Source organism: Typopeltis vanoorti, chromosome 1 (genome assembly GCF_054136105.1).
Source record: "Typopeltis vanoorti isolate ZY-2024b chromosome 1, IOZ_Tvanoo_1.0, whole genome shotgun sequence".
NCBI classification, from domain to species: Eukaryota; Metazoa; Arthropoda; class Arachnida; order Uropygi; family Thelyphonidae; genus Typopeltis; species Typopeltis vanoorti.
In genome coordinates, this window is record NC_143549.1 from 39,124,590 (window position 1) to 40,278,022 (window position 1,153,433).

At 36.0% G+C, this 1,153,433-nt stretch overlaps 1 protein-coding gene across 1 annotated transcript; it reads left to right on the forward strand.

Moving 5' to 3' along the window:
• Nucleotides 1-171,834: 171,834 nt before the first annotated feature.
• On the forward strand, nt 171,835-949,445 carry stan (Protocadherin-like wing polarity protein stan). Its single transcript, XM_090397383.1, has 31 exons — nt 171,835-175,633; nt 323,867-324,066; nt 336,597-336,749; nt 349,602-349,776; nt 354,807-354,932; nt 428,336-428,561; nt 473,939-474,143; nt 504,551-504,660; nt 504,919-505,083; nt 526,440-526,594; nt 556,677-556,861; nt 588,419-588,565; nt 608,603-608,719; nt 629,292-629,454; nt 670,938-671,215; nt 694,524-694,707; nt 711,204-711,305; nt 714,603-714,697; nt 745,905-746,126; nt 755,149-755,358; nt 770,337-770,523; nt 787,921-788,163; nt 792,737-792,857; nt 840,723-840,902; nt 868,151-868,289; nt 876,660-876,878; nt 890,119-890,272; nt 907,543-907,609; nt 915,300-915,366; nt 937,722-937,801; nt 949,241-949,445. The coding sequence occupies exons 1-31, from the start codon at nt 171,835-171,837 to the stop codon at nt 949,443-949,445; spliced, it is 8,679 nt and encodes a 2,892-aa protein (XP_090253509.1).
• Nucleotides 949,446-1,153,433: the final 203,988 nt, after the last annotated feature.

The window sequence follows — 1,153,433 nt, forward strand, 5'->3', positions numbered from 1 at the left end:
AAGGCTCTATTAACTTGTCGGCTTTGTATATTATACCTTCTATCTTCTGGTCTTTAATAATAAAAGTTTCGTTATTTCGATGTATGCATGTATTATTATTATTACAACGAAGGATAAATTTCATGCAAAGAGAGAAAAGATGTTTTGAATTTACAACTGGAGCAGCTTGAGACTGGTTTATCAGGTCTAAATAGCGTCTTTTTTTTTTTTTTTTTTTTTGCTAGTTTACGTTTTTGCAGGATTCGAAGTGACTTTGATGGTAGAATAGATTTGTATAACAGAGAGATGGCCTGCACTTGAATGGATTTGGCATAGGAGCCGAGAGAAATTATTAATTAGGCTAAGACAAGAGTTTCTAACCCGGAAATTAATAGTTTGCGGGAAGGTATGTGACCATCTTTCCCGTTTATTGGACTCCTGAAGTGGTGTGAAAACAAAAGTAAAAATACAAAAATAAATAAAAATGGAAAAACAAAAATTCTTAGTATGCCTACGTTACGTTACGTAGGTTTACAAATAAACATTTTGTAAGGGGGAACTAACATAAAAAAACTAAAATTAATGAAATTTGCAAGAAATTTTAATTTCACTTAGCTTCCCTGTGCATCCAAGTTCTTTTGCAAAGCCACGACCTCGGCTTCGTTTCTAATTGTTCTCCCCAATTTTGCATCACTGCAAACAACAATATCACCATTCATACCCCTCCCGATATTGTTAACATACAAGTTAAACAGCAACGGCCCTAAAACAGACCCTTGGGATACACCGCTAGTAACTTTCCTCTTCTGGGATATCGGTCCTCCATACCCAATTTGCTGATACCTATCAGACAGCTAATCCTTTATCGAACATACTAACCTGCTACCAAAGCCCATTCTTTCCAGTTTAATTACCAGCTTATTATTTGTCACCTCCATGGAGTCCAAAGACTCATCGATGGAGGGAATCCACAACTGTGCTTCAGCCACTCGCAATCCACCAACTGACCGCAACTACACCAACGCCATCTACCGCCAACCACCACCATCACTAGTATTTTCACAGACCATCACAAACATCCATACCCACGGCGGGATTCGAACCCATAGACACGCTAACCACTCGGCCAACCATGTTTGCATGTGTCAAGCATGGAGTGAGTTAACCGTCGCTAGTACTGCCCTTTTGCCGTCCTCGCCAAGCGAGACACCTCGCTCTGGTCTGCACTTTATATACTTCACACAACTGGTTATTAACACTCATCTTATGCTATTTTCATAATAAATTCTTCTTCAGGATTGCATGCTTTACCACATCCATCCATTGCACACCTGCTCTAATTAGCGTCTTAGCTTTTGGTATACATTCTGATATTGCCTCCACTAGATAGTTCTTAAGGTCCAAGTAGCAGCGATACCTTTCCATTTCCTCATTCCATATTATTGCTGCAAACTGTCTCCTAAGCTTCTCATAATTACCAGCCTTATAGTTCCACATATATCCTTTTCTCACAGAAGTTTTCATATGGTTTGCCATCCTCCAAGTGATCACGTCATGGTCACTCTCACCAACTTGTGGAAGATTTGACACCACATATATGAAAACATCATATCAGATCCAAGATCTTTGATCTCCATTTACCCTCGGTTACATACTACCTTAGGCAGATGTCTCTCAAAACTTCATTCTCTTTGCTCCCATCCGTGAACTCTTTATTCCAATCTCCTCTCTTTCTCAACTGACATCAAGAACAAGAGACCGAGATGATTGGAGGAGGCTAACAAAGAATGTCACCTACCAGCCATGAATGACCCAACGGTCCCTTTAGGAGTACAGGAGAGAAGTTATTATCATAAATGAAGTAACTCATAATGATCATTCTTTTCTTATTTACCAGGCTAATTTGTCTATACATTTCCTTTTCACTGCCCTCCATATTACCAGATTAATCCAACTAAATATTTCATCCTGTCTACATCTGTCTCTCACCATACTGCTTCATAACCACTCCCATTGTTTGCCCCTTGTATCTCCAATTTAAACGGGCATAACTCCTCTGCTACCATTAACAGCACTCACCCCAACTTTTCCCTGCCTGTCTTCACGAAAAATATAACTCACCATCTCCATTCCTGTCTAGATATCATCTTCAACTCACATTTCACTTAGTTTGATGATATTTGGGAGAATAGATCCGATCAATGCAGCAATTTCACTTCCCTTTTTTCGGATACTTCTCACATTGGTGTTAAAACATTATAGACTATTTACGACTTTATAACAATGTTATAACAATTTACGACTTTATAACAAACACCACTTCGAAGATGTATCTCCTCAATACCCTCTTCGGTCTCTTCTATTCTATTTTTATAAAAATAGAATTGATGAAAAAAATCACTGACTTATCCGAAAATGATTATTATAGTTCACACAGTTTTGAAATGAACAAAAGTAATGAAGTGTTTGATCATATTGATATAAATACTTCTTTAAATGAAATATTTAGGGAAATATTAACAATGCCATAAATTACAAATGAAATATTGTTAAAATAAACTATTTATTTAAGGGAGCCTGTATAGCTCAAAGAGCCAGTGTAGCTCAGTGGATGTGGAGTTTGCACACCACAGCGCTTTACCGCATAAAGGAAGACTTTATTTCGAATCTAGTCGATGAATAGAGGAAATTTTATAAACCTTTTTTTACCTGGTTCCAAGTTAGTCGAACTCTGGCACGGCAAGCAGGTGTTTTCTCCCAGAAACTATGGCTTTTCGCCCCGTAAACTCAGGAAAATCGACCGTAGAACCCATACTATTTTCAGACATTAAATATATTGTGTTAAGGAGCACGAGATGGCGACACTTGTTAAGCCGTCTCTCTTCACTGAGTGCGGCTTAATTAGTGATAGCCTTGGGCCAGCTGTCTCTGATTGGGTACCAGTGGAGATGTTCAGCAAAGAGACTAGCTGACAAGCAACGCTATCTCGTGGTCCCTGATCCTAATATATTTATTGTCTGAAATAGTGTGGGTTCTACAGTCTATTTTCTTGAGTTTATGGGACGAAAAAACCGCTTGCCCATACCAGAGATCGACCAACTCGGAAGCCAGTCGAAGAAAGGCTTTTAAAACATTCCTCTAGTCTGACTGGAATTGAACCTGGGTTTTTTTTCGGGCAGACTAACACTGTGTGTGCAAACGCCACTGAGCTACACAGCTTTTAAAGATATCTATATAATTCTGAAATACAGAAATTTGTCTTTTCCTCATTGTTTAACGTCAATTGCTCTCTTTTGCTGAAAATGTAATGCCACGATTTTTTTCATCTCACGTAGGACATTTAACAAAGACTTAACATATAATATATATCTATTATATTTATTCTATTATATAATATCTATTATATACCAGTAGATTATAAAAATAACGTTTATGAATGAAATTATATAGTCCAGGGAAGAGAAAAATATCCGGTTTCAAAAACCCTAGTTGAGACCTAATGCAGAATTAGGTCTCAACTAGGGTTGTGTGTGTGTGTTTTTTCGCGCGCGCGCGAAAGTTGTGGTATGCAATAATCGAATAATCATTATGGGTGACTCTAAACATTGTTTGGGAAGGAGAGAAATCTCATGATAAGAATGAAGTAGAATTTATTAAGCTGTTGGGAGACAATTTTCTCAAGGAGCATGTGAAAGATGGAACTAAAGGTCAAAGACTGTTAGATTTTAGATTTGATTATAGCATCAGAAGACGTCTTGGTTAATAATATGACTGTTTGCCACCAGCTGGTGACAGTGATCTTACGCGCTGTTCTGGAAAGTAGTCAACCGTATGGATGTCTTATTTAAGCAGATTAAATGAACTACAAGCTATATATAAATTATGACAAAATAAGGAGAACACTATCATTAATCCAAAGTTAATGAATGGGAAGGATATCATCAACGCACGAGAAGCATTGAAAAAAGGGGTTAAAATGAGATATTTAAATGCGTTCCTAGAAGAAGGACACATAGGGTGGGGCGAAATGGATGTGCCACTCTTATTAAGCAAGAGATCAATAAGATGTTGATGTGGGAGGAATATTATCAAAAGAATTTTATATTTATGCAGCAAGTAAAAGAAAACAAGAATTTGAAGAATAACTTCAGCGAATGCATACGTACCAGACGCAGAACGGCTTCTTTGAGTTCCGCAAGTAGTTTTAGCATTTCGTTTGGTACCACAAATTCTCGATGGGTTGAGATCTAGGCTGATTCCTGGTCACAGTAGTCACTGAATCGAGTGTTCGATGAGTGTTCGTGCAACAAAAACTAAAGCTTTTTTATGAACGAATCTCAATTCGTATGATACATTTTATAGTTATAATACCATTCAGTGGCGTAACTAGGGGGGTACGGAGGGGACGGTCACGTCGTTTTGACGTTTTGTAATATTTTTGGTGTGTATTGAGAGGGGCGGCAAACTCGGGGATCACGCCAGGCGGCAAAAACTCTAGCTATGCTACTGATACCATTGCTTACATTTTTTTTTCGTCCTTGATAAGGAGCGGAGTCATCCTGAAAGATGCATTTCGTCGTGACGGTAAAGTGATCTTTGATAGTACAGCAATTCTTCTAGCATTTTCTTGTACGCCTGTGCGTTCACTGAACCTTTTGTGAAATGCAAGCGACCAACACCATGATACGACATGCAGCCCCAGATCATCTGACTGGTTGAGAATTTGACTGTTGACACCAGACAGTCAGGGTTGAACTTTTCCCCCGATCGTCTTCGAATTGTCTGTCTGCACCTGCAAGTTAAACTTTTTCTCGTCAGAAAAAATTACTTATTTCCACTGATCCATTTGGCATGCACCAGTTTAACTGCGCTAATCTAATTTCTTTTGTTAACAAGGGCTTCTTTTTAAGGTTCCTGGTTATCAGTCCCTGTCGAATGAGTCTTTTCCCGACAGTTACACAGCTTGCCCCAACTCCCGTTGTTCTTCCCAGTCCCATTTCACTTCTCCGGACGACGCAGGGCAATTTTTGAGGCAGAGCCGCTTCAGAACTCGATCTAGGCTTGGTGTAGACAGTGGTTTTCTTCCTGTCCCCTTCTTCCTTTCAGCAGATCCGGTTTCCTTCACTTTCGACAGCAGACTACAAGATACCATTTAAGCTATTTCATAGAAGGAATAGCTTAAATAAACCTTCTCTATTCAAAGCGTGAATCACATGTTTTCTGCGAGGTGATAACTGCACATAACTAGCCATAGCGATCTCAGCACAAAAATGCGAGGAGTCCTTATAAGGACTAGCTTAAAGGGGCGAAGCAAGAATGCTTTTCATCTTCTCCGTTATCTGTAGAGGATAGTGTAGGGATAAGGTGTTATTGAGCTATTAAAGCTCTGATCATGGCAGGAGGGTAACAGCAATGGCCGTGCCTCAGTTAGAACTTCATTGGCTGCAGCATTGACATCCATTACCCTCCAAAGGTATTAATCACCGCATCTCACGGTCGATTCTTTCTATCCAAAAATGCGAAGACTAGTTCTTGCTGTCTATTTATAGCATAAAAAATTCTGACGCAATAGCAGCAAATGTTACAGAAACCTGTGGGAATGATAGATGATGCAATAGAACGAAATATCTAATGATGAACTAATGGTTCTACTAAAAATTATATTTATGTAAGGTGATGCAGTTTCTATGAACTTCATTTCGCAACTTCAATCGCCAGATAGCCATTCACGTAAGCGTCTGTTTCCGGTAACTACCTCTGATACAAGAATCCCTATGTCTTTCCAGTAACTATTAACGAGTCATCTAATTATGAATGTAAAATAATTGCAGCTGAAACTGCAGAAGAACATACTACCTAAAATTGATATCAACGTGAAAGTTGCCTCTTCTGAAGGGTATACTGAACCACATCTTCTCTGGAGTGGAAAAGAATTTTGTGTGTGGGGGGGGTTGTATCTGTTCAGTCGCAGCAGTACAAAAAATGTCCTATCAGTGAATTAAGAAGGTATGTAGGTAGATCTTTCTTCAGGCATTACACATTGAAAAATTTGAAAAACAATGTAACAAATTTTGGGTAAATTTTATAGAGAATGCACGCCTTTAAGTGAAAATTTATTTAAGATCTTACTCCGTTTTTCTTCAACGTATTTATGCGAAATTTTATGCTCAATAATTACTACTGCAGGTCTAACGAAACATCAAAATAGGTTGAATTTGAAGCTTGCGTTATCTCTAATAAACATTACAAGCCGGTAATTTATGTCGTTCGATGCACACTTGTTTCTCATTAAAATTTCTGCATTTAGCTAGTGAATTTATTATTATTATTATTAAATTGACTTATTTCTAAAACACTTGTATTGCTTAATTGTAATATACATATCGGCCACTAAATTATAAACTTTTATTTAATATCGTGTTGGACGTACAGCCATGCCAATGCCGACCCCCCTTCAATTCCTTGCGATGAGGTAGGGGTCGAGAACAGCTTTCACTAAATGCTTCGATCAATTACTGTGCACAGGAAGTTCTGTTGGTTCATACAAGCCTCCTCAAACGACGGTGATCTCGTTCAGACTGTCTCACTTAGACAAATAACGTACGTTATTTTTCCCATTGATTAAACAACCGGGATATCTGACCTTTTAAGAAACCAGTCAGCTCTGCTGTTTCAAAATCGTGACTTCAGGATAGACAGGCACCCCCCCCCCGCCCTTTATCGAACTCCGAAAATTCCTTTGTTTTTTTTTTTCCATTGTGATCAACACTGTTGACGATTATTGGTGACCAACAGCAGCATTCTTAAATAGTTGCCTGGAACATGTGATGACGCGCGTACCAAGTATTTTGCATATGCGCTGAGTGATGTTTATGTATATCTTCATAAAGATTTCTACTTGATTGGCAGTTATGTGCATTCGTATTATATGTGTTCTTGGTTAAAATATTTTACTCCTGTTACTCATTGTCCTAATATTTCTTCCAATTTCATAGTTTTTACGAAAAAAGTTTACAGGGGTTCCGCCAAATAGGAACCGTTTTATGTAGCGTACTGTTGTCTCAAAAAAGTTGAAGATACTGGTTTATATTATGAAAATTTCATGTTGGGATTGTCAAGTTTGAATTTTTGGTGCTCGATATATTTGGTAGGTTTTTCTTAAGGTTTGAGCTTGTTAACAACTTCTTTAGATCAAGAAGATCTATATTTTTTTTTTTTATGGATCTGTAATTTGGTATATAAAGTGATCTTATAGAAGAGATTGTGTTTTTCGCAACTGTAACGTATTGTATTATTGTGGTTCCTTGCTCTGAGGAGGAGTGTTGGCAGGCTGAGTTATGTACTTCTGCTGATACGGTAATCATTACCGAAATATATATTTTTTTCAAATGATTACATAGTCTCAGGTTTAATATGCTTCGAATTTTGTGTGTAATCCCTTTGGTCCGTTTAAAGGGACAGTCTAGTTTTATGTATCTACATTTTAGATATTGTATATTATGTACAATGGAATTTTACATTCCCGTATTATATATATATATCTACAAACGTACCTCCCGTTGAAAGGTCCTGATAAAGGTTATCCCCAGACGGGATTCGAAGCCAGATCTTTTCAAACAAAGGGTAATAATCTAGAAGCTCTATCAAATAGACACAACGACGACGACAACAACAACAAAAAGTGTAATATTCACAAAATCATTGTGTTCATATTACAAATCAGGCTCCTACTAATACACAAACAAGTTTTAAAACTGTTTCCACTAATACCTGATTGTTAATGTTTGCTATTTGTTTTCCGAAGTATAACACCACCGGAATATTAGCAGCTAAATAAATAAATACTTTATTTCCTTCCCTTTGGTGTTGTGAATTAAGTCCCAAAATTACAAATGCTAGTTCGATGTTTTCTTAATTCTTATTTCATATAAATGCATTTAACGGTCTCTAGTCTTCCATTATTTGTTTTATTTCCAATCCGCCTTTTAGATCCATAACTTAAAATTGGATTAACCGCCATCTTTCAGATTACTAGTTTATTGTTTACTAATTTCTCTCTTGTTTCGTATAAATTCCATTGCGATTCCAACCATATTCTGCTCATATTTTCCATTTCCATGTTAAGCTCAATGGCCTATTCGGGCAAGTTTATTTTATTAGCTTGCCATATGACATTTTGTTGTCCACCAAACTGAACTTGAACAGCTGACATGCGATGATTCTACAGGTTCTCAACTGTATTCTCCATGTTCAGAATCAGAGGAGTGCGTTTCCCACTAGTGCAATGGAATTCATCAGATCTGATGCCAAAACACTGCAACAAAACCGATAAACTATACCAACTGGAATCAAAAATTTTAAAAATAACAATACGGGAAAATATTACTAGGTGGGTTAAGTCTCATACGGAAAAGTTTTTTTTTTTTTTTCAGGAAACTTGGTGTTTTTTTTTTGTTGTTGTTGTTGTTGTTGTTTGTTTGTTTTTATTATGCTAAACAGGCAAATCAATCCAGAACTCACACAATATACCGACATAGGAAACTACAGAATAAAGATTAACCAACCTGTTCTGTCGGATCCGAATACCTGAACTGTACGACATGGGCCTATGTGTAAGCTTAAAACAGGAAGTAACGGAAAAGATTCTATTTGATTCATTATAGAAGTCCCATAACCTTTATCTTCTTAACGACTTTTTGTTATTGTATAGTTTTTAAAGGCTATTTCTTTTTCCAGAAATTGTTATCAGCTGTTACAAGAAGTGGATCGCATAACCCACAACAGTATCAATAAGAAAATACTACTTTATTTTATTTATATTTATAAAAGAAGTTATCTGTCTTCGAAGACAGTAGGATTATAATGACACACATACTCTGTATTCTTATTATTACGTGACAATCCCACAAAATCCAAGGACTCATCTCGAGGGGCACTCCACACCATCTAATCTGCCATCTACACTCTACCCATTCCGCTATGTACACAACGCTAATCTACCTTCCGCTAATCAACTATATAATTCACCATGTGTACATTCTACCATTCGTGTACTGATGATATTTTTATCTGTTAAGTGCGTGTGTTCTCTTGCCGATTTGCCTGTATGCAGATGAAAAACTCTATTACCTTCCTATGAGATCGGCTAAGTCACCTTCCGCTGAGAAAGTCCATATAAAGATTTCTTTCATCATGACGAGAATGAACCTAAGTCTTTCCATTCGAAGGGCGTATGATCCCATCATATTTAATCTTATTATCACAATAATGTCTTATCCCACAATACATTCCTGTGTTACCTATTTGACATCGTTGTTATCCTTATATAATCTGTAACTATCAAATTTTTCTTACGATTTCGAATTTTATCTCCTGTTGCATATACTTTATGTGTATATCATATTTTATCTTAATGGTTATAGTTCTACACTAAATTTACATTTTTCTTTTATTCTCATTCTTTTCCTTATCACTATGAGTTATAAGAAGGAAACATAAGTACCGTCAGTCATTAGAAATTATTACTGAATATCAAATTTATTACCAAAAATGTGTAAAAGTAAAATGTCAATTGCATGATGTTATATTCTTTCTTCTTCTTCTTCTTCTTCTTCTTCTTCTCTCTTCCTTCATCTATGTGGATGATGATGATGAGGCCGAATGAACTCTTTCCACTTCTGTCTGTTCTGGGAGAGTTCGAACAATTCTGTCCAGTTTGGTGTCGCTTGTTGTGATTTGGTTTTCAGGTCCTCTTTTATTTTGTCTATCCATCTAATTCTGGGCTGTCCTTTGGATCTTTTACCTTCCATCGTTGTATTCAGGGCTTTAGATGGTAGTCTTTCTGTTTCCATTCTGGTCACATGGCCAAACCATCGCAGTCTTCTTTCTTGGATTTTGTCTATTATTGTTATTTCTTGTTTTAGTCGTTTCCTTATGTCTTCGTTTCTTAGTCGACCCAGCAGAGATACTCCAAGTAATCTTCTTAGCCAACCCATTTCAGTAATTAATAATTTTTTCTCTTCAGCCTTTTTGAGATTCCAGCATTCACTTCCATAAAGATTCTTACTTTGTTATATTCTTTACCTTGTTTAAATGTAAAACGGAATCTATAAATTGTGGTTGTAGCTAATAAATTGAGACTTGAGGAGACAACATATGCATTCAATAGGAATATGACGCCCAAAGAAAGACTGTTATAAGTTCCATTCTAGTTGCCAAATAGAGGATCATTTTATAAGATTTTCCTCGACCAATTCTCGAGTTAGTCGATCTCTGGCACCGGCAAGTAGGTCTTTTTTTCTTCAAAAAGCTCAGGTTTTTAAATCTGCAATTCAAGAAAATCTATCACGTAACACATATTATTTCAGACAAGAATAGTGTTGTGATTATGAACCACCAGATGATGGCAATTGTCTGTTGGACTCTTCTCCCTGGATGCCTATTGAAAATCAGTGATAGACCTGAACCTGCTATCCTGTGGTGACTAAACTTGGAGACTTTCTACCATCCAGTCTTTTCAAATGTTGTTGAGGGATGACCGACCTTTCTTATTTTCTTTGGGGAATCAAAGACATTAGAGGTTTTAACCGGTTTATATCAATTAGATGAAATATAATGATATTATTTTCAGTCCCTTCTGAACTCGTAGCAAAATGGGATATTGTCGGTAATTTATCACATGTAATAACTTGTGTGGAGAAATTACATTGCCGCTTTTACAGAGTACCAGGACTTGTAGGCTAATCCGTGCTGCATAATCTATCGTTTACACTGCACTACACGGCACTATTTACTGCGTACAATAAAATATTTAATAATCATAATAGTTTTCTTTGTTACTGCGAGTGTTCTCTGGCCAATCTACTTGTATAGAAGGTAAACTAAAGTTTTCTGACAAAAAAGAAAACCACCGCATGAGGTCACTAATTCATCTTCAATGTTTGACTAGTTGAGCTGAAGTTTTCGTGGATAACTTTAGCCTGCTTCCTTTAGTTTGTTTTATTTGAGCTCCTCTTGGTGGATCGAGATATTCACGGATGAATATCAAACAGTCATCTTTAAGGTTGTTGGAGGCAGGTTTCACGAATCGATATAATGATCTTACATCTCCATCAATGAAATCCATAAATAAAAAAGAACTTAAAGATATTGATGCTACATAATTTAATAATCATAAATATAATGAAAACTTGAAAGTGTACTGTAAAGCTCCGCCTATTCCTTTTCAACGAGGGAAGGAGGACCTTTAATCTAACTAAAAGTACATTTTTTTTTATTCCTCAAGAATTCGAGTTACCACTTCATTTAATACTTTGTTTTGAAATGAGCCAGAGTAAACGTAAAATATTTGTTCAGCATTCTCGAAAAAATGTGCAAACACGCGAAGAGCAATTAAAACAACACCCGAAAGTATTAAAAAAATGATTAATTTTAAAAGATAATTAAATGAAGGTTTCAGTTGTATGATTTTTTTGTTGTGATTGCATTAGGTATGAACAGAACAAATTTTTAAATTAACTGATTAGAATTCTCTCTCTCTCTCTCTCTCTCTCTCTCTCTCTCTCTCTCTCTCTCTTCGACACTGAAAGTAGTATATAGAATCCATTTTCTAATCTTGATCTTATAAAGACATTTGGAAGTTAGTTTCTTTTCACGTGTTGCAGTTTTCACTTCACAAAATATGGGAGGAAATCCCTAGAATGCATTTTTCTAGTAAATATACTTCAACCCGGTTTGATTGGTTGGAATCACTTCCAAAAAAACTAAAGCTGCGCGCGTGCGTGAAAACCCACTTTTTGGAAAGAAAACCCCTGTCACATCTGTAGAGAGCATCTAAGTTATTTTTATCTTGCAAACCCTTATTTGACAAGCTAGACGGGATTTGAAACTCAGACAAATATCTCTTAGCTACTTCATCGCGACTGAGATATGATGACCGGAATATAAACTAACAGTTGGGAATATTGTCAATCGGTTATATTGCAAGTTAACATTTAGGAATGAGGCAGGTGAAGATTTAAATGAGCGTAAAGGATGTTTTCTTCATCCACCGTTATGCATGAGTATGCTGAAAGTTGTAACCAGCGGCGAAAAGAAAAAGATAGAATTCAGGTGGGTGCTAGGATTTATCGAGATTATTATAGGAACTGGAGAAATAGGAAAAAGTAAGAAGGTACTAGAGTGGTACCCCTCCCCCCTTAGATGATGATTCTAACCCAACTATCCTGGAACAAAAGAGTGAAAATAGGATAAAAAAAAAAAAGCCGAGAATGACAAGCAACATCCACAGAATACTTAGAAAGATAATTTGTGAGGAATATTTGGTGAGCTGTTGGGATTATCTGATATTATGGCAGGCATGTAAACAATTTACATAAGATCATTACTGATAAGAAATGTCTCCGCATTCGAATGATATCCATGAAGTTGGAAAAGGAAATCCAATTGGATTGGAAAGCATTAAATCCTAGGAGAAAGATGACCTCACTATTAGGAAAGCTTGACTGTCGGAAATTGATATTTAATGAAAGGAAATCAAGTTCAGAATGGTTGGGATATTGGGAGAATGACAAAGAACAACTGCTAAATTCGATAAATGAGAATGGAGATATTTTGAGCAAAAGAAGGTATTCTAAATTGTAACCTCTCAAATTCCACTTTTGAGACGCAATGAATTAAAATGTGTAATTGGAAAAAAAAAAGTGAGATCACTGATGATTCAAAGAAGCTAATATTGAATTTCTCTTCGGAAGAACAGAATTTAGCACACTAGTCATCGAAGAAGAAGAAGAAGAAGAAGAAGAAGGAGGAGGAGGAGGAAAAAGATATGAAGTATGTCGAGTTTAGAACTAATACGATGTGTATTTGTTTGGTGAATCGGAAAGGTTTGCGATTTTCGCATGTAATGTGATTCTCTTCTTTACTTGATTTTTCATTTGCTGTTGTTTAAGGGTAATTTAAAATCGGAGGGACATGACATTTATTGGAATGAGTTCATTGCTAAGACAAACAGGTGGAAAATTTCATCAATTTCTTCTACAAAATTATGGCTTAGGTAGAATCTCCCCCTTCCCAAGTAATTAACAAACGTAATATGGTTGGTCTCATAACCATAGTTGTTTCGGAGGTAATTGTAAACAAATCAAACTGAACCCAACCTAAGCACAAACATTATACTTATTTAGCGCCAAAAGTATTCAACACATTACGTTTAAAAATAAGAAATGAAACTAACCCAAACAAAGACAAAAAAACTCTAATCAAAGAGTATTTATTTTCCCACAGAAATGAGGAAGCTCTGTTAAAAATAATTGTATAAATTATGGTTTTTAGCATATTTGTATTCAAAGATCCAGTCTCATGGGTAAAACGTAAAATTTAAATGCTATTTAACTGCTTTGTTTTATTTTATTCCTAATTAATTGTTATGCAACTTTCTCTGTATGGTGAAATTTTATTTTATCTGCGATTTTATTATGTAATTATATTATAATAATATGTAATGTGTATATTATATGAATGTACATATGTGTATATAATGAAAATGCATTACATAAATTTTTGTAACTTTATGCATATTAAGTGATGAGCTGTTGCTCATCACTTAATATGCATAAAGTGATGAGCAAAATACCTGGATGAGCTGTTGCTCTTAGGTTACACATATGATTGTGAAACTTTTTTACTATTATAGGAAGCTTACAAATAAATAAATAAAAATACATAAATAAATAAAAAATAAATAAATCTTTAATAAGCATATTAAGAAATCCAGCTGAAAAAACTTACCGTTGACAGAAGTACATACCGAACTTTTATGCCGACAGAAGAAATAATTCGCAATTTCATTTAACTGAAAGTCGGTTTTACCCTTCTGGCTTAAACTACGAATACTAATGTTCATGGTATTTTTTTGTTAAAAGAGGATTACATTTTTATAATATTAAACAAAAGTGTACAATTGCAGTTAAAAGAAATTAGACACAACACACAAGTGATAATCAAATCTAATAATTGGATTTATTTAACAAAAAGAATTACATCTGATATGTGTAACTGTTTGTAAATAGTGTGTGTTCTTGGGTCGATTTTCTTGTTCGTGAGGGAAAACTGGAGCGCCCAGAGGAAAACCTCACATCCGCTGACTGAGACCGACTAACTCGGTCAGTGGAATTGAAACGCGAGTCGATGACTGGATTCGAACTCGATGATGCATCGGCTGACCTCGATGAGTGTAGCTTTTCCCGCCATTCCCACTCCACACCAACAAGCGTTCCCAGCCACTTAAGGACCGACCCCCTCGCCACATCCCTAACGGTCCTTAAAAGGTTACCCAATAAGGTGTTCCGATGTTCTGGGTCAAAGTGCATAGCGAAGCCAAAAGGGCATTCGATGGTCGACTATGATTTCACTCTACACCCAATCACCAGCTCGAACCTTTCGCCATCAACTGATTCAATTGTGAGCAAACCCTTCAAAGTGTTCGCAACCCAATAATATCCAGACTATGACGTCAGTTAAAAGATCATATTGTTAGTATTAATCACACATCTGTTGATTGGAATGTTAATCTTTCATCCAAACAAAAAAAGCGACTGCAACAATGTGTGTTGTTGTTACGCATATGCATGTTGCTCAACCTTTTCAAAGAATAGCTGTTTGCATTTGTTTTTGTAATGGTTATATGTTGAAAGTTTTCATCATAAAAAGTTTTTTAGTGATTAGGTTGTCGTTCATCCTTAATTTATGGTTAAATGTTCAAATTTAACCATCATTATATTTTTCTATGCTTATTATTATTATTATTATTATTATTATTATTATTATTATTATTATTCAATAAAGTTCCACATCTGTGTGGAACTTCAATAAAGACCTACGACTCATTCTCGCAATCCCACTCTATTTCTACAAGCCTTGTTATATTTCTCTAATTCGTATAAAGCTTTAGCATTGTGTTAGCTGTTAATAGTTAATGTGTTGTCTATCATTGCATCATCTTTTTGCTCCCGGAAGATCAGATTTATCATTTTTACTGAAGAGATATTAATTTGCATAGAGTTTACAGTCTGCACAGAATGCATAGTTGTTAGAGCATATCTTAATATAATTTCACATAATTTCTTGTTTATAAGTGTTGTGTGTGTGTGTGTGTGTGTGTGTGTGTGTGTGTGTGTGTGTGTGTGTGTGTGTGTGTGTGTGTGTGTGTGTGTCAGCGCGGTTAGCCAGGTGGCTGTGCGCTTCGCAGCCATATGCCTGGGGAAGGAGTGTCTTAGTTCGATTCCCGCGGTGACGTGAGGAGCTGAAGAATCTTCCTCAGCCATAGCCAAGTTAGCTGGTCTTGGACGTGGACAGTAGGGTTTTTCCCCTGTTTATCCTGGGGTTTTTCATCCCAAAGCAGGCAAACTAGCCTTGAGAACCCAACACTACAGGATATAGGATACACCGGGTCGTAGGGCTGACCACCTTATCCTGTGAACGGTTTGAGGTCCGATGATTAATATAACCCTCGACTCCTCAAGGTAAAAGAAGGAAAAAGAAGATGAGATGAGATGAGTGTATGTGTACATGTGTGTGTGTACGAGCTAAATCCTTCAGTCTATATTGCTCGCTTGCTATTATCTGGAGTTTACTTTGCACAGATGTTATGGGCTGTTCAAATTTAACTCTGCATTACGGTGAATTCCAAAGTATCGTATGGTTTCAGCATGTGTAATGGTGACCGTTGTACTTATTACTGGTAACTCTCTATTTTTTTTTCCTGTTTCAGGTAATTTTTAGATTTGTGTACAGTTTCACATATTCCAATATGCCTTAACATTGCTAGAAGTGTTTCATATGTTTTAGTGTACCAAATGCTTCTGACAGATCAATGAGGACCACCGTGGCAATGTTTTCATCTAAGCAGCGTTCATTAGATCTATGAAATCCTCCAAGACAGTTGCTCCTTTTTTTTCTTATGAAAATCATCAACTAGGACGATTTCCAGAAGTTGTGTCTCTGTCGTTAGAGAGTCAGAAATTGCTGAATTCGATGGCTTCATTTTTTAGCAAGATAGTACGCAAGAGCATTCCGTTCCTGTCGTGAACTGGCTCTTCCACTCCTCCTCCTGTTGCAGTTCATCAGAATCATGGTTCCCAATACGGAAATTCCTACTCAATAAAGAGAAACTTTACTAATTTCATGCATTTTCTTCGTCTTAAGCGACTGTGTAAACGCATCGAATTGCGATATTTTTTAATAATAATCTTCCCATTGAAAGGATGTGTATTAATAGTACAGATGAGTGTTTCCCATACATATTTGCCTTTTGTTTCTCATTATTTTGATAGTCAACACTCAGTTAGAGGCTTTTACTGTTAAAAAGTACATATTTGATTCACAAAACAGGGCTAAAATTTATAAACCATCAGTTTTAGACGATTTTGATTCTAGTCGCGGACTAGACGTAATTTTTCAAGTCATTATTTAAATCTTTTTTTTTTCGAACTAGTCGATCTCTGGTACAGGATAAAAGTCATTCTGTCGTTCCCACAATTTAAATTCACTCTTCAGAAAAATCAGCAGTAGAATTCACAATATTTTCGACTTCTCTCTCTCTCTCTCTCTCTCTCTCTCTGTGTGTCTTCGAAACTATGTAAATCAAATAGCTGCGATTGAGTGCCGCTATTGTACAAGGTGAAGGATTATTTGCCGATTTTCAACAGATAATTAGACGCGAAAAGGTCTTCGCTTACTCCCTTTTGAAAATAAAGTGGCGTCAGACGATTTACATTTCTAAGATATATTCTTCAGCAAGACAGGAATCGGCACATTATTCTCTAGTCTGTGAACATACACTGTTCGATCAAGGGACATCCCCAGACAATATGTCTCGTGCCATGTAACGGGTCACATCTTTGTAGCGGGTATGAATTGGAGGAATGCGAAGCTCCCAAGTCAGTACAACTGTGTCCGTCGGAAATGGTTGCGAGGACTGACGAGATTTGAAAGCGGTGCCATGTGGGCCAATTTGTTCACCTAACTTCTTAGTAAGTTGGACCCTCCTAGGTTAGTAATCATTAATACCATACCAAGATGAAGGGTCAACTGCAAGTGCTATTCGGAAGGATTCACCCACCATGCTCGCTGAATGTGACCGCGGGATGCTATGAAGGATAATGTAACAACCGCAATTCGTCGGCCCACACGTTGAATGCGGGGCTCGTGACGTTGAGATACTAGAGTGAGTAACTCCAACTGCGAAATTTAGAGATGGCGATGTTATGGTGGGTGAGGTCAAGGGTCGTCCGTCCCACAACAGTCCAGGACTTCATTACATGCCTCAATGAAGAATAGTCCGCAATTTCCATTGATCGCTATCAGGTACGCTTGTGGAAAGTGCTGTACGATCACAGATACGACACTCCTCGACAGTTCTGCGCATGGCAGAAGAAGCGAATCGATTCCCATAATAGAGTAATCAATGGGTTTCGTGGAATACGTGTTTATTATTATACGTCGAAAAATTAGCTTTTCTTTTATCAAAATTTTAGTTTTTGAAATGGTAACTATTTTTCTTGTACAACAGTTGGAAAATTTTACGATAAAAACACGTGATTTCGCTCGTTGGCGACGAATTCGTACATCGTTTTATTCCTTTCTCCCCTTCAACATGAATTGACTCTTCTTGGAATATTGCCAGCGACGGCTCTCGCTTCTATGTTTGGACAGTATGTCTCGTAGGATGGATGCAGTCATCGGAGCGAAAGGAGGTCCTACATCTTGTAAATCTGGGCGCCATGGCTGTTTGTATTATATCCGTTGACATTTTTACCAAGTAGTATATGGATATAATAGTGTATATATATATATATATAATATATATATCAGTGGATGAAAAACCAGAATGAAACTGGAAAATAAGATTATTTAGATTTTTAAATGAGATTCAAAGTGCCACCTCTTACTCGTGTTGTTGTTGATTATTTTGCTTCAGTGACTATTAATAAATGAAACGTAAATCTGAAGATTTTTCTTACAATCGAGATTTATAAGGGTAACAAAAGAAGTTATAATATGAATGTTGTTGCGCCTCTTTCAATTTTTAACAGTACAGTCATTGCTAATGTATTAAATTAAATTTCGTTGTTAGTTCAATTTTGCTGCGTGATACATCCTGATCCTATGAGCATCGCATCGGGCAGTAGCTGAATCAGGGTGGCTCGCTGTGTGTTCTCCTGCATGCATTAAAATCTTCGAGTTATTCTTCAGATATTTCTTTCGCATATGAATGAAAAGGCTGACAATTTTAGAGAAGTTTGTTGCCTCCTACATTTTCTTTAATTATCAATAAATTCTTATATAATCACGCCTATCTTATGATGCATTTATCGGCTGCACTTTAATTAGTATATACGCTAATGTGTTTTTCACTCCAATGTGAGTATTTTGAGAAATGAAAACACTCGAATTCGTGACTAAAGCTCTTAAACCCCCCTTATCAGGCCCGCTAACTCATCCTGCCTTCTATTCTGCCGTAAGACGTAACTATTCTGCCTCCGGTTGGTGACAGAGATCAGGCAGTACCCACTTGGGAAGTGATTAAGTTTACAAATGTTCCTTTCAGAAAAGATTTGTTGAACTACAAAGCAGGAAATTATGACCAACTGAGGAGCATACTGAGTTCAGTGGAATGAGATCGGTTGCTGGATGGGAAGAATATCGACAGTGCATGGGAAGGATTTAAACAATACTTAAATGATGAGATATCAGAATGAGTCCCTAGGGTTCGAAGAATAAATAGTGCAAGAGTCAAATGGACGTGTTATCTTATTAAACAACAGATTCCTAAGAAAAGCATTATGTGAAAGGAGTACAGTGTGCATACGGATGATGTCCGTTATGAAAGTTATAAGCAGAAGACTAGAATAGTCACAACCGTTGTACGGAAAGCAAAGTATGAGTATGAAAAGAAATCGGCTCTGCGTGCTAAAGACAACCCACAATAATTCTATCGACATGCTGCAAGTAAAAGTAAAAGAAAGAATGAACATGAAAGAATAACTCTTCTAAATTCAGATGGCGTGAGGGAATTGTAATGGCGAAGAGGTTGTTCAACTAATGAGTGCCCATTTTGTTAAAAACTATCAACCAGGTGTACGCAACATTGAGTTCACTGCTATCTCTTCACTGGATGAAGAAACTGAGGTGTATGAAGGCGATGTATAGTGCTGTTGCATATTAGATTTTTCTCTCATTTTATACACACTGATATCCATCAGTGTGTATAAAAAGTATTCAGCTGAATTGACTATTGCTTTGATCAGTCTGTTTAACATGAGTCTCAGAACAGGGAAGATTCCGCTGGAATGGAAAGAATATGGTAATTCCATTGCACAAGGTCGGTGCATAGAATAATGTATCCAACCATCGACTAATTAGTATCTCAGGAGTGGTGGTGAAGATTTTTTGGAAAAATTGGTTAAGGCTCGCATTCAGAAAGGGGTTGACAGTGAATCTCTACTTTGGAAGGAGCAACTTAGGGAAGGTCATGTTTTAGCAACTTGCTCACATTCTATAACAATGTTACCATTGAACTAGTTAAGCGGAATCGACACACCATGGCACTTGTGGATTATGCTAAGACTTTGACACAATAGAGCATGGTAGACTGTTGCATAAACTGGAGAATATGAGTTTAGATTATAGAATATTAGCGTGAATAAAAGTATGGCTGACTGACAGACATCAAAAGTGGTATATCGGGGATGTGAGTCTAAAATATTTAAGGTAACCAGTGGTGTATCACAAGGATCAGTGCTTGGTCCACATGCAGTACTTGTAGAATGATTTGAACAGGCTGGAATTGTTGACATGGGAAAATGAATGGCAGGTGAATGTCAGTAAATGTAAAATTATTCACATCGGCGTGATAAGATCGAATGTCGTATTATATTGGTGAGATTATGCTAGGAGAAACTGATGAGGCTAGAGAGCTTGGAGAATTAGTAGATAGGAAGTTAAAGTTCAGAGGTTATGTGGCAAATATTGCAAATACAATTTGAAAGATAATTGCAATGGTGAAACGAACGTTCACATGTAAAGATAAGGATGTCATTTTGCCTCTTTACAAAGCCTTGATAAGACTTCACTTGGACTATTGTGCGCAGGTCTGGTCTCCTGGTTTCGTTGTGATTCTGATATATTGGAGAGTGTACAAAGGAGAGTGTTAAAAATGATCAGGATTGTGGAATATGATTATGAAGACAGATTGAGAATTTGTAGACTGCAGGGAGTAGCAAACAGGAGAAAAGGGGGGTGATATGATTGAGACTTACAAACTGCTGAAAGGGTCATGGAGGATTTCAATTGATGGGATTTTTTAATTTATGGAGGGTGGAGAAAGATCGAGATGGTCTTTCTCATAGAGTGGAGTATGATTGGAATGGATTGCCATTGGATGTTGTGTGTTTTCAAGATTTTTAAGTAGTGTGTATAAATTCAAGAACAGGCTGCTAGGAAGTCTCTCTTTAATAATAATAACTCAAATGATAATAATAACTCGAATAATATTTTTTTTTCACTCAATGGTTTTTATTATTAAAATTATGATTGCATATTATGCATTGACAAAACATGTTGTTCTGGGTTTTTTTTAACAATGAATTTCAAACAGGTTTTCTATTTTTTGTATAATATATTAATGATAGTTGCTATAGATGGTAATTTATAGTTTGCAATTGAATAAGATTACATTTTTTAACATGCTTTTATGGGATAACAGTAAATTTAAGGTAACAAGTGGTATACCACAAGGATCAGTGCTTTGTCCACTGTTATTCACTCTGTACATTAATGATATTGGGAAGGATTTGACAAGAGACATACCGCTATTTGCTGATGATGATGCAAAGTAGGTAGGGTAATCAGGAACGGTGTTGACATGCATTACTATATATTATATGTTATATATATTTAATTATTTATAATTATTTAATTATATATTATATATATTTAACAATTTTTGCTTTTTAATATTTTTAACCGCTGTAACTACAGCACTTCAATGTAATAAATAATTCTTTTTTTCCCCTTTCTGTTTATCTCAGTTGAGATGTAATGTCTCAGCTTGCATCCTCGAAGCTCTTTAATGAGCTTATCTGAGGATAACACCAGTTAGATATTTTTTATTGGTTTTATTACTGTGTTGGAAGTAGGCTGATGTTTAAGAAGTCAAATGAAGGATTTGAAAGGTCTGATCAAAGTGAAATTGCCGATATATTCTTGGTGTTATTACATCTGTCTTGATGGTTCACATTCATTTTTGTTGTGATCTTCTTTTGGAACTAATTAGGATACTTTTTTTTTCACTGTGGCAGCCTTTCTATGTCTTCCGAGATTTTAATTTGTATCGGCTTTGAAGTTTGTGACTTCCTTATGACTATCTTGGCATCTGTGATCCACAAAAATTGGTAATTTGTTTCTGTTTTTTGCTTTTCTTGCTTGGTACAATAAATCCTGGTTGAATGGTGTTAAACATTCGGATAGAGAGATTGGTGTATTGTCTTGCAATGCGTTCAAGTCCTTGGCAGCTGGTTTTTTTCTGTCTGCTGGCTTTTATGAGAGTGTCTCTTGTGGACTTGCTTGTAAGACGAACTATGACTGGTGCAGGTCGTGACAAACCTTGTTTTTTGCTCTTCCTAGGAATCCGATTTACGGTCTGAATGTCGTTAAGTTGTAGGGGATATCAATTGCATGGCCTAATTTTATTTACTACGTCTCTGAGGTTTTCTGTAGGTGCAGTTTCAGGAAGACCGTTTATGATAAGATTTCTTGATGTTGTTGATTTAAACGTTCGTATTGTAGTTTTAGGGAATCAAGTTCTTGACGGAGTTCGGATGTCTCTTTCATCAAATTGTGTTGCCTGTCAGTTAGTGCGTTGATGTTGATTTTGATATCTTTTACCGTTTGCAATACTTCTATCACTGCCAAATTATTACGTTTGATCAAATTTTCATATTCGCTAGATTTTTTTGTTATTTGTTCGTTCTGTTTGTCAAAGAGTTTCAATAATAATAATAATAATAATAATATTTTTTTCATTATTTACATAATTTTCTAATGAAAAGAATAATTTATTACATTATATTTTCATGTTACATAGTAATATTATATTAATGATATTATCACATAATAATTAGTACCTCAGTATCTTCTTTATTGTTATATAATTTACTGACAGTTTTGTAACATAATCTGCATTCTTTGATTATAAGGATTACGTGTAGATGAGTGAGGCAATTAATCGCACCTACTTCGAAGCTTGGGTTAGCTTTTATGAAGAGAGTGGGATTTAGCCTTCACTATTTATGTTGTTGTTGTTACTGTTTATGTATGGGATGTAGGCATTGGATGCTAGTGATTTGTGATGTGTATATTAGTGTTAATGGTGTAGTAACTTTGTTGGTATATTTTCCAGAGTTCGTGTTGTAATGTTCTGTAGTTATCTATGTGTTTTAAATTTCTTGGTAGGTTGTTGAGTTGAGTGGGTATCTGATGTGATCTCACAAAAGAACCGTATGAGTTGTTGAAGGGTGTGGGGATGTAGAGAGTCGTTGTAGGGTGTGTTATTCCTTGTTATTACATTAACAAGTAATTCCTTGTTGATGTCATGTAGTGTTTCAGGTTTTTAATGCTCAGATTTCTGTGTGTCGCCATGCGCTTGTCGGATATTGGTTGTTGCGTGTAAGGTGTCCAGATCACTGTTGACACAATTCTCCTGTGTAATGTTTCTAATTTTGTTAGGTGGTTGTTTGATTTGTTTGCATAGATCCGTATCTGAGTATGGATTCGTAGATACCGTGATATAGTAATTTTTTAATGTTGAATGGAATAATGTGTTTTACTTGGAAGAGTTTTGCTGCGATGATCCGGAGTTTGGTGTGTAGGAGTTCTACATGTTTTGTACTATTCTATTTTATTTTATATGTAATAATTTTTTTTTTTTTTTTTTTTTTTTTTTTTTATTGTTCATTCAAATATTTACATATGTACAATGATCATCTATTCAGTATATTATTCTACAAGGTTCAGCACTTTGTGCTACATATAATGAGATTTAAATAGTAATGATGATAACAGTTTTTTTTTTTATATATATTTATAACAATCATAATAATAATTTACAATTATATTGTTCAGAGTTACATAAGTTGTATAATATTACATGTTGTGGTTTACTATTTTTTTTTTTTTTTTTCAAGTTTGAAAAGGTGTGATTATACAACAGTATTTACACATATGCAATCTAAATATTATGTTTCCTGATTTTCATAAACATACGGTGTAATCTCATGATTTACTTTTAAAAGATTTTTTTTTTTTTTTTTACATTACATACATTTGTTACAATTATTATATACATTACATTCATTTGTTTACATGTGATATTTACAGTACGTACATTGGTTTACATATAATTTTTAATACATACATTATATACATTGGTTTTCATGTGGTACGTACATTACATGCATTTGGTTACATATGATACATCTTGGATGAGAACTAATTTCTTTGCTTTCATCCTCGAAGCTTATATGTAAGCTTATCTGAGGATGACACCAGTTGGTTATTATTTAGTTTTTTTTTTTTTTTTTGCTGTGTTGGGATGCTACGAAATCTATTATTCAGAAATTCGTGCGCGCGCGCGCACACACACACACATAATAACTTGGAGTGTATTGATGCGTCGCTGAACTGGAAGCCTGAGCGGATATATTGTGTTTCATTAAGTTTGTATGGTATTTTGGGTGCGTGTTTCATTAAGTTTGTATGGTATTTTGGGTGCGTGTTTCTTGTTCGTAGTATGTCCTTAGAGCTCTTTTCAGGCTATTGTAGTTTGTAAGGTTTCTGTATTCATAAGGTAGTTTGTTTATCATGTCTGGGATGTAAAAGTTTCGCGTGGCCTTTCCGTAGTGATTATTGTATTTATATGTGATATAATTAGTAGTCTGAGGTCTTGTTATACGGTATGTATTTCTAACTGTCCTGTAGTTGGCTTCGAAATAATGTTTTAGCAAGGCTGCATAGTGACATAAATGTTTTGCTGTCAGTATTTTGTGTTCTGCCATTGCAATGTTTATAAGGTCGTGATTTTCTCTTTGTTCCCAAAAGATCAGTTTTGTCATTTTGTTCTGTAGCGACATTAATCTATTTAATTTGTAGGGTGCACAGAAAGCATATGTTGTTATAGCGTATCTTAGTATATTAATAATAATAATAATAATAATAATAATAATAATAATAATAATAATAATAATAATACATCTGTATTTATTCCTGTGAATTCGACACTAAGCAAGAATTTTCTTTAAATTATAAAAATGTGTTTGATTTTGAGATTATGCCAGTATTGGTTGCAATATTATTTCTCTTAGCTTTAGAAATGTTCTTTTATAGAACTTGACTCTCGTTCTATTGCTTCTTCATTATTTACAAATTCTTATATTCTCTTCTTTTGTATTTTGTTGACTCGTTTGATTTCTGTGGCAAGTAGCGATTTATCAACTCTACTCCGTTGAATGTCATCACCGTGCTGGAGCTGAGATGACTAGTTTAACGGAGATTGCCGCCAGTTTAAATGATCAGTTCCTTGGAAGAAAACTTATGATGTCTGGTAGCCCACTGTCATCAGGTTTCTTCTGCTTAAAGCACTTGCGTGAAAAATATTTGTCGAGATTTGAAAGCGCCGCTGGAGTTCCGTTCTTGCCTCGTGTCACTCGTTACCACCCTTTTTAATTTTCAATAGTCAGTAAACAATAATTCAAATTATTACTAACATATGACGATGTTTATGCTGGATATCCAGACGGTATTTTTTTTTGTAGTCGTCTAGCTATCTCGAAGAAAAAACGTTGAAATGAAAGCGTGCATTTTTGCATTAGACGCAGTAAACGTTTGCTTGATCGGAATAACATAGTGTGGTAGGAATGGCGTTGCAATACTACTAAAAGTTACGTCATTCCTACCACACTAACGCCATCAAAGATCAATTTCTCAAGTTTATTGTAAAAATGAGTGACAAAATTCGAACGAAAATTTAAAAAATTCTATATGATATTTAGGATTAGTGGGAGGAGGGTCAAATGATGTCCAGAGGTCTTGTTTTTGAATAGACGAAACATGTTTCTACTGAAAAACGGTGCTTAATAACAGAAAAGCGATAGACAGTGTATAATCACAACAGATCAACTAAATATTAACTGATATTTAGTTGATATATATTCGTATTTCTTATATAAAAGTTCTATTGTTTCTTCATTATTTACAAATTATATTCCATCTTCTTTTGTATTTTGGCTCCTCTATTGATACTATATAAATTGAAGAATATATTGAGTATCCTTCATTTTAAGATACTATGGAAGTCTCTGTAGCTGAATCGGTATGGAACGAAGCCCCCTTGGTTGCAAACAAGTACATTTATTAAGACTTTTTCAATTAAAAAGTGAGTTAGATATTCTCATACGGCTGTGGACGGTTTCATACCGGTAACTCGGGTTTTTTCATCTCACGAAAAGTCAAACTTGTCCTGACCTGAATGTAACGAACCTGTATGCAATAGCTGCAGAAGCTTTCGTGGATGAGTTGGTATAGACGAAATCCTTTACTTACAAACATGTGAGTTCGAAACACCACCCCAAAAAAAAAAAAAAATTCTCTTTTGAAAAGATTTCATGTATCATAAGGTTACTGAAGGATTTTCTTTAAGTAAAATCCAATCTTGATTGTTCACGTGATGAATTTATGCCATATAATCTTATAATTATAAGATTCACGAACACAAAGATCGCTGACAGTGTTATAAGTATGTCCATTCTTTTGAAAACGAAAATTAAAACAATAATTTGTTTTCCACTTTAATTCACTATTTTTGGAAAAGGTCATCTTTCTCTGTCACGCACGCTTTATGACTATTGTATTCTCTTGCTGCTCATATATGATAAAAATCTGATTTATTAAGTCGCCTTCTCTTCTGATATTTGATTAAAGTGGACTTCTGCCATTGGGCGAGTGGGAAGGTTGCATCTAATAGTAATGAACATTCTCAAATATTGATGGCTACACAAATCAGCCTAATGTTATTTTGCAATACATATATTTCATTTATTGAATTAAGTAAAACTGTAATTCCGTTTCAAAATGAAGTGGATATTGAATACCACATTATTTCTTAGCCGAATAAGAAACTCAAAGATAGGAAATCTAATCTAAGTGTTTCATGCCGAATATAGAAAATTGTATAAAGATCGGTGAGTCCAAGCGTAAGCCAACACCTGGTAGTGCAATGCGAGGGCGACTCGTAGTAAAGGTGGAGTAAGATCTGATCACTGTTCTTAGTATTTTCCCATAATGTAAAACACAGCTCCTAGGAGATGTATTGCGGTTCTATATTATGAAATAAGATCACTACCCAGACCGGTTTCGACCTTTTTTGAGGTCTCATCAGTGAGTAGGTAGACCTAGATGTAATACTAAGGTTTCAATCTTTACTGTACGAGTTGCCAAAAAAAGGTGCACAAATACAAAAAAAAAAGTGAAGCCTGTGGCTCTTATTCCAGTAATTGTAACTCCTTTTCCTCCCAAACAAAACTGCACGAAATATTTACTGAGTCATTTAACCTAGAAATCATCTAGGCTTTATTTTTAAATTTTTTTTTTCGTCATATGTAGGAAAGTTTATTTTTCTTTGAATTTTGGGGCTTCGATTTAAAAAAATAAAAAATAAAAACAGGACCATTCTGTTACTGCTGTGAACATGCCTTTAAAATCTTAGAAATTAGTTTTTTTAACTCATTATATATAATTATTAGACGTAAAGTTGAATTCATAAATAACGTAAAGTTTTGTACAAAAGCACTAAAATAAGCTGTTTAAGATAGACTGAACAAATAACAACTCATGGAAAACAAGAATAAGAAACAAAACAAGTTGGCGGAGTATAACCCATAAATGTAATACATGATGCATTCAGAGCCATTCTTTTCTGAATGTTTCAGGTATATTATGTTTAGCTTTGGTATTTTTTTTACTCTAGAAATGGGCACTACAATCTTTTTAAGTCGCTCACTACCAGTGGAACACTATTATAAAACTATTATTGAGACAATAAAGCACTATAGATGGCTAAGATGGTACTATATGATTAAGTTTACATAATTGCTATTTTCTTATTAAATGTCCTATTAAAAAGAGCTCGCAGCATATTCTCGAGATCTTGAAACACTTTCCCAACAGGACAGCTTAACTATTAAATATTGCCATTGATAAAGTTCTGATTTTGGAAAATTGTTCGCATTACAATAGTAAACAATTTTACAAAATCCTATTAAAAAGAGCTCGCAGCATATTCTCGAGATCTTGAAACACTTTCCCAACAGGACAGCTTAACTATTAAATATTGCCATTGATAAAGTTCTGATTTTGGAAAATTGTTCGCATTACAATAGTAAACAATATTACAAAATCCGAACCTCATCAATGAGAATATCCATATATAATAAAACAATTATACTCTGTCTCAGCAAATTTTCTTTAAAAAAAAAATTTAAGAAATAGCAAATTCCAGATTGACCTCTCTATATAATTAAACCAGAGCCAGTCTATCGGTTTCGATAAAACTTTTTGGTTGGAAAAATCTGGGTTCGAATCCCCTCCAGGGATTTTCGGTTGAATGTGAGTTAGCCGATCTTATATGGTGGTGGTGTGTGGGGTAAAATAATAAAAAAAAATTCTGTAAAATATATTTTTACAGACTATTTTGCATTAAAAAATTCCATATGCAATCAATAGCTGGGAGTCGCATACAAAAAATAGACATGTAAAATTACATTAAAATATTAAAGAAAATATTTATTTTTAATTGTACTGTAGAGGCCTGTGTAGTTCAGCAAAAGTGACACTTGTATCCTCTGCGCCAGACCACCCGAAGATACACTTACATTCAAGTCTAGTCGCCGACGGGAGCAATTTTTTCAAGCCTTTCTCTGACGGGTTCCCAAATTAGTCGATCTCTGGCACGAGAAAATGTTTTTTTTTTTCCGGAAAAATGGTATTATTATTTTTCTTTTTTTCTTTACGTAAACCCAAGAAAATAGACTATAGAACCCACAAAATCTCAGACGGCAACACATCGTGTTATGGTTGGGTACCACGAGATAGGCTTAGGTACTAAGATGGTAGCACTTGTTTGCCCGTCTTCATCTGTTTCTGCTTGTAATTAGTGATAGAATTGGGCCAGTTGTCTGTGATTGGCTACCGCTGGAGAATGAACTGCAACTGAGTCTCCAAAAGCTATAGGACTTTTTCTAAGCCTTTCTGTGACCTGGTTCCCGAGTTAATCAATCACCGCATCTCACGGTCGATTAATCCCATCCCCCGGGTGATATAAGTCCTTATAGTCCTTATAAGGACTGGCTTAAAGGGGCGAAGCAAGAATGCTTTTCATATTCCCCGTTATCTGTAGAGGACAGTGTAGGGATAAGGTGTTATTGAGCAATTAAGGCTCTGATCATGGCAGGAGGGTAACAGCAATAGCCGAGCCTCAGTTAGAACTTCACTGGCTACAGCATTGCCATCCATTACCCTCCAAGAGTATTGAATTGAATGAATCAATCACCCTTACTTCGGTGATATAAGAGTGAAGCAAAATGCAATATAACCAAAATGGATGTAAACTCTTAGAAGGTGCAAAATCAATTACTAGATTATAGATTAAATATTCTTTAATTTGCAAATCATAATAAACTTGATGAAGAATATTATAGATACATTCATATTTTATAATGAAATATAGAGAAAACTTAAAAATTAAATTTTGAAATTTAACGGACAACTTATAAATCAAATATACAGGAAACGTATGCATGGATCTATAATATTCTTTATTTTAATTTCTTACTTGTGTCAAATTAAAGTTTTTAGTAAAAGAAATAAAGTCCAGCGTTTTTTTATATATTTAATTTATTTTCTGAATCCAACTCTTGTTGTTTGCTAAAATAGTTTGGTATGCTAATATTTTTCGCTTAAAACTTCTGAGTGAGTACGGTACTTTTTTTTTCAGTTTATCAGCGACATTCTACGGTAAATTTGGAAAGTAGACACAATTAAGATAATTAATTCGTTGTAGAAACACGAGTCTCATGAATGAGGTAAATTTCTTTTTAAAAAAAAAAACACTTGCTTCAGCTTTTTATAATATTTATTACCGTTTATCGTTGTGTTAAATATTTTAAAATAAAAATATTCTTACAAATTTTAAAAAGTGTCCACTTCGAGATTTTAGTGATCAGAAATGAGAAGTAAAAATAACGTACATATATAAAACTTCCCAAAAGTGCCAAAATGGTGGTCGTCCTAGGGCATGTTGTAAATCTTTCCCAAATAATATGCGCTCTTAAAATTCGAGATTTTAAATCTCTGCCATAAACGCGATACGGTTTAAATCAATAACTGTCTGTATGAGTTTGTTTCGCGTAGAATTCTGCTGGGCATTTCTTATAATTTAATGCGTGCTGTATTAAAAACGGTGGAAATGTCAGCTGTTTGAATAAGTTGAAAGTTGATACCGTAACTCAAAACATCGCATTAAAAGAATTTGTCAAACTGTAATCGACAGTGGAATATATCAATATTAATTGCCATAATTTTCGATAAATATATTAATAAAACATCCAGACGTAAACAATATGTGACAGCAGTGACATTAATCACCAGCTTTCCGTAAAACCAGATTGATAGTCTTTGATTTAAGAGATTACTAATATTCTTCTCTAAGCCATTATCCATCATGATAAGAGTTTAAGACCTGACAAGAACTTTTTTTGTTAGGTTATGGTTCTGGAATGGGTAAAGAAAAGAAAAATATATATTTAATCGAAATTTTGTTTTTCTGCTGCGGAATTTATTTCTTTGCAAAATATCACAGCGAAAATTGCATTTTAAATAATACAGTTGCCTTATTAAAAGCCATATAATAGTTTAGTTGTGTTTTTATGAGACTTCCAGGCATGGAAGGTTGCAAATCTATCCTGAATTTAATAACACGGAAAAAGGTTCATTTTTAAATCTATTGCACATTTAATATCGCAGTTGGGTTAAGAGTTAAATTCATTTCCTTTTTCCAGGGGAAAAATATGGTACTTTTTTTTCAAGACATTTAAGGAAGCTGAATTACATTATGCGATAAGAATCATCAACACCTAAAGTGAACATTAAGCATCAGTAAAAAATAAAAAAAAAAACTTTCTGGTTTAAAATTGTCGAAGGTGTTATCAATAAGAGGTAAACAAGAAGACAAAGCGACCTCATGTCGTTCTTGACGATGAAGCACATCGACCACGGTAACAGTACGTTACCGTTGGCAACAGTGCCGAAGTAAAAGTAGAACCATAACATCCTTCTGCTCGTCAGTGTCCTTCGCATCAATGCCACAATCCTAGCAACGTAACGTCTCCCCGTAATTTTAGCTCCTTATCCTTAATCACTCCCATCTTCACCACATCCTCCAAGATACTGCCACCAATTGTATACTCTGCATCCCATCTTCACTTCCCAAATTTTAAAACTTTAAGCCTCCCAACATTGAACTGGTAACCTCAATCACTTGCCCATTTAGTTAGCGCATTCAAGTCCTCTTGCAAAGTCATGATATCGGCTTCATTTCCATTGTTCCCCGGAACTTTTCATCATCATTATCACAATTCAGGCCCCTCCTGATATCGTTAACATATAATTTGAATATCAAAGGCCTCAAATAGTTAAAAAAATAATTAATTTTTTTATAGTATAAAACAAAATTAAATGCAGAGGAAAAATCATGGCGTAATCTGAGTAGTGCGGAAATCATTTGCTACTTATATCGGTTATAATAATAATAATAATAATAATAATAATAATAATAATAATAATAATAATAATAATAATAATAATAATAATAATAATAATAATAATAATAATAATAATAATAATAATATACAACCGCGCGGTTAGCCTAGTGGCTATGCGCTTCGCAACCATATGCCTGAGGAAGGAGTGTCCTTTCACCGACGTGAGGAGCTTAAGGATCTTTCTCCGACATAGCCAAGTTAGCTAGTCTTGGGAGTGGACAGCAGGGTTTTTTCCTCCCACAAGCAGGCAAACTGGCCCCGTGAACACATCTAGTCAAAAAGTATCCACTCGCTGCTAACAAAAAGAATTGCAGAATAAGTGCTCGTCTTGTCATTCGCTAAAGTTTGCAAATTCACACATGCATTTTTGTATTTATTTTATTTGCGTATTTAACATTAGAAGAAAAATTAAAATGCGATGTTTAGCGGCCCTTAAAAGATGGTAATCTGCTTTTTTTTATTTATTTATTTTTTCTAGTATTCATATGGTAATGAATAGTTTCCCGTCTTGTCAACAGATGGTGCCACCCTATTTTATCGTTTCTGCATTCTTATTCAAAAAACATGACTTCTTGACGTTGTGTGCATATGCAGATCATTTGGTGGTAGATTTTCATTGTCTGCTGAGAATAAAAAATAAAAAAAAACATACAAAATAACTGGAGAGTACAAACGCAATTAATAGTCATAATACGCTGGGCCTCATGGCCTTACTTGCATTGGCCATAATTCCAAACAATCAAACCATCGTAATTAATGCAAGTCTGAAGCGATTTGCAAAGTTCCACGAGCGGTCTACATACATCCCAAGGAGAGAGAGAGAGATTAATCTCTAGGATACCGTATATATGCTAGAGATTAATTAATGCTGGTGTGGTTAGCCAGCTGGAGAGCGTACTCCAACACTGGCTTTGCATTAGAATCCCATCCTGAGCATGGATAATTTGCGACTGATTTTAGATGAGAGATGATTTTGATTTTGCAGGTGCGAACCATCATCCTACTTATTGGAGTTCTGAAAATACTATGAAAGCCTTTTTAAATAAAAATTTCTCGAGATAAAAATCTCTGAAGTAGAACGTCGTGTGCCTTCATTAAAATAAAATTAATCAATGAATAAGGCAGTTTTTTTTTTTTTCATTTTAATTAAATAGTTAAGATCTCCGGAACTTACGTTACAATAATGGAACGAATGCTTCCAAGTCTTCCAGTTCCCTCTCTCACGACCACCGGTTCAAAAGTTATCATAGCCAAGACGGAGTATTCAATAAATATGCCAATTAAAAATGCAGATTGTAAACATGGAAGAACATGGCGAAGAGGAGTGCCCTTACAATTATTGCGTGTTTTTTTGTTTGTTTGTTTGTTTGTTTGTTTGCTCTGGTGTTTCGGTTCTGATTTGTGGGACTGTATAATATAAAGGCTCATGGATCAAGATAAACTTGATCCATGAGCGTTCTAGTTTTATGAACATGTTCTACATCATTGAATAGTTACCCTCCACTGTAATCGAAATGCCATCCTGCACTTGTTCATAGATAATTGTTCCTGAGCGATATGACCAATAGGTTATGTCGCACAGGAACAATTATGATGTAGAATGAACAATTCTACATCCTACAATTCCACGGATTCAATCGGCATCACTACTACCATCTATCAGCCTTGTTACCACATTGTTAATAGGAAACAATCAAGTAAGTAAAATCGGTTGTTTTTCTCTAATTTTACTTCAAAGTTCACAAATTATTATTTCGTTACACGAAAATAAAATTTCCAAATTCACGAAAGCAGACAGTTGATTCGTGCATTTTGCTACGAAGAATGGAAATTAATTAAACGATTTACTTAAATAATAGTAAGCATATTTGTTTAGTCAAATAATATGCAAATACAAACTTCGGCATTGTAAAAGAGTGAAGTGAATAAGAACAATAGAAGATAAAAGATTTTTTTTTTTTTTTGATAATCAGGTTTATTTTTCTCCTCGGTTGATGGAAGTTTGATTTAGAATCAACTTGAGAAAAACCAAAGGGGAAAAAAATGATGGATAATGCTGATGCCTGACGATTATTCATCTGACGTGTATCAATCTTCGGGAAAAAAAGAATACTTGTTGAAACTATTGATCGATGTGCATGTAGAAAAGATCTGAGACAAGAAATCCACAGATGCATGCACAGTCTCTCTCTCTCTCTCTCTCTCTCTCTCTTTCTGTTCTCATATTACGTGCCTTGAACAGAGTGACTAAAAACATTCTTCCTTATACAACAGTTTCTTGAACCGGATAATATAACTGTTATTAAATATAAATCATTCTCAGGGGGTAAAAATAAATAAAATGAGATCTAAATTATTCTTTGCGATGGAAGAATACGAACAAAAATGAAGTACAGAAAAATATCGATACTGAAAGAAAAAAGAAACAAATAGACGAAATAAAAAAAAAGAAAACATAAGAAAATAAGAAAACTAAAAAAAAAAAAAAGAGAAGGATAGACACTTCGTAGGAGAGAAAGAAATGAGAAAGAGAGAGAGAGAGAGAGAGAGAGAGAGAGAGAAAATAAAAACAAAGATAGAAGGACCGAACATTGAGTTATTCCTAATTATTTCCTCAGCAACTAAGGCTAAGACGTTGTATTAAACCTCTGAGGGTTCTCCGTCTGGCTTATCATCGTATGAGACTAGCTCGCCTTCAGCTGAGACAGAAAGGAATAAAGAGAAATTAAGAAAGAAAGATGGCAAATTAAACAAAACTCTAGGAATTAGATCGAAGTTTTGATGAATAGGAAGAGGAGAGACTTGGTTGAGTCCACTACACAATAATTATTTCATTGAGTTGCTAATGTCTCGGAGAAAAAATGGAAAGAAGGGTCCGGGATAGGAGGAAGAAGAAGGTAGAAATAAATTGGCGCTTGGCGCTCTTAAATACAACCGTAAAAAAAGATTGCTTACTTGTTTGTGTGATTTCAAAGACGAAGTCACTCGATTTATCATAATGTAGGAATTGCTGTGTTACGATGTTTCGACTGTCCTGTTCGACTCTTCAATGCTTCTTCTACTAGCAAGGAATGGTAGGGAGAAAAGAAAGCTTGCTTTATCAATCAAGCAAATGTAATCTCTCTCTCTCTCTCTCTCTCTCTCTCTCTCTCTCTCTCTCTCTCTCTCTCTCTCTCTCTCTCTCTCTCTCTCTCTCTCTGTATGTGTGTGTGTGAGGGGGATGTCTCTTTCCACAAAGGCAAATGAAATAAACGTCGTAAGAGAGAGAAAGAACAGAACAAGAGAGAGAAATTTAAAAAAAAACCAATAAGAATATGACAAGATAAACAATGAAGAAAAGGGAAGGGGAAAAAAGACAAAAAAGTAAACAAAGAGGAAACAGTGACAGAATAAGAGAGAGTAAGAAGATGGAGAAGCAGAAGCGCAGGTTGGTTTTGTTTTGAATAGCAGTCGCGGCAACTAAACATCTCATTATCATACTCGTATGTCAATTGATTGCATGCGTTTAGGTCAATTAGTTTGTCCGTTTAGTGGCAGGAAAAATTCCTTTCATTTCTGTATGAGAGAAGCTAACCCACCTTCAGTTGAAAAGGCATAATGAAGACTGAATGGATTGGGCGAAGAATAGAAAGAAAGAACAAAATGGAAAAAGTTTATAAAGAAAATTATGAATAAAAATAAAAAAGAAATGAGAGATAGAAAAAAATTGGAAGTGAGGAAATAGAAGGAAGAAAGAGAGAGAGAGAGAGAGAGAGAGAGAGAGAGAAAAAAAAAAAACTGGGTATTGAAATTAAGATAAAATTTAAACATGAAAAGAAAAGAGAAATGAACTAAATGAAAAGCTTAGATAAATAACGAGAATGAAAAAGAAATGCGATAATTTTTAAAAATAAAAATTGTACTGTTTAAAAATTATCGTACGTGCATCGAGATTATCTACAAGAGGCTTTTATTAATTGAATGAAATCATACTGTTTCATAGTTTACCTCAATTGCAAAAGAGGAATCACATCTCCCATCACATAAAGTGTGGATAGAATGAACGAATAGATCATCCTTTTTCTCATTTATCAGTCTATCATGATCAGCCCATTTTCAGTCTATTGAAGTTTCAATATTTTCTCCTCGTATTCAACTTCCTATGAGTTGTTTCATTTTCGCGTGCTCCTCAGAACGATGCAAACGTGATATAATCCACCTGTACGCATGCGTGTGCAATTTCAGAAGGCAAGGGATTTAGATACTCCCCTAGGCCATTAGCCAATGCTCACTTCGAAACCATCTGCATCAGCCGAGGTCGGTGTTGCTCTATCATTTATAACCCTTTCATTTTTCCCGACGTTGGCAGAATAATTTATCTTCCGCCAGAGTGCGCTGGTGACTATTGCACTTGGTTAGAAGACGAAATTAATTACTTGGTGCATTCCCTAATGAGACTAGGGATTTTGAAAGTTTGTTGATTTTCGCGAATCTTAAGTATGGCGCGTCCCCCAATTCCCCCCACCCTTGGAGAGTATCATCTAGCTGTGTGAGATAGCAAACTTCGAAGTAATTACCTGTTTCCATTAATTTTTACCACTTTGATTTCCGTTAATACGAAGCTCATATTTATGTGTTTACTGTTACATCCCGTTTCAGGTCCACTGCCGATGTCTTAAGTCCTCATCAGTCTCTCGACAAGAAGAAGAAGGAAACGATATCTTATCGCAGATCGAAAAATGATGCGACCAGTTAATGTTTCAGACAACCCGTTACCATTTCGTTCGTGATGATCGAAGTACACCTTCAATTACACGCTTTCTTTTGCAGATCTCTCACAAAATTTACAGATAACACACTTCTTACTTAAGAGTTTTCTCGTGTTTATAGTTTCGCAATGCTTTTCAAAGTGTCATCATATATACTTTTTCCTAGTTATCCTGTCTTAAAGTAAAAAAACTTTTAAAGAGCTATCTTTAACATCCATAGTGTAGCAAGAATATGACTTACATTTATCTATCATTTATTTATTTACGGTTATCTGAATTTAATTTGGGTGGAATTGCATCCAAAGCAACGAAGACTGTTAAGACAGTGTATCATGGTTGCTAATTGCGTGTGTTCTTCTGACGGTTTGTCTGTTTTAAGGGATGAAACTCTGTTTATGGAGGGATGAAACCTTCCACCTTCATATTAGGCTTAATAACTCTTGCGGTTGTAAATCCGTCTTTTCAACACATCAGAGGGGAAAATGTCGTGTGTCATACCACTCAAATACTGCACGTCAGCTCTCGTTTGGACCGAGTATGAAGTCATCAAATTGCTCACGTTTACATTTTCCATTCTTAAGGTTTGATTACAAATACGTACGTTGCTAACTAGCATTGATTAACATTTGATTTTTCTGCAGGAGGACAGACAGTTGAAATGCTCATTAACAGGCATTACAAATTATACACACACACACAACAAAAAAAATATATAGTTACACGATCATTATTCACGTTGTTCCTTAAATAGCATTTATCTTAAATAGCAAGAAAATTTCTTTCTTCTCCCTTTTTTTTGGGGGGGGGGGGGGGCAATGATGTTACATCTAAGTTGAAAAGCGGATTGTGATGCAGTTGCGCGCCTTACTCAGCTAGGAGTTGATTCTGTTGCTTCTCACGTTTTTTTAAAGACAGCAAGCAGATGGCCAGTTGCTTCTCAGTGACGGTGTTATACCTTCACTGAGAGAAGATATGTCGGACTGTTCCCTCCTCGATTGCAGAAAAGACAGTTATAGGAAAATTCCGGGTCGAATTTGAGTAGAGACTTGCAGTCTGTAAGTTTCTCCCATGCATTGCTGGTTTTTATCAGAAAGATCTTCTGTCTGAGTCCCTCTTCCCGTTAAGTTATCAGGCATAGCCGCCTGAAAAGCAGATCTCACAGTATCTATCTGCTCTGCCTGATTCCCGAATTCCAAGTTTGCGAGCGATTTTTGAAAGTGTAAGACTGGAAGAAAGAATGTCACCCAAGACCTTCGCTCCTCACCAGCTCCACAGAGGAAAGAAAATGTCTCTCTAAGTAATGAGGTTCCTTCCCATCGTGTTGTGCAAAATAGGTTAACGATGAGGATTTCATGAGGTAAGTCGCATGAATGATTCGGCTTAGTCAGTTTAAGGAAAGTCTTGTTTACGCTGTTCGAGCAATACTAAAATACTCAGTACTTCCTTCACCTAATTCTATTATAAAAACCATTCTTTAATATTCAGTCTCAAGAATGTTAAATATAGCCAACTTTGTAGGCTGTTATAACATGAACATGTCCACCATCGCAAATTCTGTTTCCCAACTCTAAACTGATATCATTTTTTTTTCAGTGTATGAATTGCGTAATCTCTTCATAATTTTGGTAAATAAACCATCTTTCTGAGTAGTTGAATTCCATAACAAAGTAGATAAATCCAGGAGGATACACTACTTACTAACTGACATAATTCCAAACACCATACTACTACTACATATTGCAACTTATAAAACGTGTGTGTGTGTGTGTGTGTGTGTGTGTGTGTGTGTGTGTGTGTGTGTGTGTGTGTGTGTGTGTGTGTGTGTGTGTTCAATATTTGGAAAGCAAATCGGGAGCAAAGCTAAAGGCTGTACAGTCTAAAATGCAGAGTTGCGCAATAAATTCTGTAACATTGTCCAATATTGTGAGATTTTGATGAAATGGTGTGACTTAAGTAGAAAATCGCTCAGCGTTTTAGAGTTTTAATCTCAATCTCATCGAATCTGTGTCATTTCGGATATGAAAATCAAAGTTAAAAAGACAGTGATAATAATGATGATTTTGTTTTGGTTTTTAAAATAAATAAATATGACAGATCATTTCAAACGTTTTGTACCCTTCCTACGTGTACGTGTCCAAAGAGATGATGTAATTGTTTAAACTTTCACTTGGGGGAATGTAAGCCAGACTTTGGGTGAAAACACCCTATGATCGTTTTCTATTTGTGATTTCTTGTTCCGCCAATAAGACTTCAGAAGAATCTGATTGAGATCGTGATATTGCACATTGATCAGAGTTCCACATCAAAATTGAAATGTTAAAAAATTCAACTGCGGGAAAAATCCAAATCCAAAATCCTTTATGACAAATGTTTCCTCCTCCTAAACAGTCTTGACACCAGTTCTCCAGACTTCGATCTGTTCCCTAAGTTAAAAGAACCATTCCGTGAGAAACACTTCACAATCGTTGATGATGTTTTTGTTAAGTAATGACCAGCTTATTAACCATATTAACAACTACATAAATTGCTCACAGGAACACAAAACTTAAACATATATTTAGCAAAATATATTTAAAGGCATTCGATAGAATCTTCATTCTACCTTATCGTCGTTCAACGGTTGAATAAGTCTTGTGTTCCTGTCATATTATTATTATTATTATTATTATTATTATTATTATTATTATTACAGTATGTAGACGTTACATATGTGCTCCTGTTACATCTTGCTCCATAGTACTAATGCGAAGATTAGTAAAAGTTCGTCTGCAAATGGTTCCATCATTAATTTACTTGTTTCTTCCTGTTTTGGCCCCGCATGTTTTTTTTTCTGCTGTGTATCACATGAGCAATACAGTTTATATCTTCAAAGAATCAACAGGAATGCTCCTAGTTCCATAGAATAATAAATTTCCATTTTATCTCAAAGAACATTAAAATGCACATCTTCTACACAAAAAGATTCATGATATGAACACTCAACAATCAACGCTGTTAAGGTAAGTGATAATCACAAAAACCACGTACATTATTCCCCTTTATTTAATAAAGGATAAGAAATAAGACGTCTGGTAATAAATTAATCCGACTAATTACATTAATGAGCGCATAACATTAAAATTTGCAGGAACTAGACGTTTGTTGATGTCTACTTCTTGCTGCTCAGGAACAAACTTTTAGTTCCATTGCAAACATTGCACTTCGACGTCTTCAATGATACAGCTTCCAATCTATAAAAACACTCCACAAATCATCAATGTTCAAAGGAAGATTTCTATACCGACTGGAGAGCTGGAAATGATAACCAATAATTACACCCATAAGGCTAAGCGTTGAGTTGCAAGTGATTCGATGAGTTGTTTTTGCATTCTTATTGTCTAAGCGTTAAATCGTAATTTCCTTATGGGTGGCAATACAAATGAACACGGCAAAAGTTAAATTCTGTACTCGACCTCTGTGCTCAGTGTTCGTATATATAACGTTTAATGGTAGCTCGCCTGTGTGTCTGTCTTGGAGATGGGGCTCCTTTATCCATTTAAATGCATTACTTCCTCCGCTTCTGCCATCTCAGTCTCCAGGCACGTACAAGGGCGGTGACAGTTATTGCAGGAAGGGGAAATAGCACATGATTTAAGACTGCCGGTTGTTTGCTAGGATTTGGGAAAACTGTTCGTAGAGCTGCAAATGTTTGTATTAAGATAGTTGTAAAATTAATGTTCGGACATTCTCTTAATGGTTCCCGCTTTTGATTTACGTGGGCATTCTTGCTTAGAGTACTTATTTGACTGCATTCAGCAATTTGTAACGTGGTTAAAATTCCTTCTGTGCATCAACATTTATGACTTCTTTTCTCTTAACTGTACTCGCGAATAGGATCGGAGGAAAATTAATAGTCTCTGATATAAAAGTATGAGAAATGCAATGTTTATATACGAGGTGAGTTTATAAAAATTACTATAAATTTAAAAAAAAGCCTAAATATATTCGAAATACACAGGGCGATCCACCCTGAAAAAAATAAAATAAAATAAAATAAATTTAAAGTCCGACAATTTACAGCACAACTTTTAAAAATTATACCATCCAATACTTTATGTTAGGCTTGTATGGTCTATGGAGATGACGTTGGCATCCATAGCGATAGATCACCAGAAGAAAGAAAAAAAAAGTTCGATTCTAGTTCTGGCTAGAACTAAGCATTTCTTAGAACGATTTCCAGGTTAATCGATTTGTGATACGGGCAAGTAGTGGTTTTAGTCCCAAAAAAATCGGAGTTTTAATCCGACAACTAAAGAAATTCGACCACAGAACTTACACTGTCACATAATAACATAAATGGTAGAGTTATCGAGCAAGAGATGGCAACAGTTGTTTACCATACTCTCTTCCCGGTTGCCAGTTGAAATCATTGATAATCTTAATACTCATTATTCTCCAAAAACGGTTAGAATTAAACAGCCACGTCTACTCCCGCTGGGGAATGAAAGGAGTGGGAATATAATACTTTCTATTTTAAAAGATGCGGCACATATTTAAGATAACCCCATTTATTTTCATGCATTTGTTGAGCCGCATGGTAAAGTTTTGCATGCTCTGTTTGATTTGATCTGTTTGCGGGCCTCTTTGAATAACAACATCGATCGAAACCAGGAAGGTTTAAATAGCAATGGTGGAGAACCCACTCGAATTCATTACTAAGAGTGATTATCCGCCCGCTTCCTAAATTATTTTGACGACCATTCGAGCCATGATTGATGTACTAGGTGGAACACTTTCCTGTTTGAACCAGAAATTATCCAAAAGTGAGAGATAAAATGATCCGTTTTTCCTAAAGTGCCTGAAGTACACATTCACACATCGCCTCTTTGGATTTGTGATTTTCTTCCTGAAGTGGCTTTATTTTAATGGATCGTTTTGGGAAATATTCCACTTATTTCTCGTACCACTGGAAACTTCTTTTTGCTTTCTAGGTCTTGCTGAGTGGGTTGGATGATCATCAGATTTGAATTAAGATTTAAAGCAGTAACACATTTCCGGAATTTGTCCATCCAACTTTTTATGCGGATTTTTTTTTTTTGGGGGGGGGGCTTTATTAGTTTGGAACGCTACAAGAGCTCATTTAAAGTCTTTAAAGATCTATACCGGAAGTAACTTACACAGGAAACAATGTTCTAGTTGCCAATTAAGTTTTAATGTTCTCTTTCGCATTGTTTCTGTTGTATCCAAGGACATGATATGAATGATATGAAATATTTTAAAAAAATAACTGAAAATGGGACCTTTTTGCCGCATTTCAAATGTCGGGGAAATGAATTTATATATATGTTATATACTGTATACTTATTTTACTCCCACCTACGAAATATTATTTGCAAACCTATAGTACATTTTGTACCGTGAGTAGGCTAAGGAGTTTTTTTTTTTTTTTTTTTGTAAATTTTATATATGATTTGTATTTTTAATATATATATATATATATATATATGAAAAGTTTTTTTACCTTGGGGATAATATATATTAAGGATACCAAGTAATTTTATGAACTCGGCTATTTTACTCCTAATCCCAAGTAAGCAAACAGTTAAGTTTGCTTACTTGGGACTAGGAGTAAAAGTAAAACGTAGTTCAAGTCTAAAGGTAGTGCAACACCAGGGCAACTCGTTGTAAAGGTGGGTAAAACTCTCATCACTATTCTTAGTATTTCCCATAATGTAAAACACATCTCATTAAGAGATGTATATTGTTATACATTATGGGTGGGGGGGGTCACTACCCAGACCGGTTTCAACCTTTTTTGAGGTCTCCTCAGTGAGTAGCTAGACCTTAAATACCAAGATTTTTAGTAATACAGAGCCTTATCAACTTTACCTATACAAGTTGCTTTTACTTTGAATAAGAAACTCTGGATGAGATAAAGATGTGAAACGTTTTTTACCTTGGGGATAATATATATTAAGGATACCAAGTAATTTTATAAACTTTTTTTAAATTTTTATTTTATTTTATTTTTTACTCCTTCTCCCAAGTAAGCAAAACAGTTAAGTTTGTGCCTGAACGTAGTTCAAGTCTAAAGGTAGTGCAACACCAGGGCAACTCGTATTAAAGGTGGGTAAAGTTCTCATCACTATATTTATTTCAGGGTCTAGCTACTCACTGAGGAGACCTCAAAAAGGTTGAATTCGGTAGTGACCCCCACCCATAATGTATAAGAGTATACATCTCTTGGTGAGATGTGTTTTACATTATGAGAAATACTAAGAATAGTGATCAGAGCTTTACAGCTTTACAACGAGTTGCCCTGGTGTTGCACTACCTTTAGACTTGAACAACGTTCAAGCACAAACTTAGCTGTTTTGCTTACTTGGGAGAAGGAGTAAAAAAAAAACCAAGTTTATAAAATTACTTGGTATCCTTAATATATATATATATATATATATATATATATATATATATATATATATATATATATATATATATATATATACGAGGATGGTCTGAAAATTTCTCGGCCTCGACCATAGATGGCAATACTATCGTCAAGATATTTTTTTCTACGTTGGTACATCTGTCATAAGCATCCATGTGAAATTGCAAGTCATTTTATCAAGTAATACAGCTGTCTAAAGCAAAAGTGTTGTCTGTATCCCTTGAAATGGATAAAATTGAGTATCGTGCGGTTATAAAATTCTTTATAAAAGAAGGTTTAACGCCAAAAGAAATTCCTTCGAAGTTTATAAAAGTTTATGGACACTCTTCTCCTTCGTTTTCGACAAATAAGAAATGGGTTGCCGACTTTAAACGTGGCAGTACCAGCATTGAAGATGATCCACGTGAAGGACTTGCAAAAAGTGTAACAACACTAGAAATCATTGATCAAGTGTACGACCTTAAATACCAAGATTTTTAGTAATACAGAGCCGTATTTGATGACCGGAGAGTGAAAGTGCGTGAAATTGTTGAGAATATCGGCATTTCGAAAGAACATGTAGGATATATTTTGCATGAAGAAATGCCAATGAAAAAGCTTTGAGCAAGATGAGTGCCGCGCAGATCAAAAACGCACTCGCACGAAAATCTCTGAACAGTGCTTGGAGCGTTTAAACAAGAATAAAACTGATTTTGTGCGTCGATTTATTACTATGGATGAGATTTGGATTCGCCATTACACACCAGAATCCAAACAGCAGTCAAAGCAGTTGACGGAAGCCGGTTGTTCAGCGCCAAAGAAGACAAGGTCATGGCATCGGTGTTTTGGGATGCTAAAGGCATTTTGTTTATTAATTATCTTGAAAAGGGTAAAACAATAACGGGAGAATATTATTCCGATCTTTTAACCAGACTAGACAAAAAATTCGTGAGAAAAGACCGGTTGGCAGAAGAAAAATATCATCTTTCATCAGGACAATGCAGCTTCCCACAAAGGTGTTTTGGCAATGGGAAAATTGAGGGATCTGCACTATGAATTGTTGGAACATCCCCAGATTTGGCTCCTCTGACTTCTATCGCTTCCCAAAACTAAAACTTTTCATCGCTGGTCAGCGTTTTTCTTCGAATCAAGAGATGATTGCACTGTAGAGGGGTATTTTGCAGATCTTACTGAGAACCACTACAGGAACGGGATAATGGCGCTGGAGCATCGCTGGAATAAATGTCTTAAGGGAGATTGTGTTGAAAAATAAAAATGATTTTGAAATTATAAATTCGTTTTTTCAATGTTCGGCCGAGAACATTTGAGACCATCATCGTATTTCACAGTAATAATTAGTTCGTTTATACTTATAAATTACGTTAATTACGTATTAATGTCATCCGTATTTTTCCTTAGTTATGAAAATAATTTATACGCTAATTACTTCATAAATATGTACCAACTGTATACCAAAGCGATTGATGCTAAAACGTTTTTCTTTAATTAAGAAAAATAATATATATACATATATATATATAATTTAATGTAAAATATAATATTTTACTTATATATTAATAAAATTTAAAACCATTTTTAAATTTAAGAATATAATTGAGATATTGGCTTGAACCCTTTTATTTTTTATATAATGGATTTTATATATTGAGAGTGTAAAGCTTTTTTTTTTTTTTTTTTTTTTTTTTTTTTTTACTTTGAGATATTTTGGGGTTTTTTTAGTTACAAAATTCTTAAATTCTTATCTATCAAAATAATTTAAGGGATTTGTAAATTAAATTTTGTTGAATACAAGGAAGGTGAGACAGGTTAATGTTCGACAGTGATAAATCATGCCCCTGCATTTTACTAAGAATCATTATCTGCTGAACGCCAAGATACGAATAATGGGGATTTATAATCTCATTTTGGAATAGGTTTGATATAGGATTCCTCCTTTCTTCAGATGGCATTATTTTTCTTCCAACATATTGTAGCTTCCTCTGACTGCTGTAAATTCTACTTTTATGCACTCTAATAAAGAAATCCCAGAAAGCAGGCTGCCTCTATAGCTCACTCGATTTGAACCGTTGCTCAAATCCCTTGTAAGACAAGGAATTCGATTTTTTATTTTATTTATTTATTTATTTATTTTTATATTAATAGCTCAACGCACGTTAGCTGATACCATACGGATGTGGCAGGATTTTTCTGTCGGAAACTTGAGTTTGTTTTTCATTTCCTCAAAACAAGTAAATGGGCAGAGAATACACGCAGCTAATAGACATATTAAGACGATCCTGGTTGTGGATTACGACTAGTCGTAATTCCACAACAACGAGAGAAAGTCATTAGTTCTCAAAAAAAAAGACCTTGAAATTGAGGAGGACTAACGATATCTAAATAAAAATACAAAACATGTAATATGTGAATTCTAATCGCAAATTAACATATTCAACGAATTGAAACATCAGTTTTCAAAGAAACCATACAGCACTACTAAAAGCGTTGGATTGTAAACTGAATAAAACAGTAGATGATAAGCGACTCCCCCGTGGGAACATGAAAGTATTACACTGTTTTATAGCAGCTGCTTATGGAGATATAAATCTGGTGTCATTGACATTTCTTTATCATGTAATTTAATCCTAGATTTAGAGATTTTCTTGATAATAATAATTAATCCAATAACTGTCTGAATACAGGTTTTTTTTTTCTCTCTTAAGATTTCTGCCTGATCTCTGATGAGAACCAACAGTTCGAAATCATAGATCAGTCAAATATACGGGCTCCTGGACAGAGCCTGTCTTTTAAGTACTGCAAGCATAGTTTCATTTACATTTGTCTATAAAATATGAATATATTCATAATATCCTCCACATTAATATCAATTTAAAAAATCGGATTACTTCTGCACGCTGTGATGAAGAAGTACTGTTGTTTTAAAAATCAATTAAAATTACGAAATATCGGTTAAAAAAATTAAACATGCTGTGGCAAGTATTCAGTCAAAATGCATTACCTTTTGGCATTTCTCTCTTATTTATGCGTAATTATGGCAACAACAACTTAGATTGATAAATCCAAGTATAAATCCTAAAATCTCCCAAAGGAAACCATTTCTTTTTAGCTTTAGCAAGTAACGATGTGAGATTTAAATACTGATCTTATTAAGTTGCAAGATATTTAGCTAAGTACTTATGTGCATGTGAAAAAGATGGATACCCACCTGAGAAATTTTATTTATCTTAAACTTTATCGAGCAATTTCGTCTGAATACGATCCCAAAAAGAAATAATTGGGATGTCATCCGATAACAAATTCTGACCACTACGAGGTTAGAATGAATGTCTTTTTCTTTTCTTTTTTTTTTTTTTTTTGAGCAAGTTGTCCTTTCATCCACGTCAGAAAGAATAACAAAATTATATCACTCGATATAAATATAGGATCTTTATAATTAATAATTTCTGAACAATTTCTCCCTGTATAAACATAATTTAATTCAACTTCGTTTGACTTATTTATAAAAAAAGAAATAAAGAGAAGAAATATATGTGCATATGCGATTCGTAGGTTATACATAATATAATTAAGTTTACTTTTAACAGGAAAAATCTTCCGTATTAATGTTCATCGCAGACAAGATAAACAATGAAATAACTTTTGTAAACTAACAAAGTCGATCGAAAGAAATCAAGTACTGAATATTTTAAGTGAAAGGCAAAAACATCTAAAGTTCGGTTTATCAATTAAAATGAAAAATAAAAATAAAAGGAAAAATATTCATCATCGTGCGATTTCTCAGAAATTCGTATATAAAACAAACCAAATTAAATTATGCACCCCACTGAAGAAATATATCATTTCTATAAGAGTTAAAGTTATAAATTTTTAAAAGTGTTTATGCTAGAATAGAGTAACATTTTCCAAGCTTTTCTTAACAAGAAAGTAGATCTTGTTACCTCTCAGAAATTTCAGACAAGAATTCCAGTTAGGATTAGGAACGCAAGATGGTGTCATAAATGTTTCATAACCTGTAAGTCTATAAATGATTGATAGAAGTCAAATAAACCTATCGATTTCTAAAAATTAGGGTTAAGAAAATTTTAATTTTACTTGGACGATCAAAAAGCATTATAGGACTTATTCATGTGTGTGTGTGTGTGTGTGTGTGTGTTAAAATGTAAGGCTCAAGAACTAGGAAGATCGTGGGTCTTAAGGGTCTACAGTAGGTATCGCGTATTATTATTATTATTATTATTATTATTATTATAAACAAATGAAAATCTATCAAGATAATTCTTCCATAGACTCTTTAAAGAAGCAAAAAAAAAGGTTTCTTTATTGGTAAATAAGTAACGTGTTCCTTTACAATTCGTAACTGCAGCAAATTAAAGAAAGAAATGAAAAACGCGGCTTCCAAACTATTTCCACAGAAACAACCCTTTATTTATCCGCCCGCCGTTTCGTTTCCCGTTGCCGCTATTTCGCTAACAAGTGCAGACCTGGCAAGAAAATGAAGGAACAACTGTAACAGCTAAAGATTTTCTGCCTGAAACTCGGAGAAAGCCGAGGCCACAGGTGCCATTACGTTCACGAGATAAAACGGGCCGTAATGACGCCGGTGGGCTCGCGTTCCTCTCTGATCGCTAATGGTGAGAGCATCCAGGGACAAATCGGGAGCGCCAAATGAGCGAAGGAAATTTTTCCCTGTGCACGACGAGACCTCTTATTCAGTTGCGGTGGATGGACACAGGAAATGGTTTTCCGGGTTGTGTGGGCTTTGACGCATTCCACGCGCAGGTTTAAATGCGTTTGACATCGTCTTCTTTCCTTTTCCCGAAGAGGAATGCGAATCCAATGAGAATACTAATGAACAGCGTGGTTTTCTTTCAAAACATTACGTGACCGATGCGCAGATTTTAGAGGATCGGTCAAAAGTGTAATATTAATAGTAGCAAGTTTAAATACCATCCTATCGAATCAAAGGACGGCAACCAAAATAACAACCTTTGTATTTAAACATCTCTAAATTAAAATACACTTTGTTAATCGTGTGTTCACCTTTGAAGTAGGAAGTAGTCCCATTTTGCAATAAATCGTTAAGTCCAATATCTTTCCCAGCTTTTGAAACACCTGGGGAACTTTCCGTCCTATCAAGATGCTTCAAATGGCTTCTGTGCTGTTTTCCAGATATCTTTCCAGGGACAGGAAGTGACGTAAAATACGTCATTTCCGTAAGTGAGTATTTTAGGCCTGCGATTTTTCCTATATATATATATATATATATACATACATATATTTATTTTTTTATTTTTTTTTTATTTTTATTTTTTTATTTATTTATTTTTTAACCAAATAGCTTCCGTTAAAATTTTTTGATTATTAAAAATGATCACAGAGGAATTAAATGTCCAATGAGAACTAAGATTAATTTTCGTTCTTTCTGGACAATTAGTTCCTCTCTGATAATTTTTAATAAAGAGAAGTCGACAGATTTGCGTAAAACATGCCACTTTTCAACACTTTCCTTATATGTTGGTTGGATATTCACATTTTTCATCCTTAAAATCTCTTTATTAAGAAATGCACTTCATCTTTGAAGAAAGAAGTATTATATGGATATCTCACTAAGTATTCTTTCATTTATTCATTCATCATGTAGCTTCCTCAATGCGAGGGTGCAGCATGTCCTTCCAGTTCTCTCTCTCTCTCTCTCTCTCTCTTTCTTGATAGCTTTCCTTTTTGTTTCTGCACAGCCATCTGATCCTGTCCATAATCTTATATCATCAAACCATGCCCTTCTTTTTTTTTACCTCTCGATCCTCTTCCTATAATCTTTCCTTCTAAAGCTGCTAGTGTCCCCTGTCCTACTGATCCCCCCCCCATCCCCCAATGCATGTCTTGCCGGTCTCATCTTTCTTTGGATCATTTCCTGTAATAAAGATCTCTGTGTTTTCATTCTCTGTAGGACATTTGTATTAGTCACGTGCTCTGTCAATGAGATTTTCAGGGTTCTTCTGTTGCATCACATTTCAAAGGCCGCTATCATTTGTCTTACCCTCTTTTTCAATACCCGATCTCACTTCCATATGTGAAAACTAGCCACACTAATGTTCTCATCATTCTTTTCGATACCCAACAGAACTTCTGAGCAGATCTTTATTTTTCCAGAAGGCATCTTTAGCTATGGCGGTTCTTATTTTTATTTCTTTGTCTTGTTTTCCATCTGCAATAAAGTAGGCACCTAAATATTTATATTCTGTTGTATGCTCAATTTTTATATAGTTTATGAATATTTCTGGCTCAGATCTATTTTCTTTTGAAACTCTCATAATTTTTTTTTTGCGTTTAAATGTAGGCCAAAATCTTTACCTTCTTCAATTAGTAGCAGTAATTTGATTAATTTGTTTATGTTTTCTGCTATTAGAATGGTATTTCAGCATATCTAAGATTGTTGTATTTTATCCCATTGATACTGATTCCTATATTTTGTTTTTCAATCTTTTTCATCATGGTTCTTTCATCATAAGTTTCATCATAAGTCTCGGAGTTAAACAGCTGCATTTTTTGTTTGTAGTAAATCATTTTTATAAGTTTCTGTACATGATCTTTAAAGTCTAAATTTTCGAGAATGTTAAACAATTTATTATGTTTTACTTGATCTAAGGCTTTCTGAAAGTCTACGAAGCTTTTATTTTTGTTATTATTGTTTCTTTCAAGTGATCTTTCCATTAATATTTTTAGTTCCAGGATAGCATTAATGGTTCCCATTCCTCTTCTAAAGCCTTTCTGTTGTTCACTTAGTTCGCCAATTAAGACTCTTTCAATTTCTTTGTTAACAGTGATTAAAATGATTTTAGATGTATAAGAGATTAGGCTCACAGTTCTATAAACCTCACAATTTTGGGCATTATTTTCTTTGGAATTGGTATGAAGAGCGATGTGGTAAAAGATTCAAGTAATTCTATTGTTTATAGATGTACTGAATGGATTCCACTAAATAGTTGTTATCATTGCCAGTCAAAGCTTTCAGCAGTTCTGCTATCACATCCAGGGGATTTATTGTTAAGAAGATTCTCGATTATGTGTTGTATCTCGTGTCTTGTAGGTACAGTGGTATCTGTTGCTGCACATAATCTAAGGTGTCGTAAATCGTCGATCATAATTCTCATCATCATCGTCATCATAGAGATTTGATAAATATTCCACCAATCTCTCATTTACCTTTTCATTATCAAAGATTATGTTTCCATCTTTGTCCTTAATGTTGTTAGATTGTGTCCGTTTTGTTTTTCCATTAAGATTTTTCACTCTCCTGCATAATTGTTTGATTCTCTTATCTATTGGTTTATATCTTAATCTTTCTTCTTCATTTGTTCTTCTTTTCCATGCTTTACTTTCATCGATAAAGTCAATTACTTCTTGCGTTATCCATGGTTTTCTTTTCTTTCTTTCTTCATGTTTATTGATGTGGATCTTAGCAGAAGTTATGATAGCTGTTTGCGGTTTGTTCCATTGAGAAGGTTCACTTTAATTTTGTAACTCTGCAGTTAGTAGTGCTGAAGCATTTTCATTAAATTTTGATTTTACTGTTGCATTTTATAGCATCTGTAAATACCATTTATGAGTTTGTTTCCTTTTAATTTTCATTGATTTCAGATGAATATTTATCATCATTTGCACTAGTCTATGATCATATCCACAGTCAGCATGCCCTTTGAGTTCCGTATTCCATTGAAGTAACGTTCGCTGACCACAATATAGTCTAACTGATTTTTCTATCTTCCATCAGGACTTTTCCATGTGTATCTTTCTGTTGGTTTTTGCTCAAAATAAGTGTTAGTTATGGTGAGATTGTGTTTACAGAAATCAACTAATTTTTGTCCTCTCTCATTCCGAATTTCAAGTCCACATGGTCCCACTTGTGTAGATGTTCTCTCTGAACCAATTTTCCATTCCAGTCACCCATAGTGCAAACAACTCGATTTTCCTTGCCTCCAGCCTTTTTTTATACGCCATTCTATCAGCATTCTGTAGGAACATATATCTGAATGATAAGCATTCACTAGAATTGCTATTACTCTATCTGATTTTGTTACTAATTTCTTGCCTACAATGAACGCTACACCCCTCCTTGATATTTATCCACCAGAAGTATATAATTTATATGTCTTATTATTTGGAGGTTTCGACTCAAAGTCTGATGATCCTTCCAAAGGTTTCACTTATTCCCAATATACCAATATTCAGTCTCTCCATCTCTCTCATCACATTAGCCAATTTCTCAGGTTTATTCAAACCTATTACATTCCAAGTAGCAATCTTTAAACAATGTTGAGCTTCTTTATAGCAGTCACTGACTGACGATGCCGCAGGGCCTGCTACATCACCCTGACACCATCATTCCTGGCGTATTGAGATCACCCAGACTTTATTTCTCTTCTGTTGAGACATGATACTTTGCATAGCAGTAGTTTTTACGAAATGAGCCGTCAGAACCACGCAACCCCCAATATGAATGGAGAACTGCAGCTGTCGTTGGTTAGCAGGTCCCTTGAACCTAGGTCGGGAGGCCTACAAAGTAGTGCCATCGACTATCTCCCCCCCCCCATCCACCACCAAGGAGACGCCACGATGTGCAGTAACAGCCCAGCCACCCTTTAGAATTTCAATAATTTTAGGACTTTTATTCTCGTTCAATGGACTCCTCAACTTTATTATGAAAGTAGCACTGCACCCCGACACACTAATGCTGTGCAATGAACTTCACCACCAAACAAATATTGGAATATTTCCAACTGTTGTTATGGGTCTAGCGCTGAAGAGTGCTCTGTAATAAAGTCGGTCTCGTTATTCTATTGTTATATTCTGTAGAGACAAAAATCTTTTTCAATATTAAGTTATTTCAGAATTTGTTTGTTATGTAAGCGGTATTTTAAATATTTTGAAAAAAAAATCAAAGTCGTTAACCTTTTATTCCTATACATAAAATGGAACTCAGTCTCTCATCTAATTCATCGCGTGGCGTTTGGCCATGAGGTGTAGATATTCGTAACATTTTCGTTGTTTAGTATTATTACCAACAATGGTTGGTCATTGTTGATAATAGAAGAAGAAAGAAAACGCAGAACAACAACAAGAAAATGAAGCTGATTTCCTCCCCCCCCCCCCAAAAAAAAAGAGTGGAAAAATGGGCAGATGGCTTTCGTCTCTGTTAATAAGGGCTGTTCTTGTTTGAGAAAAACGAATTCAAGCAAGAGGATATTTAGCGAAGCAGACAGCACGATGTAAGTTATAATTGCTTGCTAATAAATTTATTTAGATAAGAAAAAGAAACTTGTATACACAAAAGTTATGATGGTGAACCACCATCAGAACGCATTTTTTTTTTTTGAATTCCTGAATTTGAAGAAGTTTCTGTTGATTACCTAGCCTCTCCTGTCTCATCCCCCCCCACCCTCATGAATCGTTCAATAAAAAAGCAGCCGCTTTGAATAATTACACTTTCTTTCTCCATGTATTTCCATCTGATTATTTTATTGACGCCTAGAAGCAATACATGCACACTCGGTTTCATCATAATTCTAATACAGTACTGTGTACAAAAACGTTATGTAATAATTTGTACATTATTTTACTATAAATAAAGAATAAAACCAGTTAAAAAGGTAGCATTGAGGTATGTTAATTGTTAACATATCCTTATGATTCATATAGTGATTCCCAACTGAACTATAATACAGTATACTAGATATAAAAGCCATTGTGCAAACAATAAGCAATTAACAATAACAATTGTTAACAATTAACATATCTCCGAAAGATAGTATTACAATGTCTGATCCGGAACTCCGTTACCACGGCTACTTTAACAATAGTATCATTCAACAATACCATATATATATTAGTCCTCTAGTTTATTAGTTCTCTAAACTCTCGGTTTCTTTTCTTTATAAGTAGAGGGCGCTGTTCGCTGCTATCAAATTTCCAGTCGTTGGATATAATGTGATTTTTTCCGTATCTTCACTTAGATGAGCATATACATGTAATAAATTCGCTGTTTGATTCCCAGAAGTCGGTAGGATCTTTTCCAACTCCAATATAGTTTATCTTTCTATATATCTGTGTGAGTATAAAAAGAAAATTTCTGTTATATCTGCAATCATTCTGTAGTTCGCTGCATATATCCGTTTTCTATGTTACTTTTAGCACGGAATTGAATACTTCGTTGTTTATTTGAAGCTGCACTTCAATCCTTTGCCAACCAACGTAATGAAACTAACATTACTGTACCTCAATCGTATCTGATTCCGCTGCTGTTATTTCGCATTCATTGCTCAGTCATCTTGATTGACTCTAAAGCACGTAGCGCAGCTCGAGAGCACGCGCAGACACACGCAGACGTGTCTCATTTCTGCACAAAACAAGTGTCTGGCCGTAAATCATATTTGATTACGGCAACACCTTGAACATCGCTAAATACACTTTAGAGTTCCAACTTTGAGGTTACAACACACTTAACACGAGATGATTCTAATGAGAAAAGATTGAGAAACCTTCTTAATTGTATTTGACAAATGAGAATCAATTCCTTTATATTTAACACACGTCACATGTTAATAACAATGAAGTCGAATGAAATATGTTTCAATACGAGATGCGATTGTGACGTCATGAATGATGACGTATTCTAAGTTAAGTAATGATCATTTTAAATGATGAGGTTTTTCTCCTCTCTCTCTCTCTCTCTCACACACACACACACACACACCTGAAATGACATTTGTTTCCTAGGTGACCAACGTATGTTTTAGTGTCAGAAAGTTTCATGACTTGACGATTTTTAGGGAGAAAAACTACGACCGTGGGGCACCATTTATCCTTGAAAGCACTGTCGCGACGATGCTCTTATCACATGCCCTGCTTTCACGTGAGGAGAGAAAAGAACTGAGAAGGGAAAAAATGGCAAGTGACTGTTATCGAACTTGAGATAAAAGTCAGCAGCAAACTCTGGAAAAGATGGATGCACTGTAATAAAGTTTGGAATGGAATGGGATAGAAGAGGATAGCGGCTCGAAGTGTAATCAGAGAGAGAGAGAGAGAGAGAGAGCGAGAGACGGAGAGAGAGAAGTAAATAGATAGATAGATAGATGAAATAACAGAAGGGTCTAAAGATGCCTTAGCTTACAGAGACAGAAGCACAAAACACACACAAGAGAGAGAGAGAGGGAGAGAGAGAGAGAGATAAAGTAAGATAGAAGATACTCCAAAAGATGCTCTTGCCTTAACAGACATCTTTAGGATCGCCTTTATAGTTTTTTGTCACCCACTTCTACTTCTACGTAAAAATACATGCGAATCACACCCAAGATTGTTTACAACAAGCGATCTTAGGGAGACCATCGCATCTGTGATTTTCATGCCGCTATCCTTAGGTGATAGTTTAAATTTTTAATGCAGTTTGGGATGCACTAGGTATTGACTTTAATCGATTATTTCCATTTTAATGTTGTAATCTAAAGTGCAGTTTTAATACTTTGCTCGCCTGCAGACCAATTAGAATCTATTTGTTAAAAAAAATATTCGTATACGCTAAAATGGAATTTATTTCAAGATATATGCTTATAGGGAATTGTTTCTTCAATGGTGGTTGTTTATATCCTACGAATAATTTAAAAACATATACAGAAATATTTTGTCTGCCAGCTCGCGATGTACATTTTAATCGCATCTCGAGACATAATTTTCACTGAGTGCCAATATAATAGTTGTTAGAACGTAGACTACTACAGTTGCACGCAGGTTATTTTAGGTAAACTGTGTGTGTGTGTGTGTGTGTGTGTGTGTGTGTGTGTGTGTGTGTGTGTGTGTGTGTGTGTGTGTGTGTGTGTGTGTGTGTGTGTGTGTGTGTGTGTGTGTGTGTGTGTGTGTGTGAAAAGTATAATTTATCTACATTACCGTCTACTGTATTTTTGATTTCATTTCTAGTCGTGATATTTTTCGAGATAAAATTATGAATTTGGAAAATTAAAACTAAAATTAATAAATAAGAAAAACATGTGCCACCTAATTTCTTCCTCTTCTTCAACAGTTCTTAAGGGTTTATAAGCACCCATAACCGTCCAAGGTACAACTTACTATGCGTCCTTTGTTTGCATAGTAAGTGCGTTCACTGGACAGTTTTCCTGCATGCAGGATGAATAAATCCGATTTCAGTAGAAAAGCCATTGTATGAGACCGGATAACTCACCTGCAATTATAAAGCCCTGATTCGCAAACATAATATTCGAATTCACAGCCTGTTGGTTGGAGGATGGAGACGCCACCCACTTGCTCAGTTAGGTTGTCAAATATAATGAATATTTGATATACTAGGGTAGAAGAGTTACAAAAGAGTTCGTATTTTCATATGTGTGAGGGTAGTGCTAATGAGAAGCGTCTTTCGGAAGAGTCTCATTCGGATCTTGTCATGGACGCGAGGAATATTTTTTACAGGCATTTCAGCTAAAGATGAATCTCTTTCCACTTTCCAATCAATAAGAATTTGAATCCCACTGTCTGCAAAATTCTTTAATCTGAAATGATTTTTAAAAAAATAAAAATTTACGTTTGATAGATCAAAATTTTCGGGATTATCTAATCCTTATCCCTTCCCACACACGCAAGATGTAATATACGACAGGTTTACTTTTTTTTTAGTGCAAACCGACTTAGCATCTGAGTTAACAATACTTTCAATGTATTTTTTTTTCGTCTTTTCCTGTTGCAAAATGGGAGCATAATCGAGTTAAGACCAAATTTTAAAACTGAAAAACTGATGAGAGTCAAACCATTCGAAACAGTAGTTCAGGCCAGTGAAACATAAACGTATAAGTAGTGAAAACCAAAGCGAATTCTCACGTCGAAGGTTATATTTTCATAAGCTCTCAGTAATTTTTAATGGGGCTCTGAGATCTGAATGGATTTATAATATCTTTGCATGGTTACTTATTTTCGCCAGAATGAAGCTATCGAAACTTTGTTTTAAGAATCCAAACTTAAAATTAATATTATTAACATTCGACTACTTCATACAAGTAATATTTTCTTTTAAAATACTAAGGCAACTTATTTTAGAATTAAATCAAACTTCTGACAGTCGTTGCATGTCTCTAACTAATTAACATATTCAACGTGGTCCATCATTTCCATATTTAGAAACACAGTCAAAAATATTGTTATGTCGAAGGGCTGCTGCATTTTCATATCGACTGAAAATGTAGTCTCGTGATGGAATGTTTCAATTTTGAGATGAGAAGCATTAGTGTCAACTGTGATGAATAAAATCAGTCTAGGTACTTGATCACTTTATGTTTCGATAAATTTATCGAGTTGCAATCCTTTTGAACTCCTTTATTTTTTTTAAAGCAGTCTTTTTTTTTAAATCAGGATTCCTTTTTGCAAGCAGCGGTCAGTTACACTTCGGATAAGATCCACTTGTGTATTTTATCCGAACCGAAATCCTCAGTTTGTTCTGCTGATTAATTTGTTGCAGCGGTTAGCAAAAGCATCTGTAAATAAGCAATTCGCAGTTGATTAGTGCATAGTAGTATACTTCAATCAATACAGAGACGAATGGAGCAGTTGTTGGCTGAATAGAAGATAAACAAGCAGATAAATCAATCATAATTCTTTCCATTCTATGACTTCGTAAAAAAACTCGCATCAAGCCCCAAAATAAAGAAAGCAAGAGAGAAAGAGAGAGAGAAAAACGTAGATGTTTAACGTGAGGATATAAAATTGGGCATCGGCGTGCATAAGGGTTTTTCTTTCACGAGGCGTGCATAGACATAAAATTGATTAGGAAACTGGTGGTGCGAGACAGATGCAGTAGAACTCGTGCCGGTTGGTTGGAGGCAATTTCCAGAAGACCAACTCACAGGGCAATGAATGGCATCTTTATTCCTACATCTTTACATAGTGGGGTGACTCCCGTCGAAAAAAAACATTAAGACATCATCATCATCTTTCGCAAAAGTCAGCGAAAGAAGGCATCGTAAAGAACGGGGAGGGGGGGTAGAGATTGCTAATTTGAAGAAATACATCCCGCAAAATGAGATTGGGGGGATAAATGAATCGGAAAGTCAGGGTTCAATTACGTTTATGGGAATGTTTTTGCGACGTGTCTTTATAAAAATCCCCGAGTGATATTTGTGGAACACTCGCGCGCGCACACACGCACACACATGCTTCCTCCTGGAAGTTTTTCATAAAAATATCCACGACGGATACACCGTGAGTAAAAGAGATACTTAAGCCATGCTTCATGCATGACTGAATGCTAAGCCTAATCTATGAATATGAATGGTAGGCATTCAGCTAAAAGTTTCTATGTGTAATTTGCTAGTCAAATGGCTATTGTGTATGTGTGTTTGTGTGCGCACACTCCGTGCAAATGTCCTAAATAGCTGAGGAAATATTAAAAGCAAAAATCATACACAATAAAGAATGCTTAGTTTGAAAATAATGTAACATATTTTTAAAACTTTCAGAACTGTATTTCAAAAGTAAAAGTCTTTCATTTTCAACACTTTTTTTTTTTTTTTTTTTTTGAGTAATAGCAAAAAAAAAAAAAAAAAGCTTCTAATTGTGGAGGAGTGCAAAAACACAGTTATTTTACTATTTGGTCGCTCGCAACTGCACCACTGAATGAGTGTGTACGTATCGTGGTCTAGTTACGTATGCTAGTTCTTGCAAATGTTCTCAGTGACTGTAAACACTACTGCATAGTTCTATTCGGTCGATTGTGTTTAACTCTGTTCTTTTTTTTTATGAAAATATTCAGCTAAATTTTCAAAATAGGATTACGCCAATGTCAACTGCATTTACCTCACACCAAACCTTTTGCCGAAGCATAACGATCAAGATTTCACTTTCATACCCCCCCCTCTCCGATCGACAAGCATTTATTCATACTCCTGTGAGAAAGTTAATCATTTGATGTTAATTTTAAAGATGACTTTAATGACAAGATCAAAATCACGTGCTTCGAGTAGCACAACGTAGCCTTGGAACAAGTACTTACTCTACGAGAACGGAGATCTTCATGCCACGGTCGAAAAGATATTTCTAACCTCGATTTTCGGTTATGTATGGTGCTGACTTGTCGGGAACCAGTTAATCGTACCGGTTGTGTAACGACCGTCTCGGTCGACGAACAGTTTTCTTGAAAAATGAGCTGTCTAACCTTTATGGAGGATGTTTCTGTATCGACACAGCATCGTATGTATTTTCCATAATGGAACCCCACCACATTTTTTACGACAGCTTTTCGATTATCTAATCTGTTACTTTTCCAACCGTTGCTTTAGGGTAAGGACTAATGTAAAAGTGTAAGGACTGAAAATCCCTAGATTTTCAGTCCTTACCCTTTTACATTATTGTTTGGAATCACGTGAACGCATTAATATTCACACAAATTGTTAATCATGGAAAGAATTTGGGATTCAGACTACATTCGAAATCACCAACTGACTATGCAAAAAAAACGCAAATAAGTTGGCCGAAAATATTTTAGAGACCTGCGAAGAACTACTAACCCCCCCCCCCATCACCTTCTCATGATGCGCTCTTACTATAAATATCTAAGTAAAAAGACTCTCAAATACTCGTAAATAAAAAACTTCTTCACATATTTCTTTATGAAGTTTTAATTTTTAGAAAAAAATCATAAAATTGTGTTTTACTCCTTTGGTGTAACATAACAGTTGGATAAAAATATTTTAGAAAAAAAAAAAACGACAAAATATGAAATATAAATTTATTATAGATTTATTTATTTTTATTTATATATATTTATTACAGATAAAATATGTAATAAAATAAATATTAAATCTAGCATATCGTTAAGCAATGTAGTGTTTAATAAATGTAATACAAATAAATACAAATAAATTTATTTATTTCTCCAAAACATTTCTCATTCCAAGTCAGCGTTTTGTCGTGACCTGGAATGAGAATCGCTGATCTACATTATCATTTTAAATAACCGGAATTCTACATTCTTTTCTAACAATAGATCCCGTGCCATAGAAGCAATAATTATTATCCTATTGTCATAACAATGAAATAATTGTTATCGCATTGTTATGACTAGTTTGCTTGTTAGAGCAATTTTATTAGCAATTTTCATTAGAGAGAATTATAAAAACAAATTGGTATCATTGGGATTATATGGAATTCGGATTACGTTTTCTAAACGTAGTGCTTTAGCTTAGTAATCAGATAATTGGTCAACCTTTCAACAGAATTTATATTAAGCTCTAAGGGCTTGGATCATTGTATAAAAATCACAGCCATTCCGCAATATCTTGATTAGTAGGAAGAGTGATGTAAAACTGACACACTTTTCATCTACAGCTATGTTGCAGGTATTCACTACTTAACTAAATCTCTGTAGTACCGTCGGTTTCAATGATGCCTTTTGATTGGAAATACCTGGGTTCGAATCCCGTCTAGGGAGTTAGTCCCATACGAGTTAGTCCCATATATAATGAAGGGGAGTTAGTCCCATACGATGGTAGCACGGTTTTCCTACCGAACACTCGGGTTTTTCGTCCCACAACCAGGAAAACAAGCCAAGAGAACACACGCAATTGACAGAGAAGAATACGTTATAACTAATGTCCGCGCGGTTAGCCTAGTGGTTTTGCGCTTCGCAACCATATGCCTGGGGAAGGAATGTCCTAGGTTCGATTCCCGTCAACGACGTGAGGAGCTCAATGATCTTCCTCAGCCATAGCCAAGTTAGCCGGTCTTGGGCGTGGACAGCAGGGTTCCCCTCCCCCAGTTTATCTAGGGTTTTTCATCCCGCAAGCAGGTAAACCAGCCCCGTGAACACACGGATCTACAGCCATAAATACTTAACCGCCCATGAGGGGGCTCAACTCGCCCCGATAGGGACGGGGGAGAAAAGGGAGGAAACTCCATATGAATAAATAAATAAAATTATAACCAATAGATTTATGTCGGTTCATTAGATGGTGCCTCACCTATCCAGATGGTTCTCACTGCCGTTGTATCATTAAGTTAACTAATCAACTATTTAACTACCAAGTTTTAGATCATTGACAGATTTGGAGAGAAAACAAGTTATACGCATAATACAAGAGGTCCTTAATATCGACTAATCCACTACCAAATAAATCTAACATTGTCTCGGATCAACTGTTCTTTATATTTTGACAGTACTTCTTATAATCTTGTATTATTTTGATCATTTAAATTATCAAATTAAAATCTATAAACAAATTGTTTCAGCAAAACTTAATAGATTCTAATTCTCTCTATATCCACCTCTCTCCTCTTCCTCTTCTCTACTTTCTGTCTCTTCTTCTTTTCCCCCCTTCTTTCCCAGAAATCGTAGTACTGCCATTTCTGAGATTCTCTTTCTTTATCTCGAACGCACGCACGCACGCACGTACATCCCTAACGCATTCATCACATAACGTATTGTATCTTTCACCAAGAAGTCTTCATTCTTGTTATATTCTCGAAACTGGAAATAGTTTTGCATTTGTCTAAAAAAGCCTCCCTCTTATAACGCAAATAAGCCTTGTTAGAGAGTCGTAATACCTTCTCATTGCACCCCCCCCACACACACACACGTATTTATAGCGAATGGTATGTGTAACCATCTCCTGTCTTCTACGGCTACAGGACCAAAGACTTCTCTGTGCGCCTTACACTAAATCCTGTGGATAAAGTAAGCAATACTTCTTATTTCTACTCAGATGAACAGCTAGACAGCCTTTAGGCACCGAGACAAGAAGTGACAAGGATATTTTACATGAGCTGACAGGGTGTAATTTGAAGCATGCCTCAGATAACGACCTACCTTGAAGACAGCGTACCCTATTGGGTATCAACGAGACCTCCTCGGGCTTTAGTAAAGCCAAGAACCGGAAACTTGGAGAGGAAAAAAAAGAACCGAAGGGTGTAATATCATTATCCCAAGGTAGCTTATAAATGTCATATTTGTGCATTAGAAGTCTACTCTCAGAAAGAAACCCGATGCAATACAAATCTGTTCTGCATAGCGTGTCATAGAGAAATAATAATTGAAGATGCCACATTCAATAAAGAAAAGTAGACAGTACATCTACTGGTGTCGGGAAAATCTATTTATTTAGACAATGTTCAATTATCTTGTCAATCTACATTCGCGTAACACTCTGTCGTTAAGCTTAACTGAATTTTGTATGGAAGCACGCCATCTAGTGAGTGGCTGAGGAACTTAAAATGTTTCGAATTGTTAAATACAACTAAAACCATTAATTCTCAAACAAACTTAGTTTTTGTATATCCATAAAGCTACACTAGTTAATGATGGCGAATAATATAAAAAAAAATGTAATAGCTACAAACATATACTTTCTACTTAAGATTAAGGGAATAGCTAAAGCTAAAAATAATTTTAGTAATATTTGTATGTTTTTTTTTCCCAACCCATAAAATTTTAACGCTTCCTAGGGCCTGAGACAATAATAGATTAAAAATGAACCAGCGATACAATTGGTCGTATGACAAAACACTTTATGGCATAGCTCTTGGGAAACACTACTTTACAACATGATAATACTTCTAGGGGAACATTTGGCTTCAGGGAACTATTTTATAGCTGACGAGAAGTGCTCCCCGGTTACCTATAAAGCAATAACTAATCAAAACTGCACTGCACACTCCACTTCTAACGCACCGATAGAGGGCGCAACCCAAGTTATATTATTGCTGCCGGAGTTTCTTTTCCATATAAACATATAAAATTTTAACTCTTTGCAGACGTGAGGGAAGCAGAAAATGACTTTAATCTCTTGTCCATCGGAAAAGAATTTGATCATTTTTGTCCATAATATCCTATGGGAATCAGAAAATAGAGAAATAAAATTCATTTAATGCTCTACACACGATACATATATGGAATTTCTCTGTCTGTGTGTGTGTGTATATATCTAAGAAAGCTGAATTTATCACGAAGCCATAATATTGCATCCTAGTGTGAATAAACTTTGGTTTTCATATATTGAACGATCCCCTTCAATTTTAGGCATTGTTTTCTGTTAAATAATCATTTTGATAGTATCGATTTTTATTTATAGAGAGAAGTTTTTAGCGACATTTACACTGGTTAGTGTTTTGCGATGTAAGAAATGCGAAATTCCCAAGAAATGTTTACAGAAGTATTCCATGAATTCCTAGAAAAGAAAAGAAGGGAAAAAAGTCATGAAGAAAATGACTACATTTTCCCTTGTATTCATTCGTAACTGCAAAGCATGTCCCCTGTAAAGGATGCTTTCCTGGATAACTCCAAATTTCTGTAGTGGTGTCTATATACCACATGATTTAATTACTTTCTCTTAGTATCTTGCATATGCATTTTAAAATATTAACATTCTTGAGTTGACTAATTCTCTTGCACCATCGTGTTCGATTCGTATATTATATTTAATTAAATTTGCAAGGGGAGATGAATTTTGATGATATAATACAGGTAATCCTCGTATAACGCTTATACAACGTACTTATACAACGCGGTTTCGATATAACACGGTCTACAAATTGTAGTAACCCTTTTATCTTTTCATATATTTTTCACCGCGCGACTTAAAAATCAAATTTTATCTTCGTTAAATTTGCGTCTGCCCGTATCGCTCATGTAGTTATAAATGGCGAATTTATATTAGGGGAAATATCCTTTAGCACGCATGTGCGTCAATTGTTTACCGTATAAAGGGTTTATTATTGAAAGTTGTCTTCGTTTTCTGCCAGGAAAACGCATTAAACATCATAAGTGTGTTCATCTCAAACTGAGCACCTTGTTTTCTGGTGAGTTACATACAATATGTAATGCTTTTTTATGTAAAAAATTTACTTTTATAGTAATGGCCACTTAGAGGGTTTTTGTGATATGGATGAAAACGAAATTGGTGAATTAATTTATGGGGAAATAGATTTAAAATAGGAGGAACTGGTACAATTAACAGATGACGTCGAACCAAATGGCGGGGAAAGATCTGTCGAAGATTCTGATTGTGATCAATTCTTTAACGGATTCAGTTTAAAGAAATTGGCAGAAGGATTGGACTTGGCAAGAAAGTTAGGAAGTTATTTTACGGATGATGATCTCTCAATGGAGCGCTCCGGAAAATTCACGAGACAATTGGATATTAATTTAACTCCATATTATGAACGTAATAAAAAAAATGCAGCATAGTGGTAAGCAAGGTCTTATTACTGATTCTTGATAACTAAACCAGCCGAAGTATGCAATGAGAATTATACAAATGATGGCCAAGAAATCTCAAGTGACGACGACGTCCGGTCACTTGTAAATAAAGAACATCTACGAAATGTTCGTTTTGAAAATAGTGATGATGAATAAAATACGCACTTTATTTTATTTTGCCTAAAACATTTACGCATTGTGTACAATGAAGTTTACGTAAATTTATAATTTTATGATAATTTTATAGTATGTATTTGTTTCATAGTTTATGCTTTCTTAACTGAAATGAATTACCTGAATTAAATAATAATAAAAAAATTGGGGATATGTCATTGTTGTTTATATAATTTAAAAAAAAAAGAGTCGGAACATAACTCTACTTTTCTATGTGAACTGAGTCTCACATAACGCGATTTATATAACGCGGCATTTCTGTGGAACCTGACATCCGTATTATACGAAGGTTACCTGTACCCCCATATAATCTGTCATGAGTCAAACTCATACGCTAAAAGGCACTGTTTGCCAGAAGAAGATCATACCCTCTCCGTTTAAGATAGAAGGGAAGTTGAATGGGAGGTAAAACAAAAAATACATTTGTGAGTTAATGATGCCCAATTACTCAAACGATTTTTTTAATCGTAGCTTTGAATATTTGAATATATATATATATATATATATAAAACCTTCCAGCATCGGAAAAAATGAATTTTATATAACCTTCCAGCATCGGAAAAATGAATTTTAAAAATTATTTCATTACAATGTAACTAATGCCAACAAACACAGTAATATTTGACTTCGATTACCTATTAATAATTTTTATTTGAATAATTTTAGTATGAAAAGAATAATAAATATTAATAATTTTTATTTGAATAATTTTAGTATAAAAAGAATAATAAATATTAATAATTTTTATTTGAATAATTTTAGTATAAAAAGAATAATAAACATTTCAAGGTGTTGGAAATATATTTAAATATATATATATATATATATATATATATATATATAAAGAATAATAAACATTTCAAGGTGTTGGAAATATATTTAAATATAATATATATATATATATTATATTTATATATATATATATATATATATATATATATATATATATATAAATATATAAAATATAAAACCTTCCAGCATCGGAAAAAATGAATTTTAAAAATTATTTTATTACAATGCACCAAATGCCAACAAGCACAGTAATATTTGATTTCGATTACCTATTAATAATTTTTATTTGAATAATTTTAGTATAAAAAGAATAATAAACATTTAAAGGTGTTGGAAATGTTTTTAAAATTTTGGCTAAAAATATAAACTACCCTTTAAAATATTTTAAATGAACAAAACATATTACTATGTAAATATTAATATATAATTAAAACTATATTTAAGATTAATTTTAATTAAAATTCTCTCAAAGAAATACCTTTATTATTCTTGTAACTTTGACTCGTCTAAGCACAGAGAAGTTCAACCAAGTTAATAATGAGCAACAAACACGTGTTAATTCTTTATGAAGTTTTATCGGTATTAAAAACACTTAACAGGTAAAGAATGCGTTAGGCTTAGTGCTCGACAAACTCACTCCATCATCGAATGATTAAAATACTTTTTTTTTTCTTTCGTAATTAATTTGAGAGGAAAACAACTTACACCGCAAACAACAGAGCAAACACTTCAGAGAACGACACACGAAACTTTAATTAAATAGAAAATAATATGTGTACCTCATTTGGTTAAAAAAAAAGGGAGCAAGTTGTATAATTAGATTTGGGAGGGGGGAAGGGGGTTTTAGTGGGATCATTAGGCGATAGAAGAGAGAGAGAGAATTTGATCAGTCACTCATACGTAGCTAAGGCAATATGCTCTCAGATAAAGATTAAAACTCTATTTTAATCGAGGTCTTCAGAAATCCACGTGTTAATGAAGAAGAGGATATAAAAAACAAGGTTGGAAAATTGGGGCTTTTTTATCGCGAAATACTCGCCGAGATTTCCTTTCATGAACATCGTTAGTATTTAAATGGTAAATGACACAAATGGAATTTTAGCACATTATTCAATTATAATGCAATACTTCTATTAAAATACAGAATAAATGATCAGTAGAAGCTAGTATAGGATGCAATAATTGAATACTTTTAGTAAAATGTAGAATAATTGATCCATCCATCAACTATCTTTCAATTCATCTACTATATTAAGTACAAGGATAACTACACTTAAGGATAAGTATTTTATGTCTGTAGATGTATGTTCACGGGGCCTGTTTGCCTAGTTTAAGGGACGAAAAAAGATCCCTCCATCTCCATATGAGGCTGGTTAACTCATCTGTAATTTAAAATACGCGGATAAAGGTTTTTTTGGGCCTAAACGGGATTTTTGGACCCCTGGAATATATTATTGAAATTAACTAAACGAGATCCTTTCTTGAACACAAAGCAGTGATATTCAATGTATTTAATGTCAATTTTTGTCATCTGCATGAGTTCGTAGACTGTTTTTTCTATTTTCTGGGAGGACACATTCCATCTTGTTTTGTCTAAGACTAGTAAACTTTCATTTGGAGTATTTGATTTCCAATAGTTTCTTACCTTAAACGGTCATTATGGTAGCTATGTTCGTTTAAAATAATGAAACACATGCTATTAGCTGAACATATGATACGATGTTTGAATTTATCATAAAATCCTAACGTTCTACTACATTGTGATGAAAATAGGGAGTGAATAAGGTCTACTTTATCTGGGACAGTTACAAACATCGGTTTCATATGCAGATGCCTCCTAATAGAGTAGTGACTAAAGCAGTGAGTGCATGAAGCTGATACTATACACGTGAATGTGTGTGTATTGTTCTCGTATCTTTTGTCGTATCGCTCTATCTGGAGTTCAGTTAATGATGTTTGAAGACGCGAAGTTATATATTAAATAGAGAAAGACAGACAAACAGAGAGAGAGAGAGAGAGAGAGAGAGAGAGAGACGGCATTTAATCTCTACATACGATCCTGTTGCCCCAAGCTACATTGAATGTTTATTGTAACCAACTATACATTACCATTTGACAATGATTGTTGGTAACATTCGCAATCAGAGCTTGGCTCGCTGTCAGTGTTGTGGAAAGCGCATCCGTTGTATTGCCACATAATGGTTTATTGATAGAAATTCGAACCAATAAACTCAAAGGCACAGTGAGCGTTTCCGCCTGGGATTTTGCTTCTGAATGGGGTTTTCTTGACTAATGGGAATTTCTCTGTTGGTCTGTTCAGACAAAGATTCATTAGCACCTACAAAAGTATATTTTACGCCATTCTCTTTTGGATACGTTTTTACAATATTAAAAAGGCATTAAATGATGTTTTATTTTTCATAAAAGATATAAGCGAATTACAAATGATCTTTGTGTTAAATGTGAATTGTCGAAAGAGTTCTTTTTTTATATATATTTAATACTAATATATAGCAGTGCACTATGTTCAAACAAAGACATGTAGGAAGTAATATGAAAAACATAAACTAAAATACAAAAATCATTTTGTAAATTTTAAATTTCTTTAAAAAAGTAGTAAATTTTTCTAGGAACATTTGAAAATAGGAAGAAAGGGAGAGCTTTGATCAACCAGACTTAAATATTTCTGTTCGATAAAATTTTAAAATCACTTTACTAGCATCACTACCAACAATTTAATTTTGACCAAATTCGGATTAGGTAGCACTAGTGCTCATAACGGAATACAACGGTCAACTAGATTTTCAACTATTCATTTTATTAAATTAAATAATCAATTAAATAATTGACAATCATCTGATTTACAAAATTAATTTATATGAAAATTAAATAGTTTAATAATTTCGATAATATAGAGAGAAATTTAAAAATCTCAGTTCATTAAGATCTGATAATAATGTTGGAGTCTTGACAAGTAACAGACTGATTTGGAGGAAAATTGTAGATTGGAAGTTAGTAATGATGTGAATTTTTCATGTAGTACTATCATATCCTGTACAACCATTGTCCTTATAAGGACTGGCTTAAAGGGGCGAAACAAGAATGCTTTTCATTTTCCCCGTTATCTGTAGAGGACAGTGTAGGGATAAGGTGTTATTGAGCTATTAAAGCTCTGATCACGGCAGGAGGGTAACAGCAATAGCCGAGCCTCAGTTAGAACTTCATTGGCTACAGCATTGCCATCCATTATTCTCCAAGGGTATATTTGAATGGAATGAATCAATCACCGACTATGTAAGTAAAGGTGAAATCTCAAAAAATCGGACGATCTCTAGGCCACTCCATAGTGGGCGAAAGACCGTCCTAATCTCAGCGTTGGTTCCACTCAGTGACGGGCTCCCCGACCACTGAGCAGAACCGCTCAAATTCCGAGGAAAATAATTCACCGACAAAGCCCCTCAGCGGGCCGTGCCGGAGAACACCTTCCCCGGAGACTCAAATTGCTCCCTTAAGGCAAAAACCTTAAGAGAGCTAACTCAAAAACTCATCGCCCAAGAGGGGTAACAGCAACAGCCGAACCTCAGTTAAACTTCATTGGTACAGCATTGCATTGTTGCCATCCGTTACCCCCAAATGCATTAATGAATCAATCACCGACTATGTAAGTAAAGGTGAAATCTCAAAAATACGGACGATCTCTAGGCCACTCCATAGTGGGCGAAAGACCGTCCTAATCTCAGCGTTGGTTCCACTCAGTGGCGGGCTCCCCGACCACTGAGCAGAACCGCTCATATTCCGAGGAAAATAATTCACCGACAAGTACCCCTCAGCGGGCCGTGCCGGAGAGCACTTTCCCCGGAGACTCAAAGTGCTCCATTAGGGCAAAACCTAAGAGAGCGAACTCATTAACCCAGGATAACAGCAACAGCCGAACCTCAGTTAAACTTCATTGGTTCAGCATTGCCATCCGTTACCCTATATGGGCATCTCATATAAAATCAATCACCGCATCTCACGGTCGATTGATTCCAACCACCAATAGAGGCTACATGTCAGGAATTTGATGATTGATGATGATAAAATTAAATAGGTGTATTTATAAATTTAAAAATTCTTGTTTTTTATTTTTATTTAAATTATATTATAAATATTAAAATTAATTTTAAAAAAATGTTTTTAATAAATTTTTGTTTAATAAGAAAAAATATATACCATCGCAAATTTTCAATGGTATCTACTGTTTTTGTAATAATCGCTCTTATGTATATTTCTCCACATAACACTAGTTGGTATATTGGCTCCGTCTATATGAAATGAAGATACAAAAAAAAAAAAGCCTAATATGAAAGTAACAACAACCAACACATTACCCGTCTTTTTTTAAATTTCTATTAAGAAATTAACTTTCGATAATATAGAGAGAAATTTAAAAATCTCAGTTCATTAAGCCACCCTTGCTTAAAAGGTAACGCTTAGGGACAGAAGCGAGAAATCTGCCGTTGCGACTATAAACATGATATGACAGTTAAATAATTCCCTTGTCCAAGCAGGGTGGCGTCGCAGGGAGGAATTAATTCGCCGCATAAGGCGGTTATCATAGCGTGGTAATTAGAAACAAATCCTCCTCATTTGTGCATCAACGGACGCGGTGAATGCAGAATGATAAGACCGCCTTTCTTAATTATAAGTCATTCTCAGTCCTGCCATCTCGGTAACCGAAATTATTGTCTGCCCTTTGAGAATGCGAAGCACACATTGCACGGCGAGAACATCGCAGTGCTACACGAAGGTCAGAAATATAATCGTGCAGAATGCAGGGACAGACTGTGGTCATAAAAACTATTATATACTACTCCCTGAGCAGATCTGAGCTGTGTAAGAAAAAAAAAAATTTTTTTTTCAAATAACGCGTTATTTGAATTTTTTTTATTTATCCGTTTTTCTGAGTTATTTATCTGTCTGTTTAATTTAACGGGCATAAAATCATGAATAGAGAGAAATAATTATAAACTTTTTGAAGACATAACAGAATACAATAGTCAACTATTGTTTTAACTAATCATTTTATTAAATTAAATAATCAATTATAAATTAAATAATCAATTAAATAATTGACAATTATCTGATTTACAAAATTAATTTATATTAAAATTAAATAGGTGTATTAATAAATTAAAAAATCGTTAAGTTTTTTTTATTTTTATTTATATTATATTTTAATTATCAAAATTCATTTTTTAAATGTTTTATTTTTTTATATAAATTTTTGTTTAATAAAAAAATATATATACCATCGCAAATTTGCAATGGTGTATGTGTGTGTCACGGAGAATTGAAAGAAGAAGAAAGAATATGGGATATTATTTATACTGATTTTTATCTGAGGCTGTGAAAATTATGATTTCTGTTAACTGCACATGTTCCAAGGTAAATTTGTCTGAGTTCGCAAAAGGGAAAAAAAATAAAACCTCTTAATTTTCAGGAGAGAAAAATGCCACTTTTCATGTGATAGCGGCGAACTGTTCGTTTTTCGAAAAACTCTTATAGATATCCTTCCCGTTCTAAACTTATTCGAACCTAGGCTTTTCCATCCCAAGGGCAAAGTTATTCTTCCAGCAGTGGTATGGAGAGGTGAGGAGAAAATGAAAACGAAATATTTTTAGGGAGACGATATGGAGTTGGAAATAGATTGCATAGAGGAGAAAAAATGGAAAAACGCGGAGAAAAAAAGAAAAAAAATCGGAGGAAGGAAACAATGAGTGAGAGATAAAGAGAGACAAATACCTAATCTAATTAACATCATAATCATGAATCACATTTACAGATTTAGCGGAAGTTGTAATCAGTGTGAGCCAATCTTGTCAGATATCTCTTCAGTTCCTTCATAGTATCGTAGATAATTTTATTGTCCATTAATAAACATTAAAATGGAACTCGTTAGAATAACTGGCTGATTATAGACAAAGATAAACTGATGACTAATTACTGGACAATAATACTGTTAGGTGTTTTAATTCTTTCTCTCTTTTTTTAAAATAATTAATCACTGGTTATGAACTCTTTATTTCTGAATTATTTAGTATTCGTACTAATTATATGGTATGCTCAACGTTCTCTTTTAATTATGATTGTATGAAAGAACTGATTAATTAAAGGTACTTGATAAACAGGAACGATTAATAAATGAATATTACGGACCAAGATGACGAACGTCTCTGACCTTTAATGAATCAGAAACCGTTATCTATTAATTGTTCGCATCATTTGCAGTCAGAAAGAAATCTCACTACATTTGCTTGATATTTTATCACTGAAAATTTCAATTGTGATATGCAGTCTGGTTGTTTACAATGGGTGCATATGGCTCAGTGAGAGGGGGAAACGAAACAAAGAGAATGATAGAAAGAGGGACAAAAAGAGGAACAGAAGAGATAGCTTTACAAGAGGTTAGGAGAGAAGAAGAACGAAAGAAATGGAAAGAGAAAAGATAGATAGAAAAAGTAAACAAGGAAAACATGATATAGAGTGAAGAAATACTCTTAAGAAGGAGGGAATGAGGCAGAGAGAGAGAGAGAGAGAGAGAGAAAGAAAAACGAGTAATTGGTAAGAAGAAAAAAGAGAGAAGGAAAGAAAGTAACTGTAAGGAACAATAAATATACATGTAGAAAAAAAAAGAAAGAATGAATGTATGAAAGGGAAAGACAGAGGAAGAAAGGGAACACAAATAAGAAAATAAAAGAAAGAAAGTAATACAAGCAAGTAATCTAATGTCGTAGTGTCTAAAAAAAAGAGCTTCCTAACTGTGAATCAATATTAAATTCATTCGAGATGAATATTTAATACTCAGCTCCGAGTCTCTAATTAATAAACCTAATTTAGTGTATAAATTAGTTCCTGTACAGCCTTGGTCCAATGTATCAAACGTTTCGGATCAATAGAGTACGACGTGTGCGAACCAATTACACCGGTCAGTTGTTGCAGTACCGCCATCTTCAAGCGTGTAGAGGTTGTTGAGAATATGCGACAGAGGACGCCGAGAGAGAGAGAGAGAGAGAGAGAGAGAGAGAGAGAGAGAGAGGGGGGGGGAGATACAGTCAGAAAGGGAAACTGTTTAACTAATTCTCTTCCAGAAAAGGAAAGAACAAGTAGAACGAGGCCGTTTTCCCCTCCATCAATTTCAATAAGAGAGAGAAAGAGAGAGAGAAATAGTTCTATCATAAAGTTCATTACTTAAAGAAATTCTTCGTTTCTTTTTCTCTCTCTTTGTATACATTCATTAAGCCTTAATTATTCGCTTTATCAACTGTGGTAGACGATTCTACCTCTTGGAATCATCATGATTCTCTGAATGTGCTCGCTTAGGATCATCTAATCAATCCTTTAATACGAATATCAAATGGTGAAATTGTTCTGAAGTAAACATTTTTCTCACTTTCCGAGAATTGCAGATTTTTATTCCTTTAAATAATTAAATTTAAAAAAAAAATGGATTTATTCCCTTTGTAAAGATTTACAATATGTAAACAGTCAATTGCTGAAGTCTTATGTAGCTTATTTTGCTATAATTAGAAAAAAAAAATTTCAACGATCTTACTTTAGAGGTAGTTTTACTAACGTTTATTTGTATATTTTCAAGAAATTACTTTTGGGTTATGAATTAAGATGCCTTTTGTTCTCTTTAAAATACTGATAATAACCTGGAAACAGATTTTAATTTACATTTTCTTTGAGAGAGAGAGAGAGAGAGAGAGAGAGAGAGAGAGATGAGTTAAATTAGCTCAAAGGAAAACTTTTATGAATTATAAAAAAGATTATTCGTGTTTGTTGAAATATTTTCCTTGGTATATTTAAGTGATTAGGTTCTTCCACTTTATTTGTTTTTAGCTAAAACGTTAATAAATTAATATTTTTTTAGTTAAATACGATATAAAATAATTACTTATATTTTTCCAGCTAAAGAGAATGTTCCTTTTAGGGAAAAAAAAAGCATTAACAGTATTATAAAATTACATAAAATAAGCATAATTCAATTATTGGAAGTGCATTCTTATTTCAGTGCTCTGGTTGGAGAGTAGAAATTTTCACAATCCTTTTATACAAGATTGGTGCAAAAACGTTACCTATCTATGTTTCTTGAGTGGTTGTGAAAATTTTGGAGAAGAGGTAAGAACTCCCGTACGGGTTAACAAATAACCTATACTTTGTAAAGAATGGTAACAAATACTATCAGACTTTGCTAAAGGTTTGATAGGATACTGCACGAAAGGCTGTTTTATAAACTGGAGAATATGGGGATTGGAATGTAAATTAATGACTTGAATAATTGGGATAAATTCGCATATATCACTTTCCAGGTCGTATATGTGAATCTGTCAGATTTAAGGTGATCAGTGGTGTACCCTAGGGATCAAGTTCTTGGAAAATTGTTCTTCAGTCAATGATATTGGGAGGGATTGACAAACAAAATTCGATTGTTAGCTGATGACGCAAAGATAGGCAGGTCAGTCAGGAATATTACTTGTATACAGCACTTGCAGATGATTTGAATGGAATGATAATAGCTGGCAATTCAATATTAGTAAGTGTTAAGGCATGCAGTTTGGCATAATAGTCGGATTATGCTTGGAGAAACTGAATTTAATTTATTGCTTTTGGAGAAATAAAATGTTTTACTCTTTAAAATATTTATTTTAACTCTTCCAAAAAATTGTCTGGTAGACTCATGCATGAAGAACCTTCTTAATCGTTACCATGAAAACAAAAACGTCGCATAAGAAATTATGCTAAGTCGTAAAAAGACTAAATACAGTACTTTCTATGGTCTTCAGTAAGTGTAGTAATTGCATTTGAGGAATGGTAATAACCACGAGACATGTTTATTATGTCTGTTAATTGTTTTTGTTTTTTGACTTAGAGCGTTTAACGGAATAAAAAATAAACAATAAAAATAAATACATACAAAAAATAAAACACGAAGTTTCGAGAAGACAAAATGCCAGACTCGAACCTAAGACTTTCCAATAGAAATAAATTCTTAGTTTAAATTGTCATCTTTTGCTACTTTTATATCTTTTCTCCGATAACTTTATCTTGTCTTAGTAGTAAACATTCAGATACAATTTAAATCGACAATATCAGAAAATATTTCATTATTAATTATTTTGGAATATTTCTCCATTTTAAGAGAAAATTATGAATATTTTATATTTATTATTAGCCAGTAAAATAATATCAAACTTTTTAAAATTTATTATGTAAATTATGGAAAAAAAGTAGGAAAAGAAGCAGTTCTATAATACACCATATTATAATATCAACAATGTTCCTATAAAATGTATCTAACATAGTGAATTTTGTCTGAAAAAACGGATGTTTTCGAAGATTGAACAACTCACATCTTTTTAGGACTTCCAGGGTAACATGGCAATGCTGTAGCCAATGACGATTTAACTGAGATTCGGCTATTGCCGTTACCCAGCCATAACAAGAGCTTTTAGCTCAATAACACCCAAACCACACAGATTTTCTTTATTCAGATGACGGGATAAAGAGTCAAGGACTCAGTCCATCGCCCAGTTCTTTTTAGAACTTTTAGAATTGTGTCTGAGGAAAATGATCTTGAATACGACCGTGAGATGCGGTGATTAATACCCTTGGAGGGTAATGAATGGCAATGCTGTAGCCAATGAAGTTCTAACTGAGACTCGCTATTGCTGTTACCCTCCTGCAATGATCAGAGCTTTAATAGCTCAATAACACCTTATCCCTACACTGACCTCGACAGATAACGGGGAAGATGAAACGCATTCTTGCTTCGCTCCTTTAAGCCAGTCCTTATAAGGATAAGAAGAATCTTGGTGGCATAAATCGACCGTGAGATGCGGTGATTAATACCCTTGGAGGGTAATGGATGGCAATGCTGTAGCCAATGAAGTCCTAACTGAGACTCGCTATTGCTGTTACCCTCCTGCCATGATCAGAGCTTTAATAGCTCAATAACACCTTATCCCTACACTCTCCTCTACAGATAACGGGGAAGATGAAAAGCATTCTTGCTTCGTCCCTTTAAGCCAGTCCTTATAAGGAGTATAAGAATTGTTTCTGACTTAGTGAACACATTTCATTGGATCTTTCGATCCAGAGGGTAAATGCTGTAGTCAATGAAGTTTTAACAGAGGCTCGGCTATTGCTATTATCCCGTCATGACTAGAGCTTACAGCTCAATAATAACTCATTCATATATTTTTTTCTACAGATAACAGAGAATATGAAAAGCATTCTTGCTTCACCAATCTAGCCAAAAAAAAAAAAAAAAAAAAAAAAAAAAAAACCATTTTATTTTTATCAAATATTACAAGATATTTGTTGTGAAATTCGATTTCACGGTTTCTTTTTTTTTTTTAAGCTTACTATTCGTCTTATGCTATTCCAAAAACTCTAGAATCTGCGTATGGCCCATGAGAGTAGTAGTAACTCTCTACATTCATCTAAACGCAACATCTATGACAATAAATGCAGCACGAAAACAGAACATCGAATATGCTTTATAGAACTGCTTTCGATCTATGCGGGAGTCGCCACTTTATGAGCTCTTAATGCTATTTAGATGCAGGAAGGTTTCAGCCCTTATAGGACGTGACCTAACACGAAATAAATGGAATTTCTCTTTGAACTCTTGCGGTAAGGGTACACGGACAGCGTTTCTGTAGAATAGAATTTGATATGCGAACACAAGGACCACCTGTTGTCTCTCTCAACCATCTCATTAATCATTTGGAGCACTTATTAACTGCGCCGATACAATTCCCTCGGCTTCTCATATCCGTCACAGCTTCCCTTCTGCGAAATACTTTCCGATCTTAATGAGAGTCACATCGACCCGCTACGAATATCTCTTACCACTCGTAGTTCCATTCGGCTGGGAACTGCAGTTAAATACATTTATTTTCTTCTTCGGTTTTTTTTTTATTTTTATTTATTTTTTATAATAGCAACACCGTGATTCCAAAAACCCAAACACTCTCCATTATCAGATCGAAACAAAAGCGGAATAGTTATATCTAAATTAATTTTGCATCTATATATAAATAATAAAGGAAATAATAATAATAATTATAATAATTTAAAAGAAAAAAGAAAATAAAAGCTTACGTTTTTGATAAAGAAAAATGCAGCTATTTATATATAAAATAAAATATTTATATATAAAAATATAAGCTATATATATATATTATAAACGACACCTACTGAAAAATTGAAAACATTTAAATTAATTTAATTAGAGCAAATACCACTAATATGGTGAGAATGAGGGAACCCCCGTGTGGTGGCCGGGATAAGAATAGCTCCACCGCAAATCCATGCGTGTCGTAAGTTGGACGTTGGGTTTCGAGAGTTCTCTCTCTCAGGTTTCTTTCAAAATTTTGCTTCCGGTGAGGGGGGGCTTATATTATATATATTTCGGGGGGTTTGCTATGGGAGAGCATTTTGAGTCTCTGGGGAGGGTATTCTCCGGTGTGGCCAGAGAGGGACCTTGTCAGTGGATGCTTTTCCCTGGAATATAAGCGGTTCTGCTCGGTGGGGGGGGGCGTCACTGAGTGGAGGCAACGTTGAGTTGGACGATCTTTTGGCCACTATTTAGTGATCTAGGGATCGTTCTAATGTTTATACAAAGCTTTACTTATGTATCAGCCCAAATGCAGCTCATGCATGTCGTACGAGGCGACTAAAATGGGTACCCAGGGAGGGTAATGGATGGCAATGAAGTTCTAACTGAGGCTCAGCTGTTGCTGTTACCCTCCCGCCATGATCAGAGCTTTATTTATGTAGCTCAATAACACCTTATCCTTACACTGTCCTCTACAGATAACGGGGAATATGAAAAGCATTCTTGCTTCGCCTTTTTAAGCCAGTCCTTTTAAGGACCACTAATATTGTCTCGCGGGGAGATGGACTTTTAACGATCCTCAGTTAAAACTTCATTGATAATAAAGTTTTAACTGAGGATCGGCTATTGCCATTACCCAGCCATGACTAGAGCCTTTAGCTCAATAACACCCCAACCACACATTTTCTTCAATCAGATGAGGGGACAGAGAGTCAAGGACTCAGTCCATCTCCCAAAAAATAAAAAATAAATAAAATAATAATAATAATAATAATAATAATAATAATAATAATAATAATAATAATAATAATAATAATAATAATAATAATAATAATAATAATGTGGATTGAATTGTAACTCATCCAGGTATCGATTTCGTCGAAAAAGTTTTGCGAATCCCACCCAGATTAGCCTAAGAAGCTAGATAATCTAAAAAAACAAATCTTTCACCGGAGAACTTTTTTGCACATGTCACACCATGTGACAAAAATCATCTACTCGCTTCATTCGTCAGATGTGTGAACTCAAAACCACGTTAAATTTCTAATACAGTAAATCAGAAATACCAGATCAAAATCTATCACCATGACTCTTAGCTTCCTTTATACGCAGCAAAGAAAGAAAGAAAGAAACAAAATAAGAACCAAACAGTGTGGGAGAGGAAAATGCATAACTGGAATAGCACATAAGTTTTGACTGCTTCTAACAAAGCTCTTGTGTCTCGTACATACTTCAGTGACTGTTTTATTAGGAACAGTCCATCTATTGGCTAGGAATATATTTCTTCTTAACGATACATTAACACGTGACAAGGACAAAGTATACGTGGCGATACAGATCCTAACAAGCAACACTAACGAAGTATTTTCAAATTAAGAATTTATAGAAACCACAACAAAACACGTCTTGAATGCAAGATAATTGGTGCTTCCAGAAAGTAGATGTCGCTATTATGGAAAAAGTTGTTTTGATTGGATGCTCACAAACAACGTAGGTTGGATGTTTACAAAAATGTTCTGCTTTTCTGTAGATGACTAAACAACTAATCTGTGAAATAATATTTGGATGATAAACCTTATTTGATGTTCAAGGCCCAAGAGGGTGTGAAAACAAATGTTTCTTTGGAACAAATGTTACAAATTAGGATGTCTATGTTTGTGCTTATTTTTCGTTTGAATTAAATAGAAAGTTAATTATTCAGATGTGTAAATAACTGAAGAATAAAATCAACTAATTCATTGTTTTATTTGAAGTGCAAAATCTTATTTTTCTTTTATGCATATTCTGAAAATCTCAGTTATAATTGCAATCGATATTATATATTGCCCAACTTATTTTCAAAGTTAATTCTCATGGGTGTGAAAACATTTAACTCCCGCTTGCTAATAAACAGGTGATTTTTAAATACACTTACAATTTTTATTAAATCTAGAAATGACAAAAATTGATATTGCAAAAGCTGATAGGAAACATTCTTGATTTTGCAAACATATATTGGCCTCATGATGAGTGAAAGGATACGGTTCTCATTCCACAAAATAGACAAACTGCAAAAGAACTCACACAAATTAACAGATACAATAAGCTAGTCAAATAGCTTAATTACCATCGAGTCCAACTTAACTATACAAACTCTAGCTTCTCTCAAACAATACATCAAAAATTTATCATAGATGTGAACATATTTCTTGATCTTCATTTCAGATTATGACTGACCTTATAAATCTAATCAATGACTAGCCGGCATCTTTTAAATCTTAAGAAAAAAAAAGAAAAAAAAAACAATGATAATATTACTATCTCAAGAAACAATATGGTCATCATACTCCATCAGTAAAGCTAAAAATGTACAACGATCTACTTGTATTTACAACCGCTATTCTGCAGAAATAAACAACGATATATTCTTATTCAGTATAGAAATAAAATGCAAATAATAAATCAGTTGATATATTTTTAAAATTTTTTTAAAATTTATTAAATAAAATAAGTTTCGTTACTTTTTTATAGAATCTCATTCATACACTGATATTTCTTCAATATAAGAAACGTTCATATTTGATGAATTTTTTAACTATAATAATATTATGTTGGTTGGTTGTTCTGTATGTTTAATGATTATTATCCATTGAAATCTCATAGAAACAATTATTCCTATAAGATAACTGATTTTAACAGTGCATGTATTACGTTTAAATAGGATATTATCAAAACTGGTAATCATAGTCGTTTTGCAATCTAAACACTTAGCTGATTCTCTGTGATTAACGATACAATGATTCTTGTCATCATAATTATCCTAAACTGCCACTGTTCGGTGGTTTGGGTGGGTTTTACAACTTTGTATTGCTTACAAGAGGCTATAGAAAGAGACTACCTAGGGAAAAAGGATAAGTATATTGTATTTTAAAAGCGGTATGGGGCATCCTTAAGATTACTTAATCTTTGTCATACTGTATTACCAATAAATATACTGTCTGGAGGATGATGTTATACTAACGATCTCATAATATTCCTCTAGGGAACGATCACATTTTCCAAGGACCCTCATCCTCAACGGCTCAGGTCATTTATTCGGTAAGACAGGACGGCTCTAATGAAGGCTATTAAAGTATCGCTAATGATCCCAAAACAGAGTAAACGGTTTCCTTTTTTTTTTTTTTTGAAAAGACGTTTCCTTAGGGAAATACATATCCAGTTATTACCATAGAAATGAAAAGAGAGCGAGCAAAGGTTTGTTCATTATGAATAGAGGTAAGTTAAGAAGAGTCAGTGGAACTAATTTATCATTAAGGTATGATTAAATGATTGTCAAACGCAATAGCGAATGATGCAATGTCTAGACAAAAAATTAGAGAATCAGTGATCCATAGAAATAGCACATACAGATTAATAATGAGGACTCTGACGTCTTACTTCATTACTATGCTGATAAGCGATCTAATTTACATATTAATTAATGCTAAGGAGTTCATGAAAAAAGTCCTAAAAGTTCTTTTCACTGAGAACTGTATAAGTTGGATATTTTCAGTTGTATGCCAGTTTGCAGCTCGGTTTTAGATTGTTGACCAATGTCAGAAGATCGCATGTTCAGACTTCATATGATCGTAAGACTGAGATGATCACATGAAGAGTTGAATCCGGTAACCGTTACATATAAATACAATCAAATTGGTGGAGAAAAACAATCTGCTACACTGCTTTTCAATGTTGGCTCAACCTTTCAAGCATTATCTTCGTTTCCTGTAAGGCCAACACAATATTCCAAGGGTAACTGACACTTCTAGGATGACCATAATATTATCTACCGATTAAAAAAAAAAATTCCCCTTCAGAATGGCACGAAAAGCCTGCTACTAAGCTCTACGTATGTCAGCATGCCTAAATACCCAAACCTTGAAATCTGAGAATCATGTAAATCAGAGATAAATTCCTCATCCTTTACATACTAGAAGTTAGAAAAACTGACGTGAAAAATATTTTGGAGCACATTTCAGCTATGTGTGTGAAGAATCAATGGTTAAGGGTGGTCAACCTCGTTATTAATTATCATCTCTCTCTCTCTTTCTCTCTCTCTCTCTCTCTCCATACATTAGATCTAATCATGAGTACGCGAAAAAGAATCTCAAAACGATAGTTTCCCTTTCGTTATAAACAACCAAAAAAAAAATTCTAGATTTTATGAACAAAAAATATCTCAGTTTATGCATACAACTAACTTCTCATTTGCTTTAAACTGATATCCTGAAATGTTTAAGATCTCCCGCATCTTGAGTTAATTAATAGAAATTAAAGAAAAAAACTGGTTTAGGAGTTACTTTCATTTTGGACCGATTTGGGCTTAAGTGGATACTCTGGGCTTTGAAATAAAGTTGAAATTATCTTGAAGAAGACCGTGCTTTTTTCGTGAATTTTTTTTCGCCCTCTTGAAACTCGCTAAAAGTTCGAAAACACCCGCACACAAAGGTAGCATCCATTACAAAAGCATTCTTTAACAAACTGATTTTAGAACGAACGTATATTTCCAAGAACAAACGCTCCGATGTTAACATAAAATAGATTACATCTTCAAGCACAAGCGGAAGAATTAAGAAAAATCCCAAACCTCCTTTGATTCGCTGATTACCTAGGGAAAGAATGAAGAGGGGGAAGGAGAAGTGGGGGATAAGGTAAGAGAACCACACACACACACACACACACACACAGAAAAAAAATTAAAGAAACCAACACGCTATTGGGTAGTGATTAAGATACTATAAAGATATGAGAGACAGACTTTTAAGAAATAAAATGAGAATGCATCGCATGAAACACACAAATTCAATTATAGTTTAAAATTTTATCATCAACCAAGCAGGTCTTGATCATAAGTCACGTTCTGTGCGTAATGACACTTCTTCTTTGTATCGCAAATCTATCAGAAGTTAATGCTAATAGGAAAATATTATTGATTAAACTGAGCAGAAAAGTTGTCTTCAAAGAACGGCGAGAGAGAGAGAGAGAGAGAGACAACGGAATGGAGATATTTAGTTTAATTAATGTTTTGGAAAATCATAAGCGATGATCCAAGCATGCTATTCTTTGATACATCAAGATTCCATTAGTTCTTTATTGTGGGGTTTTATCGGTAACGAGTGATCTCACCAGGAATGTCTGTCGCAGTTTCATTTTCCAAGGAATGTAAGATAGATTAAGTCTATTCGGATCAATCTATTTATACGTGTTTTGAAAGTTTCCTTGGAGAGATAAATGAGCAAATGTTCTTCACAGATTATTTTGTCAATAATGATTTTGGTCGGCCGTTGCTTAATGTATTGCGTGAATTGTTTAAAAGTGTGTGTGTGTGTGTGTGTGTGTGTGTGTGTGTGTGTGTGTGTGTGTGTGTGTGTGTGTGTGTGTGTGTGTGTGTGTGTGTGTGTGTGTTACGACTGACATAATCACTTAATAATAAAAATAATAGATTGTCGGTAGCTCATTCGGCTTCAACGAAATCATTTGGTTTAAAATCTGGGTTCGAACCCCGTCTACGATGTGATGAACATTTATCACAGCTTTTCAGTTCAAGGTGAGTTTGTCGGTCTCATATGGAGGTTAAAAAGGTTTATTTCTCCTAGAAACTCCGGTTTTTCATCCGGCAAACAAACAAACAAACAAACTGGCTACTATAGAACACATTCTCTACACAAGAATATATATTTGGACATAAAAACTAGCCACGTTTAAAAATTACAGTTCTCCCATTAAAGACTTGAAAGTGGACTTTCTAAATACTTCATATTTTAAAAAAAATGAATGAGAGTCATTCGGTTTTTGACATTAAAGAAACAGGAAGGAGGGAGATCTCTTTTTTCATTCCTCTTCTAGATATTCTTCGTTAGATGATTGTTTTCGATCTTCTGATTCAAATGCTTTAGTTGATCAATATATACGTTTATTTCTATGGAATTACTCATTTTCTGTTTAGTTTTAAATTTTTTCCAAGTTTTGGTTCTATCATAAATATATATGATGGCGCAGCTGCATATTCCTAATAAATAAAAAAATTGAAAAAAATAAAAAATCCGCTTTCATGGTTGTTCAAGAAATCTTCACCAGATGGCGCTAATACCTTATCGACAGGACCAGATCAGTGTTTTTACACCGGAAACTGACGATAAAGCAAAAAAAAAAAAAAAAAGTTATTCTCTTCTGCGTTTTACGACATTAGACACGAGGATATTTTCACACAAACACAAGAAGCTCTGGGCAAAGGAGGTCCGCCCATTCTTAGGCCACGTCCGTGCAATCAGCAGCTGTTGTCTCCGCTTTACGGTATGCCCATCCGAACAACGTGACATTTACGACCATCCATTTGCGTGTAATGAGAAATAGTAAAAGAACGTCAAAAGAGAGTTATCCAACGCCCGAGTATTGAGTTTGGAAGCATCGGTTGGTCTTTCCTGTAAATGATCTGAGATCTGCAGGTTACGCTATCCGGGTCTGTGTGGAGATGTTAAGATTGTGCGGGCATTAGAATTAATTCAGAAATAACTAAGATCAGGCCATGGACGTATGTTTTGACGCTCGCGCTCATACCCTTTGTGTGTGTGTGTGTTCCTAAGGCTTCTTTTCTGTTTTATATCACAATGGATAACTAAGATTAAATTAAAATATCTTAGAAATGTTTTTTTCTAAAATGCGAAGACAATTTCACGTTTTTTTAACTAAAAAAAAGGAGCATCGGTACTTCATTCTCTCCTTTTGTTATCAAGAAAAGAGGAAGCGTGTCTTAAACATCAAATATTCTTTTCATCGATAAAAAGTAGGCTTAATGATAACAACAAAAAATTTTCTTTTCTTCATAACGAGATTCTTTTTTTTTTTTTTTTTGTTCTTCAAGGAAAAAAAAAAAGAGGGAATATATTAACAAAGTCTAAGAAAATTATTTTTAGGTGCAATTTCCCAAGTGTATAAAATAACTGTTGATTTTTTTTGTTTGTTAGTTTGTATGTAAGTTATTTCTGAATTTCTGTCTGGACTAATTTTACTGAAATTCAGCATTTGGCATTCTCGAGTAACGTTTCTAAGATATCTCATATTTTCGTTTCAGTCGTGACTATTTTTTGTAAAAATTATGGCAAAGCTCCCGATATTATCCAAAAAAAAAATTTTTTTTTAAATAAATAAATTCAATTAACTAAAAAGTCCTTTTGGCTAAATGACATTTAGATGTCTAGCAAAATGTGTCTTGTCGTCTTGAAATTTGATTTCAGTTGGACCATTTGTAGTGCAAAAATTAGAATAAAATTTCGTACATTCACACACACACACACACACACACACACACACACACACACACACACACACACACACACACAAAACGATCTGCGCAAAATTGTTGTAATAAATGGTTTGACTTTACAAAAATGCTATTAAAACATGCCTTTTTATGCAATTATTTCCTTACGTGTCTTAGAAAACTTAAGAAAACTTATTCCTTTATGCTTACAGAGAATGGATGACTCACCATCCATTATCTCTAAACATAAAAAAATCTTTCCTATTCTTTATCGATAAAGAAGACAGGCTTGTTTGCCTCAAAAGAAAATCCATTTTTTTTACCTGATCAACTTAATAAAGCACCCTTCCCCTCTTCATTTTTGTTCATTAAACGGATTTTTTTTTCCGGGGTTGAAAAGCCTTCTTGTTTATGAAGGAAAAGTGAACAGTGTTGACAACTGCAAGAAAAATAAATCATTTTTCTAAAATACTCCTTTACTCTTATCGAGCACAAATAAGGACTCACCTGACAACCGCAAAGAAGGGAAGACGTCTTCATGATTTCAATGAAATTTTACCTTTTTTCCTTATTAATCATCACCTTCGCAACTTGACTTTCGATTACAGAGAGAGAGAGAGAGAGAGAAAGAGAATACTTAAAGAAGACCTGTTGAGTGCTATCACTTCCTCTTGTGAGCTTAACAAAAATAATAAATTCATATAACGGTGACAAAAAGGATTTTAATTTATTGAAGCCTGAGGGATTGTTCTTCTTTTGCTATTTCTCGGCTGGACACTTTTTGTCTGCAACTGGCTTGCCACTTCTGAAGATCTACGATCTTCAGAAGTGACAAGTCAGCTGCAGGCACTTTTGAAGTGATCAGCTTACCACTTCTGAAGATCGTAGTTTTTAGAAGTGGTAAGCAACTGAACAATTCGTAGCTAACAACCTCAGGTAACTTCTCTGCATACACTGTTCAGAAATACAGTATACATAGAGAAGGAATAAATGCTACAAAAACTGTTTAAAATAAACGTTTCTTTTTTCCTTTTATTAACGTTCTCCTGTCATAGATCGGCGAACATTGTTACGGCTTTTGAACGAAAAAAGAACGTCGTTGCTCTTAAAACATTACCTATCACTTCTTTGAAACCCAGTGTTATTTAAAGGTCTCTCTGCAGATCATCAGTAAACTTTTTCCTTTTAAAAGAGAGAAATAAAAGAAAGAATAATTTGATGACTGTAAAGACAATCCTTGTTTTTCTTTATTAGCTTGATAAAGACTTTCTTTGCTTTGTTTATCAAAACAAAGAAAGTCTGGCCTGGTAACGCCAAAGAATAACTTAAGTTTTCCTAATCAACTTCACAAAAAAAATCTCTCTGTGTCTCTCAATGTGTGTGTGTGTGTGTGTGTGTGTGTGTGTGTGTGTGTGTGTGTGTGTGTGTGTGTGTGTGTGTGTGTGTGTGTGTGTGTGTGTGTGTGTGTGTGTGTGTGTGTGTGTGTGTGTGTGTGTGTGTGTGTGTGTGTGTGTGTGTGTGTGTGTGTGTGTGTTCTTTGTTTATCGAAAGAAAAGGAGCGTTGATTTAACCGACACATCTTTATTTTCTTGTTAAAGTAAAAAAGTGGACTTCTTGTTACACGATGTGGACTCAACACTTAATTTTTTTTGTTCAATAAGTCATAGATTGTAACATTCTCAGTGTGTTCGTAAACATAAACTTATCTCAAACATAATCACACGAAAACAACCTCGATGTCAACAACGCCTATCGGATGCCGCAGTAGGCGCGCAGTCTTTCCTGATGGGCACGGCAGATTGGTTGGCTGCTACATACTGAGAGACGATGTGTACTGAATAGCAACTCATGCTGAAGAAAACAGTGACAGACCGCATCGATAGTTTGTCACATGGACGAGAGATTTCTCTCTCTCTTCTTGTAAAAAGTTATTTTTTAGACATAACCAGGAATGGGTAAAGAGCAAAGTTATCTTTGCTGCAGTCTGATAAACTGCATGCATTTGAAATCATATCTTTTTCAACAAACGAATGAAATACATAATGTTATGTCTTGCATTATAACAGAGGATATTATAGATCCATTAACATTTTATAACCAAATAGAGAAATAAACTTTAAAAAGTTTCGGAATTTACTGGAGAGCCTATGAGAATATAACTTTTTGACTCATAATTGCTTTGTTTTGCACTACCTAACAGATACTCTCTGCATTGCAGCCAGTATATTGGCCTTCAGTAATGCATTAATAAATTCAAAAATCTTAAAAATTTTCTAATATTGCTATAAAATATTGTAGGATCTATAGTACTTTCTATTGTATTGTTTTAAATATGCAAAAGTTTATTACTTAACTCTTATATTTTTATATTGCAGATAGACACAACTTATTATCTTTTTTGTATAACTCCATATATATTTTTTACTATAACCTAAGGTCGGAGAACCATGTTCTGCATGAAGAAGCTACCGTCAGATGCGGTGATTAATACCCTACCCTTGGAGGGTAATGGATGGTAATGCTATAGCCAACGAAGTTCTATAAATGAGGCTCGGCTATTGCTGTTACCCTCCTGTCATGACATGATCAGAGCTTTAATAACTCAATAATACCTTATCCCTACACTGTCATCTACAGATAACGTGGAAGATGAAAAGCATTCTTGCTTCGCTCTTTTAAGCCAGTCCTTATAAGGATAAAAAGAATCTTGGGGGCATAAATCGACAGTGAGATGCGGTGATTAATACCTTTGGAGGGTAATGGATGGCAATGCTGTAGCCAATGAAGTTCTAACTGAGGCTCGGCTATTGCTGTTACCCTCCTGCCATGATCAGAGCTTTAATAGCTCAATAACACCTTATCCTTACACTGTCCTCTACAGATAACGGGGAAGATGAAAAGCATTCTTGCTTCGCTCCTCGAAGCCAGTCCTTATAAGGATATGGACTAAGAATCTTGGAAGTTCGACAAGTACGGCAAAACATTCAATTAAATGAATTTGCTATCAAGAGAAACATTATAAATGTAGGTCCACGTGAACCTACGGATCGACTAGACGTCCAGATGTTCTACCCATAGACTGTTCTTAGAAATGTCAGATTCTATCCATCGTTTTCCGAGCTAAGGAGCAATGGTCTGAAGCGGTTTGTACTAAGAAAAGTGAGAAATCAAATTTATAGATACATTTATATATATAAATGCTAAATGATGTCTGTTACCGTGATCTTACAAAACTCAGATGATTCGATGATACTTTATCATACATTTACTCATAAGAGTGATAAAAATTTGCATATAACTCACCAAGAATATATAACTCTGTATATAACTCACAACAGATTCTGGTTTCAGACCCCTCTCTCAACTACTAGACTACAACAATGCAGTGCTATCGGCTGGCGATTTTTTTATAAATAAAAACGGCAAAACATTAAATGAATTTGCTATCAAGAGGAACATTATAATTGTAGGTCCACGTAGACCTACGCACTATGGATCGACTGGACGTCCAGATGTTCTACATATAGACTGTTCTTAGAAATGTTCGATATTAGTACCTAATAAAAGCGGTTGATGAACTTTGTTCATATCATCCCACATCAATTCTAGATTTTATTGATCCTGTACCTTCGAAAGATGAAATTAATGCTGTAATGCACTTTGAAAAGGTAAATTCTATCTGGTTTTGTCATCTGTCATCTCTACCGTAACTCGTTCAAAACCCAATCAGCTACTGGAAAAAAATTTCAATCTTATCCGTGCCAAAAATAAAAACCGAAGCCGCTACCATAAAACCTTTGCTCCTCAAAATCGTCAAGAACTTAATAGGGCTGATAATTTGGTTCGATACTCCCTCAAAGATTTCCTCTACAAGCAATTGGAAAACAAGTTTCAATCCCTATAGTGAGGAAGAAAATCTGAAGCTTTCAAGGAGAGTCTTGAGCTAGAGTGTGGCCATAACTACATGTTCGCGAATCTGTCATTCATTTCAAAAGTGCATCGACACCTTACATTGAATCTCCCCAATCAGCAAGTTGATTTCTGTCTTCTACAGCAAGTCTGTGAAATTATCAAAACAAAACTCGATAGTAAAAGGTTTTCTGGTGGAATTACAAATAAAATCATCAAATATCTCCCCACAAAGCTATTGTGGACATCGTTTCATCATAAGTGCAATGCTAAGGCTTTATTACTTTCAAAGCGATGAAAATAGCCGATATAAGTTTGTTCTCTGAGCCTGGGAAAGATTTGAAATTGCCACAAAATTATGTCACATCATCTCTCTCTCTTCTTGGGAAGTTAGAGAAAATAACTCTTTCAAGACTGCAAAAAGTATCGAACGAAAAACACATCATACCAGATGAACAATCTGGTTTCCGACCAAGCCATTTTAAAGTTCACAGTAAGTTCTATGAACTTACTGAACTTACAAAGTTCAGTAAGTTCACAGAATTGTGGAACACATCTCAGCTGGATTCAACTTGAAACAACAAACAGATGCCATTTTTCTTGATATAGCTAAAGTATTTAATAAGCTATGGCATAAGGACATTCTATATGAACTCACAGCAGCTAAATTTCCAATTTATCTAATTCAATTTAGGATCTTACCTAAATGGCAGAAAATTTAAAGTTAAAATACAGGGACTCAGATCTTCCGAACTCAAAATCACAGCAAGTCCTCCACAAGGGTCCTTGTTATTTCCTTTTTTATTTTCCATTTAGATGGCCGATTTCCCCATACGGGCTCGACCATATCTTATTATACAGACGACATCACTCTTACCAAATCATTTGGTCCGAAACTAATAACCAATCTTTTAAGAAATGCATTCACGGATCTCTTAAATTTTGGTTTCAGAAGTGGAGAATTGACGTAAATGTTGATAAAAATGCTGCGGTTTTGTGTGAAAAAAGAAGACATCACTTCATGATTCAATGCTTACTTATGTTTGATCCCATGGTAACCAGGAGCCAAATACTTGGGAATACAACTTGATAAGAGACTTCGTTTGGGTTCCTACGTATCCTATGTTTGCTCCAAGACCAACAAAGGATTGCCCAACTTTATCCAATCGGTAAAGTTCAGATAACAAATTACATCTTTACAAATCAGTCATCAAGCCAATACTAACATACGGTTAACCTTTGTGGAGTGGCACATCACCCACAACATAAAAAAAAACTTCAAACTCTCTAGACCAAATGCATACGCATGTCTTTTGTTTCCCCTTGGTTCATCAAGAACTCACAACTTCATCGAGAGGCAGAAATCCCTGATGTTTTGACATTCCTATTTGCTTTCAATTATTTTTCCAAAGCAGTTAACCATCCTAACCAATTAATACAATATTTTTTCGACAATATTTTTCTTTTCATGCAAACACTTTCCACTGAGAATGTAAGTCAGTTTGAGTTTTATTTAAAAAAAAAACCTCTTTATAATTCCTTCCTAGAAACTTAACATATTACAGTTCGTTAGAGAAAACTGTTGGAATAAAGTGGTGCGTTAAATATTCTGTTTCGTGCGGATGGCGAAGTTAATGGGCAAGACGTGTGTATTGCCTCTATTCGATTTGCTTTTGCTACCGAAAAGTTATGCGGAGCCAGACGTTGGCGTCTTCGTTTGCATACAAATAACACTATCGATGGGAGTAAGACAAACAGAGAGACTTGATATTGGGTAAGCTTATAGGACGTTACATTTGGCCAGCTGTGATTAGCTGGACCTCCTTCCTCCGTGCTGCTATGGTCGGACTGCCCTTAACGACATTTGCTCCTGGGATACCTTTTCTGATATTGGATTTTGCTATGGACATGTGCTGCACGGAATATCAATGAACAACAAACGAGTGTGGCGTTTGCTTACTGCCAGAAGTGCACGTTCAACGCGCCAGATGATTGTTGGAAGCAGAAGACATTGTAACAGAAAATATATTCTGTTTAGTGATACGTTAAGAACATTACTTCAAGTGGAGCACGTTTTGTTTCATTGTTGACCCAACATATTTCACAGATGAGCGCGAGATAAGTGCATGGAATGCGCAACGTGCCTCAAGTTTACTAAAGCTGATCTATTTCACGGGCACGTGGGAAACTTACATTTTAATTCCCGGTGGAAAATTACTTCTTTCAGAGAGTGGGGCTTAGATATTTTAAATTCAGCGCCAATGCATTGTTTCAGAAAGTTGATTTATAATTTATTCATTTAGTTGTTTTCATTTATCTTTAGATCTCTTGGTTTTTCTCAAACTCTAAACTCCGACACTCAAAAAAAAAAAAAAAAAACGCAATTAATTTTTTTATTCAAGAAATAAAAGTTTTTTCTAAATCTCATTAATTCAAGAATTACGCAAAAAAACTAAAAGGTGTATTATTATATTCTTATTAAATATAATTGTTAATGTTTTATATTAAATAATAAATAAACAATCTTTTTTATTAATTTTGAAACATTATTGTAATTAGTTTTATGTTTAAGATATGATTCTCTGGGACATCTTGCAGAGGTCTTGTAAATTCCCAGGGGAACACTCCGCTACAAGTTGAGATACTATACATTAATTTATTTATTAAAACTGAATATTTTAGTGTTTTTAAAATGATGGACTCGAAATTAAATCCGATGGGAAGAGAGGAATATACAAAACTGGAAAGTATAATTATAGAGCTATCGTTGATAATTTAATTACAGATCATCATGAAGAGAAATGCACCGTGTTTGTAACATATTGAGGAGTAAACTATTTTCTTTTCTTTCGTGGAAGATTAATTATGTTCCATGAAAGCTAAGTGGATGCTTTCTGGTAAATATCAAGTGTCGTTGGTTGCCACGTTCCATTAACATTGTGCCTGGAGGTTGGGCTCAAGTAATTGATTACATGTGCTTCTCCTGTTTGTGTCTTTTGGCAATAATCTTTGGATAACTATGGCCTTTAGATGCTTCAAGTAGAAGTGGAAAGAAATAACGTGTTCCGTTTCTTGGAGAATTCTCTTATTTAGAATTTTTTTAATAAAACAGTATTTTAGAAATAAAAAAAAGAAATTAAAATATAATTTTTGACAGAATTTCTAATTATTAAGATAATAATATAATAAGATATACGAATACACCATTTTGTTTTTTTTTAAATGTATATATAATTACATATGGAAATGCAGATTTTCCTATAGTGTGATGCGGTGATGATTCATTCAATCCAATACCCTTGGAGGGTAACAAATAGCAATGCTGAACCAAGGAAGTAAACTGAGGTTCGGCTGTTGCTGTTATCCTGGGTGTGAGTTTTTGAGTTCGCTCCCTTAGGGTTTTTGCCTTAAGGGAGCACCTTGAGTCTCCGGGGAAAGTGTTCTCCGGCAGGGCCCGCTGAGGGGTTCTTGTCGGTGAATTATTTTCCTCGGAATTTGAGCGGTTCTGCTCAGGAGTCGGGGTGCTAGGATGGGGCGGCCGACACTGAGTGGAACCAACGCTGAGCGGTTCTGCTTAAACGGGGTGCTTGGACGGGGCGGCCGTCAATGAGTGGAACCAACGCTGAGACATGGACGGTCTTTCGCCCACTATGGAGTGGCCTAGAGATCGTCCGATTTTTTGAGATTTTACCCTTTACTTACTAATCAGGGTAATGGATGGCAATGCTATAGCCAATGAAGTTCTAACTGAGGCTCGGCTATTGCTGTTACCCTCCTGCCATGATCAGAGCTTTAATTTAATAGCTCAATAACACCTTTATCCCTACACTGTCCTCTACAGATAACGGGGAAGATGAAAAGCATTCTTGCTTCGCCCCTTTAAGCCAGTCCTAATGAGGACTATATATATATATATATATATATATATATATATATATATATATATATATATATATATATATATATATATATATATATATATATATATATATATATATATATATATATATATATGCTATTGCGGAAAATTTGCAAAATTTGATGCCAAGTTATTTAAGGAAGTACATTTGGTGTGGTATTTTCAAATTCAAGTGTTGTGTATACTACTGTCTGGTCTCTAGTGGTCGTATATGTTTCATCTTGAAGGGGTAAGAACATTTTGAGGTAAGGTTGTCTGTAGTGTCTCTCTCTCTCTCTTATCTTCATTTTGCTTTACTAGTAAGTTTTGTGCTTACAGGATTTGTTCTGTAGTAGTCCTTCGGGTCTACAGTATTTTATTACTGGTAAGACTTATTCCTAGGATCAGAGTATAGTGGTTTAAATCACTATGCTTATTTTCATCTTTGTTTTTTTTTCTCTAACAGTCTTAAAATAGTTATCATGGCTTCGCCCTACCTTGGGTAAGAACACTAGGTTTTGAAGTAGATACCAGGATAGAAAAAACAGTAGTATGCCAAGCTTTATTGAGGCAAATGGATCTAACAATATTTATGGATTCATCCCATACAGAGGGAGGGATTAAAATAGTAGAAACGAGAGATATTGAATGTCTCTTGTCTGTGTATTCTTCACAGACGTACCAATGTTACTCCATGCAATCAACATCACAGATGCTCAGGACAGAATTATTTACAGACAGCTTATTGAACTTCTTCTAGAGCCACAGGAAACATGAGGTAAACAGGACTTTTCTCCTTTTTTCTATTTTTCACCTATGGAAGGAAGATTTGCCCTGCCGATCTTAAAATATTCACATTTCACTAACACTGTTCAAACCATACGAAAAGTTTGTCATCAAATCACCCATCTGATACTCTCATTAAATATTTTATTGGATATTACCTACCCTGTTTTGGGACCACTGGCCATGGTGGCCCATGTGTGGAATTGGTGCCAGAGTGGTATTACACCATGTGTAATACTAAAAAGATTTGTTACAGACAGTGTTCGGGTACTTCAGCTTAGCCCAAGCTAGGCTGTAGTGGAAACTGTTCGATTTCTTTGGTTTTTAAATGCCTGATCTGGGCACTAATGAAGAAGTGCTCTATACAAATATGAAAAACAGCTGGGTGGTCAGCCTTTTCACCTGGGCGTGGTTTGGAGGATCGCTTACGGACCGGTATACTCCCGGTAAAATGGACGAAATCACATTATGGTCCCCGACTTTGTTTGAAGTGCTTAGGATCCTAGTGCCAACTTTATCTGAGGTAGTAATATCACACGCCCCGCTCCCTTCTCAGTGAGGGAAAAACAAAAAATGCGTAATTTTTCTCATCACTTTTACATATCCTCAACGAGCGAAAACAGAATCTACCATCGAATTAGGAACTGTATCTTCACTTATCACCTTCGATTCTTGGAGCAGAAAAGATAACTCTTGGGTGAAAATCGGTTCCTAAGGAAACAGTGTAAGCTACCAAGAATTTGTGACAATACTGGAGAAAATTAAAATTGGCATCCATCTCTAACAGTTTTTACTTTCAAAATTCAGGTTTTAATCTCACTGTTGCATTTTAATTTAGTCAAATTTGATTTTATTCCAAGATTTTTTGAGGAAGAGAGGGAACGGCCTGAACAAACCGGGGATGAAAAAACCAACATCGTCATATTCCTTAGCCTTTAGGGAGGGGGGGATCTCCCCGACCAGATCTCCCCCAAATTGTTTTATTGTTTTCATCCGTTTATTAATTTTTACTGGTTTTTGTTCTTCGTTATACTCACTTTTATAGTATTTTAATGTACTTTTTTTATTATAATTTTATTCTTTTACTCTTGTTAGGTTTTTATTTATTTTTTTCCCTTTTCTGGGACTTTTTCTGTAATGACTGAAAAGTCAAACGACGATTTTAGAACTACCCGGCGGGTCAACAGCTAAAACTATCACTGAAGCCTTTTTATCCCCTCTTTAACTATCTCACTCTATTTGTTTTTCCTTCTCTTCTTTCTGCTGATCTCAGCGCCGCTTTGAATACTTAAATGGTGAATGATGAGAGACTTGAACTCAAAATCTTTTTTGCATATGTTTATATAATTTATATATAAAATGAGATGATGAATTAGCTAAATTTTATTATTTTATCTATATTTATGTGTATTATATGCTTATATATGGTGTGATCACAATCGAAGACTTCACATCCCAGTCGGAATTCCCAATATACGCCTGCTCAATGATAAAGAAATTTTCCAAATCAAGTTAGAACTTGAAACTCTCATGAATATTAAGTGATTTCTAGAAGCAACTGTGAATTCTTGAAATGTAAACAGAAAAGATTGACAAGAAAGGGGAAAAAATTCTGCTGTAGTTGCTATAGTAACTGCAATTCCCCTTAGAGCTGCCACCACTCCCCTAGTTAAATATATTGGAAAGACTTAAGCCAAACATGCTGTGGCTTGTGTGGAGGAAGCCGAGAACGGTAGACCCTCGCAACAAAGAGAGAGATGAAAAATCCAACGGCAACAGCACCTTAATACCTTTCCGGCTACCACAAGGGTACCCTAAGTCATGTATTATTTATCGACCGTAATAAGATTGAGAGAGAGAATAGAGACGATCCATCACTTGTGCGTTGCTCTTAATCGAAACTGCGCCAAGCAAACAAAAATTCAGAGCTTTAGTGGAGATTGGATTAAAAGAGCACTCATCAAGCATGCGCGTACAAAGTAATATTGAATACGTAAAGGTAAAGCTGTCATATTTAGCTGTTAGACCAACTGTTTAGAGATAAACAAATCTTTATATGAAATAACATATGGATATATATATATATATATATATATATATATATATACACACACACGCTTTTCCTTTGAGGGAGCAGGTGGTCGACGTTTAGTACTTGAGTTAATCCAGTACATTGTTTTCACGTGCGAATGCGTGTTAAAATGGGTTCAGTTTCTCCTTCGTGTCACAGGACGCAGACGGTACCCTATCTTTGCATTTTTTTTTCATTGACTTTATTTTATTTTATTTTTTAGGGTGACGTCACAATGTGTTCTTAGACTCGCTTACGCAGGTTTGTAAGCTTCGGGGTAGGAAACGCGGTAGTGGTGCATTTCATCATAACATGCCAAGCTGATAAGTCTTTCCTCCACACGAAGTCTAAACATCCCCAGGCGAAAAGTTGTACCAGACTTCAGTCATCAGAAAGTAAACATTTGGAACCTTCTGAGCCATCCACATGACTTTCGTATCGATCAGTTGCCAGTTCAGAAAAACAAGATGGAGAATTCCCTACTGTAGTACAAACGAATAAATAGCAACGGATATCAGAAATATAAGGAAATAATCAGTTGCTGAAAGCAACTACACAAGTTGCAAAAATTGAATTACTTATAAAAGGTATATTAATAAATATAAAAGGTGTAAATGAATGTACTGGTGTTGTTACGCTTACACTATGAATAACAGTAAACTTAGATAAAAATTTTCATTAATATTTAATGTTCAAAATAATATTTAAAATAATACTTAACTACAAATAATCTAGAATGCTTGCAATTAACTAATCCTTGAATGCATAAGTGTAACTGCTAATCTATTAGTCAAGTATTTTACTTTATTTTTTATTTGTTTATTATTGTTATAGTTATTTCAACCTATATATAAACAGCTAGGGTGAAAATATTGCTTCTGAATTTTCCGAAATCCCTGCTAATCCTCTTGATCCTGATGCCTCTTACCGACAGTTGTCAAGGACAATCACTGAAGCAGCTGAAAATATTCTAAGAAAGTAATGTCGTAATTAACTTTGGATTACAAAAGAAATATGAGAACTTTGTATCAGCGGAGACGATTACCACCAACTCTGCACATTGGGAACAACAATGAACTGTGTTGTTAAATGAATAGGCAGATTAAAAAGGAGATAAAGCTTGCGAAAAATGGATATCGGAAAATTGTAAAGAAATTGAAGACAATCTTCATAAGAATAACCATTGCAACAGCATACCAAATAATTACGAAATTAACAATATCTTTTATTCGTAAGAGCTGGATAATTGAGGAAGATAATGGAATTGATATCACTTATCATAAAAAAAATATTGAAAAGATTATTCAAGTAATTATTCAACTATTCAAGCATAATAGCTTTGATCAAAAAAAAAAAAAAAAAAATAGCGGGAATTGTCCCAATGATAACAGAGAACCGTGATTTCTGTGCTTAAAGAAGTAGAAAGATCCATCTTAAGATCCAAAATCGGGAAATTGACAATATCTCATCAGAACTACGTTAAGATGAGGGCAGAACCTATTGTTAATGCTTCACAAAATTTACCAGAAGGTATGAAAGACTTGATAGGGCCAAAAGATTAGGGCACAGTTATTTCTATTCCCATTCCAAAAAATAAGGAAAGGAAACAGCAAAAAAAATTGCAATACTTTTAGGACAATTGGCTTCATCAACCATCCAAACAAAATACTAGACATCTTACGCTCATATATTAAAAAAAAAAAAAAAAAGTGGAACTAATTTTTATGATTTCTCAACTAGATTTAGGAAGAACAGGAGTACAATTGACCATATATTTACGCTCCACATCATTGAAGAAAAATATGGAGCATAATAAAGTAATGTACCACCATTTTATTGACCTACAGAAAAGCCTTTGATTCTATTTGGGATAATGCCCTTGGGAAAGTTTTGTAGGTCAATAAAATGATGTACATTACTTTATTATGCTACATATTTTTCTTCAATGCCTGACTGATTGGCTCTCCACCCAAAAGGCTGCGGGTTCGAATCCCGCCGTGGACATGGATGTTTGTGATTGTCTGTGAAAATAGTAGTGGTGGACAGTAGATGGCGTTGGGGTAGATAATGCCGTTGGTAGATGACGGATGGAGACGGAGAGCTGTAGAGTAGGTGCCCTCCCTCGATGAGTCTTGGACTCCCTGGAGGTGTCAAAAATAGTAATTGTAATAATAGTGATATGAACTGAATCCCTGTATTCGTCTTCTGAAACGATGGCTAATCTTAAGGGGAATGACAGCATTTCCTTTCCAATGGAGCGTGGAGTAAGACAAGGAAAGAAGAAAAACCATCTAAACTTTGCTGATATTAATCTTTTAGCAGAAAAAAAAATCAGATCTTTAGGAAATTACCACAAAATTAGTTTATACTCTTAAAAACATGGCTTAACTATTAGTACCCAAGAACCATTGACAAATATTGGTGCTTCTGATCAAGAAGAAAGTATTGTATCAGAAACTGAAAAAATTCTACTCGAGAATAGATCCATAAAATCTACCCGAACTGGATGGACAATATTTAAAAAAAAAAATGGACAGGTGCTTCAATTACAGAGCTGAAAGCAAAGTTTCAACCAAGGATTGAGTGGAAGATTTCTATGAGGAATATTTCCTGATATCTAATCGGTTGCCCTGTTGTCTATTACGAGAAAAAGAATAATATTTACTGTATAATCACACATTTTTTAAACACGGATCCAAGACCAATATTGCCATCATAACTTGAGAAAACATCCACGACCGCTGCGTTGAAAACATTTCTGGAGATTGCCTATGTTTCCTTGTCTCGTATGCGAAAATAATCTCGCAACAATGACATAGCGACGGCACATACCTCAGTCATCGAGATGAACGTGGTCTGGCAACTTTCATATAAAACGTTCAACAGAGTTCACAGTGGCTCTGTTGTCTTTTAACACTCACTTTAGTTACGATAACTTCGTTTCGACGTGGAAATCGATCCTCTCTTGATATATCTAAAGATTTCTCAACTCTCCTTTAAACGCATAAACTTGGAAATTCTACAAAATGAAATGAACTCCGTGCATCGTGTTAATTTAACATTCCATTCGTGATGTCCTAAGTTTATTCAGAAAATTTTACATCCCACGTTTCACCATCTGCTGTTGTGGTACTATTGACTACCATAAATACTATGGTTACCCAAATAGGATAGTGGTATTTTAATTTACTGCAAATAAATGTTAATAAAATATTTATATACTAATAATAGTTAGAATATATTTAAAACATTTTTGTCTAATTAAAATTTCAGAGTTTAATAGTGTATTAATCAAGGACACCATTTAATTTTTAATATAATAAAACAATAGAAAGTCGTCATTCTGGTTGATTACTGTGATGAAAAATGAGTGAATGGAATTAACCGTGAGATGCGGTGATTAATGCCCTTGGAGGGTATTGGATGGCAATGCTGTAGCCAATGAAGTTCTAACTGAGGCTCGGCTATTACTGTTACCCTCCTTCCATGATCAGAGCTTTAATAGCTCAATAACACCTTACCCTTACACTGTCCTCTACAGATAACGGGGAAGATGAAAAGCATTCTTGCTTCGCCCCTTTAAGCCAGTCCTTATAAGGACTATAAGGATTACTGTGATAATGTTAATTATTAACAGAGATAGATTTTCTTCATTATAACGTGGGAAGAACGAATACAAGAAAATTAGGTAGTAATTTTTAAATTATCTAATTGGTTTGGTGCCAAATTAATTTCTAGGTTTATCGGGTATGCAGTAATTAACATTATGTGATTACAATAAAGAAACAATAACCATTTGTGCTCAATACTGCAGTTATTGAACATTGAACATAATAGGGTTTCTTTTAACTCAAAAACATTTTGTTGTGAAAAAAAAATTATCCGAATATCATGGGAAATTAGATCCACTGCTCAAGTCTAAAGCAAAGCTTGCCTTCTAGTTACGATTATCATGACTTGTTAGTGTCGACAATTCTTTTCAACAGAAAAAAAACTGATGACAAATGAAACTCTCCTTTTTAACTATCATAATATTGCTGACCTAACGATTCTATTGACAAGGCGTGTAACCCAGTAGGTAAAAAAAGAGAAAAGAGAGAGACAGATGTCGACACCTATTAGCGATGACAGATGTCGTTAACGTCAGAGACATTTAACCTCCCTACACTTTGCCTCGATCGATAGAAAAAAAAATACAGGAACGACAGCATTGCTCGGAGGTTTGGACCGACTGTGTTTTCTAATAAAGAAAGTGCTGTTTTTTTCTGGAATAATTGCTTGCCACCTTCTGAACACCAGGCACATTTACTTGACACCTGCGGTTTCTTAAATTCTCTTTCTAAGAAAACAAAATACTTATATTTGACTCAGAAAATGTTTTGATGATCGACAAGACCTTAGTTGATTGTCGGACTGCAGCTGAGATATTAATTCGAAGAGGAAGTCACATGTGAAAGTGAACAAATATATCACGAAGGATTAAGAAATAAACCGAAAAAATATTTATATAAAAATGTTTAAAAACAGTAGTTTGTAAATCTGTCTATATATATATATATATATATATATATATATATATATATATTGATGCAAAATTGATGCAATTTTGCATCAATTGCAGGCGCAAACTTGACTTTTAGTCTGTTTGCTTACTTGGGAAATGGAGTAAAACCAGGTTTAAAAAAAAAATTACTTGGTATCTTTAACATATTTATACCCAAGGTAAAAATACTTTTTACATACATATTATATATATATATATATATATATATATATATATATATATATATATATATATATATATATATATATATATATATATATATATATATATATATATATATATGAGACATCAATAAAGGTCGATATATATATATATATATATATATGTAAAAAGTATTTTTACCTTGGGTATACCTGCACTACCTGTGGGATCAGTTAGACTTGCATCAATTGCAGGCGCAAACTTGACTTTTAGTCTGTTTGCTTACTTGGGAAATATAGTAAAACCAGGTTTAAAATTGCTTGGTATCTTTAACATATTTATACCCAAGGTAAAAATACTTTTTACATATATATATATATATATATATATATATATATATATATATATATATATATATATATATATATATATATATATATATATATATATATATATATATGAGACATCAATAAAGGTCGAAACCGGTCTGGGTAGTGGCCCCTTGCCTTTAATGCATAGCATCATACATCTCCTCAAGGATATGGGCTTTGCATTAAGGTTAAATATTAAGAATAGTGATCAGAGCTTATTCCACCTTTACCACAAGTTGTCTAGACTTGCAGTACTTTGCGGGTCACCTAGACTTGTAATACGTGCAGGCACAAACTTGACTTGTTTGTCTATTTGCTTACTTGGGAAATGGAGAAAAACCAGGTTTAAAATAACTCGGCATCTTTAACATATATTATACCCAAGGTGAAACACTTGCTACATATATATATATATATATATATATAGGAGAAATCTTCCTGGACGTGGCGAAAGCTTTCGATAAAGTGTGGCAAAGGCCTCATCCACAAACTAATAACTGCAAAATACTCACTAAACCTCATCCAAATTATAGACTCTTATCTGAAAGACCGAAAATCATAGACTCTTATCTGAATCTGAAATCTGAAAGACCAAAAATTTCAAGTGAAAATCCTTGGCCTCAGATCCTCTGCAAGAAGTATTACAGCAGGTGTCCCGCAAGGCTCCCTTCTATCGCCACTACTTTTCAATATTTACATCTCAGATGTCCCAAACACTCCATCAACCACCATGGCTTTTTATGCGGATGACATGGCGATACTGGCCAGATCACTCAGGCCACACAGCGACTACAAAATGCAGCAGCAAATCTTGAAAAATGGTTTCAAAAATGGAGAATAGACGTCAATGCAGATAAGAGCGTGGCCATACTCTTTACAAGGAAGAAAGCAAACCACCACGGAGCAGTCCCAATGTTCAATACCGATATCTCATGGCAAAAAGAAGTAAAATACCTGGGAATCAAACTAGATAACCTCAACTTCCACATCTCTCATGCCTGCAACAAAGCAACCTCAGCAATAGCTCAACTCTACCCTCTACTCAGCCGAAGAAGCAAAGTCAGCCCAGAAAACAAACTAAGAATATGCAAAGCAATCATCAGACTCATACTAACTTACGGTTCACCAGCGTGGAATCACACCTCGCCTAGCAACATCAAAAGATTACAAATAATCCAAACTAAATGCCTCCGAATGATCTTCAATGCCCCGTGGTTTGTAAGGAACACTATCCTCAGCTAAGACGGAAACCTGCCAGACATACCTACGTTTCTCCTCCAGATAGCAACCAAGTACTTTGCTCAGGCATCACTCCATCCCAACCTACTCATTCGTGAATCATCGGATTACGATGAAAAAGACAGATGGAAACACAAACGCCCAAAGGCGGATCTGATCACAGATTGAAATTATTCTACACAGCCCTAATTAAGGCGAGCCAGGTGCTCAAAATTTTTTTTCATTAAATAATTAAAACGCACCGTTTACGGGATAAAAATCCAAGGGATTGGATTGATGTCCATCTTGTCATAGAAGTTAACAGTTTATTAGTGCAGTATTTGAAATGCTAATGGTAACAAGATGTTACTTCTCATTTATACACTATTCGCTATCAGCAGTCTTTTTTATTGAATTAAGTAAAATGGCACTTTCACCAAATTTAGTAGAAAATTGTATTTTGAGTAAACAAAAATATGAACGGATAATTTCGTTTGTTGTCGTATTTATTATTTGGACGGAGAGATATGCATTTTATCTATTGATACAATTTTAAAAAAGGGTGGCCCATTTGATGAAAAACTCTGGGCGACAATTTCTAAATCATCCCCGCCCCCACATACTCACTCTCTTTCATTTCCCTTTCACACTAACCTATTTTATTTTTATCTTTTCTCTAATTCTTCTGGTCCCTTTTCTTCATCATTAGAACATTTTATTTACAACTGCTGACGATATAACTCTTAATTTTTTTCTCAAAACAAGTTGACAGATGATAGAGAGAGCGCGCGCGCACATGCACACGGTTAACACATGTTATATATCAAGTACGTTGGTGTAGTTAGCTTAGATGACATTACCTTAACTCCAGTGTCAGTCTTCTAGGTATCGCATTTTCCCTCTCTTTCTATTCTCTGTTTCTTCTAGTATTAGAGAATTTTCTTATCTGTCTATTATTTTCTTTCTTTTTTTTTTAAAATTATATTCGGATTTTTTAAAATTTCTTTCTGTACTTTATTCATTTCTTATATTTCTATTTTATTCTTTTTAAATATTGCATTTATTTTTGTATCTATTATCTTTCTATTCTTTTTTTTTCTCATCATTCGCTTTTACTCACATTTATTTTTGTTCATCTCTTACTCTGACACTAGTCTTCCTCCTTCCGTCTTTCTCTCCCTCTTATCGTTTTTCGTACTCTCGCGGCTGTGCTTTATTCTCCACACATCTCACAGAGTAAATTCCTAGATGACAGTGCTGGGGGTATATATTACTTCGCACGTACACCTTTTGTAGTCTTCTTACTATTTCTGGCCATGGTGGCTTGCAATATGCCTCCTCTTCAGGTGCCATCTATGGCTAAAACCAATTTGAAATGCGAAGCTCTCACAGTGACATTCTTAATGAAATGATTTTTTTTTTTTTTACAAAATTGTAACTCAGAGCAAAGTAAAATACTCTTTCTAAAGAAAATCAGCTAAAATCAAATTAGTCCAATGAAATTTGAGGCGGAGGACAGCTCCCTTCGACTGAAGAAAAAGAAATCTGGAAAACTGCCAATGTTTGGTTCATTTATCTGATGAGCAGAATAAACACGCCAGTAATTATGTCATTCCCATGCACATGTTGTTAAATATTTAGCGATGATGCTGCTGTCATAGAAATGGAAATTGCTACGCTAGAAATCTCCGTTTCCCTGGAGACTAAACAACAACAACAACAGAAGAAGAAAAAAACTTACATTTTCAAGTCTTGTAAACAGTTCTGCGCCTATTGAGATGAGTTAAGAAAAGGATTTAGAATTGCTGATTGCTTTCCAGTCACCAACAGCAACAACGAGACTACAGAAGTCTTTATAACTGTTTAATGTAATCATTTTATGTATTCTAAGTTATTTAAAATGCTAGTTGCTAAAAGTATCAAAACTTCTGTTAAAGTTTTACAAAAATCTATGCAATCGTACACTGCGATACCAAATAAATTCATGTTTATTCGGAAAATTACCATTTACAAAGAGAATGGCTATTTTGCTTCGCTTCTCTTGTGGCACCATCTCCTTTACTGAAAAATGATCAAACTGGACCACATCCTAATGTGTCATTTGTTGAAATGACACAAATATTCCAGTAGAACTTTATGCTATCTAAACTACATTGTAATATAAAGTGTACCGTATTATTTTACTGACGCTTGTAAAGGCCAGTTTATTAGAATTGCCACAGCAAGGTGCAAAAATCATCACTGAATTGAAGTGAGGGGGTGCTCTACTTGCTTACTAACTTACTATTTGAATATAAAAATACAGTAAGTGTGAGCGTATGCATGATCCAATGTATACATTAGGCCACAGTTGTGATTATAGTACTGGACATCTTTTGGTATTATGATTATGAATAATTCGTCCACTTCATGCCAATGTCAACCTACATGGACTAATATCTCTAGGAGGGTTGATGGTAAGTATTAAGCATGTATAATTTCAACAAAAACGAAATCGCTAATTTTAGCAATCCCAAATTTCATTAAAATTCATCCATCCAAAGCTGAGCTGTTAAATTTGCATCTGGAAAGAAAGACCGATCAATTAAGAGAAACGATGCTTCCAATGGATGAATTTCGGATCATTTGCATACTTTCTATGTTTATTATAGAAAGTATACAAATTCCTCTTTATTCTATTACGAGTTAGTAATGGTTCTGTTTTATAGAAGGTTTGATTAATGCACAATACTACTAATATATTACACTTGACAACTCAGTGTACATGATTAAAAATGTCACTCTTTTGTGATGCATCTAGGGACGGCAGGTTCGATCTGCTAGGGAACCAGAAGAGGACTCCATCGCTCAAAAATGGAGGTCGATACATTTATAAAGTTGGCAGCGTAGCTTTGAGATGTGCTAAACGATGGATAACCAATCTCCTAAAAGGCATGATGACGTAAAATTTTAAAGTCATTAAAGATCATAATTAAAGAGTGTTTCATTGAAAGGAAACATGCTAACGTTTATCGTGTGCGAATTTTTAATTTATACGCATGGTTAAACTCATGATGGACTTTAACTCCACCTGAATGAATCAAGAAATAAGTGAACTTTATAATGAAATAAGAAGAATAAATATTTTAAAAAAAAATGAATTATGAATCAATGTAAACGTTGATGGGAGTATTATAATATAATCTTTTTTTTTTCTTTTTTCTTTTTTTTAAAAATTGCTCTTGCATAAAAATCTCTTCTCTTTAACCTTCCCTTCCTGGCTTACACAATTCTTTACAATATTCAAGAAAGAATAATCAAAAATGTCGATCCTTAATTTGAAACCAGGGACATTATCTGTAAATTCTGAACTCGTTAGTAACTATAGTAATCAGCTAGGAAAACTTCATTTCAAAAGGGATGAGTCAGTTCAGAAATAGGAGAAAAATCGATATTGTTTTTCCATTTTTACAGATAAATGAAACATTTCATTTAAAATATCAAACTGGAACAGTTTTAATATAATCTTTGTAACAGTTTTTTCAGTTTCAGAGACAGAAACCATACAGTGCATATTACCAAATGTCTGCAATATTGACATGTAAAAGCCACAAGAGAGAAAACTTATTACAAAATACGAAACTTTTTTCAATTGAAATTGTAGACTTGAGTCAAAGTGTGAGATATTCAAAAAGTATTTTCTTACGTCTACCCCAAGCAGTTTCGCGCACAACTTGTGGTAATAACAGACTAAGAAATCCTTCTCCCTTCCCCCAATTCCTTCTTCCATATAGAGCAGCGAAAGCGGACCTGGGAATGTAAGAAAACTGGCGATATTGATAAAATTTCCCTGGCGATAGAAGTTTGAAGTTTATTGTATTTTAGAATAAAATAAGATTCTTAGCCATGGACCTGAACACTGAATCTTTTTATTTTTCATTTTTTTCCATCACCTGTGCGAATCCAGTCGGTGGAAAGACAGATAGAGAGAAGTTTGGAAAAACTGATTTCATCCTTCTACCCGTTCTAGAATTCTGTCCCCTTAGGGAACAGTTGGGTTTTTTTTTCATGGTGAATATAACAGACACTGTAGAAGAGTGACAGGCGAGGGTTGAAAGCATCTGTTCCTTTCTCCTATATAATAGTTTCCCCTCTAAACTGTCAGATGTTTGCCTTATACAAGAAATTGAGAAAGAAAACTTGGCTCAAAGATTTGGTGTTTGTAAGTTTCGAAGGTAAATAACTAGATCCCGAAAAGATAGACATCGGTGCGAATGCTTTGAGCAACCGCTGACTGCATTACGAACGCATGGATGATGTATTCAACAGGGAATAGTTGTCTACTGTGTGGGTTTTCACTATACAAGAATATCTTTGAAGTACCTTTGTTGAATTATTACAAGCCTTGGCAAGCAGTGTGGAAAAAAAGTCATTTATTCAGTTGATTCAATGACTAGTATAATTGACTAGGTTCATGAGCTGGGGCGTGAATTTATATTGCCAATTATCTCCCCAGCTTCAGAAGCCATGTTCATCCCAAGAAATTTATAAACGTGTCTGTGGTTGTCATGGTAACCGTATTTTTTTTTTTAACGAGGAGCGTTAAGAAAGATTACTAAGATTATCTATTCCAAAAGGTTGTACTTTGTCTTGGATAATATCATTCTGTGAAACACGTGTTTCTTTTCTTCGTTAAATGCCCCCGAAAGTTTTAAATATTTAAATAAAAACAGATTTACCCAAAGCTGAAGCTGCAATTTAAATTCCTGACACTGCATGTTTTATCAAACCGTTGTTCTCTCTGTATTACGCAAAAGGATAACACCTGAACATTTTTTTCTTCACTGAAATGCCTCAGCTGCTCTTTAAAAATACCGACTAAAATTCCAGCATCACAAAGGAATTACGTCTATTTTATATTGGATATCTTACGAGCCGTCTTTTGTTTTTTTTTTCAACATCTTATCTTAAGAAAAATAAATTCTTTTAAATCCTTCTACATAGTTTTAAGGCCGTGTATGTGTGCGTGCGTGTGTAACGTTAGATAAAGAGGATGAATAATGCGTGGAATTTAAGGCAAGACAAAAACCATCTTCAAAAGTGAAATTAACATTGCAAAAGTTCATTGCTATCTAAATAGATATCAATGTGTGTGTGTGTGTGTGTGTGTGTGTGTGTGTGTGTGTGTGTGTGTGTGTGTGTGTGTGTGTGTGTGTGTGTGTGTGTGTGTGTGTGTGTGTGTGTGTGTGTGTGTGTGTGTGTTCTCCTAATTTAAGTGTATACAGGCATGTAACAGTGCACATGAGACTTGAAAACTTAATTTTAGAAACAAAAAGGGTTCCATCACTTATCTTGGCACTCTTTTAAGATTTTGTGTGCAAGAAATAACAAACAAATTTCTTCTGGTAATTGAAGATCCAAGGGCATAAAGAAACGTGCATAGTAAATATAAAAATATAAAAAAGTTATGGAGGATTATCATTCCGACAGCAGTTTTTTTTTTTTTTTTTTGACTGCTTGCGAAACTCATTCACAGTTTATTTTTCTCTTTTATTCTCTTTTTTCGGCAAATTATTACTTAAGTTTTCACCTTTTATCTCCTTAACTAAGATTACTTTTCTACTTCCTTAACATCACATTTAAATGAAACAATGTATAACATGTTAAATTCTCGATATTTACCATTGTTGTCATTGACGTCATTGTTGTGGTTAAATTTTATTTTTCATTCCTATATTGTTGATATTTATCATTATTGTCATTGATGTCATTGTTTTGGTTAAATTTCATTTCAGGTGGATGTATGCTCTCTATTATTAACATTACTTTATCAACTAACTTGAACTGATATCTTATTTTAAAATATTTTTATTAAAAATATTTCTTCGTACTTAATATTCCCCAAATAGATTTTATCAGAAAATGTTTCTTAAACACAGAGTATTAGGAAGGTGGCTAGAATAACGGGATAAGCAACCAATATGATGAACCGTATATTATGTAGATTAAAGGTGGATATCCAACCGCTACTTTGTCATTTACGATACGGAATACCAAAAAATAAAATCCTTTATTGAGCGAATTTCAAGTCGATCTATAGAATTCTCGTTACAAAGAGAAAAATGATAACGACTAACCTCCTATGCGCCTTCTTTCTTTCTTTTTTTTTTCGAGGTCCTGTTGCAGAAATTCAAGATTTAAAATCCTTCATCCGTAAATGCAGTTGATAATTCCGTAAACTGACTCGATTCTCGCTGCTTTATGACGACCTTTCTTCCACAAACACTCCGTACGCGAACAAAACAAAGACACTTCTTGTCAACAACAGAGACCTTGAGATGTAACCATAGAAACAGATTTCCTAAAAGTATCCTCCAAAACCGAAGACAAGCTACTCATCTTCACTCCTTCCATTGTCACCATGTAGCAAGTTTTAAGACAAAAGATGAAGAACAAAGGTGTCTTTTTTGCTGATAGCGTGCTTTTAGAACAACCTGACATGCAAGAAGACAACGGGTTGCCAAAGAAGATGAGCTCGGAAAATTGTTTTCTTTAGCTAAGGATATGGGATGAACATGTATCTGTCATACAGAATGTTTGTTGATCCTTCTCTAAACAAACGTGATTTTGTTTTTCTAAGCTGGATTCTACTAATTAATTATTTAATTAATTTAATATCTCTAGTATGTTACATAATTAAAGTAACGAGTGACGAGCAAATTCGACCCATCCCTGATGTGCTCTTGTCATCAGGTATCATTAAACGCTAGTGACAGTCCAGGGAACAACAATATCCTCCTAAAAAATAATTTCTCTTGAAAAGTTAGCAGTTGTAAATTGTTTACATTCAAATATAATGGATATTGAACGAAAGAAAATGTTGCAGATCAGTATAGTATGTGAGCCCCTGTAATACACACATCTCTGCATAGCTGGTATGTATTGCGGTGATTATTTCTGAGAATAAACTTTCTTGATTGAGTCAGAAGTATGACGTAAAGAGGGAGGCGCCATGGAGCATAATGTTTGCCGACGACATTGTTCTTTGCGAATCATCCCGAGAGAAGCTTGAAAAGACCCTGGAAGAGTGGAGAAAGGTATTGGAGGAGAGAGGCATGAGAATTAACCGGGTGAAGACCGAATATATATCAACGGGGAGTACCGAGGATATGGTCATACGACTCCCGGGTGAAAGGTTAACTTCAGGCAAGAAATTCAAGTACCTCGACGTGGCCTATAACAAAAGCACAGGAGAGGAAGATGGAGATGCGGATGTTGAAATGGATGAGTGGTGTGACAAAGAAGGACAGGATAAGGAATGACTACATCAGAGGGATGGTCAAGGTGGGCCCGATCTGTAAGAAGGTACAAGAAAGTAGGCTGAGGTGGTTCGGTCATGTAGAGAGGAGGAGTGAGGAGTATGTTGGTAAACGAGTGGAGCGTATGGAGGTGGAGGGAAGGAGGAAAAGAGACAGGCCCAAGCTCAGGTGGAGGAATAAGGTGGCAGAGGATCTTAGGGAGAAAGGATGGAGTCTGGAAGACGCCCTGGACCGGAGAACCTGGAGAAAGATTAAAGATGGGAACGCCGACCCCGTTTAACACGGGATAGGCGTTAAAGTCCCAATAGTCCAAAACTTTATTTGAACTGTATAATTTAATTTTTTATGAGATTTATAATGCCAGTTAAGATAAAATCAATATGTTTCATTAATTTTTTGTCAGTTAATAAAGTTTTTTTTTATTTGTATACGTTAGAGTATTTCTGATTTCGTCAAATTCAGTTAATGCATAATTCTGACATTTTACATTTACTGTTCTTCATTCTGTTTAGGATTTTTCTACAATCAATGTAAAACAAATAATGAGCGCCATGAAAGGTAGTATATGCTAGAAGATGACAATAATTACAGATCTGTAACCACATTTCTGTGAAAAATACAATAGAATTGTATATTTGAATAGAATATTCAAATAGAATATTTGAAGCTTTGCTTCCCTAAATCTTTAAGATGTTCGAACGCTTTGTTTCTTATTTAAAAGAACAGATATATTGTTAAATTTTCACCAAAGATATTAAAATGTTCTGCGTGTGTGGGAGAGAGAGAGAAAGAGAGAGAGAATGAGAGAGAGATTGCTACTCGTGCTCTACTAAGCAGCCAGAACTTGTTTTTGGTAAAATTCCGAAACGACAGAGGGACTGCCACAGATGTCGGGTCCGATACGTTGCGCGTGCATCGTAATTCAGAGACCAAACCGAGACAGTCGCAGCAGCAGCGATGCGATGTCGTCGGGGTCCTCGTACGAACGGCGGCGGCAGGCGAAGTTGGAAAATTTATGCCACTCTCCGCCTCCTCTTTCGTCCCATTACCCGTCTGTATGTGTAGAACCCAGTTGTAGTCCCTCCCTCCACTGATGCGGAACACCGAAATGGTCGATTTCTCGGAGTAAAGCATCCCCAAGACGAACGTGCACCGACAGAAAACGTTCGTGCAGAGGGGGGGGGGGAAACAAGGAGCATAACAATAAGATTACACTCTGACACACCGTACGCTTTAGATCAAGTTTGGTGTGTGTGTGTGTGTGTGTGCAGCAATTTCAACGGAAGAACATTTACACAGATGGATGTTGGACGGTTGGCGGGGGGGGGGCGAGAAGAATGCGCGCGCCATTAATCTCCGCTCCAGTTCTAACTTAATGAAGCCCACCTTGAGCCCCCGAAGCTTCATTCAAAGGCTTCCAAACATGCATTTTCTTCTCGCGCTGCCACAAAAGCCAAAAAATGACTTATGTGATCCGATTTTTAAAACTTGTCGACAGTGAAGAAAGATGTTCTCTCGGCATTCCTTCCACGAAACTCTTCAGTGGGATAAAATGGGAAAGCTATTTTGTTGTCATCCCTTCAGTCAGCTATTTAGATAGACGTCGACTGTACTCTATCCCATAAAAACCCAATCCGATTGTTCGGAGACGTTTTCAGTCTCCCACTGGCCGCAGTTATTTGGAATTTTTGATCGATGTTCCGCTTGTTCTGTCATGGATGAGCTTCTCTGATGACAGTGGCTGCACAACACACCTACGCTGGTCCCTGTCACATAAAATATACCTTTCTGGAATCATAGAATATCATATATGTTTACTGCATCATACGAAGAACTTATCCTTTTTTTGCCTTTTCCAAAGAGACTTATAGCACGAAACTGCACTCGACGATGTGCGAATTGCAGTTTCTAAATAAAACTAGTCGTGTAAAAAAGCTGACCAATAGGAAATGTTTATACTTTTATGCATACAAAAATTGCATATAAAATGCAAGTTTCAATTGTTTTTAAGCAGCATACTTTCTCAGAAATTTTCTTTTACTATTAAGACTTTTTTTTTCAATTAAAAAAAAAAATGAAAATGCACTTATATTTTATATGAGGAATTTTTCAGATAATATTACAATCAATTCAACTAAACTTTCAGATAATCTAGTAAATGTTGCTATAGCAACGACTGTTGCGTCAATTATTTTCTCCAAGACATTGTTAGAAACATGAAATTTTAAATATATTATAATATATGCAAAAAGAGGTAGATGAATAGATTTGATCTCCTAGACCTTGTTTCGAATTTCGTAATGAGGGAAAGAATATCCCTTGTTCCAAAAAGGAACGTGTTCATCTTCTGGACATGGATCACTCCATAAAAGAGCTCGCATTTTTGTAATAATGGACAACATGTTATCTTACCTGGAATAATAAGCGAGTGCATAAAACATTTATTTTAAAAGCGATCATTTGGGTTTTTTTTCCTCATCCAAACATGCACATCATCAGCGAACAATGAGATGAGCAATACATTTGAGCAATAGAATGAATCCGAAAGATCATGCAAAGCTTTTATTTAATTATTTGCTAATTTCATAATTGCCCACTGGTAACGTGCAACCTGGCGGTGTTTTAACACAATGTAAGTGAGTTAAGGGGTGATTATTTGTGTGATGTAATGGTGTCCGCTGTCTCATTAATTACACCCTTCTAAGAACTGCTTGTTTTCTGAGACACGTAATTTTCGTGATTAATTAAAGGAATCTTAAATTCTACGAGACACGGTGTTATTAGAGATGAGTAATTGCGTGAAGCGTAGTTAGTTCGTTCGGTCTTCAAATGGAGTTTCATTTTCAAACGAGTGAATCACGTGACCCGAAACTCTGCCTTTCTTTTCTCCGGTCGTAATTTTCATAAATAGTCGTCTATATGTTTATGCACTTGCTGTAGTCCTTCTAACCTTCTCTCCATCTTAAACTCTGGGGTTTTTATTTTTATTTTAAAGTTAAAACATTTTCTCTTTTAAAAGAATATTGCAATCAGTCTTGTTCCAAAATGTCCTTAGAATGAATTAAAACAGAGCTTTCCCATCAAGACGATTTCTTACACATCCTGTACATTAAATCTCACACGAGAGATGGCAAATCCTAGACAAATTACTATTCTGACCATAAAGTAAGAATGAAAAGTGTACTCCATACAAGAAATACACATGATGTCAAAAGTCTTAATCACGACTAGCGATAAAAGTTACACTATTCTGAATATTATACAAAATAATGTTATTTAAAAAAAATATTATCGAATAAACAAACTACTCACCATATTATTCACCGAACTAGTAAATAGCAATTATCATCCCATAATATTTCGATGTAATGACTTAATTATAAAGCGGATACATAAATAAAGGCAGACGAGAAGTTAGTTCCCATAGTAAATGTTTACCCGTTTCTTGAAGAATAAAAAAAGCTCTGCTGAATATGTCACTGATGTTGTACTTTTGACATAACTGATTTTACCTCTCTCTCTCTCTCTCTCTCTCTCTCTCTCGCTCTCTCTCTCTCTCTCTCGCTCGCTCACTCACTTACTTACCAGTACACGAGCTCCAATCCATGCTTAGACCATACTTAGCGCAGGTCTAATATAATATACTAAATTTAGCACACTAATAGCAGCTGTTGGTGGAATAATCAATGCATTAATGTGGAACAATGCTAGTTATTGACACTTCCACAAACAAAGGATTGCGTGAGTTATTAGATGCGCTTAATACTCAGACAAGGACGTGAATTAGCTCCCCGTACGACAGCTTTGAACAGGGTTACGTTAAACACGCGCGCCATGCAGACCCTAATGAAATATCAACAACGGACTATTACAAAAAACCGCTCTAATCCTCCGCAGCTAAGACTAGATGACCTTTCAAGACACGGCCCATAACGAAGACGGATTGCCTGTCTTAAGGGTGCAGAAAGTAAAGGAATCGTATGTACTAAGAACTTGTCACTTCCTGTTGTGCATCGTATCGCCAGCCGTGCGAGGAATTCGTTGAATAACGGGGTTAATTGAGACCCAGTGGGAGTGGGAGGAAGACCTTTAATGTAATGAATAATCGCCATATGTAAGGAATTTGTTAGTGTTGCTTACTTCTAACCCAAGCCGTCTTTCTCTTCTTTGGGGGGGAGGCCCCGCACTACAGAAGACGAAAGACTTTAAAACTTAACGCTTGTTTAGAAGTTTGTGCGTCTTAAGAAACTCTTCTCTGACCCCGTGGGAAGGGGAAAGGGAAAAGGGATATTTATAGCGAGTGAATGGATGATCAAGACGAATTACGTCGTCAAAGTGTCAAGGGAACGAAGAAATTTAATTCCTTCCGCCCGTGCATTCAAAGACAGGAAGTGACGTAAAAGAGGTTCAGTTTGTGTAGAAACTAGATCTACGAGGTGTTTCTTTGGGGAGGCGACAGTGGGTGAGTGTGTGTGTATGGGGGGGGGGGGGTAAGGGCGTGTTCGTGCATTGTTACACCGTTATAGAAGGATTAAATGTTACCCGAGACCCGAAGGGAGTGGGAGATAAGAAGAGGAAATTTCTTGACACTTGACAGCGGGGAAACAAATGCTCGATGTCACGAGGGTTGGATAAAACCCTTCGTTATTGCATTACGGATGTCAGAGTTGAACTGTTTATGCGCTTCTTACATGTTGGTACTTGTGAGCGGTCGAACAAACACACACATCGTCTTGACAACCGCATCTATTAGACTTTGCCCGGAGAAACTGAAGACGTACATCTGTAGGAACGACTTTCAAATGACTTTCGCAACTGTGTCAGTTCGCGGTAGCAAAACAGAACCCAAGTGACCTTAAAGAAGATACGCTTTGATCTCTCTTTTTTTTATTTATTTACTATTTCTTCATCGTAAGAAATCAGAAAACTTTTCCGATGAGTCCATTGTTCTTAAGAGTTTTACTTAAAAATTCTGCTGAAAGTTTCAGTTTCGAAAAATTTCACCTGTTAAAAGATTTGCGTAATGAAAAATAAGCACTTGTGATGCCTTATCTTGAAAATATACACTGCCTATCAAAAATTATAGACACCTACTTTCCACGACTTTTTTTTTATGGAATTAAATCGAACGCGATTTTGTCATTTCGATTTAAGACTTTTTCGATGACCTTTCATTGACCTTTATTGTGATTATTTTATGAATTCGATTTATTGGATCGTTGTCTCCAAGTTAAGTCCGGAAATAGAAAGAAAAAAAAAATCTAAGTATAAAGCGCCTATAAGTAACAAAAAGCGTTAATATTCTGATTAACCGGAGTATCATAGTTCAATCCCACCTGAAATATCATTGGCGAATGTGAGTGCAGTTTCAGTTAAGATTCTTAACTAGGTTTCGAAGAAGAACAACAAAAAAAGGTTCTGATTCCTTATCTCTATTTTTGTATTTATTCAGCTTTTTTTTTCCCACACCAAAAGGTATCAAAGCCAAAGTAACTTTTCCTTTCTTCTAATGCCATGCGCCTGCAACACCTATTACGTAGTTTGCAGCAGTGCGTTTCCACTAACAATTTACAGAACAGGCTCGTGAGATGGTGTCACATTTGTTACAGACGTCACAATAATTGGCTCGTGGCTAACGTGGTGAACTTAGGTGTTCTGAAACTGGCAACAATGAGAAAATGCCTCGTGTATATTTCCATGCCGAGAATGGCAGACGTAAATTTAATTAAATAAATCCCTCATTGATTTTTCTAACGTGAAAAGGAGCACATTTAGTTAACAATGAATCTTAATGCTAATCAGTTTTGCTGTAAATGAACTCGGCATCGAGAATGCAAACTAGTTTTACGGATAGTTTAGATGAATATAGTTTCGTTCTAGATTAGTGGAATGATATTGAAATAATTTCGAAGCAACGTAGCGTTCATTTACACACACTTATTCATGTAAATAGAGAAGACCTTTACGAGAACTTCGCTTTCAGGTATATAACAAATTCTTCACCCCTATGGTCCAGCTTTGTGTTTACTGTTTCGTCGTGCGTTTCGCAATGGCCATTAAGCATTCCACGCTATATAACGTGATGTCTTGCTGTAGATTTCGGCAGGTGTTGGCGAACCTGAAACTTAATTGTTTCCCGTTGGATACACACCATTACCCTTACTGGACACCCTGCTTGACAATGACCATTGCTAATTGCAACTGCATGCTTGCATGTTCAAGACAGGATTAAAAATGTTTCAGAAAGAGCTTTCAAATACATTTGTTGAAAAAATAATGAAAAATAAATAAATAAAAATTTGATTAAAAAAATTCTGCATATCAAACAATACACGATAAGAAAAACTTTTCTATGATATTTCTTCTATAATTCAAGCAGGACAAAAGCGCCATACATTGGTTAAGAAATAAACTAACATTTTCCTACTTGTGAGATAAAAATATAAATCGAAAAAAATAGTTAGCAAAATAGTTTTCTGTATTACTTAATGCATAACTTTGGTTATTTGAGTATAAAGAGCTAATAAGCTTCATTTCGGCAATGAAAACATTACTTAAATTATTTAATACTTAAATTCAATACTTAAATAATTTAAGTAATGTTTTCATTGCCGAAATGAAGCTTATTAGCTCTTTATACTTAAGTAACTTAATGGTTGCACCTGTTTGGAAAACTCGTTCGCAAAGTACATAAGTTCTTTTCGCTATACACTTTGGTATTAATTGGTCTAGCTACTCACTGATGAAGCCTCAAAAAAGGCTGAAACCGGTCTGGGTAGTGACCTCCCTCCATAATGTAATAACAGCATACATTTCCTAGGAAATGTGTTTTTACATTATGGAAAATACCTAAGAATAGCGATATGAACTTCTTTCCCCACCTTTGCAACGAGCTGCCCAATATCGTACTACGTACTAGGATCACTTGCATTTGCTAACGCTAGTGGCCGCCGATACTTTATAGTTTACTATATTCGGCAAGAAACTCTCTGATTCCAAGATTCCAATCTTTGAGTTTCTTATTCGGTTTTAAAACTATGGGGAATTAATACCCCCTTAATTTAAGTTTGGTTATTTGCTTTGGTAACTCACCAAAAGTCTTATATAATGTATTATTAGACTTTCTCTCATTTCTTAGATGAGCTTAAAAAAAAAAAAAAAGGAAGAAAAATTGTGCTATATAATCGAAAATCTGAAATAGGAATTTGAATTGAAATCTCTATTGTGGAGAAAACTAGTTAAGCTCTAAATTAAAGATACCAAGAAATTATATACTTGGTTTAATCCTTTATCCAAGTGTAAGCAAACAAAGTTTGCTACTGAAGTATTTTCAGGACTGGGGAAACTCGTGGCAAAGGTGATATAACTTCTCATCACTTGCCTCAGTATCCCATAATGCAAAGCACATCTCCTTGCGGACATGTATAATGCTATGCATTATGGGAAGACCGGTTTCGATCTTTATTGCGGTCTCGTCAGTGGAAGCCAGACCCAGAGAAATATGACTTTTTCATTACTTCGATCTTAGTATTACCTCTGGGTCTGGTTCCCACTGAAGAGACCACAATAAAAGTCGAAACCGGTCTAGGTAGTGATCCTTCCCATAATGCATAGTATTATACATATCTGCAAGGAGATGTGCTTTGCATTATGGAATACTAAGGCAAGTAATCTGTAGTTTGTCCACCTTTGCCACGAGTTGCCCCAGTCCTGAAAATACTTCAGGCGCAAACTTTGTTTGCTTACACTTGGATAAAGGATTAAACCAAATACAGTGGTATCTCGCTAATCCGAAATAATAAAAACCGTGCTCGTTTGGATTACCGAAAAGTTCGGATTAGCGAATTTTCCCTCGAAAAGACAACATGACTAGCGTTTAAGACAAAAATAATCATATTCTAATGGTACATCAATTTAATTCTGTAAATAAATTAACTGATAGAAAAATGCTACTGTACTGTAATGTAAAACAAAAAAATAATAATAATAATACAGTACACAAGTTTATTTTAGTTAAAAATTTAATTTGTGTGTACCTGTATTGTTGAGGATTCTGATTTAATAAAACTTCATAGTTCAGTACGCAACTTAATTTTCATAAAAAAATATCACTTTCTTGTATCCAACACACAAAAAGAGTCTTTTATTTCTTTGTAAAAAAAGTCACTGATTCTCTTTTGCTACTTGGAAGCTAAACGTTTTTCAAATGCTTCTTTTCGGAGCTGCATTAGCAACAAAATTTTGTGGAATGGCGTATCATTTTGCTTAGCCCATTCTATACGCATGTTAAAACTCTTAACTGCCTGTTCATGTTTTACTCTTTTTTTTTTTTTCGAGTTCTCTATCATCGTTGTCTTCTAATTCATTCTGCAGCATCATATTTATAATTTCACCATCAGATTTGATTTCGAATTCACTTTCGGTTCTACCTGTAATCCATTCTGTAATATCTGTTTGTGAAATTTGAACATCTGGATTTATATTTTTAACCAAATTATGCTCGTTTTGAATTTCCTCTTTTTGTGTATAGTTGTGATTCCTGCCGACAATACAGTACCTACTGTATTGTCGGCAGGAATCAATAAATCAATAAATCAATAAATCAAAATAGGCCTTGGTATAATCGTGCAATCGACAGTATGAAAAAAACTATACTTTAATAATAATAAAATAAATAATAATACTTAAAATATAATTATTAAATAAAAATGATAGTAAACAAAATAATAATAAGTAATAAATAAAACTTCTTTTCTTTCAAACCGCAGTTCAGATTACTTGGAGGGTTCGGACTAAAGAGGTTCGGATTAGCGAGATACCGCTGTATATAATTTCTTGGTATCTTTAATTTATAGCACAACCAACTGAAAAAAACTTCCAACTACTTAAGCTCTTTTTTTCTTGTAAGAGAAAGTAATTTTTTTTACCCTTGCGAGTTTATTTTTATTTTTATTGTATATTTATTTATTGAATTTTGTTAAAAAAATTGGCTTATGAAACCGTGTTATTTGTCTATAGTTCTAATGAACGGCTTCTTACACATGAATGTAAGAAGCCGTTCAGTTTATTCACTATTAATTAATGAAATGTGTAATTCCCTATTATACACTTCGCAAATACTCATTAATACCTTTTTTTTGACGAAATCTGTTGAAAAATTTGATTTCAATTTGCATGCAGTTTGAATTTCAAACTATAGCCAACGTTAGGACATTAAAAGTCTGTAATTATGCAAATTTTATCCTTTGTAGAAGGCTGTTGGTAAAAATACCAATTTTCAAACATCTTCTTTAACTTCTGTTTTATAGTACTGTCGAAATCCTCTAGAGGGCGCTCTTAACTGCAATAAATTATACTGCTGTGAAAAATAGCAATAATCAACATTGTCAGTAGAGGGCGCTCAGATTTATGATATCACCATAACATTTTAGCTGTGAATTTTTGCTGACATCGCTTGAAAGCTGCAAAAATAACGACTTGCTATAAACTTACGGAAATACAAGATATATTTTACACATCTTTGCCTAAGTGCTGATGCTGCTCAACTCAAACGTTTGTAAGGTAAAATAAAGAAGGGAAATCTTCCAGCTAGGTCAATAAATATAGTTATTTCAGAAATGATAATGCTAATAAAAACATCATTTAAATTTCTCGTAAATAAAACTGTTCACCGGCAAATATATCGAAGCTGATCTCACTGTAGATTCGTATTTAATTTTATTAATAGTTTAAATCACAAATGCACTTGAGATTTTATAGCTTGTTCGATGAGCTCCGATTTTCTTTTCTTATCTTTTTTCTTTCTTTCTTTTTCTTTCTTTTTTTGTAGCATTTTAAATTTTGTATTAAATTGAATAATGTTTGATATAAATATGTGTAGTCCTTACCATGTTGGACTAAATAAATAAATAAATAAAATTTTAAAAATTTATATAAAAGAAGGAGATTAAAAATAAATCAATTAAATAAAATGATTTTATTTAAAATCATTTTCTCGATTTTTGTTGTTCCTAAAATCACAAGGATAATTAAGCAAATTGATTATTCCTGAAAGCAGCCTCATTTAAATAAATGTATACATCGTAATAAAATTGTAAAGTTAGTTATCATTAAAATAATTTTTATATATAAAACATAGAGACAAATTATATTTGAAGATAAAATTTTACAAAATTTAAAAATTTTATTAAGACTTTAATTTTATAAAATTTATTTTTCTAATACACCTTTTTAATTAATATAAAATGATTATTATAAAATGATTATTATAATAAAGATCCAATTAACTAATTGGATCTTATTAGAAGGATATAACATAACATCCAATCAATAAAGAAATTAGAAGGATATAACATAACATCCAATTAACTAAAATTGATAAATAAATATCTCCGACACTTGGCATATATATCCAACATGGTAAGAACTACACATATTTCTGAAAGCAAGGGGAAATTCAATTAGCGATTACAGATTTATAGCTACATTACCAATTATCAAAAAAAAAAAAAAAAAACATAAGACAAACTTCGAGAATGGTATAAAAAATTCGGATTATTTCAAAAACAGAAATAAAAGACAAGTAATAACTTCTGGAGATTTTCACCGAACTTAATCTACGCTGCCTTTAATGCAATCGAAATTGTAATGGTTATCTTTACTGACCTATCTAGAACATTTGACACACCTTACATAAAACTCTAATAGAAAATACTTATGGAACTAGATGAGTTTCTACACACGCACACACTGTTTAGAAAAAATAACTTAGAAAACCGAAAGAGAGTTACCAGCGATCCGCAGTTTCCTCTCTTTAATAGCAATATGCATGTTATTATCCATGTACCCCTTCACTCGTATATGAAAACGTCATCTATCCATCTTAATTCTGGTAAGACAAAATTAATTATACTCAGAAACATACGAAGTCATCCAGTTGAAATAAGTATCGAACCATCCACTATCTGTCCTCCTATACACAAAAACTATCATTCAGATTAAAACTACAATGCAACATATTTCCTTTTTTTTTAAATCGATGACCCTTTTGATAATATGAAATTATTAGCTACCCCTACCAGTAATGGTTAAGTTTTTAATCCTCTAGTGTCAGTTTTTTAGAACTTTTATATAAAATACTGATTTATTAGAGTACTGCTTTAATGTTAACTATAAAATACCAAAACCATATCTCCGGTAACTAAATCAAACGTAACTAATAATACTACATATAAATACAGCATTCTCTATGGGAAACCTACTCAGAGATTCACTATTAAATATAAGTTAAATAAACTATCATTTTTAAACAGAAATTCCGTGATCCGCATTGTTCGTTCTTGAGAAATGAAAAGCTAACCCCGATTTTTCTTCTCTGTTATTATTGACGTCACCTATGTGTTATTTTTGCCTAATTTCGAGGCTCCTTGAAGTTTGGCCGATGTAATTCAAGCCGCATGAGCAGGGTATGTTATAAACTCCAGCATATTTGGAGAAAGGATGGCTATCTTTTGGAGATCTTAAGAATTGTCTAATCGTTTCTGTAGGTTTAAAGGCCACTCTTATTTTATGTGGTCTAAGGAGTCTAGCAATCTTATTGGAAACTGTCCCTAAGTATGGAATGACGATGGCAGAAATATAATGTACATCATCTTGTTGTCTTTGTCGGGGTTCAGAGAAAAGTATCTTGTGGACGAGTCTTCGAGGAAATCCATTCATGGTAAGGTTGGTGAATATCATGGATAGTTCTTCCTGGAGGTCTTGTTGATCTGTTGCAAGGAGAAAGGCACGGTTCTTCAACATGTGTACAATACTAAGTTTCTGAGAAATGTGGTGGCAGGAAGTGAAATGTAAATAACGTCCTGTATTGGTAGGTTTGCGGTAAACTGGGAGGTTGATACCACCATTCGGAAGCTAGTGTCCAGAAATGATAATTGGTTATCTTTTTCAAGTTCTAGAGTGAATTTGATTGTGTGGTGTAGAGAGTTGATTTTGTTAAGAAAGTCGCATAGATTCTTTTTTGTGTGGTTCCAAACGATAAAGATATTGTCCACGTATCTCCACCATACTGTGGGTTTAGGGTCTGTTTGAGTTAAGATTTTACTTTCAAAATCCTCCATAAAGAGATCAGCACAAGATGGAGAGAGGGGGCTACCCATTGCAAGGCCAGCCAATTGCTGATATATGGTTTTATTCCATAAGAAAAAGTTTGATGTTAAACAATTAGTATTGTACACATGTTGAAGAACCGTGCCTCTCTCCTTACAACAGATCAACAAGACCTCCAGGAAGAACTATCCCTGATATCCACCAACCTTACCATGAATGGATTTCCTCGAAGACTCGTCCACAAGATACTTTTCTCTGAACCCCGACAAAGACAACAAGATGATGTACGTTATATTTCTACCATCGTCATTCCATACTTAGGGACAGTTTCCAATAAGATTGCTAGACTCCTTAGACCACATAAAATAAGAGTGGCCTTTAAACCCACAGAAACGATTAGACAATTCTTAATATCTCCAAAAGATAGCCATCCTTTCTCCAAATATGCTGGAGTTTATAACATACCCTGCTCATGCGGCTTGAATTACATCGGCCAAACTTCAAGGAGCCTCGAAATTAGGCAAAAATAACACATAGGTGACGTCAATAATAACAGAGAAGAAAAATCGGGGTTAGCTTTTCATTTCTCAAGAACGAACCATACCATAGAGTGGGATAGAAGCACAATTCCTTACATAGAGGAGGACTTCCGCTCCCGAATTTTTAAGGAGGCCACAACAGTTGCCCGCTGTATACAAAACCTTAACAGGAACCAAGGACTAATCTTGCCCGTGATCTGTAAGACCCTTATCAGGTCCTTCAACTCGCCAGAACTGAATTATAGTGCCAACTATAGAACGTTCCTAAATAACAAGTGATATCATCCACGCTCTATGCATGTATTGTACGCGCTCTGTTCTTTCTTTAATATAATTGGAATCGGTTGATTATAGTTTGTAACAGTTTTTTTACTTTTTAGTGCCTTACATCAGTTATGTACCCTGAAGATGCCAACAGCCTTAGTTGGTGAAACTAGTTGGTATAACTTAGTTGTTTATTATATGCACTTGATCAATATAATCCCATTAAAAGTCTTTCCAGAGCTTTTTAGTCAAGAAAATTAAACTTATTTTAACATTAAAATTGCCTGTTATTATTCTATTCTACTACTACTACAATAATAATAATAATCTTTTCAAAATGAAATGAAAAAAAAACGAAAGAAAGAAAAAAAAACCTTTTTACGAAGCTTTCGAAGCTTTATGGCTTAATATGAATCTGTAAATACTATGACCTGAGAGTCGTTTTATTTTAAACTAAATATTTCATTTAGAACTTATGCAAGTATATCATGATTACGAGTTTATTTGTTTTACTTTTGCATTATAAATTAACTTTGTTATAATTACCGGCTTGGTTGACCGAGCGGTTAGTGTGTATCGGCTCTCCAGCCAAAAGTTTTAGGGTTCGAATCTCGCCGTGGACATGGATGTTTTGATTGTCTGTGAAAATACTAGTGGTGGTGGCGGGCAGTAGATAACGTTGGTGTACGCTGCGGTTAGTTGTAGTTGGTGGAGATAGAGAGAGAGAGAGAGATGTAATCGAGATGTCCTCCCTCGATGAGTCTTTGGACTCCCTGGAGGTGTCGCATAATAATAATAATAAAATCTTGCCAAATTTTTATGGAATAGATAGGAGCCAACTTTTATCAATATTATGGAAAGAAAAAATAGTATTTATCTACGTTGTGTTTTGAAACATTAAAAAAAATGATTTGTATTAATAAAAATAACTTTCCTTGAACTGATTTCTGCTGTGTATAATTGCTAATCAAAATTAAATGTGAATAAATATTTAAGGCAGTGAAATAATATTCAGGTAGCAAAGTTTTATATAAGATTATTAAGAACTGAACCTTAAATTGCATTTTGCTTTGGACTTTTGACGAGAACATATTTTAGATTGAGCCTGATTAGCTTTCATACAAGGTTTTTCAGGAATCTCACATTGCACTGGCCCTGACACAGTATGATTCCTACTGTCTCCACCTGTGCATTAAAAATGCAAGAGGTCTGATGGCCGTGTAGGTTCCACCGGAAACGAGGACCAGTGGTGGATTTATGGTATTTTAGGGAGGTAGGTTTCACTCTGTGGCCAAGTGTATTCTTGACACTCCTTTCCCCTTTTAGTAGGGCATTACAAACTTGCTTTACTTAGCTAGTAGACTTCTACTATTAAGTCCTGTAGACTCACGTGGAAGTCTATATGATAGCCAAAACAGGCATAATGAACAAGAGGTATATCTACCAAGGCGCTTTTTATCCAAGTATGGACATCACGGACGTTATTGATCAAGCCTTTAGCAAAGAGCAGTTGCTTGTCCTGTTCAAGAAGGAGAGGAGGAGAATACAGAGGGCGAATTCACAACGGTCCCATCGCCCAAGAACCCTCGACAGATCGATTCCCAGGGTGCACAGGCAACCAAAAAGCCGGAGGACCTCTGAAAGATCTTATGGAAGAAGATCTAACACCACAAGCTTCAGAAGATAAAAAAGAAAATGTCCCACTGGTGATTCTCCGAGACAAAGAAAAGTGGACATCGGTTTCAAGGACCCTTGGTGAACAAAACATCAACTTCTCAAGGACGAAAATCACAGATGAGGGAGTTAAGATTCATCCCGCTACTGTCTCAGATTATCGCAAAATGACAAAAATGCTGGACAATTCCAAATTGCCCTTCCACGCCTTTGCACTGGCAAGCGAGAAAAATCTAAAAGTGGTCCTCGGAAACCTGATAAGGTCACTGCCGACTTCATCAGTCAAGGACTTACCCCAATCAAAGTCAGCAGAATGCTGAGATCTGACAAAAGGCCAATGCCTTTAGTACTAGTAGAATTCAGTAACACCCAGAAAAGGATATAAGAAATAACAGATATCTGCAGGCTCAAAATTACTACTGAGCCTCTAAGGAAAAGGGCATCGGCAGGCCAATGCCATAGATGCCAAAAATTTCGGCATGCCCAAAATTTAGCAGAACAGCCTACAGATCTAAAATGTGGTGAAGGACACCAGACCAGCTCCTGCACGAAGCCAAGGACTACACCTGCCTGTTGTGCCAATTGTAGAGGACCTCACCCCGCAAACTACAAGGGGTGCCTTTTCTGCCCAAAAAATCGTGGGTCAGCAAGAGTGAACCCTGCACCTCCAAGTAATGACACCATAAACAACAAACAGGTTGCCCTCCTGTTCGAAATACCTCATCTTCAGCAGCACAGGAAGACACGCAATCTTCATCCATAACCAAGACATATGCAAAGGCAGCTCGAACTCAGATTCCCTCATCACATGAGCAAGAAAGCTCCAACTTAACATCAGTTTTAACAGCGTCTCTTGCCACTCCGTTGCAGGAATTCAGCAAAGGAAGCTCTTCACCATCTTCCAAAAAGAGATTTTATCTACAAACCCAATCCATACAGACAGCACTGCACAATGTATACTAACTCACGATAATAGCATGGAATGCCAACGGCCTACTGAACAAAATTCTCGAACTGCAACAGTTCACTCACAGATACAATCCTGATATAGTTTTAGTTAACGAAACGCACTTTAGGCCAGCCAATAGCTCAAAATTATGGGGCTTTACGATGTATAAAACAGACAGACGGACTTACCGCCGGTGGAGGAGGCATAGCCGTATACATCAAAAACTATTTAAGTCACAACATCCCGACCAACCCACAGACCAAGAACCTTGAAATAACAGGTATTGAAGTTCACACTAACAATACCGGCAGCATCAAAATCTACGCTGCATACAACCAACCCGGCATCCCAATGTTGGCAGCTGATTTGGATTCCATTCTCGGCTCTGCTAACTCCATTATTGTGGCTGGAGACTTTAATGCTAAGCATACAGTTGGTTCAGCTCCACAATCAATGACAAAGGTCGTATTCTATACCATTACTCAACCCAAAACTCAATATTTATAGCCGGACCTGCAGAGATCACTCATCACAGCCCAGCGGGAAGCTCAGATATACTTGACATAGTCATCCTCAGAAACATTAGATACCAGTATCAGCTGGAAACACTAAATGAACTATCTTCCGACCACAATCCCATCCTGCTTAAGGTCGGTACGCTCGAATAACTCACTCCGCCACACTCATTTATACCTTGGGACAAACTGTCTAGAATTCTCCCAGAGCACATTGGTACAATACCTGTTATTCACAATAAAGAGGAGATAGACTTTGCTGTAACCAACCTAACCAGTCAAATCAAAAAAGCAATAAAGTCAGTCACCTAAACTACAGTCTTTCACCCGCTCAGTTGGATCCCCGAAGAAATCATAGATCTAATCAGATTAAAAAACAAAGCCAGAAAGAGGTACCATAACACAAGAGCCCGACAAGATAAAACAACTCTGAATAATCTAAATAGACAAGTCCGTGAAGCTCTGCAAAAACATGGAAACCAAGATTGGGGAACCAAACTGACGAATCTAAACCCAGAGGATAACTCCATCTGGAAATTCTTGAGAACCCTCTGCACTAAAAGACAACTTATACCTCCAATTCAAATCAAGAATGGAGTAGCCCTCACTGACAAAGAAAAGGCAGAAGCTCTAGTTGACAGTTTGAAAATTCAATGTAACCCCTCTTATGAAAATCTGAACATCAATCTTATCTACAAGATTCACCGCCCAGTCAAGCAGGTTCTTAAGGCAACAAAAGAATAACTCAGAACCTATCACACCCTCTTCTCCCGCAGAAGTTATAAATACCATAACCCATTTGAATAACTACAAGGCTCCAGGTCCAGACGGAATCACAAACAGAATAATCAAACTACTCTCCAGAAAAGCCATTATACATCTAGTCAATATAATCAATGCGATCCTCAGATTCAAGCATTTTCCCACAATATGGAAGACAGCGGATATCACGCCAATCAAAAAGATTGGAAAGAACTCTCAACTCCCCGAAAGTTACACACCTACCAGTCTTCTATCCAGCCTTGGAAAGGTAGCAGAAAAAGTCATCCTTACAAGGCTTCAGACAGCAACGGATAAGTTAGGAATTATTCCGAACGAGCAGTTCGGATTCAGAAAAAACCATAGCACTGAACAACAAATACACCGGGTCGAATATATTACAAAAGGTGTCAACCGGAACCACATAGCTGCGGTCTTTTTAGATACTGCGACGGCTTTTGATAATGTGTGGCATCAGGGTCTTCTCTACAAACTCATCAAACTCATCAATTAATCTAATAAAAATAATTGACACATACCTAAAAGACAGATACATGCAGGTCAAAATAAATGAGACTGTATCAATCAGACTCAAGATCCTGGAAGATGTGCCACCGGGCTCACTTCTGCCCCCCCCCCTGCTGTTTTCTATCTACATAGCTGATATCCCTCAAAACGCAATCTCCACAATAACTGCATCATATGCAGATGATACTGCTTTATTAGCAAGATCTCTCAGTCCCAAACTGGCTACCATAAGACTCCAAACCAGTATTCATACACTGGAAAAGTGGCTGATGGACTGGAGAATCCAAGCAAATCCCCAGAAGAGTTCAGCCATACTGTTTTCCAAAAAAGAAGGTCCAGACCAAGGAGGACATGCACCTTCTAAGAGTCAAGATTCCATGGCAGACTGAGGTCAAATATCTCGGCATGATGCTTGACAAAACACTCCGATTCACCAGTCACATAAAACACATAAGCTCGAAGACATTCAAAGTAATCGCTCAACTCTATCCCATGATCAACAGAAGAAGAAGCAAACTGGATGCTCGTAACAAACTACTCAAATACAGGATAGTAATACGCCCAGTCATCAGTTACGCATCTCCTGCTTGGAGCCACATCTCGAACACAAATATTCAAAAGCTGCAGAGGATACAGAATAAATGCCTGAGAATGATTCTGGACGCCTCATTAGAAACTCCCAAATTCACAGAGAAGTCAACACTCCTTACTTCACATCCCTCCTTCATGATCTAGTAGAAAAGTTCTTCACCAAGACAGGTAATCATCCAAACCCGCTGATCAAGCAAGCCTCAGATTACAATGAAGCAGAATTCTACAAATATAAAAGACTCTTCTCAGCTGAACGCAGCTAATCTCACTTCCCTTCCAGGGCGAGCTTAAAGCTCAATAACTCTCCACTCAAAGAACTTCCCTCTCAGACAAAGGGGAATATGAAAAGCATTAGTGCTTCACCCATCAAACCAATAACGTTCTGCTTGTGAACTTTAAATTGCCGTTACCCAGCCATGACTAGAGCTTTTAGTTCAATAACACCCCATCCACACAGATTTTCTTCAATCAGATGAAGGGAGGAAGAGTCAAGGACTGAGTTCATCTCAAAAAAATCTTTTCTATATTTCCATTCTTTTTTTATAAAAAAAACTTTAAATGAAATAAAACATCTCCGCTTTTTTATGAGAGCTGTGAATTCAAAGATTAAATTTTTCTTTCTGATAGATGAATGTATGAAACACTTTTACGAAAAATGTTTTTATCTAAACTTATTCACCGTTAAACAATGAATTCACGTCAAAGATGGGAACAACAGATGCCTTAAATCTAAGACGCTTTTTTTTCTGTGTTTATTAAGGTTATTACATCGTTCTTTCCCTTTCACGATTCACGTAAACTGGGTTGAAGATTCTTAAGAAATCACCTCGAAAACTTAACGAGACATATTTATCTCGTTATTTTTAATGGTGTGTTGGGAATGGTTGTAGGGTGTAGAGGGCGCTCTGTACTCAATGTATGATAAGGAAATGGCACTTCAGTTATGGATTTTTAACTTCACAGGCACTGTTTGAATGGAAAAATGTAATGACTTGTCATACCCCACAGGTACATAAGAAGGATATTTTACACAATGCTGATGCCACTCAAATCTGTATCTGTCAAGTGTTTGCAAGAGCAAATAACTCTCAGAAATATATGCGTGCAAAGTTGCACAAAAATTCTGTGTACACTGAACGTATTTTCTTTGGAGGGAATTTTGCTCTTTCAGTCGGTTTTCACGTTAGAAGAATAACTTGGTAATCCCTGTCAGTCACATAATACAATAGAGTATTGTGTGATAAGAAATAAGTATAAACAGCGAAAGATAGATAGAGAGAGAGAGAGAGAGAGAAAGAGAGAGGGAGAGAGAGAGAGAGAGAGAGAGGGAGGGGGGGTGAGAAAGACGCTTATATGACGTGCATTCCAAAAAAGATTATGGAATTTATTTATAAACATGTTATTCGTACAGTAGAGATTAATCTCATTACCAGTGGTGGTGGACGGCGATAGATGGCGTTGGTGTAGTTGCGGTCAGTTGGTGGAGTTGTGAGTGGTGGAAGCAGAGTTGTAGAGTAGATGCCCTCCCTCGATAAGTCTTTGGACTCCCTGGAGGTGACAAATAATAATAATAATAATAATAATAATCAATGATCCATTCAACGTAAATGAGATAGAAGGAAAACGTGGGAGGGGATGACATGAATATGAAACCGTTTTGTGATAGAGGAAGGAGAGACGAAGTGATCTGTTAAAGAAAAAATTAAGAAAATTTAAGTGATAATGTCACTATAAACAGTCAGCGTAGATTATCTTGGATATTCAACGCTGTTCATGGTGGTGGATGCTAGCATGCTTATCATCAGTTCTCTTTACGGCGATTACTGGGCCTGTTTCAGCGTTTATGTGGAAGGCACACTCAGCGGCCATTCAGCAAATTAGAGCAGCATGGCAAGACTGATCTTTGCTAATGATAGTGAAGGTATTCTTCTTGCACGTTCTGTAGATGGTAACGCATAGTATGATTGCTCATGATTCTGATACACAGCCTGTTGGTACGAGACTAAATACGCTTGTGATGTTTGACAGTGCATGAAATACCATGCTGTAGAACGTGTCCGATGAAATGATTAAAATGATGTAGTTGGGAAACATCGAAGTATTCGCCACTCTCTACTGACACAACTCCATGTGACTTGACTTGATTTGACTTGCTTACTTTATTGAAAATACGTCTACAGCAAAGGTATATCAGCATAACCATTTTACCTATGTTATACATATGTAGTGGTCTTATACAGAAGTAGAGGGTTTTTCCCTCCTGGAAATTCGGGTTTTTCGTCCTTGAAAACAGACACTCCGGCTAGTAGAACACACGCAATTTACAGACAAGAATACTTACAGGCATAGGATAACCGCCTTAACACTGGCTATGGGCTCTTGTGTGCCTGTTAAAGCCACTAATGGATGGATAGACATGTAGTGGGTGTTTCAGAATATTCACCTTCCCTTAATCAGAAGCATTGCTCTTTAGATAAGAGATTAGCGAAATGACTAATGAACAGATTAAATGAATTTAATCTGAATGCCTGAAAAACAAAAACGCACTATTTTTCTAACATCCTCTGGAAACAAAAGATGAAACAAAGAAGGAAAAAGAGTCTGTTGCTTTCAGTGTGTGTGTGTGTGTGTGAGAGAGAGAGAGAGAAAGAGAGAGAGAGAGAATAGAAATAGAGACTGAACAGAATAAGAGAAATAAAAAAAGAAAATAGAGAAAAAAGAGATGTCTCGAAAAACGAAGAAAGAAAGAAAAGGAATATACTTCATGGAAGAGAGAGAGAGAGAGAGAGAAAATTGGAGAAGATGCAAAAATAGCAAGAGAGAATTTAAAATGACAGAGATAAATATAAAGAGAGAGAATTTCAATTTTTTAGAGAAAAATTATCTGAGACAGAAGAGAGAGAACGAAAGAGAGGATTACATGAAGGAATAAACCGAGAAAGAGGTGAGAATGAGAACGGGAAGAATAAAAAAGTGGAGAGAGAAATCAGGAGATAGTATTCATTAGTTGCGGATAAAAGAAAACAGAGATCTACGATTAGATGGGGGAGACAGACAGACAGACAGAAAAGAAGAGAAAAGAGCATAGGGGAGAGAGAGAGAGAGAGAGAGACGTCGAGATATATAGATATGTGCATGTACAGATAGATAAACTGTGCTACACATGTACATCAAGTCTGAAAAAGAGCGAAGTAGTTCACTTCTTACAGTTTTTTCTTGTCTCTTGATATTTGCGCCTTAAGACGTTCGCAAACTGCTCCTCCAAATATCTGAGCATGCTTTTCTCAGCGAGGCTGCGATCAGGTAGCAGCGTCCTTTGGCGCTGACTTGAGAAATGATGTTGCCGAATCCCTGACGTCGGGATGACAGGTGATTCATCATCTTCATCCGCGTTGTCCTCGGAGAATCTTTCCGCACTTTTACCTGGGCGAACGATTTATTCTTGCACTACATCCCGCTCCGTAGCAATCACGTTCCTTGTCATAACGCGAGGGGTTAGTTAGGCGACGATCGTCATAATGTCATATAATGGTGATCTGGCGGAAGTGCGGAGAATTTCGTTGCGTTTTAACATTCTCGAGCAGTTTATCTTCCTTAGTCCAAAAAACGCATTATTCCCATAATCCTTCTGCATCTTTCTCCAAAACTTTTGTTCTTTTTTTTTTTTTCATTCGTATTTTATTGGTTAAATGCATAGTTATGACAGTGGAAAGTAGAAGACCGTCTGAATATTTTTTTATTTTATTTTATTTTGTAATTCCTAACGCAAAAGTGTTTCCTTCGGTTCTCGTCAGAGGCCGCTCTTGCCTGCTTTGACTTGCCAAGATCACCGTATTTAAAATTCTAAGCAAGCAGATGATGAAATAGGCTCTACTTCATTGATGTGTAAATATTGATCTAGCGAAGCCTGTTGCTGCGCTCATCCCACGGATGCAAATCTTCATTTGACACAGGCGTCTGCAAATTAGAACTAAAGATCGGATGACTCGTTTTCCCTCGCCTTTTTGGTAATTCAATACTTGTGCACTGGACGATGGTGAAATCGAGCAACGGTACAATGCAAATATGATTCGGAATAATTCTCGTTGCCCGCCCGTTTGTATTAGGGAACGAAGAACATCGGGTATTGTTTTATTCTATGTCGGAAAGCACACAACAGACCTGCTCGCGTTTTAAGAGAATTGGATAAGCAAATAGTCGAATTCTTTCTTGAAGAAAGAAATAAAATTCCGACTTATATTTCAAAAAAATATTTCGGAATTAGTGAATATTTACTTTGATGTTAAATTCAGCTACGATTGCGAAGCGAAGAAAGTCGATTCCAGATTCACTTTTAAAATATGACGCAATAAATTAAAAAATGAAAATAGTTTTTTAAGTTTTAGTTATTTTTTATTTACCACTAACTTGTGTTAAGTTGATCACGTTGTTGCTGTTTTATTAATGAATCTGTTTAACACCATATCAACACCTCTCACACACGAGAGGGCGCTAAACCTGTAACACAATAATACCATTTGTGAATAAATGGTTAGGGAAAAAAAAAAGTCCTAGACATTGTTGAACAGCAGCTAATCTCATTGTTAAAATAAAATGAAGGAAAAGTGTTAACAATTGATTTGGTAATTCACTGTTTTCCTTTCCTGGACCAAACGATAGTCTCAGTTTTGAACCAAATTTCTGCCTCTTTCCATGCGAAGCTTGAAATGATTAGTTCAATTCATATGAAGATGGATGGCTGCCCTCCAGGAAACTGGGATTTTATTCCCCCTCCCCTTCACTTGCAAACAGCATGACTGTGATCATAACAAAACGAGCCGCGCAGCCTTAGTTTCCTCGGAATTAACTCTGAATACCTTAACTCATAGCACATTTCATTTCTCTTCCTTCTTGTTATATTAACAGTCAACTACGAAGTAAGTTTAAACTTCAAAGTGTAAAGATTGAGCCAAGATCGGGTTAAGAAATAGAATTTTAAGTTAGTGGATATATAGAGCGTCCGTAGCTTAGTCGGTATAGATTGGGGGTCGGCAAAGTGGTCGATATGGCCATCCAAGAGGGGTCGATAAATGATAACTATCCAAAGGAGTCGAGAAGCAGTAATGAAGTAAAAGGGTGAAGGAATTATTATTATTTTTAAATCGAGAAATTTATTATTGATAGTATTTATTCATTTATTTAACATGACGGGAGGTCGATGAGGGATCAAGGATTCCTTGAAGGGGTCAGTGGTCTGAAAAGTTTGCCGATCCCTGATATAGACGAAGCCCTTTGGTCGGAAAAACCTGGGTTCGATTCCAGTCCAAGACATAAATGCCTTCTCTCCCCCCCCCGCGACAAGTTGGTTTGGGATAGGACTATGTGAATGGCCTACCCGATGGGATAAGGCACCATCGGGTCGGCCTTTCTTATTTGAAGATATTTTCCGTACTTTTCAATTGATTTCGACGAAGCACTTGGGTTGGAAAGACTTGGATTCGAATTCCGACCAGAATATGAAGAACCTTTATCAGTTATTTTCAAATGAACGTGATTCGAACCCAAGTCTTTCCAACAAAAGAGCTTCGTCAAAACCGATCAGGGTTCGAATCTCGGGGGAGGGGGGGACAAGCGGGAAACTTTCCACACGGGATCTACTTGTAAAAAAACAATAATTAAATAATTAAATAAAAATTTATTGATGTATTATTTGTCTCCAAGCTTTGCCCTCCCCCCCCCCCGGAACATTTTCTACGGATGCCCATGGACACGAGGAACTCTTATCCAGTTTTTTCAATGAAATCGTGAGTTAGTCGGTCTGGACAGTTTTCCCCTCCGGGAAACTCGTATTATTATTATTATTATTATTATTATTATTCAGAACAGGCAAACTGTCCCACATAAAATACATACCCCCTAAAGGGATGCAGCAGAAAAATGGCCATCCAGTTGCATTAAATTGCATAAAGCCCCTAATTTTGGACGGATGAGAAATGGATAGATGGAACTGATCTCATAAAAAACTGAAGAGTTTCTCTCCCAAAAACTCAAGTTTTTCTTCGGTCAGCCAGTCATCTTGAATTAGGAGGAGAACAAGCACAATTTGCTCAAAAAACACAGAAGACTACCCACTTAACTTTATCCGGATCATCATTAAATATTTTCGTAATGTAATTTTTAGCGAATTTTAACATTCTCAATGTTCAATTAAAGAATATTTTAAAGAATGTTCAGTAGTTAATTTGAATATCATAACAATATTTATCCTTAGATAAGCACGCTAAGAAAACTTGGTGATATTAAATAATCCAGGAAATAAATATGCCTTGAGTATGGAATAACACTTAAATATGCTATGAAATAATACTTAAATTACTTAAATATGGAATAATAACTATTTCAGAGTGCTAAGCAGTACATGAAATGTTGTTAAGTGGGAGCAGTTTTAAAAAAATAAAAAACAAAATCGATTTATATTTACACGTTATATTCTTTATCTTATGTTGTTTTCCTCTTTAAGCTGTGCTAAATTCATTTCATCTGTACTTTTCGCTTCATAAAAATTAATGCAATGATACCGCGGTTGAATCCATATTTTTCTAGGTCTTTCCGGAGTTTTCAGGTGGGGAAAACTCCTGGCTCTGAAGTTTTTCATGTTGAGATTTTATAAAAGTTGCTTGCGACCTGGACAGCATTGGAATTTAAGTCAACGGCCATCATTGTTTCCGAGTGTTACTAAGCTCAAAAAACATTCAGGTAGTTAAAAAAAAAAGTTGGGAAGACTATTTTCTTTCAAAATCAATCAAAATATTATAAGTTATTATGAATCCATCCATATTTTATAGCCAAATATAGAAACAATATGGACATATCCATAGTATCCTTCATTTTAATATCTTATTTATGCCAAATTGAAGCCTTTCTACTCTACATTTCAGTAGTTAAAAATAGTATCTTTCAGATCGAAAAGATCACACAGATTGTTTTTATACTAATTATTAATATAATTTAACTATAATATAATTAATTAATAATAATAATAAAGCTATATTTTGCTAAAGATTTTTAATTAAGGGCTAAATTCTATTATTTATTCTAAAAATAACAAGCACACCTTAAAAAAATTTATATCATAATAATATATAATGAGAAACCATACAACGAAAAGTGGTTTTCGATATTTGATTATACTTATATGATGTTATATTTGGGACGCTGGTGCGTGATGGCGGTTGCCAAGTGTTTATGTATTTATGTATATTTATATTTATATATTTATATATATATATATATATATATATATATATATGATCAGTGATTTTGATAGTTATGAATATTACGGAAGTGTTGATTCAGATTTTTGATATAAGCAGAAAGCGAAAGTAAACAAGTAGCTGATGACTGTGTTGTTAATTAGTGATTGCGGTCTCACGATAGTCCTTTAGTGTGTTATATTTTGTGTTTATACGCTATACGGAAGTCCTTGAGATCCAGCTCAGGTAAGCATATATTTGAATATTTTAAACATGATCAGTTTAAGTCCCGATGACTTTATCCAATCGTTGGATAAGAAGCTGGCGCTCGACCTCCTCAAAAAACTGTTGAAGAAATTTGAGGTAGAGTGGCCAGGGTTTCTAAACCTATATTCAGCGACAGACGACTCCACAGAAGGGGACAACTCAACGTCAAGGGAAGATGAACCTGATAATCTCTGCTCCCATTCCAAAACATGATACAGAAACTCATGCACGGAAAAAACGTAAAACGGCGGAGACTCAGATAAACTAGGGGATGGAAGAAGATACCCCAAACACTGACCTCCCCACACCCAACAACGAAAAAGATCCTACAATTGTTCTACGGGAAAAAGAATGTTGGAAGGCCCTTAGGCCTATTATGCAAAATGCCAAATTGCCTATTCATGGACAAAAAACGTAGACGGCGGAGTTAAAATCCACCCTGCCACAGTAGGCGACTACAGACTACTCACAAAAACCATGAATGAGTCAAATATTCAATATCATACTTACTCACTGAAGTCGGAGAAAAAACCTAAAAGTTGTACTCAGGGGAGTAACAGAAAACATCTGCACAGATGAAATTACTGAAGATCTCTGCCTCCACGATCTCCCACCTGTCAAAGTTAGAAGAATGCTACGGGCTGACAACAGTCCAATGCCCCTAGTACTCGTTGAGATACCCAACATACACAAGAACATATACAACGATCTGTGGTCTGAAAATCACAACAGAACCACTAAGAAAAAGAGCCTCGTCAGGCCAGTGCTACAGATGTCAAAAGTACTGACACGCACAGAAACTCTGCAGAGCAGACTACAAATACCTCAAATGTGGGCAAAACCAACCAACATCAACCTGCTCAAAACCCAGGACCTCACCAGCCAAATGCGCGAACTGCGGGGACCCCCACCCTGCAAACCACAGAGGCTGCAGTCACTACCCTAAGAATAAAACATACAACAAAAGGAAACAGATCTCTCAACCCTGCCCACAGTCACCAGAGTTGACGGCTCCCCAGTTGCCTGACACCCAACAAAAGACAACAAAATACCAGCTCTTACAAATGGAAAATACCAACAGTCTGGAAAGCCACCGTCGAAGCAGGACATACGCCGAAGTAGCCCGCTCATCAAAAGATATCCAGCAGGACCAAAAATCTTCCAAACATGACAACAGTCATCACAGCCTCGTTGGCAAACATGCTTCAAGACGTCAGTAAGTCAAACCCTTCACCAAACTCCACAAAAAAGAATTCTAAAAGAAACTCAAACCATATTATCAATGCTTGTTAATGAATAAAACTAGATTACTCCCAGACTCACTACAGATCGCCGGTTGGAACGCCAATGGCCTAAAAACAAGACACTAGAGCTTCAACAATTCTCTCACAGATACAACCTGACATAATCCTAATTAATGAAATTCATCTAAGACCTGAAGACAATCCAAAACTGAGAGGCTACACGCTATATAGAAATGACCGACTGGACTACAGAGGTGGTGGTACAGCCATATTTATCAGGAACTGCATCAGGCACAATGGAATACTCACCCTCCCCCCCCAACCTCCAACATAGAACTCACCGGTGTCGAAGTCCACACAAATTCAACTGAAAGACTTAAAATCTATGCCGCCTACAACTCCCCTGCTAAGACCCTGCTGTTTTCTGACTTGGATGCTGTACTAGGCACAAATGAATCCATCATCATTGCTGGGGACTTAAACTCCAAACATCCCTCCTGGAACAGCAGAACCACAATTAAAAATGGCCGTATCCTCTTCAGCTACACAGGATTAAACAACGCGGTCGTAACAGGACCCACTGAACCAACCCACCACAGCCCAACTGGCACAGCCGACATCCTAGACATCGCCATCCTTACACAACATCAAATACCAGCACAGCATTCAAGCACTGAACGAATTATCATCAGACCACAACCCAATCCTACTTCACTTAGGGAACAAAGATCAGTCACCTCCCCCCCAAATCTCCATCATCTGGGAGAAACTTAGGAAAGTGCTACCAGAACACATTGGTCCGGTTTCCCATATAAAAGCCAAGGAAGAAATAGACACGGCAATAAAGAACCTCACCAATCAAATCAATAAAGCCATAACAGCAGCCACAGTATCCACGGTTACTCACAAACAAAATCGTCTTCCGGAAGAAATCATGGACTTAATAAGGGAAAAAAACAGACAAAGAAAAACATATCACAACACTTGTGCTCCCCAGGACAAAACAGCCTTCAACAGGTTAAACAAATCTGTCCGAGAAGCTCTCTAGAACCACAGGAACCAACAATGGGACAACAAGCTCACCTCCATCTCCACAGCAGGTCATTCTATACGGAAATTACTAAACAACCTCAGGAACAAGCGCAAATCCCTCCCCCCTCTGCAAGCAGAACAGCACCTTGCATACACAGATGCTGACAAAGCCGAAGCCATAGCAAGAAACCTAGAGAAACAATGCAGTCCTGCATATGAGAACCTAAACATCAGCCACGTATACAAGATCCATCGTAAAATCAGGTTCACAGTAAATCGTCCCGATGTCAATCCAAGTCCTATAATGCCTACCTCACCTACCGAAATAATCGGCATCTCAAGATCCAAAAAGCCCCAGGTCCTGACGGCATCACTGACCAAATCATCAAGGCAATACCATGCAAATCCATAGCACATCTGGCAAACATCATAAACTCCATCCTCAAATGGCAGCACTTCCCCCAGTCATGGAAAATAGCTGACATCATCCCAATTCACAAACCAGGCAAAGACCCACACCTACTTGAAAATTACCGTCCCATCAGCCTGCTATCTAACTTAGGGAAAATAGCTGAGAAAATTATTCTCATCAGACTCCAAGATTATGTAAACCAACTTAATATCATTGCAGAAGAACAATTTGGCTTCCGTCAAAATCACAGCACCACCCATCAAATCCATAGACTGGTAGAATACATCACCACAGGATTTAATTGGAATCAACACACTGGAGCCGTCTTCCTAGACATCTCAAAGGCCTTCGATAAGATCTGCACCAAGGCCTCCTCTACAAACTTATCATCGCTAACCTTCCACTAAACATGATACACCTGATCAAATCATACCTCTCCAACAGGAGGATGCAAGTCAAAATCAATGAAACAGTCTCAACCCGACGGAAAATCCTCGCTGGAGTTCCTCAAGGATCACTGCTCGCCCCGATCCTGTTCAACATCTGTATGGCAGACATCCCTCAAAATCCTCTGACATCCACCATTGCCCTTTACGCAGATGACACGGCTATTCTAGCCAGATCTCGCCAACCACATCTCATTACCAAAAAACTACAAGACACCATCCTGAATCTAGAAAAATGGTTTAAAGACTGGCAACTACAATTAAACCCCAGAAAAGCACTACGATATTCTTCACAAGAAGACGAGCATCCCCGAAAGGAGACATCACCCTGTTCAACTCTAAAATTCTCTGGAAAAATGAAGCAAAATACCTCGGAATAATTCTCGATAAGCGATTATGCTTCAACAGCCACATCAAGAGCACATGCACCAAAGCTTCAAAAGTTATCGCCCAGCTGTACCCCTCGATCAACAGACACAGCAAACTAAGCTCAAGAAATAAAATACTACTGTACCAGACAGTGATCCGTCCCACAGTTATATACCCCTCCCTAGCCTGGAGCCATACCTCCAATACAAACATCCTCAAGCTACAAAGACTACAGAACAAATGCCTGCGAATGATTTTGGACGACCCGTGGTTCATCAGGAACGCCCAGATCCACCGGGACATAAATATCCCCTACATCTCTCCACTACCACGGCTGTTGCTGTTACCCCCCTGGGGCGCAGAGATTCGAGAGTTTGAGTTCGCTCTCTTAAGGTTTTTGCCTTAAGGGAGCAATTTGAGTCTCCGGGGAAAGTGTTCTCCGGTGAGGGGCTTTGTCGGTGAATGCTTTTCTTCGGAATTTGAGCGGTTCTTCTCGGTGGTGGATGGAAGGCCATCAATGAGTGGAGCCAACGCTGAGATGGACGGTCTTTCGCCCACGATTGAGTGGCCTAGGATTCGTCCGAATTTTTAGAGACGGCTTTACCTTACCATATGGCAATCCATTGTCATTATACGCATTGAATATCTTATATATATATATGTGTGTGTGTGTCTTATATGACGAATCGAAGTCTTTGGGATCTATATATACTTGAATAATTTGATTACGTATCTACCTAGATTTCATTATGATGAGTTTAACTTTCTGACAGGATAGCCATGGTACTGAGAGCTTTTATTCTCTTTATTTCTGCCTGGTCTGTGTTGAGGACGAACATTTCGAAACAGCTTTCAGACCAATGAAATCTATGTTGAAAGTTTATTTTTCACTTGCTTAGACTATAACAAATTTAGTTTAATCCTTCATCCAAGTGTGAGCAAACAAAGTTTGCGCCTAAAAATATCCTTAAGAGTGGGATAAGATAGTATAACACCGGGCAACTCGTAGCCAAGCTAACATCATCACTCCTATCTCAGTATCTCCCATAATGCAAAACACATCTCCTTGCGGATATATATAATGTTTTACATTAAGGGAAGGGCCTCTATCCAGACTAGTTTCGATCTTTATTGCGGACTCTTCAGTGGGAGCCAGGCCCAGAAGTGGTAAGGTGGTGCAACTCGTAGCAAGGTGTTGTACTACCTTACTCCAGTCCTGAGGATATTTTCAGGCGCAAACGTTGTTTGCTCACACTTGGATAAAGGATTAAACTAAATTTATTACAATGAAATATAATTTAAACACTAATAAATGGCTAAAATACGAACTCCAGAGCAGCGCTCGTGTTCTTAAGTAGTGAAAACCAAGGTAACTTCGATTCCTAAGGTTATATTCTGATACGCTCTCTGGTCAATTTTCAAAACTTTTCTCATGATTCTTTCTATATTTGACTATAAAATATTGCTGTATCCATAATGTCCTCCATTTGAATTTTTTAAGTAAAATTTTTGTTTATAAAATAGTATTAAAAATATAAGAACAGGAGTATTAATAAAAATATTTTCATTTTGAAAATAGCAAGTACACCTTTTAAATACTTTCTATCAAACACCGATGTCCAAAAGGTAAAGACGAACTTGCATTGTTACCTGTATATGAAAAATGTTTCATAACTACAGCCAAATGTGTACATAAATTTATTGCCAGCATCTTAATAAATTATATTACACAAAAATATGTTATAAATTTCGAAACATTAAACTGTAATACATTTTCGGCAAAATTCACAAATCTCCTAAGAAATTAATGTACACTACTTACAGAAAATTATGCTGAGAGACATTTCAGTATGGAATATGTCCACCCCAAACTGCGATTCAGCTCTCACCACGTCGTACCATGCTTAGCACCAAGTGATTCACGAGTTCTTGAGGTAAACTTGCACACTCCTCCTTCTAAGCAAGGATAAAGCCTTCTTTGTTTTCTGGAGGAGATTTTCGAGCAGCAATGCATCTCCCTATGGCGTCTCAAACGTGTTCTGTGTAGGTTGCGATCTGGGAGCGTGCTGGCCACTTGATTCGATTAATATCCTCAGTCTCTAGAAGTATATCTAGTACTCGTGTACGATGTGGTGTGGCATTGTCATCCATAAAAATGAATTCTTCACCTACAGCACCAGGTAGCAATCGAACACGACGTTGAACTTCATTGCAATACCGGTCACTAATAATCGTCCCTTTTATCCACCACTTGTAGCTCGGTGCGTCCATTAAGCATAATGCCTCCCCCACACCATGACTACAACATCATAGCTGTCCCTATTCAAGAACATTCTCATGATGGTAAGTAGTACCTTTCACGACAGATCAAGTGGCTTCTACAATTGGAGGATAGACTAAAACGACTCTCATCTGTAAAGAGTACATTAATGGTGTCTTGTACAAATTTCTGGATACAGTACCACTGAAATCGTGTTCTACGATGAACTGTGGATAAAGACTACAGGCTCCGGGCATATATGCCTACTTGTCGCAGACGTCTTGCCTCAGTTCGTGGTGATATTCGCCTACCTGTGATTGAATGGAGCCGACTTGCAAACTAACCTGCATACATCGATGACGTGTTGCTGTTATAACCAAAAATCTGTCTCCATGCTCTGCGGTAGAATTAGGGCAACCTCTTAACAACACATTCTATTTGACTTGAAACAGTGCTCAGGGTGTGAATACAACGCCATGCGAGATTTCATACACTCTGACAATAACAGTAATTTCGTGGCCTTCAAGCTTTTCGATAATTCTTCCCCGCGTGAAATCAAGTAGATGATGTCTTCAAGACGTTGCAAGAATGGAATCAATCTTGTAATGTCTCAAAGGCATCATCTCAAACAATGCCTTAAAGACTCAAACTTGCAATGTTTGCAATTTTATTCCTTCACGAAAAGAGCTTCTTTCAAACACAGTTCGCTTAGCGCAGCCTTCTGCCTTTCATCCGATTGATTGCTACCACGTTACCTCTTTGGGAGCGAAACCTAAGGACGAACATCGCCAATTCAGACGAATCAGCGTGTGGCAAATTTCCACACGCGATGATTTGCGATTGTAATCTATAGAAATATTGTTCATCCTTAAGTTTTGGTAATAATTAAAAGTACACATCAATGCATTTTTAATTATTACTCGTATCCAAGGAGCAACACCCACTTTTTCTCGGATACAGTGTAGGAAGTTGTGTTTTACACTGTCGAACGCTTTCTCCAGATCCACTGACACAAGGATGATTGGCAGGTCTTTGTTTGTCACAAGATGTATTACAGTGGGCTACATATTTATAAATAGATGTTTAATAAAATTATCTTTAATGAGAGAAACTTTAATAAGAAAATATCTAAGAAAAGAGATTTTTATCAAAATAAAAAAGATTAATAAATTTTTTTCTAAATGAATAAAATATTAAACATAATTATACAAAAGAAAATGAACTCTAATAAAATGAACAGTTTTACAATAGATATGCAAAAGATTAATAAATTATATTTAATTAATTGAATAATTATTATTCAAAAACGCAATAATATCCTTTACATCAGCGCTTCTTAAACTTATTCCACTCGCGACCCCTTTTCATCCGAGAAATTTTTACCCGACCCCGGGTATATAAGTGTATAAAATAGGTATACAAATCAAACATTTACTGATAATAAATCATAAAGAATTTTAAAACAATTCTTTGGTATACATATACTTTTACCATTTACATAAAAAATTACAAACAATAGCCTCGAATCTGAATTAATTTTGGGTCGTTGCGCGTTCAGAAACCTCTTACTGTTGCCAAATTTTGCGATCCCCACATTCGGTTACTCGACCCCATTTGGGGTCGCGACCCACAGTTTAACAAGCTCTGCTTTACATGATGATGTAAATCAGATATTGCTTGGATCATCAAATATTATAAAGGTTAACCATATTATATGGTTTTGATATAATAGAGAAAGAGAGAGAAAATGAGACGTTATGGAATGTTTTGCCAAAGAGAATTCCTGTCTGTATACTACCATTGTAACTGGCTGAACAGAATAATCATTAATGAAGAAATCCAAGTATTCTGGTCTTCAGTGAACATGCATCTATCGAGATACTCTAACAGTATCTTTTCAGCCAGGTACTTCGACAAAAAGAGAACGAATGATAGTTTAATTTGTAAGAATGATAAAAACGTTCCTTCTGTCGATAACTGTTGTAATGTCAAGCTCTCAGTCATAAATACAATCGAAATTCAATGATATCGTTGAATATATTAGCTAGAAAAGTTCGAGTTTTAAGAAAACTTAGGTCAAAGATTTCGAACTGTTTTTATGACAACATGGATACCACGACTCCATTCCTATCACGGATTAGAGCTTGTTATACTAGAAAAAGCAATACTCCTCATTAATGGGCATCTTTCTCATCAGACAATGTTTTTTACGTTATTTCTATCGTGACCTTTTTTCTGTCATGAGCAGGACTTTCGTGAATCATCGTTTTAACACAAGCTTGAAGCTAATACATAAATAAAATAATTCCATAATTTGTCTATTGGAGCAAGAACTGATAAACATGAACACAGAACCACCAATGAGAATTTTTTTTTTTTTTTTTTTTGCCGTCAGATGGAGAAACCCCTTCATATATGGAAGGAACAATATAAGAGAAAGATAAAGATGCAACCACCATCTTGCATAATATACAGGGTGTTCGGGATAAATTTGACAGTTTCGTAAGGAAAAAGAAAATCTTCTTTGTATCTATTAAATTTAATGAATTGACAAAAAAACATTACAGGCAGAGTTAATTACAATACTATCAACAAGATTTACTCAAAATAACCACCATTAGCATCGATCACAGCTTCAATTCTGCTTCGGAACCTCGAACAAGCTGATGCTACAGTCTCCCTGGGAAGGGCCGCAAAAACTGTTTTAATTTTATCCATTAACTGGGCTTTTGTATTACTGGAAGTGCGATTGGTGTCTTTTTCAACTGCGCCCCATACAAAATAATCCATGGGGTTAAGGTCTGGGGAGTTTGGAGGCCAAACATTTGGACTGGTGAAGTCGTAGAAATTTTCAGACAACCATTTTTGACTTTTCCCAGAGGTGTGGCAAGGGGCCGAATCCTGCTGCCATACATACGGCCTACCATTGGCTACCCTTGTTATCCAGGGCTTGACTACAGTTAGCAACTCCACGAACAAAGCCCGAATTCCAATGCCAGGGTTCTTCAACACCTGTTCCTGCAGATTTGCGAGGAATTCTGCTGTACGAACGCAATCAGATCGTCTGCTAGGGATCTTTCTTCTTGCTACATCCTCGTAGTCACCATTGCAAGTCTCTGGTTCATGCCTGATTGTTTTTACTGTATTCAGGGAGCATTGGGCAGCAGTCGTAATATCCTTATTTTGATGGCGGGCACGAATCATCATGATACAAGTTATTCTCTTCCATGATTCAGGTGGGTTCCAGCTATCCATCCTTTCTGACATCTTGTATATGAATGAAGAAGGGTCCAAACTTTTAAATGAAGAGAAGTGTGTGTTAATACATGTAACTTACGGAAAAATATAATTAATTATAAATATGTCAAATTTATCCCGAACACCCTGTATTTTTAGAGAAATAGCAAGTTATAGCAGACAGAAAACACTACTATAAAGGGTAAAGTAACTTTATACACCTTCTGCCAAACCGGATCAAATGTCTTTTTTTTTTCTTTTTTTTTTTTTTTTTTTTTTTTTTTTTTTTGGAAATCTCAAAAAAACTTGAGATTTCCAAAAATATTTCCATGGGCTTTGTCCAAAGGTGGTTGGCTATGCAAGAATATCTTTTTATCTATGTAGTAGTGATGGATCCATACTATCGATCGTTTATAAGTTGCAGACGTCAAAGTATCGCAGAAGTTCTATTAAGTTAAAAACAACGGAAGACTGAATTTAGGCAGTAATCTGTTTGCCAAAGACTTGTTTGTTACCATCTTAGAAATAGATTAAATACGAACTCATTTTCAGGATAGATAATCATGAAATAGGAGAGAATAAACATGTGACAGAAGAGCACTTAAAACTGGAGCACAGCCTTCTGTATAATAACTAAGAAAGGCCATCAGGAAAGAGACTTTTTTTGATATCCACTTTGGACATGATTCTTCTGGTATGTTACTGGCGAAGAATCCAAAGAGTACATAAAATATTTTGTTCAGAATGGCAGGAGAACATTTCCCAGTTTTTTTCAAATAAGGAAAAATTAAAGACAAAAGTTGGTTTTTGTCTTTAATTTTTCAGAAAGATTGATCATCATTTTTACATGATACAAATTTCTTATTAAGACTTTTCAGAACCAGTTTTTAATTGTTAATAACTTGTTGACAGCTGATTCGAGATTTGAACAGAAAAGGATGGCGGATATTTCGATGAAAGCTATTTGTGATATGTGCCACCGCTTTCTTCTTTTATACAGTCTTGGTAATCGTCTTAGAGAACCAAAACTTTGGAGAAGAGAGAGAGAGAGAGAGAGAGAGAGAAGAATTCAAAATAGAATCGGTAATAAACGTTGCCATCACAATAAGAATTGTTTCGGTGATATGTCGAAAATGCTCGGAGTAGAAGAGTGAAAACAGTAATATATAACCAAGATAATACCGAAAGAAGTCATAAAGTTCTTTTCATTTCGGATTATCGCAATGCCAAGACAACACGTGGATGAATGGTTGTGTTAGGGTCATCCGTTAAATAGAAGTCCACGTCAGATTAGATTGTAGCCTCTGATTTGCCTTGACATACCTGAGACATAACTTTCATGGGTCAATGGGAAGGAAATGCAATGTTTGGAATATGATCTAAGTTATTTAGTTGTGGTAGGCACGTGAACGATTTTTTTTAAGACTATTAGTGATAGCAAATGGCTCAACATCTCCACCTGCTTGATTTGCAGTTAGCAAAAACAAACTCACTTGAAGTCGTAGCATTAAAATCTCCAAGAAACACAAGTTTACTGTTAAACAAGCAGGAACTGAAGAAAATCAACACTGAAAACAAGAAAATAAGACTTCAGAATGGACAGTGGCAATTGGTCCTCGATCAAGTCAAAAATAAATCTAATAGATGTAGTTGAGAGATTTTTTTATTTTAAAAAAAAAGACCAAAAAAGAATTCTAAATCGAAAATTCTTTGAGGTGGTATGCGAAAACGAATATATGCACAAATGTCACTTTTGCAAAGAAACGAGTCAAAAAGTAATTGAGAAAACTAAGGTGGATGGTGTTAAACTAGCTGAACTTTGAGTTATTGCTAGAAAAAATGGCTGTGATGCGAGGATATGCTGAAAAGTTGTGATAATCACTGTGAAGGAATTGACGTCTTCTTACGTATCCTAAAAGAAAAAGAACAAATTATTATAATTTGATGAAACATGGGGTTTAAAGCGTTTTAAGACAATTTGTTTCTTGTGGTTATATCAGTTGCTTTAATAATATTTGTTCTATATGTTTATCAAAACTTTTCAGCCCCCTCGTATAAGATATATGAGATATTCCGGCGACGTCTAGCAGAACAGTGATATAAAGACTCTTCGATAACTGCCCTGGAAGCCTCCTAAAGCATTACCATTAGGTTCAGTCCAGTATACCCAGTGGCTTTGGAGTGTGCCCCAGAAAAGAATATATCTTGTATTTATCCTTGATATAAAGAAATTCTGAAAATCGCAATCACAATTCATGCTGGAAAAAATTAAGGTAAATAGTACTCTGGACTTTGCTATGGAATCTAAACATATCAATAACTAGAAGTTAGGCTTTCCCTCTGGTGGGATGATATGCTCGGATTAATTCTCTACTTTAGACCACTCCAAGATAGTCCGTCTGATGGTCTAATGGTGGTTGGCCTGGGGGAAGGGAGGATATATTTAGGACTACCAACGAGCACGCAAATTGAAGATGCAGGAGAAGGGTTTGGTTGCTGTAAGCGTACCTACTGACTTCCCTAAAGTTCGGCGTACTCCACATCGTGAGGAAGGTCAGATACAAATTTCCACAAGAATTAGACCTCTGGAGGATTTAGTCTTGGATACTGCAGTCATGCAATTTAAAACCCAGGAATATGTCAACGAAAATCGTACTTGTAACAATTCTTGGGTTTTCTATGAAATGACCAAGTGTGTGTGTGTGTGTGGTGTGTTAAGATTCCAATCTTCTTGCCTATGAAACTTTTAGAGCTTAAACGAAGGTTCGAACTAAGAACCCATACGTAAGATGAATATTTGTTGTTGAGAGTTTCCTTTCCTTTTATTATAACGTAATCAATTTTAGACCCCCCCTCCAAAAGTATGACCAATTTCCCCTTGATTTGAAAGAGAGAGAAAGTACGCTTAACATTTACCACGTTTTTGAAACCACTTGCACAAGTTCTGCATTTTTAATTCAGTAAGTCGAGCGTGATAACACTGGTGTCACTTTAGCCATAAATTACAACACAAAAAAAGCAGAATGAGCGAGAGCATTGTTATGGTAGAGAATCTTATCTCTCGAATACTCTTCACAACTTAATTGTTGTTTTGAATTATGGCTGAAATAACTGGCTACGAAGCAAGTGTGATATTATATCTATTAATTGCATGTGATCTTCTGGTTGGCTTGCGTGAGAGGTAAATTCGATGTTCAAGGAGACAAAATCCCCCACATTCCAGCAAATACTTCTACTGATTCCAGAACATCTGAGTAGAAATATTAGTTCACAGTTTGATTGGAAATAATTATGTAAAAATAGAAAAAATAAAATAAAAACCAGCTGTTTGAGTTCTATTCATTGTTTCCTCCTAAAAAACGCATTTTAGCATTTCGAAGATTTCTAGATTTTTGAAGAACTTAATGCCTTGTTTTACTGAGATAAGGGTTCAATGTTATATACTACAGAAAAGTATATAACATTGAACACTTTACAAGATGGTACATTTCAATAAGGAACTCGATAATTTTAAAGTAAACGTTGAATACTCCCACGATGAGTGTCTGACTCCATGGAGATCGGAGGATGATGATGATGACAATAATAATAATAATAATAATAATAATAATAATAATAATAATAATAATCCAATAGATTTACTCTACATACCTAACAGATGAGTTTTTGTAGTACCAGCAGTGCTGCCACCTAGTGCTCAGTCTACCAGCAGACCGACACACTGGCTATCAACACTTAACCAATTAAGTTATAGTAGATATAGAAAGCTGTGTTTTATGTAAATTCCTGCGTAATATAAATAACATAGAATTCTCATTTCCCCACTAGAAAACATAATATGCTTTAAAAGGCTTGCACGATTCATTTAAATTAATAAAAATCATGATGGAATTTTTAAAGTATAGTCGTTCGAAATGGAATAAAAAGTACTGTCGAATAAACAAACACTTCATCATGTTAATCACTTACTTACAAAAGAAAAACACAACAAGAATAGAATTCATCAGCAGAAGTTTTATTGTTAGAAATGACAGCTGTTAATGATTTGTAAGTAAAAATTCTCTCTCTCTCTCTCTCTCTCTCTCTATCTATCTATCTATCTATCTCTCTCTGTGCATTCGAATTTGTTTGTGGTAATAACAACTAATAATAAACTGACAGCTGATGAAAATGGCAAACCAGAAGTGTCACGAAATTCTATCAAAAAGTTCACTTGATGCACCGAAAAGAAAGCCCAAAGAAATTCTTAGCCGCTTCCAAAGCCCCTTTATGGCCTTTGGCGCTTGCACATTCTTTTCGAGCTTTCATTGGCCTGCTAAGTGCTGTCCGAGAGTCGTTTAGCCTTCATTTTCATTAGGCGCGCAGTTTACCAACTCCTTTCGTTGTTCAGCCATTTGTTTCGATGAGTAGTCGTGTAGTTCGTTCCGCAGCTGCGTCTTTCTCAAGTTTTAAATTTACGACTTTTTTTTTTTTATCTTCTTTGAGACGTTTTCTAAGTTTAAAGGAGGAACTGAGAGAGGTTTCTCTTCTCTTTCTTTTATTTCCCATTATTTTTTGACGTTTAACGCAATCTTCTTTAAAATGTATGAATTAATTTCATTTAAAATTACAATAAAAAATTATAATTATACAAAATATATGTAGAAATGCGTCGAAATGAATGCAGACGACAATTAAAAAATGTGTTTAAGAATCCATTGTTGTGAAGGGAAAACATTCATTATTATAACAATTAAAACTTTTAGCAGGTAAACAATTAAAACTATCAAAAACAATCCAACTGAAACTCAAAGAATTATATAGTCCAATGAACGAAGGAGGGATTATTGTAGTGTTTCTTGATGGTCATGCAAATAGTCTGCGACTCAATTTCTACAGACGATAGAATCTTCCAATATGGTAGGAACGGAAGCTAAAATATTCTAGAATAATTGCTAGTTTATGATATTTGTGTTCCAGCCCAATCTTCTGCCCTAAATCCTATCGCAAACATGTAGGATATTCGGAGGGATATGTAAGTAAGCAACTTACTGTAACGTAAGTATTGGAAATGCGGTTCACAATCCATCGGAATGTACTATCACTTCATTTAATATAGTTTTATAATTCCAATGGAATTTTGTGCTTGTATAACCTTCTCATTAATAAAAAGGCATTAGAGGAATTATTATTTATATTTATAATGTAATTATAGTTTACTATAAATATTATTTCTGAAATATTTTCTGTGTTAATCCTCTAAAATTGATATTAATATTTACGACTTTATTTTGCCTATTTTCTTAAGGGGTACGCCTTAAGAAAATAGGCAAAATAGCCATAAATAAATATATTTATTTATTGTTTTATCGTTTGTATATTGCGAAAGAGAAATGCTATTTTTCTCACAGTTTAAACATTTATTATTATTATTGTTGTTGTTGTTGTTGTTGTTATGTGGTATCCTCATGGAATCAAAAGGATTCACAGAGGAGTACACTCCACTAGCACATTATCTCCATTACTTAGTCCTCCATCTACATATAATGACAGTAACCAGCGCCATCTACTGTCTATGCTTTCTGAGAGATAAATTCCTGACTGCATTGCAAATGCTATTACGATTTTATTTTTTTGGGGTGGGGGGGGTTATAAAAGGGTCTCAAATCGAAAAGAAATTTTGTATAGATACATGCATGTGAGTGTTACAGATCAGAGCAGTTTTCTCAACAGAAAATTTGAAATCATACTTAGCGGAAAAAATTATTTATTAATCAGGAACGAATGGATAATTTTTTAAGTAAAAATAGAAACTTACAAAAAGGTAACGATTCAGTAAAAATTATTTGCATGCTTGCATTTATTTATTATGAGTGATTGCATAGAAGAGGGCTTCTTAACGTACATTTTTAATTCTCATCTTCTTTCGTATGTTCATAATAAGTTCGTACGGAAGCCGAAATGAATGTAATATGAAAAACATTGTCAATAGAAGCACAAATAGTTTAAGTCTAATTTCTGATTCGTGTAATAATTATTCCGCATCTTTACAACTAGCAGCATTATTAACAAAGCATTTTTGTTTGTTTCCACATCCATATTAAAGACTGTTGAATCAAATAGCAATAATATAGTACTTGAGTTACTGAGATAAGAGCCAACAGGGGTCACTTCGGCGAAGTAAAACTATTCAAATTAAGCAAATTTTGGCAACTCGTACAGTAAAAGAATTAAGCTCTGCGCTATTGCAACCTCGTTATTTACATGGTCTACCTACTCACTGATGAGACCTCAATAAAAGGTCGAAACCGGTCTCGGTAGTGACCTTCTCTCATAATGTAGAACAGTAATGCATCTCCTAGGAGCTGTGTTTTACATTATGGGAAAATACTAAGGACAGTGATCGGATCTTGCTCCAGCTTTACTATGAGTTGCCCTAGCATTGTACCACGTGTTGGCTTACGCTTGGACTGGCCGAACTTCTATAGTTTTCTATATTCTGCATGAAACTCTTAGATAGATTCCCTATCTTTGAATTTCTTATTCGACTAAGAAATAATGTTGAGAGTTTATTTTTCACTGGGTTAGACTATAATCAGTTTAGTTTAATCCTTTATCCAAGTGTGAGCAAAGAAAGTTTGCGCCTGAAAGTATCTTCAGGACTGGGGTAAGGTAGTGCAACACCGGGAAGCTCGTTGTAAAGGTGGAGAAAGCGCTCTCATCACTCCTATTTCACTCCTAATGAGAGGTCATCCTAACCCATATAGGTTAGGATGACCTCTCATTGCTTCGGCCTTTGTGTCTCCACTACTGGGCCGGGCTCCCACTGAAGAGACCTCAATAAAGGTCGAAACCGGTCTTGGTAGTGGCCTTCCCTTAATGCATAGCATTACACATATCCACTAGGAGATGGGCTTTGCATTATGGAAGATACTGAGATAGGAGTGATGAGAGAGAGCTTTCTCCACCTTTGTAACGAGTTGCCCGGCGTTGTACTACCTTACCCCAGTCCTGAAGATACTTTCAGGCGCAAACTTTGTTTGCTCACACTTGGATAAAGGATTAAACTAAACTTATTAAAGAAATAATGTGGTGTTCAATATCCATTTAATTTGAATAATAGTACTTGAGTATTTCTAGAAAAGACGTAACAGCAAAAAAAAAAAAAAAAAGAAGAAGAAGAACGTGCTCAGATGACTGTAATCTGTATTTGCACATTTCTTCTATTTTTTTTTATTTTAAATTTTTATTTTTACTCTTTTTCTTTTTTTTCCGATTTTCTTATCGACTTAATTTAAGAATTATATCAGACATAATATATCAATTATTTCAGACGTAGCCGGCCTGGTTGGCCGAGTGTTTAGCGTATCCGCTCTACAGCAAAATAAGGCTGCGGGTTTAAATCCCGTCATGGGCATGGATGTTTGTGATTGTCTGTGGAAATGCTAGTGGTGGGCGGTAGATGGCGTTGTCGTAGTTGGTGGAGACAGGAGAGCTATAGAGTAGGTGCCCTCCCTCGATGAGTCCTTGGACTCCCTGGAGGTGTTATGTAATGATAATAATCAGCGGTGGTTTCTGCATAGCCACAAACCATCCCCAATTTCTCTCGATATATAAATATATTTATTGATTTATTTATATTTACTTGTAATATTTAATTTTATCATCAACAATCCTATACGATTCTCTTATTTTGTATAAAAAATAATAAAAATCCGTCTTTTAGCACTTAGGAGGGCAAAGGACTTTAGCAGCACTGTGTTTACCGCAGTGTCGTATTGCTACGCACGCAAGAATATGCACGTCATACTGAGATGCAAGCTATTAGCGTAATGCGGCACTGTCTGTCGCGCAGTTCCACTATTGTTTATGTGCAGTTTGCGCCATTAGTAGATTATTCGTAGTGCTTATCGTTTACTCCGTCTCGTTAAACATTTGGACATTACAATTAAAGGATTTAATTGTAATGTCCAAAAATTGTAAATCTATTCCTTTAATTACAATTAAAGGAATGGATTTTATTTTTAAGTAATTTTTAAATTATACTAAACTGTATAATTTTATCGATAATAAACAATATTTTTTTCATGTTTAATTTTTTTTTTTAATTTTTGCCATAATTTTGATATTTTATCCAAACACGTGTACACTGTACTTACAGTGTGTATGTATATTTCGAAAGTTGCAGCACCCCACGATTTCAAGCTACGAGCCATCACCGAATTAATAATAATAATAATAATAATAATAATAATAGAGTGCCAACATTTTCTGTTTTCAAGAGTAATACAGCTTTAAAACTGTTCTTCTACAGACTGACCACCAAACAATATCGGACCGAACCTAATGGAGGAAGTTTTAAGAGTTTTCCAAGTCAAATCATGGATAATCTTGTTTGCCACACTTCTGCTAAGAGTGTCTGGGATGAGTGTAGTGGTGTATGTGGTAGCGGTGGGGGAGGGGGAGGGGGGGATTGTCAAGGCCACAATTTGCAGAAGAGTTGGGCAAAATTCTCTAGGTGTATTGTTTAGTAAGGAATCCATTGATGTACTCTCAATTTCAATCTTAAAACGAACCAGGAAAAGTCAAACAAAGAAGTGTGGACTACTCGTGGATAGAAACAAACCTCCCTAACCTTTCAGATTCACTTCATAAACATGCTTAGTCGTAGTTCCAACCTTAACTACGTTCGTTTCCGCTGTAAACTTGCGTCATAGCCAAGCAGGTTTCTTTCAAAACATGTTAAGAGTGATTTTGCCCGATTGTGCTTCCACGTTTCTGCTGTTTCATTATATTTATTTATTTCGTATGGAGTTGCCCGTTTCCTCTCCGTCCCTTAGGATCCTTCTAATGAGCAATTAAGAATGTATTTTATGAGGGTAGATTCGTATGTGTGTGTTCACTAGGCCAGTCTTCCTGTTCTGGGGCACGAAAAACCCGAGTTTCCGAGTGAAAAAAACCACTACCCCCGTATGGGACCAGCTAACTCACCTTTAGTCGAAAGAGACCAGATAAAGGTTCGTTTCTTACTGACGGGAATCGAACCCAGGTCTTTCCGACCAAAGGGCTTTGTCTATTCCGATTGAGCTACGGAGGCTCGTTTCGTTACATGAGGTTTAATTACAAAAATTTCTCTAATCCTGATCTTGATAAATATCTTCATTGGGTCAATGCCGTGGAAAAGTTTGGAGAACTGGCTTTGATATCCGTAAGGCATTTGATCAGTTTGATTTTCCAACTTTCGTCTAGAGCCATTACGTGCGATGGTGAATGGACCTTCATCGTAAAACAATACAACTAATGCTCTTGTTCCAAGAGAGCATTAAGTGTATTTTTTTCGAATGAAGTCTATTCTTTCACTCTGTTTCTATCAATAATTAACTTACTCCATTTCAATTGTAATTGAAGGGAGGATACGGCAGGAAACGAAAATTGGTAAGGAGCAGTTTGGATTTATGGGAGGAAGAGGGACAACGGATGCGATATTTGCGCTAAGGCGATTGATGGAGAAATATAGAGAGATGCAAGTGGAGCTGCACATGGTGTTTATAGACCTGGAAAAGGCATACGACAGAGTGGCCAGGCAGGAGGTATGGAGGTGTATGAGGAAGAAGGGGGTGTCGGAGAAGTACGTGAGGATGGTGAAGGGGATGTATGAGGGAATAGAAACTCAGGTCAGGTCTAGTGTCGACATGACAGAAGGGTTCCCCATTGTCGTAGGACTACACCAAGGGTCAGTTCTGAGCCCCTACCTCTTTGACCTGTATGGATGTACTAGTGGAGGATGTCAAGAAGGAGGCACCATGGAGCATGCTGTTTGTCGACGACATTGTTCTATGCGAATCATCCCGAGAGAAGCTTGAAAATGCCCTGGAAGAGTGGAGAAAGGCATTGGAGGAGAGAGGCATGAAAATTAACCGGAAGAAGACTGAATATATGTCAACGGGGAGTGACGAGGATATGATCATAAGACTTCAGGATGAAAGGCTAATTTCAGGTAAGAAATTCAAGTACCTTGGTTAGGTCGTCGAGAGGAATGGTGACCTGGATGAGGAAATACAACACCGAATAACATGCGGCTGGATGAACTGGAGGAAGATGTGCGACAAGAGAGTGAGTTGTAAGAGGAACGGAAAGCTGTATAAGATGGTGGTGAGGCCGGCGATGCTTCATGGCGCGGAGACGTGGCCTATAACAAAGGCACAGGAGAGGAAGATGGAGGTAGCGGAGATGCGGATATTGAGATGGATGAGTGGTGTGACAAAGGACAGGATAAGGAATGACTACATCAGAGGGACGGTTAAGATGGGACCAATTGGCAAGAAGATACAAGAAAGTAGGCTGAGGTGGTTCGGACATGTAGAGAGGAAGGGTGAGGAGTATGTTGGTAAACGAGTGGAGTATATGGAGTTGAAGGGAAGGAGGAAAAGAGGCAGGCCCAAGCTCAGGTGGAGGGATAAGGTGACAGAGGATCTTAAGGAGAAAGGATGGAGTCCGAAGGACACCCTGGACCAGAGAACTTTAGAAGAGGAAGGTTAAAGATCGGTGCGCCGAACCCGTTTAACATGGGATAAGAAGAAAATTTGATTGCAAATCCAATACATAGTTTCGCTGATGAATGCATATTGAACTTGAACTCCCCTGTTCCACTTGACAAGTCTTGTGCTATATTAATGGCCAAAACATTAACTAAAGCGCATCCGTGCTGTGTGTGTGTGGGGGGGGGGGAGTGCATATGAGGACTGAGATAGAAGTTTATTGATTTCGTTTATTTTTTTAAAAAAGAGTTGCAGGTTGTAGTTGTTTGGGGAGGCTTCTTGAGGAGGGTTGTTCCAGAGGACAGAGGTGGAGGGGATAAAAAAAAGAAAAAAAAGAATAAAAACAGTTTCGGTGTGTGTTTGCAGTTGCACAGCAAAGGAATGCTAATCAGCTGTTGCCCAGCATCCCTTTAACAGGTGCAACAGAAAGTAGAGGAATGATGATTACCAATTCACTGGACCATTGACCATGAAAAGTACTTATAGATTAGACATGATGCTGGAATGCTCCCCAGCATCCAAAAAACTAGAATGGCTAGTTTCTTGGATGCTGAGGAGGCTATTGACGGGATGTGTTTATCGCAGGAAAGATTGGAAGTAAACGTTAGTCCAAGTAAGGATCTCAGTCTTATCTGTTGATTTGTGTAGCACTAAGTGGTGCGATTTCTTTTAGATCATCTATAAACCAATTGTTTTATAGATGATCTTAGCCTGGGATGTCGGAGTAGGTCATTTATGTACAGGAGAAAGAGAGTAGGTGATACGACAGACAAAGCCTTGAGGCATTTCAGCATTGGTGGTGAAGCTTGAAGAGATGGAACCATCTACCATGACTCACACAGAATGACCAGAGCGAAAGCTGGCTACAAATTACAGATGGTGGCAGAGAGACCGAAGGATGGTAATTTGTTTAGTAAACCTCGATGGCACACATGGTGAAAGGCTTTGGAAATGTCAGGGGCGACAATAAAAGACTCTCCAAACCCTTCTATGGTATGTATCCATTGTTGAGTGATCTAAGCTACGAGGTCAGCTGTGGATCTTGAATGCCGGAGTTCATACTGGTAATCGTTGATGAATTGGTAGGCCTCTTAGTAGTGAAGGCTATTGATGACTTTCTCCGTTATTTTGGAGAGGACCGAGGTGATGGCAATTGGTCTGCAGTTTCACGGTAGACTTCTATTGTCCTTTTTGGGAATAGGGTGGATAAGAGATTGCTCCCATGGATTAGGATATGTACGAGATATGTATAATAAATTATACAGACGACGCAGGACGGTTGTTAGTTCTGGAGCACAATGCTTGAGAACAATTGAAAAGATACCATCAGGACCAGATGATTTTTTAATATCCAAGTTTAGTAGTTTGCTGATGTCTTTTAGTCGAAAAACTACAGAAGTGTATGGTGCTTGGATTTCGGTATTTTATGAGGTGATTTCCCTTGGTCATCGATGCAGGAGTTCGAGGAAAAGAGTGATGCCAGATGGTCAGATTTATCCTTGGCTAAAGTAAGAGTGGTGTCATCAGGATGAGAGAAGGGTGGAAGTGTAGGAAAGTAGAAGTTACATTGAACAGTCTTAGCAAAGGACCAGAAGGCACGGCTTCTATTTGGAAAGAATGCAAGTTTTCTGCTGCTGGCCTTTATTAAATCGAATTTCGTTCTGCTGATGAGTGATATGACATATATGCATGCTTTAGTATAGGCAAAGCATGAAGCTGGAGTTCTTGAAGCGAGCCATATATAAGATTGTTGTCTGAGTTTCCGAGAAGAGAGGTGATCTGGAAGGAGAACTGATCCAAAATTGATTCAGAGTATTTGGAGAATTAAGAGGGCTATCAAGAATTCGAGTGGGCAGATGTATAGGTCATTACTTATAGGAAAGATTTCTGCTTCTGGTCTTGCTTAGTCGGTAGTGTTGGAGTAGGTGAGCCAATTGGATCTGTGGACTTTGAGGTCACCCAGGAAGATGACCTCGCTCTTTGGATAGCTGATTGTAGATGGTCAAGTTTCATGAATAGGAATGCAAAGATCTGAGTGTTTATCAGTGTTTGGAGACCGGTAAATGTTGTTAAAAGGGGCAACGAAACCTTGAGTCAGAGAAGGTCAAAAGCAGGGTTCTAAAATCAACCATCTTCTGACAGGCGGATTTCACAAAAGCACAGGTGCCAACCTTGTGGTGAAAAGAATCGTAAAGTGTGAGTTTGGTCACAGGAGCTGGTGACGTCGTTGATGTTTGTGTTAATGCCACGGATGTTCGTAAAGTGTATGGGATATAAATATCACCTATTTAGATCTAAGAAAATATTTTGTTTTCTCTTGCTCAAGGCAATACAGTACCGCTGCATATCAAAAATTCTATTAAATACTGTTCCATTTGGAGTAGTGCTTCAAAGAGCTCCTAAAATATTTGACTCGGCAAGAGAGAACGCAGGTTGATAAATGCCTCTCTCTCTCTCTCTCTCTCTCTCTCTCTCATTAGTTTTACTACCTTACCACCTTTCAGGCAGGCGTCTGTTTTCTACTGCTTGCATTTCTACAAATGCTTCCATGGACACTCTTCAACTATTCAACACGACTTCACATTTGAACTCCAAACTCACAGAACAATCTTATTAAAATAAAGAGCCAAAAGGCTTCAGTTCGGCGATGCAAAATATAAATCAAGTGGATATTAAATCCAGCATTATTTCAAAGCCGAATGTAGAAACTACGAAAGTTTCGTACAAAATTTGACCAGAGAGTTTACGGGAATACACTCGCCGGGAATACATTTACGAGTTGTCCTAGCGCGGGCCTTATAGAAAACATGATCGCTTGCCCAAGCGTCCTTCAATTCGCCTTCTATTGGTCCATTTTGATAAGGTTTCACTAGCCTGACAGCTGTTTCGAACTGATTGGTTCTCCTCAGACACAGACCAGGCAGAAACCTTAAGAGAGCAAAAACTCTCTTCAGTACTAATTGATTTATACTTGATTTGTAATTTTGAATTGCCGAAATGAAGCTTTTTGGCTCTCTTAAGGTTTCTGTCTGGTCTCTGAGGAGACCCAATAGTTCGAAACAGCTGTCAGGCCAGTGAAACCTTATCAAAATCGAACGATAGAAGGTGAATGTATGGACGCTTGGGCAAAGCGATCGTGTCTTCTATAAGGTCCGCACTAGGGCAACTCGTAAATGCCGGCGAGTGAATATTTCCGTAAGCTCTCTGGTCAAAGTGCGAAACTTTCATAGTTTTTGTATTCGGCCTTGAAATAATGCTGGATTTAATATCCACTTGATTTAAATAACTTACAGAACAATTTTTATTCATTCGTTCGTTCTGCTGCTGTTTTTTGGATATGTCCCCCTCCTACGTCTTTCCTTAAGAACAGAAGCTGCAGGTCTTCGAGTCAAATATTAACATGATTGTTCTATCTCATCACTTTTCTGTCTGTCCGCGATGCTCGTGTACCAAAGGTTAAAGTACCTTTCGTGGATGGAATCACTAGAAAATATATTTAGCAATAAATTTGTCTTTTTCTTGTTTCCCGCTTTATATGTTTCTATTTCTATTTCTTTCTTTGTAATTGCAAGTTCCTGCTTATTTTGTTCATTTCCTCAAAGGTTGGAATTTGCCATTTTCTTAATCATGGGGAATTCTCAAACCTGTTTATTAAACTTATCCATTTAACAGAAGAATTCTTAACAAATCATAATAGTTAAGTCATGCCAAGACAGCAAATCAAGATCTCAGCCGTCTCGACATTAACTGTAAACAGTCCAACTTTCTCTCCATTCTACTTTATTTTTCTCTCTCTATTTTTTAAACTCATTTTTTGAATCCCTTTATTCCAATTTCTTGTTTTTTTTTTCTTCAAATTTTTGTTTCTGTCTTTCTGTTTTCTTTTTCTTCTTTACATTTTTCACTCTTCTTTCGTTTTCTTCGTCTGATACGAGCCACGCACACTCAGAAACCATTAAGCGTTCTCTTTATTATTTTCTGTGTATTTAATAAACTCAGACAAGAGGTCCCCTGAGTGATTAGAGCCGTAGATGGAATGGGCCGTTAAGTTTTTTTTTTGTTTTATTACTTACTCGATGTTTATAACTTTTCTCTCTGAGTAATAAAACTGTTCTTCTTTGCTGACGGAAGAAATATGAGACGATTTGATGATTTCTTCCACTTTCTTAATTTCCTAAATCTATTCTTTGACCTGTGGCTTGACACCCCCCCCCCCTTCTCCTTTCTCCTTCTACTCTTTAGTTTAGATGATAATCAGAGCACATTTTTTACAATTTCGGCTATTAATTTTTTACAAATTAATAGCCGAAGTTTAACTGTCGATTTTGTTGATTGTTTAATAGCGCCATCTGTGAAGAAAAATTTTAATGATAATCACGCATGAAACTGCAAGTTGGGCGGGGATTATCAATTAATGCAAGTTGTTATTTATGCCGAGATACGTGTATGGAGAGCATAATTAAGTAAGCGGGAATATTACACCCATCGCTGAGGTCCTGGAAAGACGGTGAAAACAAGCAGACGGGAATTTGAGCTGAGTTGTTATGTGAACCATTAGTGTACGCTAATGACCAGGCATAATATCTGTAATTAATAAATAATTCCAAGGGATATTTTCTCCCATATTTAAAATCTACAAAAACTACAACAAATAGAAGAAAAATTTACAACGCTTCATCTTTCATTTAAAAATATATCCACTGATTGGCCAGCTTATTGGTCAAGGGAATGCTGTCTGGATAGCCAGAGACATCTGCCACCTTTAGTCCTCAAAATGGTCTCAATTCTTCTGCTTTGAATTCCACAAAGTGCGGGAATCTATTTCGCGAAGGCGTCTTGCAGTAGCATCTGATTAGACTGCATAAATCCCAATCAAACAGCTCATTCAACTCTATCCATGGATACTTGAGTTGGTCGAGACCTATTCAATGAGAATGCCTGGAGAAGAATGCTTTCGTCATCCTCATGCTCCTAGTAAATAAGAATATCTGAAGAAGAATGCTATAGTCATCTTCATGCTCTTAGTGAATGCCTGAAGAAGAATGCTATAGTCATTCTCATGCTCCTCATGAATAAACTATGAGCATGAAGGGACGGACATGATCGACGATTATATTCAAACTGGCCAATGAATTCTGACACGTCTCTCAAATAGAATCGGAAATCTATTTGAATGTGATGAGTTGGTAGCCTATTTGCATCGCATATGCACGAGCTACTGTATCTGTCTACTTTCTTTGTTTAACCTAGAATTTATGACTTTCGATGAAGCGGTGGATTCCATAGATGATGCGAGTGTCCTAATAAATGACATTGTGTATTTTAGATATAAAATGCGATGCTATTTAATAGCTTTTTTTCATATATTAACATTAAAATAACTACACCTTCATATTAATAGGGTTAACTGCAATAAAAAGCAGGGGTTAAGTGAAAGATTAAGTGTTTCTAAGTGTGGGTTTTATCACTCACAATTCTATAACAACTTCCGGTAGCTGTTACGCATGTGGTGCCATCTATCGGAATGGCTTTTTGTGATATACCATCTAGCAACAAAACCTATTACGCCACTGATCTGCACAATTATAATTATATACCAGTATTCAGAAAACTAAATGCATGCTTATAACAATCATTCTATGATCATCGCTTCTAACAGATTAGCTTTAGGCCATTTTAACCAAGAAAACACAATTTTATTGGGATCAACTTCTGTCACATTATCAAACCCCGACGACCTTTTCTCTCTCTTTGGTCGGAGCTCACTTTCCCCTTAAGCTTTGCTGAGGTTAGTGAATAAAGAAATTGCATTGCTCGTCACTTTGGATGTCTTCAGTAATCCGGCAGCTCGAGGAAAGTAAAATGTGCTGTCTGAAGCTTTAAATCTTGAACGGTGTGACGCCGAGCAAATATTTGTCTACAGATTCCAATATTGACTCCAATGTAATTAGGACTGCCTCAACAAATGTGAGTTTGCCGGCTCACGATACGCTGATGGAGAGCATAATTAACCAATCCCTTGATGTTTCCTCTCCCTTTTCACATACTAACCACCGGAAAGATAGAAGGACGAGTTAAAATTTAATTCTACACTGATATCGCAAAAATTCAGGATCTACTCACGCTGATAGGTGATAGAAATTACGATAGCTGCTACGAATACTTCGTATTATGTCCTCGAATACCTTTCAGCATAAAGGACAGAAGATATCCAAAGAAATAATACGATACAAAACAGACTGAGAGTAAAACAATAAATGTATCAGGCTGATCAAAAACATCTTGATTTTTTTTTATTAGAGAAACTACATAAACAGAAGCTGGAATTATATAGCATACGTTTGAACATGAGCCTTCGTAGCTTAGTCGGTATAGACGAAGCCATTTGTTCGGAAAGACCTGAATTCAATTCCCATCAGTGACGTGAAGAATCTTACGTGGTCTCTTTCGACGAAAGGTGAGTTAGCCGGTGTCATGCGGATTTTTTTCACCTGGATACTCGGGTTTTTCGTCCCCCAGAACAGGCAAACCGATCCCCTGAACACACATAGGGCTAACTTATCCTCGGGACGGTATGTTTTGGAAGGGATAAGAACAAGTCCGTAACAGGCCAGGCCTATTACGTAAAAAGGAAGAAGAAGAAGAAGACGTTTGAACATTTTCTGACTCCACCTACCGGAAAAATATGCCATTGCCCCTCGGTATTGCGAAATGAGGGTGTCGAAAGAGCTACTTTTTGTCTTCATGATCTGCTGCAAATTTGAAAAGACAACTACAAAAACACTTGAAATAACAAGAAGCATCTGAAGAAATAATGTCGAATATCTCCTATAATATGACGAGGTTTATCTCGTCGACTTCTTCCTTTTTTCCAAGGGCTGAAAATCATCCCAACAGGGAAAGGCTTTCAGGACGTGGATGATGTATAAGAACTGAGAACGTTATTTGTGGACCATTCCCAAACAGATCCCATAAATACGTTGCATTTTGGAAATATCTGCAGAATTACTATAATCAAGAGAATTCTGTTGGGAAGATAACTAAACTTGGACATGGTTTACTTACACTTTCTTACAAGCAAATTCTGTCTCAGATACTTTTAATTCTATTCTATCTCAAACACTTCTCATACACCGACTTGAACTACAGAAATGAATATATGACAAAAAACCACTTTTAGCTGCAGGTAAGGAGGATTCCATTGGGCAGTTTTTTTTTTTTTTTTTTTTTATTTATGGGGAAGGGAGGGATATTTAGAATAGAACGAGCAAACAACTAATGACTTATGAGTGAAAAGAAAAACTTCGATTTTTTTCACCCCCAAAAACCGACAAAACCAGTCTGTGCACTAATTACTTATATTAGTCTTTAAATGACGTTGGAGACAGTCCTGAGCCAGATTTTCCAGTGCGGTGGAAATGTTTCCTCTGAAAACTGAAGACATTTCAGCAATTCCCTTTGTTCTGACGGCGCTATCAGTTTGAAAACTTTCTCTACTCACACAACTAAACGAACGCTGTTCTTAATCTCTTTGAACTTCCCCAAAGGTAACAAATCATTTGCCAATACCACAAGCGCTGCGTCGGTATTCCAAACTCTGGGAGTAGCTCGCGCTGCAGAGACACACACACACACTCTCGGCTACTGTACGGAACATCATAAATTACAGTGATGTGGTTGATTAGCTTATTGGTTTGCATGAACACTGAGTGATCTCTCTGTCCGAAATTCTTGTTTGTTTCGTGTAGATTTGTCTCATTGCCATAGAAACATTCTGTTTACTTCCATATATATCCCTCTTTAAATTAAAGACTCCATTGACTTCTATCATTAATATTCATAAATACTACCTATTAATTTAAAGCTACCTTAAATAGTCATTAAGAAAGAGTTGTTGCGTACTGCATTGAAGATAACTAGCTAAATTTTAAAGATTAAGAACGACAAATAAATCTTAACTTTATATAAACATTTCTCAGAAAGCTAAATAATACTTATTAAATAAGGAATGGAGTAAAGAATATTTATCAAACTAAGAGTAGTAGTTCTAATAATATTAATTGGATACGATGCTTGTTAAACTAAAACGAGATCTAAGAATTATTATTAAACAGAAAACATACTTTCAACAATGGTTTACAAACTGGAATTATGTCGATAATATAAAACTGCCATAAAATTACGCCAAATTACAAGCTAAAAGAAAAGAAATAAATATATACATACACTGATCGACGAAACGTCTACTAAAAAATATGTATTTAATTTATTAACATTTAATTTTAAAAATAAAATACTTTTTTTCTTTTTTTTTTTTTGGCTAGATGAGCAAAGAAATAATGCTTTTCATATTCCCCGTTATCTGTAGAAGAAAATGTATGGATGGTAATATAGGTATATAAAAGCTCTGATCATGGCAGGAGGCTAACAGCAATAGCTGAGCCTCAGTTAAAACTTCATTACCTACAGGTTTGCCACCCATTACCCTCCCTGGGTACCCATTTTAGTCGCCTCGTACGACATGTATGGGCTACAGTGGTGAAGCCCTGCTTAAAATTAGAACGATCCCTAGACCACTCCATAGTGACCGAAAGATCGGCCACTATGGATTAGCTGATCTTTCGGCCACTCCAACTCAGCGTTCGCCCACTCAGTGATAGGCTCACCCTACCACCGAATAGAGCCGCTCATATTCCAGGGAAAAGCATCCACCGACTTAAGGGGCACGCCGGAGAACACCTTTCCCGGAGACTCAACTTGCTCTCTCAGGACAAACCCCCCCCCCTCACCGAGAGAAAAATTCCGGAAGAAACCTAAGAGAGCGAAACTCTGTTCTTATTTTAGTAGCTCTTATGACATGCATGGGCCACAGTGGGGCTGATATGTAAGTAAAGCCCTCTCGAAAAAAAATTAGAACGATCCCTAGCTCACTCCATAGTGGTCCAGAGATCGTCCAACTCAGCGTTGGCTCCACTCAGTAACGGGGTCCCCCCCCCCCACCACCACCACTGAGCAGAACCACAACAGTCCACCGACGGAGCTCCTCAAGGGTCACGCCGGAGAACACCCTCCCTAAAGATCCAAAATGCTCTCTTAGGGCAAACTCCCCTCCTCACCGGGATCAAAATTCAGTAAGAAACCTGAGAGAGCGAAACTCTCGAAACTCAGCGTCTATTTTAGTCGCCTCTTACGACACGCATAGGTTGCGTTGGCGCTTCTTATCCCGGCCACCACACGGGGGTAAAAATAATACTCAACTTTATAGAATTAATTATTTATTTTTCATATAATAAAAATAATGGTATTAGTTAATTTTAATTAAAATTGGTAATTTAAAAAATAATTTCAAAACATTACTTAAAATATAAACATATTTTTATGTTTAAATTTTAACGTATTATTTTAACTAAAATTTAAACATATTTAAGAAATATTTTAAATTCATTACAAATATATTAAAATATTTAAAATTTAATTAAATGTTTATTCAAATAATTTAAAAAAAGCTGATATATATATATATATATATACAGCATTTTTTAATTCAATACGTATAGGTAATGGGGAAAAAAAACTAGTTTCGTCTTCTTAGAAGACTTCATCGGTGCATAAAAACATTAAACAAGATAAACAAAAATATACATCGCAGGAGAACAACAGTTATAAATTAACTTGCAAACATGCTGCTGACATTTGAAGGCGTTCCGAATACCATAGTGTGTATTGTTGAGCACGTACACGCGGGCATGATCTCGTGAACACTAAAACTGAATAGCTTTGGTGTTCACGAGAGGTGCTGGTATTAAATAAACTTAATTTTTATACAATACAAAACATGCAAATTATTGTTGAATATACTAGCTGATTGGATGGAATTGAATTAAACTGAATGATGTGTCACTGGGCTTCGACGACAACATAATAAATAAATAAATAAATAAAACTAAAAATAAAAATAAATAAAAAAAAAAACTTCGAACGTTTTGATAAACTTTTTTATTCAGTTGTGTAGTTAATTTTCTAACAATGCACTTTATATCAACGCTGTCCATGTTTGAAATTGATTGATCTTCTGTCAGAGAATAAGGTAAATTAAACGCATACCGCATTGTAAAACAAGAAGAATGCAATTGGCCGAGTATCATCTTTCATTTCGCCACATCCGCTTCCTTCTACAATTAGATTATCCCGAAGATTGTCGTCAAAGACAATTTCATAATCTCACTTGGTTATTTTGCAATGCAAATGAGCCCATCGTATTACAGGAGTGCTCACGTCTTAATAAAGCCCATAAACAAACTTTGTGTGGGCTTCTTGACATTTTGAGAGCAATTTCCTTTTTTAATTTCCAAAATGTCATTCTCACTTTATAGTAGGGCTGTTGGGTGCGTCTCCTTGTTAATCTAAACTCGGTTTGTCACCGTCGTACGTACTGACGACACAGCATTTTCATTGCCCTTATTGATTTAAGTCTGATAATGCAGTTTTCATAACCCAGCGGGTGAAGATGACGAACTTAAAGGCAAAAGCTTCATTCTTGCTTCTTCTTCTTCTTCTTCTTCTTAGCGCATAATGTTTCGAATAATACCATCAAGATAATTTAATACAGCAAGCAAGCTGAGCGAATATTAATGTTTCGTAGGCACTAACGCTTTAAAAAATTGGGAGACCTTCAAGCAAAGATAGGAAAATCCTTTGTGCGTACCATGCTTATCAACCAGCAGCTGTAAATTAATTTGCAAACGTATATTGCTAACGTTTGAAGGCGTTCTGGATGCTATAGTATTGTTGTGAGCGGTCACGCGAACATGATCTCGTGTATGCCAAAGTTGGATTGTTGAAGAGTGACAATCAAAGAGTTTACAGTTAAGGTTGGTATTAAATGCACTGGATTGAGGACAATTTCTGTTAATTCCACGATTTTTCTCTCCAGTTCATCGCAGCATCTAAAATGTTTTCTGATTTGTTCCAGGTCACTTGGATGAATGACAGAATCTTCCTCGTTAAGGCGAGCAGAATTAACAGCAGAACGTGATTAGATGATTCTAGTTCTGCAGTATGTAATGTCTCTCCCAATGCTCTTCCATACACAAGGCAACGGATTTCTCCGTCTGACCAAAATAGGGCACATTGCAGTTACACCAAAGACGATAAGTTCCTGGATATTTTAGCCTGTCACGTTTCCGTTTAGGTGTACCGAGTAAGGACAGGAGTTTGAAAAGAAGTGTGGATTTATATATAGTTATGTTTTCCACCACAAGTGTAAGCAGATTTGATTTAAAAGACTAGCGATAATAACAACGATTAATTTAGCAAGACAATCCAAACTTCCGATGATTAAGTGACAGGGAAAGCAACCAATTTCGTGGAGCGCCATCTCCAGGAGGTTTTTCCAGATTTCACTTACATTTTACCTTCTAGAATCGTTCTAGAAGGTTAAAGGTAAGTGAATAAAGAATAAATAAACAATGTTTGTATTTTCCAACAGTACGCATTAAGCATAAGAGACACATTAATTTTCATTTCTCACCACTTTCTCGACTGCCCCTTTGCCTGATGTATCGCTATTCCGTAACTGAGGCGGTAGTCTTTCTACGGCTGACTGAAGATCTATTGTGACAGCATAATTAATGGCCAGAGAACTTGATTGAGATGTAAATTATCAGCCTTCTTTAAAGAGGTACAGAAGAAGTGCGAGCTTCAAGATAACGTCCTACCGACAACGAAGAGTGGGATGATTAGAGGGAGCACAGAGATTAAAAGATCAGTTTGGAGCCCACACACGAGAGATTAATTTTCATTGGTCTTTAATATTTCCACATTTTTCTTTTATCTTTTGAGAATCCATCATTTAATCTCTCTCTCTCTCTCTCTCTCTCTCCATTTTTTTAATCTATTTTGATCAGTCTTTCCACATACTCTGTATACCCTTTCACTCTAGCTAGTTTTGCAATTGTAGCAACGTTTCAATGGTATCTATTAAGCCTGGTCTCTATGGCAACTACGATTTAATTTTTAAATTTTTTTATTTCTATTTTATTTATTGTTACGTCTTTATAAAATGAACTATGAAGATCAATACCAGTGTTGTGTTCTTTAGCTGACAGTTGCGATTTAATTAAACAAAAAGCAAACGTTATTGGTAGAAAAATGTAGCAAAGAAAATCAGTTTACTGCAGATCGAGGTAAGTGAAATTATTGAAATACACTGGAGGAATATAAGCAACCTAACAAAGAAAGCAGCCAATGACAATCTACGAAAAAAAAAAAAAAGCACGCATAAAGAGGCATCAGAAATTGAAATAAACATGTCGAAAAAATAATAAAAGAGAAAAGTGAAGCTTGCAGAAAACTGTTATGTTCAAAATTAAATTATAAACGAAAGATTAATAATTTGAAGCGAAATTGCAACATTAATAGACAGAACTGGAATAATTATGTCAAGACTAGAAACAGAGCACTATTATCACATATAAAATCTTGAAGTATCTGAAGTAGCCGCAGAAGTAAATGAAGTGGTTAAACATCCTTCCTACAGACTGCACTTGGCTCCATCAAACCACTGATTATTGGCTAAATCGAAGTGAACATCTTAAGATGGTCCAATTTGAAAATAATGAAGTTAAATTACGATTTTGAAAAACTCGTAATTTAACTCGTAAATTATCGTAATTCGATAATGTATTGAAAGTGAGGAAAACAACGAAGAGAAAAATAGTACTGAAAAAAAAAATACTTTAAACTAAATTTAATTTTTTTTTATTTCACCCGCTATATCCCTTTCGTCTGCGCGGTTAGCCTAGTGGCTATTCGCTTCGCAACCATATGCATGGGGAAGGAATGTCCTAGGTTCGATTCCTGTCGACGACGTGAGGACCTTAAGGATCTTCCTCAGCCATAGCCAAGTTCCCTCGTACACACACACACACACACACACACACAAGTAATACTTGAATATGATCTTCGAATTAACCATGTGTTTGCTTGACTCTTGAGAGGTGAAGAAGAGTGCAAATCTATTAGGCCACATTGTCACCGTGTATGGCATTATCTGGTCCGAAATCCCAAGTAAAGAAATAGCGAATAAGTATTTTCTACAGAGCTGAGAGGATCTGCGATGTCCATGACAACAATCGCCCTACCGCTGGCTTGTTGCCAGCAGGGCAGTTATAATATTTGGCTATTGTTGTGTTTTACTTCTTGGCAATAAGTTTTATTATTATTATTATTATTATTATTATTATTATTATAGAAAACAAGTTGTACTGCCCAGAAAACACCTACAATGGACATACTGGTAAATATATTAAGTAGATAAGTGCAGGTGGTGCGTGCATTGTTTGTTGTGTAGAGCCGACACTCCTGCGATTAGTTTTAGATTCCATGAAGGGGCCATACAATAATTTTTTAACACTTTATTTTGTTTGCATACATATAATAAATACATTAGAAAATTAGAGAAATTACAAAATTTAAAGATTATAAAAATTACATTGATTTCTGATATATTTACACAATTACAGTAATCATTTTAGTGACATTCCAACTTGTAATTTTTACAAAATTCAGCACTAAGTGCCTCATGTGTGATTCATTTTCTACATTGCATTTCAATTAAAATTTTGATAATAATAATTTCTTGCATCTATATTTACAACGCGTGTTCTTCTAATTTTAACAATGAAGATTACACGGAATTTTTGAATAATGATAATATGATAATGTCTCAGATAAATTACATACATATGATTATTACAGACATTTTTTGTATGTTTACACATTATGTATAAAATAATAATTTTTCTATTTTCATCGTACAGAGTATTTACATATTTACAATTAATGCGTATTACACTTGATGCTCTGTACATTATACTGTACGCAGTTTAAGGCACATTATTTCTTTTCAATATTTTTTTTTCTTTGGATACAAAATCATATACCTTATTTATTTATTTTATTTATTTTTTTAATATCTGTGTCTTCATTATTATTATACATCGTACTGACTTTTGTTACATAATTTGCAGTCTTTGATTATGAGGATTACGTGTGGATGAGTGAGGCGAGTTAATCCCACCTACTTCGAAGCTTGGGTTAGCTTTTATGAAGAAAAGTGGGATTTAGCCTTCACTATTTGTGTTGTTGTTGTTACTGTTTATGGTGGGATGTAGGCATTGGATGCTAGTGATTTGTGATGTGTATATTAGGGTTAATGGTTTCTTAACTTTGTTGGTATATTTTCCAGAGTTCGTATTTTAATGTTCTGTAGTTATCTACGTGTTTTAACTTACTTGGTAGGTTGTTGAGTTGCGTGGGTATCTGATGTGATCTCACAAAAGAACCATATGAGTTATTGAAGGGTGTGGGGATGTAGAGAGTTGTTGTGGGTTGTGTTATGTGTCTCTGTTGTTTCGATAGGTGATGTTGAAGTAATTCCTTGTTAATGTCATGTAGTGTTTCAGATTTTTAATGCTCAGGATTCTGTGTATCGCCATATGCTGGGTCAGATATTAGTTGTTGCGTGTAAGGTGTCCAGATCACTGTTGACATAATTTTCCTAAGTAATATTTCTAATTTTGTTAGGTGGCTGTTTGCATCAAACCGTATCTGAGTAGGAATTCACAGATACCGTGATATAGGAGTTTTTTATGTTGGGTGGAATAATGTCTTTAACTTGGAAGAGTTTTGCTGCGATGATCCGGAGTTTGGTATGTAGGTATTCTATATGTTTTGTCCATTTAAGGTGCGAATCTATATAGAGACCGAGGTATTTTGCGTGTGTTACAGGTTTGATTTCGGAACATTGGCAAGTATTTTTGTTGTTAATGCAGCGGTATGTGTGACAATGTATCGATAGTGATGCAGGGCGTATGATTCTTGGGTTGTGTATTATCAACATCTGTGTTTTGGTGCAGTTGACAAAAATTGCGTTTTGGTGGAAGTATGTTGTGATTTCGTTAAGGTCTTGCTGTGCTTTGCAGAGAGCCGTGTTGATGTCTGTGTGGATTGCTAATAGTGCCGTGTCATCTTTGTATTGAAATATTTGTCTTCTTATGGATATGTTATGAACATCGTTAATGTATATGATGAATAGAGTGGGTGATAATATGGCACCTTGAGGTACACCGTGTTTTACTTGTATACTCCGACTGTGACATGTACCATTTTTGTTACTTGTGTTCTGTTTGAGAGGTAGTTCCTGAACCAGGTATGCAGTGTTCCTCTTATACCTACCGAGTATAGTTTGGTGAGTAGTATGTCATATTCAAGTGTGTCAAATGCTTTGGTTAGGTCAAGCAGTATAGGGACTGCATACTTGTTTTTTGTCAAGAGCTTTGTTTATTGTGTCGGCGATGTCTTCTAATAAAGTGATGGTGCTTTTTGTTTTCTGAAAGCCGTATCGGTTTTGTGAAATGATGTTGTACTTTCAAGTAAAACTTCAATTTCAACATTCTAAAATGTTGTTTTTTCTTGCTTTTCTGTTAGAAAAATCGTCGAATGACATTAGCGAAGTCTATTTCATAGTAAGGTAGGTAATTCTTAATCGATTTTATTTAGAAAAACTTCTCTCACAACTAGCAACGCTTACAGTAGTTGTGAGGAAAATTCGCAGTAGTATACTGAGTTCTCGAGATAATATTTTAGAATTAAACTGCAAAAGTTTAAAAAGTTCAAAGTGCTGCCGTTGGGCGGACCTTCCCCTCTGCCCTCTTCCTAGCTACGCCTCTGCTCAACAGGTAAACTGTTTCACTCAATTACTGTTCTATCAGGGAAAATCTAGTTTCCTTTATTCGTACATATTCACCCATATGCAGAAACTTTTTTTTCATTCGATATTTTCTTCATATTTTCTTCAATATGTATGAAGACATGTTGAGATAATGCAGACTGCATTATTTCAATATGTCCTCATACATTCCGTAATCCCGATATTACCTCTGCAGTGCTTTTATTTATTTATTTTTTTTGTGAACCCAGGGGACCAAATCTGTGCACAGTAGTCCAAGTGCGATCGTATCAAGGAGGTTGTATCAAGTCGTTTTTCCTCCTTATAAGGAGGCAAAACGACTTCCTTGAATGTCAATGTTCATTTCACATCGCAATTATCCTCTGAGTTGTATTTGCTAGGTGACTTTCAACTTCCTATCCACCACAACTTCAAGACCCATAGCCTCTTGACGCTAAACAGAGCCATCTTAACCTACTAAGGTAATATCAAGGAGGAGCAAGTTTGAAGAGTGGCAGAAAACACAAAATTGTATCGCACTCATAAAAACACCGTTTTTGTTTTTTATTTTACATATTTGCTCGGTTTAGAAGCTTCAATATGCTGCTCCTAGGTAAGAGTATATGACGTCACGACACTTATGATGGTCGTGACGCCAAGGTGCATAACTTTAGCCTCCCCGATCGTTTTGACTATTTTTTCATCATCGCAAACAAGAGATTATTTCAATGAGAATATCTGCTGTCAGGACCATCACAGTATCACTAATATATAAACTGAATAACAAGGGTTTAATGACTGATCCCTGGGGTATACCATTGGTCACCGTAAATCTGTCAGGTTCACCTCCCATTCCCCCCATATACCATTTTCTGATATCTGTCCGTCATTCGCTCACTCATTTATCCAAGTCAATAGTTTATATTCAACAGCATTTCATGAGCTTTCCTATCAAATTGTTAGCAAAGTCGAATCAGTATCATAGTATATCAATTCCCTTTATCTGATTCAGTTGTAATATTATCGTGAAAATATGAGTAAATTGCTCACACTTTACCTTCCTTTAGTAAACCTATGCTGTCCTTTGCAGTTTGTTTGTCAACCCATTTCTGTATACGAGTTCTTACCAACTTCTTTAAAATGTCCACAATCAATTCAGTGATATTTATAAGTCGATAGCCACATTAGTCTTTGCACCGTCTTCCAAAAACGGACAAACCCGGAAGAAAGTATATGGAGGTATACGGTCTATGCATATATATATACATTATAATAAATATATTTAGTTTGAAATCTTATATTTATTACATGTACAACGCTATGATATCAGCAGACGTTTGCATGACCTTGTACATATTACGTCAGTGTATGTGTTGTTGCTGCTATTATTATTATTATTATTATTATTATTATTATTATTATTATTCCCAGAAATGCAGCCAGATATTTAAACGTAAATTCCGTGACTGTCTGTCTTAAGAAGAATTGTAATACGACTTATCTTGAGTTGAAAACCCACTTCGTCCGAAGTGGGTTTTCAACTCAAGTACGAAAGTACGAACTAAACTTTTTTTCTATCAAAAATAGTCCAACGTTTATTCGAGGAACAAGAAGACTTATGTGAGCTTTCTGGTTATTCAATTTCAAAAAGAAATCGTGTAGTGTGCAATTTTAGTTACACGACTTCCAGCAATGATGTTTGGAGAAACAAAATTAAGAATTTGTTGTCAAGGTAAATTTCGAGTTTGCGCAGTGCTGACTTTTTTCGCCACTTAAATTTCAATGAACATTTTATTGAGGAATTTTTTATATTTTTAGAAAAGGAAGTGTGTGTGTGTGTGTGTGTGTGTGTGTGTGTGTGTGTGTGTGTGTGTGTGTGTGTGTGTGTGTGTGTGTGTGTGTGTGTGTGTGTGTGTGTGTGTGTGTGTGTGTGTGTTTTGGGGAACGATTCCTATTGCATTCTTTGAGTTTCTCAGAATAAGACGTTGCCTTGCCATCTTAAAATAATAAAAGCAAAAAATAAATAAAAACCGAGAATAAGAAAGAGAGAAAGATGTCAATAATATTATTGCCTTTTTTGTTTTGTTTTGTTTATTTAATCCAACTTCCCTGCATTTTCAAAGGTCGTGTAGACGGTATTGTTCAACAAAATCACCGGCCATTACTTTTCTAAGTCAACATTCCCAGAATGCAAGAAAACACGTTTAAACTGCATTGTTTGCCTTGCCTTCCCCTCCTGGTAAATGGGTTTTCTTCGTCCACTAGGGTGCATTAACGTCTTTTACTGAGAAATCCCTAAGGCAAATTTAGTGTTAAGAAATCCGAGCCACTTTACCCATTACTCCGTAGAAGGGAAAGTGCAGTTGGAACACACTCACTCACCCCCCCCCCTCCCAAGGCGCACCTCCAAGGTGACGAACGGCCGTTCTAGGCGCTACAATTAGTGATGATGTTTACGAATGAGAAAACACTTCGTTAACAGCAACATTGGATCAGTTTTAAACTATTGATTTTCTCTGAAGTAATTTTTCCAATAAAAAATCTCCCCTTGCTCTCTTTACCATTTTTTTTTAAATTACAGATTAACTATTGTTCAAGCCCTTCAAAAATTATTCGAGTGTATGTACACTATATCCTAAAAATCCAAGGAAACATTCTCCTTTTTTGTGACGGAAATAAAACCATTAAACACGGTCTTATGTAATACATAATATTATCGCTAGATGTCGCTGCATGTCCTAAGTATTACTGTTGAGGTGACTAATCCATTTGTCACTAGAATCAACGCTTAACATTTTATTAAAAGCATAAATATCTCACAGAATTAATATTTATATATATTTTATAAAATAAGTTATGAATTTATTGTAACTCTTCATTTAAAAGTTAGGATAAATATATCCCTTATTCTTAATGAATCACTTTACAAATTTGGAAGTTGATTACTATGTTGAGAAAATGCGTTGATTTATATGATTTTATTTTGTAAAAGCTATTGATTCAGTAATTCCATAATTATTACAACTTATTTTGATCTAAAACAAGTTTGGTTTATAAAATTCGTAGTATTTTTATAAAATATATTGTATTTATAAATATTATTGTTATTAAAAAAACTAGAGTTTAATTTTTCTAATTTTAAGCAAGATCATGTTAATATTTGTATAATTCAATTACATATAATGTTGAGCATTAGATATGAAATATATATATATACACGTATACACGCATTGTATACAGTATTATACTCTTCATAACATTATTACGTTTTATGTTATAAGAAATGTGATAATTAGATTTTAAATCTAGATTTTAGCTTAATAAACTATCGTAAGCATTAGAATATATGTGTAGATAAATTATGTAAATATTTATGTATGTATGTAAATAAATAAATAAATATAAATAAATAAATAAATATATATATATATATATATATATATATATATATATATATAGAGAGAGAGAGAGAGAGAGAGAGAGAGAGAGAAAGAGAGAGAGAAAATTTTAACTTGGGTATATATTATGTATTCAAGATACCAAATAATTTTATACAAACTTGGTTTTTAATCCTATTTCCCAAGAAGCAAACAGACAAGTAAAGTTTGCGCCTGCAAGTCTAAGGCAACTGATCCCTAAGGTAGTACTGGCACTACCTTAGGGATCAGTTGAATAGATTTTATTAACAGATTAGATGAATAGATTTTTCCCAGCAGGCTTTTTTTTTTTTTTTTTGCCAACAATGCAACAAACGAAAGAACAGCTTTAAATACAACTACAACGTTTTCATGCTGTATAGAGAAGACTCTCTATGTTGTTCATAGTATTTTAACCTTCAGTGTTTAGTGTTTTTTCTTTTTTCTTTCTTTTATAATGTCACCTGATGAATATATATATATATATATTCATCAGATGAATATATATATATATATATATATATATATATATATATATATATATATATATATATATATATATATATATATATATATATATATATATGTAGAAAGTTTTTTACCTTGGGTATAACATATGTTAAAGAATATATATATATATATTTCACACACTTAATAAATTATTATAATTTATTATTGTAAATTTTATTTACACAGCAAAATTTAAGGGATATTATTTATATATTGTTATTTTGTTGTAAATTACTTCATGACAGAATTTTCGCAGTATTATTTTGCATAGGGTGACCTAATTTTTGTAAAAAATTAAAAAAAAATAGAGAGGATGGGGGAGAGAAAGGAAGATAGGTGAAATATTAAAAATCTAGATGAGTGAAGAGAAGGAAAAAGGTAAAAAAGTAGAATTTTATTACTTCTAGCATTAGAAATGCCTAAACTAGTTTTATGTATTACTAAGATCCACAGTTTGGTTTTAGTGTGTCACGGTTGCTTAGCAACGCTATTTCTGAAAGCATGTAGTTGCTAGTTTCAAGATTCAACTTGCGTACGTTGTCAGTGTTTGTGGACGGAAACCACGCCATTCGAGATGAACCATTAAGAAGCTTAAGCACATGGAGCAACACGCCCCCTTCGGTGTGACCGAGAACATGTTTTATCTGCTAAATTTTCCTACGTTCGTTTCGTATGTCCACTCAGTGACTCACTTCTCCAGTCATTCGCGTCCTTCGTTTTCCAGGAGCGTTTCTAACTAACAACAACAACAACGAGGTCTGTTGGTAGTCGTTTGAGCGAGCGCATGGGGCGACACGTCGCCGCGAGCGAAGATATTTCGTCTCGCTGGTCGACCAATCAGAGGCGGCCTCTCCGGCAGCCATGTTAAACGCACGCTCCCAGAATGCCAGAGCGCGTCTGTTCAACAGCCAGGTGTGCGTTTTGTCCAGGTAGGGTCATCTACCTGAGTGAGGTGCAGTGTCGAGAGGATGGCGAGGTTTTCGGAAACTTTTCTCGGTTTTTGTGTTCGTGTTCGATGTCTCAATGCGACGAAGGGTTAACAGTGTTTCTATCCACAGTTTCCACGGCAACGGAGCAGTGAACAATGAGAGTCCAGACGCTGCCAAACCCGAGGACGGCAACGCAAGATCGGTGGCAGCGTCGGCTTTGTCCTGGAGGGTTACGGCATGCCAGACGATAGCTGTGAGCGATCCAGTGATGTGGCTTCGCTCTAACGCTTGGGCCAACCGGTCCGTGCACGCGCTAGGATTGTTACTCCTCCTATACTCCTGCCTCGGACTCTGCGACGGTTACGTCGCTCACCTCAGCGAAGCCGAGAACAGGCCTGGCTTCGTTGTGTTTAACGCGAGTCTGGGTTCGGGCCGGACTTATAAATTGGATGTGGCTCGAACCCCCAGGTACGTACACAGACTAGTCCACGTGTCCTCCCAAGACGGGGTGATCTATCTGAGAAGAACCCTGCGATGTTCAGGGCCGCATCTGACCCACCTTGCCCCAAACCCATTCCACGTGTACGTGGAGTCTCGCAGTTTCCGACTCAGCGGCTCCGATACGGAACTCATCAGTGTTCCGATTACCGTATACTTCAGGCACCGTACGTGTCACGCGCATTCGAATCTGCTTAATTCCGTAGCGAAGACGGATACCACGGTGTCTGTAGCACTGGGCGACCAGAGACACGGCATCAAGTCGTCAAAATCCCCCGATGACGTCACCGAAGTGGTTTGCTTTACCAGAAGTCAGCTAATCATGAACATAGCTCGTCTGATCCCTGCTAAATTGAGAGGTTGTGATATCTTGTTCGAACCCCCTTCCGATCCCCGATACGGAGTAGAGGTCAAAGGTGGAGATCTGGTAGCCAAGACTGCCTTCTGTGATCACTCCACCAGCTGGTTCGTTAATGTGCCCTTTCACCTCAACTGTTCCAGGGAATCGCTGAACCACGTGCTCAGGCTTCACTTCCACGTGCCTGGAGTCATCATCGAAGACTACGAGGACGACGAGGATCAGTGGGGGAGGAAGAGCGGCCGAGGAAGACGGGAACTGAGAAACAAAGCCCCGTACTTCGACAGAGCCATGTTCGTGGTGAGCGTCCCGGAGGAGAGGGAGCGGGGATACGTGGTGACCACCATGAGTGCCAATGACCCCAATCACGATGAGGTCACGTATAGTCTGCATGCAGTACTAGATTCCAGAAGTCAAAACATGTTCGCGATCGACTCTGTGTCGGGGATCGTCACCACTACGGCGAGCCTAGACAGGGAGTTCATGGACGTGCACTACCTTAGAGTGACCGCCGTGGACAGCGGAAAACCTCCTCGCAGTGGAACGACCACACTCCAGATCAACGTGAAGGACGACAACGATCACGCACCTGCATTCGAACAAGCCACTTACGAAACTTCGGTCAGAGAGTCAGTGGCTGTGGGATCAACAGTGGTGACCGTGAGGGCCACGGACCAGGACGCAGGGTCTAACGCCGATATTGAGTACAGCATTCTGAATCCCAGTGGGGTGAATGATGCCTTCCGCATCGACCCTAAGAGCGGAATCATCACCACACGGCTTTCTCTGGATCGAGAGGCTACTGGCTTCTACTCCCTCCTCGTGCAAGCAACCGACCTTGGGCCAGTCACGGAAAGAAAGTCGTCCACTTCGACCGTAGAAGTGACAGTCCTGGACGACAATGACAACTATCCACAGTTCACGGAAAAGTCGTACACCGTGCAGGTCCCCGAAGACATCAACTGGCTTAGCAACCCCATCATCGCCGAAGTCAAGGCGCTGGACGTCGATGCAGGCATCAATTCGGCAGTACGATACAGTCTTATTGGGGGGAACACCCAAGGTCACTTCGTCATCGATAGCCTGTCTGGCGACCTGTCTGTAGTGTCGCCCTTGGATTACGAAACTGCGAGGAGTTACCGGTTGGTAGTGCGAGCCCAAGACGGGGGATCTCCCCCACGATCTAACACTACGCAAGTTCTGGTAAACATCCAGGATGTGAACGACAACAATCCCAAGTTCTATACGTCCCTCTTCCAGGAGTCCGTGGTCGAAAACGTTCCCGTGGGGCACAGCATTGTGCGCGTGCAGGCATACGACGCCGACGATGGTCAGAACTCGGCGATTTCATACTCGATGCAGTCCACCATTCCCAACATGCCCGTAAGCGTGAACAAGGAGACGGGATGGATCGTCACCACGAGAGAGTTGGATCGGGAAGAAAGGGCAATCTACGAATTCTCGGTTGTTGCTTCTGATCACGGGATTCCCGTCCGCTCGGCCACCGCCAGCGTCATTATCCGAATACAAGACGTGAACGATAACGATCCTGTGTTCGAACCTAAAATCTACGAGGCGTCCGTATCGGAGATTGATCCACCTGGAACCCCCGTGGTGAGCGTGACCGCGACAGACAAAGACGAGGACCCTCGCATCATCTACCAGATCGCCAACGGCAACGTGCGAAGTCGCTTCAACATCATTTCGCAGAATCGCCAAGGTCTCATCTCCATCTCTCAACCCCTCGATTACAAGTTAGAAAAGAGGTTCGTGTTGACGGTTTTGGCCACGGACTCAGGCGGAAGATACGACACTGCCACGATCTACATCAATGTCACCGATGCTAACACCCATCGTCCCATGTTCGAACGCACTCCTTATGCGACTAGCGTCCCTGAAGACTCTCCAGTAGGAACTACAGTCTTAGTAGTCGAAGCATCCGACGGGGATGTCGGAGAGAACGCCCTCATCACATACTCAATGGACGATGTTCCGGAGTTTCGTATTGACCCAATCACGGGATCCATCGTCACTACCAAGTCGTTGGACAGAGAAGTAATGGCGGGCTATACAATCGTAGTCACCGCTCAGGACAACGGCTCCCCCCCTCTTGCAGACACAACGAACGTCGAGATCGAAGTTTCCGACGTCAACGACAACCATCCGACCTTTGACCCAGCCAGTTATACTAGCGTCGTAAGCGAGGATTCATTGATTGGAACCAGCGTTTTACAGCTATCGGCATCCGACAAGGACCTCGGATTGAACGGCCAGATCCGATACACCTTCACAGAAGGCGAAGATGGAGACGGAGCCTTTAGTGTCGATCCCACTTCAGGAATTGTCCGCACCAGTAAGATGTTAGATAGGGAGTCGGTCCCCCTGTATAACTTGGTGGCATACGCCGTAGATCGAGGATCGCCTACCCTTTCAACTTCTGTGTCGATTACCATTTACGTGGAAGACATCAACGACAATCCTCCTCGATTCGAGTCGGACAAAATCAAACTGCTCGTGCCGGAAAACAGTCCCATTGGATGGACAGTCGGAGAAATCAAAGCCTATGACCCGGATGAAGGACCCAACGCCGAAATCCAGTACAGCATCGTTGGCGGCCCCGACGCAGATTCCTTTTCTTTGGCGTCGAGACCCGGAGAGCCAGCCGAATTGACAACCCGGGTCGAACTCGATTACGAGTCTGTAATTAAACGATACAACGTCATTGTCAGGGCTTCTTCGCCCCCTCTACGCAACGACGTGGACGTGGAAATCTGGGTTACGGACGTGAACGACAATGCTCCCTTGCTCAAGGATTTCACCATCATGTTCAACAACTACAAGAATTACTTTCCCGTTGGCTCCATAGGAAAAGTGCCGGCTTTTGACGCCGACGTAACGGATCAACTACGCTACAGATTCGTGTCTGGAAATAACGCCAACCTGTTAATTCTCAATGAAACGTCTGGAGAGATTCGTCTCAGCCCGAGTCTCAACACCAATGTGCCCATTCATGCAGCTATGGAAGTCAGCGTGTTCGGTGAGTCCAAATGAGATTTTTGTTTCTTTAATTATACTTTGTTATTGTTGCGAAAGTCTATTTCGCAACAATAACAAATCCTATTGTTGTCTTCCATTCAACTAATAGTTGCCAGTCATTGCTAATTCTGTTATGTCGTTCGCATAGTTATCTTCGGTAGAACTTTTTTTTTTTTTTTGTGAGAGCGACTCGAGTTCGAATTGGTTTCACAAGTGGTGAAATTTATATAATTTTTATTATCATCCTTTTTTTTATGAGTGAATAGCGAACTCTTACAAGAAATAATTGTGCTATTTAATATGTGCAATATGCCGAACTGACGATCAGATAAGCACAAACAAAAGGCCAGACAGATTAAGTTAAAGCTCTTAATTACGTTCTTTATTTAATCATCGTCAAAAGGGAAGTCGTTAGAATTGGATAAGAGGAAGTAAAGAATAATAAGGAAAGAGATATAAGAGACTGACAGCCTGCGCAGTCAGTTTTGACTTTAGATTTTCGTTATCTGTGTTCGTAAATAGTTTGTCCTGTTAATAAAGGATTTCCTAAAGAAACACGAAACGTGTTAAACACATTACTAAGACCATGAAGGAACGAATTTAATTATTTATTACGTATTCACTTTCCTGATTTCGTCTTCCTTAGAGCGATCCTTGGCTTTCCTTATCTGTTTTAGGAATAAATAACTTGCCTAACAGTTCAAGAATAAAACATTACAATCACATCTTCCCGTACAAAAGGTATTTGGAGCTTTTCCACAAAATCTACGAGAGCTTTAACAGCTGCTTTAACACACACACACACACACACACACACACACACACACACACACACACACACACACACACACACTAACTATCTTCTCATGGATGCGCGCGCGTGCAAGCAAACGCACTATTTATGTTTGAATTCCTCTAGTATACATTCAAGAGATGTAAGCAGAAAAATAAAGTGTTGATATCGTACCAGATGAGTCATCTATAGAATAATTTACGCAGTTTACTGCAGCTTTGGATGCAACGAACTGTAGTTTTAGTTAGATTAATAACGAGACAACTAAGGCCAACTAACAAGACAACTTATGTATTCGTTGTTATAACGATAATAACCGTGGATTCTTATCAACTTCATTGCACAACATTAAGCCGACCTTTCTTATTTTGTGTAATAAATTCGATGAAATAAAAAAAAAAAACGATATTTTAAGGCTAAACTGAATATTTGAGTGATATAATATGGAGCTTGCTTTCAACCGTATGATTCTCAGTAAGAGCTTGCTCCTGATGTTTTAACACAAAGTATAATGCACGTCGAGTATTTCCTTAAAAAAATCTAGTTTTCGGTATTTATTTGACAACACATAATACCCAAGCCACTTAGTATACGCAAGCAGAATTTATTGTTACTATAGAAACATGATATCACATCCGGCCTTATGCTTCATATTTTTATTATGTCCAGAGATTACTTCTAAATGCATTTCTTACTAAATACTTAACATTCTTCGATACATTTCGTCCTTTGGTTACTATAGCCACTTTATCTGTCAGTGGGATGCTCCAGAAAAACGACCGAAACAAAATGATGGACGAAACAGTATTTTGTCATGCATTAACAAATTAAAACCAGTCTTACCATATACTTCAGGGATTTTTTTTTTTTTTTCAAATTTTTTCGTATGAATAACGATGGTTAGCTGGGTTCGAATCCCGTGTAGGACGAAACATCTTAATGAGGACTTTTCATCTACTTAACCAGTCTTATATGGAAGTGTTCTTCTTTCTTGGAAACTTGGGTTTATCATACCGAAAAACAGAGAAACTGGCCAGAAGAACACGCGCAATATGTAGACATACGGTACTATGAGAATAAGGATTAACCACCCTATTCTTCGGATCTACTTTCGAAAAGATGTATAGTATAGTGCGGGTCTACAACGTAACTGTAACAGAACAGACAAATGAGAGAGAAAACGAATGGGATAGAGATAAAATGGGATGGAAAAGAAAGAATAAGGAGATTAGAGAAAATAATAAACACTGACATCTTAATGAGGACTTTTCATTTCATTTTCAGACACATGTTGGACATTCAGTTAAACGTAAGCGAAGAGTTAACCTTGTCGTAACTTAGGATGATCTACATGCAAGTATATGGAAACCCAAAACAAACAAGAATTTGCTCAAATTTAGCGTGATTGTGTACGCCCCCCCCCCCCACACACCAACCGAGTTCCCACCGGGCATTTTTCCTTTGCGAAACTTGAGTTCCTGTTTGTTCACTACTACTGAGATATCAGAAACATGCCATCAATTGCACAGTCCGGTATTGTGCTGGCTTCATAGGTTAGTTGCTTCAAATGGAATTCCAAATAATTTCCGATCCTAATTTTACCAATCCGTGTAGATGTAGCCGAAATGCAGAAACTCACAATGCAGAAAGGGCTGGGGGAGGAATTCAAGTTATCCAATGAAAGCATTCTGGACTTAGAAAGTATAAAATTACTATCAAATATTTAAAGAAGAAGCTTATTCGGGAAAGATTATTGAGGAAGGTTGATGATTTATATCAGAATTCTGGATTTCTATAGAAAATTGCTTCGCTTTTGTTATATGATGATGAGGTTAAAGTACAGATATACGTATATTTTTTGCATTGTACACTCCGTCTGTATTTTTTTTTTTTTTTTTGGAAAGAAGTGAAGAGGGCAGAAGAAGAATGAATATAAACGATGAATGCTTTTGTTACTATAAATTAATACTTCACCGATTGATATTATTCTGATTTGCAATTCAGCGGCGCAATAACCGCTATTATAAATAAGAGATAGAAGCAAAACATTTCTATATAAGCTCATAAAAAGGTTTGTTAGGTGAAAGCATCGTTGTGAATACTATATACGTAAATTTATACATTATAAGTTTAAAATTTTTAAGAAACATTAATATAACTGATATATTTGTTGAGTTTAAATTAAATAATGAAAAATTATTTGTAATTTTTAAAAAATATATTACACACCTTTAAATATCACATCGCATGATCTAATAAGAAATGCAGTATGTCTGGTTGCATAGGGGATCAATCGACCGTGAGATGCGGTGATTGATTCATTCAATCCAAAATTCCCTTGGAGGGTAATGGATGGCAATGCTGTAGCCAATGAAGTTCTAACTGAGGCTCGGCTATTGCTGTTACCCTCCTGCCATGATCAGAACTTTGATACATCAATAACACCTTATCCCTACACTGTCCTCTACAGATAACGGGGAAGATGAAAAGCATTCTTGCTTCGCCCCTTTAAGCCAGTCCTTATAAGGACTATTTTTGTTGACACCGCATTGCTTATCACCATTAGTTGTGTCTTATATCGGATTTAAGTTTACGGATATGACGAAGTGGAAAATGGAGAAGAAAACTTGTCAAACTTCCTTTTTTGTATAAGGACGACAGTTTGAAGTTCGATGTTGTATCTTTGTATGTGCGGTATTAAATTACTCTGTATTGGTTAACTTCAGTTTTACATGCGAAAATCTCTAGGAAGGAGCGAAATATATGATATTGTAATATTTAGGAACACCTTTTATTAATGAAGCCATATTAAAATAAAATAAAATAAAAAACTTACAACGCTATCATAGAACAGCAACGGAGTTTCGCCATTGTATATTTAAAGTGCATTTTTCATGTCACAATACGGAAATTTTAAGTTCATTTGAGAACAAGAAGAGACTGAAGGGTTGAAGCCAAGTGGATGACATCGTTTTTCCTCTAACCAACAACAACTGTCGATTCAGCAGCTTTCACTACGAGTATGGTATGGATGCTAGTGCATTTCTTAAGGTAATAGCCAATTTTTCGTCGACCAGTCTGACATTGCAATCCTTCTTGAAACACACCCATCAGAGACATCCCTCGACTATTAGCTATAATGTTTTTGCATCATAAAAAAACTTGTATTATTCGTTTTTTTTTGATTTCATATTCTGGTATATTCTCACGATATAATTTCAATGCCGTTGTGCAAATTATATTTCTACGAATACAAACACAATAAATAGTAGTGGAGAGGATGAGATGTAGTTCTCCCGCGATGAGTTCTTGGACTCCTGGGAGGTGTCACGTAATAATAATAATAATAGTCACCACACATTTGATGTTAACCAATCGGTTCCAGGAACTTCATTTCAAAAGCTGGATAAGTAATGTATGCTGTCGTAACTGTTTTCTTCAGCATTTTTGTTATTTGACCGCTGTAGACAAACTTTGATAGAAATCAAAACAAAGATTCTGGTGGTTAAAAAGTTGGATAGATAGGCCGATGACGTCATGGTGACGCAGAAAGCAGTAATGGCGGTTTTGTAGTGACTGCTGAAAATGTATCAAATAAGTTATAGTCGGTGCTCGGGACTAGAAAATTAGCAATTTTTTTGAGAAAATGAAAATTATGAAGGGAAAAGAAGCAATGAAATTGTAACTTGTTGAAGACACTTCCATTTTCAAGCTAATTGATTTATATGGAAATAAAAAGGTGTGTATTGTTATATTTAGATTAAATTAAGAAAAAAATTAATTAGATGAATTTTATTATCTTAGATATATATTATATTTTAATACACAATAATTTTATTATTACTTTATTAATAATAATTATATAATTAGATTCAGATAAGCAGACACTTTGACGTGGTAGTTTTCATTGCAAATCATATACCAATGTCTTCTCAGTTGCTCAATTCTAGCAGGACTTAAAATGAACAGAAGAGCAAAGACTTAAATTCTTTAATGTAACAATCAAGAAATAAATTGTGCTCCGATCCATATTTTACTGACCATGTAAATGATACTTAGAAACAATTGCATAAATAATAACTGCAGATATGGGTGGATAAAACAGAGATATACATACAGGCAAACATTTTTCTGATGGCTGTTTGCCTAAGATGGAAGAAAAGAATTTATGCCAAGGATGAATGTCTGGTGGAGCAATGAAAATTTTGTAAAAAAAAAAAAAAAAGAAAGAAAAAAGAAAAAAAGAAATGCGTGTTGTTCAGCCTCGATGTCATTTCCCAAATGGATTTTGCGTCTGATATGCGTTTCTTTTGTTCGTGATTCGAAAAATATATTTCCACCATGAACGCATTTATAGACGGAGTCTTAAAGTTATTGTTAGCTAAGCGAACTGCTTTCTTCAAGTTAACTGTCATGTCGGGTAAAAATAAAAAAATAAAATAAAAAAAAAACTACCTTATTGATTTTTAAAAGAGTTCCATGTCTCTTGTAGAAAACACAATAAAAAAAGGTGAATATATAAAAAAAGCTATATTATCAATCACTTCTTCGTGGCAAAAAATCTCTGTATAAAAAAGGGAGAATGGCTCTTCATTCTTAGGCCCCTGTTGTTTGATGCTGCACTTTATAAGGAAGTAAAAAAAAAAAAAGAAGAGAAAATAATAGGTTCCTGGAGTGAAACAGACGCTATTATATTGAACTTTGCACCAAACAGGAGACATAACTAGGACAGGGTTCTGAATAATCAATATTCACAAGCATATGTCTTCTTCTTTGGAAGAATTGACAACTAGTGGAAAATTATTTAATTAAAATTATTAGCGAAAGGAGATCCACAATTTCTGCCTTCATTTAATCTACATTAATAGTCCTGAAGCCACGTTAGGTCAACAGGATAGGGGAGCTCCCAGTTAATTGAAGCAGATAATAATAATGTAAATACTGGTAATGCTGGACAGAATACTTTAAAAAATAAACTTCAATTAGAAACATTTTAGAAAAAAGTAGTTGGAAGGGGACAATCGTTCGCTGCTGTTGGCACACTTTCCCTCGATGAGTCTTTCGACTCCCTAGAGGTGTCACATAATAATATTAATACAAATAGGGCTCGAGGTATCAAGTTCCTGATCATGATCATCAGTCAGCTAGAACTAAACTGTTCCACGCACGCACACACGCATTTGCAACCAAGTTGTACAGTGCGAATCCATTTTGATGGAGATTTTCTTAATTTTTTGATTTGGCGGAACCGTTCAAAGATATTTAGTTTGTGTCCACCACCATTGCATAAACTTTTTTCAGTAAATCATAGTTTCACCAGAGCCTCCGTAGCAGTATAGACGAAGCCCTTTGGTCGGAAAGACCTGGGTTCGATTCCCGTCCATGACGTGAGGAACCTTATGTGGTCTCTTTCGACTAAAGGTGAGTTAGCCGGTCTCATACAAAGGTAGAGGCTTCCCCCAGAACAGACCGACCGGCCACGTGAGCACACACACACACACACACACACACGGATCTACAGTTATAAATACTTAACCCTCCCCCCATAAAGGGGATAAACTCGTCTTAAAGGGACGAGGGAGAAAATTCGTATCTCCATACGAATAAATAGTTTCACCAGCTCTGGTCAATTTTTGACGAAATTTAATTTAAAAAAAAACATTGTTTTCTTAAATATTATAAATCTTTACTTAAATTTTCTTGTTAAATTTAACTTTGCATTAATAACAAGAAAAATGCTCCTAATATCGAAATTCAATCAATTTTGCACAGATTTAATATACTGTACACCAGAAAGAAAAAAAAAGTGTGATATACTTAAATATATACAGGAAGTGAGTCTTGTTGTTTCGGTCTTTTGTTGTTGATTTTAATTTCCACTTTCATTCGTCAACTTAATTCACCATTTTTCTTATGGGCAGGATTACAGCAGCAATTCCACAGGAACTGCTGTTGTATTTTCCATACATAAATTGAAATTCGACTTATATCAACAAAATGTAATAGAGATGGACGTCTTTAGATGGAATAATAACAATATCGGATTTCAAGTTACAGTCAAACTCGACGTCATAGCGAACTAGTATTGAATTAATCAGTTTTGCAGGGTAACTTTAATTCTTTATTGTTAAAACATACAAATGCTGCGTGGTCTATTGTTGTAATAGCACGAGTTTGGCGCGTGTCGAAGTTTAAGCTTTCGTTGTCAAACAAGGCGTGCTGCCAGTATTTAATTTTTTATTTCATTATATATTTTTTTCTGTGAAGGGGAGATCATAGCGAGTGAAAAAAGCTGTGCGTTCTCTTGGAGTGCCTTTACCTACGGTCCGGATTTTAATATAACGGACGAAATGAAGTGTACCGCTGCTATAAAGAAACAGCGAACTCAGGCTATGCTTTCTTGGGCTTCTGAAATAGAATCGACGATTAGATTAACGAAAAAGCAATTTTGTCTATCGCCGGTTCGAAGCTCGCACTTTTCCCTCGAGGACACCACAAGCTGCTGCAATGGCACAGATCCCTACCTTGGAAGAAACAGCCGCCTTCCGTCACGCCAATACAACCAATACCCGCCGACCCAGAGGGCTCTCTGTGGCACAGAGTACGGCAAGAGGTGTCTACAACTCGTGCAGTTTGAACTACCTTTTCAGAAGTTTATTTTGATTTTCTTTTTTTTAAATTTCATTTTAATGTGTGTTTATAAAGAGAACAGGCCACTCAAACTTTCTCTCTTTCATCATTTTCATTCTCTTGCAGTACTAATGAACTTCGTCCTTATCTACATTTTTTATCCTGTAATTGATTAGGATGGTGTTATAAATGATTCGGTCTTAAATTACAAATCTTAAGTCACTCGAAGATGATAAGGTAGAAAGGAAGAAAAAAAATAATTAACTCAAAGAAAAATTGAATTACAGACGAGAAAGAGAATGAATAATAAGAATAGCAAAAGAGGGATAGAAGGAATGGAAGAACACGGAATTTAGGAAAGAAAGAGAGAATGAAAGAGAGCGAATCAATCGTGAGTGAGAGAGATATAGAAATAAAAAAATAGAAAGATAAAGTCAAGGGAAAGAAAGAGAAAGCAAATAAGAGAAGTAAGAGGGGGGAAAATAAAGAACAGAGACAGAGAAGAAAAAAGGAAAATAGAAAGAAGAATACATAAGAATGAAGATGGAAACAAGAATTCGGAAGGAGTGAAACCAGGAAAAACAAATTAGAAAACAAGCCAGACAAAAGAAGTGAAAGAAATAGAACGAATGATGGATAGACAAAACAGTGCTTAAGAAAGAACGCTAGAAAAGAATGGATTGACAGATAGAGGAAAGAAAAATTAGAAACCTCAAGGGAGGGCAGGAGAGAGAGAGAGAGACGAGAGAGAGAGAGAGAGAGAGAGAGAGAGAGAGAGAGAGAGAGAAAGAGAGAGAGAGAAACTGATCGCAGGATAGGTAGATAGAAAAAAATGAAAAAGAGGGAACGAGGAGCATGTGAGGAAGAAAGAAAGAAAAAAGTAGGAAGACAAAATAGAAACGGAAATTAAGAAAGAAAAGAATAGAGAGACAGAGAGAGAAATGGGAAATTTAATGAAAAATAGGAAAAAAGAATCGAGTGAGACAAGAATAGGATGAAGAAAAACATGTCAATGAGGGATGTTACGTTTTCCACTTTTTCAGGGGTTGATTTCCCTGAGTCATTTCATCGCTGTGGTGTTTGCCAATCGATTTTAAGTCTGTCCCTTCCCTCCTCGTCTCGTCTCCGTCATGGCGCCAGAACAGACTCATCCTTGAAAGTCCGTCTTTGTTCCGAACAATCGTAATGATTTTTGACTAATGTGTTGCTGCACGTGCATTGGTATTTAAGCTTCGCGCATGTGTCTCCTCCTCCTCCCTGGAAGAAAAGAAATGATGCCAAGAACTATTAACTCGTTTACTCCACCCGAAGATTATAAATCTACCCCGAGTCCTCTTCAAATACAAGTTGTCTTCACAAAGCACCTTAAGTGTGACCTCCTCACTGCATGCAGTAAGTTATATCCTTCCGGATCAGCAACTCTGCGTACAGAGGCAACAGCCAGCTGGGAATGTAGTGAGATACCGATGTGTCGCTCATAATAATTCTCATGACATCCCTAAGAGGGTGCAAAAAGTAATTAACCCACACCTAAGTTGAGTTATCAAAATGTTAACTTTTATGCGTCAGAGTAAGTACAGGAAAATTAACCTGCTTGTGATGCCACCGTTGTATCGCTCGCTCAAATGAAAAAAATAAAAATAAATAAATAAAACATTCAAGGTTTAAAAGGAAATAAGAAACAGCGAAAACGTTTATTTAAGATCTATTTACTTTTCGAGTTCATCGACTCCTTTGCCTCACAAGGAGGACAATTACAGATGTCTGAAATTTGTCTCACATTTCGGGCCAAAAAAATCTTCCCTTTTATTCCTGTCCTGGAGATGTTTTCGCAGTTTAGTTTCGACAAAGCGAAGACGGTTTCTTGTAGTTAATTGCGTTATTTTTGAATCTCTTGATATTTTAATGTCTCTTTAACTGATAGTATGAAAAATAAATTCGTCACTTGAACAGGTCTCTAATACCCCCCCCCCCACACACACACACAACGTTTCTATTGTACCAAACGACTCAATACTTTTAACGCCAACTAAGTAAATATCATTTCCATTCCTTCAATATTTAAAGATGAATTGGCGACGCTAAATATTACTGAATCACGAATTTAAATTCCTATCAAGAACTTTCCACTATTAAATGCTTTTTTTTTAAAGAAATTCTGAAGGGAGAAAAAAAGCTTTTTCCAATAAATTAATCCAAGTCTATCGATAGAAATATCGTCATGAAAATAAAATATCTAATAGAAAATCGGTACCTGGATTCAAACCGGGAATGAACAGACTTACGGTGTGTTTGCGGCGGCTGAACTCCGTCCAAGTCTATTGTTCAGCTAATCCCGAAATCCAGATTGATCCTGTTATCCCCACCAGGTGTTTCGTTCACAATATCAGCGTTGCCCTTACCTCGTTAATGAGCCTTTTCCCCACCCTTAGCGGTTCTGTCCTGATTGCCCTTGAATGCAGTCCCCCAAATTACTCTACGATCGTGGCCTCCGAAGTCCGGGGGTAATTCTCTGGAAGGAAATCCACGGGTGTATAAGAAACGGCATCATCCAAGCCTGAAGACCTTGACTGCTTTGCAGTTTACTATAACTACCCTAGGTCGAGGTGAGGCAGGGGAAATAGAAGTAGGTTAAAAGATCACGAGTGGTAATCGAAAAAAAACAAACAGTTGTAGTGAAAATTGTTGTAGTAATAATGCGACTTCTGTTAAAAATTTTGAATAATTCACGCAACCTCTGAAATTCTGAATAATTCAAGCAACCTCTCTTGAAATTCTAAATAATTCAAGCAACTTCTGTTGAAATTTTAAACAATTCAAGTTTAAAAAACAACCTCTGTTGAAATTTTGAATTATTCACGCAAGCTCTGTTGAAATTCTAAATAATTCACGCAACCTCTGTTGAAATTCTAAATAATGCACGCAACTTCTGTTGAAATTCTAAATAATTCACGCAACCTCCGTTGAAATTCTAAATAATGCACGCAACTTCTGTTGAAATTCTAAATAATTCACGCAACCTCCGTTGAAATTCTAAATAATTCGCTCAACTTCTGTTGAAATTCTAAATAATTCACGCAACCTCTGTTGAAATTCTAAATAATTCACGCAACTTCTGTTGAAATTCTAAATAATTCACGCAACCTCCGTTTAAATTCTAAATAATTCAAGCAACTTCTGTTGAAATTCTAAATAATTCACGCAACCTCTGTTGAAATTCTAAATAATTCACGCAACCTCTGTTGAAATTCTAAATAATTCACGCAACTTCTGTTGAAATTCTAAATAATTCACGCAATTGTTTATTTGAATTATGAATTATTTAGAATTTCAACCTCCGTTGAAATTCTAAATAATTCAAGAAACTTCTGTTGAAATTCTGAATAATTCACGCAACCTCCGTTTAAATTCTAAATAATTCACGCAACCTCTGTTGAAATTCTAAATAATTCACGCAACCTCTGTTGAAATTCTAAATAATTCACGCAACCTCTGTTAAAATTCTAAATAATTCAAGCAACCTCTGTTGAAATTCTAAATAATTCACGCAACCTCTGTTGAAATTTAAAATAATTCAAGCAACCTCCGTTGAAATTTTAAATAATTCAAGCAACTTCTGTTGAAATTTTAAATAATTCACGCAACCTCTGTTAAATGTTACGTGCTTCAATCAGTCTCCCTTATAATTTTTGATGATTTAAGCTGCCTTTTGTATATTTTTTTCAGCAGGCTCTATTAGAATCTTACACGATTCGTCCAACCTCTCTTATAATTTTACATGATTCAGCAACCGTCAGTATTCACAATATAATCCCTGTTGTTATCCATCAAAATCCCAGAGGCAGAATTTAATCCCAAATTTCCAAATGTAAGCCATCATTTTCTTATGTTTCAATAAACAGTTCGAATTGTGTTAGCATTTGTTGCCTAGTTCAGGCTGGTAACTATAGCAACAGCGGAAATGTGCCTTTACGAAATCAATTTCCTCTCTCTCTCTCTCTCTCTCTTGGTAATCCTAATTTATTTCAGAGGGTGCTTCCTGTAAAATTTTATTGATCCGAAAAATATAATTTCGCTGACTGACTAATAAAGGAAATAATCTTTGTTGTAAAAACTATTTAACAGCCACTAAAAGAAAAGTTCGTCTGCTTTCTTTCGAAGCGTATCGTCATTCCAACAATGGAATATTGACTCATGTATTAGTTAACAAAGGCGTTGTGAAGAATACTCTTGAAAAACGAGATACTTAATAAAAAAAAAATGCATTCATCTTTGTTATGGAGAGATCGACTGTTATAAAAAAAAGCAAAATAAAACTCGCAATTTCACTTAACAAATGACGTCTGGTATGATTAGATTTTATTCATTAGTGTCTAAAGAATATTTCGTGTTTCAGCTGAAGCACAGTAGAGGGGTGGGATACCTTTGAACTTATATTACTATGAATGAATAGTACTATAAAAATTTAATATTTCCTCTAGGACACTTCTATGAAAAAGAAATAAGATTAACTATTTTATGTTCTTTCTGATTGTAAGTAGCGTCATAGAGGGAGTATATTTAAGATATTTAAGACCATGTGTAAATGATAAAAATGCATACTCTTAGATGAGGAATCCTCGCTACTCGGTGAGGATCTCTCTCTCTCTCTCTCTCTCTCTCTCTCTCTGTTTTATGCAGGAGGGTTGATCCACTTCTCCCATGCCGACCCATCTCACCGGGGTTGGCATGGGAGCAGTAAACCCTCCCACATTTGGGGGAGTGTATAAATTTGTATGTATGCATGTATGAATGTGTGAATTAATACGACAACCACAATCGTCCATGCCCAAATTTACTCCAACCTATCGGCTGGAGAACGGATACTCCAACCATTCGACCAACCAGACCGAAGCTTTCTATGCTGCTATGCAAATGAAAGACATAAAGATAATTAATATATTTTATGACACGTGTTTATTCTGAAATAGAAGCATTCTTGTTTGCTATTCTATTTAAATGAATTTGTTTAGAGAGCGACACACACACAGGTACTTTCTTTTTCCGTTTTCTCCTCTATTATTTTTACTGATTTTCTCTCCTTCTTTCTCTCCTGTTTTTTTTAATTTATTCTCACTATCTTCTTAACCGTCTGCTATCATTTTTTTCTTTCTATCATTTGTCTTCCTCTATTCATATCATAACGCTCTCTGTTTCTATCTCTCCTCATTTTATCTCTACAACTTTTATTGCTAATTCTTTCTTTCTCTGTCTCTTTATTTCATTCCATGACTTTCACTCTCTCTCTCTCTCTCTCTCTCTCTTTCTTTGTATTTTTTTATTATTTTCTTTCTTCCATTTTTTGTTTATCTGCTGGTTTTCGTTTTTATCTTCGTTGTTTCATAGAAAGAAAGAAAGTGAGAGAGAGAGAGAGAGAGAGAGAGAGAGAGAGAGAGAGAGAGAGAGAGAGAGAGAGAGAGAGAATTTAAACATGGAGTGCGGAGGAAAAGGATCTGTCTCATTTTACTCTTTATTCTGTTATTCTCTCTCTCTCTCTCTCTCTCTCTCTCTCTCTCTCTCTCTCTCTCTCTGTCTTCTTTCGCTTTTGCTATGTTTCCTTTCTCGTGTCTCTTAATGCATAATTTCTTTATTTGCTCGCGAGGAAGTTTTCGGTGGTGTCGTCCATTGCGTGGATGTGCAAACCACTTTTTCTCTGCAAGCACATTACTTACTGGTTGGCTGTGTTTAATACGAGAATCCACGGAAATATCTCGAGACTTTTTAAAGCCCTCAATTCTATTTACGAAATTGGACTTTCATCAGAGGAGTGTCCCATTTCTTCTCCTTTTGGGAACGCTTTCATGCACTCGGAAACAAGAAGAGAAAGAAGACATTCCCGCTGATGAAAAGAAACGGAACCCATCTTGATAAACAAGGAAAATGCATTTTCCAAATTGATTTTATAAAAGTAATCGAAGCTATTCGGTTACTACACGAATATCAGGGGAAACTGCAAAAAGCCTCCGTTGACTATTTGTTGCGCACTTTCTCAATCTTTTCCTACGTTTTTATCGCTTCGCAACTTGTGTTATCTTTCGCGCTAGTCTTAGAAAAGTTTACTAAACTCTGATGTTATTGTTCTCTTTCAAACCACCCTCTTTTCCTTGTAGAACAACTTCTGGCTTCAACCGGTTTCGTGTGACCCGAGCGAGGCATTTCCGCTTTCGGAAGTGACGGAAAAAAATAGGTTTTGTCCTAATTGCTCCAATGATAGCGCAAGCTTTAAAAGATGCGTATTGGACGTAGCCTGTGAAAAAGTTTGCGATTTTTTTTTTTCCTGTGGAAAAAGAAAGGATAGAAAAATGATTCCTTAAGACCGACTCGCTTCCATTCTCTCTGTTTCCTGTTCTGACGCAATCGCAGTTGCCTCACATGTTCGAATCACCGGTAAGAATAGTCTGCCAACTTCCATATGACCTATCAGTGGCGCACTCAGGATTTAATCTTGGAGGGGGCCGGGCGCTCAGGATTTAACCTTGGGGGGGGGGGGGCCGAGTTGAGTAGACGATTGGCGACTACACACTACGCATCGCATACGACCTATGACTGAGCATCTGCAGTGATCGTTAATTCGTAAGTAGTACAGAAATAGAAGACACGACAACATAAATAAAAAAAATGAATTTTAATTAGGAAAAGATTTTTGGAAAATTTTCTAGTGTTTTTTCCTTTGCTTTGGGGGGTACCCGGGCCCCTTTCCCTTCCCCCCCTCCGGGTGCGCCACTGTGACCTATTCAACAGAGATGGTAGTTCCTAAGAAATTTTAACACAATAAAAATATTTAATTTTTCCAGAACTACGATCACCGAAAAGTACTGCTGACTCATGCCCACTGGGCAAGCAAGACTTTCTGTAGAATTTCTACCTCATCGGTCGGTGAATTTATCTTTACGTTTTTTTGTTTGTTTTTTTTTTTTGTTTGTTTTAGTTTTGCTTTCCTGATTTTGAGTTTACGTCATTTGTTATCCTACTTCAGCAATTAATTGTGCTAATGATTATTGTTTTTAAGGCAGTATCGTAAAATATAGTAGACATCTGTTATAACGAGAGACAGCAACGCTCAATAATAATAATAATAATAATAATAATAATAATAATAATAATAATAATAATATAAACTCTGTCCAGAATCAATAGAAAAGACAATAAAGATCTAATTTAGAAGTTCTATCCTGGTAGCAAGCAGAAAACCTTCTCAGATTGCACTGCCGTTAGGTCTGTCACCATCTTTTACCTACTTAGTATGAAAGAATCGGTCGTTATCAAAACGGCAATGTTTTATTTTAGGAGTTATATTCAATAGAAGAAGAAAGCAACCATATATTGGAGGATACTACGGCAAGGCTTAGCTAATTAAACAGTTAAAAATGAGATAAAAGTGAGCAATGTCTCATTTAATTAAACTGTTAAACTCATCCCCGATCTCTGAAATATTTTTGAGTTGTTTTTTTTTTTTTTAGTTACTTATTTCCCCCCCCCCCTCCTTCCCTACTACTTATTTCTACAGAATTATTAGCCACCTGTTAAGGATCTCTCTCTTAACGTACGTTAACAAGTCAAAAGAGGAAGAGCCTCCTTTGGGGGTGTTCTAATTTCGGTTTTTCCTTGTGAACAGTTTTATGTGAATGGCTTCTCAGAGTGACAGCTTCAAGGACGTAGATCTAGAAGAATAGTTTTTGTCATTATGGACTTCTTTTCTTTTCCTGTTCTCTTGTGTGTTATTTTTTTTTCTTTTGTTGCTTTAGACAGACTTTGAACACTCCATTTCTTTCCTGGGTAAACAGAAGTTGGTTTAGTGCGTTTTTTTTCTTCTCCTCCGTAACCTCGAGAAGCAGAAAACTACATCGTATTTTTAGCGCTTTTTTTTTTTTTTTTTTTTTACTGTCCCATTGTTACAGAAAAGCGTGCGAAATGTCACAATAGAAATGCGCGCGCGGGATCAGATGATTTGTCTTTGTCATTGTTGCCAGAACTATTGTTGCGAATGTGTCAGCAGTGATCTAACATTGTTAATAAAACAAAAGACAAGGGAAATAAATTCATTTGATTGCTATAAAAGCATTTAAAAGAGATTAAATAATATTTTTGCTTTCCACTCGAATTTTCTTTCTTTCCGATATAACAAAGTGAACCATTTTAACTTAAAAAAGAAAAAGTAAAAAGCTGAAATATTTTACGTTCCTGCAAAAGCAAAAGACAAGCAGTATATAAAAAATATCATTATAATATCTTATTTTAAAATTAAAAAAAAATAGTTTTATTTCATAAAACTTTGATAATCGAATCTCGGTTATCCGAACTTGTTTTAAATGAGTCTCGACTATCCGAACTTGTATTAAAGCAATTCCGATTTATATCTAACGAATCACGATTGTTCGGAATTATATTAAACAAGTCTATTATCCGTGCATGGCTATATTAGTTGAGTCGGAAACAATCTAATTTGTATTATTCCTAATGTCATTTAACAAATAATCAAATAATGGCGAAGAGTGAAACATGTAAGGCAGTATTTCCCAATGTTTTTTTGGATCATTTCCACCTCAACGCCTCAAAGATTTGATTTTGATGCCCCCCCCCCCCCTCTAGCATAATAGTCAGCCAAGTTCTGAAAAAGTATAATATAAATAGATACTTTAAATTTTAAAAAAAAGGAACATAGGTAAAACTGTTTTTAATTTGACTTTCTTCAGTGAATATAAATTTTATATTATAAAACATAAATCGAACTGAACTCGGGAAAATAAAATCCAAGTTAATGCGATCCTTGAGCTTGATGTCGGCTGCAAAGAGTTTTTATTTGAGGTACTAATTGAGTCATTTTCAGTCTTAAATCCTCATGGTTTGTGATATCCATGTGATTTCTTTTTTTCAGTAGCAAGTCATTTACAGCACTAAAGCCACATTCAACTAAATATGAGCTGGAAGGGCAACAGTTTTTTTTTTTTTTTTTGCAAAACTAGTTGAATTTCGTTATTTCGTTTCTGTCTCCATGTCCTTGTTTCTTTTATGTTGAAAAAAAGTTCTAACAGACTCATCATTTGCTTTTCTGAGAGTTCTTGATACTGTATTTATGTTGACTGCTGTACTAGTGATGTCAACTATTTTTCTCGTAAAGTCAGGGTTGCACATCGACAGTTTATCGCCGACAATGATGAGTTTTTTTGAGTATATCGGTGATGAGGTGACGAATGCAACATCATTTTCTAATTGCCCCCAAAATATTCAAATTGTCCCACGTTGAGAAACGCTGATGTAAAGTATTTCATATCCAAACCAGCAATAAACTTAAATATAAAAGTCATCAACCATACCTTTGTCTTTTTCCTATGTTAGAATTGCGAAGAAAACTTCGGAGTGGAAAATATCTCGTCCATTTTCTTGTAAGAAAAATTCTTAGTCCTTCCGTTTTTGTTGTAGTTTTCCCTTTAAATACGATTTAAACGTGTTGGGATTTACATGCGTTGTCGCAGACAAACAGTTTAGTGTTGTTCAAGGTTCGAAGCTTTCAGATGAGCTGATTGATTACGGCAATCATTTGTTTCCTTTGTAGTCAATGTCATTGTGACAATGGAAACATTAATCCATCTTCGCGAGCAGAGAGGGCTAGCGAATTGGCCAATGTCATTGTTGCAATGGCACAACGCGTGGCTCGTCTGCTGAAACGTACAAATCTTTGCCAGAGAATTTACTATTAATCTTCCGTGTTCTGTGGATGTTTCTGAAACACCGGCCATGAGATGATGGGAGGATGGTTGGAAAGAAACAGCATTGTTTTGGAAGAAATAAAATGGACGGAACATTGAGATTCGCGCACGCCGTTTAAAACAAGTCATCTCTCACCAACACCACAAGCAACCGACGTGATCTCTTTCGCTCGGTATTTGCTTTTTCTTTACCCGTTCTCTTCTTCAGACGTTTTAAATTTATTCTGTTTCTTGGGTTCTCTGTTTATTCACCTCAGTCTGCACATCCTTTAGCTTCCCATTCTCTCTTTTAATCTTTCTATCGCTTTGACTTCTGCTGTTCGCATAGCATCCTATTCTTTCTCTATCGGTTTGTTCTTAATCATCTCTTTCTCTCTCTCCACTTTTCTCTCTCTCTCTTTTCCTGTTACACCTCGGTTATTCTTCCTTCAATCTATCCTCCGTTTCTCCTTTAATTCTTACCACTTTCATACTTGTCCTTTATTGTGACTCTTCTCTCCTCCTCTTATTATCCTTATTTTTTTTTTTTTTCACATTTGAGGTTCGTAGACACCGTATGGTCACTGCCGTACCTCACATAATTTTGGCAATGTTTTTTGCTAGAATAAGTGATAGGGTCGCAGACTCCCTTTCTACACAAAGTTTGTAGGACAATCACAAACATCCATGCCGGGATTCGAACCCGCACCCGCTTGGCTGAAGAGCGGGACACGCTAACCACTCGGCCAACCAGGCCTATCCTACTATTATTATTATTTTTTTTTTCATGCTACCTTACTTTTTCTTTGTCTTCTTTTTTCTATTTTTTTCATTCCATTTCTGTTTTCTTCCGAATGCCCCTCCATAGTGCAGAAGCAAAGAGAACGCAACATTTATGCTTTGACTGGAAGGAAAGACCCCCCCTTAGGTTCGAATCCTTCTAGTACACAAGGAATTTTTGTCTAAAGGTGAGGTCAGGGGGAAAAGGGCACTGGAGAAGTCAGGGGGAAAAGGGCAAGTATTTTTTTCTTTTAATTTCTTTTCCGTTTTTATTATTATTTTTTTAATCAATCCCCTCTGCTAAGTAGGCAAACCAGCAAAGAATATCTGGCAATTAACAAACAAAATACGCTGCTCTCATCGCCTTAGTTGCTTTGGCCGTAATATCTGAATTATCTAAGACATTTGTCGATCTATATTTCTTTCTTTCTACTTTAGGTCTTTTTATGCTATTTTATGTCACGTGATTTGTATATTTCTTTAGAAAGGCGTTATCAATTTCACATAGTAAACATATCTAAACCCTCGACGTTTTTTTTTTTTTTTTTTTTGTCTAGCACAAACAGACACTTTCCCAATAGACTTCAGTGTGCCATTCAGTCCCGTATTAATTCTAAATAGCTACACAGTAGAGTACCGGAGAGGTTATTCGATTCTGTTTCTTACTGCCCGAAGAACACGGCAATACTCTCCAAACTCCGTGATAATCTTAAACTGAAGGGCAAATAAATCTGTTTCCGTTGCTTTGTTCAAAGCTGTTTGGACAGAATTTCTGCGGAGTGTAAATAACGCAAATTTAAAAATGAAATGCGAAAATAAAAACTGTTACCATGGAAACCGCTAGAACATTTACACCTTAACGTGGCAGGTACATGCTTGCGTGCGTGCGTGCACACACGCACACCTGTAATGTATTATTTCCTTTTCTTTATATATTTAATAGCGAATGGATTCTTTCCATTTCTTACTCGCAATCGCTCGCGTTCTAAGATTCGCCCATCGAACTCCTGTTGTATTTCATGCATTCCTTTAGTGTGGCCAAAAGCACTTCTATAAATGAGCCATTTCCAGCTTTCTGTGCACTCGAGCTTGCCATAAAAATCAAAGTACAGGATACTTTATGAGCGCGAGTAATGTTAGTCACAGGGATCCGTATACGGCTCACAGAGTAACTTGTTGAGGATCATATCATAAAAAAAAAAAAAAAAAAAAATGGACTGCACAGAAATGGAAACGAATTGCGGAAAAAAACTGAATGAGCTTCTACGGCAGGGGTGGGGAATCAGTTTAAAACTTTTTTTATAGACTGTATAATAATCCTACTGTCTTAATACGCTGATTTTCTTTGGCCTCTGCACTAAACTACAACTCAACTTTCCGGGAGTTCTAGAAACCACAACAGAACCCAAGAACATCTCAGAGTTCTATTGAGTGTGTTCTTAAGCATGTTTGTCTACTGGAGAAAGAAAAGCTGTGTTTTCTCCTACGAAAATCTTTTTTTATCCAATCTGACACCGACTGTTTCGGTCGTAAAATCTCAAGCAAATATGACAGAGGCGTCACATGCCGTAGCAAGATTAAGAAAGTCCAAATGAGACCAAGGTCATACTGGGAAGGAAGACGATCGTGAGATTGCTCGATGCCTTCAAGGTAGCCGTTCAAATGTGCTTATTTTTAAGTAAACCTCTGGTTTGAAATACGTTCAGTCGCTAGTTTAATGATCGTATTGGCCAACAAAGTATTTTCGTTTTGTTCCTACGCTAAAGCCAATGAGGTATATATATATATATATATATATATATATATATTTTTTTTTTTTTTTTTTTTTGTCATACTCCAATTTGCGTGCGTTGACTGCACTTGAATATCTTTCATTATAACACAATTTGATTAATTCCGTAAAACTTATCATAATTATGTGGTATTTTACCATAGATCTTAACTATAGATCATGTGAAACAAAGATAATAAGTATTTTCCAGTAAGTTTTCTTTCTTTGGGCCACGTTTCGTCCTACTAAAATCAACAATGGTTGCGGTGTGATCAGCACAAGGCAAGCGAACGCAGTTTAGGGAGTATGTGACGTCATCGCCTAGCATCTGGCCTGTAGGCCTCTTTCTTCTATTTTCCCCTGTTCTTTCCCCTAATGTGTCGTCAGCAACCGGCAATTAACGAAAGTGGTCCGGTCGGTTTCTGTGGCTGCAGTGACTTCAGGTAGGAACCATTTTCTCATAGGTAAGATAGCCACTCAGGTATTCTCTGTCTTATTCGTTTCTTTATTGTCAGTAAGGTTAAGAAAGATTTAAAGTTAGTACGTGTCAACTACTGTTCAGGACATGAATATAGATTGCACATAAACAGATGTTACTGTCATGGGACATCGGAGTTGATGTTTTTGTGCGACATAAATCAAAAACAAAACCGAAATTTCCACATTCCTTTTCGCTTCGCGATTTTGTTACCTTCTTTATAAAAGTTGCAGAGTATTTTGCCGGTAATTGACACTCCCAAAGACACAAACGACTTCATCAACCCAGCATGCTCGCTTCACCTGTTGTGATTCATGAGAAAATCGTGTATATTTTAGTAAATTAAACTAATTCACGGGCGTCGTTCAATTGACCTAGAAGTATAAATTCTTTTACAGCAGATAGATATTCAAAATCAAGTGTAAACGGCATAAAATTTATTTATTGCGATGCTCTTTTATTTTTGCAATGGCCAACAAAGGAACTTGAGTATCCCAACAATCGAGTTTCTCAACAATGGGAAAGAGGATTTATAAATTTCAATTTCAGAGGATTTATCTATTTAATTTCTTAACAATGGAAATACTATAACAATGCAAGTTAATTTGAATATAGTGAAGGCAAAAATTGTATGTTGCATTCATTTCTTGCTGGGATTTTTGTTAGGAAAAGCTTAACAATAAAATGCCATTGTTAGAAAAGTTATTTTACAGTGCTCAGGACTGCGCAACGTTTGCCGTGAACGTCGCTGTGACCAATGAATTTCGCATCTAGAAAAGCTGATTAACAATTTTTGCCGTTTTTCTTCTTTTTCTTTCACTTCGATATGGGAAGCTAACAAATACGCATAACAATAAATATTAAATTCAAGAACAGCCTTTCTGACGTAAATTGTACGTCCAACTAATTTTACCATCTGCTTCATTTCATTAGGAATTCTCTAATTACTATAATTAGTTTCTGCTTTCGAGCATCTAGTTAAATAGAGAGCTGCATTTGGACAGGCACGAAAGCTTGAGCTAAGGGTTTCGTTTTAATAAGGATGATTTACAGTGCCACAAAGCATGGAACCGAAAATATAAAACGAAGAAAGGTTTTATTGCTGTATCACGACATTTGGTATCGGTTAGGACATAGTTTTGTGACAGCTGTTTGACCATTTATATTAATTACCAAAGCATTTCCTCATTATTGAAAATAATAATTGCTTCGGGAAGTATAGAAGAATTCTTCAGAACTGTCTTGCATTTTTGGACCTTGTTTCGTAAGGTCCAATTAAAAGTGCTCGTATACATCCCGATAAATATCGTTTGTCGGTTTTCATTCACGTCGAAGAACAATTAAATATGGAGGCAATTCAGTTGCTGAGACCCCCCCCCCCTCTTGGGGAGGTTTGAAGACTATACATAAGAATTGAAAATTCCCTCCCTCCTTTAAATACCGACCATTGAGAAAAGGCCAGTTATTCGGTCTCAGAACATCTTCTGAGACCGAATAACTCATTTCAGTTGTCAGATAGAAATAGGATAGAACGAATAACGATCTTCCACGCCTCGAATGAAAGCCAGTGTGAAGCGTAGGAAGTTTGCGCAACTGAATATAAATACCATTGAGTATCTATGAAGTATTACGTAATGCCGTTGATTATTTCCTATGGAAGTTGCCAATCCAAACAAACATAGACGATTTTGGCATTCTTTCTCACTCGGCATACTTCAGCGCACAAAATATTATTTGATTCCTTAACACTCTCTCTCTCTCTCTCTCTCTCACACACACAACATAGCTATTCTTCTGTGATTTCTATTCTTCCATATATATATATAAAATAATTTTCACTGAACTGACACTAATTCTGAAAATAATTTTTTTTTTTTAAAAAAAGGAAAGTTTTGTAGAACTTTTTTTACAGATCGTTACAGATTAAGGTCAATTAACTCGCCCAAAATACAGATCAGACCTGAGATATGGAACACAATCGAAACTTTGGAGTTATTTGTTTATAGAAATTCTTGGAAACTAAAAAATCCTATTTGCATTGAGCCAAAAAAAAAACAAAAAAAAACATAACAAAGTAAGAAATAATCTATGGGGAAAAAAAAAGGACATCCTGGATCAAAAAAGTTCAACAATCACAGAAAAGCTGAAGGACCATACCGGTGAGTTGGATGCTTTGAAGCCTTCCATTTCATGTATTCTTAATTTTAATCTATATCTGATGAAGTATAATTATTGCTGCAGGATGTTGTTTCGTTTATCCTGTATATATTTTATCTTTTTTTCTAAAATATACAAGCCAGTAGAGAAGCATGTCTTGGACCACCAGATAGACATCCACGATTATTCTAACGAGGATAAAGACTAGAGCACATTCTGTACAGCAGGTCCTTTCTAGATTTTATTAATTAAAAAAAAATGCGTTATCTTTGGCATATGCGGGATAATAAGCTCAATAATGTTTGATGTAAATCGGGATCGTTGCATTAACCATCGGAAGAGCTCTTCTTTCGCATAGAGTTCGACATCGCGTGATGAGATCCACATCATTAGCCAATAGTCGCTACTCGGCCGAAGGGATAGGTGAATAAATCACGGAGAATGGTGCAGTTTCTGCAGTGTTCGCAAGTGACACCAATTACCGTGTTCTCCGACGCCGTTAAAATCGTCTTTTCCACCCTATTACTCCCACAACTGGCCTTCTGCATAAACGTTTCCGTCTGTTTCCGCTCTGTGATAACGAGTTCGCTTTTGTATTTGAGAACAATCGATAGTCTACAATACTCTGGCAGCAATTAGCAATGTAATCATTACAATAACTCTCTTGCTGGTCTCTCCGGCATCCATTCGGGCCCTTTGTTCGCTCAAGTGACGGAATTTTACAAATGGATCCACACAGACATCTGTTGCGGGTAGCTTGCAGGGAAAGAAGGGTAAAAATGAAACGAATGAATGAACCAACAATAAAAATTGCCTGTTAAGACCCCAAAAACCCTATAATTAAAATAATTAAAAATTCGAAAATCAATAATAGTTCTTTAAATGAATTAATTAAAAATGAATGACAAAATGAGAGAGAAGTCTAGTTAGGGAAAGCTTCTATCCCCTAACTCCCACCCTCAAATAATTTTCAAACTCTCCCCCAACGAACATCTGCTGGTTCGAATCCCGCCGTAGACATGTCTCAACTCAGACACCCGTATGTTAGTGTGAGTGTCCGTTTTTAGATACAGTTAGGTTTCCCTTACATTTTTGGCATCCTTATGGATCCTCATTCTCTCCCCCCCCCCTTCAATGCATGATATCACTTACTGCATGTACATTTCCGTTAGCACGTTCATAATAAAAGTGCATACATATCAGTCAATTCAACGAAAACGAACTCACCCCTCCATTGCAAAACACTGACGTATGACAGAAACTCTAAAATAATTACTACTTGCTGGGGGAGAACCTATTAGACTGAACGCAACTCCAAGCACGGGATTCTGATTGTTTATAATCACGTGATTCATCGAGCTATACGTACTGTATCTACTTTTGCATGTTGCTAGCATTCATACTGTAACTACAAAGGACTATATCACGGATAATGCAGTTTATGGACCCAAGTTTATTTTCATCTTTTCGTTAGTTTTGAAGGGTCGAATACGCATCTACGCTTTATGACAGAGTTGTGGAATCACACGCTATTTCATGATAGCCAGGAACTTAATGATGATACATCACTGAACTGGAAAGCCAGAGCTCGTATTGTGCTGTGCATTGCGTCTATAGGTTACTCAGGGTACGTATTTATCTTTCATAGTTACACTCTCAACATCCTTGCAAGGCTTTATTTTCAACTTGCAGTTTGTTTAACATATCTGGAATACAAAACTTTAGAATAGTTTTCTGTAATAATTATATAATATATATTTATAATTAATTTTTCTTATATTTATAGATGGTATAGTCTTTCTGTAATGTGTCTTAATAGTTTCTTCCATAGTAAGGTTAATTTCAATTTCCTAAAGCTATAAAAGCTGATTTATGAGATTTTAGTGCTTTCTTTTTGGGTGCACTCTGGGCTCACCTGCAAGCAAAAAACACCCATGAACAGGGCCGGTTGGAGGCTTTGCGGGGCCTCGGGAACAAGTTATTAGTCAGGTCCCAAAATATTTGCAAAAAATAATTTTTTTATCGAAAAACATATATTTATATTAAACATAATTGTTTAATAAAAAGTGTGGGCCCCTGTGAGCGCGGGGCCTCGGTCTGAGGGCAGAAAAACCCACGTCTGAGCAGGCCCTGCCCATGAATATTAAAAATACATAAATACTTCGATCTATTGAATTATGCTAAATGTTCAACAAAATATGAACTAAAGCGATTGTTCAAATAAAGCAAAAATAAATAAAAACTGACAGGAACGTGTCACTGATAGACTCTAACTTTTATTTCTAGTTCCGAGTTCATTTTATTGCCTTCTACTTTGATATCCAGAATTATCTTTATTTTTTTCACTGTTATTTTTTTACCGATGTGTTCGAAAAGAACAGAAAAATCTAGTGTGAGTAATTTATTCTAGTCATGAAGCAAAGAGCCATGTCTATAGTGTCGGAAAGGTTACGACCTCGTCTGACTTTCCTGCTTGTATCTCTCATAAGTGTTGGCTCACCAAAAGTGCCGAACTGGTTCTTAGACCGTAAGCGTTTCGAAGCCTAAAATCAAAAATCTACGTGCGGTGGACTGGAAAGGAAAAATGTGAAGAATCACACTCGTAGTGACATCGGTTTTGTTATTGGGGAGACTTCTAGAATCACAGACATCGAAATGACATTACTGAAAACATCAAGAGCACTCCAACCTAGGAAGAGTTGAGAGAGAGAGAGAAATAATAGTAGTAGAAAGAATAATGGATGGAATAAGACAAACCAGAAAACCACAACATTGGGAACTGTAAGCAGACGAATACAACAATGGATTTTAAAACAATCAAAGAACAAAAAAAGAAGATGCAAAAATGAAAACAAAAAACTCAGGTATCTGAAAAGATAAAAAAAATAAAGTAGAAAATGCACTTATGGAAAAGTAAATGAATAGAGTAATTAAAGAAAAATAAATTTTGTAGACCTATCTTGTGAAGGATAAGAGGGGAAAATATACAAATCCATTCATTGAAGTAGACATAATTCAGTCAATTATGCCATAAAATTTTATTTCTGCCTTCCAGGTCTGTAAATAGGCTTGCTGCTCTTAGCAGAAAGAGTATACTAGTGCCATTACGTGTGGTTAAATCCGTGCCAGTCTCGTATTCATCCATGTCAAATATTTGCATTATCAGAACTTTGGTTGTTCGTTGTCACCCCTTAGACTGAGTTGAGTCCTTGTTATTTCATATGTTAGGGGAAAAAAAAAAATCAATTGACAGCTGTTGAACCAATTGGTATCATGCTGTTGAATTTTGATCGAGTCTGTTCACGTATGTTCTATTCATTTTCTATTGGCGATGATCTGTGAAACACAAGCAAAAATTTTATTCAATATCTTTTTCCACCTAAGACAATCATGCTAATCAATTTACTATGTTGAATTACGTTCATATTTGTAAATAAAGCAACTACAGTAATTATCATTAGATTTGAAGATTTTCGGAGTATATTCTTTAGAAAATGCATAATAGGAAAATCTATTTCAAAGAACGGCAGTGGAGACAATGAATAATGAGGAAATAAATTCTGTTTTGCAGTAGTTGTGAAAAGGCAGTAACTAGTTGTTACACATCTCTTAATAGAGTTTGAAAACAGCGATAGCAGAAGGGCAGTTCCAATATATCAATTATAATTAAATATTTTATAAGAAATATAAGGGATACTTATATATTATATGAAATGTTTTCTTAAAATACTTTAATTTTAATTAAATTAAAGTCATATTAAAGTTTTTATAACAAAATCTTTTATTTATTGATATATTCTTAATACCGTGGTTGCACGGATAAGAGTAGTACCGATGTAGCTCATGCATGTCGTACGAGGCGACTAAAATGAGTACCCAGGGATAGTAATGGATGGCAATACTGTAGCCAATGAAGTTCTAACTGAGGCTCGGCTATTGCTATCATCCTCTTGCCATGATCAGAGCTTTATAGCTCAATAACACCTTATCCTTACACTGTCCTCTACAGACAACGGGGAAGATGAAAAGCATTCCTGCTTCGCCCCTTTAAGCCAGTCCTTATAAAGAATATAAGGACTACTTGGCTGGGATGCGGTAATTGGTGTAATCGACCGTGAGAAGCGGTGATTAATACCCTTGGAGGGCAATGGATGGCAATGCTGTAGCCAATGAAGTTCTAACTGTGGCTTGGCTATTGCTGTTACCCTCCTGCCATGATCAGAGCTTTAATAGCTCAATAACACCTTATACTCTACAGATAAGGGGGAAGCTGAAAAGCATTCTTGCTTCGTCTCTTTAAGCCAGTCCTTATAAGGATATAAGGATACTTGGCGGTAGGAGATAGATATGAACTAGATAACATCCCAATCCTTTTTAGGACTTCCAGGGTAGCTGATGGTAATGCTGCAGCCAATGAAGTTTTAACTGAGGCTCGGCTATTGCCGTTACTCAGTCATGACAAGAGCCTTTTAGCTCAATAACACCCCATCCACACAGATTTTCTTCATTCAGATGACGGGATAAAGAGTCAATTACTTAGTTCTTTTAAGAACTTACTTGGCGGTAGGTTGAATAGCCAGTCTAGACTATCTCAATTATTTCTGGAAAAGAGAGCCAAAAAGCTTCACTTCGGCGATGTAAAATTATCCAAATTAAGTGAATATTGAATCCCACATTATTTCAAAGCCGAATAGAAAAACTACAAGAGTTTCATGCCGAATATAGAAACTATAAAAGTTTCGGCGGATCCAAGCATAAACAAACCTTTCATGACATTAGCTTTTTTTCAGTTATTCTTGGTGCCTTTTGTGACGTGACACCTTTTTTAGCAACTCGTATGGTAAAGTATAAGTGTGCATCACTTTAACCTGAGTATTCTCGGTCTGGCTCCCACTGACGAGACCTCAAAAAAGGTCGAAACCGGTCTGGGTAGTGATCCTTCCCCCCATAATGTATAACATCATACACGTCCACTAGGAGATGTTTTACATTATGGAAAATACTAAGGATAGTAATCAGAGCTTACTCCACCTTTACTACGAGTTTCCCCTGTCATGAAAGGTTTGCTTACGCTTGGATCCGCAGAAACATTTATAGTTTCTATTTCTATATTCGCATGAAACTCTTGCAGTTTCTCTGAAACTCTTGTAGTTTCACTATTCGGCTTTGAAATAATGTTGGATTCAATATCCACTTAATTTGAATATCTGAATTATATTTATCGTATTTCTTTGTTTAATTATCGTTGATGAAAATCGCTATATAAACTTTATTCACGGTTTTTGCTAGATTCGAATCCAGTTTTTTTCAATCATCATCGTTACTCAAGGATTCATATTTTATAGTTTTTATTTATGAACAAAAAAAAAAAAAGTTTTTGAACTATTTTGTGATGTTTTCTAATGCCAGTTTTATCTTCCTATTGGTCCTCTACTGCGTATAAATTTCAACTTTACGTGATGAGTTTCTAGAGTTATCAGAGACTGTACACACACACACACACACACAGGAGAAATGCAATAGCGTCTTTTCCTAATGGAATCCACTAGAAAAGGGAGAGAACAAAAATCCCCTATTATTACACGGCACCACAATGGAAAGATACATTCCTGTTTGTCTTGTTCCTGCGGCTACCAATTCATGCAGAGAGAACGATGGTGTGAGAAGCCACAAAGCGTAGTAAGCAGAAATGCCTTTGAGTGCGTTTGGCAACTCGACGCACTCTAACGTCTTAAAGAGAAAGTGAGAAAAAAAAAAAAAAACTTAACACCACTCTTTAAGCACTCTCCGTCTTGTTCGAAAGTTATTTTCACCTGAAGACAATTTACATCCTCGACTTGTATACCTGCTGTGCGGCAGGGCAATTACGTGTGTCGCATCACTGACAGACCGCGTTGTCAAATGCTTCTAAGCTACAAAACCAGCCGTTCTTGAATTCCAAACTTTGCCCGAATCTGTAGTGTGTCTGTGCACGTTTAAAAAAAAAATAAAAATAAAAAATACCGTGCACTTTAACGTGTTAAAGATCCAGCTGTGCAATATTCATGCAGAAAAAGATTATATAAAAAAGAACTTTTCTTGTATCATTCGTCATCCTTCTTTATTATAATTTGATTAAAAATGCCAACACGTTTCTCCATTGTTTTGTTTTTTTTTTTTCTTTCTTCTTTACAGCCTAACTTTCACTGACGATGAAAACTACTAAAAATTACATGCGTGGCTCGCACCAAAGCATTTCTGCGAAACAAGAACATAGCCTCGCGCTATGTAATCAAGTTCGTGATTGCACCGGGGCATTGTTGAGATCTGTTTCTTTCTCTGTCTCCATTTTTTTTTTTTTTTTTTTTCCCTCTCGTGTTGTAGATTTCCGCGCCCTTCTCTATTATTACACCACGCGCTAATGTCAGAAGAAACTTATACAGTTCACTTTTCCCGCTAAACACTTCGTTTGGTAGCAAAATTAAACTGTAAATGACAAATCTGAATAGAAGCATTCGTTTTTTGTTTTGTTTTTTTCCTTTTTTGCTTTGAATAGAGAAATTTAATGAAATTTATTTTAAGTAACAATCTTTTCTTACGTTGCCACTCCAAATCGCATTTGACTTAAACATGCCTTCCTTAATATATTTATTTAAAAAAATAAATAAATAAAGTTACGTTTTTCTTTATAACCATTATCGAGTACGTAGACATGGGTGAGGTAAATAACCTGTGGCAAGTAAAGAGACCACGTGATCACAAGTTAGGTCAGCCATGACACTATTGTTACAGTGCGAGTACTCCGCAGAAATGGAGTAAACTGACGAACAAGTTTTTTCCTCCTCGTCTTTTTTTATTTTTATTTTTTATTTTGTCTACCTATAGTCGACCCGCCTGCATATTGAAGGCCCGCCTAGATCTGGTATGAAGCTTCTTATAAAAATGCGGAGGTTGGGTAAGATGCGCGTGCTTGTGGATATTGGGCTTGTTATTATGCGTATGAGTAATTGCCGCGTTGTTGTTAACTGGCAAGATCGCGAGACTTGTAAAATGTCATTCTTAACAACATAATTCTTAAAAGGTAATGCTTTTAAAGACCGTTAATAGAGGAAGGTGTTGTCTTAAACAGAGAATAATCTATCCCTGTTTTTCCCCCTAACTGCCGAGTTTTAAATAGTGCGTTTAATTTCCACCTCAAATTGTTCCTTTTTTTTTTTTTTTTTTTCCCCAAACATATCCGGGTTCATTAAGCGTTAGTTTGCGTTTTTGTTTTTAATTTTTAATACTTGCCTGCTTCCCGAATGAATAACATTATCTGATTATCATCAAGTGTCAGTTAGTAAATTGGATCTACTAGTTTGCTCTTCTGTTTACATTTTCCCCTGTTAGATGTTTTAAATTAATTACAATGCAGCTTAACGCTTGTTGAGTACCACGCTACCATACGGCAACAATCAAACTCGCGCTGTCTGACGTTAACATTGTTGCTCGCATTTCATGTAAATTTCAACACGTGCAATCTTTTATTTTTATTTATTTATTTATTTATTTTTTTTGCGTGGTGTATGCGCGTTATTTTTAATTATTTGTAGCAGCGCCACAGCAGCACGTGCTCCCTATGAGAGAATAGTTCTACGCGCGATACGTCATGTTCATTACAGCCTCGAGCTTGAAACTAAAGTGAATGTATAATTAATTCGTTAAGGAAAATAAGAGCTTACGAACTAAAAAGACAGGAACCGCTTAGTTTTAAAATAGGAGCAAATGTTTACGAATAAATCTTATTAGTCTCTATGGTACACAGTGGTTTAAATAAACCTTTTAATTGCAAACCAGTGAGATAAATACGAAATAAAACAACAGAAAGATTATCGGTCGTTGCATCCTGACAGCAAGTTTTAATATTAAAAGTTTGTAAAACTCTAGCACGAAAAGCCAAGGCGAACTACACATTTTCTCCTGGTGACTTTATTAAACTTCCATTTTTCTGTGTTCAAATTACCCCCGTTTCAAGTTGTCGTTAGATGTCATGTGGTGTTCACTTAAGACGCGTGAGTCTACCCCTGTAAAACAGCGCACCATTAACTATACACGCAACCCTAAGTACCTGGACATGCTTAACGCTGAGTATAGAGAAGTTCAGGTCAAGTGGCATTGATTTTACATTCTCATTTTCTGCTTGACGAACGTTCTTCTTCTTTATTTTCGTTCGGTTTATTTAATAATGGAAAGAAAGAATTACATTCAAGTTATCCTTTGTCTATTCGAGATATCAAACACGGTAAAAAGAAAATAAAAAACACAACTTACATAAACCAATGTATTAAGACAGATACTTGCTTTAATGTCTTACAAACTCGTTAAATCGTATCGAAGTGAATTATTTTTATTGTTAAATGTGACGTTTTTAGGTTCAGTTGTTATTAAACTATATCCTGTTATAAATAATCCTTTATTACTTTTTTTTTTTTAAATTATTGCGGTTAATAAAATTTTAAAATGTTGGTTTCTACAAAATATTCAACTCAATAATTTTTGTTCGTTTCCAAGTGTAACATTAATACTTATACCGGTTCGTCTGATGAATGTAGATGGCACTGTAGTGTTCATTGTTAGTTGACTCACGTCACAAATGATAGCACGTTCTAACAATGGAACATGTGACCAGACTTGATCAAGAAATGCGGTAGTTTGGATGCTCTTCAGGGAATGTTGTCCTATCTATCCAAGAAATAACTTTTTTATTTTACCTTTTCTCCGATATTTATCGATACTGATACTGTTTTATGGTATTAAGAAGACGCTTTTTAAAAGAGATTTATAACTCTTGTCGAGTATTAACCACAACCCGTTGATTGATCCAAAAGTTGTAAGGTATTAAATAAAATATGGGCTATAATTTATCTATAAGATTATTCGAAGACCCACTTAATGTAATTTACTTGGATTTGTGGACTCGCTGTATTGGGACACGTAAGCAATTTAAATGTCTAATATTAAGCCTTTTCTCTATTTAAATACTTTTTTTTTTTTTTTTTTCAGTGATGGGAAAGCTAATTAGTCCAACAGGTTTCTTATCTTTGTTACTGACATGACTTGTTACAGCGAGTGACACGGGGGGGGGTATCAAGTCATTCGGAAGAGCGCCCCGAATGGGTGACTTCGACACGAGAAGCATGAAGACAAGACGGCGCTGGTTCCTTGTTTTATCACGGCGTAGAGATGACAAAGTAAATCAATCTTTTCTACCCTATTTCATCTTTTTTTTTTTTTTTTTTAAGCGTCTGAGCGAAAGTTTGGAGATCTGCAATCACCAAATGGGAGGGTTTACATGTAAAGTGTGTCGGCAGAAGGGCAACGACTTTGGTGTATTTTCCTGTTGAATTTTTAGCTGCAAAACCAACCAAATGAGTTTTGTTTTATTAGCGAAGCAAACTCGTCAGCGGATATGAAGATGGGTGTGTAACAACGAGCGCCTTGATCCTTGTTAATTAAAACAAGTTTCAATCCCACAGTGCCTTAGTACTTGATGTGACACACACACATGAGAATATTAGCTGCTCGTAGAGCTAATATTCGTGTGTCTGTTTGTCATCATTTAGCGGGAGAGAGTATGACTATGCGTGACCAGGTGCTGTGTTGCGTCACGAAGTTCTTGCATGGCCCGAGCATTTAAGAGAAAACTAAACGAAGATAATTATTCTCAAGGTTAGTCAGGTATCGGCCATCCAGAAAAGAGAGGGGTGGGGACTTAAGAGTGTGGTGTAAGTGGGTAGGGATAAGTGAAAGTGAACTTTGTGGTTCGTCGACGCCATGCCAGTGAGAAATTCCATTTAGAATATTCATTTAACGTCACGTGAAACAGGAAACTCGCGAGATTATTTTAAAGGGAGTTAATCAGCTTTTTTTCTTTTAAATCTCAAAATAGAACAGTAACATCCAGTATATATAAAAAAAAAATCTGTGCAAAAATCCCAGCCCCAAGTATGTTCAAGACCAGCTATAACATATTTTGCTAACTTTAAAATTACCGATTAAAAAAAAAAAATAATAATTGCTTCAAGCATAAAAAGAACGCAGTCTCTTAGTCGAATACTGATTTATCATATTACTTAAATAAAAGAGCCAATAGGCTTCACTTCGGCGATGTAGCATTATTTAAATGAAGGGGATATTAAATCCCACATGTGGGATTTAATATCCCCTTCATTTAAATAATGATTTATCATATGTTTCCATACTCACATAACTGAAGCTCTTATTTTAAGAATGCGATTTCAGTTGTTTCAGAAATAAACGAAATTTTAACGCAGAAAACAAAGACCGATATTGGTAACACTATCGGTTCTTAATTCAACAACTATGAAAAGCTGCGATGGTTGGGTGGGTGGGGGGAGAAACAGAAGCTCATGTAAAACATTTAAACAGTAGCCTACCACTATACTGTGAAATCTTGCAATGAGGGAGCGGATGGAATTGAGAATACCCAGTTAAGAGAAAGAAATCACGAGCTTTATAAATACACTTTTATCGACTTATAAAGAAAATTTATGCTTAGCGAGTCCTGTTGCGTTTTATTATGAAGTGCCACGCCCTTAGCACGCCAGTATGTCGCTGTACTAATATTCAAGAGGTCCTGTAATGTATTAACCCTCTTCAATTATGTAGTAAAAATTGGTTTTGTTTAAGCATTTGGTTTTACTCTGGGGTCGCTTTTTTGGGTCACGAAAAAATCAATGGTGTGGTTTGATGTTGCTTTGACTCACATTAATCTCTCTCTCACACACACACAGTCCCTAAAGACCTTTAGGCGTTGTTCCCACCAAGTTATCTCCACACACAGATTTCAGAATGGTTAGGGAATTGAAATTATTTACATGTGTGGTAATTGATGAATTTATGGAAGAAAATGCAACATTTTGAAGATGACACATGTTAGGTGAACTTCTATTTTTATTTTCTGAATTCGGAACATTCCCTTATATTTTTTTGCAGATTTTCAGTATTTTGCATGCATATCATTCGTCAACTGTTTCGCGTGAATGGGCGAGTTATGAAACCGCAAGGAAATGAACCCCTCCCCCCAGAGATTGGCATTTAAGTTAACTGTGCGAGTGTCAATAACCTCCTATAGTATTAATGTATCGTCGATATGAGATGAACATTAAAGATTGAAAAAGGATTTGAGTTTGATCTCTCGTAGTTATCACATTATAAGCATTATAACGTCATATAACAATCAAAACCAGAGGAGGCATTTGTGACACACTTTTAGGTTGCGGACGCTGATTAAGGAAAAAATTGTATCGTTGATCGTATGCTTTCCTGCGAAACAGCATGCGGAAGATTTTTATTTTTATCTCGGGTTTTGTATCTCGTAAAACAGGCAAACCACCATAAGAACATACGCAGTGGACAGACTTCATTCATATACTTGCCTTAACTGCTTCGACCAACGATCAAGTCAGTTCCGCGCTACTAATTGAAGTTTTTCTTGAGAACTTAACGCTCTCCGTTGACTCGTTTGCGTACCCGCGCGCTTGTGCATGTTGTGCTTAGTGAATACAAGTTAATCTTCACATCTGAAACCAATGTATTTGAATAAGGAGTTTGTGGCATCTGGCCAAGTATGCACCACCCTAAGTCCTTATTTACTTAGTCGATCCCCTTCTACTTGATAATGCAGGAGAGAGAGAGAGAGAGAGAGAGAGTCGCTGTTTTTCGATCTTTGGCTAATACCAAGGTATCATTGCATTCTACTCCCCTCCTGTCTCTTCCACATTTGCTAAGATCTCCTCCCTACTGTCACATTTTCCAGGTTTTCTCTAGATATCTCCCATTCTACTCATACCCCTAGCCATCCCTTGTTCATTCTGAGTGTTTTAATTCTCAAAACGTGCTTTAATTGTCTAGTTTTGTGCTTTGTCTCTTTTGCTTTTGCCTTGGAGAGAAATCTCATTTCAATGGCTTTCTGTTGGCTCCTGAAATGTAAACTCTCCGGTAAATTGCAATTATTTCTCCTGTTAGTTTCATTTTTTTATTTAAAAATGTCTTATTTAGAACGATGATCTCATGCCTGATGGGATTCTGAAAGTTACTTTTTTTATTAATAATTATTTCCACATTTTAATTTTACTATTTGTTCTAGAAGTAGATTATTCTGAAGTTTAATCTTAGCATTCTTTCTTTTCCTAATTCTTATTACTTTTGACCATTTTTCGTTTCAAATATTTAAGCTCATTCTGAAGATCTCCCTCTGATCTTGCCACAGTGTGTGTACGTGTAGTAAATAATTATATATTTAAATAAATTATACAGATTTTTATAGAAATGTTTAGATATTAAGAAAAATAAAATAAACATAGAAAACAATCTCGATATATGCAAACATACCACTTTATTATAAATATAGCATTAATATATTTAAAGCACAAGTAAGTGAAATCCTAAGTTGTTTACATTTAATTAACAACGATATATATTGAGAATATTGAGAATAGGTGCTGTGATGTGTTTTCAGGCGACTGTCAATGCTGAGATTTTAAATGAAATATATTGTACGTTATATCTTATTTATTATATGTAGGTAAAGAGATGAGAGTTTATTTGAATATGTACTCTTACAGAGAATAAATTGATGTTCTTTTATGCTTATTAAGGGTATATTATAAATAAAATATTAATGTTATTTGAAATATGAGAAAAGTAATTATAAAAGACATTGAAATTATATTAAAGACTTGCATTATTTAGAATACAAATTGAAAGCTAATTTATATATCAGGCAAATTGATTTGAATAACATCAGGCTTCGTTACTGCAGATATAAAGCCATTATGCTTTCGATATTTCTTAATTACGAGGTGGGCAAAATATGATTGTCTTCAGACTTTCATAACTTCGATAATTAGACGTATTGAAATGTTGAAAATGATTAAATGCATCTTTATTTTATTTTATTTATTTATTTTTTAATAATAATATTCACCTTGTTCACCTTCTACGTATTTCTATTAGAAATGAAAATTATTTAATTTTCCACTCGAGATTTTGTACTGTCTGGTAGCGTATAATAATATGATATTGCTATAAGGAAAATAATTAACTTTAATTATTATATCCTCAATTTTCTTCACATGCATTTTCAATACCGGCGCATTTTCGCTAATTACGTAGCCTGGGTCATTTTACGGCTTGTCGTTCTATGAAGTTTTATCGAGTATTGCTATGTCAGCTATTTACGGCATTTTCGGTGGTTTCTAGGAAGGCTTTTAATAGCTCGCACAACCACCTTCCTTACCTTTTGTGCCCTTACCGACATCTAATGGAAGAGTCCCCCCGCTGACGATCACGCATGGATGTAACCCCAGGGGAATACTTCTCCCAAACAACCCTCTTGTCGCTCCTAGGAAAGCCAATTTGTATTGTATGCTGCGTACTCATTGTGAAAGGCAAGGCACTCCTATTGTAGGCACATTTGGGGAGGGTGCAGGAGAAGGGGGAAAGTAAATGAGGGACATATAACGAAAGTATATTTGGAAAGTGAAGCCCTTATTTTCATAAGGATCGGGAAATGATATCTTCCGGAGGAAAATAAAAAAAAATGAGAAATTGGCCAAACACGTAAGTTATGCAAACTGTAATGGAAAAACTCTGTAAGGGATTTGTTACCGGTAGATTTCTTAATTTTTTTGTTTAAGTTTTCATCTCCGCTTTAATCTGTTTAAGCGTGGCGGTATTTATTGAGGATAGGACACTTAATATTTATTTTCCACGCTTGCGATTACTAACAAACGGTTTTCATTATTAATTGTTTAGCAACAGCAATAAATAGTAACACTGCAAGCGATAGAGAAGGTCGATTACCTTTCACAGTTGCACGTGCAAAAGTCAACAATGATTGGCACATTGTTGAGACTGCATGAAAGCTACCAGCTGGGAAAGTGGCCATTGTTGTTGGTGGTGGCGAGCGCTTGGAAATGCTACAGGCTTTGCCTGACAGGAAAAACCATTAAGATCACGTGACCTAGTCTCCGATAGGTTGCTCTGTCACAAACTGGAATGCTTATCACAGTTCCACAGTGGGCTAGAAAAGCGTTTACAGAACCGGTTTCGTTGTTCTTTTGCTAAACCACTAAATACGTTCGTAATCCTATAATGAAATCAGTTTTAAGTGAATCCGTTATGCCGATATGGTTTATTTACTACTATGCATATCAACTGCTGCTACGAATGTATTTAATAGCCACAGTTATTTCTGTATAAATAATCTACTGAATTGAGCGATATCAGTAGACAATGAATATATACAACTCCCGTGAATATTGTTGCATCACGTGGCCAAAATCAGATTATTCGCAACAATGATCATGAAATCTTTTATTTATCATTAAAATATACATTCCTGTAATGCTTTTGTTCCAGTGAATAGTTTTTTTTTCACCGCACTGGTCAAATACCGATTTAGTTATTTGTATAGCGGTGCTCGAGTTTTGATGGTCATAAACATGACTCTTCTTCGATCCCCGGCTTTAAACGACTTCACTTTGCCATTTCTCGACGCGAAGGATTTTGCTAAGGTAAAGCCTCATGCTAGCCAATGACTATTCGAGGGAGTTTGCTCCTTCCCGTCCCCCGCTTTTTTTAACCACAGACGTCTTGGGTACTATTAGCGGTAATGGTAGTAGAAACGGGGGAGTTACGGATTATTGGGTAGAATCCAAGGAAGCGAATGGGATTCTTGGCAAAGCTTAAGAATTTGAACACTTTGCTTACTATTGACAAAACACTTAAGGTTGAAAAAAGAAGGTTGAACTTCGGGTGTGTCTCTTTGGAGATTAGATTTTAAAACAATTCGCCGTATCGAGGGCAGAAGAATCGATAAACAAAAAGACGGGAACGAAATACGACATTTAATATATCTTCTAACAATACGAAACAAGAGTATGTTATTTAGAGTATTAAAAGTATTTCGTTACAAACGTTTTTATTTCTATTGTATAAATATTGTACATATAACAAATATAAACTAGATTTCACATAAATATTGTTATATTGCGAGACTAGAATCACGTGATTACCAACAATGATTAAATTCGCAGCCCACAACAATGCTTAAACTAAACATAGTTTAGTTTATGCATTGTTGTGGGTTCACCTCGTTTTTTAAGGCACGAGAACTATGAACCGATTTTTGTAAAATCGGCTGGTTTTAAGTGAGTTAAAAATCTGTTTTTAACTTGAACGGAAAAAAAAAGTGCTTGTTTTTTTTTTTAACCTTATTTTACACCCAAAAAAATAACAGTCTGAGACAAACGTACAAATCTATCGGTGACATCTGCAGAAGAAACGCCTAATTCAATTACTCTTATTATACTTAATTGTTTTCGCCACTGGTGCGGTTAGTTTCTCCGAGAAAACACGACGCATTCCCACAAGAAAGGTGCGTTTTCAGGACTAGGCAAAGTCAACTAGTGACAGTAATCTCATTAGATGTGATGATTTCCCGCCGTTGTGATACAGACGAGACACAATTAGGGGACAGAGAAAGATGGTCCGACAAAGCTGTCTTTACCAGATGCAGCTAGCAGAGACAGAAACTGCCTGTTAGGAGGTTGTTCCGAAGAGTCAAATAACTTTCTCCTTGTAGCCAATCAATATGCAATGGGGTCGCCAAAAAAGAAAACAACACGAACGCCTGTATTAGGTTACCAGAAATTTATAAGTTCCATTTGTCACTGTATTATAGGTTTTCTCTGGTGACATTATTAATTCAAGTGATGCTCCTCATTGAAGAAGTAGTATACAACTAGTGACATCTAGTGTTAATTTCTAACATTTAGATATAATGTTTCACTTTTAGATTTCTTCGAGTTTAAAGGAATCTCTACCACTAGAGGTCGCTAGTTGGGACTATTAGATCTCATGCGTAGAGTACTAACTTCACGTATTTCGTGTTCAAATAATGACATGCCGACATATTTTGAGTTTCTATTTCCTATGACCGTATTGTCAATGAACACAAGATGTCGCTGAGGTCTTATTTTATTATTATTATTATTATTTTTTTTTTTTTTCACGAATTTTTAGTGTCGCTTCGATGACTTATGTAAGGTTATTACGGAGTGCTATTTGATGTCACTTTCGTTGATATAACCGAACTGAGATTAAATAAACTGCAAGAGAACTTTGAGTTGCATGAAAGTAGGATATAATTTATTTGATCGTAGCGCGTTTCCACTTTTTCGTCGGGGCGTTTCATGGTCGTTGTCTGAAAATAATGACTTTTCTGTGCGTCCGATAGCTTTTTCCGATGTCCTCATGTGTCATTTTTCTATTCCTCCTTTCCCATTTATACTAAACGATTTTTTTTATGAAATATGATATGGAGACTGCAGATGCATTTGTGATGACAATCTGGTAAAAATCTAATGACATCTAGTGGCAGGAAATACGTTAAAAATTCATCACCGGAGAATAATATCAGGAAACGCTATTTCTCGTTGGAGTGAGCTCGTGCCTTGATTTCCATGGAAAAGTACACTGCTGGCGCGTGCAGGTATGAATGTGATATATATTTATTTTTTATTTGATACGTTATTATTTTTTTTTTTTCGAAGAAAATACATAACAAAATATGTGTAATATACCATAAATGTCGTGCTTTTTTTTTTTTTTTTTTTTTTTTTTGAGTGTTAGATTGATAATTGCGATGACAAATATTGTTTGTCCGGTGTTCTAATGGCGCCTACGGATCATTTTAATACATTTTGTGGGAAATATTCACCCATTGTAGCGTGCACAGCAATATACCGAATGGAAATGAGAGTATTTTCAAACTTCGCGTGCTATATAAAGAAACAGAACGCAATACAATGCTCGTGATTAAATGAAAGAGAGAGATACAACTAACTTTGTAATAAGAAACTTTTCATTGCACGTTGGCGATTTCCATAGGGATATCTCTATACTATATGGGCGTTGGGGGCTAAGCTAAACGTGATGACTACGACATTGAGTTTTTTTTTTTTTTTTTTTTACGTATTAACGCAGAAAAGAGGGTTACGGTTTAGCACACGAGCAAGAATTAATTTGACTTCCCTCTTCCACCCTCCTGTACATTTCTTGAAACTTTCTTATCTCGGTATGTGCAGTAAAACAGCTGAAGGGAACGGAAAAAAGATGTCCGTGGTACTTATTACACTGCCATCCTTTTTAATCTGAGAACCGGTTGTCATGACGACGGTTCCAAGACTAAACTTATTGTCAGCAAAACCAAGACAGAGAGAGAGAGAGAGAGAGAGAGAGAGAGAATAAATGTCATCTTATCAAGATGCCTGTGGGAGTGGTTGCTTTCTTACTGCTTTGGGGAAGTTTTTCTTTCTTTTCTTCTTCCTTCCCCCCCCCCCTTTTTTTTTAAGGTTATGTTTTCTTTCGATATTGATTGAACAGCTCTTAGGATGACCCTAAGACAGAATTTTCAGCCTATAGAATGATACATCCAATGGAGAAAAATAAAATAAAAGCATGTTTCGACTAAGATTACACTCATCATCAGGAAACTCCGATAAGGTTAGTACTTTTGCATAATGGGGCATCGATGCACAAATATAAAATGCTTTTGGTTCTTTCCTTTAATTACAGTAAATATATATCGAGAATTTCTTATGAAACAAATTTTCACGCCCTATAGAAACATTTGCTGTTTCTAAACCACTTTTATAAAGGTCTATGAAACGCATGTGAAAAGAAGAAAAAAGAAAAAACATTGAGCAACTCCGTTTTGAATACGAAAGTAGCATACTGGGGGGCTGCATGTTGGAGTGAAAGGCAAACAGAAAGTCAGAATTTGGGTAGACAATTCGTTTGTCGAACTGTCGAAACACACAACACAGTAAGTCAACCTATATTATGCACGCCTGTAGATCTTCATAGGAAGGGCATTTTTTTGAGCCTTCGCTACATATTTGCTTACGGACATTTGTGAGAAACGAGGCGAACATTGGTGCCTTTATTCCGGCTGTGATTTCTATAGCAACTGGGCAGAATGTACACAAAGTCAAGTCACTAGTCTACTGAATGATGGAGTTTGACATTATTTTGCTTCATTCTTTGAACAATTTTCCTCCTTTGCTCGTTCTTTTAATAAAGAAAGGTGAATTCTTATTTAGGAAGAAAGAAATCGACAAAGAATTCTTCACTGTTAATTTAACTCTGGAAGCAAATGTTGTTTATGCCGTCTCCTTTGATTTGCTTATTTTCTGCTATTTTATTTTATTTTATTTTTTATTAGCCAAGCAATAAAAACTAATCCTTACGGACATGGACCGTATAATTACTAATTTCTTTTGTCTTCTTTTTATCGCTAATGTTATGTTTGTTCATCACCAGAAAACTGGTGCTGAAGGATGACGCACAATAGGCTACTTAAATATAAATTTAGTCCAAAAGTTGTTAAAGTTTAATAAATGAAATTATATTTAGATTACTAGTTTCGTGATATTTCTTCATGATAATTCGTCAAGTTGTACATTACGGTATTAAAAATATTTTTAGACGGACAGCTATACATTAATATTAATAATCTAGTGTTATTTGCATGCTTCTAAACTGTGAGGAGAATAATTAAAAGACATAAAAATAGATTGTAGGAAGAATTACAATAAGTTGTTCATTGTTTAAATTGCGCATGCACAGTTCCCGATAAAAAGCTAGATCCCAGTTTATTTTCATTGTTTGAATGTACAATCAATAGTCTTACTTTTTTATCCGATTGTTAGCAATTTGCAGTATCCAACTGTTTGCAATTCACAATATTTAATTGTTAGTTTGTTACAATATTCGATTGTTTAAAACTGCTCTCTCTTTCACCAATGTACAATAATAAGAGCCTCAGAAGATCTGTTGGTGGTGGTGATAAAATTAATTGTTTTTATATTTGAATGCATGTTTTCTTTTACTGTGTGTACAAAAAGAATCGCATTATCCAAGGAATTCAGGAATTTAAACGCTTAATCAATTGTAAAATCATTAAAGAGCTATGAGCCATTTTTTTTATTGTTCGCTTAAAAAAAAAGTACCAATGTATACATCACCGCTTTGTCACAGACGTTTAAATGGGATCAATATTCAGCTCTTAGCTAACAAGTGTTACTCGCGAGGGTTGTGTCTGCTTGGCTTGTCCCTCATAATGGAAGTGAACGTCGTATCTCAAATCTAAAACCTTTAGGTAAACCTATCATGTCAAAGCAACAAAGACGCCAGGTTTTGGAGCTGTCAATTCGCACCGATGGTCTCGCTGAAGAGAGCTCACCGTCGAAGCAAAGGTTTTTTGTAAGAAAACGTCTACAAAGACGATTCTCAATGTTAAAGGATGAAAGACTGTTTTCAGAAGTATCTCAGTGGTCAGTGAAAGTAATTTAAAGAAAAGAGAGAGAGAGTAAAAAAAAATGTCTAAAAGTTATTTTTATACTGCAAAAAAAGTTAACGATAAGAGACAGTCATTGAGCATGAATTCGAAAAAACAAATAAATTACTCGTACAAAACAAGGGGAGTTACAAAAAAAAAAAAGGAGAGAACAACAATGTATAAGAAAAGAAAAAATGTAGGAGAGGAAAGTAAGGAATAAATGAAGCCAGGGAACTCGCCTAAATTAATAGTAAGAAAAAAAAAGTATTATTAATAATAAATTAAGAATGCTAAATAAATATATGAAGTACCATCGTTTCATATTTTTTGGTTTAAGCCAATAAGAATACAATTAAGTTGGCTAAATCCCTAATTGCCAGCCCATCCTCGTTCGTTCGTTCAGTAGTGCACCCAACAGGGTGCACTACGAGAAGGTGAGGATTTGACATTAGGTCAGAAGCCCTGGTTGGTTCTCCGCATATGACATCAATGGCAATATCATATTAAAAACGAGGATATTATGAAAGAACTTGACATTGTCAGCATCCAGGAATGCGTTAGCAGAGCTAATCTCAGATGGTATGGTCATTTAAACAGAATGGGCAAGGAAAGATTAGCAAAACAAGTGTTCTCTGCCAGGTTGGCAGGAAAACGACTCAGAGGAAGACCAAGATATACGTGGATTGATACGGTACAAAGTGTCTTAGACGATAGAAATATAAGATCTGATAATGTTGGAGTCTTGACAAGTAACAGACTGATTTGGAGGGAAAATGTAGATAGGAAGTTAGTAATGATGTAAATTTTTCATGCAGTACTATCATATCCTGTACACCCCCCTTAAGGGCACATGTCAGGAATTTGATGATGATGAAATAAATATATTATTTATGTAATTTTACATGTGTATATCCTCATTTTTAATATGATATTGCCATTGATTCCATCTGTTCACGCCTCTATTCTTTCTCAGGACTCTCATATCTGCGGTCTCAAGTCTTTGGTCAAGTGTTTTACTTCTGACCCAGCTCTCAGATCCATAAGTTAAAATTGGTTTGAACACAGTCTTGTATACAGCTAATTTAGTGTTCCGACTAATTTCGCTCTTATTCCATGTGAATTTATTCAGTTGACTTTCTACCATGCCAGCTTTGCTGATTCTGTTGTCTATTTCCATATCGTTGTCTATTTACATTTTCAATATATGCTTAATTCTTATGAATTTGATTCATTTGGAGTGGATTTTTCATAAATTCAAATCATAGGGAATTTGAATTCTTCTTAAACATGTTTTTAACATTTTAAAAATATTTTATTAATAAATGACTGCATGCCATACGTTCTTATCTTAGTGTGGGCTTCACACTAAGATAAGAGAGTATAGCATGCAGTCGTTTATTAATAAAATGCACGCATTATCAGAATAATTAGTACTTCTTTCTGTAAATTTACCAAATTTCGAAACTTTTAAATAATGCATATTGATTCTTACCTCACAAATCTCCTGCGCTTGTCAGGAAAATCCGATTCGGTTTAATGTGAAATATATTATTCATTTATTATTACGTGGCTTTTGGCAACCATTAAACATGTACAACCGAGCGGAAGCAAAGTTGCGCGAGGCACGTAAACTTTTGATGCATATTTTAGGCTCTATTTGAAACTCAATAAATGTTAACATCCCACGATAGCAAAGGTTATAATCCAAACTTTAGCGTATTTAGCATTCACTTGTTGCGACAACGAATGACGTCACTACTGCATTGTTATCCAATAATATGGTGACATGATTTGCGAGTCAATTAAATTACAATTTAACTGATTATGGGGAAAATCGGTATAATAATATAATATCATCCCAGAGGATCGTGTGGATAGTATTTGTAATCTCATGTTCGAATAGACGAGGTTTATTACGTTTCTTGGAGGCGATCTAAGACTGATGTTCAAAAACAGATCGGCCTTGTTTGTTCGAAATAGAATAATCGGCAGTTGCATGGGAATATACTCCAGGCAGCAATAAAGGTCAAAGTTTATGTTTCGCAGATGGTAACCGAGCTCATCGTATTAATAGACTTAAACGTGGTAGAGATGCTGAACTTTTTAAGAAATGAGGAATGAGTTTTAACATATTTTTAATGTAAGGAACAGAAATTCTACGCGAGTCGTTTGCAGTCATAGAGACCGGAGAAAAGCTGTTGATAATTGTTATTGCTTTGTACAGCTCTATATTGCCTTCATACAGAAACGAATATTCCATTATTGATTTACGAAATATCCATTTTTTTCAAGGTCAAATGAAGGGCAAAAATAATGTTATAGTTTTGCAGCACTGCGAAGATGGAAGGCTTGAGTAATCCTATAAAAGCTAAATAGCACTGTCGAACCAAAAAGAAGTGCACCCATTTCGAGCTATCGGTTCTTCTCATAAATCGTCTTTATGACAAAGTGCATTTTGTTAAAATTTTGTAAAGAAACGAAAAGAAAAATGAGCGACAAGAAAAGAATTAAAGAAAAAAGCAGTAAGATAAAGGAAGGTAACAAAGAAAATAATCAGAAAAAAGTCTTGTGTGTTCTGAAAACCGTCTTTTGTCTTCTATTTTTGATTCGAAAGAAAAGAAGGAGGAATTACAATGCACGTAATTCTGATGATGATGCAACTTTAACGGTAATCTGCTCATTTAAAATTTTAAGTACGGTGTGCCTGAGAATACGGCTGTTAAAAAATGTGAAGACGTTCTAGTAAGAATCCCTATTTGGCGCAGTCAATAATGAAGATGACCTAGAAAAAAAAAACCTCCCAAAGTAACGTTTCAACCAGCAATTTCTCAGAAACAAATCCAGTTTTGGTGAAGAGCTGTAGTTGTGCTGAGTGTAGCTTATCAAATATTCACAGCAACAGTCACGCTAGCAACAGAAGCACAAGAGGGATCATGGGATATGCTGCCATTGTGAATAATAGAGTACCTGAACAGAAGTCGATCGCTCCCAGGATTCGCCTGAGTAATAAATGTTTTTTTTTTTTTTTCAAGTCGGGAATCTCTTAGGAACTATTCAACAAGACTTAACAAGAAAATCACTTGGGATGGAATAGTTTACTAAATATCATAAACTTAGCAGCTCCCCCAAGTTAAGAAAGCATTTTCTTTTTATTGATTTGAAACCGTATTATAATATGTAAAGTTCGTTAGCGCGTCTTTTAGCCACGCGATTATTATTAGCGATTGTTAGTAGTGCATTTAGGACTAAGTTCAGAGAAAGTCACTAAAATCATCTGATAGGAAGTTTAGTGGCGCCCTCTTGTGGTTATATACGGACAAGCATACAAACTAATGCTAGACTGTTGTATGAAAGCGAATATCAGTTGGTTGATTGATCCGGTTGACCTATCATCACCCAAATTTTGTCTTGGACAATAAAATGATCGAAGGGCTATTTAGAGACCTAAAGTTAAATCCCTTCTTAGATCAAAGATTGATTGAAATGGCTGGAAAATATTTTTTGATAAAACCTTAATCTCGAACCCAGATATCGATATCTTCCTTAACAATGACTATATATAACAATAATAACTTAACAATAGTTTAACTTTTAGCTTAACAATAGCTAAAAGCTAGAACTTAGTGTACTAGTATAATTACGAACTAGCTCTTATAAGGACGGACGCGCACGCGCACACACACACACACGCATTAAAAAAAAAAAAATTAAAAAAAAACTAACGCTTGTCTCGGCCGGATTTAAATAACACTCGGTTTTCGACACCGACCCTTAATCTCAAACCTAGATGTGCCCGAAACTTTCTTAATAATAGTGAGGCCTTTAGAAAAAAAAAAAAAAAAAAAAGAAAAGAAAGAAAATAGAGTGCAATCAGCGAGCAAAGGTCTAAAAATAAGAACTAACTTCTTCCAATACTGTCTTAGTTCACGATAGATCAATAAGGTTGGCGGTGTTAAAAGTTAGTCTTAGTCTCACATAAGTCATGGCTCTAATGAGGTGCAGTGTCAACAATTTAATACCTCCTTGTCAGAGAAAATAAAGAATTAGCTCATGGAGAGAGTTAATCTTCGCTTTGCTAGCTCGTCCGAGTGACGTAACACTAAATAGGTGGGGCTTCCAATGCTGAATGGTTGCAAATGCTGATAATGACCCAGCCATTGATTACTCAGACTTTTTGACTCCTTTTTCTTATTAACTGGTTGCCGTCGGCCGAGTGGAACGCTGGTTCCTGCACAGTAAGCACATTTACCTACCCCTTAATGTGGTCTCCAGTTTACGTAATGATTTTAATTCCCAAAACTGCCTTTCAAAACTATCTTTTTTCGCTAATGATATAACAAACAGCCGAATGGCTGTAATTGCAGCATATGATTGATGTCTTCTCCCCTCGAAAAAAAAAAATCCTGATAGAGTAAGCAACCTGCAGTTTTAACCATAAAAAGAAAAGGGGTGAAGAAATGTCGTAACTTAAGCAGTTTGGACTCCAATCAGGAATCTAGTTAATGGAATGCACTTGACGTTTTTTTTTTTTCTATTAAAAAGAACTAATGAAATGTTACAGTGAAATATTTGAACTACGAACAAAGTTGATAGCGATTATAAAACAGCCTTTACAAAATAATGGAATGTTATTCGACTTCTTATTTTGTATAATTCTTATAATAAAAATTGATAGGTGTACATCGTATTTTAGAATTATAGATAAACATTTTAATTATTTATAATATATTTTTAGAAATAAATTACATTATTATTACTTTCTATATTATGATAAATCTTATTCAGAAAATGTAATGAAATCTGAGATTTTTTTTTTTTTCAAAAGAGCATGCGATTTTCAAGTCTACAAATAAGACGATTACTAGCTTATGCTGAAAAATCTTTGTTATGGAAGAAAAAGAATTGAGCCATGTACTAAAGGCAGTCATTTCCAAAATACAGGAAATTCAATTTACAGCTTATTATTATGAACTGAAGATGGACGGTATAAAACCTTAATTTTAGGCCAGCAGTTAATGGTTTTCAATAAACAAGATTTAACAGAAAAGTTACAAAACTTTACATTATATGAATCATATTTATATAATCATATCAGTTTTTTTTTTTTTTTTTTTTGGCTAGACGGGCGAAGCAAGAATGCGTTTCATATTCCTTGTTATCTGTAGAGAACAATGTAAGGATAGGGTGTTATTGAGTTATAAGCTCTGATCATGGCAGGAGGGTAACAACAATTACCGAGCCTTAGAACTTAATTGGCTATAGTATTGCCATCTAATACCCTCCCTGGGTACCCATTTTAGTCGCCTCGTACGACATGCATGGGCTGCAGTGGAGTTGGTATGTAAGTAAAGCCCTCTCTAAAAATTATGACGCTCCCCGGACCATCCCTACGAGTGGCCGAAAGACCGTCCAACTCCGCGTTGGTTCCACTCAATGACGGACAATCCCACCACTGAGCAGAACCGCTCATATTCCAGGGTAAAGCGTCCACCGACAAGGCCCCTCACGGGCCACGCCGGAGAACACCTTCCCCAGAGACTCAAAATGCTCTCTCAGGGCAAACCCCCCGAAATCAAGTCCCTCTCAACGGGAGCAAAATTTCGGAAGAAACCTAAGAGAGCGAAACTCATCCCATTTTAGTCGCCTCTTACGGCATGCATGGGTTACAGTAGCGCTATTCTTATCCCTGCCACCACACGGGGGTCCCACATATCATTTAAAATGTAATTCACAATATTTATATAATTTACATCATTTAAAATAAAGGGTTTAAATATCTATATTTAAACAGAAGGTATTAAGCTTGAATATTTATTCCATTCATTTAATTATTCTTTTAAACAAATCTTTTACAAGTGTTTTTAATTTAAATGAATAATAATTTTGGTATAAAAGTGATGGATTCTTTTCTTTACAGAAACAACCACATATAATATTAAAATTTTTATTACACGAGTATCTATCTATTCCGGTAATGATTCTAATTAGAAGTTATTCTTTTTTCAATGGTGTCCCAAATCTGGGATAATGGAGCAAGCGCTTATAATGCAATCGTTTATATTTTGGTTAATTTTTTTTTTTTTTTTTTCGTCAGTTCAACTAGACACATATAATAGCATTAATCTGACTAGACAAATTTTGATGAAATTTAGTATTAAGGATGTTTATCAAAATTTATCGAGTCATTTCATTTCTGATTTTAATTTTAAAGTGTTCAGTTTACATTATATAAAAGAAGGCGAAATTATATCAACCCACCAAAGGTTACTGCGCAACTCAAAGCTAATCACTTTCCGACATTGACTTCAGCCAAGGTAATATCGAATATTTCCTTATTCTCTAAGTTTATTGTTATGCACCTTGAGTCTCCGTACTCCTAACACTCTAAACACATGGCCTATTTTATCCTTTCTTTTGATTTAAAAAAGAATCGAAATTCCCTTTGTATTTCCAAGTTATATTTTTCTTCGTTCATTCTTATAAACATGCTCCAAGTTGAACACGCATTCCACAATTGTAAGATGGAATGAGGTGGAACGTTTGCAAGTAAGCAGTCATATCTTAGTAAGCATCCACGGATCGTCTATTTCATTCTTGGATAGTAACATGCAAACTTAAGTCACGAAAACTGCGGTTACCATGGAAACGCCACATCATATCCGTCTTTGTCAAGAAACAAACGAGACCATTTTATTATATAGAGTGAAATGTATAGTTTACGTAAGTGAGTATGAGTTCACCGGTTGAGTCGTCGGCGATGGATAATAATCTACCACTTTTTCTTATAAATAGAAACACTTATAAGAACCAGGCTGACATTTATGTAAGGTACGATAAAAACTGAACTCTCTACTGAGTGGCCTTAATTTGTTTTGAATAATAAAAACCCAGAATGGATACAAGAAATATCTGCAATGGATACTCGTATAAATGGAAAAAGAGGAGGAAAAAATTGAATTGTGACTTTCTGAATGATGAATACAAGCGAGACTTATAAATTGAAATGGAACAAAAATCCTAAGAGGATGAGAAGAAAAAGCGAGAATTGAAATATGATAACGAAATGCAAGGGGAAGAAATATACTTAAAGCTGTTGGCGAACGAATAGATAAGTACGAAATATAAATTTTTGTGAAAAGCAAGGCATAAACAGATAAGTCTGACTGACAGGAATCCAAGATGGAAAAATGGGTTTACAGATGACGCAAAATTAGGATAAAATGAAAAGACTTGGAAATAGCTATGAATTTATCCTTGCAGATGTTTGTCTGGGGGACTTCCAGGGAGATCACAAGTAGATAAGGGATTTAAGGAAACACTTGATATGGAAGTAAGAAATAGCAGCAAATCTTACACTCGCTGTACGAAGATCTGTACAGAGTTCCATTTTTCTGGATGCCCGATAAATCCAGGCAATATGAAAGCCATCTTTAGAACAAGGGAGACGAAATATTTTCAAACAATTGTGGGAGTGAAAAAAAAAAAAAAAAAAAGAGGGGATGGGCGGGAAGACAGATACGCTAACAATGATAAAGCTTCTGTGCCCGCATTGGACAAACTACCTAAATGCTTGGGATGGGATTTAAGGTGGTAGTAACAGATGTTTTCCCGCTGAAATCAATAGCTACTACAGCGCCTCCTGTGGCAACCGTCAGCAAACTCAATTATTGACTCCAGCCGTACATCGAAAGGAACTACATTATTCATGATCAGAGTCTGTGCAGGCATATCCATTGGTGGAAGATGCGCAAAAAAAAAAAAAAAACACTAGAGGGGGTGGGTACAAAAGGGGTAGCGAAGGCACTTAAAGTTTCTGCTTCCTTACCCGGAAGGATGGTGTGATATCGGACAATAATGCTTGTGCCACAGTGATGGGATGATAATGGTAACAGGGGCAACTATTACTAAGAGAATTATGACCCCCTCTTTTCGGATCCCCCTGCACTTTTTTTATTCGTTTTTCCTTCCTCTAATTCTTTGTTAGAGAATTTTTTTTTCAGCCAACATCGATAATAGAGTTATTCTGATATGTTCTTTTCCGAAAGGATAATTCTTCTTGCAAGAGAAAAGAAAAAAAGTCGGAGTTCATTTTTTATTAACTAATTTTCTTCTACAGGAGTTCACCTTTTTCTTTTTTTTAAAAAAAAAAAACGTTGGTTTTTCTTCTTCCTGTGTGTTTTCAGTAAATCTATTATTCATTGTTCTTCTATTATTTAGTAGTTTACTAGCTAAAGAATATTACCAACCTCTATTTATTTAGAATTCTGTCTAATCTCTTGGAATATATTCTTTTAAAACCTGTTAATACTACTTAAATGAATAAAACTAAACAAGCAAAATATTTTGAAAGTTTTAGATTCAGTGAAAATGAAATTTAAAAAAAAAAAAAAAAAAAAAAAACCTTGTCCTGGAACTGTTATTTAAATGAATCCAGGAGGATACCGGTAAAAAAAAAAAAAAAAAAAAAAAAAAAAAAAAATTCAACATCTTGTTCAGCGAATTTATGGACTCTTCGAAGTTCGTGCCTTATATTAATACGATATTACGACAACGCATACACGATCGTAAACTTTTGTGATTTCATGGTATCTATTATTTATCCTTCAGCATTTAAACAAGCGGATATATTCATAGAAGATAATGAGTGCTCCAAAGAAATACATATTTTTATGTCTAGATTATTAGAACTAATATAAATTAATTATATATATAATTTATATAATATAAATAGTAATAAATACGGTTCTTCTAAATATAGGACTACATTTGTGTATACATTTGGAGTGCACTTGCTAATGAAATGCCAATGTGCATCAAATCTATACGTATTGCAAATGATAAAGTATCCATGGCAACGGAAAAGTTCATTTTGAAGATAGGTGGGGAAAGAAATGGCCTCAGAATATTTTTGAGTATTGCATGCCATGACTTTAAAAGAATGGAACATTTGACACATCCCTCGATTACAACCAACCATGTGACGGATTTAATTATCACCCTCCATAGGTTTTCTATCATCTTAAACCCTTACGTCCTGACCTTGACAACCTAATTATCTGGCATTATTAATGATGCCTGCATTTTTTCACCCCTCAAAGTAACTATTAACTTCCCTTTTATCAGTTTTGTTTAACGGTTTAAACTATTTTTAAAAATATACAACTAATCGTAAAGCGCTTGGTTATTTTTAGCTACATGTCAAGACGTTCGATTATGTCTTAACAGAAAAAAAAAAGAGTGACTGATTTGATAGCAAAAAAAATTAATCAACTTTCACAAAGCGTGACGTTTTTTAAGCCACCAATTACCAAACAGCGCCATCTACCGAAGAACTATGGAAAAGCAGAATATAAATTAACAACAACAAAAAAAAAAATGGTATATCGCCGATACCAATGAAGCTATTTTATTATTACTGACGTTTGCTTTAAAAAAAGCGCCATCTGTGAGAAAAAGTTGAAACAAGTAAACGTTATCAATTTATAACGGTTTTTAAAATATATCTTGAGCCAAAAGAGAGAGAGGGGGGAAAAATCAATGTTCTCTGGCTGCAACACCGAATCAATACGCCTCTGTGCTAGAAATAATACTTTCTAAACTTTCTTAGTTGCATAGGGTGAAGGCGAGTTTGCTTTGGTACGCGAAAAACAAGGAACTTTCTCAATACTTCTTTTTTTACTTCTTCACCAATCGCCTAAAAACGAACTCACTTTGTGGGTATCTATTTATTCCAGAAATGGCCGTCAGGGGATTTCGGCACGACAGAGACAAAAGCTGTACTGCGATTACCTTGGACGTTTCGGATAAAATTTGATACTTTCGTCTCTTTTGGCTCTCCGCGATGACACTTCGATTTTGTGTGCTCAATTCTCAGAGGATTCCCTCGGGAAAGTGCACTACACCCCCCCCCCCCTCACAAGAAGATATAGGGAGAAAGAGAGGTCTTCAGTTTTTCATTAATTTCTATTCTCCGCATTCTGTGTGTGTGTGTGTGTGTGTGTGTTTGTACAATATAGAATTTTTGTATTAAGCAGAACTCGTGTTCTGTTGTGTCTCTTTTCTAATTCAGTCTCTCTCTCTCACTCTCTGTTATTTCTTCTATTTAACTTCTGGCCTTTATCAAGATCTCTTTATCTCACACTTTCCACTTCATCTCTCTTCATCCATACAGATATGTCAGAGTGCTTCCTGAAAAGAAAAAAAAAAAAAAAAGATCCTCTCAGATCTCTTTCCGTCTATTCAGCGCTTCGGTAGCGTAGTCGGTAGCAACGATGTCGCCCACTGTCTTTAGTTGAAGAGATCTCGTCTCATTCCAATCAGAATATTAGAAAACGTTCATACAGCTTTTCAACCAAAAGTGATTTTTCATCTCCATGATAAACTCCTCGGTTGTTTCTGTTGCCTAATCAAAATATCTATCCTTCCTTTTCTTTCTCTCCGTTTCGTTCTTCCTATAACATGTTCTTCTTCCACCCTTTGTAGTAATCAAATGCTATTTGAATTAACTGCGTTATCCAAAGTCTCTGAGATAATATCTTCCGAGTGTTTGTCTCTAATATAAATGCGCCATTATTTCTGAGATGAATTGAAATATATGAATTGACTTTATTTGATACGGGAGTTGGTCAGAATTTTCAAATTCAAATTATGCAGTGCTGAAGGCCTCAGTTGTGCTTAATAAACCATGAAAATCAGCGTAGGCTTCAGTTGCAAAAGTTAGCGAGTTCCTGAATAAAATTCTATACGAACACTATTGATTTTGTTCTAAAATCTAGGACAGTAGCGGATAACTTATGTCTTGGATTTATTCCGAATAGAGCTATGTACTTCAATCATTTCGAATAATGGCATGAAAGACCTTTCACTGACGTATCTTAACTTATAAAGTAATTGTTAATTTTTCTCAAACTTACGAATAATAAAAAAAAATATTTATCTATAGTTATTTTTACATTTATCACGCTATTCTTGATTTTTCTTAGAGAGAGTTTTTTTTTTAAAAAAGAAGTTAAAAAGGACACCTATTTCAGACTTGTATATGTTCCCTATTTGAAAAACTATAATGATTATTTGCATTTAGAGAGAATCAATCGACCGTAAGATGCGGTGATTGATTCACTCAATCCAATACCATTGGAGGGTAATGGAACATTGAAGGTCTAACTGAGGTTCGGCTATTGCTGTTACTCTCCTGCCATGATCAGGGCTTTAATAGCTCAATAACACCTTATCCCTACACTGTCCTCTACAGATAACGGGGAAGATGAAAAGCATTCTGCTTCGCCCCTTTAAGTCAGTCCTTATAAGAATATAAGGACTATTTGCATTTGTCTGATTTGATGCAGGGTGACCACTACTAGTACTTTTCATAAATTTTTAGTGTTCTGGTATTTTCTTCCTTCTTAACAATAACAACAACATGAGTTAGACATTTGAGTTTAACATTTTTCTTTTTCTCCCACCTTCAGTGAATACGACATATTCAGTGAAACAAGCATGATTTCTCTTTTTTCCCTCCTTCCTCCTCACTGTTCGCTAACCTTCTCTTTCTCCTGATTCCATTACTGACGCAAACTGGCATTAGCCAATGAAAATATATTCTTCGCTATTCAAACACTTCTCGTGCGTTATAAGATCATTACAACAATGAAAACAAGTGAAAAAAATTAAATATCTTAATATGAGTAACCACTTTTTATTGATGCACAGCATAATCTGGAGCCCATTGAAAAGATAAATACAGCCGACAATGGTCACTTTTTTAGACGTAGAAAATGTCTATCTAGGGGCGTTATTGAAGAGCTTGATAGCTCTTCATAACGATAGCTCTTCATAGAGAATGGCAACTATTGAAAACTGTAGAAGCATTGAAAAAAAAAGTAGAAAAAGTACTGTGTCTTCCTCATTCATCAGCAGCAACTAAAAGAATATTTTCAGCAGTGACAATAAATAAGAATAAAATAAGAAATCAACTACAAACTTCGTTGATGAATGGACTCCTTTTGACAAAAGAAAAATCGAAACATTCATCAGCTACAAATTTTACGATTTCTGAAGAGTTAATTAATTTAACAAAATCTGTTAAAAATAATAAATAAATACTTCCAGTGTTTTTTTTTTTTCTTGTGTGTGGGAACTCTCGTATACATGTAAATAGCATATTAAATAAATGAAAATTTAATGTTGCATTATTTTAAACACTAAAAAGGAGAGTTGTAGATCAACTCCAGGGAGTCCAAAGACTCATCGAGGTGCACTCCCTCGATGAGTCTTTGGACTCCCTGGAGGTGTCACGTAATAATAAGAAGTATAATAAGAATAAAAATTATATGGTAAATTAATACACGTTAAGTGCCTGAGTTACAATTGGGACTTCTGTTATGATGATAGACAACTGCAGCTCTTGGACTCATGGATGACTACAGTGAGGTGGGTTTTGACTTTTTTTCTTTTCATATTTGTCGTACATGTGTTAATTTAGCAGTTTTACATTGAGTTCATCTATGATGATAAGGTAGTAATATCGTAAAATGCCCTAAATAGAAAAGTATCTAGTACCTTTTTCTTGCATAAGTTGGTACAAAAGATTTTTGCTGGGTGGTCACCCTGATTTGATGTCAGAAATGTGCTTGTCATTTCTTTTTTTGTTAGCTTATTCAATGCATTGTTTAGTGATCAGACTAACATATTTCTCCCGCAAATTTTGTAGCATTTCCTTTTCCGCTTTTCAGGAATCATTTATAGATAACTTTCTTATCTTTTCTCCTCAGTTTCCCATAATAGAAGTCACTTTTATTTGCCAAATATATCTTCGCCTACCACGATCGAAATAGCCAGAAAACAAAGTTGCTCAGCAACCTCAACATCCCTATCCGACATGTGCAAACATTTGCTGTACGACCCTAATTTAGCGTGTCCAAATACAAGTGACGTGGACATGGTTTTGGTGTGAATCGCTTCGACGATTGTATACGCTCTTAACATAAGAATGAGGTGGGGGGGGTGGAAAAGAAACACAGAGGGGAAGATCAGACTAACATAAACGTGGTAATTAATATAATGTAACCTTTGAATTATAAGCAGTGGCGGCTCGTGGCTTGAAATCGTGGGGGGTGCTGCAACTTTCGAAATATACATATACGCTGTAAGTACAGTATATACGTGTTGGGATAAAAATTAATTTTATCACAACCACGTTGTTGAATCCTGTATAGTCTGCTAGTATGTGTCGTTTTTATTGGTAGAACGGCTATTCCAGACTGGATGCTTGGCGTTTAAGTCGCCGGCCATGATGGTAGGTGCATTGGTATCCAATATGGCGTTCACATCTGAGGACAGTAATGTTTTTTGTAGAGGATTATATGCTGCGAAGATTTTTAGTTTGCCAGCCGAGCTCATGAGAATCTCAATACCGTTGACCTCGAGGTTAGTGGTAGGAGGGATGTTTACAGAATGATGAGTGATGTAATTCTTAATGAAAATGGCAGTGCCGCCTCCTCTGTGGGACAATCTGTCTGTTCTGTACAGCTGATATCCCCTAATTTCGGGGTTGTCTGAAGGTCTTAGGTACGTTTCGTTTAGTAAAATTACATTCCGAATGATGTCTTTGGGCGAAGTTCTAAGATCTTACTCCTCGGGCCGTTCGCATTCCACGCGATGATTTCTAGTGAGTCTGGTTTTAATTTATCCCTGTTCATTAGTGAGCGCTGTGATGATAGTTTGTGTATCCTTTAGGAATCTTTTAGTGGAGGATGGTGAGTAGTTGGATCTGCTAAAGTCCAGCAGCATATTTGCTAGAGAGGCGGTGATGATAGCTGTCAAATTTGACAGTGGTGCTGGCTGAATCTTTTCCTGGGTTGACTTTTTTGTACGAACTACGTTTGCATAAGTCCTTTTCTGACATCATCTGAAACCAGAGTCCTCTGGTTTCAGATGATGGCTTTCTGAGCGTTTTTGCGTTACTGTGGGAGACTGTGAAGTTGTAGTCCCTGTGGACTGTGGAGGAAAGCCTGCCTGCTTCCGACTGTCTGTTTTTCGGGTTTTGGGTGCAACCTCTATAATTGGCGGTATGAAGGACGTCACAGTTGGCGCATTTTGCCGAGGTAGTTTTTGGTTTTGTGCAGATGTTAGTAGGGTGACTTTTTGCACACTTCAGGCATTTGTACTCTGCCTTGCAGAGTCTCTGAGCATGACCAAATCTGTGGCATTGCCCAAGTTGAAGCTTATTCTCAAAGGTTTCTTTCTCTGGAGTGATTCGGAGACCACATACTGATTTTAGGTCATAGATGTTTTTATAGTCTTGATATATCTCTATTAAAACTAGAGGCATAGGGGTTTTGTCCACTCTAGTCATCCTGCTGACCTCGATGGGTGGTAGGCCCTGGTGGCGGAGGTCAGCCTCTATTTCGTCAGAGGTTATGTCCTCTGTAACACCCCTTAGGACCACCTTCAGATTTCGTTCCGAGCCAAGTGGTACTGGATATTATTTGAATCCAGTTCTTTGTTAGTTTTCTAAAGTCTATTACAGTAGCAGGCTAGATTTTAATGCCATCATCCGTATTTTTAGCCGAGACGTACTGTATTTGTAGGTTTGTCATGGTGGATCTTAAGTGTGTCCATTTTGTCTTTTCCCGGAGGACCATCGTAGGCACCCTCTCTTTGGGTGAGGCTGTGAGATCAAAACTGGGAGTGTCTTCTTCCATACCTAAATCCATGAGAGATTCAGTGTTAGAGGTTTTAAGTTTCTTACGTGTCCGAGCTTCTTAGAAGTCTGTAGAAGGAGAAATCTCCAAATCAAGTTTCTCCTCTGTCTGGGGAGTGTCTTCACACTCTTCGATTTCTCCTAGCAAGGAGTAGAAATTAAGACTACCAGGACATTCATTTTCAACTTTTTTCAGTGTCCTTTTAGAATGCTAATCACACGCCCTTTGTTGTCGAGTGATTTAATATAAGCATCATCTTCTTCTTCGCTCATTGTGAAGTAGTTAGTACAGTAAGTTAGCAATGGCGGTTGTGACGGCAGTTAGGCCTAGCGAATCGCCCTCTTATAAATTCAGTTCACTTACCTGTGTATGTTTTGTTTTAAAAAAACTCAATCACTTCTGTTCTATTGAGTCTTGCAGTTTCAGGAGTCAACTCACTGACTAAAGATACTCGTGAACTACATTAAAAACTTCTTCATCGCTAAAGACAAACTACTATCAGAATTCACCAAACTTATCAACAATTTAATCATCGCTGAACAAATAATCGCAACAAAAATTTGAAGTGCTACATCAATATCTATACATGAAATGTTACTTTATTTTTACTGTATTGTTAATTTTCAATTTTTTTCCTTTTTAAAATAAAATTAAAGTAAAATTTTATTAATAATAATTTATAAATTTTCACTTAAAATATTGTTTTATTTTTATATTTTATAGTTATTAGAGAATAGCACAAATATAGTAATAAAATCTTTTTTCAACTGTATCGCCATCTGTTGAGATTACGTAGCACTAAATCATGATACTGATATAAGATTAAAGTACATTCTGAGCATTAATATTTCGTTTGTAGCACTGAAAAGGGACAAGAGGGGGAGAGAAATCGTATAGAAACTGCAATATTTAAGACTTTTAATTAAGTATTCGCCATTAGTGTTAAAATTAATGTATCTGTCCATAGCTATCCCCTGAGCTCCAGACTAGGAGGGAGAGAAATGCAGGCTAGAGTTCCATAATGTGGCGGGGAAAACAAGTACAGGGTTTTGTAAGAAAAATTGGCGAAAATTTTCCCCACCCGTATTAGTCAGCAGCTGTTGTTAATGATGATTAACAATACGCAAAGATTGTAGAGCACCTCACAAATCCCTGGTGGTTATTTCGCCCTGCCACGCGTGATGTCTATAAATAAACCCTTCAACATTCGATGAGTGGCACATCAAGGGAAATGCCAAATGCAGATCCTCAGCATGATTAATCGCAAAAGACAGTACATGTGTGAAATGAATATGATTTATCTCTGGATCCTGATATCGGCTGGAAATAGCCGAAGTTGCTCTCTCTCTCTCTCTCTTCTGCACTCCTGCAGGAGATATGTATACAGAAGCAAGTTCTCACATTGTCATTCTGACAATTAAATTCGTGGCGTAGGCAGATAAGGAAAGAAAAATAACATCGTTTAATTGGTCTTCCTTTAAAACCAATATTTTCTGATGCCTTTTCCATATTCTTTTTAGTTTCTCCATGATTTGTTAAACCAGCTCAGACGTTTGGAAATCCTCCTTTTTAACATTTTTAGGAAAACTACAGACTGTTATTTAAAGCCATATATATATTTCTCTCGCTTTAGTTTTTATTTTTATTGATATTTATTTTTTTAAGATGATCTTCTTACAATCATATCTTAGAAGGAACTTAGTAAGTTACTGAAAATTTTCAGTACCCGTGTAGATTACGATATCGCTGTCGTTTCATATAATTTTCTATAATTCAGGTACTAAACATGTCTAACTTACGAGGGTGGTCTGAAAAGTTCCCTTGACCATCGATGGCAACACTATCGGCAATATTTTTTTTTTCTAAGTTGGTATATCTGTCATAAGCATTCATGAGAAATTGCATGTCATTCTATCAAGTAGTTTTTTTTATACAGTTATCTGAAACAAAAGTGTTGTCTGTATCCCTTGAAATGGATAAAATTGAGTATCTTACGGTTGTAAAATTGTAAAAGAAGGTTTAACGCCAAAAGAAATTCATTCGAAGTTCATAAAAATTTGTGGGAACTCTTCTCCATCGTTTTCGTCAATTAAGAAATGGGCTTCGGACTTTAAACGTGGCCGTACCAGCCTTGAAGATGATCCACGTGAAGGACGTCCAAAAAAGTGCAACAACACCAGAAATGATTGATCAAGTGCACCATATGGTATTGGATGACCGGCGAGTCAAAGTGCGTGAAATTGCTGAGAGTATAGTCATTTCAAAAGAACGTGTAGGATAGGTTTTGCATGAAGAATTGCAAATGAAAAAGCTTTGCGCAAGATGGGTGCCGCGCAGATCAAAAACGCACTCGCATGAAAACTCTAAACAGTGCTTGGCGTGTTTTAACAACAATAAAAAACTGATTTTGTGCGTCGATTTTTTACTATGGATAAGACTTGGATTCCCCATTACACACCGGAATCCAAACAGCAGTCAAAACAGTGGACAGAAGCCGGTTGTTCAGCGCCAAAGAAGGCAAAGTCAGTTCCATCAGCAGGAAAGGCCATGGCATCGGTGTTTTGGGATGCTAAAGGCATTTTGTTTATTAATTATCTTGAAAAGGATAAAACAATAACCAGGGAATATTATTCCGATCTTTTAACCATACTAAGCCAAAACATTCGTGAGAAAAGACCCAGTTTGCAGAATAAAAAATCATCTTTCATCAGGACAATGCACCTGCTCACAAAGGTGTTTTGGCAATGGGAAAATTGAAGGATCTATCATTATGAATTGTTGGAACATCCACTCTATTCCCCAGATTTGGCTCCCTCTGACTTCTATCTCTAAAACTCATCCTCGCTGGTCAGCGTTTTTCTTCGAGTCAAGAGGTGGCACTGGAGTATCGCTGGAATAAATGCATTAGCCTCAAGGGAGATTATGTTGAAAAATAAAAATAATTTTGAAATTATAAATTCGTTTTTTCATTTAGGCCGAGAACTTTTCAGACCAACCTCGTAAACCAAAATTCGAATGATTTGCACATTTATTATTTTTTTTTAATTTAGTATTTTCAAATTCTACATTCTGTAATCATGAAATTTACATTCTAAATTTCATGAAAATCCGTTCAGCCAGTTTAGAATAGCGGAAGAGACTGAATAGAAAATGAATTTAGATAGGTTTTAATAGAGAATAATTTATGCATGAAGCAAATATTGCAAATGTTTTGCAACAATACATTAGTGTCGCGAATTTTTCTGCTCCGAATCTGATCAATCACTGATCACCTGAGTATTTCAATCAGTTTCCATTCTAGCAATTCCATTGCAGCTCATATTAAAGCGATAGTGCAGGAATTTAGCGTGAAATTACAGCTTCGAGCTCTGTTCTTTATTCTATTTATTCCAACTATCTGCTCGCTGTCGAGTTAGTGGAAATTCAGGAAGCTGCTGTTTTTCATTTTCCCTTGAAGACTAGAATGCACGAAGTCTTCAACAAAATTTTCGTTTCCATCTAACAGTACCTTTCTGAATAATCATCAACAGATCCTTCATCTTAACAAGGAAGCAGACAAATCTTTCTCCTTTCGTTGTAAATTGTTTCACTATAAAGATAGATAACAGAGAATTAAAGAGACATAAGGAATCAAAAAAAAAAAAAACCATTGAAAAATAGAAATACCGGGAGAGAGAGAGAGAGAGAGAGAGAGAGAGAGAGAGATTTTCACTGCAAGTGTGACATCAACAAAGCACTCTGTTATTAAGTAAAGACAAATGGATTTTGATCTTACTTAGAGTGCAATAAATGTTAAATTCCACATACAATTCAGGATACGAAATAATTCCATCATCTAATATGAACGCGTATCCATAGCAACCGTGCAAGAAAAGAGAAGAAAGCGGAATGCGTACAGTGTTGAGAGCTTATTTGCTGTTAAAACGCAATCATTAATCAAGAAGAGAATGCAGGGCCACATTTTCCTTGATTGATATTCCGGAATTCGACTACCAAAGATCATAAACTACGACTTGTGACTCGGCCATTTTTTTTTCTTTCCTTTCTTCTTCTTTCTTTCTTTCCAGGAAGCCAATTCGATAGGTCGCTGAAGGCGAGATGTTTAGCTATGCACAGTTAGATAAATGACATTTGCTAAGTCTCCCTTGCTAGTGACGACTTTAGTCTTGGCATGGATGATTTCCCTTAGATGGGAACGTTGATTGACACTGGAGAGGTTAAGAGGATCTAGTGGTGCAACGTAAACAGAAATCTTATTTTTACATCCTGTCCGGAATGCTGTACTTGGAACTCATCGATATAATCCCCTATATTACATTGCTGGGAAGAGTAAGAACAAGAATCACTTGAGATGGAAGAATCCTCTCTAACTATCTATCTATCCACTATCTATATACATCTCTATTTATATTTGTTTCTTAACGTTATTTCTTTTTTTTTTTTATCCCTATAGGGAAGAATGACAGGTACACTTTAGTTGGAAAGACCCGAGTTAGCCTTGCATTGTAGCACGAAGAGAAAAATTTATGTTTTTCACTTGAAGACGGTTAGTCAATCTCATGTGAAGATTACAGAATTCTCCCCTGAAATCTCGTTTTTTTTTTTTTTAAATTCATAATTATGCACAAATGCTATAGAACGTATACCTGTAATGTACTGTCATAATACAGAGGCGTCACGAACTTAGTAGGTTTAACCTATAACCTCAAAAATCTCTCTTCTTTAGTCTTTTTCTTTCCATTCCTCCGTCTGTTAGCTTGGTTACTGTTTATATTTAGAAAAATATTTTCTCTATATTTTAACGCATGTTTCTCTTTTTAAAAAAAAATCCGTAAACTAAACCACCATGTTTGTTCTCTTTTTAAAGAGAACAAACATGGTGGTTTAGTTTACCGATTGTTGCGCCATCTGATGTCAATTTACAATCAGGATTATTACCTATGGGAAAACAAAATACCATTCCTTGAGAATTTCATCAATTAATCGAACTATTTTTAATCTTTTCAAATGATGATGGGACGTGTTAGAGCTTCCGTAGCTCATTCGGTATAGACGAAGCCCTTTGGGCGGAAAGACCTGGGTTCGATTCCCGTCCACGGCGTGAGGAACCTTTATCTGGTCTCTTTCGACTAAAGCTGAGTTAGCCAGTCTTCTACGAAGGTAGAGGGGTTTTCCCTCCCGGAAACTCGGGTTTTTCGTCCCTCAGAACAGGCAAATTGGCTCTGTGAACACACACTTCTACTGACAAAAATACCTCCCCCCCCCGAACGTCAGACTCTGCGACAAGTCGGCTGGGATCGCGAGCGTAAAGTCTCATCATGTAAAAGGTCAACCCCAAATAGAGGGGGCACAAGACGAAGAAGATGTAATCGTGTCAGCCTGGAGTTTTTTTGTTTTTTTTTAATCCGTAGAATTTCGATTTTCTTTTTCTTAACTCACTAAACGAACAATTGAATTAAATGTATTGGTCATTGTCGCATTTAACAACTGACATCATTATCGTTTGTGGTTTTGGTGCTACATCTCGGATGCAACAATAGCCATGGAGCTAAAAAAAAAACATTAACATCGTATAAGTAAGAATGAAATAAAATTCTGCAAAACAAGAGTCATCTTGTACTCCCGTTTGCACTCGTACTTTTATTGCAAATAATTATGGAAATAATTTGAAGATCATTTTTTGCGACTCTTGACATCTAACAATGATGACCCTCCTCCCCTTTAAGTATATTTTCTGAAAAAAAAAAAAAAAGAAAGGTAAGAATAATAGTAAAGGTAGTGAAAAATCTAATAGCGTATTTGACCAAGTATAATGATCTCTACGCTTGACTGATTACTTCGTCCACAGCTCTTTTCTTTGCACATAATTTCTGAGACTTTTCAACAGCATGCTTATCTTTTCCCTTTTCTTGAAATACCTTCTTCTTCTCTTTAACTTTGCTAACAGTTAAAGGTTTTTTTTTTTATTTTATTTTAATGTCATATTCAAAGCTTTCTCAACAATGCTTCGAAATGATTAAACCACTTCTAAACATCCGAATGCATTTTATTAATGTTTGGAGTGGGGAATTGGAACCACAATGCAATACGATATTTAAAACGGAACTTCAAGCGTTCCTATCCCCTTCTCCCAAGCTAACATGATGCATTTCTGAAGTTTATTTCGTCACATTGACTGGCGGTGAATTCCTATCATGAACTTCTCGATCCTGCACATCCCAAAGATGATTGAGCATTTGGTGCGATTCACAGTTATTTTCCTGTAACTATCTCAGGATGAGAAGCGTTTCTAAGATGGCTCGTTGGACCCATCCATTCCATTCCATTCAGGGTAAAATCAACCAAAATGGATGTACTTGGTCAGCAACTATGTTCAGTCTGTATGCACTATTCAGCCTCTAGTTTCACTGGTAGCGTCGCATCAATCGTAACACGTATACTGAAGTATCATTTTCTTCTTCTACATCGTTCGCCTTCCCACATTCACTGCTGTTTTTCCTCTCCAGACATGTTCGACATCGGCTTGACGTATTCCCATCTGTCACCCTATTCTCACATATCAGAGACCCTACTGTACATGAACAGCCTTGCAAAGCAACTGTTTCCGAAATATATTTAGTTGTCCGTGTGATTCTCACTATCCTGTCCCAAAGAGAGTCCAAGTTCACTTAGTATTTCCCAATTACTATACGCGCCTTGTTGCAGATACTATCTTCAGATGACAAGTGACTGCTTGTTTATAGCTGGTATTTGCCACGTGTTACAGATTCAAGATTACGTGCGTAATATGAATTTGATACGGTTACCCATAAACGATTATTGCATTCCTGTCTCATTGATATCTATTTGTTATAAAGATATGACATAAATATTATTGCGTGAATGTTCAAATGCTGAAATCGTTTTTCGTGCCTTTAAAACACCTCAATACTTTATTATAACAGAAAAACACGTTCCCTTTTCATTTTATAAATAATGTAGATGAATTAAAGATGAATTTGGTTATAGACTGTATTGATATTTCTTTCTTTCTTTCTTTTTTTCTTTTCTTATTATTTTATCCTGTCGGTCGTTAGGTGTAATAATTCACCTCTCTCTCTTGATAATCTCTGCGTAGAGGAAAGGTATTAAAAAGAAAAGAAGGAGGACCCGCTACTAGTTCTTTATTTTCTGTGACGCACACAGAGTGTAGTGGGAGGAAGAAAATAAATGGCGTTTGGTTACAAAGTCTTAACTAACGTGAAAGCTTCTTTTGCATTACCGCATTCAAAGAAAGAAAGAAGAGAGAGAGAGAGAGAGAGAGAGAGAGAGAGAGAATCGACTGGTTGTTTTAAGGATTACTCAAAGCTCTTAAAACATATAGAAAGATCCTCAAGGATGAAAATTTTCATCTGAGAGTTCTTTGTTTTCCAGCCCGAGTTCATCTTTATATATGAAATATACATTATTTTTAAATATCATAAAAATCGCCTTTTGGAAATGTGTAGCCTTAAAGATTTCTCAGGAAAGAGTATTATTTACCATCTTCATATGTAGCTATCTACCGTTTCGATATAAATATTTACTGCGACTTCTTATTAATATATTTGCTTAAAAATACTTCTCTGTTATAGGAAGAGAGATACTTTATTTCATTTAAATGAGCGGGGGGGATGCACTTAGTATGTGTAATGAAAGATAATTTAATTTGAATTTTCGCATTTGCCTTTTTATCTTCACAAAAACCTACTGTACAAAAGTTCAGCTGATTTGTTGAAGGAAACAGTTCTTCCCATTCTTATAACAAAAGTATAAGTAAAATCTTTGATTTTTTTTCGACTTTAATAGAAATGATCTTCGTATGACGATATTTGCGTAAGTAGTTGAAAATTATATGAAAATGAATCCAAAATTACATTTACATGAAATCATTTTCTTCGTTCTTTCTGACTGGTTCGAGGATTTTCGACCTGTTGTTGTTCCTAAATGCTCCAGACATCCTGAGACGTAATTATAATTACATACATCCCTGAAATAACAAAAAACTAAATAATTTACAATTAGAAATTATGAAGCAAATATAATTAAATATTTTATAAAGTTAAGTTTTTATTTTATGTTATATTTTTTAGCAAAACTAAAATAATAATACACCATATAATGGAATAAATAAATTATATATTTATTGATGAGAATATGAAATATGGAGTAGATGGTGGAGAGTTAATCGACCGTGAGATGCGGTGATTGATGATTAAGATGATTAATAATATACCCTTGGAGGTAATGGATGGCAATGCTGTACCACTGAAGTTTAACTGAGGGTCGGCTGTTATCCCCCTTGGGCGCTGAGATTCGAGAGTTTTGAGTTCGCTCTCTTAAGGTTTTTGCCGTAAGGGAGCAACAACAATTTGAGTCTCCGGGGAAAGTGTTCTCCGGCACGGCCCGCTGAGGAGCTTTGTCGGTGGAATGTTTTTCTTCGGAATTTGAGCGGTTCTGCTCGGTGGTTGGGGACCCCGTCACTGAGTGGAACCAACGCTGAGATATGGACGGTCTTTCGCCGCCCACTATGCAGTGGCCTAGAGATCATCCGAATTTTTTTGAGTTCACCTTTACTTAAACAGTCGGTGATTAATATCCTTGGATGGCAATGTTGTACCAATGAAGTTCTAACTGAGGCTCAGCTATTGCTGTTACCCTCTTGCCATGATCAGAGCTTTAATAGCGCAATAACACCTTATCCCTACACTGTCCTCCACAGATAACGGGGAAGATGAAAAGCATTCTTGCTTCGCCCCTTTAAGCCAGTCCTTATAAGGACTATATGGAGTAGCTGAAAATTATATTTACATGAAATTAAATATTAATATTATGTGAAAATAAATCCGAAATTAATATTATATTATAAGAGCTTTTCTCTTCATTATGATCTCTCAAATGTAATTTTGTTATATAAATAAATCAACAACGGAGAAAGCGCTCTCGATTTAAAAGAAACAACAGTTAAGATAGCATCAAACAAAAATTTTAGACTGTACACTTCTAAGAAAACTAAAAGCATTAATTTCTTTGATTACGTAAAAATAATTACAGATGTAACCGGCATGAAGCAGAAAATTAACAGCATAAATTTAGATGATTTAAAAGCCTTTTTTGTTTAAATAAGAACGAATATTACTAGTTGGGAGAAAAGCATTGCAAAACATCTTTTCACCACCAATTCTTTTGCCGGAAAATGATTAATTTCGTTTCGGATTAACTTAAAAGCTAGGTAAGAGTTCTTTGCCCGAAGACACTCACTTAAAGACAATCACATTCATTCTTAAGAGGGAGAATAGAGAAGAGAAGAGAAGAAGAAGAGAGAGAGAGAGAGAGAAAATGGTAGTTCTGCAAAAGAAGAATATAGAGGTTCATATTGAAATTTGTTTTGTCTTCCTGGTTGTTGAGTGTATCCACTCTCCAACTAATACGCTGGAGGTTGGATCTCGCCAATCTTCCCATAGACATAAATGTTTGTAAATGCCTTTTGGGCTGGAGTTCAATTTCACATCGTCTACCTAAAAGGATGGATGATATCCGTTTTTAAGATTCAAATGGCTAGAAGACGTTTCGTGTTTGTGTTTCTAGAGAAAAGATCCTGGATTATCTGATCGATACTTCACCTACGATAACAATATGACTAATGTAGAATAAGTTTAAATCCTTTCACGGATGAGATTCCTATAAAAAATGGAAGGAAATAGGCGTATACTGGTAAATAGAAGTAGAAAAATAATATTGAGAATATGTACTTACCGAAATGAGCTGAAAGCAGGTTGCTCTCTCACCTCGGGATACGTGCCACGGAAAAGTTTGGGGAAACCTCAGTTGTTTCACTTGATATATCCAAAGCATTGGACATGGCCTGGCATAGAAAGCTGTTCCGCAAATTGGCTATCTGATGGTCTGCCTTCCACTCTTTGCAAGGTGGTGTTAGCCTATATATAATGTCTTGGTTCTTCTCTCCTCATCTTAGACATTCTGTTCATTAGACAAGACCAGATTTCTCTTCTTGGACTTATATTTACCTCCAGACGTTCCTGACACAATCACATCACATTTATTGATTTCCTCATTGAAAAAAACATTGGAATAATTATTTCACATTTGGGAATGTGCAACTAAAAACTCTAATTCTGATTCTTGATGTTGCATAATTACAATAAGTCAATTCGGCTAACTGATGATCCTTCTCTCTCTCATACAGGCTAATTACAGGCACTGCAGATCTCTTTATGCATTGTTTTTTTTACAGATATTCATAGGAGCTGTTCCGAAGAATTGGAATCGTTATTCACCTATTTCTTTTAAGCGTAAAAAGTGCAGCATCTTACCCACATTTATTTACAGTTCGATTGTTATTATACGGAACTTGATACCCTGATCGTTCATTCCATCTACCTCTAGTCTCTGGAACAGAATTTTCCCATGAAGTATTCCCATAAGACTACAACTGAAGACTAACTTATCAAAATTATTAGCTTCATTTTCTCTCAACCCTACTCACACGCGCCATCGCTTTGTGAAATCTCTCGTGTGTGGGTGTGATAAAAAGTTTAATTAATACTTACCTAATCAGGTTACTTAAACACCAGTTTCGTAATGAATTTTAATAAGGGGCCTGTTATACGAAATGCATTGAGATCTATGAAGTAGTTGAAGCTCTGATACTAAGTAACGGATAGATATGGTATGACAACTCCTAAAATGCCATTGAAGACGAGCCTTGTTGAACCGCCTTGTAAAGAGTACTTCTTCGACTAGCACTGGTGTCATGCAGTGAAGCCGCCCATAATTTTCTCGTTTTAGTGTGTTTCTTAAACAGTAGCAGCATCGTTCCATGCCCGAATGATTACCCCTTGTTGACAGTTTAAAGTGGTTCTATTACTTTTCTAATCTAACAAGCGTTTTCGTGCTGTTCTTGAGAAGAACATCATCTCCTCGAGGTGTTCTCCAGGCAGGAAATGAAGCACGCTTCCACCTCGAGACAATTTAATATGTACGTAATTGAAACAGTGTTTGTCTTCGCCAAGTGATTTTTATCAGTACGAAACCACCCAAAGAAACGACACATTCTCCGGGCTTGCAATCCTCTTCACAAAAGCAATGTAATTGCTGAATTTACATAATGACGACAAACTCCTTTTAAAGAGTCTTTCTACGTTCGCATCCCAAGGCGCAAAGAAAAGTACGCAGATGGTTGCCACACAGCGTTAAATGACTTGCAGAAAAGAAGGGATGTCGCTTTGGGTCATGTTTGCAGTGATTCTTTAGAGAAGGCTAGTGTAAGGAAAGAGAGAGAAGAGAAGAAAGAAACACAGATAGAGGAAAACAGCAAAGAACAGGGGGGAAAAAGAGAACAACAGAATAAAATTAGAAAGTGTTAGAGAGAGAGAGAGAGAGAGAGAGAGAGAGAGTGGAAAGGGGAGAGAGAGAGGAAAGGAGAGAGCGAGCGAGCGTAAGAGACGAGCAAATAGAAATTATAACAAGAAACAATATAATGGTTTGGATAGAGAGGAAGAAAGAATGCAGTCTTAGGGAAGAAACAATGCTAAAGTAAGAAATGAATAAGGAAAAGGCAAAGAAAGAGAGAGAAGTAAAGAAAACGAAAGGCAAAAACCACCCAGAGAGAGAGAGCGAAATCATAGAGGTAGTCTAAGAGAATGAAAGAAAGAAATTATAATACTAAACAATTCCACCGATATATTACTTGCATCCATCTCTTCAGAGATTACGAAACCAAATTAGAAAATTTAGTTTCGTGTTATTTTCAGTTTTCTTAGAAACCACCAACCATACTTTGAACACAACAGTACAGCCAGGTCAGGTAGCGCGTTTTCTGTTTATTCTGAGGTTTCGAAAAGTCTTCTAATTCATTTAATAAGAGTACTTAGACGACAGCGCTTTGGCCAAACAAAAAAATAGACAGAAAAAAAAAACCAAAACATCGGTCTTATTCCCCAGAGTACGGCCAGGAAGTAAGGAAACTAGTTTCGCCGGAAATTGCACCCTGGAGCGAGAGTACGTAACTTTCTTTTCTCACAGTTAATCCACTGAAGGGCTCTTTGAGACCAGTTTCAGAGAGTCGATGTTATTTATAACTTTAGGGAAGGTGTTCTGGGATATGTCCCTAGTTGTAACAAAATCACGCTTTTTGAGAAACAATACACTATTAGAAGCAGAAAAGAAGTCGCTCCAGTAATAGAGACAGAAGAAATGTGGAAGGAAGTAGATAGGAGTTTAAAAGAATAGCAAAAATTTCTTCATTTCGATGTCTGCTTTTATACGAATGTACATTAGGAGTCGCTAACCATGCTTGGGTGAAGCTAAAAATGGTTAGTTTGTATGTGTATCCAGCGATTTCAGAACTGTCGTCAGACGGCGCCACCTATATTTTGTTTACTGCTACACTTTGCCGAGGGATAGAGAATGTATAGTGATAGCGAATGACATATTTCCGAGTTGCAGTTTATAGGGGATCTATTATTTTATTTTAATTAATTATATATATACATTTCGAGAAAATAAATAACAAGAAATAGAAAATTGAAAAAAAAAACACACACACTCAGGTACAACGAAATATAGGGGAAAATAAAGAAAAAATAATACGAAATAAAAAAAAAAGACAGGTCGATGAGGAAAAATAGTGAGAGAGATGACGAAAGAAGGAAAAAATAAATAAAGAAAATATTTCTTGGAAACTAATCATTTGTTTTGTGAGAATTTTGCAGACTTCATCTCTAAAGATTGGAAACTGCGAGAGGACGGTGCTGCAGAGTTTTGTTTTTGTTTTGTGCAGCATCTTTCTCAGAGATAATTCCAGGGTGCTTTAAGCTAGGGAGAAGTGTCGTTGAGCTTCCACATCACTTAGTGCCACGGCAGTAAGAGGATTAAATATTTACCAAGCCACGTGCCTGCCCTCGTTACTATGATACTTCCTTTGCCCCCCCCCCCTCGTGCTGTTGACCTGTCCTTGTATTCCTGGTCAGATATCACGCTGGGTTACGCGGTTGTTGCTTATACATCAACCAGAGAGGAAAAGGATTACTTTAAGAAAAACAGGTGCTGTTAGCTCTCGATTGAAGACTAAATAAACGACTATAGATGGAATATTCTTCCTTACGGAAAAGTAAGGAGGAAGAAGAGAAAAAAGAAAGAAAAGTAAGAAGCGTTCGATTAAATAAATGCAGTATAAATAAAGTTCACTTGTGTTTATCTCAAGTGATCAGACGTCACTTGGCACGGGATCTCCATAGTAACCACATTCATTTCCTACAATATATTCAAACACTAATAATAATAATTCTTGAGACATCATGTCGAATGTGACGTAGTTTTATTCACTTCTGTTGAGATGGTTTATTCACTCTGGTGGATAAAAATATCATTTTTTATCCACCTGTATCGCCTCATATCCTGGGATTATTTAGAATGTCCTAAATATACGTCAAGTATTTTAAAAGAAGTGCGCATATTTATTTCAGTAAGTGCTTGACTATTACCTATATGAAATAACATTAATAGGTCGTTTTTTTAAATTATATCTCTACATTTTGTTGTAAAAATGATTTATTCAAAATTAGCAATCACAACTTAGGCTTACTGTGACTTAGTATTCATTATGAATACAGAATGTAAATAAATGTTAATCGTAATGAATAATTAATTACAATCAACATTTATTTTTGGGTAAATGGGTGAAGCAAGAATGCTTTTCATATTCACCGTTATCTGTAGAAGAAAATGTATGGATAGGGTGTTATGGAGTTATAAGCTCTGGTCATGGTGGAGTAACAGCAATAGCCGAGCAGTTAAAACTTCATTGGCTACAGCATTACCATCCGTTATCCTCTGGAATCTTTTCCCCAAAATATCACAATCAACATTAATTATACCACGCCCATTCAATAGTTTTATATATATATAAGAAAGTGATTTATTAATACATTCAAAATTAATTTTAATTAAAAATGTAAAATTAATTCTATATTATTAAAACTATATTATAATTTAAAAAGAATTTTATAAGTGGTTTTTTTTTTTTTTTTTTGAAATTTTGAAAAATAATACAATTCGCGGTAGGAAACGTAACTTAAAGCGCGAAAGTATTCTAATCTTCGCGATTTAAGTTTACTGCCATTTCTAAAATTAATTTCACATCAATGAGACCTTCCACATTCTATCCTGGAAACAACTTAATCACTATACAGTATAGTTGTGGTTAATTTCTGTGTTGCCTTCATGGACATCCCGTCCGTAGCTTTATAAAGACCTTGAAAACTTTTCCCAGAGGCAAACGTTAACCCCCCCCCCCAAAAAAAAAACTAACCTGGTAGCGTCGATCATATCAACGGTAGCTCTGATCCCTTTCCTCCCTTGCCGCGTATGTCATTACCTCTAGTGTTTGCCTGTTCGAGCCAACTACTCCTGCATTTTCCCGTGCTCCGTTAGATGTTCCGCTCTGCTGTTTTCTGGCCGTCACAAAGTCGCCCTGTTTATCGCTTATTATAGACGGGAGGTGGTTTTTAAGCTGCCCCCCCCCCCCTCCAAACGAATGCGCTTCTGGAAAGAGGAGGGAGACGTGTCCGTTACCACCCGTCACTGATGATCGACCCCCTAACCCCTGTACATCCTCACCGGAAGGCGTGAATACATACAGTTAGGGGAGGGAACGGAGTTGAAAATTATGGGGAGTGCGGCCGGACAGGAAAATAAAAAAGAGCAGAACGGATGGGGAATGAAGCAGAAAATGCGCTTAAGGAAGGTGAGTGATGAGCCCATTACCTATCCATTTGAATGCGAAGGGGGAATAGAAAAAGGGGATACTTTTCGGTCTAACGGAGGTTTCCCCCCCCCTCTTTTTTTTCTTGAAAGGAAGAACCCAATCTTCGAAGATTTTTCGATTAAATTTTGAAGTTTTTTCCGATAGAACAATTCGAGGGTAGATAATAAAACAAATTTTGGTTCGATATGTCTTTACGTTCATTTTCAACATATGCGTATGAAAACAAATTTGTAAATTTTTCTTAGGAAATTATTTCTCATGCAATTTCTGTAAAGAGCGAAAATTTTCTTATTTCCATAATCTTTACGATTCTAAATATTTCTGGCAACTTCTCAAAAATTCATGAATGCAGAACAGATAGTTTGACAACGTGCATTCATAGTTGGCATTGTCTTGGATTGCAGTATAATAGCGTATCGTTAATATGGCCTATAGAACTGCCACAAATAAACGCATACTAACGACAAAAAGTTACAAGAAAGATGTCACTGTTCATTTATGAATTGCAAACTAGGCAACAAAAAAACAATTTTACGTACAATAATTTGGGTCAAGTAGGATTGATAAATATAACGGTAGGTTTGTTAAATAAATAAATAAAATATATATATATAAATAATGAATTCTGGAGCGGCTGTCATTCCTCAACCCGAGCAGGTAGTCCTTTATTCTGTAATATGCACGAAAAATTGATCACCAAGGATTCAGGTCTCCATCTCACCATCACCGAAGTTGAATGCATTTCGTTATCGGGATAAGCAACAATGCTATTGGTTGTTGCTTATCCTAACTTATCTCTAACTTATTCCTAACTTATCACTTATTTTTAACTTTTGTCTGCTTTACCATCGATTTTATTGAATTCTGGAATTAAAAACCATAATTTACGTTTGGGAACAATGTTAATTGCCTGCTTAGATCGATTAACTGGAATACGATGGAATGAAAGGTCCAGAAAATTTTTCGTCGGATAAATAGAATCGAACCCATAAATGGTCTTTTCTTTCGAATAGATGGCGTCATCGAAAGTTATGTAGTTTCGTAAGGCTCTTCTTTCTTTCTTTTTGTGTTAAGCAGATTATTTATAAGAAATGTGATAATATAATGAGTTATATTAATGAAATATTTTTATATTAACAGTATTTTATATCCTCATTTATATTTTCATAATTAGCTTACCGGGAAAAGCATTTAATACATATATTAAATCGATTATATTGTTTCTTCTTAAATAGCTTACTGAGAAAAGCGATGACATTAGTCAGGAGGAGACTACAACAGACGTCGACTCCACAGAAAAAATGACCCTCTCATTCGTACCATCAAAACAAACATTATTTATCACAAATAATGTTCACGCTGTCCAACTATATCAATCGCGAAACTAACATAAAGTTAAGCCATTTCCCCAATCCTAAACTATTTGGAGAAAATATACAGCGCGCGCCGCGAAATTATTTCTTCTGTTAACAACGATGCTCCCACTAGTCATCTTTTCCCTTATCGCTCCCCCCCCCCTGCAAACAGACGAAACATTTAGAAGCTATTAACAAATTACTTTTCCTGGTATCCCCGGAGAATAGTCATAAAAATGACTCGAGCGCCATCTTTTGTTAGTAATAATGCCACACCTTCATTTATCACTAAACCATTGTAGTCTTACAATAATCCTTTCTTGTGGGAACATGAGAAAGTACTTAGGTGTCATACACTTGTGATTGATGTGTTTAGGGGTTAAAAGATGCATTCAAAGTTTATTTTCATTCCGTGATTCACGTTTATAATGGAATCTGCAATGATTAAAGGATGTTGAAGACAGTAAGTCATCGTTGAGCTTTTAGTTTATGTTAAATACAGTTTTCCCAAAACTTTTCTTGAATGATAAATGCTGAAATTCCTAGAAAAGAAATATGTTCACGCACTGTTTATTTACAACAATATAAGAAGTTTAATAAAAAAAAAATGAGGATACAATATCCTAGGAGAATAGGAAATAATTAAAGACAGATGTATAATACAGCCACTACCATAACATTTTATTTAAAACTAAATATATCCCGATAGCAAATAAATGCTAAATAGAAAAAATATAATCAGTAGCATAATTATAAGGTACACAATATGTGGAATATAAAAAATATGTCGTGAGAAAAACGGTTTGTACCTGATGATACTTGCAATTCCATACTATTCCTCTCTGATATAATATTAACAGTTATTCTAAAAAAAGGAAATAAAGATTAAAATAAATACGGGAAAATAGGCAACAGAACACACGCATTTAACTTATTAAAATAGATTGGAGAGTGGACTGCACTGTGTAGTGCAGAGTCCCCTCTCGCGATAAGTCCTTGAACTTCATGGGAGGTATCATGCAGCAATAATAATAATAATAATAATAATAATAATAATAATAAATCGATTGTAAGTGTACAACAATATATACATGGTTTGTTTTAGATCAACTCCAAAACAATTTAAAATAACTTATCTCCGTCATAATAGAATAAACAATATTATCCAAGAATAAATTATTAAAAAAAAATAATAAAATTTATGAGGATTCATAAAGGAAATTCTTTAAAAAATAATAAAAAAATGAGTGGCTGACGTTACGCAAACTAGCCCATTTCCGTAGCTTAATTGCGAAAATAGGGTAGAAAGATAAATCAAACCAAATCAAGGATACGAAAGGCATGGAGATCTCTTGTAATAATGAATGCTTCGTTGGTTGTGACCACATCAAATTTATGAGACATAAGACCTATTGTGTGTTAAATTATGGAGTGGAAGAGCTAACAACCCGTAGAAAGAGCGTACTCGAGTACCTTCATTTTGAAGATGCCATTTGAAGAAGAAGAAGAAAATCAGTTTATAAGTCGTTTTGATTAGCTTCGAGGAATTCCTTTTATTGGAAGCAGATTCATAAAGAGTTTTAAAAAAATGGTTAAATCCTCAAAGGCATAAAATTTCTTATCCTTTATCTTTCACAGTCACGTTCTTCATAAATGAAGAACGTGACAGTAGAAGCAATTTTAGTTGTTTTTAGTTGTGACAGTAGAAGCAATGTGGATTTGTTTCTTTACTATTCTTTCGCTGTTCCATCTTCTCCCGAAATAATCTTTCAGTTTCGTTTGTAATTCTTTGTGTTTCGTGAGCAAACGCCTTTTTCTTGTTGATGGCTTCATGGTATCGTTGTAAAGTACTACTACACGTAACGCTCTGAATTTCTGGGATTTTCCCCGTCGCTTGTCGTGATAAATCTAAATCCGATTTACGAACCTTCGTATTTACTGAAAATTGTATTTTTCACCCCCTCTGGTTATTTCGTTGCTTGCTCAATTCTTTCGCTGGTCCCAAGTACCTGTTTATTGGGCTTGTTCGAGATTTGGACACTGTTCGATTCCTACGTAAGAAATTATACTTGTACTGGTTTCTTACTTAAATAATATAAGGAGTGATTTGTCTGACAGTAATACATAACCTCGATTATATTATAGCTGAAATATCTATGAAATGTTCTAAATGTTAATATAGGTAAGAAATACAAGTATAATTAAATCATAATTGCCATTTATAACAATTTCAAATGGACAGACTTTATCAAAGTGTATCTTTATCAAATGAGATAAATTGCATTCACGTCTGTTTCCTAAATATCACACATTTCAAATCATTATTCAGTCAATTCTTCACCAAGTTTATATATTATTATCCTGTCTCATAAATTTATCCATAAAGTTAACATTTAACCAGAATAATTTTCAACTAGCTATTCTTTCAAACAAGTAAATTAGAATTTGATTATGCTCACGTATTTCCTTTAAAGTGCTTAAAAGAACTGGGAGATGGACTGAGTCCTTGACTCTTTATCCCGTCATCTGAATGAAGAAAATCTGTGTGGATGGGGTGTTATTAAACTAAAAGCTCTAGTCATGGCAATAGCCGAGCCTCAGTTAAAACTTCATTGGCTACAGCATTGCCATCAGCTACTCTGGAAGTCCTAAAAAGGACTGGGATGTTCCATTCTTCACCCGAACGTATTTCCTTATATCCTTATAAGAACTGGCTTAAAGGGGCGAAGCAAGAATGCTTTTTATCTTCCCCGTTATCTGTAGAGGACAATGTAGAGTAAGGTGTTATTGAGCTGTTAAAGCTCTAATCATGGCAGGAGGGTAACAGCAATAGCCGAGCCTCATTTAAACTTCATTGACTACAGCATTGCCATCCATTACCCTCCATATGTTAAGGTAAAGCCGTCTCTAAAAATTCGGACGATCCCTATGCCACTCAATCGTGGGCGAAGGACCATCCATCTCAGCGTTGGCTCCACTCAGTGGTGGCCTTCCACCCACACGTCACCACCGCTCATATTCCGAAGAAAAGCATTGCCATATTTATTTAAATTTAAAGGTAAAACCGTCTCTAAAATTTCGGACGATCCCTAGGCCACTCAATCCTGGGCGAGAGACCGTCCATCTCAGCGTTGGCTCCACTGAGCCAACGCTGAGATGGATGGAGAATCTGATCCTGACAGCCTCTATTTGGCTTGAATCCAGCTTGTTCTTCACCAAGCTTTTCTTCCACAATTCTTCTCAACTGTTTCTTATACTTGCATGGATCTTGCCAGGGACACTCAGTAGGGAAATACCTCTGTAATTCTCACATTCAGTTTTATTTCCCTTTTTATATATGGGTACTATGAGAACTCTACTTCAATTATCGGGAATTCGTCCCTCTGTCCAGGCTTTCTGAACTATGCAGTGCAGCCATTGTAAGACTCTTATACCACCATACTTCAGCATTTCTGGTCGAGTATCATCTACTCCTGCTGCCTTTCCACATTTCAAGGCTTTGATGGCTTTTTCTACTTCAAGTATGGATATGTATTCCTGACTGCATGGCTGGTCAGTGTTTTTTATCACTGTGCTGTCATCACTGCTTGTTTCATTTAGCAGTTTTTCAAAGTAATTACTCCATACTTCAAGGATATCTTTTTCTATCTGTTTTCATGTCAACTTTATCATCTCTAACTCATTTTACAGCACTCTTTCCTCCATTCCTAAGCTTCTTCAACAACCTCCAGAATATTTTGCCACCTTCTTGATATTTATTTTCTATATTCTTGCCAAAGTCCTCCCATGACTTTTGTTTAGCTAGTTTTACACTGTTTAGCTCTCTTACATTTGTCTCTGTATTCTGTAAGAGTAAAAGCTGACTTATTTGCCAGGAACTTTTGATATGCTTTCTTCTTTTCCCTCACTGCCTCTTTAACTTCCTGTGTCCACCAGGGAGTTCTGATTTTTTTATCCTTGCACACAACCTCACCACATGCCTCTCTGGCAGAATCAATCAATGTTTTCTTCAGAGTTTGCCACTGAATCTCCAAGGTTTGATTCCTGTTCTCAAACTCTTTCATTTTCTTTTCAATAATCTTTCTGTATTTTAGTCTCCAGTTCACATCTGAGAGCTGCTCAACTTTTATTCGCTTTAAAACTTTCTTACATGTCATTCTTTTCAATATGAAATTCAATTTTATCCTGCTCAAGACTAAATGGTGATCACTTCCAATTTCAAATCCTCTGTACACCTGGTGTCCTGCACCAGGGAGAAAACATCACTATCAACAATAACATAGTCAATTAGACTTTTCTTATTCTTAGCCTCTTCCCTCCATGTGAATTTGTGCGCATTTTTATGTTGGAACACGGTGTTAGTAATAACCAGTCCATGTCCTGAGCAGAAATCCAACAGATATTTGCCATTATTATTAGCTTTGCTCTTTTCTCCAAATTTTCCCAAAATATTTTTGTATGTTTCACAATCATTTCCTACTCTGCTATTCAGATCCCCAACAAGGACCAACTGTTCCTTTTTCATTGTGTCAGTTTCTTTTTATATAGCGTCAAAACATTCCTGCATTTCTTACTATAGAAGAACCTTCTGTGGGACCATAGGCACAAATAATAGTCCTTATAAGGACTGGCTTAAAGGGGCGAAGCAAGAATGCTTTTCATCTTCCCCGTTATCTGTAGAGGACAGTGTATGGATAAGGTGTTATTGAGCTATTAAAGCTCTGATCATGGCAGGAGGGTAACAGCAATAGCCGAGCCTCAGTTAGAACTTCATTGGCTACAGCATTGCCATCCATTACCCTCCAAGGGTATTGGATTGAATGAATCAATCACCGCATCTCACGGTCGATTGAACAATCAATTTCATTCATTCCCCCCAGGCACAAATAAGTATCATTGTCCAGTTATTTAATATTAAAGTATATTAAAATTAAAAAGGTGTGTTTATAATAATTCATTTATTAAAATAAATAATATAAAATTATTTCCAAATATATCTTAGTGTATAATAAATTATTTAGAAATATATTTGTATTTTTAGAAATTTTTGTTTTTTGAACCAGTTTTCGAGACCTGGTGCTTCGTTATATACTGGGAACTGTTAATCTACTTTAGCGAAATACATTATGAATAATATATGTAAAATAGTCCACAGTAAAATTATAAAATTCATATCAAAATTTTATTGGAATTTAAGAAAAAATTATAAACGTTTTAAGAGAAAAATTCTCTAAGAAAAAAAAATTAAGAATAAAAGCGCTCTAAGATTAACATTGCTGGACGTTTTAGGCAAAACATGCATTTTCCTGTTACTATCCATTTTGATCCCATAAGTTGACTTGCCTAAAGGCGAGAAAAGAATTTTAATTCTTTATTCATCAACTTTCGAAGAGAATTTATTGAGTAGTGTATTAATTAGGAACGAGACCTGGGTTTGTAGCTACTATTGCAAAACCAGAAATAACCGTAGCACGAACAAAATGAAGTTGGCGCATTCAGAAAATATGCTTCGAAATTATGTATTCTCTTAAACACATGCACGCAATATGTGCAAGAAGACAAGCGAGGCGTGAAAGAAAATAAAAAAAAATTATGAAGAAAAAAAAAAAAGCGCGGAGAAAGCAATTGCTAGTGATTTGGTTTAGACCAGGATGAACAACAGCAAACGGTTGTGAAAACAATGATTTAAAAAATAAATAAACCCACCGGAAAGTAAAAGAGCAAACCAATTGGGAAAAAGCAAGAACGTTTGTGGATATTAAATAAACATGGAATTCTATTCTTGTTTAGACAAATCATTAAACAGAATTTGTAAATATTATTCCTAATCATTCTTTTTTTGGGGGAGGGGCGTTATAGTTGCGTCCATTGCTTTCTGATTTCGGAGCTTTTATCATTTCCAGATTTCGAATTTCCTTGTTGATCTTCCTTTCCGCGATTCCACAGAAGGTAGGAAAGATAGAAAGAAGAAAATTATTAATATTAAAATTAAATTAGGCCATCATTTTCAGGGAAATGAAAAATAAGTTAGTCCTACAAATATCAGCTAAGATAACCAGAAGGAAGAACTATTTGTTCTTTTATTCTGTGTTGAACTGTGAGTAATTTGTGGTTGGTTGTCGTTGCACTTTTACTGACAATTTTAGGAGTTGCGTTAAGATTTGTTAGTTAGGTAACACGATCGACAAAGGGATCGATTGTATAATTTACAGTTTAAAAAAAAATGGGTTGTTTGGGTTAGTTTATTTTTATTTGTGAACAGCAATGTAAATAAGTTCTTGTGATGTCTGTAAAAAAGTTGTATGTTTGCCGAATTATTATTTTTTTTTTAAATAAATGGAAGGGAGAGGTAGGGAGCTTGAAGGTGAGATTATATAGCTATGTGTGTGTTGTTGTAACGATAACTGGAGAGTACTAGTGGGATTCAATTATAATATTTTAATCCATTTAGGATTAAGTGGAGTCAACGGAATATATATATATATATATATGTTAAAGATACCAAGTAATTTTATAAGCTAGGTTTTTAATCCTTTTTCCCAAGTAAGCAAACAGACAAGAAAGTCAAGTTTGCGCCTGAAAGTAGTGCAAGTCTGAGGCAACTCGTTGCAAAGGTGGGGTAAGATCCAATCACTTTTCTTGGTATTTTCCCCTAATGCAAGGCACATTCCCTTGCGATGTATGATGTTATGCATTAAAGGTAATGGTCACTACCCAGACCAGTTTCGACCTTTATTGAGGTCTCGTTAGTGGGAGCCAGACCTAAAAAATGCCAAGGTTAAAGTAATACAGAGCTTCTAAATTTTGCCTAAACAAGTTGCCACAAGGTGCTTTAGCCTCATTAAATATAAATTTCAGGATGAGAGTAAAATGTAGAAAGTTTTTTACCTTGGGTATATACTATGTTAAAGTTGCCAAGCAATTTTATAAGCTAGGTTTTTAATCCTTTTTCCCCAAGTAAGCAAACAGACAAGAAAATCAAGTTTATATCAAAGTCAAGAAAATCAAGTTACAGTATATATATATAAGTGTACTTTCTGTGACGGACAACCACGTCACCTACGTATGAAATCAGCCAACTTCCCTCCCAGTTATTCGAAAAGCCTTTATAAAGGTCCTCACCTCTTAGACGGTATTCGAAGTCAGGTGTTCTATACTAAAGGGCGTCGTCATTACCGACTGTGCTACTGAGGTTATCGTGAAGGTTGTCAGAGATCACGTAGCATTCCTTGCATAGTATTATAAATATCAATTCTGATTAATACGCTAATGAAATGTCTGTAAAAGAAATATATCGAACAGCAATTTAACATAAATCGTTAGTGATTTTTTTTTTTTTTAGTGACTGCCACTCATGAAAGGTTGTAAGCCACCTATAATACATTTGTATTATAGGTGGACTAAGTGGACTAAGGACTTTTTTCTTTCCTTTTATTATTTTTATCTGATCTGGAACCTCTGGTTTAGAGGCCCAACATGATTTTAGGCCTCCAATAAGCGAAGCGGTGGTTTCACAGCAGTCTTCAGCGATGAAATTTATCTTCTACCTAGAAATGATCAATCACAAACATCCATGCCCACGGCGCGATTCGAACCCGCATTCAATTGGTTGGAGAGAATGGATACGCTAACCACTGGGCAAACCAGGCCACTCTTCATTATCTCTTTTCTTGATTTATTTAAAAGCAAAAACCAGAATCTCTCATAATCACTAAATTCATTTCTGTTTACAATAACATCGAAGGTATTGATAGCAAGTATGTAATACTAATTTTTTAGTATATTAGAAATGACTGCTTTTACAATTAATATATATATATATAATTTAAATGTAATTATGTAATTAATGACTCCATTTGCAACATATCTCTCAAAGTCCACAATAAAACGAATTAAAACAAAATAATCATCAAATTTTGACTTCGATGCCATAAAAGCATATCCTCTTATTATCCTTATAAGGACTGGCTTAAAGGGGCGAAGCAAGAATGCTTTTCATCTTCCCCGTTATCTGTAGAGGACAGTGTAGGGATAAGGTGTTATTGGGCAATTAAAGCTCTGATCATGGCAGGAGAGTAACAGCAATAGCCGAGCCTCAGTTAGAACTTCACTGGCTACAGTATTGCCATCCATTACCCTCCAAGGGCATTGGATTGAATGAATCAATCACCGACTATGTAAGTAAAGGTGAAATCTCAAAAATACGGACGATTTCTAGGCCACTCCATAGTGGGCGAAAGACCGTCCTAATCTCAGTGTTGGTTCCACTCAGTGACGGGCTCCCCGACCACTGAGCAGAACCGCTCATATTCCGAGGAAAATAATTCACCGGCAAGTACCCCTCAGCGGGGCGTGCCGGAGAACACTTTCCCCGGAGACTCAAAGTGCTCCCTTAGGGCAAAACCTAAGAGAGCCATCTCATTAACCCAGGATAACAGCAACAGCCGAACCTCAGTTAAACTTCATTGGTTCAGCATTGCCATCCGTTACCCTATATGGGCATCTCATTAAAATCAATCACCGCATCTTACGGTCGATTGATTCCTCCTCGACCAGCATATCCTCTTCCTTATAATAAGGACTGGCTTAGAGGGGCGAAGCAAGAATGCTTTTCATATTCCCCGTTATCTGTAGAGGACAGTGTAGGGATAAGGTGTTATTGAGCTATTAAAGCTCTGATATATTAAATATTAAAGGAGGGTAACAGCAATATTAAAGGAGGGTAACAGCAATAGCCGAGCCTCAGTTAGAACTTCATTGGCTACAGCATTGCCATATGTAAAGGTAAAGCCGTCTCTAAAAATTCGGACGATCCCTAGGCCACTCATTCGTGGGCGAAGGACCGTCCATCTCAGCGTTGGCTCCACTCAGTGATGGCCTTCCACCCACACGCCACCACTGAGCAGAACCGCTCAAATTCTGAAGAAAATCATTCACCGACAAAGCCCCTCAGCGGGCCGTGGCGGAGAACACTTTCCCGGAGACTCAAATTGCTCCCTTAAGGCAAAAACCTTAAGAGAGCATACTCAAAAACTCTCGAATCTCAGCGCCCCTGGGGGGTAACAGCAACAGCCGAACCTCAGTTAAACTTCATTGGTTCAGCATTGCCATCCATTACCCTCCAAGGGTATTGGATTGAATCAGCATATCCTCCTTATCCTTATAAGGACTGGTTTAAAGGGGCGAAGCAATAATGCTTTTCATCTTCCCCGTTATCTGTAGAGGACAGTGTAGGGATAAGGTGTTATTGAGCTATTAAAGCTCTGATCATGGCAGGAGGGTAACAGCACTAACCGAGCCTCAGTTAGAACTTCATTGGCTACAACACTGCCATCTATTACCCTCCAAGGGTATTAATCAATCTCTTCCAGCATATCCTCCTTATAGTCCTTATAAGGACTGGCTTAAAGGGGCGAAGCAAGAATGCTTTTCATCTTCCCCGTTATCTGTAGAGGACAGTGTAGGAATAAGGTGTTATTGAGCTATTAAAGCTCTGATCATGGCAGGAGGGTAATAGCAATAGCCGAGCCTCAGTTAAAACTTCATTGGCTACAGCATTGCCATCCATTACCCTCCAAGGGTATTGGATGAATGAATCAATCACCCCAGCATATCCTCTAACCTTAATTATTACATTTATAATAAATATATATTTAAATAATAAAGGTGTATGGTAAAACTTTAAATTAGAAATCGTAAGTTAAATTGAAATATATAAAAATGTTATAAATAATAAGTAAATAAATAAATATATGTTTTTATTTAAGTTAGGAGAATTTATGGTAATAGTTATAAGAAAAAGTTTAATAGAGTAGGGCATACGGTATGATTGACATTTGGTTGTCTTAATAAATGCTATTTTTTAAACTAAAAATGTTGAAGAGTAGAAATCAGACTTTTACTTTTGTTGATTTAAATATACAAAAGAAAATATTAAACAGAAAAATAAAACAGTGCGATCCTCTTAAAGAGCATTCTAGGGAATGTTAGCAACTTCATAAGAATTAATCTGATGTATTAACTTCTTTCTCCCACCCACCCAATGTTTTCGGAGGTTTTTATAATACAAGTTGAGCAGATAGCGTTTTACTGACTGGCTTCAGTTCAACTTTTCACTCTAAGGGAAAAGAGCGCGCTGGTGCGGGGCGGGGGGGAAGGAATCTGTGCATAGGTGTCTTAACGAGCAAGATTTTTAGCGTTTCCCGGACATTATTTTTACAATTTCTAAATTTTTAATTAAAATCAAAATTAAAGTTTGCATCATTTGTCTGTTTCAAATTTATTTCTTTAAAAAAAAAAAAAAACCGCTTAAAAGTGCATTTTTGCAGTTGATGAAAATTTAATAATCTGCGCTAGTGAATGGGAGGTCTTCTTAATCATTAGCTGGAAATTTCCAAGAGACAAACTTCATTTAATAATATAAGGGCAGGCAGTTTAATGCAATATGAAGACTAAGTAGAAAAATCACATTAAGTAGGATTAAGTGAAGATGTGCGTGCATCCACCGTACTACAAAAACAGCGAAATATCTCCTGAGGATGACACATTCTGCTCAAAGTCTTTAAAGATTGCATTTCTGCTAAAAAAAAAAAAAAAACTCGAAATGAAATTGAAAATGCTAAGCCTATTTTGCTTGCAACATAATGAACGCATTCGCGTATTCTCAGAAGTGGCAAGTAGCTGGTGTGTACTGTATAGAGCATTTACGAAAAGGATGAGCGTAGAACTAACAGAAGATCTCTTCATCTCTCCACATGGGAAGGAAGATGCTGTAAAAAAAGCGTTATGATGGTGATAAGTCAGCAGTAGTCGAGTGAAATGGATATAACAGACGACGAGGTGATAAACGCAAAACGATCCCCACGTAATATCATTGTCGCCACCCCGTTAAAAATAGCGTCTGTTCCCGATAATGAGTGAAGAGTTAAAAAAAAAAAACTTCATTGAATAGGAGATTAAGCACGGTGATGAATTGTTGGCAGTGCTTCTGAGGAAGGGTCCTTGATTATACCTCACAGTTGATGAGATGCTGGGGAGGATGAAATGCCTTCCATCTTCCGCCTTCGAGTTTTAAATTCGAGCTAAGCGTGTGATGCATCTTTATCCGTCCAAAAGAAAGAAAGCAAAAGAAACAAAGAATAAATGAGAGAAGACGTCTTTTTTTTTATTCGTTAAAAAATTCAGCATTATCAAGTGATCTTTAAGTACAGTAGTCGCAACAATTTTTAACTTTAGCTAGTTAGTGTTTTATTCAGATGGAAAAGTACTCTAATCATAGAAACTATCGTACAAAGCAGTCAGTGGCATATTCTTTCTTTTACATTTTTATTAAACAAATGTATTTTTATTTATATATATATTTTTTGTTTTAATCTTAAATATTTCCGGCTGGAACCAAAATGGAACCATCCATGTTACTTTACAGTACGTCTCTAACATTTTTTTTTTTTTTTTACCGTTCTTGGATGTTTACTTACCAATTACCCAATTCAAAAAATAAAAAAATAAAATAAAAGGCACAGTGGTTTTGAAATTATTAAATTAATTATGTCAAAATACGAACGTTACTATATTGATTGCATTTTCAAATATCTTTATAATTTCAAATAATTTTGAAATTATTTTGCATAATTCATCCTAACAACTGGTTATTAAACTTGTAATAATGTGCTTATTTATATATAATTTGTATTTTCATCAACATTGTTCTGTTGTTGCCATTTTTTTTTCTGATATAACCTGACTAAAAACCTCGTTATAATTCAGATGTTGCATAAAATTATTATTTCGAGTTATTGTTTAGTTCAACATTATCACACGAGATGGCCTTCTTCTGGTGCTTGGAGTAATTTTGGTCCTATTTCTTAATTATTTAAAATGCCAAAAAACTTAAAAACTAAGCCACGAAATTATTTCTGTATACAAGCTAAACCAGCGCATAATTATTTTAAACATTTTTTTCTCTAGCGTTTCACGAAACTTGCTTAAATATTAAAAAAAAATGAATAAGTGGCTCAGTCCCCTCCCCCCCCAAATTGAAGGTATGTTTTTTGTTATATACAAACAAACAATAAAGATTTAATTATCTTACTAATTTTGTTTGTAAGATTTTTTTTAAAAAAAGTATGCGTTCCGGGGGGGGGGGGGAGAATCTTAAGCAATGTAATTTAACGACGTTAATCAGAATTTTATCGAATTCTGTTGAATGAGGTGCGGAGAGGGAAGAGGAAATGCCTTCTAGCTCTTTCCAAATTGCTCTTCTTTCAATAATTGGATTTAAGGGTTCAAATTTGACACGCCATATTAAGTTGAATACGTCTATAGAATGACGTTGTGGAATAATTTGTAATATGATTTTTGTAATAAGAATAGTAGATAATTTCTTACAGTTCTTCGCTCCATCAGTGGCAAAAAGAATGTGCTTACATTAAGCGCAAAATTTAATGAGTAGAGTGAAATAGTACCTAGAATAGGAATGAGTTAAATCACCTGACTCTCACTACTTAGCTATCTTGATGATTGTGAGCTAACATACACGTAATTGCTCAGTTACTTAAATCAAGACATGATTATTATCTAATGAATAAAACTGTTATAACCCATGAATACAATTTTAAATGATTTTGATATATTTCACTGCGAATGTTGTTTGTGTTTATGGCCGAAGTAAGTGTGACCACTGCATTATGTTTATTAAGTGTGAATATATATATATATATATATATATTTATATTTATTTATTGTCCTGACGAGCGTTCACCTGTTCTGGGAGTAAAACGTTTATCTTGCTATCACCTAAGCAGAAAACCTATCAGTTTCAAAGTCAATAATACAACCTCTATGCTACAGCATATATATATACTCATACACACACACTTATAAAGAAAGAATCATGTCACTAGCTTCAGAATTTTGGTAAAACATAAATCACCACATACATTTTACGTCATCTAAAATAAACATTATTTTTAAAAATAAAAGGTGTTTAAAACAAAAACTTGTTTTAAGAAAATAAACTTAAATTTTTTAATTAAAAATAGAAAATTAAAACTATTATATCATTTATCATATAAAAATATGCGAAATATTCTATAAAACATAACATTTATATATATATATATATTTTTTTTTAAATATTTTTTATCAGATAACATAGTCATATCCAGAATAAAGATAACACTTATTAAATATATCGAAAGGTATCTGCAATCACTAAAAGTGATTTACTTGGAAGCATTTGGTGCAAGTTTTACGTGAGCTGATATGAATTAAAAACATTGTTAATTATAAAGAAGTAATTGGGATTTCTGAATGCTCGTGATGCGGTTCAGTTTCTGTCACCATTCGAAACATTGACCAGAGTTCACAAACTAAACTCATGTTTATGGCAAGTCGATTAACCAATCATCTGAAAACAAGTCTCGTGGCTTGCTTGATCCAAAGGTCCATTTGCTATGCCTATGGCAACATAGGTTTACACTCAAGACCTTTGTCACTAACACATTGCTGCTAATGAATCCTAAATGATCTCCTACCACCTCCCACTGCCTCTTTCTGCAGTACACAAATACCGCAGCACCACCAAGCGGCGTAACTTTGCTTAACGATCTTTTACACTACGGTTATCAAAGGCTCTATGAGTGTTTCCATTAAGACTGTTATGGATGGTATATTGACTATGCGATGCTACCTTCTGCAATACAAATCGGCTGCTTGAGGTCCACCCACTCACCCAACCATTAATGTTATTTGCATAGCACGCAAAACACTCCTCTCACTCGCTCCCCTTTCCTGTTCACTTTATCTTCCTTGCATCTCCCTCTCTTGATCCTAGTTCTGTTGATTTGCTCCCTGGTGTGTAGCGCTGTATTCCGTGCATGCTGCCTATGAGGAGCAGCTGCTGCAACCACACCCTTCGGCCTCATGCTGGCTGCTGCTTTGCGTGCTGCTGATGTAAATGAAAGTTGGTGTCATGGAAACGGAGAATGAGGTGTTATGCACCTGGGTTTTCTTTGTTGTAAATATTCAAGAAATTTCGATTTCGCGCAAGAGAAAGGAAAAAAAAAACCGTAAGAGCCGACTTAATGCGGACATTTAAAGCACACGCCGAGTGGGTGGAGTTGTGCTGCGCTCTTTGACTCGGACTGCTTTTCAGTATCGCTAGGCAAACTCACATTGTACATACATATAGGAGTGACCTGTGACTTCATTTATATACTGGTTCCTGCGAGCCATTAACAATATTCCTCCTCCATTCCCTTTGCGTCCACCCTTTCTGACTGTCATATTTTGACGTCTCGTTATTCATCTGGGAGAATAACCTGCTGGGATTTCCTTTTCATCAACGTCATTCTCTACAAAAGAAAAGTGAATATGGTCATCAACCTCTACTGTTTTTCACGTGATGGAACTGTTGATGTTCACATTGATATTCTCACTGGTTTCTACTTTTCCTATGTTTAATCTATTTCTAAAATGTGCTACTATAGCTACAGAGAGAGAGAGAGAGAGAGAGAGAGAGAGAGAGAGTCTAGATATATAGAAAGATAAACTGAGAAAGGATGTAAGAAAAATTCACAATAAGTCATTTCCGATAATGATGAATTCATACAAAATTATGTAATTTATTAACACAAATAAATAAATAAATAAATATATATATATATATATATATATATATATATATATATATATATATATATATATATATATATATATATATATATATATATATATATATATATATATAATGTTAAGAATGTAATGTAATATTAATATAATGTAATGTTAAGAACCTTCGGTTCTTAATAAAATATATGATGTTCTTAATAAAACATCTTCTTGAAAAATATCCGATGTTCTTTAAAAACATTTATATATGATATGAATGTTTTTTTAACCATTAACATTACTGACAGGATGGGCGAAGCACTAGTGCTTTTCATATTCCCCTTTATCTGTAATGAGAGTTATTTGGGAATGGGAGATTTGTGAGCAATTAAGCTCGTCCTCTGAGGGCAGTTGTGTTAGTTATGATCAGTTGAGAGAAGAATAGCCTTCGGTCTTTTGTTTTTGTAGTAATCAGTCTCATTGTAATTGACAGCTTGTACGATTAGTGGGTTTGAATGTGAACTTGACTTCACGAAGAATTTTTCTGCAAGATTACGAAGAAAGGAGATGTATGGAGTGCCGGTTTCTCGGTGAATCTGTGAATTTCTGATGCATCCAGGATCATCCTAAGGCATTTGTTTTGGATTCTCTGCAATTTCGAAATGTTTGATCTTGAAGTGTGACTCCATGCTGGTGAGGCGTAGGTATTACCATCCGGTAAAAAAGCAATTTATTGTGTAGGTTTAATTTGCTCTTGCGGTTGATCAATGGGTAGAGCTGTGCTATTACTTTGGAAGACTTGGAGCCAATGAGATTGATGTGCTTGTTAAAAAAGAGTTTTTTTATCCATTAATATGAATGTTAGTCCTTATAAGGATAAGGACTGGCTTAAAGGGGCGAAGCAAGAATGCTTTTCATCTTCCCCGTTATCTGTAGAGGACAGTGTAGGGATAAGGGGTTATTGAGCTATTAAAGCTCTGAGCATGGCAGGAGGGTAACAGCAATAGCCGAGCCTCAGTTAGAACTTCATTAGCTACAGCATTGCCATCTATTACCCTCCAAGGTATTGGATTGAATGAATCAATCAATCACCGCATCTCACGGTTGATTGATTCCTCCCTCCTACCAATATAGTCCTTATAAGGACTGGCTTAAAGGGGCGAAGCAAGAATGCTTTTCATATTCCCCGTTATCTGTAGAGGACAGTGTAGGGATAAGGTGTTATTAAGCTATTAAAGCTCTGATCATGGCAGGAGGGTAACAGCAATAGCCGAGCCTCAGTTAGAACTTCATTGGCTACAGCATTGCCATCCATTACCCTCCAAGGGTATTGGATTGAATGAATCAATCACCGCATCTCACGGTCGATTGATTCCTTCAATCTCCTACCAATATATAAAACAAACTATGTATACTACTAAAGACATTTTAAAAAATAAAAGGTGTTTAAATCCAATACTTGTTTTAAGGGAAAAATTACAATTAATTTTAATTTTGAAGAAATAATTTAAAATAATTCAACTATTTTTTATTTTATTTTAGCTAAATTTTAAAATAGTTCTGTTAAAAATTAAAAAAAATTAATCTCAATCCATCTACATTAAAGTTAGAGCCAATTGTTAAATGCGTGAAAGGCATTTGATAATGGAACATTTGATACATTGTGTATGCAAAAATCATCCAGAATGATAGATGACTTTGTAAAGAAATAGAATAGAAATCATATACTGTATAAGAAAAAAAAAAAGGGAATACAAAGGCATGAGGAAACCAAGAAAACAAAAAGTAGAAATAATTGATACAAACATGGAAATGAAAGAAAAAAAAGTGCTGAGTTTCATTTGATAACGATTCATTTGACATGAGTAATAATTGTTCTCATACCAACTCAGTGATCTTTGAACCGCTTAGGGATAGAGCTGCATGTGTACAAATTAAGTAGGAAACAGGTATGCACTTCACTTGTTCTAATTATGAATAGATTAAAATATTCTTTAATTTGACATTTTTCTCATATTTTCTCAAAATATTTAAGGAATACAAAACACCATTTTAAATTATATATAAAAATTTTTTTAAAAATTGTATTTCTTCGTTTGCGTATTAATAAAAAATCTATAAAATGTTCGTTTAATGTTTGCTACTATTAGTCCAGTGTGTGGTGGCCGGGATAAGAATAGCCTCAATGTAGCTCATGCATGTCGTACAAGGCGACTAAAATTGGTATTGTTTACGGCATTGCCATCCATTACCCTCCCAGTGAAGTTCTAACTGAGGCTCGGCTATTGCTGTGATCCCTCCTGCCATGATCAGAGCTTTATATAGCTCAATAACACCCTACCCTTCACTGTCCTCTTCGGATAACGGGGAATATGAAAAGCCCATCTAGCCAGTCCTTTTAAGGACTTAAGAACTCTTTGTTACTAAAACATTTTACAATTTGCAATTAATTCCGTGTTTCTTTGGTTCCGATCTCACCTGAAAATACTGCTTACATTGTGTAAAGCAAAATGGGTTTTGGTTAAATCTTGCATTCGTTTACTTACTGAATTAAATTTAGCCGTTGATTCTTTCTCATTCCGAGTTCCAATATTTATCCTGCTATTTCAGCTGTGTTTCAAACCCTCACATTAGCATTTCAGGTCACGTGCCGATACAAGTGCAATTGGAATTTGCTATTAAGACCAGCATAGGTAGAGATTACATAAGCTTATGCAAATACAAAACAATCTTTCACAGTGTGTGTGTGTGTGTGTGTGTGTGTGCGTGTGTGTGCACGCGCGTGCCAGTTTGCCATAGTCACGATTCATTTAACATGTTCTAATCGAGGCTTATTCAAGTGACAGCATTTATATTAAGACGGTAAATATAACTTTATTTTAATTTTGATGAGGGCATCTTTAAATCATGCGTTAATTAATGTTGATTTAACAGATAACTTTCATTTTAGTTCTAAACATTTAAGAGAAAGGCAGAAGAAATTACTATATTAATGCAAGCAAATATATTTAAATAAAATTAACTTACAAGAAGTTTGCGTTAAAATGTACATACATTTTTATTAGAGTGAAATTCATATTTGTACTGCTATTTATGATTATCCGTTATTCAAGGGATTTATTTCCATTTCGTCTAATAAATAATAAGCATCTAAAAATATAAACTGTCTTTATTTATACCATTAATTAAATTTTTTTTAAAAAATAACTTTTTTTATTTTTATTTTTATTTTTTATTTTTAGTTAGGTACAACCAAACACAATAAACACCAACATAAAACTAATATAAAACAAATACAATTAAAGCCTGTTTTAATTGTAGATAGATAGGGAGGATTGATTCATTCAATCCAATCCAATCCAATACCCTTGGAGGGTAATGGATGGCAATGCTGTAACTAATGAAGTTCTAACTGAGGCTCGGCTATTGCTGTTACCCTCCTGCCATGATCAGAGCTTTAATTTAATAGCTCATTAACACCTTATTATCCATACACTGTCCTCTACAGATAACGAGGAATATGAAAAGCATTCTTGCTTCGCCCCTTTAAGCCAGTCCTTATAAGGTATAAGGTGTAGATAGATAGATATGTCATGTTACATCATGTTAATACCATACGAGTTTTAATGACAATTTGCTGGGTTGAATTTTCTACATGCTTCAGCATTAGGGTAGAAGTGACACTAAACCAGGGGTCGCCAAAGTTATTTGTCCGTCGACCCCTTCAAGAGTTTCTCGACTTTTTATCGACCCCTTATATATATATATTTTACTATTACGTAATTATAATAGGACAAGCGAAAAAAAGACGCTTATGTGAGTTTTTAGATTGTTTATTTGATAGTTAGTATTTATTGTATGTATAATATAGTATATATTACTATTACTATCACTAGTAATATCACTGGTATTATTAGTGATATTAATAAACTACTGGTATTACTACCAGCGCCACTCAACTCTTTAACATAGAGAAGTTTAGTTCGTGAATGAATAACGATTGAATTATAATATGTATGTTGATGAATTTTAGAACATCAACGCTCACTTGTATGTAGATGGGCAAAAATGAGACTGGGATCGAATACTTGCAAGTATCAGTAAATAAGAACCACGCACGTGTTGCAATCTCGCTCCCACTGCGCCGGCCGGCAGGAACCACCAACATCCGCTTATTGGTAAATACGTCATTTTGGCCTACTTGATTGGCCTCGGTAACTATTTTCATGACCTTATCCATCTTACAGGTCCTATTCATGGACCTGTAAGATGGAGGTACTGATCCCACGATTCACTCTTAATTGCGTTGTCATTACCTCCATGTCTTTTGTCATGGAGGTAATCCAAGTTAACCGAATTAAATATTACCCATACAATGATGTCTTATATTTTTCTGTCGACCCCTAACAATGTCATATCGACCCCCTTTGGCGACCACTGCACTAGACGGAGTGTAAAATGAAATTTGGTCAGACATAAAGCTGTGATTTGATTAACCATCTAGTACCAGATACCCTTACATTTAAAAGAACAGCAGTGGGTTAAAGCATTTGAAAAGTTTCATCAGTGTTTCTTAAACTGTGTTCAGCGGATTCTGAGTGCTCCTGGATTCCCAAGAACATACAGACATTCATAACGTGTATTAAATATAGTTTTTGAAGAAAAAAAAACTGGTTTACACAACTTAGAGCGATATTCCAATACGCCAGTTTCATCATTTCTAGCATTTTGTTGGTGGCATCGCAAGTTTTATGACAGGCAAATATTAACAACTACTTTTTTTTTTTTTTTAACGACACATAACCAACAATGCCAAGCATTCTACAATATTTTCCCTTAATAAAACCACATTAGTCGTCATCAAAAAGTAACCACATCTAATAAATGTCTGTTAGTTCGTCAAATTACATCTATCCTTACGCAATAAAACTTTTTATTGATTTAATGAAGTTAATTTGAAAAATTTCACCCATTGTTCGGAGCTATTTCTTCCATTCACAAGAAATAGCCCCGAAGAATGGGTGAGATTTTTAAATCAACTTCTCTATTACAAAGGTGTTATATTTCACAGCATTACAGCCCAAATCGAAACAATAGGGAAGTTATTGTAAGTAATTGACTAGTACTGTCTTCCTCTTACCAGAGTAGCTGAAAAATCGGAGATCTCATACAAGTAGCGCTTTCAGATATGGACATATGGTTCAGGAAGATGCAGATTAGATTAATAATGAGAATATTTATTACTCCGATATTTGTGCAATATGTTTTGTCCCATGTCATACATTTGGGGTTTCTCCGGCTTCTCCTTTCCATTACAATATTTCTCTTTCATAACACAAAGTTTTACTTCTTGTGCAGTAACACATGCTCTCCTTGGATAAACATGCTACAGTTGAAGACTTTGATTAATAAGTGCAAAATTCCCACCCATTCCTAGTATCCCCATTAGATGCAATCCACCCATCCCAACTATCAAGTTTATTATGCTGAGTATGATTTTTGACTAGCTTTTCTTGTCTTACAAGGGAAGAGAGTTTCTTGGGGGGAGGGGGGGACCGTCTACTCAGCGTTAATTGATGCTGAAGACATGCAAACAGAAAAATTAAGTAGTAGAGCCACCTATCAACCTAGGGACGTCTATGAATTACACAACAGATTCTCGTCTGAGGGAGAATAACGTTTATTGGACGGAAAATTAGACCAAAAACTCTGTGACAGATACGTTTTTTTTTCTTTCTATTACTCCTTGATTGGGTGACAAAATCAGATGGGGGAAGAGAACGAACTGAATAATAACAAACTTAGAAGCTTTCATTATCGTTAAATGCCGTTTTAAAATTGGAGCTGTGAATCAATTAAAATGCATTATTTAAAACTTTTTCTTAGAAAAAAAAATGAAAAAAAGAAACCGGAAACCAGGACATTTCAAGTTATTTATTCTTCTTTCTCACTATATTTTAACTTCGACAGCCAACCCTTTTATTATGAGGACCGACAGTGGAATGAAATAAGTGGGCAATTATTTGACTTTATCCTCCCTTCCGTACCATGACAGACAGATATAAATGAAATCGACATGGGGGTGAGTAAAAGGCTCGCTCCAATATTCACAGACGAAATTAACTAAATGCTTCCTATTTGGTTTTTTTTTCCTTCCTCATCGCCTTCTCTTTATGTTTAGCGATGGTTTTATCCATTAAGAAAATTACCTTTTGGAAGGAAAACAAGAGGCATTTTTATCCTAATTAAGCCACTCTAGTGTTAATGGAACTTAGAAATACTAGAAGTTCAGTAACTCAGCTAGTACCCAACAGCTAGTGAATCAAGCAAAGAAAGTATCTGGATTTTTTCTTTCTTTCTTCCGTAACTATAATGTGGGAAAAGTTTACTTAGTCATTAATAAAATTACTTCAACGCGATCAGTTATCCTCCTCTTTATCAGAAAATGAGATTATTCTTTAGTTGAAGGTGGTTTCTTGCTTAAGTACTCCGCCATAGATGATTTAATAATGATTTCATCTGATAATGTTACCATCAGAATTAAAGTGAGTATTTTCTCACTATATCTATTAGTGGTTTCCTATAAATTTAGTACACCTCTGCTCCTACATCCTAAATTATTCTTTCTGATGATTTCGCGTACATGTATGATGCACGCATTTTTAAATCCTACCCTTTTTTTCAGAATTTATGGTCGCATACTACGAAAGAATTAGAAATACCACAATCGAATCATGACCTAGTGAAACAGTTTTATTATATACATACACACAAAATCAACGAGTTTAATTTTACTTTCAGTATTTTTCAAATAAAAGTAATACGAGATTATTAACTCTAAAATATTAAAAAAATTTGATGTTTTTCAAATAACGTTAATAAGAGATTAATTAGCGGAAGGAATTTGTTTTTGTAAGGTAGTTTCTGTGCCTTTCCAAATTATGAAAACATCATCTATGTATCTCCACTAAACCAACGGCTTTGGATTTACTTTGGAAAGGATGTCAGCTTCTAGTTTTTCCATGAACAGATCAGCGCAGGGAGGTGATAAGGAACTGCCCATGGCTAAGCAATCAAGTTGTTCATAAATATTTGATTTGATTTCCTTACAAAAATAAATTCCTTTCACCAAAAAATACAAGCAGAATAACCAATTCCCTTTTGAAGAGATTAATTATCAACAACCATTTTCATTTTAATTTTAAGTATGTAAAAAAATAAGTGGTGTATGATATTTTGTATTTCTTCGGTATGGATTTTAAGGTTGAAATAGACTTTTATCTTTAATTTAAGTATGTATAATGTACTTAGATTTTCATATAATGTACTGTATTTTCATAATAACAGACTGTCATACGTATATTTTAATAAATCTATTTATATAATTTCATATGCCTATCCATCCACAAATTGTCGGGTCCGCTAAATAACCCTTTTCTATCTTATGAATAGTAAATTTTAGATTGCAGTGTCCTTTCAAACTAAGAAAATATTAAAAATGCCGAGTGAGAGTTACAAAATCATAATACTATTAACTAAAAATTCCAAAGGGATGCGGAGATATATTATCGCCTTCCTCCGTCATTTTCACGCGCGACACGATGTCGTCAAAACAGTAATAAAAGTCCCTCTTCTTCATGGGAATCCCCACGAATGAACGCAACATGAAAACACTTTCCAATCGATAACAGAAAGAGGAAACCTTTCTCTAGCTACCATGTGTGTGTGAAAGAAACACAGATCCAGGCTTTCAAACTTAGAAATATTTAGTTCAATATGACTCCAAGTCTCAGTATGAATATAACGATGATTAATACCATCAGCGAACGACATGGTCTCCACCTCTATCAATCATAATCTCCAATCAGGGAGTTAATCTTTATGAATGACGTCACGTGACTTGAGAATAATAATCCTAGACGAATGAGATGAAGTCAAGGAGTGTATTAGGGCAAATTTAGTTTTAACATAAGTGCCAGTACTTTTCTAGGATTAGCTCTTCCCACTTTCGGTTAAATGCTTCATGTTTATCTTGTGTCAACAGAAGCACTGTGAGCTGCATTTTGTATCCCACACATAGAACTAACAGTGAGTCAATGGAATTATTGTCATCTTCTTCTTCTAATTATTATTATTATTATTATTATTATTATTATTATCAATGCAAGGAGTTTGAAAATTCGTGAACTTGAGTAGTAACTTGGTGTGCGTGCGTTTGTAAGTGGTAGCTGATTCCAATTTTGTATCAACCACGTCACAGCGCAGCTAGGAAAGACGTGGGTTCGGTTTGCTGACGTAAGAATAGTTGCTCAGAATAAAGAGAACTTGTTAACAAAAATGAGTAAGTTAGTCTCCTGTAACAGGCATTGGGTTTTTTGCTCCTGAAAAATTCGGGTTTTTCATCTAAAATAAAAACAAATTTGCAGCAGAACACTGCAAAATTCATTCAAGATCATTACAGTACACGATGGCCCAGTAAGGTCTGAGTAAGTTATAGTTTAAGGATAATCTAGATTTGCTTTTGGATCTACTTGGATTGTTTAAAGTAGGACCAGGATTTGGATGCTGAGAAAATGTTGAATTTGGATTTAGAAGTCCTAAAATATCAGACTTTAACAACAAGGTACCTGGCAAGTGAATCAGAAATCTTATGCACAATCCTTGCAACCAATACGAGGGCTGAGTAAGGATCAATATTTCCTTCCCATATAAAAACCAACCATCCAACCAACTGTTGGTTTGGTATCTCTAATACTAGTTTTCTTCGAAGGTCTAGAATTTATTAGAACTGTTAAAAAAAAGTCTACAAAATCTCTGTTCTCGTCATAATGTATTTAAATTTATCCACGAAGTGATGTATTTTGAATTCGGAAAAGTAAACAGAGGTCAAAGTTAAATATAACATCATTTCTGTAATTACTCTTGATTTTTCCTTCTCCAGCATTCTTCGTATTCGTTTCCCTCTACTCTCTTCCATCTATTCCCCTCTCCCCCTCTTGGTCCGCTTAACAACTACAGTATCTGACATGTTTGGTATCTTGATTAAAGGTTTGGACTTACGTGAGCATTCTTGTAACCATGGTGATGGCTTCTCTCGTGTTGGCATCCCTCCCATCAGGTCATTGGGGAGGGGAGGGGAGGGGAGGGAAATGAACTCAGGAAAATAGACTTCACTCATTTCTCCCTCCAAGTTATCTTTGGTATCTTGATGAAGACGTGCCTAGAAGCTCATCTCTTAGCAACCTATTACAAAAGTTGTCTCTAGAAGATGATTTGAAGAGAGAAAAAGAAGAAAAAAAAAGGATTCTAAGGCAGGCTTAAGACATTAGTCGTTTCGAAAGAAAACCCCAGACTGGGGAATAAAAAAGAAGAGGCAGAATCAGCTTGTCATTTTCTTCGCTCGGCATGAAGTAATAGGCTTTACTTGTGGCCAATGATGGTGGAAAAATGCGAAAATAATAAGATTTGAACTCGACTGGGATCTCCTAAGATAGGCAACGCAACGAAGAATGCTTCTGGAAAAAATGTTGATCTGGTTAACGGATTGAAGGACGCTCGATACGACACGCTGCATGGGAATTTCTGATGCAATATTCGCGTTTTTTTTTAAAGCACCGAATATACCGTGTTCACAAAAGTAATGGTATACTCGAAAAATACAAAAATATCAAGATAATGACTTTTGATTCTTTCCAAGATATTCAGCTTGTTTGGATCATAAGTATAAGCAGCAAACTACTCGTATGTAGGGGCTTCTGAAAAGTTTCATGGAAAATCAATCTTCCTCGAGTTCTGCCAGTTGATATTGACTCCAGGACAATTCTTGTCACGTATCCTATAAGTCTTCAATCGGGTTTCGATTAGGATTTTTTGGGCTCGCCGGTTTATTAGCGGCACATTGTCATATCCTCAAATCAAACTTTGAGGAAACCATACCCCCCCACCCCCACACAGCAAAGTACACTTTGCTGTGTGGGGGTGGGGGGTATAGTTTCTTTCGTGGTGGAATCCCATACGTGCAGGAAATGTGGCATTATCTGGATAATGTTGCAATCTATCAAAACTAACGGACCATAATCATATTACGAATAACATTTCCATCATCTGGTTTAGGAAGAGGATAATGCAGTCACTCTCTAGCATTTGCTGGATTTTCACACACACACACACACACACACACACACACACACACACACACACACACACACACACACACACACACACACACACACACACACACACACACACACACACACACACACACACACACACACAAAGACTGAGAATGCTGATGAAAATAGACTGTAAAGAGTCTCATTGTGAGGCAACCGTCCCCAGTATTCCAGAGTCCAGTTTCAGCAGTTTAAGCACCACTACCACTAATGGGAATAGGAACTCTTGTTACTGTATTTGAAGTTGTTTTTTCGAGCTCCCATTTTACTTGAAACCGAAGGTGGTGCTTACCTGATATCTCCTTTATATATATATATATATATATATATATATTTCTAGAACTCCACTTATGTCATTTGCGTAGCCTTTATTCGCATCCTATATTTCTCCTGGATGTTTCAATGCTATTGACATCAAATATTTGTCCACAAGAGATTAATAGCTTTCTCGAGTAATTTCTTAATTTATAATCCACTTTAATAAGCATTCTCAGTCTTCAGTGTATGTGACGGTTCGTGATTTCTTATCTGGAACCTGTGAGTGATATTCGGTCATTTAGGAAATCGCCAAGCATACCACAGTCACTCCGGGCGGTGGGAGACGAACACACATTAAATAGATGAATGTGTTAATCTCTTCAATAAACAAAACCTTTATCGAGGAAATAAATCAAGGATATTATCTTCCTAAAGGACTAAAGTGATAACGGGATTAATACCTTCCAAATCCTTTAATTAATTAGATACGACATTATAAGCACTCATCTGATCATACCGAAGAGAAAATGCTTCATAAAAAAATCATAGATGTAGCCAATTAAAAAAAAAAAAAAAATTGGCTACATTAAGAAGTCATCATATGCCTTCTTAATTTTGTCTTATAAAACCAAAAATTAATATCCCTCTAAATTGTCCTCTCCAATGCTAGTCAGTTATAAGCAGAGTATATTTTTATTTTATATTATTTTTATTATTATTAGTTTTTTTTTTTATATACAGTTTTACAAACTGTGCGAACATACGGAGTAAATTTGGTTGCAAGCGTTCTCCTAGAATCTTCTATACACCTCTTCAAACGTTCGGCATACTAAAAGCGTGTCACGTGATTCATCCTAGCTCCACAGGACCGATTTCCATTGCTCCATGATACAAGTTCTGAGTGTTTTGGCTCATTAGCTGTCTTAAGCGTTGGTTCCTGTTATCTTGTTATATTTAGTCCTTTTTTGTAGATTCTTAAGCTGACTATCATTTATGGACCTCTATTTCGCCAGCAGTAGCCTGCTGCGTACTTGAAATCAACTGCTACGCAGTAGCATCAAAAATTTACCCCAGATAATACGCCATTATTCTTTTATCTTTTACCATTTGTCTTTGAACAAAGAAGATTGATGGCATAGTTGCATCCATCATTTTTGCAATCGGAGAGTATCTGTCCCATAACTTTTGATAGCAGAGTGTATATTAACCATTCTATTAGCTAGGGATTTTCAAAAATAGCGACTTGTAGGCCTCTTTTACTCCATAGTTTGAAAGGTAGGTTTAATAAAAACTAGGACGAAGTGTGGATATTCTGTGATTATTAAACTAGTTCTGTTTATCTTTTCGGGTTGTTCTCTCTCTCTCTCTCTCTCTCTCGCTGTCTCTCTGAAATGATTAAATTCGGCTTCCGCATATTTTCATGCAGTTCTTTCTTTTCTTTTTTTTTTTTAACCTCTTATTACCCAATACAATATTACTAAGCTCTTGCAACAGTTAGCTCTAAAATCAACAAACTTTGCAATTTTTTTCTTAGATTAAAATTGGACTTAGAGTTGACAGAAACTAAATCAAATGTGACATAATTAAAGGCCCGAAAAAATTGTTGATAAAGTTCTTCTAGGTGTAGTCGTAGTTTGGTTAAAATGAATTCCATCTCCTCTTAATTAACAATTTTTTTTTGTTTTGTTTTGTTTATTCAACTGCGTGGTTTTTGTTACTAATCTTACGTGGGATTTCGAATTACCAGTCAGAACGTATATCTTAAGTTAAATTGTGGAAACAACAACAAAATGAAACACGGAAACACCAGCGCAACATATATCTAAACGGTGGAACAGTAGCACTTGGGACCCCATTTCGAATCTAATTACCTTATAATTACATTCGCTCTCTGGATCTTTCCTTCCTTCCCATTTTAACTTTCTTTTTTTTTTTTCATGGTTAACATCGACAAACTTATGTGTTCGATGTTGCGTGTGCTATCTTTGGAGTGCTCTCATATATGACACCGATCTCCACACGGTCTATTAAAAATAAAAATGAATAAGACAGGAAATAGTACGTCGGAGTTTCTTTAGCCGATATCTCGTTTTTACGCTAAAATGCGCTTTTGATGATTTTTAAAAATTATTTTCTTTTCTATAATAAAATATATATAATAAAAATATAATAAAATATAAAATATTAAAAAAAATATATTGCTTTTCTATTTCGTTCAGATAGATAGATAGAGAGAGAAATTTGGAACACATTGATATATCGCATTTATTTTTGCCCCCTCCCTCTCTCTAGGGTCTAAATTCTTCTTTTCGATATATTCTTGTAAAAAATCAAAGCAATTACAAAATTTCTAAACTCTATAATACGTGTCACATGATCGTAATAAAATATTAATTTTTGAATTCATATTAAGCAGAAAAAGGCAAAAATTTTGGACGAAATCTAAGAATTAACCGCTCAACTTTTTTCTTACTGAGATATGCCAGAATAGGCACGTAAATAATTAAACGATAAAATCAAAAGTTATTACAAAAGTAATAAATAATAAAATAAAACTCAGTCCATCGCCCAGTTCTTAAAAGAACTGGGCGATGGACTGAGTCCTTGACTCTTTATCCCGTCATCTGAATAAAGAAAATCTGTGTGGTTGGGGTGTTATTGAGCTAAAAGCTCTAGTTATGGCTGGATAACGGCAATAGCCGAGCCTCAGTTAAAACTTCATTGGCTACATCATTGCCATTTGTTACCCTGGAAGTCCTAAAAAGGACAAAGATCTTCGTGCCTCTCTAAATAATAAATAATAAAATATTTAGTCCTTATAAGGACTGGCTTAAAGGGGCTTAGCATGAATGCTTTTCATATTCCCCGTTATCTGTAGAGGACAGTGTAGGGATAAGGTGTTATTGAGCAATTAAAGCTCTGATCATGGCAGGAGGGTAACAGCAATAGCCGAGCCTCAGTTAGAACTTCATTGGCTACAGCGTTGCCATCTATTACCCTCCAAGGGAATTGATTTGAATGAATCAATCACCGCATCTTACGGTCGATTGATTCAATCAATAAAATATTTAAAAAAAAAAACAATAGAAACTTAATATAATTCGTATATAGAATAATAAATACAATTTGGATATAAAATAATTTCTTTTATTATAATATTAGTATATTTAAAATATAATATAAAATTTAAATAATACATTTTACATTACACTCTATTATATACATTATATATTAATTTATTTAATAAATTATTGGTGCTAAAGTAATTTATTATATGCTTAAAAATATTACAATTAATAATTCTGACGGATACAAAAGTTAACCCAAATGATACGCAAATGTATGAATGCAAGTACAGTAAATGAGAAGAATGCAATTAGTTGCTTTTTTGCTTTTCAGTGTTTTAAAACTAGATTTCAGAATGTTGATAGCTGTTCGTTATTTTGATGTTCACGTTTCGATATTCTTCTTAGTCATTCATTATGAATAATCCGCTCTTAATGGTTGATTCCCGACACCAAACACATTCTTATCTAAAGTTGCAACGATGTTGACATTCGTTTTCCATACCATAAGTTTAATCAACAGTCATCAACACCTCCTTTGAATTTCCTCCCACCGAGGTTCCGGAAGTGCGTTAGTGTAGACGGAAGTAACGAGGGAATGTAAGTGTGTGTATTCGGGGACTCTTTTCTCCGTCCAGTGGTCGAAATACAACCTGTAACAAAGCCCTTTATGAGAACACCCCAACCGGAAATTGGGCTCCCGGCATGCACCTATTACCAATCCCTCGATATTGCCGATCCAATTTCTGTATGTAGTATCTCTACAAAGGACAACTGATTAAATATACCGTTGTCATGACAACGAGCACGTGGCCGATTTCCTAATATTGCTGGTGTGGTAAGCGATCTATCGATAAGTTTGCATTCTTCCCCCATCTACTCACTCACCCACCCTCTGCTTCCAGCTTCTCATCCACTTCCGCCGCTCCTTCAGAGAGCGTGCGTACGTACTGGAAAAGCAATATACGTTAGGCCCATGAACCAAGGTCGAAGAGGGTTTGGTATTTATTTATCGCCAACAATCTTGTAAGATTGTCAGCAATGTTTGTCAGAACTCTTAAGACTACAGAGTTAAACCAGTTATGTTTTATTCATTCGGCTGTTAGATCTCTGAAGACGGTAAAATGTAGCACATGTCTATATATTTATGATTGTAAAGACCGAAACATTTCTCTAGAAAAAAAAACAAGTCGGCAATTTCACGTGTTTAATCCGATAGAGGCCGCTAACTGTATATATGCTATCAGAACTAAATTTTAATTTAATGCTATAAAAAAAAAAAAACAGAAATGTATTTTTTCATTAGTAATGTCGTTGTAAGATATAAATGGAAATTACTAATAACAAAGTAATATATCAAAATGAAGCCACACACTGGAAAAAAAGTCTTAATTTACATGTTATATTTATATTATTTTTAAAAGCAATTTATGAAAGAAATGTGTTTCATGCTACATTGAAACGAAAATGAAATTTCTGTAATGGGAAAAGTACTAAAAATGACTGACCAATCAGCTGTGTTGTCTGAGTTGTTGATTGTTACATTACAGAAATGCGAATTTCTGTCATTGCATCTAGGACACCAAAAACAATTCAATAAGTTCATAAAAAGGATGTACAAATTACGCACTCACTGAATGATCTATTATAGCTAATTACGAGTAACTACCACTTTCTACAAACCTGTGTCGGTTGCGAGGAACTTAATCGAATGTGTCATATCGATAGCGGTCTCATACAGAAGTAGAAGGATTTATTCTCCCACAAATTTCAGTTTTTCAGTATCTCGAAAAACAAACCAATCGGCTGTAGAACACACATACATTCATTGGACAAATTCACTGTCTTGGAACAGTTTCTAGAGTAATTAAGCCAAACCAAACAATGTAGCTCGGCTTCTTATTAACTTAATGTGGGTAAGGAGAGATCAGTTTAATTTCTATCCACATAGTCTGCCGCATTTTCAATACGTTCGCTGTCGGTTTCTGTTTTCTGAGAAGAAACACTGCACCTACGAGGTCGGCTAACTGTTCGGTTTTAAAGTCAATATAAAAGTCCTTGCATAGGTCTTTTTAGCCAAAGGGCAAGACTACTCACTTCAGCAAAGAGAAGAAAATATACAGACATTGTAAAACTTAGAAACCCCTGAATGTTTAAAATTCCAAAACTTTGCGCAATCTTTTAATTGCATCTTTCATGAGATCAGCATTATAGTCAACTACTTAATCAAGCCTTATCCTTATAAGAATTAATCAAGCAGGACGCAGGACATATATGGCGCAGAGGGTGAAGCTTGACGCTTTTCATATTCCCTGTTGTCTGTTTCGGGAGCAGTGATGGGAGAGATTTGTGAGCTATTTTAGCTCGCCCTGAATGGGCAGAAGTGGTTACTCGTCGTTGGGTGTTAGGATGGCTTTCGGTCTTTTATGTTTCCAGTGGTCATTACCGTCATAGTTTCCGGCTTGCTGTATTAGTTGGTTTGGATGCGTAGATGTCTTCATAAAGAATTTCTCTGCTGGGGAGCGTTGTAGTGGAGAGATGTAGGGGTATTTTTATGTCCCGGTGGATCTGGGCGTTCCTGATGAACCACGGGTCGTCCAGAATCATTCGCAGGCATTTGTTCTGTAGATTGAGGATGTTTGCCTTGGAGGTATGGCTCCAGGTTGGGGAGGCGTATATAACTGTGGGACGGATCACTGTCTTGTACAGTAGAATTTTGTTTCTTGAGCTTAGTTTGCTGTGTCTGTTGATCAAGGGGTATTGCTGGGCTATAACTTTTGAGGCTTTTGTGCATGTGCTCTTGATGTGGCTGTTGAAGCATAATCGCTTATCGAGAATTATTCTGAGGTATTTTGCTTCAGTTTTCCAGGGAATTTTAGAGTTGAACAGGGTGATGTCTCCTTTCGCGGATGCTCGTCTTCTTGTGAAGAATATCGTTGTGCTTTTCTGAGGGTTTAATTGTAGTCGCCAGTCTTTATACCATTTTTCTAGATTCAGGATGGTGCTTGTAGTTTTTTGGTAACAAGATATGGTTGACGAGATCTGGCTAGAATAGCTGTGCCACTGCATAAAGGGCAATGGTGGATGTGAGAGGATTTTGAGTGATGTCTGCCATATAGATGTTGAACAGGATCGGGGCTAGCAGTGATCCTTGAGGAACTGCAGCGAGGATTTTCCGTTGGGTTGAGACTGTTTCATTGATTTTGACTTGCATCCTCCTGTTGGAGAGGTATGATTTGATCAGGTGTATCAAGTTTAGTGGAAGGTTAGCGATGATAAGTTTGTAGAGGAGGCCTTGGTGCCAGATCTTATGGATGTCTTTGAGATGTCTAGGAAGACGGCTCCAGTGTGTTGATTCCAATTAAATCCTGAGGTGATGTATTCTACCAGTCTCTGTTGGGTGGTGCTGTGATTTTCACGGAAGCCAAATTGTTCTTGTGGAATGATATTCAGTTGGTTGACATGATCTTGGAATCTGATGAGGATGATTTTCTCAGCTATTTTCCCTAAATTGGATAGCAGGCTGATGGGACGGTAATTTTCAGGTAGGTGTGGGTCTTTGCCTGGTTTGTGAATTGGGATGATGTCAGCTATTTTCCATGACTGGGGGAAGTGCTGCCATTTGAGGATGGAGTTTATGATGTTTGCCAGATGTGCTATGGCTTTGCGTGGTAGTGCCTTGATGACTTGGTTAGTGATGCCGTCAGGACCTGGGGTGTTTTTGATCTTGAGATGGTTGATGATGCCGGTTATTTCGGTAGGTGAGGTAGGCATTACAGGGCTTGGATTGACATCGGGACGGTTTACTGTGAACCTGACTTTACGATGGATCTTGTATACATGACTGATGTTTAGGTTCTCATATGCAGGACTGCATTGTTTATCTAGGTTTCTTGCTATGGCTTCGGCTTTGTCAGCATCTGTGTATGCAAGGTGCTGTTTTGCTTGCAGAGTGGGGAGGGATTTGCGCTTGTTCCTGAGGTTGTTTAGGAATTTCCATATAGAATGATCTGCTGTGGAGATGGAGGTGATCTTGTTGTCCCACTGTTGGTTCCTGTGGTTCTGGAGAACTTCTCTGACAGATTTGTTTAATCTGTTGAGGATTGTTTTGTCCTGGGGAGTACGAGTGTTGTGATATCTTTTTCTTTGTCTGTTTTGTCCCCTTATTAAGTCCATGATTTCTTCCTGGAGACGGTTTTGTTTGTGGGTAATCGTGGATATACTGTGGCTGCTGTTATGGCTTTATTGATTTGACTGGTGAGGTTCTTTATTGCCGTGTCTATTTCTTCCTTGGCTTTTATATGGGGAACCGGACCAATGTTTTCTGGTAGCACTTTCCTAAGTTTCTCCCAGACAATGGAGGTATGGTGGGGAGGTGACTGGTCTTTGTTCCCTAAGTGAAGCAGGATTGGGTTGTGGTCTGATGATAATTCGTTCAGTGATTGAATGCTGTGCTGGTATTTGATGTTGTGTAAGGATGGCGATGTCGGCTGTGCCAGTTGGGCTGTGGTGGGTTGGTTAAGTGGGTTCTGTTACGACCGCGTTGTTTAATCCTGTGTAGCTGAAGAGGATATGGCCATTTTTATTTGTGGTTCTGCTGTTCCAGGAGGGATGTTTGGAGTTTAAGTCCCCAGCGACGATGATGGATTCATTTAGTACAGCATCCAAGTCAGAAAATAGCAGGGTCTTAGCAGGGGAGTTGTAGGCAGCGTAGATTTTAAGTCTTTCAGTTGAGTTTGTGTGGACTTCGACACCGGTGAGTCTAGGTTGGAGGTTGGGGGGGGTGAGTATTCCTTTGCGCCTGATGCAGTTCCTAATAAATCTGGCTGTACCACCAGCTCTGTAGTCCAGTCGGTCATTTCTATATAGTGTGTAGCCTCTCAGTTTTGGATTGTCTGCAGGTCTTAGATGAGTTTTATTAATTAGGATTATGTCACGGTTGTATCTGTGAGAGTATTCTTGAAGCTCCAGTGTCTTGTTTTTTAAGCGGTTGGCGTTCCAAGCGGCGATCTGTAGTGAGTCTGGGAGTAATCTAGTTTTATTCATTAACAAGCATTAATAATATGGTTTGAGTTTCTTTTGGAAATCTTTTTGTGGAGTTTGGTGAAGGATTTGACTTACTGAAGTCTTGAAGCATGTTTGCCAATGAGGCTGTGATGACTGTTGTCATGTTTGGAAGAATTTGGTCCTGCTGGATATCTTTGGATGAGCAGGCTACTTCGGCGTATGTCCTGCTTCGACGGTGGCTTTCCAGACTGTTGGTATTTTCCATTTGTGAGAGCTGGTATTTTGTTCTCTTTTGTTGAGTGTCAGGCAACTGGGGAGCCGTCAACTCTGGTGCCTGTGTGCAGGGTTGAGAGATCTGTTTCCTTTTGTTGTCTGTTTTATTCTTAGGGTAGTGACTGCAGCCTCTGTAGTTTGCCGGGTGGGGTCCCCCGCAGTTCGCGCATTTGGCTGGTGAGGTCCTGGGTTTTGAGCAGGTTGCTGTGGGGTGATTTTGCCCACATTTGAGGCATTTGTGGTCTGCTCTGCAGAGTTTCTGTGCGTGTCCGTACTTCTGACATCTGTAGCACTGGCCCGACGAGGGTCTTTTCTTTAGTGGTTTTGCTGTGATTTTCAGACCAGAGATCCTTGTTATGTTGTATATGTTCTTGTGTGTTTTGGGAATCTCAACGAGCACTAGGGGCATTGGACTCTTGTCAGCCAGTAGCATTCTGCTAACCTTGACAGGTTGGAGATCATGGAGGCAGAGGTCTTCAGTAATTTCATCTGTGGAGATGTTGAATCAATTAATCAAGTCCTTATAAGGACTGGCTTAAAGGAGCGAAGCAACAATGCTTTTCATATTCCCCGTTATCTGTAGAGGACAGTGTAGGGTTAATGTGTTATTGGGCTATTAAAGCTCTGATCATGGCAGAAGGGTAACAGCAATAGCCAAGCCTCAGTTAGAGCTTCACTGGCTACAGCATTGCCATCCATTACCCTCCAAGGGTATTGGATTGAATGAATCAGTCACCGCATCTCACGGTCGATTGATTTATTCTCCTAAAAAAGTTCTTAAAAGAACTGGGCGATGGACTGAGTCCTTGACTCTTTATCCCGTCATCTGAATGAAGTAAATCTGTGTGGATGGAGTGTTATTGAGCTAAAAAGCTCTAGTTATGGCTGGGTAACGGCAATAGCCGAGCCTCAGTTAAAACTTCATTGGCTATAGCATTGCCATTTGTCACCCTGGAAGTCCTAAAAAGGACTTTTCCGGGAATCAGGTGTTCATTCCCCCTCCGCGCCCCTCCTAAAAAAAGTGCTTTATTTAATTATTATTAATATAAATTTTATTCAATAAACAATTAGGTGTTAATGTAAATTTATTGTGTATATTTTTATTGCTTCAAAAAATTAAAAAAACCCTGTATATTTTCAATAATTTTTAATTATTTTATATACTTAATTATTATTTACTTTAAATATTATGGATTAACTATCCTATAATGTAAATCTACTATTCCTCAGCTCACGTCTCAGACAAATAAAAAAAATAAAAATAAAAACTATGTATTTTAAAAATCGTAATGGCAGCTGTATTTCATTGTAAATAATATTTATAAATTATGTTATGCATTTATTACAAATATCAGATATTATTTCTGTGAAATAAAGTTTTCATATCCATGTGTGTGTGTGTGTGTGTGTGTGTGCATGCGCCAGCGTGCATCTGTGTTGGTGAGCTGTGTAACGGAGAAATAAGATACGTGAAACACCATTTTTAAATTATTATTTCTTTTTGGTTATTAATAAATTGTAACTAAAGCGAAGACTTTCCTCATTACATATTGATAACGATAAGACAGCATTAGCTACTCAATTATGTCGAGCACAAGGGACAAACTGATCCATAAACAAGATGGCGTCATTTTTAATAAGATGGTATGTAATTAATTCTGACTTGGTCCTTGTTGAAGAGAGAGAGAGAGAGAGAGAGGGATGCGAACGTAATGGAACACTTGAACGGTGAATTTAAGTTCAATTTGGAGCCGATGATAACGGCGAACAAAGGAAAACGGGGGGAAAAAGTATAGAAAGTGAAAATACAAAGTTCTTTAGAGAAATTTCAAATGAGGCAAGATAACAAGATGCTAATAAGTGCTTAACACTTCGTCCATTGTGTTACCGAGCACAAAAGTTGTGGCGAAACACGTATGTTTTATGTAAGAGCTCGCTTGCCATAATAAGCAATTTATTCCAACCTTGCTAATTACATCAGAGTCATTCGAGTATCCTCACATTCGGTCACGTGACTTAATGCTCCGTTTGTTGCGAGTAGTTAAAACTTCAGATATATTTCGCAGTCTGTGTGACCTTGGTTTCCGCCAATCTTCTTCCTTTTACTACAATTACACATTTTTCTATTTGGGGCTTACCGAGTCTGTGTGTGTGTCGGGGCAAACTCCGATGGCATCACATCACTTGAACTTGTTCTCTTAACGATACACGTACTATCGGCTGAAAGAGAGAGAGAGAGGGGGGGGGGAGGCGCAAGGGGTACGCCCTGAGCGCCGAGTGCAATAATTAGTAAACGAACGTTAGTGATGAACGCAGTCTGTGTTCGTTTTACGTTAATCTCATTAGTAGCTTGTCGCTACTGTATAAGTGCAAGTTTGCAGACCAAGTAAGTCACCTTGGAGTCAGTTTGGCCTATTTGGGATTTATAATAATGGAAGTTGAAACTAGCAGCTAAAGGCTAAAGGCGCACACTGCAAGGGAATAATTAACGCTAGATTACGGAGATTGAGTCGAGTAGGGGGAAGAGGGGGGGGGAGGTATCTTTCGAAAGCATTAACTATTGGTTATGCTTTCCGAATTAAGCATGCAATCAAACACCGTAATTGTAAACTAATTGGGCAGCGATGGCAATGCCACCTGGTTTCTATTATGGACTATAGAAATGATAATTAGCCCAGCAGATTAGTTTAATCCGTGTTAGTTATAACCGGAAGACCGATCAATAGATAAAATTAAATGAATTGCGTAGAAACTGCTAGCAATCTGTCTCTCCGTCAATCTCTTTAAAAGACCAAACACACGATGAGAAGCATTAAGAAGTGAGATATGATTATAAAAATAAAATTCTAAGAGGGTAGTCAATATAGGATGAACATAAATGATCTGAGCTCTTTTAAACATTTGAGAGAAAACTTACAGAAATTAAGCATATCACTGGGAGGAGAACTCCAGAATGTGTTGGCACACTGATGGAGTTCGATGAAGTTATTGTTCATTTAAATATAAAGAGCTAATAAGCTTCATTTCGGCGATATAAACAACATTTTAAATTAAGGAGATATAAAATCCACATTGTTTTAAAACCGAATAAGAAACTCAAAGATTGGAATCAGGGAGTTTCATGCCGAATATAGTAAACTATAAAGTATCGGCGATCACTAGCGTGAGCTAATGCAAGTGACCCTAGTACGTAGTATAATATCGGACAACTCGTTGCAAAGGTGGGGAAAGTTCAGATCGCTATTCTTAGGTATTTTCCATAATGTGAAAACACATTTCCTAGGAAATGTATGCTGTTATTACATTATGGTGGGAGGTCACTACCCAAACCGGTTTCAGCCTTTTTTGAGGCTTCATCAATGAGTAGCTAGACCAAATTAATACCAAAGTCTACAGCGAAAAGAACTTATATACTCTGCTATACGAGTTTCCAAACAAGTGCAACTATTAAGTTACTTAAATATAAAGAGCTAATAAGCTTCATTTCGGCGATATAAACAATATTTTATAAGAGGATATGAAATCCACATTGTGATTCCAATCTTTGAATTTCTTATTCGGTTTTAAAACAATGTGGATTTTATATCCCCTTAATTTAAAATAAAGTTATTGTTCATTTTACTTTATACACCACAAAAAAATGATTGATGTTGACAATAAAGCTATTATGGGAAATGTGTGCCGATAAAAGTCGTTCTTTTGTTACTTTGTGATTTTCTTTCCGTGTCTACTATTCTTATCCCTTTTTGGTCATTAAACATCGGCTAAGAAGACTCGTCATCTTCTCAACAAAATTATAAAGTCGCTGTAGTTCTCGGTCCTGTAAAGCTGACGAAGACATGATATTTTATTATTATTATTAAAACTTTTCTTTTCTTAGAACTTTACCTAATGTTGACATTAAAAGGCGAATTCCACAGCTAACTCGACTCTCTGAGTCCAGGAAAAATAAATTCTTTGAACTCGACTAGAATACCGGACGTTTTTCTTTTTCTTTTTTTTAATTTACAGTATAAATTTTTAATTTCTGCTTTTTTAATAAAAATAAACATTTGAATTTACTCTGTATTAGAAGGAAACTTCAATTTTCTAGCGGTGATAGTACATTCGTTCCTTTTTTTCTTTCTCTCCCCCCCCCAATTCCGAATTAATTTAAACGAAGGACAAAGTCACTGTGATATTTTCAGACTGACAAAATGTTGTTTTTATTGCTTTTTATCTGTGATGGTAATGGGATATGACCAACCTAAAGATTCTAAAAATATCCCGAGTTATACTTAACTACCAGACTAAGCGGTATATATTCAGTGTTAATAAAATGATCAGTATTATCTTCATAAATAAAAATTTCATTATAAAATGATAATATCATCTTTATTATATTTAACTGATAATCAGTAAATATAATTATAATTATATTGCAAATATGATAATTTTAATTTATTTAAAAAACTTCCTTTATATAAAAGCTAAATGCAAAATTTGCCTTTAAATATACGTAAAATGTGAGTCATCTTTGAATGTATTAAGATGCCGTGGCCTACTTTTTTATGAGCAACAAACGTAGGAAATTTTCGAAAGGGAAAAATGCCATTTGGAAATGTTTGAACATCTGGCGTGAAATGTAGAAACAATGTATCCAGTGAGCTTTGAAAGCAATTTATTCAGAATTTAAAAACGTACAATTTTAATCTATAATTGTCTATGTTGTACCTCGTATCATGAGTGACATTTGCCAATAGCTGCACTAAAGAAACACGTGCCAATAACTGCATCACTTGTTAATTATGCAACTATGATTCGAATAGTAGTAATTTCCGGAACAGAACGAAAAGAAAAATAAATTGATCGTATTCCTTTGTTCCTTCATATGTCGGGTTAGATGGAAATAGTAAATAGAGAGCTCAATTTACTTCCATACAATAGATGTTCAACTGCAAGGTGGCAGATTAAGGTGTCTTTTATTGACTTCAACAAATAGAGGAAGGACTTGGTAAGATGAAACTGCTTGCCTTGACTAATGGCGCTTGTCAGTAACACATGTTGCCCTTCTCTGGGAAAAGACTGCCAATAGCAACCTACTAGTTTGCAACCTTACTTAATGGCTCTAACTATATACCGACGCTTCTGAATTTTTCGTTCGCGATTTGTCTCCTGTCGCAGTTAATTCTGTCATCAATAGCGACGTCACATTCCTGGAAATGAGAGAACTGTTCAAAACTTAATTTTCCATTGTAAAATGCCATTAATAGGGAATAATTTCTCGGAGAATTCATAATTGCTAATTAGACCAGGGAATGAGAAATACTATTAATAAAAACTAGAAGTAAGTTTAAAATATGTTAATTGTGTGCGTGAACTGCTAGTCTTTGGAGGATGAGAGAGAGAGAGAGAGAGAGAGAGAGAGAGGTTACTCAAACCATCTTCGGTCAGCGAGTTCTTAAAATGTTCTTAAAATACACAGCTGAGTTCTACAGTTTTGCTACTTTCTTACAAGTGTTTTTCTTTTCCTCTTTACAAATAGCCTTTTCGTTCACAAAAGTGGACATCTGTCACGTGACTACTATGTTGAGGAAGGCCTCATATTTATTCTGCTTGCTACTCCTAAGAGGAGAATCTCTAAAAAAGATAACTGATCCTCTTGCTCCTGCTTGAACCAAAGCTGCATCAGAAACGTTCATCGAAACTATCGTGAACGTAGGCCATTCACTGTCCTTAACATTCGATACTGCACCAACCCGTTATCGAATCAAGAGGAGGCAAGTCAATGCCGACTTTCATTCGAATTATCCGAAATAAAATAACGGAATATGAAGAAATAGTGTTTGTCCTTAAAAACAAAGGCAATATAATATTATATTCTTTGGATAGTTTTATTTATAAAATGAAAGAGGGAGTTATGGTATTGAATAACTTTAGTATAGGATTTTCTTGGGACGGGTCAAATATCCAATTCCGAATGTCTCCATTTGTGCCGCAATCTGAAATCCCATGTAATATAGAAATCCGATTTTCTTAGCCAAAACTGGAACAAAGGCGCCATCTGTTACTTTTTATTCAAATAACATGCTTTTCTACCTAACTACCGACAATAAAATACAGCCGATAGAGATCTAGTGACAACGGCATCTGTGAAAAAATTCTTTCTTCCTCGGGGACCGTTAGGAAACTCAATACGCAAAGAGATTTAAAGAACTTCAGGAGAAAAATAAAAGACAAAAAAAAATCAAACGTCTTAGAAAGCCATTGCAATGTAGATTTTTGTCTTTAAAAGGAGTTCGCTGCTTCCATAGCAAATAGCAAAGAAAACTGCGGCGACGCGTCTCTGTTGGTTTTCGCACACTAGAACCAGCACAATTCATACTTAAGATCGGATAACAATTCTCCCCATTCCTTTCTAGGAAGCTGATGGCGTCTTAAGTATGCAAGGCAACTTTAAAAGATATCGATTGTTTTTCGTTGCATTCTGTGTGAGTTGTTGTAATGTGTGTGTTGAAAACAAAACGAGAGAGAGAGAAAGAGAGAGAGAAGAGAATGAGAGAGAGAGAGAGCGTTGAGATATGGTCAGATACATCACTTACAAAAAAAGGAATTCAGAACTTAGTATAAAGTTGTTATTAGGCATCAGCCCTGGTCGCTATTGACCCCACCCCCGGTCAGAAATCCGGGATGGTGGAAGGTAAAAAAATAAAATGTATATAAAGTCCAATAGATATGTTTATTCAAAATTATTTCAATGTGATGTACATTTTTTGAATCAACAGCTTTTCCGATATCCACCCGTAAATTGGAGGTTGCTGTTATCCATATGCCTTCGAAATTTGCACCCTTCAGATTCCCTACCACTTAAGCACTCACAAACATCCGTGCTCGCAGTAGAATTCAAAACTACACCCTAATGGTTAGACACCATACACCAGGCCAATCAGGCTGGAAAGATTTATACGCTGCCAAAAGAGTCAAACTGAAATCTGAGTTGTACACAGTATAGATAAAAATCATTTCTCTAAAGAATCACATCCCACCATGGGCATGGATGTTTGTGATTGTCCTACCCAACTCTGTGTGGAAAGAGCATCTGCGATGCTACTACTTAATCTAGCAGAATACTTCGCTCCCAAAACCCGCGTACGGGAGTAACTATACGGCATCTACGAACGTAAAAAACGTAAACTTTTATTCTTTCCTCTACAGAACTACAATTGTTACTAAAGTGAGCTTCAAAAATCGAATAAATCGATTTCAAGCAAACATTTAATGAGACTAAAGGCTGAATTAATAACGTAATTTTCCGTTAGTCTAGACCAGGGATTAACAGTAAACCCAGCAGATTTGGTTCATCATTATTGGTGATGGATTCGTCTAGCGATTACCCAAAGAAAGTACGAACTGTAATTCCAGATGATCATTTAAGAAGTATAAGAAAAAATGGAGAACTGTAAAGGTTATTATTTGGAAAACAGTAGCGCAGAAGGAGAATAAACAAACAAACAGAAACTGCAGTTTTGAAAGGGAAAGAAAGTCATTCTGGTAGAGGATAAAGATGTTGTAACAATTAGCAGTAATTTGTAAATAGCTAAATTCTGACAAAAATAATCAGCAAAAAGTAAAATTATTTCGATTTAACCACAAATTAGCCAATGAGGTCATCTCCAAAATATCTTTATTTCTATTTATATCCCATGTGACTGTGGTTGTTTATTTGACAAGTGATACCATGTAAACTAATTTCCATTTTTTACATGATTATTTTAATATTATATTTATTCTTCTTATAAATAATAATATATTTTACTTTCAATTTTTGTTTAATTTACAAAATAATTAATAAAGTTTCTAAAATTATATTATAAGCCTATTTAAATTTATTATATAATAGTTTTATAAGTTTGATTACAAATGTAGCATAGCGAATAACTCCGTGTGGTGGCCGGGATAAGAATAGCGCTACTGTAACCCATGCATGTCGTAAGAGGTGACGAAAATGGGACGTGTGTTTCGAGAGTTTCGCTCTCTTAGGTTTCTTCCGGAATTTTGCTCCCGGTGAGGGGGTACTTAGATTTCAGGGCAGTTTGCCCTGAGAGAGCATTTTGAGTCTCTGGGGAGGGTGTTCTCCGGCGTGGTCCTTGAGGGGCCTTGTCGGTGGAATTTTCCCCCTGGAATATGAGCGGTTCTACTCAGGGGTGGGGGTGGGGGCTCCGTCACTGAGTGGAACCAACGCTGAGTTGGACGGTCTTTCGGCCACTTGTAGGGAATGGTTCGGGGGATCGTCGTAATTTTTAGAGAGGGCTTTACTTACATACCAGCTCCACTGTAGGCCATGCATGTCGTACGAGGCGACTCAAATGGGTATCCAGGAAGGGTAATGGATGGCAGTGCTGTAGTCAATGAAGTTTTAATTGAGGCTTGGCTATTGCCGTTATCCTCTTGCCATGATCAGAGCTTATAGCCCTATATTACCCCACCCATACATTTTCCTATACAGATAACGGGGAATATGAAAAGCATTTTTGCTTCACCTATCTAGCCAGAAAAAAAAAAAAGCATAGCAAATATACAAAATAACAAAAAAAAAAAAAAAAGAGGAAAGCAGTCATTGATAAATGAAAGAAAGGTGATTAAGATTAGGTCATGTTTCTAGAAAGAAAAGCAAAGGAGAATAACTAAATATCGGGAAGAGCCCCCCCCCCCCCGCTCTCTTTCTTTCTCTTCGTATATAGCGGCTGAAGGGAAAGAATACAACAGGGGTGAGTTAAGAAGGAAGTCGTACGGGACATTGGGAGATCGAGACTGTTCGCCTATTGATAAACTCATAAAAAAATATGAAACCATTTGCGACATATCTGCACATGGCCTTTTGTTAATGTGGTAAATGCAGACAGCTGCAAAACCGAAATTATGGTTTTGTTTTTATTTTATTTTTTTAAATCAGTAATTAAAATTGAAATTTAATTAAAATACATTGAACTTCAATTATCATTTAAATTAACTTTATAAATAATTAAATATAATTACAAAAAAATTATTTCAATTATTTAGATGCGAGAAAATTATTTAAGTAAGAACCCATTTCTCACTGTAGTTTATGAGCATCTCTGTCCCTATCTATCTACACTTCAATTAAAATGCTGATTTCCAGATACCGTTCTTAAGCAGAAAATATACAATTGTTTTTCGCGTGATCCATAGATGGCGCTAATACATTCAAAGTGCATTTTCATTTATTATTATTTTAAATTAGAATGGGTGTCGCACAGTTTTATTATTACAATAGCATACAATTTAATAATTCTTATGAATTAAAGAAAAGTTTTATTATTATTATTATTATTATTATTACTACTACTTACGGTTTCAATTTTTGCATACTGGGCATGGAATTACTCCAAAGACTGACTGAATCTACTCTCGATAAACAATACACGGAAAAAATCTAAAATGCGCAGTTAAGAATTATTAGCGTCTTTCTTTGGGGTGTATTTTATGAACATGGAGGTTCCTCCCACATTTATAGGCGTAATAAAAGAAATCAATCGCTTCTGCAAAGTAAAAACAAAATGGTACAAAAGAACTCAAGATGCAATTACTTCTGAAATCTTTGCGTGGGTAATTGTTTCTTTGGACAGTCATTGGCGTCTAAGAATCTAATAAAGAAAAAGAGGATGCAGTCTTTTAATTTTTAATATTTCTTCAAGCAGTTTTTATTTCAGGATAGAAATATATTGCGGACTAGCAATTCTAATGTGAGGTGCTTTTGTACGCTCCCCTTCCCTCATCTATGTTTTTTTTTTTTTTTTTTTCTAAGCAATTCCTTCTCCTCCTGGCCACACTAAACTTAATCGATTTTTCATGTCAGGATTCTAACAAAGTTCCAGTGCAATTCCAAAATTAAATGTGGATGTCTTGCGATGAATGCAAGTAAAATTACGTGGCTATAAAATGCATGCCTGATCAAATTTAAACAAGGCAGCGACACCTATGAACTGCTCGGTGTTGCAGAAAATGCTCAGTGTGTGTGTGTGTGTGTGTGTGTGTGTGTGTGTGTGTGTGTGTGTGCGTGCGTGCGTGCGCGCGCTTCGCTAAGCCTAATTTCGAATTACTTTCATTCGCTATCTGATTGCGCTTTTGCATATTTGTGTGCGTGGTTTAGATGGGGTGTTATAGGAAGACACGCAATTTTTTTTTTTTTTTCACTGCTATTTTTGTCTGTTGATTGGAAAATAGATGGAATACAATACAATTTGCTTCATCTAACAATAAAAGAAAAAAAAAGGCATTTAGTGTGGAAATAGGGTAATGGTTTCTTTCGTCGGATACTTTTTCAACGAGTTAAAATATTGAATAATGGTAATCTTAAGCTTTGGTATATATAATCTCACTCGATTTTTTTTTCTTCATTTTAAATGCCTTTCACAGTTTGCCTCTCCTGTTCGTTGCTCATGTAGCAGTTCTGCTGTATCTGAGAAGATTTTGATGAAATTTTGATTTTAGACAAAGTCCATTGGTCGGAAAGACCTGGGTTCGATTCCCGTCAGTGACGTGAGGAACCTTTATCTGATCTCTTTCGACTAAAGGTGAGTTAGACGGTCTCACACGGAGGTAGGGTCCCCCCCCCCCCGAAAATCGGATTTTTCGTTCCCCAGAACAGGCAAATCCGCTCCGTGAACACACGCATCTACAGACATAGGACACACCAGGAGGCATAGGGCTAGCCACCTTATCCTCGAGACTGTCGCGGTTGTAAAGTCCACAGCTAAAGAACCTCAGTGCTTCGTGAAAAGCTTAAGATAACCCCCCCCCCCACACACACACACTCGGTTTGAGTACATATAATTTAGTATTAAATGAGTAGAACACCGAGATTAAATAAAAACAGATTTTATTCTCACGACTAGTTTCGTCTTTCACAGACTTCTTCAGGTGCAAAAACATAGAAATAGCCAGCAAGATAACCGTACAGGAACTGGCTCTGAAAGGTACAAAAAAGCGTTAGCAAATAACCGTTAAGGTTCACCTTGATGAGTTTAAAAAAGAACTCTCTCTAACTGTATTATTAGGCATACGAGTGCCGAGTGCGTTTAAGATCTCGAGCACGCCAGTATTGGATAGCAGAGCATTGACAATCTGACAAGTTGTAACTAAGGTATAGCGTATATATATATATATATATATATATATATATATATATATATATATATATGTATATATATATATATATATATATATGTATATGTATATATATATATATATAGAAAGTATTTTACCTTGGGTATAATAAATGTTAAATACCAAGCTATTTTAAACCTGGTTTTACTCCATTTCCCAAGTAAGCAAAAACAGACAAACAAGTCAAGTTTGCGCCTGCACGTATTGGAAGTCTAGCTGACCCTCAAAGTAGTGCAAGACCAAGGCAACTCTTGGTAAAAGTAGAATAAGCTCTGATCACTAATCTTAATATTTACCCTTAATGCAAAGCACATCTCCTGGAGGAGATGTATGATGCTTTGTATTAAAGGCCACTACTCAGACCGGTTTCGACCTTTATTGAGGTGTATTTAAGTAAAGACCTCTCTAAAAATTAGGACGATCCCTAGACCACTCCATAGTGGCCGATAGACCGTCCAACTCAGCGTTGTTCCACTCAGTGACAAGCTCACCCCGTCACCGAGAAGAACTTCTCAGCGTTGGCTCTACCCAGTGGCAGGCTCACCCCACCACTAGCCAGAGCCATAATCTCAGAGGTGGCCCTACTCAGAGACAGGCAAAAACCTATCCCCAAGCAGAGCCTCTCAAGGCCAGCCCCCATCAGTGGGATCCAGGCTAGAAATACCAAGATTTTAGTAATAAAGAGCTCATAAGTATTTTACCAGAACAAGTTACCATAAGGTGTTTTAACCTTATTAAATAAAAATCTCAGGAGGAGATATAAATGTAGAAAGTATTTTACCTTGGGTATAATAAATGTTAAAAATACCAAGCATTAAGATTAGTGATCAGAACTTATTCTACTTTTACCAAGAGTTGCCTTGGTCTTGCACTACTTTGAGGGTCAGCTAGACTTCCAATACGTGCAGGCGCAAACTTGACTTGTTTGTCTGTTTGCTTACTTGGGAAATGGAGTAAAACCAGGTTTAAAATAGCTTGGTATATCGTTCAAGAATGAACGAAAGATCGTGTGCTATACTAATGTGACAGATTCCGGAGGATTTAACATGCATATAAGCACACGATTACAATGATAAGAAACAAATTTGTATAAAAAGTGCGTAAGTTTTCGAGAAGATAGATTTCGTTAGAAGTTGTGCTAACGCAAACTTAACTGATGTTTCGCATACTTAACATCAGTTAAGTTTGTGAGATGCAACTGTGAATATTTAAAAAAAATTTTTTCCGAAAAAAAAAAAGTCTTTCATTAGTATCATTCCACATTGTGGAATGCGGACTATAAACACTAGTAACCAATTCCTTTATCAGTATTAGTTATAACCATGCTTTAGCACTAAGGCCTCAATGCTGAAGTTACGTGGCTTGTGTACTGATGTTCTGTAAACAACATCAAAGTTAGATAGCAACGTCTTTAGTATACTGAAAGGTTCCTCTTGTCTCTGCTTTTTTTTTTTAATTTTTTTTATTAAGAATATTCATTTTTATCAGCCACAAAGATTGAATATGAAGAAAGATTGTGTACGTATATGTGTGTAAAAAGATGGATAGAGATAAAGAAGAGGAAGAAAGAGAGAGAAATAAAGAGCAAATGATAGAGAGAAGAAAAAAAAAGAGAAAGGAGATAAAAGGAGCAGATTGAGAGTGAAAATATGAGGAAATGCAGATATGAAAACTTCACCGATTCTAAAGCGTTTACGTTAAGAATGGCGATTGCTTAAGAGGCGGCCATTGACCCAATTTTAAACTCTTGCATGCAAAGGATGAAATTAAATTGCGCATGGCAAAATTTAAAATGTAAAAACGACACGGAGAAATCGAGTACGTAATTCCATAGAAATGACAGAATGTAAAGCTAGTAAATCAAGAAACTTGATTTATTATTTCTCCTGGTAGCGTACAAAACTTAGCAACTACGACAGGAAGTTGGATGGTATTCTCAACATTTAATTTACATGTTTTTCGATTAGTTCTTTTGCTGATTATGCACGTATTTGTAAGGGATAAACTTCATTGTTAGACTTTGAGTAATCACTTTTCTTACTGAATTATCCGCGTGAACAAAGTGGCCACGCTGACTACGCGCGCAGAACAGCGCGTTGTAATTTTAATGTTTTTACGTGAAAGGTGCAGCGAAGTATACGCGAAATGGGATCACGTGTTCAGCAACAATAATAAAAGGACTGAGCACGTGCCCCTAACAACAACAACAACAAAAAAAAAAAAAAAAAAAAAAAATCAGATGGTCATTTTCAGCTACTCATGAGAATACTGAAAAAAAAAAAAAAATCTGCGTATCTATTTTTATAATAGGAAGATGGACGTTGAAGAACTGCCATATTCATCACAGTTCTAGCCATCTGCAGTAGACTTCATTTTACTTCCTTTGGAATCTGAAGATTGAACACTTCAATTATTACCGATATTAGCTCAAGTTCGATCTAGTGGATGATGTCTTATCAAGATGAGTAGAAGATAAAAGTGAATAGCTCACTTTGACTGAGAGGTTTCTCAACAGCGAGGTGGGGGGAGAGATAATGTGAGGTTTTTGTCCTCAGAATTGTTTGTGAATATACGCAAAATTTGTAGAAAGTTGAATTATTTTCCGACATTAATATGAACACTAAACGTTGTGGGAGGGAAGCGGATTCTGAATAAAATTAATAATTCAGTAGTAATAAAAGCAATAATATTTTGGTTTAACTCGACACTTCTAACGAGTGCAAGTACAGAGCGCATTGTTTTACTGGAATGGTACAAATATTTGTTGCCATGGTAACTAATACCTGACAGCTTCGAGAAAAGTCGAAACAAACATCATTAAGCAAGAACTAAAAACAAAATTCCAAAGGAGGTGCTTATTTTACTTTAAAAAAAAAAGTGAAAAGCTCATATCGCTCTCTCTCTCTCTCTCTCTCTCTCTCTCTCTCTCTCTCTCTCTCTCTCTCTCTCTCTCTCTCTCTCTCTCTCTCTCTCTCTCTCTCTCCTCATAAACAAAATTATGTAACTTGGTTCACCTTGTACCGTGGAGTATCAGTTGCAATCTCTCTCTTCGTAGATGACATGGAATTGCAATCTCTTTCTAAGCATAGATGACATGGAATTCGTGTTCTGTACGAATTTATCAATCACTCATCTTTGCATCACTGTAAAGATGAATGATTGATATTTAGAACAAACATTTTACAAGACATTTTGTAGTAAAAATGCCTGTAGGATCAACAACATTTTTTGACCAAGATAAAAAAAGGCAAAAAAAAAACATATCGGTGACAATGGGTGAAATGATTGTCAAACAACACGAAAGATTGAAGACACTTCTAGGAATATGTTAAGAATCCTCGCTGACTTCCCCAGAACCATTGTCTGGAAAAGAACTACAAACTCAGCGAGGTGGGGTTGAGAATTCACAGAAACTATTAATGTGTTATGCCTTACCTACTTATGTACCAACTCTCAACTTTTCACTAAGCATTTTAAAACCCAATCAGCAGATGTTCAACATCCTTTTACAGTCAAACTAAAAACTCACCGCATCTATTTTCATTCCAGCTACTACCTTCTATTCTCCAAAATGCCTCTTCAGCTTTTTTCCCCTCAAAGAATTTTTTTTTTTTTCACTTACAGCTTTTTAAGGATATATAACTGTTTCATTTGTACTAGCTCGTGACATGTGCTATGAAGGTAATTGTTGCGTAGTCTGTGTTTTGAATCTGCATCTGCTTTATTTCAATGATGATGTTTCACATTCGGTGTGTTATTTTCACGCAGTTTAAGATATTATTATTAAACAGTTTTATTCTGCATATTTGATTATATATCGATAGTATTACAGAGAGAGAGAGAGAGAGAGAGAGAGAGAGAGAGAGAGAGAGAGAGAGACGTTATGTTAACAATAGAACGACAAATAAAAAAAAGTAAGATTATCATATGTGAATATTAATAGACAGAGAAATGAAGGGAAAGCTATCAGTAGATACAAATCTCGGATGTCTGTTTAAACAGATGTCTCGATGATTTATTTCTGAAGATGCGCAAAGAAGAAAACGTGCTGTCAAAAGAATGGGAGCTCATTGGACTTCTCTTTCTTAAATGCTTAATACGTGCTCCTTCCCCTCTTTTTTTTTATTTTTTTAATTGAACTTTATTTTCCGCAAGAAAACCTGCCAGGCAGCTTTTAGATTAATGAACAAATCCTGTCCTCATTCTACCTAATTAAGAAGCTATTAATTTGTCACGTTCTGTTGTTACGGTACAGCTGCCTCTTCTTTGAGCAACTTGGGTAGATAGATAGATAGATAGAGAGAGAGAGAGATGATTGCGTTAAACCATGTCTATTTAATGTGATTCCCAACTTCTCATAAAATACACCACAATTCATGAGGTTTAAAAGTAATTTCTGTTTCTATTAAATGATTCAGAAGTTATGTTACGAAGTAAACAGAGAATCCTCTCCGTATGCCTTTTTATTTTTCTTTCTTTCTTTTTCTTAGTAGCCCGAGTCATTGTAAGTGTCTCATCTGTACCAAAGTATTTTAAGTAAAGGACCGTGCAACATGTTATTTTGTGCAAGTGTCAGGAGTTCAGTTGTCATAGCGATTTAGGAGAACTTCAGTGAAAATATGATGGTAAATCGATTTCAATGTACTTCAAAGGAAGAACAAAAATGATGAAAAACTTTTTCTACTCAACTAAAGTTTATTGGTTTCTGTGAATATTCGTGAGCCAAGGCGCTATGTGCATCGTTTGTGCCTTTTCGCCAGATGTATGTGAAAGGTTTCCCGCTTTACTGCAACCTATAATGTTGTGTTCGTGCATTTCGTTGAAAAATACTGCCAAAAATGCGAAACCAATAAAAGATTTTCCTTCAACTTTTAACAGTTAAACCAGTTGTTACAGAAACATCACAGTTTTCGTGATCAAACAGATTCCACGTGCGCCTCGCGAATATGAAAACAAATGCGCATTTCTCTTGCATATTTCAGTCTCTAAACAATTAACATAACACAGCCGGTTTCACGTGAACTAAACATATTTTTATGGTTGTTTCCCATTACTTTTGGTTTAATATTTTGCTATAGTATTTACAGCAAAAGGAATAACTCATGGGAGAACATTTATTTTGGCTAACGGTTTGTGGGAATGTTTATAACATTAACATAAAAATTTCATATAGCTTCCTGACATCTTTCTTTGCTTGTTACATCTTACTGGTACAAATGTAGTTATGAAAAGAGTTATTGGAATTATAATCAACTTAAAACTCTCAATGATTTATACATATACATAGCACTAATCTTCTTTTATGCCGAATTTTGTTTTCTTTAATTAAAAAAAAAATGAATCTTCTGAACATTGACTAATTAGTCTAGAAACTTTCCATGTTCCACTGACAGAATAAAACGAAAATATTTTAATGTCTTTTTAAATTATATTTAAATTATAGCATAAGGCAGGTACTCAAGTATCATCCTTTTTAAAAGCTTGATGATTTTTTAAAAATATTTAACTGTTTCTAAAAAAAAAAAAACGAATTTTAGAGTTTAAGAGATAAACGCTTCAATTGCCGTTAGAGCTTCAGATAGGTAACTTGTAGTTTGATGCTGATTCAGACAGACAAAGGATTCGGTATTTCTGGTTAAGATCCCATTATCAATCAATAAAACTTTCCCAGTAGCTGTCAATGGAAATCATGATTGCACTTCTCTTTCGTTTATAGTGTTGCGGGGGTGATCTGCCAGACGTGGAGTTAAATGTAGAATGCTTGAAAGACGAAGATAAAGAAAACAGGGATTGGATGCTGCCACATCAGATGAAGATAATGGTTCAGTGAGTAGGAAGAGAGAAAAAAGTAGAGTGTAAGATCAATAGACGGAAAACTAAAATTCTGCTTAAAAAGGAATTTATATTTGTACTACCACTAAGCTGCTGAAAGTATTGGAATATTCAGTCCCATTTTTGTGTTGCAAAGAACAAAGTGCATTACCATCCTTCTCCATCATCTGGTGTTAGAGGTTTCTTCACTGGAACTGGTATTTGCGTGGGTTATTGTGTCTCAGTTTTTGGGCGTGTAGCGTATATTCTTGCCCCTTCATCCTATGTTGATGAATAGGAGAAAGTACTGCCCGGTTACCGAAATGAATTGGATTTGCGCCTTCTCTAAGAAAAGTGGGTTTAAACCATCTAGCATTACTGCTCTAATAATCTATGACATGGCACAGACGACACTAGCGTAATGGCTATTGATCACACATCTTTCAAGGAATTGCCGACATCCATATCAGATAACCACCCCACAGATAATGATTACTGATGAAACAGGCAGTGACTGCCGAAGAATGATTTTCGCTCCCCCCCCTTCCCCCCTATTTCTACTGTCCCTATCTCATTCCCTCTTTTTTTTTCTGAAGAAAAAAAACAATGACGGTTGTGTTTTTTTCTTTCGAAACAGTCTTAAAAACATCGAATTCTGCTGTTTACGAGTTCGGCTACGGGCTGAGTTTTCATAATTGCCTACGACGAACGTAAAGATGACGAAAATAAACATTTGGCCTAACGTTATAGACAGTGGGTTATATATTACGGTGCTTCTTATCACAGGCACGCAGACGCTGAAAAATACTCTCATCTGATAAAGTAGACGGGATTTTTTGCACGAAGGACGATATATAAATATATATATATATATATATACTTTTTCTCCACTGTCTCTAGCCATACTAAGATAAACGCCTTCAATTTTCTAAAGTGCTCTCTCAGCACGGACTACGAACCCAGGAGAAAACAGTCTTTGACGGTCCACTGGATTCGACATAGAAGTGTAGGAATAGACGGCGATATCGCCAATACATGAACTCACACTACGAAAGGAATCAATTTTCACAACACTCGGAAAATCCTAAATGTCGGAAGCGAATGTTAAAAAAAAAAAAAAAAAAGTTCCTTAATTTCTTTCTGTGGTAATATCACAGTTATTTACATCAATTGGTAAAATGATTTTAACGTTACTGCCTGTTTTAAAGATATGTAAAGTATAAGACTGACATCCAAGAAATAGTATAAATATATAATATATATTTTTACTATATACTATAGTAAAAATACTGTAGTACTGTAGGTGAGCTTATATATATACAGTATATATAATTCGACTAATTCCATACCAAGACAACTCCGACCAAAGTCATTAGAGTTGCTTTGTTATAAGATTGCATAAAAGACATTCTGACCAGGAACTCATACATTTGCCTTTTATTAATGTTTTTGATTAACATTTGATGAGTATGTTAGATTAGTTTTCCTCTCTAGCAAATTTTAAACTATTTGAATTCATCAATCGGGTCAGTAAATATTCCTTGAAATAATCATAATATCCCTTATTTCTATAATGAACGATGTTAAATTCAATCTACTATGATTTTAGAATATAATTTCAAAATATCATTTTTTTTTTTTTTTTTGGCTAGATGGGTGAAAGAAAAATGCTTTCCCCCGTTATCTGTAAAGAAAATGTATGAATAGGGTAATATAGCGCTATGAGCTCTGATCATGGCATAAGGGTAACATCAATATCCGAGCCTCAGTTAAATCTTCATTAGCTACAGCATTGCCATCCATTATCCTCCCTGCCTACCCGTTTTAGTCGCCTCGTACGACATGCATGGGCTACAGTGGGATTTTTAAGTAAAAGCCACCTCTAAAAATTAAGACAATCCTCCGGACCACTCCCTACGAGTAGCCGAAAGACCGTCCAACTCAGCGTTGGTTCCACTCAGTGACTGGCACCCTCACCACTGAACAGAACCGCTCATATTCCAGGGAAAAAGCATCCACCGACAGAGCCCCTCACGGGCCACGCCGGAGAACACCCTCCCTAGAGACTCAAAATGCTCTCTCAAGGCAAACCCCCCGAAATTTAACCCCCCCCTCACCGGGAGCAAAATTTCGGAAGAAACCTAACCGAACGAAACTCTATCCATTTTAGTCGCCTCTTATGACATGTATGGGCTACAGTGGAAAACTATTATTATCCCGACCACCAGACAGGGCAACAAAATATCGATTTAAAATCCTTTAAAGGACTGGCCAGATGGGAGAAGCAAGAATGCTTTTCATATTCCCAGTTATCTGAAACTAAAATGTCTAGGTATAAATTATTTGAAATTAAATTAGAAATTACAGTAAAACATTAGAAACTAAAATGTCTTAGGTATAAAGTAATAGGGAAAGGATTTATTTATTCGAAATGGCTTTTGAATAAATAAATCCTTTGAAAATTAAAGGACAGTGTAAGGATAGGGTGTTATTGAGCTATATAATATATATGTAATATAATATATAATAAAGTTCTGATCATGCATAATATATATATATATATAATATAATATAATATAATATAATATAATATAATATAATATAATATAATATAATATAATATAATATAATATAATATAATAAAGCTCTGATCATGGCAGGAGGGTAACAGCAATAGTCGAGCTTCAGTTACAACTTCATTGGCTTCAGCAGTGCCATCCATTACCCTGCCTGGATACCCATTTTAGTCGCCTCATACGACATGCATGAGCTACATTGGAGCTATTCTTATCCCGGCCACCACACGGGAAAATATCGATTTTATAAGGACTGGCTTAAAGGGGCGAAGCAAGAATGCTTTTCATATTCCCCGTTATCTGTAGAGGACAGTGTAGGGATAAGGTGTTATTGAGCTATTAAAGCTCTGATCATGGCAGGAGGGTAACAGCAATAGCCGAGCTTCAGTTAGAACTTCATTAGCTACAGCATTGCCATCCATTACCCTCCAAGGGTCAATATCGATTTACTTTACTGCGAAATTTTTATAATTTATATATATGAAAAATAAAAAGGGATATTAATTAACACTAAATGAATTATAGAATATAAGAAATTGTGAAAATATTTAGTTACTTTTAGAAGAACATTATTAATGCAATAATTTTTTAGTTACAAAAATAATTTAGATTTAGATTAATATATTTAAAAATTGTAAAAAGAAGTGTTAAATCATATTCGCAATATAAATGCATGATAAAATTCCTCCCTGCATGTATAGAAACCTAACAGGATACTCACGATGCGAAGGGCTAAGAGGATGAGAAGGAATGGTATGCTCTGGGTAGTCTAGTTCTAGAGCAAACCACTAACATTGAATTACAACCCTAATCGTGACAGCGATAATGGGAAGTAGGCAGTATTTTCTACTTTTATCAGTGACCAGTTACGTTTCTAGCTCGAGTTTCCGGCTCTTATCATATTTCCGAAGCATATTTACATGAAAAAGTTTTCTGCTCCGGCCGTATATATTTCATTCTCACGAGCGTCAGAGGTCTCATTCCATCACCCTCGAATTATCCAAATATTTGATGTCGCGTCACAACCAGCGACATAAACGAATCGCCGTAACCTTTCTCGGTTTTACGAAATGGGGGGGAAGGGACTATCGAAGAGGGACAATGGCTTTATTTTCTTCATTCGGAGAACTTTTATTGATGACGTGTTTTTATGGTTCAAGTGAGGAAATGTCGTAAATCAACGAATAAAACATTAAAATCACACATTAAAAACTAAAATGTCTAGGTATAAAGTAATAGGGAATGGATTTATTTATTCAAAAGCCATTTTGAATAAATAAATCCTTTGAAAATTTGAGCTTCTTTTTTATTTTTTTAATATCTATTTAAGGTAATTTCTGTTTGTTTTTTTTCAGAGTATTCATTTCTTAGAAATTATATCTATATCAACATGTGTGCATTTTCAACATTAAAATGTTATGATTTCGTCCCCTTTTCATATGTATCTTGTGTTCAGAGGTCTGTTCAAAAAAAAAAAAATATGCGAAACTGACGTGATCGTAAAAATAAATAAATAGAAGACAGAATTTCAGGTTTGGCTTCCATCTTCATTCCAAGGCCTTCGTGTAACGTCCAGTGTTTGGTTATTCCAAAACTTAATTGAAAACTATAAATAAATTAAAAAAATATTTAAATCTATATATATAATGTATACTTAGAGAATTTGATATATATTTTTGAAATGTTTCTGTTTTGTGCTAAAAAAAAACAAAGACACCTATTTCGGTTACAATTCATTTGCCTTATATATCAACGCTTTTTAACAATATTTGTTGTAGAAGAAAATTATTTCTACAATGAGAACTTCCAGTTTTTTTCATTATTTTTTTGTCAATTTTAAAATATTAAAATAAAAAATATATTTAAAATATTAAAATAAAAAATATATATAATATATTTATATTATACTTATATTATATATATATATAATATATATATATATATATATTATACTTATATATATATATATATATATATATATATATATATATATATATATATATATATATATATATATATATATATATATATATATATATATATATATATATATTATATTATATTATATTATATATATATATATTATATTATATATATATATTATATATATATATATTCATTTTTAATATAAACTGACTAAAAATCCGATAATTATAACAAATTCAGATTTATTTGAAAACGCAACATGTTTCGTCGAGATTGACTTCATCAGGCGTTAAGAACATTGAAAAATATTAAAAGACACTGAAATAAACATTGAGACACTCTAAAGTTATACAATTATAAAGTTATGATAGTCCTTAAAAGGACTGGCTTAAAGGGGCGAAGCAAGAATGCTTTTCATCTTCCCCGTTATCTGTAGAGGACAGTGTAGGGATAAGGTGTTATTGAGCTATTAAAGCTCTGATCATGGCAGGAGGGTAATAGCAATAGCCGAGCCTAAGTTCGAACTCCATTGGCTACAGCATTGCCATCTATTATCATCCAAGGGTATTGGATTGAATGAATCAATCACTGCAACTCACGGTCGATTGATCCCTTCCATATTTCACCTAAAGTTATGATATTCGACTGTGAATTACAGTTATTATGAACTTGTTCTATAGTCCGTGTTAAAGTTCTATTGTACATTTGTGCGTGTGTGGAACCACGCGATTTCCAGTATCTGATAGTAGAGCTCAAAGAGTCAGGCAAATTATAGCTGAGATTATTGTTCATATGAAGACGGTCCAAGGTGATTTCTTTTGACTCTACAATGCGGCGTTCTACCTCATCATGTCAAATGTGTAGGTTTGAAGTTGTTGTCCAATTTACTTCATGTTGGCGGCTTTCGTTGTTCTTGTTAATTGAACAAAAGGCAATTTCCTCTTTTAGTTTAAAACCAAGAATTTGGCTTAGATATGTGGACGATATATTCCTCATATGGGAGCATGGTATTGAGAATCTTCACAGGTTTCTCAACCATATATCCAGATGGAGGTTGTTTAAGAAACCTTCACAGGTTTCTTAAACAACCTCCATCTGGATATAAATTTGACCATGGAGATTGAAGAAAATAGTTCCCTCTGTTTCCTTGATGTCAAACTCACCAAGACGCCTGAATCAATAAAAGTCTCTATATTTAGAAAGCCAACACACACCGACAGATATTTGCATGGACAGATATATCCTCACATCACCATCCAGAGCAAAAGTTGGGTATTATATCAACTCTTGCGAATCGTGTAAGATCTGTACTGTCAGATGAAGAACTAAAAAAAAGAACTACAACATCTTAAATGGACCTTTAAAAGCAATGGATACTCTTTAAAAAGTATCAACAAACTATTAGATATATGAAGAGCCAAAGGCTTCAATTCGGCGACAAGACTTGTTTAAGTTAAGGGATATTACATCCCATATCGTTTCTTAGCCGAATAAGAAACTCTTTGAGTTTCTTATTCGGCTAAGAAACGATATGGGATGCCGAATATAGTAGAAACTACATAAAGTTCGGCGATTCCAAGCGTATGCAAATACCTGGATACTGCAGCAACTGACCCTTAAGGTAGTGCAAGCTGAGGCAGCTCATGTCAAGAATAGTGATCGGAGCAAGCTCCGATCACTATTCTTGATATTTACCCATAATGTGAACTTAGCTCCTAGGAGCTGTATTTCTGTTCAACATTATGAGAGAAGGTCACTACCCAGACCACATATACATATCAAGAATAGTGATCGGAGCTTGCTCCACCTTAGACATGAGTTGCCTCAGCTTGCACTACCTAAAGGGTCAGTTGCTGCAGTATCCAGGTATTTGCTTACGCTTGGAATCGCCGAACTTTATGTAGTTTCTACTATATATTCGGCATGAAACTCTTTGAGTTTCTTATTCGGCTAAGAAACGATATGGGATATAATATCCCTTAACTTAAACAAGTATCAACAAACAATTATCCCACCGTCGACGTAGAGACACAGAACGACTCCAAAGGTTATATCTCCTTGCCATATATCAGCACACTGTCCAAAATATTGAGTAGAATCTTAAAGAAATTCAACATACAAACGTGCTTCTCGACTCCTCCAAAAATAAGATCAAGTTTCAGCAACTATAAACAATCTCACAACTTTCTACAATTTCCAGGTGTATACAAAGTCACATGTGAGTGCGGAAAACCTTACTATGACCAAATGGAGAAATCTATCCTCCTACGTATCGAGGAACACCAAAGAGACATTGCTTATAAGAGAACCAGAGCAATTGCCCTATCAGGCCATGTCCTGTTTTCAATTAACACGAACAACGAAAGCCGCCAACATGAAGTAAATTGGACAACAACTTCAAACCTACACATTTGACATGATGAGGTAGAACGCCGCATTGCAGAGTCAAAAGAAATCACCTTGGACCCTTTTCATATGAACAATAATCTCAGCTATAATTTGCCTGACTCTTTCAGCTCTACTACCAGATACTGGAGATCGCGTGGTTCTACACACGCACAAGTGTACACCAATAGAACTTTAACACGGACTATAGCACAAGTTCATAATAACTGTAATTTACAGTCGAATATCATAACTTTATAATTGTATAGCGTTATTTTCAGTGTCTTTTAATATCTTTCTATGTTCTTAACGCCGGATGAAGTCAATCTCGACGAAGCATGTTGCGTTTTCAAATAAATTTCAATTTTTTATAATTCTCGGGTTTTTAGTCAGTTTATATTAAAAATGAACATATCCCAACCCTGAGTTAATAGTAGTAGTCATATATATATATATATATATATATATATATATATACACGTAGATGATGATGTTATAAAACTCAGGACATATACGTAGATGATGATGTCATAAAACTCAGGACAACTATCTTAACGTTACCCAATGAACAGAAACCTCTGGTTTTAGCCTGAACTTATAACAAACTTTTTACTTTGATTATAAAAAATAAGCATGTTGCTGACATTAAAATATACGTCCGAATTAGGATAGTTTTGAACAACCTCGTAAGCATAATTCTTTCAATCATAAAACAAATTTGAAATACGTCTGTGTGTGTGTGTGTGGGTGAGAGAGAGAGAGAGAGAGAGAGATTCGTATTTATTTTTGTTGTTGTTTTCTTTATTATTTTTTGTTTTCTCGCTCATATTTCTCTCTTTCACTTATTTCTTTTCTCTTTATGTGTTATGGCTCTTTTATTATCGATATTTTCTTCTCACTCTCTCTCTTCCTGTGTGTGTGTGTGTGTGTGTGTGTGTGTGTGTGTGTGTGTGTGTGTGTGTGTGTGTGTGTGTGTGTGTGTGTGTGTGTGTGTGTGTGTGTGTGTGTGTCCAATACGAATGCAAGATGAGGATTCCCATGCTAAAAACAGTTCAAAGTGTATCGAAATACCTAGTCCATCTCCCTGTTAACTTTCAGCAGTATCTTCAGTGAAAGAAGTGTGTCCTTTGACATCGATCACGTCTTCCGTTGCGGCTGCAGTCATTCGATCAGTGCCTTCCATTGTCTATAGCCATCTTCTCTCCCCCCCCCACCTTCTAAAAACGGCTGAGTCGGTGAAAGTGGAGAAGTTTCCAATACATGACCTTCCTGGATGTGACACGGAGGCTTGTTTCTATGCAAATAACGGCGGAAAGTACGGTGATGGTGTGGGGAAAGGGGGAGGGAGGGATGCACACGCACACACCCCAGGAACTTATCTGTATGCAGACTTCGGGGTCGCTTCTACAGTATTAAAGGCAGCTGTTCGCAGAACCGTTGCTACATTCCGGATTACAGCTTTGCCGTCTTTGAGCTGCGGATATCCGACACAGAACCTCATCTATCGACACAAGTCTCTCTTGAATTCGACCAACCTTAAAAAAAAAAAAAGATGAAAGAAAAAAAAAAGTTTGCATTGAAATTTTTGGTGTCACTGGAAGAAAGAGATCTTAGTAAATATGTGGGACTCAAGTTTACGTGAACTGTTTTTTGGGACTGTGTGCATTAAAAGATTGGAGACTGTAGTCTAAACATGGACTACCACGCAGACAAAGAATAACACAAAAGAGAAGAAAAATAAAAGAAGAAATATAAAAAAAACATCAAGTGAATAAATACAAGAAAAGGCACTGCAGGCTGACTGGAAAAACAAACTTGAGTGAAAGCATAGTTGGATAAATGATCATGGCAGAATGGTCCGAATAGAAAAAAAGAAATATTACAAGTCACGACAGACCGAATATACAAGAAGGGAAAGAAATCTATACGTAAAGCATTACACATGCATGTGTAAAAGACGCATATAGACTCTTATATATCATTGATGATAACACAACCTCCTCAGTTTCTTGTTTGATAGCATCTACTGTTTAATTAATAAAAATTCTTTGCAGTACTATTTGAAATCAATAAAATATCCAGATATGCTGTTTTGTTTTAGTATGCAGCATATGATGGAATAGAGAAAACAAAGAAAATTTGGTATCACACTCTAATTCGACTCTGGATCTGACCTTATTACTCTGTTGATGTATCAGAAAGATGCTTCAGTTGCATTTTTCCCGCATGCAATGATCCCACTAGGAAAGTTAATTTGCAAACTTAAATGAAATCTAGTAGACAACAGACAGCGAACATTAATGCTGTCTGATATCTTTTCTGATATCCGTTTCTTGAGTTTTGATTTATATAAAAGTACGCTGGAAACTTTTCAACATAAAGTGAATGTATTTTTCAATATTATCCTTTTATTTGATCCAATTAGGCAATAATGTGCAATTATGTCGCAGGCCAAACAAACAGCACTATCTAAGGCTTCTCCACACAAATCCTGAACTGTCTGGATAAAAAGATAATGCGTTCTCACTCAGTTACATATCGCTTACCAGTATTACTGATTCTTCTCTCTGTGTGTATGTGTGTGTGTGTGTGAGTGAGTGAGAGAGAGAGAGAGAGAGAGGCGAAAAAAAAGACAAAAGATAGATGGATACATGTTCTGTAAGAAATGTTGAGCAACCCTTGTATTGGAAGAACAACGAAATGACTTCTTTCTTCCAAGCATCAGATAGATTTTTCTACATCTCGACACAGACTCGGTTTTTTCTGCTTCATCGTTTTTAGCATGAGAATATCGGCAGGTTTTTTATGGCTTCGGGGCACAGATGGAGCTGTCATAGCAGAAATGGCTACCGATAAGCTCTGTCTCCTACAGATGCGTGTTTTCTTTGTATCTTACACACAAGCCTCTGGAGATGCCTTGGAAATTAGGTGCATGTCAGTGACAAACTTATTACGCGCAACGTCGTAGTTACCTTTATAGAGTCCTCACACAGACTATGGGAGATAAGAAAAATATATTTAATTCTAGCTAAAGATTGAGTGTCTGCTAGAGTACTTACTATTATTTTTTTTAATTCCTAATCTCTTGGTTAATTTTTCGGTCTTGATTATTGGCTTAAACCGGCTTAATGCGGTTTTGTTGTTTACAGATAACGAACTTAAGGTTTAATTTTGATTCTATCAGTTTCCTTCAGTTTGTTTTGTGTTCGCTGTTTCATTAGATTTTCTTCGTTCTTGTCAGAGAGAAATTTGTATAATTGAATTGTGTACTTTATCCGTATAATTCCTCCCATTCTTTTCGCTTCTCTAAGAAAAAAAAAGTAAATTCTTAATGCACACATGGTTAGAATTAGCTTTTATTAGAAGAGAACCTAATCTATGCGGTATTTGTGTCCAAGAATTCTTCGACTAATCCTCGCCTGCGACTTCCCTAATTTTTTTTTTGTGGTGCCCCTTTAGAAATGTTTTCACTGCACAGCTCCACACTATCAGCAAAGGAAAACCACAAACACGCGTTATTCATCCGTTAACAATGCGATAACAGCTGTGATGAGTCAGAAAGTGCTTTACGTGATAAACGTCACCGTTGATTCATGCTTTTGCTTCGAGAGGTCTGTAAACAGTAGCAAAACGAAGCCGATTGGTACACGCGCGTCCAATTGAGTTTTCTCCGTCACCTTGAAGAGTACGATAAACAAAATTACTAAAAGCAGTCGAACACGTGCAGTTTGAATGAGTAACTTCGTTCTGCATGGGGGTCTCGTGTTCTCGCACTTGTTTGAATGATACCGAACATTTGAAAGAAAAATCAGCGCCTCCATTGAGACACACCAAAGCGATTCTCCTTTGGATGCACAACCGCATATAAAGGGAAGCGTGGCCAAACGGCTACCCTTTCATCTGGATCACTTTATTGAATGTATGCGTCCAAAAGGACGCATACATTCAACAATACAAAGTGTAGTGTAGGATAGATCACATTCCCACTGTGAATAATATATTAATATCTTAATTCACTTGTCAATAATACGGCAGTCCCGTATTTCACTCAAAAATAGTATGATAGTTCTACATATTTTACATAGTTCTACATATTTACGTTTTTATTTTTAACATTACAACAATTTTTTTATTGTGCTTATGTTTATTTATATATGCTTTATTTACTTTTGTCTGTTTTCTTGAGATTTTATTATCTGCATTTGGAAATTAAAAAAAAAACAGCTGAAATATAATTATTTAAATTTAAAAGAAAGAAGGCAGAAACAAATTTTGGATTCTGAGAGAGAGAGTGATTTGCATTATTTTTGCTTTCCTCGTTCCGACTGAAGAGTTATGTTTGCTAAAAAGACATTTGCGAGACTCTATGAATAATAACAAAGGAAATAAATAAATAAAATTTTGGGAAGGTTGCTACTGGCGTAATCATTCTCTACGAGACCAAGAGAGACCCCATAATCATTCTACTAAGAGACTAAGAGACCTAATTTCGCACTAGGCATTTAGGGGTAATTATTCTGCAGAAGTATCACATATTTTATAGCAAACAGAGTTAATGGACAAGATACAACAAGGAGGATATTCTTACGAGAAAACAGACATGCCACATGCACGCGCGCACGAGAGAGAGAGAATCTAACCCTTGAGATGAGACAAGGGGAGTGGATAGATCATTTTACATTCCCCATTTTTCCTTAGCGACCTTTCTGCGTTTCTTCATTTTCTTCCAAGTTTCTCTTCTCTGGTCATAAGCATCTGTCATCTTCACAACGAAACGGCAGCCAGTTACAGCATCCGCATCTCCCCTTTCGTCTGGTAGGCAGAAATGTTTCTGGAACAACTCCAAGCTTGTAGATGTGCGAAGGAAAATCTTCATCATCATTTTATAGTATGCCTCCGGAGATCTTGATGCTTTTTCCATGTTTAGAAGGGAAGAACAAACCTGCCTCTTTTTCCTGACACTCATGCCACAATCATAATCATTAACATATTTATTTGCTTTTCGACGTTACGCTCATTCTTGTTTTTTCATTTTTTCGCGTATATCACATGAAAATAAAGACTGAACATAACCAAGAATTTTCTCATAGCATGTTGTGAAATAAACGAAAGAAAAATAGAAGTGCAATTCTTAATTGCATTCTTGCTTAGTCATTCATTACTATAAAGAACTGAACGTACCCTGGTATTAGAAGACATACTATAAGGATGTTTATGCCTAATTTTGTGGCGTATTTAAATTTAAAAATATTGAAATAGTTCGACATATTAGGTAGTCATGTTATTTAGTGAGATAGGTAAGAATTGATTTAAAATTTAAAGTTCTAGGAGTCAGATGATCTGGAATTCAATGCACAAAGATTCAAATATTCGTTCTTATAGTTTAACACTTTCATTGCCAAGCTGAAAAGTGGAATTTCGTGTGATGGCCAAATTGTTTTTATTTAGTTAGCGATGTCCACGCGATAACGCGTGATCGGCCGTTTGGTGAGGGCTCGCACCGCGCGATATCGCGTGATTGGCAATGAACATGTTAATGTCATAAATAATTAGGTTAAGAATTCAAATAAAACATCTCGCTTTGCTGATGACTGGAAGTTGGATAGAGGATTAATTTAGAATAGCTTAAGACGATCTTAATAATTTGGAAAAGCGGACAGCGAAGGGAGACTTAAATAATGACAAATGTAAGCGTATATGATTTGGTAAAATGGATTGTAATGGACAGGTTTTAGAAAACAATAACTAATATAAGGATTTGAGTAAGTTCATTCTGGATCTTTTCGAAACTAGTGAGGAAAACTTACCTGAAATGCTCTGGGATGGAGTCAAGGATGTAATACAGGAGAAGACCAAGAGATTCAAGGATATCAGCTCAACATGGGATCTGATCACGAGAAGGCAGTTTGAGAAACAGAACATTTCAGGTGAGTTCTCCTCACAAGAGCCATCAGGCAGAAAAAAAGAAAATTTTTATGCTAATAAATGGGAAGAGGTAGAGTTCCAAATGAGATGTTTCGTTTAGTTCGTGACCTAAAGCACAAGTTTAAGCCTAAATTGAATGTCATCAAAGACAAGAATGAAGCAGCACTAACAGAAGAACTGAAAATCAAAACAATATGGAAAGAATACTGTGAGGAACTTATAGCAGAGAGAATAAGGTAAATTTTGAAGAGCCTTCTCATCAGTTATATTTCAATTTGGAATCTTCTCCACTTAGGCATGAAATTGAAAGAGCAGTTAAACAGCTTAACAGCAGTAAGGTCCCTGGTGCAGATGGAATCCCAGCTAAGTTAATTAAGGCCACAGATGACGGAGGGATAAGAGTGTTTCATAGATTGATTACAAGGATATGGGAGACAGGATTATTACTCAAAGAATGGAAGAAGTCGGTTTTCTTACCACTACATAAGAAGGGCGAAATGAAGAACTATAGAATTATTAATTTAATCTTTCATGCAAGCAAGATTTTATTGAAGATCATTCTAAATAGGATTGAGGCCAAAGTTGAGACAGAGACGCTTGAGGAACAAGCAGGATCTTAGGGTACCAGAGATCAGATCCTTTGCCTTAGACAGATCATAGAAAAGTATAAAGAATTTAGACTTCTGGTTAAATGTGTTTCTTAGACTACTATAAAGCTTCTGACTGTGTTCAGCATGAGAAATAAAGAACAGAATGGGTTTTCCTCAACACGCCATGAGGTTGATAGCTAACTTGTATCAAGAAGCCACGGTATGGACAGGTGTTGGATTGGCTTCAGGTTGGGAAGGGAATTAGGCAAGGATGTTTACTTTCTCCTCACTTGTTTAGTATATATGCTGAGGACATCATGCGTGAAGCATTGGACAAGCTCAAGACAGGAGTCAGGATAGGTGGTAGATTGATCAGTTATCTGAGGTGCTGATGATAAAGCATTAGGACAAATCCTTGACAAAGTTAATGATATTAGTAATAACAGAGAATTTCAGTTCATTCCTAGCAAGACAAAGATTGTGGTTCTCAAAGGAAATAGAAACAGGGAAGCTCTTGAGAAACAAGAGTGTACCTTTATGGAGAAAGGATTGAGAAAGTCATCAAGTTTGAGTACCTGAGATCCATTATTAATGTGAAGAATTGCTGTTCAAAAGACGTCAAAAGAAACTAGGAATGACTAAAACATCATTAAGAGACTTGTCTTAAATATGGAAGGACGTATCTGTCTCCATGGGAACAAACTTGAGGATTTTGTATGCAGTTGCTTTTCTAACAGCGATTTATGGATGTGAGACTTGGAAGCAGAAGAAGTCAGATAAGAAAAGGATAGCTGCTTTTGAGATGTGGCTGTTGAGGATATCATATATTGAAAAGCGTACAAATGAATGGGTGTTTGAAAAGATCAGTAGAACTTTAAGGCCGCTTAAGGATATTGACGAAAGAAAGTTAAAATATTTTGGACACGTTGAAAGGATGGAAGGAGGACTTCTCAGAACAGTAATAGAAGGTAAAGTTCCTGGAAAAAGAGGAAGGAGTAGACCGTAATGAGATGAATGGTTTGTCTGGAGTGATTGATCTTGAGAAAGCTGAAGCCTCCAGAAAAGATACAATAGGACTATCTGGCGAGGACTCGTGTGGACATCACTGAACAACAGTGACCATATGGCATGCGATGATGTCCAGTGAACAGATGGATGGAGTAATTTAATTAACGAACAAATTAGATTCAGGAATCATACTGCTAAAATATGGCAAAACTCAAAAGATGCATAAGTGAGTTTGTTTAGATTTAATTTAAAAACACTTCACTTGTATAAGAAGAGATGTCAATATACAAGTATCTAGGCTAATATTGGGCTGGAGTTTTACTTACTAAGGTATTTAGTGGATGTGAAGAAAACAGAGGGTATTCAGAGATGATTGAGCGTTTATTAAAGAGATTATATCATGCTGATTATGAGAATCTGTTGGCCAGTTGTAATGCAGTAAATCTAACAGGAGACAGAGAGCAGATTTAATTAAAGTTTAGTGCACGTGCCTCGTCATGTTCTGCTAGTGGGCATAATAAATTGTATACGAAGAGGCTTATTCATCACCTTCAACAAAAAGCTATGGAAGTTGACAGTGTAGATGGTTTTAAGAATGTATTAGCTAAAGGTTATTTATGGTTTATGTAATTAAAAATTAATATATTGTTAATAATAGTGATAATTTACTATAGGCTAATTAGTATTAATATGGCGATGAAGAATGTCAATGTAATTAGTACAGTTGGGGTGCTGGCATTGTTAGTTATTATTAATTGTTATCATTGATAAATTGAAAATGTTGTATGGACAATTAAACTGAACACGTTGCCATGGTGATTATTGTTAGGTTTAATGGGAAATTAGCTGAAATACTGTGAAAAAGGATTTTTTAAAGATAACTGATGTACAATTAATATTGCAGTTCCACGTGCTATTATTATTATTATTGATTCCTAACAATATCAATATAGTGATTAATTTAATGTATCATAGGTATTTAGACGTTTGACTTATCTTACTGTGCATATATACAAAAATTAAATAATAAAATAAAATAATGTGAAAATAAGAAAAGAGAGAGGTGGAAGATAGCATGAAAAGCACAAGCCAACCTATTAGAAGTTTGGAGACGAAGTTTTCATTACATGTCTGAATGGACGAAAGAGATTATATAAAAAATTATCGGTATATCAGCGAAAGTTTTTTTTTCTTTTAGTAATCTCGAACACAGTGCTAGTTTTGGAAGTGACTGGAATCGAGGAGAGAAAACACACACACACACACGGAGAGAGAGAGAGACCTATTATATTATATGCTCTTTTGAACAATTGGTTGTAGTCATTGGAAAACGTTTGCAGAGAAGAACAAGGAAAATGGTTGACTATAACCAGAAAACCTCTACTTTTCACCTCACAAATATGCTCTTTTGAACAATTGGTTGTAGTCATTGGAAAACGTTTGCAGAGAAGAACAAGGAAAATGGTTGACTATAACCAGAAAACCTCTACTTTTCACCTCACAAACAAAAAAAAATTTTTTGTAAATTTTATATTTTAAAGATATAAAAAATATATTACCGTTTTAAGATAATTAGTAATTTTTAAAGTATTTTTAAAGATATTTTAGAAAATTTTATAAATCTTTAATTAAATAATGAAATATAAAATAATTTATAGAATAATCTAAATAATTTGCTTTACGAGCTATATAATAAGTTCGCACAGCTATGTTGTACATGAAATTAATATTGTAACGTTTTCCAGCTTTCAGCTAATAATACTGCTTGGCTGTTATGTAACAATTGATTTAAATGTATTGCAAGTAAGATCCTTATTTATTAAAAATTAGCGGTTGATTATTTTTTATTTTTATTAGAGTAAAACACAAAGGCTTACAACAACAAGAAAATTGGTATAGAGTTAAAAAATAATCCCCTTCCCACCTACACACAAAATGCACTCTGGATATCTGAATCTTTTTCTCCTTCTGAAGGTCAGCATAACTGAGAACAATAGATGGAAGAGAAAGTTTTTAATTTCTCTTCACTAAAGGAAGAGTCCGTCGATGACACGATATGAGAGTTGAGGAGTAAAGTGAAAAGTTATTTGAGTACATATATAGTGTTCAAATAACTACTCCCCCCCCCCCAATCGATCTTCAATACCATACGGTTCAATGAAAAGGAAACACCCTCCATGCACACTACGATGAAATACAGTATATTTGGTTGTTATTTGTTGGGATTAGCGTATCTCAATCTTTCAATTGTTAGTAGGTGATGAGTTTACTTTCAAAATGTTCAGGATGAATAGGGTTGGGATCACCACAAGCGATTACTTCCATAAAGAAATCGATCGCCGATAAAAAAAACAAACAAATTATTTGCATTGGCAAACAATAAGGGGTGGGGCAATGTCCACATCGACTCATTTCCTGAGATTTCTACAAAGCGGTCAACCTGGAATATAGACATTAATATTTCACCCACCAGACTCATGTAATTCCCCCCCCCCACACACACACCACCACCATTATGAGCTATTCTCTTATGAAGATTTTTCCAGGAAAATACATCTTTTCGCCTTAAATATCGATTGATGCGCAGTCTTCGTAGTATAATGCCATGTGACTTAGTTCAGTACATATTCTATAATCTTCCTGTGGTGGGCGTTTCCTATTGACGTCAGTGTGGACAACTCTTATTTTTCACATTTTCTGTGCAGATGGATGAACCAAGGGACCTGATAATATGAAAAGAAGAAGAAAAATTGACGATAAGTGAAAACTTAAGATGTGTTTGTTCATTATAGTCACACGGATCTTCATGATTTGTAATTTTACGGTACAGTGACGCTTCTTATTCAATATACCACTTTTGTTGTATCTCCATTGTAATTTGACTAGTCTCTTCTATATATATAACATAAGGAATTAAATCCGCGTCGTTAGCGACTGCCAGAGATAATCCGCCTCTCCTCTTTGGTCAATGCTGCGAAATTCAGGAGGGGAAGTGATGAACTACACACTTAATTTGTTGAACAAGATTTCAGCGAACTAATATTAACCTTGAATATGCTCTTGCAAGTAATACGAATCTGCAGTCTATCCCAAACGGTTTGAAATGCCCAAGTACAATACAGAACTTCCAGTTTAATTCATCAGGGTTTATGAGTGTATAGAAATCGGGGTATTCAGAGAAGACTAGCACTGTTCATGATAATTCTGAAAGTCGGTGGTTGCTACCGACTTTTAATATATAATAAGAGTTAATTGATGTTTATAATATATATATATATATATATATATATATATATAGAGAGAGAGAGAGAGAGTATGAATCTGTTGTATTTAGTTGAATTATACTCTATCAGAGAACGTATAGAATAAATACGCAAACTCCATTTTTTCTTTTGGGGCAGATAACCTGAAATTCCTTCATCAATTGAGTCATTGATGCGGTAAATTTGTTTATCTTTCAGACAGAATTAGATAACGGTTATGGCTAGATTATAGGCTAAACAGACTTTATCTATTAATTTGACAATGTTGAATATTTGTCTTGTTATGTGTCGGTAGAAATATGTATGGAAAAACTAACAAAGGTAACAAAAGTTTAAATAAAATGGTGAGAGATAATGAAAGGTTGAATACAAGATTAACGAATATACACAAACATTTTTTTTTTAATTTTAATTGCATTGGTTAAGTACTACGAAGCAGTATAAGTTTTTATGATAATTTGCAAAAAAAAAAAAAAGTCTAACTGTGACTATGGGTTGGCTTTTCTCCGTGTACTCAGGTTTTCCCCTCACAAACAAAAAAAAAAAAAAAAAAAGGAAAATGGTATTAATAAAATGGAGTCCAAATATACACTACTGGAAAACCATCCGCAAAATATCTACTAGTTAAGGAATCATTTCATGAAAATTTGTGAAGAAAAAAAGAATTCTCTGTATCAATTCTATAGCAACTTCAATATTCCTATCCACTCAAACCCACAAATTGTCAATCATTATATGAAGTTCTCCGAATTTCACGCGTTACCATCTTTAGTTCTTATAAGAACTGGGCGATGGACTGAGTCCTTGACTCTTTATCCCGTCATCTGAATGAAGAAAATCTGTGTGGATGGAGTGTTATTGAGCTAAAAAGCTCTAGTCATGGCTGGGTAACGGCAATATCCGAGCCTCAGTTAAAACTTCATTGGCTACAGCATTGCCATTTGTTACCCTGGAAGTCCTAAAAAGGACTTTGTTACCATCTTTATTACTCGCCTCTTCCTTTATTAGGAAGAATAACTTAATTATTACATATGGTGTATAAATTGATTTTCAGAAATAGAGACATTTTCTCAAATTATTGAATCTAATCAGCAAATTTCAATTTATTAGAAAAAGATTAAACTATTTTTTTAATGAAAATTTGTTTATTCTCTTTTAATAGGTAAAGTACTTTACTAATTTTTATAAATAGCAATGTAGAGGTGTAGTGTTCTATAGAACACTATACCTCTGTGTACTTGAGTAGGTATTAAACCTATATAAATTTACTTTAAAGTGGAATGCTGATGACATTCCTCTTTATAGAGGAATGCCATCAGCATTCTTCTTTATACCCCCACCATTCTAGTAAAAAGAGGATCTGACAACACCCATTTATCATCCGGCTCCAAACTTACCGAACTATCTTCTTTTCCTCCTCATGACTATATGAATAGTTTGTGTAAACAGTAACTTTCATGTTCAAGAATGGATTGTGAATTTTTTTTTTTCCTTTCTCGCTATGATTACATCATTTTATTCATGATCAATAATACAGTATAATTTAGCAAAACAATTCTAAACGATATTAATAGTTGCTGATGATTGCTTGTTGAAATTTCATGAAATTCAGTATTTATGATTTCTACTATCAAAATTATGCAAAACAACATTATCTACTCCCCCCCCCACAAAAAAAAAACGGTCCGAAGTACAATAGTTGTGATAACGAATGATTCTATACAAAAAGTACCTTTTTATGATATTTTTCTCTCTTCTCTAAAAAGAAAACATAAAACTAAGAAAGGTTTAAAACACGTGCAATGAATGATCAAAAGGTTTCGAGTGTGTTTAGTTGTGCGATCGTTGTTTTTGCAAGTGAGCTACGCATCCAGAAAAAATTGATAGACTAGACCAGGGTTTCCCGAACTATTTTCCCAGGAACGTGAATAAGTGTTTCATGAAAAATTATCAAAATTGATACGAGCCTGAAATGATTTTAAATGCTGCGACAAGTTCAAACATGTTTGAAAATCAGGCGCTCCTCACTTTGCGTGTGGATTGTGCTATTAAGGCCACAGCGCGCTGGTCTGGACCCAGCCACCTGCGGTTGTCGACACCTCCGAGCACGAATGAAGTACGAGGGTATCTATTCTCGGAAGCGTGAGGTCACAAGCAAGGTCAATGCGATGCGATGCGGACCGGCACACCTGTAGCGTATGCTGTCGCATTTTTGCTATGCGACACAGCCTGCTGCGGCGATAGTGTGCACTTAGCTTTACATTGAACACGAGACCGATGATACTCGACTCTAACTTAGGTGTTCCGTTAAAATTTCAGGATTTATGAGGTGTTCCATCGCCGGAAAAGTTTGAGAAACGATGGATTAGAAATTGAAAAATGTTGCATCAGGAATTTATGCCCACAAAAAATTTATAGACTAGACATATACAAATACAAATCTTTTTTTTTTTTTTCACCACATTCTTTTTCATCTTTTCTGATATTTGGTGTTTTAACAAAATTTCTTTTTTTAATCAAAATATTTACGTTTGTTCAAATATTTTTATTTGATTTATGAAATAATAATACTTTATTTATTATTTAAAAAAGTATTGTTCTTTAAAATATTATTAATAAACTTCCGAATGATAACAAATCACAAGAAAAAAAAAGTATATAACGAGTTGGAAATCTTTCACGAGTTGGAAATCTTTTATTTATATTTATTTATTGTAAATAACTAAATTTCAGAAAAAAATTTAAATAGTTTTTAAAGTTTGCGAAATATTTTAAGTTTTAAAAAATATTATTTATATTATTCATAATAAAATATTTTAAATAAATTAAAATATTTTTTAATTTATAAGACATATGTTAAATTAAACAATGGAAGAATATAAAATTGATGTTCAATAAAATTATAGTTTATTATATCTTAAAAAATTTGCAGTTTAATAAAAAAAACTGTGAATTAATAAAAAAATTAAGCGTAGATTTTTTATACTATTCCGAATTTTAGGCTAACGCTCTGTTTATTTTTCCTTTCCAGTAGCCTGTTTTTTTTTTTTTGTTTTTTTTTTAATGCAAAGGTGCGGAGTGTCTGCCTTTGGAGTAAACTATCCGCCATCCACGGTCCTCTAAGGAACGAATAAAAAAGCGAGATTCCATTATTTCTTAAACAAACCTGCTGGCAGCAAATATTGTTTCGCTCAGAGAAACGGCGCCCCTCCGCTAAGTGAGCAATGAAATATGAATTTTCTGCCTATACGCTCTTACCTGTCGTCATTTGTTCCCAGTTTCCTGGAATATTTATGACCTGCCGTTCTTAAATCCATACGGGGAGGAATGGCATGTGAGTCTATGGCTAAAAATTAATTTTGGAATAATTGATTGTACACACGCTTCTACGACAAGTTTTTTCCTGGATATTATACAATCGAAAGCATCTGTTTGTTTATTTATTTATACATTTTAATGATTGTGTAGACACTAATGGTTTTCAGAAAGAAAGTTTTTAAAAATATTTTATTAAAAACTACGCGATATTAATAATATAGATTTCAATTAAAAAAAACAACAACTCGAATTTTGTTAATGATCCTTCAACCACCTGATTTTAAACTATATTTTTGGCTGTAATTTAATTTATCATGACGCTGTATAGTCGAATGGTTGCGCTACTATTACCTGTTTCCAAAACTCTGGAATGATTCACTGTATTTATTTCAGATAGCGATCAACTGAAACAAAATTGTTAAACATTAAAACTCACTTTTTGATACAGACTTTGAACAATTATAAACTATACGAACTATGATAATAATTGTTGCTGCAGTGCCTGAAAACAATAATTGTTGATAAACAATACATAAGTGCCGCATGATTTCCTCCTCTTCTTCTTCAATCTTTTGGTTCTGTCCACTGCTGGACGAAGGTCCCCCCCCCATGATTTTCCAGATCACTCGGTTTTCTGTCTCTCCCATCCATCTGACTCCTGCAATTTGTTCCCGTTCATCCCTCCACCTTCTTCTCGGTCTTCCTCTTTTGTCTTGCTCCATCCATTGGTCTCCACTCTGTTGTTGTTCTAGTCCATCTCCCGTCACTGCATCTGGCAATATGGCCAGTCCATCTCCACTTAGCCTCTTTAATGTAGTTTACAATATCCATGACACTTGTTGAGATCATATCCAGGTATTTGTCTTCCTATCTCTTAATGTTATTTTTAGCATACTTCTCTCCATGCGATGTTGTGTTGTTCTCAGCTTTTTGTTTAGGCTTCTGTTAAAGTCCATGTTTCTCCTCCGTATGTTAGGACAGGAAGCATGCACTGGTCGAAAGCTTTCCTTTTTAGACTCATAGGGATGTCACTTCTGAATATGTCTCTCATTTTCCCATAAACCATCCATTCAAGGTGAATTCTTCGTTCAATCTCTTTTCTTTGGCACTCCTCAAAGGATAGCAATTGACCCAAACATACATATGAAGTAAATTGTTTTATTTCATGGTTTTCAACTTTTACAGTCTGTGGTTTATGTATTTATTCATCATTATTTTTGTTTTTTCTTTATTTATTTTTAATCCAATTACTCTGGAGGCTTCATTTAGCTGATTTAGCCTTTCATCCAGATCTTCAAGATTATCTGCTATTAGGACAATATCATCTGCAAATTTCAGATAATGCAGCCTTTCTCCATTTATATTTATTCCTTTTGTTTCCCAATCAAGGCTTCTAAAGACATCCTTTAGTGCAGCTGTCAATAATTTGGGAGATATGGTTCACCTTGCCGGATGCCTTTTTGTATTGGCAACTTTTAACTGTTTTTATATAATTTAATTACAGAAGTTGCATTATTGTAAATATATTTTAGTGTTTCAATATATGGTTTCCAGTTCTCTGGGTTTCAAGAGCTTTTAGTGTTGCAGATGTTTTAAGTGAATCAAATGCTTTTTCGTAGGCTAGACATAAGGGTTTATTGTATTCAATTGATTTTTCAATGAGCTGTCTTAATGTGTGAATATGGTCTAAAGTATTGTAATTCTCTCTAAATCCAGCTTGTTCACAGGATTGCATTCGCTCTAGTTTAGATTTTATTCTATTATTTATGATTTTTGTGAAGACTATATATGATGGGGAAGCTTACAGGTCTGTAGTTTTTAATTTCTTCCTTATTGCTCTTTTTAAAATTTAGTATTAGAAGTGAATTGTTCCAATTTTTTGGAATTTTTCTCTGTTTTAGGCATTTATTAAAGCGTCTAGTCAGCTGTTTGATGACAGGGCTTCCTCTTAGTTTTAAGAAGTCTACCATAATTCCATCTTCTCTTGGGGCCTTTCCATTCTTCATTTCCCGCAGTGCCATTTCCACTTCACCTTGTAAGATCTCAGGGGCATCGTGTTCTTCCTCACTCGAGTTATTCATAGATGATTCTTGGATGTCTCGGTCTTTGTCTTCATAAAGTTCAGTATAAAATTCCTGAATTCTTTTGATTATTGCATCTCTATTTTTTATAAGTTTACCATTTTTTCCTCTTACAGCAGCTATTTTCTTTGTTCCACCTGATAACGTTCGTCATAGGACCTTCATATTACTATTATTTTCTATTGTTTCTTTAACTTTCCCACTATTATACGATCTAATTTCATGTTTCATCCTTTTACGTATAGTTTTACAAATTTCTGCATATTCTATTTTATTGGTGTCATTCAAATCTCTTTTCATATCTCTTCTTTTGTTCATCAGATCTAAGGTTTCCTGTCTTAGTTTTTCCTCTCTTTGATGCCTTTTTACACCTCCTATTTCTAGTGCACAATTCAAGATAGATTTTGTTAAGATTTCATTAGCATCATCAATGGTAGTAGCTGTGTTTAACTTTTTTAGTTCATTTTGGAGTGATTCTCTATAACAGCTTTTATTGTGGTAGAGGTTTTGTAGATTCACTAAATTGGACTTTTTCCTTATGAGCTTATTCCGTTCCCATTTTTCGCTGATCTATACTTTTGCCCTTACTACTCTGTGGTCACTTCCTGCATTAAATCTATTAAACACTTCGGTATTATTTATTTATATCTTCTGTTGGAGAGGATGAAGTCTATTTCATTGTAAGTTTGTCCGTTTGGGCTTCTCCAAGTCCATTTTCGGTTGATTTTCTTCTTGAAAAAGCTGTTCATAATAAAGAAGTTATTTTCTTCTGCGAATTCAATAAGTCTTTCTCCTCTTTCATTCCTTTCTCCAAATCCAAATTTATTGATGAAGTTCAGATGGTCATCTCTGCTTCCAATCTTGGCATTAAAGTCACCCATTATAATTATGTAGAATTCTTTAGATTTATTTAATGTGGATTCTAATGTTTCATAGAAATCTTCTATCTCTTCATCTGGAATGGTCGGTAGTTGGGGCGTATATTTGTATAATTTTCAGTTGGTATCTTTTATTTATGAAGAGACTTAGTTCAGTTATTCCTGATGGTATTTTATTAACAAACAGGACATTGTCCTTGATTGTTTTATTTATTAGGAATCCTACACCACCAGTTGAGTTTCTTTCACATTCACAGTGGAAGAGTAGATTTCCATCTTTTAATCGCATAAGAGTTTCTTCTTTCGGCCCACAACGTCCCATTTTATATGGTCCAATTCCTTCATCATTCTTCCAATTTATCATCATCCAGTAGAGATCTGCAATTATATGCTCCCTAATATCCTTCTATCCTTGTGCACTGTAGGTGGACTCATTGTAGCTAGTGGAGACTTTTTACTGACATAATTTTTTTTTTTTTGCTTAGCAATACTCGTTTCGCGACAAGAACGCAAATATAGTAAAATCCTGAAATTTTGCTTTTTTACAACAATCGAATTCTAACACTGAGTGCAATAAACCTGAATTGAACATATATTTTAGATTGTATTGTTACATTGCATATTATTCTGTTAATCTTTTGCAAATGAATATGCTAGCTAGATGGCGCTCGTGTATCAGAAAGTTTAGCTAACTTTTCAATTAGTATTCCCCCCCTTGCAATTTTAGCTCTTAATTGCGATAAAAGAAGGCGTTAATGTAAGTGACTATCTAATGTTCTGCCTAACGGGCGCATCTGTGGTCATCAATGGACAAGATAAGAATTTAATTGCTTTATTTATTTTATTTCATTGAATAAGTGCCAGCAATTTCAGCTTTTAGATTGAAACACGCCATCTTTTTATGGCATTTAATATTCATATCCGCAAAGTATAATTTGAATAGTCATGAAACGAGGCGCATCTGCTTTTAAATCGCCATTCTTTTTTCCTATTTAGTGACATCTTAATACTGTCTGTTCGGAGCGAATAGGCGTGCGTCATTTAACACGGTCATAATCCTTCTTCCTGCTTACGACAAATTGTTACAATCGTGTTTTTCTAGTTTCATTTGCTTTCAGTGTGCCGCAGTAAAAATAGTCTCTGTCACATCTTTATTAATGTCTGCCGCTTGCACTTTAACGTCTCTAATGACTGTTTGGTGATCTATGCGTTTTTTTTCTCTCTTTAATTCTTTAGTTCTTTTATTTTTTTTTTAAACGTTTGTACCCTTTGTTTTAGATTTCTTCCCACGTTTTCCATGATCTACTTAATCGACTCAATTTCTCTTCATTGTTATAGATGGAATCAATGAAGTCTTGGCACAGTGCCAACTCATTGTTCGGCTAGTGACTGAAGCCATGTTGTTCAACAGCGTTACCGTGCGGTTTAATGAGATGTCCCAAACCACATTCCTTTCTCCACTGTTCGATTACTTTATTGAAGGTTTAGCTGCTATAATACCGTGTCCTAAAGAAAATATATTCATCTTTAACGTGCAGGTAAGTGGAAACATTTCATTAATAAAAAATCAATCATTTCCCCGTTTTATGTTATTTTATTATTTTTTTTTATTTGCAGTTGTATATAATAAAATGTATATTTTAATATCATTTTAAAATTTAATCTTAAATTGGAAAAGCAATTATTTCAAGAACCGAACATCAATAAATCTCAGTAATTGCTGGGAACGTCTTCTTTGGCCTGAAAGATAATTATTATTAACTTGATTAACATCATGTTCAGTTACTACACCAAATGCTTCATTTCTTTGCAGATGTTTTTCCTGGCTAAAAAAAAAAATCTTATCAGTTAGGAAGAATACAGCCGAGAAAGTGCAATTGATATTCCTGAATAGTAGCTCTCGAGGTGCTGTTACGACAGCCATTTCTGAAGTGGCTGTCAGAGCACTCTTTACCCGAAATCTTACCAAGTAACTTTTCTGTAAGAGAAAGAAATGCATACGCGATGGAGACCACGATTCAATAAAACACACCACCGAACTCTGTTTCAAATTATTCAAATTTCAAATTCAAATTAAAAATAAGAATTAATTACATTTTTATTAAGAATGTTGATAAATATTATTAATAAGAATCACTGCTTGCATTTCACAAATAATTTTATATTTAAAATTATAATTATTAATTTTTATAATACTTAAAATGCAGGGTACAAATATATGCAGGAATATTAATGGATTCTGAAAAGATCAATGATGCATAGACTCAATTTTCAGTCTAAAATTATCAATCGAAAAGAGAAGAGAATTTCAAAAATAAACATCTTCACTGATTATTAAAAAAAAAAGCCTTTGATAAAATGCATAAACGAAAGTTATTTAAATTATTAACCGATCTAAATATACCAAACCAGCTCTTATAGTCTATTCAAGATCTATAATAATAATATATATATATATATATATATATATATATATATATTATTATTATTTGCCACCTCCAGGGAGTCCATAGACTCATCGAGGGAGGACACCTGCTCTACAATTCTGTCTCCACCAACTGACCGCAACTACACCAACGCCATCTACCACTGACCACCACCACTGGTATTTCCACAATCACAAACATCCACGCCCGCGGCGGGATTCAAACCAACAGCCTTTTGGCTAGAGAGTGGATACGCTAACCATTCGGCCAGCTAGGTTGGCATATATAATTATAACAAGCTTGAAACAGCATAACCCATTATACAGTTAAATCACAACTGAGGATGGAAACATTACAGTTCGTCCACACTTGTTAGAGCTTCACTTGGCTTTGTGCCAAGAATAGTCGATTCTTGCTGAAGGGGAGAAAGAAATGAAGGATGTACGAATTGGTCGCCGACACGCGAAATCACGTGCTTCATAGGTAAAAATTTCCAACTGTTATACAAGCAAAATAGTTACCACTTTAAAAACTACAATGATCATAAAAGCCAAGTTAATTTTCCGACATGTAATAATAAACAACTCATCCCACAATACGGATTGATTACCCTATTATCGGAATGGATCCTCCTTCTGTTGACATGCGCAGAAGTGTCGAAGGGTCTCGTATCTGTGGGCGTACTTTATTATTTACAGATGATCAAATTGTATTAGCTACATCAGAAGATGATCTACAGCGATCAGTAAAATGAATAATGAAATTTCAGAACAATATAATATGAGAATATCAAAAGTAAAAACAAAAATAATGACTTTCAAAGGAGGAAACGCAAAAAGAAATAAAATAGCTGATTAACATTCTTGCAAAACACTCGAATGAGCAAAGTCCTTATAAGGACTGGTTTAAAGGGGCGAAACAAAAATACTTTTCATCTTCCCCGTTATCTGTAGAGGACAGTATAGGGATAAGGTGTTATTGAGCTATTAAAGCTCTGATCATGGTAAGAGAGTAATAGTAATAGCGGAACCTCGGTTAGAACTTCATAAGCTACAGCATTGCCATCCATTACCCTCCCAGGGTTTTGGTCCGATAATCATTACTTCCCTCCTTGAGTGAGCAAAGTCTTTATAGTCCTTATAAAAGGGGCGAAGCAAGAATGCTTTTCATATTCCCCGTTGTCTGTAGAGGACAGTGTAAGGATAAGATGTTATTGAGCTATATAAATCTCTGATCATGGCAAGAGGTTAACAGGAATAGCCGAGCCTCAGCTAGAACTTCATTGGCTACAGCATTGCCATCCATTACCCTCCCTGGGTACCAATTTTAGTCACCTCGTACGACATGCATTAGCTACATTGGTGCTTGAACGAGCAAAGTTCTTATAAGAACTGGGCGATGGACTGAGTCCTTGACTCTTTATCCCGTCATCTGAATGAAGAAAATCTGTGTGGATGGGGTGTTATTGAGCTAAAAAGCTCTAATCATGGCTGGGTAACGGCAATAGCCGAGCCCCAGTTAAAACTTCATTGGCTACAGCATTGCCATTTGTTACCCTGATTAGTAAGTAAAGGGTAAAATCTGAAAAAATCGGACGATCTCTAGGCCACTCGATAGTGGGCGAAAGACCGTCCATATCTCAGCGTTGGTTCCACTCAGTGACGGGCTCCCCGACTGAGCAGAACCGCTCAAATTCCGAGGAAAATAATTCACCGGAAAGAAACCCTCAGCGGGCCGTGCCGGAGAACACCTTCCCCGGAGACTCAAAGTGCTCCCTTAAGGCAAAAACCCCAAGGGAGCGAACTCAAAAACTCATCACCGAGGATAACAGTAACAGCCGAACCTCAGTTTACTTCCTTGGTTCAGCGTTGCTAATTGTTACCCTGGAAGTCCTAAAAAGGACTTTCTCTCTTAAATCTCAATGAGCAAAGTTGTCACTCAAGATTTATATAGCATTTTATTATACAAGAAAAAGAAAGGTTTATTAATAAAAAGGATAATCTAATTCTGAAAATTAAAAATTTTGAATTTTTCGAAAAATAAAGTAAATATATTATATTTTAAAATGAATTTTATGCTAAATTTGAATCAATATTCATATTATGTACACGAGAAAGGTCATCCACTATATGTATTTAAATTTTATTTTAAAAATAATTAATATTTTATAATTTTATTTGGTATTTAAGTACAGTGTGTATAATTTTTTTTAATTTCACTAAAAACTTTCTAATTATAGATTAAAAAGAAAATAACAACCACACCAAAACAATATCCTCAAAGTTATTTAGAAGTATATAAACGTAAATTAGAAGCACTTAAATGCAGAATGCAGTTATTCTTAAATCATCAAAACTAACAGCGAATATGAATATTTGAAAAAAAAAAAAAGATTTTATTTAATGAATCAAATGGCAAGCGCATGTTACCTTATGACATTATTAAAATAAAAGTCGCTTCGTGTTCATAAAAAAATAGTGGTACTATTCTTCTCTCTTAATTACTAATAAATATAAATACTGTACTCACATAAAAAAAAAAAAAAATTCTGGTTTATGTAAAACTTTATCCCGCGCAGCAGCAAAGAATTGTGCCGCCTGTAGAATAAATGGATTACGTTGATCCCACATAAATTATCATATCTGGACTACAACTAAATCCAAATTAATATTTTAGATTAAATTTCATAAAACAAAACTGCAATCAGAAACCATCCAAAGATTTAAGAGTGTAGCGAGTATTTTTTTTTTCTCAACTTGCACTATGGACAGACAATTTGCAACGAACTACCATAGATCTATCATTAAACATTTTGGCTGGAAAAGAACCTCCTAAATATCAAAAACACTTAAGGAAGAACCGTTTAATATCCACTAATTACAAATAAGTATTATGGCTGATTCATTTTTGACGTTACTAAATGCACGTTTTATATTGCTGTATTCAGATATCCATTCGCTTTTGTGGTTTGATTATTCCATTGGAATCTTTCAAATAAAGATCGATCATAATGGATATAATGGTTTTTAGTTGTAAAGATCTTTCTTTCAGTGCACAATTGACAGTACAAATCGATATAAATAGCTCTTTTAGGAGAGCTGAATTCATAATTGCACCTTATTGTAGAACTGAAATGATTATTTCTGAGGAAAGATACCTCGAAATAACGTCAACTATGAAATGAAAGTGAATAAATATCTTATCTCTTCAGCGATGTGCCCACCAAACAAATAGACGGCCTGGGATTCGTCAATACCACTAAAAAGAAATTACAAAATGCCGAGGACGTTGAATAATATGGTGTTTTACCAAATACTAATGGAACTTTCTTGTAGTTAAAGATGTAAAAGGACGAACAGGAAAAACATCTCTTCGCATAAAACTAAGTTTATTTACTGTTCATCTTTAGCATACTCTTGGGAAAAGGGGGGAAGCGAGAGAGAGAAAGAAGAACACGTTTCATAGTTTTGACAGCAAAGTTCACAACATCAAAAGATGGTTTATACTTTGCCATATAGTATCAACACAACTTATGATGTTTGTCTAAAACGAGTGACGTCATGTTTAGCAGGGTCTTTTATCCTACTTTATTTTCTTGTAAATATTAACATATTATACTCTACTTATATTTTATATTTAAAACTTAAACTAAATCGAAAATATAAGTATAATACTTAAGGTGTAGTAAACAGTTTTTATTTTAAGATGCCAAAAAGAGTAATACATCTTAAAAAGTTTAATATCATATCATTATAATTAAATTGTAATGTAATTTTAATTTGTAATTTGTATTAATTTGTATTAATTTGTAATTTGTATTAATTTGTAATTTAATATGTAATTTGTAATTTTAATTAAATTGTGAAGAACACCTGTTCGTTGTATCCGTGTGGTTGCCGGGATAAGAATAGCACCAATGCAAATCCAAGCATGTGCTAAGAGGCGACTAATTGGACGTTGAGATTCGAGAGTTTGAGTTCGCTCTCTTAAGGTTTTTGCTTTAACGAAACAAAATTTGAGTCTCCGGGGAAGGTATTTTCCGGCACGGCCCGGTGAGGGGCTTTGTCGGGTAATGCTTTTCTTCGGAATTTGAGAGGTTCTGCTCGGTGGTGGTGGTGGTGGGTGGAAGGCCATCATTGAGTGGAGCCAACGCGAGATAAAATATCTTTCGGCCACTATTGAGTGGTCTAGGAATCGTCTTAATTTTTAGAGATTGGCTTTACTTACGTATCACCAATGCAAATCCAAGCATGTCGTAAGAGGCGACTAAATGGACACAGAGTTTCGAGAGTTTTGCTCTCTCAGGTTTCTTCCGGAATTTCGCTCCCGGTGAGGGGGGGGCTTAGATTTCGGGGGGTTTGCCTGGAAATGCATATTAAGTCTCTGGGGAGGGTGTTCTCCAGCATGGCCCGCTGAGGGGTTTTGTCGGTGGATGCCTTTCCTTGGAATATGAGCGGTACTGCTCGGTGGTGGGGGAGTCCATCACTGAGTGGAGCCAACGCTGAGTTGGACAGTCTTTCGGCTACTATCGAGTGGCCTAGGGATCATCCTAACTAATTTTTTTAGTTGACTTTACTTAATTATCGCCAATATAGCTCATGCATACGAGGCGACTAAAATGGGTACCCAGGGAGGGTAATGGATGCCAATGCTGTAGCCAATGAAGTTCTAACTGAGGCTCGGCTATTGCTGTTACCCTCTTGCCATGATCAGAGCTTTAATAGCTCAATAACACTTTATCCCTACACTGTCCTCTACGAATAACGGGGAAGATGAAAATTATTCTTGCTTCGCTCCTTTAAGCCAGTCCTTATAAGGACATGTTCGTTGTGTTTACCAGTGTGGTGGCCGGGATAAAAATAGTCCAAACGTAAATCCATGCGTGTCGTAAAAGGCGACTAAAATGGACGCTGAGTTTCAAGAGTTCGCTTTCTCAGGTTTCTTCCGAAATTTTGCTCCCGGTGAGTGGGCGCTTATTTGGGGAGTTGCCCTGGGAGAGCATTTTGAATCTCTGGGGAGGGTGTTCTCCGGCTCGGTTCGTGAGGTGTCTCGTCGGTGGACGCTTTTCCCTGGAATATGAGAGGTTCTGCTCAGTGGTGGGGGGAGCGGTCACTGAGTTGAGCCAACGCTGAGGTGGACGATCTTTCGGCCACTATTGAGTGGTCTAGGGATCGTTGTAATTTTTATACAGAGCTTTACTTACGTATCAACCCCAATATAGCTCATGCATGTCGTACGAGGCACTAAAATGGGTACTCTGGGAGGGTAATGGATGGCAATGCTGTAGCCAATGAAGTTCTAACTGAGGCTCGGCTATAGCTGTTACCCTCCTGCCATGATCAGAGCTTTATATAGCTCAATAACACCATATCCTTACACTGTCCTCTACAGATAATGGGAAGATAAAAAACATTCTTGCTTCGCCCCTTTAAGCCAGTCCTTGTAAGGACATGTTCGTTGTGTAGTTATATAGTTATACATATATACATAGAGTATATATATATATATATATATATATATATATATATATATATATACACAACGTTTTTTCCTATACATAAATACCTATGACAAAGTTTAATTTATTTAATTTATAAATTAGGCACAGTAAGAGATTAACAACAATAACTAATATTAAAACAGAACAATTATAACAACATAATGTAATAAAGTTATCTGAATGTGATTGGAATCTTAGCAACCTCAGATGTGTGTAGCTTTCTCTATCTTTGCAGCGAGTTGACCTGGTGTTGGATAATCTCTGCGATCAACCGAACTGTCCATTACTAAAAGAAAGAGCCATACGGCTTCATTTCGGCGATGTAAAATTACATAGGCAAAGTGGATATTCGATCCAACATTATTTCAAAGCCGAATGTTTGTAGAGACTATGAAAGTTTCATAAGTTGACCTTTCGTACGTTAATATCTTCGGACCGGGATTGACCGCGGATACGGAGATCCAACTGTATATCTGTCTGTAACAGGAAATTGCTAGAGTCAAGTACGTTAAACATTTACGAACTTTATCATATTTTTGATTTCGCATGTCAAAACATCGAGACATTAATTATAAACAAAATCACATAAAATCAACCAAGGTATCATTGTTAACTGATGGATGGAAATATAAAAAATATAACACTTCAGAAAAATAATGCATGGGAAGAAAGTTAAGCTACCACTAAGGATTCAAAAGCTGCTTACAAGGGTGATAAAAGTTTCAACAGTTCGATGTGGAAGCCATCAGATAAGTTTAGAGAATCTACAGGCGTTCGCATTCGTAGCAGAATGCTACATAAAGAACTGGACAGTTCTTTACAGAAAGTTTACAGATTAATAGCTTGAATCATCACGCAGTATTCAAGCAATTAATCTATGTAATACAGCGTTAAAGTTTGATATTTGTCAAACAACTGGAGTGATTTTTGAACCAAGTATCTTCATATCTCACTCGTTTTCTGCTATCTATTCTCGCCTTTCTCTCTCTCTCTCTCTCTCTCTCTCTCTGCATGGCTGTTCCTATCTGTGAGTTCATATCTCTATGAAGAATGTAAACTTGTTGCCTGATGAACTGTGATCTTCCGTCGCAGTGCTTATAAAATAATTTTGTCCATTGATTGCTTTGGACAAATGTCAAATTCACTGATGCAAGCTTTGCTCTCGGGTTTATCTCTCTCCATAATTAAATCTCACCTCTCTAACACTTTCCATCTGAGAGCTTCAAATGTAAACAGTGTATGGAGCGCCCAATGTAACACTCAATATATTAACATGCAGCCGAATTGGAGAAATTACTTCCCTTGCTATTAGTCAATTTAATTAAGGGGTGGAATAAAAGCCGCTGATGCTCCTTTCGCCCGACTGGCTCCAACTCATCGCTGTTACACGTAATACGGTTAGAAAGGTAATTCAAGATAGATGAAGTTTAAAGCGAAATTAGTTTTCGTATGGAATGTCCATTGAAGCGTAAACCTCCCACTCCGACGCAAACAAACTCCGACCTTTAAAGGATAACGGAGTTCAAACAATTGTAATATTTGTCTAAAACCTCCTTATAGCGGACTTCCTCCCTCATGATTTTCTTTTAATTTACGGAACAACTGCGGCCAAAATACGTCATTACCAGAACCTTCTAGATTCTCGAGAGCCATCCAGGCGACACAAGCGAGGTCGTCTCACCTCTGTTAGTCAATTCCTTGCCGTCACTTGCCCTCTTTACATCGCCTCCGTACGGAGAGAGGTGACCTTTGACTGGAGCCGCCTATGACAGTAAAAGGGGCAGAATTACCCACCACGAAATTCAATAGAGGCACAGGGATGCAAGCATCCATTTCGAATTCTGCTCGACTAGTCAAATGCATAATTCCATCAGAGGATTAGAGCACGCAGCGTTCGGTTAACTGATGAGGACAACGAAGGATAAGTGTGTCGCTGGTGATGTTTGAGGATTTAGTGTATGATAAGTACTAGGATTGTCTGATGAGTGACATAATAAAGCTACATACAGGATGTGCTAATACTTGGTAATCGGGCTGTGGGGAGTAACAACTAAAACTCCAGTCTTTTATGAACAATACTGCGCTTGCTTAATACGCATTACTTATTTTTTTTTTTTTTTTGTTCATTAATGAATTTCAAAAATGGTTACTAACGCTTTAGATTTTTCACATTGCTATTATTATCTTTTTCGTCACTGTGTATTTATAGATTAAAAGAGATCTTTGTTATTAGAATTTCAAAATATATTACTTTTGTTGATTAGTGTAATCCTTTCTTTCGTAATAAAAATTTAAGCTGATGTAGTGTGATTTAAAAAAAAAATTATTTAGAAAAATCAAAATTTATATATAAAAAAGATAAAAACTTAAAACAGAATGAAAAATAATTCTAAATTTGATAATAAATTTAAAAATAATGAAAAAATAAGCATATTAAGCATAATACAGTAAAATAAAATAAAAGCAAGATTAATATATAAAATCATCGACGGGCTGCTGTTTTGAGGGAGGGAATCAATCGACCATGAGATGTGGTGATTGATTCATTCAATCCAATACCCTTAGAGGGTAATGGATGGCAGTGCTGTAGCCAATGAAGTTCTGACTGAGGCTCGGCTATTGCTGCTACCCTCCTGCCATGATCAGAGCTTTAATTGCTCAATAACACCTTATCCTACACTGTCTTCTACAGATAACGGGGAATATGAAAAGCATTCTTGCTTCGCCCCTTTAAGCCAGTCCTTATAAGGCTGTTTTGAGAGGAGGTGAGATGCGGTGATTAATTAATATCCTTGGAGGGTAACGGATGGCAATGCCGTAGACAATGAAGTTCTAACTGATGCTTGTCTATTGCTGTTACCCTCCTGCCATGATCAGAGCTTTAATAGCTCAATTTAAAATACCTTATCCCTACACTGTCCTCTAAAGATAACGGGGAAGATGAAAAGCATTCTTGCTTCGCCCCTTTAAGCCAGTCCTTGTAAGGACTTATAAGGCTGTTTTGAGATTTCCCGTGTGGTGGCTGGGATAAGAATAGCCTCAATGTAGCTCATGCATATCGTACGAGGCGACTAAAATGGGTATCCTGGGAGGATAATGAATGGGAGGATAATGAACTTCATTGGCTATGGCAATGCCGTAGCCAATGAAGTTCTAACTGAGGCTCGGCTGTTGCTGTTACCCTCCTGCCATGATCAGAGCTTTGTATAGCCCAGTAGACAATAACACCCTATCCTTCACTGTCCTCTTCAGATAACGGGGAATATGAAAAGCATTCTTGCTTCGTCCGTCTAGCCAGTCCTTTTATGGACTGTTTTGAGGTACTGAAAAGTTTGGTATTTTTGCTTCAGCTGATAATGTATTTTTACAGTGTGTTTTCTGAGAATATATAAATATAAAAATATGCAGTTAAATAAAATAAGAATACTGGTTTTAGGTTCACATCCCACTGTGGTCATATTATATTATTTTTGCGAATGTTTTTAGGCGGTACATGAATTGCACCGCCTAGCGTAAGACCTCCCTCTCATTTATTGGAGGTTTGAGAAAATTCTTTGTTTACTTTCTGGATTAGATAAAAATTGAAAAACTCTTTAGCCTACCCGCGGAACTAATACTATAGTTGTAAACCTGTGGTATTTGTAATACATACAAAGTCACATACAAAATGGTGCATTTTAAAATGTTTTCACATTAGCTGTGTATTTTAATCTTCATAGCGTGCTGGTATTATCAGAAAGTTATTATTATTATTATTATTATTATTATTATTATTATTATTATTATTATTATAGTTTATATGGCTATTTAAAGTTAGATCATCGAAGTTAAATCCGATTCATGATATTAGTAATTATATGAAATGAACACTTGGGCACAAAAAGTTTATTGTGTCCATCAAGCAAAACATTAAAAAAAAAAAAAAAGAATAACAACAATGGATTTTGCAAACGAGATATGAGCCGTGTGCTAGAATGGCATGGTGCCCTAAATATTGACGTTGATATTGATGCATGTAATTGGAAAAAATACCGCTTACAATTAATAAGGATTAGACCTTTCCCATATTTTTGACAAGGAAAAAACATGGTAAAAGAATCATCTGATCGTCTCAATGTAAATAAATCGCCCAAACTTGGACTGGAGTCTTTATGTTTCTTTATCGAAAATTTTGCACAATGTGATCATTATTAATTGTAAACATTAACCTTTAAAAGTATATTTGTGCCAACCTTATATTTATTATACTATATATTCTAGAACACAGTTCGTATCAAGGTAGTGAAATACAACGTTTTTTTTTTTTTTTTTTTCGTGTGGGTTTTAATAATAATAATAACGAAGAAGTCACCGACTTACTCTACCATCCCAATACGTTATCCGACCGAATTCTCGAAAGATCAAATTCTGATGACGTAAAGATAATAGCATCCATTAGGGACTATTAAATCATTAATAAAGTTGAGTGTACATCTGTGTTAAAGTTCTTATTTCAAGCGAAAGAGACTTAAGTCGATGATCGATAAACAGAACTTTTAATTTCCATAATGGACATTTCGAATGGATGCAGCAGATTTCAAAGGAACGCATTATAGATATCATTTTCTACCACAATATAAGTCATTAACTTTTTCCCTCGTCTTACCTTGCAACTCATTTTAAGCAGCCACAACCACTTCTTGGCACTTTGCCAACAGTCAGAAACAACCACAACATAAAAAAAAAACATAAAAAAAAAAACAGAAAATGTATAGTGAATTTTAATTGTGCTTTTCTTGGTGTTTGATTTATGCACCAATCTAAGAGCGTGTTGTTTCTGTATATTCTACCTTCGCTCTTCTAATTTTCTCGAGAACAGAAACTAACAACTAAAGTCACCTCGAGTGAGAGATTTTTCGCATACGGTAAACGTCACCTGAAGAAGAATCTGTATAAATATGTTTATACACGTTAAGTTGATTTGTGTTTCTCATCTTCTGTACATCAAGCAAAACATTACAAAACGGCATGTTCGAAGGATAGTTTTAAAGTCTTTCCAACTGTCCAAGTTTTCTAAAAGTGATTTTCTTGGAGCCATTCCTTCACCAGAATAATAATGAGAGGAAACATATTGATTTTGTTATTATTTTTTTAAAACTTTGCTTCTTAACAAACAAACCATTCTTCTTGCAGTAGGCGAGGTACGTGCCGTGCGCAAAAAAGCGTGGCATGCATACTTTATACTTGGCAACCTTCTCTACCAAGCTGCCCCGCATAAAATTCATAGGGGCTTATACAGCGGACTGGGCTGAAAAATTGAAAATTGATGAAAGTTCTGAACCTATGGAATAAAAGACAGATGGTTTTACTGCAGGAGACATGAAAGTTAGGAAAGAAGGAAAAACTTTCCGCATATATAGAAATATTTTGCAGCTCGCACTCCCGCATTTACTCGATCTGTTTCATCAGAAACCATTCCAAGTATTTCGATATTAAAATTGCAAAAACGTTTCAAACCCTCCTCAAACTAGACGAAAAAAAAAAACAAAAACAAACAAACATATAGTCAACTTTTCTGTCAAATGTAACCTTTGTCTTGGGCATCAATTTATAATTAATATTTATAGTTAACAACAAAAAGACTCTTAATACTTACTTTATTTTTATTACAGCTTTAGAGTAAAACATATCTCTTTAAACATAAATATTAGCTACCATCTTCTTTCTTAAATAATAATATTATATATAAATATTTTATTTTTGATTTTTTCTATGTTTCCCCTAAATGATACTAATAAAAGTCTGTAAAATATTTATTATTATTATTATTTTATTTATTTATTTATTTTTCCGTGGTAAGTGGGCGGATTAATATATCTTATAAGTGGTGCACCACTAAGGCAACTCCTGGAAAAGGTGAAGTAAGCTCTATACTTTATCACTTGGATAAAGTTTAATATTCTTCCAAACATTACATGATTTTTAAGAAATTATGAAAGAGTCTTTTGACGAGGACGTAAATACTACGATTTCGACCAAGGTTTCAGATTTAAGATGCTGTAAATTAAATAATAAGCAGAAATACTTTTTTTTAGAAAGAAAAAAGTATAAATTTTGTATATATTTCGATGTATAAGAATCCTTATTGTTTTCTTCATTATAGGACGATACTGATGTGGATGCCAAAATATTAAATGTCAGTTTTTCAGCTCGTAGAAGCGACAGTACTGATTCTGAAGCATTTTACAGTCCTCAGTATCTCCAGGAGAGAGTGTATCTGAACAGAGCGATCTTAGCACGGCTGACCAATGTGCAGGTATAGCAATGCAAATTCTATTAACTTACTTAATGCATAAGCTGAAAAAACAAAATCAGAGCATTTTATTTAAAAAATTGCCAAATCTATTTTCATGTTCATTTACATTTAGTTTCTACTTGAGTGAAATTTATCTAAAATTCTCTTTAATAGCTGCTGCTATCAAGCAATAATAGAATGAACGTAACAACACATTTAGTATTTCAGATTGTTTTGTAATAAATGTTACTTTATTTTAATTAACTAATTTTTAATGCGTGGTATAGCCTTATTGGCAAGTTTCTAATACCCTGCCTAAACTAAAGATCGTCCCTCCCCCCCTCCCCCGAAATAGCCTATTTTTGCCAGAGGGTAAGATAGGGTTTCTTTCGCTTAAAAACTCGGACCATTGAATTCCAACGTTTAAAATCACGAGATGGGAACATTTGTCTGTGTCTCTCCTTGATGTCTTGTAAATCACAGATAGCTAGAGATTTCTAAATATTATTAGGGCTAAAGAAACTCGCTTATTCCTTTTTGTGAATAAAAATGCATTTACTGATTTATTAATATGTTATTATTTTATTTTATAATTATTTCTACAAGATAAATGTGCACGAAATATTTATTTTACGAACACACAAAACCTTTCCTTATTAGGAAGTTTATTTATTCATTTCACAATTCAAGTAAATGTTTGTAGATTTTGAGGCTCATACAAAGACAAAAAAAATGGACAATTTACTTAAGTTTAATACAAAGATAAAATGGACTATTTATTTAAGTTTTATGTATAATAATATTTTATAAAAAATAAGTGAAGGTGTCTAATGTAATATTTTATTTAATTAAGTTATTTTAAATTATTTATAAATATTTTATTTTTGTTATTTCATATTTTATTATTTAACAGATATTATATAATTCTTTTAATGTAAAATTTTCTTAAAATTGACACTTTTAACGTAAAATGTTTTTAGAATTATACTTGCTCACCAGTCTACGCTATAAAAAACCTGTCACAGCTGAGAGGGCGAATGATTGATTAAATGCCGAGAAACGTGTCTGAATTTTATTTCTGATAGCATGCTATTTTTTTTTTTTTAATTTCTTCCCTCCCAGACTTTGCCGTCCATCTAGTCTGATTCAGAAAGAACCAGTTTTACATCAAGTCAGGCCTCTTAATGTTAACATTTAATGTTATTTCGTAATCTTAAACAGATAACCTTATTTCGTAAGGGATTTGGTCCCTTATTTTTCTTCAAAAAAAAACAAACAAAAAACGATGGTACTCAAGTGTTAAGCTCTAAACACAAATGGTGCAGCTGTTTGCAGTAATTATTCTTGTCACTTGTGCAATTTCCTTAAATGGTAGCCATGAATAATACATTTTCGCTCTGAGTCAGAATGCAAACACTTCTTTTCTTCACATACAGACAACTTCTTGTTTAATTAAGATTTTAATTGCTCTAAGTTTGTGTATCCATGCAAAGGAAGGCATCGAACAACCGCGAAAAGTGGAGTTGGATACAAAATTTGAAACCCTGATCTCTTTAAGAAGAGCTTTCTCATTCACCCTCTTGAGGACCGAAAATCAACATTTTTTTTCTCTCTCTCTCTCTCCACCTCATGGATCTTGCCATCTGTGTAATTAGTTCTTTTCGAAATTGAAACTGGGCAAACAGCAATTGCCATTAAAGAACACATAAAAAGTGAGAAAACAAAAGAGAAATAATGCGCGCACGCACACATTAAAGTTAGCAGCAAAGTTCACATACTTCCTCATAAATTCTTAGTTGTTTAAAAGTTAAATTACTTTTATATTTGTTTCGTTAATACAGTTCTTTATTATCTCTAAATCAAATGACTGTATAGTTCGTTCTTACAATCACTAGCAAATTTCAAAAATCAGTCATTGATTATATATTTGTCATTCTAACAAATTTCAAAAATCCTAAAATGCAAGTTTTGCAAAGTGATTGATAAATTGTCCCATCCCTAAAATCTTTATTTATTTATTTATTTATTTATTTATTTTGAAAATATATATACAAATTTATTTATGACAGAAAAAGTTAAAATAATTGGATATTAGCAACATTTCATTTTTTTAAATATTAATTATTTATTAATAATATATAGTGATATATTATATGCATTTCTTTTGTTTTCTTTCTTTGTTTCAAATTATGTTTTTTTTAATAAGTATATATTACAAATATTGCTTTAGTTAAGTACTGTGAGCGTATATATTATTTTATATAAACAGTTTCTATAAGTTCAATGATTAGGTATGAAATTCATAAATACATGTGACATCGATATGCATTATTTAGTTATAGATGCCCAAACAATAGTTCTATATAGTTCTATTTTTCTATAGCAACAATTAGCAGGTACCACGTGCTAAAAATCTATTGGATATTAACGAGTTCCATATTCGTTCGTTTTTTTTTTTTTTTTTTTTTTTTTTAACCAATACAATAAAATATTAAAAAAAAAAATAACCAATATAATTCACTTTTTGATTAAACTGATATGATGGAGATCAAGCCCTTGTTTTTTTTTCACTCCCTTAATCATGCAGATTAATCTGATGGGGCATTTATTGAGCATATAGTTCGCTCAATGCGAGCAGTGATGCTAGCGATTAGGTCTGGTTCAGTAGGATTGCTTTAGGACGTTTGTGATTCACAAGATCACGTTCATTATAGTTGACTGCTAATCTTATTAATTGATTTAGATGGGTAGCTACTTGAGAAAAGTATTTTAGAGAGTGGTATGCTGAAGAAAAGTAAAAATATCTTGAATGTTGGCTTCTTTATGGAATTGTGAATTTCTAACGAACCAGTTATTATCAGATATCATGCGAGGCATTTGTTTTGGATAATTTGAAGTTTTTTGATGTTGGAAGGTGATGTATGGCTCCAGGCCGGTGATCACATGTCATTATTGGTTTGATAATTGATTTGTAAATAAGTAATTTATTATCTATACTTAAACAGCTTGGACTGTTGTTCAATGGGTATAGTTGAGCAATTACTTTATTTGATTTGGAATAAATATAAGATATATAGGGTTCAACACGTAGTCTTTGCTCAATTTGAATTCCCAGATATTTGGCTTCTGTTTTCTATGGGATGGTAGTGTCAAATATGCTTACTGAGCTATAAGGTGATATTTTCTTTCTTATAAATAGAATCTCCACACTTTTTTCAGCGTTAAGTCAATTCTCAATTTTCTAAACCATAGTTCAAGATCATTAGATCCATTTTGTAGGTTCTTAGTTATTAGTTTCGGGCTCAGTGATCTGGTAAAAATGGCTGCGTCGTCTGCATAATAAGCGGATGTGGTGGAATTCGTACGAGGAATGTCAGCCATATAAATAGAGATTAATAATGGAGATAGTAAGGGGTTTGTGTGACACCTGCTGTAATTTGTGTGCAGAGGATCTAAGGCCTTGTATTTTAACTTTGTATTTTCTATTTTTAGATAAGATCTGATTAGTAGAATGAAACGAATTGGAAATTTTGTTGTTATTAGCTTATAAAGGATGCCGTTATGTCATATTTCATCAAATGCTTTGGCTATGTCAGGAAAATGGCACCATTTTATTGCTCCCGTTTGCGATATGTTCCACGATCTTCTGTACCTGCTGTTCAGTGGTTTGGTCGGAATCCAAACTGATCATCCGGTATGGTGTTACTATTGTTGGATACTTCTTGTAATCTTGTTAGAATATTTTTTTCTGATAGCTTTCCGAGACAGGAAAGGAGGCTAATAGGTCGGTAGTTTTGAAGAAATTTCAGATCTTTTCCTGGCTTGGAAATTAAAATTATATTAGTTTTTTTCCATCTAATTGGAAAGCAGCTGCCTCAACATTGCATTTTGTGATGGCAACTATTAATAACTTTGTTTTGATTCCATCAGGACCAAGAGCCTTTTTATTATTGAGTTCTTTGTCGATTCCGCGGACTTCAGCTGCAGTGATTGGACGGATATTCATTTGATGGATACGGCGGTTCAGAACGCGACGTACCTGGCGATGCACTTTGAAAATGAATGATAAGTCTGCAAATGTGTAGTTGGGGGGGAGGGCTTAACTGTAGTTCAAGACTCTCTGCGAAGGCTTCTGCTTTTTCATCTATCCAGTAATTGTGAGAGATTCGAAGTAGAAATCTGTTTGTTTGTTTGTTTGGAGAGTTGTACATGGAATAAATTTTGAGACTGCTTGTATTGGCTGTATGAATTTGTAGACCGGTAACTTCCAAGGCTGTGGATGAAGGAATTTTAATTTGATTAAAATTTAGATGTCTTTTAATGAAAATGGCCGTACCTCCACCTTTGGCGTCAGTTCTATCATATCTAAAAAAATAATAATTTTTGAGTCTTGGTTTGTCGGATAGGTGCAAGTGAGTATCACGAAACAAATCGTACTACTTATAAAGACCATCTATCCACAATTAACTACATATCGGCAAATTCCAATATCCGCTGCATATTGGAATTTGCGGCGCATATTGAAAAACAAAGTTTTTCATAAAACTTCGTCAAATCTTGAATAGGGTTAGTTTTACTAAATTCCATCAGCATTTCACTTAGGGCGGCTGTTATCATAGCAGACTTACTGGGATTAGATGACAGGTGAAGATCAGTGGAAACTGGTTTCATAGATACCACATCAGCATAAGATTTATTTGTGTGGATTGATGAGGAAGTTCCTGATTGAGATAAAGATGGTATTGGTTTATTTGGTACAGTTAGAGGACTAGAGTTGCTGGCCTTTTTTGCTATCTTTTGATTAATTGGGTATTGAGCTCAACGTTTATAATTAGCTGGATGAGGACCGTCACAATTGACACACTTTGCTTGGTGTTGTAAGAGGCTTTTCACAAGAAGCCGTGGGATGTTTATCTCCACACTTTAGGCAGCAGAATTCTGCTTTGCAGCGGCTCTGCACGTGTTCCTATTTCTGATATCGGTGGCATTGACCGGATGATGCTTTTCTATGTAGTGATGCTATTTTGATCAGAAGATCGCAAACTGTTTTTACATTATATATTTCATGTTTGTCTTGATCAGTTTCTACCAGAACTAGCGTCCGATGCCACTAGTTCTAGTAGAACTAGCGGCATAGGACGTTTGTCTTCCCTGTGTATTCTGGATACTTTTATGGGTTCAAAGCCTCGTTTCTCAAATTTGTTGTCACTTCTTCGGCAGTTATGGACTGACAGTTCCTCTTATTATGACTTTCACTTTTTTGTCACTTTTAAGGGCAAATATGTGATAAGGAATCAATAAATCATCTAATAGTTTTGTTAATCTTCGGTAGTCTGTTATTGATTCCGGTTGAATGCAGACACTTTCCTCATATTTTTTGCATTAGTAAATTTGATGTGATTGTTTTTCATGATACGGGTTAATGCTGGCCATTTCTCCTTAGATCTGAGGGCAAGTGGAGGAATGCGTCCATTGGTGCAACAGGTTCATTGGCATCAATGATCTTCCTTCTTTATTTCTACTCACTATTTGAAATTCTTCAGATTTCTCTTCAGAATCCGAATGTTGGTCCTGTAGGTAGTACTGTGTCCTATCAAAATCAATGTCAGTAGGGCTGTAAGTTGAGTCGGCAATGCCTGGCCATCTTGATTTGAGCTCCAAGCCCATCTTTCTGAATAATGTGAGCAGTTGATTATAATCAAGATTTGCTAATCATAGATCTTCCGTTTTCGATATTTGAATTTAGACAAAATAAAAGAAGATGAATGAAATTCACAACTAGGAATTCGCTGTACCTAGCCAATATCCGATTGATCCTTATCCTTATAAGGACTGGCTTAAAGGGGCGAAGCAAGAATGCTTTTCATCTTCCCCGTTATCTGTAGAGGACAGTGTATGGATAAGGTGTTATTGAGCAATTGAAGCTCTGATCATGGCAAGAAGATAACAGCAAGAGCTGAGCCTCAGTTAGAACTTCATTGGCTACAGAATTGCCACCCATTACCCTCCAAGGGTATTGGGTTGAATGAATCAATCGACTATGTAAGTAAAGGTTCAATCTCAAAAATATGGACGATCTCTAGGCCACTCATTCGTGGGCGAAAGACCGTCCAAATCTCAGCGTTGGTTCTACTCAGTGAAACTCGATTACCGAGCAGAACCGCTCATATTCCGAGGAAAATAATTCACCGACAAAGCCCCTCAGCGGGCCGTGCCAGAGAACACCTTCCCCGGAGACTCAAAGTGCTCCCTTAAGGCAAAAACCCTAAGAGAGCGAACTCAAAAACTCGTCGCCCAAGGGGATAAGAGCAACAGCCGAACCTCAGTTAGAACTTCATTGGCTACAGCATTGCCATCCGTTACCCTCCAAGGGTATTGGATTGAATGAATCAATCACCGCATCTCACGGTAGATTGATTCCCTCCTTCCTATCCGATTGATAAAATAACATACCATTTATATGAATAGTTTATTTATATTAAAAAGGGTGTTCAACTATATTGTTTAGTATTTAGGTTTTGTAGTTATAATGTAAATGATAAATTTTATACTGATGCTATAATTTTAATTCAGATTTTTTTGTTAACTTATTTATCAAAATACTAAAAATCAGTGCTCTGTTAAAATTTATCAACAAAAGCCGCTGCACAAGACACAGGAGTTCAAATTTCTGAGCAGTTAGATACAAGCTATAAAATAAAATTCTACTAGCTCGTACATTACACCACATATTCATTTTATCTCTCCTTAAAAAGTCTGTTTAAAGGACTATACCACTTGAGATTAGCTTTGCTCACATATTCCTCAGCTAAGAATGTCAAGTGCCTTCCTAACTTTTACAACAAATCACCTTGCTGTACTTCTCTAAATTTTAAATGCTGATTTACAACTCAAATATAGACTACGTTTGTATTTGAACTGTCGGTATAATGTTCCGTTTAGACAATAAGAATGCAGTTTTGAACAGATTTCCTCTTAGTACCTTGTCGTACGCATTTTCCAGACCCACAGAACTTAAATACAGATCCTTGTAATGTACCCAAGATTTCTCTACTATTTTTCTTTACCGCCTGTTTGACTTGAACTAAGTTTGTTCTTTTCCAAGTTTCACTTCTAATCTTCTTAATCACCTCTGCAGAATGTTTGCATAAATCTTCCCGGGAACACTTAGCAAAGAAATTCTGTAATTCTCGCATTCAGATTTGTCTCCTTTATAGGCAGGAATTATGAGAACTCTACACCAATTATCCAGAATTCGATTTTCTGACCAGGCTTTCTGAATTATGCAGTGTAATCATCGTAAAAATTTTACGCCTCCATATTTAAGTCGAATATCATCTATTCCAGCTGCGTTTTCACATTTCAATCCCCTTTTGTTTCTGCCATAAGTCATTGCATTCCTGTGGAATACTTTCTACGCCATTTTATAAATGCAAAATAATAAACTTTTGGTTTCCTTAGCAGTCTTTGAAAGTAATTAGTTCAAACATCACATATATTTATGTCCACTTTTCATGTAACATTTATCATTTCTATTTCCTTTGCCTTTCTACATCCTGTCTTCTTTTCTAAGCCCCCACCCCATTTCCTCGAGAACATTTTTTCTACCTTCTTGATATTTATTTCTATATTCTTATCTAAATTTTACCACAACTTTTGTTTACCTACTTTTATAAAGATCTTAGCTTTCTTACATTTTTTCTCGATATTTTCTCTGAACATCTGTGGACTCATTTGTAGCAGGTCTCAGAATAATTTCTTGTTTTTCTGGACTATCTCTTTAACTTCTTGAGTTCTGATTATTTAATCTTAGCAGACACTTCATCACATGCTTCTCTTTGCTGAATCAATGTTTTGCTCAGTATCTGCCACTCACTCTCCAAGATTTGTTTGCTGTTTTCGAATGCTTTCGGGTTTTCCTGAATAATGTTTATGTATTTTAGTCTACAGGTTCACCTCTGAAATCTGCGTAGCTTCGATTCATTTTAAAACTTTATTACTCATTTTTCTTTTCAATATGATATTCAGTTTTATTTACCTCAAAACTAAATGACGATCACTTCTTTTTTCTTTTTTTAAATCCGCTGCATACTCTTGTATCCTGCACCAGCGGGAAAAGTTCGCTATCAACTATAACATAATCAATGAGGTTTTTCTTAGTTCTTATGTCTTCTCTCCACTTGAAATTGTGCACATCTTTATGTTGAAGCATAGTGTTAGACAGGGCCTCCCCTAGGAATTTTTTCGCCCCGTGCAGTAGCATATTTTGCCGCCCTTCCCCCTTATTTTTCGTCTAGTTTATGCCAATTTTACCGCCCCGTGCAAATGCACGTTTTGCATCATCGGTAGAGCCGGCTCCGTTGTTAGTAATGACTAGTCCATATCTTGAACAGAAATCCAGGAGGTACTTACCATTATTACTGTCTTTGCGCTTTTCTCCAAATTTTTCTAAAACATTTCTACATATCTGACTGTCATTGTCTACTCCGCTGTTTAGATATAAATTAAAACTTTTTGCTTTATATCAGTGACTCGAAAAAGTCCTCCACTTCTTCTCTTGTAGGGCCTTTTGTTAGATCATGGGCACAAATAAGTCTCGTTGTCCAATTCTCCACTTTGATGTTTGCCCAACATCGCTTTACTTAACATAGTTTGCTGTTCGTCCTGGTTCCTCCTGACGAGTTTTCGTGAGGGACGAAGAGAATGTGTGGTGTTGTTTAATTGGACAACGTTCCAGCAGGAATGGTATTTCATTACTCTGCACTATCATATTTGTTATTGTGTAATCCAATACACGTTGGTTAGCTAAGTCCCAAGTTGTCGGCTAGTTCTAGTTCTCTAGATTTGGAACCATAATTTAGCAGTATGTCACTTGTGGAGAATAGTTTACTGCAATTCTTGTAGCTGACATTTAAAATCAGTATAAGCAAATACCAAATAATCATAACTAATCACTTGGAGAGCAAACACGCTGTCTCTTAGAGCAAGGTCTCTGCTCCATGTTAAAAATAAATAAAAAAAAATAACAATATAAAATAATATCCTTCGACCACTCACGGTACAAACGTACTTGGGTCTGCAATATTTTGTGAGTGAGAATAGTATAAAAAAACGATTCGTTTAGATGGGTGATACTGTTTTGTACACTTTGAACTCTTTCATGTTCTAGCACTTCTTAAGGTGCCGACGACTCATTCTTTTAACTTCTCATTAATTTCTTTAATATTGGCACTAAGAAGACATATTTTTAAGTCGCTGCACAAAAACTAAATAAATGAACAACAACAAAAAAATATGTATAAATAAAATAGAATAAAAATTACACTTGGAATTTGTATTTCTAGAACCAACTTTAAAAAATATTAAACTTTTTATTGTTTTTTTTTAATATTGTAGTTACTTATTTCCATTTTCTATATTTAGTAGTCGTCAACGTATTAAAAACATCAAAAGTCATTGACATATTTTTAATTCGGCAAATACTTCAGTGTTCCATTAGCGATAAGATATTCTTTTAAAATTGCTTTCTTTACGCAACTTTTTTTTAATGCTTTTATCCTGTGCTAAGAACAGTGCGTTTCTTTACATTACTCATACAAAAAGCAGTCTGAATAGCAATGTCGAATTGTAGGATTACACCTACTGAGAAGCAAAACTAAACTAAACAAAAATGCATACAGATACAATATCAAGAGAAGCGTTCTTCAATGTTATATTCCAGCTCTACAATTTGAATGTCAGTTAATTATACAGTTAGTCTTCACTCTGCTGATTACGAATTTCCAAGTAACGAACGCATATCTCATTTCACAGATCTCAATTCATACTTTAATTTTATTTTTAAACAATAGTCCTATGAAATATTTACGTAACATTATTTAACATGACAAAACACAACTCTTCTATTATATATATACAAGCACATTTTATTTAAAAATATAATGGTTTATTTACAAATTTTTATTATATTCCAAATATATTTAAATTTTTGTAAAGTTTTTAAATTAGTTTAGAAGAATATTATATTTTACAATAAATTGTTTAATTAAGATTCAATATATCTTTAAAACTTTTTACTGGACTAAAAAAAAGTTTCATTATATATTTACTAAATCGAAGTAAAGTAAATCTTGATATTAGAAGCAAGGTACTGATTTGGTATTAGCATATTTTTTTACGAATGGTTATGAACTTCAGACTCGAAAAACTGTAAAGACGACTCTTGATTAAAAAAAATAATAATAATAAAATGAAATGAAATAAAATAAAATAAAATAAAATAAAATAAACGTCTATCTAGAATAGTTAGCCAAAGGCTCGCAATGTGGAGAGATCTATAAAAAGGATATCCCAAAATTTGGAGAAGAATAATTATTTGATATATTTAAATAACGAATATTTAATATTATTACAAATGAAATATATATTTAAATATCTTTTTAAATATATTTAAATAAAATATATCTTTTATTTAAATATATATTATCTTTTATTTAAATAAATTTATTTAATACAACTAACAATTAACAATACATTTTATAAAATTTATTGTAAGATTACAATGATTATTATTTGGACATAATGTGGAAATATATTTATAAACTATAATATATTGATATTTTTCAAATATAAAAAATATTCTCACTTGATTTACTTAATAAAAATAAGGAATCTTATATTTTATTTTTGATAAGTGTATCTAAAAATCTATAAGAAGAATATTTGTTTTATAGACAAAAAATATTTTAGACACCTTACAAATAATTATTATTTAAAAAATAGAAATAGATTCATAGATAAATAAATATTTTAGAATTTTAGAAGTTTATTCATAGTTTATTAGGGCATTGTGTTAGTTTCTGTTAATAATGGATGGAATTAAAGGGATGGTATTCGATTTCAACATTTGAATAGAATATATGTGCTTAGAAATCTGAGGATTTCTTTATAGTCTAAAAATGTTGATACCTTATAAGATATTTTTTTCGTAAAATTATATCTTATAAGATTATTTTTATTAATTCGCGAAGCTAATAACTCTTTCTCTACCAATCGGACACATATGGATAACATTACGTTAATGTGAAGGAATCAGACGATCGTAGAGAACATTAAAAAAAAAAAAAAACGTATTTTGAGATTGGAGAAGTAAGCATGACATGGAAGAGCTTCATACATTTGAGTTTCGTTACACTAAAATGAGAGGAGCCAGCCAATTTGTAACTCTTATTATTGTCCGTACTCTATTTAGCCGATATATGTGGAACTCTTATTCACACACCTTCGCTTGAATAAATAAAATAAAATAAATAAGGGTAACGAGTATTCAGGATAAGCTGTATTGTCCAACTCCAGGCTGTAAGGAACCATTCCATTCAGACATTATTTAATTTGATTTCAATTTAAAAACATTTTTTTTTGTTTCAATTAAATCTGAAATAGCAATGCTTATTAAGCTAAAAAAATGAAGATCAGTGCGTTTGACAATCCATAAATGAAACCTCTAAACAACAACTAATTAAAATAAGGAAAACAATAGAAAAATTTTTTTAAAAAAGTTTGAAAATTATCACAAAAACTACCTCGTTTAATCATGCTGTTAAATTTAAGTGAACTGCGTGCATTTTAATTTTAGTAAAAATCTTCAATACCAAAATCTCTTCATTTATTGCGACCTTAATATATATTATACACACGGACGACAAATCTGCAATACCTTCGCTCATAACTCTCGTGTGTGTGTGTGGTTTTGATATATCGAAAAAGGAACTACCTTTCAAATATAACTATTCTACTTATAACCCGCTGTGATTGTTATAAAACGCTAGCTTCATCATCAGTTTATTAGGCAACAGCGCAATAGTATCCGTGTACAGTGACGTCATTCATGTCACAGTGATTGCCCTTTCAACTACTTACTAATCATCTCCGAGTTGGATATAATATGTAGCTTATAAACTGAGCACAATTAAGTCGTATAGATGTGTAAATTTGTGATGAAATTCATCTTCGACCAAAAGACAACGACAAATATTCATACCCAAGAGAAATTGAATCCGCAGCCTGGAGAGTGGATAACCTTGTTCTTATATGCGTGTACTATTTAATAAAAAAAAATGGAAAAAAATTTTCGTTTTTAATCAACAGTAAAGATTATTCCTGGTGTGTTAAGAAGGATTAAATGGGTTAAGCATTGATAAATAATAAATAAACACAATTGCTATATAGACGAATACAAATACACAATTGGTGTAATAAAAAACTGCTATTTATCCGAATTATTATTATTATTATTATTATTATTATTATTATTATTATTATTATTATTATTATTATTATTATTATTATTATTATTATTATTTCTGCAGTATTATTACTTTTGCATTATATACGTCTTTGAATAAGTTAGCATCCATAACCGGACAAACTACCAGATATAGATTCGCACATATTGTTACGAATCGTCCCCCCCCCCCTTACAAAAAAGCTGAAAATTTATTATGACAGTGACATGCTAATGTTGTTCTATCCGAAGAAAATGTCCATGGTACTAACGAGCAAGCCGTCTGTTATCGTGAAGCCTTAAAATTCATTCGTGGAAACAAAAGTGAATTTCCGGAGGGCAAATCGGACCACGCCCTAATGAGTGATAAAAGACACTCTTGATATAGTAAATCATCAGCTAGCAATTCACTGAATAGCCGCTTTGTGAATAAGCTCTTCGATATCGGGTCACACCCTAAAATGGTGGTTCATAATAACGCCTGATAAATAACAATTTAAACTTGTTGCTAGGAGACCAGTAGTTAATAACTCACCCACCCATTGTGTTTGTCCTACTTTCAAGATATTAATACTATTTATATCGTACAGGTTCTTCCTTTCGATGACAACCTTTGCGTGAGAGAACCGTGCGTCAATTTCGAAGAATGTCTGTCTGTTCTGAAATTTGGTAACGCCTCTGGTTTCATTTCCTCGGACACTTTGCTCTTCCGTCCAATTTATCCTGTCAACACGTTCGCTTGTCGTTGTCCAGCTGGATTTACAGGTAGGAAATGTAATAAAAATATTTAAAAAATCCCCATGCTGTGTTATATGTATTAAATTTGTTTTTAGTATTAATGCTTAGTTTAAAAATCAATTGTTCTGATTTATTTTTTTCTGATTTCGTTTTCATCAATAATTTATAGGTGAATCTTTATTTGTTAATTATACAAGTATATGTCATTTGCTGTATAAATAACTCGCACATCTCTTTTCCCCATAATAATGGTTACAATATTTACAGAATAAAACGTATATAACAACTAAAGACAGCTTTATAATGGTCAGACACACGCGAATGAGAAATAACAATAAAATGCGCAACAATGATGGTACGCCCAGCTGAAACACGCAGAACATCATTCTTGTGCTTTCTAATGGAATATATGCTAATCAAATTCAAATTAGGTTTCCATTGTTGCTTCGAATGCTTGACATTTGTTGATTTCACCTGGGAACTCTAAGGAAATTTGAATTAGGAAGCAATCACGAGTTCTTGTATTGTTCTCTTCATTCTATTTTTAAAAGTAATAATACAAATCTAAGATGCTAGGTTTCTATGCATTTCAATGCATAATATATTCGTTATTCGCTAATTGTGTTCAAATTAAAATCAAATTAGTTCGCCTTTCACTTCATTTTTTATACTGTATTAAGTCAGAATTAGCGGAGGCCACAAAAAATAACCAAAGACATGCAAAAAAGTTTTTTTTTTTTAATACATTTTGTTTTGACTGATACTTGAGCTTTGTCAATCCAACAAATATTACTAATTGAATTGCTTATAAGTGGTTTTACGTCTTCAGTTCTGTGACTGCGTCCTCTTATACCATTATTAGGATTGATTATATTAATGAAAGAAAAATTAGCGTTGAATCCTTTCAAGGAATCGAAGTAACACTACTTCAAGATATTAAATAAGTTTACAAAATTATCTAAAGAAACTATTTCAACAAGCAATATAATTTTGTATTATATGGCATACATAATATATGCAGGAATATTAAAAGAGAAACTAAGCAGCATTGTAGAAAACAAATTATTAGAAGAACAAAATGGCTTCCGAAAAGGCCGATCCTGCATAGATCCAATTTTTACTTTAAAATTATTAATAGAAAAGAGAAGAGAATTTCAAAAAGAAACACATGTGGCGTTTATTGATTATGAAAAAGCATTTGACAAAATTAGTCGACAAAAATTGTTTAAAATATTAACCAATTTAAACATACCAAACCAACTTTTACAATCTATTCAAGAAATATATACAGGAAATAAAATAGCAGTTAAATTTGAACACACCTCAGAATGGAAAGATATATCAAGAGAAGTACGACAAGGATGTACTCTCTCACCTCTGCTTTTCAATATATATATAAATGAAATATTAACAATCTGGAAACAGCATAACCCATTTGGTATACAAATGACCCCGCAAATGAAGATAGATACACTACTATTTGCAGATGATCAAATAGTATTAGCTACATCAGAAGATGACTTACAAAGATCATTAAAATCATTAAATGATATCTCAAAGCAATATAATAGGACAATATCCAAAGACAAAACAAAAATAATGGCATTCAAAGGAGAAAACCCAATAAGAAGTAAAATAGTGATAGATAATACAATACTAGAACAAGTAAACACTTTCAGATACTTGGGATGTGATCTATCATACGAAGAAGAAAAAGACATAGACACTAAAATATCAAACTTTGTCAAAGTAAATGGCATAATAAATAGTATATTTAAGCCATCCCTGGTACAAAAACACACGAGAATCAGACTATATAATGTCTTGTCAAAACCAACTCTACTATACGGAAGCGAAACATGGACCATGAAAAGGAAAGACGAAAAACGAATTCAAACAGCAGAAATGAAGTTCCCCAGAAAAACAGCTGGATATACCAAGTGGGACCACAAAACAAATGAAGAAATCTTACAATCCCTAAAAATCAAACCAATTAATTACTACATAAGACAGTATAAACAAAAATGGCTATAACATTTAAATCGAATGGACAACTAAAAATATTATACAGATACAAATTAAGTGGAAAAAGAAGAATCGGAAGACCAAGAAAGAGATGGCATGAGACCGGAACAGGCCACATGGCCTATATTCCATGATAGGAAGAAGAAGAAGATGGCATACAAAGACAAAAAAAAAAAATATATTCCCATTACAAAAAAAAAAACAGCTTTTTTTTTTTTTGTAATGGGAAGTCGTAAATGTCAGATATAAATAGTTAATAACTATATGTATCAGATTTTTTTCTTTATTTTTATAATATAATATGTTCATATAACTATATTTTATTATATTTCGATGTTTTTATAACTACATATACTAGATGCGTTTTAATGTTAATGTGTATATATATATATATATATATATATATATATATATATATATATATATATATATATATATATATATATATATATATATATATATATATAAAGTAATACAGTACTGCATGCGCATGTTATTATATTATGATTATGTATATTTTAAATGTTATTATATTATGATTATGTATATTTTAAATGTTTTTATTATTATTATTATATTTTTTTAAATATTACACACGCAAAAAGGAGGTTTACAATTAATAATAAACCTTTCAGAACATATACGGCGATAATATTACCCTGATCTGAAGCCTCTTTTACGAATTCATATGGAACTGATATGCAAACTATTCTGCCGTATAAATATATAAATAAATACGAGATATGAACTGGCTCCAGTATTAAGGATGTATTTTTCAAACACGTGAACTACACTTTTATTTATTCGTTTTTAAGTGTTGCCTGCCATTTTATGAGTGATTATGTTTTATGTTATTTTCATAGAAATCAATATCCAGGCTCTTTATCTGCTTAATAAAGGGACTTTTAGATAGCCTGCAAATGATGGATGTTTATTACATTCAGAAAATTAGTTTACACAGAACTATTGCCAAATGCAAAGGGAGGGGGGTCGAACATTACGCCCATCACTACAACCACAACCCAGTACTCAAAATAATTAGCGAACTACCAAAGTCATTACACAAATGAATGCTGAGGGAGTAGGAAATCCCAAACACAGATTAGTTGTTCATACACCAGAGTCCTTAGATTGGTATCTCGCCATCTGAGCCATGCTATTTTATCAAGAGAGCATCTTTTAGCAAATAACCATTATAACGTGCATTTCCGGAAATGGATTGTCCTTTTGGACGTATACTTGGCAAAGCAAAACACGTGCAAAGAGTTTTTTTTTTTTATTATTCTTTTTCTTTTGTTGCTATCATTTATTAGGCAGTATTTGTCAGTAGACTTGAAATCTCCTGTCGGAACACATGGGAGTTTCCGACTCTACTTCTCCATTATGGAAATACCTTCATAGCCTTTCCACTATTCACAAGCACTATCATAATCAGAATGTGTGTAGAGAGAGAACTCTCAAATCCCAGAAGAAAAATCGGGTTTAAGCATTGACTCTGTCAATATTGATTGTACTCAGGGAATGTTATGTAGATGGGATTCCTTTTGTATTCAGCCATATAGTAAGCGTTTCAAAATCGTAAACATCTCGTATATCTCGCATGTTGGATAGACATTTGACGCTTCTTTCATTCCGACAGTGTAATGCCGTCTTTCAACTGGCAAGGTTGTTTACGAGGGCCTGCACATCCAGATCTACTCTACGCTATAAACTTGACTTTTTTGTTGAAAGATATTTCAAAGAAAGTAGTTTTTCAGCGCATATAACTCGTTGGAAAGTCCACTTGTTTAAATTTTTACGCTATTTTTATCGGTTTTAAATCTTTAGTGCTAATACCCGATCAAGTACATAAAAGAGACAATCGATTGGACGACCCGTATTCCTAAAATATTCTAGTTTTATTACATTTAGTTACTCATAACGTAATTCTCTTCTTTTAGAGAGAGAGAGAGGGGGGGCGCATTTGTAAAAGAAACTTATAAAGAAATATAAGTTTCTTAAATCTTGAATCCAGATTAACAGTTTCAAGATAATTGATAGATTTCTAGGTAGTAGATTACATTCATTGCCTAGCGAAACAACATCATCACTTTGCTTATGGGGTGGGGGGAGTAAATTGGATAATGCTGTGTTTGATCCAGCAGAGATTCTAACCTTTGTCACCAACTTTCTAATATCCCGCATGAATGATGATGATACCACTTCAGGGGCATTTACACCAGGTTCAGTACTGCCTGATAGTGCAGTATTGAGCCTGGTGTTTGATTACGTACAAATGGTATCCCTTATAGCACATAATCTCTCTACTATTTACTACTGCCACATCGTGCCTCAAGGGAAGATAATCGATCATTATAATTATTTTATGGAATTTATATGATGCGTAGCTTTGGAAACTGTCATGAGAAACTTGTGTCAACATCCAACACTAACTACGAGTGAAAAAAAAAAAAAAAAACTGAAGAAAAACGAAGACTATAGAGATTAATAACACACAAGAACATGTAATTTCGAATTATCAGCATGGCAACTTTAAATGTAAGGAAGGCGCTAGTTTATTAACTGATTTATATGGAAATCAAGGTTCCAGAATATCTTTGTTTGAGACTAATAAAATATCCTCGTGTTGAAAGGGCAAAGCAAATATTTTTTGGCTCCCTTCATGATATTTGAATCCACTTGATTAAATTGAGGTAAACAGAGCTCCTGTTCGAGGGTATAGTCAGCACGCATTCTAGATTTCCAACCTTTAATCAGTGGAATTATCATAAAATAAGAATATTGTATTTGAATATCTTATTTAGGAAAAAAAGAATTTAAGATTTTTTTTTAATATTATCAGAACTGCAATTATAAGCGACGTTATTTTCAATGCCTTAATAATAAAGTTTTCAAATAAATAAATTTTTAATAAATATTTACGTAAATATTTAAAATAAATCAATGTTTTAAATAAACATTTTGATCTAATATTTATTTTAATAGTTGTCATAGTATAATATTATAATTTAAGAATTTTTATTTATTTTCAGGCATGAATCACAAATACGAGTGCGACACCGAAGTCAATCTCTGCTATTCCAGTCCCTGCGGACCCAACGGCACTTGTATACGGAGCGAAGGAGGTTACACTTGCTTATGCAGGGAAGGTTTCACAGGTGAAACAATAAATTTCGTTAAGGTTAAAGGTTAAAATAAGAAAGTACTAAGTAAGCACTAATGAAATTACTTCTACTAACTAAAAGCGCAAGAAAAATTCAGGTTCTGCTTGCCTCTTCATTTTTTTAAAAAATCTTTTTCTATTTTCTGTCTATCCCTTATGTAAAGCTTGGTATTAACATATAGCCTCTCACTCTCTAGCTCGCGATTCATAAGCAAAATGCGCTCCAAGTGCGCAGTGCCTAGAGGCTTACCTTGTGTCAGCAATGTTAGTTGCGGGCTCTTTCACGGTAAACTCCTTTTTTTTTTTTTTTGCTGACGTAAGCAACCACATTAAGAATCTCCGTACGATGAGGTTTTCGCTAAGTGCGTGCTTGGCCGTTACAGAAATGCGGTGTGATATGAGTTAGCTACACAGACACGTCTTGGGATGAAGTCAAAGATAATTGAGCCGCTGACAAAGCAAAGGACTCGAACGATAAAGATATCTGGCTACACGTAAAAGGGCTGATTATGTTGAGGACAGATTAGGGAACGTGTTCTATCTCATCCACTCTCTTTGTTGGGTAGAAATCTAATAAAAATCTTATCGGGAAAAAAAAAAAATCTTCGGTTATACAAAAGACTTTTCTGTCAGCTTTACGCTGCCAGTGATTTAATTTGGAAAATTGATTTAGTTGAGAGTTAAAAAAAAAAAAGAAGTAAACTATAAATAATGACAACTTTGTTAAATAAAATTTCAGATATTAACTTTACGAATTGTTTTTTATGTATATTACTCAAGTTTCCAAAATTTTACATAGGTGTGGGAACTTTTTTTTTATTTTTATTTTTTGTAGCCAGCAGTCCAAGATAAAGTGCTTGTATTTGTAATATGCACATGTTAAATCTCAATAAGCAATATTTATACAACATCTGTGATATAATTTTATTTTCTGTTGTTTACAGATTAGTAATTTAGTGCTATATTTTATTTGTCCGAGGAGCAATACCATAGGTCCATAACTTTTTTTAAAAAATTAGTAAAGATTGCATCATTTTTTTTCTAATATAGATATGTAGACATTTTTTCCCCTAATATAGATATAGATATAGATATCTTTGTAACTCAGCTTACTGAACGTTACATATTCATATCAGTGCTAGCAGAGTTATAGTAGCGTGAAACACAAGTCATAATTTATTGCAATAATTACTGTATTGCAATTTAATGAAAGCCTTATAGTCCTTATAAGGACTGGCTTAAAGGGGCGAAGCAAGAATGCTTTTCATCTTCCCCGTTATCTGTAGAGGACAGTGTAGGATAAGGTGTTATTGAGCAATTAAAGCTCTGATCATGGCAGGAGGGTAACAGCAATAGCCAAGCCTCAGTTAGAACTTCATTGGTTACAGCATTGCCATCCATTACCCTACAAGGGTATTGGATTGAATGAATCAATCACCGCATCTCACGGCCGATTCAATTCCATCAATAATGAAATCCTTATAGTCCTTATAAGGACTGGCTTAAAGGGGCGAAGCAAGAATGCTTTTCATATTCCCCGTTATCTGTAGAGGACAGTGTAGGGATAAGGTGTTATTGAGCTATTAAAGCTCTGATCATGGCAGGAGGGTAACAGCAAATAGCCGAGCCTCAGTTAGAACTTCATTGGCTACAGCATTGCCATCCGTTACCCTCCAAGGGTATTGGATTGAATTAATCAATCACCGCATCTCACGGTCGATTGATTCAATCGTGGACCTCCAAAAAGTGCAAGTTATAATATGTAAAAAGGTTATCTTAATTAATAAAAGGTGTACTTTTAAACTTCTTTAAATTTAATTAAAAAAAGCCTTTTCAATAGTTATAAATATTAATTTATTTTTAAAAAATTAAATTAATTTAATTAGAGGATAATGTGTTATAGGTTAAGGTATTTATTTCACAGATTCTTTCCAACATCCATAGTAGTTGTAGGTATGCCAAATTAGTTCTCAATCCCCAAAACGAAAAGTGCTAATGGATAAAAAGTCGAGATCAGTTGTGGGGAAAAAAAAAAAAAACCTCTGTTTATCAAATGCGCTATTATCCAGTTTTAGGGTATATTTTCTGAAGAAACTTATAGTTTCTCTACCGGGTGTGTGTGTGTGTGGGGGGGGTTCCTTCCACCTCGGTGTGAATACTTTTAGTTGCAAGGCGGTACGTAAGCAGTCTATCACTCTGAAGCATACTTTTCTTATGCGATTCAATAGACCAGTGTTTCCCAAAGTGTAGTACGCGGAAAGGTCTTCAGGAGGTCCGTGGCAATTTTCGGCTATGCATCATTAGCGCATGGAATAAAATTTAAGTTTGAGATCGTAAAACGTTCCTATTGTATCACTGAATAAGGTACACAGACATCTGCAGGCTGCATAATATGTTTCTCAACAAACAGTGCAATTAGAGACAACTGGAATAAAAACAGCACTAACTATTGAATCGCATGATCCCTCCCACATAAAATGCTGTATAGTAGACAATCAAAACTATATGGTGCACCGGCAACAGACGGTTTTGTTTGAGTGAACGTGTTAAAACTAAGAAATATAGTAAATGTGTTTCAGATGTTATATAAGGAATTCGGTTGAAGAGAATTAGCATTTCAACTGAACTGTCGGCTTGCCTTTGTCAATTATTAGCGCGATATTTTGTTAATACCGCACCAATCATATGAACGTCTTTATAGCTGCTTTATCTCTACTGGCCTACCATTGCTGTCTGTTTCGAGCTCTGCTTTCACTAGCCATTTGTTGAAGGACTGTTCGTTAAATACGGTAATTTTTTTTTTAGCTTTCAAATTCTTAAGTATTGATGACTGGTTAAAGACTGGATTTTTAAAATGCGCAAAAGAGAGGAACATAGTAGATACAAGTAGCTGTCAGCAACAAGAAAATGTTGATATTGTATCTAGATCAAGTGAAATTGATAAGTGTGTGTCGTCTGACATCTCTAAAGAACCAACTAGGAAGAAGATGAGGAAACTTCGTAAGTGGGATATAAATTACTTGAAATGTGGATTTTCATGGACGGGAAATAAACAGGAACCTATTCCATTATGTGTAATTTGCGGTGAAACTTTAAAAAATGAAAGCATGAAACCATGTAATTTAAATCGCCATTTTGAACAGAAACGTAATGTTTCGTCATCAAAAAAGTGATGTCGATCGTGTCAAGAGGTGAAAACATGAAGGCTTTAGAAGCTTCATATCGTGTGTCGCTATTAATAGCAAAAAGTGGTGCAGCGGAAACAATTGGTGAAACTTTGGTCAAGCCTGCAAAAATAATAGCAGAAATTATGATCGGAGATAATGCAAAAAGATCTTTTGATCGGATTTGCCTCTCAAATAGTACCGTTCATTGAAGAATCACTGAAATGGCTGAAAATATAAAACAAACATTGTTATCCAATATACATAAGAGTCGTTATTATGCGTTGCAGGTAAACGAATTCACCGACATTACAAATCTTCTAGTGTTCGTTAGGTACGAAAAAAAAATCAAAAAATTCATGACGACCTTTTATATTGCCAACCCTTGCCAGAATATACAACAGGAGAAGAAATATTCAACAGTATAAATACCTTTATGCATCAAAACAAGCTTGATTGGAAAAGTTGTGTTGGAATAAGCACGGACGGAGCGAAATCCATGGACGGATCTAAAAAAGGGCTTGTTTCAAGGATTCAAGCTGTTGCACCAAATACAAAGTCGACACACTGCTGCATACACAGGGAGGCTTTGGCTACAGACCTAAGAAAAGTTCTTGATAAAGCTGTAAAAATCATAAATTATATTAAAGGCCGTCCTCTAAACGCCAGACTTTTCTCTTAACTTTGCAAAGAAATGGGAAACAACCATACACAACTTCTTTTCCATACCGATGTTCGTTTTGAACTTCGGAATGAACTACAAGTTTTTCTTGATGAAAAGTTTGAATTGAAAAAGCATTTACATCATTGGAAAAGGCTCAGTCAATTAGCATATCTGGCAGATATATTTACTGTATTAAATAGTCTTAATTTATCTTTACAAGGCAAGGAAATTTCTATATTTCATATCCAAGATAAAGTGAACGCCACGTTGGCAAAAATGAAGTTATGGCAAAAGCGGTTGGTAATGGAGAATTTGACGCGTTTCCATCGCTTCATGAATTGCTCGCAAGTTCAAATGAACAAATTGATGATGATGTGAAAATTACTATCATGCAGCATTTAAAAAGCTTACAAATGAATCTAGAAAAGTATTTCCCTGAATTGGACATTAATATTGAGTGGATAAGATACCCTTTCAATAAAAACAAATTTATGCCAAAGGGTCTATCGTCAATAGAAGAAGAACAACTTTTAGAACTAGCTTCTGATGGTTTCCTAAAAAATAAATACAGAGAGAATACGTTATCATCATTTTGGCTACAAATACAGAATGAATTTCCTGAATTAACAGATAAAGTTCTAAGTTTCATTTTTCTATTTCCAAGTTCATATCTGTGCGAAGTTGGATTTTCGGCCCTTGTTGATATTAAGACGAAGAAGGGGAATCTCATTATAGATGTTGAACCGCATCTGAGATTGAAATTAACAACTATAGAGCCAAATTTTGCCGAAATTTTATCTCACCATAAGCAATTTCACTTCTCTCATTGATGATAAATTATTTCAAGTAAAACTTTATAGTATCTTTATAAAGTTTGTTCTATTAAAAATAAATCATATTTTTTTGTTTTCATGAACAATAAATTCAAATAAAATAGATATTTAATTTTTTAATGTTTTAAATTAATTGTAATTAATTAATTTATTTATTTTTAATTAATTAATTAGAGAGTACTTGGTAATAATGAAAATTTAAGAAGGGGTACGCGGATATCTGAAGGTTGAGAAACACTGCAATAGACCATTACCGACAAAATTATATGAGATATATGCCAGCAAGGGTTGGTCGATTGGTAGAGCCTCTGCTACTAATGATAGGCAAAAAGCTAAGCAAGTTTGAGCGCGGTTAGTAGTTGGAAGGGTTCAATCGTTCGATGGTGTTGGCACACTCTCCCTCGATGAGTCTTTGGACTCCCTGGAGGTGTCAAATAATAATATCTTGTTTAAGATCTCTTATTAATAGAAGGCTTGTTTTTATTAAATAACAACATGAATAATAGAACATTCCAGATAACTGCAGTTTTACATTATTTTCTTTCTTTTTATGATTATTGACAGAGTCGATAGACATTCCACTATGCAACCAAGTGGGTTCGAATCCGTTTCACAGAGTATGGATGTTTATGAATAACTTTAGGTGGTAGATGAATTCTATCGCTGGTGTGCGACCACCACCGTGCTTATTTTAAGGACAAAAGTGATTAGAAAAATGCCTACGATTGGATAATCAGAAACTGCCTCTAGAATGCAGTTTCTGATTATCCAATCGTGGGCTTCCCACTCTATTATTGCTGCAGGTTTAGAAATTTTCGTGGGATTCACATGAAAAATAGAAAAAAAAAAACTTCAAAAGACAGTAATCATTACATGCTTTATTGCGTCCGATTACGGCAAAACTTTCCCCCGATGGGAGGTACTAAGTCTAATCTACGCAGTAAAGAGAGAGGACATTAACAGTGCTAGAATAGGTTATTTAAAATTAAGAATGACATAAAATAATGGAAGGAAAGAACTGAATTGCTATTATTTTTTTTTCTACTCTGTGTTTGGACTACTAAATTAATATCAATGATAGTACTCTTACTTAAAAAAAAAAAAAAAAAAAAAACCTTTTTCGATGAGCTTGTCTTCATTGAGTTAAGACACGTTATTCTGAGTAGAGAGGGACTTCCTTCTGGAGTACTTCTCTGCTCTACAAGTCAGTCGCGGATTGCAAATCGCTTAATTTGGTTAGTTAGAATTTTCAACAGTCACATTGGACCATAAACTTTCAAACAGCGATTTTCTCTTCTTTTTCTAGGAATAGTGCTTTTCTATGCAATTTTGTAATACAGCTCTCGCACATAATAAGAAATGAACAGTTACGTCGTCCATGAAGAACGTACATTAACATTACATGACCTATCTTTCTTCTTCTTACTTCACGTATTATGCTTCGTAGCCTTTACAAATTTGAAACCAGAAATCCCATGGAATAGGTCGGTCAATCCTATTCCAGGAATGTCCTATGTAGATGCGTGTGTTCACGGGGATGGTTTGCCTGTTCTGGGGGACGAAAAAACCCGAGTTTGCGGGTGAAAAAAATCCCCACCTCCATATGAGACCGGCCAACCTTTAGTCGAGAAAGACCAAATAAATGTTCCTCACGTCACTCATGGGAATCGAATCCACGTCTTTCCGACCAAAGGGCTTCGTCTATACCGACTAAGCTACGCATTCTCATTGACAATTGACATTTATTCTTTAAGGGTGAAGCAAAATGCTTTTCATATTCCCAGCTATCTGTTGTGGTTACAGTGAGGGTAAAATTTACGAGCAGTTTGCTCGCCCTGAATGGGCATGGAGATTATGCATCGTTATAGGAGGCTAATATAGCTTTTGGTCTTCTATATTTGAATATGTCCGTTGGCTCGTATGCTGCAGCTTGTTGAACCAAATCGTTGGGATGTGTGGACGTCTTTAGAAAAAACTTGGATGCTAAGGATTGTAGAAAAGAGAGAATATAGGGAATATTTGTGTCTCTGTGGAGTTGATTGTTTCTAACATACCACGGGGCGTTCAGAATCATTCTCAAGCACTTGTTCTGCACTCTTTGTATCTTGATAATGTTGGTATTAGAGGTGTGGCTCCAGGACGGAGAGGCATAGGTGATTATAGGACGATTCGTCATCTGGTATAGTTGCAATTTGATTCTGTTGCTGAGTTTGCTATTTCTATTAATTAGCGGGTAGATCTGAGCTATGGCTTTAGATGCTTTTGCGCATGCAGACTTGATATGTTGGTTGAAAGATAGCTTTTTTTGTCGAGAATCACACCCAGGTAATTTGTTTCTTTCTGCCAGGGAATTTTAGTATTGAATAGTAACACATCTCCTGCAGGAGACATTGGCTTTTTTGAGAAAAGAACCGCTGAGCTTTTCAGGGGGTTGACTTCCAATCTCCACTTGGAGAACCAACCCTCCAGCTTTAGAAAGTTTTCTTGAAGCTTTCTGGTAACGAAGTGGGGTCTGAGAGATCTAGTTAGTATTGCCGTATCGTCCGCATACAGAGCTAAAATGGAAGTCATCGGATTGTGTGGGATGTCTGACATGTATACAGAAAACAGAAATGGAGCATTCTCATTTATATTTCTAATATAAATAAATAATTAAGATTAATAATATTTAAAAAGGTATGAAAATTAAAACTAAAATAAAAAATTATTATTAAAAATTTAAATAGTTTTTTTATTTATTTTTAAATATAATAATATTTATTAAAAGTTTTTTATGAAAATATTTTAAATCTCCAAGGAAATCATATTCAAACTCACACAGAATCATATCATAACGTCAGAGAAATAAAACAATTGAATATGCATGTCGAATTTTATCCAGAGAAAGTTGTAAACCTAGAGTATATTAGTATTGCCGTTTGGATAACTTATATAATCCGGAAACCCTGTTTGTAGAAAACTTCTTTACGACTTGAAACTTCCATTAAGATAGGTTCTGGTGGCGGTTTCACCCCTTTTGTGGGATTTAAATGAAATTTAAATCCCACAAAACATCCATTCCTGAGATTTGAACTCTCGATAATAGCAGGAGCTCAAATTTTGAGATTTTTAGTACAAGAATGAAATATATTTTATTTTTTTATTTTTTACATAATTTTTATAATCCCGAGAAACTCTACTCCACACACATTTATCCAACAATGACTTATGGGTGTAACTAATAACAAAGAAAGATGGTTTCGATATCAAAAATTTTAGAAATAATACTAATAATTCGGGAATGGTAAGAACATATTAGAAGAAATATATTTTCAACGGTCGATGTTTAATGTAGCTGTTATTTATTACAAGTCAATATTTAAACACTTCATAGCTTTTCGTTTGGAGCTTACCCTACATATGATTTATACATAATAGTGGCATATAAATCTCGAGCGCGAGACATTAAAAAAGTTCGTCTGCTCTTTGCCTTGAGCTATGTCGAAAAGTATTGGCCAAAGACATAAAGATCCTTTAGTCTCGTGCTAGCCTGGCACCAAACGTTTCTGCTTATCGTCTTCAAAAAGCAATATTTCTCAAATGGCTAACGTCAATGTGTGCAGCTACAGGAAGCGATCGAAATAGTGTTTTAATATTTCATAACTGAGAATCTGAAACATTAATATTTACACATAATCTGGGAAAGTGGGGTAATGAAGTAATGGGGTAAAGAGGAAGTGTGCCCTAGTTCGATGATAAGGCGTCTGAAAGCATTTATTAAAGTTATATATGAGGCATAGATTTGTGGAACTTCTCGTATATTCCCGTTACGAAGGAAATATTGAGATGTTAATATCCAAAGCGGAGAATTTAATTAAAACTATCGCAAAATGTTTTAATTTTAATGAAAAACTCTCTATTGTATAATATAATAAACTTTGCTTTTGGTGACTCATTTATTTAAATTATCACTTTGACACGAACTTCGTTTCAAATCCTAGGAGAAAATCTAAGCGCTGGTAAAACTTCCAATATCTATAAGCCGAACAATAACAGTTAGTTTTATAGTATTAAAAATTTTGTGTATCATTATATTAGAATTAATTTTTGAATTTTAAAGAATTTTTGAAAATGTTTTTAATTAATTAAGAAATATGTTATAGTTTACAAAAAATTATATTCTATTTTATTTATTTTTTAAAAAATCAATAAAAAGGTGCAACATTATGTTTTCTGTGTATTGGAGAGAACAATGCATAACTTCTATTGATGAGAATTCGTGTTTTAGATATGCAAATAATCATTAACATTTGAAGAGCTATAATTTTATTATGGTGATTAGTGTATTGACACAAGTATAGTGAAAAATTAAAGAATATTTTTCCTTTTTTAATTAATATTCAGCAGAGTGCTTGAGTACATGCTACATTACGAAATTAAATCCATTCAACTCTAGAAGCTTTCTAATTTTTTTTTTAAGTAATAATGTTATGAAATGTTCAGTGAATATTAGATGTTTTGTTGATCGTGAAATCGAGAACAAATTAGTTTTTTTAAATACTTTATTTTTACCTGCATATAATAACTGAAGCATAAAATAATGCCAACAACATTTGGAGATGATGCCAATGAGTCGATAGAGAGAATTTTCAAGGAATACACTCTTTTAAACACAAAACATGTCTTCTGAGTAGAAGTATAGTACTTATCAGGCCATTTTAATTGAAGATATGAGACAAAACCCACTTACATTCACTGAACTTCAACACGAATTTTTAGTTGAAATTGCAGTATCCACTCTCCATACCGTACTCATCAATCACATCCGCATTTTTTTTTTATCTTTCCCTTCAATTTCAGAGAGAGAGAGGCTGCATGGGATAAGTTAGTATTGTCAGAGCAAAATAATAAAAATAAATAACCAATTTGGCATTTAATTAAATATTTACAAATCGGCGTTTAATTACAATTTTATACATTGGCATTTTTCTATTATTATTATTATTATTATTATTTTATTCACATAATTGATGCACAGAGCAATTCAGATACTACCCAGGAATCTAAGAATAGTCCTTGAGGTAGTGTCGTAAAATATGACCGTTCCAAGTTAAGGCTGTTTTTTTTTTTTTTTTTTGTAGATCATATGTGTTCACTTCGTTGATGTTTAATTCTTGTAAATAGTTGAATAGTTTTTTTTTTGTTTTTTATTTGAAATTGCAACAGTGCACCGATAACTATTGGAATGGCTTTAGTGTGTTCAAGCCACAGGCGGCCAACCTCGATATTTAGTAATTCTTTTACAGTTCTTTGTTGTTAATGTTTTCATCACTGGGTACAGCGATGCCAATAATCCAAACCTGTCGATGTTCGATAATTGTGATGTGAGGTCTATTGTGTTCTAAATGCCGATTGCTTTGTATTCTCAAGTCCCAGAGAATTTTTGTTGTTTCGTTTTCCAAAACTGTCTCTATTTTATGCTGCCACCAGTTACCAGAAGTGGGAAAACACTTTTTTTTTTTTTTGCATACATGCCAATGAATTATTTTGGCCACTTGATCATGGCGGTATTTATAGTCGGTTTGAGCTATCTTGCTGCAGGCACTGATTAGATATTCTACAGTCCCATCTTTCTGATCGCATAATCTGCATTAGCTGTTATTATTGATGTTCAAAATGTTTACTTTCATTACATTAGTTTGTAACGCTTAAAATTGTTATTATTATTAAAATTTTGGTAATTTTTTTTTCTTTAGGTTTGTTTTGTAAAATGCGTAGAACCAATAAGATCTAACTAACGTTTTTAACAAGATCGTTTCGCTTGTCCGGCCAGTACGTTCGTACGTATAAATAACTTGCTCTCTTGGCTGGACTGATATTAACGAAATTTGGTATTTCAAATGTCATTATTAAAATTTTTCTAACCACGAAATGTTCGTTTCAATTGGTTTATTTTTATTGGGAAATTTTACAGAATGATTCCAAAGAAATTAAATATTTATGACCTTTTTGGATTCTATCGAACTGTTTTAGCAGCTAAGTTTTGAAAACGGATCGTAAATGATTCACTTTTCGTAATTATTCTTATACAATGACAGTCCACGCTGTTAGCCTAGTGGCTATGCGCTTCGCAACCATATGCCTGGGGAAGGAGTGTCCTAGGTTCGATTCCCGTCTACGCTGTGAGGAGCTTAAGGATCTTTCTCAGCCATAGCCAAGTTAGTCGGTCTTGGGCGTGGACAGCATGGTTCCCCCCCCCCCCCGTTTATCTGGGGTTTTCATCCCGCAAGTAGGCAAACCGGCCCGGTGAACACACGCTGCTACAGTCAAAAAATACATCCCCACCCCAGCGGTAGGCCGGTTGGGATTGTACTAACAAAAAGTCGCATCAAAATGTAACACGCGGACCCTGCATTGGAAGCGGGATAAACGCGTGGAGGAAGAATATTCTTATACAGTGATTATCACAACAATTGAACATACAATCATTAGTTTATTTGTTGCAGATATAATTTTGATTTACTCAACGTTTTTTCTTTAACTGACCTAATTGAAACCTGTTTGAATTTTAATAGAGATCCTAATACCAAATTTTATTACTAAATTGCATCTAGCAATTATTCATTTCTACGTCTAGTATTCCATGTGGAATTTTCTACTAGTTTGAAATGGTTTGAATAGGGGTTTATCCAATTAAATTCCACCTGAGTGGTGTTATGTTTTGAATAATTTCAAAACGTTTAACCCCATTCCTCTGATTGTAACAAGAACTTAAAAAAATCCTTATTACATTTTAGTTGAATTTCTGTTCTCTTCATTTGTTGAGTTAATTATTTTTAGCGTGTAGTTACTAGGCAAGAATACCACTACAAAAACGGATATTTTCGTAATTAGCGTGGAAGATTTTAAACTTAATTTAAATTAAATGTTTGTCAATTGTCACTGTTTTTAATATGTCGTTTATGACAAGTGCACAACGTACGTATTCTTTGCTCTTGTTCCGGGAATGTACTTGAAAATCTTTGAAATTATCTGCTGGATTTGAAGGCTTACCTATCTTGAATAGCTTCGTGATGAGTATCAAATCTCAAAGGACAAGAGCTTTGGTTGGATTTTTGCAGCGAATGTTTGGGATTAATTGAGATAAGAGAATACAACCGAACATGTAATAGAACATTGTCTAGGTATTACTTGACGCATTTCTCTTTCTTGAGAGAAAGAAATAAATGGTGAAGAAAAAAGTTCCCAGTTTTTGTTTTTTTAATGAGTACAGTTTCGATATTAGCGATATTACTTTTAATATTAATTCTCATTTAAACTAGTTTTTCTTTAATTTAAAGTCTTATCTCGTTGCAGATCGAATCGATGTGTAATTACGAATATTTTATTTGATCGCATTTCATATATTTTATCCCTTTTGTGTTCTTTCTTCCTGCTATCGATTTTGTTAAAGTGAAAGCAATATCAGAGACCGCGGTTGTTAGTCTTTTTTTTTTAAATATTCATTGGAGGGTAGCTAATGGTAACTCAAGAAATACATTATGTAGAAAGGGAGACAAGCGTGGTATATCTCTTACTCGCATACGTGAAGGAGCTTCAGGTTTCATTAAATCACAAAAGAGGAACATTAGACGGCAGTGTATTTCGAAAGAAGATGAATAACATGTAAATCAACCAAGCTTCTGTATCGTAACGCTTTTCGGTTCTTGATACGCCTTAAAGAAATTTTAAATACTTGGTTTCCATTTCGCTAATGGTATTTGAAACTTCGAATAGTTTCTTGCAGAACAGCCAACTCGTGCTAATTCAGAACCATCGACCTTCACTATAGAAAAATAAAATGCGGTTAGGCCACGTTTTAATGAGAAAACATGATTAGGCAAGGGTTTTAATGGATTGGAATATTTTATTTCTACTGCATAAAAGTATTTTATTTCTGCTGCATAAAAGTTTTAAGGGTTATCTAATTACTATTCGGTAGCGCAGAAAACTTTCTTAGTCCCCCCCCCTAACTTATGCATCAACTTAAAGTAAACCTCAAAGCAAAGAAAACTAAAGATTCCAGTGATTTAGATGCTACCCAAAGTTTTTCATGCCAGGGAACTTCAAGAGGATTCTTCTACAAGTCATCTTTAACCTGTTATTTAAATTTGGAAAAAAAATGATAGAAGGGGAAAAAAAAAAAATATATATATATATATATATATATATATATCTATGGCGATTCATTAACTCGGTTGAAATACATATTGTAAAATAGAGTTGAATGACTTAAACCGAGAGTTTAGATTAAAAAAAAAAGGGGATTTAATAGTAAAACACGACTAGTTTCGGCTTACAACAGCCTTCATCAGGTGACATTATAAAAGAAAAGAAAAACACTAAACACTGAAGTTAAAAAAAAAACTATGAACAACATAGACAGTCTCTATACATAATTAGCATGAAAACGTTGTGGTTGTATTTAAAGCTGTTCTTTCGTTTGTTGCATTGTTGGGAGAGTGCGTGCTTGCAGCATCACGTGAACGCCAGTACATGAATACAACTGAATGACTATCTGGGAGGTTGTAGCGCAAGTTATTATTTAGATGTTCAGGGTTGAGGATGATTTCCCTAGATTCTATGATTTGTCTCTCTAATTCATCATTTTTTAACCTTCAGTGTTTATAGTGTTTTTTTTTTCTTTTATAATGTCACCTGATGAAGGCTGTTGTAAGCCGAAACTAGTCGTGTTTTACTATTACCCCCCCCCTTTTTTTTTTCTACCTAACTCTCGGTTTACCGTTTTAAATCCCTACTATTCAATTAGTAGGGATTTAAAACGGTAACCAGTCAAACACTCACAAGTAGAGAAAGGGAAATCATGGCTTTTATGAACGAGATTGAGCAGATTGTATGTATATGATTATGCAAGAATTAGTCACCTAACGAATAAATCAAGATAAAGCGAAGAATGTGTAGAGGATTGCAACCAGCCAGGAATTTGGATTGTGGAGTGTAACTATGATGTCTCAGCGATGATGAGAATAGGACAAACATTAGTTATGAGAAGACCTTATAAAGCGCGCGCGTGCGCGCACGCACGCACACACACACACACACACACACACACACACACACACACACACACACACACACACACACACACACACACACACACACACACACACACACACACACACACACACAGAGAGAGATGGACGAAGGATCCTCCACAGAACATAGAAGTGAGCAAGAATATGATCCAAGAAACCGTAGAAGAGATCTGTTCTCATAGAGGGGGGGAGAGGGGGGGGGTAATGTATTGACGAATACATTACCTGACGCTTGACGAATTAGGTATAACGAAAGTCAGAATGGACTTACACTGATGAATCTTGAGACTTGACCTTTCTCAGGCTCCAAGGCAAAACTTTATCTGTTTGCATAAAAATTTTTATTGCAAAAGTTAGCTGTTATTATGAACGTAAATATCCCTAAATTAACATGGGATTTCTTTTTAATATTATCCCGTAACTTCGATAACTGAAAATAAATATAGAAATTAACTGTCAGCTTATTTATCCGCGATTTTTCTGTATCTCTTGTCTGCTTGTTGTAAAATGTTGAACCATCGTTTGGTAAGAAAGGCGAGGCATTTGTTATGCCATAATTTCTTTTCCACCACTGAGATGCACAAGGTAGGAATACATGGAAAACATGGCCGCCAGCCTCCAAATTGGAGATGGGAGGCAGCCATGTTTTCTATATACAGTATTCCTATCTTGTGCATCTCTAAAGATCTTGATGGTAACTGTTACTGTCTAATGTTGTACGACGTTCTTCATATTGCGATGTCATGGTTCTGCAATAATCACATCACATGATGTCTTTCTCTTCGAGAGCGCCATAAAATTTGATTTTTCCTTTTCCCAGTCTCATTCAGTTAGGGTTTTTTTTCAAGTACTTTTTTTGTAATTTTTTCTATTCAGCTAATCTACATCATTCTTCTTTGTAACTATATCTGCAGTGTTAGCTTTCTCTCCATTGCTTTACCCGTGGTTATTATTATTTTTTTCTGCGTTCATTTTTAGTTCAAATTCATCACAGCTTTCTTTTATTTTATTCTCTATTGTTGCAGATCCTCTGATTAGTACTATGTCACTTGCATATCTTAAGTTATTTATGCTTCTTCTACAATTATGAAAACCCGCATGTGTTTCGATTTCTTGCATACCCTTTCGAAGAAGATTCCAAGTAGAAACGATAACGCACATTCTTGTCAGATTCCTTTTTTATATCTATCCATTGTGAAAGTGTATTGTTTATTTTTATTGTAGATTATTGATTCCAGCACATCCGTGTTATTATCCTTAAATCTTCTGAGTCCAGACCAGTGTTTTCTAAGATTGCTCTACAGTGTCAAATACTTTTTCAAAAACTATGAAGAAGCAGAGATAGATCTATTTCTGTACTGCAATTGATTTATCTCATATCCTTCTGAGGATTAGTATTGCATCGCTTGTGCTCTTTTTTTTTTTTCACTTCTGAATCCATAGTGTTCTTCCGCTATTATTTTATTTATTTAGTTATATTATTTGTTAACTATTATTCTAAAAAATCATTTTAAGTCATTGATTAATAACTAAATGTTCTAATAACACATCTCAGTTATTTTTATTTTATTTTATTTTTTTTGTATTGGGATGGTTATGAGTTTTCCATAGTTTTAGGCAAGATACCATAATCATGCATTCAACTAATTTTTTTTTATCTTTGCTAATGTTTTTAGCATTTAATTTGTAACTAAATCTGGACCCGGTGCTTTATTTATTTAAGTGCTTTTCTTACTTCTTCAGTTAAAATTGAAAGATGATCTATTTTATTCTGATTAATTGTCTTTAGGTTGTAGATAATTCCCATTGTCCAGTAAGAGAGGAATGGTAGTTTTCAACCTTTGTTGAAAATTTGTTGGGCTATTATGTAACACTTATATAATAGCCCAAAATACCAATGTACGATAAGTTATTGCAATTCGTCATCGGTAGGATTGACATAAAAAAATTTAATTGAAAAAGTGAGAAGAAGTGGGAAACCCTATCGCAACTTCTTTGATGAGGAGGATTTTAGCAGTAATCTTATTAAAGACATATTATAGCTTAAGTTTAATGAAGCAAATTTGGTCCTACTTGCAGATGTTGATCGGCGTCACAATCTTTCCGTATCCTTTTTATCATTTACACCTTATATTTTCACAGAAATTGAATTTCATGTAAACGCAAACAACCCAGGGAATAGTCGCGCGCGCACGAGAGGGATGAAATTGTTGGGATGATGTCTCTTGTCTATCTCTGAAGCAAAGCATCACCGCATACATCCTGACATCATTGTGTTTTCCGTGTTCGGCGGAGATGAGATGAGATACCGAATTTAAAATTCTAGTAGGATGACAAAATCTACTCTACATTCCGCATCGTAGGCCTTCATATAGCGTGACAGCGATCTAGCCTGCAAGCTCTAAGAATATAAATATGTATGGCAGATAAGTTGGGGTGAAAGATAAGGGGAAGGTCTTTGTTATATAATGCGTGTTGTTTGAGCATGCATGTTGTTTGTGTCTTCCAAGAGAAAAACACATCAAAAGACCATAAAACAACAAACAAGCAGCAAAGAAATTTTGAAAGAAAAAAAAAAAAAAGAATTTGAATTGTGGTTAGGTAGGATGAAATTGACGACTCAACCGTCATGGCCTGATCAAATAGCATTGGGGAAATTCTCTAGAATAAATAAAATATGCCAACCCAATCCCGCATGAAAAGAGATGAAAAAATAACATAAGATTCCATAGAAATGCCACCGCATATGTTTAGAATTCACCCCTGTATATAATTTTCCATTTACCTTGTTTACAATTGCCCTATGAACAAGCGAGAAAACAAGAGTACACCGCGAGTATTCCATTACATTATCCATATGTTTGGTGCCAGATATACTATTTATTGCAAATAAATGACCTGCCACTTATAACAAGATTATAAAGTGATGGTTTGTAATTAAGGGATTGTTTGATATAGTCCAGTAGTGGATATTCGCAATGTCCTAGCGATTTTGTATTCATCTTGTAAGATTGCGCAGAAGATCATCCTTTAACATATAAAAGGGAAGATCCCTGTATTTTATTATCAGTTTATCGAATCGTGAACCATGTTTTTTTTCTATCTTAACGAATATCGGTAATGAAGATCTTATTTACAAAATCAGTGAAATGAAAATAGCAAAATATTTGCAATTACTTACGAATTCTGTATTTCACTTTGGTTCAGAATTCAAAAAATACAATTTAATCAGCATTCTTTTATAAATTATCAAAAATGTTTATTAAATGGTGTATTAAAATAAACTCTTATTATTTAAAGTTAATTTAAAATAATTTATTATTTAATCATAAATCCATCAGATAATTTTAATATATATATACTTTATTATTACTTTCAGCGATAGAAACATCAAACTAGTAAATAAAATACAAATACGGAACTTTTTCTCAATATCAGCGCTTTGGTATCGTCTAATCACTTACAAAATGTACTTTTGTTTTGTAACAATTTAATATCATTAATGCAACACATCTTGTCTTGGATTGCAATTTCAGTTGGTGATACTTTAAAAGTGCCTGAAAATAGCTGCACACGAAAACTTTTTTTATGTCATAATATAACAGTTTTAGTAGTTTCAGATGGATATGATGTTATACTTCCATATTTCCATGTCTACTGTAGGTTCTGCATAGTTCTACCAGATGGCAGCGTAGTCAGTTGTGTTTAGAATCTGCCGAAGCTACTAATGATTTACAATTCCTTTATTTATTTATTTTATTAGCTTTTAAATAATATTAATTTTACTGAAGTTATTTTATTTAATAAAATAACTTTAAAAAGTTATTTCATTTAATAAAATAACTTTATTTTAAACTGATATTTTTTAACTCTGTAAAGAATCTGCAGAAATATACAAGGATGACCTTTATACTGTAAGTTGTCACTCACTTCCGGCTTCTGATCTGTTTTTAAAATATATATCAGTTGATGAAATGAAATGAAATGCAGGTTTGTTTTGGTTCTAGTCAGAATTGATTATGTCATTCAACCAATGCGTTAAGTGAGTTTGATATTTAAAAGGTGGCGGGGAGTAGCTAAGGGCTACCTTACTGTTTGATCAGCATCGTTAATACCATACCAATAACCCATTGACACTGTGATGCTTCGGATCGAAAACAGAACTGTTGAGGCAGCAGAAGCAGCCTTGCGAATGTAGCCTCCGGTGCACTTGAAGCGATGAGACGACAGCTTTTCGTCATTTAAGAGAACGGGGATTATCTATATTCCATGTAATATTTTCATGGAGTTATTTATGGAAGGAATAGCACAGCTTATGTGAGTTGCGAGAAACTCTACACCGCCTCCTACACTACTTGGGAGAACTGCATAACAAAATCAACGCAAACTCCCAGCGGTTCATAAACGGATTAAAATGATTATATTAAGTTTTTAATTATAAAATATTTTAATAAAAAGATATTTGACGTTTTTTATAATGTGATGCCTAGACAGTTTCCTCTTGTTTAAATACGAATACACCTTGCCTATCATAAAATAAGAAATTTATCAATTACATCTACTGGATACTCCCAGAAATGTAGATTTTTCTTCCTCACCCTTTTCTGGTTAACTAAACTAAATTTTAATACTAATGGCCGTCTTTCGTCTAAATCGAAAAGCGTTTTTATAAGGACTTTTCAATTGTGGGTTTAAGTCCACGCGGTAAGCCCGGCTTCGCAACCATATGCCTGGGAAATGAGTGTCCTGGGTTCGATTCCCTTCCCTGATGTGAGGAGCAGGATCTTTCTCAGACATAGCCGAGTTAGCTGGTCTTGGGCGTGGACAGCAGAGTTTTTCTCCCCGGTTTAGCTGGGATTTTTCATCCCGCAAACAAGCAAACCGGCCCCATGAACACACACGCACCGATACAGTCAGGATTACCTAAAACTATCCCTCCATCCATGGGTCTCAATTGTCAGCTATGCTGGTTCCGAGCCCGGATAAAAACAGGGAGGATTGAGGTGACGCCGTACCTCCCCGTAAAAGAGGCTCACGGCAATTGAATCGCCATAAGAAATAAAATTGCAGATGAATTAGGAAGCGGAAAATCTTTTTTCTCCAAGAAAACAGTTTTCTAATCTCCCAAAAACCGGTTAGAAGTAAACAAAAATTTGCACTAGCTTCATAGACTTATTTGCTTCGGCCATAATTCCAATCAACCAAACATCACCTGGGCTGTTGTACCTATGTCATCTAAAAATAAATGGTTTCATAAAAATCACGTGACGTATATAAAGTGAGCCAAATAATGACCTGAAGGGGGGGTTAATGCGTTGCCATTTCTGACATTTTTATATTCGAGTATGTTTTTAACGATATATTCTTTATCGACACTGATTGATCAGCAAATTAAAGTGTGAAATAAATTAAAATAGTTTAATTTGATAAAAAATAAATTAACTAAAAACTCGTTTTAATAAAGCAAAAAATGGGAGTCTTTGAACATTAAAATCTCTCTCTTCTGGTTCCAGATTTTCAATAATTGGATCTCATTTTTGATATCCCGATAATTGAAATTAAGAGTCCATCAAGGGTTAACCACTGGCAGCTTACCAATTTGCAACACGCTCGATTCAGAGCTGTCCGCTTTGTAATAAATAATAATACTAATAAAATGAACTAAATAATAAAATGAACCAAATACAAAAAAAAAAATTATCTCTTTTTCAAATGCAACTACGAAAATTACATTATTACGTAATTTTATATAAACATTCAAGGGAAGTTGTAGCATCTAACTCCATTATAATCGTCAGCTATATATTAAACAAAATTTTTATAGCCAAACAAACTTTTTTCACTCGATTTTAGAAACATTTAGAATTTTTCTAAGGAAAAAGCGCAACCCTCTTTGTGTAACCAGCTGATAAGTAATCGAATCTTCTTTTAATGGTTCTGTACGCAACGCGCAATCAGCGACACCTGGCGGATTTTCATCACTGTCTTATCGGTCTCATTTCCGGAGTGAATTGGACCCAGGAAGCTTCTAATAGCGTGACACTTTACTCAGCTAAATTCACGATCCATCAACTGTTTTTAAATGGAAGTCAGTGGTCGTTAAAAACTTTCTACATTCAGCGAGTCAATGAAGTTAGAATGAAGAGAAGCACTGTATGCAGATGGTGGCTGTCCAGCTGCACCAACCAGTATGTTCGACATGCTCATAACATGTAATTAAAAGATTATCGATTGAAAGCTGTTGTTATGGAAAATCTCTCTCTCACTCTCTCCCCTACTGTTACCATGTCATTATGCAAGGGCTCATGTATACGAAATTTACTGTTAGAGGTCTTTCTCCATAGGTTAGAGGTCCTTAGATGACGCTAATATCACTGCTTCTCTATTAGAGCACCGACTTTGGTTAGATTTATATTCCATTTGAATTAACACTCTAGTTACTTCGCTAAATAGTCTTCTCTCTCCCTCTCATGGGCAGTTAAAAAGATAGAGCATAGCAAAATATAAAGTGCGTAATAATAATAATAATATTTAAGAAATGAAACTACTTCTTATCTACCAACTTAAGGGTAGATAAGATTAATAACTACCAAATACAATGTCATATAAAACCTAATAACATTTGAAATTTTATGGGTTGAGAAATTTTCCATCTTGACAAAGAAAGAAAGAAAGAACCTGCTCTACAGAACTTGGAATATTGGGTACAAGAATGAGGCATCATTATAGAAAACGTATTTGCTACAAAGGAGAGCGGCACAAGTACTGTTATACGAGGGGGGGGGGTAAGGGTAGTATGGGATAAAAAGATAGACCCGTTAATAACGTTCAAAAAGGTGCTATACTGTCGCCTTACAGCGAATTCATATATGAATAAATAATGCGAATAAATTTATGTTGCTATGAAAAAAGCTCCTAGATTTATTGAATTTCGAGTCCCGCCTGCGATTGCCTTGGCAGGGCCAAACCAAATGATTTCGAAGGCCTTACACGGCCCCCCCCTGGCCGGACATTCCCTACCCCTGCGATACAGCGAAAAAGGCGAGGATTTTCTCTCTCTCAGTCACAGAAGAGGAAATGTGGGTTCATCACTTTACCCCGGAGAGCAAACAACACTCCATGACCTGGAAACTTCCTCAATCTGTGCGCAAAAAATTCAAAACTATTTGCACTCTTTGTAAATTCATGGCCCCAGTGTTCTGGGATTACCAAGGCGTTAGTGGACATCTTGCCGAAGGGAAGAACACTCGATGAAGAGCTTTACTGTGCAACGTTGGACCAACTGAAAGCCAGCATTCGTCGCAAACTGCCAGGACTCCTGACAAATGGCTTGATTTTCGAGTGCGACAACGCTACTAAACACACTAGGCACACCACTTTTGGGTGGCTGCGCTGTAATCATTGAGAAACTCTGCCACAACCCCTTACAGTTCTAAGAAGACTTAGCACCTTCAGACTTTCATCTGTTCGTTAGTGGAAGATATTTCACTAAGGATAAGGAAGTTCATCAGGCAGTGCGATGTTGGTTACTGGGTGTGGGCACGGACTTCATCAGTACTGGTATTGATAAACTGCTCTATCGTTTGGACAAGGTGCATCAATACATCTAGAGACTTTGTGGAGAAGCAGTGCATGTTCACTTATTTCTTGATGTATAATTTCAACTTTTTGTTAATAAACACATCCACAAGAAGAAAAAAATGTGTACCTTTCGTAGAATTAACCTATAGAGAAAGGCTTAATGGCCTGTGGACTGCAATATTAGAAATAAATTTTAGAGAGATGTCAGAACGCGTAATTTTCCACATAGTCCTGAAATTCTGCTCGGGAGACTAACGATGAAATGTTTTTGAGTCACATCGGACCTCCACTAAGATGGACGATGAAATTCATCTCCCACTTTAACGCAATCACAAACATCCGTGCCTATTGTGAGATTCACACAAGCAGTTCGATATGCAAATTACTTAGCCAACCAGATTGGTAAATTGCCTGATATATGCGAACATGAATATTCGATATAAGTTTAGAGGAGCTTGAGAACTGTTAACTAAGAGAATATTGCTATGGAAGGAATAAATTGAAGAATATGAGAATGCCAGTATATTGTTTTGATTATCATAAATTAAATATTGCCTACTATTTCTAAGAGGATCTTCAGGAATGCCATTTTTTCTCCCCGAGATGTCTTCCTTTGTTATTTTATCCACTGATGCAAAAAATCTCCATTTTATTTGCAGTTTCAGATATTTTTATTTATTTATTTATTTTAAATTTTCTGTGTGGCTCGTAAATGCCGCAAAGAATTTTCTAGTTTTAGACGAGAAGTCTCTTTGCACATTAGCAGGACACATTACAGCGTTTTCGCTAAACTAATAACATTTTCCAAGGGTGCAAATACAAACAGATGCACTTCCAGTTTGTCCTCTGCGCAAAATTAATTGCTTCAGCTACCACCATGGTCAAATTTAATAAACATTCTTAAAAGAACTTTACCACCAGCAGAAGTTATTACAATTTCTATTAAATGGCGCCGTATAATAGTGAAAAATATCGTCTGCGGAGACATGTCTATAAATTTTTATTTACATAATGGCAAAACAATGGAAATTAATTGCTTGAATATTGCATAGGGAGCGGATTAATGAAGTCCCGTTTTTGTTTTGTGAAGCGGGCATATCCGTCTTCTTTAATCACAAGTTTACAGAGAACATGCATGAAGATAACAGTAGAAATCTGTAAGAGAAAGAAAATTGGTGGAACATGGTTCTCGATAGTACACGAAACTTTGATCAAATAATGACTGTAATTGTGTTTCCAAATTTAGTTATCTCGAATAGCATTGTACTTGATCTAAATTGCAATTAAATTCATTTTGATATTTGCTAAGTTACCTTATTTTAGAACGACTTATGTTTTCATTGTTTTTATAATATACTTTTTAATCCTAGAAAATTAAACATAAAATAGTTTTTAAAATTCACATTATCTTAAATAATATAAAGTTTTACTCTTGATGTCATTGGTTAGTTATAAAACGAAAAAACAACAACAAAAGATTGTATTTAAAATATTCGATTAAAATGTTGTAACAAAAATCATTTAAATTATGTGAGAGGGAGCCACCTACGCATTAGTTTAATGTATTTAGTGAAGTGATATGCTATTATTAATAATTTTCTTGTAAATAATGCAATTAAGGATAAGGTACGAGTAAAACGGACTAAAAATGAAATAAAATACAATACAATAAAAAAAATAATGAAATCAGAATAAAATACATGCAAATAAAATGCGAACAAATAAATATAAATAAAATATAAAAATATAAATATAAATTAAATATAAATAAATAAAAATAGCATAACATTTTTTTTTTATAGTTTAGAAATGAATTTAATGTTATGTTCTGTTCTTATCAAACAGCTTTTCATTCTTTCATTGAAGTTTCTTTTCTTGGTTTAGGCACTAATTAGTGAATTACTGCAACGGTTAGTTTCGGTATTAGCTTTTAACTATTGAGGGTTGATATCTTTATTTAGTTACAAGGAGTACTGTGAGTTTTTCACTTAATCCATTTTTTTCTCTTTCCAGTATTTCTTCATTTTGTTATGTATATAAATTTATGAACATGCTAGTAGTTATAGTACACTCCATGTTAATTATTTTCTTTTACTTTTCACAATAAATTCAGTATCTATTTAAACTGCAGTTTTTCAACGTACGCGACATCATAAATTATCTGCAGTTTTAAAAATGAAATAAAATATTACATTTTTAAATTAAAGTGTCTTCTGGATCGAGCGTAATAAATCATACAAAATGCATCAATGTGGTTATTTAATAAAAATGTGAATATTACTATTTTTTTTACTTTACTTTTTATTTTTATTTTTATTTTTTTTTATTTACTTTTGAACACTTTTACAATGCACTAGGCGCATCTTTATTCCCTTTCACATATTTTCATTCATTGCAAAGTCATTATAATTTTTACCACAAGTATCTAATCTGGAAATACGTATTCAGCTTCTGCTTGTTGAAAGATAATGTTATTAGATGTTATTTTACTAAAAATCAACCAGAAAATTTTGTTTCCGTATTCTTTTAATCCTACAGTATACTTGTCGACTTTATCTCTTTTTAAATCTACGATCTTCATTTTACAGAACGTTTTAAAGCATTTATATACAGTTTCTAACAATGACACGAAGCTCGAAATTTAAACTCGTGCTGTCATCGGTTGAAATATAAGGATTCAAGCATGCGCAGATAATTAATCTAACAATTCCATCATTTAACATTCTGAACAGTCTAGATTAATCTAGATAGAGTATGAAACACATATACCACTTAATGCAGTCAATCTAAGTAATTATTAATAAGCATAAAGGACGAATTGATTGCGAAACATTGCTAAATATTGAAGGATTCATTCGTTATATTAAGTGTTATTAACGAACCCGAAGCTTCAATGTTATCAGGCAATAAGTAGTCGATAAACATTTAATATTAATGATGAATGGGAGAGTAATATTGTGAAGATGATTAATCAATTTGAGATATGGATAGTACATTCAGAAACGCTTGAATAAGATTTTGCCTAATTCATAATCCGTAAGTTTTACTTACCATAGAAGGCGCTGTTACTGCCTTTCATTTTTTATTGAACTTGTAGTAAACAGAAATAGAGGGAAAAAATGTAATATGAGTAGGAAATCGGCTCTTGCAGCTAACGGTTGATTTCTTGGGTCTCGAGGCCACTACCCTTTGAGATAACATGGGTTTTCCACTGCGTAGTATCCTAGCAACCAAAAGACAGGCAATTCATCTTCATCGTGTCTTTCTTCACCATACATGGTACAGTTCTTGAATGAAAAGCTTTCAGTGCGTTGCGTAAACTCATGTGTTTCTTAGACGAACAACTCAGATATAATTCTACTAGTAAGAAGAAAATTGCAATCATTTAAGTACTTTCCATGTAACTATCTGTTTGCAAGAAAAATAAACTCAAAAACTTCGGAATGAGAATTCAATAATAATAATATCGTTATCAATTGTTTCACCGGTCTCATTACATGTCGAATTATAATCAGTCATTTATTTCACATTACAATCTGTTTTTTGTCAACATGATCTTGGCATTTAAAGAAAGTATTTTTAATTCCTTCTATTTCGACTGCTGCCTTTTATTTGCCTCGCTTTTTTTCTTTGACATTAGATTATTTAGATTGTCCTGCATTTTTTGAAATTTATCTTATTTTTTTACAATTTATTTTTGGTGTCACTCTCCCTGGAGATAATATCTCATTATCAATACAGTACTTTTCCTGGTAATGAAACAGATATGTTTGAGATAAATGTATCATATGCACTTACGTTTCCATGAATAATAATTTCTGCTTCTGTTAGTGAGTCTACAAGTCGTCCATAGAAATTAAAGACAGGCTCACTCAATAAATGTGCATAACTCGCTTTCATCCAAAAGTGAGTTACAAGAGTGACTAGGAAAAGCAGAAAATAGAAAGATACAAGGGCCTCTGTAAAATTGTAATTATTTTTTAATGGAAAGGGAATGCAGCTTTATGTAATGGAATAAAATCCAAAGCTCTCCAGCTGGGCGGTGACAGTGCGACACACCGAACTCTTGGAATACTGACAGCGAACCCTTGATGCTGGTGCCAAAAAGCTACCGCATGACACTGAAACGTGGGAAAGAAATTAAATTTCAATTAAATTTATTATAAATTAAATTTATATAGGGTGAAAGCGGAAATAATTTTTGGATAACGTCTGGTAGCAAATAAACAAACAAAAACAAATTAATTAATTAAAATAAAAACGCTTTCAAAATTGATTACACTTGCCGATTATATATATATATATATATATATACCAAGCAATTTCTATGCCGTTATGGAAGCCTCTGTTGCTTAATATTTTCTCTCTTCTTTTGAATCCGGCATCTATATCAAATTTTATGTTCTGATAGCCTTTTGTAGCACGTTCGAAGGCTTTCTCAAAATTGAATGAATGTTTCGAGATTAAACTCATTTCTATATAATTTGTTCCTTGGAATACATAATCTATGCAAGAAAGAGAGAGAAGGAGGGAGAGATCTTCTATAAATCTGTTTAGTTCTTCTATTAGGATGCAATCTACTAACTTCCTCAGTGGTTATTATCTTTGTAAACAGAATGCAGCCAGTATTCACGAGGTTAATGTTTATGTAATTTTCATAGTCATTCCTGTTTCCCCCTTTGAAAATTAATTTTTCTAATGCTTCTCTTCAAGAATAAGGATTCTTTGCTAGCACATATTCGGAAAGTGCACTAATCGTAGCTTTAAAAAAATCGTGCATTTCAGGAGTCCCATATTAATTCTATTTCCTGCCTCATGTTTTGTAAAAATGTGTGTGCTTCATTCGTTTCACATTTCGCGTGTTAATAAGCTTTACCTAATAGTAATCCCACACCGATGTCAGTGGATCAGGTTGTTCTGGATATGATCAATTAGACGAAAATGAATATTCTAGTTATTTCGAGGGAAGAGAGCTGATTTCGTATTCAATTCTCATTCACGTTTCTATCTGGGAACCAGATTACCGTTTCTAGGTTACCGTTTCCAGGATACTAGAAACATTACAGGAATAATTTCTCAAGTTTTAGACCAATAGTGATCCGAACTGCATTCCCAATAATCTGAATTGTTAAACATCTCATTTTTGTATGACTCCGTTTTTTTTTAAAATCTCTCTCTCTCTCTCTCTCTATTTTTTTTTTTTAATGAAAAGTTGCCATTTCACCGAAATCTGCTACAATTTTGTAATATGTAACTTTATTTTACTTTTTTGTTTACCTAATAGTATTTTGATATTTCCTTCAAGACACCTTTGTCTCGAATGATGTGAAAAATGTAACAGTGTACACTCAGTTCCTTGAAGAAAGTGTATTCTGTTCATTCTGCTGCCTGCCAACATTTTATGTTCTTTCTTATAGCGAAGGCAACCACAAAAAAATGTAAAGAGTTGTTTCTCAAGGGAATTCGCCCTCTGAATTTGGTTCCTTCTTGTTGAAGGCATTCGTTTTCACATCCAAGAAAGAGTTTGTGTGTCATTGACAGAAGTACCAAATTGTCACTGCGAATCGTCAATGAATCTTTCTCTCTCTCTCTCTCTCTCTCTCTCTCTCTCTCTCTCTCTCTAAAATCTATCTTTTATTCAGGAATTTCAGTCGTAGAGATGGTAACCTTAGCATCGCGTGGATCAAAGATTAGATAAACCTAGATCTATGCGGACTTTTTTTTTTCTTTTAGTCCCACTCCCGATCTTTCTGTAAGCAAAGTATTCCACTAAATTCTTTCAAAATAGATTAATCATATTTTTCGTATTATTATTATTATTTTTAATTTAGGAATGTTTGCACATGCATGCATTTACCGGTATATACTTGTATAGAATCCCTCCTTAATTAGTGAAAAAAAAAATTAAAGTCTAGTAGTTTGAAGTTCATGAGATAAGATTCTTAGCAAACATAAGCTTCTCCTTACATTTCCTTTTCGGTTAGTACTACAGAGGGGGGGGGGAAGAAGAGTTTCAAATCTCCTTTAAAGCCCGAGGAACTTTTATAAGGTCTTCTCATGAAGGTGAGATAGCCTTATATGGAGCTGTTAAGGTATTTTTTTCCAGAAACTCGGGCTTTTTATCCTGGAAAACCGACAAGAGAATAAACAAGAATTAACAGCCAAAATATATTGCAAAGCTTTTGTTGCTTCGTCCGTAATTCCAACCTATCGAATCCAGTCAGGCTTATTCATTTTATATCAGATTATTCTCATGGGATAAACGTATTGTTTCTTGCATCGATGACTGATTTCATTTTGGAATGTACGCTACCTAATACGGGAAGACTCAAAGTTAGTGCAATGAGTATGATCATCTTCCTCCGCCTTTGTAAGGTTTTATTTATAGCAGTAATTGAAACATAAATAATAATAACGGAAATAAAGCGTATTTCCTGATAACTTATTTATGTCTGTTGTGCCATCTAGAAAATAGATTTTCTTTTCCTCTTCGTGCTGTATTAAGGTAGTTTGTTCAAGCTTTAATATTAATATATTTTTCCTCCTCTCGAAATCTTCCGTTTTTCCCTATAAACAAACATAAAGCATGCACTCTATAAGGTCTAAAAATAGAAAGAGGAATAGGTTAGGATTCTTCCGGAGCTTGTGTAGATTCGGTGAAGTTATGGAATTGAAGATTCCGTCAGCTGCAAGCCTTAGTACACGAGATTGAACAGCTGAGGAAGAAAATCACTGATATCTTAGTTTTCTATTTTACTTTATATTTAATACGTTCTATTTATCATTATTTGTTTCTGCAAATACTTATGATGTCTCTCTCTATCCTCTTTATAGAACTTTTCTATCTTTATCCATTTATAACTTCTTTTTTTTTATCTTTTATCCTCTCTTCTTTTCTGTCTAATCTTTCGTGTACATCTTATTTCCTACCTTTCTTTATCTCTGTTTCCAAACATTGCAAGCTATATAAATGACCTCACGAACTCTCCCTATTGCCAATAACATCGACTGGTAGCACATTAACGGGCAGTAATACAGTGTTCTGATCTGTGTCTTATCTTTATCTTTTTTCTTTTCTTTACTCGAAGCGCTACCCCACCGTAGTGACCACACGCGCGTTTTCGCATCCTTCGCCTTCTACGTCCATAACCGCAATTACGATCGCCTCCTTTTTCTTTCTTTCTGATCCGCGAAAATAGCACCCGCACTCTGACCTTGCCGGGCTAGTCGTAAAATACGATTTGGCGCCCATCTCTTTAAAAATCGGTCGACTCAAGAAACAGTGTCTGGCGATTATGACACTACGAACACGAGAAGTTTTGCAGGCCGATAATCTCCAAATAGATGCGGTAACTATTAAGGTGTAGTTTCGTCGCTAGCTTCGGCCACTAAGCAAGGTATTAGAGTGGGACGTTATGACCCATAAAGTCGAGAATTATGGACACCACTCATAATTCTTAAGCTAAAATTGTTACGCCGTGTGAGCTTATGACTGCAGGCAGTCAACGACCGAGCAAATACTGTTTGATAGACCTTCCCTTGTTCGAACATTAACAGCAAAATCCTCTCATCCAAGTCGTAATTCCATAATCCAGCTGGATTGGTCCAATTCTGAAAGTGAACTTTTTTTTTCTTCTCCTAATGTCATTTTATATTGGCTAGTGGGAAATAAATGCCATTTGCTGAGAATATATATTGTTAGTTTCTTCCTACTCACTCCTTTTTTTTCTGAAAATGACGCTTTTGCAGTGTTTCTATTTTTTTTTTATCTTTAATACAGATTTAATTTTTATTTGTAGAAACATGACAGGTAGAAATTCAGAGAATTCACAAATCAGAAAAAATGGTAAAATACATCTAGTTAGCAGATGAGCAAAGAAAGCAAAGAACTGGATATCCAAGGGGAAAAAGAAATAGACCAAGGAAAAGATGGTCTTTGAAAACGAAGGCACTGCAAGCACTTGTGATTAACAGCATAAAGAAGGAAGAAGAAACATGGCAATCTTTGAAATACTGATTTTCTTGAATTTATACATTTTTTAAATATGGGTTGGAGATCCAGAAACAATTTTTGCACTCGTCTTTTTTTTTTTTTTTTTTTAAGGGGGATGGGGGAAGGAGTGGCTCTAAAAACCAGGTCCATTACGTTTGTTCGTTACGGGTGACTGGTTTCCTCTTTTGCAGAATGAAAAATCAGAGCTTCTGGGAGAAAACCCTGCTACCCTTGTATGAAACTGGCCAACTCACCTTCAGCTGAAAATACGGTATAAGGATTCCACTCGTGGTAAGAAGGGAATCGAACTCGGGTCCTTCCATTCAAATGATATCATCGATACCAACTGAGAGTCTTTCTCATGTAATAGAAAGCTATGAGCATAGAAGATGAAAAATGTATAACGCTACATTTCAGTTATGATGACACAAACAACAGCGTAAAAATTTTTTATATGAAACAGGAGCACTAATCTTGGTTTGTGTTGACTGGTTTTGCACGCTTATTTCCTCAAACCAGTGTATTATTCTGATATCTCAGCTACTTTCCTAACCTCTTTCAAGATGCTTAAAAAGACAGATTACATCTCCGCATACTGTTTTCATTTCGTAATAGTTTACGATTTTTAAGTTTAAGTCAAAATCTTACATTCACTGTCACTTCACAATTTCCCATTACGACTTCACTTTAACGCTTCCACATGTACATAACGTTTAATAAAAAGCGACCAGTATTTGTTAAACTGTTACTTCGCGTGTTCAAGGAAGGCTGTTAACGTATTTCTGGCAACCTCTTGGCGAATAATATTCCGAGCTTATCTTTGTAATCCGAACATCGAGGGAGTCCCTATAGAACTGTCCTGGAAGCACGGATAGCAAACAATTATGTGATTAATGACGTACATTGCATGTTATATACGCTCCTGCTCTGTGGTGTCTGATTCTCATTACTAATTCTAATTGGTACTAACTCACGTCTGAACCAGCACTCATCCAAACTGGTTTAAGACTTAACTAGTAATCCCGTTCCAGATGACGAGGGAAGGCATTGATCGTCAATCATTCATTGACGCGCTGTACTTTGACGGTAGGAATCGATTCACCTTTCATTATATTGACACCACGCAACATACCGTTTCAGAAACCCAAGAGACTTCAGTTCCCTTAACAACCTCGAGAATAACGTCGGTCATTCTCTCTCTCTCTCTCTCTCTCTCTCTCTCTCTCTCTCTCTGCCTATTATAATACGCAGAGAGAGAGAGAGAGAGAGAGAGAGAGAATGCCTATATAATGCCCCCCTCTTATTTTAATAAGAGGGGGCATTATATAGGCATTCTTCCCCCCCTAAGTGAAGGTTAAACACATTATATAGGCAGCCCCCCCTCTTTTTTAATATTTCAAAATATTAAAAAAGGGGGGGGGGGGGCTGAAGGAAAATTTATTCTCTATTTTAGATAACTGTCGTTCATTAGAGGAATACGTGAAAATAATGGTGATATGACCTTGAGATAAAAACAATAAAAATAAATGATTTTTAAATATGCTAAAGTCACTGAACAATTCTATAAGATTCCTGAGACTTATGTATCGCCTAGCGGCCTCACTGTATCAAAGACCACTCCTATGAAAATGAAAACTTCTTCACACTATCAAAACACTTTTATTACTGAATGGTATTCAAGGATGTAAGTACCACTTCACCGATTGTATTTATTTCAATTCTATCATGACCAAAATCAAACGTGGTCAACTTACATCCTTGTCGAACCTCCGAAGCGCATACAACATAAACACACGCTCTTTGGTTCAAAAGACATGAGTTTCAAATCTAAGATCTTATAAGACCTCATTTATAAGGATGTCAACTAAGAGTTACCCAGCGTCATATAGCAACAATGAAAAGATTTTTTTCCCCTTTAATCCCTTCCACAAACCCGAAAAATGAATCCAAGAACATATAAAACTAATCGAAAATAATGTAAGTTGAATATATCATTAAAAAAATGAAGGAAGGAATTAAAACTTGTATTTATTAAAATATACGCAATTAATAAATATTAAAAAAAACATGCCTGTTTGCCATATTTGCTTTAGCGATCATAAACATCTCTCAAAACCTGGATTTCCTCCTCCTCCTCCCCCGCAAAAAGAGACGTTACCGGGAACACGCAGTTAACAGACATAAAGTATCCTTCTCATTGTCCACACACTTGGATGTCGTTACTTGATCTGCAGTTAGTCATTAATTACTGTGGAGATTACAATATCTTGAATCCATTTTAACATACACTTCGCGTCCATGGCAACATTGACGTATTAGAATATAAGAATGTCCACTCTTTTTAGTATAAGCTTTCAGTAGATGTTCTTTAATTTAAACTAAGTTTTAAGTGTTTCTCGAAACTTCAATGTCTATTATACAATGAAGTTAGTGCATTATGTTGATTAATTTGGTTCTCGCCGGTTTGCCTGCTTTCTGAGATGAAAAAAAAGTCCGTTTTTCGTTCCCTGCTACCTTTACATGATATTGGTTAACTTACCTTCACTTAGTTTTAAACTTTCTTCTCTTCCTAGACTGAATTCAAACTTATGTCTTTTCAATCATAGGACATCATTGTTACTAACCAACTGAGCTTTTGTAGGCGTAGGATTTTCGAAATACCGTGTAAACTTCTCACTAGTTGCCATTAACAAGTACAGAAAGTTTTTCTGTCAATCTTCCCGTTTTTTGAGAGACGAATTTATTTTTCTGTTCTTTATTATTACTGTTATTTATTTCGTATTTCTATTAAGATACTCTACTCTTTCAATAACTAGTATGAACACGAATCTTTATTCTCGAAATACACAGTTTTTAACTACCCCTTTTTCTCTTTCTGATAAGGTCTAATATGAAACAGAGTTTCAGCTATTGCAGCATATGAATAGCTTTTTTTCCCCTACTCACAGCGATACTCCGGCAAGAGGTCGTAAGTAAACTGACGTTAATGTCCAATATGAAGATTGTGTGAATTATCTCAAAAGAGGAGAAGAGTAGATGGTGTCAGAAACTATTAATTACCTTCCTTTTCAAGCGTCCTTATCCATGTGTGATTGTTAAGTACAAAAGGAGCACGAGGAAGGCTGCCATCCCAGTAGTGACAACAAGCTACACGGAAGTAATGGGGTTGGGTTCATTAGATTAATGTTAAAGTCTTGTTTCTTGGGAGGCAAAGAAAAGCCCTCTTCTAAAAGCTACGAATGTGATTAATTACGGAGCTCTAAAGAGTTAATTTCACCCCACATTAGCCGGGTGCAGTTGCCCTGCTCGAGACTTTAAGCAGACCATAGTAATTAGTTTTCTAATGAGTTTAGACGTCCAGAAATTGCTGCAGTATTCATGATTTACAGCTGTGTTGACTCAGCTAAGAATGCTTAAGGAACGAGAGAAATGAGACATGAAAGGTGAACACTATGGTCGAGGTAATTATTTTCTTACAGGGTTTAGTCTTGTTAGTCTTCTTCCACGTGGTTGTTGTTGAGTGGATTGCTTGGGGGAAAAAAAAATGCAATACATCACTCAAATGAGGAAGTCATCTGAACAACTTTTAGCCTATCCAGCAGCTCATTGCATCTCCAATAATTTTGCTCACGTGTTTGATGTCAAAATTCTGATTGGATAGTGAGATCTTTGAAGAGTTCAGTTGAAGGTAATAGAATCTTCAGGTGAAAAAGCAATTAAGGATCTTTAAATTGGATCTTGAATTTAATTCAATATTGTGAAATTCTGTTCTCTTTTGCTGGCAAAGACACACCCTAATATCTCCAAGTATCATCGCTTGACATTTCTTTGAGAGACACAGAAGGCTGCCTGTTTAAGTGAAAAAGACTACCAAAGTAAGTCTGTAGTGAAGCGTGTAGATTAGTGTGACATCTTTCTTATATTTTTTAACAATCTTACTAAATTCCTAACTTTGACACCACACTTTCCATTTGTTCAATCAATTCAGCTGTGAGCCAACATAAAGGATGTTGTTATTGAAAGCTAGAACCAAATGAGTGTCGCGAATGTTAATAGCTAGATGATACCACACGCGTAGCTCCAAATTTGTTTCTGGTAAATGCATAATGGAGAGGACAACGCAATTCATTGCCCAAATGTGTAAACTGGCATTTTTCCATGAAAATTTCAAGCTATATGGTTACATTTGCAGAATGCAAACACAAAGACTCGAGAAGGGAAAACTTACCCGAATAATAGTTCCGTTACGTTGAAGAAGAATGACAAAAAGGCTTTTTGTTTCCTTCAGGGCTTGTGTTCGTTTTCAGGAAAGAGCCAAATACTATGAAATGCATTGTTTATATTTCGAGAAATCTCAATGGAAGATAAAGATAGCGAGTGTTCTAGCTTTGAAATTTTTAGAAATAATTGTAAGATTTTATGATTGCTTTAGATAAATTTTCACAATAAGAACTGTGGGTATGCTTTGTAGGTATTTTGAATGCTTTTAGAAAATTTCGTGGATAGTGAAAGATCCTAAATCATTACCAATGATCCTTCGAAATGTACATTTTTCTTATGTAATATTAAAAAGTTTTTATTTTTTTAAATTAGAAAGCATATTACAAATATATGATTTTTGGCCGCGACTAGACTTGCTTTTATGAGGCACTCATCAAAGTTTCCGGAAGAAAAACGCCGTATGAGACCAACAAACTCACCTTTAGTCGAAAGAGACCAGATAAAGATTCCTCACATGATGGAGGGGAATCGAACCCAGGTTTTTCCGACCAAAGGGCATCGTCTGTACCGACTGAGCTACGGAGGCTGTTCAATAAAATATTCAGCTGCATTTCGTAATTGATATATTTGTTGTGAACATTCCTTATTTAGTTGTCGCTAGAGACAAACTGATTTTGTTCATGTTCTCTGTGAACTTCACTGTTCTCTGGTCATGTGTGTGTGTGTGTGTACAGCCTGTGAGAACTCAACTACAAATATCCTACACTACGGAAGACACCCGAGGCAAATACCAGCGTAAATACAAATTATATCTCTCTCTCTCTCCACAATTGTTAAAAAATAACCGCAAGTGATCAGAATAAACAAATAGTTTTCACCAACGAAACTGTACGTTAGTGGGTCACTTTCTTGAGCAGTGAATTGTTCCGATATTCTTAATACAGTTTCTCTTTTTCCTATTAGTATGATGGTGTGTTCAGTGAACCCAGACAGACTTCTGGTTTTCCTTTTCCATTTCCTCTCTCCCTCTCTCTCGTGGTTGAATACGATGTTCTTTTCACTCTGTTTGGGTGGTTCGCAACACATTTCTATTCCTTATCGGTCTCTTTGCCTTTTCCCCCTCTCCCCTCCCTTGCTTATTTATTTAATTTTTTTTCGGTTTGCCGGAGTTAATTTGATGTTTGTGAGAAAAGAACTGTTGCTCTGTCAACATGGGAATTGTGAGCGATCTCTCCGAGGACTTGTAACTCTCTCTCTCACTCTCCTCTTTCCCCCTGTAGCAGTCTCTCTCTCTCTTTCTCTCTGTGTCGAGCACACACGCGCACATACATACAAAGGAAACGCCTCGTCAGCAGGTACTGTAGAAGGCGGCAGCCCGCTTATCGCAACTAGATTCTTTCATTTCCATGTAAATGGCTTTCTGAGATAGTATGTCTCGAGTCCGTGGATTAATCAGCCGTGCGCTACTCACAGAAAAGCAAAGCAAAGCTAGAAGGGGGGGGGAAGAGTTCTCGAGAAATCACATCTTTATTCACGTCGGAGGCACTAGGGAACAGTGCGTTTTGTTAAGCAACTCTCTAGCTTTCGCTCGTGCGGTGTGAACCACCCCTTTTACTATTGCCTTGGTAACATCAGCGGTTGGTCTACTCTTCCGCTTATCCTAACGGAAGCAGGAAAATTTCAACAGAAGCCACCTTGGGAAGACAGCATTAGTAAACATGTCTATTTCCTTTGTCCTTTATATATATATATTTTTTTATTGAAAATGCAAGGAATGAAGATACTTTCAGAGGCCCAGTGAATATCTCCATACAGACATATAAGTTTTTGATTTTTTTTTTTTTTACGAATTATTAAGTGATGATCATTTTGTGTCGGTATTTTTATTTTTACTTTCAAATAGTATCTTCTTGTATTGTAGCAGATGTTGAATTCTTTTCGAATGTAAATGAATGCGATAAAGTTTGAAAATCGGGACCAAAATGTGAAATCGTGAAAAGGGTAGGTATGTCGCACCAACAATCGTTGAAGACACCGTAGCCCTTTCGGAAGGTTGACATACGTTTTTTTTTTTTTTTTTCCCTAAAATAAACCTTTCCTTCCTAACTTAAGTATAAGATGAATGTGGTAGTCTTACAGAGAGCAGGAAGCTTGGCTTCCTACAAGTTCTCGGAGTCCTGCAAACAAATAAACCTCCTCAAAAACATACCCACCATATCGGGACGTTCAAGTACCCTGTCAGCAACAAGTGCTTACATCTAATGTAAGATATCGGGAACCATATCTAAGAGGTTGTTCTGTTCATAGTAGAAACTGGATTGAGGGACTGTTAATATTTGGATCTTCAGTAATTAGATGATACCTGGAATGTGAACATAGGTCAACCTAAGGGTCAATTCCACCAATTATTGAAACTATTGCAGGGATAGGTAGGAAATCCTTGCAGTTGATATCAGAATAATTCAACCTTAAATAATATCATAGTTAGGACATCGTTACAAAGGATCGAAGAACTTCAGTGTTCTCTGGTCAAGGGTGTGTACAGCCAGTTGTTACATTTTTTTAAAGGAATTGTTTTGCTAGTGTGACACTTCGTGCTGTAACGCCATTATAATACCATTACGTCACGAAGTGTCACACTAGCATGCGCAAGATTGTGGTTTAGGTGTAGTCCATTTCTTCTCTGATTAGGGTCATGGCGAATTAAGTTAGTCGGCACACCACTCCTTTGCTGCCTTTCCAAGGACAAGTATTTATGCCTATGGATCTGTGTTTTAACGGGGCGGGTTTATCTGATCCGAGAGGGAAAAAATCTTTCTCCATATGATACCAGCCAACTCATTCTTTCGACTGAAAATATCCGATAAAGGTTATTCACGTTGCAGACGGGACTCGAACTCATCTATGCCAACTGAAAAGGAAAGGAAAACGAAAGTTCCTATTAAACTATTCATGGCATATATGCTGCGCTATACTATATTAACAAAATAATTAATTATTTTATTAATAAAATAATTAATTATTTTATCAATCCTACATAATGGTTACTTCTTCTTCTTCAATCTTTTGGTTCTGTCCACTACTGGATTAAGGTCTCCCCCATGATTTTCTAGATCACTTGGTTTTCTGCCTCTCCTATCCATCTCACTCCTGCAATTTGTTCCAGTTCACCCCTCCACATTATTCTCGGTCTTCCTCTTTGTCTTGCTCCATCCATTGGTCTCGACTCTGTTGTTTTTCTTTCCTTTTCAGTTGGCATAGACGAGTTCGAGTCCCGTCTGCAACGTGAATAACCTGCAACGTGAACAACACAACATCGTATGGAGAGAAGCATGCTAAAAATAACATTAAGAGGTAGGAAGACAAATAGCTGGATAAGATCTCAATAAGGTGTCATGGATATTGTAAAATACATTAAACAGGCTAAGTGGAGATGGGCTGGCCGTCATTGCATCTGGCAATATGGCCAGCACATCTCCACTTAGCCTGTTTAATGTATTTTACAATATCCATGACACCTTATTGAGATCTTATCCAGCTATATGTCTTCCTACCTCTTAATGTTATTTTTAGCATGCTTCTCTCCATACGATGTTGTGTTGTTCTCAGCTTTTTGTTTAGGGCTTCTGTTAAAGTCCATGTTTCTCCTTTGTACAGGAAGTATGCACTAGTCGAAAGCTTTCCTTTTTTGACTCATAGGGATGTCACTTCTGAATACGTCTCTCATTTTTCCATAAGCCATCCATCCAAGGGGAATTCTTCGTTCAATCTCTTTTCTTTGGCAATCCTCGAAGGATAACAATTGGCCCAAATATACACATGCAGTAACTTGTTCTATTTCATGGTTTTCAACTTTGACAGTTCTATGGTTTATGTATTTATTCATCATTATTTTTGTTTTTTCTCTATTTATTTTTAATCCAATTATTCTGGAGGCTTCATTTAGCTGATTTAGCCTTTCTTCCAGATTTTCAAGATTATCTGCTATTAGAACAATATCATCTGCAAATTTCAGATGACGCAGCCTTTCTCCATTTATGTTTAATCCATTTTGTTTAATATTTTAATAAGAAAAGTTAATTTGTTTCGCTTAAAAAAGTCTTACTTCGTTGTAAGGTATCTTTCTAAAAATGCACCCTCACCTTAGTGGCACTGTTCCATTCTCGAAGAGTTCTCGTGCTCCCATTTCTTTCGATGGCTTGAAACATCGCCACGGAATGACACCTTGAGAACTCGATGCATGCTGACAGATGACACAGTATCTATTTTATGAATGTTTAACCTGTTTAGCTGTATATAAAAAAAGGCATAATATTGTCTCCATAGTTACCGACTTGTCCCCGTTTAACTCCTTTTCACGAGGAGAAAAAAAAAATGAAGTCTACGTCTCAAGGGGAAACAAAAGATCAAGATCGAAGGTGACAAAACGAGGGATGAGGGCATTTCCAACATGATGACGGTGTTTGCTGGGAGAGAAATAAATTACGCTGCTATAAATAGAAGTCAACGAACCTTTTGGAATGGCCTTTGTAATATCACTGCAGTAACTAATGGATAGATTAAGCACTGCCATAATCTGACATGCCATCAAGATCATTAATTCTAACATAGATACGAGCATGGCAATCCTACTTAATGGTTACTGCTGTGTTGTATTTCACTTTTTTTTTTGTTCGTAACGAGATGGACAAGTAACGAGGAGGGGAGGGAGAGAAAATAATAGCACAACGTCAACTATCAGATACCGTTATTCTGATACTATCAGCTTACCATTCTGAACGTTACTCTGAACGTTCCATATCTTTTAACAGAATCACAAAAATACTTCGGACACTGGTACTTTATCGACAGACCTTCACAATTCTCGTGTCACTTTAGTTAATTAGCCAAAGTGAATCAAAAACTAAATGAACATGAAAAATGCGCTGTTCTGTGCTGACAGATATAAATAATAAATATAAGTATTTCCCCTCCACACAAATATGGGGAACGGAAGTACTTTCCAACAATGGTTACTCTCAGATCTGTAAAATATTTTATTTTTTCTGACTACAATAGAAATAGACTTATTCCTGCAAGGTTTCAAAATTGTTACTAGGTGGCGATAGTGAGTTTTAATAAGTTAAAAAAATCGAAAGAACATGTGTGGAATTAGATAACTTCATTATATGCTATCTCCTCACTGAATTTTATTATGGTAGTGTAACTTTGAACAAAATTCTTTTTACATTCCTTGAGACAGGCATTCTTTTTTCGATAGTTTATGATTTTAATGACAAACTATGTTCTTTACTCCTCCATAAAATTCTACATTGTTTGATAATTAAAATTTAAACGAAGAGTCGCTTGCCTTGGAGTTGTTTACTTTTACTCAATTTTTAATTTTCTGAATGCTGTTAACACTCAGTTCTGTCTAGTTTAAAATACGTTAAAACATGTACAATTAACTGCAGAATTAGTGTACTGCGCGCAGTGTCATCTGGTGGCAAAAATAAAAATACACACGGAAGGTACTCAACAAACGAAATTCGTGTTCAGACAGACGTAACCATAGCAATATTTTTTTTTTTTTTTTTCTAAATCAGCTATGGCGAACTTTTAGGCTCTGCGCGTCAAAAATTTGGAAAATGCTTAACTTGAAATACATTTTTTAATAATGAAAAACGGTTTCATTATTAAAAAAAGCAGTAGTTTCATACAAAAAAATCAATGCTTTTCAATATAAAACGATATGCACTGATAATTGAGCTTAACTAAAAATTACCATACTTTTAATAGTAATTTTGAATTGAATTGAAAAAAAAAAAGGAACACATTGTATTTGATTTGATTAATATCAAGTAATGACTTTTTGTTGTTGTTGAGTCTTAATGGATACGTCTGAAATTGTGAGTAAAGCCATTGCTAAATGTTTAACGAATGCTAAAAGTATCTAGCATTCGGTTCCAAGCATTCAAACTTTCTTGTTCGTAGTGGCACTCTTCATTCTGCAGGCGATTTCTTTCCAGATCCTCAAGTTGAGACCTCAGATCGACAAAAACTTGAGTCCAAATGCTGGCCTGGAACTCTGCTAACTGCAGTTCTAATCTCCTTCAGTTTGTAGCCATTGGAAATCATTTAATTCCACAGTAGTGTATACTACTACATCCAGATACTTAATTATTTTAATTGTTTGTTCTAAATTGATTAAATCTTCCCCCAAACTGATCACTTATTGAGTTTAAAATGTGCTGGTACTTTTTATGCAAGGGCTTCATTTTATTTTGCACATCCGAGCTGACTTCCTGGAAATCTTTATTTAATCGAGGAAAATTCTTATAAGTTTGAGTCCCCACATCTCGTTTGAAAATTCGAAGTTTAGTTTCAAAGGCTTTTATGTATCCACAAATCTTTCGAAGACTTTTCCTCGACTCAACCACCTCACATTGGTGTGCATCAGCAGTCCGCTGTAAGTTGATTCAAGGTCCTGCAATAGTGCAGAAAATTCTCGCTAGGGAAGGAGTCGAGCTAAATTCACCATTTTTGTTACAACTGTCATTACATCACGTAGTTCTGTGAATGCTGCCTTGGCACACAACACCTTCTGGTGGATAATGCAATGAAACGAACAACTGGATGTCCAATAGCTTCCCGACCCTTTTCCTCACCATATTGGAAGTTCCATCTGTCGTCACAGACACATCGTTTGACATAGCAGTGCTTAGGTCACGGAGCATTTTTAAAACAATGTTGCATATTTCGTCCCCTGGTGTACTTATTGGCACTGTTTCTAGTTTTACCAGCTCTTCTTTCATTGTCTGCCCATCGGAAAATCTATCAATGACGACCAACCGAGCCGATGAGGTGACGTCAATAGTTTCGTCAAAGCAGATCGAAAAATATTTACAGTTATTTAAGTCTCCCTTTGGTTAATGTTGTATGTCGGAGATCATTGGCATCACTCTGTCTTTAATGGCATTTTTGCTGACTGGTAAATTAGAAATACACTTAACAGCATCTTCACTTTGCACATTTCGAAGCAAAAAAGGTGCACATTTCAGAAGAGTTTCTTTAATAAATTTTCCTTCACTGAGCTTTTCCATTCTGAGCTGTGGAGTGAACAATTTGCTGATGTTAAATTCGTAGGGCCTTCTTAAGAATTTAAGGAAGTTATTTGATCGACACTCTCTGCGGTGTAGAAACGTATTTCTTCCTTTCTTCCTCACTTTTTTGTTTCCCAACAGCCGCTGATGATTTCTTTCGAAATATCTTTCTTAAATTCCACGTTCTGCTTACTACTGTTACGTGGCACAATGATTTGCCATTTCTATCAATAGCGCCGTACTTCTCCGTCCATGCATCTTGAAAGCGTCGACCACTTCCTTTATCACTCAATCGGGATTTTTTAATTTGAGGTTCCTCCATAACTAGGCCAGAATATTAAAGAAATAAAAATTTTGTATTGCAATTACGAATTTCCCAAGAAATTAGAAATTGTTGAACTGGCACAAAATTATCTCTCAAATGGAATTCGACCCCATAGGTTTTGTTGGTGAGACGTTTTAGTTTTTAATTTTTAAATTCTGGATGGATCATCACGATCCCTTGATTGCAAACTATAAACCTATAAAATTTCTCTCACTCAGAACATCTTTTAACACTTCCTACGAAGACAGTCTCTAATAAACATCATCATCCCTTCTTCTCTTCAACTTATTTCAGAGTCTGGATCGAATGTGAGTTAGCCAGTCTCGTACGGGAATGGTAGGGTTGTCATCATGCAAACCAGGCAAACCATCCAGAAAAACAAATGTAATTAACAGACATCACACAATAGCTGCCTCAGCCTTAGTTACTTCGGCAGTCTCCTCCATTGTTTTGGTACCACGTGTGATTGCTCTTAGACTTCTTTTTGTAAAAATAAAGAGACCATTCACTCATTCTAACATGCGTCGTCCTTCCATACACTGGATTGAGAAATCTAACTGACATCAGTGTTGTCTTTGCCTAAATAATTATATATATATAAGTCGAGATGAGGCAGCCTTACTTTGACTACGTTCAGGCCTCTATTATTAATGCGAGAGATTATTTCTAATACCACTTGTATTTTTTTTTTTTTTTTTTTTAATTTTTACTTAAGGGACAAATTTTTTCTATTTTTCCTAAGCTACACACACACACATCTTTGGAGATATTTTTCATTGTAGCAGTTATAGCGATTAAATTTTTTATGTTGCCATCACCTGATGAGACCTTGTTATAACGAAATGGCTGTGGTCTGTAAAAATGATGTGTATGGTTAACTGGAGTAAATCCTTTAATGAGCGCTATCCCAATTAGCATGTGATTAATCTCTTGACAATTCTCTTAGCTTGAAATGGCCTGATTCATCATTTCTAGCAATCAACCAGCAGTACTATTTGCTGGATGTCATCGCAAGCTGTTCTCTCAAACCATGTCACCCCTTCCTTCTGTTTTAATCCCCAGAACTGTGCGTCTCCTCCTCTTTTTTTTTTTTTTCCTGCCGAAAACCATCTGTTTGTTAGGAGTGACTAGGATTTTCTTCATTGCTATCTTTTGTCGTGTTTCTGACGATAAGCGACTTGATGACTGTCTTATTTCTTCTACTTCTACCTCCGCGGCGATACGAACAAGCGATGTCTTGTCGTTGCTGACTTATCGCTGCCGTTGTCAGTATCTAGAGAGGACGCTGATGACGTAATGAACGAGGACAATCAAGAGATAGCGTTCGTTTGCCAAGCAGTTTCGGACCAGAGCAGAGTATTGTTGCAGTTTACTTGAGGGGCTTCTCTGGGAAAAAGGACTGGGGTGTGGGGGGAAAGAGAAAGGAATGTGTACCGATAGGGAAATCATTTCTTCGTACTCACTCCCCCCCCCCAACCCACCCGAACTCGTTGTTCAGCACATTATTTTCCAGACCTATCGACAATTTCATTTAAAGATGAGACATGAGCTTCGCATTTCCTCTCCCGGTGTCGTTCAAGTTATTTTTCTTTTCCACGCAATCTTTTCTCGTTTCTCTTCCCCCTCCACCCCTTCCCCACGCAGTGCCTCCACCTCTACCGATCTGCCGTATTTAGGCTTCCCTTTCGTGACAGATTACGAATCGGAACACTATTAAAACAGTACGAGCGTTCTGGCAATACCGAGCATCATTCTTTCGGTGCATACGAAGTCTAATGACCTTTCCATAGCGGTGACCTTTGCTGCCAGCACGCGATCGCGTACTCCGTAAGAGATATTTGATAGGGGATCCTGTAAAGATGTTTTAATGGGTAGGCTCTGCTGACTGCTCACTAATAGTTTTCGTGCCATCTATCGGAACAGAAAATTATTGGACGACATTCTTTTTTCTTTCATCTCTCTCTCTCTCTCTCTCTCTCTCTAGTCCAAATTGTTTTATCGTTGCTTTTTAACTGTGCCCTATTTGAAGAAAAGAACTACGTGTTCAGTTAGTTATTAGAGTATTCGTTAACAGAACAAAGAAATATCCGCTTTCTGTATCCATGTAGCAACTTGTTGCTGAGATATTTAAGGCGTCTGGCGTGTTTATATATTCATTATTGTTTGCAGTTACTGTCCAATCGTTTGGTTGAATTCTCTCTCTTTCCATTCTTTATTTTTAACCATATCTCTCTACATATCTATGTGGAGGGGGTTATTCACTCACTTATTTGCTTCAATCTTTTTTCTTTATGTTTTAAGAGATCTTATTTCAAATAGTTTCATATCACTAATACCTTTCGATATGTGAGCTGTTGGTTGTTAAAACGAAAATATTGTAATGGTTTTAGAGAACGTAACGAATTTAGATCATGTATATACGTAGAATGGCAGAAAGTTTAGAAAATTGGAAATGGTAAGTTAAAAACTGATGAGCTAAAAAATATATTAAATGGCGTCAAAATTTAAGAACGTATTTGGACATATGTTAATACTGATCTGAAGACAACACGAAATCATTCATAGTCTTTTGTCTTTCACTAATATTTCCTCTACTCCAAATTCAGATTTTTTTAATCTCGCAAAACAGACAAACTAACCTCAAGAATGCACGCTGTTAACAGGCATGGTGCGGAATCATTGCTTGTCGCTTCGTCCGTAATTCCAACTACACCAAGCCTTTTACTGATCTATTTTAATTTCTCTTTGTTGTTTCATTCAGTTGATATCGATTATACTCTTTAGAAAGACCTTAATTTTACGCCAAAGTCAAAGTGAGAGAAGCTAGTTAATACGCCTCCTACCACTCGAATAGGATATTGTTTTCAAAGCTGGAACTGCATAAACTGATTATTCTTTATTACTTCTAGAAAAAAAAATTATTTTCAAAAAAAAAAAATTTTTTTTTTTCATTCTCTCACTTCCTACTTTACCGTTTTAAATCATTGGATGTTTCCTACACCAAGAATCTTATTTCGTCAAACATATTTATTAATACGCACACTTAAAATATTTCTTAAACATTTATGTATTTCTCTTGGCACTATTCTAACAGTTTAGAAGACAATGAATTTCTTCTCTGCGATTAATCTTTGCTATTTTCTCTCTCTCTTTTTTTTTTTTCAAGACATTGCAGCTTAACAGATGCACTTAGGATATCCTACGAGCATCCAGGTCCAGGACACGTTCATCAATAATCCAAAAGTTGCAGGCATGGCATTGTACTTCGGATATTCGTTTTCCATTTGGGATGCAGTAGAATTTATTATTTTCCCCAAGAACTCTATAAATATTCCATCTCCGTTAGATTCACCGGGTCTTCGCGTGTATAGAAGCTTTTTATTTATGTAGAGACTTCAATAATCTGCGGTAATCTTCCTAACTTGCTAGCATTCGCATGTAGACTACAAAAGGAAAGAGAAATAATACATTATTCATAGATGCATGTCGTGTCGGTATTAGAATCGGATGCCTTTAATGAAATTTAAGCATCGTATAATTTGCGAGTTTGTGATTGTTTACGAATACTGCTTTTAAAAGAATTGCGAAGGTGCCATAAATCTTCGTATGGTATCATTACGTACCGCACAACCTTTATAAAGATGAATTAACACACACACACACACACACACACACACACACACACACACACACACACACACACACACACACACACACACACACACACACACACACACACACACACACCAAAACTCTAAAAGCTTCTTTTAGGTGATGTAATTCCAAATGCTGCGTTGCCTAGCAATTATTTCATATGCATCCCAGGAAAGATTATAAATCTATCATGCATTACAATGTGAATGGTAGTTAATTCGGTAACTGCTTTAGAAATGAAATATGAAACGTTTTCAAGCCATTTCAGGTCTCCGGTAATCCGAGTGTCGGTTTCATACAAAAGTCATTTATCTTTTAACTCAAGTTCATCATCCAATGGGTCCAATGCCCGTAGGTGTCTGCTGCCATCTTGATATGATTCTTCCATTGCATTCTGTTTTGTGCAAGATGACTCAGTTTGTGTACAGAGTTTCCGCACCATTTGACGATGTCATCGCTCCATTCTCTGTTTGGTCTTCCTCTTTTGTTCTTTCCTTCAATTATTCCAAACAGCAACGTTTTTAATTTTCTCTCATCATTCATTCTACATATATGGCCAAATAGACGTAGTTTCCCTTTGATTATTTTCTGGATCAGGTTTTCTTTTGGTTTAGTTTGCATCTTTATAGCTCGGTTCTTCCATATTTTGTCCATGGCTTTTAAAATAGTTGTTTCTCAGGCTATTCTTAATTTTTCTCTCTTTTTTTGGGGTCCAAGTCATGAATCATATGGTACCCAAGATATGTGAAGTGTTCCACATTTTCCAGTTGAAATCTGTCTATCGTAACTCTGTTCAGTAACTCCTGTTGTCCGAATATCATTGTTTTAGTTTTTTCAAAGTTGACATTTAGTCCATATCTTTTTCCTTCTATGTATAGTGTTTGCAATATCTGTTCCAGCCTTGCTGCATCTTCTTCAATCAGGACGATGTCATCTGCAAAGCAGAGGTAGTTTATTCTCATGCCATTAATTGAAATGCCTCCACCTTCTTTAATCTTATCTACTGTTCTTCCCAGATGTGTGATGAAGATGATTGGTGATATCGGGTCCCTTTGTCTTGTGTCTTGACTAGTGGCAAACCAATCTCCAGTCTCACCTGCTATTCTGATTTTGCTTGTGCTTGGCTGTTTATCTTTCAGCAGGCGGATCAATTTATTGTCCACACCATAGGATTCCAAGACAGCCTATGTTATATTTTGGTCAATATTATCAAATGCTTTTTGGAAGTCCACGAAACAGCAATATATCTTTTTGTTCTTTCTTCGAGCTTTCTCTGCTATTAGTCTTAGTGCGAGTATTTGTTGTATTGTACTTCGATCTTGTCGAAATCCGGCTTGCTCATCCGGAAGATGTGCCTCCATATGCCCCTTCAGGCGTTCTGTTAGTATTTTCATCAGCACTTTGCCAAGATGACTCATTAATGCGATAGTTCTGTAGGTGCATTCAAAAGCACTCAACCAAGACCGATTTTTTCCACTCTTCGGGGGCATACGCTGATCTCCATATTTCATTACATAGCCTATGCATTTCTTTTATAACCAATTCGTTTCCATTTTTTAGCATCTCGTTGTCATTTCCAGGACTCTTGTTGTTCTTGAGATGCTTTATAGACTTATTCACCTCCTCTTCCAAGGTATCATTTTCAAAGATCTCTGCTGGTGGAGAGATTGCTTTTAGTTCTTTGATTACTTCTGTTGCAGTATCATTTAGTTGATTTTTATATAGTTAGCTGCAATATCTTGTCCATCTGTGTATGATTTCGGTCTTGTCCATCAATACTTTACCATCTTCATCTTTGACTACTACTGATCTTGTTTGCCACTTCCTATTGACATTTCTTATAAGTTTGTAGGCCTCTCTAGTTTTATGTTCTCCATAGTACTGCTCAATGTCTTTACACTGGTCCTCCAACCATTTGGCTTTATCTGATCTTGCTACTTTCCGTACTTCAAATTTCAAGAGGCAGCAGATGAGTTATACCGCATTTTTGACAGTATAACTCATCCGCTGCCTCTGAATTACATCTTTTAAGTTTCAGTTCTCCTTTCTCTTGTACCAATTTTAAGGTTTCCTGAGTTATAAATTTCTTGTTGAACTTTTCTCTTTCAGAAATTACTTCCTCTACTGCTTTTTTTTTTTAGCACTGTAGTCAGTCGTTCTGCTCTTGTATTTATATTTTGTTTTTCACTTGGGATCTTAAGCTTAGTTTCCAATATGTTCTAATATGCTGTTCTTAGCCTGTCTTCATTTAGTTTTGAGATGTCTCTAGCTTTCTGGAACTTTCCTTTGTACTTCTGTTTCAGTTTCAGTTTTATATTCGCAATCACTAAGATGTGGTCCGAATCAATATCAGCTCCCTGGAATGATCTGCACTGTTGAACTGAGGTTCTCCATTTCTGGTCTTAATATCAGGTCGATCATATTCCTGTGTTTGCCATCGAAGGAGCGCCACGTCCATTAACGACAATCTTTTTTTTGTTGGAATTTGTTATTGCAAATCATCAGGTTGTTATCCGTGGCAAATTCCAGACGCATCTCTCCACGTTCATTTCTTAGCGCATTTTATAAAAACTCTGACCACTACGGGATTTCATTTGATTATTCAATAACAATAATTATATGATCCTTTCTTTTAGTTTATATTTTATTTTCGAGGCTATAATTGCTCAACAGGAAAAGACAACAAAAGAAGCGGGAGGAGGCGTATCTACAAAGCACTTGCGAACTATTGTCACCACTTTTAATTCAAAGCCATGTTCACCAACGATTCTACATCCTAAAAATGAAATTTAACAAGAAAGTTTAACACTTTTCATGCATGAAAGGAGTAATGATAGCTGTGAGAGATGCTGTTTAAGCGATTGATCACAAAAACGTGTCTCCAAAATTGGTTTGGGATCCTTTGTTCATGGGAATGTCTTTGTCTGTTCAAACATATTGAAATAAACATTAACAAATTACAAAACACGAATATTATTATTATTATTATTATTATTATTATTATTATTATTATTATTATTATTTATAAAAACCTGTAGAATTTACACTGAAATTGCAGTTTCATTATCTGAGCGATGCTGTCACATGCCCATTCAGGCTACTTTCAATAGACAAGTAGAGAGAGAGAGAGAGAGACGCGCGCGCGCGTGTGTGTGTGTGCAACGCGATCACGGGCTAACAGCGTGACCTAAGTGAATTTGACCACAAATGGGAGTGAACATATGATACAAACATGCCAACCTCAGTATTACTTAGGCCTTTTATGACCATTATGCGCTGTTAAGCCATTATGATTTGAATTGAGCGTGTGTGCACATATGCGCTTGGTAGCTGCCTTCTGCAAGTAAACATCTAACAAATAGAATCTCATATGCCTTGATTCAGCTTGTAGATGAAACAAAAAAAAAAAAACTTACGATGAGTTGCATTGCAAGAATTGTGAATTGTGTAATGTAAATGACAGGCCACAATAACCAGTTGGATGAGCATCAGAATACACATTGCGGCTGATCCTATTACTGATAACCTGACTTGTTGGATTGTTGGAATTACTGGTAAGAAGCAACCTAGGCTACGAAACAAGTGAATCATGTTTGTAAACTGGGTATATTCTTTTTTTTTTCTTCTTCTTTTACTTGTTTTCCTGTTGCAGAGATAAAGAAAGCTCTGTATCAAAAGGATAAACCTTGCCAACCTGGTATGAGACTGATTAACCAACTTTCAGTTGAAAAGTCCTCCTAAAGTTTCTTCATGTCAGTGGAATCTTGTTCTCTCCAACTAAAGAGCATCAGATGCACACACACACACACACACACACACACACACACACACACACACACACACATGTTAAAAAGTTCGGAACCACCAAATCATTTTATCTATTTCCATTCTTGAACTGACTTTGAAATTCATTAATCGCAGCGCTGAGAAGTTACGTGAATGATGATTATGAGATCAGCAGTTACCACAGTAAGCTGTTTATTACAATACGTATCGAGCCGGGAATTAATAAATTAGTAATAATTTCTTTAATGTAATAATAACAGCTAATTTTGTTTCTGTTACATTAATCACTATATTCATTATTTTAATTATGATTATAATGTGCACAAAAAGCAGATCGATGCTTTTTTTTTTTGTTGTTGTTGTTTGTTTGTAATTTACTGCATTTTCAATTTTTCGACGGAGACAAATCTCTTCCCGAGCTCGTAAAGTTCACGTCGTTGCCACTTTCGATGAACCTGTGTTTCCTGGGTGAAAGGTCGATAGCGAGAATAACTGTGTCACAAACTACAGAATCAGCGCCAGCTTCGGTTCACTGAGATCCCCGCGTCTAAAACTGGAACAAGTTCACTTCCTAATATTACAAGAAGTGAATACGGCGATTGTTATATTTCCGTACCTCCCACTCGGTAGGGGAATCCTTGTCAAATTCGTGAGCTGCGCGACACAGTTACAACCCTACAGGCTATCCGTCATTGCTGAAGACAGTTTACTTTTAAATTATTTTAAGTGAAGAACGCTTTAAATTTAAGTTAGAGAAGTTGGGGTTCTGGTGTGATAATATGTATTATTCTAAGTATTTCTATAACCGGTTATATTAAACATGATTTTCATATGTGTATTACTTCTTTATGGTATATAAAAGAAGTAACAAATCTTCAGTAATGACTCGTATCGTTGTAATATGTCTTAGTGACATCTAGCGGTATAAAACAGAGATGACATTAGAATATTAGAGATTATTCGAATAATATAATATTTCCCGCTCATTCTTCTGGATTCTAATTGTGTGATTTCATAATTCGTTATTGTATTACTTCTGTATATAAAATTAATATAATTCTAAAAATTAGAACGTTCCAGATTTTAAAAGTATTGCCATTAGTCTGTTGCTTTGCCAACGGTACAAGAGTTGCATTAGTTAGTGACATCTAGCGGTACAATATACAGTTGTAGTTAGAATATTAGAGAATTAATAATATTTTTAATCACTTATCTTGAGTTGTAACTACTCAAGATAATCAAACTCAGGCCACAGTTCCATAAACTCTACATCATTCTTTCTGCGCAATTATCAGACCAATTTCTCTCGTTACAATCATTTGTATATCAATAATACTGCTGATTAAATGATTGTTTTTTTTTTGTTTTTTTTAATGTGCACGTTACTATTATCGTTTTTTTTTTCAAGATCTGAAAAAAATTGTACGCTGAACCGGTTTTACACTTTTATGTACTTTTATGCTTATACTTTTTTTTATACTGCTTTATTAAAAGAAAAAAAAATATATATATATATATTTAGATTTTTAGTGCATGTGTGTGTGTGGGGGGGGGAGTCGAAGTGAAAGTGTATATTTTTTCTTTATTCTTAAAATCTTTGATGTTTTAAAAATGATCTATTTCAGTATCCCCTGTAAAAATCTGCAGGAGATAAATATTTGAAGTTGCTTCAGTATTATGCGTTTTTTTTATTACAAATGAAAACAATATTTATTCAATATTCACTGGTAAGTATTAGGAACACATGATGGCGGTAGCATCTTTTTTTTTTTAAAGTTACATTCGCTCATCATTTTATCTAGGGGTCAGTGTGACGACGAAAGTAGGGTCTGACCACAACCTCTCTCTCTCTCTCTCTCTCTCTCTCTCTCGACATTTAGGATTGTGGACAGGACCGTAGCCAGATTAGATCGCGCCCTGAAGCAAACAATTAAATATCGTCCCCGATAGATTATAAGGACAAACATAAGAACATCTCCAATTGCTATTTTATTTTTATTACAAGAGAAACATCAATGCAAAACGATTACATAATAATATTAATTAAATGTGTGCTCTACGGGGATATCGCACAATTAAACTATTTTTAAGCTCTTGTAAATTTAAATTATAAGCTATGTCCGCCTCTATCGATATAGTTGCTAGACCAACCAATCTTTCTTGGGTCATTGCTGTTCGCAAATAATTTTTAATCAGTTTAAGCATTTAAAAACTTCTTTTCGCACTTGCTAAGCTAACAGGAATTGTTAGCGTACCGCAATATGGCTGAACGAGCGCCTTTATTAAGCCGCTCCGTGAGGCAGGCTGCCTCTACGCTACACCCTATCGACGGTACTGATTGTGGAGTACTGTTTCTTACTTTTGAGTGATAAAATGGAGTACATAGTTTATTTATCATATGAACTAAAAGTATTTGTGTTGACTTTAAGAAGAGGTTTTCTAAATTTTTAAGCTTCCGATATATTTTTAGTTTCTGTTAATAAGTGAATTTCTACCCAAAGCATAGAACGTCATCACTTCAAAGACCTCACGCACGGAATTCTGGGATTCAAGCCAACAACCTGTTGATTGGAATGCACATATTTAATCTCTTCGACTAAACAAATAATAGAACACCTTTCGTTGAGGCTTAACTTGGTCTTCATTTAATTTATGCAAATTCTGATGAAATAATTTACATAATCCGTTTACAAATCTTGAAATTATTTCATTCTTTAATTTCTGTTGTTTGCATATCCCCCTCCCGCTCCCTCCTTAGCTGAAAACACTTATTTTGAAAGTTTACTACATAAAAAGAAATCTTTTTGTTAATTCTGAAGAATTGTGATTAATTAAGAACTTTCTTCAGATGAAATGAAATTTTAATATTCATTGAATTAAATCCTTTTAAATATCTTATTCCGGTTGGTATATTTTGGAAAGATTTTTCCTATTTTTTGTTATGCTACTGTACTACTAACCTAACTAATAAAATAAAAACGAAACGATTCAGTTATGAAGTCAATATTTAAATCGTCGCGTTAGCAGACGAAATAAATATTCGTTTTACTGTATGAATGCCATGTGAGTACATTGTAAGAATCAGATGTAATACGGAAAAAAATCTGTAGGCTCTTCTTTATTATTGAATCAAGTAAATGAAACGCTGGAATCAAAATCGTCTGATGAGTTGACTTTCAACTAACAAAACTTAGCTTTTACGAAAACCATTTAATTCAAAGGTTGCCCTTTCTCACCGGTTTTATTTAATATATGCATAGATCAAATCATAAAAGAACGGAAGATAACTAATGAAGGAGGATTCAAGATAAACCGTTATTGCCAGATTAGCTACTCTTCTTTTTGCTGATGACCAAATAATCCTTGGAAACAATGAAGATGAACTACAAAAATTATTATGCAGTTTAAATAATCTGATAAAAACATATGGTATGGAAATATCAAAAGACAAAACAAAAGTCATGGGTTTCAAATGTGGTAATCCAATAAGAAGCAAAATAGTAATAAACAACAAAATAATAGAGCAAGTAAATGCATTCAAATATTTAGGTTGCACAATGTCATATGAAAATGAAGCTGATATAGAACCAAAGACATCAAACTTCTTAAAAGTAACAACTGCTCAAATTAAAATCTGTCTTGAAAAAGAGGGAAATATTTCCTTCAGGAAAAAAAATTTTTGAAACAAAACTTTAACTTAATTAGATAAAAACCTCTTTATTGGGAATAATACGAAAGCAATTTGACAATTGACATTTATTCTTTAAGGGTGAAGCAAAATGCTTTTCATATTCCCCGCTATCTGTCGTGGTTACAGTGAGGGTAAAATTTACGAGCAGTTTGCTCGCCCTGAATGGGCATGGAGATTATGTATCGCTATAGGAGGCTAATATAGTTTTTGGTCTTCTATATTTAAATATGTCCGTTAGCTCGTATGCTGCAGCTTGTTGAACCAAATCGTTGGGATGTGTGGACGTCTTTAGAAAAAATTTGGAAGCTAAGGATTGCAGATAAGAGAGAATATAGGGAATATTTGTGTCTCTGTGGAGTTGGCTGTTTCTAACATACCACGGGGCGTTCAAAATCATTCTCAAGCACTTGTTCTGCACTCGCTGTATCTTAATAATGTTAGTATTAGAGGTGTGGCTCCAGGCTGGAGAGGCGTAGGTGATTATAGGAAGAATCGTCATCTGGTATAGCTGCAATTTGATTCTTGCTGAGTTTGCTATTTCTATTAATTAGCGGGTAGATCTGAGCTATGGCTTTAGATGCTTTTGCACATGCAGACTTGATATGTTGGTTGAAAGATAGCTTTTTGTCGAGAATCACACCCAGGTAATTTGTTTCTTTCTGCCAGGGAATTTTAGTATTGAATAGTAACACATCTCCTGCAGGAGACATTTGCCTTTTTGAGAAGAGAACCGCTGAGCTTTTCAGGGGGTTGACTTCCAATCTCCACTTGGAGAACCAACCCTCCAGCTTTAGAAGATTTTCTTGAAGCTTTCTGGTAACGAAGTGGGGGCTGAGAGATCTGGTTAGTATTGCCGTATCCGCATACAGTGCTAAAATGGAAGTCATCGGATTGTGTGGGATGTCTGACTTGTATACAGAAAACAGCAATGGAGCCAGTAGAGATCCCTGCGGCACTCCAGCAAAGATATGGCGCTGGGACGATGTAGAACCGTTAATTTTAACTTGCATTGATCTATTCTGAAGATATGAACGGATTAGATGAATCATTTTTAGTGAGATACCGGCTGAGATAAGTTTGTGCAGGAGTCCAAAATGCCAGATTTTGTCAAATGCTTTAGATAGGTCTAGGAATACCGCTCCTGTGCACTGGCGCCAGTTGTAGCTGGTGGTGATATATTCCACAATTCTGTGGATTTGCTGGGTAGTACTATGGTGTTGTCGAAATCCAAACTGTTCTTTAGGGAGGATGTTTAGGTCATTTACTGAGGTTTGGAGTCGTGAGAGGACAAAAGTAATTTGTCTTCCTCATCATTTAGTTGTATTTTGATTATACTAAATATCTAAAGGCATATAAAATATTATTTTAAAATTTTAGGAAAATTTTAGAATTGTTAAGGATTTTTTTTTAATTTTAAAAAATATATATAAATTTCATTACTATTTTATAAAAATACGAAAAATTAAATAATCTATACAAAAGTAGAATTCATAATGTACAATTCCAACTATGAAATAACTTTCGTAGATAATACAAAATACTTTATAGAGTTCACAAAACACTTCCAGAGAAAGTCTTTTGTAATTATATAATCTACTTGACATAGGAAAGAAACAAATTTACTAGACAAAAGTTCATTGCAATAAACTTGGAGCATTTAAAATTTGAAAGGCAGAAGATACGAAGTTGCTTTAAAAGAAAACCTTCTTATAATATAATAGAATTAGAGAGTGAAGAATGGGATGCATACTTAAATGAAATTAATTAAAAAAAAGTAAAAAGTATTCAAATTAATATCTGTCTTGAAAAAGAGGGAAATATTTCCTTGAGGAAAAATATTTTTTCAAACAAAACTTTAGCTTTATAAAAAATCGATAAAAACCAAAACATAAAATTAAAGCTGCTAAAAATTGCTTTGAAATATGCAGAACTATAATAATAATAATAATAATAATAATAATAATAATAATAATAATAATAAAAGAACAACACATTAAATCCGATTTCCTATGGTCAAAAAAAATATAAATAACAATTAAAAAAATAGAAATGATTAAAAATATGAAAATTCTAATATCTTTGTTGATAAGAAAAAAATTATTTGAAAGAAAAAATCTGTAAAAGACAGAAATGAAAAAATAAACAGAATAATATGAAGAACTTCACAATGAAATTAGAAAGAAAGAAATTTGTAAGAAAGAAAAAAAGAAATCTGAAGAAAGAAATCATTTGAAATACTTAGATGTGCGATATAAAAAAAATTCCTAAGCGTGGAATAAGTATTAATACTAATTATTTACCAAAAAGCTGTAAGAATAATGAGTAAAAATTGTAGGCTCATTACTTTATTATTAATAGCATATAAATATTTCGCCACTGAGAAACAATATAATCAGTTTGATTACAAGCAATTACTAGGATCGCTCTATTTAACATTGTGGACTTCGAAAAGCCATTTGATTCCATTAAAACCTGTCCACTTAAACAGAGTGACAATATAACACCAAATATATCATCGAAAAATAATATTTTAGTATTCAATAAACGTTAAAGATCCTTCCCAAATTCTCACTGAATGGAGAAGAATCACATAAGGAGATACAATTCCTTTCTTTCCTCTGAGGTAGATGTACAACGTTCCAGAACTCGAAATCCACATTAGAGGAAGATATTCATGAACTGAGTTGAATTGGAAAAGTTAAATTTAAAACTATTTTGACTAGTCAGTATTTTGATGATGTAGTTCTCTTCGCAAAAGATGCATAAGCTCCAGAAATAAAATTAAGGGAACTAGCTCAAACTGCATAATCGCATTGGATTGAAGATAAACAACCCAAATAAAAGAAAAGTAATGATCATTGACAATATAACACCAAAGAAATTATATAAGAAGATGGAAAAGTGGAGAGAATGGATTCACCATATCATGAACTGAAGTCTGGCATATCATGAAATCAAAGATGAGTATAGAAAGGATAATAGGTGGCGAAGCTTGGAATTTAACTGAAGATATCGATTACAAATTTAGTTATTAAGAGAGGAATGTGAAGCAATATGATTGCTGTGACACTAGAGTAGGATAAACTCTTAATTGACAATATTTGGTATGTGTATAGAACATTCTCCATTACATCATCATCCAATAATCTCCACTCTAAGGTGGAGATGGGCTATTAATATGGGGAGATACAAACATTTCCCCATATTAATAGCCCATAGTATAGTTGAATTGAACAGAGAGTGAAAAATCTGAGAAAGACTCGTTAGCAGTGAGCTGACCCATTGAAGAAGATGATGATGGTGACGATGAAGAAGTCTCTATTGAAATTATTATTTTTAATGTCCTAGTGTGTTGGCTGCCCTACTTCCATTGAATCCAGACTCCCTGATAACGAATAAATATACAATCGAATGCGAATATAACTTCCTTATATTTTTATAACATTAAATATGTAAACCTTAATCGTAATACGATAATCATTCCTTTATTAAACCGATTAAATAAATGGAAAGCAAGGAGACATGCAATATCTAATAAATTACACCCTGGCCACTCCCGCTGACGAACTCAATGAATTAGAATCATTAAAATAAAAATTTTGATTATTTGTTTAATTTTTATAGAGAAAGATAATAAATGTCGATGTGTTTTTCTCTTTCCTGTAGTGTCTGCTTTATTACAATGCCGCTAATATTTTCAGACTCGAAAATGACTTTGTTTTGATATTCATTTCTATTCAGACATCAGTAGACGTACACTGCATGTACACGTTTCTAATTCTAAAGACTTGTGAAAGATTTGGCTTTTTTTTTTCTGTTTAAACTTTTTTTTTTCATGGTGTTGAACCTGTTAGGATATCTTAAAAGACTGCTTTTCTATCGCAAGCAGTTTTTCTTAGAAGGATATACCTAAGAAGAAAAGCTTCCTTAAGACTTAATCCGTTTTTCCTCACCCAATTAAGCAGAGTTTACAGTTTCTAGTAAGCCTGCTGCATCTAATACTTATTGACGCCCGGAATGAAGTAACGAAAAGTGTGGATGTGAAAGAATGAAGAGAAAAGATGCTGGTAATAGACGGAGGAAAATTCACTTATAAAGTTTTGAAGTTTGATGGAGTTCTTTATATAACACTGAAATTCATTCTTTAGTGCTGTTGTTTGTTGTTCTAAGAACGAATGAGTCAAATTAAATTTCTTCATTTATTTAAAGCTTTTAAAAAATATATATATTCCCTGATTAGTCGAATATAATCGAATATTTCACAATCACTAGACGATTTTCCAATTTTTCTTCCAACTTTTCGTATGCAGTGTCTGAGCCGAAGATGCCGAAACGTTAAAACTCCAGTGGAATGTCACTGAATAGTAGAAAAGACATTCGGGGTTGTCTCATCAAGCCGACTATTTTCAAGTGGTTTCAGCGTTTTAAAAAAGGTAGGAAAAGTCATATCAGGATTGAACTATCCGCGTCTTGAAGAAGAAGATCAGTTCCTAAATTTTCCCTTAAATAAATTGTCTATCCTTCGCGTTAGGACTTTCGTCAATTATCTTTATTTTTGAAAATTTTATATGAAAATAGTTGGACTGCGTTCACAGAGAATTTACACGTAGGTCATTCAGTGGAAGAGGTCAAAACGGTAATATATAAAAACAGTTCTAGAATACTGAGGTATTTTCGTATAATTATCAAATTAAACATTTCCTGGAATGTAATTATGAACATTTGACCTGAGTTACTTTTTTTTTTTTAACTTCACAGTGATTTCTGAGAGAGAGAGAGAGAGAGAGAAATAGCCACCATAGTGCAGTCGAGAGAACAATGCGACATTTGCCCTTCGTTCAACTGAACGCAAGTCAGCCGATCTCATACGCAGGTAGAAGAATTTTGTCCTTCCTGAATTTTGGGTTTTTCAATCTGCAAAATAGACAAACCGGCCGGAGAACACATGTAATTGAGAAACATAATACATTGGCCGAAGTCTTAAGGTGCTTCTGTTATAATAATTTCATCAAACTCCAGATTGGCTATTAAATTATTATTATTATATGCAGAATATTTCACAAAGCCCTCTCGGTTCAAATACATATATTCTATAGCTCTTATAGGGAATTGTAAAATTAAAATCCCATCTATCAGACAGAAGTATCAAAGCCTGTTATTCCACGTATTACAAGTTACAAGATTTCACATAGATACAACTCTGGTAACATGCAAATATCTGGCCTGTAATCAACCTCCGGTTAAACCGTTCCACATTGACTGAGATGATGGCTTCGCGAATAGGTTTTTCATTCGGTCGTGTAACGTTTAATTAGGTTAAAGTAGCATCTAAGGTATAAACATTGTAATGGGTTAGCTCTTGATAAAACACTCGACATACTTGAGGCTGAGGAGGGTAATAGTTGGGTTATGCCAGCTATTTTATTGGTATTTTTATTGCTCTCTCTCTCTCTCTCTCTCTTTCACACACACACACACACACACACACACACACACACACACACACACACACACACACACACACACACACACACACACACACACACACACACACACACACACACACACACACACACACACACACACACACACACACACACGCGTGCGAGATAGCGCTGCAAAATTTAAGACGAAAAAACCAACCGATGCTAAAGATAGTTTCCATCTATGTCTTAAAGCACAACAAGGAAAGAAAAAAAAAAAAAGCAGCGAAAAGATTGAGAGCTGGCTTCTTGCGTTTCATTCTGTCGTAGATAGACGTACACCAGTAGATTGCATCTGGTCATGCTCTTTAGTGCCTCGTCGATCTTTCTTTCTTCATTCGGAAAGCCACGCATCAGAGAGCAATCAAGACAGCTTATGTGGACCTGAAACAAGGGAGACCCATTTGTCCTTGACAAGCCAATTTCTCCCTCGTAATCGTCACGCTTTAGTTGGGCAAACTTTCTATCTCGTGTTCTTGCTCTGATAGCTTCATTGTCACACAGACCGACAGAGGGCGTGATTTTTTTTTTTTTTTCCCTTTGCAAAACAGCTACGAATCGCCTTCCTTGTCTTTGCTATATCCATCTCTTCAAGTTTGTTTTCCTCAACTTCTTACCCTTCTTTCGCTGAACTATTCGTCTTGTTAAGAAGTACCTTAGACATCCCCTTTATCCGGATCGATAGAAGCGACGATATTTTCATTTCTTCTTCACAACACAAGTCGAGTTACTTCCGTACCTCGCACATCTCGAGATACGGGGGAAAAAAAAAAAAAAAAAAAAAAAAAAACAGAGGGAAAAAAAGAAAAAGAAAAAGAATGTGCTTTATTATTAAAAAAAAGTATGTTCGTGTGTAAGAACTATGCAGATTTTGGAAGTTCTTATTAGATTAAACGAAAGAAAAACACGCCACTATTCCTACGAGATTTAAAAAAATTTTTTTTTTACATATTCACTTCGCAATTAAATCAGAAATGCGAAAGAAAACAATCTAGAATGTTGTTTTAGCGGATTATCTCTCCGGACAGTAGAAGCAGGGTATCCAAAAGCAAGTTAAGAACTGTGTCCTTAATAATTATTGAATGGTGAGACTATGTTTTAGAAATACCATACAAAAAATAAGCGAAATAATACAAAATAAAATGAATTAATTTCTCCTGAGTCTTGTTATTGTTTGGTAATTGTTACTATAGAAACAGTCGCTATGATACTGTTTGGAAAGTGTGCGCATGGGTATATGTTTTTATGTGTTTTTTCATTCATTTTTTTAGAGGAACGCATTTTTCAATTTTTTTTTGTCTTTCCAGTAAATGTTAAAACAGAAAAAATTATTAAAGATAATACTACCCGATTATCAGAGGACATTTTAGCTTTTTTTTTTTTTTAAATTGTATGTGTGTATATATGCAGCCACTTGTAACGTGATTTCTTCTGAAAGATGTTGAATTGTGAATACAGAATTTTGTTTATAATTTAGGAAATTAAGAGAATATTACAGAAGCATCAAAAATGCATATGAATCAATAAAATATTTCCTTGCACGATTTTTAAGACTCCATGGTAATGTCTACAAATTTTAAGCTATGAAGGTCGTCGCAAATCAATGTTTATCTTTAGTCAACATTGATTTCGTATTTATTACTAAGAAGAGGGAGAAATTTCATGCTACTATTTCTTCTTAAACCCCCGTTGGACTAGAAACAATAAATGTATTTCTGTATTTCGTCTAGTTTTGCTTCAGGTTCGTGACTCTGGTTCTTTATTTGCGCAGTTGTGCTCGTGGCACTACTTGTGCGCTATTCTTCAATACGCCGTACGCTTTATAATTTATGCAAAATGATGGACAAATCTGATAAAGAGTAATGCTTTCTTTTATTATCTCTTCGGCGGTTTAAAAAAATAAAAAAGTAAACGAATGATATCCTGAATTTATTAATAATAAAAATTCCCTGGAAAATAGAGAAATGAAACAAAACTAAATACGTATTTATTTTATTATAGATTTAACTGCTTTACAGTCATATCTTTAAGAATTACGTTACAATCAAATTCTCTGTGATGTGACTGTATGTAATCTAATTTTCAGTGTAAGAGACTTTTTTTTTTTTGAAGCGTTTCTTATAAAAAAATAATTAAATAATTACGGATAATCCAATTTACGTCTTATAAATGAGCTGAATTATATTAATTAAGAGATACTGGATATGTAAAATCGGTCGAATGATAAGGACTTTTTAATCATTGTTCGAGAATGAGCAACAGTAACGATGCTTGAAAAACGAGAGCACGCGACAGTGACGTTCAAAATATAATGCGCATTTCATTCAGGTGCAACAAAATACAAAAAAAAAAAAAAATAATAATAAAATAAAAATAAAAGAAAGTATATTAATAATAAAACATTTCATTCTTCCTCTAGAAAGAATAAAATTCGTTTCTAGACCTAGAGAGAACCACACAATAGCCCATTCTCTGAGTTAACGATAGCAAATGTATTTTCTTCTGTGAGCAGAACATTTCCATTGAAAGCGTGGTAATTAATCGATGCCCGCTACTCAAACAGTTTCCGTCGGAAGATGATTTTTCAAAAACTGAAATCCAGCGTCATAAATCTCCAGTTTCGAATTTCATTTGAAATCCTCTACTGTCATCTCAACAAATTTTTCTCTTACTTTTTGAATTAAAGAACACCCTTCCTTTTCCATTCTTCAAAAAAATCCCAATAAAAAAAAAAAAAAAAAAGAATGAAAGTTTCTTTCACGGCAAACTGAGTGCAGGCTCATATTTCATATGTTTCATGCCAGCTAAAGAGCGGTTCAGTGAATCTATTTCTCTCATTACACCCGTGGCCGCAGGTGATGAATTGCTTTGTATCAGCGTGCCTGCCAAAAGCCACATACGCATAAGTATATAGGCGTCTTGTAATCGTCGGGAGGCAACTCATTCTATCGGGAGAGAGAATTAAAACTCTACTGTTAGCGTTCGAATAAGAAGAGAAAAAAAAAAAATTCGGCTTACTGGAAATCGAAGAGAGGCTTCCAGAAGAGATCCATCAAATGGATGATTTGTAGAAAGGCACAGCTGGTTACCCTTTATTCCCCTCCATAGGATCAGTTGTACTAGGAGGGGACTCTTCCTTCAACACTTTCCGGCTACTACATGATGGCGCCTTCTTTGACGGTGTGCGTAAAGCGTACAGAACAAAACCAGCTGGAAGTGATTTTTTTTTTTTTTTTTCGAGACTCGCAGCTGTTCTGTTACTGATATTAGTAGCGGATTCTCCCGACAAATGACACATTCATAGTCTTATCTAAGAAATATGCATAGATGTGCATAAACGAACTCTTCTGAAACGAATATCTTTTTTTTCCCTTCCAAAACTGAAATTTGTCATTCGACTTTTACATATATGCACAAGATTTAGAGAAAAAAAATAATTCTTATTTAAATATTTACATATTATTTCGTTGCGCAAATATTAAAAAATCTACTTTGCTTAATTAGTTTTTAAAAACTCTCCTAAAGTTTAAAAGTTTTACAAATATATTCTAACACCATCATAATATTAATATATAAGTATATGATAAAATCCATGATAAGATAAGATATTCGTGTGAGACTGAATCAATCGACTGTGAGATGCGGTCGATTGGTTCATTAATGCCCTTGGGGGTAATGGATAGCAACGCAAAGCTGTACCAATGAAGTTTAACTGAGGTTCGGCTGTTGCTCTTACCCACTTGGGCGATGAGTTTTTGAGTTCGCTCTCTTAAGGTTTTTGCCTTAAGGGAGCACTTTGAGTCTCCGGGGAAGGTGTTCTCCGGCACGGCCCGCTGAGGGGCTTTGTCGGTGAATTATTTTCCTCGGAATTTGAGCGGTTCTGCTCGGTAATCGAGTTTCACTGAGTAGAACCAACGCTGAGATTTGGACGGTCTTTCGCCCACGAATGAGTGGCCTAGAGATCGTCCGATATTTTTGAGATCGAACCTTTACTTACATAGTCGATTGGTTCATTAATGCCCTTGGGGGTGATGGATAGCAACGCAAAGCTGTACCAATGAAGTTTAACTGAGGTTCGGCTGTTGCTCTTATCCCCTTGGGCGACGAGTTTTTGAGTTCGCTCTCTTGGGGTTTTTGCCTTAAGGGAGCACTTTGAGTCTCCGGGGAAGGTGTTCTCCGGCACGGCCCGCTGAGGGGCTTTGTCGGTGAATTATTTTCCTCGGAATTTGAGCGGTTCTGCTCGGTAATTGAGTTTCACTGAGTAGAACCAACGCTGAGATTTGGACGGTCTTTCGCCCACGAATGAGTGGCCTAGAGATCGTCCGATATTTTTGAGATCGAACCTTTACTTACATAGTCGATTGGTTCATTAATGCCCTTGGGGGTGATGGATAGCAACGCAAAGCTGTACCAATGAAGTTTAACTGAGGTTCGGCTGTTGCTCTTATCCCCTTGGGCGATGAGTTTTTGAGTTCGCTCTCTTGGGGTTTTTGCCTTAAGGGAGCACTTTGAGTCTCCGGGGAAGGTGTTCTCCGGCACGGCCCGCTGAGGGGCTTTGTCGGTGAATTATTTTCCTCGGAATTTGAGCGGTTCTGCTCGGTAATCGAGTTTCACTGAGTAGAACCAACGCTGAGATTTGGACGGTCTTTCGCCCACGAATGAGTGGCCTAGAGATCGTCAGATATTTTTGAGATCGAACCTTTACTTACATAGTCGATTGGTTCATTAATGCCCTTGGGGGTGATGGATAGCAACGCAAAGCTGTACCAATGAAGTTTAACTGAGGTTCGGCTGTTGCTGCTACCTCTTTGGGCGAAGAGTTTTTGAGTCCGCTCTCTTAAGGGTTTTACCTTAAGGGAGCACTTTGAGTCTCCGGGGAAGGTGTTCTCCGGCACGGCCCGCTGAGGGGCTTTGTCGGTGAATTATTTTCCTCGGAATTTGAGTGGTTCTGCTCGGTAATCGAGTTTCACTGAGTAGAACCAACGCTGAGATTTGGACGGTCTTTCGCCCACGAATGAGTGGCCTAGAGATCGTCCGATATTTTTGAGATCGAACCTTTACTTACATAGTCGATTGGTTCATTAATGCCCTTGGGGGTGATGGATAGCAACGCAAAGCTGTACCAATGAAGTTTAACTGAGGTTCGGCTGTTGCTCTTATCCCCTTGGGCGACGAGTTTTTGAGTCCGCTTTCTTAGGGTTTTTACCTTAAGGGAGCACTTTGAGTCTCCCGGGAAAGTGTTCTCCGGCACGGCCCGCTGAGGGGCTTTGTCGGTGAATTATTTTCCTCGGAATTTGAGCGGTTCTGCTCGGTAATCGAGTTTCACTGAGTAGAACCAACGCTGAGATTTGGACGGTCTTTCGCCCACGAATGAGTGGCCTAGAGATCGTCCATATTTTTGAGATTGAACCTTTACTTACATAGTCGATTGGTTCATTAATGCCCTTGGGGGTGATGGATAGCAACGCAAAGCTGTACCAATGAAGTTTAACTGAGGTTCGGCTGTTGCTCTTATCCCCTTGGGCGACGAGTTTTTGAGTTCGCTCTCTTAGGGTTTTTGCCTTAAGGGAGCACTTTGAGTCTCCGGGGAAGGTGTTCTCCGGCACGGCCCGCTGAGGGGCTTTGTCGGTGAATTATTTTCCTCGGAATTTGAGCGGTTCTGCTCGGTAATCGAGTTTCACTGAGTAGAACCAATGCTGAGATTTGGACGGTCTTTCGCCCACGAATGAGTGGCCTAGAGATCGTCCATATTTTTGAGATAGAACCTTTACTTACATAGTTGATTGGTTCACTAATGCCCTTGGGGGTGATGGATAGCAACGCAAAGCTGTACCAATGAAGTTTAACTGAGGTTCGGCTGTTGCTGCTACCCCTTTGGGCGAGGAGTTTTTGAGTCCGCTCTCTTAAGGTTTTTACCTTAAGGGAGCACTTTGAGTCTCCGGGGAAAGTGTTCTCCGGCACGGCCCGCTGAGGGGCTTTGTCGGTGAATTATTTTCCTCGGAATTTGAGCGGTTCTGCTCGGTAATCGAGTTTCGCTGAGTAGAACCAACGCTGAGATTTGGACGGTCTTTCGCCCACGAATGAGTGGCCTAGAGATCGTCCATATTTTTGAGATAGAACCTTTACTTACATAGTCGATTGGTTCACTAATGCCCTTGGGGGTGATGATAGCAACGCAAAGCTGTACCAATGAAGTTTAACTGAGGTTCGGCTGTTGCTCTTACCCACTTGGGCGATGAGTTTTTGAGTTCGCTCTCTTAAGGTTTTTGCCTTAAGGGAGCACTTTGAGTCTCCGGGGAAGGTGTTCTCCGGCACGGCCCGCTGAGGGGCTTTGTCGGTGAATTATTTTCCTCAGAATTTGAGCGGTTCTGCTCGGTAATCGAGTTTCACTGAGTAGAACCAACGCTGAGATTTGGACGGTCTTTCGCCCACGAATGAGTGGCCTAGAGATCGTCCATATATTTTTGAGATTGAACCTTTACTTACATAGTCGATTGGTTCATTAATGCCCTTGGGGGTGATGGATAGCAACGCAAAGCTGAACCAATGAAGTTTAACTGAGGTTCGGCTGTTGCTCTTACCCCCTTGGGTGACGAGTTCTTCAGTTCGCTCTCTTAAGGTTTTTTCCTTAAGGGAGCAATTTGAGTCTCCGAGGTAAGTGTTCTCCGGCACGGCCCACTGAGGGGCTTTGTCGGTGAATTATTTTCCTCGGAATTTGAGCGGTTCTGCTCAGTGGTCGGGGAGCCCGTCACTGAGTGGAACCAACGCTGAGATTAGGACGGTCTTTCGCCCACTATGGAGTGGCCTAGAGATCGTCCGTATTTTTGAGATTTCACCTTTACTTACATAGTCGGTCGATTGGTTCATTAATGCCCTTGGGGGTGATGGATAGCAACGCAAAGCTGTACCAATGAAGTTTAACTGAGGTTCGGCTGTTGCTCTTACCCACTTGGGCGATGAGTTTTTGAGTTCGCTCTCTTAAGGTTTTTGCCTTAAGGGAGCACTTTGAGTCTCCGGGGAAGGTGTTCTCCGGCACGGCCCGCTGAGGGGCTTTGTCGGTGAATTATTTTCCTCGGAATTTGAGCGGTTCTGCTCGGTAATCGAGTTTCACTGAGTAGAACCAACGCTGAGATTTGGACGGTCTTTCGCCCACGAATGAGTGGCCTAGAGATCGTCCGATATTTTTGAGATTGAACCTTTACTTACATAGTCGATTGGTTCATTAATGCCCTTGGGGGTGATGGATAGCAACGCAAGGCTGTACCAATGAAGTTTAACTGAGGTTCGGCTGTTGCTCTTGCCCACTTGGGCGATGAGTTTTTGAGTTCGCTCTCTTAGGGTTTTTGCCTTAAGGGAGCACTTTGAGTCTCCGGGGAAGGTGTTCTCCGGCACGGCCCGCTGAGGGGCTTTGTCGGTGAATTATTTTCCTCGGAATTTGAGCGGTTCTGCTCGGTAATCGAGTTTCACTGAGTAGAACCAACGCTGAGATTTGGACGGTCTTTCGCCCACGAATGAGTGGCCTAGAGATCGTCCATATATTTTTGAGATTGAACCTTTACTTACATAGTCGATTGGTTCAATAATGCCCTTGGGGGTGATGGATAGCAACGCAAAGCTGAACCAATGAAGTTTAACTGAGGTTCGGCTGTTGCTCTTACCCCCTTGGGCGACGAGTTCTTGAGTTCGCTCTCTTAAGGTTTTTTCCTTAAGGGAGCAATTTGAGTCTCCGAGGTAAGTGTTCTCCGGCACGGCCCGCTGAGGGGCTTTGTTGGTAAATTATTTTCCTCGGAATTTGAGCGGTTCTGCTCAGTGGTCGGGGAGCCCGTCACTGGGTGGAACCAACGCTGAGATTAGGACGGTCTTTCGCCCACTATGGAGTGGCCTAGAGATCGTCCGTATTTTTGAGATTTCACCTTTACTTACATAGTCGGTCGATTGGTTCATTAATGCCCTTGGGGGTGATGGATAGCAACGCAAAGCTGTACCAATGAAGTTTAACTGAGGTTCGGCTGTTGCTCTTACCCCCTTGGGCGATGAGTTTTTGAGTTCGCTCTCTTAAGGTTTTTGCCTTAAGGGAGCACTTTGAGTCTCTGGGGAAGGTGTTCTCCGGCACGGCCCGCTGAGGGGCTTTGTCGGTGAATTATTTTCCTCGGAATTTGAGCGGTTCTGCTCGGTAATCGAGTTTCACTGAGTAGAACCAACGCTGAGATTTGGACGGTCTTTCGCCCACGAATGAGTGGCCTAGAGATCGTCCATATTTTTGAGATTGAACCTTTACTTACATAGTCGATTGGTTCATTAATGCCCTTGGGGGTAATGGATAGCAACGCAAAGCTGTACCAATGAAGTTTAACTGAGGTTCGGCTGTTGCTCTTACCCACTTGGGCGATCAGTTTTTGAGTTCGCTCTCTTAAGGTTTTTGCCTTAAGGGAGCACTTTGAGTCTCCGGGGAAGGTGTTCTCCGGCACGGCCCGCTGAGGGGCTTTGTCGGTGAATTATTTTCCTCGGAATTTGAGCGGTTCTGCTCGGTAATCGAGTTTCACTGAGTAGAACCAACGCTGAGATTTGGACGGTCTTTCGCCCACGAATGAGTGGCCTAGATATCGTCCGATATTTTTGAGATTGAACCTTTACTTACATAGTCGATTGGTTCATTAATGCCCTTGGGGGTGATGGATAGCAACGCAAAGCTGTACCAATGAAGTTTAACTGAGGTTCGGCTGTTGCTCTTACCCACTTGGGCGATGAGTTTTTGAGTTCGCTCTCTTAAGGTTTTTGCTTTAAGGGAGCACTTTGAGTCTCCGGGGAAGGTGTTCTCCGGCACGGCCCGCTGAGGGGCTTTGTCGGTGAATTATTTTCCTCGGAATTTGAGCGGTTCTGCTCGGTAATCGAGTTTCACTGAGTAGAACCAACGCTGAGATTTGGACGGTCTTTCGCCCACGAATGAGTGGCCTAGAGATCGTCCGATATTTTTGAGATCGAACCTTTACTTACATAGTCGATTGGTTCATTAATGCCCTTGGGGGTGATGGATAGCAACGCAAAGCTGTACCAATGAAGTTTAACTGAGGTTCGGCTGTTGCTCTTATCCCCTTGGGCGACGAGTTTTTGAGTTCGCTCTCTTGGGGTTTTTGCCTTAAGGGAGCACTTTGAGTCTCCGGGGAAGGTGTTCTCCGGCACGGCCCGCTGAGGGGCTTTGTCGGTGAATTATTTTCCTCGGAATTTGAGCGGTTCTGCTCGGTAATCGAGTTTCACTGAGTAGAACCAACGCTGAGATTTGGACGGTCTTTCGCCCACGAATGAGTGGCCTAGAGATCGTCCGATATTTTTGAGATTGAACCTTTACTTACATAGTCGATTGGTTCATTAATGCCCTTGGGGGTGATGGATAGCAACGCAAAGCTGTACCAATGAAGTTTAACTGAGGTTCGGCTGTTGCTCTTATCCCCTTGGGCGACGAGTTTTTGAGTTCGCTCTCTTGGGGTTTTTGCCTTAAGGGAGCACTTTGAGTCTCCGGGGAAGGTGTTCTCTGGCACGGCCCGCTGAGGGGCTTTGTCGGTGAATTATTTTCCTCGGAATTTGAGCGGTTCTGCTCGGTAATCGAGTTTCACTGAGTAGAACCAACGCTGAGATTTGGACGGTCTTTCGCCCCCGAATGAGTGGCCTAGAGATCGTCCGATATTTTTGAGATCGAACCTTTACTTACATAGTCGATTGGTTCATTAATGCCCTTGGGGGTGATGGATAGCAACGCAAAGCTGTACCAATGAAGTTTAACTGAGGTTCGGCTGTTGCTCTTACCCCCTTGGGCGATGAGTTTTTGAGTTCGCTCTCTTAAGGTTTTTGCCTTAAGGGAGCACTTTGAGTCTCTGGGGAAGGTGTTCTCCGGCACGGCCCGCTGAGGGGCTTTGTCGGTGAATTATTTTCCTCGGAATTTGAGCGGTTCTGCTCGGTAATCGAGTTTCACTGAGTAGAACCAACGCTGAGATTTGGACGGTCTTTCGCCCACGAATGAGTGGCCTGGAGATCGTCCGATATTTTTGAGATTATCACCTTTACTTACACATACGGTGATTGATTCATTCAATCCAATACCCTTGGAGGGTAATGAATAGCAATGCTGTAGCTAATGAAGTTCTAACTGAGGCTCGGCTATTGCTGTTACCCTCCTGCCATGATCAGAGCTTTAATAATAGCTCAATAACCTTATCCCTACACTGTCCACTACAGATAACGGGGAATATGAAAAGCATTCTTGCTTCGCCCCTTTAAGCCAGTCCTTATAAGGATTATAAGGAAGATATTCGTGTCTGCAGGATACCGACTGTGAGATGCGGTGATTGCTGTAGCCAATGAAGTTTAACTGAGGCTCGGCTGTTGCTGTTACCCCCTGGGACGCAGAGATTCGACAGTTTTGAGTTCGCTCTCTTAAGGTTTTTGCCTTAAGGGAGCAATTTGAGTCTTCGGAGAAAGTGTTCTCCGGCACGGCCCGCTGAGGGGCTTTGTCGGTGAATTATTTCCTTCGGAATATGAGCGGTTCTGCTCGGTGGTGGTGTGTGGGTGGAGGGCCATCACTGAGTGGAGCCACCGCTGAGATGGACGGTCTTTCGCCCACGATTGAGTGGCCTAGGGATCGTCCGAATTTTTAGAGATGGCCTTACCTTTAGATAAGGAGGGTAATGGATGGCAATGCTGTAGCCAATGAAGTTCTAACTGAGGCTCGGCTATTGCTGTTACCCTCCTGTCATGATCAGAGCTTTATTTATTTATATTTATATATAGCTGAATAACACTTTATCCTTACACTGTCCTACAGACAGATAGCGGGGAATATGAAAAGCATTCTTGCTTTGCCCCTTTAAGCCAGTCCTTTTCAGGACTTTAATAAAGTTTGCAGGATATTCGTGTCTGTTTATCTCTTTATTTATGTACTTTATTGGATAGATGTTGCATACCGTTGCGAAACAAACTGAAATGTTTCTTTAAACCGAAAACTTTCGAAACGTCAGCTAACCCCATAATTTAATGGTGTAAAATGCATGATAAATCATTATCTGCATTTGATTCTCTTTGAGGTTCTTATTCCTTCCGCACCCGTCTAATTCGTATAATCTTTCTATAATTTATTCTTTCAAAAGCCAATATACGTTTCACAGTCTTTAACCATAGAGAATACTTGTGAATATGCATGTTTCCAGCAGTCTCGGCTTTATGGGAAGAAGGCGCACTGATTTACTTTTCCATACCTTGCCCATTATTGCCCGAAGGTTTACCTTCGCTTTTTTTTTTTTTAATCCGAGATCTTATCTCTTTTTCACGGTCTAAATCGTGCGTTATGCTTCTCCCGAAGTATGTGAAGTTCCTAACGTCTCCCAGCTCTTGTCCGTTAACCTTTATTTACTTTTCTTTTAAAAGAGGTAAACCGTGAGTAGACATAACTATACATAAAAATATAACGGAAAAACTCACGTAGAAAAATTATTTAATGGTATAATTTTCGCCCGTGTGTCACAGGCATCTTCAGTACAATTAGGCACAAAAATTAAACATTAACTGACAATTCCAAAAAGCGCCACCTAAGTAGCTGGTGTAAGATAACTAAAAAGGTCAATAACTTTCCTAAAAAAAAAAAAAAAAAAAAAAAAAAAAAAAAAAAAAAAAAAAAATTAATACAATAAAAAGTTAGGAAAGATTAGCTGATTTGTAAAGTACTATCTCCCATAAAGGGGACAGACGTAAGCCGTCGGATCTGTTTAAGTTAGGAGAATGAAGTAGAGTTTCACATGCTTCTTTATAAAGGCGTTCCATGAGAAACTGACTTTTGTGAAGAACTCTTGTCTTTTTCCAATGAACTCTGTGTCTAGTGAAGATGGCATGTTCTGCAAGTCCAGACTTTTCAGGTTTAAAGTATTCAATATAAGATTGGTGTTCTTCTAGCCGAATGGAGGCAGATCTTCCCGTTTGTCCGAAATAACATAATCCACAAGAGCACGGAATCTGGTAGACACCTGGATGATTAAGATGTGGAAGCTTGTCCTTTGGAGAAGCGAGAAAGGTGGAGATTTTTCTAAAAGGTCGAAAGGCAACAAAAATATTCAGTGGTTTTAAAATTTTTGCTATACGTTCACTGATGCCTTGTATATAAGGGATGGTAATGCGCGTTATTTCCTCTGTGTTTGAAGAGGGAGACATATTAAATCTACTCAAAGTTCTTTTAATGAAGCAATTCTTATAGCCATTAGATAGAAAGGAAGAAGTTATTAAATCTTTGAGTAGATTTAATATGTCTCCCTCTTCAAACACAGAGGAAATAACGCGCATTACCATCCCTTATATACAAGGCATCAGTGAACGTATAGCAAAAATTTTAAAACCACTGAATATTTTTGTTGCCTTTCGACCTTTTAGAAAAATCTCCACCTTTCTCGCTTCTCCAAAGGACAAGCTTCCACATCTTAATCATCCAGGTGTCTACCAGATTCCGTGCTCTTGTGGATTATGTTATTTCGGACAAACGGGAAGATCTGCCTCCATTCGGCTAGAAGAACACCAATCTTATATTGAATACTTTAAACCTGAAAAGTCTGGACTTGCAGAACATGCCATCTTCACTAGACACAGAGTTCATTGGAAAAAGACAAGAGTTCTTCACAAAAGTCAGTTTCTCATGGAACGCCTTTATAAAGAAGCATGTGAAACTCTACTTCATTCTCCTAACTTAAACAGATCCGACGGCTTACGTCTGTCCCCTTTATGGGAGATAGTACTTTACAAATCAGCTAATCTTTCCTAACTTTTTATTGTATTAATTTTTTTTTTTTTTTTTTTTTTTTTTTTTTTTTTTTTAGGAAAGTTATTGACCTTTTTAGTTATCTTACACCAGCTACTTAGGTGGCGCTTTTTGGAATTGTCAGTTAATGTTTAATTTTTGTGCCTAATTGTACTGAAGATGCCTGTGACACACGGGCGAAAATTATACCATTAAATAATTTTTCTACGTGAGTTTTTCCGTTATATTTTTATGTATAGTTATTTACTTTTCATTCTCTTCTCTTCGAATGTCATTGTATTTTCCATGTTCATTATTAACCCACATCTCTTTCCTTCTTCAGATATGCAGAATGAAAAAAAAAAATTCACTTTTTTTTTTTACCCACTGTTCTTTCTAGTTCCTCTTTATCTTCTTCAATAATGACTGTGTCATCAGTAAATGTTAAATTATTTATTTTTGTACCATGAATTGAAATTCCGCTTACACTATCTTTTATTACATTCATTGTTCTTCCTAAAATCAGTATAAAGATGCTTGGGGATATTGGGTCTCGTGCCTCTTATTAAACCATCTTCCTATTTCTCCACACTTTTTCACAGTAGCCTTTGCAATAAACATATCAGAGTTCCTGTCGACTTCCAATTCGAGTACAGCCCATGTCACTTTCTGATCTATACTGTCGAATGTTTTCTGAAAGTCAACAAAACAGGTAAAAGCACGTGTTACTGAGGGGGGGGGGAGGAATGCTAGAATTGCTACTTCTAAAAGAAATAGTTCCTGCAATGTCCTCAATGATTTTTGGATTGAGTTCTTAAACTGAAATTTAAGAAACTATGGTTATGGCAATGGCTAGAAATAAAACAGATTAAAGATTAGCGACAGCAGATACGAGTTCTGAAGAATATTAGCATGGTGGGGAAGAGGATGAATGATAGAAGCATGTTAAAAGTGAAGATATGAGGAAGTAACTTGGCATTATTAATATTCAAAAAATTGTGAGCAGGGCTAATTTAGTGTTACGTCACCTAAACAGAATGGAAAAAAGAAGTGTTTCTCTATTCTGTTAGGGTGGCATGGAAAATACCCGAAAGATGAAAAATACAGCTAATTTTACTTAGAATCGGACGCATAAGATATGACAATATTAAGGACCTGACAGATAAGCTCAATTTGAAAGAAAATTGTTCGTAGAAAGCTAGTAACATGTAAATTTATGTTCAGTGCTAACCACATCTACCTCCCACCAACAGCATTTTTTGTCTGTAAACTTTCTTGTGGCCAATTTGCTACTTTGAGAGAACGAAACCCTGAATAATAATTTAAAAAAAAAAAACCCTCTGTAGGAGATTGGCCAATTGAAACAGATTATAGAAAAGATTTCTCTCTTTGCGACGAAAATCGAAAGCTGGTCTTTTCCAATCTAAGGAGCACTTAACGATAGTACCAAACGAAATTGATTTTAATGATGTATAATTAAGAAAATATGTTAATTTTGATGCTACTTCAGCAAATTTTATTTTCGTCATTGAATCCTTAATTAGGAAAAGGGTAGTTTAGTAGAAGATATTTACGGAATATTCATAATTCAGTATTTGTAAAGCCATCAGGTAATTCTATATTTTTTTAAAAAAATTTTCTGTTTCAGTAAATGAATTGGCAGAACTCACTGTAAATAAGTTGACATGATGTAATAAATAAATATTATCATAACTATAATAATAATAGTAATAATCATTGCAACAACAACATAAACTAGTATTTAAAATACTTATTACATCAATGAATAATTTCTAATCAAGTTTTAATAACATGAAAATATTTGCCTCGCCTTATGTAAGATGGCACGTGTGTAAGTTAGAACTAACTGAGAATGATGGATGTGATTATGCGCAATACATCAATTTGGAGAATTTTGGAACGAAGTGAAGAGCTATAGCTGTAGATGGCGCCACATATTGGACTAATATGCCTATATGGGATTTTGATATATACTGTTCGGAACAGATATATAAAGAAGGGACTACTAAGTGAGGAATAGTTATGTGTTTGTGTGTGTGTGTGTGAGGGGTCTTTAAGGACAGTTATTGCTGTCAGAAAAATGCAGTAGTCATCAGATTGTCCCGTACTTTTTTCTGTAAAAATAAGTAAAACAAGTGGTTCTAATTAAATGGGTGATTCGCTCCGGAAGATTAATTATGAAAGATGGGAATCTAAATTTCTACTAAGAATTATGATATACAGATATTATATACGTTTCAGAGTATTTCTGCATGTGTGCTATCTTCAAATATTATAATGAACTCGAATGCGACCAAGATCAACTAAATTTAGAATCTACTGGATGAGGGCGGGGAGGGAGGGAGGAAGAGTGGTGGTGAAATTGCTTTTAACCTTCCAGCCGAGTAAAAGCAACTATGGAACACATGGTTGATTTTTACTTCGGATTTGGAATTACCAGTTAGGATTAGGAATCCGATAGTTATCTATGACTGCTCATGTTATTTATTGTCTTGGCACAATAATGATGAAGAATGTGGAGCAAATATTGTTTGGGGGGGGGTGTTAGAGGGAGAGGGAGAAAACTACTGCGATTTAACTCCGTGCACTTGTTTTTTTTTAATAAAAATATCTCCAGTTTCGAGATTTTCAACATTATCCAAACTAACTAAAAACATTATCAGATTTTATTTTTTTTTTAGCTTTCAAAGAAATTGACTTTTAATTTCATTAAAACCTTTATGGAATTTACAGGTTTAAGTGAATTAAAATTACAGCTTTTAGTTTTAAGCAAGAAAAAGAATGTAAATTTTAATAATTCAGACTATTTTTATTCCAATTTAATTATCTTTTACGTCCATAATCTGCAGTTTAACTCAGATTTCATCATCGCTAATTCATTATTTGCAGTTTGTCGTTTGATTATCTGCGTGTTTCGTTAGACAGAAATTCAGAAATGCATAAAAAAATGAAGCGAAGTCTGTTTTTTTTTTAATTAAATTTTTTTTTTTTATGCTTGTGTGTGCGTGTTGCTGATATGTAAGTTTATCGACTAACCACTGAATTCGTTTTTCACAGGTAAAAAGTGTGAGATTAATATGTGGGAAGCACGCTGCCAGCCCGGAGTGTGTCATGGTGGTTCTCGTTGTTCCAGTCTTACAGACGGAGGCTTCACCTGCGATAACTGTTCCCACGCTTCCTGGAGTACACGTCTATGCGAATTAAGAGCTCGAAGTTTTAGCCGAGGATCATTTCTGACTTTTCCAGCTTTGCGACAGCGTCACCGATTGCATATCAAATTGAGGTAAGACCAACATCGCGATGTTTGTGTTGCACATGTTTTTTTTTTTTACTTTGACTGAGACATTGTTTTAATAACGTCAGATATCTGGAAGTTTCTTATGTAGAAGGCAAACAGTTCCAAGAATTTCACAATCAGACTGGACATCTGATTCTTTCATACACACACACATCACTTTTCGATTCTTTATTCCTTATAAGTATCTTTTCTTCTCTCTCTCTCTCTCTCTCTCTCTCTATCTCTCTCTCTGCCCTCTAATTCTTTCATTCTCTCTCAGTGGCGGCCGGTGAAAATTTTAATTGGGGGCGCTGCATATACAACATAAAAAATAATAAATAAAAAAAATTCTTTTTCCAATCAGTAACCAATTTATTAATAAATAAATTTACATATTAAAAAATTTCTTTATTAAACATATTTCACCCTCACCACGAAAAAACACCAATAATAAAAGTTTCGTATATCACAGAAATAACGAGCGTAAGCATACGATACACTGCCCAAACGAGCAGTGTCGGAATCACTTGTAACGTGCAATGACAAGCATAAACGAGTATCGGCAAGACTGGCTGCGATTGGTCGAACGTGATAATATCGACACTGCGTTAGATCGCAGTGTATTTGTTTCGTAATCTAAAGCGTTAGTCGAACAATTCCAATTATTAACTATTCAATCAATGTCAAAACAAAAGCTGTAACCTTTAACATGTTGTACTGCATTTATATAATGTTGTAAGCATTGTTATTATTTATAACCACAAACAAAATTTAATTTTTTCATTTTATCCTTGGGGGTGCTGCAGTGTCGCAGTGCTTTTGTATGGGCCGCCACTGTTCTCTCTCTCTCTCCCTCTCTCTCTCTCTCTCTCTCTCTCTCTCTCCTTTTCTCTCTCTCTCCTGTGTGTGTGTGTGTGTGTGTGTGTGTGTGTGTGTGTGTGTGTGTGTGTGTGTGTGTGTGTTTGTGTGTGTGTGTGTGTGTGTGTGTGTGTGTGTTATACGCAGAATATATCTGATGAAGATATTTTCATCATCTATGTAAACATGTGCGTTGTTCTTCTGCTGCTTTTTTGTTCTATTTTTCTTTCTTTAATTCAGATATAACTGCTTATCTAATGTAATCATCTTTCTCTCGCACATACACACAGATGTTTAAATATGCTACCATATTTTTTTCCATTTCTTATCAGAAGAATCTCATACGATATACGCGTATTCTTCTCGTTTTCATTACGTATATGATATACATTTATTTTCTGCCGTATATGCATTATTAAATGCAATTCCTTTTATGTTTTCTTTTAAATGTGACATCTCTCGACTAATTACATTTACTTATGCATTACGTTTTAAATTTTCGACCTATAATTCACTCAAGATGCATTTAGTTTCTGTTCTCTGCAATTTTCTCTTTTGTTTCGAGAAAGAAAAGAAAAAAAGTGAATTATCTTTAAGCAATGACGTTCTGCATTTTTAAATTCCTTTCACTAAGTGAGTTTATGTAACCTCTTTTTATGCATTAAAATTATCTTTAAAAGCGACTTCTATACTTCAGTAATAACAATATCCGTTTCACAACACTGGTTTTTTTTCTGCTGTTATTCTCTCATTTAAATTATTCATTTCAAGCGAAGAATTAAATGCTCTCCCCCCCCCCCCTCCATGTCGATTGTTATTGTGTACTGATTTTTAATTAAACGTATGCGAGAATTTGCTAGCTCTATTACATTACTTTTTCTTTTCTTTTTTTTTCCTTTTTTTTTTTCCATTTTTTCGAAAAATTTCGCTCATGCTTGTCTGTTATTTCTCTCTGCGTTTTTTTTTTTAAGTTTAATTTTATTTATTTATTTTTAACTGGAAGTGAGTTATTCTGTTTCATACGTTGGGAGGAATAGGAGGGCGAGATGAGCTGCACTTTTGTTTTACCTTGTAAGAATTATCTGTTTATCCCACTTTCACCGTTCCACCATTACGTATCCTTCGAAAATGAGGTTGTTTATGTGTATAGGTGCTTCAAGATTGGGCTATTTATGTGTCCATTGCAAAACTTCGGCATTAATAGTCTCAGAAGTAAATAATGTACTTCATTCAAAATTCGTACAACTAACATTCTAAGTTCTGCAAAAAGTAGCACTCACAATTATGCAAAAACTAAAACCATGGTTTTCGAATAGCTCGTCCACCTTTGTCTGAGTTCATGGTTTTGGCCTGAACTGTACGATAGAGGGTGATAGACCATCTATTGCACAATTCAGATCTAGCTCCATCTGACTCTTGCCAGAGCTAACGGAACATTTCAGAGAAAGATTATAAAATCAATGAGCAGTATTCACTTCATCACCACAGTTCCATCAACAAGAATTTCATTTCTATTGTCGTATTCACAGAATAACTGAATGTTGATGTACGCATGATTGAGAAATAATTATAAAAAAAAAAATTACAATGAAATTCAAGGACATTGGCGATTTTGTTTAAATGAAATAGCTAATTCCGTTTACGAAAAATAAATAAATAGGAGACATTACTTTTATGGCAGCAGTCATATTTAAAATTAGGATTTTATTAAGATATTAGAGCGACAAGTGGCAAAGCGTGCCCACGCTAAAATACGTCAGAAGATCCTCATACAGAAAGAACATGGCCTTAAACGCTAATTAATTAATTTACTTGCACACGTAATTACTTAATTTACTCACAATTAGCAAACAACCAAATAAAAAAATGATATTTTTCGAACAACATTCGGTGATTATTGCACTCAATTACAACTTATTGTTACTATGGAAAGCAGACGTCAAACTGTCTTTACTGATACGTACAAATTACAAACCTTTTTTTCTCTGCATTAATTACAGAGAGATTCATCATGAAAATTAAAATCTATTTGTAGAGAATGAATTAGGTCATCCTAGCAAATGTCCCTTGATATTGTACTACTTAGACAGATAGACCGACTCTTGTATGAAGGACCATGCTCTTTTGGGTGAAAAGAACTGAATTCGAATCCAATCAGGATAGAAGAAACATTTATAGGACTTCAAATAAATATAAACCATCAAGTCGCATCGCCAGGGTTTGCATTTACAAAGTTTGATGTTTAACTTCACAAACACTGTCTGGAATGCGCACACGCACACACAATAAACGTTGTACTTTCTGAATTAAAAAAAAAATACTATTATGATCTTAAAGTTTTTCAAGCCTTCTTTAAAAACATAAATCGGTTTCTATTTGCACACTTCTTTATCTGCCATTACGAGGAAGACAATAAATTCGATTTTTTAAAGCAGTGTTTTTGCATGTCATAATTCCACATTATTCAGCACTTTTATTATAGTTCAAATTAATGTTAAATCGTCTCTTTAATTATTATTTTCATTTAGCTGATCTACACATACTGTTTGGATCTCACTGAAGGTGCATTGAGGAACTTCAGCACTTTTCCTCCCTAATAAGGTAGAAGTTTTATTGCTTTGTCTCTTCCATCAATAGAAAACTTCATCTAGGAAAAACAAACAAACAAAAAAAAGGTAATGCGATAGGCCCAATTTTCCAGTAAGTTTTGTTTCAAAGAGGAAATTGCGTTTGATTAACCTGATAAAAAAAAAGAGAAAGAAACACCCTGAGAACATATTTGATTGCGGTGGATGTTGCAGAACTGTCAAGATTTCGTAGCATCATCTAGTACCTTTCCCTATAAAAAGACTTTAGTGAAATTGCAGAAATTCAAGAAGTAATGCCAAAATGTTCGAAAGAGTAGTTATCTGGATAAATTCCATCTCAGAAATTGCTTCAGATTAGCCTTAGACGTTCCTTCTGTGCTATTGAAAGATTGCTGAAGTGCAGTTAGTGGAAAATGAAACAAAGAACAAGATGGCAAGAAGAGATTGTAGTTATTAATGAAGAAATATTGGCAGATCTAGCTAGACATGAAACATTTTTCATCAGAGAAAACAAACTTCTCTCATCCAACGTTTGAGACTGAATTTATAAATAAAATTCGCTTCTTATCATTTGAATTTATTTCAGAAAAAGTATCAGTATTAATGTAAAGCGTCAATAGTACTTTAGTACTAATCCCACCAAATGGAAATAAACAGCTTAAGCACCACAAAAGTAAAAATCGTGAATTTTTATGTGACAGCTACAGAAAATACGTAGATCAAGAATCCTTCCGATTGTATTTACAAACTGTCTTGAGACTACAAATTAAATTTTAATCTGCATCCGCAAGCACGAACTTAAACATTGACAACTTTCGTGGTAAAAAAAAAACATCACTTTAGATCAGCTGCTGCACACTGTAGCTTTATTATAATTATGCTTAGCATAAATGAAATAGTAATTTAGTATTTTTGCATTTTATGATCAGAGAATACGTTTTAGATATTCTTTGATCATAAAACGGCAAGAATCATTATTGTTACGTATTATAAATATTTTTAGCTTTTTGAAATACAAGTGGCACATTTTAACTCATCTTTTCAGCTCCCTCTAGCGAAAATTATTGTCGTTCATGTCTGCTGCTTAAGAAACAATGCATTTTTTTTTTATTATGATTATAAATAAACATAAAAAGGATAAAGGAAAAAAAACGCCTTCTAAGATCAGTATATAGGTAATTCTTATAATTGGGTTATGCATTTCGATACAAACTTCTTTGTGAATACTTAGAGATGCATATTGTTTACTTAAATCCGAAGAAAATATTCACTATACAACAAAAGCAGTATTACTATTATTTCTATATTCAACAGGGTTCACCGTCAAAGAGTAAAAAAAAAAAAAAAAAACATGTAGCAACATAATGAAATCTTTGACCGGCAGTTATGTTTATTCAGGCCTTATCTGATGGTCTTATGAATCGACTAGATATCGTCGAAATGTGAGACGACCAGAATGCAGGCGTACCCCGGTCATATGACACGTTAGGCTCCAAACCACTGTTATATAACGAACCACTGCCTTTTATTTGCACTCGTTGGTGCATGTAATGGTTTTAATAACAATCATATACGGCATTGTGGATAGCTAAAGTAAGTAAAGCATTATGGAAAAGTTTTTCCAAAAGTCTGTGAAACCACATATCGATGGCGGCACGCACACCATCCAACGGAAACGCTGCCACTGCTCTCTCCCAATCCACCTTCAGCCTGGCGATGTGCTGGTGTATCGTTTCTAGCAGGCTACTCTCTCTCTCTCAAGCTCCGACTACAATTTGAAGTTCAATGGATTCAGATCGCGACTTTCAGACGGCCAATCAGATGGTGATGTGTGGTGTGGCACATTTGCTTCTAAACACTGTTGCGTGATCCTCGCGTTGTGTGCAGGGGCTGAGTCCTGTCGGTAGGTCTACTGCCTATTGTGAAACAAGATGTTGTTCAGGGGCTGTACCATAGGTTCCAGTACGATGTCTTTCATACACTTTGGCGGAAGGTTTGACCCCTTTCTCGCAGAAATGGAACTTTGATACCCTCCCCCGATACGTCACCTCCCACCACTACCATTACTGACACGGGGTAATGACCTTTGAGTCCTGGGTGCCATGGCACGTGCTGTGCGACCATCCGGGCTTATACCCAATCGTTTGGGCAGTTAAACGACTCTTCAAAAACACATAAATACAACCCCCCCCCTTAAAAAATGTAAGGAACTTTTATTCGGTTAACAAAGTAAATTAAATGAGAGAAAGAAAATAAAAATACGATAAGAGTATATTTTCATTTCACGGCACTTAAAAACTCATTACTTATCTCATTTTTCTGAAAAGAGAAAGACAAATTCAATAATGAATTATTATAAATTACTTAATTTCAGTTTGGCACAGAAAAAAAAAAGCTTTATATTGACGCTGTTTTATTTTAGTGGAAAATAAATTTACTTCGTTTAGAGGAGTGGTTAATTTCAATTAATTCTTAAGGTTCTTTGGTAAGAACTCCGAGATTTAGTGTTTGAGTTCGTTTGCAAATTAACTATTATCAGTTCTGCCCACACTTTTACACACAGTCAATGCTTGCAATAGTTTACAAAAATATTGTAATTTTCTGAGATAACTTTCTGCCTTTTCTAGTTTTTATTGTTTAGCGTGTTATGGGTTACGAAGCTATACGATGTACATATTGTGCAATCCAGGACTTTGGTTGGTGTAGTCAGAACAAAACTTGGAACAACAAGAAAGATATGGGTTCGAATCGGTCTAAGAAAGACCCTTTCCGAGCGCTTTTCAAGTAAAGGTGAGTTAACAGGATGTAAATCTTTTCATCATAGTGAGGAAATTATTTGCCTCTTACAAAAACCAGGCAATCCATTCAATTTCTTTTTTGTCTTTATTGTCCAATTAATTCATTCCTTTTGTTCTAACATACCGAATATGCAGTGTATACGTATGTATATTTCCTTTTTTCTCTTCGTACCATATTATAGATATTTTTATAATAACATTCTAAGGTACGAGTGAGGAGGGGAAAAAATGTCTCCAGTATATCACTAGCCTAACAATGAACTATACCAGCGATTTTTAATTGGTGTGCCGCGAGATTTATGAAAACAAATTAATTGAAAGAAATCATGTCGTAATTTGCGCATTTATTTATTAACGTTTGGTCTTCCCTCTTCTTGTGTGTGTAAATCAATCAAAATTATGCCTATTTTTTGCCATATCATCAAAAAAATTAAAAGAATATATTTTTAGTATGCCGCAGAATTTTAATAATTAGTCTAGGTGTGCCGTAGTATGGAAAAGGTTGAAAATCATTGAACTATACAAATAAAGAATAAGACTTGTGTAATTCAATGGTTATTAATAATAATAATAATAATAAAAAACTTCTCCAAAGGGGAATTTATTTCTATTTATAGGAGACTATCCAATAGTCCTGACTTTTTTTTTTGAAACTACTTACGTAGTTTCAAAAAAAAAAGTCTGGATTGATTCTGTGCCTTCCACTGATCAGGAAGCCACAGAATCAATGAGACACAGGACAATGGTTGATAATCCCCATATCATGTTCCTAATTTGGATTCTACAGTCGATTTTTCTATGTTCAGAGATTAAAAACGCGAATATCTTCCAGGATCTATGAGAACAAACAAATAAGGAAAAAGAAAAGAAAGATTTTTGTGTTCCCATAGCGCGATTTTTGTAATATAATTCCTGCATCCATCCGGGCGTGTTCATGTTCATGTCTGCGTTGAGCAGAGACAAGGTAGTCTAGCAACTTATTCTCTCGTTTCTGGTGTGAAGAACCTGTTAGATATACGAGTCAAGGTCAACGAGGATATCACTACTACTCAACGCCTGTCTAAAGAAGGCAGTGAACTGACGGAACTGTAACTAACTCCGTAAAGGTAACTCGAATTTGTGGATCGTCTTCAACAGACCGTATTCCTGTAATTCGTGGAACAATGGTAAATCAGCGCAGTTTATTTCACCAAGTTCCAATAACACCGCGTGTCGTAACTTATAGCGGAGGCAAGAAACAAACAAACAAACAAAAAAAGGTGTGTTTATGAGTAAAATGTTCTCATGACAGTTTGTAGGCGAAGGCCGTACAACCACAAATAAATTAAGCAAGTAAGAAATGATCGTAGACAATGATAAAAACAGTGTATTTCGTAATAGCATTTTTGTATAGCGATACCCATTTCCTTACTTGCTGACAAATGTATGGCATTTGGTAGACATGTTTGATTCTCGCAGTTGTAATCAAAATTGAAACGAACTACTCAAGTTTAGGATTTCGACTAAACAAATTTATGTAGAAATCTTAAATACTAAATATTAATTTTCAGCAATTTTTAGTATCATTTCTAATCCGTTTGCCAAATTTTGCTAGCAAAAAATGAGAGCATTAGAATTCAATCACGTGATCTAGACGCGTACACATTTTGAGAAATTCGACTAAAAGTGGATTTCTCAAATAGATGCCATATGAGCTCTTTGGTCCTCGTATTGTCGATAGATTCACAAGCTGTTTGCAGTGTGCGCGCCAAGCGCACACTGGATACTCAATAAATAATAAATTTAAATAAAACCTTAAATAAAAAAAAAACCAGCATTTTTATTGCTTTTTTTAAAAAAAAAAAACAATAGGTGCAAGTACGTATTCTTAGCTAGCAGTTGAATTAAACCATACCGCGCGAGCGAGCGCGCGCACACACACACACACACACACACACACACACACACACACACACACACACACACACACACACACACACACACACACACACACACACACACACACACACACACACACCGAGAGAGAGAGAATTCTTGAACGAAATTTACCGTTCTTCCAAAGAGAAGAAACATATCCAGTAACTTCTTAGAAAACATGTTTTAAAATCTCTTTTGACTTGAGAATCGGTTTTGATCGTTTCTGTAAAGAATGATGTGAATTGTCTCTTCCCCCCCCCCTCGCCTTTGAGAGGAAACTATTTTAGTTTCAGAGAACGAATAAAAATAGTAGTCTTGTTTATTTTTTTTTTTGTGAATTCGAGGAGGAAGGGCATGACAGATCCGTGTTCGCTACAACTGCCAGCTTTGTTAGATCTAGTGCGAAGTACCGAATGCCTCTTTACTGCAGAGAACTACTCCACACTGTTTATTTTGGGACACACAGCGGGAAGTTTTCAGAGGAAACTGGATTGTATTGTAGTTTGCTTGAGTGCGAGCTTCCCTTGATGGAGCGATTTCGGCAGCTGGAGAATGGATTATTATTTTGTTGAAAATTGTAACGACTTCTTTTTCACGATTGCTATTTCGATTAAAACGTTACTTCTCCGATCTCTCTTTGTTCATTCTTCAAGCAAGAATTTTTAATAGCCATTGTTTTTATAAAGTCCTTTCAGCATTCGCTCTTTGTTTTCTGAAGAAGGAGGTTAGTTCCTCTTCAGAAAATGTTTTAAAATGCAATTTAAGGTTGACAATGTCTCCTAAACATGAATACTGAGCTATTAATCAGTTAATATCGCCGAATTTGTGGTAATCCATTTTTTACTCATAGACAAATCAAAACACTGTACCACGTTTTCTATTATTCTGTTTTCCTTTTTGCTTGTTTGGACCAAGTTCTCTTCTCTGATATTATTATTATTGTTGCTGCTGGTTTTAGAATAGCCAGGGTCATTACGTTGCTGGATATAATATGTTCCCAAAAAAGTCCATGAAGCTGTAACCTAATTATTTGGTATGAGTATAATTACTAAAATTGACAAATCAATGAATTCTTACTGACCTTATAAGCTTAAGGACATATTTAATTAGCTAAATAATGCTGGTACATGTTCATTACAAAATATACTGGAAGTTTTTGTAAATTTTGGAATTTCTACTTTCCCAATTTTTAACAAAATCTTCTAACAAAAATTTTTAAAATTTTGTTAGAACTTTTATACTTTCCCAACTGACTCAGTTATAACTTAGCCAATTCTATGACTTTTTGTTTTACCATAATTAAGCAAATGATGATAATAATCATATTCACGTGTACATTGTACTTTTTTGATATCTGTCATTTTCGCACTATTCACTCGGTACAAATTACCAGTCCACGAAGATGAAACAGACGATTTTCCATTCTTCCTTCCTTTATAAACATTCTTGAGATTCCTTATGCATATCATAGTCTTTCATAAACATTAAGTGACACGTTTTTAAGAATGGAAACTACCGCGAGATAAAATATTTTATAAAGGTTGGTCGATTGGTAGAACCTCTGCTATTAATGGCTTAAGCAAGTTTGAGCGCGGTTAGTAGTTGGAAGGGTGAAATCGTTCGATGCTGTTGGTACACTCTCCCTCGATGAGTCTTTGAGCTCCCTGGAGGTGTCACATAATAATAATAATAATAATAATAAGTTATGCTAATGTCTGAAGCACTTAGCATCCTTCATTGTCACCAGTAAGACCTTTTATGTCAGATGCGTTGATGTGATTATAAACGCAACAAGTTCCAGTCGTCCGCATTTTTTTTGATATTAATTATTTATTATATAAGTCGTTGCCTTTAATATATTTTGGAGGCAGCTGCTTTTTTTTTTCCTGACAAGGGAAAAAAAAAATTCCAATTCTAATTCGTAGTTTTAACTGTTAGTTTCTTAGAACTGTTATCAGCTGACGTCGAACTTTGACAATGATATGAAAATTACCCTTCAAGAGGAGTTCTATGCTACAGTATGATCTTTTAAGATCACTGACATCTTCAGGTGACTCATGTTTTAAACTGAGTCATCTATAATTTTTTTTGTTGCTTTTTTACACTAGAAGTTGCCATTAAAAGATCTCGTATTATATTCCGATAACAAACATATTATCTTTCACATACTCAAACGATGATATTGCAATTCTACCAGAAGAATTTCTTCACAGTGTCTAGTTTTAAACGAAATTATTATACATCCCATTTTATTAACAGATTTTTTTTTTTTAATATCAAACGAAGGCAAGTAAACATGGAGTAACCTTAGAAACTTATCTTCAATAGACGACATAATAACAGATAGAAAGAAATATTAGGACTAAAGAAATTGATATCCAAGTACTAACATCAGCTAATGCAGTAACAGACCATTGCTTATTGGACAATTGGGATTACGAAAATAATAACCAATAAAGTAAACGTACAGAATTAATAAGAATAAATGAAAATTTATTCTTTAAAAAAAGCAGCACTGAATCAAAGTTGGGAAATCTTGTTGCTTGCAATAAACAAGAGACATATGAAGCTTTAATAGAGAGAACGGATGGAAGTGAAAGGAAAAGTTGGACTCTCTGGTACACACGGGAAGGTATGACAGCTGGCTTTGGTGATTTATAGCTCCATCGATGAGTCCTTTGACTCCCTGAAGATCTTAGAAAGTGATTTCAAACACAGAGAAAGTTAAACGATTGACACGAAATAAGAAAGAAGCATTTCTAGCATATCTACAAGAGAAATCTAACGACGAAAAATATGACATATATAAAATCTTAAAGAAATGAAAGTAATGAATTCTGGGAAATAAAAAGAGAATTTTAAGATACCTATTCAAAATAACTCCCACACGATAATATTCTAGTGCAGAGGAGCAAATATGGAAATAAATTAGAACCCACAGAACTGCATATGTGAATATATAAACATACTCTTAAAAATGCTTCTGTAAATAACATTTATTATTTGTATGAGAATGAATTTCAAAATACCTTTACCTTGAAATATGATCAAGATTTAAGAATAACATCACATTAAATCGAAAATATTTTAACGAAAACATAGAAAAACAGCCAGAATGGACAAAATACAGAATATCTTGCTAAAATATGGCGGAAGAGGAATAATATTTACTTAACTAACCTATTTACTAACTTCAATTCATTTGACATACTCTCCATATTTTCCAGACTCTTGATTTACATCAAGAGTCTTGAAAAATTACTTCTTGGTATGAGACCTAATGCAGAGAGTCAGGGAAACTACATCATCAAGGGAGGAATGGGGGTAAATGTGTGTGAAAGTTCAACTATGGTTTGCAAACGTGATGACGATATGAATTCCTTCGAACATGGTTATGCATGTGGCGAAGGGATGGACAAATATGATTTGGGTATGTCTGAGGAGGGAAAAGATTAAGTTCTGCAACAAGGCAAAATAGATTGCATATCTAATTATAAGAAATGGCTAGGTGGTAATTTATTATGTCTATAGTATACAAATGCAAGGAGCATTAGAAACAAAGGAGTTGAGTTCGTTGCTTTATTGAATACGATGTGGCCTAAGATTGTTGGCATTAGTGAAACCTGACTATCAGAATCAGATATGGTAAGTGGGATCGAGTGTAACAGATATAGTATTTTTAGGAATGACAGAAGAGATAGGAGAGGAGGAGGAGTGCTAATGATATCAGATGACTTAAGTCCAGTTAGGGTAGAAATACAAGAAAACAATGATGGTAACAATGTCCCATGTAGCGATGAGTTTGAATCTATTTGGTGTGAATGGGGGTTAACAGAATGAAATACATGGTGTTGCTACAGACCTGGCGGCTCAGTTGCAGGGAACGAAGAAATGCATCACCAGTTTACCATTATTGGTACTAAACGAATGATCAATATAGATGACTTTAATTTTCCAAGCTTTAATTGGGTAGAATAGAAATCTCATGATAAGAAAGAACAGGAATTTATTGAATTGGTGCGAGACAACTTTCTCAAGCAGCATGTGAAAGAAAGAACTTGATGTCAAAAAGTTTGCCTTAATGGGTAGTGAGGGCGTCTAGTGTGAATGAATTTAAGGGAAGGTATGACAGCTGGCTTTGGTGATTTATAGCTCCATCGATGAGTCCTTTGACTCCCTGGAGATCTTAGAAAGTGATTTATAAAAAAAAAAAATGTACTAAATGAATGAACAGAAAGGATCACAATGCTCATTAAAAAAAAAAAAACTTAACCGAGAGTCAAAGAATTATTAATTTATTACCACCCACCTTGAAAATGTGTACAAAGCTTATTTCCAGAATTATAAATGAATCTCAGATATTAAATTTCTGAGATTCATTTATAATTTCTGGGAAAGAACCAAATTTTTGATCTGGAAGATCTATAATTTGCACTCGAATTTTTATGTGTTCGATATGAAAATTTTAAGATATTTTAAACATAACAGTGTAAAGAAAAAGAAAACAAATAGTAAAGCTTATCAAATATATTTGTACAACTAACGTGTAATAAGGTGTTGCAAATGAACAACAACAACAACAACAACAAAAAACTAATGGTAAGTGGGATCGAGTAAAAAGCACAAAATGTAGAAAGGAATTAGACAGGGCGAGAAATTAAGTCCACTGCTTTTAAAAAATAGAAGTTAAAAAAAAAGTTAAAAAACTTACAAAGAGAATTTAATTTCCAACAGATTAGTTAGCCAAAAAAGAGGTTTTTTTCTCTCCCGGAAACTCGGGTTTTTCATCCCGCATACAGAAAAATCGGTCATTCAGAACACACGCAATTTACAGACATAGAATACTAGTTGTAGTTGTGGTGGAGGTGGGCGATAGATGGCGTTGATGGAGATGATTCGTAGTACAGGTTCGATGTAGTGGTTGAGATAGTTGTATTAGTTGTAGGTGTTCTCCCGCGATGAGTCTTCGGACTCCTTGGAGGTGTCAGGAATAATAATAATAATAATAATAATAATAATAATAATAAAATATAGTGTGAAAATATTAAAAAGTAAACAAACTTGTGATTCTTAGGCAGCCAATCAGATATAAGTTAGAAATAAACAAAAAAAAAAAAATAGAACAATACACGTGGTGAATTTTAAATACTTTTTTTAAAAATACGTTGTCAATTTTAGAATTTTAAAAACAGAAGAAATAAAAGAAAAACAGTCACTTAAGATAAGGTAAACAAGATGTCTGAATATTTAAACAGAATAACAATATTATTATTATGTAACAACTCCACGGAGTCCAAAGACTCATCGAGAGGGAGTGTGATAACGGCATCGAACTATTTCCCCTTCCCATTACTAACCGCGCTCAAAGTTGCTTAACGTTCTGCTGAGCCCTTAGTTCCAGAGGCTCTACCAATCGACCAACCTTTGCTGGAAATATAAAAACCGAAAAATTATAATTAAAATAAGTATATATAAAATATAATAAACAATTTTCAACTTATAATCGAAAATAAGAGCTGATACAATTAAAACCAAACAGTTAAACACTAATACTACAGAAATGAAAACTTAGAATACTGGGGGGGGGGGGGGGAAATTCGATAAGATCAAAAACGAAGTATACAAAAAAAAAAAAAGGTTCGTTGCAAGTCAATAAATGAATAGCAAGCAAGAAAAATTGAAGAGCTTTTAAAAGCGTAGACAAATAGAAAAAATAAATGAAAAACAAGCAGTAGAAGTTTTCCAACTTCTGGAATTCTAAGGAAACGCCGAAGTGATTTTGAAACTTACTTTGAAGTTACTTTATTTGGTTGTAACAGTAATATATACATAACATTCTTTATTAAGTTGTCATTTACTTTTTATCTGAAATAACTTAAGCAGCATTTCTTTATACCATGTATTGTACATAGGAAGTAGAATTCGCTAATAATACACGTCCAGCTATGCCCTAATACAGCAGTGCGATATCTGATCATAAAACACTGTGATTCAATGTCTTGTGACTTGGGCGGTTGTTTACCAGTTGGTTATGACGTCGAGCTTAAAGGCTAGATTTTGAAAAGATTAGAATGTTATCAATGATTTCTTCCGATAATCTCTTGATCCAAACTTTGCAATACTTATACTTTTTTTCCTCCTTTAGGAAAAACAACTTATTTTTAGAACTTATTTTTAGTTTTCTGATATGTTAATAGAATTCATACGGAGAAAGTAGATGACTATTTATCATTCCATGTCTCTAAATCTAACACTTAGTTGAAGGATAGTAGTAGTCGAAAAGTGAGATTCATCTCGGAGCTCTGCAACAGACAGTTCTGACTAGGCAGCTTTCATAGTTCCCCTTTCCTCCATAGATAAATATGCTTCTTGTGAAGTTGTAACTCACACGAACTAGTTGCAACCTCGTGCGAGTTTCGACACCATTCTAGCTGTTACAACCTTATAAAATGGTCCCATTTTGACTTTGCCTCAAATACAACCAATCGGGGCATTCGAACCATGCTATTTCGCCTCTCTATGTTTACTCCAGTCTTACAACGGAAAGTTTTATGTGTGAGTTCTTTGATCCAAGAAATATCAGACCAAATGATATGTATCGGCAAATCAATCCAGTATATGAAAAGAGATGCTTTTTTTCGCTCCTTACGAATTTGTTGGTGCTTGCGGTTCAAACATGGGTCAATTGATGTTAGTGATATAGACAGATTTAGTTATTGGGGATTATTATATCGGAATTAAGCAACTAAAGACTGTGAAACCACCATATTATGCCTCACCTTTATTTGAAAAGTCTTTATTAAGGTTCCTCTCAATCGGAGTAATTTGAACCTAGGGCTTTTCAATCGGTTATTATCGATATTGAGTTAATTATTGATCTTGGGTCTACCAAGAATGTAAGTCAAAAGAAACATTTGCTGGAGTTGAAAGTATTCCCTTTGCCTTAGCTCCAAACTCCCCTCACTGTAACCTAATAAAACATGGGTGGAATATGCTAGAATGGGGTGTGAGAATTGTTGATCCTCCTTCACGGGATGAGCATGAACTGGCGGCGTTGCTGCAGCGGGCATGGGTCGAGTTACGCTTGGAAGATGTTCGACAACTTTGTGGAATCAGTTCCTAGGCGTCTGCGAGCCGTGATTGAACAGAGAGGCAGACCAACGCGGTGGTGTTCCTAATGTAAAGCTAACTCAGTGTATATAGGAGTTTTTGAAGAATATATCCCCCCCCCCACAAAACTTTGTGACTACATCCGTTTTGATTTTCACAGTTTCACTTTCTATATTACTTCATCTGATATTATTATTATTATTATTATTATTATTATTATTATTATTATTATTATTATTATTGCTTACATTAACTCTCGTGGACTCAAAGCCTTATCGAGAGAGAGAGAGAGAGAGAGAGAGGATACTATTAACAATTGCATACATTTTATAAGTACTTATTCGCTTTGTTAATTCTACTTAACTATTCATTGTCAAAGTGAGGAAGTATATTCTCACCCGCACTCTTTTCTGCTGTACAGTATCTAATACTGTACTCAAATCCTTTTCCACCCGATTAATGCTGTCTCGTCAGGGCAGTATCACTAACCATTATTATCATCAACTTCTCCACTCTGTCCCCTATTCATCGCTAAAGTCACCCTATCCATTGTTCCACGAGGCACACCTCGAACATGACATGTTATGTTCGTATCGTAGAGCAGGGTTGATCAAATTTTTCCTACGACGGAACACTTCACAAATCCTGAAATTTTAAGAACATCTTGGTTAGAATCGAGTATCATCGGTCTCGTGTTCAATGTAAAGCTAAGTGCACAGTATCGCCGAAGCAGGCTGTATCTCATCGCAAAAATGCGACAGCGCACACCATGCCGGGCCGCATCGCATCGCATTGACCTTGTTTGTTACCGCACGTTTCCTAGAATAAATATCTTTGTACTTCACTCGCACTCGGAGGTGTCGACAACCACTGGCAGCTGAGTTAAGGCCAGTGCGCGCTGGCCTTAATAGCATAATCCACACGCAAAGTGAGGAGCGCCTGATTTTCAAACATGTTTGAACTTGTTGCAGCATTTAAAACTATTCCAGGCTCATATTAATTTTGATAACATTTCACGGAACACTTATTCACTTTCCGTGGAACACACCAGTGTTCCAGGGAACATAGTTTGGGAAAAGCTGTCGTAGAGGATATGAACATAATATCATAGAATAACTTCGGTTGATACGAAATAAAAATTTGCGTGTAAAATAGTATTCATTGTTACCCCTATATCTAAATGTAAAGATATTCTCTTTAGCCGCAAGCTTTTTTTTTTTTTTTTTTTTTTTTTTAAACTTTGTTTCTTCCAGCAGATGTTCAGTTAATAAGAAGATAAAAATGAAGCTAATCTGTCTGGTCAAAAGTCCAGTTGTTATATTATCAAATAAGGAAAGTAGCAGATGATGAATCAAAGGTAGATTATTAAATATAATCCATTCGTTAGAAGGAGCGACACACTACTCACGGACCTACATGTAAACATATAGTTTAGGGAGGGGATGTGCGTCTAAGGCCTTGAGTGCACACTTGATATTACAGTTTATTTTATTTTCAGACTACAGTCTGTTCCATTGTTCCGATATGTTGAAAGGTAGTGCACTGTAATATTGCTGTTTCATTTGTATTTTGCCTTTATCTCTCTGCTAAAAATCTGCTATAAGTTCACCAGCTAAACCCAAATAATTGATTTTCTGCGAATTTCAGGAACCAACGTACAATTCTACAATACAATTCACAATTAAATTACAAGCGTCTCTATTAATTCTGCTTGAATTCCTTTCCGCCCCCGGCACAGAAATCTCCCAACCAATTACGCAGTTTTTAGCTTTCATTTTGTTGTCATAGTTACCATTTGTAATAGAAGGTGACACGGAATTTCACTAAGCCATAAAGAAACGTTTATTTTTTTTAATAGCTTTTCCCCCTACTCTATCTTCGTATTATTGCTGCTTTACGAATTCGAGATATTTGGGGTTTACGATTCATTCCTGAAGTTTTAGTTTTATAACCCTACATTTTATAGCTCTTTTTCAGAACCTTAAATTGGTCAAATTCCGACATGCAATTTTATTTTTATTTCGGTAAAGTAAACGGTAACGTTTCCCAAAAGCACTGTAACTGTTTGCTGCGCTGAATTGCTCGTTTCATTAGCATTTAGAATGACATAATACTTATTTGTAGAAGTCGGATTTGACGAGAACACGAAGCTGCTATTAGCTCGACATAGGTAAGCATAAGGTGCTCAGCTTTATTAATCCCAGTCATGTTCTCTACAAGAATCGCTTTGTCAATATTTAGAACTAACATGACAGAACGTTGCTTACGGTTAATATTATGCAGTGGAAATTTCATATGCGACATTTCCAGAAGATATATTTAAAGATTGGTTGCATGTTCATGAATGGAATAAAGTGAAATAACAGCAACAACAAAAAAGCAATTCCCACATAAAGTATTTTGCTTTATCTAATATATAAATTTTAGATATCAAACTGCAACTAGGTAACTTGGGGGGGGGAGGTTAGATCGGTTGGAATAATACTGAGTACTATATATTTTTTTTTTCATACATTTATTAAAAAATATAGTATGAAAAAATGCCACGTGAGTTGAAAAATGGTAGCATTGCTTTGCGATATACTTAAATTGCATCTTGAAGGCCTTAATCTACGAATTTTGTTTTTTTACCTCCCGTTTTAAAGAAGTCAAAAATCTTATGTTAGTTTCCTCTTTCACTTTTTTTTTTTTTTTTTATCTTTCCTTGGCTTCTATTTTCATTGGGAGTTTGTTTTATGCAAAATATCAAGCTATTCCTGCAGTTCAATAGTTCGATATTCTCGCATTACAGCTATTCCACTACAGACCGGTTCATAAACTTAAAAAAAAAAAAAAATCTCTTTAAAAGCTTTTTTACGTTCTCAAAAATGTGTTTCTTATTTAAATGGATTCTCAACGGAATCTCATTTGTAGCTTAACCAAGACTGAATCACTCTGAACAGCCAGGGAGAATCTTTCTGGATTTTGGAAAAACTTTGAAGAAATAGGATTACTAAGAGAAGCCATTTGGAGAGAGGAAAAGTATTAAAGAAGGCACCAGAGTAATATATATATATATATATATATATATATATATATATATATATATATATATATATATATATATATATATATATATATATATATATATATATATATATATATTACTGCACTTTTAATGTGTCCTTTATGTTTCCAATATATCTTGTTCTGTTTTAGTCATGGATCTCCTTAGAATCATACTAGTTTATTATTCCTGGAGTATCGGCAAAAGTAGAAACAAAATTTAAGATAGTTTGCCGATGCCAGTGAAATTATTATTTATTTATTTATTCATTTTTATTTTTTTTTTCAGTTTATCTCATCGTGGTGTGACTCTAGATATCGAAATGTACACATTTAGAAATATTTAAATCCGAACAACTGAATGGCGCAGATATTTTTTTTAAAGCTTTTATGAATCTAATTAAAATATGGCTGTGAACTTATTAAGGTTGCTTGAATATCATAGCTACAATACGAACATATATGGTTTCGTGTACTCTATTGTTAATTCATGCAATTCGATAAATGACGAGCAATCAGGGCTTAAATACTGGGTTAAAAATAAAGCGAATATATTATTTAAATATATGAGATCAAATGCAGTCTAAGAGAAATATTCAACCAAAGTCCATATGCAAACTTCGTTTATAATATCGGGAGCTATTAATTTAGTTTTCCATGTTTAACTGAATTCTATTTAGCGGGAAGTTTTCGGTATTGAGATCGATACATTTTACTCTTTTATTCACATCATAAAGTGGTCTCAGTACCGTTAACATCCCACAGAACTGCTAAAACACAGAAACCTACTACGACGAGTAGATTTTGCTTCAATAATAGTTAACCAAGTTTTAACTCCTACACCCTCTGTCCAAAACGAAACTGAACTTTTGATAGGAAATAAAACGCAGGCCAATTATAATTATTCAAATAATTTATTTCATTAATATACTCTCCTTCAGCTTCGATACAGCGTTCGGTAGTACGGTCAATGAGTTTTTTTTTATATCGGTTTCTGGGATACTGTTGAGGGTCGTGGTTACTGCCGCTTGAACGTTTTTTTCAGTGGTTTCTATTCGCTTTACTTTCATCGGCAAATGAAGTCGGGGGAAGAGAAAGAAGTCACAGGGTGCTAAATCAGGTGAATACGGCGAGTGATCCAACACACAAACTTGGTTTTTGCTCAAAAAACCAAGTTTGTGTTTGTGTCTCACAATGTTCGAATGATGAGATGGTGCGAATGTTCGAATGATGCAAAAGTGACCACATCACGATATTCATGCCATACGCGACGAATTCTCGCTATCAATCGCTTCAAAACTTCGAGATAAAACTCACTATTGGCCGTTTGGCCAGGCGGAACGAATTCTTTATGAATAATGCCCTTGGAATCGTAGAAACAAATCAGCATTGTCTTTACTTTTGACTTCTCCAAGCGAATTTTTTTTTTGATTCCCCCCTCTTCTGGTGGTCTCCGCTCAGAACTCTGGCGCTTTATTTCAGACTCATATTCAAAATACCATGTTTCGTCGCCAGTAACGATCGTTTCAAGGAAGTTTGAGTCCTTACGAGCGAGTTTTAATGAGGTCCTTGTAGTGTTCAATTCGGTACATTTTCTGGTCGTCGGTCAACTTGTGGGGAACAAATCGCGAATTCAATTTACCAAGTCCCAAACTATTGGTCAAAATGTTGTGCATGTTTGATTTTGAAATTCCCAATTCATCTTCAATCAATCTCACGGACGATTTCGGGTTTTCTTTGATGAAATCACGCACTTTTGGATGGGGACTTTTCGTCGTCCTCAAGCGTCTCACGACCACTTTGAAATCGCTTAAACCACTTGATAAGGGATTCACCGTATGTTTTTTGAAGCATTTGATGCGTTACCGTAAAACTTTTACCAAGTTTAACACAAAAATCAATCGCAGCTCTCTGTTTGAAACTCATTTTCCGACTATTCGTCAAAACACACTGTCACTCTTGGCAGTATAACTCGGCTTCTAATGAAACAAATTTTATAAACACTACAACACTAATGAAGGTCGCCGCTTTCAACAACAAAAAGATACAGCAGGTGGCGCCACTAGTTTCTTCTATTTTCGAAAAGATCGGTTTCTTTTTGGACAGAGGATGTATATACCGTATATTCCGGTGTATAAGTCGACTTTTCAGCATTGAAAAAAAGTACTAAATTTTTTAGGTCGACTTATACGCCGGGTCAAAAATTGATTGCGTTCCAAGAAAAAACTAGTACGTATCATACTCTGTTAAATTTATTAGCAATATACAAAAAGGGTAAATAAGTACAAATATTTGAACTTATATCAAATTTATTTACAGAAAAAAAACATTTACATGTCATATAATTATTTATTTACAGAAGAAAATAGGTAGGTAACTACATAATGTATGAAAAGTTCATTGTACTCTGATTCTGTAATTTCTTCCGGTATATCGTCATATAAATTGTATTCCTTTTCTCCATCAGATTTAGTATCAATTTCGTCATCATTGTAAACAAAATCATCTTCCGAGCCATCTAATTTGTTAGATATAGCACATTTTTTAAAAGATTTTATTATTACTGTATCTGGTTTTATTTCATTCCATGCTTTCGCTACCCATTCGCACATAGTTACCAAAGACGCATGTCGCATTTGTCTTCCTTTTGTGTAACTTTTCTCTCCTTCTTGCATCCACGCATTCCACTGTTTTCGTAAATTGTCTTTAAATGGCTCGTTTATACAAACCTCCAAGAAACTGTCTTTAAATGGCTTGTTTATACAAACCTCCAACGGTTGCACTAGTGAAGTTAACCCACTTGGAATCACTGCCATATTGGTACTGATTCCAATATGGCAGTGATGCCATATTGGTATTATTCTCTCTTAATAAAGATTTTGTGCTCTCCGTTAAATGAGATTTGAATATGTCCCACACTAAAAGACTGTTTGGATTTTTTAATGCACCTTGTCGTGTATTCCAAATATTTTTTATCCACAGCTTAACTCCTGCTTCGTCCATCCAACCATTCTCATGAACATGGACAAAAACATTTCTTGGAATTTTAATCTTTGGCATTGTTTTTCTTTTAAAAATTATCATAGGTTTTAATTTAGTACCATCAGCCATTCAAGCAAGTACAACTGTGAAACGGCTTTTTTCATGTCCAGTTGTTTTTAAAGAAATAGTTTTACTTCCTTTCAATTCTACTGTTCTATTCCCGATCATGTCAAACATAACTGGAGTTTCATCCATATTTCCGATTTGAGACAATAAATAATTTTTTTGCTTTCTTTTAGCAATTATAAATCTTTGAAAGCTTAATAACTTATTTTTTAAAAGGAGCCATTGCACTTTAGTTCACTATTGGTATTCTATAAAAACTCAAATAAACTCCAATATAGACCTATACTCCTGGTCGACTTGTACGCCGGAATATACGGTATATATATATATATATTTATTTATACTAGATGTATTTCCACAACATGTTTCAATCTTTATATGTCTAACAGCATCATCATCTTTAGTTGGTTGCTTTGCATAAGTAAAAAACGTTTTCCAACAGTTATTAATATCTATAAATTGAAAAGATTGGAATCATAGTTCGATCACAAGTATCATTAGGCATGTACATACGTGTGACATTGAAGACCTTCCCCTATACCAGCAATCACATGCAGAGTTTACACAACAACGTACAGACTGCACGTACAATGCCTAATGATATTCGTGACTGAACTATCATACCCATCTTTTCAATTTATAGATATAAGCGGCTGTTGGAAAACATTTTTTTTTGTCGTTTTTTTTTACTTATGTTAAGCAACCTCCAAGATGCTCTTATCGATATAGGCAGTCAAACATGTTGAGGAAATACATTTAGAATAAATAAAAAACATACACGAGTATGTTTCGTGTATCGAAGGGAATACTCGTAATAGACTTTTTTTTTTAATTACAGATAGTGGTGTGTTGGGGGGGGGGTATTTGAGAACGAAAAGACATTATAACATTAGTTATATTATATATATAAATATATATATATATATATATATATATACACGAAATGTGTGCGTGTGTGTGTGTGTGTACACACACACACATTTCGTGAATAGAAGAAGAATATATTTAAAACGATGGCATTAGAAATAGTAAAACCCCTTGAAAAAATTATTTAAAATCTATTAATCTATCAAAATATTAATAGTTTAAAACTATTAATATTTTGACACATTTTACATTTCTTAAAAATCGACGTGGGAAAAAGGTCAAAAATTGCCGATTAATAACAGAACATAATTAATTATTAATTTATCTTATAATTTCAAAAATATGACAGTGTGGATATTATTATCTGCACTTTTTTAAATAAAAAATATTTATATAAAAAATATTTATATATCATTTAGCATTTCGCTATCAATACGCGATTTGCAAATTGATTTTGCAAATCGCGTATTGATAGCGAAAGAGCAGGGGATGACGGCTATTGGAATTTAAGTACAGTTATTATTATTATTATTATTATTATTATTATTATTATTATTATTATTATATCTAATAATCATAATTTTTAACAATAACAACGACAGCTTATTATCTTACAGATAAATGGCATGACTGTAGTGTATATTTTGTTACATATTATTACAATTATTATAATTAGGACAACATAATATTATAATTAATACTAAAATTAATAGAAGTCATAACAAAAACCATTTATAGTTAGATTTTACATTAAGATAGTTATACAGTGCATTTTACTATTTACATTTATATTTCAATCTATATTTTATTTTAATCGAAAATTTACATTTGAAGCTTATTTTTTCATAGCAGTAGGGAATGCTGAATCCGTTCATTTCACTTTTTCACAATTTTTTTAAATCAGTAATATTTTTAATAACAAATTTTTTTAATAATAATAACCAGCTTATTGGTCTTCGAGAATAGTTACACTTTATTAAGACCATGATACAAAAATTTCATTGCTAAGCACTTCGTTTTTGTTACAGTAAGTAGAATTAATACATGTAATTATTATTATAAATGGTATTAATAATAGTTTTTTCAGAAAATAGTTATTCAATCTTCCTAATTCATACGTACTATTACAATTTATACGTTGCGCATATGTGCAAACAAACACTTGTTATATTCATAATACTGTTTAAAAATCTTCATCTTTTTCATAATCTTGCATTTATTATACACTGGTTTATTATACAACTAAGATATAGTTACATTCTTTCGCCACTACAAGGCTTAAGTATGCTATTCTGAATGTATTAATTTTTTCTATAAATATGCATTTCACAGAGAGAGAGAGAGAGAGAGATTATTATTATCCTTCAGGCTGTTTGCTGTTATACGTTAACACATTACAGTCTGTTCGAAGAGCTCATTGTTAGTGCTGAAGTAAATAATGGCAATAGCAATAACTGTGATAATGTTGCTTTGTTGAGCCGTATTGAGGGGGGCTATTCCCGCCTCAGTACGGATTCGAATAGTGGGTTAGCTTTTATGGAAAGAGTTGGATTAACATACACTATTTATGTTGTTTTGTACTTTTTATGGATGGAAAGTAGGTGTCGGATGCTGGTGATTTGTGAAGTGTATATTGGTGTTAATACTATATTAACTATGTTGGTATAGCTTCCACAGTTCGTGTTTTAGTGTTTTGTGGTAGGTTGTTGAGTAGAGTGGGTATCAGATGTGATCTCGCTACAGAACCGTATTAATTGTTGAAGGATCTAGGGGTGGAAAGTGTCATGGTGGGTCATATTATGCGATATGTGTGTCTGTTGTTACAATAGGTGTTGTTGAAGTAATTCCTTAGTAACATTACTTAGTGTTTCAGATTTTTAATGCTCAGGCTTTTGCGTATCGTCATAAGCGGTTCGGTTATTGGCTGTTGTATATGAGGACTCGAAATCATTGTTGAAACAATTTTCCTATGTAATTTGATTTCTAATTTGATTAGATGGCTGTTTGGTGTGCTTGCTTAGGCTGTTATACCGTACCTGAGTAGTGAATCGCAAATATCATGATATAGGAGGTATTTTTATGTTAGATGGAATCATGTCTTTTACTTGGAAGAGTTTTGCTGCAATGATGCGGAATTTATCATGCAGATATTCTATATGTCTTGTCCATTTAAGTTGGAATTCTATGTAAAGGCCAAGGTATTTCGCATGTGCTACAGGTGTGATTTCGGGACAATGCCAGCTGTTTTTGTTGTTAATGCAGTGGTATGTGTGATATTGTAGCGCGAATGGTGCAGGGTGCACGATTCTTGGTTCTGTATAATTAACATCTGCGTTTTAGTGCTGTTCATTATAATTGAATTTTATTATACTTATTTTTATCAAGAGCTTTGTTTCTGGCTCGGAGATATTATCTAATAAGGCGATGGTGGTTTTTGCTTTCTGGAAGCCATATTGGTTTTTTGAGATAATGTTCTACTTCTGTAAATAGTTCTGTAGTCTGGTGTGTGTTATTTTTTTCTAGAATCTTTGAAATGACAGGTAGGTTAGCTATTGTTCTGTAGTTCTGTGTATCATTTCCTTTACCATGTTTGTAAATTGGCATACTTATCGCAGCTTTTAGTTGCAGAATAATGCCAGTGCACGAATATTATGTTCAGGAGTCTCAAAAGTATTGGATTTATTTGTTCAAGGTTGGTAAAAGGTGTCTGAATGTTATTTTGTCCATTCCTGGAGTGGTGTTTGCTTCCTTCAGATCCTGTTTTGTTACGGGGGGAAAATACATGGTTTGCTGTTCACTTTGTGTCGGTAATTTTTAGTTGATCGTTGGTAGATCATATTTTTTTTTGAGATGTGTGATACTGTTTGTGAATGCGTAGTTGAATGAGTCTGATCTTGATCGAAGCTTTTTTCTTTTTTTTTTGTTTTGTTTAGTTTTTTAGTCTTTTCCATAGATTTTCTTTTACAGGAATATTATTTAGAATGTCGCCATTTATCCATGGGTATATTTCTGTCAATATTAGCTAGAACTTCTTGTATAAAGTTACAGGATCATTTATTTTGAGAAGGCAATTCCAGTCTGTATTTTTTATCTGTTAATCATGCTCTTGACTATGGTAGAGTTTTGTAGGAATAATAATAATAATAATAATAATAGATTACTGTAGATAGCTACCGTTACCTCACGTTGCTATCCCTAAACCGTTAAAGAGAACTGTCCTAGTCGGCGACTAGAATCGAATCAATAAAAACTTTGTCCTAGACATCTAGCATAGAAGCGGAGGTCTTACCCCAAAGCTTTTGGCGGCTAAACAGACGTCAATAACTAATAAAACAAAAATTTTGTTTTATTTTCATGTTGGTGGAGAAATGGGCTAGTTTCCATGCACAGTGATAGTACAATAAAATAGTTAAGAAATAACAAAGAAAAACGACAAATTGTGATACACCTTCAAGACCAAAAGTTCTTTTCATATTGATGTTGATTAAGACTTCCTGATCTTTATTCGTTAAAAAAAATATATATTCTAAAGTATATGCTCCGAATAGGTAGTATCAGATTTGCTAAAAATGGTGAATTTATGAACCTTCTGAACTAAAGAGGTGGGAGTGAAGACAGCAGAAGTTATTACCAATTCCGTTATCAGAATACCAGATGCAGGATTGATGCAATGAAGCTATAGTGTTATTATACGATTCCAAAAGTTATTTTACTAGACTATTTGCCTTTGACATGATAATCGCCTTTTCATGCGACTCATATAGTTCCGGCTCTAGTCACAGACCTTTGTCGAATCAGTGGGGCGCTGCACTGTATTTGTCTTTTCTTCATTTCATCTAATGATATTCAGTTGGTTCAGTTTTCTGAATAATCCACAACTTTGATGCTTAAAAAAGTTAACATAATTCTACACAAGGAGATCAAAAAATAAATAATCTTGGTGAGTAAATATGAGAGAATTTTACAAACTTGGCAAGTTATTTAAAAGTGTGCGCGTGTGTCAAACATATTACTAAATGCCGGTGCACATATAAATAGAAAAACTTTCTCTGGAATAAGCTACAGTCGCGTTTATGTTTTTCTTTTCAAACATTTTGAGAAAACTTAGAAATTCCGATATGACTTCTCAAGCATTCCTTCTCATCGAGGAACGTATCTACTATTTGTGGGCTGTTTGTTTGTTTAGTGTGCAAGTTAGCTATATGTGGTTCTGCTTTATAAAATTGAGTTAGCTGTGAAAAGACAGCTATTCAATTACAAAGAAAGAAAAATATATTTGTGTTTACGGAGTTAGTTTTTTTTTCTTCGTTCATCGGTTAAAGTTGCTTTTTTTTCTTACACGCACCTGAGCAGTTCTCTTTTCAACTACCTAAATCCATAGTAAATTAAGTTATCCGTCTACATTTCTGTTTTAGGGTTCCGATTTGCAGTATTAACTGTATAATTTTATTCCATTTTGTGCCTACCGGAAATTGTTTATATTACCGATGATGATGATGCCACTAAATGAATTATTTCAGTTGGAAAGACCAGGTCTTTCCAATATATTCTAATACTTTCCAAGATATTATTAAATTAATATTTATAAAGCAATTATCAATAATACCATTTTATCTATTTTCTTCTGTAAAGAATAATTTTGCTGTATTACCAGCATAATCAGAGCTTTGCATCCCCCCCCCCCCCCTGAGAGGTTATTCTCCCTCAAAGAAAAAAAAAGGTACTATGAGGCGTCTGCTTTTCTTCTCACATATATATATGTATCCCGCTGATCGTAAATATGATCTGTTTGATCTGACCTTCCGGGGGGGGGGGGGAGGATTTCTCCAACCATGGCCAACTTCATGGGACACTTAGAGCAACGTCTTTTTGATAATATTTCACCTAGATCTACACATTGGTACAGATATGTGGATGATATTTTCAATTTGGAATTGCTCTTCCTCTCAGTTACAGTAGTTTCTTTTTCAAATTAAATGCACTTCATTTAACACAGGATCCAATTCACCTTAGAAAACGAAATAGATAAATCAAACAGCTTTTTTAGATCTATTAATTCCTCGTCAACTTGATGGAAACTAATAATTTTCAGTCTTAAGAAAGAAGACTCATTCAGGCTGTTATATGCATCTTGAATCTCACAACCATCCTAGTCAAAAGGCTGGAACTGATAAGACCTTATTACATCCTGTTCATTCTTTATGCTCTTCTGATGAAAAGAATTACAACATATTAAATCTATCCGCCTTTTTTCTGAAACTGTTTTAATGACTTCTTCATCAAGAAGGTATTTAAAATAGTTATGGAATTTCTGCCTCTTCTAATGCAGAAGAAATAACTCTCATTACTATTTCTTATGTGCAAGGTACATCTGAATGCATAGCGAAAGTTTCAAACCCACTGAATATTTTTGTTGCCTTTCGCTCAATCAGAAAAATCTCCACTTTTTTTTTTGCTTCTCCTAAGGATAACCTTGGGCCTCAAGGTTCATCAGGCGTCTACCAACTTTACTCTTGCGGCTTATCTTACTTTGGACAAACTGGAAGATCTGTTTTTTTTTTTTTTTTTTTTTTCTCTAAAAGAACACGTCTTATATTAAATATCATGAGCCTGAACAGTCTGGACTTGCTGAGCATGCTATCCTCGCTAAACGTGGAGTTCAATGTAACAAGACAAGAGTCCTATCCTAAATAAAAATCGTTTTCCCACAGAACATCTTTATAAAGAAGCGTATGAAACATTACTCCATTGTCCTAACTTAAAACGATTTGCCTGGATTCCTTGAAGATGAGGAAGTGGTAGAAAAAGATTCAGAGGAGAGTGACCAAGTTGATGAATGGTGTAAGGAATTCTCCCTACATTGATAGATTGAGAGTTTGTGGATTACAGAGGATGGTTGATAGGTGGAGAAGAGGGGATGTGATAGAAACATGTAAGTTACTAAAAGATTTTTATATGATTGATGCAGGGGAAATATTTCAGCAGTGGGATAGTGGTGGAAGAATAAGAAGATATCCCTGGAAATTAAGTAAGAGTGTCGTTAACAATGGTATGAGGACTAGATTTTTTACTTGGACAGTGGTGAATGAATGGAATCAGAAGACTCCATGGAGTCTTCTGACTCCATGGAGATACCCATATAATAATAATAATAATAATAATAATAATAATAATAATTCTTTTCTTTTTTTAACACAGTTTATTATTATCTTTCAAATAAATTTCTTGAGCGTAGGGTATATTCAGTTACATGTTATTAAAATTATTATGATTAGGACAGTGTAATATTATAATTAATGTTAAAATTAATAGTAATCCTAACAAAAACAATTTACCGTTACAGTTTTACATTAAAACAGTTAAACAGCTATTTTTGCATTTTGTCATTTACATTTTAATTTTACAATGCATTTTTATTCACAATTCACATTAACAATTACTGTTTTATTAACGTGCAATAGATAATGCTAAATGCATTCATTTCCCTTTCACAATAATAATTAAAATATAAAAAAATCGACAGTAACAATGAACAATGAGACTTTACAATTTTACAATTTTACAATTCTGAACTAACCATATGTGCAATTCCGTACATCACTTTACTTTCACTTATCATTACCTCTCAGAAAATGACATATTTTATAATATTTAGGCAACAGTGCTATCTATAATTTCTTACGTTATACTTTTCACTCTTAATATCTTTATAATTGCATAATGTGGAATTCATGTAACAGAATAATAATGATCACAGTAATCATTTACAAATATACTGTAATTCACAGTTACACAAGGTAGTTGATATGATTACATGCTGCATTTTACAATTTATTATATATATATATCACAATATGCAATGTCACACAAGATGTTTATTGTATGTATAAATATTTTAGCAATCAATAAAATATATTTTAAAAAAAAATATATATATATAACATTCTGTACTAAACCTAAAATATAATATGTGAATAGTCTAAATGTAAATAGTCATATGATAAAGATAACACTTTGCAAATAAAAAAAAAATGGGAAATAAATATATATATCGATATCAGTCATTTAAAATAATTTATAATATTTTCTACCGAGTAAAAATGAATGTTCAGAATATATATATATATATATATATATATATCACAATATGCTGCATTTTACAATTATATATATATATATATATATATATATATATATTCTGAACATTCATTTTTACTCGGTAGAAAATATTATAAATTATTTTAAATGACTGATATCGATATATATATTTATTTCCCATTTTTTTTTTTTTTATTTGCAAAGTGTTATCTTTATCATATGACTATTTACATTTAGACTATTCACATATTATATTTTAGGTTTAGTACAGAATGTTATATATATATATTTTTTTTTAAAATATATTTTATTGATTGCTAAAATATTTATACATACAATAAACATCTTGTGTGACATTGCATCTTATAATTTTACAGAGTTCAGCACTAAGTGCTGCAATTCCTACATTGGATTTCAATTAAAATTTTTATAATACTTTTTTGCCTTTATATTATGTATTTACAACACATGTTCTTCTAATATTAACAATGAGCATTATACAGAATGTTTTGTATATTTTTTTTTTTCAAAGTTTGAGAAAGAGGGATTACAAAAACAAATTTCTGCATTTGTTTATAAGGATGAGTGAGGAAAGATAATCCCGCCTACTTCGAAGCTTGGGTTAGCTTTTATGAAGAGAGTGGGATTTAGCCTTCACTATTTATGTTGTTGTTACTGTTTATGTATGGAATGTAGGCATTGGATGCTAGTGATTTGTGATGTGTATATTAGGGTTAATGGTATCTTAACTTTGTTGGTATATTTTCCAGAGTTCGTTTTTTAATGTTCTGTAGTTATCTACGTGTTTTAACTTTCTTGGTAGGTTGTTGAGTTGTGTGGGTATCTGATGTGATCTCACAAAAGAACCGTATGAGTTGTTGAAGGGTGTGGGGATGTAGAGAGTTGTTGTAGGTCGTGTTATACGATATGTTTCTCTGTTGTGTCGATAGATGATGTTGAAGTAATTCCTTGTTAATGTCATGTAGTGTTTCAAGTTTTTAATGCTCAGAATTCTGTGTATCGCCATGTGCTTGTCGGATATTGGTTGTTGCGTGTAAGGTGTCCAGATCACTGTTGACACGATTTTCCTGTGTAGTGTTTCTAATTTTGTTAGGTGGCTGTTTGATGTATTTGTATAGACTGTTATTCCGTATCTGAGTAGGGATTCGCAGATACCGTAATATAGGAGTTTTTTTGTTTTTTTTTTATGTTGGGTGGAATAATGTCTTTAACTTGGAAGAGTTTTGCTGCGATGATCCGGAGTTTGGTGTGTAGGTATTCTATATGTTTTGTTCATTTAAGGTGCGAATCTATATACAGACCGAGGTATTTTGCTTGTGTTACAGGTTTGATTTTGGAACATTGGCAGGTATTTTTGTTGTTAATGCAGCGGTATGTGTGACAATGTATCGATAGTGATGCGGGCGTATGATTCTTGGGTTGTGCATTATCAGCATCTGTGTTTTGGTGCCGTTGATTAGAATTGCGTTTTGGTGGAAGTATGTTGTGATTTCGTTTAGGTCTTGTTGTGCTTTGCAGAGAGCTGTGTTAATGTCTGTGTGGATTGTTAGTAGTGCAGTGTCATCTGCGTATTGAAATATTTGACTTCTTATGGATATGTTATGAACATCGTTAATGTATATGTTGAATAGAGTTGATGATAATATGGCACCTTGAGGTACACCGTGTTTTACTTGTATACTCCGACTGTGACATGTACCTATTTTTGTTACTTGTGTTCTGTTTGAGAGGTAGTTCTTGAACCATATGCAGTGCTCCTCTTATACCTATTGAATATAGTTTGGTGAGTGGTATGTCATGTTCAAGTGTGTCAAATGCTTTGGTTAGGTCCAGCAGTATAAGGGCGGCGTACTTGTTTTTGTCGAGAGCTTTGTTTATTGTGTCGGCGATGTCTTCTAATAAAGTAATGGTGCTTTTTGTTTTCTGAAAGCCGTATTGGTTTTGTGAGATGATGTTGTACTTCTGTAAATAGTTCTGTAGTCTGGTGTGTGTGTTATTTTTTCTAGGATTTTTGAGATGACTGGTAGTGTAGCTATTGGTCTGTAGTTCTGAGTATCGTTTCTTTTGCCGTGTTTATAATAACAATATAATATAATAAAAATATAATAACAATAACAATAATAATAATTATTATCATCCATATTATTATCAGTTAAGTATTGTGACTTTGAAGCTAATTGTAGTGATCAGCTAATTAGGATTATTTAATTAATTCGTGCTAATTCCATCTACTTCAAAGCTAGGGCTAGCTTTTATGAAGACAGTGGGATTAGCATACACTTTAGGTTTGATATATTTTTATGGGTGGAAAGCAGGTGTTGCGTTGGATGCTGGTAGTTTGTGAAGTCAAAAATAGGTGTGAGTGCTATATTAATTGTGTTGGTATAGCTTCCACAATGTTCTGTAATTGTCTATATGTTTTAAATTTTGTGGTAGGTTGTTGAGTAATGTGGGTATGAGATGTGATCTCACTGCAGAACCATATGAGTGATTGAAAGATCTTGGGATGTAAAGATTTGTGGTGGGTCATGTTATATTGGTCTCTGTTGTTATGATAGGTATTATTGAAGTAATTCCTTAGTAACCTTATGTAGTGTTTCAGATTTTTAATGCTCAGGATTTTGTACATCGCCAGGTAGTGTTTGGTTATTGGCTGTTGTATGTGAGTCCTCCAAATTACTATTGAAATAATTTTCCAATGTAATGTCTCTAATTTGATTAGATGGCTGCTTGATGTGTAAGCTTAGCTTGTTATGCTGTACCTGAGTAGCGATTCGCAGATACCGTGATATAGGAGTTTTTTTTTTTTTAATGTTATATGGAATCATGTCTTTTACTTGGAAAAGTTTTGTAGTGATGCGGAGTTTAGTATGTAGGTAGTCTATATGTTTTGTTCATTTGTAGTGGCAATCTATGTAAAGGCCAAGGTATTTTGCATGTGTTACGGGTGTGATTTCGGGACATTGGCAGCTATTTTTGTTGTTATAATAATAATAATAATAATAATAATAATAATAATAATAATTTATATTTCTGTTATCCTACATTAGATACTAGGTGGCACCTTTAGAATTATGTGCTATTCTTTGATTGCTATTTTGTAATCTTGTACTGAAGATGCCTACAATGCTTATGCGAAAATTCTACAATAAATAGTTTCAATATAAGTTTTCCTTCCTTTTTATTGTGATTAGATGATGATGGGTTACTTTTTCTAGAATTGTTTGAATAACCAACCACCAGTTTAATGAAAATTCAAACAACTCCTAAACCTGACCGACATTCACTAGTTACAGAAACATCCAGAATAAACGGGATGAATTCTTAGAGTTAGTAAACGGAAATGAACCAAACATTATGCATTAGTGAGATTTGATTGACAGAATAAAATATCCTTATAGGGATAGAATGCGATAGGTATATTGTATTCATGGAAGATAGGCAGAATAATAAGGGAGTGGAATTATGATTACAGATGAACAGTAGCCAATGAGAGTAGAGATCGGAAATTACTTACAATAGTGTAAGCAGTTCATCCATAATTTGAGGCTATTTGGTGCAAAGTAGAAGTTTGTGGAGGGAAAAAAATGCATAGTTTGGTGCTACGGACCAAAGTCAACTGAAGAGGTCTCGAAACTGCACAGACAATTAACCTTGTAGATATAGAAAGACTATCATTATGGGTGATTTTTTCCTATGAAGATATAGAAAGATAGAGAAATAAACATGCAAGAGAAGGAAAAGAGAATTTATAGAATTACTGAGGGACAGCTTCTTTTATGGAGCAAATTATGAAAGAAACATGATAGGATATTAAATTAATAATACATGAGAATCTGACTGTAAAAGAGGTAACTAGTTTTCCTTCACTTGGTGAATGATCACGGAGTTTTGTTTTGGAAGTGATAATGCATATAAGAGCTTTTAGTAAGAAGGGATATATGTAGAACTGTAAAACAGGTGATTATGATAAACTGAGCAGACTGCTTGCAGCTGTGTGATGGTGTGAGGAACTATATGGTCAAGGATAGTTGTGCATGGGAAGTTCTAACTGCATTTCCAGAGTTAGTAGAATTAACTGGAGGGGTGTGAAATAGATAACTACTATTTTAAAGCATGAGCTTGATAGAGAGAATGCTATAAATAAAACCTATATATATATATATATATATATACTGTATATATATATATATATATATATATATATATATATATATATATATATATATATATATATATATATATATATATATATATATATATATATATATATATATATAGCCTGTGAAACATGATTGATTAGCCATATTGGAAGTATTTCAAGCAACTGAAAAGACAGTGAAGAAAGTTAAGTTGGACCATAATAGGAATCTAATTGAACATGTTAAACAAAATCCGAGGAAGTTCTTTCACTATGTCATGAGTAAAAGAAAGAATGATCATAGCACTATCCTGCTATGATCATTCTTCCTTTGATACTGGAAAGAGCCCAGTTATTAAGTAATCATTTTGGTAAGGTAAGTATCCTGATGTTTAACCATTAATTCTCTGGAAGCTAATACTGTCTGTTTAGATGAGATATCAGTACACGAGTTAAAGAAATGCGCTAAAGAATTAGCTATGTTACTAACCTGTGTGTGTTTGACCTAAGTCTCGACACGAAGACCATTCCTGATGAGTGGAAGAGGGTAGGATAATTCTACTATACAAGGAGCTAGAACTGCAGCTAATTATAGATCTGTATCTTTAGAGTAGTTAATAAGGTATCAGAGAAGCTGGTGAGGAATCGAACTAGAGGCAGGTAGTCTTATTTGATCTTTTGTAGAAGACAGCATGACTTTATAAAGATGTCTTGTTTTACTAATCAACTTAAAAATACCGATATTTTATAGTATAATTGTAGAAGAGTTAGGTGAGGGGCAATGGAAATACAGTAATTCTTTTATATTTTGCCATTCAACAGAATTACAGGCAGAAGATTATTATACAAACTCAAAGGGACCAGTATGCAAAACTGGCTTATGGAATAGATTGGAACATGGTTATACACATACTGGCCACTATATTAGAAACCTTTATGCAGATGTGCGTAAACGTCATCATTTATACAGTGTATATGTAAAATACTTGATCACGTGTGTCACCATGTGTTCTAGGTAACAGGGGCGAATGATGGTCTTAAAATTCATGCTTGTTCTTGTTATCATTCAGGGAGTGAGAGGTGTGATTTAGAAATTTATGTACATTTAATCATACAAATACAACATTTATTTTACAAATGATATTCTATCTTTTTCAATTTAGCTACTTGAATACAAAATCTGAATACAAATTCTAGATTCTTATTTATATTCTTGAATATAAATAAGAATCCATGGTTCTTCTTTATGAACTGGTCAATCACACACACACACACACACACACACACACACACACACACACACACACACACACACACACACACACACACACACACACACACACACACACACACCTGTAAAGGCTGGCTGAAGCACACTAGCTAGAGCTACTTGGACTGCGTATGGCCTTGTGTTTAAGACGACGCGAAGGGAGTGGAAATGGTTATGCGCGCACATGAAATCACAGTGCTGCAGCGAGGACCTGGAAGCTCATACAACAGAGCAAGCCAAGATAGCTTTGACTAGACGAGCAAGCATCGACCTTCGATACAACGCAAAACTCAATTATTGCCGCGCAAGCTTAAGACGTCTTCTGTCTACAAAAATAAAAGCCTAAATGGGATGCTTATAAATGCATGCATTTATTATCAAATAAATGTTACTTCTTTCTCAATTAATGAGCTTGAGCAGCAAGCATAGCAAGCATGGAGAATTCGCCCCTGCTAGGTAACTATTTAGGAATGCCGCTGGTCTGATCATCAATAGTGTTGATCAAAATGGGAAAAACAACAGATATTTTGGAGTTTAATAAAGGGCTTATTGTGGATGCCATCTTGCTGGAACCATGATTTTGAAAACAGCAGAGCTAACTGGTTTCTCAGAATTTGAGATATTCCAGGTGTTTAAGCAGTGCAAAAATAACCAACAATGCTTGTGTAAGAGGTGTTACTGTGGTTCTAAGACAATTCGTCAAGAATGAGATCGCAGATGTCTGAGAAGGCTTATATGGACAAGAACTTCCTATGTACAGCAACTGATCCATCATTTAATGAAGGCTATTTTTGGCTCATATCTCACTAAACTATGTGCAGGGAATTGAAGAGGATCGATATTGGCAGTCTCATGTCTGTATGTGAAATAAAAGTTTCTAATTCGGTGGCCTATATGTATATGATATCAAAGATTGATGTATACGAGGGTATTGAATCTAAGAAAATAAGGGTGACCAGAGGGGTTCCACAGGGTTCTCTTCTTGGAGCACTCCTGTTTAATTTAACATATATATTAGTGACATTTAGTGTTGGTTTGGAATCAAACAATCATATGTAAATTTTGCTAAATTTGCTCAGGTGATATGGAACATTTCTAGCACAGAATCTTTTCTGACTGAATAAATAAATATAAATTAATTGGTAACACCTTTTTATTCCTTATTGGGAGTAAGAGGAGGCTGTTTTAGTCCTATTTAACTTTTTCAAGACTGAGGGGACAGGACTGGTTAAGAGAGGTAACAAGTGCCACCATCTTGTGGCATCCTAAGTTTCCTTCAGTTTATGGGACAAAAACTCCAGTTTCTGGAAGAAAAAATAAAAAAAAAACATGCTTTCCAGTGCCTGAGATCGATTAACTTGGACATCCATCGAAAAAAGGGTAAGAAAAATTTCATATATTTCATGATTGATTTGAATTCAGAACAGCTTTCTTCTGGTTGTCAGCACTGTCGTTAAAAATGTCATTCTCATAGGATTACACAAACCTATTGAAGAGAATGATTCTATGAAGAAATAGTAATGAGAGCAAATAAACGTTACTGAGGTAAAGGTTACACATTTTGGGCTGAAGACATTGAAGCTGACTATTATATTAATAGCGATTTGCTGCAAACTGTTGATGCAGCAATAGACTTCAGGGTAACAGTGGATAGTGCATTAAAGTTTAGAGACCACGTTTTCAAGGTGATGGTTAAGACATTACATCAGATAACTTTAATGTGGAATAAAAAAGTTTCCACCCATTTACAAGAACTTGGTAAGACCATAGTTCAGTGGTTCAGATATAATTAGCTGCAGTTCTAGTTCATTTGCATTCATGTTTCCATGGGGATGAAAAAAAAAAAAAAACAGAGGGAAAGGTCCAGCAGCAGCTAACCAAAATCATATCTGTCTTGTAGAACTTTGCATATGAACACAGACTCTCAGTCAGTCAGACTTCATATGCAAAGTTTCAGTCATTGAAGGAGTAGGAGAAGAGATAATAGAAAATACAAGTTTGTAAGATGTTCTTAGAATAAAAGAGTCTCAGCAGGGAAATTTTGCACCTCATAGCAGTTGGGAGGAAAATTTTATAGGTAATTCCCGAGAGCTTACTAAGAGTGTGGTCAAGAAGAATGTGAGGTCTATGGCATGTAGTAAATGATGGAAGAAGCTGCCAGCGGACTTTGTGAGTGCACTAGCAATGCCTGTTCTTAAAGAAAGATATGCTACAAACAGTTATCTTCTGCTCCTTCCCTTTAATGAATCCCTGACTATTTGGAGATATTATATGAAATATTACAATGACATATAATAATAATAATTATTATTATTAAAGCCCATGTAACCCGACAGAAATAGTTTGCATTCATAGTGCTAGGCTGCCTGAAGAAAGACTTCTAATTTTGATTCTAGTTGCCTGACTAGAGAAACTATGTCATTGTGACTTATTCCCAAGTTAGTTGAGCTCTGGTATGGTCAAGTAGTTTTTAATTCTACAACTCTCAAGAAAATTGACTGTAGGACCAATATTATTTCAGATAATATATTGCATTGATGGTCGGTGGCCATAAGATTGTGGAGTTGTCTACCTTAATTTCTACACTGGGTATTGTCTAATATCACTGATAATTTTCAGCTGGCTATTTCTTATCCCCTCAGTCTCCTAGAGTTGGATACACCCTCTATCCAAAAAGAAACCGAACTTTTCGAAAATAGAAGAAACTAGTGGAGCCACCTGTTGTATCTTTTTTGTTGTTGTTGTCGAAAGCGGCAACCTTCGTTAGTGTTGTGTCAAATGTTTATGACATTTGTTTCATTAGAAGCCGAGTTATAGTTCTAAGAGTGACAGTGTGTTTTGACATAACGGTCGGTCGTCACGATATTCATGCCGTACGTGACGAATTCTCGCTATCAATCGCTTCAAAACTTCGAGATAAAACTCACTATTGACCGTTTGGCCAGGCGGAACGAATTCTTTGTGGATGATGCCCTTGGAATCGTAGAAACAAATCAACATTGTCTTCACTTTTGACTTCTCCAAGCGACTTTTTTCGGATGCCCCTCTTCTAGTGGTCTCCAATCAGACACGACCAAACATTTTTTGGTCGTCGGTCAACTTGTAGGGATCAAATCGCGAATTCAATTTACGAAGGCCCAAACTCTCGGACAAAATGTTGTGCACAGTTGATTTTGAAATCCCCAATTCATCTTCAATCAATCTCACGGACGATTTCGGGTTTTCTTTGATGAAATCACGCACTTTTGGATATTAACTTCGCTCAGTCCAGTTTTTGGACGGCCAGGCTTTTCGTCGTCCTCAAGCGTCTCACGATCACTTTGAAATCGCTTAAACCACTCGTAAACTTGAGTACGGGATAAGCATTCATCATCGTATGCTTTTTGAAGCATTTGATGCGTTTCGGTGAAAGTTTACCAAGTTTAACATAAAAGTCAATCGCAGCTATCTGTTTGAAACTCATTTTCCGACATTCGTCAAAACACACTGTCACTCTTAGCACTATAACTCGGCTTCTATTGAAACAAATGTCATAAACAGTTGACACAACACTAATGAAGATTGCTGCTTTCGACAACAAAAAAGATACAACAGGTGGCGCCATTAGTTTCTTCTATTTTCGAAAAGTTCGGTTTCGTTTTGGACGGAGGGTGTAGAACTAAAATGGCTTCACCTACTCTATTTGGGGAGTAAAGGATATTAGTGGATTATTATTATTATTCTTTAAACTTTAAAAATATAGATAAAAAATAAATTCTCTGGTGCCTTTTATTAACAAAGGGAGTAGGTAGAAATGTTTTAGTCTCAAGCTTTGGAAACCACTAGTTACAGGTAGTCTCCCCTACGATTCATGATGGTAAGTGGTCTGTGGAGTGATGTCTGTGAGGATAGAAAACCGTTTAAGAAATGTTTTGCACCTCGCCTAGAGGGGCAGAATAAGAGGTTATCCTTGGAAGTTAAAAGAATGGTTAATAATGGCATGAATACTAGATTTTTTGTTTGGAGAATTGTGAACTGGAGAAGAATGGATTACCACAGTAAGCTGTTATGTCAATGGTTTCAAGGGGAGGCATGATTAGATTGTGGGAATAATTTGGGTCTCCTGCAGTGAATCTTCAGCAGTGGTGACCGGTGAAAATTTTAAGTGGGGGATGCTCATATACAAAATTAAAAAAAAATATATTTTTTTACTAATCAGCAACCAATTTATTAATAAATAAATGTACATATAAAAAATTGCTTTATTAAAAATATTTCACCCTCACCATGAACAAACACCAATAATAAACGTTTCATATCTCACAGAAATAACACGTGCAAGCATAAGATTTATCTGTAAGCGACACTGTTCAAACGAGCAGTGTCAGAATCACTTGTAATGTGCAATCACAAGCGCAAACGAATATCGGCGAGTCTAGCTGCAATTGGCCGAATGTGATAATTCGGACACTGCGTTAGATCGCAGTGCATTTGTTTCGTAATCTAAAGTGTTAATCGAACAATTCCAATTATTAACTATTCAATCAGTATCAAAACATAAGCTATAACCTTTAACATGTTGTATTGCATTTATAGAATGTTGTAAGCACTGTTATTATTTATAAACACAAACAAAATTTAATTTTTTCATTTTTTCTTGGGGGTGTTGTAGTGTCGCAGTGCTTATGTACGAGCCGCCATTGGTCTTCAGACTCCATGGAGGTGCCCATACAATAATAATAATAATAATAATATTTCTAGAAAATTTAATGTAAAACTTGATTTTAACCAAGAGAATGAATGTTTTAGCCAGACAATTGTGTGTTCTTGGGAACACGTAGAATAAAAACTTAATTTAAATATGTTGCTAATCTGTGAATTGATAGCTCTGTATTACATATGCTATAAATTATTTCTTTTTACATATTTATTAGTAATTAAAAACCTGCTATTTCACACAGAATCATTTTGACTTTATGCAATATAGTTATTTCAATTGAAAGAACATTTTGTTTCTCTTTAAACAGTTCAAAACTCTGCTATGGAAAGCCCTCCTTTATCTCCTGTTGTTAGTTGTCAGTATACATTTACAAGATGCTATTTTTCAGCTTTTCATCCTTGACCATTACTTTGGGTCTACTATTTTGACAGTGTTTTTGCTATTTTGCTTTATCCACAATCTGAGTTGATCTTCCTGCAAATAAAATTAGTCTTCATTCTCACATGAAACTTGCTGCATATAAAGTAAAAAAAAAGTCAGAAAGTAACCATTTAGATTCTCTACTTCTTTCCAAACTCTCATGCTTGCATTGGTTTACCTTTATGAAAAACTCAGAACATCATTCTTCCCAGAAGCATAATGTAAAAATACTACTTAGAAGAAAAACTTGCCTGAATACTGCTTTAACAAGAGCTCCTTATCTTTAAAGCTGTGACATAACTAAATGGTTGCCCCCTGTTATAGGATCCAACAAATTATTTGTTGGTTGTTCAAAAGCAAATGCTTCACCTATGAATATTATTAAATCATCCTCATTTGAACAATTCAGATGATGTAAGTTTATTTCCCATGTGGGAAATACTTGCGTCATCACATTTTTTAAAAATTAATTAACATCAGTTACCTTACAAAAGCTATGCATCATTGAATATTTCTGTATATATGTATGTGTGTATATTATTTTATTCCATTTTTATATGGAAGATACCTATGAAACATAGGCAAAATTTTTTGCCAATAAAATTTTAATTTAAGTTGTTTAGTAATTAAAAACCAGCTATATCAGACAGAAACATTTTGATTTTGGGTATGCAGTATGGTTATTTCAGTTGGAAGAACAATTTTATTTTATTTTTAGTTTAGGTGAGTTTTCAATGTTTTCGTATTTCTATAACAGTTAATAATGCAATAAATTCTGACCACCTCAAACATATACATCTTGGTTTTAAGAGATCCTGATATGTGATTTTTTCTTTTTGTTTCCAGTGCTTCCTGTGTGCTACCAACTAATATTAATTCCATACACTTTTCAGCTTAGTTTGTTTTGCTTATTTCAGTCTAACAACATGTAACAAATGCTGGCCAAATGCTTTTATTTCTAAAATTTATTAAAATAAAATTTTATTTTATTTTCATCAAATTTTCTCTTTCCATCAAAACAGGGTTTTGATGAACGTCCCCTGTTTGATTTGCTACTGGCACTTTAACAAATTTTTGAAGGATTAAAAAAAAAAAAAACCTGTACTAAGAGAATGCTGGATATCAACAGTTTATGATTTTTCCTACATAACTGATCATTTCAACCTTATTCAATAACCTCTACATTTAAAATGCCAAATATCAAATGCAAATTTTACTCCATATTTTATGTTATTTTGATTCTTTAACGATACTTGTGACTTAATGATTAGAAATATATACACGTTTACACAAGAGTGATATTTAATTTGCCAAATATTTCGGTCTGAATATTACAGACCATCTTCAGTTTCTACATAGGAATAGTTTTAAAAAAACAAGGTGGAATACGAACAATTGATCATTCACACATAGAATGAGCCGCGTGATGTTATATCGCTAAGTATTATTATTATTATCATTATTATTCAGGCCTCCATGGAGTCAAAAGACTCATCGAGGGGAGGTCCCCCCCCCCCCCCCCCCAAGAAACACAAAGTCTATCATACCACTCTTTGAACTCATTGACCGTTCTCACTCTCACCACTCCATCAGGTAATGCATTCGATGGTTCAACCACTCTCCATGCAAAGAAACCACTCCACACCCTCTTGCTCACAGTTTCCTTTTGTAACTTCCAGTGATGTCCTCTTGTCATCACTCCTTCCTGCTGTTCAACCAAGCGAAAGAACTCCCCAGTGTCAACCCTGTAACTACCTCTCAACAGTTTAAAAGTCTCAATCATATCACCTCTCCTTCTTCTATCCACCAAACTCTGCAGTCCACATTCCCTCAGCCGAACCTCATAACTATCATTGTACAGTCCTGAAACCATCTTTGTTATTCGCCTTTGAACCCTTTCCACAGTTAATTTATCCCCTTCAAATCCTGGGGACCAAATCTGAGAACAATAGTCCAAGTGTGGTCTGATCAAGGTCTTATACAATGGGATGATAATTGTTTTATCTCTGCAGGTCAGTGTCCTTCTCATTATTGCAGCAATCCTCTGTGTTACCTTCACCACCTTTGCAATATGTCCCCTAAATTTCAGGTTTCTATCAATCATCAACCCCAGATCTCTTGTCTCCCCTACTTCCTCCAGTATAACTCCTCCCACAGAGCATGCAGTGTCCCATCGATGTTTCCCAAACCTCAAGACCTTACATTTTATTGCATTAAACCGATACGCGCATTCATTTGCCCATCTATCTAGCTTATTCAAATCCTCTTGCAGGGCTGCCGCATCTGCATTATTACTAATAATCCTTCCCAGCTTTGCATCATCTGCAAACAACTGAATATCCCCTTGCAATCCACTGACAATGTCATTGATATAAAGGTTAAACAATATAGGTCCCAGCACTGAGCCTTGTGAAACACCACTTGTAACCTTCTGCTTCTTTGATATTGCTCCATCATACACAACTCTCTGATATATATCGGACAGCCAATCCTGAATCCAGTTGACCAATCTGACATCCAGACCCATGTGCTGCAACTTAAATATCAGCTTATCATGTGGCAACCTGTCAAATGCCTTTGATAAGTCTAAGAAAATGGCAGTATATGCTTGTCCCTCATCTAATGCTCTTGTAACTATCATAATACATCATAAAAGGCTAGCATATTGCTAAAACAAGAGCACCCCTTCACAAATCCATGTTGACTCTCACAGATAACATTACTCTCATCTGCCCAATGCTGTATATGATCCTTCACTACTTTCTCCAAGATCTTACTAACTGCTGATGACACACAAACTGGTCTATATTTAGACACTTCCAGTCTGCTACCGCCCTTATGCAATGGCACTATCTTACCTTCCTTCCATTCCATGGGCACCTTTCCAGCAGCCAGACTTTCATTGAAAAGCCAGGTTAAAAGCACTGTCAGTTCCCTAGCACATTCTCTCAAAACTCGTGGTGAAATACCATCTAGTCCCACAGCTTTACTGACATCCAGAGTACTCAGTATTTGAAACACACTCTCCTCCTGTACCTCTAAACCTTGAACCTGCCCTATCCCTTTAGCATTAAAACTGACTCCTCCAGGATGAAATACTCCAATAAAGTGTTCATTGAACAATTCTACTATGTCCTCTGCATCAGTCACTCTATTCCCATTTTTATCCCACAATATCATTCTACCACAGTCATTTCTCCTCCTACTGGCCGCATATCTAAAAAATTCCCTAGAATTTTCTTTGGATCTTAGGGCTAATCTCCTCTCATATTCCAGTTTTGTCTTCCTTACCATACTAGTCACTCTTCTGGCCTGTGTCTTATACTCTTCATGCATCTTCTCTCCTCCTGTCTCCTTATATCTCTTCCACAGCCTCCTTTTCGCATGCAATTCCTGTTTGATATTGTTTGTCATCCACTTTACTCCAAATTGTGTCCTCTTGTTCACTTCTGGTATACAACTTACCATTGCTGCTAACAAATATTCTTTCATTATTTCCCACACACTAATGATATCCCGGCCTTCCAATTCCTCCCTCCATGAAACTTCCCCAAGTTGACGTCTAAGACTATTATAATCATCTGCCTTATAATTCCACATACGTTCCCGTCTTTTTGATACTCCTGCATGTCTATTCATTTTCCAAGTCAAAACCATATGGTCACTCTCTCCAACTGGTGGGAGAGATGTCATCTCAGTTATTATCAACTCTTCTGATGCTATAACCAAATCCAAAACTCTTGTACCTCTTGTTCCCTCTATTGCATGTTGCCTACAACATTTGTCCTTCAAGAATTCTAGAAATTCCATTCCCTTATTGCTACATGCATCTTCCTCTCCCCAGTTTATACTACTGTAGTTAAAATCTCCCATAACAATCATTCTTCTTGCACTTGCCAAGAAGAATAAATATTTTTAAAGTCATAATTAAAAATATTAATTCAGAAATTCATGTAATAATCTTAAATAACATTAGAATAATATAGGAAATTGTGTGCTCTAAAGATGCTGGTTATAACACCAGCGAAATATCAGCAATAAGTTAATAAATTAATTATTTACTTATTTTTCTGTATTCTAATATATACTGTTAAAAAATAAACAACATGTACGACGAACACATGTCTGTCAACACGTTTATAGGAAATTTACATTTAAAAAAAAAAAAATTAATGTGCTATCCTGATTAAACTTTCCCAAATTTGAATCGTAATGACTCTATATCTATATCAGAAATTTGGGAAAGTTTAATCAGGATAACACATTAATTTTTTATTTTTTTTAATGTAAATTTCCTATATTATTCTAATGTTATTTAAGATTATTACATGAATTTCTGAATTAATATCTTTAATTATGACTTTAAGAATGTTTACTCTTCTAATACTGAATGATATGACATCACACGGCTTGTTCTATGTGTGAATGATCAATTGTTCATATTCCACCTTGTTTTTTCAAACTATTCCTGTGTAGCCACTGAAGATGGTCTGTAATATTCAGACCGAAATATTTGGCAAATTAAATATTTTTCTTGTGCAAACATATATATATTTCTAATTTATGTTATTTTATTATTATTTTTTTTGGGGGGGGTAGGAGGGGGATATAGCTAGGAAAAAAGTACATTTTTCTCATTAAATTTTCAACGAGAAAGGACATTTCATTAAAATTTCCCATTTTAATTGCATTTCTTTCTTGAAATGAAATTAAAATGGGATTTAAAATATAATGTTAATGGAAGATTTTATTAATTTTCTATTAATGAAGTTGTTTTGCCACAGTGAGTTATTTGTAGGAAAAAAGTAAAATCCAGAAGTGAACCTTGGAATGGAAAGTATTTATTTATATTTATTTTTCATTTAAAAAAGGAAGTAAAAAAAAATGAATTGGGGCTTTGTGACGTTCTTTGATTTTTCAGTATAATAACTGTAGTAGTATTAGAAAACATACCCACATACTCACAGCAAACAGATCAATAATGAACTTCTTATACAAAATACTGCATATGTGTAGCATACAGTAAATCAAGTAAGTTCTTTTAATTTATACTTATCAGATCATTTTCATATCCCCATGTAACAAATTGAATTTCTTGCTAGTCAGACAGACTTCTGCAGAGCAACCACAGGCACATTTTTTGACAAATTTCTATGCTAATTAGTAATTAGATTATCTGATTCTTTTTTTGATAATACTTGTTAGATCAAGTTAATACTGATTACATTTCCTTAAATAATGGACTCATCAAAGAAAGGTTTCTCTACCTTTCTCTTAGGAGGAAAAAGTTGTTTTGTATACTGATATGTACACATACACAGTTGTATTACATCAAAAATCGTTCTTATATGTTCTCATTTTACAGTTTTGAGCTTAAAAAAAATTGGCATTTTCTGTTGTACTTATAGAACATTTGTTTTGTTTTGTTTTTTACCACTGATAGGTTTGTCACTCGAGAGAAGAATGCTCTGATTTTATATAATGGTCGTTACAATGACAAACATGACTTCATAGCACTAGAGATAATCAATTCCCAGTTGGTATTTTCATTTTCATTAGGAGTTAATATATCTCAGGTTTCAACTTTTATACAAAGCGGTGTAAGTGATGGACAGTGGCATGAAGTGGAAATTAATTACTTGAATAGAGTAAGTATACTTGTTAAAAATGGAGCAGTATGTATGGTGGTTTATGCTTATTGCAAGCCTACAGTGCTTTTATATAATACAATTAATCCTGCATTGATTAGTTAACAGGATCTAAAGAAACAAACCTAGATAACTGAGAGGATAAATCCTATAGTCTCTAAGGAATACAGATCACAAAAACCAGTCTCTGGCCCACTGAGCAGTCCTCACTTTCCTGTGATGAATCCTGTTATTAGGTATCTTCCTGAATACTGAGCAAATTAAGGTGGCCTTACCCAACCAAATTACACACTATATTAGCTTAAAATACATACAAATATGATTGTACACCATTATGGCTGGGTTGCCATCAATGAAAAAAAGGGATTTTTTTTTTTTTCAGGGTTCCAGGGCAAGTACTGAAAAGTGATATATAAAAATAATAGTCTTTTTTCCAATCATGAATATTGTAGAAAAGGATATGAGTGCCTTTTCTCCCATAGTATTTGTTTACTTGTGGATACAGGTGTACATCTGAAAGTTTATTGACATTCTAATTCTTTTTAAAATGTTCGTGCATATTTTTCTTTTCAACATGATATCTTTTATCCTTCTCAAAACTAAGCGATGATAACTCTTTGCTGCACTTCTTTAACATTCAAGTTTTCCTCAGCATTCAGGAATATTTTGAGCAGAGGTAATCTCATGTGGTATGGTTATTTTAACAGAATGGGGGAGGAAAGGTTAGCAAAACAGTTAAGGAGACCAAAATTTAAGATTAGACAGTATTGAATTTCTGACATTTAATAAAAATTTGGTGGAAAATGTCAATAGGAGGTTAGTAATATAAACCTGGTACTGTAATAATAATCATGTAAACTTTACAGTACTAGCATACCATCCTATTTACACCTAGAGGGCACATATCAGGAGTTTTATTATTATTATTATTATTCTTATTATTCAGGCCTCCATGGAGTCAAAAGACTACATGGAGGGGTCCTTCCTAGAGAACACAAAGTCTATCATTCCTTTAACTCATTGACCGTTCTTGCTCTCACTAGGCAATGCATTCTACGATTCAACCGCCCTCTATGCAAAGAAACCCCTCTCACCCTCTTGCTCACTGCTTTTTTTTGTAGCTTCCATCTGTCTAGTTTATTCAAATCCTCTTCCAGGGCTGCAACATCTGCACTATTACTGATAGTGCAGATGTGGCAGCCCTGGAAAAACATCTGCAAACAACTGAATATTCCTGATAATGCCAGAGATAGCATTACCCTCATCTGCCCAATACTGTATACGGTCCCTCACTAATTTCTCCAAAATCTTAGCAACTACAGATAAAACACAAACTGGCCTATTATTAGACACTTCCAGTCTGCAACTGCCCTTAGACAATGCCACTATCTTACTTTCCTTCTATTTCTTGGGTACCTTTCCTGTAGTCAGACTTTTATTGAAAATTCAGGTCAGTGGAGCTGTCAGTTCTTTAGCATATTCTCTGAAAACCTGTGGTGAAATACCATCCAGTCCCACAGCTTTACTGACATCCAGAGTACTCAGTATTTGGAATACACTCTCCTCTTGCACTTCTAAATCTTGAATCTGCCCTATCCCTCTAGTATTAAAACTTACTTCTATTATTATTATTATTATTATTACTATTATTATTATCACCCAAGATCACATGGAGTCAAAGACTCATCTAGGAAGTCTCTTTATCATACACACAGCTCATCATATCATGCTTTAAACACACTCAAATTCTCTGCAGACGTCACACTCTTAGGTAAGGCATTCCAATCATTCACAACTCTACATGCAAAAAAACCTGCTTCTCACTCCCCTGCTCAGACCCTCTTTATACAGTATCCAGGGATGACCTCTGGTTCTCTCCTGATCTCCCACTGTTTTCTGTAGAACCTCTGCAACATTGATCCTATAACAACCCTTTACTAACTTGTAGGTCTCTCTATCATATCTCCCCTCTATATCCAACTTGTAGGTCTCTCTATCATATCCACTAGACTCTGTAAATTGCATCTTCTCAATCTTTCCTCATATTTTGACATTCCAGAGGTCAGAAACTACCTTAATCAGTCTCTTCTGGACCCTTTCCAGCATCTCTTTGTCGTTTTGAAAACCAGGTTACCAAATCTGGGCACAGTAGTCCATGTATGGCCTGATCAAAGTCTTATAACATCGGTTCCCAACCGGTGGTACACATACCCCAGGGGTACATGCTGGGCCATTCAGGGGTACATGTAAAATAATTAGTAATGGTGGAAAAACAAGTAAAGTAAACAAAATGCAAAATCTTAGTTATGGAACAATAAATGTCAGTATTTAAAAACAGCTATTTTAAAACCGAGGGGTACAATTTCTAGAAATGGGTTTAAAAGGGGTACACAAGTGGAAAATGTTTGGGAATCACTGCCTTATACAATGGAACAAGAATCTCCCTACTTCTACAAGTCAGTGTCCTTGCATTCCCAGAAGTATTTGTGTTGTCTTCATAATTTTGGCAATGTGTCCCCTAAATTTCAGATCCTTTTCCACTATCCCCCCAAGATCTCTAATCTCCTCGTCCTCTGACAATACATCCCCACCAAGCATAAATTCTGCATCACATCTTTGTTTCCCAAATTTTAAAACCTTACACTTTGCAACATTGAACTTGCATACCCATTCTTTTTCCCAATCACTCAATTTATTCAAGCCTTTTCTTGTAGGGCAACAACATCTTCTCTACTCTTCATACTTCATCCCAGCTTTGCATCATCTGCAAACAACTGATTATCAATCCAAATCTTCTCCAATATCATTAATATACAAGTTAAACAGTAATGGCCCTCAAATAGACCCCTGAGGCACACCACTAGTGACCTTCCTTTTCTGAGATATTGCTCCACCATACACAACTTGCTGATACCTATCAGATAGCCAGTCCCCGATCCAATGCACTTATCTAATATCCAACCCATCTGCTCTAGTTTGACTATCAACTTTTCATGCGGTAATCTATCAAAATCCTTTGCAAAATCTAAGTATATTACTGTGTATCCCTCTCCTCTGTCCAAGGAAGCTGTCACCTTATTGTAATAAGTAAGTAGATTGCTAAAACATGACCTCCCTTTAGCACATCCATGCTGCCCATCACAGATAATACCATTGTTGCCAACCCAATTCTGGATGCTAGCTCTCACCATCTTCTCCAACAACTTAACAACAACCTGACACAGAGATAGGCCTGTAATTGGATGCTTAAGTTCTATCACCTCCCTTATGAAGCGTCACAATCTTGCCCTTGTTCCACTCCTTTGGAACTCAACCCAGTGCAAGACTCATGTTAAAAAAATATGTCAAGGCAGATGTCAACTCCCTGGCACATTCCTTTAGAATATGTGGTGATATATTATCAAGTCACACAGCCTCGTTCACATTTAGTTTGCTCAACTCCCTATACACCACTTACTCACTTACAGTCAGTCTCTCCTCCCCATCATCAAGTACTCTCAATCTCTCCATGAAGTCACATTCATAAGATTGAAAGACTTATATTAACTGCTCATTAAATATTTCCACTGTACCTTCTGCAACAGCTGACTTTATACCATTTCTACAATCAGTGTCATCCTTCCATAATCATAATTTTTTTTTTTTTTTTAGCTGCTACATACCGAAAGAACTCCCTAGGAGTTCTTTCCTTTTTGCCTTCATTAGGTAACTGCTGCTCATACCTTATTTTGCTACCCTAACCAACCAAGTCACCCGTTTTGCTTGGTCTTTGTAATCCTCATGGAATTGGCTAATACCACTTCTCTTATGCTGCCTCATAATGTCCTTTTTCTCTGCATCGCATGCTTAATCTCTTCATTCAACCACTTCACACCCACCTTATTTAATCTTCTGACTCTTAGATTACATTTAGACATTGCTTCTACTAGATAGTTATTGAATATCCTCCAAGCTACATTGATCTCTTTTCTAGCTAAATCCTCATTCCATGCTAGAACTGCAATCTGTCTCCTTCCTGAGCTCTTAATAATCACCCCCCCCCCCCTCCCGCTCCTTGTAGTCACATATACTCTTTTCTCACAGTGGTCCTCACATTGTTGGCAATCACCCAGGTAATCACTTTATGGTCACTTTCACTGATTGATGTGTGATTGTGTGATTGGACACCTCATTTTTAATTACATCCTCTGATGAGATGATCAAAATCAAGACCCTCAATCCTTGTGTGCCCCCTGTTGTATACTGTCTGAGGTAATTGTGCCTCAAAACTCAAGAAACTCATTTTTTTTACTTCCAGTTGATATCTCATCATCCCAGTCTATATTGCCATAATTAAAATTGCCCATACTGATCACCCTTTTCTTATTTGCTTGGCTAATGTGATTTTACATTCCATAGTCACTACCATCCACATTACCAGGTCTATAACAGCGTCCAACCAAGTATTTCATTCTATTCACCCAGGGCCACCCATAGGAATTTTATTACCCAGTGCAAATGCACATCATACACTGTCGTTAGAGCCGGCCCTGTATTCACCTTTATCTCGCACCATACTGCCTCACAACCACTGGCACTGTTTCCCTCTTGCATCTCTATGTTGTATGGGCATAACTCTTTCTCTATCATCAATAGTACTCCCCTCCTTTTTTACCCTTTCTGTCCTCACGAAACCCATCATACCCTTCCATCTCTATTCCTGTCAAGATGTCATCCTCATCCAATCATGTCTCACTTATTCCAATAATTTTTGAGTGAACAGACTCAATTAATGCAACCATTTCATCTGCCTTGTTTCTTACACTTATAGCATTGTATACAAACACAGCAGCTCATTCCTGGATCTACAGCTAGTTCCACTGATACCACTCATTCCATGTGATTTCTTCTTGCTCAACTGAAGCAATTTCCCTTTCTGATTATTCATTTTAGAACCTTCTTCAAATCCATCTATTTTCTTTTGATTCCAGGTCATCCCATTCCTTTCCTGTCTACACCTGCATTCACATCCTCTTGGAGCATCCACCTTTTTCATGCTGTGTTCCCCTGTCCATGCTGAGCCTCCCTGTTTCCCTGTTCGTCTTGCACACCCATTCTCTCATTTTCTGTACTCATGCCACTCACTTCCTTATTCATAACTACCTCTTCAGTCTATCCTGTCTTACTCTCCTGTTCTTCCATATCGCTTCCCACTTGATCAGATTCATTCTTGTACTCACTTCTCTACCTTCTCCGGGATGAAATAGTCTAATAAAGTGTTAATTGAACAACTCCACTATAGTCCTCTGCATCAGTCACTCTATTCCATTTTTATCCCACAATATCATTCTTCCATAATCATTTCTCCTCTTACTAGCCACATAGCTAAAAAATTCCCTGGGATTTTCTTTTGATCTTAGTACCAATCTCTTCTCATATTCTAGTTTCATCTTCCTTACCATACTAGTCACTCTCCTGGCCTGAGTCTTATATTCTTCATGCATCTGATCTTCACCTCTCTCCTTATATCTCTTCCATAACCTCTTTTTCATCTGCAGTTCCTGTTCGATCAAATCCAACTGTTTCCTCTTGATCCCAGATAATCCCATCCCTTTCCTGTCTACACCTGCATTCACTCATTGCTTACTATTGCTGCTAACAAATATTCTTTCACAATTTCCCAAGCATTAATGATATTCCACCCTCCATGGAACTATCCCAAGTTAATATCTAAGACTATTATAATCACCCACCTTATAATTCATGGAAGATGAATAAACAACTTGGGGAAGAGATGTCATCTCAGTTATTATCAGCTCTTCTGATGCTATGACCAAATTGAAAACTCTTGAGCCTTTTGTTTCCTCTATTACACGTTGCCTAAAACATTTCTCCCTCAAGAATTCTAGAAATTCCATTCCTTTATTACTACATGCATTTTCCTCTTCCCAATTTATACTTCTGTAGTTAAAATCTCCCATAACAATCATTCTTCTTGTACTTGCCAAGCTCAACTGCCTAAACATCTCCCGATCCCCACCCTCTGTGCTCCTTGGTTTGTAGCAACACCTCACTAAATATTCTGTCTTTCCCACCTCTACCTCATACCATGTGCTTTCAAAACCATTATTGTCACTACCTTCCAAAGCCTCCACTCTTAGAGGACATGAGCCATCACTTATCATAAGCAGTACTCCACCACTGCATTTTCCCTTAATATCCTGCTGAAAAATGCTGTTCCCTTTTACTTCTATTCCTGTTATTATATCATCTTCTGTCAACCACATCTCAGAGATCCCTATAATCTTTGGCCAGGGTGATGCTGTCAGCGTCACCAATTCATCTCCTTTATTTCGGATACTCCTGGCATTAGTATAAAGCATAAAAATGTGACTGTTTCTATACCTATCATTATCTCCTCCAGACTTCACTGGACTCAGCTTTACCTGATGTTGTCCCCCCTTCCTCCAAGCACCCAATTCCCACAGGTAGCAGGCCACCCCCTGCTACCATCCATTCTGGGAATTCTAGTTTCCCTGCATTGAGACACCGACTTGTTCAAAACACAGCAATCCCTTCAGATGCTTACGTCCTTCCTCATTCAAATGCAAGCGATCTCTCGCATACAGTTCCTTTATGTCCTCAAATGCCCTCCAAGCATCTATATATTCCAGTCCTCTCTTCTGAAACATTCTGGATATTATGCTATTCTTTAGTACTGCTCTTCTACTCAGCTCATCATTATCATGCCTGGGTAACACACACACACACACACACACTATCTTTTCTTTCTGCCTTTTCTTTTCTACAACCTCGAGCATGAATCTCAGATCTCTCACCTCTCGATTTACATTGCCTCTCAAGTCATTCGTGCTCACCATCACAATGCTTAATTGCCATAGCCACATTTCTATCATTCCTCCAGGCAAACATGCCTCTGGCATCCTATCTTACACACCACAGATCATCGTCTCCATACATCACTCCTGTTACCACTCTATTCTTTGATTGCTCACCTGCATCCTTCACTCTCCCCCCCCCCCAACACTTTCTCTCTGTGTTCCCCTACTTACTGTATCCCTGGTTCCAGCACTCCCTTGCATTGTTCTCATTTTCTCTCTCCTACTGTTTCTATTCTCTCCTCTGCTATCATTCTCATAACTCTCTCTCACTCCTACTCTGATTCGCCTTGCATTCATCTCTTCCATTTGCCTAATCTCATCTTTCACACTTTTCATCTCATTTCCACCTCTTCTTTCAGCTCATCTGTCTCTCTCTCTCTGCAAGTTAGCCATTCTTGCTCGCCATTCATCCTCCCAATTAAGACCATCTCGAAAAACTTTACAGTCATTCAAACTTTCCACACTCCCCACTCTTATTTTTTCATTCATATTTTGCTCATAATTCTCGCCCTCTATCACACTATTCATCTCTTTAGGTTGAGATCTCCTGCCCCTGATGCAATCAGCTTGGTTATGGTAATCTCTTAGCTCACTAAGTTTTTCCCATTGCCTACATTTTGTGCATATATGTACTTCCCCAACTGCCAGGATGGATGCATACATACATACCATAAACCCTCATCAAATCCAACAGATTGACTCCTACACCTCTGAATCAAAAAATTAGAATAATCATACACATTTTTGTGTAATGATTTCCAATTCTAAATTATTGCATAGAAAACAATTATTACAAAATATGAATTAGCAGCATCTATGTCTATGTACTTTGTATATTATATAAACAAGTAAACACATAATATTAATGGGGATCCTATAGAGCCATGTAACCTATCAGCACCAGTATATAAAATCATTGCAAGCTCAGAGACTTGATTGAGATATTTTTTCTCCCAGAAACTGGGGTTTTTTCATATATGTACATGCAAATACAAAAGCTAGAGTACACATGCAATTTATAGATAATAATATTAATGATGATAGATAGCATTGGCTGTAGATGATAGTTAGTGGATTTAAGTAAAGATGGAAGGTTAAGTAGTGTAGACAATAGGCTGTGAGGAGTAGGGTTCCCTCTCTTGAAAAGCATTTGGATTTCTTAGAGGTATCACTTAAATAATTTGAACACACTTATTTTCTTTCCGAGGAATAAATCATCTCCCATTCTTTTCTTAAACAACTTTTTATAATTAAAAAAAAAACATTGGTATAGAAAATATGCACACAGAGGATTTCAGACAACTGAAATTCTTAATTGCTCAGTTTATATTGGAGCTGAGTATGAATCCTGTTTAGGATATGAAGAACTTTTATAAGGGCCTTTCAACCGAGGCTGAGTTAGCTGGTCTCATACAGAAGGGTAGGATTTTTCCTCTCAGAATCCTGGGTTTTTCATCTAAAAAAACAGGCAAAATAGCCTGGAGGACAATTTAGACATAATACAGACATAATAGTCATAGCTTGGTTGCTTTGGTCATAAATCCAAAACAACAAACCAATTAGACAACAAATATATGCTTGGAAACCTTGATATTGCTACACTTAATAAAATTAAGGGAAAAAAAATCTGATTGTACTGATTGCTTTTGTAGATCTAGTCATCATCAATTTCATGATATGTACCTCCAAGGAGATGTTCAGGTTACTATGACAGCATTACATAATTAAGTTTATATTATTAATCTCCTATCAACAATTTTCCTCCAAATCAATCTATTACTTGTGAGCACTCCAATATTGTTATATCTAACATTTCATGCTTCTAAGGCACTTCTGACCGAATCAATCCATGTAGACTTTGGTCTTTCTCTGCTACCATCTTGGCATCAAACACCTGTTTTACTAATCTTTCTTCACCTATTCTGTTTAAGTGGCCATATCACCTTAAATTAGCTCTGCTTACATATTCTTGAATGCTAATAATGTCAAGTTCCTTTCTATTGTCTTCATTTTTAATATGATTCTGCCATTGATGCCATTGGTTCACTCCCCTAATTTTTCTCAGAACCCCCATATCTGTGGTCTCTAGTCTTTGATCAAGTGTTTTATTTCTAACCCAACTCTCAGATCAATAACTTAAAACTGGTTTAAACACTGTCTTGTATACTGTTCATTTGGTGTTTTGGTTAATTTCTCTCTTATTTCATATAAATTTATTCAGCTGGCTACCCACTGTACCAGCTCTGCTTATTTTCTTGTCTATTTTCAGATTTAACCCGAAATCTTCACTAAAACTGTTGTAAACAGCAGAAATATTTTACTTGTTCTATATGATCTCTTTTCAGAATGCAGCTAAAGTTTTCTATGTTCCTGCCTATTTTTATGCTTTTGGTTACTTTATGGCTGATTTTCATGCCAAATTTGTTACAGCTGTTATTCAATTTAGTTAGTGAATTCTGGAGACTTACACCAGATGTGTTTAGTAGTACAACATCATCTGCATAAAGCAAAGAGCTAAGTTTGATATCTCCAATTCTGATATCAGGCTTGTTACCACTTTCTTTCATAATGTGATCCATATAAATGATGAATAACAGTGGAGATAATGTACATCCTTGTCTTACCTCCTGATTTTTCATCAAATCATTTTCCCATATTTCTTTCAATTCTAACTGCTGACTCTCTCTCTATGTTCACTGGGCATCTACTGATGCCGTATGGTCACTCCGATGCTCGATGATGTTCCACACCAGGCCTCGTCATGTAGTCCTGTTGTTTGTTTTTCTGGCAGCCTCAACTCTCTGAAGATCAGTCACTCCACACACGCCATCCATCCATCTCATTGATGGTCTACCCCTGCCTCTTTTTCCAGGAACTTTACCTTCTATTACTGTGCTGAGAAGTCCTCCTTCCATCCTTTGTATGTGTCCAAAATATTTTAACTTTCTTCTGTCAATATCCTTAAGGAGCCTTAAAGTTCTACTAACCTTTTCTAACACCCATTCATTTGTACACCTTTCAGTATATGATATCCTCATCAGCCTTCTGTAACACCACATCTCAAAAGCAGATATCCGTTTCTTATCTGACTTCTTTAGGTTCCATGTCTCGCATCCATAAGTCGCTGTTGGAAAAACAACTGCATCTAAAATCCTCAACTTTGTTCCCATGGAGATAGATCCATCCTTCCAGATTTTAGACAGATCTCTGACTGTTGTTTTAGCCATTCCTAACCTTTTTTCTGACATCTTCTGAACAACAATTCTTCACATTAATATTGGATCCCAGGTACTCAAACTTGCTGACTTCCTCAATTCTTTCTCCATTAAGATACACTTGTTTCTCAAGAGCTTCTCTGTTTGTTTTTCCTTTGAGAACCATGATCTTTGTCTTGCTAGAATTGAGTTGAAGTCCTCTGTTATTACTGATCTTGTTAACTTTGTCAAGAATTAGTCCTAGTTCTTCCATGTCATTACAAAGGAGTACTGTATCATCAGTGTACCTCAGATTACTGATCAATCTACCTCCTATTGTAATTCCTGTCCTGAGCTCATCCAATGCTTCACGCATGATGTCCTCTGCATATATACTAAACAAGTGAGGAGAAAGTAAACATCCTTGTCTAACTCCTTTTCCAACTTGAAGCCAGTCAGTCAATCCAACACCTGTTCTTACTGTGGCTTCTTGCTCCTTATACAAGTTGGCTACCAACGATAGTGTGTTGAGGAAAACCCATTCTTTTCATTACTTCCCACAGTTTCACATGCTCAACACAGTCAAAAGCTTTAGAGTAGTCTAAACTGCTGACTGACAACTTAAACATAGACTATGTATTGCTTTTAAAGTTCCATTCAGCCCATATAATTGTAGTGTTTTGAAAAGCTTTCTCTGGACAACTGTGGATGTCTTTTCCAGATCTACAAAACTAAAGTACAGATCTTGCCAGGAGTGTGAGGATGTCTGTGAGAAAAGGGTATATGTGGATTGTGATTATGAAGACCTCAGGAGACAGCTTGCAGGTGTAGCATGGAATAAGGAGTTAGCTGGAAAAGAGATCAGTGCAGCTTGGGGGATATTTAAGAACTATCTAGTTGAAGCAATGTCTAAATGTATCAAGCGTCAGAAGGTTAAATAAGGTACGTGTGAAATGAATGAATGAAGAGTTAAGCATGTGATACAGAAAAAATGGGCATTATGGAGGTAGCATAAGAGAAGTGATAATAACTGATTCCATGAGGATTACAAAGAGCAGGCATGTGACTTGGTTGGTAAGGGTGGCAAAAGTGAGGTATGAGCAGCAGTTAGCTAATGAAGCCAAAAAGAATCCTAGTGAGTTGTTTTGATATGTAGCCAACAAAAAAAAAGAACGATTATTGAAGGGTGACATTGATTGGAGAAAATGGTATAAGGACAACTGTTGCGGAAGATATAGTAGAGATTCTTAATGAGCAGTTCATAAGAGTTTTTTATTCTTGCGAATGTGTCTTCATGGAGAGATTGAGAGCATTTGATGATGGGGAAGAGAGACTGACTGTAAGTGAGCAAGAGGTATGGGGAGTTGAGCAAACTTGATGATAATGAAGCTGTGGAACTTGTTAACATATCACCACTTATTATGAAGGAATGTGCCAAGGAGTTGATATCTTCCTTGACATATTTGTTTAATATGAGTCTTGCACTGGATCAAGTTTCAAAGGAACAGAAAGAGGGAAAGATTGTGCCACTTCATAAGGGAGGTGATAGAACTTAAGCATCCAATTACAGGCCTATCTCTGTGTCAAGTTGTTAAGTTGTTGGAGAAGCAGGTGAGAACTTGGGATCCATAATTGGGTTGATAACAATAGTATTATCTTTGATGGACTGCATGGATTTGCTAAAGGGAAGTCATGTTTTAGTAATCTACTTACTTATTACAATAAGGTGACAGTTTCTTTGGACAGAGGAGAGGGATACACAGTAATATACTTAGATTTTGCAAAGGCTTTTGATAGATTACTGCATGACATTCATAGTCAAACTAGAGCAGATGGGGGTTGGATATTAGATCAGTGCAGCGTTTCCTAACTTTTCCTACGGGGAACACTTCACAAATCCTGAAATTTTCACGGAACACCTTGGTTATTTTGTAATGTATTAATTAATAATTAATTGTTAATTTAGCTAATTTTTATTATTAATTAATAATTGATCATTACTTATTAATCAATTAAACATAAACATCATTAAATTAATTTGTGCTGATTTTCATTGACATATCCCATTCTGATCACCAAAAATTTATAATATTATTATAAGTGCTTACGAGTGATTGCAGACTTTTTCTCCTGTGTTCTGGTAGTTTTCCCATCCTTTTGTACTTCTGGAGATCACTTTGTAGGCTGGTGGTCGATGATTCACTACCTGTTGCATCACAAACACCTTCAATAAGAGATTTCTTAATATCAAAATTAAACAAATTCCCTTGTCTCTTAATCATATTAAAGTTTAAATCTGCAGGCCTATTACTTTTAAAAAATCATGGCACCACAGTTTCGAAACTTTCACCCTACAATACGAACATGCGAAGAAAATATTCAGTATTACTAGATTTGAAAACCGGATAGACTACCTTGATCTTCAATTCTAGTGGAAAAATTTCTTTATACATCCTTGCTGATTGGTCGCTAACATTTGCAACACAGATGTTATTTTTTTTAGTTTTGAGAACAGAGAATATGCCACCCATTGTTGTAATCGGCTTGCAGGCAATTTTTATGACCGGTCATAAACAGCGGTATTCCCTTTCCCAAATGTTGAAAGGTTTCGATGTGTGAAAATTAACAACAATTCATGAATACTTCCACGTTTAAAAATATACAGCTTGGTCACTAACATTTCCTACACAGATGTTATTAGGCGTTCTGGGTCTGAGCTTTTCGACATATTCATGAATGTTATTTTCCTTAGAATATTTCCACTATAAAATATTTATTCATGAAAAATGCTTAGAAAACTAAAATGACAAATTCCAGGAGAACTTCTCACAGAACACTTATTCACCTTCTGTGGAACACCAGTGTTCTGTGGAACACAGTTTGGGAAACCCTGGATTAGTAGCAGTTAGCTAATGAGGTTAGTGCATTGGATCGGAGACTGGCTATCTGATAGGTATCAGCAAGTTGTGTATGGTGGAACAATATCTTGGAAGAGGAAAGTCACTAGTTGTGTACCTCAGGAATCTGTTTTAGGACATTACTGTTTAACTTGTATGTTAATGATATTGGTGAAGATTTAGATGGAGATATTCGGTTGTTTGCAGATGATGCAAAGTTGGAACGAACTATGAAGAGTAGAGAAGATGTTATGGCCTTAAAAGAAGACTTGAATAAATTGAGTGAATGGACATGGGAATGGGGATGCGAGTTCAATGTTGCAAAATGTAAGGTTTTAAAATTTGGGAAACAAAGATGGGATGTAGAATTTATGCTTGGTGGGGATATTTTGTCGGAGGTGTTGGAAATAAGAAATCTTTTGGTGATAGTGGATAAGGATCTGAAATTTAGGGTACACATTGCCAGAATTGTGGGGACAAGACAAACACTTCTGGGAATGATTTGGAGGATACTGACTTATAGAAATAGGGAGATTCTTGTTGCATTGTATAAGGGTTTGATTAGGCCACACATGGACTACTGTGCCCAGATTTGGTAACCTGGTTTTCAAAAGGACAAAGAGATGTTGGAAAGGGTCCAGAAGAGACTGACTAAGGTAGTTTCTGACTTTTGGAATGTTGAATATGAGGAAAGGCAGAGAAGTTGCAATTTACAGAGTCTGTTGGTAGGAGGAATAGGGGAGATATGATAGAAACCTACAAGTTAGTAAGGGGTTGTTATAGGATCAATGTTGGAGAGGTTCTATAGAAAACAGTGGTAGGTCAGAGGATAACCAGGGGTCATCCCTGGAAGCTGTGTGAGAAGTGGAGTGAGAAGCATGTTTTTTGCATGCAGAGTTGTGAATGATTGGGATGCCTTGCCTGAGCATGTGGTGTCTACAGAGAAATTGAGTTTTTTTAAGGCATGGTGATGAGCTGTGTTGGTGACAAAAGGACTTCCTAGATGAGTCTTTGACTCCATGGAGTCTTGGGGTAATAATAATAATAATCTTGTCATATTTCCATGATTTCTCAACTATTTGTCTTAAAGTGAAAATCTGAACTTGACAGCCTCTATTTGGTCTGAACTCAGTTTGTTCTCCTCCAAGTTTCTCTTCCACAATATATCTCGGCATCTTTTCAAATATACTTGCATAAATCTTGCCTGGAACACTTAGTAGAGAAATTCCTCTGATTCTCACATTCAGTTTTATTATCTTTTTTATAGATGAGTATTATGAGGAGCTCACTCCAATCATTAGGAATTCAGCTTTCTGACCAGGCTCTCTGAATTATGCAGTGTTGCTACTACAAAACTTTTATATCTCCATACTTAAGAATTTTTGTTGAATACCATCTACTCCAGCTGCTTTCCACATTTCAAATTTTTGATAGTCTTTTTTACCTCAAGTATATCAATACTTGAATATAGTATTGATATACTTGAGGTTTTGATATTCCTCTTGATATTTCAAGAGGAATGCAAAGTCTATCTTTGCATTCCTCTTGAAAATTTTCTAGTATGGTTCTATCACTGCTTGGTTCATTTAAAAGTTTTTCAAAGTAATTACTCCAGACAACTTGAATATCCTTAGCTTCAGTTTTCATGTCACCTTTATCATCTGTATTTCCTTTTGCAGCTCTTTCCTTCATTTCTAAGCTTCTTTAATAGCCTCTAGAGCATTCTGCAACCTTCCTGAAATTTATTTTCTATATTCTTACTTTTAATGTAAATTAAAGATACCAAGAAATTATATACTTGGCTTAATCCTTTATCCAAGTGTAAGCAAACAAGTTTGTGCCTGAACTATTTTCAGGACTGGGGCAACTCGTATACAGAAGCTTATGACTTAACATTACTTACCTTAGTATCCCATAATGCAAAGCACATATTGTTACATATAATGCTATACATTATGGGAAGGGTTACTACTCCCCAGACTAGTTTTGACCTTTATTGAGGTCTCATCAGTGTGAGCCAGACCCAGAGGTGATACCAAGGTTGAAGTAATGCAGAAGTCATATTTTCGTATACGAGTTGCCAAAAGGTGTCACACCTTATTATTAAAATATTCTGGATTAGAGATAGTTGTTGGAAGTTTTTCTATTTAGTTATACTATAGTTATACTATACTATACTATATTCTTACTTTTGTTTAACCTTTTATACACAGCTTTGCTCTCTTATATTTCCTCTGTATTCTTTTAAGGCGTCTGCCAACTTATTTGCTAGGATCTTTTGGTATGCTTTCTTCTGTTCCAGGACTGCTTCTTTAACTTCTTGTCTACCATGGTCTTCTTATTTTTCTATCCTTGCAGACACTTTTGCCACATACCTCTCTAGCCGAATCAATCAGTGCCTTCTTCAGAGTTTGTCACTGAGACCCCAAGGTTTGATTAGTATAATCTAATTTATAATTATATAATTATATAATTTGGTTAGTATAATGTGAGTGTAGTATAATCACAAAATTGAAATTTCAGTTCCTCATTTTAAAACCCAAATAATTAAGTTTTTTTTTTATGACTTAAAATAAGATAACTTGCATAAATTGTTATTCTTGCAATTTTCTATGCCATCGCAATAGTTCATGAATACAAAATTTATACAAAAATTATACTGAACACAACTGAAAGTAGTTCAGTAATGTTTGTAATTTCTAAAGCTCCAGTCAATGAAGATGGGATGTGGTATATCAACAAGCAAGCACCTGTTCGATATTCAGTACTTGCCATATGCAGCCTGAAGTGAACATGCTAAGAAAAAGAAATGAGTTAATCCTTCAGGCACATGAACTAACTCAGCTTAGAACAAAAAATACAAATAAATATTCTGTTATTGTACTAGTACTTCTTTGTATTATTGGACATATTTAAAACAGTAAACAGTATATGTTTACTGAATAACAAAATTCCATGATTTTTGTTATTCAGTAAACATATACTGTTTACTTCCAAAATAAATTTTTAATTAGCAACATAAAATCTCAACAAACTCTATAAGTTAGATATCATAATAGAGTTTATACAAAATATTTCATGTTTAAAGTCCTTGAATTTGCTCTTAATGAAAAGTAAAGTACCACTACACTGACAAACGTACCACTACACTGACATGGTGTGCTTGCTTCACTACAAGGATTTATGATCAATGCAACTCTTAGTCTATACACAGTTCTTGAGCACAACTAGCAGCTGCTATTCCTATATCTGCTGATTAATCATGAGTATCAGTAAAGTACTAAATTGCTAATTAGTGGCCAACACTGCATGATTCATGGTGTGTGTATTATGCCCACCTGGTTGGCTGAGTGGTTAGCGTATCCGCTCTCCATCCTAAAGTCTGCCGCTTCTAATCCTGCCATGGGCATTGATGTTTGTGATTGTCTGTGAAAATACCAGGGAGTCCAAAGACTCATCAACGGATGAGTCTTTGGACTCCCTGGAGGTGTCAAATAATAATAATAATAATAAATATATATATATGTCTGCATGGTTAGCCTAGTGGCTTTGCACTTCGCAACCATATGCATGGGGAAGGAGTGTCCTAGGTTCGATTCCCATCGATGACGTGAGGAGCTTAAGGATCTTCCTCAGCCATAGCCAAGTTAGCCGGTCTTGGGCATAGACAGCAGGGTTTTTTCTGCCAGTTTATCTGGGGTTTTTCATCCCGCAAGCAGGCAAACCAGATCTGTGAACACACAGGCTACAGTCATAAATATATGGCAAGGGAATGGCAATGGGAAACCACCTTGTGTCACTATCTTCCTAGTAATCAGCTGCAACCCTCTCAAGAGGGTTGCAGCTGATTACTAGGGAGATATATATATATATACTGTTTAGCAAAGAAATACTTGAGTTCTATTAATATTTCATGAAAAATGTGACTAAACTCTGTAGATGAGATCATCAAATTCCTGATAAATGCCTTAAATGATTTACAGGATACCATAATTTCCTGTCAACAGTTTTCTTTCAAATTAGTCTGTTATATGTTAGGGCTTGCATTTTCTCAGAACTTATATTTCATTCATCTACAAGCATTTCCAGCTGCATCAATCCTACTAGATCTTGGTCTTCCATTCAATCTCTTGTCTGTCATCACAGTATCACACACCTGTTAAGTTAACTGTACCTTTCTGATACCATTCTGTTTTAAATGGTATCAGAAATCCAAGATTAGCTCTGTTAATGCATTCTAAAATTCTAACATTGTCAACTTCATTCCTGATATATTCATTTTTCATGTGTATTTTTTGTTTTTTAACATTTGAATATTATCCACTCAAGTTCCTTTACACATTTCAGATTTTTGATGGCTTTTTCTACTTCAGATAATTTATATGTGCTTTTGACTTCTTCTTATTATTATTAGACCTTCAGGGAATCGGTGACTAATCGAGGGAGTACATCACCCACAACAGCTGTCATGCCTTCTCTTAAAATCATTCATGGATATGGAAGTAATTTTGCCTTCCATTGAAATAATTCAGGAATCTGGAATGTATATTACGAGGATAGAGTAAGAGTATTTGGACTGCAGACACTGGCAGACAGAAGAAAGTAGTGCAATATGATAGAGATCTAGAAACTTTTGAGAGGACATAATAGGATATTGGATGATAATTTTTTTTATTATATGGAAGGGGAGATAGGACAAAGTGCATCCATAGAAGTTAAGTTTGTGTGCAAGTAAGAAAGGAGTATGAGCTAGATTTTTTTCTCATAGAACTGTGAGTAGAACAGTTTGTTGGTTAAAGATGCATGCACTACTTCGACCAGCAAACTGTTCTACTCACTTACAGTTCTATGAGAGAAAAATCTAGCTCTTACTCTTTTCTTACTTGCACACAAACTTAACTTCTATGGATGCACTTTGTCCTATCCCCACCTTTTATATAATGAAAAAAATTATCATCCAGTATCCTATTATGTCCTCAAAAGTTTCTAGATCTCTATCTTATTGCCTTGCCCCACTTTCTTCTATCTACCAGTGTCTGCAGTCCAAATACTCTTACTCTATCCTTGTAATCTACATTCTGTATTCCTGATATCATCTTTGGAACCCAGGAGACCAAATTTGTATATAGAAGTCCAGGTATGGTTGCATCAAAGCCTTGTAAAGAGGCAAAATTACTGTATCTGTACAACATTCATTTTGTATAACAGTAATGTTGAATGTTCTTCAACATTCAACATTACTGTTATCTTCCAAATTGTATTTGCAGTTTTTGCTATATGACCTTTGAACTTCAACTTTCTATCCACCTTAATTCCAAGATTTCAACCCTTGTCAGTTATTTCAAGTATAATCCTACTCATATAATATGCTGTTGGATATCGCATCATGCCAAAGTGCATAATTTTACACTTATTAACACTGAATTGATCGGAGACTTGTTTTACATAAGCAAAATGATAATAGCCATTATCATTTTGCTTATGCCTCCAGCCTATTCAATTCATCATGTAAATCTACTTTAGATATATTGTTGGTGAGGCATCCATGCATAGCAGAACAATGGCAGCTACGACATCTTTATTGGTTGAGCTAAATTTTCATGATTTTCTGCAGTGGAAATTTTATGAGATGTATTCATCACAAAAGTTGAAAGATTTGTGGAAGGAGAGTGACATTGGTGAGAGAACATGTTATAAATGCTTTGAAAGTGAATGTGGAAAGAACAAATTACATGAGTAGAGTATAGTAAAGAACATTCATACAAGAGAAAAATATAAATATTGGTGATAATAATGAAAGTGCAGTGGTAAAATCTAGAAGACCTGAATAAAGAAATTGTGTGCTTGTATGTAGTCCTTCACAGGACAAAGTGTGACATTGAAAGGCTGCAAAAACAGCAAGAGATCAGTCAACCTGAAAATTGAAAAAACAAGAGGTCCAGTGGCAAAAAGAAAAATTATAAGAGTAATCAAGAGAATGAGCATAAGCATTTAATTATCTACAATGATTCTATGATAAGGGAAGTTCTTCATGAAAGCACTACAAAATTTTTGTTTCCCTGATGCCACAATTAACAATATTAGTAATACTGTCAGAATGCAGAAAGGGAAGGCGAAAGAATTGATTGTTTTGGCTGGAATCAGTGACCTGTGAGGTGAGAAGTATTGTATAAGAGAGAATATGAAAGAATTGTTGGTAGAAGTGAAAAACAAAGAGAAAGAGGGTGAAGTTTGTGAGTCAGCTGCCACGCTATGATAGAGTTGAAATGAGAAGATAGCTAGTGAATCAATATGAAGGTTGTGCAGACATAATGATGTAGAGTTTCTGGACTAATGACCCCTGAGTTTTATGGATAGAGAGATTTGTACAGTGCTGATGAATTGCACTTAAATGGATTTGGAGTTGGGTGTCTGGAGAGAATTTTGTTCACTGAGAGTGTGAAAGCACAAAGTCAGGAAAACGAAAATATGTGGAATCTAGTCTCTCAGACAACGATATTGAGTAGGATAGTCAATTCAGAATGTAAAGGTGGGTGGGAGCCTAAGAGGATTATTATTATTAAGCGAGACCTCCAGGGAATCAGGGACTCATTGAAAGAAGCTATACTATCTGCACCATCTATCATACCTGTTCTTGAATTAATTCACACTACTTGCACATGCCATATCTGATGGCAATCCATTCCAGTAATGCACTTCTATGAGAGAAAAATCTAGTCCTCACCCCTTCGTGACAGCATTCATTCATTCTCAACTTCCAATGATGCCGTCATGTATAAAAGGAAAAATTCCATCTACTGGAAAACTGTATAACCTTTCAGAAGGTTATACAGTTTCACTTTCAGAAGGTTATACAGTTTCACTTTCAGAAGGCTCAGTTATATCAACCCTCTTTCTCATGTATGCTACAGTTTTTATATATATAAAGGCTAGGCACATCAGGGATAAGAGTGAAGAGTTTTTTTGCATTGTTAGTGCAACCTTGCCAAACATTATTGGTATTAGAGACTTGGATAACAGCAGAGGATGCAAAGAAGGTACATGTCATCAGCAGATGATATAGTTACAAGGATGGGATGTGATGGATTTAGTATTTTCAGGGAGGATAGTGTAGACAGGACGGGGGTGAGACTGCTGATGATAGCAGAGGAATTGCAGCCAACAAGATTAGGATTTAGTTGGGCAGATGGTAGTACATTAGAGTCAATCTGGTGTGAGACTGAGGCCAAAATATAAAATTGGTTGCTGCTATAGGCTAGGGTTGATGTGGAAGACATGCATCAGCAGATCAGAACATTGAGTGCAAATTGAGTAATTATTATGGAGGACTTCAACTTTGGAGGCATAGATTGGATGGAGGTAAGTTCACCTGGCAAGAAGGTAATGGAATTTATACATTTACTCAGAGATAATTAGTAGAATGTGGTGTGTGTGTGTTGGGGGGGGGTCAGGGTAACAAGAATGTTGAATCTTATTATAGTATCAAAAGACCTGTCCATAAATAAGGATTGCCTGCTGGGAAAAGTGATCATGTGGTCTTAACTTGGGAGACAGCAAAACATGTGAAAATTCTAGTTAAGAAAGGGTATATGTAGAACTATAAGGCAGAGTGGGGAAGAAGTCAAGGAATAGCTGGAGGAAGCAATGTCACACTGTATACCCAAGGTCAGGATGGTAAATCAGGTTGGAGTTAGATGGATGAGTAATATCGTTAAGCATGAGCTGCAAGTAAAGAATGTTGTGGAGTGTAATGAGAAATGTGACCAGTATGGTAAGGAAGGCAATTATTTCAGATTATGAGAAGAAATTAAAGGAAATCTCAAAGAGATTTTTTGCAATGATGCAGCAAGTAGGAAGAAGAATGATTATAGAAGGATAACTTTAATGAGTGCAGATGGTAGAGAGGTAGTAAAAGCAGATAAAATTTTTGAGCTACTTAGTGATCATTTTGCAATGGTATATCATCTGAGTGAAGATACCGTTATGACAGAGGTGACAGGGACTGATGAGAGAACAAAAGTTGATGAATTCGAGGAACTTAAGATATTGCAGAATCTGAATGCAAATACAGTTGTGGGATTGGATGGAATATCAGCTAGCATTTTAAAAGAATGTTCAGGGGAACTGGTGATGCCTTTGACTAGGTTGTTTATTTTAAGTCTCAGCTCTGGAAAAGTTCTAAGAGAGTAAAAAAAGGGCAAAATAATTACTTTGCATAAAGGAGGATCAAAGTCTGATAGCAAATTATTGACCAATCAGTATCTCAGAAGTGGTAGTAAAAGTACTGAAAAAGTTGGTCAAAAGAAAGAGAATTCAGAAATGGGTGGATAAGAAAGTGATACTCTATGAGGGGCAGTATGGCTGAGTTTGATAAAGGGAATAGCTACGCAGTGATACCAATGGATTTCGTAAAAGTGTTTAACAGGATACCACATGGAACTGTATCCTGTTCCACATGGAACATGTAAGCAAACAGCCACAATGGGAAAGAATATGAAACTGTTGGATAGATACCAAAAAGTAGTATGTGGAGGAGCAGAATCCAGAAGGAAGGTGACTAGTGGTGCAGTAAGGATCTGTGCTTGGACTACTGTTGCACACCACTGGTCACCTTAAATGTGGCAGATTCATATCATAGATATACTACTTTCTGATACCTGTCCATCAGCTACCACTTATCCAAGCCAATAGTTTAAATTTCAAAACTCTATTTTGGAATTTATATACATTTTAAATAAGTTAGGAAATTATTGACTTTTTTTTTTTTTTTAGTTATCTTACATTAACTACTTAGGTGGCACTTTTAAGAATTGTCTGTTATTGTACTGATGATGACTATGATACTTAGGCTAAAATTCTACATCAAGTACCACAACAATGTGCTGGATACTATTAGTAAAGAAGGCTAAATGCATTAACAAAATTATATTTCTAAAATGTTGTAAGATGGTTCAGGTTATTCCTATATGTTTTAAAATAAAAGAAGTTTATAGATCTCATAAAGCTCATCAGATATACTTAAAACTAATAGGTCACTTTTTAATTATCAACTTTACAAAGCTAAAAAATCCTTAGTCCTCTTAAATATTATTATTATTAAGAGAGACCTCCAGGGATTCAGAGACTCATAGAGGGAGGCCACATACTACACACACCAGCTATCATACTTATTCTTGAATTCATTCATTCACACTGCTTCCACTCACAACATCCAATGGCAATCCATTCCAACCATGCACCACCCTATCAGAGAAAAATCTAGCCCTCACCCCTTCTTAGCAGCATTCATTCTCAGCTTCCAAGGATGCCCTCTTGTCCTTTCCCCATTCTCCATACATTAAAAAATTCCATCATTTGAAATCCTGTATGATCCTTTCAGAAGTTTGTAAGTCTCAATCATATCACCCCTCTTTCTCCTGTTTGCTAGTGTCTGCAGTCTACAAATTCTCAATCTGTTTTCATAATCAGTATTCCATAATCCTGATATAATTTTCAACACTCTCCTTTGCACTCTTTCCAATACATCAGAATTACAGTGGAAACCAGGAGACCAGAGCTTTGCACAGTAGTCCTAGTGAAGTCTTATTGAAGCCTTGTAAAAAGGCAAAATGACATCCTTATCTTTACATGTGAACATTCATTTCAGCATTGCAATTATCTTTTGAGTTGTATTTGCAATCTTTACTATATGGTCCCTGAACTTCAACTTCCTATCTACTAACATTTCAAGATCCCTAGCCTTATCAGTTTCTTCAAGAATAATCCCACCAATATAATTGATTGGTGGGATTATGATGAAATGAATGACTTTACAATTACTGACATTGAACTGACATTAATTTTCCCATGCCCACAATTCCAGATTATTCAAATCATTCTGCAAGTACTGCATATCAGCAGCATTTCTGATTACCCTACCTATCTTTGCATTATCAGCAAATAGCTGTATGTCGCTTGTCAAATCCTTTCCAATATCATTAATATATAGATTGAATAACAGTGCACCAAGTACTGATCCTTGTGGTTCACCACTCCATTGGTTACCTTAAATCTTGCATGACTGGGACCCATGCTGTCATGTTGTTCATGAGAGATCTTTTAGCAGAGTGTATAAATTACTCGACCTCTCGCTGGAACACTGAGCTAAGAAAGAGAACTGGAGATGGCACACAATACATCACTAACTAAATACTTTTCATTCTTCTTTTTCTTATGCAGCTTGTCCCACTTAAGTGGGGTTGCTTTTTTTGGGTGAGTCTCCTCCACATCCTCCTGTCTTGGGCTGTAACCACATCCAAGTTCTTCATCCTCGTCCTTCACCAGCTCCCTCCATCTCTTCTTTGGCTGTCTGTGCTTCCTCCTCCCCTGCACATCCATCTGCATGACCTTTCATCCCACATATTCATCCACTCTCCTCATCACATGACCAAACCATCTCAACCTTGCCTCCTGTATTTTCGCTCCTAAGTTCATAACTTTCACCGTTCCCCTTACATAGTCATTTCTCAAACGATCCTTTATGATTACACTGCACATTCACCTAAGCATTCTCATCTCCACTACCTCCATCTTGCTGATGTTATTTTTCCTCAGGGCCACAGTTTCCATAACATATGTTATGGAAACTGTGGCTGATCTGTCCTATAGATTTTGCCTTTTAGATTAATTGGCATCCTCTTATTGCATAGCACTCCTGCCATCTCTCTAGTTACTCCATCCTGCTTGTATCCTGCATCCTACTTCCTTCTCAGCCTCTCCTTCCTCTTCCATTGTTGAACCTAAGTATCTAAAGTCTCTAACCTGATGACATTTCCCTCCAGCTCTGTCTCCTAACTGCCATCCACTTTGCAACACATATACTCTATCTTACTTCTGCTTAGTCTCATACCTCTCTTTCTTCCAGTACTTTCCCTCCATCTTTCCAGTTTAGCTGCCACTTCTTCTCTTGATTCTGCACATAGCAAGATATCATCTGCATACAACATTGTCCAAGGCACATCTTCTCTTACCTCCTCTTTTGCAATATTAAACAGGAACAGACTTAATGCTGATCCTTGATGCAAGCCAACTTTCAATTGAAAACTTTCTGTCTGTCCCAGGCAGGTCCGAACTCTTGTAAATAGGAAGTTAGTAATGATGTAAATTTTTCATGTAGTAATATCATATCCTGTATACCCCTTGAAGGTACACGGCAGGAATTTGATAATGATTATGTATCTTAACAAATAATGTATTTATAATTAATAAATGCTAATATTCTATAATATACGATATTCTCCAATTTATGCAACAGTTTACCATGCTGTATTCTGACCTTAGAAAAATCAAAATGTATCATGGTGTATCCATTCCCCTTGTCTAGTTGAATGGTAACATTGTTATAGAATGTGAGCAAGTTGCTAAAACATGACCTTCCATTAGTAAACCCATGTTGCTTATTGCAAAGTAGAGATTCATTGTCAACCCATTTCTGAATGCAAATCTTAACCAATTTTTTCAAAATCTTTTGGTCGATAATTGGATACAGCAGTCTTTGCACCACCCTTGTTCAATGGAATTATCATACATTGTTTCCATTCCTGTGGAATCTTCCTTGTTCTGAGACTCATATTAAACAGCCTCATCAAAGGAATAGCCAGTTCAGCTGAACACTCTTTTTTGAATTCAGTTTGTTGCACAAACTGAATTCTTATTCAGTTTGTGCAACAACTCTAATAGCTTGTCCTCATACAAATGAGTTTCTTCATCCAGTGAAGAGGTAGAATATAGAGGTAAATATAGAAATCGCTTCTATCAAGAACATTTTGGAAATTTCTTAGTGGCTGAAGATTTTAACATTGTTTTACACGTTTCAGCAACTTCTTACCTATATGTTTTTAATGTTTATCATAATAGTTTAAAGCATAAGTTTAATTCACTTGTTAACTACTTTAGAACCAGAACTCATAATGTCTGTGATACAGATATACTCATTATCAGCCACCATCAGTCATAAGGATGAACTTTTTGTTTTGTCAAAAGGACATGATTTCTCAGTTTCTCCCAAGATACTTTTATATTGGGAGATAGACTTTTTTTATACCATAAAAAAAGTCCTCGATCCTTAACCACGCTACCGGCCAAGACGTCTATAGACGTCAAGGTTATCATGGATGTGAAGTGCACATTAAAATTGTAATACCATCGATATCACATTGAAATATATGATGGATACGAAGCGTATGAGGATGCATATTTAATCCATAATGGCTGGTGAAGTGGTTAACTCAAAAAAAAAAAAAAAAAAAGCTAGCATGATTCATTTTGAATATGCAAAAATTCTTTTTAGTGTGAAGTCTCTGCATATTAATCTCTCTTTCTCTGAATTTAGTGTGCTGAAATAATCATTGAAAAATAACAATTTAATTATTACAAAGGCTAACAAGGGAAAGGTTGTTGTTCAAGATAGAAGAGAATGAAAGAAAATGTCCCTATTACTTTGAGACTATTCAACTTACAGGCCACTTACATCTGATTCTACTTGTAGTCAATTAACCAAACTTAATTATATTATCAATAATGTTTCTATTTGGAATGAATATCAAAAGAAAAAGCTTAAAACCTTCTTTGATCATCTGCCTAGATTGTACAGTCTTCCCAAAGTTCATAAACCAGGTACTCCATTAAGACCAGTTGTAAACTGTATAAGATGTCTCACTTATAAGATTTCTAAATTTGGATCTAATTTACTTGCTACTTACAGGGCATCCCAAAAAATGTATACACACTTTGAATAATTATAAATACATTATCATCATCATCAAATTCCTGCCATGTATCCTCAAGGGGATGTACAGGATATGATAGTACTCCATGAAAAATTTACATCATTACTAACTTCCTATCTACTATTTTCCTTCAAATCAGTCTGTCCTGTAAAGACTCCAATATTATCAGATCTTATATGTCTATCTTCTAAGGCACTTTTTACCATATCAATACACCTATATCTTGATCTTCTTCTGATTCATTTTTCCTGCCAACCTTACAGAGAACACTTGTTTTGCTAATCTTTCCTCACCCATTCTGTTTAAGTGACCATACCACCTGACATTAGCTCTGCTAACGCATTTCTGAATGCTGACAATGTAGACTGTATAAGATATCCCACTTATAAGATTTCTAAATTCTGATCTAATACATTTTTGTTTATACATTTTTGGTGTCCCAAAAATGTATAAACACTTTGAATAATTATAAATACATTATTTGTTAAGATACATCATCAAATTTCTGCCATGTACCCTCAAGGGGTGTACAGGATATGATAGTACTACATGAAAAATTTACATCATTACTTTGAATAATTATAAATACATTATTTGTTAAGATACATCTAAGTTTCATAATCCAAATTAAAGAAGACAACAAATGTAGAATCTTTTTAAGTTATCGCAAGTGTTCAAGCTGATGGCCATTCTGATCAAAGCACTGCTGATAATGCACACAACAATGGAACTGTAAGCATGAATGATTTCATTTGATATTTGAATGCATTCTATTTAAGTGGCTGCTTTTCATTCATTGGTTTTTGCTGGTTTTGTGCCATATGCCTTATCCTTGATGTGTCTCCATGAAAAAAAAAGTCCAGTTGCATGAGGTCTGGTGAACACAGGGAGTGGAGAGGTAATGCTAATTCTTCACCCAATCCATCTGTTTGGCAAATTTTCATCAAGATAGGGCCTCACATCACAATGGTGGTGGGGAGGTTCTCCATCTTCTCTCGAATGTATAGCATGATGGATTCCTGGAGCAAGTTCAAATAAACGGCACCAGTAGCAGTGTCATAAAAAATAATGTTAAGCTCAAGGTTATGTTAAGGTTCAGTTAAGCCCAGTGCTGACAATCCACACCACTGTAATCCTTGGTAAGTTCGCATAGTGTTCCACCATAACATGCAGATTCTCAGTTGTCCAGTAACTGCAATTGTGGTGATTAATTGAACCATTTAACTTAAATGTGGCCTCATCACTTCACACAATCTTGTTTGAAAAACTGTGCATTTGCTGCACATTTTGCCAGGTACCACTCAGTAAGTTCATCTCTCCAGTCTGGATCATTGGGGATTAAGGGCATGAACTAATGCTGGAATAAAACTTTTCCAATGGGAAAAGGTTTATTCCCAAGTGCTTCTAAATACAATGAATGCTTGATTTTGAAATTCGTCTCATGAGACCACTTGCTGATCAGATTTTCTTGGAGATTGGCAGTAAGTTTCCAGCAGCTCATTTTCTTTTGTTGACATTTTGCAGTCTTCCAGAATGCTGCTTTTGGACATCTTGGACAACAGTACCATCTGATGGAAGTTTTTTCACTTGGCTATGCTACCAATTATATATATATATTTGGTTTAATGCTTTATCCACGTGTAAGCAAACAAAGTTTGCACCTGAAGTATTTTCAGTACTGGGGCAACTCGTGGTAAAGGTGGTATAAGTTATCATCACTTGCCTTAGTATCTTCCATAATGCAAAGCACATCTCCTTGCGGACATGTATAATGCTATGCATTAAGGGAAGGGCCACTACCCAGACTGGTTTCGACCTTTATTGAGGTCTCATCAGTGGGAGCCAGACCCTTCCCTTAATGCTCGCAAGAAGATGTGCTTTGCATTATGGGAGATACTAAGGCAAGTGATGACAACTTGTACCACCTTTACCACGAGCTGCCCCAGTCCTGAAAATACTTCAGGCACAAACTTTGTTTGCTTACACTTGGATTAAGGATTAAAACAAATATATATATATATATATATATATATATATATATATATATATATATATATATATATATATATATATATATATATATATATATATATATATAATTGGTAACAGTGCCATCTGCTTCAGACTTATTTTTAATTCAAGTAATGGTGAGTCACATTGGTGGATCTCTTTGAAACCACTAAACTGTCTTTGCACTTCACTTATGTTCTGACACTTCTGGTAGCACTTTAGGATAAATTTCCTTTCTTTAAAGCTTAGTGCTGTTTCAGTCATTATTCAAATCAGTTACACCTGAAAAGAATGAAAATTTAGTGAGTTATGGGCTGTAAGAGTGTGTATACGTTTTTTAGGCTACCGTGTATATATAAAGCACTTTGGATTTTAAATATAAAATTTCTGTTCTTCATCTGGATGCTTCAATTATTATGATTAGTTTAGATGTTGAATCCTTGTTTGCTAATATTCCTTTGTCTGACACCATTGAATTACTTCGAGAAGAATTTCCTTCAGATGTCATTAAATTATTTGATTTTGTAATGCTATACATTCTGATTAGTTCTCCTTTTAAAACAAATAATGTCAACAAATCAAAGGAACAGCCATGGGCAATCCTATTTCTTCTACTACTACCAACTTCTTCATGGAACACTTTGAACAATGATAAGGTTTTTGATAAGATTTCACCTAGACCTACACACTGGTACAGATATGTGAATGATATGTTTGCAATTTGGACTGGCTCTTCCTCTGTTATAGCAGTTTCTAAATTAAATGCACTTCATCCCAGGTTCCATTTCATGTTAGAAGAAGGAAATAAACAGTTAGCTTTTTTAGATCTAATTCTTCATCAAGCAGATGGTAGCCTATTTTTCAGTTTTTTGGAAGAAAACCCATAGAGACCATTATATCTACACTGAATCTCATCGCCATCCTAGTCAAAAGATGAACTGTTAAGACTTTAGTACATCATGCTCATTCTTTATGTTCTTGAGACAAATTTTTACAGAAAGAATTATGATATATTCATTCCACCTTTTTATCTAATGGTTTTAAGAATTCTTTTATTAAAAAAGCTTTTAACAGTTATGTTATCTCTATCTCTTCAAATACAGAAGAAATAACTAGCATTCCTATCCCTTATGTGCATAGCATTATGAACATGTGTAGTGAGAGTTTTAAAACCACTGAATAGTTTTGTTTTTTGTGATATTAGAAAATCTCTGCCTTTCTCACTTCTAAGGTCAATCTTCCACCTCTCAGTTATCAAGGCATCTACCAGATTCCTTGCTCTCATAGGTTATTTTATTTTGGACAAACATGAAGATCTGCTTTTATTCGTCTAGAAAAACACAAGTCTTATATTACATACCATGAGCCAACAATATGGACTTGCAAAGCATGCTATCAACACTTAACATAGAGTTATGTTCAAGAGTCCTTCATAAAAGTCGTTTCCTCATAGAATGTCTTTATAAAGAAATGTGAAACTTGACTTCATTGTCCCAGTCATTATTATTTTTATTACTATCATGGAGTCAAAAGACTCATCATAGGACATCTGCACTAGCCATTATTTGCACAATACCTATCATACCTCTCCTTAAACTCATTCACTGTTGGAGCACTCCCAGATACTTCTGGCAATATATTCCACTGATTCATCAAGCAAAAAATCTAACCACACATCCCATACCGTGGGATGTGTGGCTAACCACACCCTTACTATTCCCTTGTTCTATTCCTACTCATTACACTTACTTTACTTTACTTAATCCTCTTCTTCTACCTTTTACATTGTCGAACCCAAGGATAAGGTGTTAGCCCTGGGCCTCCCAGCGTGTCCTGTGTCTGTAGATAACGTGTTCATGGGGCCGGTTTGCCTTCTGGAGGATGAACAGGCAAACCATGTGGGGGGGGGAAACCCTACCTCCATATGAGACCGGCTAACTCACCTTTCGTGGAAAAAGACCAGATAAAGGTTAATCATGTCACTGACAGGAATCGAACCCAGGTCCTTTCGACCAAAGGGCTTCATCTATTGACTGAGCTACGGAGGCGCCTACTCATTAAGCATTGAAAAATATCTTTTATATCAATCTTATAGAATCCCTTCAGTAATTATAATTCTCCATCATGTCCCTTCTCTTCTGCCTGTTAACTAAGCTCTGTAACCCATACCCCTCTTAGAGAGAATTTCACAGACTTGCAGCAAGCTTCATCATTCATCTTTGAATTCTGTCTACCATTTCCCGATCTCCAAGAAACCTAGGTGACCAAATCTTACACAGTAGTCAAAATATTGCCAAATCACAGTACTTATAATAACCTCCCAATCTTTACTTGTCAACGTATTCTTTAACATCCAAGTAATCCTTTGAGCTATTTTGCCAACTTTTGAAATATGCCATCTTTTTTTTTTTTTTTAAGATGAGAAAAAAGTTTGAGAAAGAAATGGCCAGAAAGAGTGATGTTCTTAGAAAGTGTAAAGATAACATATATAGACATTATGCGAGTTGTGTAAATAATATTGTTTTTTTTCTTCAAATGATACATTATGGGTTTACATGATGCAGGAGAGAGGAATAACTTTTTTAATTTTTAAATGCACTTGGCTTTTTATGTTATTAATTATTTTAAATACATATTTTTTTGCCTTTTTTTTATTAGACTGCAACTCTAACTTTAGATCAGTGTGATGCTGCTTTGGCGATTAAATTCGGTGAGAGATTAGGCAATTATAATTGTGCTAATACCACTACTAATGTTCTAGAAGCAAGGTAAGGTATTTATTTTTTATATAATATCCATGCATAAATGGCATTTGGTTCTCTTAATAACATTTAACCAGAAGCAGTGTCTTTTTGAAATAAAGAATATTTAATATTAGTGTAAAAATAAATATTCTTTTCAATTTTAATAACATGCTATATTTAAGTGCTTTTTATTGGTGCACTGTCTAATCATTTTTATTTTTCCTTTTTTTTTTTTTTCACATAAAAAGAAATTGCATACTGCTTTTCACATTTATATTCCAGATGTGCTGATCTTATGCAGACTTGCTACCGATTTTTGGATCTTACTGGGCCACTTGAAATTGGTGGCTTACCTGCATTACCAACTGATTTTCAAATAACAAACAAGGATTATGTAGGCTGTATAATGGATTTGTATGTAGATCACAAATTAATTGACTTAAATAGGTAAGAAAAAATAATAATGTTTGTGCTTATTTCTTTCTACTCTTGTTCATTTTGAAGTTGATTATTTTTTATTAGTAGTTTGTTTTACCAAATCAAATCACATGTTTTTTTTTGTTTTTTTTTATGTTGTTTCTATAGTACAGTTTCACTGTAGGTAGGCAAAGGATTTTTTTTTATTACTATTTTTATCAATTATATATATATATAACCATGCTCTAGAGATCAGACATGGAACTTTTTCAAGCTACTTCAGGACTCCAAATAAGTGGGGCAAATGGTGTCACAATAGATGATGAAATTCATCCCCCACTAAAGACAGTCAATCACAAACATCCATGCCTACAGCATGTGGGTGGAATTTTAACCCACCCACAGAATGTTGGTTGGAGAGCAGGTATGTTAATCACTCAGTCAATCTGGGTGACAACATGTAACAGTAATATGTAAAAGCAAATCCCTTATATATATTTATTTATTTTTATATTTTAGACATAAGCCTTACAAATTTAAGGAGCTGTACAAGCTCATCCAGAGCAGTGTTTTACAAACATTTATGCTCATGTGGGATTGAAATCCATAATCTATCCATTGCAGGGCAGATATGCTATCCATTCAGTCAAGAAGGCTGTCCATTCATTTTTGATTCTGTGAATACATAATAATAAAATTAGTATCACTCAAGATAAGCACCTCATTGAGATTATATTTGTGAGATGTATGTGGATGTAAAATATAAAATTTATTATTATTATTATTGCACATGAGCCTCCGTGCAGCCTAAAGATTCATCGCAGGAGACTCAGATTATTCGCATGTTATCTATCGTGTCTGTTTGAATGCATTGACCAACAAAGTGCTCATAATAGTCTGTGGCAACCATTCTATTCATTTCCTATTCTCATAGTAAAAAATTTAGTCCTCACATGCTTACTCACACATTTCACAGACCTTCACAACATCTTATTCATTTAACTCTGTATTCTCTCTACCACTTTTTTATTCCAAGAAATGCAGATGATAACCAAGTAATCTTATGTGTTACCTTAGCCACCTTTGTAATATATCCTCTGAACTTTGACTCACTATTCAGCATCCACCCCATCCTCTGAAATCACTTCATTAATTTCCTGGTTTATAACTTCAGCAATGTGGTTCACAATATGGGATCTTTGCCCATAATAATATGGATAAAATAATAAATAGATAAAATTATAGATACCACATTAATTTGGTATCTATTATTTTTTGCCCATACTATCAGTCTTGCCTATTTTTATCTGCACACTCCTGAATTCTGTCTTTGATAACTGGTCTATCTATAGTTTGCTACTACAGTCTTGGAGTCACCTTTATGCAGTAGAACTATTTATCCTCCTTCTGCTTCCTTGGGACTTTACCAGAGCTGGGACTTAAGTTAAACAGTCTGATCAGAGGCAATCCCAATTCTTTTTTACCTTCTTGTAATCCATAAGCTGATACCTCATCTAACTGCATGGCCATATTTGCTCTGAGATCCTGCAATATCTTCAGTGCTTGTTGGAAGTTTTTTTTTCACTTGGTTATCTTCAGTACTTCCCATTTGTCACTTCTCTGCTCTCACAATATCCTCACTAGGATGATGAATTCTTGCAAAGGGGTCATTCAATAATACAACTCTTTTGTTTGTTCTCATCCCCTCCCTCATCACCATCAATATTCTTTCAAGTTATCTTTCCATAGTCATTCTTCCTTTTACTTGTCACATAGTGAAAGAACTCTTCAGGATTTCCTTTGGCCTGCTCAGTTAATTTACTATCACAACCTGATTTCTCCTTCTTTACTGTGTTGATCAATTTTCTTACCTGAGTCTCATATTGCTCATGAGTTTTCTGATCACTTTTTATCCTTATATAACCTCATTATTCAGCTTCTGCTAAATGATACTATTCACATATATCTAACTCCTCTCTGATTTATCCTTCTGGTCTTGGATATATAAGCTGATACAAGCTGATTCCTTGCAGAATCTTATGCCTTGGCATTGTTTCAAGTTGCTCCTAAGCCCCTCCATATGAGGCACCTGTTTGTGGTGGAGGGGATCTCCCAGTGATGATACTGGTCCTTTTCCTTTGCTTTTCTTCACATATTCTTCACTATACTTCTCCTGAGTCTTTTTTTTTACTATCCTATATTCCAAACTACTATCACTGGGATCCAATGCCTCGCCACCGTGTTTGCCATGCGATGTGACTCGTGGACATCTGAGTATTCTGGTAGTCTTGCACAATTTTGGCTTCTGCTTTGGCAAGGCAGATGGGCCTGAATGGTCTGGACAGGATCAATCATCTAAGGGGCTTGCCTGCAAGGGTCAAGTGTGCTGCAGTAAATCTCCTTCCCCATGGTCTGGGGACAGGGCCCAAGGCTTGCTGTGGTGTTCATATTGCATCTGTTGTAGTCCTGCATACTACTCTTGAGTGCAGTCATTGCATGTGGGTGGGAGAGAGCTCTGGTGCTGAACAAAAAACCACTACAGTATGAATTCTTCATCCTCAGTTGTTTCAGGGACTCTATCAAAGTCCCAACCAAGTCGCAATATCATTGATACACCTTTCAATAACAGAAATAAGAAACAAAAGCATGTGATGCCAGTATAAATGTACCAGTTTTTTTAATCATCCATGCAACAGGTGAAAAACCAATACAGAAAATGTTACCCTTCTTTATTCAAAAAGGTTTAGAAGGACTAACAACCTGCTAGTCCTTCTAAAGATTCTCCCAAAATAATTAAAAACTGTTCTGATGATGTCCTTGTAGAAACATCATGTCAACAGCATTCCAAAAAACTACTCAGAGCAACCTGAATGAGTAGAACACCAATAGCACTTACACCCCATAAAAAACTCAATTCCTGTAGAGGATTGATCTCAGAGGGAGAGGTCCTAGATGTCCCTGATGAGGAGATCTGTTCAGAACTAAAGATCAGGGGATGAGAAATGTGAACATACTCAAACTGCCTGTCATAGCTCTGCCACCTGTGCCTGTTGTGGTAGTAAAGAGCAGTAAAGAGGTAGTAAATGTGATAACAAATTTCGTTGCTATGCAAAGAAAGCTACATGTATAAACTGTCGGGAAGATCATCCAGCATACTCTCGTGCATGTCAGTAGTGGAAAGATGAAAAAAAGAAATACAAAAGATAAAAACAGAACACAGTATATCATAAAATGTATCATATATCACTCCAGAAACAACTCATAAAGTGATCATATATCACTCCAGAAAAAAAATGGTTCCATCTAATGTGAACCCACTTGTGAAGAAAGTAATGGCAAGGTTATCTCTTAAAGAGAAACCACTAGTTCCTCCTACAGAAAAAATGGATACTTCAACATCCACAGAAAGGAACTTGAAACTTACCCAATGATTCTGACTCACCCAGTGATGTGCTGGATATTTTTCCAGGGAAAGATATGAACACTCGTCATCCATACTTCCCAAAATCAAATGAGAAATATAAATCTGACAAAGGCAAGTTCTTAACCTCTCAGAAATCAGACATCTATGAACAATAGGAAAATTTTTACAGTGGAACTGTCATAGGTTTCATCAGAATATCAGTGATATCAGGCACCTGCTGCAGAAACACAAGAAGGTTTTTGTCAGGTTTTTGTCTGAAGGAAACATATTTAAACCCAGTGAGGACTCTACGATCAGGAATATCACTCTTGTATGCAAAGACAGAATGGGAGATTTGTCCCGTTCTCTCCTTGAATAAGAATAAGAATGATCCTTATTTTTATGGCAGTTTGCCTATCTGTGGGGTTTCTTATCACTGTATGCTCAGTATATTTACCACTGGGTTATGAATTAAATGAAATGGAACTTGATGCCAGCAAAGGTTGGTCAATTGGTAGAGCTTCTGCTACTAATGGCTTATGCAAAAAGTTAAGTAAGTTTGAGCGCGGTTAGCAGTTGGAAGGAGTTCAGTCATTAGATACTGTTGGCACACTCTCCCTCGATGAGTTTTTGGACTCTCTGGAGGTGTCACATAATAATAATAATAATAATCTCATATTGTAACTTCCTCATCCCATACTCCTAATCGTTGACTTTAATGAGCATAACGCTCTGTAGGGGGTAGTGCCAACATGAATAGATGAAGGCTTATCATTGAGCAAATGCTTGACAACCATGACCTCTCCCTTATTGATAAATGAGTAAATACCTTCTTCCATATGCTTACTCACTCTTATTCTGCAATCAATCTCACAATCTGCTCCCCTGTCATTTTTCCACTGCTCACATTATTACAGAAGTGATCCATTTTTAGCACTATGTCTTTACAGGAAGCACATCCTCCTTCACAGACACCCATGTGCAAAATAAACTACGCTGACTGGAATGCTTTTTTGCATCTTGCAAAATTTAATGCTGAAGCAGTCAGCCAAATACCTATCAATGAAACAGTGAAGTGTGTAACAGATTGTGTTGTCCATGCAGCAATCAATTGCAGCAGAGCAGTTCCTAAAACATCATCCCAGTTTCCACTCTGCTCAAAGCTTAGATGGAAGCCAGGGTGTTAAGAAGACAAGAAAGAACAAGATAGAGCTTGAGGGTGTATTTCATAGATACTCTTCTACAACAAACTATAATCAGCCATTCCTCAAGGAGGTACTCAAAAAAGCTCTTCTCCTGTCTCACCCTAGCATTGTAGGTTCTGATGACATCCATCATGAGATGATAATATATCTCCCATCATTTTTCATGGATCTCCTTCTCTTACTTATGTAACAGAATCTTTACAGAGGAAAAGTTCCTCGACTTTTGGCCTAAGTCCAGAATAAGGCTTTTCTGGTACTTAGAAAGCAACAAACTTCTTTCCAACACACAATGTAGTTTTTGTATGCACCAAACTTCTTTCCACTTGGATCATTTGGTCTCCTTAGAAACATGTACAAGAGATGCTTTCTTGAAATGAGAACAGTGTTCTTCAAGTGTTGAACACATATATTCACATTCAAATGAACACATATATTCACATTCAAACAATCACATATATTCAGTCTGTGTTCATAACACAGACTGAATATATGGCATATTAAAATGAACCTGTTTAATCTTGGTCTGAGGGTTTTTTATGAAAACTTTCTCTCCAGCCAAATTTTTCAAACCTGTGTGTGAAGCACTTTATCTCAGCCATATCATCAATAAGAATGAGACCCTGAAGGCTCTATCTTAAATGTGACCCTTTTCACTATTAAAGTGAACTCAATTACTCTTCCCAACAGTGGATGATCGCCTTTCTGTTGATGACTTCACAATTTACTGTCACTCCTGCAATATGAGGGTCATTGAAAGACAACTTCAACAAGCAATCGACTGTGTCTCTTCATGGGCTCTTTTTTCCTGGGTTCATGTTCTCTGCAGAAAAAAAAATGTGTACACATCTACCAGAAACATAATCTTCACCCCAGTCTTGATTTAATAATTGGACAAACTATTATTTCAGTAGCATTCAAGGCCAGGTTCTTGGAACTCATTTTTGACACTAACATTCCTGATATGCATTTGTTATCTTCAAGAAAAGTGAAAAAAAAAAACCTTTGAATATCTTCATCATTGTATCCTCTACAGATTGGGATGTTGATTGCTGTTTCTTGCTCCACATCATGTTTATATGTTCGAAGCTTGATTGCAGATCTCAGGTTTAGGAGGGAGGGAGTCTCTGATAAACACCTAGACAGAAATTATAATAAAGCAACTAATATAATCATACTAGCAGAGTTATGAAGGTAACTTATGCTGTTATATCAGTTGCTTTAATATCATTTTTGTTCTAGGTGTTTATCAGAACTTTCCAGACCCCCCCCCCCCCATTGTACAGTTCTGCAAGGGAGATCATTCACCAGTTGTTGAACCCTATTCAGGTGCCCTGATGAAGGGTATTTATGTTGAATCAAATGAACCCCTCTCTATCATTTAGATTGAAAACAATTGTCTCTTAATTATGTCTTAAAAATAAAGTCTTTTCTTTATTACCAAACAAAATAGCATTTCTCCATGGCAGACTTGCACTCCTGCAACTTTTCACTTTGTCAATTACAGAAGTCCCATGCACCATCATCTGTTTACTTTCATTTGTTTAATGCACACAGAGCAGCCTACTCTTATTTCTTGCCCATCTACACTGATGGTTCAGGATCAGAGATTTCTGTTGGTTTTGCTGTTTGCTATGTTTCCTAATAGTACTATCTCCAACCAGATTGACTTGATTGCAGTAATTATACAGTAGAGTTTCATGCCATTCAACATTGCATATGAAACAAAAAAAGTCTACCAAAAGTGTGTAATTTATACAGGCTCTTTGACTTCTTTGCAGACTATCTCCTCTCTGGTGCATAATCACATTCAGTGTTTTGAGAAGTGTTACAATTTTTGCCACACAGTCATCAGGGCCTACTGTGTTGGGGTGAGATAGGAGAAAAGCTCTTTTGAGTTCCTCAATGACAAATGACTGATTATGTTATGGAAGAGCATCTACAAAATGAAGACCCTTAATTTTGATTTTTGGTTGTGCTGGATTCCCAGATGTATTACTTACATCTTAGATTCATCTTAGATGTAAGGTATTTATTGATACCTTTAATATGCAGATGCTTAACACTTTGTACATATATCTTAGATTCATCTTGCACTTATTTGCTGAGGGCTAATGACCTACCTGTGTGTGAGAAATGGAACACCAATCTCACCATTAGTCATATTCTGGTGGAGTGAGAGAGGAATGATATTTTTACTTACCTGGCCAAAGCTCTATACACTCAGGCAGATGTTAATAGACTTGGAAAAATTGCATGACATTTTAAAATTTTTCCAAAGATCTAATTTATTCAAACACATCTGATTATAAATTTGTTTATATGTAAATACCTCATTGTAGATACTAAACCTTGTATATACATTTTATTTACTCATTTATCTTCTTATAGCTATTTATTAATAGCTTGTATCCTCCTCCTTTCATGTATTAGGCCTAGTGGCCCCTTACATTCGTATTAGGCAGGAGCTATTACGATTTGAAACTGCGACCACTTTGAGGATAAGGTGGTTAGCCCTGTGCCTCCTGGTGTGTCCTATGTCTGTAGGTGTGTTCATGGGGACAGTTTCCCTGTGTTCTGGGGGAGGAAAAAACCCCAGTTTCCTGGTGAAAAACAACCCCTACTTCCATATGAGGCTGGCTAATTTACCTTTAGTCAAAAGTGACCATTCCTCGCGTCTTGGACGGGAATTGAACCTAGGTCTTTCTGCCCAAAAGGCTTCATCTATACTGACTGAGCTATGGAGGCTTTAATAGTAGCTTGTATATATAACTATTTTTAATACCTTGTACAGATAACTATTTATTAATACTTTTAATATATAGATATGCTGTTTTTTGTACATATACTTTATTTATCACTCCTTATAATTATTTATTAATTCCTTTAATATGTAGATACTCTGTTTTTTGTATATACTTTATTTATCATGCCTTATAACTATTTATTAATACCTAGTGTAAATAACTATTTATTAATACCTTTAATATGCAGATACTTAACACTTTGTACATATATTTTATTTTATTCACTGATTTATTTCCTTATAACTATTTATTTATTTATTTATTAAATTGTAGCCTATGTCATGACACAGTATGGCCTTTGCTGTCCTCATTCCATAAAACCACAAGTCAATCAATTAATCAAAGTCTCCTAAGTTTGACCATAATCACTTGTATTTCTAGTATATATCTCTTCTTAGCTGAAAATTCCTTGTTTAGTATTTTAGTATTTGCACCCTCATTTGCATTTGCACAAATAGCTTTAGTTTTGCTAACTTTACTCTTCCACTCTCAGAGGACAAAGTTTCTTGAGGTACCTAACTCCAAATCGATTTAAGTGCAGTCAAACAGCATTATGAAAAAAGTGCATCCCATCAAAAACTAGTCCTTCCAGTCATCATTCAGTCCACAGGTCTATACAGATAGTGCACTATTCCTTTTACACAACCCATGCATTGACTGATTCATTTACGATCATTGCTCCCCCCCCCCCCCCAACTCACCTCTACCATAGTGTTGCAGCAGACTTAGTCTTTACTGTCTCACTTTCCTCACTTTTAAGTCATTAGTGCCAGTCAAAACAGCCCCTTTTTTCACCTTACCTTCTTTGCATCTTCACAGCTTCATCAATATTATGAATTTTTGCAACAGGGAAACAGCATTTAGTCACGCTCTTGTTAAGTACTTCTCTTAATATGTAATCACCATAAAAATTTCCTCCTTGCTCACCTTCTCCTGCATAGTCATATGTTTCTCTCTTTTACATGCACCTCTTGTTGTTTTTTTCCCTCTTCTCACCTCTACCAATTGCCCAATGTTTCTACTATCATTCATTCTCTTTCTTTTTTAATGTAAAGGACTCCATGTAAGTATGCTGTTTCTTTCATGAGGTTTTCATAATTTTTGTGATTTTTTTTTCACTGCTGCACTTTCAACATTATGCTTACGCTAACATTTTCTCAATTTGTCAACATTCTCTACTCCACTATCATGTGTTTAACTCTTTACACAACTGCTATTCTCTTCTAAAACACTTCCTACATATTTACTCACCAGTCTTGTTTTCTTTCCACGATATATCTATTTTGTAGTGAACATCACATGCATTCACTCATACACATAAACACCAAAACCAGAGAGAGAGAGAGAGAGAGAGAGAGAGAGCTATTTGTTGAAATGATACAGCCTTAGGAACTGAGCTCAGGGACCTTCGCAACTCCTTTTTAGCCAATGGTTACAGTCCATATAAAATAGATAAAATATTGCATGCACCCCCTCCCTCCTTCACCCAACACATATGATCACAGCAAAACTCATTCTCATCCCACATGTTAAGGGTACATTAGAAAAAAATAGCTTAAGGTTTTCTGTAAATATGATCTCCATCCACTTTAAAATGTTTCATTCAGCTAGTCACCTCTGTTCCTCTGTAGATTAGATCTGTTCCTCTTAAACATCCTGGAGTGCATAAAACATCCTGGAGAGTGCTTCATAGCTGATACTTATTCTAAAAATAGTCTCTCAAACCTGTGATGCATTTTCCCAACCTCAATCAGCATGGCTGCATAAATATACCAAAGATCTGTGAGACTGTTATTTTGAGACCTGATAGCCTATCATCTCTAAATTAACTTTATGGGTGTTCATTCATAGAGGGTGCCATGTAAGGACATTAGATGTTTTCAGTTAAAATTCAGATTATTTTCCGTGCAGTTACTTAGTTCAGTACTGTGCCTGTCATTATAATTGTGCTGTGATGATGTTGGGAAAACCAGCAAAATATTAGTAAGTTTGTTAAATGTTTTTTTTTTTTACCTCTCTTAGTGTTGTTCATACTGTGCAGCATTATTATGAAAACTGTTTTCATAATATTACAACATGTAATTAGTCATGTTTGCTGTTTAACTGATATTGGGGAAGATTTAAATAGGAATATTCAGTTGTTTGTAGATGATGCAAAGTTTGGAAGAGCTATGAAGGTCAAAGCAGATATTGTAGCCTTACAAAAATACTTGAATAGACTGAGTGAATGGTCATAGGATGGAGAATAACAGTTCAATGTTTAAAATTTGGAAAACAAAGATGGAATGTAGAATTTATGCTTGGTGGAAATATATTGTTGGAAGTGGAGGAAATAAGAGATCTTGAGATGACGATAGATAGGGATCTGAAATTTAGAGGACACATTGCCAAAATTGTGAGAACATGTTTTCAAAAGGGCGAAGAAATATTGGAAAGGGTCCATAGGTGATTGAGTAAGGTAATTTCTGGTTTCTGGAATGTTGAGTATGATGAAAGGTTGAGAAGATGCAATTTACTGAGTATTGTGGAAATAGTGAATGAGAGTTGATGTGAAAGAGATGTACAGATTGGTAAAGGACTGTTATATGATTAACATTGAAGAAGCTTTTCATAAAATGGTGGGAGATTGGATTGTAGGGTGAGAGAACAAGAGGTCATCCCCCTGGAAGTTGTATAAGAAGTTATTAATTAATTAATTAATTTCAACTTCCTATCTACTAACACTCAAAGATCCGTAGGCTGATCAATCTTCTACCATTATCCTACCAATATAATACAACATTGGATATCTAATCTTGCCAAAAGTGCATGACTTTACGTACATTTACTGACATTGATATTTTCGCCATCTGCCATCAGGTTTCCAGTTTTTACAAGGACATATGCCTTTTTTTTTTCCTTTACAGCACCAGCATTCATTTCTTTTATGTTTCTTATGAAGAATAAAATATGATTTTATTTTGTGTAGGACTCTATTTCTTAACGGTTTTATTCAAACTTTTTTTTTTGTTTCATCTTATTCTTTATAATGATTTAATTAATTTTATGATATTTGTTTTTAGTTTGATTTTTTATTCAACCTATGAATTTATCAGTTATCCATGTCTTCTTTCTTTTTTTCATTCTCATGCACAATAGTAACCATTGTCTTCCCCATTTCTTCTCTTTTCTGTTTGTTTACTGTTTGAGATGAAAAGTGTCTGCATTTACAGTTTTTTAAAGAAGTTGTAGATTTAGTTGCTATTATGGCCTGGATTTCTTGAAAGCATTTTTTTTTTGCTTTGATTTTAGAGCACTCACCACAGAGTTTCTGATGTAATAAGTCTGTTCATATTAGTTTTGCATTAATGACAATTTATAAACTTTGTATTGGTTAGAATATAGGCAAAGTTTATTTTTAATGTTAATATTAAGCTCTCTCTCTCTCTCTACTGGAGATATCCACATTCACAGCCTCCTTAGGGGTAGTTTAAATCAGGTTAGCAGTTTTCAAGAATGTTAGGCAATTTTTTTGAACCATTCTCCTTTCATTTTTTTCACCTAATTGTCTATATTATCACTAGTTATGCTCATTTCACTTTCTTTGAATCTTTGGGAATGAAGCTATGAAAGCATTTTCTCCTTCTTATTACTACTATTCCTATCAGATCCCCAGTGTGTGTGTTGGGGGGGGGGGGTCTGATAGGAAACGTTCACTGTTTCTGCATACTCTCAGGCAATGCATTCCAAAAACCCAGATATTTAAGTTAGTGTTTCTACTTGTCAGAGCATATGCAAGTAGAAACATGAATGGGTTTACTTATATTATTGTAAAGTACATGCATTTTTGTGTTTTTTTTTTCATTCTAGAAATGAAAAGATATGAAAAGGTTTTGATTGGAGGAATGTTAGAGAGTGTGATTAGGTATAAGAGGTGAGTGACTGGGATAATAATTGAGAGGTAGTGTAAACTGGGTAGCAAGAAATATGCTTGAGGTTATATGACAGAAGTGTGTGAGAGGAAAGATAATATCATATCTAGGAAAGATAGCATGCTATCTTTCCTAGATATGATAATACAAAGATTTAAGATTTAATACAAAAATACAAGAGCTTCACTAATAAATGGCATGATAGTGAGAATGTGTTGAAAGAGAGGAATTATATTGATGCATGTAGTGCATTTGAGGATAGAAGAGAGCTGTATGCGAGGGATGTACTGCATTTGAATGAGGAAGGACATAAGCATCTGTCCTTCCTCATGCAGAATGAGGAAGGACAGATTTTCTTCTATCCTTCCTCATGTTTTCTGGACAAGTGAGGAAACGAGTTGTCAAGCAGGGATGGCCTCTTGGGGAATAGATACAATTTTTTTATATTTATCCCACACACGAGAGGTACAACAACCTATAGCACATCAGTGTGAAGTGCAGATAAGAGTTAAGAAAGAAGAAACCAATTGACATTCTTCTTAAAGAGCTGCAGGTTGAAATTGTTGAAAAACACACCATGAGGAACTCTGTTCCAGAAGTCGGAACAGAGGAAGAGGAGAAGCAGGTTCGATGAGTATGCAGTTGTACTCTAATGTTGGATAGCAGCTGCTCTTGTTTTAACAGGCCTAACAGCAAGTGGAAGAATGATGTTTGCCAATTTACTGAAGCAGTGCCCATGGAAGTACCTGTAGAAGAGATACACAGAACTAACAACATTGCTTCTGTGAGAAAGAGGTTGAAGTGAGCCGATAAGGGATGTGTCATCTATGAGCTGAATTACTTTCCTCTGGACAGAATCAAGAATTTTTAAGGAAGTTTTAGGTGCACCATCTCAAATGTACAGTATTCTAAGGATGGGCAGATGGGGTAGCTGGGTGGGTGTAAAATAGTTTCTTCAGTGAAAAGTATGCCTAGTTATTTAGAAGCTGAGGAAGCTGTTGATGTGATGTGTTTGTGCCAAGAGAGGTTGGAGGTAATTGTCAGTGCAAGGAGACAGAGTTCATCCATGTCTGGTAATTATATTACTGAGGATGAGGGAATTTGAGCTGAAATCTCTTTCACAAAAGAAAAGTCAGAACTGCATTTTGGCAGCATTGAAGGTGACTAGGTTATCCTTGCCCTGCACTGGTTACAAATGATCATGATGTAAGGGATGTCTGGGAACTACATGATTTGTCAAAGGAGTAGATGAGTGAGGAGTACTATCATTGGCAAAGAATAAGATTATGATTGAAAGTAGGCCATTTATGTATAAGAAAAAGAGAGTAAGTGAGAGAATGGAGCCCTGAGGTACTCCTGCTTTCAATCATAATCTTATCCTTTGCCAATGATAGCACTCACCTCTGGACACATGAAATGAAAAGGAGAAGTGTATGTGTGTGTGCTGTTGTCCTTGAATGACCAGAGAGATAGCCAGCTTTCTCTCTGGTCATTCACCGTGTGTCGAGAGGTGAGTGATGTAGGCTGATTTTAGCTGTGGATCTGGATTGGTGGAATCCATACTAGTGGTCACTGATTTACTGGTGAGCATCTAGGTAGTGAAGAAGTTGACCATTCATAATTTTCTCCATTATTCTGGAGAGGATGTAGGTGATGGCAGTTGATCAGTAGTTTGATGGTAGGCTTTGTCTAATTGCCATCACCTCCATCCTCTCCAGAATAATGGAGAAATTTATTATTATTCTTGCATAACACCTCCAGGGAGTCCAACGACTCATTGAGGGAGGGCAGTCTATAACTCTGTCTCCACTGCTCAGTCCACCAACTACCATCATTTACACCAGCACCATCTACCGCCCATCATCATCATCACTAGTGTTTTCATAGACAATCACAAACATCCATGCCCATGGCGGGATTCAAACCTGCAGCCTTTTGGGTGGAGTGCGGATATGCTGATCACTCGGCCAACCAGGCCGGAAGAAGTTGACCATTATGAATGGTCAACTTCTTCGCTACCTTCTATACTCAGCTGACACCTCTTCCATCTTTTGGAAAATAATATGTATCCAACCTATAGAAGACTGAAGAGATGATAGAGGACAGTGTTAGCTCTGGAACACAACATTTGAGTACAATAAGAGATGCTGTTCGGACCAGAAAACTTTGCAGTGTTCAGGTTATGTAGTAGTATTCTTATGTTTTTCTGCCAAAAGGTCACAGTAGGCATACAGTGCTCACTTGCTATGGAAGGAAGTGGTTTACCTTTGTTGTCTATGCAGGAGTTAGAGGGAAAGGGCAATACTAGGAGGTCAGATTTTTCTTTGAATGCTGTAACATGGTGTCATCTGGATGGAAGAGAGGTGGAAATGCAGGTGAGCAGAAATTGCACCCTATGGCTTTTATAGCTACTGTTTTTACAAGAGATGAGTTTTCTGTTAGTGACTTTTATTAAATTAGATTTGGATTTACTTATAGTTTATTTATATTTATTGTGTGCTTCTGCATGGGTTGATTATGAAGCTTGGGTTCATGATGCAAGCCACCTATGGTAAGCTGAGTTTTTTTTTTTTTTTCTTCAATTGCTTTCATACAGGCCTTGGAAAGTAGACAGAAATTTTGGATGGAATGAGAGTTGAATGTCTTCATGCCACTGAGGATGAATTCTCTGTGACTGGGTCAGAAGAGCAGAAGCAACCACCATGCCATGGGAAAGAAGAGTAATAGCTCCAGAGATCATCCCACTTTGTACCTTTGTAGTGCTAGAGGACACAAGATTGAGTGTGGTCAAAGGAGTGACATTCTCTGAGACTGGAAACTTGCACTAGATTGTGATTTGAGTTTCTGAGAGGAGAGATGTGACTTCTGCAGAAATTACCTCAATTTGAGTTTGTTGTTTATAGCAAGATCTTCTGCATTGCACCTGGCTTGAATCTGTAATGTTGGAAAACGAGAGTCAGTTGTAGTTATGGACATTCAGGTCACCTAGGATGATCGCTTTGCTGTTTGGGTAGCTGTTAATGGTCAAGTTTCATGGAGAGGAAGATGAAGAGGTCTTTGGGATTTTCAGAGTTTGGAGACTGGTAAATGCAACAGATAAATGTTACTAAGTGAGACAAGGAAACCTTTGGCCAGAGGATGTTATAAATCAGATGATTCTAAATTTGGCATTCTCTGGCAGGCAATGTTAGAACATACAAAGGCGCAGGTACCACATTTGTGTGAAAATGAATCATGAAGAGTATAATTTATGCATTGAAGGTGAACTGTAATTTTAGTTTCTGATAAGAGAATGAGGTCTGGTTTGGATGTCTTTAAATGCAATGAATGTAATTTATGTTGGTGTTTTTGCTGCAGATGTTTGTGAAGTGGATGTGGAAATGATTTTTTTTTTTTGGTAGGAATCCTGGTAATTTTGAATTATTGTGTTTGGTTTAAATTGTTTGGGTGAACTGTTTGTTGTTGTGTGATGAGGGAGCATATGTAGAGTTAAATGGAGTCTGGAATAATAATAATAATAATAATAATAATAGATATGAAAATGCTGACAATTCATTGATGTTCTTTATACAAATGCCAGGAATATCTGGAATAAAGAAGATTTATTTATTTATTCTTATGGCAAAAGCAGCTACAGGTCAATGTCCAGACCAGAAAGCCAATCCAATTTCAGCCATGAAATTGGTGCCTTCGGCAGTCATTCACAATATGAGTGATTGTCTGGGAACAGGAGAACAGTCACAATAAAGGTGGTCTGATAGTCTCCATTTATGCAGTAAGTAGTCACATCTGCCCCTGTTAATTCTGATCCTGTTGATAGGTGACCAAATCTTACTAGGAAGGGCAAAACCAGGCTGCAGAGCACAGGGATCTTCAACCAGGAAACCATTTGTTGGAAGATTGTTGGACCAGTGTTCTCTCCACATGTCAGTGTTGATGGTAAGGCAGCTGAAGAGAGTTCGCCCATGGACCAGAAAGGGTTTTGTGATTTTAGGCAAATACTAGGTGGAATTTTGAGAGTCTGGTGCAGGGGCAAGAGTGGGGTTGCTTATTACTTTATTAAATACTTTAATTGAGGCCTGTCTTCACCATATATTTGGTGGAGTAATGTTAGATAGGACAGGCAGCCAAGCGAGAGGGGTGCTTCTCAGTGTTCCACTAACTGTGTGCTTGGTAGAGTTTAGCTGGGTGTGTGTAATGTTAGTGTGCACACTTCCCAGATAGGGGCACAGTATTCTGCTGCAGAGAATGCGAGAGTTAGTGCAGACAATCTTAAGACATCACATCAGCACCACAACCCCAGGTTGTTCCAGCAAACTGTGAGATGATATTATATTTGCCTTTTATAGGTTAGGCTTCTGTCAAGGCTCACTCCAAGGTGTTTCGAGTGAGGCTTGTGTTCTATCATTTTGCCACAGGAGAGGTTGAGTATTCATTTGCTTCTTCATTGTTCAGGTGGAATGCTGTGGATACAGTTTTTGTTGGATTTGGGTTCAAGTACTACTGCTTGAAGTACACTTCCAGGATGTTCATGTTTGTGTTCAAGGTTGTTTCCAGTTTGGCAAAGGAGGTAGACTGGTGCAGGATAGTGAAATCATCGGCGTATGTATATTTGCTTGAGCTGGTACGTGAAAATGAGTTATGGGAGATTTTGACTACATCAGTATAAAGTGAGAAGAGTGAACAGCATGTATTAGTAAGGGAATGGAATTTCTTGAATTCTTGAGGGACAAATGCCCCAAGCAACATGTAGCAGAAGAAACAAGTGACTCAAGAATTTAGATTTGGTCCTGGCAACAGGGGACCTGATTGTAACAGAAGTGTCATCACTGACCCCAGTAGAAGACTGGGGTCAGTGATGACACTTCTGTTATGTTCTTTTACATCAGTTTTGGACAGTTCCATTGGTGGAAGAATTGGAAGAGAGAGCGATATCACCAGTGCATGAGGACTAGTAAAAAAATATTTATTGGTAGCAATGGTAAGTTGAGTGAAAATGAGAACAAGGTTTGCTGTAAAGTGGATGACTAGCAATATCAAATGGGAACTGTAAATGTAAAGGAGGCTATGGAAAAAATATTAGGAGAGGTGTGGAGAGTAGTTACATGAGGAATATAACACTCAGGCTAGGAAAGTGACCCACATGGTAAGGAAAGCAAATCTTAAATATGAAAAGTGATTAACTCTGAGATCCAGGGGAAATTTGAAGGAATTTTTTTAATTATATTGCCAGTAGGAATAGAAATGATTGTGGAAGAATGACATTGTTAGGTAAAAATTAGAGTAGAATGACTGATGCAGAATGCATAGTGGAGTTGTTTGATGATTACTTTATTGGGGTATTTTATTCTGGAAAATTATTTCACCTATATGAAATAGTTATTACGATAATTGTTGTTATTATTAATACATGGACATGAGCATTCCCAAATGAAAGCATGTACAAATCATTATTCAAGAAACTATCCATCCTGCTATTCCTTAAAATCATTCACCAACAAAATGCTATTACAACTACCTCTGGCAACTAATTTTGCTTATTCACCACCTTACAAGTAAAAAAAATCTAGTCCTAACAGATTGCTGACCTTCCAGACTTCTTTTCTCCCATATTGGGAGAAAACAAGTCTGAAAGGTCAAAAGAGTTTTTCATATGTGCTATAAAATCCCTTTAATAGCATATATTTTTTTCTCTCTCTCTCTTTTTTTTTTTTTTTTGCCTATCAATCAAATTTTGCAACCCATAAATTTTCAATCTATCATCTGAGAAAGCATTCTGCAGACCTGTCACCATCATGGTCACTCATTTCTGGATCTTTTCTGCTACTTCCTCATCATCCACAACAAATGCAAGTGATCAAATCTGTTCATAGTACAGTAATCATTTGTAGTAAAAAACAAATAAAAATTGCAGCATTCAATGAAAATGATGCCAGCAGTGTGAAAGCACAACAAACATACCCCAAGTAAGGGTAGGAGGGAGGGGGATAAACTTCTGCTAAACTTAAGTTTCAAAGTCACTACTGTATCCTTTTTATTTCATTTTCGTCATTTTCCCTTTAAGTTACTGTAGTTTTCTCAGATTGTTTGCACGGTTAGCTCTGCAACCATATGCCTGGGAAAGGAGTGTCTTGCATTCGATTCTCGTAACCAACGTGAGGAGCTAAGGATTTTTCTCAGACATAGCCAAGTTAGCCGGTCTTGGGCATGGACTGCAGGGTTTTTCTCTCCATTTTATCTAGGGTTTTTCCTCCCACAAAGCAGGCAAACTGATCTTAAGAACACAACGCTTCACAGACAATTACACATGGTTGAGCATGGGGGGTAATAACCCCACCTCATAGTGAGTTATGAAACCCAAAAATGGGAGGCCAAGCCCTACATGGGGCTATAGAAGAATAAGAAGTTTTCTCAGATTACCATTCTGACCAGTCATTCATTTGCTGATCTCTCTCTCTCTCTCTCTCTCTCTTCCCTCCTCACTTTAAAAAAAAATTTCTGCCATTTTTGTGAATGCTATTTCCCTCCAAAAAAGTAATAAATGTATGGAGCCTCCTGGAATACTTGAGTGATCTTAATTATTTCCAAACATGCTCAGGCACTTTTAAAATCTTGAATATTACTATTAGCATTACACAGACAAAGTTGACTTAAGTTTTGAAATCCATTAGTCAGAATGTTGTAGGAATGTGGCTGCAAGGGTTTCAAATTCTGAGTGATGTCTAATAATCCTTAATCCTACAAGTCCACTCTAACAGTCATTGAAAAACGATACAAGAAGCAGAGATAGACGATCAATACTTTTTTTATTTATATTATATATAATTATGGATATATTTATGGATATTAATTTCTCCTTGCATTTATTTTATGCTACCTTGATAAGGCAACTAGATAAAGGTAGCTAAACATGTCAATCATCATCAGCTTTCTGGCAAGTACTACCATCCAGGGATGTATAGACCAGTGTGACAGAACTATAACATGATAAGTTTACATTATTTATTATTATTATTGTTATTATTCTAAGACCCCCAAGGAATCATCTGGGGGATCCCCCCTTTGTCATGCAAACAGCTAGTTATACGTTAAACACATTCAAATTCTCTGCAGACACCATGCTTTCAGGCAATGCATTCCAATCATTCACAACTCTTGCTCTCACTCTGAAATCCTGCTCTCACTACCTTGCTTATATCCTCCTTATACAGCTTCCAAGGATGACCTCTTGTTCTCCATCAATTTCCCACCATTTTACGAAAAACTTCTTCGATATTAATCCTATAACAACCCCTTACTAACTTGTACATTTCTATCATCTTACCCCTCTTCCTCTTATTCCACTAGACTCTGCAAATTGTATCATCTCAACCTTTCTTCATATTCAATGTTCCAGACATCAAAACTATTTTGATCAATCGCCTCTGGACACTCTCCAACATATCTTCATCCTTTTGAAAAACCAATTGACCAAATCTGTGCAAAGTAGTCCATATATGGCTTAATCAGAGCCTTATACAATGGAACCAGAATCGTCTTACTTCTACAAGTCAGTGTCCTCCACATTATTGCCAGAATACGTTGTGTTATCCTCACAATTTGTACAATATGTCCACTAAATTTCAGATCCTTATCCATCATCACCACTTCAAAATCTCTTATTTCCTCCATCTCCAACAATATATCCCTACCAAGAGTAAATTATACATCCCATCTTTGTTTTCCAAATTTTAAAACCTTGCATTTCACAACATTGAACTGGTATTCCCACTCCAATGCCCATTCACTCAGTCTATTCAAGTCTTCTTGTAAAGCCACAACCTCTGCTCTACTCTTCATAGTTTGTCCCAACTTTGCATCATCTACAAACAAATGTATGTCCAAATTAAAATCTTCCTTGATATCATTAACATACATATTACACAGTAATAGTCCTAGAAACGACCCCTGAGGCACACTACTAGTGACTTTCCTTTTCTGGGATATTGCTCCCCATATATAACCTGTTGATACCTATCAGACAGGCAGTCTCCAGTTCAGTGCACTAGCCCAATACAGTCCCATCCAGTATAGTTTGATTATCAACTTATCATGCAGTAATCTATCAAAAGCCTCTGCAAAGTCTAAGTATACTACTGTATATCTATATCCCACTTCCAATGCTTCTGTCAGCTTATTGTAATAAGTAAGTAGATTACTAAAATATGACCTCCCCTTAGCAAATCCATGCTGTCTATCAAAGATAATACCATTATTATCAATCCAATTCTCGATCTTGATTCTCGCCACATTTCCTACACTTTAACCATCATGCCTAAACAAACAAATTGGGCCTATAATTTGATGCTTGAATTCTGTAACCTTCTTTATGAAGTGGTACAATCTTGCCTTCCTTCCTTCCTTCCTTCCTTCCTTCCACTCCTTTGGAACTTACCCACTGTAAGACTCATATTGAACAAATATGTCAAGGCAATTGTCAACTCCCTGTTACATTCCTGGCACATTTCCACAGCTGTATTAACATGAAGCATGCTTAACTCCCCATATATCTCTTCGTCACTTGCAATCAGTCTCCCCCCCCCCTATCCACTTTCTCAAACTCTCAATGATGTCACATTCACGAGGATGAAAGACCTTTATGAACTGCTCACTACTATATCCTCCTCAGCAGTTGTCCTTATACCATTTACTCCAACCAGTTCTATAGAACAAATAAAACATTTCAGCTGCTTAGGCATGATTTTTATTGAAGATGGTAAATTAAATATAGAAATAGACAACAGGATCAACAAAGCTGGTATTGTAGAAAGTCAACTGAATAAATTTATATGGAATAAGAGAGAAATTAGTCAAAACACTAAATTAGCTGTATACAAGACAGTGTTCAAACCAGTTTTAACTTATGGATCTGAGAGCTGGGTCAGAAGTAAAACACTTGACCAAAGACTAGAGGCTGCAGGTATGAGAGTCATTTAAGTGACCATACCCCCCAAATCTCAGGTGATATGGTCACTTAAACAGAATGGGAGAGGAAAGATTAGCAAAACAAGTGTTCTCTGCTGGTTGGCAGGAAAAAGACTCAGAAGAAGACCAAGATATAGGTGGATTGATATAGTAAAAAGTGCCTTCAAAGATGGAAATATAAGATCTGACAATGTTGGAGCCTTGACAGGTAATAGATTGATTTGGAGGAAAACTGTAGATGGGAAGTTAGTAATGTAAATTTTTCATGTAGTGCTATCATATCCTGTACATCCCTTGAGAGTAAATGTCAGTAATTTGATGATGATGAGTTCTATCCTAGCATAATCATTCTTATTTTTGCTGGCTACATATCAAAAGAATTCCTAGGATTTTTTTTTTTTTGGCTTCATTCAGCAGTTAGCTAATGAAACCAACAAAAAAAAAAAAAAAAAAAAAAAATCCAGGGCTTTGTATTCCTCATGGAATTGATTATTATCACTCCTCTTATGTTGCCTCCATAATGTCTTTTTTCTCTTTTGCATACTTAATCTCTTCACCTGCTGACCTTTGGAATACATTTTAGATATTGTTTCTACTAGATATTTCTTGAATATCACCCAACAGCATTGATATTTACTTTTCACCCAACTCCTCATTCCATACTACAGCTCCAAGCTATTTTCTCACAATCACCAGCCTTGTAGTTCCACACATACACTTTTTTCTCAGTTCTCTTTTGTTTGTGAGGAAAGGGTATTATTAATCTCCTATCAGCAGTTTTTCCTTCAAATTAGTCTATTACTTGTTAACACTCCAACGTTGTCATATCTGAGATATCATACTTAGCTCTTTGCTTTATGCAGATGATATTGTACTCATAAACATATCTGGTGTAAGTCTCTAGAATTCTCTAACTAAATTGAATAACAGCTGTAACAAATTTGTCAAGAATCATATCTATATTAGATCTGTTAACACAGTTAATCTACAATAATCTATATCTTTCCATAGTATATTTGTATTTTAATTGTTTCCATGACATCAAATGATGTAAGATTTGGTTTGAAAATTTTACAGATAACTTTTTTATTTTTTCTAGTTATGTTGCTGATAATGGTACAGTTGTTGGATGTCCAGAGAAAAAAGGTTTTTGTTATTCCCAGCCATGCCACAATGGTGGTACATGTGAGGAGGGCTGGGGATCTTTTATATGTCATTGTCCAGCTGGATTTGGTGGAAAAGACTGCAGTGAAGGTCAATATTTTTAATATAATCTTTCTTATTAGATTGTGAAATTATATTAATAATATATATTTTGTAAACATGAAACATAAAAGCTGCTAAGTGATAACATTTTTTAATTGTATTATATTTGATATTAACATCTCGCTTCTTGATTATTACACTTATAATTTGCAGTAGGAACACTTGAGGGGAAATATTGCTGAATATTTACGTGGATATTTGGCTGGATACTTCACAAAATCCCTTTGCATAGATTGAAGTAGAGGAGATGAACATAGTAGCTTATATAGGGCTCATAACAGAGAGTAATATGTGCTGGGAGTGGAACTGAGGAGAACACATGTGAACAGTAACACCATTAAAGAGCAACTCTCCAAGCACAAGAGCACTGTGGTTCTGTGCTTGGATATCTTCTCTATAATGTGGGCATTAATGATTGGGAATGATTTGAGAGGAATGTTGAGTTGTTTGAAGTGAAGCTGGACTAAAGATGATAGATTAATAATGTGAAGATCCTGTGAGATGATTGAATAGACTGGGAATTTTAGCAGGTTTCTTCGGAGACTTAATGGAGTAAAACCGCACTGCAAAAAGGTTAAGAACACTATTTAATTGTTCTAACACACACACACACACACACACACACACACACACACACACACACACACACACACAGAGGAAATATAAAACCAAGTAAAACATGTAAACAAAAGGCAAGAATACTAATTAGGTGGAGTTCCCTCTGTTGGTATTTGTCGATATCCTCAGATGTAAACTAGGATCTCAAATTATTAGTGTTTCCCATATTTTGGAAAGTTTTAAGCATCCGTATTTATTCAGGTTAGGCTGATTTCTGAGGCAGCTGCAGATTCTAAAAACAGTCATACTCTTAAATTTACTGCAGCAGAGCATGGTAGTTTTACTTCCAATTGATCCACATAGAGGGGGGAAAAACACTTGCAGGCATGACTATGGTCAATCAAGTCTTGATTGGCCATAGTCATGCTGACTAAACATAATATGGATTTTACTTATATGATTTTTTTATTATCATAGAAAGTTGTGAAACCCTGCTGCATCATCTGAATATAAACAGAAGTGATAGACTGAAATTATTCTTTTTATTGGAAATAGTTCTTCCTCATAAGTTCTGGAATTTTTTTAAAAATTAATTAATGATATCTTGTTAATGTATTAGAACCTTAATGTATTTAGACCATCGACTCTGTATTCTGTACATATAGTTCACACCTTTTCATTGTCGAATCTTCTGGTTTCTGTTCTAGTTGTTTAACCTGAAAGTCATATTTAAGATGCATTTGATACTAGGTTGAAAATCCTATGCCAATAAAAAATTATTATTATTATTATTAACATCTGAACTCCATGGAGTCACAACTCATTATGGGTTGTACAGCAACACACAAAGCTAAATCCAGTTTGTCTTCAATTGATTCAAAGTGTCTACATTCACAACACTCCCAGGCAATGCATTCCACTCACCAACCACTCTCCATGCAAAGAATCTCTCTTCACTCCTCTGCTCACACCCTCCTTATACAGTTTCCAGGGATGACCTCTTAATCTACCTCCCCTCTACCCCAATCTAAAATATCTTCCATGTTAACCTCTAACTAACTTACATGTCTCAGTCATATCCCTCTGCCTCCTTCTATTTTTGAGGCTTTGCAGTTTACATTCTTTCAATATGTCTTCACACTCCACATTCCAAAGACCACTTACTACCCTTCGTGAATCTTCTCTGGACCCTTTCTAACATATCCTCATCACCACGAAAAACCCAGTGACCAGCTGTAGCATTAGTGTAGATGACGATAGACTGAAATTAGAGGACACCTGCTCTACAGGTGTTCTCTAATTTATTAAATGTAAATGATATTGGGATGAGTTTAACTGGTGATATGCAACTGTTTGCAGATGATGCAAAATTGGAGAGAGAGCATGGCGGAGTCATGCAGATGTTGTAGCTTTAAAAGAGAATTGACTGATTGTGTGAGTAGGCAACAGTATGGAACTATCATTTGAATGTTGCAAAGTGTAAGGTTTTGAAATTTGGTAAGCAATGATCGAATGCAAAGTGGGGTGGAGGAAACTCTAAAGGAGGTAGAGGAGATGGAGATCTGGGAGGGTGATGGACAAGGAACAGAAATTCAGGAGCCCATTGCACAAGTCGTGAAAATCATCACATCGGATAATGGAAATGATGCAGAGGACCTTCACCTGCAGAAATAAACAGGTTATGATTCCATTGCATGATGCCTTGATCAGACCTCACATGGTTTATTATTATTATTATGTGACACCTCCAAGGAGTCCAAAGACTCATTGATTGAAGCTATCTGTAGAGCAGGTGCCCTCCCTCAATGAGTCTTTGGACTCCTTGGAGGTGTCACATAATAATAATAATAATAATAAAAAACCATGTGCGGCCTGATCAAGGCATTATGCAATGGAATCATAACCTGTTTATTTCTGCAGGTGAAGGTCCTCTGCATCATTTCCATTATCCGATGTGATGATTTTCACAACTTGTGCAATGGGGCTCCTGAATTTCTGCTTCTTGTCCACCACCCTCCCAGATCTCCATCTCCTCTACCTCCTTTAGAGTTTCCCCCACCCCACTTTGCATTCGATCATTGCTTACCAAATTTCAAAACCTTACACTTTGCAACATTCAAATGATAGTTCCGTACTGTTGCCTACTCACACAATCAGTCAATTCTCTTTTAAAGCTACAACATCTGCATGACTCCGCCATGCTCTCTCTCTCTCTCCAATTTTGCATCATCTGCAAGCAGTTGCATATCACCAGTTAAACTCATCCCAATATCATTAATATACAAACTGAATGATAATTGTCCCAATAGAGATCCCTTTGGTACACCACTAGTGACTTTACTCATTTTGGATACTGAAACCCTATATATAACTTTCTGATACCTATCTGGCAGCCAGTCACAGATCTAACTCACTAGTCTCTTATCCATTCCCATCTATTTCAGTTTATTTAACAGCTTGTTATGTGGCAGTCTAACAAAAGCTTTTGCAAACTCTAAGTATACCACTGCATTTCCCTTGTACAAGACATTTGTCACCTCATTATAGGATGTAAGTTGGCAAAACCTGATCTCAATTTAACAAACCCATGTCGAGAATACTACTGTTATCAGCCCATTCCTGTATTTTTGTTCTCACCAATCTCTCCAATACCTTATCCGCTCCAGATATATAGATTGACCTATAATTTGTAGCTACAGTCTTATTATCACCTTTATGCTGTGAAACAGTTTTACTTTCTTTCTATTCTCTTGGAACCTGTCCTGTTGAAAGACTTATCAGACAGGCTTGCCATTGATACTGCCAATTCCCTGGAACATTCCCTGGAACATTCCCTGGAACATCTGTATGAAGCTTATTTATTTTCTCCCACTTGCTCCCAATTAATCCTTCCTCTCCTACTACTTGAATTTGTCATGATTTCACCCAGATGAGAATGAAATACTCTTATAAATTGTTCCCTGGATAACTCAGTGATATCTTCTGTAGCAGATACCATTCTATAATTTTCATCCATTAACATTATTTTACCATAATCATTCTTCTTTCTATTTGGCACATTTCTGAAAAATTCTCTAGGGTTTTACTTCACCTGATTTGCTAATTTCTGCTCATACTATAGTTTTTCTTTTTTTGCCAACTAAGTCACCTTCCTGGCCTGCTCTTTATACTCTTTGTGCAATTGATTGCTACCATTATTCATCTTGTTCTGCTCCACAGTATCCTCCTCTTCCAAATTTTCATGCTTAATTCCTGTATTCATCCATTTGACACCTACTTAATTCAGTCTTTTGACCTTTAGCAGACATTTGCACATTGAGGTTGCTAAATATGTTTTGGTCAATTCCCATGCAGTATTTATCTACCTCCCACTTAACACTTCATTCCATGCTATAGCTCCAAGCTGTCTCCTATAAGCTATGCATAATCACCAGCATTGTATATCCTTTCCTCATATGAAGACCTCAGAGAAGTCTTCATATGGCTCTCCACAACCCAAGTGATTACTTCATGATCACTTCCACCAACTTGAAGAAAGTATGAAACCCCACTCACAGTCACATTCTCTAATTGATCAGATCTAAAACTCTCGATCCTCATGTGCCTTCCTTTACATATCTATACTTCTACTCTTCCACTGTTCACTAACTGAAATTGTTTCTACATTTCTTCATCATCACCCTTCTCATTCCCTAGCCAATAGCAGCATCTTATTAAATATCTCTTCCTGTCAGCTCTACCTCCGACTATATGGACTCAAGATTAGAGATAGATGTTGAAAGATTTTTCCACTTGGTTATATCATAAAGTGAAGTTGTTTCAGTAAGTTTCAATATGGACTGTAAAAGGGTGTTGGTTAGCAGTGGTTCCTGTTTTTGGAGGAAAGTGGAGGAATAATAGTTCAGCAGAGCACTGTCCATGAAAGTATCTGTAGAAGAGGCATAAGATAGAAACTGAATCTGTGTGTGTGTGTGTGTGTGTGTGTGTGTGTGTGTGTGTGTGTGTGTGTGTGTGTGAGAGAGAGAGAGAGAGAGAGAGAGAGAGAGAGACTATTAGTTAGCCAGATTGCATTCTTCTGGATAGAATTGAGCAATCTCAGAGAGGATTTTGGTGCATCACTAAGTTTTTTTGGCAGTTGCAGAAGGTATAGTTGAAATGTAGTTGTGCCAGGAAAGATCAGAAGAAGTGCATGTGCATGTCAGTCCAAGAATGGAAATCTGATTGTGTTTTGATATCTGAGTATTACTGAAGGTAGGGGAGAGGGGGGATATGAGCTCTTTCTTGCAAAAGATCAGGCAGAACTGAGTTTTGATGACATTAAAGTTTGCCCTGCTGGGATACAGGTAAGAAATCTGAGTTCAGGTTCCTGATCATGGTAGATCTTGCTGATTCTAATATTTGAGAATTACAATGTTTGTTGAATGAAAAGGAAGAATGGAGTCTACTGTCATTAGCAAAGCTATGGATAGGATTGGAAGTCTGTGAGAACAGGTAATTTATATACAAGAGGAAGAGAGTGGGTGAAAGAAGAGAATCTGTGGTACTCCTGCATTGGTGGAGGTTTCTGAGGAGATTTCTGTCCACCATGACATGTAGTGAGTGGCCAATGAGAAGAAAGTTGCAATCCAGTTGCAGAGTGAGGAAGGCAGACCATAGGATGGCAGTTTGTTAAGTAGGCCCCTGTGCCAAATCCAATCAAATGGCTTTGAAATGTTGAGGGCAGCCACACGAGTTTTCCAAATTTCTCCATGACCTGCAGAGATGGGCGGTGAAAGCAAGATCAGCTGTAGATTGCAATTGGCGGAATCCATACTGATCAGTTGGTATGTCTCTAGGTAGTTCAAGAGTTGATGACCTTCTCCATAATTTTAGAGAGAACAGAAGTGAGACCAATTGGACAGTAGTTCGTTGGTTGACTTCAGTGGTGTACTCAGGATTTAATCTTGGGGGGGGGGGAGGCGAGTTGAGTAGACGATTTGAGAATACGCACTACACATCGCATATGACTTATGACTGAGCATCTGCAATGATCACCAATACATGATACCCGTGATCTCCTCTGGCCAGGCTCAGGCAAATGAAGTAGCACTCAGTCTGCCTGAGCACTACTTCATTCACCTTGTGTTTATATCGGCTGTGATTCCCAAGAGCTATAGGATATTCTCCCCTTATGTGACCGCTAATTCATAAGTAGTATAGAAATAGAAGACACAACATGACATAAATAAAAAAATGAATTTTAATTAGGAAAAGATTTTTGGAAAATTTTCTGGTGTTTTTTTTTCTTTTTCTTTGGGGTCCCTCCTTAGGGTGCACCACTGGTTAACTTTTATCCCCTTTCTTTGTGCTGGGCTAGATATGGAACTGTTTCCATATTGAAGGGTAGATGCTAGTTGAATAGGATAGACTGAAGAGGCTATGCAAGATAGTGTTAGTTCTGGGGCACAACTACACAATAAGTGTTCATTTTATTAAGGATTCTTCAGATTTTTTTTTTATCAGAAGTCTATGGTAGACATTAAGTGGGCGATTCTTGATGGAGTGGAGGGAACTTTGCCCAGGTCATTCGATGCTGAAATTGGAAGAGAAGAGTAATGCCAGTAAGTTGGCCTTGTCTTTAGAGGAGGTAGCTACAGTCCCATCAGGATTGGGAGTGGTAGAAATCTGAGTGGGAAGAAGTTGTGTCCAACGGCCTTGGAAAGGAACCAGAAGGAGCGACTGCCATTTGAACAGGCAAGTTTGCAGCATTTGGCCCTTTCAAAGTCTGATTTGGACTTGGTGATGATTCTTTGCAACTGTTGTGAGCTGCAGTTAGTGCAATGGTCATAATGCAGCTTATTAATGATTTATAAAAAGTTTTCTAGTTTTTTTTTTCCATAAGAAAATGATAAAACAGCTTTCTTTAGAAAAGTAGTTGCCAAGATAAAGCCTTGTAAAAACAAGCCCTTTCAAATTTAGGTTTTATTGATTTGAATCTTTTAGTTAACATTGCACCTAAATTATGGCACTATTTATTTTTAGTTCTAAAAAAATAGCACTTTTTAAGTTTTTTTTTGCACATTTTGCATGATAAGCATTGCAATATAAGAAGCAAGAAAATAGTATATTTCCCTATTCTTTAATAACCTTATGCATATTTCTGTGTTACATCAATATTTATTGATTATGTGGCAATAAGTGAATACTTTTTTTACATATTTCAGTCAAAATCTGTCAGTTGTTTGTTTAACATTAAAAAACTGTACACATATAGTTCTTCACTTTTTATAACATTAATTAACTGAATTTTTCTTGCACCTTTCTGTCAGACCTGTGGAGGAAGTTGGAAAGAGGTAAGAATAAAATACCACTCTAAAATATGGCACTATTTGTTTTTAGTTCTAAAAAAATAGCACTTTATAAGTTTTTTTTGCACATAAATGCAAGCTGTTCATATTTTATACTAGAATGATATGAAGTGACTCTCAACCTTATATTAATAGCTTCTGTGAATATCCTTTTATTAAATATTCTTTAAAATATTTCACTATGGCTGGATATTAGTGTGAACAATTTAGAATGTTGCTTTAATCATCATACATTCCATTCTGGTTGGCTGAATGGTTAGAACATCCACATTTTAGCCATTACTTTCAGTGTAATTCAGACCCACAACTTATTACCTGTACTGATAATAGATTATGTGTCTGAATCCCACTTGAATGTCTTTGGGTGGGAGATAAATTTCATTTCCCATTGTGAGACTACCACAATTCTGCTTATTTGAAGTTTGAAGCAGATTTTTAAGCAGAGTTTTATGTTTAGTCTCTACAGCAGGTTTTTGTACTCTACTGTACTATATACTATTGTCAATCCATCAATTGTATTCAAATCTAATAAGTTTCCAACCTTTCATAGATGTGATTTACATAAAGAAACGTGTACTAGTGAATCACAAATGTTTGCTATTTCACATATATTGTAGAGTGTGCTTTTAAGGAAGAATGCTTCGGTTTTTTGTAGCTTTTCTGAGCAAATTTGAATAAATTTCCATTGTATTTGTTAATTTAGATTATTCCATTTTAGTACTTAGTTTCAGAGACTGCTGGTATAAAGATTAAAGAAATAAAATTCACTGTTATAAATAAATGGAGCATGAATTATTTGTGTTTCACAGTGTACATAGCCAAAATTTCCCCGCTTGTAATAACTTTGTGACTTATGGGTTGGCATTAAGCCATTTTTATTTATATCCACTCTCATTTTTCTTTTTCTATTAAGCTTAATAATCTGTTATGGTAAAGTAATTTAGATTCTTGTAGACTCATTGATTTTCAAACCATTCGATGCTGATATAGTTTCATCTTCACTGGATGAAAGAATAGAAATAGGCGATTAATTAAATATATTGCAAAAACCTAATACCAACCCAGCAGTGGCGTTAGATGAGACATCAACATGAGTGCTAATGGAATATATAAGAGAATTAACAAGACAATTTTTTTTAATTGTAGGACTTTAAAAATCTCCATGTTTACAGCTGCTTAAGGGTCAAAGCTGTATAACTGAAAGGAGACCTCCACATAGCCTTTAAAGGAATGTGGAGAACCAACCAGGGCTTCTGACCTCATATCAAATCCTCACCTTCTCATGGTGCACCCTGCTCGGTATCTACCTGGATACTGAATGAACGAGGATGGGCTGGCAATTTGAGATTTAGCCGACCAAATTGTATTCTTATTGACTTAAACCAATATACAAAATGATGGTACAACATGACAAAATTTCATGCCGGCTGGGGCATCGCCCAGTTAAACAAGGCCCCCGTTGTTTTTGCCAGGGAACCAGGGTGAACAGCGAAAAGTCAGCTACTGGAACAAATCTGAAAACACACACCCCAACTCAACATCACCAGAGTTAAGGATCGGTACTATCAACATAAGAAGCCTGAATGGCAAAGAAATGGAGGTAGCTGAGGAATTAGATAAGTACCAGATCAACATAATAGGGGTGACTGAAACAAAAAAGATAAAAACTAGTGAGATCTTTCTGAACAATAAATACAAAATGTTATATTCAGGAAATGACAATCAAGGAAAAGAAGGAGTAGCCATAGTATTCAACACAAAATATGAGCTAATCTTCTTGAATGTCAGGCAGTCTCAAGGAGAGTGATGTGGGCAAATATCAGAATGGGGAATTGGACAATGAGACTTATTTGTGACTATGGTCCCACAGAAGGTTCTACTAAGGTAGAAGTGGAAGAATTTTTTGATGCTTTAGAGAAAGCAACTGAAACAATGAAAAAGGAAAAGTCGGTCCTTGTGTGAGCTAAATAGCAGAGTAGGAAATGATTGTCAGACATACAAAAATATTTTGGGAAAATTTGGAGAAAAGAGCAAAGCTAATAATAATGGCAAATATCTGTTGGATTTCTGCTCAGGACATGGACTGGTTATTACTAACACCATGTTCCAACATAAAAATGTGCACAAATTCACATAGAGAGAAGAGGCAAGGAATAAGAAAAGTCTCATTGACTATGTTATTGCTGATAATGATGTTTTCTCTCTGGTGCGGGACACCAGAGTGTACAGAGGATTTGAAATTGGAAGTGATCACTATTTAGTCTTGAGCAGGATAAAATTGAATTTCATATTGAAAAGAATAACATGTAAGAAAGTTTTAAAGCAAATAAAAGTTGAGCATCTCTCAGATGTGAACTGTAGACTAAAATATACAAAAATTATTGAAGAAAAAATGAAAGAGTTTAAGAACAGGAACCAAACCTTGGAGATTCAGTGGCAAGCTTTCAAGAAAACCCTGATTGATTCAGCCAAAGAGGCATGTGATGAGGTTGTCTGCAATGATAGAAAAATCATAACTCCCTGGTGGACACAGGAAGTTAAAGAGGCAGTGAAGGAAAAGAAGAAAGCATATCAAAAGTTCCTGACAAATAAGTCAGCTTGTGCTCTCAGAGAATACAAAGACAAATGAAAGAAAGATAGCAAAACACTGTGTAAAACTAGCTAAACAAAAGTCATGGGAAGACTTTGGCAAGAACATTGAAAATAAATATCAAGAAGGTGGTAAGATATTCTGGAGGTTGTTGAAGAAGCTTAGAAATGGAGGAAAGCGTGCTGTAAAAAGGAGTTAGAGATGATGAAGGTGACATGAAAATGGGAGAAAAAGATATCCTTGAAGTATGGAGTAATTACTTCGAAAAATTGCTAAATGAAACGAGCAGTGATAGCACAGTGGTAAAAAACACTCAACAGGCATACAGTCAGGAATACATATCCGTACTTGAAGTAGAAAAAGCCATCAAAGGCTTGAAATGTGGAAAGGCAGCTGGTGTAGATGATATTCGACCAGAAATGCTGAAGTATTACTATTACTATTATTACGGGCAACTCCAGGGAGTCATTAGACTCATCGAGGGAGGCACCAAATCATATTCATCACAACTATCTGACATTCATACAGTATCTATCATACCTCGCCTTAAACTCATTCACTGTCACAGCATCCACTACAGACTCAGGGAGCGCATTCCACTCATTCACTACTCTAAAAGTAAAGAACCCAGCTCTAACACCTTTACTAACCACACTTTTGCCCAGTTTCCATGGATGTCCCCTAGTCCTCCCACAACCAGCCCTGTTCTCAAAAATATCTTCTGAATTAATTTTATAGAAACCCTTCAGTAATTTGAATGTCTCAATCATATCTCCCCTCCTCCGCCTATCAACCAATTTTTGCAACCCACAAATCCTCAACCTGTTCTGATACGGTTCATTCCACAGACCTGCTATCATCTTGGTCACTCGCCTCTGGATCCTCTCCACATCCTCCCCATCAAGAAGAAACCTAGGTGACCAAATCTGAGCACACAAGTATGGTGGTATAAGAGTCTTACAGTGACTGCACTGAATAGTTCAGAAAGCCTGGACGGAGGGATGAATTCCTGATGATTGGAGTAGAGCTCTAATTGTACCCATATATAAAAAAGGGAAATAAAACTGAATGTGAGAATTACAGAGGTATTTCCCTAATAAGTGTTCCTGGCAAGATCTATACAAGTATACTTGAGAAACGGTTGAGAAGAATTGTGGAGGAAAGGTTTGGTGAAGAACAAGCAGCATTCAGGCCAAATAGAGGCTGTCAGGATCAGATCTTCACTTTACGACAAATAGTTGAGAAATCATGGGAATATAACAAAGATCTATATTTAAGTTTTGTCGATCTGGAAATGGCATATGACAAGATGCCAAGAGAGAAGCTATTCCATATGCTACAGTTATATGGTGTCAATGGGGCATTATATCAAGTGATACTTAGTCTTTATTTGAATTGTAAGTCAGCAGTTAGAATTGAAGGAAGTACAGGAAGATGGTTTAATGTTAAATCTGGTGGAGACAAGGATGTACATTATCCTCTCTGTTATTCATTATCTATATGGATCACATTATGAAGGAAAGTGGTATTAAACATGATATCAGAATTGGAGATGTTAATGTCAGCTCTTTGCTTTATGTGGATGATGTTATACTTCTAAATAAATCCGCTACAAGTTTGCAAGATTCCTGACTAAATTGAATAACTGTTGTAATAGATATGGTATGAAGGTCAGCATAAAAAATACAAAGACAATGAAAATAGGTAGAATCATTGAAAATGTCAACTGTGTTGTGAACGGGGAACCTGTGGTACAAGTAAAACATTTCAGCTACTTAGGCATGATTTTTAGTGAAGATGGTAAATTAAATATGGAAATTGACAACAAAATCAACAAAGCTGGTATGGTAGGAAGTCAAATGAATAAATTTATATGGAATAAGAGAGAAATTAGTCGGAACACTAAATTAGCTGTATACAAGATAGTGTTCAAACCAGTTTTAACTTATGGATCTGAGAGCTGGGTCAGAAGTAAAACACTTGACCAAAGACTAGAGACCGAAGATATGAGAGTCCTGAGAAAGATTAGAGGCGTGAACAGATGGCATCTGTGGCAATATCATATTAAAAACAAGGATATTAGAAAAGAACGTGACATTGTCAGGATCCAGGAATGCGTCAGCAGAGCTAATCTCAGGTGCTATGGTTACTTAAACAGAATGGGCAAGGAAAGATTAGCAAAACAAGTGTTCTCTGCTAAGTTGGCAGGAAAACAACCCAGAGGAAGACCAAGATATAGGCGGATTGATACGGTACAAAGTACCTTAGACGATAGAAATATAAACTCTGATAATGTTGGAGCGTTGATAAGAAACAGACTGATTTGTAGAAAAATTTTAGATAGGAAGTTAGTAATGATATAAATTTTTCATGTAGTATTTTTACTGGTGACAATATTCAGTGATCCAATGATCTAATTAAAAAGATGCCTAATTGGACTGAAGAACTTAAAAGAATTCTACAATCAAAACACCCATTAGTTCCAAGAATTTATGGTGTACCAAAAATACATAAGATAGGTATTCCCTTAAGACTGATAGTGGATGGAAGAGACTCTTCGACCTCTAATTTGGCAAAACATCTCACTAACATGATTTTACCTCACACAGGAAAAACATCTCCTTTCATCAAGAACAGTACACATTTTATTGAGAAGGTAAAAGATATTTACATTGGACCTTCAGACATCTTAGCAAGTTTGGACGTTATCAGCCTATTTACAAATGTTCCAAGAAACGAAACTGTGAATCTCCTTGAAGACCTCTTTCCTCCAGACATCGTAGATCTTTATAAACATTGTATAAATAATACTTTTTTCATGTATCAAGACAAATTTTGGGAACAAAAATAGGGATTGGCTATGGGCTCTTCCCTCTCTCTGGCTTTAGCTGACCTATTTATGGAACATTTTGAAAATAATGCTTTAATCAATTACCATAAAAAACCAAAAATTTGGCTATGCTATGTATATGACATTTTCATCATTTGGTCAGGAACAACAGATGAACTCATTGCTTTCAAAAATTACCTGAATAATTTACATAAGAATATAAAATTTACTCTAGAACAAGAAGAACTTAGAAAACATCCTTTTCTTGACATCCTATTAGAAGTCAATGAAAAAGATAATAAACTTTCTTTCTCAATATATAGAAAACCCACCAACACAGAAAGATTTCTTAATGCAGCCTCACACCACCACCCTTCACAAAAAATAGGTCTAATAAAAACCCTGAGGGACAGAGCTTATAATATTTCCAGCACAGGAAAACAGAGAAATGAAGAATTGGAATATTTAACAGAGATCCTCAAAAAAAATGGTTATGAACCCAATACTAACAAAAAAATCCTCCGCATACCTCCTACAACATCCCGCAGAAACAAGATTTCAAAAACGCCATCACGCTTCCATATATCAAGAATGTTACAGACAAGATGGCTAAATTACTAAACAAACATAACATCGAAGTAGCCTTTCTGCTGCTGGAAAAAATTTCAAGATTTCTATATCCCCCGAAATCTCCACGTCATCCTTTAAAAAAACAAGGTATTTATAAAATTTATTGTTCTTGCATCATCTGCTATGTAGGACAGACAGGAAGATCTGGGAAAATACGCATGAACGAACACCAAAAGGATGTACAAAATAGAAGAGAACACAAATCAGGTCTAGCTTTCCATACCACTTCCACTGGCCACAATGTACTCTGGCAGAAAACAAACATGTCTTATATAGAAAAAAACTGTTACATAAGGAAATTTAAAGAAGCTGCAAACATGCTTAGAATTCCAACACAATGCAATAAAAACCAAGGCTTAATTCTACACCAAGTTTAGTCAGCTTTGATAAAAAATATACCTCAGTCAGACCTTGGACATTATTGTCCTTATATCCATTCTTCACACTTAGAGCAGACTTCTCACTTACTGACCAAGGCAGAGGCTATCAGCATGTAATGTAATTTCCAGTGGCATCCCATACATGTTCCATTGGATTTAAGTGTGTGTGTGTGTGTGTGTGTCCTGAACAACAGAACATGGCATCATCCAGCATTGTTTAAACTTAGCACTGCTTTGAATCTGCATTCTGATTTTTTAATTTTATAAACAGTCAGATGACTACAACTGTATAGTATGAGCTATTAATTTCTCTTTTTTGTTGTTTTAACTTTCAGTTACCTTTTACCACTGAAGATGTAAGTCAAACGACTTACGAAACTTGTCGGGTTTTATTTCTTTATTGTGCTTTTAGCTTAATAAAAAAAATGTGGTCCAATTACCGGAATATGCCTTATGAACTTCTAAACCACAGAAACCTCCACTTACAATATTCATTCTGCTTCGGAAATCCAAGTTTTTGACAATGACCGTTTATTAAATCACAATTTGGATGTGTAATGGTATGCAGTTATATACCTGTATGCTTGGATTTACAGCAAACAAAACACATGGAGTTATCTTCTACCTGGAAAAAAAGATGCTAAAGAAAATGAAAATGCCCTCCTTTTTATTCCATTTCATTGGTAAAGCTGATTCTTAGATGAATTTTGAAGACCATTAGGCCAACAGCAAAGACTTATTTATGCATTAACTTGATACTTGGTTTGATGAAGGGAAGAACTCAGCTAATTTTAAAGAATTATATTCATATTACTGGAGAGTCCATTGCTGCACTTGTTGCATATTTATAGAGTCGGATGCTCCAAGTATTAATGTGATTTACTTAAAAGGTCTTCACAACTTTCTTTGAAAAGAAAAGACAGTTGTAATTTTTATTTTTTATATTGTAATTTTTGTAATTTTTTAAGTTGTAATTTGACATTTGTAATTTCAACCTCTTAATTTTATGAACATTTTTCAGCTTTCTTTCTTGACAAAACCAAGCACACCATTCTTTGGTTCACCCTTAACTTACTATCATTTTCTCTCTCTCTCTCTCTCTCTCATTCTCTATACTTTTACTCACAATTCACTCTTTACACTCACAATTTCAGCCTCAACTTAATGAACACAACACTTTCATGCAACTACTCAGGCATATCTTGTTTCTCGACAATTCACATTCACTCTTTTATTCAATAATAAGTTCTTCAAGCACCTAGCACCAAATCTGTTCAAGTGCAATCTGCCTTGCAAGTATAAATTCTTTTGACTATCAAAATTCAGCCCATACATCAACTTCAAGTGTGCTGTTTCTGAATCATTAGAAAAACAGCTCTCCACTTTTTTTTAGCCCAGATTCCTGTTTCATGCATGATAATGCCATTGTGCATAGAGCTCAAGTGTTGGGAGGATTATCTTCAGTTTTAATATATTCAACAACTGTTGTGGCAGTACAATCACACACACACACACACACACACACACACTTAAATCCAATGGAACATGTATGGGATGCCACTGGAAATTACATTGCATGCTGATAGCCTCTGCCTTGGTCAGTAAGTGAGAAGTCTGCTCTAAGTGTGAAGAATGGATATAAGGACATTTAATATAAGAATGGCTTATATTAAGCATGGTCCATGCTGTCAGGGAATATGCCATACTGATGTTATACGACCATATTTTTGAGTATATTGTGTTTTCTTTCGATGATGATGATGATGATCTTTTTTATCATCATCATCATCATCATCAAATTCCTGACATGTACCCTCAAGGGATGTACAGGATATGATAGTACTACATGAAAAATTTACATCATTACTAACTTCCTATCTACAATTTTCCTCTAAATCAGTCTGTTACTTATCAAGACTTCAACATTATCAGAGGAAGACCAAGATATAGGTTTAAGGCACTTTGTACCATATCAAACACCTATATCTTGGTCTTCCTCTGGGTTGTTTTCCTGCCAACCTGAACACTTGTTTTGCTAATCTTTCCTCGCCCATTCTGTTTAAGTGACCATATCACCTGAGATTAGCTCTGCTGATGCATTCCTGGATGCCAACAATGTCAAGTTCTTTCCTAATATCCTTGTTTTTAATATGATGTTGCCATTGATGCCATCTGTTCATGCCTGTAATCTTTCTCAGGACTGTCATATCTGCGGTCTCTAGTCTTTGGTCAAGTGTTTTACTTCTGTCCGAGCTCTCAGATCCATAAGTTAAAACTGGTTTGAACACTGTCTTGTATACAGCTAATTTAGTGTTCCGACTAATTTCTCTCTTATTCCATATGAATTTATTCAATTGACTTCCTACCATACCAGCTTTGTTGATTTTGTTGTCTATTTCCATATTTAATTTACCATCTTCACTAAATATCATGCCTAAGTAGCTGAAATGTTTTAATTGTTCCACAGGTTCCCCGTTCACAACACAGTTGACATTTTCAATGATTCTACCAATTTTCATTGTCTTTGTATTTTTAATGCTGACCTTCATACCATACCTATTACAACAGTTATTCAATTTAGTCAGGAATCTTGCAAACTTGTAGCAGATTTAATTAGAAGTATAACATCATCCGCATAAAGCAAAGAGCTGACATTAACATCTCCAATTTTGATATCATGTTTAATACCACTTTCCTTCATAATGTGATCCATATAGATAATGAATAACAGAGAGGATAATGTTCATCCTTGTCTCACACCAGATTTAACATTAAACCATCTTCCTGTACATCCTTCAATTCTAACTGCTGACTTATAATTCAAATAAAGACTAAATATCACTTGATATAATGCCCCATTGACACCATATGACAGCCTCTATTTGGCCCGAATGCTGCTTGTTCTTCACCAAAAACTTTTTGTCCACAATTCTTCTCAACCGTTTCTCAAGTATACTTGTATAGGTCTTGCCAGGAACACTTAGTAGGGAAATACCTCTGTAATTATCACATTCAGTTTTATTTCCCTTTTTTATATATGGGTACAATTAGAGCTCTACTCCGATCATCGGGAATTCGTCTCTCTGTCCAGACTTTCTGAACTATGCATTGTAGCCACTGTAAGACTTTTATACCACCATACTTCAGCATTTCTGGTCAAATATCATCTACTCCTGCTGCCTTTCCACATTTCAAGCCTTTGATGGGTTTTTCTACTTCAAGTACGGATATGTATTCCTGACTGTATGCCTGTTGAGTGTTTTTTACCACTGTGCTATCACTGCTTGTTTCATTTAGCAATTTTTCGAAGTAATTACTCCATACTTCAAGGATATCTTTTTCTCCCGTTTTCATGTCACCTTCATCATCTCTAACTCTTTTTACAGCACTCTTTCCTCCATTTCTAAGCTTCTTCAACAACCTCCAGAATATCTTACCACCTTCTTGATATTTATTTTCTGTGTTCTTGCCAAAGTCCTCCCATGACTTTTGTTTAGCTAGTTTTACACAGTGTTTCGCTATCTTTCATTTGTCTTTGTATTATCTGAGAGCACAAGCTGACTTATTTGTCAGGAACTTTGATATGCTTTCTTCTTTTCCTTCACTGCCTCTTTAACTTCCTGTGTCCACCAAGGAGTTCTGATTTTTCTATCATTGTAGACAACCTCACCACATGCCTCTTTGGCTGAATCAATCAGGATTTTCTTGAACGCTTGCCACTGAATCTCCAAGGTTTGGTTCCTGTTCTTAAACTCTTTCATTTTTTCTTCAATAATTTTTGTGTGTTTTAGTCTACAGTTCACATCTGAGAGATGCTCAACTTTTATTTGCTTTAAAACTTTCTTACATGTTATTCTTTTCAATATGAAATTCAATTTTATCCTGCTCAAGACTAAATAGTGATCACTTCCAATTTCAAATCCTCTGTATACTCTGGTGTCCTGCACCAGAGAGAAAACATCATTATCAGCAATAACATAGTCAATGAGACTTTTCTTATTCCTTGCCTCTTCTCTCCATGTGAATTTGTGCACATTTTTATGTTGGAACATGGTGTTAGTAATAACCAGTCCATGTCCTGAGCAGAAATCCAACAGATATTTGCCATTATTATTAGCTTTGCTCTTTTCTCCAAATTTTCCCAAAATATTTTTGTATGTCTGACAATCATTTCCTACTCTGCTATTTAGATCACACAAGGACCAACTTTTCCTTTTTCGTTGTGTCAGTTGCTTTCTCTAAAGCCTCAAAAAATTTCTCCATTTCTACCTTAGTAGAACCTTCTGTGGGACCATAGGCACAAATAAATCTCATTATCCAGTTCCCCATTCTCATATTTTTCCACATTACTCTACTTGAGACTGACTGCCATTCAAGAAGATTAGCCTCGTATTTTGTGTTGAATACTATGGCTACTCCTTCTTTTCCTTGATTGTCATTTCCTGAATATAACATTTTGTATTTATTGCTCAGAAAGATCTCACTAGTTTTTGTCTTTTTTGTTTCAGTCACCCCTATTATGTCGATCTGGTACTTATCTAATTCCTCAGCTAGCTCTATTTCTTTGCCATTCAGACTTCTTATGTTGATAGTACCGATCTTTAATTCTGGTGATGTTGAGTTGGGGGTGTGCTTTCAGATTTGTTCCGGTAGCTGACTTTTGGCTGTTCACCCTTGTTCCCTGGCGAAAACAACGGGGGCCTTGTTTAACCAGGTGACGCTCCAACTGTCATGAAATTTTGTCAATGTTGTACCATCATTTTATATATTGGTTTAAGCCAATAAGAATACAATTTGGTTGGCTAAATCCCAAATTGCCAGCCCATCCTCATTTGTTCAGTTTCCAGGTAGATACCCAACAGGGTGCACCACGATAAGGTGAGGATTTGATATGTGGTCGGAAGCCCTGGTCAGTTCTCTGCATTCCTTTAAAGGCTATGTGGAGCTCTCCTCTCAGTTATACAGGTTTGACCCTTAAGCACCCCACTTGATGATCTTTTTTTATTAAATCTTATATGTCCCTATGTGATGTCCCTTATACATGTCTAATGTTTCTCGCTGTCTCCTCATTTCATTGTCGTTTTTTTTTGTACGCAGTTTGTTCTTGCAAAAACTGCACAAGATACAACTTGGTTTCAAAGTGTTTTGTTAATTCTGTCGAGCAGTGTAATTTACAGTGAAATCTTTGCCTGTACGACACTTTCAGTTGGATGAAAATATTGATACCACATGGCTAGTATTAATATCTTGTTCCTTTTAATAAATGCATGCATTTAAAACCAATGAAATTACTTACCAAAATTCTGTTCTACCAGGTATTTGCACTTTCTGTAAGCACTAGTAAGAAAAATGGTATTAAATCACATTACTACTTGGAGAAGACTACGCTATAAATGAGGTTTTGTTAAATGCTGGTCTTGCATGTTGTATGATAGAGTGAGAGCTCAGTTGAATAAAGGGCATGGATATATATACCACAATATTCTGCATTTTGTCTGGCACTTGGACAGAATTCCACTGGAGAAGTTATTCACATTAAAAGGGATAAGTCTGCAAAATAAGCTTATGCCATGGTAGATGTCACAGCACCAATCAGTGCCTCTAAACTCGTTGTTTACCTTAAGTTTTAGCACATTCATGATTCCTAATGAGCAGAAAGAGGGCAAGACTAAACAGAGGAAATATTATTATTAGTAGTATTATTAATCCAATTATATGATTATTCAATCACAAAATATGATCCTCCAATTGCAAAACAGACCACAAGCAAAATAGACATTATGCTTCCCAATCATAAAAGAAGCAGAACTTCTCTCAGTAATAGAACAAATCAAACCAAACAAAGGTCCAGGAATCGATGGCGTAAGACCTAAGGATATCGAGCAGCATGCAACTAGCCTACTAAAATTAACAAATAAAATATTTAAAGCTGGTCAAATACCAAGTATGTTAAAGATGACCATAATCACACCCATATACAAACACGGAAAAAGAAATTTAATCGATTAATTACAGATCCATAGCAACACTACCAATTATCAATCAAATTATGGAACAGATCGTACTAAAGAAACTTGTAACATTTACAGAGAATTTTCATATAATCCCCAAAGCACAATACGGTTTTTAATAAAATAAAAGAACAACATCTCTCATAGAAGACTTTACAGATGTAATTAATACCACCTTAGATAAAAACAGAATTGTCATGGTAGTCTTTATAGATTTGACTACAGCATTTGTCACACTCACACATCAAACCTTATTAGAAAAGCTAAGACATTTTGGAATAGATGGGCCTGTGCACAGGTTAGAAACTACCTTCAAAATAGTAAACGGATCACACTAATTGGGTCAAACCACAGTAGTGAGCTACCAGTAACCTGTGGAGTTCCAAAGGGAGCTGTTTTCTCCCCAACTTTATTCAACATTTATATGAATGATATTAACCAGCTACCTCTCAAAGGCAAGATCTTCCAATATGCAGATGATACAGCTATAATAACCATCCATAATAATGCAAGCATAGTATTAATAAATATGCAGCAGGACATAAATCTGCTCATTGACTGGTTTAACGAAAACTCCAGACACCAAAACTCTGACAAGACAAAATTAATTATATTCAAAAATCCACTGACTCAACCAGTTGGTAATATACATGTAATGATCCAACATCCACTCTCCAACATAAAAAAACACACAGAACAGTAAAACCACTACAATCAATTGAAAATCGGTTGAAACAATACCATATCTTGGAATTTACTTTGATGCAGATATGAACTGGTCCACATTAACCATCTACAAAGAAACTCCAAAAACAATAACTGGCAAACTCTACAGGTTAAAAGATGTAGTTTGCACATGTCTGAAAACACTAATATACAAAGCACTGTGCCAAAATATACCAAGATATGCTATAACAACGAATTGATCTTTTGGGAACAAAGAGACAATACTGGCTTTATATACACTGCAATGTCAGAACACAAATTACTAACAGCAAAACACTTACATCACTATGCAGCTATGCTAAAATATTATTTCGATGCCAACTACAAGATAGCCAGAAATACGTATTGTATAACAAGACCTCAGACGACTAATTATTATTGTTATTATTATTCAGGCCTCCGTGGAGTCAAAAGACTGAACTCATTGACTGTTCTTGCTCTCACCACTCTATCAGGCAATGGATTCCATGGTTCAATGCAAAGAAACCACTCCTCACCCTCTTGCTCACAGCTTCCTTTCGTGACATGCAGGATTGGCCCCTTGTCATCGTTTCTGTTCCACCAAGTAAAAGAACTCCCCAGTGTCAACGCTGTAACTACCTCTTAACATTTTAAAAGTCTCAGTCATTCATTTAAAAGTCTCTCCTCCTTCTATCTACCAAACTATGCAGTCCACATTCCCTCAGCCGATCCTCATAACTAATATTGTACAGTCCTGAAACCATCTTTGTTATCTGCCTCTGTACCCTTTCAACAATTAATTTATCCCCTTCAAATCGGGACCAAATTTAAGAACAATAGTCTAAGTATAGTCTGAGCAGAATCTTATACAATGGAACAATAACTCTTTTATCTCTGCAGGTCAGCATCCTTTTCATTATTGCAGCAATCCTCTGGGAATTTCATTTCAGTTTTTCTATCAATTATCACCCCCAGATCTTTTGTTTCCCCTACTTCCTTTAGTACAGCTCCTCCAATCGAGTATGCAGCCTCCCATCAATGTATCCGAAACTTCATGACTTTACATTTTGCTGCATTAAACCAACATTCCCAATCATTTTCCCAGTTTATTCAAATACTCTTGCAGGGCTGCCACATATGTACTATTACTAATAACCCTTCCAGCTTCACATCATCTGCAAACAACTGAATATACCCCCTGCAATCCATTGAAAATGTCATTGATATAAAAGTTAAACAATACAGGTCCCAGTACTGAGCCCTCTGGAACTCCACTTGTAACCTTCTAGCTCCTAGATATTGCCCTACCATACACAACTCTCTGATACCTATCAGACAGCCAATCCTGAATCCAGTTGACTAACCCGACATCTAAGCACGTGTGCTGCAACTTAAATATCAGCTTATCATGTGATATTGCAAAGGCATATCAACTTATCATGTTATTGCATAAATATGTCAAATGCCTTTGCAAAATCCAAAAAAAAATGCAGCATATGCTTTTCCCCTCATCAACTGCTCTTGGCACTTTATTATAAAAGGCAATCATATTACTAAGGGAGCTTCCCATAACAAATGTATGTTGACTCTTACAGATAACATTACCCTCATCTGCCCAATGCTGGATATGGTTCTTCACTAATTTCTTCAAGATCTTAACAACTACTGATGAAACACAAACTTGCCTATAGTTAGACACATCAGCCTGCTAGCTCCCTTATGCAATGGCACTATCTTACCTTATTTCCATTGCTTGGGTACCTTTCCTGTAGCCAAATTTTCACTGAAAAGCCAGGTCAACAGAGCTGTCAGTTCTTTAGCACATTCTATCAAAACACATGGTGAAATACCATCCAGTCCCACAGCTTTACTGACATCCAGAATACTCAGTACTTGGAACACACTCTCCTCTTGTAACTCTAACCCTCGAACCTGCCCTATCCCTCTAGTATTAAAACTTACTTCTCCAGGATGAAATACACCAATAAAGTGTTCCAAGCACTGAGTGCTCTGGATGTCATTAAAGCTGTGGGGAGTATCACTCTATTTCCATTTTTATACCACAATGTCACTCTTCCACAATCATTTCTCCTCCTACTGGCTACATTGCTAAAAAATTCCCTAAGAATTTCTTTGGGTCTTAGTGCCAATCTCTTCTCATATTCCAGTTTTGCCTTCCTTACCATACTAGTTACTCTCCTGGCCTGTGTCCTATATTCTTCATGCATCTGCTCTCCACCCCTCTCATTATATTTTTTCCATAATCTCTTTTTCACCTGCAGTTCCTGTTTGATATTTTTTGTCATCCACTTTACACCAAATTGTATCCTTTTCTTCACTTGTGCAATACAGCTTACTATTGCTGCTAATACACACTAATGATATCCCTATCCCAGCCTTCCAATTCTGCCTGCCATGTAACTGCCCCAAGTCAATATCTAAAACTATTATAATCACTTGCCTTATAATTCCACAATCATTCCCTTTTCTTTGATATTACTGCATGTCTATTCATCTTCCAAGTCAAAACCACATGGTCTCTCCCCAACTGGAGGGAGAGATGTCATCTCAGTTATTATCAGCTTTTCTGATGCTATAACCAAATCCAAAATTCTTGAACCTCTTGTTCCCTCTATTACATGTTGCCTAAGACATTTGTCCTTCAAGAATTCTATAAATTCCATTCCCTAATTACTACATACATTTTCCTCTTCCCAAGATAGCACCTGTAGTTAAAATCTCCCATAACAATCATTCTTCTTGCACTAGCTGCTCTTGCTCGCCATTCATCCTTCCAATCAAGACAATCTCCAAAAATTTCACAATCATTCAAGCCTTCCACACTCCTGCACTCTTATTTTTTCATTCATGTTTCACTCATTATTCTCATCCTCTTTCACACTACACGTCTCTCTAGGTCGATTCTCCTGTCCCTGATGCAACGAGGTCAGTTATGGTAATATCTCACTCACTAAGTTCCTCTCACTGCCTTCATTTTGCACATATATGCATTCCCCCTTCTCTCGTCTGCCACATATCTAGCTGCTGGGACTCACACATACCACAAGCATTGCATGTCACAAAATATAATCCTTAAATGGAGGAGGACTTGGAGACATGCTATTTATAATTGGAGCTGCAGATGCCACCATCATTAAATAGTGAGGTGGAACTACTACAGCTAAACACTAATTATATCACATACAAATACAGACAGTCTTCGGTTTATGCCTCACTTCCATCCCTGAAAAAATGGGCATAAACCAAATTGTCATAAAACAAATCCAATTTTTATGGGAGATAGAAAGTTATGTACTGCATAGTCAAAAAATATGCAAACGAAGTATGTGTAACATTGTTATATTTAAAGCTTTGATAATACATACATATATATTTGTTAAAATAAAATTATTAATAACGAAAACAAAACAAAATTATATACAAAATATATGAAACTTTGAAAAGATATTACATATTTCTATGTTGAAGTTCCTGGTTTCGGATCACCTGCATTTTTAAAAAAAAAAGTATCCAGTATTAACTGCCTAGATTTTCTTTTTCTTTCTTTAAGGTGTTCAGTGTAAGGTCAAATAGATGCGATTACACTCCTTTTTTACATTCACACTCCATTCCCAATCGGTCCATTTCGCAGAGTCCATCAGTCAATGTCTCTATGCTTGCAAGGATATACACTGTAAATCGGCAGTTTTTTTATCTCTGAGAGGACCTTTGTTTTCTTTCTCCTCCTTTGGATGTTAACTTAATCATTCGGCTAATTCTTTTAAGTCTTCATTGGAAAGCAGTTTATCATGGCTTTGTAAGACTTCTGTCACATCTTCAACATTCTCCCCTCTCTCTCTAATTCCTTGAAGTCGTGCATAAATTCTGGAAGAGGTTTTCGCCATGCTCCTTTTAAACACTTTGCTGACACTTCGTTCCAAGCTGCCTTGATGTTGTTAATGCCCTTCAAAATATCGAATGACCACCAATAGTCTTTAATAGTTTTTCCTGAAGTGTCCAAGACTCTTACCATTTCCATAAATGTTATATGGAGGTGGCTTTTGAAGATTGATATACGCCCCTGATCAATCGGTTGTAAAAGCGATGCTTGTTTGCAGGGCATGTAAACAACCTTGACATCCAACAGTGTTCTTACTTCAGCAAGGTTTTGAGGATGTCCAGAGGCATTATCCAAGCGAAACAATGCCTTGGCTGGCAAATCATTTTCTTTACAGAAGTGAAGCATGATAGGACAAAAATAATTTGTGTACCAATCTATAAAAACGTCTTGTCTAACCTAAGCTTTCTTGTTCCATTTACAATAGACTGGCAACATGCCTTTTAGACCCTTGAAGGCATGTTATGTCTGTGAATGGTACACCAACATTGGTTTAAGCTTCAAAGTTCCGGAAACATTTGCACCCAACCAAAGCATAAGTCTATCTTTTGCAGCTTTAAAACCTGGAGCAGAATGTTCTTCACAGGAAATGATGGTGCGTGATTAAAAATCATATCAGAAGGATAACTTCCTTGTTCTACACAGTCTTGAAATTCTTTAGGAAAAGCAGCCTCTGTCACAACATCTGCACTTGCCGCCTTACCACATAATTTGACACTATGGCACTTACTTCGAGATTTAAATCTCAAACCAACTTTTGCTTCCTAAAAATGTTTCTTTGCCTCCATCTGTCTTTTTAAGATCCTCAAAAATTGTTTTTGCTTTCTCAGTTATAACAGCCTGCATTAGAGGAATGTTTTCTGATTCAAGTCATCCACCCATAATGATAATAATATTTCCATTTTTTCATGAAGTTTACTCTTGCTATAACATACATATTTTACGTTTAGTGCTGCCGTAGATTGTTGTGCGGACTGTTTTATTCTATCTGCATTTTTCATAATTGTAGTAACAGTCGATGGAGGTGAGTTCATACTTCTACAGACATTAACATGTGTCTGCCCATCTTCTATTTTTCGAATCACCTTTATCTTCTTTTCAAGTGTGATTGATTTCCCCGCCTTCTTAACACCAAGTTCTGCTAACTTTTCTGCACTTCTTTTATCAGACATGATGTGTAATTACGTACTTTATCAATTTAAATACTTATGTATGTAAAAAAAATTAAATACAACAATTAGGTAGATTTAACAGTAAAACTAGGTTTGATACACATACGTCGTAGTAGCTCGGTAAACTCAAACACATACCTGCTAGCGTCGTTTCTCAGTCAGACCACACTACAGTGAGAAAGCACTCGCAGGCATCCGGTGTTATTATGAATCGGCATAAATTGAGCCATTGTAAACTGAGGATTGTCTGTATATTAATCACTACAGAAAGGCCACTCAAACTTTCTACATCCTAGACATACTAAGTAAACTACTTTTTGAATACAGGAAGCTTACAAACTACAATAGCGTGAAAAGAGCCTTAAGACATACTATGAACGAGAAATATGTACCCTACACACCTTACAAACTTAATGAAACACATTATATTAGTTCAGGCTTTCTAGTTCAGTGACGCGTCATGACATTCTAAATTAGCTTGCGTTCTTTCATGTGAATGAATTTCTCATCCTATGGCTGTGTTGAATATCAGACCTATCAAACATCAGCCTACTTCCAAGACCAATTAACTAATCAAACCAAGAAACAAAGCAATAAACCAATAAACAATAACTAACCCGTGTCATTCTCAGATAAGCTTACTAAAAAGCTTTGAGGATACAAGCTGAGACATTACATCTCAACCAAGATCAACATAAAGAAAAAAAATTCCATTTATTACATTTAATTACTATAGTCATAGTGCTTAAATACATTAAAGCAAAAATTATAAATATATATTTCTTGTTATTGTATAAATACTGTAAAAATGTAATCTTATTCATCTGTAACTATAAGTTACCAACTACAGTAACTATTGTTAATATATTATACAAAAAAAAAAGCAAAATTTGTATGAATTTCATTGTTAAAAAAATCCAGAACAATATGTTTTATAAAGTCATAATATATATCATAATTTTAATAATAAAATTATTCAATTTTTTTAAATAGAAATCTAATGTGGAAAATGAACCATAATCTCTAGCACTTAGTTGCTGTACTTTGTAAAATAACAATGTTGGAATGTCACTTGTGATGATTATTGTATATATATAAATGTTTTGAGATCAATTTAAAAAATATATATATATTATGATTTCATTTTCTTGCCATTCATGGATGGTCAATGCTAGTCAATTCAAAGTCTATTGTACATTCCTTAAACTAATCCACCATTTGCAACTTCCAGGTATAGTCCCTTGTCCTTCTTCCTTCCCCTTATTCTACTGTACGAAAAATCTCCTGGTGTTAATACAAAAATAACCCTTCAACAGCTTAAATGTCACGGTCATATCCCCCCTTTTGTCTTCTAACCACAAAACTCTGCAGTCTGCATCCTCAGTCTCTCCTTATAATTAACATTGTGCAGTGCAGATATCATTTTTGTTATCAGTCTCTGACCTTTTCAAGGTTCCTTAATCCCTTCAAATTCTGGGGGACGGATCTGAGCACAGAAATCCAGATGTGGGCTGATGAAAGCTTTATACAATGGGACAACCACCCTTTTATCTCTCATGGTTAATGTTCTCCTCAGTATTGCAGCAATTCTGTGAGGTGACCTCGTAACACCTTTGCTATATGTCCTCTGAACTCCCAATTTCCATCTACAATTATCCCAAGATCCCTTGCTTCCTCCACTTCATCTCTCTCTTTGCTGCCATTGCCACACTCTCTTTATTCCACTTGGCAAGCACAAGTAAGTTTTTGTAGTAGCGTGTGTGTGTGGGGGGGGGGGGGGTTGAAACTCCAGGCCATTCCTGAAAGCTGACTATGAATGTGGTAAGCAAGTAAGGTCCAGGTTCTTTCATAGTTTTGTGTGTGTGAAATGGACTAAAATAAGAAGCTGTAGTTTATCTTTGGTGAATGTATTCAACTAAAGCAGTGATGTGTATTTAAGTATCAGTGAATAAAAGGCCCTTCCTCAATTAATCCTTGGATTCCCTTAAGGAGCCTTCATCATAATAATAATCCATTATATTTGTGATACCTCCAAGGAGTCCGAAGACTAATCGTGGGAGGACACCTACTGTACAACTCTGTCTCCACTCTTACACCGAACCTCTACCTATCAATCATCAACATCGATGCCATCTGCTGCCCACCACCACCACAACTAGTAGTTTTTGTCTGTAAATTGCTTGTGTTCTGAAGGGCTGATTTGTCTGTATGTGGGATGAAAAACCGAGTTTCCGGGAGAAAAAACCCTACTACCTAACTCACCATCACCATAGGAAGGTATCATCCTCCATGTTAGCACAAAAATCTGTTTGTTTGTTGTTGTCACCTAAACGAAGAGCTTGCACCAGTTGCAATCTGTATGGCTTCCTGAGCAAACGTCGTCGTAACACACGCCAAACAGTCACGTGAGGGATGGTAAGTTCTCGGCTAGCACGACTAGTGGACTTGCGCGGGCTTCGCTGAAAAACCTCTTGAATTCGTTGCACATTCCCTTCTGAGGTGCATGGTCATCCAGGACTCTTTCTGTACATAAACACCCTATTTTTTGAAATTGTCGATACCAATGGCAAATGTTTTTGTCCAGTGGATCAATTCCATAACGTCGTCTAAAAGCACGCTGACTGCAATCACGGACTCAGCCTTACTAAATTCGAGAACACAAAATGCCTTCTGTTGACTTGATGCCATTCATTAACGAAGCGTAGCGGCTATTTGAGCGCTAGTAGTGGCATCTAGCGGTCGTCATATCAAACTCTTGGCCAAGGCCGTTCACATGGTACAAGTCACATTCACTTGTGGTTCGTGGTTGCAGAGATATACAATTTTCAAATCAGGACATTATTTTTGAAACACCCTGTATATAACCTGTCAGAGTTGTATATATTGAAGTCACAAAAGAAGATGACAGCAATGCTTGGGTCACTGGGCTGAAGAAAAAAAAAATCTTCAGTAGAAAAAAAAACGATCAGGATGATTTTTCAGAATTTAGTGAGCAGTAGAGACAGCAGATGTAGGTTACAGAATTCTGTCAGGAAACCTTCAACAAGAAAAGAGAGAGAATTTTAGATTTAGCAGTCTTTGTTATATTCCATTTGTATGGAATATACAATTGAACAAGTATTACTCCTGTGGCTTTGCTAACACCAAGTATTAAATGCTTAGTTAGCCAAGTGGGTATGATACCCTCCTCTCCACCCAACAGGCTGTAGATTGTTATTCCACCATAGGTGTGGATGCTATGATTGTCTTCAGATAGGAGACAAATTTCATTGCCTAGTCTGACCACCTCCTCATTTATTGGAGGCCCAGAAAAAAAAAAGTTCTGTGTTTGGTATCTAGAACAGGATTTCTGGATTTTGTAAAAAAAATTAAAAATATTTGAAAAATAAATAAACTGAAGTAACAATAAAATAAAATTCTCAACCACTCACTGAACTATGTTTGTTATAGGTTTATAGCCAGCATTTCATCAGTGAAAGTCTCATAAAAGGGCAAGGAGTCATGTTAAATATTGGTTGAACTGTCATGATAAATAGTGGTTGTATACAGTGTACGATTCATTTAAAAAATAGGAAGCAGGTCAGGATGTCTGTAGATGGTAATAGTAGTAGTAGGTGCACATAATTTCTATGTGTATGTTTTTTTTTAATGGTTTCTCTAGTAAAATTCAGAAATTTGTGTTTGTTTATGTAGCTGAGGAATGTTTGTTAGCTGTGGGGACCATAAATTTAACAAATGCACATCTATAAAATATAAAATGTGATAGGATAGCAAAGGAAAAATGAAAGATTCTCCATACAATGCAGCTTGTAATAGTTATGCTGAGTTCTTTTGTGTGTTTTATCTGTATTCTTTTCCAATCATTTTAAAAGGCACTTCATATCTTTTAAAAGTAGGCAATGGTTATAGTGCTAATTCCTGCTTATGTCAAGTAAATTTTAGATTAAATTTTAAAGCAGATAAATTTCTATAATTATGCAATGTGATTTAGCATGCCAGTAGACCAAACTACTGCAATTGGTAAATTTCATCATCATCAAATTCCTGACATGTACACTCAAGGGATGTACAGGATATGATAGTACTACATGAAAATCTTATGTCATTACTAACTTCCTATCTACAATTTTCCTCTAAATCAATCTGTTACCTATCAAGACTCCAACATTATCAGATCTTATATTTCTGTATTCTAAGGCAATTTTACTGTACTAATTCACCTATATTTTGATCTTCCTTTGGGAAGATCGACCTGTCAGAGAACACTTGTTTTGCTAATCTTTCCTCTCCCATTCTGTTTAAGTGACCATACCACCTGAGATTAGCTCTGCTAACAATGTGTTAGCAGAGCTATTAGTGTTTTCCTAATATCCTTGTTTTTAATATGATATTGCCATTGATGCCATCTGTTCACTCCCCTAATCTTTTTCAGGACTCTCATTTCTGTGGTTTCTAGTCTTTGGTCAAGTGTTTTATTTCTTACCCAGCTCTCAGATCCATAAGTTAAAATTGGTTTGAGCACCGTCTCTTGTACAGCTAATTTAAGGATGCTTAAGGGTCAAAGCTGTATAATTGAGAGGAGACGTCCACATAGCCTTTAAAGGAATGCAGAGAGCTGATCAGGCTTCTGACTTAATGTCCAGACCTCACATTCTTGTGGTGCACTCTGTTAGGTATCTACCTGGATACTGAACGAATGAGGATAAGCTGGCAATTATTTGGGATTTAGCTGACCAAATTCTATTCTTATTGGCTTAAACCACAATATAAAATGTGGTAAAGTTCATGGAGTGTTAAAAATGTTGTATTATATTTGTCTAAATGTATTAAAATAACATATTATAATTTGATATATATGTGTGTGTGTATGTTGTATTTCGATTATTATTGTTTAAGTATTTTTTCAACAAACTTTTCTTAAAATATAAATGTTTTATCCAAAGAAAGTTGTCTATAAATGATTGCAGTACAATTTTGGCCAACAGGAGTAGAGCCAACCAGGCATTTTCTTGGAGATGGTTTTCTGATCTTCAGTCCTCACTTGCGCCCAATTCAACTTCAGTGGGTAAACAGTGTATCATTCAGAACTAGGCAGAAAGATGGTCTTTTGATGAGAATTCAACTTGGGCAAAGTACTTATGTCTATTTAGAGGTGATTATTTTCCCCTTTTGCTTTTTTGTTTATGAAGTACTTTATAAAATAGAATATTTTATTAAGAAAATCTCGGAGAAATTTCTTTATTAGAATAATAAAGAACAAGGAAATTAATCTGAAATGTATTAATTGCAAATAAGGATCTATATGAGTAACATGTTTGTTTGAAGAGTGGTGATTAACATTCCTGCTCCAACCACTCTCTCAGGCAATGCATTCCAAGGTACTGCAATTATCTGTTTGGAACACAGTCACTATAATACAATATAATAATGTATTAAATAGTTCACTTTTGCCTGCCATGGAACTTTTTCAGCATCTATTAACTGTGTTTTACAAGGTATTACTGTATTAACAATATAATTTGCAGTCATATCTTGTAACTATTGTGAGCACAATGGTATGGTTAACACGAGTACAGAATAAGAGCTAGACAGAAAAAAAAAAGCAAGTTACTATTGTCATATGTTACAAGCCTCTTTTTCCAATGATATATAATGAAAAAAAAAAAAATAATAATTAATTTGTAGAAGAAACGCACACAGTTAACTACAATGGTGAGGAATATATTTAGTGAAATCATTTCACAAAATAGGAATGTTTAATGCAATAAAAAAATCATAAAAAAAACCTCTAATCACTCTTATTCCCCAAAAGGAGTCGGTAGAGATCCTTTAGTCCTAACTTTTTTGAAGATAGGAGCAACAAGTCATCATCCTTCAAGCTTTTACTGATAGCAAGTTCGAGTTATTAATGAATCAAGGCTTTTCAAGAGAGAGAGAAGCTGCAGACGGTTACTGCCATCTTGAACTCCTAAACACTTGGATTATTGTCTGCAACAGGGTAACTTCTACAGTCAGTTTTTGAAGTGTGTGATTAAAAACCTAAGTTTCTTAGGTTTTTAATCACGCACTTCTTAATCACATATAAAAACTTAAGATATAGACTTTTTTAATTCTATATCTGGAATTAAAAAAAAAAAAAAAAACTACTTCACTGTGCCAGAGATTGACTATCTTGGGAACTAGACAAAGAAAGGTTTAGAAAATGATCCTCTTATCAGTGAATAAAATCAAATCTCCTAGAACTATGGATGCACAAACACCACTTCCACAGGACATAGGCAACTTAAGGCAGTCATTCTTATTTAAAGATTATGAGTCCAAGCTTCAGAACTTTCTTTATGAATATTTCCATTAAAATACTGCTTTTGATGCAAAACTTTAGCCTTTTTTTTAAAGATTCTATATCTGGAAGATGTGGGGGGAGATGCCTAAAGGTAAAATCTATATAACTGAGAGGAGACCTCCACATAGCCATTAAAGGAATGCGGAGAACCAATCAGGGCTTCTGACCTAATGTCCAATCCTCACCTTCTCTTGGTGCACCCTGTTAGGTATTTACCTGGATACTAAATGAATGAGGATAGGATGGCAGTTTGGGATTTAGCTGACCAAATTGTATTCTTATTGGCTTAAACCAAAATAAAAAAAAATAAATAAATAAAAAAATAAAAAATGATGGTACAGCATGACAGAATTACATGCCGGCTGGGGCGTCATCCGGTTAAACAAGGCCCCGTTGTTTTCACCAGGGAACCAGGGCAAACAGAGAAAAGTCAGCTACTGGAACAAATCCTAAAACCCATCCCAACTCAACATCACCAAGAGTTCAAGATCGGTACTAGAAAAAAGCCTGAATGGCTTAAAAATGGAGCTAGCTGATGAATTGAATAAGTACCAGCTCGACATAATAGGGGTGACTGAAACAAAAAAAAGGCAAAAACTGGTGAGATATTTCTGAGCAGTATGAAATCACGAAAAAGAAGTAGCCATAATATTCAACACAAAATACAAGGCTAATCTTCTTGAATGGGAGGCAGTCTCAAATAGAGTGATTTGGGCAAATATCAGAATGGGGAACTGGTCATTGTGGCTTATTTGTGCCTATGGTCCCACAGAAAGTTCTACTAAGGTAGATGCGGAGGAATTTTTTGAGGCTTTAGTGAAAGCAACTGACACAATGAAAAAGGAAAAGTTTGATCCTTGTTGGTGATCAAAATAGTAGAGTAGGAAATGATTGTCAGACGTACAAAAATATTTTGGGAAAGTTTGGAGAAAAGAGCAAAGCTAATAATAATGGCAAATACCTGTTGGATTTCTACTCACGACATGGACTGCTTATTACTAACACAATGTTCCAACATAAAAATGTGCATAAATTCACATGGAGAGAAGAGGCAAGGAATAAGAAAAGTCTCATTGAATATGTTATTGTTGATAGTGATGTTTTCTCCGTGGTGCAGGACACTAGACTATACAGAGGATTTAAAATTGGAAGTGATCACCATTTAGTCTTGAGCAGGATGAAATTGAACTTCATATTGAAAAGAATAACATGTAAGAAAGTTTTAAAGTAATAAATGTTGAGCAGCTCTCAGATGTGAACTGTAGACTAAAATATACAAATATGATTGAAGAAAAAAATGAAAGAGTTTGAGAACAGGAAACAAACCTTGGAAATGCAGTGTCATGCCCTGAAGAAAACACTTGATTCAGCCAGAGAGGCAAGTGGTGAGGTTGCTGTAAGGATAGAAGATTGTCTGTAAGGATAGAAGAATCAAAACTCCATGGTGGACACAGGAAGTTAAAGAGGCAGTGAAAGAAAAGAAGAAAGCATATTAAAAGTTCCTGGCAAATAAATCAGCTTGTGCTCTTAGAGAATACATAGACAAATGTAGGAAAGCTAAACACTGTGTAAAATTTGCTAAACAAAAGTCATGGGAGGACTTTGGTAAGAACATAGAAAATAAATATCAAGAGGGTGGCAAAATATTCTGGAGGTTGTTGTCAGAAATGGAGGAAAGAGTGCTGTGTAAGCAGTGATGTAGCTAGAGCTTTTGCTGCCCCTCTCAGTACACACCAAAAATACTACAAAAAGTCAAAATGACATATAAGGAAATAAATTAAAATACTATGTTTATTTTTGAAGTAAAACTTTAATTTCGACATTCTAAAATGTTATTTTTCTTGCTTTTCTGTTAGCAAAATCGCAGATGACATTGGCAAAGTCTATTTCATAGTAATGTAGGTAATTCTTAATCAATTTTATTTAGAAAAACTCCTCTCACAGCTAGCAACACTTCCGCAGTTGTGAGGAAAATTCGCAATAGTATTACAATATTTGGAAATGAGTTCCGGGACGGACCATCCCTTCCGCTTCCAGCTAGCTATGCCTCTGTGTATAAGGAATTAGAGATGATAAAGGTGATATGAAAGCAGGAGAAAAATATATCCTTGAAGTATGGAGTAACTACTTCGAAAAATTGTTAAATGAAACAAGCAGTGATGACAGTACAAAAGTAGAAAACACTGACCAGACATGCAGTCAGGAATACATATCTATACTTGAAGTAGAAAAGGCCATCAAAAGCCTGAAATGTGGAAAGGCAGCAGGGAGTAGATGATATTCGACCAGGAATACTCAAGTATAAAGGTATAAAAGTCTTACATTGGCTGCACTGCATAGTTCAGAAGGCCTGGATAGAGGGACAAATTCCAGTTGATTGGAGTAGAGCTCTCATAGTACCCATATATAAAAAGGGAAATAAAATGTGAGAATTACAGAGATGTTTCTCTACTGAGTGTTCCTGGTAAGATATATGCATGTATACTTGAGAAACGGTTGAGAAGGATTGTGGAAGAGAAGCTTGGTGAAGAACAAGCTGGATTCAGGACAAATAGAGGCTGACAGATAGTTGAGAAATCATGGTAATATAACAAAGATCTGTATTTAAGTTTTGTAGATTGCAAAAAGTATATGACCAGGTGCCAAGAGAGAAGCTATTCAATACACTACAGTTATATGGTGTCAATGGGGCATTATGTATTATGTCAAGCAACACTTATTCTTTATTTGAGTTGTAAGTTAGCAGTTAGCTTGAAGGAAGTACAGGAAGATGGTTTAATGTTAAAACTGGTGTGAGACAAGGATGTACATTATCCCCTCTAAGGTTGGTTGATTGGTAGAGCCTCTGCTACTAATGGCTCAGTTAAGTAAGTTTGAGCGCGTTTAGTAGTTCGAAGGGGACCAATCGTTCGATGCTGTTGGCACACTCTCCCTCGATAAGTCTTTGGACTCCCTGGAGGTGTCAAATAATAATAATAACAATAATATTATGAAGGAAGTGGTATTAAACATGATATCAAAATTGAGAAAGATTAGGGGCATGAAGAGATGGCATCAGTGGCAATATCATATTAAAAATGAGGATATTAGGAAACAGCTTTACATTGTTAACATCCAGGAATGCATTAGCAGAGCTAATCTCAGGTGGCATGGTCACTTAAAGGAGAGGAAAGATTAGCAAAACAAGTGTTCTTTGCCAGGTTGGCAGGAAAAAGCCCCAAGGAAGACCAAGAAATAGGTGGATTGATACAGTAATTTTCCTCCAAATCTTGACTGATTTGGAGGAAAATTGTAGATAGGAAGTTAGTAATGATGTAATTTTTCATGTAGTACTATCATATCCTATATACCTTCAAGGAGGGTGTATATCAGTAATTTGATGATATCTGGAAGATAAGTGTTGTTTGCAAGACTTAATTGTGTGAATGAAGACGTGGATAGCAAGAGTGCACAGAATGAGAGAACAAGTGTGCAAGACAAACAGAGAAATTGGGAGACTCAAGGTGGACAGGAGAACACATTGTGAAAAAATTTGATGCTCCAAGAGGATGTGAATGTGTATGTAGACAAAAAAAGATAAGGAGATGACCTGGGATGTATACAGAAAACACTTGGATTTGAAAAAGTTCTAGGATGACTAAGGAGAAAAAGAAATGAATCAAGGAAAGTATGGAGAAGATACATCTAATAAGTCATATCAGTGAATCTTGTTATAGATTCTGGAATGAGCTGTTATGTTTTTGTATACGAATGCTAGAAGTATCAGAAACAAGGGAAATGAGGTGGCATCGATTGAGTTTATTCACCCAAAAATTGTTGGAATAAGTGAGACATGGTTTTATGAGATAACATTCTGACAGGAATAGAGATGGAAGGGTATGATATATTTCATGAAGATACAAATGGTAAAAAAGGAAGTGGAGCACTATTGATCATAGAATGAGAGTTATTTCTCTACAAGGTAGAGATGCAAAGGGTAAATAGTGATAGTGATTTTGAGGCAGGATGGTGTGAAACAGAGATGAATAGACATCATTGGATGTTGTTATAGACCTATAAAATGTAGAGGGAAACGGTGATCATTCTGGATGATCTTAACTATGGCAATATACACTCATGAGCAGTTGAATTAGAGATAACTGCCGTGTTGGCGAATGGAATAGTGCGCATGACGGGGATGTCGTTAGACCTTGTACTGACTGTCTGAGTAATAGTCGAGCACAGAATGGGGAAGACTCGAGATCTCAACGAATTCAATCGCTGCCATGATAGTTGGAGCCAGAAGTATGAGGCACTCCATCTCCGAAGTCATGCAAGCACTAGGCTTTTCACGGGCCACTGTGTCAAGAGCATACCATGAGTAGATGGAATCACATAAAACCACAGCTGCCAGGGAAAACTGCTGTGGTGTACAACATGTCGATGAGAGGGGACGTCGTTGGCTAGCTCAGATGGTAACAGCAGATAGATGGGCCACAGATCACTTGCCAATTCAATGCTGGACAACAACAACGTGTGAGCAGCCACACCATCCAGAACCATCTCCTCGTTATGGGGTACAGAAGCCACCACCCGACTAGGGTACCTCTGCTCACCGCACGTCACAAGGCACAACGATTAGCGTGGGTGCAGAAACAATGCCATTGGACCCTCGACGCATGGAAAACGGTCGCCTGGACTGATGAGTTGAGGTACACATTGGTACATGGCGATGGCAGGGTACGAGTGCATCACCAAGCACATGAAGTGATGGATCCCTCGTGCCTGCAGGGTACAGTTCAGGCCGGTGGTGGTGGTATCCTCGTATGGGGACTGTTTATGTGGGATGAAATAGGTCCCCTGGTACATCTGCCATCGTCCCTCACTGCCGAATGATGCAGGGAGACCTGCTGTCAGATCATGTGCACCCATTTCTGTGCCTACAGACCCTGCAGGAGACCTGTACCTACAGCAAGACAATGTACTGGCCCACTGCTCCTGAATTGTCGCCGAGTAGGTGGATGAACACTCCATGGACATGAGGATGCTTGGCTAGCCCCTGAGTCCCCTGACCTCAATCCTATTGAACAGATCTGAGATGGTGTCGAGAGAGATATATACGTGCCCTGGACCCTGCTTTGACCGATCTCCCTGCATTGTGGGAGGCTGTGCAGTGGTCATGGATCAGTTTGGCTCCCCAATGCTTCTGGTGTCTTGTGGAGTCCATGCCACGTTGCATCACTGCCGCTATCAAGGAGAAAAGGGGTGCTACCCGCTACTAGGCAGGTATCTCTAATTCAACTGCTCATGAGTATAGAGCGGGATGATTAGTAGCAACTGGAAGTGAATAAAATTAGTTTCTTGAGTTTTTGAGGGACATTTACATCAGGCAGTATGTAACAGAGGGCACACGAGGTTTGAAGGTCTTGGATTTGATCATCTCATCAAAGGATGTTATTATAAATGAGGTGTCAAATCACCCAGCAGTTGATGAGAGTGACTATGAAGTGATCACTTGGGTGGTTGCCAGCAGTGTGAGAACTTCTGTGAGGAAAGGATATTTGTGGAATTACAAGGCTGGTGATTATGAAGAGCTCAGGAGACAGCTTGCAAGTGGAAGGAGGGCAAGATTGTGCCACTTCATAAAGGAGGTGATCAAACTCAAGCATCAAACTATAGGCCTATCTGTGTGTCAGGTGTTCTGGTTAAGTTGTTGGAGAAGCTTGTGAGAACTAGGATCCAGAGTTGGGTTGACAACAATGGTATAATCTTTGATGGACAGCATGGATTTGCTAAAGGGAGGTCATGTTTTAGTAATCTACTTATTACAATAAAGTGATTGCTTCCTTGGACAGAGGAGAAGGATACACAGTAATATACTTGGATTTCGCAAAAGCTTTTGATAGAGTACCTCATGATAAGTTGACAGTCAAACTAGAGCAGATGGGGTTGGATATTAGATTAGTGCATTGGATTGGAGACTGGCTATCTGATAGGTATCAACAAGTTGTGTATGGGGGTGCAATATAAAGGCAAAGGAAAGTCACTAGTGGAGTGCCTCAGGGATCTGTTTTAGGGCCATTACTATTTAACTTGTATATTAATGATATTGGCGAAGATTTGGATGGAGATATTCAGTTGTTTGCAGATGATGCAAAGTTGGGACGAACCATAAAGAGTAGTGAAGATGTTGTGGCCTTGCAAGAAGACTTGAATAAATTGAGTGATTGGGCAAGCAAATGGGGATGTGCGTTCAATGTTGCAAAATGTAAGGTTTTAAAATTTGGAAAACAAAGATGGGATGCAGAATTTATGCTTGGTGAGAATATATTGTTGGAAGAAGAGGAAATAAGAGATCTGGGAGTGATAGTGGATAAGGATCTAAAATTTAGGGGACACATCGCCAAAATTGTGAAGCCACACAAAGACTTCTGGGAATGACGAGGAGGACACTGACGTGTAGAAGTAGGGAGATTCTTGTTCCATTGTATAAGGCTTTGATTAGGCCACACATGGACTATTGTGCCCAGATTTGGTCACCTGGTTTTCAGAAGGATGAAGAGATGTTGGAAAGGGTCCAAAGGCGACTGACTAAGGTAGTTTCTGACCTCTGGAATGTCGAGTATGAGGAAAGATTGAAAAGATGTAATTTGCAGAGTCTAGTGGAGAGAAGGAAGAGGGGAGATATGATAGAGACCTACAAGTTGGTAAGGGGTTGTTATAGGATCAATGGTGGAGAAGTTCTACAGAGAATAGTGGGAGATCAGGGGGGAACCAGAGGTCATCCCTGGAAACTGTATAAAGAGGGTGTGAGTAGGGGAGTGAGAGGCAGGTTTTTTTCGTGCAGAGTTGTGAATGATTGGAATGCCTTGCCTGAGAGTGTGGTGTCTGCAAGGAGTTTGAATGTGTTTAAGACCCGGTATGATGAGATGTGTGTGAGATAAAAGGACCTCCTAGATGAGTCTTTGACTCCATGAGGTCTTGTTTAATAATAATAATAAATAATAATAATAATAAGTGTAGAACAGAATAATCAATTACATGAGGAATACAAAGAACATGCAAGGAAGATGACTCAGTTAGCAAGGGTAGCAAAAGTTCAATATAAGCAGCAGTTAGATAATAAAGCCAAAAAAAAAAAAAAAAATCAGGAAATTCTTTCAAGATGTAGCCAGCAAAAATAAGAATGATTATGGTAAGATGGCACTGACCTGAGAAAAATGGTATAAGAACAACTGCTATAGAGGATATAGTTTAGATATTTAATGTTCAAAAAGGTCTTTCATCCTTGTAGATGTAGCATCATGGAGGGTTTGTGTTATGTTTGTGTCATGGAGAGTTTGTATGATGATGAGGAGGAGAGACTGATTGTGACTGAGGAAAAGGTATATGGAGAATTAAACAAACTTGATGTTAATAAGGTTGTAGCACTTGATATATCATGTATATTTTGAAGGAATATGCCAGGGAGTTGGCATCTGCTTTGACATATTTGTTTAATATGACATACACTGGGTCAAGTTCCGAAAGAGTGGAAGGAAGGTTGATTTATGAAGCAGCAAGATTGTGCTGCTTCATAAAGGAAGTGACAGAATTCGACCATCAAATTATAGACCAATCTGTGTTTCAGGTGTTGTGGTTAAAGTGTTGGAAAGGCTGCTGAGAATAAGGATCCAGAATTGGGTTGACAACAATGGTATTATCTTTGATGGACAGCATGGATTTGCTAAAGAGAGGTCATGTTTTAGTAATCTACTTTATTATTACATTAAGCTGACAGCAGTATTGGACATGGGGTATGGTTACACAATATACTTTGCAATGGCATTTGATAGATTATTGCATGATAAGTTGATAAACCTGAATGGATGGGGTTGGATATTAGACTAGTTCATTGAATTAGTGATTGGCTGTTGGATAGATATCAGCAAGATGTGTATGGGGAAGTAATATCTCAGAAAAGGAGTCACTAGTGGTGTGCCTCAGGGATCAGTTTTAGGGTCATTGCTGTTTAATCTGTATGCTAATGATATTATATGTGTGGTTTGTATGAGCTGAATGCTGTAAATCAGGGCTGTCCAACCTTAGGTAATTCGAGGGCCACATTAAAAAAAAATATTTATGCGAGGGCTGCATCACAATCCATGTCTAGTAATTTGGTGAGCTGCAATGACACAACCTCGATAGCTGAACAAACGAACAACACTAATCACTCACTCACGTTCCCTGTGAGCACCTGGAGCATGTGCATTGGAACAAAACAGTATAAGAATGCTTCTTTGACACATCTAATATTTGAAAAACAAGTATATAGTGATGTAAAAACACCAAATAAAATTACCAACATCGAGATTATTGATTAGTGATAGAATTAAAATATCTAATATGCATTTGATTCAGATTATTTTATTTTTCGCTAGTGAAAATCAAAACCCACAGGCGGGCTGCACAAAATCGCACCACAGGCTGCATCCGGCCAGTGGGCAGTGCTTTGGACAGCCCTGCGGTAAATGATTTACTTTTAGATTGATATAGTAGATACCTGTGTATATATATATATACAGTGGTTTTTGTTGGGATGCACACAACAGTATGGCATTCTGGGACCTTATTAACAGTGAGTCATGACATACTAATGTGGTATGGTTTTAATTTTTAACTTTTCTAGATTATTATTATTATCTGAGACCTGCAAGTCAAGGACTCACTGAGGGAGACTATAAATCACACAAACCAGCTGTCATACCTTCCGTTAAATTCATTCACACTAGATGCACCAATCACCCCTAAAGGCAATCTACTCCATCCAGTCACTGCTTTGTGAGAGAAAAACCTAGCACTTACCCCCTTTCTTGACTCTAAACAAACTTAACTTCCATGAATGACCCATGTTCTCTCCTAATCTTCCATATAAGGAAAAATTTCATCACACGACATCCTATAATACCCATTAAAATGTTTATTGATCTCTGTCATACATTTTTTCAAATGCTCTTCATAACCAACACTCTAGAGTCCTGATATCAATTTGGTTATTCGTCTTTGGACCCTCTCTAGTGTTTCCACATCACAATGAAAATCAGGTGACCAAATCTGAACATAATAGTCCATATGTTGTCTGGTCAATGCCTTATATAGAGACACCACCTCCTAATCCCTGCACACCAATGTACTTTTTATCATAGCAGCAATATGATGTGCAGTCTTTTGTAACACCTATCATGTACCCTCAGAACTTCAGTCCACTGTCTACCATCACTCTAAGATCTTGAATCTCATCCACTGTCTGAAGTACATTTCCACCAACACAGTATGTAGCCTTAAAGTGTAATACTTTGCATTTATTAATATTCAAACTGCAACCCCACCATTTGTCTGAGTTAAAAGTCTATGCAAATCTTCCTGTAGAGAATTAACATCAGCTACTTCTGATCTATCTAACTTTGCATCACTGGCAAACATTTGAAGATCTCTAGTCAATCCACATGAAATATCATTTACAAAGAAGTTAAACAGTAGGGCCCAAGAACAGACCCTGATGCACACCACTAGTCACCTTCAGTTTCTGAGACTCTGCTCTATCATACAAACCTTGCTAGTATTGTTCAGAGAACCAATCTCTTATCCATCTGACCAATATACAATATCTATTTCTATCATCTGCAGCTTGTACACCAACTTATCATGTGGTAATCTATGAAACGCTTTTGCAAAGTCCAAGAATATTACCGTATATCATTCTCCCTTATCCAGCACATTTGTCACCTTAACATAAAAGCGATTGCTAAAACAAGACCTGCCCTTCACAAACCCATGCTGACCATAGAGTTTTGTTACACAAATAATTCTGTTAACAGAATTATTCATGTGTAACAGAATAATTCTGAATAATTCAGAATAACAGAATAATTCTGTTAACAGAATTTTTCATGCCATTTAGGTACCAAGGGATGGCAGCACTTGTTTACCCATCTCTTCATCGGTTGCCATGTATCATTAGTGATAGTCATGGGCCAGTTATCAATGATTGGCTACTAGTGGAGATTGAACTGCCCACTCAATCTCCATAAGCTAGATAAATTTAAAAGGCCCATCTACTCCCTATAAGGGAGTAAAAGGCATTGGCTGATTACTATTATGATATACACCAGCGTTTCTCGACCTTTCTAAGCCCAAAGACCAGTAAAATGCCTAAAACAATTTTACAGACCACTAAGTTACAGAGGGGGGGGGGGGCATCCACCCTAGGCAGCACTTTTTTGGCGTTTTTTAAGAAATCTTGCCATACTGTCTATAAAACAGCAACTGAGTGATGAGATAGACTTCGACAATGTCATCGACACTTTTGCAAACACAAAAGCAAGAAAAATAACATTTTAGAATGCAGGAATTAAAGTTTTACTTCAATTTTTAATTTATTTTCCTATACTTCGTTTTGACTTTTTGTAATTTTTTTAAAAACATATGTAGGAATTACCAACATTTTGGAAAAACTGTGTCATTTATAACATAATAAATCTAAAAGCATGTTTTGAATACATATGGAAACATAATTAATTAAATTGGAAGTAAACGATTAAAAGTGTATCATCATTGAACAAAGTTTTAATTTTTATTAAACGAATAGATAATATGATATAATTATGTTACTACTTACTTTTCATGAGATGGTTGAGATTCTCAGCCCTTGCAGAGCTGCTGATATCTGGCACAATATTGGTCAACTTCAGTCGAAGATTGGCACACACACACATACTAAGACGATTTCTGTATTTTGTTTTTATTTGAAGGAGCATGAAAATCCTTTCTCACAAAGATAGGTTGTAGAAAACTGCATGACGAGTTTCAATGCTTCTTCGGATAATTTGGGATCACTTCTCACTGAAGGCGAGATCGAATATCGAGCCAAACCAAGATCACGGAATTGCATTTTAAGTCCGCTGTCACTTGAAAGCTCAATTAACTGTTCTTTTTTCGATAACAAAAGGTCATTCAAGTGAGTGCAAACCTGAAATGGATCGCGAACCCACAGAAGTGTCTTATAAAAGTTATTCGGAAAATATGTTTCAAAATTCTGTTTCAGATTTTTGAGGTGGTCACAAACTTTTTCCAGAAACTCAGAATCAACAAAAATATAATTTTCCACTAAAAAGGATTCCAATGTTGGAAAAGGTGCAAATTGTCTGTCTTTTACATAATTAATCCATAAAACCAGTTTTTTCTCGAATGCCTTTATTTTGTCATAGGCATCAAGAACAGTTAAAGAATTTCCCTGAAGGGATAGATTTAGTTCATTTAATTTCTAAAAAATGTCTGAAAGATAGGATAGTGTTGATAACAATGCTTCGTCAACAAGGAGTGATGCAAAATCAGAATTATGTTCATTTACAAATAATAAAACTTCGTGCCTTACTTGAAATAACCTTATTAGTATATATATTCACTGCCTGTTTCATCGTAGAGTACTGAAAATAACCTGTTATTTAACAGTTGAGCTTTAATAAAATGAACTAGCTTTACAGTTGTAATGCACATTTTTAAATTCTAGTGACATTCCTTTGGAGGCTAACGCTTCCCTATGTATGAAACAATTATTATTATTATGCGACACCTCTAGGGAGTCCAAAGACTCATCGAGGGAGAGTTTGCCAACAGCATTGAACGATTATCTCCTTCCAACTACTAACCATGCTCAAACTTGCTTAACTTTTTGCAGAGCTATTAGTAGCAGAAGCTCTACCAATCGACCAACGTTTGCTATCCGGAGCTACTTCCTTGACCATAGAAACAACCCCACTATGCCTGCCTGTAAGCGCATGAGCTCCATCCGAACAGAAGCCTATACATTTTTCCCACTGGATCCCTTGGTGTATTATGTAATTATTGAGAGTGTGAAATATTTCTTCTCCAGTTGTTTGGGATTGCAAAGTTCTACAAAACAGAATATGATGAATGCTGTTATCATGCGCATATTTTACATAGCATATTAACTGTGCATCATTTGTAATATCAGTAGTCTCGTCTATTTGTAACACATAATAAGAGCTCTTCTTAACTCTTTCGATTAACTGAGATTCTACGTCACCTGCAATATCATTAATTCTGCGACTGACAGTGTCATTTGAAAGAGGAATCAGATCAACATCTTTTAGTAATTTGTTGCCAAACATAGTTTTTACCACATCTTTTATAGCTGGAAGTAGCAAATTTTCCCGATAGAATGAGGTTTCCCTGTTTTTGCTATGGGCAAACTTAAGAGATAGGATGCTTCCAGTGCCTTGCTATTAATGGAAGCCATGGCTGAAACTATATCTTTCCCATGATTTAATGTCCCTAAGCATCTCTGAAAAAATTCAATTGGCTTATTTTTCACACCAGAATGTTTAGTTTCTTAATGTCGTCGGAGTTTTCTCAGGTTTCATGCACTCGTTCGACAACACTTCATAACACAAAACACATTGAGGTTTCCGTTCACTTTCATCTCCACATCAAGTTAACCCGAATGCCAAATATAAACTGTTATATTTTCTACTGTATTTTTTCTTTGAACTGCTTGTTTCTTCTACTTTAATGGTATCAGATTTACTTGCCGTTACGACACGTGTATCACAATTAGGGTTAGCATCACCTGTTTCATTTGCTCTTCTTTTAAAAGTCCTAGTTCTAAGCCACTTTTCCATTATTATAAAACATTTCTGAAAAATATATAAATATATAAATACTGGGGCTAACCCACGACACACTTTGTCCAGGTATCACTTAGCACTTCTGAAGATATACTGAGCCTTGGTTGAAGGAGGGAAACCTTCAATAATAAAATTCAATAAACAACAAGCAATTGATTGAAATGTGGAAAACACATGTTCACTTCAAATCTGACAAAACAGCAAGGGAATGCGGAAGCAATAAAACTATATTGTTGTTCACTTGATCCCTCTTTTATTATTCGTCATTCAGTGGCAGAATGATGAATAATAAAAGAGGGGTGAAGTGAACAATAATATAGTTTTATTGCTTCTGCCTTTGAACATGCTGATGCTATTTTTGGTTTGTTTGTTTTTTTGCCTCCATTTGATTTCAATAATTTTTACTTATTGAATTTTAATTTGTTTTGTTTGAATAATTAAAAATATATATTTATTTAATTAATTTAAGTCTCCCTGCGGGATCACCTGTCTCATCGTCGTGGACCACCTGTGGTCCAATGACCACAGGTTGAGAAACACTGATATACACTGATGATGTGTTTGTTCAGTAATTCCACTATATCATTTGCTATGGTCAATCTGTCATAATTATTTTTCCTCTTGCTTGCTTGCTACATAGCAGAAAAATTCCTTTCGATTAGATTTGATCTTACTGACCAATATCCTCACATATTCTACTTTTTCCTTTTTAAACAAACTTGTCACTTCCTGCAGTTTATATTTTTCATGCATCTATTCACTGCAAACTGTCTTGTTCTTCCTCCATAACTTCTTTTGTAACAATGCTTGCTTGATTTCACTGTTCATCCATTTCACTGCTCTATTTATTCGCTTTACTTTTGGTATGCTGTTATACATTGTTTGTGAAGATTGGATACTGCCTTATTATACTCAATATCTTTTCTACACAATTCATCTACCCAATGTATTGATGCCCTTACTAACAAATGATGCATACCAGCAAGTATTGCTTTACAAAAAAAGCACTGCCTACTCATTTGCTTTCATATTTTGATACCTGCAAAATATCTGAAGATAAACTTTGGAAAGCTTTTTTTTTTTTTTCTAATTTTTGAGGGTGGTCTGAAAAGTTCTCGGCCTAACAATGAAAAAACGAATTTATAATTTCAAAATTATTTTTATTTTTTAACATAATCTCCCTTAAGACATACATTTATTCCAGTGCCATTATCCTGTCCGTGTGTAGTGGTTCTCAGTAAGATCTGCAAAACACCCTCAACAGCTGCAATCACCTCTGGATTCAAAGAAAAATGCTGGCCAGCAAGGAAGAGTTTTAGTTTTGGAAAGATACAGAAGTCAGAGGGGAACCGAATCTGGGGATGTTCCAACAATTCATAGTGTAGGTCCCTTAATTTTCCCCCTTGCCAAAACACCTTTGTGGGCAGGTGCATTGTCCTGATGAAAGATGATTTTTTTCCTCTGCAAACCAGGTCTTTTCTCACAAATTTTTTCATCTAGTCTGGTTAAAAGATCGGAATAATATTCCCCTAGTTATTGTTTTATCCTTTTCAAGATAATTAATAAACAAAATGCCTTGAGCATCCCAAAACACTGATGCCATGACCTTTCCTGCTGATGGAACCAACTTTGTCTTCTTTGCTGCTGAACAACCAGCTTCTGACTGCTGTTTGAATTCTGGTGTGTAATGGTGAATCCAAGTCTCATCCATAGTAATAAATCGATGCACAAATTCAGTTTTATTCTTGTTAAAACGCTCAGCACTGGTCAGAAATTTTCATGCCAGTGTGTTTTTGATCTACTGTGAGCAAGCACGGCACCCCTCTTGCACAAAGCTTTTTCATTTGCAATTCTTCATGCAAAATATATCGTATACGTTCTTTTGAAATGCCTATAGTCTCAGCAGTTTCACTCACTTTGACTCGCCGGTCATCCAATACCATATCGTGCACTTCATCAATGATTTCTGATGTTGTTAGACTTTTTGGACGTCCTTCACATGGATCATCTTCAAGGCTGGTATGGTCACATTTAAACTTGGCATCCCATTTCTTAATTGTTAAAAACGAAGGAGAAGAGTGCCCATAAACTTTTATGAACTTGAAATGAATTTCTTTTGTCGTTAAACCTTCTTTTACAAAGAATTTTATAACTGCACGATATTCAATTTTATCCATTCCAAGGGATACAAACTTTTGCTTCAGACAAAAGTCTGAAGCAAAAGAGTGAAACACACTTTTGCTTTGGACAAAAGTGTTGTCTATAAAACAAACTACTTGATAGAATGACTTGCAATTTCACATGGATGCTTATGACAGAATGTACCAACTTAGAAAAAAAAATCTTGCCAATAGTGTTGCCATCCATGGTCAAGGACGAGAACTTTTGAGACCGCCCTCTCTCACACACACACCACACACACACACACATATATATGTATGTATGTATATATATATATATGCATACATATATGTATACATACATACATGCAGTAGACTCCTGCTTTATGATTACTCAAAATTAAAGATACCGAGAAATTATATACTTGGTTTAATCCTTTACTGTTTTTAAACGATTAGGCCAACTCATATATAGATACTTATGACTTCACATCACTTGCCTTAGTATCCCAAAATGCAAAGCACATTACAGGTATGTATAATGCTATGCATTATGGGAAGGGTCACTACCCATTCTGCTTTTGGCCTTTATTGAGTTGGAAAAGTAAAGGGTTGCTCATCATAGGCCTAGAGTAGTTAGTACAGGGGGTGCAAGAGAGCGTGATAGTATTAGTATAAGCAGATTAGATTATGTAGCAGAAATAGATTAAATTCTACAGCTTGACCTGGTACTCCATAAACCTGTGTGCTTTTAATTATGTATCTCATTCACACTTTGAGCCTGTTATTGATAATGCAGAAAAATATCTTGTAGTCAGTATTAGATAGAGAAATAGGTCTCCAGTTGCTGATCATGGTGTGATCTCTATTGGATTTAGGAATGAGGATAGTATGGCTTGCTACAAATTCACTTGGTATGTGTCCTGATGAGAGAAAGGAATTAAATAGTGTAACTAAAATGGGAAGAATAAAATCCCGGGCCTTGCAGTAAAGTTCTATCCCTAGACCATCAGGTCCTGGGGATTTTCTTGTCTGACATTCTTTATAAGCTGTGGTAACTTCAGATGCCGTAATGGGTCTATCAAGCCCATCTTAGATATGAACAGGAAAGCCATTAATGTTCCAAGAGTTATAATTTCCAACAGTACTAGTATCTTCTAACAGATTTTTGTAGTATTTTTGGAAGGAGTCACGGATGTCTTGAGTGGTGGACATGTCATCTTCATCAATACAGATTTGAGAAATTTTGTGAATTGTCTATTGAAGAATGCAGCTGAAGGGCTATCTGCTAAGTACTGTTGTATTCTTATCTTAAAATTTCTTTCTTCTACTTATTTTTGTCTTTCTAATTCTATCACTATGTTAATGTTTCTGATGATGTTGCTACATTCTGTACCATGTTTGGTTTTTATGAACCAGCTTCTCTCTTTATACAGGTCTTTCAACTTTTTCCTTTTGAGAAATGCCTGTTCCATTCCCCATTCCATCATATTCTGCTTCACTGCTTGTTTGAATTTTAACTGCATATCCTGATTCCAGGTAACATTATTCCAATTTGAACATAGGGTTTGGAATTTATTTGAAAAGATCAACGGAAAATTTGGTTGAAGTTTCCATAGTCCAGAAGAGATCTCTACTTTTTCCATGTAGTGGAACTTAAGTAGAACTGAATTATGATCTGACATGTTGATATCAAGATGTTTTATCTGAATTATTCTATTTATAAGGGAAGAAGAGATATAAATTCGATCAATACGAGTACCAATACCTTGATTCATGCACATGTATGCCCTCCCACTTTTCTACTCCTGGGGTGTCCTCCTATTTTGTCTAATGTGTTGTTTTCAATACAATTCCAGTCTCCAGCTGCTATGATGTAGTTGCACCATATAAATATGGCTGATTTTTCATCTAACTGTTCCATTGGATGGAGCATAAACATTTATAAACCTTATTACACATCCACAGTATTTCCAATCTATTATCAAGATTCTCCCTTCTGCATTCCTTTGAATATTGCAGAATGACCCAAGGAGGGGGACAATAAGAACTCCTACTCCAGCCCTGTTAAATCTTCCAAAGCTCCAATAAGAAAGAAGTGGATATCTGTCTGTTAAACTTTTTTATATCTTTATATTTGCAGAAGTATGATTATGTTTCCTGGAGAAACAAAAACCTGATATTATGGCATAGCATAAATTTCCATATAGTTTCTTGTTTAATTTGCCTGTGGAATCCTCGTACATTTAATGAGGCAATGCAGAAAGGAGATGCTATGATTAATGAAGTGTCACTAGTAAGTCTTTAACTTCTAAATTTTGGATGAACCCATTGAGGTCTTCAATCTGTGAAGGTGCAATAGTGTAACCTGCTTCTTGTAAACTGTTTTCCAGCTTTTTACAGTTGGTGGCTCATGGCTTGAAATCTTGGGGGTGCTGCAATTTCAAAAAATACATACACACTGTAAGTACAGTGTATACGTGTTTGGATAAAATATCAAAATGATGGTAAAAATTTAAAAAAAAAATTAAACATGAAAAAATATTGTTTATTATCAATAAAATTATACAGTTTGGTATAATTCAAAATTACTTAAAAATAAAATCCATTATCATAACCCCAATAATATTCTAAAATAAAAACTATAACAAATGTCATGTCTTTAACTGTAATGTCCAAATATTTAAAGAGACGGAGTAACACGATAAGCACTACGAACATTCTACTACTGGCACAAACTGCATATAAATAACAGTGGAACTGCATGATGGACAGTGCTGCATTACACGAATAGCTCGAATCTCACTATGACGTGCATATGCTTGCGCATGTAGCAATATGACACTGTGGTAAACATAGTGCTGCTAGCGTCCTTCGCCCTCCTAAGTGCTACAAGATGGATTTTTATTATTTTTTATACAAAATAAGATAATTGTATAGGATTGTTGATGGAATTAAATATTACAAGCAAATATAAATAAATTAATAAATATATTTATGTATGAAGAAAAATTGGGGGTGCTGCAGTTCTGCAGTGCCTATGCACAAGCCACCCCTGTTTCCATTACTTCAGTTTCATGCCTATCGTTCTTGATTTGGAAGCTGGTTATTTTCTTTTCATGTAGGCGATAACTGTACTGAGAAAACTTTGAATCAGTAAAACTTTATTATATTTTCTTTAATTGTATTTCTTCCTTTCTCTTTATTAGCATGGGTTGGTTCTTCATAATCCATAAATTCTTCTGAGCCTGAAGGATTTTAATTTGATGATCCACAGCCTTCTCCATCTTTACATTTTTTATTACTTCTTTTTCTTTTAGATGTAGTTCCTTCTTTAATTTTTCTTCATTTTTTTATTTTATCAATTCATCTTTCCTTTTTTATGATCTTGTCTGCATATTAAGTTCTTTCAATTGTCTTACTTCCTTTTCTGTTTCTTCTCCAGTTTCTCCTTGTAGAACAGTTGCATGTTTTTGCATTTTGTTTTGTATGTGTTCGATTGTTATATTAGGTTCATTATTGGTAATTTCAACTGATGTTCCATCAGTATTTGACTGAGAAAGTTGCTTCTGCAGATCTGGAATTTTGGGATTAATTTCTAGCTGATTTGGTCATTCACTTTTTGTGATTTTACCAAGTGTAGTTTGTTTTAAATTGCCATTTTTACTAAACTGAGGATCCGGGAACTCTTCATTATGCCTCTCTGATATATATATATATATGTATATATATATATATATATATGGTGTTCTAATTGGCTCTACCAGTGCTCCCATCCATCTCTTTCTGTGAAAGTTCTAAAAGGACAGGTGTTAACTTGACGTTCAGTACTTTCACAATTTTGACAGGGTTTAAGTTACTGATTAGCAATATGTCCAGTCTCCATGCAGTTGAAACATTTAGATTTGGGGCAGTTACAACCCAAGTAATCGCATGAACCACAACGCACGCATTGCCGTTGTACTCCAGGATAGTTTACCTTAACTTGGGTTGTACCGATGTTGACAAAATTTGGTGTGGGCATCTTCATATCCATTGTGAAGGTGACATCACCAGAAAACCAATTTGGATCTTCACTGTTAAACCCTTTCGTATATTACTAATCTTACCCCATTTCGAAAATGTCTGTATTAGAATTTCATTACTGTTCTCTATATATTCCACCGGAAATCTTTCGATTTTTACTGTTTTTACCTGGCTCCCGACCATTACAAAAATAACTGTGCTACCTTTGAAAGTAAAACCCTGTGATAGTTTGTCCCTTATTTCCACATCTTTTACTACAATTAAATTTCTTTTTTGAAAGAATTCTTTCACCCCTTTTGAAAGGGGTGAAAGAATAAATCTTGTTTGTGCCGACTATCTCTTTTAAAACCTTAGTTAGCTGTCTCGCTTCTTCAATTCAGGGAATTTCAGTTCCTAGAGTTTGCACCCTTGGAGGAATTGGTACCATTATCTCAAGTGGGGAAAAAAGACTATAACCTGTGTTTTGATTTGTTTGATTGTAAGGGAAAAAAAAAACTTTGAGTCGTGTGTGACTGATGAGAGTCTAGTGATAGAAGAATTTGAGCTGCTTAGTATATTACAGAACCTTAATGCTAATACTGCCATTGGGTTACATGGCGTATCGGCCATGTTTTCAGAGAATGTGCAAGAGAATTAGCACCTCCTCTAACTTTTAATTAAATTAGCTGTTTAATTTAAGCCTCAGTTCTGATAAAGTTCCAATTGAATGGAAAGAGGGGAAATTTATTCCACTACATAAGTGCTCCAGGACTGAGGTAACAAATTATAGACCAATCAGTATATCAGGAGTGGTGGTTAAGGTTCTGAAGAAATTGATAAAAATTAGAATTCAGGCCTGGGTGGACAGCAATATCATACTTTATAAGGGGCAACATGGTTTTGTGAAGGGTAGATCTTGCCTTAGCAATTTGCTCACTTTCTATAATGAAGTAACAATGGAGTTAGATAAAGGAAATCCTTTTACAGTAATCCTGCTGGACTTTGCAAAGGCATTTGACAAGATTCCGCTTGGAACTCTGTTGCATAAATTGGAGCAAATGGGTATGGATCCAAGGCTAGTGATTTGGATTAGAGGGTAGCTAGTGAATAGAAGAGTGGTTTATGGTGGAGCAGAGTCCAGTAGAAGGCAGGTTACTAGTGGTGCCTCAGGACTCAGTGCTTGGTCCTCTCTTATTTAATTTGTACATCAATGATATTGGGAATACTTTGAAAGGCGATATCCACTTGTTTGTTAATGTTGCAAAACTGGGAAGAGCGATAGTTAATTCAGATGATGTGGACTGGGCCTTTGCCAGATTGGATCATGCCCTGAGGCAAACAATTAAATATCACTCCTAATGGATTATAAGACAAAAATATAAGAAAATCTCCAATTGCTATTTTTGTTTTTATTACAAGAGAAACATTAATGCAAAACGATTACATAATAATATTAATTAAATGTTTGCTGTATGGGGATATCACACAATAAAACTGTTTATAAGTTCTAAATTTAAATTATAAGCTATGTCCGCCTCTATTGATATAGTTGCTAGACCAACCAATCTTTCTTGAGTCATTCTTGTTCGCAAATAATTTTTAATCAGTTTAAGCTTAGAAAAACTTCTTTTTGCACTTGCTACTGCTATTGCAGTAGGCACAGTCACTGCTAACAGGAATTGTTAGTGTAGTGATGGCACCTACCGCAATATGGCTGAACGAGCACCCTTATTAAGCCACACTGTGTGGCAGGCTGCCTCTATGCTACATCCTGTCAACGGTACTGGATGTGGATATCTTGCAGGATGACTTAAATAGGCTGATGGTTTGGGCTAAACTAAATGGCCGCCAGTTTAATGTGGCCAAGTGTAAGGTGATGCACTTCCGAAGGATGAGATTCACATGCTGTTTACAATATTAATGGAACTGAACTACAAGAAATTGATGAGGCTAGGAACTTGGGAGTTATTGTGGACAGAGAACTTAAGTTTTGAGGGCCTATTGCAAAGGTTGCCAAAACTTCACATCAGATTACATGGTTATTGAAGAACACACTGACAAGCAGGGATAAGGAAGTGATTGTCTCACTTTATAAGGCATTAATAAGACCTCATGTGGATTATTGTGCACAGATCTGGTCACCTGGATTTCTTGGTGATGCGGAAATGGTGTATTCATATAGGATTGATACTGATAACTTTTTTTAAGACCAGTGCAGGAAGGGAGAGAATGAGGGGTCATCCCTGGAGATTGTGTAAGAGTGTAGTTAACGAGGATGTTAGGACTAGATTTTTTGCTTGGAGGGGTTGTAAATGGATGGAATGCGTTGCTAGAGGTGGTTGTGAACTTCATCTGTGAATGAGTTTAAGGGGAAGTATGACAGGTATTGTGCGAATAACAGTTAGTATGTCAATGTTGGGTCTCCTGCGATGAGTCTTTTGATTCTGTGGAGGCACCTTATATATAATAATAGTAATAATAATAATAGTAAGACTGAGAATTAAATAATCCCATGAAACAGAAATAATTCTACACCACCAGCAAATGCTTTATTTGAGCTACTATAAAATGATGGCCATGATACCACTAAAAGTAATCCCATAATTAGATATTAACTGCACTACCAGCAATCTTAATATTTATTTTAAAAAACCAGTGCTAGTGAGGATGAAACCACCACTAGCACCAGTGAAATAAAATCAAAATGAAAGAAAAAAACGAAAGAAAACCAAAGTATTTATCTTGCCAAAAACCGAGATCTCGTCAGTGGGAACCAGACTTATTGAGGTCTTATCAGTGGGCACCAGACCCAGAGGTGACGTCAAGGTTGAAGTAATGCAGAAGTCATATTTTCATATACGAGTTGCCAAAATGTGTCACACCTTATGAAAATACTCTGGATTAGAGATAGTTTTGGAAGTTTTTCCACTTGGTTATACTATAAATTAAAGATACCAAGAAGTTATACTTGGTTTAATCCTTTATCCAAGTGTAAGCAAACAAGTTTGTGCCTGAACTATTTTCAGGACTGGGTCAACTCATATATAGAAGCTTATGACTTCACATCACTTGCCTTAGTATCCCATATACTCACTTTGTGATCCCCCCCCCCCACACACTTTTTACAACTGGCATGCATTTTATATTCTATTTTTATTTTATTTTATTTTATTTTATTTATTTATTTTTTAATGTACCATACCATAATGTAGTATACCAGTGAATGGCCTGGTATACTATATTTTCATAGAATACCAGGCCATTCACTGTTCCTTCAACTGCCCTTCCATGACAAGTCCTTGGATTCCCTGGAGGTGTTATATAATAATATGTTAAGTGGTATTTGGAGGGTAGAAAACTTCTTTCTAAGGTAGTTTTTTACTATTGAAATACCACTTCAGTTTTCTGAATCAAGATATAAAGTATTATTGATTCTTTCAAGGCATATAATTTTTCCAGACCTGTGAAAAAATGATAAAGGCAATTCCCGTCAAACAATCTAACAATTTAGTAAAAATTCAGCATTCTGTATACCGTAAACCCATTAGTGGAATACTAAGGATATTACAAAAGCATGATGATTTCATCCCATGCCAAATTGCACAATAAAATGCAGTGCTATGTTTTTATATATTCATAAAATGACATATTCATAGGCTAGGGATCTTGGAGCTAATAGATAGCAAGTTGAAGTTCAGGGGCATGTGACAAAAATTGCAAATATAACTTGAGGTTGGAAGTTTATTTTTTTACTTGGTTAGACTATAATAAATTTAGTTTAATCCTTTATCCAAGTGTATGCAAACAAAGTTTGCACCTGAAAATATCTTCAGAACTGAGGTAAGGTAGTGCAACACCAAAGGTGTTGACTACCTTACAGAAGCAATGACCTCTCCTATTGCTTCTGCCTTAGTATCTCCACATTTGGGGCTGCCTCCCACGAGACCGCAATAAAAGTTGAAACCGGTCTGGGTAGTGGCCCTTCCCGTAATGCATAGCAGTATACATGTCTGCAAGGAGATGTGCTTTGCATTAAGGGAGATATTGAGACAAGGAGTGATGAGAACTTGGTCCACCTTTGCTTGGTGTTGCACTACTTTACCTCAGTCCTGAAGATATTTTCAGCCAAAAACTTTGTTTGCATACACTTGGATAAAGGATTAAACTAAATTTATTATAACTTGAGGTCTTGATAAGTCCTCACTTGGACTATTGTGCGCAGGTCTGGTCTCCTGGTTTCCATTGTGATTTTGACACAGTGGAGAGAGAGAGAGTACAAAGGAAAGTGTTAAAAATGATTGTGGAATACTGATTTTGAAGACAGATTGAGAATTGGTAGGCTGTAGACACTAGCAAACAGGAGAAAGAGAGGGTGATATGATTGAGACTTACAAACTTCTGAACGTTCATACAAGATTTCAGTTGATGGAATTTTTCATTTTATGAAAGAACAAGAGGGCATCCTTGGAAGCTGAGAATGAATGAATGAATGCTGCTAAGAAGGGAGTGAGGGCTAGGTTTTTTTCTTATAGGATAGTGCATGAATGTAAAGGATTGCCATTGGATGTTGTGTGTGCAAGTAGCATGAATGAATTCAAGAATAAGTATAATAGCTGGTTAGTGTAGTATGTGGCCTCCCTTGATGAGTCCTTTACTCCCTGGAGGTCTCTGTTAATAATAATGTTCACAAGTCTGCATAATACAAATTTTGCATGAGAATGGAATCCTTGTGCTTACTGAATTAAAATCGTAGGTAGTACATTGTAAGCAAAGAATAAGAACGTTTATGTTAATAACTTATTGCTTTCTTGTTCCTCTTCACTAGAAGTATATGCATATTCCCCCCCTCCCACACAACTAATCTTTTCCATATATGAAATTTAAGTAGACTTGGTAGCTGTAGTAGCTGCAACTTGGAAGCCAAAATGAATGGTTTTGGTTTTATATTGCGAGTGTCATGTAATTTAATGACTTGGATCTGTTTTGTTATGATTTTTCATTGGAAAATTATAGTATTATACTATATTAGTATAAAATTTCATGTTTTTAGAGTATTAGTATATTTATAACATTTTTATTGTGATATTTATCACAATAAGTTCTCATCCATTCATCCCCAACCCTCTTTGGTTTTGTGATGTCGATGATGTTTTTGCTATTTGGCCACATGCCGAAGAGGAACTTACCACATTTCTACAACAGACAAATAACCTTCACCCACACATTCAGTTCACCATGGAAAAAGAAAAGTCTGGTAGTTTACCATTCTTGGACATCCTCCTTACACACACATCCTCTGGTAATTTATCAACCAGTGTTTATTGAAAACCTACCTTTACAGGCAGCTACATTCATCAAAAGTCTGCTCATCACACCTCTCAAAAAATTGGTGTTATCAAGTCTTTAATTAATAGAGCACATAAAGTGTGCTCCTCTCACTCAAGCTTACAACAATAACGTTTCACTATCAAAAAGTTAATAGAATTTAATGGTTACAACCCTAATCAAATCCAGCAGATAATTAACTTATATGTTCAAACACCTCAGGATTCTTCAATAGACTGCGGGGTTCCAATCCCTTATATTTCTGGCATCTCAGAACCAATTGGCAGAATTTTGAAGAAGTATCATCTCATTTCCACATAATTTCCTATCAACAAAATTTTTCACTCGTTGCCATCTACAAAAGACAAACTCACCTCTATCGTTGGCTGGTGTTTACCAGATACCATGTGAATGCAATTTGTCATATTATGGACAAACAGGCCGTTCTGTGGAAAAAAGAATGAAGGAACATCAGTATTATATCAGATACATGAAACCTCATCAACATAGCATTGACATTAATCATAATATCCAGTGGGATAAAGCTTGTCTTCTCCACAGATTCAGGTTTAAATATGAACACCTTTTTAAAGAAAGTTGCGAAGTCCTCTTACATTGGCCGAATTTAAATCAAAATGACTGTCTCTCTCTCCCAAAAGTTTGGGAGACTTATTTTATGCAACCATCAATGAAATAATTATCTTTAAAAAATTATTTAATAATATTTTAGTAATTAATCTTCTGGCATGCAGCAACAATTTTATTTGGTGATCCACTGACTGTTCTGTACTTTGTATTCCGTTCCTTTAACTGTTTGTTCTACACTGAGGATGTACTGTTACTTTTATCATCATCATCATCATGCATATCAAGGATTTAGGCCTAGCATGGCCTGTTCCGGCCTTAGAAGTCATCGTTTAAGAGGACGTCCTGGGCCAAACCAAACTGTTACTTTCACTATGAAATATTTGTACCTTTATTTAATTAAAGTTATTACTGTGGTCTATATGTGTTCCATTATTAATGTGATATTTATTGCAATATTGTTGGCACGGCACCAATGCAACGAACAATAATGGCAAAGACTACGTTATCCTGTGATTTGAATTTGTGGGATATTATTCAGTGCAGCGTATGTGAAATGTATGCATTAAGAAAATTAAAGAATATGTGGAAGAAAATTGAAACTGGAGAGAGAAAATATGTATTAAGTGTTTTGAGTGAGTATCTGTTAGGTGACCAGAATGCAACAAAAACCAACGATAAGACGGAAAATTATGTTAATAATGTTGAATGTGTGGCCGTGGAAATAGAGGAGAATAAAATATATATCAGTAAAGAAATAGCATGCTTAATTGTTATCCTTCATAGGATAAAATGCAAAATCGAAAAACTGCAGAAGTAACAAGCAGGGTTGAAGAAAGAAAGAAGCAGGTGACCCGAAAGAATAATAAAGATTGACCAAGCAAACAAGAAAAACAAGTTCAGGAGAAAATTATGTATGGGGACTCAGTAATCAGGGGTGTTCTTAACGAAAGTATGACAAAATTGTGTTTCCAAAGGACAAAAATTCACGATATTAGCCACGCCATCCGAATGCAAAAAGGTGAGTCGAAGGAAATGATTGTCTTGGTTGGTACCAATGATTTGAGAACGAGAAGTATTCTCTGAGAGAGAGGATGTAAAGGAGTTGTTAAGAGTGGCAAAACTGAAAAGTGAGAAGTGAAGATTGTAGGTCTCCTCCTACCACGCAGTGATAGAGGTGAATGGAGGAGAGCATTGATAGCCAATGAGTCTATACGTAGATTGTGCACAAAGGAATGATGTAGAATTTGTGGATCTGTGGACTCTGTTTGGTGGAAAGAAGGATTTGTACAATGCTGATGGACTGCATCTGAATGGTTTGGGTATTAGGTGTCTGGAGAGAGTTTTGTTCACCGAGCATGCTGACATACAAATTTAGGGATTTAGCGTGGAAGCAAGTGAGTTTGTGTGAAGTCACCCATGTGAGCAAGTGAGAAATCTAGTCTCTCAAGCAAAAATATTGAGGGAATAAAGGAATATTGTCATTTCTATATACTAATGCCAGAAGTATCAGGAACAAGAGAGAGGAATTTTTGGCATTGGTCAGTACAACCCTGCCAGAAGGTATAGGAAGAGTTTAGTATTTTCAGGGAAGATAGAGAAGATAGGATAGGAGAAGGAGTACTGCTGATGATAGCAGATGAATTGCAACCAAAAAGAATAGGAGACAGGCAGCAAGGTTGCTGTTCATTTGAAGCAATCTGGTGTGAGATTAAGACCAATAAGACAAAATATATAGTTGGTTGTTGCTACAGGCCAGGGAGTTCCACAGATGATCTGGAAGACATGCATCGCCAAATTAGTACAATGAGTACAGGTTGAGTGATTATTATGTGGGACTTCAACTATGGAGATATAGACTGAAAGGAGAAAGATCACATTGCAGGAAGAAAACAGAATTTATACACCTGCTGAGGGATGATGACTTAAGGCAGCATGTGATGGAGGGGGGGGGGGGACCAGGGATGGGAGAGTATTGACCCTGGTCATAGGACCGGAAGAGCTATCCATATCCATGGTGACAAAATTGCCTTCAATTGGTGAAAATGACCATGTGGTTTTGACTTGGGAAATTGTAAAATGTGAGCTATGTTCTATCAAGAAGGGGTATTCGTGGAAATACAAGGCAGGTGATTTTGACATGCTTAAGAAGAAGCTTAAATCATGGCATAAAACACTGTGGGAGAAGGATGTTAGTGGTGCATGGGATATAGTTAAGGGCCATCTAGAGGAAGCAGTATTAAATTGTATACATAGGGTAAGGAGGGTTAATCAGGTATTAGTTAGATGAATGAGTAATATCATTAAGCATGAGCTGCAGAAGAAGAAAATGTTTGGAGTGGATATGAAGAGAAAGGTGACCAGCAAACTCATGAACAGTACAAGGCTCAGGCAAGAAAGGTGACCAGCATGGTAAGGAAAGCAAAATCAGATTATGAGAAGAATTTAGCTGAACAGGCCATAGGAAATCCCAAAGAGTTCTTTCATTATGTGGCAAGTAAGTGGAAGAATAACTATGGAAGATTAACCTTAATGAGTGATGATAGTCACATCCAGCTATGAGACAAATGATTGACTCATTTGTCTCATAGCTGGATGGAAGAACTGGAGAGAGAGAGAGAGATTGCTGGAGTGCTATGCGATAAGAGGGGTACTGATTAATCCAAAAGGCAAAATCTACAGGAGAGTAGTGAGACCATCTATGACGTATGCTATGGAAACTGTGGCCCTGAGAAAAATAACATCAGCAGGATGGAGGTAGCAGAGATGAAAATGCTTAGGTGAATGTGCAGGGTGAAAGGTGAATCAGAAAGGATTGTCTGAGAAATGACTATGTAAGGAAAATGGGGAAAGTTACGAACTTAGGTGCAAAGATACACGAGGCAAGGTTGATATGGTTTGGTCATGTGACGAGGAGGGAGGATGAGTATGTAGGAAAGAAGGTCATGCAGATGAATGTGCAGGGGAGGAGGAAGCACGAGTGGCCAAAGAAGAGATGGAAGGAGCTGGTGGAGGATGACTTGAGGATAAAGAAATTGGATGTGGTTACAGCCCAAGACAGGAGGATGTGGAGGAGATATTAAAAACAGCGACCCTACTTAAGTGGGATAAACTGCAGAAGAAGTGATGATGGTCACAAAGAGACTGAAGCAGATAAAATAGTTGATTTACTGAGTGACCACTTTACAGGGGTATATCATCTTAGTGAGGTTACTGCTTTAACATATGTGACAGACGCTAATGTGGGAACAGAGGTGGATGAATTAGAGGTTCTTAGGATATTGCAGAATCTCAGTGTAAATACAGCTGTGGGATTAGATGGAATATCAACCAGGATTTTGCAAGAATATGCAAGGGAACTGGGAATGCCTTTGACTAAGTTGTTTAATTTAAGTCTCATCTCTGGTAGAATTCCAAGGGAGTGGAAAAAGGGCAAAATTATTCCTTTGCATAAGGCAGGTTCTAAGACTACAGTAGCAAATTATAGACCAATCAGTATCTCAGGTGTGGTGGTAAAAGTACTAGAAAAATTGGTAAAAAAAAAGGGAATTCAGGAATATGATAAAATAAAATATGATACATATGAGGGTCAACATGGCTTTGTGAAAGGTCAGTTGTGCTTAGTAATTTAGTAACTTTTAATAATAAAGTAACAGCTGAGTTGGATAAAGGAAATGGCTACATGATGATTTTGCTCGATTTTGCAAAGGCATTAGACAGAATACCACATGGAACACTAATGCAAATGAGAAAAAGTGGGGGGATGGATATTACACTAGTTAAGTGGATAAGAGGGCGGCTGCTGGACAGATATCAATAAGTGGTATATGGAGGGGACAGAATTGACATGAAAACACTTGACTAGTGGTGTGCCACAAGGTTCAGTACTTGGACCATTCCTGTTTAATTTGTACATAAATGATGTAGGAAATAACCTGAAAGTAAATATTCAGTTGTTTGCTGATAATGTGAAATTAGGTAGAGTAATAGTTAATCAAAGCATATGGAGAGCTTGCAGGAAGATTTAAATAGACTGTGAGTATGGTCAAAGGTTAATGGGTATCAGTTTAATGTCGAGAAATGTAAAGTTATGCATTTTGGGATAAATAGATTACAAGCTGTGTAATACATTGATGGCACTGTACTACAGGAAATAGATAAAGCTAGAGATTTAGTGTGGTAGTAGACAGAGAGTTAAAGTTTAGAGGACATATTGCTAAGGTTGCTAAATTAGCCCATAAGATTACTTGGCTAGTGAAGAACACATTAAGCAGAAATAAGGAAGTTGTAATTCCTTTTTATAAGGCCTTGATATATCCACATCTGAATTATTGTGCTCAAGTCTGGTCCCCTGGGTTTCTTGGGGGATGAGGAAGCAATGTAGAGGATTCAGAGGCATGTGACCAAGATAGTGAGTGGCTTGTGGAATGTGCCCTATGAGGATAGGTTGAAGGTGTGTGGACTGTAGAAGTTGGTTGATAGGAGAAAAAGAGAGGATACGATAGAAACATTTAGGTTGCTTAAAGGATTTTATAGGATAGAATCAGGGGAAATGTTTCAGCACTTGGCTAGAGGAACCAGAACAAGGGATCATCCCTGGAAGTTGAATAAAGTTGTGGTCAGTAGGGGTGTGAGGACTAGATTTTTTGCTTAGAGAGTGGTGAATGAGTTGGATAGGTTGCCAAAGTCAGTTGTGAGTGCTTTGTCTGTTAATGGGTTCAAGATGAGGTATGATAGATAGTGTGGATAGATTGGGTCTCCTGCAATGAGTCTTCGGACTCTGTGGTGGGGCCTGTATAATAATAATAATAATACTTTTTTTATGTAGTGTACTGTCATTTATTTGAGTGCATGTTATTTACTTTATGAATTATCCATGCATCATTCTTTCTTTAATCTATCAAGTATTTGATTCATATACTTACACAGCATATTTGGTTCTTAAAAGAAAATACATTTCTGTGTGGCTGTATGCATGCACACATGCATAGGATGTGGAAAATGTGTAAGAAGAGATGTTTCTCGGTCTTTGTCTAGTTGCTTCAAGAAGTGATCAATATTTTTCTTAATGCAATAATTTAACAACATAGTTCCTTTTCCCGAATAATGTAATGTAATGAAATAGCGTAATTTTTCAGAACTAGATTTCTGAAAAACATAAGACAGTTAACCATAAAACAAAAAAGTTTTGGTTGTATAATGATGTACTGAATATTTGGATTTGCTTGATAATAAATATGTATAGCCTCTCCTCAATGAGTCCTTGACTCTCTGGCGCTCTCAGATAATAATAATAATAATAATAATAAAAACTTGAATATAATGATATCATAGCTGCAAAGAAAACTGATACTGACATTAGGAAGCATCTCAGGGATTCTTGAAAACAAGTAAAATTTACAGATTTATCTTATTAACTAATGTATGAATATGCAGTAATAGCCTATACTTAACAAATTATGCTAACTATGGTTTGAATAACTTGTTATATTTGTTAAGTATATATATAAAAAAAAAACTGTCAAGTTTGGATTATTCAGCATTTTCAATTATCTGTTTACTCCCCATCCTACCTTGATATTTCTATTATACCATTATACCTTGATATTTCTATATTATTTTCTCAATACAATTTTTTTCTTTGACTTTTTTAAATTCTTTTTCAGATTTTGGGAGGCTATATTCACTATCGATTTAATGAACAGTTACTTTTGCTACCAAGTGTTACTGTTAATGATGGAAAATGGCATAATATTGAGGCTAAATGGATGGAAAATGGAGTATGGCTTAGCCTAGATTATGGACAATTTGAGGTAAGAAGCTATTCAAATATGTTTGAAATTTTTTAAAAGATTGTCAATATGTTGCTGAAGCATGACAATAATGAGTTGAGACAGAGAGTGAGAATCATTAATGGTAGGTTTGTAGAGATGTGGGAGGAGAAGCGAGTGCAGTTTGTGAATGTTTGGCTTATATTTGAGGGAAGAATGGAATTATACAGAAAGAATAAAGATTGCATTTGAATAGCTTTGGAGTGAGTTAACTGAAGAAACTGTTTACTCTTAATATTGCTATTCTAATCTGATACATATATTTCTTGTATTATCAATACAATCATAAACATTTATGTAATAATTGGTAATATTACTTGCATATTAGAATAATATTTATTTTTGATAGCTTTGTACCTATGTGATTGTTGGCTTTATGAATTTATTATTGACTTTTTTTACGTGAATTTTTGAATCTTGCCTTGAATGGAACTCAATGGTGATATTCACAAGGTCTATATGCGTGTCTGCATGGTTATCTTAGTGGCTATGCACTTCACCCATTTGCCTGGGGAAGGAGTGTCCTAGGTTTGCTTTCCGTCGACAATGTGAGGAGCTTAAGGATCTTCCTCAGCCATAGCCAAGTTAGCTGGTGTTGGGCAGCAGGCCCTCCCCATTTTATATGGGGTTTTTCATCCTGAAAGCAGGCAAACCGGCCCCATGAATACACATGGATACAGTCATGAATATCACTCTTATGGGATGCAGCAGAGGAGTGGTGAACTGGCTGCATTAATATGCCAGTAACCTCTCAGTAGGAGGGGACTCAATCCATCCTAGACAGATGAGAAGAATAGGAGGATATGCTGCATGGTGCAAAGATCAAATACTGTTAATGATGTAAACTTTTTGAAAATGGTTTGATGTTGTGAGTACAACATGTATGCATTGCACAATGTGAAAGATGTGTTTGTGGAAAGACTGAACAAGAGATGTAGATTTGTAGAAAGTGCAATATTTCGTTAGACTATGAGTTATCAAAGAGTGTGAAACAGACTGAAGGAATGAAAGTTAGTGTAAATGAAGGAAACATAAATAGAACAAAATCTAGTGAGACAGAGAGTGAAAGAACACAGGAATGAAGGAACAAAAGGAAGTGATATGGTGACAAAAAGAAGTAGGAATGAGGAATCGGAAGAAAGGTATGGCAAAATGAGAGACAGTGAGGTTATGGGAGGAACAGCGAGTGAATTTTCTGGAATGCAAGGCTTGAAGACAGAATTGTTCGAAATGAAAAATGAAATGAGGAATATACAGAGTGATATTAGATATTTAGTATAAATTAGTGAAAGAGTGCAAAAGAATAGGATGAAATAGAAAAAGAAGCAACAAATGACTTGAAAATAGCAGTGTATTAACAATGGAGATTTCATTGTTAGAGAATTAGTTAATGAGAGAGTTCATAAGGTCTGCTATCTCAGTGGTAGAATGAGCAAGATAATTCATGCTCTGGATTTGAGGAGGAAATGAGCAAGAGGATTACTAGTGGTTGTGAGAATAAATGATTTAGAAGGACATAAGCAGAATGTAAGGGCAGATTATCAAGAGATTAGTGAGGAGAATCAAAGATAACAGTGTAATGGAAAAGATTGTAATGTACAGTGTAATGGAAAGTATGACAATGATGAGTTGAGACAGAGAGTGAGAATCATTAATGGTAGGTTTGTAGAGATGTGGGAGTAGAAGGGAGTGCAGTTTGTGGATGTATGGCTTATATTTGAGGGAAGAATGGAATTATACAGAAGTGATAGATTGCATTTGAATAGCTTTGGAGTGAGTTAACTGAAAAACTGTTGCTAGATGGAAGCACAGCATGTGATTCAAGCAATAGGTGAAGTGGAAGATCAATGAGTGTAATGGAAGAGACTGAACTGATTAGTAAGAGGAAAACATTGGCAATGGTTTTGAGGTAGTGTAGTGTGAGTTGGATGTTAACAGAAGAGATATTTATTTGGATGTTGCTATAAGGCCAGAGAGGGGGTAAGGTGATGATGAAATGTATAATTAACTCAGGTTAGAGAACAAGAGAAGGGTGATTATTATGGATGATTTTGATTATGCCAGTATTGATTGAAATGAAGAGATAGCATTTGGGAATAAGGAAAATGAATTTCTTGATTCTTGAGTTCTTTCACAAAGGAGGGTACACATGGATCAAGAGTTGTAGATCTGATCATTTCATCAGAGGATGTAATTGTGAGTGAGGTTTTGCTCTTCCCCCAGTTGGTGAGATGTCAAAATGTTCAAAAAGATGTCAAAATGTTGACATACAGATGTCAAAATGTTCTAAAGAAGGCATGGGCAACCTTTCCTAGTTCGAGGGCCAGACTCCTGTGCACACCATCCTTGTACTTCCACACCTGCATTGTGGCTAGCCATATGAAGGTGTTTCTGAGAGAAGCATGTATGGAAGTACAAGGATGGTGTGCCACAGGAGTCTGTTTGGGGACCATTATTATTTAATTTGTATATTAAAGGGGGTGATGAAGAATCAGTAGATGCTGTGGCCTTACAGGAGGACTTGAATAGATTGTATGAGTTGGCAGTAGGGAAGGTCAGTTCAATGTTACAAAGTGTATGGTTCTGAAATTTGGTAAGTAATGACAGGATGCAAAGTATAATATATTATATTATATATAATATATTTAATGTAATATAAATTATATATAATATACTTAATGGGGAAATTTTGGAGGAAGTTAAGGAGGCAGCAGACCTTGGAGTGGTTGTGGACATGGATCTGATGTTCAGAGGTCACATTGCACAAGTTGTGAAGTCATCACAGATTATGGCAATGATGCAAAGGATCTTAACATGCAAAAATAAAGAATTGTTAATCTATATCAGACTGAATAGCATGGATTATGGTGCACAGATTTGGTCCTCTGATTTTCATGGTGATGTATATATATATATCAGAAAGGATCCAGAGAAATCTAACTAAGGTAGTAACTTGTCTTTGGGATGTTGGATATGAAGACCAATTGTGGAAATGCAGTTTGCAAAGGCTTTTGAATAAAAGCATGCGAAGGGATATGATCGAGGCATTTAAATTGGTGAAGGTTTGTTGCCAAGTTAATATGGAATAAATTTTTCATAGAATGTGGGAAGAGGATACGAACAAGAAGACATCTGTGTAAGCTGATAAGGAGGTGTGAGCAGCGATGTAAGGAGCAGGCTCTCTGTATGGAGAGAGGTTGGTGTGTGTGTGTGTGTGGGAACATCAATGATGAAGGCATATACATTAAATGAATTTAAAGCATGGTTTGATGGGCTTTTTGTGTGTGTGTGTGTGTGTGTGTGTGTGTGTGTGTGTGTGTGTGTGTGTGTGTGTGTGTGTGTGTGTGTGTGTGTGTGCTTTCCGTGACGAATGTTTTGACTCCATGGAAGTCTCTTGTTAATAATAATCATAAATGTGAAATGATGACAGATGACATAGCTCCCAAAAAAATTTAACGATCACAATTTTCACAAGTGATTGATAAAATATGATGGATATCATGATGAATACTATGCAGATGTCAAAATGTTCTAAAGCAGGCTTTCCTAGTTCGGGGACCAAATTATTAAATAAAATAAATTAATATTAAATGAATTAAAACAAGTTGCTACTTCATATTTCATTTATTTATAATATAATGCTTTGGTATAAAGCTCTACATAAATTTTATAATATAATGAACGATAACAATTTAATGTGAAGATTGGCCTTGTACTTCGACTACAAGATTATCAATATTGACGTTAATATTACTTAAGGATAATCACATAGAATTTTCGAGGTTTTCGTCCATTGTTCTTGTCTGAATTTTTGATTTTTGTATTTCATCCTCGAAAAAAACTGTTCACACATATCTGCTGCCGAAAAGACAAATGATTTTTCTTGAAAAGGTGTGTAAATTTGTATATTTTTCTTCCACCAAATAAAATTTATAAAAATCCGTCAAAGCAATGTTGTTAAATTGTGATTTTAGCACTAAATTCGCCTGAAGCTCAATAAGTTCCATCTGTTAGTTTTCTGGCACATTATTTACATCAGCATTCATCGGACGAGCAAATATAGTGAATGTGGAGTCTTTGTTTTTGAAGTCGGCAAACCTTGTATCAAAGTGCTCTATTAGTGCCTTCAGTTCATCTCCATAATAATTATAAGGGATATTTTTATGAGTTGCTGGAGCAGGAAAATGATAACAATTTTTAGCTCTTATCTGACTTTCCAACAATCTTAGTTTATTACAAAAAGTTTTGACATGTCCATGCAGTTCATGAACTAATTGTTTCATGAACTGCATGAAACAATTGGTTCATGCAGAATCTGATGAAATGCAGAATCAAATGAAACTGAATCTTAAATTGCAAAAACAATTGTTTTTGCAATTTAAGATTCATTTCGTTTAGGTATCTAGTGACATCTACAAGGAATGCTAAATCACACACCAACTCATCATCTTTTACTTGGTTAATTGTGTTTTCTTTTATGTCCATAAAATCTGCAATGTCTTGTCTCAGATCATAAAATCGTTTTAACATTTTACCTTTACTCAACCACCTCACTTCACAATAATAAGCCACATCTTCATAATCCGAAAATAGGTCTGCCAAATACTCCTTAAATTGGCAGTGATTAAGTGCATGTGACTTAATAAAGTTAATACTGGCTACTACAACTTCCATAACATTTGTAAATTTAATCGATTTTGCACACAGATTTTGTTGGTGGATAATGCAGTGAAAATTTGTTAAATTTTCCGGATAGATCTGTAGTTCTATTGCTCTTTCATGAACTATTCCAATAAATCCCTTCTGTGCACCAACCATTGCAGGGTATATGCCAGATAGTGAACTCCATTTAAGCCCAAATCTCTCGAAAACTGTGTTGACTGTTTCAAATATACCTTCACAGGTAGCTGTTCCTTTCAACGGCTGAAGCGCCAATAATTCTTCTGTGACGTTGAAATCTGCATCAACTCCTCGAATAAATATTGGTAGTTATGCTGTATCGGAGGCATCAGTGCTGTCATCCAAAGCAATTATTATTATTACTACGGGCGACTCCAGGGAGTCCTGAGACTCATCGAGGGAGGCCCTGAACATCATGTCCTTACAACTATACAACATTCTCACAGTAACTATCATACCTTGCCTTGAACTCGCTCACTGTCAAAGCACCCACAACAGACTCTGGCAGTTTATTCCACTCGTTTATTACTCTAAAAGTAAAGAACCCAGCTCTAACACCCCTGCTAACCACACTCTTGCCCAGCTTCCATAGGTGTCCCCTAGTTCTCCCACCACCAGTCCTGATCTCAAAAATATCCTCTGAATTAATCCTATAGAAACCCTTTAACAATTTGACTGTCTCAATCATATCTCCCCTTTTCCACCTATCAACTAATTTCTGCAACCCACAAATCTTCAACCTGTTCTCATATGATTCATTCCATAGACCCACTATCATCTTAGTCACTCGCCTCTGGATCCTCTCCACCTCCTCCCCATCAAGAAGGAACCTAGGTGACCAAATCTAGGAACAGTTGTTGAGATGAGGTCTTATCAAGGCTCGGTACAGAGGTACAATAACTTGCTTGTCTCTGCTCGTCAAAGTATTTTTCAACAACCAAGTGAGTTGATGAGCTGATTTAGCTACTTTTGCAATGTGCCCCCTAAACATTATCTCCCTATCCACCAACACTCCCAAGTCCCTGGCTTCATCAATCTCCTGGAATACAGTTCGACCAATGTGGTATACTGCTGCTAATCTTTTCACCCCAAAATGCATAACCTTACATTTTGTCACATTAAATTGACGTCCATTCTCCTTAGCCCAGTCTTCAAACTATCCAAATCATCTTGCAAAATTTTGACATCGTGTGCACTCACTATTGCTCTACCCAACTTTACATCATCAGCAAACAAATGAACACTTCCTCTCAGATCCTTCCCTACATCGTTAATGAACAAATTAAACAGCAGTGGTCCAAGAACAGAACCCTGTGGCACACGACTAGTCAAAGGCCGTCTTTTGGACTCTAATGGTTCTAATGGAATCTTTGGAACTAATGGTTCCTTCATTTTTTCAATGTCACCACCTGGATGATATACTCTTGCAAAGTGCTCGCTCAGTAATTCCACTATATCGACTGATTCAGTGACCTCCTTACCATTGTCATTCCTTAAAATCATTCTGTCGTGTACAGTTTTTTTTTTTTTTGCTTGCAGCATATCGAAAGAACTGTTTGGGATTCTCTTTAGCTTGCATAGCTAGTTTCCTTTCATAATCCGCTTTTGCTTTTTTTTACCACACTCGTTACTCTTCTGGCCTACACTTTATACCGTTCGTGTGCCAGCAGGTCACCTTTCTCTTTAAATTCTCTTCACAGTTGTTTCTTTTTTTGCAGCTCAAGCTTAATGGTGTTATTCATCCATTTAACTCCTACTTGTTTTACTATTCGGAACCTAGGTATACAATCAGCCATAACCTCCTTGACCACTTCCCATGCTCTATCGACATCCAGCACTTGCAGTTGTACATGCCATAGCACAGATCCAAGCAATCTCCTAAACTTGTCATACCCAGCACGGTAATTCCACATATACCCTGTCTTAATCGAAAATTCCACACCTTTAGCCACCTCCCAGGTCTCTCACTCTCACCAATAGGTGGCAACTTGGTCATATTCGTTAGAGTCAAATTCTCAAATGCTATTACTAGGTCAAGCACTCTCACATCCCTAGTATTTTCAATTACATGCTGTCTCAGATAGTTATCCCTTAATAATTGAATAAAATCCATTTCCTTCCAATCAATGTTACACTAGTTGAAATCCCCTATAATAATTACCCTCCTTCCACTAATTTCATCAATTTGTTTATGCATACTATCTCCACCATTTATTCCATCACCTGGTCTATGACAGCACCCAACTGTATATTTTGTTCTGCCAGTCTCAATCTCACACCAAATAGCCTCAAATTAGCTCTTTTCACTATCCTGCGATACAACTTCAATTCTCCTTGGCTGCAGTTCATCAGCTATCATCAATAACACTCCTCCCCCCATTTTATTCTCTCTGTCCCTCATAAACACACTATAACCTACACATTCTATCCCACTAACTATATCATCATCTGTCAGCCATGTTTCACTAATGCCAATAACCTATGGCCAGGAAGAGCCAATCAAGACCAAAAATTCTTCCTTTTTGTTCCTAATATTCCTGGCATTAGTATACATGAAATGCAGTGATCCCTTTTTCCCACCCCTATTTTGATGCATTATTCTAACTATCCCATTCCAATTTTTTGTCCTTAGTACTGGCTCTGGTACATTATATACATTCTTACACTCAACTGTCTCGCTGATGTCTGCATATCCACTCCCCCCCCCCCCCCCTCCTTGGTAATTCTAGTTTCCCTGGTTCTGCACATCCATTTTCACTTCATTCAGCAACACTTTTTCCAGTCTCCGCACACCAAATCCATTCAAATGCAGGCCATCCATCTTGTATAAATCCTTTTGCCCATCAAGCTCATTCCACACGTCCATGAATTCCACACCACACCGTCTGCATAACCTGCGAATAATGTCATTTGCGATTATGGCCCTCCTTCTAAACTCCTCTCTGTCATACCGCGGCAACAGACTCACCATTCAAACTCTGTCACTCTTTTCTTTTGCTACCTTTAACAATACTTTCAAGTCCTCTCTCATAAAAAATTGTATCTTCTTTCAATTCATTCGTACCCACCACAACTATCAATTCTTTCACCTTCTGTTTTTGCGCTCTAATATTCTCACTTACATCCTTAAATTTTGCACCCGGTAAGTACGATTTAGTTAAACTCCCATCTATCGCTCCTCTTAATAACGAGTCACCATACAACACTCTTTCCTTCATTTCAGAAACACTCCCACTGTTTTACGCTTATTTTTCCTTTCAAACACTTGTTTATTTACGTTAGTCGAATCACCCTGGAAAGAGTTTTGCAGGTGCTCTAATTGCCGCTGCTCATTTTGTATCACTGCGCGCAACCTAGCGATCTCACTTTCTACAAATAATTCCTCATTTTTTTTATCATTTAAACCATTTTCTCTCTCTCTCTCTCTGTATAGTTGCTTTCGCTCTTTCTTTGATCATCGCTCTCATTGCCATCTTGTACATCGCAATTCCCTATCAAGCAACTATTTTCACTCACATTCTGGCTTTCTTCAACCATAACTGTCTCACAACCTGACACATACTTCAACTCCTCACTTTGCTTACACTTTCTGCACATTCTCCCACCACTATCACTTTCAATCCAAACTCCAACCTCATTCGGGAATGCATACATCCTGCACACATCACATTGGACAAACTCTCTCACATTACAGTATTTGAACAAAGGCGTCGTATTTTTGGACACCGTTATTTTACGTTGCATTGGTGCCGTGTGCTAATCAATGAAACGTATTGTTAAAATACTAAATTAAATAAAACGGAAATCACACCAAAATCACACAGACACAACAAGCTACCAAAATTAGACAATATTACGTTATGATTTAAATCTATATTCTAATTTTCACTCAAAATTATTCCTAGCTTTCGGGAGCTCTCTGAAAACACTACAGACTGTGTAGCCCTCTAGCAGCTACTCCCTCGACACTCCCTTAAACTTTTTTTGATATCATCAGCCATAATTTCTATCCATTGGACAACAGTACTCTTGACAAACGAATATTCTATAAGTCTTTTTTCTTTTCAAGTATTAAAATGATACAAAGGGGCATAAAAAAGGGGAGAATTGGAACTAAATTAACGACTAAATGCAAGACTGCTAAGTCAAGTATCAGAAGTAAGACAAGAAGAGCATGTACGAATGAAATCGAGCAATATAGGATGCTGAGTGTGGGCGGGATGAACAGGGGGCAGGAAGAATTGCTGACAACCGTGACGAGAATGTGCCTTGTGAGATCCTTTTAGGCACAGGAGCCCATGTCTCTGTCATCTTGTGGCCTTTATTTACGAATTAGGTTCCTAAGCATAGGAACCTAATTCCAAATCAGGTCTCGGAGCTAGCTCAACCTGATCAAACTGACGGGAGTGGCAAAACGGATCTCCACGCTACGACAAAATTAAGTGTAGTCATCACTCTGCCTGAAGCCAGACTAAACTTACCTCGCGACCTGATTGTTCTCCCAATCATCACGAGCATAACCGACCACATCATTTTAGGAATTGACTTCCTGAAAAGATATCAATTCATATGCAATTATGCCACAAATACTGTGTCTCTATGTGATATGGAACTCAGACAAAATCCCGGTCCCAGGGAACGTTAAAAAAAAAAGGGTCAAATGCAGCGCTGGAAGGAGGTCCCGATTAGAAAGGGGCACTGATGAAGGATGCCACTTGCCATGCAACCTGCGACATTGAATGCAGGGAAATTGAAGATTTTCTCCTAACTGTATTCCAACAATATGATGAGGTTTTCATGGAAGAAATCACCTCACTATCCTGTACGAATTTTGTAGAGCAGACCGTTCATATCACCACAACGAGACCTGTTCACGTAAAACAATACCAAATGCCGGTCAAGCAAATGGAGAAGCTACAAACAATGCTGCAAGAGTTTGAGGAAACCGGGATAATAGAGAAGTCGAACTCCTAATGGAATAGCCCATATATATTAGTGCAGAAATCTGATGGCGTTTTCAGGTTTCTTTTAGACCTGAGGTAGGTCAGCAAAGTCACTAAGCCGATCGATTTCCCCTTGTGTAAAATAGAAGAGCTATTATTGGGACTTGAAAATGCGAAATACTTCTCGAAGCTCGATTTAAATTCGGGATACTATCAAATTCTGTTAAGGAAAGAGGATAGGAAGTATTTTGCATTCACAATGAAGTGGCAGAAATACCAACTGTGTAGGCTTCTTCAAGGTGCGAGAAACTCTGCCATGTCCTTTCAGTCTCTCATGAATTCTGTCCTAGCAGGTATCCTGGGCAAGGGGGTCATCTGCTTTCAGGATGACTTGTTAATTTATTCATGGGACTTACATACGCATAAGTCAATAATATCATCAGTATTGAAGAGACTGCATCTGGCCAAATTATCATTGAAGTATTCCAAGTGCCAATTTTTTTTGTGAGAAGCGAATTACCTGGGCCACCAAGTAAGCGAGAATGGTATAATCCCTACCCATAGCAATGTATGTGCCATTTTGGAGGCAGAAATCCCAAGAACTGTAAGACAAGTGTGGAGGTACATAGGAATGGTTAACTTCTACAAGAAGTTCATCCCAAATAGTTCCATGCTTATGGAGCCAATTGTCAACTTAACTAAGAAAGGAAGAAAGTTTAAATGGACGAATGAACAGCAAAATGCCTATGACTCATTAAATCTAGCATTAACAAGAACCCCTGTCCTTATTTACCCAAGATTTGGGGAGAAATTTTTCCTCTCGACTGATGCTCCACACCATTGCTGCAGTGTTGGAACAGAAGCATGGGGGACGATTTCCAACCCATAGCATTTATCAGTAGGAAACGTTCATCCTCTGAACTAATCTATTCTGTCATAGAAAAGGAAGCCTTGGCAATAGTATTTGCGTTCAGAAAATTAAGATACCTGTTGTTAGGACAACAAATAGTGATAAGATCGGATCACCAGCCATTGTCTTTCTTATCCTCCATGAAGGATAAAAACCAGAGGATTATTAGGTGGACCTTGGAACTCCAAGAGTACAACATAGACATTCAATACATCCCTGGTAAGAAAAATGGTGGCCGATTACTTGTCGAGATCTCTCGACCTAAACAATGGAAGTGATGAACAAGACACTAATAATGTTAATCCCTGCCCCATACACAATGTCAACAACCTAGAGGATAATAATAATAAAAAACCCCACCTTCAATCTTGGGACAAATCATCTATCGTAGCAGCCCAGAGGAGAGACCTCATGTGGAGTATTGTACATAAAAGAATTGAGAAGGGAGAGCCCATGCCCAGTGAGCTCTCTTTCGTGAAGACAGTGCACCTGGATGATGATGGGTTACTGCTAACTAAACAGGCAAACATAAAATAGACATATAAACAGGTAAAATCCATAGGATCAATCATGATCCTATGGATTTTATATGCTTTCCATGACTCTGATTTGTCAAGGCATTGGGGCTTTGAGTGAACGTGACGACGCATTTCAGCCAGATATCTATGGAGGGGAATGAGGGGAGATGTATTAGCTTATGTATCTTCATGCCACATATGTCAAAAGAAGGTCACTTTTAGGGGGGGAAGCCCCCTTGCAGCCATTTCCGATCCCAGCCTGGCCCTTCCAGGCTGTAGCAGTAGACATAATCGGGCCCCTGCCCACTACACAAAAGGGAAATAAGTATATTTTAGTCACAATAGACATGTTTTCCAGATTCTCAGAGGTGGTCGCGGTGAAGGACCAAACCACAGAGATAGTGGCAAATAAATTCCTGAAATTTATTGTGTCGAGATATGGAACACCTCAGACTCTCCTTTCTGACCAAGGGGAAAATTTCACAGTTGAAATGATGCTACAATTATGCAAAACGCTACGAATCAAGAAAATATTCACCACCCCATACCACCCACAAGGGAACGGGATGTGTGAGAGGCTCAACAAAACCCTAAAACACACTCTGACTAAACTTGCTGACACTAGGGTAACAAGTTTTGACACATATCTGCCACAGACTCTATTTGCCTGCAGGACTGCCATTCATTCGGCGACAAGAGAGAGCCCCACAGAAGTCCTCTATGGATTTGAACCTAGTTTCCCATGTGATTTAAGGCATTCTCACATCGACTCTAGGTTTGAAGATATAGATGAATACTTCAATGATTTGGTTGAACGGAACAAAGTAACTTACGAATTGATAGCAGAAGCTAGCAGGAACAGCTCACATAAAACCAGAGCCTATGCGAACATGCTCAGGAAATATAAAGAATTGATCCCTGGTAACTGGGTACTGTTGGAGCAAAAATCAGTTCAGAGAAAGGAGGGGTAAGTTCAAGAGAGGTGCGGTAGGCCCTATGAGATACTGGAAAAGCTGTCTCCAGTGAATTTCAGAATCTGAGACTTGAAGAACCCGGATAAAATTGCAATTGTACATTCGGATAGACTGAAGTTGTACCACAAAGGGGATGACAGGCTTGTATGCGTGGGTGATTCTTTTGATGCCTTGTTAGAGAAGAGGGATCTCAGCCGTCAGGGGGAGAGAAGGGTGAGGGCACTCTGTCTTAATCGAAGGAGAGATGATGTGTGCATGTCCGAAGAAGATGCAGCATGATATTACCGGTTTGTGACCCAGGAGGCTCCCAAGGATGCGGAAGCCGAATAGTGCAAATCCCCTGGAGAGGGCAATACAGCAGGTGACGGCTCAGGGAATAAACAACATTTTCAGGCGAGATACTTCTTCAGATCAAGGAGCACCATATAAAAACATTGAGGGGGATAACAAACCCGAGTATTGTCCACTCCAGAGAGAGAATAACACACAGCACACAGTTAATGTAAAGAAAAAAATTTTATCATCCACATTTGTGTTTGAAAAAATTTTTTCATGAAAGGGTGGGCCTATGTAAAAATTCGATTTTGCCAAAGTAAATTATCTAAAAACATCGACTTTTTGCAGTAGGAATTCACCTGAATTTTTTTGTAAAAATGTATATTTTAACCACCTATGTAAAGCCATCTGTATAAAGAGCAAAATAAGCCCAAAGGGAATTAACTCGCTCATTGTTTAAGAAGGGATGTAGAAGTATTAAAACCAAGAGCATCGCCTGAAATTCGGCATGTCTTTTGATTGTGTGCAAGACCCATCGCAGGTGACCTTCAAGGTCAATATTGAAAGGGTGTGGCGCAAATCAAAAAGAAATGCCCGTAGGCAAGATTAACGCAGTAAAGGGAGGAAGTAAGATTGTCAGCAATTCGAGAAACATTATACAGGGTTCTCTAAACTACTAGCAAGACTCGCACAGGAACGCCAGGGGTCCCAAAGTTCACAATGCACTCTGGCAGCGTTCCACTCACCAACAACTTTGCATGCAAAAAATCTTCTCTTTACTCCCTTCTTCACCACATCTTTATACAACTTCCAGGGATGTCTCTCATTCTTTCCATCTTGCCATCCATTCTTTTTATTATTATGCCTTCTGTATTAATCTGGTAGAATTCCTTAACCAACTCGAAGGTCTCTATAATATCTCCTCTTTTCCTCCTATCCAGCAAACTCTGTAATCCGCATTCCCTTGACATTTCTGCATAACAAACACTCGAGAGCCCCAACATCCCTCTGGTCATTTGTCTTTGGATCCTCTCTAGTTTTCACATCACAATAGTTTGTGTGGTCTGATCAATGCCTTATATGGAAGCACTACCTCCTTATCCTTACTTGTCAGTATACTTTTTATCATAACAGCAATATGATGTGTAGTCTTTACAACATGTGCAATGTGTCCTCAGAACTCTAGTCCACTCTCTACCATCACCACAAAATCCCAATTCTCATTCACTTCCCAATACACAGCTCCACCAATAGAGTATGTAGTTTTATATCTCTGCATCCCAAAATGAAGTGTTTTGCATTTATAATAATAATAATATTAAAACAACTCCACTCATTTGTCTAAGGTAAAAGCCTATTTAAATCTTCCTGTAAAGAATTAACATAAGCAGTACTCCTGATAATGCTACCTAACTTTGTATCATCAGCAAACATTTGAAGATCTCCAGTCAATCTGAATGAAATATTATTAACAAATGAGTTAAACAGCAGGAGGTTCAAGAACAGAACTCTGAGGCATGCTACTGGTCACTTATTTTTTGGAGAAATATGGAGGAATACCTCCTTCATAACAACTTCTTTTACATACTGCTTGCTTGATTTCACTGTTCATCCTTCTAACTGTTATTTTATTTATTCTGTTAACACTTTGTATGAAGCTATGCATTGCTTTATCATTTCCTATGCACTGTCATCATCTTTTCTGCACAACTCATCAACCAAATGTATTGATTCTCGTAGAAAGGCTTAGATGTTGGACATGCTTATTAAATAACTTAAGGAATTTACAACGTACAAAGGATATAAATTAAGTTAAACTTTAATCTATATTTCCAATATTTCGGCAACGTCATGTTGCCATCTTCACAGGAACTTAAAATAAAGACAGGTGCATGCAGGCACTACACACAGTAAATGAGGACGAAGCAGGAAGCTATTGTTTCTCCTAAAAGTCCTGATGTTGCCCCCCCCCCCTAGCGGGTTATGTAGGTATTCTTGATCTGACCTATTTTTTGATCTATTTTTGATCTGACCAAGAATACCTACAAGAATATTTATGTATAATACCCACATAACCCTAGGGGGCTATGTAGGTATTATACATAGATATTCTACATCAGGTACAATAGGTATTCTACATCAGGACTTTTAGGAGAAACAATAGCATCCTCATTTACTGTGTGTAGTGCCTGCGTGCACCTGTCTTTATTTTAAGTTCCTGTGAAGATGGCAACGTGACGTTGCTGAAATATTGGAAATATAGATTAAAGTTTAATTTAATTTATATCCTTTGTATTGTAAATTCCTTAAGTTATTTAATAAGCAAATGTATTGATGTTAGTTGCCTATGGAGTTTCTCATAATCCCTCACCTTATAGTTCATATACCTTCATAACACTAATTTCCTGTTTGACCACCTTCCAAGTCAGAACTTCACCAACAGGTATTAGTGTTGAAGGCTTAATTCACAACCATATCCTGTGAGGATCATTCACCACTCTTCTTTCAAATCCACATTCCTATAATTAAAATCTTCCTTTTACTTGCCCAACTGAGTCTAAACATTTGATAATCAGTGCTCTCCACATTTCCTGACCTGTAGCAATGTTCTATTAAATATACTATTCTATTGATCTCAACTTCACACCAAATAATTTCAAATTCTTTACACATGCCACTATTTTCCACTTTCTCTTTCACTCTTGAAGGACACAATTCCTCTGCTGTCAGTAATGGTACTTTTCCTGCTCTTTTCACCTTCCTATGTTTTCAGAAAGTTCTGTATCCTACTATTTCTAGTTCTGACAGCATATTATTCTCAGACAACCAAGTTTCACTTATGCCAATTATCTTTGGGCATACTGACTCAATCAATGCTACAAACTCAGCCTATTTATTTCTGATGCTTCTTACATTAATATACAAACAACAATTCCCCACTCTTTGAGATCATCCTACCAACACCATCACCCTCTACTCTCTCTGCTATAGTACACTTCTCACTTTGATCTGACCATTACTATTTCCCTGATACTGATTCTGATTTTTGTTCATATCCTTATCATTTCCAACCTTTTTTTTTTTTTTTTAATTTATTTTCTGCATCTCTGCCTTGCTATAACACTTCCTCACCCTTATAACTACTTCATCCTATCCCTTCACAACCTGCTTCTCAACCTCTCTCAGTCGTCGGAGTTCCTTAACCATGCTAATTTCAATTAGAGTTTTTGTAAATCAGAAAATTATATATGATACCAAAAGAAAAGCTATTCAAAATAATACTAAAATTATATGGTGTAAATACGACATTGTACAGATCAACATATAGCACATACCTAAGTAAAGTTAGTATGAAAGAATGTGCAGACAGACATTTGATGTAACATCAAGTTTAAGACAATAGTTCATGCATACTATTGCCACTAACATTTATCATCTGTATGAGCTGGATTTGACTTGTTTTGAACTTTATGGCCAAAGAAACTAAAGCTATGAGGCCAGAGTATTATATCAGCTAATTGCACGTGTTCTGATCAGTTTTCCAGCTAATTGCATATGTTCTGCAGAGTGAAAAACCCAAGTTTTCAGAATTAACTTGAAATCAGGAAAAACTTTTTGCATGAAGAGTCATCGGAGGTGGAGGAAATAAGAGATCTGGGGGTGATAGTGGATAAGGATCTGAAATTTAGGGGAGACATAGCCAAAATGTGAGGACAACACAAAGGCTTCTGGGAATGATGTGGAGGACACTGACTTATAGAAGTAGGGAGATTCTTGTTCCATTGTATAAGGCTTTGATGCCACACATAGACTACTGTGGCCAAATCCTGGTTTTCAAAAGGACAAAGAGATGTTGGAAAGGGTCCAGAAGAGACTGACTAAGGTAGTTTCTGACCTCTGGAATGTCGAATATGAGGAAAGATTGAGAAGATGCAACTTGCAGAGTCTAGTGGATAGGAAGAAGAGGGGAGATATGATTGAGACCTACAAGTTAGTAAGGGATTATAAAATCAATGTTGCAGAGGTTCTACAGAAAACAGTGGGAGATCAGGGGAGAACCAGAGGTCATCCCTGGAAACTGTATAAGGAGTGAGAAGCAGGTTTTTTTTCATGCAGAGTTGTGAATGATTGGAATGCCTTGCCTGAGAGTGTGGTGTCTGCAGAGAATTTGAGTGTGTTTAAAGCATGGTAAAGAGCAACAATTCATCACATTTACCTAGAATGTTCTGTTAACAGCAAATTAATCCATTCATCTTAGGAAACTGCAGCTCTGTCATGTAGGTAGTTGTATTCAGAAGAAAAATACTTCAATCTCATCCATGTGCACAGTCTAGAAACCACCCAGTCTACAGCTATCTCTTTATCACTGCAAAAAAAACAGTGCTATATAACTTTTATCTTCTACATACAACATTACACAGCATGTCACCTCTACTGAGAAAAGTAGCTGGCCACCTACTTGGCCATTAAGCAAAAGGTGAGTAGTCTTCATCTCTGTGAGCATCAACATTAGTGTGAAAACAACACCCTTGACCTCTTTCACCAACTGGAATTAAAGGAACCATTCCTGGCTTAGCAGCAGTGTTATCTCCTTCTAAAAAGTGGGGAAGGTGGGTGGGTGGGTGGGAGGGAAGAGGGGAGATTTTCCTGCTAATTTAATGGTCTGGAAGTGAAAAATGATCCTAAAATTGACTTCACTGTTTTCATAAATCTTGTAATTACTACATTTAATAATCTGTATGTATGCAAACTCTCTGCCTGAATGCAGAGAAATACATGATAATTAATCCATATTAATTAATTAAAAATCTACTACAGAAGCTGCCCATTGGAAAGGCCACAAAATATGAGCCAATAAATCTTGCCTTTTGTCTTTTAAACTATTATTCTTAATTTTAGTACATCTGACATGCATGATTTTTTTCTTAAAAATGACTTAAAAACTTCGATTAACATTTTTTCCAGATTTGCAGAACCTACTGTTTGGGATAAAATTACTTTAAATTATCTTCCTGTGCATAAAAAAATAAACAAACAAATAAATAAAATAACACCTTTTATTCCCCTACAGGGAGTAGGTGAGGCTTACTGTACAGTTAAACCTTAATATGAAACTAATCTTCAGAAGCATGTTATCCTCATTATCAGACCTCCATGGGGTCAAAACGCACGCACACGCACGCATGTGCGTGCGCGCAAAAACTAATTTTCAGCAGTAAATATTTCAGAGCATCTAAATAGAAGACACCTTTAACAGTGATCATTTTAAATTATTTCTTTGTGTGCTATTTATTTACCATAATAGAAAGTGATTATCATTGTTCTTCACTTTGTGCTTAATTTTGAAGTTTAATGAAAACACCACCTCTCCTCACATGTAATCAAAATCAACTTCAAGGGATTGGAGTTTCTTTCAGTAGCATCAATAAGTTCTGACAATGTTCAATTGGCACATCTTTTTGATTGTCATTTAATGCATTCAGAATAAACTGTGTACAAACCTTTATTTAATTCAGAAATTGGGTAATTAGTTAATAAGTATGGCTCATCAGTTGTTACTTTTAATTTCTGATTTTTTTTTTTCAACAGTATCCTGATAATCCTGATGGCTCAGGATGTTTGTCTTTGGTGATTTTGTTTTTTGTCAGAAACATTTATGCTGCTCAAAAACACACCATAAGGTTTCTTCTTCATTTCCAACATATTTCACTTCCACCTTATCTTTTCCTTTTCATTTCATTTTCAGCTTATTATTATTATCACACCCTCCATGGAGTCAGCAGACTCACTGGAAGATTCACTCAACTGTCAACATATCTATCATGCTGAACCTTACAATCCTAAACGTTCCTTGCATTCACAACATTTTTGGTAATATTTTGCATTCACTCTCAGCCCTTCTTACCTTCTCCTCGTTTGATAATTTCCTCAGTGTCCCATTAAAATTAATTCTTAAATGTCTCTATCATGTCACTTATTTTCCACCTATCCTAGTACTAAACTCTATAATTACATTCCTTTAACTGCTCTCCTTAGCCAACATTTTTAATTCCTGAAATTGCCTTAGTCACTTGTCTGTGGACCTTCTCAAATGTTTCCACATTATGATGAAAACTAGGTGAACAAATCTGAGTACAGTAATCTCCAAGTATGGTTAGGTGGCCAGTGCTTTATACACTGGCACAACGATCTCCTTATCCTTACTTGTTAGTGCACTGCTTATCATAGCAGCAATGCAATATTCAGTCTTTGCAACACTTACAATGTTCCATCTAAACTTCAGTCTGCTGAAATTATCACCTCAGATTCCAAATGTCATTCCATTCCTGAAGCAGAGTTGCATCAATATAGTACACAGCTTTATATCTCTACACTCCAAAATGCAACACCTTGCACCTTGTTCTCCACAGAGGACACATTGCCAAAATTGTGAGGACAGCACAATAAATTCTGCAAATGATGTGGAGGACACCGACTTGTAGAAGTAAGGAGATTCTTGTTCCATTGTATAAGGCTCTGAATAGGCCACACATGGACTGCTGTGCCCAGATTTGGTCACCTGGCTTTCAAAAGGATGAAGAGATGTTGGAAAGGGTCAAGAGGTGACTGACTAAGATAGTTAGTCAGTCTGATCTCTGGAATGTCAAACACAAGGAAAGGTTGAGAACATGCAATTTGCAGAGTCTGGTGGATAGGAGAGGGAGGAGGGGTGATATGATAGAGACCTACAAGTTGGTAAGGGGTTGTTATAGGATCAATGTTGAAGAGGTTTTATAGAAAACAGTGGAAAATCAGGTGAGAACAAGAGGTCATCCTTGAAAGCTGTATAAGGAGGGTGTGTGAACAAGGAATTGAGAAGCAGGTTTTTTTGCATGCATAGTTGTGAATGATTGGGATGCCTTGCCTGAGAGTGTGGTGTCTGCAGAGAATATAAGTATGTTTAAGGTGTGGTATGATGAGCTGTGTGTGTATTACAAAATAACCTCCTAGATGAGTCTTGACTCCATAGGATCGTAGGGTAATAATAATAATATAATTGTTCTGTATCACCAGCCAAATTTTTGTTTATATGATGTCTTGTTTTGACTGTGTATCAAATATGTGAATGAAATAATAATAATTTAACATGGCAGATAATGATAATGACAGCATGTTTGATCTTTTATGGATTCTCTGCCATGTCAGAAATGCTTTTTTTTTGACAAATACATGATATACATATATTTTAACTTTGATAACTTTTAAGCTTTGCAGATTATGTCCAATAACATTATATATGTATATAATGTTATTATAATATATTATATTATATTAAGATAACACCATTGGTAACTTATCCAATGGAAGATCATATTATTTAAAGTTATATATATCTGTTAGACATTAACTTTAATACAAGTTTTTTTTATGACATTATTCTTGTTTTCCAATTGTGGTACTGTATAGTTTTAATCTTCAGCATGTCTTAATAAGACAGGATAAATTAAAATCAGTTAAAATGGATGTTTTCAAAAATTCTGCACATTTCCATGCATTATTAAAAATATTAGTAAATGTTGATATTTTAATATATTGTAATATCACATTTTGGAGACAAAAAAAAACAAAACAAGCGATTCTTAAATCAAGCTATCAGCTCTTAGACCATGATAACAGTTGATATCACCAATTGTTTGTTGGCTCAGCTGTTACCCATTTATTACAAATGCATTTTTCAGATAACTAAAAAGCTTGAAGGCCATATTCAAGGACTTTATGTTGGAAAAGTATCTGTAGGAGGATTAGAGCCATCAGATTCAGATGACACGTCCACCTATTTTAAAGGTTGTATTCAGGTAAGCAAGTTAAAGTAAATGTTTGTTACAGAGTTCTTTGTATTTACTGACTGTAAATACAACCATGATCAAGTGGCCAATATAATTCATTGGCATGTATGCAAAATATATGGCTTTCCTACTTCTGATAACTGGTGGCAGCATAAAATAGAGACAGTATTGGAAAACGAAACAGCAAAAATTCTCTGGGACTTTCAAATACAAACTGATTGTGGTCTGCTTTTCACACTCTGCAACTGGATCACTAACTTTCTCACTGGTTGTCCACTGCATGTCATGTTGGATGGTTTCCTCTGCTCAGATTTGCATTTGGATTTACATTTGCATTTGGAACACAATAGACCTCACATCACAATTATCAAACATCGACAGGGTTGGATTATTGATATCGCAATACCCAGTGATAACAACATTAACAACAAAGAAGTGGAAAAAATTATTAAATATAGAGATCTGGCAATCGAAGAGTTGGCCTGCTGTAAAGTCATCCCAATAGTTTTCGGTGCACTAGGTGCAACTTCAAAGAAGCTATCCAACTATTTACAGTAATTAAACATCAACGAAGTGACCCCATATGACCTGCAAAAAACAGCATAACTTCGAACAGTCCATATTTTACGACGCTACCTGATGGACTATTCTTAGATTCTTGAGTAGAATCTGAATTGTTCTCTATCACCAGTCAAATTGTTGTTTATATGATATCTTGTTTTGACTGGGTATCAATTGTATGAATAAAATAATAATAATAATTATTATTATTAACTATCGAGTCCCACTTAATTAACTAGTATAACTAATGTAAGATAACTAGTATTTAGTTATCTTACATTAGTTACTTAGGTGGTGCTTTTTAGAGTTATATGTTATTGTTTATTTACCATTCTATGATCTTATACTGAACATGCCTATGACATGACACTCTGCAAAAATTTTAAATTAAATAAGTTTTTTTTACAAGTTTTTCTCAGTTTTTATATTTATTTTGATTGGCCTGCTTAGCAAACTGCCATCTTATGGTCTGCTTTTCACACTCTGCAACTGGATCACTAACTTTCTCACTGGTTGTCCACTGCATGTCATGTTGGATGGTTTCCTCTGCTCAGATTTTGCAACAATGCAGGAGTATTCCAGAGTTCTGTTCTGTTCTGTTCTTTCACCCACTTGATCTCTTCCTCTTGTAAATAAATGATCTGTTCTAACAGGCTTCCAGTCATGTCCATAGCTTTCCTGATGACAGTACACCCCATTCTTCCATTTTTTATTTGACAAACCTTGTAGTGCTCTAGTATTAGAATGCTCAAGACCCCACTATGATAGTGGTCTGATCTCCAAGCAATATCCCATTAAGGCAAGGACAACCTTATAGAGTTCAGTGCCACCAAAACTCAGTCCTGTTTGATCTTTCACAAGAAGGAACATGCATCCCTCTTTCTTACCTTCACTAATACCCAGATTTTCAAAATTGATTAGATTTCCCTTCTTGATTGAACCTCCACCTCTGATCTTGCCTGACACAACACATTTCAAGTATTGATTCTGCAGTCGCCAAAAAACTTTGTGTACTTTTTTGTACAAGACACTACTTCACACCTTCACAGCTGCTGATTCTATACAAATTCTTAATCTGCCCAACAATGGAATATTGCTCCCATATTTGGTGTGGTACACCAAAATCCTCTCTGCGATTGCTTGATTCTATCCAGAAGTGGGTAATCTGGCTAATTAATCATCTCTGTCTTACATATCACTTCAATCCCTCACAGACATTTCTGCCGCTATGCCTCTTCTACAGATACTTTCATGGATGGTGCTCTGCTAAATTGGCTACTATCATTCCTACAATTTCCTCCAAAATCTTTAGAACAAGAGCCACTGCTAACCGACACTCTTTTATAGTCCATTTTGAAGCTTCAGTTCCACCTAACCAACTTCAGTTCCTTCTCCTCCTTCCTCAAAGGATACAACCTTCAGCTGTTCAAACAAAATATGAACAGATTCTTCCTTTCTTCTTATTCTGTTGACCACATATGGCACTAATCAACTATAGATCCTGTGTCCTTTTGTGTGTGGATCACTCCCCCCCCCCCCACACACACACAGATAGGGGAGGGTGATGCAGTTTTCATATTAATAAATAGAGCATTAACATAATCAGTATTCCTGATAATTCTACCTATTTTGGCATTATCAGCAAACATTTGAAGATCCTCAATCAGTGTTCACATGAAATATCATTAACAAATAAGTGAAACAGTAAGGGCCACAAGATTAGACCCTGAGTTTCTGAGACACTGCCACTGCACACAAAAAATTTCTGGTATTGTTCAGAAAGCTAATCTAATCCACCTCACTAATCTGTTATCGAGTTCAATGTTCTTCAGCTTTTACACCAACTTATCATTTGTAATCTATCAAATACCTTTCCAAAGTCCAATAATATGACTGTATATGAATCTCCTTTATCCAACACATTTGTCACTTTATCATAAAATGAAATCTGATTGCTATAACAAGACTTACCCTTCATGAACCCATGTAAACTTGAGAACAATATGTCCATCAACAAAATTCTGTAGTCTATTTGTAATCAGTTTTTCCAATACGTTGATGACAACTGAAGATATACGGACTGGCCTATAATTGGAAACTTCTATCCTAGAAGTGCATATGTGCACATGGATTAATCTTTTCACTCCTTTTGAGCCTTTCTTACTGCAAGATATTTATTAAATAACCAAGTCAGAGACATAGCTCACTCTTTTGCATATTCCTTAGAATAATTCATGTGGTAGTATGTCACCTTTTACCCAGTCCTATTAACATCTAAGCCAAGCAATGATACACTTCTGATTTTTTAACCTCTAATGTCTCTAATATTTGTCTCCCTTCTGCTTGTTGAATAGCTTCATTTACACCAGTATGATATACATTGACAATTTTTTTAAATTCAAGAACTTGTCATTAAGTTTTCAATAATTATTGGTTATTCACCAGTTTGTTGATTATTGACCAACAAATAAATGTAATAGCATATAACTTGTTATAACTAATATGCTATTATCATTTGCTTATAATATTTGTTCCTTTTAGTGCAAGTATTTTATAATTATATATCCATTTTTTTTAAACAGAAATACTCTATTTTCATTTTAATGAAATTTTGGAATTTCATTCCCACTGCATGCATGCACACGCACAGGAGGTCACAAGAATACAACAGGGCCATGCATGGGAAAATGGCTAGAGAGAAGAAAGAAGGAAGAAATCTTAATATTTTTCCTGAAAAGTTAATGATTGCATTCATTGGAGAAAATGGTATCAGGAAAGCTGATACAAAGAACAGACGTAAATGGAATGAAGAAAAAAGGGGTTGAAAGTTAGTTCATTAAGTTTTGAGCTTAACTGTGTATGGATGTTGACCAGCAGTTGTCCATGTTCATACATGATTAGAAGTCAGTGAAGGAATGGTGGTAAGTAGCTCAGTCGACCAAAATTGTATTCTTCTTGGCTAAAACCAAAATAAAAAAATGATGGTACAACATGACAGAATTTCATGCCAGTTGGAACATCACCCTGTAAACAAGGCCCTCGTTGTTTTCATTAGGGGAGCCAGGGCAAACAGCAAAAAGTCAGCTACTGGAACAAATCCTAAAACCCATCACCAGAGTTCAAGATCGGTACTAGCAACATAAGAAGCCTGAATGGCAAAGAAATGGAGCTAGCTGAGGAATTGGATAAGTACAAGATCGACATAATAGGGGTGACTGAAACAAAAAAGGCAAAAACTGGTGAGATATTTCTGAGCAATATGAAATCATGGAAAAGAAGGAGTAGCCATAGTATTCAACACAAAATACAAGTGTAATCTTCTTGAATTGCAGGCAGTCTCGAATAGAGTGATTTGGGCAAATATCAGAATGGGGAAACTGAACAATGAGACTTATTTGTGCCTATGGTCCCACAGAAGGTTCTACTAAGGTAGAAGTGGAGGAATTTTTTGAGGCTTTAGAGAAAGCAACTGACACAATGAAAAAGGAAAAAGTTGGTCCTTGTTGGGGATCTAAATAGCAGAGCAGGAAATGATTGTCAGACATACAAAAATATATTGGGAAAATTTGCAGCAACTGACACAATGAAAAAGGAAAAGTTGGTCCTTGTTGGGGATCTAAATAGCAGAGCAGGAAATGATTGTCAGACAAACAAAAATATATTGGGAAAATTTGGAGAACAGAGCAAAACTAATAATAATGGCAAATACCTGTTGGATTTCTACTCACGACACGGACTGCTTATTTCTAACACAATGTTCCAACATAAAAATGTGCACAAATTCGCATGGAGAGAAGAGTCAAGGAATAAGAAAAGTCTCATTGAATATGTTATTGTTGATAGTGATGTTTTCTCCCTGGTGCAGGACACTAGACTGTACAGAGGATTTGAAATTGGAAGTGATCACCATTTAGTCTTGAGCAGGATAAAATTGAACTTCATATTGAAAAGAAGAACATGTAAGAAAGTTTTAAAGCGAATAAAAGTTGAGCAGCTCTCAGATGTGAACTGTAGACTAAAATACACAAATATGATTTAAGAAAAAATGAAAGAGTTTGAGAACAGGAACCAAACCTTGTAGATTCAGTTGCAAGTCCTGAAGAAAACACTTGATTCAGCCAGAGAGGCAAGTGGTGAGGTTGTCTGTAAGGATAGAAAAATCAAAACTCCATGGTGGACTCAGGAAGTTAAAGAGGTAGTGAAAGAAAAGAAGAAAGCATATCAAAAGTTTCTGGCAAATAAATAGCTTGTGTTCTTAGAGAATATATAGACAAATGTAGGAAAGCTAAACACTATATAAACTAGCTAAACAAAAGTCATGGGAGGACTTTGGTAAGAAAACAAATATCAAGAAGATGGCAAGATTTTCTGGAGGTTGTTGAAGAAGCTCAGAAATGCAGGAAAGGGTGCTGTTATAGATGATAAAGGTGACATGACAAGAGAAAAAGATAACCTTTATATTATGGAGTAATTACTTCGTAAAATTGCTAAATGAAGTAATCAGTGACAGCACAGTGGTAAAAAACACTGATCAGGCATGCAATCAGGAATACATCTCATACTTGAAGTAGAAAAAGCCATCAAAAGCCTGAAATGTGGAAAGGCAACTGGATTAGATGATATTCGACCAGAAATGCTAAGTATGGAGGTAAAAGTCTTACAGCGGGGGGCTGCACTGCATAGTTCAGAAGGCATGTACAGAGGGACGAATTCCAGATGATTGGAATAGAGCTCTCATAGTACCCATATATAAAAAGGGAAATAAAACTGAATGTGAGAATTACAGAGGTATTTTTCTACTGAGTGTTCCTGGTAAGATTTATGCCAGTATACTTGAGAAACGGTTGAGAAGAACTGCAGAAAAGAAGCTTGGGTGAAGAAAAAGCTTGATTCAGGAAAAATAGAGGCTTTCAGGATCAGATTTTCACTTTATGACAAATAGTTGAGAAATTGTGGAAATATAACAAAGATCTGTATTTAAGTTTTGTAGATCTGGAAAATGCATATGACAAGGTGCTGCCAAGAGAGAAGCTATTTAAAATGCTACAGTTGTATGGTGTCAGTGGTGCATTATATCAAGCAATAGTTAGTCTTTATTTGAGTTGTAAGTCAGCAGGTAGAATTGAACAAAGTACAGGAAGATAGCATAATGTTAAATCTGGTGTGAGACTAGGATGTGCATTATCCCCTCTTATTAATTATCTATATTGATCACGTTATGAAGGAAAGTGGTTTTAACCTGATATCAAAATTGGAGATGTTAATCTCAGCTCTTTGCTTTATGCAGATGATATTATACTTCTAAATAAATGAGCTACAAGTCTGCAAGATTCCTTGACTAAATTGAATAACTGTGTAATACATATGGTATGAAGGTCAGTGATACCAAAGTTATTCAATTTAGTCAAGGAATCTTGCAGACTTGTAGCTCATTTATTTAGAAGTATAATATCATCTGCATAAAGCAAAGAGCTGAGATTAATATCTCCAATTTTGATATCAGGTTAAAACCACTTTCCTTCATAACGTGATCAATATAAATAATTAATAAGAGGGGATAATATACATCCTTGTCTGACACCAGATTTAACATTATCAAAGAATAAGACAATGAAAATAGGCAGAAACATTGAACATATCAACTGCATTTTGAATCCTATAGAACAAATAAAACATTTCAGCTTCTTAGGCACGATTTTTAGTGAAGATAGGGAATTAAAATGTGTAGATGATATTTGACCAGAAATGCTCAAGTATGGAGGTATAAAAGTCTTACAGTGGCTGCATTGCATAGTTCAGAAGGCCTGGACAGAGTGATGAATTCCCAATGATTGGAGTAGAACTCTCAAAGTACCCATATATAAAAAGGGAAATAAAACTGAATGTGAGAATTATAAAGGTATTTCCCTACTGAGTTTTCCCTCAAGTATACTTGTATAAGATTTATACAAGTATACTTGAGAAACGGTTCAGAAGAATTGTGGAAGAAAAGCTTGGTGAAGAACAAGCTGGATTCAAGCCAAATAGAGGCTATCAGGATCAGATCTTCACTTTACGACAAATAGTTGAGAAATCATAGGAATATAACAAAGATCTGTATTTAAGTTTTGTCGATCTGGAAAAGGCACATGACAAGGTGCCAAGAGAGAAGCTATTCAATACGCTATGGTTATATGGTGTCAATGGGGCATTATATCAAGTAATACTTAGTCTTTATTTGAGTTGTAAGTTAGCAGTTAGATTGAAGGAAGTACAGGAAGATGGTTTAATGTTAACATTGGTGTGAGACAAGGATGTACATTATCCCCTCTGTTATTCATTATCTAACATGATATCAAAATTGGAGGTGTTAATGTCAGCTCTTTGCTTTATGCGGATGATGTTATACTTCTAAATAAATCCGCTACAACTCTGCAAGATTCCCTGACTAAATTCCTAATAATCCTTGTTTTTAATATGATATTGCCATTGATGCCATCTGTTCATGCCTCCAATCTTTCTCAGCACTCACATATCTGCTGTCTCTAGTCTTTGGTCACATGTTTTACTTCTGATCCAGCTCGCAGATCCTGAGAACTGGGTCAGAACTGTTGTAATAGATATGATATGAAGGTTAGCAATAAAAAGACAAAGACAATGAAAATAGTCAGAATCATTGAAAATGTCAACTATGTTGTGAACGGAGAACTGGTGGAACAAGTGAAACATTTCAGCTACTTAGGCATGATTTTTAATGAAGATGGTAAATTAAATATGAAAATAGTCAACAGAATCAACAGAGTTCGTATGGTTCATACAAGACAGTGTTCAAACAAGTTTTAACTTATGGATCTGAGAGCTGGGTCAGAAGTAAAACACTTGACAAAAGACTAGAGACCGCAGATATGAGAGTGCTGAGAAAGATTGGAGGTTTGAACACATGGCATGAATGGCAATATCATATTAAAAACAAGGATATTAGGAAAGAACTTGACATTATCAGGATCCAGGAATGCATTAGCAGAGCTAATCTCAGGTGGTGTGGTCACTTAAACACAATGGGCGAGGAAAGATTAGCAAAACAAGTGTTCTCTGCCAGGTTGGCAGGAAAACGACCGAGAGGAAGACCAAGATGTAGGCGGATTAATACGGTACAAAGTGCCTTAGACAATAGAAATATAAGATCTGAAAATGTTGGAGTCTTGACAAGTAACAGACTGATTTGGAGGAAAATTGTAGATAGGAAGTTAGTAATGATGTAAGTTCTTCATGTAGTACTATCATATCCTGTGCACCCCTTGAAGGTACATGGGAGGAATTTGATGATAATGATAAATTAAATATAGAAAAAGACAACAGAATCAACAAAGCTAGAATGGTAGGAAATCAACTGAATAAATTTATATGGAATGAGAGAGAAATTAGTCAAAACACTACATTAACTGTATGCAAGACAGTATTGAAACCAATTTTAACTTATGGATCTGGGTTAGAAGTAAAACGCTTCACCAAAGACTAGAGACTGCAGATATGAGAGTCTTGAGAAAGATGAGGGGCATGAACAGATGGCCTCAATTGCAATATTATATTAAAAATTAAGATATTAGGAAAGAGCCTGAAATGGTTAGCATCCAAGAATGTGTTAGCAGAGCTAATCTCAGGTGGTATGGTCACTTAAACAGAATGGAAGAGGAAAGATTAACACAACAAGTGTTCTCTGCGAGGTTGGCAGGAAAATGACCCAGAGGAAGACCAAGATATAGATGGATTGATTCAGTAACAAGTGCCTTAGAAGATATAACTATAAGATCTGACAATGTTGGAATCTTGAGGTAACAGATTAATATGGATGAAAATTGTAGATTAGCATGTTAGTAATGATGTAAATTTTTCATGTAGTACTATAATATCCTGTACACCCCCCTTGAGGGTACATGTCAGGAATTTGATGATGAGTAATAGGAATGAAGTGTATCTGCCATCAACAAAATTATGAATAAGATTTGAGATTAGCAAAGAAGAAAGCTTATCGATGATGAGTTTTTCCAGTTTTTCATTTTCACATCTTGAAATGTGACTTAAATATTTCGGAATTCTCTGATTTACAATGTCACATAGCTGCCTCCTGATTTTTAATTGACTTATTATACTTTCATTAGACCTTTTATCTATACAGGAGACTCGATATCTTTCTCCATCACCACATCTTGAACCTGTTTATTCTTTCTTGCTGAATTTCCAAGATTCACACCATAAATGAAAATCAAAAACACCAAGCTGACCAGTCTTAATTTAGTAGTGATAGACATGGTTCTGTCTTTCCATATTTTCTGCAATTGCAACATTGCTGATCTCACTATGGTAATTCTTCTTTTAATTTCTGGTTGACATCTACTCTTGGTGCTTATTAGAGCTCCAAGGTAAATGAATTTATCCACTTTCTTGAAGTCATTGTTGTTGGTGAAATTGTCATTTTCATCTATGGCCATGTATTTTGTTTTATCATGATTAATTCTTTAACTATATTTCAGGCTTACCCATTCAACTCTTTTAATGAGGGACTCCAGTTCTCCTTTGCTGCTGGTAATAAGAAATGTATTGTCAGCATACCTAAGATTGTTTATCTTTTTTGCCACCAATTGGGAAACCACTATGACGTTCATTAAATGCCTTTCTCATAATGCATTCTCCATAAAGATTGCATAGATCAGGAGAGAGTATGCATCCTTGTCTCACACCTTTCTCGACGTTGAACCACTGAGATGTTTTCCCATTCATTGTCACCACAGCCAGATTCCTCTTGTAGAGTTGTTTTAAAGGGTGTGTCAAGTGTTCTAGGATTCCCATTTTACTTTGTATTTTATACAGGTCATCCCACCTGACACAGTTAAATGCTTTGGCATAATCAATGAAGCACATTGACATTGTTGTGAGTTTGTTACTGACATTTATTTTACTAAAATTTTGAAGGTTTCCTTGAATGTAACAAAATGGTGGTACAAATGAAATCTGCATGCCATGCAGCATAAAGGTCGAATGTAATTAATGATGTAGAAATGTTTGTAGAGAGACTGAATAGGAGATGACAGAAGGTATGGGTTTGTAGAAAGTGCAAGATTTTGTTAAACTATGAGTTATCAGCAGCTGATTGAAACAGACTGATGAAATGAAAGCTAGCATAAATGTGGATACGAAAGACTGTGTGAATGGAATGAAAGCAAGTGAGACTTTACAAAGGAAACAATGTATGAATGAAGAAACAAAAGTAAGTGAGATTATAGAAGTGAAAGAAAGTAGAAATGAGAAAATGGAAGCAAGCATGAGTGGGAAGGGAAGTGAATAAACGGAATAGAATGTTCTGAGATTCTGCCAGAATCTCAGAACACGACTACATCCGATTTCACCAGTACTGTCACTCTGGGCTTGCAGACCATGCTCTGGATACTCGCCACAGAATAAGGTGGAAGAAAGCCACAGTAATATACCACAGCAAGTTCAATTATGAAAGATTATTCATGAAATCAGCCTGGCCTTAGGAACATGCCAAACCTCAACAAATTTGGATACATGAGACTGCCCCAAACTTAGGAAACATACATCAGGAGAACTTCAGCCCAAAGGCCAAGGACACCTAATATAGCCTGCTGGGGTGGGGGTACCATCAGGACTTTAGGAAAACGTTAGCTTCCTCGCTTCATTTCTCATTTGCTGTTTTGTAGTACTTGTGTGCACGTGTCTTTATCTTAAGTTCCCATGAAGATGGCAATGTGGTGATGCCGAAATATTGGAAAGTATATATTAAAGTTTGATTTAATTTATATTTCTGGTATACGCTGTCAATTCCTTAAGTATTTAATAATCATGTTTAACCAGCGTATAAGCCTTTCTACAAGAATTGAGAATGATAAATATGTTGTCAGTTGAATGAACCTCCCATGATGAGTCTGCTTGACTGCATGGAAGGTGTAATAATAATAATAATAAAAGAAATTAATAGCAATTTAGTCTTTCTAGACACCTTGGTAACATGCCTACCCAATGGTAACCTGACTTTTTCAGTGTACAGAAAGCTCACTCACTCACACAGGCAGATACATTCACATACTTTCACATCACTCCTCCTCTCAACAGTATAGTATCATTAGAACACTAACCTATAGATCCTATAACCTTTGTTCCAGTCAGTCCTCTCATACAGATGAGCCATTCATATTTACCACACATTCTTTAAAAAAAAAAAAAAAAAGAAAGAAAGAATCTGTCCTTCCCCCAATCCTTGATCTTCTTTTCAGAAAAATTTTAGTAATGCTATCTCAATTCCTATGCCTGAGACACTTCAGAAATAAATATCCAGAATCTTAAAGAAATACAATCTCTGCCTGGGCATCAATCTTCAATGAAAGTTTGCTACCCTTATCTATACATTCTACAAAAGATCAGCTCCCTCCTCTCTCAGTGCCTGGAGTATATAATTTGCCCTGCTCCTGTAATTTGGTTTGCTATGGGCAGACAGGAAGATCAGCCAACTTCTGCATAAAAGAACACAAAAATACACCTGCAATCATAACCAATGTCAATCAGGCCTTGCAGACCATGCTTTGATATAGCTCATAGAATCAATCAGAAAAAAGATCATCATGCTCCATCATCATAGTAAATCTAGAAGAGAAGACTGATTTGCTAGAAATAAGCCTAATTTAAATAAATATGGTTGCATTAAACTCCTCCAAATATGGGAAACTACTACTTTGAGATCCCAGTTTACATCTTAGGCTGCCTACAGAATGGAATGTGGGAGGGAGGTAAGGGTAGGGTGCAGAGGAGAGTGTTAAAGATGATATGGTGATAGTGGAATATAGATTATGAGGGAAGAGAGAGAATTTGTGGACTGCAGATGCTAGCAGGCAGGAGAAAGTGGAGCAATGTGATAGAGGCCTTCAAACTTCTGCAAGGGTCATACAGGATCCCATTTTATGGAGGATGGCAAGAGTACAAGCATTCATCCATGGAAGTTGAGAATGAATGCAGTGAAGAAGGAGTGAAAATTAGCTTTTTCTGTCATAGAGCAGTGCATGACTGAATTGCTTGTCTGTGAACATTGTGATTGCAAATTATTAATATTATTATTGTTGTTATGATTCAGGACCTCCATCGAGTCACAAGATTCATCATGAGGAGGTCCACCCTAGAAAATACAGTCTATCATACCACTCCTTGAACTCATTCACTATCTATGCTCTCACTACCCTATCAGGCATTGCCTTCCACAGTTTAACCATCCTTCATGCAAAGAAAAAACACTCCTCACCCTTTTGCTAACATCCCTAGAAGTTGCAACTTCTAGAGATGGGCCCCCTTTCTTTGCACCCCCCCCCCCCTTTTTTTTTTTTCACAAAATGAAAAAACTGTAACTACCTGTGAACAGTTTAAATGTCTCAATCATATCACCTTTCCTTCTTCTGTCTACCAAACTTTGCAGTCCCCATTCCCTCAGTGTATCCTTATAACTAACATTGTACAGTCCTGATATCATTTTTGTTATCTGTCTCTACACTCTTTCCAAGGTTAATTTGTCTCCTTATAATCCTGGGGACAGCAGATAATGTGAATGAATTCAAGAGAAGGTGGGACATGTGGTTTGAGTGATATGTAGCCTTCCTCAATGATTTTCTGACTCTCTAGGGGTCATTTATAATAATACTACTAATAATAATTATCTATATGCTAGCACAAGAAAAGTATATTTAATATACTGCCAGATATTTCAGTTTGAAAATAACAAATTATCATCAGTGGCTTGACAAAAAACAATTTTTTACAAGGTAGAATACAAACAATTGATCATTCAAAATTAGAATGAGCCGCATGATGTTAAATCACTAATCATGATATCATTTCAATGAAGAAAAGTAAACATAAGAGTGCAGAATAAATTGCATATATAAATTTACAATGTCATACAAAAAACTTAAATAAATAAAAAAAATAATAAATCAGCTAACACCTTTTATTCCCTTATAAGGAGTCAGCAAGGCCTTTACACCCTATCTAGCTTTTGGAGACTGAGTGGGCAGTTCAATCTCCACTAGTAGCCAATCAGAGATAGCTGGCCCATGTCTATCACTAATTATAGCAGCCACTGATGATGAGGGTGGCAAACAAGTGCTGCCATTTCTTGGTAGCTAACCTTAACAAGATATGTTACTGTCTGAAATAATGTGGGTACTATGGTCGATTTTCTTGAGTTTACGGGATGAAAAACCTGAGTTTCCAGGAGGAAAAACCTGCTTGCCTGTGCCAGAGATCGATTAACTCGGAATCGGTCGAAGAAAGGTTTAGAAAAAGTTCCTCCAGTCAGCGACTAGATTTGAACTTAAGTCTGACTTCGAGTGACCAAGTGCAGAGGAGACGCAAGTGCCACTTCCACTAGACAGATGTAATATCTAGAAGGTCTTAATTTAAAAAAAAAAATTAACGTGTTATTCAGATCAAACTTTCCCATATTTTTGACAAGAATAGGCAGTCATTCTGATTGAAGTATAGAAGGCATGTTTTGGACCAGATAATGTTTGTGCTTTATCTCTATTCTGTGTTGTTGCACCAGTCCAGACTTATCGGATTTGTTTTGAAGAATACAAGATTGATGTTCTTGTATTCTTTTTTCTATAGAGCATCCGGTTCATCCAAAGTAAAAAAGATGGTCACAATGAACTTGGTATATTCCAGGAAGAGATATAGTTGAGCATTTATCTTTAGACAAGGAGAAATAGGTGGATAGTTTATTAATAGGAATATAAGTAGCTGTTAGATCATATTTCTTCAAAATTCTAGAAATTGTTTCTGAAATTCTGGAGATATATGGGATTAGAACTAGACATATTGATTCTTTGTTGTTTTGGTTTGGCTGCTTGTAAGAGTAAAACAGATGTTGTGTAGTCTTTTCAGAGAAGCCATTTAATTTCATGTATTGTTTGATAGTAGAAAGTTCTTGCTCTTAATGATGGGGAGTTGAACAATTAGTTTTACCTTTTCAAATTAAACATTTTATGATTCCTGTCTTTTGAGAAGGATGATGTGCAGATTGTTTGAGAATATAACATCCAGTAAAAGTGGGTTTTCTGAAACTGATGTTAAATTACCTGATGGTAAGTGGATGAAAAAGATGCCTAAAAAGGATAATTTGTTGTCTTTTTCGATTTCCACGGTGAATTTGATACGAGAGTATAAAGTATCAATTTTGGCTAAAAAGAGGGTAAGGAATCTCTGTTGTGAGGCCATCCTGCAAAAATGTTGTCTATATATCTAGCCCAAAATGAAGGTTGAGGGTTTCTGTTTGTATTCTACCTTGTAAAAAACTATTTTCTGTCAATGCTACTGATGATAGTCAATGCTACTGATGACCGAAATATCTGGCAGTATATTAAATATACTTTCCTTGTACTAACATGTAGATAATTCTTAATTTCGTGTCATAAGTTTCTCTCAAAAGTATAATAATAATATCAGGAGTAACTATTTGAGTTTCTCTAAACTTTTTTCAATCATTTCTCAAACCACAGGCCATTGTTTTTTACTATTGAATGCACTACAGGGTTATGTGTGGAACTACAAGGGGGGGGGGGATTATGAAGAGCTCGGGAGACAGCTTGCAGGTGTAGCATGGAATGCTGGAAAAGAGATCAATGCAGCTTGGGATATTTTCAAAAACTGTCTAGTAGATGCAATGTCTAAATGTATTCCAAGGATGAGAAGGTTAAATAAGGTAGGTGTGAGATGGATAAATAAAGAGATTAAGCATGCAATACAGAGAAAAAGGGCATTGTGGATGCAGCATAAGAGAAGTCAAAATAACCAATTCTATGAGGTCTACAAAGACCAGGCAAGGAGGGTGACTTGGTTGGTGAGGGTAGCTAAAGAGAGGTACGAACAGCAGTTAGCTAATGAAGCCAAAAAGAATCCTAAGGAGTTCTTTTGATATGTAGCCAGAAAAAGAAAGAATGATTTTGGAAGGATGACATTGATTGGAGAAAATGGTATAAAGACAGCTGTTGTGGAATGTGTGTTGGAGATACTTAATGAGCAGTTCATAACGGTCTTTTAATCTTGTGAATGTGACTTCATGGTAGAGGACAGACTGACTGTAAGTGAGCAAGAGGTGTATAGGGAGTTGAGTAAACTAGATGTTAATAAGACTGTGGAACTAGATAATATATCACCATGTATTCTGAAGGAGTGTGCCAGGGAGTTGACACCTGCCTTGACATATTTTTTTAATACGAGTCTTGCACTCGATCAAATCCCTAAGGAGTGGAAGGAGGGCAAAATTGTGCCACTTCATAAAGGAGGTGATCGAATTCAAGCATCAAACTATAGGCCTATCTGTGTGTCAGGTGTTGTGGTTAAGTTGTTGGAGAAGCTTGTGACAACTAGGATCGAGAGTTGGGTTGACAACAATGGTATTTTCTTTGATGGACAGCATGGATTTGCTAAAGGAGGTCATGTTTTAGTAATCTACTTACTTATTACAATAAAGTGACTGCTTCCTTGGACAGAGGAGAAGGATACACAGTAATATACTTGGATTTCGTGATAGAGTACCTCGTGATAAATTGACAGTCAAACTAGAGCAGATGGGGTTGGATATTAGATTAATGCATTGGATTGGAGACCGGCTATCTGATAGGTATCAACAAGTTGTGTATGGGGGAGCGATATCCAGGAAAAGGAAAGTCGCTGGTGGAATGCCTCAGGGGTCTGTTTTAGGGTCATTACTGTTTAACTTGTATATAAATGATGTGAAGATTTGGATGGAGATATTCAGTTGTTTGCAGATGATACAAAGTTGGGACGAACCATGAAGAATATTAAAGATGTTGTGTCCTTATAAGAAGACTTGAATAAATTGAGTGATTGGGCACAGAAATGGGGATGTGAGTTCGATGTTGCAAAATGTAAGGTTTTAAAATTTGGAAAACAAAGATGGGATGCAGAATTTCTGCTTGGTGAGGATATACTGTTGGATGTGGAGGTAATAAGAGATCTGGGGATGATAGTGGATAAGGATCTAAAATTTAGGGGACACATCACCAAAATTGTGAAGACAACACAAAGACTTCTGGGAATGATGCGGAGGACACTGACGTGTAGAAGTAGGGAGATTCTTGTTCCGTTGTATAAGGTTTTGATTAGGCCACACATGGACTGTTGTGCCCAGATACCAATCGGGGGTTGGATCAAAAAGTAGGATACCAAAAGGAAACAAACTGAAGTTAACAGAACTGTTATCAGTAGGAACATGGAATGTACGAATACTTTGGATTGCAGGAAAACTAGAATTATTTTGTGAGGAAATAACGAGATATCAGTGTGATATACTAGCACTGGTGGAGTTGCGATGGACATCAGCAGGAAACATAAATAGATGTGAAATCATATGGTCATGGCATGACACCAAGCATAAAGCAGGAGTTGGTTTCCTTCTTAACAAAAAAGCTAGAAAGGCACTCTCAGGCTACAAACCAGTCAATGAACGAATCATAGCAGCAAGATTTCAAGAAAAACCATTTAATATATCAATAGTCCAGATATATGCACCCACATCTGACAGCAAAGATGAGGATATTGACTTATTTTACAATGATCTGACAGAGACAATAGAAACAATACTAATTATTGAAGGAGATTGATATGCCAAAGTCAGAATATATAATGATAGTTCAGAAAGAGTCATGGGAAAATATGGTTTCAGAGAAAGAAATGAACGAGGTGAAGAAATGTTAACATTTACTGTTGACCACGACATGATGATCTGTAATACAAGATTCCAGCAAAAGGAGTATGGAAAATGGACGTGGCGATCAAATGATAGGAAAACCAAAAACATCATTGATATGATTATAATTAAAAGAAGGTGGATAACATCAGTACAGCAGTGTCGGACTTTTCAAGGAGTGGATATAGACTCGGATGATAGTTTAGTGATTGCAAACATCAAGTTGAATTAAAATAGAAAGTATAAACACCATTATGAGAAATGAAGAGAGCAAGAACAAGTGAAGCAGAAATAGGAAGAAGGTGCAGAACAGTGTTAGAGGAGAAACTTAAAAGTGTGGAAAATGAAAAAAATTCGAATCGAAGAGTGAAAGGAGTAATGAAGGTGATAGAAGATGCAGTTGAAGAAACAGTACCAGAAGAGAAGATCAAAAAGAAATGGATTAGACAAGAAAAACTGAAGTTAGTAAAGTAGAAAAGAATGTTGAAGATAAGAAGGAACAGATCAGGAATAAACAGAGAAGAAAGTGTAATGAGGTGAAAAAAGCATTCAGCCAGATAAGATGAACTGGTAAGAAGTCCAATGCAATAATATAGAACAGTACTATGGAGAGCATAAAACTAGGGAGGTGTACAAATGTTTAGAACCATTAATAGAAGGTGGCAAAATACAGTCAAAGCAGCCAAAGAAAGACATTAAACAGTCTTTCTTTGGCTGCTTTGAACCCAGCTGCTGATTTTTCTTCAATAGAAATGAACTTTTTGATGGTAACTGTTTCCAGAACAAACTGCTTTCGTCAACATTGAACACCAAATTTGGGGGAAAATTTTCATGTTCAATTATTCCCTTTAGTTTTTCTGGAAACTTATTCACCGCTTCAACATCTGCACTTGCAGCTTTTCCTGATAATTTTACACTATGAATTCTGGCCCATTTTTTAAATTTCTCAAACCAAACATGAGATGCCACAAAATTTTCCTCAGTTTCTTCAGTTTGTTTAGATTTCAGGTGATTAAATAAAAATAATACTTTTCTTGGATCACCATTTGAGTTAAAAGAATATGACGTTGTGACATATCATTTATCCACAAACTTAACATTTTCTCCATTTTTTCTAAAATTGGACTCCTTAAGCAAGTGAATTTTGCTGCTGTAACATCAATTCTGAGCAGACTGTTTTATTTTTCCTGATTGACTAAGTATGGTTGTTAAAGTTGACTGCACTGATCCTAAAGAATGTGCCACATTGGATTTTCTTTCACCCCTTTCAACATGTTGTATGATATGTAATTTAGTTTATAAAGAAATTGCTTTTCTTTTCCTTGATTCTGATATATTAACTAAATATTAATATTTACAATACCTACAATAATGCTATCAGAGAACATATGTCATTTATTGCGATGCACCACAATGAAACACACCTTATGAAGTGTAAGCAACGACTAAATTATGTGGATGACATGCGAAACTGTTAAAACAGACACACTGACAGCTTGGGAATACATGATGAGTCACCATCATTCGCAGGTTGGATGATTGCCGGGTGCTGACCTTAAAATTTTAATATTTTTACGTAAAATGGGGCTTGAAATTTTGGACTTCGTTATGTCAAGTCTTCGTTACCAGAGGTTAATAACATTAACCAAGGTATGACGGTGTATGTATATATATATATAGATGTATATATATAAAATTAATATTTAACTATTAATATTTATTTATACATCCCGAGTCAGTCCTAATAACAATATGTATAGAGAGAGAGAGAGAGAGTGAGAGAGAAACCTAACGCATGTGCACGCGCGCGCGTGCACACACACACACACACAGAGGGGGAGAGAGAGAGAGAGGTCTGAGGCCTTCAGAGAACTAACTTGACCATTTGAAGTCAGTGAAATGAACAAATCACCTAACACAAACTTAAAACACTCCAAAACATGGAAAAAACCATACCCAAATATACAAGAACCAAACACCTGGCCTATAGCCCTTGGCAGTTAATGTAATGTACATCTGCCTTTACCATCTAAAAAATGCACCCAATCTGCCACCTCAAAAAACATAACCACCCACCCCACCTCACATCAAACACATACATGTGCACACACATTCACACTGCCTGGCACTTCAAACGCTACACAGTTCAATGTTGAAAAGTGTAAGGTTTTGAAATTTGGTAAGCAGTGATTGGAATGTAAAGCATACATTTGGTGGGAGGTGGTGGTGGTGGACAAGTACCTGAGATTCAGGGGCTACATTGCACAAGTTGTGAAGATGTCACATCAGATAATGGCAATGATGCAGAGGACCCACATGCAGAAATAAAGAGCTTATGATGTTGTATAAGGCCTTGATCAGGCCTCATATGGATTGTTGTGAACAGATATGGTCACCAGGTTTTCATAGTGGCAAGAATGTTAGGAAGGAACCAGAGATGATTCACAAAAGTGTTCAGTGATCTTTGGAATGTGTACTATGGGCTTTGCAATGTGCAGTATGAGGACAGACTGAGAGAATGTAAATTGCAAACCTCATGAATAGGAGCACGAGAGGAGATATGATTGAGACATATAAGCTAGTCAGGGTTATTATCAGATTGAAGTGAAAGAGATTTTTCATAGAATGGGAGATGGGGTAGAACAAGAGGCCATCACTGAAACTGTATAAGCAGAGTGTGAACTGAGTAGTGAGGAGCAGGTTCTTTACATTGAGAACGGTTTTATGAGTGAAGTGTTATGAATGTAGACACATTGAATCAATTTTAGGCATAGTTGGGATGAGCATTGTGTGTGTGATAGTGTTTACCTTCTATGATGAATCTCTGACTCCATGACTTTGGTATGCAGTTATTAAAAGAACCCACTCATGTGTGCAAGCTAAATGTTTATTCAAATCATCCTGTAAAGAATTAACATAAGCAATAATCCTGAGAATTCTACTTAACTTTGTATCATCAGCAAACATTTGAAGATCCCCGGTCATTCAGCATGAAATATCATTAACACATAAGTTATACAGCAGGAGTCCAAGAACAGAAATCTGTGGCTTGCTACTAGTTACCTTCCTTTTGTGGGACACAGCTCCATTATACACAACTTGCTGGTATCATTCAGAAAGCTAATCTTCAATCCATCTAATCAATTTGTTATCCTGTTCCATATTCTATAGCTTATACACCAATCTCCGATGTGGTAATTTATCATTTGCCTTTGCAAATTCCAAGAAAATCACTGTATATGATTCTACCTCATTTAACTTATTTGTTACCTTATAAAATGTAAGCGGATTGCTAAAACAACACTTACTCTTTACAAATCCATGCTGACCATTATAGACTATCTTGTGTTCATCAATCCAATCCAATCCTGTTTTCTATTTCTAGATAGTTTCTCCAATACTTGGCCCACAATTGCAGATATGCAGACCAGTCTGTAATTGGAAACTGCTATCCTTAAACCATGTTTGTGTAGAGGCACTGTTTTGTCTTCTTTTCACCTCTCATAGTGTTTCTCAAAGGGTGCGCCCTAGAAGATTTCCAGGTGCACCCTGTGGTATTCCAGAGAAATATGTGTCCAGATATAAAAATAAATATAGTTACTCTATTATACCTTTTCATTACGGATATACTGCTCTTTTTGTCAACACATCATTATTATGTTAATTAACAGCGGTTTTTCTTGCAAAGAGAACAAAAATATGGTTTATTCTTGTATATAGTGTGCCTAAAATTATTTGTAGGATTTTAAATGCGCCCCGACTTCAAAAAGTTTGAGAACCACTGCCTTAGGCACATCAACTGCTGCAAAACTTTCCTTAAATAACCAAGTTGGGGGCATAGTTAACTCTTTTGCACATTGCAAACATATCTGGTGATATGTTATTCATACCCAAAGAAATATTATCATCCCAAGCAACACCTGACACAACTCTGATTATTTCACCTTTAATTCTCCTAATACTTACCACTCTTCTGTATGATGTACAATATTATTTACACCAGTATGATATACATTGAAAATGTGTTCATTAAATAATTCGACCAAATCATTTTCCACTATAAGAATCATCTGCCATACTTGACTCATTCTTCTGGACTTGTGAAGATATGCTTTGGAAAGTGTGATGATGACTACACTTTGGGATGTGTGCAGTTTAGGTTTTTGTGAAAGATATTGCTATCCTAATTCTTATTTCAACATAGTATACATGCTGTTGAAATTTCTAATGAGGTGACCATTTATTTTATTCATCTCATAATTACTTTAGGATGTCCGAGTCGGACCCAGTAGAGATGCATGGCTCAGACCAGCAGTTGAAAGAAATGTTAAAGAAGGTTGCCGTATCCAAAATCCGTGTCATTCTAATCCATGTCCTGTAAACAGTCGATGTATAGATCTGTGGGATCATCATTTCTGTCAGTGCAGTGCTGGTAAGCAATTAAAATAATGAACTTTGTTATTTGATTTATATTGACTTGTTCTACAATGATAGACAAAAATTTCACATTTTGCTATGGACAAATGAAATTAAATAACTTTGCACAAATTAAGTTTTGTAATTTTTTATACTTACAAGTCTCAGAGATGGAAATTTATTTTATTACAGTTGGTTTAAGTATCCTTACTTCTTTTTGTTTAACTAAATACCCACTTTTAAACTCCATCAATCATTTTTCTCATTGTAGGCATTCTTATATTTATTGCAATTACTCACCTCTACATCATTTATAAGACTTATTTTTCAAATGTGTTCTCTCTCTCTCTCTTGCTTACAGATCAACAAATTTTGAATGCATAATTTATTCAAATTCACTCTATATTGCTATACAAATCATTGCTGTTATAAAACTCATTGTAAATATTAACATTAGAAATTATTATTATTACTCTATTTTTCTTGTACATCTCCACTGTGTCCAGTACTCACTGTGGAAGGCATATACACTAACCATTCACTCATATCTATCATCTCCTTGAGATCATTCACTGATGAAGCACTCAGAATTGCCTCTGGCACCTCATTTTACCTCATTCATTTATTCTTCAAACAAAAAAATATAGTCCTCACATGTTTGCTAACTAAACAATTTTCATTGGTGACTCCTTGTTCTCTCATGTCCTATCATGCGTTGGAAAAATTGCTTCTGTGTCAATTTTGAAAAAACCACTTTAATGACATACATTTCTAACATGTTATTTAATGTTTTGGCTAATTTCTCTCTTAATGTATATAAATTTATTTAATTAGTCTCCCTATTATACTGACTTTACTTTATTTTATTGTCTATTTCCATCTTAAATTTTCCATTTTCACTAAAATATTGTACCTAAATAGCTGAAATATTTTGTTGTCTAATGATAATGCAGTTGAAGTTTTCTATGTTCTTGCCTATTTTTGTAGTTATAGTTTTTTTGTAGATGGTATGACTAGAACTATTTTTATAGTTATAACATGTAAATAGACTATATTCAGAGTACACCTAAAATCAAAGTGAAAATCTGATCCTGACAACCCTTATTTTGCCTGACTTCAGCTTGTATTTTCCTAAGTTTCTCTTCCATAATTTTGCTTCACTTGCATAAATCTTACCTGGACCACTCTGTAGAGAAATTTCTATGTAATTCTCACATCTAGTTTTATTTTTATTTTTCTAGATGGAACTATGTGAGCTCTACTCCAGCCATCTGGAATTGAACATTCTGACCCATGACCTTTGGATGATTAGTGGAGCAGCTGTAAAACTTCTATACTTGCAAGTGTTATCTATCTATCTAGGCAAATGTTATCTACACCAATTGTATTTCTACATCTCTGGGTTTCAATCGCTTTTCTACCTGTTGTACTAATTGTATTCTTCTGGAATGCTTTATACCATTGCTCTATCACTTGTTTATTTTAGCAGTCTCTCAAATTAATTACTCCAGACATTGAAAATATCTTTATCTTCAGTTTTCATGTCACTTGGCTCTCATGATGAGACTAAGAAAGTTGAAACTAACGTGTTGTGACCCTTCCCATAATATTTTTGCATTATTGAGTATAAGGCAATTGATGTGAAGTCACCATCTTCTATATACAAGTAGACTAGTCTGGAAGTTACTTCACCCTTTTGCTTATGCTTGGGTATATTATTAAAACAATATAATTTCTTGTCAAGGATAATATACATTGTAACTAAGGAGAAAAAATATTTCATGACTTTCACATTACTCTCTCCATTTCTAAGCTTTTCTGATGGCCTTCAGAAAATTTAATTTTTTTTGATATTTGTCTTCTGTATTCACCAAAGGCTTCACATGACTAAAGATTTCCCATGACTTTGTTTAACTACTTTTGCACATAGCTTAAGTCTCTTGACATTTATTGGGGAGGTTTTCTTGGGGAATCTTCCAACTTACTTGCTAGGAACTTTCAATATGCTTTATTATTTTCCCTGACTGGCTGTTTAACTTCTTTTGTTCACCATGAAGTTAAAGTTCAACCTGCAAAAAAGATCTTCTCCACATGCCTCCCAAGCTTAACATTTTCAATGCTACTTGTTATGACAGAATATCCTCAGGCCATTGAAATTTACAGAATGACCTTACTGCAGTACCAACACATCCACACAATTTAACTGCCCAGGCCAGACTGAGGTATGCAGCATTGAAAAACATGAGTCATACAATGCAGCAGATATATATGTCGATGTGCCAGTTTGATACTTTAAAATGTCAGTGGCATTATGTAATCAAACAATGTGTTCTTCAGAGTTTACTACTCATACTTGATAAGTTGTTTCTTATTTTCAGATTTTTTTTCCTGTTTTTTTTCTTGAATAATATTTATATTGGTAAGGCTATAGTTCACCTCTAAAATCTGCTCAACTTAATTATTTTTAAAACTTTCTTACATATTTTTATTTTCAATATGATATTCATTTTTATCCAACTTAAAATTAAGTCTAATCATTTTGTATTTCCAATGTAATGGTATACTTTTATATCCTCATCAGCATGAAAATATCACTGCCAGTAAGTAATAACCTGGTCCATAAAACCTTTTCTTTTTTCTTCTGTTTTTTCTCCATTTGTCATATCTTTATGTTGAAACATCATGTTAGCAATGACTATTATCTCAGATGGAATTCTATCAGGCATTTACAATTATTATTATTTTCCTTTGCACTTTTCCTATTGTAGCAGACAGAATCACAAAAATGTGAATGTGTCTACTGCAATTTTTAAAATGTGTTTTGTTTCAGTGATGCAAGCCTTAAGCATTTGTGCTTCGGTTTGGGTAGAGTCCTTTTTGTTTTTTTGCTTTTGTGCTAATCAGAAGAAATTGGTAAGTGCAAACCCCCATGCCATGTTGCACACTGGATATCAGTTTTCTATATCATTTCTGAAACTGCATAAACTAAATAATTTGGGAAAGTTAAAGCCGTAATTTAAAAATATATATATATGAAGCTCTCCAATAGTAAAGTAGACTTCCTGACTGGAACCACATCTGGATTGCATTATAGTGAATCTGTCTTCACAGCCCTCTCTCTCTCTCTCAGAAGATGCAATCAACGCACTTATTCGGGATCATAAAAAAAGTATTAGTAATGAAAATAACGAGTGTGAGAAGTAGTTTATATATCTCTGTATCCATAGTGGCTAATAATATTCCCAAGAGCAATATTCCAATCAAAGAGACATTTGTACTTAATTATATAGCAACAAAAAACAATTATTATAACCAAAGCTAATAGGAACTGTTATTATTGACCAAACAATTATAATCTAATACTCCCCACTTTATCTATTAGTTCACAGCATATGCAATGCTCACCTACAAACTGACTAAACATTTATTCAAATCACAAGAAGAGAAACATGCACATAGTAGTAAGGGAATGGAATTTCTGGAATTTTTGAGGGATAAATGTCTTGAGGCAACATATAATAGAAGAAACATGATGTTTAAGATTTTTGGATTTAGTCATAGCATCAAAAGATCTGATTGAAACAGAGGTGGTGTCTCTGCCCCTGGTTGGAGAGAGAGAGTTGGCATGTGGTTTTGACTTGAAGAATGAATAGACATGCAGGAATATCCAAGGGAGGGGAATTTAAAACCCTGACATTATAAGGTAGATGATTTATAATCACTTGTCTTATAATAATCTTATAAGATTATTATAAGATGTTGATAAAGCAATGGGACTGGATGAGATTTTGCCATGGGTTTTCAAAGAATGCACAAACTGATAGCTCTGCAGACCTGGCTTTTCAATGAAAGACTGGCTACAAGAAAAGTGCCCAAGGAGTGGAAGTAAGGTAAGATGCCATTACATAAGGATGGTAGTAGAATGTAAGTGTAAAACTATAGATGAGTTTGTATTTCATCAATAGTTTTTAGAATTTCCAGAAATTAGTGAGTGATCATACACCATATTGGGCACTTGAGGGTAAGGTAATGTTATCTGTGAAAAACAGTCAGCACGGATTTATTAAGGGACATTCATTAAATCTAATTGCCTTTTATAATAAAATAACGAGTAGTTGATGAGAGAAAGGAATATACTGTCATTTATTTGGATTTTACGAAGGCATATGACAGGGTGCCACATGAGAAGCTGATAATCAAATTACAGCACATGGGTTTAAATGTCATATTAGTGAATTATTATTATTATTATTATAACTCCATGAAGTGCTTAGACTTATCAAGGGAAGCACTAAACATTATGTGAATTGCTTTGAACTCATTCACTATCAAGGTTCCCACCCTCTGCTAACTATACTCTTGCTCAATTTCTATGGGTGAATCCTAGCTCTACCACCAGACCTGTTTGGAAAAAATTCCTCTGTTTTGATCTTGTTAAAACCCTTTAATTTATAAGCCACAAATCTTCAACCTGTCCCCATATAAGGTGCATTCAATAGATCTGCTACCATCTTGATTACTAGCCACTGGATCCTCCCTCCCTTCTCCTCATCCCAAGAAACCTAAGTGACCAGAAACTTTGTGCACAGTAGTCAAGATGGGGATCTCACTAGGCCCTATAAAGAGGCATATAATAATCTTTTCATATCTGTTCCTGAGGGTGTTCTTTAGTAGCCAAGTAGTCCAGTGAGCTCTTTTAGCTTTTTGCAGTATACCCTCTAAACTTCACTACCTAATCTCTAGCTTTGTCAATTTCCTGGAGTAAATTTCCGTTAGTATGGTACACAGGTGGATGCGGGTTAGCATTGGTGGCCTCCTGTAGAAATGGGTGTTTGGGGGAAGGGGAATGACATCAGGTAACTCTGAGTACAGTGGAGTCTGGAGGAGATAACGATAGGTATAGAAGCAGTGGTAATCTTTTCACCCCAATATGCATAACCTTACACTTTGCCACATTGAACTGATATCCATTCTCCTTTGCCCATACTGCCAGTCTGTTTAAATCATCATCATAGAAAATTTTAACATTTTTATTGACTATTGCTGTACTGAATTTTGAATGGTGTCCCTTAGATCATTTCCTATATCATTCATGTACTACCAGTGACCCAAGATCGGAGCCCTGTGGCACGTGATGAGTCACAGGCCTTCTACTAGATTCTTCTCCTGAAAAGTGATGTATGGAGACTCGATGATCCCCTGGTGTGAAAGATAGCATATCAGAGGAGTGTTTGCTTGGAAGAATGACAGAAAGGGTGGCTATGGCAATTAAGTGGGGTGAAAGGATGAATGAGATGATTATGATGGTGGGCACGAATGACTTGAGAGGCAGTGTAAATTGGATGGTGAGAGATTTGAGATTCATGCTTGAAGTTGTACAAAAGAAAACGCAGAGAGGAAAGATAGTGTATGTGTTACCCAGGTATGATAATGACGACCGGAGCAGAAGAGCAGTAATAATGAATATCCTAATAGCCAGAATGTGCATATGCTCTATGCCAATCCCTGGAGGGCATTTGAGGACAGAAAGGAACTGTATGTGAGAGACTGCTTGCATTTGAATGAGGAAGGACATAGGCATCTGGAAGATTGCTGTTTTCTGAACGAGTCAGTGTGTCAATGCAGGGAAACTAGAATTCCCAGGGTGGATGGGAATATAATAACAGGAATAGAAGTAGTTGGGTACATAATTTTTCGGCAGGATAGGAAGGGAAAACACTGTGGTGGAGTACTGCTTATGATAAATGATAACTTATGTCCTCTAAGAGTGGAGGCTTTGGAAGGCAGTGGCACTATAATGGTTTTCAAAACATTTGATGTGAGGTAGAGGTGGGCAAGACAGGATATTTAGTGGGGTGTTGCTACAAGCCAAGCAGCACAGAGGGTGAGAAACTGGAGATGCTTAGGCAGTTGAGCTTGGCAAGTGCAAGAAGAATGATTGTTATGGGAGATTTTAACTACAGCACTAATTGTGCAGAGGAGGAAAATGCATGTAATAAGAAGGAAATGGAATTTCTAGAATTCTTGAGGGACAAATGTTTTAGGCAACATGTGATAGAGGGAACAAGAGGTTCAAGAGTTTTGGATTTGGTCATAGCATCAGAAGAGCTGATAATAAATGAGATGACATCTCTCCCCCTCCCCCTTCCCCCATTTGGAGAGAGACCATGTGGTTTTGTCTTGGAAGATGAATAGACATGCAGGAGTATCAAAAAAAAGGGAACATACGAGGTGGTATCAAAACGTTTTGAGACTAGCTCTGTTTACAAGAAATTACTTTTTTTATCTACATTTACACACTATCACCTTCAAAATAGTCCCCTTGCATATCAATACGGTGGTATCTCCCAGCGTTCTTGCCACTTCTGGAATGTGTCCTGGAAGTCTTCTTTTCAAAGCATATCAAGCACCTTCTGCGATTTGCTCTGGATCTCCGCAATGGTGTCAAAAGGGTGACCTTTGAGCTGGATCTTCATCTTCGGGAAGAGGGAGCCAAATCTGGTGAGAAGGGTGGGTGTGGAAGCGAGATCATGTTGTTGTGTGAGGAGAACTCGGTGACAGGGTGCATTGTCGTTGTGGAGCATCCAGTTTTTTGCACGCCACAGATCTGGTCACTTTCGCAGAATGTCTTGCCTCAGATGCCTTAAAACCTGGCAGTAGAACTTACTATTGACAGTCTGGACCCTGACGATGAATTCTCGATGCACAATGCCATGAATGTCGAAAAAGATGATGAGCATGCACTTGGTCAAGCTGCAGACGTGCCTCGCCTTTTTTTTCAGTCGTGGAGAAAATGGGCTCTTCCATTGTGAAGACTGTTGCTTCGTCTCAGGGTCGTACCCATACACCAAAGTTTCATCACCGGCATGAAGGATGGGTCATCCACGGCACACTGACGGAGTTCTTGGCAGCCTTCGATGCGGTGTTCCTTCTGCTCCTGAGTCAGCAGCCTGGGGACAAACTTGGCAGCAACACGGTGCATGTTCAAATCACATGTGAGGATTGCCTGGACTGTTCCGTATGACACACCAACAATGGCAGCAATGTTGTGGAGTGGTCTCCGACGATCCTCGTGAATAAAAAAAAAATGAATAAAATTCATTTTTTTTTTATTTATGTCGTGTCTTCTATTTCTATATTACTTATGAATTAGCGATCATTGCAGGTGCTCAGTCATAGGTCATATGCAATGCGTAATGTGTATTCTCAAATTGTATACTCAACTCGGGCCCCTACCAAGATTAAATCCTGAGTGCGCTGGCATGTTACAAACCTAGTCTCGAAACATTTTGATACCACCTCATATGTAGAATTATAATGCAGGTGATTATAATAGTCTTAAATATCAACTTGAGACATTTCCATGGAGGGTGGAATTGGAAGGCTGGGATATCAATAGTGCCTGAGAAATTGTGAAGGAATATTTGTTAGCAGCAATAGTAAGCTGTATTCCACGAGTGAAGAATAGGACACAAGGATACAATTTAGATAAAGTGGATGACAAACAATATCAAACAGGAACTGCAAGTGAAAAAGAGGCTATGGAAGAGATATAAAGAGAGGAATGGAGAGCAATTGCATGAAGAATATAAGACTCGGGCTAGTAGAGTTGACTAGTATTGTAAGGGAGGTGTAACTGGAATATGAGAAGAGATTAGCACTAAGATCCAAAGAAAATCCTAGTGAATTTTTTAGCTATGTGGCCAATTGGAGGAAAAATAATTGTGTAAGAATGACATTGGAGAAGTAAGTTTTAATACTGGAGGGATAGGGTATGTTCTAGGTTTAGAGTTGCAAGAGGAGAGTGTGTTTCAAGTACTGAGTACTCTGGATGTTAGTAAAGATGTGGTACTGGATGGTATTTCAATAGGAGTTTTGAGAGAATGTGCTAAAGAACTGACAGCTCTGTTGATCTTGCGTTTTCAATGAAAGTCTGGCTTCAGGAAAGGTACCCAAGAAATGGAGGAAGATAAGATAGTGCTATTGCATAAGAATGGTAGCAGACTGAAAATCTCTGATTATAGGCCAGTTTGTGTGTCATCAGTAGTTGTTAAGTTTGGGCAGATGAGGGTAATTTATCTGTGACAATCAACATGGATTTGTTAAGGGGCACTCTTGTTTTAGTAATATGATTGCCTTTTATAATACAGTGACAAGAGCAATGATGAGAGAAAGGCATAAACTGCCAATATTTTTTGGATTTTGCAAAGGCATTTGAGTTGCCACATGATAAGCTGATATTTAAGTTGCAGCACATGGGTTTAGATGTCAGGTTAGTCAACTGGATTTAGGATCGGCTGTCTGATAGGTATCAGAGAGTTGTGTATGGTGGGGCAATATCAAGGAGGAAGAAGGTTGCAAGTTGGGTCCCACAGGGCTCAGCACTGGGACCTGTATTGTTTAACTTTTATATCAATGACATTGTCAATGGATTGCAGGGGGTTGGGTTATTCAGTTGTATGCATATGATGTGAAGCTTTGAAGGGTTATTAGTAATCGTCAGCGGTGGCTCATGGCTTGAAATCGTGGGGTGGGGGGTACTGCAACTTTCAAAATATACATACACACTGTAAGTACAGTATATATATGTGTGGATAAAATATCAAAATTATGGTAAAAAAAAATTAAACATGAAAAACTATTGTTTATTATCGATAAAATTATACAGCTTGGTATAATACAAAATTACTTAAAAATAAAATCCATTCCTTTAATTGTAATTAAAGGAATGGATTTACAATTTTTGGACATTACAATTAAAGGATTTAATATATTTAAAGAGATGCAGTAAACACGATAAGCACTACGAACAGTCTACTACTGGTGCAAAATGCATATAAACAACTGTGGAACTATGCAATGGACAGTGCTGCATTACACTGATAGCTCGCATCTCACTATGACGTGCATATGCTTGTGTGCTTAGCAATATGACACTGTGGTAAACACAGTGCTGCTAGCATCCTTTGCCCTCGTAAGTGCTACAAGATGGATTTTTATTATTTTTTATACAAAATAAGAGAATTGTATAGGATTGTTAATGATAAAATTAAATATTACAAGCAAATATAAATAAATTAATAAATACATTTATATATCGAGAAAAATTGGGGACTGCTGCAGTTCTGCAGTGAATACACACGAGCCACCCCTGGTAATAGTGCGGATGTGGCAGGCAGCCCTGCAAGAGTATTTGAATTAACTAGACAGAAGGGCAAATGAATGGGAGTATTAGTTTATGCAGCAAAATGTAATCTTGAAGTTTTGGGATACATCGATGGCTGCATGCTCGATTGGAGGAGCTGTACTGGAGGAAGCAGGAGAGACAAGAGATCTGGGGTGATGATTGATAGAAAACTGAAATTCAGGGAACATATTGCAATGGTGGTGAAGGTAACCCATAAGACTGCTGCAATACTGAGAAGGATGCTGACCTGCAGGGATAAAAGAGTTATCGTTCCATCGTATAAGGTGCTGATCGGACCTCAGTTAGACTATTGTTCTCAAATGTGGTTCCCCAGGATTTGAAGTGGATAATTTAATCAAAAGGGTACAGAGGTGGATAACAAAGATGGTTTCAGTACTATACAATGTTAGTTATGAGGATCAGCTGAGAGAATGTGGATTGCAGAGTTTGGTAGATAGAAGAAGTAGAGGTGATATGATTGAGACTTTTAAACTGTTGAGAGGTAGTTACAAAGTTGACACTGCGGAGTTCTTTTGCTTGTTGGAGCAGCAGGAAGGAACGATGACAAGGGGGTCACCCTTGGAAGCTACGAAAGGAAGCTGTGAACAAGAGGGTGAGGAGTGGTTTCTTTGGATGGAGGATGGTTGAATTGTGCTATGCATTACCTGATAGAGTTGTGAGAGCAAGAACGGTTAATGAGTTCAAGGAGTGGTATGATAGGAGTGGTTTGTGTTTCCTAGGAAAGACATCCCACGATGTTTTTTTTTATTATTATTATTTCGGGCAACTCCAAGGAGTCGACAGACTCATCGAGGGAGGCCCAACATCATGTCAAGAACAACTATTCAATATTCACACAGTATCTATCATACCTCGCCTTGAACTCATTCACTGTCATAGTACCCACAACAGACTCTGACAGCTTATCCCACTCATTCAGCACTCTCCAAGTAGAAAACCTAGCTCTAACACCCCTGCTTACCACATTCTTGCCCAGCTTCCATGTATGGCTCCTAGTCATCCCACCACCAGTCCTATTCTCAAATATATCTTTGATTAATCTTATAGAAACCCTTCATTCATTTGAATGTCTCAATCATATCACCCCTTTTCCGCCTATCAACCAATTTTTGCAACCCACAAATCGTCAACTTGTTCTCATAAGGTTCATTCCACAGACCTGCTATCATCTTGGTCACTCGTCTCTGGATCCTCTCCACCTCCCTCCCATCATGAAGAAACCCTGGCGCCTTATATGGGCACAGTAGTCTAGATGTGGTCTTATCAAGGCTCGTTACAGAGGAACAATAACTTGTTTGTCTCTGCTTGTTAAAGTATTGTTCAGAAGCCAAGTGATATGATGAGCTGATTTAGCCACTTTTTCAATGTGCCCCCTAAATTTCAACTCCCTATCCAAACCAACAAACTCCCAAATCCCTGGCCTCATCATTCTCCTGGAGTAGGGTTCCACCAATGTGATATACTGCTGCTAATCTTTTCACCCCAAAATGCATAACCTTACACTTTGCTACATTAAATTGACATCCATTTTTCCTTAGCCCAATCCACCAAACTATCCAAATCATCCTGCAAAATTTTGACATCCAGTGCACTCACAATTGCTCTACCCAACTTTGCATCATCAGCAAACAAGTGAACACTTCCTCTCAGATCCTTTCCTGTATCGTTAATGAACAAATTGAAAAGTAGTGGTCCAAGAACAGAACCCTGCAGCACACCACTACTTGCAAGGCCGTCTTTTGGACTCAACTCCTGAATAAACCACTCTCTGGTATCTCTCCATCAACCACCCTCCTATCCATCTCACCAACCCTATATCCATCCCCATATGCTTCAGTTTACTGATTAGAGTTCCACTTGGTATCCTGTCAAAGGCTTTTGACTCCATGGAGGGTGAATAATAATAACCTACTCTTTGGTATCTTTCCATCAACCATCCTCTTATTGATTTCACCAACTTTATATCCATCCCCATATGCTGAATTTATTGATTAGAATTTCATTTGGTATCCTGTGAAAAGTTCAGTAGTGTCACTGTAAACCCATTACCTTTATCCAACTCAGTTGTCACAGTAATATAAAAGGTAAACAGGTTACTGAGGCATGACATACTCTTCACAAAACCATGTTACTTCCCATATAATATCCCATTCCTGTAAACCAACTTCTTGAATATCTTGACTACCACTCGTGAGATGGCAGTCAGTAATTTGTTACCTCTATCTTGGAGCCTCCTTTTTGCAATGGAACTATTTTCTCCTCTTTCCAAGGCACCTCTGGATTTGTCTTGTGACCAACCCAGAGATGAGACTTGAATTGAACAATGTAGTCAAAGGTATGGACAATTTCCCACCATATACTCATAAAACTCGAGTTGATATATTGTCTAATCCTATAGCTGTATTCATGTCAAGGCTCTGCAATATCCTATGCACCTCCAGTTCGTCTACTTCTATTTCCACAAAAGGCCCTACCTCTCTTTTACTAAAATATCTACACCTGAATCATATACTCTTCTAAAGTAATCATTTAGTAATTCAACTATTTCATCTACTTCGGTTACCTTCCTATCATCAGAATTATTATTCCATACTCATTCTTTATTTTACCTGCTACATATGAAGAGAACTCTTTGGGATTACCTTGGGCCTGCACTGCTCATTTCTTCTCATACTGTGATTTCACCTTCCTTACCATAACAGCACAGACTAGAAGGGTGACCAGTTTTTGTACCTCCTGCTTAATTATTATTATGAAAGCAACTCCAGATAGCACTGTCTTCCTACGCACGAAGCACGAACAGTATCGCTGCAGTGTTCAGACAAGCACTTGTACAGGGCCGCATTTACCATAAGGTGCAAGCTGGGCGCCTCACCCTCATAGGGGGATCAAGACAGCCTCTACCCCCCACTGCCAGTAGTGTTGCCTTGTGGGACATTGTTGGTGCTTCAGACAAAAGAAGCCCCAGAGATGAATCACAGGCAACATGAAGCTAATGTCTCAAACAAGGCATCCAAAGGTTTCCAAGCCTCTTGGACTACTTACATTATGATGAATACAAAAGTTAAAAAGTTCCATGCCGGCTCGATTGTCACCCAGAAAAACAAGGATCATGTTGCTTGTTTAGGTGGAGGGCAAGCTTCGAAAAATATGTTACAGTCCCCCAATCAACACTACCTCAAGATATGTTCCCTAAACATAGAAGGGATATCTAAATCCAAAGCCGAAGTCATTGGCAAAATAGCCAAAGATAAAGCAATTGATGTCTTGACTCTCCAGGAAACCCATGTGCCTGACACAGCCCTCAATAGACTAAAGATCCCAGGACTCATTCTAGTGTCTTATAACTGTCACCTCAAGCATGGCCTAGTAACCTATATCTGGCCTGGTCTCAAGGATATAACCCATAGTGTTCCTGATACAGAATACTCCATAGGCATTAAAGTTTAAAATATCGCCATCTACAGTGTCTACAAACCATCGCAATCCTGGCCTGATCAGATGGACTGACCTACTCACCCTGCTATCTATGTTGGTGACATCAATTCCCATCACACCATGTGGGACTATTCCTCTAACAACCAGGATGGTAATAATCTATCTAACTGGATGGACACATGTAATTTGTATTTGAATTATGATGACAAGAAGGACGGCACTCTTTACTCAGCCAGATGGAACAGAACCTACACCCCAGATCTGTGCATTGTCACTAAAGACTCCGAAGACCACCCTCTTCCATCCATCCTTAACAGATTCCCTAATAGTCAACATCGTCCTACATTAATAGAGATAGGAACATCAATCCCAGTCATCAGTGGAACACCAGTCGTTAGATGGAATCTCCGCAGATCCAACTGGTCTGCATTTCAGAAACAAATCGAGCAAACCATTAGAGCAGTTCCACCCACTCCTAATTGCTATCCAAATTTGTTAAATTACTCAAATCTGCAGCAAAAGCCTCTATCCCTAGAGGCTGCAGAAAACGATATATCCCATCTTGGAGTAAAGAAAGTGAGGAACTCCTAGCCAAATATGAGGAAACTGAAGATCCAGCTATTGCTAAGGAGCTCATATCAACCCTGGATAAAAACAGAAAGGAAAGATGGATCTTAACCATCAATGAACTCGATTTCGTCACATCTAGTCGGAGAAGCTGGTCACTTCTGAGAAAACTAGGTGGATCAGAGCCAATGACACACAAAACAACAGAGATAACTCCTGATAAAATGGCTCACCATTTATTGAAAACTTCCAAGATTTATCCCAGCTCTACCAGGAAAATTGCTGTACAAGCTTCCATCAGACAAAACCTGAAGACGGAACCCGAGCTTCCTGAACTCATACACCCAATATCTTGGGAAGAGGTACAAATAGCCTTAAAACTTACCAAGAATGTCAAAGCTGCAGGAGTGGATGGTATACTCCCCGAGTTCCTAAAACACCTTGGTCAACATGGCCAAACATGGCTGGCTGCCCTTTTCTCAGAAATCATCATGACTGGTAAATTACCAAAGCTGTGGCGGGAAGCCAGTGCCAAAACCAGGGAAAGATCCAAATGAAGTGAAAAACCTATGACCTATCTCTTTGCTTTGCACCACCTTTAAGCTCTTTGAAAGAATTCTCCTTAAAAGAATTTCACCACTCATTGAACTCCCGACTGAACAAGCTGGCTTCAGGCCAAGAAGAAGTTGCTGTGACCAGGTCCTGGCCCTGACAACTCAAATTGAAGCAGGCTTCCAGAAGAAACTTAAATCTGGAGCCACTTTCATTGACCTAACATCTGCTTATGACACTGTCTGGATCAGGGGCCTCCTCCTAAAACTAGGAAATATTATAAAATTTAAAAAAACTCTTCAACTTTTTGAATCTATTCTCTCCAACAGAAAGATCCGGGTCCATATTGGCAGAAAAAAGAGCCGGCCCAGATTCCTTCATAATGGTCTTCCTCATGGCTCTGTATCCCCTTTACTTTTTAACATCTATGTGTATGACTACCTCATACCAGATCAAGCAAGTTTATGTATGCTGATGACCCAGCGATCTTACATCAATCCACCTTCTTTACCAACTTAGAATCAACCTTGAATACAGACCTGAACACTCTGGAAGAATACTTCAAGCAGTGGTACTTGAAGCCAAATCCAACGAAAACAGTGTCCTCAGTATTTCACCTGTACAATGCAGAGGCGAATTGACAACTCAACCTTTCTTTCTGTGGAAAAATGGTAGAACACAAACCTCACCCAAAATACCTTGGAGTGAGCCTGGACAGAAGCCTAACCTATAAAAGGCACATCGTCAACCTCTCCAATAAAATTAAAACCAGAAATAACATCATTTCAAGGCTTGCTGGAACAACCTGGGGTTGTGGTGCAGAAGTTGTAAGGTCGTCTGCACTAGCCCTCGCATTCTCTGCAGCAGAATATTGTGCCCCTGTCTGGGAAAGAAGTACACACACTAACGTTATCGACACCCAGCTGAACTCTACCATGCACACAATTAGTGGGACTGTGAGAAGCACCCCTCTCTCCTGGCTGCCTGTTCTATCTAACATTGCTTCACCACACATATTGAGAAGACAAGCCTCAATTAAGGAATTTAATAAAGCAATGAGCAACCCACTCCTACCCCTACACCAGACTCTCATAAATCCACCTAGTCTTCGCCTCAAATCTAGAAAGCCTCTGGTCCATGGACGAACTCTCTTCAGCTGCGCTGCCATCAATATCTGACATATGGAGAGAATACTGATCCAACAGTCTCCAACAAACGACTTCCTGGTAGAAGATCCCTGTGCTCCGCAGCCTGGTTTTGGTCTTCCTAGGAAGATTTGTCATCCATAAACAGGATCAGAACACTAGTCAGGGCAGATGTGGCTATCTTCTACATAAAAGGGGGCTGTCAGATCACCCTTATTGTGATTTTTCTCCTGTGGCTCAGATGATTACTCATATTGTGTACAACTGCCCAAGGCACCAATTTCATGGTGGGGGTCTACTGGACGTCCACAAGGTGACGGATGAGGCCTTGAATTGGCTTTCCAGCCTGGACCTTGACCTGTAGTTGGTATGGTGGTAGCAGTGGTTATGGAGGAAACAGAAGATCATGGTCCTGTCTCACTATGAAGACGTTATTCTAGTAGTCGCTCTGATAGTCCTCATCATAGCATCAGCAGAACTCCTCATGTTAGAAGATGATGATACAGTGTGAAATGGTCCTCCTCTAATGGATCAAGTTTTCTCACATAAGACACAACTGCTCTCTACTTAAACCTCGGATACAGCCACTTTTATGTTGTGAAGTGTTGTGAGAACATGCAGTCTTGTCATACTTGGTGCAGCAAGATGATAATTGTCCCTGGCTTAATTATGACAAGTTACTTTTACTTTATATTGTTTAAAAAAAAAAAGAAAGAAAGAGTTAGTAAGCAGGTTGTGCCTTTTATGTAATAAACTTTTATATGTTAAGATTTTCATCATTTGTTTCTGGAAATTGTGATTGTATTTTTCACTTAGCAGTTTCATGTAACAATAAGAATAAATAAATAAATTATTATTATTATTATTATTATTCTTATGTAATACCTCCAAGAAGTTCAAGGACTGATTGTGGGAGGGCACTCTTCTCCACTCCTACACACATGTAACTGTCTCCACTACTACTTAATTCTCCTACTACACACAACTACCGCCAATGCCATTTACTGCCCATCACCATACCAACAGTATATTTTGTCTGTAAAATGAAAAGACCCATTTGAAGAATCTCTTGTACTGACAAGAATCAAACTTAGGCCTATTCCAGTTGATGGGCACAATATACCATTGTTCTTCCATTTGCACTACATTGGCATATAATGATGGTTTTAGTGATGGTATGTGTCTATTTAACACTCCCACTTGATTTATCCTCTTGATTCTAGATATGCTATTCTTTCATCAAAATCTTCTTTACCACGTCTGACCCTTTAATTTCTCATAGCATGGTATATATTGCTTCAAGCAATGTCTTGAGCATGTCGTACTTAACAACCTTATAATGCCCACGTATAATAGCCCCTCATGACTGAAACTTCCACACATTCATCCTCATCTTGGGTCAAGACATATGATCATTCTCACAGTTGGTGGCAATGTAGTCATCTTGGTTAGAGACAAATTCTTTGAGGCAATTACTAAATCCATCACTCTCAAACCCTAGTATATTCCATTGCCTCAGGTAATTATTCCTCACTAACTGCATGAATTCCATTTCCTTCCTCCAATCTATGTTTCCATAGTTGACGTCTCCAATAATAATTACCTTTCCTCCATTCATTTAGCTTATTTGATGCATACTGTCCACATGATCCTTCACATTCCCTGCTCTATAGCAGCAACTAATTGTATAGTTTGTCCTGGCTTCTGTATCACTCCAGATGGCTTCAAATGCACTATTTTCACTAGTCTGCAATATGAACTCCTACTCTCTAGCAGTTCATCAGCTAACATCAACAATATCCCTATCCCCCATTCTTTTCTCTCTATCCTAGCTGAAAATACGAGGAACAACCAGAAAGTAAGTTCCATTTTTAAATATTTTCACTCCAGAGCTGTGATTGCAATGGTGCACATGTGTGCTGAGTTTGTTGATATGTTAACAATGCGTTGGTGCCATTTTCAGACATTCTCGTAGTGTGTACACTTCTTGGTGTGTGTTTATAATGTCTAAGAAAATCGAATCGCCCGCCACATGTGAAATTAGGTCAGTTATCTGTTTCTTGAATGTGAGGAAAGTTAAAGCAGCTGAAATTTGTGGCATGCTTACCAGGGGTGTTGTTTGATTCATGATAATGCCTGCCCACACATGGCCAGCATAACACAACAACTTCTCACTACCTTCGTCTGGAAATAATTCCATCATCTCCCATATAGTCCTGACCTCGTGCCAAGTAAATTTCACCTGTTCAACCATCTGAAATCTTTCCTTGGTGGCTGGCGGTTTCAAGATGATGACAAGGTCAAAGAAGCAGTCAGTACGTGGTTTGCACCATAGGCAGCAACCTTCTACGATGAAGGTATACAACTCTTGGTGCCCCATTATGATAAGCCCTGAACAATGGTAGAAATTATGTAGAAAAGTAGTGAAAGATGTCTACTTTAATTTCCAATAAAGTTTTTTTTGTAAGTATATTTTTGTTTCTCTGACAACGCATCGGAATTTACTTTCTGGACGTACCTTGTACTATACACTTCTCATTCTATCCCATAACTATATCATCTTCTGTCAGCCACATCTCACTAATGCCAATAACCTTTGGCCAAGATGAACTAACCAATGCTAGATACGCTTCCCTCTTGTTCTGAATGCTTCTGGTATTAGTGTACATAAACTGCAATGGCCCCTACACCCACTGCTCTCTTTATACTAACTATCTCATTCTAGTTTGTTACCAGCAGTACTAACTGAGACATTTTTTCCTCAATCTTATACTCATCTGCCCACTGGTATCTATGTACTTGCTCAACAGCTTCCACCCTTAAAAAAAGCTTTAGTTTCCATGATTCTGCACATCCATTCAAATGCATACCATTCACCATGTATACTCCACACATCAACAAACCCCATGAATTCCTCATGCATAACCTGTGCATTGACTCATTTACTATCATTCAACTCAACTCATCTCTGTCATACCATGGCAACAGGGTCAATATCTTAACTCTCTCACTTGGCTGTCTGATATATATCAGAGAATTGTGTTTGAGGGAGTGGTATCAAAAAAGCAGAAAGTTACAAGTGAGGTCCACAGTACTCAGTAGGACCTGTATTGTTTTTAACCTTTATATATCAGTGACATTATTGATGGATCACAGGGAGATATTCAGTTGTTTACTTGCAGATGATGTGAAGTTGGGAAGGGTTATATTAGTAATTGTGCAGATATGGTAGCTCTTCAGAAGGATTTGAATAAGATGAACAGTTGAGTAAATGAATGGGGTATCAGTTAATTCATTGATGGGAGGATGCATACTCTGTTGGAGGAAGTAGGGGAATTAGGGGAGGGATCTTAGAGTGAATGATTGATAGAAACCGAATGTTCAGGGGACATATTACTTTCACCACTTTTGCAATATATATTATTGCAGAGGTAACTCAGGGGGATTGCTACAGTACTGAAAATGATGCTGACTTGAAGAGATAGAAGTGTTATAATTTCAATGTATAAAGTCCTGATCAGACCACACCTGGACTGCTGTGCTTGGATTTGGTCTCCAGGGTTTGAAGGGGATAAATTAATCTTGGGAAGACTACAGAGGTTTATAAAATAAAAACTCTTTATCAGCACTGTACAATGTTAGTTATGAGAATAGCACTAAGGGATTGTGAATCTGCAAAGTTTGTTAGAAGGAGACATGATTGATCAGCATATGATAAAACCATATGCTAATCAATAACAATATTAATTGTTATTGCTAATCAATAACAAAATTTAGTAATGATAATACAATTCAGCACTAACAATACTAAGAATATTATTCATAGAGTGAATTAGGAACAAATCCCAACTGAACATTAGCATGGTTCAAGATTGGCTATCAATGAGAAGCATCAATGGAAAAGAAATGGAACTAGTAGAATAATTGAATAAATATCAGTTTGCTGTTACTGACACAAAAAAGACAAAAGCATGATAATAAATTTAGTTTAATCCTTTATCCAAGTGTAAGCAAACAAAGTTTGCACCTGAAAATATCTTCAGGTTTGAGGTAAGGTGGTATCCCTTGGCAACTCCCAGCAAAGGTGGACCAAGCTCTCATCACTCCTTGTCTCAGTATCTCCCATAATGCAATTGGCAAGGGATGTACCACCTTACCTCAGTCCTGAAGGTATTTTCAGGTGCAAACTTTGTTTGCTTACATTTGGATAAAGGATTAAACTAAATTTATTATAGTCTAACCGAGTGCAAAATAAACTTCCAACAAAAGCATGATATCTTTTTAACCACACTACTGGCCAAGACGTCAAGGTTATTATGAATGCGAAGTGCATATTAAAATTTTAATACCATTGATATTACATTCAAATATATGATGGATACGAAACGTATAAGCATGCGTTAGTTGGTTAAGCAACTAACAAAATATGTTATATTCAGGCAATAACAATCAGGGAAAATTAGTAACTATATTTTTTAATATCTTAATAATTTGAAATCCTACAGGGCATTTTGTATGTAAAAGTGTTGTACATAGAGTGTTGTACATCAAATACCCTGCTTATGTAATCTTCGTACTTTAGACAGACTGTCTGCTTTGATTAGAATCCAAGAGCATCAAGTCTGTATTGCATTTTTGGAATCTGACAAGTTTGGCCTTGTTTCTCATGCTATTGTTGATACTAGGCACATAGTTCTTTGGAACCAGACAATGATTGCCGGCCTGGTTGGCCGAGCGGTTAGTGTATCTGCTCTTCAGCCAAAAGGCTGCGGGTTCGAATCCACTGTGGGCATGGATGTTTGTGATTGTCTATGGAAATACTAGTGGTGGTGGTGGTGGCAGGCGATAGATGGTGTTGGTGTAGTTGGTGGATTGAGCTATGGAGTAGGTGTCCTCCCTCAATGAGTCTTTGGACTCCCTGGAGGTGTCGCATAATAATAATAATAATGTCATTGACAGTTTTCATCTGTTGGCCAGACAACAATCTGATATGAAAGAATTTCAATATCTTATCTTACAGGCAGCTCTTTACCACTTCCTTCAAACAAACTTGGAAACTATCTTCCTTCTTACCATCTTGCAGAGTATACATTACCATATCTTTTCCTTGCCAGGTGTCTATCAGATACCCTGCTCATGTTATCTTTGCACTTTAGACAGATTGTCTGCTTTGATTAGAATCCAAGTGCATCAAGTCTGTATTGCATTTTTGGAATCTGAAAAGTTTGTTCTTGCTTCTCATGCTATTGTTGACACTAGGCACATAGTTCTTTGGAACCAGACAATGATTCTTCATTCCAGCAGGTTAAAATTTGATTGACTTTTCCTCAGAACATATGAAATGTTTTGAGGAAAATTACTAAAAATTACTGTTACACCAATTTTTATAGTTGTTCCTCTGAATTCTAATAATGTAATACTGTCAACTCATCTGCAACTGGTACATGAACTAGTAAGTACGACTCATTCTTATGAATAGTTCTGGATATAGTTACTGGTCTTTCTCCCATGATATCCATGTTACACTGGATGAAATATATCAGAGTGTTTGAATAAAATTCTGTATTTTTTCTAAATGAGTAAATCATATAAATATTTAAAAATATATCTGGTAGACGTTTTTTTAAAATGATTGGTCACACATTCTAATGAGGATAAAATACCAAATTTAGTTTAATCCTTTATCCAAGTGTAAGCGAACAAAGTTTGCACCTGAAAATATCTTCAGGACTGAGGTAAGGTGGTGCAACACCAGGAAACTCCGAGCAAAGGTGGACTAAGCTCCCACCTCTCCTTGTCTCAGTATCTCCCATAATACAAAACACATCTCCTTGCAGACATGTATACTGCTATGCATTAAGGGATTTCACCGAGGATAAAATACCTTTATGAATTGCTAATTTAACATATATATTATATCCTCCTCAGTGATTATCACTCTACCATTTTCTCCAAACAGCGTCATCCTTCCATGATAATATGATAATTCTTTCTTCTACTGGTTACATACTGAAAAATTCTCTAGGATTTCTTTTGGCCTCATTAGTTAACTGTTGCTCATACTGCAACATTGCTACCCTTACTAAGCAAGTTACCTTTCTTGCTTGCTATTTGTACTCCTCCTGCAACTGCCTATTACTACCACTCATTTTGCACCATCTCCAAAGTGTCTTTTTCTTTCAAATTTCATGTTTTACCACTTCACTCATCCATTTCACACCCAACTTAATTTATCTCCTGACCTTGGGAATGGATTTTGCCTCTACAAGTTCCGACATTGCCTCTGCAAGTTCCTAAACAGGTTCCCAGCAGCACTGATCTCTAATTCTTCATTCCATGATATCAGAAGACAGCTGCAAGCTGTCTTCTGAGCTTGTCATAGTTATCAGCCTTATGATTGCACACGTATCCCTTTCTCATGAAAGTCCTCATATTACTAGCCACCAGCCAAATAATCACTTCATGGTTACTTTCACCAATGGTAGAGAGATTTTACACCTCATTTACAATCATATTCACCGATGAGATAATCAAATCCAAGACCCTTGATCCTTGTTTATCTTCTGTTACATACTGCCTGTGGTAGTTGTCCCTCAAAAACTCAAGTAACTTATTCTCTTTTCCCAAAGATGCTGTCTCTTAATGTCAATCTCTATTACCAATTAAAATCACCCATGATCACCCCTTTTCTCATTAGCTAGACCATATTTCATTATATAGTGTTCCCTGAATATTCGTGGGAGATGTATTCCAAGACTTACTATGAATGGTGAAAATCTGCAAATAATTGATGCCCCCCCCCCCCTCCCTGGTTACTCCAATGAATAATTCAAACCATGAGAGTATGCAAAAAGCAAGGGATCACTATTACACTTCTTTTTACATCACCAGGTCTATACCAACAGCCAAGAAGACATTGCATTCTGTTCACCTCCACTTCACACCACACTGTTTTAACCACTGCCTATGTTAGCTCCTTTTATCTTCATCATACATGGAATTAACCCTTCTGCTACTATCATTAGCACTCCTCTTTTTCTGCTCTATCTGTCTTCACAAAAAACATCATACCCATCTCTATTCCTGTCATAATATCATCCTTATCTAACTTAATCCATTTTGGGCAATTTCCTTTCTTTTATTTTGAATTCTTCTGGCATTTTTAAACATATCTACTAGCTCATTTCTAGTTCTGTAACAAATCACACCAACCTTACTCCTCAGATATGATTCCTCTCTCTAAGCCACTCTTCTATATCATCACTGATTTTACATCTCTTCTCAGACCTGTTTGTTTATCACACATCCCTGTTCACTCCAATCTTTTCTTGTACATAGACCTGCACCCATTCCTATATTTATTATCCCCTCTTCTTGCACAGTGTCTCCCTGTCAATCCTCTCTTGTTTTTCTGTTTGTCTTGTTTCCCCCCCCCCCTCTTTCTCTCATTCTCTTCACTCTTGTCACCCACTTCTTCATTCACAAGCTCTCCTACCCTGCTTTCCTGCTTTTTCACCTCATCTCTACTATATCTTACTTCTTCAGGTCTTCAACATACTTCAGTCATTACTCTCTCTCTTGCAGCAAAAGTTTCTCCAGTCGACTCAAACTAAATCTATTTAAATTAGCCCATCTGTTTTATATAGCTCTGTCCATCCCGCATATTCATCCCACACATTCACAAAAATGAATTCCTTTCTCCTCATACATAGAATTCCTTTCTCTTCATGCAACACTGCTAGCATCCCATTCATAATCCTTGCATGTTTTGTCATCTCATTACTATCGCACTTGTATTTCGGTCACTCTGCTCAATCTATCCCCTAGAAAACAAACCTCATGCACCTACTCATTTACTACATCTCTAATGATTGAATTCCCATACATACCCATCTCTCAAATCATTAGACACTTCTTTCACATTGCCATATTATATTCCAACCTTCCTCTCTCTCTCTTCCATATATACCTGTTATTCTCTGTATTTTACTCCACAATTGCTTCATCTCTTTCCTCATTTTCACCAACTTCACTTTCATATTTGAATTACTTTCTCACAGCTCTTTACTATCTCCATCAAGTTGGTCACACTTACTTCCTTGTTATCTATCATGCTCACTATATTATTATTATTATTATTCCAAGACCCCATGAGTCAAATACACATCTAGGAGGGCCTTTTGTCATACACACAGCTCATCATACTACACCTTAAACACACTCAAATTCTCTGCAGACACCACATTCTCAGGCAAGGCATTCCAATCATTCACAACTCTGCATGCAAAAAACCTTCTTCCCACCCCCTTCTTATACAGCTTTCAGGAAGGACCTCAGGTTCTCCCTTGATTTCCCCACCATTTTCTGCAAAACCACTCCAACATCGACCCTATAAAATCCCTTATCAACTTGTAGGTCTCTATCATATCACCCATCCTCCTACTCCTATCCACCAGACTCTTCAAATTTCATGTTCTCAACCTTTCCTCATATTTGAGTGGTGGGAGAGATGACATCTCTCCCACCAGTTGGAGAGAGTGACCATGTGGTTTTGACTTGGAAGATGAATAGGCATGCAGGAGTATCAAAGAGACAGGAATATATGTGGAATTATAAGGCAGGTGATTACAATAGTCTTAGACATCAACTTCGGGAAGTTTCATGGAGGGAGGAATTGGAAGGCCAGGATATCATTAGTGCTTGGGAAATTGTAAAGGAATGTTTGTTAGTTGTCCCTCAAAAACTCAAGAAACTCATTTTCTACGATAAAGAGCCAAGAGGCTATTTTTTTCCAGAGACATAAATTAAGTTAAGGAGATAATACTTCAACTACTTAAAAACTACTTAAAATAATGAGGGATTTATTATCCCCTTAACTTAAACTCATTTTCTTTACTTCCAGTTGCTATCTCATCATCCCAGTCTATATTGCCATATTTAAAATTGTCCATAATAATCACCCTTTTCTTATTTGCTTGGCTAATTTGATTATATATTTCATAGTCACTACAATCCACATTATCAGGTCTACAACAACATTCAACTAAATATTTCATTCTATTCACCTCTATCTCACACCATACTGCCTCAAAACTACTGGCACTATTTCCCCTCTTGCATCTCTACTGTGTATGGACTTAATTCTTTCTCTATCATCAATAGCACTCTCCCCTCATTTTCCCCCTTTCTATCTTCACAAAACACGTCATATTCTTCCATCTCTATTCCTGTCAGGATGTCGTCCTCATCCAACCATGTCTCACTTATTCGAACAATTTGAACCACTACTTTCAACCACTTCATTATACTCTTTTTCACTACCATTTATTCCCATAACTCCATTTACTAAACAATTTCAAGTTCACAGCTTTCAGCATTAATTCCCATTATTTCAGTTTCTTGCTTTTCTGACAAGTCTCACATTTCTGGTTATCTTACAACCACCATGCGCGCGCATGCACACACACACACGTGTGTATGTGGATACTAACATATACTGAATAGCATCCTTCCTAAGCCTTCCTTCTTTTTCAAGTATCATACCCTAGAAGGAGGTTGGCAACCTCCTTCTAGGGAATGTACAAACATCACAGAACTTTTTTCTTTCTTTTGTTGCTCTGGAACATTTATGGTAATTCAAGCCAGTCCAATCCTTAATGTCTTCAAATCACATTCTCCTTGGTCTACCTCTCCCTCTTTTTCCATCCAGTTTCCTTTCTAATATTAATTTCTGAATGCCTTTCTAGTGAGATGTCCAAAATATTTAAGTTTTTGTTCTTTAATTATTTTCTTTAATGTTATTTTTATTTTTGCTTTCTTTAAAACATCTTCATTTTACATTTTCTCTGTCCATGATATTTTCAACATTCTTCTGATAATCCACATTTTGAAAGCTAATTTTTTCTCTGCTTCTTTAATTGGTGTCCATGTTCACTTTTGTAGAGAAGACTTGACCAGATATAGCATTTTATTAATCTTTTTCTTGTGTCTATGTTAATGTCTCTGGATGTTAGATCAGTTTTCATATCAATAAAGACTTTTTTTGCTATCTCTATTCTTCTTTTTATTTCTTTAAGTGAATTTCCTCCATCCATAAAAATAATATGTTGAGGATGTTTTTGCAGTTTGGCAGGTATTGTGTAGAGAAATTCAAGAGTTTGCCAGTAAGGTCAACAACTTTCACTATTGTATCTAGTTCACTCATGAGTTAGAAGAGAACAATGAGATTGTTTTTTTTTTAGATCTTCTATTACTTCATCAATCAGATAGTAGCCTTCACTTTGTGCAATATTCAGAAAGAAAACACCCAGTGGACGTTACATTCATGCTCTTTCAGGCCATCATAATTGTCAAAAATCTGACACCATTAAGACTTGAGTAGACTGAGCACACTCTCTTTGCATCACCCTCTGAATTGCTGCTCACCCAAGAAATAAATCACATCAAGTCCACCTTCCTTACTAATGATTTTAGTGAATCATATGTTGACAAGGTAAATAATAATTATAGAGGTTCCTTGTCAGATGCCTCTCATCAAAATAGTGATACACAAGTAGTCCATTGCATCACCACTCCCTGTTAAATGCATCTCAGAAGGTATAGCCAACCTACTTAGAAATGTTGATCTAGTCTAGTCTACAAGTGTCTTATTAACAAAATATCTACTTTTCTAGGCTCAGCTAAAGATAAATTTATCTTTACTTTGCTACATTGGCCGAATCTAAATAGAAACACTGGATTTAAAATATCACTCTTATGGGAAATAGTTCTTTTTTCATAAATTCCAGAATTAACTTAAATTTAATTATATATATATGAGCAGTAAATACAAAATGTTATATTCAACACTAAAAATGAGACTAATATTCTTGAATGGCAGCCAGTCTCAAATAGACTGATGTGGGCAAATATCAGAATGCAGAACTGGACAATGAGACTTATTTGTGCCTATGGTCCCACAGAAGGTTCTACTAAGGTAAGAAGTGGAGGAATTTTTTGAGACTTTAGAGAAAGCAACTGACACAATGAAAAATGGAAAGTTGGTCCTTGTTGGGGATTTAAATAGTAGGGTAGGAAATGATTGTCAGATGTACAAAAATATTTTGGGAAAGTTTGCAGAAAAGAGCAAAGCTAATAAGAATGGCAAATACCTGTTGGATTTCTGCTCAGGACATGGACTGCTTATTATTAACACAATGTTCCAACATAAAAATGTGCAGAAATTCACATGGAGAGAAGAGGCAAAGAATAAGAAAAGTCTCATTGACTATGTTATTGTTGATAGTGATGTTTTCTCCCTGGTGCAGGACACCAGAGTGTACAGAGGATTTGAAATTGGAAGTGATCACCATTTAGTCTTGAGCAGGATAAAATTGAATTTCATATTGAAAAGAAGAACATGTAAGAAAGTTTTACAGCAAATAAAAGTTGAGCAGTTCTCAGATGTGAACTGTAGATTAACATACACAAACATCATTGAAGAAAAAATGAAATAGTTTGAGAACAGGAACCAAACCCTGTAGATTCAGTGGCAAGCCCCGAAGAAAACACTAATTGATTCAGTCAGAGAGGCAAGTGGTGAGGTTGTCTGTAAGGATAGAAAAATCAGAACTCCAGGGTGGACACAGGATGTTAAAGAGGCAGTGAAAGAAAAGAAGAAAGCACATCAAAAGTTCCTGGCAAATAAGTCCGTTTGTGCTCTTAGAGAATACAGAGACAAATGCAAGAAAGCTAAACACTCTGTAAAACTTAAACAAAAGTCATGGGAGGAGTTTGGTAAGAACATAAAAATAAATATCAAGAAGGTAGCAAGATATTCTGGAGGTTGTTGAAAAAGCTCAGAAATGGAGGAAAGAATGTTGCGAAAGGAATTAGAGATGATAAAGGTGACATGAAAACAGGAGAAAAAGATATGCTTATCCTTGAAGTATGGAGTAATTACTTCAAAAAATTGTTTAAGGAAACAAGCAGTGATGACAGAAAAGTTGTAAAAAACACTGACCAGTCATGTAGTCAGGAATACATATCTATACTTGAAGTAGAAAAAGCCATCAAAAGCCTGCATTGTGGAAAGGCAGCAGGAGTAGATGATATTTGACCTAAAATGCTCAAGTATGGAGGTATAAAAGTCTTACAGTGGCTGCACTGTGTACTTCAAAGGGCCTGGACAGAGAGATGAATTCCAGATGATTGGAGTAGAGCTCTCATAGTACCCATGTATAAAAAGGGAAATAAAACTGAATTCGAGAATTACAGAGGTATTTCTCTACTGAGTGTTCCTGGTAAGATATATGCATGTATACTTGAGAAACAGTTGAGAAGGATTGTAGAAGAGAAGCTTGGTGAAGAACAAGCTGGATTCTGGCCAAATAGAGTTGTCAGAATCAGCTTTTCACTTTATGACAGATAGTTGAGAAATCATGGGAATATAAGAAAGATCTGCATTTAAGTTTTGTCGATCTGGAAAAGGCATATGACAAGGTGCCAAGAGAGATGCTATTCAAAATGCTACATACAGTTATATGGTGTCAATTGGGCATTATATCAAGCAATACTTCGTCTTCATTTGAGTTGTAAGTCAGCAGTTAGAATTGAAGGAAGTACAGGAAGGTGGTTTAATGTTAAATCTGGTGTTAGACAAGGATGTACGTTATCCCCCTCTGTTATTCTTTATCTATATGGATCACATTATGAAGGAAAGAGTTATTAAACCTGATATCAAAATTGAGATGTTAATGTCAGCTCTTTGCTTTATGCGGATGATGTTATATTTCTAAGTAAATCACTATAAGTCTGCAAGATTCCCTGACTAAATTGAATAACTGTTGTAGTAGATATGGTGTGACGGTCAGCATTAAAAAGACAAAGACAATGAAAATAGGCAGAAACATTAAAAATATCAACTGCATTGTGAATAGAGAACCTACTGAACAAGTAAAACATTTCAGCTTCTTAGGCACGAATTTTAGTGAAGTATGGCAGGCAGTCAACTGAATAAATTTATATGGAATAAGAGAGAAATTAGCCAAAACACTAAATTAGCTGTATAGAAGACAGTATTCAAGCTAGTTTTAACTTATGGATCTGAGAGCTGGGTTAAAAGTAAAAACATTTGACCAAAGACTAGAGACCAGAGATATGAGACTCCTGAGAAAGATTAGGGGGCATGAACAGATGGCATGAATTGCAATATCATATTAAAACCGAGGATATTAGATAAGAACTTGCCACTGTCAGCATCCAGGAATGTGTTAGCAGAGCTAATCTCAGGTGGTATGGTCACTTAAACAGAATGGGAGAGGAAAGATTAGCAAAACAGTTGTTCTCTGGTAGGTTGGCAGGAAAAAGACCCAGAGGAAGACCAAGATATAGGTGGATCGATACAGTAAAAAGTGGCCTTAGAAGATAGAAATATAAGATCTGATAATGTTGGATTCCTGGCAGGTAACAGACGGATTTGGAGGAAAATTGTAGATAGGAAGTTAGTAATCATGTAAATTTTTCATCCTGTACACTCCTTGAGGGTATATATATCAGAAATTTGATGACGATGATTAAATTATTTTAGTTATTTAATCATTTTTATTTATTTATTTATTATTATTTTTTTTTAAATCTTGTTAAAATTAATTTTACTATAACCTTAATATAATTATACCATGATGCTCTACATCATATATGTGTGAACTGCACATCATATGTGTGCAGTTCACACATATCATTCTGTTAATATACTGGTTTTTGTTCTTGTTTTGAAAGTCATACTGAAGATTCCCCTGATACAAGGTTTCGTATTCATTCTTCATGTGACTGATTGCCATTATTCATCATGTCCTTCCTCCAAAGGACTTTCTTTTTCCAGATTTCATGCTTAAGCTCCACATTCATCCATTTTACACCAACCTTATTCAGCATTTTGGCCTTTGGGATACATTTACATTGATGCTGTTATGTATTTCTTTGTAAGTTCCCATGCAGCATTTATTTCCTTACTGTTCAACTCCTCGTTCCATGTTATAGCTCGAAGTTGTCTCCTAAGCTTGTTATAATCACCAGCCTTAGAATTCCACATATATCCTTTCCTCCCAAAAGTCTGCATATGATTAGCCACAACGCAGTGATTACTTCATGATCACGTTCAGCAACCGGAGGAAAATGTAAAACCCCCCCTCTAACAATTACATTCTCTGGTGAAATGATGAGATCTAGAACTCTTGATCCTCCCGTACCTCTCTTTACATGCTGCCTGAGATAGTTATCTCTCAAGAACTCAAGAAATTCACTTTCCTTATTCCCAAATGCTATCTCTTCATTCCAATCTATACCGTCATAATTAAAATCATCCATAATAATTACCCTTCCTTTGTTCACTAATCCAAGTTGTTTATACATTTCTTCATCACCACCTTCCACATTCCCAGGCCTAAAACAACATCTAACTAAATATGTCTTCTTCTCAATCTCCACATTACACCACACTGCCTTCATAACCATTGCCACTATTTCCCCCTTTCATGACTATCTTATGTGGACTTAATTCCTCTGCTATCATCAGCAGCACTCCCCCTCCCTTCCTGCCCTTTCTCTCCTCACGAAAAATACTGTACCCTTCCATTTCTATTCCCATTCCCATTACAATATCATCTTCATTCAACCATGTTTCACTTATTTGGCTTGTTATCTATTACTATTTTAGTTCTTACTGGATCTTGTCCTTTAAAGGCCATAGTTTTTTCTGTTGATATTATCATACCATAATCTGTGGCTATCTCATTTAGATTTAAAATAGCTTTCTGTAAGTTATCTTCAGAATTTGTAATTATTATTTGGTCATTGGCAAAAAGGAGAGTGTTTACGTTCACAGTAGGAGAAAATTTAATACCTTGATGGAAAATTTTATTCCATTTTTTATTATTTCATTTACGTAAATATTAAAAAGAGTTGCTGAGAGGGGACATCCCTGTCAGACTCCTTGGTTTATCTGTCTCGTATATGATTGCTCATGATTTAATCTTATTTGTATTTGATTATTTTCATATATACTTATGATCGCTTTTACAGTATTATTTGGTATTTGTCTTTCTTTTAATATGTTAAATAAAAGGCTTCTTTTAAGTTTGTCAAATGCTTTTTCAAAGTCAATAAATGTAATATGTGTTTCTAAATTGTATTCTCTTCTTTTCTATGTGACTGATTTTAGGCAAAAGGCTGGGTCTATACATGATCACTAAAAAAAACACAAGTACTAACCACAGTGATAAGTTTTAATACGTAAATATTTCATTCCAAGTATCTTGGGACATCCTCAGTACAGTAATTCAAACAATACTAGGAATAACATACTTAGGGCACATGATTACAATGGAATCTCAATATGCATGCAGTAATGTGCTATAGAAGGTAAATTAAAATATAACTGAAAAAAAAAAAAAAGTCTCTTTATATACAGGGTGTTCGGGATAAATTTGACATATTTATAATTAATTATATTTTTCCGTAAGTTACATGTATTAACACACACTTCTCTTCATTTAAAAGTTTGGACCCTTCTTCATTCATATACAAGATGTCAGAAAGGATGGATAGCTGGAACCCACCTGAATCATGGAAGAGAATAACTTGTATCATGATGATTCGTGCCTGCCATCAAAATAAGGATATTACGACTGCTGCCCAATGCTCCCTGAATACAGTAAAAACAATCAGGCATGAACTAGAGACTTGCAATGGTGACTACGAGGATGTAGCAAGAAGAAAGATCCCTAGCAGACGATCTGATTGCGTTCGTACAGCAGAATTCCTCGCAAATCTGCAGGAACAGGTGTTGAAGAACCCTGGCATTGGAATTCGGGCTTTGTTCGTGGAGTTGCTAACTGTAGTCAAGCCCTGGATAACAAGGGTAGCCAATGGTAGGCCGTATGTATGGCAGCAGGATTCGGCCCCTTGCCACACCTCTGGGAAAAGTCAAAAATGGTTGTCTGAAAATTTCTACGACTTCACCAGTCCAAATGTTTGGCCTCCAAACTCCCCAGACCTTAACCCCATGGATTATTTTGTATGGGGCGCAGTTGAAAAAGACACCAATCGCACTTCCAGTAATACAAAAGCCCAGTTAATGGATAAAATTAAAACAGTTTTTGCGGCCCTTCCCAGGGAGACTGTAGCATCAGCTTGTTCGAGGTTCCGAAGCAGAATTGAAGCTGTAATCGATGCTAATGGTGGTTATTTTGAGTAAATCTTGTTGATAGTATTGTAATTAACTCTGCCTGTAATGTTTTTTTGTCAATTCATTAAATTTAATAGATACAAAGAAGATTTTCTTTTTCCTTACGAAACTGTCAAATTTATCCCGAACACCCTGTATGTCTTTTTTTTTTTTTCCAATTATATTTTAATTTACTTCTATAACACATTACTACATGCATATTGAGATTCCATTGTAATCATTATTATTATTATTATTATTATTATTATTACTCCAAGACCTCATGGAGTCAAAGACTCATCTGGGAGATCCTTTTATCACATGCACACAGCTCATCATACCATACCTTGAACACATTCAAACTCCTTGCAGACACCACACTCTCAGTCAAGGCATTCCAATCATTCACAACTCTGCATGAAAAAAAAACCCTGCCCCTCACTCCCCTACTCACACCCTCTTTATACAGTTTCCAGGGGTGACCACTGGTTCTCCCCTGATCTCTCACTATTTTCTGCAGAACCTCTCCAGTATTGATCCTATAACAACCCCTTACCAACTTGTAGATCTCTATCATATCTCCCCTCTTCCTCCTGTCCATCAGACTCTGCAAATTACATCTCAATCTTTCCTCATACTCGACATTCCAGAAGTCAGAAACTACCTTAGTCAATTGTCTTTGGACCCTTTCAAACATCTATTCATCTTTCTGAAAACCAGGCAACCAAATCTGGGCACAATAGTCAATGTGTGGCCTAATCAAAACCTTATACAACGGAACAAGAATCTCCATACTTCTACACGTTAGTAGCCTCTGCATCATTCCCAGAAGCCTTTGGCTGTGTGTACCCTAAATTTCAGATCCTTATCCACTATCATCCCCAGATTTCTTATTTCTTCCACCTCCAACAATATATCCTCACAAAGTATAAATTCTGCATCCCATCTTTGTTTTCCAAATTTTAAAACCAATGTTTTGCAACATTGAATTCACATTTCCAATGCCGTGCCCAATCACTCAATTTATTCAAGTCTTCTTGTAAGGCCACAACATCTTCACTACTCTTCATGGTTTGTCCCAACTTTGCATCACTGCAAACAACTGAATATCACCATCCAAATCTTCACCTATATCGTTAATATACAAGTTAAACAGTAATGGCCCCAAAACAGAGACTCTTTAGGCTCTCCAATAGTGACTTTCCTTTTCCTGGATATCGCTCCCCCCCATACACAACTTGTTGATGCCTAGTAGATAGCCAGTCTCCATTCCAATACACTAATCTGATATCAAACCTCATCTGCTCTAGTTTGACTGTCAACTTATCATGAGGTACTCTATCAAAAGCCTTCGCGAAATCCAAGTATATTACTGTGTATCCTTCTCCTCTGTCCAAGGAAGCAGTTACTTTATTGACTGCGAACTGCTGTTCATTCCTCTCTTTAACTACCCTCACCAACCAAGTCACCCCTCCTTGCCTGGTCTTTGTTGACTTCATGGAATTGGTTATTTACACTTCTCTTATGCTGCCTCCACAATGCCCTCTTTCTCTGTATTGCATGCTTAATCTCTTTATTCATCCATCTCACACCTACCTTATTTAACCTTCTCGCCATTGGAATACATTTAGACATTGCAGCTACTAGATAGTTTTTGAAAATCCACCAAGCTGCATTGATCTCTTTTCCAGCTAACTCCTCATTCCATGCTACACCTGCAAGCTGTCTCCTGAGTTCTTCATAATCACCCCCCTCCCCTTGCATTTTCACATATACCCTTTTCTCACAGAAATCCTCACACTGCTGGCAATCACCCAGGTAATCACCTCATGGTCAGTCTCACCGATTAGTGGATGATTTGACTCCTCATTTATAATTACATTCTCTGATGAGATGACCAAATCCAAGACCCTCAATCCTCATGTGCCCTCTGTTACATACTGTCTGAGGTAGTTAACCCTCAAAAACTCAAGAAACTCATTTTCTTTACTTTCAGTTGGTATCTCATCATTCCAGTCTATATTGCCATAATTAAAATCACTCATAATGATCATCCTTTTCTTATTTGCTTGACTAATTTGATTATACATTTCATTATCACCATCATCCATATTACCTGGTCTATAGCAGCATCCCACCAAGTATTTGATTCCATTCACCTCTATCTCACACCATACTGCGTCAAAACCACTGGCACTATTTACCTCTTGCATCTCTACTTTGTATGGACATAACTCTTTTCTCTATTATGAATAGCACTCCCCCCCTCTTTTTACCCCTTCTATCCTCATGAAACACATCATACCTTTCCATCTCTATTCCTGTCAGGATGTCGTCCTCTTCCAACCATGTCTCACTTATTCCAACAATCTTTGGGTGAACAGATGCAATTAGTGCAACCATTTCATCTGCCTTGTTTCTTATACTTCTAGCATTTGTATACAAACACAACAGCTCATTTCTGGATCTACAGCTTGTCCCACTGATAACGCTCATTCGATGTGATCTCTCCATGCTCGATTGGGGCCATTTCCCTTTCTGCTTATTCATTTTAGAACCCTCTTCAATTCCAACTGTTTCCTCTTGATCCCAGGTCATCCCATTCCTTTCCTGTCTACAAATGCTCTCACCTGCTCTCGGAGCATCTACCTTTCTCATGCTGTGTAGCACTGTCCACACTGAGCTTCCCCGGTTCGCTGCTCCTCTTGCACACCCATTCTCTCATTTTCTATACTCATACCACTCACTTCCTCATCCATAACTAACTCTTCAATCTCTCCTGTCTTACTCTCCTGCTCTTCCACATCACTTCCCACTTGATCTGATTCATTCTCTCTCACTCTACTCACTTCTCTACCTTACAGCAGCAGTCTCTCCAAGCGATTCACACCATAACCACTCAAATGCAATCCATCGCTCCAAAAAAGTTAACTTCTTCCTTCAAACTCATTCCGCACATTAACACACTGTACTACCATCTCCTCACACATTTCAGCCAGCATATCATTCATAATCCTTGCTCTACGCCTCCTCTCACCACAGTCATACCTAGGCTACACGCTGAGTACCCTTCCTGTCACACTATTCTCTTTTATCCTTCTAAGCAGCCTCCTGACATCCATTCTGACTTGCTCTTTGTCCTCTGTCAAATTATTCGTGCCGATGAAAACCATCAACTCCTTTGCTCGCTCCCTCCTCATATCCAATGCCTCAATCACTCTACTCATTTTACTGCCTGGAAAACATATGTTGTTCATCCTATCATCCAGCACACCTTTAATAATGGAGTCGCCATATACCACCACTCGCTCATCTTTCATCAACTCTTTCGTGTCATCATGATTAGTTTTACCCGAATTTTCTTAATTTCATTCTGCATCCATTTCATCTCTTTCCTCATCCAATCCAATTCAACTTCTGAATCTCGTGTCACATTCTCTCTATCGTTCATTCTTTCTAATTTTCTAACTCTCAACACCCTCTTCTCACTTTCACTCTCATTCATAATTCTGTGCTTCCGCACTTTTGGTCTAACATGCGTCCAACTTTCGCCATCATTCATTCTTTCGATTTTTTCCACTTTCGATTCCAGCATCATGCCATTTCCAGTTTCATTCATTCTCTCAATTTCGTTTCCTTCCGCCACTATCGCCTCACTTTCATCCTTATTAACATCCGTTATGGTTTTTAAATCACTCGTTTTCTGTTTTACTGATTTTTTAGCATTCTTTTGGCTCCCTTTCACACCATCCTCCTCTTTCGAACATGCACTCATTTTCCCCATGAAATTCTCGCTACTAACACTTTTTGTCATCAATTTCATATTTGCATTCATCAATTCCTCATTCAGGTCACACTTCACACATGCCCTAAACATCCACAAATCATTTATGTAATCAAAAGAATACATATAACACACACTACACTTAACGAAATGACTGAAGTCTAAATTAAAGTCATTGAATGACAAAGCCACCGCCATGTTTAATCTGTCGGTTACCAGTCTAAAGTCTAATAATAACAACGAATTTGTAATTAAGTTTGAGCAAAATAAAATCCTCCACACTAATAATAATGGTAGCGCACAACTTTTACAGCAGCTCTTACTCAAACAAACACTCATATATACTTAATTATTTCAAGAATACTTATCTGGAGCTCTTCTTACACACATGTGCCACGCTTGACTCATCATGTGCCCTAACTGTATGTTATTCCTAGTATTGATTGAATTACTGTACTGACGATATCCCAAGATACTTGGGATGAAATATTTACGTATTAAAACTTATCACTGTGGTTAGTATGTGTGTTTTTTTTAGCGATGAATTCACCACAGGTTTCATTATAATAATTTCATTATTTCTAAATCCATTCTGTACTTCTAAAATAAAGTTTTCAGAATATTTTATTAGTTTGTTATTAAAAATTCTGCTATATATTTTGTAACAGGAATTTAGTATACTTATACCTATATAGTTTTTATGGTCATCTCGACTACCTTTTTTTAAAGATAGGAATCACAATTGCTTTTTTCTGTTCTATTGGGAGGTTACCAGTTGAATAGATTTTATTTAAAAGGAGTCTTTCTTGGAACTTTGTTCCTGCATATTTATATAGTTCTGAACCGACCTTATCTCTCCAGGTGATATTCTGTTTCTTGTTTCTTTCAGGCTGATTTCTAATTGTTCTTTTGTTATTTCCTTTTCATTTTCATTAAATGTTTGCCAGTTATCTTTTTTTTAAATATTTATTGTCCACAATTCTGTACAGAAATTTAGAAAATCTTCTAATTTCAATTTGGTGTTTAATTTTATGTTTTCTTTAGTATCTGTATTTAGGTGTTTCAAAATCTTACATACATTGGGTCTTTTTTTATGTAAATCATGTTCTAAATTAGAAACAAATTTGTTTCATGATTTTCTGTCTTTTTCTGACTTCTCTTTTAGCTATGGTTCTTATTCTATTATATATTCTATTACATCTTCTAATCTTTTACTTTTACAATAAAATAGATTCACCATTGGAAAAAGGAAAATCCCTAGAGTGTTTTTTAGATATGTGGCAAGGCTAAGAAAAACCCTAGAGTGTTTTTTAGATATGTGGCAAGTAGAAGGAAGTATGATCATGGAAATATGAAGTTAAGGGCTGAAGTTGGTAGAATGGTAACTGCTGCAGAAGATATTGTTGAGGAATTCAGTGATAAATTTATAAGTGCGTTTCATCCTGATCAGGGTGGAATCATGAGGAACTTAAGTGTAGAAGACATAGGAGAGGATAGCTTAATTATGAGTGAACAGGAGGTATTTGAGGAAATAAATAACCTTGATGTAATAAGGTGATAGGATTTGATGAAATATCACCATGCATTTTAAGAGAATGTTTCAGGGAACTGGCAGTAGTATTGGCATGCTTGTTTAACAAGAGTTTTGCAACAGCACAATTTCCAAGGGAGTGGAAGGAGGATCAAATTGTTCCACTGCATAAAGGCAGTGATAAGGCTGTGGCTTCAAATTATAGACTGGTCTGTATATCTGGAGTTGTGGTGAAGGTCCTGGAGAGATTGGTGAGAAGTAGGATACAGAAATGGGTTGATAGCAGCAATATTCTCTGTGGTTATCAGCATGGGTTTGTTAAGGGGAGATCATGTATCACTAACTTACTTATGTACTATAACAAGGTAACAAATACCTTGGACAGAGGAGATGCATATGCAGTGATGTACTTGGATTTTGAAAAGGCTTTTGATAGACTGCCACATGACAAGCTCTTAAATAAATTGAAACAGATAGGACTGGATAACAGACTTCTGTGTTGGATCAGTGACTGGCTGTCATATAGGTATCAGAAAGTTGTATATGGGGGTGCAGTATCTCGAAAGTGACAAGTTAACAGTGCCACAGGGGACAATTTTGTGCCACTGTTGTTCAATTTGTATGTTAATGATATTAGGTTGGGTTTAACTAGTGATAAACTAGTTAAACCCAACCATTGCTCACCCCAGTTCTGCAGATGATGCAAAACTGGGGTGAGCAATGCACAGTCAGGCTGATGTTAATGCCTTAGAAGAGGACTTGAATAGATTGCATGAATGGGCAGGTAAGTGGAACTGTCAGTTTAATGTTGCCAAGTGTAAGGTTTTGAAATTTGGTAAGCAACGATGGGATGCAAAGTATACACTTGGTGGCCTGGAATTTAGCGGCCACATTGCACAAGTTGTGAAGACATCACATCGAATAATGGCAATGATGTGGAGAACCCCGACATGCAGAAATAGAGAGATTATGGTTCCGTTGTATAAGGCCTTGATCAGGCGTCATATGGATTATTGTGCTCAGACTTGGTCACCCGGTTTTCATGGTGACGAGGATATGTTGGAAAGGGTACAGAGAAGATTAGTCAGTGGTCTTTGGAATGTGGAGTATGAGGACAGATTGAATGTAATTTGCAGAGCCTCATGAATAGAAGGAAGGGGGGGATATGAACTGGTTGGGGGGTTGTTATCAGGTAGACATAGAAGAGATTTTTCATAGAATTGGAGACAGGAGTAGAACAAGAGGCATTGCTGGAAACTGTATAAGGAGAGTGTGAGTAAAGAAGTGAGAAGCAGGTTCTTTGCATGGACGGCAGTTGGTGAGTGGAATGCATTGCCTAAGTGTGTTGTGGATGTGGACACATTGAATCAGTTTAAGATGCAGTTGGATGAGCATTGCATGCAATAGTGAGTACCTCCCATGATGAGTCTCTGACTCCGTGGTGTTTATAATAATAATAATAACAAGATTTTAGAACAGGTGAATTCATTTCACTACCTAGGTTGAATGATTATATATGAAAATGAAAAAGATATAAACCTAAAAATTGCAAAATTTTTAAAAATAACAGGTATGATTAACTCTATATTTAAACCAAACCTAGTTCAAAAACAAACCAGACTAAAAGTATATGATACATTAGCCGTACGGCTAATATATCATGTATGGCTAATGTATATGATACATTAGCCGTACCAGTCCTAATGTATGGAAGTGAAATCTGTACAATAAAACAAAATGACAAACAAAGATTAATAACAGCTGAAATGAAGTTTATGAGAAAAACTATAAAGTATACTCTATTTGATCACAATAGAAATAAAGAAATTATGTAAAAATTAAACCAGGAATCAGTAATAGAAAAAATTAAAAAAATATAAACTAATTAAAAGAAACACACGTATTAACCACAGTGAAAATTATTTAATTGTAAAGATTTCATCCTAAGTATCTTAGGACATCATCAGTACAGTAGTTTAAAACAATAATAGGAATAACATACAGTTAGGGCACATGATTACAATAGAATCTCATTAAACGTGCTGCAATAGTACAAAAAACATTTAACACAATTTTGTATGACAATTTCCCATACTTTAGGAATAGTAAGAATGTCGTTGCAGTTTAAGTTTGGTCTGTGTAGTAGGGCTTCAGAACTTTCTTTGTATAAAGTTTATTTTTCACTTGGTTAGAGTATAATAAAATTAGTTTAATCCTTTATCCAAATGTGGGCAAACAAAGTTTGCGCCTGAAAGTATCTTCAGGACTGGGGTAAGGTGGTACAACACCAGGCAACTTGTTGCAAAGGTGGAGAAAGCTACCAACACTCCTATCTCAGTATCTCTTATAATGCAAAACACATCTCCTTGCGGATATGTCTAATGTTATGCATTACTATAGGTAGAGATGACCTGCTAATACTTTTGCCTGGTATCTCCACTTGGGCTTGGCTCCCACTTATTGAAGAGACTTCAATAAAGGTCGAAACTAGTCTGGGTAGTGGCCCTTCCCTTAATGCATAACATTAGACATATCCGCAAGGAGATGTGTTTTGCATTATAGCAGATACCGAGATAGGAGTGTTGGTATCTTTCTCCACCTTTGCAACGAGTGGCCTGGTGTTGTACCACCTTACCCCAGTCCTGAAGATACTTTCAGGCGCAAACTTTGTTTGCCCACACTTGGATAAAGGATTAACTAATTTTATTATTTCTTTGTATAAACGTTCATGTTTATATAAAGATCTATGTAAAAGTTTAGACTTTTCCCAATGGATCCTATGGTTTGGATTTTCAATTCCGTGTTGAGAGAGGCCAGATTTCTGCAGCTTAAAAAGACGAATGTGGTCTTGATGTTCTGAGATGCATTTCTAAACAGACCTACCTGTCTGTCCAAAGTAAGACCATTTGCATGAGCATGGAATTTCATAAACGCCAGGCAACACCAAAGGTGAGAGTTTGTCCTTAGGAGAAGGTAACAAGTTGTAAATTTGGTTGATAGGTTTGTAAGTAGTGGCAAAATTGTATTTCTTCATATTTTAGACAGACGTTCGGAGATGCCTTTGATGTAAGGTATGGGAATCCTATGGACTTCTTCCTGTCTGGTTTGATGTGTGGAGAAGTGACTGATGATTTTTTGAGTTGTTTACGGATTATATCCATTTAGGATGGCTGTATTTTTGATTACTTCTAATTCCTGGTTTAAAGATTCTTCAGAGGAGCAGAATTTGTGTGCTCTGGAAACTAGTGATTTAATAATGCCAGATTTCTGAGATGGATGATGAGCGGAAGAATTGTGAATGTAGTGACCTGAGAATGTAGGCTTGCAAAAGACAGATGTGAATGAACCGTCTTCTTTTCTTTGGATGTGTAAATCCAAAAAAGAGATACCCTGTGGAGATTCTTTTTCTATTGTAAAGTTGATGCAATGATGAAGAAGGTTAATTTTATCTAGAAACAGTTGTAATTCAATGTTATTTCCTTTATAATCCAAATTTTATTCCTTTTTGGATTTACACATCCAAGGAAAAGAAGACAGTTTCATCGCCACGCCTGTCTTTTGTAAGCCTACATTCTCAGGTCGCTACATTCACAATTCTTCCGCATTATTAAATTCACTAGTTTCCGCTCTGGAAACTAGTGATTTAATAATGCCAGATTTCATCTCAGAAATATGACATTATTAAATCACTAGTTTCCAGAGCACACAAATTCTGCTCCTCTGAAGAATCTTTAAACCAGGAATTAAAAGTAATCAAAAATACAGCCATCCTAAATGGATGTAATCCAAAAACAACTCAAAAAATCATCAGTCACTTCTCCACACATCAAACCAGACAGGAAGAAGTCTATAGGATTCCCATACCTTACGTCAAAGGCATCTCTGAACGTATTTCTAAAATTATGAAGAAATACAATTTTGCCACTACTTACAAACCTATCAACCAAATTTACAACTTGTTACCTTCTCCTAAGGACAAACTCTCACCTTTGATGTTGCCTGGTGTTTATGAAATTCCATGCTCATGCAAATTGTCTTACTTTGGACAGACAGGTAGGTCTGTTCAAAAACGCATCTCGGAACATCAAGACCACATTCGTCTTTTTAAACCGCAGAAATCTGGCCTCTCTCAACATGGAATTGAAAATCCAAACCATAGGATCCATTGGGAAAAGTCTAAACTTTTACATAGATCTTTATATAAACATGAACGTTTATACAAAGAAAGTTCTGAAGTCCTACTACACAGACCAAACGTAAACCGCAACGATGTTCTTACTATTCCTAAAGTATGGGAAATTGTCATACAAAATTGTATTAAATAATTAATTATTTTTTTTTTTTCTGTAACACGTTACGCACGTTTAATGAGATTCTATTGTAATCATGTGCCCTAACTGTATGTTATTCCTATTATTGTTTTAAACTACTGTACTGATGATGTCCTAAGATACTTAGGATGAAATATTTACAATTAAATAATTTTTACTGTGGTTAATACATGTGTTTCTTTTAATTATGATCACACCACAGGTTTCATTATTTAAAAAAAAAAAAATATATATATATATATATAAACGTCATCTTAAAAGATTCAACGATGATTTCTAAGGCCGGAACAGGCCACTTTAGGTCTAAATCCTTGATACATATGATGATGATGATGATGATGATAAAATCCATTTTGTATTATTGATTAATTATGTATCCTGAAACCAATAGATTCTTTTTCCTCCTACATAGCTTTGGTTTCTTTGGAAAGCGCATAATGATTTTCATGTGCCCACTCAATACACTGACAGTAAGCTTGAAAAGGTTTGTTGCATCCTTCCCCACAGCAAGTATGATATGATAAAATTTGTCTGGAGCCTTGCATGAACTTGTTTAACTACACCATTCCTTGTATGAGAATATTATTTATTATTTTGTATCATACATAATCTAGGTTTGCATATATGATTTTTTTAAATGGAATTATCAGATTCTATTCTTAAAATAATACTAATGGATGGTTTAGTATCATTGTCATTTAATTTTGTAGATATTTGTTCAACATTTATTTCTTCACAGGTTTTGCAGGTCAAATGTGCCTTCCTATTTGTGAATTAAACCCATGTGAGCATGGATCGCCATGTCGTTCAATGGAACCTGGAAGCCTTGATGCTCATGGACGTGGTTATTATTGCGAATGTGATTCTTTACATTCAGGAAAGTATTGTGAAGTATCATTAGATCAACCATGCCCTTCTAATTGGTGGGGATACCCAATTTGTGGTCCTTGTCATTGTGATGGAAGCAAGGGATATGACACAGACTGTAACAAAACCACAGGAGAATGTACATGCGAGGTAATTTTCAGAATTGCTATTAGTTTTTATATATATTAAATGCACAGGTTTTCTTAGAAAGCTAACTTTGTATGGAAACTTACATGATCTCTTTGCAAACATTTTAAGTTGCATGATAAGCTTTTTACTTGGATTAATTTTATATTTAATATACACAAAATTAAAATTCTTTTTTTTTTTTTTTACATCAATGCTGAAACTGATATTTGCTTCACCTTACATCCCACTGAGTTTTCTATCTTGCAAAAGACACAGTGAACATACAATTGAGACATAATACATTGATCTCCTAGTTGCTGTAAGTGACTGGAAGCCAAAATAATTGCCATTCCCAAACCAGGGAAAGATCAAATGATGTCAAAAATCTATGATCTATCTCCTTGCTTTGCTCCACCTTTAAGCTCTTTGAAAGAATTCTCCTTAAAAGAATTTCACCACTCATTGAAGATTAATAACAACTGAACTCCCGATTGAACAAGATGGCTTCAGGCTGGGAAGAAGTTGCTGTGACCAGGTCCTGGCTCTGACAACACAGATTGAAGGAGGCTTCCAAAAGAAACTTAAATCCAGAGCCACTGTCATTGACCTAATATCAACTTATGACACGGTCTGGATCAGGGGCCTCCTCCTAAAGCTAGAAAATATTATAAGGTGCAAAAAAACTTTCCAGCTTTTTAGAATTCATTCTCTCCAACAGAAAGATCTGGGTCCATATTTGCGGAAAAAAGAGCAGGCCCAGATTCCTTCACAACAGTCTCCCACACGGCTCTGTGTTATCTCCTTTACTCTTTAACATCTATGTGTATGACTTACCACATACTAGCTCAAACAAGTATATGTACACTGATGGCCTAGCGATCCTACATCAATTTACCTCCTTTGCCAACCTGGAATCAACCTTGAACATCCTGGAAGAGTACTTCAAGCAGTGGTACTTGAAACCAAATCCAATAAAAACTGTGTCCACAGTATTTCACCTGAACAGTGCAGAGGCGAATTGACACCTTAACTTTCTTTCTGTGGAAAAATGGTAGAACATGAGCCTCATTCGAAATACCTTGGAGTGAACCTGGACAGAAGCATAACCTATAAAAGGCCCATCACCAACACCAACCTGTCCAATAAAATTAAAATGAGAAACAATATTATTTCAAGGCTTGCTGGAAGAACAACCCGGGATTGTGGTGCAGAAGTCCTAAAGTCATTTGCACTAGCCCTCACATTTTCTGCAGCAGAATATTGTGCCCCCCTCTGGGAAAGAAGCGCCCACACACTAATATTATAGACACCCAGCTAAACTCTACCATGCACACAATTAGTGGCACAGTGAGAAGCACCCCCTCTCTTCTGGCTGCCTGTCCTATCTAACATTGTTCCACCAAACATACGGAGAAGACAAGCCTCGATTAAAGAATTTAATAATGCAATGAGCAACCCACTCCTGCTCCTGCACCAGACTCTCATAAATCCATCTAGTCTTCACCTAAAATCTAGAAAGCCTTTCTGGTCCATGGATGAACTCTCTTCAGCTGCCTTGCTATCAACACCTGATATGTGGAGAGAATACTTGTCCAACGATCTTCCAACAAACGGCCTCCTGGTAGAAGATCTCTGTGCTCCGCAGCCTGGTTTTGCTCTTCCTAGGAAGATATGGTCATCTATCAACAGGATCAGAACTAACCAGGGCAGATGTGGCTACCTACTACATAAATGGAGGCTGTTAGACCACCCTTATTGTGATTGTTCTTCCGTGGCTGAGATGATTACTCATATTGTGAACGACTGCCCAAGCACCAGTTTCACAGTGGTGGCCTACAGGACATCCACAAGGTGACGGATGAGGCCTTGGATTGACTTTCCAGACTGGACATTGATCTATAGCTGTTCTGTATTCCTTTTGCCATAAAAATAAATAAATTAATAAATTGATCTCATAACCTTAATGGCTTAGACTGTAATTCCAAATAACAACAGCAATTGAATATAGCAAATAAGCATGCACTGAAAACAAACTATCCATGGAAACAAGTTATTATTATTATTATTATTAAGAGAGACCTCATCGAAGGAGGCCACATACTACACACGCACACACACCAGCTGTCATACTTATTCTTGAATTCATTCACACTGCTGCACTCACAACATCCAATGGCATTCCATTTCAATCACGTACCACCCTCTCAGAGAAAAATCTAACCCTCATTCTCAGCTTCCAAGGATGCCCTCTCGTTCTTTCCCCACCCTCCATAAATTGAAAAATTCCATCAATTGAAATCCTGTATGACCCTTTCAGAAGTTTGTAAGTCTCAATCATATCTCCCCCTCTTTCTCCTGTTTGCTAGTGTCTGCAGTCTACACATTCTCAATCTGTCTTCATAATCAGTATTCCACAATCCTGATATCATTTTTAACAGTCTCCTTTGTATTGTCTCCAATATATCAGAATCACGCAGAAGCCAGAAGACCAGACATGTGCACAGTAGTCCAAGTGCTGTCTTACAAATGCCTTGTAAAGAGGCAAAATATCATCCTTATCTTTACATATGAACGTTTTCAGCATTGCAATTATCTTTTAAATTGTATTTGCAATCTTTGCCACATGGCCCCTGAACTTCAACTTCCTATCTATTAACACTCCAAGATCCCTAGCCTAATCATGCCAATATAATATGACATTGGATATCTAATCACACCCAAGTGAATGACTTTACATTTACTGACATTGACACCCATTTTCCGATGTCCACAATTCCAGCCTATTCAAATCATTCTGCAAGTACTGCATATCAACAGCATTCCTGATTACAATACCTATCTTTGCATCATCAGCAGTGGCGTATTTAGATATTGGCCCGGGCCTAGGGTGGCAAATTTTGAGGGGGGGGGAGGAAATTTCCAGGCTCTCATTTTTGTAATTATATTGATATTATGAATTTACAATATAAATAGGTTATGCATGTAAATCGACATGTTCATTAAATATGAGGGGGCAGTACTTTCTGCAGGCCTCTAGGGGCGGGAAATACCTAAATATGCCACTGATCATCAGCAAATAGCTGTATGTCCTTTTTGAATCCTTCCCAATATCATTAATGTATAGATTGAATAACAGTGGACCAAGCATTGATCCTTGTGGTACACCACTAGTTACCTTAAATCTTGCAGACTCACATCCCCCATATACCACTTTTTGATATCTGTCAGTCAGCTATCCTCATATCCATGCTAATATTCTATAACCCAAATCAATTCATTTTCTCCAATTTTTGCAGCAGTCTGCCATGCTGTATTCTGTCAAAAGCCTTAGCAAAATCCAAAAGTATCATGGTGTATCCATTTCCCCTTGTCTAGTTCAATGGTAACTTTGTTATAGAATATGAGCAAGTTGCTAAAACATGACCTTCCCTTAGTAAACCCATGTTGTTTATTACAAAGTAGAGATTCACTGTCAACCCATTTCTGAATGCAAGCCCTAAATTTTTCCAAAATCTTCATCACCACCACCACTCCTGAAATACTAACTGGTCGATAGTTGGATACATCGGTCTTGGCACCATCCTTGTGCAGTGGAATTACTATACATTCCTGTTGAATCTTCACTGTTCTGAGACTTATGTTAAACAGCCTGGATAAAAGAATGGCTAGTTCAACTGAACACCTTTTTAGTATATACCTGCTAATATCCATCGGTCCCTATTGCTGAATTCTTATTCAATTTCTGCAACAGCTCTAATACCTCATCCTCATCCACCTGTGTTTCTTTATCTAGTGAAGAGGTAACAGTGAGCTCAATGTTGAGTAAACCAGGTTGATAGCTTTTAACAAAATGGACGCTATTAACTGAACAACCTCTTCTGCATCTGTAATCCTCACTCCATACTGCATTTAGAAGAGTTATTCTTTCATATTCGTTTTTACTTGCAGCATATCAATAGAATTATTGTGGGTTGTCTTTAGCACACACACACACACATACAGAGCCAGTTTCTTTTCATACTCAGACTTTTCTTTCCATACAACAGTTGTGACTATTCTAGCCTACTGCTTATAATGCGCATAACAGACATCATCCTTATGCACATGGTATTCCTTCCACATTGTCCTTTTCTTATGAATCTCTTGCTTAATAAGATTATGCATCCATTTGATTCCTACCCTAGTTATTCTTTGAACCCCTTGGACACATTCTGATATCGCATCATTGAAGTGTTGTTTAAATGCTTCCCATGAACTGTCGATATTCTTTTCATGCAACAAGGTTGTTGCATGAAAAGAAAACTGGGCATTCCAGTGAATTCAGTATACTCCTCAGCTGGTCATAATTTCCCACTTTGTAGTTCAGCATGTAACCTTTTCTGAATGGAACATTCATAAACTTAGTCACTTCCCAAGTGAGTACTGCTTGATGACTGTCACCAGCTGGAGGCATAATAGTTGTCTTTAACTGAAATGCCCTCTGACATTATAATCAAATCTAACATTCTTTGCCGTCGAGTTTCTTCTGTCATATGCTGCTTGAGTAAGTTTTTAACTGAAATGCCCTCTGACACTATAATTAAATCTAGCACTCTGCCCTTGAGTTCATTCTGTCACATGCTGCTTGAGGAAGTTGTCTGGCAACAGCTCAATAAATGCATTTTCATTCTTCTCATGAGATTCTAATGCTACCCAATCAATATTATTATTATTATTATTATTATTATTCAGGCCTCCATGGAGTCAAAAGACTCATCGTGGGAAGTCCTTTCTAAGAAACACAAGTCTATCAAGACTCATCGAGGTAGGTCCCTCCTCAGAAACACAAAGTCTATCATACCACTCCTTAAATGCATTGACCTTTCTCACTCTCACCACTCTATCAGTCAATGCATTTGATGGTTCAACCACCCTCCATGCAAAGAAACCACTCCTCACCCTCTTTCTCGCAGTTTCCTTTCGTAACTTCCAGGGATAGCCCCTTGTCATGACTCCTTCCCGCTCTTCAACCAAGCGAAAAAACTCCCCAGTGTCAACCCTGTAACCACCTCTCAACAGTTTAAAAGTCACAATCATATCACCTCTCCTTCTTCTATCCACCAAACTCTGCAGTCCAGACTCCCTCAGCCGATCCTCATAACTAACATTGTACAGTCCTGAAACTGTCTTTGTTATCCACCTCTGTACATTTTCGACAGTTAATTTATCCCTTTCAAATCCTGGGGACCAGATCTGAGAACAATAGTCTAAGTGTGGTCTGATCAGAGTCTTATACTTATAGAATTTTAACCCACAAACTCATCTTTGCAGAGTGAATATTATTCTTATTAATATTTATTATGTGACACCTCCCAGGATTCCAAGGACTCATTGCAGGAGGCACAGAAAATGCTTTCTGTGCCTACTGGCACATAAGGCTACAAGGATATCATATGTAATATGCTAACCACCCAGCCAGCCAGTCCACAAAACAATTCTACTTCACCAAGTGTTGAACTAAAATATAGTGATACATGTTTTTTTCAGCTTTTATATGTTGACAAAGAATTTTTACTGCTGATTAAAAACTCAGTAAATTGCATATCATATCAGTACTGATGAATGATTACAGTTCATTTTGATGGAAAAAAGGTTATTGCATTATTATTTATTTATTTTCATTAGTGTAACTTCATGGATTCAGATGATTCATCAGAAAGTCTTATACCTATGCTTTTATTCTTTATTAAAGAGTATTTAGCATTTCTCATGAGGTATATAATGAATGTCGAATTATAATGTGCATTATAAGAAAAGGATGCTTATGAAAGAAATAATATGCCTCTGACCAGAGTGTTTTAATTTAATTCTCAGTATTGGTATAGTCCCAGTAGTGAAAAAAGAGAGAGCCTGATAGTTCCTTTACATATAGAAAGCTACATGATAGTGGTTGTATACAGATCAGTCACTATCTTGATAGTGGTTGTGGTGGTGGTAAGGTATTGGGAAATTAAGGCCAACATTTATAGATAGGAATATGATGCTTTATGGGAAAGGGTAATGATTTGTAAAGGGTAGTTGTTGTCTAAGTAATTTACTCGTTTTCTGTAATAAAGTGACAGTTTCATTGAATAAAGGAAATTGCTACATCATGCTGTTTGGACTCATGGAGACGTTTAAGTAATAAACAATAATTTACTGAGTAATAAACAATAATTTACTGATGGTGGTGGTGGTGTATATTCTTAGCAGGCCTTCCCGTGTGAGCAAGGAGCTCATGAGCAACATTCAATTAATATATCTTAATCTTATCTGACTATTCATAAGAGTGCTTCACCATATAAACAAAAACCAAGGGAGAAAAAATATATATATATATATGAAAGAATGATCGTTAACTCGGTTAACATACATTTTTTTATGAAGAATTGAATGACTAGAACCGAGATTTAAGTAAAAAGGTTTTAATATAAAAACACGACTAGTTTCGGCCTGTAACAACGTTCATCAGGTGACATTATAAAATAAAAAAAATAAAAAATAAAAAACACTAAACACTGAAGGTTAAAAGACTATGAGATGCGAGAGTCTCTATACATAATTAGCTTGAAAACGTTGTTGTAGTTGTATTTAAAGCTGTTCTTTCATTTGTTGCATTGTTGGGAGAGTGTGTGCTTGCAGCATCACGCGAACGCCAGTACATGATTACAGCTGAATGACTATCTAGGAGGTTGCAGCTCAAGTTATTATTTAGATGAACAGGACTGAAGATGATTTCTCTAGATTCCACGATTTTTCTCTCTAGTTCATCATTGCAATGGAAGATGTTAGTAGATTTTTCCCAGCAGACTTTGTGACTTTGGTTTTCATCATTAGGATTAGCCGAGAAAAGGCTATGACTTGATAATGCACTGGCTTGCTGTCTCTTGTAAGTAATGTCCCTGATGTGTTCTTCCATGTGCAATTCGACAGATTTGTCTGTCTGCCCATAATAAGGAATATTACAATTACACAATATTTTATATACACCAGGGTATTCGAGTTGATGATGACAAGGTTTTGGGTGGCTTATTAAGAAATAGATCTTTGGAAGTGGAGTGAACAAGGTTCTGATATTGTATTTTCTTAGAACCTTTGCTAATTTATGTGAAACTGTACTTATGTCAGGAATAGATATATTGCCTTTGAATCTATTTGTTTCTTCTGAGTGATGTCTAGGAGGATTAAGAAGGAATTTTTCAATTCCTTCTTAATCCTCCTTGGAATATCCATTAACTTCGAAAGAAGTTTTCAGATGGTTTATTTCTGTAAGAAGTTCATTTGGGTCATCCAGAAGAGAACAGGCTCTATGTCTGAAGGTGGAAATTATTCCAAGCTTATGAGGAAGGAAGTGATGGGAATGACTATGCAGATATCAGTAATTCACTAATGTCCCAACAGATGAAGTCCTAACATTACTCAAGGACAAGTTATCCAAAAAAATGTTAGCCTTGCTTACACATTGCATCAGATCCAGTTATTTCAAATTTCAAGATAATATATACAAACAAAATCATGGACTGGCTATGGGTAATCCTTTATCCCCTGTACTCGCAAATAGACACATAGAGTATTTTGAAACCAAGGCTATCTCTTCCTTTATTTTAACACCTAAAGTTTGGAAACGCTATGTAGATGATGTCTTCATTATTTGGAGCCATGGACATGAATCCCTTATGGTTTTCCTCGAACATCTCAATAGCCGAAATCAAAGTATTAAGTTTACTGCCGAGTTTGAAACGGATAATTCCTTGCCTTTTCTTGATGTCAAACTGACTCGCTTTTCTGTTAAACTCAACATATCGATATATAGAAAGCCCACACATACCAACAGATATCTGCCTAGTGAGTCCCATCACTTCCCTCCTCATAAGCTTGGAATAATTTCCACCTTCAGACATAGGGCCTGTTCTCTTCTGGATGACCCAAATGAACTTCTTACAGAAATAAACCATCTGAAAACTTCTTTCGAAGTTAATGGATATTCCAAGAGAATCATTGAAAAATTCCTTCTTAATCCTCCTAGACATCACTCAGAAGAAACAAATAGATTCAAAGGCAATATATCTATCCCTGACATAAGTACAGTTTCACATAAATTAGCAAAAGTTCTTAGAAAATACAATATCTGAACCACTCCACTTCCAAAGATCTGTTTCTTAATAAGCCACCCAAAACCTTGTCATCATCAACTCAAATACCCTGGTGTATATAAAATATTGTGTGATTGTGATATTCCTTATTTTGGGCAGACAGACAAAGCTGTCGAATTACACATGGAAGAACACATGAGGGACATTACTTACAAGAGACAGCGAGCCAGTGCATTATCAAGTCATATCCTTTTCTCAGATAATCCTAATGATGAAAACCAAAGTCACAAAGTCTGCTGGGAAAAATCTACTAACATCTTCTGTTGCAATGATGAACTAGAGAGAAAAATCGTGGAATCTAGAGAAATCATCTTCAATCCTGTTCATCTAAATAATAACTTGAGCTACAACCTCCCAGATAGTCATTCAGCTGTAATCATGTACTGGCATTCACGTGATGCTGCAAGCACGCATTCTCCCAACAATGCAACAAATGAAAGAACAGCTTTAAATACAACTATAACGTTTTCACGCTAATTATGTATAGAGACTCTCTATGTTGTTCATAGTTTTTTTAACCTTCAGTGTTTAGTGTTTTTTCTTTTTTCTTTCTTTTATAATGTCACCTGATGAACGTTGTTACAGGCCGAAACTAGTCGTGTTTTTATATTAAAACCTTTTTACTTAAATCTCGGTTCTAGTCATTCAATTCTTCATTAAAAAAATATATATATGTGTGTGTGTGTATATATATATATATATATATATATATATATATATATATACACAAAAACTCCTTACAAAAACTCAGATTTATTATTATTACAAAAATATTTATTATTATTATTGCACTGTTCATGGAGATGGCAGACACATCATGGGAGTTAGGTTCAACTGACAATATATTTATCATCTGAATCTTAAAATCCTTAACACTCCTTGCGCTAACAACACATTCTAGTAATGCATTCCATTCACTGACAATTCTCCATGTAAAAAATCTACTCCTTACACCACTCTTCACTGCACTCTTGCATAACTTCCATGAATGACCTTTAATTTCCCCCTCCCTCTCACCTTCTGCTCTTGTTATAATTTCTTCTGGATTAATCTTATAAAATCTTCTCACTAACTTAAATGTCCCTATCATACACCTCTTTTCCTTCTGTCTGTCCACCAAACTCTGCAATCTGCATTTTTTCAATCTCTCTCCATAGCCAGCAGTCCAAAGTCCTCATAATGAGTCAACACATAAGTTGCACAAGATATGGATATGCAAAGTGAGTTTGATGGTCAAAGGGCTCATATAAGGCTAATAGCTTGTATTTAAATAGATTTGGAGTTGGGCATCCTGATAAAATATTGTTCATTGAGAGTTTGGCAGTGCAGAGTCAAGGAAGTTTTGTAGAGTATTGGAGATAAGTGAGGGCTGGTGTTGGCATCCTAAACCTGAGTGAGTGGAAGTTGTTTACATGAGCTGAATGTAGTCCCTCAGGTTCTGAAATTGAGTGGGATAATCAACAAGATATGAGAAAGGGATATACAAAAGTTTTATATATACCAATAAAAATAAACTTTAGGCATATGAAGGAGAATTTTTATTATTGGTAGTTCAACTTCTATTCTATTTGATTAAAGAAAGAAATGCTAGTATGACCTGCTAAACTAATTTCCCGACACACTAGCAGATTGTGACCCGCAGTTTGAAAAACCCTATTCTAGGTCATGTCATATCTAGAAGACTGACTTTGTTAGGTTTTTATCTCACTCACCATAGATCACAGCATCAATTGGGTTATAGCCATTATGTCTTATTTAGAAGAAGTATTCTTCTAAAAAGAAGCTTATTTTAATCTTAATCAGTAGCGGCTTTTAAATTAAAGATACCAAGAAATTATATACTTGGTTTAGTCCTTTATTCAAGTGTAAGCAAAGAAGTTTGTGCCTGAACTATTTTCAGGACTGGGGCAACGTATAAAGATGCTAATGACTTCACATCACGTGCCTTAGTATCCCATAATGCAAAGCACATCTGCTTGCAGATATGTATAATGCTATTCCTTATGGGAAGGAAGGGTCACTACCCAGACTAGCTTCTTTTATTGAGGTCTCATCAGTGGATTGAGTGGATATTGAGGACTTCACATCACGTGCCTTAGTATCCCATAATGCAAAGCACATCTGCTTGCAGATATGTATAATGCTATTCCTTATGGGAAGGAAGGGTCACTACCCAGACTAGCTTCTTTTATTGAGGTCTCATCAGTGGTAGCTATACCCAGAAGTGATACTAAGGTTGAAATAATGCAGAAGTCATATGACTTCTGCATTACTTATTATTGTGAAGCTAATGACTTCACATCACTTGCTTTAGTATCCCATAATGGCTCCCACTAATGAGACCTCAATAAAGATCGAAACTGGTCTAGGTAGTGAACCTTCCCATAATGCATAGCATTATGCATGTCCGCAAGGAGATGTGCTTTGCATTATGGGATACTAAGGCAAATGATGTGACGTCATTAGCTTCTTTACACAAGTTGCCCCCAGTCCTGAAAATAGATCAGGTGCAAACTTGTTTGCTTACGCTTGGATAAAGGATTAAATCAAGTATATAATTTCTTGGTATCTTTAATTTATAGTATAACCAAGTGGGAAAACTTCTAGCAGCAGCTTTTAGTCTTTTAGATGTGGAATAATGGCTATCACCCAGTTGATGATGGGATCTGTGGTAAATGAATGATATGAAAAACTTTTTTTTTTTTCTTTCATTTTGTATGCCATGTTGTTTAGACCTTTTTTCCTCATTTCAAAACTTCTAGTCTAATCTGTGTACAGTACACTACATAAAGAAGGAGTTTTTAAAACACATGGATATAAACAACTTCAAAAAAAAAAAAATTCTCAAATCAACCAAAAACCCACTGTCAGTGTCATATTTATAGTTTAGAAATACTATATCTTTGTATCTTTTATTCAAAGAACTTTCTTTACACCCCTCAGTCAGATAACTATATGCACATATATAGTACATACATATTACCTTTTAATATGCTTGATTTGCTTGAAGAACATTATTCCCCCACCATATATCCAACTTGTATATTACAGTCATGGAGAAAGATAATATATTTAATTTTATTTTAGTTGGCTAGAATGTTTCAGATTCATATTCATGATGATGCATTGATTTTATTATTATTATTATTATCCTTAGACCCATGGAGTTATAGACTCATGTAGGAGATCCCTTTTGTCATACACACAGCTGATCATACCATGCCTTAAACATATTCAAATTCTCTCTAGAGACACCAAGCTTCCAGGTGATTCCTTCTAATCATTCATAACTCTCCATGCAAAAACGTGCTTCTCACTCCTTTGCTAACACCCTCCTTATATAGCTGCCAAGGATGATATCTTATTCTTCCCCAATCTCTCATCATTTTATGAAAAACTTCTTCAACATTGATCCTATAACAATCCCTTACAACTTGTACGTCTCTATCATATCATCCATCTTCCTCCTATTCACTAGACTGTAAACTGCATCTTCTCAACCTTTCCCCATATTCAATAATCTGCAGATCAGAAACTACTTTAGTCAGTTGCCTCTAGACCCTTTACGTGATCTCTTCATCCTTTTGAAAATCAGGTGACCAAATTTGTGCACAGTAATCCATGTGTGGTCTAATGAGTACTTTATACCAGGGGTTCCCAACCTTTTTGTTTCCTAGCGCACATTCTAAAATACCGATAGGGCGACGGGCACCTTCTATTTTTTTCAAGCATATTTTTTGAATTCGTTTGTTAAATGAATACATACAAAGTTTACATTATAATCAAATGTTTTATTACTTAAAAGTTTACATTATATAAAAATTTAAATATATATATGTAAGTTAGTGTGATCTTTAGCATTGCATTTCATTGACCAGTGATTCATAATTAGGAGAATATGATGATATTCCAGTTCTTAAACTGGAATAAACAACTTCGGATGCGCGTCTTCTTTACATTATATGCATTTAATACTCGTCATGTGTCATTAACGCATGCGTCATATAGTATGCCATGAATTGTTGCGTGATTATTTCAAACTATACGGCACACAGTTGAACAGCGGCGGACACACACAAATTGGTCGACAGGTGCCATGATGCCCGCGGGCATAGGGTTGGGAATCCCTGCTTTATGCAATGGAACAAGAATCTCCTTATGTGTACAAGTCAGTATCTTCTGCATCAGTCTCCCAGAATTTGTTCTGTTGTCCTCACAATTTTGGCAATGTGTCCTCTAAAATTTAGATCCTTATTCATTTTAGATCCACTTCCCACAATATATCCCCACCAAATGTAAATTCTTTATCCATCTTCGTTTCCTAAATTTTAAGACCTTACATTTTGCACCATTGAACTGGCATAGCCACTCAGTGCACATTCACTCAATCTATTAAATTTTGTTGTAAGGCCACAACATCTGCTCTACTCCTCATAGTTTGTCCCAACTTTTCATCATCTGCAAACAACTGAATATTCCCATCCTAATCTTACCGAATATTATTAACATACAAGTTAAACAGCAATGGCCCTAAAATATGCTTCCCCCCCCCCCCTTACACAACCTGCTAATACCTGTCAGATAGCAATCTCCAATCCAATACACTAATCTAATATCCAACCTCACTGCTCTAGTTTGACTATTAACTTATCATGTGGTAATCCATCAAAAGCCTTGGCAAAATCTAAGTATACTACTGTGTATCCATCTATTTTGTCTAATACTGTAGTCAGTTTATTGTAATAAGTGAGTACATTACTAAAAACAAGACCTCCCTTTAGTAAATCCATGCTGAGAACCAGGACCCAATTCTGGATCCTGGTTATTGCCAGTTTCTCCAACAACACCTGACACACTATCTGTGTGTCAGGTGTTGATGCTTGAGTTTTGTTACTTCCCTTATGAAGTAGCACAGTCATGCCTTCCTTCCACTCCTTTGGAACTTGATCCAGTGCAAGACTGATATTAAACAAATATGTCAAGGCAGATGCCAACTCCCTGGCACATACATTCCTTCAAAATATGGGTAATATATTATCAAGTCTCAGCCTTATTAACATCGAGTTTGCTCAATTCCCCATATACCTCTTTCTCACTTACTATCAGTCCCTCCTGCTCATTATCAACTGTTCTCAAACTCTCTATGATGTCATATTCACAAGTATGAAAGACCTTTATGAACCGCTCATTAAATATCACTCTTTTTTTTTTTTTTACCTTGGGTATAATATATGTTAAAGATACCAAGCTATTTTAAATATAAATTAAATAAAATAGCTTGGTATCTTTAACATATATTATACCCAAGGTAAAAAACTCTACATCTATCTCTCATCCTGAGATTTTTATTTAATAAGGTCAAAGCACCTTATGGTAACTTGTTTTGGTAAAATATTTATAAGCTCTGTATTACTTAAAACTTTGTATTTCTTAGCCTGGCTCCCACTGACGAGACCTCAATAAAGGTCGAAACCAGTCTGGGTAGTGGCCCCTTGCCTTTAATAACCAGCAAAAAAAAAAAAAAAAAAAATTATGGAAGGATTACACTGATTGGAGAAAATGGTATAAGAACATTATAGCATCATACATCTCATCCAGGAGATGTGATGTGCTTTGCATTATGGGTAAATATTAAGAATAGTGATCAGAGCTTATTCTACCTTTACCACGAGTTGCCTTGACTTGCACTACCTGCAGGATCAGCTAGACTTCCAACACTTGTAGGCACAAACTTGACTGACTTGTTTGTTTGCTTACTTGGGAAATGGAGTAAAAAACTAGGTTTATATTTAAAATAGCTTGGTATCTTTAAAATATCACTCTGTATCTTCTACAGCAGTTGTTCTTATACCATTTTCTCCAATCAGTGTCATCCTTCCATAATTTTTTTTTTTTTTTTTTTTTTTTTTTGCTGGTTATATATTGAAAGAACTCCCTAGGATTCTTTTTGGCTTCGTTATCTAACTGCTGCTCATACTTTACTTATCTTTGCTATCCTTATCAACCAAGTCACCCTCCTTGCTTGTTGTTTATATTCCCAATAACCGACTGACTTTCCCTTTGAATCGTTTTCGACTGTAGGTGACTTTTGTAGCAGGGTTGCCAGATGACCACAACAGCTTATGGCCAAAATTTAAAGAAAATATGGCCAAAAATGCCCACTTTGGAAAAGTATTAGGCCAAAAATATGGCCAAAGATATAAAATGATTGAATTGTGTGAATTAACATACCAACAATTAAGTGTGCATAAATTATGCCTATATATTCGATTACATATCATCAGAAATACTTTTAATTAAACTTAAGATACTTACAGTGAAACTCAGCTGTTAATTTGACAGTACTTCCTCAAGATATTGAATATCTTGTTCTTCTTTTTCTGCAGTCGAGTCGTAAAGGATTTTGCTGTTCTGCATTTGTAGCATTTCGGGAGTACATTTAAAGTTTTGGCAGCACATATTGTTATCACTTAAGAATGAACAGAATCTTACAATTGAATCTAGCAGTTTAATTTGCATCCTGTTTCTGGGTTTAGTTTTGATAGATGTTACATAAGAAAAAATTCGTTCAACTATTGCATTACTTGCTGGCACGATAAGGCATGTTAGGGCATAATTCGACAGTTCTTTAAAATTATTGTGTTTGGATACTGCTTGCCAAAATTCTAAAGCTTCCTTAGGGATTCCATCTTGTTTGAAGTTTTCTTCTTCATTCCATGCAACAAGACTAATTTTTCTGTATTGGTCTTCGACTACATCAATTTATTAGGTGGAAAAATGGCAGATCAGAAAATTTTCCCTTTTCTGTTTGGCTTAGAATAACAGTAGGATTTAAAAGTGACTGACCTTTAAATATATCAGCTGACTCAGGGAGCTGCTTGTTAACTTGATTCAATGATTCTTGAAACATGGCTTGGCACCTAAATTTCACAGACTTTATTTTCTTATTTTCTTGTTCCATATTAGAAGTGCTAAAGCTGATCAAGTACGTCCTAATTTCTTGATCAAATTTAATTCCAAAGTCTACATTTTCTACTATTTTGCATGTTCCATCTTCATTGTACAGCCTTTGATAAAGACTATCTCTGTGTGTGTGCACAGTTCTTTTGCAAGATCGTAAGGATCAGCATAGGTTTGCTGGAACAAAACATTAAGAATTTCAAACTCTTTAACAATGGGAGTAGCAAATACAAAATAAAAATAATTCATCCTATCTTGTAACATCTTTTTTATCAACCATGCCTTATACCTTGTATCCTCACCTCCAGATTGTTCACAGCAGCTGAAGTAGGCAATTAATTCTTCCCAATTTAGAAGTATATTATTGAAGACTTTTCCTCTCGCTAACCACCTTGTCTTGGACAATTTCATAAATGGAAGGAGTGCATCTCATTCCTGGTCATCTTCAACTGCTGAATTCATCACTTTAAAAAGAGCCTTAAAATCTTTTCTTCTCATATTGCTATTTGAAAACCACAAAGGAATTCAATCAAAATGAATCCAACATTGGATGGCAGCTTTGAAAATGCATGCTGTATACAAATTGCCAGAGAGTGGCAAATGCACTTCATTTGAATGCAATTCAGATTTTCATTTCTAATCCTAGTCCATAGGGAATTGTTACATCCAACCATAGCAGCAGCACCATCACTAGCAAACCCAATACAGTTCTTAAGAGTTTGATTATATGAAGCTAACACTTCTGAAGTTTTATTAAATAAAACCTCCGCTGTTGTCTCTACAACAGGTATAAGACCCAAGAAAGCTGAGTGAATTTTATTTGTTTCATTGCAAAAAAATCTAAGAACTATGCACAAATTCTTTTGTATTGCAATATCTGTAGATTCATCTACTAGTAATACATACTTTTTATCTTTTAAATCATGCTTCAGTTGCTCTTTCAATGAAGCAGCAATTACATTTTCTATAATTGCAACACATTTGGTTCTGTGCAGTTTAATGCCACCAAGAACACTATTTTGGCAATGTTTATTAACTACTTCACCTATATGATCTACAGCACAAATTGAGGAATGACATGTTATTGCAAGGCTAAGTTATATTTCTGCTTGTTTTTCCTGGTCATTCATGGACGATTTGATAACTTTATCTAGAGTTGTTTGTGAGTACTGGGAGATTTATATTGGTATTTCTTTGATTTTTCGTGAACAGATATGTTATAAAGTTTTGGCAGCACGTTAGTTTTGCAATACGTGCAATATGCATGTTGTCCATATCAGAAGATATTTCAGCCACAAATATTTTACTTCCCACTCTTTTTTATATTTTCTTCCACCTCTGTTATCACTTTTGTACTTAGGCATTTTGAAGGGCTTGAAAAAAACAAAATACCTCAATTCAGAATATGAAGAAACAAAAAATAAATTATAGATAATAAATTACAAAATTTGTAGTACAAATACTAATCTGGCACAGCAAACACCAATCTGGTAAAGGGGAAATAGCAAAAATATAAGCAAGATAAAAATCAAGTTTATAAACGATATTAAAAACTTATCATTAATTATACTAAAATCACTTAATTACCATTCTTACAAAATTGAACATATTACTTGCATATTGTCACAATGCGGGTAAAGTTGTGAAAGCTTATGAGATAGAACTATCACAAAAGAGCACCAAATGTCTGATATCACGCAACGGAACAACACTTGCAACACAAAGTCTACGTCGAACTAACTAGAGACAATCAAAACAGACATGGACTCAAGCTGGTATGGCTGCTGCGTACGTGCTTTATGCGAGTACAAAACGAAGCTGCATCGTGTTTGGTGGTATTTATCAACAGAACTGGATCAAGTTTATAGCAATAATAGTGAGCGGGAGCTTTGTATACTTGTTTTATACAAGTACAGAATGAAGCTCGAACATGCTTGGTGTTATTGAGGAAGTCATAGTAACAAACTATGAGCCAGCTACCAAAGGCTCATTATGACGTCATCGAACAAACATTTTCAGTAACAGTCAATTTGCATCAAGCGCATCACCGCCAACCAAATGCCGCATAAAGGGGTACCAACAGCTAGCCATACACTGCGACAACAATATTAAACTAAGTAAATAATGCATATGATTTGAAATTTTTGTAAAAATGGCCAAATTAGTGGCCATATTTGCATAAATGGCCAAACTGATTTTTTCATGGCTCCAGAGTTCAAAAAAGTGCCAAATTTTTGAAATTTGGTTATGAAATGGCCAATCCGGCAACCCTGCTTTGTAGGCATTGCCCACATAGTATTCCTGAGATTTTTATAGGGTAGTTCACCATTGCTTTCCCCCCAACCTCGGAAAAACCAGAGTTCCCGGGTGAAAAAACTCCTTACCTCTATATGAGAACGGCTAACTCACTTTTAGTCAAAATAGACCCAATAAAGGTTCCTCAAGTCGCTGATGGGAATCTAACCCAGATCTTTCTGACCAAAGTGCTTCTTCTATGCTGACTGAGCTATGGAGGCTCTTATAGAATTGATTATTACCACTCTTCTTATGCTGTCTCCATAATGTCTTTTAACTTTTATTTCTCATGCTTAATCTCTTCATTCATCCATTTCACACCTACCTTATTTAACCTTCTGACTCTTGGAATACATTTAGACATTGCTTTTACTAGATAATTCTTGAATATCACCTGAGCTGCATTGATATCCTCTCCATCTAACTCCTCATTCCATGCTACACTTGCAAGCTGTATCCTGAGCTTCTCATAATCGCCAGCCTTTTAGTTCCACATATATCCTTTCCTCACAGAGATCCTCACACTGCTGCAATCACCAAGGTAATCACTTCAGGGTCACTCTCACCAACTGTAGAATGATTTGACACCCCATTTATAATAATGAGATAATGATCAAATCCAAGACCTTCAATCTTCATGTGGCCTCTCTTACATACTAGTTGAAGTAGTTGTCAGAAGTCCCTCAGAAATTCAAGAAACTCCTTTTCTCTACTTCCAGTTGCTATCTCATCTCATCTTCCTTTTACCCTCTTTTACCTTATGGTGTCGAGGGTTTATTAATCATCAGACCTTAAAACGTTCACAGGATGAGGTGGTCAGCCCTATGATTCGGTGTATCCTGTGTCCTATAGTGTTGAGTTCTCAAGGCCGGTTTGCCTGCTTTGTGGGATGAAAAACTCCAGGATAAACTGGGGAAAAACTCTATTGTCCATGCCCAAGACCGACTAACTTGGCTATGGCAGAGGAAGCCTGTCGATTTCCATCAGTCACGTGAGGAGCTGATGGGAATCGAGCCTAGGACACTCCTTCCCCAGGCATATGGTTGCGAAATGCATAGCCACTAGGCTAACCACATGAACGCTATCTCTCATCATCCCAGTCTATATTGCCATAATTAGAATCGCCCATAATGAAGACCCTTTTCTTATTTGCTTGGCTAATTTGATTATACATTTCATGGTCACTATCATCCATATTACCTGGTCTATAATAACATTCAACTAAGCATAACTACTGGTACTATTTCCTCTAGCTTCTCTACCTTGTATGGACATAACTCTTTCTCTATCATTTCTGTCTCCACAACACTCATCATACCCTTTCATCTCTATTCCTGTCAGGTTGTCATCCTTGTCCAACCATGTCTCACTTATTCCAACAATTCTTGGATGAACAGACTCAGTTGATGCAACCTTTTCATTTGCCTGAGATAAGATGAGATTTCTCTTTTTGGGATTACTTTATCATCAAACCACCTCTCTCTCTCTCTCTCTTTGCATAAGTAGATTACAACTGTTGCTCCTTCGACATTAAAAAAAAAATAATAAATTAGGATTTCTCTTTTATTGAAAGTGTTACTCTACCTATGAACAGCTATTAATCCCATACAAAACATGAATCTGCCCAGCCATTGAGTACTTTTCACACATTTGAGATTTACCCTAAGAGCTCCCTAAAAATACTTAACTCAATACGTAAGACTTCAGTTAGATTGATTAATGACCCATCTCTTTTGAGTTCACTCCATCCACTCTCAGAGTGGCATTCACTTCCTCCAACTTGCATCTTTTGCAAATACTTTCACAACTGGTGTTCATTTGAACAGCGTTAATAATGCATTCATAATTCCTTCCCCCCCCCCCTCTGTTTCATTAGGATATGCATCAACCACTTCTTCACAAGTTCAACCTCAAAACAATACAACAAAATTTTTCCTCTCTTTCATTATCCTTCTACCACTTCTGTGTCCTATGCAACTTATTTCCTGCTTATTTCCTTTCCACTTTTTAAGTAATTATGGTATATAAATCTTATTTCCTTTCCACTTTTTGACTTTCCATTCTCTATCCTTGTAGTTCAAGTTTCCCATAATAATTAATCACATTGCATTTATTGGACTAATTTGCTGACGCGTGTCATCCACATCTTATCTCATATCTTCTAACTTCTAACAAGAGCCAATATGTATTCTCCTAATTATCTCTAACTTACATTTGATAGCCTCAAAAGTACTTTTTGGCATGTTGGTCCTCCTACTGAAGTGCTCTTTTTGGCTGCAATTTTTTTACTGTCACAGAATCCCTGAAAATAGTGTATCTTTTACATTCTATTCCTATATCATTCTCTTTTGAACAAGTCTACCTTATGCAAGTGAACTTTGATCAGGGTGGAACTAACAGTTGTCAAAAGTCAAAAATGCTCCTTCCTGTTATTTTGGAGGTTCTAGCTTGAGTATACATATGTGTTAGTATTTCCTTAATTTTATGACTACCTATACACCTTGTATTGACCATCCCATATAAATCTTAGGCCTGAAGAACTGCATTCTGCATTTTTCAATGTTTCTAACACTCTTTTAAAATGTAATTAATTTTTTAGGTATTATTATTATTATTCAGGCCTCCATGGAGTCAAAAGACTCGTCGTGGGAGGCCCTTCTTAAGAAACACAAAGTCTACCAACACTCATCGAGGGGAAGTCTGCCCCCCCCCCCCCCCCAAGAAACACAAAGTCTATCATACCACTCCTTGAACTCATTGACCGTTCTCGCTCTCACCACTCCATCAGGCAATGTGCATTCCATGGTTCAACCACCCTCCATGTAAAGAAACCACTCCTCATCCTCTTGCTCACAGTTTCCTTTCGTAACTTCCAGGGATGGCCTCTTGTCATCACTCCTTCCTGCTGTTCAACCAAGCGAAAGAACTCCCCAGTGTCAACCCTGTAACCACCCCTCAACAGTTTAAAAGTCTCAATCATATCACCTCTCCTTCTTCTATCCACCAAACTCTGCAGTCCACATTCCCTCAGCCGATTCTCATAACTATCATTGTACAGTCCTGAAACCATCTTTGTTATCCGCCTTTGTACCCTTTCCACAGTTAATTTATCCCCTTCAAATCCTGGGGACCAAATCTGAGAACAATAGTCCAAGTGTGGTCTGATCAGGGTCTTATACAACGGAATGATAACTGTTTTATCTCTGCAGGTCAGTGTCCTTCTCATTATTGCAGCAATCCTCTGTGTTACCTTCACCACCTTTGCAATATGTCCCCTATATTTCAGGTTTCTATCAATCATCAATCCCAGATCTCTTGTCTCCACTACTTCCTCCAGTATAACTCCTCCCACAGAGTATGCAGTGTCCCATCGATGTTTCCCAAACCTCAAGACCTTACATTTTATTGTATTAAACCGATACGTGCATTCATTTGCCCATCTATCTAGCTTATTCAAATCCTCTTGCAGGGCTGCCGCATCTGCATTATTACTAATAATCCTTCCCAGCTTTGCATCATCTGCAAACAACTGAATATCCCCTTGCAATCCACTGACAATGTCATTGATATGAAGGTTAAACAATATAGGTCCCAGCACTGAGCCTTGTGAAACACCACTTGTAACCTTCTGCTTCTTTGATATTGCTCCATCATACACAACTCTCTGATATATATCGGACAGCCAATCCTGAATCCAGTTGACCAATCTGACATCCAGACCCATGTGCTGCAACTTAAATATCAGCTTATCATGTGGCACCCTGTCAAATGCCTTCGCTGAGTCTAAGAAATGGCATTATATGCCTTTCCCTCATCTAAAGCTCTTGTAACTTTATCATAAAAGGCTAGAATATTGCTGAAACAAGAGTGCCCCTTCACAAATCCATGTTTACTCTCACAGATAACATTACCCTTATCTGCCCAATGCTGTATACGGTCCTTCACTACTTTCTCCAAGATCTTACTACCTACTGATGACACACAAACTGGTCTATAATTAGACACTTCCAGTGTGCTACCACCCTTATGCAATGGCACTATCTTACCTTCCTTCCATTCCATGGGCACCTTTCCAGCAGCCAGACTTTCATTGAAAAGCCAGGTCAAAGCCACTGTCAGTTCCCTAGCACATTCTCTCAAAACTCATGGTGAAATACCATCCAGTCCCACAGCTTTACTGACATCCAGAGCACTCAGTATTTGAAACACACTCTCCTCCTGTACTTCTAAACCTTGAACCTGCCCTATCCCTCTAGCATTAAAACTGACTCCTCCAGGATGAAATACTCCAATAAAGTGTTCATTGAACAATTCTACTATGTCTTCTGCATCAGTCACTCTATTCCCATTTTTTATCCCAGAATATCATTCTTCCACAGTCATTTCTCATACTGGCCACATATCTAAAAAATTCCCTAGGATTTTCTTTGGATCTTAGGGCTAATCTCCTCTAATAATCCAGTTTCGTCTTCCTTACCATACTAGTTACTCTTCTGGTCTTATACTCTGTGTCTTATACTCTTCATGCATCTTCTCTTCTCCTGCCTCTTTATATCTCTTCCACAGCCTCTTTTTCGCTTGCAATTCTTGTTTAATATTGTTTGCCATCCACTTTACTCCAAATTGTGTCCTCTTGTTCACTCGTGGTATACAACTTATCATTGCTGATAACAAATATTCTTTCATAATTTCCCACACACTAATGATATCCCAGTCTTCCAATTCCTCCCTTCATGAAACTTCCCAAACTTGACTTCTTAGACTATTATAATCACCTGCATTATAATTCCACATACGTTCCATCTCTTTGATACTCCTGCATGTCTATTCATTTTCAAAGTCGAAACCATATGGTCACTCTCTCTAACTGGTGGGAGAGATGTCATCTCAGTTATTATCAACTCTTCTGAATGCTATGCTTTGACTGCGATTGCTGTGCTACTGGATCATTTGGTAATCAGTGTGATCCAATAACAGGACAGTGCCGATGTAGAGCTGGAGTGATTGGTCGCCATTGTGATTCATGTTCCAATCGATTTGACGAAGTTACTCTTCGTGATGCGAGAGTATGTTTTTTTTTTTTTTTTTTTTTTTTTTTTTTGGCCTTACTTTTATTATATTCACAAATTAGTAGCATGTATTAGTTTTATCATATCCATCTGTTTTTCCAGACAGATGGATATGATAGTTTGAGAATGAAGAACTGATTTTGATGAAATTTCATATTTAATACTTTAAGAAAAATTTGTGAGGCGATTTTTCTTAAACTTATCCAGTAATAACTACTGCTTTACATGAAGATCAGAATATATTTTTCAGTTTGTTGCTTATGACATGAGTAATTTCATTGAATGAGCAAAGCATGATGATCATCCTTTAATATTAGTGATTTTAATCACTCTCTCAAGATATTAATCATTCAAAAGGCCTATAATATAATCTTGCACTAAACTTCTTGTGTTTTGCTTATTTAGCAATATATTTTAACATTGGAAATACTCATGCAATTGTTACATTGTATACATTTCCTAAATTGCTATTTGACTAATCTCTAAATAAAAATATTAATATTTGAAATTTTTGCAAATATCATTTTTTAAATGCTTTTTACCATTTGCTAAATTAACTTACCTTGGGATATCAAAGACTGTGAGTTGTCAATCAGTCTGTAATAATGTCAGTTTATATTACATGAAGAATCAAGTAGTTGAAACAATATTTAGGCACAAATTATATAAATAAAAAATATATCGCATAGATTCATGTTTAACTGTTAATTTTTCACTTAATATATTAATGTTAGTTTAATATCAAATTATAAATACCAAATATAAATTAGTATTATCACATTATAATCTAATTTATTAACAAAAACTGATAATTAATTCATTATTTTTACATAGGAGAAGCACTTTCAACCTCCAGGCAGCGATGTATGCTTTGACTGTGATTGCTATGCTACTGGATCATTTGGTAATCAGTGTGATCCAATAACAGGACAGTGCCGATGTAGAGCTGGAGTGATTGGTCGGCGTTGTGATTCATGTTCCAATCCATTTGCTGAAGTTACTCTTCGTGGATGCGAGAGTATGTTCTTTTTTTTTTTTTTTTCCCTTTTATTAAAGGCTGACTACAGTTTTATCACTGACTTTTCAGACATGTAGATCATTTTTTGTTATTGTTGATATTACATAAGAATTTTGCATTTCTTCATTTAAAACAATTTCTGAATATCATCAATAAAACAATCCAGTAATACAGCCAATTATTCTGCAAAAACAGGCTTTTTTATATCCGATCCACACACAAAAGGCCATATGTGCACAAGAGGGATAGAAGAAAAGAGGAATCTGTTCATATTTTGCTTGAACAGCTGAGGGTTGTAATCTTTGGAGAAGGCAGAGTGGGGGAGACTGTTCCAAAAGATAGAAATAGATGGAATGAAAGAGGAGGCAGTGAAGTTGTTTCAGTAAGTTTCAAGATGGACTGTAAAAGGGCATTGGTTAGTAGTGGCTCTTGTTTTAATGATTTTGAAGAGATTGGAGGAATAATAGTGGTTGATTCAGCAGAGCACTGTTCATGAAAGTATCTGTAGAAGAGGCAGAAGGCAGAAACTGAACATCTCTGAGTGAGGAATCGAAGTGGGTATGTGAGAGAGGAATCATTAATTACCTGGATTGCCCTCTTCTAGATAGAATTGAGCAATCTCAGAGAGGATTTTAGCGCACCACCACAAATATGGGAGCAGTATTCCATTGCTTGGCAGATTTGGGATTTGTATAGAGGTAGCAGCTGTGAAGGTGTGAAGTAGTCTTGTGCAAAGAAAAGTACACCAAGTTTTTTGGTGGCTGCAGAAGCTATAGTTGAAGTGCAGTTGTGCTAGGAAAGATCAGAGGTGAAGGTCAGTCCAAGCAAAGAAATGTGGTTGCATTACTAAAAGATAATTGTTCAGTATCACTGAAGGTAAGAAGTGGGTATGCAAGCTCTTTCTTGTGAGATATCAGAGAGAACTGAGATTTGGTGGCATCGAAGTTTACAAGGTTGTCCTTGTCCCACTGGGATATAGTTAGGAGATCTGAGTTCAGATTACTGGTTGTGGGAGATCTTGATGATTCTAATACTTGAGTCCCACAAGGTTTGTCAAATGAAAAGGAGGAATGGAGTGTACTGTCATCAGCAAAGCTGCAAATAGGATTGGAAGTTTATGAGAACATGTCAATTATATACAAGAGGAAGAAAGTGGGTGAAAGAACAGAACTCTAGGGTACTCCTGCATTGGCAGAGAAATCTGAGGACAGGAATCCGTGACCCATGACTTGTAGTGAGCGGCTAGTTAGAAAGTTGACAGTCCAGTTGCAGAGTGAGGAAGGCAGACCATAGGATGGCAGTTTGTTAAGTAGGCCCCTGTGCAAACCCGATCAAATGCTTTTGACATGTCGAGGGCAATCCCATGGGCTTCTCCAAATTTCTCCATGGCCCGCTTCCAGATATGAGCAGTGAAAGCAAGATCAGCTGTAGCTCACAAGTGGCAGAATATATATACTGCTGGTCACTGATTACTTGATATGTCCCTAGGTGGTTCAAGAGTTGGTTGTTGATAACCTTCTCCATAATTTTAGAGAGAATAGAAGTGAGAGCAGTAGGACAGTAGTTCTTTGGTTGACTTTTAACACCTTACTTTGGGATAGCCTGGATGTGAACCTGCTTCCATGGTGAAGGGTAGATGCTAGTTGAATAGAATACATTGAAGAAGTGATACAAGATTGGTGTTAGTTCTGGGACACAATAGACAGACACAATTAGGACCAGATGCCTTGTTTGTGTTAAGGTTATTTAGGATTCTTCATCTTTCTTTTTATTGGAAGACAGTTGGTGACATGATGGAAACTGTTCTTGGTGGATTGGAGGAAACTTTGTCCAAATCATAAATACAGGAATTTGAAGAGAATCGTGATGCCAGTAAACTTGGCCTTGTCTTTAGGTGAGGTAACTACAGGATCATCTGGATATTAGAGTGGTGGAAACATGGGTGCACAGAAGTTGTGCCCAATGGCATTGGCAAGGAACCAGAAAGAGTGACTGCCATTTGGGCAGGAGGTGAGTTTGCATTATTTTGGCCCTTTCAAAGCTTGGCTTGGATAGGTGATGATTCTTTTACAACTGTTGCAGACTGCAGTATAGCAGAGTGTGCAGCTCGAGTTTTGGTCATTTGTGATAAGCAGAGGTTTTTTCTTTGCAGTGTGTCAATGCTGTAAAGATTGAGAAATAGAAGTCACAGAAGTCTTCTCAGTTGGCATCCATAGTGGAAAAGGACAAGACCGTGAACTGGTGGGTAGAGGTTGTTCTGTGGCAAAAGTGACTCATATGAAGTTGTGATCCAAGTTGCCAAAAGGACAACTGACATTCCCAGTGTACTTGGAAAGGAAGCTTGTTAGGAAGAGGTCAAGTGTGTTTACAAATTGGAGGGGGGTTGTCAGGTATTCTGGTAGGAAGATTGATGATTACCAGGTCTTCTTACATAGGTCATTCCTGATGGCAAACACCTCAGCATCCCTGCCTGTTTGATTGGTGAAACTGGAGAAGGGAAGCCAATATGATTTTGGACATTGAAGTCCCCAAGAAGGATGACCTCATTATTGTGGTATTTTGACTGCAAAAAGTCAAGCTATAAAGAGAGAGAGAGAGTTGAAGAGATCACAGTGGTTGATGGAGTTTGCAGAGCATATGAAAAGAATGGGTTGATTTGGTAGAGAAATTTTGAACCAAAGAAAATCAAACAGTAAAATTCAAGAATTTGCAGTCTCTGGTATGGTATGTCAGTTCTGATTAGTGTACAACTGCCCTTGTGGTGAAAAAAACTGTGTAATATGTAGTTTGGGCAATTGAGGTGAATGGTGGCTATTGAAGTTGCCAGTTGGGGTTCTGCCAGGAATAGTAATCCTGGTTTAGATGACTATAGGTGGTGGTGGTGCACACCGTTTATATTACTGTTTGGGCCACAGATGTGGATGAAGTGAATTTGAAAACTTTTTTTTTTTTTGGTAGGAATTAATGTTGGTGGGTTGTTTGGTTGAATTTATGTTTTTTTTTTTTTTTTTTTTTTTTTTTGGTTTGATTTTCTTGTTTTTTATGATTTTTTTTTTTTGGAACTATTTTTTGTGGGAGAATTTTTGAGATCTGTAATAAAATTCTATTTGTTTGGGTTGTGGTAAATTGTATGTGGTGAGGAAGAGATAAAAAGGAAGTCAGCAATGCAGTGAGAGGTGTCAGACTTGCAAACATACCACCCACACAGAGGGAACTCAGTCTTCTGTTTGTATGTGTCCTTGACAGTTTCCCCTACAGCCACAGTATTTGGTCTCCCTCCAGTCATGAACTGGCAAAATATGTTGTCATAGAATTTGATGCTTGCTGATAATGAAGCCTCTAGATTCATTACTAACTGACCCATGTACTGACCAGCAGCTGGCCTGTGGAACCGTTTTTACTGCTGTACCCTCAAATGGGGAGGGTCTCGGTCCCCTACAGTGATGTTGGTATGTCATTGAGGGTATCAACGTCTCACTGCACGTAGGAAGAGTGAGGTGGGGGGGGGGACAAAAACTGGAACCCTTGCTCTGGTGACCAAACATTACTGCAGCCACTTCAGGTCTCTGATAAGTAAGTAGTGATATTTCACCAGCTGATATACCAACTAGAGATTTGGTTGGCATTTCCTACAACTAGTAAAGATATTCTTTTGTGGCTACAATGTTCACCAGGTTTGTCAGAGTCTTGTTTATAGAAACAGTCAAGTCATCCCACCATAGAAGGTGGGGATGGTATGACTTGACTGTGAGAAGCTATATATTGCACATAGACAGCACTTTAATAGTCCCTTTACTAAGCATAGTGCAGTTAGTTTATTCTGCCTGAATGAGTTTCTCTCTCTCTCTCACATGCACACACATGCACTCATGCATGTTTGTGTGTGTCTGCGTGCAAATTTTTTGTTTTTAACTTAATATGCATCAAGAATTATACTTGAAAATACTTAAAACCTAGGTAAAATATAAAATATCCATATAGAAATTCAGAGCTAAATTTTAAGCAGAAATAGGTGCAGAATAATCCTTGTAATTGATTGTGTATTTACTTCTTTTATACTCTGAGTTAAAAACAGATGACAGTGGCAGCCTAGGATAGAAAGCAATAAAATATATTTTTCTAAAAATATTGATTCCTCTTGTTTTTATATCTTGTTTTTATAGTGATTATGCTTCTCGTGGACTCTCTTTCACTTTTTTTCTAATTTTTCTTCTTTGATACCTGAATTCATTCAAAGTTATTTGATTTTTACTCCCTACTAGTAAACTTATTAGAGAACACCTACAGTTAATACCACTATCCTTAAATCCATAACTTGCATTCATGTTTATCCTAAATAAATAATAAATAAAAAATCTCAATAAAGGTTGAAACCAGTCTGGGTAGTGACCCTTGCCATAATGCATAGCATTATATATGCCCACAAGGAGATGTTCTTTGCATTATGGGATACTAAGGCAAGTGATGTGAAGTCTTAGCTTCTTTATACGACTTGCCCCAGTCCTGAAAATAGTGCAGGCACAAACTTGTTTGCTTACATTTGGATAAAGGATTAAACCAAGTATATAATTTTTTGGTATCTTTAATTTATATATAACCAAGTGGAAAAAATCCCAACAACAGTTTAATGTGGATTAGTGGAAGGTGATGCACTTTGGGAAGAGATCACAAGCTGTGTACTATATTGATGGAACCTGGAACCACAGAAAACTGAAGCTAGATACTTGGGGGGGGGGTTATTGTGGATAGGGCATTAAAGTTTAGAGGGCATATTGCTACAGTGATCAAAGCACCATATCAGATTGCATGGTTGTTGAAGAGGTGAGTGACAAAGATTGTGGCAGGTCTACAGCACTGTCAATCAATGAAAGGTCTGTGGGCTTAAAAAACTAGGAGATAGACAAAAAAGATGAGATATGATAGAAGCATATAATATTATTAAAGAGTTTTATAGGATTGACACTGAAGACTTTTTTTCAGTACTTGGCAGGAATGAAGAGAACAAGGAGATACCCATAGAAATTGTGTAAGAATGTAGTTGGCAAGGGTGTTAGGACTAAATATTTTGCTAGGAGCATTGTGATTGGGTGGAATGGGCTGTCAGAGATGTTTATGAGTGCTTTGTCAGTCAATGAGTATAAGGAACTGTACGATAGTTATTGTGTAAATGAATCTCCCACCTTAATAATAATAACAACACATCAAAATAATAATAATAATAATAATGGATGTGTAGTTGTTGAACCCAAATCTTTCAACCATCCATCGTGGCATGTAGTTAGTGACCAGTGAGAAAGTTGGTGATCCAGTGTGGAAAGTAGACCAAAGGATGGTAGTTTGCTAAGTACTTCCCTGCACCAAATCCAAACAAATGCCTTCAAAATATCGAGGTTGACCACTTGAATGTCTCTGAATTTTTCCATGCTTTTGAATATAGAGTTGGGTGGTAAAAGCTAGAAGATCAGCTGTGGCAGAATCCATACTGCTGGTCACTGATTAGTTGACAGATCTCTAGGTGATTCAAGAATTAGTTGTTGATGGCCTCCATAATTTTATAGAGAGAACAGAAGTGAAAGTAACTGGATGGTTGACTTTGATCACCTTTCTTTGGGATAGGCTGGATATGGGCTTGTTTTCATGTTGTAGGTAGATGACAGTTTAATAGAATAGATTGAAGAGGTGATGCAGGATAAGTGTTAGTTCTGGAGCACAAGTTTTTAGGACAGTAGATGGGATTCCATTATTAATATTATTATTATTCAGGCCTCCATGGAGTCAAAAGACTCTTCGTGGGAGGTCCTTCCTAAGAAACACAAAGTCTATCATACCACTCCTTGAACTCATTGACTGTTCTTGCTCTCACCACTCCATCAGGCAAAGAAACCACTCCTCACCCTCTTGCTCACAGTTTCCTTTCGTAACTTCCAGGGATGGCCTCTTGTCATCACTCCTTCCTGCTGTTCAACCAAGCGAAAGAACTCCCCCAGTGTCAACCCTGTAACCACCTCTCAACAGTTTAAAAGTCTCAATCATATCACCTCTCCTTCTTCTATCCACCAAACTCTGCAGTCCACATTCCCTCAGCCGATCCTCATAACTATCATTGTACAGTCCTGAAACCATCTTTGTTATCCGCCTTTGTACCCTTTCCACAGTTAATTTATCCCCTTCAAATCCTGGGGACCAAATCTGAGAACAATAGTCCAAGTGTGGTCTGATCAGGGTCTTATACAATGGAATGATAACTGTTTTATCTCTGCAGGTCAGTGTCCTTCTCATTATTGCAGCAATCCTCTGTGTTACCTTCACCACCTTTGCAATATGTCCCCTATATTTCAGGTTTCTATCAATCATCAATCCCAGATCTCTTGTCTCCACTACTTCCTCCAGTATAACTCCTCCCACAGAGTATGCAGTGTCCCATCGATGTTTCCCAAACCTCAAGACCTTACATTTTATTGTATTAAACCGATACGCGCATTCATTTGCCCATCTATCTAGCTTATTCAAATCCTCTTGCAGGGCTGCCGCATCTGCATTATTACCAATAATCCTTCCCAGCTTTGCATCATCTGCAAACAACTGAATATCCCCTTGCAATCATCGGACAATGTCATTGATATAAAGGTTAAACAATATAGGTCCCAGTACTGAGCCCTGTGGAACCCCACTTTAACCTTCTGCCTCTTTAATATTCTTCCACCACACACACACACAACTCTCTGATACCTATCGGACAGCCAATCCTGAATCCAGTTGACCAATCTGACATCCAGACCCATGTGCTGCAACTTGAATATCAGCTTATCATGTGGTACCCTGCCAAATGCCCTTGATAAGTCTAGGAAAATGGCAGTATATGCCTTTCCCTCATCTAATGCTCTTGTAACTTTATCATAAAAGGCTAGCATATTGCTGAAACAAGAGCGCCCCCTCACAAATCCATGTTGACTCTCACAGATAACATTACCCTCATCTGCTCATTGCTGTATATGGTTCCTCACTAATTTGTCCAAGATCTTACTACCTACTGATGACACACAAACTGGTCTATAATTAGACACTTCCAGTGTGCTACCTCCCTTATGCAATGGCACTATCTTACCTTCCTTCCATTCCATGGGCACCTTTCCAGCAGCCAGACTTTCATTGAAAAGCCAGGTCAAAGCCACTGTCAGTTCCCTAGCACATTCTCTCAAAACTCATGGTGAAATACCATCCAGTCCCACAGCTTTACTGACATCCAGAGCACTCAGTATTTGAAACACACTCTCCTCCTGTACTTCTAAACTTTGAACTTGCCCTATCCTTCTAGCATTAAAACTGACTCCTCCAGGATGAAATACTCCAATAAAGTGGTCATTGAACAATTCTACTATGTCTTCTGCATCAGTCACTCTATTCCCATTTTTTATCCCAGAATATCATTCTTCCACAGTCATTTCTCATACTGGCCACATATCTAAAAAATTCCCTAGGATTTTCTTTGGATCTTAGGGCTAATCTCCTCTAATAATCCAGTTTCGTCTTCCTTACCATACTAGTTACTCTTCTGGTCTTATACTCTGTGTCTTATACTCTTCATGCATCTTCTCTTCTCCTGCCTCTTTATATCTCTTCCACAGCCTCTTTTTCGCTTGCAATTCCTGTTTAATATTGTTTGTCATTCACTTTACTCCAAATTGTGTCCTCTTGTTCACTGTGGTATACAACTTACCATTGCTGCTAACAAATATTCTTTCATAATTTCCCACACACTAATATCATTAGTGCGTGGGAAAAATTATGAAATTCCTTCAAATTTCTCCCTCCATGAAACTTCCCTAAGTTGATGCCTTAGACTATTATAATCACCTGCCTTATAATGCCACATTCGTTCCCGAGTACAGAGGGTGGGGACCAAACTCAACTGTCTAAACATTTCCTGGTCCCCACCCTCTGTGTTCCTGGGTCTGTAACAACACCCCACTAAATATCCTGTCTTTCTCACCTCTCCCTCACACCATTTGCTTTTAAAATTGTTAGTGTAACTCTCTGCCAAAGTGTCCATCCTTAGAGGACATAGGTCGTCACTTATCATAAGCAGTACTCCACAACCACGCCTTGCCTTCCTATCCTGCCGAATAATGCTGTACCCAGCAATTTCTATTCCTGTTATTATATCCTCTTCTGTCAACCACGTCTCAGTGATCCCAATAATTTTTGGCCAGGCTGATGCTATCTGCGCCACCAATTCCTCTTCCTTATTCCGGATACTCCTGGCATTAGTATATAGCATATAAATGCAGTTGTTTCTATACGCAGCATTATCCCCTCTAGACTCCACTGAGCTCAGTGTTACCTGATGTCGTCCTTCTTCTCCCAAGTACCCATTCCCACAAGATGCCACCCCTGCTACCATCCTCCCTGAGACACACTGACTTTTTTAGAACAGCAGTCTCTCCAGATGCCTACGTCCTTCCTCATTCAACTACCAATCGACCAACCTTTGCCAGCAAAGGTTGGTCGATTGGTAGAGCCTCTGCTACTAATGGCTCAGTTAAGTAAGCTTGAACGCGGTTAGTAGTTGGAAGGGGACCAATCGTCCGATGCTGTTGGCACACTCTCCCTCGATGAGTCTTTGGACTCCCTGGAGGTGTCAAATAATAATAATAATAATATTCCATTCCTCTCTTATCACACATTCTAGCTATTATGTCATTCAATATTACCGCTCTTCTGCTTAGTTCGTCATTATCATACCTAGGCAACACAAACACACTATATTTCCTCTCTGTGTCTTCTTTCATACCACCTCAAGCAAGAATCTCATATCTCTCGCTGCCCTATTTACACCACCACTCAAGTCATTTCTTCCCACCATCACAATCATATCATCGACCCTTTCTATCGTTCCTCCTGGCGAACGCTCCTCACGTATCCTATCTTGAACACCACAGATCATTGAGTCCCCCATACATTATACCTCTTACCATTCCCTCTCTCCTATTGTTTCCATTTTCTCCTCTTCTTTCATTCCCATACCTCTCTCTCTCATTCCCTTCTCTCCTCTTCTAGCACTGCGATACCTCTCTCTCTAATTCCGTCTCTCCTACTGTTTCCATTCTCTCCTCTTCTAGCACTGCCATACCTCTCTCTCTCATTCCTTCTCTCCTACTGTTTCCATTCTCTTCTCCTCTAGCACTCCCCTGCCTCTCTCTCATTCTCTCTCTCCTATTGTTTCCATTCTCTCCTCTTCTAGCATCCCATACCTCTCTCTCATTCCGTCTCTCTTACTGTTTCCATTCTCTCCTCTTCTAGCACTTCCATACCTCTCTTTCTCTCCTGTTTCCATTCTCTCCATTTCCACTTCCATATCCAATTCCATTCTCTCCTCTTTTATCATTCACAAATTTCTATCCTCTCCTATCATTCCCCAAACTCTCTCTCTCTCCCCCCTACTCCGATTTGCCTTGCATTTATCTCTTCCATTCTTCTAATCTCATCTTTCATACTTATTATTCTTCTCCCAAGACATTCCACCTCCTCTTTCAGCTCCTCTATCTCCCTCTGCAGGTCAGTCACTCTAAATCTAAATTCACTCTCCCAAACAAAATCATCTAAACTTTCACAGTCACTCACACCTTCTACACTATCAACTATTATTTTCTCATTCACATTTTTTTCTTCATTCTCTCTTATCACGCTACTCGTCTTCCTGTATTCATTTCCCGTTCCTGGAGCAACAAGGTCGGTTATTGAGATATCTGCTGCATTTATTTCCTCCCACTGCCTGCACTTTAAACACACATGCACCCCATCTTCTCTCACAAGCCAGACATCCAATTCCCGAGATGCATACACGCCACAAACTCCCTTATTACATTGCTTATAATAGAGTGCCCAAATGGCAGAGGATTTGGCTACATGCCACTTGCGACTGCAGCTTAATCCGCCATCATTCGTTACTGCCGAGGGACTACTAGCGTAATCGTTAATTATTCAAAATCAAAAATAAATAAACGCTAAATAAGTAAACAATTACAAGCAAAACAAAACATTAAGTACACTAAATAAAATGAAATAAAACTAAATACAGTAATGAAAACTTAGCTTCGTCTTGTCTTCCACTGTTATGCATATGCCCCGTCTTCTCGGTAAACAAATACACAATATCGCAACAGCACTAACTTCAAAAAGCAACCACTATAGTACACTCGTATCCCAGAGAAACAATTTAGCACTCAAAAACGTAAAAAAAAAAAAACGGACTATTCACTGATTAAAAACTCGCTTTCTTCAGCACAGCTCAAATTCACCGCCAATTCACAAATTCACCATTAGATCCAGATGACTTGTTTGTGTTCAGGTTATTAAGAATTCTTTGGATTTCTTTCTGGCAGAAGACTATGGGTGACATGGAAAGAGCAGTTGTTGGTGAAGTGGAGGGAAGAGAAGAGTGATGTGAATACGTTAGTGTTGCTTTAGGTGAGTTGACTATCCAGAAGTGAGTGATGACTGTGAATTTGGAGTGGAATAAGAGATGTCTTCATTCCTGAATGGATAATTTCTGTTATTCAGTCTGAGAGGTGTTTAGATCAGAAGAACTGAAGCAGTATTTGGACCATGGGAAGGAGGAATAGAAGTCACAGAGGTCATCCCATTTGGCAGCCTTATATTGCCAAAGGACACAAGTCTGATAGCTGGTGGGTGAATATTGTTTAGTGGTAAAAGAGACTTATATTAGGTTGTGATCTGATTTTCATAGAGGAGAACTGACATTTACACTGTACATGGAAGGGGAGCTTGTTAGGAAGAGATCAAGTGTATTGGCAAATTGGTGGGGAATTGTCAGGTATTCTGGTAGGAAGACTGATGATCTGTGATATGTCATTATTAATGACAAACACCTCTTTGTATCCTGCCTGATGAATCGGTGAAACTTAAGAAGGGACTCTAGTTTGAGTTGTAGACATTGAAGTCCCCAAAAAAGAATAACTTCACTATTAGTTAAAATGTGGTCTTCTCTAAGTGTTGTATGTAGTAAAAATAACATTCTTATTCCTACAAGTTAGAATTCTTTTCAACATTGCAGTTAGCCGATGTAATGCCACCTTAGTAATTTACTCCTAAGCTTTAATTTTAATTTTCTTTAATTAACTTTATTAACCACTTATTAAAAAATTTTGATTGGGAACCTCCTCCACTTAGGCATGAAGTTGAAAGAGCAGTTAAGCAGCTCAACAGCGATAAGGCCCCAGGTGCAGATGAAATCCCAGCAGAGTTAATTAAGGCCACAGGGGATGGAGGGATAAGAGTGTTTCATAGATTGATTACAAGGATATGGGAGACAGGATCATGGCCTAGAGACTGGAAGAAGTCAGTTTTCATACCACTACACAAGAAAGGTGATAGGAAGGCATGCAAGAATTATAGAACTATTAGTTTGATATCTCATGCAAGCAAAATTTTATTAAAGATCATGCTAAATAGGATTGAGGCCAAAGTTGAGTTAGAGATGCCCAAGGAACAAGTAGGTTTTAGGAAAGGTAGAGGCACCAGAGATCAGATCCTTTGCCTTAGACAGATCATAGAAAAATATAAAGATTTCAGACTCCCTCTGGTAATGTGTTTCATAGACTACTCTAAAGCTTTTGACTGTGTTGAGCATGTGAAACTGTGGGAAGTAATGAAAAGAATGGGTTTTCCTCAACACACTATCAGGTTGATAGCCAACTTGTATAAGGAGCAAGAAGCCACAGTCAGAACAGGTGTTGGATTGACTGACTGGCTTCAAGTTGGAAAAGGAGTTAGACAAGGATGTTTACTTTCTCCTCACTTGTTTAGTATATATGCAGAGGACATCATGTGTGAAGCATTGGATGAGCTCAGGACAGGAATTACAATAGGAGGTGGATTGATCAGTAATCTGAGGTACACTGATGATACAGTACTCCTTTGTAATGACATGGAAGAACTAGGACTAATTCTTGACAAAGTTAACAAGATCAGTAATAACAGAGGACTTCAACTCAATTCTAGCAAGACAAAGATCATGGTTCTCAAAGGAAAAACAAACAGAGAAGCTCTTGAGAAACAAGTGTATCTTAATGGAGAAAGAATTGAGGAAGTCAGCAAGTTTGAGTACCTGGGATCCAATATTAATGTGAAGAATTGCTGTTCAGAATATGTCAGAAAAAGATTAGGAATGGCTAAAACAACAGTCAGAGACCTGTCTAAAATCTGGAAGGATGGATCTATCTCCATGGGAACAAAGTTGAGGATTTTAGATGCAGTTGTTTTTCCAACAGCGACTTATGGATGCAAGACTTGGAACCTAAAGAAGTCAGATAGGAAATGGATATCTTCTTTTGAGATGTGGTGTTGCAGAAGGCTGTTGAGGATATCGTATACTGAAATGCGTACAAATGAGTGGGTGTTAGAAAAGATTAGTAGAACTTTAAGGCTCCTTAAGGATATTGACAGAAGAAAGTTAAAATATTTTGGACACATGGAAAGGATGGAAGGAGGACTTCTCAGAACAGTAATAGAAGGTAAAGTTCCTGGAAAAAGAGGCAGGGGTAGACCATCAATGAGATGGATGGATGGCGTGTGTGGAGTGACTGATCTTCAGAGAGTTGAGGCTGCCAGAGAAGCAAACAACAAGACTACATGGCGAGGCCTGATGTGGAACATCATAGAGCATCGTAGTGACCCAGTGAACATAGAGAGAGAACCACTTATACCAAATTGCAATGCCCTTAGTCTCACATACATAACCTTACACTTAGCAACAATGAATCTAATTTCAAAGAGGAATTCTATACTAGAAATGTCCCTTATTTCACTTTCTCATTTTGCATCATTGGCAAATAATTGTATGTTACTATTCAGATTTAGCACCTGTTACATTACTCTATGATATCTGTCACATGGCCATTCACCTATCCTTGTCACAAACCTGTCTTGCATATCCTTGGATTCCATCCCTTTGAGTTTGTATAATGACTTTTGGAATCCAAATGCCTTGGGAAAATTCAAAAGTATTGTGGTATATATCTATTCCTCTTATCCAATTCTACATTCATTCTGTTATATAACATGTGAGCAAATTGCTAAAAAAGATTGAATCTGTCACCTCTGAATAAGAGCCTGATTAGCCTCTCCTGTGCCTTAATATTAGACCACTCCAGAAATATTGAATGGTTTATAATTTGTTGCTTCTGTCTTAGTTATACGAGGTGGTATCAAAAAGTTTCGAGACTAGGTATGTAACACGCCAACAGATGGCAGCCCAAGGCTGCACGCACAGTCACAGGGAGCACCTACTACCTTCATAAGTCAGTGTGCCAAAAGACATCGTCCTGTGTATATCGGGAGCTGTGCAGCTGATGCTATTCTGACCACCTGCGTTACCACATCTGCGATTTCATCATGGACAGCAAGTTAGAACAAAGAGAAAACGTGAAATTCTGCATGAAACTGGGCAAATCTGCCACAGAGACGTTTGACATGATTCGGCAAGTTTGCGGCAATGCTGCAATGAGTCGTTCGAGGTGTTTTGAGTGGCACGCGTGCTTCAGGAGCGGAAGAACATCACTGGAAGACTATGAGAGATCAGGAAGACCTTCAATGATATCAATCCCCAAAAATGTTGAAACCATTCGGCAACTTGTGCACGAGGATCGTCGGAGACCACTCCACAACATTGCTGCCATTGTTGGTGTGTCATACGGAACAGTCCAGGCAATCCTCACATGTGATTTGAACATGCACCGTGTTGCTGCCAAGTTTGTCCCCAGGCTGCTGACTCAGGAGCAGAAGGAACACCGCATCGAAGGCTGCCAAGAACTCCGTTAGTGTGCCGTGGATGACCCATCCTTCATGCCGGTGATGAAACTTTGGTGTATGGGTACGACCCTGAGACGAAGCAACAGTCTTCACAATGGAAGAGCCCATTTTCTCCACGACTGAAAAAAAAGGCGAGGCACGTCTGCAGCTTGACCAAGTGCATGCTCATCATCTTTTTCGACATTCATGGCATTGTGCATCGAGAATTCATCGTCAGGGTCCAGACTGTCAATAGTAAGTTCTACTGCCAGGTTTTAAGGCATCTGAGGCAAGACATTCTGCGAAAGTGACCAGATCTGTGGCGTGCAAAAAACTGGATGCTCCACAACGACAATGCACCCTGTCACCGAGTTCTCCTCACACAACAACATGATCTCGCTTCCACACCCACCCTTCTCACCAGATTTGGCTCCTTCAGACTTCGCCCTCTTCCCGAAGATGAAGATCCAGCTCAAAGGTCACCCTTTTGACACCATTGCGGAGATCCAGAGCAAATCGCAGAAGGTGCTTGATATGCTTTGAAAAGAAGACTTCCAGGACACATTCCAGAAGTGGCAAGAACGCTGGGAGATACCACCGTATTGATATGCAAGGGGACTATTTTGAAGGTGATAGTGTGTAAATGTAGATAAAAAAAGTAATTTCTTGTAAACAGAGCTAGTCTCCAAACTTTTTGATATCACCTCGTATATGAAATTACCTTGCTCTCCTTCCACTTATTAGGAATTGTGTTCTTGTTGAGATCTGTTGTACTTGTGTTGAGTCCTATTGTATGAGGGGTTTCTGGAAAGTTCTGACAAACACCTAGAACAAATTATATTAAAGCAACTGATATAATCAGAAGAAAGAACATATTAATAGCAGAGTTATAAAGATAACTTATGTTCTTATATTTTATATCCTTATATGTTTTTCCTTGTGACTCTATCAGTTGCTATAATATCATTTTTGTTCTAGGTGTTTATCAGAACTTTCCATGTAATTGTGTTGTACTTGTGTTGAAACCCATTTGATTTAATTCTGTGTTTGAATTAAGTTCTTACAGCAGTTTTAAGACCTTTTAGTTTTTTCATCATTAGCCAGGTGGCTAATAAGCCAGTTTGGTATACCTTATGATCATTGAATAACTTTGCTAAAAAAACATCTGACATTCTCCTACCATCTGCATGCTCTAAGGTTATTCTTCCATAGTTTTTACTTTCCACATTATGATACAATTGTTTCAGATTTTCTTTGCCCATCAAGGCCTACTGCTTTTCATATTCTGATTTTGCTTCCTTACCACTATCACTTTCCTAGCCTGTTTTTTGTACTAATCACAGCCTGGTCATCACCTTTTCCCAGTATTGTATCCACAGTATTTCCATTTTATGCTGTTCTTGCATGAAAATCAGCCATTGAACTCCAATGCAATTAATTCTTCTAACTGTGAGAATGCAATCTGCTGTAGATTCAGAGATCATTTGCTTTCAGTGCACTGTGATTTTCTGTCATTCTGCCAGTGATTACTGTACAATGCAGATTTTTCATGTTAAAGATATTATTTCATGCTGTCTTCTCAGTTTATCATAATCACCTGTCTTAGAGTTATACACACCTATGTGTGCTTGCATGTGCATGTATATATATATGTATGCATGTATGTATGTGGAACTATGTATGAAATTATTTCACACACACACACAGACACGTGCGAAACTTTAAGGATTACTTATTTTTGAGAAATCCTTCAAGTTATAGCAAATGCTTAATTCAAATTCATTGTGTCACTCTTATGGTATTCTGATGATATTGGCACTCCTGCTGTTCATTTCACAATAAGGAGAAGACATTTGAAAGGATATAACTGGTTCACCAAGATGATATCTGAACAATATCTCCGAGAATATGATATTTCAAGTTTGATTAAGAAACAGAAGAGATGGAGTGAGGAGATATGATAGAAACATAAACGTTGGTAAGGGATCTCACAGGTATGATTTTACACCTGATGGTAGATGGAGGGAGAACCAGAGTGTTTTCCCTAGAAACTGAGTCAGAATATCATTAGAAATTGTGTTTCTTCAGTGATATGGAGATATTATAGGTATTTATGCTTTATATGACCTCCCGTCTCAATGAGGTCTTGACTCCATGGTGGAACTGATGTTATAATTCTGCATAATAATAAGAATAACAATCAGGGCCATCGCCATATTAGATCACGCCCTGAGGCAAACAATTAAATATCACCCTGATGGATTATAAGAAAATCTCCAATTGCTGTTTGATTACAAGAGAAATGTTAATGCAAAATGATTGCATAATAATATTAATTAAATGTTTGCTCTATGGGGATATCGCACAATAAAACTGTTTACAAGCTCTTCTAAATTTAAATTATAAGTTATGTCCACCCCCTATCGATATAGTTGCTAGAATAACCAATCTTTCTTGGGTCACTGCTGTTCACAAATAATTTTTAATCAGTTTAAGTTTGGAAAAACTTCTTTCCACACTTGCTATGCTAACAGGAATTGTTAGTGTAGCGACGCCGCTTACCTCAATATGGCTGAATGAGGGCCCTTATTAAGCCACGCTGTGAGGCAGGCTGCCTCTATGCTACACCCTGTCGATGGTACTGATAATAATAATAGTAATTGATGATATAATTATTATCTTTGCAGTGGTATATGATGGTTGTCCGCAGTCATTCAGTGATGGAATTTGGTGGAAGAGGACATTGTTTGACCATGAAACTGTACAGCCTTGTCCTAGAGGTTCTTTAGGTAAATAATTTTATAAATGAATAAATGTACTTTAAAAAAAAAAAAAAAAATATATATATATATATATATATATATATATATTTATATCAGACATATCTTGTATTTTGAGTTTTTATAGGCATGACTATCCACACAGACAAACAGACACTCTCTCTCTCTCTCTCGCTCTCTCACACACACACACACACATATACACAATTTGTAATAGCTTTCTCTGTGTATACAGAGTTAGCTATTACAAATGTTGTTATCTTTAAGTACATAATTTTGGAGATAACAAATTGTGGACAGAAAAATTCTCGAAGTTTCATTTCAGCACATACACAATTCAAATTCTCTGTGTCACTTTTAAGATATTCAGCTGATATTGCAACTCCTGCTATATATTTCCAGAAATTTATAAGTTGGTTTTTAAAAAGGATGAAAGTGTCCTTGATAAAACCAGTGAATCATTTTTAACAAAGTAATTCTTCACCTAATTAATAACCTCAAGTTACATGGAATAATAATCAGGGTCGTCACCCTGATTATTATTCTATGTAACTGTAAATCATTAGGAAATCACATCATCAGCGTACTATTGAAAAATCCAAAATCATAGTTTGCAAAGTTGTATGAATTTTAAAAGAAATTTCAAAATGGATACATCTCATAACCTTTCCCTGCCTGAAATGACTGCTCACTTATTTTATCACTTCAATAATCACCACCAGACAAGAGTCAACACTTAGCAACAATAAACAAGTCATAATGTTGGAGGTTTAATGGATTTTTTACAACACTCAGAAAGGATTAAAAAGAATTTAATACTTCCTATATTTCGTCGTAGTCACTAGGACATCTACGGGGATTACAAAAATAACTAATGTAACATAACACAAATATCATACAACACTAAGCCCAACACGTGGGTGACACTAAAGTCCTATCTAGGTGGAGCGCCCTCTAAGGGCGGTTGTAGGTGGCCTGGAATATAAAGTAGGACATCTGGTGATGAGTGTTTCCCAAATTTTCGGAAGGTTAATGCAACCATACTTATTAAGATTTGGTTGATTTCTAAGAGATGCTGCTGCTTCTAAGAATAGTCTGTCTTTGAATTTGCTGTGATGGAGCATGGTGGTTTTCTTCCATGATACTCTGTGGGTGGTGTCCAAGACATGGTAAGCCAAGCTTGGCTGACCATGTCTAAATTATAGGCCGGTCTGTATATCTGGAGTTGTGGTGAAGGTCCTGGAGAGACTGGTGAGAAGTAGGATACAGAAATGGGTTGATAACAGCAAAATTCTCTGTGGCCTATCAGCATAGGTTTGTTAAGGGGAGATCATGTTTCACTAACTTACTTATGTAGTATAACAAAGTGACAAATATCTTGGACAGAGGAGATGCATATACAGTGGTATACTTGGATTTTGCAAAGGCTATTGATAGACTGCCACATGACAAGCTCTTAAATAAATTGAAACAGATGGGATTGGATAACAGACTTCTGTGTTGGATCAATGACTGGCTGTCAGATAGGTATCAGAAAGTTGTATATGGGAGTGCAGTATCTCGAAAGAGAAAGTCACCAATGGTGTGCCACAGGGGTTAGTTTTGGGCCATTGTTGTTCAATTTGTTTATTAATGATATTTGGTTGGGTTTAACTAGTGATATCCAGCTGTTTGCAGATGATGCAAAACTGGGGAGAGCAATGTACAGTCAGGCTGATGTTAATGCCTTAGAAGAGAACTTGAATTGATTGCATGAATGGGCAGGTAAATGTAACTCATACTTTGGCCAAACAGGCAGGACAGCGAATATCAGAATTTCAGAACATAAGGACTACATCCAGTTTCACAAGTACAGCCATTCTGGTCTTGCAGACCATGCTCTGGATACACGCCACAGAATACGGTGGAAGAAAGCTACAGTAATACACCGTAGCAAATATAAATTTGAAAGACTATTTATGGAATCAGCCTCAGCCCTAAGAAACTCTCCTAACCTCAACAAATTTGGTTGTATGCAACTGCCCCAAATTTGGGAGGCATACATCAGCAGACCTTCAGCCCAACGGCCAAGAACACCTACTTAGCCCGCTAGAGGGCACCATCAGGACTTCTAGGAGAATGATAGTTTCATATCTTCATTCTTAGTTACTGTGTTGTAGTGCCTGCGTGCACGTACCTTTTTGTAAGTTCCTTTTGAAAATGGCAACGTGATGTTGCTGAAATATCGGAAATATTTATTAAAGTTTAATTTAATTTATATTCTAATCTACGTTGTTCAATTCCCTAAGTGATTTAGAAATGCATAACCAATGAATAAGCCTGTCTACGAGAAGTAACTGTTAGTTCAATGTTGCCAAGTGTAAGATTTTGAGATTTGGTAAGAAACGATGGAATGCAAAGTATACACTTGGTGGGGAAACTTTAGCAGAAGTAGAGGAGATGAGAGATCTAGGAGTGATAGTGGACAAGCACCTGAAATTCGGAGGCCACATTGCATAAGTTGTGAAGACATCACATCGAATAATGGCAATGATGCAGAGAACCCCGACATGCAGAAATAGAGAAGTTATGATTCCATTGTATAAGGCCTTGATCAGGCCTCATATGTATTATTGCACAGATTTGGTCACTGGGTTTTCATGGTGACGAGGATATGTTGGAAAGGATACAGAGAAGATTAGTCAGTGGTCTTTGGAATGTGGAGTACAAGGACAGATTGAGAGAATGTAAGTTGCAGAGCCTCGTGAATAGGAGGAAGGGGGGGGGTATGATAGAGACATACTATTCAGGGGTTGTTATCAGGTAGATATGGAAGAGATTTATCATAGAAATGGAGAGGGAAGTAGAACAAGAGGCCATTCCTGGAAACTATATAAGGAGGGGGTGAGCAAAGGAGTGAGAAGCAAGTTCTTTGCACAGAGGATGGTTGGTAAGTGGAATGCATTGCCTGAGTGTGTTGTGGATGTGGACACATTGAATTAGTTTAAGACGTGGCTGGATGAGATATGCAGTAGTGAGTATCTCCCATCATCAGTCTCTGACTCCATGGAGGTCAAATGTTGATAATAATAATAATAATAATGATAATAATGACGTTTGTTATAGTGATATTTAACTGTTTTTAATGTTGACATTTAAAACAGATCATATAGTGAATTTCAATACACACATATAAATAATTATAATATGCATTGTGAAATGCACTTAAGATTATTATTTAAAACAGAGTGCATAGAGAATTGTAAAATGTATATATAGATAATTATAATATGCATTAAGAAATATGTATCCAATTTGTTTTTACAGGAAAAGCATCTCGCTACTGTAATCAAAATACAGGCTGGGAAAAACCAGATCTTTTCAAATGTACTTCTGATTCATTTCTTGAGCTTGCTGATCAGGTACATATAATATTTGAAATAATTTACTCCAGTTATGTCACAAAATACCAAACATACCTGAATGTTTCATTTAATTCGGTTAACTGAATGTTCCAATTAAAGCTGAACTTATCTAAAAGTTAGAATAATTGAAGTTAGTTTTATAAACTTGAGTAATCAGAATATGCACACGTTCTGAATATTTAATTCTTTGCTTTCTTTTCTCCCTTCACCATGGAGCTATTTTTAAGTATACAAATAATCTTGCTACAGTGAACTCACTATAAATCTATCCCAGATGTTCTGCCAACAGACGGTTTAAAAGGAAATTCACTGTGACCAACTATTCTTTTGGTAAAAGTATTCTGAGATTTCGTGTATGTGTGTGTGTGTTGTTTAAAACAGGAAGGATATATAAATTGTGGCCAACAGTGTGTTTTTGGAAAAAGTTAAAATTAAATTGATTATTTTTTATTAGTATTTAAAATTATATTTTTTGTATATTTTCATTGGTAAAATCTTATTTTCTTAGGTATTATTTCTGGGAAAACTCCCTTGTTACTCCTCTTAAAAACTATTATTTTTATGGCTATTTTGCCTGCTTTTGTTTAGGAGTGCCCCTGTTTTAATGTCATTGGCTTTTTACTCAAGAATTCTTGGGCATTGCAGATGTATTTTAGAGACAAATATTTGTAGCATAATAGAAGAAAATTCGCACATACCCTTTCTTGAATGTTGTTGCCTGTCTTATGTCTGCGGTGTGCATACTTCTGCTGTTATGGTGTTGAAAGGGGAGTGTGTTGTGTGTGTGTGGGGGGGGACTTATGCCAGATACGTGGACAATATTCTGTGCATTGGAGAACTTCCACACATCATCACCTGACAAGCGTCCCTAAACAGTTACAGTAACAGACTAAAATTCACCATACAAACAGAACAAATCCATCAATTTCTTAAACTTGACATTAATCAGAAAAAACAGAATAGCCACGAAAATACCACAAACCACACATATCGGAAACTACCTCCATTTCTACTCATACCATCCATTTTCTGTTAAAAAATCGGCCACCCTTTCACAATTCATAAATGCTTACAAGTTTTCAACTAACCATAATTATCTCAACACAGAAATAAAAAAACTAACACAGATTTTTAAAAATTGCAACTATCCCACACAACTAATAAATTATGCAAACAGGATAGCAAAAACCCTTCAAAACAACCCAACAACCAAAACAAACTTCCCAACACAAAAAAAAAAGTTATCAAACTGCCATACATAAAGAACACATACAAAGCCTACAAATACATCTTCAAACATATAATAAATTTAGTTTAATCCTTTATCCAAGTGTAAGCAAACAAAGTTTGCACCTGAAAATATTTGCTGCAAGTTGCCTTTGGATGTACCACCTTGCCCCACTCCTGAAGATATTTTCAGGTCAAACTTTGTTTGTTACACTTGGATAAAGGATTAAACTAAATTTATTATAGTAAATTTAGTTTGATCCTTTATCCAAGTATGAGCAAACAAAGTTTGCTCTGAAAGTATCTTCAGGACTGGGGTAAGGTGGTACAACACTGGTCAACTCATTGCAAAGGTGGAGCAAGCTAACATCACTCCTATCTCAGGATATTTGCAAGGTCATTTCAAGGTAGAGATGACCTTGCTAATGCTTCTGCCTGGTATCTCCACTTATGCCTGGCTCCCACTGAAGAGACCTCAATAAAGGTCGAAACTAATCTGAATAGTGGCCCTTCCCTTAATGCATAACATTATACATATCTGCAAGGAGATGTGTTTTGCATTATGGGAGATACTGAGATAGGAGTGATGGAGTGATGTTAGCTTGCTCCACCTTTGCAAAGAGTTTCCCAGTGTTGTACCACCTTACCCCATTCCTGAAGATACTTTCAGGTGCAAACTTTGTTTGCTCACACTTGGATAAAGGATTAAACTAAATTTAGTATAGTCTATCCAAGTGAAAAATAAACTTTCAACATCTTTCTCTAAATCCAGAGTAATTTAATAAAAAGGTGGCACACCGTTTGGCAGCTCCTCTAGGTATAGATGACCTTGCTAATGCTTCTGTCTGGTATCTCCACTTGGGCCTTGCTCCCACTGAAGAGACCTCAATAAAGGTCGAAACTAGTCTGGGTAGTGGCCCTTCCCTTAATGCATAAAATTATACATATCCTCAAGGAGATGTGTTTTGCATTATGGGAGATACTGAGATAGGAGTGATGTTAGCTTGCTCCACCTTTGCAACGAGTTGCCCGGTGTTGTACCACCTTACCCCAGTCCTGAAGATACTTTCAAGTGCAAACTTTGTTTGCTCACACTTGGATAAAGGATTAAACTAAATTTATTAAATTTATTATAGTCTAACCAAGTGCAAAATAAAGTTCCAACATCTTCAAACATAATGACTACAAACTGGTATTCACCACAAACCAAAAATTGGCAAATCTTCTAAAACTCACTAAATCTCACACACACACAAAGAAATATTAGAACACCACAATAGGCTACAAATTTCTCTGCCAAAAAAGTCTATGATATCACCTACATTCGTTCTACCATCCATCAAGTCTTTATAGGCAAGACTATAAGAACACTTCTGTGACTGTAACATCCCTATTCCAGAACATTTAAACACTAAAATACGCAACATCAAAAAGAAAAATAGAATACAAAGTACAGGGAAAAAAAGAAATAGCAATTCATGCCCTTAAACAAAAACATACCACAAGCAAATTGACAAGGCCATCATAATAGACAGACAAGACAATGAAACAATGCTTAGAATATCAGAAACGATAGCCATAAATTGTGACGAGAACTCAATCAACGTCCACCGACCCTACATAATCTCCAAGTGTTGGAAGCTTCACAACATAAAAATTAAGTCACAACTCCAACCAATAGGCAATAACAGAAACACTTCAAAGTCAGAAACACCAAGTGGACAAGACATAGCATCCACTTCCTCCATCAGTTCAGATGACGACCCACACTGTCAAAACGGCTCACACCCCGTCAACCCTCTCCCTGGCCCCCTTAAAAATAATATATGTATATATTATATAAAAAAACCTGGGTTTTTTCAAATTAATTCTCCCACATTGCCTAAGCCCCCATCCCCACCTCCCTTTCAACACCATAACAGCAGAAGTATGCACACCGCAGAAAGAAGACAGGCAACAACATCCAAGAAAAAGTATGTGCAAATTTCCTTCTATTATGCTACATATATCTGTCTCTAAAATACATCTGCAATGCCCTAAGAATTCTTGAGTAAAAAGCCAATGACATTAAAACAGGATCACACCTAAACAAAAGCAGGCAAAATAGCCTTAAAAATAATTATTTTCTTAATTTGCAAGTTTAAGAATCAACTTTTTCCGACATTTATTTTTTATTGCAAATATGGTAATATGTAGCAACTGCACTTTCTCAAGGAAATCATTTTCATATGTGACTCAACACATTTTGTAGCAGCAGTCTGGCTTAGTTGTTTTTCAGCAAGTGTGGGTAGGTAATCGTGTACTTTTTGCATGCTCTTGCAAACATATCTGTGCAACTTTGAGTCTATAAATCTATGTAATCTTTAAAGGTACCTGTGGCATAACTATTAACAAAATATTCCATGATAACGACATTTCATTTCATTTCACTTTCCTATCACTAAAGTTAGTCTGTGGGTATTGTGTAATTTTTTGAGTATTTTAAATCTATAATATGGATAAGTGGATAACTAAAAAAAAAAAGAATCCAGAAGATAATGGAAAAAACTCAAAAAATAAAGACAATTTAATATTGATTCCAACACTGCTGCGGAAAAGAGAATGATGTGCGACTGGAAAAACACTCAATGAAAATTTAACAAAAGTTGGGAATTGAAATTTGCAGCAATAGAAGCAAATCAGAAGCCAGTGTGTCATTTGTATAGCAAAGTTTTTAGTGATGAAAAGCTATTCAACTTTAAGAAGCACTTTAATAATTTTTACAGTGAATTTAAATTAACCAAAATCGGAGTAATGAAATTCATCATCATCATCAAATTCCTGCCATGTACCCTCAAGGGGTGTACAGGATATGATAGTACTACATGAAAAATTTACATCATTACTAACTTCCTGTCTACAATTTTCCTCCAAATCAATCTGTTACTTGTCAAGACTCCAACATCACCAGATCTTATATTTCTATCGTCTAAGGCACTTTGTACCGTATCAATCCACCTATATCTTGGTCTTCCTCCGGGTCATTTTCCTGCCAACTTGGCAGAGAACACTTGTTTTGCTAATCTATCCTTGCCCATTCTATTAAAGTGACCATACCACCTGAGATTAGCTCTGTTAACGCATTCCTGAATGCTGACAATGCCAAGTTCTTTCCTAATCTCATTTTAAATATGATATTGCCATTGATACCATCTGTTCACACCTCTAATCTTTCCCAGGACTCTCATATCTGCGGACTTTAGTCTTTGGTCAAGTGTTTTACTTCTGACCTAGCTCTCAGTTAAAACTGGTTTGAACACTGTCTTGTATACAGCTAATTTAGTGTTCTGACTAATTTCTCTCTTATTCCATATCAATTTATTCAATTGGCTTCCCATGATACCAGCTTTCTATATTTAATTTACCATCTTCACTAAAAATCGTGCCTAAGTAGTTGAAATGTTTTACTTGTTCCACAGGTTCTCCATTCACAACACAGCTGACATTTTCAGTGAATCTGCCTATTTTCATTGTCTTTGTCTTTTTATTGCTGACCTTCATACCATATCTATTACAACAGTTATTCAATTTAGTCAGAGAATGTTGCAGACTTGTAGTGGATTTATTTAGAAGAATAACATCATCCGCATAAAGCAAAGAGCTGATATTAACATCTCCAATTCTGATATCATGTTTAATACCACTTTCCTTCATAATGTGATCCATATAGAAAATGAATAACAGAGGGGGATAATGTACATCCTTGTCTCACATCAGATTTAACATTAAACCATCTTCCTGTACTTCCTTCAATTCTAACTGCTGACTTACAACTCAAATAAAGACTAAGTATTGCTTGATATAATGCCCCATTGACACCATATAACTGTAGTGTATTGAATAGCTTCTCTCTTGGCACCTTGTCATATGCCTTTTCCAAATCGACAAAACTCAAATAGAGATCTTTGTTATATTCCCATGATTTCTCTACTATTTGTTGTAAAGTGAAGATCTGATCCTGACAGCCTCTATTTGACCTGAATCCAGCTTGTTCTTCACCAAGCTTTTCTTCCACAATTCTTCTCAACCGTTTCTCAAATATACTTGCATATATCTTGCCAGGAACACTCAATAGGGATATACCTCTGTAATTCTCACATTCAGTTTTATTTCCCTTTTTATATATAGGTAGTATGAGAGCTCTGCTCCAATCATTGGGAATTTGTCCCTCTGTCCAGGCATTCTGAACTATGCAGTGCAGCCACTGTATGACTTTTATACAACCATACTTCAGCATTTCTGGTCGAATATCATCAACTCCTGCTGTCTTTCCACATTTCAAGCCTTTGATGGCTTTTTCTACTCCAAGTATGGATATGTATTCCTGACTGCATGCCTGGTCAGTGTTTTTTATTACTGTGTTGTCATGTCATCACTGCTTGTTTCATTTAGCAAATTTTCAAAGTAATTACTCCATACTTCAAGGATATCTTTTTCTCTTGTTTTCATTTCACCTTTATCATGTCTAACTCCTTTTACAGCACTGTTTCCTCCATTCCCAAGCTTCTTCAACAACCTCCAGAATATTTTGCCACCTTCTTGATATTTATTTTCTATGTTCTTGCCAAAGTCCTCCCATGACTTTTGTTTAGCTAGTTTTACACAGTGTTTCACTTTCTTACATTTGTCTCTGTATTCTCTAAGAGCACAAGCTGACTTATTTGCCAGGAACTTTTGATATGCTTTCTTCTTTTCCTTCACTGCCTCTTTAACTTCCTGTGTCCACCATGGAGTTCTAATTTTTCTATCCTTGCAGACAACTTCACCACTTGCCTCTCTGACTGAATCGATTAGTGTTTTCTTCGGGGCTTGCCACTGAATCTACAGGGTTTGGTTCCTGTTCTCAAACTATTTCATTTTTTCTTCAATGATGTTTGTGTATGTTAATCTACAGTTCACATCTGAGAACTGCTCAACTTTTATTTGCTGTAAAACTTTCTTACATGTTCTTCTTTTCAATATGAAATTCAATTTTATCCTGCTCAAGACTAAATGGTGATCACTTCCAATATCAAATCCTCTGTACACTCTGGTGTCCTGCACCAGGGAGAAAACATCACTATCAATAATAACATAGTCAATGAGACTTTTCTTATTCCTTGCCTCTTCTCTCCATGTGAATTTGTGCTCATTTTTATGTTGGAACATGGTGTTAGTAATAACCAGTCCATGTCCTGAAGCAGAAATCCAACAGGTATTTGCCATTATTAGCTTTGCTCTTTTCTCCAAATTTTCCCAAAATATTTTTGTATGTCTGACAATCATTTCCTACTCTGCTATTTAGATCCCCAACAAGGACCAACTTTTCCTTTTTCATTGTGTCAGTAGTTTTCTCTAGAACCTCAAAAAATTCCTCCACTTCTACCTCAGTAGAATCTTCTGTGGGACCATAGGCACAAATAAGTCTCATTATCCAGTTCCCCATTTTGATATTTGCCCAAATCACTCTACTTGACACTGCCTGCCATTCAAGAAGATGAGCCTCGTAATTTGGGTTGAATACTATGGGTACTCCTTCTTTTCCTTGATTGTCATTGTGAGTAATGAAATTAGCAGCTGTAAAGCATAACCTCATGAACATGAGTGAGGCCTAAAATATTTTTTATCATCAATGAACATAGGTTAACTAGCTATAAAGTAGCTTGGATTTTAGCTCAAAGAAATAAACCATTTTCTGCTGTTGAACTAGTAAAAGAAATGTTGATTTTGTCATTGAAACTCCATTGGAGAAAATTATGATTAAAAAATAAAATATGATATTCTTCAAATGGTAAATAATTTACAGGTAAGGCAAAGAACAATTGTCTGCAGAATGTTAGACTTAGCAAAAGACATAGTAAATCAGTTGCTTCAACAACTAAAAGACTGTTTGTCTTAGATAAGTCATCACTAGATGAGTCAACAAATGTTAGTGACATTGTGCAGTAGATATTTTGGGTTCAATATGTGATTTCAAATCTTCAAATTAGGGAAGAAATGCTTGGCATTTGTGGATTATGAGATTGAACTTGTGGAAAAGACATCTTTGAAAACTTTCTTGAGATGTTAAAGAAATTTAATCTGGATTTAAAAAAACAAAACAAAAAGAAACTGGTTTTTGTTGCAACAGAAATCCATGGAGTGAAATTAGGATTTATTTCTTTTTTGAATCAGAATTTAATTGAAAATAGTGTGAAATTCATGCAGCCATCTTTTAATTGCATTTTGCATCAGGAAAATTTATGTGCTCTGATGTGATGAATTGAAAAATGTGATGGACATTGTTGTAAAAATTGTGAATTATATTACAAGTGGACATAATACTAGCAGTGACTGCACTTGATAATCTTACTGATTTTACAAATGTAACATGGTTTATGTAGAGGAAACATTCTTGGAATGATTTACTTTCTTACTTTCTCAAATAAAAGAGTATCTTATTGAAAAAGATAAGTTTGGAAATTGAGCATCCATAGCTCAGTCATTATAGATGAAGCCCTTTGGTCAGAAAGACCTGGGTTCGATTCCCATCAGTGATGTGAGGAACCTTTATCTGGTCTCTTTTGACTAAAGTGAATTAGCTGGTCTGATATTGAGATAGGAGAGTTTTTCACCTGAAAACTCAGGTTTTTCTTTCCCCAGAACAGACAAACTGGAACATGAACACATGCATCTACATACACAAGACACATAGGGCTAACTGCCTTTTCCTCAATACAGTAGCGGTTAAATGTAGAAAAAAATCCTCGACACCGCAATATAAAAGAGGAGGGAAGGAATAAAAAGTTTGGAAATTTCCCCAAATTTGAAACATTTTTTTATGGCAGTGTTATTTGCACTTTCTATGTGACATGATGGCTCACTGTATGATATCAAGCATTCCTGGTCTTTGTAATCCTCGTGGAATTGGTTATTATCACTTCTCTTATGTTGCCTCCATAATGTCCTTTTTCTCTGTAACACTTGCTTAATCTCTTCATTCATCCATTTCACACCTACTTCATTTAACCTTCTGACTCTTAGAATTCATTTAGACATTGCTTCCACTAGATAGTTTTTGAATATCCCCTGAAGCTGCATTGATCTCTTTTTCAGCTAATTCCTCATTCCATGCTACACCTGCAAGCTGTCTCCTAAGCTCTTTGTAATCACCACCCTTGTAGTTCCACATATACCCTTTTCTCACAGAGTTCCTCACACTACTGGCAACAACCCAGGTAATCACTCCATGATCCCTCTCACCAACTGGAGGGTGATTTGAGAAATCATTTATAATTACATCCTCTGATGAGATGATCAAAACCAAGATCCTCAATCTTCATGTGCTCTCTCTTACATACTAGTTGTCAGAAGTCACTCAGAAACTCAAGAAACTCATTTTCTTTACTTCTAGTTGATTTTAATTTTAACTATGGCAATATAGATTGGGATGATGAGATTGACCATAATAATCACCCGCTTTTTATTTGCTTGGCTAATGTGATTATACATTTGAAAGTCATTACTGTTCACATTACCAGGTCGATAACAACAACCAAGTATTTCATTCTATTTACCTCTATCTCACACCATACTGCCTCAAAACCACTGGCACTATTTCCCTCTTGCATCTCTACTTTGTATGGACTTAATTCTTTCTCAATCATCAGTAGTACTCCCTCCACCCCTCCCTTTTTAACCTTTCTCTCCTCATGAAACACATATTCTTCCATCTCTATTCCTGTCAGGATGTCGTCCTCATCCAACCATGTCTTACCTATTCCAACAATTTTTGGGTGAACAGACTCAGTTAATGCAACCATTTTGTTTGCCTTGTTTCTTACACTTCTAGCATTTATATACAAATATATACAAATGAATACAACAGTTATTCATTGATCTATAGCTAGTTCCACTGACATCAGTTATTTGATGCGCCTTCTTCATGCTTAACTCGAGCCATTTCTTTTCTCCTTATTCATCTTAGAAGCTTCTTCAAATCCAACTGTTTTCCGCTTGATCCCAGGTCATCCCTTTCCCTTTTTGTCTACACATGCATTCACATCCTCTTGGAGCATCTACCTTTCTCACACCGTGTTCTTGTGTTCACCCTGAGCTTCTCCGTTTTCCTGTCTGTCTTGCACTCCTGTTCTCTCATTCTCTATGCTCGTTCCACTCACTTCTTCATTCACATCCACCTCTTCAATCTCTCCTCTCTTACTCTCCTGTTCTTCCACATCGCCTACCACTTGATCAGATTTATTCTCTGCACTCACTTGTCTACCTTCCAGCAGCAGTCTCTCCAAGCAACTGACGCCAGAACTACTCAAATGCAGTCCATCTCTCCTATACAGTTCACTTCGTCCTTCAAACTCATTCCACACATTAACAAACTGTACTCCTTTCTCCTCACACATTTCTGCTAACATATCATAATCCTTGCTCTCCGCCTCATTCTACCACTCTCACACTTGGGCAACATGCTTACTACCTTTCCTATCACACCATTCTCTTTCATTCATCTGAACAACCTCCTGATTTTCAATCTGACCTGTTCTTTGTTTGCAGTCTAGTTCATTTGTACTGATTACAACTACTAACTCTTTTGCTCACATATTTCTCATATCCAATGCCTCAATCACTTTACTCATTCTACCTCCAGTAAAACATACTCTATGCATAGGTAGTTGTGAATATTTTGTTAGCGAATACTTTAAAAAGAGATATATGTGAATAATTATTAGCGCTGACTTTCCTGATTGAATCTTTTCACCTGTGGAAGGTCCCAAATTTTAATAATAACAATAATAATAACATATATTATTGTTTGATTCGGTAGGTGTCGCACTGATATGATCGTTGGCTTGTCGAGAGCTCCTGAAAAGATCAGTAGTATTTTATGTTATCATTGGGAATTTTACAAGAATTTTACGTAGTATTGTTTGCTTTTCATATCTTAGTGTGTCTGTGCGATTAGTGTGTGCTTTCTGTGTTATTTTAATTATTATTTTAAGATAAGATAGCATCCACATGGCACCGATTAAAAAAAAAAAAAAATGGTGGCCAGGTCGGCATGTTTGTTTAAGAATTTTGATATAAAAGAGTTTATGCAATGTGCTGTATGTGAGATGTATGCTTTGCGAAGAGCGGTTGGAGTCTGGTTAGATGGTGATAGTGGAGTAAATATGTGCAGAAAGTGTAAGGAGAATGAGGATCTAAAGCGTGTTTCGGGTGCCGAGAGTGATATCGTTAAAGAAAGTCAAAATATAGAAAATAGTGATGTGATAAGAAATTGCGAGGTAGTACCAAATAGGTGTGAGAGCGACGTTGAAAGTGTAAATGAAGGTAGAAATACAGAATGAATGGATGATTTAAATGATAATGAAAATGGTGAGATAGATGCAAGTAGTGAAATCGCATGGTTGAGCGGAGCAATACATAGAGCAAAGCGGCAACTGGAGCGTATGCAAAAATGTGTACCGAACATACTGACTAATGAACGGCGAAAGTCTGATACGAAAAATAAGAGAATGTTCGTAAACTTAAATAAAATGAAAGAGTGAGTGCTGTACAGAGATTCGTTATTAAGAGGTGTGATAGTTGAGAGTTTGATGAAATCGTACCAACCAGGTGTGAACATAAAGGACGTCAGCGAGTCTATTAGAGCGCAAAAACAGAGGGTGAAAGAAATGATAGTCATGGCAGGAACAAATGATTTGAAAGAAGACAAAATGGAAATGATAGAGGATGTGAGGGAATTACTTGAGGTAGCAAAAGAGAAGAGTGAGAGAGAGTTAGGATGGTGAGTATTTTTCCGTGGTATGACAGTGAAATGTTTAGAAGGAGGGCCATAGCCAATGACTTTATGCTTGGGTTATGCATGGAGAGTGGTGTGGAATTTGTGGGGTGTGTTTGATGGGCAAAAGGATTTATATAAGATGGCTGGTTTATATTTGAATGGATTTGGTGTACGGAGGCTTGAAAAGCGTTGATGAATGAAGTGGATGTACAGACTCAGGGAAACTAGATTTATTAAGGGGGGGGGGAGTAGATATGCAGATGTTAGGGAGGCAGTTGAGTGTATGAATGAGTATGATATGCCCAAGCGAGTACGAAGGATAACAAATCAGAATGGGATAGTTAGTATAAGGCATCAAAGTAGGGATGGGACTAACAGGCTTCTGCAATTCATGTACACTAATGCCAGGAGTATTAGGAACAAGAAAAACTCCTCCTTGTTCCTAATACTCCTGGCACTAATGCCAGGAGTATTAGGAACAAGGAGGAGTTTTTGGCCTTGGTTGGCCTTCCAGGCCACAGGTTGTTGGTATTAGTGAAACATGGCTGACAGAAGATGATAAAGCTAGTGGGATTGAATGTGACGGGTATAGCATGTTCGGGAGTGACAGGAAGAATAAAAAGGGAGAGGAGTGTTATTCATGATAGCTGATGAGTTGCAGCCAAGGAGTATAGAAGTTGAACTGCAGGATAGAGAAAAGAGCACATTTGAGGCTATTTGGTGTGAGATGGAGGCTAGCAGAACAAAATATACAGTTAGGTGCTGCTACAGACCAGGTGATGGAATAGATGGTGGGGATAGTATGCATAGGCAAATAGAAGAAATGAGCAGAAGGAGGGTAATTATTATGGGTGATTTCAATTATGGTAACATTGACTGGAAGGAGGAGAGGGCACATGGAAGGAAGGAATTGGATTTTATGCGGTTATTAAGGGACAACTATCTGCGACAGCATGTAATGGAAAATACTAGGGGGCAGAGAGTGCTTGACTTAGTAATCGCATCTGAGAATGTGGCTGTAACGAACATGACCATGTTGCCACCAATTGATGAGAGTGATCATAAGGTCATGACTTGGGAAATGGCTAAAGGAGTGGAATTTACAATTAAGACAGGATATATGTGGAATTACCGGGCTGGTAAGTATGATAAGCTTAGGAGTGTGCTTGGCTCAGTGCCATGGCATGTAAAACTGCAAGGGCTAGTTGTTGATAGTGCATAGGAGATGGTTTTAAAAAATGCTTTGGGTAGGGAGGTAACCGAATCAGTCAATATAGTGGAATTACTGAGTGAGCACTTTGCAAGAGTATATTGTTAATAATTGGTGGTTTATGTATAGAAAGGATATTCATATATATTATATCTTAATATTTATCCTACCATAGAGATGATCTCTGTTTCTAACAATTATTATTTTTATTTCCGAGTGTACCTATATATTATTATATGTACAAGGGTTCACTCCAATTGGTGCAATGATTTTAACTCTTTCTTTCAAAATCCAAATAATCACTGACTCAAGACCAAATACAAAATAAGCACATTTAATAAAACAAAAACAATATATATACACTGCAAACAATATTACATAACTAACTACAAATTATTTGGATCCAAGGCCTTTTTTAAAAATAGACTTACACTTAAGACTAGACTAAACACTTTTTTTGCACAATTACAAAATGTTCATAGCCAGTTTCTTTCTCTGTCAAGGCCTTTTTCCGAAGATATATGACTCTATTCTTCATTTTTACAGGATCCTTTCTCATCACTTATGTAGCACACATTAATTTTTCCTGACTTAATTCTGTCTCTTTTCCAGTAGAAATAATAGTCAGATCCGGCGTCTCCTTAATACAGATGAAACTTCCTAATCAGAGTTTTCTCGAACATTCCTTTAGAACGTAAATAGCAAATTCTTCTTTTATTCACTAAATGCTTATTGACAGTCTTAACTCTTCCATTACAGTTCTACGATTCCCTTTTCGGAATCTCCTATAAATCTTCCATTTAGCGTTTCCTCCAATATTCCTTTTAAAACGCCTATAATAATATTTCCCTTTTATTTATCAATACTTATTCCACTTTGAAACTTAATAGTTTCACGATTCCTTTTTCGGAATATACTATTAATTTTCCTCTGACTGTCACATAAAAAAAAAAAACTCAAGTTCCTCTGAATCTAAATATCTGCCGGCCTGTGTTCCTAATTCCTTCCAAACGCTATCTTGTTTACAGCCGTTACTCAGATACCGAACGCTTTCCTTGTCAGCTGTCAATCCCACATCAAACTTCTCGGCGAGCATGCACACTCCTTGAAAATGACAAGCGAGAAATTAGGTGTATAATGGCTGACACAGTTGTTTCCGTTAGCGACAAGAGAATGTCTTCATAAACCAAAAAACTTAATATTTCAAACCATAATAAATTTGTTTAAAGTAACACAACTATTCAAATCCGGTAAGTACATTAAATTTTTAACTGATTTACATATCACTTTTAACAAAACAATTTCCATAACGGGCACATCGCAAGTGCCAACAATGCGTGTTATGAAAACAAAACTAATAAACATACTAACATAAACAATACGTAAAAATATTCAGAATTTTAATTATGATTATTTTTACTGGAATTACTGAGCAAGCACTTTGCAAGAGTATATCATCCAAGTGGTGACATTGCAGGAATGGAAGAACCAACAGCTTATACTGGAATTGTGATGAATGAAGTAGAGGTAAATAGTCTATTACAGAACCTCAATGTCAATACATCTGTGGGATTGGATGGTATACCAGCTCATGTCTTACGTGAAACGGCTAAAGAATTGTCAGTGCCCTTGACCATTTTGTTTAATTTGAGCCTCGGGTCTGGGTCAGTCCCAAGGTGGTGGAAAGAGGGGAAAATAGTTCCGCTGCATAAAGGTGGTTCCAAGGCTGCTGTTGAAAATCACCGGCCAATCAGCATAACAGGAATCGTTATCAAGGTCTTGGAGAAAATAGTTAAGAGGAAAATACAAGATTGGAGAGAGGAAAATGGGATACTGTATCGGGGACAGCATGGTTTTGTGAAGGGTAGGTCATGCCTCAGTAACTTGCTCACGTATTATAACACAGTGACGGTTGAACTGGATAAGGGTAATGGGTTTACAGTGATTCTACTGGACCTTGCTAAGGCCTTTGACAGGGAATGGATATAGAGTTGGTGAGATGGATAGGAGGGTGGTTGATGGAGAGATATCAGAGAGTGGTTTATTCAAGAGTAGAGTCCAAAAGACAGGCTGTGACCAGTGGTGTGCCACAAGGATCTGTTCTTGGACCACTGCTGTTTAATTTGTTCATTAATGATATAGGAAAGGATCTGAGAGGAACAGTTCATTTATTCAAGGATAATGCAAAGTTGGGTAGGGCAATCGTGAATGCAGATGATGTCAAAATTTTGCAGGATGATTTGGATAGATTGGAGGTCTGAGTTAAGGAGAATGGATGTCAATTTAATGTGGCAAAATGTAAGGTTATACATTTTGGGGTGAAAAGATTAGCAGCAGTTTACTACATTGGTGGAACTGTACTCCAGGTAATTGATGAGGCAAGAGATTTAGGAGTGTTGGTGGATAAGGAGTTAAAGTTTAGGGTGCACATTGCAAAAGTGGCGAAATCAGCTCATCAAATCACTTGGTTGCTGAAGAATACGTTGACGAGCAGAGACAAGCATGTTATTGTTCCTCTGTATCGAGCCTTGATAAGACCCCATCTCGACTACTGTGCCCAGATTTGGTCACCTAGGTTTCTTCTTGATGGGGAGGAGGTTGAGAGGATCCAGAGGCGAGTGACCAAAAATGATAGCAGGTCTGTGGAATGAACCTATGAGAACAGGTTGAGGATTTATGGATTGCAGAGATTGGTTGTTAGGCAGAGGAGGGGAGATATGATTGAGACATTCAAATTACTAAAGGGTTTCTATAAAATTAATTCAGAAGATATTTTGGAGAACAGGGCTGGTTGTGGGAGGACTAGGGGACATTCATGGAAGCTGGGCAAGAGTGTGGTTAGTAAGTGTGTTAGAGCTGGGTTCTTTACTTTTAGAGTGGTGAATGAGTGGAATGGGCTGCCAGAGTCTGTTGTTAAAGTGTGAATGATGATATTTTGTATGTTTTAATACTTATTCACATTTAACATAATCCACCATGTCATAAGCAAGACTTGTAAATATTATTTGTTGTTAGTCTCTTGCTTGTAATATATTATTCATATAAATGCTTTGAGTTTTGTTTGTTATTAATTAATTATTTAATCTTAGAATATGTAATAATAATGAAAAGACTATATAAACATTTCATTCATTTTATTTTATTTATTTCTGTGTTAATATTATAAGAAGTTGTGCAAATATATTATAAGAATTAGTATTTATTCATATTTAAATGTATAATATGTGAATTGTAAAATATCCTTTTATTTTGTTTCTGTATGTAAGAGTGATTTTATGTAATTCTTCTGATTGAATTTGATTAGCTGCTGAAGGAGAAATGGAGCTTGTGTTTAGTCAGCGCGTGTTTAGAACGTGAATGGCTGTGATATGGAGTGAAGCTAGTAGATGTAAGCTGAACTGGCTAGAATCGGAATTTGGTGGGAAGAAGGAACAATTTTAATTGGAAAACGAAAGTAAAGTGGGGAGAAGCATTCAGGACAGCAAGGAGTGAAGTAATGGGTGGAGAAAGGGGATTTGGAAATGCCGTAAATAAATAGATTAAGAAAGGACCGGGAAATTAATAGGCAATTCGGAATATTTCTGCGGAATTCTAAAATTAAGACGAATTCAAATTGTTTTGAAGAAGAATAGTGCAAAGCTGAATTTAATGCAAAGAAGAAAATAAGGAATATGTAGATTACTTAAAATGAGTGCGTTAAGACTTGTGATCTATGTTTAATATTTCAGTTATTATAGTGAAGAATTCTTTTAAACAGTGTTACTTCAAGGTAATAGTTAACTACAGTTTTAAGTGTGCCTATATTGAATCCAATGTGTAAAAGGCGTAACCGGGTAAGAGCAGTCCTTTTTTTATATTTCAGCGTGAAGAAATAAGAGTTAGCTCTGCCTGATATATCTTAACATTAACTGTGGCGTTCTACTAAAAATAGCCCAAGTATGGAGCTTTAAAAAATGATAACTGCCTCATAATTAAATTAAGTGGTTGTTGACTAAGAGAGAATTAAAGAATTCTACCTTAAGAATAATTACTCTAAAATTCTGGAACATTGAACTGTGTGAACCATTTTTAATTATTCGGAAGAATATAGAATTGACAGCTGAATGTTTGATGCCTAATGTTTTATGTTTGTTATGAGTATTTGAACTAAGTTGATGTATAGAAGAATTGAATTATCTCATTGAATAGAGACAAGTTGTGATAATGGTATTTAAGCGTTGGAGAGTAAGATCTGTAAATTTAACTTCAATCTTTAAACCAAACCAAGAGGCTACTAGTGTCTCAGAGATATTTTGAATATTATTCAATTAGATCATCTTGCTTAGAAAATTATGCTTAAATGTACATGTTCTATAACCCTGTATTAAATGTTTATTTTATTGAATTCAATTTGTTGTTTGCCTGATTTTTCTTCATTGCACTGCACATAAAATTTATTCGAACCTTGCGTAAGCCTTAAATGATAATATTAACCTCGGCCTCTATAAAGTGAGATTGCAAAAGTTAGTTGATGATTGATTCCTCTGTATTATATAGACTAATCTGAATATAGGGTGGCGCAGGATAAAAAAAAAATTCTCTATATTTAGATCAGTAATCAACCAACAATTAAATAAGAAAAAAAAAAACGGATAATTTAAATAAGAATAACGTTCCAACACTGTGGCGGGTGCTGTGACAGTGAATGAGTTTAAGGCAAGGTATGATAGATACTGTGTGAATGTTGAATAGTTGTGATGAACATGATTTGGGGCCTCCCTCGATGAATCTAAGGACTCCCTGGAGTTGCCCGTAATAATAATAATAATATATGCAATTCCAAACACCCAGTATTGCAGTCTCTGTTGGCTTTTTATTCATTGTTTCATCATCATCATTATCATCATCAAATTGCCTGATATTTATTCTTAGGCAATGTGTGGGTTATTTTGATAGTACTGCATGAAAGGTTACAATATTACCAACTTCATTTCAATTTTTATTGGTGTCTAATTATTCAGTTATCTCCTTCTTCACTGGCTGTCAGCTTTTCATGGATTGTAACAATCTTTCCTCACTACTTGTGAAATTGACATCATTCTTTCACTTTTATTGATTTTCTTCTCTGAGCTGCTTGTCAATATCATGGAAAACTGAAATAATATTCCTTTTAATATACATTGCTTTTATATAGCCTCATTTTCTTTTATTAATTTTCATTTAAAAAATTACTAGAACATTACAATAACATGCTGAAGTGGGAGGAGAGCACTCTTTTTATGGATACTGTACAGGTGCAAAACTATTTTGTGTATATTAATTAGACAAATTGGAGATTAGTGAATATTTCCATGGCCAAGTGATTTCATAATACATTGTTTACCTAGAAAATGTATCTAAGTAGAAAAGAATCATTTGTGATGGAAGTAACTTTGTTAGGTTTTCTTTTTCATGAGACTAAATTACCTTACATTATTCTGAGTAAAAGTAGTAAATACTCAGAATAACTTAAGGTAATCAATTAATTGTTTCCAGATGATTATATTTGACCCATGCAAGTGGAAGGATATAGTGAAGGTGAAAAGGAAAAATATAGAGATGATGGCATTATTTTATTTTATTCAACTAGCCCTCTCTCCTCCCCACCATATGAGATTTACTTACTCTGTTATCTGTTTTCATATTTAACTTCCATCTTTGCTAAACTTTTTGCCTAAACATCAAATATTTTACTTGCCCCCTACATGCACAATGAAGACCTATACGTTTTCGAAAATTATGGAGACAACTACCGTGTTTGAATAAAAACTTTAGTTTAATATTACCAAAATTTTACAATTCGACGTTTCGACCTTTATGTCAAGGTCATCTTCTGGAGCGTACAAATATACACAAGAAACAAGCTATACTACAATCATACTGGTTCGTTAAAGACACTGACTAACCGCTACCACAATTGTTGGCCTGACCTCTGGTGGAAAAAAAAAAAAAAAAAAAAAAAAATTATACATCAATGCTAGAGTCCTATTATTTGTGTTGTCTACTATATACATATATTAACATCATTCCAGCCAGTTGGAGTGGAATGGTTTCTAATACTAGCGGATTGGCTAGAGTCCTGACTTATGTTGAATCTTTCATATTAGGTTGGCTGAATGTGTGCCATCCAGATCCTCGGAATTTTCATACCATCTTTATTGTTGATATTTGGGTGGTTTATCAGGATTTCGCAGGATTCTTTAAATGACCTACCCTTGTTACTGTAACGAGAGGGCAGTAACGAGGGTAGGTCATTCCCCCTCCTACATAAAAAACACACAACACTTTATAAACAAAATCAAAAACATAACACTCGACAAAGACGACTTATTAGTCAGTTTTGACGTTTCTGCCCTTTTCACTAATGTCCCCATCAATGACACAATTCTCCTACTACAGAACAAATTTCCGCCCGACATTACGGCCCTCTTTGCCCACGTACTAAAGTCCAGTTACTTCGTGTGGCAAAACAAATTCTACCTACAAAAGGAAGGAACAGCCATGGGCTCACCATTATCCCCCCCAATCGCTAACTTCTACATGGAAACCTTTGAGCAAAGGGCTCTTGATTCCGCCACGCTTCGACCGACAATCTGGCTCAGATACGTTGACGACGTGTTCGCGATCTGGCCGCATGGGCGACAAACGCTAAACACATTCCTCAGCCACCTAAACAAACAACACGAACGCATACAATTTACCATCGAAATCGAAAACCAAAATTCGCTCCCGTTCCTAGACACACTAGTTACACGTCTTCCTTCAGGCAGTCTATCCTTCACGGTCTACCGAAAACCGACACACACGGGCCAATACATACATGAATTCGTACCACCACCCAGCACAAAAATATGGAGTCATAAACACCCTTAAAAACAGAGCCACAACTATTTGCTCTAACCAGCAAGCCCTGAAACAAGAACTAAAAATCATTAGTGACACATTCATAAACAATGGCTATAACAAAAATACTGTCAGTAAAATACTCTATAAAACCACAACAAAAACGAATCTAGATTACAGTAAAACCATAGCCATCCCATACATTAAAGGGTTATCAGAAAAAATCAACAGAATCCTACAACATTATAACCTCAATGCCGCCTTTAAACCACCCACTAAACTTAAAACCATATTCAGCTCCTCTAAGGATCCTCTCCTCCCATTAGCACATCCTGGAGTCTATTGCATCCGCTGCACCTGTAACTTACCGTACATTGGTGAAACAGGACGGACAATCCCTATACGCAAGAAAGAACACATTAAATATAACCACTATGGTGAAGCAGGCCTCTCAGACCATGCACTTAACACCTTACACCAAATCAACTGGAAAAGCATCTGCTCCTTACACCGCACAAAAACATGGTATGAAAGAAAATTTAAAGAATCCTGCGAAATCCTGATAAACCACCCAAATATCAACAATAAAGATGGTATGAAAATTCCAAGGATCTGGATGGCACACATTCAGCCAACCTAATATGAAAGATTCAACATAAGTCAGGACTCTAGCCAATCCGCTAGTATTAGAAACCATTCCACTCCAACTGGCTGGAATGATGTTAATATATGTATATAGTAGACAACACAAATAATAGGACTCTAGCGTTGATGTATAAATTTTTTTTTTTTTTTTTTTTTTTTTTTTCACCAGAGGTCAGGCCAACAATTGTGGTAGCAGTTAGTCAGTGTCTTTAACGAACCAGTATGATTGTAGTAGCTTGTTTCTTGTGTACATTTGTATGCTCCAAAAGATGACCTTGACATAAAGGTCGAAACGTTGAATTGTAAAATTTTGGTAATATTAAACTAAAGTTTTTATTTAAACACGGTAGTTGTCTCCATAATTTTCAAAAATGCATTCGGATCACCGTGCAAGCCTAAAAGAAAGGAAGACCTATACGTGTTTTCCATCAATCAGCTATTTTCATAGTTTCATCTTTTTATTGCTGATATTAAAAAATATTTATTGCAGAAGTTATTCACTTTAGTTAGAGTTTAGAAGATTTGTAGTTTATTTATTTAGGAGTATACCACTGATGTGGAAACACTAGAGAGATCCCAAAGATGAATAACCAAAGTGATATCAGGACTCGGAGTTTGGCTATGAACGACATTTCAGAGAATGTGTATTACAGAGGTTGGTGGATAGGAGGAAAAGAGGAGATATGATGGAGACCTTCAAGTTAGTTAAATGGATTCTATCAGATTAATACAGAAGGAAGAAATTATAAAAGAATGGTTCTTAAGATGGGAAGAATGAGAGGCCATCCTTGGAAATTGTATAAGTATGTGGTGAAGAAGGATGTGAGGAATAGATTTTTTACTTGGAGAGTTGTTAGTCAGTGGAATGCATTGCCTGAGTGCATTGTGAGGACAGGTAGTGTAAATAACTTCAAAGCTCATTATGGTAGACTTCTTGCTGGTTGAGTGGGCCTCCCATGATGAGTTTGTTGACTCCGTGGTGGTTACCAAATAATAATACTTACTTACTAAATAATTTAAGGAATTCACAATGTACAATAGAATATCAATTAAATTAAACTTTAATAAATATTTCCAATATTTTGGCAACATTACATTGCCATCTTTACAGGAACTTAAAATAAAGACACGTGCATGAGGCACTACACACAGTAAATGAGGAAGAAGCGAGGAAGATATTGTTTTCCCTAAAAGTCCTGATGGTGCCCCCCTAGCAGGCTATGTAGGTATTCTTGGCTGTTTGGCTGAAGGTCTTCTGATGTATTTCTCCCAAATTTGGAGCAATCTCATGCAACCAAATTTGTTGAGGTTTGGCATGTTCTTTAGGGCTGAGGCTGATTCCGTGAAAAGTCTTTCAAATTTGAATTTGCTATGGTGTATTACTGTAGCTTTCTTCCATCGTATTCTGTAGCATGTATCCAGAGCATGGTCTGTAAGACCAGAGTGACTGTACTGGTGAAAACGGATGTAGTCCTTGTGTTCTGAAATTCTGATATTTGCTGTTCTGCCTGTTTGGTCAAAGTAGGACAGCTTACAGCTGCAAGGGACTTGGTATACACCAGATAGGTCTAGGGAAGTGGTTGGTCTTTAGTAGAGCAGATAAGGGTCGCCAATTTTTTATATGGCTTGTAACAAGAGGTCAAGTCATGTTTTTTTTAAGATTTTAAGATTTTGGTTTTTTCCGAGGTGCCTCGGATGAAGGGAATGGTGATGGATTTAGAGTAATCCATGTTGTGAGGGGGGGGGAATATTGGTTTCAATATTTTTTGGATTTTTTGGGAGGTAGCCATTGGCTGAGAAAGTGTTGAGGATGTGGTTTAGTTCAGTGGTTAGGGCATTGTCATTTGAACAGATTACTGTTGTATAGTGTCTTCTTCTTATTGTGCTATCTTCTATCGAAGGTCAGCGACCATCTTGGCGAACAAACTGCGGTCTTGTGCTAATCTGAGCAGTTGTGCACTGCTCTTTCCTGTCCACGTCTTGATGTTGTCAAACCATGATATTCTTTTTCTTCCTCTAGTTCCTTTGCCATCAATTCTTCCTACCAAAATAGTTTGTAGAAGTTGGTATTTGCTGTTTCTCATGATGTGGCCAAGATATGATGTTTTTCGTTTCTTGATTATTTGTACAAGATGTTTAGCTTTGCCAATGGATTTTAAGACCTCTTCATTGGTAATTTTTTCTGTCCATGATATCTTTAGCATTCTTCTGTATAGCCACATCTCAAAAGCTTCGATTTTCTTGATGGTTGTCGCCTTCAATGTCCATGTTTCAACTCCATAGAGCAGAATAGACCACACGTAACATTTCAGCATTCGGCATCTGACTTCCATGTTTAGGTCTTTATTGCAGAATAGTGTTCTCATTTTCATGAAGGAATGCCGTGCAACTTCAATCCTTGTCTTTATATCTATTTCTGGATCCCACCGTTCATTAAGCCAACAACCAAGATATTTATATCTTGACACTTGATCAATATTTTTCCCATTGAGTGTCAGTTTCATTTAAGAGGCTGGATATTTGCTGATGAGCATGTATTTTGTCTTGTTGATGTTTATATTTATTCCCATTCTTTGGCTTTCTATGTATACTCTGTCAATGAGTTTTTGGAGATCCATAATGTTATCTGCAATTAGCACGGTGTCATCTGCATATCGTAGGTTGTTAACAATCTTTCCATTTATTGTGATTCCCTCTGGACATTCTTCCAATGCCTTTTTAAAGATTACCTCTGCGTATATGTTGAACAGGAGTGGTGAGAGCACACATCCTTGTCTCACTCCTCTTTTGATGTTAATATCACTGGTGGTAATGTTGTCTAATTGAACGGTAGCTGACTGATTCCAATACAGATTTGTTATTAGTCTTATGTCTTGTTCATCAAGCCTTGTTTGTTGAAGGACTTCTATTAAGTTAGTGTGTCTGACTTTGTCGAATGCTTTTTCAAAATCTATGAAACACATAAAGACAGATTTCTGTTTTTCTATGCATTTTTGTATCAATATTTGGGTACAGAAAAGGGCCTCTCTAGTACCAAAACCATTCCAAAAGCCGAATTGTGTTTCACTTAGAGTTTCTTCACTTTTTCTATAAATGCGATTCTGAATTACTTTCAAAAATATTTTTAATGTTTGGCTCATTAGACTAATAAGTCGGAAGTCACCACAGGAATTCGCTTTGGGTTTCTTTGGGATAGTGATAAATGTAGATTTGAGCCAATCCGATGGAAATTCATCACTTTCATATATTTCATTAAATAGTTTTTCAAGAATTTTGATGTTATCTGGTTCTATTAATTTTAAAAATTCTGTTTGCACACCATCTGGTCCACTGGCTTTTCCTGTTTTACTTGTTCGTATAGCATTCTCTATTTCGCATTTCATGATTGCTGGTCCTTGAATGTTATCTTTTATATTTATAGGCTTCTGTCTACTATCATTGAAAAGTTCTGTTACATATTTTATCCAAATCTGTGCTTTATTCTCTTCTTCTAGAACTATTTTTCCATTTTCGTCTCTTAGAGACACTATTTGCTTTTTCCTCAGTTTTCCAGAAATGTCGTTGATTTTCTTATACAGATTGAAATTATCATGTTTCTTCTGAAGCAGTTCAATTTCAGTACATAAATTTTTCATCCAATTTTCCTTGGCTTCTTTTATTTTTTTCTTGATGATGTTATGTGTTTCTGTATACCTGGCTAGGTCTTTGTTTTTGTACATTCTTCTTGTATCAATAAGAGAAAGAATCTCATCTGTCATCCATTCCTGTTGTTTTATATTATTCACATAACCTACTTCTTCAATACTTGTTGTTATGATGGCATTCTTTAAGCTATTCCAAAGAGATTCCACACTTTTATTTTCTTCTATGTTAATCTGTTGTAATCGCAGGTTAAGCTGTGTCTTGGCACTTTTATTTATGTTCGGGTCTTTCAGTTTTTCTACATCAATTTTCTTTTTCTTCTTTTGTGATTTTTTAGCTGATTTTAATCTAAGACGTACTTCTGCAACTATGGGATTGTGGTCTGATGAGATATCTGCTCCAGGATAAGCCTTTGCACTCTTTATACTATTGTGGAATCTTTTATTTATCAGTATATAATCAATTTGATTTCGGACAATGTTATGTTGGTTATCTTAAGGTGATTTCCAAGTGTACAGTCTTCTGGGTGGAAGTTTTAACCAACTATTTGCTGTTGTTAGATCTTCTTCCTGACAGAACTGGACTAGGCGATCTCCTCTGTCATTTCTGGTGCCTAAGCCATGTTCGCCAACAATTTCTCCATCACCCCCTCTTCCTACTTTTGCATTGAAGTCACCCATCACTATGTTTATATCATGTTTCTTTGTTAGGTTTTTAATCTCTTTTAGGTGTTCATAAAACTCTTCAACATCTTCACTTTTGTTCAGCTGTGGGTGCATAAGCTTGGATGATATTTATGTTAACGGGGTTTCCCTTAAGTTGTAACAGCATTATCCTTTCAGAAAATGGAATCCAATTTAGTTCTGATTTATTGATTTCTTCATCTACTATTATAGCTACACCATGTCGATGTTTGTTCTCATCATTCCCAGAGTAATACATTGTTGTATTATCTTGTTGACACTTTCGAGATCCTGGCCATCTTGTCTCACAAATTCCCAAAATCCGGATGCCCAGCCTCTTCATTTCTCTTGTGGCATTTCTTAATTTCCCAGCTTCATACAGAGTTCTGACATTCCAAGTTGCAATTTTAAAAGTGGACACCATTGTATAGTGTCTTAATAACTCCATATTGTTGTGGGGGGGGGGAATTGTTGGCGGATGTATCTGCCTGTATGGGTGGGTTTTCTATAAACTGAGAAAACCAAGGTTCCATCAGGTTGGCGGATGACTAGTGTGTCTAGGAACGGGAGGCTACTGGTTTCCTCTTTTTGCAGGGTGAACTTGATTCTGGAGTGTTGGTTGTTTAAGTGTGTTAAGAAGGAGAGGAGTGTGTCAGAGCCAGGTGGCCAAATAGCAAACACATCATCAACATAGCGAAGCCATATGGTTGGTTTTTGTGGGGCAGAGTTTAGGGTTTTCTCTTCAAAAGTCTCCATAAAGAAGCTGGCCAAGGGAGGGGAGAGTGGTGAACCCATGGCTGTCCCCTCTTTGTTTGTAGAATTTTCCTTGATAGACAAAATAGCCCGAGTTCATTGTGAACTGAAATAGGGCTGAGATATCGGGAGGAAATTTAGCGCTTGGATTAACTCTAAGGTTTCCTTGAGTCGGACATTTGTGAATAAGGAGTAGACGTGCTGAGTTTTTTATGTGTGATGGTGTGTTGCCAGTATAGTGTGTGTGTGTGTGTGTGTGTGTGTGTGTGTGTGTGTGTGTGTGTGTGAGAGAGAGAGAGAGTGAGTGAGTGCTTTGGCCAAATGTTTAGCTAATTTGTATGTGGAGGAATCAATGCCATCCACTATGGGATGTAATGGCACATTTTCTTTATGTATTTTTGGGAGTCCATATATCTGGGGGGGGGGGGAGTTGAACAGTTTTAATTTGTTAGTAACTTCTGCAGGCCGAGAAATGACCTTCTTAAGGAGCCTGTGGAATTTTCTAATTTGTGAGTTGGTAGGATTGTATTCAGTAGGGAGGTAAGTAGCCAGATCTAATAATAGAGCATTAAGCTTACCTGTATAGTCCTTTTGGTTAAGTACTACTGTGGCATTTCCCTTATCCGCTTTGGTGATTACTGTTTCTTTGTTTTTCTTCATTTCCTGCAGGGCTTTATATTCCTTATTGGATATGTTGGTGTTTAGGTCTTGCTTTGGTAAGAACACAAGCTACATCTAGTCTAATATTGTTGGCAATGTGTTTGGAAAGTAGCGGATCCAACATTCAATTTGGATCATTATATCCTCGGCCGGTATTTTTCTGGGAGCAATGCCGAAGTTGTGGCCACGTGAAAGAGCGTTGAGTGCTTCAGGCTTCAAATTAACTGAAGAAAGGTTGACCACAGTGTTGGTTGGAAGTTTAGGTTCAGAGGTCGAGTTCTTTTTTAATTTCTCAAATTTCTTGATATGTCGTATTTTTTCAAATTCGTTATCTGCAGCAGTGCACGAGACATCGCATAAAATTGACCAAAGCTCGTGATTTAACGTGCTGGAAAGCTCTTCTTATATGTGAACTCTGAAAAATACATAAAGAAAATGTGCCATTACGTCCCATAGTGGATGGCATTGATTCATCCACATACAAATTAGCTAATCATTTGGCCAAAGCGCTCATTCACTATACTGGCAACACACCATCACACATAAAAAACTCAGCCCGCTTCAAAACTAGCATAGAAAACCTTACACTCCAACACACTGACATAATGGTCAGTTTTGACATCTCCTCCTTATTCACAAATGTCCCACTCAAGGAAACCTCGGAGTTAATTGAAGCTAAATTTCCTCCCGATATCTCAGCCCTATTTCAGTTCACAATGAACTCAGGCTATTTCGTTTGTCAAGGAAAATTCTACAAACAAATAGAGGGGACAGCCATGGGTTCACCACTCTCCCCTCCCTTGGCCAACTTCTTTATGAAGACTTTTGAAGAGAAAGCCTTAAACTATGCCCCACAAAAACCAACCGTATGGCTTGGCTACGTTGATGATGTGTTCGTTATTTGGCCACATAGCTCTGATATATTCCTCTCCTTCTTAACACACTTAAACAACAATACCCCAGAATCAAGTTCACCCTGGAAAAAGAGGAAAACAATAGCCTCTCATTCCTAGACACACTAGTCACCCGCCAACCTGATGGAACCTTGGTTTTCTCAGTTTATAGAAAACCCCCCATACATGCAGATACGCCCACCAACAATTTTCCCCCCTCCCTTCTCACAACAATATGGAGTTATTAAGAACAGAACTACTGAACTAAACCATATCCTCAACACTTTCTCAGCCAATGTCTACCCCCCCCACACACACACACTCCCAAAAATGCAAAAACTATTGAAACCAATAAACCACAGCCCCCCCCCCCCTTCGCAACAAGGATTACTCTAAATCCATCACCATTCCCTTCATCTGAGGCACCTCGGAAAAAATTACCAAAATCTTAAAAAAATACATGTCTTGACCTCTTGTTACAGACCATATAAAAAATTGGCGACCCTTATCTGCTCTACTAAAGACCAACCACTTCCCCTAGACCTACTTGGTGTATACCAGGTCCCTTGCAGCTGTAAGCTGTCCTACTTTGGCCACACAGGCAGGGCAGGGCAGTAAATATCACAATTTTAGAACACAAGGACTACATCGGTTTTCACCAGTACAGTCACTCTGGTCTTACAGGCCATGCTCTGGATACATGCTACAGAATACGGTGGAAGAAAGCTACAGTAATACACCGTAGAAAATTCAAATTTGAAAGACTTTTCATGGAATCAGCCTCAACCCTAAAGAACATGCCAAACCTCAACAAATTTGGTTGCATGAGACTGCCCCAAATTTGGGAGACATACATCAGAAGACCTTCAGCCGAACGGCCAAGAATACCTACATAGCCTGCTAGGGGGGGCACCATCAGAACTTTTAGGGAAAACAATATCTTCCTCGCTTCTTCGTCATTTATTCTGTGTAGTGCCTTGTGCGCGTCTCTTTATTTCATGTTCCTGTGATGATGCCAACGTGACTTTGACAAAATATTGGAAATATTTATTAAAGTTTAATTTAATTTATGTTCTATTGTACATTGTGAATTCCTTAAGTTATTTAGTAAGCATTTATAACCAACGTATAAGCCTTCCTACATTTTTTTATTATAATAATTATAATAATAATAATAATAATTATTATTATTTGGTAACCTATTGATATAGTTGAATTACTGAGCGAGCACTTTGCAAGAATATATCTTCCAGGTGGTGACATTGCAGAAATGAATGAACCAATAGATTATACGGGAATTGTGGTGAATGAAGTGGAGGTGAGTAATCTATTGCAAAACCTCAATGTCGATACATCTGTGGGATTGGATGGTATACCAGCTCGTGTCGTACATGAAGCGGCTAAAGAATTGTCAATACCCTTGACCATTTTGTTTAATTTGAGTCTTGGGTCTGGGTTAGTCCCAAGGGGGTGGAAAGAGGGGAAAATAGTTCCACTGCATAAAGGAGGTTCCAAGACTGCTGTTGTAAATTACCGACCGATTAGCATATCAGGAATCGTTGTCAAGGTCTTGGAGAAATTAGTCAAGAGAAGAATACAGAACTGGATAGATGAAAATGGGATACTGTATGGGGGGACAACATGGTTTTGTGAAGGGTAGATCATGCCTCAGTAACTTGCTCATGTTTTATAACACAGTGACGGCTGAACTGGATAAGGGTAATGGGTTTACAGTGATTCTACTGGACCTTGCCAAGGCCTTTGACAGGATACCACATGTTACTCTAATCAGTAAACTGGAGCAGATGGGGATGGATATAGGGTTGGTGAGATGGATAGGAGGGTGGTTGAAGGAGAGATACCAGAGAGTGGTTTATTCAGGAGTGGAGTCCAAAAGAGACGGCTTGTGACTAGTGGTGTGCTGCAAGGTTCTGTTCTTGGACCACTACTTTTCAATTTGTTCATTAACAATATAGGAAAGGATCTGAGAGGAAGTGTTCACTTGTTTACTGATGATGCAAAGTTGGGTAGAGCAATTGAGTGCACAGGATGTCAAAATTTTGCAGGATGATTTGGATAGTTTGGAGGACTGGGCTAGGGAAAATGGATGTCAATTTAATGTGGCAAAGTGTAAGGTTATGCATTTTGGAGTTAAAAGATTAGCAGCAGTATATCACATTGGTGGAACTGTACTCCAGGAGATTGATGAGACCAGGGATTTGGGAGTGTTGGTGGATAGGGAGTTGAAGTTTAGGGGGCACATCGCAAAAGTGGCCAAAACAGCTCATCAAATCACTTGGTTGCTGAAAAATACTTTAACAAGCAGAGACAAACAAGCTATTGTTCCTCTATATTGAGCCTTGATAAGACCCCATCTAGACTACTGTGCTCAGATATGGGTGCCAGGGTTTCTTCTTGATGGGGAGGAGGTGGAAAGGATCCAAAGACAAGTGACTAAGATGATAGCAGGTCTGTGGAATGTACCTTATGAGAACAGGTTGAAGATTTGTGGGTTGCAAAAATTGGTTGATAGGCGGAAAAGGGGGGGTGATATGATTGAGACATTCAAATTACTGGAGGGTTTCTATAGGATTAATCCAGAAGATATTTTTGAGAATAGGATTGGTGGTGGGAGGACCAGGGGCCATACATGGAAGCTAGGCAAGAGTGTGGTTAGCAGGGGTGTTAGAACTATGTTTTTTACTTGGAGAATGGTGAATGAGTGGAATAAGCTTCCAGAGTCTGTTGTGGGTGCTATGACCATGAATGAGTTCAAGGCGAGGTATGATAGATACTGTGTGAATGTGAAATAGTTGCTCTTGAAATGATGTTAGGACCTCCCTCAATGAGTCTGTCGACTCCTTGGAGTTGCCCGAGATGATGATAATAATAATTATACCTTCAACCTGTTTTCGTAGTGAGCATTCCACACACCTGTCACGGAGTCTGGAGACTCCCTCACAACTCTTTCACTGTTAGGGCACTTACAACTAATTCTGGTAATCCGTTCCTCTCATTCACCGATCTCCATGCAAAAAATCTATTTCACACACACTTACTAACTGCACTCTTATACAACTTCCCCAAATGACCTCTAGTTTTCTATTTGTCATGTACTGAAAAATTTCCGTTGAATTAATTTTATAAAATCTCTTTAATATTCTATAAGTTTATATAATGTCTCCTCCTTTCTTCCTATCAACCAAACTTTGTAACCCACACATCTTCAACCTGTCCTTGTAGTGAGCATTCCACAGACATGTCACTAGCTTGGTCACTGATATCTGAATTCTCTGTAACCTCAAATAAAGAACCAAGTTTAATATTTTCAAGTTTGATATCAGTGGAGATAGCTTACTTGGCTTCATATCTGATTTTACACCAAGTGCTGTATGTACTTCAATTCTAACTGCTGCTTTATAACTTAAATGTGGACTCTATATCACTATGTACGATGTTGCAGTTAAGATAACATATGTTGCTATAGCAGCCCAACATAATGAAGAATTCATTAGTGTCTTTCTCTCAATGATTGATCTTAATCTTTCATCTTTTATATACTTTTTTTTTCTAATCATGATAATTTATGAAATCATGTTTGTTGTGTTTATCTCAAACACCTGTTTAATCAGCCTTGGACTTATTCCATTCAGGCATTCCTGAATGCTAAACTGTGATTTGTAGTATCTTCCCTTTTATTATGGTCCTGTCACTTTATAGTAACATATGTTTGCTTTACTAATTTTTCTTTATTCTGGGAATCGCATATGAACTACAGAGTATGATGTTATATGTTATATTTTTATCTATACTCCTCCGATTCATACACAAAACTTAGTTTGAATGTTGTCTTGTGTTACTATCTTAGGTTTGAGCTGATTTTTCTTCCCTATAAATTTATTCAGGCTTGCATATTTTATTATTTATTTCCTTATTGTATAGTCCTCTTTGCTAAAAATTGTGCCTAAGTAGCTTAAATCTTTTGTTTATTCCATATCTTTACTATGGAGAATGCAGTTAATATATTCCTTTTATTTAAAAAAATTTTTTTTATAAATTCTTCATCTTTTTCTTAAATGATGTTATGAATGTGCTTCATATCATCATCATTTAAAAAAATCCTTCGTTTACATGATAGAAAATAGGAAAAATCAACCAATTAATGTTCCTTTAAAACCTCTTGGTGAGTACAGGTATGGCAAATCTTAGATACCCAAACTAGACCTGATCTTACTTCCTACAATATACACTTGTTATATTATACCTATAGTCTTCTATAGGTGTAATATACCAAGTCTTCTACTCATCTTTCCTCTACTGTCACTCTCTCTCTCTCTCCTATCCCTTTCCCCCCCCCCCCCCCAGATAGCGCTGGGGTAGGGGGGGAAAGGGATAGGAGATAGATTCCACTATGAATAGAGAGGACTCTATTCTCTCTAACCATAGTGGAAACTACAGTTCAAGAGTAAAGTATAAAATACAATAACCAAGCTGACTGATCATTGTGGGCATTTTATACTCCCCTCCCATATGACAATAAGAAATTAAAACAGTACCAACCAATGACAAAATGGGCATAATTTCTTTCACCCAGAAAGGACTCCTTCCCATTCCAATGAAGTTTACAACTTATATTACTCAAGGAAGGTTGAAAACTGTAGTAAAAAATGGGATACATACACACAAGAAAGCAAAGAAAAAAGATATATACTTCATTCAGTAGGAGGATAGGGAGCAGTGGGACTTATGATTAAAAAGAAATGGAAGGACAAGATAATAGATTTCACACTAATTACAGCAAGAATTATATCTATGACTATAAATATTAATAAAGGTTAAATCTAAAAATAATACAATTTATGCACCCACCTCTGGACATTTGGATGAGGAAATAGAGAAATTCTATGAAGAATTAGAAGATTTTTTAAGATTAAATCAGAATAAATGGACTATAGTAATTGAAGAGTTTAACTGTAAAATTGGAACGAAGGACAATAACAAAATAAGTATAGGAGAATTTAGTATTGGAGATAGAAATGAAAGAGGAGAAAGACTGGTAAGATTTTCAGAAAGTCAGGGTCTGTTTATAATGAATACATTCTATAAAAAGAGAAAGGCATGAAAATGAACACTGCAATCACTTGATGGTATTACAAAAAATGAAATAGACTTTATTTTGAATAACAGAAAAGAATTAATACAGGATATATCAGTAATAAATAAGATAGATTTTCATAGTGACCATAGAATGGTCAGTGCTAAAATCAAATTGAATGAATGAGTAAATGAATTTCAACCTGTAACTTTCCCACTGCTGGGTAATAGCCTGTCCCATTGCAATAGGGTTGGGTCTACTTCTTCCATGGTGACCCACTCCATCTTGAGAAAGTGTATACATATTTGTCTGAAGGAATGTACAAAGTTCAAAGACAAACATCCATGCTCCAGGTGGGATTCAAACCCACAGCCTTTTATTATTATTATTATTATTATTACATCACACCTCCAGGGAGTCCAAAGACTCATCGAGGGAGGGTATCTACTCTATAACTCTTTGTCTCACTGCTCCACCAACCTTCATCATCTACCACCAACGCCATTTATTGCCGACTACCACCACTAGTACTTTCACAGACATCCATGCCCAATTTTCAGGATTCAAACCCACAGCCTTTTGGCTGGAGAGCGGATACACTAACCACTCGGCCAACTAGGCCAGCAAAAAAAAAAGGGCTACAGCATTGCCATCCATTACCCTCCAAGGGTATTAATCACAGCATCTCATGGTCGATTCTCGACTTTTAACTGGAGAGTGGATACTCTAACCACTTGGCCAACCAGGCCAGCAAAATCAAATTAAACAATAGAAAAAATAGGAAAGAAATAAAAAGAATTGCTGTTAATATAGATAATGAAATGATTAGAATACAGTACAAAAAATTTGAAAAGATTTTGACAGAATGACTTATTACAAATGAAGAAGAACACCCAAACCCTACATAAAGAATGGAAAACATATCATCAAATGATGATCATCAAACATTAGATAATGTTTTCATAATTTGGAAAGGCCTTATATGATTTTCTTACAAAAATAAATTCCTTCCACCAAAAAATAAAGTTCACGTTAGAGCTTGAAAAGAATAACCAATTGCTTTTTCTAGATATACTAATAAAGCAACTATATTGTGTAAAAACTCAGCATAATACATATGCTTAAAAATAGAGTGACCAATATTATCTCAGAAGATAAAGATCTCCTTGATGAACTCACTCTCATATCTCAAACACTAGTAAACAATGGTTACCCAAAAAATATAATCAAGAAGATTCTTCATTGAAACCCTCCACAGCAACAACCTCCTATCACGCAATATACATCATCCTTTGTCATCCCTTATGCAGACTCAGTTACAACAAAAATAGCCAAACTCCTGAAGTCTTTCAATGTCAGAGTTGCTCTCAAACCTTTCAAAACTATATGCCACATTTTAAGATCTCCTAAGGACATTAATGCTTTCTTCAAATACTCAGGTGTATACAACATCCCATGTGTTCCTGTGGATTAAATTATATAGGCCAAACATCAAGAAGCCTGGAAATTCGAAAAAAAGAACATATAGGGTGTGTGAACAACAACAACAGAACAGATACTTCAGGATTAGCCCATCACTTCTCGATCTCAGAGTTGCTCTCAAACCTTTCAAAACTATATGCCACATTTTAAGATCTCCTAAGGACATTAATGCTTTCTTCAAATACTCAGGTGTATACAACATCCCATGTGTTCCTGTGGATTAAATTATATAGGCCAAACATCAAGAAGCCTGGAAATTCGAAAAAAAGAACATATAGGGTGTGTGAACAACAACAACAGAACAGATACTTCAGGATTAGCCCATCACATCTCGATCTCTAACTACACCATCGATTGGGATAACAGCTCCATGCCTTATAGAAGAAGATTTTCAATGTAGAAACTTCAAAGAAGCCACGGTTGTACTCCATTTGAGAGAAAATGTAAACAGAAATCAAGGAATGATTCTGCTGAAAGACATCTGGAAAAGCCTAATAAATTCACTCAGCTTACCAGAATTTAATTTCACTAAAAACTATATAACGTACTCAATAAACAATGACTAAGACACCATGCTCCATGCTTTGTCACATGTCAGTTTTAATTTATTTGACTGTGTTACTCCATTCTTCTTTTTTACTAGCAAACGTTAGTGTGTACCGTTATACTTGTCCCGAAGAAGCCAGACAGAATAGCTGGTGAAACTTGTTGACAATTTATGTATATCATTTATTAATATCTGGTCAACAAATAAAAACCAAGAAATACGCTCAAGTTTTAATGTTTAAGTGACCAAATACAAAATAAAAATGAAGAGAAATTTAATGTGGAAATGAAAATAAAAACATGGCAAAAAAAATAAAGACTTAATAGATGAAGTCAAAATACTAAAGACTTAATTAAGGAAAGAGAAGAATTGAGAAAGAAAAGACACAGAAGTACTAGGTAAGAAATAGAATTTATTGAATTTAGAAAACTAGCGAGAAGAGAAATAAGAAATGATATTAGAAGCCATAACACCAATAAAGTAAAAGAAATTATAGAAAACAATAAATTATTATTATTATTATTATTGCATCCTCCATGGAGTAGGTAGACTCATCGTGGGAGGTTCATTCATCTGACAACATATTTATCATTCCAAATCTTAATATCCTTAACACTCCTTGCAATTAACACAACACATTCTTGTAATGCATTCCATTCACTGACAATTCTCCATGTAAAAGATCTACTCCTCAAGTCCCCCTCTTTGCCACATTCTTACATAACTTCCAGGAATGACCTCTGATTTTTCTCCTCTTGCCTTCTACTCTTGTTATAATCTCATCTGGATTAATCTGATAAAATCCTCTTATTAACTTAAATTAGTTAAATAGCCAGCAGTCCAAAGTCCTACTATTGTCTTAGTCACTCACCTCTGGACCTTCTCTATTGTTTCCACATCACACCAAAAATCAGGTGACCACAATAGTCCAAGTGTGGTATGACCAGTGCCTTATACTGTGGCACACCCACTTCCTTATCCTTTCAGTACTTGCAGAATGATTTGAATAAGCTGGAAATGTGGGCATGGGAAAATGGGTGTCAGTTCAGTGTCAGTAAATGTAAAGGCATTCACTGCAGCGTGATTAGATATCCAATGTCGTATTATATTGGTGGGATTAGGCTAGAAGAAACTGATGAGGTTAGGGATCTTGGGGTGTTAATAGATAGGAAGTTGAAGTTCAGGGATCATGTGACAAAGATTGCAAATACAACTGAAAAGATAATTGCAATTCTGAAACAATGTTCACATGTAAATATAAGGATGTTATTTTGCCTATTTAGTACTTCTTATCATAGCAGCACTACAGTATGCAGCCTTTGCAACACTGGCAGTGTGCTCTCTAAACTTCAGTCTACTGTTAATTATCACCCCCAGCTCTCTAATTATCTACTTCCTGCAGTACAGCACAGTTAATATAGTACACAGCCTTATATTTCTGCACTCCAAAATGCCACACCTTGCTCTTACTGATATCAAAACTACAATCCCGATCTACAATCTCCTTTGTGCAAGTAAAAAGTCTATTCAAATCTTCCTGAAGGGAATTAAAATGAGCAATGCTACTTATCATTTTTCCTAATTTTGCATCCTCAGCAAACAACTGAAGATGATTCTCAGTCAGTCCACATGATATATCGTTTACAAATAAGTTCAACAGTAGGGGTCCAAGAACAGAACCCTGAGGCATACCACTGTGAGACACTGCTCAATCATACACAACCTGCTGGTATCATTCAGATAGGCAATCTCCAATCCATCTAACCAACATACCATCTTTTCCCATCCTCTCAGCTTGTACACTAACTTATGGTAATCTATCAAACACTTTTGCAAAGTCCAAGAATATCACTGTATATGATACTTCCTTATCTAACACACCATTATCCTATCATAAAATGCAAGTAAATTGCTAAAACAGGATCTTATAAATCCAGGTTGACCTCATAAAGAATGCTATGTCCATCAACCCAAGTCTGTATTCTATTATTAACCAATCTCTTCAACATCTTGACCACAGCCGCTGTTATACAGACTGGTCTATAGTTAGAAACTTCTGTCCTGGAACACTGCTTATGGAGTGGTACTGTTTTGCCTTCTTTCCACTCCTTAAGAACCTTACCCAGTGCAAGACTTTCATTAAATAACCAGGCTTAGCCAATTGTGGTGCACATTCCTTAAGAATACATAGTCGTATGTCATCCATTCCCACAGCTTTATTAGCATCTAACCCAATCAACACCTGATATACTTCTGATTCTTTTACTTCCAATTCTCCTAGTACTTGCCTCCCTTCTATATATTGCATCACATCATTTACACCAGTATGATAAATGCTGGTGAAGTTCTCATTCAATAATTCCACTGTAACCTTTGTAGCTTTATTCTGCTACCATGACTATCATCAGTGTCAACTTGCCATAATTATTCTTTCTCTTGCTTACCATACAGGGTGTTCGGGATAAATTTGACAGTTTCGTAAGGAAAAAGAAAATCTTCTTTGTATCTATTAAATTTAATGAATTGACAAAAAAACATTACAGGCAGAGTTAATTACAATACTATCAACAAGATTTACTCAAAATAACCACCATTAGCATCGATCACAGCTTCAATTCTGCTTCGGAACCTCGAACAAGCTGATGCTACAGTCTCCCTGGGAAGGGCCACAAAAACTGTTTTAATTTTATCCATTAACTGGGCTTTTGTATTACTGGAAGTGCGATTGGTGTCTTTTTCAACTGCGCCCCATACAAAATAATCCATGGGGTTAAGGTCTGGGGAGTTTGGAGGCCAAACATTTGGACTGGTGAAGTCGTAGAAATTTTCAGACAACCATTTTTGACTTTTCCCAGAGGTGTGGCAAGGGGCCGAATCCTGCTGCCATACATACGGCCTACCATTGGCTACCCTTGTTATCCAGGGCTGACTACAGTTAGCAACTCCACGAACAAAGCCCGAATTCCAATGCCAGGGTTCTTCAACACCTGTTCCTGCAGATTTGCAAGGAATTCTGCTGTACGAACGCAATCAGATCGTCTGCTAGGGATCTTTCTTCTTGCTACATCCTCGTAGTCACCATTGCAAGTCTCTAGTTCATGCCTGATTGTTTTTACTGTATTCAGGGAGCATTGGGCAGCAGTCGTAATATCCTTATTTTGATGGCGGGCACGAATCATCATGATACAAGTTATTCTCTTCCATGATTCAGGTGGGTTCCAGCTATCCATCCTTTCTGACATCTTGTATATGAATGAAGAAGGGTCCAAACTTTTAAATGAAGAGAAGTGTGTGTTAATACATGTAACTTACGGAAAAATATAATTAATTATAAATATGTCAAATTTATCCCGAACACCCTGTATAGCAGAAAAATTCCCTTGAATTTTGACCTTAGCCTCACCAGCCAATCTCCTCTCATACTGCACCTTTTCTTTCTGCATGTCACCTTTGTAGCCTGCACTTTATACTCTTCATGGATGCAATCACCACCACTGTCTTGTATCTCCTCCATAGCATTTTCTTTTCCATCAGAGCTGTTTTTTTTTTTTTTTTTTTAAATGTTGAGCCTATACATGAGAGGTTGGTTGATGAACCATCTGGGTAAGACTGTTCCACAGTACAGCAGTAGCAGGAATGAAGGAGAAGGAAAAGAAACTTGTTCAATCTAATTGCTCTCTTCTCTATTGAATCAAACATTTTCAGGAAGCTCTTAGGTGCCTCTCTCCAAATGTAAGAACAGTATTCAATGGCTGGGAGAATTTGTGTTTTGTATACGGCTAACAGCTATTCACAGTTGAAGTAAAGTCTTGAGCAAAAGTGAAATCCTAGTTTTCTAGAAGCTGAGGATGCAATGGTTGTGATATGTTTATGCCACAAGAGGCTTGATGTCATAGCAATTCCAAGAAGAGAAATCTCGTTTTGTGTGGAAATTTGGGTGTTGTCAAAAATATTATTGGAAGAAAATGGTTCTTTTTTTGTGAGAAATAAGACTGAACATATTGAAATTGATAAAGTTATCTGAATCCCTTTGGAGGATGGTGTGGAGATCATAATTGAGGGCAGTGGTGATTGATGTTCTGTAGGTTGAGGCAAGTTGTGTAGAGTAAGGTTTATCAGATGAAAGGGTGGAGTGCAATGCAGTCATCTGCAAAACTGTGTATTAGGTTGGAGGTCAACTCAAATAGGTCATTGATATATAGCAGAAGAGGGTTGGTGAGAGAACAGAAGCTTGTGGATTCCTGGCATTAGTTAAGTGGAGAGAGGATAAGGAACCATCCATCATATCTCTTCTCTCTCTCTCTCTCTCACACACACACACACACACACACACACACACACACACACACACACACACACACACACACACACACACACACACAGTGTGTGCCCTCAGGCAGAAAACTGGCAATCCAGCTACAGTCCTTAGACAGACCAAAAGATGGAGGTTTCCTTAGTAAGTCCTTTTTGAGATCCTTTTGGAGATCAATTTTCCTTTTGGAGATCAAGTGCAACGACTTGAGATTCACAAAATGTCTCCATAGCATTTGTCCTGACTGACATATGTGAGCAGATCTCCTGTTGATTGGCAGCAATAGAGTCCATATTGGTAGTCTTTATTAAATGGATGCCTTCAAGGTAGTGTAGGAGTTGGGAATTGATGACTTTTTCCATCACTTTAGACAGGACTGAGGTGAGTGAGATAGGGAGTGATAGAGAATTACACGGCAGTGATTTGTCACCCTTCAAACACTGGTGTACAAACCTTCACAACAATTGGAGGAATGCCACTGAAGCCAGGAGATTTTTATGTGTCTAATTTGGACAGCATTTTTCTGATCTCTTCCTTGCAAAAGGATATAGGGAGCATTATATGCTGCACATATGGAATGGTTGGGGAGCATTTACCATTGCTAATTATGCATGCATAGGAAACAAAGTGTGAAGCCAGGAGATTGGTTTTTTCTGTGGGTGATGATTCAGTAGAGCCATCTGGGTATCATAGGGGTGGGAATAGTGTTGGACAGAAGTTATGACCAATTGCTTTGGCAAGAAACACCCCTGAACACTGCAATTATGGAGGTTTAATGGAGTATTGACAGCACTAGGAAAGGATTAAAAACTAATTTTAATGCTTCTAATATCTCAGTCACTGAGACGAGATATTGGAAGCATTAAAATTAGTTTTTAATCCATTCCTAGTGCTCTGAAATACTCCATTAAACCTTTAACATGATGTCCTCTCATCACTTAAGTCTTAACATGTGAACAATGCGATTATGGTCTTAATCCACAAAAAAAAGGAAATAAAGAAGAAATAAATAATTACAAATCAATAAGACTATTATCACAAGTATATAAACTGTTTTCAAAAATATTGCTAAATAGATTAATGATAAAGTTTAATCAAGATCAATCAATAGAGCAAGCTGGTTTTAGAAAAAATTTTGTACAATAGACATATTCATCTTCTAAACCAACTAAGAGACAAAAATTAATGAATACCAAATAGACCTTCATATGATGTTTATAGATTACACAAAAGTTTTGATTCCATATAGTTGAAGATGAAATGATAGAAGCATTGGAAAAACAGAATATAGAAACAATATATTAGTCTCATAAATAAACTATATGAAAAATAGTTCTATGAACTATTTTTCATATAGTTATGAAATATGTAGTATGTGAGAAAAGAAAATGAAGAGGACAAAATAACTATTCGAAAAAGAGCTAGATCAAATAGATGAATATATCTATCTTGGACAAACAGTTAATTTTAAAGAATGACAAAATAAAGAAATAAACAGAACAATTGTTCAAGGTAATAGAGCCTTTAATATACTGAAAGAACGTGTAACAGGAGAACTACCATTGTGTTAAGAAGGAAAATATTCAACAGCTGTGTGATACCAGTGTTTACATATGGTACTGAGACATGGAATGTAACAGAGAAACAATGTGAAGATCTCAGGATAGTACAGAGAAAACTGGAAAGCAGAATGTGGAAAATGACTAAAAAGGATAAAATTAAAAATGAAGAAATAAGAAAACAAACAGGAGGAAGAGATATAATAGAAGTGATAAAAAATCCAAAATGGAGATGGCGCTGGTCATGTAGGGAGAATGAGAGATGAAAGTTGGACAAAATTGATAATGAAATGGCAACCAAGAGAGGGGAAAAGGGGTTAGACAGAGAAAAAGATAGAGAGATGATATCCAGACATGAAGAAGAGTGAAATGGTGGTCAGAGGCAAAAGAGAAGATGAAAAAAGGAAAAAAAAAATTGTGGAGACGACCTTTGTCCTACAGTGGACAAAGAAAGATTAAGAAGAAGAAGAAATCACTTACCATTCCAAGCTTATCAACTTTTATTTATTTTTTTTTATACATAGAGAAAGACCCTGTAATATATGCCTTGCTTTGTCTGTGAACAAACATGAAGAATAAATAATATCATCAGTTAACAAATGCTCAATTTAGTTTCAAGCAACTGAAGTGTATTATTCCCTCTCTGTCTCTCTTTTTTTTTAACTTTGGGAGTTTAATGCAAGGCTCATATTGCAATCAAATAAAATGACCAATAGATCACTATATCATTCAGCCACAGTTTGGGTAGTAATTAAATTTCATTATTTGGCATGAAATCACCATCCTGCTTAGGTTTACAACTTGTCATTGGAGGATTGACATTTAAAAAAAAAGTGCCAGTGAAATTTGGATAAAAACTCAGCAAAAGTAAGAGTAATTTGTTCTATATTCACAATTGTGGGTATAGGAATGTGACTTAAGCATGGAATGAAACCAGTCATTAAATTGAAAATTTAATTTTCAATAGCTGTTGTTAATTTACTGAGCATTTCAGCATAATTTATTAAGACATGTAGTTTTAAATATTTGTATTCCTATATTATTATTTGATTCCTTTTACAAATCTTTTATTTATTCTTTTAGCTGTCGGTAATTGAAAGAGACAAGCTTCCTCTAAGTACTTATTTAGCAATAAAGATTTCCACAGAGCTAAAAGTGGCAACAAATTCCACATTCCCAATGTATGGAAGTGATGTCCTTATTGTTGAGAGACTTATATACCATGTATTGAATTATGAAACCCAGCAAGGTGGTCTTAATCTTACCCACAGACAGGATAGAGATTTTATTCAGGTATTATGTTCTGTAAAATGCATATTTCATTCAGGAAGCTAATATTGTAATCTAATAATAAAATCATCACTATTAACTGAGTTTCTGGAAGAGTGTATTCCATCATCAGATGTAGAACTCTTCCATGCAATTCTTTGCAAGTTTAATTATATTTTTAAAGTTTTTTTTTTTACTTTGTTTATATATTTTATAATGTACAAGAAATTATAATCTTGCATTCAATCTCTATAATAATCAATCATTTGTAGATATGTTTGCATCTAAAATGATATGCCTAACTCTGATATTTTGCATGCTAAGAGTTGTTACCTTCAGTACAATTTAAAAGCATACCTTGCTCTTTCCCACATAGGAGAATAAGATTATGTATTATTATTAACATCAGACTGCTATGAAGTTAGAATATGCATTGTGTCAGGTACGTGTTCTCACACACACGAAGTTCATCAAATAGTACTTTTAAACTCATTCAGTTGTCCACAAGCTGTCTGCATGCTCTCAGGCAATGTATTTTACTCACAGCTACTCTCCATGCAAAGAACTTGCTGCTAATTCCCTTGCTCACACTCTTTTTAAATATTTGTATTTAATATGACATAAGTTGATAAGGATGGCCTCTTATTCTGTTTTTTGGTCCCATTCTATGAAAATTTTCTACATTAACTTTGTAATACCTCCTTCTCCATATCAACATTTCTCTCTCTCTCTCTCTCTCTCTCTCTCTCTCTCTCTCCTATTCCCTATTCCCTAGGCCATGCAAATGGCATTTCCTCAATCTGTCTTCATACTGCACATTCCACAGACTAGACACTATCTTAGTCAATCTTTTCTGGATCTTTTCTCATATATCCTTGACCTCATGAAAATCTGGTGACCAAATATATGTACAATAATCCATGTAAGATTTGATCAAGACCTTATACAATAAAACTATAAACTGTACTTCTTCATATCACTGTCCTCCTGATATAACAAGTAGATTATTATGTCGGTACATGAATGCTAGGCATATCAGACATACTAACTGGAATCGAGTATAAAGGATATAGTATTTTTAGGAAGGATAGTGAAGATGGGAGAGGAGGGGGCATGCTGCTAATGATATCAGATGACTTGAATTCAGTTAGAGTTGATACCTATGATTTTAGTACTACTACTAACAGTATTTCATGTGGCAGTTAATTTGAAGCCATCTGGTGTGAGGTGAAATTTAACAAGATCAATTACATAGTGGGGTGTTCTTACAGACCTGGTGGATCGCTTGCTAGTGATGAAGAAATGAATCACAAAATAGACAAGATGAGTGCAAAAAGAGTAATCATAATATGAGACTAATTATCCAAATATTGATTGGTTGCAGTAGAATCACATGAGAAGAATGAAAATGCATTTATTGAGTTGTTGCAGGACAAACAGCATATGACAAAAGGAACTCAAGGTCAAAGAGTGTTAGATTTGATTATATTGTCAGTGTGCGTTTCAGTTAAAGACATGTCGGTCTTGGGCGTGGACAGCAGGTTTTTTTTCGCCAGTTTATCTGGTGTTTTTCCCAGTCCGAGGACACACATGATTACAATGGAATACTGACCCAGCCATAGATCTGATTCTTCAGCCTATGCCCGTTCCGGAGCCCAGATAAAATTTGGGGGGACTAGATGGTACCGTGAACTCCCATATAAAGGGGGAAACACTGTATCATCACACGGAATTTATTTATTTTATTTGGTTAAATGTGTAACTATTCTGCCTCTGGTTGGTGACAATGATCATGCAGTACTAACTTGGGAAGTGACTAAGTTTATGAATGTTCCATTCAGCAAAGGTTACATGCTGAACTACAAAGCAGGAAATTATGACCAACTGAGGAGTATACTGAGTTCACTGGAATGGGATCAGTTGTTGCATGAAAAGAATATCAACAGTTCATGGGAAGCATTTAAACAACACTTCAATGATGCGATATCAGAATGTGTCCAAAGAGTCCGAAGAATAATTAGGGTAGGAATCAAATAGATGTGTAATCTTATTAAGCAAGAGATTTGTAAGAAAAGGTCGATATGGAAGGAATACCATGTGCATAAGGATGATGTCTGTTGTGAACATTATAAACAGTAGGCTAGAATAGTCACAACTGTTGTATGGAAAGAAAAGTCTGAGTATGAAAAGAAACTGGCTCTGTGTACTAAAGACAACCCACAATAATTTTATTGATATGCTGCAAGTAAAAGAAAAGATGAATATGAAAGAATAACTCTTCTAAATGCAAATGGCATGAGTTACAGATGTAGAAGAGGTTGTTCAACTAATGAATGCTCATTTCTGTTAAAAGATTATCAACTTGGTGTGCGTGACAATGAGCTCACTGTTACCTCTTCACTGGATGAAGAAACACAGGTGTATGAGGACAAGATATTAGAGCTGTTGCACAAACTAACTAAGAATTCAGTAATAGGGAACTGATGGGATATCAGCACGTGTGCTAAAAGAGTGTTCAGCTGAACTGGCTATTCCTTTGACCTGACTGTTTAATATGAGTCTCAGAACAGGGAAGATTCCATAGGAATGGAAAGAATGTGTGATAATTCCATTGCACAAGGTGGTGCAAAGACCGATGTATCAAACTATCGACCAATTAGTAACTCAGGAAATCTTCCCTATGGAATCTTCCCTGTTCTGAGACTCATATTAAACAGTCAGGTCAAAGGAATAGCCAGTTCAGCCGAACACTCTTTTAGCACACGTGCTGATATCCCATCAGTTCCCTATTACTGAATTCTTATTTAGTTTGTGCAACAGCTCTAATATCTTGTCCTCATACACCTGTGTTTCTTCATCCAGTGAAGAGGTAACATTGAGCTCATTATCATGCACACCAAGTTGATAATCTTTTAACAGAAATGAGCATTCATTAGTTGAACAACCACTTCTACATCTGTAACTCATGCCGTTTGCATTTAGAAGAGTTATTCTTTCATATTCATCTTTTCTTTTACTTGCAGCATATCAATAGAATTATTGTGGGTTGTCTTTAGTGGTGGTGAAGATTTTGGAAAAATTGGTTAAGAAATGGGTTGACAATGAATCTCTACTTTGCAACAAGCAACATGGGTTTACTAAGGGAAGGTCATATTTTAGCAACTTGCTCACATTTTATAACAGTGTTACAATTGAACTTAGAAAAATATATGATTGAGACTTACAAATTTCTGAAGTGATCATACAGGATCTCAGTTGATGGAATTTTTCAATTTATTGAGGGTGGGGAAGGACAAGAGGGCATCATTGGAAGCTGAGAATGAATGCTGCTAAGAAGGAGTGAGGGCTAGATTTTTCTCTCTTAGGTTGATGTTTGATTTGAATGGATCTGTTGGATGTTGTGAGCACAAGCAGTGTGAATGAATTCAAGAATAAGTATGATGATAGCTGGTGCGTGTAGCATGTGGATTCCCTCGATAAGTCCCTGACTCCTTGGAGGTCTCTCTTAATAATAATAATAATAATAATAATAGTCATCTAATATGATGTTATGACTTCATATCTTGCACTGTGCTATCCTTAAACTTCAAATCCACATTCACTGTTACTCTCAAATCCCCTAAGCTGTTTACTTAAATCCCATCCTTACCTGCCATATTTCACACACTTACATTTTGCAACATTGAAATGTTAGTTCCACTCACTTAACCACTCATACAGTTTATTCAAATCCTTCTATAAGGCCACATCTCCTTGACTACTCGTTATTGTTATCTTCAATGAAAATTGATCCAAACCAACTCTCCGATCCCCAACTCACACCATACCATTTTGACTATTTCCATCATGCATCACCATTCTTGTACAAACATAATTCCCCTGCTCTCATCAACAGCATTCTCTTCCCTTCTTGTGCTTCCTATCCTCATGAGAACATCATGCTTCTCTGTTTATTTTCCCATCAGGATATCATCCTTATCCAACCATGTTTCATTTATTCCAACAGTTTTTGGGTAAATATATTCAATTCTGAAACAGTTTGATCTCCCTTATTTTTGATGCACCTTGCATTCATAATAAACAGAAATTCGTTTTATTTATGTAACACATCCTATTGATGCCATTCTCAGCTGTGATTTCTCCACACCTGCCTATTCCCAGTCACCTTTATTGCCATTTACTCTCCTGAGATTCTACAACTCCTATTACATTATTAAATTAAAAACATACTCGGTGCAATTGAAAGATTAAAAAAAAAAAGCAAAAAAGATCATAATTCTAGTAGGTATAAATGGCTCAACTAGTAATAAATTTCATAGGAGAGAGGTATGAAAATGTTGTTAGAAGAAGTAATAGTGAAGAGAGAGAGAGAGAGAGAGAGAAAATTGAAAGTCATAAGTATATTCACTAGATATGATAAAATTAATTCAGAAGAAAGGGTATGTTTGCAAATGATTTATTACATAGCATTTTTAGGCAGGATAGACTGGTAGAAGAGGAAGGAACTTGCTACTAATGGTATTGGAATCCATTTAGTGTTGAGACCTGTGACTCTAATACTAGTAGCAGTCTTTCATTGCAGAGTTGAAGCCATCTGGTGTGAGATGGAGTCTAACATGATCAAATACATAGTGAGGTGTTTACTGACCTAGTAGATCAATTTCTAGTGACAAAGAAATGCATTACCAAATAAAGATGATGGGTAAGAAATGAATAATCATAATGGGGGGGGGCTTTAATTATCCAGTCATTGATTGAGTAGCTGTGAAATCTCATGAGAAGAATGAAAGTGAATTTATTGTGCTGTTGCAAAACAACTTCCTCAAGCAGCATGCGACAGAAGAAACTCGAGATCAAAGAGTGTTAGATCTGATTATGATATCAGAAGGGATTTTAGCTAAACATGTAACCATTCTGCCTCTGGTTGGTGACAGTGATCATGTAATACTCACTTTGGAAGTGGCTAAGTTTATGAATGTTACATTCAGAAAAGGTTACATGCTGAACTACAAAGCAGGAAATTATTACCACCTGAGGAGTATGCTGGGTTCTGTGTGTCAAGGTATCATTTGTAGATAGGATGGATATCAATAGTATTTAGAAGCATGGAAAAAATACTTAAATGATGCAATATTAGAGTGTGTCCACAGAAGAATAAATAGAGTAGCAGTGGAATGGGTGTGTAATCTAATTAAGCAAGAGATTTGTAAGAACACAAAAAACATCTATGAGAACACACAGAGCCACACAGTCATTATGCAGTGGAACTAAGCTATCAAAAAGAAATGAAAATTTTATCAAGATGCAAACAATATCACAAATGTATTATACAAAATAACATTTACCTTTTGTTGATCAGTTTCCTAACAGCCTGCCATTATACTGTTATAGCATAATTAAAATAGTTTTAAATAGATATATTTCAATCGCTATTGCGTTTTATCAGGATAAAGCAAAACTTAGAGGAACTATGTAAATTCAGTAGACAGTTTTTTTTAAAATCATTATTTCTTGATATACATCCTCTCACAGGATTCTGTGAGTGCTAACTAATACAATTGTTACTAGTTTCCTATTAACAGTTTTCTTCCAGATTAGTTAGGTATTCATCAGATTTCCAGGCCAAATCTTAAATTTCATTCTTCAAATTTTATTGTTCAAAAAACTTCTGAAATTATAGAGTTATATATTCAATCTACCAAAATCCTCTATAAAGTTATAGATGATTTTGGTAGATTGAATATTTCATTGTAAGGAGGGTGGGGGAAGGATGTGATGGCATCTTTGGAAGTTGAGAATGAATATTGTCAAGATGTGGGGGGTGAAGATAGTTTTTTGTCTCACAGAAAGCTGTCTGATTGGAATGAATTGCCATTGAATGTGGTGTGTGTGTGTAAGAGAGAGTAAGTAGTGGGAATGAATTCATTAACAAGTATGACAGCTGATTTAGATGGTATGCCCCTCGATGAGTCCGTTACTCCATGGAGGTTTCTTTTAATAATAATAATAATAATCATAGACCGTCTCATTCTTATGCCAACCTTCTAAATACTAACAGCATTTATCAACACAGATCTTGGTGTCTTTCTCTGGTCTTTTTCCTTTGTGTGTATGTGTGCGTGTGTGTCATCATATTTGTGATGTGTTGCCTCAAGAACTGTACAGCATACTATGACCACTACATGAAAAGTTACATTATTACTAACTTCCTATCAACAATTATCCTTCATATTAGTTTGTTATCTGTCAGTACTCCAATTTTGTCAACTCTTATATATCTGTCTTTTGAGGCAGTTCTTATAGAATCAATCCATTTAGTTCTTGGTCTAGAATTCTGTAGGTCTATTCCCTGCTAGCTTGGCATTAAACACCTACTATGTTAATCTTTCCTTTTCCATTCTGTTTAAATGATCATATTGCCTGAGATTAGCTCTGGTCACACATTCCTGAATATTAAATTTGTCAAGTTCTTTTATAATATCATCATTTTTAATGTGATTCTGCTATTGATCCAATTTGTTCTCAGATTCATAAGTTAAAATTGGTTTGTCTTGAATATATGTAATTTAGTTTTCTGTCTAATTTTTCTCTTATTTCATTTTATTCAGTTAACTCTCCACATACCATCTTTGCTAATTCTGTTGCCTATTGTTTTATTTAATTTGCCATCTTTGCTAAAATTGTGCCTAAATAGCTAAAATATTTTATTTATTCTATAAGCTTCTCCATTCACACAATAAACTAAAAAGACAATGATATATTATTATTATTATTATCTGAAACTTTCAGGGAATCAAAGACTCATTGATGGAGGCTGTGTACATCACACAAACCAATTGCCATACCTTCCTTTAAATTCGTTTACACTAGATGCACTCACTACTTCAACAGGCAAACTATTCCATTCACTCACTTCTCTGTAAGAGAAAAATCTAGCTCTTACTCCTTTCTTAACCACAAACAAACTTAACTTTCATGGATGCCTCTGTATTCTCTCTCTCTCTCACTCGCTCTACCTTCCAAGTAATTACAAATTTCATCACACGATATTCTACAGTACCCATTCAGAAGGTTATGGATCTTTGTCATATCAACCCTCTTTCCCCTGTTTATCAGTCTGTAGTCCATATCTACTCTATAATATAAAATGATAAGCCTTTTTTTGTAACGTTTTTGTGTCACGTTTTTTGTCAAGTCATTTAAAACGTTTTGAAACTCAGGGCTACCCTGAGTGTCGAGTCTTCAAAATTCGAGTCATCAGAATTCAAGGAGAACAGGCCTACCAGTCCGGAACTTAGGGGGTTGGGCGGCGTATGCGCCATGGGAGGAACCCCCCCCCCCTTTCGAGTCTTCAAAGTTCGAGTCATCAGAATTCAAGGAGAACTGGCCTACCAGTCCAGAACTAGGAGGATTGGGCGCTGTAGGCACCAGGGGGAGAAAACCCCCTTTCGAGTTTTCAAAATGCTAGTCATCAGAACCACCCTACCAGACCTGAACTCAGGGGATTGGGCCATGGGGAGGAGTACCCCCCTTTCCAGTCTTCAAAATTAGAGTCATTAGAATTCAAGGAGAACCGGCCTACCAGTCCGGAACTCAGGCGGTGCGTGCACCCCCTTTTGAGTCTTCAAAATTTAAGTCATCTGAATTCAAAGAGAACCTGCCTACCAGTCCGGAACTCGGGGGGGAATATGTTGATGACATATTCCTTATCTGGGAACATGGTATTGATTTAAAAAAGTGTGAAGATTGTCACACTTTTTTAAATCACTTAAACAACTTCCACCAAGACATCAAATTAACCATGGAGATTGAAGAAAATGGATCTCTACCTTTTCTGGACTTAATCTCAATCTTTAGAAAACCTATGCACACACACAGATACCTGCATGCATCCTCACATCACTATCCGGCACAGAAGATGGGTATCATCTCAACTCTTCTGTACCGTTAGATGAAGAAGAACTAAAGAATGAACTACATCTTAAAAGGACCTTATTTAAATTAAGGGGATATTAAATCCCACATTGTTTCAAAACCGAATAAGAAACTCAAAGATCAGAATCAAAGAGTTTCATACCGAATATAGTAAACTATAAAAGTATCAGCGACTACTAGTGTAAGCTAAAGCACGTAGTCCAAGTATGTAGTACAAACTAGGGCAACTCGTAGCAAAGGTGGGGAAAAGTTCTGATCACTATTCTTAGTATTTCCCATAATGTAAAACCCATCTCCTAGGAGATGTATGATGTTATGGGAAATACTAAGAATACCCAGACCAGTTTCGATCTTTATTGAGATCTCATCAGTGAGTAGCTAGACCAAGTTATTAATACTAATGGTATAGCGAAAAGAACTTATATACTTTGCTATACGAGTTGTCAAAAAGGTGCACCGATTAAATTACATAAATATAAATATATATAAATAAAGATAAAGAGCCAATAGGCTTCTTTATCTTTGTGAAAAATTTGATTCTTCACAAAGTTCTTGTATCTTCAGATGTCTTTGTTTCTACTTCTTCAAATTTTGTCCTTTTAATGTTTAAGAAGTTTCATTCTATTTCATTTTTTTAACTAATGGCTATCCGCTTTTTCGACCGCAAAATTCTAATCCTGATTAAAATTATTTTAATTATTAAAAAAAAAAAAAGAAAAAACCGAAATGAAAACATATATTAAAGAAAATTTTCCTATATTATCTACAACTTACTTATTATCAAATGAAATCCTGAACAAAAAAAATTTAACACTAATATTACCACTCATAGTCGATCAAATGACCAGAGACTGTAGCTGTCGCGCCGAATTTTTTATTTATCGATAGTACAACAATGTTGGATTTCCAAGAACTTAATGTTGCAAGTTATTGGAAATTCGCTGAAAGCGTTATTGTTTATTCAAATACCCAGTTTGGGAGTTTTGATAACGTATTTGTGTTTTAATGAATACAGACATTCTTTAGTAAATAAAATCGTTTCCAAATTCCCGTTTGTAAATTGAGTTTGTGTTTTGTGAATTCTCCTTTATGCATTTATTTTTGATAATAATAATATATGTAAGTATTTATTATACAATTTCAAAATATTTACGAGAAAAAGTATATACCACCATTCATCATCTATCCTTTCATAAAGAATTTTAATAACCGGCTCGCCCGACTTAAAAACATTAACAACCGGCTCACTAAATTTGAAAAATTTTAACAACCGGCTCGCATGAACCAGTGTGAGCCGGTCCCAACACACCACTGGTTATATCTCCTTTCCATACATCAGCACGCTCTCCAAGAAACTAAGAAGAATTTTGGGAAAGTTTAACATAAAAACGTGCTTCTCTACTCTTCCCAAATTAAGATCAAGTTTAAGCAAATACAAACAAGCTCACAACCATCTACAACTCCCAGGTGTGTACAAAATCACAAGTGACTGCGGAAAACCATACTATGGCCAAACGGAAAAATCCATCCTCCTATGTCTCGAAGAACACCGAAGAGACATTGCTTACAAAAGAACCAGAGCTAGTGCCCTCTCAAGCCATGTCCTGTTTTCAGTAAACACAAATAATGTAGGCTTCCAATATGAGATAAACTGGACAAGAACTTCAAACCTTCACATATAGCATGACGAGGTAGAACGCCACATAGTTGAGTCTGAAGAAATTGTCATGGACTCTCAGGTACAATTTACCGGACTCATTCAGCTCTGTTGTCAGATATTGGCGCACTCATGAAGCCACGCGCACAGGTGTCTAACAACAGAACTTTAACTCGGACTGTAGCTCCGGTTCAAAGATAACTGTAGTTTATAGTCAAATTTATAGTTTTATTGTGACTCAATATTTCTTTATAGTGTTTTTTATTGGCTTTCTATGTTCTCTCATGCCTGAAGAAGTCGGTCACTCCGATGAAATGTGTAATTAATAAATTTAATTGTTTGTTCTAAATTCTCGGATCTCAGTCAGTATAAAAAATATGATATATCTTTTTAATGTGTGTGTGTATATATATATATATATATATACCTTAGAAATTTAATGATTGAAAAAAAAAAAATGAAAAAATCAAATTTTAAATTTGGAATGGAAAAATTTCAGTTTTTTGATTATGGCTAATTTTCTGGACAAATTTATTGCTTAATTTTTAAATTTTTATTTTCAAGGTATGGAATGTAACAGAGCACAGGAAAATACAACATTTACTCAAAAGAATGTCAGTATTTTAAATGCAAATATTTAAAGAAAAAATTAGATACATCAGTAAACAAATAATGTTGCTGTTGAATTGTGTAAAGGTGTTTGGAGTGTACAACAAATGACACCCCTGTATACCTTAGCATACATACAACCTTGTAACAAATATTGTTGCTGATGAATTGCGTAAAGGTGTTTGGAGTGTACAATGAATGAGACCCCTGTATACCTTAGCATACATACAGCCTGATATGTAATTCAGCCTTTACCATGTACATTCCAACATTTGAGACTTGATTGCTGGAATGCTTCAACACTTGAATAATAATAATTTGAGAGTAACTGTTGAATTAATAGTATTTTCAGTTTTATTTAAACTCTTGTAATGAAGTTAGTTTTGATTTGTATACTTTATCTCTACTGTAATTCCATAGAAAAAAAAAGAAATCTATTGGCATAAATGAGGTGATCAGTTAAGTCTTTTTCTACAGCTTATCAGTCTACCGGTCACTAACCTATTTGAGAAATGGGTACACAAATTTTATTATACAGGAATCTTTCTAAGATATGGAGATACCAGACTAGCAGGAAAATTATTAAGCACATCCCCTAACCCTTAATTAGTCAAATGTTTTTTCTGCTACATACTTGGTTACATGGGGCCTATTTGACCTAAAAATTAAAGTTATGATATTTCTTTAATTTCTCAATATTTCTCATGAAAATGTTTTTATTTATTATAAGATTGATTATGGTGAGTAATTGATTTATTTTTATATGAATTATTAAAATTTTTATTCAGTCTTATAATTCTGTACAATTATTGAATCTTACTGAAGATTCAAAAAGATACAAAAGCTCAAGCATTTTTCACACTTTGACCTTATTTTACAATCCTTCAATCTTGGACATATTTCACAGTGGCCTTGGGAATATCGAGAAGTAAAAAAAAAAACACATAACTCGAAAATCAGTAGTTGCATGGGTCAGAATGTCAGAAATCACTCCTTGCTCCACAACTGATTGCATCAATGCCTGGCATGCAGCTGATTTGCCACAGGGGCAGCAAGAAACTCAGCTACTTGAAATCGCAACAAACCAGTGTTGGTTTTGTCCAGTGTTACCTGAAGGGATAATGCTGGGTATAGAAATAGTGGTATTTTTCATTTTTATGCTTTATACTAATGCCAGGAATATCCTGAATAAAGGATAGAAATTGGTGGCGCTGATAGCATCAGCCTGGCCAAAGATTATTGGGATCACTGAGACATGGTTGACAGAAGAGGATATAATAACAGGAATAGAAGTAGCAGGGTATAGCATTTTTTGGCACGATGGAAAGGGAAAGCATGATGGTGGAGTACTACTTATGATAAGTGACGACTTATGTCCTCTAAGAGTGGAGGCTTTGGAAGGCAGTAGCGCTAATGATTTTGAAAGCATATGGTGTGAGGTAGAGATAGCCAAGATTGGATATTTAGTGGGGTGTTGCTACAAACCAAGGAGCACAGAGGGTGAGGACCAGGAGATGTATAGACAGTTGAACTTGGCAAGTGCAAGAAGAATGATTGTTATGGGAGATTTTAACTACAGCAGTATAAATTGGGGAGAGGAAGATGCATGTAGCAATAATGGAATGGAATTTCTAGAATTTTTGAGGGACAAATATCTTAGGCAACATGTAATAGAGGGAACAAGAGTTTTGGATTTGGTCATAGCATCAGAAGAGTTGACAATAACTGAGATGACTTCTCTCCCACCAGTTGGAGAGAGTGACCATGTGGTTTTGACTTGGAAGATGAATAGACATGCAGCAGTATCAAAGAAACGGGAACATATCTGGAATTATAAGGCAGGTGATTATAATAGTCTTAGACATCAACTTGGGGAAGTTTCATTGAGGGAGGAATTGGAAGGCCGGGATATCATTAGTGCTTGGGAAATTGTCAAGGAATATTTGTTAGCAGCAGTAGTAAGCTGTATTCCACAAGTGAAGAAGAGGACACAATTTGGTGTAAAGTGGATGACAAACAATGTTAAACAGGAGCTGCATGTGAAAAAGTGGCTATGGAAGAGATATAAAATGAGACGGTGAAGAGCAGATGCATGAAGAATATAAGACACAGGCCAGGAGAGTGACTAGCATGGTAAGGAAGGTGAAACTGGAATATGAGAAGAGATTGGCCCTAAGATCCAAAGAAAAGTCCTAGCTAATTTTTTAGCTATGTGGTCAGTAGGAGGAGAAATGATTGTGGAAGAGTGACATTGTGGGATAAAAATGGGAATAGAGTTACTGATGCAGAGGACATAGTGGAATTGTTCAATGAACACTTTATTGGTGTATTTCATCCTGGAGGAGTAAAGTTTAATACTAGAGGGATCAGGCAGGTTCGAGGTTTAGAGGTGCAGGAGGAGAACGTGTTCCAAATACCGAGTACTCTGGATGTCAGTAAAGCTGTGGGACTGGATGGTATTTCACCACAAGTTTTGAGAGAATGTGCTAAGGAACTGACAACTCCTTTAACCTGGCTTTTCAGTGAAAGTCTGGCTATGGGAAAGGTGCCCAGGGAATGGAAGGAAGGTAAGATAGTGCCATTGCATAAGGGCGGTAGCAGACTGGAAGTGTCTAATTATAGGCCAGTTTGTGTGTCATCAGTAGTTGTTAAGATCTTAGAGAAATTAGTTAAGGACCATATACTGCAATGGGCAGATGAGGGTAATGTTATCTGTGAGAGTCAACTTGGATTTGTGAGGGGGACACTCTTGTTTTAGTAATATGCTAGCCTTTTATAATAAAGTTACAAGAGCAGTAGATGAGGGAAGGCATATACTGCCATTTTCTTGGATTTAGTGAAGGCATTTGAGAGGGTGCCACATGATAAGCTGATATTTAAGTTGCAGCACATGGGTCTGGATGTCAGATTGGTCAGCTGGATTCAGGATTGGCGTTCTTTAAAACAGGCGCATTAATCAAAAAGCACTAATCGAATATAATTCATTCCTTGGATTTCTTTTTTGACTCTTAATTTTTTTTATAAAAGAATTAGAATATGTCTCAGGGCCTAGTTGAAGGAAAACCATGAAGCTGAAAGACAATAAAATATAATCAGAATATAAATTTATTATTCTGCTTCTTAACAAAGAATTGAGCTAACGTAGTTTGACAGGCATTCTGTTTCTTTTTTTCATACAGCTGACGGTATAACCCTATTGCCTCTTCTGCAAATTTTACTGGTTCTTTCTTCACCAGGATCAGTTTCTAAGCATTGCTGTTTAAAAACTTCGATTGTACGCAAACTATTTTCAAATTGTTTCTGTGAAACTTCTTTGGGCTTGTCAGTGATTAAATTTTCTTCATGTTCTTCAGGATCTTCCCACTGTGCATCTAAATTAGCAGGTCGGAATCACTCAACTTCGCAGAATGAGATTTAATTAACTTAGATTCATTTGAAAAGCCTCTAAAATCATTTGCACAATGTGGAAGATTGTGACTTCATAACCAGGCTGAGATTTCTCTGATTTGGCTAGAAAAGTCTTGGAAGGCATTCGCTTCCAAAAAAAGGCCGGTTTCATCTACATTAAATATTTGTTGATCACAATAGTCCCCTCTTACACAATTTTCTTCAATCTCTGGATATCTCCTTATCTGCACTTGCAGCTTCACCTGTGATTAGAACATTATGTAGGCTATTTCTTTTTTTGAAACTCTCAAATCACCGAGCACTAACGTGGAATTCTTCTTTTCCATCATTGATAGCCCTTTCTTTCCAGGTTACAAAGAGACAATGCTTTTGATTTAATAAGGACAGTATTTAGCGGGATCCGTTTTTGGTTATAATCTTCGATCCATGTAAAAAGAAGTCTCTCTAATTCAGTCATTATAATACTTTGATTTTCAGTGCTTGCATGATGAACTTCAAGCAGCCTTACCTTTATATTCAGCAGTTGTATTCAGATTCACCCATTTTTGTGTTCTTGTCCTATCTTTGCTCTGGACTTGTCTTGTTCATTTTTCTTTATTATTTCAAGTTTTTCTTCCATTGAGATTACTTTTTGAATCATTTTCACACTTCTGTTTTTTGCTCAATAATTCTTTTACTCATAATTAAAGGTTAGGAAAATAATTTAAAAATTTAAAATAATTTAAAATCAAAAAGTATGAAAAACAATTGCACGAGATATGATCAGCAAAATGCTATGTAAAGCAGACGACATAAATTTTTGCTGTAAATTTGGAACATAGCGTACATGGAAATAGTGTAGTATGCCATTAAAAAATAGCTCTGTAAAATGTTTCAAATCGGTAACTAAATTATTTCATCCTGGTGAGTGATTTTTTAAAATAGTTAGCCATAAAAAATGTATAGATTGAAAAATTTTTTAAATCTGTAGCATTTAATTTTAAGATGTATATAGGTGCACTAATCGAATTTTAGAGACACACTGATCGAATTTGGATATAAAAAAAATGATGCACTAATCGAAAATGCACTATTCGGGGGCGCATTAATCGAGGGATTGCTGTATATACGCAAAAAAAAAAAAAAAAAGCTCCACATTCTTGCTATTTGCTAGGCCAAAATTGCACCAGATCCAGTTTCAAACCCCTGGATCCCTTCCAAGCTGTTTTAGTAATTATACCTAACTAAATGAATTCCATTTCCTTTTCTCATGTATTTTTGATTTTTCTCAGTCTGTGCCCCTCTTCTTTGGAATGAGGAAAGAATATCAATCATTATCTCTAACATGATACTGATATATTGTTAAATATCTATAAAATAACAGCAATCATAGTGTTTTTTTTTTATTGTTTAGAATCTTGTGTATGCAGCAAGCAGTATATTGGAACCAAGGTATTATGAAATATGGGAACGAATAGCATCATTAACAGGTAGTGGCCCAGAACAAATGTTACTGATGTTTGAAAGATATGGAAATACTCTTATCAAAAATCAAGGTGATACCTTTACAGATCCATTCGAAATTTTTGCCAAAAATATGGGTAATTATTATATTAATTTTCCATAATATTTTAAGCCAGTGCATGAATAAATTAGTGCATGTAAATAATATTGAGCATACTTCATTCTCTGTAAATTGTTTAATTATGAAATTTAATTTTATTTGAGCAGTGTAAGCATTTATATGAGTATTTGTCTATAATGAATATGACCATGTTGCCACCAGTTGGTGACAGTCATCATATCGTCTTGACCTGTGAGTTGACTAAATGTGTGGAATTTTCAGTTAAGATAGGGGTATATGTGGATTTACAGGGCTGGTAAGTGTGACAAGCTTAAAAGATTGCTTAGAAAGTGGTAAAGGAGTGTTTGAGGGAGGTAATGGCAGACTGCATACCTAGAGTCAGGAGAGTAAATCAAATTGGAGTTAAATGGATGAATATCATCATTAAGCTGGAGCTGCAAAAAAAAAAAAGAAACAATTTTGGAGGGAATTTAAGGAGAAAGTGACCTCTGGGCACACGAACAGTGCAAGACACAGGTGAGAAGGGTAACTAGAAAGGCAAAAAACAGATTATGAAAGGAAGTTAGTAATGCAGGCTGAAGAGAATCCCAAACAGTTCTTTTGATATGCTGCGAGTAAAAGAAGGAATGTATATGGCAAAATGATTTTAATGAATGCCGATGGTAGGAAGGTAACTGAATCAGTCAAAATAGTAGAATTACTAAGCGAACACTTTGCAAGAGTATATCATCCAGGTGGTTATATTGCAGAAATGAGAGAGAGCAAAAGCTTATATGGGAACTGAGGTAAATGAAATGGATGTGCATAGCATATTACAGAACCTTGATGTGAACATAACTGTGGGATTGGATGGTATACTAGCTCAAGTTTTATGTAAAGCAGTGAGAGAATTATCAGTACCCTTGACCATATTATTTAATCTATGTCTCAGCTCTGGGTTAGTAATGAGGGGATGGAAAGGGGGGGATAGTTCCATTGCATAAAGGTAGCTCCAAGACTGATATAGCCAGTGGTTTTGAGGCAGTATGGTGTGAGATAGAGGTGAATAGAATCAAATACTTGGTGGGATGTTGTTATAGACCTGGTAATGTGGATGGTGGTGATAGTGAAATGTATAGTCAAATAAGCCAAGCAAATAAGAAAAGGGTGGTCATTATGGGTGATTTTAATTATGGCAATATAGACTGGAATGAAGAGATAGCAACTTGAAGTAAAGAAAATGAGTTTCTTGAGTTTTTGAGGGATAACTACCTCAGACAGTATGTAACAGAGGGCACAAGAGGATTAAGGGTCTTGGATTTGGTCATCTCATCGGAGGATGTAATTATCAATGAGGTATCAAATCATCCACCAATTGGTGAAAGTGACCATGAGGTGATTACTTGGGTGGTTGCCAGCAGTGCAAGGACCCCTGTGAAAAAAGGGTATATGTGGAACTACAAGGGAGGTGATTATGAAGAGCTCAGGAGACAGCTTGCAGGTGTAGCATGGAATGAGGAGTTAGCTGGAAAAGAGATCAATGCAGCTTGGGGGATTTTCAAAAAATATTTAGTGGATGCGATGTCTAAATGTATACCACGGGTGAGAAGGTTAAATAAGTTAGGTGTGAGATGGATGAATAAAGAGATTAAGCATGCAATACAGAGAAAAAGGGCATTGTGGAGGCAGCATAAGAGAAGTGGAAGTAACCAATTTCATGAGTTTTACAAAGACCAGGCAAGGAGAGTGACTTGGTTGGTGAGAGTAGCTAAAGAGAGGTATGAACAGCAGTTAGCTAATGAAGCTAAAAAGAATCCTAGGGAGTTCTTTCGATATGTAGCCTGCAAAAGAAAGAATGATTATGGAAGAATGACATTGATTGGAGGAAATGGTATAAAGACAGCTGTTGCAGAATGTGTGGTGGAGATACTTAATGAGCAGTTCATAAAGATCTTTCAATCTTGTGAATGTGACTTCATGGAGAGATTAAGAGCAGTTGATGATGGGGAGGAGAGACTGACTGTAAGTGAGCAAGAGGTGTTTGAGGAGTTGAGTAAACTAGATGTAAATAAGGCTGTGGGACTTGATAATATATCACCGCGTATTCTGAAGGAATGTGCCAGAGAGTTGACACCTGCCTTGACATATTTTTTTAATACGAGTCTTGCACTTGGTCAAGTCCCTAAAGAGTGGAAGGAGGGCAAGATTTTGCCACTTCATAAAGGAGGTGATCGAACTCAAGCATCAAACTATAGGCCTATCTGTGTGTCAGGTGTTGTGGTTAAGTTGTTGGAGAAGCTTGTGAGAACTAGGATCCAGAGTTGGGTTGACAACAATGGTATAATCTTTGATGGACAGCATGGATTTTCTAAAGGGAGGTCGTGTTTTAGTAATCTACTTACTTATTACAATAAAGTGACTGCTTCCTTGGACAGAGGAGAAGGATACACAGTAATATACTTGGATTTTGCAAAAGCTTTTGATAGAGTACCTCATGATAAGTTGACAGTCAAACTAGAGCAGATGGGGTTGGATATTAGATTAGTGCATTGGATTGGAGACTGGCTATCTGATAGGTATCAACAAGTTGTGTATGGGGGTGCAATATCCAGGAAAAGGAAAGTCACTAGTGGAGTGCCTCAGGGATCTGTTTTAGTGTCATTACTATTTAACTTGTATATTAATGATATTGGCGAAGATTTGGATGGAGATATTCAGTTGTTTGCAGATGATGCAAAGTTGGGACGAAGCATAAAGAGTAGTGAAGATGTTGTGGCCTTGCAAGAAGACTTGAATAAATTGAGTGATTGGGCAAGCAAATGGGGATGTGAGTTCAATGTTGCAAAATGTAAGGTTTTAAAATTTGGAAAACAAAGATGGGATGCAGAATTTATGCTTGGTGAGAATATATTGTTGGAAGTAGAGGAAATAAGAGATCTGGGAGTGATAGTGGATAAGGATCTAAAATTTAGGGGACACATCGCCAAAATTGTGAAGACAACACAAAGACTTCTGGGAATGATGAGGAGGACACTGACGTGTAGAAGTAGGGAGATTCTTGTTCCATTGTATAAGGCTTTGATTAGGCCACACATGGACTATTGTGCCCAGATTTGGTCACCTGGTTTTCAGAAGGATGAAGAGATGTTGGAAAGGGTTCAAAGGCGACTGACTAAGGTAGTTTCTGACCTCTGGAATGTCGAGTATGAGGAAAGATTGAAAAGATGTAATTTGCAGAGTCTAGTGGAGAGAAGGAAGAGGGGAGATATGATAGAGACCTACAAGTTGGTAAGGGGTTGTTATAGGATCAATGGTGGAGAAGTTCTACAGAGAATAGTGGGAGATCAGGGGAGAACCAGAGGTCATACCTGGAAACTGTATAAAGAGGGTGTGAGTAGGGGAGTGAGAGGCAGGTTTTTTTCGTGCAGAGTTGTGAATGATTGGAATGCCTTGCCTGAGAGTGTGGTGTCTGCAAGGAGTTTGAATATGTTTAAGACCCGGTATGATGAGATGTGTGTGAGATAAAAGGACCTCCTAGATGAGTCTTTGACTCCATGAGGTCTTGTTTAATAATAATAATAATAATAATAAATTACCTACCAACCAGTATATCAGGAGTTGTTATCAAAGTATTGGAGAAGTTGGCGAAAGCAAAATACAGGAATGGATAGATGGAGATTGGATACTGTATGGTGGGGGGGCATGGTTTTGTGAAGGGTAGGTCATGACTCAGTAACTTGTCACTTTTATAATCCAGTAATAGCTGAGGTGGATAAAAGTAATGGGTTTACAGTGATATTGCTGGATTTTGCAGTATCATTATAAAAATATGGACAATTATATTATAATAACTAGTCCTAAATTATAATACAGTGACAGCTGAGTTGGATAAAGAAATGGGTTTAAGTAATGGTTTAAGTTTAAGTAATACTGCTGGACTTTGCAAAGGCCTTTGACAGGATGCCACATGCAATTTTAATAAGTAAACTGCAGCACATGGGCATTAATATAGGGTTGGTGAGGTGGATGAGAGGGTGGTTGATGGAGAGATATCAAAGAGTAGTTTATTCAGGAGTAGAGTCCAAAAGAAAGCCTGTGACTATTGGCATGCTGCAGGGTTCTGTTCTTGGATCACTTTCTGTTTAATTTGTTCGTTAACGATATGGGAAAGGATCTGAGGGGAACTTTTCACTTGTTTGCTTATGATGCAAAGTTGGGTAAAGCAATAATTAATACAGATGATGTCAAAATTTTGCAGGATCATTTTGATAGATTGGCAGACCAGGCAAAGGAGAATGGATGTCAGTTTAATGTGACAAATTTAAGGTTCTGAGTTTCCTGGAGTACAGATTACCAGCTGTATACCACATCATGATGAAGTCAGAGACTTGGAAGTGTTAGTGGATAGTGAGTCAAAGTTTAGGGGATACATAGCAATAGTGACTAAAACAGCTCATCAGATCACTTGGTTATGGAAGAATACGAGAGTGGTCTGATAAGTTCTCGGTCTTGATCATTGATGGCAGCACTATCAGTAAGATTTTTTTTCTAAGTTGATACATCTGTCATAAGCATCCATGTGAAATTGCAAGTCATTCTATCGAGTAGTTTGTTTTATACAGCTGTCTGAAGCAAAAGTGTTGTCTGAATCCCTTGAAATGGATAAAATTGAGTATCATGCGGTTATAAAATTCTTTGTAAAAGAAGGTTTAACGGCAAAAGAAATTCATTAGAATTTCATAAAAGTTTATGGGCACTCTTCTCCTTCATTTGCGATTAATTAAGAAACGGGCTGCCAAGTTTATGTGTGGCCATACCAGCCTTGAAGATGATCCACATGATGGACGTCCAAAAAATGTAACAACACCAGAAATCGTTGATCAAGTGCACGATATGGTATTAGATGACCGGTGTGTGAAATTGCTGACACTATAGGCATTTCAAAAGAACATGTTAGATATATTGAAAAAGCTTTGCGCATTTTGTTAACAGTTTTCAGGTCAGTAAAGAAGTTTGTGATCTGATTACCTGTGTATTAAGTAAGGTGGATAAAAAACTTTAAATTTTTCCGGAAATTACAACATATACTAAAATATTAATTAAAAACTTTAAAAAATACCTTCCTATATTTTGACAATGTTACATGCCATCTTTTCAGAACATAAATTATATTATGTGCACCCAGACACTAACACTAAATGAATATGGCTGAAGAAAACAACTGAAGTCGGTCCTAGAGTCCTAAAGATGCCCCTAGTGGGCTAAATTGGGTTGTCTTGGCTGTTGAGCTGATGTTCTTAGAATGCAAGTTTCCCATATTTGGGGCAGTCTCATGAATCCAAATTCGTTGAGGTTTGGGGGCGGCTATACATGCACTAAAAGAAGAGCTTGCCACCACGCTGAATGACGACCTTTGGACTATACTTTCCGACATCTCTAATGCTTCAGCAGAAAAGGAATTCCAAAAAATACGATGTTGGCACATCAAAAAATTCAAAATTTTAAAAAGAACTTGCCTTGCAAACTTCGACTATCGCTAAACACCATAATAAACCGATCATACCCTGAAGCAATCAGCACACTCGCACTAGCCTCAACTTCGCTGGAGCACCGAAAAAAAATCCCTTCTGAAGAAATAATGATACAGGTAAAATGCGGTATCTATAATCTTCCCAACCATATTGCCAACAATATCAGACTGGATGTAGCCAGTGTTCTTACCCAAGCTAAACCACCAAAAAAAGCAACCTATCTAAAGAAAAATTCAAAGCTCTTCAGGAAATAAAAAAACAACAGTAAAATAATAATTGCTAAAGCATCCTTAAACGTGTGGACAGACTTATGTGTTCGTCGAACATGTTGTTTATTATTTTAACGGTATAATAGAACACAGAAACTAAGTAAATAATTAATTTATTAACTTGATGCTGATATTTCACTGGTATTATAATCAGCATCTTCAGAGCACAAAAACACTGTTTGTCACAATACTCGAGACTAAAACAACATGGTGTACTTAAACAAAATTGTAGCAGCAACACAAAGACTAGAGTCCTGATTTTGGCGCCCTCTATCTGAAAAAAAACTACGCACTACATTCAGACCATGTAGCAAATTAGCCACCCTCATCCGCTCACCCAAGGATAGCATTCCTCCTTTATCACATCCAGGAGTCTACCAAGTACCCTGCTCATGCATTCAAGCCTACTACGGTCAAACAGGAAGAACTGTGAATATCCGCATCAGCGAACATAAACGATACGTCCGGAATTATCATTATGGGAAGTCGGGCCTAGCAGACCATGCTCTGGATACCCCTGCACACAGGATCAACTGGAAAAACACAAAAGTACTACACAGAAACCGATATAAATCAGAGAGATTGTTCTTAGAGGCGACAGAAGCCCTAAAACACACTCCAAATCTCAACAAATATGGCTGTATTAACTTGCCAAAGATCTGGGAGACAGTCATATTAAGAAAAAACTAGCACTTTTCTAGGACTCTAGTAATATATGATAGCGTTTTTTTTTTTTTTTTTTTTTTTTTTTTTTTTTTTTTTTTTCAGATAGAGGGTGCCAAAATCAGGACTCTAGTCTTTGTGTTTGCTGCTACAATTTTGTTTAAGTACACCATGTTGTTTTAGTCTCGCGTATTGTGACAAACAGTGTTTTTGTGCTCTGAAGATGCTGGTTATAATACCAGCGAAATATCAGCATCAAGTTAATAAATTAATTATTTACTTAGTTTCTGTGTTCTATTATACCGTTAAAATAATAAACAACAATTGCTAAAGCAGATAAGGGAAATGCCACTATAGTTCTAAACAAATCTGACTACACAGGTAAGCTTACCTCTTTATTGTTAGATCATTCTACCTATCTCCCTATAGAATATGATCCCACCAGCTCCCAAATCAGAACACTCCATAGGCTCCTTAAGAAGGTTACTTCTTAAGGAGCCTATGGAGTGACTAACAAACTAAAACCTTTTAACTCTAGATTCCCCCCCCCCCCAATATATGAACTACCAAAAATCTGGAAACAGAATGTGCTATTACATCCTATTATGGATGGCATTGATTCTCCCACATACAAATTAGCCAAACATTTAGCCAAAGTGCTCACACAATATACTACCAACACACCTTCACACACAAAAAATTCAGCCCGCTTTAAAGCCAGTGTAGAAAATCTCTCACTCCAACACACTGACATAATGGTCAGTTTTGATGTCTCTTCCTTATTCATCAATGTCCCACTCAAACATATCTTCGACCTCATCCAAACCAAATTTCCTCCCTATTTTAGTTCGCCATGAACTCAGGCTATTTCATTTGCAAGGAAAGTTCTACAAACTGAAGAGGGGACAGCCATGGATTCTCCACTCTCTCCACCCCTGGCCAACTTCTTTATGGAGACCTTTGAAGAAAAAGTCTTAAACTTGGCTCCACATAAACCTACTGTTTGGCTACGCTATGTAAAGGATGTGTTTGCTATTTGGCCACATGGTTTGGATACACTTCATGACTTCTTAACACACTTAAACAATAAACAACCCAGGATCCAGTTTACCTTGTAAAAGCTAAACAATAACAATCTCCCTTTCCTAGACACTCATTACATGCAGCCTGATGGATTCCTGGCTTTCTCTGTTTACAAAAAACCTACATACAGGTAAATACATTCATCAGCAATCACCCCTCCCCCCACTCCTCCCAACAAATAGGATTATAAAAACCCTATATAACAGGGCAAAATTAATCAGTTCAGATAACAGTGCCCTAGCTACTGAACTTTACCATATTCTTAACACCTGTAACACCTGCATAGCCAACGGCTACAACCCCCCCCCCCCCCCCAAAATCCCAAAAATATTAAAACCAATTAACCACAACCCCCCCCCCCCTCCATAACAGATTACTCTAAATCTATCACCGTTCCTTATATCCAGGGTACTTCTGAAAAGGTAACAAAAATCCTAAAAAAATATAACCTGACAACTTGTTACAAACCATATAAAAAGTTGGCATCTCTTATCCACTCAACCAAAGACCAGCCACTTCCCCTAGACCTACCTGGTATACCAGGTCCCCTGTAGTTGCAAACTGTCCTGCTATGGCCAAAGCAGGATAGCTAATATCTGAACATAAGGACTATACATATCCAGTTCCACCAATACAGCCACTCAGGACTTGCTGACCATGCTTTGGACACCCGCCACAAAATACGCTGGAAGAAAGCAACTTTACTACACCGCAGCAAGTATAAATATGAGAGATTATTCCTGGAATCAGTCTCAGTTCTAAAAAAACTCCCCAAACCTCAAATTTGGATGCATGAGACTGTCCCAAATATGGGAAGCTTGCATTCTAAGAACATCAGCCCAACTGCCAAGACAACGCAATTTAGCCCACTGGGGTGGGGGGTGGGACACCTTTAGTACTCTAAGACTAACTTCAGTTGTTTTCTTCAGCCATATTTGTTTAGTGTTCGTACCTGCAAGCACATATCATTATTTTATGTTTCCTGAAGATGGTAATGTAATGTTACCGAAATATAGGAAGCATTAATTAAAGTTTTAAATTAATATTTTAGTATACGTTGTCTTTCCTTAAAATCTGACAGTTATGTATTACCAACGATAAGTTTATCTACAAGAATTAAGCTGGATAAAGTATTATTAATAACAGTCTGCAAAAAATTTGGATATTAAATGTAGCTTCTTCATGATGTATTGCTATATACAAAAAAAAAAAAAAAAAAAAAAAAATCAGCTAACGCCTTTTTATTCCCGTATATACGGGAGTAGGCGAGGCCATTTAGCCCTATCTAACTTTTGGAGACTGAGTGGGCAGTTCAATCTCCACTGGTACCCAATCAGAGACAGATGGCCCAAGGCTATCACTAATTAAGCGGTATGCAGTGAAGAGAGACGGCTCAAATGTGCCGCCATCTCGTGGTCTCTAACCCTAACACAATATATTTAATGTCTGAAATAATGTAGGTTCTTCGGTCGATTTTCTTGAGTTTACAGGACGAAAAACCCGAGTTTCCGGGAGGAAAAACCTGCTTGCCCGTGCCAGAGATCGACTAACTCGGGAACCGGTCGAAAAAAGGCTTAGAAAAATTTCCTCTAGTCGCCGACTAGACTCGAAACCAAGACTTCCTTTGTGCGGCCTAGCGCGGTGGTGTGCAAACGCCACATCCACTGAGCTACACAGGCTCTCTGTGTAGCTCAGTGGATTTGCTATATACAAACAAATAAAAAAACTTTTATTGATAAATAATGAAAAAAAATGCTAAAAATAATCATGCTGTGAAAAACTTGTAAAAAACCCTCCATATTTTACATAATATTATCATCAGATTCACTGTATTCTTCTTTTAGTGAGCATCCCAATGAGCTCATATTAAGCACTACTAATCATAATTAATTCAATTTTTTACTCCTGCTGTATGTAACCCAGTGTTCACACATTTATGCTGATTCTCCAGCATTGTATATACATATATATACATATATATATTTTTTAATAAAAGGATTTAATGACTAAAACCGAGAATAATAGTAAGGCTTTATTGAAATAAAAACACAACTAGTTTCGGCTTTTGACAGCCTTCTTCAGGTGTCTTTTAAGAATAGGAAACAGTAATAAAAACGCTGAAGTTTAAAACTGTGAAGTACAAGAAAATTGCACTACATAATTGACATGACAAAATGTTGTATTTACATTTAAGTTGTTCTTACAAACATGGCATTGTTTGTTGAGTGCGTGCTTGCAGATTCTCACGAATGCCAGTACTGAACAACAGCAGTGTGACTATCAGGGATGTTGTAGCTCAAATTGTTATTTAAATGTTCACAATTAAGGATGATTTTTCTGGACTCCACAATTTTTCTCTCCAACTCATCATGGCAACGAAAGATGTTTTCGGATCTATCCCAGCAGACTGAATGACCCTGGTGTTCATCATCAGGATTGTTCAAGAAAAGAACATGACTAGACAAGGCACTGGCATGTGTTCTTTTGTAAGAGATGTCTCTCTTGTGTTTCTCCATACGTAATTCAATAGATTTATTTGTTTGACCAAAATAAGGGATATTACAATCACACCATATCTTATATATGCCAGAATACTTCAGATTATGATGATGAGGCTTTGGATGGCTTACTAGTGAGTGGAATTTTGGAAGTGTAGTGAATAAGGTCCTGATGTTATACTTTTTAAGAACTTTAGCTAATTTTTTGGAAACTGAACTGATGTATGGAATGGAGATGTTACCCTTAAAGTTAGTTATTTCTTCAGTGTGGTGGCTAGGAGGATTTAGAAGAAATTTTTTAATGGTTTTATCAGAATATCCATTTTGTCTAAAGACATGAGAGAGATAATTCATTTCTTTTTGAAGTTCATTTGGGTCATTCAGAAGAGAGCGTGCTCTATGTCCCAAGGTAGAAATAGTTCCAAGTTATTTTTGTGGAGGAAAATCATGGGACTGACTGTGAAGATATCTATTAGTTTGCGTAGGTTTTCTATAAATGGAGATTCTAAATTTTCCAGAGTAGCATGAAAGTTTTATATCCAGGAATGGTAGGGAATTGTCATATTCAAGTTCGACTGTTAATTTTATATTAGGATGCTGATTATTGAGATGATAAAGAAAATCCATGAGAGAGTTATGGCCGTGACTCCAAATAATAAAAATGCCATCTACATAGCATTTCCAAAGTTTTGGTTTAAATGAGAAGGAAGATATAGCTTTAGTTTCAAAATCCTCCAAGTAAATGTTAGCAAGAATAGGAGATAAAGGGTGGTTGCCCATCGCTAGACCTTGGTTCTGTTTGTAGATGGTGTCTTGATATCGGAAGTAACCAGACTTAACGCAATGGGTTAGTAAAGCAAACATTTTTTTGGATAATTTGTTCTTTAGTAATATTAGCACTTCTTCTGTAAGGACATTTGTACATAAGGAAACTATGTCAAAACTTGCTATTATGTCATTCTTGTTGATAGTTATATCTTTAATTTGTAGTATAAAGTCCAAGGTATTGGTAATGAAGGATGAAGACTTATTAGAAAAACACTTGAGGTATTTAGCAAGATGTTTGGAAAGCTTGTAAGTATGTGAATCAATACCTTCCACGACTGGACGAAGAGGGAAGTTTACCTTGTGGATTTTTGGAACTCCATAAATACGTGGGATGAGTGGATGCAGAGAGCATAGAGAAATCCGAATGTTGCGAGATAGTTCAGTTGTAGTCTTCAATAAATTGTTTGTGCAGTTTTGAAGTTTCCGTGTCGGATCTTCCTGTAGTATTGAATATGTATTATTTTCAAGTAATTGAAGCATCTTATATGGTATTCTTCAGAATCAAGGACTACAGTAGCATTGCCTTTATCTGCTGGTAATATTATTATATTTCTGTTGTTTTTAAGTTTTTTCAAGGCCTGTTGTTCAGCTGAGGAAATGTTATCTGTAGGAGGTTTCACATTGTTAATAATGAAAATGGATTCCATTTTCATTATTAAAAAGCCACCTTACTCCACTGAAGTAATAGGCTTTTCCTAGAATCAGCTGCCGCTCTTCCCAACTATCCCAATCTAAACAAATATGATTGTATCAGACCCCCCCCCCCTCATATGGGGAACCCTCATCTGCAGACAGTCAGGCCCAACTACCAAGAACTTCCAACCAAAGCCAATAGGTGGTGTGATTACAGGACAATGCCTCCTGTATCTATCCAGTTTCTTCATCTTTGTTACTGAAGTGTGCCTGCTTGCACATATTTAATACAAATGTGTATTTTTACCCTGATCCAATTTGACTTCGAAAAAATATAGGATAATAAATAAATAAGTTTATTTATTAACAAATACTTTGTTAATTTTCTTAAAAAATATACGACTTCATGTAACAGTTAAACATTAACATGCTAGCAGTTGAATTTACATATTGCTCTCTATGAAGTTTCATTTATTAGATTCAGTATTCTGAAAATTTCTCTTTTGGTATCTTCTATTCCTTTTTGAGATTAACAAAACTAAAAGAGATCCTTGTTATATTTCCTTGATGTATTAACTATTTATTATAAAGTAAAAATATGTTTCTCCAACCCAGAGTTGTAAAAAAAATATTCAGTCATACTTGAGAAGTATTTAAGGAAAATCACTGAAGGTAAAACTAGTAAAAAACAAACTGCATTTATCATGTACATGAAAAGTTCGAGAACCTCTAGCAAACTAGTGCTGTCTGTTAATAGCGATTAAGAGAGAGAGAGAGAGAAGTGCTCTGTTTGTGTACACAATTCTATGTATAGAAATGATTATGCAATGCTGAATACAATTTGACAAGTTTCAGATTCAAATGGGTTGGTAATGGCATTACATAAGGATAATTGTGGGTCTAAAGGGATTTTGAAATACATGAATACAAATACCAGAAGTACACCCTCTGTCCAAAAAGAAACCGAACTTTTCGAAAATAGAAACTAGTGGCATCACCTGTTCCCCCCCCCACCCCCCCCCCCCCCCACCCCCCCCCCCCCCCACCCCCCCCCCCCCCCACCCCCCCCCCCCCCCACCCCCCCCCCCCCCCACCCCCCCCCCCCCCCACCCCCCCCCCCCCCCACCCCCCCCCCCCCCCACCCCCCCCCCCCCCCACCCCCCCCCCCCCCCACCCCCCCCCCCCCCCACCCCCCCCCCCCCCCACCCCCCCCCCCCCCCACCCCCCCCCCCCCCCACCCCCCCCCCCCCCCACCCCCCCCCCCCCCCACCCCCCCCCCCCCCCACCCCCCCCCCCCCCCACCCCCCCCCCCCCCCACCCCCCCCCCCCCCCACCCCCCCCCCCCCCCACCCCCCCCCCCCCCCACCCCCCCCCCCCCCCACCCCCCCCCCCCCCCACCCCCCCCCCCCCCCACCCCCCCCCCCCCCCACCCCCCCCCCCCCCCACCCCCCCCCCCCCCCACCCCCCCCCCCCCCCACCCCCCCCCCCCCCCACCCCCCCCCATGAGTTTGTTCACCCAAAAATTGTTGGAATAAGTGGCATGGTTGGATGAGGATTACATTCTGACCCTTCCATCTCTGGAATGGAGATGGAAGGGCCAGATGGGTATGATTTCGTGAAGATAGAAAGGGTAAGAACGAGATAACTAAAGACCTGCGAGTGGCAGATCGTTAGTTATCTATGTGTTATGTCCATACTTATGTACACAATATGACTATATCTACGTCCAAAGGTCCATACAAGAGGTATGATAGTCCATCCATTGTATGGACTATCACACCTCTAATAATCAATTCCCCATACAACACCACTTGCGGCATCTTTATTTGTTTTCATCTTTTTCACTCTTCTATACATATCTACAATTCTCTGCATTTTACTCCACATCTGTTTCATCTCTTACCTCATCTTCACCAACTGAGCTTTCAAATCTTGCATCATCATTTTCGCTATCATTCTCTCTCTCTCTCTCTCTCTATTTTCTTGCCAATCATGCATGCTTCTTTGCAGTCAGCACTGCTCACTACCTTACTGTTAATTGCACTATGCTTTTCAACTTCTGCTGCATTTGTATCACTTTCATCGTTCTTACTACTTTTGTTTGTTTCAATCAGCATCACTTATTTGCTTTTTTGAAACTTTTTTATCAATATTTCACTGCTTTTACAGTATATCTCTTTGTTATCAGATGAGCACTCATCCTTCTCTTCTTGCTACTAACACCTTCAGTTACTAATACATTACCACCCATGAAATCTGCATTTAGATCACTCTTCACACACACACCCTCCTTCTATCTGCCTTAAAAATCAATAATTTATTGTCACAATCCAGTGAATACATATAGCACATCTTTCATGAAATGCGAGATGTGCTATATGTATTCTCTGTATTAACTAAAATCAAAATTAAACTCTTGTAAAAACAGACAAAGCCACTGTCATCTTTCCAGTTACTATACTTTATTTTAAATTTAACAATTTTGTAAATACACTTAATCAAACCCCCCCCACACACACACACACTACAAGCACTGCAAGTGCACAAATTCTACTGCAACTCTTACACATAAGCATCTACTTATTGACAATTAATTAGTCAAAATACTTATCTGAACCTGGAGCCTTCTTTACACAAACCTTCCAGTGAAATACCACCTGGCAACTCAGAACAACAATGGTATTGATGATGGCCAATACATGAAATAAGAGTTGAAATTATTGTTTAGAGTCCTAAAGTAAGGATTTGCTGGAGAAGCTTGAAACAAGTTATATGGGATGAATGCAGGTCATCAATATTCTTAGGGTTTTTATGCCACCATTATTGTTTAGATTAGGATGGTTAATCAAAATTTCACAGGCTTCCTTAAATTTACATTTCTTCTTCTTCTCGAGTATTCTGCAATTAAGCAGGTTCTTCTTTTAGTAGCAGAAACTTTCCTTCCACTCTCTTCTGTTCTGAGTCTTCTCTTTCAAGGTTGTGTAACTACATCTCAAAGCTTTCCAAAATCTTAATTTCTTCTTTCTTCAATGTCCAAGTTTCAGCTGCATAGAGAGCAACACTCCACACATAACATTTTATTAGTCTTTTCTTTAGGTTTATCCATTTTACTTCTGAATAAATTCCATTTTCTATTAAAGGCATCTCTTCCCATCACTATTCTTACTTTTATGTCACTTTTACATCTTCAATCACTGCTAATAACACTTCCTAGATATTTGAATGTCTTTACTTGATTCAATTTTCCCCCATTTATTCTGATATCCATATTTGCCTCTTTCCATGCTTTCATTACCTTTGTTTTTCTGATGTTGATTTTCATTCCATAATTGATACAGGATTCCAGATCTGTTCAACAGATGTTGTAGTCCTGTTTCAGTATTTGATAGTAATGCCTTGTCATCTGTGTATCTTGTTGAAATTATCTGTCTACCTCCCATCTTTATTCCTTCTTTCGAATTCTCCAGTGCTTCTTTTAGCATTGCTTCGGAATACATGTTAAACAAAATTGGTGACAGAGAACAGCCTTGTCTTACTCTTCGTCCAATGATACCTGGTTCTGTTGTACCATATATGTCTCTCACCATGGCAGTTTGTTCCATATATAGTGAAATAATTAACTTTCTGTCTTTCCAATCTATTCCAATCTTTTCCATTACTTCCACCATCTTATCCCATTTTACAAAGTCAAAAGCTTTTTCAAAATCTATATAACAGATATTAACTTCTTTATTCACTTCCAGACTTCTTTCACTTACTGTTCTTAACAGTCCATTTGTATTTCTTGTTCCCCTACCCGTCCTGAAACCAAACTGATCTTCTCCAAGAAATTCTGCCACTTTAGATGCAGTTCTTCATGTTAAGATTCTCATAAGTATTTTTGATGTATGGGAAATGAGACTTATTGTTCTAAAATCCTTGCAGCTCACTGCATTACTTTTCTTTGGTATAGGTATAAATATTAAGGTCATAAAATCTTTTGGTAGTTCTCCTTTGTTATATATTAAATTTATTAATTTGGTTATTTCTTCAGTTCCTTTCTTCTGAAGTTGTTTTAGGAATTCTGCAGGTATTTCATCATTCCTTCTGCCCTTTCCACATTGTAGTTCCTTAATGGTCATTTCTACTTCTGTCTTCAAAATCTCTGAGCCTAGATCATCTTCATTTACCTTCTTTATATCTTCTAATGGCAACTTATTTGGTCTATTTTCCTTGTCATATAGATCTTCAATGTATTCCTTCTATCTCATTAGGATTTTATCTTCTTCAGTTATGATTTCTCCATTCTTATTTTCTATGCCTCTAGCTCAAATTCCATTTCTCTTGTGATTCATGTTAAACAAAATTGGTCACAGAGAACAGCCTTGTCTTACTCCTCATCCAATGATACCTGGTTCTGTTGTACCATATATGTCTCTCAGTTTGGTGTAGGGTTTAAGAGCATGATGAGAGAGGCCTGATTTATCAAATCAGGTTTTATGCATTTTTTTCCCCTGTGGATTAGAATTGTGCATACAGTTTCACTAATATTACCGTATTTTTCTATAGATAACACGTGCGTTATCTATACAAAAAAGTAATTTGTTAAAAAATGAACATGCGCGGCATACATTTGAAAGTTATGAGAGGTAAATCAAATGTAATAACAAAACTAAGGTAGAAGTATTACTTAATATTTATTGAACATTACATTATTCAAATCCAAAACATTCTTCATCAGACTCAATATTGAAAGAATCAATTGCGTTAAAAATTTCGTTTGGTATTTCTTCAGCTTCCATTTCAGGAGATACATCGTCATATGCATAATCATTGTCACTGGACACCACTGCATTCCTTTGTGCTTTAAGGAACCCATTTCTTAAATTGTTAAAACACTTAAATTGTTTCTTTTCATAAATCCAAAAACCCAAGATGGGTAGGCCTTGAAATCCTTTATATTATGGTTTTGCACAATTCGTTTTGATTCCTGCAACGCATGGACAGTAGATATTCTGATACCTTTAGCTTCTTTTACTAACAACATAAACAAACAGTGTTTTTTCTATGGGTTGGCCACAAGCACCTTCTAAACCTCATAGCATGTTTCCTCGTATGTAAACATTTCAGGACTGTTTCAGCCTTTTGCCATTCACAAACATTATTTTCTCCAACACTCAACAATCTACCAGCTTTTTCCTTTGCTACTCACTTCAATCTTGAACTGCACTGTGTAGGATTTTTTGGCACATGCACATTATCTATACATCAAAAGGTGTGATGAAAATGTTGGGGGTGCGCGTTATACATTAGGTGAGCATTATCTATCGAAAAATATGGTAAGTTACAAGTGTATTATAAGTGTTATAATACAAAGTAAGTTACAATGGATTGGATATACTCCAGACTGGGCCAGAAAGTAGGATACTTGGAGGAATTAAATATATATTTTTTATTTTATAGGTGGCTTGCTTAAAGTGCATTCTATTTATTTTATCTGATAATCTTTCAATGTGTAGAATAGTTATGGTTTTCATGTAATCTATATTTTTTGCATTTTATATGTAATTTGATGAAGAAAACTACATCATATGATGCCTTACACCTTCTTTTCTGATTGCATAGTGAGGAACAAAAGTAAGTCTTTGCCTTTTGCTTTTGGTATTCACTAAGCACTCACTTGTGACAAGAGGAAACTAATGGGTTATGACAGTTCTTTATTTCATCATATTAATACTGTCTTCAATGGTCTTTGGAAAATACATAGCTGGAACATTTTTTTTTAAAAAAAAGTATTGTTAATTATTAGAAATAATTAATAAAAAGAATCAGCTATCACCACATACTTGTTGATTTTTGAATTTGCATGTTGTGGTATATGTAATATGTAGTGAATAGATTTTACTTATTTTTTGTTATAAAATCTGATTAGTTCTTTTTTATCTTATAGTGTTTGGATTAGATACAGTATCCACTTCAGAATTGTGGGGATTCTCATCTAATAAAGAAAGTATAAATAATTCTTTTGCATCTCCAAAATCTTCGTCTTTTCTTGATTTTACTTTTGCTAATGAAGAAGGCCCAGCTGTTGTAATTCCAAAGTACAATAACTATCCAATACGACGGCAGAATTCTGACAGTGTCACTCGTGCTATTATTCCTTTAAAAAATCTAGGTGTTAAAGTATATGATGGTAAGTTAAATGTGAATGTAAATAATTTATTACTCATAGTAAAGTCATACCAATAAAGTTAACACTTGATCATTAAAGTAGAAGCTACTAAAACTTTGAGTGACTTTAGCCTTAGTTGCTTTTGCCATAATATTAGTTAATCCTATAATGCTTAACCATGCAAAGGTCATGGCTGATCTGACAGACACAAACAAATTGTTTAATGTAAATATTCTTACACATATCCAGTGTATAGCTTGGAGGTCATGAGTAGTTGCACATGCATATGTTACGAGTGATATTCCACACTGTTTATGCGGTCAGTTTTGGTTTAACACGTGTTGTGATATTTCATAGTAAATTGTATCTGAGAGATACCACAACTTCCGATGTCAGTATAGTATTGGTTTAATTTTTTTATTTTTATTTATTTACTGTTGAAAATGGCTTGAAAAATATATCATTTGGATAATCCATGAGATGTTGAAGAGATTCAATGATTTTGTTACTCGAGTCTGATGATGAGAATGATAGAGTTGAATGGAAAATGAAAGCGATATTTGATATATTGTATCTGAGAGATATGTGTTAGAGCAACTCGAGGGTTTGGTAGCAACCCCAGTGCTATTAGAGCAACTCGAGGGCGAGGGGTGACTCATTCCTCTCAAACTGTAGTTTCCACTATCTACTAAAAAAAAGCAGGCTGAATTCAGGTCAAGGAGTGGTAGTTGACACTTGACGAAAACTTAACCATTGAAACCGAATGAACTCTAACCAACCTAAAGATACATGCTGCTCGACTGACACACGGTCAAACAAGGGTCACGCTCACTATTAGGGAACCAAGATAGTGAAGGCGAAAAATATGCTATTGGAACAAAACATCACCTAATAGACAGGAAAAACATATCAAGCATAGGAACATGGAATGTAAGAACTCTTCAGCAGGAAGGAGCATTGGAAATGCTACTGCATGAATTGGACAACTACAGATGGGAAGTGATTGGACTCTGCGAAACCAGATGGACTGGAAAAGGAGAATTCTGCCGTGGACAGTACAAAATCTTAACTTCAGGTGGGGAGGACAACAAACACCAAGAAAGAGTAGCACTTATATTAAAACCAAATGCTCAAAACTCTCTATTGTCCTACAATCCTATCTCACCTAGGATAATTAAAGCAAGATTTAAAACATCAATTTGATCACTAACAATTTTTCAAGTGTACTCACAAACTTCGACATCATCAGAAGAAGACATTAAGGAGTTCTATATAGATTTTCAAAAAGCAGTACAGCAGACATCAAGTCAAGATCTCCTAATTGTAATAGGGGACTTAAACGCAAAAGTAGGCAAAGACTGGGATACCTGGCCAAGAGTAATTGGAAAGTTCGGGTATGAAGAAAGCAATGAACGTGGCAAATAATAATAATAGACTAACAATAACCAACACTCTCTTTAAACATCCAAAACCCCAAAGAAAATGGACATGGATATCACCAGACAGACAAACCAAGAATATGATAGACTATATTATTGTAAACCAAAGATGGAAATCAAGTATCCTAAAATGCAGATCCTTTTCTGCACATTCTGGATCAGACCATAATCTAGTAGTATTAGCAAACCTAAGAATAAAGTTAAAATCTGGAAGCGCTTTTAGAGTCAAAAGGAGACTGAATGTAAAAAAACTACAAGACAACAATATCTGCGAAGGAACTGCCAAAACAGAATATAAACATCGAAGAACATTGGTGCAAATTAAAGGAAATAATATTAAATTCAGTAGAAAAAACAATAGGTTACACAGAAAGAGAAAGTAAAATAGGATTGGATCTCGAATGAAGTAAAAAGTTAAGCGATGAAAGGAAAAGCATGAAACTAAACAGAACTATAACAGAAATGAGTAATAGATTAACCAGAGAAATTAGAAAACTAGTTAAAAGAGACAAGAATAACTGGTTAGAAGAAAAATGCAAAATGACAGAAAAGCTGTCAAAAGAAAATAACCTTCATGGATTATATAAACAAAAAGACCGAATTAGTAACACACGGACAACAAAAATTATAATGATCAAAAACAAAGAGGGACAACTAATTGAAATTAAAACAAAAAGAATGGCCAGATGGGAAGAATACTTCAAAGATTTATATAATAAAAACAGCTCCCAGGATATTACGATTCCAGCCACTGAAATGGAAGAAGAAACAAATACCTTTACCAAAGAAATAATAGCTTCCAGCATAGAAAAACTCAAAACTAGGAAAGCACCTGGCATTGATGAAATACATGCAGAATTTTAAGAGGAAAGGAACAACTTTTGGAACCATTAAAAACATTATTTGAAAGGATCTACAAAAACGAAGCAGTGCCTAGTGATTGGACCAAATCAGTCATAACTCCTATATACAAAAAAGGAGATAAAACAGAATGCAATAATTACAGAGGCATTAGCCTCCTTAGTATTCCAAGTAAGATTTTTATGAAATTACTCCAAAAACAAATTAAGCCATATATAGAACTGGCACTAGGAGAAGAATAAGCCGGTTTCAGACCATGGCAAAGCACAATTGATCAACTATTCACCTTAAGACAGCTAATAGAAAAGACACTAGAGTACAACCAAAGTTGCTACATAAATTTCATAGACTTTTGTCAGGCATTTGATTCAATCTGTAGAAGAGAACTATGGAAAACTATGGAAGAATTTGGAATTCCCAACAAAACCATAAGAATAATAAAGAATCTGTATGAGAAATCTGAAAGTGCACTATGAGTGGAGGATACCTTAACCAACTGGTTCCACACAGAGAGCGGAGTAAGACAGGGATGCAATCTGTCATCAGACCTGTTCAATCTTACACTTGAAGAAGCAACCAATAAGGCCTTAAACAATGAAGACTCCGGAATCAAAATATATGGGAAAAATGTGATAAATTTAAAATTTGCAGACGACATTGCATTACTTGCAAGCACAGAAGAAAATCTACAGCGCATTTCTGATAAAATAAAGGAGGAGTGTATAAAATCTGGATTAAACATAAATATAGACAAAACAAAAATTATGCAAATAGGAAAAAGAAGCACCAATCTGAAAATTGAAATTCATAGTAAGAATCTAGAGCAGGTAGAAAACTTCACCTACCTTGGAGGAGTTATTGAGTACAATGGTGAAATTATAAAAGTTATAAACAGACGAATCAGTCAAGCATCCCAAACTTTTGGACGACTTAATAAAATATGGAAGTCAAGAGACATCAAACAAGTAACAAAAGTAAGGATCTATGAAACAATGGTCCTCCCAATACTCCTCTATGAAAGTGAATGCTAGAATCTCAAAATGGCTGAAGAGAAAAAATTATTAGTTACTGAAATGGGTTGGCTAAGAAGATTACTTGGAGTATCTCTGCTGGATCGAACTAAGAAACAAAGACATAAGGAAATGACTAAAACAAGAAATAACAATAATAGACAAAATCCAAGAAAGAAGACTGCGATGGTTTGGCCATGTGACCAGAATGGGAACAGAAAGACTACTGTCTAAAGCCCTGAATACAATGATGGAAGGTAAAAGATCCAAAGGAATGCCCAGAATTAGATGGATAGACAAAATAAAAGAGGACTGAAAACCAAACTGGACAGAATTGTTCGGACTCTCCCGGGACAGACAGAAGTGGAAAGAGTTCATTCAGCCTCATCATCATCCACATAGATGATGGAGGAGAGAAGAAGATCTGAGAGATACCGCAAACTCCGATGATAGTATAGTATTGGTTTAGTTGTTATTGGCTTTTTTGTTTCTTTGTTCAATAATTTCTAGATTGTAACTGAAAATAAATAAGCCATCATGTATTATATTTGCAGTGTTTTTTTTTTTATAAGTTTTATCGCATTTTAGCACATGATAGTAATGATTGTATCTCTCAGATACACACGACCTACGCTGCAATTTTTTCAACTGAGACCTCCGCAGGGTTAAATATAGAAATGGTAAATAAGTTATTAATAATTTTTATCTTTTAAATAGAAAGTCTTCTATCTTATTTTCCTGAAGAACATTTTTCTTGAAATTTAAACAGATTCATAATTAGATGGGTTTCTTTAAATTCTAAGATCTTTCACAAGTACCTGTGTTAAGATTTTCTTACATTTGAATTATCTTCATCATTTTGTGCCTTTGAATTATCTTCGTATTCTTTTCTAAGTTTAATGTCTTGCTAATCTATGTATTATTTCCGAACATCTTTTAATGGCCAGTATTTTCTTTAATTGAAACAAAAATGAAAGTTGTTCATTTCCATGCCTTTTTTTTTTTTTTTACTTTAGCCTCTCCTCCTCCCCTCGTCTTTGCATTATTAAAGTTTATTCATGTGGGAAATATAAGCATTATATTTATGCTGAGAGCTAAATATAATTCTTATAATTCACTAGTTGGTTCTGACAAGATCAGGGTCAGCCTCTATCAAATGTTTTCATGTTATTCCTCCCGCCCCCCAATCCTTTTATTTTAACCTAGTCATAATCTCTCTAATAAATAAGCCTTTCAAGCTATATTTTTATATGGAATTAATTTGCTAATGTTATTTTCATTCAGAAAAGAATGGTCAGAGAGTCAAAGGATCCTTGCATTTGTCCAAAGATTGTGCTGTTCTTTCCTATGCGATATACTCAACAATAGGGCAGCTTCTTCCAGAGTTTTTTGATACTACAGTCAGGTAAGATTACTTTGGTAAATGGCATTATTTTATAAATTCCAAATTGTTTTATTCTAAGAGGATGTACTTATTTTCTAAACTTTCTGCTGATTTACTTCTTTTTAATTATTTAAATTTAAATAAAAATAATTATTTTTATTTTTACATTTTTAATTTAAAACATTTCAAAAGATTATAATGCTTTATGATGTAATAATTTCTGAAATATGGTGCAACTAAAAATCTTTTTTAATTTTATTATTATTATCATCATCATCTGAGACCTCTAGAGTCAAGGACTCATTGAAAGAAGCTATAAATCACCCAAACCTGCTGTTATACCTTCTTTTAAAATGCATTCACTACCCTTAAAGATGAATTATTCCACTCACTCACTGCTCTGTGAGAGAAAACTCCTTTCTTGATTCCCATGTTCTCTCCCCCACCTTCCATATAACAAAAAATTTCATTAGTCAATATCCTATAACATCCATTCAAAAGTTTATAGACCCTTCCACAGCTTCTTAATCCCTTTGGAACTCAAATTTGTGAACAATAATCCTGGTGTGGTCTTATCAAGCCATTATAAAGAGACAAAATGACTTCCTTATCCTTACATGTCAAGGTTTGCTTCAACATCTCAATTATCCTCCTGTGTTTTTACAATTATTACTCCTGTGGTCTAATGTTTAAACTATGAAAATACATGGTGGACAAATAACACTTCATTATTTTACATGTTGATTCTTTAGAGTATATCTTAACTTTAGAATAATTAGAATATATTTTGCAACTGTGTTATACACTCAACCTGCATGTAAATGGCAGATATACTTGTAATAGTATAGTAATGTGATAAAGTTTATCACCTTATTATGAAATGTAAGTAAATTACTAAAACATGATCTTTGATGTTGCCACGTAACACCCCCAATAAGTATTGTATCATTTCATTCATTTCTCAATTTTAGCCTTAACCAAATTCAACAGGAATTCAGTCCTTTTCAGTGAAGGAAATGAAGCTATTCTATCTTATCAGAAATATCCAGATGTACTGAGATTTACTGTAACTGAACTAGAGGCCCAGGGTGAACTGTTTAAAACAGTCCCAGGTCATGAAGCCTCCTCTACCAAACCTTCCGAGTTTGCACAACACATTTAGGCAGGTAGCATTCTCTTGGCATCTACCAAATCCAGACTAATTCATCAGACTGTCAGATAGTGAAGCATGTTTCATCACTCTAGAGAATGTGTTTCCACTACTCCAGAGTCCAATCACAGGAGCTTTGTCCTTGCTAATGTTAGGCTAATTTGCACCCATGCAACCATGGAAACACATTTTCTTCAGCTCCCAACAAATAGTTGTGGTGCTGACATTACTTGGAGACATTTTGAAATTCAGTAAAGAGTGTTTCAACTGCACGTGCTTCAGTAATTGGCAGCCCTGCTTTATGATTTTATGTGGTCTGCTAGATGTGATTGTGCAACAGTAAATTTTTTTTCTTTCTATAAAATTCTTATTGCCTCCCTTTCTCCTTTCTCGTTCCAAGGTCACGCACTCTTCGACTCGTGCTTGTTTATATCATGCGTCTCCATGACAACGCATGAACGTAAACATTTCGCTAATGTAATACAACGCTCTACTCTTACATAAGTGATTACATAACATTAAATTTTCACAAATAAGAATAAACAGAATATTTGAGCTACTTAATCAGCTCTTTCATTACGTATACAATTATTTATAATACACTTTTCGTTACTTTACATATATATTTTAGTTATCATAAATTTCTACACATATTATTATTTAATAAATTAATAGTAGGTTAAGTTTAGAATAAATATTTAAATAGTAATCCTTAATTAAGGAACAATAAATAATCTTTATACAAATTATGATTAATACATAATAAGCAATGTTAAATGTGAATGAAAAAAAATAAATTACACAACATAGTTTCATTCACAATTTAACATAGGCTCACCCTTCCTTTTAAAAAAAAAATTGTTATAAGAAAAATTTTTTTTTTTATACTAGGCTCGTTCACGGAGGACTGGATTACATATTTCCTTTCCGATTCCTCAAGTAGTACCTAGTTTGACTGAAACTTGGTTCCTTATTATGTTTAATGTATTTATTCTCTTTTACATTCTCATTAAATTTCTCATTACTATCATTATCAATTTTTTTGTGTCTTCTATGTCTGTAGTATGGGATTTTCTCTTCTGAATTAAATTCACGTTTTCTATCACCAAAATCAAGTTTTAGCTGTTTCACAACTTGGTGATTTGTTCCATTATACAGATTATTTATTTTACCAAAATTAATTTCAACTGTTATCTCACTATTAGTGGTAATTTCTGCTTTAGGCTTTGTCACTACTTGTTGTTCATCCGTGACAAGTGGTGTGTCAGACTGAACGTGCACATGAGAGTTATCATCACTATCTCTTTTAGATGATTGATTCACAGCCGACCTTTCCTTAGTAGATGGTCCTGATTCACGTGGTAATCTAAACTGTTTTGTTTGATACTTAGTCTTATCACAATCATGAATTTCACTTCTTCTGGTATATCTCCTCTTGTTCATCAGGGATATTTCCTTCTTAGAAAAGTCACAAGAAAATTGATATCTTGCTAAGAAGTTTGTTCCCAAGATAATGTGAGAACTTAGATTGGAAGTAGTGGGGACAACAAGTAGGTCTTGCCACACGTACAGTCCAAATTCTGGTAGGTATATTCTTGCTCGAAGCTTTTCATATGCCACAGAGTTTGAGTCTGAGAGAGAAGTAATTCTTACAGGTTGTCTCAGCTTGGCAGTGCTCTTCCACAGTTTGTTCTTCAAGGTTAGGAAATAATCCATTCTGATTGTAGAGGCATTGTATCCTGTATCCAATAAGATGTCGCATTTAGAGCCCAGGATATCACCTCTAATTCTCATCATTCTCTCATTAGATGCTTGATATTTCTGAATTCTGTTATTTCTCCTGTGAGTCATACATCCAAATTTTGAGTTCCATCTGTTGTTATAGTACTTTTCTTTGTTATGAAAACAGTTCCTAGCATAATGTCCAACTTTGTTGCAATTATAACATTTAACAGGATTTCTTTGTTTTATGTCTGTTTTGGTTTGAGGAATAACAGACATCTGTTGTCTAACATCATTTAATCCTCAGATTACCTTATCTAGACTACTTAAAATAGGTTGACTTTGTTTTTCAACTTCATGTTTGATCATCTCATTAATTTTATTTGTAGTGGGGTTTTGATTTTCTTGAGATTTCAAGGTAATAGTCGACAATTGCTTTATAACTTCATCAAGACTACTTAATATTGGCTGATTCAATTTATTCACCTCCTGGTGAATTAAAGTTTTTACTTCTGTCATCAGTTTCTTGTCCAATTGCTCTTTATTTTCAGTCATGCAGTTCACACTACTTAAATTTTCTCCAATATTCTTTGTTTTTCCTTTTTCAACTTTACTTCTCTTTTCTATTTCTGATTGGTTGAAGGAAATGTCAGTCTTATTCACAACATTCACAAGATTTACATTGGTTGAGGGATAAAGGTCTCCTAATATTTGTTCTCTTTCCTTGACAGTTTTGAGACACTCCTCTAATGTGGAAATTTTCTTCTTATAGGCTGTTTCTCGCAGTCCTTGCCTAAGACCTTGTCTAAATTGTTGGAATACAGCCCAATCTAAGTGAGGTTTATCTTCACCAGTAACATTTAAACTGTTGGCCAATGTTAATAAACGATTGTGGAAATCAGTAACAGTCTCCTTATCCTTTTGAATAATTTTCTGTAACTTCCATAAATTAGGACCTACACTTCTGAGTTTACAAAATTGGGACAATAAAGTTTCCTTAAATTTAGAATACTCAAAGGTTTCCCGAAGTATTGGAGAAGAATATAAAAATGTTTTTGCTTTACCTATTAGTTTACTTCTAATCAAAACTAGCAATTGAAAATCAGTCCAACCTGCAATCTCTCTAAGTTTTTCAACATAGGTAAAGAAAAATAGTACATCATCTGATTCTTCACCTGAAAATTGGGGAAAAACTTGTTGCGGATTTACTGTACGAAAAAATTCACTATCATTCATTTCAGAGCTTGATGTAACAGCCATAGTGATTAATAAATTACTAATTCTATTAATACAATCTTTCTACTTTAAAATAAACTTTTGTCTTTGCCTGATTCCAGATTATAACCAGTTCACTGTGATTTATTTATCTCATTTTTTTTTTCAACTTTCAGGGAGCATTTCTATGATTGTTATCGCTAAAACTAAACTCAATTTCTTAACTTATAGTTATTAAATTAATTCTTATCGATTAAATCACATCCTGTCGACTGCGCCATTTGTCGTGACATTCTATTTTCATGTTATGTTCTAAATCCGCCATCTTGGTTCAAGTCACTGTTATCAATATAACACTTAATCGCAAATTGATCACCGATCCAAAAGTAGAGAAATTTATAATTATACTGCGCCACCCTATTTTTAGATTAGTCTATATAAAATAGTAGGATCAGTTCTTAATTAAGTTAGCAGTCTTCTCATTAGGCCAAATCATTTATTATTATTCTACTTGGGGCACCCGCAAGATTCGAATTTTTTATGAACGGTGCAATAAAAGGGAGTTCAGGCAAACACAATATTTAGATTAACAAAATAAAACATTTAATATACGATATATAGCAAATACATGAATTCTACTTTTAAATGAAACAATACAAATAATTAATACATCTTGCTAAGTCACTCATTCCAATTCAATGTTCTAAACTTTAACATACAATTCACTGCTTCAAAATTATAAATTTTCTTAATTCAAGTTAATAAAACAAACTTCTCATTTGATCAGTCTGCACACATCTATCAGTTGTACTTAATGTTTAAATTCACAACAGGCACTAATCAAGGTAGACATTATTCCAAGCAATCTTATTTCGGACCTTGAACTTCGAAGATACGCTATAGTTAATGTTAGAATAAACAAACATGTATGACTACTCTTACCAGATACAATCTTCAATACATCAATTTATTGCGAGCACACTTATGAATTAACTTATTTCAGCTAGCGGAACACATTAAATAAAATTCTCCAACGCTTTAACTGAACTACTGTTAATCGCGCTTCACTACTCTAAAAAAAACAGCAATAAGGTACTGATATCCTTCCTTGTTTACTTTTCTTCAACAAGTTAAGTTCATTATATTCTTCTCAGGGCAACACAGAATTAAGACGTAATCGAAGATTAACTGGAACTAATCAGAATTTCCCATTGAATGTCCAGTTCTTTATTTATCCGATTACGACATCAATTTTCCTCTATAACCACAGCTGATTTCACTTGCAGCTGAGTATAAGATTCACTGCGTTTTTTGCTCACTTCTAAATACTATGCTCTTGAATTTCTGCCCTAAAGAATTTACAATCTTTCTTTCACTTCTTTGCTTGTATCGTACCTTCCTTCAGGCTCCGCAAAACTCTTTTTTTTCTTTCTATAAAATTCTTATTGCCTCCCTTTCTCCTTTCTCGTTCCAAGGTTATGCACTCTTCGACTCGTGCTTGTTTATATCATGCGTCTCCATGACAACGCATGAACGTAAACATTTCGCTAATGTAATACAAAGCTCTACTCTTACATAAGTGATTACATAACATTAAATTTTCACAAATAAGAATAAACAGAATATTTGAGCTACTTAATCAGCTCTTTCATTACGTATACAATTATTTATAATACACTTTTCGTTACTTTACATATATATTTTAGTTATCATAAATTTCTACACATATTATTATTTAATAAATTAATAGTAGGTTAAGTTTAGAATAAATATTTAAATAGTAATCCTTAATTAAGGAACAATAAATAATCTTTATACAAATTATGATTAATACATAATAAGCAATGTTAAATGTGAATGAAAAAAAATAAATTACACAACATAGTTTCATTCAGAATTTAACAATGGTAAATCCCGTATTATTCTACAGCTAGGTACGATACTCAGATCGTAATCCTAGAGTTTCATGCCGATCACCCTTTAATGATCACCCTTTTCTCATTATTCAGACCAATTTGTCTATACATTTCCTTTTACTCTGTATTACCAGGTCTATAATAACATCCAATTCAATATTACATCCTGTTCATCCCTGCCATACACCATACTGCTTCAAAACTACTACCACTGTTTTCTCTTTCCATCTCCATTGCCGGTAAAATAGCCTTTTGGCTTGTTATATATAATTTACTAATACTTATATAACACTTATAAATATATAATTTATATTTATACTTAGAAATTATATACTTTGCACAAAAACTGTTTATTAACACTTGGGTAAAGGATTAAATCAAAAATATATTGTATAGTATAATTTACGCTGTGAGGGAAAAAAAAACTATTTTTTTGGTCATAAACATTTTATTATTGTTATTATTGCACCAGCAATAATAACAATAATAAAATGTTTGTGAGTCCTAAGACTCATTGTGGGAGAGCCAAACTATCAACACAATATCTATCATACCTCCCCTTGAAACCATTAAAAAACAAAGCACTTACATCTGACTCAGGCAACCCATTCCATTCATTCACCACTCTCCAAGAGAAAAATCTAGTCCTTACACCCTTTCTAACCACATGCTTACCCAACTTCCAGGGATGACATCTTGTTCTGCTCCTTCTAGCCAAGTGCTGAAACTTTCCCTCTTCATCAATCCTGTAAAATACATTAAGTAACTTATATGTTTCTGTCATTCTTCCCCCCCCCCCTCTTTTTTTTTTTTTCCTTTTCCCTATCAACTAACTTTGCAATCCAAAAATCCTCAATCTATCCTCATAGGAAGCATTCCACAGACTACCCAGCTTCTTAGTAACTCACCTCTGGATTTTCTCTACTACTTCCTCATCTCCAAGAAACTTAGGTGACCAGACTTTTGCACATTAATCCAGATATGGTCATATTAAGGCTTTGTAAAGAGGATTGATAACTCCCTTATCTCCTTATTAGTGTGGTCTTCAATAACCAAGTAATCCTGTAAGCTACCCTGGCTACTTTAGCAATTTGCCCTCTAAACTTCAACTCTCTATGTGCTACCACCAAATCTATGACTTCATTAATTTCATGAATCATACTTCCCTCGGTGTGGTGCACATCTTGTAATCGTTGCATCCCAAAATGCATAACCTTACACTTTTCCTCATTTGATATCCATTCTATTTGTCCATACTATCAGCCTATTCAAATCATCGTGCAAGATCTCTACATCATTTGATTATCCTACTGCATCATTAGCAAACAACTGAATATCTCCCTTTGAATTATTTCCTGTATTATTTATGTACAAATTAAACAGCAGTGGTCTAAGCACAGAGCCCAGCAGCATACTGCTTATCACCTGCCTTCTCCTGCATTCTGCTCCTCCATATACTAATTTTTGGTATCTGCCCATCATCCACCCTTTTATCCATATTGTCAGTTTTATATCCATCCCCATTTGTTACACTTTGCAGTGGCACACCTAGAGGGGGGCAAGGGGCCCTGGCCCCCTCCAAAGAAAAAGGAAAAACACTACAAAATTTTCCAAAATCTATTCCTAATTAAAATTCATTTCTTTTTTTATTTATGTTGTGTCGTGCCTTCTATTTCTATACTACTCATGAATTAGCAATCATTGCAGATGCTCAATCATAGTCGTATGCGATGCGTAGTGTGCATTCTCAAATAGTCTACTCAACTCACCCCCCCCCCAAGATTAAACCCTGAGTGCACTACTGGCACTTTGCATAGTAGTAGTAGTACAGTTAGATGTGGTATCCTGTCAAATGCCTTTACAAAATCCAGCATTACAATCATGTAGCCAATCCCTTTATCCAACTCAGCTGTCACACTCTTATAATAAGTTAGTAGATTACTAAGACAAGACTCACCCTTCACAAAGCCACATGGCCGCTTATGGAGTATCATATTATTTCCACTATCATATCATGGATATCATATCATATCCACTCATTTCTGAATTCTCTTTTTTTGACCAATTTTTTCAGTACTTTTACAACCAATCCTGACTCTATAATTTGCTGCCACAGAGTTAGATCCTCTTTTATGTACACTCTAGGAAAAGACATCACCACTTCCCCTGCACATTCTCATAAAATGTGTGCTAATATCCTGTCCAATTCCACAGCTATATTTGCATTCCAATTCTGCAGTATACTAAGTACCTCCAATTCTTCACTTTCTGTTCTCACGTCAGTCCTTGTCACCTTTTTCATAACAATATCTTCACTTGGATGAGATATAGCCTTGCAAAATGATCACTCAAGCTCAACAATTTCATCTGTTATCCTTCCAAATTACTATGGAAGGATAACATTACAGTTATCCTTCCATAGTAATTTCTTCCTTCTACCTGCTACACAATGGAAAAAACTCTGTGATTTCATTTCACCTGCTCAGCGAATTTCTTCTCATAATCTGATTTTGCTTTCTGATCCTTGTACTGTTCATCAGTAAGCTGGTTTCCTTTCTCCTTATATACTTTCCACAACATTTTTTTTTTTTTTTTTTTTTTTGCAGCTCATGCTTAATCATGTACCCACTTTACCCTCCTGACCTTGGTTATGCAGTATGATATTGCTTCCTCGAGATATCCTCATGCACTGTATGTGCATGGGAACATCATTCCTTTGCAGAACTTTATCCCATGCTACTGCTTCAAGCTGCTTTCTGGGTGTATCATAATCATCTCCCTTATATTGAAAGTTTTTGAAAGTTTATTTTTCACTTGGTTAGACTATAATAAATTTAGTTTAATCCTTTATCCAAGTGTGAGCAAAGTTTGTGCCTAAAAATATCATCAGGACTGAAGAAAGGTAGTGCAACACCAGGCAACTCACTGCAAAAGTGGACCAAGCTATCATCACTCCTATCTCAGTATCTCCCATAATGCAAAACACATCTCCTTGTGAATATGTATGATGTTATGCATTAAGGGAAGGGCCACTACCCAGACCGGTTTCAACCTTTATTGAGGTCTCGTCAGTGGGGAAAGGTCGAAACCGGTCTGTGTAGTGGCCCTTCCCTTAATGCATAACATTATACATATCTGCAAGGAGATGTGTTTTGTATTATGGGAGATACTGAGATAGGAGTGATGATAGCTTGGTCCACCTTTGCTCTGAATTGCCTGGTGTTGCACTACCTTTCTTCAGTCCTGAAGATATTTTTAGGCACAAAATTTGTTTGCTCACACTTGGATAAAGGATTAAACTAAATTTATTATCTCCCTTATAGTTGTTCCACATATACCCTTTCTTAACTAGAATTTCCACATATTTTTCTGCCTCCAAAGTCAACATCACATGATCACTTCTCCGGTTGGAGACATTGCAGCCACCTTAATTATGGACTGATCTTCTGACCCAATATCAAGATTCAACACTTTCATACCCCAAGTCCCCTCCATCACATTCTGATTCAAGTAAAGAAAAAATTCTCATTAAGTGTATAAATGTATTTCATTTCCTTCCTGGCATGTGATCTTTCTTCCTCCAGTGCATGTCTCCAAAGTTGAAGTCCTCCATAATAATCACTTGACTTGCACCAGTGGTGTAGCTAGAGCTTTTGCTGCCTGGAGCAGTCCCTGAGTTTGCCACCCCTCTCAATACATACCAAAAACACTACAAAAAGTTAAAACGACTTATAGGGAAATAAATTAAAACATTATGTTTATTTTTGAAGTAAAACTTTAATTTCAACATTCTAAAATGTTATTTTTCTTGCTTTTCTGTTAGCAAAATCGTTGCCAACATTGGTGAAGTCTATTTCATAGTAATGTAGGTGACTCTTCATTTTTATTTAGAAAAACTCCTCTCACAACTAGCAACACTTACAGCAGTTGTGAGGAAAATTGCAGTAGTATTACAATATTTGTAACTGAGTTTTCGAGATTGTATTTTAGAATTAATTGCAAAAGTTCAAAAAGGTTCAAAGTGCCGCCGGGAGCAGACCCCCCCCCCCCAGCTATGCCTCTGACTTGCACTCATTGTACTAATATGCTGATACATGTCATGTCTTTGACATCATCCTTTTACCCCTCCCCCCACCAACCTATAGTAGCAACCAATTTTATTTTTGTCCTATTGGCCTTGATCTCACACCAGATTGACTCAAAAGAATTGCCATCTGCCTGGCTGACTCTTATTAAATCCATCACATTCTATCCTTATAACACTATCATCAGCTGTTACTCAAGTCTCACTAATATCTATAACTTTTGGTGGGGTTGCACTAACCAATGCCAAAACTCTTTCCTCTTATTCCCAATGCTCTTACCATTGGTATATAGAAACTGTAGCATTTCCTTATGCCCCAGCCAACTTTATATCCTGAATTGACTACCCTCATTCATTTTATTTTCCTTTTGCCTGAGAGACTAGATTCAGAATCTTTTTTGTCCATTCTCAGACTTATTCACTTCATCGATGCCTCGCAAACACTTGTCTACACTGCCATAATTGCTTTATTTTTCTTAACTTTGTGCTTCCATACTCTCAGTGAACAAAACTTTCTCCAGACCCTTAACTCTGAATCCATTTAAGTGCAGTCCATCAACATTTTACAAATTTTTCCATCCATCAAACCTATGCTGTAGGTGATGTAAACTCTACATCTTTCCTTCCACACACAATCTGTGTATTGATTCATTACTTATCATTGCTCTCCTTCTGAGTTTGCCTCTATCATACCATGGCAGCACAGGTTATTGATTCTAGCCAAAACAATTAATTTTTTCATCTTCACTTTCTGCATTCTAACATTATTACTAATATTATTACTTTCTGCACCAGGGAAACAAGATTTTCTAGTGGTGCTTTCATGAAAAACTTCCCTTATAGAATTGGCACAAATAATTATTTTTTTATGTTCATGTTCTTGATTATTCTTAAAATTTTCTTTTGGCTTTGGATCCCCTGTTTTTATATGTTTTCAGTTCAACTGATCTCTTGCTGTTTCTGCAGCTTTTTAATCTCATGCTTTGTTCTGTGAAGAACTACACATGCAAGCATGCAATTCTTTATTCAGTCTTCTACATTCTTCCAAACTTCTGCTGCCACACTATCAGTATTATCACTGATATTTACATTTTCCAGACTTGTTTTAATATTTTCTACTCTAGTATCACATAGTTTATTTTTTCTGCATTATTTTCAAAGCATTTATTATTATTATTACCCAAGACCTCCATGGAGTCAAAGACTCATCTAGAAGGTCCTTTTATTAAACACACAGCTCCATCATACTGTGCTTTAAACACACTCAAATTCTCTGCAGACACCACACTCTCAGGCAAGGCATTCCAATCATTCACAACTCTGCATGAAAAAAAAACCTGTTTCTCACTCCCCTACTCACACCCTCCTTATACAGCTTCCAGGGATGACCTCTGGTTCTCCCTGATCTCCCACTATTTTCTTTAGAACCTCTCCAGCATTGATCCTATAACAACCCCTTAATAACTTGTAGGTCTCTATCATATCTCCCTTCTTCCTCCTGTCCACTAGACTCTGCAAGTTGCATCTTCTCAATCTTTCCTCATATTCGACATTCCAGAAGTTAGAAACTACGTAGTCAGTCTCCTATGGACCCTCTCCAACATCTCTTTATCCTTCTGAAAATCAGGTGACCAAATTGGACACAATAGTTGATGTATGGCCTAATCAATGCCTTATACAATGGAACAAGAATCTCCCTACTTCTACAAGTCAGTGTCCTCTGCATCATTCCCAGAAGCCTTACTGTTGTCTTCACAATTTTGGCTATGTCTCCCCTAAATTTCATATTCTTATCCACTATTACCCCCAGATCTCTTATTTCCTCTACTTCCAACAATATATCCTCACCAAGCATAATTCTGCATCCCATTTTTGTTTTCCAAATTTTAAAACCTTACATTTTGCAACATTGACCTCACATCTCCATTCCTGTGCCCAATCATTCAATTTATTCAAGTCTACTTGTAAGGCCACAACATCTTCTCTACTATTCATGGTTCATCCCAACTTTTCATCATCTGTGAACAACTGAATATCACCATCCAAATCTTCTCCAATATCATTGATATACAAGTTAAACAGCAATGGCCCTAAAACAGACCCCTGAGGCACACCACTAGTAACTTACGTTTTCCTGGATATCGCTCCCCCATACACAACTTGTTGATTCCTATCAGATAGCCAATCTCCAATCCGATGCAACAATCTAATATCCAACCCCATCCACTCCAGTTTGACTATCAACTTATCATGCAGTAATCTATCAAAATCCTTTGCAAAATCTAAGTTATATTACTGTGTATCCTTCCTCTCTGTCCATGGAAGCAGTCACCTTATTGTGATAAGTAAGTAGATTACTAAAACATGACCTCTCTTTAACAAATCCATGCTGTCCATGCAAGATAATACCATTGTTGTCAACCCAATTCTGGATGCTAGTTTTCACAAGCTTCTCAAACAACTTAACTACAACACCTGACACACATAGGCCTATAGTTTGATGCTTGAGTTCTATCATCTCCTTTATGAAGTGGCACAATCTTGCCCTCCTTCCATTCCTAGGAACTTGACCGAGTGCAAGACTCGGTGCAAGGCCGGCATCAACTCCCTGGCACATTCTTTAAGAATACGTAATGATCAGTAAGTCTCTCTTCTCCATCATCGACTGCTCTCAATCTTTCTATGAAGTCATATTCACAAGATTCAATGACCTTTATGAACTGCTCATTAAGTATCTTCACCACACCTTCTGCAACAGCTATCTTTATACCATTTTCTCCAATCAATGTCATCCTTCCATAATCATTCTTTCTTTTGCTGGCTACATATCGAAAGAACTCTTTAGGATTCTTTTTGGCTTCATTAGCTAACTGCTGTTCATACCTCTTTGCTACCCTCACCAACCAAGTCGGCTGCCTTGCCTGGTCTTTGTAGTCCTCATAGAATTGGTTATTTTCACTTCTCTTATGCTGACTCCATAATGCCCTTTTTCTATGTATCACATGCTTAATCTCTTCATTCATCCATTTCACACCTATGTTATTTAACCTTCTGACCCTTGGAATACATTTAGACATTGCTTCTACTAGATAGTTCATGAATATATCCTCCAAGCTGCATTGAATTCTTTTCCAGCTAACTCCTCATTCCATGCTACACCTGCAAGCTGTCTCCTGTGCTCTTCATAATCACCCCCTTTGTAGTTCTACATATACCCTTTTCTTACAGAGGTCCTCACACTGCTGGCAACCACCCAGGTAATCACATCATGGCCACTCTCACCAATAGGTGGGTGATTTGACACTTCATTTATAATTACATCCTCTGATGGGATGACCAAATCCAAGAACCTCAATCCTTGTAGGCCCTCTGTTACATACTGTCTGAGGTAGTTATCTCACAGAAAACTCAAGAAACTCATTTTCTTTACTTCCAGTTGCTATCTTATCATTCCAGTCTATATTGCCATAATTAAAATTGCCCATAATGATCACTCTTTTCTTATTTGCTTGGCTAATTTGATTATACATTTCACAGTCACTACCTTTCATAGTCACTACCATCCACATTTCCTAGTCTATAACAACATCCAACCAAGTATTTCATTCCATTCACCTCTGTCACACACACCATACTGCCTCAAAACCACTGTTTCCCTCTTGCATCTCTACTTTGTATGGACATAACTCTTTCTCTGTCATCAATAGCACACCCCCTCCCTTTTTACCCCTTCTATCCTCACAAAACACATCATATTCTTCCATTTCAATTCATGTCAGGATGTCATCCTCATCTAACCATGTCTCATTTATTCCAACAATTTTTGGGTGAACAGACTCAATTAGTGCAACCATTTCATCTGCCTTGTTTCTTACACTTCTAGCATTTGTATATAAACACAACATTTCACTGATAACACTCATTCGATGTGATCTCTCCATGCTCGACTGGGGCCATTTCCCTTTCTGCTTATTCATTTTAGAACTCTCTTCAATTCCAACTGTTTCCTCTTGATTCCAGGTCATCCCATTCCTTTCCTGTCTACACATGCTCTCACATCCTCTTGGAGCATCCACCTTTCTCACGCTGTGTACCCCTGTCCACCCTGAGCCTCCTCATTTCCCTGTTCATCTTGCACATCCATTCTCTCATTTTCCATACTCATGCCACTTACTTCCTCATTCATAAACACTTCTTCAATCTCTCCTGCTCTTCCACTTCATTTCCCACTTAATCTGATTCATTCTCTATACTCACTTCTCTACCTTCCAGCAACAGTCTCTCTAAATGACTCACACCATAACCACTCAAATGCAGTCCATTGCTCTCATACAGTTCACTTCAAACTCATTCCACACATTAACAAATTGTACTCCCCCTCTCCTCACACATTTCAGCCAACATACCATTCATAATCCTTGCTCTCCCCATCATCTCACCACAGTCATACCCATGCAACACGCTTACTACCTTCCTGTCACTCTATTCTATTTTATCCATCTAAGCAGCCTCCTGATATCCATTCTGACGTGCTCTTTATCCTCTGTCAAGTCATAGGTTTAATAAGTTTGTACCTATTAAAACCATCAACTCCTTCGCTCGCTCTTTCCTTATATCCAACACCTGAATTACTCCACTTATTTTACCACCTGGAAAACATACCTTGTGCATTCTCTCATCCAGCACACCTTTAATAATGGAGTCACCATACAACGCCACTCACTCCTCTTTCGTTAATGTACCTACTTAATTTGTTTTAATCGTTTTCACCCAAAGTTTCTTAATTTCACTCCACATTTATTTAATCTCTTGCCTCATCCAACCCAATTCAACTTTCAAATCTCGCATCGCATTCTCTCTATCATTCAATCTTTCTAATTTTTGAACTCTCAACTCCCACTTCACACTTTGACTCTCATTCATCTTTTTGAGTTTCTACACTTTCGGTCCATGCTCTAATTTCGCTTTCATTCATTCTTTCCATTTCTCCCACTTTCGATCCTTTCGTTATGCCATTTTGGTTTCTTTTGTTCTCTCAATTTTGTTTCCTTCCACCACATTTGCCTCGCTTTCGTTCATTTTATCATCCATTACTGTTTTCAAATCATTCATTTTCTTTTTCAGTGCTTTCTTAACAATTTTCCCCTTTCTTTCACACCATGCTTCTCTTTCAAACGAGCACTCATTCTTCCTATGCCATTCTCGCTACTAAGACTTTATGTCATCAAATTTATATTAGCACTCATCAAATCCTCATTTAGCTTACACTTTGCACATCCCTTCCTTTCATCAGCCCTAAATGTCCACAAACCATCTATATAAAATCAAAAGAATATATGTAGCACACCTCGCACTTTACAAAACGACTGAAGTCTAAGTTAAAGTCATGCACTGACAATACCGCCTCCATCTTTCTTCTGCTGGTTACTACTATAAGGGCCAAAAACAACGAATTTGTAATCAAGTTTTAGCAAAATATCCCATGCACTAATAATACTAGTGGTACACAACTTTTATGGCAGCTCTTACTCAAACAATCACTCATATACAATTAATTATTTCAAGAATAACTTATCTGAATCCGGAGCACTTGTTACCCACCTCTGCTACAGTTGCCTCACTAGTGCCCTCTCGCCCTAATTTATTACACATTCTCTCACCTGTTTCACTCTATTTTCACAAAGCTTTTAACTTTTGTGATGAATAGATCTCACAAACTTTACACTGCGCAAATTCATGTAAATTTAGCAAATTAAAAAAAAAAAAAAAGGCATCTATCTGCCATTGTTCTGCTATGCTTAGGTGCCATAACCAGCAATATATCTAATTTAAGGAAATATAATGTTTTACTTATGTCTAAATAACTTATTCTACCTTGCACTCTTATAAAAGAATAAAATACAATAAATTAACTCAGTATTATTAGACAACGGGACTCTTTAACCCTGTGGAAGCCGTGGCTGATCTGACAGATACAGACAAATTGTTTAATATAAATATTCATACACATATCCAATGTATAGCTTGGAGGACATGAGTAGCTGCACATGCATATATAAAGTGATATTCCACACTGTTTATGCAGTCAGTTTTGGTTTAACATGCATGTGATATTTCATAGTTAATTGTATCTGAGAGATACCGTGACTTCCGATGTCAGTATAGTATTGGTTTATTTAATTTATTTTATTTATTTACCATTGAAAATGGCTTGGAAAATATATCGATTGGATAATCCATGAGATGTTGAAGAGATTCGGCAATTTTGTTACTCAAGCCCGATGATGAGAATGATAGAGTCGAATGCGAAAGTGAAAGTGATATTTGATAGTAAATTATATCCGAGAGATACCTCAAACTTGGATGTCAATATAGTATTGTTGTTACTACTCTAAGGGCTTTGTTTCTTTGTTCAATAATTTCTAGATTGTAACTGAAAATAAATAAACCATCATGTATTATATTTGCAGCGTTTTTAAAAAAAATTTTTTTTAAAGATTTATTGCATTTTAGCACATACTAGTAATGAATGTATCTGTCAGATTCACGCGACCTGCGTTGCCATTTTTTTGACCACGACCTCCGCAGGATTAAGTTCAACAATATTCAGTATAATAATGGATGAAATAATACAAAAAATTAATTAAATACAAAATACAGGAGTGAAAATAAACAATAGAATAATAACAGCTATATGTTATGCAGATGATGTAATATTAATTGCAGAAAATGAAACTCAGCTACAAATATTACTACATGCATTTAATAAAGCAGCAAAATTGTCTAATATGAAGATATCAAAAACTAAAACAAAATGTATGACAATATCACAAGAACCACAAAGATGCAAATTAAAATTAGAAGGTAATGCAAATTAGAATTGGAAGGTACTATTATTGAATAAACAACAAATTACAAATATTTAGGTATAAAACTGAGTGTCGCTAGTGAATGTGGCGATAGTGTTGAGTTATGCTAGAAAACGTGTTTTTAAATTAAAGTATAGTGTGGCTTTTTGTCTCAAATTGTACTGCAGTTGTGCTTCGGTTGGATACAAGTGCCCTTCAGCAGTGTTATTGTTTGAAACTCTGTTGTATATATTGTGTTTTCACTGCTGTTTCACTACTTCAGTGTCTAAAAAGATGGCGTCCAACAGGAGACGTATGCTCAGCAGACTTCTATACAAAAGTCTGTCTCCCCATTGGATTTTTCACAATGGATGCTTTGCAGAAACTGCTACATGTATGCACCAAAGAATCTGTGGATTTTTTGGCTAAATGAGAAGAATGAGAACATCAACGTATGTGAGAAGTGTCAGGATAGGCTGGAGCAATTAGGAATGGAAGCAGGCGTCGTGATCATAGCAGAAGAACTTTGGCACGAGTTCATGAAAATGAAAAGTGATCTTCTTCTTTTGCAAGAGGAATTGGAAGTGCTCAGTAAGGAGGTTCTGGAAATTAAAACTGAATTAAATGTGTTGAATAGAGAAATTAGGACTATGGAAATTACTTTAGCTGAAATAACAAGAGCAGGATTAAGTATGGGAGAGTCTTTGGTGATTGATGAAGTAATAAATAGTATGGGAGTGATTGGGAGTCAGCAGAATGAAAGCACAAGAGGTCTAGAAGAAACGAGATGTCATGAGAGTGAGGGAGTAAGTAAAAGAGCATTGAGTAATGAAACTGGGAGAGTTATGCTGAATAGCATAGAAAATGAGGCCATGAGTGACGCTTGTTTGGACTTGAATGAAGTTATGAGTGGTAAATGTATGGTGATTCTATGATTAAGGGTATGGAAAACGGTATGCCTGAGGAGTGCTTGGCTGGTGGAACAATAAAGAGAGTGGCTTTAGCAATAAAGAGAGGGCATGATGCAGAAAAGATGATAGTTGTGGTGGGTACAAATGACCTCAGCGGTAGTATAAATCGGGTAGCCAAAGATTTAAGAACATTATTAGATATCGTGAAGAAGAAAAGTGTCAATGGGAGGATAGTGTGTGTTGCCTCTTTTTGACAATTATGACTTAAGCAGACGAGCGATGATAATGAATGATATGATTGCAAGAATGTGTAAAGAAAAGAGGTCTGGAATTTGTTGATGTCTGGAGTGTGTTTGAAGGAAAAAGACAGCTGTATGCAAGAGATGGGTTGCATCTGAACATGGAAGGCATAAGTGATTGAAGAAGTTACTGTTTTCTGAACAAGATGAAGTAATTGGGCAGGGAAACTAAAATTGAAAAGGTTGAGTGTAAAAGGGAGAAACTTAAGCAGTGATTAATTGAAGAAGTGAGTATATTTGTTGATCCTTATTTGTGGAATAAATTGCAGAATAGAGTGGATAAAAATTGGCATGGGACTACTGAAATTAGTGACATGTTTATCAGTTGTAAAGCTGGTACAAGAACTAAAGGGAATCTGCAATTTTTGTACACCAATGTAAGAAGTATTTGAAATAAGAGGGAAGAATTTTTGGCATTAGTCAGTGCAATCTCACCAAAAGTCGTAGGCATTAGTGAAACTTGGCTTTCAGCAGAAGATGTGGTCACTGAAATTGAATGTGATGGGTACAGTATCTTCAGGGAGGACAGAGAAGATAGAACGGGGGGAGGAGTACTGTTGATGATAGCTGATGAGTTGCAGCCAAAGAAAGTAGTATATCAAGATGATAGACATGTGAAATGATAGTTCATTTGAGACGGTCTGGTGTGAAATAGTGACCAATGCAACCAAATATACAGTTGTTTGCTGCTATAGGTCAGTGGGGGTGAGGGGGGGGGGGGTACAGGGAGTGATATTGAATTCATGCATTAGCAAATTAGTGGATGAGTGCAGAGTTAGTGATTATTATAGGGGATTTTAATTATGGTGATATAAATTGGAAGGAGGAAATATCATGTGGCAAAAAGGAAATGGAATTCATACATCTTCTACGAGATAATTACTTGAAACAGCACATAACTGAAGGGATACGTGGTGTGAGAGTGTTGGACCTTGTCATTGGTTCAGAGGATATATGCATAAGTAAGGTGTCCTCATTACCTTCAATTGGTGAGAGCGATCATTGGTATTGACTTGGGAGGTTGAAAAATTTGTGGATTTCTCTCTTAAGAAGGGGTACATACAGAACTACAGATTAGACAATTATAACAAGCTTTGGAGTGAGCTTGCAGCCATTCCAAGGCAGAACATATTGCAGGGGAAAGATGTTAGCATTGCATGCGATAAAATCAGCAGGTATCTGAGGAAGGCAATATGAGATTGTGTCCCCCATGGTCAGGAAGACAAACAAGGTAGGCGTTAGATGGATGAGTAGTAGTATCAAGCTTGATCTGCAAAAAAAGAAAATGTTATGGAGAATTTACAAGGAGAAAGGCAATCAGTATATCCATGAGCAGTACAAGGCTCAAGCTTGGAAGGTTACCAGCATAGTAAGAAAAGCTAAATCAGATTATGAGAAGACCTTAGCCAAGGAGAGCAAGGGTAATCCCAAAGAGTTCTTCCGCTATGTGGCAAGTAAAAGGAAGAATGACTTCGGAAGGATCACCCAAGTGAGGATATCTCTGTACCTGTATCAATAACTAATGTGAGAATTGAAGTTAAGAAATCAGAGGTATTTAATATATTGTAAAATTTAAATGTCAACACTGTTGTAGGTTTAGATGGAATATCAGCTCGGGTGTTGCGTGAATGTGCAAATGAATTGTCAATGCCTCTTACTTGGTTATTTAACTTAAGTTTGAACTCTGGTATGGTCCCTAGTGAGTGGAGGAAGGCAAAGTAGTTCCTTTGCATAAAGGTGGCTCTAAAATTGCGGTAGTTAATTACAGGCCAATCACCATCTCGGGAGTGGTAGTAAAAGTATTGGAAACGTTGGTTAAAGACAAAATTCAAGAATGGGTGGATCAGGATATGATACTCTATAGGGGCCAACATAGTTTTGTTAAAGGGCGATTCTGCCTTAGCAATTTATTAACTTTTTATAACAGAATGACATCTGAGTTGGACAAAGGAAATGGCTATACAGTGGTACTTCTGGATTTTGCTAAGGCTTTTGACAGGATACCCCATGGAATACTGTTGCTCAAATTGGAGCAGATGGGGGATGGATACTAAACTGGTGATATGGATAGGAGAATGGCTCAGAGAGAGAGAGAGATACCAGAAGGTGGTGTATGGAGGAGCAGAGTCTAGGATGAGGCAGGTGACCAGTGGTGTGCCTCAGAGCTCTGTGCTTGGACCATTGTTGTGTAATTTGTACATAAATGATATAGAAAATCGCTTAAAGGGAAATATTCAGTTGTTTGTTGATGATGCAAAGTTGGGTAGCACAATAAAAAATCAAGCTGATGTTGACAGTTTGCAGGATGATTTAAATAAGCTGGCAAAATGGACAAAACGTAATAGATGTCAGTTCAATGTGGAAAAGTTATCATTTTGGGATTAAACGATTTCCAGCTGTGTACTACATTGATGGAATGGTACTCCAAGAGATTGATGAGACTAGGGACTTAAGGGTGTTGGTGAATAGGGAGATGAAGTTCAGAAGACACATTGCCAAGGTGTCCAAGATTGCACATAGGATTACTTGGTTATTGAGGAACACACTAAAATCCAGAGATAAAGAGGTTTTATTCTCCTTTATAAAGCATTGACACTTCCACATTTGGATTACTGTGCTCAGGTCTGGTTACCTGGATTCTTTGGAGATGAGGAGGTTGTGGAGAGGGTTCAGAGGAGAGTGACTAAGTTTGTGAGTGATGTAAAAAATGCCTCCTACATTGATAGATTGAGAGCTTGTGGATTGCAGAGGTTGGTTGATAGGCAGAGAAGAGGGGATATGATAGAAACATGTAAATTACTAAAAGATTTTTATAAGATCGATCCAGGGGAAATGTTTCAGCTTTGTGAAAGTGATGGAAGAACAAGAGGTCATCCCTGGAAATTAAGGAAAAGTGTGGTTAACAAGGGTGTGAGAATGAGGTTTTTCACCTGGAGGGTGGTGAATGAGTGTAATGCATCGCCTGACTCAGTTGTGAGGTCTTCGTCTGTAAATGAATTCAAGGAGAGATATGATAGATATTGTTTTGATATTTTGGGTCTCCCACGATGAGTCTACTGACTCCATGGAGATACCCATAATAATAATAATAATAATAATAATAATAATAATAATAATAATAATAACTGAACTGGGAAGGAAATCCACATCTAGAAGTGAGAGAACAAGTTGCAAAAGCTGCAAGAATATCAGGATACTTGAACGAAACAATATGGAAAAATAAACATCTTAGAGTAGAGACAAAAACCAGAATTTATAAAGCAGCAATCAGGCCTATTATGACATATAATGCAGAAACAAGACCAGAAACTAGGACAAGTCAAATATTAAACATAGGTGAAATGAATATATTAAAAAAAAATAGGAAATAAAACTAGATTAGATAAAATAAAAAATACAGATATAAGAAAACAGTGTGAAATACAAGCAATAAATAATTGGGTAGCATCTCGAAGAATAAAATGGATTGAATACGTGAATAGAAGTGAAAATAGAATAATAAAGCAAGCCTATAGTTGGAAACCAAAGAATAGGAGAAGAACAGGAAGACCTAGAAAAAGATTAAAAGATACTATTAATGAAGATGAAGAATTGGTCAGAACAAATATCACATCTAATGCATGAAGAAGAAGAAGTATTATTAGCAAAAATTTGAAAATAGTTACTTATCTTTCTGCAGTGTTACAAATCAATGATGTTTGCTAAATATCTTCGAACCTGGCTCTTATGTAGACTCTTTTCAAGAGTATAATATGATGATATACCTTAGTATGACAGTTAGTATCACCTTAATATGCAGTAATAAAATGGTGCACATACAACATACATATGGAAAAAATTACTTCAACATAGATTTAGATCTTAGTATCCTCACAGATCTACCTTCCTTAAATGGGAGGTAGATCTGTGTTTATTTGGTGGCATTTGATTTAGCATTTGCTGTGCTTGAAATTGTGCTTATCATAGTGGAGTGTTATTTGTTTTAACCTATTATCCAAAGTGGATTAATTATTTTCTTTGCTGATACTAAATGCTATGTCTACCATTAGCATGGAATTATATTTGCCTTTTAATATTGTTATTTTCTTTTTGTTTCTGTTAGCATCTTTTCATGAACTCCAGGATCCTTTGATCATGGACTGTTTCTTTGTTTGTCTAAAACAAAATATTTTCTGAGGTAACCTAAGCTCTTCATAAGTTACTAGACATTTAATAGAGATATGCATTAGACATGGTATAATTTTTTAAAAAAATAGCTTCACATATGTAAAAGAAAACTAAATTTTGTTACCTATACATTTTGCTCAGTATATTATGAACTTCATTCAGGGAAAAAGCAGAAGAACTGGTAACAATATTTAAATTCTGAATACAAGAATGAGTCGCACAGTATGCATACAATATATTGTGTTTCTCTGTTGCAGTTGTACAGGAGTAAATGCTGTTAGAGTTCAGAGATGTGAGTATAGATGTATAGTTAATTAATTTTTTTAAAAAAATAATAAACAATTAACAGCAGTCACTTCCCAAAACTTAGAATTAGGCATACAGTCGGTCTGATTAAGATTAGGATAGTGCTTCACATAATTCAAAAACTAGACAATCAGATTTGAACCTGCTGTCATGCAGCATCTTGGTATGGCTCCAGTGAACTCTTTGTCTACTATCAATGGCAAGAGAATTAAGCCCTGAATTTTCAGATTTCAGAAATCTTATATAATTTTGATGTTCTTGGATTCTAAATATCAGCAGAACTGCCAATCTGTCCAAAGTAGCAAAGATGACAAGAACAGGGTATTTGATAAACACGAAGCAAGGATGGAAGGGATAACATATCAGCAACCAAGACACAATATTATACACATGCTGTATGACTTATTCTTGTGTTCAGAATTTAAATGTTGTTACCTGTTCTGCCTTCGACCCTGAATGAAACTCATGATATATTGAGTGAAATATATAGGAGAAATAAATTTTAGTTTTCTCTTACACATATGAAGCTGGTTTTTTTAACAGCTTAGGCACATCACCAGTAAGTGTAAGGAATGCAAAAGTACACCATACAAAATTCATACTGTCCACACGTAGAGCCTCTAAAAGGCTGGGAAGTGTTATCCAGCCAGTTGGCATAATATATATTTTCCTTCGTGCTTACACGGTGATCAGAATACAGCATGAAAATTATGGAAACAACAACTACATTAGAGTAAAACTTTAGTTTAATAGAAACCAAAACAAACACTTGACATTTCGACCTTCACATTAAGTTCTTCATCTGGAGTATACACTTATATACAAAGAAACAAGCTGCACTACAATGTACATAGTATGCTAAAGTTACTGATCAACTATTAAAACTATTAGCCTCACCTCTGGTGGGGAAAAAAAAAACCTTACTACATCAAAGATAGAGTCCTGTTACTGAAAAATTGCTTAGAAAAAATGTTATTATTATTACATTACAATCTACATAGATTGCCATGTAATAATAATAACATGGCAATCTATGAGTTCTTAGTCCTAAGAGCTCATAGATTGGCACGATGAGCTCTTAATCCTAAGAGCTCATCGTGGGAGACAAACTATCAACACAGCATCTTCATACCTCTCCTTGAAACAAGTAACAGACAAAGCCCTCAAAACTGACTCAGGCAACCCATTCTATTCATTGCTAACCACACTTTTACCCAATTTCTAGGGATGATCTCTCATTCTGTACCCTCTAGCCAAGTCCTAAAACATTTCCTCTGCATTAATCCTATAAAATCCTTTAAGTGAGTTAAATGTTTCTATCATATCCCCCCCCCTTTTTTTTTCCCCAACCAGCCAATTTGTGCAATCCACAAACCCTCCATCTCTTCTCATGGGAAGCATTCCACAGACCACTCACCATCTTGGTCACTTACCTTTGGATCCTTTCCACCATTTCCTCATCTCCAAGAAACCCATGTGACCAGACCTGAGCACAGAAATCCAAACGTGGTTGTTTCAAGGCTTCATAAAGAGGAATCATTCTTTAGCATTCAATGAGACACCATGGGAGAATATTTGGCACTGACTGGGGATAAGGGAGACATAAAATCAAATTTCTCAACATCTATGTCTCCTAAATGAGAAAGTGACTGGATCAGAGGCAGCTTGTGCATAGGCACTGAGGAACTGCAGCATCTCCAATTTTTCTTGATATATAAATATATTTATTAATTTATTTATATTTACTTGCAATATTTAATTTTATCATCAACAATCCTATACAATTCTCTTATTTTGTATAAAAATTAATAAAAATCCATCTTGTAGCAGTTAGGAGGGCAAAGGATGCTAGCAGCACTGTGTTTACCACAGTGTCATATTGCTACATGCTGAAGCATATGCACGTCATAGTGAGATGCGAGCTATTAGCATAATGCAGCTGTCCGTTGCGCAGTTCCACTGTTGTTTATATGCAGTTTGTGTTAGTAGTAGAGTGTTCGTAGTGCTTATCATGTTTACTCCATCTCTTTAAATATTTAAAGAGACATCTCAATAAAATCTGTAACAAATCTTATGTCTTTGTCATAGTTTTTATTTCAGAACATTATTGGGGTTATGATAATGGATTTTATTTTTAAGTAATTTTGAATTATACCAAACTATAATTTTATCGATAATAAATAATATTTTTTCATGTTTAATTTTTAAAAAAATTTTTTTACCATAATTTTAATATTTTATCCAAACACGTATACACTGTACTTACAGTGCATATGTATATTTCGAAGTTGCAGCACCCTCACGATTTCAAGGCACAAGCTGCCACTGGACTGGATAACCGTATTTAAAACCTAATGGAATGGAATTAATGCAGTGGAACACATCTGATCATAGTATTTGGTTGCTGCAAATGTGTGGAAAATAGGACAGAGGATCATACATAGTTTCCTTCTGGTTGACTGGGAGGGAGGGAACTATGTATGGCTACCTGGACAGAACCTATTATCTGTTGTATATACTACCTGCCAATAATTGTCTGGACACCCCTGTTACTTGAAGTTATGGAACATTCCAGGTTTGTTAATAACATAAAAACTGTTGTACAGATAGTAGGAAGCAGTATTTCATCATAGTAGTTGAATACAGATGGTATGGCAACATCTATATTCAAATGCTAGGATGGATATAGGTGGCACGACTTGAACTCAGTGATGTCAAGAGAGGTGTCATCATGGGATGTCACATTGGTGGCATTATCCATATGTGCAATTGCTGCTCAACTGGAGCATCAAAAATCAATGGTTGGCAATGTGATCAATAAATGGAGACATTCTGGCATCACTGGTGTAAAACACCTAGAGCAGCCACTGAAAATGACTGACAGGGTTAGGAGGGATGTTAAATGGGTGGTATGCAAAAACTGGCTACAGTCAGCACAGACCATCTGTGATGAGTTCCAGAGCACCAGTAACACCATGGTGAAAACTAATACTGTATGGAAAGAAATCCATTTACTAGATTTCCACAGAAGAGCATCAGCACACAAGCTGAACATCACAACAATGAACAAGGCAGCTCGTCTGGCCTGGTGCAAAGAGTGTGTGGGAAATGGAACTCTGGAGCGATGAATCAAGGTTCACCTGTTTCCAGTCTGATGGCAGTGTCTGGAGGCAGCTTGGTGAACACTTTTTACCACAGTAAATTTTGGTGGTGGAGGAGTAATGTGTGTGGGGGTGCATTCAGCTAGTTTGGAGTGGGATCATTGGTTGTTGTCCATAGCTCCATGAAGGCAGCTTTGTACCTTGATATTCTGGATAATCAGGTGCTCACTACACTGTGGAGTTTTTATGGAACAGATCCATGTTACTATCAAGATGACAATGCTCCATGCCACAAAGCTGCAGCTGTTATGGAATGGTATGAAGAGATGGATGTTAAACGACTGCCCTGGCCTGTGCAGAGTCTTGACCTCAGCCCCATCGAACACCTGTGAGACAAACTGAAGTGGTGATTGCACATCCTCGATCTATCACTAAACTCAGTGGTGCTTTGGCTAGACAAATTAGAAAGCTTCCCTCAAAGGGTGCAAGAGGTGATCAAAGCTAAAGGTGGACATATCCAATATTAGGGTTCGCCTACTAGTATCAATTGCAAATGGCTTGTTTGAATAATTATTGGTAGATAGTGCATCTTGTCAATTTGGAAATTTGTGCAGATTCACCCCACATTTATGAAGGGTGCAAAATCTTTTCACCAAGTTATCATCCAGTTTCTCTCATTTCAATTCTTACTAACATAATAGAGAAGACCACTGACTAAAGTAATGATAGAAGACCACTGACTAAAGTAATGATAGAAGACCACTGCTGGCCTGGTTAACTGAGTGGTTGGCATACCTAAGTGACAGAGTTTGACAGAAAGTTCTCCTTTAACCAGCTGAATCCTACTGAATCCTATGTGAGTCCATTGACCTGCTTATTGCAGGTCTGAAGTGGCTTAAAGAAGTTTCATTTTGGTCTCTAGAGAAGGGTTTCTGGACTGTGTAAAAAATAAATAAAATACAAAGGATATATACAATTGATAAAAATATTTTAAAAAATGCCTTAGCCCATCCAGGGTACAAAATGTGCTAGAGGTTTGCAAATAACTTTTCATGGGTGAAAAATATGAAAATTTTTTAAAAAATCGATTTTTATACTGTCATGATACCTCTCAACTAATAAATGAATAACAATATAGATTCAACCACTGTCGATCAATTCGGATTTTTTTTTTAATGTTTTGACATTTGGAGATATGCCATGGAAAAAGTTGGACCTGTTAAGGATAAACTATCATCATATGATCTATCTTTTCACTTTTCAACCATAAACATTGCATCACATTTGTGTTAATAGCCCAGGTGGGCTTTCAAAATGCATACACCTTTGAGCCCTTCGAAAAGATGTAAAGAGGATTCAGCATGTCAAATTCTTAGCGTTGAAGTATTTTTAAACTGCTGAGAAGGCGAGGCTGGGTGAGCTAACATTTTGAGCTCACCCAGCACCTAACAGTTGTGATTGGTTATTTTGTCAACCAATCCAATTGAATGTTGTCACTTGTCATGAGTTGAGTGCTTTCTGTATCCGATGGCTGTATTACAAACATCTGTTACACATGTTTTCTGGAACTCAAAATTTGAAAGTAAATGTTAGGAGAAAAAAAGCTAATTATTTTTTCTTTTGCTTGTGCAGTATAGCATCTGTTGAGGTTGCAAAGTTTTTTCATGGTATAGAAACATTTTTATTCTAGTCTTTGGAAGCAACAGACATTAAAAATTATCTATTCCTGAATAAAAATGAATATTCTGTGTATTATAAGACGTTGTTGACAGTGCAGACTGAGCAAATTTTTGAGTGTGGACAAGATTTTTTTTCCCACCCTTCAGTCAAAATTGTATATGTATATATAAAAATTATATATATATATATATATATATATATATATATATATATATAAAATGAATAAATAAATAAATAACAATAAATAAAAAAAATATTTTTGTGTTTATTATATAATGAGTACATAATTTTAACATAGAGCCTGTGTAGTTCAGTGGATGTGGCATTTGCACGTCATGGCCTTGATCGCACGAAGGAAGACTTCTTGGTTTTGAATATAGTCGGCGACTAGAAGAAATTTTTCTAAGCTTTTTTTTGACCGGTTCCCTAGTTAGTCGATCTCTGGCATGGGCAAGCGGGTTTTTTCTCCTGGAAACTCGGGTTTTTCGTCCTGTAAACTCAAGAAAATCGACCATAGAACCCATATTATTTCAGACATTAATTACGAGTGTTAGGGACCGCGAGATGGCGGCACTTGTTGAGCCGTCTCTCTTCACTGCATGCCACTTAATTAGTGATAGCCTTGGGCCAGCTAACTCTCTTATTGGGTACCAGTGGAGATTGAACTGCTCACTCAGTCTCCAAAAGTCAGATAGGACTAAACAGCCTCGCCTACTCCATATATATGGGAAAAAGGCGTTAGCTGATTTTTGATAATTTTAACATATTATAAATAGGTTAAATTTATAAATATTACATAAATCACATTAAATATGACAAAACAAATATGAAAAAATCTAAATTAAGAAATAAAAATTTTAATTATTTGAAAAAAAACCTTTCTAGCCTTAATTTCGGCAAAAGACTTTACTACTTCTTCTAGATCTAATGTCTCGGCTATGTCACTTTCAATAGATAAAGTGGATAAGCCATCTAATCTCTCTTGGGACATTGTGGACCTCAAATTTTAATAAGTCTTAATTTAGAAAAACTGCGCTCGCATTTGCAACTGTAGTTAATCCCAACTACAGTTAAAAGAATTTGTAGTGATGTGTACACATTACGAAAAAGACTCATGCAGTTATTTGCACAAATATAATTTAATACTTCTTTGGGAGAATAATTATTTGATATCCTCCGAGACAATATTTTTAATTCATCTAATAAATCTATTGCTGAAATATCTTTTTGATCACCATCAGACAGAACAATTTCTAAGTCGTAACAAGCTTTTTTACTGTATCATTATCAAATTTTAAGTTATCAATGTTAAAGAGAAACCCAAAAATTGATTCATATTTATTTAGCTGTTCAAATATCTCAGTAATTGATGTTATTGCTGAATCAAGAAGTACATTAAAAAAATTAATTTGAAAATGTTGCTCAAAATGAGTAATTGATTCGTCAGGACATACATAATGAAATTGAATTTTTACATGTCGAGTTCATGTGCTGTTGTTAGTTGGAAAATCAGCATTTAACCCAATATTTAGAGCAAAGTTATGGGCTTGGAGCTTAACTTTCAAAAAATTATTTTCGCTTCTGTATGACGGCAAGAATTTTTTCGTGACATCTAATGATTTTAAGGCTTCCATAATATTGCAAGAGATATTTTGCAATTGTCTGCTATATGCATTGACTTCACTTAGAATGTCATACCAAACAAATGTGCCAAATATAAACTTGGATGTTGGAAGTTTATTTTTCACTTGGTTAGACTATAATAAATTTAGTTTAATTCTTTATCCAAGTGTAAGCAAACGAAGTTTGTGCCTGAAAATATCTTCAGGACTGAGGTAAGGTAGTGCAACACCAGGCAACTCCGAGCAAAGGTGGACCAAGCTCTCATCACTCCTTGTCTCGGTATCTCCCATAATGCAAAGCACATCTCCTTGCAGACATGTATACTGCTATGCATTAATGGGAAGGGCCACTACCCAGACTGGTTTCGACCTTTATTGAGGTGTATTTAAGTGAAGACCTCTCTAAAATTAGACGATCCCGAAAGATCGCCCAACTCAGCTTTGTTCCACTCAGTGACAGGCTCACCCCATCACTAAGAAGAACTTCTCAGCATTGGCTCTACCCAGTGGCAGGCTCACCCCACCACCAGACAGAGCCATAATCTCAGCGGTGACTCTACTCAGAGACAGGCAAAAACCTACTCCAAGCAGAGCCTCTCATATCCAGCAAGGGAGGTAGACCCAAATGTGGAGATACTAAGGCAGAAGCAATAGGAGAGGTCATATTTACCTATAGGAGTTGCCAACAGGTGTACCAACTTATTATTGAATTACTGTGGATTTGGAGAAAGATGTTGGAAGTTTATTTTTCACTTGGTTTGACTATAATAAATTTAGTTTGATCCTTTATCCCAGTGTAAGCAAACAAAGTTTGCACCTGAAAACATCTTCAGGAGTGCAACACCAGGCAACTCTGAGCAAAAGGTGGACCAAGCTCTCATCACTCGTTGTCTCAGTATCTCCCATATTGTAAAGCACATCTCCTTGCAGACATGTATACTGCTATGCATTAAGGGAAGGGCCACTACCCAGACCGGTTTCAACCTTTATTGAGGTCTCGTCAGTGGGAGGCAGACCAAAACTTTGTTTGCTTACACTTGGATAAAGGATTAAACTAAATTTATTATAAACTTGAAAGAATTAATTTTTTTTGCTAATGAACTAGCTTCCAATTTGTTTCAATGCCTTGTTGCCCAATTAAGCTGTCATTTTCTGTGATGAAAATTAAAGCTTCATGTATTTCTTTTACTAGATTTTGTATTACTTTTACAGCTTCAGTGCAACTTTCCCATCTCGTTGTGCATAAAGGTTTTAAAGTAAAATTTTGGATGTGGTTTAGAAGAACTTCCCATCCATGACTTGATGAAGAAAAGAAATTATAGATTGACTGAATAATGTCAAAAAATAAAACCGTATATACATTGCAGCTTGCTGCATCACTAATTACCAAGTTCAAGGAATGCGTACAACACGGAACAAAAAGTGCTGCCTCGTTTTGACAATTACGAGTTAAGTAGATGAGCAATGATAATGAATGATATGATTGCAAGAATGTGCAGAAAAAGAGGTCTGGAGTTTGTTGATGTTTGGAGTGTGTTTGAAGGAAAAAGGCAGTTGTATGCTAGAGATGGACTGCATCTTAACATGGAAGGACATAAGCGATTGAAGGAGTTATTGTTTTCTGAACAGGTTGAAGTTATTGGGCAGGGAAACTAATATTGAAAAGGTTGAGTGTAAGAGAGAGAAACTTTAGCACTGATTGTGTATTTATTGATCCTTATAGGCAGAATAAATTGCAGAAGAGAGGGGATAAAAATCGGCATAGGACTACGGTAGTTAGTGACTTATATATCAGTTCTAAAGCCGGTACAAGATCTAGAGGGAATCTGCAATTTTTGTATACCAATGCTAGAAGCATTCGAAATAAGAGAGAAGAATTTTTGGCATTAGTCAGTGAAATCTCACCAAAAGTTGTAGGCATTAGTGAAACTTGGCTGTCAGCAGAAGATGTGGTCACTGGAATTGAATGTGAAGGGTACAGTATTTTCAGGGAGGATAGAGAAGATAGAACAGGAGGAGGAGTACTGTTGATGATAGCTGATGTGTTGCAGCCAAAGAAAGTAGTATATCATGATGATAGACATGTGAATGAGAGTTCATTTGAGGCAGTCTGGTGCGAAATAGTGACCAACGCAACCAAATATAGAGTTGGATGCTGCTATAGGCCAGGGAGTACGGGGGAAGATATTGAATTCATGCATCAGCAACTTAGTGCAATGAGTGAAGGCTTAGTGATTATTATGGGGGATTTTAATTATGGTGATATCAGTTGGAAGGAGGAAATATCACGTAGCAAAAAGGAAATGGAGTTCATACATCTTCTACGAGATAATTACTTGAAACAGCACGTAACTGAAGGGACACGTGGTGTGAGAGTGTTGGACCTGGTTATTGGTTCAGAGGTTATATGCATAAGTAAGGTGTCCTCGTTACCTCCAGTTGGTGAAAGCGATCATGTGGTATTGACTTGGGAGGTTGCAAAATCTGTCGATTTTTCTATTAAGAAGTGGTATGTACGGAACTACAGGTTAGGCAATTATAACAAGCTTCGGAGTGAGCTTGCAGCCATCCCATGGCAAAACATATTGCAAGGGAAAGATGTTAGCAGTGCTTGGGATAAAATCAGCGGGTATCTGAGGAAAGCAATATCAGATTGTGTCCCTATGGTCAGGAGGTCAAACAAGGCAGGCATTAGATGGATGAGCAGTAGTATCAAGCTTGAACTGCAAATAAAGAAAATGTTATGGAGAATTTACAAGGAGAAGGGCGATCAGGACATCCATGAGCAGTACAAGGCTCAAGCTAGGAAGGTTACCAGCATAGTAAGAAAAGCTAAATCAGATTATGAGAAGACCTTAGCCAAAGAGATCAAGGGTAATCCCAAAGAGTTCTTCCGCTATGTGGCAAGTAAGAGGAAGAATGACTTCGGAAGGATAACCTTAGTGGGTGCTGATGGTATTGAGGTGACAAAATCAGATGTAATAGTCGAGTTACTGAGTGATCACTTCTCAAAAGTCTATCACCCAAGTGAGGATATCTCTATACCTATAGCAATACCTAATGTGAGAATTGAAGCTAAAGAATCAGAGGTATTAAATATATTGCAAAACTTAAATGCAAACACTGCGGTAGGCTTAGATGGAATATCAGCTCGGGTGTTGCGTGAATGTGCAAATGATTTGTCAACCCCTCTTACCTGGATATTTAATTTAAGTTTGAACTCTGGTATGGTCCCTAGGGAGTGGAAGTTAGGCAAAGTGGTTCCTTTGCATAAGGGTGGCTCTAAAACTGCGGTATTGAATTACAGACCAATCACCATCTCAGGAGTAGTGGTAAAAGTATTGGAAAAGTTGGTTAAAGACAAAATTCAAGAATGGGTGGATCAGGATATGATACTCTATAGAGGCCAACATGGTTTTGTTAAAGGTAGATCCTGCCTTAGCAATCTATTAACTATTCATAATAGAATAACATCCAAGTTGGACAAAGGAACTGGCTACACAGTGGTACTTCTGGATTTTGCTAAGGCTTTTGACAGGATACCCCATAGAACACTGTTACGCAAATTGGAGCAGATGGGAATGGATATTAAATTGGTGATATGGATAGGAGAATGGCTCAGGGAGAGATACCATAAGGTGGTGTATGGAGGAGCCGAGTCCAGAATGAGGCAGGTGACCAGTGGTGTACCTCAGGGCTCTGTGCTTGGGCCAATGTTGTTTAATTTGTATATAAATGATATAGGAAACGGCTTAAAGGGAGATATTTAGTTGTTTGCTGATGATGCAAAGTTGTGTAGTGCAATAAAAAATCAAGCTGATGTTGAAAGTTTGCAGGAGGATTTAAATAAGCTGGTAAAATGGGCAAAAGAAAATGGATGTCAGTTCAATGTGGAAAAGTGTAAAGTCATGCATTTTGGGATTAAAAGATTACCAGTTGTGTACTACATCGATGGAAAGGTACTCCAAGAGATTGATGAGGCTAGGGACTTAGGGGTATTGGTAGATAGGGAAATGAAGTTCAGAGGACACATTGCTAAGGTGTCCAAGATTGCACATAGGATTACTTGGTTGTTGAGGAACACACTGACATCCAGAGATAAAGAGGTTATTATTCCCCTTTATAAAGCATTGATACTTCCACATTTGGATTACTGTGCTCAGGTCTGGTCACCTGGATTCCTTGGAGATCAGGAGGCTGTGGAGAGGGTTCAGAGAAGAGTGACCAAGTTGGTGAGTGATATAAAAAATACTCCCTACATTGATAGATTGAGAGCTTGTGGATTGCAGAGATTGGTTGATAGGCGAAGAAGAGGTGATATGATAGAAACATTCAAATTACTAAAAGGTTTTTATAGGATTGATGCAGGGGAAATGTTTCAGCTGTGTGATAGTGATGGAAGAACAAGAGGTCATCTCTGGAAATTAAAGAAGAGTGTGGTTAACAAAGGTGTCAGAACAAGGTTTTTTGCCTGGAGGGTGGTGAATGAGTGGAATTCATTGCCTGACTTAGTTGTGAGCTCTTCGTCTGTAAATGAATTCAAGAAGAGATATGACAGATATTGTTTTGCTAGTTTGGGTCTCCCGCGATGAGTCTACTGACTCCATGGAGATACCCGTAATAATAATAATAATAATTAAAAGTGCTTGTATCGCTGCATTCTTCCCCTTCATATTTGACCCGTTGTCATATCCCTGACCACGGATATTTTGAATATTTAAGTTTTTTTCTTCTAATAATTTCAAAATTACTTCAGCCATACCACTTCCTGTTGTATTATTAATTTTAATAAAATCTAGAAATCTTACCTCTATTTGTATAATATCTTGAGTTTCTTAATTTTTTTTCTTTTAGAGAAACATATCTTACAATTAAGGACATTTCCTTCTGCTGCGAAATATCAATGGTGCAATCAACATTATTGAAAAATACTTAGCATTCATTTAATAATCGATATTATGTGTTTTAAAACATGCATCCAGTGTTCTTGTTCTTTTTTGAGTAATTTTAGCTGTGTTGATCAATTTTAGATACAATTTTTTTTAAAATTTCATTACTCGATATATTAATGATTTCATTTTGTATACATTTCCCAAATAATGAAAGTGAATTTCATTGTTTTATATGCGTTCTACATGTTGTTGTAATACGCTGTCAAATTTGGCAAATAATTCAATCAGTTTCAAAAATTTTCCATTATTAATTGTACATAGAGTATCTGAACTTCCTCTGAACGTTATGTTTACTTTTGCAAGAAATTTAATAACCGATATTATGCTTTTTAAAACATGCATCCAGTGTTCTTGTTCTTTTTTGAGTAATTTTAGCTGATGTTGATAAATTGTAGTTTCATTTTTTAAACGCTTTTCCAAATCAATCTATTTTTCAAAATTATTAAAATGTTCTTGAGATTTTTCGTGGTGCTGAAGAACTTGGGACATGTTTCCAATCGTTATTTCCTTCCGAAATTAAGTTCATAGAAATAGTTGTCACTTTTGCTGTTAATTTAAAATAAATAAGTGTACAATAGTTTATGTAGCTTTATGATAATTGCAGTACCTTGTTTAATTATGTTGATTTAAAATCTTTTGATAACACAAAACAAAGCAAAAGAAATTAAAAATACGCAAGAAACTTTGAGTACTCTTTGATTCGAATTCCAAATAAGTTATTTCGCCAGTGAATATTATAAAGGAAATGTTTATTGAGATATTTTTTGTTCGTTAGAATTCAAAGACAACCGGGAGCATGCAAAAGATCAGTATTTATTATATTTTAAGCAGAAATTCTAATAAATTATTAACATCACTCAGTCATTTAGTTTTTGCTAATTGCTTATAGTATGTGCTGCTCCTAGACCAGACATCACATAGACGCAATAAATTAGACTAAAATGTGTCAACGTCAAATTTTCATCATTATTATTATTACGTAACACCCCCAGGGAGTCTAAAGACTCATCGAAGGAGGGCACCTACTCTACAACTCTCCGTCTTCACCAATCCACCAACCACAACTACCTTCAACTCCATCTACCACCGATCACCACCCACAAATTTCACAGACAATCACAAACATCCATGCCAACGGCGGGATTCGAACGCACATCCTTTTGGCTGGAGAGCGGGTACACTAACCACTCATCCAACCAGGCCAGCAATCATGATGTCGATCAATAAACATCCTGATAATAAACTTACTGAAATTTCTTTCTCTACTTGCAGTAGCATCCAAGTTTGATAATTAATCTGAAATTACTAGCATGCAATATAACATAGTCTTATTGACTTAAAGGTTAAACATGGCAGTAAAATATACAGTACTTTAAAAATAAAGAAATATATAAAATATATATCCAAATAGAAAATATTTATCTGAATAAAATAATATGCATATATATATATATATATATATATATATCAGAGGCGAATAATCTGGATGTGCTAGGTGTGCGACACTCATCCACCAAATAGCAACATCACCGATATTATATTTTTGCATTTATTCCTGTTAAAGACTCCCCTAATTGTTTCCAGACTTAGCATGATTCCTTAAAGTAAACACATTATGCTAATGCTTCATGAAGAGGACACTTTTCTATGCGTAAACATTGCATCACATTATAGCCCAGGTGAGAGTTCAAAATACATACATCTTTGATCCCTTTGAATAGATGTATAGATGGTGCAGCAGGTCAAATTCTTAGCATTCTAGCAGTTTTAAACTGCTCAGAAGTAGAAGCCGGGTGAGCTCTTTGACAATAGCATATAGAAGCTGTGATTGGTTATTGTGTCAATCAATCCATGAGTTGCTATTTTGTGCTTTTGAGCTTCATGTTTTGCATGGGTGAAGTGTGAACTGACATAGTAGGCAAGTTTTTATATATAATATAGACAAGTTTTTAATATATAATTTTCGATAAATTTATAACTTTTTTGCCGATATTTACAATGGGAAAACAGTATTGTAGTCAAAGGAGGTAAGCCTTGTCCTCCTCTTCCAAATTTATACTTTAGAGTAATTCAAATATACCAACCAAATGCAGCATTCTCCTTCATTATTGTTTCCTAATATACAGTATCTTAAAAGTAACACATCTTTCCCCCACTCTGTGCAGATTTGGTTGCAATTAATTGATAAATTAAAGTATTCAAAGTTAGTCTACAATTAATTGCATTGGACCAATTAAGATGAGCACTGATGTGCTATGCACTCTTAAAACTTTCATACATTGATAAAAATGCAATCGTATGGTCAAACTGACGTGAAATTTTGTAGCATGGGTTGTATAAGCCACAATAGCACACCCAAATGAAATGGGCACACGACGCCACTGAATGCTTTTCCATTAACATGTTCATTGCCAATCAAGCGATATCGCGTGATGCGAGTTCTCGCCAAATGGCCGATCATGTGTTATCGCATGGATGTCGCTAACTAAATAAAAAAAAATAAAAATTTTGGCCACCACACGAAATTCCAATTTTCAGCTTGGCAATGAAAGTGTTAAGGGGGGGGGGGGGGGCACTACCTAGAGCAGTTCCCCTGTAATAAGTGCAGGGTTACCTCTCCAAAAACTCATGGGATTCCCCCCCCCCAGATCACCCAATAATGAGCAACCTGCAGGATCAAAAACGCAGCGTTGTTCCCCTCAGTAACAGGCTCACCCTGTCACTGAGAGGAACTCTCAGCATTGGCTCTACCCTGTGGCAGGCTCAACCCACCCCCGAGCAGAGCCGCTCATATTTCATCTGGGGGGGTAACAGCAACAGCTGTGCCTCAGCTTCATGGTCTACAGCATTGCCATTCATTACCCCCCCGCTACCTGGGTAGCAGCAATAGCCGTGCCTCAGTAAACTTCGTTGGCTACAGCATTGCTATCCACCACCCAGGCATCCAACCGATTTCCCTGTAATAAGTGAGGGATTACCTCTCTAAAAACTGTGAGATACTCTGGATCACCCTAATGAGCAACCTGAAGGATCAAAACTCAGTGTTGTTCCCCTCAGTAATCAGCTCACCCTGTCACTGAGAAGAACTTTCAGCATTTGGTTCTACCCAGTGGCAGGCTCACCCCACCACCGAGTAGAGCTGCTCATATTTCATCTGAGGGGTAACAGCAACAGTTGTGCCTCAGTAAACTTCATTGACTACAGCATTGCTATCCACCACACATGCATCCAGCTGGTTTTGACCTAGAGGTCTCGTCAGTGGGAGCCTGACCCAGAGGTGGTGATACTAAGGTGGAAGTAATGGAGAAATTATATTCACCTATATGAGTTACCAAAGGTTGTCACACCCTATTATTAAAATTATCTGGACTAGAGATAAGTTTATGGAAGTTTTTTCACTTGACTATGCTGCTAATTATATAGTGGGTTTTATCCTTTATCCAAGTGTAAGCAAACAAAGTTTGCACCTGAAGTACTTTCAGGACTGGGACAACTCGTGATAAAGTGGTATAAGTTCTCATCACTTGCCTTAGTATTTCCCATAATGCAAAGCACATCTCCATGCTGACATGTGTAATGCTATGCATTAAGAGAAGGGCCACTACCCAGACCAGTTTCGACCTTTATTGAGGTCTCATCAGTGGGAGCCAGACCCAGAGGTGGTGATACTAAGGTGGAAGACTAATGGAGAAGTCATATTTACCTATACAAGTTGCCACAGGGTGAGACCTCAATAAAGGTCGAAACTAGTCTGGGTAGTGGCCCTTCCCTTAATGCATAGCATTATACATGTCCCCCAAGGAGATGTGCTTTGCATTATGGGAGATACTAAGGCAAGTGATGAGAACTTATACCCTTTACCACGAGTTGCCCCAGTCGTGAAAGTACTTCACTTCTGGCTCAAACTTTGTTTGCTTACCTTGGATAAAGGGTAAAACCCACTATATAATTAGTAGCATAACCAAGTGAAAAAAACTTCCACCATAGCTATCTTAATGCAGTACCATATCAGCTTTTGTTATGTTATGTGTTATTCCATTTTAAATACAGTCAGCTCTTGCTATAACAAAATCTCTGAAGAATTCAACCAACCAAGTCTCATAGATTAAATGAATAAAAAAATTCACTGTAGTAAATTATTCACTATAACAAATTCTTGTGGTCCCCAAAGTCACCTGTAATGTAAAATTAAAAGGAAAGATCTAGAATGTATAATAAGAAGATTACAGTGTACAGAATAGATCTTTATGTGTGATGAATTTAATGGCCATGTTGGTAAAAGTAATGAGGGTATGGATACAATTTCTGGAAGATATGGAGTCAGCAAAAAGAATAATGAGGATGATGGTATTGCTGATTTTGCGATAGCATGGAAGCTTGCTATATTGAAAACTTTGTATAGCAAAATTACATATATACTCTGCAGAAGAGTATATATGTAGATAAATGATTGTAAAGTAATACTAGGAGAGGCAGTGGCAGAGCAGCACAGGCTGGCTCCTACTCTGCCAAGTGGAAATAAAATTAGCCAAAAAAAGAAGTGAGTGAAACGGTCATCAAAACAAGATGGTGGAAAGTGGAAGAAAATTACTTTAAAGAAGAGTTTGTCAAAAAGGTACAAGCAGTGATTGCAGAAAATGAACCAACAGGAGATGGAAAATGGAAAAACAAAATGGCAAACATCTGTAATATGGGGAAAGAAGTGTTGGGCCAGATAACAGGAAATATTAAGGCTGACAAGGAAACATGGTGGTGACCAAGGAGGTACAAAAGTATATATTAGGGAAAATAAAATGACCAAGCAGAAGTGGGACAGAGTAGGTGATAAGAATAACAAAATAGAATTAAAATAAGAGAGAGAGAAGTAGCAAGATCTAAACCGAAGCCTATTCTAACCTATATGAAAGTCTGGATAATGAAGGTGTCAAAATGGAACTCAAGATAGGCAGACAAAACGATTGGAAAAGTAAAGATATATGTCAAGCCATTGTGATCAAGGGAGAGGATGGCTCTGCTGTGAAAAAATGGATATGCTAGATAGATGGAAAGAGTATGTTGAGAAATTAATGAATGAATGAGGTATATGGGAGTATACAACAGAGGATGAAGGAAATCTGATGATGGAGTCAATTCCTAACATAACAAGTATGGAAGTGAAAGAAACAAAGAGAAATATGAAAAACAGGAATGCAGTTGGACCTGATAACATCCCCATAGAAATATTGAAATATCTACATGCATTGGGGGTTTGGCTATCAATGGATTCCTTTAATAGAATCATTGAAACTGAGAAAATGCTGAGCAATAGAGTATACAAAAGTGATATCCAGTCCTGTAGTAACTATAGAGGAATTAAACTCATTAGTCACTCTATGAAGATATCATCATCATCATCATCATCATCAAATTCCTGCCATGTACCCTCAAGGGGTGTACAGGATATGACAGTACTACATGAAAAAATTACATCATTACTAACTTCCTATCCACAATTTTCCTCCAAATCAGTCTGTTACTTGTCAAGACTCCAACATTATCAGATCTTATATTTCTATCGTCTAAGGCACTTTGTACCGTATCAATCCACCTATATCTTGGTCTTCCTCTGGGTCGTTTTCCTGCCAACCTGGCAGAGAACACTTGTTTTGCTAATCTTTCCTCTCCCATTCTATTTAAGTGACCATACCATCTGAGATTAGCTCTGCTAACGCATTCCTGGATGCTGACAATGTCAAGTTCTTTCCTAATATCCTCATTTTTAATATGATATTGCCATTGATGCCATCTGTTCACGCCTCTAATCTTTCTCAGGACTCTCATATCTGCGGTCTCTAGTCTTTGGTCAAGTGTTTTACTTCTGACCCAGCTTTCAGATCCATAAGTTAAAATTGGTTTGAACACAGTCTTGTATACAGCTAATTTAGTGTTCCGACTAATTTCTTTCTTATTCCATATGAATTTATTCAATTGACTTCCCACCATACCAGCTTTGCTGATTCTGTTGTCTATTTCTATATTTAGTTTACCATCTTCAGTAAAAATTGTGCCTAAGTAGCTGAAATGTTTTACTTGTTCCACCGGTTCTCCATTCACAACACAGTTGACATTTTCAATGATTCTGCCTATTTTCATTGTCTTTGTCTTTTTATTGCTGACCTTCATACCATATCTATTACAACAGCTATTCAATTTAGTCAGAGAATCTTGCAGACTTGTAGCGGATTTATTTAGAAGTATAACATCATCCGCATAAAGCAAAGAGCTGACATTAACATCTCCAATTCTGATATCAGGTTTAATGCCACATTCCTTCATAATGTGATCCATATATATAATGAATAACAGAGGGGATAACGTACATCCTTGTCTCACACCAGATTTAACATTAAACCATCTTCCTGTACTTCCTTCAATTCTAACTGCTGACTCACAACTCAAATAAAGACTAAGTATTGCTTGATATAATGCCCCATTGACACCATATAACTGCAGTGTATTGAATAGCTTCTCTCTTGGCACCTTGTCATATGCCTTTTCCAAATCGACAAAACTTAAATACAGATCTTTGTTATATTCCCATGCTTTCTCGACTATTTGTCGTAAAGTGAAGATCTGATCCTGACAGCCTCTATTTGGCCTGAATCCAGCTTGTTCTTCACCAAGCTTTTCTTCCACAATTCCTCTCAACCGTTTCTCAAGTATACTTGCATAGATCTTGCCAGGAACACTCAGTAGGGAAATACCTCTGTAATTCTCACATTCAGTTTTATTTCCCTTTTTATATATGGGTACTATGAGAGATCTACTCCAATCATCGGGAATTCGTCCCTCTGTCCAGGCTTTCTGAACTATGCAGTGCAGCCACTGCAAGACTCTTATACCACCATACTTCAGCATTTCTGGTCGAATATCATCTACTCCTGCTGCCTTTCCACATTTCAAACCTTTGATGGCTTTTTCTACTTCGAGTATGGATATGTATTCCTGACTGCATGCCTGGTCAGTGTTTTTTATCACTGTGCTGTCATCACTGCTTGTTTCATTTAGCAGTTTTTCAAAGTAATTACTCCATACTTCAAGGATATCTTTTTCTCCTGTTTTCATTTCACCTTTATCATCTCTAATTCCTTTTACAGCACTCTTTCCTCCATTCCTAAGCTTCTTCAACAACCTCCAGAATATTTTGCCACCTTCTTGATATTTATTTTCTATATTCTTGCCAAAGTCCTCCCATGACTTTTGTTTAGCTAGTTTTACACACTGTTTAGCTTTCTTACATTTGTCTCTGTATTCTGTAAGAGTAAAAGCTGACTTATTTGCCAGGAACTTTTGATATGCTTTCTTCTTTTCCTTCACTGCCTCTTTAACTTCCTGTGTCCACCAGGGAGTTCTGATTTTTTTATCCTTGCACACAACCTCACCACATGCCTCTCTGGCAGAATCAATCAATGTTTCCTTCAGAGTTTGCCACTGAATCTCCAAGGTTTGATTCCTGTTCTCAAACTCTTTCATTTTCTTTTCAATAATATTTCTGTATTTTAGTCTACAGTTCACATCTGAGAGCTGCTCAACTTTTATTCGCTTTAAAACTTTCTTACATGTTATTCTTTTCAATATGAAATTCAATTTTATCCTGCTCAAGACTAAATAGTGATCACTTCCAATTTCAAATCCTCTGTACACTCTGGTGTCCTGCACCAGGGAGAAAACATCACTATCAACAATAACATAGTCAATGAGACTTTTCTTATTCCTAGCCTCTTCTCTCCATGTGAATTTGTGCACATTTTTATGTTGGAACATGGTGTTAGTAATAACCAGTCCATGTCCTGAGCAGAAATCCAACAGATATTTGCCATTATTATTAGCTTTGCTCTTTTCTCCAAATTTTCCCAAAATATTTTTGTATGTCTCACAATCATTTCCTACTCTACTATTTAGATCCCCAACAAGGACCAACTTTTCCTTTTTCATTGTGTCAGTTGCTTTTTCTAAAGCCTCAAAAAATTCCTCCACTTCTACCTTAGTAGAACCTTCTGTGGGACCATAGGCACAAATAAGTCTCATTGTCCAGTTCCCCATTCTCATATTTGCCCATATTACTCTACTTGAGACTGCCTGCCATTCAAGAAGATTAGCCTCATATTTTGTGTTGAATACTATGGCTACTCCTTCTTTTCCTTGATTGTCATTGCCTGAATATAACATTTTGTATTTATTGCTCAGAAAGATCTCACCAGTTTTGGTCTTTTTTGTTTCAGTCACCCCTATTATGTCGATCTGGTACTTATCTAATTCCTCAGCTAGCTCCATTTCTTTGCCATTCAGGCTTCTTACGTTGATAGTACCGATCTTTAACTCTGGTGATGTTGAGTTGGGGTTTGTTTTCAGATTTGTTCCAGTAGCTGACTTTTCGCTGTTCGCCCTGGTTCCCTGGCGAAAACAACGGGGGCCTTGTTTAACCGGGCGACGCCCCAGCCGGCATGAAATTTTGTCATGTTGTACCATCATTTTTTATTTTGGTTTAACCAATAAGAATACAATTTGGTCGGCTAAATCCCAAATTGCCAGCCCATCCTCGTTCGTTCAGTATCAAAGTAGATACCCAACAGGGTGCACCACGAGAAGGTGAGGATTGGACATTAGGTCAGAAGCCCTGGTCGGTTCTCCGCATTCCTTTAAAGGCTATGTGGAGGTCTCCTCTCAGTTATACAGCTTTGACCCTTAAGCACCTCTATGAAGATATGGGAAATGGTAATTTAGAACAAGGAAACCAAGGAAAATCTACATTCATTCATTAATTCATTAATTTTTCAAAATACTCTTCCCATCTGTCTAGCACATCCATTTCTTCACAGTATAGTACCATCCTCTCCCCAGATCCTAATTTGTTGTCTTTGGTAGTTGAGCAGATAGCATTTTCAACTGAAAAACTGGGTTTGCATCACATTGCCTCATGTATGTTTATGAATAAGGAAACTTGAACCAGAGCAAATCAAAAATTAGGAATTCAGGTTTGATACCCCTTTTGGGCAAATATCAGAATGGGGAACTGGACAATGAGACTTATTTGTGCCTATGGTCCCACAGAAGGTTCTACTAAGCTAGAAGTGGAGAAATTTTTTGAGGCTCTAGAGAAAGCTACTGACACAATGAAAAAGGAAACATTGGTCCTTGTTGGGGATCTAAATAGCAGAGTAGGAAATGATTGTGAGACATACAAAAATATTTTGGGAAAATTTGGAGAAAAGAGCAAAGCTAATAATAATGGCAAATACCTGTTGGATTTCTGCTCAGGACATGGACTGGTTATTACTAACACCATGTTCCAACATAAAAATGTGCACAAATTCACATGGAGAGAAGAGGCAAGGAATAAGAAAAGTCTCATTGACTATGTTATTGTGGATAGTGATGTTTCTCCCTGGTGCAGGACACCAGAGTGTACAGAGGATTTGAAATTGGAAGTGATCACTACTTAGTCTTGAGTAGGATAAAATTGAATTTCATATTGAAAAGAATAACATGTAAGAAAGTTTTAAAGCGAATAAAAGTTGAGCATCTCTCAGATGTGAACTGTAGACTAAAATACACAAAGGTTATTGAAGGAAAAATGAAAGAGTTTGAGAACAGGAACCAAACCTTGGAGATTCAGTGGCAAGCCTTGAAGAAAGCCCTGATTGATTCAGCTAGAGAGGCATGTCGGGTGAAGTTGTCTGCAAAGGATAGAAAAATTAGAACTCCATGGTGGACACAGAAAGTTAAAGAGGTAGTGAAGGAAAAGAAGAAAGCATATCAAAAGTTCCTGGCAAATAAGTCCGTTTGTGCTCTTAGAGAATACAGAGACAAATGTAAGAAAGCGAAACACTGTATAAAACTAGGTAAACAAAAGTCATGGGAGCACTTTGGCAAGAACATAGAAAATAAATATGAAGAAGGTGGCAAAATATTCTGGAGGTTGTTGAAGAAGCTTAGGAATGGAGGAAAGAGTGCTGTAAATTAGAGATTATAAAGGTGACATGAAAATGGGAGAAAAAGATATCCTTGAAGTATGGAGTAGTTACTTTGAAAATTTGCTAAATGAAACAAGCAGTGATGACAGCACAGTGATAAAAAACACTAACCAGGTATGCAGTCAGGAATAGATATCCATACTTGAAGTAGAAAAAGCCATCGAAGGCTTGAAATGTGGAAAGGCAGCAGGAGTAGATGATATTCGACCAGAAATGCTGATGTATGGTGGTATAAAAGTCTTATAGTGGCTGCACTGCATAGTTCAGAATGCCAGGACAGAGGGACGAATTCCAGATGATTGGAGTAGAGCTCTCATAGTACCCATATATAAAAAGGGAAATAAAACCGAATGTGAGAATTACAGAGGTATATCCCTACTGAGTGTTCCTGGTAAGATATACGCAAGTATACTTGAGAAACGGTTGAGAAGAATTGTGGAAGAAAAGCTTGGTGAAGAACAAGCTGGATTCAGGCCAAATAGAGGCTGTCAGGATCAGATCTTCACTTTACGACAAATAGTGGAGAAATCATGGGAATATAACAAAGATCTGTATTTAAGTTTTGTCGATTTGGAAAAGGCATATGACAAGGTGCGAAGAGAGAAGCTATTCAATACGCTACAGTTATATGGTGTCAATGGGGCATTATATCAAGCAATACGTAGTCTTTATTTGAGTTGTAAGTTAGCAGTTAGAATTGAAGGAAGTACAGAAAGATGGTTTAATGTTAAATCTGGTGTGAGACAAGGATGTACATTATCATGATGGATCACATTATGAAGGAAAGTGGTATTAAACATGATATCAAAATTGGAGATGTTAATGTCAGCTCTTTGCTTTATGCGGACGATGTTGCACTTCTAAATAAATCCGCTACAAGTCTGCAAGATTCTCTGACTAAATTGAATAACTGTTGTAATAGATATGGTATGAAGGTCAGCAATAAAAAGACAAAGACAATGAAAATAGGCTGAATCATTGAAAATGTCAACTGTGTTGTGAATGGAGAACCTGTGGAACAAGTAAAACATTTTAGCTACTTAGGCACAATTTTTAGTGAAGATGGTAAATTAAATATGGAAATAGACAACAGAATCAACAAAGCTGATATGGTAGGAAGTCAATTGAATAAATTTATATGGAATATGAGAGAAATTAGTCGGACCACTAAATTAGCTGTATACAAGACAGTGTTCAAACCAGTTTTAACTTATGGATCTGAGAGCTGGGTCAGAAGTAAAATACTTGACCAAAGACTAGAGACCGCTGATGTGAGAGTCCTGAGAAAGATTAGCGGCGTGAACAGATGGCATCAATGACAATATCATATTAAAAAGAGAATATTAGGAAAGAACTTGACATTGTCGGCATCCAGGAATGCGTTAGCAGAGCTAATCTCAGGTGGTATGGTCACTTAAACAGAATGGGCGAGGAAAGATTAGCAAAACAAATGTTCTCTTCCAAGTTGCCGGGAAAACGACCCAGACGAAGACCAAGATATAGGTGGATTGATATGGTACAAAGTGCCTTAGACGATAGAAATATAAGATCTGGTAATGTTGGAGTCTTGACAAGTAACAGACTGATTCGGAGGAAAATTGTAGATAGGAAGTTAGTAATGATGTAAATTTTTCATGTAGTTCTATCATATCCTGTACTCCCCTTGAGGGTACATGGTAGGAATTTTATGATGATGATGATACCTCTTTGCAAGGTCATAAAGAGTGCATATTCCTCCTTTTTTTTTTATATAGAAGGTACATAAAACATGTAGTCAGGATAGTTGAAATGGACTGTAATCATGGGGAATGCCAATTAGGATTTTGTTAAGAACAGCAGATCAGTTTTTGATGTCTGAAAATGATGGAATATTCATTAATGTTTGTTTCAATACCCTGGATGTTGGTGAAATGGATGTGGAATTAATTTATTTGAAGAAGTTTTGGTGTTATTTTGGCTTTCGTTTTAGGTGGAGGTGGTGGGGTGTAAAATATAGGGGTGTTATATTTTACACAATTTTGCTGTATTTTTCAGTTTTTGTGATCTTTGCTTTTTTTTGTGGGAGATTTTTTAATTCACAATGACAATAATATTTGGTTATCTTCCGTGGTTGGAAACGTATAGAGTAGGATAAGCCCAAATAACAATAATAACAACAGCAACAATAATATGGTCAAGGATCTTAATTAGTTTTATGTGATGTTTTATTACTGTTACTATTGCAGGAGTTGTGAAAGAATTTTTGTATCCCTTAAGGAAAACAATCATGTTTCACTACATGTTTCTCCTTCACAATGTGCTTATCATTAAGGAGGACAAGCACATAGTGAAGGTCAGGATGTTTTATACTGCTATAACAGGGTTGATTGGATCACCCAGAAGACCTGTGTGCATATTTGGTCAGTTAGTTTCCATTGTGATGAGGAAACTCTGGGATATGTCCAAAGATGAGTAATAACAGTAGTTTGCTGGCCTACATTGTTGAATTCAGAGTACTTCCAATCAATAGACTGTAGGTTTAAATGTACATGGAGGCTTCTGAAAGTCTTTAGATGGTAGATAGTTGTCATTATCCAGTGTGCGACTACACCATCTTACTAATAGGAAGACTGAAGTGGCATGAAAAAAGCTACATGTTTGGTCTCTAAGCAGCACTATTCTTTGTGCACCCATTGTGTACTATAGATAATGTACTGATGTACTAATGTAATATATTGTACTAATAATGTACTATAGGTTTGCAGACTTGCATAGGTAGGAGTCACATATGAAAAAGCAAACAAAACAAATCTGTACTTCAGCATGCTAGTTGTGAGTGTTAGTTATGATTGTAGTATACGAAATGATAATATAACAGAAACTTTTAATTGGTTGAGGATTTTGGCTCGGCCAGCCAGCCTGGTTGGCCGAGCGATAAGCGTATTCACTCTCCAGCCAAAAGGCTGCAGTTTGAATCCCGCCATAGGTATGGATGTTTATGATTGTCTGTGGAAATACTAGTGGTGGTGGCGAGTGGCAGATAGCATTTGTAGTTGGTGGAGACAGAGAGAAAGAGATGTAAAGTAGGTGTCCTCCCTCGATGAGTCTTTGGACTCCCTGGAAGTGTAAAGTAATAATAATAATAATTTTACTAGATTAATATGAATCATACAAAATGACATGAATAGCTGTGAGATATCTTCCACTGAGTCTTTTGATTCTTTACAGGTTCTCTTAAGAATTAATGCAAAAACAACTAAATCTCTTTGCATTTCCACCTTAGCTTTTATTTCTTGGGCAAATTTTCTTTTTTTTAACTTGCTTGGCTTAAATTTTGTCAATCTCATTGTTTACTGTGAATGTTTGTAAAATTACAAAAAAGACAAGTTTTGTGATTTTGTTCATGTGGGAGGATTTACCATACTTACTTTACACTTGTTTGAGACTCATTGTTTTCTCAATGTTTTCATGATCAAATATTTTCTCACATATAACTCGCCTTGAAAATCTGTATACATATTGCAGGCAGAGGTATTTTTTTTTTTTTTAAAGCAACAGTATATCTTTTAGATATAGTAAGAATTTAAAAATTTTTTAATATTATTTCCATGAATGAGAGGTAGCAAAATCTTTAACATAATAGACAGGTAGTTAAGGGGAAGAAGAAACTTGTCGTGTTTCAAACCAAACCAAACATATGCATAAATTTATGTCTTGTCAACACAGAGTATCTGTTTGTTGTAGATTCTGCTATCTCTTATGTATATATAAAAAGTGATATATAAAAAGATTGATTATATAAAAAAACATAAATGTAAAATGATATATATAAAAAATCTCTTTTGTATGAATTTTATTAAGATAACTGATTGTAAAAAACAGTGATAAATTATTCACATATTTACTTTATTTTCCCTATAGGCAGAGATTTGGTATAACACTTGGTGTGAATACCCCTGTATTGACATTAACAGCACAACCAATCAATGGTAGTTTTCATCATGAACAGTCTTTAGTACACAATATCCGCTTCAAATTCAAAATCCATGATAATGATGAACGTAGCAGCCCACAGTGTGTCTATTGGAATTTTGCTCTTGGGTAAGAGGTAGAAAACAGTCTTATAATAATATATCAGTGCCGCACTCAGGATTTAATATTGGGGGGTAGGGGGGTTGAGTAGACGATTTACAAATACACACTACGCATTTCATATGACCTATGACTGATCATCTGCAATGATCGCCAATACATAAGCAGTATAGAAATAGAAGACACAACATAAATAAAAAAATGAATTTTAATTAGGAAAAGATTTTCGGAAAATTTTCTAGTGTTTATTTCCTTTTTCTTTATCCCTGGGTGTGCCACTGTAATATATATATTATGCATGTGATAATTGCTCTTTGCTGTATAAATATAAAACTGTTTTGATTAATTTATTGTTGTATATGAAAATTAAAGATAAACATTAATGTTACTATAGTCGATATTAACTTTGAGATTTAGCCTCTCTAGTGCCTTTCCTTAATGCACTCATTTTGAGAATAGATTTTTTTTAACTTCTCGTTATATGTTCTAACTGGTGAGCAAAACTAATTATGCTTTTTTGAAGGCAGGAATTTCATTCTCTGAGGCTTGCAAAAATATTGATATACAAAACAGTCCTTTATGACTCAATATAAGTTGCATGTTTGCGATCAAAATGCCTTTCATTTTCATCATAAACCTGCGAGGTTTATGATGAAATGCGAGGGATCAAGAAATTCAGGTGTATGAGGAGGATGTACTAGAGCTGTTGTACAAACTGAAAAGGAATTTGGCAGTGGGCCTAATGGAATATCAGTATAGATGCTAATAGGCTGTTCCTTTGACTGGGCTGTATAAATTGAACCTCAGAATGTCAAATATTCCATAGGAGTGAAAAGAATGTATAATATTTTGTGCAATGTATAATAATACATTGCACAAGGACTGTGCAAATACTGATTTATCCAACTGTTGACCTATCTGTATCTCTTGAGTGGAGGTGAAGATTTTGTAAAAGTTAGCAACAGCTCGCATACAGAAATGGGTTAATAGAGAATTTATATTTTGCAGTAAACAGCATGGGAAGGTCATGTTTCAGCAACTTACATTTTATAATGATGTTACTATTGAGTTAGACAGGGGGAAAATGGATACATCATGATATTTTTAGATTTTGCTAATGCTTTTGACAGGATACTGCATGGAAGACTGTTGCATAAACTGGATAAATTGGGTTGTGTTATAAAATATTAGCATGAATGACAGAATGGCTGAATGATAGATATCAAAAAAGTGCTATGAAGATGTGATTCTGTAAGATTTCAGGTGACCAGTGGTGCACTACAGGGATCAGTCCTTGTTCCAGTATTATTCAAATTTTACATTAATGACATTGGGAAGGATTCAACAGGTGACATACTGCTGTCTTTGGTGATGATGCAAAAATAGGCAGGGTAATCAAGAATGCAGCTGGTGTGCAGTAATTTTTCAGAATAATTTCAATAGGCTAGAATTGGGCATGTGAAAATAGCTATCAGTTCAATATTAGTAAATGTAAAGTTATGCACTCTGGTGTATTGAGATATCCAATGTCATATTATAATGATAAGATTATGCTAGAAGAAACTGATCAGACTAGGGATCTAGGAATTTTCATCGATAGGAAGTTGAAGTTCAAATGCCATTTAGCAAAGATTGCAAATACAACTCAGAGGATAATTGCAATGCTGAAACAAAAATATTAACATCTAAGAATTAGAAAGCCATTTTGCCACTTTACAGGGCCTTGATGCAACTTAGACTATTATGTGCAATTCTAGTCTCCTGCTTTCTCTGATGATGCTGATACAGTGGTAGAGAGAGTGCAAAGGAGAGTGTTAAAGATAGCATGATTGTAGCATACAGATTTTGAAGACTAACTGAGAAGTTTGTTAGTTTACAGTCATAAGGAAAATGGGGTAATATAATTGAGACTTATAAACATCTGAAAGGGTCATATAGGACACTAATTGATGGAATTTTTTATTTTATGGAAGGTGGGGAGAGGATAAGAGGGCATCCCTGGAAGTTGAGAATTAATGCAGTAAAGAAGCGGTTAAGAGTTAGATTTTTCTTCTGTAGAGTGGTTCTTGATTGGAATGGATTGCATTCCAATCCATTGTGATTGTGAGTGCAGGTAGCGTGAATGTATTAAAGAAAAGGTACGCTAGTGCAGGTGATATGGAGCCTTTCTCAATGAATCCCTGACTTGCTGTAGGTCTCTCTCTCTTAATAATAATAATATTTTGAATAGACCAGCAAGTTATGTTGTAAAATATGAATCATACCTCACAGTCAGATGGTGAAAGAGATTACCATGAGGGAAATAAAATGTAAATAATAAGTGATCACTTGATAAAAGTTATCATTTATAAACTTATATTTTGATAAGTTACGATAGCTAGTGCAGGTGATATGGAGCCTCTCTCAATGAATCCCTGACTCACTGCAGGTCTCTCTCTCTTAATAATAATAATATTTTGAATAGACTAGCAAGTTATGTTGTAATATATGAATCAGACCTCACAGTCAGATGGTGAAAGAGATCACCATGAGGGAAATACAGTCTAAATAATAAGTGATCACTTGATAAAAGTTATCATTTATAAACTTATATTTTGATAAATGTCCTTCTTACTCTTTCATTTTTAACTACAAATAACTGAAAGCCTTCTTTTAAAAAAAAAATCATAAGTTGAGAAGATGCAAAAAGATGATCATCAGTTGGAGTTAGGAGCTGGCATTTATTCCAAAAGGTGAAAATATGTGCATCCATCTTCTGGTTTGAATATGTAGAATATGTTCTTCAAAATAGAAAACCATTATCCATGTCCAAATTTATAGGGGTGGCATTTCTATGAAATTTTACACAAAAGTGTTTGATGAAAATATTTTTTTTAATTTAAAAATGCTATTTTTTAATTGTGTTTTTTTCCTTTCTTGATTTTTTTTAGAAAAAATATGAATCTTGTGACCTCCATGGAAGTCAGATGTTAATAATAATAAATTACATTAAATTATACATATTTGGTCTGATGTATTAAAATAAAGAACTTTTATTATTAAAAGACCATAAGATAAATGATAAAATATACAAAGAGCCAACAAGTTTCACTAGCCACTGTCTAGCATTTTCAAGGCTGAACTGGTGTGAAAACAAATGCATTAAGTTACATTTAAAACATACACTTTAGTAACTGTTAGGCCGTTACATTTGATCATTTGTGTTTGATGGCATGCATGTGTTCGAATGCTTCAGTCAGAATCCGGTACATGACCATGTGTTGTGTAGTTTTTTGCATATTGTAGTTCTTGAACTGAGAGAGAGATGATGAGATTTTTCCATATGTCTTTAAGAATAATACCTTGATTTCTATTTAAATTATTGCCTGTGCGTAGTACCACAGCTGCTTCTTTTAAAGTTCTCTGTCTGTAGTCATTCTCGATGTAAGGCATAGAAAATGTTTTTCCAATCTATAATGTGATTTGATGTTGAGAAATGATGAGCTAAACCAGATGTGATAATTCTATTATGATTGACATCCCCCACATGTTCCTTCTGTCTTATCTCATCATCTCTCTCAGTTCAACAGAATATGCAAAACTCTACACAACACGTGGTCATGTACCGGATTCTGACTGAAGCATTCGAACACATGCACGCCATCAAACACGAATGATCAAATGTAATGGCCTAACAGTTACTAAAGTGTATGTTTTAAATGTAACTTAATGCATTTGTTTTCACACCAGTTCAGCCTTGAAAATGCTAGACAGTGGCTAGTGAAACTTGTTGGCTCTTTGTATATTTTATCATTTATCTTATGCTTATGGTCTTTTAATAATAAAAGTTCTTAATAAATTACATTGTAAATAATATCTGGATTTTTTAAGAACATACAGTATGATGAATAAAGACTTAACTGTTTAAAAATCGGAACATAGGTGCAGTCAGAAGAAGAAGGAAATAGTCATGAATGGAAACACAAATACCAGCTTCATAAAAGAAGCTGGTATTTATGGGTTTCACAAAGGTAGTGTATTATATATGAGAAATTAAATGATGGTCACAATATAATGTTTGATCATTGATGTTCTTTGTCTGCACAAATTCCAGACGTGGTGTATGATGAGTGAAATTATAGAAGGAACTTAGTGTTGGAAATGAAAGTAGCAGAGAAAGAGTGCATGGCCAGATAAGCAAAATTGAATGAAAGAATAAGTTGGAATAAGAATGTGGAGTTGGAAAAGTGATGGACAGGAATGAGAATATAGGGAATGAAAGGATGACAAGTGTGGATGTTGGAATAGCAAAAGAGAGCAGTAATGGTGTAAAGGGACATGATAAAAAAGTTTTGCGTAATGATATGATAATTTGAAATATGTGTATTTGTGGAACAATATGTTCACATTTTAGTAATAATGGAATGTTTGCCTGGGGATACAATACATCTTTGAAGAATGCTTCTTGTGTGGATTAAAATTATAATTATAGTGGAGAAAATTATGTGAAGTGCAGCATAAAGTGTGTGGCATAAGAAGTGTTAGGGATTGCATAAAAGGATGACTGAGATTTTGTTGACTATATTGATAGTTTCAGGAGAAGAGCATAAAGTTTTGAGATTTGGTAAACAAATAACCAAATCTTCCAATGATTTGTGCTTTTGCTGCTAACCTTTTCAAAATCGTTAGTGAGCCAATCTCTACCTTTTTTGTCATTGCTGCAGTTGAGAGAATTTCTGCAACAAGGTAGACTGTTATTAATATTATTGCACAAGAATCTCCATGGAGTTAAAAGACTTACTTCAGAGCCCTATACTATTCACACAGTACATATTATAGCTCTCCTGAACACGTTGAATGAAAAAAAAAAGCATTCACAACAGAATGCAAAATCCATTTCACTCATTTACTACTACTCTTGAAATGAAAAATCTACCTGATGACACCCTTGTTCTTTTCCTCTAGTCAATCAAGTGCTGAAAAGTTTCCTCTGCACCATACTATAAAAATCCTTTTAGTAATTTAAATTATTCTACTGTATCCCCTCTTTTCCATCTATCACCCAGCTTCTGCAATCCATAAATACTCAGCCTGTTTTTATAGGGAGAATCCCACAGTCCACTCATCATCTTGGTCACTTGCTTACGGATTCTCTCCAGCACTTCCTCATCCATGGATGACAATTTTTTATCTAATGTGCTTGTTGGTAAAATGTTCAATAACAGAGTAATTCCAAGCTACCTTATCTACTTTTGCAGTATGTTTTCTGAATAAGCTTCCTATCCACTAGAAATATCCCTTTAGCAAGAAAACAAGTGGCTGAAGATCACCTAGCTCTGGAATTAAATGAAAAAAGACTTAGAAGTTAAACATTCACACATGTGCCAAAGTAAAATATAATATTTATTTTACAAACATTTCATCTTATGTATTGTAAGGCATCATCATCAGTCAGTGCAAAGAACAATGGTAAGGAATTTGAACAATAAAACAGTATAGTGAGTGTACCAAATTTGAATCCCTCCATACATGTTTGTTAAAACTATTTTATGAAAGGATAAATTAATTATTATACAATCTATTTTACACAATTGAGTATAACCATTTCCCAAACTTGAGACTGTAAGGCAATCATTGTAAGGTTTGGTCTATGGAGTAGCGTTTCAGTACTTTGTTTGATAGCTGTTCATATCTTTGTAAAAGTTTCGTGTTTTCCCATTGGATCGAACAGTTTTCATTTTGAATTCCATGCTGAGTCAAGGCTGATTTCTTAAAGAGTGATTAGTTGGATGTGGTTTTTGATGTTCAGAAATACATTTTTAGACCGATCTTTCTGTTTGTACATAATATGACAGATTGCATGAACATGGTGTTGGATTCTGATTATGTAGAAATTAGAATAAATGTTATTTGATTCAGAATCCAACATGATTTTCCATCACAAGAACTATATTTGTAAATATTATTTAATGTAAATAACATAAATTATAATTGATATCATATAACTGCCTTAATTATATCAAGTTTTAATTATTTAATCAAAAGAAAGTGTTAATGATAAAGAGGTTCTGTATTAAATATTATTAAGTTATTTTATTTATTGTTATGTCAATATTATAAGAACTTGTATTTGTAATTTAACTACGCACTTATTGAAATGCAAATATTCTATTTATTCCTTTTTGTGAAAGTTTAACGTTATGTAATAACTGAATGTAGTTGTATAGCCTAATGTAACATTCGCGAGAATGTTTACATTTATCGGTTGTCATAGAGACGCTTGAAATAAACGAGCGCATGTGAAGGGAGCGTGGGCAAAATAAGAAGAGAAAATATATACGTAGTAGGAGAGTCGGAACAGAATTTTGGAAGTAAAAAGTAGCAAGGGGATAAACTAGAGAAGTAGAAGTAAATAAAAGGTTCATAGGGTAGGAGTTAAGTGGATAATTTTTATAAGTGAGCAAGGACGAAGTGAATTTTATAGTTAGCTGAAAGTGAAGCCAGAAGTAGTAATAGAAGGAAATTTAAAGCTACAATCGGATAATATAAAAGGCTGGACGTTCAAGGAAGAATTCTGAATAAACCTAGTTGGTCTAGAATTGCGGCTTATTTCCGATTTGCCCTAAGGAGAACCGCACAGTGTTTTAATTAGTTTATGAGTGGTAACAAGAATAGTTGAAGTACCCTGCAGTCGATGTCTGGATTTCTGAAGCGCGATTGATAGTTTTTTAATTATAACTGTGGATAAGTCTTGTAAATGTGTTCTTAAGTGAAATAAAAATAATTTAAAAGTTTGCTCACAACGTATTTGATGTACTAGGAACTATTTCCGGTAAGGACTATCTTAATGTATTATTTCAATGCTTGAAGAATTGAGTGTTAATTACGCTGCGCTTAACCTAACCTCAACTGTGGAAACTCTTCGTGATTGAGAGTTGAAGTTAAGAATTGTTAGAGAGATATTTTCAACTATTAGTGCCTGCGATATTTTGAACTTATAGCATGACTGAGAAGTGTGTGAAACTGATTAAATAAGAAATTCTATTGTGATAAATTGAGTAAAGAAAGTTTGTGATTCTGAAACTGTGAATTTGTATGTGAAAGTTTGGAAGATTGAATTAATATGAATGACTTGACCTGATGTACTAACTTGACTGAGTTATCATATTTAGAAGTGGAATTCATGTATTTGTTATATAACCATATATTAAATGTTTTGTTTGTTAATTTAAATATTGTGTTTGCCTGAATTTCTTTTTACTGCACCGTTCACAAAAATTCGAATATAGCGGGAATCCCAGAAAGAAAATAAATACTTCGGCCTGAATGAATGAAAAGACTGCTAACTAATTTTGAATTGATCCTACTAATTCATATAGACTTATCTAAGGATAGAATGGCGCAGTATAATAGAAATTTCTCTACCCTTAGATCAGTGATTAATTTGCAATTAGTTTTCCTTTATTTTATGAAAGTGACTTTTACCAAGATGGCGGATTCAAACGTCAAGAGAACACGTCACGACAATGGGACTTTGTTTACTCCAGGTAGCGTAAATGTTGCGAGTTTGTATTCTGGAGAGGATAACAGATTATGAATTTGGTTAATAGGTTTGGAGGTAGCAATAAGTTGGTGTTTTTTTTTATAATGATTGCAACTTGTTCAGAGATGTCTTTGATGTAAGGTATGGGAGTCCTGTATGCAATGTTCCCTCTAAGCTGTGCGCATGTGCACACGCACACGTTTTACGACTACGCACAAAGCAAAAAATATGCACACACTAGATTTTCAAGATGAAATTAAAATTTATTAATTAAAGAAGTTCCACCTAAACATTAACCTATAAATTCTTTAAAAAATATGGTAACTCAGCAACGCTCAAGCCTATAACCTCTCATTTTTTATTACATTCTTGAAGTTCACAAAACTTATAAATTATTAACAGTAGCCCTATTTGAGGCTAGCGATTTGATGCCAAAGTGAAAGGGGTGTGACTTAAATGTGTAATTTTTAAGTAACATATAGAATGTCACATGGTTTGTTTACATCTCAGGCCTGACTCATGGAAAATTCCCAAACATGATTGACTGATCAAATTAGTTCAAGATCATGACGAATTAAAACAATGGTTTCATAATTTTAATAAAAATAATTAAATACTTTTAAAAACTTAAAGCACAATTAAAAATATTGTAGCATTTCAAAATTCTCTAATTTTTAAAAGGAATTTTATAAAGTAGACTAAATAATAACATTCGTGTACATGCATTGAGATACAACCAAGTTAATTAAATCTAGCCTCTAGGCATATCTTTTAGCTCTTGTGTTGCCCTTGGCAATGTTTAGTGTTGGTTCAGCTTTTGCCTTGCCAAGTTATTTAGTGAATAGTGTACATTTGTAAATTTATAAAAACAATAAAAAACATTCTTCAAATAACAAAATTGCAAAAAACTGATGCACCATGTCAAATTCAAAGGAAGCAAAAGGTGTGAAGCGAAAACGAACTGCTAGCTGCTTTAAAAGTGAATGGCTGGATGAAATAGTGAAAACTGCTATGCCAAAAGCTCATGAGTTGATAAACATTCAGCTGCGTGAAATATTTATGTATGATGCTACAATTAGTGTTGTTTGTATTTATTGTTGTGATGCAAAGGTTGCTGAGGATTTTGCTAATGGGAAGAAGTTTGATGTCACTTGGAAGTTGGACCTTTTGAAATGCCATTTGACAAGTAAAATACATCTGGATGGTGTACACAAACTTAGGCAACAAAATTGTTCATTGCTAGCTACAGGAGTACTGCTTATGCTACGTGAAAGTTCAGATGACCGAGAGAGAAAACGATCAAACCCAGAGCAGATTAAAGTTCTTATTGACAGTGTCTTATTAGTTGTTAAGATGAATAACTCTTTACTTTCAGTTCAACATATTAATGAACATATGGAAAAGTACGTTCAACTCCCAGACAGCTGGCAATTATGCGTTTGAATTTCTGGAAACAATCAATTTAATTGTTGAAAATGACATGTTTGAGCAAATTGCATCTGCAAATTTCCACACCTTAACCATTGATGAAAGCACTGATATAACTGTTAACAAATGTTTCATTCTCTATATTAAGTTTAGACCTAAAGATTGTAATGAATATAAAACATATTTTGGCAGAATAATTCAGTTGCAGGCATGTGATGCCTCCCCCATTGTGTTAGCTATTAAACAGTTTAATCAAGAAAAGAAACTTGATCTCCAAAAAATGGTGATGTTTACCTCTGATGGAGCTGCAGTGATGCTAGGCAAAGTTAAAGGTTTCACTGCAAAACTTAAATTAGAAGTTCCACATCTTGTCCAGCAACACTGTGTAGCTCACTGTGAGGATCTGGGGATCTGTGATACGTGGAAGGAAATTAAACTAATCAGAGATATTGATACATTAATGAGAACAGTGTACACACTCTTTTCTCGTTCCACAGTGAAAAGACATGAATTTAAAGAAATTCAAGGCATCTGAAAATGAAGCTATTGCCTTCAGACCACTCAATGAAGTGCGGTGGCTATCCAGACATTTTGCATTACAGGCAATAATAAAAAACTATTAGGGACTGATCACATATTTTGAAAAAGACAGATCAAATGATTCCGTGGTTAATTATTGTCACAATCAATTAACTAACGTGACATTCAAAGTAGCTGTTAATGTTTTAAGTGATGTTTTGAAGAAATGGCTTCCCTGCACAAAATCTTACAAAGGAGTAACCTTACACCACTAGACAGTCATCATTTTGTCAGAGGGAAGATTAACAAAATCAGAAATCACTATTTAGAAGGTGACACTTGCTGAAATGACAGAGTAAATGCTTTACTTAAACAAGAAGAGACTGAACCAGTAGATACTAGATCCCTGTTAAATTTTATAAATTGTTTATGTGCACATTTAGAGGACAGATTCCCTGAGAATGAGAATACAAGAATGCTTAGTGTTTGATATCTCCTCTATTTCACATTGTGATTTCTCATTTGGTAGTGAACATGTTAATGTCCTTTGTCTTAAATATCATGATTTTCTGGATGATACTAGAAATAATTAGTCAGTTCAATGATTTCAAATTTTCTATACAAGAAAAAATTAAATGCAAAATGATATCATATTTTACACAAATTGTTGTATTTGCTCTTCAAAATTAGCATTTTTGTGATTTGGCAAAGTTGATGGATATTGGGGGAACCTTCCTTGCATCTAGTGCAGACTGTGAGCAAGGTTTTAGTCTAATGAATCAAATAAAATACCAACTTAGAAACCATTCAGGAGAATGTCATTTGGATATGCTAATGAGAGTGAAAAGTTACCAATTATATGGAAATTCAATTAATTTAGATTATTATTATTATTATTATTATTATTCAGGCCTCCAAGGAGTCAAAAGACTCATCGAGGGAGGTCCTTTCTAAGACATAAAGTCTGTCAAGACTCATCGAGGGGAGGTCCCCCCCCTGAGAAACACAAAGTTTATCATACCACTCCTTAAACCCACTGACCGTTCTCGCTCCCACCACTCCATCAGGCAATGCATTCCACGGCTCAACCACCCTCCACACAAAGAAACCACTCCTTACCCTCTTGCTCACAGTTTCCTTTCGTAATTTCCAGGGATGGCCTCTTGTCATCACTCCTTCCCGCTGATCAACCAAGCGAAAGAACTCCACAGTGTCAACCCTGTAACCACCTCTCAACAGCTTAAAAGTCTCAATCATATCACCTCTCCTTCTTCTATCCACCAAACTCTGCAGTCCACATTCTCTCAGCCGATCCTCATAACTATCATTGTACAGTCCTGAAACCATCTTTGTCATCCGTCTTTGTATCCTTTCCACAGTTAATTTATCCCCTTCAAATCGTGGGGACCAAATCTGAGAACAATAGTCCAAGTGTGGTCTGATCAGAGACTTATACAACGGAATGATAACCCTCTTATCTCTGCAGGTCAGTGTCCTTCTCATAATAGCAGCAATCCTCTGTGTTACCTTCACCACCTTTGCAATATGTCCCCTAAACTTCAGGTTTCTATCAATCATCAACCCCAGATCTCTTGTCTCCCCTACTTCCTCCAGTATAACTCCTCCCATAGAGTATGCAGCATCCCATCGATGTTTCCCAAACTTCAAGACCTTACATTTTGCTGCATTAAACTGACCCCCATTCATTTGCCCATCTATCTAGCTTATTTAAATCCTCTTGCAGGGCTACCACATCTGCACTATTACTAATAATCCTTCCAAGCTTCGCATCATCCGCAAACAACTGAATATCCCCCTGCAATCCACTGGCTATGTCATTGATATAAAGGTTAAACAATATAGGTCCTAGTACTGAGCCCTGTGGGACCCCACTTGTAACCCTCTGCCTCCTGGAAACTGCTCCACCATACACAACTCTCTGATACCTATCAGACAGCCAATCCTGAATCCAGTTGACCAATCTGACATCCAGACCCATGTGCTGCGACTTAAATATCAGCTTATCATGTGGCACCCTGTCAAATGCCTTCGCCAAGTCTAAGAAAATTGCAGTATATGCCTTTCCCTCATCTAATGCTCTTGTAACTTTATTATAAAAGGCTAGCATATTGCTAAAACAAGAGCGTCCTTTCACAAATCCATGTTGATTCTCACAGATAACATTACCCTCATCTGCCCAATGCTGTACACGGTCCCTCACTACTTTCTCCAAGATCTTAACAACTACTGATGACACACAGACTGGCCTATAATTAGACACTTCCAGTCTGTTACCACCCTTATGCAATGGCACTATCTTACCTTCCTTCCATTCCCTGGGCACCTTTGCCAAGGCCAGACTTTCATTGAAAAGCCACGTTAAAGGTATTGTCAATTCCCTAGCACATTCTCTCAAAACTCGTGGCGAAATACCATCCAGTCCCACAGCTTTACTGACATCCAGAGTACTCAGTATCTGAAACACACTCTCCTCCTGTACCTCCAGACCTCGTACCAGTCCTATCCATCTAGCATTAAAACTGACTCCTCTAGGATGAAATACTCCAATAAAGTGTTCATTGAACAATTCCACTATGTCCTCTGCATCAGTCACTCTATTCCCATTTTTATCCCACAATATCATTCTTCCACAGTCATTTCTCCTCCTACTGGCCACATAGCTAAAAAATTCCCTAGGATTTTCTTTGGATCTTAGAGCCAATCTCCTCTCATATTCCAGTTTCGCTTTCCTTACCACACGAGTCACTCTTCTGGCCTGTGTCTTATATTCCTCATGCATCTCTTCACCTGTCTCCTTATATCTCTTCCATAGCCTCTTTTTCGCATGCAATTCCTGTTTAATATTGCTTGTCATCCACTTTACTCCAAATTGCGCCCTCTTCTTCACTCGTGGTATACAACTTACCATTGCTGATAACAAATATTCTTTCACAATTTCCCACGCACTGGTGATATCCCTGCCTTCCAATTCCTCCCTCCATGAAACTTCCTGAAGTTGACGTCTAATACTATTATAATCACCTGCCTTGATGTAGATAGTGTGTATAAAGAGTGGGTGAATGCCAAAGACAGAAGAGAGAAAAAATAAAGAGATAGAAGCTAGAACTAAACAAGATGAGAATTAGTAACGGTCTTATTATGAATGTTTAACAAGGTGAGAATTAGTAATGGGAATATTTTATTATGTGTGTTTAGAGTTATTTGCAAAGTTAGAAAATTTAATTAAAGGCAATCAGTCACTAGTGTTATTTTATTTTTTTTAACTTTATTTCTTACTTTTAATCAGATCAGTATTAAATACATATAAAATATTTATGTTAGCTCTGTGATTGATGTCACACAACTTACTTGGTGATGGTAATAATACACACACACTTAGAATCCTATCTAGTACAGTCGGTATCGTGTTGGCCTCGCATGCATGAAGTCCCTGGATCAAGTCCTGCCCAAGGCTTGTGAATTGTGATTTCCGACTGTTTACTGGGAACACGGTGGGGAGTTGGGATGACCTGGCTGACGTCTCTTGACACTAGAAAGTAAAGAGTGAATTAAAATCTTTTGACTTTTTTCTTAAATGATCAGTATGGTGACTCATATGGGTTCACACATACTTTTCAAAAGAAGGCTAATTTTGCACACACACAAATTTCTGCACACACTCACAGCAAAAAATTAGAGGGAACATTGCCTGTATGCTTCTTCTTCTCCCGAATGTGTTATCTTTGAGTGGTGTTGGCATTACTGTTTGAACAGCCTTTCAGAAGAACAAATCCTGTGTGCTCTGGTCACTAAAGATTTTAATTTTCTGTATGTAGTAGAAAGTGATCCATCAGGGGTTTCATTGGATATGAACATAAAGAAGGGAAATTCTACTTGATGTTTCTCTTTCTAATGTGAATTTAATTTGACGATGTAGATTGTTGATTTTTTGTAAAAAATAAATGGAGTTCTTGCTCTCTGTAATTCCATACTGCAAATACGACATCTATATACCATAACCAAATAGATGATTTGAGGTCAAGAGCAAAGGATACTTTCTTCTAGATGACTAGATAAAAATTTGGTAGGTTAGACGATATTGGTGAACCCATAGCAGTTCCCTCTTCTTGTTGTTAGTATAGCTGTTCTTTCTATCTAAAGTATCCTGATGTGATTGCAAATTTAAATAATTCTACTATATCTTTTGGAAATTCTTGGACTAGAAGGTCTATTGTTTCATTATGTGGAATATTTGTGAAGAAGGATGTAATGTCAAAACTAACCATCATATCCAAAGATGTCAATTTAATGTCTAGTATTCTTCTGCAAAATTCTGTGGAATTTTTATTGCAGAAGCTGAGTGGCCAATGACAGGATGGAAAAAGTTTGAAAGGAACCGTGAGAACTTGTAGGTTTAACTGCTTATGGAATCAACAGTAGGCCTAAGTGGCCTAGGAAAGTGACTAGTATTGTAAGAAGAGAAAAATTAAAATATGAGAGGAGACTGGTACTGCAATCCAAGGAGAATCCCAAGGAGTTTTTTTTGCTATGTGGCGACTAGTAGGACACATGCTAGTGGATGGATTATCTTGCTGAGTGGAGATGGGAAATGGGTGACCAAAACATACATACATGACATATTTGAGCTATTTAATGATCACTTTATTCTAGTGTTCCATGCTGGTACTACATGCTTTATTCCTAGAAGGATAGTAAGTGGTGAAGTGTTAGAAGTGAATGAAGAGGATGCATTCTGAATACTGATTACACTAAATGTCACTTAGGCAGGGGGACTATGTTTTAAGGGCATGTGCTATGGTACTGACTGTGCTATTAACTTGGCTGTTTAATGAAAGTCTTGCAATGGGGCATGTTCCTGTAGAGTTGGAGGATAAGACAGTACCATTGCATAAGGGTGGTTGTAGAATAGAGATATAATAGAGATAATATAGACCTGTTTGTATTTCTTCTGTAGTTGAAAAGATTTTGAGAAATTGGTGAGAACGCTATATGTGAAAACCCTATTAGAAATAGGAAAACTTGAAAACATCAAAAAGGAAATGAAAAGGCTCAATGTAGACATACTAGGAATATGTAAAACAAGGTGGCAAGATCAAGGTGATTTTTAGAGCAATGACTACAGGATAATATTCTCAGGAAGGGAGAAAGGAAAAGCAGTGGTAGCAATAATACTCAAGAAACACTTAGGCAAAAAAAGTAAACCACGATAATCAAACACAGTGATAAAATCATGGCAATTAGCATCCCATCTGAACCAGTAAACGTAACCAGTATAATGGTCTATATGCCTACAACTGGATATAAAGATGAAGAAATAGTGAAAGGTATGAGCAGATTGAAGATATATATGGAACATATTCAAACAAAGAGACAACACAATAATAATGGGAGATTGGAACACAGTCATAGGAGAAGGAAAGGAGGATAATACTGTTGGAGATTTTGCCTTAGGACAAAGAAACAACAGAGGACAACATCTAGTAGATTTTTGCAAACAGAAGGAATTAATAATCACAAACAAATATTCCAAACACAAAAACAAGGTGATACACCTGGAGGGCACCTGGAGACACAAATAGATACCAAATTGATTATATAATGGTTAAAGCAAGATTTACAAACCAAGTCAAATTTAGAAAAGCCTTCCCAGGAGCAGATGTTGATAGCAACCACAATGTTGTATTAATGAAAACACAATTGAAATTCAAGAAATAACCAAAAAAAACAACAACACAGAAGGATCAACATATTGAAACTGAAAAATGAAAACACCAAAAGACGATTTCAGGAAACCACCAAACAACTAACACAAGAAAATGCAAAGGAAAACACAAACAGTAACGATAAGTGGAATCAAATAAAAGACAATATCCTAAAAGCTAGTAACAAGATACTAGGAAGAGAAGAGTAAAATATAAGAAAACCATGGAAGAAATATTAGATCTAATGGAGGAAAGGAGGCAGTACAAGAATACAAGAAATTAAAAAATCTGATAACAAGAAAATGTAAGCAAGCAAAAGAAGAATTCCTCCATGAAGAATATAAGAAGACAGAAGAACTGTTTAATAAAGGAAATTTAAAAATAGCTTATAATCAAATAACAAAAATGTGTAACAAACTGAAAAAGGCCACACATAATAATGCCTTAATAGATTGGAATGTAAACTAATTATTTATTCTGAAGAAACTTTAGAAGAATGGAAAAAAATATCTTGAACACCTGTATCAAGGAGAAGAACAGGAAGAAGAAAATGACACAGAAACTGAAGACAATAGTGAACCATCAATAATAAAAAACGAGTTTGAAAAAGCACTTAAAGACTTAAGCCAGAAGAAAAGCACAGGAATCGATAACATCACAAGTGAAGCCCTTCAAAATGTGGATAAGGAAACAAAAAATGATATATTTTAACTAATAGCTAAAATTTATGAAAATGGAGATCTCCCAAAAGACTTCACAAAATCCCTGATAATAACAATCCCAAGAAAGCAAACACTCTCCAATGATTGGACAGAACAATAGCTTTAATTACACACACATTAGCAAAATCCTATTAAAAATAAAACAAAACCTTCACAACTAAAGGAAGACCAATATGGATTCAGGAAAGGAAAAGGAACAAGAGAAGCAATATACTAACCCTGAGAACTATAATTGAAAAAAGAATAGAGCTAAACCAAAAAACATATATATGCTTCACGGATTTAGAAAAAGCATTTGACAAAGTTAATTGGAAGATGATGTGGAATATTATGAAGAAAAGTGACTATAAGGACAGAAGAGTAATCAAACAGATATATGTAAGACAAATGGGATATATATATATATATATATATATATATATAAGAACAAATACTTAAGAAGAAACCGTATATATTAGAAGTGGAGTAAGACAAGGGTGCATATTATAACCCTTGCTCTTCAACATATATATTGAAAATGCCAAGATTGGTGGAGAGGAAATATTTTGCCTCAAGTTTGCAGATGATATTGCATTCATAGCAAAAAGCAGAAGAAGACTAAAAAAAGTTAATCAAAACAACAAATGAAATACAGGCAGCCTTCGATTTACACCTCACTTTCGTTCCTAAAAAAACGGACGTAAACCAAATCGGCGTAAAACAAACCCAATTGTAATGGGAGGTATGAAGTTATCTTCCGCACAGTCAAAAAATATGCACATGAAATATGTGTAACATTATTATGTTTAAAGCTTTGATAATACATATATATATATTTGTTAAAATAAAATTATTAATAACAAAAACAAAATTATATACAAAAAATATGAAACTTCGAAAAGATAATATATATTTCTATGTTGAAGTTCCTGGTTTCGGATCACCTGCATTTTTTTAAAAAAAAGTATCCAATGTTAACTGCCTAGATTTTCTTTCTTTAAGGAGTTCAGTGTAAGGTCGAATAGATGCAATTACACTCCTTTTTACATTTGCACCCCGTTCCCAATCGTAGTCCATTTCGCAGAGTTCATCAGTCAATGTCTCTATGCTTGTAAGGATACACTGTAAATCGGCTGTTTTCATATCTCTCAGAGGACCTTCTTCATTTTCTTTCTCCTCCTTTGAATGTTGACTTAATTGTTCAGCTAATTCTTTTAAGTCTTCATTGGAAAGCAGTTTATCATGGCTTTCTAAGACTTCTGTCACATCTTCAACTGTAATATCGTACAATCCCACCTTTCGCACAAGCTTGGTAACATCTTCAATAACATTCTCCTCTTTCTCTAATTCCTCAAAGTCTTGCATAAATGCTGGAAGAAGTTTTTCCCATACTCCTTTTAAACACTTTGCTGACACATCATTCCAAGCTGCCTCGATGTTGTTAATGCCCTTCAAAATATCCAATGACTGCCAATAGTCTTTAATAGTTTTTCTTGAAGTGTCCAAGACTCTTACCATTTCCATAAGTGTTATATGGATGTAATAGGCTTTGAAGATTGATATAATCCTCTGATCCGTCGGTTGCAAAAGCGATGTTGTGTTTGAGGGCATGTAAACAACCTTGCCATCCAATGGTGATCTTACTTCAGCAATGTTTTGAGGATGTCCAGAGGCATTATCCAAGAGAAGCAATGCCTTGGCTGGCAAATCATTTTCTTTACAGAAGTGAAGCACGGTAGGACAAAAATAATTTGTGTACCAATCTATAGAAACATCTTGTGTAACCCAAGCTTTCTTGTTCCATTTCCAATAGACTGGCAGCAATGCTTTTAGACTCTTGAAGGCATGGTGTCTGTGAATGGTACACCAACATTGGTTTAAGCTCAAAGTTCCAAAGACATTTGCACCCAACAAAAGCGTAAATCTATCTTTTGCAGCTTTAAAACCTGGAGTGGAATGTTCTTCACAGGAAATGAAGGTGCATGATGGCAATTTTTTCCAGTAAAGCCCAGTCTCATCAGCATTAAAAATAAGATCAGGAGGATAACTTCCTTGTTCTACACAGTCATGAAATTCTTTAGGAAAAGCAGCTGTCACAACATCTGCACTTGCCACCTCACCACATAATTTGACACCGTGGCACTTACTTCGAGACTTAAATCTCATGAACCAACCTTTGCTTCCTAAAAATGTTTCTTCGCCTCCATCTGTCTTTTTAAGATCCTCAAAAATTGTTTTTGCTTTCTCAGTTATAACAGCCTGCATCAGAGGAATGTTTTCTGATTCAAGTCATCCACCCATAATGATAATAATTTTTCCATTTTTTCATGAAGTTTACTCTTGCTATAACATACATATTTTACGTTTAGTGCTGCCGTAGATTGTTGTGCGGACTGTTTTACTCTATCTGCATTTTTCATAATTGTAGTAACAGTCGATGGAGGTGAGTTCATACTTCTACAGACATTAGCATGTGTCTGCCCATCTTCCATTCTTCGAATCACCTTTATCTTCTTTTCAAGTGTGATTGATTTCTGCACCTTCTTAACACCAAGTTCTGCTAATTTTTCTGCACTTCTATTATCAGACATGATATGTAATTACGTACTTTATCAATTTAAATACGTATGTACATAAAAAAAATTAAATAGAACAATTAGGTAGATTCAACATTAAAACTAGGTTTGATACATATACGCCATAGTAGCTCAGTAAACACTCAAACACTTAGAGTGCCTGCTAGCATCATTTCTCAGTCAACCACACTACAGTAAGAAAGCATGCACAGGCAACCGGCATTATTGTGAATTGCCGTAAATTGAACCGGCGTGAACCGAGGGCTGCCTGTATTTAATAAATACCACATGAAAATAAATGTTGAAAAAATCAAAATTTTACTGGAAAGAAAAAAACAAAGATCATAAAGAAAATTAAATTAAGTGGGAAAGAGATAAAACAAGTAAAGAATGACAAATACTTAGGGACTACAATAAATAACGAAGAAAGATCAAAAGAAGACATAAAGATAAAAATAGGTACAGCAAAAACCCAATTCAATAAAATGAAAAAGTTATTAAAAGGAAATTTAAGTCTACAAATTTAGAAAAAAAAACTTCTAAATACTTATGTATGGAGTATAGCTTTATGGCAGCAAAACATGAACAATGGGAACAAGAGATATTAGAAATCTGGAGGCATTTGAAATGTGGTGTGGGAGATGAATACAAAAGATAAAATAGACAGACAAAAAAAATCTAATGAACCCAGAACACTGATAAAGACATTAATAACAAGAAGAGACAGAAGGACATACGCTAAAGTAGTAGGAATCTACTTTAACAAATTACTTTACAGGGCAAATTACTTTACAAACTACTTTAAAGGGCACTCTTGTTTTAGTAATTGGGTTACCTTTTACAATAGAGTAACAAGAGCAGCGAATGAAGGTAAGGTATATGCTGTCTTTTTTTGGATTTTTTTTTTTTTTCCAGAAGGCATTTGACATGGTTCCACTTGAGAAGTTCACTTTTAAGTTGCATCCGGGTTTGAATATCAGGTTAATGGATTAAATTGGTGATTGGCTCTGTGATAGATATCAAAGTGTTGTATATGGGGGAGTAGAAAGGTTACAAGTGGAGTTACAGAGGATTCAGTCCTAGGACCATTGCCATTTCAGACTTTTTTTGTCAATGATATTGTCACAGGACTATAGGGAGTTGTTCATTTGTTTGCAGATTATGTGAACCTTGGGAGGGTTATTAGTAATAATGCTGATGTTTTGGCTCTTCAAGAGGTTTTGGGATCCACAAATGGAATACTTCATATTCACTTGATGGAGTTATACTGGAAGAAGTAGAGGTAGCAAGAGATCTTGGGGTTATTGTGGATAGAGATTTGAAGGTCCGAGAACATACTGCAAAGGTTGCGAAGACATCTCAGAGAATGGCAGTAATAATGTTGAGCAGAACATTGACCACAAGAAATGAAAGTTTTGCTGATCCCATTGTATAAATGTTTGATCAGACCACATCTGTATTCCTGTGCTCAGATCTGGTTACTGAGCTTTAAAGGGTATGAAGTAACCTTGGAGATGGTGTAGAGATGGATAACAAAAATGATGTACAATGTTGATTATTATTATTATTATTTAGGCCTCCAAGGAGTCAAAAGACTCATCATGGGAGGTCCTTCCTAGGAAACACAAGTCTATCAGGACTCATCGTGGGAGGAAACACAAAGTCTATCATACCAACTCCTTAAACTCATTGACCGTTCTCGCCGTCACCACTCTATCAGGCAATGCATTGCACGGTTCAACCACCCTCCATGCAAAGAAACCACTTCTCGTCCTCTTGCTCACAGTTTCCTTTCGTAACTTCCAGGAATGGTCCCTTGTCATCACTCCTTCCCGTTGTTCAGCCAAGTAAAAGAATTCCCCAGGAACCACCTCTCAACAGTTTAAAAAGTCTTAATCATATCACCTCTCCTTCTATCCACCAAACTCTGCAGTCCATATTCCCCTCAGCCAATCCTCATAACTAACATTCTACAGTCCTGAAACTGTCTTTGTTATCCACCCCTGTACCCTTTCCACAGTTAATTTACCCCCTTCAAATCCTGGGCAATAAATCTGAGAACAATGGTCTGATCAGGGTCTTATACAATGGAATGATAACTCTTTTATCTCTGCAGGTCAGCATCCTTCTCATTATTGCAGCAATCCTCTGTGTTACCTTCACCACCTTTGCAATATGTCCCTTGAATTTCAGGTTTCTATCAATCATCAACCCAAGATCTATTGTCTCCCCTACTTCCTCCAGTGTAGCTCATCCAATAGAGTATGCAGCATCAATTTGATGTGTCCCGAACCTCGAGATCTTAAATTTTGCTGCATTAAACCGATATCCTAATTCGTTTCCCATTTGTCTAGCTTATTCAAATCCTCTTGCAGGACTACCACATCTGCACTATTACTAATAACCCTTCCCAGCTTCACATCATCCACAAACAACTGAATATCCCCTTGCAATCCATTGACAATGTCATTGATATAAAGGTCAAACAATATAGGTCCCAGTACTGAGCCCTCAAGGATCCCACTTGTAACCCTCTGCCTCCTGGAAACTCCCTCACCATACCCAACTCTCTGATACCTATCATACAGCCAATCCTGTATCCAGTTGACTCTGACATCCAAACCCATGTGCTGCAACTTAAATATCGACTTATAATCTGCCACCTTCTCAAATGCCTTCGCTAAATCCAAGAAAATGGCAGTATATGCCTTTCCCTCATCTACTGCTCTTGTAACTTTATTATAAAAGGCTAGCATATTGCTAAAACAGGAACGCCCCTCACAAATCCATGTTGACTCTGACAGATAACATTACCCTCATCTGCTCAATATTTTATACGGTCCCTAACTAATTTCTCCAAGATCTTAACAACTACTGATTACACACAAACTGGCTTATAATTAGACATTTCCAGTCTGCTACCGCCCTTATGCAATGGCACTATCTTACCTTCCTTCCATTCCCTGGGCACCTTACCCCAGGTGTCCAGGGAATGGAAGTTTGACCTGGCTTTTCAACGAAAGCCAGACTTTCGTTGAAAAGCCAGGTCAAAGGAGCTGTCAGTTCTTCAGCACATTATCTCAAAACTCGTGGTGAAATACCGTTCAGTCCCACAGCTTTACTGACATCCAGAGTACTCAGTATTTGGAACACGTTCTCCTCCTGCACCTCTAAACTTCAAACCTGCCCTATCCCTCTAGTATTGAAATATACTCCCCCAGAATGAAATACACCAATAAAGTGTTCATTGAACAATTCCACTATGTCCTCTGCATCCGTCACTCTATTCCCATTTTAACCCACGATGTCATTCTTCCACAATCATTTCTCTTTCTACTGGCCGCATAGCTAAAAAATTAGCCCTTGATTTTCTTTGGATCTTAGGGCCAATCTCTTCTCATATTCTAGTTTTGCCTTCCTTACCATACTACTCACTCTCCTGGCTTGTGTCTTATATTCTTCATGCATCTGTTCTTCACCTGTCTCCTTATATCTATTGCATAGCATCTTTTTCACATGCAGTGCCTGTTTGTCATCTACTTTACACCAAATTGTGTCCTCTTCTTCACTTGTGGAATACAGCTTACTATTGCTGCTAACAAATATTCCTTTACAATTTTCCAAGCACTAATGATATCCCAGCCTTCCAATTCCTCCCTCCAGGAAACTTCCCCAAGTTGATGTCGAAGACTATTATAATCACCTGCCTTTTAATTCCACATATGTTCTCGTCTCTTTGATACTCCTGCATGTCTATTCATCATCCAAGTCAAAACCACATGGTCACTCTCTCCAACTGGTGGGAGAGATGTCATCTCAGTTATTATCAACTCTTTTGATGCTATGACCAAATCCAAAACTCTTAAACCTCTTGTTCCCTCTACTACATGTTGCCTAATACATTTTTCCCTCAAGAATTCTAGAAATTCCATTACCTTATTGCTGCATGCAATAAGGTAATGGAACCTCTCCCCAGTTTATATTGCTGTAGTTAAAATCTCCCATAACGATCATTTTTCTTCTTCTTGCACTTGCCAAGCTCAGCTGTCTAAATATCTCCTGGTGACCACCCTACTAAATATTGCATCTTGCCTATCTCTACCTCACACTATATGTTTTCAAAATCATTAGTGTCATTGCCTTCCAAAGCCTCTACTCTAAGAGGACATTAGTCATCACTTACCATAAGCAGTACACCACCACAACGCTTTCCCTTTCTATCCTGCCGAAAAATACTGTACCCTGCTACTTCTTTTCCTGTTATTATATCCTCTTCTGTCAACCACGTCTCAGTGATCACAATAATCTTTGGCCAGGCTGATGGTATCAGTGCCACCAATTCCTCTCCTTTATTCAGGATAATTGTGGCATTAGTATAAAGCATAAAAATGCTTTCTATATCTCTATATTTCTATCTATATATGTTCTTCACCTGTATTTCTATATATCTATATTTCTATATGTCCAGCATTATCCCCTCTAGACTCCACTGGGCTCAGCGTTACCTAATGTTGTCCCCCCCCCTTCTCCCAAGTGCCCTTTCCCACAAGAGGCCACCCCTGCTACCATCCACCTTGGGCATTCTAGTTTCCCTGCATTGACACACTGATTCGTTCAGAACAGCAATCTCTCTAGATGCCTATGTCCTTCCTCATTCAAATGCAAGTGGTCTTGCATACAATTTCTCTCTGTCCTCAAATCCCCTCCATGACACATTCTAGCTATTATGTTATTCAATGTTACTGCTCTTCTGCTCAGCTTGTCACTATCATACCTAGGCAACATGCACACTATATTTCCTCTCTGCATCTTTTGTACTACCTCAAGCAAGAATCTCATATCTCTCGCTGCCCAATTGACATTACCTCTCAAGTCATTTGTTCCTACTATCACAATCATCTCATCCATGCTTTCTTCTTCTTCTTCTACGCATTATTCCCGCTTCCTATGCAGGGTCTGCGTGTTACTTAGATGCGACTTCTTGTTAGTACTACTCCCAACCGACCTGTGACCCATCGCCTGGTCTGCCACTGGGGGGGATATATTTTTGACTGTAGAGGCGTATGTTCACGGGCCGGTTTGCCTGTTTGTGGGATGAAAAACGCCAGATAAACTGGCGGAAAAAACCTCTGACCGCGCCCAAGACCGGCTAACTTGGCTATGCCTGAGAAAGATCCTCAAATTCCTCACGTCTACAACGGGAATCGAACCTGGGACACTCCTTCCCCAGGCATATGGTTGCGAAGCGCAAAGCCACTAGGCTAACCACGTGGTCCATCTCATCCATGCTTTCATCCCTCTTAATTGCTATAGCCACACCTTCTATCATTCCTCCAGGCAAACACTCCTCACTCATCCTATCTTGCACACCACAGATCATTGAGTCACCATACATTACACCTCTTATCATTCCCTCTCTTTTACTGTTCCCATTCTCTCCTCTTCTATCATTCCCAAACCTCTCTCTCTCTCTCTCTCTCATTCCCTCTCTTCTACTGTTCCCATTCTCTCATCTTCTATCATTCCCAAACCTCTCTCTCATTCCTTCTCTTCTACTGTTTCTATACTCTCCTCTTCTATCATTGTCAAACCTTTCTCTCATTCTCTCTCTGCTACTGCTTCTATACTCTTCTCTTCTATCATTCCCAAACCTCTCTCTCATTCCTTCTCTCCTACTCCTTCTATTCTCTCCTCTTCTATCATTCCTAAAACTTTCTTTCACTCCTGCTCTGATTCACCTTGCATACATCTCTTCCATTCTCCTAATCTGATCTTTCATACTTCTCATCTCATTCACAACACATTCCACCTCCTTTTTCAGCTTATCTATCCATCTCTGCAAGTTAGTCACTCTTACTTGATATTCATTTACCCAATCAAAGCCATCTCCATATCAATCAAAACTTCACAGTAATTCATGCCTTCCACACTCCCAACTGTTATTTTCTCATTCATACTTCGCACGTCATTCTCTCCTATCACACTGCTCGTCTCCTGCTCATCATTCTCTCCTATCACCGCAAATGCTGCTGACTGTGACCTCACCTTCTCGATAACCCAAAAATTTCACAACATATAACAACCAAACTCCAAATGCAGAACCACTAAATAATATTTGTATTACTGAGAAAAAAATGCAGCACAATTTACAAAAGAATTCACACTATACACCATTTAAAAAAAAACACTTAAAAAAACATGCAGACTTCAGAGTTTGGTAGACAGAAGGCAAAGACAGAGGACAAGTACATGCTAGGCTCAGCATGGAATTGAAAATGCAAACCATAGGATCCAGTGGGAAAACACAAAACTTTACATAGATCTATGTATAGATATGAAAGGCTATTGTGTAAATCGATTGCATAAAAAAGATTATATAATAATTAATTAAATTTATCATTTCAGTCCAATAGTTTTAACAAACTTGCAACTACTTGTATAGAGGAATTCAAATTTGACACATGCACTGTACTGTTTTATTGTTCAAATTCTTTTCCATTGTTCTTCACGCTCACCAATAATGCCTTACAATATGTAAAATGAAATATTTGTAAAATAAATATTATATTTTACTGTGCAAACATGTGAATGTTTATTTATGGAAACTCCACAGGTCTCACTATACAAGAAAGGCTAAGAGAATAGTTTCTCCAGTGACATGAATGAATCTATGGAGATTTAGCACCATTTGCAGATTTAGTGCCATGAAAATTATGATGGGACTAGGCTGGGATTTGGTATACATAAATTCTTACATTATAGTAATAGTAAGTTGTATTTTACTGTTATTTGTTATTATTCATAATAATAAATGAAGCAGAATATAAGTTTTGAGGACTCTAAAACTTATATTCTGCTTCATTTATTTTTTTTTATTATTATTGTTATTGTTGGGCAAGATATAATTATATCTTGCCCAACAATAACAAAGTTATTGTTGGGCAAGAGAATACAATTATCTCTTGCATACTAATTATGAAGGAGAACCTTTGCTACCTGAGTATCTTTACTATCTGACAGGAATATAAGCTGCTGCTTCTTCTTCTTCATGTAGCTTCCTCAATGAAAGATTGCAGCACTATGTCCTTCCAGTTCTCTCTGTTAATGGCTTTCCTTTTTGTTTCTTCATAGCCATGTGATCCTGTCCTCAAATATAAGCTTACTTCCTAATTTGGCCTCACACCCCCATCCACTCAGCACACCCATACTTTATAACCCAACCTGCATACACATTTTCTTGCTATTGGTTTTTATAACACATGAACGTATATGGCACAGGAATATTGCATAGTAAAATCCTTAAAAGCAGTGGCTGCCTATGGAGACAATAACAAGGAAAAAAACAAATGACTGCCATTATACAAGCCTTGACATCCTGAAGAAAAATTCAATGAAAATAGTCAAAAATTTTAGTAATAGCAGTCACACACTCTTATCAAAAGCTGTTTGTAGCAATAATCAAGCAGCTGTTTGCACAAAAAGGAAGGAAGACTTCTTTCATAAGATGTTAAGCAATATGACACAATAGTCATTTTTTTACTGTTGTAAAAAAACGATGACTATTTTTAAAACTTGAACTTATGTTCAGAAAACTTGACTGGACTAACAACAGTATCAATATCTTAGGAGAGAAACTAAGCACTCATTGATACTGGCTTTCACTTTTTTTTAAATGATATTGCTATCATTTTAATCCTTCCACTGAATTGATGGGTATGATAAACATCTGTATAACAAACAAACTGGTTGAACTCGCAATGTACCAGAGTATATTCATCTAGGAGAGATGATATTCTTCAACAAATAGACAAGAGACCTAAGAATATAGTCCAGCATAACCAAAGTATGGAGTAATTACTGAAAATTGGGCTATTGGATAATGTACCCAATCCTCTTAAAAGGAAGCTGTTGACCTCCATTATATTTCTCATGGCATACAGTGTCCAGACTTGATCCTTGGGTGGGGGGGGGGACTTAGAGTATGCTAATAAATAATGAAGAGAAGTGTTTTGGGAATCAACAGAACAAAATAAAAAATTCAGACATTAGGCAGGTCACAAAATTTTTTGATGTTATTTAAAAAACCAAATACTTAAAAATGAAACTGGACTGGCTAAAATGAATGATGAACCAGACAGAGCAAGAGATTTAGAAGATGAGGTGAGAAATGAGATAATAGGAACTGCAGGAAAATAAATGGATACGGAAGGTGTGTGTGTAAGAGAGAGAGAGAAGAGTAAAGAAATTTGAGAGGGGTCTTACCTAGCAGTGGGATGCAATAGGCTGACATCATCATCATCATCATTCTTATGAACATTAAATTTCATGATCAACAATCCAACAAGAATATTGTTCTAACTAAAGAAATCAAAAACCGTCCAAAAGTTAACAAAATTTCTTATTTATTGAGCATTACTCAAGACAGTTTTGAAGTTATGAATGATGATAACATGTGTTAATCATTTTTTTTATCTTTTTAGACAAAGTCACTTTTTTAAAATAGCTCTTATTTCTTACCATTTTGAGTAACATATTTAAAATATCAATATTTGAATTAGAATTTCAAGTGAATTAAATTTTTATAAATAAGATTAGATCAGAGTATAAAATATGATACATGAACATATTATCAATATTAACACAAATTATAATAATGCTTATTATCTGTGTTAATGTTGAGCATTTAAGTAAACTGATCTAAATTTGAATATTAGCATTTCATTTAAATAGTAATGTTATTATTTTGATAAAAAGGCAATAAAAATTGGCTAATTCTTATTTATTACAGTGAGAGGGGGAAATGGTCTTCCAAAGGATGTCATGTGCTAGGTACCAGCTACCAGACAAATGGCAGACAACCTTATATTAATTGTTCATGTGATCATCTCACAAGTTTTGCTGTATTAATGGATGTTACAGATAAAGAGGTAAATGAAATAAAAGAACATTATTGTTATATTATATATGTGTACTAATTGTAACGAATATTGGAAATAAGTGAACTCAGTTTAAAATGAATTATGAAACCAGAGGAAAACTCATGTAAATAACTTTATTAGCATAGAATTTTCACCTAAGTATCATAGGCATTGTCAGTACAAAATCAAGAATGGTAATTAAACATTAAGAGACAATTCTAAAAGGCACCACATAAGTAGCTAATATATGATAACTATAAAAGGTCAATAATTTCCTAACTTATTAAACAAAAATTATATATATATATATATACAACGAAAAATACAACGTTTTTGTGTCGATTATGTATTGCATTTTTTTTTTTTGTAACTTCGATTTTTTATTACTGTGTTCTACCTTTAGTGGATACCTGAGGAAGGCTGAAACTAGTTGTATTATTATCATTAAAATTTAATATTTTATCTTGGTTTAGTCATTTAAAATTTATTCTTAAAAAAATATATATATATATATATATATATATATATATATATAATTATTTTCAATTTGCCAACTCACATGTATTTCATTACTGAACTGAGATTGTTGCATTGAGTCAATATTCTCAGAGATAATTGGAGTAGGCTAAACTTAGTTATCTGAAGACAATGTGCTTTCAGGAATATAAATGGAAGGATATAGAATTTTTATTGGAGTATTGTTAATGGTAGTAAAGGAATCTTGTTCATTTAGAGTGGAAAATTGAAAATATGAAATTAAGATAATAGTATATCCAGTAGGATGTTGCTATAGGACAGGGAATTAAGAGTACTGATTGTGAAATGTTCAGGCAAATTGGTTGGGCATGTAAAATGAAGGTGATCATAATGGGAGATTTTAATTATAGGAATGTGGATTGAAGGAGGAGATGGTGTATGGGCACAAGGAAAGTTAATTTGTTGAATTTTTGAGAGATAACTATCTTAAACATCTTGGAAGCCATTTAAGGTTTTAGAGTGTTGGATTTGATATCTTCACATGATGTGATTGTTAATGAAGTATCAAACTGCTGGTAAGAGTGATCGTAAGGTAATGGTTTAAGAAAAGGATATATGTGAAATTATAAAGTGGGTGATTCGAGAAGCTCTGTAATCAACTAGCATCCAGTAGTTGGATTGATGAACTGTGCAGAAAAGATGAACTTACCCATTGATCCTGACATATCTGATGATGTATTGGATATTTTTCCAGAGATGGACACATGTCATTCATACTGCCCAAAACCCACGTTTATAGAAATATAAACGTGGGTTTTTGCCAGAATATCTACAAAATTAAGCACCTGCTGCAGAAACACAAACTTTTTTGCTTGTTTCTCAGCAGGAAACATATTTAAAATCCAGTGAGCACTCCTGTATGCAAGGACAAAACTGGAGATGGAATTTTCTATAAATTGAAAATTGGTATTTTCAGTTTATAGAAAACCCACACATACAGGGAGATATTTACACAAACAGTCACACCATCACCCTTCTCAACAATGTGGTATCTTAAAAACACTAACCCATAGAGCTAGAGCAATCTGTTCCAGTAACATTGCTCTCACTGCTGAACTTTCTCACCTGCACCACACCTTTCTAACCAATGGCTATAATCCCCATAAGATAGATTAAATACAAAATGCCACCCAGAAATCCCCTCCCCCCACTATCTTCCACAGAAGATTACAACAAAACTATCACCATTCCATACATTAAAGACACATCTGAAAATCGATCTAGGGTGCTTAACAAACACCAGCTGTGCACCGTATTTAAACCTTATGTGAAATTGGCAACTCTCATCTGTTCACCTAAGGACAGATTCACTCCTTTATCACATCCAGGAGTCTATGAAGTGCCTGTTCTTGTCATCGAGCCTACTATGGACAAAGACAGGAAGAACTGTGGACATCCACCTCAGTGAACACAAAAAATATATCCAGCACTTTCTCTATGTCAAGTCTGGTCTGGCAGACCATGCTTTGGATACCCCAACACACAAGATCAATTGAAAAAAAAAACAAAAGTACTGCACAGACGCTTCTACAAGTCAGAGATTGTTCCTAGAATCAACAGAAACCTTAAAACATACTCCAAACCTTAACAAGTATGGCCGTATAAATCTATCAAAGATTTGGGAGACAGTCATTCTAAGACCAAATTAATATTTATTTATTTTAATTTTATTTTTTCCAAAACTTTGGACTACTATATTTTTTTCAAAACTTTGGACTACCGTTTTTTTTTTTAACTTAGATGGCACTGTATTAGGACTTTAGTCTTGTGTTGCATGCTGCAATTACTTATACAGCCCCACTGTTAACCTGAATTGTGGTTGTCTCACATTTGTAACAGACTTTGTTTGTTTGCTCTGAAGATGCTGGATATAATACCAGTGAAATATTAGCTTTTAAGTTAATAAATAGTTATTTTCTTATCAATCTGTGTTCGCATCAATACTGTTTAAATCCAATTCAACAAGGGATGCACTATATACAATTATTATTATTATTGTTATTATTATTCAGGCCTCCATGGAGTCAAAAGACTCATCGCAGGATGGCCTTCCTAGGAAACACAAAGTCTGTCATACCACTCCTTGAACTCATTGGCTGTTCTTGCTTTCACCACTCTATCTGCCAATGCATTCTATGGTTCAACCACCCTCCATGCAAAGAAACCACTCCTCACCCTCTTGCTCACAGCTTCCTTTCGTAACTTCCAGGGATGGCCCCTAGTCATCACTCCTTCTTGCTGTTCAACCAAGCGAAAGAACTCCCCAGTGTCAACACTGTAACAACCTCTCAACATTTTAAGTCTCAGTCATATTACCTCTCCTTCTTCTATCTACCAAACTTTGCAGTCCACATTCCCTCAGCCGATCCTCATAACTAACACTGTAAAGTCCTGAAGCCATCTTTGTTATCCACCTGTGTACCCTTTCCACAATTAATTTGTCTCCTTCAAATCCTGGGGATCATGAGGGGTGAGAGAGCAGTCTTCCAATGTAATTATTTCAAACAGCTAGAATATATTTATCTTCAGTTTTCATATCACCTTTATTATCTCTGATTTTATAGTACTCTTTCCTTCAATTAATGGAGAAATTTTGAAAGAGTTGAAAGAAATTAGTGTGTGGAAATTATGGTGGACAGTGACTTGACATTTAGGGGTCACATTGCTAAAACCGTAAGAACATCTTAATGGATTATGGCAGTAATGAGGACATCGAGATGCAGAAGCAAATAAGTTATGATTCTCTTTTATAAGGTTCTGATCAGGCCACATATGGCCTACTGCACACAGAAATAATAATAATAGGTATTATTTCTGGGAAAATTCCCATGTTACTTCTCTAAGAAAATATTATTTTTATGCCTATTTAGCCTATTTTTGTTTAGGAGTGCCCCTTTTATAATGTCATTGGCTTTTTACTCGGATTTTAAGGAATTACTGATGTTTTATATAGACATATATTTATATGAAGAATATATAGCAGGAGTAATTTGGATATACCTTTGTTGGATGTCGCTGGCTGTTTTCTTATTCAGCAGCATCGCTGCATGTGGCAATATACATTCATCTGCTGTTAAAAGGAAAGAAGTATAATTGAAAGGAAGGGAGGGAAATGTGGGGGTAGAGAGATATGGGAGAATTATTTGTGAGGCAAAGGGTATGTGAGCTTTTTATATTATTAAAGGTGGGCAGAGAATACTTTGGGAGGGAGGTGAAAATAAAAAGTGAAATAAAATGAAAATAAAAAGGATATGATGGGATAAGATCATGTTGTAGGAGTAATGGGGTGTGAGCTGTTTTGACAGTGCGTTGTCTTCAGAGCCATGGGGGAAGTGGAGGTTATGTCATGCCAGTTTGGTGTTTCTGTCTTTGATGTATCTGTGTTGTTTCCTATTGGTCAGAGTCATGACCTACTTTTTATGTTATGGAACTTCCAACTCTGAGATTATATAGGGCCAATGGACATTTATTGAGTTTTTGTAGCATTCTATGGCTATCTTTTCTGAAATTCTAAGCATTGTTTCATTTTCTTGTATATCTATTATTATGGACTTGTTGATTTACAGAGCATGTTTTTGTTCAACGATGTGGGCTGCTATTTCTGTTTTCTCTGTATTTTGTATTCTATTTTTCTTTTGGTTATTATGTTTTTTATTTCATCTCTATGTTGCAGTCATGGAAGTGTTCTTGTAGTCTTACCCATAAAGATCTGAAGATGACATCTGTGATGTCAATGAACTGAGAAAATTATATTCGGTTCATGATAGAAGTTTAATGGAACTAATGTAAAACATGCAGGAACAAATTAAATAATGGCTTAATGACAAAATTAACCATACAAAACTGTAACATGCACATGGGCAACATAAAAGAATTGGAAACAATCACACTTAAGACTTAAAGTCCTAAGTATGGCATCATGCATGGAATGTGCTAGAATGTAGCCTTGGTTGCTGAGTGATTACTCTTAAAAATGCTAGTTCCTTTTCATGAGAAACCACATCCATATAGGCGTTGCTGAAATAGGTATTACTGAAACAAAAAGACAAAAACAGGTGATATCTTTCTAACATCAGACAATGACATTCAGAGAAAGAAGTAGTTATAGAATACTAAATATGAGGAGAACCTTTGCAATATCAAGTAATGTGATGTGAACAAACAGAATGGGGAATTGAACAAGTAGGCTTATTTGTGTCTATGGTCCCACAGAGGCTCTACTAAGAAAGAAATTGAGGATTTTTTTTTTTTTTTTTTTGTTTGAGGCCTTAGAGAGGACAGTTAACACAACAAAAAGTTAAAATTTGATCTTATAGTTAGTGTGTTTGAAAATGTTTTTTTTTTTTTGAAAATACACTTTCAAACACTGACTATAAGCTGATGTTCATCACAAACCAAAAATTGGCAACACTTCTAAAACCTGCAAAATCACACCCACCCACACATACACAAAAAGAAATATTAGAACACCACAATGTGGTTTACAAATTTCCTTTCCAAGAAGAAAATGTTATCCCTCATATTTGTAGATTTAGGGACTCAAAAACACACGTGTTAAACAGATTATTTTATTAATTACAAATAAAATAAACTTGACGTTTCGACCTCTATATCGAGGTCATCATCAGAAGAATACAACTGTATGCAGAACTAAGCTACATGCTCATGCTTTCTATATCAGTAAGCTAAATCTACGCAGTTAATAAATCTTTTTTCTAGCCTGACCTCTAGTGATAGAAAAGAAAAAAAATAAAATAAAAAAAAATAAATAAATAAAATAAAATAAACTAAAAATAAAAATAAGAAGTAAATAAATACAAAAAAAAAAAAAAATATATATATATATATATATATATATACACATAAATAGATAAATGCAACTACAATAAACTGTTAGAGTCCTCATGTATTAATATTCTATCCAGATAATGTAACTATCCAGAATATTAATACATGAGGACTCTAACAGTTTATTGTAGTTGCATTTATCTATTTATGTGTATATATATATATATATATATATATATTATATTTTATAATTTATAATTTATTCCCATATATATATATATATATATATATTGTTTTTTTTTTTTTTTTTTTTTGTATTTATTTACTTTTTATTTTTATTTTTATTTTATTTTATTTTATTTATTTATTTATTTTATTTTTTTTCTTTTCTATCACTAGAGGTCAGGCTAGAAAAAAGATTTATTAACTGCGTAGATTTAGCTTACTGATATAGAAAGCATGAGCATGTAGCTTGGTTCTGCATACAGTTGTATTCTTCTGATGATGACCTCGATATAGAGGTCGAAACGTCAAGTTTATTTTATTTGTAATTAATAAAATAATCTGTTTAACACGTGTGTTTTTGAGTCCCTAAATCTACAAATATGAGTGCTGATCACCGTGTAACCCTAAAAGAAAGAAAATGTTATGTTCAGATGACATCTGTGATGTCATCTGAACAAGTTGGACTTCAGTTTCATAGAGGAAGATTATTATATTATTAATAGTAATTAGAACTATAATATAACTAAAATATAATAATTATTATTATTTTTATAATACTGAACACTGACTTATAGAAATAAAGAATTTCTTGTTTCATTGTATAAGGCTTTGATTAGGCCACACATGGACTACCACAGAGTTGGTCACCTGGGTTTCAAAAGGATGAAGAGATGTTAGAAAGGGGCCAAAGGTACTGACTAAGGTAGTTTCTAACCTCTGATCTCTAGAATGTCAAATATGAGGAAAGGTTGAGAAGATGCAATTTACAGAGTCTAGTGGATAGGAGGAAGAGGGGATGAGATGATAGAGATCTACAAGTTTAAGGGGTTGTTATAGGATCACTGTTGAAGAGGTTTTGCAGAAAATGGTGGGAGATCAGGGGAGAACCAGAGGTCATCCCTGGAAGCTGTATAAGGAGGGTGTGAGCAAGGGAGAGTTAGAAGCAGGTTTTTTTTGCATGCAGAGTTATGAATGATTGGAATGCCTTGCATGAGACAGTGGTGTATGCAAAGAATTTGAGTGTGTATAATGTGCAGTATGATGGAGCTATGTGTATGACAAAAGGACCTCCAAGATGAATCTTTGACTCCATGGTGTCTTAGAATAATAATAATAATAACTATTAGATAATTTTTTACACATTTCTGTTGTGTTTAATTTTCATGTTAATGTTAAAGTTAGTCTGGGTCCACAATGAGTCGCCAGATTCCATGGAGATTCTTGTGTAATCATAATAATAATAAATTAACTAGTTAATTACTGCATGTCTACTATTTAAAACATATATGCCATATGTCACAGAATTATTACCAGTAGCAAAATGATATATTTTTTAAATTAAGACAACCACAAATAGGAACTTTCAATTTCAGATGTAGAAACTGACCAATGTTTAGTTGTCCATAGAGCAAATAATCCCACTGAACTGCATATCAGTGAATAAATGTCAAAATAGTGCCACTTACAGTACAGCAAGAAATGCAGTGCTACTTTTAGCTTGCTGAATTCAAGTTTATAGTTATTGTGAAAACATATTGCCAGCAAAGGTTGGTCGATTGGTAGAGCCTCTGCTACTATGGCTCACAAAAAGTTAAGCAAGTTTGAGTACGGTTACTACTACACTCAAAATCTACTACTACTACTATGCATCGAACAATTGATCGGAAGGGGATCACTCGTTCGTTGCTGTTGGCACACTCTCCTTCGATGAGTCTTTGGACTCCCTGGAGGTGTATAATAATAAAAATAATATTTAGGGAGGAATACAGACAGAATCCACCCCAGTTACAATGGATAATAATATGACATAAGTAGCATTGGAGATTGGTAAATGGTTTTGTGTTGAAAAAGAGAGAGTTGTAACTAGACACTGGGTGAATATCAGTTTGAAGTGATACAGGAAGTTTTTTAAAATATCCTCCTTAAATCAATTCATCAGACCACTGACAAACTGTTTATTTCATATATGATATATGGGATATATAATTTTTGCATATAAAATATTGCAGTACATCAAGTGAATTGTTACATGAAGTGATTCATATGTAACATATGAATCACTTCGTAAGTTACAATCAAATAACAGATTTTTCCAGAAAGCATTTGCACTGTAAAATATTTATTGTCGGTCAACAGACTATGCTAGTGCATTTCTCACTTATTTTATCTGATAAAGGGAAGAAATTTAGGGTTTTCAAATGTGGAGAGGGAAAAATCCACTCTGACATCTGAAACTGAATGTGTTGCATGCTCTTACTTAGAATTCTGTGACTAAATCATTCTTTAGTTGTTTTAAGGGGAGATGTGTACCAGACTTATTTATAGATATTATATGGCTACACACACATGTAGAAAAATATAGAATTTTATTTAATAATAAAAGAAGAAGATCCAATATATTTAATCCAATATAACAATGATATCATTCAAAACATCACTCATTCTGATGATTCATGTTTTAAATGCAGTTTTTCTCCCTGATGATGTCCATGTTACACTGTATGAAATATATTGGAGTTTTTGAATAAAATTCTATATTTTCTACATGTGTAAGCTATATATGTATCTATAAATAAATCATTCTTCCTTAAAGAAATCAATTTAAAAGAAGTAGCACATCTGAGCATGCAGCAGAATTCTCTTTTAAACAAAGATACCACTTCATAAACACTATTTGTTTATGAAATATATTATTTTTTATTGGCAGTAATGACATGCAGTATGTATGTCTCTCATTAAACTGCTATAATTTTCTTCAGATAATAGTATTTTTTATGTCTCTTTTAAAATATATTTCATTATAAATTTTTCTTTCTATTTTTGTTTTAGTATTTCATGGAAGAATCAACTGCACAGGATGTTGTCTCCTATATAGGAATTGTGTTATCTTTAATTTTACTTTTGCTATCATTTGTGGTATTCTGTCTCCTTAGAGGACTTCAGACAAATAGTAACACAATTCACAAGAATCTTGTATCCTGTATCTTTATAGCTGAGTTATTATTCCTTATTGCACTGAAGATGCGTAGATCTCTTGTTCAGCAAGAGGTAAATATATTTATTAAATTAATATTAAACTATACTCATTTCACTAATATTAATAAATAGCTTTGCACAAGTTCTGTTAATAACACACACACACACACACACACACACACACACACACACACACACACACACACACACACATGTAAAGAAAGTTTCTTAATTCTGTTTTTAAAGATAAAAATTTCATATTAGAAGCAGATGCCAAATTTAATCATCTATCTATCTATCTTTCTATTCATTTGTATCTTACAATTATAAAAGTTGGTTATATACCAGTCTACTGATTTTAAGTAAATTCATGATATTATAGTGAATTGTGTAAAACAGAGTGAATTCTCTAACACTGAAAGACATTTTCCCATCTATTGCATTGCAGTCTAGCAAAATCTGGTTAGAAGTTCCGATATTATTGAAACTTGGTACTTTTTTTTTTTACAAATGCAGCAAGAGGATGACACTTCTAGTGTACTGATCTTGCATAAAAAAGCTGTTATAGTCACTTGTAATTTCTCAGTTAAAATTTTTTTAAAAAGTTTAAAAAGTATCATCATTAAAATAATGTAAGTTGAATTTTTGTGAATGAAACCACCATAGTTACCTTACTAACCACTGATGATGTATAGTATGATTTTTTTTTTGTGCAAGCTTGTTTGTAGAATGCACTGTTTCTGCATAAACCTGTTTTAGATATATTCTCTTGTTCTTCTTTAGCTGTCTGAACCTCTGAGATTCTTTGCTGCATGAACCAACTTCTTCCATTCGTTTCTGTCTTGAGTTCTTGCATTTCAGGCATGGATTTCCATTTCAGCCAAGTCTTCTTGGATGTTATTCTCTCAATGCATCTGTAGTCTACCTCTGGGTCGCTTTCCATCAGGCTTCATCTTGAATGCTTGTTTAACCATTCTATCCTTGCCCATTCTTTCCATATATCCAAGCCATCTCAATTTGTATGCTCTAGTTTCATCAACTAGAAGTGGGAATCTATAGGGTTTGTACAGTTCTTGATTATGTCTTCTTCTCCATTCACCTGTAGTGTAGATCTTATAAGAGGGTGATAGCATTCATAAAACTCTTAGTGGTAAGATCTCTATGTGCTATCATCACAGTTCCTAGATTTTTCTAATGATTTCATTTTCAAAGATCTGCAATGCTTTTGCACCTTAGTCTATTCTGCTCCGTATGGGTGAAGTGGTGGTAATGGTAGCAAAAGTGAAATATGAGCAGCAATTAACTGATGAAGCCAAAAAGAATCCTAGAGAGTTCTTTTGATATGTAGCCAGCAGGAAAAAGAATGATGATGGAAGGCTGGCATTAATTGGAGAAAATGGGATAAGAACAACTGCTGCAGAAGATGAGTGGTTATGGTGTGAGTTGCTTGGAGAGACTGCTGCTGGAAGGTAGAGAAGTGAATAGAGAGAATGAATCAGACCGAGAGGGGAGTGATGTGGAAGAGCAGGAGAGTAAGAGACAGGAGAGATTGAAGAAGTGGAAATGAATGGGGTATGAGTATAGAAAATGAGAGAATGGGTGTGCAAGAGGAGCAGGGAAACGGGGTGGCTCAGGGTGGACAGGGGTACACAGCGTGAGAAAGGTGGTTGCTCCAAGAGGAGGTGAGAGCATGTGTAGGCAGGAAAAAAATGGAATGACCAGGGATCAAGAGGAAACAGATGAAATTGAAAAGGGTTCTAAAATGAAGAAGCAGAAAGGGAAATGGCCCCAGTCCAGCATGGAGAGATCACATCGAGTGAGTGGTATCAGTGGAACTAGCTGTAGATCCAGAAATGAGCTGTCATGTTTGTATACCAATGCTAGAAGTATAAGAAACAAGGTGGATGAAATGGTTGCACTAATTGCTTCACCCAAAGATTGTCAGAATAAGTGAGACATGGTTAGATGAGGACAACATCCTGACAGGAATAGAGATGGAAGGGTATGATATGTTTCATACCCTTAAAAAGGGGTAAAAAGGGAGGGAGAGTGCTATTGATGATAGAGAAAGAGTTATGTCCATACAAGGTAGAGATGCAAGAGGGGAAATAGGGCCAGTGGTTCTGAGGCAGTATGGTGTGAGATAGAGGTGAATAGAAACAAATACTTGGTGGAATGTTGTTATAGACCTGGTAATGTGGATGGTGGTGATAGTGAAATGTATAGTCAAATAAGCCAAGCAAATAAGAAAAGGGTGATCATTATGTGTGATTTTAATTATGACAATATAGACTGGAATGAAGAGATAGCAACTGGAAGTAAAAAAAATGAGTTTCTTGAGTTTTTGAGGGATAACTACCTCAGACAGTATGTAACAGAGGGCACACGAGGATTAAGGGTCTTGGATTTGGTCATCTCATCAGAGGATGTAATTATAAATGAGGTGTCAAATCATCCACCAATTGGTGAAAGTGACCATGAGGTGATTACCTGGGTGGTTGCCAGCAGTGCAAGGACCCCTGTGAAAAAAGGGTATATGTGGAACTACAAGGGGGTGATTATGAAGAGCTCAGGAGACAGCTTGCGGGTGTAGCATGGAATGAGGAGTTAGCTGGAAAAGAGATCAATACAGTTTATGGGATTTTCAAAAACTATTTAGTAGATGCAATGTCTAAATGTATTCCAAGGGTGAGAAGGTTAAATAAGGTAGGTGTGAGATGGATGAATAAAGAGATTAAGCATGCGATACAGAGAAAAAGGGCATTGTGGAGGCAGCATAAGAGAAGTGGAAGTAACCAATCTCATGAGGTCTACAAAGACAGGCAAGGAGGGTGACTTGGTTGGTGAGAGTAGCTAAAGAGAGGTATGAGCAGCAGTTAGCTAATGAAGCCAAAAAGAATCCTAGGGAGTTCTTTCGATATGTAGCCAGCAAAAGAAAGAATGGTTATGGAAGGATGACATTGATTGGAGAAAATGGTATAAAGACAGCTGTTGTGGAATGTGTTGTGGAGATACTTAATGAGCAGTTCATAACGGTCTTTTAATCTTGTGAATGTGACTTCAGGGAGAGATTAAGAGCAGTTGATGATGGGGAGGACAGACTGACTGTAAGTGAGCAAGAGATGTATAGGGAGTTGAGTAAACTAGATGTTAATAAGACTGTGGAACTAGATAATATATCACCGCGTATTCTGAAGGAATGTGCCAGAGAGTTGACACCTGCCTTGACATATTTTTTTAATACGAGTTTTGCACTTGGTCAAGTTCCTAAAGAGTGGAAGGAGGGCAAGATTGTGCCACGTCATAAAGCAGGTGATCGAACTCAATCATCAAACTATAGGCCTATATCTGTGTCAGGTGTTGTGGTTAAGTTGTTGGAGAAGCTTGTGAGAACTAGGATCCAGAGTTGGGTTGACAACAATGGTATAATCTTTGATGGACAGCATGGATTTGCTAAAGGGAGGTCATGTTTTAGTAATCTACTTACTTATTACAATAAAGTGACTGCTTCCTTGGACAGAGGAGAAGGATACACAGTAATATACTTGGATTTCGCAAAGGCTTTTGATAGAGTACCTCATGATAAGTTAACAGTCAAACTAGAGCAGATGGGGTTGGATATTAGATTAGTGCATTGGATTGGAGACTGACTATCTGATAGGTATCAACAAGTTGTGTATGGGGGGGGGGTGCATATCCAGGAAAAGGAAAGTCAATAGTGGAGTGCCTCAGGAGTCTGTTTTAGGGCCATTACTATTTAACTTGTATATTAATGATATTGGCAAACATTTGGATGGAGATATTCAGTTGTTTGCAGATGATGCAAAGTTGGGACAAACCATAAAGAGTAGTGAAGATGTTGTGGCCTTGCAAGAAGACTTGAATAAATTGAGTTATTGGGAAAGCAAATGGGGATGTGAGTTCAATGTTGCAAAATGTAAGGTTTTAAAATTTGGAAAACAAAGATGGGATGCAGAATTTATGCTTGGTGAGAATATATTGTTTGAGGTAGAGGCAATAAAAGATCTGGGGTGATAGTGGATAAGGATCTAAAATTTAGGGGACACATCGCCAAAATTGTGAAGACAACACAAAGACTTTTGGGAATGATGTGGTGGACACTGACGTGTAGATGTAGGGAGATTCTTGTTCCATTATATAAGGCTTTGATTAGGCCACACATGGACTATTGTGCCCAGATTTGGTCACCTAGTTTTCAGAAGGATGAAGAGATGTTGGAAAGGATCCAAAGGCGACTGACTAAGGTAGTTTCTGACCTCTGGAATGTTGAGTATGAGGAAAGATTGAGAAGATGTAATTTGCAGAGTCTGATGGAGAGAAGGAAGAGGGGGGAGATATGATAGAGACCTACAAGTTGGTAAGGGGTTGTTATAAGATCAATGGTGGAGAAGTTCTACAGAGAATAGTGGGAAATCAGGGGAGAACCAGAGGTCATCCCTTGAAACTGTATAAAGAGGGTGTGAGTAGGGGAGTGAGAGGCAGGTTTTTTTCGTGCAGAGTTGCAAATGATTGGAATGCCTTGCTTGAGAGTGTGGTGTCTGCAAGAAGTTTGAGTGTGTTTAAGACACGGTATGATGAGATTTGTGTGTGATAAAAGGACCTCCCAGATGAGTCTTTGACTCCATAAGGTCTTGGGAAATAATAATAATAATAATAATTCTTGTGATCACTGTTATCAGGTATTTTCAACTATAGGTGAGTTAGCCAGTCTCATATGGAGGTGGATGGGTTTTTTTTCTGGAAACTCAGGAATTTCATCCCTCAAAACAGGCAAACCAGTCTCATGCACATACAGCTATAGACATAAATACTTACTATAGGCAAGGAAAGCAACAGGAAACCACCTTGTACCATGATCAATATTCCCTAGTAAAGTAGCATATTGCTATCTCCCACGAACCATAAGGTTGAGGGAAAAACAAGAGACAGTACATGATAATTTGTTTAGATGGCAGATTTTTTTTTTTTTACAATAATCTGATCCATGGGAGGGCGGGTAACCTATAGTACATTAGTACTGTGAATGGGTGAGAAGGAACTTATTCACATTTAGTTTGAAGAGTTGTAGATTATATTCTGTGGGAAACATGTAAGACAGGGGACTGTTGCAGGGGGCAGTAGTAGAGGGGATAAATGAAGAGCAGTAGAAATTTGTTCTCTGGATTTGGAGTTGAACTGTGAAGGAACTGTTAATACCAGTTCAGATTTACATTGGCCATGGTAGTGTTTATAGAAGATGCAAGCAGCATAAACTGAACACCTTTGTTAGAGTGGGTGAAGTGAATTGATGAGCAATGGATCATTAATAGGGAGCACATACGGAAACCACCTCAGATGTAAAGAACAGTTTGCAATAATTTGGTGGATTTTAGGTTTGTATAGGATTAATAGCTGTTTAGAGGTAAAGTAACACATTGAGTGTAAGAGAAATCTTAAATTTTTGGATCCCAAAAAAGCAATATTTGTAATATGCTTATTCCCAGAGAGATTTGATGATAGAGTAATCCCAAGAAGAAAGATCTCACTTTCATCTTATATAGAGATTTAAGTGTTGCCAAGAGTAAGATGGCAAGAAAATGGTTATATTTTATGGGAGATAAGGCAGAAATGTGTTTTATTAGCATTGAAACTGATGAGGTTGTCTGAACACCATTGAAGAATGGTTTGGAGATCACGATTTAGGGTAGTAGAGGTTGTGATGGTTTGTAGCACATTGTCTAATGAGATGTCATCAACCAAGCTGTGTATTGGGTGTAGGTCATTGCTATGTACATTGGTATATATATATATATATATATATATATATTCATTTTTAATATAAACTGACTATAAACCCGAGAATTATAATAAATTGAGATTTATTTGCAAACGCAACATGCTTCGTCGAGATTGACTTCATCAGGCGTTAAGAACATAGAAAGATATTAAAAGACACTGAAACAAACATTGAGACACTCTAAAGCTATACAATTATAAAGTTATGATATTCGACTGTAAATTACAGTTATTATAAACTTGTGCTATAGTCCGTGTTAAAGTTCTATTGTTGTACACTTGTGCGTGTGTGGAACCACGCGATCTCCAGTATCTGATAGTAGAGCTGAAAGAGTCAGGCAAAGTTGTGGAATCTCTCAGTATCAGTCATTAAAACGTTTTAATAATATATATATATATATATATATCACCACTCACTAACACCTCACACTAGACCTGCCATTCGAGGAACACCAGAGAGGCATTGCTTACAAGAGAACCAGAGCTACTGCCCTATCAGGCCATGTCCTGTTTTCAATAAACACGAACAACGAAAGCCACTAACATGAAGTAAATTGGACAACAACTTCAAACCTACGCATTTGCCATGATGAGGTAGAACGCCGCATTGTAGAGTCAAAAGAAATCACCTTGGACCCTCTTCATATGAACAATAATCTTAGCTATAATTTGCCTGACTCTTTCAGCTCTACTATCAGATACTGGAGATCACGTGGTTCCACACACGCACAAGTGTACACCAATAGAACTTTAACACAGACTATAGCACAAGTTCATAATAACTGTAATTTACAGTCGAATATCATAACTTTATAATTGTATAGCTTTAGAGTGTCTCAATGTTTGTTTCAGTGTCTTTTAATATCTTTCTATGTTCTTAATGCCTGATGAAGTCAATCTCGATGAAACATGTTGCATTTGCAAATAAATCTCAATTTATTATAATTCTTGGGTTTATGGTCAGTTTATATTAAAAATGAACATATCCCAACCCCGAGTTAATAATAGTATTCATCATATATATATATGATGAATTGGTGTGTGTGTATATGTATATATATATATATATATATATATATATATATATATATATACCAATGTTTATTTTCAAACACGCTACTGTCTTTTGTACTTGTTCTGTTAATGCAATTTTAAGTCTCTGTAATTTTTTATATACTTCTTTGATTGTGATACCTGAAGATGTTGATCAATTCAACGAAACTAGTAAACTAGTAGTATCTTTTCAAATATAAATTTGTTCTCTGGATTTTTGAGTTGAACTGTGAAGGAACTGTTAATACCAGTTCAGATTTACATTGGCCATGGTAGTGTTTATAGAAGATGCAAGCAGCATAAACTGAACACCTTTGTTAGAGTGGGTGAAGTGAATTGATGAGCAATGGGTCATTAATAGGGAGCACATACGGAAACCATGTCATCTCTTTATCTCTCAGTATCAGTCATTAAAATGTTTTAATAATATATATATATATATATATATATATATATATATATATATATATATATATATTTCATCGGCATTCCGACGAAACCACTTGTGTTTTAATTAAAGTTTTTATCTTACCTTACCTCGGTGTTCCTAGTCAGTAAAATTATGATTTAAAATGCCTACAGTCTGAGTAAATACCAGTTACAATATATCTATATATATATATATATATATATATATATATATATATATATATATATATATATATAGAGGAGAAAGAGAAGAATGGGTGAGAGAACAGACCCCTTTGTAAACCCAATGTTAGTTGAACAGTCAGAGGATTAGAAACCTCCACCATCACATATAGTATCAGAAACCTTGCAGTCTAGTTGCAGAAGTCATGGGATAGGTCAAATGATGGGTATTTTGCTTAACAGATCCTATTGAAAATCATGCTGATATCAAGAGTGACTACCTGAGACTTGCCAAATTTTTCTATGATATTTATCCAGAAATGAGTGACATATAAGCAGATCTTCTTGTAATAGATTTCACGGTATTGATATGAACACAGATGGATAAGAAAATAACTATTTATTAACTTAAAGTTAATAAATAGTTATTAAACTTTTTATTAAACTTAAAGTTAATAAACTAATATTTCGCTGGTATTATATCCAGCATCTTCAGAGCACACAACACAAAGTTTGTTATAAATGCAAGACAACCACAATCCTGTGTAACAGTGAAGATGCTGGATATAATACAACGAAATATTAGCCTTTAAGTTAATAAATAGTTATTTTCTTATCCATCTGTGTTCATATCAATACCGTGAAATCTATTACAACATGTCTGACGAACACATAAGCCTATCCACTCATATAAGCAGATCTTCTGTTTATCAACAGTAGTGGAATCCATAATGGTAATAATTATTGTTGAGCACTTTCAAGGTAGCACTTTCAACCTTTACTACCATGAATGTTGTTGGTTGTCTTCATTACTAGAGAGAAGTGGGTAAGAGAAATCGAATAGTAGTTTGATGGTAAGGATTTGTCAACATTTTTAGGAATAGGTTGTATGCGGGGTAATTTCCATGATCATTATGGGTTCTATGGTTGATTTTCTTGAGTTTACAGGGGGAAAAAAAAGTTTCCAGGAGAAAAAAACCCAGTGTCCAAGAGAAAACCCCCACTTGCCTGTGGCATAGATCAACTAACTGGTCAAAGAAAGACTTAGAAAAAGTTTCTCTATTTGGCACTAGACTTGAACTTAAGTTTATATTTCGGTTGCCTTGTGCAGAGGATGCAAGCACCACTTCCACTGGGCTACTATTTTAGACAAGAACATATCCTGTTCTTGTCTAAAATAGTAGGACCAATGTTAGAGTAGTATGTGAATCTGAATCATCAGGCTATTGTTAAATCTCAGTGTCAATAATATAGCCATGGGATCAAATGGGATATCAATGTTTATTGGAAGAGGTATATTCAGATGTTTGATGATGGTGTCATATGGAGAATAGCAACAGTTAATAAAGAAGATGTAGGGATGCTTCAAGACGATGATCATTATTCTTTTATCCACAATGCCAATTTATTTAAATAAATTGGATAAATTTTTTAAATAAATAAATAAATAAAATCTATTTAAATAGATCACATGAAACCAAATGATATTAATCCTGATATTAGAATCAGGGATCAAACTTAACTCTTTGCTTTATGTAGATGATGTTGTACTCTTAAACAAATCCAGTGCAATTCTTGAGGGTTCTCTAACTAAACTGAATAACAACTGGAAAATATTTGTCTTGAAGATCAGCAATAATAATAATAATAATAATTACATGGATTTTGGTTAAAACATCTAACCAGTCTACATGATCGAATGGCAGAACAATTTAATTATTTGTTGCAGTCAGGCTCAGTGAAAGATTGGATGATATCTGGGTTCACTTTTCTCTTCATGAAAGATAAGGATAAGGGTTCAGACCCAAATAACTATAACATGTCTACTAACAATGCTTAAGCTGATCACTGCAATCGTAGCACATTCCATATACCACTACTTATGAGATAATCAGATTGATCCGATTGAACAAAAAGACAATTTTCAAAAATCTGGAGGAACAAAAGACCATATCCTTATTTATAAAATGATTCTCAGAAATTCAAAAAGACGAAAAACTAACCTAAACATGGCATGGATAGACTACAAGAAAGCATTTGATTCCCTCCCACACTCCTGGATCCTAAAATCGCTACAAATATTTGGAATTAGCAAAAACATATGTTCGTTTCTGGCTGCTGCTTTGAAATCAAGGAAACAACTTTAATAGTGAATAATGAACGATTCAGAGATATCAGCATTAAACGTGGAATTTTCCAAGGTGATTCCTTGTCACCATTGCTCTTCAACATTTCATTGATACGTTTGTCTATGATTCTGAAGAAAACAAACCTTGGATATCAAATTCCTAAATATAATATTAAAATTTCCCATCTGTTATACATGGATGACTTGAAGTTATATGGAAAATCGGCCCAGCAAATAGACTCTTTATTGAACACAGTTCATATTTTCAGTTAGGACATCAAAATGAAAGTTGATTTAGATAAATGCACAATTTTAGCTATTAAATGAGGAAATAACGACACTAGCAATTTTAATTTTGATCAAGAGAAATATATAAAAGCAATTTCAGCTGGCAGACACTATAAATACCTAGGAATATTAGAAGACAATGATATTCTCCAGTTGAAAGTTAAACAACAGGCAGCATCAGAATACATGAAAAGAGTTAGAAATATTCTGAAAACAAAACTAAATGGATTAAACACAATTAGAGCAATGAATTCTTGGGCTATTCGATTCCAGTTATCCGATACACAGCTGGCATAATAGATTGGACAAAAGAAGACCTGGACAAACTGGACACCTCAAAACTAGAAAACTAATGACTATGCATCATGCATTACATCCATGAAGTGATGTTGACCAGTTGTACCTACCGAGGAGAATAGGTGGACAGGGTCTGCTGCAAGTGAGACAGACTGGAAGAAGAAGAAATTAGTTTAAGAAGTTACATTGACAATAGCTATGAGCCAATGCTTCAAGCAATTACAAAAGAGGGCCTTCCAAAAGCAACAGGAAACAAAAGCGATTATAAAAAGTGATAACAAAATAACTGATATGTGTGCTGGAAAAATAAATCCTTGTATGGCCAATTTCTTCCAGATACTGAGGACAAAATTGACATGAACAAGACATGACAATGGCTACAATACGGATACATTAAAAAAGAAACAGAACAGGCATTACAAACTAATGTGATGAAAGCAAAAATGTTGAACATCAATAATAACAGCAAATGCAGATTATGCAATCAGAAAGATGAGCCTGTAGAACATCTAATCAGTGCCTGCAGGAAAATAGCTCAAACTGACTATAAATACCGCCATGATCAAGTGGCCAAAATAATTCATTGGCATGTATGCAAAAAATATGGTTTTCCTACTACTGCTAACTAGTGGCAGCATAAAATAGAGACAGTATTGGAAAACGAAACAACAAAAATTCTTTGGGACTTTCGAATACAAACTGATCAGCATTTGGAACACAATAGACTTGACATCACAATTATCGAACATCGACGGGTTTGGATTATCGATATCACAGTACACAGTGATAACAACATTAACAACAAAGAACTGGAAAAAATTACTAAATATCGAGATCTGGCAATCAAAGTTGGTCAGCTGTGTCTTAAACACATCAAAATCATCCCAATTGTTATCGGTGCACTTGGTGCAACTTCAAAAAAAGCTATCCAACTATTTACAGCAATTAAACAACAAAGTGACTCCATACGACCTACAAAAAACAGCATTACTTAGAACAGTCCATATTTTACGATGCTACCTGACGGACTATTCTTAGATTTATGGGTAGAATCTGAAATGTTCTGTATCACCAGTCAAATTTTTGTTCATATGATATCTTGTTTTGACTGTGTATCAATTATGTGAATAAAATAATAATAATAAACTATGAAAAAAAGATAGGAATATAGAAAATTTCAACTGCATTCTCAATGGAGAAGCTATAAAACAAGTAAAATATTTCAGCTATTTAGGCAGCTTTTAGTGAAGATAGCAAATTAAATTTGGAGATAGGCAACAGAATAAGCAAAGTTGGTATGGTGAGAAGCGGAGTGAATAAATTTATATCGAATAAGAGAGAAATTAGCCAGAACCTGAACACCATCTCAAAAGTGATGTTGATGATTATTTGGATGTGAATAACATATCAAAGTAAATATAGGAGGTTATAATGCCTCTTTTTAAGGCTTTGATATGCCTACATTTTGTCTTCTGTGACAGCTTTAGCCACTGAGATTTCTTGGAAATGAGGAAGTTTTGGAAAAGATCCAGAAGTGAGGGTCCAAAGTAGTGACAGGTCTGTTGAATACCTCTTATGAGGGAAGATTGTACAGATTGCAAAGTTTAGTTGGTAGATAGAAAAGAAGGGACATAACAGAAACTTATAAGTTACTATTCAGGCTTTCTAAAATTGCAGATGAATTTTTTCAATACAAGTAGGGATAGAAAACAAAAATTTTGTGCATGCACACTTACAAATTATGGGGGATTAGTTTTTTTTTCTTGGAGAGTGGTGAGTAACTGGAATGGATTTGCTAGAAGTGGTTGGGAGTGCTTTATCAGATGTAATGGAGATACCCTTAATGGTGATGATAATAATAATAAAATGGCGGTATCTTTTTCATTCATCTTTTTTTTTTTTTTTTTTAACGTGATTCTCACTCACAAAAAGTTCTAAGCCTATAGTACATTAGTACTTTGAGTGGGCTAAGGTTTTTAATAAATTTTATAACTTTTTTGTATTTTCATTTATTTTTACATATTCCAGAGAGATTGAACATGGAACTTCTTTCCAAGCCATTTCAGGTCTCCAATAGGCAGGGTTGTAATGGCCTTACACCAGGAAATGAAATTCATATCTCACCTAAAGCATCAGAAGTCTAACATCTACCTGAAGGATCTTTACATCAATCTCATCCTTATAATTCTTTCTAACTTTCACCAATCACATGAAATATTTATAACATGAAGTGCAGAGACAGAAGCCTGCAACACACTGTTGGTTAACTTCCTTTTTCTTAGCACTGACTCCACCTTCCCTCCACATACACATAGCTTAATGGTATTTTGATGTTGTTCAGATAACTTGTTGCCTATCCATCAGACTAATCTATGATACATACCCATTTTTATTAGCTTGTATATATGTGTGATCATCAGCATCATATCTGCAATAGAGTCGATGAGGTGCAGATTTCTTCCTTAAGAAATCTCTACTATATACATTTTTTTTTACCATATCAAAATGATAATTTATTGTTTTGATGAACAAAACACATCAAAACACAATTTGATGTGTTTGATGATCTTCTTGTAACATGAAATTCACCAGAAACTGACATAGAAATTTTTATTACAAGGACATAGCATACTAATAAAACTAGAAAAAATTAACTTAAAAAAGAAAAGCAAAAAATGGTACTTTCTCTTTGGAAAATTGGACATTCATTTTAGGAAAATGCTATGTATTCCATGTATACATACATATTAGTTGCAAGAATGGGCTTGGGGGGGGGGAATTCTCTCAATATTCTTAAAAAGGATATACTGTATATACTTCACAGTTGTAAGATTAGTACAACTGCATTTCATATGTATGTCTCATTTATTATCACTACATGTAGATATTATGGTGTTGTCAGGTATTCATGATTATTCAGCTGAAATGGATATCTGCTTAAATTTTTATCACTTCATTTCACTTAATCTCTTTGATCTGATAAAATTGAAATCCTTTTGAATTTTGATATTATCACTATTCACTAATAATGAAATAATGTTGCTATGCTTCCACATAGTTAATAAAAATGAAAATTATGTGCATAAATAAATAAGTAGTCTGAATTCAGATTGTGGATTTGTATAACAGATGATTATTTTTATATTGTCTTCTTTTCAGTTTCCTTGTAAAGTAATAGCAATCATGTTACATTATGTATTCTTATGTGTGTTCTCTTGGATGTTTCTGGAAGCAATTCATCTTTATCGCATGTTGACAGAAATGAGAGATATTAATCATGGACAGATGAGATTTTATTATTCAATTGGATATGGTAAATAAATTGATTAGTAATTTGTCATTAGTCTTTCTTGAAAATATACAATTATTTTTCATGATGTGTATTAATATTAATTATTATTATTATTATTATTATTATCAACATTTGACCTCCATGGAGTCAGAGACTCATCGTGGGAGGTACTCACTATTGTGGATGTGGACACATTGACAACAATGTGTCTACATCCACAACGCAATCAGGCAATGCATTCCACTCACCAGCCACCCTCCATGCAAAGAACCTGCTTCTCGATCCTTTTCTCACACCCTACTTATACAGTTTCCAGCAATGGCCTCTTGTTCTACTCCCCTCTCCAATTCTATGCAAAATCTCTTTCATGTCTACCTGATAACAATCCCTGACCAGCTTATATGTCTCAATCACATATCCCCCCCCCTTCCTCCTCTGCAACTTATATTCTCTCAATCTGTCCTCATACTCCACATTCCAAAGGCCACTGACTACCTTTGTGAATCTGCTCTGTACCGTTTCCAACATATCCTCATTACCATGAAAACCTGGCGATCAAATCTGTGCACAATAATCCATATGAGACCTGATCAAGGCGTTATACAATGGAATCATAACCTCTCTATTTCTGCATGTCAGGGTTCTCCACTCCATTATTCGATGTGATATCTTCACAACTTGGCAACATTGAACTGATAGTTCCACTTACCTGCCCATTTATGCAATCTATTCAAGTCCTCTTCTAAGGCATTAACATCAGCCTGACCGTGCATTGCTTTCCCCAGTTTTGCATCATCTGCAAACAGCTGGATATCACTAGTTAAACCCAACCCAATATTCATTAACATACAAATTGAATAACAGTGGCCCCAAAACTGACCCCTGTGGCACACCACTATTGACCTTTCTCTTTCAAGATACTGCCCCCCCCCATATACAACTTTATGATACCTATCTGACAGCCAGTCACTGATCCAACACAGAAGTCTGTTATCTAGTCCCATCTGTTTCAGCTTATTTAAGAGCTTGTCATGCGGCAGGCTATCAAAAGCCTTTGCAAAATCCGAGTACACTACTGTATATGCATCTCCTCTGTCCAAGGTATTTGTCACCTTGTTATAGTACATAAGTAAGTTAGTGAAACATGATCTCTCCTTAACAAACCCATGCTGATAACCACAGAGAATACTGCTGTTATCAACCCATTTCTGTATCCTACTTCTCGCCAATCTCTCCAGGACCTTCACCACAACTCTAGATATATACAGACTGGTCAATAATTTGAAACTACAGCCTTATCTCTGTAGATAAGCTGTAGGGAACAATTTTACCCTCCTTCCACTCCCTTGGATCTTATGCTGTTGCAAAACTGTTATTGAACAGGCATGCCATTGCTACTGCCATTTCCCTGGAACATTCCCTTAAGATGCATGGTAATATGTCATCAAATCCTATTGACTTATTAACATCAAAGGTTATTTATTTCTTCAAATACCTTCTGCTCACTCACAATTAAACTATCCTCTCCTATTTCCTCTACATTTAACACTTAAGTTCCTCACGATTCCACCCTGATCAGGATGAAACACACTTCTAAATTGATCACTGAATACCTCAATAATGTCTTCTGCAGCAGTTACCTTTCTACCACTTTCATCTCTTAACTTCATCTTTCCATGATCATTCTTCCTTCTACTTGCCACATATCTAAAAAAACTCGCTATGGTTTTTCTTAGCCTGATTTGCCAATTTCTGCTCATACTCTACTTTTGTTTTCCTTACTATTCAAATTTCCTTTATTCAAATCCTCTTGCAGGGCTTTCACATCTGCACTATTACTGATAACCCTTCTCGGCTTCACATGATCTGCTAACAACTGAATATTCCCCTGTAATCCATTCACAGTGTCACTGATATAAGGGTAAACAATACAGGTCCCGATACTGAGTCTTGCACAACTCTCTGCTACCTATCAGCCAATGCTAAATCCAGTTCTCTAACCTGACATCTAAACCCATTTGTTGCAAATTAAATATCAACTTAAATAAATGTGGTATCCTGTCAAATGCTTTTGTGAAATCCAAAGAAATGGCAGAATATACCTTTCCCTCATCAACCACTCTTGTCACTTTATGATAAATGGCCATCATATTACTAAAGCAAGAACATCCCTTAACAAATCCATGTTGACTCTCATAGATAACATTACCCTCATCTGCCCAATGCTGTAAATGATCCTCACTAATTTCTCCAAGATCTTAACAGCTACTGATTAAATACAACCTGGTCTATAGTTGGACACTTCCAGTCTTCTACCACCTTTATGCAATAGCTAACATATCTTCCACTCCTTGGGTACTCTTCCCTTGGCCAGACTTTCTTTGAAAAGCTAGGTCATGGGAGCTGTCAGTTCTTTGGCACATTCTCTCAAACCAGTGGTGAAATTCTATGTAGTCCCACTGCTTTATTTACATCAAGAGTACTCAGCATTTGAAACATACTCTCCTCGAACCTGCCCTATCCCTCTAATATTAAAAACTACTTCTCTAAGATGAAATGCTCCAATAAAGTGTTCATTGAACAACTCCACTATATCCTTTGCATCAGTCACTCTATTCCCATTCATTATAAAATATTAACACCAGAAACACTTATGTTTAATATTTTTATTATAAACTTTTGGCTAAGTTTCATAACCATTGTCAATATAGTAGTGGTGGCTCGTAGCTTGAAATCGTGGGGGTGCTGCAACTTTCGAAATATACATACACACTGTAAGTACAGTGCATACGTGTTTGGATAAAATATCAAAATTATGGCAAAAATTAAAAAAAAAATTAAACATGAAAAAATATTGTTTATTATCGATAAAATTTATCGATATACAGTTTGGTATAATTCAAAATTATAAAAAAATAAAATCCATTCCTGGAACACTCTACTACTGCCGCAAACTGCATATAAACAATAGTGGAACTGCGTGACGGACAATGCCGCATTATGCTAATTGCTTGCATCTTACTATGATGTGCATATGCTTACACGCATAGTAATATGACACTGTGGTAAACACAGTGCTGCTAGCATCCTTCACCCTCCTAAGTGCTACAAGATGGATTTTTATTATTATTTTTATACAAAATAAGAGAATTGTATAGGGTTGTTGATGATAAATTTAAATATTACAAGCAAATATAAATAAATTAATAAATATATTTATATATCGAGAAAAATTGGGGATGCTGCAGTTCCACAGTGCTTATGCATGAGCCACCCTGAATACAGTTATAGAAAAACTCAAAAAATAACAATTTAATTGAAAGCACGTGATATTATGTGCAATATTGGCTGCGGGAGAATAGCTCCATTTGCATTAATAAATTACAATTAATTAATTATTTTTAAATTATAGACAATTCGATTAAAATTATGGAACACATGAATGGTGAGTATTAGTTATTATAAATTACCAAAATCGAGAAAGTTTTAGCAATTGTTTTTGTTCAAATTTGGATTGTGAATGTGTGCTTCACAGCTTTCTTTGTAGTCTTTCTAGAAGAAAATAACTTTTGTGTAACACTCTGGTTTTGTTCCACTGAATTTTGTGTTTTGTAGATAAAGTATGGTTTGCTAAACTGTATTTATTGGGTTCATTAAGAGAAATGTATTATTCCTGATGTTCATCTAGATGAATTAGTGCAGATCAACCAGTTTGTCATAATAACATACCACAAGAGCAGTGGATTCTATAAACTCTGGGATAAGATAGAGGAGGATATTTGTCTTTTGGTAAGATAAGAAATGCATTAAGTTTGTGAACTGGATGGACAAAGTCTCTTCTCATTTTTATCCAACAATGCCATTCTCCCACAATCATTTCTTCTCCTACTGGACCACACAGCTAAAATAATCTTTGTGATTTATTTGGATCTCAGGGCCAATCTGTTCTCATATTCCAGTTTTGCCTTCCTTACCATACTAATCACTCTCCTGACCTGAGTCTTATATTCTTCATACATCTGTTCTCCACTCCCTTCAAGCATCTGCTCTCCTTATATCTCTTCCATAACCTCTTTTTTAACTGCAGTCACTATTTGATATTGTTTGTCATCTGCTTTACACCAAATTGTGTTCTCTTCTTCACTGGTGGTATACAGCTTGCTACCACTACTGCTAATAAATATTCCTTCACAAGTTCCCAGCACTAATGATATCTTGCCTTTCCAATTCCACTCCATAGAACTGTAGCAAGTTGATATCTAAGACCATTATAATCACCTACCTTAGAATTACATTCCTTTCTCTTATACTGCTACATATCTATTCATCTTCCAAATCAAAACCACATGGTCACTCTCCCCAACTGGGGGAAAGAGATGCCATCTCAGTTATAATCAGTTCTTCTGATGTTATGATCAAGTCTATAACTATTGAACCTCATGTTCCTTCTACTACATGTTGCCTAAGACATTTAGCCCTCAAGAATTCTAGAAATTCCATTCCCATGCAGTTGCCTCTTTCCAATTTATACTGCTGTAGTTAAAATCTCCCATAACAATCATTCTTCTTGTACTTGCCAAGCTTAACTGCCTAAACATCTCCTGCACCTTCTGTGCAACCTGGCTTGTAGCAACACCCCAATAAATATCCTGTCCTGCCCACTTCTATCTCACACCATACACTTTCAAAACCATTGGTGTCATTGCCCTCTAAATCATCATCTCTGAGGGGGACATAAGTCTTCATTTATCATAAACAGTATTCCGCCACTGCATTTTCTTCCTATTCTATCGAAAAATGCTGTACCCTGCTGCTTCTATTCATGTTAATATATCATCTTCTGTCAACCACGTCACAGAGTTCCCAACAATCTTCAGACATTCTGATGCTATCAGCACCACCAATTCATCTCCTTTATTCTGGATACTTCTAGCATTAGTATCAAGCATGAAAATGTCGCTGTTTCTATACCTGCCCCCTCTTGACTCCACTGGATTCAGCATTATCCGATATATTCCCCCTTCTTCCATGCACCTGTTCCCACAAGAGACCACCCCTGCTACCATCCACCCTGATAATACTAGTTTTCCTGCATTGACTTGTTCAAAGAACAGCATTCTCTCCAGATGCATATATCCTTTGTCATTCAAATGCAAGCCATCTCTCACACAGTTTCTTTCTGTTCTCAAATGCCCTCCAAGCATCCACATATTCCAAGCCTCTCTTTTGCACATTCTGGCTATTATACTAATCATTATTGATGCTCTCTGCAGCTCTGCATTGTCATACCTCTGGCCAACACACACACACACACACACACACACACACACATTGTGTGTGTGTGTGTGTGTGTGTGTGTGTGTGTGTGTGTGTGTGTGTGTGTGTGTGTGTGTGTGTGTGTGTGTCTGTGTGTCTTCTTTCACACTGCCTCTCAAGTCATTTGTGCTTACCATCACAATTATCTCATCATCCTTTCACCTCACTTAATTACCAATGCCACACTTTCTATCATTTCTCCAGGCAAACAGCCCTCAGGCATTCTATCTTGCACACCATGGATCTCCATACATAACACTTCTTATCACTCTGTTTCTCTTCTCTGACACTTTCTTTGTTCCCCCACTTATCTGTTGTCCTGGCATCTCTCCATGCCTGATTCCAGCACTCTCTCACATTTTTCTCATTTTCTCTCTTTTACTAGTTCTCCTATTCTCTCTTCTTCTATCATTCCCATAACCCTATCTTATTTCTAATGTGATTTACTTTGCATTCTTCTATTCAATTTGCATAATCTCTTCTTTCATGCTTCTCAACTCATTCCCGAGACCTTTCATTTTCTCTTTCAGCGCGCTTCTCTCTCTCTCTCTCTGCAAGTTATCTACTCTTGTTTAAATTCATCCTGCCAATTAACACCATCTTCAAAATCTTTATAAAGATTCAAACTTACTATACTCCCTACTTTTTTTTTTTTCATTTACATTCTGCTCATTATACTTGCCCTCGATCACTCTATTCTTATCTCTTGGTCAGTATTCTCCCATTTCTGATGTAACACTGCCAAGGTCTGTTATATTAATCTATAAATCACAAAGTTCTTCCCATTTTCTATATTTGCTACATAAATCCACTCCTGGAACTCTCCCCTGTCACATATCTAACTGTCGGAATGCATACATGGTGCAGTATTTATTAATATTAATTTCTATCACGTGGCAACCATTTTGAATTGATAAACTCATTGTTGTATATATCTTACATTCCTGTTTTTTGATTTGCTCGTTGTGTTCGCTCACTGATGATAAACTGTTATTTTCAGTACAAAATATCTGTACTTTCATTAAAGTTATTACTATGGTTATTGTGCAGTTTTTTTTGTTGTTGTTGTTGTTTTACAGTTATGTCACAAATATCTTTAATAATTATGCATACAGTTATATACAGTCATCCCTCGACTTATGTCCTTTCGAAGATACATCCATGATCCCATATGTGAATAAATAACATTTTCGGCTATACTTTTGAACAAGACACAAACGAGTGTAAGGTAAAGCATGTACATTGACTACAGCACTTTCAGTGGCAACCTCTCTCGGCAGTTGGAACGTGTCTTCATCAGTTCTCTATTGATTTTCTCTTTGAGAAATGGGTTATTTGTGTATTTATCATTAAATATTTTGGGATATTTTGTGAAACATGGCCCCTACACACACACACACAATCAAAAAACTTAGTGAAGAATCACAGAAAAAGAGGCAAGCAGTTAATTTTGAAACAAAGTTGCAAAATATGGAAAAGCTACTTCCATCATGGATAGAGGACCTGAACCAAAAACGCATACCCCCTTAATACTATGACCATAACCACTAAGGCACTAAGTCTCTTCAGCATGCAGAAGAAGAAAGTAGGGCCCGATTGTGACTTCGAATTCAATGCTTCCTCTGGTTCATTCATGAGATTCAAGCAGAGTTTTGCACTAGATAATGTGAAAATGTATGGTGAATCTGAAAGTGCTGATGAGAAGCCTGCCAAAGAGTTTGTAGAGAAATTGGATAAAATTATTACAGAGGAATTATTTGCCACAGCAAATATTTAATATCGATGAGACCTTCTTCCTTTTTTTTCTTCTTCTTCTTCTTCTTCCTAACATGGAATTTAGGCCATGTGGCCTGTTCTGGTCTCATGCCATCTCTTTCTTGGTTTTCCGATTCTTCTTTTTCCACTTATTTTGTATCTGTATAATATTTTTGGTAGTCTGCTGTTGTCCATTCGATTTAAATGTTCTATCCATTTTTGTTTATACTGTCTTATGTAGTAATTAATTGGTTTTATTTTCAGGGATTGTAAGATTTCTTCATTTTTTTTGTGGTCCCACTTGGTATATCCAGCTGTTTTTCTGAGGAACTTCATTTCTGCTGTTTGAATTCGTTTTTCATCTTTCCTTTTCATGGTCCATGTTTCGCTTCCGTATAGTAGAGTTGGTTTTGACAAGACATTATATAGTCTGTTTCTAGTGTGTTTTTGTACCAGGGATGACTTAAATATATTATTTATTATACCATTTACTTTGACAAAGTTTGATATTTTAGTGTCTATGTCTTTTTCTTCTTCGTATGATAGATCACATCCCAAGTATCTGAAAGTGTTTACTTGTTGTAGTATTTTATTATCTATCACTATTTTATTTCTTATTGGGTTTTCTCCTTTGAATGCCATTATTTTTGCTTTTTCTTTGGATATTGTCATATTATATTGCTTTGAGATATCATTTAATGATTTTAATGATCTTTGTAAGTCATCTTCTGATGTAGCTAATACTATTTGATCATCTGCAAATAGTAGTGTATCTATCTTCATTTGCGGGGTCATTTGTATACCAAATGGGTTATGATTGTTTCCAGATTGTTAATCTTTCATTTATATATATATTGAAAAGCAGAGGTGAGAGGGTACATCCTTGTCGTACTCTTCTTGATATATCTTTCCATTCTGAGGTGTGTTCTAATTTAAATGCTATTTTATTTCCTGTATATATTTCTTGAATAGATTGTAAAAGTTGGTTTGGTATGTTTAAATCAGTTAATATTTTAAACAATTTTTGTCTACTAATTTTGTCAAAGGCTTTTTCATAATCAATAAAGGCCACATGTGTTTCTTTTTGAAATTCTCTTCTCTTTTCTATTAATAATTTTAAAGTAAAAATTGGATCTATGCAGGATCGGCCTTTTCAGAAACCATTTTGTTCTTCTAGTAATTTGTTTTTTACAATGCTGCTTAGTTTCTCTTTTAATATTCCTGCATATATTTTATATCCTGTATTCAGCAGGCTAATTCCCCTATAATTATTGCAATTGTCTTTATTTCCTTTTTTATAGATTGGGATAACTTTTAAAGAAAAATTCCCAAGCAGACATTGATTCACAAAAAGCTAAAATCTGTGCCTGGTTTCAAAGCTCTTAAAGCCTGTATTACAATTCTGTTAGGGGTAATGTGGCTGGATATAAATGGAAACTATTTGTGAAATGGCACAGTGAGAATTCACGAGCCTTCAAAAACATTAGGAAGCATATTTTGCCAGGTCATTATCAGAGCAATAGGAAGTCGTGGATGACTCCAAAATTGTTTGAGGATGCCTTAATCCACTGTTATGTGAAAGAAAATGTAGAATTTAAAATTTTATTAATTCTAGATAATGTTCCAGGTCATCCATCTTATACGTCTTATAGCGGTGATCTTCATGAAGTTCAAGGTCATGCTTCTCCCTCCAAACACTACTTCATTGATCCAACCAGTGGATCAGGGATCTCTCTCTTGCAGTGTTTAAGGCTTATTATCTATGGAGAACTTTTTCACAAGCCATTTCTGCTACTCAAGGAAATGATCAGACTTTCATGCAATTATGGAAAATATTCAATATTTTCATGATATTAAAAATATTATTGTGGATAGGGACAAAGTGACATATAATGTATGAGTCTGAATCTCGAAGTGAATGATGATGATATAATTCAACTCATCAAATTTTCCCTGAATTGGTTGAACTAGAGAAACAACCTGTTGCAGAAGAGGAAAATCAAGAAAAGTCTTCCTTTTCTTGTTTTCCCCTCTTTGGGAAAAGAGAAACAAGAAGAGGTAGTTAAACAGTTCACAGTGAAGGGTCTTGCAGAAATGTTCTCTGAAGTTAGCAATGTCCTCAAAATGGCTGAAAACATGGACCAATGTTAAACGCTACTTTTTATTATTATTATTATTATTCAGGCCTCCAAGGAGTCAAAAGACTCATCGAGGGAGGTCCTTCCTAAGACATAAAGTCTGTCAAGACTCATCGAGGGGAGGTCCCCCCCTGAGAAACACAAAGTTTATCATACCACTCTTTAAAGTCACTGACCGTTCTCGCTCCCACCACTCCATCAGGCAATGCATTCCACGGCTCAACCACCCTCCACACAAAGAAACCACTCCTTACCCTCTTGCTCACAGTTTCCTTTCGTAACTTCCAGGGATGGCCTCTTGTCATCACTGCTTATCACTACTTGTCACCACTACTTATTAGTAGAAACGAAAGTAAATGATGCGTTTGCTTGCTATAAACAAATTTATGATGAAAAGACGAAGAGAAAACCTTATTATAAGGTTTAAAAATTAAAATGACAAATCAGCTATCTTTATTTCTTTTCCTGATTACTCTTAATTGAATATAATGTTTTCTGTTTAGAAGTATCTTATATTCATCTACTTCATTTGTGTGCAATCTAGGTTAAATGCTTTTAACACTGGCATTTCCTGTCATTAATTCTTCTGAGTTTGAATTAGTTCAAGTAGCTGACTTTTCACTATTTATAGTTTCTTGATGAAAATAGTGAGAGCTCTTGTTTAACCAGGTCATTTTTGATTGTTTTAAACAAATATAGAATATAGTTTAATTGGTGGTACATTACGAGAAAGTGTGAATTAGACAAAGGTCAGAAGCTCTGACCTGTGCATTTCTAATTCTATAAAAGGAATAAATGTAGTTTTATTATTATTATTATTATTATTACGTGACACCTACATGGAGTCCAAGACTCATCGAGGAATGGCACCTACTCTACAACTCTCTGTCTCCACCACTCAGTCCACCAACTACAATAAACCGCAACTACCATCATTATCTACACCACCACCACTATTTTCACAGTCAATTGCAAACATCCATGCCCAAGGCAGGATGAGGAAAAAAAACAAGAAAAGAAAAAACTTTATTTAGAAGATAGGATAATGGCAGATGAATAGTCATTTTAAATAGTATAACATTATACACCTTTCTGCTTTGATGTATTATTCTGCATACATGCTTACAGTACACCATCATACCTCCTTGTACTGCATAGCCAGTTTCTTTGATAAAGAAAGTACTTTTTTTCACAAATCCACAAAGACTCCTACTGCATTATCACTTGCTCGTAATCAGGAGATGGCATATTCATCTTCTACTGTGCTATTTTAATACTCATTTTCTCTAAATTTTTAATCAGAAGATATTGTTCTTCTGATTAGCTAATTCTTATAATGAATGAAGTTACTATACCAAATTTCCAAATTGCCAGTTTATCCTTATAGGTACCAAACAAATGATCATTATGGGTGGCTTGAATTTTCCAAACATTGATTGGGTAGAAGAGAAATCTCATGATAAGAAAGAAGAGGAATTTATTGAATTGTTACAAGACAACTTTCTCAAGCAGTATATGAAAGAAGGAACTCAAGGTCAAAGAGTGTTGGATTTCCTCATAGCATCAGAAGGGGAGGGTCTCTGTCAAGATTATGGTTATTTAACCACCAATTGGTGACAGTGATCATATTTTACTTTCTTAGGAAGTATCTAATTGTATTGATGCTCCAATTAAAACAGATTACATGCTGAACTACAAAGCTGGAAATTATGATCAATTTAGGAGTATACTATCTTTGGTCCCATGGTTTCAGTTACTGAATGGAAAAAATCTTTGAAAAAGTGCTTAAATGAGGTGATATCTGAATGTATCCCTAGTGTTTGAAGAATAGATAGGTTGGGAGTGAAATGGATGTGTAACCTTATTAAGCAAGAGATCCAAAGGAAGAAGATGATGTGGAAAGAATATCATGAGAATAATAAAAGTGAGAGGAGTTATGAAATATATAAAGCTCAGGCCAGAAAACTAACAAGTATTTTGAGGAAAGCTAAATCAAAGTATGAAAAGCAATTCACCATGCAAGCTAAAGGCAATCCAAAAGAATTTTATTGTTATGCCACAAGCAAAAGAAAGAATAACTTTATTGAACACAGATGGTACTAGAGTGTTAGAAGATAATAAGATTGTTCAATTAAGTAGGGGAAGATTTTAAAGAAGGTGGTAAGAACTCGCTTACAGAAAACGGTAGACAAACATGCTATACTCTAGGGAACAGCATGGGTTTAACTAAATGAAGGTCATGTTTTATCAAAGTTGCTCATATTTTATAACAATGTTACGGCCAAGTCGGATAAAGGAAATGGATACATTATGATAATGTTGCCAAATGGAAAAAAACTTTGAAAAAGTGCTTAAATGAGGTGGTATCTGAATGTATCCCTATCTTGGTGTGAATCTGCCAGATTTAAGGTGACCAGTGGTGTACCTCAGGGTTCAGTCCTTGGGCCATTATTGTTCAGTCTATGCATTAATGACATCAGGCAGGATCTATTATCAGATGTCCAAATGCAAAGATAGGGGGAAATCAGGGATGCTTCTGATATTCATCAATTACAAAATGATTTTGAATAGACTGTTAATTTGGGGCAAACAAAAATGGCTGTCAATTTAATGTCAGTAAGTGTAAGTGTAAAGTTATGCACTTTGACATGATTAGAGTTTCAGTGGCATATTATATTAGTGGGATTATGCTACAAGAAACTGAAGAGGCAACTGACCTTGGCATATTGGTGGATAGGAATTTAAAGTTCAAAGGTCACATAGCAACAGTTACAAATACAACTCAGAGGATAATTGCAATGTTGAAGTGAACCTTGACATGTAAGGATAAGGAAGTCATTTTTCCTGTTTGTAAGGCTTTGATAAGACCACACCTGGGTGATTGTGTGCAGATTTGGTCTCCTGGATTCCAAGGGGATAAAGAAGCTGTGGAAAAGATGCAAAGAAGAGTTACAAAGATTATATCCAGATTATGGGATTTAGATTATGAGAACAGATTGTGAGTGTTATGTGGATTGCTGACTCTGGTTTACAGCAGAAAGAGGGATTATTATTATTCATGCCTCCATGGAGTCAAAAGACTCATTGTGGGAGGTCCTTCCTAAGAAACACAAAGTATATTAAGACTCATCGAGGGGAGGTCCCCCCTGAGAAACACAAAGTCTATCATATCACTCCTTAAACTCATTGACTGTTCTCACTCTCACCACTCCATCGAGCAATACATTCCATGGTTCAGCTACCCTCCATACAAAGAAACTACTCCTCACCCTCTTGCAAACAGTTTCCTTTCGTAACTTCCAGGGATGGCCTCTTGTCATCACTCCTTCCCGCTGTTCGACCAAGCGAAAGAACTCCCCAGTGTCAACCATGTAACCACCTCTCAGCAGTTTAAAAATCTCAATCATATCACCTCTCCTTCTTCTATCCACCAAACTCTGCAGTCCACATTCCCTCAGCCGATCCTCATAACTAACATGGTACAGTCCTGAAACCATCTTTGTTATCCGCCTTAGGTCTATAAACTTTTGAATGGGCATTATAGGATATCAACTGATAAAATTTGGAAGGTGGCAAGAGAACATTGGCGGCATCCATGGAAGTTAAGTTTGTTCACAATCAAGAAAGGGGTAAGAGGTAGGTTTTTTCCCCAGAGAGCAGTGAGTGAGTGGAATAATTTGCCTTTAGGGGGTAGTGAGTGCATCTAGCATGAATGGTTTGGATGATTTATATGCTCCCTTCATGAGTCTTGACTCCCTGGAGATCTCAGATAATAATAATAATAATAATATATATATATATGCCCACTAATTGTAGTTTGCATCTGTAAATTCATATGTACCTGGCAGATTTGCCTGTAATTTTGATGAAAAACAAGTTTTAAGAAAATCAACTGCTACCTCCATGTGAGATTTTAAACATTCAACTGAAAAAGTTCGTATAAGATGAATGAAGAGATGAATTTAATCACGTGGTGTGTGAGACCACTGACCTACTTATTGGAGGCCTGAAGTCACTCAAAAAATTTCATGTCTGGTCTCTAGGTAAGGGTTTGTTTTTCAGATATGTAAAAAATACCAAGATACGAGGTGGTATCAAAAGGTTTCAAGACTAGGTAAGTAACACGCCAACAGATGGTAGCACAAGGCTGCAAGCACAGTCATAGGGAGCACCTACCTTCATAAGTCAGTGTGCCAAAAGACATTGTCCTATGTACATCGAGAGCTGTGCAACTGATGCTATTCTGACCACCTGCGTTACCACATTTGCGATTTCATCATGGACAACAAGTTAGAACAAAGAGCAAACATGAAATTCACATTTGAAAAAATGCGAAATTCGAGGATCATTACCAGTGATGAAACTTGGGTGTACGGGTACGACCCTGAGATGAAGCAACAGTCTTCACAGTGGAAGAGCCCATCATCTCCACGACCGAAAAAGGCAAGGCAGGTCCGCAGCTCGACCAAGTGCATGCTCATCGTCTTTTTCGACATTTGTGGCATTGTGCATCGAGAATTCCTCCTCAGGGCCCAGACAGTCAATAGCAAGTTCTACTCCCAGGTTTTAAGGCGTCAGAAGGAGGACATTCGGCGAAAGCGACCAGATCTGTGGCGCACGAAAAACTGGAGGTTCCACAGCGAGTACTGGACCAAAGGATGCTGTGGTCAGTTTCAATCCCGTGCTGAGCCAATCCAGACTTTTCAGGTTTCTTGTGAAGAATGGAGGATTGATGTTCGTGGATTCTTTTTTTCAAGAGAATGTACAGTCTGTCCAAAATAGGATAGATCACAGTTGCATGGAATTTGATAAACTCCAGGAAGAGATAAAGTTGAGCATTTGTCTTTAGGAGAAGGAAAATGAGAAGACAAGACAATTTGTTAATAGGTTAATAAGTAGCTGTTAAATCATATTTCTTTAAAATTCTTGTGATAGGTTCTGAAATACCGGAGATATAAGGAATAGGCACTCGACATATTGAAACTTTGTTGTTTTGTGGAGGATTATAAGAATTGAGAAGATGTTGAGTACTTTTTTCAGAAAAGCCATTGAGTTTCATGTGTTGTTGGATAGTAAAAAGTTCTTTCTGTAGATAATCAAAAGTAGAACAATTAGTTTTTGCTCTTCCGATGAGGCATTTTATAATTCCTGTTTTTTGACATGGATGATGGACTGATTCTTTAAGAATATAACGACCTGTGAACGTTGGTTTCCTGTACACTGTAGATGTAAGAATATTTGAAGGTGACCGGATGAGGAGAACGTCTAAAAAAGATAACTGGTTGTTTTCTTCTATTTCCATAGTAAACTTTATACGATGATGCAAGGAATTGATACTGTTTAAAAAAGAAGGTAAAGAGTTTTTGCTATGTGGCCAAATAGTAAAGATGTCATCTATATATCTTACCCAAAAGGATGGTTGAGGGAAAATAGATGAGAAGAGAACTTTTTCTAAATGTTCTAAATAAAAGTTGGCTAAAGCAGGAGAAAGAGGACTTCCCATGGCCGTTCTTCCGTTTACTTGGCTGTAAAATTTATTTTGACATTCGAAATATCCAGGATGTATTACGAAATCGAACAGTTTTATAATGTCTTCAGGAAAGATGTCAGCAAGTAATTTTAAAGTTTCCTTGAGAGGTACATTGGTAACGTTTTAAAATTTGTGAAACAAAGATGAGATTTAGAATTTATGCTTGGTGGGGATATATTGTCGGAGGTGGAGGAAATAAGAGAACTTTGAGTTATAGTGGACCACAGTGCACAGATTTGGTCACCTGGTTTTCAAAAGGACGAAGAGATATTGGAAAGGGTCCAGAGGTGACTGACTAATGTAGTTTCTAACCTCTGGAATGTCGAATATGAGGAAAGGTTGAGAAGATGCAATTTGCAAAGTCTAGTGGATAGGAGGAAGAGGAGAGATATGATAGAGACCTACAAGTTAGTAAGGGGTTATTATGGGATCAGTGTTAGAGAGGTTCTATAGAAAACAGTGGGAGATCAGGGGAGAACCAGGGTTTATCCCTGGAAGCTGTATAAGGAGGGTGTGCAGGGGAGTGAGAAGCAAGTTTTTTGCATGTAGAGTTGTGAATGATTGAAATCCCTTGTCTGAGAGTGTGGTGTCTGCAGAGAATTTGAGTGTGTTTAAGGCATGGTATGATGAGCTGTGTGTGTGTGTATCATAAAAGCACCTCCTAGATGAGTCTTTGGCTCCATGGGGTCTTGGGGAAATAATAATAATAATAATTTTGTTTTCCTCTGAAGAGGCCATGTTTGGAATCTAATGAGATTCCAAACATTTTCTCTTCAATCCATATCTATACCAGAAGAACAGTGAGGTATACTAGCTTGACAGACATTTCTTACTGTGAAATGTTTAGTATGCTGAAACAATAAATTGGTTTTTATGAGCACCCTAAATATGATTTTTTTTTAATCTGTATATTGATCCCATACTTAAGCACATCAGTGCTATGCCTATGGTTCATTAGCAGTTTACTGACATTTTTCTTGAAGAGTTGTAGTTTTGAAATACTTCTTGCAGTAGCATGTTCCAGAGGACAGAAGGAAATGGGATAAAAGAGGAAGAAGAAAAGCAGGTTTAGTGTGTTTGCAGTTGCACAATAAAAGGGATGCTGGGAAGTTGCTGCTCATTTATCAACAGCTACAATAGAAAGCATAGGAATGATGATTGCCAGTTCACTGAAGCAATGTTTGTTGAAGTACCTATGGAATAGATACAGTGCTGAAACATTGCATGTGTGAGATAGATGTTGAAGTGAATCTATGAGAGAGGGAGAGAGAGATTATCTGCGAGCTGAATTTCTCTCCTCTGAACAGAATTAAGAATTATTAGCGAAGTTTTAGGTGTACCACACCAGACATCTGAACAATGTTCTGAAGGTGAGCATATTTCTGATTTGTATAAAGTTAAGAGCTTATTTGGTGTAAAATAGCATCTTAAACAGAAGATGATGATCTTAAACAGAAGAGGACACACACAGAGAGAGAATCATCTTGTCTAGTGATTTATGTATTATGGAGTGTAAGGAATGTGAACTGAGATCCCTTTTGCAGGAGAAAAGGCAGAACTGCATTTTGGCAGTAGTGAAGGCGACTAGGTTATCCTTACCCGACCGAAGGATGGTATGGAGATTAGTGTTTAAGGCACTGGTTGCAAATAATCTTGATGATTGGGATGTCTGATGACTATATCATTTATTAAATGAGTAGGATGAATGGAGAGTACTATCATCTGCAAAGCTGTGAATAGAATTAGTGCTGATTGATAGGTTGTTTGTGTATATCAGAAAGAGGGTAGGTGAGAGGACAGAGCCTCGAGGTACTTTTTCATTGGTGGTGAAGTTGAAGAGAGGGAACCATCAACCACAATACATAACAACCAGAGAGGCAAACTAGGAACCCAGCTATGCAGATGGCAAGTAGACCAAAGGATGGCAGTTTGTTTAGCAGGCCTCAATGACAGACATGATCAAAAGCTCTGGAAATATCAAGAATGAGCACAAATTTATTAACATTTAACACACTCAGGGAATGCATTCCATTCACAAATCACTCTCCACTTAAAGATTCACTCCTCACACTTTGCTATTAAAAAATTCGAATACCATGATAGCTTTTGTTAACAAAAATTAAAATGCACTCACACAAACTCACACACGCACGCACACACACACACACACACACACACACACACACACACACACACACACACACACACACACACACACACACACACACACACACACGGTAGATAAACAAAGAAAAAAGTTCTACACATAATTCTTGTTTAACTTTCTTGTGTAACTATTCACAGAATGAAGGTTGTTTTGATAAACTTTCAATTAATTTATACACATCACTGGTTACCTAATATTAAGATAAGAATAAATCACCATATGACAATTTGAAGTGTTTTGCCTATTTTTGGTGATGCTGAATTAAAAAATTGTGATAATTGGTAGTTGGTGCGTTATTATAAACCTTTTACTTCTGCATGAAGCCTGAAAATTAAAATAATATATTTCTCGTTGATATACTATACTGGATTTTTTTTTTTTGTAGGTGCACCTGCAATTGTTGTTGGTTTAGCTGTAGGGGTTCGAGCTGATCAGTATGGAAATTACTTCTTGTATGTTATCTAATTCTTTCTTTCTTTTTTTTTTTTTTTTTTTACCTAAACTTATTTCATATTTCAGTTTATACTGATTAAATTGTGCAATATTATAATTTGAAATTAATAGGACATTTTGTTCCAAAAAGAATAAAAGCTTAAATGAAGTTAATCTTATTTCTATTATGAAAAGTTTTGCCTTTACTAGAATGATTTATTTATTAAGAATGAAATATGCTATAGTTTTTCCAGAAAATTATCAAAATAGTCACTTTTTAATAAATAAATGGAATAAATTTTATTCCATTTCTAAATAAATGGAATAAAAACCTTATCAAAATAGATAAGGTTTTTATTCCATGTATTTTTTAAATATAATATTTTCTTTGTTAATTTTTGTCTTTTAACCACCTTACCAGCCATTATGGATCAAATACGCATCCTCATATGCTTCATATCCATCATATATTTCAATGTAATATCAATGGTATTGCAATTTTAATGTGCACTTCGCATCTATGATAACCTTGACGTCTATAGATGTCTTGGCCAGTAGTGTGGTTAAAGTGAATTTCTTATCTCATCAGCATTATAGTATTAGATGGTAATGGTAGACAAATCTTTAATATTTAGCTTTACAAGTGATTCTGAGGTATTGCAGGAATCTGTTCTTTCTTCCTTCTCTACATTAGGACTTCTTAATTGAAGGTCACAATTTCTTTTTTATCAAAAATATTGGTATCACAAGTGGGAAGAAGATCCTAAAGAATACAACCTCTGCATTGCTTTCAAGCCCTAGTTGAAACTAGCTGCCTTCGTCTGCTCCATTAGAGATCAACTCCTCTCTAAGTTCTCAATGTACATAGTTCCCTGTTCCTGCCTGTTGGCATTATTCTGGGCAGATAGGAAGATCAGCCAAGCCACCATCCACATGAAAGAACATGAAAAAATGGTCAATCTATAGAATCTAAAAATGATCATAGCCATAGTTAATTGACCATAGTCATGGTCTATCAAGCCTTCATGGGTCATGTTTTGGTTATGACTCATAGAATCAATTGGAAAAAAAAAACACCATTCTCTATCACGTTGAATTTAGATTCTAAAAGACTGCTTTTAGAATCTGTAGCTGCTCTCAAAAATCAGTCTAATTTGAATAACTATGGTTGCACAAAACTTCCCAAAATGTGGAAAACACTAATGCTTTGAGATCCCAGTTTACTAGGTTGCTAACAGGTGCCCATAGAAAGCTCCCACCTTGTTAGAACTCTAGTCTTTTACCCACGTGTTTTACTTAGTTTTATTTTGCCTTTGTGTGTGTGTGTGTTACGTCTCATATTGTACTCCCTGATAATATCTCTGTGACTGAGATGAAATACTAGAAGAATTAAATTTTATTTTTAATTCTTTCTTAGTGCTGTTTCATTCCTTTAATCCTCTAATATGAGTTTCTCGCAACATAGCTTTAACATGAAGGAGAGACTGATTGTGAGTGAGCAGGAGGTTTATGGGAATTAGGTAAACTTGATATATATGTGTTGAGGGAATGTGTCATGGAGTTGACATCTGCCTTGGCATACTTATTTAATTATGTGACGATATTCAGCCAACTTCCAAAGGAGTGGAAGAAAAGTAATATTGTCCCACTTCATAAGGGAGATAACAAGACTCGAGCTTCAAATTATAAGACAATCTGTGCATCAAGTGTTGTGATTAAAGTGTTGGATGTTGTTATTAACTTCATCAGTCAAACACTTTCACTTGATTGTATAAACAAGCAGAACATTCAGAACAATTAGAAATATTTTTAAAAACATCAGTCTCTTCTGTAACTACATAGTAGTTGTCACCTTTATTAGTCCTTACTGTTTTGTCTACTAGTTTGTATATTTACATCTGAAGAAATTCTGTGAAATTAGGATGAAATGTTGTATTGCCAATTAAAATAAATGTTATCAACTTATTCCAGTGTTCTGCCTTATAAGGTTTAGTCAAATTTGTGTGTGGGGGGGGGCATCTAGGTTGCATTGCTAAAATTGAGGGCAGCATAATGGATTTTGACAAAGAAGCCTAGGACACTAACTTATAAAAGTAAAGAGGTTTTGGTTCTATTGTTGTAAGGTATTGATTAGGCAGCATGTAGATTGCTGTTCATTGATTTGGTCACCTGGTTTTCAAAAGGATGAAGAGATGTATGTTGGAAAGAGTTCAGAGACTAAGGTGATTTCTGAGCTCTGGAATGTTGAATATGAAGAAAGGTTGAGAAAATGCAATTTGCAATATCTAATGGATAGAAGGAAGAGGATAGGGGGATATGATAAAAACATAAGTTGGTAAGAGATTTTTATTCAGATTAATGCAGAAGAGGTTTTTCATAGAATGGTGGGAGATTGGGAGAACAAGAGGTCATCCCTAAGGGTGTGAACAAAGAAGTGAGAAGCAGTTTTTCTGCATAGGGAGTGGTGAATGATTTGAATACATTGTATGAGAGTGTGGTAACTGCAGGGAATATGAGCATTTAAGGTATGGTGAGCTGTAGGTATGACAGAGAGATTTCTCACAATGAATCTCTGGAGGTCTGCTAATCTAGTGGTCATCTCTACTACTAATGATAACACTGGACAACAAAATTTTACAAAAGTCATGCCCCAGATTCATTTAGTCATTTCTTATAGATTTCAAGGTGCTGAACATGAATATGACAATGAAAATGCAAAATTGACTACAGTTTGTGAGAGATCTGCAATAGTTTCTTATATAATAGAGTAATACATACTTATCACATATATACCTGTAAATGTCCGCTTCTACGTCTGACGTTGATTTGCCTGTTGCTTGTATAGCTGCTCAGGATTATCTCTAGTAAATGTCCAACAGTAGTCATCTGACATGGAAGTGGACCACTTTCCCTGGTATCCTTTCTCCATCGTTGCAATTTCCTGATGGAAACTTTCACTGCTCATCACTAACCATGCTGTGGTTGCCAGGGGAGAAATTCAACTGGGAATGGAGCAAGTGTATTTTTAAGAACATATTGCAGCCAACTTTGTGATACAGAGACAACAAGTCCTCAACTAGTTTCTTGTAGTTTTCTGCCTTGACATTTCCAAGGAAGTCTGTTGACATCAGATGAAAAGATGAAATGGGCATTCATCAATGAAGAGTTCTCGGATCTGAGGACCAACAAAAACTCCATCTCTAATTTTCACTTCACTGAGTTGAGGGAATTTGTCAGCCAGGTACTTGAAAGCTGATCCAATCCAGTCCATGGCTTTTAAGAAGTTTTTTACGAGACTGAATTTGATATGTAGGGGCAGTAGCAGAATTTTGTGTGTTTCTGTGAATTCTGGATGTTGCTCCTGCAAGGAAATCTCTGAAAGTCAGAGAATGTGCTCTCTTTACATAGCAATATACCTGCTCAGCTGTCTCATCCACACACAAAAAACAGCAGTAAAGCCTTGTATATCTCAACTGCAGACCTATCAACACAGACACTACCTTCAAGTCACCACAGAGATGCCAGCCATATACTTGCTGTATTGAAGACATTCCAACAGATGTTTTAGGTTGTCATAGGTTTCTTACATGTAGACGGGTCCAACTGGAACAGATAGAATATAGTCACCATTCATGTGGATCAGTGTTGATTCAAAGGGCATTCATCAGGTGATCTACACTGTAGCAAAACACAAGGTCATCTTCCTTTCAGGAGTGCAAACTGCTCATGATGAGGGTGAGACGAAGTCACTTGAACATTTTCCTCCAGAAGATTTCATTGTAGAAGTCTTGATCAGAGTAACTCTGCTTTGGCCTAGGACAGCTCCAGATCTTGAACAAAATCGTTCTGTTCTTCTTCTTATGTGAGGGGTGCTCCAAGGGTTCTTGGGGGAGGGCTATGCTTGGCTGATATAATATGATGCACTATGTTGCATTTAGGAGATTAACAAGAGCTAATCGACAGATTTTATTGTAATTTTTATGTTCAGCATATTGAAATTAGTAAAGAATTGCTAAAAAAATAAAAAATGATGGTACAACATGACAAAATTTCATGCCGGCTGGGGCGTCGCCCGGTTAAACAAGGCCCCCGTTGTTTTCGCCAGGGAACCAGGGCAAACAGCGAAAAGTCAGCTACTGGAACAAATCTGAAAACAAACCCCAACTCAACATCACCAGAGTTAAAGATCGGTACTATCAACGTAAGAAGCCTGAATGGCAAAGAAATGGAGCTAGCTGAGGAATTAGATAAGTACCAGATCGACATAATAGGGGTGACTGAAACAAAAAAGACCAAAACTGGTGAGATCTTTCTGAGCAATAAATACAAAATGTTATATTCAGGCAATAACAATCAAGGAAAAGAAGGAGTAGCCATAGTATTCAACACAAAATACGAGGCTAATCTTCTTGAATGGCAGTCAGTCTCAAGTAGAGTAATGTGGGCAAATATGAGAATGGGGAACTGGACAATGAGACTTATTTGTGCCTATGGTCCCACAGAAGGTTCTACTAAGGTAGAAGTGGAGGAATTTTTTGAGGCTTTAGAAAAAGCAACTGACACAATGAAAAAGGAAAAGTTGGTCCTTGTTGGGGATCTAAATAGTAGAGTAGGAAATGATTGTGAGACATACAAAAATATTTTGGGAAAATTTGGAGAAAAGAGCAAAGCTAATAATAATGGCAAATATCTGTTGGATTTCTGCTCAGGACATGGACTGGTTATTACTAACACCATGTTCCAACATAAAAATGTGCACAAATTCACATGGAGAGAAGAGGCTAGGAATAAGAAAAGTCTCATTGACTATGTTATTGTTGATAGTGATGTTTTCTCCCTGGTGCAGGACACCAGAGTGTACAGAGGATTTGAAATTGGAAGTGATCACTATTTAGTCTTGAGCAGGATAAAATTGAATTTCATATTGAAAAGAATAACATGTAAGAAAGTTTTAAAGCGAATAAAAGTTGAGCCTCTCAGATGTAAACTGTAGACTAAAATACAGAAATATTATTGAAAAGAAAATGAAAGAGTTTGAGAACAGGAATCAAACCTTGGAGATTCAGTGGCAAACTCTGAAGGAAACATTGATTGATTCTGCCAGAGAGGCATGTGGCGAGGTTGTGTGCAAAGATAAAAAAATCAGAACTCCCTGGTGGACACAGGAAGTTAAAGAGGCAGTGAAGGAAAAGAAGAAAGCATATCAAAAGTTCCTGGCAAATAAGTCAGCTTTTACTCTTACAGAATACAGAGACAAATGTAAGAAAGCTAAACAGTGTGTAAAACTAGCTAAACAAAAGTCATGGGAGGACTTTGGCAAGAATATAGAAAATAAATATCAAGAAGGTGGCAAAATATTCTGGAGGTTGTTGAAGAAGCTTAGGAATGGAGGAAAGAGTGCTGTAAAAGGAATTAGAGATGATAAAGGTGAAATGAAAACAGGAGAAAAAGATATCCTTGAAGTATGGAGTAATTACTTTGAAAAACTGCTAAATGAAACAAGCAGTGATGACAGCACAGTGATAAAAAACACTCACCAGGCATGCAGTCAGGAATACATATCTATACTTGAAGTAGAAAAAGCCATCAAAGGCTTGAAATGTGGAAAGGCAGCAGGAGTAGATGATATTCGACCAGAAATGCTGAAGTATGGTGGTATAAGAGTCTTACAGTGGCTGCACTGCATAGTTCAGAAAGCCTGGACAGAATGACGAATTCCCGATGATTGGAGTAGAGCTCTCATAGTACCCATATATAAAAAGGGAAATAAAACTGAATGTGAGAATTACAGAGGTATTTCCCTACTGAGTGTTCCTGACAAGATCTATGCAAGTATACTTGAGAAACGGTTGAGAAGAATTGTGGAAGAAAAGCTTGGTGAAGAACAAGCTGGATTCAGGCCAAATAGAGGCTGTCAGGATCAGATCTTCACTTTACGACAAATAGTCGAGAAAGCATGGGAATATAACAAAGATCTGTATTTAAGTTTTGTCGATTTGGAAAAGGCATATGACAAGGTGCCAAGAGAGAATCTATTCAATACGCTGCAGTTATATGGTGTCAATGGGGCATTATATCAAGCAATACTTAGTCTTTATTTGAGTTGTGAGTCAGCAGTTAGAATTGAAGGAAGTACAGGAAGATGGTTTAATGTTAAATCTGGTGTGAGACAAGGATGTACATTATCCCCTCTGTTATTCATTATCTATATGGATCACATTATGAAGGAATGTGGTATTAAACCTGATATCAAAATTGGAGATGTTAATGTCAGCTCTTTGCTTTATGCGGATGATGTTATACTTCTAAATAAATCCGCTACAAGTCTGCAAGATTCTCTGACTAAATTGAATAGCTGTTGTAATAGATATGGTATGAAGGTCAGCAATAAAAAGACAAAGACAATGAAAATAGGCAGAATCATTGAAAATGTCAACTGTGTTGTGAATGGAGAACCTGTGGAACAAGTAAAACATTTCAGCTACTTAGGCACAATTTTTACTGAAGATGGTAAACTAAATATAGAAATAGACAACAGAATCAGCAAAGCTGGTATCGTGGGAAGTCAATTGAATAAATTCATATGGAATAAGAAAGAAATTAGTCGGAACACTAAATTAGCTGTATACAAGACTGTGTTCAAACCAATTTTAACTTATGGATCTGAGAGCTGGGTCAGAAGTAAAACACTTGACCAAAGACTAGAGACCAGAGATATGAGAGTCCTGAGAAAGATTAGAGGCGTGAACAGATGGCATCAATGGCAATATCATATTAAAAATGAGGATATTAGGAAAGAACTTGACATTGTCAGCATCCAGGAATGCGTTAGCAGAGCTAATCTCAGATGGTATGGTCACTTAAAAAGAATGGGAGAGGAAAGATTAGCAAAACAAGTGTTCTCTGCCAGGTTGGCAGGAAAACGACCCAGAGGAAGACCAAGATATAGGTGGATTGATACGGTACAAAGTGCCTTAGACGATAGAAATATAAGATCTGATAATGTTGGAGTCTTGACAAGTAACAGACTGATTTGGAGGAAAATTGTAGATAGGAAGTTAGTAATGATGTAATTTTTTCATGTAGTACTGTCATATCCTGTACACCCCTTGAGGGTACATGGCAGGAATTTGATGATGATGATGAAGAATTGCTATTTTCATTTCAGAGACAAATTGTGTGTTGTCCAGTTTAATAATTCTTAGACCTCCCACCCAACAGCTAAGGCTTTAACTACCATTAAGTGTAGAGGGAACCTCTCTGAGGACTTCAGGCTCCTAGTCTAATTCACTTATTATTATTATTTTTTCTTTTATTTATTTATTTGTGTGTGTGTGTGTCATTACAGTTAAATATTGTTTATCAGAAGATTTTTATTCCATTAAACCTAATTATGAGTTTAAGCTATTACCCCTAAGCCTTAATACACATTTATGTTGTCTATGAAATATCATTATCTTCCTAATTTTTAAAATGAATATAATCATAATGAAAATATGATGTAGAAATTTTAATTACCATATACAGATATCACTATGTGCTGCTTATGATTCAATGATTATAGTACACAGTTTTTGGAATTTAGTAATGTAGATTCTATTATGTTTATCATACAAATCATAAAGATATAAAAGATATACTTAATTGATCCCAGATCAGAAATTTTAGACTTCATTTTGGCTTAAGTAAGCATTTTTTTTTTTTTTTCAGTTGCTGGTTGTCTATTTATGAGAGTGTTGTATGGAGTTTAGTTGGTCCAATATGTTTTGTTGTTGTGGTAAGTTTCCATTTTTTTTTCTTCCAGATTTATTTGTTAATGTGAATTGTATATTTTGAATCATATTATATAGTTTTGAAATCTGTAACATATAATTTTATAGAGTGCTTAATATAAAGTAAAAGTCCTTGAACATTTTTAATATTAAAAAAAATTATACTGTGCATAAGAAAAGTACAACTTATGCAAATAGATAGGCAGATACATGATTTTTTTTTAATAACAGTTTTGATTCACAACAAAATTGTGATGTTTATCATACAAATCATAAAGATATAAAAGATATACTTAATTGATCCCAGATCAGAAATTTTAGGCTTCATTTTGGCTTAAGTAAACATTTTTTTTTTTCAGCATTATGTAGTTGCTAGTTTTCTACCCAGGATCTTCATACCAAAGTTTATCGGTACACAAATAGCAACAATTAGTTAATATTAAGTGAGAACAGTTAAAATTGTAATTAAAATTCCAGTTGCTGACATCTGTTGTTTTGGCACCATCTACAGAGAGAGAGAGAGGTTAACATGTATTAATTTGATCTAAAAATGACTGTTTATAAGATTTTTGGTAAATTATATGTGTGTATTATTACATTATTATATTGTTCGCCAGAAGATTTTCATTCCATTCCATGGGAATGAGGGTTTGCCAGCTCAATGTTGCAAAGCATAAAGTTTTAAAATTCAGAAGGAAAAAAAAATAAAGATGGAATGCAGAGTATAGATTTGGTAGGGATATATTAGAGGACGTAGAAGGATTAAGAGATTTGGGGACGTAGAAGGATTAAGAGATTTGGGGACGATGATGGATAATGGCCTACAATTTAGGGGACACATGGCTAAAATTGTAAGGACAGTATCATGAATATTTCATTTGTGAGTGCAACAAAATGCAAGTTATGTAGTATTGTAAAAATGAAGTCATGAATATTAATGATGTAAAAAAAGATAGTCAAAGTGTTCTGAAGAATGTGGATTTGGTCTAAGCTAGTGCACAAAATATGAATGAGAGCATGAAGAAATGGCTAAACATAATGTTGATAATGAGGCAAGAATAAGGAGTGAAATAGCACACTTATGCAGTGTCTTTTACAAGACAAAATGGGAGCTAGAGTGATCAGAGAAATAATTGTGGTACAACATGTGGGAGAATGAAAGCAAAAGTGAATGCATGAAAGTATGAAGGTATGAGAAACTGAAAATAAGAAGAATGTATTGTATGGAGATTTGATGATAAGAGGTATATTTAATGAGAAAGTTATGAAAACATGTTTCCAAGGTGTAAACATCAAGGATGCTATGGAAGATAGCTGTTAGTTTGCAAAAGCTAGAAGTGAAAAAGTTAATTGTTTTGCCAGGAACAAATTATTTGTAAGGGAAGAAATATGCAATGAGAAAGGATAGGAAAGGGTTATTGAAAGAACTGAAATTGAAAAGTAAGGGAATAAAGAATGTGAGTCTGCTGCCTTGGAATGATACAACAGAGTTTGGAAAAAGGACGATGATTGCTAATGAATAAATGAGAAGATTGTACAATAGGGATAGCATTCAGTTTATTATTATTATTATTCAGGCCTCCAAGGAGTCGAAAGACTCATCGAGGGAGGTCCTTCCTAAGACATAAAGTCTGTCAAGACTCATCGAGGGGAGGTCTCCCCCCCTGAGAAACACAAAGTCTATCATACCACTCTTTAAACTCACTGACCGTTCTCGCTTTCACCACTCCATCAGGCAATGCATTCCACGGCTCAACCACCCTCCACACAAAGAAACCACTCCTTACCCTCTTGCTCACAGTTTCCTTTCGTAACTTCCAGGGGATGGCCTCTTGTCATCACTCCTTCCCGCTGATCAACCAAGCGAAAGAACTCCCCAGTGTCAATCCTGTAACCACCTCTCAACAGTTTAAAAGTCTCAATCATATCACCTCTCCTTCTTCTATCCACCAAACTCTGCAGTCCACATTCTCTCAGCCGATCCTCATAACTATCCTTGTACAGTCCTGAAACCATCTTTATCATCCGTCTTTGAATCCTTTCCACAGTTAATTTATCCCCTTCAAATCCTGGGGACCAAATCTGAGAACAATAGTCCAAGTGTGGTCTGATCAGAGACTTATACAACGGAATGATAACCCTCTTATCTCTGCAGGTCACTGTCCTTCTCATAATAGCAGCAATCCTCTGTGTTACCTTCGCCACCTTTGCAATATGTCCCCTAAACTTCAGGTTTCTATCAATCATCAACCCCAGATCTCTTGTCTCCCCTACTTCCTCCAATATAACTCCTCCCATAGAGTATGCAGCATCCCATGCTGCATTAAACCGATTCATTTTCCCATCTATCTAGCTTATTTAAATCCTCTTGCAGGGCTACCACATCTGCACTATTACTAATAATCCTTCCCAGCTTCGCATCATCTGCAAACAACCGAATATCCCCCTGCAATTCACTGGCTATGTCATTGATATAAAGGTTAAACAATATAGGTCCTAGTACTGAGCCCTGTGGGACCCCACTTGTAACCCTCTGCCTCCTGGAAACTGCTCCACCATACACAACTCTCTGATACCTGTCAGACAGCCAATCCTGAATCCAGTTGACCAATCTGACATCCAGACCCATGCTGCAACTTAAATATCAGCTTATCATGTGGCACCCTGTCAAATGCCTTCGCCAAGTCTAAGAAAATTGCAGTATATGCCTTTCCCTCATCTAATGTTCTTGTAACTTTATTATAAAAGGCCAGCATATTGCTAAAACAAGAGCGTCCTTTCACAAATCCATGTTGATTCTCACAGATAACATTACCCTCATCTGCCCAATGCTGTATACGGTCCCTCACTACTTTCTCCAAGATCTTAACAACTACTGATGACACACAGACGGGCCTATAATTAGACACTTCCAGTCTGTTACCACCCTTATGCAATGGCACTATCTTACCTTCCTTCCATTCCCAGGGCACCTTTGCCAAAGCCAGACTTTCATTGAAAAGCCACGTTAAAGGCACTGTCAATTCCCTAGCACATTCTCTCAAAACTCGTGGTGAAATACCATCCAGTTCCACAGCTTGACTGACATTCAGAGTACTCAGTATCTGAAACACACTCTCCTCCTGTACCTCCAGACCTCGAACTAGTCCTATCCCTCTAGCATTAAAACTGACTCCTCTAGGATGAAATACTCCAATAAAGTGTTCATTGAACAATTCCACTATGTCCTCTGCATCAGCCACGCTATTCCCATTTTTATCCCACAATATCATTCTTCCACAGTCATTTCTCCTCCTACTGGTGCCACACATTGAAAAAATTCCCTAGGATTTTCTTTGGATCTTAGGGCCAATCTCCTCTCATATTCCAGTTTCGCTTTCCTTACCACACTAGTCACTCTTCTGGCCTGTGTCTTATATTCCTCATGCATCTCTTCACCTGTTTCCTTATATCTCTTCCATAGCCTCTTTTTCGCATGTAATTCCTGTTTAATATTGTTTGTCATCCACTTTACTCCAAATTGCATCCTCTTCTTCACTCATGGTATACAACTTACCATTGCTGATAACAAATATTCTTTCACAATTTCCCACACACTGGTGATATCCTGGCCTTCCAATTCCTCCCTTCATGAAACTTCCCGAAGTTGACGTCTAAGACTATTATAATCACCTGCCTTATAATTTCACATAAGTTCCTGTCTCTTTGATACTCCTGCATGTCTATTCATTTTCCAAGTCAACACCATATGGTCACTATCTCCAACTGGTGGGAGAGACGTCAACTCAGTTATTATCAATTCTTCTGATGCTATAACCAAATCCAAAACTTTTGAACCTCTTGTTCCCTCTGTTACATGTTGCCTAAGACATTTGTCCCTCAAGAATTCTAGAAATTCCATTCCCCTATTGCTACATTCATCTTCCTCTCTCCAATTTATACTACTGAAGTTAAAATCTCCCATAACAATCATTCTTCTTGCACTTGCCAAACTTAGCTGTCTAAACATCTCCTGGTCCCCATCCTCTGTGTTCCTGGGTCTGTAGCAGCACCCCACTAAATATCCTGTCTTGCCTACCTCTACCTCACACCATACGCTCTTAAAATCATTTGTCTCACTTCCTTCCAAATTCTCCACTCTTAGAGGACATAGGTCATCACTTATCATAAGCAGTACCCCACCACCACGCTTTCCCCTCCTATCCTGAAGAAAAATGCTATACCCAGCAACTTCTATTCCTGTTGTTATATCCCCTTCTGTCAACCACGTCTCAGTGATCGCAATAATTTTTGGCCTGGCTGATGCTATCTGCGCCACCAATTCCTCTCCCTTACTCTGGATACTCCTGGCATTAGTATAAAGCATATAAATGCCATTGTTTCTATACCCAGCATTATCCCTTCTAGACTCCACTGGGCTCAGTGTTACCTGACATTGTCTCCTTTCTCCCAAGTATCCATTCCCACAAGAGGCCACCCCTGCTATCATCCTCCCTGGGACACACTGACTCGTTCAGAACAGCAATCTCTCTAGATGCCTACGTCCTTCCTCATTCAAATGTAAATGGTCTCTCGCATACAATTCCTCTCTTTCCTCAAACGCACTCCAAGCATCCACATATACCAGTCCTCTCTTGTCACACATTCTCGCTATTATGCCATTCAATATCACCGCTCTTCTGCTCAGCTCATCATTATCATACCTAGGCAACACGCACACTATTTTTCCTCTCTCTGTCTTCTTCCGTACAGTCTCGAGCAAAAATCTCATATCTCTCGCTGCCCGACTTACATTACCACTCAAGTCATTCGTTCCTACCATCACAATCATCTCATCCACCCTTTCTCCTCTCTTAATTGCCATAGCCACCCTTTCTATTGTTCCTCCTGGCAAACACTCCTCACGCATCCTATCTTGAACACCACGGATCATTGAGTCGCCATACATTATACCTCTTACCATTCCCTCGCTCCTATTGTTTCCATTCTCTCCTCTTCTTACATTCCCATACCTCTCTCTTCTACTGTTTCCATTCTCTCCTCTTCTAGCACTCCCATACCTCTCTCTCATTCCCTCTCTCCTACCGTTTCCATTCTCTCGTCTGCTAGCATTCCCATACCTCTCTCTCATTCCCTCTCTTCTACTGTTTCCATTCTCTCCTCTTCTAGCACCCCCATACCTCTCACTCATACTCCCTAAATTCTCTCTCTCTCTCCTACTCAGATTCGCCTTGCATTTATCTCCTCCATTCTCCTAATCTTATCTTTCATACTTCTGCTCTCATTCACAAGACATTCCACCTCCTCTTTCAACTCATCTATCTCCCTCTGCAGGTCAGTCACTCTTAATCTAAATTCACTCTCCCAAACAAAACCATCTCCTAAACTTTCACAGTCACTCACACCTTCCACACTATCAACTATTATTTTCTCATTCTCTCCTATCATACTACTTGTCTTCCTACATTCATTCCCCGTTCCTGGAGCAACAAAGTCGGATATCGATATATCTAATGTACTTATTTCCTCCAACTGCCTGCATTTTGTGCACATACACTCTCCACTCTCTTTAACAAGCCACATATGTAATTCCCGAGACGCATACATGCCGCAAGTACTGCATGCCACAAAGTCCCTTATGATATTGCTAATAATTGAGTTCTTAAATGGCGGAGGACTTGGCGTTACGCCACTTGCGACTGCTGCTGAATCCACCATCATTCCTTACTGCCGAGTAGCATAATGTTTAATAATTATTCAATTAATAAATAAGAGGAAAAAAAAGTACAAACATCAGAACATTTAAGTACTAAATATAACTAAATACAGTAACTTAGCTTCGTTTTGTCTTCCACTGTTACGCGTTTGATTCCGACGGTACCAAAATATATTATATCGTGACAGCAACTAACTTCCAAAAAACAACCACTGAAGTACACTCGTATTCAGAGAAACAATTTAGCAATCAAAAACGTAGAAAAACGGGGAAAAAAGTGGACTATTCACCGATTAAAAATCACTTTCTTCTGCACAGCTCAATTTCACTGCCACGTGCTACGGCGACGCTGATGATGCATGGATGATGTATAGATGCATGGAGTGGATTTGATGGACAAAGGGATTTATGTATGCCTAATGGACTACATTTTGAATGGGTTTAGCATTAGATGTTTCAAGAAACTGTTGTTTACTGAGTGTGGGAAGTGCAAAACAAGAGTAATTGGAGATATTAGGAGGATCCAATCAAGCATGTGTTGGGCACATCTGGGATAAATGAGCATGTATACAGAAATGATTATGCAATGCTGAATGCATAATCACACATTTTAGATTCAAATGCCTTCTATAATGGCATTACAGAAGGGTAATTGTGGATCCAAGGGGATGTTGATATTCATGAACATGAATGCTAGAGGTATCAGAAATAAGGGAGAGGTGTTTATGGCAATGGTCAGCTCAAGTTCTATTATTATTATCTGACCTCCATGGAGTGTAATGATTCATCACAAGATGTCTATACTCTCTCTCTCATGCCATAAAGATAATTGAGCGTGCCTTGAACCATTCACAGTTTCCGCACTCACCACACTTTCAGGCAATGCATTCCACTAACTAATCACCCTCCATACAAAGAACTTGCTTCTCACTCCCCTGCTCACACCCTTCTTATACAACTTACAGGGACATCCTTTGAAATATCTCCTCCATATTAATCTGGTAACAATCCCTCACCAACTTATATGTCTTAATCATATCCCCTCTTCACAAGGCTCTGTAAGTTGCATTTCTTCAATCTCTCCTTGTATCTGACATTTCATAGACCTGACACTAACTTAGTAAACCATCTCTAGACATTCTCCAGTGCATCCTCATCTCCCTGAAAACCAGGTGAACAAATCTGTGCAGTAATCCATATGCAGCCTGATTAAAGCCTTATAAGAGAGAACTATAACTTCTATGCTTCTGCATGTCAGTGTCCTACTTATTATTGCCATAATCCATTAAGATGTTCTTACAGTTTTAGCAATGTGATCCCTAATCATCAAGTCTCTGTCCACCATCATTCCCAGAACACTAATTTCTTCCACCTCCTATAAAATTTCTATTACTCTGCATCCCAAGCTTCCCTACCAGATTTCAAGAACTTGCACTTTGCAACATCAAACTGAAAGCTCCAATCATTTTCCCACTTACTTCTCATAGCCTTTCCCAACTTTTCATCATCGGCAAACAGTGGCACACTATTAGTAACTTTCCTCTTTTGAGATACCACTCCTCTACACACACAACCTGTTGATATCTGCCCAGCATCCATTTTCTATCCATCTTACTAGTCTGTTATTTAATCCTATCTGTTTCAGTTTAACTACTAGCTTGTGCATGTGGCAATCTATCAAAAGGCTTTGAAAAAATCCAAGTACACCTCTGTATATGCACTTCCTTTATCGAATAAATTTGTCACCTTGTTGTAATACATAAGCAGATTGCTGAAACATGAAAAAACAGACCTTTCCTCCCCCTAACCAACCTATGCTGACCATCATAAAAAATACCATTATTATCTCACCAACTTCTCTGACACCACAACAACCCAAGACACATAGATTGGCCTATAATTTGCAGTATCAATCTTATCCCCCTCCCCTTTGTGAAGTCGAATGATTTTTCTCATCTTTCATTCATTTGAAACTAGCACTGTTGCAAGACTTGTGTTAAACAGTTGTGCCAAAGGTGCCATTAATTCCATAGGACATTTCCTGAAGACATGTGATATACTGTCAAATTCTATTTCCTTATTAACATTAAGTTTACTTAATTCTTCATATACTTTCTGCTCATTCACCATCGGATTCTCTTCCACCATATTCTCTATACTGTTGTAGCTTCTTCTGATGTTGCCTTCACAAAGATAAAATACACTGATAAACTGATCATTGAATACTTCAATATCCTGTACATTGGCTATCAGTCTGCCTGTAGTCATCAACTAGCATTGTCCTCCCATAGTAATTTTTATTTCTACTTGCCTCATATAAAAAGAACTCATTAAGATTTTTCTTAGTTAGATTGGCAAATTTCTTCTTATACTGCACTTTTGCTACTCAACTTAAGTTCCATATATCCCTTTTTCACAGAAGTTCTCATAAGATTGGCTACAGCCCAGATGATTACTCATAGTCATTTACCAACTGGAGAAAGACTGGACACTCCATTCACAATCACATCTGCTGTAATATATAACCAGATCTAAGGCTCTTACTCCTTGTGTGGCCTCTACTATACATTGCCTAAGGTTGTTTTCACTTCAAAACTAAAGAAATTTATTCTCCTTATTTCCTAATCAATACTGTCATAATTGAAATCGTTGATAATCATTCTCTAAGTGTCCAAATATCTCATTCTATCAACCACACTGCTTCAAAACCAGTGCCACTTTTTCTCCTTGTATCTCAACCTTGCACAGACATAATTCCCTGGCTATCATCAGCAGTACCCTCCCCCCTCCTTCAGTAAAACCCTTGATCAAAGATTAGAGACCACAGATATGAAAAAGATTAAGGGAATGAACACATGGCATCATTGGAGTATCATATTATAAAATGAGGATATCAGGAAAGATCTTGACATTGTTTACATTCTGAAAGGTCTGAGCTAATTTCAGGTGATATGGTCACTTAAACAAAAATGGGCGAGTAAAATTTAGCAAAACAAATTCTAGAATGGCAGGTAAAAGACTTACAGGAAGACCAAGATCTAGGTGGATTGATACATTAAAAACTGCCATAGAAGACAGAAATATAAGATCTACTAATATTGGAGACTTGACTGATAATGGATTATTTTAGGAAAAAATTATGGATAGGAGCAGTGGTGAGCTATGGAAATTTTAACAAAGGGCTCGCATCATCGAGCAAAAAAAAAAAAGCTGTATTTCACACAAAAACTTCTATTAATACAGCTTATGTACAAATGCCAATGAAAGGGTATGAGGGGACAATCAACCTGTAAAGGCTATCATTTTTAAACAAATGTTTCATGGTCTAAACATGAAATATTTGCATACAATCATCTGTATTAATTTATCTTACATAAGAAAAACATTTTTTAACTATCAAAATATAATAAGAATAATTCATATTTATGAATTTAGGGACACAAAACACATGTATTGAAAAGATTATTTTACTGATTAATAATGAAATAATAACTTGACGTTTTGACCCCTGTTTGAGGTCATCATCAGAAGGATACATGTGTATACGAACCAAGCTACATGTCGTTGCACTCTATACAGGTAAATTACATCTATGTTGTTAACTAATCTTTTTTCTTAGCCTGCCCTCTAGTGATAAAAAAAAATAATAAAAATTAAAAATAATAATAATTCCCTGGTTATCACTTTTTTTTATCACTAGAGGGCAGGCTAAGAAAAAAGATTAGTTAACAATGTAGATGTAATTTACCTGTATAGGGTGCAACAGGTATACACAAGGATACACATGTATCCTTCTGATGATGACCTCAATACAGGGGTTGAAACATCAAGTTATTATTAATCAGTAAAATAATCTTTTCAACACGTGTTTTTGTGTCCCTAAATTCATAAATATGAATGCTGATCACCGTGTAACCTTAAAAGAAAGAATAATAACAATAAAATCTTTTATAATCGCACATATGCAAAAGTCTGCATTTTTTATAAAATAAATTTGTTTTGTTTGCGATAGAAGTTTTCATGACAAACAATCTATAAATAATAAATAAATATTATCTAAACATAGCGCATGCGCTTATTTTATTTTCAAATTTGGGCGCATTCGTTATAGAGGAGTTGAAACAATAATTCAAAATAATCTATACACTGCTGAATAGACTAATTTTTGTTAGGTTACCATATGAGTTTGTTGCTTAATATATTTAAAAAAATTATGCTTTTTTTTTTTTTTGAAAAAATAAAAAAGTAAACAAGAACAAGGGGCTCGCAAATTTGAGAAAAATTTAACAAAGGGCTCACATGAGCCCCCGCGAGCTTCTTATAGCTCACCACTGGATAGGGTGATGTAACTTTTTCATGTACTATTATGATATCTTGTACACATGCTTAGAGTACATGTCAGGAATTTAATGATGATAATATTTATTTAAAATGTAGGCTGTTTCTTAAGAGGAGCTGTTGATTCCATAAAAAAATTGTTTGTTTGTTTTTGCAATGAAATGCAGTAATTCTTCCCCCTGCCATTTGATTTTGGGAATAGCATTCACACCTGTTAGATCTCACTGTGGTCTATCTGGCAGTCTATCAAAAGCTTTTGCAAAATCCAAGTACACCACTGTATATGCATCTCTCCTGTCGAAGGTATTTGTCATCTTGTTATAATACATAAGTTAGTAAAGCATGACCCTTTAACAAACCCATGCTGATAATCACAGAGAATACTGCTGCTCTCAACCCATTTCTGTATCTTCTTCTCAGCAATCTCTCCAGTACCTTCATCACAACTCCAAACATAATATGAAGCCACAGCCTTATCACCACCTTTATGCAATAGAACAATTTTAACTTTCCACTCCTTCGGAAACTGTACTGTTATAACACTCTTATTAAACAGGCATGCCAATGATACTGCTAATTCTGTGGAACATTCCATTAAGATGTGATGTGGAGATATTAGAGAGAATCTGGAGACGAGTGACTAAGACAATGCCAGGACTTTGGAATGCTGGCTATGGAGAGAGAGAGGTTGAAGAAATGTGGATTGCAGAGTTTGGTAGGAGGAAGAGAGGTGATATGATAGAGACATTTAAGTTAGTGAGAGGATTTTATCAGATTAACCCAGAGGGGATTATAAAAAGAGTAGAATGTGAGAAGGGAAGAACTTCCAGAGGTCATTCCTGGAAGTTATGTATAAAGTGTGGTGAAGAGGGGTGTGAGGAGTAGATTTTTTACATGGAGAATTGGCAGTGAATGGAATGCATTACCAGATTGTGTAGTTAATGCAACGAGTGTTAAGGATTTTAAGATTCTAATTGATAAATATGTTGTCAGTTGAACGAACATCCCATGATGAGTCTATTGACTCAATGGAGGGTATAATAATAATAATAATGATGATAATGATAATATTGCTAAGTTAGATGATTGTGTGGTTGTTTGTTTGTGCTGATATTTCCTGGTACGCATTGGTTCTCTATAAATGGAAAAAGATAATGAACCATTTGGAAGGCATGTGACTAGTGTATCTGAGAAAGGCAGTCAATTATTAGATTTCTTTCCATTGTGAAGTAGATTTTAGAATGTTGCCTTTTAAATGCAGTAGAAATGTATCTAACATGTCCAGACCATGAGTGCCAAAAATAGCAAACACATCATCATCAACATAGTGTCAAACCACTGGTTTGATAATAGCTGTATCAAGTGCTTGGTTCTCTACTCTTTGATATAGGGTGGGAAATTGGACTCTAAGAAATCGACTCTCAGTTGATGATGCATTAATAAATAGTGAAATAATATTGAAATGAATCATTCTATCATAACTTTTTAGAATATGGTTATTAATATATTATTTAAATAAACAGAATTTTTTATAAAAAAGAAAAATTAATTACCTGTGGAGGGGAAGTGGAGATGGTAGTTTATCGAAATGTTGAATAGGTTTGTATGTAGGAGTGTTTATACTATTCATATTTGGGCAAAAGTGTTGGTGCTGGTTATATTCTAGATCAGGGGTTCCCAACCCTATGCCCGCAGGCACCATGGCACCCGTCAACCAATTTGTGTGTGCCTGCTGCTGTTCAACCATGTGCCGTATAGTTTGAAATAATCACGCAACAATTCATGGCATGCTATATGACGCATGCGTTAATGACACATGACGAGTATTAAATGCATACAATGTAAAGTAGACGCGCATTCGAAGTTGTTCATTCCAGTTTAAGAACTGGAATATCATCATATTCTCCTAATTATGAAGCACTGTCCTATGAAATGAAATGCCAAAGATCACACTAACTTACATATATATATATATATATATATATATATTTACATTTTTATATAATGTAAACTTTTAAGTAATAAAACATTTGATTATAATGTAAACTTTGTATGTATTCATTTAAAAAAAGAATTCAAAAAATTTGCTTGAAAAAATAGATGGCGCCCGTCGCCCTATCGGTATTTTAGAATGTGCTCTAGGAAACAAAAAGGTTGGGAACCCCTGTTCTAGATGGATGAAAAGGCTTGAGTTTGTTAACAGTTTCTTTCACCCAAGAAATGATTATTTTCAGTCATTTATAAACTATTCTTTTGTGTAGTAGTATGATCATGATCTATGATTTTATATATAGAATGAAAATGGTTCATTTTGTTACTGTTTGATTCATTATCACCATAGCATTACCTTTGTTTGCTTTGGTTATAACAATTCTTGTTACTGTACATATATATATATATATATATATTTTTTTTTTTTTTTGTGAAATATTGTTTTTAAGAGATTTTGATTTCTTTAGGATGTTAGCTACAACCAAACAAATGTCTTTGGCTATAAATGGAGGCATGTCATCCATGCTCAACTGATGCCTAGGCTGTAGCAACAAAATTATTTCCTTGATTTAGTGTACTGACAGCTTCTTCTGTTTGGTTTACTAATAAAAAATTTACAGTCATGCGATCTTGATGTAATTGCAATTGTCTTATAGTACTATGAAATTAGAGGATTTCAAATTTCTTCTTTAGGATGTTAATTGGGTTAGAAATGTTAATATTGGGTATAGAAACAATGCCATTTATATGCTATATACTAATGCCAGGGGTATCCGGAATAAGAGAGAGGAATTGGTGGCGCAGATAGCATCAGCCTGGCCAAAAATTATTGGGATCACTGAGACGTGGTTGACAGAAGAGGATATAATAACAGGAATAGAAGTCGCCGGGTACAGCATTTTTCAGCAAGATAGGAAGGGAAAGCGTGCCGGTGGAGTACTGCTTATGATAAGTGACGATCTATGTCCTCTAAGAGTGGAGACTGTAGCAGGCAGTGACACTAATGATTTTGAAAGCATATGGTGTGAGGGAGAGGTGGGAAAGACAGGATATTTAGTGGGGTATTGCTACAGACCCAGGAGTACAGACAGTTGAGTTTGGCAAGTGCAAGAAGAATGATTGTTATGGGAGATTTTGAATACAGTAGTATAAACTGGGGAGAGGAAGATGCATGTAGTAATAAGGGAATGGAATTTCTAGAATTCTTGAGGAACAAATGTCTTAGGCAACATGTAATAGAGGGAACAAGAGGTTCAAGAGTTTTGGATTTGGTTATAGCATCAGAAGAGTTGATGATAACTGAGATGACATCTCTCCCAACAGTTCGAGAGAGTGACCATATGGTTTTAACTTGGAAAATGAATAGACATGCAGGAGTCTCAAAGAGACGGGAATGTATGTGGAATTATAAGGCAGGTGATTATAATAGTCTAAAATGTCAACTTGGGGAAATTTCATGAAGGAAGGAATTGGAAGGCTGGGATATCATTAGTGCGTGGGAAATTATGAAAGAATATTTGTTAGCAGCAATGGTAAGTTGTATACCAAAAGTGAACAAGAGGATGCAATTTGGAGTAAAGTGGATGACAAACAATATTAAACAGGAATTGCATGCGAAAAAGAGGCTGTGGAAGAGATATAAGGAGACAGGAGAAGAGAAGATGCATGAAGAGCACAAGACACAGGCCAGAAGCGTGACTAGTAAGATAAGGAAGACGATATTGGAATATGAGAGGAGATTAGCCCTAAGATCCAAAGAAAATCCTAGGGAATTTTTTCAATGTGTGGCCAGTAGGAGGAGAAATGACTGTGGAAGAATGATATTGTGGGATAAAAATGAGAATAGAGTGACTGATGCATAGGACATAGTAGAATTGTTCAATGACCACTTTATTGGAGTATTTCATCCTGGAGGAGTCAGTTTAATGCTAGAGGGATCGGACAGGTTCAAGGTTGAGAGGTACAGGAGGAGAGTGTGTTTCAAATACTGGGTACTCTGGATGTCAGTAAAGCTGTGGGACTGGATGGTATTTCACCATGAGTTTTGAGGGAATGTGCTAGGGAACTGACAGTGCCTTTGACCTGGCTTTTCAATGAAAGTCTGGCTACTGGAAAGTGCCCATGGAATGGAAGGAAGGTAAGATAGTGCCATTGCATAAGGGTGGTAGCAGACTGGAAGTGTCTAATTATAGACCAGTTTGTGTGTCATCAGTAGTTAGTGACATCTTGGAGAAAGTAGTGAAGGACCGTATAAAGCATTGGGCAGATGAGGGTAATGTTATCTGTGAGAGTCAACATGGATTTGTGAACGGGCGCTCTTGTTTTAGCAATATGCTAGCCTTTTATGATAAAGTTACAAGAGCATTAGATGAGGGAAAGGCATATGCTGCCATTTTCTTAGACTTAGCGAAGGCATGTGACAGGGTGCCACATGATAAGCGGATATTTAAGTTGCAGCACATGGGTCTGGATGTCAGATTGGTCAACTGGATTCAGGATTGGCTGTCCAATAGGTATCAGAGAGTTGTGTATGGTGGGGCAGTTTCAAGGAAGCAGAGGGTTACAAGTGGGGTCCCACAGGGCTCAGTGCTGGGACCTATATTGTTTAACCTTTATATCAATGACATTGTCAGTGGATTGCAGGGGGATGTTCAGTTGTTGCAGATGATTCAAAGCTGGGAAGGATTATTAGTAACAGTGCAGATGCAGCAGCCCTGAATGAGGATTTGACTAAGCTAGATAAATGGGCAAATGAATGGTGGTATCGGTTTAATGCAACAAAATGTAAGGTCTTGAGGTTTGGGAAACATCGATGGGAGACTGCATACTCTATGGGAGGAGTTATACTAAAGGAAGTAGGGGAGCAAGAGATCTGGGATTGATGATTGATAGAAACCTAAAATTTAGGGGACATATTGCAAAGGTGGTGAAGGTAACACAGAGGATTGCTGCAATAATGAGAAGGACACTGACCTGCAGAGATAAAACAGTTATCATTCCATTGTATAAGACCCTGATCAGACCACACTTGACTATTGTTCTCAGATTTGGTCCCCATAATTTGAAGGGGATGAATTAACTGTGGAAAGGGTACAGAGGTGGATAACAAAGATGGTGTCAGGACTGTACAATGATAGTTATGAGGATCGGCTGAGGGAATGTGGATTGCAGAGTTTAGTGTATAGAAGAAGGAGAGGTGATATGATTGAGACTTTTAAACTGTTGAGAGGTGGTTACAGGATTGACACTGGGGAGTTCTTTCGCTTGGTTGAACAGCGGGAAGGAGTGATGACAAGAGGCCATCCCTGGAAGTTATGAAAGTTAACTGTGAGCAGGAGGATGAAGAGTGGTTTCTTTGCATGGAGGGTGGTTGAACCATGGAATGCATTGTCTGATGCAGTGGTGAGAGCGAGAACGGTCAATGAGTTCAAGGAGTGGTATGATAGACTTTGTGTTTCTTAGGGGGGGGGGGACCTCCCCTCGATGAGTCTTGATAGACTTTGTGTTTCTTAGGAAGGACCTTCCATGATGAGTCTTTTGACTCCATGGAGGCCTGAATAATAATAATAACTACATATAAATGAATGTTATTGGACATAACCAAAGGCAGATTGCGTATTCTATGTTCAACAGATGCCATTATTTTAACTTTTGGAACTTTTTGAAATGCAACAGCAGAGTTATGTCCTCAGCATAATGCACCGACATCTTCTTCTAATGAAAAATTTAAAGTTATGTGATCTTGATGTAATTGTATTTGTCTTATAGTATTATGATGTTGGAGGATTTCACATTTCTTTTGATTCTGATTTTTAACTTTTTTTTTATAATTACTTATTTATTGGAGCTTCAGAGATGTTGAGGACTGCTTATATTTCAGGATTTAAAATATCACCCAGTTCATTCCGTAGAGCACTGATAGCCTAAATTATCAATATGCGTATGGAGTTGTCAAAAATCAGTATAGTTATCAATCCCTTGGTATATCATGTTAATAAATAATAATAATAATAATAAAGGACACAGAATCTGAAGTCTCTTTAAGTGTTTCATATTCATAGCAGTTTTCTGATATGTATATGGACCATCTGTGAGACTGATCAAAGTGAATCATTGAAAGAGAGAGCGAGAATATTGACAAACTGGGCAGTTTTTCAAGAGATTCTCAGCACATTAATTCAAACTTGAGAACACTATACTACGAATGGGAAGATTTGAGTGTTAGTAGCTGAAGGGGTAAAAGTAGTGGGCTTTAGATGGAAAGAGAATGCTATGATTTTTAGAAGGTCAAGATTTTTAGAAAGGTTTTCAAAAAACAAATCTTGAAAACCATTTCAAGATGTGATCATGTTTATGCTAAGAACTAATACACAAATCACTAGATAATCACATCTCTTTTTTGCCTGACATTTGCTAGAAGTAAATGTCAGAAGAAGAGATGTGATTATAGTAATTTGTGTATTAGTGAGGATGAAGGAAGGTGAATCAAGATCCTGTTTTGCAAGAAAATGGCAAGACTTTGTCTTAGAAGCATTAGAGCCGACCAAGTTATCTTCACCCCATTAAAGTGGTATAACATGGAAGTTGACAGGAAGACATATTTAGTTGGATGTTGCTAATGGCCAGGGAAAGTGAAGGCTGGTGGTGAAGAAATGTGTAAACAACTTGGATTAGGGAACAAATGAGGGATAATTTTAATTATGATGATTAGATTGGAATGAAAAGATAGCATTTGGGAATAAGGAATATGAAATTCTTTAGAGATAACTATCTCAGACAGCATGTGAAGGAAGGCATTTAAGGACTGAGAGTTCTAGCTTTCATCATTTCATTACAGGTTGTAATAAGAGAGTGGGTTTTACACTTTCCTCCAGTTAGTGAAAGGGATCATGAAGTGATCACCTGGGTTGTGGCTAGCCATATACAAACTTTTGTGAGGAAAGGATACATGGAATAAGGCTGGTGATACAACAAGCTTAGGAGATGGCTTGTAGCAGTAACATGGAACAATGAGTTTAGTGGTAAGAAAATAAATACTGCATGGGAACTGCAGCATCAATGTGTGTGAATGTATTCTGATGGCCAAAAGGCTGAATAAGGTAGGTGTAAGGTGGATGAATGTGGAGCTTAAGCATGAAATCCAGAAAAAGAAGATACTTTGGAGGAAGTACAAGATGAATAATGGTAATAATCAGTTACACGAAGAGTATAAAGAACAAGCCAGGAGAGTGACTCGGTTAGTAAGGAAAAACAGAAGTGCACTATGAACAGAAATTGGTAAATCAGGTGAAGAAAAACCCAAGAGAGTGTTTTAGATATTGGGCATTCTTCCTTTTACTTGCCCAATATCTAAAACACTCTCTTGGGTTTTTCTTCACCTGATTTACCAATTTCTGTTCATAGTGCACTTCTGTTTTTCCTTACTAACTGAGTCACTCTCCTGGCTTGTTCTTTATACTCTTCGTGTAACTGATTATTACCATTATTCATCTTACCATGATCACAATGTATGAAAGTACTAGATCAATTTTTTAAAGGTGTTTCATCCTGATCAGGGTAAAATCATGAGGAATTTAAGTGTAGAGGACATAGGAGAGTGGCTTAATTGTGAGTGAGCAGGAGGTATTTGAGGAAATAAACTTGATGTCAATAAGGTGATAGGATTTGATGACATATCACCATGCATCTTAAGAGAATGTTCCAGGGAATTGGCAGTAGCGTTGGCATGCTTCTTTAATAAGTGTCATGTACCTGCACAGGTTCCAAGGGAGTGGAAACAGGGTAAAACTATTCCACTGCATTAAGGCTGTAGCTTCAAATTATAGGCCATTCTCTATATCTGGAGTTGTGGTGAAGGTACTGGAGAGATTGGTAAGAAGTAGGATAAAGAAATGAGTTAAATAACAGCAGTATTCTCTGCAGTTATCAGCATTGGTTTGTTAAAGGGAGATCATGTTTCACTAACTTACTTATGTACTATAAAAAGGTGACTTTGGACAAGGAGATGCATATACAGTGTGTACTTGGATTTTGCAAAGGTTTTTGCCAGACTGCCACATGACAAGCTGGTAACACTCCATCAAAGTGGTGTAACATGGAGGTTGATAGGAAGACATATTTAGTTGGATGTTGCTAATGGCCAGGGAAAGTGAAGGCTGGTGGTGAAGAAAATTAGGGAACAAAGGAGGGGTAATTTTATCGGTAATTTTAATTATGGTGGTATAGATTGGAATGAAAAGATAGCATTTGGGAATAAGGAATATGAATTTCTTGAGAGATAACTATCTCAGGATTGTTACAGTAAAATTGAAATTGAAATGTTACAGAATAAATTGAAACAGATAGGATTGGATAACAGACATTTGAGTTGGATCAGTGACTGGCTGTCAGATAGGTATCAGAAAGTTGTATATGAGGGTGCAATATCCCAAAAGAGGAAGGTTACTAGTGGTGTACTGCAGGGATCAGTTTTGGGACCATTATTGTTCAATTTGTATGTTAATGATATTGGGATGGTTTAACTAGTGATATGCAGCTGTTTGCAGATGATACACAACTGGGGTGAGCAATGCAGTGTCCAGCAGATGTTATGGCCTTACAAGAGGAATTGAATAGATTACATGAATGGACAGGTAAGTGGAACTTTCAGTTCAATGTTGCAAAGTGTAAGGTTTTGAGATTGGGAAGCAACGATGGGATGCAAAGTATACACTTGGTGGGGGAAACTTTAAAGGAATTAGAGGAGATGAGAGATCTATGAGTGATGATGGACAATGACCTGAAATTCAGGAGCCACATTGCACAAATTGTGAAGACATCACATCGGTTAATGGCAATGATGCGGAGGATCCTGACATGCAGAAATAGAGAGATTATGATTACATAATGCCTTGATCAGGCCTTGTATGGATTATTATATATAGATTTAATTGCTGTGTTTTCATGGTGAAGAGGATATGTTGGAAAGGGTGCAGAGATCAAGTGATTCAGACTAAGAGATTTGATGGATCCAGAGTGGCAGAACCCATATTTGTGGTCATTGATTAATTGGTGGGTTTCCAGGCAGTGAACAAGTTGACTCGTAAGGGCTTTCTCTGTTATTTTACAAGACAAGGAGTTGGAAATTTTTAGGAATGGGCTGAATATAGGTTCGCTATTATGCTGTGGAGTAGATGCAACCTGTGTATAAAACAACATCAACAGATTTTAGTGCTGATACATAACTTAATTGCAGTTTGGGAGGTAATGACTAGAAGACTTTAGTATTTAAGACCACAATTCATTTGCCAGAAACTATGGAAGAAGTGATTTCCTTTGGTTATTTATGCAGGAGTTGTAGTAGTAGGAGGAGAATAATGCAGATCAGCTTTATCTGTAGGTATTTTTGCAGCAGCATCTGAGTGAGAAACAGGTGAAATGCATAATAAATTTAGTTTAATCCTTTATCCAAGTGTGAGCAAACAAAGTTTGCTCCTGAAAGTATCTTCAGGACTGGGGTAAGGTGGTACAACACCAGGGCACTCCTTGCAAAGGTGGATCAAGTTACCAACACTCCTATCTCAGTATCTCCCATAATGCAAAACACATCTCCTTGCAGATATGTCTAATGTTATGCATTAAGGGAAGGGCCACAACCCAGACTAGTTTCGACCTTTATTGAGGTCTCTTCAGTGGGAGCCAGGCCCAAGTGGAGATACCAGGCAGAAGCATTAGCAGGTCATCTCTGCCAAATGGTGTGCCACCCTTTTTTAAATTACTCTGGATTTAGAGAAAGATGTTGAAAGTTTATTTTTCACTTGGTTAGAGTATAATAAATTTAGTTTAATCCTTTATCCAAGTGTGAGCAAACAAATTTTGCACCTGAAAGTATTTTCAAGACTGGGGTAAGGTGGTACAACACCGGGAGGCTCGTTGCAAAGGTGGAGAAAGCTCTATCATCACTCTGCTTTTTTAACAATATTTTTTACTGTTGAAGCTCATATTAGAACATCTGCTCTAATATGTGCAAGAGTAGTTGGTTTTGTGGCCACACAGAACTATTTGAATTCCAAAAGAATCCAAGCAGGCATTATTTAGTAATAGAATAGATTTCCAATTTTTGGAAATTCTGAATCTTTTGAGAGTCACAACTCCTTGGAGATCCATAATAATGGTAAATAATCCACTATCATACAGCTGTTTGTATGAAGGTTCTCCCATTATAAATTGGTGAGCTTCAATAAATTCAATTGAATCTAATCAATACATTAATAAAAGACAATTTACAGACTCTCTCCTGAGTCTGTTCTTTTAAGAAGTAGTGGTGTGATGATACTAAGGCATCTGATGCTGGGAAGGTTTATATTATTATTATTATAATTATTATACAGATATCTCCATGGACTCAGAAGACCCATTGCAGAAAATCCATTATTCATACACTAGTGATTATTCATATAATACCCGTCATACCTCTCGTTAAACTCATTCCCTGATGAAGCACCCACAAGAATTCTGGCAGCCCATTCAACCTCAAATATAGTCCTAACACTCTTGCTAACTGCTCTTACACAATTTCCATGGGTAATCCTTGTTCTTTCTCTTCTGTGATGTACTGAAAAAAAAAGTCTGCAGTGTCAATCTGATCTATCCCCTTTGATAACTTATATGCTTCTATCATGTCTTCTTTTTTTCTCCTATCAGCTAGTTTTTGAAGCCCACAAACCATCAATCTATTCTCATAGGAAGCATTCCATAGATCTGCCACAAACTTTGAAATTTGCCTCTGGATCCTCTCCATAAGTCTTCATCCCCATGGAATCCATGTGTCCAGATCTGCATGCAGTAGTCCAGATGTGACCTTATTAAAGCTTTATATAGGGGAATAATAACCCCTCTATCCCTGCTTGTTATTGTGTTCTTCAACAACCATGCAGCATGATGTGCTGTATTTAACTACCTTTGCATTGATCCAGATATGTTACCTGTATTTTTAAGTATTAGTAATTTCATAGGCAAATGTAATTTACCTTACTGATATAAATACAGTGGTACCTTGAATTGCGAATAACTTGGTCTGCGAGTGTTTCGTAAGAAAAGCAAAAATTTTTACTAAATTTTAACTTGATAAATGAGCGACGTCTTGCAATACGAGTACTGTATTACCTATACGCTTTGTCTGCCGAGCGTCACGTGATCACAAGCCGCTCGGGATTGTGGATAATTGTCTCGCATGCACGGTCTCAGTCGGCATACCTCATTCGTATAGTCAACATTCGTGCTAGCATTGTGACCATGTGTGTGTGCGTAAAGCATTTTTTTATTTTGTGTCCAAATGTAGTGGCTGTTCTTTATTAACTGTACTACGACAATGGCCCCAATGAAGAAAAAGGTTGAAAAGGAAGGCGGTAAGAAGGAGATGATTACGGTGGAAGTTACGAAGGAAAGCATCAGGAAGCACGAAAAAGGTATGCAAGTGGCCGCCATCGCAAGATTTTATAAGAAGTCTACGTCTAAGAAGTCTAGGGAGGTGTGTAAATTGTGGGAAACAGTGCAACATTTTGTAGAAAAGCACCACCTGAGTAAGGCTGTGGTTGTGCGAGCGATGAATCTGTTTAACGACAATGCAATGTCATATTTCCGTGAAATCCTCAAAAGGAGGCAAAAGCAAGTGTCATTGGATAGGTTCCTTGTTAAAGTCGCACAAAAAGAAAAAGAGTCAACAGATAGCAGTGATTCCGTTAGTGAAAATGAAAATCATGCTACCCAATTCAATTACTGTAATATGTAATTGTAATGTAATTAATAAATTCGATTACTTTATGTATTTTGTATTAATCATTTTTATATGAATATTTTTGAGTTTTGGAACAAATCATCTGAGTTTTTATTATTTCTTATGGGGGAATTCGCTTTGATATACGAGTGCTTTGGATTACGAGCACGTTTCTGGAATGAATTATGCTCGCAAACCAAGGTACCACTGTAATAATAGATATTTTATCCATTTCATAAATTCTACCACCAGGTTCTTGGAAAAATGCAATTTAAAGAGCTAGAGTTTGTCTGCTCAATGTTCAATAAAGAGAAAGCGTTATTAAGCTCATTTTGAACTCATGTAGAGAATGTTTTTTTTTTTTTTCCATTGTTATTAGTGATGATGAACCATAGAAGCAGCCAAATCAGCAACAATGCAGTTTACGGTAATCATTATATTATATACACTTGTACTTATCATGATAGGTTTTATATTGATGTATTTATAAACTGATGTTTTTTAAAGCAGAGCTTCAAGTGTATTTGTGCTTTACATGATATCCCTTGCATAATTTTCAGCTGAATTTAGGAGTCTTTGCCATGGCTATAAGAGCAAGTGTTCAGATAAAAGACACAGTCATGGATTTTGGAAATCTCAGGTATTCCTTGTTCTCATACACATTGTTTTTGATAGAATGAGAAATATAAAATATATTATTATTGTTATTATTATTATTAACATCTGACCTCCATGGAGTCAGAGATTCATCATGGGAGTAACACGCTATCACACACAACTGTTCTTAAACTGATTCAATGTGTCCACATTCTTCACAACACACTCAGGCAATGCCTTCCACTCACCAATCACTCTCTCTGTGCAAAGAACCTGCTCAGTTCTCTTCTAACACCTACCTTATACAATTTCCAGGGGTAGCCTCTTCTGTGCATCCTTTCACATGAAAATCCAGTGACCAAATCTGTACACAGTAATCCATATGAGGCCTGATTAAGGTCTCATATGGATTATTGTGTATACACTTGAAGGCCTCAAGGCCCCTGCATCATTGCCATTATCTGATGTGATGACTTGAAACTTTTGCAATGTAACCCCTGAATTTCAGGTCCTTGTCCTTCACCACCACCACTACTCCCAGATCTTTCATCTCATCTACTTCCTATAAAGTTTACCAAACAAGTATATACTTTGCATCACATCATTGCTTATGAAATTTCAAAACCTTGTACTTTACATCATTGAACTGACAGTTCCATACCAATCTATTCAAATCATCCTGTAAGGTCACAACATCTACCTGACTTTGCATTGCTCTTCCCAATTTTGATTAAAATCTGTGAACATCTGCACATCACCAATTAAACACATCTCAATATCACTAATATACAAATTGAACAACAATAGTCCCAATACAGACCCCTGTGGCATGCCACTAGTGATTTTCTCTTTTGGGATAATGCATCCCCATTTACACCTTTCTGTTACCTATGATGAATACGATGTAGCCTAAGATTTGTTGGCATTAGTGAAACCTGGCTATCAGAATCTGATGGTAACAATGTCACATGTAGCAGTGAGTCTCAGTCTCTCTGGTGTGAAGTGGAGGTTAACAGAATGAAATATATGGTGGGTTGCTACAAACCTGGCAGCTCAGTTGCAGGGGAAAAAGAAATGCATCACCAATTTAGCCTTATGGGTACCAAACTAATGATCATTATGGGTGACTTTAATTTTCCAAACATCGATTGGGTAGAAGAGAAATCTCATGATAAGAAAGAAGAGGAATTTATTGAATTGTTGGGAGACAACTTTCTCAAGCAGTATGTGAAAGAAGGAACTCGAGGTCAAAGAGTGTTGGATTTGCTCATAGCATCAGAAGGGGGTCTCTGTCAAGAATATGGCTATTTTACCACCAATTGATGATAGTGATCATGCTGTACTTTCTTGAGAAGTATCTAATTGTATTGATGCTCTGATTAAAACTGGTTACATGCTGAACTACAAAGCTGGAAATTATGATCAACTTAGGAGAATGCTATCTTTGGTCCCATGGTATCATGATGTATAGGTTGGGAGTGAAATGGATGTGTAACCTTATTAAGCAAGAGGCCCAAAGGAAGAAGGTGATATCGAAAGAATATCATGAGAATAATAAAAGTGAGAGGAATTATGAAATATATAAAGCTCAGGCCAGAAAACTAACAAGTATTTTGAACAAAGCTAAATCAAAGTATGAAAAGCAATTCACCATACAAGCTAAAGGCAATCCAAAAGAATTTTATTGTTATGCCACAAGCAAAAGAAAGAATGAATGTGAAAGAATAACTTTATTGAATGCAGATGGTACCTGAGTGTCGGAAACTAATAAGATTGTTCAATTAATGAGTGCTCACTTTGCTAAGATATATCAACCAGGTGTATATAACATGGTGCACAGTGCTACTGCTATATTCGATGAAGAGTTAGAGTTTCATGAAAATGAGATTGAAAAGCTGTTGCATAACCTGGATAAGAATTTGTCTATAGGGACAGATAGAATATTATTATTATTATTATTATTCATGCCTCCATGGAGTCAAAAGACTCATTGTGGGAGGTCCTTTCTAAGAAATACAAGTCTATCAAGACTCATCCAGGGAGGTCCCTCCTAGGAAATACAAAGTCTATCATACCACTCCTTAAACGCATTAATAGTTCTCGACCTCACCACTCTATCAGGCAATGCATTCCATGGTTCAACCACCCTCCATGCAAAGAAACCACTCCTCACCCTTTTTCTCACAGTTTCCTTTCATAACTTCCAGGGATGGCCCCTTGTCATGACTCCTTCCCGCTGTTCAACCAAGCGAAAAAACTCCCCAGTGCCAACCCTGTAACCACCTCTCAACAGTTTAAAAGTCTCAATCGTATCACCTCTCCTTCTTCTATCTCCACCAAACTCTGCAGTCCACACTCCCTCAGCCGATCCTCATAAGTAACATTGTACAGTCCTGACACCATCTTTATTATCTGCCTTTGTACCTTTTCCACAGTTAATTTATCCCTTTCAAATCCTGGGGACCAGATCTGAGAACAATAGTCTAACTGTGGTCTGATCAGAGTCTTATACAATGGAATGATAATCCTTTTGTCTCTGTAGGTTAGTGTCCTTCTCATTATTGCAGCAGTCCTCTGTTACCTTCACTACCTTTGCAATATGTCCCCTAAATTTCAGGTTTCTATCAATCATCAACCCCTGATTTCTTGTCTTCCCTACTTTCTCATTTTGCTGCATTAAACTGACACTCCATTTGCTAAAGGAATATTCAGCTGAATTGTCTTTCACATGTTTTTTTTTTTTCACATGTTTGTATAATTTGAGTCTCAACTCAGAAATGATACCCCATGAATGGAAGGAATGTACGATAGTTCCATTGTACAAGGGTGGTGCAAAAACTGATGTGTCTAACTACTGATTTATCAGTATCTCTGGTGTAGTAGGGAAGATTTTAAAGAAGGTGGTAAGAACTTGCATACAGAAATTGGTTGACGAACATACTATACTGTAAGGATCAGCATCGGTTTAACTAAAGGAAGGTCATGTTTTATCAAATTTGCTTATATTTTATAACGTTACGGACAAGTTGGATGAAAGGTGTAAACACTGATAATCGCGTTGATAGGCTTATGTGTTCGTCAGAAATGTTGTAATAGATTTAACAGTATTGATATGAACACTATTTCACTATGGCAAATCGGGTTTGGCAGACCATGCTTTGGATACCCCAGCACACAGGATCAATTGGGAAAAAAACAAAAGTAATGCACAAAAGCTTCTACAAGTCAGAGAGGTTGTTCCTGGAATCAACAGAAGCCTTAAAACATACTCTGAACCTTAACAAGTATGGCTGTATAAATCGACCAAAGATTTGGGATACAGTCATCCTAAGACCAAATTAATATTTATTACTTTTATTTTTTCAAACTTTCTAAGACTATTATTTGGACTACTATTTCAAAACTTTGAACTATTTTTTTTTTTTTTAAGCTAAATGGTGCCCTATTAGGACTTTAGTCTTGTATTGCACACTGCAATTACTTATACTAGCCCCACTGTTACACCAGATTGTGGTTGCCTTGCATTTGTAACAAACTTTGTGTTGTGTGTTCTGAAGATGCTGGATATAATACCAGCGAAATATTAGCTTTTAAGTTAATAAATAGTTATTTTCTTATCCATGTATGTTCATATCAATACCGTTAAATCTATTACAACACTATGATAATGTTGGATTTTTCTAAGGCATTTTATCGGATAACACACTAAAGGCTGTTGCATAAACTGGTGAATATGGGATTGAAATATAATCTTTTGACTTGGATCAGGGGATGGTTGAAAAAGAGATATCAAAAAGTGGCATACAGTGGGTGTGAATCTGCCAGATTTAAGGTGACCAGTAGTGTACCTCATGGTTCTGTCCTTGGGCCATTATTGTCCAATCTATACATTAATGACATCAGGCAGGATCTGTCATCAGATGTCCAAATGCTTGCTGATGATGCAAAGATGGGCAGGGCAATCAAGGATACTTCTGATATTCAACAGTTACAAAATGATTTTGAATAGACTGTTAATTTGGGCAAACAAAAATGGCTGTCAATTTAATGTCAGTAAGTGTAAAGTTATGCACTTTGGCGTGATTAGAGTTCCAGTAGCATATTATATTAGTGGGGTTATACTACAAGAAACTGAACAGGCAAGGGGTCTTGCCGTATTGGTGGATAGAGAATTTAAAGTTCAAAGGTCGCATAGCAAAAGTTGCAAATACAACTCAGAGGATAATTGCGATGTTGAAGTGAAGCTTGACATGTAAGGATAAGCAAGTCATTTTGCCTTTTTATAAGGCTTTGATAAGACCACACCTGGGTGTGGTCTTATCAAAGGGTGTGCAGATTTGGTCTCCTGGGTTCCAAGGGGATAAAGAAGCTGTGGAAAGGATGCAAAGAAGAGTTACAAAGATTATATCTGGATTATGGGATTTAGATTATACCAGAGTCTGCAAGTATATGGATTGCATACACTTGCTAACAGGAGAAAGAGAGGTGATATGATAGAGACCTATAAACTTTTGAATGGGTATTATAGGATATCAACTGATGAAATTTTTTGTTATATGGAAGGTGGGGAGAGAACATGCGGGCATCCATATTAGTTAAATTTATTTGCAATCAAGAAAGGGGTAAGAGCTAGGTTTTTCTCCCACAGAGCAGTGAGTGAGTGGAATAATTTGCCCTTAGGTGTTGTGAGTGCATCTAGTATGAGCGAATTTAAGGAAGGTATGATAGCCGGTTTGGGTAATTTATAGCTTCCTTCAGTGAGTCCTTGACTCCCTAGAGGTCTCAGATAATAATAATGATGATAATAACATCTGACAACCAGTTGTCAATCAACTCATTAGTCTGTTATACAATCCCATCTGTTCCAGTTTATTTAACAGTTTGTCATTGGACAGTCTGTCAAAAGCTATTGCAAAATCTAAGTATACCAATATATGCATCTCACTTGTCCAAGGCATTTTATCGTACATAAGTCAGTAAAACATTATCTCCCTTTTATAAACCCATGCTAACAAGCATTTATAATATTACTGTTGTTAACCCATTTCTGTATCCTACCCAATAACTCTTAGCAACTCCAGATATAGAAACTGGCCTACAATTTGTAGCTGCAGCCTTATCACCACCTTTATGCAGTGGATCAATTTTACTCTCCTGGAACCCATGCCTATATACCTCCTGTGCACTCACAATTAAGCAATCCTGTCCTCTACTCTAAATATCTCCTTAATCTTGAGTTTTTCATGATTCCACCCTAATCAGAATGAAACATCATATAAATTGTTCACTGAATACCTCAACAATATCTTCTGCAGCAGATACCATTTTACTGTTTCCATACATTAACATTATCTTACCATAATCATTCTTCCTTGCCACATATGAAAAAAAATGTTTCTAATGCTTTTCTTGGCCTGATTTGCTATTTTCTGCCCATGTTGTCATTTTGCTCTTCTTACCAAATGAGTATCTATGTGGCCTGCTCTTTATACTCCTCATGCAATTCATTGCTACCAATATTCATCTTGTTCTGCCTTCACAGTATCCTCTTCTTCCAAATTTCATACTTAATCCCTTTATTCATCCATTTGACACCTCCTTTATTATCTTTTGTCAGAAGACCATCACACATTCATGTTGTTTAATATCTTTTGGTCAATTCCCATGCAGCATTTATCTCCCTCCCCTAACATGATATTTCTAAGTTTTTCATAATCACCAGCCTTTTAATTCCATATATATCCTTTCCTCACAGATGTCTTCATATGACTAATCACAATTCCCGTGACCACTTCCTGATCACTCTCACCAACTGGAGGAAAGTGCAAAACCCCACTGACAATCACATTCTCTGATAAAATGATCACATCTAAACTCTCAATCCATGTGTGCCCTCCTTTACATACTCCCTAAGACAGTTGTTTCTGAAGAAATTCATTTTCCTTATTCCAAATGCTATCTCTTCATTCCAGTCTATTGTGCCATAATTAAAATTACCCATAATGATCATCCTTCCCTTGTTCACTAACTGAAGTTGCTTATACGAGGGTGGTCTGAAAAGTTCTCAGCCTCGACCATAGATGGCAACACTATTAACATAATTTTTTTTCTAAGTTGGTACATCTGTCATAATCATCCATGTGAAATTGCAAGTCATTCTATCAAGTAGTTTGTTTTATACAGCTATCTGAAGCAAAAGTGTTGTCTGAATCTCTTGAAATGGATAAAATTGGGTATCATGTGGTTATAAAATTCTTTGTAAAGAAGGTTTAACACCAAAAGAAATTCATTTGAACTTCATAAAAGTTTATGGGCACTCTTCTCCTTCGTTTTCGACAATTACGAAATAGGCTGCCGAGTTTAAACATGGCCGTACCAGCCTTGAAGATGATCCATGTGAAGGACATCCAAAAAAGTGTAACAACACCAGAAATCGTTGATCAAGTGCATGATATGGTATAGGGTGACTAGCGAGTCAAAGTGTGTGAAATTGCTGAGACTATAGGCATTTCAAAAAAACGTATACGATATATTTTGCATGAAGAATTGCAAATGAAAAAGTATTGTGTAAGATGGGTGCCGCACTTGCTCGGAGTAGATCAAAAACACACTTGCATGAAAATGTCTGAACAGTGCTTGGAATGTTTTACAAAAATAAAACTGATTTTGCGCATCGATTTATTACTATGGATGAGACTTGGATTCACCATTACACACAAGAATCCAAACAATAGTCAAAACAGTGGACAGAAGCTGGTTGTTCAGCACCAAAGAAAGTCAGGTTTCCATCATCAGGAAAGGTGTTTTAGGATGCTAAAGGCATTTTGTTTATTAATTATCTTGAAAAGGGTAAAACAATAACCGGGGAATATTATTCCGATATTTTAACCAGACTAGATGAAAAAATTCATGAGAAAAGACCCATTTTGCACAGAAGAAAAAAATCATCTTTCATCAGGACAAAGCACCTCCCCACAAAGGTGTTTTGGCAATGGAAAAAGTAAGGGATCTGCACTATGAATTGTTGGAACATCCACCTATTCCCCAGATGGCTCCCTCTGACTTCTATCTCTTCCCAAAACTAAAACTCTTCCTCACTGGTCAGTGTTTTTCTTCAAATCAAGAGGTGATTGCAGCTGTAGAGGGGTATTTTGCAGATCTTACTGAGAACCACTACAGGGACAGGATAAAGGCGCTGGAGCATCTCTGGAATAAACCTATTTGTCTTAAGGGAGATTATGTTGAAAAATAAAAATAATTTTGAAATTATAAATTCGTTTTTTAATTGTTAGGCTGAGAACTTTTTAGACCACCCTCGTACATTTCTTTGATCACCAATCTACATTCTCTGGCCTATTGCAGAATCTGAATATCTCTTCCTGTCTACTTCCACTTCACACTGTACTGAATCAAAATCATTACCACTATTTACATCTCACATCTCTACTTTGAATGTACATTATTGACCTGCTATCATCAACAGCACCCTGTCCTCCCCTTTTCTCTGTTCTTGTCCATCTGGAATACATTATACTTTTTTTTTTTCATTCCTGTCAGGATATCAGTTATCTAACCATGCTTCACTTATTCCAACAATTTTTGGTTGAATAAACTCAAACAATAAAACCATTTAATTTCTCTTATTCCTGATGCTCCTAGTATTATTTGTAAATAAACACAGCAGTTCACTTTTAGGTGTCAAACAATTCCTTGCATGCCTCTATAGGTTGTGATTGCTCTACACCTAACTATTCCCCAATTGCTGCCTTTATCACCACTTACCCTATCTATCTCTTCAGACTCTACATCCCAGGCCATCCCATTCCCATACTGACCATTCCCATATACACATGCACTACTACTTCCAACGTCCACTCTCCTTATACTGTCTCCCTGTTCGTCCTGTCTTGGCCCCATTTCTCTATCTGTCATGCATTCTTGTTCTATCATTATCACTCTCAGTGCTACTATTCTCATTTACAGTAACTTCAGTCTCACCTGTTCCTGATCTTTTACTTCACACCTCTTACTTCCTCTGCTCTCTTGCTCACATCACTCATTCCTCCTTGCAACAATAGTCTCTATACTGACCATTCCCATATACACATGCACTACTACTTCCAACGTCCACTCTCCTTATACTGTCTCCCTGTTCGTCCTGTCTTGGCCCCATTTCTCTATCTGTCATGCATTCTTGTTTTATCATTATCACTCTCAGTGCTACTATTCTCATTTCCAATAACTTCAGTCTCACCTGTTCCTGATCTTTTACTTCACACCTCTTACTTCCTCTGCTCTCTTGCTCACATCACTCATTCCTCCTTGCAACAATAGTCTCTCTTACTGACTCACTCCAAATCCATTCAAATGCAATCTCTCACGTTTGTACATTTCTATTCTTCCCTCAAATGCCTTCCACTCATTCACAAACTCTACTCCCTTCTCCTCACACTGCTTTGCCAACATATATTCACAATCCCTGCTCTCTTTCTCAGCTTACCATTATCATACCTACAGAACACACTAGCTACCCTTCCAACCACACTGTTATCTTTCACTCTCTTCAACAACCTCCTAATATCCATTCTTACATGCTCTTTTATGTTCAACCGTCATTTGTTCCAAAAACCACCACTAGCTCATTGCTCGTTTGCTTGTCTTATATCTAATCTATCAATTATCCTGCTAATTCTCCTTCCTTGAAAACACTCCTTATGCATTATTAAACAGAAATTGTATATCCAGATGACAATTTGATGTAGTGTTAAAGCTATAATTTTATTCATGTTTTTGTTTAAAATTCTTTTCCTGTGGTTGGACAAGTGCTGAATAAATAGTTTACCATTTCTACATAGAATACTATCGTTTTTTTATTATTATTGTTTTATTTATTTATTTATTTTTAGATAAATTGTACAAATAATAATTAGATTTCTTTTCTTTCTATCTGTGTGCACATTTTCTGGGACTCTTGCAAGATGGACTTTTATTGAACTTTTTTATTTGGAATCCTTAAGAACAAATATCTCATTTTTTTTTGTTTTCATTATATCATTTTGCAAGAGGAACTAAATGTGCAAAGATGATATATTGCCATCATTCCACTTGAATAGGATGGAATTTAATCAAATTTGGGCTTTAGTTTGCACACAAAAAATCTCCATTTATCTGGGGTTTTTTTTGGTTTTTTTATTGTGTGTGTGTGTGTGTGTGTGTCAGTTGGATCATATTGTTTGGCAATATGCTTGAGATCATTTAATCAGATCAATTAATAATAATAATAATTCTACACTGGCTTGCTGAGAATTTAATAAAATTTGGTATAGGGGATCTATATTAAAACCTGAGTTATTTCAATCAGACTGAAAATTATTTCCATCATAACATGATCTAACTTTTGACACAGTTATAAGATTTTGCAAAAGTATCACCATTCTATATGGTTCTTGCACAATGTGAATCTGCCTTGAATCCTAAGGTGGTTCTTGTGAAATTCCAATAATTTTCATTGCTGAATGAGTTTTAGTTTAAATTTGCTTGATCAAAGAATTATTATTATTTGTTTTTTTCCCTCCTTCTTCTTTTGCAGTTTTTATTTTAAATGAAAAATAATTCTATTAATAATAGTAATAATAATTATTAATAATTAATAATGAAATTAATAAAAAGTGGATTAATAATTATTATTAATAATAAATAATGATGCTATTATAATTTGAAAATTATAATAGCATTCTTCTCTTTTTTGAATTTGTGAATTTGAATTTGATTTTTGAATTTGTTATGCAATCAGAATATTTCAGCTGGAAAAAACGAGATCTATAAATAAGTTGAAGACACTGCCATAGTAGCCCTATGTCTCCACTTTTGGCAAACTATTTTTTGAACCATCTGGAAGATACCTTGTTCTCATCCATTCATCCCCAACTCTTTCTTTGATTTCGCTACATCAATGATGTTTTTGTTATTTGGTCTCATTCTAAAAATGAACTTACCACTTTTACTACAATGGATCAATAACCTTCGACCATGCATTCAGTCCACCATGGGGGGGGGGGTGCTGGTAGTTTACCATTCTTGGACATTCTTCTTCTTACCTGCACATCCTCTGGTACTTTGTCAACCAGTATTTATCGAAAACCTACCTTTCTGGCAGATACATTCTTCAAATGTCTGCTCACAACACTGCTCAAAAAATTGGTGTTATCAAGTCTTTAATTAATAGAACACATAATGTGTGCTCAGAACACAGGGTTTCAATCTCTTATATTTCTGCTATCCCTGAACCTATTAGTAGAAATTTGAAGAGGTATCTGCTTATTCCCACATATATTTCTATCAATAAAATTTTTCATCTGTTACCATCTATAAAAGATAAACTGTCATCTCTATCTTTAGCTGTTGTTTACCAGATTCTTTGTGAATGTAATTTGATATACTCGTACTTCAGGCAGACATGCCATTAAAATTAATGAACATCAGTATTGCATTGAATATATGAAACCTCAAAAGTTTGGTCTGGCACATCTAGTATTGACACCTGACACAGTATCCGGTGAGATGATGCTCATCTGCTTCTTCATAGAAGCAGTTTTAAATATGAATTCCTTTTCACAAAAAGTTGCAAAACACTTTTATATCAACCTAACCTGAATCAGAATGATTGTCTCTCTCTCTCTCTCCCAAAAGTTTGGGAGATCCTCATTTTATGTAAACATCAATAATAGTTTTAATATTATTTATTAATATATTAATATCTAGCTCATGGCAACTGTTTTTAATTGGTAAACTGATTGTTGTATGTACCTTGTATTTCTTTGATTTGCTTCTTTCTACACACTGATGTACTATTATTTCCAGTACAAAATATCTGTACTTTCATTCAAGTTAATTACTGTGGTTATTGTATAATTTGTTGTTTGTAGGATCACTATTATTGGGTCCTAAAGACAAAATTATGCCTCTTGCAAAAAAAATGACTTCATATTTAGTTGTTTGTGATAATGAATGGTGGACTAGACTAGAACACAATTGTAAAATGTGCTTTAAAAAAAAAAAAAAAAAAAAATATATATATATCTATATATATATATATGTATGAGTGCCTGCAATTTTTACTAATTATTTAACTGACCAGAAATAATTTTCTGTAAGTGAACTATAGTTTCCTTACAAGGTTTTTCTACTTTATTTTTATTTATTTATTTATTTTTTTTTTTCTGGTATATTCTCCAACAGTTATTATTGTATTCTAAAGAAAAGATCAGAAACATTTTTAACCATAAAGAAGTAATGCTGCTATAATAATTTTTATTTATTTATTTATTTACACTTGGAATTGGAATAAAGGATAAAACAAGACATAATGATATTTTTGATTTAAAATATATTCTGCTTTTCCTAACAATACATTCTGATATAAACTTACATCACAATATTTTTTATATAATTTTATTTATTTATTTATTTTTTTTTTTTTAAGGACATTGCTATGGCTGGGAATTGTGCTTCTTCCTATCTTGGGTGCTACATGGGTTTTAGCAATTTTATCTGTAAATGAATCACTTGAGGTGCTACATTATATCTTTTCACTCTTCTGTCTACTGACTGGTATTTACATTTTCTTGGGTTACTGTGTCATTAACAAAAAAGTAAGTAAAATGTTTAAATTGCCAGTTCTCTTTTAAATTTAAAAATAAAAATTGAAAACATAAGTGATAATATAAAATTTTCAATCAAGTATCACACACATCATCAGTATAAATTTAAACCAATGGCATTAAGGCCCAAGCAAACATAACTGAAGATTCAACAATGAAAATATTGCAGTAAATAATGTAGGGCATCATGATCCAATCTGTGATAAATCCTAATGAGGATTTATCACAGATTGGACAAGTTGCTTTAAGGATGATTCCTTTTAAAAGCAATAGATAATCTTTGTCTATCAGATCTACTGAGATTAAGGTAATATAGCAAGGTTTCTCAGTTTGTGTAAAAATTTGCTATGAGAGAATGACTGTTATGTTGGACTTTAGTTTTCTTCCAGAGAATCTCGTGCTTGGAAAAGATCGCATATTTTGCAAGTCCAGATTGTTCTACAGTTTGGCTGAAGCAGGACAAACCACAAGTATAAGGAATTTGATAAGCATGAGTACAGATGAGTGTAGGAAATCTGCCCTTCATAGAGCTATAAAGGAGGCCACTTGAATGTTACCCAACCAAAGTATTTTTAAGATGTCCCTTTGGAAAAATCTTTAACATGCAGGATGACAATATGGGTTAACATCTTTCTGAGAGGCTAGAGACAGAGAAATTCTATAACTTAATGGCATTGCTGATGAAAGGCTCATTGAAAATGTTAGTCAGGAAGGTGGATTTATTATAGTGTATTTATTGCATTAATTAACAGTGCCTTGGTGGAGCAAAAGAAGTGAGCTTGATGAATGACTATTTTGATGGTGCGAGATTTTTGACAAGGATGGTGGTGAGATCAATATGGGTTTTCTTACTGAAAACGGAAAACTGAAAATTCCCACCTGGATGGCAAAATAAGGTGATCGAGAAAAATATGATGGTTGTTTTCTATTTCTAGTGTAAACTGTATCTGAGAATGAATAGCATTGAACTTAGTCAGAAAGTCCTGAAGTTTGAATATAGAACCTTGCTAAACAAAATATATCATCTATGTATCTGAACCCATAATGAAGTCCTTAGTTGATTGTTTTTGAGAAGACATTGTTCAAGAATTCCATAAAATAATTAATTAACCAGGATAAGAGAAAGGAGGTTACTCATGGTCATATCATCTATTTACTGGTGAAATTTGTTTTGACACGTGAAGTAATTCTGAAATAGATGAAGTTTTATGATTTTATTTTTAAAATCTAGTGTGTGTTTAATAAAAGATGTGGATTTGTTGATGAAGGAAGATATTAAAACTGGAGAGATGCTTGCCATCTTGTAACAAGGAGAGCCAATACAGTTGAGTGCAAGTGTTGCAATGGAATATCTTATTTATAAATTTTAGGGAGACTAAAATCTAGGAGGGTAACCATGGTAGGTCTAGCTTCTTTTCAGTTCATTCTAAAAAAGACCTTTCATAAATGACTTTTGTTCAATGTATACAACTGACTAGAAGTTGGATCATCAGAAGGTGTTATGATATGTATCAGTGGAGTACATTTTCTGTTGTATTCCTTGTCATCTAAAATTATGCTTTTCACTCATCAGCTTTTGTGAAGATCACTTTTTTTTTTTTAAATAGTAATGCTTTAAGTTTCAGATAAGATATATTAGGAAATGGAATATTACATAGATTTCTCTGTATGGAAAGACAAAAAATATTCATAATTGGTTAATCTTTAGAGTAATGGCAAACTCAGGACTTTTAGATATAAGCACACAGCTTTCTTTGAGAGATCGGCTAGAAATATTAATAACTTTATCAATGTCACCTACAGTAGAAGTTGATGAGGATGATAGTTGCCCAGTTGATTAAGCTTCCATCTAATTTATCTCAAACAGTGTTAAAATATTGCAATGATACTTAGAGATGCACTACCATTAAATTATTTCTGTGATAATACCATGACCAGTTCATCATAAATTGATTAGATATTTAAAAAAAAAAAAAGAAAATACATTTCTTTCTTTACTGTATAAATATAAAGTTTACTTGTATAAAAGTAAACTTTATTTTAAAAATTAGTTTTAATAGATCATGTGCATTGCACATATTTCAATAACTTTCACAGCTTGCACATGTTAAGTCATGGCTTACATATCAAAAGTTATATGGAATTTTATTCAAAAACTCCAAGATATTTCATGGAGAGAGAGCTTCTGCATGTCTATATGCTAGTGGATAATGACTCCAACTCATTCCCTGGATATCCCCAAAGCCTATGCAATGTTTTTGGCTAGTATTCATCTGTCAATCAAGGAGCATGGCATGCACTGCATCAATATTTTCAGGTGTGATCGCAGTGGAAGGTCTTCCTGACCTGGAGTCATCTGTTGTCTCTTTTAAACATGCCCACCAATCTGGCAACTATTGGATATGCTGGGACATTCTACATAAGTCACAAGCACAGTCCCCCTAATGCCTCACACAAAGTTTGGTGAATCTCAGTTGTGGATATTTCTTGCAGCATGAAAAAACTTGATGGCCCTCAACTTTGTGTCTTCGAATTTCTTCAAAGCCTCTGACATGCCTTATATATCCTAAAAGAAAAAGAACAAATTATTACAATTTGATAAAACATGGGGATTAAAGGGTTTTAAGATATGTTCTTTCGTGTGATTATATCAGTTGCTTTAATATCATTTTTGTTCTACATGTTTATGAGAACTTTTCAGTCTTCTCCTCTGTGTGTGTGTGTGTGTGTGTGTGAATTTTACAACATAATTTTACAACATAATATATTCAATTATTTGCTAATGAGGCAAAGTTTGGGAGAGTTATAAGGAGTGATGCTCGTGGCAGTTTGTCATGATCTAAATACTTTAACTTGGGTGGATGAGCAGAATGCCATTTCAATGTTAAGTGCAAGTTGCTGTTTGGATTATAGATGTCTAATGCTGTGCATTACACATTGAAACAGATGTGAAACTATGTATTTCTGCATGTTAGTGGAATTATGCTTCATAATAGAGTCCTTTCTAGGGCTGTTTCCTAAATTTCAGAGTAAACACAAGAAGTTAAAGAAGTAGTCCTGGACAAAAAGAATAAACATCAAAAGTTCCTAGCAAATAAGACAATAGATAGCCTAAAAGAATACAGATAACAATATAAGAGAGCCAAGCTATCTGTAAAAGTAGGCTAAACAAAAGTCATTGGAAGACTGGTAAAAATATAGAACAAGGGGTTCGCAACTGGCGGCCTGCAGACTGCATGCGGCACAAACGTGCATTTTTGGCAGCCCATAAAAGGTTGACCATACTTACATGGCATGTAGCCTGTATGTCGAATTATTTAGATAATACATTTTATAATATGAATAATAAATTAAAATTAATTTTATACATATACTTTATGATATCGCCATGCCACTTGGCATTAGTCGACCGTGTAAGTCATCATTAGTGGGATAACAAAGGTGACTTCATCCGATGACAACTTACATTTTGGCACACTTTTGCAGTTGCGTTTCCCTGGTCCGTCTTTTAATATAATTCACTAATTCAATAAAATCAACTATTATTTTCAGAGGATATATATTTGTTAAAAATAATTTCAAAAATGGGTTCAAGAAAATGTAAAATTGCAGATGAAGGAAGAAGGTTTAATGATGAATGGAACAGCAAGAACTTTATTGAAAATGGGGGTAAGCCCCTTTGTCTTATTTGTCATAAATATGTTGCTGTTATGAAAGAATATAATAACAGATGTTATTACTAGAATTAACATGAAAGCCAATATAAGGATTTGAACTGTAAACTTAGAAAATTTTAAATTAATATATTACAAGCTTCTTTGACTGCTCAGTAAAACATATTTAATTAGAAAAGTATTCATAATGAATCAGTTGTTCGTGCTAGTTATGTCATAGTGGAACTGGTTGCGAAAGAATGAAGGTCTGATACAGATTCAGAATTTATTAAACGATGTTTATCTGTAATTGAACAAATATGCCCAGAAAAGAAGACATTATTTCAAGATATTAGTTTATTTGAAAGGACTTGTACCTGCAGACTACAGGACTTGCAGACTTATTATTAAAAATGAAAGTTGAATGTCGCCCACGAGTCTGAAAGGGTTCCCCCCCCCCCCCCCCCCCGATATAGAAGATAAGTATCAGGAAGGTGGCAAAATGTTCTGGAGGCCACTGAAAAGCTTAGAAATGGAGGAAAGAGTATTGTAAAAATTATCAAATATGATACAGAGGGCATCAAAACTCAAGAACACACTCTAGATGTCTTGAATAATAACTTTGAATTACTATTAAATGAAACAAGCAAAGACAGAACAGTAGTAGAAACTATTCTGAAATATTCTGCTTGCTTATGAAAGGTGTAAATTTTTCAAGAGGAATGCAAACAGCAGTACATATCAATACATGAGATATAAAAAGCTATCAAAAGCCTGAAACGTGGGAAGGCAGCTAAAGTAAATTATATAAAGTTTATCACCCAAGTGAGGATATCGCTGTACCTGTATCAATAACTAATGTGAGAATCGAAGTTAAGAAATATTGCAAAATTTAAATGCAAACACTGCTGTAGGTTTAGATGGAATATCAGCTCAGGTGTTGTGCGAATGTGCAAATGAATTGTCAACCCCTCTTACTTGGATATTTAATTTAAGTTTGAACTCTGATATGGTCCCTAGGGAGTGGAAGTTAAGCAAAGTGGTTCCTTTGCATAAGGGTGGCTCTAAAACTGCGGTAGTTAATTACAGACCAATCACCATCTCAGGAGTAGTGGTAAAAGTATTGGAAAAGTTGGTTAAAGACAAAATTCAAGAATGAGTGGATCAGGATATGATACTCTATACAGGCCAACATGGTTTTCTTAAAGGTAGATCCTGCCTTAGCAATCTATTAACTTTTCATAATAGAATGACATCTGAGTTGGACAAAGGAATTGGCTACACAGTGGTACTTCTGGATTTTGCAAGGCTTTTGACAGGATACCCCATGGAACACTGTTACGCAAATTGGAGCAGATGGGAATGGATACTAAATTGGTGATATGGATAGATGGATAGGAGAATGGCACAGGGAGAGATACCAGAAGGTGGTGTATGGAGGAGCTGAGTCCAGGATGAGGCAGGTGACCAGTGGCATGCCTCAGGGCTCTGTGCTTGGGCCATTGTTGTTTAATTTGTATATAAATGATATAGGAAATGGCTTGAAGGGAGATATTCAGTTGTTTGCTGATGATGTAAAGTTGGGTAGTGCAATAAAAAATCAAGCTGATGTTGAAAGTTTGCAGGATGATTTAAATAAGCTGGTAGAATGGGCAAAAGATAATGGATATCAGTGGAAAAGTGTAAAGTCATGCATTTTGGGATTAAAAGATTACCAGCTTTGTACTACATTGATGGAACGGTACTCCAAGAGATCGATGAGGCTAGGGACTTAGGGGGTGTTGGTAGATAGGGAGATGAAGTTGAAGGGGACACATTGCTAAGGTGTCCAAGATTGCACATAGGATTACTTGGTTGTTGAGAACACACTGGCATCCAGAGGTAAAGAGGTTATTGTTCCCCCTTTATAATGTGTTGATACTTCCACATTTGGATTACTGTGCTCAGGTCTGGTCACCTGGATTCCTTGGAGATGAGGAGGCTGTGGAGAGGGTTCAGAGAAGAGTGATAGATTGAGAGCTTGTGGATTGCAGAGGTTGGTTGATAGGCGGAGAAGAGGGGATATGATAAAAACATTTAAATTACTGAAAGGTTTTCATAGGATTGATGCAGGGGAAATGTTTCAACTGTGTGATAGTGATGGAAGAACAACAGGTCATCCCTGGAAATTAAAGAAGAGTGTGGTTAACAAGGGTGTCAGAACAAGGTTTTTTTGTCTGGAGGGTGCTGAATGAGTGGAATTCATTGCCTGATTTAGTTGTGAGCTCTTTGTCTGTAAATGAATTCAAGAAGAGGTGTGACAGATATTGTTTTGCTAGTTTGGGTCTCCCATGATGAGTCTACTGACTCCATGGAGATACCCGTAATAATAATAATATTCAACTAGAAATGCTCAAATAGTGAAGTATAGAAGTCTTGCAGTGGCTACTGTGCATAATTCAGAATGCCTGGTATGAGGACTGAATTCCAAATGATTGGAGCTGAGTTGTCATTATTTCTGTCTATAAAAAGGGGAATAATAAAACTAAATGTTAGGATTACAGAGGAATTTTTCTACTAAGTGTTAAAGCAAGACATATGCTTCTTGAGAAGAGCTAAGAAAAAATGTGAAACAGAAACTTAGAGAATAAGTTAGGCTCAACCAGGTAAAGGTCATCAAGATCAGATTTTCACTTTACATTATATTTCCATGATTTCTCAACTATTTGAAAAATTGTGAATATAACAAAGATCTGTTCCTAAGTTTTATAGATCTAGAAATGCCACATGACAAGGTGAGAAAACATCAGAGAAAGATCAGAGAAAATATTTCAAAACATTACACTGTATGGAATAAATAGAACATTATTATTATTATTATTAAACCCTCCGTGGAGTCGGCAGACTCATCATGGGATGTTCATTCAGCTGACAACATATTTATCATATAGAATCTTAAAATCCTTAAAACTTCTTGCATTAACGCATTCCAGTAATGTGAATGGAATACATTACTGGAATGCGTTAATGCAAGTCTCCCGGAGAGGAGACTTGGATTAACGTCCATTTTTGTACACATTCCATAGTGTACGTTTTTACATGGAGACTTGACAAGTCTCCATGTAAAAAATCTACTTCTCACACTCCTCTTTATCACACGTTTACTTAACTTCCAGGGATGATGACCTCTGGTTCTTCCCCTTTCACCTTCTACTCTTTTTATAATCCCCTCTGGATTAATCTGATAAAATCCTCTCACTAACTTAAATTTCTTCAACCTCTCTCTCTCTCTCCATAGCCAGCATTCCAGAGTCCTGGCATTGTCTTAGTCACTTGCCTCTGGATCCTCTCCAATGTCTCCACATCATTGAAAAACTAGGTGACCAGATTTAAGCACAATAGTCCAAGTGGGGGGGGGGGGATCTGACCAGTGCCTTATACAGTGGCACAATCACTTCCTTATCCCTACATGTTAGTGTACTTCTTATCATAGTAGCACTACAACGTGCAGCCTTTGCAACACTAGCAATATGCCCTCTAAACTTCAGTCTACTGTCAACCATCACTCCCAGATCTCTAATCTTATCCACTTCCCACAGTACGATATACCATCAGTATAGTACAGAGCCTTATATTTCTGCACTCCAAAATGCAATACCTTGCACTTATGATATTAAAACTACAACCCCCCCCCATTCCTATGTCCAAGTAAAAAGCTATTCAAATCTTCCTGAAGGGAATTAATATCAGCAATGTTACTTCTAATTGTTCCCAACTTTGCATCATCATACAGAGTAATATGTGTCTACATAGTCAGTAATATTTAATTTGTAAGCTAGCAGTTAGAATTGAAGGAAATACAGGAAGATGGTTAGATGTAAAATCAAGTGTAAGACAAGGGTGCACTCTTATCTCATTATGAAACAAAGTGATATTAACCCTGATATTAGAATTAGAGATATCAAACTTAGCTCTTTGCTTTATGCAGGTGATGTTGTATGAGGTATGCTGAAAAGTTCTCATAAACATTTAGAGCAAAAATGATATTAACGCAACTCTTCTTATATATCCTAAAAGAAAAAAAAAATATATATATATATATACTGTATATATATATAAAGTCGGGTCTCTTTTTATGCAGTAGATAAGTTCCACAGAAAACTGCATATAAAAAATCGCACAAAATTTTGTGTGCGATTAGGGATACGTTCCATACTTTCCTAAAACCGCATAAAACCAAAGCAATGAATTAAAATAAATCTAAAATCACATTAAAAAAAGTTTATAAAAATTCAGGAAAATAAGAATGCTTAAGTTTAATTTTATTGAAAAGTAAAATTTTTTTTTTACATTTTTTCATCAGAATTATCATTGCTCTTAGACAATATTCGAGAATGTTTGCAAACTACTGCGAAATCACTTTCATCACCAGAAGAGATAGTCAGTGCATCAGATCTGTATGGTAAAGGGAATGGTTCTTCACAAACAGAATTAGCTTCACCCTTGTTCTGTGCTGATTTTTTTCTTCTGACAATGTAATCAGTGATTAAACTTTGTGATGATGATCTTACTAATTTTTTATACAGCTTGAGATATCCAGACATACAGTTCTTCAACTCACATTGGAATTTAATGGCTCATTCAGAATTTGTGTCATTAACAAGAAAATGATTTTCCAATTTACCGCACAGTTCAAGACCTTCTCGAATTATATTTGCACTGAGGGGGACAGGTTTTTATTCTTACAGATCCCTCTCCTTTTGCTAAGTGATATAAAATTGCAATTTTCATTTCCAAACAAAAAGCAATTTCTTTGGTGCTTTTATTCCTTTAAAATTCTTTAAAATAAAAATTAGCCAAATTTAGACTTACGATAATGAAAAGACAAACACTTATTCACATGCAAAATTAAACTTAATGGACACTCACTACTTACACGTTACTCACGTTATGCAACATACTGTTCATTATGTACAATGGGGAAACCCGAATTTGCATGAAATATGCACCGCATAACTTCAAAACCGCATAAAAAAGATAGGTGTGAAAAGAGACCCGAGTGTATATATATATTATAATTTAATGAAACATGGAGGTCAAAGAGTTTTAAGATATGTTCTTTCTTGTGGTTATGTCAGTTGCTTTGATATTATTTTTGTTCCAGGTGTTTATCAGAATTTTTCAGTCTCCCCTTGTACTCCTAAACAAATCAGGGGCAAATCTCCAGTATATTCTCTAACTAAGCTGAATAACAGCTGTAAGAAACTGGCATGAGAAACAGCAATAAAAAGACCAAAACTATGAAAATAGGCAGGGACATAGAAAACTTTAGCTACATTCTCAGTGGAGGACCTATAGAACAAGTAAACTATATAAGCTATTTAGATGTGATAAGTGAGAAATTAGCCAACACACTAGATTAGTAGTATAAACGACAGTGTTTAAACCTGTTTTAAGTTGTGGATCTGAGATTTGGATTAGAAATAAAATACTTGATCAAAGATTAGACACTACAGATATGTGAGATCTAAGAAAAATTAGGGATCTGAACAGAGGGCATCACTGGCAGAATCATATTAAAAATGAAGACAGTAGGAAGAAATATAACATTGTGAGCATTTTCAATAATGTGTGAGCTGATCTAATCAAAACAGATGTTTGATGCCAAGGTGGAAGGAAAAAGACCCAGAGGATGTCCATTGATTGAAGAAATATAAGATGTGATACAATTGGAGTGCTATGAAGTAATAGACTAATTTGGAGTAAAATTGCTGATAAGAGATTATTAATATTGTGAACTTAATCATATCAAGTCAGCCTGAACTTAATCATATTATCTCTCCAGCCAAAATGCTGCAGGTTCGAATCCCGCTGTGGGCATAGATGTTTGTGATTGTGGAAATGCATGGTAGTGGTGGGTGGTAGATGGTGTTGGTGTAGTTGCAGTTGGATTGAGTAGTGGAGACAGAGAGTTGTCTCCACCAGAGAGTTGTAGAGTAGGTGCCTACCCTTGATGAGTCTTTGGACTGCCTGAAGGTGTCATGTAATAATAATAATAATATTGTATTGTCACAGTAACCTGTACACCCCTTGAGGGTATGTGTGTATCAGCAGGAAATTGATGATGATGATGCTCCAAAATGTGAATGAGATTTGACATCTAGGGGTTGGTCAAAATCTGAAGTTCAAAGAGCACTTTCAAATGAAAGAATTATGAAGCTTATACAGGACATTGCTACTATGTGAAGGAGGATAGTAACAACTAATGATTAGGTTTTATGGAAGGAAACACATAAAGAAATAATTCAACATGTTTATAAGTTTAAACTAGCACCTAAGCCTCAATAATTGTTTCTCGCTCAACAGCAGCAAGTAATGATAAGGTCAGGGCCTTGACCAGATCATGACTGGGTTATTTTGCACAGATTTGATCATTTGGTTTTCAAGTGATGAGGAAACCAAGAAAAAGATCCAGAATTAAGTATTCATTCATGATTTTGTTTAATATCATGAAAGAAACAGACATCTAGGATATTAATTTTACTATAATAAACCTGTAGGGACCACAGCAATAGTCTGCTATAGTGAATTTCATTTCACACATCATTGATATATCCATGGATTTTTGGGGGAATTTTTTGAGAACTTGTGAATTGCTATAGAGTTGACTGTAACCAACTTTTATTTAACTACGGATTTCATTTCACTAAGGATATTATCATCATTGGACTGATGGTTTAATAATAATAACAATCTTTCAGAGTTTTGGTAGCAAGCAGGCATATTTATTCAAGGTAAGGGAATGTTGTAGATTTGTAGGAGATTTAAAAAAAACAGTCTTCTTCTTCTTCGGCAGCTTCTCCCACTTAAGTGGGGTCACTGTTTGTTATGAGTCTCCTCCACACCTTCCTGTCTTGGGCTGTCACCACATCCAAGTTCTTCATCTTCAAGTCCTCTTCTACCAGCTGCCTCCATCTCTTCTTTGGCCGCCCACGCTTCCGCCTTCCTTGCACATCCATCTGCATGACCCTTTTTCCCACATATTCGTCCTCCCTCCTCATCACATGACCAAACCATCTCAACCTTGCCTCCTATATTTTCGCTCCTAAGTTCGTAACTTTCACTGTTCCCCTGACATAGTCATTTCTCAGATGATCCTTTCTGGTCACACCGCACATCCACCTAAGCATTCTCATCTCTGCTACTTCCATCCTGCTGATGTTATTTTTCCTCAGGGCCACAGTTTCTACAGCATATGTCATAGCTGGCCTCACTACTGTCCTAGAAATTTTGCCTTTCAGATTGATCGGCACCCTCTTATCGCATAACACTCCAGCCATCTCCCTCCAGTTCCTCCAACCCGCTTGTATCCTGCATCCCACTTCCTTCTCAGCTCCTCCATCTTCTTCCACTGTTGAACCTAAGTATCTAAAGTCTCTCACCTTCCTGATGACATTTCCTTCCAGCTCCAGATCTGTCTCCTGGCCACCGCCCACTGCACAACACATATACTCTGTCTTACTTCTGTTCAGTCTCATACCTCTCTCTTCCAGTACTTTTCTCCATCTTTCCAGTTTAGTTTCCGCTTCTTCTCTTGAATCTACACACAGCAAGATGTCATCTGCATACAACATTGTCCAAGGTGCATCTTCTCTCACCTCCTCGGTTACCACCTCCATCACATTATTAAACAGAAACGGACTTAATGCTGACCCTTGATGCAAGCCAACTGTTACTTGAAAACTTTCTGTCTGTCCCAAACAGGTCCGAACACTTGTCTTCACATTTCTGTACATTTCCCGCACCAACCTGACATATTTCTCCGGCACCTTCTTCTCCCTCAGACACCTCCAGACTTCTTGCCTTGGCACTCTATCGTATGCTTTCTCCAGATCAATAAATACCAGATGTAGCTCCCTTTGTTTCTCTCGATATTTTTCCATCATCTGTCGTAACCCAAAGATAGCATCTGTTGTTGATCTACCAGGCATGAAGCCAAATTGTTCATTTGCAATCTCCACCTCCTCCCTCAATCTACCATCAAGAACCCTTTCTAGGATCTTCATTGTGTGGGACATCAACTTTATTCCTCTGTAATTTTTACAGTCTTGTGCATCCCCTTTACCCTTGTAGATGGGAACAAGAGTACTCTCCCTCCATTCCTCGGGTATATTTTCCTGTTGGCAAACTTTCATGAACAGATCCCACACCAGGTCAATTCCCTCTTCCCCCAGTGCCTTCCATGCCTTCACTGGAATTCTGTCAGGGCCCACCGCTTTTCCATTCCTCATCCTCTTCATGGCCTCCGTCACTTCCATTCTACTGATGTTCTGCACCATCCCCTCAGAAGGCTGCCCATCTCCTCTGTGAGTCCTTGCATTTTCCTCATTCAAAAGTCCCTCAAAGTATATTTTCCATCTGTTTCTTATGTCCACATCTCTCCATAATACTCTTCCTTCAGCATCTTTGATCTGCCTCACATGTAAGATGTCCTTAGCTGCTTTATTTCTACATTTCGCTAGTTGGTAAATTTTTCTTTAAATTTAAAAAAAAAACAGTCCCATATTTAAATGCACATATACATAATAAAGAAGTTTTTTCCAATAAATCTGTTGATCTGAATGGTTTGAAACAGAGCAGCTGTAGTAAATATTAGACTTTTTTACATTTTTTTATTTATTTTTATTTTTTATGTTCATCGTGATGGATATTTGTATTTCTCTATTTTCTGACAAAAAATGCCATTTGTCAGAACAGGCATAACTGTATATGCCAGGATGAGCTAAGTGATGGAGCAGATCTTTTTTTTTTTGCCATATAAAAGGATAGCTCATTTCTTCAATAAATCTGAATGGTTTGAAGTAGGGCAGCTATAGTGTAGATCAGGGCTGTCCAGCCTTAGGTGATCCGAGGGCTGTATTAAAAAAAAAAAAAGGATTTATCCAAGGGTCACATCCAATGTGTATCTAGAGTATTAAGTGAGCAGCAGCAACACAACCTCAATAGCTGAACAAATGAACAACACTAATCTCTTGCCCACCTGAGTGCCCAGAGAATGCATTAGAACAAATCAGTGTAAGAACACTTCTTTGATACTTCTAATATTTGAAACACACGTGGGTATATAGTGATATAAAAACACCAAATAAAATTACCAACATCGAGATTACCGATTAGTGATAGAATTCAAATATCTAATATGCATTCGGTTCAAATTGTTATTTTATTTTTTCGCTTGTGAAAATCAAAACCGAAAGACGGGCTGCACAAAATCATACCGAGGGCCGCGTGCAGCCTGTGGGCCGTGTTTTGGACAGCCCTGGTGTAGATCATCATCATTATTATCAACAGCTTTCTTCAATCCACCACTGGATGAATACCTCATCCAGCAGTGTAGCTACTGTAGGTAGATAAACTTGTACTGCCCTTAAGTTATATCTTTTATTTAGCCTTATTTTGATTTGACAGATTTTTTTTCTGATATAAATTTTACATTTTTAATATTTGTTTTCATCTTGTTTTCCATTTGTTATTAGTAGGTGCCCATTACTTGGATCATAGATCTTGGATTATATTTCCTTTTTACCTGTGTTCACCTATTCCAATTATATCCTATAATACCTTCGAGGCTCTTTATTCAGGTTATCTGTTATTACTCACAAGAGTATCTACATTATAAGTAACTATTTATAAAATTCTTGCTGATCATTTCTTTATTTAATGACTTAATCTATTTTTAAAAGTTGGTTAGATTTATTTCCATCTGAGATAGCACTCCTTTGTTTACTTTGTTTCTTGACATTATTTGTGATTTTGACTTTTTTTTTTTTTTTTTTTTTTTTTTTTTTGTAATCTGTAGATTAGATATATTAGACATATTTTTTATGTTCATCCAGATGAATATTTGCATTTCTACCAGTGGGGCCAAAAACGCTGTTTATCAGAACAGGCTAACTGTAGAAGCCAATCTAATCTAACAGATAAGCTTAGGTGTTGACAGTTATTCGTGACTTATTTCAACAGTTTTAACAACACCAAACAAACTATTTTGTAAATGCCAGAAGATCTAAGTGATTTTGTGTGAATAAGAGTAGCTCATTTTTCATAAGTCTTGAAAAGTGGTTTGAATGTGTTATCTTTTAAGAACTTGTGGTATTTTTGATAAGCCACCTCAGATTATTATTATTATTATTATTCAGGCCTCCATGGAGTCAAAAGACTCATCGCGGGAGGTCTTTCCTAGGAAACACAAAGTCTGTCATACCACTCCTTGAACTCGTTGGCTGTTCTCGTATTCACCACTCTATCAGCCAATGCATTCCATGGTTCATCCACCCTCCATGCAAAGAAACCACTCCTCACCCTCTTGCTCACAGCTTCCTTTCGTAACTTCCACCAGTCATCACTCCTTCTTGCTGTTCAACCAAGACAAAGAACTCCCCAGTGTCAACACTGCAACAACCTCTCAACAGTTTTAAAGTCTCAATCATATCACCTCTCCTTCTTCTATCTACCAAACTCTGCAGTCCACATTCCCTCAGCCAATCCTCATAACTAACATTGTATAGTCCTGCAACCATCTTTGTTATCCACCTCTGTACCCTTTCCACAGTTAATTTATCCCCATCAAATCTCTGAGGACAAAATTTGAGAACAATAATCTAAGTGTGGTCTGATCAGGGTCTTATACAACAGAATGATAACTCGTTTATCTCTGCAGGTCAACAGTATTGTCTCAGTATTGCAGCAGTCCTCTGTGTTACCTTCACTACCTTTGCAATATGTCCCTGAATTTCAGCTTTCTATCAATCATCAACCCCAGATCTCTTGTCTCCCCTACCTCCTCCTGTACAACTCCTCCAATAGAGTATGAAGTGTCCCATCAATGTGTCCCCCAAAACTCAAGGCCTTACATTTTGCTGCATTAAACTGACACCCCATTCATTTGTCCATCTGTCTAGTTTATTCAAATCCTCTTGCAGGGCTACCACATCTGCACTATTACTAATAACCCTTCTCAGCTTCACATCATCCACAAACAACCGAATATTCCCTTGCAATCCACTGGCAATGTCATTGATATAAAGTTTAAACCATATAGGTACCAGTACTGAGCCCTGTGGGATCCCACTTGTAACCTTCTGCCTCCCTGATACTGCCCCCACCATACACAACTCTCTGATGCCATCATACAGCCAATCCTGAATCCAGTTGACCAATCTGACATCCAGACCCATGTGCTACAACTTGAATATCAGCTTATCATGTGGTACCCTGTCAAATGCCTTCGCTAAATCCAAGAAAATTGCAGTATATGCCTTTTACTCATCTACTGCTCTTGTAACTTTATTCTAAAAGGCTAGCATATTACTAAAACAAGAGCGCCCCTCACAAATCCATGTTGACTCTCACAGATAACATTACCCTCATCTGCTCATTGCTGTATATGGTTCCTCACTAATTTGTCCAAGATCTTAACAACTACTGATGACACACAAAATGGCCTATAATTAGACACTTCCAGTCTGCTACTGCCCTTATGCAATGGCACTATCTTACCTTCCTTCCATTCCCTGGGTACCTTTCCAGTAGCTACACTTTCATTGAAAAGCCAGCTCAAGGGAGCTGTCAGTTCTTCAGTACATTCTCTCAAAACTTGTGGTGAAATACCGTTCAGTCCCACAGTTTTACTGACATCCGGAGTACTCAGTATTTGGAACATACTCTCCTCCTGCACCTCTAAACCTTGAATCTTCCCTATCCCTCTAGTATTAAAATTTACTCCTCCAGGATGAAGTACTCGAATAAAGTGTTCATTGAACAATTACACTATGTCCTCTGTATCAGTCACTCTCTTCCCATTTTTATCCCACAACATCATTCTTCCACAATCATTTCTCCTCCTACTGGCCACATAGCTAAAATATTCCCTAGAATTTTCCTTGGATCTGAGTGCCAATCTTTTCTCATATTCCAGTTTCACCTTCCTTACCATACTAGTCACTCTTCTGGCCTGTGTCTTATATTCTTCATGCATCTTCTCTTCACCTGTCTCCTTATATCTCTTCCATAGCCTCTTTTTCACATGCAGTTCCTGTTTAATATTATTTGTCATCCAAATTGTGTCCTCTTCTTCACTTGTGGAATACAGCTTACTATTGCTGCTAACAAATATTCCTTCACAATTTCCCAAGCACTAATGATATCTCGGCCTTCCAATTCCTCCGTCCCCAAAACTTCCCCAAGTTGACGACTAAGACTATTATAATCACTTGCCTTATAATTCCCCATACGTTCCCATCTCTTTGATACTCCTTTAATGTCTATTCATGTTCCAAGTCAAAACCACACGGTCACTTTCTACAACTGGTGGGAGAGACGTCATCTCAGTTATTATCAACTCTTCTAATGCTATGACCAAATCCAAAACTCTTGTTCCTCAAGAATTCTAGAAATTCCATTCCGTTATTGCTACATGCATTTTCCTCTTCCCAACAGATAGTGCTGTAGTTAAAATTTCCCATAACAATCATTCTTCTTGCACTTGCCAAGCTCAACTGTGTAAACATCTCCTGGTCCCAACTCTCTGTGCTCCTGGGTTTGTAGCAACACCCCACTAAATATCCTGTCTTGCCCACTTCTACCTCACATGATATGCTTTCAAAATCATTAGTGTCACTGCCTTCCAAAGCCCCCACTCTTAGAGGACATAAGTCATCACTTATCATAAGCAGTAATCCACCACCACACTTTCCTTTCCTATCCTGTCAAAAAATACTGTACCCTGCTACTTCTATTCCTGTTATTATATCCTCTTCTGCCAACCATGTCACAGTGATCCTAATAATTTTTGGCCAGACTGATGCTATCACCACCAATTCCTCTCCCAGATACTCCTGGCATTAGTATAAAGCATAAAAATGCCACTGTTTCTATACCTAGCATAACCCCCTTTTGACTCCACTATGCTCAGCATTACCTGATGTCGTCCCCCCTTTCTCCCAAGCACCCATTCCCACAAGAGGCTACTCCTGTTACCATCCACCCTGGGTATTCTAGTTTCCTCCTGCATTGACACATCAACTCGTTCAGAAAACAGCATTCTCTTCAGATGCATACATCCTTCCTTATTCAAATGCAAGCAGTCTCTTGGATACCATCCCCCCCATCCTCAAATGCCCTCCAAGCATCCACATATTCCAATCCTCTCTTCTGACACATTCTAGATATTATGCTATTCAGTATTACTGCTCTTCTTCTCAGCTTGTCACTATCATGCGTAGGCAACATGTGCACTATCTTTCCTCTATGTGTTTTCTTTTGTACAACATGAAGCAAGAATCTCATAATTCTCACTGCCTGATTTACATTGCCTCTCAAGTCAATCATTCCTGCCATCACAATCATCTCATTCACCCTTTCACCCTTCTTAATTGCCATAGCCACTCTTTCTGTCGTTCCTGCAGGCAAACCATTTTCACACATGCTTTCTTGCATGCCATGGATCATTGAGTCCCCATACATTACACCTTTTACCATCTTGTTCCTCGATTACTCACCTGAATTCCTCACTCTGTCTCTCCTCTAACACTTTCTCTCTGTGTTTCCCCTACTTACCTGCCTTCCTGACATCACTCCCTCAGTTTACATACTCTAACCCAACAAGGTACTAATATCTCACAAAATATTATTGATCTTTTGTGATATGAATTAAACTGTTTATAACAATTATTTTATTTTACTGTTATATTGGCAGATAAAATTCGAAGTAAGGGTGATTCAAAAGAGGATGCATAAACCTATTACATACTAAGATTAAAATTATTAAATTTAGTGATGGTGTATTGAATACTGAGAGAGGCTGCAGGCTAAACTTATTTCATGCTACTGTTATACAGCTGTTAAAAACACAGTTTTAAGTGAATTGAAAAGTGCTATGCTAGTTAATACTACAATCTTATGGCCATGACAATCTTATTGCTGAAATGGAAAACTTTTAATGATGTAGGGTAATGATTGAACTGGTTGGCATGTTCCTTTAAGCCACGCTATTCAGAATGACTTTTTTCATTTGCGAAAATCATTCAAAATTTTTCACTTGCATATCTAATGTAAATAAATGCTTTATTTACATTCATTTCATGCTTAAAAGCTTATTAAAACCATTGTATGCATGGGAGGGGGTAAAAAAACAAAAAAAAAACAAAAGGTGTGTGTGTGCTTATACGATTGTAAAATAATAGAAAAACAAAAAATATACTTGTTGTAAAGAACAATATAAACAGCAATTGCTGTATGGCTAATATTTATGTATATTATATTATTACTTTTTTTGAGAAAATCATACCTCTCAGATTATATTTCACTTCTATTACTTTGTTTAGGTCCGCCAACATCTTCTTCTAACATGGGCTCGATTTACTGGAAAAAAGGTGCCTTATGATGAGAGCCTAAGTGGTACAAGAACTACAGTGGTTTCTGTAAGCAGAAAATAAATATTGAAATAAAAGTTTAAACACACACACATACACACACTTTAATATTTTATTGCTAATTTTTTTAAAGCTATATATATAATTAACCTGTCTTCCTTTATGTATTAGGCTCATTATCCTGTTATTGTTAAGTAACATATATATGCTTCCCAGGAAGTTATAAACCTGATTTGAGTAATGTTAAGGCCTTAATCATATATAAACTGAAGTAACCTCATAGTTTACTGTGTCTCACAGTTTGTAAGAGAGAGAGAGAGAGAGAGAGAGACATAGCCAACTATATGGTTTTCATTTCTTCTTTCATATCCCGGAATGTGAACCAGTATGAAGCTGCTTTCAAGAATAAAGTTTCAATATAGCAAAATTGATAAACAATTTTGCTATATTGAAATCATATGTTTTCAATATAGCAAAATAGTGTATCATGATATTATCAAAATATTCTGAATTACAGATAGCAGTAGAAAATGTTTTTGATTGGTTACCAAGTAAATTAATATAGACAGGAAGTTCTATTCTTGTTTTAGTCATTTACCCAGATTAAGAGATTTAGTGTATGAGGTAATCTTCGTGAGTCACTGTTGATTTCCACTAATGAAACTTCAGTAAAGATTGAAATTGGATTGAGCAGTGGCCTTTCCTATGGCTATGGCCCTAGCCATAGCAATACACTCATACCCTAAAAGAAATATGCTTTGCATTATGGGATAATATTTTGATTACTGAGGCAATCAATGTGAAGTCAACAACATCTATATTGTTGGTAAAGAGATCCAGAAATGATGTGTTATTTTGTGTAATAATTGGTGATATTGTTTGCATTTTAGTATTGTTTATATTTTTATTATTAACAATAAAATATAAATATTATATTTAATATTGTTTGTTTTTGATAGCTTAGGGTATGTGCGTGAATGTTAGCTTTGTGGATTTGCTACTGACTTTTTGAATCTTGCCCCAGAACAGAAGACAATGACAGTACAAATAAGATTGACACTATGTGCTGTGCTAAGATCAAAATATATTATTGATATAGACGTTTTGAAAATGGTTCAATGTAATGAATGTTACATGGAAATCTGAAAGATGTATTTGTGGAGAGAGACTGAACAGGAGACGAGAGAAAGTATGGATTTGTAGAAATTGTAATATTTTATTAGACTATGAGTCATCAGTGAATACAAAACAGACTGAAGGAATGAAAGCAAAAATAAAAAAAAAACGTAAATGGAATAAAAGACTAAGGGAGCAAAAGAATGTAAGAATGAAGAAATGAAACTAAGGTATGGAAGCAAAAAGAAGTAGGAATGAGGAAAGGAAGAAATGTGTGGCAGAATGAGAATAAGATTATGGGAGCTACTGGTAGTGAAATTGCCAGCATGCAAGATTTTAGAAAACAGTTATTCAAAATGAAGTGAGGAATATGCAGAGTGGTATTAGACATTTAGTGGAAAAAAGTGATAGAGTACAAAATAATAGAGTAAAAGAAAAAAAAAAAAGAGGAAAAAAATGTGATAATTGACTCGAGAAGGGCAATGTATAGAGATTCTATTGTATAGAGGATTGGTTAATAAGACTAATAATCCATAAGTCTGATATCTAGAGGGAGAATGAGCAAGAAAATTCATGTTTTGGATACGAGGAGGAGGAAATGAGCAAGAGTTAGTGGTTGTTGCAGGAACAAATGATTTAGTTGGACAGAAGGAGAATGTAAGGATGGATATCAGAAGGCTACTGAGGAGGTTGAAAGGTAACAGTATAGTAAGAAAGGTTGTCATTGTGTTCCCAAGGTATGACAATGATGAGTTGACACAGAGAGTGAGAATCATGAATGTGTGCTGGCTAAGCTTGTGAGGATAAGAGATTGGAGTTGGTAGATGTGCAGCATATATTTCAGGAGGACTGGAATTGTAAATAAGTGACGGGGTACATTTGAATGGCTTTGCAGTGAATGAAGAGGGGAGATTGTTGCTAGATGAAAGTCCAGAGTGTGATACAAGCAAGAGATCAAAAGTAAGAGGTGAAATAAAAAGCATAATAAAATAAAAAGCTCAGGAGAGGGGAATGGAAGAAACTAAAGTGCTCAGCAATGCAGATAGTAGTAGTAGTATGAGAAATGAAGGGAAAATGGGAATGCAAGAGGAACAGGGAAACAGCTGGATTGGGGAAGAACCTGGATTCACAAGGAGATGTGGCATAAAAATGGAATGGATCAGGATGTGAATGAAGTAGTTGAGACTGAAGAGATATACGGGGTAAGCAATGATAACAATGATTGAGTAAGGTTAAGTGTGGCTTGGATAGGACAGGTTATAGATCTAAAAGTGAACTGCTTTGTTTATTTACAAATGCCAGGAATATCAGGAATAAGAGAAATGAAATTGTTTCATTGATTGAGTTTATTCACCCAGAAATTAATGAAATAATTGAAAAATTGTTGAATAGAGATGATATCCAAAAAGGAATAGCAATAGAGGGGGTACAGTGTTTTTTACAAGGATAAAAAGAACAAGAAGTAAGATGGAGTACTGATGATGACAGCAAGGTAATTACAGTATTGGCAATGGTTTTGGGACAGCATGGTGCGAGGTGAATGCTGACAGGAAGAGACATTTAGTTGGATGTTACTATAGGCCAAGGAATGTGGGGTGGAGGTGATGAAGAAATGTATAAGCAACTTGGGTTATTGAAAAAAAAAAGGATGGGTGATTATTATGAATGATTTTAATTATAGCACTATAGATTGAAGAGATAGCATTTGGGAATAAGGAAAATGAATTCCTTGATTTCTTGAGAGACAACTATCTTTGGCAGTATGTAAAGAAAGGACCAGTGAGGATTGAGAGTTTTTAATCCAATCATTTCATCAGAGGATGTAATTGTGAGTGGGATTTTGCCCTTCTCTCTACTTGGTGAGTGATCATGAAGTGATCACCTGAGTTGTGGCTAGCCATGTGATGACTTATGTGAGGAAAGTATATATTGTGGAAGTGCAAAGTTGACAATTATGAGAAGCTTAGGAGACAGTTTGAAGATATAGCATGCAATGATGAGTTGAGCAGAAAGGAGATAAATGCTGCTTAGGATGTAGAAAGTATTTTACCTTGGGTATAATAAATGTTAAAAATACCAAGCAATTTTAAACCTGGTTTTACTCCATTTCCCAAGTAAGCAAACAGACAAACAAGTCAAGCCTTTAATACAAAACATCATACATCCCCTTCTTGAAGATGTGTTTTGGCATTAAGGGTAAATATTAAGATTTGTGATCAGAGCTTATGCCACCTTTACCATGAGTTGCCTTAGTCTTGCACTACCTGTAGGATCAGCTAGACTTGCATTACTTGGGAAATGGAGTAAAACCAAGTTTAAAATTGCTTGGTATTTTTAACATTTATTATACCCAAGGTAAAATACTTTCTACATTTATATCTCCTCCCGAGATTTTTATTTAATAAGGTTAAAACGCCTTATGGTAACTTGTTCTGGTAAAATACTTATAAGCTCTGTATTACTAAAATCTTGGTATTTCTAGCCTGGCTCCCACTGATGGGGGCTGGCTTTGAGAGACTCTGCTTGGGGATAAGTTTTTGCCTGTCTCTGAATGGGGCCACCGCTGAGATTATGACTTTGGCTGGTGGTGGGGTGAGCCTGCCACTGGGTAGAGCCAACGCTGAGAAGTTCTTCTCGGTGACGGGGTGAGCCTGTCATTGAGTGGAACAACGCTGAGTTGGACGGTCTTTCGGCCACTATGGAGTGGTCTAGGGATCGTCCTAATTTTTAGAGAGAGGTCTTTACTTAAATACACCTCAATAAAGGTCGAAACCGGTCTGGGTAGTTGCCCCCTTGCCTTTAATACAAAACATCATACATCCCCTTCTTGGAGGTGTGTTTTGGCATTAAGGGTAAATATTAAGATTAGTGATCAGAGCTTATGCCACCTTTACCACGAGTTGCCTTGGTCTTGCACTACCTGTAGGATCAGCTAGACTTGCATCACTTGCAGGCGCAAACTTGACTTGTTTGTCTGTTTGCTTACTTGGGAAATGGAGTAAAACCAGGTTTAAAATTGCTTGGTATTTTTAACATTTATGCTGCTTAGGAATTGACAAAGAAATACTTAGCAGCATCAATGTGTGAATGTTAAAAGACTAAATATCGTAGATGTTAAATGGATAAATCAGGTGATTAAGCATGAAATCTGGAAGAAGGAGACATTTTGGAGGCAGCACAAGATGAATAATGGTAATAATCAGATGCACAAAGAGTATAAAGAGCAAGCTAGGAGAGTGACTCATTAGGTAAGGATAGTAAAATTACAGTATGAGTAGAAATTAGCAAATCAGGTCAAGAAAAACCCTCAGGAGTTTTCTAGATATATGGCCAGTAGAAAGAAGATTGATTATGGAAAGTTGATGTTAATGGATGAAAATGGGAGAATGGTAACTGCTGAAGCTAACAGTCATGGTATTCAGTGAGCAGTTCATCAAGTTCTTTCATCTTTAGTGTGAAATCAGAAGCTCAAGTGTAGAGAATGAAATGAGAGATAACAATGGTGAATGAGTAAAATATACATCAGCAGTTAAGTAAGCTAGATGTCAATAACACAATAGCTGACATATAATTATGTGTCTTGAAGGAATGTTCCAGGGAGTTAACAGCAGCCTTGACCTATCTGTTTAACAAGATTCTTGGAACAGCACAAGTCCCAAAGGAGTGGCAGGAAGGTAAAATTGTTCCAGTTCAAAAAATGTTGTTATAAGGCTAAAGCTACAAATTATAGTCTGACTTGTATATCTGAAGTTGTAGTTAAGATATTAGAGAGGTTGGTGAGAGTTAGGATACTAAAGTGAGTTGATAAAGTGAGTCGATAAAGTGAATCTGATGGTACTGAGGTGACAAATTCAGATGTAATAGTCGAGTTACTGAGTGATCACTTTTCAAAAGTCTATCACCCAAGTAAGGATATCTCTGTACCTGTAGCAATAACTAATGTGAGAATTGAAGTTAAGAAATCAGAGGTATTTAATATATTGCAAAATTTAAATGCAAACACTGTTGTAGGTTTAGATGGAATATCAGCTCAGGTGTTGCGTGAATGTGCAAAGGAATTGTCATCGCCTCCTTGGTTATTTAACTTACGTTTGAACTCTGGTATGGTCCCTAGTGAGTGGAAGGAGGACAAAGTAGTTCCTTTGCTCTAAAACTGCGGTAGTTAATTACAGACCAGTCACCATCTTGGGAGTGGTGGTAAAAGTTGGGTAAAGACAAAATTCAAGAATGGGTGGATCAGGATATGATACTCTATAGGAGTCAACATGGTTTTGTTAAAGGTAGATCCTGTCTTAGCAATCTATTAACTTTTTTATAATAGAATGACATCTGAGTTGGACAAAGGAAATGGCTACACAATGGTATTTCTGGATTTTGCTAAGGCTTTTGACAGGATACCCCATGGAACACTGTTATGCAAATTGGAGCAGATGGGAATGGATACTAAGCTGGTGATATGGATAGGAGAATGGCTCAGGGAGAGATACCAGAAGGCGGTGTATGGAGGAGCAGAGTCCAGGATGAGGCAGGTGACCAGTGGTGTGCCTCAGGGCCATTATTGTTTAATTTGTACATAAATGATATAGGAAATGACTTGAGGGAAGATATTCAGTTGTTTGCTGATGATGCAAAGTTGGGTAGCACAATAAAAAATCAAGCTGATGTTGAGAGTTTGCAGGATGATTTAAATAAGCTGGCAAAATCGGCAAAGGGTAATGGATGTCAGTTTAACGTGGAAAAGTGTAAGGTTATGCATTTTGATAAAGAGGTTATTATTCCCCTTTATAAAGCATTGATACGCCCACATTTGGATTACTGTGCTCAGGTCTGGTCGCTTGGATTCCTTGGAGATGAGGAGGTTGTGGAGAGGGTTCAGAGGAGAATGACGAGGTTGGTGAGCGATGTAAAAAATGCTCCCTACATTAATAGATTGAGAGCTTGTGGATTGCAGAGGTTGGTTGATAGGCGGAGAAGAGGGGATATGATAGAAACATTTAAATTACTAAAAGGTTTTTATAAGATTGATGCAGGGGAAATGTTTCAGCTGTGTGATAATGATGGAAGAACAAAAGGTCATCCCTGGAAATTAAAGAAAAGTGTGGTCGACAAGGGTGTCAGAATGAGGTTTTTTGCCTGGAGGGTGGTGAATGAGTGGAATTCATTGCCAGACTCAGTTGTGAGTTCTTCTTCTGTAAATGAATTCAAGAAGAGATATGATAGATATTGTTTTGCTAGTTTGGGTCTCCTGCGATGAGTCTGCTGAGTCCATAGAGATACCAGTAATAATAATAATAATAATAATAATAATAATAGTGGTATTCTTTGTACTTGTCAGCATGGCTTTGTTAAAGGGAAGTTGGGTTTTACCAGCTTGCTTATATACTAGAAGAAGATGGTGAATGCATTGGACAAGGGAGATGCATATACAGCCATTTCGAAATCTAAGCATGTACAGTAGTGAACAAATTAATCTGAGCAAGCCTGATTTTCGTTAGGTTTTTGGTTTGGGTTTGGTTTTTGTTTCAGTTCACAATAATTTTGGGTTTTTTTTTTTAGTTTATTATATTGGTTGAGTGTTGTGTGTTTTAACTGTCTCTATGATGTTTATTAATAGTGTTGTGCATTTTTAATAGTGTAAACAAGTTTACATTCGTAGTGTATAGATATTTTTGTATAGATACACAAAATACATTCATTTTGTATTTTGTGTATCTATAAAATGGATACATCTTCAAGAAAGTGTTCAAAAATACGTACTCCTTCTCAGCACACATCCATGACTCAGGAAAAACACGTGTAGTTTTTTTTTTGTCAGGGGAAAGGTAGATGTGGGAGGAAAAGGAAAACTACACTTACTCAAGATCGTTTACTAGTTAGAAAAAGCAAACTGAATCCAGATTGTCTGCTGTAGACTTAAATAGAGACTTGACAGCTAGTGGGATTAATGTTTCTGACATGACAGTCCATCAAAGATTGTTGGAAGTAGGGAGGACTGCCCATAGACCAAAAAAAAAAAAAACGAAACACCTGTTGATGAAAGCTATGCAGAAAAAGAGGCTCCAGTAGACAAAAGTGTGCACAAATTGGACTGTTTAAAAGTGGAAGAAGCCCATATTCTCAGATAGAGACATTTTTTTTTTGTCCAAGGAGAGCAAGTACCCGATGTTTGCAAATCAGCAGCTGAGGACTTCTCCTGCCCACTTTCAACAAGCTCCTAAATACCCCCCCCCCACACACACACACCAAAAAAGATGTTCTGGGGGTTATTTTACACATAATGACCCAGGATCACTTGTACTTTTTGGTATGATGAAAAGTTACCAATACATTTCACTTAAAAAAAAAAGTGAAAGAATTACTCAAAAAAAAATAAAAAATCACAACATTCAATTACTTCAGTGGCCAGATGCTAAGTTTGGTGATAAGGGAGACCCCCATTACTGTCCCTTATTGTGAAACTTAGCAAACCTGTTTCTAGAATACCTTGAAGAAAAAATTTTCACGTTTAAACCCAAACCAAAAATTTGACTCGATATGTTGATGACGTCTTTGCTGTCTGGGGTCATTCTGAACAAGAATTGCACCTGTTTCTAGATAAAATAAACCTTCTTCACTCTCGCATCAAATTTACACTAGAAAAAGAATCTCCACAGAGTATCTGCTTTCTGGATTTACACATCCAAAGAAATGAAGATGGTTTCATCTCCACTTCTGTCTATCCCAAGCCGACATTTTCAGGTCGCTACATTCACAATTCTTCTGCTCATCATCCATCTCAAAAATTTGGCATCATTAAATCATTAGTAACCAGAGCACACAGATTCTGCTCCTCTGATGAATCTCTAAACCAAGAATTGGAAATAATCAAAAATACAGCCATACTAAATGGATACAATCTTAAAACAACCTCAAAAAATCATCAGTCACTTTCCCACACATCAACGTAGACATGAACAAGTCCATAGGATTCCCATACCTTATGTCAAAGGCATCTCCGAATGTCTTTCAAAAATTATGAAGAAATACAAACTTGCTACTACCTACAAACCTATCAACCAGATCTATAACGTATTACCTTCTCCTAAAGACAAACTCTCACCTCTGATGCCACCTGGCATGTACAAGGTTCCATGCTCCTGTAAATTGTAAATCTTATATTATATTACTATGGACAGAGGTAGATCTGTTCAGAAACGATTTCGGAACATCAAGACCATATCCGTCTTATAAAACCGCAGAAATCTGGCATTGCTCAACACGGTGTTGAAAACCCAAACCATAGGATCCATTAGGAAAAGACCAAACTTTTACATAGATCTTTATATAAACATGAACGTTTATATAAAGAAAGTGCTGAAGCCCTACTTCACAGACCAAATCTAAACTGCAATGACGTTCTTGCTATTCCTAAAGTATGGAAAATTGTCATACAAAATTGTGTTAAATAATTTCTTTATACATGTTATCTTATTTTAATGTAATTTCTTTTTCTCCTCCAGTTATATTTTAATTTAATTCTATAACATGCTACTGCACGCATATTGGGATTCCATTTTAATCATGCTCCCTAACTGTATGTTATTCCTAGTAGTGTTTGAATTAACTTTACTGACGATGTTCTAATATACTTAGGATAAAATATTTACTTATTAAAACTTATTACTGTGTTATTATGTGCGTTTGTTTAGTCAAAACATTTTTGTGCCACTTCAGGCCTTTTAAAGCAGGATGATTTTACATAGGGCTGTGAAAAAAAATCTCCCATCTATAGACTTACAAATAAGCTTAAAGATATACATAGATCTAAATGTAATTTTCTTTTGCTAATATAGTATCTTTGTGATCAATCTTTTATTGTACTGCTTCAAACTTTTAACTTTCAGCGCTCTGCTCTTGCATACCATAATTCATCATTTGATGTTCTCCATCGGAATATTGGTATTTCAACATCATCAACTACTAGTCGTTCCACAACAAAAACCTCTAGCAGTCCTTATAGATCTGATTCACATTTAAGAAACACATCTACATCCACTTCAGGAAATGCCAATTCAGGATCTGAGATTCGAGGTCACCCATCTAGGAAAGCCTATTTGCATGGAAGAACAAGATATAAACAAAGGGTAGCAGATGGTAAGATGTTCAAAAATCATATATTTTCTTATTGCAGTGAACTCTCACTATAGCAAACATCATTATAGGGAACTCATTATAACAGACTATGGAAAGTTATTAAATTCATGAACATTATAGCAACCTTCTACTATGACTAATCTTTCAGCGTGTGAGTTTGCTATATTGAGGTTTGACTATAATCCAAAAAATGTAAATGGCTGCTAAAATATAGGGAGATTGCTGATTTTATGAGTGTTGTAAAAGATGAATGAAAAAATTGAGTAATTGCGTAATTCATCTTAGAAATGAACAGAATTATTACTATTATTATTATTATTATTACGGGCGACTCCAGGGAGTCCTTAGACTCATCGAGGGAGGCCCTAAACATCATGTCCACACAACTATTCAGCATTCTCAGAATATCTATCATACCTTGCCTTGAACTCATTCACTGTCATAGCACCCATAACAGACTCTGGCTGCTTATTCCACTCATTTACCACTCTAAAAGTAAAGAACCCAGCTCTAACACCCTTGCTAACCATACTCTTGCCCAGCTTCTATAGATGTCCTCTAGTTCTCCCACCATCACCACCAGTCCTGATCTCAAAAATATCCTCTGAATTAATCCTATAGAAACCCTTCAGCAATTTGAATGTCTCAATCATATCTCCCCTCTTCCGCCTATCAACCAATTTCTGCAACCCACAAATCTTCAACCTGTTCTCATAAGGTTCATTCCATAGACCTGCTATCATCTTGGTCACTTCCTCTGGATCCTCTCCACCTCCTCCCCATCCAGAAGAAACCTAGTTGACCAAATCTGGGCACAGTAGTCGAGATGAGGTCTTATCAAGGCTCGGTACAGAGGAACAATAATTTGCTTTTATCTGCTCGTCAAAGTATTTTTCAACAACCAAGTAATTGGATGAGCTGATTTAGCTACTTTTGCAATGTGCCTCCTAAAGTATGAAATGGAATATCATGAAGTAGAGACATGATTGAAAAAAAAAAAAAAAATAATAATAATAATGAGTAATCTTGATTAGACTTTCCCAGATTTTTGATATAGAAATACAGTCATTATGATTCAGGTTGGGATGATGGAGCAAGGCCTCTATGCTTTCCTTGAATAAACGTTCAAACCTATAACGGGATCTATGCAAGAGGCGAGTCCTGGACCAAAAGATGCTGTGGTCAGTTTCAATCCTGTGTTGAACCAATCCGGACTTTTCAGGTTTATTGTGGAGAATGAAAGATCGATGTTCTTGGATTCTTTTTTCAAGAGAACATCCAGTCTGTCCAAAATAGGAGAGATCACAGTTGCAAGGAATTTGATAAACTCCAGGAAGGGTTCAAGTTGAGCGTTTGTCTTTAGGAGAAGGAAAATGAGAAGACAATTTGTTAATAGGTGAATACGTAGCTGTTAAATCATATTTCTTTAAAATTCTTCCGATAGGTTCTGAAATACCAGTGATATAAGGAATAGGCACTCGACATATTGAAACTTTGTTGTTTTGTGGAGGATTATAAGAATTGAGATGTTGAGTACTTTTTTCAGAAAAGCCATTGAGTTTCATGTGTTGTTGGATAGTAGAAAGTTCTTTCTGTAGATAATCAAAAGTAGAACAATTAGTTTTGGCTCTTCTGATGAGGCATTTTATAATTCCTGTTTTTTGACATGGATGATGGGCTGATCCTTTAAGAATATAATGACCTGTGAACGTTGGTTTCCTGTATGTAGTTGTAAGAGTATTTGAAGGTGACCAGATGAGTCGAACGTCTAAAAAAGATAACTGGTTGTTTTCTTCTATTTCCATAGTAAACTTTATACAATAATGCAAGGAATTGATACTGAGCAAGTTACTGAGGCATGATCTACCCTTCACAGAGCTACGCTGTCCCCCATACAGTATCTCATTTTCATCAAACCATTCCTGTATTTTTCCCTTGACTACTTTCACCAGGACCTTGACAACGACTCCTGATATGCTGATTGGTCGGTAATTTGCAACAGTAGTCTTGGATCTTACTTTATGCAGTGGAACTATTTTCTCCTCTTTCCACACCTTTGGGAATAAACCAGACCCAAGACTCAGATTAAACAACATGGTCAAGGGCACCGATAATTCTTTATCCGCCCTCACGTAAGACCCGTGCCAGTATACCATCCAATCCCACAGATCTGTTCACATTAAAGTTCTGTAATAGACTATTCACCTGCACTTCATTCATCACAATTCCCGTATAAACTAATGGTTCCTTCATTTTTTCAATGTCACCACCTGGATGATGTACTCTTGCAAAGTGCTTGCTCAGTAATTCCACTATATCGACTGATTCAGTGACCTCCTTACCATCGTCATTCCTTAAAATAATTCCCATGTACAGTTTTTTTTTTTGCTTGCAGCATATTGATAGAACTGTTTGGGATTCTCTTTATCTTGCATAGCTAGTTTCCTTTCATAATCTGCTTTTGCTTTTTTTACCACACTCGTTACCCTTCTGGCCTGTGCTTTATACCTTTCGTCACCTTTCTCTTTAAATTCCCTCCACAGTTGTTTCTTTTTATGCAGCTCAAGCTGAATGGTGTTATTCATCCATTTAACCCCTACTTGTTTTACTATTCAGACCCTAGGTATACAATCAGCCATAACTTTCTGTAAATGCTCCTTGACCACTTCCCATGCTCTATCGACATCCAGCCCTTGCAGTTTTACATGCCATGGCACTGAACCAAGCAATCTCCTAAGCTTGTCATACTTGCCAGCAGAGTAATTCCACATATACCCTGTCTTAATCAAAAATTCCACACCTTTAGCCACCTCCCAGGTCAAGACATTATGATCACTCTCACCAGTAGGTGGCAACATGATCATATTCATTACAGTCAAATTCTCAGATGCTATTACCAGGTCAAGGCACTCTCAAACCCCTAGTAGTTTCAATTACACGCTTTCTCAGATAGTTATCCCTTAATAATTGAATAAAACCCAGTTCCTTCCCTACATGTGTTCTCTCCTCCTTCCAATCAATGTTACCATAGTTGAAATCCCCTGTAATAATTACCCTCCTTCCATTCATTTCATCAATTTGTTTATGCATACTGTCTCCACCATCTATTTCATCACTTGGTCTATAGGAGCACCCAACTGTATATTTTGTTCTGCTGGTCTCAATCTCACACCAAATAGCCTCAAACGAGCTCTTTTCACTACCCTGCAATACAACTTCTATTCTCCTTGGCTGCAGTTCATCAGCTATCATCAATAACACTCCTCAACCCATTTTATTCTCTCCCTCCTAAACACACTATGACCTACACATTCTATCCCACTAACTATATCATCTTCCGTCAGCCATGTTTTACTAATGCCAATAACCTGTGGCCAGGAAGATCCAACCAAGGCCAAAAATGCTTCCTTCTTGTTCCTAATACTCCTAGCATTAGTATACATGAAATGCAGAGGTCCCTTTGTCCCACCCCTATCTTGATGCATTATTCTAACTATCCCATTCCGATTACTTGTCCTTAATGGTGCAACATTATATGCCTTGGGTACATTATATACATTCTTACACTCAACTGTCTCACTGATGCCTGCATATCCACTTCCCCCTCCTTGATAGTTCTAGTTTCCCTGGTTCTGCACATCCATTTTCACTTCATTCAGCAACACTTTTTCCAGTCTCCACACACCAAATCCATTCAAATGCAGGCCATCCATCTTGTATAAATCCTTTCGCCCATCAAACTCATTCCACACTTCCACAAATTCCACACCACACTGTCTGCATAACCTGCGCATAAAGTTATTTGTGATTATGGCCCTCTTTCTAAACTCCTCTCTGTCATACCACAGCAACAGACTCATCATCCTAACTCTGTCACTCTTTTCTTTCACTACCTTTAACAATACTTTCAAGTCCTCTCTCATAAAAAATTTATCTCGTTTCAATTCATTCGTACCTGCCACAACTATCAATTCTTTCACCCTCTGTTTTTGTGCTCTAATACTCTCACTTACATCCTTAAATTTCGCACCCGGTAAGTACGATTTAGTTAAACTCCCATCTATCACACCTCTTAATGACGAGTCACCATACAACACTCTATATTGAAGTATATAATTTGAGATATTTATATATTTGACACTCTCATATAAACCACAAACTGATTTGGTCCTAAAAGGGAAGCATATTTTGCTCGAGGTAGCTAGGATAGAGTGCACTGTCATGTAATCAAAAATCATGTAATGACGACTCAGAAACATAAACCACTGATTGAATTGATGTTCAGTCCACTACAATGTGGAGCATGCAGGAACTTGTTAACATTAGATTTGACAGTTTGTGAATTGTACTCCTTGGGAAATAGGAAACTCTACTGTTCCAAAAGAGCAGTAGAAGGAATAAATTAAATTAGAAAAATTTGTTCTGTGAGTTTGGAGTTGTACAGTGAATGTGCCAAATAGTTTCACATGTATATTACACAGTTATACAGTTGCACATTACTAGATTTAAACAAGAGAAAGATTTATCACGAATTCTCTTTTTCTCTCTCTCTCTCTCTCTCTCTCTTTCTCCCTCCCTTTCATCTTTTAAAAAATTCTTCTGCATCATTTCTATAAAACTTCTTTAATAATGTTCCTATCATATTTCCTCTTAGACCCACAAACCTTCATTCTGTCCTTATAGAAAACATTCTATAGATGCCACTAACTTGGTCACTTATCTCGGGATACATGTATCACTTTTTCATTTCTGAGGAATGTAGGTGATCCGATCTGTGAGGTAATTAGATGTGATTGTATTGAGTCTTATAAAGAGAAATGGTAGCTTCTTTATCCTTGCATTTCAGTATGTTAACAGCCAGGTAATCTGATGCTATTTTGTCCCTTTTGCAATCTGCCCTCTGAACTTCAATTCCCTGTTACCATGTTATTCACAAGTCACCAGTCTCATTAATTTCCTTCAGTACAGTTTTGTCACTCTACCAGATGGGACCACATTAAAGTCCTATAAAGAGGGATAATAAACTTATCTCTGCTTGTAGTGGGCTACTATTTCAGCTTTTCAGCCTCTAAATTCCATCTTCTTGTCCACAGTCGCTCTGAATCCTATGCCTGTTATGTTTTCTCCTATCTAGTTCTGTTAATGTAGTTATATCATTTGCAATCTTTTCATATCAGCATACATAACCATTATCCTGTGACATACGTTAGTCTATGCAAGTCACCCTTCATGATCATGATATCACTTTTATTAACTGTACCAGTTTTGTGTCATGCGATAATTCTCCTTAAATAATTTCCTACATAATTAATGTTTAAATTAATTAGCAATGGCCCAAGTAATAATCCCTGGTACACTACTAGTCACTCACCTATCAGCCATCATATCCATCTTCATTTGAACCAATTTATGTAACTAAGTTCCACAGAGTGTTCTGTCAGATGTCTCTGTAAAATATTATTGGATAGCCATTTCATTTATCCAATTCACTGAACTCCCACTTTCTTATAAAAAGTGATACCTTTCACAAAACTATATTTCCTCCATAGAGTTACATATTCCTATCCACTCACTTCTGAATTCTAACTTCCTCAATACTTTAACAACCACTATTCCTGAGATGCTGATTGGTCTATAATTTTCTGTTTCTGTCTTGGAGTCTCCTTTATGCATTAGAACTAATTTTGCCCTCTTTACCATTCCCTTGAAACTTTATCTAAGCCGAAACTTAGAACTAAATCTTGGTCAGTGGAATGGTCATTTGCCTTGCATATGATTGTAATACATGGGCCAATATAGCTCATCTAACCTTATGGCCATATTTGCATTAAGATTCTGCACCCTAACTAGATCCAGTTCATTTACCTCTGTTCTGACATCAGTTCATGTTACACTGATACTACAGCTTCTCCAGCTGAATAGCACATTCTCACAAGATGATCACTCAGTAACTCAGCTTTTTTGCCTGTTTCTGTTATCTCCTACCACCTGCACTCATTAAAGTTGCCTTTCCATGGTTGTTCTTCCTTTTACTTACCATGTAATGAAAGAACTCTGTGATCCCCTTTGGCCTGCTTGGCTAATTTCTTCTCATAATCTAATTTTTTTACCCTTCATTTCTAAACTACTGGTCATCCTTCTTATCTGTGCTTTGTACTACTCATGAGCTGTTATCACCTTTCTTCTTATATACTTTCCAAAACTTATTTTCCCCCACCTCCTGCTTAATGATGGCTATCATCCATATACTTATACCTCCTGCCTGATTTATCCTCCTATCCTGAGATACAGTATTATATCCTCCTTTAAACATCCCTTTAGGATGTTTAAAGGAGGAATGTTTGGAGGAAGGAGTATGGTATGGCACCGCTTCAGACTATCTCACTTTCCTACATACTTGCTCTGTAATTCCACTATTATTAGTAAAACTGTGATTAGATTTGTAGTCAAATGGAGAATGTCACTGAGGATAAAGATCCACCCAGCATTGCATATACTGTAATTATAATGTGCATTGAGAGAGATAGTTAGCAACAGTCCACTTGCAGTCAAAACAAACATATGATGGGAGCTTAATAGGCCTTCATGCCAAATCTGGTCAAATGTCTTAGAACAGCGATTTTCAACCGGTGTGCCTCGGCACACCAATGTGCCATGAGAGGTCTTCAGATGTGCTACGAGACTTGTGAAAACAAATTAATTGAAAGAAATAATGTCATAATTTGCACATTTATTTATTAGTGTCTGGTCTTCATCCGCACTTGAAGCTCCCTTATTGATATTTTATGAAATTTACAGTTGGTGAATCGATTTAAAATTGTGTGTTAATTAGCTTTAATCTTTAAAGCTAATTAACACACTGTGTTCACAAATAACTTCATTTAATTCTCTTATTTTTAAGATAACCTGTAAGAGTTCTTTTATTGTATTTTTTTTTCATTCAGTTAATTTTATTCAATAGTATTCCTTTAACATAGATAAATTTGTAATAAAAAAATGAAAATTTGAAGACAATGAAGAAAGTGAAGCTAGCATGTTGAAAGAAGAAAAAAAAGAAAGAAAGAAAGAATAAAGTGAAGTTTTGCCCAGAACATCAGCAACTGATACCATATCTAGTACTGGTTCTTCTAAAACTAAATTAAAAACTAATGTTCGCCATTACGACAAAAATGATTTCTCTTTTGGCTTTATTTCCAGTCAAGAAGATCCACCATATCCTACGTGCGTAGTTTGTGGCGAAAAATTAGCAAACAACGCTATGGTTCCAAGTAAATTAAAAAGACATTTACAATCTAAACATTCTCACTTGAGCGAAAAACCGGCTGATATTTTAAAAGACTTGTACCGGATAAAACTATTCAAGCAAAAAGATGGACTAAATTTGTAACTGTGTCCAAAAAAGCCCAAGAAGCCAGTTAAGCAATCTCAGAAATTGTTGCTAAAAAAATGAAATCTCACACAATTGCAGAATCTGTAATTCTACCAGCATGCTGTAAAACTGTTAATGTCATGCTTGGCGAGGAAATGAAAAGGAGATTTGAAGCATTCCTATGTCAGATAACACCATTTATTGACGTATTCAGGATTTGGCCAAAGATGTTGAGTTGCAAGTGGTATCACACATTAAAGAAGCAGATATGTTTGCTATTTAATTGGACGAATCAACTAATATAACTGGTAAAGCTCAGCTTCTAGCCTTCGGTAGATTTATTTATAACGAAGATATTTTAGAACAGTTATTTTGTCGAGCACTCCTGAAAACAACGAAGGGACAAGATATTTTTGATGTTGTTGATAATTACTTTAATTGTCATAACTTGTCTTGGGATTCTTGCATCAGTATTTGCATGGATGGTGCCTGCTCGATGTCAGGAAATGTAAAAGGATTTGTTACACTGGCTGAAAATAAGAATCCTAGAATTATTTTTACACATTGTTTTCTCCACAGAGAAGTACTAGTGTCAAAATCATTGATACCTGAGCTTAAAAAAAGGATAAGTAATTACTATTATTAATATCTTGTGTGTGTAAATCAATTAAAATTATGCCTATTTTTTGCCAGATTGTCAAAAAAAGTTAAAAGAATATTTTTTAGTGTGCCGCAGAATTTTAATAATTAGTGCCATATTATGAAAAAGGTTAAAAATCACTGCCTTAGAGATATAAAGAACAACCACTTGAGATTCCCAACAGTTCCATGGTATTTGTTAAAAGATAGGTGACACAAGCAAGATAATCCCCTGTTAATCAACAGTGGCAGAGGCGATTTTGGTAATCATTTATTATTATTATTAATGCTGCACCTTCATGGAGTCAAAAGACTCATTGTGGGAAGTCTCCAATATCATCACACACACATACACAAAAGCTTATTGAACTATGTCTTAAAGTCATTCAAAGTTTTTACATTCACTCATCACACTCTCAGGCAGTGCATTCCACTCACAAGCCACTTTCCATGGAAGAGCCCGCTTCTTATCTATTTGCTCACAAACTGTTTATACAGTTTCCATTGATGGTCTCTTGTTCTACCCCTCTTTTCTTCCATTGTATGATTTTTTTTAACTGCTCCCATCCACAAAAAACTATTTACAAACCAGTACATTAGGTGCTGTGGGTAGGCTAAAGATTTTTTTCCCTATTTTGTATCAATCATATATTTTTTGTATTTTTGATCTATTTTTACATAGTCCAGAAACCCTACTCTTAAGACCAAGCATGGAATTTTTTTCAAGCCACTTCAGACCCACACTAAGCAGGGCAGTGGTCTCATACTAGGAGAGGAAATTCATCTCCCACCTAAAAATGAATCAATTATGAACCATGTCCACAGCAGGATTTGAACCTGCAGCCTGGTGGTTGGAGAATAGGTATGCTAACCACTCGCCCAACCAGGCTTCCAGGTGATTAACTCAATGGCAACTTATCAATTTGTGTCTCAATCATATCCTTCCTTTTCTTTCTATTCACAAGAATGTTTGAAAATCTCATTCACTCAGTCTCTCTTCATCCCACAGAATGTGAGGAGTGATGTTGGATTGAGGGAATGACACATCATCTCTGGACCCTTTCTAGCATATCCTCAGCCCTTTGAAAACCAAGTGACTAATTCCATTAAAATAATTCATATGTGACTTGAGTACAATGGAACCATAGCCTCTTTACTTCTGTATATTGTGATTGTCTGTGGAAATACCAATGGTGGTAAGCAGTAGATGGTGTTGGTGTAGTTGTGGTCAGTTGTGATTGAATGGTGGAGATGGAGTTGTAGACCTGGTGCCCTCCCTCGATGAGTTCTTGGACTCCCTGGAGGTGTCAAATAATAATAATAATAATATCAAGGTCCTCCTCCTCTGAGGTAATTGTATTTTCAATTTTTGCTATGCAACCCTTGAACTTCAAATTCCTACCATTACCCTAAGTAGTCTTATCAGCTACTCCAAGCATAATCCCACCAATATGATATGTCACTGGATATCTCATCATGCTAAAGTGCATAACATTATCTGACTAACAATGATTGATAGCCATTATTGTTTGCCTACACTTTCAGGCCTATTCAAATCAGTATAATAGTAGCATCTCTGATTGTCCTGCCTTTCTTTGCATCATCAGCAAGCAGTTGAAGATCCTCTGTCAGGCCCTCCCAACATCATTAATCTATAGATTAACCAACAATGATGCTAGGACCATTTCCCTGGGGCATAATCTCATATTCTCCAGTTTACGCAGCAGCCTACAAATGCCTGAGTAAAATTCAATAGTATCATAGTGTATGCAGCCCCTTTATCTAACTCATCTGTAAACATTATTATAAAATACAAGGAAACTGCTCAGACATGATCTCCCTTTAGTAAACTCATGATGTTCCTTGCAAATATTGTGAACTCATTTCTCTACGAAAGTTCTTACTAACTTCTCTAAAGTTCACAAACACTCCAGAGATATAGATAAGCTGATAGATACACCAGTCTTTGCACCACCCTTGCTTACATCTATGTCCAGTTTAAAATTCTCTTCTAATATTTGAGGTGGTACACCAAAATGGCATGCCTCTCTAGAAGAGGCATGCCGTTCTGCTTAACAGATGACCACTCTCTCTCTCACACAATAAGTATTTTCATGAATGCTTTTCTACTGAACTGGTTGCTATCCTTTAATAAGGAAGCTAGAGGTGAGTGATCCAGCAACTGCTGGTCCACATCCTTACTGAGCCAGTAAGTTACTATACAAAATGATAAAAATCAATAAATAAAATAAAAATAAAAAAATAAAGAGAGAAATGCTAAACTAACTTTCCCTTAACTATCCCATTCTAATCCAATGAGAATCATGCTGTTATCATTTCAGTTTTGGATCCTAGCCCTCATCAACCTTTCTAACTGCTTAATTATAATTACAGATAGAGATTGTCCTGTAATTTTAAATTCATTCTGCATTATTTCTCATGTTGTAAATGGAATAAGTTTATCCTTGTTTCGCTCCTTTGGGACTTCAGACATTGTAGTGTTAGTATTAAAAGGTCGAGGCTTCCATATTTACATCCAGCTAACTTAATTAATACTTCCAGTGTTTCTCTTGCTCACCCCAAGTATTGAAGTATTTCCTCTACCATTTCCTCACTCAAGCATCACATGTTATAACACTTATGAAAAATTAAATACCTTAGTAAATCACCCATTAAATAAATACTTTAACTATATCAACTATATCCTTCATTGTGGTCCTGTTTGTCATGTCTTTCAATTGATATCATCCTACCAATGACCATAGTTATTCTTTGCTGGCTACATACCAAAAGCTCTGCCCTGGGATATTTCTTGTCTTATTGGCTAATTGCCCCTCATACTGCATGTTTGTTTTCCTTACCAATCAAGTCACCTTCTTAGCCTGCTCTTTACACTCTTCATTTAGCTGATGTCATCTTCCAGGTTGCATGCTTAATCTCCCCATTTATCTAATTTATACCTATGCTATATTTTATGTGAATCCCACCCATACATGGTCATAATTAGTACTGTACCATGGAACAGGCTGAGGTGTGGATATTGATATTATTTAAGGAACTTGCAATGTACACTATATATTAATTAGAAAAACTTTTTAATTAATATTTCAAGTATTTCAGCAAAGTCAAATTTTCATCATCAGCGAACAACGAACAAAAGGATATGTGCACAAAGGCATGTCTAAATATCCTAAATAGTGCCCCTAGTGGGTTCGGATGGGTGTAAATTGGACTTTGAGGCAATTTCATACAAACTAATGTATTGAGGTTTGGATAGTTCTTTAAGACTGAAGCAGATTCCAGAAAAAAGTCTTTCATATTTAAGTTTGCTCCTGTGGAGTAAGGTGGCCTATTGTCATTGTATCTTATGGTGGGTTCCCAAGACATGGTAAGCAAGCCTGGAGTGGCCATAGCAGCAGAACCCAGGCGTAGTTCTTGTGTTTGGTGATTCTGATGCTAGCTGCCCTGCCTGTTTGGCCATAGTACAAAACTTACAACTGCACAGATTTTAGTAGGTTCATAGCAAATCTAGGGACTATGACTGGTGTCTGGGGAAGCAGATAAGGTTTGCTAATTTTTTATATGATCTGTGAGTGGTTATTATTATTATTATTAACATCTGACTTCCATGAAGTCAGATATTCATTGTGGGAGGTACACACTATCACACACACAAAACTCATTCAACTATGCCTTAAATTGATTCCATGTATTCACATTCATGGCACATACTCAGGCAATGCATTCCACTTACCAACCACTCTCACTCTGTAAAGAACACCTCCTCACTGCTCTGCTCACACCCTCCTTATACAGATTCCAGGAATGGCCTCTTGTTCTACCCCTCTCTGATTCTATGAAAAATTACTTATGTCTCAATCATATTTCCATTTCTTCTTCTATTCATGAGGTTTTGAGATTTACATTCTTTCAATATATGTATATACTATATATTCCAAAAAACCACTGATCACCTTCGTGAATCTTCTCTGTACCCTTTCTTTCCATATGAGGTTTGATCGAGGCCTTTTACAATAGAATCATAACTTCTTTATTTCTGCACGTCAAGGTCCTCTGCATCATTGCCATTATTATCTTCTGTAACAACTTCACAACTTGTGCACTGTGGCTCCTGAATTTCAGATCCTTGCCCATGACCACTCCTACGTCTATCATCTCCTCTGCCTCCTTTAATGTTTCCCCCTTCAAGTGTGTACTTTGCATTTGATCATTGCTTATCAAATTTCAAAAACCTTATACTATGCAACATTGAATTGACAGTTTGACTAACCTGCCATTCATACAATATATTCAAATCCTGCTGTAAGACCAGAGTCAAGCAGACTCTAAATTGTTCTCCCCAATTTTGCATCATCTGCAAATAGTCGCATATCACCAGTTATTAAATCCATCCCAACATCATTAATATACAAATCGATGCTAATTATATATATATATGCCGGCCTGGTTGGCTGAGTGGTTAGCATATCCACTCTCCAGCCAAGAGGCTGTGGGTTCGATTCCCTAGGCATGGATGTGATTTTCTTCTATCTTCTTCATACATTCATTCATCCAGTGGGTAGAAAAATAGGCTGTTCATCATCATCACCATATATATATATATATATATATATATATATTGGAGTTCATATTTACTCGGTAAATAATGTTATGAATATTAATATAGTTTAAATGACTTAAAAACCGAGAATAAAAAAGAATAAGGTTTAATCGTGAGACACTACTAGTTTCGTTGAAAAAAATTAACTTCTTCAGATGTCAAATACAAAGAATTATATAAAAAATAACAGAAACATTATAAAGTAACAACAACAGATCTAATATAAAAACTGTAGTACAGTTTAAAAAGGAAAACGTGCTAAAGTTCCATTTGAAGTTAAGTATGTGCGTGAGCCATCTCGAGAGTGCCAATACTGGATAGCAGAAATGTACGCATCGAATAAATTGTAGCTGAGGCTGTTATTCATATGGGGTTGAATCGAGGGATATTTCTTTAGATTCAAGTATTCTTCTTTCGAGTTCATCATAACGAGTATGTATATTGGATGTTTGAGACCAGTCTATGAGGTGTTGGCAGCCTTCGTCGAATAGAACATGGCTGGAGAAAGCACTGGCTCTGGTCCTATTGTAGGATATGTCTCTTTTGTATTCTTCAATGCATAAAAGGACAGATTTAGCAGTCTGACCATAGTATGGTTTGCCACATTCACAAATGATCTTGTAAACTCTTGGATACTGAAGAGAGAGATGTTTTACTTTAGGTCTACTAAGTATGGAGCGAAGTTTAAGAAATGTAATGAAATATGTTTTAATGTTGAACTTAAGAATTTTTGCCAGTTTGGGAGAGAGGTAGCTGATGTATAGCAAAAATATATATGCTCTTGGGGAAGAAGAATCTTCAATAGTAGGTAAACGACGGTGAGAGATAAATTTTTCAATGTTCTTAAGAGTGCAGCCATTGCTGAGAAATTAGCACACTCAAGACTTCGAAATCCCAGAACACAAATAAAATTAATCTTATCAAAAAATTTGATACTCTAAAATGTAATCAAGATTGTTCCTCATCTCATCATACTTCTACCTATTTAAAAAAAGTTGTCATAAATAAATCTTCCCATACCCTTTCATCGACAGAAGAAACTGTACGGCTGCATCCTCACTTCCAAAACAAGAAGCAAACCTTCTACATATGGAAGCTATATTTATGTAAATCATGCAAGATCCCCCCAACTGACAACATTTCTCATAGTGAAAGATTAGTCATTAAAAACATAAAGAAGAATACTGATATCATAATTTTTCCTGCAGACAAAGGGAATGCTACTGTCATCTTAGACAAAACTGATTACCATAACAAAATTATTGAATTACAGGAAACTGACATTTACTCTGAACTAAATAGTGACCCTACAAGAGAATTTCACAATAGGACCAACAATTTGCTAAAAACCACCTCAGAGTTACCAAGGAACATCCGTCTTTCCCTCAGATCTATTCATCCGCTAATCCCACGATTATATGGACTCCTAAAGATCCATAAAGTGCATACCCCTTAGACCAGGGGTTCTCAAACTTTTTCTACGACGGAACATTTCACAAATCCTGAAATGTTCACGGAACACTTTCGTTATTTTGTAATGTATTAATTAATAATTAATTGGTAATTTAGCTTATTTCATTGTTAATTAATAATTGTTAAATAATTAATGATTGGCAATTAATTATTAATTAATAATTAAACATCTATTAAACCATTATTAAATTAATTTGTGCTGATTTTCATTGACGTATCCCATTCTGATCACCAAAACTTTATAGTATTATTATAAGTACTTACTAGTAAATGCAGACTTTTTCTCCTGTCTGCTGTTTTGTAGGTTAGGTAAATATAAATAAAATAAATGAGTAAATCTAAGCGTTAAGAAAAAACAATAATTTATTATCAAATGTTAATTAGTAAAAACAAAACACATAAAAATAGTAAAACGTATATTGGAAATTAAGTTCTTAATGACTCCGATGTTTTTGGGTCTTTGAATTACAAATTTGTTTGATATCAGGCACAATATTAGAAAGTTGAATTCTCATATTTGGTGTAGCATCGAATCTGTTCCTGGACTTTGATTTGGTTGCAGCATAATATGAAAATCCTGCCTCGCATAAATATGTCGTTGTAAAAGGAAGTAAAACAACTAATTTTGACACGCTTGTCCAGAAATCATTTATTGGCAGTGCCTTGTATTTTTGTTTTAAATCAGAGTCACTAATTAAGTCAATTAGATTTTCATAGTCACTTGCGCTGAAGCCTGCTGGCTTAGCTGTCACTCAGAACCAAGGAATTATCCTTACTGGATTTTGAAAAATATTGCAAAAGGGTTGATTGCAAGTCATGCAAGTGTTCTAAAATTATTAGATACTTGTTCATTTACTTTAGAATTTATTTCAGTCAAAAATTCATGCAAGGTGGGAAAACAATCAAAATTATTCTGTTCAACTGTAGAAATCCAGAATTTCAACTTCCTATCAAAAGATGCAATTTTATCTCTTGTATTAAAAATTGTAATATTCTTTCCTTGTAATGATAAATTAATTTCATTGCACTTTGTAAAAATATCTGCCAGATACGCAAGACTCATCAACAATGAATAATTTCTTAATAATTCAATAAAATTTTGTCCTAAATTATGTGACATCAAGAAGACCATTAACTCACTATGAAGTTCAAAAAGCCTCAATAATGCTTTTGCTCTGGATAGCCATCTCACTTCAGTATGTAATAAAAGTGCGTTATGTGCACTACCCATTTCATCGCACAAAATTTTAAATAATCTGAATTGAAGTGGTTGAGATTTTACATAGTTCATCATTTTTACAGCTTCATCCAAAATAGTTTTTAAATATGTAGGAATTCTTTTTGTTACTAGTGCTTGTCTATGCAAAACACAATGACTTTTGGTGGCTCTTGTAGCTACTTGCAGGATACGTGTTACAACTCCCTTCATTTTTCCTACCATTGCTTGAGCAGCATCTGTACAAATATCAATACACTTCTCCCAACCAATTTCCTGTTTTGTAATATAATTATTAATACAGTTGAATATATCTTCTCCGGTAGTTTTTTCTTGTAGATATTCGCACATGAGTAAATCTTCTTCAATACTTTTATCAAATATGTAACGAACAAACACTAGTAATACAGCGAATCCTGCGACATCTGTAGATTCGTCCATTTGCAATGAGTATTCACAAAGCCTAAGTCGATGAATTAGCTCTTTTTATATGTCAGCAGAAAGATCTTTGATGCGGCGTGAAACAGTATCATTTGATAATTGTACTGCATCTATTTTTTTTAGCAACCTGCTCGTTTAACATGCATGATACAATGTCTTTCACACAAGGCTTAATGAGTGTCTCACTAATTGTATGAGCTTCACCATGAAGTGCAATGCGGTAACTCATGTGAAGAGACGCCTCTGTTACATTTTCAGTTGTAGCAATTGTAGCCATTTATTCTAGCTAGTCACATCGTCTCTTAAAAAAAATTTATATCTTTTCCTTTGTAATCAGTGTGTTTCGTTTCGAAGTGCCAAAAAAATTTAGCTGGAGCAAAAGAACTGTTTACTAGTATTTTAGTACACAAAATATCAGGAGCAAGTGTATTGCCAATACATGTAAATCCATAATTTAAATAACTTTCATGGTACTTCCATTTTGGTCTGTTGTTAGATGACTGTTGTTCTTTAATACTAGCTTTTTGAAGAAACCACAGTTTGCAGTTCCATATCTTCTCCAATCATACGAGTAGATGTGTCAGCAGAAGTACTTGCTCCTCCTTGTGTTAAAGTTCCTGTCTTTAAACAAGATTCCATGGGTATTTTTTCAATAATATTCAAATTCCAACATTTGTCAGAGCTATAATAAAAAATAGAATGGTGTTGTAAAGGTAACTTTAGTATGAAAAACAATAAGATTATAAATAAGAAATGTCCAATAATATAAAAGTAAATGAATAATGCAAAATAGTAAAAAAAGACTGCAACACACAAAAGTAAATATGAATTGTAACAATACTTGTAAAAAAAGTACTAAACCGTATCAAATAATGTAAAAGCAATTGAATAAGAATGATTTGATAAAATGTTCAGTAACAAAAATTAAACACTTCGAAAGAAATCAGATATTAATTATAAAATTAGTTAAAAGAGTAAGAAGAATTCTTTTTCTAAAAGTCGCCTCACCTACTCCCTATATACGAGAATAAAAAGGCATTAGCTGATTTTTTTTTTTTTTCGAGGGACCGGTCCCAAGAAATTTACTCATAAATACCTTTCCAAATTTTTTTAAAGTTCATACATTAACATAAGTATTAATAATTAATTATGGCATAATCATAAAGAGTATTAGTATACTTATGTGTACGATGTGGCATGTTGACAAATATAAATTACATTTAAATTAGTTATCAATCACTGGACTAATGAAATGTTGTAGCATGTCGTAGTTTCTTCAGGGAAACATCATTAAATTATTTGTGCTGATTTTCATTGACATATCCCATTCTGATCACCAAATACATTTATAATATTATTATAAGTACTTACGAGTGAATGCAGACTTTTTCTCCTGTGTGCTGGTAGTTTTCCCCTCCTTTTGTACATCCTGGAGATCTTTGTAGGCTTGAGGTGGATGACTCACTATCTGTTCCGTCACAAACACTTTCAATAAGAGATTTCTTAATACCAAAATTAACAAAGTGCGTTGTCTCTTATTCATATTAATTTTAACTCTGTATTCCTATTACTTTTAAAAAAATCACGGCACTCTGGTTTCAAAACAAGCACTTACATACTGCAATATGAACTTGCGAAGAAAGTATTCAGTAGTAATAGATTTAAGAACCGGTTACAGACTACCTTGATCTTCAATTTCAGTGGAAAAATTTTCTTTTTACTTCCTTGCTGATTGGTTACTGATATTTGCAACACAGATGTTATTTCGTTCAGTTTTGAGAACATGCCGCCCATTGTTGTAATCGGCTTGCAGGCAATTTTTTATGATCGGTCATAAACGGCGGTATTCTCTTCCCCGATTGTTGAAAGAATTCAATGTGTGAAAATTAACAATAATTCATGAATACTTCCATGTTTAAAAATATGCTGCTTGGTCCCTGACATTTGCTACACAGATGTCATTTCCTTCGTTTAGAGAACAGAAGATATGACTGGCAAAAATTCTTAAGAAGTTCAACATTAAAACATATTTCACTACATTTCCTAAACTTCACCCCATACTTAGTAGACCTAAAGTAAAACATCTCTCTCTTCAGTATCCAGGAGTTTACAAGATCATTTGTGAATGTGGCAAACCATACTACGGTAACACTGCTAAATCTGTCCTTTTATGCATTGAAGAACACAAAAGAGACATATCCTACAATAGCACCAGAGCCAGTGCTCTCTCTCAAGCCACGTTCTATTCTCTATAAACTCCGACGAAGGCCGCCAACACCTCATAGACTGATCTCAAACATCCAATATATATACTCCTTATATATATATAAGGAGTATGTATATTGGAATATACGTAAATATTCTCTTACAACGTTTGTAAGAGAATGAAAAGAAATTGTATATTTCTTGAATATTTGCAAAGAAACTAATTGTATCTGCATTCACTTCGGCTGCATCGTTAATGATTACATTTAGAGTATGAGCAGCACATCCACGTAAAATGCTCAAGGATTTTTGTGTAAAAGCATGTTTTTGAGCCCATATTTTTTCCCTTTCGTATTTGCTCCATTGTCATATCCTTGACCGCACGTCTTCAATGGGAATGTTCCATTTTTCCAGTTGTTCCATTATTGTTGCACATAAACCACCTCCTGTAGAATCTGATATATTTGCAAAACCTACAAAGTTTTCCCTGATCTTGACAATTCCATTGTCACAGGAAACAAAGCGAATAATAATGGTCATTTGTTCTGTTTTACTTGCATCAGGTTTGCAGTCTAGAATTATGGAATAATATTTAGATTTTGGAATTGATAATAAAATTGTATCCCTGATTGCATTACTTAAAGTTTCCAATATTTAATTTTGACTGTTTTTACTCAAATAGTGTACTCTATTGTTTCGTTGTAGGGTCCTTTCAACATGATTTTCCATAACGGGATCAAACTTCGCAAACAGTTTGACTAATTTTAAAAAATTGCCGTTATTCCTTTCATATAACTTATCAGATTATCTGCGAAAAGCTAAATTTTAGCTACCAAGGAATTTTATAATTTCAATCAAGCGTTCTAAAGCACTCGTCCACCGTTTCTTTTCCATTGAGTCTGGCAATCAATAGTAGTTTTGTTTTTTAAATTTTTATCAACTTCCTTCCATTTTAAGAAATTTTTCATGTGAGTTAAACTAGTTTCATGTCTATGCAAACTTGTGCTTACATTTCTCCAATTGTTATAACCTTCTACAAGACTACTTGACTCGGTAGGTACAAAAGCTTTGCAACAAAAGCAAAAAACAGAATTTAAAGTTTCGGAATAAATGAGCCATGTTCTTGGCACAAGTTCACCGTTTTCCATTTCTCTATTATAATACGTGTAGCCAAATTTATGACCATATGTATCTCTGAGATATATTATATTTTTCTGTTGAACAGGCCCCATTTCAATTAAAACAACTCGTAATTTTTCATCAATATTTCCCCATTCACCTGGATCTTCTAAATTTACAAAGACTAACAATGTATTAGTTTCATGGTCAACTACAACTAAATCTTCTCCTAACTGTTTTTCACTTAAATCATGTCTTGTTATCTTGTTCAATAGTTGAAATAGTACTTTCATGAAAACTGGATGATGTGCATGGTTCTTCAGCTCTTATTTCTGATGTATTGAGTTGGTTACAATATGCATCAGAATATTTTAATATTTTAACAAATTTATTAAGAGCCCCAGTTTGTTTCTTAACATCTGCTTCTTTTGCAGTATGACGCTTACGATTTTGTGCACCGAATAACTTTTTTTTTTAAATTTTTGATTCCATTTCTATTTTATACTCACAAGAAATTATTACACAACATGACACAGAGACAAAATAATAGTCCGCACTGCACTACTGTCAGTAGCCTACTGAGATGCATACCATATGACTGGTTAACTAGCAACAAATGTTTTGTACGAAAATTCGTTTCTGCACATAAAAACCGTTCACCATTTCACTTTAGATAGACTGCAGTAGACACAGCATTCTGTAGGCAAGCATTTAGCCTGCTCTCGCTGCAAAATTGTAAACAGCCAGCTGATCAAAGAGGCGGCAATATACAATTTTTTTAAATTTTTATTCGGTGTATCCGGCCTTATTTATTTTAATATTGATCATTCTAAGAATTTTTTGTTTTCATGATAAAATTTTGTTTCTTAAAAATGAACTTATGAACAGTGCCCCAGCGGTGGCGCCCCCTTCGTAGCGGTGCCCGCATGCTCTGCATGCCTGCTTCCGCAAGCTCTGTATAGATAGATAATGCATCCTCCATATACAACTTTCTGATATCTATCTGACAACCAGTCGCAGATCCAACTCATCAGTCTGTTATACAGTCCCATCTGTTTCAGTTTATTTAGTAGTTGGTCACTGGATAGTCTATCAAAAGCTATTGCAAAATCTAAGTATACTGATATATGCATCTCTCTTGTCCAGAACATTTGTCACCTTGTTATAAGTAAATTATAAAACATGATCTTTCTTTAATGGGAATATGCCAAGAATGTCTACACATGTTTTGTGGACTTGGAGAAGGCATATGACCGAGTTCCTCGGGATAAGCTTTGGCAAGTAGTACAGGAGTATGGAGTGGATGGTCAACTATTAGCTGCCATCAAGTCCCTGTATGAATGCCCAGAGTTTTGTGTCAGGGTAAACAGCACAAAGTCTGAACCTTTCACAGTTTCCGTTGGCCTCCGCCAAGGGTGTGTTCTGTCACCCCCTCCTTTTCATAATATTTATGGTCTGGATCGATAGGCACAGCCGAGGCAGTGAGTGTGTCAGAATTGGAAAATGTAGCATTGGACATCTGCTTTTTGCAGATGACCTAGTTCTGCTTAGCTCTTCCACAGATGACCTTCAGCAGACCCTGGATAGGTTTGTAGCTGTTTGTGCAGATGCCGGAATGAAGATCAGTGTGGCCAAAACTGAAACATTTGTGGTCTCAAGACAACCATCCCAGTGCACTCTAAATGTAAGTGGAGTCCCAATGAGACAGGTGGAGAAGTTTAAATACCTTGGGTCCATATTCACGAATGATGGAAAATGGGATGTAGCGCTAGCTACTCAAATTGGCTTAGCAAGCTCAATATTGCAGGAGCTTGGTCGTTCGGTAGTATTGAAGCGGGAGTTAAGCCAGAAGGCAAAGTTGGCTGTCTTCAATACAATCTATGTCCCCATCCTCACCTATGGCCATGAGAGTTGGGTAATGACCAAAAGAATGCGGACACGAATCCAAGCGGCTGAAATGAGGTTCCTTCGAGGGGTTGCGGGGCTGACAAAACTCGACAGAGTCAGAAGCTCTGCAATTCGGGAAACCCTCAATACTCAACCGCTGCTTCTCCATGTTGAGAGATCATAGTTACGCTGGTACGGGCACCTGGTCAGAATGCCACAAGAGAGGCTCCCTGAGCAGGCCCTCTTTGCCAAGCCAGAGGGTGGGAGACCACGTGGAAGGCCAAGGACTCGCTGGATAGATTATATCGAAAACCTTGGGTGAACACGTTTGGGAATCCCACCAGAACACCTGAGCTTGGTGGCAGAGGATCGTGACCATTGGAAGTTCCCCTTGCAGCTGCTGCCCCCACAACCCAATTAGGAAGTGTTGGCCTTGAAGATGTATGTATGTATGTATCTTTCTTTAATAAACCCATGCTGGCAAGCATAAATAATATTTATGCTATCAACCCATTTTCTGTAATTTAGTTCTCACCAATCACTCCACTACCTTAACAACAACTCCAGATTTACATCGTGGCTTGTAATTTGCAGCCACAGCCTTATCACTACCTTTATGCAATAGAACAATTTTGCCTTCTTTCCACTCTTGGAAACTGTGCTGTTGCATCTTTTTAAACATGCATGCCAGTGCTACTTCCAATTCCCTGGAACATTCCCTTAAGACGTGATATGTCATCAAATCCTATTGCCTTGTTGACATCAAGTTTATTTATTTCCTTATATAACTCCTGCTCACTAAGCCATTCTCTCCTATCACCTATAATGGTAACGTTTTTCCCGTTTGGGTGGCTAATTTGCTTATACATTTCACAATCACTACCCTTCATGTTACCAGGTCTATAGCAGCATCCAATAAATTATTTCATTCTATTCACCTCTATCTCACACCATACTGTCTCAAAACCACTACCAATGTTTTCCCCTTGCATCTCTACCTTGTATGAATATAACTCTTTTATTTTATCATCAGTTTACTTTCCTTTTTATTATTTTATTTTTATGTATTTGTGTATTTTTATTTTTTTGTCATTGTCACTGTTCCTTTTTGCATTAGAAAGGAAGTAATATAGATATAGAACAACGCATTTCAATTTTTTTTCACGAAGGCAACAATTTCTTGTTGCCTTCTTGAAAAAAAAAAAAACTAATTTAATTAGCTATCTGCTTAGTTATCAACGTATCTCCAAATTTCTACTTTTTTTTTTCTTTTGGAAAAAAAAAAAAGAAAAAGGAAACATTTAGAAAATACTATGTAGATGATTTTTTTCTCTTTTTAGGTTTTTGATATTAATATTTACACCCAATAACAGTCAAGAGAATTTTCTTTTAATTTCATTTGTTTATTTGAAATTATAATTTATAGTTAATAGCTTCATTTTAATCACAGTTATCATTTTAGTATATTATTTCCACTATATTATATTATTTTTTGTATGGGATTTCTGCATGTTTTGTTTATAAATTTTATTTGTTTTAATTTCTTTATTTGTTGCATAATGTCTACACATTAGAGTACCATTCATTTGCTTACTTTTTGTACTCTTTATATTGTTGGTTTTCAAACAATTAACTTTGATAAAGTAATAATAATGCATTCACAGAACATATCATGAGAGGTAAAAAGACATGTATATGTGTATTCTGATTATTCAAATACTGTGTATTCAAATTATATATAAATTGGAATTAAAATAAATTCCATTTAAACTACCTATGAATTGGATATAAATAATTTTACTTTTCTATCTTTGCCCAATATCCCATTGAGGTGTCAGTAACATCTGAAAAAATATCACGTGTGCATTTTGGTTGCTTATATTCGGGATTTGCATGCATTTGTATACATATACATATGCAGGTATTTCTCTTTGTGCTACTCCATAGAAGAAGGTTTGAAACTTTATTGCATTAGTGCTGTGGATAGTCTGAGGATTAGATACGTAATCCAGGAATGCTGCTCTAGAGACCCTGTTTCTTTTAAATCTATTTGGTTCCTCCTTTTTCTGAGTAGGGTGGACAATTCACATTAAGTAACAAAATTCATTTACTTTCACAAAATAATGTTGTTTATTTTTTTAACGGTATATATTCAAGATACATTCAATTTATAAGTTAATAAATAATTATTTACTTATTATTCTGTGTTCTAATATATACTGTTAAAAAAATAAACAACATGTACGACGAACACATAAGTCTGTCTACACGTTTCTCAAAAGAAATTCAGTCTTTAGAATTGTTCGAGTAACCCATTTTAAATAGAGAAATTAATCCTTTTTTTTTCTGTTTAAATTTTAATGGATTATAATTCTAAAAATAGCAATTCCTTTTACACTTTATACAAGTTCATCAGCATGTACGAATTAGTTTAATTTTTCAGATTTTGGCAAATTAAGTGAAAAGTAAAAATAATGGTACTCTTCTGTGTAAGTTCTTTACATGTTTAATAGCACAAAACAGCCAGCATGAAAAATGCTTTTTGTTTTTTTAAATTCAGTTTTTGTATCCTTTTTTTTTTTTTTTGGATTAAAGATCCTGATACTGGAGAAGTTAACAGGCGGAGAAAAAAAGATTCAGAGTCAGATAGTGATTTGTCTCTAGACCACGCATCTCTTGATCTAGCTTCTAGTCACTCCTCTGATGAGGATGAATATGATGGAAACACATGGAAACATAAAAAACTAAATAAAAAGCCAGGTACACAGAATGGCTCTACTTAATAAAGTATAATAGTGGTATTTAATAGTTATTAAATGTAATATAAAACACTAACATGAATTTTATTTTTGTGTGAAAGGTAAAAATTAAAACAACAGCCACTAATATTTCAGTATCTTTCTTTTATATATAAATATAAATTACTTGAATACCCACTTATTTCATAGTTTTTATATGATACCCAGTTTAATAAGTCCATGTGCAGAATTTGTACTAATTATTTGAAATATTCAAGTAAAAATGTACCTGTCATAACTGAAACCATGCTAATTTTTCACTTATAGTCATCTTCTTCTTTGAGTGCCATCTCCTATCAGAGATTGGCAACCACTTAGCAAATTTTGAGTGATCGTCAGCCACTCTGAACAGTACCTCAGAGTTCATGTCAGTCCACTGTCTGCCAGCCAAGATTTTCTTCATTTTCCTCTTGTTCCATTTATCTTCCCTTTTATGATCAATTGAATTATCTGAAATTTCTCTTTGTGAAATAGGTGACCAAGATATGCAGTTTTCCTTCTTTTTATGGTATCTAAAAGTTCACATGATTTCCCCATTTGTTCCAATACTTCCTGATTGGATGTTTTTGCTGTCGATGGGATTTTTAATATTCATCTGTATAACCACATCTCAAAGACTTCAAGTTTTTTATTGATGTTGTCTTTGAGTCCAGGTTTCTGCACCATCCAGCAGTACAGACCATACATAGCATTTAACCATGTGTAGTCTAAGCTCTAAATTTAAATTGCAGTTACACATTGTTGATTTCATCAGAAGAAAATTTTTTCTTGCCATTTCAGTTCTAATTTTTATTTCTATTTCTGGATTGCATTCTTCATTTAACCAGTATCCGAGATATTTAAACTTTGTTAGTCTTTCTATTTGTTTCCCATTTAAAGAAAGTGCCGAATTAAGAATTGGTTTCTTGCTATAACCATGAATTTAGTTTTGGTGATATTTATTTTTAATGTCATTTTTTCACTCTCTTTGTTCACTAGTTCCAGAAGATTTTGAGGATCCTGAATATTGTCAGCCAGGAGAGCTGTGCCATCAGCATATTGGATGTTATTGATGATTTCACTATTTACATTAATCCCTTCCTCTCTTCCTTTCAAGATTTTTTTTGAAATATGGCTTTTCAGTATATGTCAAAAAGAAGAGTTGACAGCACACATTCTTAACCTTACTCTTGTTTGATGTTAATGGAGTCTGTAATAATGTCATCAACTTGAACAGATACCTTTTGGTTCCAATATAAGTTTTCAATGATCGTGATGTCTTTACCATTTAATCCAACAATTCTTTTAAATAGTGCAATCATTTTAGTATGTTGGACTTTGTCAAATGCTTTCTCAAAGTTGATGAAGCAAATGAATACTTCCTTGTTTTGGTCACTACACTTTTGGAATAAGATTTGAGAACAGAAAAGAGCCTCTCTCTTTCCCAGACCATTTCTAAAGCCAAATTGGTATCACTGATGGTGTCTTCACATTTTTTGTATATTCTTTTTTGAAGCCTTGTTGGCCGAGTGGTTAGCGTATCTGCTCTCCAGCCAAAAGGCTGCGGGTTCAAATCCCTCCGTGGGCATGGATGTTTGTGATTGTCTGTGAAAGTGGTAGTCGGCAGTAGATGGCACTGGTGTTAGGTGATGAAGGTTGGTGGAGTAGTGAGACGAAGAGTTGTAGAGTAGATGCCCTCCCTCGATGAGTCTTTGGACTCCCTGGAGATGTAATGTAATAATAATAATAATTATTATTTTCAGAAACATTTTGAGAACATGACTCATTAGGCTTATCATTCTATAGTCATTACAATTTTTTGCATTTGCTTTTTTAGGTAGCATGATGAAGGTTGACTGTAACCAGTCTTCAGGGATTATGTCTATATCATAGATCTTGTTAAATAGCTTTACTAATATAATAATGTTGTAACCTTCTAATAACTTTACTATTATGTAAAGTTATGTATGGCTTATAGCCATAAGCCATACAAGGATTTTAAAAAAAAAATTCTGCCTGCATACTGTTTACTTCTTATTTTTACAAATAAAAATTTATTGTTTGTTCTAAATGGAAGCAATGGCAAAGGGAGCAAGGGAGAAGAAGAATAGGAAGGCTGTTTTAAACATTATCTGTTGCGATTGAATAAAATTATAAATAGAGAATAAAAATAAATCATTTAAGTTAATTTAAAATAAACTTAAGGAAAAATCTTCAACTGCAGGATAAACCCCATTTAAATTGATCATGAAAAATTCAACACTTATAATCCAAAGTAGATTCCTTTCCTCACCATCCAAATATAAGGTGTATGGATTGCAGAAGTTGGTTGATAGGAGAAAAAAGAGGGGATGTGATAGAAACACTGCTGCTTAAAGGGTTTTATAGGATTGATGCAGGGGAAATGTTTCAGCACTTGGCTAGAGGGACCAGAATAAGGGTCATCCTTGGAAGTTGAATAAAGGTGTGGTTAGTATGGGTGCGAGGACTAGATTTTTTGTTTGGAGAGTTCTGAATGAGTGGAATGAGTTGCCAGAGTCAGTTGTATGTGCTTTGTCTGTTAATGGGTTCAAGGAGAGATATGATAGATTGTGTGGATAGATTAAGTCTCCTGCAATGTCTTCAGACTCCACGGAGGTGTCTGTATAATAATAATATGCTGATTTTTTAACGATACTTGTGACATAATGATTAGAAATATATACATGTTAGCACAAGAATAATGTTTAATTTGCCAAACATTTCAGTTCTGAATATTACAGACCATCTTCAGTGGCTACATAGGAATAGTTTTAAAAAACAAAGTGGAATACGAACAATTCATCATTCATACATAGAACACGCCATGTGATGTCATATCACTAAGTATTAGAAGAGTAAACATTTTTATAAAAAAAAAAACATAATTAAAGATATTAATTCAGAAATTTATATAATGATCTTAAATAACATTATACTGATTAAAAAAAAAAAATTAATGTGTTATCCTGATTAAACTTTCCCAAATTTTTGATATAGATATACAGTCATTACGATTCAAATTAGGACGTTGAAGTAAGGCCTCTACACTTTCTTTAAATAAACATTCAAATTTGTAGCGATATCTGTGTAGGAGGAGAGTCTTGGACCAAAGGATGTTGTGGTTTGTTTCTAATCCATGCTTGTGCTAACGTGTATTTATTTCTAATAATAATATGCTATCATTATTATTTTCAAGTATATGCATTCAAGTGGGGAGAATGTTGGATGCAATGATAGACCAATGTAATTAATATTTCGTGAATAGTTCAGCATCATTATCATCAATTTCCTAATGTATACCTTCAAGGGATTTTCAGGCTACCTCTAAATTAGTCTAGTACTTGTGAGCACTTTAATATCTAACATTTCAGGCTTCTAAGGCTGAATCAATCCACCTAAACCTTGCTCTTCCTCTGGGTCTCTTTCTTTTCATCTTGGCATCAAACATTTGTTTTTGCAATAAACACTTGCTTTTGCTAATCCTACATCTTCCATTCTCTTTAACTGACTATCTTAGATTAATTCCATTTGCTAATGGTAAGATATTTCAGAAATCAGTTTTCATGTAGTCCAGCTGGTGATGTTATGTGATCATTCTCCTAATTTTATTCAGAAAACTCTTCTATGTGTGCTGTTCTCCAGTTTTGGATCAAATGTTTTACTTCTAATGTCATTCTCAGATCTGTAAGTTAAAAAAAAATCAATTAAATTTTCATGCGAACTGTTAAATTTGTAGAAAGTAGAACTTGGAAAAAATGGAGTAAAACCAGGTTTAAAATTGCTTGGTATCTTTAACATGTTAAATTTGTGTTTTCATTTCCTATTCCATATAAATTTATTCACTGCTTTCATACATACTAGCCTTACTTGTTTTATTATCTATATTTACATTAACTTTTCTATCTCTGCAATAAAAATCATGATCAATAAAATATGTAAACTGTTCTGTAGGATGCAGTGCATAGTTCCTGTTTATTTTATAGTTTAAATCAGACTGAAGGCTTTTATTAGATTTATTTATGAGGATAATATAATTTATAGTGCACAATCCTGTATTACCATAAGTTGCAAATGCATATGAAGTTCCATTGAATGACACAGGTTTACCACTTTTGAACATTCTTTACCTCGTACCTCTCATATCTTGGTTTTGGTTCCACTTCTTCTTCCTCCTCCTTTCATAAATCTAAGTCATGTGGCCTGTTTCAAACTCTGTTCAATGTTTCAATAGCCTGCCTCTGTTTCTTTGACCTTTTGGGTTTGTATTTCATCATCTTCCTGTATATATACTATCACATGTCATTTTCTAGATGCTCTTTCCATTTGATTCTGTATATTTCTATTCTTTCCATTACTCATGTTCAGTTTAGATCTTTCAGTATGTCTTTATTTCTATAATAAATTTAGTTTAATCCTTTATCCAAGTGTGTGCAAACAAAGTTTGCACCTGAAAGTATCTTCAGGACTGGGATAAAGTGGTACAACACCGGGAAACTCCTTGCAAAGGTGGAGAAAGCTACCAACACTCCTATCTCAGTATCTCCCATAATGCAAAACACATCTCCTTGCAGATATGTATAATGTTATGCAAGGGAAGGGCCACTACTCAGACTAGTTTCGACCTTTGTTGAGGTCTCTTCAGTGGGAGCCAGGCCCAAGTGGAGATACCAAGGCAGAAGCATTAGCAAGGTCATCTCCTCCTATAGGAGCTGCCAAACAGTGTGCCACCTTTTTATTAAATTACTCTGGATTTAGAGAAAGATGTTGAAAGTTTATTTTTCACTTGGTCAGACTATAATAAATTTAGTTTAATCCTTTATCCAAGTGTGTGCAAACAAAGTTTGTGCCTGAAAGTATCTTCAGGACTGCAAGTAGTTGCCCGGTGTTGTACCACTTTACCCCAGTCCTACCAAGTGAAAAATAAACTTTCAACATCTTTCTCTAAATCCAGAGTAATTTAATCAAAAGGTGGCGCACCGTTTGGCAGCTCCTATAGGAGGAGATGACCTTGCTAATGCTTCTGCCTTGGTATCTCCACTTGGGCCTGGCTCCCACTGAAGAGACCTCAATAAAGGTCAAAACTAGTCTGGGTAGTGGCCCTTCCCTTAATGCATAACATTATACATATTTGCAAGGAGATGTGTTTTGCATTATGGGAGATACTGAGATAGGAGCGTTGGTGGCTTTCTCCACCTTTGCAAGTAGTCGCCTGGTGTTGTACCACTTTACCCCAGTCCTGAAGATACTTTCAGGCGCAAACTTTGTTTGCACACGCTTGGATTAAGGATTAAACTAAATTTATTATAGTCTGACCAAGTGAAAAATAAACTTTCAATGTCTTTATTTCTCTTTTTATATAACATGCTGTTCTTTTTTTATATTTCATTTCTTCTGCAGTGATACGTTTTTATCTCCTTCTCTTATTGTCAATGATTCATCAGTCTGCTTTTTTTCTTTTTTCTTGATGGCTATTGCTAGCCTTAATATTTTGTTTATTATTTCATTTACTTGGGAGAATTTGGCATTTTTCTTTAAATGCCACAATTTTAGTTTCTTTTTGGAAGATTGATATATTATATCATTATTATTAAATTCAGTTTACATACAGCTTTTTGTAGTTGTACCTTGCTGCTCCAAATATCACTTGGTTATTAAAAATTTTATATTTTGATTCTCCCTTTGTTGGTTAACCTCCATTCTTTGATTATTTCAGTCATATATTCTAAGTAATACTGGGATGTTTGACATCCTTGTCTGTCCTCTTGTTGCTTCAAATGTTTTGGTTCTGTTCTTGCCTCTTTTTTATGATTATCACTGTTTTCTCATATAGACTGTAGAGTGGTTTAATAAATTTATTGGTAAGTAGTTTTTAGTATATCAGAGTTTATATCTGTCTATCATATAAAAAGAAAGCTTTTTCATAATCTGAATGTTAGATGCATTTCTAAGTTGAATTCTCTTCTTTATTCAGTTAGTAGCTTGAAGATGAAAAATAGGATCTATGCAGGATCTCTTTTTTAAAGCAATTTCATTTTTTATTTATTATTAATTTTTTTTCAAGAATGGGGTTGATTCTATTGTTTAGTATTTTGGCATATATCTTATAACAGTGTTTAATAAACTTATTCCACTGAGTACAGTTATTCTTACTTCCTTTTTCAAAGATGGGAATCACAGTTGCATGGTTCTAACCAAGGGATATTTTTCCAATATTGTATATTTTGTTAATTGATGTAAGAAATTTATTTCCTGCAAGAAATTTAAGAAGAAATTTTATCTTGTACCTCATTTTCCATGTTCCACTTCTTTTAATGTGGCATTTAGTTATTTTAATGTAATGTTATTTGGGAGAGTATCGTACATTACATTTTCTAAAACTTTTTTAAATAATACTCAAATTGTTATTTTGCTGGTAATCATTTATTGATTTTGATCTGTAGCAGCCAAGGTAAATTTATGAGTATATGTTTAAAAAACTATTCATTATTCTTAAGTAGTTGTAAGATGCAAATTCTATTAATCTTTTAATCCATCCATCCATCATACATCTTAAAAAAGCAAGCATCTTCAAATCTTTGCTCATCAGAACACATTATCTGCTCCAACTCTCAAGCTCTCCAACAAGAATTGAGCATCATCCAATGGATCATACTACAGAATGGCTTCACCTCAAGGAAGTTTAAACATGATCTGCACACTCACAAGCACATTCCCTAAAACACTGAACCTTTACAATGAGTTCCTATCCCATATATTGCAGGCACCTTTGAGATGATTGCAAAGATCCTGAAAAGCTACAATTCATTTCCTATATTTTTTTCCTATAAAAAAAATCTCCACTTAGTTACCATCCACAAAAGATAAATAACTCCTCTCCCTCCCGGTGTTTAGTAGATTCAATGTGAATGCTTTCCTTTGTACTTTAGACAAACAGGACTTTCTGTTGAAAAATAACTACAAGAACACCAATCTTATATCAATAACAATAAACCTGAAAAATCTGGTCTTGCTCAGCATGGAGTAGACATTGACCACAATATCCTCTGTTCCAGGACCTACATTTTACATCAGTGTGTAAGTTCAGGTTTGAGTAGTTATTTAAAGAGAGTATACACAGCCCAAATTTAAATTGGAATGAGTAATTCCAATATGGATAAATTCAAAAGAATTTTTTTCATACAATAAGTAAAAGAATGACTATGGAAGAATGGCTTTAATCCATACTGGTGATAGCAAAGTGACAGAAGCAAAAGAAATAGTTGAGTTGCATAGTGTTCACTTTGTAAAGGCATATCATAAATTTAGTTTAATCCTTGATCCAAGTGTGAGCAAACAAAGTTTGCACCTGAAAGTATCTTCAGGACTGGGGTCAGGTAGTACAACACCGGGAAACTCGTAGCAAAGGAGATGTGTTTTGCATTATGGGAGATACTGAGATAGGAGTGATGTTAGCTTGGTCCACCTTGCTACGAGTTTCCTGGTGTTGTATGACCTGACCCTAGTCCTGAAGATACTTTCAGGCACAAACTTTGTTTGCTCACACTTGGATAAAGGATTAAACTAAATTTATTATAGTCTAACCAAGTGAAAAATAAACTTTCAACATCTTTCTCTAAATCCACTTTAATAAAAAGGTGGCACACCGTTTGACAACTCCTATAGGTAAAGATGACCTGCCATTGCTTCTGTCTGGTATCTCCACCTCTGGGCCTGGCTCCCACTGAAGAGACCTCAATAAAGGTCAAAACTAGTCTGGGTAGTGGCCCTTCCCTTAATGCATAACGTTATACATATCCATAAGGATATGTGTTTTGCATTATGGGAGATACTGAGATAGGAGTGATGTTAGCTTGCACCACCTTTGCTGCGAGTTGCCCAGTGTTGTACTGCTTTACCCCAGTCCTGAAGATATTTTCAGGTGCAAACTTTGTTTGCTCACACTTGGATAAAGGATTAAACTAAATTTATTATTAAATTTATTATAGTCTAACCAAATGTAAAATAAATTTTCAGCAAAGGCATATCATCTAGGTTGTAATTCTGCAGTTGTGGAGGTGACAGAGACAGATGTCAGAACTGAGGTAGATGTTTCAGCATATTCACAAATATTAATGAATACAGCAGTGAGGACTGGATGGCATGTTGGTCCGTGTGCTATGCAAATGTGCAAGAGAACTGGCAGTGACTCTAACAAAGATAGTTCCATTACATAAAATGTGGCTCCAAAACAGAAGTAGCAAATTACAGACCAATTAATATCTCAGGAATAGTGGTTAAAGTAACTGGTTAAAGGTAATATCCAGCAATGGATGGATGGGATACGATTACTCTACAGCAGAATCTAGACGAATGAGGGTGGCTAGTAGAGTGCCTCAAAGTTCTGTATTAGGGCCACTGCTCTTTAATTTGAATATTAATGATATAGGGAAAGATTTAAGTGAATGATATTCAGCAGCTCATGATAAAAAAAAACTAGGAAGGACACTAGTTGAAAGTTGATGTGAACATCCTGCAGGATATTTTAAAATAAATATATTTTAAAATATCCTGCAGTCGTGTAATACATCCTGTAATCGAGTACCCATTGATGATACTCGATTACAGGAAATTGATGAGGCTAGGGACTTGGAGATAATGGTGTACAGAGAGTCGAAATTCAGGGGGGCATATTGCAAAAGTTAGTAAAATAACTCAAAGAATTACTTAGATATTGAAGAATATTGAAGAAAAGACAGGGTGCTATTGTCCCTCTTTATAAGGTTATGATTTGGCTGCATCTTAACTACTGTGCACAAATGTGGTTACCTGAATTTCTTGGAGTTCAGGAGGTGATAGATAGAATAAAGACAAGTCGCCACTTCAGATATGTGGAATGCTGACTAAGAGGATAGGTTAAAGATGTCTGGGTTGCAAAGTTGACTTGATAACAGAAAAGAGAGAGGACATATATGCATGTCAAGGCCATACCAGACTTTACATGCATAAACATCCATGATTACATGGATGCAAAGTGTCCATCGAAGTCAATATATCTTTGGATGTTATAGAAATAATCTGAATACAAAGCATACATTTTTGATATGTTTTATCCATGTTACCATTTGAATGGTTAACACGAAGAAAAAATTTTAATACATGAGAACAGAGAGAGAGAGAGAGAGAGAAGTAGGGATCACCACTTGAAGCTGTGTAAAAATATAGTCATTGTATGTAGAGTAGATTGTTTGTTTTAAAGTGGTAAATGAGTGGAATAGATAGTCAGAAGTAGTTGTGAGTGCTAATACAGTTTAAGGTGAGGTATGATATTGTGTGAACTGACATTTATTGTCATTTGCATTTGCAGGCTGATCTGAACAAATTGCAAGGATTCTGTAACAGAAATATCTTTTATTTCATTTCCAACTTTGCATCATCAACAAATAATTACATATTACAATCATAACTGTCCCTATATCATTCATATATAAGTTACATAACAACCAAAGTACAAAATCCTGTTGTACTCTTCTGGTGGTCACCTGCTATCTCTTAGACTTCATCTTCATTCATTACTTTCTGATACCTGTCAGTCAGCCACTCACCCATTTATATCACAGTCCTACTAGAAAAATGCAAAAAATAGCACATTAGTACTGTGTGGGCTGAGGATTGGATAGTCATCTCTAGAGACAAGCATGGTATTTTTCATGGAAATTCAGGCTTCTAATAAGCTCCCCCCCCCCCCCTTTTACCTTTCTTCCTTATAACTCTTAACTTTCCTAAAATAATATTTTTGATAATACCCAAATATTTCTATACCTGCTAAAATTTCTTTTCTCATAGTAATCTTGGATTGCATCTATGGCATTTACACCACTCGAGAAACGTTTTTAGTTTTTATTATTATTATTATTATTATCTGAGACCTCCAGGGAGTCAAGGACTCATCGAGGAAGGCTGTAAATTACCCAACCCAGCCATCTTACCTTCCCTTAAATTCATTTACATTAGATGCACTCACTACCCATAAGGACAAATTATTCCACTCACTCACTGCTCTCTAGGAGAAAAACCTAGCTCTTAACCCTTTCTTGACTGAGAACAACCTTAACTTCCATGGATGCCCCATGTTCTCTCCCCACCTTCCATATAACGAAAAATTTCATCATTTGAAATGCTATAACACCCGTTCAAAAGTTTATACACCTATCATATCACCCCTCTTTCTCCTGTTAACCAGAGTCTGTAATCTACATACCCGCAATCTGTCCTCATAATCTATATCCCATAATCTGGATATAATCTTTGTAACTCTTCTTTGCACCCTCTCCACAGCTTCTTTATTCTCTTGGAACCCGGGAGACCAAATCTGTTTTCTCTGAACATCATTTTACATTTGAAAAATTTTCTAGATATTGCAGATCTGTTCAAACAATGGAATATTTTTCTCAAATTTGGGATGGTGTGCATAAAAGCTTCTTAAAAAATTTTATTATGCTGCCAAAAAGTAATTTATGACTAGATAAAAAAAAAAAAAAAGCTAAACTTTTAGGCTTTTTACCTAAAAGCTTTGTTTTTTTTTTTAATTTTGCATTAAACAAATATTTTCGATAAGTACAGCAAAAAAAAAAAAAAAAAAGAGAGATTATGGAAGGATGACATTGATTGGAGAAAATGGTATAAGAATAACTGCTGCAGAAGATATAGTGGAGATATTCAATGAGCAGTTCATAAAGATCTTTCGCTCTTCTGAATGTGACATCATGGAGAGTTTGAGAGCAGTTGATGATGGAAAGGAGAGACCGACTGTAAGTGAGCAAGAGGTGTATGGGGAGCTGAGCAAATTTGATGTTAACAAGGCTGTGAATCTTCATAATATATCACCACATATTCTGAAGGAATGTGCAAAGGAGTTGGCATCTGCCTTGACATATTTTTTTAATATGAGTCTTGCACTGGGTCAAGTTCCAAAGGAGTGGAAGGAGGGCAAGATTGCGCTGCTTCATAAGGGAAGTGATAGAATTCAAGCATCAAATTATAGGCCTATCTGTGTGTCAGATATTGTGGTTAAGTTGTTGTAGAAGCTGATGTGAACTGGGATCCAGAATTGAGTTAACAATAATTGTATTATCTTTGATGGACAGCATGAATTTGCTAAAGGGAGGCCATGTTTTAGTAATCTACAGGGTGTTCGGGATAAATTTGACATATTTATAATTAATTATATTTTTCCGTAAGTTACATGTATTAACACACACTTCTCTTCATTTAAAAGTTTGGACCCTTCTTCATTCATATACAAGATGTCAGAAAGGATGGATAGCTGGAACCCACCTGAATCATGGAAGAGAATAACTTGTATCATGATGATTCGTGCCCGCCATCAAAATAAGGATATTACGACTGCTGCCCAATGCTCCCTGAATACAGTAAAAACAATCAGGCATGAACTAGAGACTTGCAATGGTGACTACGAGGATGTAGCAAGAAGAAAGATCCCTAGCAGACGATCTGATTGCGTTCGTACAGCAGAATTCCTCGCAAATCTGCAGGAACAGGTGTTGAAGAACCCTGGCATTGGAATTCGGGCTTTGTTCGTGGAGTTGCTAACTGTAGTCAAGCCCTGGATAACAAGGGTAGCCAATGGTAGGCCGTATGTATGGCAGCAGGATTCGGCCCCTTGCCACACCTCTGGGAAAAGTCAAAAATGGTTGTCTGAAAATTTCTACGACTTCACCAGTCCAAATGTTTGGCCTCCAAACTCCCCAGACCTTAACCCCATGGATTATTTTGTATGGGGCGCAGTTGAAAAAGACACCAATCGCACTTCCAGTAATACAAAAGCCCAGTTAATGGATAAAATTAAAACAGTTTTTGCGGCCCTTCCCAGGGAGACTGTAGCATCAGCTTGTTCGAGGTTCCGAAGCAGAATTGAAGCTGTGATCGATGCTAATGGTGGTTATTTTGAGTAAATCTTGTTGATAGTATTGTAATTAACTCTGCCTGTAATGTTTTTTGTCAATTCATTAAATTTAATAGATACAAAGAAGATTTTCTTTTTCCTTACGAAACTGTCAAATTTATCCCGAACACCCTGTACTTACTTATTACAATAAGGCGACAGCTTTCTTGGACAGAGGAGAGAGAGAGAGATACACTATAATATACTTAGATTTTGCAAAGGATTTTGATAGATTACTGCATGATAAGTTGATAGTCAAAGTAGAACAGATGTGGTCGGATATTAAATTAGTGCATTGGAACAGAGACTGGCTATCTGATAGGTATCATCAAGTTGTGTATGAGAGAGAGCAATATCCTGAAAGAGAAAAGTCACTATTGGTGTGCATCAGCGGTTTGTTTTAGAACCATTGCTGTTTAACCTGTATATTAATTATATTGAGAAAGATTTGAATGGGGACATTCAGTTGTTTGTAGATGATGCAAAGTTGGGAAAAATTATGATGAGTAAAGCAGATGTTGTGGCCTTACAAGAAGACTTGAATCAACTAAGTGAATGGGCACTTATTTATTTTATAATAAATAAATTTATTATAAATTCTTCTTCTTAATCCTCCTCTTCTATGTTTATGGTGTCTAGATTTTTATTCTTGCAACCATAACCATAACTTGAGGATAAGGTGGTTAACCCTATGCCTCCCAGTGTGTCCTATGTCTGTAAATGCGTGTGTTCACATGGCCAGTTTGCCTGTTTTGCTAGACAAATAACCCGAGTTTCCAGGTGCCCCCCCCACCACCACCTCTGTATGAGACCGGCTAACTCACCTTTTATCAAAAGAGATTGAATAAATTTCCTCACTTCACTGACGGGAATCAAACCCAGCTCTTTCTGACCCAAGGGATTTGTCTATAATGACTGAGCTACTGAGGCTCACAGTTATAAAATATAATAATTATATAAATATAAATAATAATATATCAGGTAACTAAAAAAGTTCATGTGGTTTTCAAGTAAGTTTGCTGCAATGATTTGTATTCTGTAGTGGTTTGCAGAGCGCAAATTTTTATGTACGTCATAAGGTACAGATAAGTCAATCAATTGGTGCACTCTGACGTGATGTGTACTCTTTTTCTATGACTTTGAACCCTTTTAAAATGTCAGTTGAACCTGGAGTTATTCGGGTTTGTTTGCTTTATGAATTTAAATTCAGTTCGAATGCTTCAGAAGCATCCCATAAGATATGTGTGTTATTTGGAAAAAGACGCAGTAGCAAAAGTTTTTCAGTATATAAAGTGTGATTATGGTTTATGTTGTTACCGTAACTTGCTTGAAGTACTCAAGGCAGTATTTACCTAGCAACAAGCAGCTGTGATAAACTCCCAAATGAAATAAAACCAACAACCTTAGAATATGCTTTCAGAAGAAGATTCAGAGACTACCTCATGGACTAAATAACGTTGACCTTTATTTTAAATGTATATTATAAGAGATCACTATAACTTACATATCATGTTCAATTATAATTTTAATATATTAACAAGTATATACTATGTTTCGTGAGCTCTCATAGATACCATCACTGGATTTTGCAGTGACTGTATCGAGCTAATTTAATCGTTTAGTAACCAGTCTTTCTACAGCCATTGGTTACACACATAAAAAAAATATTGTAAAAACTCACTAACTTATTTTACACATTTTATAAACTACGAAAACTATTTGATAATGTATTTTACTCTATTTGTATATATACGGAAAATATTTTTATTTACTATATCAAAATAATCAGCCAAAAATAAATGTAAAAAGCAATAGAAAATATGATAGTAATATCTGAATTGTATATTTACAAATATTATATATAAATGATGAGAATAATAAACTTTGTATTGTATCTTGTTGTTAAAATTAAAAAAATAAATAATATATAAAAAAAAGAACATACTGTGCAGAAATTTTAAAAAATTTTTAAAAAAAGATTTAAAAATTTTTTTTCTGGTGATCAATCACTTGAAGATGCACCATGTTTAGACCCTCCATTATTGATAATGAAGAATTACATGCTGCTGTTGAAAACAATTCAAGATTAACATGTCAAGAACTTTCACAAATGTTTAATGTGAGTGGCGAAACAATTCGTTTACACTCGCATAAACTGGGAAAATCAAGGAAGCTAAGCAAATGGGTCCCACATGCATTATCAGTATCAATCATAAAAACGAGCCATTTTTTAGATTACTTGCTCACTTGTAATGAACAATGGATTTTGTACTCTAACAGGAAGTGAATTTATCATTAGTTGTCACCAAATGATCCAGTACCACACACTTCAAAGGCACTGCTTTATTTCCAGATGACTATACTTCGTGTGTGGGTGGGTGGGAGCTTGTATTGTCCACTACAAGTTTCTTGCTGCAGGCCAGACAATTATGGCTGAGATTTACTCAATGCAACTCAAGCATGTGCAGAATGTTTTACTTTGGAAACAGCCAGGACTAGTTAATTGGAAGAAAGTACTATTCTTACAGGACAATGCAAAACCCCATACTGCAAAACTTACCCGTGAGAAGATTTGTGATTTATGATGGCAGATACTCCTCGTCCTCCGTATTCTCCTGACATTTCTTTAAGTGATTGTAATCTTTTTTGGTGCTAGTCAGTCGCATCCACAGTAAAAGGGATTGAAGCAGAGGTTGTTAGGTTTATTTCTTCTAAAATAGACAAAATGTTCTATTTATTATTATTTATTTATTTATTTATGTGAACCTCCGTAGCTCAGTCAGTATAGATGAAACTCTTTGGTTGGAAAGACCTGGGTTCAATTCCCATCAGTTATCTGGTCTCTTTTGATGAAAGATGAGTTAGCTGGTCTCATACAGAGGTAGGATTTTTTTCACCTCGAAACTTGGGTTTTTCGTCCCCCCCAGAATAGGCAAACCAGCCCTAATAACACATACATCTACAGACAAAGGACACACTGAAGAGGCAGAGGGATAGCACCTTATCCTTGAGTATGGTTGTGGTTATAAGAATGCTTACCTCAACACAGTAAAAGGTAAAAGAAAGAAATAATTATTTATTTATTGCAAATAAATAAATTTATTTGCATTTGTATCATGGAGGTGCTAAGGATTTTTTATTTCGACAAGGTTTGTGAAACTCTTTGTTTTATGTCATCAAGAAATAACATGAATAAACTAAAAACTAGATTGGAGTTAATAATAGTTAACATCTCTAGTGAAATATACAGAGTGTGTAGGCTAGAGATATCCAAAAATACACACATATATCTCAGTTATAAAAATATATTTTTTTTTATTGTACAGAGTAACTCACCAAGTTTTTTATATAAATTAAAGTGTAATCCAAGTGTAAGCAACAAAGTTTGCACTGAAGTAATTTCAGGACTGGGCAACTCCTGAAATAGAAGTTGATATAGTCAACTTCTATAGTCATATATAGAAGCTAATAACTAGTGACCTTCTCATAATGTTTGCTTACACTTGGATAAATGATTAAACCAAGAATATAATTTCTTGACATCTTTAATTTATAGTATAACCAAGTGTAATCCAGAGTATTTTAATAAGATGTGACACCTTTTGGCTATTTGTATATGGAAATATGACTTTTGCATTACTTCAACCTTGGTATCACTTTTAGGTCTGGCTCCAACTGATGAGACCTGAACAAAGGTTGAAATCAGTCTAGGCATGACCCTTCCCATAACGCATAGCAGCATATCCATAAGGATATGTATTTTGCATTATGAGATACTAAGACAAGTAATGCAAAGTCATTAGCTTCTATATACGAGTTGTCCAGTTCTGAAATTACTTCACACATAAACTTTGTTCACTTACACTTGGATTAAACAAGAATATAATTTCTTCGCATCTTTAATTTATAGTATAACCAAGCGGAAAAACTTCCAACAAGTTTTTATAAAGGTCAGTAAAGTTCAATGTGGACACTTTTTGTAGCTTGACAGATGTCAAAATGATACTCGAGCTCTTGCAAAGTGTTTTCATCTAATTTGTTATTAGAGCAAATGCTGTAATGATATGCTGTTTCAAATTGTCCAAATCTTGATCTTTTTTCCGGTACACACAATCTTAAATAAAGTCCCATACAAAAAAGTCCAATGGAGTCACATCTGGATATCTAGGCAATTGGGCCTCCTCTTCCTATTCAATGTCCAGGAAATGTCTTGCTCAAAAATGTATTGACATCTCGATGTATGTGTATTGGAACACCATCTTGCTGAAATGGGAAACCTTGGAGAATCTGTGGAACAGCAAAGAGCATGTCAAAGTAAGTGTGTCCTGTAACTGTGGATTCTATGAAAAAAATGGACTAATGATGCCATTTTTGTGCACTCCTAACCAGACATTGATTTTGGTGTGTCCTTTTCATTTTTGATCATTACTTGGTGAGGATTCCCAGTTCCCTAAATGTAGCAATTGTGTTTGTTAACTTTCCTGCAAATGTGAATGTTAATTCATTATTGAATAATAACAGATCGAGAAAAATCAGCTCTCAAGTTGGATCATCTGGTTGAAGGTGCGGAAGTTTGTATGCATACAAATGGAGGCATTTGTGAACAATGCCATGAATTGTTGAATGAAGAATCTGCAATTCATTACTTGCCTGTCTAATTTACTTATGTGGGCTCCTAGAGAATGATGCATGTCCAATCCACAGTCTCATCTGTCACACGCTTTTTTGGGTGTTGCCCAGTTTGTGAAAACAAACTTTCCCTCTCTTTTAGTTGTATTTCACTGAAGAATGAATTTTGATCTGGGAGGACGACCAACATTCCCATCATGTGCACCACTGAAGACATGTAACTGATTTAAATTCAGCTAACTAGAGCACACACTGTACCTTCTGCTGTGACAGAACAAATCTTGAAGAGATTTCCTATTGACTGAGCTGTAGTTTGAGAAAATATAAATAAAATGCAGTTCTTGCATTATAAGCCATTATTTTTAGATACCTCTAGCTCGGACATCTTATATTTGAAAAATGTTTAAACAATGGAAAGTGTGTATTCGTTATTACACTGGCTACTGAAATTAGGCAAACATCCTCATGTAAAAAGCACCACCATACACTTCATAGAAAAAATCACATCGACTCCTACTGATATAATTGCAAGCCTGGACATAGTGAATATCTTCACCAACCTTCTGAGAATAGAAACCATAGAATTTCTTCAAGACAGTTTCCCACCAGACACAGTGGAATTTGAGGAATATTTTTTTGAACAGAAAGAAGGACTTGCAATGGGTTCTCCCCCTTTCTCCTGGTTACAGGCAAATTCATCGAAAAACAGTTAATCGAAAGACAATTCACCGAATGCAATTCATCGAACAGCAATTCATCGAAAAAGCAATTCGCCGAATAAACAATTTGCCGAACGACAATTTAACGAATGTCAATTCGTCGAAAATGCAATTCATCGAATGACCAATTCCTCGAATGACAATTCATCGAACGACAATTCGTCGAAAATGCAATTCATCGAGAAAACAATTCACCGAAAATTTTTCGATGAATTCTTTCATAATTCATCGAAAAGTCATTTTTCTTGCAAACTATTGTTTAGAAAATGTTCAGTAACAATGCGGAACGTTACTCATGATACAGACAACATATGGAAGCGGTCATTGAAACGAAATAATTATTTTCTTGCATTTTAGAGCATTTAATGTAAGTGTACATCCTGCTTCATTGTGCAGTTAGCGATTTATCTGTAGGGAAGACAGAAGTACCACATGCACTTATCTCCCGAATAACCTCGAAAACATGTAATTGCAGTTAATAAGGGGAGGAATAGGCTAAGAAATTCGTTCTACCAAATTTTGTCACAATAAGTCTAGTCGATTGAAATTAAAAATTTCATTAAATTTCATCCAGCCAGAGCGAAATTGCTAATATCATTTAGGAACTTCTTTACGGAAATGTCATGATAAAAGTGATCCATTACGAACTAAAACTGAACCGTGCATTCAGCTTCTTGTACTGAAAACGTCTGCTAAGTCAGCAAGTTATTGTAATACATAATTTCGACATTTTTCTTTGTCGCCCCGAATATAGCTGAACTGAAAACTGGAATGGTTCGACATTTTTTTGTAAAAGTTTCAAATACGGAATCCAAATAAAATTTTTTCATTAATAAATGCATTAAATAAATAAATTTACTGAACGTAAGTTAGTAAGCCTAATACTGAGATGACTAGGCTTTTCCTGCTGGAAATAGGCAAGTCGGAAAAGAAGAACAATAAGAATCGATATTGTTCTGTAATTATTCCTTAGTAAAGCAGCATTGCTATACCAACAATCATTATATTGAGGAGGATGAGGGAAAATAGTATTAATCATTAATACTACTACTACTACTAATAATAATAATAAATTGATTCTTTGATGTAAATATTTTTCAAAATATAATAATAAAATATACAGGAATTCAGAGTAAAAATATTGGAAAACTTGAAAAAATTCATTCCTGAAGATTTTTCAAGCATGTTTCACTTATTTACTCCTGTTTCTGTTATTCCTCAACGACAGTAGTGCCACATGCACTTATCTCCCGAATAACCTCGAAAGCAAGTAACTGCAGTTAATAAGGGGAGGAATAGGCTAAGAATACTAATGAGTATATGTGTGGGTATATTTCTGGGTTTTGAGGAGGTGATCGGTGCAGTTTGTTTAAAAAAAAAAAATAATAGGTTAAAATATTCTCTAGGAAAGGAAAATAATAAAATAAGGAATGATGAATAAAGAGTCTTAAAAAACAAACCTGTAAAGTGTTATATTTAGATGAGCAGCGGTTGGAAGTCTTATTCGACTTTTGAAGGATGCCAGTGGTCGGCAGATCACAGTTAGAAAACACAGTGCTAAAGGAAATTGGAATTGGGTTGAGCTGTTTTGAATTAAGGAAGAAGCAACTGGCCTTAAATCCCTGCGTGTTTTTCCTATTCGGTTCGCTTATTTTTCAGCAAGAAAAAAAAACAAAGAAAAAATTTCAGAGAGGAAAAACCTTCCATCCTCGTATGAGACAGGCTAACTCACCTTCAGGTTAAACGCCCTGATAAAGGCGCTTGACATCCTTGATAAACGTAGGATGCTGACGTCCTTTTCAGCAGTTTCATTAAATGAGCTGTAGAATTTTTCTCTTCTAGGTTTCTGCAGTTTTGTAGAAAATAAGTTTAGGATGGAGGACTTTTTTTAATACATTCACGCCAGGTTTTTTTGTAGTCTTCCATTTTTCAGAGATGAGATGTTTCTTAAAGTTGATTTTTCTGTTTTGGAATTTTCAAGTTGGTTCGAAAAAATGGCTCAACAATGCGATCGTGCATGATCGCATTGTTTAGCCATTTTTTCCATGAGGAGAAGACTTCGAGAGTGGCATACCTAAATATGCTAGAGAAATTTGTGTTTCCCAGATTGAGAATGTGTAGGGCCTCATTTTCCAGCTTGATGGAGCAACTCCACATTATGGCGACTGCGCGTATCCCACTACTTGTGGCCACCGCGCAGTCCCGATTTGATTCCTCTGGATTTCTTCTTTTGCATATATTTATATTCGAGTATAAATAATTAAGTAAAAGAGTTATTTTCCCAAATGATTACTTTTTCCAATTTTTACATATGTTACAATATGTTAGTGTCCGAACAATTCATCGCGAGGAAAAATCAGAAAAATTCATCTCGCGAACTATTGATTGCAGAAAAAATTCGCTGAAAATGTTATTCGCTAGAAAATTGAAATGATATTGCATTGATACCGATCTATGAAAAGTAACTGCAGTGCAAGATAAATTTCGTAAAGGCGTAACTTTTACTAAAGCATAAACTGAACAAACTTATTTCCAATCGCAATACATAAATGTCTTTTTACTGTATTCAGTGTTAAACAAAGCCACCTGTTTTCTGACTTCTGCATTATAGCATCTGTTGAAGTGAAAGTTTCTTTAATGGTACATGGACATTTTCATTGCAGTCTTCGGACAAAACAGAAGTAGTAAAAATTTATCAATTCCTGAGTAAAAATGAATACTTCTGTGTGTTATAAGAAGTTGATTTACAACAAAATATTAGCATTTTTGAGATATCTTCTGTTATTGATAAGACATAAGAGCTGCTGACAGTAAAAAATAAATAAATAAAATAAAAAAAACCTAATGTATTGAGATTAACAAATTGTTCAATGCTAACAATGTTGAGTTCTTTCCTCAAATCGTTGTTTTTAATATGATATTGCGATTGATGCCCTCTATTCAACGCTCCTAATCTTTCTCTCTAATATCTGCGGTCTCTAGACTTTGATAGTGTTTTTTTTTTCTTTCTAAACCAGCTTTCAGATCCATAATTTTTTAAAACTGGTTCGAACACTGTCTTGTATACAGCTAGTTTTAGTGTTTTGAATAATTTCTCTAATTCCATGAAACTTTGTTCTTTTTCCTTCCTACCATACCAGCTTTGCTAATTCTGTTGTCTATTTCCATATTTAAAATTTTAAATTTGTCAACTTTACTAAAAATTGTGCCTAAATTGCTGAAATATGCTTCTTCTGTAAGTTCTCCATTCAGGATGCAGTTCACATTTCGTCTTTTTATTGTTGATTTTCATACCAAATTTAATACAGCATTTATTCAGTTTATTCAGGGAAGCAGACTTATACTGGATTTATATGAGAGTATATTATATATATATATATATATATATTTTTTTTTTTTTTTTCTTGTAGGATGTACATTACGATAATATCCAGTGCATAACCACCGTAGATATGTTGAAAATATAATATGAAGGATATCATATAGAAAATGATTCAAAATTTATGCTTATTTAGAAGAATTTCTAATGCTTACGCCCCCCCCCTCCTTATTTTCTCCTGCAATTCAATTACATAACCACTCTTAATTTCTACAGGAATGGCCAGGTTTGAAAAAGTTTCCAGAGAGTATTCATAATCTATTACTCCATTTTACCATTTTGACAAAAGAAATAAGAGAATAATATTGTTGTACCGTGAAGATTCTAAATCTGTACTCTTTCTTTGCCATCTTAAATCAGCTGTTCTACTGTCTGCTGAAATTATTTGAAATTTTAGAAACACTATGCTATATTTTCAACGTGTAAAACTGCTTATATGCATACCACACAAAAGAAAGTTCAGTAGAAATTTCAGAATTTTGTTTCTTTTTCTTAAAATAATCTAAATATTTTTACTTCTACTTCTGATGCTGGTTGCTATTTCTGAAGTAATCTACGTCTTAGAAATATTTGATAGTAATCCTCTTAGCTGGAGGAAAAGGGTAAAGGCTTAGATTACTCTGGGTGCTATTGAGAAAGAAAAGAGAGGACACTTAGCCAGAAGGGACACTAAAGTGCCTCAAGCTGTAGTGCGAATTAGATCAAGAATGTCGTGTTTTGTTTTCAATTGTTGATTAGTAGACATCCTAATATAGAAATAAATATAGACATTTCTTTCACAGGTTGATACAGTATTTATCCTAAAATAAGTTCTTAATTTGTAATGATCAGTTTCATTTTTATTATCGAAAAATTATAAATTATTTCTTTCAATTATCTTGAAAAAGAAGATTTGAATTGTTTTTGAAAGAAAAGGAACATATGCATAATCTTATTTTTTGGTGGGGCGGGGGGGTTATAGACTTATTCAATCTGCAGATATTTCAGAGAATTTATTTTATAAATTTCGAAAGACAACTGTTATAAACGTAAATCACTTGGGGAAACATGTCCATTCATTTCAGTGTAAATAGTAGCAAATGTTTAGCTACTTCAACAATGCCATGTATCTAAACTGGAAGAAAAAAATATTTATACAAGAGTAATAACATTTATACAAGAGTAATAACATCTGCTGATGTTCTAACATCAGCAGATTTATATCTGCTGATGTTAGAACTCTTACATAAATAATTTTTTCTGACATATCTCTATTAGTTATAATGTAATCAATCTACAGATTTTTGTCCTCTTTTATTCTATCATCTTATGGGCAGCGATTTCTTCTTTGTACTACAAGAAAAAAAAAAGCAGATGACACAAGAAAAATATGTAGTATTTTCTTTTTCATTGGGTGAATTTACAATGTCCTTTCTTTGTGTTTTGGAAGGAAAGTGTAAATGATTATTTTCTTACTACTTTTGCCATTATAACACATCTGATACAATTAGTATATCTGAACTAGCAGAAAATATATACATATCAATTTAAATCATAACCTTTAATTTCATTTTGTAATGACCAGTTATACAGGGGAAACCAAGAGGATTACAATATAAAGAAAATAAAGAAAAAAATAGTGATATGATTAAAGAATTTCATTTTATTCTCTATAAAACAGAGTCGCTCAAGCAGGTCCTTCAGGAAATCTGTGAAGAATTCTTCGAAACATGATTTGAACAAAAATATAACATAATCTTGAACCTCCGCAGCCTGTTTTTTTTTTCAAAAATAATTCAAATATTTCAAATAATTATCGTGAATTAATTTTTTTCGAGAACAAAGAAAACGTTTTGTGGAGTAAGCGATTAGAAAAAATTAGCAAAAAAATAAAAATAAATAAAAATGAAAATAGTGTTCCAAGGTAAGGCGATATTTAAATGAAGAAACTATGCAAGAACCTTTATTTTGTCCAGGCATTAAAATTGCTTTATACAATAAAAAGAGAAAATAAAAATAATTTCTATATTTTTATTTTATCCAATATAACTAGGATTCAGTTACCCAGCATAGAACGAGGAACTGCATTCCTTGTTATAGACAACTGAGATGCAGCTATGAGCGGGAGATAATCCGATTAACTGTTCTCTTCAGCGGGAGGGTTTATCACACCTTCTAATGGACATGCTGGCCGAATTGCACTTCTTATAACTTCAACAGATAGCATTCATCGTATCCAGATTTATCTGGAGGTCTATAGACGTCCTGCCCGGTTGAGGGGGGGGGGGGGTTAAACGAGGAGGAACTGGTACAATTAATAGATGATGTTGAACCAAATGGCGGGGAAAGTTCTGCCAAAGATTATGATTGTGATGAGTCCGTTAAAGAATTCAGTTAAAGAAATTAGCAATAGGATTAGACTTGACAAGAAAGCTATTTTATGGAAAATGATCTCTCAATGGAGCTTTCCAGAAAATTTACGAGACAATTGGATATTTGTTTAGTTCCGTATTATGAACTTAATAAAAAATTGTAGCATAGTGGTAAGCAAGGTCTTATTACTGACAATACAACTTATATCTGAGACTTCTCAACAAAACTAACGGCTCCCAAGGGGGCCGCACCCACAGTTTGGGAAGCGCTGGACTAAAATACTTCACATCTGTCTCAAATAATCAAAACAACCCATAACGGTCTTTCCAAAGGTCGAAGTTCTCGAGGTAGCCAGTCAGCTAAAATACCTAGGAGTAACAAGAGATGGAAAATTGAGATTGAGGGATTAGGCCGATGAGCGCTGAAAACAATATATACAGGAGCTATACTACCATTGATAAATGACGGTCAGCTTAACAGCACCATGCGACTTATAATCTGGAACCATTAAAACAACTCCTATTTATTGGCTTACAATGCTAAGCAACATAATACCACCAAATCTAAGAAGTGATGCTCTGTCACAGAATATGACAAAGTACTCAGAAATACTGTATTGCCTATACATAATGACATATCAGAACTATAGCTTAACAGATTGAAATCAAGAAAGCCCCCCCCCCCTCTTCGTGAAGATAAACATCTGAGAATGATTAATTAAAATACTAAAAATTAATGGAAACGAGTGTGGAGCATAAATACTAATGCCCAACTCAAAATTTAGTTTGATAGTTGCTGCCTCAACATCCCGGCAGGGGCGAGCAGTAGTGGCTGGCGCCTGTGTGCAAAACTTTAGTTGGCGCCCCTATCCTCCCCTCCAATAAAAAAAATCACTTTAAAAAAACGTTTTTTTTTTTAAATATTTCCTTCTCTTTGGCGCCTTTACTATCCTGGCGCCTGTGTGCATCGCACACATGGCCGGCGTGCCCCTGTATCCCGGGTGTGGAATTGGAAAGACATGGATAACACTGAACAGGATTCGTACGCAATAGAAGATGTGCAAGCTTTCCGTACAAGTGGAGGAAAATTCCCTCACCGGAGTGTGACCGTGGACACCCGAACCAATCAATCCATCATATTTGCATTGAGTGCAGTCTTCGCACATATACGAGTCAAAGGAGCGACTTCCAAGAGGTGACACCGCCTTCTATAGACTGGATCAGAGAACATAATCTTAACTTATAAGTGCTTTGTCCGTCAAACGTGTAACTGCCTGTTTTACTGTAATTATTTATCATTTACACTTTTTCTTTATTTTACTTTTTACATATCTGAACCCATTTTTGTAAATGTACTTTTATAACTTTATGTAGATTGCCATACGATAAACAATAAATAACCTCCTGGTAGGGTTACTGTTGGGAAGAAAACGAAAAACCACACATACACACACACACACACACACACACACACACTTAGTAATCTACAGTTTATTCGACATCTGAAACAACTATCGTTCAAAGATTTGAACCGTAGGTCAGATGTCCACAGAAACTGCACTTTCTCGCGATAGTTTAGGGCTCCTGTGCAGTCAGTCGAAATGATCAATTTATTGTTTTTTCCCTTAACACTAGATATCACTCTTTCTAGACATGTAGAATGATGCTAAGCTGCAAACATAACTTTAACTAGGCAAAATAGCTGAAAATATCACAACATTTTCTGCAAAAATGGTATGGCGCCGTAAATGAATTCATTTTTTATATTTAGAAAGACATCCCAACTAATGTAATTCTGATTTTTATGTGTGGTCTCTTTGAGTTTACTTAGGTAGGGCGATATCGATGTTTATTCTTCTTTCCGTCAATTTACTATTTCATAGCGAACACTCTCTCTCGTTTCGTTTTGGTTGCCTAAGAAATATCGATGTTTATTTTAATTTTTTAAATTTAGTAAAAAAAAAAAAAAAGATTACAAGCATTTATACTTCCAGTCTATTTTTGACATCCGTGCATCATGGTACGTGAAGAAATTTCATAGTGAATGCTTTGCTTTCTCTATGTAAAAAAATGTGGCTAATATTCCTTTCTTAATTAAATTCATGTATTTCAGTAATGTAAACTTGCGTACTACAGAACTATATATATATATATATATATAACGTTTTTTAACTTGGGTATATTATGTATTCAAGATACCAAATAATTTTATATAAACTTGGTTAATCCTATTTCCCAAGTAAGCAAACGGACAAGAAAGTCAAGTTTGCGCCTGCAAGTAGTGCAAGTCCAAGACAACTCTTGGTAGTGCCAGTCGAGGCAACTCTTGGTAAAGGTGGATAAAGTTCTGATCACTTTTCTTAGTGTGTATAATACTAATATACTAATAACTAACTAACTAATATACTAATAACTAACTAACTAATATATATATATATATATATGTGTGTGTGTGTGTATATATAATATAATATATATAATAATATATAACTAAATAATAACTAATAAAAAGTAATATACTAATAAAGTATACTAAGAAAAGTTTTCTTAACAATATATATATATATATATATATATATATATCTTCTTTGTTAGCGTAAACTTTCATTTCCTGATAACATGATCAGGAAAGAAACTGTCTACCGGCAATTTATTCTTACAATTCATTTGTAAATATATAGGCTGTGTATTTTTTAATGCCTGGAAAAGAAACTTTTTTTTTTCCTGGAATCATTCATTCATTATTTGGTGCCACAAGTAAACATGTGGAGAGCAATTAACTTTTCTTAACAATTAACTAGAATCTACACAACTCTTAGTGACTGATCTTCAGGACCCTTCCGTGGGTTTGCGCCGCCTGAGTGCAAAATTTTTGTGCCCCCCCCCCCCCCCCCTTTAAAAATTAAAAGATCCCGAAGTACAGTAACACGTTTCGAATCATTTTATTATACTGCACATTAAGAGGAAATCTCCCTCTCTCTCTCTCTCTCTCTCTGTAAAAAATATAGTTTATGATCCTTTTTCATTAACGTATTCATTTTTATTAGCTAATGCTGCTATTTAGAATTTATGATCAGAGATGTTGAAGCCTAGATTAATATCATATTAAAAGAGTTTTTTTTTTTTAAGGGGAAGGGGCGGAAAAATATGCTACTGCACGTGGCGACAAAATTTCTAGGGTTGGCCCTGGGGCCAGCCCTGGTGAATATGGTGTTTGAGGTAGATATTGAAATCCCAAGTCGTATATTGTCTGTTGGATTTCATAAGCAGGTGCATTGTCCTGCAAAAGCAACACGCCTCTGCTTAGTTTCTCGAACCGATTTTCCTTCAGTACCTCCTTCAATTCCTTCAGAGCTGCTGTAACAGTTTCACCTTTCTTGAGGTAAGGTAAGGATTACACCATCCATATCCTAAAAGACAATGGCAAGAACTTTCCCTGCTGACTGTTTGGTTCGAAACTTCTTTGGCCATGGAGAACCTTTGTGTCTCCACTCCATTGACTGTTTCTTCGTCACTATGACCCATTATTTGGGTCATTGTGACGAAGCCATGTTTCATCAACGGTTAGAATATGAGCTAAAAAATTTCACGAGGATGAAATCCCTTTATGAAATGTTCTTTTAACATCTCAACTATACCCGCCTCAGTGGATATCATTCACTGCAACCAGTATGCCCCGCCAAAAAATCGCTTTCCGAACGAAGTCGGATAAATAGTAGTTATAAACAGTAGGATAATAAAAAGATATATACCTCTCAAAATAATTCAAAACAAACAAAAAAAAAAAAAAATTGCACACACATCTTCGCCCCCACACGCCTTATAATTCATTTTTCGGTGAACTGCATTTTCGATGAATTGTTGTTTTTCGATCAATTGCGTTTCGATGAATTGTCTTTTCGATTAACTGCTCATCGGTGAATTGCTTTTTCGGGGAATTGTCTTTCGATGAATTGCTTTTTCGATTAATTGTTGTTCGATAAACTGATTTTCGATGAATTGTTTATTCGGTGAATTGCTTTTTCGATGAATTGTCTTTCGGTAAACTGTTTTTCGATGAACTCTCCGGATACCCTTTCTCCTATGTTAGCTGACCTATTCATGGATTGGTTTGAAAAAAATTTGGCAAAGATATCGATGAAACTTTTGTCATCTGGCAAGGTATTATTATGAAACTAGAAAATTTTGTCACCTTCCTGAACAACATTCATCCACAGATTAAATTTAGAGATGAACTAGAAAGAAATAGGTCTTTACCATTTTTGGATATTGTTATTATTATTATTATTGTGCAGATACCTCAATCTTGGTCACTTGTCTCTAAATCTTCTTTACCACTTCCTCATCCCCAAGAAACTCAGGAGACAAGACATGAGCACTGTAATCCAGATGTTGACATATATCAAGGCCTTATTATTATTATTATTAAATTGTTCTTGTTGTTGTGTGGGCATGTACATGGAGTCCAAAGACTCATCACAGAAGACCAATACTATTCACAGTCTATCATACCTCTCTTTGAACCCATTAACAGACAAAATACTCACAACTGACTCTGACAATCTATTCCACTCATTAACAATTCTCTAAGCAAAATATCCAGTCCTCATACCCCTACTAACCACACCATTGTTCAACTTCCAGGGATGACCTCTTGTTCTGGCCTCTCTAGCCAAGTGCTGAAACATTTCCCCTGAATCAGTCCTATAAAACCCTTTAATTAACTTAAATGTTTCTATCATATCTCCTCTTTTTCTCCTATCGACCAACTTCTGCAATTCAAATACCCTCAATCTATCTTCAGAGGGAACATTCCACAGACCACATACCATCTTGGTCGCTTGCCTCTGAATCTTCTCCACTGCTTCCTCATCCCCAAGAAACCCAAGGGACCAGAGTAATCTTATAGCCAAGTAATCTTATGAACTACCTTAGCAATTTGTCCTCTAAATTTTAACTCTCTGTTTACCACCACCCCTAAATCTCTAGCTTCATCTATTTTCTGGAGTACAGTGCTATCATGTCATACATGGCTTCTAATCTATTTATCCCAAAATAAATGCATAATTTTACATTTCTCCACATTAATCTGACACCCATTAACTTTTGCCAATACAGACAGCCTATTTAAATCATCCTAGCTCTCCTTATCACCTTGATTAACTATTACTCTATCTAATTTTGCATCATCAGCAAACAATGGAATATTTCCTTTCAGGTTATTTCGTATATCATTTATGTACAAATTAAATGGTTGTGGTCCCAGCACTAAAGCTTGTGGCACCTGTTTTTGTCTTGATTCTAGGCCCCTCCATATACCACTTTTTGATATCTGTCTAGCAGCCACCCTCTTATCCACATAACCAGTGTCATATCCATTCCCATTCGTTCTAATTTGTCTAGGAGAGTTTCATGTAGTATTCTGTTAAATTCTGTAGTATACATGTTGGAAGTTTTATCCCACTTTGTTAGATTATGATAAATTTAGTTTAATTCTTTATCCAAGTGTAAGCAAACAAAGTTTGCTTGAAGTATCTTCACCTGAAGTATCTTCAGGACTGAGGTGGACCAAGCTCTCATCATTCCTTGTCTTAATATCTCCCATAATGCAAAGCACATCTCCTTACAGACATGTATAATGCTATGCATTAAGGGAAGGACCACTATCCAGACCGGCTTCGACCTTTATTAAGGTTTTGTCAGTGGGAGCCAGACCCAGAAGTGGTGATACTAAGAAGCAATAGAGAAGTCATATTTACCTATACGAGTTGCCCAAAAGGTGTATCACCTTATTATTAAATTACTCTGGATTTAGAGAAAAATGTTGGAAGTTTTTTCCACTTGGTTAGACTATAATAAATTTAGTTTAATCCTTTATCCAAGTGTAAGCAAACAAAGTTTGCACCTGAAGTATCTTCAGGACTGAGACAACTTGTGGTAAAGGTAGACCAAGCGCTCATCACTTCTTGTCTTAATATCTCCCATAATGCAAAGCACATCTCTTTGCATGTATAATGCTATGCATTAAGGGAAGGGCTACTACCCACACTAAATTTATTATTGTCTAACCAAGTGGAAAAAAAAACTTCCAACATCTTTCTCTAAATCCAGAGTAATTTAATAATAAGGAGTTACACCTTTTGGCAACACGTATAGGTAAATATGACTTCTCCATTGCTTCTGCCTTAGTATCACCACTTCTGGGTCTGGCTCCCACTGACGAAACCTCAATAAAGGTCGAAACGGTCTGGGTATTGGTCCTTCCCTTAATGCATAGCATTATACATGTCTGCAAGGAGATGTGCTTTGTATTATGGGAGATATTAAGACATGGAGTGATGACAGCTTGGTCCACCTTTACCACGCGTTGCCTCAGTCCTGAAGATACTTCAAGCACAAACTTTGTTTGCTTACACTTGGATAAAGGATTAAACTAAATTTATTTGTAGTACACAGTATATACCTAGTTAAAATATCAGAACAAAACAGGAAGCCAATTAACGTAGGGCGTTACCTACACAGAACTCATCACCACCCAGCACTGAATAAGCTACTACAAGATTTTGCTCCCTAATTTACCATTATTGTGAGTGTTTTTCCATCGAAATTAACCATCAGCGGGTATCTCGCAGCGGAATACTTCAGTACAACCTGTAAGTACTCATAGTATATTAAAACAGCTATCCTTCCAATTCAAAATCAGCAATATGTAAGTACTCATGATGCCTACCATACGCAGCAAAGATGGCGATAGTAAAAGCCAACAGCGAATGAGCACCACGTGTCTCGACAGCACAGTACTGTCGACTGCCACCGACAAACCTATTACGTGCTGCAGCTGCAAAACCAGTGTCACAGACATAAAAATGGGCATATACTGCGAGTTCTGTTGCCACTGGTTGTACGCTTCGTGCATGAAAATAGCCAAAGCTTCGCATAAGCTACTTATCGAACTTAACCAGCTGTTCTTCTGTTCGCTGTGCCTTCCTTTGGTAAAACAACTTCTGAACGTAGGTAAATGTGTCGAAAACCTCAAACAGCACATCAAAGCTTTAAATAAAACTTGTACTGACAAAATACATGTAGTCGAAGCTAAGCTTGAACAAATTGAAAACCAGCGCAATGCAAGCTCCACTTTGCTAGTGAAAGAACTTCACAATCTAATCGCATCAATGGTAAACGACTTGATGGAGGCCAAACACAAAAAACTCAACGGCATCATTTTGAAATTCTCGACGGAAAACGGAAAATCATTACAAGAGGACATCGACAAACTAGCCGAAGAATGCAACATCGATCCTAAGAATATCGTTAGTTGGCATCGTTTCAGGCCTATAAATAAAAGGAAGGAAGGTACAAACTTTCCCCGCCTAGTAAAAATGACTTGCGACACGCTGACAAGCACATCAAAAATAATAACAGCAATCAACAACAAGTTCAAGGACACCTGTCCCCAATCGCACATACGTGCACAACCAGACCTAACATTTGCACAAAGAGAACAAAGATGCCAGCTTCGAAGACAACTCGAAATAAAACGTCAAAATGGTGACAACAGTTGGACCATTGACTACAGACAAGATAAACTGGCGAAAAAACCAAGTGATGCCACTAACAGCCACCACAGAGACCAGCATGCAGGCACTGCATAAGAAATGTGCAAGACCCATGCGGTCCAACATACGACTCACAAAACCCTACACATCCACTTCACCAACATCTGTGGCCTAAACTCCAACCTGAATAGTGCCCACTACCACCTACAGTCTACCAAACCCCACCTACTCTTCCTTCCAGAAACTCAAATCTCACCTCCCCCCCAGCACCACTTATCTCAACCCTCCAAAGTACTCACTCTTCAACCACTTTCACCCCATTGGTGGTGTCTGCGCATACATCTGTTCTGACATACCTTGCGAGAGAGTATCCCCTAGAATCACCCAACTTTGACCTTCTTTGGTTGAAAATATCCTTTCCCCACTCAGTCCAATTCATCTGCTGTCTCTATCGCTCCCCTAATGCAACCAACCATCCTGAGTTCTTTAATTTCCTCTCCGTAAAAGTCGACTTTCTCCAATCCCACTTTCCCAACAGCGAAATCATCCTCCTAGGAGATTTTAACGTCCACAACACTAGCTGGCTTTCCTCCTCCAGTTGTACAGATCTTGCAGGCAGAGATGCCAAAACATTTGCCATCACTAACGACCTTACACAACTTGTCCAGATGCCAACCAGAATACCAGATAACCCAAACCACTCTCCAAACACCCTAGATCTCTTCCTTGCCAATGACCCCTCCAAATACACAGTGAAAGTAGTGAGCCCCCTGGGCACTTCTGACCACAACCTAGTGCTCATCTCCTTCCCCATGCAGCAACATTTATACAGACACTCCCATACAAGAGTAGTTTGGTGCCAAGTGGGACAGCCTCCGCAACTTCTATGCTGCATTCCCATGGTTGGACTATTGCTTCCGGCCTTCCAACCTAAACATATGCACCGAGCTTATTACCAAAGTAATCCTCACCAGCATGAATACATACATTCCATACAGCACTCTGAACTGCCACTCCCTAATGAAACCCTGGCTCTCCAAAAGATGTGCCAAGGCTGTAGAAATGAAACACCAGACATACCACAACTGGCTGAAATCAAGAACCTCATCCTCCTTCAAGGTTTACACCGAAGCTCGTAATAGATGTAAAAAAACAATTGACTCATCCAAAACCGAGTTCGAAAGAACAAAAAGCAGGAAACTAGCAGCCTGTCCAAACAGCAGCCGAGCCTTTTGGTCTCTCACTAAAGCAATAGGCCATAACTTCTGTCCAACACTATTCCCACCCCTATCACATCCCAATGGCTCTACTGCATCATCACCCACAGAAAAAGCCAATCTTCTGGCCTCATACTTTGGTTCAAATGCATGCATAACTGACAATGGTAAATGTCCCCCTACCATTCCAGACACTCAACATACAATGCCCCTATATCCTTTTGCCAGGATGAGATCAGAAAAATACTGTCCAAATTAGATGCAAAAAAGTCTCCTGGCCCTGATAGCATTCCCCCAATTGTTCTGAAAGTTTGTGCTCCAGAACTCACCCTTATCCTATGTCACCTATATATACTCTCCTACACCACTGGAATCTACCCCACAAACTGGAAATTGGCCTATATTCAGCCCATTCCCAAGAAGGGTGACAAGTCACTGCTAGCCAATTACTGCCCTATCTCGCTTACCTCAGTCCTGTTAAACGTAATGGAAAAAATCATCAATTCCCAACTCCTACACTATCTTGAAGACACTCACTAAATAAATGGCCGCCAGTATGGATTCCGCCACTGCCGATCAACAGGAGATCTACTCACATATGTCACCCATCTCTGGACAAATGCTGTGAAGAGGTTTGGTGAATCTCAAGTGTGGTTGCATTAGATATCTCCAAAACCTTTGACCAGGTCTGGCACAAAGGCCTACTAGGCAAACTACCATCATTCGGTCTGATGCAGGACTTCTGTAGGTGGATTGCCAGTTTTCTGTCTGGATGCACACTGTGTGTGTGATGGTGGACAGCTCCCTATCCTCTCACCACTCAATTAATGCTGGGGTTCCACAAGGTTCTGTCCTCTGACCAACCCTCTCACCAAACAACTCACCTCAACCTACAGAACATCAATCACCACCACCCTCAACTCTGATCTCCAAGCCATCCTACAATGGGGTTCGGATAACCTCATAAATTTCAACGCCAATAATACCCAGTTCTGTACTATTTCCCATAAAAAAGAACAATTTTTCCCCAGTATTTTTTTGATGATACCCAAATTTCCAGAGAGTTTGAGATCACACTCCTTGGAATCACCCTCACATCAAACCTCTCCTGGCATAAACATATCTCAAACATTGCATCCTCAGCCTCAAAAAAAACTAGGATTTCTCTTTCGTTCAAGAAGTTACTTCATCCCCTAACAACTATTAATGTTATACAAGTCATAAATCTGCCCAACTATTGAATATTGCTCCCACATATGGGGTGGGGCTCCTAAAAGCTCTCTCAAAATGTTCGACTCAATACAGAGGAGAGCAGTTAGACTTATCAATGATCCATCCCTTACCAACTCTCTCTCCCCCCACTTTCACAGATGTATGGTTTCTGCAGTATGTTTATTCTACAAATATTTCCATGGGAAATGTTCATCTGAAATAACATCAATAATTCCCCCGCTCAGTACTAAGCTCATTGGAACACGTACAGCTACTGCACAACATCCCTTTACAGTACACCTAGAAACAAACAGAACAAGTTTCTTTTCCTCTTCCTTCATCCCTGCAACTGCTGCACTGTGGAACAGTCTCCCACCTGCTGTGTTTCCCAAGGAATACAACTTAAAGTCATTCAAATCAAATAAACAAATTCCTCCTTTCCCAACCCACTATCCATACATGGTACTAATGTACTATAGGTTGACCAACCAACCTCCTGTGTATGGACCCAACATAAAAAAAATAAATTAATTAATTAAAAAAAAATAATAATAATAAAAAAACAGAAACAGACATTATCCATTCCTTATCCAATAGAGGTACAGAATTTCCATCAATATAGATAAAAGAAACCAAGAACTTGGAATAACTGAATTAAGATACCAGTATCTTAATTCAGTTATTCCAAAAAATGGCTATAACAGAACATCAGTAAAAAAAAAAAAAAAATTCTATTTCAACCTTTAAAACAATCCTAAGAAAGAAAGAAAAAAAAAAACAAGAACACAAAGAAACAGTGATTCGTCCATATATATTCAATGAATCACAAATTAAATAACAGATTGCTTCTCCCACAAAACTGACAAGTCGCCTTCTATCCAATCAACATATTAATTAATTAAACAAATCTTGTTTACCTTAATACTACAGAAGTATTTAAAATTTATCTGTTTTTATTTAAAATAAAAGATTTAGTTTTCTGGTTCTAAAATACTTTTCTTTATAAATTTTCTTTTGCGTTTGTTACTTTGTTACCATTACTATATCATCTTTCCAGCAGATGAAATTTATTTTATGTATTATCTATTTTTTATTCATTTTAACTTCTTATTTTTAGTTCGTTACTTTTTCATCAGTTAGAAATACACTATCTCTTCTTGTTTCAATTTCTTTCTTTGTAAATAGTAACTCTATGCATTCTTGTTTCATCCATATTTTACATGGCAGGGTTTTTCCTGTCAGGAATTTGGGTTTTCATCACAGAAGAAATACTGTCAAGAAGAATACATGCAAAGAACAGACTTAGTATGATCTTCAGCTGTTTGCTGATGATGCAAAGTTGAGAAGAATTATAAGTAGCAATGCTGATGTTAAATTTCTTCAGGAACATTTGAATAGACTTTTCTTGGACAAAGGAGTGGGGGATGTAGTTTTAATATCAATAAGTGCAAGAGTTGCATTTTGGAGTGCAGAAAGATAAGGCCGTGTACTATATCAACAGTGCTGTACTTCAGAAAGTGGATGATATTACAGATTTGGGAGTGATGGTTGAAGTAGACTGAAGGTTAGAGGGCATTTTGCTAGTGTTGCTAAAGGTTGCACATTGTAGTGCTGCTATAATAAGAAAGTACTCTGACATGTACAGATATGGAAGTGGTTGTGCCACTGTATAAAGCACTGGTCAGACCACACTTGGACTGTTGTGCTCAGATCTGGTCACCTGGTTCTCAGTGTGATGCGGAGACATTGGAGAGGATCCACAGGCAAGTGACTAAGACAATATCAGGACTTTGGACTGCTGGCTATGGAGATGGGTTGAAAAAAATGTGGATTGCAGAGTTTAGTGGACAAGATGAATAGAGATGATATGATAGAGACATTTAAGTTAGTGAGAGGATTTTATCAGATTAATACAGATGAGATTATAAAAAGAGTAGAAGGCAAGAGGGCCAAAAAACCAGAGGTCATCCCTAGTAGTAATGTAAGAGTGTGGTAAACAGGAGTGTGAGATGTAGATTTTTTTACATGGAGAATTGTTAGTGAATGAAACACATTACTTGAATGTGTTGTTAATGCAAGGAGTGTTAAGGATTTTAAGATTCGGTATGATAAATATGTTGCTAGTTGAATTAACCACCCATAATGAGTCAGACAAATCCATGGAGGGTGCAATAATAATAATAATACTTTGGTCTCATAGAGTTAATGTGTTTGACATAAATCAGCAACAAAACACATTCAAAAAAAGGAAAAAAAGAAAAGTGAAAAAAAAAGAGTTTATTGTTATTATTACTATTTTTTGTATACTCTTGTTTGCAGTCTGCAAACAAGAGCATACAAAAGAACATGCAAGTAGATTATTATGTCTGTACACGAAAGCTAGGAGTATCAGAAACAAAGGGATCGAGTTTGTTGCCTTAGTCAATATGGTGCGACCTCAGATTGTAGGAATTAGTGAGACCTGGCTATCAGAATCAGACCTACTAATTGGTATCGAATGTCATGGGTACAGTATTTTTAGAAAGGATAGAGAGGAGGAGGGAGTGTTGCTAATGATATTGGATGATTTAAATCCAGTTAGAGTTGAGACCTATGAATGTAGTAATACTACTAACAATATTTCATGTGGCAGTGAGTTTGAAGCCATCTGGTCTGAGGTGGAATCTAACTAGACAAATTATATAGTGGGGTGATGGTACAGACCTGGTGGATCAGTTGCTAGTGAAGAAGAAATGCATCACCAAATAGAAAAGATGAGTGTGAAAAGAGTAATCATAATGGGGAGACTTTAATTATCCAAATATTGATTGGGTAGCAGTAGAATCTCATGAGAAGAATGAAAAGGCATCTATTGAGCTGTTGCGGGACAACTTCCTCAAGCTGCATGTGACAGAAGGAACTTGAGGTCAAAGAGCGTTAGATTTGATTATAGTGTCAGAGGGCATTTCAGTTAAAGACGTGACTATTCTGCCTCCAGTTGGTGACAGCAATCATGCAGTACTCACTTGGGAAGTGAATAAGTTTTTGAATGTTCCATTCAGAAAAGGTTACATGCTGAACTACAAAGCAGGAAATTATGACCAACTGAGGAGTATTCTGAGTTCAGTGGAGGATCGGTTGCTGGATGGAAAGAATATCGACAGTGCATGGGAAGCATTTAAACAATACTTAAATGATTCGATATTAGAATGTGTCATGAGAGTTTGAAGAATAAATAGATTAGGAGTGAAATGGATGTGTAATCTTATTAAGCTGCTTATGAATGTTATAAGCAGTAGGCTAGAATAGTCACAACTGTTGTACAGAAAGCAAAGTCTGATTATGAAAAGAAACTTGTTCTGTGTGCTAAAGACAACCCAAAAGAATTCTATCGATATGCTGCAAGTAAAAGAAAGAATGAATGTGAAAGAATATCTCTTCTAAATCTAGATGGCATCAGGGTTTCAGATGCAGAAGAGGTTGTTTAGTTAATGAGTGTCCATTTTGTTAAAATCTATCAACCTGGTGAACGCAACATTGAGCTCACTGTTACCTCTTCACTATATGAAGAAACACAGGTGTGTGAGACCGAGCGCTGTTGCACAAACTGAATAAGAATTCAGCAATAGGGACTGATGGAATATTAGCACGTGTGCTAAAAGAGTGTTCAACTGAACTGGCCATTCCTTTGACCAGGATATTTAATGAGTGTCAGAACAGGGAAGATTCTGCAGAAATGGAAGGAATGTATGGTAATTCCATTGCACAAGGGTGGTGCAAAGACTGATGTATCCAACTACTGACCAGTTAGTATCTCAGGAGTGGTGGTGAAGATTTTGGAAAAATTAGTTGGGGACCCGCATTCAGAAATGGATTGACAGTAAATCTTTACTTTGCAATGAACAACATTGGTTTACTAAGGGAAGGTCATGTTTTAGCAACTTGCTCACATTCTATAACAATGTGAAATTGAACTAGACAAGGGGAATGGATACACTATGATACTTTTGGATTTTGCTGAGGCTTTTGACAGAATATAGCATGGCAAACTGCTGCATAAATTGGAGAAAATGGATTTGGGTTATACAATATTAGCATGGATAAGAGGATGGCTGACTGACAGATATCAAAAAGTGGTATATGGGGGATCTGAGTCTGCAAGATTTAAGCAGAGGAAGTGGGCCTATGCAGCTATGCAGGCCCTCTATAAAAAGAATAGAGGGCAATGTGCCAAAACCATCCTTGATGATGCTTCTCCTCTACCTCTAGCAGACTTACCTGATGATTTTGTTAAATTCTGGAGTACAGTTTTTTCTGCTCCACCTGCCCACTTCCCTGATTATGATGACCAACCTACAATATTGAGGTCCATTCCTGCCCTTCAAATATACCAGCTTGTCTCCATCCAGAAGATTAAAGCAGCTCTTCCATCCAATTTCTCTGCCTCTGGACTTGATGGCTTTTCCTGTGTCTGGGCTTCGAAAGGTGCCGTTGAAGATTCTTCAAGACTTAGTGGACATTCTCCTTTCCAGTAAAGTAATACCACCATACTTATGTGCTTCAAGAACTATCTTCATTCAGAAGAAAGAAACTTCAAGCTGTGCATCAGACTTTAGACCTATTACCATCTCCCTTGTGTTACCTAGACTCTATCATAAAATATTAGTTAAAAGGCTTCAGCAACATATACAGCATGATTATAGACAGAGAGCTTTTGTCCCTTTGGACAGCTGTGCCGAGAATATATATCTTCTTTCTTCTCTTCTCTCTCTGATTCCCGATGCTACCTTAAGCCCTCTAAATATGGCATCGCTGGACCTCCAAAAGGCCTTTGATAGCATCTCCTTTCCTGCTCTCCTTCGAGCGCTATCTATTGCTGGATGTCCAGAACTCTTTCTTTCCTATGTTATGGAGCTATACTTGGGTAACTCCATCACTATCACTACACGGTCCCGTGCAACTTCTATTCCCGCAGTGCAGGACGTTTGTCAAGGTGATCCTCTGTCTCCCCTTTTCTTTAACTGTGCCATAGATGAACTTCTTCACTCTCTTCCTAGCCATATAGGCTACTTCTCTCTAGGTGCTTCTTCCTTTAATGCTATGATGTTTGTGGATGATCTTATTCTCGTAGCCTCTGCTAAGAGTGAGACTATAGAGTTTTCCCTGCACAGGAGGCCATTGCATGCTTTGACCATCCTGGAAGAGTGGAGATACCTCGGTATCATGTTCACTCCAAAGGGAAGGTCTTCTGTCTCTTCTATCCTAGAAGCTGGGGTCGTTTCTTTGAGGAAAGCTCCTCTCAAGCCCCAGCAAAGACTGTTTCTCCTTTTCCAATATCTCATATCTTGCTTTTACCACAAGTTGGTGCTTGGTAGGACATATATCTCAGTACTGTCCTGAATGTACAGGGCTATCTGTTCAGCCATGAGATCATGACTCCAACTGCCACCAGACACTTCTACTGCATATTTCCATGCGAGGGTGAAAGATGATGGGCTCGGGGTTCCATCACTTAGATGGCTGATCCCACACCTGCAGCTCAAGAATCGCACAGTTAGAACTATCTTTCCCCATCTGCAGAGAGGCTTTCTATAGCCCATTAATACAAGAAGACTTTAGGCAGGCTAAAGGCTGGTCCCATTATGAAGGTACTTTAATCAAGTTAGCACCCACAGAACACAAGAGGTGGGCATCTCTGTTGCACTGTTCTGTAGATGGTGCTCCTTTAAAAGAGTCATATCTGGTGCCTCCCCAGCACAATTGGGTAAGGGATGGCACCAGACTCCTCTCTGGGTTCGAGTATATTGACCTTATCAGGACGAGGATCAATGCCCTGCCTACTCGAGCTCGCACAGCTCGATGGGATAGTGACGACTCCAACTGTAGGGCTGGCTGCCACTGCAGTGAAACATTGTCTCATATAGCCCAATATTGCCATAGTCTCCATTCTAAACAACCACTTTAAGAACAAAGGTTGGGAGACTGCAGTGGAACCACAGTATAGGACCTCAGTGGGTTTGCGTAAACCAGACTTAGTGATTAAAAGAGATGGTGACGTTTGGGTAGTTGATGCCCAGGTGGTGGGAACAGGGCACCCACTAGCCTATAGCCATAATAATAAATTATTATAAAAATAACCAAGATCTATTTAGTAACATATGGGAGGAGCATGGGGCAACTCCGAGGTTTACCAGCACCACCATCTCTTTACATGGCGTATGGAGTGAGATAGTTATAATGACTTAAAATTGCTTGGGCTTACGCAGAAGGATATAAAAGTTCTTTCCTTGAGGGTCCCAGGGCACACTGGTGGCATGGCATTGCCACCAGTGTGCTCTGGGATAGATGCAAAGATAGACCCTAACTATCTTTGCATCATCAGCAAATAACTGTATGTCACTTGTCAAATCCTTCCCAATGTCATTAATGTACAGATTGAATAACAGTGGACCAAGCACTGATCCTTGTGGGTACATCATTGTTATTATTATTTTTTTTTTTTAAATTAATCTTTGTACTAGTTATGGGCAGTGCTACTCTTACATCACGTCCAGACTTGTAAAGGCTTAGGCCTATATCGAGTCTGGATGTGATGTAAGATTAGCACTGCCCATAACTAGTACAAAGATTAATTTAAAAAAAAATAATAATAATAACAATGATGTACCCACAAGGATCAGTGCTTTTGTCCACTGTTATTCAATCTGTACATTAATGATATTGGGAAGGATTTGACAAGTGACATACAGTTATTTGCTGATGATGCAAAGATAGTTAGGGTAATCAGGAATGCTGCTGATATGCAGTCTTTGCAAATCAGCAGCATTCCTGATTGATTTGAATAGGCTGGAATTGTGGGCATGGGAAAATGGGTGTCAGTTCAATGTCATTAATTAAATGTAAAGTCATTCACTTTGGCATGATTAGATATCCAATGTTGTATTATATTGGTGGGATTAGGCTGGAAGAAACTGATGAGGCTAGGGATCTTGGAGTGTTAATAGATAAGAAGTTGAAGTTTAGAGGCCATGTGGCAAAGATTGTAAATACAACTCAAAAGATAATTGCAATGCTGAAACTTTACTTGGCCTTGATAAGACCTCACTTGGACTATTGTGCACAGGTCTGGTCTCCTGTTTTCCATTGTGATTCTGATATATTGGAGAGATTGCAAAGGAAAGTGTTCAAAATGACACCAGGATTGTCGAATACTGATTATGAAGACAGATTGAGAATTTGTAGACTGCAGACACTAGCAAACAGAAGAAAGAAGGGGAGATATGATTGAGACTTACAACCTTCTGAAAGGGTCATACAGGATTTCAATTGATGGAATTTTTCAATTTATGGAGGGTGGGGAAAGAACGAGAGGGCATCCTTGGAAGCTGAGAATGAAGGCTGCTAAGAAAGGTGTGAGGGCTAGATTTTTCTCTCAAAGGATTGGAATGGATGGAATGCATGATTGGAATGAATGACCATTCGATGTTGTGAGTGCAAGCAGTGTGAATGAATTCAAGAATAAGCATCAAGGGAGGCCACATGCTACACTGGTGTGTGTAGCATGTGGTCTCCCTCGATGAGTCTCTGACTCCCTGGAGGTCTCTCTTAATAATAATAATAATAATAATAATAATGAAAGACCTCCAACAACTCATCACAGGAGGGCACTTTACTCCCATTACTTAAACCTCTTAGAACTCTCCTTAAGGATATTGACAGAAGAAAGTTAAAATATTTTGGACACATTGAAAGGATAGATGGAGTACTTTTCAGACTTCTCCGAGCATCTGTTGATGTCCAGTGAACAGATGATGATGATCCTCCATCTATATGGAATGCTACTATTTACACATTATGCTATAATCCATGAACTACACACAGCACTATCTACTGCCACTGTTAGTAGTTTTTTGTATATAAATTGCATGTATACCAGGACCAATTTTCTTTTTTCACTAGTGAACAAAGTGTAAAATCCATGTTTCCGGGCAAAAAAATCATCTTACCACTATGTGATATTGCAAACTCACCTTCAATTGAAAAATCTCACATAAATATTCCTTTTATCATGTGGGAATCAAAATCAGGTCTTTTTTTTTTTTTCAATTAAAGAATGCAATGTTCTGTTGTTTTCCCTTTGTGCTATGCAGGCACTTCAGTTTGCATATGAAGTATCTTTATCGAGCTACTTCATGTTAAGTGTATAGTTGACTTCCCATTAAGTTGATTATTTATTCCACAATTTAGCATATTCCTTTTCACAAAAGCATGTAATCACGAGTCACTTTGCAGACTAGTTTTGACTTGTTTTGAGTTCTTAGGAGAATGCATGTAGATTCCTGGAGATACTAAGAGCTACTCAATAACTGAAGTCATATTTCTTATATACAAGGAGAAAAGTGATCTACACAATTACAGCATTTGGATTTTTCCAAGTTATCTTTTATGCTTTAAGCTCAATGGCCTGCTGTGTTCAAGTAATAGCATTATTATTAAGTTTAAGGGAGATGGTAAATCCTGTATTATTCTACAGCCGGGTACAAAACTCGGATCAAAATCCATCGAAATCCTAGTTTCATGCCGAAAAAACTATCGGCGAGCCCAGGTGTGAGTAATCACTTGGGTAGTACAACACCAGGGCAACTCGGAGCAAAGGTGGAACAAGCTCCGTCACTGTTCTTAATATTCTCTCATAATGTAAAATGCAGCTCCTAGGAGATGTATTATACATTATGAGAAAAGGTCACTACCCAGACTGGTTTCAACCCTTTTTGAGGTCTCATCAGTGAGTAGGTAGACCTGGAATATCAAGGTTTTAAGTGAACCGAACTTACATATACCTCTACTAACGAATTGCTAAACTGGTGTACTTATATATTGTTATTACTACTATAACAAGCCAAAAGGCTATTTTACCGGCGACATAAGTTAAGTTTAAGGGAGTGGTAAATCCCGTATTATTCTACAGCCAGGTACAAAACTCAGATCGAAATCCTAGAGTTTCATGCGAAAAAACTATCGGCGACCCCGAAGAAGAAATCTTCTTGAGAAGAGGTCACTACCCAGACCAGTTTCAATCCTTTTTTGAGGTCTCATCAGTGAGTAGGTAGACCTGGAATATCAAGGTTTTAAGTAAACCTGACTTACATATACCTCTACTAACGAATTCTAAACTGGTGTACTTATATATTGTTATTACTACTATAACAAGCCAAAAGGTAATTTACCGGCGACATAAGTTAAGTTTAAGGGAGATGGTGAATTCCGTATTATTCTACAGCCGGGTACGAAACTTGGATCGAAATCCATCGAAATCCTAGAGTTTCATGCCGAAAAAACTATCGGCGAGCCCAAGTGTAAGTAATCACTTGGGTAGTACAACACCAGGGCAACTCGGAGCAAAGGTGGAACAAGTTCCGTCACTGTTCTTAATATTCTCTCATAATGTAAAATGCAGCTCCTAGGAGATGTATTATACATAATAGAGAAGAGGTCACTACCCAGACCGGTTTCAACCCTTTTTGAGGTCTCATCAGTGAGTAGGTAGACCTGGAATATCAAGGTTTTAAGTGAACCGAACTTACATATACCTCTACTAACAAATTGCTAAACTGGTGTACTTATATATTGTTATTACTACTATAACAAGCTAAAAGGCTGTTTTACCGGCGACATAAGTTGAGTTTAAGGGAGATGATAAATCCCGTATTATTCTACAGAAAGGTACGAAACTCAGATTGAAATCTTAGAGTTTCATGCTGAAAAACTATTGGCGAGCCCCCAAGTGTAAGTAATCACTTGGGTAGTACAACACCAGGGCAACTCAGAGCAAAGGTGGAGCAAGCTCCGTCACTGTCCTTAATATTCTCTCATAATGTAAAACGCAGCTCCTAGGAGATGTATTACTGTTTTACATTATGAGAAGAGGTCACTACCCAGACCGGTTTTACATTATGAGAGAATATTAAGGACAGTGACTGAGCTTGCACCACCTTTGCTCCGAGTTGCCCTAGTGTTGTACTACCCAAGTGATTACTACACTTGGGCTCGCCGATAGTTTTTTCGGCATGAAACGCTAGGATTTCGATCTGAGTTTCATACTCGGCTGTAGAATAATACGTGATTTACCATCTCCCTTAAACTTAACTTATGCTGCCGGTAAAATAGCCTTTTGGCTGGTTATAGTAGCATTATTATTAGTTAGTTAATCTTATCCTACATATATTCCCTAGCTAGCTTGTTTGTTTGGCAGGTCAAAACAACCTATCCATGCAATATGAGACAAGATAATTCATTACTTTCAAATGCCAGTTAAAAAATCCTCATAAAGGGTTCTTGTTTCCCAGACGGAACTTCAAAATTGAATTTTCTTACATCATCATTACCATTTGCATGGAGACACTAATTAACATATGTTACCATATTAATAAATCACAGATAATTTATGAATTTTCTTAATAATTAATAAATTTTTTATATATTTATTTTTTTATTAAGAAAATTATTAATTTTCTTAATAATTAATAAATAATTAATTAATAAATTTTCTTAGGGCTGGATGTTGATAGTGCGTGGGAGGTGGTTAAGAACTGTTTGCAGGAGGCAATGGTTGACTGTATACCAAGAGTCCGAATAATAAATCAAGTAGGGGTTAAAGGGATGAATAACACTATTAAGCTTGAGCTGCAAAAAAAGAAACAATTGTGGAGGGAATTTAAGGAGAAGGGTGACCATCAGGTGCAGGAACAGTATAAAGCTCAGGCCAAGATGGTAACAAGGGTGGTAAGAAAAGCAAAAGCAGATTACGAAAGGAAATTGGCCACGTAGGCTAAAGAGAATCCCAAACAGTTTTTTCAATATGTTGCAAGTAAAAGGAAAAATGCTCATAGTAGAATGATCTTAAAAAATGCTGAGGGTAGGGAGGTAACCGAATCAGTCGATATTGTGGAATTACTGAGCGAGCACTTTGCAAGAGTATATCATCCAGGTGGTGACTTTGCAGGAATGGAAGAACCAACAGCTTATACTGGAATTGTGATGGATGAAGTAGAGGTAACTAGTCTATTACAGAACCTCAATGTCAATACATCTGTGGGATTGGATGGTATACCAGCTCGTGTCGTACGTGAAGCGGCCAAAGAATTGTCAGTGCCCTTGACCATTTTGTTTAATTTGAGCCTCAGGACTGGGTCAGTCCCAAGGGGGTGGAAAGAGGGGAAAATAGTTCCACTGCACAAAGGTGGTTCCAAGGCTGCTGTTGAAAATTACCGGCCAATCAGCATAACAGGAATCATTATCAAGGTCTTAGAGAAAATAGTCAAGAGGAAAATACAAGATTGGATAGAAGAAAATGGGATACTGTATCAGGGACAGCATGGTTTTGTGAAGGGTAGGTCATGCCTCAGTAACTTGCTCACGTATTATAACACAGTGACGGCTGAACTGGATAAGGGTAATGGGTTTACAGTGATTCTACTGGGCCTTGCTAAGGTGTTTGACAGGATACCACATGGAATTCTAATCAGTAAATTGCAGCATATGGGAATGGACATAGGGTTGGTGAGATGGATAGGAGGGTGGTTGACGGAGAGATATCAGAGAGTGGTTTACTCAGGAGTAGAGTCCACAAGACGGCTTGTGACTAGTGGTGTGCCACAAGGATCTGTTCTTGGACCACTGCTGTTTAATTTGTTCATAAATGATATAGGAAAGGATCTGAGAGGAACAGTTCATTTGTTTGCGGATGATGCGAAGTTGGGTAGGGCAATAGTGAATGCAGATGACGTCAAAATTTTGCAGGATGATTTGGATAGATTGGAGGTCTGGGCTAAGGAGAATGGATGTCAATTTAATGTGGCAAAATGTAAGGTTATGCATTTTGGGGTGAAAAGATTGACGGCAGTTTACTGCATTGGTGGAACCATGCTCCAGGAAATTGATGAGACACGAGATTTAGGAGTGTTGGTGGATAAGGAATTGAAATTTAGGGGACACATTGCAAAAGTGGCCAAATCAGCTCATCAAATCACTTGGTTGCTGAAGAATACGTTGACAAGCAGAGACAAGCAGGTTATTGTTCCTCTGTATCGAGCCTTGATAAGACCCCATCTAGACTACTGTGCTCAGATTTGGTCACCTAGGTTTCTTCTTGATGGGGAGGAGGTGGAGAGGATCCAGAAGCGAGTGACCAAGATGATAGCAGGTCTGTGGAATGAACCGTATGAGAACAGGTTGAGGATTTATGGGTTGCAAAAATTGGTTGATAGGCGGAGGAGGGGAGATATGATTGAGACATTCAAATTACAGAAGGGTTTCTATAAAATTAATTCAGAAGATATTTTTGAGAACAGGGCTGGTTGTGGGTTCTTTACTTTTAGAGTAGTGAATGAGTGGAATGCGCTCCCTGAGTCTGTGGTGGATGCTGTGACAGTGAATGAGTTTAAGGCGAGGTATGATAGATACTGTATGAATGTCGAATAGTTGTGATGAATATGATTTGGGGCCTCCCTCGATGAGTCTAATGACTCCCTGGAGTTGCCCGTAATAATAGTAATAGTAATAATCAGCTGATAACAATGTTTTCATGATAACAGAAAAAGCATGCTCAGCTTTTAAGTAATATCTGCTTACTTATTCAGAATACTGAATAAGTAAGCAGGAGAATGCATGTAGGAGGAGTAGGTTAATTTAAAAGAAATGATTTATTGTACTATAAATAATTATGAAATTATTTCTATCAGTGCTTGGTATTTGCTCCAATTTTTTTTTTTTTTTAGTTTTTTTTAAATTTTTTTATTTTTTATTAACAAACTGAAACTTGGTTCATTACATCTTAGAAGTGCCACCCAAACCTAACATTGTTGATGAAGCAGAGAATTCAGCAGCAATAGCTGGAAGTGGTGGTAAGTTTTAAATTAGTCCATTAAGTTTTTGTGAATTAAGATTATGGGACTATGTATTGAAAATATAATATAGATAATCATGTACTCATAGTTATTATATTATATTTTATTATATATATATATTTTAATTAAAAATTAAAAACCATTGTATTCTCTGTTGTTCTGTCTTTCAATTGAAAAGTTTGTACTCTTAAAAACATGCATTATAAGTTACATGTTACATTTTTCAGAATAATTTGTTATTTGTTTCTTCGGTAATACATTGAAGTTATTGTTACTTAAAAGTATTCAGTGATCAGTAAAAACTAATGGTTACTATCATTATTTTGGAAAATTGAAGTGTTGGATAACCGAATTACATGGTTACCAAGAACCAGTTGACATACTAATTTCAAGGGTTGATTAATTGAATGTTCATTCATTCTAAGGTTTGATGATTGTGAGATCACTGTATTCTTATGTGATAATAACATGCTTCAATGTTTTTCTGCTAAAACTATGAAATTATTATTATTATTATTAGCACTAGACCATCATGTAGTCAAGACTCCTCACAAGAGGTTCCCAAGTCACAAAGTTCATCATACCATGCTTTTAACTAATGCTCCTCTTCCACACTCACTACACTTTTGGGCAATGTGCATTCCACTTAACAACTCTCTCATGCAAAGAACCAGCTTTTTATTCTCTTGCAGGGACCTCCTTATACAGTTTTCAGGGGATTAGTCTTTTATTTTACCATTGTTCCCCTCCATTTCTGCAAATGCACTCCTATCTTTCCTTAAACCTACATTCTTCCACAGACTGAAAACTACTTTAGTCAAACTTCTCTGGACCCTTTCCAGTATATCCTCATCTTCATGAAAACCAAGTCATCAAATCTGTGCACAACGATCTGCTTGAGGCCAGAATTAAGGTCTTATACGATGGAATCATAACCTCTGTACTTTTGCTTGTGAAGGTCCTCATCACTTCTGTAATCTGATGCGATGATTTCACAATTTGAGCAATGTAATCCCTAAATTTATGGACCTTGTCCACCACAGCAACTCCTTGATTGCTCATCTCCTCCACTTTCTTCAGAATTTCACCACCAGTTTTATATTTGGCATACTGTGTTTGCCTATCAAGTTTCAGAACCTTACACTTTGGCATATTGAACTTGTAACTTCACTCACTTGCCTACAGTCTGTTAAGATCCTCATGAAGGGCAATAGCATCTACTTGACTTTTGAAACTTTTCATCATTTGTACACAGCTACATATCTCCAGTTAAGCACATCCTGATATTATTAATACACATGTTAAACAATAATGTCTGAAAAACAGATCCCCATGAAACTCCACTAGTAACATTCCTCTTTGGGAATACCCCCCCCCCCCATTCATACCTATTTGACAACCAATTACCTATCCAACACGTTAATTGTTATTATTTGTCACCTCCAGGGAGTCCAAAGACTCATCAAGGGAGGGCATCTACTCTACAACTCTACCTACACCACTCACAATCCACCAACAGCATCTACAGCCAACCACCACCACCACTAGTATTTCCACAGACAATCACAAACATCCATGCCCACAGCGGGATTCGAACCCACTGGAGAGCGGACACGCTAACCACTCGGCCAGCCAGGCTGGCCAATAAGATTGGTTTTGGATTAAGCATTTTTTTAATTACATGCAATTTATTATAATTATTAGGCTTGCTATTGTACAACAACAACAACAAATATTATTATCATTACGTGACACCTCCAGAGAGTCCAAAGACTCATCAAGGGAAGGTACCAACTCTACAATTATGTAACCACGTCTGTTCCAATTAACTTATTGTAGGGCAATCTATCAAAGGCCTTTGCAAAATTTAAGAATACCACTGTATGTTCATTATCCTTGTTCAGTGCACTCGTCATCTTGTTCTAATACATAAGTAAATTGATAAAACATGACTTCCCTTTAACAAACATCTCCTCCATTACAGAAACATGGTTGTTATAAACCCAGTTCTGTGTTCAACTCTCACGACTCTTCATTATCTTAACCACAACTCCAGACACACACACAAATTGGCCTATAATTCAAACCTCAGTCTTTTCACCTCATTTTTTAAGCAGAACTTTTTTCTTTCCACTTCTTTGGAACCTGATTTATTGCAAGAATTTTGTTAAATAGGTATGCCAAAGCTGCCATTAACTCCCTGGAACATCATTAACTATAAAATCTAATGAGAAGAATGAAACTGAATTTATTGAGCTGTTGCAAAACAAGGTCTTCAAGCAGCATGTGACAGAAGGTGTTTCAGTTAAAGACATAACTATTCTGCCTCCAGATGGTGACAGTGATCATTTGGTACTCACTTGGTAAGTGATTAAGTTTATGAATGTTCCATTCAAAAAAGATTACATATTGAACTACAAAGCAGAAAATTATGACCAACTGAGGGGGTATGCTGAGTTCCCATGGTATCAGTTATTGGATGGGGGAGGATATTGATAGTGCTTGGGAAGTGTTTAAAAAATACTTAAATAATGCGATATCAGAATGTGTCCCAAGGGTTAAAAAAATAAATAAGGTAGGAGCCAAATGGATGTGTAATCTTATTAAGCATGAGATTCATAAGAAATGTGATAAGATGATGTGGAAGGAATATTATGTGCATAAGGATGATGTCCGTCATAAAAATTTTAAACAGCAAGTTAGAATAGTCATAACTGTTGTACAGAAAGCTAAGTCTGAGTATGAAAAGAAACTGGCTCTGCAAGCTAAAGACAGGTCACAAGAATTCTATCGATATGCTGCAAGTAAAGGAAAGAATGAATATGAAAGACTAACTCTTTTGAATGCAGATGCAGAAGAGGTTGTTCACCTAATGAGTTCCCATTTTGCTAAAATCTGTCAACCTCATGTATGCAACATTGAGTTCACTGCTACACTTCTGATGAAATTCATGTGTATAGAGAGGAGGTATTAGAGCTATTGCACAAACTGAATAAGAATTCAGCAATATAGGAACTGATAGGATATCAGCACGAGTGTTAAAAGGGTGTTCAGCTGAACTGGCTGTTCATTTGACTAGGCTATATAATATGAATCTCACAACAAAGAAAATTCTGCAGGAATGGAAAAATGTGTGGTAATTCCATTGCACAAGGGTGTTGCAAAGACTGATGTATCCAACTATTGACCAATTAGTATCTCAGGAGTGGTGGTGAAGATTTTAGAAAAATTGGTTGGGGGTTGCATTTGGAAGTGGGTTGGCAGTGAATCTCTGCTTTGAAATGAACAACATGGGTTTACTAAGGGAAGTTCATGTATTCGTAACGTGCTCATATTTTATAATAATGTTACCATGAACTAGACAAGGGCAATGGACAAACCATGATACTTTTGGATTTCGCTAAGGCTTTTGACACAATACAGCATAAATTTATGCAACAGTATACTGTTGCATAAATTGGAGAATATGGGTTTGGGTAATAATAATATTAGTATGATTAAGAGGATTGGCTGACTGACAGATACCAAAAAATGGTATATGGGGATGTGAGTCTTCAAGATTTAAGGTAACTAGTGGTGTGTACCACAAGGATCAGTCCTTCGTCTCCCTGTTATTCAATCTATACACTAATGATATTGGCAAGGAGTTAGCAGGTGACATACAGTTTCTGATGATGCAAAGAAGGTAGAGTAATCAGGAATGCTGCTGATATGCAGTACTTCCAGAATGAATTGAATAGGCCTGAATTGTGGGCATGGGAAAATGGATGTCAGTTCATTGTCAGTAAATGTAAAGTCATGTGCTTCAGTGTGATTAGATATCCAATATTGTATATCCAATTAGATATTTAATGTTATATTATATTCGAGGGTTTATGCTAGAAGAAACTGATCAAGCTAGGGATCTTGGAGTGTTAGTATATGGGAAGTTGAAGTTGAGAGGCCAACTTCAACTTCCTATGGATACGCTAACTTCCTAAGGATACACTAACCAATCGGCCAACCAGGCCAGCCTGGTTGGCCGATTGGTTAGCGTATCCACTCTCCAGCTAAAAGATTGCAGGTTTGAATCCCACTGTGGGCATGAATGTTTGTGATTGTATGTGAAAATACTGGTAATGGTGGGCGGTAGATTGAGTGGTGAAGATGGAGAGTTGTAGTGTAGGTGCCCTCCCTCAATGAGTCTTTGGACTCCCTGTAGGTGTTACATAATAATAATAACAACAAAATAATAATAATTATGGCAATAATAAGGGTGACATTGACATGCAGAAGAAAAGAGGCTATGGTTTTCTTTGATCAGGCTACATATGGACTGCTGTGCACAGGTTTGATTACCTGGTTTTCAGATTGGGAGGATGTATTGGAGAAGGCCCAGAGAAAGTTTACTGAGTACTGATCTATGGAATGACAGATACAAAGAGAGATTGAAGGACTGCAACTTACAGGGCCTTGTGAATAGAAGTAGGGATATGATTGAGACATGTAAGTTGGTGTGGGATTGTTACCAGATTAATGTGGAGGAGATATTTTGTAGAGTAGACGAAGGCAAGGGCAGAACTAGAGGCCATCTTCAGAAGCCGTATAAGGAAGGTGTGAGCAGGGAAGTGAGAGGCAGGTTCTTTGCACAGAGAGTGATTAGTGAGTGGAATGCATTGCCTGAAAACTTGGTGATTGTCAAAACTGTGAATTCATTTAAGACATGGTTTAATGGTTTTTTTGCATGAGTGAGTATTGATCTTCCCTGATGGGTTCTTTGATTCCATGGAGGTCAGATATCTGATAAAGTTGGAGTCTTGACAGATAAGAGATTAATTTGGAGTAAAATTGTCAATTGGAAGTTAGTAATGATATAACTTTTTTCATGTGGTATTATCATAATATCCCATGTACACTCAGGGAGTGTACAGGTAAATTATTAGGAATTAGATCATTGCAATGATTACATTATAAAGGATAGAGTGATATTAAATCTAACTGTATAAATAGGAAGTAGTAAGCTTGGTTTTACTTAATGCAGCCAATACTCTTAAAGCTGCTACAAATTTTAAAGGATACCTAACTAAATTAAATAACTGATGACATATTTATATGAAAATCAAATAGCAATAAAAACACTATTACAGTGAATTCATTTTAGACAAATTATGGACCCTACACTAAACACTAAAAGTAACACTAAAAGAAAAGAAAACTATTACAGTGAAAATAGGCATGAAAAATAAACAACATCAAATTAACTTCATTCTCATAATTAACTCAGAACAGTAAACATTTTTATTTTATTTAGTCACAATTTTTAATGAAGATAACAAATTAAATATGAAATGATAAAATAAATAAGCTGGTATGGTGAGAAAGCCAAATGAATAAATTTTATTCAATAAGATCGATATCAATCCAAAACACCAGTCTAACAGCATATATAATTATGCTGTTAGAATAGCATAATTATATATGCTGTTAGAATAGCATAATTATATATGCTGTTTGAATAGCATATAGTATTCAAACCAGCTTTTACATATGGATATGAGAGTTGGATCGAAAGTAAACAGTTGATTAAAGATGGTAGACCACAGATATGAGAGTTCAGGAAAATTAGTGAACAGATGATGTCGCAGCCTGAACCTTATTAAAACTGAAGATATGAGTAAGGAATGTACTATTATTATAATTATTGACAGATTATGTAATCATTGGACTCATCATCTAACCAAAAATTGCAGAGGGATCCAGAGTAAGATAAAGATATAGATGGGTTGATGCAATTAGAAGTGCCTTAAGAGATAAGCCAAAAAATTAAGACCTAATTAAATTGAAGATGTAGTACTTTTTTTTACATGATACTAATCTGTTGAGATTTCTAATGTTGAAAATAAATACTTTATAACTCTTATATACTAAAAAAAAGTATTAAACTAAATTGCTTTTTTTGTTTCTCCTTTCCTGATAAGTATGTAAATGTTTTTTTTTTTTTTTTCCAGCACCTACTCAGGGTTTCAACTTGCCTCCAACTACAACTTTTCCCAGTATAGGAACTAACATTTCACCTTATTCTCATTATACAACCAGCTGGGGCATGCCTCGTAACACCTCAGGACCACCTTCTGTTACAGGCAGTGCCACTGGTAGGGTACATGATTCTGGACCTGATAGAGAGGGAATGTCATTAAGGTTTGGACTTGCTGGAAAGGATAAATTCTTACAGTGGCCTAGAACTCATCTTACAGACATAAAAAGAGACAGCTCTCCATCACAAGCAAGAAATTTAACAGATATTCCTTCATTTTTAGATTCCAGGTTTACACCAGTATTAATAGGTAAGCATTACTCTAGCTTTTTTTTCTTCTAACAAAATTAACACCAATATTAATAGGTATTAATCTAGCTTTTTATTCTAGCAAACTGATATATGGTAACTGTTGTTACTTCTTTTTAAGAAAAAGGAAGAAGAAGAAAAAAATAATAATAAGACAATCAACATGCAATAATAATAATAATAATAACAGAAATTCTTATGATGACAAAGTTGATTGTTTTATGCAGAATTTCACATAGCATCTGTTAGTACATAAAAGGGGAAATAAAAAGCTAGAGATTGTTTTGCTTATAAATTAATGGAAAGTAATTAACTGTGGGCCTGCATGATAGAGTGATTAACATATTCATTCTCCAACTAACAGGCTACAGGTCTGAATTCCAATGTGGGCATGCATTTTTCTAGTTTCTTTAAGTAAGAGATTAATTTCATAGCCCACTGACAGACTGCTTATTGGAGGCCTGAAATAGTTGGAAAAAAGTTTCATGTTTGGTTTCTAGAGCAGGATTTCCAGATTATGTAAAAATTAATTTTAAAAAATACAAAGAAATACAGGGTGTTCGGGATAAATTTGACATATTTATAATTAATTATATTTTTCCGTAAGTTACATGTATTAACACACACTTCTCTTCATTTAAAAGTTTGGATCCTTCTTCATTCATATACAAAATGTCAGAAAGGATGGATAGCTGGAACCCACCTGAATCATGGAAGAGAATAACTTGTATCATGATGATTCGTGCCCGCCATCAAAATAAGGATATTACGACTGCTGCCCAATGCTCCCTGAATACAGTAAAAACAATCAGGCATGAACTAGAGACTTGCAATGGTGACTACGAGGATGTAGCAAGAAGAAAGATCCCTAGCAGACGATCTGATTGCGTTCGTACAGCAGAATTCCTCGCAAATCTGCAGGAACAGGTGTTGAAGAACCCTGGCATTGGAATTCGGGCTTTGTTCGTGGAGTTGCTAACTGTAGTCAAGCCCTGGATAACAAGGGTAGCCAATGGTAGGCCGTATGTATGGCAGCAGGATTCGGCCCCTTGCCACACCTCTGGGAAAAGTCAAAAATGGTTGTCTGAAAATTTCTACGACTTCACCAGTCCAAATGTTTGGCCTCCAAACTCCCCAGACCTTAACCCCATGGATTATTTTGTATGGGGCGCAGTTGAAAAAGACACCAATCGCACTTCCAGTAATACAAAAGCCCAGTTAATGGATAAAATTAAAACAGTTTTTGCGGCCCTTCCCAGGGAGACTGTAGCATCAGCTTGTTCGAGGTTCCGAAGCAGAATTGAAGCTGTGATCGATGCTAATGGTGGTTATTTTGAGTAAATCTTGTTGATAGTATTGTAATTAACTCTGCCTGTAATGTTTTTTTGTCAATTCATTAAATTTAATAGATACAAAGAAGATTTTCTTTTTCCTTACGAAACTGTCAAATTTATCCCGAACACCCTGTATATAAAAGTAATAAAAAAGACAAAAAATCCTTAGTTCACCATGATACTAATGTACTGTAGGTTTACTATCTTTGCTGGAGTCAAATTAAAATTGATAGAATAGAACTGAATTGGACTGGATGGGATAGAATAATAAAGTAGTGCACTGGATTGGAGATTGGCTCTCTGATAGGTATCAAGTTGTATGTGGAAGCATATCCCAAAAGAGAAAAATTACTTGTGATATATTCCAAGGGTATGATTTAGTTATGTTGTTATTTCACATTCCCAATCATGTTAAATAACATGATTGGGAAAGGTCTGAATGGTATATGCAGTTTTTTTTGTTGTTGTTGTTTCTTTTTGCAGATTATGCAAAGTTGCAAAATCTGTGTTGAATAGAGCAGGTATTCTGGCTTTACATGAGGATGTGAATAGACTCAGTGAATGGGGGGAGTGTTGCAAATTGTAAGGTTTGAAAATTTGAGAAGCAAAGATGGGATACAGAGTATACAACTGAAGGGAATATCTGAAAGAAGGGAGAAGAGATAAGTGATCTGGGAGAGATATTAGGTTAAAAAAAAAATTAGGTAATACTTGGTTAAAATTGTGATAACAGTGCAATGGAGTGTGCTCAGAAATGAGACATGTAAATGTAAGGAGATTATAGTTCTAATGTATAACAACTTGATCAGGCAACATATGGATCCATCAGGTGACTAAATCTGATCCAAGTGAGCAGATTTAGTCACCTGATTTTCATAAGGGTGAAGAGATATTAGAAAAGGTTCAGAAACAACTGACTAAGATGTTATCTGGTTGATGGAATGTGAGGAAATTCAATTTGCAAAATGTAGTGTTCAGGAAGACTGGGGGGGGGGGGTAGTAGATATGATTTATGGCACACTCATAAGTTGGTAAGGATATATTACCAGGTTAATGTGAAGGAGGTTTTTCATAAAATGAAGGCATTAGGGAAAGTAGAAGAGGAATTACTAGAAGCTATATAAGGAGGCTGGGACAGAACTGAGATAAATTTCTTGCATGGAGAGTAGTGAGTAATTGGAATGTATTGTTTCAGAATGTGGAAAGTGCAGAGATGGTGAATGTGTTTAAGGTATGATGAGCTATACTTGATATTGGGAGGACCTACCATGATGAGGTTTTTAACTCCATGGAGGTCTGGTGATGATATTAATAATTAACAATTAGGATTTGCTCACTCATCATCAATTTAGCCATTTTCAGAAATAACTGGTTTTTGTTATGAGCTGGATTTTGAGTGGCCAGCTGTTTCTAAGGATTTGGGTTACTTTTATCACTAGTCACTGTATGGTAAGTCGAGGATGATTATTAATGATTTTCAAGAAGGTGAAGAAATATTGGATAACATAATTATTAAGAGATCAATAGTAATAATAATAATATTATTATTGATAATTATTATTTTTTTTAATAATAATTAATCCATTAATTTCAATAATTATTAATTCCAATAATCCATGGATTATTATTAATAATGATGGTATACTTTAGAAAGATTTGAATGTGAAAATAACAATATCTATTGTACTTTGTCTTGGGGAGAAAAAAAAAACATATAGAATTAGAGCATTCATCATCCACTCTGGTAATGTATTCCACTCATTCATTTTTCCATGCAAAAAAAAAAAAAAAAAATCTATTTCTAGTAAAAAATAAGTAAATAACTTCCTTACTCACATTGCAGTTTCCAAAGAGAGAGAATCCCTTGACTGCCATCAGCTATTACACTGTGTAATAATTTCTATGTATCTATCTGATAGTCCTCTCACCTACTTATATGTCTCAGACACATAACCCCATATCCTTCTATATGCCAAGTTATAAGAGATTACATTTGCTTAATCCATCCTCATACTAACCATTCCAGAGTTCTGAGACAATCTTAGTTACTCACACTTAGTTACCACAAATTAGTGGTATTTTGGTACAGACTGGAGAATATAGGTGATGATGGGCAAGAAATGTTTAGGCAAATCAGTTTGGCAAATGAAGCAAGTGATCATTATGGGGAACTTCAACTATAGTGATATCAACTGGAACTGATATCAACAGAGTGATATCAGTTCCCTTATTACAGCAACCAATAATAAGGGAACTGAATTTTTGAATTTCTTGAGGTACAGCTGTCTTAAGCAGCATGTGGTGGAGGGAACATGAGGATCAAGAGTTTTGGATTTGGTCATAGCATGAAAGGATTTGATTGTAATTGAGATGACATACTTAGTCATCTCAGTCACAATCCGATCACACACACATACACTCACGCACACATATTAGTGAGACTGCCCATGTATTCCTGACTTGGATGAATAGGTATGTGGAGATATCAAAACAGAAGGAAGTTATGTAGAATTATAAGACAGGTACCTTACTTATGATTATAAGGAGGGACCTGACTATCACAGGTCCCACTGTATAAAACTTTGATTAGACCACATCTGTATTTCTTTGCTAAGAACTAGTCACAAGGATTTAAAGGGGATGAAGTAATCTTGGAGAGGGTGCAGAGACCTAATAACAAAAATGATATCAGGATAGAAGCTAAGGGGGGGGGGTATGATTGAGACATTTAAGGTGTTGATGGGTTACTACTGTATTAACACTGAGGAGATTTTTCATATGGTAGAATGAGGGAAAGGGGGGTAGGGAAAAGGAACCATCCTTAAAAGTTGCAAAAGAAGGTGTTGAGTAAAATGTTAAGAAGTAAGTTTCCTGTATGGAGAGTGATAGGAGCATGGAATGCATTGCCTGAGAGGGTAGTGATGCAGACTGAATGATTTTAAGGAGTGGCATGGTAGACTTTATGCTTACTAGTGTTGACCTCCTACAATGAATCTTGTGACTACTCCATGCAGTTCAGGAATATAATAATAAATAGATGGAAAAGAGGAAATACATAAAAAAAGAGATTTGAAAGCATCAAGTTATCTGGGTTATAAAATTTTCCAGAGGTCATGGAATTTTACTGTACTAAAAATCATGTTTCATTTTGTTTTAAAGCAAAACATTTATTAAAATACAATAAGCTGTATTTTACAGTGCTGAGACAGTCATGAAAAAAAGGTGACCGTCATGCACATTAAGGATTATAATTTAACTGTATTCTTCATTATGATTTCTTTCATGACTTTTTTAATATTTTAGATGAAAGTCCCAGTCCTGAACAAAAGCTTCCTGTACCAGAAAGAGCTGATAGTTTGCCAAAAAATATGAATATTGTAAATAATAACTTATCTTCCATTGCTGACGATGTAGTTGTAGAAACTAGCAGTCAGACTTCTCCAAAGTTATCATCAGTTGTAGTAGGACAAAGGATGGTTATTCCACCACTCACAACAGCTGAGGTGTCATCCGAGTCTGAGTAAGTGTTTTCATTAAGCAATAATGGATTTCTACCTTTTTCAAACAAAAATGTAATATTTATTTTAATAATATATATACAGTTTTTTTCTCAAAAATAAATACCACTATTTATGATAGACATGATTTGTTTCATTAACTAATGCATATAATAATTCTTAAAACAGTGATTTATGTCAGTAATGAACAAACTATAGGTGACTCCAGTAGTGGGTAAAGGAAAAAACAGTGGGTAGTGAATGAAATAATATGGCTATATCTCTTTTGTATATTGCTTCGTTTAGAATTAAAAAATGCTAGTTTGGAAAAATATATCATGCAAAACTGTGTATTGGGTTGGAAGTCAGCTGAAGTAGATCATTGATATATAGCAAGAAGAGGGCTGGCAAGAGGACAAAACCTTGCAGAACCTCGGCATTAGTTGAATGGTGAGAGGATAAGGAACCATCCATCATCACACATAGTGTGCGTCCAGACAGAAAGCTGGCAATCTAACTACAGAAGTGCTGAGACAGACCAAACAGTTTGCTTAGTAAGCCTTTGTGTCAGACCTGGTCAAATGCTTTGGAGATATAAAGTGCAACCACTTGAGATTGAGCAAACTTCTCCATGGTATTTGTCCAGAATTGGCGACATGTGGGAACAGATATCCTGTCGATCGGCAGTTATGCAATCTATATTGGCTGTCATTTAAAGCTTCCATTACTGTTCAATCTATACATTAATGACATCAGGCAGGGTCTAACATCAGATGTGCAATTGTTTGCCAATTTATTTATTTATTTATTCATATGGCATGAATAACAAAACATGCAGTACAATACACTTTCACTTTAAAAACATAATTTTCAAAAGTCATTTTAAAAACCACTAAAATTAAATGGTTACATCCATATTGGTCAGATAGTTCATAGCTTCGGGTGTAGCACTTAAAAAGTCCAATTTGTCTCCTGAACATGCTCTGAGATAACACTGAGTCACGATATGGTCTACAGTTTGTCTTTGAGCTCCACAATCACATTGCGGGGATGGTCGTTTATCCCATTTAAAAAGCATGTCAGCACATACACCATGACCAGTTCGTATTCTGTTTAGCTGAGCCCAGGATTTTCATGGGAGGTATGAGCAAGCATCAAAACTTTCTTGTAATTCTTTGAGAGAAAATTTTGTGATGTCATCTCTGTCTGACTCTCCCACTGTTCTTGCAACTTTTGCTTCAAGTCAAAGTTAGATTGTAGTAGTAGTTGGGCTAATTGTAGTGGTGGATGTCTTGATTGCAACCATTGTACACTTAAGTCTGGGAGATCTAAATGTATTGGTAGGACTGTGTTCTCCAAGATTTTCTTATACTCCTGTAAGAGAGCCTTAGTCTTGCGCAGATTCGGTGAAACAATGTTGCTAAGAGCTGGAAGCCAGTGAATGAGCGTTGATTTAATTGTGCCAGAAATCAGTCTCGTTGTATTATTTAGTTGGCTATCAACAAGTTTAATGTGTGCTATTTAGCCACACTGGTGAGCAATATTCGGCAACAGAGAAAACTAGACCAAGAGCTGTAATAAACAGATTATCAGCTGTTGCTCTCCATGTTGTGCCTATTAGTTTCTGTATTATGTTGTTACGGGTCCTTAACTTAGCAGAAACGTTTGTTAGGTGTTGCTTATAAGAGAGTGTGCAGTCCAGGGTCATGCCCAAGTACTTTGGAAACTTATTGTGTCATAGTAAACATCCTTCAAAGAAAATATGTAAAGAGACATCTGCCATGTGATTATTAAGATGATAGCTTGATACTTCTGTTTTGTCTGGATTGAGCTGGAGCCTCCATTTTTTGTAATATTTGCCTATTGTTTTCAGATCTTTTGTAAGTACATCTTCTTGACTCATGTTTTTGTGTTCAATTGTTGAATGGCAATTACAGTGTCATCAGCATAACAGAACTTGTGTGAGATGGTAACTGGCAAGTCATATGTGTATAGGTTATAAAGTAAGGGTGCCAATACTGACCCTTGTGGAAGACCATTATTAAGTTTTCGTTGTCGGGACATTTTATTTCCTAATATAACTTGAAAGAAACGTTCAGTGAGCATGGAGGAAATTAAGTGTGCCATCCGTTTACATAGAGCAATGCTAAGAAATTTGTATATAAGACCTTCACGCCATGCCTGTATCATAGGCTGCTGTTAGGTCCAAGAAGACAGCTGATGTTTTTTCTTGCTTCTGAAATCCAGCTTCTATGTATGATGTTAAAGTAAGCACTTGATCACAGCAATCATGTTTTTCTCTAAAACCAACTTGTTCAATCGGGACATGCTGCATAATTGGTATGGACAATCTGTTGTAAAGAAGGTGTTCTAACATTTTATTGGTACAACTCTATAAAGCAATAGGTCTGTAACTTTTTGCCTCCTGGGGTGGTTTTACAGGTTTAAGAATAGCAACTATTTTTGACTTCTTAAACTGGCTAGGTAGTCGGCCAGTCAATAATATATCATTAAAGAATTCACAGAGTCATTTTATAGTATTTGGCCCGCTATTAATCAGAAATTCAGGATGGACACCGTCATAAAAGATATCAAAGCAGGCAAGGCCTGCTTTAATATCTTTTATGACGACTTTTACTTCATCTATAGTGAAGATTGAGGCATATTGTGAGAAAGTAGGGGCATTTGTTTTTAAAGCTCTAAGCTCTTTCTTAATTTTCTTGGTATGTTCATGGTCCCTAGGTGCCCTTGACATATTAATGATTTGATTAGCTATTTTCTCAGGGGAGATGATTGTGCTTTTTCTATTAGGTAGATTAGTTGTGGATAGTTGTTGGAGAATATTCCAAGCTTTTCTACTTGATCGTTTGAAGTCAAGGTTTTCAATCGTACCAATCCATTTTGTTTTTTGAGATGAGTTCAGGCTATGTAGTAATTCATATGCTATTTCAGGATCTTCAATTTTCAGGAAACTCTTGTAGAGATGATCACTCTCTTCATTCCATCTGGGGACATAATCTTTTCAGTAACTGCTAGAGATATATTTTTTTCCAATTGATATGATTGCTCCCACAAATCTCTTGTACTCTGCAACTCTTGCAGGTATCCAATGAACACATTTATCCAATTCATTCGCAAAATTTCTCGCTTTGCTTTATTAAAATTCCAACGTGGTCGTGGAAAGGATCTTGCTATAGGTAGTGTCATACCAATTTCCAGTAACACCGGCCAATGTTGACTGTGTGGGAAGTTAGAAAGTACATATCGTCTTGCTGGTAATGGTTGCCGTTATGTGTTTATTGAAACAAAACATAAGTCTGGATTAGACTCTGTTTGCCATGCTGATGATCTAAAGGTGTTTCTATCCTTGGCATCAAATACAAGGTGTATATTATTTATTTCTACCAATTGAACGAGGGTAGTACTGCAGTTGTTGTTATCATGGTACTTCCATTCTTCATGATGGCTATTAAAATCACCAATCCATACTGTTGGATGTTGATGAGTAGTTATCACATCTATAGACCAAGATGTTAAGGGAGGTTTATAGAAATTGACTATTGTCATGTTGTGAACTTTCACACTCACAAGATGAGTATCATTATCACATCTCGTTGTCAGGACAGAAGCATTTTCTATATCATCCTTGATATATGTTGCAATGCCATAATTCTGGTGGTATGCAGCACCAATCAGAGTCTAACCGTTATTTTTCATCTCTTCTGTTAAGGTCGTCTTCGTTTTCAGCATGCGTTTCTTGAAGAAGCACAATGTCAATGTTATTTTCTTGTAGTATTTTGCAGAGATAGTCACATTTTGCTCTGTTAATTCCCTCAATATTCAGTTGACACATCTTAAGGCTAAATCCCAGTTTTTTGTCAGCATCATCAATAAAATTAGAAAAATCAGTATTGTTTGACTGTATCCCTTAGCCAGGTCTGGGGAGCCAGTCTAACTAAGTGTTAGACTGGCTGCCAAATCGCTCTAGCTCAATTAGCGTTACCCAGGGTGCACCACGAGGAGGCGAGCTAGATTACACCCCTAGATTATTGTTTGCCAATAATGTGAAGATAGGCAGGGTAATCAGGGATGCTACTGATATTCAGCACTTACAAAATGATTTGAATAGGTTGGAAATTTGGGCAACGAAAATGGCTGTCAGTTCATTGTTAGTAAGTGTAAATTGCACTTTGGCATGATGAGATTTCCAATGGCATATTATATTAGCAGGGTTATGCTACAATAAACTGAGAAGGCAAAGGATCTTCGCATATTGGTGGATAGGAATTTGGAGTTCAACAGTCACATAGCAAAAGTTGCAAATACAACTCAGAGGATAATTGCGATGTTGAAGTGAACTCTGACATCTAAGGATAAGGAAGTCATTTTGCCTGTTTATAAGGTTTTAATAACACCACACCTGGATATTTGTGTGCAGATTTAGTCTCACAGATTCATAGGGATAAAGAAGCTGTGGAAAGGGTGCAAAGAAGAGTTATAAAGATTATATCCAGATTATGGGATTTAGATTATGAGGACAGATTGCAAGTATATGGATTACAGAATCTAGTTAACAGGAGAAAGAGTGGTGATATGATAGAGGTCTATAAACTTTTGAATGGGTGTTATAGGATATCATCTGATGAAAGTTTTCTTTATATGGAAGGTGTGGAGAAAACTGGGAGTGGGGGGGATCCATGGAAGTTAAGTTTGTTCACGGTCAAAAAAAAGGACTAGGCTTTTCTCTCACAGAGCAGTGAGTGTGTGGAATAGTTTGCCTTTAGGGGTAATGAGTACATGTAGTGTGAATGAATTTAAGGGAAGGTATGACAGCTGGTTTGGGTAATTTATATCCTTCCTCGATGAGCTTAACTCCCTGGAGGCCTCAGATAATAACAATAATAATAATAGAGAGAGACAGACAAATAACATGAAACTACATCAGCAGCTAATGATTGGAGTTTCTCTGGAGTCCTGTTATTTTTAGATGGCAGGGAGAACATTTGAGTCTTTTTTAGGCAATTTGTTTTGAAGGACACTGGTTTAATGTTGGAAGGCTGGTAGCATTCCACGGTAGTGGTAGTCTGTAGTCCTATTCTCATTAGATATCATCATTATCATCTAATTCCTAGTATGTACTCTGGGGGGGGGGGGGGCGGTTGTAGGATATTATGATAGTACTACCTATAAAGTTTACATCCTTACTAACTTACAACTGATAATTTCCCTCCAAATTAATCTGTTCTAATCAGGACTCCAGTATCATTGGATTGTATATTTTGGTCTTTGAAGGTACTTAAATGCATACTAATCTAAATGACTTCATCATCTGAAAATAGTTCACATAATCAAATATCATGTTACCTATATCACATACATACTTCATTGTTGATTTACAAAAAGAACTCACGAGTCAGGCATAGCCTTTTTGATATTTCTTATACTGCAACTAACCAAAATGCCATACATAGAGTTAAACAACTATATATATATTCAAAGTTTAAAGCACAGAGATCCAGTGTCTGGCTCAGTGTAGCAGAAATCAAGGCCTCATTTTTAACCTGTTATGGTCTTCCTTCATAAAACATCTTACTTTCATGTGTTACCATGGAAAATATAGTTTCAAATCAACAAATAAACATGCATATGACATGAAAAACACATTCTGTTAATGTTTCAGATAGATTTTTTTTAAAATCTACTTTTGTAATTTGTGTGCAAACATTTTCCAGAAGAAGTACATAATATCTGTGTGAGAAATTAGAAGACCCCCCCCCCCTCATAACACATTTATTATTAAGAAATTGTTTATTCTATTTTCAGTTAAGATTATTATTCAAAACACTAGTAATCCCCAAAATTTTGTCATGGCAGACCATGGAAAGTGTTGGTTATGAAAATACTCTGAGAGAGATAGTAATCTGTTTTTCAGTTTCTTGTATAATGAGACCTGAGGAGTATGTATAAGACAAAATATCTGTATAATAAATTTTTACTATGGTGCATGTATAATTCCATAATCTTCAGTGGATAGAAGATAAAGAGAGGATTTGAGGACACTGTTGAGAGGAATTTAATATTATTATTATTGCATGAACATCACCATGGAGTCCTAAGACTCATTGTGGAAGACCCAAACTATCAAAATAATATCCATAATACCTCTCCTTGAAACAGACAAAGCGCTCACAACTGACTCAGGCAACCTATTCCATTCATTGACCACTCTCCAAGCAAACCATCTTCTCTTGCACGCCAATTATCACTTGGTAATCTATCAAATTCTTTTGCAAAGTTTTAGAGTAACACTGTATATGATTCTCCATTATCTAACATACTCATTACCTTATCATAAAATGCAAGTAAATTGCTAAAACAAGACCTACTCTTTACAAATCCATGCTGACCATCATAAAGAATGCTATGTCCATCAACTGAATCCTGTATTCTATTTCTAATCAATCTCTCCAACACCTTGACTACAACTGCAGTTATACAGACTGGTGTATAATTAGAAACTTCTGTCCTTAAAACCATGCTTATGGAGTAGTACTATTTTGCCTTCTTTCCGCTCCTTAGGAACCCTACCCACTGCAAGAATTTCATTAAACAACCAAGTCAAGGGCATAGCTATATGTTGTGCACATTCTTGAAGAAAATGTGATGATATGTCATCCATATCACCACATATTCCCACAGCCTCAATAACATCTAATCCAATCAACACCTGATACATCTCTGATTCTTTCACTTTCAATTCTCCCAGTACTTTTTTGCCTTTCTTTCTTCTCTATATTGCACCACATCATTTACACCAGTATGGTAGACTGATAGAGTGCTTATTCAATAATTCCACTACATCCTTTGCAACAGTCACTCTGCATCATGACTATCCACCAGTATCAACCTGCCATAATTATTCTTTCTCTTGCTTGCTACATAGTGGAAAAATCCCCTTGAATTAACCTTTCCCAGAACAGCCAATCTCTCTCTCTCTCCTCTCACTGCATCTTTTTTTTTTTTTTTTTTTTTTTTTTTACCATGTTCATCACCTTTCTGGCCTGCACTTTATACTCTTCATGGATCCAATCACCATCAACTGTCTTGTACTACCTTCATAGCCTTTTCTTTTTCAACACAGCATACTTGATTTCATTGTTCATCCATTTCACTCTCTTTTATCACTTTTTATTTATTCATATGATGATATTTGATATATGATGATGATAATATGATTTATTATTATTATTATTATTACCCAAGACCCCATGGAGTCAAAGACTCATCTAGGAGGTCCTTTTATCAAACACACAGCTCATCATACCATGCTTTAAACACTCAAATTCTCTGCAGACACCACACTCTCAGGCAAGGCATTCCAATTATTGACAACTCTGCATGAAAAAACCTGCTTCTCACTACCCTACTCACACCCTCTTTATAAGAAAAAGAAAAATATCTCTTTAGCTTTCTTCAGTTCACTTGGTTTACAATGTGTGACTTCAAGTGTCAGAGCATTGGGAAGTTTTCTATCTAAATGGGTGTAGAAGGAAAATAAAATCTTTGTTACAGCTCTGGGATGACAGGAGTTGGATCATTATTCGACGACCAAGCATTCCCAGAAACAGAAAAACCCTCTTTATACAGTTTCCAGGAATGACCTCTGATCTCCAGCATTGATCCTATAACAATCCCTTACTAACTTGTAGGTTTCTATCATATCTCCCCTGTCCACCAGACTTTGTGAGTTGCATCTTCTCAATCTTTCCTCATACTCGACATTCCAGTATTGCTGGACTACTGCACCCAGATTTGGTCGCCTGGTTTTCAGAAGGATGAAGAGATGCTGGAAAGGGTCCAGAGGCAACTGACTAAGGTAGTTTCTTAGTCAGTCACCTCTGGACCCTTTCCAGCATCTCTTCATCCTTCTGAAAACCAGGCGACCAAATCTGGGTGCAGTAGTCCATGTGTGGACTAATCAAAGCTTTATACAATGGAACAAGAATCTCCCTACTTCTACAAGTCAGTGCCCTCCACATCATTCCCAGAAGCCTTTGTGTTGTCTTCACAATTTTGGCTATGTGTACCCTAAATTTCAGATCCTTATCCACTATCACCCACAGATCTCTTATTTCTTCCACCTCCGACAATATATCCTCACCAAGCATAAATTCTGCATCCCCTTTTTGTTTTCCAAATTTTAAAACATTACATTTTGTAACTTTGAATTCACATCCTCATTCCCAATCACTCAATTTATTCAAGTCTTCTTGTAAGGCCACAACATCTTCTCTACTCTTCATGATTCGTCCCAACTTTGCATCATCTGCATACAACTGAATATCTCCATCCAAATCTTCACCAATATCATTAATATACAAGTTAAACAGCAATGGCCCTAAAACAGACTCCTGAGGCACACCACTAGTAACTTTGCTTTTCCTGGATATCACTTCCCCATACACAACTTCTTGATACCTATCATATAGCCAGTCTCCAATCCAATGCACCCATCTAATATCCAACCCCATCCATTCCAGTTTGACTATCAACTTATCATGTGGCAATCTATCAAAAGCCTTTGCAAAATCTAAGTATATTACTATGTTCCTTCTCCTCTATCCATGGAAGCAGGAAGCACTAAAGGGAGCTCATGTTTTAGTAATCTACTTACTTATTACAATAAGGAAGTAGATTACTAAAACATGAGCTCCCTTTAGTAAATCCATGCTGTCCATGAAAGATAATACCATTGTTGTCAACCCAATTCTGAATCCTAGTTCTCACAAGCTTCTCCATCAACTTAACTACAACACCTAACACACAGATAGGCCTATAGTTTGATGCTTGAGCTCTATCATCTCCTTTATGAAGTGGCACAGTCTTGCCCTCCTTCCACTCCTTAGGAACTTGACCCAGTGCAAGACTCATATTAAAAAATATGTCAAGACTGGCATCAACTCCCTGGCACATTCCTTCAGAATACGTGGTGATATATTATCAATTCCCACAGCCATATTTACATCTAGTCTGCTCAATTGCCCATATACCTCATGCTCACTTACAGTCAGTCTCTCTTCCGCATCATCAACTGCTCTCAATCTCTCCATGACGTCACATTCACAGGATTGAAAGACTTTATGAACTGTTCATTAAGTATCTCCACCAAACCTTCTGAAACAGCTCTTTATACCATTTTCTCCAATCAATGTCATTCTTCCATAATCATTCTTTCTTTCTTTTGCTGGCTACATATCATAAGAACTCCTGATTCGTTTTTGGCTTCATTAGCTAACTGCTCTTTAGCTACCCTCACCAACAAGTCACCTACATTGCCTGATCTTTGCAGTCCTCATGGAATTGGTTATTTCTACTTCTCCTATGTTGCTTCCATAATGTCCTTTGTCTCTGTATCACATGCTTAATCTGTTTATTCATCCATTTCACACCTACCTTATTTAACCTTCTCACCCTTGGAATACATTTAGACATTGCATCTACTAGATAGTTTTTGAAAATCCCCCAAGCTGCATTGATCTCTTTTCCAGCTAACTCCTCATTCCATGCTACACCTGCAAGCTGTCTCCTGAGCTCTTCATAATCAACCCCCACCTCCTTGTAGTTCTACTTGTACCCTTTTCTTACAGAGGTCCTCACATTTACTCACTTAATTCTTAGTATGCAGTTATACATTGCTTATGTCAGATACTATCCTATGAATTTTAATGCACTGTCACCATATTTTCAGTGCAGCTCATCTACCTAATGTACTGATGTTAATTGACTACAAGTCTTACCATAATCACCTGCCTGCTACTTCTACATATATCCATTTTTGTCTTGCTTCACCACTTCTCAAACAAGTACCTCATGATGACTCTCACCAACCAGTTGCAGTGTTAATACCTCATTACAACTATGTCTGGTGAAGTTATCACCAAATCTGAAACATAAAGCCTCTAGTTTCTTCAATCATGCTACTTAAGATATTTATCTCTCAGAAGTTCAACAAATTCACTCACCTTGTTGTCGCATGCTATCTTCTCCTCCTACTGTATATTCCTGTAATTATAGTCTCCCAGGATCATCACCTTTTTGCATGCCCCACAAATTTGCCTGAACATTTCACAGTCAGTATTCTCTACATTCCCTGGCCATTTTTTAATAGCATCCTGTCATATATACTAGCCTGTTAATTTCAACTTCACACCACACAGATTCAAAATCTGTGCATGTACAATCATCATTCAACTTTGTGGACACAATTCCTCTACAGTCATTAACAGAACTCCCTTCTTCCTTTCACCTTCTTATTCTTCCAGAAAATTATATATTCTTCCATTTCTATTCTTAACATCACATCCTCCTCAGACAATCAACTTTCACTTAAAACCAATTATCTTTGGACATACTGACTCAATCAACGCAACAAACTGAGCTCTCTTATTTTGAATAATACTCCTTACACTAGTGTACAAATATAACAATCCCTATGTCTTTGAGGCTATTCTACCAGCACCAACATTCTCTATTCTAATTGCTATACCACACCTTTCTCTTCGGTCAGACCATTCCCTTTTGCCTGATCCTGACTCTGATTTCCATTCAATACCTGTCTCTTCCTCACCTTTATGAATACCATTCCCTTGTTCTGGTGCAACCACATCTTCAATCATGTATTCATCTTCCGCCTGTGTTACAGTCCATTTAGCTGTAATCCTGCTTCACAAGTAGAGTCTGATCATTTGCTACACTAACTTCTTGATTCTGTGCCTTCTCAAAAAACAATAGCCTTTCTAAATACCCAACACCAAACCAATTGAAACGCAATCCATCAACTTCAAACCATTCCTGCTTTCTTTCAAATTCACTCCATAGACTTACAAGCTGAATCCCCTTTGCCACACACAACTCAGCCATCTTACTATTTATTAACTCTGCTCTCCTTCTCAATTCACCATTGTCATATCTGGGCAACACACTAATGACTTTCCCAACAACACTATTATTATTATTATTATTATTATTATTATTATTATTTAGGCCTCCATGGAGTCAAAAGACTCATCATGGGAAGTCCTTTCTAAGAAACACAAGTCTATCAAGACTCATCGAGGGAGGTCCCTCCTAGGAAACACAAAGTCTGTCATACCACTCCTTAAATGCATTGACCATTCTCACTCTCACCACTCCATCAGGCTATGCATTCCATGGTTCAACCACCCTCCATGCAAAGAAACTACTCCTCACCCTCTTTCACACAGTTTCCTTTCTTAACTTCCAGGGATGGCCCCTTGTCATCGTGGGAAGTCCTTTCTAAGAAACACAAGTCTATCAAGACTCATCAAGGGAGGTCCCTTCTAGGAAACACAAAGTCCTTCTTGCTGTTCAACCAAGCGAAAGAACTCCCCGGTGTCAACCCTGTAACCACCTCTCAACAGTTTAAAAGTCTCAATCATACCACCCCTTCTTCTTCTTCTATCCACCAAACTCTGCAGTCCACACTCCCTCAGCTGATCCTCATAACTAACATTGTACAGTCCTGAAACCATCTTTGTTATCCGCCTTTGTACCCTTTCCACAGTTAATTTATCCCCTTCAAATCCTGGGGACCAGATCTGAAAACAATACTCTAAGTGTGGTCTGATCAGAGTCTTATACAATGGAATGATAACCATTTTATCTCTGCAGGTCAGTGTCCTTCTCATTACTGCAGCAATCCTCTGCATTACCTTCACTACCTTTGCAATATGTCCCCTAAATTTCAGGTTTCTATCAATCATCAAACCCAGATCTCTTGTACCTCTCACTTACTTCCTCCAGTTTAACTCCTCCCATAGAGTATGCAGTGACCCATTGATGTGTCCCAAACCTCAAGACCTTACATTTTGCTGCATTAAACTGAGATCCCCATTCATTTGCCAATCTATCTAGCTTATTCAAATCCTCTTGCAAGGCTACCACATCTGCACTATTACTAATAATTCTTTCTAGCTTCACATCATCAGCAAACGACCGAATATTCCCTTGCAATCCACAAACAATGTCATTGCTATAAAGGTTAAACAATATAGGTCCCAGTACTGAGCCCTGTGGAACCCCACTTGTAATTTTCTGCCTCTTTGATATTGCTCCACCATACACAACTCTCTGATACCTATCGGACAGCCAATCCTGAATCCAGTTGACAAATCTGTCATCCAGACCCATGTGCTGCAACTTAAATATCAGCTTATCATGTGGCACCCTGTCAAATGCCCTTGATAAGTCTAGGAAAATGGCAGTATATGCCTTTCCCTCATCTAATGCTCTTGTAACTTTGTCATAAAAGGCTAGCATATTGCTAAAACAAGAGCGCCCCTTCACAAATCCATGTTGACTCTCACTGATAACATTACCCTCATCTGCCCAATGCCATATATGGTCCCTCACTACTTTCTCCAAGATCTTAACAGCTACTGATGGCACACAAACTGGCCTATAATTAGACACTTCCAGTCTGCTACCACCCTTATGCAATGGCACTATCTTACCTTCCTTCCATTCCATGGGCACCTTTCCCACAGCCAGACTTTCATTGAATAGCCAGGTCAAGTTCCTTAGCACATTCTCTCAAAACTCGTGGTAAAATACCATCCAGTCCCACAGCTTTACTAACATTCCAGAGTACTCAGTATGTGGAACACACTCTCCTCCTGCACCTCTAAACCTCAAACCTGCTCTATCCCTCTAGTATTCACATTGACTCCTCCAGGATGAAATACTCCAATAAAGTGTTCATTGAACAATTCCACTATGTCCTCTGCATCAGTCATACTATCCCATTTTTATCCCACAATATAATTCTTCCACAGTCATTTCTCCTCCTACTGGCCACATAGTTAAAAAATTCCCTAGGATTTTCCTTGGATCTAAGTGCCAATCTTTTCTCATATTCCAATTTTTCCTTCCTTACCATACTTGTCACTCTTCTGGCCTTGTCTTATATTCTTCATGCATCTTCTCTTCACCTGTCTCCTTATATCTCTTCCATAGCCACTTTTTCATATGAAGCTCCTGTTTAATGTTGTTTCTGATCGACTTTACTCCAAATTGTGTCCTCTTCTTCACTCGTGGAATACAGCTTACCATTTCTGCTAACAAATATTCCTTCACAATTTCCCAAGTACTAATGATATCCCAGCCTTCCAATTCCTCCCTCCACGAAACTTACCCAAGTTGATGTCTAAGACTATTATAATCACCTGCCTTTTAATTCCACATACTTTCCCATCTCTTTGATACTCCTGTATATCTATTCATTTTCCAAGTCAAAACCATATGGTCACTCTCTCCATCTGGTGGGAGAGATGTCTTCTCAGTTATTATCAGCTTTTCTGATGCTATAACCAAGTCCAAAACTCTTGAACCTCTAGTTCCGTCTGTTACATGTTGCCTAAGACATTTGTCCCTCAAGAATTCTAGAAATTCCATTCCCTTATTGCTACATATATCTTCCTTTCCCCAATCTATACTGCTGTAGTTAAAATCTCCCATAACAATCATTCTTCTTGAACTTGCCATGCTCATCTGTCTCAACATCTCCTAGTCCCCACTCTCAGTGCTCCTTGGTCTATAGCAACACCCCACTAAATATCCTGTCTTGCCCATCTCCACCTCACTCCATGTGCTTTCAAAATCATTAGTGTCACAGCTTTCCAAAGGCTCCACTCTTAGAGGACACAGGTCGTCACTTATCATAAGCAGTACTCCACCACCACCACGCTTTCCCTTCTTTTCCTGCCGAAAAATGCTGTACCCAGCAACTTCTATTCCTGTTATTATATCCTCTTCTGTCAACCACGTCTCTGTGATCCCAATAATCTTTAGCCAGGCTGATGCTATCAGTGCCACCAATTCCTCTCCCTTATTCCGAATACTCCTGGCATTGGTATAAAGAATAAAAATTCCATTGTTTCTATACCCAACATTATCCCCACTAGACTCCACTGGGCTCAGTGTTACCTGATGCCATACCTCTTCTCCCAAGTACCCATTCCCACAAGAGGCCACCCCTGCTACCATCCACACTGGGACACACTGACTCATTCAGAACAGCAATCTCTCCAGATGCCTACGTCCTTCCTCATTCAAATGCAGGCTGTCTCTCGCATACAATTCCTCTCTGCTCTCAAACGCACTCCAAGCATCCACATATTCGAATCCTCTCTTCTGACACATTCTTGCTATTATGCCAATTCAATATCACCGCTCTTCTGCTCAGCTCAACATTATCATACCTAGGCAACACTCACACTATCTTTCCTCTCTGTGTCTTCTTTTGTACAGCCTCAAGCAAGAATCTCACATCTCTCGCTGCCCTATTTACACCACCACTGAAGTCATTTGTTCCCACCATCACAATCATCTCATCCCCCCCCTTTCACCTCTCTTAATTGCCAGAGCCAGACTTTTTATCGTTCCTCCTGGCAAACACTCCTCACACATCCTATCTTGAACACCACGGATCATTGAGTCCCCATACATTACACCTCTTACTGCCATATTCCTCGATTGCTCACATGCATCCCTCCCTCTCTCTCTCTCTCTTGTAACAGTTTCTCTCTGGACTCCCCTACTTACCTGCCTTCCTGACATCACCCTATCTCTGGTCCCTGTGCTCCCTTGCATTCCTCTCATTCCTTCTCTCCTGCTGTTTCCATTCTTTCCTCTTCTATCATTCCTATATCTGACACTCATTCCCTCTCTTTCACTTATCCTATTCTCACCTCTTCTATCATTCATACAACTCTCTCTCATTCCTTCTCTTCTACTGTTCCCATTCTCTCCTCTTCTATCACTCCCATAACTCTCTCTCATTCCCGCTCTTATACTGTTGCTATTCTCTCTTCTTCTGCCATTCCCATAACTCTCTCTCACTCCTCCTCTGATTGGCCTTGCATTCGTCTCTTCCATTCGCTTAATTTCATCTTTCACACCTCATCCACTAGCAGAGGGCGCTAGTGGGCCAAGTGCTGCGGACGTGTTTTGAAGAGCTCCTGATTCAGATAAGTTTTACTAGGAATAATTAAGTATATATGCGTAATTGTTTGAGTAAGAGCGGCTGTAAACGTTGTACACTACCGGTATTATTAGTGTGGGTTTTTTTTCTTGCCTAAACTAAATTACGAAATCATTATTATTAGACCTAGTAACCGGCAAAGAGAAAAAAAAAATGGCGGCGGCATTGTCATTCCATGATTTGAATTTAGATTTCAGTCATTTCGTTAAGTGTGAGGTCTGTTATATGTATTCCTTCGATTACATAAATGATTTGTGGATGTTTAGTGCAGATGGAAGAAGGGTGTGTGCGAAGTGTGACCTGAACGAGGAACTAATGAATGCGAATATGAAATTGGTGACAGAAAGTGCTAGTACCTATTGTGTCGCGAGTGCACGTTTGAAAGAAAAGGATGGTGTGCAAGAGAAGTGAAAAAATGTTAAAAAATCAGGAAAAAAAAAAAAGAGCGATTTGACAACCGTAACGGATGTTAAAAGGGACGAAAGTGAGGTGGAAAGAAACGAAATTGAGAGAACGAATGAAAGTAGAACTTGCGTAATGCAGAAATTGCAAGTAAAAAAAATCGAAAGAATAAATGATAGTGAAAAAAGAATAAATGATGGCAAAAGTTCGACGCATGTTGGACCGAAAGTACTGAAACAAAGAAAGATGAATGACAGTAAAAGTGAGAAGAATGATAGCGAAAGTTGGACGCATGTTAGTCTGAAAGTACGGAAACAAAGAAAGATGAATGATAGTGAAAGTAGGACGTATGTTGGACCGAAAGTATGGAAACAAAGAAGGATGAATGAGAGGGAAAGTGAGAAGAGGGGGTCGAGAGTTAGAAAGTTAGAAAGATTTAGTGATAGCGAGAATGTGTCGCGAGGTTTGGAAAGTTAATTGGATTGGATGAGGCAAGAAATGAAATGGATGCGGAATGAAATTAAGAGAATTCAGGTCAAAACTATTAAAATAAATCATGATGGCATGAAAGAGTTAACAAAAGTTGAGCGAGTGGCGTTGTATGGTGACTCCATTATTAAAGGTGTGCTAGAGGATAAAATGCACAAGGTATGTTTTCCAGGTGGTAAAATGAGTAGAGTGATTGAGGCATTGGATATGAGGCAGGAGCGACCAAAAGAGTTAATTGTATTAATTGGTACAAATGATTTGAGAGAGAACAAAGAGCACGTCAAAATGAATGTCAGGAGACTGCTTGGAAAGATAAAAGAGAATAGTGTGACAGGAAGGGTGGTCAGTGTGTTGCCTAGGTATGATTGTGGTGAAATGAGGTGGAGAGCAAGGATTATGAATGATATTCTGGCTGAAATGTGTGAGGAGATGGGAGTACAGTTTGTTAATGTGTGGAATGAGTTTGAGGGACGAAGTGAGCTGTATGGAAGCAATGGACTACATTTGAGTGGTTATGGTGTGAGTTGCTTGGAAGACTGCTGCTGGAAGGTAGAGAAGTGAATAGAGAGAATGAATCAGATCAAGAGGGGAGGTGATGTGGAAGAGCAGGAGAGTAAGACAGGAGAGATTGAAGAAGTGGAAATGAATGGAGAGGTGAGTGATATGAGTATAGAAAATGAGAGAATGGGTGTGCAAGAGGAGCAGAGAAACGGGGAGGCCCGGGGTGGAGAGGGATACACAGCGTGAGAAAGGTGGATGCTCCAAGAGGAGGTGAGAGCATGTGTAGGCAGGAAAGTAATGGAATGACCAGGGATCAAGAGGAAACAGATTTTATTGTAGACGGTTCTAAAATGAAGAGGCAGAAAGGGAAATGGCCCCAGTCCAGCATGGAGAGAGCACATCGAGTGAATGGTATCAGTGGAACTAGCTGTAGATCCAGAAATGAGTTGTTGTGTTTGTATACCAATGCTAGAAGTATAAGAAACAATGCAGATGAAATGGTTGCACTAATTGTGTCTGTGTACCCAGAGATTGTTGGAATAAGTGAGACATGGTTAGATGAGGACGACATCCTGACAGGAATAGATATGGAAAGGTATGATGTGTTTCGTGAGGATAGAAGGGATAAAAAGGGAGGGGGAGTGCTATTGATGATAGAGAAAGAGTTATGTCCATACAAGGTAGAGATGCAAGAGGGAAATAGGGCCAGTGGTTTTGCGGCAGTAAATTTGGTGTGAGATAGAGGTGAATAGAATCAAATACTTGGTGGGATGTTGTTATAGACCTGGTAATGTGGATGGTGGTGATAGTGAAATGCATAATCAAATAAGCCAAGCAAATAAGAAAAGGGTGATCATTATGGGTGATTTTAATTATGGCAATATAGACTGGAATGAAGAGATAGTGACTGGAAGTAAAGAAAATGAGTTTCTGAGTTTTTGAGGGATAACTACCTCAGACAGTATGTAACAGAGGGCACACGAGGATTAAGGGTCATGGATTTGGTCATCTCATCGGAGGATGTAATTATAAATGAGGTGTCAAATCATCCACCAATTGGAAGGACCCCTGTGAAAAAAAGAGTATATGTGGAACTACAAGGGGGGTGATTATGAAGAGCTCAGGAGACAGCTTGCAGATGTAGCATGGAATGAGGAGTTAGCTGGAAAAGAGATCAATACAGCTTGGGGGATTTTCAAAAACTATTTAGTAGATGCAATGTCTAAATGTATACCACAGGTGAGAAGGTTAAATAAGGTAGGTGTGAGATGGAAGAATAAAGAGATTAAGCATGCAATACAGAAAAAAAGGGCATTGTGGAGACAGCATAAGAGAAGTGGAAGTAACCAATTTCATGAGGTCTACAAAGACCAGGCAAGGAGGGTGACTTGGTTGGTGAGAGTAGCTAAAGAGAGGTATGAACAGCAGTTAGCTAATGAAGCCAAAAAGAATCCTACGGAATTCTTTCGATATGTAGCCAGCAAAAGAAAGAATGATTATGGAAGGATGGCATTGATTGGAGGAAATGGTATAAAGACAGCTGTTGCAGAATGTGTGGTGGAGATACTTAATGAGCAGTTCAAAAAGATCTTTCAATCTTGTGAATGTGACTTCATGGAGAGATTAAGAGCAGTTGATGATGGGGAGGAGAGACTGACTGTAAGTGAGCAAGAGGTGTCTGGGGAGTTGAGTAAACTAGATGTAAATAAGGCTGTGGGACTTGATAATATATCACCGCGTATTCTGAAGGAGTGTGCCAGAGAGTTGACACCTGCCTTGACATATTTTTTTAATTCGAGTCTTGCACTTGGTCAAGTTCCTAAAGAGTGGAAGGAGGGCAAGATTGTGCCATTTCATAAAGGAGGTGATCGAACTCAAGCATCAAACTATAGGCCTATCTGTGTGTCAAGTGTTGTGGTTAAGTTCTTGGAGAGGCTTGTGAGAACTAGGAACCAGAGTTGGGTTGACAACAATGGTATTATCTTTGATGGACAGCATGGATTTGCTAAAGGGAGGTCATGTTTTAGTAATCTACTTACTTATTACAATAAAGTGACTGCTTCCTTGGACAGAGGAGAAGGATACACAGTAATATACTTGGATTTCGCAAAAGCTTTTGATAGAGTACCTCATGATAAGTTGACAGTCAAACTAGAGCAGATGGGGTTGGATATTAGATTAGTGCATTGGATTGGAAACTGGCTGTCTGATAGGTATCAACAAGTTGTGTATGGGGGTGCAATATCCAGGAAGAGGAAAGTCACTAATGGAGTGCCTCAGGGGTCTGTTTTAGGGCCATTACTATTTAACTTGTATATTAATGATATTGGTGAAGATTTGGATGGAGATATTCAGTTGTTTGCAGATGATGCAAAGTTGGGACGAACCATAAAGAGTAGTGAAGATGTTGTGGCCTTGCAAGAAGACTTGAATAAATTGAGTGATTGTGCAAGAAAATGGGGATGTGAGTTCAATGTTGCAAAATGTAAGGTTTTAAAATTTGGAAAACAAAGATGGGATGCAGAATTTATGCTCGGTGAGAATATATTGTTGGAAGTGGAGGAAATAAGAGATCTGGGGGTGATGGTGGATAGGGATCTGAAATTTAGGGAACACATCGCCAAAATTGTGAAGATAACACAAAGACTTCTGGGAATGATGCGGAGGACACTGATGTGTAGAAGTAGGGAGATACTTGTTCCATTGTATAAGGCTTTGATTAGGCCACACATGGACTATTGTGCCCAGATTTGGTCACTGGGTTTTCAGAAGGATGAAGAGATGTTGGAGAGGGTCCAAAGGCAACTGACTAAGGTAGTTTCTGATCTCTGGAATGTTGAGTGTGAGGAAAGATTGAAAATATGTAATTTGCAGAGTCTCATGGAGAGAAGGAAGAGGGGAGATATGATAGAGACCCACAAGTTGGTAAGGGGTTGTTATAGGATCAATTGTGGAGAAGTTCTGCAGAGAATAGTGGGAGATCAGGGGAGAACCAGAGGCCATCCCTGGAAACTGTATAAGGAGGGTGTGAGTAAGGTAGTTAGAGGCAGGTTTTTTTCGTGCAGAGTTGTGAGTGATTGGAATGCCTTGCCTGAGAGCGTGGTGTCTGCAAGTAGTTTGAATGTGTTTAAGACACGGTATGATGCGATGTGTGTGTGAGATAAAAGGACCTCCTAGATGAGTCTTTGACTCCATGAGATCTTGTGTAATAATAATAATAATAATCTTATTCCCCAGACATTCCACCTGCTCTTTCAGCTCTATCTCTCTCTGTAAGTCGGCCATTCTTGTTTGCCATTCATCCTCCCAATTAATTATCCTTTACTTGCTGCAACAACTTCCTTAAATCTCTATCAACATTTTTTTTTCACAACTAAGTAAATTGTGCCTACAACTACCACTAATTTCAATGCTGGTCTTTCTTTCTTTGCAACGCACGAGCTATTTTTCTTATTGTTCCACCAGGAGAGCATGTTTCGTGCATTTTATTAGTCATCACTCTAACGACGACTCTAATGATCAAGTCTCCATACGATGACATATGATTATCTTTTAACTCTTTCTTCATAGTACTCACTTCCTCCTTCTCATCAGTCAATCTCCTCTTTTGTTGCTTAGTATCATCTTCTAGATGTTTTATTTCACTTTTCATTTTCACTAACTCTTGACTAAGCTCTTTTACTATGGTCTTGACTCTTGTTCACATTTCTAATTGCTTCAATCTATCAACACTTTTCACATACATGAATGCTTTCCTTCTTTTCATTTACCCAAAAAAGTCCACATCTTATATATTTTTCGGGGATTACATGAAGCAATTTTCAGAATGCATCCACTGGGAAAAATCAAAGGTAGAACTTGATCTTCATGCCAAAACGTTCGGTGCCACTGATGTGCACTTCTTTATGGACAGCATTTTCAGAAGCAGTAATTACAAACAAGTTGCAAAACACAATAAAAACAAACAAGAATTCCAACAACAAAAAAATGCAGCACTTATGATAAAAAGCCACACTATATACTATTTAAAAACACTTTTTTTAGCACAGCTCAAATCTACTGCTACATTCACTCGAGACACTTGCGATGTTAGATTAACAACAATTATCCTTCATCCATAATGTCGATTTATTTAAATCTTCCTGCAGGATATTCATATCATATTTATCAATTATTGCCTCTTCAGTTTTGCATCATCAGCAAATAAATTAATAGCTGCTTAAATCTTTTCCTATATAATTAATATAAAAATTAAACCTCCCTGAAATTACAATACTCTTTACATTCTCTCCCTGTAACTATATCGTTTTTTGTTGATCAGGTTTCACTGATGCTGACTCAAGTTGAGTTGATCAATGCCAGAAATGCTTATTTTTGATACTTGTGGTATTCATATACATGCATTTTAACATCATCTTGGATCCACAGTTACCCTTTAACACATTGTGTAATGTGTTACTTACCAGTCCATTTGGATTTGAATCCTGTGAAACTGCATTCAACATTACACATTTGCCACCCCTGAGACAAATGTGCACGCACACACGCACACACACAAATTTGTGCAGTCAAGTGTGGCCAAACCCATACTTGGCTGCACCCCCCCCCCCCTCAGTACTAGTTTACCTGATTTTGAATTTCCAACCTCTTGCTGAACAACAGTCTCCAAACATCTGAATATCCAAAACTATTCAAATGCAGTCCATCAGGTATGTTCAAGGTTTTTTTTCCCTCAAATTCACTTCATACATCTTTAAACTGCATGCTATTCCTCCTTGAACGAGTTAATGAGAAGCTCATTGACTCATCAGCAATTGTGGTCCATTTCCTTTCCTTCCTTTCCCTATAATAGGACTGAAAGGAAATTGTGGTCCATTTCCTTTCAGTCCTATTATATCAAGGCATCAGACTCACAATCTTTACTTTCTCACTATTTGCATTCTTCTTGAATATTTTCTATTATTTTTCTCACTGCTTGTTTAATTTAACAGTCTGTTATAGTAATTACTCCAGACATCTAGAATAACTTTGTCTTCAGTTTTCATTTCACGTTTATGATCTTTAATTGCTCTTATAGTACTCTTTCCTCCATTTCTAAGCTTTTTCAATAGCCACCAGAACATTTTTCTGCCTTTCTAATATTTTTCTTCTGTATTCTTACTGAGGTCTTCCAATGACCTTTGTTTTGCTACTTCTCCAATAGCTTAGCTCTCTTATATTTTTCTCTGCATTCTTTCAGGCTATCTGCTGACTTATTTACTAGGAACTTTTGGCATGCTTTCTTCTTTTTCATAACGGCTACTTTAAGTTCTTATGTCAACCATGATGTTTTTATTTTTCTATCCTTGAAGACAACTTTGCCACATGTGTTTAAAACTGAAGAAAAGTTATAAAAGAAAATTTTTTAAAAGTTTATAAAGTTCCTTTGTGCCTGCAAGGCACAAAGGAACTTAATACACTGTAGGATGTGCGAGTGGATGATACTGATCCTTTGGATTAAAAATGAAGGACAATTGCTATCTGGATATATCGTGAAAGTGGCATGGAAATTATATTTGAAAAGAACTTCAGTTATTTTTTGACATGTACCCTGGATTAGATTTTAACAGGATTGGATACAATAACTGGATTGGATTAGTTTTGGAGATTATATTTGTAAATAACTTTATTATTTTCTTCTAGTGTTTTTTATACCATGATGATGACTATGCCATTCACAGTCTTCTTCTCATAACTCTGGTCTGTAGCAATACCCAATTGTGCATTTTCCTGTTAACCTCCATCTCACATCAAGCAATCATGAATCCATTGCCTATACTCCTGCTACCATTCCTATCAGAGATTTCTACTCTAGTTGGATTTAATTCCTTTCAATCATTAGCAGTACTTCTGCTAATGATTGAAAGGAATCCCTTTCTGCCTTGTCTTCATTTTAGAAATTATGGACTTTACAACCGTGTTATAAATAACTCTTTTAATTTCCCGACGTTTCGATCTTCATATTAAGATCATCATCTGGCGTATATACAAAGACAAGCTGAGTTACATTACACACAGTAAGCTAAAGAAATAATGATTTGATCACCAGTTATTCCATTGGCATGACCTCTAGTGAAACACACACACACACACACACACACACACACACACACACACACACACACACACACACACACACACACACACACACACACAAATTAATTAATTATTTAGAAACTACATCAAAGCTAAATTCTATTGAAGATAACATGGGAAGAATATTCTTTCTTATAGAGTCTTTTTTTTCTCTCCGTAACAATGATGTGTTAAACCTTGATAAATGGGAATCCTAAAGAATTCCACATCTAACTTCGTTTTACATCGTTTAATTTGTATCTTATAGAAAAATAAGATACACATTTTATGTAGGAAAATGCTTGCTTCTAAGTATGTGCTATATACATGTGATATAATATAAAATTATGTTAGCATAAAGAAAAGAGATTGTAAGTTGTTAGAGGAAATAATTTTTTGATTGTGCAAGGCTGTTAATAATAATGTATAAATTGAACAAAGATTTACTAAAATTTGTAATACTTGTCTGAGGAATGACTTGCATAAAATATTGTGAACAAAGGTTCAAAGGGCAAAGGCACGCAATCAGAAGGATAGGTGTCCCCAGGCAGTTGCATGCTCATGGCATGTGGTGGAGCGTGGTCAGAAGAAAATCGGAAACAAATGGTTTCCGTTTGTTTCCGATTTTCTTCCGACCACCCAATGCTATGTATTGGGTGAGTTACGAAGATTACAGTGATTACCGGTAGGGGAGATAGAAATAAAAGGGTTAGGAAACACCCCCCTTCTCTCTCTCTCAAAAATTTTTTCTTCCCTTGGCTGGTGGTCGGAGGTTGTCTGGCAGATAGAAAGTTTCACGGAGGAGCGGCTCTGTCCCGAAGTGCTCGGACTAGAAACAGCAGCAAGCTATGTTCAGAGTCCGGTCCGGTGAGCGATAGCTGCAAATGCCATCCAAGTGCTGGCAATGTTACAAGCTCTTGATCGTATGATGAAGGAGTACATCTCAGTTCGTGTATCTGCAATCCTTGGAAACACTCATCGTCTAGGTAGCAGACATCATGAAGGAGAAATCACCCAATGCCACAGTTATGCCTGGAACAAGTCAGTCATGCCATAATTGTGTGAAATCACAGAATGATCGGAGAATCCAAGGTACCTCATCGTCTAAGTGAACAAGAAAGAAGATCGACCAACGGAAGACAGTCCAAATTGAAGAAACGAGTATGAAAAGCCTTATTGTATGGTAACATTAAAATTTCCTTTGTCTATGCTATGTGTGTAACTTACTATGGTGTTAAGTTAAGTGAAATTGAGAGACATTAAGGATCGAGGACTTTGATTTATTTAGAGCAGGACTGTAGCATGTTAACATTAGAAAGTACAGTGAGTTAGCTCATATACAGGTTAATTTAATGTGTATGCTTTAAAGAAAGCTGAGATGAATTAGTCTGAGTAATGAGATATATAATGAATGTTTATTGAAAAAACATTACTCTAGAATAACCATCTTTGTGAATGATTTATTAGGAATGCTGTTTTTAATACTCTTATTTCATTAAGGATACATGCAATCTTATCTGATTAGTATTGGAATTTAGTATGAATGTTAATTGTATTGTAAATGTGTTAATATGCTTAATAAACCTTTGCTGTTTTTAAACCTAAGTGTCTGAATTCTAGAATCCGATGCACCACTTGTAAAAGGTTCAAATCTGAGCGGGGAAGAATAAGTTACATTGTGGGTCACGTCTGCAAAAAAACAATAGTCACTTGTGTACGTCTTGAAATCACTTCTTGGTTAAGATAACTTTACTTAATCTAACTGTTTTAGGTGGCACAGCAAAAAAATAAATATTCCTAGAGCTCTATGAGAAGATAGATTTCAAGAACTTTACCACGTTGGTTTTGGCTCGCTCCTGCGACAATCCCTTTGTGTCTCGGAGGTATCATGTGACTCTTTAGAGAAGATTGGAGGTATAGAACACAAAATTTACAGTTTAAGAGATTGCAAATGTCCCATTTTTACCATTACAATTATTATTTTTGATTTAGGATTCTGGATTATCTACAGTCCTGTTTATAGTTAACTCTTAGAGAGTAAGGTTCCATGGGTAGAATATATGTCTTCCATATGCTTGGGATTTTTAGACCATCATTATTGTTCAGATTGGGGTAGTTGATAAGAATCTCACACGATTCCTTAAATTTGCATTCATATCATGTTTTGGTGTAAACAACTTGCATTCATATCATGATGTAAACAACTGGTGCTTTTCCAGTCAATTCTTTGTAAAGTGTTCAGGGCATGATCAGAAAGGCCAGCTTCACCATAGTTATTATATATAATGTGTCGTTTATGTTCCTTTTGTCTGATAGGAATTGTGCATCCTGTTTCCCCTATATATGGTATATTACAGGGTTTGCTCAATAAACAATTTCCAATCATTACTCTCTGCTTCAGCTCAAATGACAACAGACTCACAACTTTGACTCCTTTGCTCTTCTTTTTCACCTTGCTGAACAATTCTTTCATTTCTTCTCTCCTGCCAACTTATACCATTTAAATCATTCATTCTGAACTAATGCATTCATATCGCCCACTCAATACACATCCAACATGCCCCTAATGATAGTTTTTTACTTTGCCACGTTCTTCATCCATTTCTGCTTTCTTACTCCTTCCTCTACTACTTCCTCTGCTTCATTTCCTTTCTCACCTTTCCTACTATTTCCAAAGTGCTTTTTTAGTCTCACCAGCATCCATGTGGTATTGTGAAGCAATCATTGAGGCCTAAAAAGTTACAACATTGCATCCCACTCTTTTTATTTTTATTATATTTTTCTAGCTCCTTTATATCCCATGTCTCACATTCTTCCTCCTAGTATGGATTGTTACCTGTTATTCCATCTCATATGCTCCTTCATTTTAAATTCTACTTGCATTCTATACCTCGCATTTCTCATTCTCCTGAAATCACTATATATTTCTTATATATTCTAGCACTATCATGTCCTTTTTCCATAAGCTGCTCGCATTTGCCAAAAAGTATTCTACATATGATACAGCAAACAAAATTTTTCATGTCAAATTTAAAGTAATCACTGCCTCCTTTGTTAACTCTCCCACACATATGCACACACACACACTTTTATCAATATATATAAATAATTATAAATAAACACTTAACTAAGCATACAATTGTTTAAAAGCACACTCAGGTTACTTAATAATTGGGTGGGGGGGGAATATTCATGACAGTCTACATATGAAATTCACTTTCCTCCTCAGCAGCAACTGCATCTTGTTGTGAACAAGTTTTATTCAGACAAAATTTCTGAAAAAAAAAATAATAATAACTGAAAGAATGAATTTTTACAAGTATTAAGAGATGGTAAGAAATTATAGGATAGCATTCAGTTTATGGTGTATAAGCAGTGCCGCACCCAGGGAAGGGACCAAGGGGCCCTGTCCCCCCCCCCCAAAAAAAAGAAAAAGGAAATAAACACTAGAAAATTTTCCAAAAATCTTTTCCTAATTAAAATTCATTTTTTTTATTTGTGTCGTGTCTTCTTTCTATACTACTTATCATGTATTGGCGATCACTGCAGATGTTCAGTCATATAGTCATAGGTCATATGCAATGTGTAGTGTGTATTCATAAATCGTCTACTCAACGTCCCCCAAGATTAAATCCTGAGTGCGCCACTGTGTATAAGTATATACCATCCAAATGAAAACACTATATATTATTTGCATAATGTTGTTTTATCTTGTTTTAAAAAAAAAATAAATTTTGTTCTTGATATTTTATAGCATTGACAGTAAATTAGTATTTATTTATTTTTTTTATTACTGCTTGCTGACAATTTAAGTTATGAGGTAAGTGATTCCTTACATTCTACTTATTTGAAATGACATTGATTGCTATTGATTTGCTATTAGCATTTCAGCTTAGTAGTTCATAATCAGTTAATTTACCAGTTAATAATCCTTGAATAATGTATAACTGATTCATATAATTACATTTAGATTGACCAGAAATTCATAAAAAGTAAGAAACTGACACCTCCATAACACAATTTTAAAAATAGCTAAGCAAAATTCATGTCTTTGATAAGAATATAGAAGAAAAATATCAGAAAGCAGCAAAATGTTGTGGTGAAATGTTGCAGCATAATTGATTGGGCATGTAAAAAAAAAAAGGTGATCCTGATGAGAGACTGTAATTACAGCAATATACAATGGAAGGAGGAGATAATAGATGTGAACAAGGAGAGTGAGTTTGCTGAACTTCTGAGAGATAAATATCTTAAGCAGCATGTGACTGAAGCAACTAGAGGCTTTAATGTTTTGGATTTGGTGATAACTTCACTAAGGTGTAGTTATCAGTGAGGTATTAACTCTACCACTAGTTGGTGAGAGTGATCAAAAGATACTTGTTTGTGAAGTGGTGAAACAAGAAAAGGTTAATGCCAAAAACAGATATATGTGGAAGTATAAGGTGAGTGATTATAGAAAGCTCTGTAGTCAATTAGCATCAATATGTTAGGCAGATGAGATGCACAGAAAATATGTTACAGTACTTGAAAATTCAATTCAGTGGAAGGATATATAATTTTCTGGAAGGATGATTGTGGAAGATGATAGTACATGCACAAAGTTTGAATCTCTGTGGTGTGAAGTTGAACTTAACAAGCTAGTATATAAGATGGATGCTATTATAAATGGCCAGGGAATGTAGAGAATACTGAATGTGAAATGTTTAGGCAAATTTGTTCGGAATTAAAAAAGAAGGTGATCATGAGAGAATATAATTACAGGCACATACAGTGGAAGGAGGAGATAGTGTATGGGAACAAGGAGGGTGGGTTTGTTGAATTTCCAAGAGATAAATATCTTAAGTGGCATGTGATTGAAGCAACTAGAGGCTTTAATGTTTTGAGTTTGTGATAATTTCACCAGACGTAGTTATTAATGCGGTATTAACACTACTATTGGTTGGTGAGAGTCATCATGAGGTACCTGTTTAAGAAGTGGTGAAGCAAGGCCAAATTATGAATTTTAATGCATTGTCAACATCTTTTCTGCACAGCTCATCTACCCAATGTACTAATTATGGAAAGACCTGTAGTCAATTAGCATCAGTACATTGGGTAGATGAGCTGTGCAGAAAAGATGTTGACAATACATTAAAATTCATAAGGTAGTATCTGACATAAGCAATATATAACTTCATATTAAGGGTTAAGCAAGTAAATAGAGTGAAATAGATGAACAGTGAAATCAAGCAATCTGTGGTGGAAAAGAAAAGTCTATGGAGGAGGCACAAGACAGTTGGTGATGACTGGATCCATGAAGAGTATAAAGTGCAGACTAGGAAGGTGATGAGCATGATAAAGAAAGAAAAGGTGCAGTATGAGAGGGGGATTGGCTGGTCAGTCCAAGGAAGAAAAAGAATAATTATGATAGGTTGATACTGGTGGATAGTCATTGCAGTGGACTGACTGTTGTAAAGGATATAGTGGAATTATTATTATTATTATTCTGCCACCTACATGCAGTCTGAAGGCTCATTGCAGGAGATAGAATCTATCCACACAATCTATCATACTTTTCTTTGAACCCATTAACAGACAAATCACTCACAACTGATTCTGACAACCCATTCCACTCATTAACAACTCTCCAAACAAAAAAAAAAAAACTAATCTCATCCCTACTAACCACACATTTATTCAACTTCCAGGGATGACCCCTTGTTCTGTCTCTCTCTCTCCAAGTGCTGAAACATTTCCTCTATAAAACCCTTTAAGCAACTTAAATGTTTCTATCATATCCTCTCTTTTTCTCCATTCAACCAACTTCTGCAATCCACACATGCCTTAAATCTATCCTCATAGGGAACATTCAAGAGGCGAGCACTCAGAAACTTGGTGCTCACCTCTGAATCCTCTCCACCACCTCCTCATCCCAAAAAAACCAGTGTGCAGATTTAAGCACAGTTGTCCAGATATGGGTGTATCAAGGCTTATAGAGGAAAAACAACTTCCTTATCTCTACTTACTAATGTGTTCTTCAATAGCCAAGTAATCTTATGGGCTACCTTAGCAATTTGTCCTCTAAACTTTAACTCTTTGTCTGTCAAAACTCCTAAATCTCTAGCTTCATCTATTTCCTGGAGTACAGTGTTATCAATGTGGCACATGGTTTGTAATCTATTTATCCCAAAATGCATAACGTTACGTTTCTTGCCATTAAATGGATACCCATTAAATTTTGCTCATACTGACAGTCTATTTAAATCATCCTGCAAGCTCTTCACATCACCTTGATTAACTATTACTTTACCTAATTTTGCATAATCAGCAAATAACTGTATATTTCCTTTTGGAAATATGCAGTTATTTGGGGTCCTTTCGGGTTATTTCCTATATCATTTATGTGCAAATTAAACAGCAATGGTCCCAGCACTAAACCCTGTGTCACACCACTAGTCACCTGTTTTCATCTCGATTCTGCCCCTCCATATACCACTTTTTGATATCTCTCCAGCAGCCACTCTGTTATCCACTTAACCAGTGTCATATCCATCCTCATTTATTCTAATTTGCATAACAGAATTCCACGTGATATTCTGTCAAATGCCTTTGCAATATCATCATTTGATTTATTGAACTCTGCTGTACTCTATTATAAAAAGTTAATAAATTACTAAAACATGACTGACCTTTCTCAAAGCCATGTTGACCCTCATACAGTATCATATTTTTATCTACTAATTCTCGAAATCTTTTTTTACCAATTTTTCTAGCACTTTTACCATCATGGCTGACATACTGATTGGTCTGTAATGTGCTACTCCAATCTTAGAACCTCCCTTATGCAAAATAATTATTTTTCCCACTTTCTACTCACTTGGAACTCTACCAGAGCAGACTGAAATTAAACAGTCTAGACAAAGGCATTGCCTTAGCTGATATCCCATCCAATCCCACAGCTGTATTTGCATTGAGATTCTGCAATATCCTAAGAACCGCCAATTCATCCATCTCTATTCCCACATTAGTGTTTATCACATAGGTTAAAGCAATAACCTCACTAGGATGAAATATCCTTCCAAATCTGTTCACTCAGTAACTCAGCTATTTTATGCACTTGTCTCTTCGTGACCATCATCACTCATGAAGGTTAATCTTCCATAGTCATTCTTCCTCTTACTTGCCACATAATGAAAGAACTGTTTGGGATTTCTTTTGGCCTACTTGGCTAGATTCTTCTCATAATCTAATTTTGCCATGCTGGTCACCTTTCTCTTTATATACGCTCCACAGCATTTTCTTCTTCTGTAGCTCATGCTTAATGATATTACTCATCATCTAACTCCTACCTGATTAACCCTCCTCTAGATGATCCTTAATTATATCCCATGTACTGCTAACATTCTTACCCTGCAGCAGTACAGTAACGAGGGTATGAAGCGCCTGTGGCAAGTGAACTAACTTGTGCTCCCCTAACCCAAACACGACAAAAAGGTTGAAAAATTTAAATGTAACAAGTTAAATTTTACTAAATGCAATATGTTAAATACTTACTATTAACCCCATCAAAATGAGTTGCAGTATTTGTGTCTAAAGCAGCATACTGCCTAAATTTAAAAATACAATATAAAATAGCAGACTTTAATATTTATTTTTATTTTTTATATTTTTTATGTTTTGTGCCCCCAAACCCAGTTGCATCCGTGGTGGGCGCCTCTTTCGCCACACCCTCGTTACGCCACTGCCCAGCAGTGCTTTATGTCATGGTACAGATTAAAGCTTCTTCCTAAACTTGTCATAATCATTTGTCTTGTAGTTCCATATATACTCCTTCTTGATAAAATATTCCTCATGTTTTGCAATCTCCCAAATCAAGACTGCATGGTCACTTTCACCTTGGTTTCAATGTTTCACTTTTGTTATGGATAGCTCTTCTGATCCTATGACCAGGTCCAATGCCCTCCCACTCCTAGTCCTTTCCATCAAGTGCTGCCTTAAGTAATTGGAAGTTTTTCTGCTTGGTTATACTATAAATTAAAAATACCAAGGAATTATATACTTGGTTTAATCCTTTATCCAAGTGTAAGCAAACAAGTTTGCGTTTGAACTAGTTTCAGGACTGGGGCAACTCATATATATAGAAGTTTATGACTTCGCTTCAGTTGCCTTAGTATCTCATAATGCAAAGCACATATCCTTACTGGGTAGTGACCCTTCCCATAATGCTATGCATTATGGGAAGAGTCACCACCCAGATTGTTTCAACCTTTTACCAAGTGGAAAAACTTCCAACAACAATTTCTAATCCAGAGTATTTTAATAATAAGGTATGACACTTTTGGCAACTCATATATATGAAAATATGACTTTGGCTTTACTTCAACCTTGGTATCACCTCTGGGTCTAGTTTCCACTGATGAGACCTTAATAATGGTTGAAACCAGTCTGGCTAATGACCCTTCCCATAATGCATAGCATTATACATGCCTGTAAGGATATGTGCTTTGCATTATGGAATAATAAGGCAAGTGAGTGAAGTCATAAGCTTCTATATACAAGTTATCTCAGTCTTGAAAATGTATCTACACAAAATGTATGTATGCAAAATGTATTATCTGTAATTTATGCCTTAAGTAATTATCCCTCAGCATGTGTATAAATTCTATTTCCTTCCTGCCGTGTAATCTTTCTTCTTTCCAGTCTATATCTCCATAGTTGAAGTCCCTCATAATAATCACTCAACCTGTACTCATTGTGCTAATTTGATGATGCATGAATATGTGGTGATATAAATGACCTATCACCACATATTCTTAAGGAATGTGCACAATAGTTAGCTATGTCCCTGACCTGGTTGTTGAATGAAAGTCTTGCAGTGGGTAGGGTTCCTAAGGAGTGGAAAGAAGGCCTTAAACTATAAGCATAGTTTAAGGACAGAAGTTTCCATTTATAGTGCAGTCAGTATAACTGCAGTTGTAGTCAAGATGTTGGAGAGATTGGTTAGAAATAGAATACAGGATTGAGTTAATGGACATAGCATTCTTTATGATAGTCAGAATGGATTTGTAAAGGGTAGATTGTTTTAGTAATTTACTCGCATTTTATTATAAGGTAATGAGTATGTTAAATAATGGAAAATCATATAAAGTGTTATTCTTGAACTTTGCAAAGAAATTTGATACATTTCATAAGATGGTGTAAGAGCTGCGGATGATTGGAATAGATATTTTACTGGTTATATGAATTGGAGATTTGCTCTCTGAACAATACTAGCAAGTTGTATATGATGGAACAGAGCCTCAAAAAAGGAAAGTAACCAGTAGGTCCCCATATAAGTCTTTGTACTATGTTGACATGAGATTGGAGAGTGATGGTTAACAGTAAATTGAAGTTTAAAGGGCATATTGTAAGTGTTGCAAAGACTTCACATTGCAGTGCTGGTGTGATAAGAAGTGTTCTAACATGTAGGGATAAAGAAGTGGTTGTGCCACTATATAAAGCACTGGTCAGACCTCATTTTGACTGCTGTGCACAGATTTAGTCACCTGGTTTTCAGTGTGATGTTGAAACATTGGAGAGGATCCAGAGTGACTACGACAATATGAGGACTTTGTGATGCTGGCTATTGAGAGAGGTTGAAGAAATGTGGAATTCAGAGTTTGGTGGATAAGAGGAAAAGAGGTAATATGATAGAGATGTTTAAGTTAGTGAGAGAATTTTATCAAATTAATCTAGAGGGGATTATGAAAAGAGTAGAAGGCAAGAGGGGAAGAACTAGAGGCCATCCCTGTACATTATGTAAGTGTGGTGAATAGGGATGTGTTGAGTAGATTTTTTTTACAGGAGAATTGTCAGTGAATGGAATGCATTATCAGAATATGTTCACTTAATTCAAGGAGTGTTAAGGATTTTAAGATTCAATATAATAAGTATGTTGTTAGTTGAATGAACCTCCCATGATGACTCTGCCAACTCCGTGGAGGATGTCATAATAATAATCATAAAATCTGAAGGTAAAGATCTTCTTCTTCTTGGCTTCCCATATTAGGCAATTGTTTGCCTGTAATGTTTTCAAGGGTTTAAAAAGTCTTCTGCCCATCTCCTCCTAGGTCTTCCTCTTGATCAGTGTCCCTTTGGTTTATATTTCCAAGCCAAATTTGGCCATCTGTCCTCATTCATTCTTTCTGTGTGATTTTTCCAGTTCTTTCTATAGTTTGTAATGTCTTCTGTTATGTTCATTATGGATAACTGTTTTCTCATTTCTTCATTTCATTTCTTATCTTGTCTATTCTTTTATAGCCTGTGAACGGTCTTAGGAACTTCATTTCTATAGCTTCCACTTGTCTTTTATCTTCTTCCCAAGTCCATGTTTCACTGCCATATTTGAGAATTGGTTTGGCTATTATTTTATATAATAGACATCTGTTTAGTGAGGTGTCTATTCAAAGTTCCAATGACTGCTACGAATTTTTGCTTTTTATATGCAATGTTGATTTCTCCATTGGGGGCTTATGTAATTTCCTAGATATTTAAATTTGTTCACTTGTTCTGTTACTTTGTTGTGGATGACTAGTTTGCATCTTTTAATTTCTTTACCTTGGAATGCTATTGATTTTGTTTTATTTATTGAGATTTTCATGTCATACTGTTCTATTGTTTTGTTCAATACGTGTAGATTTTTCTGTAATTGGTCTTCATTTTCAGCAAAAATGAAAAACTTGATCGTCAGCATACAAAAGGCTGGTTAATTCTTTATTTCCTATTTTAATTCCTATGATTTTATTTTTCCTTCATTCTTTAGAAATTTTTTCCATATATATATATATATAAAAGTTTTTTTACCTTGAGAATAATGTATATTAGGGTTACCAAGTAATTTTATAAACTTGGTTATTTTTTCTCCTAATCCCAAGTAAGCAAACAGTTAAGTTTGTGCCTGAACGTAGTTCAAGTCTAAAGGTGATGCAACACCAGGGCAACTCATTGTAAAGGTGGGTAAAGCTCTGATCACTATTACTATTCTGATCTAGCTACTCAATGAAGAGACCTCAAAAAAAGATTGAAACCGGTCTGGGTAGTGATTCTCACCCATAATGTATTGCAGTATACATCTCTTAGTGAGATGTGCTTTACATTATGGAAAATACTAAGAATAGTGATCAGAGCTTTACCCACCTTTACAATGATTTGCCCTGGTGTTGCACCACCTTTAGACTTGAACTGCGTTCAGGCGCAAACTTAACTGTTTGCTTACTTGGGATTAGGAGTAAAAATAACCAAGTTTATAAAATTACTTGGTAACCCTAATATATATATATATATATATATATATTGAAGGTGATAATCCACTTCCTTGAATGAAACCTCTATTGGTTTTAATTTTTTTGGTTGTTTCATTATTAATTTTAATATACAGTAGCTTTCTTCCATTATATTTGCTATTTCTTTTGTGGTTTAAGGTGGAACTTTCAATTCATACAGTATATTGATTAATTTTGTTCTGCTGATTTGGTCATATGCTTTCTCATAATCTAGGAAGGCTATATATGTTGGCAGGTTAAATTCTATTCTTTTTTCTATAATTTGTTTGAGTGTAAATGTGGAATCTGTTCAGGATCTTCCTTTCCTAAAGCCACATTGTTCTTCTCCAATAATTTCCTTGGCCCATAATGTTAATTTACTTTTAATTATATCTAGATATATTTTATACCATGTATTAAATTAGGATTCCTCTGTAGTTTCTGCAATCCTTTCTGTTCCTTTTTTGAATATGTTTATGACTATTTACTGTCTTCCATTCTTTTGGGATATTTACTTCTTCCCATATTCTGTTTAGAAATTTGATTAATCATAATTGAAATGGTTTAGAGCTGTATTTGTATAGTTCTGAATTTATTCCATCTTCTCCTGTAGCTTTTCTATTTTTTAGTTTTTCCAATATTTTCTTTAGATCATTTAACTATATTGGTTCTTCATTTTTTTCTTGACTTATTACTTGTTTTATTTCAATTTGATTATTGTTTAGAAGCTGGGTGTAGTGATTGGGCCAGTCTTTTGTGGAGGGGCCTTCTAATTGTTGATTATTTGCAAAATTGTTTGCAAATTTGTTAATTGTTTGCAAAAGTATATCATCCAGGTGGTGACGTTGAAAAAATGAAGGAACCATTAGTTTATACGGGAATTGTGATGAATGAAGTGGAGGTGAATAGTCTATTACAGAACCTTAATGTGAACACATCTGTGGGATTGGATGGTATACCGGCACGGGTCTTGCATGATGCGGCTAAGGAATTATCAGTGCCCTTGACCATGTTGTTTAATCTGAGTCTCGGGTCTGGCTTAGTCCCGAAGGTGTGAAATTTAGCGAAAGTAGCTAAATCAGCTCATCAACTCACTTGGTTGTTGAAAAATACCTTGACGAGCAGAGACAAGCAAGTTATTGCACCTCTGTACCGAGCCCTGATAAGACCTCATCTCGACTACTGTGCCCAGATTTGGTCACCTCGGTTCCTTCTTGATGGGGAGGAGGTGGAGAGGATCCAGAGGCGAGTGACTAAGATAATAGCAGGTCTGTGGAATGAACCATATGAGAACAGGTTGAAGATTTGTGGGTTGCAGAAACTAGTTGATAGGCAGAAAAGGGGAGATATGATTGAGACATTCAAATTGCTAAAAGGATTCTATAGGATTAATTCAGAGGATATTTTTGAGATCAGGACTGGTGGTGGGAGAACTAGGAACACCCATGGAAGCTGGGCAAGAGCGTGGTTAGCAGGGGTGTTAGAGCTGGGTTCTTTACTTTTAGAGTAGTAAATGAGTGGAATAAGCTGCCAGAGTCTGTTGTGGGTGCTATGACAGTGAGCGAGTTCAAGGCAAGGTATGATAGATACTGTGAGAATGTTGAACAGTTGTGTGAACATGATGTTTAGGGCCTCCCTCAATGAGTCTAAGGACTCCATGGAGTAGCCCGTAGTAATAATAATAATAATAATTATCCTTCCTTTCTTGAGTCATTTTTTTAATGATTTTATAGCTCTTTAGTTGAGGTCCATTTATGTCATGCTCTAATCTTGATACAGATTTTATCCAGTCTTGTCTTCTGATGTTCCTGTTTCTCTTCTTGTTATTGCTCTGATTCTTTTATATTCTATTTCATTTCCCATTGTTCTGTCATTTAACCATTTAAGGTAGATTTCTTTTTTTCTTTCTTATTAAAGATTCTTTTTCTGTGTTCCAGGTTCTTAGTCCTTTCCTTTTCTTCACAGTTTTGTTCTTATGGATTCATATGCTGCTTGTTTTACTATTTGTTTAATATTTTGCCATTTATTTTCTATATCTGTATCTTCATTTATTTTCTTTGCATGATTTGTAAGTCTTCTTTGATATAGTTCTCTGATACTATCTTGCTGTAACAATTCTATCTTAAATTGCTCCTGCTTTTGTTTTTGTGTTCTTTATTTTTTTTTTTCTATTTCTCTGGTTTGGGATTTTAATAGTACTGATTAATAAATAGTAGTCTGAGTCAATATTGCATCCTCTGTATACTCTGCAATTTTTTACCAACTTGTTTAGTTTTTCACTGACTATTATATAGTCAATGATGCTTTTATATCCTCTGGCTTCCCATGTATATCTTTATGTTTAAAGAAGCTGTTGGTGATTTTCAAACTGTTATAGGCCACAAATTCTCTGAATTCTCTTCCATTGTTATTTATGGTGTTTTCTCCTTGATTAAGCCAGCCTGGTTGGCCGAGTGGTTAATGTATCCATTTACAGCCAAAAGGCTTTGGGTTCGAATCCCACCGTGGGCATGAATGTTTGTGAAAATAGTGGTGGCGGTGGTTGTTGGTTGATGGCGATGGTGTAGATCAGGGGTCTTCAACACGTGGCCCTCCGGCCATTTTGAAAAAATAACTACTTAACATTAAATTTCTTGTCAGTTTCTAACAAGTACACTTTGCAAAATAGCGAATAATATTTTTTAATTAAAGGGTTAGGTAAAAATAAATAAAATACGTATTAAAGATCAGAAAAAAAAAGTAATTGAACAAATTCAACTAATTATCATTAGTGGAATGGATGAGCCTATTGATCACTGCACATTTTCTCAAATCTTGGAATCAAACTGGACACAGCCACCCTCATTTCCTTCTCCACATTGATTTTTGCACAATACATAGTTTTTATCACAGCGACCACCGAAAATCCAGCTTTGCACAAATAAGAAGTTGCAAATGGAATTAAAATTCTCTGAGCTTTTTCACTCAGAAGGGAATATTCAATTTTACTGATATCCAAAATTCAGTTAATTCCACTGCTAAATTTTGTTTTCAACGTATTGTCGCAATACAACTCAATAAGATTCTCTTCTTCTGCAACAGTAAATTCAGATGGAGCACTGGCATTAAATGGATCTTGAATCCATGCAAATTTATCGATATTATCATTTTGAAAATATTTTTCAAATCAGCTGATAAGCTGTGATAAGTGTTTTTCAAAAATGGATTTCATACCTTGAGAGAAATCAACTCCATCAGAGGTCAAAAACTGTTGCAACAAGGGGAAACATTCTTTGCCTCCGTTCTTTGCCCTCATTCGTTTTTCCTTTCCATAGTTTTTTATAAAAGTTTTCAGTTTTTTTATAAAAGCTGAAATTTTCTCGATCGACTTTAAAAGGTGAATGTTGCATCCCTGCAGGGAGAGATTAGAGATTCAGAGCATTCATCTTTTCAAAAATATCACATAAGTATTCTAAGAAGATAGTTTTAACAAAAAATCTTCATTCACAAAATTTTTGGTATAATTGTAGTCTTCCTCTTTAAGAAAAATATAAATTTCCTGTCGCAGTTCAAACGTATGAGACAAAACATTACCATGAGAGAGCGATCGTGAAGTGCTGTAGTACAACAAAGATGTGTGCTTGGATCCCATGTCCTCACTTTTTTTTTTTTTTTGAAAAACCTTGCCTTCAACAGCCAAGTTTTTATAAAGTTTACTACATTCACTAGATATTCTAAGACCTGGTTCAATGTTCAGATATTTTGATGCAAGTGCGTCCCTGTGAATAATGCAATGGGTTCACAGTGCATCAGGGGCTTTGCTTCGAATAAGTACCTGCAATCCTCCATAACAGCCAGACATAGAATGAGCACCATCAGTACAGACACCCACGCACTTAGTCCATTTCAAATTATTTTCGGATATAAAAGTATCAAGGATCTCAAACTAGTCTTGAGCCTTAGCACCTGCAGTGCAGTCTACAATGTTATTAACATCTATAAACCGTACATAACAAATCAAGTGAGAATCATTATTATTATCTGTGGCCTCATCCAGCTGCAACCCAAATTCCTTCCCTTTTATTTTTTCAATTAATTGATCATTGAGGTCCTCCGCTATGCCACTGATGGTGTTATTGGACAAAGGCACTTTTGAAAGCAGCTTCCCAGCAGACTCACCAGTCATAATGTTCACCATATCTACAGCAGCTGGTAGAATGAGTTCTTCTGCAATGGTATGGGGCTTCGTATATTTTGCAATTCTATATGCCACCTTGTAAGATGCTAGCAAAGCATTGCTTAGCATTGACGCCTACTTATAAAAACTACCTTTTTGTTGATTTAACTCTTTTAACTTTCTGGTAAAGTAGTCACGAGATGCACTAACCATGCTGGGATGATTGGTTTCTAAATGGCGTTTCAACTTACTTGGTAGCATGCACTCCGGTGCCAAAACTATCATACACAGTACACACTGCAGCCTCCCTTCACCATTGACTTCTGTCAATGTAAAACCAAACTCCAAATAACTGTCATCATATTTTCGATATTTACGTTTCTTCACACTCTTGCCACTATTTGACGGTGTGCCCTCTTTATTTTCTCTCTCACAACACTTGTTACTATCTAGTAAAAACCGATCCATTTTTAAAAATACATATGAGAAGAAATACTTCAAAAACTTCACTTGATTAAATCACAATAATATTTAGTTGATACAATCTCCAAAAATTAATTCAACACTAAGACCGCCAGCTATTTATATATGAACACAAAGTACTGAGAAAGTTAGAGAAACTTAATTATTGTAGAGCACCATCTAGTAACCATTTGTAGAGGCTTCTGCAAACAATTATTACTGAGTTACTGGTTTGCATGAGGCCTGCTAGATGTCGCATCCTATTACATTGAATTGAAAATGGAAATAAAATTATGAAAATTTTGTAATCGCGGCACCAATGTGAGGAAGCCACGGCACACACTTTGGGAACCACTGTACCAGCGCCAAGTGGTACTTAAGTACTAGTACTAACATTGCAGGTAGATGGCTGAAGCAGTAGTTTGTTTGAGTTCACTGTTTAGTGCCTTCTAGATACATCTCGAAGGTTCTCGATACGTTGTTATTTCATATAAATACAAGAGGATCTTATCCACAGTCAGTCATGAACAGTGTGATATTCGTGTATAAGTGCACGCAGATTCGTCGTATATGTATAAGATTTTTTTTCCCCACAAGAGGTCAGGCTAGGTTAAATGATTAACAAGCATTTAGATTCATTTTACTTTTGTATAGTGCAGTGTCACGTAGTTTGTATCTTATACACAGGGCCAGCTCTAGGCTTAGGCACAAGAGGCACTGGCCTAGGGTTGTCGACAGCGTAAAAAAAAAAATAAAGTAATATTATTAAAGAGAGTCAAAGTGTTGGTGGTACAAGCAGTGCTCCCCAAAATGCCTTATATTCACTTTTTTTTTCTGTTAAACTGCTTTTAACAATAAAGAATTTTATGATGCCTGTCTTGTCTTACAATGCATTGATAAAACTGGCCTAGGAGCACCACATATCCTCGAGCCGGCACTGCTTATACATATGTATTTTTCCTGATGATGACCTCATTGCAGAGGTTGAAGCATCAATTGTTACTTTTGTAATGTTAAGTAAAGTAATTATTCTAACACGTGTGTTGTGTCTCCATAAATTCTTCACTACGAATGCTGACCACCGTGTAATGTTAAAAGAAAGAATTGCCATAATCCATGGAGATTTGACCTACAAGCAATGCAACCACTATGGTAAGATGAAAATGCGTTTCAATGTTAATTAATCGGCCGGCTTTTCTAAGATGATGTAGAGACAGCAACTTAATACCCAACTGCATTAAGTTAATAAAGAAGTTTGTCAGCTAAAGCGCTCCATATTTATGCCTGTTTAGAAAAAGCTTTGTTAAGAGAACAGATCCACGAGGCCTGCAAAAACTTAGCAGTTACCCAATCCAGCATCTTACAACAAAAATTAGAGCTATCCAGCTAAATTAATCCCGATATTTGGAATATTCTGGACAGGATTACACACGACTTAGCCAAGCACATGTTACTTAAGAATAAAGACTAAAACAGCAAAAAAAGCAACAGATAATCCAGACCACCATATCCAAAGGAACAGCCAATTTCAAACCAACAATACAAGGAGTAGCCAATCACCTACAAGTGAAGTCGGAAGCAACCAACCACCAATTGACCATGGCCCAAGTTATTAACAAATCTAGCTACAACCTTAATATAAGAGAACTCACACTTCTGGAAAAAGGCCTGAACTATGCCGCTGCACCAAGGTCAGTTAACAAATTAGATTTCATTTATCATATCGAAAGAAGTCTAAGATCCCTTCCCCTCCAATTTAGCAAACAAAATACAAATGGAAACATCATGCATAATAAACAACTAAGTGAGAAAAGTTCACTTTTTCAACTTTTCTTACATGCAATGAGAGTGACACTCTAAATGACATACCAATCTCACTGTAGGGAACAAGGACCCTCCCCCATTCCGGGGTACAGCAGTAAAACGGTTCTGCATTCTGACTGCTGTATAGTACACAGGACTGAACCAGTTAATAATGAATCTAAAGGCTTCCTGATCAGCTAGTGTCAAATCCTGCAGCCATGTATTTTGGTAAATTGTGACTGGAGAGAGACCAAATACTGTGGCGCTGCAGGGGGAACTGCCAAGCCATGTATGAACAGGAGACCGAGTTCCCTCTGTGTAGGCAGTATGTTTGCAAGTCTGCTATCTTTCACTGCATGCTTCACTTCCTCACAAAATACAATGCACCACAACCATAAAAAATGTGATTTTACTGTAGATCTCCAAAATTCTTCCACAAAAAATAGTTCAAAAAACCTCATTAAAAAACAAAAAAATCCACCAGTTGTATCGCATGCCCATTTCTATTGGATGTGCTGTCGTGGCTTATGCAATGCTACAAAATTCACGTCAGTTTGACTATATAATTGCATTTTTATCGATGTATGAGAGTTTTAAGAGTGTATAGCACATCGGTGCTCATCTTAATTAGTCTAATGCAATTAATTTTAGGTTAACCTTAAATGCTTTAATTTATCAATAAATTGTAACCAGATTTGCACAGAGTGGGGACAATGTGTTTGTTTTAAGACACTATATTATAAAACAATAATGAAGGAGAATGCTATATTTGGTTGGTATATTTGAATTACTCAAAGGTGTAAAATTGGAAGGAGGAGGATGAGGCTTACCTCCTTCGAATACAATACTGTTTCCCCATTGTAAATATGGGCAAAAAAGTTATAAGTTTATCCAAAATTATATATTAAAACTTGCCTACCATCAGTTCACACTACACCCACGCAAAACAGATGAAACTCAGAAAACAAAAAAGCAACTCGTGACAAATGACAACCTTCAATTGAATTGGAAGGTGAGGCAGGGTGAGCTCTGAGCCCACCCTGTCTCACCTTCACATATACCTTTGAGCCCTTTGAAAAATTTGACCTGCTGTGTCTATACATCTTTTCAAAGGGCTCAAAGGTGTATGTATTTTCAACACACACCCGGGCTATTAACGTCAATGTAATTCAATGTTTATGTGTCGAAAAGTGTCCTCTTCGTGAAGCAGCATTAGTCTATTGTGTTTACTTTTAGGAATCACTCGAAGTCTGAAAACAATTAGGGGAGTCTTTAATGGGAATAAATGCAAAAACATAATATCGGTGATGTTGCTATTCGGTAGATGAGCACCGCACACCTGGAAAATTCGCGATTAAAATCCACCAACATTAATTCTTACCAAAAATAAATAAATTTCTACATCCACTTCACCAACATCCGTGGTCTAAACAGCAATATAAACGATGTGCACCACCAATAGTCATCTAAATCAAAAGTACTCTTCCTATCAGAACCTCAACTGCCCATACTACACATTGCACAGTTCTTTTGGCCACAAGGACAGCACTTGACATACCATACCAGAGCCTGCACATCCTTGAATCCCCACTGTTTGTTCTGCTTTGGCTCAAAATTTCTCTACCAAACCAACCTGCCCTTTTCACATGCTCTCTCTATTGCTGTCTAAACTCTGTCAACCACTCTGATCTCTCTCTCTCTCTCTCTAAAGCTCGACTTTCTGCAGTTGAAATACACCAATAGTGAAATCATCCTTCTTGGGGACTTCAGTGTCCAAAACTCACATTGGCTTCCCTTTTCTAGTTTCACTGACAGCAGCCAGGGATGCTGAGGTGTTTGCCATCAGCAGACCTATCTCAGATCATCAGTCTTCCTACTAGAATACCTGACAATCCCCTTTCAATTTTCCAACACACTTCACATCTTCCTAACAAGCTATCCTTCCAGGTATACTATGGTTGTCAATTCTCCTCTTGGTAACTCAGACCACAACTCATACAAGTCTCTTTAGTCACAGAACAACCTTCACCCACCAGTTTACACCCTCACATCCTTTGGCACTCCAAGGGACCAACTGGGATGACTTCTATTCCTTCTTCTCATGGTCTGACTACTGCTTTAGTTTGGATCAGAACTAAATCTGATCTGATCTAAATCTGAGACTTCCCAAATATTGCAAACCTTTAAGAGAATGTTGCTCTTTAACTGTTATGCTGATGTTTTTATAATAATTCCATACACAACAGCAGAACATGTTAAAGAGCAGGTTTGCAACATTATCAAGAATATGTTTGTTAAATGTTTATTGAAAACAGTTTGGATGAGGAAACAGGATGAACAACCTATACAACCATGAATGAGCAAAAAGTAACTTTTTCAAAAGCTGAGAAATTTGAATTCCTTGGGAAACAAAATGGGAAACTGTTCTGGTGAAGGAACAGTAGAAGAGATGAATGAACAGAAGGTGAAATTTGTTCTGTGAGTTTGGAGTTATGAAAGAGTACCAAATAGTAGTTGGTGCTAGTTCAGATGAATATCGGCCGTGGAAGTATTTGTAGAAGATGCAAACAGCAGAAACAGAATGTCTCTGTGAGAATAGACAGAATGTATCAGTGAGAAAAGTCATTAAAAAAAATCATTTGAAAACTTTGACTCAATACAAGAGAGGAGTTAGGTCAAATATTTTTAGTGAGCTCTTAGGAACATCCCCAGATATGAGAACTGTATTCAATGGTTTTTGCAGATTTGATATTTATTTAGGGTTTTATTTATTTATTTAATAGCTGTTCAGAAGTAAAGTAACACCTTGAATGAAAAAGAAATCCACATTTTTGGGATACTCAGGAAGCAATAATTGTAATCTACTTATGTCGAGAGAGGTTCCATAATAGAGTAATCCCAAGAAGAGAGATCTCAACTTGCCCTGAGATTTGAATGTTGTCAACTGTAAGACTGGAAGAAAATGTTTCTTATTTTGTGGGAGATAATGTACAACTGTTTTACAAGTGCTGAAACTGATGAGATTGTCTGAATCCAGTTGAAGAATGGTTTGGAGATCACAATTTAGAGTAGTAGAGATTGTGTTCTGATTACCAACTCCTTTTCACTCAACAAACTTTGCACAAGCAAGGTCAAATGAGAAGGAATGGGGTTACATATTGGCATTAACAAAGCTGTGTATTGGGTTGGTAGAAAAATGGAACAGGTCACTGATATATAGAAGAGAGAGAGGTTGGGTAAGAGAACAGAGCCCTGTAGAATCTTAGCATTAGCTGCATAAATAGGTTATAAGATAAGGAATGCTTACATTATCACATGTAGCACTGTCCATTCAGTTCAGAATTCAGGTACAGATGTCACAGGAAAGCGCTTTCTTAATAGGCACTTGTTCCTGAGACCCAGTTGAAAACTTGGGAGATATGAAGAGCAACCATCTGAGACTTCCCAGATTTTCCATATTACATGAAGACCTCATTTTATGTAGGGGTTAGGTTCCCAGCCCATTTCTCATACAGTGAATCATTCTTAAATTGAGATAAAATGATAATGCATTTCAATGAAGTTGGTTTCTTCAATATGAAAACTGACTCTACAAGTTAATAATTTTGCTATTTTTAAAAAGAATTATGGCTATGTTTAATAATTTTATATACATAAATTTGCCACACAAAATTTTGCCAACCTATGGACAAAAGTGTGAAGTGTACTATTCAATAAAGATTGTCTGAGTCATCCATGCATTTTATTAGAATGCTAGACAACAGACAAATGCATAACACATATGCCCATTAAAACCTTAACTTTTAGCAATTAATTGCTGGTATATTGCTATTGTCACTCAGCAGCAATATAAGTCAGTCTTTTGCAGCCTTAAAACAAGGACTAGATTTATCGTCACATACTGTATATGTCCTATGATGCTTCTTTTTCAAGTACAAACCCATCTCACCACATTAAAATCCAAGTTAGGAGTGTAACCACCTTCATCAGTTATTTTCTGGAATTCAGCTGAATGCTCACTTTCAGCAGAAACATCAGCACTGGCTGCTTCACCAGAAATTTTAGAATTGTGAATTTTTGTCAATTTTTGAATTGGAAAATCTGATGTGTACTTGCCATAGATGATAGTCTTCTTCATTTATTTCATTAAACAAAAACTGAAATTTCTAAATTACTAAACGGTAATCACGGAATGTTGTTTTGATTCATATTCATTCATACCATCTGATGCTCACCTGATTTGATGTGCCAAATCCAGTGGTGGCTGTTGAAAATTTTTAAGTGGGGGTGCTGAATGTACAAAATAAAAAAAATAAAATTAAAATCTTTTTTTCCTAATCAGTAACCAATTTATTAATAAATAAATTTACATATTAAAAATTGCTTTATTAAAAATATTTCACCCTCACCACGAACAAACACCAATAATAAAAATTTTGTATCTCACAGAAATAACATGTCTAGCATATGATACACTGCCCAAATGAGCAGTGTCGGAATGACTTGTAACATGCAATCACAAGCGTAAATGAATATCGGCAAGACTGGCTGGTATTGGTAAAACGTGATAATATTGACACTGCATTAGATCGCAGTGTATTTGTTTCGTAATCTAAAGCGCTAATAGAACAATTCCAATTATTAACTATTCAATCACTGTCGAAACATAAGCTATGACTTTTAACATGTTGTATTGCATTTATATAATGTTGTAAGCATTGTTATTATTTATAAACACAAACAAAATTTAAATTTTTCATTTTTTCCTTGGGGGTGCTGCAGTGTTGCAGTGCTTATGTGTGGGCCGTAGTAGTAGAAAATAGTAGAAATCACTTCTTCTACTATTTTCCTCAATGGTTAGTGATTTTCTGCTTTTTTTTTTTTTTTTTTTTTTTAGTTGAGGAAGACATTGAATTGCTGTACATTTAGATGACATTTTAAATTTATATTTTGTAATTGCAATGTAAGCTTTGCTTTATGCCTTTTGTTTTCTTAATGTTTATGTTTTGGATTTTTTGCATTTGATTTTGAAATGCTCATTAATTTGAATCTTTGTAAATAGAAGAAATGTAAAATGAAGTCTTCCTGCATTGTTCAGAAATAGTGACACAAGTAGCATACTCTGAAGAAGGGAGATCTGCTAATCTATAGAAGGATGGCTAGCGAACCCTGATATTTGAGTAGGTGTATGAGCAATTTGTGTAGTGATAACGCCATCTTTACCCACCTGATCTGTGCCATTGAAAGAGAAAAGCCAGTTGATATTGTGAATATTAACATCCCCATGAAAGGTAACCTTTCTGTGTTAGGAAAATCAACATTTAAAGAGAGAAAATCAAAAACGTTTAGAATGGATGGTTGCATTAGGAGTGCAATGGAGGCAGCAAATAAATTTGGTAGAATGGAATAGAAATTTGTTCAGCTAAAGATAGTCAAAATCAGAGATTCTATGTTGGATACTCTTTAGCTGGTATATCAGAGTGAACATATGCACAAATGCAACCTTTGAGTTGAAATGAGTCAAAGAGTGTGTAAAGAATGCTTAAGGAAATTGCACTTTGATTTTTAATTAGTAAAAACAGGTGAGGTTTTGCAGACTGCAGGAAATTAAGATTATTGAGGATGGAACTGAGACCCCACATATTTGTGAAATGGATTTGGATGGTTCTCTAAGGTTTGCTGTTAACCATATGCACTGAGCAATTTCCTTAAGCAATGTTTAAGTTTGGGTTTTCACATTACTGTCTGATCACAGATGTAAGAACCCTGGCTGGCACATTGCTAAAGAGTCAATTCATGTTGAAGGGGAGAAAGGATTAAGGTGATGTGTGAATTTGTCATTAACATGTGAAATCATGTATTTTATATTTAAAATTTTCCAACTGTTGTACAAGTAAAATAGTTACCACTTTAAAAACTAGAATTTTTCATAAAAGAAAAGCTAATTTTCCAATTTATAATAATGAACACTTATCATCGATTACTCTATTATCAGAATGTATTTGCCTTCTTCTTCCATGTAGAGAAGTGTTGAGGAGTCTCACATCTGTGGTTGGACAATAGTTATTAGTATCACTTGATTTTCACACGAATATTTTTTTTTTATAGTCAGTGGTACATGCTTCATCACTGTTTTGACATTTTTGCAATCAGCATATTGTAGGTAATGCTTATCAGGTGCAGGAAGTTCATTTCATCTCTCCAATTTGGCCATCAGTCTGAAGCAACAGCATCTGACAGTTTTTCTGGTCTGAAGTTATATGTTTTGATGAGCTTGCTAATGTCATCCTTTAGCATCAAAATGTGTTTGATTTTCATGATTTATAAATCTTTTTGTAAGATATTATTTACTACAAATTTAATTTAATCTTACTTTCTGAACTATAATCTTGGATTTAGTCTTGCTTTGACTAATCCCCATACTTCTTTAAAGCATTTTAAATATAATTTCAGTGTTATACTGTTTTATATATATATATATATATATATATATATATATTTTTTTTTTTTTTTTTTTTTTTTTTTTTACAGGGAGAGTAATGAGACATCTGTGTGAAAGATTAAACAGTTTAAAATAAATAAATGAAGAACAGAAACATAACTTGGAAGTGAAAAGCACAAATGTACAGACAAAACAGGCAAAGAAGACTGAATTTGCACTGTATGTATATATTGCCCTTATATGAAAAAAAGAAAAGTATGGATAATGTTGGACTGTAAGTAGTGCCATGAACCCAGCGTGAAACCTAACAGACTGGTTTTTTTCATTGGTGCTGTAGCCACTACTGCTAGTTTTCTCCAATTTGGGTATCCGTGCATATGATGTGGCAGTGTGGATTTGCCTATATTTGCCTTCAGGTTGCAGCACTCTAGATTTCAATCATATCTTCAGAGCTGAAGATGTATTGGTTTCCTCTTATGGTCATGTTGGTTTTTTCCAGCAAACTGTTTTTTTTTTTGTTTTTTTTGGGGGGGGGGATATACTGTAGAAAAGACTTCTAGAATTGTAATTAGCAGAGGACAGGCAGAAGCCAAAAGTAGTTGAGGTTTTAAGGGAAGAAAGATGTAAAATTATGTAAATTTAAGCTACACAGTGTGAAGAATATTCAAAGATTTCAAGTATCTGTAAAAGCTTGTTCTCTCTCTCTCCCACTCTCTTAGCATTTATTAGTATTCTCATGCAAACTTTTTTCTTATTCTACCTTAAAAAAAAAGAAAAAAAAAAAGTGATGTATTCTGAATTACTCAAAAGAAATTTGCATGGGAATTTTGTAAAAAAAAATTATGTAAGTATTTCATGTTAAATAAAGGAAAAATCATCATATTTTATTACTATATTATGCAATCTGTACAGGACAAAGCAACTCTTTAGAATTGTTTCAAGAGATAAACCTATAGTACTGTTTTCCTTAACTTTCACCTGAAAATAGATAGGTCAATAATTATTCTCAATTGCAATAGATTAGCAATTCAAATACCTAGTGATTTTATACTTAGGTTTAGATTGGACAATTAAAGGAATTGTCGAATTATGATTTTGTGATTTTCATTGTGCAATTTCAGGTTATTATTATTTATTATTATTATTGCATGGGTACCTCCATAGAGTTCTAAGACTCATCATGGAAGACCCAAACTATCCACACAATACTATCATATCTCTCTTTGAAACCAATAAGCCAAAGCACTCACAACTGACTTAGGCAACCCATTCCATTCATTCACCACTATCCAAGTGAAAAATCTAGTCCTCACAATCTTATACAACTTTCAGAGATGACATCTTATTCTCTTCCCCCCCCCCCCACCAAGCCAAGTGCTGAAACTATTCCTTTGTGTTAATCCTATATATAATCCTTGAAGTAACTTAAATGTTTCTATCAATCTCCCTCTCCCCCTTTTTTTTTCTGCTATCAGCCAACTTTTGCAACCCACAAAACCTCAATCTCTCCTCATGACCAGACCTCAGTACAGCAATCCAGATGTGGTCATATCATGGCTTTATGAAGAGGAATGATTACTCCCTTATCTCTGCTTGTTAGTGTGTGTACATCAATAATCCTCTGAGCTACACTGGCTACTTTAGCAATATGCCCTCTAAACTTCAACTCTCTGTATCCTGGAGTACTGTTCTCTCAATGTGGTTCACAGCTTGTAATCTTTGTATCCAAAAATGCATAACTTAACACTTTTCCACATTAAATTGACATTCATTATGTTTTTCCCATATTGTCAGCCTGTTTAAAGCATCCTGCAAGCTTTTTACATCACCTTGATTAACTGTTCCCTACCCAGTTTTGCATCATCATCAGCAAATAATTGCTGATGATGATGCAAAATTATTTATGTACAAATTAAACAGCAGTGGTCTAAGCACGGAGCTCTGTGACATGCCTGTCTTCTCCTCCTCCATATACTACTTTTGCTGTCCTATCAAACGTGCAAAATACAGCAGTAATCACCATGCACCCATTCCCTTTATTCAACTCAGCTGTCACTCTATTATAAAACATTAGTAGATTACTAATTCACGATTGACCCTTCACAAACTCATGCTGCCCCTCATAGAGTCATATTCATATCCATCCATTCCTGAATTCTTTTTTTGACCAACTTTTCCAGTACTTTTATTGCCACTCCTGTGATAGTGATTGGTCTATGATTCGGTATCACAGATTTGGATCCTCCTTTATGCAACAGAATTATTTTGCCCTCTCACTCTTTTGAGACTTAACCGGCCTAGTCAATCACCAATTCCCCTGAGCATTCTCTTAAAACATTAGCTGATATCCCATCCAATCCTACAGCTGTATTGCATTCAGATTCTAAACTCCAATTCAGCATCCTCTGTTCTCACATCAGTCTGCATCACCTCTGCCATAACAATATCATCATTTGGATGATATACTTTTGCAAAATGGTTACTCAAGAGGTACAACAATTTCTTCCTTCTCTGTTATCTCTCAACCATCTGCAATGAGCAAGTTATCCTTCCAGTGTCATTCTTCCTCCTACCTGCCACATAACAAAAAACTCTTTGGAATTTCCTTTTGTTTGCTCAGCTAATTTCTTCTCATAATCTGATTTTGCTTTCCTTACCATGCTGGTCACTTTTATTGCCTGATCCTTGTACTGTTCATGAGTTAATTAACTAGTCACCTTTCTCTTTATACACCCTTCACAACATCTTTTTTTGCAGCTCTTGCTTAATAATATTACTTACTTCCTCCACATACCCCTTGGCTATCCTCCCATGCAATGTGAATATCCTTCCCTTGATGATCTTTATGCCAATGTACTGCTTCAAGCTACCTTCTAAGTGTATCATAATTACCTTCCTTGTAGTTCTATATATACTCCTTCTTATCTGGAATTTCCACATGCTTTCCTATCTCCAATTGGAAACAATGTAGCCACTTTAATTATGGACAGGTCTTTTGATCCTATAACAAGATCCAACATTCTCATACCCTGAATCCCCCTTTGTCACTTTCTGCTTCAAGTAATTATCTCTGAGTAAGTGTATAAATTTCATTCTCTTTCTGCCATATGATCTTTCCTCCTTTCAATCTTCATCTGCAAAGTTGAAGCCCCCCCCCCATAATAATTACTTGACACACTCATTGTACTAATCTGCTGATGCATATCCTCTACATCATCCCTGGCACCCTCTGGTCTATAGCAGCAATACATTTTATATTTTGTCCTATTGGCCTCAATTTCACACCAGATTGACTCAAAATAACTGCTATCTGTCTACACTGACTTCTAATCTTGTTAGCTGCAATTCATCTGCTTTCATCAGCAGTACTTCAGCACTGTCTTGTCTACTCTCTCCTCCCTGAAAATACTAAATCCACCACATTCTATCCCTGTAACTACCTAATCTGTTGCTAGCCAAGTCTCACTAATGCTATAACTTTTGGTGAGATTGCACCAACCAATGCCAAAAACTCTTCCCTTTATTCCTGATGCTTTTAGCCATAGTATATAGAAACTGTAGCTTCCCCTTAGGCCTGAACCACCTTTACATACTTAATTGACTACCCTATTTGATATTGTTGCCTGAGAGACTAGATTCAGCATTTTTTTTTCATTCAAATACTCATTCACTTAATGGGTGCCTTCACAAACACTTGTCTGCAATTAGCTTCTTTGTTTTCCTGACTTTGTGCTTCCACACTCTCAGTGAACATAGCTCTCTCTAGACATCTGATATGAATTTGCAGTCGCAGCATTGCATAAATCCTTCCGTCCATTAAACTCAGGCCTTGGGTCCACGAACTCTACATCATTAATTTTGCACAACATTCATATTGATTCATTAGCTATCATCGCTTTTCTGCTCACTTTGCCTCTATCATAGTGTGGCAGTAGACTCACAAACTTTAACCCCCCCCCTCACCATTCTTTTTTTTTGCTTCTTCTAATGACTTTTCGCATCTTCCCCCATATATTATCTCTCACCTTTCTCCTACATTCCACCTGAAACAATCAATTCTTTACCCTTCCCTTTCTGCATTCTGACAGCATTAATAATATTATTAATTTTTGCATTAGGGAAACAAGATTTCATCACTCATTCTTGAAGTAGTCTCCTTCTCATAGAATTTCTATAAAAAATTATTTGTATTATAAATATTATTTGCTTATGCAAATTATCATATAATTTGTTCTCTCAGCATTTACTCTGAAAATGTTTATTACACACTCACTCACTAGTTTTGCTCTCCTTCCACATGTGAATTTGATTACATTTAATTGTTATTCTTTTTTTTTATTATACAATGAGTTTTTCAAAGACACATTCTAAATCTAAAAATTGCATATATATTAAATTACTATAGAGTAGATAGCATGTTGCCTTTAAATGTTAGGACCATGGTATTAGTTTTAACTGATTTATAGCTAGGTAACTTAACTTATATGCCTTAACTTGTAAATTTTCTAAAGCTAAAGCTGAATCATAAACATGTTTAATTAAATGTGATCAACTATTTCATCCTAGATCTCCAAAGGTATTAACTGCATTATAAAAAAGAGAAAAAAATGTGTAGCACATTTGTTTGTCAATGTGAATTTTCATTGGCTGCTTTGTGTGAGTGATGATTTATTATTATTATTATTATATGGACATCTCCATGGAGTTAAAAGAATCAACATAGGAGACCTACACTAACCGTTATTCACACAATACCTATCATACTTCTCCTTAAACTCAAAAAATAAAAAAATAAAAAATACAAGCAAAAAAATCTAGTCTACATACCCTTACTAACTACACTCTAATACAAATTCCAGGAGTGGTCTCTTGTTCTACTTGTCACATACTGAAAACTTTCTTTTGTGTCAATATTATCAAATCCTTTTAGTAACTTATAAGTTTCTATCGTCTCCTCTCTCCTCAACCTACAACTAAAATTTGTAACACACATACACCTTCAATCTATCCTATCCTATCCTCATGGGGAGCATTCCACAGATCTTCCACCAGCTTGGTCACTTGTTTCAAAATCCTCCTCACAAGAAACCCAGGTGACTAAATTGCTGCAAAGTGTGTCAAGATGCACCCAAATCATAGCCTTATAAAGATGGATAATAACCTCTTTATTTTACTTATTTGTGTGTGTGTGTGTGTGTGTGTGTGTGTGTGTGTTCACCATCCAAGTAATCTCCTTTGTGGAATTTTGCCAACTTTTACGATACTTCCTCTGAGCTTCAAATCTTTGTCACTATCCTGCCCAAATCTTTAGCCTTGTCAATTCTCTGCAAACCAACACTATAATACAATCTTAAATATACAAAGCATCTAATTCTTTTCATCCTTAAAGTGCACTGCCTTACATTTTGCAGCATTAAATTGACAGCTGCTGTCTTTTGCAAACATGACCAATTTATTTAAATCATCCCATAGGATATCTACATCATCTTTATCAGCTAGTGCACTTCCTGATTTTTGCTTCATCAGCAAACAACTGAATATTTCCCTTAAATCATTCCCTGTATCATTACTATACAAATTGAAAAATACTGGCTCTAGTACTGAGCCCTGAAGCATTCCACTAGTAATCCTCACTTGCCTTGATCCCACTCCACAACAAATGCTACTCTTTAATATCTGTCCGTATGCCACCCAACCACCTCTCTCCATGCCACCAGCTTCGTATCTATTCTCACTTGAACCAAATTATGTAACAGTTTTCGCTTTTGTCACCTATCTGAAAAGTATTAGGTTCAGTTGTGCAATAATTAAATGAACTAAATTTACTGTAGCCAGCACTTACAGAAATATTGTAATAGAAACATTATAAAATATTCAGTTTTACAATGTAGTGATATACAGCTTTACTAAGGCAATTTGAAACATTGAATGCTCTGTAGTGTTTATAACTTATAACTTCAAAATATTGTTATGATGAATATGTTTTCATTATTCACAAAAAAAAAGAAAAAAATTATATATATATAAGTTAATATTTTACAATATTAATCACAGAAGAATTAATTTTAATACAGTTAATAAACTGTACAACTCATTGTCTAACAACACTTTTTTACAATGTCATTTTCAGAGGTACAATTAAGAATAATGTTTTGAAGCATATTTTGTTTTTGCTGAAACTAATTGCTGTGGTTTAGTTGAGATAACATTGATAAATTAGTTTTGGTTTATCATTTCAGTAATTAATCAATGAATTGTTGTTATAAGTTTCAATACTGAAATGTAATAATTTATTGTTTCTCATTCTCCACAACGATATCAACTTGCTCATATAGGAAAGTTTGTTGTGCAGTTTTCATTTGTTCATAGACAGTTTTTTTTTTTTTTTTTTTTTTTTTTTTTTTTTTTTTTTTTTTTGAGGAGTGGAGGGATTAGAGGAATGAAATGGCATATACAATTCACTATTAATGAAATTTTAATCCATACCACTTTGGGAGGCGAAGTGAATTATATACATCATATTATATTACAGATTACAGTGTGAAATAAGTATACATATATTACAAAAGTACATACAGATGTCCAGAAAATCTCTCCTGCTTAAACTTATTCACACTCCTTAGCATTCACAAGATATATCAAGCAATGCATTTCATTTGTCCTCCATTTGCCACTTGGAAAAAAAAAAAAAAAAAAAAAACTTCTCATCATCTTATTCATCATTCCCTTGTGCAATTTCTCAGGATGGTCTCTAGTCCTTGCCCTTTCCTTATTTTCCACTATCTGAAAAATCTCTTTTGTATCTATCTGGTAAATATCTCTGAAGAGCTTAAATGTCTAGATCATATCACCACTTTGCCTTCTATCAGCTAAACTCTACAGTTTAGCTGATAGAAGGCTAACATTCCACAGTCCTGAAATTATTTTTGTCAACCAACTGTATATACTTTCTCCAAAATCTCTTCATCCCCTCTAAACCCCAGTGAACAATATTTAAGCACAGTAGTTCAGATTTGGACTGATCAGGGCCTTCCACAATGGACTCACTATCATTTATCTCTGCTGATTTTCGACTTAATATTGTAGCAATATTCTAAGTTGTCTTTATTACCTTTGCAACATGCCTATTAAATTTCAAATTCCTATACCATCGTAACCCCAAGATCCTGTGCTTTCTCAACTTCCTCCAGTACACTTCCACATATAGAGTATGTAATATCCCAGCTGTGGTTCCTAAAATTCAAAACCTTACATTTAGCAACATTAAAATGGTATGACATTCATCTTTCCACATTTCCAGCTTATTCAGATCATCCTGAAGAGTCACTACATCAGCACTATTCTCAGTAATCCTTCTCAGCTTCACATCTGCAAACAACTGAATATCTCCTTGAATTCAAGTGACAATATCATTGATATAAAGGTTAAAATGTGGTGGTCCCAGCACAGATCCCTGTGGAACTCTACTGTTAACTTTCCTTTTCCCTGATATTGCCCCTCCATACATTATCCACCTTTGATATCTATCAGGCAACCAATTGCCATTCACTACACCAACTTAATATCCAAGCCCATATTTTCAGCTTAAATATCAGTTTATCATATTTCATATAGCACCCTATCAAAGGCCTTTGCAAAAATAAATAAAATAATAATAATAAATAAAATAAATAAAAATTACAATGTATACATTTCCCTCATCAACCACTCTTGTTACTTTATCATAAAAGTTAATGAGATTACTGAAACAGTAACATCCCTTAACAAATCTGTGCTAATCTTCACAGATAATATTTTCATATGAACAAGTTCATATACAAGCTCTTACCATAATAATAATTATAATATATGATATTTTATAATAATAATAATAATATGGTAATTTATAATAATAATAATGATGATATGGAATTTTATAATTATAATAGTAATGATGATAATAATAATAATATGCCGGCCTGGGTGGCCGAGTGGTTAGCATACTGCCCTCCATCCAACAGGCTGAAGATTCGAATCCTGCCGTGGGCATGGATGTTAGTGATTGTCTTTAGATAGGAAATAAATTTCACAGCCCAGTAGAAGATCACCATCCTGCTTATTGGAGGCTGGAAGTGGCTTGAAAAAGTTCTATGTTTGGTCTCTAGAGCAGGGTTTCCAGGCTATTTAGATAAATATATGAAAAAATATATAAAATTGATTAAAATAGTAAAAAATATCCTTAGCCCACCCATGGTACAAAAAAAAAAATTACTATCCGTTTGTAAATAACCTTTCATGGTAGGAGCAACATATATATATATATAAAATAAAAAATTATATACATAATAATCACAAATATATACATAATATTTTATACCTGTCAACATCTAGGGAAGAAATATAATTGTCCTCAAAATTCAAAGTTCATCACTTTCTAAGATTTTAAAATTTTTGTGCTATTATATAAATACACCTGTGTACATTAGATTATGTAACACTTGATTATGCCCACACAGCTTGAAACTTCCAAAAATCAAAGATGAAGAATAATTTCAAGTCACATCAGGTTTCCAACAGGATAGTAGTCTCAGATTGGGCAATAAAATGCATCCCAAAGAAGGTTATGTGGAGAAAAACTAGCACTTGCAAGTTTTATATATAAAAATATTGCATCTGAATTTCATTGATTTTGTGTATCTGGTTATGTCACAAATGTTCAAGCAAATACATTAATATGGTAATAATAATATATGGTATTTTATAATAATAATAGTGATAATAATAATTTTATAATAATAATATATGATGATGATGATAATAATAATATATGGTAATAATGATATATATATATATATATATATATATATATATATATATAATAATATACTCAACAGTAATATACGATATTTTATACCCACCAACATCTAGGGGAGAAATATAATTTTCCTCAAAGTTCATCACCTTCTGAGGTTTTTAAATTTTTGTGCTTCTGTACAAATGTACCTGTTGTACATTAGATTATCTAACCCTTAACCCACACAGCTTGATACTGTTCTAGAAATCAAATATGAGAGAACCATTTCAAGCCACATCAGGTTTCCAGCAGGATAGTAGTCCAGACAGGGTGATAAAATTCATCCCAATAAGACTATGTGGAGAAAACCTATAAGTTACACTTGCAAATTATATATATATAATAATATTGCATTTGATTTTCATTGCTTTGGCCTATCTAGTTATGTCACAAATGTTCACACAAATATACTAATATAATAAATTCCAATTTCCCTTACAAGTATTAAACCATTTTCTAAAAATATTTTACTATATCTATCACACATATTTCTATAAAATATGTAGTTAACAGATCTCTAAGCAAAAAAATGTTCAGTAAATTTTGAATTGTTTTTCCTATAATGTTACAATTATGATGCACATCATAATTAGAAGTTAATAGAAGTTCCTAGTTTCCCCATCTCTTTTTAGTTTTTACCCCTGGAAGGATAAACTTAGAGACAATAAAAAAAACGGTATTTTCAGGAAATAATTAATATTTCTAAGCTATCTGAATATATATCATGAACCTTAATTGAAAAATGTCAATATTTAAAGCCTTTTTCTACCAATATATAACTGTAATTTCACCACTTTAATTGCATACAAAAATTTATTGCAAGTATCTTTGAATTCTTTTATATGAAAAACATCATATATATATATATATATATATATCTGTATAAAATCTAAAATTGCATAATGAAAAATGAATTCATAACCTAAGCATAGGTTTTCAATGTCATGTTTTGGCAGCTTGAACTGCCCAAACTGAGTTAAAAACCATATACCAAATTACTACTTATGAGGAGTGTCAGCTTTTGAAGTCTGATCTCTGGAAATTTTCTACTATGGTTTAGCAAATCCTGAACTCAACCATTTGCTGAATATTGACAGTTGAATTTGCAATTATGAATAGAAAATCAGTGCATGCACATTGTTAAATTAATCATATGTAAGACAATATTTAACAAGGAAGTAGTTTGTCAGTATGGTGCCATTAGTTGTTTTATCAGTATTTTAATTAAATATATCAACATTCATTCCATATAGTTAAGTTCCTTTTTTTTTTGTTATTATGAAAGTGCCTGCTGAATAGATTTAGAAGTTTATATTATCATTATTATGTATTTATGAATTTTTTTATCTAAATGTAATCTTATTATTGCAAAATTAGGAGATTAATTAAAATATTACAGTAATTAATAATTTAATTAATTTCATTTAATTAATGATAAAGAGATCAAAACAAACTGTTAAGCTAAAAATATAATTTCTTTGCATATTTGTACTCATTATCATCTAGATAGCAGATGAAGAGTTATGAAGATTTTATCTAATTTTATTTATATTCATTTGTCTCATTTTCAAGTCACAATAATTTAAATGTTTACCATCTCATGATTAAGTTCCGTTATAATTTCACTTTTTTACATCATTCCACAATTTTGTGTTATTTATGTTTTGCTGTATTGTATATGTAAATGTTTTATATATGTAAATCATGTGAATTATTTATAAAGATAGATGATGATGACTAGTTTTTCATGTTGAAAAGCTAAGAATGTATAAGAAACACTGCAAATAACTTTGGTTTGGAAAGCAGTTTTCAAGTCATTTACATGATTAACTTCATATCATACAAAAGACCCAATATTTTGGGTAATATCTTTATAAAATCAAGTATAATCATTTAACAGATTTAAATGCACCAGAAATCTTACAATAACAGTGATGTGTTATTGCAATAGGTGCATTTTTAGATCTATTTTTTCAACCAGAACTTCTGTTCTCTTTTGTAAAGATTTTTTATGATGCAAGAATTTTAAGTGTATGTACCTGTGTCAATGAAATCTGTCCTGTGATTTTTATAAGGGTATTTCTGTAAGTTCAGGAAAAAAACAAATTGAAATTTTGTGAAAACTGATAATTCATTATTCATCTAACTAAGAAACAGTTATTTCATCATTGGAATTTTATTTGTAATATAAAAATGATTTAATATTCTTTCACCTCTCAAAGAGAAGAATCGAATTATATAGGAATGGTCATATTTCCAAATCTATACATATTAATAGTAGCAATAGCTGTCTAGAATGAAACTGAAAGGTTAACTGGAATCATAAGAATTTAGACAAAAAGCTAATTTTGATTTTTCATATAATAAACTTTCAACATTTGATTTTTCATATAAGTTTAGTAGTTATCTTCAAGGATATACAAAATTATCAGTATTTATAAGGATTATTTTCATAATTATCCCTAAACAGTTTGCATAAGGTTGTAAAAATACTTTTTATTATTTCTTATATGGTTTTGTATAGTGTAGTCATTGAAATATGTATATAAATGTCTTTCATTTACTGGTGCGGTGCCATGAAAAATGTTTGAAATGATAAAAATTGTTGATATTAAAAGTAGAAAACTTAGGAATTGACTTATAAATGAAATATATGAATAACAGTATGAAACATTTTTAGAATATGCTATAGGAAAATTTCTAGGTCTTTTATTATTTTTTCATGGAATGTTATGTGCTAAGTGCATAAGAGGATCCATTCAATATATCTATTACAGTTTGCCCTAGCAAGACAGTAGACAATATCATCAAGTTTCGAATTAAAATGCTGCATTCCCTGAACCTCAAAGTTCCCATTTAGCCATCCTCCCAACACTGATTTTTTAAAGTTCATCTTCTTGGTCAAATATTAAGAGAAGAGAAGACATCACAATATACTGTGATTCATTTGTCAACAAATGAACAATTAACAAAGGAATAACATATGATTCCAAATTTTCATGCATATGCTGCACAGTCTGTGTTCAGTGAGACTATGAAAAATAGTCTAGTAAATAAAACATTTTTTACAGTTAGTAGTCAGTTGTGTTTTTTTTTTTTTTTTGGTTTTAGTATTTTATTTATGTGACTGTTGAAATAATGCCTATGGAATAAAGTAATAATTTTCACTTTCCTTGGTAATGAAATCAATAATTAATATGCACAGAACCTTCATAAATGTATCATACTATAATTACTCTTTATAAATCTGCTAGCCTTTTATAATAACATAAAAAAACATCAGTGGATGAGAGAAAGGTATACATTGTAATTTTTGTGGATTTTACAAAGGCAGTTGATAAGGTGTCAGAAAATAAATTGCTTTTACATTAGGGTATATGGGTTGAGGTATCAGGCTGGTGGATTGAATTGCAAGTTGCATTTCTGATAGATATTACAGAGTTGTCTATGAGAGAGAGCAGTATCAGGCAGTAGAAAAATTACAAGCAGGATTCCAGAGGCTTCAGTACTGGGACTGTTGCTATTGAACCTTTATGCCAATGATTTTGTCACTGGATTACAGGGAGACATTCAATTGTTTGCAGATGATGTATTACTTAGCGAATTATTACTAACAGTGCTGATTATGGTCCCTAAGGAGAATTTGAATAAGCTGAAAACATGGGAAAACGAATAGGAAAATCAGTTTAATGCAGCTGGGTTCTGAAATTTGGGTTCCACAGATCAGTGACAAGAAACTCTACATCTTCAAAAATTATGGAAACAACTACCATGTTAGAGTAAAACTGCAGTTTAATATAAACCAAAATAATCACTCAGTATAAGGTCATCATCTGGAGTATACACATTTGGTCAACCGTTAAAACTATTAAGACAGATACGTTGATGATGATTTTGTTATCTGGCCACACGGCCACCAAACATTAAATACATTCCTTAGCCACCTGAACAAACAACATGAGCGTACAAAAATTACTATTAAAACTGAATATCAAAACTCACTTCCTTTCTTGGATACACTGGTCACACGTCTTCTCTCAGGCAGTCTTTCTTTCACTGTTTACCTCCAGCCTACACATACCAGCCAATATATACGAGGGTGGCCTCAAAAGTTCTCAGCCTCGACCATAGATGGCAACACTATTCACAAGATTTTTTTTTTCTTCCAAGTTGGTACATCTGTCATAAGCAGCCATGTGAAATTGCAAGTCATTCTATCAAGTAGTTCTTTTTATGCAGCTGTCTGAAGGAAAAGTGTTATCTGTATCTCTTGAAATGGATAAAATTGAGTACTGTGTGGTTATAAAATTCTATGTAAAAGAAGGTTTAATGCAAAAAAGAAATTCATTCGAAGTTCATAAAAGTTTATGGGCACTCTTCTGCTTCCTTTTTCGACAATTAAGAAATGGGCTGCCAAGTTTAAACGTGGTCGTACCAGCCTTGAAGATGATCCATGTGAAGGACGTCCAAAAAGTGTAACAACACCAGAAATCATTGATCAAGTGCACAATATGGTATTGGATGACCGGCAAGTCAAAATGTGTGAAATTGCTTAGAGTATACGCATTTCAAAAGAACATGTAGAATATATTTGGCATGAAGAATTGTAAATGAAAAAGTTTTGCGCAAGATGGTATCACACATCAAAATTCATGAGAAAAGACCTGGCTTGCAGAAGAAAAAAAATCATCTTTCATCAGGACAATGCACCTGCCCATGAAGGTGTTTTGGCAATGGGAAAATTAAGGGATGTGCACTATGAATTGTTGGAATATCCACCCTATTCTCCAGATTTGGCTCCCTCTGACTTCTATCTCTTCCCAAAACTGAAACTTTTCCTCACTGGTCAGCATTTTTCTTTGAATCAAGAGGTGATTTCAGCTGTAGAGGGGTATTTTGCAGATCTTACTGAGAACCACTACAGGGACAGGATAATGGCACTAGAGCATCACTGGAATAAATGTATTAGTCTTAAGGAAGATTATGTTGAAAAATAAAAATAATTTTGAAATTATAAATTCGTTTTTTCATTGGCTGAGAACTTTTAAGATCACCCTCGTATATGCTAACTCATATCAGCACTCTTCGCAGAAACTTGGAGTCATTAACACCTCCAAAACAGAGCTATAACAATTTGCTCTAATGAACAAGCTCTTTAATAAGAATTAAAAGCTATTAGCAATACATATATAAATAATGGCTGTAGCAAAAATACTATTAATAAAGTTCTTCATAAAACTTCATCAAAAAATAATATAGACAATAAAATAATCCAGAGAAATCCTCCTTAATCCTGAACATTTGAACAGCAATTTGAGTTATAGCATCCCTGATAGCCATACTGCAGTTGTTCAATACTGGTGCTCACGAGAACCTGACAATAGCATGTTAGATAGAACGACTTAAAAAATACAACGTTTTTGTGCCGATTATGTATTGCATTTTTTTCCTGTAATTCTCAGTTTTTTGTAACTTCAATTTTTTATTACTGTGTTCTACCTTTAGCGGATATCTGAAGAAGGCTGTAAAAGGCTGAAACTAGTTGTATCATTATCATTAAACTTTAATATTTATCTCAGTTTAAAGTCATTTAAAATTTATTCTTTAAAATGTATCATTACAACCGAGTAGAAGATCAATAATACACACACACACACATATATATATGTAGGTGCTTGATGTTAAGAAGGCCATGGGGACCTAAATGCTAGATGGTTTCATCACTTGGTATAAGAACACCACCTCACTTATAACAGGCCTCAGTGGCTGAAAAGTTTTGTGTTCAATTACTGGAGCAAGATTTTTGGATCTAACTCTTAGTTTAGTTAGGCCAAAGATTTCTAACCTTTTGTAGGTGTGATACACATATTTATTTAAGGGAAAAAAAGGAAAGAAAAACCTAGATAATATATCACCGTATGTATATGTATTGAGAAAGTGTACCAATAACCCCAGCTGTTTAATGAGAGCATTGCAGGATAAGTTCTGAAAGCACATAACAAGGGTTAAAACAGTACCAGAGGGTTTTCTGTTATTATTATCATCACAAGATATCCCTGGAGTCAAGAAACCCCATAAAGACAATCATGCTACCCTTTCATGCAATGCAATGTATTATACACTTTCCACTGCTCATTTTCTAGGGATTACTCATTGTCTCTTCCTTTTGTACTATCCTTTGGAAAACCTCCCCAGTGTCTGTTTTGTAAGCACCTCTCAACAAAATACAGGTTTCAGTCATATTACCTATCTCTATTTCTGTCCTGGTAGTTAAGATTTTATAGGGTCTATAAGGTTTTATACCTTCCATTAAAAAGTTCTGATGAAGGACTTTTCAGTCCTTTATGAGAACTTACATATATAGGCCTTAAGAACAATTCAGGCTTGAATTGCGGGCAATTCAAATTATTATTATTTAGTTAAGATATATTACAGAGGTTAAAACTAGAATACAAGAAGACTGAGTTGAAAATAGCATGATTCTCTCTGAAGATTAAAATTGTTTTAGAAAGATAAGGTCTTGCTTAAGCAGTGTACTTAAATTTGATGATAGAGCAATAAACCTTGTACTGGTCAAGGGAAAAACATATATTGTGATATTTTGAACATTTCAAAGGTATTTAGGGATAAAATTTGAATTTATTTGGGTGTTCAATAATAATAATACCGGCAATTTTTATATGGATAAACAGTGTTCCAGAAAAGGAAAGTGACAGATGTGCACTGCAGGAATAATTCTTGGACTGTTACTGTTCAACTTATTTCTATTAAAAAAAAATGCTACAAATGATTTGAAAGAATAATATTCAAGTTTGCTGGAATTCATGAAAATAGCATGATTCTCTCTGAAGATTAAAATTGTTTTAGAAAGATAAGGTCTTGCTTAAGCAGTGTACTTAAATTTGATGATAGAGCAATAAACCTTGTACTGGTCAAGGGAAAAACATATATTGTGATATTTTGAACATTTCAAAGGTATTTAGGGATAAAATTTGAATTTATTTGGGTGTTCAATAATAATAATACCGGCAATTTTTATATGGATAAACAGTGTTCCAGAAAAGGAAAGTGACAGATGTGCACTGCAGGAATAATTCTTGGACTGTTACTGTTCAACTTATTTGTATTAAAAAAAAATGCTACAAATGATTTGAAAGAATAATATTCAAGTTTGCTGGTAGTGTAAAAGACTTGTACTGAGTGATTATAATGTACTATGTCTTCATTATTATTATTAGATGAGACCTCCAGAGAGTCAAGGACTTATTGAAGAAGGCCATACGTCACCCAAACCTAGCTGTCACACCTTCTCTTAATTCACTCATGCTAGATGCACTCACTACCCCAAAATGCAAACTGTTCCACTCGCTCTGCTCTGTTTGAGAAAAACCTAGCTCTTACCCACCATTCTTGACTGTGAACAAACTTAACTTCCATGGATGCGTTGTGTTTCCTCCCCACCTTCCATATAATCTTTGCACCCTTTCCACAGCTTCTTTATCCATTTGGAATCCGTGAGACCAAATCTGCACACCTTGATTGAGGTGCAGTCTTATTAAGGCCTTATAAAGAGGCAAAATGACTTATTAATCATTACATGTCAAGGTTTGCCTCAACATTGCAATTATCGTCTGAGTTGTATTTGCAACTTTTGGTATGTGACCTTTGAACTTCAGATTCCTATCTACCATTATGACAAGATCCCTATCCTCATCAGTTTCTTGTAGTATAATCCTGCTAATATAATATGCCTACAGTGGCCAAACTGCGGCTCGCGAGCTGCATGTGGCTCTCTTAGTTTTATTGTGGCTCAACTAACAAATAAAAAATATTTATAATTTTTCTTAATTTTCTATTGTTTTGTTTTTAATTTAATTTTTCAATTAATTACATTGCTGTTCGGCAATGTAGTTATATTTATATTACCTTGTCAGAAAATTTAAAGAGATACAAAAGAATCAACTGACATTACAGACCAACCACAATTAACAATTTTTATTCGTTTCGTTCTTGAGGATGGAGTGACGTGAGAAGAATTATTATATTTATTTAATAGCATTAAAAGATAGTACTCATGACATTGATATTAAGGAAGCTTTTGATGTTGCCCTCAAAAATGTTCCAAAAAGTAAATTTGTGTCTCTTAACAATTTCTGGTAGGTAACTATGGCTGTTGCTGCAAACAATTTTGCCACCCCTGCAATATGCCACTGGAAATCTCATCATGCCAAAGTGCATAACTTTGCACTTGCTAACATTAAACTGACAGCCATTTTCGTTTACCCAAATTTCCAGCCTATTTAAATCTATTTGCAAGTGCTTGATATGGTAGCATCCCTAATTGCCCTGTCTATTTTCACCATGAGCAAACAATTGCACATCTCCTGGTTGACCCTTCCTGATGTTGTTAATGTATACATTGAACAACAATGGCCCAAGGACCTCATTCCTGAGGTACACCACCGGTCTCTTTAAATCTGGCATATTCACACCCACTTTATACCACTTTTCGATATCTGTCTGTCAACCATCCACTGATCCAAGTCAAGAGTATATATTTCAATCCTATATTCTCAGTTTATGCAACAGCCTTGCATGTGGCCATCAAATGCCTTAGCAAAATCCAACATTATTATAATTTACCCATTCCTTTATCCTGATCGGCTGTAGCATTATAAAATATGAGCGAATTTCTAAAACATAACCTTCCTTCAGTAAATCATTGCTGCTCCTTGCAGAGTATAGATTGTTGTCTGCCCATTCTTGTATGTGAGTTCTTACATCTTCACTACCAGAACAGAGATACTGATAGGTTGGTAATTAGACAAATCAGTTCTTGCCCCATCCTTGTACCATGGAACTATCATACATTCCCTTCCTTCATGTAGTATCATTCCTGAGCTGAGACTCAAGTTATACAAACATGTGACAGGTGTAGCCAATTCGCTGAACATTCCTTTAGCAAACGTGATGATATTCCATCTGTCCCTATTGATAAATTCTTATCCAGATTATGTGAAAGCTCTTCAGTCTTGTTTTCATGCATCCCTAACCATTCATCAAATGTAGCAGTAGCACTGTGCACCATGTTATATACACCTGGTTGATATATCTTATCGAAGTGAGCACTGATTAATTGAACAATCTCATTAGCTTTGACACAAGAGTACCTACCATCTGCATTCAGTAAAGTTATTCTTCTACATTCATTCTTTCTTTAGTTTGTGACATAAGGATAAAATTGTTTTGGATTCCTTCAGCCTGCATAGGCTGAAGGAATAACTTCTCTCACTTTTAGTCTCATGATATTCTTCGAATCGCCTTCTTCTTGTGGATCTCTTGCTTAATGATGTTGCACATCCATTTCACTTCCAACCTTTTATCATGAAAAAAACGATCGCGGGAAAATTCTTCGCAAAGAAATTTGAAATTCTATTGGCATGTAATTTCCAAATATGAAAAAAAAAAAAAAGAGAAATTATGCATTATTTATAATTTCGATTATATTTAGCATTCTGAAATTTTTTTTCAGTTTGTATAAAGTTCTTAATATTCTTTCTTACTACAGGCTCTGTAGATGAAATAATTTTTATAAAACTGGGATAATGTTGTTAGGGAGAAAAAGCACCATATTTAAGAATATTTAGGGATAATAGCTATTTCCAACTAATATTTATAATTAAATATTTAGATATTCCTATTAACTATTTTAACTATTTATAGTTAAATAGTTATTAGGTAAAATAAAAAATGTAACAATAGTTAGGGGAGAAAAGGCACAATAATTTAAGAATATTTCTTCTTCTAACCGTTCACTATTTTTCTGTTCTGCGCAGGTAGACACCCTGTACGATATATATTTATCTGAACTAATTCAGAAGGTGGACCGGACTTTTTGACTTGATCGGAGGTATTATTTTAGACTGTGCCTGATTGAATTTTTTATAAGGTTTTTCGGGAATCTCACATTGGACTGGGCTAACACAGTTAGAAACCTACTGTCTTCCCCTCTGCATAAAATATGCACGAGGTCTGATGGCTGTGTAGGCCCCCACCTGCAAAGAGGACTAGTGGTGGATTAATGGTACTTTAGGGAGGTAGGTTTTTGCTCTGTGGCCAAGTGAGTTCTTGACACTTCTTTTCCCTGTTATTAGGGTATCATAAACTCTAACATATATTGTTTTGCTGGCAGACATACGTGTGTGTATAAGGGATTTGTCAGTGGACCCTCCAAAGTCTACAGGATTATCTAAAGTCATCGGAATATTCTTTGACAGTATATGGTGTGCAATGATGGAGAACGTAAAAGACATTAAGGACACCATTCAAAATTTTAACAAAGAACTGACACTTGACGTTCTTAAATTCACCTTAAAGAAATTTGAGACAGAATATCCTGGCTGTTTGAATCTCTTCACTCAGGTTAATGACACAGAAGAAGATGATGTGGACACTGAAGGGGACTTCACACCTGTTCCACCTCCAAAGACTCCATGACAGTTCGCAGGAGGAACAATCAAATAAAAGACGTAAAACATCTGAAGATATGGAAGAGGATGTAGCAACACAAGATACTCAAGTTACCCAAGATAAAAAAAGAAAAGGTCCCCCCAGTTATCCTCTGAGATAAAGAGAAGTGGACCTCAGTCTCAAGATCCCTAGGAGAACAAAACATCAATTTCTCCAGGGCAAGAAATACTGATGAGGATGTAAAGATTCATCCTACTACTGTTTCAGATTATCGTAAGATGATGAAAATACTGGAAAACTCTAAATTGCCCTTCCATACCTTTGCGCTAGCAAGTGAGAAAAATCTTAAAGTGGTTCTTAGAGGAGTTGCTGAGGGCATCACAACTGATGAGATCACTGCTGACCTCATCAGTCAAGGACTGATCCCAATCAAACTCAGCAGGATGCTGAGATCTGATGAAAGGCCAATGCCACTGGTGTTGGTCGAAATCAGCAACACATAGAAAAGGATATATGAAGTTGCAGATATTTGCAAACTTAAAATTACAACCAAGCCTAAGGAAGAAGGCATTGGCAGGGCAAATGTCACAGATGCCATAAATTTGGGCATGCCCCCCCAAAGCTCTGCAGAGCATCCTACAGATGTCTGAAATGTGGAGAGGGATATCAGACCAACACCTGCACCAAGCCAAGATCCACACCTGCCTATTGTGCTAACTGTAGAGGACCACATCGTGCTAATTACAAGGGTGCCTTTTCCACCAAAAAATTGTGTGTCACAAGAGTGAACCATGCTCCCCTATTCAATGACACCATAAGCAACCAAGCAGGTTGCCCTCCTGATCGAAATACCTTACTTTCAGCAGAACAGGAAGGCACTCGACCTTCATCCGTGTCCAAATCATAAGCAGAGGTGGCACGAACTTAGATTCCTTCATCTCAAGAGCATACATTACTGGCAAGTATGACAAGCTTAGGAGATTCCTTGGATCAGTGCCATGGCATGTAAAACTGCAAGGGTTGGATGTTGATAAAGCAAGGGAAGTGGTCAAGGAGAATTTACAGGAGGTTATGACTGATTGTATACCTAGGGTCTGAATAGTAAAACAAGTAGAGGTTAAATAGATGAATAACACCATTAAGCTTGAGCTGCAAAAAAAGAAACTGTGGAGGGAATTTAAATAGAAAGGTGACCTGCAGGCACGCGAACGGTATAAAGCACAGGCCAGAAGGGTGAGGAGTGTGGTAAAAAAAGCAAAAGCGGATTATGAAAGGAAACTAGCTATGCAAGATAAAGAGAATCCCAAACAGTTCTTTCAATATGCTGCAAGCAAAAAAAAAATTGTACACAGCAGAATTATTTTAAGGAATGACGATGGTAAGGAGGTCACTGAATCAGTCGGTATAGTGGAATTACTGAGCGAGCACTTTGCAAGAGTATGTCATCCAGGTGGTGACATTGAAAAAATGAAGGAACCATTAGTTTATACAGGAATTGTGATGAATGAAGTGGAGGTGAATAGTCTATTACAGAACCTTAATATCAATACATCTGTGGGATTGAATGGTATACCCGCACAGGTCTTACATGATGCTGCTAAAGAATTATCAGTGCCCTTGACCGTGTTGTTTAATCTGAGTCTTGGGTCTGGTTTAGTCCCGAAGGCGTGGAAAGAGGGGAAAATAGTTCCACTGCATAAAGGAGGATCCAAGATGACTGTTGCAAATTACTGACCGATCAGCATATCAGGAGGAGTCGTCAAGGTCTTGGAGAAAGTAGTCAAGGGAAAAATACAGGAATGGATTTATGAAAATGGGATACCGTATGGGGGACAACATGGTTTTGTGAGGGTAGATCATGCCTCAGCAACTTGCTCACGTTTGATAACACAGTAACGGCTGAACTGGATAAGGGTAATGGGTTTACAGTGATTCTCCTGGACCTTGTCAAGGCCTTTGACAGGGTTCCATGTGGTATCCTGTCCAAGTCCTGTCCATGTGGTATCATCAACCACCCTCCTATCCATCTCACCAACCCTATATCCATCCTGAACAGATCAGGATGGATATAGGGTTGGTGAGATGGATAGGAGGGTGGTTGATAGAGAGATACCAGAGAGTGTTTTATTCAGGAGTGGAGTCCAAAAGACAGCTTGTGACTAGTGGTGTGCCACAGGGTTCTGTTCTTGGACCACTTCTTTTCAATTTGTTCATTAACGATATAGGAAAGGATCTAAGAGGAAGTGTTCACTTGTTTGCTGATGATGCAAAGTTGGGTAGAGCAATTGGGAGTGCGCAGGATGTCAAAATTTTGCAGTATGATTTCGATAGTTTGGAGGATTGGGCTAGGAAAAATGGATGTCAATTTAATGTGGCAAAGTGTAAGGTTATGCATTTTGGAGTGAAAAGATTAGCAGCAGTATATCACATTGGTGGAACCGTAATCCAGGAGACTGATGAGGCCAGGGATTTGGGAGTGTTGGTGGATAGGAAGTTGAAGTTTAGGGGGCACATCGCAAAAGTGGCTAAATCAGCTCATCAAATCACTTGGTTGTTGAAAAATACCTTGACAAGCAGAGACAAGCAAGTTATTGTACCTCTGTACTGAGCCTTGATAAGACCTCATCTCGACTACTGTGCCCAGATTTGGTCACCGAGGTTTCTTCTTGATGGGGAAGAGGTGGAGAGGATCCAGAGGCGAGTAACAAAGATAATAGCAGGTCTATGGAATGAACCTTATGAGAACAGGTTGAAGATTTGTGGGTTGCAGAAATTGGTTGGTAGGTGGAAAAGGGTTGATATGATTGAGACATTCAAATTACTGAAACTCTTCTACATGATTAATTCAGAAGATATTTTTGAGAATAGGACTGGTATGATAGATACTGCGAGAATATCGAATAGTTGTGTGAACATGATGTTTAGGGCCTCCTTCGATGAGTCTAAGGACTCCCTGGAGTCGCCCGTAATAATAATGATAATGGAACTCATCACCTCCAAGCAAGCACCTCCAAACTAACATCAGCTCTAATAGCTTCACTTGCCACAATGCTGCATGAATTCAGCAAAGCAAGCACATCGCCATCTTCCAGAAAGAGATTTTATCTAGAAACCCGATCCATATTGAAAGCTCTCTACAATGCTTAAAAAAATTCAAACCAAACTCCATCATGACCACGTTGCCACCAATTGGTGAGAGTGATCATAGGGTCTTGACTTGGGAGGTGGCTAAAGGCGTGGAATGTACAATTAAGACAGGGATTAATTCCACAATTAAGATTGTGGAATTATCGGGCTGGTAAGTGTCACAAGCTTAGGAGGTGGATTGGTTCAGTGCCATGGCATGTAAAACTGCAAAGGCTAAATATTGATACTGCATGGGAGGCGGTTAAGAAATGTTTGCATGAGGCAATGGCTGACTATATACCTAGAGTTCGAATAATAAATCAAGTAGGGGTTAAATGGATGAATAACACCATTAAGCTTGAGCTGCAAAAAAAGAAACAACTATGGAGGGAATTTAAGGAGAAAGGTGACTGGCAGGCACATGAATGATATAAAGCGCAGGCCAGAAGGGTAACGAGTGTGGTAAGAAAAGCAAAAACGGATTATGAAAGAACATTAGCTATTCAGGCTAAAGAGAATCCCAAACAGTTTTTTCGATATATTGCAAGTAAAAGTAAAAATGTATATGGCAGAATGATTTTAAAGAATGCCAATGGTAGGGAGGTAACCGAATCAGTTGATATAGTTGAATTACTGAGCGAGCACTTTGCAAGAATATATCTTCCAGGTGGTGACATTGCAGAAATGAATGAACCAATAGATTATATGGGAATTGTGGTGAATGAAGTGAATGTGAGTAGTCTATTGCAAAACCTCAATATCAATACATCTGTGGGATTGGATAGTATACCAGTTCGTGTCATATGTGAAGAATTGTCAGTACCCTTGACCATTTTGTTTAATTTGAGTCTCGGGTCTTGGTTAGTCCCGAGGGGATGGAAAGAGGGAGAAAATAGTTTCACTGCATAAAGGAGCTTCCAAGACTACTGTTGTAAATTACCAACCGATTAGCATATAGAAATCGTTATCAAAGTCTTGGAGAAATCAGTCAAGAGAAGAATACAGGATTGGATAGATGAAAATGGGATACTGTATGGGTGACAACATGGTTTTTTGTGGGTAGATCATGCAACAGTAACTTCCTCACGTTTGATAACAGTAATGGCTGAACTGGATAAGGGTAATGGGTTTACAGTGATTCTACTGGACCTTGCCAAGGCCTTTGACAGGATGCCACATGGAACTCTAATCAGTAAACTGGAGCAGATGGCGATGGATATAGGGTTGGTGAGATGGATAAGAATTGGTTGATGGAGAGATACCAGAGAGTGGTTTATTCAGGAGTGGAGTCCAAAAGATGGCTCGTGACTAGAGGTTTGCAGCACGGTTCTGTTCTTGGACCACTACTTTTCGATTTGTTCATTAACGATATAGGAAAGGATCTGAGAAGAAGTATTCACTTGTTTGCTGATGATGCAAAGTTGGGTAGAGCAATTGCAAGTATACAAGATGTCAAAATTTTGCTGGATGATTTCGATAGTTTGGAGGATTGGGCTATGAAAAATGGATGTCAATTTAATGTGGCAAAGTGTAAGGTTATGCATTTTGGAGTGAAAAAATTAGCAGCAGTATATCACATTGGTGGAACCGTACTCCAGGGTATTGATGAGGCCAGGGATTTGGGAGTGTTGGTGGAAAGGGAGTTGAAGTTTAGGGGGCACATCGCAAAAGTGGCTAAATCAGCTCATCAAATCATTTGGTTGTTGAAAAATGCTTTGACGAGCAGAGACAAGGAAGTTATTGTACCTCTGTACTGAGCCTTGATAAGACCTCATCTTGGCTACTGTGCCCAGATTTGGTCACCGAGGTTTCTTCTTGATGGGGAAGAGGTGGAGAAGATCCAGAGGCGAGTGACAAAGATGATAGTAGGTCTATCGAATGAACGTTATCAGAACAGGTTGAAGATTTGTGGGTTGCAGAAATTAGTTGATAGGTTGAAAAGGGGAGATATTATTGAGACATTCAAATTGCTAAAGGGTTTGTATAGGATAATTCAGAGGATATTTTTGAGATCAGGACTGGTGGTGGGAGAACTAGGGGATATCTATGGAAGCTGGGCAAGAGTGTGGCTAGCAAGGGTGTTAGAGCTGGGTTCTTTACTTTTAGAGTGGTAAATGAGTGGAATAAGATGCCAGAGTCTGTTGTTGGTGCCATGACTGTGAATGAGTTCAAGGCAAGGTATGATAGATACTGTGTGAATGTCGAATAGTTGTTCTTGACATGATGTTAGGGCCTCCCTCAATGAGAATCTCTCTGTCGACTCCTTGGAGTTGCCCATAATAATAATAATAATGATTATAGCATGGAATGCTAATGGCTTGACAAATAAAATTCTTGAGCTGCAAGAATTTGCAAACAGATACAATCCGGACATAATCTTGATTAGCGAATCCCACCTCAGACTATCAAACAACCCAAAGCTAAGAGGTTCTATTCTATATATTACAGGCAGACAACTCTGGTAGTGGTGGCACAGCTATTTTTATTAAAAATTATTTATTTCACGATATATTAACCAACCCTCAAATTTTAAACCTTGAAGTGACGGGTGTGAAGGTGCACGCAAGCAATGCAACTAAACTTAAAATCCATGCAGCATACAATCCTCCCAGCATTGCACTATTGACATCAGATTTAGACTCCATCTGCAGCTCCACAGATTCCATAATTATAGCAGGAGACACTCAACTGCAAAACATACAGCTTGTTTCAGTTTGTCAATCAACTCCAAAGGCCGTACTTTATTTAACTACACGTCACTCAACTCACCAATAGTAGCTGGACCATCTGAGCCCACCCATTGCAGCCCATCAGGAAGTTCTGATATACTACACATATTTATCCTCAGGAACATCAGATATCAATATCAGCTGGAGACATTAGAAGAGCTTAATTCAGATCATAATCCCGTCCAGCTCATGCTAGGTACCCAGGTCCAGCTTCCTCCTCAACATTCTTTTATAGCATGGGATAAGCTCACTAAGGTTCTCTCAGAGTACATCGGCCCACATTCTATTATTCGCAAAAAAGAAGACGTAGACTTAGCTGTAAAAAACCTAACTAGACAAATCAGTACAAACCAATAACATCACACAAACCACAGTCTTCTATGTGTCCAGTCGGATTGCGGAAGAGATAATGGACCTGATCAGCGCTGAAAAACAGAAAGCGATATCACAACATGAGAGCTCCTCAGGAGAAAACAACTTAAACAGACAGGTTGGAGAAGCTCTCCAGAAACAGAGGAATTCCTGAATGGGAATCTAAAATTACCGAAATCAACCCAGAAGATAACTCCATGTGGAAATTTCTAAAATCTCTTCATACCAAAAGAAAACCCCTTCCTCCTATGAAGACCAAACTTGGAGTTGCACACTCAGATGAAAAAAAGTAGAGGCCTTAATTGTCAATCTGGAAAATCAATTCAGCCCCTCTTACGAAAACTTAAATATTAATCTCATTTATAAAGTTCATTGTCATGTCAGAAAAGCCTTAAGACAGCCTAAGAATGATTCAGAAATCATCACCCCCACTATTCCAGCAGAAATAATCGATACTATATCCCAATTGAAGAATAAAAAGGCTCCTGGTACCGACGGCATCACAATGGAATAATAAAATTACTCGCAAGGAAGGCCATAATTTATCTAGTTAATATTACCAATTCCATTTTAAGATTCCAGTACTTTCCCACAGCTTGAAAAACTGCTGACACATCATCCCTCTGAAAAAGACTGGTAAAAACCCACAACTCCCCCAAAGCTACAGGCCCATCAGTCTTCTTTCCTGCCTCAGAAAAGTAACAGAAAAAGTCACCCAAACAAGACTACAATTAGCAGTGGACAAACATAAAATAATCTGAAATGAGAAATTTTTTCCCAAGGCTCACTGCACAGTGCAACAAATTCACTGATTAACAGAACACATCACCCATGGTTTTAACTGGCACCTTCACACTGCTGCTGCTGTGTTCATGGATGTTGCCAATGCTTTGATAAGGTCTGCCATCAAGGCCTTATCTTCAATCTTATTGAAAATAACATCCCAATTAAGCTAGTGAAACTTATTTACTCATACCTTAGAGAAAGATACATGCAGGTAAAGTTAAACGGAAATGTTTCATCAAGGCGCAAAATTCTAGCTGGAGTACCTCAAGGTTCTCTTCTGGTCCCAACACTGTTCACAACTTACATGGCAGACATCCCTCTTAATTTAAGAACAACCATTACGGATCTTTATGCCGACGACACCGCAATTCTACAACTCTCCATCCATCACTCCACCAACCGCAACTACCTGCATCTACGCCAACGCCATGCCACCTACCACCACTACTAGTTTTTCATAGACAATCACAAACATCCATGCCCACAGCGGAATTCGAACCGCAGCCTTTTGGCTGAAGATTCGATACATTTACCATTCGGCCAACCAGACCGCCAAAAATTTATATCTTGTCTATTTATGTTTTCTTTACTGAAAAAAAAAAAATAATAATAACAATAAATAAACGCTCACACGAATTTTCCCAAACTGAAATATGTAATTAATTACTTCTCTTGTGAATCGTTCAAAAAACTGTATCAGAAATATGCCGTTAACAACCGACTAGATAGAGTACCCTATCCCACCAATGAGGTATGGATTCGAAACTCGCAATGTGAATGGATGGTTGTAATCGTCTTTAGGTGAAAGATGAATTTCATACTCTGGTGTGAGACCACCATAGGCTTATTGGAGGCCTGAAATATTTATAATATATACATTTCAGGTCTCCTAAAAAAATATATATATTTTTTTGACATACATATATTTATAATATATATATTTCAGGATATAAACATATATATATATATATATTCCTGAAAAATATATATCTATAAAATAGAAAAAATCGGAATCGTTGCCATAAAAAAATAATAATAATAAAAATAAAAAAAAAAATAATAATATATATATATAAATATTCAGCTAACGCCTTTCATTCCCTTATAGGGAGTAAGCGAGGCCTTTTATACCCTGGGGGGGGGGGGGGTTAGATAGCTTGAAAGGGAGCGTGGCATACTTTCCTACAGATAAAAATTAAAACTGCCCTAAATCAGTTTTAAAAATACAGAAAGAAAAACTTTTGATGATACAGGTTTTATTGGCAAGGAATTCCGAACTTTGAGCCAAAAAGCATTGAAGATCCTTATTCCTTTCGCAACAACTTATTTATACGAGAAAGGCTTTTCTGATTTAGCAGCTATGAAGTCAAAGTATCGTTCAAGACTAAATATTGCTAAAGAAGTTAGTGTGTCCATTTCTGATATTACACCACATTTTCATAAACTTTGTTCTCAAAAGCAGACCCTCTATCACATTAGACTTTGACATTTAATTGTTTAATTATTTTTACAGAGAAAAATTAAATACTTGTTAGTTAAATATTGTTTAATTTCAGTACATATTTTGGTTAATTGCAAGTGTTAAAACTAATTTTTATTGTAGGCCTAATATTGTGATAGTTTAATTATTTTGTGTTAAAAACTGTTAAATAGTATGTAGAAAACACAAAATAAACAATAAAACGTCAAATTTAGTATGACTTCTATTTAGATAAATAAAACTGGCGGGGGGGGTGGCTGACAGTGTTTTCTCTTGTCAGGTGGGGTTCAGAGGTAAAAAGTTTGAGAACCACTGCCCTATCTAGCTTTTGGACACTGAGTTGGCAGTTCAATCTCCAGCGGTAGCCAATCAGATATAGCTGACCCATGTCTATCACTAATTATAGCAGCCACCGATGAAGAGGCTCACAAACAAGTGCTGCCACCTCTTGGTACCTAACTAACAAGATATGTCACTGTCTGAAATCATGTGGATACTACGGTCGATTTTCTTGAGTTTACGGGATGCAAACCCGGAGGAAAAACTCGCTTGCCCTATCAGTGCCAGAGATCAACTAACTCGGGAGCTGGTCGAAGAAAGGCTTAGAAAAAGTTTCTCCAGTTGGCGACTAGACTTGAACTTAAGTCAAACTTCGAGCGACCAAGCGCCACTACCACTGAGCTACACTTTATATATATTTTATATTTTACATATATTTTATTTCAGAGGAAGACTATAAAATTTAAAATTTCTTAGTGTCATAAAGTACTAGTATTGGAAGAAAAGCTAAAGACTAGTATTGCAGCTGTAGATGGCAATTTAGCTTATGCTGATTTTCATCATTATTATAGCATTCACATAATTTTAATATAATTTTTTTTTCAACAAAAAATACATAAATCAGCTAACGCCTTTTTATTCCCGTATAGGGAGTTCAAAAGTGAGGAGCCTGTGTAGCTCAGTGGATGTGGCGTTTGCACACCACTGTGCTTGACCACACAAAGGAAGACTTCTTGGTTTCGAATCTAGTCGGCGACTAGAAGAAAGTTTTCTAAGCCTTTTTTCGACCGATTCCCGAGTTAGTCGATCTCTGACAATGGCAAGCGGGTTTTTTCTTCCGGAGACTCGGATTTTTCGTCCCGTAAACTCAAGAAAATCGACCGTAAAACACACATTATTTCAGACATTAAATACGGCTGTTAGAGTTAGGGACCACGAGATGGCAGCACTTATTGAGCCCTCTCTCTTCACTGCTTGCCAATTAATTAGTGATAGCCTTGAGCCAGCTATCTCTGATTGGGTACCAGTGAAGATTGAACTGCCCACTCAGTCTCCAAAAGTTAGATAGGACTAAACGGCCTCGCCTACTCCCTATATACGGGAATAAATAAAAAGGCGTTAGCTGATTTTTTTTTTTTCGAAAGTGCACGATCTTAAACTCTCTCTGTAAACGATAACAGCATACAACAATTTTCCTCTGCAGGAAAAGTGGCGTCATTTTCAAAATACACGTGTGTTCAATAACTGAAACACCATCTTTTGAATTAGTTCAGATAAAATTTTGTGTGTGCGTGTGTGTGTATCACATTTGAATGGGTATCTGAGTGTGGATTAGGATTGGATTGGTAGTCGGATTGGATTAGAGAACGATGGACGATTGAAATTAGGCTTGTCGTACAACTTAGGCGTTCGATTAAGTTCTTATTTTCAGTAGTGTATCGTGTTTCTCACATTGTATTGGCTCCGACCCAACTCCAATCTTACATTCTTTCCCTCTGCACAAAAAGCGCATGAGGTTTAATGGTTGTGTAGGTCCTACCCGCAATGAAAACGTTGTGGATGCTCGTTTTTTTTTTTAGGAAGGTAGGAATTTTGAGTTGAGGCCAAGTGAGTGCACGATATCTCCACCTCTACTCAGCGCGCTTTTTTCAAGCTCTCGGTCTTGCTAGCAGACCTTCGAGACTGAAGGATATTTCTCTGCAGGTAGATCGTATAGATCTTTTGATCTATAGGATATCACAGGTGGGCTCTCGGACCTACAACATTAGTTGCGACTTAACATTTCCTTCCAGTAATCATGAGTGAATTTTATACTCATGATTTTAAACTAGAGTTTATACTCCATGTCAAGAGACAATGAGAAGGGTTAGGACTCCACTCCAATGGCAGAGAAGTTGGATTTGGTGGTTTTCGCTTCCACAGATGGTGGCGAAACTCATCTACGCAAGAAGTGGAAGACAACACCTACAGAATTGCAAACAGATGATGGGATGGAAGATAATAGTTCCATTTCTGATCCTTCTACCTCCACTAAAGATAAGGTACCTCTCCTTGGTGAAAACACAGGTGGACATCTCTAAGGTCCACATATGATAAATCTGCAAATAACATACACAGGAGCCAAAAATGAGGATTAAAGCACAAAGATCCAGTCCGCCTCAGTTAGTGATTACCGAAGATTGACTAAGGCGATGGATGACCTGGGTATAAGTACCACACATTCTCCCTCAACTCTGAGAAAAATCTAAAAGTGGTGCTCCGAGATAGGAGCAGATCTCTGTTTCCAAGATTTACCACCAGTTAAAGTTGGCAGAATGCTAAGAGTTGACAAGAGTCCGATGTCACTAATCCTGGTAGAAATCCATAATTCTTACAAAAACATTTATGAGTTAATTTACTTTGTGGATGCAGGATCACTCCTGAACCTTTAAGGAAAAGCGCTTCAACTGGGCAATGTCACAGTTATCAAAATCACAGACATGTTCAGAAGCTAGGCTATGCAGAGCCGAATATAAATTCTTAAAATGCGGTGAGATGAGAGCCACCCCGCTAACACTTGCACTAAGCCGAAAACCACCCCAGCTAACGAACAAACTGCAATGGCACACATTCAGTCAATTACAGAGGATGTATTTACTACCCGAAAAACAAAAGAACAGAATGTAACAAACAGTCCACCTCTTTCTCTGGTATGCAGAAATCAGAAGCTCTGGAAAACTTAAAATCAAACTCAGTCTCTCAATATTGAACATAATTTGACAGAATCTCAACTGAAGCCTTCAAGAGGATAAATAAACAACGTCAGGGAAGGACATTTGCTGACCTGGCCCGCCCGAAAAAGACAGCACAAGATTAGAATCAATCAAAATCCCATCCAAATCTAACACCAATCATTACAGCTTCTCTTGCAATTATGCATCAGGACTTCAGTAAATCCAATCCTTCATTAAAATCTACAAAACGATTCCTGTACGAAACTCAGTCCATTCTAACTGCGCTTGCCAATGATCACAAGTAAAGTTCTCATAGATTCTCTACAGATTTTAGCTTGCATTGCCAATGGCCTAACAAATAAAATCTTAGAACTCAAAGAATTCGCTCAGAGATATCACCCAGATATAGTATTATTCTAATAAACGGATCCCATCTAAGACCTCAAATAACCCCAAATTGAAAGGATACGAGCTCTACAGAAACGACTTGATTACAGAGGTGCTGGTGCTGCCATTTCATTTAAAAGTATATCAAACACCATTCAATAACCAACCCTCCAACTGCTAATCTTGAGATCACAGTCAGAAGTTCTCACAAACTCAGCTGTAAAACTTAAAACATATGCTGCCTACAACCCAAAGGCAAAAACGTTGCTATTTTTTTGAGTTGAATGTCATCCTTTGCGTTAGATAGTCCATCATTATCGCTGGGGATATGAACTCCAAACATCCTTCATGGAACAGCAGAACTAGCAACAAAAATGGCCGCATCCTTTTCAAACATATAGGATCCAATTACTGTTGTGGCAGACCCCACTGAACCAACTCATCATAGTCCTATTGGCACTGTTGACATTCAGGATATAGTCTTTCTACAGAATATTAAATATCAGTACAGCCTAAGAACATTAAATGAACAATCGTCAGACCATAATCCAATTCTACTTCAGCTAGGAAAACAAAAATTGGTCCACCCCCAACTCTTTCATTTCTTGGGGAAAATTATCTAAGGTACTTTCGGAATATGTTGGTCCTGTTCCTCATATAAGATCTAAGGAAGAAGTTGAAATACAGCTGCCCACGAGCTTATTCGTTTACGAAGACATTATGAATTTAATCAGAAAGAAAAACAAAGCAAGGAAAAGATATCATAACATTTGTGCTTTTCAAGACAAAAAAATTGCAATAAACTAAATTATTCAGTCATAGATGCTCTCAAAAATCATAGAAGCCAACTATGGGAAAACAAGTTAGCCTCTATCTCTCCTGCTGATCATTCCATCTGGAAACTATTGAGGAATCTCAGAAACAAAAGTAAATCTTCCCCCCACCTCCAATTTAATCAGACCTGGGCCTTGCAGATACGGATGCAGAAAAAGCAGAAGCCATAGCAAGGAACTTAGAAAAGCAATGTATGCCAGTATATGAAAACTTCAACTTCAACCATATATACAGAATTCATCACCATGTCAGATACAGATTAAAACTCGCTGACACCTTTACCAACCAAATCATACCTACTTCATCAGCGGAAATATATGCCATCATAAAGAACTTAACGAATAAAAAAGCTCCTGGTATGATGGTATTACAAACAAAATTATCAAATTAAAGCCCTGTAGAACTGTTGTGCATCTTACCAACAAAATTAACGCAAACTTCAGATAACAATATTTTCCTTCCTCGTGGAAAATTGCAGACATAATCCCCTTACATAAACCAGGAAAAGATCCACATCTATCTTAAAATTATCGTCCCATCAGCGTGATCTCAAACTTAGGAAAATTAGCGGAGAAACTCATCCTCACCTGACTCCAAGGTCTCAGTAAACAAATTAAAGATTATTCCAAAAGAAGAATTTGGATTTCGACAATATCGTAGCACTACCAAGCAAATACTGTACACAGACTGAGTATATCATCACTGGTTTTAATTGGAAACAATATACTGGAGCTGTATTCCGCGACATTGCAAAAGTCTTCTATAAAACTTGGCACTACGGTCTATTACATAAAGTCATCAATGCTAACATTCCATTGGTAATGGTACAGTTAATAAATTCATAACTTCGGGACAGATTAATGCAGGTCAAGATAAATGGGACGATCTCAACCCAGCGTCGTATCTTGGCTGGAGTTACACAAGAATCCTTACTGGTTCCGATTCTGTTTTCAATATACATGGCAGATATTCTGCATAACCCAGTCATCCATCTTTATACAGATAACAGGGCTGTATTAACCAGATCACTTCATCCACACCTTGTAACCAAAAAAACTTCAAGAAAACTTCTAAAACTAGAATGGTTTGCTGACTGGATGCTATAAGTTAATAAGAGAAGAGTATAGCTGTGCTCTTCACTAGAAGATGAGTATCATCCAAAGGGAACAGCTTTCTGTTTAATACCAAAATTCCATGTCAAACAGCAGCAAAATATCTCGGAGTACTGCTGGACAAAAAAAAAAAAAAAACTTCAACCACCATATTAAGGTCACATATGCAAAGGCATCTTAAGCCATCGCCCAGCTCTACCCCCTAATTAACAAAAACAGTAAATTAAACACCACAATCAAATTGCTTCTCTATCAGATGATGATTCGTCTTATAATACATATGCTTCTCCAGTGTGGAGCTATACCTCCAATATTAATATTCTCAAATTGCAACAAGTGCAAAACAAATGCTTATGTGATTCTAAATGCTCCATGGTTCATCAGAGACGTTCAACTTCGTCGGGACACAGATAACCCTTATATCTCCTCTTTCCTGAACTCTAGCAGCAAAGTTCTTAAAAAACGACTATACACCTTAATGAACTAGTATACATCAAGCTGCAAACTGCAACAAAACAGATCTCTACAAACACAAAAGCCATCTTAATTCAAAGTAATCAAAAAAAAAAAAAATCAGCTAACGCCTTTTTATTCCGTATACGGGGAGTAGGCGAGGCCATTTTAGCCCTATCTAACTTTTGGAGATTGAGTGGGCAGTTCAATTTCCACTGGTACCAATCAGAGATAGATGGCCCAAGGCTATCACTAATTAAGCGGTACACAGTGAAGAGAGACGGCTCAAATGTGCCGCCATCTCGTGGTCCCTAACCCTAACACAATATGTTTAATGTCTGAAAATAATCTGGGTTCTACGGTCGATTTTCTTGAGTTTACGGGACGAAAAACCCGAATTTCCGGGAGGAAAAACCCGCTTGCCCGTGCCAGAGCTCGACTAACTCGGAAACCGGTCGAAAAAAGGTTTAGGAAAATTTCCTCTAGTCGCCGACTAGACTCGAAATCAAGTCTTCCTTCGTTCGGTCAAGCGCCGTGGTGTGCAAACGCCACATCCACTGAGCTACACAGATTCAAAGTAAAGATACGCAATCTCCATTTCCTCTCAGGGCGAGCAAATAGCTCATAAATGTTTCCCCTCACTGTATCTCCTTCAGACAACCAGGGGTATAAAAAGCATTATATCTCATCCATTAGCATTATATGAACAACGTTATGAGTGTCTGAGTGCGCAGAAAAATAGTTAACGGTTCTCAGAATAAATCTGCTTAAATATGGTGTCTTTCTCCCTAAACCACCCTATTCCAGCTTTGTAAATATTAATATTCCATCAACAGAACCTATAGTATCTAAGTAAGAAAGAAATAATATTTATAAATTTTTAAGACGAAACAAATTAGGAAACTTACCTCTCAATAAAATATTACTTTCGCTGTATAAGAATAAAGTACAGTAAAACCCAGCTTTTTCGATCCCGCAATTTACGTTTTCCTGCCATTTATCATTTTCCGTTGGTCCTGGCTTAAGGCCTATTCTTACGATATATTGTTTTCCCGCCATTAACAACTTGATGTGGACGTTATTTCCCGTGATTTGCGTTTTTTTCTCGGTAGCAATACTGATTTTCGAATCGATTTCTGTGGAAATCTGGGCATTTCTGTTCCCAGATGGCGTTGCTTTCGGCTGTAGTTTCGTTTCCGCCATCACGGTGACTTGCACGCTTGCAGCAGTAATGTAGTGATGAGCGATACCGTGATTTTTCAATCACAGTACGAATTGATATTGCAGAATTTCTGCTATGTAATTTAGCGTGTGAAAGCTGCTTTCAAGTTCCGGTGGTAGATTATCCATGTTAGTAACATGGCAAAAAAGACAGAAAATGTATTTCGGTAGAAGAAAAGATGGCAATTCTGCGACATGTAGATTGGCATGCCGGAATACGTGTGCAATTAGCAAAAGATCTTGGACTCTCCGTGTCCACTTTGAACACCATAATAAAAAAACAGGTCAAGCATTGAACTCAATGCAAAGCAATCAGGCGCTATGTCAAAAAAAAAAAAAAAAAAACCCGAAAAGCAAAAACAATCAACAATTAAAGATTTTTTAAATAGATAAATGTAAGTAATTGTAAATTCATTTATTTGCAATTATTAAATTTTGTAATCTAGTATGTAGATTCACATACTAGCAGAAAGTCATCTTTTAGCCTTTTTTTAATGTTTTTTTTTTACATTTCCTGCTATTTACAATTTTTTCCCTCAGTCCCTTGAAAAGAAGTGTAAAAAAGGGGTTTTACTGTATTATGAAAACTGAATAAACATCTAAATAAATAATACATAGAAAACTATATTTTGTAAATTTTATCTTGCACTGCATTTACTTTTGATATATCAGTATCAATGCAATATCGTTTCAATTTTCTAGCGAATAGCACTTTCAGTGAATTTTTTCCGCGATGAATTTTTGTGCGATGAGTTTTCCCCGGGATGAACTGTTGGTGAACTCATTCGGATACCGCCTCATTAAGCACTTTTTCAAAGATTCCCATGCATTGCTGACAGTTTTCCTATTAAGTAACTGCTACCATGGAACCAATGATAGCAATCTCCTAAGTTAATCATAATTTTCAACTTTTTAGTCCAAATTATAGCCTGTTCTATTTGGGATCATCAATATAATTAGATACTTCCTAAAAAAGCAGTGAATGATCGCGTCACCAACTGGTGGGGAAATAGTCATATTCTTAACAGAGACCACTTTTGACGCTCTGAACAAATCTAATCGACTTTCTTCTTTCACATACTGTTTGAGAATGCTGTCTCACAAAAATTCCATAAATTCTCTTCACTATTATTGTGAGATTTCTCTTCTACACAATCAATTTTTGGATAATTAAAGTCACCCATAAGGCTAAATTGACGATGCATTTCTTTGTGCCCTGTAAATGAACTACCGTACATTTCATTGTGTTGGCCTCCACTTCACACCAGATAGCCTCAAACTTACTGCTACAAGGGATCATTGTTACCATTATTACTTTCTTGAGTATCTACCCTAACTGGACTTAAGTCTTCTGATATTATTATTAGTATTACTTTATTCACATAATTGATACACAGTCAAAACAAGTTATCATTTAAACAACAATTTGACTAGTCACACAGAGAAGTTCAGATTCTACCCAAGAATCTAAGAATAGTCTGTCAGGTAGCGTCGTAAAATGTGGACTGTTCCAAGTAATGCTGTTTTTTGTAGGTCATATGGGGGGGGTCACTTCGTTGATGTTTAATTGCTGTAAATAGTTGGATAGCTTATTTGAAATGGCGTCAAGTGCACCCATAACTATTGGGATGACTTTGGTGTGTTAAAGCCACAGGCGGCCAAATTCGATTGCAGATCTCGATATTTAGTAATTTTTTTCAGTTCTTTGTTGTATATCAATATATATCAATATATCAATAATCCAAACCTGTCGATGTTCTAAAATTGTGATGTCAGGTCTATTGTATTCCAAATGCCGATCAGTTTGTATTCTAAAGTCCCAGAGAATTTTTGCTGTTTCGTTTTCCAATACTCTCTCTCGATTGTATGCTGCCACCAGTTATCAGAAGTAGGGAAGCCATATTTTTTGCATACATGCCAATGAACTATTTTGGCCACTTGATCATGGCGGTATTTATAGCCAGTTTGAGCTATTTTGCTGCAGGCACTGATTAGATGTTCTGCAGTCTCATCTTTCTGATCGCATAATCTGCATTTGCTGTTATTATTGATGCAATCAAAGCAAAATTTTTGCTTTGATTGCATTAGTTTATAATGCCTGTTCTTGAGCGGCTAAAATAAATCCTTCTGTTTTTTTTTTTTTAATATCCATATTGTAGCCATTGCCATGTATTGTTCACATCAATTTTGTCCTAGTTTCTCGAAAAAATTTGACATACAAGGGTTTATTTTTCCAGTGCACATATCGATTATTTTGCTGTTCCTTTTTGTAATCAGATTTGTTTCCTGTTGCTTTTAGAAGACCCTCTTGTGTAACTGCTTGAATCATTTGCTCAGAGCTATTGTCGATGTAACTTTTTAAACTAATTTCTTCCTCTCACAGACCCCGTCCACCTGTTCTCCTTGGTAGCTACAACTGGACAACGTGGATGTATTGCTTGATGCATAGTCATTAATTTTCTAGTTTACAGTCCAATTCTGGTCTTCGTTTGTCCAATCTATCATGCCAGCTGTATCGGATCACTAGTATAGCCCAAGAATCCATTGCTCTAATTGTGTTTAATCCATTTAGTTCTGTTCTCAGAATATTTCTAACTCTTTTGGTGTATTCTGCTGCTGCTGCCTGTTGTTTAACTTTCGAGTGGAGAATATCATTGGCTTCTAATATTCCTAGGTATTTAAAGTGCTCATCAGCTGATATTATTTATTTGATCGAGCGTAATTTATGTTTGATCTAAGTTAAAATTGTTAGTGTCATTAATTTTTCCTCGTTTATTAGAATAAACTACGCATTTATCTAAACCAAATTCTATTTTGATGTCCTGACTGAAAATACGATCTGTGTTTCAGTAAAGAGTCTATTTGCTGGGCCGATTCTCCATATAACTTCAAGTCATCCATATACAACAGATGGGAAATTTTAATATTACATTTAGGAGTTTCATATCCAAGTTTTGTTTTGTTCAGAAATCATAGATAAAGGTATCAAAGAAATGTTAAAGAGCAATGGTGACAATGAATCACCTTGGAAAATTCCACCTTCAATGCTAATATCTCCGAATCGTTCATTATTGATTATTAAAGTTGTTTTCCATGATTTCATAGCAGCATCCAGAAAAGAACATATGTTTTTGTTAATTCTAAATATTTTTAGTGATGTTAGGATCCAGGAGTGTGGAAGAGAATCAAATGCTTTCTTGTAGTCTATCCATACCATGTTTAAGTTAGTTTTTCGTCTTTTGGAATTTCCGAGAATCATTTTATTAATAAGGATCTGTTCTTTTGTTCCTCTAGATTTTTGAAAATTGCCTATCCGTTCAATGGGATAAATCTGATTATGTGATCATGGTCCGCACCCTCATCCTTCATAAAGAGAAAAGTACGCCCAGATATCATCCAGTCTTCACTGAGCCTGAGTGCAACGAATAATTAATAGATCTGCATTGAATGCAGCTCCAGCATTGAGTATACTAGCTCGAGCCAACACAGCACATTGACTATTGCAAAATGCAACTGTTGCTACAAAAATAAATTATATAAAATACTATCGAGCGGTATTGTATTACAAACAAGAAAATAACGTTTTTTAGATAAATATATAACAATTTAAGAACGACGATAATAAAACAGGAACTTTCATTTTATACTGAGAGGCTGAAATCCTGCAGCACTTATGGACGAGCCACCACTGAAGATCACTGGTTATAAATGAGTTAAAACTCTTTGCCAGAATTAGAATTAGAAAGACAACATTTATATTATTGTTATCATTATTATTTTGATAATTTCCATGGAGTCAATAGAGTCATTGTGGAAAGCCCACTCAACCAGCAACATATCTATCATAATAAGCTTTGAAATTATTTTTACTATCTGCATTCACAATGCACTCTAGCAATGCATTCCACTCACTGACAACTCTCCATGTGAAAAATTGATTCCTCACACCCTTCTTCACCACATTTTTATACAATTTCCAGGAATAGCCTTTTGTTATTCCCATCTTAACATCCACTATTTTTGTAATTTCTTCTGTATTAATCTAATAGAATCCCTTAACCTTTCTCTCTCATATCTCCTCTTTTCCATCGATCCACCAACCACTGTAATTCATATTCCTACAAATGCACTTCATAACCAATGCTCCAGAATCCTGATATCACTTTAGTCATTCGTCTTTTGACCTTCTGCAGTTTGTCCACATGGCAATTAAAACTAGGTGACCAAATCTGAGCACAATAGTTCATATAAAGTCTGACCAATGCCTTATATAGAAGCACCACTATCACCTCCTTATCCCTACATATCAATATACAGGGTGGCCATAAAATAACTTTCCCTCATGGAGGCATCTGTGGCTAAAACCAATAAACTGAATGAGGCCAAATTTTATATTGAGACTTTTGAAGGTATGAGGAGATGATTTCCGCGAAAAAAAGATTTAGTACCAAAAGTCACCGACAGGGGAAATTTTGGCGCTGGCAGAGCCTGAAACAAGCGGATAATTACATTAAAGGCAGGTAAAATGGAATAATAACATTTAGACGGTGTAAGCGACAATCATGTCACTTATTCCAGCTGGATATGTGGCACATTACAATGATAATAATAATAATAATAATAATAATTAAACTAAAACAACAACTTGCGAGAGACACAGAAATTAATGTAGTGATTGAACACACAGGAAATAATGTTTTATTCATCAGAATCAGGACCACATACACGATTTTCAATGTTCTGACCTTTCTTGTATACAACAAATTGCATCTGGCGTGCGACATGCTCTACAGCTGAGCATGGTAAAGGTAGAATAAGCTCTGATCACTATTCTTAATATTTACCCTTAATGCACAACCCATCTCCTTGAGGAGATGTATGATGCTATGTATTAAAGACAAGGGGCCACTACCCAGACCGGTTTCGACCTTTATTGAGGTCTCATCAGTGGGAGCCAGGCTAGAAATACCAAGATTTTAGTAATACAGAGCTTATAAGTATTTTACCAGAACAAGTTACCATAAGGTTAAAACACCTTAAAACACGTTAAAACACCATTCGACCTACTCCATATACGGGAACAAATAGGCGTTAGCTGATTTTTTGATCTTACGTTTGTGAAAAGTATATCCTGTAGGACTGCTGCAGTCATCGCAGCAGAAGTCCCACATCTTATTAAGGTGGGCACCATGGCTATTTGTTCCTCACACTATGCTGTCTGTTGATGACTTCTTTCCAAATTTGTTTACCTTGAACTCAGACTGTTCAAACTTGGAAATGTATCTATTATGTGTGTTAACTGACAAAGACATGTGCAATGAAAACGCTCCAGAAATGTTTCATGGAGAACAGCTTTGTACTGTATGATGCTTGAAAAAAAAAGTACTGAATAACTACAAATGATATATATTATGAATTAAACGGATTTAAAAACAAAGAAATATACGTTTACCCACGATGAATGTACACCCACAACTATCAATGGAATTTTGGTCAAATAAAAACCAGTCTTGTCTTTCAAGATCTCTGTTCTTAGCGTATGCGAAGATTCTCTGTCATTTTGGAGAACAAGCGTTGGGACATCCGCTGGACATGTCATGCACATTCATCCCTTAGTTCATCAAGATTTGAAGTGGGTCATGATGGAATACCCATTTCTTCCACATACTCCAAATGAAGGTATCAAGTAATTAGATCAGGGAGGTGTTATGATAAATAGGCTCTAGAGCCACTTGATATGTGATAGGTTTCTACGTCCTGTTGGAATACCTGTGCACGAAATACAATGTGTTGTACAAAAAACATTCCATTTCGTGCATAGGTATTCCAACAGGACTTAGCAGCCTGTCACATATCAAATGGTTCTAGAGCCTATTTATCATAACTCCTTCCGGAAAGGCTCATTTCGAAGTTCACAGAATTCCCATACCCTTCATGTGCTCCTGATCTCGCATTACTTGATGTCTTCATTTGAAATATGCGGAAGGAATGAGTATTTCACCACGATACACTTCAAATCTTGATGAACTAAGGGATGAAATTACATGCCATGTCCAGCAGACGTCCCAACCCTGCTGGGACATCTGCTGGACATGCGAAATAGCGCATGCGAGGGTTCTCTGTCATCTCGAAGAACATGACAGAGAACCTTCGCATGCGCTATGAAACCAGTCTCGAAAGACAAGAGTGGTTTTTATTTGACCAAAATGCGATAGTTGTGGATGTACATATCATCGTGTGTAAACGTATATTTCTTTGTCTTTAAACTTATTTACTCCATAAATAAATAAATTCCGTGTGATGCTTTATCCCCCGTATAAAGGGAGATACAGCGTTCCCCCTTTATACGGGAGTTCACAGTACCATCTAGTTCCCCCAAATTTTATCCGGGCTCCGGAACAAGCATAGGCTGACGAATCAGACCTATGGCTGGGTCAGTATTCCTGACTGTAATCCGTGTGTGTCCTCGGATCAGTTTGCCCGCTACGGGATGAAAAACACCAGAAAAACTGGAGGAAAAAATCCTGCTATCCACGCCCAAGACCGGCTAACTTGGCTATGGCTGAGTAAGATCCTTGAGCTCCTCACGTCGTTGACGGGAATCGAACCTAGGACATTCCTTCCCCAGGCATATGGTTGCGAAGCGCAAAGCCACTAGGCTAACCTTTCAAGGTTAACATTTACTCCATAACACATATCATTTGTAGTTATTCAGTACTGATTTTTTTTTCAAGCGTCATACGGTTCTCCATGAAACATTTCGAAACATGTAACACATTCTCGATGTAGAGCTCGCTATTCAACGTCATGGTTACATCACCCTCTTCAGTGAAGTAGGGCCAATTATGCCATGGTCAAAAACCGTGCACCAAGACTTCTCACTGTGAAGAGGTTTCTCTTGGACAAATTCATGACGGCTACCTCATCTTCAATTGAAAAATCCCATGTAAAGATTTCCTTCAACGTTTTCTGCCCTGTGCTTCAAACATTAATTTTTAACCAGTGATCTATAGTAAAGGGTTTTCAATAATGCAAAAGGTAAATAATACTATTAATTAAATAGTTTAATTTAAATTAGCCAGCAAAGGTTGGTCGATTGGTAGAGCCTCTGCTACTAATGGTTCTCAAAAAGGTAAGCAAATTTGAGCGCGGTTAGTAGTTGGAAGGGGTCAATCGTTCGATGCTGTTGGCACACTCCCTCGATGAGTCTTTGTACTCCCTGGAGGCTTCACAAAATAATAATAATAAATTATAATTAAATTAAAAACTTTCAATAAATAATTATAGAATGACAGTAAAAATTAATTTATTATACAGATATTTTGTTTTTCATCTTATTGAAAGACATTATCAGTGTGAACAGTGAACAACTATAAAGAATTTGAATAAAGAAACAATAAAACACTTCAGGTTAAACTGGAATCCCTGTATGTATACAGTTTAGTGTAGGTTAAAACTATTCGATTGAAGATGAGTTAGCTGATCTCATATGGAGGAAGGGTTTCATCCCACATATAGACAAATCAGCCATGACAACACACACAAGTGGAGTAGAGTGGAGTACCCTCTCATGCGAGTCCTTGGACTCCTTGGAGATGTCATGCAGTAATAATAATAATAGATAAAAATTATTTTGGTAACTGTGAGAAAGAACATATTTTGATTTTGATTTTCAGCTGAAAATAAAAATCAAAATAGATGAGTTAAAAAAAAACCTTCCATAGTTATAGATACACCACAGGTGTCATTATACAAGAAAAACTTTCAATAAATATTTAGACAGCACTTCAGGATTTGTATTACTAACGGTACAACTGTTTAAAGTAAGAGTATTGTCCATGTATTTATTACAAATGATTAAACATGTACACACAGGTAGTGAAACATTCACTAATGACTATTACAGTTTCAGTACAAATGATTCCAAAATTTAGAGGAGAGTTCACTGTGCACAGGGAGTTGAAGTATAGAAACATGTGGTGCCTTTAAAAAAAAAGGAGCAAAACAGCCGATTGGATTATTTTGCTGATGAAGAAGAAGAAGAAGAGGCTGCCAAGCAGAGATGAAGAGATTATTCTCCCTCTTTATAAGGCTACAACTAGACAACTGCATACAGATATGCGTATGGCTTGATGGATCCCACAGATGATGGTGGCAGAGATGATCCGGAGGCAAGTGATTAAGATTGTGATTAGTCTATGGAGGCCTGCGGGTTGTACAGTCTAGCTGATACATGGAAAAGAGGAGAAATGATAGAAATGTAAAAGCTATTAAAAGGCTATAAAATCCCTTGAATAACTTGGGTTTTCTTGTGTCAATCCCATAAGGCAATGTTTCCCAACGGTTTTTGGATCATGCTCCCACCTCAACGCCTTAAAAATTTTGATGTCCCCCCTCTAGCATAATAGTCAGCCAAGTTCTGAAAAAGTATAATATAAATAGATACTTTAAATTTAAAAAAAAGGAACATAGGTAAAACTGTTTTTAATTTGACTTTCTTCAATGAATATAAATTTTATGTTACACTTTGTATATTATAAAACATAAATCGAACTAAACTATGAAAATAAAATCCAAGTTTAATGTGATCCTTGAGCTTGACGTCTGCTGCAAAGAGTTTTTATTTGAGGTACTAATTTAGTCAATTTCGATCTCAAATCCCCATGGTTTGTTTTTCAAATCCAGATGATTTCTTTTTTTTCAGTAGCAAGTCATTTACAGCACTAAAGCCACATTCAACTAAATATGACGACGGGAAGGGCCACAGTTTTTTTTTTTTGCAAAACTAGTTGAATTTCGTTATTTCGTTTGTCTCGTCAGAAAGTCATGCCATTGTTCCTTTTATTTTGAAAAAAAATTCTAACAGACTCATTATTTTGCTTTTTTGAGAGTTCTTCTTGATACTGTATTTATGTTGACTGCTGTACTAGTGTCGTCAGCTTTTTTTTTTTTTTTCTCAGAAAGTCAGGGTTGCAACATCGACAATTTATCGGCGACTATGGTGAGTTTTTGATTATATTGGTGATGAGGTGACGAATGCAACATCATTTCCTAACTGCCACCCCCACCTTGTGGGGCGTACTCCCCACATTGGGAAACACTGCCATAAGGGATTCACAGAAAGTTTTTCAATACATGATAGGAAGAAAGTACAAGGGTGTGTGCTCTATCCTGGTATGTAAGAGTGCAGTTAGCAAGGATGTAAGGATGAGTTTTTTTGCTTCGAGAGTGATGAATGGGTTATGGGTTATCAGAGTTGATCATAGCTGCTTCAATGGTGAATGAATTCAAGGAAAACTGTGATAGGTAATGTATGAATAATGGTTTCTGTCAGTGGCGAATTCTCCATGCTTGCCATGCTTGCTGCGCAAGCTCATTAATTGAGAAAGAAGTAACATTTATTTGTTAATAAATGCATGCATTTATAAGCATTCCATTTAGGCTTTTATTTTTGTAGACAGAAGACGTCTTAAGCTTGCGCGGCAATAATTGAGCTTTGCGTTGTGTATCGAAGGCCGATGCTTGCTCGTCTAGTCAAAGCTATCTTGGCTTGCTCGGTTGTGTGAGTTTCCAAGTCCTCGCTGCAGGTACTGTGATTTCATTCCCGCTCATAGCCATTTCACGTCGTCTCAATCTGTTGCTTAAACACAGTCCATAGGCAGTCAAAGTAGCTCTAGCCACTGAGCTTCAACCAGCTTTTGCAAGTGTGCGTGTTGGTTGTGAAAATTAAGTTACAACCATCTTTTTATGACGATGTTATTGAGCAGTTCATAAAGAAGAACCGTAGGGTAGAATTTGTATTCAAGTAGCTAAATCGAAAAAAGATAGAATATCATTTGTAAAATAAATGTTGTATTTGTATGATTAAATGTACATAAATTTCTAAATATATAGTTTTAAATGGTCAGTAATTCATTATTCCGCTAATCGGACTTCAATCACACCTCTCACTTCCTGAATGATAACAAGAGCAAGCGTGAATTTCAAGACCAGCATTAGCCCCTGGTTTCTGTATGTGTGTGTGTGTGTGTGTGTGTGTGTGTGTGTGTGTGTGTGTGTGTGTGTGTGTGTGTGTGTGTACCTCCCATAATTGAGTCTTTGGCTCCAATGAAGATACCTGATATGATAATATTAACAACTTACTGAATAGTCTTCACAACACTTGCAATATAGAACATTTACTGCAGAAAGGTTTATTTTTGTTAAAATATACCAAAGGCACTTTCTGCTGCTAAAATTAAAGATGACAAAAAAAAAAAGAAATTCAATCACATTTTTTTATTTGTCATTGGAAATGGGATAGTTTATATACAGAACAATGTACAAGAATATCATGAACATACACTAAGTTTTTCTCCTAAAAATGTATAACAATGCAATGAATGTACGAACCTTTGAGATTTATTATTGTAGCTATAGTGTGTTTATACACAGTTTCAGAACAAGTACAATATATCAGTTTTTCTGTTCATTCTTAAAACAGAATAACTTCATACATCGGTGACAAAATTATTAGCAACTGTTTGAATTCTGCATGTTAATATTTTGTGAGTGCTGTACTGTAAATGTTATTTGTATAAAAGCCTACTGCATCAATTTTTATAAATTTTTGATATTCAACTATTCTTTCTAACTGACCAACAATTTAAAATATAACCTTCATTAAATACTTGACAATGTATTTGTCGATAAATTATTTTATTCCCTATTTGAAATACTTGTATACTACTGACAACTCCATTATTTGACGAAGTTGTTATTTTGAATACCTTGCTATACGTAATTCATTCATGGAAAGAATTCCATTTATTTAAAATCTCATTTTTGGTCATGTTATAAGTGACATAAATGGGAAAACTTAAAAGCATTGGATGAATCTGTTGCAATGTGCATTCTTTGTGCTTTTAAGCATCTGCAGAAGCAGCAATTATTCCTGTTTAAATTTTTATGGTTGAAAAAAAAAAGTTCAATAATTGGCAAAATTTAAATAAAATAGACTTCAGTTTAGAGCTAAAGATGGAAGGGGGCTATAAAACCCCTTCATGTAGTGTGTGTGTGTGTGTGTGTGTGTGTGTGTGTGTGTGTGTGTGTGTGTGTGTGTGTGTGTGTGTGTGCGCACCAGGAAAGTTAAGTCAGCCCAAGAAGAGAATTCTGATCTTATCAAGGGTGTCCCAAAATTCACGCAAGATTTAAATTTAGCGCCCATTTATGCGGTAATGTGTTGCCAACGAGAAAAAAAAAGACAGCGTGACAGTTGACAGTTCAGGGTTATTAAAAATGGAGCGCTACACGAAAGAACAACGCATTTTCATTGTTGAGCAATATTTTAAAAATAATGAAAGTTTGGTAGCTACAGTTCGCAATTTTCGTACAAAATATGGTCGGAATAATGATTTAACTTCATCAACTGTGAAAAGATTAATTAAAAAATTCAAGGAAACTGAATCAATTAGTGATCTTATACACTCTGGCCGTCCTTCAACAAGTCGTTCAACAGAAAACATCGAATCAGTTCGTGAGAGTGTTGCAGAGAGTCCAGGAACATCAATTCGGCACCGTGGTCTTGAATTGGGCATTTCGAGAAGCTCTCTACAGTGTATTCTCACGAAAGATTTGCATCTTTATGCTTACAAAGTTCAATTGACTCAAGAACTGAAGCCTACTGACCACACACAGCGAAGAGAGTTCGTTGAATGGATTATGGAACAATAACAAGTGGATGCTTATTTTTCGAACAAAATCATCTTCAGCGATGAGGCTCATTTTCATCTTGATGGCTTCGTTAATCGACAAAATTGTCGCATTTGGGGTTCAGAAAATCCACGCGTGATTGTTGAGAAACAAATGCATCCACAACGTGTCACTGTTTGGTGCGGATTTTGGGCTGGAGGCATCATCGGTCCATTCTTCTTCGAAAATGCGGCTGGTAAGGCAATAACAGTTAATGGTGCTCGCTATCGCGACATGATAATTCAGTTTTTTGTGCCTAAATTGCAAGATATGGATGTGGACGACATGTGGTTTCAACAAGACGGTGCCACATGCCATACAGCCCGAGAAACAATTCAATTACTGCATGAGTCATTTCCTGGGCGTGTAATTTCCCGTTTTGGTGATCAGAATTGGCCGCCCAGATCATGTGACTTAACGCCGTTGGACTTTTTTCTTTGGGGTTTTTTGAAGTCTAAGGTTTATGCCAACAAGCCCACGACCACCCACGCCTTGAAGGAGGAAATTGAGCGCTGTATCACCGAAATTCAGCCACATTTATGCAAAACGGTCATGGAAAATTTCGACAAAAGAGTGCGTATGTGCCAGCAAAGCCGTGGAGGCCATTTACCCGATATGCTATTCCATGCATAACCCTATACTGTATACTTCATGAATCAATAAGAAATTACAAGTTTTAATTAAAAACCTGTGTTTTCTATCAAAATTACTTCTTGCGTGAATTTTGGGACACCCTGTATAAGAATATTATCAAAAGTAATAAAGAATGATGGTGTTAGAATATTCTTACATGGAATAAGATGGTAATTTTTTTTGGCAGCATTGAAAAGGTTCACTAGATTATCCTTATCTCCATTGGAGAATGACAGGAGTTTAAGACATCTGAAGCTTGAATCATTTGAGCACTTATTGAATAAAGAAGATAGAGTATACCATCACTGGTAAAACATGGATAGGTTTTGATAGTGAGAGAAGGTCATTAATGTATAGGCATGAAGAAAGTCAAGACCTAATCATACATGAAAAGGCCCACTATAAGATGACAGCCTAGTAAGGCGGCTTCTATACCAAGCCTGATCAAGAACAACCGCATAAGATTTTCCAAGACTTCCCATGGCGTTTAGATATGACCATGTAATAAACTCAAAAATTCAGCATATTATTAAGTAAATACTGTTTTATTCTTAACTTTTATAGCATTTTACTCAATTAGTTACTTTCAATAATCAATTACTGAAAAATAAAATGCAGGTCCTATCACATACTGTTTAGATTATTTTCATAGCCAAGACAAGAATGATACTTGTAACATGTAGATATGTGGAGCAGAAAAGTTGCATTTGATTCATACTTCAGGGCTGTAGCGAACTCAGGATTTAATCTTGGGGGTGGGGGGTTGACTGAGCATCCCCAGTGATCGCCAATACATGAAAGCAATGATCTCCTCTGACCCGGCTCGGGCAAACGAAGTAGTGCTCGGTCTGCCCGAGCACTACCTCGTTCGCCTTGCGTTCACAGCCGCAGTGATTCCCGAGAGCTATAGGGTATTCCCATCTTAACCTTATGTGACCGCTAATTCATAAGTAGTATAGAAATAGAAGACAGGACACAACATAAATAAAAAATGAATGAGGAGTTGAGGTTCAGAGAATATTGCAAAAGTTGGTAAAATAACTCAAAGGATTGCATGGATGTTGAAAAATATGCTAACAAGTAAAGATAGGGAAGTTATTATCCCTCTTTATAAGGCTATGATTTGGCTGCATCTTGGTTACTGTGCACAAATTTGGTCACCTAGATTTCTTGGGGATCAGCAGGTGGTGGGTGTAGAGGGTTCAGAGATGAGTGGACAAACTCATGACAGGTCAGAGGAGTGCTGTGAGGATTGTGAGAATCCTTATGAGGATTGGTTGAGGTATGTGTGTGGGGGGGGGGGACGGTGAGTTGATAGGCAAAAAAGAGGTGGAATAATGTCGAACCTTATAAGATATTAAGGAGGTCTTATAAATTTGATGCAAAGGAATTTTTTTTTAATATATGACAAATAGTCAGAAACTAGGGATCATTCATGGATGCTGTGTGTGTGTGTGTGTGTGTGTGTGTGTGTGTGTGTGTGTGTAATAATGATGATTTTATTACAGATTTCAATTAAGAACATTTACCTAGATGAACATATGTATAACGATTTAATTTTTTTTTGTTTGCTATATTTGCTAGGCAATTTCAAAGCATCTATATAACAATCCACCTTATATATGCATGCAAAAATGTGAGTGGTTTCAGAAATAAAAAAATAGTTGATCATGTATAATATTACATAATTGTCTATGTTATAATAACAAATAAACGTACTTCATCTTTCACCACACACACACACACACACACACACACACACATATATATTATTTTATTATTATTATATCATATTATTATTATTATTTACACCTCATTACACCTCAATTATATTATTGTTATTATTATTGTTATTATTATTATTATCATTATTTACACCTCTTACGCCTCAATTATTATTATTATGAGTGACGGCTCGTAGCTTGAAATCGTGGGGGGGGGGGGGTGCTTTCGAAATATACATACACACTGTAGGTACAGTGTATACGTGTTTGGATAAAATATCAAAATTATGGTAAAAATTAA

What these genes read in the sequence shown, in the direction of transcription:
- stan (XM_090397383.1), top strand. Translation starts at nt 171,835, where the DNA reads ATGCGACGAAGGGTTAACAGTGTTTCTATCCACAGTTTCCACGGCAAC. An exon ending in TACTCTTCGTGGATGCGAGA is followed by an intron (nt 694,708 to 711,203) that starts GTATGTTCTTTT and finishes TTATCTTTGCAG; the next exon opens with TGGTATATGATGGTTGTCCG. An exon ending in AGGATAGAGATTTTATTCAG is followed by an intron (nt 755,359 to 770,336) that starts GTATTATGTTCT and finishes TTTATTGTTTAG; the next exon opens with AATCTTGTGTATGCAGCAAG.